Source organism: Lutra lutra, chromosome 1, assembly GCF_902655055.1.
Source record: "Lutra lutra chromosome 1, mLutLut1.2, whole genome shotgun sequence".
Lineage (NCBI taxonomy): Eukaryota > Metazoa > Chordata > Mammalia > Carnivora > Mustelidae > Lutra > Lutra lutra.
This window is the reverse complement of record NC_062278.1, coordinates 132,751,498-133,904,930: the sequence shown is the minus strand read 5'-3', so window position 1 is coordinate 133,904,930 and position 1,153,433 is coordinate 132,751,498. Positions and strand designations below refer to the sequence as shown.

Sequence of the window (1,153,433 nt, the reverse complement as noted above, 5' to 3'; positions counted from 1 at the left end):
CAGAATGACATATAAACCTCATTTTGCCTGATTGTCTTTGGAATTGTCCTGTCTATGTGGATTCCCTGTAAGTAAGCCTATTAAATTTCATTTTCCCCTATTAATCGGTCTCATGACAATTTGATTCTTAGTCCAGCTAGAAGGACTTTTGACCAAACAGGAATTCTTGCTCTCCAACACTACTAAAAAAGGCTTCAAGATTACCACAGTAAGTTTTAAGTCCACTATCTTGAAATAAAATGATAGCATGTTTTTACATACTCTTTAGCAGTTTTGATAGATTTCAATGAAGCTTGGAATGTGTCTATAAAAACATACTGCAAGCCACATAGGTAATTAAAATATTTTTAGTAGTCACCTTAACAAAAACTAAAAATAAGTAGGTAAAATTAATTTTAATGATATATTTTATTTAACTCCATATATCCAAAAGATTACCATTTCAACATGTAATGAATATGAAATATTATTAATGAGATATCATATATTCTTTTCTTCATAGCAAACCTTCAAAATCTGTTGTGTGTTTTACACTTACAAAACATCTCGATTCAGATGCTAAATTTTCATTAAAAATTTCCTTCTTTTTTTTTAAAGTAAAAGAAGGCTACATGCCCAACATGGAGCCCAATGCAGGGCTTGAACTCATAACCCTGAGATCAAGATCTGGGCTGAAATCAAGAGTTAGATGCAGGGTGCCTGGGTGGCTCAGTCACTTAAGCATCTGCCTTCAGCTCAGGTCATGATCCCAGGCTCCTGGGATCAAACTCTACATGGGGCTCTCTGCTCAGCAGGGAGCCTGCTTCTCCCTCTCCCTCCGCCTGCTACTTCCCCTGCTTAAGTGCTCTCTCTCTCTCTCTGTCAAATAAATAAATAAAATCTTTAAGGGATGACTGGGTGGCTCAGTCGGTTAAGCAGCTGCCTTTAACTCAGGTCATGATCCCAGGGACATGGGATCTGGCTCCCTGCTCAGAAGGAAGTCTGCTTCTCTCCTCCCCTGCCATTCCCCCATGCTTGTGTGTTCTCTCTCTGTCTCTCTCTCTGTCTCTCTCTCTGTCTCAAATAAATAAATAAAATCTTTAAAAATAAAAGAATAAAATCTTTTTTTAAAAAGTTAGATCTTTAACTGACTGAGCTACCCAGGTGTCCCCATTAAAAATTCTTTTTTTTTTTTTCCAATTTATTTAATCTAACAGAGAGAGAGATACAGTGAGAGAGGGAACTCAAGCAGGGGGAGAGGGAGAGGGAGAAGCAGGCTTCTTGCTGAGCAAGGAGCCCGATGTAGGGCTCCATCCCAGGATCCTGGGACCATGACCTGAGCCGAAGGCAGACGCTTAACGACTGAGCCACCCAGGTGCCCCCCTATTAAAAATTCTTAATCTGTATTTACACTATACAAAATTTACAAGGAAGAAAAAGTAAATTTACACACTCTAATTGTTCAGAACTTACTTAAAAGTTTTCAATAACTTAATTGAGTATCAGTTTTTAAATTTAAATTAACAAATATTAAATAAAATAAAAAATTCAGTTTCTTGGTTATGCTAGACACATTGCAAGTGCTCAGTAGCCAATGCATCTATTGTGTTGGATAGCATAATGTAGATATAGGTCTTATAACTGATTTTTCTGAGTGAGGTCTGTAGTACACAGAACCATTAATTACTTTAATGTTTATTTCTTTTTAGGAGGAAAAAAATCTGAAAAATCTGTATTGACGTTCTTGAAAGTATTTCCCCTCCCTCCCAACAAGAAAGTCATTCAATAAATCATTTGTATTCGTTTGGGCAAAATGGCACATGGGCATCCAATAGATGGGGTACTAACCTCTTCTTAAAGACTTGACTGGACGATACTAAAGCAAGATTTTTGGGAAAAAATGTTGCCATATGAAAAGAAAATGAGCTCTTTTAGAGGTTTCTTTGAGGGAGGAGGAAAAATCCAATTAACTGTTTTCATAGCACCAGCTGGTTCTTTGGAACTGAAAGAAACAACACCTCCCAAGGGTGAACATTTATTTCACTTCCAGTCAGAAATTCAGCCACCCTGATTCCTAAGGGATCAGGCTACCTGTTAAACAATATTGATGGTAAGTAGGATGACAAATAACAGCAAGTAATAAGGACATGAATTCTCACCCTGTGGCTCTTCTCTAATCTTTATTGTCTATGTGTTTTTGGTACTAATGAGATTTAAAATATATTCAAGTTCAGCCTTACTTCCTATCTTAGGAGAGTGTGATGCTTCATGATACTTACATAGTGCTGAAAATAATAATGATAGCTTTTATTTTATTTTGAGAATTTCCATTTTTGTGTGCTTAGACACTATTATGGGCCACTATCACGGGCATTTCTTAGTATATTAAAGTATTTAATACTCACAAGTACAAGATGAAGTAGAGGTTAAATAACTTGTTCCAAGTCATACAGTTATGATCTTAAGAGTCTTTTTTTTTTTTTTTTGGAGATTTAATTATTTTGGGCGGGAGGGGCAGAGGGAGAGAGAATCCTCAGTGGACTCCACACTGAGCACGGAGACCAATATGGCGCTCAACTCCACGACCCTGAGATCACTACCTGAGCTGAAACCAAGAGCTGGACACCTAACCAACTGTGCCCCCTGGGCACCCCAGCACTTGACCATATTTAAACATTTGCCTCTCTGGATGTCTTGGGCACTCCTCTCCCAGTACCCTCCTCATTTTCTCCACACTCCCATTTCATCACCTTTGTTGTGTTCCTTCTCTTCCATCTTCCCCTTAAATATAAGGATCTCACAGAGTTTAATTTATTCACATATATTTATCCACATATACGTGTATATATGTAGGACTGCTCTGTCAGTCTTTAGACCCATCAGAAGGGAAGCCTTCTTGACCAACACTAATTTCCTAAATGAGCTCATCTAGTCTCATGCCTTTAAATAACGTGTATACACTGCCAATTCAGTCTCTAGTTCTGACTGAATTAAAAACTCATATCCAACTATCTCCGTGACATCTTCACTTGGATGTCGATTAGGAATCCCCAATTTAACGTATTTAAACCCAATTCCTGACAGCATCCCCACCACTAATATACAAAGAAAACCAAATGAGCTTCTCCTCCGTCTCCCACCTCTTCTCCAAGTTGCTGAACTAGATTAACTTTATCTCATGAGTTAAATTTATCTCATTAATATCCCTATTTCTGTTACTACTATCCTAGTCCAAGACATTGTTGCTTCCTGCTGGAACAAGAGTAACAGCCTCTTAACTGGTCCTTGGCTCCAGTCATGCTACCTCCTCTTACCAGTTAAATCTTAACTCACCAGTCTTATCCCTGGTCTTTTTTCCACTCACACTATATACTTCTATTATAATATATATTATAAACAATATATGAAAATTATGATGTATAATATATAACATATTTTATTGTAATATCTTAAAATATATATATTTAATTTTTAAAATATTTCAAGTCCTTTCTTGCCCCTAGACCTTCAGATATGCCATGTCATACACATGGGAAATTCTTCCTATTCTCTACTCTTCTTTACCTGGGCACAGAGAAAGCACCTATACAGAAAGACCTTAGAACAGTGCCCAGTACATAGTAAGTGCTATATTCTTATTAGGATTTATCATCATTTTTTCACAGACCTCTCCATGTGCATTGGTAATTCTCTTCAAAGACTGCAGTTTATTTAATCAGTCCTCTACTGTGGGAATTTGGTTCGATTTTCTGCTATTATAAATCCTTGTGCATATGTTATTTCAGATACGTCTTGGATTAGTTCCCTGGAAATAGGCTCTGAGACGGGTGTGTAAAAGCTATATTAGAGGTGTTCTTAAGAGCTAAATCAGTAACAGAGTGAAGTGGGTAGGGCTGGACAAAGAAAGAAGCTGACTTGCAACGTGATCACAACTGAGGCTGCCACTGATCTACAACAAGCTCTGGAGCTGAGAAAGCTCTTTAGAATTGTCCCAGTTTGGGGCACCTGGGTGTCTCAGTGGGTTAAACATCTGCCTTTGGCTTATGTTATGATCCCGTCGTCCCGCGATTGAGTCCCACATTGGGCTCCCTGTTCCCTCCGCTCCTCACACCACTCTTGCTCTCTCTCTCTCTTTAAAAACTTTAAAGAGAGAGAGAGAGCTTCAATCAAACAGGGAAGGGAACATGGTAGACTGCAATAGCCATGAGTTCATCCCATCTCTGTACCTATGCCCCTCTGCAGTGTCACCTTGCCATTCCTTCCACCAAAGGTGAAGTCTCTTACTCCACCCTTTAGCTTTTTTTGGCAAATAGAATAGGGAAAGTGACAATAATGGAGTCCTAGGCCTAGGTCTCAAGGATGCCAAGCAAAATCTACTTTTTCTTTCCTGAAACACTGTGACCGCCATGTAAAGATGCCTGAGTTGGCCTCCTTGACAACCCGAGAGACCACATGGAGAGAGATTCCCAGTTAACAGCCAACATGTGAGAAGGCCCTTTTAAACTATCCAGCCTCAGGCAAGCTACCAGATAACTCTATGTGAGTAATCCCTGGGGAGACCAGTAGAAAAACCATACACCTGAGTACAAATTAAATTGCTGATCTTAAGACCCATAAGCAAAAAATAAAAAGAAAAGAAAAAGAAAAATGTTGTGTTAAGTCATTACATTTTGGGGTAGTTTGTTATGCCACAATAGCTTAGGGAAAACACTGGAGGAGGCGGAAGAAGAATAAGATGGGAGAAACATGGCGCCTGAGCCTACCCCACAGGACAGAAAGACCTGATTGTCTGAGACTATTATATAAGAGAGAAATCGACTTCTATCTCGTTTGAATCACACATCACATATGTTATTTCATTTCACTTGCATGTCTCTTTAGAATTGTCCCAGTTTGGGGCACCTGGGTGTCTCAGTGGGTTAAACATCTGCCTTTGGCTTATGTTATGATCCCGTCGTGAAGTGAATACTGAGATCTTACTTTCTTTATCTTATAGATGATGAAAAATGAAACCTCTTAAACGCGTGAGAAAAAAGCTCCCGTGCAGCTTAGGGGCTTGTTTGGCAAGGGCCTTGGGATCTGACTGATAAGATGATTTTAGCACTACATTCTGAACTGCTTTCTCCACGCAGGAAAACACCACCACCACCACCTCGTACAGCAGATGAATATATTCATCCGAAAAGTATTGAACAATGGCTAAGTGCCAGGCACCATTCTAGGCCCTGGGGATACATCATGGAGCAAAACAGAAAAAGAACGTCTGGCCTTCTGGAGGTAATGATTTAGCAAAGGGACACAGTAAACAATAAACATGATGCATAGGTTGTTAGAAGAAAATATTTGCAAATCATATATCTCTGATAACCATATATCTGATAAGAGACTTGAATCGGGTATCCAAGGAACATTACAATTCAGCAGCAAGAAAACAAATCACACAATTAAAAATTAGAGAAAGGATTTGAACAGACATTTCTCCAAAGAAGCAATACAAATGGCCAACAACTGCATGAAAAGAGGTTTAATACCACTGGTCATTAGGGAAATGAAATTCAAAACCACGGTGAGATACTCCTTCATATCCACTAAGATGGCTAGAATCAAATAACAATTAGTGTTAGAGGTGAGGAATTAAAGCCCTCATACATTGCTGGTGGGAATATAAAATGGTGTGCTCACTCTGGGAAACAACTGGGCAATTTCTCAAATGGTTCAATATAGAATTACCATATGACCCCATAATTCCTTTCTTAGACATATACCAAAGACACGTTAAAAATAATGTCCACACATAACCCTATGCACAGGGTTCATAATAGCATTAGCTACAATAGCCAAAATGTCCATGAAGTAATTAATGAATAAAATGGGTTCTATCCACGCAACAGAATAACATTCAGCAATGAAGAGGAATGGGGTCCTGTTGCACGCTACAACACAAATGAACCTTGAAAGCACGCAAAGTGAAGGAAACCAATTACAAAAGGCCACATATTGCATGATTCTATTTACATGATATGTCCAGAGTAGGAAAATACATTGGCGCAGAAAGTAGATGAAAGGTTGTGTTAAGCCAAGATAGATGGGGAAATAGAAGGATGACAGCTGAAGTGTACCGGTTTCCTTTTTGCAGTGATGAAAATGTTCTAAAATGGATTGGGGTGAGAGTTGCACGACTCTAAATATACTTTAAACCATTGAAGTGTATATTTAAAACAGGTGTTTTTTATGGTACGCAAATTATACCTCAATAAAACTGTCAAGAAAAAGGAAAGGAGGTAATGGGCCGAGCCACATAGATTTCTGAAGGAAGAATATCCTGGCAAAGGGAACAGCCCGAGCAAACCTGTAATGCAGGAGATCCCCTGGTATGTTCAAGGAACTACAAGGAGACCAGTGAGCCTGGAACAGAGTGAGGGTAGGGAGGACTCCTAGGAAATGAGAGGCCAGCTCACATAGGGTCTTTTGGGCCACTGTGGACACTTGTCTTTCTAGTAAGGGGAATGGGGAGTTCTTGTAGGGTAGAGAGCAGAAGAGTGACATTACATTTAACTTACATTATAAAAGGGTAAGTCTCTCTGCTGTGTAGGGAAATAGACTGTGGCATTGCGGGGCAAAAGCAGAGATAGGGAGACTAGGTGGGAGCTGGAATCCATAAAGAGAGGATGGTGGCTCAAGCACCATTGATAGGTAGTAATGGAGATGATAAGTAGTTGGATTCTCAAGACCTGAACTCATTCAATCCTCCCAGTAACACGATGAGGTACACATTAACATCATTCCCATTTTACAGATGAGGAAACCGAGGCATTGTAATTTCATAGCTTCTAGCGTCACACAAGGAAGAGGTTGTAAGGCTGGGGGTTAAACCAGGACATTCTGGGTCCTGAGTGTGCTCTTAATCATCTCACTAGATCACCTCTCTGAGAGCTCGTCTGTTGTCACCTGGGCTCATCCATTCTGATATGCGAACGTGTGGAAATTTTTTAACAGCCTGCAGGCCACAGCTGTCTGCTAGGATGCTCTTCCTGATAACAAACAATGTTCCTGGGGATGGGTCTAAATTTGTACTCACACCAAAACAATTTGTTTCCAAGAAAAATGAGCCAGCATCAAGACTGAACTAGAGAGGAAAAAAAAAGTTGAGGCCTAAAATGAGAATGAAAAAAAAAAAAAGAAAGAAAGAAAAGAAAAACAAGGCTGAAAAGTATGGCATTGCTCTAACAAGGAAGAAGAAAATAAATGTCAGGGAAAGGGAAATTCTGACAAGCACTGCAGAGTGGAATTAAACTGTGAGCCTTTGTGAACTGAAATTTTTGGTTCTACTGAAAGCCTAGATAATGGGCGTGAAATCCCTTTTACTTTTAAAGCGTTTCAATTGAGCCATTGTGTAGCTTTTACTCATCTCACTGATGACACGCCTTAACTGCAATCCTGTCAGCTCATTCTGGCCCCAGGCTGGCCTGTTTCCAGGTTGTTGTGTTGTGTTTTGTTTTTTTTATAAATCCAGATTTTTGAATTGAAAGGAAATTGTATGTGATTGGTTTTTCTTTTCCTTCCTCTAAACAATAGTCTATCAAGGGATGGGAGCTTTTCACTAGAATTCGTGCACTGCTCTCCTTTCTCTCCTCCCTTCCTCTTTAAATGTCTCCGTTTGAAAAAGGATATTCCATTTCCAGTTCTGCTGTGTGTTTCAGCTCCTCATGATCACATGAGACTCACCTCTTTCACTATTTGTGTGCATCCCTTCCCCTCACCTCCACCCTGCACCCCATGAGGAGGCAGGTGATGGCTGGAGCAGCAGCTGCCATCTTGTAGCTGGAGAAGAACACCAAGAGAATTCAGAGCTAACTCATGTTAAGATGCTGAACAAACTCTGGAATCTCCTTTCTCTAGACTTACCTGAGACATTTAACTGATTTCATTTGCTTCGACTTAATTATTTTCTATTGTATCAGAAGGTATCCTAAGGGATCAAATAATTGCGGATTTCAACTTTTTTCTGTCTTCCAGCTTTTTCTCCAGTGTTGAGGACAAGGAGGATGGGGTGAGGAATAGAGGGTGGTTTCCACCTCCACCCAGCCCTCACCTGGTGCCCAGACATAGTGTAGTAGGTCTAAATTTCTTCCACATCTGGATCCTTCCTCCCACCACCACTGCCGCCATTCTCTCTCTCTCCGAGCAATCAAACCCTGTCCTGACTCTAGTGAGCTCAGAAAACGAAGGACTTTGTAGGAATCAGGAACCACTTTCCAAAAGAATGCCTACAATCTCTGACTGTGGTCTGTGTCACAAAGGAATAGCAGGAGGTCAGTGTAACAGCAACTTCCCACTAACTAGTCTCCAATCTCCCTCCTTAATGGAAGTTTCCAGTTCTATAAGATACTGTGTATTAATTTTGTCATTTGTTTCCTTGGCTTAACTTGTTTAAAGATTCTCCCCCAATTCGACAGCAATTCAAAAAGCAATACATTTTTGTCAGGGACACATATTCTTTTAAAGTTTGGGTGGCAAAACGTAAATATCTGTCTTCTCTTATATACACAATGTGGTTTTAAGACTTGAGCTTTTATGCTGTTTCTACAGCACTTTCATAAATTCAGCTCGGCCGAAATCCTTGCTTTCCCCATGCTCTTTCTTCATGGGGACATTATCCCGCTGTGATTGACGGAAGCACCCGAAGAATGTGCTGGCATATTTAAAAAATTGTATTTGGGAAACCTAACTTATTTGTGATTTAAAAAAACTTTAGTATGCCACTAAAGCAATCTGATTCTCAATCAAGACCAGCTTGTGTTGCCATTGCTTTTTTGAGCCCTTTTTTCTGAGTTTGAATGAACTTACAATCTCAGACACAGGAGCAGAACACGCTTTATGTTTCTGCAGAGTTGTTTTTCATCACAACTAATAAGCGGTAGACAAAACTCTCTGTGGAGTCTGCTTACCACCTCATATCTCCACTGTATCACCGCTTGAAAATTAGAATACAGGAGGGCCAAGATACCAGGCACATCCACAGAAAAATGGCACTCTGTGACAAGGCTGTCATGTGCGATTGGTGACAGGGTCTGTCTCCCCAGAAATAAAAGGGTGATGTGACACTGTGAGAAAAAAGTGTCTAATGCATTGACAATTTTCTTCAGGGAGGCTACGGCACTCAGCTATCTCCTCTGCATTTCTTTGAGAAAGGATTTTAAATTCGAGCCAGATATGAAGATTTCTGAATTGATTTAAATTGAAAAATAGCATTAGGTCTTTTTCTTCTTCCTTTGGGTATTTCAGTCTTTGTTTGCATGTTGACAGAAGCTGTCCTTGGGAGACACCGAATGCAGCCCCATGGAACCACAGTAGTGAGTCTCTACAGTGTATCTGCCTGGGTTCATCCAACAGATTTGCTGGTGTTACCTGTCACACACCACCTGCAATCTTCCAACAGACTGAGCACTGTGTAATGACATTCAAAACTCGCAGGCCTATTCAAACCTTCTTCAAGATGGTTTGCATTGAAAAATAGAGAAGAATCTGATCAAAAATACTGTGCCCATGACCTTGATGGCAATGTCAAATGTGTCTCCAATCTTTACAACTCAAGACTCACAAGACAGGACAATTTCACAAGGCCAAAGGGGCAGATGAGAAAGAAAGGAAGCCACCGCGGCAGGGAGGTCCTGTGACATGGCTCTGGCCCCCCCGATTGGCGCTTCAGCAGCTATGGACTGTGGTAGACACCCCCTAAAGTTACCCACCAATGAATCACATGCTTGTCTAATCCCTCTGCTTGAAGGCAGGTGGAATCTAGGACATGCTTTTTAACCTATGAAAAATGGCAAATGTGATGGCCATGTCACAATTACAATTACATTACATGCATAGCAAAGGGGAGGTGATCCTGTTACCTTATAATAAGACCCTACCTTAGTAGACTGGAGTGTGACCTTCTTCTAGCCTTGAAAAAACAAACAGCCACATGAACTGTTATAAAGCAGGCCATGTGGCCAGGGCACTGTGGATAGCCTTGAGTGAGGGAAGCTCTAAGCTGATAGCCAGTAAGAGGCTGGGGGCCCTCAGTGGTATAGCTACGAGGAAATGAATTTTGCCAACAATGTGAATGAGCTTGTAAGTAGATTCTTCCCCTGTCAAGCATCTAGACAAGAAGGCAGCACATCTGGCAGCTTGTTTCCACCTTGTGAGACCCTGAGCAGAAAATCAAGCCCACGTTTGCCCAGACACCTCCCACAGCAACTTTGATTTAATTAATGTGCATTATTTTAAGGCACTAAGTTTGTGGTAATTTGTGCTACACAACAATAAAAAGTTAATACAATAATCCATAACAAGTTTGTTTTCTTTCTCTAAGTCTTAGTTTCTTCATCTTTAAAATGGGTATGGGGGGTATTGTCTCAGTCGTTAAGCATCTGCCTTTGGCTCAGGTCATGCATGGTCCCAGGGTCCTGGGATCCAATCGAGCCTGCATCGAGCCCTCCATCGGGCTCCCTGCTCAGCAGGGAGCCTGCCTCTTCCTTTTTCTCTGTCTGTCCCCCCGCCCTGCCCCGCTTGTGTTCCCTCTCTCCCTGTCGCTCTGTCAAATAAATAAATAAAAGCTTTTAAAAAATAGAAAAATTAAAGATAAATAAAATGGGGGATGACAATACCTACTTCTAGATAGGTTTAATCATCAAATGAAATAATAGCTCTTGCTACAATAGTGGGTATTTTATTATATTATTAGTAATCTTGTTATTTTGGGGGGTACATGGTCCCACTAGACACACTATATAGTGGGGCAGGCATTTAGAGGAAATGGCTTTGGGACACCTGGCTGGCTTAGTTGGTGGAACACGCAACTATTGATCTTGGGGTCCTGAGTTTGAGCCCCATGTTGGGTGTAGAATTACTTAAAAAATAAAAGCAAAAAAATAAATAGTGAGTGACCTTACTCCTGGGCCCAACCATGGAAGTGCAGCAAAGGGCAAAGCATGGTGCCCGAAACATCCAACAAGCCAATGGTCAGCACTGAAAATCCGAAGAGGAAGGACTGAGTTCTAATGGCAGGCAAGATACTGAATCAGAATTCCAAATGAGTGATGCTGAAAAATCTGGAAGGCAGGCGGCTATGTGAGCTGTGGCCAGACCAGAGCAGGATAAGGAGACGCACAGCACTAGCTGGATTTCTGGAGGTGAAGTCCGTTCTGGGCCCAGGGAGACTGATGCATGAATAAAGGGAAACACTGCCCCTTGTCCTTCTGATTCAGCTCCCCCGAGGCTGATACAGTGGTCTACTACTCTTTTTCTGATCATACACTCTGTTTCCCACCAATAGGCAAAGCATAGATGATGCCAAGGAGAAGTGGGAGGTTCTCCCTGCCCTTGAGAGTACCCAGGCTAGTGACCACAAGTTAGACTTTAAGACTAGCGTTGGAGTTCTGTGTTCAGAACTCGGATTCCAAATCTAAGGCACCGATGCCAAGCTCCAGCGTCTGTGGGTTGCAGTGGAGGCTTTCGCCTGCCCTACATTCCTTGGCTGCCTGACACCTGGATCAATAAGGTTGAGTTTTCTGGTGGAGCGTGAGTAACCTACCTACAGAAGGCATGTGAGAGCTTAAAGCCAAGGCAAATAAGTAGGGCCTTGGTATAACTTCATAAACACCTGCAAAGTCCCAACGAAGCTGGGGACTGTACTAGTGAGATTGAAAGGCAAGGCAGACTTACTTTAAACCCTCTTTAAAAGGGCTCATGACCCACTCCTTTGCCTGTGCCAGTGTGGGAATAGCAGGGACACTGCATCCTACTACTGAAGTTGTAAATCTTGAGTGATTGGTTGTTCAAAATATCAGAAAATATCAAATTTCAGGAGCTCAAAATCAAACATTCGTGGGACTAGGAGCTTTGGCTGCTTTTTCCTCTTTGTTAGGTGTCTGCAGTAATGCTATCTTGAGCAGTTTGTCCACATGTTTCTTTGAGAAACAGAAAGGGACACCGATAATTGCCTTGACAACTTGGGAGGTAGTGTGTCCATCCCAAACTTACCTGCTCTGGGCAACGTGACCTCCACTGCCTCATCAGCACCAGCTTTGCGAAGGGTTCCTTCTTTTTCTTGGCTTTCCCCTCTTTAGGATGGATGAAGGGCAACACAGGAAAGCGAGGTGGTGAAGAACCCCCAGCTCCAGCAAATGGATAAGCAGTTGTGCCTCTTACCCCCAGACCCCTGCTCCGGCATAAGTACTTAACCTCTTTGACTTGGAATCAGGGTAGTGGGTAGTAAAATAGACGTACGTTAGTTAAAGCTTTCATCACAGGCCTGAACATAGGGAGTCCTCACTAACGATGGCTGTTGTTAATATATTATTTTTATGGCTGTTGCTTTGTGCCTTGATTGGTTTATTGCATAGTCATTAATGTCTCTAGGACAGTAAAGAACAAACGACACCAGGTAGGGGACTCCTAGAAGCTTAATTCAGTGAAGCAAATTGTTATTGTTTATAACTATGCCCTAGCCCAGGGGTTGGCAAGTTTTCTCTCTAAAGAGCAAGATAGTAAATATTTTAGGCTTGCAGGCCACGTGGTATGCATTGCAACTACTCAGTGTTGCTGACAGTAGCTCCAAAGCTTCCTTAGATAATACATGAGCAAGTGGGCGTGGCTATGTCCAATGAAATGGTATTTACAAAAGAGTTGGCTGGCAGGATGTGAACCACGGTTTGCCAAGCCCTGCTCTAGACCTTCCCTGCATACAACTAGGTATTCCTACCCAGAACTCTAAAGGGAAGGGCACATGGCTGAGAGAACACGATGCATCTTCATCTCGATTTTGCCTGTGTCCTGACAGTAGCGTTATAGGAATATTACTTAGCTCCACCATGCCTCAGCCTCTTCCTCTGAAAAACCCAGGGAATCACACCTCCCATGCAGGGTTGTTGAGGATAAATGATCCCAAGAATATAAAAGATAATTGAGTATAAGATAACACATGTAGGGGCACCTGGGTGGCTCAGTGGGTTGAGCCTCTGCCTTCGGTTCAGGTCGTGATATCAGGATCCTGGGATCGAGCCCCGCATCGGGCTCTGTGCTCAGCAGGGGAGCCTGCTTCCTCCTCTCTCTCTCTCTGCCTCTCTGCCTACTTGTGATCTCTCTGTCAAATAAATAAAATCTTAAAAAAAAAAAGATAACACAGGTAAACAAGATCCGTGTGTATGTTTCAGGTTTCTCACATGACCTACTTCTTACCGGTCCAATAGATTGTGAACTTGTTGAAGCCTGACCCTTATCACCTATTGTCTTTATTCCCTCCACCTCCTCTCTAGATCCTAGAAAACCACTCTGTACAAAGCAGAACATTGCCTACGTTCAAACTTCTGTCATTCTCTAAAGACCAGTTTTTCTTAGTTGCAGGCAGAAGAAACCAACACTTGCAAAGTGAAACAGAAAATACGTTTCTCAGGGTGCCTGGATGGCTAAATCTTTAAGCGTCTGTCTTCGGCTCAGGTCAGGATCCCAAAGCACTGGGATCAACCCCACATCCGGCTTCCTGCTCAGCGGGAGCCTGCTTCTCCCACTCCCGCTGCTTGTATTCCCTCTCTAGCTGTCTCTTTGGCAAATAAATAAATAAAATCTAAAAAAAAAAAAAAAGAAAATACATTTCTTGGAAACACATGCTCAGATCAGGGGAGCTAGGCTGGGGGAGCGGCGGGAACCCAGGTTATGTTTGCACCACTGCTGTCAGGCTGCTACCACCGACGACTGTGTTCAGGCATCCCCACGGCACCCTCAAAAACAACTCTCCACAGTTTCTGCATCTTTTTTTTTTTTTTTTTTTTTTTATACTCATGGAGGATTAGAAGTCTATAATGAATGGAATGTTCAGTCATATGTCAAAATTGTAACTCCCAATGTGATGGTACTAGGAGATGAGAACTCTGCTGGCAATCAGGTCATGACGGGGGAGCCCTCATGAATGGGACGGGTGTCCTGATGAACGGCACCCCAAGAGCTCTTCCATTCGCCTCCTGCCTTGTGAGGACACAAGAAGATGGTAGTCTGCAACCCAGAAGAGGGCTCTCACTGGAACGCAAGCATGCTGGCACCTTGATTTTGGACTTTTAGCCTCCAGAAACTGTGAGAATACAAATCTGTTGTTATAAGTCACCTAGTCTACGGTTCTTGTTATAGTAGCCCAAAATGAAAAGAGAAAATCCCAGGCAGGAATCACTGAATGGGTGAGACCAGATCACCTACCTATACCTTGGCTACAAGAAGGCAAGGAAAGACAACTTCAGTTCTTTTGGCCTCTGGAGTGAGGGCATTTTAGCAAGTCATTTAATGGTGTAGAACTTTCCAAATGAAATGAAAGATTTGGGGGGGGTGGAGCGGTTGAGTGGCTGGTAAGCCAGAGAAAGGCAAATGTCTACTATACTGATCACTGCTAACCTGAGCCACTCGTTTGCGGAGAACTTTTGAATCACCAACATGGTCTACTTCCATAGTGACTTTCAGATTGCTTGCCTACCGAGTAGATGATGGGATGAACTAATTCCTCCAAGCTCTGGCCTTTGGTTCCCTACAGCAGATACACCAGTGCTCCCTTCCCATTTCCTCATTTCTGTGTGTACCGGTCTGCTTGCCAACAGCCAGAACCTACAACTTTGTCAGAAGGCTGCCCTTGGGCTCCTGGAACCTATTTTGCCTGCCTGAAAGGCCAACTCAAAGTGGCTGGGTAATTTGTATCCCATTAGAGGCATCCCTTAATCAATAACAGTGGGAATGAATGTAATAAATAGCCCAGTTCCCTTGTCCTTGAGTAGGATCAGAATGAAGTATGCATTTTACACCATTTTCTAAAACTTTTCCACAGGATCGAACTTCAATGGGCACATTACGGTAGCTGCATTAATAGTGTACCTTTTATATCCTGCCTTTTCTTCCTTACTGCACGCACACACACACACACACACACACACACAGTTCTACCCACATCACCCACCATCACAAAATAAACTGTGTACTCAATCTTTCTCTCAGCTTTCTTCTGGGAGAAGCTCTAATGGATCTCTACATCTAAGTGTTGGATACTATTTTTCAAACATATCAAGAATGTTAACATGCCTCTCCCCCAAAAGTTCTGTAATTCACAAAAACAATTGCAACTGTCTAGCCAGACAAACATGAGATGAAGAAAGCATTATTTTTTTCCTCTGTGAAAGAATCAGTACTGGAGTTCTATGTTTGTATGAAATCTGCCCCATGATAAACACTGATGCTACAAAGAAAGATAGGAAGTAGGAAAGAGAAAAAAATCATTATTCAGGAGAATCAGAAATACATAAAGGATGGGCCCTGGACTTCTGGAAGATGATAAGGAAAATTGCTTTGAGGCAACAGGGTAAGAGGAGAGCTCCCTATACTCTGGAAAAACGAGATATGAAAAGCAAATGAGAAGGGCTTTAAATCACTGGGTAATCATAGCAAAAGCTATTCTGCAGGGCCCTGCAGAAATTTAACAGAAAAAGAAAAGTCAGGTCAACTCCCTGTGACTGAAAAAACACAAAGCTGTCAAGTCTTGAAACTGAAGGGACTCATTTTGATATTTCTGATGGTATTCAGTGGTTGTAGTGGCTGCTGTTCTCTTCTGGGAATTGGGAGGAGGAGGCTCTTGTTGGATGTTCTTGTACAAAGAGGAAGATAACTTGAACATATTTTTTCTCTCCACTGTATCCTGAAAATTGAATTGCGATGATAAAGATCAGGCAATTGTGCTGAAGCACTGAACTCTTTATGAAATAATAGCCCAAGTGCTGAACTCTAATCTCATTTCCCTCTTTGTTGGGTAAGGGAAGGATTTGGCTATCACCTGACTGAACAGGTAGGAAGATGAAGCGTCAATCACTATATGCCCTGTGGTCAAAGTTCTCTCTGGTGAAGCAAGCCAGCTCCACAATCATTCTAATATGGAAGGGCCAAGGGACATGGGTCCAGAAGATGAGAAAATTCTTGAGGCTGCAGGAGGGTTAAAATAGAAGTGGAGGGGCACCTGGGTGGCTCAATCATTTAAGCATCCAAATCTTGATCTCAGCTCAGGTCTTGATTTCAGGGTTGGTGAAATTCAAGACCTGTACTGGACTCCATGCTGGGTGGGAGTCTACCTGGAAGGAAGGAAGGAAGAAAGGAAGGAAGGAAGGAAGGAAGGAAGGAGGAAGGGAAGGGAGAGAAGTAGAAAAGAGGTAAGGAATTGACTGGTTGTGGAAACAGAGTGGAATAAAACAATAGATGGATTCTACTTCTCACCCAAAAAGGACTTAGGAAGGAAATAACCTTGAAATCAAGTTTGGAGGAGCAATGCTAAAAGTTGTTGATGTCCCATCATCTTGCAGAAGGAAAAGTATGTGAATTTTGGACAGCAGAGATAATTGGTTAACACAGGAAATTTTGGCTAATACATATTCATTTGTGCACTTAGAGCCAAATAGTGTCATTGTCATCAACTACAAGAAGATTCCAGATTAGATGAATGGGCTATAAGAGAGTTCCCACAGTAGGTTTCAGGAGTTTCATGCTGGGTTGACAGCAGGTTGGTTTTCCCACTGATAAAACTATGATTTTCTTCCTGAATGTCACAGCTGAGGCCTTGTTATTCCCTCCTTATGGAGCAGAAAACCAATAGCCCATCTTGAATCTTCTTGAATGCCAAGAAGTTTTTGTGATAAGGCATATGATCCAGGTGGGCCAAGTCATCTCAGCTCATCTATGGTGGCAGGCAGTGAATATATTTTTTAAAAGACTCTTATCTGTGGTAATCTTGATTCTCAGAGTTGATTCTCCTCCCTACGCTAGTCACTTCTGTATCTGAAATGCAAGGCATGATTTCTCCCAAAGTTTAGCTGGAGTGGTTTCACATAGTGATTTTTGGACAATGTATACATGGGCAAGCAAATACAATGAAAACCATACTAGGCCATTCATAACTGTAGGCACGAGCAAGTGACAAACATGAATGAATGGGTTCCTGAGCATTTTTTTACTTAATCTTTAAAATTGAGTTCTGAGCTTTCTATGCATAATGTTAAAGTCAAAATATGTCTCCATTTTGAACTTGATGCTGTGTTTATCAGAATGTTATACTATCTTGAATGTGCAGTTACTCAGTAATTTCTCAAAGAATTGCATATACTTAATTAAGAATTAATATAATTAAGAATTATTAGCTAATCCATACTTAAAGTTTGAAGAGATATCAATATGTTCAAAATATCAAATGTCAGGGCACCTGGGTGGCTCAGGTCTGCCTTCGGCTCATGTCATGATCCCAGGGTCCTGGGATCGAGCCCCACATTGGCCCCCCTGCTCAGCAGGAGACCTGCTTCTCTCTCTGCCACTCTCCCTGCTTGTGTTCCCTCCCTCACTGTCTCTCTGTCAAATAAATAAATAAAATCTTTAAACAAACAAAAACAAAAACAAAATATCAAACGTCAGTTTTAAAGCTCTAATAAAACCTTAAGGAAGAGATCACATAGCTCATAGACCAAAAAGTACCAGTGATAGGGAAGATGGACAGCCCTAGAGAAAAAGATGGTTGGAGAGTGAAATGAAGAGTGAGCACAAATCCCTCTGAGAATGTTCATATTAACCTGATTGTCTTTGCTCCCCAAAGTCATGTACTCTGCTTTTTGTAGGATGCATTGCTTACCCAAATTTGGTTCTGGGCCTTTTCACCTTTTCTAAATTCCTTTTTGGGTAAGAAGGCAGAGTCCATCCATAGATAACCAAATTTGAATTTGAATAATCAACAAGCAGCAATCAACACAGTGCAGTTAATGTTAGGACATGGCCACAGCTGGGAAGGCTCTGACAAGTTGGCTCCTTTTTCCAACCACACTCCCTTTTAGTTCAATTTGATACAAATACCCCCGTCATATTCAAGAGAGGACATTATCCCATTATGTTAGACTTTTATAACCATTAGCAAATTATGGGGAAGAAAACCACTTTGACAGAGTCTGCTGATACATTCTGAAACTCTACAGCGCTCACTCAAGGCAGTCAACCACTGGTCTCTTTAAGTGTTGTTGTCTAAGAATACAACTGTTTATTAAATGTACAATTAAGTTTATGGATCAGATGATATAATATGTGAATGTGTTAGTTTTCTGTTGTTCTATATCAAATTGCCACAAACTCAGTGGATTAAAACAACACACCTGTATTACCTCAGTTTCTGTGGATCAGGGGTCTATGCATAGCTTAACTAGGTCCCTTACTCAGGATTTCACAAGGCTGCTCTGAAGGTGTTCGGTGAGGCTGCGGTCTCATCTAGAGGCTCAGCTGGGGAAGAATTCACTGCCAGTGAATGTTGGCAGAATTTATTTACTTGTGATTGTTAAGACAGAGGGCTCTGGCTTTGTGCTGCCTATTAACTGAAGGATGCCCGCAACTCCTAGAGGCTGCCTGAGGATCCTTGCCACATGTGCTTTCCAGTATGGCCATTTACTTTATCAAGCTAACAATAAGAGTCCCTAGAGCAAGTCTGCTGCCAAAACAAAGGCTCATATAGCATGCTGTAATCATGGCAGTGATGTTGCATTTTCTTGACCATATCCTACTGGTTAGAAGCAAATCTTAGGGGTGTCAGGGTGGTTCAGTGGTTAAGCGTCTGCCTTCGTCTCAGGTCGTGATACCAGGGTCCTGGGATTGAGCCCCACATTGGGTTCCCTGCTCAGTGGGGAGCCTGCTTCTCCCTCTCCCACTCCCCCTGCTCATGTTCCCTCTCTCACTGTCTCTCTCTCTGTCAAATAAATAAATAAAATCTTAAAAAAAAAAATAGGAGCAAATCTTAAGTCTCATTTCCACTCAAGGGGAGAAGATTATAAAAGATTATACAAGGATGAACAACCTCAGGCAAGGAGACTTAAATTGTGGAGGGCCACCTTAGAGTCTGTCTGCATAGTAAATACTCACTAAATATTGAGATCTTCTGGAAGGATGTACATTCTTCTCAGGGGTTAAGTAAGGACACCTGATTGCCAAGGACCCAAGCAGCAATGACCATTCCTTGCAAGGCTCTCCTACACCTTGTGGCCTGTATTTCCACAGTCTAACTTGGAAAGGAGCCACCTTCTCAGTCCCAGGCACTTGCAAATGCTGGAGCAGCAGCAGCCAAGCCATCCTTTGGAGGGCATCTCAGCAAACATGAAAAGAACCAAAGAGGCAAAAAAAAAAAAAAAGAACCAAAGAGGCTTCCCTACTTTCTGCCCTTGAAAGTGTACATGTAGCAAAAGCCCTTCTATAAAAACCAAACTCTATTTTTATCAGAGCAGAACGAAAACAATCAAATAGCTAAAAGGAACAAAGTCTTCTGTTAGTTTGTAATATAGACCTATTATGGCATCAACTTATTTTGGTTTTACCTATATTTCTGCAAAAAAACATTTTTTTCCCCTCATCTTTTCATGGAAATTTTCCATCCAGGGCTTCATGACTGCTTTATATGGAGCCAGCTTCAACCTTGTTTTATCCTTGAAAACATTCTCCAGTGCCAAGCAAACCAACAATCTGAAGTAGGGAAAGACTCTAGCCCCAACACTAGCAAGACTGCTAATGAAAAAGATTTGACTGGCTGCAAGTGCCCGAGATTTCTGGATGTCACCATTCTGTGGTTGTGCTTCAGTGCCCTGAAATAATGGCACTTTAATCTCAGGCCCACCCGTCACTGTCTGAAGAGGGAAAAAAAGCTTAAGCTATAAAATACTGAGGAAAGGTGAGATACTGCTTCATTACCCACAAAATAATGCTTTTTCAACACTGTGATATAATTCTTTCTCCTTCTAGTACTAAAAGTTATTTTAGTCTTATGCACTCCAACTTTTACTTCATGGTTTAACATAAGAGCATCTCATTTTGCTTGGAAATTCTTGTTTTTGTGAAACTGGTTTCTCTGTATATAATGGGTTTTCTTACTCCTTCTGAAATGCACTTACTGTATATAAGAGAGACTCAGCAGTTCCTGGTGTTCTGCAGATAGAATGAAGCATATACCCCAGGATATATTAAAGTCTGAGTAGCAAACATCCAGAGGCATAACATGGGTCAGATACGAGATAATTGATACTATTATATGCATATGTTTGTGTTTTACTTGACACCTCTCTAACAGTTGGCACAATTGACAACCTTCTTTGAAAACAAAGAGCAAACAGGGATACCTGAGTGGCTCCATCAGTTAAGTGTCTGTCTTTGGATCAGGTCATGATCCCAGGGTTCTGAGATCAAGTCCTGCATTGGGCTCCTTGCTCAGTGTGGAGTCTGTTTCTCCCTCTCCTTTTGCCCCTCCTCTCTGCTTGCAAATAAATAAATAAAATCTTTTTAAAATAAATAAAATAAAACAAAGAACAAACAAAAATCTCTCTTTTACCCTGGAACAGTATACATCACTTACCCCAAACTATTGTACTTAATGGTACTCTTATTTAAAATCTACCTCTAATCCCTTACATTTTTTTTAGGTTGTATCTATGGTCTTTACCAGTACTTAAATCCTGGCTCTGCTATATACATGCAAGCCATGCAAACCAGTCCATATGCTTAAGCTCAGTGAGCCTCAGTTGCCCCACCTATAAGATGGGGTTATGACATTATCCACTTAATTGTGTTGTGATGATTAAATTGACAGTATAGGTAAGAACAATTGCAGACAGTGCTTAGCCAAGGAAAATCCTCTTGTATTCTCTTGTTTTCACCTGGTATCACTCTCAGAGACCTCAGAGACGTATGGGGGGAGCCCACAGCCTTAACAACCACTGCCTGTGGACAATGCCCGCACTGAAATAGTCACCTTATCTCACCTGGGCATGACCCTTTTATCTCCAACTTCATGGTAGGCATTTTTCTCTGACAGCTCAGCTTTCCCCTCCCCAACAGTGTGTCTGAAATCAATCTTAACCATCCTATTCTCCTTGAAAAAAAGACCCTGGAAAATGTTTGGTATTCCTCAAAAAGGTAAACTTGGAGTTAGTGTATGATCCAACAGTTCCACCAATGGGTATATATCCAAGAGAACTGACAATGTATATCCAGACACAAATTGTACATGCATGGTCATAGCAGTATTATTCATAATTGGGAAACACCCCAAATACCCATCAACTGACAAATGGATAAATGGAATGAGGTGTATTGTACATGAAATAATATTCAGCCACATAAAGGAATGGAATACTGGTACCTGCTACGACACAGATGAACCTTGAAAACATGCTACGTGAAAGAACCCTGACCTAGTGTCCATGTATGAGATGGTTCCATTTATATGAAAATCTGGAATAGGCAGATCCACAGAGCAGAGAGTAGATCCGTGGTTGTCAGGGCCATAGGGGATAGAAGGATCAGGAGGTGCTGGATAATGGGTGCAAGGTTTTCTATTGGGGCTATGGAAACGTTCTGGAATTAGTGCTGATGGTTGCACAACATCGAGAACACGCTAAAAACCATGGAAGTGTATGCTCTGAGAAGGTTAAAATGATGAATTTTGCGTTGTGCAAATTTCGTCTCAATTTTCAAAGCAACCTCTGTGGATAGAGCAGTGACACTAGTCTGTGAAGACAGAGACGCAGAGGGGGATCTTTGATCTCTAGCAACCCAAGGTGCTCATTAACAACACCAGAACAAAGTCCTGAGGGGATGTCACTGTAATCACTTCGGAGCAGTATTCAGAACCTGACCCCCAAGGCTCAAACAAGTGGGTCATTTATGCAGCTTTGCTGAAATATATTCAAATCCAGACCTAAAGACCAAAAATGGGGGTGGAAACTGAAGGGTGAAAATAGCCAAAGGAAGTACTTGAAATGGAAAAGGAGTTCCCCCAGGGGACCCATTTATTATATTCTTTATTGCCTGGCTCGTCTGGAATGGCAATAAGTCATCTGCTCTGAATACATTTACTATTTCCAATGTATTTTCTGTTTATGTCATCCTCTTTCTCCTGCTTTTCCTCCTTCATCAAAGTTTGACGGTCAAGGCAAATAGGAGTTCTGGTACTTCACAACGTTTACAAATAAGCAAATCCAGTCCTCATAAGGACTCAGCTTGAAGTCTGTTTCTTTAAAGGTAACCCGTCAGATGACCTGATTAAAGGCGATGAGAAGATTTCGGGAGTTCTCAAGACATGCTGTACTGCTTCTCACCAAAATTGATTAATCTTCTGATTTGAAAAGTTCCATGAAAGGACCTAGGAGAAAAACATTCCCATATTGCCCCCTCAGACTGTGGAACAGATCCTAATAGGTACTAAGTCAAGGAGGCCATGTGTTCCCACAGATAGCTATTGAAAAATGAATCATGTTCATCATTTGAGAAACAGAAGGAAAAGAACGAGGAGTATAGAACCTCAGGATTTAGCCAGGCCTCATTCAGAGCCTCATGAATGGCCGAAGTCAAATAATCTGGAGTTAGCTGGCTCCTCCCACGTTCTTCTCTCCCCATCCTCAACTTTTATAACAAGCGGTGTTTCCAAAATGGCAGCCACTATCCTCGGATCCCTTGCTGCATACCTCTTAGTCTGAAAATGATTAGGAAAAGTTGATGCAGCTTACCCAGTTGTGTGAACGTACAAGGGCTGCTGTAATGAAGTACCACTGAGTCTTTGAAGCAACAGAAATTTATGGTCTCGTGTTCTGGAAGCAGAATTCACAATCAAGCTGTCAGCAGAGTTGGTTCCTCTTTAGGGCAATGAGGGCTGGGTTTCTTCCAGGCCTCTCTCCCTGGCTTGTATATGGCCATCCTCTCCCTGTGTCTCTCTGTAGCATCTCCCCTCTATCTTTGTCTTAGTGCCCAAACTTCTTTTTATTAGCACGCTTGTGATATTGGATTACGGTCAACCCTTAATGATGACATTTTAGCTTGATTACCACTGCAAAGACCCCATGTTCAGAAAAGGTCACTCTCCAAGGCACCAGAGGTTAAGAACCCAATATCTCTTTTCGTGGGAGACACATTTCAACCCATAACACTGGTCTAGGCAACTTAAGTGCTGAGGGAGAGGCCTTTTCTCTTACGATCTAGGTAATCCTCTCTTGGAGTTCTTCCTAGGGAAGTTTGGTTCTGGGCCAACCAGGAATGACTAGGACCAGGAGCTTTGTAGGGTTGTTCAAGAAGAAGAGGCTGCAGGGAGCAGGGGATAAAAAGATGTGTGGAGGGCACCCAGGTGGCTCAGTCGTTAAGCCTCTGCCTCTGGCTCAGGTCATGGTCCTGGGGTCCTGAGATCAAGCTCTACGGCAAGCTCCCTGCTCAGCAGGGAGCCTGCCTCTCCCCTCTCCCACTCCCTTTGCTTTTGTTCTTTCTCTCTCTGTCAAATGAATAAATAAAAATCTAAAAAAAAAAAAAAAGGTGTATGGAATTACCAGGAATCTTGAGGACAAAGCTATAATCAGAGGACCTAGAGTGCTGCCAAACTGACTAAGATAGGCAAAGAACAGAGTCTAGCACACATCGTAGATGCTGAGCAGGAATCAGTTGAAGAGAAAAGAAATGCAGAAGACCAAGCTGGGCACAAATATAAGACAATTCACGGTGGGATTATATCAGTTAGAAAGTCTCAGATGCGAACAGCAGAAATGCACTCTAGCTGACTTTGAGGGAAAACAAATTCATTATGAGAATATTGGACATATAAGGAAATTTTAGGGGAGAATAATAGGTTCACTATCTTGCTTATGGTTCTGGTTTTATGGGTATCCACATATGCTAACATTGATCAATTATACCTTTTAATATGCATTTTATTGTATGTCAGTTATACCTCAATAAATTTTTTTTTAAAAAAGGATATTGAAAATTTCTGTACACTGATACGGGAGTATAAATTTGTATAGTCACTTTGGAAAACATTTTGGCAGTGTCTACAAAACTGAACAAATGCATATCCTATGACCTGTCATTTCCACCTCCTAAGTAACCACCCAATAGAAATGCACGCCAAATCTTCACCAAAAACAGGTAAAACAATGTTCATAGCAGCACTTCTCATATTAACAATGCAAACTGTGCAAATGCCCGTCAACAGTGTGATGGGTGCAGAAAAGGCTAACTTTACAAGCCTGGGCTACACAACTGCTGTACATTCCCAAGTCTTCAGGACTAGCCTTTGGCTGAGCTCCTGGGAGAAGATGTCTGAGCTTTTGCAATATCCTGTCTAAAAAGAGTGACTTTATATGCTAAAGCTGTGGGCTGTGCCAATTAGTTTAAACTAGCCATGTGATTTATGTGAATGCCTATTTTTGTATGCTTGAACCTTTAAGCCATAATGTATGAGTTTGACCTGTGTCAGGGTTGACCCTGAGTAGCTAAGGTCAGCAATGGGGACACTGCATGTCTTCATGACTGGCCTCAAACAACAATAATGAACTCTGGACACCAAGGGTTGGATGAGCTTCCTTGATTGGCAGCAACTTGTCATATATAGTTGCAGAAAAATTAAGTGCTGTCCATGTGACTCCACCGGGAGAGAACAACTAGAAGCTTGAGGCTGGGTTCCTCTGGACTCAGCCCTCTATACCTTTCCCCTTTGCTGATTTCAATAAGATGTCACTGTTATAAACCTTGACTGTGGGTTCGACACCTTTTGAGTTCTGTGAGTCTTTCTAGCAAAGCCTGAACCTGAGGGTGGTCTTGGAGATCCCCGATACAAGTGGATAAATATATTATAGAGTATTTATAAAGTGCAGTGCTTTTCTATTCCAATAAGAGCAAGCTACAACTATACCAAACAATAAGGATGAATCTCACAAACATAATGTTGGACGTACACAAGAGAATACGTGGGCAGATTTGATTTGTATAAAGTGAAAAAGAAAAAATAAGCATAATAATTCATTATGTTAGGAGTCATGGTTGTCTTGGATGGCAGAGGGTAGGAGCTTGGAGGATGAATAAGGGAGCTTCTGGGACACTGGTAATATTCTGTTTCTTGATCTGAGTACCAGTTACATCAGTTGATGAAAACTCAGTCTATGAAAAATCATCACTTCTGTGATATATAAACACACATATACTTATATATGAATATAAATTATATACATACACATGTACACTATACTTTAATAGTAGAAATGTTACAGGATGTTGGATGGCATGCAGCATCTCTAGAAAAACTAGACAATCAGGCTGGCAGACTACACAACTGGAAAAAAGCCCAAAATCTCAACATGGAACAGGTCTAGCAAAAACCCTACTGCTATATTGTTAGATACCAGATGGCCATCTGCTAGGCCATCGTTACCAAGGCCACTAGGAATGTTGTCCCTGAAGAATGGATGCGACAGCTCTTACTGCTGCTGCTGCTGCTGCTGCTTCCTATCCCTCGAAGGAACTCAGTGTGGTCTCTTCTTCTTCCCTGGACCTGCCTCTTTAAAGTACAGAAAAAAGTGTGGTATAGGTCATGGTCATGAACTAGGGCTAGGTTATGGGCTTTCATCCTAACAGAGAGGATGTGAGAAAAAAATGAGTCTGGCATTTTGCAGTGTCTATGTTGGGGGAAAAAGTTCAGCCTCATTAGAATAAATTACAGATACTGGAGACTCAAAAGAATGAGAAAAGTCCACTAAAGAGAAAGAGATTTAAGCCAAGATCAAAAATGTTTATTGAGCTCCAAACATGTGTCAGGCACTAAGTTTGAAGCCTTTATATATATGAGAACACTTGATCTGTGTTTTCACAAATGTTCCGTGAGATGTATGGACCCCAGATAGACCTGAAATATCTTTGAGCTCTTCCTTGAGCATTCAGCCAAGTGTTGATCTGCCCATGCAGGATCTGCAAAATACCTGCGGCTGGGGAAAGAACATCTAAAAGGATTAGAGAACACTACCTGGTGCTCACACAGGGCTCATAGTATGTGTTCACAGACTAGACAGGAAAACTCCTAAATCACAGGGCAATGGGTAGAAAAGTCAGTAAGATCTTGCCTAAGTAGCAGAAAATAATTAGTTCTGGTTAAAAATGGCTAAATCATAAAATCAAGACCCTCAAAGTTCAAACTATCCAACTAAACATTCTAGAATACAGCTCAAGAATATTTATGGATATCCAGCATCTAACAAGGTAAATTTTATATCTGACATTCAAACAAAGATTACCAGGCAGACAAAGAAGTAGAGAAACATAACCCATAAGGTGAATAACTAATTAACTGAAATTAACTCAGAACTGACACAGATGTTAGAATTAGAAGATGAGAGGTGCCTGGGTGGCTCAGTTGTTAAGTGTCTGCCTTCAACTCTGGTCAAGATCCCAGGGTCCTGGGATCAGCCCCACATCAGGCTTCCTGCTCTCTGGGAAGCCTGTTTCTCCTCTCCCCACTTCCCCTGCTTGAGTTCCCGCTCTTGCTGTCTCCCTCTCTGTCAAATAAATAAAATCTTGAAAAAAAAGAATTGGAAGGGACACCTGGGTGGCTCAGTTGGTTGGACGACTGCCTTCGGCTCAGGTCATGATCCTGGAGTCCCGGGATCGAGTCCCGCATCGGGCTCCCGGCTCCGCGGGGAGTCTGCTTCTCTCTCTGACCTTCTCCTCGCTCATGCTCTCTCTCACTGTCTCTCTCTCAAATAAATAAAAAGAATTGGAAGATGAACACATTAATACAGTCATTATAACTGTATTCCATATGTTCGAAGTGTTAAATAGAGACATGGAAAACATAAAAAATATAATAAAAGATCCAAGTAGAACTTCTAGAGACAAAAACTAATGACTGAGGTGAAAAATACACCAGATAAAATTAGTAACAAACTAGACATGGCAAAAGAAAAGATTAATGAATTGAAGACATAGCAATAGGAGGTATACAAAGTGAAACACAGAGAAAAAACAGAAAAAGGGAATCAATGCACTGTGGGACAACTCAAATGGCCTAAGATATATGTTATTGGAGTCTCTGAAAGGGAGAGAGGGAGAAGAAGTGTTTGAGGAAATGATGGACAAAAAATTTCCAAACTATGAAAATTATATACCCACATATCAAAGTGAACAAAAAGCACAAGAAACATGAGAAAACAACATCATGACATATCATCAAGTTGTTCTTAACAGTGATAAAATTTTTTTTTCTAATGATTTGGAGTGGTAGAAGAGTCTGAGTCATGGGACAGATCTGGGACCTTGTTCTGGAAATTACCAGTCTTTATGCTCTTCTCAGAACTTTTCAAAGCCATACACACTCTAAGAAGATTAGATTAGAGGGGAAATAGCTGGGAGGCAGAGACAATTTAGGATGGTTTTGCAGGAATCCAGTGGACCTGAACTAGGGCTGTGAAGTAGGGAAAGTAGGAGACATTCAGGAAGTAAAATTGGCAATACTTGAAGACTGTTTGTGAACCTAAAAAATGCTCTTGCTGGCAACTGGCAGATGGTGTCAGAATTCACTGAGTCCAGGGGGAAGACAAAGATTTAATTTTAGATGTTCCCAAGTGTGAGGTATATATGGGCTCTCCATTTAAACCTGGGGAAGATGTCTGGGCCACAGATATAGCTTTAGGAGTCAATAACCCATTATGTGAATGTCCCCAAGTCTTCCAGCCTTCTTGGGACATCCTTACCTTTCACATTCAATAAAATGACCTGAATTTGGGGGACACCTGGGTGGCTCAGTGGGTTGAGTCTGTCTTTGGCTCAGGTCATGACCCCAGGATCTTGGGATCGAGCCCCACATTGGGCTCTGTACTTAGTGGGTAGTCTGCTTCTGCCTCTGCCCCTCCCCTCTGCTCATGCTTTCTCTGTGGCTCTCTCTCTCAAATTAGTAAATAAAGTATTAAAAAGAATAAAAATAAAATGACCTGAATTTCAATCCAAAGCATGCCAGTGCCTAAAGTCTGGGTCCACCAAACATTCTTAGCTCAAAGTTGAGAAGGAGGCTAGAACCCAGACCCCTGAAGAGAGGGGCACTGGCCAGCTGGGGCATTGGCCAGCTGTACTCCTGTGTCCAGACCTGAGAAGATGGCGCTGGGTGTGCTGGTACGTCTGAGGTGGGCAACGGGGCAGGTTCTGAGAGTGTTGGAGAGACTGTAAGCTTTTCCACCTCTATTACCATCTCTAGCTATCAGAGATGACTGCTGCCGTCAAGGGGCTGCTGCCAGAGTGAAGAAGCGTTGCCTGTGTGAGTCTCAAGAGCAGGAAGCAAAAGTGAAATGGAAAGGAGCAAGTCCCTTCGTAGTCCTTCAAACTCGCAGTCGCCCTCCATCAGCAAAGCTCAGTAGGGAAGAGCTGGCAAAGGGGACTGTGGTCTGTGGAATCCCAGCATCACTGAGTAGAGAACATCGTGTTTGGAGCTGAGGGACAGGTGCTTAATAACTGGAACACTCTGCTCTTCTTGCGGCTCTGATCAAAATTGTGGTCCCGAGGAATGGCTGTGTGAAACCTTGCTTCGTGATCCCACGGAGCTGCCTGCACTTCCAGCAGGGAAAGCAGAACATGATTTCAGTCACAGGTGACATCTCCTCTTTGGGGGACAAAGTGAACTCTGCATTTCAGAGGAGAGAGGGGAGAGCCTAAGCTAGTAGGACAAGATTAAAAGCTGTTGTCCTATAACCTATAAAATTCTTTTCCAATGTGCACTTGAGCTCTTACATGTTTAAAATGAGCAGAATGAAACTCCTCACTCAGATGTTTTAGCCGGTCTGATGTCTACTGAATTCCAAATAGTGATCTCAGCAATTACACTCTCCTCCACCAATGGCAAGAAACCCAGCCCCGGAGGGGAGGGAGCTCCACAGCTCTGCAAGGTTAAGCCGCCAAGTGAAAGCACCTGTTACAGGGCTGCCTCTGAGAAACAAAGGCATAAGCTCCTAAAAAAGACCAAAGTGTAAAATACAATGCAGATGGGAGCTGAGAGTTGGGCACCTGCTGTGAGGGGGGGCGGGCGAGAGGGTCTTTTTTTTACATAAGATATACCTAGTAGAGAGCCACCAAATTACTTGAGAGAAAAATCTTGGGAAGGAAAAACTTGACAAGCTCTTGGAAAAATGACTTGTTTACAGATTTACAGCTCCACAAAGAAACATGCTGTCACTTGGAGCTACTCTTAACAATTCCGTGCGACAACAGCAACAACATCATTTCTGTTGCTCTACCTGCCTCTTCAACCGTATATGCTTTTTGAGCTTGACAAGCCTGAGTTTTTTTTTTTTTTTAAAGATTTTATTTATTTATTTGTCAGAGAGCGATCACAAGTAGGCAGAGAGGCAGGCAGAGAGAGAGGAGGAAGCAGGCTCCCCGCCGAGCAGAGAGCCTGATGCGGAGCTCGATCCCAGGACCCTGAGATCCTGACCCGAGCTGAAGGCAGAGGCTTAACCCACTGAGCCACCCAGACGCCCCAAGCCTGAGATTTTAAAATATGCTTTCCTCATGTAGCCTCTTGCAATCAGAGGATGTCAGGTCTAGAGGACCTTGGAGCAAGAGCAATCATATGGAGCTGAAAGGAATTCTGAAGCAATAAAGAGTTTATAGCTGTAAACAAAGGCCTCTGGGGCGGTAGAATTATATGTAAGTGTCCAAAGACTCATATCACAGAAGGAAAGAAATGGTTGGAGACAGCTCAAGGAAATAACTCATAAAAACAATTTTAAAGAAAGCAATGGTAAATTAGGGTGAGAATTATACTCTAATGCTAAAGTTAGAAAATAATAGAGACTTTCTTCATTTTGATGAAATGTTTTACACAGTTAAATAATACAGAGATCTTTCATCCAGGAAGCTCAAGCATTTCTCAATAAATTCCGAGTTGGCAATATTGTTCAAAATGTTATAGAGACATGGATCCTCACATAGGAGAAAGAGAAAACAATTTAGGTAAAAACAAGTATTATTCTAGTCACTTTTTTAAAAGATTTTATTTATTTGAGAGAGAGAGAGATGGAACACAAGTAGGGAGGAAAGGGCAGAGGGAGAGGGAGAGGGAGAAGCAGGTTCCCAGTTAAGCAGGAAACCCCATGTAGAGCTCTATCTCAGAACCCTAGGATCATGACCAGAGCCCAAGGCAGATGCTTAAGCCATTGAGCCACCCAGGTGCCCCTCAAGTCATTCTTACGGAGCACAGCAATGTGCGAAAATCCTCAAGGGCCTTAACCCACTGTTTCATCCTAAGTTAACTTGACCCATTGTTTTAGGATAAATGTTTAACCCCCCCCCCCCCCCAAAAAAAAACCCCTCATATGTTGAATCCCTAACCTCAAGACGGGTCTCCAAGTAATTAAGGTTCAGTGAAGTAATAAAGGTGCGACCCTAATCCAGTGGAATTATTGTCCTTTTAAAGAGAGACACTAGAGCACTCTCTCATCTCTCTTTCTCTTTTTGTCTTTGTGCATACCCAGCAAAGGAAGACTGTGTGAGGACATACTGAGAGGTGGCTTTCTACAAGTCAGGAAGAGAATCCTTACCAGAAACCAACTTCGTTGGCACCTCCATCTTGAACATCCCAGCCTCCAGAACCATGAGAAAATAAATGTTTGTTGTTTCTGCCCCCCAGTCCATGGTAGTTTACTATAGCAGCCAGAGCAGACTAAGATACCAAACAAATCACATACGTTGTTACACATTATACTGCTCACAGGTAAATCAGTGCGAACATTCTCCAGTGATGATGGGGGATGATGGGGAATTAGCATTTGTTAATTGTCTCTGTGTGAATTCTCTTTCACAGAAGTTGTCTTATTTTTTATCTTTAAATGAAAACTTTTGTACCATTGGCTTGACACACTGGGAAATGGTAGCATCACGTAAACAGCTGTCATGGAGCTGGGTCCAAGCCCAGGAATTATGTTCAAGACCAGGAGCACCCAGGAAGGAATGAGTAACTGTCATTATTTGGAAGCCCAGGCTCTATCTGTCACTGGGATAGAGAAGACCCTAACCACATATCTGTTACTTCACCCATAATTGATCCAGATCTAAAATAGCTCAATGGTCACAGGGCTTTAAATAGAAATGATGACAATGTAAAAGCTGATGGGTGTGTCTTTCATCTTGTTTATTTCATAAGCACATGTAGTAGGTACCTATTGTGTACCAGGCATCCTGCTTAGGGATATCACAAAGCTGGGGAGGTAGTCTGTATAAAGGTTAAGAGTTTGGGACTTGGGGGCCCCTGGGTGGCTCAGTGGGTTAAGCTTCTGCCTTCAGCTCAGGTCATGATCCCAGGGTCCTGGAATCGAGCCCCGCATTGGACTCTCTGTTCAGTGGGGAGCCTGCTTCCCCCTCTAGCTGCCTGCCTCTCTGCGTACTTGTGATCTCTCTCTCTGTGTCAAATAAATAAATGAAATCTTAAAAAAAAAAAAAAAAGAGTTTGGGACTTGAAGTCAAGTAGAAATGGATTAGATTTCACTATAAATGGGCCATTACAGGCTAGGGGATTCTTGTTGAAGGCAAGGGTGATAAGATTCCAAGGGAGAGAGTGTTATGCTAAACTAACCCAACAGGATTCTTCTAAAACTGGACTAAGCAGGCAAAGTTGGGACATAGTCTAAGAGAAGACTCAGAGAACCTGACTCCAGTTTGGTCAAGGAGAGAGTCTTAATCAGCTTTAAAAAACAAAAAAACAGGGGCACCTGGGTGGCTCAGTGGATTAAAGCCTCTGCCTTCAGCTCAGGTCATGATCTCAGGGTCCTAGGATCGAGCCCCGCCTTGGGCTCTCTGCTCAGCAGGGAGCCTAGTTCCCTCTTCTCTTTCTGCCTGCCTCTCTGCCTATTTGTGATCTCTGTCTGTCAAAGAAATAAATAAAAATCTTTAAAACAAACCACCTCCCCAAAAACAAACCAAACCAAAACAAAAAACCCCAACCAAGCAGAAAACAGGGCAATGATGTTATGAGAAGTGTTTCTTTGGAGAGACCCTGTTCACACTGATCTTCCCACATAGGAGAAGGGTGCAGTGTGTGTCCCTTACTTTATGGAAACACTGGGAGTGGTTGGTAGGACTATACCTGAGAAAAGGAGGAGGGATCCATGGCAACAAGGTTGAGCACTAGATCTAGTAAAAAAAAATAAAAATGAAGTCTTGTTTTCCTTTGGTGGCAGGTCTACGGTATTTCATCCTAACGACCCAGGATCATTATAAAAGGGGTCCTGCCCAGAAGTGCAGTTGGTGAGGTGAGGAACGCACAGGAAGGGCTCTGAGTTGTGCTGAAGAGAGACCGGCAGGGCAGGACTAAAAGGGGATCCTGGCAGTTGCTACTGAAGCATCTCCCAAGAATGTCTGAATGGGAGTGCACCTGGCAGGACAGCTCAGGACCGAGTTGTGGAGAAACAAAGAGTAGTGGGTTAAATGAGGAGAGGTCTGGAACATGCTTTGGCCCTCAAGAGCCTCAAGGCTTCATTGTGGGAATACACGGATATACCAGTGGCTACACCAGTGACAGGTAAGGAGCCAGAACAGGAACAAGGAAGGGAATGCTATGGCAGCTGGCCAGGATTTGCTTGAGACTATGTGAGAAGCACATCTGAAAGCTCCCAGAAATACTTGGGTAGCAGTTTACAGCAGCAGGATATCCTACATGGACAGATAAAGATACGAACCAGTGAAATTTGGGCTGTTACTGTTGGTATAACCAGCCTGGATCCAGAGGCCAACAAGATCTGGAAAAACTCAAGGGAGTTGATACCCAGCTGCTACACTACAACGCATAACCCGTTATTCATTCATTCATTACACCAAGATCTACTGAACCACTGGTGTAACAAGGAACAAGACAGAGTCACTGCCCTTAAGAAGGTCAGTAAGGAAGGAGCTACAGACAAGAAACAGGCACTCTTGTAGAATTAGGGGGTAGTGTCGAGTTATGTGTGGGGTACGATAGGAGTACATAGGAGCTCTGTGTTCATCCCCAGGCAGTGGGTCTCAAACTTCCATGTGCATATGAATCATTTAGGGATCTGGTCAAACTACAGATTATAATTTAAGAGATCCAGGGTGGGGCCTGAGATTCTGCATTCCTAACAAGATTCCCAGGACTCAGTAATGCGCATGCTGCTGGTCTGGGGGCCACAGGAACAGAAAGGCTCAAAAAAACATCTAACCAGTCTTGCAAAAATAAATAAGTGAGTAATCCCATATGCCTCTGATTTTGATACCTAAGATTTAATGATAAAGGCAAATTTACATTCTGGTAATGATTACTCAGGTTATTGTACCTATGTATAGTCTGGGTTGCACCAGTTATTAACGCTCTCTAGAGATCCAACTGATGGGAGACATATATTGTTTCCATGTTGGATAATTACCTTTCGTAGATTAAAAATTCAGTGCTGAGACTCAAAGCATCACTGTGATAAACAATTTCTCTGCTCCAAATTGCATGCACATTATCTTTCTTTTAGATAACACGAGCCGCCACCCCCCATCAGACTCCTGCCCCCTCATTCTCAGTGGAAGTTTTCACAGGAGGTGGCAGTGAAAACTGACTGAGTTACATTTAATCACTGGTCTGCGGTCTCTCCACTAGAACTCAAGATAAGTATTTAAGGATTATTGGAGGCATCAGGCCCTCTGGCCACCGAACTTCCACCCATACAATGGAGTCAGAGAATTGGGAAAGGGAAAGCAGATCACTTCCTGATCCCAAGAGCCATCCCTCACCAAGGTAGGCCTAACCTAGCCACACGTGTGCTTTCAATTACACCTACCTTTCCAACCAAGCATTAGAAGGGGACATACCAACATGCCCACCCCACCCCCATTCTCTTAGCCAAGGCTCCTTTACCTTGGAGGGGGAAAAAAAAGTATGTTCCTTATTGCTAAAACCTTATTTTTAGTTTTCATAGAGAATCATAGGTAGCACAACCATGAATTTGAATATTCCCCCCCGGGTTAAACCACTGCTCTCCCGACCTTAGGAGGAAATACCTCTGTCTTCTCTTTCTGGGTTAGTGCTACTCCTCTCAGAAAGAGCGAAGCATGACTGTTAAGCAGAAGGTGGAAGGAAGTGATGGTCCTGAGGAGAAGGTGACACAGCCCCAAAGCCCTGCCTCTGGGCCCACCAAGAACAGCAAGCTTGCTGGGGGATGTTCTGTTTCTATAAAGGACCAGCCTGCAGGAAATTCAAGACTGGATGAAAGGAGACAGAGTTAGTGGAGGCTCCTGGCCAAACTGCAGTAGATGAATAGATTATGCTCCGGGAGGGATTTGTGGAAAACCATGATACTGGAGATTCTTGACACGAGGGGGCTGACTGTTCCGAGCCCGAGATTCCTCCTTCCCCATGTGGAATTGGACGAGGTGTTAGTGGTGGAAAAGGGAGCGAGGGAGTGTTGGGTACAGCTGGCTATGGTTTTTGGCGCTGAGCTTAAATAAAGGGTCGTCTCCCTGAGCTAAGCTGACTGATAGTGCTGCTTCAGCTTGGTAGGAGGAACTGGGGGAGAGTTTGAGAACAAGCTGATGTCAAGTCAAGAGATCCCTGAGGGGGTGCCTGGGTGGCTCAGTGAGTTAAAGCATCTGCCGTTGGCTCAGGTCATGATCTCAGGGTCCTGGGATCAAGCCCCGCATCTGCTCGGCAGGGAGCATGCTTCCCCCACCCTCTCTGCCTGCCTCTCTGCCTACTTGTGCTCTCTGTCAGTCAAATAAATAAATAAAATCTTAAAAAAAAAAAAAAAAAGATATCCCTGAGAAGACAGAACTTGGCGGGAGGTGCATCTGAAGCCTGATAACTGCAGGAGCTCCCTCATGGAAGTGTGGCCACAGAAGAAAGGAGCTGGGGAAGAGCCCACCACTGCCAGGGAAATACATTTTAAAATGTGGTTCTGATGGGCACTCTCAAAATGCTGCAGCAAACAGGGTCTCTATCCTCCAACCACCACCTGACAAATGGCTCCACAGCCCCGTGGTGTCTTACCTGGTGGCACCCAAACCCATGGTCCCCACCACCAGCATCAGCATCACCCAGGAAGTTGACACAAATGCAAAAACTCCCTCTTCGCCCCCAACCTACTGAATCAGAAACCATGAGGGTGGGGCCAGTGAGCCGTGCTTTAACAAGCCCTCCAGGTGATCCTGATGCATGTTCAAGTTTGTTTTAAACTACTCAGAAAAACATTTTCTCCCTAAGTGGAGGACAAGCGTCCCAGGAGTGCAGAGGTATTATAAAGTTCGAAAAATCAATACTTGAAGCTGGAAAGCAAAAGGCATAAGCATTGCATAGCTCACAGAGCAATTAGAAACACTGAAATTGTTGAATTGTGGTTGTAACAGGAACATGGGTCAGGGGGTGTGGGGTGGATTTGAATGTGGATTTGGGGAAAGTAAAAATCTGCCATCTGCAGGTGTAAGATAATTACTCCCTATATGGTGGGAGCACCAAGAAAATGTCACCACATCAAGAAGCACAGAAGATTTTGTCATGTGGAAGATAGAATGTTGGTGGCTGCCTATTCTTGCTCTGAGGAGCCATGGTAAATGCCTTCCTTTCTCGTCTCCTGATTTCATTTAGAGCTGTCCTTGGGGGGGGGGGCAAAAAACTGAGCCAATATCCACAGACCTAGTGAGATGAGAATGATTTCTCAGTGGAATTCCTCATAAAAAATGGTTTCTGTTTTCTGGGCTAGCTGCTTCTCCATCATTCTCACTGCTTGCCCTTCATTTTATCTCTGGATTGGATTAATTCCTAGAAAATGGAGTCATTTTCCTGATAGAAACTCTCAGTACTGATTGAAAGGAGAAAGAGAAGGGGATTAGTGGGGTTTTAGTGTTTGCCCTGGTGCACTTTGGAAACCCCATCAAACTCAGAGGCATCCTGGAGACAAGCTTTCTGGTTTTCCTGTTTCTCATCCTGATTTTAACACTTGCAATGTTAAATGGATCCCATTCTTTTCTCCTTGTCTTTCCCCTTTAAGAGCTAAGGTACTGGCATGTGTTAACGCAATATCTGCTGTGTACAGTGCACAGTGTTAGACAGCCTCACAGACCCTCATTGTCATCCCATCTTCTCCCATGTTTGAAAGGGAGTAAACTGTAAAATACCTTTTTCTTCATTCCCTTGTCACTATTTCTTCTGGCTTTAATTTTGCCTCTGTGTACTGCTCTTCAAGTGAAGAAACTGGGATTTATTTTAAGCTATTTGTGAAAGTGCAGGTAATTCTTAGAAACCAAAGAGAACACACGAACATCCTTTCATAGTGGGACTGTAGCCTGGATTCAGGGCTTTCCTGGAATTGTGGTTTCTGCTGGTTATTTTTCTATCAAATAGAGGACAAAGGGTGGCAGGCAGTGAGTTGTACAAATAACAGGTAATTGCTTCCACTCCATATTGTGCTACTTTGCAGGGGGTCAGAATAAACTTCTCACCGCCAGGCATATCCTCTGAGTTCTTTCAGTCCTTGCGGATGTACACTGTAGCCATCCCATCATGGGTCAACCTCCATTCCCAAGGTAACTGAGTCACAGTGGCAATCAAACCATCACTCCTCCAGGCTGAGATGGCAGACATGTCCATACTGTGTGAATACAACAGGGCTATGACTCTCCCACATCATATCTGTATTAAATAGTAAGCAAAATTTGGTATCTGGGTGGCTCAGTTGGTTGAGTGTCTGCCTTAGGCTCAGGTTGTCATCCCAGGGTCCTGGAATCGAGTCCTGCATCGGGCTCAGCGAGGGAGCTTCTTTCCCTGCCCCCCCCATCCACTTGTGCGCATACGTGTGCACTCTCGCCAAAAACAAAAACAAAAACAAAAACAAAAACAACTTAAAAAAATAAATAAGAGAGAAATTAACCATTGTAGCCTAACAGAAACTGAGATTATGGTAGTCTTTAAAGTTTAGGAGGCAGAAAATCTGTATCTATGAGTACAACCTCTTTTCAAGAGCATGTGAATCATCCAGAAAGGAAGCTTTATGAGGTAAATAATGAGTACTAGCCTTATTTATGCAGAATCCAGGACAGGGAGTTGTATGATTTTTCACAAGGATGCACCTGATCTCTAATCTAATATTCTTAGTCTGTAAATTCCTAGCAGTCTACATTTGTATTTCTCGTTAACAAGGCAACTCCATGCCTTCCTTTGTCAGATTCATCTGTAGAGGCTCTCAGGAATCAGTTTCGGAGGCGGACTAAGAGCCTGCGCCCTGTCCTGACTGGGAACAGAGACTCTGGCGATTCTCTGTGTCAGTCTACCGGAATGGAGTCCCTTCTCCCCTGCTTTGTAGCTTTGTGACCTTGGCAAGTTGTTCATCCTCTTTGAGCCTCAGTTTCCCCATTGGATGCTCCTGTAGGCTTACATGAATAACATCAAGAATTTAGCACCGTGCCTGGCCAAAAGACCCAATACATATTAGATACGATTTATATTTGGCGTCAATTTTAGTTACGTCTGTTTCACCAGTTTGTCTTTTTATATCAAATATAGCCAGGACAGTTTTGGAGGGGGTTTTCTTTTCTCTCCCCCCACCCACTGCTTCCCCATCTCTTTTCATTAAACCAGGAGAAGGTGATCATGAAACAATCATTTGAAATGAAGTCTGCTTTGTGTTCATCCCATTGGGAAAAGGCTTTGATCACAGCCGAGCTGTGGGTGTTTGGATGTCTGCCAGCTTCTGCCCATGAGAAGAGAGGCATCTCTGAAGGTTTAGATATTTTTAAAAAAGGGAAAAAGGCAGCTCGTGGGTTCCTCGAGGGTGTGTATAAATGGCACCTTTTCTCCTCCTGAAGTTTCAAGGGCTCCCCTTTCCAGGGACAGGGTGTCTGGGTGTCGGCGCTCCTTGTTTCTCAGGCTGTGAGTTGGCAGGGAGTGCACAGCACTGCCCTTAGCATTCTGGTGATTCACAACACAAGCACACTGCTTGCCTCTGGCCTTCATTAGAGTAGGCTGTCTCCAGCATACAGAGGAGACTGGAAAAGCCAGCCCCCCTTGCACCTAAAGCAGGGGCAGGAGGGCAGAGCCTCCTCCTCCTGGGAACCAGCCCCAGCAGAATTATGTAAATGACTTCTTGGAATTGCCAGCCTGCCCCTGGTGAGCCTGGAAGATCACCTTGTAAGTGGGCCTGAGGCCAGCCTGACAGATGGCCTGGGCTGCTGCAGCATGACCCACATTGGGCCCATCAAGTGTGTTCCCTGAAGGCTAGTGGCCAGGCCAGGAGTGGCAGGGCGGCTGTCCAGGGGGACAGCTCAGGCTGTGACGTGGGTTCCCAGCTCTCCTCACCCCCCTCCCCAACAGTGCTGTCTCTGAACAGGAACAGACCAGCTCTCTTTCCACTTGAAAGCACATCTCAGGGCCTCATGACTTGGGGTTGATGTCTGGCCTGGACTCTATAAGACAGCCCCTCACCAAAGTGGCCAAATGTTCCCATCAAATGAACCAGCTACTACAACGTTAAAAAGGGTAACAAAATCGCAAAGCGTACTTGGAAACTTCATTCAGACATCCTGTGACTTCTACAGAGCATTAAGAAAATATTGAACTTTCAAATTTTACGATTTCACATGCTCTGAGACCACAGGCCTCTTACCCGTTTCTCTCTTTAAAAGCATGAATCCTTTGTACAATACTTAGAAAGTAAATGTGTAACATTTTTTTTTTCTCCCTTACATTTGGAATAAAGCCTGGGGAAATTTAATGTTTCTGGATTCAGCCTGTGGATTTGAGATAAGGAGTCAAGGAGAGAAGCCTTTTAACCCAGAACAGAATCTGTTTGCAGCTATTGTTCAATTAACATAAAGTATCTGGTTACTGGGCATGTTGCATAATGCATGACAGCTTAAACCTAACCTCTTAAGTGCTGACACTGAACTCCTTGATAACAGTGAAGAGTGAAGCAAATTGTTCATTTTTTTAGAAATCCCCCAAAACAAAGCTTCTCGAGACTGAATGAATCAACACTTTTGAGCTGAGTCACAGCTCAAGGGATGTCCCTTTGTGTGTGCTCATGCTGATAAAAAAAAATCTAGAAGGAAACAGAAAAAAAAAAAAAAAAAAAAGAACCAACCCACATATCATGTCCTCTTTAAGAGCCAGAAAAACTGTCAGAAGAATTAAGATTAAACCTCACGAGAGTCTGTGGGTGTGGAAAGTCACCAGCTAGCTAATATTAACATAGCTTGCAACAGAACGCTGTTGCTAGAAATAGGACAATCGCATCACTACCACTAAGCAATTTGCATTCTGTGGACCAGCCCCTAAATTCCTCCCGGCTCCTTCTGCCCTTTGGGCATTGCATTTCTGGACGCTCTTAGATGGTGGGTGCTGGAACTTGGCTGTCTGGTTTCATCAGGGACCCTACCCAAAAGAGGAAGCAGCAAGAACATTTGCTTTGTTTGCAGGAAACTGATCGAGCTACAAGCAAATTTTAGACATCTGAGGAATTGTGAAGCTTCTCGACTTCATATGGTTGCTGACAGGGTGGGGCAGACAAGAACCTTCTTACTTTCCTCACCATGGATAATCTGTTGCCTCAGTCTCGATTCTCTTATTTCAAAAAATATCCTCTCCATGCAATTAGGAAATATCTATCGATGCTGAGAAACCAAAAAGCTGAAGAACAGGTATATTTTATTTATATTATCTTTAAGGCTAACTGGTGTTTGCTTTTGGGTGTTGCTCTCATGTGACTTAGTGATTTAGCTTCTGCTGTCTTACATGTTTATAGGCACAGGTCGGCTCCTGATTGCAGCTATTCAGATTTAGCAATCACAGAAGCAGGCAGGCTTGTGAAGATTTATTTAAACTTGGAACATTTGGATCCTGACATTAAGCTCCAGTTTTATAATGAAACTGTGCGTTTTCTCTTTTTCTGAACGGCTAGACAAAACTACTCTATCAGAGTTAAATTGTAGACTCCTTGAAAGCTTTCTAGGGCTGCAAATACAAATTTTAAAACTGTTAATATCTTGACAAATGAAAATATTAGACCCTAGAAATAAATTTGTCTTCTTGTGTGTTTTTATGGCTATGTTCATATCACCAGGATTTGCAAAACAAAAAACATTGTGTAGACTATAAATATGATAGTCTCAAATACCACTAACGAGCTATGACAATCGTTCAGAAGTAATTAGTCATTTCTTTAAGTGGAGGGCAGGGTATAGGGCACTGCAGTTTTTAGCCTTTTTAGCCAATCAAAAGTTAGGGGTTCTAGTAGTAAACTCTAGCATGTGGGAGTATAAACATTACCAAAAAATGGTTAAAATGCCTGATGACTTCTTGTTTAAAATCATGCTTTCATCTTATTGTTTTGAAATGTACTTCATTCTAGCCCTTACAATCTATGAGAAGACATTTCTAAAAACTGCATTTCTGAATTGTACCAAACTGTAAGAAGAAATAGCTGTATGTGATCTACTTAAATATGGTGGCTCATTTCGGGAAAAGTATGACCATGGTAAAGGACAACTGTATATCCACATGGAAGAGTCATAAATTGCTTGCACATCATGCTTCTAACTAGAACTGCAAAACTGCATGGGAGATATTAGTAGCGTTCTGTATTTGAATGAGATGACCTACTTTAATAAAAAACACTTCCAGGAAGTGAAAGCAAAGGTCAGCAGACAGAAAATCCTCTAATGACAGGTTTTCCAAAAAGTCAATGCTTAATTTGGAAGATGAAAATCATCATTACTGTTCCAGAGGAAACTGCTTTTATGCCGTGCTCTAATGATTTTACAAGAGCTGGAAATTCAGAGTGTGCTTACAATGGGAGTTGGGCTGGTCCAGTTTCTCTCTTCCTTAGGCCCCGTGTCCCAATTACCAGAGAAATCTTTTGGTTTCCCCAGTTAGCGTGTGCTTGCTTTTGAAGTGGAAAGCCAGAGACCTGGGTGGTGGTCCTCTGAGTTGAGGTCTACCATGCTCATTAAGACCCCATCACAGGCTTCTTCAGGCCTCATTATAGGGGGTGGAGGGGTGTGAGCGCTGGGGAGTAGGGAGTGGCTGAAAGGATGGGCTGGAATTGTGGAATGTGGATTAAGTTATCCCCCCACCCAGTGTTGTGAGTTTTCAGAGCTGTGTCTATAGTGTTTATGCAGTTTATTTACTTTGTTTGTTTAAAAAAAAGTTACAAAATGCATTCAGAAGAACATTAGAATATAACATGGATCCTCCAACTTGGACTGGGTGGGTGGTCCCCTCCCCAGTTTGGGATGACCTGGCAATCAGGAACGTTATGCTGGTTTTTTAACTTTCTATACAAATTAATGGAGAAATTAAAAAAAAGAAAACACAACACATTCGGTTCTTTTCTGAAACCAATTAACAGCTCTGCAGACAGACTGTCTCACAGAATTAGAAAAATCAGGTCAGAGTCAATCATGGCTAACCTTGGAAAGCTTGTTGGAATGTTATAAAGAAGGTTAATAATGTCTATAATTTGAGGACCTGCATATCTGTTGTCTCTAATGCCTACAGTCCTGTAATATGGACTCTCAATATAAATAAAGGTGAGGGAAGTAAAACAAAGACCTCAAGAGCCCTTGCCCAAGACCACCTACCTAGAAAGTATTGAAGGAAGATAATTCCTGTCTGCCTGTCTTAAAATTTGACCCATTTGGGGGAGCCTGACTGGCTCAATTGGTAGAGCATGCAACTTGTGATCTCGGGATCATGAGTTCTACCCCCACACTGGTTGGTAGTTTACTTAAAAGAGGAAAAAAGTTTGACCCATTTTACCATTATGCTTGATCTCTGACTGATCTGTACTAACACAGCGACAGCAACCCAGCAAACTGCTAATCTTTCTTCTAGAAAGTATTTCTAACACTTCAGATGTTCACATGCCACTGTCATAATTCTTACCATAAGTCTGTGGTGTGACTAACTTAATATTTTTCTATATTTGCATTTAAATCATTTTGCCTTTTTTTTGCTGTTTTTATTATGCACTACATTAATACATTGCATGACCTTCTAGAAGGGGTAGCTGAGCATAACTGAGATATTTTTCACCAATCAGGAAAATGCTTCCTTAGTCGATATTCTCTAAATCCTTTGACCCATGGTGACGATGAACTCCAGAGACATGCCTATCTCTTTCCATCAGATTCCACTGATATGAATAATGGGTAAGGCTGTTAGTGTTCACCTGTTAGGGAACCCATGCGTGTGCGCAGTGGCTATGCCGGGGAGAGGCAAGCACACAGCCATGATGCCAATTCCCGGGCAGAATCTTGAACCACATTGCCAACCAGTTGCCAAACAAATCACTTACTTTTTAAACTTAAGTTTGTTTGGAAAGAAAATTTTATGTAACTACTATAAATGGAAAACCACTGTCATTTGTTGTAAACAGAAGAAAAACATAAATATAGTAAAAACAAAATAATATTAAATTTTAGCTAGACACAGTTACCTGGGAAACCTCTGAGCCTGAAACCTACTCTTTTAAGATCAGCATCCTACTAGACAACTGAGACATTTCTCCTGGGCAGAGATGGAAGGGACTGAAAAGATAGCCAACTTTCTCAAGTCCAAGGAATTTGTTGTTATTTAATGCAGTGTCTGCAGGCTACCATTGGGTCCCACCCATGTTGTGTTCACCCACTTGGAAATTACTATCCCAGGCACACTATCTGCTTCTTCACCTCTGTGCCTTCAAAGACATGCCTCCCTATAACCTAGAATTCTGTCCTTTAGTGACAACTTGCCCACCTGGGGATCACCTACATACCTCAAGACCCAGGTTAAATGTGCTCTGTAAAAAACCTTTCTCCAGCTTTGCTAGGGAGAGTGAAGCATAGCTCTTCCTTTTCCAAGATATTCTATTTGTGTCTAATATGGCTTCTTATTATATTGTGTGTAGTAAGCCGTTTGCTTACATGTGTATAAGTGAACCCAGACACATGTGACACAGGGTGGTATCTTGTTCTTTGTTCCCTCGGACCCACCTTGGAGCCTGGTACAGGCCAGTGTAGCAGTGACTTCTAACACAGGCAGATTGCCTATGGAGCACACCTCCTTGCACACCACACCTTCCTACCCATGTCTCACCTGGACCTGGAAGGCCCCCGTATATCCCAGTCAGGGCCATTGTTACACTTGCCTTGTCCACGAATGCTTTCTTATTTAAAGCTTCTCCTCAGGATTCTTTCCCCTTGCACTTGGTGTCATGCTAATTGGTGTGACCTAAGGGCTGGTTTTTGGGAGTTTCCATCATTATTCTTACCATGATATACCAATCAGTGGGTGGACAGGTTACTTATCAAAGTGATACTAAAGATCTCATCCTTTGCATTCCTAGACTCTATTGTAGCAGCTATTTCATAAAGCCAACTCCTTAAGTAGAAAATTAAGGTAATTAATTAGATGCAGGTGTGGAAATTTGGGGAAATTAGACAAAAAACACTTCTGAACACCATTATTCAAATGATGGTGGTGGTGGTGGTGGTCGGTGGTGGGCATAGCCTGAGCCTCAGTGAGCTCTCAGATGAGTTTGGGTAGGTGCATGGACACATTCATGAGGGCATAGATGTCCGAGCTTGTGGGAAAAGTGAGACTTGCAGGCAATATTCTCTTGAGTATTGGAGCCCCAGCAGCCTGTTCTGTGACTCAGGTGACCAAGTGGGACACTGAGTGAGGAAGGGAGAATTTGCTCTACTTCAGGGCAGACTATAGCCTTGGCTTCAGCCCAGTGAGGCCTACAGAGAACTGAGGGCCCTATGAACCCCCACGGAATGTTGCTCTTAGGAAATGCTGCTTTTTTTTCTTTTTCTTTTTAAAGATTTTATTCATTTATTTGAGAGAGAGAGAGCCCACACGAGTAGGGTGGGAGGGGCAGAGGGAGAGGGAGCAGCAGACTCTCCACTGAGCAGGGAGCCCGACATGGGCTCGATTCTAGGACCCTGAGATCATGCCCTGAGCAGATGCTTAAATGGACTGAGCCACCCAGGTCCCCTAGGGAATGCTGCTCTCAGGGGGCAGCACCACTGGTATAGATATTATTCATGGGTGCTAGCATCAAATGACAAGAGAAGACAGTTTGTGAGCTTATATGGGACAGTCTATTCTCTCTCCATTGGTGAGCTCCTCCATTTCCATGGCTCGAACACTACTATTTGCTGCCAACTCCCAAATATTTATCTCCAGTGCACTTCAGCCTTGCATATACAGTTGCCTATTTGACATCTCCTTCTGACTGTCTCATCCATTTGGCAGACTGAAGGAACTCAGAAGCTCTGTCCTCAAACCTGCTACTCCTACTCCTCAGGTCCATCAATCAGCATGAAAGCTCAAACCACAAACATGGGAGTTGCCTTGGTACTTACCCCTCTCTTCCTTACCTCCCCTTTGCAATCTCTCTCTCTCTCTTTTTTTAAGATTGTATTCATTTATTTGACAGAGAGAGATCACAAGTAGGCAGAAAGGCAGGCAGAGAGAGAAGGGGAAGCAGCCTCCCTGCCGAGCAGAGAGCCAGATGTGGGGTTTGATCCCAGGACTCTGAGATCATGACCTGAGCTAAAGGCAGAGGCTTAACACACTGAGCCACCCGGGTGCCCCAAGAGCAAAGTTTCTAATGTTCAAATGCAATCCAAATATTTAACAACCGATTTTGAGGTTATTCATTAAGTAACCCAGCAAGAAATAAAAATCCAGTGACCCTGTTTGAGCTAGAAACCTCTTCTTAAGCCATTGAAAAGAGACTTTAGAACAACCTCCAACAATACTTCTAAGTTCTAAACCTTCTACATTCTAATACTAAGGTTCTAAACCTTAATTAATATATACCTACTGTTCATGCCCCCTGGTCCTCAAAGACCACTCTCCTCATTTTAACCAGATTCATCAGAGCAGGTCTTGAGCCAGATACACCTGCTGTGACTGCAGTAGTGTAGTTTTGGCTCATTTTATAAACATTTGAGTACAGCTCTTTCTACTCATTGAGACTGTGAATATCACAGAGGGGCCGTCTATTTCATTTCTATATTTTTATTCCTTACAAATATGCTGCACACACAATATAATATGAGAAAAATTGCATAATAAAGGAATGAAGGGATTGCATTAGACAAGATGACCAAGCAGAGCTCTACTATGCTCCGAATTCCATCCCATCCGGGTCAACATTTTTTGTCCATATTTATATAAGGACATCCACAATAACATGATTATATTTTCTGATAATAAGAATATAGAAAGACAGTAAAAAAAAATTAAGTGGATTGATTTTGTTGGAAGATATTATACCAGTTCAATGGTCAAATTCCAATATATATGTGTCAGACACACACACACACATAAATAATACAGGTATGTATTGTATATATGTTCCTGGTCCCAAAGGCCAGTCTTCTTATTTCAAGCAGAGTCCCTGTTCAATAAGCAAGACATGTCAAGTTATCTAGCTCATAGATGATATTTCTTGTTCAGAAAGAAGTCTTTCTATCCAACAGAGCAAAGCACCATCAGCTTGGATCACCCCCAATCCTTGTATATGAATTAACCATCCTGTGTTTTCTGATGCTTCATCTGTGGGACACATAGAAGAAGAGATTCAAGTCCATGAGCCTATTGCAGGGCAGGATAAATTGAAGGACAAGAGCTCAAACCAGTAGACTCTTCTCTGTCTTAGTCTTTCATCAGGGAGATTTATTTGTTATTGACAAGTTGTCCTTCAAGCGTTACCCGCCCTCTGGACTCAGCCTATAGAATCCTCTTCTCTTTGTTTAGTAGTCATATTCCCCCTTTCTACATCTCTGCAAAGACTCACAATAGACCCTGGAAAGAGCACTGAACTTGGGGTCAAACAGGCAAAATCCAGCACTGATCCAATGAGCTGTATGACCTTAGACAAACCTCTTAACCTCTAGTTTCACAACCATAAAACAGATTGTACAGTTTTCCCTAGATCTTGCCAGCCTCCATTTACTAAAAATAACCCCATTTTCACCATATCTTGCCCTCCCCTGCATCACAGTATCTCGGGCCCCCACCTCCCCAACCTCCATATTCACTCATTCAGTTCTGCATATGTCTCACCTACTATGTGCCTTATTTATGTTTGGCACTGGATTAAAATAGCAAGCGAGAACAGTCACATTCCCTGCACCAGGAGGAAGAAGATTTTCACTTAAAGTAGAAAATTCTGACTGCTAAGAGGAACTTGGATTGTAGGGTAGTGAGAGAATGCAGGCACACCACTTCAAGTGCTGTTGCCGTGGTCCAAGCAAGAGAGGGTGACACAGCAGGGTTGGCAGGTGAGGATGGAGGGTTTGGACAGTATTTTAGAAGTAGAATCGACTAGTCTTGTTAAGAGATTGCAAAGGGGGGTGCCTGGGTGACTCAGTGGGTTAAGCCTCTGCCTTCGGCTCAGGTCATGGTCTCAGGGTCCTGGGATGGAGCCCCGCATCGAGCTCTCTGCTCAGCGGGGAGCTTGCTTCCCCCTCTTTCTCTGCCTGCTGCTCTGCCTACTTGTGATCTCTCTCTCAGTCAAATAAATAATTTTTATAAAAATACAAAACTATAAATTAAAAAAAAAATTAAGGACTCCCTTCACACTCCCCCCAAAAATGCATGTTGAGGTTTGAAACATTACATAAGTATTTTGAGTGGCTGATGCAGGCTCCAAGGGAAATGATGTGATTTTCACTGCAGCTTGGTTTAAGAAATGTTAAGAGGCTTTAGTTCCTTAAAGTGAGTTGGTTATATCTTGAGCATAAACCAAAGTTACCCATTTCTTAAAGCCTCTTTAAAAAAGTCATGAAATACTATTGATAGTTCAAATCACATCTCAGGGGGAGATTAAAGGCGTTTGGCCCATGTCCTTGTGCTTGCGTAGGAAAAAAGCTTTTATCCTCCAGAAACAAGAGGGAAAGATTATCTGGGAGAATGTAAGATAGAGGGCAGAGATTCCACCACACTCCCCTGCAGAAATTAACGTGATTATATATAGGTAACACCAGCAGTTACATTGCTATAATAATATGAAGCTGAACCTTAATACTGCTGACTATTAAATGTGATGTTAAAAGTTGAATAGTTTTATCGTGGTAATTATAACAGTCACCTTTATCTGAAGGGAGAAAATTACAAAGAAAAAAGGAGCTAATTACAAATAAAAAAGGAAAAAAACCTCCAGTGTTTTTCTCTATGTCTTCATCCATTCAGGCTGCTATAACAAAATCTCATACACTGGGTGGCTTATAAACTACGAAAATATTTTTCTCACCATTCTGGAGGCTGAAAGTCTAAGACCAAGGGGCTGGCAGTTTCCATGTTTGGTGAAAGCCGGCTTCCTGGTTGCAGACTGCCAGCTTCTCAGTTGTATCCTCTTGTGGTGGAAGGAGAAGAAACTAACTCTTCAGGGTCTCATTTTTAAGGGCATGAATCCCATTCAGGAGGACTCCATCCTCATGACCTAATCACCTCCCAAAAGCCCCCTCCTAATACCATCACACTTTGCGGGGGGGTAGTGAGGTGGGAATTCAACATACGAATTTGGGATGGGGGGGACACAAACATTCAGTCTGCAGCTCTCCAAAACCTTCAAGATGCCTGAGAATTATAATTGATAACTTGACTTTCTAGTCATCGGCACCCACTCCCAAACTTGTCTTGATCTTCCCCTCTCCCAAACTTGTCTTCTCTGTCTGAGAAAATGCCACCATACACCTATTATTCCGGCAGAGACCTAGGAGCCATCTTCGGCATTTTCTCTTCCCTCAGTCAATATCTAATTTATTGCCAAGTCCTTTCAGTTCTATCCCAATCTATCTGTCATCTTCTCTCTCACCCACTTAGTCCCGAAGCCATCATTACCTCTTGTCTGAAATATTGTAACAGCGTTCTTACCAGTCCCCCTCTGTTCACTGCTGTCCCATCTAAGCAGTTCTTCACCCTACAGCCAGAGAGGTCTTCTGGAGACCAAACCTGATAGGAAATTCCCCAGCCCCATGCTTACATTCTTTCATTGGCTTCTTTCTACTCACTTGTAGGACAAAGACAAAGTTGCCCAACACAATGGGCCCTGTGTGGTCTGGCCCTGATCCTCTCTCTTGCTGTATGCTTATCTTGCCTCCTTTTGCTCTCTGTGCCCCAGCAGAATACCTTCTTCCACATCTCCCTGTTCCTCTACGACTCCCCAGCCAGGCCTTTGTTCCAGTTGTCCCCTCACTATCCTCCCTTAGTATCTACTCTTCCTTCAGACCTTAATTCAATCTTAAGTCCTTTGCACAGCCTTTCCTAAGACTGTTTGTGGGGGTGTTTGATTCCCAGTATGTCCTGGATGACTAGCAAAGTGCCTTTTAGATGGAAAGCACTGTGAATATAAGTTTGTGGAATTGGTTCACGGGATGGCGGCATGGTCAATAGTGGGGAAGGGATTAGGGGGATGATAAATGCTATCCTGAACAGAAGTGCTTGAAAGAATCCTGGATGTTAGCTTTTGAGAGGAAGAAATTTAAGACATGGTTGTTTTTTGTATGTATTTGTTTCTTGTGTGTTTCACAAGAACTGTAGGGCTAATTTATAGGGAAGAATGGTGGTGTGTTTGAGATGTTCCAGAGAAAATAACCATGAAATAATCCTGAAAGAAATTCAGGGAAAGGTTGTGATATAATCATAAGGATAAACTTTCTAAAAATAAGAGGTAGAGGAATGGGTCTCCTTTTGCAGAGGGCAAGTATCTCCTTGGGGGATGTTGTAGTGATGGTTTCTCCATGATGAAAGAGAAGACTAAATGACTTGTCAGACCCCTTCCAGCCCCAAGATGCTAGTGCAGTGAGCAATAGAAAGGTGGACAATTTGGATACCTAAGGATCAAAGAAAAGGTACAGGTTTACCAGTTAGAATTTGTTTGTTTTATATGGTCAATGGTAAATCCTCCACAATCTGAGCACGTTTCTCTGGAATCTGAGGTCAAAAAAGACAGAATCAAATGTCTTTGGCGATTCAGGTAGCATGTATCAGTCTATCAAGAGGAGGAACTATAACTACATCCAGAAAAACACCTCTGGTGAAAAGCTAATGCACCAGTGATTAGATTTTCTGAGCCCAAGTGAGCACTGAACTACTTGTACTCATAGTTTTATAGAGTTTGTGTGTGTGTGTGTGTGTGTGTGTTTTAAAGATTTATTTATTTATTTGACAGAGATACTGAGAGAGAGAGAGAGAGATCACAAGTAGGCAGAGAGGCAGGCAGAGAGAGGGAAGCAGGCTCCCTGCTGAGCAAAGAACTGGATGTGGGGCTTGATCCTAGGACCCTGGGATCATGACCTAAGCCAAAGGCAGAGGCTTAACCCACTGAGCCACCCAGGCACCCCAGTTTTATAAGTTTTAAAACCCCCTCCAGGATAAGGATAAATAACTTAGTATACCTTGTAGTCATTGATGAACAGGGGCCAAGAAATTTCATGTTATTTTGTTGCATTTTAACCATTGTTTTGTTTTGTTTTGTTTTCCTTCGCCTTAATATCAAGCCCCTTCTAAAGCTTCCATTCCCTTTTCCTGCATTTAACGCTGACAAGTTCATGCTTATTATGATCCCATCTGAAGGTGTTCCATTCTTCTTGTCCATTTTATCATAGATCATCTATCACTTTTATAAAGAGTTATACATAAACGGAGATACCTGGACCCTGAGTTGACTTCTGAGCTATTTCTAATCCTGTTCCCTGCTTCTAAACTTTCCTAATCTACTGCACAGATGCCTTTGAAACACAGGAGTCAGTAAATGGATAAACACCAAAACCTTTGTCTTGGAAAAAAGCACATTAACTCAAATGTTAGTTGACCCTTTTTTGTGGGCTACAATGCAGCTTTTTATGCACATTCCTAAATTTGCTGTCCTATTCTACTTCTCAGTTTGTCTGCAACATTTTATTTGCTAACTGTTGTTCAGAATGGAAGATGACGTATTTTTTCACCTCGTACGACAGTTCCATGCTTTAACAGAAAAAGAAATGAACTGCCCACGTATGTTGTGCTGTTCACAATTTGCTGTGAAGAGATCAGAAAAAAATGCTGGAATTAGTTCTCTCCTGCAAATTCATTTCCAGACAGCAAATTCATAAGGCTATTTGAAGATGTGCAGTTTGGATTATATGTTCTAGAATAAGGAATTTTACAGTTTTATTAGATGCCTGATAAGTGCCAGGAACTTGGCAAGTTTCTTTATATACATCGTCATTTAATCCTCACAATAACTTGACAAAATTGGTGGTATTATCCCCTAATTTTAGGGGTAAGAGAACTGAAGTTTAAAGAAGTGAGATGACTTGGAACATATTCATAAGTGATGACAGTAAGATTTTATCTCCAGGTTTGCTGGTCTGTCTGACTCCAAATTCACTGACTCTGATTCACTACCTCATGGTGAGATACTTAAGACTGACAGGGTCCTTTTCTCCCCTTCTTCCCCTCGCTCTTCCCTTTCTTCCTTCTTTCCTTGGTATTAGGTTTTATTTCATTTATTGAGGATACAGGGGTTAAAAATAAAAAGTGTAACTATTCTGCAAGGAAGACACCTTAAATCCTCTTAGGTAGAGATCAATGTTTCTGAGCGGTATTAAAAAACAAAATTCAACTGAGTAAATTTTAAGGACTTTATTGACTTTATTCATTGCTTCATGAATTGGGCAGCATCCCATTTAGCTGATAAAAGCTCTGTGGAGCTGTACAAAATGAAAGACTTTTACAGGCAGAAGGAAGAGGACAGGAACTTATGCTAGTGAAGAGTGGATCAGTTGTGGCAAGGTCATCTTCCTTCAGGGGACGGCAGGGGTCTATCAGGCCGATTACCTCACTAGTGCTGACCAGGTAATTCCAGATTGACCGATTTAAGATTCCATTCCTGGGAGATTTGCTGAAACTGTAACTAAGTTGGGTATTAAATCTCAGTTTGGTGACATGGGCTTAGCATAAGTGATTCCATTTGGGTACTGTTGTCTCTTTCATGACGATTCCGCCGCACACACACCCCCTCCCCCGCTTTTGACAAGACTTTCAACCTGAGAGATGTGGTTCAAATTCAAGGCATTGGTGCCACTCCTAGCTACTTTTCTGACGTTCTTGCAATTTTTGTTGATCTTCTGTGTAGTATTCACAGCTCATGGTGTCTTTCTTTCTTTCCTTTTTTTTTTTTTAAAGATTTTATTTATTCATTTGACAGACAGAAATCACAAGTAGGCAGAGAGGCAGGCAGAGAGAGAGGAGGAAGCAGGCTCCCCGCTGAGCAGAGAGCCCTTCGAGGGACTGGATCCCAGGACCCTGGAATCACAACCCAAGCAGAAGGCAGAGGCTTTAACCCACTGAGCCACATGGGCGCTGCTCGTGTTGTCTTTCTGCTGAATCTTTGTGGTATTCACAGGGTATGACTTCAGGTTCACATTTTTTAAGTTGGTAATTCTCTTTCCTCCTATTCTGATGTTCAAGTCTTAGGGAGATAGTTTGCTTGTTGGTAAGTGGCTGGGAACAGGCATTAAAGGCTTTTGAGAGAATACAGCATACCAGGAAGGCTACTATGATTACCATAAGCAGGAGAATTCTCAATGTCTGGGATGTACTTTGGAGCCATGTTCCCCCCAAGACTCAGAACAATCAAAATCACATAAGTTGAAGAAACACCCCATTGAAGGAGTCACTTTCTTAAGCCAAGTGGCTTATTCAGTGATCTTATGTAGCTGAGTTTCAACTTCCCCAGAAGTGTTAATCTGAGTGCACCTAGTGGTGTTTGCCACAGACATCTCCTTGCTCAGCGAAAAGATAATCAAAGGCTATTCTATTATCAGGAACAACCTTGGTCAGAGAGTCTAAGGATTTTTGTTGGACAGCTGTTGCTTTAGCAACACATTCTGCAATATTTCTAAGAGTTAAGGAGAGGTTCCTCTTTTTTTTTTTTTTTTTAAATAAAGATTTTATTTATTTGACAGCAGAGAGGGAACACAAGCAGGGTGAGTGGGAGAGGGAAAAGCAGACTCCCCACTGAGAAGGGAGCAGGGCTTGATCCCAGGACCCCAGATTGTGACCCAAGCCGGAGGCAGACACCTAATGACTGAGCCACCCAGGTGCCCCTAAGAAGAGGTTCCTGGTCATAGCCTCATTTGCACTTACTCCTAGCTGGAGGAAGAGTAATCTACCAAAAGAAGCTGATTTTGAATCATGAATGTTTCCTGGTAATTTCCACTTCAGTCTGTGGCTCATGACTGGGAAAAGTGACAGCCATGGAGGCTTGTACAAATTTAAGGGTATATAAGCCACACAGGAAATTTTATTCTGGTCACCCTTTTCTTTGTACAGAGCCTAGATGCAACGTTCCCAGGTTTGGGATTGTTAACCAGAGACAGGGAAATGGACTCTGAGGGTTAGGGAGTCTGACATGATAGAAAGGGGGCTAAGTTCCAAAGAACTGTTCCAGAGAAACTGAGGCATTAGAAATTAGGGAGAAGTCTATGATGGGCAGAACTACAGGGTCACAAACATCATGACAAATCAATAGTCATTTGTAGCTTGGATTACCCCCCTTTGCAATGGCCCAAGATATGTGAACAGTGGCATTATTTTTCCAGGCCAGAGCAAAAGGTGGACAAAGAATCACAAAGACCTTCATGGTGTAAGAATTAGGAAAAGGATGGTCAGAGAGGGAAGAAGGAATGGAAAGAAATGTTCTTGATCCTCTTGATCCCATGTCTTGTAAGGAAGCAGGCTACCTTGATGTCAGCTGCTTCTCTTCCTGGTCATTTTTTATTTGGAAGTCTCCAGCTAGAGTGCCATTCCTAGAGTCTGAAGGGAACCTTTTTTAATTGGGAGATGTGGTCCCAAAGTTCAAGTCCCTGAAGTTTGACTGACATATGGGTAGAAAGTAGGATCTGGTATAGCCCCTTCCAAGGAGATTTGAGATAGTCTTTGTTCTTAGTAATTCCAATTCAGCAAAATGGGAGAAAATTGAAAAAGTCTCTGCTGAGCAGGGAGCCCAATGTGGAGCTTGATCCTGGAATCATGACCTGAGCCGAAGGCAGATGCCCCACCGACTGAGCCACCCAGGCACCCCCCCCCATTTAAAAAAAAATATTTATTTATTCATTTGAAACAGAGAGCATGGGACAGAGGGGCAGAGGAAGAGGGAGAGGGAGACTCTCAAGCCGACTCCTCACTGAGCACAGAGACTGATGCAGGGCTCAAGTCCACCTAAGATCATGACCTCAGCTGAAATCAAGAGTTGGACACTCAACTGAGCCACCCAGGTGCCAAAAAAATTGATTATAGTAAGGCTAATTTGTTTGCATTAAACTTGGCCTGGTTATTTACATAAATGCAGCAATAATAGCAATTGATAATATACGCTCTTTTGAAGCCAGTTCTGTTGGAATTTTACATAAGGAATCTCCAACTAAACTCTTAAAACCTTTTGAGGCCAAGAAGACAAACCACAGACTCCCCATCAGATTTTACTGGCAATATCTATAGCTTGGGTGAATTCCTCTCTTCTCAAGGTCCACAAAATATCCTCAGGTTCCCGGGCCTGCCAGGAAGTGACCTTCCCTACTTGTCTGGTAAATCTGCCGGGAACCCTGTAAGCAAGGCACCGGTCATTTTTTCCAATGGGCTTTATTGGTTCCATAAAATCAACCTTAGGTCTTTAAAGCTATCTGGTCATATCTGAGTGTCTCTCAAATATGACATTCCAGTGAAAGCCTTGGCAATATAACCAGTGTTTCCAGTGGTGTCCTGTTACAAGGAGAAGAGATTCTTACTGAACTAATGTAAATAACTAACTGTATTGCCATGAAAAGAATACTCAAGAGTTTCTGAATTCTGGAGGGATTAGGTAGGAAAGAAAAGTAAATGTTTTATATTTGTTTGCTAAGTTATATCTTACCAAATTGCTGTGAGTCATAGATCACTTAAGAGAAAAGATTTTTTTAAATCTGGAAAAAAAAAATTAAGGAACCAGCATTGTTACAGAGAAAAAGTCACACAAATTTATGTTTACTCAGTCCTGCATAGTTAATAGTTGTTCTGCTTAAATCCAGTTTTTCCATTAGTTCTGCAAATTCTTACCCAGTTCACTTTTATGATCTTAAAGTTATTAAAAACCTGTGATTGTCAAGTCCTTACCACAAATTTCCTTGACGATGAAGCGCTACTGCAGAAGCTTCAGAGTAAAATAGTAACTGTAAGTGACAAAAGACTTTAAAATGGCCATGGTTAAATACCTAATGACACGGCATTATAATGCAACTGACAAAGAAATTTGGTTATTTCTGTGACATACAACATTTTAATATAACAACTAGAATTACGACTGATATACCAGGACATATCAGATTCCTAGGAATTTCATATCATTTCTCAATACATCTATAAAAATATAGCTAAGAAAATCTGGCATCATTTCTCATTTGTTAATCCTTCTCATGTAATTTAACAAATCAAATAAACCTAATTAGTTTAACATCTCTCTTTTTACAAGAAGAGAGAAAAGTCATTTGCAAATTTTTAGGGATCCTTTGCAAAATCCCAAACTTACTTCCAGCTCAAAAGACTTCCTTTAGAAATTTGATTTTGGGGCGCCTGGGTGGCTCAGTAGGTTATTGCCTCTGCCTTCGGCTCAGGTCATGATCCCAGGGTCTTGGGATCGAGTCCCACGTTGGGTTCTCTGCTCAGCAGGGAGCCTGCTTCTCTGTCTCTCTCTTTGTCTACCTCTCTGCCTACTTGTGATCTCTGTCAAATAAATAAATGAAATCTTAAAAAAAAAAAAAGAAATTTGATTTTGGGGAAGTTTGTCAAAAATACCAAAGATTTAAAAACACTTGGTCAAATAGGACCATAGGTCTCTGTGAAACAATACTTAGTTACCCATTTAATCATACTGCTAATTACAGATTTTCCAGGTAAATACAGAAAGTTAAATTGTTATAAACAAAACAAAACCTTCGCTCTTTTAATAGAGAAGAGACACTTTTCTTAAGTAATGAAAGACCTGGTAAAGACAACAATACAGGGAACTCTTTGGACAAAACACAGAATCTTTGTTTTCCAGGTATATTACTTAAAAAGTAAAGAAAAACCTTTTACAATCTCATATCAAGAGCAGACCAATGGTCCAGGAAAACCTTATCCTGAAAGCTGATGAAAGAAAATTAAGTTTTTTTTGTTTTTTTTTTAATATTATTTTTTATAAACATATATTTTTATCCCCAGGGGTACAGGACTGCGAATCGCCAGGTTTACACACTTCACAGCACTCACCATAGCACATACCCTCCCCAATATCCATAACCCCACCCCCCCCCCCCCCAACCCCCCCCCCCCCTCAACCCTCAGTTTGTTTTGTGAGATTAAGAGTCACTTATGGTTTGTCTCCCTCCCAATCCCATCTTGTTACATTTATTCTTCTCCTACCCCCTTAACCCCCCATGTTGCATCTCCTCTCCCTCATATCAGGGAGATCATATGATAGTTGTCTTTCTCCGATTGACTTATTTCGCTAAGCATGATACCCTCTAGTTCCATCCACGTCGTCGTCGCAAATGGCAAGATTTCATTTCTTTTGATGGCTGCATAGTATTTCATTGTGTATATATACCATATCTTCTTTATCCATTCGTCTGTAGATGGACATCTAGGTTCTTTCCATAGTTTGGCTATTGTAGACATTGCTGCTATAAACATTCGGGTGCACGTGCCCCTTCGGATCACTACGTTTGTATCTTTAGGGTAAATACCCAGCAGTTCAATTGCTGGGTCATAGGGTAGTTCTATTTTCAACATTTTGAGGAACCTCCATGCTGTTTTCCAGAGTGGTTGCACCAGCTTGCATTTCCACCAACAGTGTAAGAGGGTTCCCCTTTCTCCGCATCATCGCCAGCACCTGTCATTTCCTGACTTGTTAATTTTAGCCATTCTGACTGGTGTGAGGTGATATCTCATTGTGGTTTTGATTTGTATTTCCCTGATGCCGAGTGATATGGAGCACTTTTTCATGTGTCTGTTGGCCATCTGGATGTCTTCTTTGCAGAAATGTCTGTTCATGTCCTCTGCCCATTTCTTGATTGGATTATTTGTTCTTTGGGTGTTGAGTTTGCTAAGTTCTTTATAGATTTTGGACACTAGCCCTTTATCTGATATGTCATTTGCAAATATCTTCTCCCATTCTGTCAGTTGTCTTTTGGTTTTGTTAACTGTTTCCTTTGCTGTGCAAAAGCTTTTGATCTTGATAAAATCCCAATAGTTCATTTTTGCCCTTGCTTCCCTTGCCTTTGGCGATGTTCCTAGGAAGATGTTGCTGCGGCTGAGGTCGAAGAGGTTGCTGCCTGTGTTCTCCTCAAGGATTTTGATGGAATTCTTTCTCACATTGAGGTCCTTCATCCATTTTGAGTCTATTTTCGTGTGTGTTGTAAGGAAATGGTCCAATTTCATTTTTCTGCATGTGGCTGTCCAATTTTCCCAACACCATTTATTGAAGAGGCTGTCTTTTTTCCATTGGACATTCTTTCCTGCTTTGTCGAAGATGAGTTGACCATAGAGTTGAGGGTCTATTTCTGGGCTCTCTATTCTGTTCCATTGATCGATGTGTCTGTTTTTGTGCCAGTACCATGCTGTCTTGATGATGACAGCTTTGTAATAGAGCTTGAAGTCCGGAATTGTGATGCCACCAACTTTGGCTTTCTTTTTCAATATTCCTTTGGCTATTCGAGGTCTTTTCTGGTTCTACATAAATTTTAGGATTATTTGTTCCATTTCTTTGAAAAAAATGGATGGTACTTTGATAGGAATTGCATTAAATGTGTAGATTGCTTTAGGTAGCATAGACATTTTCACAATATTTATTCTTCCAATCCAGGAGCATGGAACATTTTTCCATTTCTTTGTGTCTTCCTCAATTTCTTTCATGAGTACTTTATAGTTTTCTGTGTATAGATTCTTAGTCTCTTTGGTTAGGTTTATTCCTAGGCATCTTATAGTTTTGGGTGCAATTGTAAATGGGATGGACTCCTTAATTTCTCTTTCTTCTGTCTTGTTGTTGGTGTAGAGAAATGCAACTGATTTCTGTGCATTGATTTTATATCCTGACACTTTACTGAATTCCTGTACAAGTTCTAGCAGTTTTGGAGTGGAGTCTTTTGGGTTTTCCACATATAGTATCATATCATCTGTGAAGAGTGATAGTTTGACTTCTTCTTTGCCGATTTGGATGCCTTTAATTTCCTTTTGTTGTCTGATTGCTGAGGCTAGGACTTCTAGTACTATGTTGAATAGCAGTGGTGATAACAGACATCCCTGCCGTGTTCCTGACCTTAGCGGAAAAGCTTTCAGTTTTTCTCCATTGAGAATGATATTTGCGGTGGGTTTTTCATAGATGGCTTTGATAATATTGAGGTATGTGCCCTCTATCCCTACACTTTGAAGAGTTTTGATCAGGAAGGGATGCTGTACTTTGTCAAATGCTTTTTCAGCATCTATGGAGAGTATCATATGATTCTTGTTCTTTCTTTTATTAATGTGTTGTATCACATTGATTGATTTGCGGATGTTGAACCAACCTTGCAGCCCTGGGATAAATCCCACTTGGTCGTGGTGAATAATCCTTTTAATGTACTGTTGAATCCTATTGGCTAGTATTTTGGCAAGAATTTTTGCATCTGTGTTCATCAAGGATATTGGTCTGTAGTTCTCTTTTTTGATGGGATTCTTGTCTGGTTTTGGGGTCAGGGTGATGCTGGCCTCATCAAATGAGTTTGGAAGTTTTCCTTCTATTTCTATTTTTTGGAACAGTTTCAGGAGAATAGAAATTAGTTCTTCTTTAAATGTTTGGTAGAATTCCCCCGGGAAGCCATCTGGCCCTGGGCTTTTGTTTGTTTGGAGATTTTTGATGACTGTTTCAATCTCCTTACTGGTTATGGGTCTGTTCAGGCTTTCCATTTCTTCCTGGTTCAGTTGTGGTAGTTTATATGTCTCTAGGAATGCATCCATTTCTTCCAGATTGTCAAACTTGTTGGCATAGAGTTGCTCATAGTATGTTCTTATAATTGTCTGTATTTCTTTGGTGTTTGTTGTGATCTCTCCTCTTTCATTCAGGATTTTATTTATTTGGGTCCTTTCTCTTTTCTTTTTGATAAGTCTGGCCAGGGGTTTATCAATCTTATTAATTCTTTCAAAGAACCAGCTCCTAGTTTCATTGATTTGTTCTATTGTTTTTGTTGGTTTCTATTTCATTGATTTCTGCTCTGATCTTTATGATTTCTCTTCTCCTGCTGGGTTTAGGGTTTCTTTCTTGTTCTTTCTCCAGCTCCTGTAGGTGTAGGGTTAGGTTCTGTACCTGAAACCTTTCTTGTTTCTTGAGAAAGGCTTGTACCGCTATATATTTTCCTCTCAGAACTGCCTTTGTTGTGTCCCACAAATTCTGAACCGTTGTGTTTTCATTATCATTTGTTTCCCTGAATTTTTTCAAATCTTCTTTAATTTCCTGGTTGACCCATTCATTCTTTAGAAGGATGCTGTTTAGTCTCCATGTATTTGGGTTCTTTCCAAATTTCCTCTTGTTATTGAATTCTAGCTTTAGAGCATTGTGGTCTGAATATATGCAGGGAATGATCCCAATCTTTTGATACCAGTTGAGACTTGATTTAGGACCAAGAATGTGATCTATTCTGGAGAATGTTCCATATGCACTAGAGAAGAATGTGTATTCTGTTGCTTTGGGATGAAATGTTCTGAATATATCTGTGATGTCCATCTGGTCCAGTGTGTCATTTAAGGCCTTTATTTCCTTGTTGATCTTTTGCTTGGATGATCTGTCCATTTCAGTGAGGGGAGTGTTAAAATCCCCTACTATTATTGTATTATTGTCAATGTGTTTCCTTGATTTTGTTATTAATTGGTTTATATAGTTGGCCGCTCCCACATTAGGGGCATAGATATTTAAAATTGTTAGATCTTCTTGTTGGACAGTTCCTTTGAGTATGATATAGTGTCCTTCCTCATCTCTTATTATAGTCTTTGGCTTAAAATCTAATTGATCTGATATAAGGATTGCCACTCCTGCTTTCTTCTGATGTCCATTAGCATGGTAAATTCTTTTCCACCCCCTCAGTTTAAACCTGGAGGTGTCTTCGGGTTTAAGATGAGTTTCTTGTAGGCAACATATAGATGGGTTTTGTTTTTTTATCCATTCTGATACCCTGTGTCTTTTGATTGGGGCATTTAGCCCATTAACATTCAGGGTAACTATTGAGAGAGATGAATTTAGTGCCATTGTATTGCCTGTAAGGTGAATGTTATTGTACATTGTCTCTGTTTCTTTCTGATCTACTACTTTTAGGGTCTCTCTTTGCTTAGAGGACCCCTTTCAATATTTCCTGTAGAGCTGGTTTGGTTTTTGCAAATTCTTTCAGTTTTTGTTTGTCCTGGAAGCTTTTAATCTCTCCTTCTATTTTCAATGATAGCCTAGCTGGATATAGTATTCTTGGCTGCATGTTTTTCTCATTTAGTACTCTGAATATATCATGCCAGCTCTTTCTGGCCTGCCAGGTCTCTGTGGATAAGTCTGCTGCCAATCTAATATGTTTACCATTGTAGGTTACAGACTTCTTTTCCCGGGCTGCTTTCAGGATCTTTTCTTTGTCACTAAGACTTGTAAATTTTACTATCAGGTGACGGGGTGTGGACCTATTCTTATTGATTTTGAGGGGGGTTCTCTGCACCTCCTGGTTTTTGATGCTTGTTCCCTTTACCATATTGGGGAAATTCTCTCCAATAATTCTCTCCAATATACCTTCTGCTCCCCTCTCTCTTTCTTCTTCTTCTGGAATCCCAATTATTCTAATGTTGTTTCGTCTTATGGTGTCACTTATCTCTCGAATTCTCCCCTCGTGGTCCAGTAGCTGTTTGTCCCTCTTTTGCTCAGCTTCTTTATTCTCTGTCATTTGGTCTTCTATATCGCTAATTCTTTCTTCTGCCTCATTTATCCTAGCAGTGAGAGCCTCCATTTTTGATTGCACCTCATTAATAGCTTTTTTGATTTCAACTTGGTTAGATTTTAGTTCTTTTATTTCTCCAGAAAGGGCTTTTATATCTCCCGAGAGGGTTGCTTTAATATCTTCCATGCCTTTTTCAAGCCCGGCTAGAACCTTGAAAATCATCATTCTGAACTCTATATCTGACATATTACCAATGTCTGTATTGATTAGGTCCCTAGCCTTTGGTACTGCTTCTTGTTCTTTTTTTTGTTGTGAATTTTTCCACCTGTCATTTTGTCCAGATAAGAGTATATGAAGGAGGAAGTAAAATACTAAAAGGGTGGCAACAACCCCAGGAAAATATGCTTTAGCCAAGTCAGAAGAGATCCCAAATCGTGAGGGGGGAGAAAGGGGATAAAAAGGGGTTCAGAAAGAAAAAAAAAAAAAAGAAACTTTTAAAAAAAGAAAGCCGATAAAAAATATAAAAAGGAAAATATATATATATATAATATATATACATATATTAAATATATATATATATTAGATAAACTATTTAAAAAACGTTAAAAAAGAAAATGGTAAAAGTTAAAAAAATTTAGCAGAAGAAGAAAAAAAATTGAAAAAGAAAAAAAATTAAATTAACTGCAAGGCTAAAGAATCATGGGGAGAAAGCCATGATTTCCATGCTTTGCTTTCTTCTCCTCTGGAATTCCACCACTCTCCTTGGTATTGAAACTGCACTCCTTGGTAGGTGAACCTTGGTCCTGGCTGGGTTTCTCGTTGATCTTCTGGGGGAGGGACCTGTTATAGTGATTCTCAAGCGTCTTTGCCCCAGGCGGAGTTGCACCGCCCTTACCCGGGGCCGGGCTGATGAATCCGCTCGGGTTTTCTGGGTTTGCTTTCGGCAGCTTTTGTTCCCTGAGTGCTTTCCGTAGAGTTCTGGAAGACGGGAATGAAGATGGCGGCCTCCCGGTCTCTGGCCCGGAGGAGCCGAGAGCCCGGGGCCCCACTCCTCAGTGCGCCCTCAGAGAACAGCGCCCAATTACTCCTGTCACCCTGGCCTCCGGCCGCGCTCCGAGCTGACCGAGCCTGCGACCGGTTCAAGGTAACCCCGAGTTTAGAGCTTACTCCTCGGCTCTGTCTCTGTAGCCGGCTTCCCCGTTCTAATACCGGTAAGCTCTGCGACACTCAGACACCCCCGATCCTTCTGTGACCCTGTGGGACCTGAGGCCGCGCTGACCCTGCCTGGGCTTCACCCCAGTTAAGCCTCTGGAGCGATGTCCCTCAGCGGAACAGACTTTTAAAAGTCCTGATTTTGTGCTCCGTTGCTCCGCCGCTCGCTGGGAGCCAGCCCCTTCCCCCATGGTCTATCTTCCAGTTTCTTTGGATTCACTTCTCCGCCAGTCCTACCTTTCAGATAGTGGTTGATTTTCTGTTTCTAGAATTGCTGTTCTTCTTCTCTTCAATCTCCCGTTGGATTTGTAGGTGTTTGCAATCTTTAGATAAGCTATTTAGCTGATCTCCCACTACCTGAAGTAGTCTCCGCCTGCTACTTCTCCGCCATCTTGATTCCTCTCGATCAAGAAAATTAAGTTTTAATTTTATTTAAGCATAAGTATATTATTGATATCAAATCTTATTTAAAAAATAAGATTTTAATTCATTCAATTTTGATTTTTAAGTTTTTTAATTTAAGTTTTTAAATTTAATTTTATGTTTTTTTAATTTTTAAGTTTTTAATTCATTCAATTTTAATTTTTAAGTTTTTAAAAATATTTTTATTTATTTATTTGACAGACAGAGATCACAAGTAGGCAGAGAGGCAGGCAGAGAGAGAGAGGGAAGCAGGCTCCCTGCTGAGCAGAGAGCCAGATGCAGGGCTTGATCCCAGCACCCTGAGATCTTGACCTGAGCTGAAGGCAGAGGCTTTAACCCACTGAGCCACCCAAGCGCCCCAAGTCCATTCAATTTTAGTCAACCTAACTACACAAGGTAAAACTCTCTCTTTTCTAAATGACCAGGACAAATTTATTTATTAATTTTTCCCTTAAAAAGAACACATCTCTATACCTCAATTTCTCTCAGTGAAAAACACACATCCTAGTTTCCTTTCACAGAATTGTTTACCTCAAGTAGCATATCACTCAGTTACATATATTAGAATTTTTACTCCTTAGTATTTGAATTTCTGGTGGAAATGAAGCAAACAATTGTGAACAATCTATTAGACCAGCATTCAATAAACTGGCAAATTTATGAACAGATTTCATAATGTCTAGAAATATATGCTTCCTTGTAGTAAATTTTCTAGTGTGGCACAAGATATGTCTACCAACAAACCCAAATATCTTTAGTTCCTTTGTAATAAGAAACCAAAAGTAGATAAATTATGTTCACTAAATAATATTTCACTATTTTTTCTTATTTGGAAATAGTCTTGATAGTCAATGAATTTAACCTAACTCATCATTTCAGTTAGCATAGCAAAACTTTAAAAGTTTCAAGTAACCAGAAAGATTTTGGAGACTGTTTTCTAGATAGGATATCATAAAACATAATTATTGCTGAAAAGTTCACCAAGAAACTCTTAGCCCATTTACAAATATTTCTTTCTTTTTTTTTTTTTATAAATTTTATTTTTTATAAACATATATTTTTAATCCCAAGGGGTACAGGTCTGCGAATTGCCAGGTTTACACACTTCACAGCACTCACCATAGCACATACCCTCCCCAATATCCATAACCCCACCCCCCTCTCCCAACCCCCCTCCCCCCATCAACCCTCAGTTTGTTTTGTGAGATTAAGAGTCACTTATGGTTTGTCTCCCTACAAATATTTATTTCTATAGTTTATCTGCTATTCAATTCAGTTGTTCTTAGCAATTATGTTTAGACTACCCAAGAAAACTTCATGAGTCATTAGACAAAATCAGCCATCATCTCATGCTTTTTTTTTCCTTTTTGCTGACAAATTATATAAGAAATAACATGAACTCATTTGATATTTAATAAACCTAGTTAGAATAAAATTATTATATTTAATGATGATTCCAAAGATATGCCTGTTTCAATTAAATTTACACTGGTTTTTATTACTAAAGATTAATCCTAGCTCGTGTGAACTTGGAAAACATTTGGATTAAGTTCCCATCACATTTCTGAGAGTTTTAGGAATACTTAATTCATATAAATGCTTAATTTTCCTTAAGCCAATTAAATAGGGATGTTTTACAAATTAATTTTGGAAATACTACCCAGACTTAGGAAAATACCACACATTACAACACATTTTGTATACAGACACACATAAGCATACAGATAGATGTAAGCAGAGAACTTTTATTTTCGGCTATAAAATTTTAGCCAAATAATACAAACCTCTTTATTTTTTTTAATTGTTAACTTTGTTTACTTTTTTAAAGTTTGTTTTTTCATTGTTTACTTTTTAAGTAAGCTCTACACCCACCGTAGGGCTTTAACTCACAACCCCGAGATCAAAAGTCACGTGTTCCACAATCTGAGGCAGCCAGGTGCCCCCAAAACTCATTAGTTATACATGAAGTTGGATTCAAATTGTATTATTGCTGGCAGAAGAGTTTATCTGATCAGATAGCTAAGTTTTATTTGTTTGTTTGTTTGTTTATACTAATATTGTGAAGAAGACAAGATAACTATCTTAGGTGAATAAAAAATTCACTTAAGTTCCAAACAGACTTTCCCCCTTTTTTCCTTCCATGAGAATTTCCTCCCTGAAATATGCTTTTCAAAGAGATGGCCTAGATAAAAGTTCCTGAAGAAGACCAGGTAGGACATTTACATCTTAAAAGCACAGGGAAAGAATGTAAGTTCCTCTAAAAAGAATTTTTGCTTCTGAAAGCCAGATTTTTTAGAAAAATTAGGAGCCTTTTGAGATGAATAGGGGAGGTTTGGGGATTGGTAAAAAGGATAGGTAGACTTTGAATTGTTTTTACTGCCGTATTTCTGGTTTTGCAACATTTTCTAAGATACAGACAGTTGTGGGGCACCTGGGTGGCTCAGTCGTTAAGTGTCTGCCTTTTGCTTAGGTCAAGATGCTGGGGTCCTGGAACTGAGCCCCGTATCCAGCTCCTTGTTCAGCGGAAGCCTGCTTCTCCCTCTCCTACTCTCCCTGTTTGTATTCCCTCTCTTGCTGACTCTCTCTCTCTCTTCAAATAAATACAAAATAAAATCTTTTTAAAAATTGCTTTTAATTCCTCAAAAACTGGGTTGTAGCCTAAATAATATCAAGGGCCTGAACCATTCATCCAAATACATTATCTTTAGTTTGCTCCTTTATGTCAGGGAGATCTTCAACTAATATGGAAATCAAAAAGATTCTTACGTTCTGGATTTAGAGCTTTGTTTTGGAATGTTTTAGTAAATCCTTTCACAAAGACTTCAGAAAGTTTATTTCCCTCTGGGTACATTTAGCTTAGAAAAGGCATTTAAGGAGTTCTACCAGGCTCTGAATATCCGCTTCCAATTTGGCCAATTTCTGACCACAGAGAAACTTTGAAAAAAAATCCTTTCAGGGGCACCTGGGTGGCTCAGTGGGTTAAAGCCTCTGCCTTCGGCTCAGGTCATGATCCCAGGGTCCTGGGATCGAGCCCCACATCGGGCTCTCTGCTCAGCGGGGAGCCTGCTTCCTCCTCTCTCTCTGCCTGCCTCTCTGCCTCCTTGTGATCTCTCTCTCTCTCTCTGTCAAATAAATAAAATCTTTAAAAAAAAAATCCTTTCAGATACCTTCTCAGTTTTCAGCTGGAATAAAGAGTAAATATACCTGGCAGTATGGAACAACCCCTTGGATGTAAGAGGCCTCCCCAAAGATGGTACCAAAGATATTGTCCTCCCAAGATCCAGAGCCACTCCCGTAGACAGCCAAAAAAAGACTTGGATAATTTCTCCGAGGGCTGGCACCTGTTTGGTAGAACCCTAGCCACAAACGGCGTTTAACCCATGTTTCTGTCCAGCCATATCTAACCACAAATGGGGTAAAACCCACATTCCTATCTGGCTATATTTTGGGGTCCTCAACCTGACGGTTACCAAGTGAAGTTCTCAGGACACAAAATGAGACAAATAAGAAGGTCATGGCTGTCTCTGGATTTTGAGAGGAAGGGACAACATGAAATTTTTTATTTTCCTCCTTCCACCAGGCATGGTAGACAGAGATTTGGGAGAGCTGACTCTGGTAAGAATTCTCACCCTTTGCTGGCTTCTGCCAACTTTTTCCAGGATCCCATCTATAGGTTCCAGGATTTACTAGAATTTGGTAAGTTTTTCCATTCATTTTTAATTTCCCTTGGCTGTTGAAGGGAAACTGTAATCTCTAAACTGTAGCAGTTTACCAGAAAATCCTTCAGAGTCCTGTTGACCCTGGAAGAAGCCATATAGGAGGTCAGATATGGGGCATCTGGAAGACCACTGCCTTGGTGGAGTTTTATTAATAGTCTTGTAGTCTCTTCAGAGTGCAAAGACGATTCAGACTGTGGATTACTAGAATGCGTACTCAAATAAAGGAAGATAGACGGGAGCAGTAGGAGTTAAGTCAGTCTTATAGTCTTTTGTTTTGGGTGTCTCTTATAGTTTTAATTTTACATTAGCCTTTTGCAACAAATCTTCAATGAAGCTACTTTGGAATTTTGAAGTATTTTGGAGGCTTCTTTTTTTTTTTTTTGGAGGCTTCTGTATGCCAATTAAAGTAGGTATCCAATTCTGTTGGTTTGATTTAGGAACCCTTACTTTCAAGTACACTTCTTAAATGAACAATCTCATGTAATTGGTATAGTCCCCATAATGGCCATTGTAATTCTAGGTTGTTTTTAGTGAGACTGACATTTTTGTAGAAATCTACAGTTTCTGGGACCATAGTTCTTAGACATAAAATAAGCAGGTGAGCTAGAAGGTGGCACACTGAATTCTTTGGAACTTAAGGATCCTATTTCTTTAGCTACACCTTGGGTCTCTGGGAAACAAATTAATACCTAAGAGGGATGTGATACTAGGATAGGGAATGTGTGGTGTTTTATGGTGTACCTTATTGCAGAGAAATTTTCTTGAAGTTGGCAGATGACCTATTGTCAGTCTAACTTCTTCCATGACCAACTTATCCTAATATGGGAGTCTCAAAATTAAGTGATGAGGATTTGAAAAGCCTTTAAGTGCCTAATTCATGACTACCAACTTTGTGGCTTTTGGCTTCTGAGACTGAATTTAGCAATAGCCTTTACTTACACAAAATACAAACAAGAACATTAACATACCAAAGTAACCAAAGAGATGATATTGTGGACTGGCCAATGAAAGGCCTTGCAATGAAAGGCCAGCAATTCCCAACATGGAACTGGCGACTGGGGAAAAGATTGAACCAGCATATACCAACAAATGGGAACTGTGGGCTGGGATTTCAATATAATAAGGAGCTGTGGACAAACTAAGGGTTAAAAGACTTAGGTTCTAGGTAGAACATGCTGCCAGTTCAAACTGAGGTGCTAAGCCCTGGACTAGGAATTGTGTACCGAACCAATAGCCAAGAACTGACATTCTTTTAGAGACTTTGTCTGTCGTGAAACTGACCTGCTGCCCTGGAATAGAAAGCCAGTTAGATATGGAGTTCAATACAAAGACAGCAGAGCTCACTGGGGTGCCTGGGTGGCTCAGGCACTTGAATGTCCTGAGTCATGCTCCATACTAAGCAGGGAGGCTGCTTGTCCCTCTCCTTCCCCCTCTGCCCCACCCCCAACAACTGCTGATGCTCTCTCTCAAATAAATAAATAAAATCTTAAAAAAAAAAAAGAAAAAGAAACAAAGACAGCAGAGATCAGAATGGAGAGGAATTTATCCACAGCCTTCAGAAATGGGGAGAAAGAGAACTTGAAGGGTCCATGGGTACCAGTGCCTATGTTTCTTGTTTTGCCAGAATCCATCAGGAATTTCCTTGGGATCCCACTGCTACCAACAAATCTGTTAAAAAACAAATTCAACTGAGTAAATTTTAAAGACCTTGCTGGCTTTCTTTAACAACTCATGACTTGGACAGCATCCCATCTAGATCTGAGAAGGTAGTTAAAATGAAAGACTTTTACAGGCAGAAGGGAAAGGGATAAGGAAGTTGTACTAGTAAGAAAGCAGATTGGTTGTGGTGAGGTCATCTTCCTTCTGGGGATAGCAGGGGTCTATCAGGCAGGTTACCTCACTAGTGCTGACCAGGTGATTCCAGATGACTAATTTAAGATTCCATTCCTGGAAGATGCTAAAACTGTAATTAGACTGGGTGTTAAGTCTCAGTTTGGTGACATCAAACTTAGCATAAATGACTCCATTTGGGGCCTGCTGTCCCTTTTTTAACAGAGGTTTGAAAGTTATTCAATTTGGGGAACTTCTAAGAAAAAGAATATAAAATTATAAATACTAAATTAGAGACAAATTGACTATTAGAATAAAATAAGAAATCACCATACGGGGCGCCTGGGTGGCTCAGTGGGTTAAGCCTCTGCCTTTGGCTCAGGTCATGATCTCGGGGTCCTGGGATCATGGAGAGCCTGCATCAGTCTCTCTGCTCAGCAGGAAGCCTGGTTTCCCCCCTACCCCCCACCCCTGCCTGCCTCTCTGACTACTTGTGATCGCTCTCTCTGCCAAGAGAAAAAAAAAAAAAGAAATCACAACAAATTATAAATTGGAGTGACAAGTTTGAGATAACAAAATCTGGAAAAATAAGTGTTTTAACTAATTAACTAATAAATCCTAAGGTGCTTTGTTTCTACATTTTTAGGCTTCAGATTCTTTAATCACCACTTCACATTCTCTAAGGAGATAAGAGAAAAATAATCCAGATACTCCTTTAACATAGTTAATTTATATTTGTTTTTTATTTGAGTATTGAACAGTTCCATAGACTAGCTTCAGGCTCTATTTCTCCACTCACAGACTTCAGGTGCTGGGCTCAAGGGGATGCATTTATATAAAGATTTCAGGTCTTGTGATTTAGAATAGTAGGGAGTAGAAATATCCTTGGATATCCTTTCTCTGCTAGGACAGCCAGCAATAACTTAACCATACACAGATAGGACTACAAGCCACTTCCGTGTACCTCACTAAATCCAAATGAAATCTAAACGTATTCTCAACTTCTTTTGAGCCAGATCTAAAATTTTGCCCTGGGGTGTCCTATGCTGCCTGACAGGAGAAGTGTGAAGGAAAGGTCGGCGAAAAGAGTAACTGTAAAATCAATTGCAGTAAAAATATCCTTTGCAAATTTTACCAAACCATAAGACCATGAGAACATTGCTAGAGTCTCTTTAAGGGCCTTGAAAGGGGCCTCTATACGTGGGGGGCCCTGAAACTCGTTTCCTTGGTTTCCAAGAAAATCCAGCTCTGAAGGAATGATATAACACACAAAAATGGTATGTATACCAAACATAATACACAAGAGTCCATGCCATAGGATGGCTTTGAAAGTAATACTGATGTGGTCCTATTCTGAGCATGTTGAGCTCCCAAATCCATCGAATGAAATAGAGGATTTCTTCAATGGAGGATGTTCTTTCTGTGTATTTTGCTCTATAGTAAGTAGCACTATGAAGATGGAAATGTTCTGATACTATTAAATCTCCAAGGTCTCCCACCCACACCCCCATTTATATTTGCAAAGGACCTGTTATTTGTAATGCAATTTGCAAATACAACAGACTTCAAAACTCCTATACTGGTGTAATAAAATTAAACACACCATCTAGTATCCTTCCAAGCAGGACAGTTAACACACATAGAGAAAAAGCATGTTATTGCTGTTATAGACGACATCGTAGAAAGGTTATAGCACTAAAGAAAGTCTTTAAGAATTCATTAAGATCTAATCAAGCTATTGCAAACTCATCTGTTATCTGCAATTATAACATAGTTACCATAACTTGTCTCTGGATAAAATCACCTTTATGTTGGATATCTTTGCTGTATTTTGCTTCTGGTAATGTATTCAAATGCCCAGTTTTCTCATGTAGATACTCCCCTTTTTAAAAAGATATATTTAGGGGCGCCTGGGTGGCTCAGTGGGTTAAGCCGCTGCCTTCGGCTCAGGTCATGATCTCAGGGTCCTGGGATCGAGTCCCACATCGGGCTCTCTGCTCAGCAAGAAGCCTGCTTCTCTCTCTCTCTCTCTCTCTCTGCCTTCCTCTCTGTCTACTTGTGATCTCTCTCTGTCAAATAAATAAATAAAATCTTTTAAAAAAATAAAAAATAAAATAAAAAGATATATTTATTTAGGAGCCACCAGGGTGGCTCACTTGTTAAGCATCTGCCTTTGGCTCAGGTTATGATACCTGGGTCCTGGGATCAAGCCCCACATCAGGCTCCCTGATCAGTGGGAAGCCTGCTTCTCCCTCTCCCTCACCCCCTGCTTGTGTTCCCTCTCTCACATCTCTCTGTCAAATAAACAAATAAAATCTTAAAAAAAAAAAGGATGTATTTATTTGAGAGAGAGAGAGAGAGAGAGAACAGGGAGGGGGCAGAGGGAGAGAGACTCTCAAGCAGACTCCACACTCAGTGTGGAGCCCAACATGGGCTTGATCTCACAACCCTGAGATCATGACAGGAGCTGAAATCAAGAGTTGGTCACTTAATGGAATACTGCCCCACCCAGGCGCCCCTATCCTCTTGGTAGAAACCCTTGACTCATTTGTTGTTTTTCCTTTGTTCTGCAAATAACTGCCCTTAATGTAAGCAGTTCTTGTAATTGTGTCCTATACCACTAACCCTATTATAATATTTACTACTAAACTAGGCTATGGCCCATAAGTACATCTCAAAATAAATAAGGCACATCACACCAGTATTTTGGTCTTATGAGTGCATGGTTTGTAATCAAATTGTTTACACCAATTGAATAGTGTAAAACCCTATTTCATTAGTCTTAAAAAGGATCCTTTTGCTCTATCCCCAACACATAATTTCTGTATAATGTACTTCAAAAAAATTTTTATAGCCTCTGAAATGTTAAACAGCTTTTTTTTTAATGTTTTGTTTTTAAAGGCTGAAACTATTTCTCTAACAAATGCACTGTTTCAATAGAATGGCATTTTCTACTTATGAAGGTTTCCTCTACTTCTTTCATTTAACTAGGTTGCCAAAGGTTCATACACCCGGTCAAAGACACATTGTTCCAAAGGTCCTGACCTGAGATAAGAAAACAAAGACTGACTTAGAGCTGGCAACACAACTATAGCTCCATTGCCTGTGCATGGCCCCTCTAATTTTTGTTTTCCTCTATACCAAACTGGGTTATGCTGAGATGATGCTCACAGTTATTTAAGAGGGGAGAAATGTGATCTCTTTCAGTCTTAATGTCCTTTCCCCTGGTCATTTAAAATAACTCATTTTAGGCCAACAGGTATCTGGTCAAAGAAGGTCAAAGTACGATAACTTTATAATTATTTTAAGAATTTAATTCATTCTTTGGGAAATGCTGGAGAAAGTTTAAAATATGGATATATACTCTCACACTATTTTTCAGAATTGAGGACTATTGGCATGATCAAAATATTTTTAGATGAAAGTTTTAAGTTTCCTGTAAATCAGTGCTCAAATTTTAACACTGGAATCACCTGAAGGACTAGTTAAATATAGGATACAGGCCCCTACTCCCAGTTCAGTAGGTCTGAGGGGGTTGCCACATAATTTGCACTTCTAAAAAGTTCCCTGGATAGTAGGGTCCCCAGTTTGAGAACCACTGATGCAACAAATGCAGATCATTTGGTCATGCATATTTTCAAAAATCAAAACTGACAAGGTTTGCACCTTTTCGAGTACATACGCTGTTTGGAAGATGGAGAGTCATTGCCAAAGCCAGGGGGATAGTGAGGATGATTTAAAGCTTCATAGGTTCTTAAGTGACCATTTTCAACCATAGCTGCTCTACGCCTAGTAGCATTATATAATCCTCAGTAAGGCAAGAAGTCATTGAGTAGTGTCTTGCCATAAGTGTTGCAGGATCATTGAATGAGATGATCAAGAAAGAATTCTTGAGACTTTTTATGGTACAACTTAGTAAGTTTATTTAAGTAGCACAGGGACCAGACCTATGGGCTGAAAGAGCTGTACTTTTGTTGTATGAAGCTGGTGGTTATATGCCTAGTGCTCAAGGGGGAGGTGCAGGGAGTATTAGAGCATGAACGTTTTCTTTGAATTTCTACTCGTAGAACTACTTTCTCAAGATTTCTCTGATGCTTATCATTCAGCTCCGTATTAGCCATCAGTGAGATGTACAGGCAGTTATGAGATCTAAATATGTAGCAACCAGTATGAATTTGATCCTTATCAAAATTATGCAGGCTCTAGGTCAGCCTTCTGGGCTAAATGTAAACATTTTCCTGCTTCTATCTCTCATCACAAGAGTAATCTACAATACGTTTTTATCTTTTTAATTCTTTCTTTTGTAGCTGTGTACTGATTGAAGTGATGTGGCAACTGAAAATTGTAATTTTTGATTTAAATAATGGGATTAAAAAAGGTGTAATCGTTGTATGTCCTCTATACTATCTAAAACCATTATGTAGTCTTTTTTTTTTTTTTTTTAGATTTTATGTGTTTGCCAGAGAGAGAGAGCACAAGCAGGGGAGCAGCAGGCATCGGGAGAAGCAGATTTCCGGCTGAGCAGGGAGCCCGATGTGGGACTAGATCCCAGGATCCTGGAATCATGACCTGAGCCAAAGGCAGATGCTTAACCAACAAAGGCACCCAGGCACCCCTAAAATCACTAAAAACAAAATCTCTCAATTTTACCTTACCCCTACTCTGGTTAATATGCAAATATAATTATAAGATCAGAAGAAAGAAAAATTTACCACTTGGAATAAAATCAATATTCCTAAACTTGTTCAGTGGTTTTTAGATCCTTAGGACATGTGTTTAATATGTATTTTGCTGATTTTTCAATAAAACATGTTAATGAACACATCTCAATTACCTATTGAATAATCTCTCTAAAATGCCTGTCTGTAATTATTTACTATTAGGATTACACTTCCATTTTAGCACTAATTTCTACTCTGAGAAGATAAACCTAAGGGATTCTAGAATAGCTTCTGCTTGGAGCATGATTTCCCCAGTGTCCAAAGGTTAAGCAAGAACAAGTGAAGAGATGTAGACAATGACCAAGGATGTCATAAAATCAAGTCCTTACTAATTAATACCATTCTTAAATATCATCAAATGAGCTATGGGGCAGATATGCTAGGCTCAGGAATTAATAGCCATCAAGGTTTCAGGGTGCCCTATTGAGTTGAAAGATGTAACAAAACAGAATGATAAATTGTAAAAGGTAATCCAGTAAACAGGGCAGCTTCTCACATATTCTCTAATAGGCCACAGAGGTAGCTTTAAGGAAACAGGAGCCAAGATGGATATTGGACTCCTGGCTTTGATGTTGAATAGTGAGAAATTCTTGTTCAAAGAGCTTCACCTGTGTGAGTCCTAGCCTTGTTAGCTATAAAAAGCAATTAACAAGATCTAGTCTGCTTACCTCACAGGGTTGTGAGGATTAAATTTAATTATGTACATGGAAGTGTTATGTCAACTGAAAAACCCTAAACAAATGTGTTTTGTTAGCTGTTCAGTGAAATTGATTTTCATTTCCCTAAAAGTAAAACAAATCCTTTAGTCAAGCATGCAATATTTACCTTTCCAAGTGCTTTTTAGGGTTAAAATGAGCAATTTGATCATTTAAAATAGGGGAAGAATATGCTTAGTTTTTTTTTTTCTTAATGTCATAGCTTTTTAACTGCTCTAAGTCAGAAAATAGATGCAAGTTGATGTGCAAACCTCAAGACAATAAATGTTTTATCAAGTTTGTTGGAAAAAAATGACTGTGGAAAACTTAATTTTATTTTAGCAATTTCACAGTAGAATTATCACTAAGTAGTCATTAGCTGAGTAAACAAGAAAAAAGAATTAAACAAGAAAAAGTCTGGTCTAGGGCATACAACTAGAAGTTTTTTATTTAGATTTTTATTTAGAAAATAAAAATTCTAAAATCTAACTAGTTTTCAAGAATAATGTGCAGAATAACATAATTTAAAAATACTCCTGATTAGGGATGCCTGGGTGGCTCAGTCGTTGAGTGTCAGTCTTCAGATTAGGTCATGATACTAGGGTCCTGGGATTAAGCCCCTCACTGGGCTCCCTGCTCCACGGGAAGCCTGTTTCTCCCTCTCCCACTTCCCCCTGCTTGTGTTCCTTCTTTTGCTATCTCTCTCTCTCTCTCTGTCAAATCAATCAATCAATCAATCAATCTTAAAAAAAAAAGATTAAAAAAATACTACTGGGGCGCCTGGGTGGCTCAGAGGGTTAAGCCTCTGCCTTGGGTTCAGGTCATGATCTCAGGGTCCTGGGATGGAGTCCCGCATCGGGCTCTCTGCTGGGCAGGGAGGCTGCTTCCCCCTCTCTCTCTGCCTACCTTTCTGCCTACTTGTGATCTCTGTCAAATAAATAAAATCTTTAAAAAAAATACTACTGAGTAGTAATGGGTAAAATTGGTCAAAGGAGTTTCTGAAATTAAAAGCCAGTTTTTTACTTTATATGCTAATATGGAAATCACCTAACCTAAAAAACAGACAATACTCCCCTGTTCAGTTCTTTTTTTTACTTAGATCTTATTCTGTAACTTCCCATTGATTAACATTGCCTTTAATACCTAAAGTACGCTAACATTTTATCACTTGCCTATGTCATAGTATTTTGAATTCTTTTAAGTTTTATCAGAGCAGCCAAAGTACCAACCAGTACATTAACCTATTTATCTAAAGCAAAATACTTTTTCTCATTTATGACTCTATCAGTTAGGATGTTTCCAGCTGCAAGTAACAGAAAATATAATTTGTTTATTATCTTATATTAAAGGAAGTCTTGTGGTAAGACAGGCTCTAGGACTGGTTCATTTGTTAGCTTAATTATGTGTTAAAGGACTTGGCTTCCTCTGATCACCACTTTGCCATCCTTGGTGTTGGATTTTTGGAGAAAGAGGGGTAGGTGGGGTAATAAGGTGGCTGCAGCACTTCCAAACATTCAAAATTATGGGGAAAGTTTGTTAAATCACAGATTGCTGAGTCCAACCACCCAGAATTTCTGACTCAGTGGGTCTGAGTGAGATCTGAGAATTTGCATTGCTAATGAGTTCCCAAGTGATGCTGCTGCTGCCGTAGTGGGGCCACACTTTGCGAAACACTAATTTAGACTAATGATCCTGGAGGGGAATGGATGTTTGAGGATCACTGATAAGATTCATTACAAGATGTACTTTATCATTTGGAATATAACAGAGAGTTCCTTTTGCTCTCTTCGTAGGGCCTGATGGCATTTTCAGTCTGTCAGCTTCCTGTTCAGTATTCTAGAGAGGGACACTGCTCACTTTGAACACCGGGATTCCTGTGGTTGAGGTAGCGGTTTCTTAGAAAATAGTTCTGCATTCAACTGTTTGAACTAGGGACTGCTTGGGCCAGTTCAAACCCCAAATTTGCACTTGAGCTTATTTGTTCCTGGCCTGTAGAAAGCTTTTTTCCCTTACTATCCAGAATCCCCATTTTCTTGATCCCCCAAATATAGAATATTCAGCAATATTGTTATTTTTAATATCTTCTGAAATAGGCTACATACACCTTGCCTTTTTTAACCCAGAAAGCAAAAATAAAGTTGTCTGAAGGTATAGAAAATGCTGCTAATCCAATTTCCCATCAGATTATTTGTAGTGATGAATTTTCTAACTTGAAGATTTAACAATTTGCTTGTGTTGCAAGAACTCCTTTCTGCCAATTTGTAATTCTCCTTCTCTATCATCTACTTGCAAACCATCTTGCCAAATTGCATTTCTCCTTTCTCTGTAGGCTGTTTTATGAACCATCTCTTTGGTGTGGGTTCCTATTTTGTGTAGTGTGCTCAATAGGAATATGGTCTGTTTGCATGACCATCCAGGGCTAACCTTCAGAATCCTCATAAAACCTGGGGCAATTTCTGTGCTGTTGATCTCCCTCTCTAATTTATTATCATAATGGCATTTTTGTGCCTTTTTTCCCATTTGTTCTCACAATAGGAAGCGCAGTGGAGAGAGATGATTTCTGCAGGGGGCCTGGAAGGACTTGGGACAAGTTCAGGCAAAGATGCAAGCTTTGCAAAAAATAAAGACTTCTAGAAAATGGTGGGGTAGAAAACTTTTAAGTGCAAAATGTACAATTTTGGCAGTCTGAGGAAATGCAACCTTTCTCAAAGCTCTCTCAGCCCCCATTGTGCAACACAGTAAACAGAGATTGAAAATGTTTCTGATGTGAAATTGAGGAAGGATTTAAATGGAGGAAGGGTGCCTAGGCTATTACTTCCAACACAGCAAGGGACCAACAGATATAATATGGAATCTGTCTGATAGTTTCAACTAATTTATGACCAACCCATCTGTAAAACTTACAAAATGAGGAGAAAATGCTGGCCAGTGGCAACTTAATGTAGTTGGCTATTCTAAGGCCTGTTGCTTATACCTAGTTTCCAAGCTGTCTTGTCCAAGAGTGGATTCCTGGATACTTAAGGTAATAACCAAAGACTGTGCAGGAAATTATAGTGCTTTTGACTTTGTCAGGCGTTGATATGCATGCCATCAAAACCCAAAGCACAATCTCAGCTGAAATTTCCTTGGTGCATGGAAGCAGCCACCTCAACATCGTTATCTTTTAATTTCATATGGTAACCCGGTTCAAAATCTGGGTGTGATATTTCATCTGCTTTGAGCAGTGCTCAATTTTTAATACTTCCTACAATGGTTAGGACTTATTCTTGTTCAGACCAAGTTGTACTAGTTAACCCCTTTGTGGTTTGGAGATTTAAGTTCAATTTTAAACCTTAGAAAATCCCTTAATTCTTTGTTTTACAGGAAAGTAGAAGTAGAAAAAAATAAAAAGGTGGTATTATGTTTATTCATTCAACAACATATATGTATTTATGATGACCATTTTCCAGATTGCCCATTTATTCAATAGGTCTTTATTAGATATTTACTACAGACAAATGTTTTTGGGCCAGAGATAATTATGCCGTCTTGGAAACTAGACAGAATATCTTTTAAATGTGTACATTTTTACCTCAAGATAAATCTTGGCGTGTATGTAATATGGAATATTGTATGCCTATTTTCCATGAAGACAATGAAATCCAGAGATGACTTCTGGATATGGGATGTATACTCACTTTGCTTTTCCTCCTCCTCCCCACCCCCCCCCCGTTTTTTTTTTTTTAAAGATTTTATTGAGAAAGAGAGTAAGTGAGAGAGAGGGATCACAAGCAGAGGGAGGCAGGCAGAGGCAGAGGGAGAAGCAGGCTCCCCACTGAGCAGGGAGACCTATGTGGGGCTTCATCTCAGGACCCTGGGATCATGACCTGAGTCAAAGGCAGACAACCAAATGAGCCACTGAATTGTTCTCCTCTTTCCCTTTCTTATTCTTATCTGTGCTCCCACCTACCCTCCACCTCCAATCCATTAGATTGGTAGTACATATCAAAGATCCCATGGGCGCCTGGGTGGCTCAGTGGGTTAAGCCGCTGCTTTCGGCTCAGGTCATGATCTCGGGGTCCTGGGATCGAGTCCCGCGTTGGGCTCTCTGCTCAGCAAGGAGCCTGCTTCCCTTTCTCTCTCTCTCTGCCTGCCTCTCCATCTACTTGTGATCTCTCTCTGTCAAATAAATAAATAAAATCTTTAACAAAAGAAAGCAAAAAAAAAAAAAAAAAAAAAAAAGATCCCAAATATCACCACAGGCTCAGAACTTGTTGAATGGGGGAACTGAGTCATATATAAACCTTAAAAATGAAAAAAGCACTCTTTAAAATCAAAAGCACTCTTTAAAATCTCCAATTTCTTCTGCTCAGTTTCAGCAAGGAAATGCTAGCACGTGTAGAAGTTATGCAATTTTGTGGGCTGATAAAATATTTGTAAAGTTTTGGTATCTCTGTGGTAGTAAAGCCAACCAAAACACAGCTACATCATTTTTTAGTTCGTTTGATTTTTATTCTTCCTTCTTATTTTTACTCTTCCAGCACTGCTAAGACAGAGAACCAAGCACATTTACGGCAATTCTGGCAGGTGGTTGTGAGATATTGATTGAATATGACGCTTCTTATAGGAAGACTGTATTTCCCCCAGACTTGACTCTTAGCATGTCCTTTCTCTCACAGGATGAAAAATACTTCTGTTGTTCTGTTTGAGCAGGTTAGCTTATAACAATAAAGCATTGTGTCTTTATATGCTTTTAAAATATTTACCTTAAAAAAATGACAATTTTTTCCCTAAAACTCCTTAACTATTAACCTTTGGTACATAAAACAAGGTTAAAATAGCCTTTACAATAAAATGTTAAGGAAAGATTTAAAAATAACCTTTTCTGGGTTAATTTTTAAATCCTAAAGGACCACATATTTCTTAATCATTCAGGTTTATAAAAATGCCAGCTATCAAGTTGGTTATTAAAAAAAAAGATGCCTCACATCCTTTGTGTAATAAGGTGCAGTATAAATAAAATTAGAACACCATGACTGTCTTCCTCAATCTTCCCTATTTGTAGATTTCCCCTAAGCAGAGGTACCTGACAAATTCCCCTTTATTGCTCATATGTGGAACACCTTTGGCATCAGATATATTTAATTAATTTTGTAGGTTCAATATTCAGAACCAAATGAGTAGATTTTTAGAGCATCGATTTGTAAAAAAGAAGACAGAGGGAACTTGAACCTAATATATTTCATTGCCATTAATCTAATTAATCTCATTCTAGCTAGCTAATGCTCTGTTTTGCTTATTTCTCTGTATAAGCTTATACTTTCAGAGTCCCTATAATTTACAACCTGTCTTCACTTTATCAGATCCTCAAAACAATCTTTTGAGGGAAAGGCTGGTTATTATGCATACATCTGTTATCTAAAATATTGTTATATATGTATATGTATAGATGAATGTATATACACATGGATGTATATGACGTAATTGAGTGTACATATATTTTAGTCCCCTTCCCCCAAGATGAGGAGGTGGAGATTGCTATATCAAAGTCTCATGGAAGGTTAGCTGGTCAGAGGAGAATGCTGAAAGAGGAAAGAGGATTCCTTTTTTCTCTCTTTTTTTTTTTTAAGGAAGAGGATTTCTGAAACTTATGGCTCAAGCAGTCCCCACTGCTCTGGCTTGAACAGTGAATGCTATGCTACCTTTCATTTACATAGGAAGTCAAAACTGGTGCTACTGATGTTGGCTAGATTGGTAGAAGAGGTGTTCAGACACAGAAGAGAATCACTCTGTGGAGAAGTGTCTATAAGGCTGGAGGATCAGCTGAGTGGCTGAACCAACTATCCTTAAAGGGTTTTTGCAGCTTCCCAGCCTAGGATTTGTGAGACGACTGATGGTGGATTAAGAATGCAGGCAGTACGTAACAATTCATCTGGACAAAGATGGTTTTATCCAGTTTCTTATTTGCCTTAGTAATAGGAACAATGGCTTTCACAGTTTAGGCAACCAAAAAGTAAAATTCCGGGGTAAGCTACTTTAGGTTTAAGCCATGCGGTGCTATATCCTCGGGGGAGCTAAGGATGAATTCTGTGTTAAGGCTGGGGTATTGTATTGCACTGCACAACAGATAATTCTTAAGTTATTTTAGAAAAATGTCTGAGCTTGGGGGGGGTGGGGTGGCTGGGTGATGGACTTGGGGAGGGTATGTGTTGGGGTGAGCACTTGTGTGTTGTGTAAGACTGATGAATCACAGACCTGTACCCCTGAAACAAGTAATAAATTATATGTTAATAATAAAAAAGAAAAAGAAAAAATGTCTGAGCTAATTAAAGCAATCCAGTATCAAATTCTGTATAGGGAAATTGCCCTCTATTTTGTAAGATCATATATTAATATCAAATAATGTCTACATTTACATTTTCTACTTTAGGTGCTTATGTTTTTAATACGATGCTGTGGTGTCAAGGTCCAATAAGTATAGTAATTAATAATCATTACAAATTGATTAAAACATTGAGCAAGAGATAGCACATTCATTGTTTTACAAATGAGGTTTGTACCACCACTGGCTGGGCAAAAGTCCCTAAGCCTGTAAGCCAAAGGGGTGTTACAGATAGTAACTCTGAGACTACAAACTAGTTCACCCTGATTTTTATGTTTTGTTTTGGAACTTAAAAGTGACGTCGTTGAATAAAATCTCAATATATCTTAACTGAAAAGTAAAGCTAGAAAGCTGTCCAAAACTTTTGGTCCTAGACTAGTTCCACGAGATTAAATAGGGAAGACAGGTAAGCCGGTCCATTTGTTTATTTTGACGTTGAACATGTGGTCAGAGAACATATCCGGAAGTGTTACAGAACCTGAGATAAAGGGCAAGCTTTTTAATGAGAGTACGTTTTGATGGAGAAAAATACCTCTTGCACACAAGGGAGGACTGCTGCGGTCTTTACAGTTCTTTTTTTTTTTTTTTTTTAAAGATTTTATTTATTTATTTGACAGAGAGAAATCACAAGTAAACAGAGAGGCAGGCAGAGAGAGAGGAGGAAGCAGGCTCCCTGCTGAGCAGAAAGCCCGATGTGGGGCTCGAACCCAGGCCCTGGGATCATGACCTGAGCCGAAGGCAGCGGCTTAACCCACTGAGCCACCCAGGCGCCCCGGTCTTTACAGTTCTTTGTGGAGGGCGCGGTCGAACTCAGCAGGTGTAGCCCTGCCCTCTAGTGGACTTAGGTGCGAGAGGACTTCGGTTTAGTGTCCTGTTCCCGGCTTACCAAAGCTTAACATCAACTGTCCATAAAAAAGTCACTTATTGGGGGGTCTGGGTGAGATGCCGAGCAAGTGAAAGGTTCAAATGGCAAGAGACATAGCCAGCGTCCCGAGGCAATTCCCGTTCTTCGGCTTCCGCCTCTGGACGCTGTTTCTAGTTGTTCCAACCTTTTAGGTTCCACACAGTTGAAAAGGCTGAGTCCTCCCTCGAGCTCTAAGGCTGATCCTTGCCTTCTCATTACACACAGGCACTTTAGCGAATCCCTTAGAGGGACAGAACTCTGGGAAGTCGCCCGCGATTGACCCGCTCTCGCAGTCAGCGCAAAGCAGCCGGGATAGGGGTCTGCAAGTGAGGGTGAAGTCCCAGTGAGAACACCTGAGTCCCTCTGCGTTCGCCCCTTCCCTCGGAAGTCCTCGCGTCGCCAGCCGAGATTGTGACGGCCACCCCGACGGGAGGGGCTTCCCATGTCGCCTTTGTTGAGGGCGCTCAAATACCTCGGGGACGGGGAGCATGATCGTACCTGCCCGCTTGGCCCGTCCCCGCGGCTGCCTCTTGAGAATGCGTGGCCAGGGCTGGGAAGCGGGTGGGTCTCTGACCCTCGCGCCCAGTGGGTGCGTAGAAACGGGCGGGCACTGTCCCCGGGGATCTGCGAGGAACCTCCGCAGGGAAGGTAGGGCCGGAGCGGGGCTCTGGCCCGGCGTGCCCTCCTAAGGGACTGCTCCGCACCCAACCCAGAGCCTTTTCTGGGCGGGTGGCCCGGCCTTCGCTTCATTTCCGCCGTCTGCGCCTGTGCGTGCGAGTGCGCGTGCGCGCGCTCCCCTCACAGCGGAAGTAGTAGCGACAAAGCTCGGTCCGTCGCGGGCCCGGGAGTGCGGGGCGTACTGGGGCCGGGGGCGGCGGGGAGGGGCCGAGCGTAGGAGGCGGAGGCGGGGCAGACCTGCGCTGCCGCGCGGAGTCGGCTGGGCGGACGGTGACGGGTCCCCACACCTCCTCTCCCTTCCCCTCCCCGACCGCCCTCCGGTTCGCTCCTTCCTCACGCCGGGAGCAGGCTCCTGCCTGGCGCCGCCGCTCGGCGAGCCACTCCTCTTCGCCCCAGGCGCGCGGGGCGCTCCCGCGAGCCTCGCGGGTGAGTCCCCCGCAGCCCGGAGGAAGGGAGTCTGGGGTTTTGGGAGGGCACCGGTGTTACCTATTGCCCCTAATTTCCAGAAACTTCCAGGTCCTGAGGGAGGGAGTGTCCCGAGGATACCCCGGCTTGGGGGTGTCTCTAGGGCGCCGCCCCGCCGGCTTGAGCTGGGGGCGTTGCGGGTGGCTGAGGGGGTGGGCAGGCGATCTGGGGGCTCCCGACGTGGTGGCGGGGCGGGGGGTCCCCCTCCTCGCCCTCTCTGTCGTCAGCGCCGCTTTTCCCGGTTTCTCTTGCAGATGCTGCTGCTAGGGGTGGTGGGAGCAGCCGTGGGACGTGTGGCCGGGAGAGGGGGTGACAGCCTGGGATTCCGGGGGCTTCTCTTCCTTGTCCTCCTCTCCTCTCTATTCCCAGTGTGGCGCGGCTGACACTAAAGACTTGTAGCCATCAACCCAAGTGCAGTTTCGATGGAAAATGAAGGTAAAGGCCCCTGGTAGACGGGTTGCAACGCGGAGTTGAGGGTGTGGTGGTTTGCTTTTAAGTTGCCTTTCTTTTTCCACCTTTTTAATTTCCTGATTTAATTTTTTCCTTTGCGAAGTATACAAAGAATTGCTTTCTTCGGGTATTAGCTTTTATTTTGGTGACACAGGGAATTTCGGAAATTAAGGTACTGTGGGCTACTGAGCTTTATTCTGCTTTCCAGAGAAAGCCGCCGCTGTCTTTAGCTTAGGGAATGGAAGGGAAGTTTTCATTTCAGATAGCATCTGTGCTTGTTTAAATAGCTATTTGAAAGGAATCACTCGAGGGGAAGTGGAGATGGAGAGGGAAGGGGATGGACTGCATCTCTGTATATTTGCATGTCAAGCCTTGATGATGGTATGTGACCGGATTAGTTTATAAGAAAGGAAACAATTTTTTATTAATGCAGATTTGTTTTTCAGTTCAGAAAAAATAACTGAATTTAACAGAATGTTATGAGGTGATTTCCTTGCTTAAAGTTCTTCCGTATTTCAAAACATCATTTAGGAGGTTGACAGTGGAACTCGTTTGTCCACTGTATACTTTGGACCACTAAATTATCGTTCACATGTTACTTGATTCCTTTGGTCTCATTAAAATATTTAATGTTTTTCATTACACAGCACTGGTTATTTTCCAAAAGCGTTGAACAACTCTATTTTCTCTCCTGAAACAGCCACATTTATTCTGTGGACTTCTGACTTGTGTGTGATAATCTTTCTTTTCTCCCCCCCTCCTGGTCTGCAAGATGCTATGAAAGATACTTAAAAATTACAATTTGTCTTCTTGTATCTTTTGGTTTTTAAAATCTGTAATTGGTACAGAGGAGCTGGAATGGGGTTTATGGGTTGCTTTCTCACTTGTTTTTCCGTTTTTTGAGAATGTAAGCTCAGTTGATAGATGTTTCTTATATGCATAACTTGTTTTGCTGCCTGAGACCCTAGGGTATGTAGGAAATACAAGAGGCATGATTATATTGTTCAGTTTTACTCTAGATGGATAATTGGTGGAAGACATTTTCTGAAATACTTAAGTATGTAACTGCAGAGGAGTTATACCACCTAATTTGGTCTTTAGAAACAGCATTTAAAAGCAGTAATGTTTTTGCCTGGTATTAAGGAAAAATCACTTTTCTGAGGCTTTCTCTTTGTCTTGGTTTACAGATTACAGAAAGACAAATCCCTTCTTCACAAGAGACAAAGAATATTAAATGCATTCATATACTTGTTTTTTGGTAGTTGTATCTTAAATAACATCAATAACTTCTGCTTTCAAAGTGTTGCCAGATTTAAGAGAGTAGTCTAGGTGTATTCTTAGAGGTTGCTTTTGTTTCTTGATCTCTAAGAAAAAGGAGCATGACTAGTAAAGCTGACTCTCATATTGTCTCTTGACGTGAGAGGGAGTGATGTTGAGATGGGAGCATGGTGCATGCTTGTGTCTGACTGAATTTGAATTATTTGGCCTCATAGTAATATACAGTTCTCAACAGCTTGCAGGGGTTTTCTGCCTGTAATAATCTAGAGGCCTTTTTTGTCAGTTTCTCATTACCATAACATTTTTTCTTTTCTCATATTTAAACAGCTTTAAGAAGAATTTGCATATAACCTAGAATTTTCAGGGGATTATTTTGAAATACATAGAATATTATTGCTTTTCTTTTTATAGTTGGATTCCCCTTTGACATGATATATTAATATCTTGGGAGTGTGGAAAAACAATGGATTCAAACCATGTCTTAACCACTAAAAGTTTTGTGAGTAGAAGCAAATTACAGTTGACTCTTGAACAATGTGGAGTTTAGGGGCACCACCTCCCCCATTTGAAAATGTACTATAAATTTTGACTCCCCCAGAACTACTAATAGCTTACTGTTGACTGGAAGCTATACAATAATTGATAATAAAGTCGACACATCCTTTGTATATGTATTATATACTGTATTCTTACAAGAAAGTAAGCTAGAGAAAAAATGTTAAGAAAATTGTAAGGAGAAGAAAATACATTTACTGTACTGTAAAAAATCTTGATGTAAGTGAATCAGCACAGTTCAAACCTGTGTTCAATGGTTAACTTCACCTTTCTTCGTCTTTGTTGTTTCATCATCTATAAATTGGGATTGCTGATACTTAGTCTACATAGTTAAGAGGGTGACATCAGGAACTAGGGAGAGAGGAAGGAGTTTAAGATCACGTGCTGTGATACCTGGCAACCTGATTTGAATGCCAGATCCCCACTTAGCGTAATTTGGCTTTTTTTGCTTCAGCTTTTTCATCTATAAAATAAGGGTATTGGTAGAGCCTACCATATGAGGTTTTTTTTTTGTTTTTTTAACATTTTATTTGAGAGAGAGAAAGAGAAAAGGAGCATGGGGTGGGGGCAGAGAGAGAGGGAGTATCAGACTCCTTGCCAGGCAGGGAACTAGATCCCAGGACTCTGGGATCATGACTTGAGCCAAAGGCAGATGCTTAACCAACTGAGCCATGCAGGCCACCCCCTCCCGCCCATGTGAGATTGTTATAAGCATTTAGATGTTTCTGGCCCATAGTAAGTGCTCAATAAATGCGTATTATAAATAGCCTAACTCAGTGTTTGCATACTATTATGCCTTCTGGCATTAATGTTATGATAGCTGAATATTGAAAGGAGGAACAGTTGTGGCCAAAATGCTCTGTATGAATTTGCTATTATTAGGGAATGGGTAAGTCAAGTACAGAATTTTCTCTACTGTTACGGTTTTAATTCTATAGAGAAAGTCGGGGCTCCAGCAAAAAACCAGAGGCCAGTGTGGAAGGAGACAGGTTTGGACTTGAATCCTGACAGGTAACTTTTTCCTCTCCTAAAAGAATCTAATGAGTTACTGTGTTTCTAAGTTTTCCTATCTGTAAATGAGATAATGCCCTCTTGGAGGTTTGACGTAAGGGATAAATGAAGCCTGGTATGTGAAGTGCCCAGAATGATGGTTAACACATGGTTAGCATACATTAGTGATTGAGTGATTACTACTGTTCCTCAGGAAGATACTCCTCTAGTAGGTAAATAGATAAATTACATCTCTAGGTACGTAACAGGGTAGAATTGATAGTAGCTCCCAGGGGCATTAGCATGAAGGTTCTTAGGTAGTATGCTGAGTCTACAAGGGTTGTTAGAGGGAATGACTTCATCCTTGTGATTCCTTTCAACAGTGGTGGTAATTTTCTTTGGCACTTCAGTTTCAATTCTTCTGGACCTTTCTCCCCTGTCTCACTTAAACTTATCAGCAGAGCTTACCCAGTTTTTAGCCTTAGCCTCCAGGATGCCTTTTGAATATTTCCTGCCAGTCATAGGAAGTATTTGAAGTGTTAATTTCCTGCAGTTGCAGGGATTGGTCCTAGACATCCCTTTGTGGAACTCCTTTTGCATGTTTGGAGCTCCTTTTTGCTGGTTTATTTTGAATTTGGGTACCACCTGGGAATCTGAGATGTACAAGTAGATGGCTCTTTTCCTGATTTTTAAAGATTAGTTAATTATACTTAAAGGGTTGGTTTATTAGAAAGGTATTTCTAGCTGGAGAATTTTGCAGATAGTTTCTTCTTCCCAGTAATTTTTTTTTTCTGCTTTGGAATAGATTTGGCCTTTCTCATAGAAAAATATGAATTTAATGTACCTGAAACTGATAGAGCTTTAAATATTTCTTTTCTTTATTTCTTTCTTTTTAAAATTTATTTGACGGAGACAGAGAGACAGTGAGAGAGGGAACACAAGCAGGGGAAGTTCCGAGAGGGAGAAGCAGGCTTCCTGCAGAGCAGGGAGCACAATGTGAGGAGGGAGCCCTATGCGGGGCTGGATCCCAGGACCCTGGGATCATGACCTGAGGGGAAGGCAGACATGTAACCACTGAGCCACCCAGGTGCCCCGAGCTTTAAATATTTCTTTGACTAGTGGATAAAAATAATAATCTTCAAGATTTCTGGACATGTTTAATTTATAGTTATAGGCAGGGCTAATAGGTCTAGAATAAATTCCCCTGATCTCTTTGGATAGCATTTGGAAATGATAGTATGTTTATTTACACTTTCCTTTAAAAATAGTTTCTTGGTCAAATTGTTAATCATCTAAGAATGTCTCAAGAAAAGATTACATGTTAGGATAAGGATAGTTGGAGGAACTGTAAGTAAAACAGATGAGAAACCACCTTAATTGCCTTCCTTTGACTAGAAATTGGAAGCCAATTATAAAAATATTTTGTATTTTTAGATGTGGAAGATGTATTTTGTTTGCACTTTAGTCAATAAAGTAATATTCTTAGTATTTCCGGAAGAGTTGAAACTGAAAGAGATTATGTATGTAATAGCATCTTATAAAATGTAATTTAACTTAGAGGAAGGATGCTGCAGAGATTATTTGTAAGCAATAGCTTTCTACAGTTGAATCCTAAATACTTGATTTGCCTTAATGTTATCTTATTTAATGGCAGCAGAATTAAACTGTTAACTGAAGCAGTGTCGATCAGAATAGTCTCCTAGGAACACACCCCTTGGGGCTCAAGGCTGATTTTCTTTTGATCTTGGTTAACCGTAATATGTTTTACTAGGTTCTATTTTATTTTAAAGCTGGAAAGAATACCATAGCTTGATGGTGAAGTTAGCTGATGTGAATTTTAAATTACATAGTTGTTACATGTAACATCTTAATCCTTAAGGGTCATTTCAAAAAGTCCTCCAATATTTACTTTGTTAAAAGACACATTCTTTTTATAGGGACTTCAGGCTTCATTTGTGACAAGATTATCTTTGTGATTTTCATACGGACAAGTGTTGGTAAAAGGCAGTAAAGTAAAAACTGATTGGGTGAACTCTGTATTAATGCCATGATGTTGTATAAGAAAATATTTCTCTGGAACAGAAATGTCAGGCTAAATTGATGCATTTCCTTTTGAATTTTTATGGCTTGTATTTATATGCATTTGTTAATTATGTCTTCCATCTTCAAGGTTTTAAGTTACTGTTGACAAGAGTATAAATCTTGGAATTACAAGGAAATTCCTCAAATTGTGTTGAATGAACTTAGGCTAAACTTATTCGATACATTTAGAAAAAATTAGAGTGAAATGTTACAAGGTTATGATATCATAGGTTATAGCCAGAAAGAAAGTAATAGTGTCATCAAAAGTAGCACCTAAGATGGCTGTAACTGGACATCTAATTGAACTTCAATTCCTGCTTTTCCTTTCTGCTTCAGATAATAGAGAATGTGTGAATTGGAATTATTAAATATACCTCTTAACTATAGTTGCTTAATTAAGGCTTTTTGGCTTGATTTTTTATTTTTTCATAAGGTGTTGTCCTAAACAGGATATGCATATGTCTTTATTCCTTCTGAAAACTCTGACACATGGAAACATCCTTGTAGAAATTATTTTCATTTATATACTTGAAGAACCCAACAAAGTTGGAATAGCAGTAGGATCCTGACACTAAGTATATCTGCCACTTTATAGGAAAACTCAGGAATGATAACAGAAGCAGAAGTATTTAGGATGTCACTCATCGTAATTTTCTTGAATATTTTTTGAAACTGGGAAGTACAAATTAAAACTTTGACTAGGTTGTGAATTTCAGATACTGGATTTAAAGTTTTCTTGATTGGGGAGTCTTAAGAGGATAAAGCATATCCTAAGGATCATTAATAAAATTCTGTTCCCTGCCAAAGGGACAGATAAACTTTAAAACAGGTCCTAGATTTCCTTTTATCTTAAATCAGAGCCTTAAATTAGAGCAGTATAAATAAATTAGCCTCTTGGTGCTGCATATTCATATATGTTGGGAATATATCTTTATTGCCTTTGCAATTATTTCATTAGATTTTGTTTGACCATCTCTTTGAGACTTTCCTTAGTGGAATGTTTGCATTACCTACCTTCATCTGGATTTATATATTGGGGAGGCAGAAAGGTTAGTTGGATGAAATTTTCTTTGGGAATATCTCCTTTTCTGTTGAATGTAAATTGTACATTACCTAAGAGCAGGCAAAAGCTGTTCATGGCACAAGTGTCAGAAATAGCACACAAGCCACTTTTTAATGACGTGCAAACTAATCTCTGCTGTGTCCTTAATGTTTGTGAGGGTTGCTATTTACTGAGAGTTAACATCTGACTGTGAAAGTGTCAATGATTATGGGTGCCTGGGTGGCTCAGTGGTTAAGTGTCCGCCTCTTGATTTAGGCTCAGATCATGATCTCTCAGGGTCCTGAGATTGATAACCTGTGTGAGGCTCTGTGCTGGGCATGGGGTCTGCTTAGGATTCTCTCCTCTGCCCCTCCCGTGCATACGTGCGTGCACATGTTTGCTCGCTTGCTCTCTCTCCAAAAAAAAAAAAAAAAAAAGAAAGAAAAAAATAAGAGTATTAGTGATCTGGTGGAAAATTCCAGTTTCTTTTCCTACTCCAGAAGAAGAGGATGTGATCTTTGCCCACCACTGTTTGAGGTCTGCCAGCCCCTACCCTAGTAGTTGGTATTCAGTTATGGTATCTTCACAAATACTCTTCATTTCTTTGAGGAACCAAAGGAGATTAGTTCTTTCTGATTTTTTTCTGTTCCAGAAAGGAGAGGAGATGAGCTTGTAGCTATCTTAGAAGGATGGGAACGGAGAGTGGGGATGGATGAGAGAGGCAACTTACTCTTAGGAAAACCCAGCAGAACTTGGGTGGTAATTAGATTCAGGAAATGAAGGGGGAAGGTTGAGTCAGAATGACTACAAGCTGTTACACCAGCGTAAGTGGGTGAGTAGAGATACCATGGCTAGTTGGAGGAGTTAGCTGAGTTGGGGACAGGCCAAGCAGAGTATGTTGAAGGTCAAACTGTCATGGCTTGCATGTTATAGGTCTGTGTATGGAGGGAGGTTTTAAAATTGAACACCAATTGGTGTCTAGGGTTCAAAGTGAGCTCTTGAGGGCAAAAACCCTCAGTTGTCCCTAATTAATTTTGAGTAGCATTTGGCATGTTGCTCTTGTCCATTGAATGAAAATGCTGGCTTCTTCACTCTAGCTTACTGGTTCTCACCTAGGGGTGACTTTGCCTTCCAGGGACAGTTGGCAATGTCTGGAGATATTTTAGTTAAAAAGCTAGCAGGCTGCTACTGGCATCCAGTGAGTAGAGGTGAGGGATGCTCCTAAACATCCTACTGTATACAAGACAGCCCCTTCCCCTTCATCCTCCAACAAGGAATTAACTGGCCCCAAATGTTGAGGGTGCTGAATTGGAGAAACATTGTCCTAACCAAGGGCCAAGAAGTTAACTCCTTTAAGCCTTGGTTTCCTCACTTGTAAACGGATGATGATGTATTCTACTTCAAGCTTCTTAGGTTTAAATAGGGCAAGGTGTGTATGTTCTTGACATGAAAGGGCTGCTCAGCAAATGACAATTTCCCTTTCCTTGGTTGATGACTATGAGGAAATTATTTTTGTCATTTGTTTGCTAAACAAACTCTGATTTCAAGCCTTCACATATTTTTCTGAGAGTTGAGTAGAACGCCCAGGAAAGCTATAGTGGTTTTTATAATATTAATGATTCTGTCATAGGTGCATCACATTATGATTTTGGGTTTTGAGTATTTCATGATTTGTAATTAGCAGTAGGTAAAAATGTTAAAATATGGATTAAATGTTTTACCTACTAATCAGTGAGGTTAAACTCCTAATTTTACTTGCTGTGAGATCTTTTACTGTTTGAAAGCATTGAAATCAAGACAAGTATTGTGAGTTACTTCTTTTGGAAAATGCCAGACCTGTGTCTGTAACGTCCTTTCCTTTTGTATCCATTGACAAAATTTCAAGTAGACTCTTCTTTGAAGTCAGAACTCTTCCTTAGATTTACTTAATAAGGTCTTTATTAGGTAGTTTTCTTTTCCTTAAGTAAGGATTTTTTTACTCTTTTGTGAAGTGTAGAAATTACCACCGTCTCTTTCACTCATGCTAGGGTCAGGACACATAATATTTTCAATTTTAATATAAGGACCATAACCTTGAACATGTATTCTAGCCATAGCCATAGTGTTTAATGATCTGTTTACATGTACATAGTTGTGTACCATTGTCATTTTTAAGGAGTTCTTTGCTGCTTCCTCTTTTTGGAAAAGATTGGTTTAATCTCCCTGTACTTTAATACCCCCAATTATAACGAGATTAATAGATAAAGGTGTTTGAGTTTAGTGAACTATTTATTGGATTCTTACTAGTATTTCTTTTATTAATAGTAGAATTTATAAATAACATTCTTCCTCTTCTCGTAGTTAACTGAGATGATTTAAACATATCATTCATTAAATAGTTGGTCAGAAAAATTAAATAACTTGAGGAAAACCATTTAAAATGGAAGATATGTATAAGTGATAATAGAGTACATTTTGTGGTAGCAAAGAAATTTTCATTCACCTTAAACCTGTAGGGTTCAAAGTTGGTAGTTTTTGATGATATAAATTGTATCTGACCACAAGTTGCTTTTAAGGACTTACATGGTTCTCTCTTGTACTTGTAGACATTTGCGTCAGTTAAGTACAGGGTGTGAAGGATGCTGCATTCGTGTCTTTGATTTCATAAGGGTTTGGTTGCCATAGCCTGTAAAAGTAACCCTATCAGTTAACTCCCATGTGAAAGGAATGCCATTGGACAAATGGAGGAACTAGGAGAAGGAATGAAGGAATGTACCATATGTTTGTGTAGTCAAATTACTGGCTAGTTCAACACTTTTTTTTAAACTCTGATATTACCACTAAAATAATTGTTGCTAGCTGAAAGCTTTATAAAACAGCTCCATGTTTAATGTACGGTAATAACAATGGACAGATTTTTAAAAATATGTAGATGATATGATACCCCGTCCCTTGTTTTTTTTTTTTTTTAAAGATTTTTTTTTTTTTTTTTATTTGACAGAGAGAGAGCACAAGCAGGCAGAGAGGCAGGCAGAGAGAGAGGAGGAAGCAGGCTCCCTGCTGAGCAGAGAGCCCGATGCGGGGCTCGATCCCTGGACCCTGAGATCATGACCTGAGCCGAAGGCAGCGGCTTAACCCACTGAGCCACCCAGCCGCCCCCCGTCCCTTGTTTTTGTACTGAATTTGTCTCAGGACTTGGAATAATTTCTACAGACTGATTTATCAGTAAATAGAGTACTGTGCCCACCTTTTAACTTAATAAAACAAACAAACAACCAAAAAAAAAAAAGCCAAATTCTTTCCAGGTGTAATTGCTTAACCGTTGTTAAAGTGTTGTTTAATTTCTAATTATAGAAGAAAGATATGCTGTACTTTCAGAGGTGTTTCTAAAAATCTTTAAACTTTTAAACTGAAGTAATTTCAGACTTACATTAAAGGTGCAAAATTTGTATAAAGAGTTCTCCTAAACCCTTTTCTCAATCTCCCTAATGATAAAATCTTATACAATCATAGTAGAATGATCAAAACCAAGAAATTGACATTTATAAATTCTCCTTTTTCTGACCTGGGATCCTGTTCTGGATTCCACCTTGCATTTAGTTTATATTTTCTTAGTTTCCTTCCATCTATTCTCTGGTCTTTTTAAAATTTTTCATGATCTTGATACTTTTGAAGAATACTGGTCAGTTATTTTTTAAGAATGTCCCTCAAAAAAATGAAATAAGATGAAACCAGAGAAGGAAACAAACCATTAAGAGACTCCTAATCTCAGGAAACAAACTGAGGGTTGCTGGAGGGAAGGGGGGTAGGCGGGATGGGGTGACTGGGTGATGGACATGCTATGGTGAGTGCTGTGAATTGTATAGGACTGATGAAGCACAGAGCTGTACCCCTGAAACAAATATTATTATATGTTAATTTAAAAAGTCCCTCAATTGGGGCGTCTTGGGTAGCTCAGTGGGTTAAGCCGCTGCCTTCGGCTCAGGTCATGATCTCAGAGTCCTGGGATCGAGCCCCGTGTCGGGCTCTCTGCTCTCTCGGGGAGCCTGCTTCCTCCTCTCTCTCTGCCTGCCTCTCTGCTTGCTTGTGATCTCTCTGTCAAAAAAAAAAAAAAGGTCCCTCAATTGGATTTGTCTGATTTATGCTCATGATTAGTATGACTTATGCCCCGTCATGTTGAGTATGATTAAGGTTAAGGTGGTGTCTGTCAGGTTTTTCTACTTTAAAGTTACCGGTTTTTCTTTTGTAATGAATAATTGATGTAATTTCTTTGGTAATGTAATCATTCCTTTGTAATTAATACTTTCCTTTTGTGGGGAGGTACTTTGAAGCTGCAGATGTCTTTCATGTCATCATACATTTCACAGGCCAGTTTTTGCCTCTATCGATGATTCTTGCTGGCTGCCGTTAACTTTTGTGGTGTTTGCTTAATGATGATTTTGTTTCTTTTGTTCCTTCTGCATTAACTGGATTTCTGTTAAGGAAGAATTGTCCCTTTTCCTCCATTTGTTAATTATCCAATTGTTTATTTATATGGATTTATAGACATTTATTTTACTGTTTGGGTTAAAATTTAATACTTTTGTTGCTCAAATCATTTCATCTTTGGTTATTGAGAACATTTTCAAATTTGCTCCTTTGTCCTTTCTATAATGCCCCCATCATTTTGTGACTTCTAATATACTTTCTGGCACCACAAGATGTTTTAGATGCATCTCTGTTTTTCATCTTTATACCAGCCACATACACAATCAATCATTCCAAGGAAGGCATGTTCATTTTATTGGAGAATGGTATCTAGAAACCAGGATCTGAGTGTCCTCTCTGCTCAGTACAATCGGGTACTATTGTTTCTTGGTTTATAGTTAGCAAATAGATGTATCGTAATATATATATACATGTATTTTTATTTCCTTAACTATCCATCTATATAAAATGAAAACCATGAACCAGGATTCATTCTAGAGTTTTTCCCCTTTGCCTTCTTCAAATGTGAGAAATTTTGTTCTTATCCACAGTATATTTACTTAACCTGTGCAGTCATAGTGGACACACACACACAACAGTAGTTTCATAATTGCTAACCTATTTCCCTGGGAGATACACATTTAAAAACTAGAGTATATTTGTCTTTAGCTTTACAGTACACAGTCAAAGTCTATTTTCCAAAGTTATTTAGGGTAGATCTGGTTTTCCCTGTTTCTGTATGCTTATGTTATTCATTTATAATGAAATAATGTGTATTTATGAACTGTTTGCCATTAGGATCTTCCCACATCATGTTTGATTTTAGTTTTCTAAATCTTTTTGAAATAAATGGTGGCCTTATCCCTCCTCCATTTTTCTGTAGAGAAGATCTGTTCTAAAAGCACTGGACTTGCTTAGAGTTAGGTACAGCTCTAATTGTTTTGGCTGATAGCAGTTCACTTGAAAGGAGTTGTGCTCTGGTAATCATTCTCTTGGGCTTGCTCCCTTGGTTCCTTAGTTACAGCTTTCATTTCTGCATTTTCTCCGTTTGGGGATTGATTCTATCTGTGGTCCCACAAGTGTTTGAAATCAGTCTTCAAGTAAATCTTTGTTCTGGATGCATAGTTTTACACCCAAAGTCAGTGGCAGGCTGACAGATACTGTCATTTATTGGTTTTTATTTTTGAGATATAATCTACATACCATAAAATTTGCCATTTTAAAGTGCATAGTTCTGTGGATTTTAGTATGGTCACAGAGTTATAGGTCAAACTAATTCCAGAACATTTCCATCACCCCAAAAAGAAACCCCTTATGCATTAGCAAACACTTTCTGTTCTCTCCTTTCTCTAGCCCTTGACAACTACTAATCCACTTTTTATGTCTATGGATTTGCCTATTCTAGATATTTCATGTAAATGGAATCATGAATATGTGACCTTTTTTGTCTGACTTCTTTCACTTCAGCATGTTTTCAATATTTGTCCATTTATAGACTGTATCATTTCATTTTTTTGGTTGAATAATATTCCATTGTATGGATATACCACATTCATCAGTTCATAGACATTGGGCTATTTCTACTTTTTGGCTATTCTGAATAATACTGCTGTATTTGTGTATGAGGTTTTATTTTGTTTTGTTTTAAAGATTTTATTTATTCATTTGACATAGAGAGGAAGAGTGCACATACAGGGGGATGGCAGGCAGAGGGAAAGGGAGAAGCATGCTTTCCACTAAGCAGGGAGCCTGATATGGGACTTGATCCCAGGACTCTGGGATCATGACCCGAGCTGAAGGCAGTCACCCAACCGACTGAGCCACCCAGGCACCCATGTATGAGTTTTTGTGTGAGTATATGTTTTCAGTCCTTTGGGTATATACTTTGTGTGTGTGTGTGTATACATGTACATATACATAGTGGAAGTGCTAGGTTATAAGGCAATGCTATGTTTAATTTAGGGAGAAACCCCCACAGAAGTTGCACCATTTTTCATTCTCATCAGCAGTGTATGAGGGTTCCAATTAATTTCTCCACATCCTCTCCCAACATTTGTTATTTCTTTCTTTCTTTCTTTCTTTTTTTTTTTTTTAATAATTGCTATTCTGAGGTGTATGAAATGGTATCATGTTCTGGTTTTGATTTATATTTTCTTTTTCTTTTTTTTAAAGATTTTATTTATTTATTTGACAGACAGAGATGACAAATAGGCAGAGAGGCAGGCAGAGAGAGAAGGGGAGGCAGGCTCCCCGCCGAGCAGAGAGCCTGATGTGGGGCTCGATCCCAGGACCCTGGGATCATGACCTGAGTTGAAGGCAGAATCTTAACTGTTATTTGCATTTTGTATTGTTGGTGTATAGGATTCTATACATATTCTGGGTACTGGTTAGGACTATCTTCTTTTTTTCTCTTTTTAAGTTTCATTTATTAAAGTAATTTCTACATCCCATGTGGAGCTCAAACTCATGACCCTGAGATCAAGAGTCAAATGCTCCTTTAAGTGAGCCAGCTAAGCACCCCCTGAATAGAAATATATCTTATACCTACATCCACAGAAGCATACAAAAAGTTTATGCGTGGGTGTTTACTATAGTGTTTATGATACCCTCATCAGACATATGATTTGCAAATATTTCTCCCATTCTACAGGTTGTCTTCATTTTCTTTTTTCTTTTTTAAAATTTTTTATTGTCTTTTCATTTTCTTGATGGTGTCTTTTGGACTACAGACTTCTAAAATTTTGATGAAGTCCAGTTTGTCTAATTTTTTCTTTTGTTGTTTATGCTTTAGGTTTATATCTAAGAACTGCTGCCTGATTTATGGTGACAGAGATCTATTTTTTTTCCTAAGAATTTTATAATTTAGCTTTCACACTTGATCCACTTTGAGTTAGTATTTGTATATGGAGTGAGGTGACTGTCCAGTATTATTCTTTTGCATGAAATAACCAGATATTCCAACACCATTTCTCCAATGAATTGTGTTGGCACTTTTGTTAAAAATCAATTGACTGTAGAAATACGGGTTTGTTTCTAGACTCTTGAGTTCTGTTCCATTGGTCTATATGTCCTGACGCCATAACCACACTGGATAACCATGGCTTTTATAGTAAGTTTTGGAATTGGGGAGTACAAGTCCACCAACTTTGTCCTTTTATAAGATTTTTTGTTGTTGTTTATTCTGAGTCCCCTGAATTTTTATATGAATTTTAGCATCGGTTTGCCCAAGTCTATTTAAAAAAAAAGGCAGTTGTAATTTTCACAGAGAATGCATTGAAATAATTGTACTTTGAGGATCTAATATTTCTATATAGGTACAAACATAAGATGTTTTTGAACATTTGAGTGTCAGTTTATTTTAGATAGTGTACAAAGTGGCTTTAAAAATTGGAATGGTCTTTTTTATTACTGCCTTCTTTGCCCTCCTCAGGGAATAACGTAGTGGGGGAAAAGATATATTATTCAATAAACGGTACAGGGACATTTAGCTGACTTTTAGGAAAAAATGTAAAGGTGGAAGGAGAAAGGCTTTTTTTTTTTTTTGAAAGTATAATTCTTTTTTTTTTTTTTAATTTTATTTTTTTATAAACATATATTTTTATCCCCAGGGGTACAGGTCTGCGAATCGCCAGGTTTACACACTTCACAGCACTCACCATAGCACATACCCTCCCCAATATCCATAACCCCACCCCCCCTCTCCCAACCCCCCTCCCCCCATCAACCCTCAGTTTGTTTTGTGAGATTAAGAGTCACTTATGGTTTGTCTCCCTCCCAATCCCATCTTGTTTCATTATTCTTCTCCTACCCCCTTAACCCCCCATGTTGCAGGAGAAAGGCTTTTTAAAAAACTAGCATGAAATAGAATTTCAAAACCATAAAAAAATTGAGATACGTGATCATGTAAAATTTAAAAAGATAGTAAAAAAGAGATGCAAATCAATGATAAAAACAGTTGAAACAAGTGACAGGGGTGCCTGGGTGGCTCAGTGGTTTGAGCCTCTGCCTTCAGCTCAGGTCATGATCTCAGGGTCCTGGGATTGAGTCCCGCATGGGGCTCTCTGCTCAGCGGGGAGCCTGCCTCCCCCCCGTCTCTCTACCTGCCTCTCTGCCTACTTGTGATCTCTCTCTCTCTCTGTCAAATAAATAATACAATCTTAAAAAAAATAAAATGAAAGAAGTGACAAAGGCTACTTTCCTACAGAAGGCTCATTAAAAATCTCTAAGAAATAGGCAATAACTTGTAGGAAAAAGGACATGAACAAGTGTTTCACAGAAGAAGTTGCAGATTGCCAAAAGATACATGACAAGGTGCTTGACCTCAGTAATGAAGAAATGTTAATTTAAATAACTATTTTCTGCTCATCAAATTGCCAAAGATTTAACAATATGATGATGCTTACTCCTGGTTAGATTGCAGGGAAAATAGAAGCTCCTGACTGTTGTTGGGAGATCACTTGACACCGTCCTTTTGGAGAACAATTTAGCAAAGCGGCCAGAATAAAAAATACACCCAACAAGTCTGTGTCCAGTACCTGTACCTGCATGAGCATACAAAGAGATTTGTACAGAGATCTTTATTACAGCAACATTTATAAAAACAGAAGTTGGGAATAACCCAAATGTCTATCGAGAGGACTAGTTAAATAGAGGTACTACCATATAGTGAAATGTCTGTGAGCCATTAAAAAACAGTGAGGCCCCTGATTTCAAACTAATCCAAAACTATAGTAACCAGAATAGTATGATACTGGTATGAAAACAGACACAGATCACTGGCATAGAATAGAATAGAGTCCAGAAATAAACACACACTCATATGTTCAATTAATCTATAACAAAGGAGGCAAGAATATACAATGGGTACAGTCTTTTAAATAGTCTTCCCAGTCTTCTCAGTGGTTGGGAAAACTGGGCAGCTACATGCAAAAGAAACTATCTCATACCATATACAAAAATAAATTCCAAGTGGATTGAAGACTTGAATGTAAAACTTGAAACCATAAAACTCTTAGAAAAAAAATATAGGAAAAAAAATATAGGGAGCAAGCTTTTTGACATTGGTTGTAGTATTTTTTTAGGCTGGTCTCAGATAAAGGTAACAAAAGCTAAAGTAAACGTGGGATTACATCAAACTATAATAAGGCTTTTACACAGTGAAGGAGATGAACAAAAAGAAGGCAGCCTATTTTGTGGCAGAAGATACTTGTAAATCGTACTAGCAATAAGGGGTTAATATCCACAATATATAAAAAGTTAACACAACTCTATATTAAAAAAAAAAAAAACAGACCAACCTGATTAGAAAATAGGTGGAGGACATGAATAAACATTTTTCCAAAGAAGACATACAATGGCCAACAGGCACATGAAAAGATACTCAATATCACTAATCATCAGGGAAATGCAAATCAAAACTACAATAAGAGATCACTTCACACTTATTAGATTGGCTGTTATCAAAAAGACAAAATGACAAGTGTTAGCAAGGATATGGAGAAAAGGGAACCTTCATGCACTGTTTTTGGGAATGTAAATTGGTGCAGCCACTGTGAAAAACAATATGTAGGTTCCTCAGAAAATTAAAAATGGAACTACCATATGACCCAGCAATTCCAGTTATGGGTGTATGAAGAAAAGGAAAACACTAATTTGAAGAGATATATGCACCCTGTGTTCATTTACAGTAGTGAAGATGTGGAAGCAGCCACAGTGTCCGTTAGTTGATCAGTGGATGGAGAGGTAGGGGGGTGTGTGTGTGTGTGTGTGTGTACACACACCATAGAGAATACAGTCAGTAATATTTTAATAACTGTGTATCATGACATGGTAATAACTTATCTTTGGGATCATTTCTTACTGTATAAAAATATCAAATTACTATGTACACCTGAAACTATTAAGATATTGTGTATCAATTGTACTTCAATTTAAAAAAAATGAGGTAGATCAGTATGTGTGGTGAAACAGAATGAGGTCTAAGATGTATTGAGTGAAAAAAAAAACCAAATTGCACTTATATAGTCCTATTTGTGATTAAAAACAAAACAAAAACCAAAAACTTGTAACATCTCTGTAGAAAATAGCTAGCAGTATATACACAGAAATAGCTGGCAGAGATTACTTTTGGGTAGTTGGACTGGGGAAATGGACTTGTTACATTAAACCTTCCTATTGCTTGACTCTAAAAGTGAGCAGGATTTCATTTTTAAAAAATTTTAAAAATGACTTAGTGTAATTAAAAATATTCTATTTAGGAATAAGATTTTTTTTTTCTGCCAAGTTGAGTATTTTTTGTGTGGTTTCTGCTGGTTTCCAGAGGTAAATGTATTTTTAAAATTTGTATTACTCTAATGAAAATGGGTTAGAATTAGCTTTTGAATACAAATGTTCAGTAGCATTTAGAACCTTCTCTCTCATTTCCAAGCATAGGTATGGAAGAGAAATATGATTTATAATTGTGATTTGGGATTGGGTTAGTTTTTAATTTGTCAAATGAGGATTATTTAAGTGCTTGTCTACATGGGAGCCTGATTGTATTACTGTTGTTTTGAGTCCATGTTCTGCAACTTACAGTTCAGTGTGGAAGGTAACCATTTTGTGTCATCTTGCTTGACAGAGGTTGGTTATTCATGTCAGAAACTTTGGTACTGCAGACAGTGAGGAAGCAGTGCACTCTGCTAGACCATTTCTATATTACAGTTCAAGGGGTTCAACTTCCCGCCCTGGATAAAAATCACCAATTGTGTCTCCTAGTAAGTTTTCTGTGATTGGAAACTATACTTTTGTATTTTGATACCGGTTGTGTCCTTAATATAGGCAGGATATTGTTTCATATAACAGTCCTTAAACTATTTGAAGGTACCTCATATTCATTACTTATTTAGAAACTTAGTGCAATCCAATTAATGGTCATGCACTGCCCTTTGTAATTCTCTTCCCTAGACCAAGTTGTCATCACTTATTCCAACAATCTTCATTAAAATCTCATTTCCAGAAATGTCACTGTATAAGTTACACTTTAGCAGATCCTAGTGATGCTCTAATGTGAATATGGAATCCTCAAAGTATAGTTGGATTATACAGTACTCTGGAGCCATTACTCACGTGGTCTAATTCAGTTTAAGATGATGTCTACATTTTTAGCGATAGGTTTACACTAAGAATAATTTTATAGCCCTTTAAGTGGTGTATTAGGTCAACCCAACATATGTAATTTTCTGAATTGTTATTTTAGAGTTTTTTTATTTGGTACTTTAATAGTTGTATTTTGAGATTTGGTTTTTACATCTATAATAAAGTATATATATGCTTTTGCAAATGTGAAGGTAGTGGTATATTGCCTATACTTATTGGTTCAACCTGATAACCTCATTTGAATTATGAAGCAAGGTTGCTGCCTTTCTCCAGCTTTAAGTTGATGTCATCTTGGATAAGCGTGCTTCCTAGATATTTGTCTGAGGTAATGATAAGATACTAAACAGGATAGAGTCTAGTGGCACATGTGTACTAAGTTATTAATATTGTTGGTTCTCCTAGCCAGAGGTCTAGCTATGTTTTTAGTTTAGCCCATGTGTTTTTATTTGGGTCCTGTGGCAGAATTTATAAAATACCTGTTGGTATTAGAAGACTGTACAATCTTAGTATTCTAACCTTGTGAGAAATTCTTAGACACAGACTGTTGTCTTTTTAAATGGTTGCTATTTTCTCCTTTTTACAATTTCGAAAAACTTCTTCAGTATCCAAGATTTCAGGGTGTGTGAGTGAGGGGGGAGGGGAGGAGAGTGAGAAGCTTCTTCGCACCAAGGTTGTTGTTTGCAAAAAAAAAAAAAAAAAAGAAAAAAAACTTTTAGATTAAAAAAAAAAAACCCTCAGCTTTACTGAGGTACACATTCAGAGACCATATAGTTCTTGCACTTAAGGTATACAGTTCAGTGGTTTTTAGTATTTTACATTATTAATTTTTTTAAGAATTATTAAATATATATAATATAAAATTTGCCATTTTAACCAGTTCTAAGTATATAATTCTGTGTCATTAAATACATTCACAGTACTTTCCCATCACTGCAACTGAAACTTTGTACCTGTTAAACACTAACTCCTTATTCTCCAGTTTTCCCAGTCCCTGGTAAGCTCTAGTCTATTTTCTGTCTCTGTGAATTTGCCTATTCTAAGCTCATCATACAAGTGGAATTTGTGACTAGCTTATTTCACTTAGTATAATGTCTTCAAAGTGCATCTATATTGCACCATACTAATTTCCTTCCTTTTTTAAGCCTGACTGATAAGTAGGGACTTCTGTCATTTTGCTATGCCCTATAGCTTTTTTGTCCCTTAATTCCAGCATTAATTACCTTTTGTTTTAAGTTGTTTTTTTGTAGTGAAATACTTAAGGTCCCATCTCATTGCCTTTCGTGTATAGCCTGTAGTTACTTTCTTTCTGGTTATCCTGAGGATCGCGTTTAAGAACCTAAAGTCATAATGCTCTAATTTGGATTTATACCAATTTCACTTCATTAGCATACACAAATTCTGCTCCTTTGTATCTCCACCCTCTTTTCAGTTGCTGCTGTCTCCAAATTACATTTTATACAATGTATGTCCAAAAACATAATTTAAAAAATATACTAGTGTCTAAAATCATGAAGGAAACAAAATTTGGAGTTACAAAGGTTAACAATAATACTAGCTTTTAGACTAATAATTTTTTTTGAAGAATACTAGAAAAAAAATTTATTGAAAGGAAAAGGTGGAAATATGTCCTACTTGTATTCAGCCAGTGAGTACAAATTAGAAAGTTGGTATGTTATCTAATAATTGTTTTAAAAAAAAATATTACTCTCTTAAATCATGTAGAAAACAAAAAAATGTTATTATAAACCAGAGTTAAAATAGCACTAGTCTTGTAATTACCTATGTATTTGCCTTTACTGAGATTTTTATTCTTAAAATTACTATTTAGGGTCATTTTATTTCAATTTGCAGATCTTTAACATTTCTTGCAGGACAGGTCTAGTGGTAATGAACTCCCTCAACTTTTGTTTATCTGGGAGTGTCTTAATTTCTCCTTCAATTTTGTTAAATACAGGGTTTTGGGTCTCTCCTTCCTTCCTCCCTCCCTCTCTTCCTTCCTCTCTTCCTTATTTTGGTCCACTGTTTCCTGGCCTCTGAAGTTTCTGATGAGAAATCCGATTATCTTATTGATGATTCCTTGTTTATGACAAGTAGCTTCTCTTGCTGCTTTCAAGGTTCTTTGTCTTTGGTTTTTGAATATAACGTGTCTGTGTATGGATCTCTATGAGTTCATGTACTTGGAGTTCATCGAACTTCTTAGATGTTTATATTTGTGATTGATCAAATATGGGAAGTTTTTGGCTATTACGTTTTCACATATTCTCTCTGCCGTTTCTCTCTCTGTTCTCTTTCTGGGACTCCTGTAATGGTTTGTATTGGTCTTGTTGATGGTGTCCTTCAGGTCCCTTATGCTCTGTTCACTTTTCTTCAGTCTTTATTCTTTCTGTTTCTCACATTTTAAATTTCCATTGTCATATCTTTAAGGTCACTGTTTCTTTATTCTGCCAGCTCAAATGAGTCAAATCCTTCTAGTGAATTTTTTATTTCAGTTATTGTACTTCTCAGCTCAGAATTTATTTCTGGTTTCTTTTTAGGTTTTATATCTCCTTATTGTTCGTATGTTGTTTTCTTGACTTCTCCATATCTTCAGTTTTTGAGTATCTTCAAGATCGTTGTTTTAAGGTTTTTTTTTTTTAAGATTTTATTTATTTATTTGAGAGAGAGAGAGAGAGAGAATGAAAGCATAAGAGGAGAGAGGTCAGTGGGAAAAGCAGACTCCCTGCTGAGCAGGGAGCACTATGTGGGACTCGATCCTGGGACTCCAGGATCATGAACCAAAAGCAGTCACCCAACCAACTAAGCCACCCAGGCGCCCCGTTGTTTTTTAAGTAATAGTTCCACCATCAAGCCCTTTTTAGGGACAGTTTCTGTTTATTTTTTCCTTTGATATACCATACTTTTCTGTTTCTTTGTATGCCTTGTGATTTTTTTGTTGTTGAAAACTGGATATGTGACTCTAATAATTTATTAACTCTGGAAATCAGAGTCTGCACTCTTCCACAGTTTTTGTTTTGTTTTGTTTTGGCTACTTTTATGTCAGTGATCACCCTTGGTGTAAATTTTTTTTTTTTTTTAAAGATTTTATTTATTTATTTGACAGAGAGAGATCACAAGTAGATGGAGAGGCAGGCACCCTTGGTGTAAATTTAAGGTCTTCTCAGTTCTCTTCTGAGCCTGTGCATTTCCCTGGGCATTCACAATGACTTTTAATTACTTACAAATATTCAGTTGTTTTTAAATGTCCTCCTCCTCTAGTTCTCAAAAGGGGGAAGGAGAAAAATGAATGAGGGAAAAGAATGGTTGCTGGCACTTTAAATCCTCTGGAAGTCAGTTCAGCTGGAGGAGGAGAGGTTTGCAACAACGTGGCTGAGGTAGAAAGGCAATTGCTGGCCATTTGCTGGCGGAGCTGCCTCTTTGTGCCTCTGTGGTCATAATTTTTTTTTTTTAAAGATTTTATTTATTTATTGGACAGAGAGATCACAAGCAGGCAGAGAGGCAGTCAGAGAGAGAGGAGGAAACAGGCTCCCCGCTGAGCAGAGAGCCCTATTTGGGGCTCGATCCCAGCACCCTGGGATCATGACCTGAGCGGAAGGCAGAGGCTTAACCCACTGAGCCACCCAGGTGCCCCTGTGGTCATAATTAAGCAATCAAGGATCATAGCACAGAGATCCCAGTATTTGGAGAACAGGTGCTTTTTGCTTACCCTGTTTTCCGTCAGTTATGTGCAAGTTCTCCAGGAATACGTGCACAGCTGCCTGCCAGGGGTTAGGAGATGAGGGGGGCGGGGTGGGGGGGTGTGTGTGTGTGTGTGTGTGTGTGTGTGTGTGTGTGTGTGTGTGTGTGTGTGTGTGTGTGTTGGTGCAGGATGAGTAGCTGCTATTGTGTAAGAGCTGAAATGGACTGAAATAAATTGCAGTTTACTGTTGAATTTTTGAGGAAGTTGTGAGCCTTTCACGGATTCTTGTATTCTAAAATAGTTACATCAGAGATATTTTGCCTGCATGTTGGTTATCTAGGTGGGGAGATAGATTCCTCCTTGTTTCCTACTCCACCATTCATCTTTCCAGAACCCCTGTTGTTCGATTTTAAATCTAGTTTCACCATAGTAAAATTAGTCTTCTAAAGTTGATTTACTTTGTGGGTTATCTGATTAATTTAAAAATAGTGTAGTCATTGAGAAAGAGGTCTTTCGGGGGTCTATGGTTGGCTCAGTCAGTGGAGCATGTGACTTGATCTTGGGGTCATGAGTTCACACCCCACGTGTGTGTCCTGCTTACTTAAAAAAAAGTGAGGGCTTTCAAGTTAGACATTGATTTAGTTCCTGGCTGTACCACTTACCAATTTTGTCTTGGGCAAGTAACTTCTACAGCTTTTAGTTTCCTTATTTACAAAATGGGAAAAATACTGACCCTTTTCAAAGAGTTTTCTGAGGGTTGAATGAAATAATAGAAGTACTCAGGATCACAACTGGTGCTTAGCAAGTGAGAAATGTAAATCTCCCATCTTTTCCTCTTAGGACTAATTGTCCTTTTCCTGTTATACCTCCTCAAACTATAGTGATAACATATACTACCAGTATGTGGATTCCAGAGCTTTAGACATTTACACCATGTTTCTTGTGGATCTCTTAAAAACAAATAGCTCATCTTTTTAAATGAAAGTGCTCCATGTAAGTTTCATAGCTAATTTTACAACTAAAAATCTATTCAAATTACTGATTCATGCATTGATTCATATTCAAATTATTTTTGGCCACTTTTGGCTTAATAGTGTCATTTTTGGGTATCTTTGATTATAACTTAAAAAGACTAGCGATTGAGACAAGGAATTAAAAATATGCATGTGAGTTACTAATGAAGTGATACAAGTTACATTTTATGGAGATAGATACTGAGGAATAAATAGCTTGCTGGACTAAGTGATTTTTGATTGCCCTTTTCCCTTCCACCTCTCTTCCTTTTTTAAAAGTTTTTACTTATTATTTTAGAGAGAGAGAGAGAGTGCACCAGTGAGTAAGTGGAGGGATAGAGGGGGAGGTAGAAGGACAAGTAGACTCTGGGCTAAGCAGAGAGCCCAAGATCGGGCTTAATCTCAGGATCCTGAGATCATGACCTGATCTGATCAAGTAGGACATTTAACTGTCACCCAGCTGCCCCACTGCCTCTCTTCTTCATGAAAACATATATTCTCAATAGAAAGAAGCTGAGTTGTTTATAAGCAAGTATTAGAACCATACAAGTATTCTGCCGTTATGTATAATGCAGAGCAAATAGAGAATATACATTTAAGTGAAAGCAGTTGGATCATTGCATCTTCCTTTGACTCATTAATTACTTTGGATGACAGGAGGGTTTTTCCCCCAAGTAGAAATTAGGAAAGGGATTTAAGTATGAACTTATTGGAGTTAATTCCCAGTTGTATGAATGTATAGTTTTTGTTTATGGACATAGTCTTATTTGAAACAGTTAAGAAGTCTGTTAGCTTAGTTATTCATTTATCCTTTTAGTAGTTTTCAGGAACCAAATATATGCTAGACATGACCAATGCTGGTTTGTGCAGTCCTTATTTCCTGTAGCCATTGAATTTATAGTAGTGCAGCAGAGGGAACAAGGCATGTTTGGAGGAGCTGTGAGAGCTAAATAGAGTACTAGGTGGTGGTAGCTAATGCGGAGTTGTGGGAAGATGTCACAAAAAGATTCATAGGAAGAATGAAGCCTGAAAGACTGATAAAGCATGGAGTGTGTGGATTGGATCTGGTCCCTCTTTTCTGTAGAGATGTTCTGAAGGCATTTCAGGCAGTGGGACCAAGTAATATTTTCCCACATAGGCTGCCTGTATTGTTGCGGTTTTGGGTGTGACTGTTTGAAATGAGGTAGGAACTATGATTTTTTTGGGGTCAGGTTTAGAATGTGATTTTTTTTTTTAAGATTTTATGTATTTGTTTGACACAGAGAGATGCAGTGAGAGAAGGAATACAAGCAGGGACAGAGGGAGAGGGAGAAGCAGGCTTCCCACCAAGCAGGAAGCCTGATGCGGGGCTCGATCCCAGGAGTCTGGGATCATAACCTGATCCTAAGGCAGATGCCTAACGACTGAGCCACCCAGGTGACCCTAGAATGTGATTGTTTAGTAGAGTTAATCGAGGCTTGGATTTGTATTTTTCTTACTTTGCTTTTTCAAAACCATTGTGTATTGCTTTGTAATACCAGTTTCTTTTGGCTTAGAACTGAAATAGCTGGTACCAATGCAGACAGTTGCAACTTGATTAAGTTGCCTCACTAGTAAAATGCAAATCTGTCTGAATATATGATGTCTAAGTTTTCTGTGTAATTTGACTCCTCAGTTTTATCTGTTTATTGTCCCTATACCAAAGTGGTGCTTTCTTTCCTTTCCTCCTTATTCTTGTTGAGGATTGGTTTTTGTAAACATGGGTTTTTTTGTTTGTTTGTTTTCTTTTTTGGTATGTACTGATCAGGAATTCATTTCCTTAATTGTGTCCTTGGAAGGAGCTAGGTCATTGGTTTGCAGAAACAAGTCTTAGTAGTGGATTCTACAGAAAATAAAACTACCGAGTGAAGGGCATTTTTTAAAAACAACAGATTAAACATGTGAGTCCCTTTGGATTGGTTTGTTCATTTTATGTGAGGCCTTGGTCTCATTTGGATTACATTTGGTTACAATTGTACTCAACAGAAAACAGTTGGAAATGAATGCTGGAGTCTTTCTAAATCTTGCTTAAAGAGTATTGTGTGCTAAAAATTAAAATGAAAATATTTGGCTTTTATATTACTTGAACATTTTTTAAAAATCTAAAACTTTGGATCAGATGGGTGAAATTTAATAAGAGAATGTGTAGGTTTTTGTTTTTTTTTTTTCATCGTTGGAGAAAAAACTACAGACAACATTTTAAGGTACCTCAAAGACCTTATTCATGAAGCAGCATGTTGATTGAAGTTTTTTTCAAATTGGAGGTAATGTGGCAAATAGAGAATAACTTGGAAAGGGTCAGTGATCCCATTCTTTACTCCTCTGTTGTCATAATGGACAAGAAATGAACTGTATTTGCCAAAGAAAGTAGGGAAAAACTAAGAATTCTGTCCAGTAGGATGGAGGACTTGCTGGTAGGGTAGCCGAGGGCTACCCACATTGATACCAGAGTTAAACATTGACTAAATGGCTCAGGAAAAAGTTCATTTGCCCCCATGTAAAACATTATTGAATGTATGATGAGCTAGATACGTAGAAAAGAAGGTTGTTGGAATTGTAGCTGTCATAATTGTATTATTTTTACTTTTATTTTAAGAAAGTCTGGGTGGCTGAGTGGGTTAAGCCTCTGCCTTCGGCTCAGGTCATGGTCTCAGGGTCTTCGGACTGAGCCCCACATCAGGCTCTCTGCTCAGCAGGGAGCCTGCTTCCCCCTCTCCTTCTACCTGCCTCTCTGCCTCCTTGTGATCTCTCTGTCAAATAAAAAAATAAAATCTTTAAAAAATAATAAAAAAAAGAAAGTCATTAGCGTTGTGATAAGCATGAATTAGCAGTAAGCATGGAAAATGAAAATATCTACTTTGGGAAAGGGAGGAAGTTATAATACGTGGGGCAAAAAAGGCTGAGATTGAGAGGATAGATTTAAAATACGAAGTTGAAAGGAATAGAGTTAGAGGAGGAAATACTGGGACTTTGATAGAAACCACTGTTTCAGATTTTTGATTTGGAGAACAACTTTACCTTTGCATTTCTGCTCAGATCTAGGAAGGTGAAGAACGAACCTTCCTCTTTTGGCTTTTAGATATTAGAGGATGTCAGAGTAACCATAATATATGAATTCTGCATTTTAAGTTTCATCTACTGGGAGTCATAATAAGCCCTACCAATTGTCTCTGTGGTATGCATAGTGGTGACCCTGATTTTAAAATATTTGTTAATAATGTGTAGTAGAGTAATAAACTAGATTCAGTTGGTTAATTTAATTTTATTTTTTTAAAGTAGATTCAGTTGGTTAATTTTATTTTATTTTTTTAAAGATTTTTATTTATTTATTTGACAGAGAAAGAGAGAGAGAGGCCACAAGGAGGCAGAGAGGCAGGCAGAGAGATCAGGGAAACAGGCTCCCCACTGAACAGTGAGCCTGGAGGCAGGGCTCAGTCCCAGGACCCTGAGACCATGACCTGAGCCGAAGGCAGAGGTTTAACCCACTGAGCCACCCAGGCGCCCCCGGTTGGTTAATTTTTAAATGTTACAACCCAGTTCTTTAAATTGGAAGGGGTGGCACCAAAATGCAAGTTTTTTTTTAAGTGTTACAGTTCAGTGGCATTAATTACATTCACAGTGTTTTTGGAACTGTCACCACTATTTCAGAAAACTTTCATTACTCCAAATAGAAACTCTGTACCCATTGAGCAATAACTTCCCATTTCTCCCTTGTTCCTAGCCTCTCAGTACTACTAATCTATTTCCCGCCTTTAATGAATTTTCCTTTTCTAAACATTTCATTTATGTGGAATCATACAATATTTGTCCTTTTGTTTCTGGCTTATTTCACTTAGCATAATGTTTTCAAGAATTACCCATATTCTGTATGTATTAGAACTTAATTTCTTTTTATGGCTGAAAAAATTGTATTTTGTGTATTTGTATACACATTGTATGTGTATACCACATTTTGTTTATTCATTTATCTGTGGGTAGACACTTGTGTTTCTACCTTCTGGCTCTTGTGAATAAATAATACTGCAATAAACATCAGCATAGAAATATCTGTGATATGTTGCAGATACTCTCCTAATCTGTTAGCTGTCTTGACTATGTTTTTTGCCATGCAAGAAAATTTCATTTTTAGGAAATAAAATGTATCAATCCTTTCTCTTACTGTGTCCTGTATTTTGAGTTACTCTTGGAGACTCAGTATTAACAACATGTTCTAAGAGCCATAATGCCAAGTTCTATGAGTTGTCTGGTACTCAGTAATTTAGGATGGACTGACTAAATATTACAGAAGGTAAACTTCAAAAATTAACTGCCAGACTTAACAATACAGAATCTTTAAGGAGAGAAGCAGTATGTCCTAGCTATAACTATAAAATTCAGTGATATTGCCCAATTTCTACTAATATTAACTAATGACTAATAGTAACTCAAAATGGATCAGCCACCCAAATATTTAAGAGCTAAAACCATAAAACTCTTAAAAACAAATAAACTCAGGGGCACCTGGGTGGCACAGTTGGTTAAATGTACAACTCTTGAGTTCAGTTTGGGTCATGATCTCAGGGTCATAAGATAGAGCCCTGTGTTGGGCTCTGTGCTCAGCTGGGAATCTACTTGGGGTTCTCTCTCTCTTTCTTCCCTTCCCCCTCTCTTCCTGCTTGTGTGTGCCCGTGCACACTCTTTCTCTCAAACAAATCTTAAAAAAAAACAAAAACCCTCAGGAAGAAATCTTCATGACCTTGTATTCCTAAATATGACAACAAAACACAGAAAAAAGATAAACTGGACTTCATCAAACTTAAAAGATATTATGCATCAAAAAAACAAAAAACAAAATTATGCATCATAGAACATTATCAAGAGGATAAAGTATAATAACCTGATAAAAAAAATGATCAAAATGCGTAAAGGGATAATCCCCCAAAACATAAAATGACCCCTAAACATGAAATGATTTCAAATTTATATTTAGAAAAACGCAAATTTAAGTACACCAAGACCTCATTTTTTAATTTGCAGATTGACAAAATTTAAAGTGTAACAATCTATCCTGTTGGTAAGGATATGAGGAAATAGACATGTCTACATTCCTGATGAGAAGGCACAGCCCCTCTTGAGATTTGTCAGTATTCAGCAAAATCCTGTGTATGCATTTGCCTTTTAGCCTATCAGTTTCAATGCTAAGAATTTTCCCTGAAGGTACAATTCCAACAATATGAACATCCATGTGTAGTTTTTCATGGATTGTCGTTTGCAGTTTCATACATAGGAGAGTGGTTGAATAAAATATGTTACATCCATATAACAGTACTATGCAGCTTTGAAAAGAAAAAAGGAAGATCTCTGAGCTGATCCCTGAACTGATGGATCAATCTCCAGGATTAAGAGAAAAAGATGATAGATTTTTACTCTAAAGAAAAGAGGAAATAAAATATACCACACAGCTGCTTATTTGTGCAAAAGGAAACATAGGAAAGATACACTCAAAACTAGTGAGATTGGTAACACAGGGTGAGGTAGAGATTGAAGAAATGAAAGGGATAGGTTTGACACTAATCTGATTTTCCCTATCTTGAATAGTTCTGAGTATTAGAACTAAGTTCATGTTTCACATACTCAAAATTAACAAAGATGGGAGATGATGGGGAAAAAATTCCAAATGGAATAATATAAATGAACCTAGTTACTTCAGTTGAATAACAGCTGTACTGAAAGGTGTGCATGGGAAGAACTAATATTAGTAATTTTGGAATACAGGATTTTGGCTATAAGGCTATTGACAAAAAACTATAAGCAGACCTACAACAAAGTATTGTGCACAAATATTGTACTGTAGTAAAAATTTGCTTATAGTGGTATGGCTAGAACTATTCTGTGTATTCTAGATTAGAGCAAATAAGTGTATATTATGGTGATAATGTGAGTCACCATATGGTGATAATGCTGAGTCAGGTTTTTCCATTGTTAAAGAATTAGAAATAAGAGAAAAAGGTGAAATGAACGTCTGTGGAGTTAGAATTTGTAGCTTCAATATGGACTAAATGTTTTTAACGTATATATGGATAAGAAAATAGATATGTTTTTGTGTATGTGTATATATTCCTTAATTCAGTCTGTTGTGAAGGCCTTGAAGCCGTGACACTTCTGAATGTTTTTGTCAATAAGGGAACCAAAGCTCTGTGGAGAAATGGCTAATTCTGTGCTGGGACAGGGAAAATGCAAAGATATGCTTGGAACATCTTGTGGTGCCAGAAAGTAAGGAAGTGCTGAAAATTGGTGAGAACTTGTCACAAGGACATAGGGGAGGCAGTCTATTCAAGGCTCCACACTGGCCAAAACTGGGACAGTTTGAGCAACAATGTGAATAGTAATGGATTTTATACCTTATAGAATAAGGTATAGAGTCCATGATATAAAAACTGATTGTATTTATACAAACACACAAAAAACTGGGAAGAAGGGGCTGGTTCTTTATTACAGTAGGATTCTGTTTACTAAATGTAGACAGAATGATGGAATACAAAAATCACCATTTGGTAATCACCACAGTAATAACTGTTTCAGGCAAGAGTTATCTAGTAAGCAAGAGTGTAAGGTACAGGATATTTTCCTAGTCTCAAAATATCTCCCCACAAGAAACTTAGTACATACTAAGGGAAATATAGTATCTTGATAGTGGGAAAGTCTTGCAAGTACCACTAGGCGTATGTTCAAAATTCACATCATCATTGGTGGGACAGACAGCATTGTATTAGTTGTCTCAGGCTGCTCTGACGGAATACAAGGAAAGACAGAAATTGACTTTCTCTCAATTTTAGAGGGTGGAAGTCTAATACCAGGTGCTGACAGGGTTGGTTTCTGGTGGGACCTCTCTCAGCCTACAGATTGCTGCCCTCTTGCTATTTCCTCATGGCCTTTGTATGTGCTTGCTTCGGGTATTTCTTCCTCCTCTAGGGACATTAGTCCTATTGGATTAGGGCTCCACCCTTATGTTCTTATTTAACTTTAATTACCTTCGTAAGGGCCCCGCCTGCAAATACACTCACATTGTGGGGGTTATGGCTTCAACATACGACGTCTATAGCAAATACCATATGCTTCTTGATAAAATGTTTTGAGAAAGATGTAATGTCTTGTGATGTTTCCCCTCTCCCCAAAATGTGTTAACCTGAATCTAATTAGAAATATCCGACTGTCTCAGATTATAATTTTTAGAATAGGGATATGTACAAAATAACCTGCTTCTACCCTTCCAAAGTGTCAGCAATGAAAGAAAAAAGTCTAAGTAAGGAACTGTTCCAGATTTAAGGATACTAAAGAGAGACAGTGGTTAAAAGGAACTGTGAGCCTGAATTGATTTAAAACAAAACAAAACGGTTTATTTAATTGAATCAGTATTGAAATAAGGCTCGAACACTGTAATTGGTTAACATGTCTCTTAAATAGCTCTTAGTCTAAAAATGTCCCCTTTCCCTTGTAGCTTATTGACAAAATCAGGTTGTTTGTCCTGTAGAATTTCCCACAGGCTGGAATTTGCTGAGTACATTTCTTTGAAGTAATTTAATATGCTCCTTTATCTCCTGTATTTCCTGTTTAATTTATGGGTAGGTTAAGAGCACTACCTGTACATTATCACTTCGGGAGATTAAAAAAAAAAAAAAGACCTGTTCCTGGGATCTCCACATCTTTGGGACTGACCATTTCTGTGGTCACTGATTTAATTGGTCTGGAGTTCCAGCTGTAGGAATTTTCGAAAGCTCCCCAGGTGATTTTAATGTGCAGTGCACATTAATGTGCACACTGGGTTGAGAACCATGGCTCTAGACCTAGTTAACCACTGGTGATATTCAGCTTTAACTTTTTTGCTGGGACCCATGTGGTACCGGTATTCTTTCTTTTTTTCCTTTATTGAAGCATAATAAACATGTAGCCTTATATTAGTGTCAGGTGTGTAATATAATAATCCAGCAATTTTATACATTACTGGGTGCTCATTAGGGTAAGTGTACTCTAAATCTCCTTTGTGTATTTCACCCGGTTGTGTCCCCCAGCCTGTGTCCCCCGGTCCATCTCCCCTTCTGGCAACCACCAATTTGTTACTTGTATTTAAGAGTCTGGTTTTTGTTGTTGTTGTTATTGTTTTTGCATGTTTTTTTTTTTCCTTACTTTTTGTTTGTTCATTTTGTTTCTTAAATTCCATATATGAGTGAAATCATATGGTATTTGTCTTTTTCCATCTGACTTATTTTACTTACCCTTACTCCCTTTAGGCCCATGCATGTTGTTGCAAATGGAGAAATGTCAGTCTTTTTTTAATATTCCTTTGTATATATATCACATCTTTTTTATCCCTTTTTTAAAAGATTTTATTTATTTGAGAGAGAGCTTGAGAGAGAGAGTGTGAGCAGGAGGTAGGGGGAGAGTGAGAAGCTGACTCCCTGCTGAGCAGGGAGCCCGATGTGGCATTTGATCCCAGGACCCTGAGATCATAACCTGAGCTGAAGGCAGGTGCTTAACCAACTCCCATGCACCCCAATGGGATTATTTTCTTAATTTCTCTTTCTGCTACATCATTAGTAGTATATAGAAGTAACAGATTTCTTTATATTAATTTTGTATTGCAACCTAATTGAATTCATTTATCAGTTTTATTTATTTATCAGGAAAAAAAATGTACTTTTAGTGTTTCAGTGGAGTTGGTAGGGTTTTCTGTATGTAGTATCATGACATCTGCAAATAATGGAAGTTTTTCTTACCAACTTGGATGCCTTTTATTTCTTTTTTTCTTGTTTAATTGCTGTAGCTCAGGCTTCCAGTACTATGTTGAATAAAAATGGGAGTACTTGTATTCTTAATAAGCATCTCCCAGCTATTTCTGAGGACAGCTGAAGTTTGAGAATGGTCCTATTCCATTTTGCCTTTTAGATGAGAAGACTGAATTGGTGACTTTGTCAGATGTAGTTGGTGGAAAAAAGAGGAACTTGCATATTATAGGAGGAGTTTGTGGATGTTTCTGAGTAGTTATGTATATGATCCTAGATATGTTAGTTCAGTTTGGACTTTTCATTTGAAGTGTTTTTAAATCTGCTTTTCATTTGAAGTGTTTTTAAGCCTGCTTCTCTAGTAATACAGTATTTTATAAAAATGTGTTTCTAGTGCCTTTTCCTTCCCATGCCAACATTTCTTCATTGGTAGGACTGAACAGTGATTCTAAACTGATGAGCCCTGCCCACTTTGAGACACTGCCAGCTTCTACTCTCCTCCATGCCAGCAGTCTGATCCTTGAAATGCTTCATCAGAGGCAGGTTGACTTTTCCTGCTTGCACGGCTGCTACATTTGCCAGTGAAGTTCAATGTCTTAGAGATTGGAAACTTTAATCTCAGCACTTTCAAAGGTAGAAACACAGGGACTTGCCTAGTCCTCATAGAAGATAGACTAATTCATGGATAACTAAATAAATTCTTTTCTGATCAGTTCTGCCTTCTTTTTTGTACTTTGAGTGAAAGATCATTTAAAAGGCATGGTATGTTGCTGTATAATTGTCTTTTAAGACTGAAATCCCAGTATTTTTTTCTAATAGTACTTCTGGTATTGGATATTAAGAACTTTGTTGAGGATACCAAGATGATGAAAACCAGGTCATACCCTTGTGAATATCTAGAGTGAGGAGTGAGACAAGTGCATAATTATATGATTAGTATAATTGCCTTAGGAGAAGGAAGCCAGCATTTGAGTACCCACCATATACTAGGTACTGTGCACACACTTCTAAAAATTTTTTTAGTTCTTGTTGAAATTAAATTGGTATTATCCCAATTTTCCACTGAGGAAAAAGATGCAGAGAAGTTAATTAACTTGTCCCAGGTCATACAGCTGTCAAGACAGACTTGGGATTATAAATTGGGATCTAGAGCAGTGGTTCTTCAAGTGGGACCTGCACTACATCAACATTCCTTGAGAACTTGTAAGAAACATACTTTCTGGAACTTCCCCGAGACCTGCTGATTCAGAAACTCTGAGGTTGAGACCTCCAGGTGATTCTGATGCCAACTAATAAGATTAAAAACCATGATACTATATGTTTAAGGCTCCCCTTCCCCCTTTAAAAAAGTTTTATTTTTCATTTGAGAGAGAGAGCGCACAAGCAGGGGGAGGGAAAAAGGGAGCAGGAGAAGCAGACTTCCCGCTGAGCAGGGAGCCCGATTTGGGGATTTGATCCCAGGACCCTGAGATTATGACTTGAGCAGAAGGCAACTGCTTAACCGACTGAGCCACCCAGGCGCCCCTCCCATTCCCCCTTTTAAAACCATAAAGCTGTTTGTTTTAAAACTAGCCTCATTTTTGCTGAAGCCAAAACATGTAATACATAAAAGAAAGGCTGTTGTGTTTGAAGTTGGAGTGGGGTCTAGAACCTTTCCTGTTTTTCCAGCTCTGAAGCGGTGTTCGGTTTGATGCTTGCTGCACTATACTATTATTCCATGCAGCTAAGCGTGTTACAGTGTGGGTATAAGTGAACTTACACAGTGTTATAGAAAAATACTGGCTGCCTTGTTTTTAACGAACAGATCAATTAAAGACACCTGGAGTCATTTGGTCACCTTTTGAAAATTCACTTCTTCTTTGAATGATAGTGTCATTTCTACAAATACAGTTTGTAGATAGATGCCAGAAGTATAAATTCTGCCTTTTACCTGGCATGTGTTTTATGTGTGTAAGCTTCTCTGTGGCAATAATTAAAACCACATCTAGGGGCACCTGGGTGGCTCAGTGGTTAAGCCTCTGCCTTCGGCTCAGGTCATGATCTCAGGGTCCTGGGATCGAGTCCCGCATCGGGCTTTCCCCTCTGCAGGGAGCCTGCTTCTTCCTCTCTCTCTCTCTGCTTGCCTCTCTGCCCGCTTGTGATCTCTCTCTGTCAAATAAATAAAATCTTTAAAAAAAAAAACAAACACATCTAGGTGGGATTATGTAGTGCAGTTTACTTTTGGCTTTACTCAACAAGGAACTGCTTCTTAAATTGGGCAGTTCTACTTGGTTTGTGTAAATCACTGTGAACCTACTGTTCTTGAATTGGCACTACTGTCATTATTGTCTCATTGGAACTGCTGTGTCACTGTTGTTTTCTTCAGCCTGTTTATGCTTTTATACAGTGGCATTGTATAGTTTGACCCATAGAGTTTCCGGATAAACCTGCTTTTCCACAACTGTGGAGAGGTGCCTGGTTCTTTCAAGTTTAATTCTGAGTACACTTGATTTTCTTGGGTTGATCCGTGAGATCATGACCTGAGCAGAAGGCAACCTCTTAACCGACTGAGCCACCCAGGCATTACTCCCTTTCCCCCTTTTAAAACCGTAAAGCTCTTTGTTTTAAAACTACCCTGTCTTTGCTGAAGCCAAAACATGTAATACATAAAAGAAAGGCTGTTGTTTTTGAAGATGGAGTGGGGCTTCTGATTATTTGCAAGTGAAATTTAGAAGGATTTTATTGTCAAGAGTTGACCTGAAAACTTTTAAGAACCTGTATTTAGGGGCACCTGGGTGGCTCAGAGGGTTAAAGCCTCTGCCTTTGGCTCAGGTCATGATCCCAGGGTCCTGGGATCGAGCCCCGCATCGGGCTCTCTGCTCAGCAGGGAGCCTGCTTTCTCTCTCTCTCTCTCTCTGCCTGCCTCTCTGCCTACTTGTGATCTCTGTCAAATAAATAAATAAAATCTTAAAAAAAAAAAAAAAAAGAACCTGTATTTAGTACTCCGAACTTTGTAGGGATGAAATATTTTCTGTTTTTTCCTGTGGCTTAACTTCTTTTGGGTGATTTGAGCTACCTTTGCTGGCTTGCTCTTTCAAATCAGATTTCTGTCCTTGTGCTGAGTTCTGAGTGACAGAATTTTTTTTGTTCTTTTTCCAGGGACAGTTTATAAACCTAGAGTGATGACTCATTTTAGAAAATATTTACCTTTTAAAAGTAAAATACTTATGTTTGAGTTTAATGCAACCATGCCTTTCAACCTCATCTTCTAGGCCAGTGATAATCAACTTTGTGCATTAGACCTACCCTGGGAAGCTTTTAAAAATAAATGTTTTGGGGGCACTTGGGTGGCTCATTTGGTTAAGTATCAGTATCCATTCTTGATTTAGCTTAGGTTATGAGCTCAATCAGGGTCATGAGACCAAGCCCTGTGTTGGGCCCTGTGCTGAGCATGGAGCCTGCTTAAGATTCTCTCTCTCCTTCTGCCTCTGTCACTCAGCTTGTGTGCTCGTGCGCTCTCTCTCTCAAAAAAAAAAAACAAAAACAAAAACAAAAAACAACCACCACCAACAAAAAAAAAAAACCCAAAACAAAGCAAAAAACCAACCTAAACAAAATTTGATGTTTTGGTCTCTCCATCCCAGACCTAATGATTCACACTCTTTAAAGATAGTGCCTGGACACTTGGACTAAAATGAAAAAAGGCCCTGTCTTAGTCTGCTCTGGCTACTGTAGCTGGGAGGCTTAGATAACAGACATTAATTTCTCACAGCCCGAGGCTGGGGAGAAGGGATGGGGAGAGGAAGAGAGGGAGAGGAGTCACATACATGAACTCTCTGGTGTCTTATAACATCATGAGGGCTTATACCCTCATGATCTAATTATTTCACAGAAGCCCCATATCTCAGTCCTGTTAAACTGGGGGTTAGGACTTCAACATATATATTCTGTGGGGGCAGTTCAATCCATAGCAATCCCTGTATAATTCTAATTTTTATCAGAATTGGGAACTGATGTATAACAGTGCTTGGACTCAACATATAAGTGAATCACCAGCTTATCTTGTTAAAATGCAAATTTGGGTTCAGTTGGTCTGTGATGGGGCCTGATGCATATAGGATCTATATTTAACTGAATTATTTGATATGTCCCAAAGTTAAATTTTCTGGAGTTTTAAAATATATCCACTTAAAAACTCTCTAGCTTGTCTTAGTACCCGGATAGATCTGGGTCATTTAATGGAAGTAGAAGTGTATAGTAAAACACTTCATCCTAGTCTGATCGGCCTAGTCACATACAGATTAGATTTCTATTGCTCTGACTTTTACCAGTGTTCATCTCTTGTTTAAAATGCTTCCTTGGCCTCTGCCTTCTGCTCTGGTCATGATTCCTGGGATCCAGCCCTGCATCAGGCTCTCTGCTCAGCGGGGAGCCTGCTTCCTCCTCTCTCTCTCTGCCTGCCTCTCTGCCTACTTGTGATCTCAATCTGTCAAATAAGTAAATAAAATCTTTAAAAAAAAAAAATGCTTCCTTGGCAGATGTTAGCCATTCCCTGCTATCCATTTTTAATGGCTTACTTCAGGGAAGTTCCCCAGAATTCTGAGGGCTGTAACAGTCTCCCTCTCCTGAATTTTTAGACTCATTTACTTGCATTGTCATGATTTGACTGCTGTATGGTAACTCTTAATGTGTATGTTCTGGTATGACGTGACTCTTCAACTGAATTATTCAGCTCTGCAAGGTATAGACTATGGACTGTAGTTGTGTGTGTGGTGTATTTAGTAAGTGCTTATTGGTTTCATGAGTTAAATCATCAAGGTGTAGATCTAATAAATGCCGTTATTTGAAACAAATGTAAAACAACTATGCAGAGATTAAGATATAGTTAAGCCCAGGATATTTTTAGGATGAGGCAGAGATAAGCAAATAATACCTAGTGTCTAAAACTTGGAATCATGGACATTGAACTTTTGTGGTAACACACAAAGGACATAGCATTGCCTGTCAAGATGATTTACCTTCAACTAAATTTATGTGATTTGCCTATTTATTGTTGTCAAAATCAAAGCGTTATTAAATAACTTAGAAATTTTCAAGCTGAAAACACAGTCCTCATTTAGCCAGACAATATGATGTTTGTATAATAGCATAATTATATATATATATGTATATATATATAGTAGCTGCCAAACTTTTCCATAACAGCTGTACCTTTTAACAACTCTGCCAGCAATATATGAAAGTTCCAGTTTCTTTGTATGTTCTCCAACACTTGTTATTATCTGTCTTTTTTACCTTAGTCATCCTAGTGGATGTGAAGTGCTATCTCATTGTGGTTTTGATGTGTATTTTCCTCATGACTAAGGATGGAAGACCTTCTCATGTGCTTACTGGTCATTTGTATATCTTCTTTGTAGAAATATATTCAGATCTTTTTTTTCATTTTAAAATTAGATTGTGTCTTCTTATTATTGAATTGTGAGAATTTATATATTTTAGGTATTAGATAAGGTATTAGATATTAGATAAGGTATTAGATATGAGTAGGTATTAGATAAATGACTTGCAAATATTTTATCTCATTCTGTGGTTTGTCTTTTTCACTTTCTTAATGGTGTCCTTTGCAGCATGGAACTTTTCAATTTTGATAATGTTCAGTCTTTTATTGTTTCTTGTACTTTTGGTGCCATATTTAGGAGACCATGGTCAAGATTTAAGCCCAAAGTGTCTTTTTTAAGAGTTTAATAGTTTGAGCTCTTATATTTAGGTCTTTGATCCATTTTGAGTTAATCTGTATATATGGTGTGAGGGAAGGGTCCATCGTGATGCTTTTTTGTGTGAATATCTAGTTGTCACAGCACCATTTGTTAAAAAAAAAAAAAAAAACCCATATTCTTTACCATGGTGAGTAGCATTAGTGTTTAGCATGTAAGACAAGTTAGAAATCTAGTATAATTCTTTGATATATGTATGTAGTTCATCATCATGTACTGTTATTTTTACCTCTACATCTGTTCCTGCACCCCACCACCCTTGTCCAAGCTACATTTATCTCTTATTTAGATGTATGTAATAGTGTCCAAACTGGTTTGTTTTCACCACTCCTATTCTGTGTTTTTTAAATTTTCCAACTTATGTCTTTTATTTATTTACTTTGAAGACCACATGGCAAGGCTTTCCATTTGCCCTTAGGATTAAGAAAGAAATTCCATAATATGACCCATAGGGCCGTGTAAAATCCCCCACCTACTTCTTTAGCCTTTTTTTTGCTTTGTATGTCCTGATTTTTTCAATCCATATAACTCCCAGAAGAGTATTTCCCTATGTTTCTTCTACCACGGCTACCAGCATGCCTGCATTCTTCTTGTGTTACTCTGCCTTCCCATCAGTAACTGTGGATGAACTGTCTATTCCTTGATCTAAGGCCAATCCTTCTACAAATATGTCAGATTTCATCCCCTCTCATTTAGTCAAGAGCATCACTTTATCAGTTGTCCCATCTCTCTCCTGAATTACTAGTTTTTCCTCTATCAAATCATTCTCATTAGCATATAAACATGCTGTTATTTTTTTCACTAAAATAAAAACAAAAACAACCCAGTTCTTGAAACCTATACTCCATTCTGGTTATAATAATCCCCTTTCTCTGCTCTTTTTTACAGCAGAACTGGAAAGGATTATCTGTCCATGCAGTCTCTACCTTGTCCCCTGCTGTTTTCTGTGAATTCACTCCTGTCTGATTTTTGTTCACCACCACTTTATTGAAACCACTCTCTTTACCTCTGTGTTGCCAAGTTCAGTGGTCAGTTCTCATTCCTCATCTTAATTTTTCACTAACATTTGACCTAGCCATTTACACCGTCTTTGAAATACTTGTTGCACTTGACTTCTCTTTTGGTGCTCCTTTTACCTTACTAGTTGCTGCTTCTTGGTCTCTTCTCTTGGTTACTGCTCATCTCTGATTGCTATTTTGGGAGAAGGCCCTAGGGTCATGCCATAGACCTCTTCCCTTTCTTCTGTGCTGGTGTGGTTTATTCTCAGTTTTAATACCATTTATGTGCTAATGACTTACCCCCACTCATCTCTAACCTAGGCCTCTCTTGTATGTACACATACCTTTCTACCTCCTGGACATTTCTACCTAGAAATCTAATGGCTGATTCCTTTGCTTTTTTTCAGGTATCCATGCCCAGATGCCACCTTATTGGAGAGGTCCTCCCTGCCCCCTCTCTCCCCATATAAGTCAAAACAATTCCTCCCTTACTTACCCTTCCTTTTTAAATTGTTTTCTGGAGCATTTATTGTATAGTGCATTATTTGTAGTCTTTTGTTTCCTGTGTATGTACATGAGGCTAGTTTTCATTTTCTTCTTACCTTTGGGTCAGTTCCAACAACAATGCCTAGCGTATAATAAGCATTGATTATGTGTCTAAAGATGAGATGAAAGTGAATAAATGCTGGCTTTCTTTTAGTACTTCAATCTTTAGTACTTCATTTTGCCATGCTTCCTCCTTTCCTGGGAACTTTGCATACTCAGTTCCCTCCCTTCTTCATCCCTTCCCATAGGCGGCAGCTTGTCTTTCAGTTCTATAAGCATCACTTCTCATGAAAACTTCCTGTCCTGATTGCAATCTCTGTGTAAGGTCTCATTGCCCATGGACTTCTCCTTCATTGTAGTGATCATTTGCAGTTTTCCATTAGTGCTATTCTTTGATAACATTTGTCCCCTTCCTTCTCCCTCCTCCCCTTCAGGATGTTTTTTGCTCATTGTTGATACTAAGGACCCACTGCAGAGTCAGATTCTCAATAAATGTGTTTGTTGAAAGAGTAAAGGAGTGAACAAATTACTCTTTTTTTTTTCTCATAAAACTTTTGTTTTAATGGGTCTCAAAATTCTGTGACAGATTTTTGGTCAATTGTGCCCATTAAAAAGTACTGATTTTAAAAACTAATAACTTAAAACTGCCACACACACAAAAAAACCAAATGGTCCACAAAACATTCTCCTTTCCTTCTGAAGGTTTTATGATGCATTGTTATCATTAACCAGCCTTTTACTATTAAACTTAAATGGTCAATTGACATAAACAGTTCTGAGACCGCTCTTCCACCGCTGGTTAAGACTGGGGTGGCAGGTATTGGGGATAATATTTGTTTAACCTTCTGAGCTTTCTGGGCAGACTTGGTGACCTTGCCAGCTCCAGCTGACTTCTTGTCCACTGCTTTGATGACACCCACAGCAACTGTCTGTCTCATGTCAGGAACAGCAAAATGGCCCAGAAGAGGATAGTCAGAGAAGCTCTCAACACACATAGGCTTGCCAGGAACCATATCAACAATGGCAGCGTCACCAGATTTTAAGAAATTGGGACCATCTTCCAGCTTTTTTCCTGAACGATAATCTATCTTTTCCTTCAGCTCAGCAAACTTGCAAGCAATGTGAGCTGTGTGACAATCCAGCACAGGTGCATATCCAGCACTAATTTGGCCTGGATGGTTCAGGATAATCACCTGAGCTGTGAAGTCAGCTGCTTCCATTGGTGGGTCATTTTTGCTGTCACCAGCCACATTGCCATGACGAAATCTTTGACAGATAAATCTTGACATTGAAGCCCACATTGTCCCCAGGAAGAGCCTAACTCAAAGCTTCATGGTGCATTTCAACAGACTTGACTTCAGTTGTAGCATTGACTGGAGCAAAGGTGATCACCATGCCAGGTTTAAGAACACCAGTCTCCTCTTGGCCCACAGTACCAATACCACCAATTTTGTAGACATCCTGGAGAGGTAGACGCAAGGACTTGCCAGTTGGACGAGTTGGTGGCAGAATGCAATCCAGAGCTTCAAGCAGTGTGGTTCCATTGGCATTCCCATCTTTACAGGTGACTTTTCATCCCTTGAACCAAGGCATGTTAGCACTTGGCTCCAGCATGCTGTCACCACTCCAACCAGAAATTGGCACAAATGCTACTACTGTGTTGGGGTTGTAGCCAATTTTCTTAATGTAGGTGTGCTCACTTCCTTAACAATTTCCTTGTATCTCTTCTGGCTATAGGGCAGCTCAGTGGAATCCCATTTTGTTAACACCAACAATTAGTTGTTTTACAACCAGCATGTAAGCCAGAGGCGCATGCTCACGGGTCTGCCTGTTCTTGGAGATACCTGCTTCCAATTCAACACCAGCAGCAACAATCAGGACAGCATAGTCAGCCTGAGATGTGCCTGTAATCATGTTTTTTTTTTTTTTTTAAAGATTTTTTATTTATTTATTTGACAGAGAGATCACAAGCAGGCAGAGAGGCAGGCAGAGAGAGAGGAGGAAGCAGGCTCCCTGCTGAGCAGAGAGCCCGATGTGGGGCTCGATCCCAGGACTCTGAGATCATGACCTGAGCCGAAGGCAGCGGCTTAACCCACTGAGCCACCCAGGCGCCCTGTAATCATGTTTTTGATAAAGTCTGTGTCCTGGAGCATCCATGATGGTCACATAATACTTGCTGATCTCGAATTTCCACAGGGAGATATCAGTGGTGATACCATGTTCACATTCAGCTTTCAGTTTATCCAAGACCCAGGCAATCTTGAAGGAGTCTTTTTTCCCATCTCAGCATTCTCCTTCTCTAATTTTTCGATAGTTCTCTTGTTGATCCCACTGCATTTGTAGATCAGATGACCAGTAGTGGTAGACTTACCTGAATCTATGTGTCTGATGACGATGATGTTGATATGAGTCTTTTCCTATCCCATTCTGGTTTAGGTTGAGTGGTGGTTTTCACGACACCTGTGTTCAGGTGGCAAATGTGTTGCGAAAAAGCTGAACAAATTACTCTTATAAGCCATAGAGATAATGATCCTTTTGAACTACTAAATACAACATTTGCTTGAAAAGAAAACAGGATTAAAATTCAATAATTTCCTTAATTTTAGGTTGAAATAGAATCTAGTAAGCATAAATATAGTTGAGATTGCTGCCCTTGGCCAAGAAATTTGTGCTGTAGCCTTCCCCTATTGACAGCAGTCCTTTCAGTGAAATCTGTCCTTATCACATGGCTGTCTAGCCTTTGCCAGAATACATCTAGTGCTCTTCATTCGAACTCCAAAAGTTGGTTGGCTAGAAACTTACCCTTTGGTTTTGTTGTTTCCTTTTTTCACATAGTAGCTTTTCATATATTTAGAGAGAAATCATCATGTCCCTCCAGTGTCTTACCCATTATTAAGTGAAACGGTCTTACTTTCTTCTGTTGAGATTTTTTAGCTCTTTTGGGCCATGGAATGCTCATTAAGGATTTTATGGAGAGTGTATTCCAACATAGTCCCTGTCTTTTATAACAACTACCAAATGATTACTTTACAAAGATTTTATGAGAAAGGCTCTTGTACTGCATATTGGGTACTTGAGATAGTAATTTTCATTATATCAATGATAGAAAAGTACATTTTATTTTAATTTTTAAAATATTTATTTGAAAAGGAGATATAATGTGCACACGTGGGGAGTGGCAGGGGGAAGAGAGGCAGAGGAAGAACCAGACTCCCCACTGAGCAGAGAGCCCAACTGGGGGCTGGACCCCAGGACCTTGGGATCATGACCCAAGCTGGAGGCAGCCACTTAACCGATTGAGCCACCCAGGCGCCTTGAAAAATACATTTTATTAGAGGGGCGCCTGGGTGGCTCAGTGGGTTAAGCCTTTGCCTTCTGCTCGGTTCATGCTCCGGTCCTGGGATCGATTCCCGCATTGGGCTCTCCGCTTGGTGGGGAGCCTGCTTCCCCCCTCTCTCTGTCAAATAAATAAATAAAAAAAAATACATTTTAATAGGAAGATTATTGCAAATCTAACTTTACGCACCTCGATTGGTAATTTAGTTCTGTATTGAGTTAATTGTACTGGTGAATATACATGTAAATGTTAAATACTTTTTTGAGAAAAATAGCTATTTCAGCCCTTAGTACTAGTGGGTCAGGTGCTTTATTAATGGATGTGATCTTCACACAGCTTTTGGCACTATTATCCCAGTTTGTATGTGAAGAAACTGAGGTACAGGAATCTTAGAAATAAAAGATTTTATTAATCTCATTGTCACTTGAAGTAATGTAAATATATTTGTTCCTTCTTAATTTTGCTTTAAGATCTCACAAGATAAAATAACCATGTCTCACTGGTTTAGTTCTCATTGTTTTTTGCAGGGTTTACTCCAGTGTTTAATTTAGGGATGGTAAAATGAAATCTTTCCCATCCTACTTTGTTCTGTAGGTTTGAAATAAGGACATTCAATGGCTCTAAAACAAGTGTGCAACTTTTATGAGATTTCCAGTATTTTCTTTAAGGTTTTGAATTTCTCAAATTATGTAAAAATATGCTTTAAATAATTTCAAGACTCTGTTTTGTATGAGAGAAAGGTAATCTATTTCCAATTTCCTCAAAATTTTTAGTTATTAGTATCTTCTCATTAAAAGTAGAAGAATATTTCCTTTTGCTTTAAAGTACTTAAACATTCAGGAATGCCTTTTAAATAAATGAGATTAGAAAACATGTATGTATTTGATTGTCCCAGAACTCAGTTACATGAGGGAGTACTTTTTTCCCCACAGGTATTTACTATTTTTTGGAGTAAATGTGAAGATTTTTTTATGTACACAGACCTCTAAGGACAGCATGCAGGTCTCTTATTGTCTTATAATAATAGAAACTTAAGTTATTCTTCTTTGATCAATCTCATTTGTTGTCTTAAAGAAGTGTTGTGTCAAAAAAATTTTAGGGAAGTATTTTATCCTAAAAAATGCTGATGAGCCAAGGTTGGGAAAACATTCCCTCTGCATGCTTAAAGACCTTGTCTTGGCAGTAAGAGGATCACTTCAGTTTCAGTATTTTAATCAGTGGATGTGTAGCAACTGAAATGTTTTCTTTGCTAAAGTTTCTGTGGGGAGATTTTGTCTCACTTTCTCAAAACTTTTTGTCTATAAAGAAGCTGTTAGCTTAGGACCCAAGACAAGTCTGGATCGGGGATTTATTTCTGGAAGTGTGTTAATAAATAAACACTTTTCTGTAGATACTTCTTATGAAGCTGCATTGAGTAGATACCATGGTTACCACCAATTCTGTGATTTACTCTGTTCAGAGCCCCTGCCCTAACTCTGCATCCTCTGCTTGTGTGTCTCTTCTGCTCTTTGTTTTCCTGCTGGTTGGGGAATGGGTTTTTAAATCTGACTTGCTGTCCTGGTGCTTACGTAGAGTAGCCAGTTGTTTTTTGGACAATTAAGAAACAGGCTGACCAACAGGAGGTTAAAATGGAGAAAGCTTAGCTGTTCTCTGTCTTTCCTGTTAAACATAATGAGTTTGGAGGATTAGGACTACATGTAATTCTCAGGATCTGCTAGACAGGACATCTGTTTCACTTTTTACTCATTGCATTGCTGTAGAAATAGCTTTTTAAAAAATTTAATGTGGAAATTAAAAATGTTGTGTCCTAGCTGGTACTGGTGGCTTAATTTTTGAGATGTGCTTTCTGGAGAAATAGCTCATAGTAGAAAATTATCTTATTAGGACTAGATAATTATTTCTCTAAAAATGTTCGCTTTCTAACTGGACACTAAGTTTCTGTGAACATTTGGATTTTCATTTATTCTAGACTGCATTCCAGTTTTTTGGTATATTCAAATATTTTTCCTTTGGTTTTATTTGCTAGGTTGCACGTTTTCAAAAAATTCCTAATGGTGAAAATGAGACAATGATTCCTGTATTGACATCAAAAAAAGCAAGTGAATTACCAGTCAGTGAAGTTGCAAGCATTCTCCAAGTAAGTGGTTGGTGGGGAGGAAGGGAATAGATAGTAAATCAGTCATTTAGACTATAGGTAAATGCAATCCAATAGAATTTCCTTTGATGACATAGTGTGGTGTTCTGCACTGTTCAGTACAGTAGCCAGTAGTAAAATATGGCTACTGAGGACTTGAAGTGTGGATATTTAGATAAGGAACTAAATTTAATTTAATTTTTATTCATTGAAATTTAAATGGTTGCATGTGGCTAGTGTTTACCTGCAGCTCTTGGTCATTAGCATTGCCAGGAACTATTAATGCTGTGTAAGGATTAGTTGGATTAATAAAATAATCAATTTATTAGCACAAGTGGAGTTAGGTGTTTATTTTTTTTTAAGTGTTTTCTAAAGTAGAGTAAAAGGTGAGTACAAGATAGGGACTGCAAGTAAACTTTAATTGCTTATGTAATTTAATTTCTTACTGGTTTTAAAAAGCACAATCTAATGTAACATGAATACTGTTTTTTATTTTTCTTTCAGAATTCATATATTTTATTTGATGGCATTAAAAACGTTGGATATCTGTTTTTTGAGGGTTTTTTGGTTGTAGTATTTATGTTGTTTTAAAGCCATTTATATTTTTAAGTGTTTTAAGTGTTGCGAGACTGTTACCAAACTTTATCATAAAGCTTTTGGCCAAAGAAACTGATTATTTTAGGGATGCAGGTAATTTCATTCTTAAATGATAGTTATGATAATAAATCATGAGCGACAATGACTCTTCTAAGTTTCCCAGACTCAATTCCAACATGGTTGGTGGCAAGGCGCAGGGTCGGGGGCGGTTCTACCACACATAACACCAAGCAATTCTTGGACACTCAGTAATTTAACTCAATTTTAACAGTATCTACCCAGAGATAGCATCAGATTCCATAGGTTAAGAGTTCAGCCCTAGAAGACTGCCCCTTACTCCTGACTTCAGAAGTCAGTCATAGGCCCCATGCTGTTGTCTGTGCTTCTGGCGTACCCACTACAGATTAGAGGTTCCTCCTTAGGTTCATTTAATTTTCTAGAGTGGCTCACAGAGCTCAAGGAAACACTTATGTTTACCAATTTATTAAAAGGATATGGTAAAGGATACAAATCAACAGCCAGATGAAAAGTTACATAGGTCTGCCATGGGGAAAGGGCCTGGAGCTTCCATGCCTTCTGGAGGTATACCATTCTCCCCAGTCTCCATGTGCTCACCAACCTGGAAGCTCTCCAAACCCAGTTCTTTTGGGGAGGCTTCATTGCTTAGTCATGATTGACTGAGTCATTGGCCTTTGGCTGATTCAGCCTCCATCCTATCTCTTTCCTCCTCAGAGGTGAGGGAGAATAGTGGTGGGGTGCTAGGACTAAACCCTGTGATCATATGGTTGGTCCTCCTGTCTGCCAGCTGCTGTTCTTGGGTGGGGTCTAAAAGTCACCTTCATTAACACAATGAAAGATGCCTTTATTGTCATCATCCCAGGAAATTACAAGGGTTTAAGAACTGTGAGCCCACAACCCTGGAGGGAAGACCAGATACAAATGAGAAATATGTTTTAGTTATCTGAATGACCATATATCATATATATTTCTTATAAAACACAGTATTGCAGTGATTGAAGAATGTAGGTGGTGTTCATAGAACATAATTATTTTCAGTAATTTAGGAACCACATATTATCTGCTTAAAGTAATTATACAGTCCAAGAGTAAAAAGTAATACCAATCTGAGGGTTTTGATAGGCTCAGAGAACAAGAAAGGCAGAATGTTCTTTTGGAGAAACTAGTTTTAGAAAATAAAACAATGAAAGCAAACAAAACTAATTAAAATGTACCATATTTTGCTTTCTATAAGTCATGTGGCTGGTTTTTATTATTTCTCTTTTCCCAGAGAAAATCCTAAGCTTTTGATTTATTAAACTGTACCTTATTGCTCACACTTAAAAATTGCTAATATAATAATGTATGTTACCTATACATCAATAAATTTTTTTTGTCAGGGTATAATTTACGTGAAATATAATGTACCCATATTAACAGAATAGTTTGCATTTTGGCAAATGTTAACCACTGCCAGAATTAAGATATGGAGCACTTTAATCACTCTTAGAAGTTCCCTCAGGTCCCTCTGCAGTAAATCTTTCTAAGTAGATTTTGCTCCTGGTCCCAAGCAACAACTGATAATGCTTTTTTTTGTTTCAACTAGTTAGTTTTGACTATTGTGTAATTTCTTATAAATATGAACATAAATATGTACCCTTGTGTTTTTCTTCTTTTGTCCTCTGCTAACATTTTCAGTAACTTTTATATGTAAAATCTAATAGGCTGATCTTCAGAATGGTCTAAACAAATGTGAAGTAAGTCATAGGCGAGCCTTCCATGGCTGGAATGAGTTTGATATCAGTGAAGATGAGCCACTATGGAAGAAGTATATTTCTCAGGTGAGATATTTTTATTTCCTCCTCTGCTGTGTAATTTACATGTATTTTTGTTAGTGTAGTTGTTTATTTATTGTGAAGTTTTCTTTCTTTTTTTTTTTTTTTGTAGAGAAAGGAAATAATATGTAAAAATGTTTTTTACCTACATTTTTTCTGTTAGGGTCTGCTGTTAAGTTGGAACTTCTATAATTTTTAGTGTGCAAATCTTTATGATTGTATAACATGGAGTGATACTTGAACAGTAGTTTCCTTTACACTTGTTTTATTATAAGGAATGCTAATATTTTTTTAAGTAATATGGCCAGCTTAGAAAATGTAGTAAAAATAAGGTAGTTTGAATCCAGACTGCCTGGTACAAATTCTGTCTTTATTTCTTACTAGCTGTATGATCTTTATTATCCATTTAGTCTTATCTATAACATGAGGATAATAATTTTAGGAGGTTGTAAGCTATCAATAAACAATAGCTATTTTTAATTATATTTTGTCAATATCCTAATCTTTTCAGAAAGACTTATTGTAGGATTTTCTTTTATCTTGATAACAAATATGTTAGTGTGAAAAGTTCTAAGAATCCTGTGGCCAGTTTCACCTCGTAGGGTTAGTTTGCCAAACAAGTTCTTTTTATTTTTACTTATTTATTTATTTTTTAACAAGTTCTTTTTAGTAAAGAAAACCTTTAATGCCTACTAAGTACAAACTTTTTTTTTTTTTTTTAAGAAATCTATGTGTGGCTTTTCTTTCTTTCTTTCTTTTTTTTTTTTTTTTTTAAAGATTTTTATTTTTTTGACAGAGAGAGATCACAAGTAGGCTGAGAGGCAGGCAGAGAGAGAGAGGTGGAAGCAGGCTCCCTGCTGAGCAGAGAGCCCGATGCGGGGCTCGATCCCACGACCCTGGGATCACGACCTGAGCTGAAGGCAGAGGCTTTAACCTATGTGTGGCTTTTCTAAAGGTCATGTTAATGGGCCCAAATTTATCAGTCTTAATTTTGCAGATGAGTTTGTCTAAAGTGGAAAAACTATATTTTTAGAGATTAAAAGAATCTCACGTGTGTGTGTATATGTCTGTCATATGTTTGTAGAGTATTTTTTGTATGCATGTTTGTATTCTCACATTTACCACATTTCCATACCTAAAACTTCAGAAGTTCATTCTGAATTTATAAACCACAATGATTGGACTTATTACTAGGTAGTATAATTTAATGTTTTACTTTCTTATTCCTGTTTCAAAGCTTAACTACCTGCATCTTGGAATTGCTATGGGAATGAAACAGAAGTAGTGTAATACAGTTAAGCACAAACAGCAATTAACAGCAAATATCAGTTGTTAATCATAAAGCACTGGGTGACTCTCTGTTTCTCTATGAACACTGAATTTGTTGCTTTGCAAACATTTGCCTGGAGCCTGCCATTAATCAAGTAGTGTGCTTGCTACCATGGCGTAGCTATTTCAGAGGTTATAATAAAAAAGCCGATGGGTATTGTCCTCAAATTATGATGATAAAAGCTAACATTTGAAGAGAGTTTCATGGTTTACACAGTGTTTTAAATATACATTCTTAGTTCCTCTTTACCATAGTCTTGGTATAAGGTAGTATTTTACCAAATGAGCCACTTGGGTCATATCTAAGTGACAGGAGCTGGATTTAAACCCAAATACTCTGATTCACACAGGTGTGTGGGGTTCCTCAACCCTGAACCATATTGCAGTTGTAGTTTTAGTTTGCCAGAGTAGTGATTTTCAATCGTCTAGGTGTTAGAATCACTTGGGAACACTTAAAAAATGCTGAAGCCTGGGCCCTCTGCCCAGAGATTCTGATTTAATTGGTCTGGTGTGATCCTAGGCACTTGTTAGAAGTTCTTCACATGATTCTGATGTGAAACTGGGTCAGAACCACTGTGCCAGGGAATGGAGTCATAAAGGGAATGGGAGGTGATGGCATCTAACCTCGCTGCTGTGATATCTAGGGGCTGGGGCTCTCTGGTGGGATGAATTCTTTGTAGCCTAGTTACTTTGCACCTTTAATAGTGATTGGCACCACTTCATCAGAGGAAGAGGTTCTGGCAACAGAGGTCTGATGCTTAAGGAGTAACGGAAAGGATTTAGGGTGGCTCTGGTGCTTGGTCATTTAAGTGCTGCCTGGTTGGGTTGGTGGTGTGGTTCTATTTCTTTAGCTACTAGTGGTTCTGCCAGATAGATATTAGGGAAACCAGCATTTGGAAAATCTTTGGCCTCTGTTGAGTGGATCTTATTGTTGGCTTTTAGCTGATGAAGGGGATTATTCCTGGGGCATGTGGATCAACCACAGAATTGTAATCTGTGCTAATTTATTAAGTATAGGAATGTTTGGATTTCATAATTTAGGTGTATCCAGTGTTAACCAAAATCTTTATCTTAAAAATCATTTTCCACTTATTCTAGACTCAGTAGAAATTCAGAACAGCTATATTTATTAATATACCCAAAATACACGCATATCATAAGGAATTGGTAAATTCTTAGTTTTAAGTATTGATATTTTAATTTTCTTCTGAAAAGGAACTTATGAAATGATGACTTAAATGTAGTTAAGTATAAATACTTTTTTGGTTAATTGAAGAGAGATAAACTCTCAAACTTAGACTCCTAATTTTCTAATCATGTCAGTAGTTTTTTTTTTTTTTTAAGTTTTTGTTGTGATGGAGCACAACTACCATTCATACAAAACTGTTGAATTGCTGTTTGTTTTCACTTTCAGTTTAAAAATCCCCTTATTATGCTGCTTCTGGCTTCTGCAGTCATCAGTGTTTTAATGCATCAGTTTGATGATGCTGTCAGTATCACTGTGGTAAGAAAAAATACGTCTATTTTTAAACTATTGGATAATCATTTAGAATTAGGATTGGCTTTTATTTTGGAAAATGAATTGAGAAGTGCATAATGTTTCTTCAGGTTTTTTGTTAATATCTGAATTCTGTATTTTGTTGTAGTAATCTCAAGTAATGTTCAAGGGTCTGTGATTAGCACTCATGAGAATTATTTAACAACCATATAATTTTACAGATACGAAATATTTTGTAACATATTTCTGGTTAAAATTTCAATTTAGTTTACTTTCTGTTGAGAATGTTTTACTAATTGTGAACTGAAGCCTGATGATTATGAAATTAAAAATGTTACTTAACAGTGAACACTCTATTTACTATGTAAGATTTTATTCTTTCTGGCTAAGCTGTTCTAGCTTTCATTGAAAGTTTCCTCTTCTTTTTTTCCCTCTGTTTTATCGTAGTATAAAAAATTTATAAAAAGTACAAGCATTGATTAAAGCAAATATCTTTATGCTTAAGAACACAGTAGAAATATAGAGGTGTAGTTCTTGAGCTCTTGTTTGTGGACTCCCAGGTTGTCTCTAAGACCTTTTCAGGGAGCATGTAAGGTCAAAACTATTTTTGTAATACTAAAACTTTTTTTTACTTTGGATATTTGCATCAGTGGTGCAAAAACAATGGCAGGTAAAACTGTTGACTCAAGTCAAAATAATGGCACCAAACTATACTAGTGGTCATTGTTTTCTTTTATTGATTCTCTCAGGGGTGTTTTTCATAAAGCAGTAAAAATTAATTTCATTAAATCTTGACAGTTGAGTACATACCTTTTGAATATTCTGTGTAGTAAAATGGGAAATATGCATAAAGGACTTAGCGTATATTGAGGTACAGTGGTTGTTTCAAGGCAGGGCAATTAAGGTTAGCTGAACTAAGCTTTAACTAGAAAGAATGAATGATAGACAAACTTGGTTTTTAAGACTTGGATAACTGAGGTACTATTTTTTAAGGAAGTGAGTGAGATGAAATTATCGCCTCAAGAAAAACAAACAGCATTTATGCCATTGATAAAATTCAAGCTTTCAAGTGATACTTAGAATTTTGCAAAATATTTATGAATTACTACGTGTTAAATAGCTTCCCAGTATTTTACTATATTTTTTATTAAAGAGATCAGTAGTATTTCAATGAATTTTTTTTTTTTTACTAATAAGAAATGTGTCAACACTTGAAAGATTTGAAAAACCAAGTAAATCAGTATTTTCTAGATGACCAGTGTAAGATGTTAACAATGTTTTCAGTGACCAAGGTCCATTCAAATTGAAAATAGATCAGTGGATTTTACTATAATAGATTTTAAAAAGTTCATTGATACAGTTTCGATTCTTCATTGCAAATTACTCTGAGTAACTAACACTTTTCTAATTTTGGTGTAGTAGCTAAGAAGAATATCCACAATCTGAAAAATTTTTAAACTACTTCTTCCTTCCTTTTCCAATATTATCTCTATGAGATTAGGTTTTCTACCTATACTTTAACCTAATCAACATAGAACAATAGATTAAATGCCGAAGCAAGTGTGAAAATCTAACTTTGTATTAAGGCAAACATAAAAGAAAAATCGAAAATGCTTGCACTTTTCTCACAAGTTTTTTTATTTGGCAAGTGTATTTTTCATAAAAAATGTATGTGTTAACATTTGCAATGGTTTTATTACTTTTTAGATGAATTAATAAAGAGCAATTAAAACTGAGCATTTGAAAAAGTATTAAATTATGGTTAAATATCAATAGGTTATATCCCACATAAAAGCTGGTCCTCAGTTTGTTAGAGCGGAAGGGGATCTTGAGATCAAATTTGAGAAGTTGTCCTAGGGGAGTTAAACTGCTGTTGGATGTCTGTGTTCTCTCTAAAACAGAGTTGTGATTTCTTCCCGAGTTGATATCAGTGCTTAGTGTCTGGTACCTGGGGACTGTAGATAAAGTTAGAAAAATAAAACATGATTATTTCTGAAGTTTCGGTGTCTGCTTTAAAAGGTTGTTTCTTTGTTTTGTTTAGGCAATACTTATCGTTGTCACGGTTGCCTTTGTTCAGGTGAGTAGGTGGCCTCTTTTGTCAGCATGAAAGTGGTATTTTAGTTAATTACTAAAAAAAATTAAGGTGGCTTATGGGAAAATTTGTGGTTATTGGGAGTTGGTGATACTGGTCAGAGCAATTCATTCTTTGTTTTTGAAATGATTTCAGAAACTCAGTTCTCCAGGGACCTTAGTGGAACTAACTTGATTGCTTCAATTTAGATAGTAGCATGAAGAAAATGTAGTTTTTTATTTGATGAAATTAAAGGTAACTGAAGCAGATTGGAAACAAAAAGCACAGTAATAGAAATAAAGTCCAGCAACAGGTTTAAAAAATTTTTCCACTTAAAAAATTGGGCCAGGTTTAAATTCCTCATTTCCTACACAGAAAGAATGTTCTGATGTGGATCAAACTTCTAATTCAGCATAGACATTGAAATAGTAAATAAAAATGACGAAGAACCCCTTTTAAAAATGAAATGTGAATAATGTGGAGGTAATGGCAGGGTTTTTATCATAAGTGTAGGCATGTATAAAAACGTAGGCTTAGTTTTGTTTATTTAATATCTGATAACTTTGTATTTTAGAACAATGTTGGCAGGTTTCATTTTATTAGCTTAAAAGTTTTAAAGCATAGTTAATAAGAATAGAAGGATTGGGGCACCTCGCTGGCTCAATTGCTGCTGGAGTGTGTGACTCTGGATCTTGGGGTTATGATTTGAGCCCTACATTGGGTATAGAGATTACTCAAAAATAAAATCTAAAAAAAAAAAAAAAAGACTATTCTAGTTTAGGGAAAAATGTTATATATGATACTCAGGTTCATGTTGTTTTGCCTCTTAAGACTGTATTTTAAGTGATTATGGTTATTCTCATGTCTGTGGTTAATTCCTTGGGTATTTCTTGTCATTATTCAGGTTTTCTAGGCAATCTCTAATTGATTAAGTTACTAGTTTACAGTAACCCACTGTAGAAAAGTTCCTTGTAATCAGGTTATCAGCAGCAAGTTTGTGAGCTCCATCAGTAGACTGGCAGAGATTCTGTTTCCAGGGAATCTTCTTGCTTAGAAAAGACAAAAGTTGCCATGGGGCAGGTGGAGCTAGTTAGTCTAGTAGAGGTCCTTCCAGATGGACCTTCCAGGTCATAATTGAAGGCAGCTCTTCATTCAGACATGCAAGTGATTGCTACCCACTCAACCAGTAACTGGAACCCTGTTGCATCTTTAATGATGCTTAAGAAATACTGAGTGACTTTCTTCAGAGGGATTCCTACGATATTATCACAATGGATAATAGGAATTTTGCTTGTTCTGTTGGTATATATAGAGTACCTACCTCAAAAAATCCTACAGAATTTTGATTTTAACATAGTGTGGGATTTTTCCACAAAGATCCCATGTTAATACACTGAAGGTAATGGCAGGAAACCATCTGCTAAATATCTCTGTCATAGGTTTAGTTGATGGAAAACTCCAGAAAGAATTGAAACATTTATGAAAAATGCAGTTTCAGATTGGTAGGTCTGGTTTCTTATACATACATGAGCCCTTTACCCAAATTTGCCTTGAAACCAACAAAATATTCTTAAAACTGCAATTAAAAACCCTCTCTAAAAAGATCCGATTTTGCTGCCACTTAAATTTAATATAGTACTTTGTCATAAAATACCAAAACTCTGAAATTATCAGTGATTTATCTTTAATATTTAGGTTTTTATCTGGGTTCTAGGAGGAGAGTGCTTGTATACTTTTATATTTATGTCTGCCCTTTTTTCCTTTTCTTTCAAATCTCCATTTCTCACCCCATTTTATCCCCCCACAGCCATGAAAATAGCTAATTGTTTTACATCATCATACATTTATGCCACCTTACAATAAACTTAAAATATAACTTTTAAGCATTCACTAGAGATGACTGTCAGGTTTTTAGTGACTTGTTAAAACATGATTTTGATACAGAAGTATCTCTGTAGTTGAGGGGAGTGAAGCCTAAGAAGGCTGAAAAGGGAGGTAAAGATTGGGCAACTTCTATGTCATTTATTACTAGGATCTAGATCTTGGTGAGTGTTTTCTGGACTTCTGTGGAGTTTTTGAGTAAAACTTGCAAATTCTTTAATATCCAAGTTATGGTTGGGGAGGGATGTCTTAGAATTTTCATATTATAGATTTGCCTTACTCTCACATTTGTTCCTCTTGCCTAAGTAAGAGCTGATTTAATTCTAAGTTACTCTTACACAGCTTTGCATTTGGTATTTCAAAAAGTTTGTGACGGAGGTGAAATTTTGAATAGTACTGGCACTGCAGTCATTTCAAAACACTCCCCAACTTTAAATCCCACTACTCACCCTTCTCCCTTTCTAAACTTAGATCAAAAGATTGGTGTAATTAGTGCAAACGTGAGACAAAAATAGCGGTGATGTTATGTGAGGCAAGACTGCCCATGGAAACGTGGACTGAGTAGTATGGTGAGATGAAAGATGTCTTTGACCCTCAGCTTTGACTGTCTGCATAGAGAAGGGCTGGAGCATCACAGACTTAGGGCTCCTGAGAATGTCCGCTTTTGGATAGTTCAGGGTGGTGGGAAAGGTGTCTGTGAAAGGAGTGCCAGCCACAACTTACTCTTATTTAACAGAGGTTCTTTCTAAGCAAACCTACTCCATAAACCTTTGTAGTAAGCATGTGCTTAAATCCTCAAAGCAGATTTGCTAGCAGTTAATTGTCTTTGACTTCTTTGGTCATTAAATACTAAAAGTAAAATTATCTTAATCATGAGGCTCAATTATTTTAACTTTTAATGATTGAAAATTATATACTCTTTGGACACACTAATGAGTGTCCTTCATTTTCTTATAAATAAACTGACCTTAGATTTCACATTGAATATTAACATATAAAATTGGGAATATTTAATTGTCAGAATTGTTTAGCCACTATAATTTGACATTATTTAATAAGGGATACACTTTTATTTATTAGGAATATAAACACAAGTAAAGGAAAAGATAAGAACTGGGGCAAATTTTTTTTAAAAGAGATTATTATTAAGTCTAACATGGAATATGTACATAGGAAGATATGTATTTGCGTTTCTTTATAAACGTTTTCTCTTATTATGTTCTGCTATTTTTTTTTTTTTAATAAATAGGAATATCGTTCAGAAAAATCTCTTGAAGAACTGAGTAAGCTTATGCCGCCAGAATGCCATTGGTATGATCCTTGTTTCTGATTATGGGTTTCTACTTTTTTTTCTTAATTGAAGTATAACTAGTATACAGTGTTATATTAGTTTCAGGTGTATAATACAATTATTCAGCAGTTTATACATGACTTAGTACTCATCACTGTAAGTATACTCTTAATCTGCTTTATCTATTTTACCTGTACCCTCACCTATCTTCCCTCAGGTAGCCACCAGATTGTTCTCAGTATTTAAAATCTTTTTTTGTTTGTTTGTCACTTTCTTTTTTTTTTTTTTTAAGATTTTATTTTATTATTTATTTGACAGAGAGAGATCACAAGTAGATGGAGAGGCAGGCAGAGAGAGAGAGAGGGAAGCAGGCTCCCTGCCGAGCAGAGAGCCCGATGCGGGCCTCGATCCCAGGACCCTGAGAGTCATGACCTGAGCCGAAGGCAGCGGCTTAACCCACTGAGCCACCCAGGCGCCCTGTTTGTCACTTTCTTCTTTGCTCATTTGTTTTGCTTCTTAAATTCCATATATGAGTAAAGTCATATGGTATTTGTCTTCCTCTGTCTGAATTATTTCACTTAATATTATGCCCTTTAGGTCCATCTGTGTTGTTGCAAATGGTGAAATCTCATTCTTTATTATGGCTGAGTAATATTCCTGTGTGTGTGTGTGTGTACATACACACCACATCTTCTTTATCCATCTATGGATGGAGACTTGGGTTGCTTCCATATCTTGGCTATTGAAAGTAATGCTGCAATAAACTCAGGGATGCATATATCTGTTTGAATTATGTTTTCATTTACTGGATCATATGGTAATTCTATTTTTGGTTTTTTGAGGAATGTCCATACTGTTTTCCACAGTGGCTGTACCAGTTTACATTCCACCAAACAGTGCATGAAGGTTCCTTCTTCACATCCTCACCAACACTTGCTGTTTCTTGTCTTTTAGATTGTAGCCATTCTGATGGATGTAAAGTGATATCTTATTGTGGTTTTGATATACATTCCCTGATGATTTGTGATATTGAACATCTTTTCATGTGTCTGTTGGCCATCTGTGTGCCTTTCTTAGAAAACTGTCTATTCATGTCCTCTGCCCATTTTTAGACAGATTATTTGTTGTGGGGTGTGTGTGTGTGTGTGTGTGTGTGTGTGATCAAGTTGTAGGACTTTTTATATCTTTTGGATATTAACCCCTTATTGGATATATTTTTTGCATATGTCTTCTCCATTCATTAGGTTGCTTGATCTTCTTCTTGTTGTTGTGATTTCTTTTGCTGTGCACAAGCTTTTTATTTTCATGTAGTCCCAACAGTTAATTTTTGCTTTTGTTTGCCTTGCCTGAGAGTTCATGTCTGGAAGAATGTTTCTGTGGCTGATGTCAAGGAAATTACTGCCTGTGTTTTCTTCTAGGTGTTTTATAGTTTCAGGCCTTACATTTAGGTCTTAATTTTGAGTTTATTTTTGCGTGTGGTGAAAGAAAGTGGTTTAGTTTCATTCTTTTGCATGTAGCTGTCTAGTTTTCCCAATACCACTTATTGAAGAGAATTTTTTTTCTTTTTAAATATTTTATTTATTTGACAGAGACACAGTGAGAGAGGGAGCACAAGTAGGGGGACTGAGAGAGGAAGAAGCAGACTTCCTGCTGAGCAGGGAGCCTGATGTAGGGCTCGATCCCAAGACCCTGGGATAATGACCTGAGCCAAAGGCAGATTCCTAATGACTGAGCCACCCAGGCGCCCCAAAGAGACTGTCTTTTCCCCCATCGTATGTTCTTGCCTCTTTTGTGGTAGGTTAATTGACCACATAAGCATAGATTTATTTCTGGGCTCTCTGTTCTGTCCCATTGATCTATGTGTCTGTCTTCCCATTTGTTTGTGTCATCTTCAGTTTCTTTTATCAGTGTTTTATAGTTTTTGGGTATATGTCTTTCACCTCTGTGGTTAAGTTTTTTCCAGGGTATTTCATTCTTTTTGGTGCAATTTTAAATGGGGATTGTTTTCTTAATTTCTCTTTCTGCTTCATCATTATTAGTGCATAGAAATGCAACAGATTTCCCTCTAAACCTACTTTGTTGAGTTTTTGTCGTGAATGGATGTTGTACTTTGTTAAATGCTTTTTCTACATCTGTTGAGATGATCATATAGTTTTTATCCTTTCTCTTGTTAATGTGATGCATTATATTGGTTGATTTTGGGAATATTGAACTACCCTTGCATTCCTGGAATAAATCCTACTTGATTGTGGTGAATGGTATTTTTATTTTTTTTTTTATTATTTTTTTTTAATTAATTTTTTATTTTTTCAGCATAACAGTATTCATTATTTTTGCACCACACCCAGTGCTCCATGCAATCCATGCCCTCTACAATACCCACCACCTGGTGCCCCCAACCTCCCACCCCCTACCCCTTCAAAATTCTCAGATCGTTTTTCAGAGTCCATAGTCTCTCATGGTTCACCTCCCCTTCCAATTTCCCTCAACCCCCTTCTCCATCTCCCCTTGTCCTCCATGCTGTGAATGGTATTTTTAATGTGTTGTTGGATTTGATTTGCTTATATATATATATTTTTTTTAAATTTTATTTATTTATTTATTTGACAGAGAGAGAGATCACAAGTAGGCAGAGAGGCAGGCAGAGAGAGAGAGTGGGAAACAGGCTCCCCACTGAGCAGAGAGCCTGATGTGGGCTTGGTCCCAGGACCCTGGGATCATGACCTGAGCTGAAGGCAGAGGCTTTAACCCACTGAGCCACCCAGGTGCCCCTTGCTTATATTTTTTTGAGGATCTTTACATCTGTCTTCATCAGAGATAAATGCCTGTAGCTTTTATATTTTATACTGTATTAATCTGGTTTTTGGTGTCAGGGTAATGCTGGCCTCATATAAGGAATTTGGAAGCTTTTTTTTTTTTTTTTTTAAAGATTTTATTTATTTATTTGACAGAGAGAAATCACAAGTAAGCAGAGAGGCAGGCAGAGAGAGAGGAGGAAGCAGGCTCCCTGCTGAGCAGAAAGCCCGATGTGGGGCTCGAACCCAGGACCTGGGATCATGACCTGAGCCGAAGGCAGCGGCCTAACCCACTGAGCCACCCAGGCGCCCCAGGAATTTGGAAGCTTTTGTCTTCTATTTTTGGGAATTGTTTGAGAAGAATAGTTATTAACTCTTCTTTAAATGCTGGGTAAAATTCACCTGCGAGGGGCGCCTGGGTGGCTCAGTTGGTTAAACAACTGCCTTTGGCTCAGGTCACAATCCCAGGGTCCTGGGTTTGAGCCCTCATCGGGTTCCCTGCTCAGTTGGGAAGCCTGCTTCTCCCTCTGCCACTCCCCCTGCTGTGTTCTCCTGCTCTCTCTCTGTCAAATAAAGAAGTAAAATCTTTAAAAAAAAATTCACCTGTGAATCCACCTAGTCCTGGACTTCTACTGGGAATTTCATTACTGGTAATTAGTCTGTTCAATTTTCTTTCTTCCTGATTCAGTCTTGGAAGGCTATATGTTTTTAGGAATTTATCCATTTCTTCAAAGTTGTCCAGTTTGTTGGCATGTAATTTGTCATAATATTCTCTTATAATTCTTTGTATTTCTGTGATATTGTTATTTTTCCTGCTTTATTTCTGATTTTACTTATTTGAGTCCTCCCTCTTATTTTCTTGAGGAGTCTGGCTAAAGGTTTATCAGTTTTGTTGATCTTTTCAAAGAATTGGCTCCTAGCTTTATTGATTTGTTCTATTGATTTTTTGGTCTCCATTTTATTTATTTCTGCTCTGATCTTTAATATTTTCTTCCTTCTACTGGATTTGGCTTTATTCTGCTTTTTCCAGCTTCTTTATTTGAGATTTTTCTTGTTTCTTGAGGTAGGCCTGTATTGCTATGAACTTCCCTCTTAGAACAATTTTTGCTGTGTCCCAAAGATTTTATACAGTTGATTTTTTTTTTTTTTTTTTAGAAAATCAGCAAGGAAACAATGACTTTGAGTGACACATTAGACCAAATTGTCCTAATATATATATTCAGAACATTCCACCCCAAAACAGTGGAGTACATATTCAAGGGCACATGGAACATTCTTCAGAATAGATCACATATTAGGCCACAGAATAAGTCTCAATAAATTCAAAAAGATTAAAATTATATCATACATCTTTTCTGACCACAATGATATGAAACTGGAAATCGTCACAAGAAAAAATCTGGAAAGAACACAAATGCATGAAAGCTACATGGCATGCTGCTAAATGAATGGGCCAATCAAGAAATCAAAGAGGAAATAAAAAAGTGCATGGAGACAAATGAAAATGGGTTTTCTCTCTTAAAAAAAAAAATTGGGTAGGAGTAATACAGTATACTTTATGGCATCATTTTCTCTAAACATAAGGTAGAAATCATTAGTCCAATGTGAAAAATTCATGTTCTGTTCAGAAAGTTGTAATATTAAAACTTTTAAGCTCTAATATTGAGATTTTGAGACATCGATTTATTCAACAGAAGCTTTTTTCCCTTGTGTGACTATGTGCTAAGCACTGCTGGGGTTGCAGTGATGCCCAATCAAACAGACCCAGAATAAGGTTGCTTCAGTTTTTCACATTTTACATTTGAACAACAACTGGTCACTTTTTCTAATGATTTTTTTTGCCATCCAAATGTCTTAATTACCAAAAATAGAAGAATAATTGTTTGCTTAGTTTCTTTTTCACTTAGCTTCTTTGAAGTGTTAATAATACTACAATGTATTTTTCCTTGGGTGAGTCCACTAGAAAAATTTTTTTTTAAATAAGTGGAGTGGCTTTCTTTTTTTAGCCATGGTTGTTTCTGTTACAGTGTACGTGAAGGAAAATTGGAACATACACTTGCTCGAGACTTGGTTCCAGGTGATACAGTTTGCCTTTCTGTTGGGGACAGAGTTCCTGCTGATTTACGCTTGTTTGAGGTAAGTTTGTTGTTTTAATTTCTTTAGGCTGCTCTAATGAAATATCATAGCCTGTATCGCTTATAAATGACTGAAGATTATTTCTGATAGTTCTGGAGGTTGGGAAATTCAAGATTGAGGGTTCAGCCCAGTTGCATTCTGATGAGGGCCCTCCTCTGGTTCATAGCTGGTGCCTTCTCTCTGTCCTTACATGGTGGAAGGGGCTCCGACTCTGAGGTGGTCTTTTTTATAAGAAGACTAATCCCATTTGTGAGAGCTCCACCCTCAGTACTTAAGCACATCTTAAAAGTCACACCTCCTAATACCTTATGTTTGAGAGTTAGGATTTCAGCATATAAAGTTGCAATGGGGACACATATTCAGACCACAGCATTTGGTAATCTGAGAAGTGAAAATACTTGGATGTAGATTGAAGGATAGACATTAGTAATTTTAAGAATTAATGCATAGTTGATTTGGACTCTTGGTTTTTGAGTTTAAAATGTAACATATATAAACATGTCTTCTTTTCTTAAAACATATTTATCTTTACCACAGAGTCTTTTGAGATATCCATTAGTGAATCAGCTGATCTTTATGAAAATGTGTGGTAGGTCTTGTGGGAGACACAAAGATGATGTAATGGGTCCTTCTGATCAGGGAGCATACTATTTGTGTACATAAATCACTCACCATATAATAAGATAGAACCTGGTAAGTGACTAAGAGAAGTACAAAGAATGGAGTATGAAAATTTAGAGAAAGGAGTGGTTATTTCTGATTTGAATGAAAATCAGATAATGCCTCAGACAACATGGCTTTGGTGGTGAGAATTGAAGGGCGGTACTAGGCAGAGACGAGGAAGTCCATGAAGCAGCATTATTCAGATCACTATGAATGTCCTACTGTATAGTACAGGGCTAGAATATGTTAAGGGTAGAAAATATATGGTGGAATCAGATTCAGGGAGCCTTGGATGCAAAGCTCTACTTCGGATTTTATTGGTTAGGAATTAGATTTGAAGGTCATGTGCAGCTGGCAAATAATCTTACCCTTAATCTGGCCACAGTGTATAGAATAGATTGACTGTCTAGAAAATGGAGTTAGGCACCTGGTTTAGCATGCCAGTCTCATCTACTTTTTGGAATTAACAGGCTGTTGTTCATCAACACCTGCAGAGGTGTCAGTCTTTGAAGACTTACTATGTCCCAAAATCCGAGTGTTCTTAAAGGTTATGGAAAGCCTAAAGAACCTTTCTGAACTATAAGAACAGACTTTGTTTAGTCCTGAAGTAATGGCCTTTTTCTTCAAATACTTAACAGTTTCTCCTTAGGAAGATACCAGATTGCTTTAATTGGTTAGAGGAAATAATTGATAATATGACAAGTATTGGGAATATTGATAATTTTGCTTGATTATTTTCTGCTCTTAGTTTATCTTTTTATATCTTTTTTTTAACTCATTTCCTCTCCTTTCTATTTCTATTCCTAATACTTAGTTTAGGAGAAGACCTTGGATTATTATTCCTTAGAGATTTGGTAGTCTTGTCACTTGATGTAAGTCATCTTCTCTTTCCCCAGAGGGCCCTAATTTGGAGTTTATATCATCATTTATTCTGGAGTCCTTTTCTTCCAGTTTAGAAGCAGACCTCCTCAGTAGGGTAGTAAGAAGATGGTGTTTCCCATTATTTGAACATTTTGAGCAGTATAATGACATAGAAACTTTAGAACACCATTTAACTTGGTAAAATATTTAGGGATTTCATTTAAATAAGGGTTAATTGACCTAAGAATTAATTATTTCAGAATTCATGTGCAAATAGGGAAAAAGACTTAACGTTGTCATGTTGCAACTGTAGGGTACCTATCATAAATTTCGAAGGCTCAGATTTTGACTATAAAACTTGCCTGGGCATTATAGTTACAAGTTCAGTGATATGAGTGCTTCACAACTTTTATTAGGTATTATTTGTTCGTAGGCTGTGTCTTAAGTCAGGTCAGGCTATTGTAATCAAATACCACAGACTGGGTGGGTTGGGAGAGTGATTGGCTCTCTTCCACTTCTTATAAAGCCACTAATCTCATTTTGAGGGCCTCACCCACACAAGCTCATTTAACTCTAGTTATTTCTCAAGGTAATTACCATCATATTGGAGATTAAAACTTCAACATGAATTTTACTGGGACACAATTCAGTCCATAGCAGGCTGAGGCTGTCATTTGTAAATCCTTCTTAAAGAAGATTAATATTGATAACTTAAGGAATTCTGTATTTTGTTTTCTTACCTGAGTCATTTTCCATAGCCAAGGAATGAACCAGTATGTGTTGATGACAGTAATCTTACTGTCACAGAATTTTTTTCTCTGTCAGTGCCTGGTTCAAATAATTATTATTTGATATTCAATAATATTCAGTTATTTGAACATTGGTTCAAATAATGAAGAGGTAGACCAAAGAGTGGTGGGCAGCAAAGCAAGGCTTGAGGAAGGACGAGATCTGAGAGGGTCGCCACTGGAATTTGTAAGGCTAGGGGTTTTTATGGGTTTGTTGACTGACTGTTTTAACCTAATTAACCCTCCTGTGCCTGTGTCTAATCAGATTTTTGTCACTGGGAAAGGATGGAGGGCTCCTTCCAGGGTGGTGTAAAATCCTTTTAAGTGTGATTTCCTCTTAGAGTTATTCCTTCCTATTCCTTAGTTCCCAAGTAAAAACCAATGATGAAGAGCAAAGATCTACTTTGGCTACCTACCAGTAGAAGGAGTCAAAGATAGTCTTCTTGACTGAAACTTTACTTTATGTCCCTTTCTGTAAAGCTCACAGTTTTATCAGTTTTATGTACACTTTTGCTAAGACCCTTCCTCTGAGTTGGGTAATTTCATTAGAGCAGCTATTTTTCTGTGTAAGAGCATTCTGATTTCCTGAGTTACAAAATATATTTTCCATTTACTCAGTGAAAACCTTGATATTCTGGTGAAACTCAGAATCCAGCTTTGTTTGCTACGCTTTTTGAAAAAAAAAATTATTTTCAAGCATTTGCTAGAATATAAGCGCATTTAATGGTATGTTAAATTTACTTATTTTGTTAATGGAGCTAGTTCAGGCAAGATGTAATGCCTCTTTTTGGAAATTGGTCTGTGTTATAAGGTCATTTTAGCCATTCAGTAAATATTTGAGTATCGTTTATAGAACACTGTACCAGGCTTTAGGGTTGGGAAGTGAAAAGATACAATTTGTGCCCTTTCTACTGGGAGAAAGGGCAATTTGCAAACAACTGTAATTCAAAGAATAAAGTGTGTATTATGAATTGACCATATGAGTTTAGGTAAGCCACTTAACTAGGTCTCTTGTTTTCTCACTTTGACAGAGTTGCCCCAGGGCATTGTATCCTAACTTTGAAGGTACATAGGAATCATCTGGGTTTTGTTTTGGCAGCTCTGGGGTGGGGCCAAGAGTCTGCATTCTTTTTTTTTTTTTTTTTAAAGATTTTACTATTTATTTGATGGAGAGAGAGAGAGCACGAGCACAAGCAGGGGGAGTGGCAGGCAGAGGGAGAAGTAGGCTCCCTGCAGAGCAAGGTGATAGGGGGCTCAATTCCAGGAACCTTGGGATCACAACTCGAGCTGCAGGAGATGCTCAAGATGCTCAACCAACTGAGCCACCCAGATGCCCAAAGAGTCTGCATTCTTCACTAGCTATTAGTCCATGCCAAAAGTGCTGGTCTATGTACCACATATAGAAAGATAAAAAAAAAAACACAACACACATACAAAACTTCACTGAGATGTAATGCACACTCAAAACAATTTACATATTTAAAATCTATCATGCGGTCACTTTCCATATAGTCTGAATTGTGCAACCATCACCACAGTGTTAATTGTAGAACATTTTTATCACTCCCCAAAGAACACCTTAACCTTTTAGTAGTCTGTATGTCCTTTCCCCTGCCCCAGTGTCTGGTAGGCACTAATTTGCTTGCTCTGTCTGTATACATGTACCTATTCTGGACATTTCATTATAAATGGAATTAAATACTATGTAGTCTTTTGTGTCTGCCTTCCTTTAGTTAACACTGTTTTCAGGATTCATCCATGTTGTAGCACATATCAATATTTCATTGCTTTTTATTGCCAAATAGTATTCCATTGTACGTATATACCATTCAGTTATAAATCCATTTACGTTTAAAGTGATTATTGATAGAGGACTTTCTTAGGCCATTTTGCTATTTGTTTTCTTTCTTTCCTTTTTTTTTTTTTTTTTTTTAGATTTTATTTATTTATTTGACAGAAAGCAAGAGAGCACAGGCAGGGGGAGCAGCAGAGGGAGAAGGAGAAGCAGGCCTCCCACTGAGCAGGGAACCTGATGTGGGGCTTGGTCCCAGGACCCTGGGATCATGACCGGAGCTGAAGGCAGTCATTTAACCAACTGAACTACCCAGGCACCCCTCCTATTTGTTTTCTGTATGTGTTATATTTTTTTCTCACTTTCTCTAATCTCTTCTTTTTTTGTGTGTTTGAGGTTTTTAAAAAATACACTTTGATCACCTCCTGAATTTTTTTTCTGTACACTTTTTACATATTTTCTTGGTGGTTATGATGTGGATTTCAGTTGCATCCTAAATTTAGGGACGCCTGGGTGGCTTAGGCATTTAAATGTCTGCTTTCAGCTCAGGTCATGATCCTGGCATCCTGGGATCAAGCCCAATGTTTGGCTCTCTACTTAGTGGGGAGTCCACTTCTCTCTGCCTGCCACTCTGCCTTTTTGTGCGCTTGCATTCGCACTTGCTATCTCTCTGACAAATAAATAGATTAAAAAAAAATCATAAATTTAGAACTGTGGTTTGAATTCATGCCAGCTTTTCTCACTAGCATGCAAAAACTTAGCTCCTATACAGCTTACTTTGCCTCTACCTTCATGTTGTTGTCACAAACTATATTTTTATGCATTCTGTGCCTATTAGCCATATATTTCTAAGCACATTATATAAATCAGGAAATATAGAGGAGTCACAAAGTCAAAATAAAATAATGATTGCATTTATATTTTCATGTGTAGTTATGTTTACTGGAGTTTATTTCTTCATATGGCTTTGAGTTACTTTCTGATCTCTGTTTTAGCTTGAAAGACTCTATTTCAGCATTTCTTGTGGGGCATGTCTGCTAGCAATGAATTATCTTAACTTTTGTTTAAGTGGGAATGTTCTAATTTTTCTTCATTTTTGAAAGATAGTTTTGCTGGATGTAGGCTTCTTTTTGGTCTTTTTTTTTTTTCTTATAGCACTTTAGATATGTCTTGGTTCTAGCCTCCATGGTTTCCAATAAGAAATGGGCTGCTAATCTTATTGAGTATGTGATGAGTTCCTTCATCTTTGCTGTTTTCATGATTGTGTCTTTGTCTTTCAACAGTTTGATTATATCTGTCAATCTAGATGGCTTTGAGTTTTTTACTATTTGGAGTTTATTGAGCTTCTTTGATATATAGATTGATATCTTTTATTAAATTTGGGAACTTTTCATTCCATTATCTTTACAAATATTCTTCCTGCCCATTTCACTCCCCCCCCTCGACTACATTATACTTATATTGCTGTGTTTGATGATGTCCCACAGGTACCTCAAGTTCTGTTCATTTTTCTTATTTTTTTCCTCTCTGTCCTTTAGACTGGTTAATTTCAGTTGTCCTGTCTTTTTGTTTGCTTATTTTTTCCCCTGTCCTTGTTCAGATCTGCTATTGAACCCCTCCAGGGAACTTATCATTTCAATTGTACTTTCAGCATCAGGATTTCTGTTTGTTTTCTTTTTATGTTTTCTTTCTCTCAGGTGGTAGTCTTTTTTATTTTTTTTTAAATTGTTTTCCTGATTTCCTTTAGTTCTTTGTCCATGGTTTTCTTTAGTTTACTGAGCATATATAAGACAGTGATTTAAAGTCTTTCTGGTAAGTCCAGTGTCTGGCCTTGCTGAGGGATGATTTTATTTTTGTCAGTTCATTTTTTCCTGTGAATAGGTCATTCTTTTTTTTTTTTTTTTGTACTTATAATTTTTTGTTGAAAACATATTTTGAATGTTGTACTGTCATAGTTCTGTACATTAAATTCTACCCTTCCTCAAGGTTTTTTTTTTTTTTTATTGTTGAGAGTTGCAGTGGTTGAATTTGTTTAGTGACTTTTCTTAAAAAAAAAAAAAAAAAAAAAGTTACAACCCCCCCCCCCCCCCCCCCCGCCAGCCAAAGACTGTATTCCTTTTTGCGTGTGGTCACTGATGTTTCTGTTCCGTTATTTCAACAGTCAGCTTTATCTTTGCTGATTCAAAGAGGAAAAACAGTTACTACTCTCTTGGTCTTTGTAACTTGTCTTTGAGTTGGGGCATTTCTTGATCATTGAACCTAGGCTGTCTCCAAACCTGCCTTTACCTTTACCTGCTTGTGCCAAATCCACAGATCTGTCATAGTGCAAGTCTAGGGTTTTCTCAGGTCTTTCTGAGCACACATATGGTTATAGGCATCCATTTTGCACTCTGTCTTACCTGGTATATGTGGCAGCCCTTCCAAGCTCATTTTCTCTCACAAAATTTCCTTTTTGGCTTCTTTCTTCCTAGTTTTTTGGTTGTGTCTGCTACTTGCTTTATTCCTAGTCCCTTGCTTATTAGTATATGTCCTTAATCCTTTGGCAGACAGCCAAAAAGTCACTGTGGTTGCATTGAAGTGGAGTGGTGAAATAAATATTAGCCTCTGCACCAGTTCCCCAGGGAACTGCCAGACAGGTTAAAACACAGAAATATAGTCTTTTTAAGAACAAGGTCTTTTTTAGCCCCAATTGCCAGTAAGCTGCAACAGGAAGACATGCATCTGTCCCCACAGCCAGTACAGCTTCTCTGGGTGGTTGGCATATTAGACAGGTAAACAAAAATGCCACAGGACCTTCTTACCAAAATTCAGCTGCCTTTTTCTTCATTAAACACTTCCTTGGTTGTTTTAAGCTTTTGATTCAAGAGTTGATTCTGTCAGTTTTTGCCAGCCTATGATTGTTTTAGTAGAGGGACCAATTTTTTGAGTGCCCTATTCACAAGTTTTTATATCAACTTCAGTGTATTTTTTTGATAGGTCACCTTGATAAATTGATTTACAGTGTGTTGCTCCCCCTCTTATTGTAATTTATCACTGAAACTTTGGTTTTAAAAATTTCTGAATTATTAAACATGTACAGACTTGTTAAAAGGAATCATTTTTTAAATTAGCTGTCAAATGAAATTGAGTAGAATATTGGTGAAGGTATATAGTATATTCGTGGAATTTAGAAACATTCCTGTTTACTAAAAACTGTTTGGTGTAATCACTCATTTGGCTTTGGAAAGGATGTATATTTCTGAAGTAGTATTGTCATTATTCAGTTTGGAAAACCCACCCATATATAGAGCACTGGGAATGTTGATTCTCTTAGACTGTATAAGTTTGAGCTGTGCTTATTAGGGTTTTGTTGTCCGATTCTTTATAGATCATTGGTTAAAAAGCAGGGTGAGCTTAGGAATGCTATTTATATTTAAAATGTTGAAGAGAAAACTTTTTTTCTCATTAAGTCACTAGAATATAAAAAGACATTATGGGAGGGTTTGAAATGAGACTTAGTCTCTTTGCTTTAAGATTTTCAATTCAAATGAGTAGGAAAGGACTGTTGCAAAGGTAGGTCCCTTTTTGAAATTTGGTTTCTTTAAGTAGTCTTAGCGAAATCATTGTTGACCAAATATTGGTCTTTAAGTTATTAGCAACTTGATCAAGTTGAATCTCTCTACCACTTAAGTCAGAAAGTTAACAGTTCATGTAAATATTTACCATGGGGTAAAATCCATTTCATGTAGGCCTTTTTAATAATTTATAACACTTGGTTGTGATGCAGGTAGGTTGGGTCCAAGAACCCAGGGAATGCTCCTATGGTGCAGCCAAGAGGGTTCTTGGCTTCATGTAGGATAGAAATCAAATATGAGTAGGAGAAAGTGAAAACAGAGTTTATTGAATAGTGTGAGTGACAGAAAATAGCTGGAGGGGTGTCCGGGAGACTTGAAAAGGAGAAGAGAATGCATCTTGGTGTTGCTTGGGATTAGGGGTTTATATTGAAAGAGGTCTAAGGTACATGTTCTTCAGGAATCCTGAGTAGGGTCTAATCAAAGGTGAATGTCAGGTGAGCAATAGGTGTTATTCCATAAATGACCAAAGTAGTGGGTGTTGATGCCAGTGTCAGCTGAGGTTTGTTCAAAGAACATGTTCAAGATCTGGCTCTTGGATGTTGTTAGGTGTTAGGTCCCTAGGACAAAACTCAGAGAGTGATTAACTTTCTCGCTTCCCCCTTGAAGTGGGAACATAGCTTCTTTGGCTGATTCAGAAACAGAATACAGAACACAAGTAAATGAGGCCTAACAGAAAAATAGTGGAGATGCAGCCTTTCTAAAATGGAGTCCCTTCAGCTTCCCTACTTTAGTTGTTTAGGCTTTGATTGCTAATAACTAGAGCTCATGAAGAAGTTTAAATTACATTTTCCTTCATTTGGATAAACAGTAAGAGGAATCTTAATTTTTGTGACCAAAAGTAAGAAATTTTGTCCTGATCAGACAACTGCAGATGATTAGTTTGGAATTCTTTTCTGGGGAAAGAAAGCCATTTCTGATTTTCTTTGAATTCTGGACTAGAGAGGTAACTGACTTAGTAGCATGCAGTATACCAAGCCTTTCTTTAGTTTAATAACTTATTTGTAGCTGTTGATTGATCCATATTAACTGTAATTTTTTAAGCATTCATTTTTTGCTTTTTAGGAAAACTTATGTGACTTTGGCTTTTAGTTTCTTTCTGCCTATTATTTTATAGGAATAATCCTTTGAAGTTGTTCAACCAGTTTTATTCTGGAGATGTTAAATATTCAGATATAGATTATGTATACGTCTTGATTCTTTTATTTATATTCTGACTCTTGAACTGTATTGTCTCTTATTCACACCGCCAGTAGAGTACCTGAAGAATAATGCAGAGAAAGTGAAACATAATCAGTTTCCCTGTTCATTAACAGCTCTTCTGAAGGTTTACTATTTAAACTTCTGGCTAGAAGGCATGGAATTGGCTGGTTCTTTGATTTCATTTTATCCTACTCATTTATCATTCTCATAAGTGCAATGGAAAAATAAATGCCTCTAATATCTTTCTTCTCAAGATGAATTAAATTGTGACTTTGTTAAACTGTAATAGGCTTGCCTAATTCATTAAATACCACTTTCTTAGAAATGACTTTCTTTCCCTCCCTCAAAACTATTTCCTGCGGAAACTCTTGTAATCACTTTAAGAGAAAATACATTGTAACTTAGAAAATAGTCTGGCTCAGGGCATCTGGCTGGCTCAGTTGGAAGAGCATGCAACTCTTGATCTAGGGGTCTTGAGTTCAAGCCCCACATTGGATGTAGAAATTACTTAAGAAAAGTTTAAAAAGAAATTCTTGTTCAACAGATAGCTGAGATCTGTGCAGTTTGCTACATTGTATGATTTGGACAAATTTTATTGATAATGTATTATTTTATTTTTTTTTTTAATTAAAGTAAGCTTTAGGCCTAATGTGGGGCTCAAATTCAGGACCCTGGTGTTGGTAGTCATTTGCTCTATTGATTGAGCCTGCCAGGTGCCCCATTGATAATATATTCTTAATTTTTTTTTTAAAGATTTTATGTATTTATTTGACAGAGAGAGAGGTCACAAATAGGCAGAGAGGCAAGCAGAGAGAGAGGGGGGAAGCAGGCTCCCTGCTGAGCAGAGAGCCCCATGCGGGACTCGATCCCAGGACCCTGAGATCATGACCTGAGCCGAAGGCAGAGGCTTAACCCACTGAGCCACCCAGGCGCCCTATTCTTAATTTTTTAATACATTTATAATTTAACAAATTATAGATTTATATATAATACAAATATATACACATATATATAAAATAAAGATCTAAAGCTCCTTTTTCCCCCCCACATCAGTTTCTACACTAGACAGAGCTGACTGCTATTGTGCTAAAAATAATCTCTTTTTTGTAGAAAAACCTGATTTGAACAAAAATTCCTATTAAATGGTTATTGAACTGCTAAGGTTGACACTGAAGAGCGAGGTCACTGACAGAGCCAATAAAGCTATGCTTTTCTTCCCTTTTTAAAAAGTCAGATTATTTTCATATTCTTTGTTCTGATAGACAGCCACCAAGTGTATTTGTCAGTGTTTAAGATTTATGTCTAAAATAGAAAATCTTCAGTGGAAAAACATTAATTTTGCCTTTCTCAGAGAGGAGGAGTTCTGTAGATCATCACTGTGTATGATATAGTACAAGGCCTGGCACTAATAAATATTTTTTAAGTGAATGAATCAATGAAATTGATCAAGTTAAAATTTAGTTTTATTATATGGATGGGGATAATCCATGAGCCAATTTTTAATATTTCTTTTCTATGACATATTTATGCTCATGAAAAAATGAGCCATTTAAAAGATGAAATTTATTATTTCCACCTCTGTACCATGATCCTCCCCAAAACACCCAGCGGGATTTCAAGTTTAGAGTATTTTGCATATAGTATGAGCTGTCAGTCAAGAGGCCTAATTGAGAACACCAGCTCAGTTTATAATAACAGCATGACTATAGTCATTTAACTGCTCTGGGTTCATTTCCTTATTTATTTTCTAGGTTCTATCTCAGTGCCTAGTACATAGGTAGTCAATAAATATTTTTTGGGTGAACAAATTAACCTGTAAAATGAGTAAAATCATGCACTGGGTCCTAGTTTCTCAAAGTACCCTAAAGACCCTAGAATGAGAGCTTCTAGAATAAAATGGATCAAAGAAATTTGTGACACTCTATTCCATTGATTCCCAAAGTTAAATATGCCTCAGAATCACCTGGAGGGCTTATAAATAATCTTGTAGGTTTACCCTCCCACCTCCATATTTGAAGTAGGGTAGTGAATTTCTAACAAGTTCTGAGGAGGTAGGGAGAGATGATGCTGGTTATGCTGGTCCTGCTGGGGCCAAACTTTGACAGCTCCTTTTGTATCTGTATTCCAGTTGAGGTGATTCACACTAACCTGTTGAAGGTTTAAAGAAGCACTACCTAAGTAGGGGAAGCTGTTAACTCTTAACTCAGTTATTTCTAAAACTTATTTGACTTTATTTATTTATTTATTTTAAAATTTATTTTATACTGCTTGAACTTTATAGTTCCCATTCTGTGTGTGTGTGTGAGAGAGAGAGTGAGAGGGAGAGAGGGAGAGAGAGAGAGTCATCTATCACATTATACTCAGTGTCTGTGAACATCCTTGGAACTATTTTTCTCTGGGTCATACTTTCAGAAACAAAGCCAGGTTACATGTGTAGTGTTTTCCATATCTAAAATGATGATTTTATTTGTTTGTTTTTGGCATGCTATGATAGGTGAAAACTTACTTATGCTAGGAGTGAAACTCTCAGAATTGAATCCTCTTGCACAGATGGAAGAGAGTATGATATTTGTGATCTACATGGAAACATTTATGTACATTTTTTATTTTTTTGCTGACATACATTTTGGATAAATGTAAGGATGTATATAGCAAGCAAAGTTTCATGAAAATTGCCCCCAAAATGATGAAATGATTTCTCTCTCAGTACTTTTTATATCTTTTATTCATATTTCTCTTCTGGATGTCTGCTTTTAATCTGCCAAACACATTTTCATAACTTCAGTTTATGGCAAAATTTGGAAGTAATATTTTATCATGAGAATTGTTTTCTCCAGATAGTCTCAGCTAGTGTTCCTTTAGTTGTATTTTGAAATTTAAGCTAATCTTGTCTTCCAATATAGCATTCTGTTTTGCATGCTGGATTTTGTTGACTTCACTGCATATTTTAAGTATGGTTGTCCTTATTCTGGTCTTCTTAGAGTAATGGATATAATAAAAGATTTGGGTAATTATCAGAAAGGGAATACTTGAGAAAGAAGTGATGGTTACAAACTCTTCAGATATTAAGTGTATCACAGAGAGTCTTCAGACTTGAACTTAATGGAGTACTTTATGTTCTCCAAGGCTGTGGATCTTTCCATTGATGAGTCCAGCTTAACAGGAGAGACAACACCTTGTTCTAAAGTGACTGCTCCTCAGCCGGCTGCAACTAATGGAGATCTTGCATCAAGAAGTAACATTGCCTTCATGGGAACACTGGTCAGATGTGGCAAAGCAAAGGTAACTCTTTTCTCTTGTTTTGAAAGTGGCAATTCCTTTGTTGTCAACCTTTCTTTTTTAGTTCTATTTTGCTAATCTTATGTGGCTCTTTTAAAGATAGATGACAAAGGGCGCCTGGGTGGCTCAGTTGGTTAAGCGACTGCCTTCAGCTCAGGTCATGATCCTGGAGTCCCGGGATCGAGTCCCGCATCAGGCTCCCAGCTCCACGGGGAGTCTGCTTCTCCCTCTGACCTTCTCCTCGCTCATGCTCTCTCTCACTGTCTCTCTCTTCTCTCAAATAAATAAATAAAATGTTTAAAAAAAAATAAAATAAAAATAGATGACAAAGAAATGACAGAATTGAACCTAACTCATAGCCACTGTTTGTGAGACGAAGGAGGACCTGTGTCCCTGAGGGGTAGTATGTCCATAGTTCTGCCATTTGCAAGATAAGGGAGTCTTTAGAAAACATAGTCCTCAGTATCTGTTTTTTTTTTTTTTTTTTTAAGTTAGAAACAGTGGCACATGGATATGTTCATTACTAGCTAAATAAAATTTTAATTTATGGTAATGGTACTGGCTATCACCTTCTGACTACATATCATTCACCTACTGATGGATTTTAAGTATTTGGTTTCCTAGATCCTAATATTTCACAAATATAAAAGACATGATTCAGTAGTATTTGAGGGGGAAAAGAAACTACATTATATGTCTCTCTTGAGTATAAGACAGTTTTGAATTTCAGAAATTTTAATATAGTTAAAGAATAGGCCTCAGAATTGGGTCAGAACTTTTTGTAGTAAGGCATAAGTACTAGTGATCTATAGTAATATCACAGAGTTAATTTACTAAGGGAACCTTGGATATGTGTGTTAGTCATCCTGACTGTGGGCAAGGCTTTGGAGAAAGTGAATGAGAGGGTTTTTTTTTAAATTTAATTAATTAATTAATTAATTTTTAAATTTATTTATTTTGGCTTGAGAGAGGTGATTCTATCTGAATGTAAACATATTTTCCTGTTTTCCCCTTTAGGGTATTGTCATTGGAACAGGAGAAAATTCTGAATTTGGAGAGGTTTTTAAAATGATGCAAGCAGAAGAAGTAAGTACTTACTTTGTTAATGATGTTTTAATTCCACATCTGAAGTTCTCTGTTTTATGGGGCGCCTGGGTGGCTCAGTGGGTTAAAGCCTCTGCCTTCGGCTCAGGTCATGATCCCAGGGTCCTGGGATCGAGCCCCGCATCGGGCTCTCTGCTCCGTGGGGAGCCTGCTTCCTCCTCTCTCTCTCTCTGCCTGCCTCTCTGCCTGCTTGTGATTCTCTGTCTGTCAAATAAATAAATAAAATCTTTAAAAAAAAAAAAAATGAAGTTCTCTGTTTTAAGTACAGGAACAGAAAATATTGGTGAATTATTTTATTTACTATTGAAAGTAGTATTTTATTCAGAATGTCACTCAGATGTCTTTGTTTAAAACCTAATTGGAAAGATTGTATTTAAAAGGGCTTGAATTGACATTGTTGATATGCTGAAACATTTTGATCTTCATGGTTTGTAGGGGAAAAAGGTTTATGGACAATTATTTATAGGGCCTATTCTTTTTAGAAATTAGCTTTAAATTAATTTAAAAAAGTTTTCTAAATAGTATATTTGTCTTCTACCAAAACTACCAACTTCATTTAATTCCAAGTAATGGGGAGAAAAGATTGTAAAGTAAAATAACCTGGAAAATATTCTTGTTTAAGCATGCTGAAGATTAGTTCTCTCATTGAAAATACTTTCTTATATATAAAAAAGTTGCATTCTACAAATGTCATATTCTCCCCAAATCATCTGGATTTCTCAGGTAACCTGCCAAGATTCCAGTATGTGATGAAAACCATTCTGAGAAGCTTGGCAGTGAGGGGAGTGCTAGAGAAGGAAGTTAGCTGATCAGGGAGCCAGCTGGAGAAAAAGAGTTGGATTGCAAGCTTGTTTGTGGCTACAGAAAAGAGAAGATTGGAAAAGTGAGGGGCAGTGGATGATAATAAAGTCTTGGAGAAGCTGGTAGGGAGAATAGATTTCTTCTCAAAAACGGGTATGGGGAGCATTCTCCTTTTCAAATAAACAAGCTTTGAAAAGTCTCAGCCTCAGTTTCCTTTACTCCAGTAAAAGGAATAATACTAACCTTAAGGGAGAGGTGTATATGTCATGTCATGAGTATGTTGAGCTAGCATGAATATGTCAAGCACTTAGCAGGCACTTAGTATATTTTACTGAATTTAGCTCATTATCATGACACTCTTCTCTAATTTGTCAAGGCACCAAAAACCCCTCTGCAGAAGAGCATGGACCTTTTAGGAAAACAACTTTCCTTTTATTCCTTTGGTATAATAGGTAAGAGAAGAGTGAGTATGTGTATCTCATCTATTTACTTAGGTTTTGTTGTTTGTTTGTTTTTGAGTGGGAAGGGGGAGTTTAGATAGATGAGTAAATTTCTTTATTCATTTAATTAATTTTACCTTACTACTACTTTTAAAAAATCATAAAACTAGCCCCCAACCATTGTCCTTTTCTACAAAGATAAATTAGAACTCCATACAGTTCCTATCATCAAGGAACATTTCTGTAATCATTTTAGTATTTGTGTTTCTAGTTTTCAACAAAATGGATAGTAATGTTTTATGGACTAACTGTTCCTTTTTTGTTTCATATTTTCTTCATAAGTATCTTGTTATTAAATAGATGCTCATTAAATTGATGTCATAAAATAGGTTGTATAGTATTCCATTATGTGGGAAAAAAATCTTAGGCCTCTTGTAGACATTTCTATGTTTTTTGAGTTCTTAAAATTATGTAAATGATTCTTCAGTGCAGTTATCTTATTCTTAAAAGTAAAAATTATTGGGTCAAAGAGTACCCATGTAGTTTTCAAAATTTTGGCATGTTTTTAAATGTTTTTGTTTCATATTGCCAAATATATATTTTTCATCAGCAAAGCAGAAGTATATCTCATCCAACACTCTTGCCAACTTTGTTGTCATTAACAGACAAATATAAGACTTCTCATTATTTTATTTGACAATTTATTATAGAGAAATTGAACACTTTCCTCATATGTGTGTTGGTCCTTTTTATTTTATGACCTGACAATATATTTTTAATCTTGTGGTTTGAGTGTTCAGTTGGTAACAGCTCTTTGTATAATTAGGATATCCATCCTTTTGTTACATTTTTTTCCCTCCAATTTTTAAATTCCCTTTTAGGGATAAATAAAATAAACTTGGTACAGGAGAGAGATATAATTGAAACATCTTCTGATATAATTGTCATGTTAATAGTCTTTGCAGTTATAATTTCTGTCTTTGTTCTATTCATAAAGGTTGTCCCAGCCCTATGTTGTGGAAAATGTTTATGTTTATATCTATTTGAACATCAATCTACTACTTTAGTTTTTACTTTTGACACTTATAATTTTACTGAGTAGAATTTATTTTAGTTTAAGACTTAAGGTATCCAGGGCAAACAGAAACTAAAAGAATTTGTGATTACCAAACCAGCCCTACAAGAAATATTGGGTCCTCTAAGCAAAGAGAGAGCCTAGAAGGAACAGAAACAATATACAGTAACAGTAACCTTATAGACAATACAGTGGCATTAAATTCATATCTTTCAGTAGTTACCCTGAGTATAAATGGGCTAAATGCCCCTATCAAAAGACCCAGAGTATCAGATTGGATAAAAAAACAAGATCCAATTATATGCTGTCTGCAAGAGACTCATTTTAGACCCAAAGACACCTCCAGATTTAAAGTGAGGGGGTGGAAAATCATTTACCATGCTAATGGACATCAAAAGAAAGCTGGGGCGGCCATCCTTATATCAGACAGATTAGATTTTATTTATTTATTTTTTTTGTAAAGATTTTTATTTATTTATTTGATAGAGAGAGATCACAAGTAGGTGGAGAGGCAGGCAGAGAGAGAGGGGGAAGCAGGCTCCCCGCTGAGCAGAGAGCCCGATGCAGGGCTCGATCCCAGGACCCTGAGATCATCACCCGAGCTGAAGGCAGAGGCTTAACCCACTGAGCCACCCAGGCGCCCCGACAGATTAGATTTTAAACCAAATACTGTAATAAGAGATGAGGAAGGACACTATATCATACTAAAAGAGTCTATCCAACAAGAAGATCTAATAATTGTAAATATTTATGCCCCTAACATGGGAGCAGCCAGTTATATAAGCCAATTAATGATAAACTCAAAGAAACACATCAACATGGGGCGCCTGGGTGGCTCAGAGGGTTAAGCCTCTGCCTTCAGCTCAGGTCATGGTCCCAGGGTCTTGGGATCGAGTCCCACATCGGCTCTCCGCTCAACAGGAGCCTGCTTCTTTCTCTCCCTCTGCCTGTCATTTCCTCTGTTTGTGCTCTCTCTTTCTCTCTGGCAAATAAATAAATAAAATCTTAAAAAAATAAAAAAAAGAAACACATCAACAGTAGTACAATAATAGTAGAGGATTTTAACAACCCCCTCACTGAAATGGACAGATCATCTAAGCAAAAGACCAGCAAGGAAATACGGGCTTTAAATGACTCACTGGACCAGATGATTCACAGATATATTCAGAACAGTCCATCCCAAAGCTACAGAATACACATTCTTCTCAAGTGCACATAGAACATTCTCTAGAATAAATCACATCCTTGGTTACAAATCAGGTCTTAACTGGTATCAAAAGATTGGACTCATTCCCTGCATATTATCAGACCACAGTGCTTTGAAACTTGAACTCAACCGCAAGAGGAAAGTTGGAAACAACTCAAATATATGGAGGCTAAAGAGCATCCTACTAAAGAATGAATGGGTCAACCAGGAAATTAAAGAAGAATTGAAAAAATTCATGGAAACAAATGAAAATGAAAACACAACTGTTTAAAATTTTTGGGATGCAACAAAGATGGTCCTGAGAGGAAAGTACATAGCAATACAAGCCCAAGAAACAAGAAAGGTCCCAAATACATAACCTAACCCTACACCTAAAGGAGCTGGAGAGGGAACAGCAGAGAAAGCCTAAACCCAGCAGGAGAGGAGAAATAATAAAGATAAGAGCAGAAATCAATGAAATAGAAGCCAAAAGCACAGTAGAACAGATCAACAAAACTAGGAGCTGGTTCTTTGAAAGAATAAGATTGATAAACCCCTGGCCAAACTTATCCAAATGTAAAGAGAAAGGACCCAAATTAATAAAATCATGAATGAAAGAGGAGAGCTCACAACACTGAAGAAATACAAACAATTATAAGAACTTATTATCAGCAACTATATGCCAACAAATTAGACAATCTGGAAGAAATAGATGCATTTCTAAAGAAGTATAAACTACCAAAACTGAACCAAGAAGAAATAGAAAACATGAATAGACCTCTAACCAGCAAGGAAATTGAAGCAGTAATCAAAAATCTCCCAACAAACAGGAGCACAGGGCCAGATGGCTTCCCAGGAGAATTCTACCAAACATTTAAAGAAGAATTAATACCTATTTTCTTGAAACTGTTAAAAAAAAAAAACAGAAATAGAAGGAAAACTTCCAGACTCATTTTATGAGGCCAGCATTACCTTGATCCCAAAACCAAGGACCCCATCAAAAAAAATTATAGACCAATATCCCTGATGAACATGATGCAAAAATTCTTACCAAAATACTAGCCAGTAGGATCCAACAGTACATAAAAGGATTATTCACCAGGACCAAGTTGGGTTTATTCCTAGGATGCAAAGTCGGTTCAACATCTGCAAATCAATCAATGTCAAACACTATGTTAATCAACGAAAGGACAAGAACCATATAATACTCTCAGTAGATGGAGAAAAAGCATTTGACAAAGTACGGCATCCATTCTTGATTAAAACTCTTCACAGTGTAGGGATAGAGGGTATATACCTCAATATCATCAAAACTATCTGTGAAAAACCCACAGTGAATATATTCTCAATGGAGAAAAACTGAGAGCTTTTCCCCTAAGGTCAGGAACACAGCAGGGCTGTCCACTATTACCACTGTTACTTAACATAGTACTAGAAGTCCTAGCCTAAGCAATCAGACAACAAAAAGAAAGAAAAAGCGTCTGAATCAGCAAAGAAGAAATCAGACTCTGACTCTTTGCAGATGATGTGATACTTTATGTGGAAAACCCAAAAGACTCCACCCCAAAATGGCTAGAAATTCATACAAGAATTCAGTAAACTGGCAAGATATAAAATCAGTGCAGAGAAATCAGTTGCCTTTCTATACACCAACAGCAAGACAGAAGAAAGAGAAATTAAGGAGTTGATCCCATTTACAATTACACCCAAAACCATAAGATACCTAGGAGTAAATGTAACCAAAGAGGCAAAGAATCTGTACTCTGACAACTATAGGATACTCTTGAAAGAAATTGAGGAAGACACAAAGAAATGGAAAAACATTCCATGCTCATGGATTGGAAGAATAAATATTGTGAAAATGTCTATACTACCTGGAGCAATCTATACATTTAATGCCATCCCTATCAAATTACCATTGACTTTTTTCAAAGAAATGGAACAAATAATCCTAAATTTTTTTATGGAACCAGAAAAGATCCTGAAAGCCGGAGGATGTTGAAAGAGAAAAGCAACACTAGTGGTGTTATGATTCTGGACTTCAAGCTCTATTACAAAGCTGTAATTATCAGGACTGTATGATACTGGCACAAAAACAGACACATAGATCAATGGAACAGACTAGAGAGCCCAGAAGTGGACCCTCAACTCTATGGTCAACTAATCTTTGACAAAGCAGGAAAGAATGTCCAGTGGTAAAAAGACAGTCTTTTTAACAAATGGTGTTGGGAAAATTGGACAGCCACATGCAGAAGAATGAAACTAGATCATTTCCTTAAACCAGACACGAAAATAGACTCAAAATGGATGGAAGACCTCAGTGTGAGATAGGAACCCATCAAAATCCTTGAGGAGAACACAGGCAGCAACCTCTTCGAACTCAGTCACAACAGCTACTTCCTAGAGCCATCTCCAAAGGCAAGGGAAGCAAGGGCAAAAATGAACTATTGGGACTTCAAGATCAGAAGCTTTTGCACAGCAAAGGAAACAATCAACAAAACCAAAAGACAGCCGACAGAATGGGAGAAGATATTTGTAAATGGTATATCAGATAAAGGGCTAGTATCCAAAATCTGTAAAGAACTTACCAAACTCAACATGCAAAGAACAAATAATCTAACCAGGAAATGGGCAGAAGACACAAACAGACATTTCTGCAAAGAAGACATCCAAATGGGCAAGAGACGCATGAAAAAGTGTTCAACATCACTTGGCATTAGGGAAATACAGATCAAAACCACAATGAGATACTACCTCAGGCCAGTCACAGTGGCTAAAATTAACAAGTCAGGGAATGACAGGTGTTGGTGAGGCTGTGGAGAAAGAGGAAACTTCTTGCATTGTTGGTGGGAATGCAGGCTGGTGCAGTCACTCTGGAAAACAATATGGAGGTTCCTCAGAAATTTGAAAATAGAGCTACCCTACAACCCAGCGTCTGCACTGCTGGGTATTTACCCTAATGAAACAAATGTAGTGATCCGAAGGGGCACGTGTACCCAAATGTTTATAGCAGAAATGTCCACAATATCCAAACTAGGAAAAGAGCCCGGTTGTCCTTTGGCAGATGAATGGATAAAGATGCGGTGTGTATATATGTACATGTACACACACACACACACACACACACACACACACAAAATGCAATATTATGCAGCCATCGAAAAATGAAATCTTGCCATTTGCAATGATGGGGATGGAAATAGAGGGTATTATGCTAAGTGAAATAAGTCACTCAGAGAAAGACAATTATGATCTCGCTGATATGTGGAATTTGAGAAACGAGACAGAGGATCATGAGGGAGAGAGAAAAAAATGAAATGGGATGAAACCAGAGAGAGAGACAAACCATAGAGACTCTTAATCTCAGGAAACAAACTGAGGGTGGGTGGAGTGGAAGGGGGTGGGAGGGATGGGGTGCCTGGGTGATGGACATTGGGGAACATATATGCTATGGTGAGCACTATGAATTGTGTAAGAGTAATGAATCACAGACCTGTACCACTGAAACAAATAATACATTATATGTTAATTTAAAAAAAAAAGGAGTTAAGGTGGAGTTAACATTTTTACTCAAAAGTTAATTATCCCAATACTGTTAATTATGTAGTCCATTCTTTATTCCCTGAGTTGAAATGACATCTTTATCATACATTAAACACTTGAATCGATTTTGGAGTCCTTTCTCCTTTAATTTTTCCATAATTTTATTTTATTTTTTTATTTTTAAAAGATTTTATTTGTCAGTGAATGAGAGTGAGAGAGTGCACAAGCACGGGGAGCAGCAGGCAGAGGGAGAAGCTGGCTTCGGGCTGAGCCAAGAGCCTGATGTGGGACTCAATCCCAGGACACTGGGATCATGACCTGAGCTGAAGGCGAATGCTTAACTGACTGAGCTACAGAGGCATCTCTCCTTGATATTATTTTAATTATTTTTGCTAGCTTAATATCTCAAAATTAATAATACAGTTTTAAGTTAAAGCAGATTTCTCTTACGCAGTTTCAATTAAATAATATTAATTGTATTGATCCCTCTGTCTTCATAATAAAGAATGTAGAAAGGTATTTCATTCCTCATTTTTAACCAGTATGTAGTTAATTTGATTATTTGATTATTGCTGTTTATTTTCTAGAATTTATAGGGAATTTGATAAATCTAAGAGATTTAGTCACTTAAATCTCCCCAGTTATATTAATGCTGTACTGTGAAACCACATCACTTTTAGGGATAAAAATCTTCCAACTTTATGATTATCTGGTTTTAATATAACACATTGATCATAATTTTTCTTATTAGGATAGTATATGGAATAGGATAAGGGTTAAGATCAAAATCAGAGGTCAGCAGACTTTTTTTCTTTTTTTTTTTGGCGAAGAGCCTAATAGTAAATATTTTAGCTTTTGGTCCTTACCAAAGTATTTCCAGTATTCTCTGATGGAAATACTGATCTCTGCCGTCAACAGGAAAGCATTCATAGCCAGTATATAAACAAATGGATGTGGCTATGTTCAAACAAATTTTATTTACAAACATGCAGGAGGCTTTCAGATTATAGCTTCCCTGACCCCTGGTATAGTTCATTGAATGTAATTTCTTTTGTCAGGGTCGTATTTTGGATAGGATCTTAAGAGAGTCACCATCTGGATTATTATTTTGTAGTTGTAGAAAGATGAAGAAAAACTTTGTATAAGTGTTTATATTGATCTAGACTACAATCTTGAAGTGGCTTTATTTTATTAATCTATAATGATACTGTGTTTTTTCTCAAAAAACTAGTGGTACACTCCATGCCCCCCTTCATTTCAGAAACAAAGGTTAAAGCAGAGAGTATGTTGTTTGGTTTATGTTAATTGATTTTTTAATAAAGATTATTTATTTATTTGACAGAAAGAGAGAGAGCACAAGCCTGGGTGGAGTGGCAGGTAGGGAGAGATGGAGAAGCAGACTCCTGGCAGGGCAGGGAGCCTGACTTCGAGCTCTGTCCCAGGACACTGAGATCATGACCAGCGCTGAAGGCAGACGCTTAATTGACTGATCCACCCAGGCGCCTCATATGTTAATTGATTTTTCATTTGTAAATGCCGTAAAAGTAGTAATTTTTAAATGTTAGTGCAATTTTCAATATCTTAAGTAAGATAAGGCACTCTTTGAGCCAAGTCCTAATTATTCTTTTGTTTGTAGTACAAACTTTATACGTATTGCCTGGATATTTAGTTAGGAGAAGTAATGTTCCAGGGTTAATTTTTGCAAAGCTGTTAATAAATAGAAGATTTGTATGTTTTACTCTACCTCTGCCCCCCCCATTGTATGAAAATACTGGTAATATTTTCTTATAGTGGGAATCCTCAGATACTGTTGCTTTAAGGAGTGGGTGGCAGCAGTGGCAACAAAAGGTTAAACTCTGTGTCTGTGTGTGTGTGTGTGCGCCCGTGCGCGCGCACACACGTGTGCACCCATACAGCATTGATTTTAAGCAGCATTAATTTTAATCTCCCCTGCTTAATGGATTTTTGTAAAATCATGTAATTGTGATCTGATGCACTTTATGTGAAGGGACTTTTTGGCTGCCCTCAGCTCGTTATTCTATCCCATCTATATTATATATTATATATATTATATATAAAGGGAAAAATAGCTATTTGATTTTGTTCTAGGTATCATCATGTTGGTTGGCTGGTTACTAGGAAAAGATATCCTGGAAATGTTTACTATTAGTGTAAGGTAAGTTTTAATTGTCTGTGTATAAATTAAAGTCTCTTTTCCCTTTCTTATTTCTCTAATAGGCATAGGTTATGTTCCACTATGGAGGTATTATATGAGCAGAAAAGAGTATAGTTTCTCTACTTAAATAGTTCAGAATTCATATATTGAAATGAATTCTAGGAGAATGAAAACCTACATGTATAGCAGTGAAGAAAATCTGCACTAGAGGCTTGGTATTATCAGTCTAATATAATACTGCATTTTTATATATAAATAGACAATTAAGGATTCCCCAGCTGAAAATTAGCAGCATAAAAGAGAAAAGACCATAATAATCAAAATTAAATAATCTCAGAGGAAAATGAAAAATTCAAGACATAGAGCGCAAAAATTAAAGCTAGAAAGCATTTTTATTTTCAGAGATTTCAGAGATTTGTGAAGAAATGGCATCATGATAAACAGATTGCTGCAGAAGGCCAGAAGACAAAAAAGTTTTTAGAAAATTATGAGTTTTAACTGCTGAAATTGAAAATTCAATTTAAAGGCTGTAATGTAAAGTCAAAGAGAGCTCCCAAAAAACAGAGTAAAGTGACCAAAACAGAGAATGAAATAAAAGTGACAAAAAGAATAATTTAATATATACTGTATCTAACCAATAGGAGTTTCAAAGAGAGGGAAGAAGAAATTATATAAGAAATGTTACATGGATATTTTCTCAATCTGAAGTAAGACATGAAATTTTTATAGTTTGTATGGATTTTCTAAATGCAAACAGGATGAAAAAACTCCCAACCTAGATACATCATTATTATGGAAAAGAGTTTAGGTCGTCTATAAAGGGAGTATAATCAGACTGGTGTCAGACTTCTCGTTAGCGGTTGCATTTTCCACCATTTTTCCACCATGGGGGTCTTTTTATTTATTATTAATTTTTATTTATTTTTATTGTTGAAAATTTTTATTGAGAGAGAGAGAGGATGAGTGAGGGTGGGGTGGCGGGGCAGAGAAGCAGGCTCCCTGCTGAACAAGGAGCCCAGTGTGGGGCTTGAGCCCAGGACTCTGGTATTATAACCTGAGCTGAAGGCAGACACTTAACAGACTGAGCCCCTGAGGTGCCCCCATGGGGTCTTTTTTGACTCTTCTAGACATTTCAACTGATAAAACTTTCATAGGTCACAATTGGTACCTGTGCCCTGAACACTGGGGCGACTTAAGGCAGCCATCTTCTTCTTCTCCCCCCCCCCCCCCCCCCCCCGCTTTTTAAGATTTTATTTATTTATTTGACATAGAGAGAGATCACAAGTAGGCAGAGAGACAGGCACAGCGTGGGTGGGAAGCAGGCTCCCTGCTGTACAGGGAGCCCAATGCGGGGCTTGATCCTGAGATCATGACCTGAGCCGAAGGCAGAGTATTAATCCTCTGAGCCACCCAGGTGCCCCAAGGCAGTCATCTTCTGAGAGAGTCTATACAGCAGTTCAGCTTCAGGTGTGAGGAGGTTGGGATGACCTTGTGAGTTGGGGAGCTGCCCTAGATTAAAATGTTTCATATTCCATGGATGCCAACATCTCTGGAAAAATACTTCACAGGGTGCTTGCAAGAAACATGTCCAGTTATAAAAGTCAACTACACTCAGGAAACCCAGTGTGATGGCTTTCTGTAAGACAATTGAAATTCTTCCAGTCCATAGACAATTTATCAGTCAGGAGATCCCTTTATCATAAGCAGTGTTGCCTGGCAACATAGTTGACTTAACTACCCTTACCAGGTCACTGGGGGAACAGAGCTAGAGAATTAACCAAATGCAGAACAGGAAAAGGATTTTGTTAACCCTTCCTTGATAGTAACATTAAGTTACATTAGAGAACAGTGGGGCAGTGCTGTCAACGTATGAGGGGAAAGGATTTTAAATCTGTAAATCTAGGCAGACATAAAGTATTGATCCAGTTAATTATAAGTAGATGGGCAGGTAACCAGAAAATGTTTTCCTTCCCTGTCCTATATGAATTCTGGTAAAACAAGGATGAAAAAAGGAAGATGATGTATGGTATATAAGTAAGAGTAGAACTCACTTAGGCATCTAAGGAAAAGAAATCCTGGATGACAGCTCTATCGTAGGCCTAGGAAGTAATAGTTCCAAAATGTTAGAACAAAAAAAATGAACTAAAAAATAATCCGATGGTTTACAAAGAATAGGTAGGTTGAGTAAGAGGTTCAAAAATACTTGTGATAGGGTGAAGGAGTATATTTTTTTTTCCTCAAAGGAGTAAAAATGCAATTTGAAACTCTTGGCTTCAATCTCTATAAAAAAACACTTGGGTGAAATATGAAATAAATTTAAAATGGGGCATGAGTTTGAGATATTAAACATTAGCATATAATCTATTGGATTCATTTTTAGATTTTGAGGGTTTTTTTTTTTTTTTTGAGCAGTTCTGTTCGTGAAGATTGACATGATTTTTATTCCTACTTCAAGGTCTTACAAAGGACAAAGTATTAAAAACTTTTTTAATAGAATAAAACTCATTCTATTTCACAGTTATTATATGGGTCCATTGTCCTTTTATAATTTTAAGTAAGATATATTTTGGGATCTTTTGTGACCTTATTTTTCCTGTGTCTTGAAACATTTTATTATTTCATTACCCTAGCAATTATTTTAATAATTATTTCCAGCTGTTCTAAAAATGAGTAAAAACAATAAGAATGCAGAAGAATGATGGGATCACTTACAGGGTTGATGTAATAGTAAAGTAAATCATCATTCTGTTATTCTCTAATTTTTTTTATTACATTGCTCAGAATATTACATTGTCCTTTACAAAGGTATAAAAGAGGTCTAGAGACAGTCATTGTTGTCTTCTTTTTTACTCATTAAAATTAAGAATCATAATTTTTTGCTTTCTGCCATAATGGCATAGAATAATTGATAGAAAGGTAATTGGACAAACCAGAAGATGAATGGAAAGAGACAAAGAGCCACTGTACGCTTTAGTAATGGAGGTGAAACTTAATCAAACAAGTGAAATCTTAACACTATGAGTCTTTGGATGATGGTAGTTTAAATTTTCTGAAACTCCTGAATTAATGAGTGAATAGTTTACTTCTAAAGACAAATAGGGAAGGACAGGTATTCCCTTTCAGTTAGTCATTCTACAGCAAGGAATTCATCATGCAGTGTTTTCCAGCAAGAATCCAGAACCACCCCTTTTTGTTAAAAGGGTGTATGTAACAGTTTTTTAAAAATCTTTTATGATATTTGTTTACCGATTTTTACTTTATACCATTTATAAATGGAGAAATACCAAAGGCTGGTGTGACTATAAAAATGATTAAAAGGAAATTGATGACATAGAAATGAAAAAGTTAATTGGACTCATGTTATTGGTGTTTATAAATCTAAAAATTATTTTACGAAGATGACTGTTCTCTTTTCAACAAAATTATGAACCATCCACACTTTCAAAAGTGTTGCATTTTGAAGGTACAAATACAAAAAATGAAAGCCTTTATAACCTATTGGAAATGTATTTTGAATTTGAAATCATATTTTGTAAAGTGTATATATTCCAGGTTCTTTCCTGACAGTTGATGAGCCATTAGTTTCATCCAAAGGACATTACCCTGATATATGTATACCTTCAAATCCAGGAATATATTTTGAGTTTAAAATTCAAAATTTCTAATGAAGTTTTTCACAGCCCATTTTATTCTTCTGCAAAATATTTATAAAGTGACTTAAAAACAACAGTGGAAAGATCCATTAGATCTAGATTGTGAACAATGATGCCTTTTTCCCCCTAATACAGGGAGGGTTAATGGAAGCCTAAGAAAAGAGGATTCTGTTTCAGCATAGAGTAGTTCAAAAGAGAGTAGGAAGTATTACTGATAGAACGTATTTCTTTGGAGCCCAGTGTGGGGCTTGAATTTACCACCTTGCGACTAAGACCTGAGCTGAGATGAGTCAAGTGCTTAACTGACTGAGCCACCCAGGTGCCCTGATAGGCACATATTTCTTGACTCTTAGTGTATGTACATTATTTAGCCAGTGATATTTTGTCATTCATTGGCTTTCAAATTTTAGAATTAACCTGTAAACAGAGCATGAAAGCTTAATAATGCTTACAGAACAGGATGCTAAGGATTATCAAGTTAGATTATGCTAAAGAAAAAGTAGGTAATAGAAATTGGTGAGTAGAAGCAGTGGATGCAGCAATGTTAACAGGAACGCATTCCTGTAGACAAGTCAAGAGGTGGTATTTGGAATGGGATAAAAAATAGAAAGTTAATTTGATTTTTTTTTTTTTAAAGATTTTATTTGAGAGAGATCACAAGTAGGCAGAGAGAGAGAGGAGGAAGCAGGGTTCCTGCTGAGCAGAGAACCTGATGTGGGGCTTGATCCCAGGACCCCGGGATCATGACCTGAGCCAAAGACAGAGGCTTTAACCCACTGAGCCACCCAGGCACCCCTGAGTTTTTTTTAATTGCAAAGGGAACAGTAATTAATTTTTTTGTTATGATGAAATACACATACATAAAACTTACCATTTTAAAATGTACAATTCAATAGAATTAAGTCCATGCATAGTCTTGTACAGCCACAGTCATTACTGAGTGTCATCACCCCAAAAGAAAACCCTGTGCCCATTGGACAATCATTCACCAGTCTTTGTTCTCCCTAGCCCTTGACAGCCACTAAACTGCTTTCTGTCTCTATGGATTTGCTTATTGTTAATACTTCATATAAATGGAATAAAAACAATATGTGTCTTTTGTGTCTGGCTTCTTTAACTTATTATAATATCTTCAAAGTTCATCTGTGTTGTAGCATGTATCCACCATACAAAGAAAGGTACTTCCTTTCTTTCTATGGTGGAATAATACCTTATTGTATGGATATATCACAATTTCCCATTTATCAGTTGATAGACATTACAGTGATCTTTTGGCTGTTGTAAATAGTGCTGCTATGAACAGTCACATATAAGGTTTTTTTTTGAATACTTGTTACTGTTAACTGCATTTATAGATGAGAAAACTAAACCGTGGGGGTGTAGTAATAATAGCTCAGGGTCAAACAGGTAAAGATTGGTGAAGCCATGGGCATAAATCTAGGCAATCTGATGTCACAACCTACATTCTTCAACCACTGCACTTAACCCGGCAGCTAGTAGGTATCCAGTAAATGTTAATCAACTTTCCTTTCCTCTTAAGGCCATTTTTGAGTGTTTTTGTATTTTTAGTAGCCTCTTTTTTAAGTAACAACCAATTGAAAATATTGCTGTAGGTACTGTTTAATTAATACTTGAAAACTAAGTATATATTGGTTACAGTTTGGCTGTGGCAGCAATTCCCGAGGGTCTTCCCATTGTGGTCACAGTGACTCTAGCCCTTGGTGTTATGAGAATGGTGAAGAAGAGGGCCATTGTGAAAAAACTGCCTATTGTTGAAACTCTGGGTAAGTAGATGGTATTACGAGCATACTTAAGCAATAGTTATTAGTTTACATCAACAGTGAATCATCATCAGGTCACTGCAGTTTTTGTCTTAAGAGGCTAGCATAGTGGTGTTTGACTTGTAGCAAAGTTAAATACGGTTTTCAGGACCAGAAAAGGCCATTAAAAGTGTCTATCAGTTAGGACAGGGGACTTTCAGAGAAATCTGTGTGTCATGGATGTTCTAATTCTTAAATCATGTAAAAAAATCTATATAACAAATAAAACCTTAGAGCAAAATTAATAGAATTTTTTTGACATCTCAAGGAAGATAATTGATAATCATAGGTCCTAGGGTGTCATAGTCCCGTTGAATTTGTTGATAAGAACAATAATATACAACAGTTGCTAAATGTTGCTATAAATTAACTTTATGTATGCTCTGAAACTTCTTTTTTTTTAAAATTTAGGAATCCAAAAATACTGAATTTAATTTTTTAGTCTATAATATTGAGAAGGCAAAATACTTTAAAATACTGACTGAAAAAATTATATGGGTTTATAGGTAGGTACCCTTAAAACTATATAAAGTTACAATATAAAGCTAATACTGAGAAGCTCTGTAGAAATTCAGTTGCAAGTTAATAAGAAAACATCAACATTTATCACTTTAAATTTTAATTTCAGAACGTACTTTATGGTGGTGAAAAGCATAATGAGAGAAAACAAGAAAATTATCAGTGAACTTGATTTGTACAAAATTAAGAGAAGCAGGAAAGGCTTCCAGAGTCTTTGATTTGTTTTCAGTGTATACTTGTTTATTTCTCACTGACTCTTGGTGACGTATAATGATTTATTCTGTAGGCTGTTGTAATGTGATTTGTTCGGATAAAACTGGAACACTGACAAAGAATGAAATGACTGTTACTCACATATTTACTTCGGATGGTCTGCATGCTGAGGTACTGTATAGTTTTGTTTTTTAACAACAGTATTTCTTTGTTAAGAAACTTGGTGTTTAGACATTTCTAACAATTCTGTTGTCATGTCTTCATAAGGGCTATAAATTCATCATCAGCAGAGCCTTTTCCTTATGCTACCAGTCTTGATCCCACTGCACTTGTAAACTCCATTTTTATAGTCCAGAAACTTTGAATCATCCTTGGCACCTGTCTCTCAGTCTCCCCTAGTAGCTGTTTGTTACCAAACTCTTCTTGCTCTATGTGCAGCTTGGGAGATCTTTTATTTTATTATTATTTTTTACCTATTTATTTTAAGGATTTTACTTATTTATTTGAGAGAGAGAGTGAAAGAGAGCATGAGAGGGGAGAAGGTCAGAGGTAGAAGCAGACTCCCCATGGAGCTGGGAGCCCGATGCGGGACCCGATCCCGGGTCTCTGGAATCATGACCTGAGCCAAAGGCAGTTGCCCAACCAACTGAGCCACCCAGGCGCCTCTTGGGAGATCTTTTAGAACCAAATGTTAGCAAGTCACTCCTTAATTCAGATGTTTTAGTGGCTTTCCATTGTGACCAGTGTCCTGAAGTATGGCCTTTCAAAGCCCCTATGTATTTTGTTCCTTATTTCCTTCTTTATCCTTTCATGTTTCACTTTCCTTTCCGGGCACCAGATGCATGGCTTTATGGTTCTTTTGGTGTGACAAAGTCCTCCTACTTCAGGCCCTTTGGCGCTTTTCTCATTGCATAGGACAGTCCGTTATGTCTTCATCCTTTGCAGCTCAGTCGCAGACTCCCTCCCTCTGTTCCTCTTTCCCCTCCTTCGTTCCAATTCACTTAATTGGCATATAGTATATTATTAGTTTCAGAGGTAGAGTTCAGTGATTTTCATCAGTTTTACATAACTAACCCAGTACTCATTACATCCCATGCTCTCCTTAATGTCTTATCACCCACTTTCCCCATCTCCCCACCCCACTCCCCTCCAGCAACTCTCAATTTGTTTCCTATGATTAAGAGTCTCTTATGGTTTGTCTTCCTCTCTGATTTTGTCTTGTTTTATTTTACTCTCCCTTTCCCTATGCTCCTTTGTTTTGTTTCTTAAATTCCACATATGAGTGAAATCATATGATAATTATCTTACTCTGATTGACTTATTTTAATTAGTGTAATATCCTGTAGTTTCATGTGTCATTGCAAATGGTAAGATTGCATTTTTTGATGACTACATAATATTCCGTTGTGTGAGTGTGTGTGTATCCCACATCTTCTTTACCTCTTCATCTGTCAATGGATATTCAGGTTCTTTTCATAGTTTGGCTATTGTGAACATTGCTGCTATATAAACATTCAACCCCACTTCTTTAAAAAGTTTTGCTGACCACCTAGAACTGGCCCTGTGTTATTTGTTTTCCTAGCACTCAATGCCTCTTAGTTTTCAGCCCAGGTAAAATTTTCTGTTCTTCCTTATACTATAAGTTGTAATAGAGTATAACTCAGTTGCCCAACACAGGGCCTGCCTCATAGTAATAAATACTTGTTGAAAGAATAAATGAATAGATGAATTACTTTATTTTAAAAATAATATATTTGGCAGTTTATTAAGTGCATGTCATCTATGTGTATTGGCTAATTTTCAAGCTAAGTTAATTTTCAAGGACAAGTTCCAGTTTCACCCCAGTCTTGAAAGGATTTCTGGCAGGTGTGTTTATTCATACTACTTAAGATGGGTACAGTATTTTAAATTGTATTTGCATCCAACTTACTGCATCATTAGACAAGTCATGGAAGTTGTACTTAGGTTTATTCAGTTCCATTTTACATAGGCTTTAAAATTAGACTATTGATATTTGGGGTGTTAGATTTAGGTAAGGATACCTAATACTATGTTGTTGAATGTGCCTTTTCTGGATGATTCAGGGTCATTGGGGTTATATGTGCTTGTATGGTTCAGGTATGGAAGGTAGGATATAAATTTCTGTTGTTTTAAGCCCATACTTTCATATGTTAAGCATTAACTGTGAATTTCTCTCTAAACTGTCTTATTTTTACTGTGAAATTTAACTTTTATTGATTTAGTTCTAGCCATACAGAAAAAGTATCTGGCTTTTCTCTACCTCTGATTTTTAAAACTGGCATGTAATATACTATGTTAATGTAGTTTGCAAGAGCTAAAATAAATGCAATGTCTCTGGGCCTGTATATTTGCCAAAAGAATTCTGCCTTTTTTGAGTCTCAGATTAATCACGAATGTTAGATGTGGAAATGGATTTGAATTCTTGGAAAATTTACTATGTTTATAAATGTAATGTTACATAAATTTAAGCTTGTTTATGTATAGAGATTTTAATGGTTTATCCTTTGTTATGGTATATTTTAAGTAGAAACAATATAAAATTATATTAGCAATATATTTCTATTTAAAATTACACCTACATTTTACTAATAATTTATTCATATAATTAACTCAAGGTTTGTTATTATGGTGAAAATTAGAATCTTTATTCTTTTTTTTCAAAGATTTTATTTATTTTGTTAGAGGGAGAGTGAGTGTGCATGAAGTGGGGAGAAGAGCAGAAGGAGAGGGAGAGAATCTTTTTTTTTTTAAATTATTTATTTATTTATTTGACACAGAGAGAGAGAGAGAGAGAGAGAGAGATCACAAGTAGGCAGAGAGGCAGGCAGAGAGAGGAGGAAGCAGGCTCACTGCTGAGCAGAGAGCCCGATGCGGCTCGATCCCAGGACCCTGAGATCATGACCTGAGCCAAAGGCAGAAGCTTAACCCACTGAGCCACCCAGGTGCCCCGAGGGAGAGAATCTTAAGCAGGCTCTGTGCTGAACTTGGAACCCAGCATGGGGCTCAATCTCATGACCCCTGAGATCGTGACATGAGCTCACACCAAGAGTTGGACACTTAACCAACTCAACCCCCCAGGTTCCCCAGAATTTATGTTCTTTTAACTATTAAATGTTCTTTTAGACATGTACTTTTCTAAGTATATATGCTAATAGTATCATAATGTACAAAATGAAATGAACACAATCATTATAGTTTTTGGGTTTTATAAGTCACTGTCTATGAGTTGGATTACTGACCCACTTTATGTTCCTTAGGTTACTGGTGTTGGCTACAATCCATTTGGGGAAGTGATTGTTGATGGTGATGTTGTTCATGGATTCTATAACCCAGCTGTTAGCAGAATTGTTGAGGTAAATACTTTATTCTCTAAGAAGGTGACTTTTCATAATGACTTAGGATGCAGGGATGGATTCATAGTTTCTGTGTATTTCTCCTAGGCGGGCTGTGTATGCAATGATGCTGTAATTAGAAACAACACTCTAATGGGGAAGCCAACGGAAGGAGCCTTAATTGCTCTGGCAATGAAGGTATGTGCCTGATTTCTCTTCTTTGACATAAGAGACATCACCTTCAAATGAGAATGTGAGGCTAATTGATTTCAGTATTCCTGGTTTTTAGGTGTGGATTGAAGCCTCAATAGTATTTCACTGTTTTATTGCCTTTTGCGAACCAGTTTTATTCTTCCCGGATATACAGAGCTAATACAGCCTTTTCAGTAGACCTTTATCCCATACATTCAGGAACCAAATTAATGGCCAGTAACTGGATTTCTTCTTATGAAGAAATGTTCTCATAATATTTTCCATAATATTTAGAGTTTTGTGTGGCAAGCTTTCTAAATGTGTGTAATTGCTGAAGTACTGATTTCCAAACGAGTAAAAGGCAACATTCTTTAAGTATTTTCAGGTAAAGATGTTAAGGCCCTCATGAGAAATCGGCTTTTCTTTCTCTAGTCTTCCTATTTCCTTTACTATCAATTTCTTAAAATGAGTGTAGAATTAGAATTTGTGTTGGGGCATCTATCCCACTTTATGTCTTCTTCTAAGTCTTACATTTGATTAAATGAGAAACCTTAAGTCCCCTTTGTCACTCCCATAACAAAAATTAAAACTCCTACTTTTAAGAGCAGTCCTAGAAAATTTTGAGACTTGTGTGAAACAGAATACCTCTAAATGAGGTTGTTTGAATTGAGATTCAATATAGAAATGTAGGTTATTATATATATTTTAATAATATAAAACTGATAGTTTTAGAATATATGTTTTGTTAACAAAAAGCTATGTTTCTATATTATAGTTAAAATAGCATTGTATAGCTTTTTGAAAGATATTTAAAAGTTCAATCCATTAACCATATTTACTGTGTTATACTTAACTTTATACTCTTACCTTTTTTTAAGAGATAAAGAGTATGAAACCACCTTCTTATGACTGGGGACCTCACATTTTAGGTAGGGAGTTGACACTGACATCCTTGGAACAAATACAAGTTAGACTAGTATAGCAGATAGTTAAGTCTTAAAGGTTGAGCCTAACGGGGCAAATTCACTTGAGACCTAGACTTTGAGGGATAAGCAGGATTTAGATAGGAGATAAGCTAGGAAAAGAGCAAGGATAAAAGCATGGAGGAAAAAATAAGCATAGAATGCATGTCGGCTTTATGTATTGGTTAACTTGAATGAAAAAAAAGAAAGGAGTTTGAGTAGCCCAGATGATTGTTAAATAGACTGCATAGTGGGACCTTTGAAAGCCAGGAAGAAGAGTCTGAACATGTTTCAGTAGATAGCAAAGAGGTAACAAAAAGCAATAATTTAGGTTTTTCAGTAGTTTAAAAAATATTTTTGAATATTTGGAGGATAATGTAGAGGGTATTTGTAAGAACAGCTATAGGACACTGGTAGTGGTCAGAATAACAAGTGGTAGGATGTAAGGGAGTAGGGTGGTAAGCAACAGGATAGATACATTTGAATCTCTAAAAAGTAAGAAATTGAAATTGAAGCATCTATTGATCATAAACATACATGCTCAGTCTTGGTTGGGTACCTTTATTTATTTGTATCCTGCTTCCTTCCAGAATTTGAGCCAGTAGAGATTTTAATTTAGTTGGTGTGAAGAGTTGGTCTACATATGGTCCAGGTAGCATGCCTTAGACTATATCTACATAACTAGGCTTTCATCTTGATCATGTATGTTGCCCTTCAGAGATACGTGGTATATATAGATAGAGTACTGCTATTCTGTCACCATTATTTGAAAAATACCCAGGTATCTCTAGCCAGCTTAGCTGTAAGTTGTGACCCTTGTTCTTTGTTAAAGGAAAAAATAGTCACATGTTGGTGAGAATTAACTTTCTTTTTGTGCCATGTAGATGGGTCTGGACGGACTTCAACAGGACTATATCAGAAAAGCTGAATATCCTTTTAGCTCTGAGCAAAAGTGGATGGCTGTTAAGTGTGTACACCGAACTCAGCAGGTACCCTTCCATGTAAAGAGGACTTACTAAATCTTATTTAATATAGATGACTGTGTTGTATTCATTATTCACCTTGAGATTTAAACAATCATTGAGCGTAACAGAGGTCTATTGCTTTAAAGTGTATATAATTCATAGTAATTCATTCTTGTTGTTCTCATATTCTCTTTGAATTCATGTGTAGGAACATCAGATTTTGCTATGTGAGCAAACAGCTTAAAATGAGCTGGAGCCTGGTCTCAGTGTCCTAGAACTTGTGACACCAGAGTCTATCAACATTTTAGCTGCTGATGACTATGTATTATAGGTTTCTGCCCTCTGGTGTCAATCTGTGTTCTTTTACTGAAGGAATGTCTTGTCTTCAGAACAAATAGAACCACATTATTTTGTGAAAAAGTGGTTACCAAATGTGCATAATTCATGTTAGTTGATCCAGGTTACAAACTGGCAAAATGGCAAAATGACTGACATTTCAAGCCGCTACTTTGTTCCTGGGTGTTTTGGAAATGTTTACAAAGTTAGTGTAATATGAGTTCTTAATACACTGAGTAGTGTAGTAAGTGTATCTGCAGTGTATAATTATGTCACTCATAGTTGCTATTACCAGCTTGATGCTTAAACTTATTTTGCCTTTAAAATATACATATTTGTATTTTTATATTTTCTTTATTAGGAATTAATAATTGGTTATGTGTTTTTACCTGTGAGCAAATAGTTTGAAACCATTACATCTCTGTAGAAAGAATGGGTGAGAGGATTTTCCCCTCACCCCCATAATAAGTAGGAAACATAATTGATTTTTTTAAAAGTTTTTATTTCTTGGCAGAGAGAGAGAGAGCACGCACAGGGAGGGGAAACAGGAGGCAGAAGGAGAGGGAGAAGCAGGCTCCTCACCAAGCAGAGAGCCCGATGTGGGGCTTGATCCCAGGACCCTGAGATCACGACCCATGCAAAGTCAGACACGCAACCAACTGAGCCACTCCAGAAACATAATTATTTTTAAAGAAAGGCCAGTTTGGCCAACATTGAACTTGTGAATGGTTGTCTGCCAGGAAGTCTGTTCATGAGGGGGAAAAAGATTTCTGTCTAATCTTTAAAAGAACTTTTAAGAACTCCTGGGAAGGAGACAAGTGAAAATAAAACTGTAAAAATAACATAACTTAAACCTTATAACGTAAGGGGTGCCTGGGTGGCACAGTTGGTGCAGCTTGCGACTCTTGATCTCACAGTTGTTAAGTTCAAGCCCATATTGGTAATGGAGCCTACTTAAACCTTGTAACATAAAGTTTTCAAAAATTGCTTTGGAGTTATATAATTTTCAGCTGATGTCTCTCGACATAAGAGTTATACAGCAAGAATATCTGTATGAGTTTATTTGGAAGGTCTCTTTCTTTACATTTTATAGGTTGATCACATAGTACTTCAAGATAATGTGGCTATGTGAAGTTGAATAATTTGACTTTAGCAGTTTTTTTTTTTTTTTAAAGATTTTATTCATTTATTTGACAGAGAGAGATCACAAGCAGGCAGAGAGGCAGGCAGAGAGAGAGGAGGAAGCAGGTTCCCTGCTGAGCAGAGAGCCCTGATGCGGGGCTCGATCCCAGGACCCTGAGATCATGACCTGAGCCGAAGGCAGCGGCTTAATGACTTTAGCAGTTTTGAATGTAACTTCATCAGAGTTGTACTTTGGAAGTTGTATTTTGATGTGTTACAGTTTGGTCTTCTTAGTTGTGGGAGTGGGAGATAGGCAGCAAACAGGATATAAGTTTGGAAAGATTTGTGTGATGATTGTTCTCATTTGCTGATCTGAAGCATTTCTCTTACAAAACAAAACCAGCCAATGTAACCAACAAAAATCCAAACCCATTGAAGTGACTCAGGATGTAGAAGAGGTCAGCCTGGCACAGATGTGGCATATTTACCAATTTAAAAATAATCCCAGTGGCTCAAATAGTTAGTCCTAAAAAGTCTTGTATTTGAGCATGTCAGTATACATTTATTTACACTTTCTCTCTGGAACCTGCCAAAATGACAACCAGTGTATAAAGGATATATAAAAAAGGGAATGTACAGAAAACTCAGAGTGGAGATGGGGACTAAGGTAGAGAGCCAAAAATAGGAGATCAGTTTCAAATTATGGGTGAGGATCCAGTAGAACTTACCCTAGTGCCTTTTCTGTTTCTTTAGGCCAGATCATTATTAGCCCCCCCCCCCTTTTTTGATCCCCTGTAGAATATCAGAAATCGCATCTTGGAGACAAGAGTGGAGAGCAGAATTAAGGCTTACAACTGAAAACAGTGTTAAGGGCAAGTCATTGTCCTGAAGGATAAGCCTCTAGCCCTAATTCCACTTTCTTAGAATGCCTGCAGGGAGGTCTCCATGCCCTCACTCTATAAGTAAGAAGATTGAAGAATTGTAGAGAAGCTGACTGGTCCCAGGGAGATCCCAATGGTACAGAGTTGTTTTGTTTTGTTTTGTTTTGTTTTGTTTTGTTTTAAGTAGGCTCCATACCCAGTGTGGAGCCCAATGTGGGGCCCCAACTCATGACGCTGAGATTAAGACCTGAACTGAGATTAAGAGTGGGATGCTAAACTAACCAAGCCACCCAGGTGCCCCTAGTACAGAATACTCTTTTTTTTTTTTTTTCTTTTTCATTCATTTATTTGAGAGAGTGAGAGAGAGAACACGCGACCAGGACCTGGGGGTGAAGGGCAGAAGGAGAAGCAGACTCCCTGCCGAGTAGGGACCCCAATGTGGGACTCAATCCCAGAACCCTGGGATCATGACCTGAGCAGAAGGAGATGCTCAACCAACTGATCCACCCAGGTGCCCAGTACCAAGTGTCCTTAACTAAGTTCTTCGTTCAGTGGTAGAGTTTACTAACTCCTGGTCATTATTTCATCACCCTACAGTTAGGGCCATCATTTGATAAACCCTGTCAACGCCCACAGAGCTTCTAGATCTTGAATTTCTTCTGTCTTAATGTAAATGGACCATCAGGGATTGGTAGATACTTGGGAAAAATCTTCAGCATGAAAGGCACAGACCAAACTAACAGAGAAAGGGGTCTCAGCAAAACAATGATAATGTTAGGTGCTGAAGAAAATTTCCAAAGACCATAGAAAATGACAACAAAATACTTTAAATAGAATGTTTTAAAAATAAAGTCAAGGAATCTTTCAGAAAGTGGAACGAAAGGTCAAAGAGGTGCTTAATAAAAAAGATAAGATACAAAAATCAGAAAACAAATAAGAGAGCGAACACCCACCTAATAGTGGTAACAGGAAGAGAGTACAGAAAATGGGAAGTCTTTTTTTTTTTAAGATTTATTTATTTGAGAGAGAGATTGAGTGTGCACGCATACACATGAGCACACTGAGGGATAGGGAGAGGAGAAGCAGACTACTAACTGAGTGGGGAGCCTGATGTGGGGCTTGATCCTCAGGATCTTGTGATCACAACCTGAGCTAAAACTAAAAACTAAGAGTTGGCTGCTTAACTGACTGAGCCACCCAGGTGCCCCCCCAATGGGAGGATTTTGTCAAATAACACCAGAAAATTTTCCAGAAGAAGGACCTCAGCTTCTAGAATAAAATTGCCTACCAGCTGCTCAGCACAATGAATTATGTTAAAGAAGGGTGGGGATAAACACATCAGTACCCATAATCAAGAAATTTGAGGATGCTTAAGGAGAATTCTAAAAGCTTCCACAGGTTTAGGGGCCAGAAAGGAGGCAAGATCTTATACAAAGGTTTAAGTTTTAAATTAGCTTCTTTAGACTTTTCAATTTTATTTTAAAGATTTTATTTATTTGACAGACAGAGATCACAAGTAGGCAGAGAGGCAGGCAGAGAGAGAGGGAGAAGCAGGCTCCCTGCTGAGCAGAGAGCCCAATTCAGGGCTCGATCCCAGGACCCTGGGATCATGACCTGAGCTGAAGGCAGAGGCTTCAACCCACTGAGCCACCCAGACACCCCTAGACTTTTCAGTTGTAACACTGGACTCTGGAGGCTGTAAGATAATAGAGGAATGTCTTCAAATTGAGAGGAAACTTATTCTCAATTGAACTTAAAAATGTGATGATAGAATAAAAGTGTTTTAAGATATTCCAAGTCTCAAAATGTATTTCCCACACACTTTTTCTTAGATACTTGCAGATATTTTATTCCAAGATAAGACAATAGATAAGGAAAAGGAAAACTTAAAACCCAAAGAATTCTAACCTGGAGAAGGTGCAAAGAATCCCCAGGATAGAGGTGAAGAGAAGTTCCTGGATACTGGTTGTGGAGCAGGCCTACAAATTGACCATCTTGAACTAGAAAGGAAAGGAGAATAAGACTCAAGAAGGATGTCTTCAGTAATGATGTGGAAGGAATAGCTTACCTGCTCATTTAATCATGTGAAAAATACCATTGAAAAGGGCTGTATTTCGCATGGAAGAGTTTGGGGATAATTAGTAATAGGTACAAATAAAACTAAGCAAATAAAAAAAGGAAGTTATAAACTTTTAAAAAGATAAACAGGAAAAGAAATATATTTGATTTATATAGGCTGTGGAAACAACATCATACCTTCCTCTTGCCTCCCTACTTTCTAGTATCTGCTCGCTAGTTACCTGGGGACCCAGGCAGATGGAAGCTGCATCTCTGTGTGCCCACACTACCCTAGTAGGGCCAGAGGAATAGCACATTATTTCCATTTGGAAGTGGCAGATGGAAGCTGCATCTCTGTGTGCCCACACTACCCTAGTAGGGCCAGAGGAATAGCACATTATTTCCATTTGGAAGTGACACAATACTGCTCATATTTATCGACAAAAAACATGTCACGCCTGACTTTAAAATGGGAGAGAGGGGCAGGGAAATACATTCCTGTCATGTACCTGCAAGAAGTGGGATGTTTGTGAACTGTTCTAGTGACTATTATTTCATTCAGCAATGAGGAGTCATAAAGTAAAAAAAGTACTGACAACTTTGCTTTAACTATATTTTGATGATGGGGAGTGGAAGAATAGGTAGTAGGAGTGGCCAAACTATCAGCCTGTCACAATGGACAATGTGTAATAAAAGTAGCTGTTTAAATGTATTTAAGAACATGGAGATAAATGCCAAGAAACATCTAAAAGAGCTCTGTGGAGTAGGATTAGAGGTAAGAAAGTTTGGACAGGCGACTGTAGTTTTTCATTGTAAACTCTTGTATAATGCTTTGCCAGGGTAAAAAGTAAAAGGTTCTGATAATACTCATAATTATAAGGTGGTTGTGAGAATTAAATGGGATCACATATATTTGTACATATACTAGCAACTAATAGAAAGCCTGAACCACTGCTTGTGGGCTGGTGATAGATCTCTTTCCTTTTCCAGTTAGGTTGTAAGGCTCTCCCCAAACCCCAAAGTGACTAATCCAGGGCATCGTATAACATTGCCTTCAGTGTATGGAGGTGAGGGTGGAAAGTAGATGCTGTTTTCTCTAGTGGGTAAAGAAGGCTTCCGCAAATGAGCTTTTAATCTTCAAAGTTCAAGTGCCACTCAGAGCCTTAGTTAGGCTTGAGTAACTCGCTGGGGATTATGAGAAATGCATGCCATGTATTGTTGGCCTCTAGTGGCAGATATGTATAAGTTGAAATTAACTTGAATTTATTTGCTGTTTTTTCCTTTTAGGATGGACCAGAGATTTGTTTTATGAAGGGTGCTTATGAACAAGTGATTAAGTATTGTACTACATACTACAGCAAAGGGCAAACTGTGACACTTACCCAGCAGCAGAGAGATCTCTACCAACAAGAGAAGGCACGAATGGGCTCTGCAGGACTCCGAGGTAAGGCCATTTCAGCATAGTCCTTAGGATGGAAAGGTAATGCTTTCTTTTTTCTTTCTCTCTTTCTTCTTCTTTTTTTTTTTTTAAATTGAAGTAGAGTTGACATACAATGTTATATTAGTTTCAGGTATACAACATATTGATTTGACAAGTCTATACAGTGCGCTATACTCACCATTAATAGCGTGGTCACCATCTGTCACCATATAGCATTCTTAACCATATTATTGAGTATATTCCCTATGCTGTACTTTTCATCCTCATGACTTTTTTATTTTATAAATGAAAATTTGTACCTCTTTATCCCATTCACCTTTTTCACCTATCCCTGCACCCTCCTCAGTGATGCCTTCCTTTAGTTTTAGATGATTTTGTGCTTTACTTCGGAGCTGTTCCACTCGATCCTAGGTTTTGTGCTTTACTTCGGAGCTGTTCCACTCGATCCTAACATTTCTGAAGTGTTACATTTTAGTTTTAGTTGGCTATTTGGCCCCCAAAACACAAGAAGTCGGGAATGTAGCAAAATGTGAAATTTCTGGTTCTTACACACCTGTGTTAGTCTCTGAGTAGGTGATAGAAATTTTATTTTAGACAAGTTTTTCTTGTGAGAAGGGAGATGGAGGAAGGTAAAGTGGTATTACTTCTTTCTTATTTCATCATTTTGACTGTCTTGTTTATTAATAGATCTAAAATATTTTCCTAAATATTAATATTTTAAGGCTCTACTTTGCCCTTTAAACTGAGGTGATTCCTTACTTGTTTCTCTTCTGCTCACCTCCTTCCCTTGCCATTCTCCAGAGTAGAAAGAAGTGTCCAGATTCTGCTTTCTGTCTGTATTGCTGACTGAACAGTGATGGGGAGAGAGGGTCTGCTATGCATATACACATTAGGTGGTTTCTTCTGGGGACAGCATGTATAAGATTGAAGAAACGGGTTGGGGCCTGCTTGTGGGGAGTATATATGTACTTGTGTAGTCTCTTTAAAGGAAATTGGAAGAGTTGGCCTCCTTAAACTTATCATTTTTACAAAATAGAAGTCAAACACAATCCTGGCAGGTGGAAGCAACTTAATATAAAAAATATTCCTCTTATTCCCTTAAGCAGGGGTCTCTGGTTATAAAACATTTGGATAGATGTACAGAATTTCTGCTGTAGGTTTAGAAAGGTATTCTTGTAGCTTTGAAGGCAGAGTTTTGTTCTTAGCAGCTCACAGCAAAAGGGTCCAAAGTTGGCTTGGGTTTAGAGACACTAAAGAAGTTTCAGAGGTTTCACACTTTTTAAACTCTTTTCATATAGAATACAGGATAATAAAATACGATATATAATAATACAGAATACTCTAGGCTAATACCACCCCTCCACTGAGAGCTCTAGGAGCTGATTCCCTTTCTTAGGGTTTGCTGACACATGAATTGATACTCACTGTTCCCTTGTAGTTGTTTTCTACCTCTGTTCCAACACCAGGGACTATCAAGTGTCTCATTTTCTCCAGGGTGAAAGCTTTTGGGGCTTACATCTACATAAATAGATGTATGACTCTGATGTTGGGGAAATAAAAGTCATTTGCCTCTAACCTTAGTTTTCCAAATATATTTAATCTATCAAATCTTCTGCTTGAATAAGAATTGATACTGCTTGTGATCTGGTTATGAGTTTTCAGTTTCTCCATGAGATAGATACATTTAGTTAGTGTGCTTTTTTGTGTTTTCTCCCATAAATTGTTCAGTCTAATAATATTCCAAATGGAGACACATCCCTTTGACTCATAAGATAGTTACCAAAAGGTGCAGAATTCTGAGAAGAAGCTAAATGATATTGGAAATGAACAGTATTTTGTGTTACAGTTCAAGTGCCCGAGGATGATGGGAAACTCCCAATAATGATATGGCGGTGTTAGATATTCTTAGGGAACCAAAGTTACAAGTAAGGAATACTTACTAATGTTATGAAAAGAGTGAAAGAATCTGAACTACTGTTAGTAGTGTTGTGCAGTCACTTTACAGATTAATTTACCTCCCGGGGTTTGTCATTTACAAAATTATTATATGTTGTGTATAATTAATTAATATAGACTTTTCTTCAAGCTACTGAATTGTTCTGAAGACCTGTAAAATGGAAAGATGAAGATACATTAGTAGCAATCCCCTTCAGAGGTGTCTTTTTAGAACTGACTTTCAAAGCTCAACAAACCCATAGTTTCTCCAAATACCTAATTATATTTTCTAAAGAACTAATACTTGATGTTCAGAGGAGCTGTGTGTAGTCACTTTGTAAAAACATTCTTTATTCACTCCTTACTTGCCTTCTCTGCTTAACAATTCTTTAGTCTTACTCTTTTTAATTTTTAATAGCTTTAAGCCACCCCATATCTAGAACCATTGAACTAATGTCTTAACATGTAATAATTTTTATATTTAATGATTATATAATAGCTACAGTGACATTATAGTCTTAAGTGATTTCTTTGTCTCTAGCTTTTGTCAAGTAGATTGTAATGCTTTTGTGACTCACATTTTCTTTTTTGGATTTTATCGTTTCCTCAGTTCTTGCTTTAGCTTCTGGTCCTGAACTGGGACAGCTGACATTTCTTGGCCTGGTGGGAATCATTGATCCTCCTAGAACTGGTGTGAAAGAAGCTGTTACAACACTCATTGCCTCAGGAGTATCCATAAAAATGATTACTGGAGACTCACAGGAGACTGCCATTGCAATCGGTATAAGTAGACTACTTCCCTCTCTTTTTTTAATCATTTTTCTTTAACCGCAGTGCATAGTTTTGTGAGCCATTAGATATAAAGTGTGTATGCATAATATTGACATGCAATTTAAATGCATAGTTTTATTCATACTCTAAAAATGTGGGCAAAAAATTTAGGTTAAGAAGTAGTAGTATTGGGGCGCCTGGGTGGCTCAGTGGGTTAAGCCGCTGCCTTCGGCTCAGGTCATGATCTCAGGGTCCTGGGATCGAGGCCCGCATCGGGCTCTCTGCTCAGCGGGGAGCCTGCTTCCCTCTCTCTCTCTCTCTGCCTGCCTCTCTGTCTACTTGTGATCTCTCTCTGTCAAATAAATAAATAAAATCTTAAAAAAAAAAAAGTAGTAGTATTAATTGAAAATACATAACTAAACTGTTAGGAAATCACATTAGGTTTTACTCACAAAAGAATAGTTGATTATTGTTAACCTCATAATCCACTGTGCTGTTGGATAAAAGCACTAGATTATGCCCATGGAAGAAAACATGAAATTTAGTTTTCCCTTTAAACTCGAGGATAATTTTCAAAGTGGACTTTGACTTCTACCTGATTTGGAAGAAAATAGCTTGTGTCTATATTCTGTTGTTAAATCATGTATGTGCTTATGTTGTTTGAATGCCATTTAAGATTACCTTAAGAAATAGGAGAGGGGAGTGTGGATAGCTCAGTTGGTTAAGCATCTGCCTTCGGCTCAGGTCATGATCCCAGAGTCCCAGGATCAAGCCCCGCAACATACTCCCTGCTAGCGGGGTGTCTGCTTCTCCTTCTTCCACTCCCTGTGCTCACGTTCTCTCTCTCAAATAAGTAAAATCTTAAAAAAAAAAAAAAAAAGAAATATGAGGAGAGACTCTTGGATGGCTTAGTTGGTTAGGCATCTGACTCTTGATTTCGGGGCAGGTCATGATCTTGGGGTCGTGAGATGGAGCCCCACATCAGGCTCTGTGCTGGGCATGGAACCTACTTGGGATTCTCATTCTCCCTTTCCCTCTGCACCTCTCCCCGGCCCCCTGAGATAGATAGATAAGGGGAAAAGGGGTACCGAAAGTTAATCTGGAGTTTGTAAACTGTGATTCATACTGATAAATTTAAACAGGTTGCTAATGTTCATTAATTCTGATTTTATTAATATGTGGAGAGACTGGGATAGGAGTTTCACAGTTTATGTTATTTAAGAATATATCACCAGAAACATAGTGGTATAGGTAGAGGGAAGAATAAAGCTAGAAAAACTTTCCAACATCTGTTTTCTTTTACATATAACTACATGATTACCACAGATCCAGTACTGTTTTGTCTGGCTTTAGAGTCTTTACCTAAAATGCATTTTGATCTTTATTAAAATTGAGCTACTAAGCAAAACCTGATTGGCCCTGTTTCAATGCTTAGGTATGATGGATTAAATTGTGAAAACTCTTTATTCTTAAATTTAAACAAGAATAAAACAAACAGAAAACCCCAGACTTTTTACTAATTCAGATAGGTTTGTCTTGCTAGTAATTTGTCTTGTGATCCCTTGGTATAAAGGCATTTTGTACTTAAAAAAAGAATGGATAATAAATCATACTAAGTGAGCATTATGTTGACTAGCTTAGCAAGCAAAACTAATTTGTTCAATATGTTTTCTCTCCCATTTCCCTTTAGCTAGTCGTCTGGGATTGTATTCCAAAACTTCCCAGTCAGTCTCAGGAGAAGAAATAGATGCAATGGATGTCCAGCAGCTTTCACAAATAGTTCCAAAGGTAAGCCTAAACTTAAAGCCTTTTAGATGGAAAGGCCTTATTCTGAGTGTTACCATTTGTACTGTTACCTTCATGAAACTGAGAACAATGGAGACAGGACCACCTAATTTTTGATACAGATCATGAAATGAAATCTTACCATTGAAGTCAGTCTTATCACTGAGAATATTTATGATGCATGAGAGTATTTATGATCATTATGAATACCAGAGCAGATTGTTAACTTCAGCAGGAATCAGCTTTCCTCTGAGGAAGGTTCTATGGAGGTTAAGTGGTTGAATTGTATTTATAAAGTAAAGAGTGGAGAGAGACCATTACTTTGTAATTTTTACCCAGTGGTTTTAAACATGACATGAGTATTTAATGCTTTAAAAAAAAAAATGGAGATATCATTTACATACAGAAAAATTTACCCTTTTTAATGTACAGTTTTAAGTTTTGACAAATGCATGTAGTCTTGTAACCAACCACAATCAAGATATAGAACAGTTCCGTCCTATCCCCACATTCTCTTTTGTGCCTTTTTAAAATAGTCAGATCCTCTCTTTACTTTTAGCACTTGGCAACCACTGATTTGTTTTCTGTCCCGTAGTTTTGCCTTTTCCAGAATGCTCTAAAAATAGAATCATATAGTATGAGGCTTTGGATCTGTTTCTTCCATTTAGCATAATTCTTTGAGATTTATCCATGTTGGATGTGTGTATTAATGATATGTTCTTTTAATTGCTAAGTAGTAATCCAGTGTTTGAGTGAATGTTACGTGTTCACTGGTTTAAAGACGTTTGTATTATTTCCAGTTTTTGTTGATTAGGAATAAAGCTATAGTAAACCATGTTTAGATTTTTGTAAGAAAATAAATTTTCATTCTCTTGGGTAAATACCTAAGACTGATTGCTGGGTCACGTGGTTAATATATGCTTAACCTTGTAAGAAACTGCCAAGTTGTTTCTCAAGGTGGCTTTATTGTTTTGCATTCCCATCAGCAATATTTGAAAGTTTTAATTGCTCTGCAGCCTCACCAGCACATGGGATTGTCAGTTCTCTCACACTGTATTCTAATAGATAGATAGTGTTATTTAATGATCTTCAGTATCTTCATTTGCCATTCATATATCTTCTTCTTCTTCTTCTTTTTTTTAAAGATTTATTTGTTTGACAGACAGAGATCACAAGTAGGCAGAGAGGCAGGCAGAGAGAGAGAGGAGGAAGCAGGCTCCCTGCCAAGCAGAGAGCCTGATGTGGGGCTCCTCCATCCCAGGACCCTGGGATCATGACCTGAGCCAAAGGCAGAGGCTTTAACCCACTGAGCCACCCAGGTGCCCCCATATATCTTCTTTAATGAAGTGTCTGCCCTGCCTATTTTTAAAAAATTGTGTCTGTTTTTTTATTGAATTTTGAGAGTTCTTTATATATTGTAGCTATAAGTCCTTTATCAGATATTCAATTTGAAGATAGTTTTTCCTAGTCTGTGGGTTATTTTTTTATTCTGTTAACATTTGTTCAGAGAGCTGGACTTTCAGATTTTGATGAATTCTATTTTATCATTTTTTTTCTTTTATGGATCCTGATTTTGATGTCTTCTCTAAGAATGCTCTGCCTAACCCAGTGTCACAAAGATTTTTTTTTTACCTATATTTTCTTCCAAGAGTCTTTATATTTTTAGATTTTACACTAAGGTTTGTGATCCATTTTGAATTTTTGTGTATGTATGTGAGAAATGGGTTGAAGTTCAGTTCTTTTGCATATGGATATTCAATTGTTTCAGCACCATTTGTTGAGAAGACTTTCTTTGTTTTAGTTTAAATAAGCTAAAAAAAAAAAAGACTGCTTTTTTTTTTTTGAAATGCCTTTTTACCTTTGATTGTAGTGCTTTTCTAACAGAGTATTTATAGGTAAAAAACCTTTTCTTCCATAACCTAGTAACTTCTTTAGGGCCTTCAGTTGTAAGATTATTTTCTTAGGATGTTTTGGTGGGCAGCACTCCACAGAACCTGATTTGTGGGTACATAGATCCTGTAGGAAGGCCCCTATACTACTACTATAGTATATTAAAGGATAGGCAGTATCATTGTATCTAAGTTCTTGACAGTTCAAATTTCTTGTCCTTGTTACTTCACCTATTTATGCACATATATTTGTATGTTGTTTAAAGTAAGTGTTTATCATCTCACCTTTACTTTATTAGGCATATTCTACTCTTTGTTGACAGTAGTAAAATGTGCTACCTTCTTCACTTATTTTACATTCAGAACTGCAAGTTATATGTTTAGGACACTGAATTTTCTTAGATTATTTCCACATCTTAACTTAAAGCTTTTTATAATACAATTTTCTGATTAGAAAATTTATTCATTAGTAGTATATGTTCATTACAGAAAAACTGAAAACCTAGAAAAGTAAAAGCTAGATTGGAAATTGCCTGTAATACAGAGAGGTTGTATGCCCACAGAGCATCCAAAATAATAAATTAACCCATTTTTTTTTTTAAATGTGTTTAACAAAACCTGGTTGGAACTTTATGAAATTATAAAGAGGAATATTCATTTAACATAACTTCAGCATTCCTAAAATCACTAGTTATTATTATAAAACTTGTTTTTAATTGGTGCACAATATTTTGCTTGGGTATATTGTGTATGGATAAACACATGGCAAATACATGGTTATATAATTTTCTTGTTGAAATTTTAGCTTCCATTTATTTTTTGTTATTGTAAACAATCCTTCAAGGATAATAACAGTAAGCAAACATTTACTATGTGCCAGGCAATGCATATATTACATACATTATCTATTTACTTAGAATAGCCATCTTATAAAAGATGGGCAGCCCCATTTTTAGAGATGAGAGCATTGAGGGCCATGGAATTTGGGATACTTATTTGAAGTCTCAGAGCTGATGAGTGGTGACAGGGGCATTGGAACTGGAGCCCAGGTCTGTGTGACTCTTGAGTTCATCCGTTGCTTACTGATTCATTGAACATTGTTGTACACGATTCTGTGCCCATCTCTGATTATTTCTGTAGAATAAATTCCTACAGGTAAAGTGATTGGATCAATTACCAACACACTTACAAAACTCTTAAGATATATTGGTAAATTGTCCTCTGAGAAGGTTTTAGTTTATGTTGCCACAAACTGTGCTTCATACAGTAGCATTAAGTCCCTCCAGCCTCACTTGTGGTTAGACTTACTAGTAGACATGTACTGTTACATTTGTTTATGTTTTCTGTTTCTCAAGCTGTAGTTACTCATGAATGCTGTTTTCAGAGCATCTGGGAACAGTGTGGGCATTTGCTTTATTTTACATTTAGTGAGGAAGCTATTTCCATATTTGAATGGGACTGTGTGTGTATGTTCCTTTCCTGATAGTTTCTTCCTGACATTTATTTCTGAAATAAATTCTGTATTAGGTTCCCCAGGGGTATTGGGGCAGAGTATACATTAGTAAGTATATGTGAAATCTGTAGTTAATTAAACATTTTCCCTTTAGACCTTTGTTCAACCTTTTCTTCCAAACCTATTCCCAGAGATGGTAACAAGTAGTGAAACTGACAGATTTGAAGTTTCATTTTATTTTCTTTCTTGGTTCATTCTCTGGGCTCGCTGATAAAAATGCTAATGAACTCTGGAAACCATCTTAAAGGTACTTAGAGAGGGAAGTAGCAAATTGCAAATTACAAATTATACTGTCAGCCTGGACAAATTATATCTTTTCCAGATAAGAGTTTTTGTGCATTAATTATGGCAGATGCCCTGGTGCTATTCCAGAGAGACTAAAATAATATAAAACCTAAGCCTTGTGAAGAAGCTTGTTGAATTACTTAAAGTCGTCCTACTCTAAAGAGGAATTCCATAAATACCAAGGCTTCCTTCCAGGTGTTTCTGTTGAATACCTAAATCTTTTCTCCAAACGTTATTAATGAATTGCTCTAGTTCTTTGGACTTAGCTGGACCCCTCCTTTTCCCCCCAACTTTATTTTCTTTCCCACTTCATCTTTTGTTTATGGAAAACTCTCTTATAGCTAACACGTATACTTGGTCTGATGTTTTTATTTCATATCAGTTTGAATAGCTTTTATTAGTGTTAAAAACAAAAATTTCTTCTAAATTGCCAGCTTACTGAGATTTTCCCACATCTACTAATCACCTTAACTCTTTTCTTTATTAAAATGTCTTTTAGCTTTCTCTTTCTGTAATTCAGTCATATTTCATATCTAACATTGCTCTGTCCTTTTGAGTTAGAGCTATTAAAGAATAATATGGAAACTGAATTTTGCTTAATTATTTATTAAGTCCATCTGGGTATTCTCATTGTTTTTGATGAATTCTTCCAGTGTGTCCTGTATTTCCCAGTGATAAAAGTGGACATTCTGTTTTTTTCTTTGTGTTTTTTTAATAGTAGTACCTCCAATTGTATTTCTTTTTTTTTTTTTTTAAGATTTTATTTATTTATTTGACACAGAGAGAGAGATCACAAGTAGGCAGAGAGGCAGGCAGAGAGAGGAGGAAGCAGGCTTCCCTGCTGAGCAGAGAGCCTGATGTGGGGCTCGATCCCAGGACCCCGAGATCATGACCTGAGCTGAAGGCAGAGGCTTTAACCTACTGAGCCACCCAGGTGCCCTTTTTTTTTTTTTTTAAACATATAATGTATTATTAGCCCCAGGGGTACAGGTCTATGAATCGCCAGGTTTACACACTTCACAGCACTCACCATAGCACATTCCAGTTGTATTTCTACCAAACCTATTAACCAAATCTCTGTAATTTAATCCCAATCTGTGTGCTGTTTAATTTTTGGTAGGTTGTAAATATTTTTTTTTCAGTCACCTGTTTTTTTTTTTTTTTCCTCCTTCAGTGCATTAGGTATCTTTTTATCTTTCCTGGAAGATTGAGGAAACTCTAGCAAGTTATTTTAATGCCAGGAATGTTTTTCATTAATTTCTCCTTTAATATTTTCCTGTGTTCTTCTTTTTATAACTTCCTTCCCTAACACCATTGTCTATCAGAACTCTGAGTGCTAACCACAAATATGACACTGAAAAGAAGGCATGAGAAGAGAAAAATACATAGATTTTCCTCTCTCTTTTTGATGATTTTCATCTTTCTTTCCCATATTATTCCCTAAACACTCTCCTTTTCTGACAGAGTTCTACTTCTTTTCTCACTATCCTTTTACCATCCTTTCTTCATTCTATCCTTTCCCCTCTTGCTCCCAAATTACAGAGATTTTATTGTGTGCTTTTACCTTTAATCAATATATTCTTTTTTTCCAGGTAGAGAAACAGATGATAAAGGTGAAAAGATTATGAACAGAGGAAATTCATTTACCCCCAAGTTTAATCCGATCTCTGTGATAGAGTGATGTAGCTCAATCTTCAGTCCTTTCTGTTTTGTTTCGTTTTGTTTAGATCTCATTTCTTTAGGCCATAATTTTGTGTCACTACATTTAGTGTTTTTAGTCACTAAAAAGATGGACCTGCTCTTCTAGTGCTTTAAGAACAAATTTTGCTTTGTACCACATGCAAAACATCACGTGAGTCTTCAGTTTTGCATTGAGATCGCCTTAGTCTCAAAACAACTGCTCTAGTTTTTGAGCTGCCACTGAAGCTTTGAAACACTAAAATCTTGTATCAAATGGTAGGTGTACTGGATGCATGCCGACTAATGTTACTGCCCAAGAGAAATACTCTTTCAGTCAAACAATTGGCATCTTCACTGCCATTGTCAGTGATAACCTGCTGTGGCTATAGTGGAATGATTTGCAGTGTTTCAAATGATTTGCAGTAGAACAAAGGCAGAATTTTACTGTTCAACCTGAGTATTGGTAATTAGCCTTTTATTTAAATACTCTGTAAAATCCACAGTCTTTGCCAAACACTCCTATACTTCAGCACTATGTGCTACATGATCAATTTCTTCAGTAATGTAAAATTTTTTACTTAGAAGACAAATAGTATATTTTCATTCCATTTGTAGCTTAGTCCTTATTAAAGACAGATGAAAGAGTCTCAGTGAATTTTTGAAATTTTTTGAAAGGAAGTATATTCTCCAAATATGAATTATGCAATTCATAGTACCTGGAGGACCTAGGCATATGTAATAATATGATATTACAGTTAAATTGAGTCTTTTGCCTAAGAAAACAGTCCTCATTTGTTTTCTACCTTTATTAAACTTGGGAAGGAACCTGAGAACAGTCTACATGATGGTACTAAGAGTCATTCAATGATTTGTTAATTTATTTTATATGTATTTAGGGAGGACTGAGGTATAGGATAAAAATCTCTGCCTTCAGTGGAGCTTACCAGTCTAAGATAAGTAAATACGTACATTAGGTCAGATAAGTGCTAATGAGCATTGGCAAAAGCAGGGAAGAGACAGATGAATGACTGAAGAGGTAGATTCAAATTTTTAGATAACATGACTAGGAAGGGCCTCCCTGGCAGCCCATATAATATCTGAGGAAAGAGCACTCCAGACTGAAGGAACATGAGGTTAAAAACCTTGAGGCAAGTGTGCATGGCACGTTTCAGGAACAATGAGGAGGCTGGTGTAGGTGTAGTTCAGGCGACTAGTGAGGAAGGGGCATGTACTTCATTGCAGGCCTTGGTGGGTAGTGATGGACTTTGGCATTCATTCTGAGGGAGGTAGGAAGTCATTGTAGCATTTTGAGCAGAGGACGGATGTGATTTGACTTCAGTTTTAAAAGTTGCATTACGGTCACTATGTTGAGAAGAGACTGCAGGAGACAAGGGCAGAAATAAGAAATCAGTTCAAGTGTTGGCCTAGAGTGTTGGCAATGGGCTTAGAGGAAGGAGGTTGAATTCTGGATTTATTTGAGGATGGAACCAATAAGATTTGCCATTAAACTGCTTGTGGCATCTGAGAGAAATGGAGGAATCAAGGATTGACTCCCAAAATTTAGAGCCTGAGTGACTATGAGGGTATACTTAACCATTAGCAGAGGATATGAAGGAGTATGTAATTTGGAAAATAACAGGGGTTCAGTTTGTGATATTTTTAAGTCTTAGATGAGACATCCAAGATGAAATGTGGAATAGATGGGTGGATTCATTTCATTGGTCTGGATTTTAGAAGAGTGTTGGGGCGGGAGACAAAAATGTATAATAATAAATAAAATCTAAATCTCTAGGGCTGGATGAGATCACCTAGGGAGAAGTAGGGGATTCTTAGACCTCTTATAGAGGGGACTTTGAGAACTAAGTTGTGGAATATTCCAACATTCAGACTTCAGGGAGGTTTGGAGGAACCTGCACAAGAAGAGTAGCCAGAAAAGTAGGAGGAAGACCAGAAGAGTATAGGGTGTCATGGAAGTCAAGTGAAAAAAGTGTTTCAGGAGGAAGGAATTGCCAGCTATGTTAGGGTGCTGCTGAGAGGTTAAGTCAGAAGAGAAATGACAATTGGTGTTAGCAATGTGGGAGGTCTTTGGTAATCTTGAATAGGGGTTTTAGGGCAGTGGTGGGGACAAGGGTCCAATTGGGATTGATTCGGGAAAGAATGAGAAGAGAGAAATGGGAGACTGCAAGTACAGAGTTTTGCTGTAAAGAGAATGGGGTAAATATGGTGGCAGCCGAAATGAGAAGGGAAGTTTTTAGTTTTGTTTTTATGTAAATGGAAGAAATCACAGCATGTTATATACTGATGGTAAAGATGCATTGGTGAGGAAAAGATTTTGATATAAGAGGCGGGAGAATTTTTGGAGCAATGATCTTAAATGGGTCTGAAGGTAGAATATTTGACCTGCACTAGGAGCATATTCAGCTCATCTGTAGTAAAAGGAGAGAAGGCAAGGATTGTGTCTGGATATGGATTTTGGATGGTAGGAATTATGAAAGTTCTCTTCTGCTTCTGTTTTCTTTGAAGTGGGAAGCAAGATTGTCAGCTGAGACTGAGGTTGGAAATGGGGATAAATTGAAAGTATGAGTAGAGAAAACTTCGTATGAACTAATTTTCTAGGATAGTAGGGAAGAAAATGACACATTACGTAGATATTAAAATCACCAGGAGTTGGAAGTGTTGTTGGAAAGAGTGACAGTGAGGAGGAAATTAAATAAGTCACAGGGATGAAAAGTATAGCATAAAGAAAATAGTTACTAGTATAATGTCTGGTGACAGATGGTAACTACACATATCATGGTGAACATTGCATAATGTATAGAAATTTTGAGTCACTCTTTTGTACCCATGAAACTAATACAACGTTGCATTTGTTTAAAAAAAACTGAAAAAAATTTTGTGAAATGTCGGGGAATGACCTGTAGCAGTGAATGAATGCCTGTAGTTAGTGGGAAGTCTAGTCTTATGTGACATTCAAAACTGGGGTTTTTCGATCTGAGAATTTTGAAGGGGTGGGGGGTGGGAGGTTGGGGGCACCAGGTGGTGGGTATTGTAGAGGGCACGGATTGCATGGAGCACTGCGTGTGGTGCAAAAATAATGAATACTGTTATGCTGAAAAAAATAAAAAAATTAAAAAAAAAAAAACTGGGGTTTTTGTGAATAAAGAAAGGAGAATGAAAGACGCCTACCCCTGTCTAGGGTCTCCTAATGGTACTGTGAGAGGACTGTTGGAATGGCCTTGGTTTATGAAAAATGAGGTTAGAGCAGTATGGAAAAGTAGAGGACACAGGGGATGTTGTTGATGTCTTCCTTTGGGGCACAGTGAAGGGGTATTAGACCAGGAGATGAGATCAGAAATAGAGATATTTCTGAGATAATGCAGAGATAAGATCATATAAACTGTTGGAGATACAGTGGAAGAGAATCTAAAGAATTAGCATGAATACAAGAAAAGGACCACTTAACGCTCTTTAAAAACAGTAACAATAAAAACGTTCTACAGACTTTAAGAAGCAGCTGTTTTATATCTTTTCTGAAGACAGAACAAAGGGAAAAGGCCATTTTTGTTGTTTGCCAGGGTAATGAAGAAATAGATGCAAGAGTTTTTCCTTTCTCTGTCTCTGAAACATTTTAAGAATGAGCCTGTTTTCTCTTCAGAGCTTAAACATAATGGGATAAAGTGGGTAACTTGTTTAGGTTGTGTATTTCCTGTGGTACCGTTGGTAAAGTTTGAAATGACCATGTCAAATGAGTATTTTAACAGACATGGTATATTGCTTAAGCTTGATCTCTACAAAGTAAATACAGCTTAAATTGATAATTTAAAAAAATTATTGTTACAAGTACATAGGTTATTCTGATATTTCTTATTTTTGAAGATTTTTAGTGTCTCCTGTATTTTAACAGGTTGCGGTATTTTACAGAGCTAGTCCAAGGCACAAGATGAAAATTATTAAGGTGGGTCTTTAAGATTCACATTGTTTTATCTCTATCTCCAGAATGCTACTTCTTGTCTTTCGTTATGCTTACATTACTAGGAATATTGATGTAACATTACAGTCAGAAGTATTGTGAAGCAGAAGAGATTTTTTTAGAGCTTTAAATGGAAGCATTAATAATTTAGTTAACAAAGGAAGATGTAGAAGAAAACGTTAATGAAATATCTGCAACACAACCTTTAAACAATTGAACAGTGTAGATGTATGTTCTGACAGGAGTTCATAGCCAAATCATCCTAGTGTAAATAGCAGTAATTGCCTAGAAACTGAATAAATACAGCAAGAAAAGGAAATGTTATGAGAGTGGGAACAGTATTTCAAAGGTTATGGTTATTTATATTAATCAGCTAAATATATACAAAGCAACTGACGTAGTATCCATTAGTTAAAGGGCGTAAGTTCTTAATCAGAATAGCCCTCCATTGTATTAGTTCGAATTTCTCCACCTTCACAACTATTGACATTTTGGACTGGATTCTTTGTTGTGAGGGGCTGTCCTGTGCGTTGTAGAATGTTTAGCAGCATCCCTGACTCCTACCCTCTATATGCCGGTGGCATTCCCAAAGTCATAATAAAGCATATCTCCAGACATTGCCTGATGTGTCCCCTACAAAGCAAAATTGCCCCTGAGAGCCATGGTTTAATTAACTCTAGATCAGACTTTAGACATCGCTCTCACACATAATAGTCTATATTAATAGGAACTTTTTCTAAGCTTTATCTTAAGACCTCCATATGTTGAAGTTTGTTGAAAACTCAGTGGTCCATATTCTTTCCTTTATGATATGAAAAAAAAAAAAGGAGTTGTTTATCCTTTTATCTTTGTGGAAGTAACATTTTTATCAGAATCCCTTTTCTCCCCATTCCAGTCTCTACAAAAGAATGGGTCGGTTGTAGCCATGACGGGAGATGGAGTCAATGATGCAGTAGCTCTGAAGGCTGCAGACATTGGAGTTGCAATGGGTCAGACTGGCACAGATGTTTGCAAAGAGGCAGCAGACATGATCCTTGTGGATGATGATTTCCAAACCATAATGTAAGTTTTGTTCAGTGAATGCATATCACAGACTTTTTTCCCATCTTTTTCTGTACCCCATCTCCAGACAGTTCAACTGGAAAAGAATTGGGATAGTCAGTGTATTACGATATTCAGCAGTGGATGAACTAAACTATTATACTAGAATTAAATAATCTCATTTATGGTCTTTTGTGTAGTTTTGGACAATATTATTTGTATGGGATGGAAAAGACATAATAAATGGCAGAGTCATTCATTTAAGAAATATTTACTGAGTGTAGCCAGATGTCACATTTTTTTTGACCACCACTGGAGTCATACAGCAGTAAACCCTCATGATGCCTTTTTTTAAGTTAAATTCAGGCTATCAGAAATATGCATGTCCATGGCCTTACAGTAAGTGTAAAAATAACCAAGTTTCCATCCATACATATTTCCTTTTATCTGTAATTGTCCATGCTGTCAGTGATATAAACTACAAATTTAAATAGTTTTGTCTCCTTCAGCCACTGTTTCTAATTGATTTAAGATTCTTCTCTGATACCTGGTCATGTCAGTTGTACAATGTTCTGGTGGGGGGGGGGGTCACTTGAATCCTGTTATTAGAGATAACCTGAATCTTCCTTAGTTCAGTGACTCATGCTCATTACATGCCTGGCATACTTCATTAACCTATGGTGGCGTAAAGTGGAGCATGTGGGATCTTTGGACTCAGAACTGCCTTGGTCTTGTAGGCATATAAGTTTTTTTCTTTCCATTCTTAGAAATGTATAGAAATCTTAAAAGAAAGGGAAAGTTGTTTAAAAAACACATATTTTCCTAGATTCAACCAAGTAAGAATTTATTTATATTTTTAATTTTTTTAAAGATTTTATTTATTTATTTGAGAGAGGGAGAGAGAGCACGAGCAGCATGGAGGGGCAGAGGGAGAGGGAGAAGCAGACTCCTCGCAGAGTAAGGAGCCTGCCCCAGGACTTGATCCCAGGACCCTGGGATCTTGACCTGAGCTGAAGGCAGACACTTTACTTACTGAACCACCCAGACGTCCCTCAGATGAGAATTTAAGTGAATTTTTGTAAACCATATTCTCTATATAATTCTGTTACAGCACATATCTGATTATGTATGGGAGCAATAGACAGCTTAAATTCTAGAATTCTTATGTATCTTATTACCATTTAATTCCTGACATACATTAATTTAACACTAACCATGCATGCATCTTGTACCTTTAAGAAAAAGAAAATTGGAGAGGTAAAGAGGATCATTATTTTAGTATTATAAATGTGTAGTATTATCTCTTATGTAAAAAGACAATGGATGATTTTAATGTTGAAATATCTTCAAGAATAAGAATTTTAATATAATGTAATGAAATTAGTTCAGATAGAGCTTCATAGGCTTGACTTTCATTCCATACCAGAGTAATGTTTCTGTGTTTTTTTTCTAATCTTAATTATATGAAGAAAATAATAGATTCTTTTAGTGATGTATGTGTTATGTCAGTTGGAAATTTGTTTTCAGCATTAGCTCTACAGTGTTATAGGTAGATATTTGTTTTTGTGTGATAGTATTTCTTACTTAATTTCTTTTTAAATTTCAGGTCTGCAATTGAAGAGGGTAAAGGGATTTATAATAACATTAAAAATTTTGTTAGATTCCAACTGAGCACGTAAGTTTGTAAGAAGTTTGTCACCATAGGTCTTATAGATAAATAATATGAGAAGTAGAATTCAAGCAGAATGCTTAAAAGCTTCTGGGCTCTGTATTGTTCATATGTAAGTTTTCCAAATGAAAATGAATTCTATCCTAAAATTTAAAATGGCATGATAAAGAGATGATGTCTGTATCATTATCAAAATATAGAAATGTTTGTGGATTATTTACTAGCTCCAGAAATAACTAAGGAAGGAGTGTCAGATCTTAGTGTGTTTCTTTGGTGTCTTTTTCAAAAGTAGAGGGGCTTTTCTGTAACAAAAAACATTTGCCAAAATATTGTGGAAACTGTTAACTGTTATGTAGTAACAGCTATACCGAACTCAGTTTTTAAAATCTTCTTCTGTTTGTTGTTATCTAAACATCTTGGAATCTTTTATTTAAATGCTGTGGACTATAAAGTTTAACTCTGAGCTTCAAAATGTTCACACAAATGAAGCATAGGATACTCAGAAATACAGACTTTTTTTTTAAAGCACAGTAGTAAAATGATATTTTCAAATGCTGAAGAAGTGATATCGTAAAGGTAGTAATTATACTGTGCTGACAGATTTTTTTGAATGACTCTTTTTTTTCCTGACAGGAGTATAGCAGCATTAACTTTAATCTCATTGGCTACATTAATGAACTTTCCTAATCCTCTCAATGCCATGCAGATTTTATGGATCAATATAATTATGGATGGACCTCCAGCTCAGAGGTAAGAGGTTTTTTATACATGAACTAGTAGAAAGACAAAGAAGGTGTGATATCTTGATGATTAAGTTTTAAGATTTCATTCATGGGTAGGCATTGGAAACCCATTCATGCAGCAACATGTTTGTTCTAAATTGTGTGATTTGTGCATATATCAGTTACGCTCTTTGGGTGTTTGTTCATGTGTCACGGATCTGAGCTTTTACATTATATTAGATGCCCATTCTTAAGTTGAGAATAGTCTTTGTCCTCAGGAAATAAGTTTTTGTTTCTAAGAATGAGATGTGATGGAGAAATCCTGAGTTTAGTTTTATTACCTGGGTTCTATTGTCAATTTTAGAGACTTTGGGAAAGTATTGAAGGATCTAAGTATTTTCTTCTGTAATGGGCCATAGATGCTGCTTTCCAGCCGAAAAAGTAATTTGAGTGATACATGTCAGTGGCCGTTATAACAAATCATCCTAGTCAAAACCTCCTTGCATGAAAGGTATTTCAGAGTTTACTCAGTAGCTTAGTATTTCAGGCCATATTTGAAATAAGTAAACTTGTGTGTAAATGAAATTGGACAATTTTTTGAAATTTGACCGTGAGTCTCCCATCAAACTATGCCAAATAAACAGGAGTAAAAGAGGGAAGAGTGATAAAATCCGTGGTTATTTTTTAATAACCCTGAGTAGTTATAGCCAACCTTTTCTTTAGGATTCAGCATTTTGTTTCCATAAGAAAGCATTTAATTTCCTGGATAATTGTGGTTAATGAGAGTGTAAAAATAACAAATCCAAACCTTAAAACTTTAAAGTAATATACTTTTCTATTTGTTTTGAAGCCTTGGAGTAGAGCCGGTGGATAAAGATGTCATTCGTAAGCCTCCACGCAACTGGAAGGACAGCATTTTGACCAAAAACCTGATACTTAAAATACTTGTTTCATCAATAATCATTGTTTGTGGGACTTTGTTTGTCTTCTGGCGGGAGGTATAGTCACTGGATACGCTGCCTTAATAGCATACATTCTGTATGACTTAGTTATCTTGGTGTGTTACATGGAAGCTTAGAAAATTAGGAGAGCTCTTTGGAAAATATGATAATAACATTTAAAAATAGTTTAATTTCAGTTTTTATGGGTTAAAAGATTTGCTGATTCATTTATTAGAATAGTTTAAATCTGCAAAGGTATTAGAACAATAAAAATAATATTTGGGGAGAAATTAGAAAATCTGAGTCTGTTGCTACTTTATTTCATCGGAAAAGAAAGTTGTTTTAACATCCAATATATGGTGTGTGAGAAGATTGTTTATTTATATATTTATTTAAAAAAATTTTTTTAAATATTTTCTTTATTTGTCAGAGAGAGAGGAGCGAGAGTGAGCGCAGGCAGAGGCAGAGGGAGAAGCAGGCTCCCTGCCAAGCAAGGAGCCCGATGTGGGACTCGATCCCAGGATGCTGGGATCATGACCTGAGCTGAAGGCAGCTGCTTAACCAACTGAGCCACCCAGGCGTCCCGAAGATTGTTTATTCAGATTACAGCTATTCATTAGTGATTTATTTAAATGGCATATAGGAAATTTAGGTCGCTTATATTTGTTATGTCTTAGACTAAAGCTGTTTTACTCTGAAGCAAAGAAAATATTAACCTTTTATAAGCTTTCAGTATTTGTTCATTAAGATCATCTACTGATAATCATTTATCAAAATCTCTTGACAGCTACGAGACAACGTGATAACACCTCGAGACACGACAATGACCTTCACCTGCTTTGTGTTTTTCGATATGTTCAATGCACTAAGTTCTAGATCCCAGGTATGCTTAGGTGATTTTAGCTGACTGATTCAATTAATACAATCTCTCTGATTATAAGGCAAGGATTATGGGGTTTTAGCTTTGCTTGATTTTGTCTTCACAGATTATAGCCCCAGATACAATCTTCCCTATAAACATGTACCTACAAATGTGTCATAATGGAGATAGGGCATTTGGGCAGATAGCCTTACCCATGACCAGAAGATCCAAGTAAATCACAAGTTTAATCGCCTGGTCTTTCTTCTTTCCATTTTCTTATTATCTATAGCCTTAAGATAGGTTCAAGTTAATATTATCCGAGAGTATTGGACAGACCTCATGGCTTCTGTTAAGATGGTATTAGTCTCATTTTAGAAGGAAGTATTGTTAGAAATACAAGAAAAATTTTGTGCATATTAATGTTTTCTGATTATTTGTCAGTGTGTCAGAGCTTAGGACATTTTAAATTTGCTTTTCTTCCCATGTTGTATCTTAAGGTATGATCGCCTTTTCTTGATTGAAGTGTTTTGATAGAAAATCAATGGGCTGTGGGCTAGAACCTAGTAGTACTTTTTCAGAGAATAATTGTTCTTGAAAACTAGTTCCATTTTGAGACCTGACTCTTCATTTCAATTCTAGAGCTCCTTATAAATCCTCAGTTGTATCTGTTACCATTTAGCATGCTGGAACTTTCCAAGTACAATGAATTGTCATTAATTTAGACTAAGTTTTGAAGAAGCTACAATATTTACACACATAACTAGATCTATTCATTAAGAAAGGCTTTTAGATTATGCACCTTAATGGATAGAAATGATTTAGCAAAATAATCATACAAATGAAGTTTCCGATGTTTTGAAATGCTAACGTAAGTTTCTTTTCTTTCTGTGGTCTCTTGTTGATGTTACTGTAGCATCCTCTTGCAGAGAAAGCTTTCTTGATAGGGAAGGTACTTTAAATTGTACCTCTATTCCATCTGAGTTATTCCAAAATAGTAGTCAAACCATTAAGAGATTTTAGGGCATCGCCTAGTTCAGTCCACTTTATTAAAAATTAGAGATGACTGTGATAATAAAGAAGCTGTTTCAATGACAAAGGAATAATAATTGAACTCTTTGCTCTGTCAACAGACCAAATCTGTATTTGAGATTGGACTCTGCAGTAATAAAATGTTTTGCTACGCAGTTCTTGGATCCATCATGGGACAATTATTAGTTATTTATTTTCCTCCACTTCAGAAAGTTTTTCAGACCGAGAGCCTAAGTATACTGGGTAAAGAAATGTTATCTTATTATAATTTATATTTTTTATATGAACTATTGTATTTTCTAGTGCATTTGTTCAAAAACTTTTTTAAAAGTGAGATAAAAAAGTGAATTGATTTGAAAAAGGAGTGTGTTCCGGGCTCCTGGGTGGCTCAGTCATTAAGCATCTGCCTTCAGCTCAGGTCATGATCCCAGGGTCCTGGGATCGAGCCCGACATCAGGTTCCCTGCTTGGCCAGAAGCTGCTTCTTCCTCTCCCACTCCCCCGCTTGTGTTTCCTCTCTCTCTATGTCTCTCTCTGTCAAATAAACAAAATCTTTAAAAAAAAAAAAAATGTTCAGTTTTTTCATTTGGAGAAGTTTGGGGGGAGGGCACTTGCCTAACTCTAGGCTTTAAAAATTTTGTGATTTTTTTTTTTTCTTAGTTATTTTTTCTTGCTTATCAGTTGTCAAATTGTAGTTGCTGAGTCTGAACTACAGCAAATGAAAACCTGTTATAGAGCAATTGTAGTTTATAACTTTTTAATCTTATATGAAAAAAAAAACTAGATTTGGGCTTACTGAAAACCAGGTTGCTCTTCTTAAAAGTTACAATTTCAGTAAACTAATATTTTGCTATTCTTACTTGCTAATTTGTGCCTTCTTGTTTTACAAAATAACAGCCTGACCCTAAAAGCAGAAAATTTTACTAAGATTATATGGAAGGTAGACATTATTCTTTCACATACTATATATTAAATGTATTATGATATAGTACATTTAAAAATAATCTTCCTGTGTAAGGGTGAGGATTCATGTATTTTGTGGTAATGCTACTTTTAATTCTTGTGTTTTTAAGTTAATTGGGGATATTTATGAAAATAAGGTATGCAGCCTCACTGTATTTTATGCTATAAGTTACAATTTACCTTAAGGTTGAAATAGTTTAATTTCAATTTTTAAATTTCATATTTACACTTGTTCCTCTTTTTAAAAAGTGGGGTCTTAAGGAAACAGCTGCAGTTTTTCAAGCAATGAATAAGAATGGAATAGTGTAGATACTATTGTAAAGACATGGTCTTTATTTATTTCTTTAAAAAAATTTTTTTTTAATTTTATTTTTTCAGTGTTCCAAGATTCATTGTTTATGCACTACAGCCAGTGCTCCGTGCAATACGTGCCCTCCTTAATACCCACCACCAGGCTCACCTAACCTCCCCCCCGACCAAAACCCTCAGTTTGTTTCTTAAATACCACAATCTCTCATGGTTTGTCTCCCTGTCCTATTTCCCCCAATTCACTTTTCCTTATTTTTAAATCTTCAAAAAAGATTTTATTTATTTATTTGAGAGAGAGAACATGTACACAAGTGAAGGAAGGGGCAAAGGGAGAGAATATCCGAGCTGACTCCAACTGAGTGTGGAGCCCAACATGGGGCTCAATTTCATGACCATGAGATCAGGACCTGAGCTGAAACCGAGAGTTGGATGCTTAACTGACTGAGCCCATCCAGGTGCCCCAAAGAGATGGTCTTTGAATGGTGAGTTCTTCTAGGCTCTTGAATGGAATGGATAGAAGTTCCTAAATAATCTTTAGATAGGCAGTTTTCAATCAAAAAAAATTAAAAAGGCTGTGTGATCTATTAAATAGAGAACTCCTCTTGCTTGTGTTGCCGTTAATAATTATGGTTACAAGGTTATGGTTACAAGGTTATGTTCTAGTTCTCTGGCTGCTGCCTTTCCTAGCTATATGGCTTCAGATAAGTCATTTTTGAGCCTTACTTTCCTCTTCTTCTTCTTCTTTTTTTTTTTTTTTTGGGGTGGGTAGCAAAGCAAAGTTTATTGAGCCATAGTATAAAGCTCCTGAAGAGGGAGGGGACCTGAGAGGGTTGCCCCTGATTTTCCTCGTTTTAAACTGAGGCTGATTGTATGTACTTATAGAATGCTTGTAAAACAGAGTATTTTAAAAGCTCTGTTACAATGCTAGAAAAATGTAAGCTATTAAGCCTTACAGCTGTTTCAAAGAATTGTAAAATGCAACTTATTTTCTCTTGCAGATTTGCTGTTTCTTGTGGGTCTCACCTCCTCAGTGTGCATAGTAGCGGAAATTATAAAGAAGGTTGAGAGGAGCAGGGAAAAGATCCAGAAGCATGTTAGTTCGACATCGTCGTCTTTTCTTGAAGTATGATGCATATTGCATTCTTTTATTTGCAAACTAGGAATTGCAGTCTGAGGATCATTTAGAAGGGCAAGTTCAAGAGGATAATGAAGATTTGAGAACTTTTTAACTTTTCATTGACTAAAAATGAGTGTTACGTTAAAGACTTGATTTGAGACTTTAACCTGCTGGCAGTCCCAAATGAAATTATGCAACTTTGATAACATATTTCTTGATTTAAATTGGCTTTTGCAATTGAGTGGAACTTTATAAAGCATATGGGCAGTTATTTAATTAAAAAAAAAAAGGCAAAACCTGAACCACCTTCTGCACTTAAAGAGGTCTAACAGTACAAATACACTATCTATCTTAGATAGATATAAATTTTTTTTAATTTTTAAATATTGTACTATTTATGGTGGTGGGGCTTTCTTACTAATACACAGATAAATTTAATCATTTCAAAGGCATTCTATTGGTTTAGAAGTTGATTCCCAGGAATGCCATATTTCAGCTACTGTATTTCCTTTTTCCTGCAATGTAAGCAGCTCAGACACCTTGTGTTACTGTTTTTGTATCAAGTTTTTTGCACAGGATGTGACCACTGTCAGATCACTGTTCTTTTCTTTCTTTTTGTGATTGAAAAGCCTATACTGCAATTTGAAGTAAATGTTTGCTTTTCTTAGTAAGTGTAAATGGTTGCTTTTTTTTTTTTTTTTTAAAGTTATGAGTCTGGTCTAGCAATATTAATACAGGGGCATCAAGTGGCATTCTAGGTAGAGTAGCTTTGTCTGTAATTAACAGTTAGTTATAGAATCAAAAGCATTTAAGGGTGATTGGGCTAAAATTTATAATAGATTATATGAATATGTTAATGCCTCTTTTTTTGAGTTAAATATAAATATATACTTTGTCAAGTATCATTTTGTCATCCCCTAAATACAATTCCAAGTACCTCACCTGAATAATTGAATTTTATTTTTCTTAATGTCTTTCTATGTATTTTTAAGCATCTTTCTTAGGAAGTATAGAATGCTATACTTAATAAAAAAAGCCCCAAACTCAGAGAGATGGTTTATGAATCAGGGTATACGGGAAGACTTGGTGCGGGCCTTGAGATACTTCTTTGAGTATCTGCATCTTCTTTGGCTTAGATTGCAGCACTACCCTGAGCCTGTTCCTTCAGACTTCCACCATTTGTTCTCTGCCTTCCTTCGGTTGCATTGGGCATTGCTAGAGAAAAAGCCGGATTTACTCTTATAATGCCATCTGTTTTTATAATAGCTTGGTGAGGTGTAGGTAATTTTTTTCTTTTTTTCCGTGGTGGCAAATTTGGGCCAGAAATTCAAAATTAGAAATCCATTTTCTTTTTGAACATTTCTCTCTGACACAGAAATGGGTTTTAAATTCTTACATGTTTAATTCTTCTTGAAATTCATTAGTTTTGTATTTTATAATTATTCTTCATTTTTTAAACTGTCAGGGTAAACCACTTGCTAGTTTTTATCAATATTAACCTGCCAGTGTTAGCACTGAAATATTGTTATTAATGATAGGAAAAATATCTATTCTCTGAGTCCTTGTGATTGAAACAGTTAAGTATTAGGAGCCAAGATGTCTGAAATTTATTCTCCTTTACCCTTTAAGGCTCAATAGTCAATGTACATTTTTCTCATTAGATAGAACATAGAAAGCATTGTCTAGTCACTTCATCTTTAATGACGTGATGTCTCATATCTAAATTTTGTATGATTTTTTTTCTCTGTTACAAAGATTTGAAATATGTTATTAAGTGCATATCAATCTTTTGCTTTCCATTTTAGGTTCAGACTATGACTTATATGAAATAAATGTGCCTATCCTTTCATTCGGTTTTTGAACCAAAAGAAAAAAAATGATTTCTTTTCATAAGTTAATGACCTTCCAGTCGGAACTGTTAACATTAAAATCTTATGGATGTAGAAGATAACCAAAATAAGGCAGTACTCATAGTGCGTAGAATCTGTGATTTAAAAAGAAGTGAAATGTACAGTACAGATGTACTACATCCAGGTTTCAATTTTCTGTAGTGTAACAACAAATTAAAATATATTTGTATATATACAAATATATTTGTATATATTTGTATATATATATAAATATATATATTTATATATATCTTCTGTAGTATATCACCCAAATTAGTATAGATAATAAATGAGCTAGTATCTAAATTTAAAATTTTTGCCCCATTTCCTAGCCCTAGGACTTGCAGAGTCCTTAATAATACTAACTTACTTGATTTTTCCCTGTTAGACTACCTCCTGAAGTTATTTGGTCCCAAAGTGATTAACTATCTGGGAAGAAAAGAAAGGAACTTGAAATAATTCACCTAGGTAGATAATTCCCAGCTGCAGAGAAACAGGACTTAACATGTTCTCTCACATTTGTACTGAGCATAGCATGACCCAGAGATGAAACAAAGTGAAACCAGATAACCTAAAAACCTCCCCCTTCAGGATACAGGCTTTATTTAATAGCAGTAACCACACTCAGAACGCTAGAACACATTTTTTTTTTATACCCATGCAAGGTACATATTTCACATTGGTAGTCTTTCTGAAATCACTAAATTTTAATCTCTTTTATATAGGACATGCATGAGTATTGGCCATACTCAAAATAGTTTCTCAGTGAAAAGAATTAGTGTCAAACAATATCATATTCAAGAACCTTAATTAACTTTGGCAGTTCATGTGCATTGCATGTGACTCAAGCAAAAACTTAGATGGATGAATTATTATTTCAGTAAACTTTTACTTAGTGCGTAGAGTTTGCTAAGAATAAAAATGTGATAGGATCCTTGTCCTTCAAGAGCTCATGGACAGGGTTGGCAGGGCATGTAACCATTAACAAGCTATTTCATGAAAGTTAGTAGTGTTCTTGCACATTTATTTTAAAAATACACATACAGGGGCGCCTGGGTGGCTCAGTGGGTTAAAGCCTCTGCCTTCGGCTCAGGTCATGATCCCAGGGTCCTGGAATCGAGCCCCACATCAGACTCTCTCCTCAGCAGGGAACCTGCTTCCTTCCCCCCATCTCTCTCTGCCTGTCTCTCTGCCTACTTCTGATCTCTGTCAAATAAATAAATAAAATCTTAAAAAAAAACTATTAAAAAAGAGTTAATGGTCATACTAAATTCTGAGCTCAAGGAAGCTAATTATGGGGATAATCAGCTTGTCCAGTCACATACCAGTTAGAATATTTACCCACACCACGTTTCCGTATGCAAATCAGCTGTTTGGACTGTAACTTAGTCTAACAAGGCATTTCAAAGATTTCCAAATGCCAATGTAAAGGGAAACTTCCAGTAAAATGTGTGCTGAATTCATCTTAATGTATGTGTATTTTTTTTTTAAGATTTTATTTATTTATTTGACAGAGATCACAAGTAAGCAAAAAGGCAGGTGGGGGTGGGAGGAGGAGGAGGCTCTCTTTTTTTTTTTTTTTTTTTTTTTTTTTTTAAAGATTTTGTTACTTGACAGAGACACAGTAAGAGAGGGAACACAAGCAGGGGGAGTGGGAGAGGGAGAAGCAGGCTTCCCGCAGAGCAGGAAGCCCGATGCGGGGCTTGATCCCAGGACCCTGTGATCATAACCTGAGCCAAAGGCAGATACTTAATGACTGAGCCACCCAGGCACCCCTCTTTCTCTCTTTTTAAAATACTAATCCACTGAACTATATTAAAAATTTTTCTAGTAAGGCCTTCCTTATGATAAGTATGCTAAAGTTCCTGTTAGTTGAGTAACAGTTTGGTGCCATCTTATGGTCATAAAGAAAATCCTGAAATACCTTGAGCATGTGCTCTCTTTTTATCACATCTGCATCAGCAAAAGCACAATATGAAACAACTTATGTGAGTCTTCTAAAATATTATCTTTGGAGCCATTTATAGCAGGTCCCAACCAAATAGATGATTGTAAAAAATGTTTGCTCGATAGGAGAGACATGACAAACTTTTACATATAAGCATTAATAAATAAATAATAAATAAATAAAACATGTTTTCATGTTTCTCACATGAATATGTGAGCATATTCTCACATGAATATGGTTATCTGATAGGATTGCATTAGAATTTATGACTCTATATAGGGAGCAGGTCTGGATGGCCCATGAATTAGCTAGATGTGTTGCAAATGAGTGAAACAGGTTATTTTAATACTTCCCTAAGTCGCCCACATGGGCTTTTGATTTAGTTTTGGTGTTGATAACCTAAATCAGTCTGCTGCTGGATTTGTAAATAAAGTTATATTGGAAAACAGTTAAGTACATTAATTTATGTATTATTTTTCACTGCTTCATGCTACAACAGAAATGAGTAGTTTTTAACAGACGATATGGCTCACTAATCTAAAGTATTTACTTTCTGGCCATTTACAGAATAAAGGTTGCCTACTCATATATAAATTCAAAAAGAGGAAAGTTGGCCAATGGATGGCATTCAGTGGACTAGAAAGGAAGTGACATCATTTTTCTCTGCCTTCCAATCTCCCAGCAGGATGTTTCCTGGGATGGATGCACTTGATACCACACTTAATGTCAGTGACTCCTCTAATTCTCTACTAGGGAGGAAGTCAGATAGTCTTAGTCTGTTCTCAGAACATCATCATCAACAGCTGTTATCAGCCCCACCTCATCACCAAGGCTCCTTGTTCTTACAGTGGGTGGGTAGAGTGTTCGGATCTGTTGTCCCATCTGAGTTGTGCTCCTTATTAAACACACAAGAGAAGTGTGGCCTTCCCTCTTATTGGCTGTTTCTTCCTAACACAAACACAGAAGCAAGTTTAATTTGAGTAGGCTTATTTATATTATCAATATATAGGGAAAACAAAGTTTAGTAATAGTCGAAACCAAAATACCCTGTCAACACAGTCTTAGGGAAGAATGTACTCTTGTATTTTCTCAGAACAGAATGTTCCAAACCAAAATACATTTGCATAGTATTTATCATATTTCTAAGGTAAAATTATGATACTATTTCTTAGTAGATTCCTCTGATAGTCCGCCTTTGACTGTCAGATTTATCACTTTATGAAATAGATTATGGTTATTATTATAAGAAGGTCAGTTTCTTTAGTTTGCCTTTTAAGAAACAGTTCACGGGGTGCCCATGTATCTCGGGTGGTTAAGCATCCACTCTTGGTTTTGGCTCAGGTCATGATCTCAGGGTTATGAGGTTGAGCCCCATGTCAGGTTCCATGCTCAGTGGAGAGTCTGCTTGAGATTCTCTCTCTCTTCCTCTGCCCCTCCCTCGGTGCTCATTTGTTCTTGCTTGCTCTCTCTCTCAAATAAATAAAATCTTTTTTAAAAAAACCAGTTTGTATACATCATAAAGCTTGAGGGGCTACAGTACATTGTGATTGGAAACTTGGGCTTATGGATGTTCCCATTCTCAGATTTCAACAACAAAGGCCCCCTACCTACTGTTTTTACCTCTTATTTTCCATAGTTTCTTGTGACAAGACAAGGGAACATCAGAAGCTTGCTCTCTTGATGCCATCCTTCCTAGAGGCATCAACTACTACCTCTCTGATTATGAAATAGTACATCGTACCCATTGGAGAAGTTTTTAAATAGAGGAAGAGGAAAACACTTTATAATCTCAACACCCAAAGTAACCTAGGCTTTGGACACATGTTTCCACTTAAATGCCTAAAACGTATTTCTAACTTAACATATCCACAACAGAACCACTAGATCCCCCAACTTCCCAACTACACCTCATAGTATGCAAATGAGTGACAACTGAATAGGAAATCTGAAGACAGGGTTCCTGCCAGTATTTTATAAAGGCATAAAAATGCTGTATAATCATAGCAATTTTAGTAATAATTTATAGCAGTTCTCAATGGCACATTTACAAACACCATTTTTTCAGATATAATAACTATTTACCCAAAAAAAAGCTGACAGCTCAGAGAAAGTTCTTTTAAACCTGGATTAATCTACATAGCCCCCCCTCTGTCATGAAATACAGTTTGTTGTTCTGTACCCATGTTAGGAAGCATTGAGATAATGGAAAGTAGACTTTCTGTTTTTTGTGTCAACATCCTTTGATTTATTCTCCCATAATGTGTAATACAGATGAATCAGGAAGATATGAGGAGAGTAATGTTCAGATAGACACATGGCAGTTTTTCAAGAAGAAACAGCACCTCAGTTAATCCTCCAAAAAGCACCAATTATATTAAAAACATAGAAAAGTTTTCCTAATCTTGTATGCTAGCTCACATGATGGCATAATTTTTTCACAAATGGTTCAGTCTTATAAATGATCAAAAACCCAATGTTGATACATTCTTATCAGCTTTTTTTTTTTTTTAAGATTTATTTATTTATTTGTCAGGGACAGAGGGAGAGAGCGCGAGCGAGCACAGGCAGACAGAGAGGCAGGCAGAGGCAGCGGGAGAAGCAGGTTCCCTGCCGAGCAAGGAGCCCGATGCGGGACTCGATCCCAGGACACTGGGATCATGACCTGAGCTGAAGGCAGCCGCTTAACCAACTGAGCCACCCAGGCGTCCCCTTATCAGCTTTTTTTTTAAATGAAAACATTCCTAGGTGTTCCCCGATCCTGATGACAATGAGTTATATTATACACAGAAATCTCCCAAGTGTCTCCAAAGTCATACTGAGAAAATTAATTAAAAATACATATGTATACATGTGTATGTATATGGGTGTACATGTACACATACTTATACACACAAATATATAAATATTGAAAGATTTTGTTATTTTAACCAGATACCTAAGATGTTATTAAGACTAGTTTGAGTAAAAGTGATTGCATGTGCATTGCCACATTTGTGTGAAATTTGATTTTTCTTCCTGAAAACTGTATCCAGTGAAACAAGCTGGAAATGCTTTTTCCATGGATTACCTTATCCATCTGTTTCTCCCATTTTAACAGACTGGTACATGGCCTGGTGCAATCATGCTTTTGAATGTTTAAAAACATTCTTCCTCAGCACGAGGTCCTCATCTTAGGATTTTTATAGTTGGATGAACTTGAGTGTTAGTGAATTTCAGACCTGGAAAGAAATGCCAAAGCAGCTTACCATATATGGTTCAAAAAGCTGTTGCTGAAAGTGGGGAGGCATCTTTTTAATACATCTTCCCAAAATAAGTAGTTTTTAATTTCAAATTGATACCAGGTGCAGAATCATTTTCAGCTCTCTTGACTGAAGTGCATCAATGTATGTAAGACCTTAATGCGATATATACCAAGTACCCTATATCCACCTCACTAAAAAATAAAAGGTCAGGATGTTTGGAGTCAGGTACTAGGGAGAGTTGTCCTTTTACAGAAGTGAAATTGTTTCTGCTTACTGTGGGGGTGACTACTTTCTCGGTGCTGCTCTGGGTTCATGGAGTGCCTGCTGGCCAAATAACATGTGCTATAGAGTGCTACCCGGGGAACTCTGGAAATCTCACCAAGGGGAAAAACTCACTTTGGCCTCCTTAGGATTATAGGGTAAGGCTAGGATATAACCCTGGTAGTTGCAGGAAAAGAAATTCTTAGAAAGTGGTCATATCTGCTATTAATTTTTTCTTTTGTTAAACATATCCAGGGCTCGTTCAAATTGGGTTTTTAAAGACAACATAGAAAATTCTTTGATAACAAGAAAAAAGGGGCACAAGTATCCACAGGGATAGTTCCTTCTGGTCTTTTTTCATTATTTTCCGAGGTTGAGCTTGGCTGCCTATTCACATTATCTTGGCACTTCTCCTTTTAGTGTGGCTTCAGCCAGACAACTCTGCTGGAGTTGCTTTAAGGTTTTCACGTTCTTGTCCTCCCATTAGCCATATTTGATAGTGTTGATCTCCTTGCCTTTGCAAAATTTCTGCCATTAGCTCTCGAAGCCACTGGTGTCATGGTGCTTTGATCTTTCTGCTCAACCCCCTCTCACTCTCAGATCCCTCGCTTTGCTCTTGGTCTTCTTGTGTGGATGTCACAATAATGGCTGGCATTCCTCACATATTTCTAGTGCCAGGCACTGGGTGAAGTAACTTAAAAGTATATATCATTTTGTCTTTAACAGTTTGAACTATTTTAATCCCTGTTTTACAGATAGGGTAACTGAGGCATCATCATTAATTCATTTATACACAAAAGAAGATAATTCTAAGACCTTTCTATTTATCAAGGTCTTTATCTTTTTTTTTGTTTGTTTTGTTTTCTTTAAGATTTTATTTATTTGTCAGAGAGAATGAGAGCAAGCATAAGCAGGGAGAGCAGCAGACAGAGGGAGAAGCAGGCTCCCTGCTGAGCGAAGAGCCTGATGCAGGACTTCATCCCAGGACCCTGGGATCATGACCTGAGCTGAAGGCAGACGCTTAATGCACTGAGCCACACAGGTGCTCCAATTTATTCAGTTAAAAAAAAAACTGTCCAGAGTCCCTTTGGTACTTAAAACTAATTGAAGACTTACATTTGCAAAACCTCGGGTAGCCTTTCATTAGCTAGAATTGAATCAGAAAGAGCAAGACCTAAAGGCTTGATTAAAAACGGGAAACAAATTTTCCAAATAGAATATGGAGTGTGTAACATTCTTCTTCTACAGAGGTGTTTCCATTTCCCCTGTATCTCATCTGAATTACATCGCTATCTCTTAAAGCCAAATCTTGTGATTTAACCTGTCCTCAGCCTCGTGACTACTGTCACTTTATTGTAGTGTTCAGTCTGCTCTTTGCCATTTTGTGGCTGAGAGATTGCTTCATAAAATATTATTATTTCATTGTGTTTTGTCTCCCCCAAGTAGCTTATATGATTTTGGGGTTCAGGTACTATGTCGTATTTCTTTGGTAAACCCCTCAGATACCTTGTGGAGTGCTTATGATCTCTGATTTATACATCTAGGAGAAGATCTATAATGTAGTGGGGTAACTCCTTAATTATCAGAGAGTAAGAGTTAATGGACATTATTAGATTTTAACTGCTTCACTGCAAGGCATTGAATTCATTTCAAGTGAATGGCCCTGATTGCAGTGGTTAGAGAAGGGAACCTCAGTGTCTACTGAAGGAGGGCCCCTTTGCTTAAAAAACTTTTAATGAAAAAGATGAGTGATAGAATTCAGTTGACTTTTATTTAAACTCTAGCCCATATACTCTTCAGATTGGTGTCTACCACACCAGTTGCCAAGGTGGAAATAGAAATGGTTTTTCATGCAAGGTTGGTGGTTTGCAAAAGCAGTGTTGATGATAAAGCCCAGAAATAGGACATTCATACTGGTATAATTTCCAGATTGGCTCCCAAATGTAGGAATCGAGAAAAAGAGAATTTTGATATAACAGCGGACTTAATGTGCTTGTAGTCCCCGTTAGGTCTACTGTTTTCTGGAAAAACACATATCAAAAATAGAGCCTGTGACTGTTTTTGATTCTTCTATGAATAATGATCTCTTCAGAGACATAAAAAGAACTTTAGTACAGAGCCACATGCATTCATCCTAAAATTAAACAATAATTTCCTAATTTTAAGAACTTTTTATTTGAAACAGAAACCAGTCTTTAGGGCTGAAAACTTTAGGAACAAGTAGGATTGTACTTTTTGCCAGTCAACACTTGGAAGGTGTATATGAAACACTGGCTGATGCTGGGCTTACTCCCCTAAGAGTATACTTCTCACTAGGAAGGTAGAAAGACTTGTTGGCTAGATGTTAGAAACTGAACATAGGCCTGTTCAAAATGGTAGCTTAAAACCATGTTTAGGGTTCTCACTGATGGAATATAACAGTAAGAGAGTACAGAAGAAAGGAAGAACACCATTTGTATGAATGCAAATAAAGGTTGGGAATCTACCTCCAGATCTCTAGATCTTGCCCAATTGGATTCATTCCACTTGCTTACTTTCAAGTTCTTTATTTGGAACTGGCCAGCACCTTCACAATTCTATTGTTATTTATAATTTTAGCAGCCTCTAGTTAATGTTCCAGAGCAGTGCCTTTCAAAGTCTTTTGACTGCAATCCACAGTAAGAAGTACATTTTGCATAACTATTGAATATATGATATGCATGTCTGATGATTTCCACTTAAAAAAATGCTGGTTGTGACTCATTAATTTCAGATCCCATTAATGAGTTAATACCTGCAGTAGAACAAATGGCCTAAGATTCTGGTATTGCTGCATATATCACTAATCTTTTAATTTCTTCATAGCGTTTCCTCTTTCTCTTCTAGATCTAGGAGCTCAGGATGCTATTTCTTAATTTGTTGGAGACATTACAGTTTCAACTTCTGCTTTAAAACCTGGAGCATGTAAAGTGTTCCTAAGCCTGCCGTGGTCTCATTTTCCTAGTACTTAAAGGTGTTTACTTTGTGTCTGGCACCCTCACTTTTCTAAGGCCTCAGACCTTTCAGAATAAAGGATGAAGAGGAAGCAGTTGAAGGAAAAAAAAAAATGTTTGAAATAATAACCCCACTTCTGCTTATAGGAAATAATTGAAGTAGGAATTCCATTCTTTTTGGAAACATAGCTGGCTGAATTGCTGCAGTGGAAAGGTTATAGACTTATTATTAACTTCCTGAAATGGAACATAAGAAGTACAAACATGCTTTCAAATGTGTTTAAGAAAATACAGAAGTTTCTTAAATCAGGTTGTGTTTATTAAAAGCAGAATACAAAATACCTTGGGATTCAAAGGTTGCCTCTTACAAAATTTATTCCCTAACAGATTCTGAATAAAACAGTTAATCATTTCAAGGGAGGTAACAAAAGTTTTAACAATGATACATCTGGTTGCAGGCTGAGTTTATTCAAGCTCTGAGACCTCAATTTGTTCCTCCAAATTTTCCGCCATTAATAGCCCAAAACGATTGCTTCCCTCATAACAGCATCTAGTGTCTGAGGTGGTTCCCACTCTGTTCTTTGACCAACTGGTACCACGTTTCTTTTGCCTTCTTTTTTTTGAATTTGATTTACCCTTTGGAAGGACTAATTCAGCAGGGGCATATGACCTTATGGCATTGAACAGATGTTCGTATAGTTGCTTTGCCTCAGGGCACATGCTCAGGAGACTTTCCACAGAAGTTGATGTTAGCAGTTGTCGGCATAGTCCATGCACCAGGCTTCCACTATACAGTCTGCTCAACGGGAGAGAAAAACAGAGTGTTGGTAAAGCATAGGTTCATTGCAGAGATAACGGTCATTAACATGACTTCAACAAATGCAGCTAAACAATGAGAACTCTTCTTGCTTCTTTATTATTAAAATAACTTTAAAAAAAAATACAAAAAACTCTGTTTCTTGAAGGAAGATCTGAGTTGTTATTACAAACTTGGCTGGTGATAATTAAAAACTTTTTACCAACAAATGATAGATGCTTGCTGGGTCTGCAACTAGCCAAAAGTTGAGCAGGCCTCTTAACACTTCAAAGAAAAGGAATTAAAAATGTCTGATAAACCAAACAGGCAGTCTGTTGAAATATGAGAAAATTTAGTGGCAGCACTTGCAAGTTCACTGATTCACTTGCACTGAAAACCTACTTCAGAAATACAAGATGGGATTAACTGGAAGCCACAAATTTAATATATAACTTAATGTCAGAGTTGATTCACTGGTGCCTTAGCAACTGATCAGTGTAAGATCATCATTTAATAAACTCTAATAATGCTGAGATGCAACAACAGTCCTGCTGAAATCATCATGAGGAGAACTGTTTGGTCCTGTTTTTCTCTGTTCTGTTGTAAAGGGATATATGGTAGCTAGAGAGGATCCAGAATGACCTAAATTATTTAAGGAAAGGGCATAAAGAATCCACAAGTCAAAGTCCAATTAATCTTACTGGTAGAAGGTTCTAGGAGTAGCTCAGCTATTAGGATCTATTAACACTATTAACACTAGGGATCTATTAACACTATTTACTGTTTAGGAAGCTTTAGACCTTAAAACATTTGAAGTCATACCAGTATATTTTATACGCCTCCATTCATGTATCACTCAATTTATTTGACAAATATTTGAGTACTTACTATATGTTAGGCCCTGGGGCTACAAAAGTAAATAAAATCGCTAAGTCTCTGTCCTCACAGACCTTACATTCAAGTGGGGAGAGACAAAGCACATCTATAATCTCAGCTCCATTTGCTAACAATCTCCCCTTTATCTTCCTCTCTCCCTCTGGGATCTCCTGGATGGACAATCACCAGGATGTCCCAATCCAGTGAATGTAGCACTTTTTCACTGGCCCACACCCTACTGCTATCCTTTCTTTCTTACCCAGCTTCAACTCCATAGTCCAACACATCATCACTTCCTGGCATACAGGTTGCCTCTCCCTTCTTCATACTTACCTGGCAAAACAAAAACCCTAGATAAAGTTCACTGAAGCATCTTAGTCATCTCACTAGAATTAAAAAGCTCCATGACAACAGAGATATTAAAAAATTTGTTTTGTTCACTACACTCTAGCACACGGGCTTAATAAATATTTGAACGAATATGTGAACAGTTTGCCAAGTAGTAAGAAATGCAATTTACAAAAGTCCAAAAGAGTAATAGGACTAGAGTGACTGGAAGTAGAGAATAATATCCCAGAACGGTAATCAGAAGAAGCTTCTATAAAGTGATATTTGAACAAAGACCTGAGAGAAATGAAGGAACAACTTATATCCTACCAACTGCCTCTTTTCTTACTTTACGGGGCAGTTTTTAAATCTTTGATCTAATCATGGGTACTTTTTGGGAGTATGGAACAAAATTAATATTTCTCCTTTTTCCAGCTCTTTAGCTATAATGGTGATCCAAGACCAATTATACTAAGATTAATTTTTTAAACATAACTTACGTGCTTTAAGTATAAATAAAAGTATTTACTTCTGTGTGCAGCCATCTGAACTAGTTTCCCGTGGTGCTTACCGAGTTAGGTCTGGTTCCGGGAGAGGAGTGGACAGCAGCTGATTGAGATACATCCCCATCTGCAGACAGCACTGCCACTGACAGAAGATGTGAGCTGTGTCTAAGTCCAGTCTCGTGCCCGGCCGTGTCTGCTCCTTCACTCTCTGGAACTCTTCATACAACATCCTAGCACCAACCTCCCGCAGCTCTTCCTTATCTAGACAAAGAAACAACCCAAGGGCAGTATTTCCAAAAACACTGTATAGCTTGTAATTTTCTCTATATATAGAACTTTGAATTCCATAAAGAAAAAAAATTAGTTTAAATAACCAAAATGCTTTTCTCTTCTGGCTCTTTACTATTTTAACATCAGTGTAAAAGCCTTGCTGTATAAATTGAAATATTTATACTGAAATGCCTTTTTAATGACGACCTAACTATTCAACCCCAAATTATTTATTTTTTTTCCTTTAAAATAACATCTCTTCCACTGGTTTACTACCTAACCTTAAACACCTCTGCATCTGAACTCTCCAAACCCTAAATCTGTCTCTCTGAAAAATACAAATTACTATTAAACGTAATTCTCTTCAGTGTTCTTGTTCACTAAATTTCCTTCCATGGAGGCCTGCCTCTATGCTACAGTGCTCTTAACACAGCCTCTGTGTTCAAAGCACACTAACTTCTGCTTTGTGGGAGGAAAACAAAAGCATGACTCAAGGAGAATATGGTCAGTCATCTACATCACACAGTAGAGGATAAGAGGCAAGAAGCAACAACCCTAGGCAAGGAAGAGTGCTCTGTGTGTTCAACTGTAAGCTTCTGCAAATTTGCTTGTGTGGGGGGCGTGCAAAATGACACTGGACCAACTTGAAAGTAATAAAAAGGAGGCCCACCTTTTACCAATTAGCGAGCAGCAAGGCACTGAGCCTGCCTGGGTGCAGGGTCCACAATTCCTAAAAGAAAAGAAACAGACCCTTGACGTGCCCCTTCTGCTGGACTCAGGTAAAAACTTCACAGGCTTGTGCCCTGAGAATGTTCTTAAATGACAGAAAACCAACAGTGGGCCTTAACTTGTTTTGCATTAAGTTGGCTGTCCTAAAACAACAACAGTCTCTTCTGACAACAACTCTCACACTTGGGAGTCCTGGAATCTAGACTGATTCATTCTCATTTAACTTATTTTTAAAAGTAAACTCCAGTGTAGCACTGTCCACCAGAACTTTCAGCAACGATGAACTGTTCTGGATCTGTGCTGTCGAATTCAGCCTGTAGCCATATGTGGCTACTGAGCACTTAAATGTGCCTGGTTGTCAAGGAGAAGCTGGTTTTAATTTAAATAGCCACATGTGACTAGTGGCCATTAGATTAGATATTAGCACTGTTCTGGAGTGTGATAATGATTATACATGTTTAAATAAAGTGTTAACAGCATTCATAATCTTTTAAAGGTAGTAATTCCACTGGAGAATTGAAGTGCTTCAATGCATTCTCACTTAGTTCACCTGATACTTAAATGCAGTTGAAACTGCCTTAAAGTGTATTTCTGTAATAGAAAAGTTACTGTTTCTAGCATCACTAACACACTAATTGAAACTTACAGTGGAGAAGAAATAATAAAACAGCATAAGCATGAATGTTTATTATGACTGTAGGTATTCAGAAGTTTCACCGACCAGACTATTTTAAATCTGTTTCTAGTGATGATGTTGCCGCTGTATTGATAGGGCCAGGTTACACGGAAGACAGAATGTAACTGGCACATTATACATTCTGACTTCAGAGATTAAAGCATTAGGTGCCACAGAGCAGGTGGGATTCTGCAGTATCAGCACATCCTAACTGCTGGGCTGTTGTCAAGCTGTGTAGCACAGAGCCTGGCACATACAAGTGCTCAGAAACATCTGCCAATGAATGGATGATACTTTAGTCCCTCTATTCCTAAGTTTTGGATATAACTGATGTGAGGGAATAATCCAAGAATATTTTTTCGCTTGTTTAAACTTGTATTACATGCAAGTAACATGCAAATATTTACTCCTGGAATTTCCAGATACCTACCAGGGCTGGTTATTATGGCATGCAAGGGCCCCATCAGCATCCCTAGCAGTAAGGCCTGGAGGTGATGCAGCTTTGCCTTGGACTCTGTGTGCTGCAGCCAGTAGCAACTGACACAAATGGGCAGCTTCAGTGAAGAAGGAATTGGTTCCAGGATGGTCTGTTTCACCTTCAGGGTGTCTAACAGAAGTATCTGCCGTTTGGCCAAGGAGAGCTGAAAATACATACCAAACATCCTGCAAGTTACTTTGGGGAATGTCTTTATTGTTTTTCTAGTATGAAAACACTTTAATGCAAATGTATTGCTCTGTCAGTTTCTTATCTTCCTGGGGAAAGAAATCAGCCACCGGGTGCTTAATAAATATGGTTGTATGGATATATTGTCTACCCTCACTACACAGCCCTTACTCATGTCATTCCATCTTCTATGTCGGCTGGTGAACATCTTCAGTGGATATATCACTTGGGAAGCTTGTTAAAAAATTCAGTTTTCAGGTCCCACCCCCTAAATTTTGATTCAGTAAATTTCAGAGGAACCCAGGAATCTGCATTTTAACTATTCTGCTTTGAGAAACAAAGATCTATATTTAGCCCTACTCTTACTTGCCAGTGAATATTCAGTCCCCACCTTCTTCATGGTGCCATTACCGATCACCTCTAGAAGGCAAACTTAGATTTTATGTACCCTTTGTGGCATATCAGACAAGCTTCTGTTTGTTTGGGTCCTGTCTCCTGTCCCTGCCCAGGTGAATGTTTTATTATCTTTTTGTTTTCCCACACAGGGACTGTTGCAGGGTAGCTGCTTGTAGGTGAGAAATATAGTCAAGGGAGATGGGAATATTTAAGGAGTACCTCACCACTTGCAGTAACATACCACACTCACTTCTACGCCATGTGTTAGAGTGCCCTTCAAATAAAAAGGAGTTAACAGCTATGAGGATTTCAGACTTCTTGAAATAACTTTACCTTAATGAATCTTAAGAACCATAAGGGACCTTCTAGGTCACATACTTCTAAAATAAGGACATTAGGACTATTAAAAGGGCACCTTCAGAAGAACTTTATGATCAAACTTTAAGAGAGAAAAAAACCGTTGTATTCCTAGTGTCAACGTGCAGCCAGAAAAGTATTTTTCTTAACTTTCTGAAAGGATGAAACATTGCTCAGCATCTTAAAAACCAGTTTGTCATCAGTGTGTTGACAGCTGGGAATGGACATGTTAACCTTGAAATACAACACATCATAATTGACAAAATAGTTTCATCACTGATGCAGAGTATTAAATATAATTTATAAACATGGGTTTAAGATTTTGATATTGGTAAACTTCTTAAAATTAGAACTATACAAAATGCTCTACAGTGTAATCAATCACTCTTATGGGAAGTAGCGATTAATAAACAAAAACTCTATGATCTCAACGGGTAGGAAAATGCACCAAGTAAAGCTAAGGAAATACATGAATTCTTTTCTGACTTATAACTGCTCTGCTCATAGCCCTTAAATATGGTTAACTTTTATCCCATGTGACAAGTCTGAAAGCACAAGCCTGTAGAAAATCCTACAGAGAAACAGAGACACCCAGAGAGAGGCTGGTCCTGGCACTGTCTTACTCCCAGAGAATAGTCCACTTCCATCTCACCTTATGATTAACCTCCCTTTGCTTAGCTTGAGTGGAGCTCTATCCATGGCAACTAACATAACCAAAATGGAAACTATGTGGTTACTGTGGGAATTAAGTAACTATAAAGTTTCTATTACAACAGCTGGCACAAAGCAGATAACTGTCACAAAATTTCTATTCATATTGTGCATTTGTCTTTGGAATCACATTTGCACCTGATACCATTTAGAATTACCATGGGCTAATGAGAGTTAGCAATAATGAGCTAAGTGCAGAACTGATGAGTTTATGCCTAGGGAAAGCTAAAAGATCTCACCATACAGAAAGTGAACTTAAAATTTTACCCTGTTTTGAATATAGGTAAGTGATGAGAACACTTATCATCTCCACTTAGCAAGAAGGATAATCAGCATGCTACACTCACTGGCTCAACTGGGTTTTTATATGGGGGAAAATGTGCCCTGATCCTTATGTCACACCATACACAGAAAAATCAGTTGCAGACAGATCATAGACCTAAATATGAAAGGCAAAAAAAAAAAAAAAAAAAAGTCATGACCTTGAAGTAGACTAATTTTCTAAGTAGGTCACAGAAGTGATAATCATAAATAATAAATTTAAGCTGGACTATATTAAGAACTTCTGTTCATCAAAACATATTAGAATGAAAAGAACCTACAGAATTTGAGAATCTGTTTACATGTTATTTGACACAGGACACATATACAGAAATAAAAAGCCAAAAGAAAAGTGGGCAAAAGACTTTGAACAAAAAATTATATAACAATACCCAAATGGCCAATTGACACATAAAAGGTGCTCAAAAATAAGTGATCAGAAAAATGCAAATTTAACATCCACCAAATTGGCTAAAATGATGCCACCATACAAACATCAGAATAGCTAAAACTTAAAGGATAAAAAACACAAAGTGTCAGGAGAGGTGTAAATTAAGAGGAACCCTCATAAGCTGCTGGTGGGAATTAATTGGTTAAACCACCTTGCAAGTCCATTTGACAATCTGTCTTATAAACTGAACACACGCATATCTTCTAACAATTCCACTCCTAGTGGTATATGCAATAGAAATGTGTCCCTATTTTCAGCAAATGATGTGCACCAGAATGCTCATAGCCCTATTCATAATTGCCCAAACTGCAAACTACCCAAATGCCCATCAACTGCAAAATGGAAAAATCAATTGTGGTATATTCCCACACAGCTATGAGATATAAATGATCAAGAGCTTCCCACACTGATGTCTCATAAACATCAAGTGAAAAAAAGAAGCCCGATGAGAGAATTCCTATTCTATGATCCCATTTTTATAAGATAAAAAAAGTTAAAACTTTTCAATGTTATTACATGTCTGGATAGTGATTACCAGAGAGGGGAGAGAGGGGCTGCTCAAACCAGACATTAGGCAAAACTACTGGGGTGCTGATGAACGTTCTTTACAGGGTAGCATTGATTGGTAACAATTCATCAGGCTGTACAATCGTCTGTGTACTTTGCTCTGTGTACACACTCAGGGAGGGATGAACTGCAAAGTGGCAAGGGGAAACTTTTAGGATTGTGTCATACATTCATTATTTTAGTTTGCAAGATGGATTCACAGATGGAAACATACATCAAAGTGCACTTTAAATATGGGCACTTCCCTGTACAGCACTTCTCAATAAAGCCATAAAAAAGTTCTAAAAACTCTCCAACACAGCACCATTTATGTTGTGAGGAGAAATGTAATTTTAGCAAAATATCATCATTTAGAATGTTGCTAATTTGCTCATATGGGAAAAGTTTTAATAAATCCCTTCTGTTTGGAATTTGACCTATGCTCAACTTTCTACTTCTGTCACCCTGGAAATGTGATAAAGTTAGTTTTTACTTAGCATGGTAAAAATGACTCTTGTAAAATTGCATCTAGGTTTGTATAAGTGAACTGTAAACCCAGATGAGGACATCATATCGTGGGGCTTCCTTGAGCATAGTGACCTATAATTAGGCATGGCCCTTGCAGGGGGCCCGGAAGCTATGTTTATGGAATTGTTACAAAAAGGGAGGGGGAAGGAGGCCAGTGAGACCTTTTCTTTTTTTGAGATATAATTCACATGTTATAAATTCACTCTTCTATTTACTTTTATTTATTTATAATTTTACTATGTTCAGTTAGCCACTGTATAGTACAGCATTAGTTTTTCATGTAGTGTTCAATGATTCATTAGTTGCATATAACAACCAGTCTCATCACATGTACTCTCCTTAATGCCCTCACCCTGTTACTTTACTCCCCAACCCCCCCCCGAAATCCTAAAGCAATTTTAATATATTTATAAGCTTGTGCAAGCATCACTAATTCCAGAACATTTCAGCACCTCTTAAAGAAACACATCACACGAACAGTCATTCTTCATTGCTAAGGAGGCACTGATACCCACCTGATGTGGATCTCATTTCCTTGTGCCTGAGCAGGCACTAATGGGGAGATTAAAGAATTTAGTGCCTAGCCAACAGTGTAGGCCAGCTACTGACATTGCTACATTTCAGTCTGGATAATGCCTTGTTCCTGGGAGGGGCTGTCTGGTGCATTTTAAGATGTTTAGCAGCATGCTTGGCCCCTTCCCACTGATGCCAGTAGCAACACTCCTCCTTCCCCCAACTACCTAGGTAGTGATAATCAAAAGTGTCTCCAGACACTGCCAAATGTCCCCTGTGGGAGGTAGGAGGACAAATCATCCCACTGGAGAACCAGTGGTGTAGACTGTTGGAAAAACTCCCACAGGAAAGGAAAGCCTGATTCAAACCTGCTGGGAAGCTATGGTTGCTGTCCTATAGGCTTGAGTAGACTGGTACCAGGAATGGTCTATGAGAGTCTCATGAATCTACTCTCATTGCCACTACAATTGGCATTTTAAGTTTATCTGCACTTAACTGTAACTTTGTGTTAGCAGAAGCAGTTTCATACTTATTTATAATTTTTTTGAGAGGGAGAGTGAGCCAAGGAAAGGTGTGAGGGGAGGGGCAGGCTCCATGTGCAGCGCAGAGCCCTTCTTGGGGCTCCATCTCAGGACCCTGAGATCATCACCTGGGCTGAAATCAAGAGCCAGATGCTTAACTGAGACACCTAGTTGGCCCTCTATTTATAATTTTTAATATATTTATGTAATATTACAAACAATAAACACTGGGATCCAATAAATTATTTTTTATCTTGAAAAGTGGATTGCTCAGAGTGTTACTCAGGTTTAAACAACACTGAGTTAGGCTAAGAGTCATATTTTCAATATCAAACTAATCATTATGATGTCATAAACCTAAAGCCTAAAAAAAAAAGGTCCTCATTGATAAAAATGAAAAATTAGACCCAAGCAAGCATCAGTATTAATCTTAATTGAAATCTGATGCAATCTAAGATATTCATCATGCCTTTGATCAATATCTTCAAGGCACACTTCTTTTTGCAGCTCAGAATTTTTTCCTTTTCCTTGTTTTCTAAAGTCACATGACCCCAATTTATTAATAGCTAGTATCAACAGAATAGCAGTAATAACTGCAAAATAACAGAGAATACCGAAGTAGAATGGAAATGGCAGATCTGGGGCTAAAAGGTCTGGGTTGAGTCCTAACACTTGCAACCATCTGGCTGACATATCACACAGTAACCTACTTGAGTCCTAGTATTTTGTCTGCTATGAAATGGGGGGACTAGAGCAAACAACGTCATTTGGTTATATTAAGAGAGGGGATATGCATGAAAGCACTTTTAACCTGTAAAGTACTTAACAAAAATTAGATTAGCGTAACAAACACTTACCTCAGTCAATTTGCTTAAGTCCGCATGATCCTTGGGCAGTGCTACTGCATTAACAATCGATGTTTTGATATTTTTATTAATCCTTTCCACTTCGCTGAAAGCTAGAGGCTGAGAAGGCAATGCCTTCCAGGACATATTTTCCAGATGTGGAGAGGCATTCAAAAGAAGCCCATAGATCATTTGCCGAATGGGCAGAGATACTCTGTGGGCATTCGGTTGCTGCATATTTTCCACCTGTGTGTGAAGAATGGTCCTTCTTAGCACCAAAGCATCGCTGATGAAAGGAGACAGCTGGCCTTTGGCCAAAGCCACTAATACCCACTCTGGTAAGTCCAGATTCAGGGCGGCTGGGCAGGCGTAAGTACCATGCTGGAAAAAGTCCTGCAGCTTCACCTGAGATTGCTGGTATTCTTCCATGGAACAGCAGAGAATTTCCTTAACATTTTCACGATCCTTTTTGGGGAGATATTTCAGAACATTATCGAGTGCTTCAGTAGGTTCAGCAAAATGAGATAACCAATTCAGAAGTCCCAAAACTCGGTGGTGTCTCCTCCCCTTAGAACTGGTAGCTCCAAGAGGAAGACGTACTTTACTTAAGAATGTCTCTATGATGGGCAGATTAATATGATCATTTCCACATAGCACCGCAAAGAGAGGTAGCAGAGCTTTATTCATATTGCTGAAGTGATGGCAGAGTGCATCAAGGGAAAAGCACTTGGCAGGGATATAGCAGTCTTGTGTGCCTTTGATAGTGTTCACATTTCTCCACTGAAAGCTATTCAATGGGCAAAACCCAGTTTTTAAGTCAAAGATGCAAAAGTCACTATCTGATGATAACACAGGGCAATTCCAATGATTAGCCAGTGTCATAATGTCCCGATCTGCTTCTGAAAAGCACTGGACAAAACACACCTGTAGCTTGATCAAAACCTGAATGAACACTTCCCGGATGAGTAAAGGACACACATACCCACCCCCACCAACAGAAAGGGAATGAGCCATCTGGATCTTTTCTCTTGCTCGATCCTTTAAAGTTTTAAGCTTTTTATCGGAAATGTCACATCCTCCATCTAATACAACATATGGACAGATATTACAAACAAACAGTGATTCAAAGAATTTTTGTGCAATATCTGCAAAAGAATCATAGTCCCCTCCATACCGAAGTTCCAAGTTTGAGCTGAAGCAGAGCCGATGGAAGAGAGCATAGCCATCAATGACAATTTTTGTGTCTCGCAACTTCAAATCAGTGAAGAACTCATTACTATGATCTTCCACAAAACTCATTAGTCCTCGAATACCCATGATGACTGAAGAATTTAAAACAGAACACACTTTCAATTGATACTGTTTACTGGGGACCAAGTCATCATTTCCAGCACCAAAAACCAACAGCAAATGTTATGAACAGTTCTTTAAACAGCACATATTAGGGGTTAGCATCTCAATTCTTACCTAGAGGCTCAGGTAGCACCAGCTAGCTGAGTGCATTCTCATTTTCTTTTGCTTTCCCCATGTGTGATAAGGCACAAATGCAATGGTTTCATGGAGTTTGATCTCTAGATAGGAATGGAGGCTGTTGATTTTAAAAGAAAATCAGTTAAAGCCCTTTACTGACATACTAACAAAGACTACTGTGGATTCTGATAGTGAGATAGGTAACAGTCACCATTTTACAACACAGATTATTTGTGTAGGGTCAAAATAAAAAGTCCTAAGCTATAAAAATGATACCCTCCTCAATCTCATAATAAATCAGAGAGCACTTGGCTTCAGTTAACTAAAGTATGTAGGGTCAATGATAGGCAACCAGTTTTTCTTTATTGACAGTCTGGGAATTTCTTTTAGGCCTTGGCTTGTTGTTGGGCCCAGCTTAACTGGCATAGTTTGAGTAAGGAAAATTACTGCTTCATGAGCATGGGGGACTTAACTCTCCAGTTACACCCTGACCACAGGCTCTTTCCATCTTCTTGTCTTTGTTTATCCTGTTCAGTACCAGGAAAATTGTTCCCTATCTGGCTCACTTAAGTCACAGCATGTGTGTTACTAGCTTTTCCTTTCACCTCATGCTCCAGTATGGCTTAGTATGGCACTGTCTTTATTTAAAACCACGAAATTTTGTCAACCATGGATTTCTAATGCATTAATCTTGGTTTTTAAATATATTGCATTAAAATATATTTACCTTGATTTCAGACTTTTGGGGCACCCTCTTGCATTTTGCGCGCCACTCAATTCACCCTAATTTTAGCTCTACCCTCAGCACTTCATCCCACATAGCAGTTATTTATTTATGTCTTGCAAAGCTTTGCGTGCTGGATAGGAGAAAGGCTCACAGAAGGTCTGATGTTAGTCGTCAAACACGGGCCTTTATACATCACGCTACCACAACCCTCACAGCTCGCTACCCCGACCAGAAGAGGAGCCCACCTGCATCTTCCTCCCAGGGCACCAGCCCTTCCATTAAAAGACTGCCCCTGCTTGAAACGGCCGCACGTGAGAGTCCCACCTTAAGAGCGGGAACCGGAAGTCTCCGCGTATGACGTCACTCGGTTCCTCGAATCCAGTGATGCCAGGCTGCGCCGGGGGCCCAGGCTCTCCTGGGCCTGCAGGCACGATGTCCCTAAAGGCGGGCCGGGAACTAAGCTCCGAAATGGCGGCTGTCAGGGTAGGAAAGCCAGGCGGATCAGGCCTGATCGTCTTTCTCCGCCCACTTGGGTCGGTGCACACTTCCGCCTCGGAGACCGGCTCCGTGCAGCCTGGCTCCGGCTTCCCAGGATGCCCCGCGCCGTCTCCCTGGCAACGGCGCCCAACAACTATGCCGGGAGGTCTTGGAGCTCTGCCGCTCCGCTGCACCTACGTGAGACTTGCCCAAATTACGTCCCAGTTAGGGGTGGGATTGTTGGCGTGCCGCTTCTCCGCCCTCGACTCCGAAAGGTATGCGCTCCTCGGGACGTGCCGGGCTCCCCGAAGCTGGGGAAAGTGATGGCTTCAGGCTGCCCCAGCTGGGATCCACGTCCGTGGGCCTCCGTACCCGCGATCTCTTCACTTCTCTCAGCTCCTTACCTCCCGGATCTGCTCCAGTCTCCGGAGAATCGTGTTGCTGGCGCCTCCTCCACATACGTTAACCCGCTTGGCGAAAGTGTAATTTTTTAAAACAAAGTTGAGGCAAGGAATGTTCGTTTGACCTTTAAGGTTAGCGTTCTACTTTAGCAGAATCTGGTGTCCAATCTGCTTCCTCTCGTTTATTATTACCAGGGAAGAGAACTACTGACTTCAACCTGTGCTAAACACTCTCCCTCCCTCCCTGGCCTTTTGCCCCAACCAGGCTAGTTTTACCTCAAAGGGTCAGTTTGCAGGAGGTAATCTCTCACCTTTCTCACGGTTCCCATCCAACTTTCTAAATCTTCACTTCCCTCTTCTCACCACTCCCCTCGCCCCTCGCACCTCCCCCGCCCCCCCCCCCGGCCTCCCCCGCCTTGGGCAACAGTCGGCCTGCTGGACTCTTGTTTGCCTTAAGAAAATTTATTGAACACCTGCTCTATGACAGGAGCCAAGGATACAAAAGATAAGGTGTGTTCCTGGCGCTCAACTTCATTCACAACCTTCTTGAGGTGGGGGCGAGGCAACATTGACAACCGAACAGGTGTTCTGGAATCTAGCCGGCAGGGGACCTACTAGGGTTGCTCTGTGGTTGCACGGAAGAGATGGATGGGATCGATGGCCTAAAGGTGGACTGGGGAACGGGATTGCAGGGCTGAGTCTGGGAACCTAGTCCCGAAGTACTCTGTGGCCCGGGCCAGACTGCTTAGGCGACATGGCTGGGTTTAAAAGCTCATTTACAAATAGGAGCCATTGGGAAATTGGATTCTCAGAACTGTTCTGTCCTTCACTAAACACTAAACACTTCCCTAAAATACGGAAAATTACTGGGTGATCTGAAGGGTTCTTTTCAGTTGAGAAGCCTGTGAGTCCATATATTTTTCTTAACACCTTAATTTGTCCAGAAAGTAGCACTTTTATGGGAGCACAGAAAGCAAACAAAATATACATCTGGAGGCCTGCTCTTTAGTTGTTTTGCAGTAGTAGACTTCACAAATGTTTTCTGTGATCTTGATAATCTGACGTAATTTTTTATTTATTCAGGGATTTTGGGGTATGGGCTCCAGCTTTGAAGTTTCAACGCAAGAGTAATGTTGTATGAGCACTGAGCCACCAGATGATTTGGTTTCTTTCTTCCTTTTTTTTTTTTTTTTGGATTTTATTTTTAAGTAATCTCCACACCCAACATGGGGCTCAAACCCACAACCCCAAGACCAAGAGTGGTGTGCTGTACCCATTGAACCAGCACAACTCCCCTCTTTTTAGTTGTTTTTTTGTTTTGTTTTTTGTTTTTTTAAAGCTCATTACTAGAATACTTCTCACTGGCATCCAGTAAAACTTAACTGATCAATGCATTATTTAAAGAAGAAAAATGCTGTAAATGGACATTTACTGTTTATGTTCTAATCCAGGGATTTTTGTATTTGTCACCACCCTGTGAAGTTTGTCATAAACCCCAAACTACACAGATAGCATCTTGTTTTATCATTAAACATATTAAGTTTTTGTCTTATAGCTTTGGAATGAAAACTTGACTCCAAGGCATAGACAGTCTTCAATTTAAAATCATGTTTTTTTAGATTTTTAAACAAAATCCACTTTTCATGATAACTAACAAAACATTTTACATTTTGATGAAGTAAAAGTGATTTTACTAGGCATACAATCATATAAAACAGTTCTACTTTTCATAATCCTGCTGTACATTTATAGTTCCTTGAGGAACTATAACACATTTATATTTAGCTATCATTAAAATACAATTTATGGTTTGAACTGCATTTGTGATACTTCTTGTTTCCAATCCAGAGAGATTACTTTATACACAGTGTATATAATAACTTCAGAAACTGGACCAGAATTTGTTTAGGATGGGAAAAAAACTTATTCTGAAGTCTTTATTCTTCTTCACATCTATTCTAATAAATGCAAATACCGTGGTTTAATGTCTACAGGAAAAAAAATTCTATGCTGACTTCTAGTTTAATCCTAACTCACTATTTGTTAATCAAAATAGACATAAGGTGGGAAGAATTACAAAAAGAGTGATGCAAATGTATAAATTTAAGGAAATTATAATGTTCTTATATTTGGATTTTTTTTTAAGCAGTAGGTAGGGAGTATAAATCTTAAACAGATTGTTTAATTCTAACTCACTTTTGCCATATTTGGCTGTCTTCTACTAGAATCTGCTAGTATCACTACCTTTCAACATTTTTCTCTCAAGTCATTAACTGTGATGTCATTGAATCCACTATTCAAGGTGCAGGTATTAATGTCAAAAACTGACACTTATTGTTAGGAATACTTGAGTATTCTTTGTACCTGATCTCTGGTCTTTTCATTTTTAAGGGGTTGACCAACACTACTTGGATGAATTTGGCCCATCTTCTAGGAGATTTGAATGTTAAATTTCTATAAACAAATAATCCAGTTCTCTCTTGTTTGGAGCAATGCTGAAATTCCAAGAGGCTGCTAAGTGTGTGAATGGATCAATAGCCATTTCTACTTATCCGAAGACCTTGATTGCAAGAAGATATGTCCTTGAACAAAAACTTGGTAGTGGAAGTTTTGGAACTGTCTATCTGGTTTCAGACAAGAAAGCAAAACAAGGAGAGGAATTGTAAGTGAAAATACTTCATACAAATTTTGAGTTGGATGCCCTGTATGCATAGCTCTTAGCTGATTAAGAACATGGAGTACCATTTGCTCTTTGCATTTAGGATTCTAAGAATTTAGTAAGTGATAGAAAAGCTTCTTGAATGGTGTCTTAAGATAAGATTTTTACAGGCATTTCAGCAGGTGAGTGAAGTACCTAAATGACCTAGAATAGGGAAATGGGGTAGATGAAGTGAAAATATCATTTTTATGCATACCAGAATCTCAATTACAACATTGCTTCCACTTAACTTGATTGGAACTTCTTGAATGAGAAAGTAAGAATTGTTTATAATGATGGCAATTTTAGAAATGTTATGAAATGCAAATAAATGGTAATTCACGCTTGAGGTGAATAGGGTGTACTAAGGGAAATATGGCATTAGGGTTTTTTTTTTTTTCTTCTTCTATGAAGGAATTTTTCTAAATCTGTAGTCATACAGCTCTCAAATTAGACATTTAAACCAAACACGGGCTTCATCTAAAATTAGCTTAATAATATTGAGGACCCTCTTGTTACTTCCTTTTCTTTGATTTTGTTCAGACCCTTAAACCTTCATGGTAGAGAAAAACTCATAGTGCTGTTGGGTGGTATGTCTGTTAAAGGTCATGATGAATCTTCCTTTCTAGCTTGAAGTTGTTTGAATTTGCTACAGTGAAAAGTTAGTTAGAACTGAAGTTCAGATGAGAAACTTGTATATCAGAAACACAGGAAAAAGAGAAAGCAGAAGGAAGAATGATCCAGGACATCAGCCCTTAACTCCAGAAGAACAGACTTCCATCCCATAATCTATTCTTTTTTTTTTTAGAAGTTTTGAGGCTACTCTAAATTCTTTGAGCTTTTGCCCATTAGACTTAAAATGAGTGTGATAGACATTTTCTACTTCTTAATATTACATAGGAATTATAAAGGCAAATGTTGATGCTACTATTTTATTTTCAAAATCAACTTTTTAAATGGTCTCTATGTCTAGAATTTTAAGAAGTAATTATCTAGAATTTGTAGTTTTCAATAAATTCCTACACGAAGAATGGTGACAGCACTAGCACTTCTCTGGTGTCCTTAGAGCATCCTTCATGGCTCCTATCAAGAAGAATTCTTTTCCATAAATCCTAGAGGTATGATACCAGCCATGTAGAACAGGATGATAAATTTCTGAAAATTACTAGAGTACCTTTATGGAAACATTGAGAGTGAGACCTAAATCTGACCTAGAACTAGTAAAAACCACATTGTAAATGATGTGGGACTACGAGCAAACAGTCAAGAAAGAATTCTTGAGACATTTTCAGTGCAAAAAGGTGCTTTTATTATAGCACAGGGATAGGACCCATGGGCAGAAAGAGCTTCACTTTTACTGTATGAGACTGGTGGTTATATGGTTAGTGTTCAAGGGGGAGGGGATGTGCAGGGAGTATTAGATCATAAATGTTTTCTTCAAATTTTTACTTGTTAAACTACTTTTGCAAGATTTCTCTGGTGCTTATCATTCAGCTTGATATTAATCATCAGTGAGATAAACAGGCAGTCATGAGACCCTTTATAAGAATGTAGCAACCACTATGTATTTGATCCTTATCGGAACTATGCAGGCTATAGATCAGCCTTCTGGGCTAAAGGTGAGCGTTTTTCTGCTTCTATCCCTGATCATAAAGACTATATCAATTTTGGTTTCTTCAGTGAGTAAGGAATGTGAAGAATTTTAAGAGAATTCACAGGAGGGCTAAAAAGTTGAACAAAGGGACGTAAAATAATATATATGAAGACCAATCTTGAAAGCTTCAGACTTGAGATGATGGGTGAGTAAAGTGTGTAGGTGTTGGGGAGCAGAGGGAGAGAAATGAGAGAGGAAGGGGTGGTTGGTTGGGAAGTGATTCGTCAATAACTTCTTGCACTTGCACTACTAGTCTGAAAACACCTAAATTAAGCTGAATATGTCAGATGAAGCCTAGATGTGTGGAATGAATCCAACAGTGAGGATAACTGACAAGTTATTTGATACCAGAAAGTCTAGTGTAGAATCATTCTCATCAGAATTTCTGTAACATATTACATATAGGCTACATTCAGCCTTCAGATGTGTTTTGTTTGGCCTGTTGAATATTGTTTCTTTTTTAGTCTAAGTTAATTGCCACTATTTAAAAATGGGCAATCTCATAAAAATCGAACTTTTCATTTCTCTTGGGGGAGAAAAACAAACCACAAGATTTGGTCACATTTGCTAACATATGGGCTGGAGGTGGGTAGCAACCGCCCCCGCCTTAGTTAGACCCTGTGCCCTTTACTTAGCCATGTGCTGCCACTCTTCACTGTGTCTTCACACCGCTGTATCACACCTTTCTACTACCTGCCTGTCTTTGCAGACATTTGATTTTAGATCAATTGATTTTAGAACTCTCTGCTAAAATCATGAAGAATCATGGCTATGGCTGCTCACAAAATTCTAGAATGGTTGAAGGAAGGCTGTAACTTGTTATAGTGAAGACCACATGCTTTGGAGGTGAACAGGTCAAGATATAAAGCCAATCTTATTCTTTTTTTTTAAAGATTTTATTTATTTATTTGACAGGCAGAGATCACCAGTAGGCAGAGAAGCAGGCAGAGAGAGAGAGAGAGAGAGAGGAGGAAGCAGGCTCCCTGTGGAGCAGAGAGCCTGACTTGGGGCTCGATCCCAGGACCCTGAGATCATGACCTGAGCTGAAGGCAGAGGCTTTAACCCACTGAGCACTCAGGTGCCCCAGCCAATCTTATTCTTAACCAGAAGATTAAGTTTATGCAGTTTTCTAATCTGAGCTTCAGTTTTCTTATCTGTAAGATGGATATAATACTTCATAGGATTATAATAGGGTTAAATAAGATATCTATCTATCTACATGTATAAAATATCAAGATAGATATTATAAAGAATATACAATATATAAATATAAGATATATTTATAAATAGATATACATTTATTTGTAAGAGTGCCAAATCCTAACCACTAGACCACCAGGGAAGACCTTATAAATTTATCTGTAAATAGATGTATAAAATATAGAATATTATCATATTACCTTATGGATATCATTCATAGCAGTTGAGATTCATCTTATTTGTAAATAATTGAACTTAAAGGAATAATTAAAGGAAGCCTAATAAAACTTTGGTCATCACCCAATAACTGAAATTGGCACTCTTTATTAAGTGGCAGTTTTTCTTTTGCATTTTACTTTTTTTTCTTTAAAGATTTTATTTATTTGACAGATAGAGATCACAAGTAGGCAGAGAGGCAGGCAGAGAGAGAGAGAAGAGGAAGCAGGCTCCCCGCTGAGCAGAGAGCCCGATGCGGGGCTTGATGCGGGGCTTGATCCCAGGACACTGAGATCATGACCTGAGCTGAAGGCAGAGGTTTTAACCCACTGAGCCACCCAGGCACCCTGCATTTTACTTTTAAGAGAGAAATCTCTCAAAACAACCTGATCTCAAGCACGTGATTTTAAAACCTTATTCAAGGACCTTTCTTGAGATTGTAGCAATTCTGTTGGCATCTCTTCTTTTTTATCTCTATGGTTTTCCAAAAGCAACTGATGCTCAGAATGTTGACCTTTTAGCTATATAAGATAGCACCTCATCAATGATTATGTTTAAAACATGTACAGAGGCAGGAAACTAAACTCTTACTTTTTTAGATTCTTTCCCCAGAATGTTGACAGTTGAATCTTCAGTTTGTGAGCAAAGCACATTAATTAGTACCACCCATTCACCGAGCAATTTGATTAGTTAAGATTTTAAATTGTGCTTTACACACTAGGCCATAAACATAGGGAATTGGTTACTGTCAGAGATGGGTAGAAAATAATACTTTCTTTTTCTTTTTTAAGATTTTATTTATTTATTTGTCAGAGAAAGAGAGCACAAAGCAGGGGGAGCGGCAAGTGGAGAGGGAGAAGCAGACTCCCTACTAAGCAGGCAGCCCGATGTAGGACTTGATCCCAGAATCCTGGGATCATGACTTGAGCTGAAGGCAGACACTTAATTGACTGAGCTACCCAGGAATCCAGAAAATAATACTTTCTAAAAAGATATCTATAATGTTTTGAATGCTGTTCCCTTAATAGACCAGAGAAGATCTGACTCTATTGTTTTGCAGACATTCCCCTAATATTTTAAGATTATAAGGAAAGTATATCATAATTTCATATACCAGACTATCTCTTGGTATCCCTGGTTAAAGAGTGATACCGTGAGTCTGAGATGGCCCGTAGACACTTATTAATAGCCCATGTGAAATCTAGGTTTATGTAATAGGCACTTTTAGATTTAATGAAAGATCTTGACAAGAAGGAATGGCTGTTCTTTTCCATCAGAGCATTGCAATTTATCATTATGCCACTTGGGGGCATCACTCCACCATTGACATTTTTCATATACTGTGAATTTGTGTATTTTAATTACAATGCAAATACAACATTCTTTTATATTTTTATTGACTTTCTGCATTAGCTATGGAATTAGAAAAAAGCTACAGACGTGACCTTTGATTAATATGTGTTTTGAGAGAACATTCTTTTTGGCATAAAGATTTGTCATTCCTTTTTTAATTATCACAGTAGAATAAAATTGAACTTAAAATGAGTCTTGAATGGTATAAAGGTTTTTCTTTTATTCTGCATCATGAAATTTATAAAACAATATTTGAGAATATTTTCTTTTATAATTACAGAAATTCTGGTCTAATGAATGTGAGGATATGATAATATGAACTCATATTTGTAAATATTGTTCTAATTCTACTTCATAAATTTATATTTTTGTTAATCTGTCAGACTTTTTTTTTTTAAACAGACCCACAGATTTGGATGAGCTAAAAAGTTCTTTGGCCCTTAGCATAGTGCTTGTAACTTAATAGAAAAGAGATGTTAAGGAAGTAGGCTTACCCTAAGATACATGATTAAACTTTTACACGATTACTTATACATGATCAATCATGGCCATGTTGCAATGAATTTCAACATTGATCTTATCAGCATAGAATTCTGTTTATAATGGTGTTTTAAATTTCATCAACTTAAAATACAGTGACATTATTATTTAGAGTTGGTTTTGTGCTAGTCTTTTTGTCAACTCCTAAGTATATATGTATTAAAGCTTTGCTTTGTACTAAGCACCAGTGAGGAGACTGAAGCAATAGCAGCAAAGGTTTGGCCTCAGGAGCTTCCAATGTAGAAGAAAGATGCAATTAACATACATAAAACAACTAGTAAACAGTATAATGTTTAAACATCTGTGTGGCGGGTTGCTCTCAGAGATGTTGGCCACTGTCTATATCCCTTCCTAGCTACCTATGGTCTTTATTTTACTAGTTTCTGTGCATTATCAAGAGTTTTCATTTTTTTCCTCCTTGGTCCTGTCCATGTAAATATCCAAATATTTCCTTCTTTAATTGTGTACCTACACATTGGCCTTTGTCTAAGTATGTCAACATGGTTATTGTGGAAATACTTTCTCTCTCCACAGAGCATTTCTTCTCAGTATCAAATGTCTACAGCAGACAAGGACTGGAGTTAAATTGGAAGATTTACCAAGTCCTTAGAGAAATGTCCTCAAACCCGGGCCCTTGCCTCCTGGGAGAGCTTTTGGGCCTGTAGCAGAGCAGATTTATAGAAGTCCTAACAGAAATATTTCCCACCCAGCTACAGAAACAGAATGGAGGAGACAAGGCTAAGAATTGCTGGTAGAATTAGTCACACTGATAGCAGAGGGGAGAGGTCCTTAGATCCCAAGAGTGTGGGAGGTGAAAAGTCATAAGGGGTAACAGCAATAATAAAAATAAATAAAAACCCACAATAGTCTGGGTCCATTATTGTCAGATAGCTTTCTTAAGTCCAGTCTCTCCTGAGAGCATCTTAGACTTGTGGCCCAGTTCCAGAATGTTCTATTGAGATACAGTTGTCAATGGGGCTGGGGCCAAGGGGGTCAGGATCTTTGAAGGACAGAACCATCATTAAAGCACCACACTAGGATTCAGTCTTCAGTTTTTCATCTTAATATACCTAGAGATGGTCAGTGTTGGTAGGGGCTCATGTTAACTAAATTCAGACAAGACAGATCTGTAAATCATGATGCTATTTTTTTTTTAAGGATTTTATATATTTGACAGACAGAGCACAAGCTGGGGGAACAGCAGGCAGGGGGAGAGGGAGAAGCAGTCTTCCCCGCTGAGCAGGAAGCCTGATTCGGGGCTTGATCCCAAAATACTGGGATTATGACTTGAGCTAAAGGCAGGCAGTTAACCTACTGAGCCACCCAGCTGCCCCTGATGCCACTTTTTAATTCAGGGCCAAGAATGAATAGTATCTCTTTTCACGTGCCCTTCCATCATTTTCTGACGCGAGTTCTGGAGAAGCTGAGTATCTAATCAGAGGTGAAAATATAACCAAAACGAAGTAAGGGGAATAATTAGACTATTTGCTTAAGCCAAATAGAGGATCTCTTCCTCATGACAGGGAACATTGTTCCAAAATGACCATTTTTCTCAGAACTGTCAGACCCAAGGTGTATCTCTGGAATAGCTCTGGGATGCGCATACATTCAGTTATCTTACAGTACCTCCTTTCCTATAATGAAAGTCATGTGCATACATTTTATAAAAGTGCAAGTATGCATAAAGTGGGAAAATAATCTATAATCCTGCCACCCAACTTCTGGTCTCTGTCTGTGTTGACAAATATTTATTCACTCCTTCTAAGGAAACATATGGCATGGTCACTATGGCTCCCTCAGAGATGAGACTGAAGGAGACTTACTTTTCCCTTTGTGTACATTTGAAATTTTGTGCCATGTGCCAGATTAAAAAAAAAAACACGCACAGTGTAAATAAAATAAAAACAAAAAAACCTCCACATATTCATTCAACAACCATTGGTCAGTATTTGCTGATCACTTGCTCTTCAAGGAGTCAGGTGGTTTTCAACCTTGGCCAAAGAATGGAATCATAGTATTTTTAAAAATACACGTTCAAGTCAGACCCCAGTATGTTGTTGTAGTTGGGCCACACCGTAGGCATCTGGATTTTTGAGAGCCTTCAGGTGATTTGAATGTGCAGCTAGACTTTGGAATGTCTGGTCTAATGGAAGAGAAGAACACTAATTGTATAATCATAAGAGTAAAAGTGATTATAAGCTGCCATATCCATTATAAAAGGAAAGTCTTGGTTGCTCGAAGTGTGATAAACACATGGAAGCTGGCAGCACGGTGCTTGACGAGGCACAGCTTCCCGAGAATGTGTCGTTTCGCTGAGACCTGAAGACTGATTAAGAATGAGCCCATAGTTTTCTCACTTTATTAGGCATCAGAATTGCCTAGAGGGCTGTTAAAATGCAGATTGCGGGGGCTCCACTCCCAGAGTTTCTGATTAACAAGTCTAGGTGGGCCTGAGAATTTGCATCTCTACCAGCTGTTGCTGCTGGGCTGCAGACTATACTTTGAGGATCACTGAACTAGACAAAAGGGTGGGAGGATAGTTCCATTCAGTGTATGTATAATTTTCCATCTTTTTTCTTTTTAAGCACTAAAATATAGATATTTTCCCAGGTTACTAAGTACTCTTAAAAGTGTCATTTTTGAATCCTCACATAATAGTCCATTGTATGGCATTGATATCAGTTAGTTCCCTCTTGTTGGATATGATTCTGGTAACCTTTTTGAAGTAGAAGTAAAACAAGTATTGTACCTTTCAGCATGCTCAGAGATTTAATATAACGATTTTTCCAGCATATCCTTTCTGACAGTGGTATAACCCTGGAAAACTAATGAAGAACCAAGCTTCAATCGCTGAGAAATGGTGGGCATTCTGTGCCATTCCACTGAGGCATATTTAGGCCGGTTATGAATTATGGCCACGTTTGCTGATATGCTCAGTTGTAATTAGAAAAAAAGGACTTCATCCATTTTCAAATTTATTTTTGACATAGTGAGGAGTAGAGAAATCAGTTTTCATATTGTGTGGAATGAACTTGAAAAGACTGCCTTCCTTCCTTCCTTTTTTTTTTTTTTTAATTAACATAGAATGTAGTATTTGCCCCAGAGGTACAGGTCTGTGATTCATCAGTCTTACACAATTTATAGCACTCACCATAGCACATACCCTCCCCAATGTCCATCACCCAGCCCCTATCCCTACCCTCCAATTCCCAGCAACCCTCAGTTTGTTTTGTGAGATTAAGAGTCTCTTATGGTTTGTCTCCCTCTCTGGTTTCATCTTCCTCCATTTTTCCCTCCCTTCCCTTATGATCCTCTGTCTTGTTTCTCAAATTCCTCATATCAGTGAGATCATATGATAATTGTCTTTCCCTGATTGTTATTTCGCTTCACATAATACCCTCTAGTTCCAGCCACCTTGTTGCAAATGGCAAGATTTCAGTTTTTTTTAAATGGGTGCGCAGTATTCCATTGTATATGTACATATGTGTGTGTATATACTACACACACACACACACATGTTTGTCCATTCATCTGTTTATAGACATGTAGGCTCTTTCTATAGTTTGGCTATTGTGGATGTTGCTGCTATAAACATTGGGGTGCACATGCCCCTTCAGATCACTAAATTTGTATCTTTGTGGTAAATACCCAGTAGTGCAATTGCTGGTTCATAAGGTAGCTATTTTCAACTTTTTGAGGCACCTCAATTCTGTTTTCCAAAGTAAAAGCCTTCCTTCCTGTGTATAAGTTTTCACTGTTTATAAAAAGGGACATTTTTCCTCTTAGCAAATTAATAAATTGATTATGAAGCCTGACAGTGTCAAAAAATAATTAAAAACGAGTAGTAGTTCTTACCAGAATGTGTAGATTTTTATAATATTTGGAACAAGCTTCCAGTGCCTCAGAATGTGAGAGTAATTTTCTGCTATTTAATAGCTGGTAGCATTCAGCAAAGCTAGTGCTTATATATTGCACCTACTGACACCTATTTATGGATTTTCTGTCTGATCTAATCATTTTAACATATCCCTCCTTTCAGTTTTGACTCATTCTAAACAAAACATTAATGGATTTAATGAGTCCAACTTTGAGCTTATTTTATGTACTCTTATTAAAGCTATTATTTCTATATTATGACCAGGTATTCTCCCGAGTGGGTATCTGTGATGGGAGGACCAGTTATTGAGTAGGCTGAGTTAGTTTAATAGGATTCAGTGGTTATGTGGTGGAATTATGAAAACAATTGGGAGGAAGCTAATGATTTCTTTCTGTTTTGCCCTGCCAGAAAACAGTTTTCATTGTAGTGATCAGTTCTTTCTCCTTTAAAATCTTTGGTCTTTTGAGAGAGATTATAATATGAAAGCATATTAAAATTTCTTTTAAAACAGCTCATGTTCTGGAGGATCATGTGCATTAGTTCCTGTTAGGTAAATGTGGGAAGGGTTAATTTGAACTTGGACTTCACCACCAGTTCTCTGTAATAAAGTCAAGCCCCTGAGCTTCTGGCCACCTTACAACATTTAAGGTTCGGGAGATAGAAAGGAAAAAGAATAAAATGCAAGGGTGCACAGTTACTTTGACTTACCTCAGTCATGGTAATGAAGTCGACATTTTGGGGTAAATGATTTACATTTTCCTGAGGCTGCTTTGTGGCATGTATTAGCATAAAAGAAGCCATGTGCTTCTTTTCTGGTTTTTAATATTTACCAATGAGACATGACTAATAAATAAAATATTTTAGGATGAGTAGGATGTAGGGAACCCCTCAGTTTCATTTTGGCTTGGGCAAAAGCCTGCTTTGAAGACTGAATCACCAAGAAGCATTTAGAAAGAAGAAAAACAGCTCACAAAAAGCCTTTTTTAAAAATGCTTTTTTCTTGCATTGCTATTATTTGAAAGAAAATAAAAGCGAATTATTGAAAATACCACAGATAGATTTTTTTTTTAAGATTTTATTTATTTATTTGACACAGAGAGAGAGAGATCACAAGTAGGAAGAGAGGCAGGTGCGGAGGTTGGGGGGAAGCAGGCTCCCCGCGGAGCAGAGAGCCTGATGCGGGGCTCAATCCCAGGACCCTGGGACCATGACCTGAGCTGAAGGCAGAGGCTTAACCCACTGAGCCACCCAGGCGTCCCACAGATAGATTATTGACAGGAAAAGTGTATAAGCAAATATGGTATATTTCTTAGATTTTTAGACTGTTTATAAATTCTTTGCTTATTCCACTCTGTTCTTCTGATGTATTGTTTTGTTGGATTTGTGAGCAGGGAAGTTAATGGTTTTGCCAATACTGAATAATGCCCTTGGAAATAAGGAATATTATTCATTTAAATGGATGAGATGGGGGCATATCTAAGTTATTTTGATAAATAATTTAAAATGTAACTGGATATGCTGGTACCTTTACACTGTCATTGTTGACTACCACAAATTTTTAAAATATAAAATTTGTGTAAGCCTATTATTTTAAATTTTATTTTGTCTCATTTATTCAATAAGTGAAATTTTTAAAAGATTTTATTTATTTATCAGAGAGAAAGATAGAGAGGGAGGGAGCATACAAGCAGGGGGAACAGTAGGCAAAGGGAGAAGCAGGTTTCCTGCTGGCAAAGAGCCTGATGAGGGACTTGATCCCAGGATCTTGGGATCATGACCTGAACTGAAGGCAGATGCTTAACTGACCAAGCCACCCAGCCATCCCCAATAAGTAAAATATTTTAAGGATGAGTGAATAATATGCAAGAACAAAACTTTATGTGTACAGTATAGTTCAAACCCCCTGCCCCCTGCCCAATCAAACGGGACTTTTTTTCAAGGAGATGAGCTGATTTTTAATGGATTCCAGAAGAACCTCGGTAACCAAATCCAGGGTTTTTAATGGTTGCTATCAGAATATTTTTCAATATTTAATCTCTAACTTTAATTTCTTGACCCAAAGCAAGCATGATAACCTTAAATATAATCTGTAACTAGCCCTTCTTGGTTTTGGTTCTTTTCAAGCAGCCTTCTTATGAGACTTTTTCTCCAATAGCTTTTGGTGAGTCAAGCTGCCCAGCTCTCTGCCTGACGCACAGCAGGTGATTCCTCTGTATCTCTCACTTACTGAAAGAAGATCAGCTGAGGGAGGCTTCTTCTTTCTAGTTTTTCCCTTTCTGAACTGATATGGTTCCTTTTTTGACACATGCATTGACTTGTGGGCAATTTTGGTTAGCACCCACCCTTATAACTATTTTGAACTGAAAATCCGCATTGTGATTATCATCCACCTTTAAAGAACTTGGAATGAGATACATCTATAATGTAAACGTCAAAGAAATGAGAACGTGGAAAGCTCTCAGGTTAAAATTAGTTTCTGGGTCTCTTTATTACTCTTGAGCCAATTTTCCTGGGGAAAAAAGTTGAGTTGCCATGACATCCATTTCTAAGTAGTGAATTTAGAGTGATGTACATGACTTAAAAGTCAACAGGGGAGAAACACAACCCTTATGTTACTAGTAGTTTCTTGGCCAGTTATTTCTAAGCTTAGTTTTTGGAACTAATGATTTGTAATGATTTGGAACTAGTGATTTATAAGTTTATATTTATATAGGAAATAGACACATTGGATACCACAAAATTCTAAAAGTTAGTTTGTATGCTACACTTATTATGTATTGTATAAATAATTTCATGTAATATTAAAAATAAGCAGTTAATGTTATATGACATTCATTGCTTTAAAATACCATGAAATTGAATTTCTATTCCATACGTTAATAAGAACATAATCCCTTTTTATTTCTCAGCTGCTTTCATGGCCCCTATGACCTGATACTTATAAGTATGAATGAACAGTTATGAAACCTTTGACATGTTGTAGGACATACTTGGTACAGCAGTGCTTTTATTTAGTAATTATGTGAAAACCCACCTGAAGTTTTAGTTAATGAAAAAGCAAACTCTGGGCATGAGGAGACTTTGGGGGATGATGGCATGCTCATTATCATGATTGTGGAGATGGTTTCATGGTCATATCCATATGTCAGAATTTATCAAATTATATATATTAATATGTGTAGTATACTATGTATCAATTTTACCTTAATAAATGTGTTTAAAATATAAAACCTGGACTATGATATATGAAAGCCTCTCAGATTATTAAACTGGTTGATTTTGCAGTTGCTAGTCATAATCATCATGAAATTTGATAGTTTAAGCTGAATGTTGCTTTCTAATCTTTGGGTTCAGACCAGTCAATCTTCTAGTTTTTTCTTCAGAGGAAAATTATAGGCCTTGATTTTCATGACCTTTATTGAGCAAGCGAGGAACGAAATTAAAATTGTATGTTGATCCTCTTGTCATGTGTTCTAGGTTTCCAAATTTCTAACAGTAGAAAATTTATAATATTGAAACTTTGATTAGAATGTGTCTGGGTGTTATATGCACCTGATGAATCACTAAATTCTACCCCTGAAACTTGAGCAATATGTATTACCTAATAATTACCTAATAATACTTAAGTAGAATTTAAATTAAAAATTTTAGAAAAAAGAATGTGTTTGGGTGTCAGCTTCCTCAACTTCTCCCATAAATGGTGGACACTCAGCATTTTCATTAAAGTTTGATTGACATTTCCACTTTTCTATTAGTTTTAATTTGGAGAAACCCTTAAAAACCTAGTTAGGTTCTTTGCCTTCCATTAGGGAAAATTGGAGGAAGATTTTTGGTCTAGTAGCTCTCTGTTGCCTCACTCCCTTCTTCTCCCATCTCAGTTGCCTTGCACAAATGTAGATACTGTGGATTTGGGGACAAGATCAGCCAGTCTACTTTTTATAAAGTTAGATTTGCCATTTGTTGATCAGCTGCCTTTTTTTTTTAAAAGATTTTATTTATTTGACAGACAGAGATCACAATTAGGCAGAGGCAGGCAGAGAGAGATGGGGGTGGGAGCGTGGGGGGGGGGAAGCAGGCTCCCCGCTGAGCACAGAGGTCGACACAGGGCTTGATCCCAGAACCCCAGGATCACGACCTGAGCTGAAGGCAGAGGCTTAACCCTCTGAGCCACCCAGGCGCCCCTGATCAGCTGCTTTTAATTCATGTTCTCTTTCAAAGATATTTTAGTACAATGATTATTGAGCTCTAATGAGAAGTTTTATTATTTTTAGCTGTAAGAAGAATCAATGACAGATGTGATTTGCAAGGCTGTTTAACAATACTTAGGGAAGTAAAGCATTTGGATATATGATATGGATGAGACTTGACATGTATCTGTAGGTGACTTTTAGCAAGCCTTACTATCTTTAAAGAAGTTGAGTTTTGAGCTCATAAGGGTGAATTACATTCAGAAGTTTTTGAAAACAGAAAAGCAGATAATTTCCTCAAGGTAAAACTTATATTGGCATTATTTTGCTGGCATAATCATAAAAACTCTGTGTTTGTATGGATATACAGACATACACACGAAAAATATATGTTTACACACACAAGTGTGTGCGTGTGTGTGTGTGTTTAGACATACATTCTTGATTTTACAGCTTTTTGGTTCAACAGTAGTTTCAGCAGCAAAGGTTGTACTCAGCTGATAACAAATATCCTTCTTTGTTGGATGAAGAAGTCAGGGCTCACTCAGTATTTCATAACCACACTTAGACACTAGAGTATCCTCTGGGGATTTCTACTTTATAAAAATTCAGAAGGCATTAATATGGCCCCTTGTTGAAAAGCCCACACTGAGAAGCACTAACTATACCCATGCCTCTGCAGCGTGGGGTAATTGTGGGGTGTCCCCTCGGCAGCTGCCGCTGGCTTGTGTTATGCCATTAGCTAGACTCACTCCAGGATTCCTTGGAAACTGTGTGCCTGCCTGAATAATTGATTACCCAGTGATCAATTATTCATTACTCATTATTACAACCGCAATAAAACCTAAGACCTAAAGGTAGAATCATTCTGCCACTTATGAATATCCAGCAGATCATCTGGAGATTGCAGTAGAGTTTGAAGTCCACGTGCTTGCCACTGCCTGTTTGTTTCTCTGGAGGAATTCCAGAGAGAACAGCCTTCTGAAATGGAATCAGAACCAATGAAAGCAATAACAGATGACTCCCTGCTGCTTGTGCTGTATTGGTTCATCTAGTCACACTGTTTATCTTTTTAATTCTGGCCTTATTTACACCTAGAAATAAAATTTCGGTTTAAAAGAATTTTGGAGACATTTATGGCACATTAAACCACTTTGAGGAAGTAAACAAGGATACAAAACTTGTCCTCAGAATATTTTCGGGTATAAAATGCAGGTACCTATAGTATGTTTTATTGACATTAGTCATACGGCTTTTGCTTGTTCCATTAGAGTTATATTTGTGTTGTATTTTATTTGTTGGACCATATCTTTAATATAAATAAATGGCACATTTTTCACATATATAGAAAGCATTTTAATCAAAGTACTATGAAAGTATAACCAAAAGAAGCCTAATTGTAATTTTTTTTATTCAAGAGGTATAATAGGAAATTTTTGGCTTAAGCTAGATGGGCTATTCCTATTTTTTAAATCATCACCAAGCTTTTAAAAATGCATTGAGAATACTTGGGAGAGTTTGAAATTCCACTTACTTTGGGCTGTAAAGCAGAGGTTTGCCCTTGGGGTTTACTTTGCCCTTGAACACTCTGGCATGGAAGAATGGAAAAAAATCTGAATAGAAACAAATAGAAAATAATAGAAAAAAATAGAAATCTGTGACACTTCACACTTGGGGTTGCCATTTTAGTTTTGTGCCATTTTCTGTATGGTCACTTCTAAAAGTAAGTTAGTACTGATTTTGTGCATCAGAGTTCTAACTCCAGCTTATAGATGAAAGTCCCAAACTGTTAAGCAAGCATTTTTTAGTAGAGGTTCCAGATTTTTTAATGTGTTGTTGTTGGGTCTTCAAATGGAATGAAGGCTATATGTTCAAGCAAGTCTTAAATGGCCTAAACCTATGTCTTTCACACTAAACCACGTATATATGATTTCCCAGATGATCCACCAAGCAGGAATTTAAATATGGATATACTTTAGTCTAAAAATGTATGGATATTTAAAAAAAATTTTAGGTCATATGTGAATATGTCACAGAGTGAAAATTTATATGATTTTTAAATGTTTAATATAATTTAACTAGGTTACACATTCATATGGCTCAAAAAATATCAAAAAGTATACTGTTCAAAGTCTCTTCTCATCCCTGTCCTCCTTTTTCTGAGTTCCATCTTCTTCCCCAAAAGGTAACCACTGTTAAGAATTTCCTATGGATTTTTCCAGAGTTGCCATATGCATATATAAGCAACTCTGGAATTCTTATTTTTGTCCCTTTCTGATAAAAACTCACATTTTACACAGTTCTATTTCATGCTTTTCTTCATATGCCAGAGTATCTTGGAGCTTTTCCCATGTTAATATTAGAGAATGTTCCCATTCTTTGTTTTAACAGCTATATAGTCTATTCCACTATATGGCTCTACTTTAGTGTATTCACTTTCCTGTTGATATACACTTGGGTTGTTGTTATTAAAAACCCTGCTGCGGTGAATAATCCAGAACATTTGTCATTTCACAAACATGGCACTATTTGTTGAATGACTTTTAAAAACAAAGCATGAGATTTCAGAGACATGTCCTGCATTTGGCAGACCCATCTCAGGGGTCTGAGTTCATCCTTCTTTGCTATTAGAGGTATCTTGCTGGAGAAGTTTGAGAGGCACCACTGGAATTTTGTTATTGAGGTCTAGTGGTAGGATGATTTTTCACTTTCTGAAATAACTTTGCTGTGAAGTGATAGTGACAACAATGTTACTTTGTCATCCTGTGATTCCTGGAAGTGATGTAAGAAAATATGTGTAAATCTGGTGGCACATTATTTATAAGCAAACATCATGTAAAATTAGCTAGTTTATTTGTAGGCAGTTTGATATAATGAAATGGTGATAGCTATGAAGCACCAAATGTTGGTACCTATGAAAATGTTAATAGGTGTTCTGTATAAAAAGGAGAGATCCATGATTAAGCAAGTTTAGAAAACACTTGGTTCCACAAAGTGAAGCCAGGTTTTTTCTTTTTGTACTGAGGGACTCTTCACAGACTTAAATCTGCTGGCATAAATTACGACTCTTCAAGAGCTTTTCCAAAACTTGTTCAACCACTGAACTCCCTTTTTTTCCAGGCCACTCTTACTAGCCCTAGTGTAGCAAGGAGCCCAACTTAGGAAATACTACCCATGTTGGACACCGTGGTGCATGTTGAAGTTAATGGTCCTAAGCATATATGGTATTTAAATTTACAGAAGATTGAGTAAGGGCAGTATAAAGGAAAGTCACTATTTTGAAACTGACCGTCATGAACAGCAGATGGTGGTAAGGTAACATGCAGACGAACTGTTCATACATGGCAGTGTTTCCGATGGCAGTATTAATTCAGGGTTCATAATGTCATCCTCACTTAATTACAGTCTACCAATATTTTAATTTCACTGGTTAAAGGAATAAAAGGCTAAAAACATGTCATTAACATACTTCTAATTTCTTCCTAGGAAAAGCAGAAGTTGGCTAAGAAATAAATTTGGGTTTCATTTCCTCAGACCATTTTAACTGGCATGGTTTGGTTTTTCTTGTTATCTTTGTATTTGATGGACATTTCCTAATTTGTGGGTACACAAAGATATGTGTGTGTATGTGTGCTCTTTCTTGAAAGAAAAAGCCATAAATTTAACCTAACTTAACTCTCTACTGCCCATAACAATGGCAAAGAGCAGTTTCATTCAACAAGCATCTAGTTGATAGCTGTCCAAGAGATGACGCAGCTATAGTCATTGTCCTCCGGAGAACGACATTTGGGCTGAAAGTAGGGTGTGAACTCAAATAGCTCTATCAGAAAAGTCATGGGGTGAGAGGAGTCAGGGTCTCTGAGAGGCTGAGAGAAATATGGGTCTCTTTCATTCTTCTGAGGTCTATTAATTATAAAACTGTGTAAAACCAGGCAAAAAAAATGGGGTGTTTTAAATATAAATTTAACACCAAAAAATTTAATATGCAAAACTGCAATGCACTGTGACTATATTGCTCCCAGGATAATTACAGAATTAATACAGATTTTAATTCCTATTGTATTATAGTTAGGGTGGCCCGGAATTGGGAAAGACATTTAAAGCTGTATGGGGAACATCTTTCTGATCCATCAGTGTGTCTGTGCAACAGAGGGTGTAATCTGGCTTGGAGCTTTTGTCAACAGTCAACATTTGAAGCCCTTTATGAATCTGCAGCACTGAACAAAAGGCCATTTTGGCCACTGTAGGATAAGCCCTGATGTAAAAGATAAACCTAGAGGAACTGCAGGGAGAGGAGACTCTTGCAGTGAAGGACATCTGGACCTATGTGATGGACATGGAATTGCTGAAAATGGCCCAGGGATGAGTGTCCTCTAATATGTGAAACCATAGTTTGAAATGACCCATCAGAGGTACCCTTGGGCAGCATCGCACCCTGTCCCTGCCACCTCCTCACTCCAAGTTGGTTAAACCCTTGCTTTACTTCTACCGTAGCAGAAAGACCATCCTCAGGCAAGGGTGATATCTTAATAAACAAGCCAGGCCATGTCACCCCTGGGGACAGGAGAGCCATGACATCTTCCTTTTCCCTGGGTAGGGAAGGGATCACTTTTTTTTTTTTTTAAGATTTTATTTATTTATTTGACAGACTGACATCACAAGCAGGCAGAGAGGCAGGCAGAGAGAGAGGGGGAAGCAGGTTCCCCGCCGAGCAGAGAGCCCGGTACAGGTCTTGATCCCAGGACTCTGGGATCATGACCTGAGCCAAAGGCAGAGGCTTAACCCACTTAGCCACCCAGGTGCCCCAGGGATCACTTTTTTGATTTGAAGATCTGTCACTTCAGGTTCTTCAGGAAAAAAAAATATAAAGGGATCCACTTTTTATCAGCCAAGTACTTAGTGCAACAGAATCATTCGGTCAGCAACAGGAAGCAGTGTTTACCTTAAGTAACCTACAGTGTGAACACCATCATTCAGTCTCTGGTGAATGGGTAGCTTGCTAACAATATCAGGTGCTGAGCTAGGCATGGGATAAAGCAGCAAGCACACTGAGTCATGTTCTCGGGGAGAGATCATTCTGGTGAGGCTGTGGAGAGAGAGACAATGAGTAGTGCTATGAGAGATAGTGATTTAAGTGCTGTGGAACAAAATAAAAGGGAAAGAGGATTGGTTGGGGTGGGGGTGTGTCTATCTGCTAAATACTAGTATATTGTATTATGTTTAGTGTTAAAATGATAGTGAATAGTGACTGACAGGGCGCCTGGGTGGCTCAGTTGGTTAAGTGTCTGCCTTCAACTCAGGTCATGATCCCAGGGTCCTGGGATCAAGTCCTATATCGGGCTCCCTCTCAGTGGGGAGCCTGCTTCTCCCTCTCCTCCCCACTCATGCTCTCTGTCACTATCTCTCTCTCTCAAATAAATAAATAAATAAAATCTTTTAAAAAAATAGTGACTGACAGAAACACCCAAGACAAGAGCATTAGAAGGAATTTTGTAGCAAAACCTATCACTAAAGCTCGTTTTTCTAGTAGCAGAAGGACACAACCTTTTTCCCGTATGCTTATGTTTCTGTGTCTGGGCAGTAGTGCACAGAGACCAAGTATGCTTTTTGTTATTCAGTTCCTTTTCCCTGGAGAGTTGGATCCAGGGGAAAAGGAGGACTGTGTGTTCAGAGAAGTGGCACTCAAGTTTTTTTCTGAAGGGCTTTAACTTCATTTAACTGCCCTGAGTTCACTGGAGACTTTTATAAAATCTCTGGCTGGCACCTCTCTCTGTGTCTGTTCATTGTGTATCTTTCTCTGCTCTGCAGAAGAGCTTTGACACTGGATGAATGGATGCCACAGAAACAGGGGGTATAGCTGCCCCGGTTCCTACCCTTGCAGACAGGGTCTTCCTAGCTATGTTAGGAGTTCGGTATTTTCAGAGGGACATTCAGTTTTCCAGGCTTTGGCTTCATTCATTGACTGAAAAAAATTTTGTTTCTACCTCACTGGCCAACACACTTAGTGTTTTTTCCCTAGCCAATGTCAGTGATGTGAAGGCGCTCAGGAAATTCCTTCCGTTGGGTCCTGAAAGTCTCCAGATACCTTCATTAATGGTTTCTTTTGGGAAGCATTTTGAAAACAAATTCCAATTGATTAAAGATGAAGTTTTAAATTTTCTTTTGTCTTAATTTTCTGTGAATATAAAATCGATCAAGGTTGATCCAGAAAATACCAGACATTGTCTTTTTATAGTTTCCCATTAATAATAGTAGAACTTTACCTTTTAAAAAGAAAACGTACTTAAACAGCACCGCTGTGTTTGATTTTGCAGTAGTTCTATAAGGATAGCTCGTATAAAAAAATTTAAAAACAAAATTCCAAGTAAACTATAAGGTATTACTGATCTCTAGTTTAGGAGAACCTTTAATTGACACTGAACAGGCATTTTCAGTTTATTTTAAGCATTATTTTTCTTGGTTCCTATGAAAATATGTTTTATTATTATTATTTTTTAAGATTTTAAATACTTATTTAACAGCAAAAACACAAAAGCAGGAGGAGAGGCAGAGGAGAAGCAGGCTCCCCATTGAGCAGGAAGCCCTATGTGGGGCTCAATCCGAGGACACTGAAATTATGACTTGAGCCAAAGGCAGAGGCTTAATCCCCTGAGCCACCCAGGCGCCCCTGAAAATATGTTTTAGGTAATCTAAACTACTATGAATTGCTTCAGATTTATTTCAGGGTAGTTTTTCTGGAGCTGGATATTCAAATACAAGAGGAAACTTTATTATATACATTAATTTTATTTTTTACATACATTTTTTTTTTAAGATTTTATTTATTTGACAGAGATCACAAGTAGGCAGGTGGCGGGGCCGGGGGAAGGGGGTGGGAAGCAGGCTCCCCACTAAGCAGAGATTCCTATGCGGGGCTCCATCACAGGAGCCTGGGAACATGACCAGAGCCGAAGGCAGAGACTTTAACCCACTGAGCCACCCCAGCGCTCCTTTTACATACATTCTTAAAGAGGGTAAAACCATTATTACCAAATAGTCTTATTTTGCTAACATAAGGGGCACCTGGGTGGTTCAGTTGGTTATTTTGCTGACATAAGTTAGAATTTTAGAAGTGTAACCCACAAGAAATAAACCTGATTTTAAAATGTAATAAAAAACCCCATCAGAGAGTCTTGTCATTCACTGAAGGTGTGAGATATATGTGTTAAATAGCATTTATATCCAAGTATGCACACAGTAGATTCCCATCTGATTGGCTTTTTCTCCTCACTAGAGTTAATTTTTTTTTTTTTTTTTGACAGATAGAGATCACAAGTAGGCAGAGAGGCAGGCAGAGAGAGAGGGAGAAGCAGGCTCCCTGCCAAGCAGAGAGTCCGATGCAGGGCTCGATCCCAGGACCCTGGGACCATGATCTGAGCTGAAGGCAGAGGCTTTAACCCACTGAGACTCCCACTGAGGTCCCCCCAATTTTTAAGTGGCCCCACTGGTGGTAGCATTGCTCTGAGCACCTGACTTGCTTCAATAGATAAAGATGTTTCAGTTCCTTTAAATGTTCCCATGACCTCTTGAGTTCCTCATTTGTCATCATTGTCTTGTACCCTTTCTATGACAAAAGCATTTACAGCAGTGATAGACAAATAGAAGATTGGCAGGTTTGAGCCCTTTCACCCTTTATCAAATGTGTAAAAGTAAAATAGACCCAGTGACCAAGAATTTGGTTGGTTAGCAAGAGTCAACTATAAATAGCTTTCATGCTTGAATAACATAGGCGGGACTGGCTACATAATTTGTGGGGCCTAGTACAGAAGGAAATGCAGGGCACTTTGTTAAAAATTACTAAGAAGAAAATGCAGGGCACTTTGTTAAAAATTACTAAGAATTTCAAGCCAGTGATAGCAGAACATTAAACCAAGCACTGGCCCTTCTAATCATTGGTAACAATTTCACTTCTAGATGTACACCCAAGAGAGAACATGTGTTCACACAAAAACTTGTACAAAAGTGTTTGACAGCATTATTCATTATAGCCCAAAAGTAGAAACAACACAAATGTCCATCAGCTGACAAATAGATAATAAAATTTAGTGTGTGTGTGTGTGTACACATTTCTGTATCTCTATACAATGGAATATTATTTGGCCATGAAAAGGAATGAAGTACAGATATAACATGGATGAACCTTGAAAACATTCTGCTAAGTGAAAGAAGCCAGTCACCAAAGACCACATGATCCATTTATATGATCACATATGATCATATAAGTATCCAGAATAGGCAAATCCACAGAGACAGAAATCACAGGTTAGTGGTTGCCAAGAACAGTGGTTTGTAAGGGTGGGGAATGATTGCTAATGGGTAAGAAGTTTCTTTGGGAATTGTATTAGTTCTCTAGGACTGCCATAACATAAAACCAAAGACTGCGTGGCTTAAACAAGAGAAATGTATTCTCTTATAGGTCTGGAGGCTCGAAGTCCAAGATCAAGGTGCCATCAGGTTTGGTTTCCTCTGAGACCTCTCTCTTTGGCTTATAGATGGATACCTTCTCACTCTGCTTCATATGACCTTTCTGTTGTGTGTGGATGCTCCTGCATGTTTCCTTGGTGTGTTTCTCTAATAGGGACACTGGTCATAGTGGATTAGGGCCCAACCCTAATGGCCTCAGCTTAACTTTATCACCTCTTTAAAGACTTTCTCTCCAAATAACCAATTATATTCTGAGGTATTGGAGTTGGGACTTCAACATATGAATTTGGGGGAGGGGGCAGGGAACAAAAAATTCAGTCCATAACAAAGGTGATGAAAATGTTCTAAAATGAGATAGTGGTGATGGTTGCAAACCTGTGGGAATATACTACTAAAACCACTGAATTGTACACTTTAAAAGTGAATTTTATTTTAGGTGAATTATATCTCAATAAAGCTGCTATGAAGAACAAATAAAAATAAATCATACATGGCTCTTGCTTTCAGAGTTTATAGACCAGTCATGTCAACAAGGATATAAAGAGGCACTTTCAACCCCTTGCAGGGTAGGTGTGCTAGATGGAGGTGCACTTATCCCATCTTTATGGAATGGAGAACACATTGTAGAAGACAGAGCATAGGAGCCAGATCTCACAGGAGGAATATGAATTAGGTAGGGAGAGGTGTCCAAGCAAGGGAAGTAAAATGAGTGAAGGAATGAAACCCTGGCATGTACAAGAACTAGGACATTGTTATCCTGTTTTCAATATTATCAATGTCTTCACTACTGGATAGAGGTTCGGTTACTAATGAAGTAGCTTTAAGTCAGACTCTTCTGCATTCATATCATAATCTCTCCTCTTACTTTGGATAATTATCTAAGTTATCAGCCTCAGTTTCCTCATCTGGATGATGGAGAAAAGAATAAATATTCTATATGGTTATGAATATATTAGCTCTGCCCCTCTCATTTCTCTGTTCCTTGGATAACCTGATTCTAGCACCCCTAAACATCTTAATCATCATTCCTTGGGCTGACTTCAGTGACAATACTTCTTTTGAAATGAGTTTCCCAGGCCTGAGGGAACCAAGTATATTTATACAACAACCTTTCATACATTTCAAGATCAGCTGGGAACCTCAGGAGCTCTTAGCAGTCACATCGTACTGACATCTCATATTGGATCTGGAGGTCAGCTATTCTCCTTCCGACAGACTGGTCAGCCATTTAACTCTTCAGTGTTTCACTCATCTTAGATTTGAGAATTTGGTTTTCCCACCTGTAACTATGGAACTTAAGGTTTAGTCTTGCAGAATTTAACTTGGGTGGTTTCAGATCACATTTAAGCTTCTTCCATTACTTTGAAAAATTGACTCTGCTTGTGTCTATTGATTATGTTCCCTAGCTTTGTGTCTTCCACAAACTTGGTCAGTATATCTTTTTGGATCTTCAGCCACGTCATTAATAAAATGTTGATGAAGGTATTGTTCGGGGGGCTCCTGGGTGGCTCAGTGGGTTAAAGCCTCTGCCTTCAGCTCAGGTCATGATCTCAGGGTCCTGGGATCCAGCCCCGCATCGGGCTCTCTGCTCAGCGGGGAGCCTGCTTCCCTTCCTCTCTCTCTTTGCCTGCCTCTCTGCCTACTTGTGATCTCTGTCAAATAAATAAAATCTTTAAAAAAAAAAAAGATATTGTTCGGGATGGATTCTGATAGCATTATAAGAGAGAACATCTGCAAAGTGGCCTGAGACCCACGACTCCAGCATGACTGGTGTGCTTGTTCAACCAGCCATGAATCCACATGAAGATTCCATATCTCCCATATTAAAGGATATCACAACACTCTTCTCATTGACATCTGTTAACATGACTTCATCAGATGGGCTGAAATCATGATATACCATGACTAATTGCTTCTTTCTCATCAACCAATCAAATAACCATCTCACAAAAAGAAATTAGGTTAATTTAGTATGGCTTATTTTCCATAAGCCCATGTGAGTCCCTCCTGGCCGCTGCTTCATGTTCTAAATGCTCACAAGCCATCTGTTTAATCATCAATTCCTCAGCTTTGCCAGAAATTCTTGTCAGTCTTCTTGCTCTACAATTTCTGAAAGATTCTTGTCATGAAAATTGGAACATGTACTTTGCAGGGGGTGAGGGTCAAGAGGGCACCTCTCCCTTTTTTCCTGGTTATTCAGATTATCAACCTCGGTGCAGAGAATATATATCTTTGAGGTGTGTTCCCAGTTGTAGTTCATTTGGGTTTGACTTTGTAAGTTCAGAAGGCAGGAGCCATAGTGGGGAGGTGCCCAGGATTCAGAAGTAGGGTCTCAGTTTCATTATTATTAGGTGTGGTTTGCCTCTTAATTGTGCATTTTTTTAAAGATAGATTTATTTATTTATTTGACAGGGAGAGAGTGAGAGTGAGCACAAGCAGGGAGAGCAGCAGGCAGAGGGAAAGGGAGAGGCAGGCACCCCACCCCCCCTCAGCAAAGAGCAGGGAGCTCGATGTGGGCTTGATTCCAGGACCCTGGGATCATGACCTGAGCTGAAGGCAGATGCTTAACCGACTGAGCCAGCCAGGTGCTCCTGACCATGCCTTTAAATGAAGGTCTTAACCTGTCTGTATCTTAGTTTCTTTATTCCAGAAGTGAGGATTATAATCGTCTCTTAGCAGAATGCATGGTGCCAAAGCACTGGCCCTTATATGGCACTTGGGATTGTCATAATTAACACCAGTATAACTATTTTAATGGTTGGATGTTTTCTTATGATTATCTCATACCTTGGCCTGTGGTTCTCTTTTTAGGATATTTGTTTCATCCTTTGAAGGTGCATGCTGCTTTCTTATAGCTTGTAATTATTTGTCTTCCCTCCTGCTGGATTGCAAACCCCTCAAAGGTGAAGGCTGTGCCTCAGACAAGTAGAGTGTCTAGCACAGCGCGGTTGCTTTATACACATTTACCAAATACAGAAACTGGGATTAAGGTAAGAGTTGAGAGCTTTTCTTAAATTAGATGTCAAAATGCACTATTCCATATGTAAGTTGGAATTCTGTTTCAAATGAATTCTATTTAAAAGAATCTCTGATGTCCTCCTTGGGGACATCTCCACTGCTGTGTGTCTAAAATGAACCTGGTCTATATCACAAAGGATCCAGAGATTGAAATACCCTCTTGTCAGAGGTGAGACTTACACCTATGACATTACCATCAATATCAGCAACAATAGTAGTAGTAATGATAATAATCATACATTCCAAGAAGTTTGGAATTAAATTCGAAGTTCAACTGTAACCACAATTTTTGGCCAGTGTATCTGTGTTCTCCTTTTCCCTATTTTTTAGTTCCACCTACTCTTGCTTGTCTCAGTTTTCTATTTTATTATGTAAGTTATGTCAAGTCCTTTGTGGAATGAGGCTGAGTAGAAATACATAAAAGTCATAGATTATGTAACAAGATATGTTCTAAGGGCCAGGGGGCAGCTATACCTTATCACACTAGTAGAAACTGAACAAAAGAAAACCAATACAAACTGCAGCTTTATGATGTGGGCCAAAACTGTAAGGGAGGTTTTACTAATGGTGTTTTAAAACTGGCTTTTGGCACTTTGGGGTTTGGGGATCTTCGTATTAGCTGTGGAATATTCTCAGGAGGGTGTGTGGTCAAGTCTCACAGCCTCTCTGGGTTCCAGTGTCCTTATCTGTGACGTAAGAGGGCTGGCCCAGCAGCAATTTCCAAATCTTTGTTGTCCAATGAGATCTCATGCTTTGTGGGGTGGGTGGGGACCACATGTCCTCTCATTTGGGCTTCTCTTCAAACCTGCCCTACCCCAAGCCTCTAGAGGACTCTGGGGCTCTTCCACACTCAGCTCTGGCAGTCTTCTGGACCCCTACCGGCTCTGAACCTTACTACTCAAAGTGTGCTCCCTGGACAAAGCAGCATAGGGCATCACCTGGGACCTTGTTGGGAATGTGCAGTCTCCAGCTTCCCCTAGACCTCTATTGGAACAGAGTTCCCCTGGTGATTTGCCTGAGTGGCAAAATGTGAGGAGCACTATTCTGAGATCCTGTGTCCCTTCTTTGAGGCTTCCTCAGATATCACACTTTATGAGTCTAACAGTTTTTTCTTTCATTGTGTGAACTTAACAATTTATCCTCAAATTCTTAAGGTTCAGAATCTCTAGATACAGTACTGGTGGAAAACCATGCCTAAGACTCTTTTTTAGTGTCCTTTGCTCTGTGCTGTGACCTGAGGAGGTGGTGGTCTGTGCTGAGTTCCTGTGGACTTCTTGGGCAGGTGGGACAAAATCTGTACAGCCATCTCGGTGAGGTGCAGCAAATACGAAGGTTCTGAAGCTCTTTATTTAGCCAGGCTCCCCTCCACCCCGCTGACTCGGAAATAGGAAGACCCGTGTAATCAGAGACAGGCCAGCTGGGTGTCCCCATCTCCTCCTCTTACACAGTCGACTGACTTTTTTGCGTGTTACAAGTCAATGACTGCATCCATAAGCTGTCATGCAGGGAAACTAGATCCTTCCTAGTAGTAGCTTCTATTTTAGGTTCTGTTGGTAGATTAAACTGTGGCTTTCTGGTGCATAAAAACAGATTTTTTTTTTTTTTAACCTAAGCACTACTCAGCAAAAATGTAAGACCCAGAAACAGTTGCTTAAACCTGTTAATGGACGTTATTACAGAGTAATACAGTAATACAGAGCTTCATTTTCTCCCTTTGCACCTCAAAATTAAATATAGTAATCTGTTTTATGCTATAGTCAGAGTTTTAGCTTAAGTCCATTTATTACGATTACCATGATGATGCAATGGAAACTGAAATTTAGAAATACAGACCTTTTGCTAGTTTGGCTGTCTCAGTGTTAACTTGCGGCCAGCCAGCACCTGCTATAAATAAAAGTAGGGGACTTTATTTCACTGAAAGCCTCGATTATGTTTTCATTTTATTTTTGGAGGACCTACCTTCATCTTGCTTCGATCAGAATTTAATTTCACTTTAAACAGTGTTTACCCCATGTTGGTTTTACCTAGTCAAGTAAATGGAGCTAATCAGTTTTGTTGCTTCTTAAAACTCATATTTGTCGCTGTATCTTGATTTCATGGTAGGCTTTATTTTGCATCCACAAATCCTCATTGAAATCCACAATTCTAGTATTTTTCTGTCATGTTCAAAATAAAAACTTGACAGGAATTATGCATTAGAATATTGCATTTTGAATATTAACCTAACATTAATTATAAATTTGGAGCATATAACAATCATAACAAAAGCTAACCCGATTATCTATGGTAAATTATTCTTTCACATCCTTACTACATTGTCATGCTCCTTAATTTCCTTGCTGACAATAAACAGAATCTTTTCTGTAAGCTCAGTACTTAGTATACTAAAGTGTGACAGAGTGAACGAGTGATTGTTGTATAATCTTATGTTATCAATATTTGTTTTTGTTTTTAGAGCATATTACTACTACATCTTTTAACAATTTTTAATCAAGTGATTTTGTACAACTGAACATTTTGAAAACTGGCCCCCTCATACACACAAAATTATACCTATAGGGTTCTGGTACTTAGGAGAACCTCAAAAATGTAGATTTTACCACCTTGCTAGGAAAGATAAGTCTTGGAAAACACTGTTTTCCTCTTCTGCATGATCTCATCCCATCTCAGTCCAAATCTGGGGTCCTGTAAGTGGCAAAGACTCCCGACAATTGGTAAGATTGTCTATAACATTCAAATGATAATTAATGAAAAATAGACATAACCTTATTAGTATTTTAACAAGAGCAAGACCATTACTCCAATCACTTTGAAGAGGCTTTTGGGTTTTGTTTTTCCCTTTTTCTTTAATGCTAAGGAGGAGAAGAAAAGAGTAGGTGGCAGGAGTTCTTGTTCTTTGAAAAATGGTTTGAGAATGAAAAAATTGTAGCCTGTCTTAGTAGTGGATACTGAAGATCTTCATACTAAAGCAAGAGAGGAGAAACTTAAATTGAAGACAAAAGTGGTTCTTTGGTATTGGTAGTCTTTCCTCTTTCAAGAAGTAAATGGTGGCTCTGCTGTAGTATGCTATATGATCTTGGATAAATACTTAACTTCTCAAGACCTTAATAGGTTGAGGTACTTTGATTGTTCTCTTCTGGGAAGGTCTTGTCTAACTTTGAAATTCTATAAATACATAAAATCCATCCCAAAATTGGGGGAGAAATTGAACAAGGGACAGGATATGGAAAACTGGGTAGCTTTGTGCTTCTCTTGGGCCAGTTCATTGCAGTGGGTGTTACGATCTCTGAGATAATGTGAAGCGTCTATGCAAAACCATTCTCCAGGTTGCCATTTTTCTTTGTCAGTGCTAACGTTATTATCAGCTCCTATAGGTAAGTCAGCTTCCAGATAAGGGCTATTTGACAAGTAGGCAAAGAAGCAAATTTTTATAAACTTCCACTTTCTGATTGATGCCCAGTGTACAAATTGATATGTCTCTGCAAGGGACAAAATCACACATAGGCGTTATGATCCCCACTATCTTTGCAACAATGCTTGATGTGTTGTTGATTTTGATCACTAGTCAAATATTTTTGGAATATCCACTATATGGCAAGACTTGTGCTAGACACTGAGAATACAGAAATGAATGAAATCTAATTATTCTCAGTCTGGGAGTGGAGATGAGAAGAAAGGTATGAAAGTACGTGATTGTCGAAGTAACACTTTCGATGGTAGAGGTAATGAATAAGCTGAATTTTGAGGGATGAGAAATATGTAAGCTTGGTCCTGTTCAAACACATTAGACACTGCCAGATGCTGGGAGTTCTATAGTGAATAAAGTGTGACCCTGACCTTTATGGTGCCTGCAGTCCAGTAAGGGAGCTCATATGAGAATAGACCTTGTCACAGGATACAGTGAGAGAATAGAGGAGAGGCCCCTAACTTAGCCCTGGAGAGGTCTAAAAAGACTTTCAGATGAAAGCCTCTCATAATGCCGTTTATATGAATAAATGTCACCTACAGTTCTTGGAACTTTGTTTTCCTTCTTCTAAAAATTGTAATGATCAAGGGAAGGAAAACTGAATGGGAAGAAATCAGAGAGTGAGACAAACCATGAGATACTCTGGACTCTGGGAAACAAACTGAGGGTTATAGAAGGGAGGGGAGTGGGGGCATGGAGTAACCAGGTGATGGGTATTTTTTTTTTAAGATTTTATTTATTTATTTGACAGAGAGAGACACAGTGAGAGAGAGAATACAAGGAGAGGGAGTGAGAGAGGGAGAAGCAGGGTTCCCACTGAGTAAGGAGCCTGATGTGGGGCTCGCCCCCAGGACCCTGGGATCATGACCTGAGCTGAAGGCACATGCTTAATGACTGAGCCACCCAGGCACTCCAGGGTGTTGGGTATTAAGAAGGGTACATGTTGTGATGAGAACTGGGTGTTATAAGCAACTAATGAATTGTTGAACATTACATCAAAAACTAATGACGTACTATATGTTGGCTAACTGAACATAATAAAAAAAATTGTAATGATGATCAACCTTGTGTTTCTAATACCTAATGACTTCATCTTAATTTCTTAAGTGAGAGGGTTCAGACTGTGAAAAACAAAGTAATTCCTTATATTAGTAATTTTTTCTCTCTTCTCTATATAGAGAATTATAGAAAAAAGCATACTTATTATTATCTATGAAGGTATGTTTTCTTAATTTGTGGGGAGAAGAGAAGAGGAGGAGGGAAACCAGAAGTTTTAGGGACTTTTTTTTGTCTTTTTCATTTCATTGATTTATATATTTTGTATTTTTAAAAAAGATTTTATTTATTTGACAGAGAGAGACATAGCAAGAGAGGGAACACAAGCAGGTGGAGTAGGAGAGGGAGAAGCAGGCTTCCGGCTGAGCATGATGCTGGGCTCAATCCCAGGACTCTGGGACCCTGGGGTCATGACCCGAGTCAAAGGCAGAAGCCCAATGACTGAGCCACCCAGGCGCCCCATATATTTTGTATTCTTTGTTCTGCTAAATTATCCATGCTCTTTACTTCACTCTGCCTTCTTGCTCCTCATTTTAGATTACTCCTATTTGCTTTCATAGCTCATATATCTCTACCCAAGGGAAGGAAGGGAACACTGGTGAAATTTTAATCATTTTGAATCCTGATACTTTTTGGTAACTCCTAAGAAAATTGGCATTTGAGAATTTTGAATTAATGACAAAAATTAGATTTTGAAATTAAACAAATACCATGTTGTCTTAGTTTCCAGATTTACTAATGACAAATAATTTCTAGTCATTTATTCAAGGATTTTTCTTACTATAGATCTGTTTTTATATAGTTCATTATAGTTCACTTTGTCATGATTTTTTTAAGATTCATACTAATGTTCAAGTAGAAAAGAGCCATTATGCCTTTTGCAGTTTAAATTAGGAGACTTAGTGCTTTCTAAGTACAAATGAGTGTTCACCATATTCTTCATCTCTGCTTCTAATCTCTTCTTTAAAAGTCTTCTCTTCCTTCTTGTAGCAAAGTGTTAGTATCAGGTGTCTTTAGCCACCAAAATGGCTTACATAATAAGAAAGATTTATCTCCCTAACAAGAAGTCGAGAGAGAGAAAGAGAGAGAGAGAGAGGAGAGAGAGAGCGAGCACTTTCAGGGTTGACAGAGTCAGCAGCTCACAACATCATGAAGGACCTTGGTGCCTTCTCTTTACTATCATTCAGCCTGTCATCCTAATGTGGCTTCCTTCATGATCCCACCTGGCTGCCAAAGTTCAAGGAGTCACATGAAAAAGATGATGACTTGCAGAGGCAGATTAAAGAAGGGTTTCCTCCCACACTTCTCTTTTTATCAGTGAGGAACATGTTTCCCAGAAAACTCCCAAAAGATTTCTCACATCTCACAGGATGTTTAAACTAATCCCTGGCAAGGGGAATAGAATGACATGATAGACTTAGGTTAATTATGATTCATTCCAGGAGCTGAGGAGAGTGTCCTCCTCTTTAGAGCATATGATGGCAGAGATGTGGGGAGATGAGTAGAGAGTCATCAGTGTCTCTTAAAATAATCAAGCCATAATATTCAGTGACTTGGCTCATCTGTATAAATAAGAAAAATAGAATGGCCTGACCACTTCTATTGTGGTATAGAGGAAAAGGAAAGGGGAGAAGAGGAGCCATAACTGGCTTTGAGGGGGAAATTAGAGTTGAATCTAATACATTCCTGGTTATAAGGAGAGCTTTTGCAGTCTATAGAAAGAAGTTTCAGAAGGCTGTCCACTGTGAAGGGAATCTACTCATTTTTTGGCTAAACTGAGAGCAAAGGGCAATTTCTTCTTAATGAAGCTTTTCATAAGCCAGTCCCAGCTGCTTTTAAGGAGGCTGTGGTTTAAAATGGGGGAGGAAATAGACACACTGTAGTGAACGTACGAATATATAGGCTTTCAACACGGTCAAAACCAATGCTGGCTTTTGTAGTTACCTGGTGATTAATACTCACTCATGGATTTCTTGGCTTGGCTGTAGATTCTTTGCTCAAGAGAAAAGAGAAGCCCCTGGGCAAAGAGTAAAGCAGTTAGACATTTTATTATCTTCTCCATGTAACCTCTAAGAAGTCCTCTGGAAAAGGACTGGATAGGACACATCCTGAAGCCAATTCTATTAGTGCACTGACACCAGAGGATCCCTGCAGAGAACTCAGAGTGGGCATCAGTGTGGTTTCCAGCCTTGAAACAGGTACTCAAGCCACTTGTATTTTTTTTTAATTTATACAGATGGAAAAAGTCAGTAAATTCACATAATTATTAGAAATTTTTTATCTGGGCCATATTTGTCATCAAACCTCCTACTCCACAAATTTCTGTTTACTCTCTTCTGTTCCTTAAAAATAAATGGCAACTTGAATAATTTGTTATGGTACCAGCATTGAAACACAGCATGGAAGTTGTCACCACAAATGACAATATAATCTAGACAGGAGCCAGGGTAGCATATTTGCCAAACTAAAATGTCTGAAATAATTCTACTCTTATTTATTTGTTCTTTGTTTACTATCTGTATTATTAGTTCTTATCAATTATTTATTTTTTGCTTATTATCTGTATGTGATACTTCTATACACTGCTAATGTGTTTGGAAACTAAGTCAATCTTGAAAAGCCTAGGAAATGGAATTTATCCGTAGGTTATAATTGATTTTCAGTTTCATTATTCACTACTAAAGACACTTTACTTTGTCTAGGTATCACTATATCTTAGCCATCTTTAGGATATAGATAAATTCAGCTAGAATTTAAAATGAAGGAACTTTATTTTTAATCCTGTGGGAGACAGGCTTGGTGCCCTCCCCATACTCCTTGGACAATTAGTGTTTCCTGTGCATGGATCCAGCCTTTACCTGCCAGCAACTGCAGTGGTGCCTGAGGCCTCTCTCTGGCTGTTAGGGCCCAGGCTCTGGCAGGCTGAGAAAATGGGCGGGGGGGGGGCCGGGGGGGGTTAATACTCCCAGAGAATGAAGGCAGATGATCCTCGCCTTCGGGCAGAAGGACTCAGAGGTGCCTATTCTACACTGGCTTCCAAGGTTCTTTCACAGAATTAAGCTCCAGTTGCCCATAGTGGTGACCAACTTGGTAATATGCCCTTGATCAGCTTTCCTTCCCTCTTTCTCACTTCCCTACTCCCTCACTGCTTAATTGACCACTGGTGCACAAATCTTTGTCTCAGGGTTTACTTCCCCGGGGACCCCAAACAAAGAGAATCCTCTAGAGCAGAACATGGCTTAATGGGATGGTTCCTCACACTTATTTTTGAAATCTTGTTATATAAAACATATTTGGATAAAAACAGTATAGATGAGTGAGGAAGAAGGAAGAAAAGAGTGGTTTGTGGGCCTGCTAGTTTTATAGATCTTTTTTAAAAAAACCCCTACCTATACCATTTTCATTCCACATTCCATAATATATACTCTGGTTTGTGTGTGTGTGTGTGTGTGTGCACCTGAGTGGTATCTAGAGAATGGTATATAGGTATAGAAATTAAGTAGTTTTTGTAAGTAGTTCTCTTAAAAAAAAAACAAAAACAAAAACCTCACATGCTTATTAACTTCCACAAACTATTCAAATGATGCAAATGTGGACATTCCTCTCCTGGGTATTGATTTACATAGGGCAAATAGTAAAGAATGATAAACTCATTTCTTTTGCCTCTTGGGAGTCCACCTAGAGAAAAGGTAATTCTGCACAGTAAAAAGTAGTTTGCATTTGCAATAGTGAATGACCTGGGATGCTAGTCTATAGATTTTGGTTTTTCTTCTCTTCTCAAAAGAACGATTAGGGATTCCTATTCACCACCAAGCTCTAATAGAGCATTTATCATGAAGTTGTTCGATTATTTTTGTACTTGCTGGTCTCTCCCATGGGACTGAGCTCTCTTGGAGGGCAAGAGGTTTATCTTTCTTATCCTTGGATCCCCAGTGCATGGCATGGTATTTGGCCATCAACACCTGGTCAAGTAACAGAAGTATGGGATTTCCTATCTTAAGGTGTTTGGTAGTGGCGGCCCAGAGCTTCATACAGAGTCCGAAATTGGGCTCTGCCCCTCAGCAAATGCTATGAGCATTTGCACTGCACTGTCATGCCATTTGAGCCCCCAAAACCCTTCTAATGCTTTGATCAGGGGTAGAGAGGAAAAGACCAGGTGAATCAGTTCTAGCCCCCAAATGAGCTGAGATAAGGAATTTAATGGTTAAAAACAAAAGCAGTTTTTAGATATGACCTATTGTGGTGACCCATAAAACATTTTGTTCTTTTCTCTGGACACAGACATTAAAATATGCTTTTTCAATTGCTAAGAGAATAAACAACTGAAATAAAATAAAATTCCATCCTAGTATACCCTCCACCAACTTCTACAAATTTTTTTTCAGCTACTCCTTTAGGTAAATTTAGTTCCTGCTTTTTTCATTTTTTAATTGATGTACCACTTTTTTGAATCAGTATTGCTTTCTGCCATTATATTTTCTTATGTCCCTTTACATTTTAAATTTATATATTAAAGAGTATGAAACAACTTTAATAAAGTATGTTTTGTACTCTCATGATATTTCTACCCATAAAAGAATATGAAATACTGTGACCTTAAATCCCTTAGAGGATCCTACATTTGAAGACTTGATTTAATAAATAAAAATTAGCCTAAGTGAGTCAAAGTTTTGGAGGTTCAGTTTTTTGTTTTTGTTTTTTTAAAGATTTTATTTATTTATTTGACAGAGAGAGAGCACAAGTAGGCAGAGAGGCAGGCAGAGAGAGGGGGGAAGCAGGCTCCCTGTTGAGCAGAGAGCCCAACACTACAGGGGGCTCAATCCCAGGACCCTGAGATAATGACCTGAGCTGAAGGCAGAGGCTCCCACTGAGCCACCCAGGCACCCCACAGAGGTTCAGTTTTCCCGAACCCAAGGTGCTTACAGTGATTTTGGTAACACCTGAATGTGCCTATTGCATTGGTCAGGGCTTCCAGGTACAGGTAAAAGCAGCCACTGTCTGAGGTTTAAGAAGAAGGGGATTTGTTCCAGAAAACAGAGAGCTCACGGCAGCAGCAGGAGGGCTGGGGAGCAGGCTAATGGCTAAATTTCCAAGAGCATCAGCCAGAACCAGGCCCCTGGAGTAGCTTGCTGCCTCTTCAGCCAGGACATGCTGTTTCCTCCAATCCCTGTGCTAACAAAAGGGATACCCTGTGCCTGACCTGTTCCTTTACTCGGCTCACATCCACGGCAAAGTTTCTGGTGGGTGCAGCTGACTGGTGGAATCTAGGTCATACCCTGATACCCCAGCTCAAGGGAGGTGGGAGATGCGGGGTTTGTTTGCTTATCGGTTTTTGTGCATTTTTCTCTATCTGGGAAAGGCAGGACCCACAGTCCAGGAGTCTGTTGCAATGTAGGGAGGCTGTCTAAAGATGCAGGGCAGCCACAAATGACAGGTTTCTGCTATGATAATGTCTCATGAAAATAACAGCAGGCAAATTGTGCAAACTGTTTGCCTTCTACTATTAAAACTGTGTAGCAAAAAGATGGGATGGAAATAACAAAATCATTAATGCTGATTGTCTCTGTGGTGAATTGTGGGTAATATTTTCCTTTTGTTTAAAAAATTTTATATAAAGATACTATATTTCCTTGAAAATTAGAAAAAATGAGAGCTCTTCATTTAAGAAAGGAAGATTACCATAACTGCCACCTTGCTAAATGAATGAAAACTCTATTTAAAAGTCCTGAGCAGATTTATGCTAACTACACTGGAACTAAAATATAAAGCAATCCATAAATCAATTAATTAATCAATCCATCCCCCCCTCAAAAAATAAAGTCTGGAGCAGATTTAATAATCTCTCCTTGTTAAACAGGTGAATTCTGAATCAAAAAAAGCAAACAACAAATAAAAAACTACTGTCACCGAAGCCGAGGTTGAAATCTGTTTCCTTTGGCTCCATCCGCAGTGGGTGCAGTAGCTGCTGCTCACATTAGAGAGTCACAACATCTTAAATGAGGGGAGCCTCAGATATCATTTACCCCTACTTCATAGCATTCATCTCAATTTGAAGTTTTCAAGAATATATGTATTTTCACACACTCATATACATTTATCTATTTGTTTAATAATTTGTCTTGCCCAGTAGACACAGGGCAGGGCCTACAAGTCCCCAGCGCCTGCTGCACCATAGACACACAGTAGGTGCTTACAGTATACAGAGTCGTTGATGGTTAAATCACAAGGGAAAGGATCACAGCTCGTCATCTCTAGACTAACTGCAGAGATTTAACAGCATTACCAGCCAACTATCCCTCAATGGGGAGCATTTGAAAGAACAAGGGGACATTTGAGAAAAAATAACTCCTTAGTTAACATCTTAAAAAGGTAGTCTGCCTCATACATGTCTTGAGTGACTGAATTTTCAGGGAATGAAATTACCAATAGTTATCCCGGATTTCCAAAGTCATTCTCCAAAGTTAATCAGTTTGCTACTGATTCTAGGAAGAAAGAAGAATGCCACTTGGGAAAAAGAACAGAAAGTTTGTAAAATGAGTGAGTTTGCAGGGATGCCTATTTCTTGTTTGTTGTTTTTTGGTTTTTGCCACTGTCATAAAGTTTCTTGCAAGCAGTTGAGGTTCTGATAAAATAAATACCTGTCATGTTATTTGAGAGTCACTGAGCAGGTGACAAGCTGTCCTTGATTTGGTAAGTTTCCATGCTATCTTCAGCTGATATTGATCTCATATTAAGTGATATGCAATGAGAGTTTCCTCTGTCAGTTCAGTGACACAGTTTTAGGTAAGGAAGGTAGACTCTGTCTGAGTCAGCTAGAGATGAGGATATTAGATATCACCTGTCTTAATAACCCTACCTTTGCCTGCTGCGCTGTGGGCAAATGAGATTTTATGCTTTATCATTGAGCTGCCAGACAGGACTCAGGTAACTATATGTAAAATCTCACACTCTGTTGCACAATAGTTGATGTTTATGAGGAAAAATAAGTATCTTCAAGCTTTTGATAGCATTTGTTCCTTCACAGCAAGAGAATATTGCAAGTTTGCACAAGGCTTTATATTGTCATGCTTAACCACTGTGACTTTTACAACTGCATGTTAGCTGGGTACAGTAAATTACTGGAAAAGCACTATGAAGATGTCACTGAGCTTTACCTGCTGTGTGGTAATCTTCAGAAGTTACAGAAAAACATAGCCACCGATGTCATTTCAAGCTCCTTTTACTACACTAACAGCCGGAGATGCCACTCTTAATAACATGAGGTCATTTTTAACCAAATTCTTGATGGCACAGTCTTCTCATAGAAAATGTTACCAAGCAAGCATTTCTCTAGAATCCACTTCATGATCAATTAGGGGCCGATAATGTGTTCGCTAGCTAACAAAACCAACCTGAAAGCGCCATCAGGGGAAGGAAACCGAATGTTTCAACTTTCTAAATTGCAGTCCTAATTAAAGAGTCCTGTAAATGGCAGGGCAGAACCTGTGGGGCTCCTGGGGCAGGGCCATCCTCCCTAATGCAGCCAGGGCCTGCCATGCTTGTCTTTTGGGGGTGGATGAGTTCATACTGGGAAGACCATGAAGAACATTTAAAATGAGTAAAATGTTATAAAGGACTCAAGTTTTAGGAAAACTGATTTCCCAATAAGGGCCGTCTTGAAATAGAAGGCTCTCCTGATGAGATTTTAGAGAATGGACACTTAATGCCAAGCTTTTATTGGTCAAGAAAAAATGTCAGATGTCATCCAACACCCGACAGGAATCAGTTAAAATAAGGACACTTTCGGGGCACCTGGGTGGCTCAGTGGGTTGAAGTCTCTGCATTCAGCTCAGGTCATGATCCCAGGGTCCTGGGATGGAGCCCTGCATCTGGCTTTCTGCTCAGCGGGGAGCCTGCTTCCCTTCCTCTCTCTCTGCCTGCCTCTCTGCCTACCTTGTGATCTCTGTCTATTAAATAAATAAATTAAAAAAAAATAAAGACACTTTCTAAGTTTTCCTATATAGTGTCTCAGCTTCTAGGACAGATGGTCTAACCTAGAATTTTTATGAAACGTTTGCCACTGAGGAATGGATTGGATTAAAAACTACAGGATACAGTGTTAACTGTAATATCTTAGTTTCTAGGCCAGGAGTCTGAACAAAGAAACAGGCTCTATCTCTGGTATTGCCTGAGGAAATTTCTTCTACAGTAAAACAACTAGGCAAAAGTCTTATTTGAATCAATGAAAAGTTCATAGGATAATTATGTTTTTAAGGATGATAGGAGATCTCCTATCCAAATGGATAGGAGACATCCCATCATGACATCCACATGACATCCAGTGTGATTGGGGCTAGTATTTGGGTAAACAGAGCAAACAATTTTAAGTGAAATGACATAAAGAAAGCATTTATATCAACTTAAAACATATCATTGTACATTTTTCCCCATTTTTTGATGCACAACCAACATCTAGTATTTTCTAATTAGAGGTCCCTTCATCTTCTTTGCATAAACTACCTCCAATATACGTTGTTTTCCAGGTTTACCTTCTTTAAAATGAAATGAAAATTTAGCAATCTGAATTCAAAGTACTAAATTTTTACATTTTTAACCCAACTTTTTAGCACTATCTTGTCAATTATTATCAGCAATTTTTTTTTTTTTGCAACTTGTCACACTCAAGTTTTTTTTGGCAAACACTTAACTCAGTTTTCCTTGCAAAGATGACACTCATACTCATTCTTCATCAGTTTGTCACATCTAAGTCACAAATTTACTGTAAGAAGCACAACTGGCATGATTAAGTTCAGGAATAAGCACAATAACTCAGGTAAGCACGCATCTCACCTAGAGGGACAGAAGTTAATGGATGTGCTGGAGAGCACCTACTAGGCACAAGCACTCCCTATGGCAAAGGCAACAATCAGCACCTGTTAGAAAGAACTGGAGAGCTCTGGTTCATCCATGATTTGGGTGAAGGGCCTTTAATTAAGACTGTTTCTACTATAAATACATTTTCATTAATATGCATAGGTTGTAACTCTTAAAGAACATCTTTGCAAAATGTTTTCTAGTATGGGTTCTGCAGAACTTGCCTTAATGAATAGCTAACATTCACTTATAATCAGCAGACTCTGTCTGCACACATAATTGGTGCTCTAAAGTGCTTTCTCCCAGCAATCTAGTTTGCACTTGGTACTATAATTGGTTTGTTCATCAGACTATTTTTTTCTCAGATGGGAAGGGAGAGTGTTTTGGTCCACTCCTCATTGAGTTATCACAGTTTTAAAATTAATAATTTGGAGATTTAATGAGCTCTTTTTCCATTTATACATGCTTGAGATCCTAAATTACTCTCTATCAGTGTTTTTAGATTTTTTTTCTTGTCCTAAATACCAATAGCAATAAAGTATGCTATGCCAAGGATAGTTTAAAAAAGAAACTAAATAGATAATGGCCCTATTGATATCAAGTTGTTAGATTTGGAAAATTTTAGAGCTGAGAGAGAGAAGCACACACCCACACAGAGGCAAAGAGAGACACAGAGGCAGAGAGAGAGAAGGACATGGGTAAAGACAGAAAGACACAGAGACAGCACTGATAGATTAATAAATACATATATATAGAAAGAGAGACAAAAAAAAAGAAAGAAACAGAAATAGATACCAAGATAGGAATAGAAATAGAAAAGGAGAGGAAAACAGATAAGGTGAGAGATAGAAAGAGACAGAATCTCACAGAGAGACAGAAAGAGACAGATGAAAGCAGAGACGCTATGTGAAAGACAAAGGGAAGCTGAGACATCTACAGAGACAGAGGAGGAGGAGCCCCCTCAGCAATGTTGCTCAAAATTAGCTCAGACTCTGCCCTGTTTGACCAAATCTGTAGAGGTACAGGTATGTCAGTGACCAGGATAGGCAAGCAGGTTCAGGGACCACTAGGCGACAGTGTCATAACAGACAATACCAAACCTACATGTAGGTCATGGCCTGGACATTAGTTAGGTGGCCCTGGACCACTTGTTCATAGCTGTTATTTTTTAACTTTAAATGTATTTAAATTTTTATTTTTGTTTGTTTGTTTGGCTGCAGAAAGGTACTGAAGGAAATCTCTATTGGAGATCTTAATCCAAATGAGACTGTGCAGGCCAATTTGGAGGCTCAGCTCCTTTCCAAACTGGACCACCCCGCTATTGTCAAGTTCCATGAGAGCTTTGTGGAGCACGATAATTTCTGCATTATTACAGAGTACTGTGAGGTGAGACTCTCCTCTTTTGGAATTCTCAGTAAGAATCTATTTCATAGTATATAGCTGTCTGTAAAGAGATATCTCATAAGTTCAGTGATCAAATCATAGGTTGAGGGGGTTGGGTGAAATAGGTGATAGGGATTAAGGATATTGTGATGAGCACTGAGTATTGTATGGAAGTGTTGAATCACTATATTGTACACCTGAAACTAGTACTATACTCTATGTTAACTAATTGGTATTTAAATAAAAACGTTTTAAGATTTTTTTTAAAAGATTTTATTTATGTATTTATTTATTTGACAGAGATCACAAGCAGGTGGGGGGGGGGCAGGGGGAAAGCAGGCTCCCTGCCGAGCAGAGAGCCTGATGTGGGGCTTGATCCCAGGACTCTGAGACCATGACCCGAGCCGAAGGCAGAGGCTCTAACTCACTGAGCCACCCAGGCGCCCCTATAAAAACTTTTTTAAAAAAGATAAAAACCCACAAGCTGAACTATAAAGACCTGGGGTATGGTGTCTTGCAGCTAAGAATGATGATCTCTAGGTAATTGACAGACTCACTTCCAATGAAGTAATAGTTGTTACGGGACAGTGCTTCTTGGAGAGGGAGTAATTTAGGGAAGGATTACCCAAACCTTTTACAATGGTCCAATACTTAGATGGACATTTAAATGCTGTAACAGGCCTGGACAGAGCTGAGGTCCCTCTCTTGACTTTCAGATTCTAAACCTATTCCTCATTTTCCCCAGTGGAAATTTGAAAATGGAAATATGGCTCATTTTCCTCATGAAAATCTTTCTTCACATTTATCATTTTGTGATTTATGGCTTCATGTATTTGCAGTTTTCCCTGCCACTCCATGTTCTCTGCAAGTAATAGCTGTGCATTTTACTGAGCCCCAACTGAGTCTGAACCTGCTTGGAAAGGTAGGGGACGGGGAAACTGATAAGGTGCAGCTGTACTGTGAATCTGTATGTTGGCTCCTGAGAGGCTAGGTAGAAGGGAGCTAGAAGGGCTGGGTCAGGCAGAGAGAACATGAAGATGACTTTGCTCAAAAAGTATCTCCCAGAGCATTCTGGGAGCTAGTCTTAGCCAAATGTACCTTGGGGGAGTTTGGTGCTTGTCATACTTTCGAGTGAATTTAGTTAGCTCATCACCTGGGTGTTACTGGGGCCTGAAAGAAAAAATGCTGGAAAGAAGGAAGATGATTGTTAGAATGGAAAGCAGGCCTGTTTGGTCAGAAACTTTGGACACCCAGAGGGTGCTGTGTGTTTGAGACACAGAAAAGAAGAGGCAGAAGAAACTTGGAAAGAGCAGGGATAGCAACAAAAGTCAGCCTTGCCTGCTTGACACATTAGCTAGTGTATTAACCAATATGAAGCTGAAAGCCCAGTTAAAACATCTGCAAGTTTGAGATATTCCAAGTCTCAGCTATTTCCGGGCAGGTCAGCCTCCTCGGCTCAGCATTGCCAGGTGTTACCTTGTCCATTCCTCTGCTTGGAGGAAAGTGAGAGGGAAAGAGGAGGGTGGGAGAACCACTGCATTTTGGTGTCTACTTCTCCTTCAGCCAGTGGACTGCTAAGAAAAACAAAATGATGAGTTGTGCAGAGCTGTGATAATGAACAGCTATTCTGGCATGTATGTCCTGAATCCGTGCAAAACTATAGGTGTTTCCATGTGTAGCTACAGTATGATCCATCTGCTATAATTTAATCATTTCTCTTCCTTTTGCCCTTCAGTTAATCAACTGTTTTATTTGGTAGACAACTGACTCCTACTGCTTGTGACTATTACTATTACCTCGTGCTGCTTTTGGCATATTAGACTTTCCAAAGATTCTCTCCAGGTCTTACTATTTTTCACTGTGGTCAGTACTATGCAATAGAGCTTTCTGTGATAATGGAAATGTTCTCTATTTGTGTTGTCCAATACAGTAGTCAGGAGTCCCACATGACTCTTTTGCACTTGACAAAGTGTGGTTTGTGTGATCAAGGCGCTGGATGTTAAATTTTATTTAATTTTAATATATTTAAATTCAAATAACCATGTATGGCTATCAGCTACCTAGAAGCTCACCTAGAGCGTCTAGATGATAAGCTAGAACTTTCTTTCCCTGTCTTATTTTTAAAAATTTTTAACTTTAATCTAATTTTAATCTACCAGAAAACTTATAAGAATAACACAATGAACTGTTCATCCAGATTTGCCAATTGTTATAATTTTCCCACATCTGCTTTATCATTCTATTTATTCATCTATCTGTATTTTTTTCCTGAACCGTTTGAAAGGGGGTTGCATACAGGATGCCTCTTTGTTCTAAATACTACTGCTGTATTTCCTGAGGCTGAGGACACTGTTTTATATAGCCATGGTACAATGGTCAAAATCAGAAAATTAACATTGAAACAATATTGGTGCGATGCCTGGGTGACTCAGTAGGCTAAGCATCTGCCTTCAGCTCAGGTCATGATCTCAGGGTCCTGGGATGGAGTTTCAGATCAGGCTTCTTGCTCAGCAGGGAACCTGCTTCCCCATTTCCCTCTGCCTGCTGCTCTCCCTGCTTGTGCTCTCTCTCTCTGACAAATAAATAAACAAAATCTTTATTTCATTTTTTTTAAAGCAGCAGCAATGCTGGTATTTAATCCAGGGGCTTGTTAAAATGTGATCCCAGGCCAGCAGCATCACTATTACCTGGGCACTCCACCCCGGCCATACTGAATCTGAAATTCTGGAGGTGGGGTCCAGCAATCTGTGTTTTGACAAGTCCACCAGGTAAATCCAAAACACATCTAAGTTTGAGACCCGCCCCCCATCTAATCCATAATCCATCTTCAAATGTAGCCCACTTGTCCCATTTATGTTCTTAGAAAGGACGTTTCTGTATGTTTTTTCTCACACAAGATCCACTCTAGGATCATCTGCGTTAATTTTCAAATTCTAGTGGTTTCCAAGGGCTGAGCTACTCTCTCAAGAGGGGCGTTGCCATGGTGATGACTGCAGGCAGGGCCTGGGAACTGCCCTGGGGCTTCCAGGGCTCCAAGCTGCTGAGCTGTAAGGCTGTCACTTCCCAGACTCCCAAGAAATGACGTGTGCGGATCACTAGTTCTTGTTAACAGAGATATTTCTCACCCTCAGACCCAAATTTGCCCTTAACTTGCACAAGCTTGGCTTCATCCTCTTTTTATTGAGGTAAAATAATATTGGAAATAGCATATGGCCAAACTTGCACTTCATAGGAAAATGCCATTACCATTTAAATAGCTGGTCTTTTTATCTCCAAGTTTGCTCTGTAATTTAATTTGAGACCTTGCAAGACTGAAATATATATATTCATTTGTGAGACTGCTACATCCACCTCTCAACCCTTTGGCACATTTTATTAGATTATGAGTGTGAAAAGCAAATAACTGAACTCTCACAACTTCTTGTCAAGATCTAACCAAATCTTTGATGGGGAGTAGTTCCAAAACTATCAGAGTAGGAGAGTATTTCAAATACTGGTGTCTTCTCTTTGACCCCCTCCTCACAGCCCAAGGTTAAATGGAACTACTTCCTGTTTTCTGTCCGTACCGCACAGTTTCACACCTCTTCATCTGTACTTGGACCATTCCCTTTTAGAATATCCTTCTTCAAATCCTAATCATCCTCCCTGGCCCAGCAGAAATGCCACCTTTTTTTTACAAAGACTCCCATAATCACCTGACTGGAAGTCTCTCCCCACCTGGCCCCCCTACCCTAACCACATAGTATTTTATGCCTCTTGGCACTCAGCACTTTATACATAGTAGAAACCATCTCAAACTTTCAATGTGGGATTGATTTTTTTCTGATTCATTTTTTGTCACATGGACCCACAGAGTGAGCCAGAAGGAAATTAGTATTCAGAATTTTTTTTTCTCACAAATTATTTATCACTTGCTTCCCGCTGCTTCCCACCACATTTCTGTCAAACACTAATGGTAAAAGATAAAACAATGGATCCTTCTACCTGTTTTATATGTCAAAAGCATTTTGTCCTGTCTTATTTTGCTGACTGTCTAACAATGTTCTGCACTAGAGACCTGTGAGATACTACCTGAAGGTTTCCCTTTGGGTGAGGGCAGAACATCCCCAGAAACCTGGTTATTCACTTAGTAGGTGCAGTAGAGGATAGGTGAGATCACATATCTTCAGTAGAGAAAGAGAGCATATGACTGTTCACCAAAAGCAGGAACGGTTGGACTTGTCTAATTTCTACTTAGTGATATTGACATAACTAAACAACTAAACAAAAATTTATCAGTATAACAGTAGTGCTCAACCTTGGCTGTACATTACAATTGCCAGAAGGTTTTAAAAAATCACAAGACCTGAGGCCCATCTCCAGAAAGCCTGATTTAACTAACCTGGATTTTTATCTAGACATCAGGAGTTCTGAATGCTCTCCAGTGACTTGAATATGTAGCCAGGGCTGTGAACTACATAAGAAGGGGAATGGTTAGTGTACAAATAGGAAAATAGAGTCGTAAAGGAAAGCTTTGTCAGTGTTTATGGAGCACTGAGCAAATATGAGGCCCAGACCTGAGAACTGGGAGGTACGGCTCTGATGATGGGTTAGGTTTTATCCTTAGGGACCTCGCTTGGTGTTATTATTCATGAAAATTGCCTGGTCTATTCTCCTTGCTCCATGTGCAACTTCTGATTACAATGCAGCTCTCTACTTAGGCCTCTTCTAAAAGGAAAAAATCTTCTGGCTTAACTGACAAGAGCTCCCTCTTGTCTTGGCAGTTGTAGTTCTCAATGCATATGAATAAATTGACATTCTAGATTATTTATTGGTTCCCTAAGAATTTCAAGTTCACAAAGGCAGCAGTAATCAAAGGTCTTTCCAGAAGCCATTATGATCCCCAACTCTGTGTCAGATACAATTTAGGAAGTATGGTACAACAAGAGATAATATGATAATATTTCTTTAATGAACCTGTCTGGTAGAATAAATAAATCATTTAATAACAATGGCAAAAATATAAGGGGGGGTGTGGTGGGGGTCAAGGGAATGGGGTGGTTAAAGTGCTGTGGGAGCTAAGAGTCAAGAGAAATGACTTTGGACTGCAGGAACCATGGAGGAGCTGGCATTATATTTGAACTTGAAGTATGGGAAGGATTTGGTCAAGGGAGATGGGGCAAGGACATTTGAGTTAAAGGGAATAATGTGATAAAACACTAAGAAGTAGAAAAACATGGACCATGATGTAAGAATTTAATACTTCACCTTTAATTGTAATGCATTTGAAGTTAAACATGTTTCCTAATGTTAATAACTTCTATAGCCTCTGTATGGTTATCAAAACCAGAATATTAATATTTTACCAGTTTCCTTCCTAGTGCCTGTCTGTTCCAGGGCCAAATCTGGGATCCTACAATGCCTATAATTGTTGTATCTCCTTAATCTTTCTGATTTGTTACAGTTTCCCTTTCCAGCCTTTTGTTTTGTTTTGTTTTAAATGACCTTGATACTTTTGATGAGTACTGGTAAGTTATTTTGTAGAAGACCTCTCAGTTTGAATTTGTCTAATGTTTTCTCATGATTAGATTGAGGTTATATATTCTGGGCAAGACTACCATAGAAGTGATGTGGTGTCCTTCTCAGTATATGGTATTACGAGGGGACATGATGTTAGTACATCTTATTACTGGTGATGTTAACTTTAATTATTTGATTGAAGTTTTGTCTGTTGAATTTCTCCACTGTGAAGTTCTCCACTGTAAAGTTACTATTTCCTTTTTTTGTAGTGGGTAATACTACAAAAAAAGTGGGTAGTATCTTGGGAAAGATACTTTGAGACTATGCTGATAATCCTGTTTTTCCTCAAACTTCCACCCACTGATTTTAGCATCTTCCAGTGAAGGTTGCCTGGAGCTCTTTTTACTCTGATGTTTTCCTAATGATGATTATGTATTTCCTTCATTCTTTCTACATTTACTAATTGGAATTCTCTTATAAGAAATAGCTGTCCTACTGTTCCTTTTCCACTTATGTATTTATTCAATTGTTTATATTATCATGAACTCATGAATATTTATTTTATTCTATGGGTTATAACCCAATACTCATTATTTTTGTTGTTCAGACTCTTCCAGCTTTAGCTATTGGGGCTCCTTCATGTTGGCTCCTGTGTCTTCTTAATATGGCTTCATCCCTTTTCAAGGAGAAGTAGATTCTTATATATTATTCTATTTTATAGATGAGGAAACAGGACCCCAGGTGGAGTAATTTTCTGGCAATCACATGGCTGGAATATTGAATTTTGTTCAGGGTAGAAGCAGGACGAGGGGTATTAGGAAAACTGCTCGTTTTTTCTTTCTACTTGGGTTGCTCTGATTCCTTCCTTAATATTTAATAGAGTCAACTAAATAGTTCATGTAATTATCTACCTGTACATGGACATGAGTTAGAAGAGACTGACCGTTTTATTGCTCATACCAACAATGTTAACTAAACGTGTTTCAAATTGTGGCCCAGAACACAAATTTCTGCATAGCCACACTAGTCAAGCCTATGTGAATTATAGAAAAATAGAAAATATATTAAATGGAAACTCTCAGTTATAGGATAAACAAATTCTGGGAATCAAGAACATAGTTCCGGGGACAGTGATGTAGTTAACAGTAGTGTACTGTATACCTGAAATTTGCCAAGAGAGTAGATCTCAAGTGCTCTCATCACCAAAAGAAGAAGAAGAAGAAGAAGAAGAAGGAGAAGAAGGAGAAGAAGGAGAAGAAGGAGAAGAAGGAGAAGAAGGAGAAGAAGGAGAAGAAGGAGAAGAAGGAGAAGAAGGAGAAGAAGGAGAAGAAGGAGAAGAAGGAGAAGAAGGAGAAGAAGAAGAAGAAGAAGAAGAAGAAGAAGAAGAAGAAGAAGAAGAAGAAGAAGAAGAAGAAGAAGAAGAAGAAGAAGAAAAGAAAGAAAGAATGAAGAAGAAGAAGAAGAAGAAGAAGAAGAAGAAGAAGAAGAAGAAAGAAAGAATATAACTATGTAAAGTATTAGATTTGTCAATTAACTTGAATGCAGTGATCATCTCACAATTCATACATACCTGTGTATTTTGTTTTCTTGGCTTATTCTCATTTATATTCTGTATCTTTATCTCCAGTTATACATAAAGACAGAAACACATGTCTACTAGTTTGCACACACATGGATATTTTAATATGTTGATGATGTTATTATTTTATTTCTCTCACTCAGAGACTGGGTAGGGTTTGAAATAGTGGAGAGTGTGTGGACTTTGTCATCACACTGACTTCTGTTCAAATCTTGGTCCATTTCCTTGAGCAAGTTATTTCATCTCTCTGATACTTTTCCTGATATTAAGATAGTGTAACAACACCTCTTTTGTTAGGTTTCTTAGGGATTTGAAATAATGAATATTGAAAAAATGGCTGTCAGAGCTTTGCACCTAGTAGACTGTCAATAATGGAAGTTATGATTATAATTGTTTCTACTCCTATCTCCCCTTTCCAGTTGTTTTCTAGAAGGCAAGATGATTTTTAACTCTGAGTCTGACTTGTAGTTGGTAGGATGATTCATGTGGGAAGGAGGAAACATGCAAATTCTTAAACACTAATGGGTCTGATAGCAATTTTCAAGAGATTACTTGCCAAGGATCTATTTGTACTGTAAAAAAGAAAATTTGAAATTTTCGCTTATGTTTCTTATTTATGTAAAACTGCTTAAATGAATCAAGTAAGTAGGCTGAGTTTTATAATCTTGAACCTCTAGTAGGTATCAGTACACTCTTGCAAGTGAATTTGGCAATGATATGTCTCATAAAGCTACTGTTTATGATCCTGTGTCTGGGGCCACTTCCATCCAAATTGGTTTTTTCATGGTTGAGAGAGACTCCTGGGATATTGATTATTGTGACATTGATCAGTGACCATCTGTCTTAGTCCATTCAGGCTGCTCTAACAATATACCATAGACTGAGTGGTTTCTAAACAACAGAAATTTATTTCTCATGGTTCTGAAGGCTTGAAATATGAGATCAAGATTCTGGCAGATTTGGTGTCTGTGAAGGCCAGATTCCTGGTTTGTAGACAGTTGGTCATCTTCTTGCTGTGTCCTTACATGGTAGTAGGGGTGAGGGAGTTCTCTGGGGTTTCCTTTATAAAGCCACTAATTTTATTCATGAGCCTCCACTCTCCTGATCTAATCATTTCCCAATACTCCCCCCACCCCAAGACTATCATACTGGTGTTAAGATTTCTACATAGGTATTCTGGGGGGACATTCAGTCTATAGCAGCATCCTTCCCAGTGTGAGCTCCAGGTGTCCACATATCAGGGCTGTCTTTAGGGCCTGCTTTGCTGGGATTGCTGCTGACTGAGGGAACTAAGCATTATCTTTAGAGAGGTTGGTCCCATCAGGGTTCTCAGTTATCTGGGCAACTCCATCCTGGAGTAGGTAGGCCTTCCTGAATTTGCTCTGTGCCAATTCTATAGGTCTAGACTTTATTCAGTTAGGGAAAGCTGTAAATCATGTGAGTATCTCATGATTTTATAGACCTGACTGATCTACTTATGATTTTTAAGTACCAAAATTAAAGTAATATGATTTGTCCTACCTACTTTCTTTGTTTAAACTATGAAATATTTTTACCTTTTAACAACAAAGTTAAAAAGTAAGGCCATTGATTTTTACTTAAAATTGTTAATGTAAAAATTGAAAAATGAAACTAGTTTTATTAAAAGATTTGTACTAATGCACTAAATATAAAGCAGTTCATAAACTCAGTAGAACTTAACAGCATCTGGGGTATAGCTTTAGCTGACATATGACTTTATATAAATATAACTCTTCAAAAACAGGATCAGAATAATCCACTTCAAATACTTTATTTTAAAAACAACCCATTGATTTATAGATGAAACCATTTCATGTCGCTTCTTAAGATAAAAATAAGTTCCACCATTTTATTCTTATCCATGCATATTTGCCTCAACAGGAAGAACACTTACTCCAAAAAAGTTTGGAAAAAGAAATTAGCACCTAAACTCAGGAATTCTCATTTATATCATGAGACATAAACATCGTGATACTACACGCCATTATTTAGTACCTATTTTGAAACTGGATTTTCTTATTTTGCTTTTAAGAGCATGGTGTGGCCTCCATTTCTTCCACTTTTATGTACTCCATTACAGTGAACTTCCAAAATTCTAAGGAAATATCTTTGGGTTCTATAATGACAGATGATCTCCTTCCCTGCCCTTCTCACTTCCATTTTTTGGTGTTCTCTTTAGTAATGCCACAGGCTTTTAAAAATGTATCATTATAGGGGCACCTGGGTGGCTCAGTGGGTTAAAGCCTCTGCCTTCGGCTCAGGTCATGGTCCCGGTGTCCTGGGATCGAGCCCCACATCGGGCTCTGTGCTCTGCAGGGGGCCTGCTTCCCCCTCTCTCTCTATCTGTCTGCCTCTCTGCCTACTTGTGATCTCTGTCTGTCAAATAAATAAATAAAATCTTTAAAAAAAAAAGGTATCATTATAAAATGATTCTTATTGAACCCTGACTGTCCCAAATACAGCTTTTGCCTTTGGAATTTTTCAAACTATTGGGCCAAATGTTTTCATTGATGGGTGAAATATTAGGTATAAATGGCCCATTTGTGTCATTATCTAGCAGCATTTCCTTAAAGTGTGGCCTATGGGCTACCTGTCCCAGAGTCACTTAGAATGCTTGTTTAAAATTACGGATTCTGGGGGCGCCTGGGTGGCTCAGTGGGTTAAGCCGCTGCCTTCGGCTCGGGTCGTGATCTCAGGGTCCTGGGATCGAGTCCCACATCGGGCTCTCTGCTCCGCAGGGAGCCTGCTTCCCTCTCTCTCTCTCTCTCTCTGCCTGCTTCTCTGCCTACTTGTGATCTCTCTCTGTCAAATAAATAAATAAAATCTTTAAAAAAAAAAAAATTACGGATTCTGACAGCCATTGCAGTACACTGAACTCCATAGAGGCAGTGCTCAGGTGAGTGAGAGCCAGGTGGGCATGGGGCGCCTCTGTGCCTCACTGAAGAAAATAACTAAACATGGGTAGAAGAGATCCTAAGAAGTTGAGAGACTAAATGTCATCATATGCATTCTTTGTGCAAACTTTCTGAAAGGAGCTCGAGATGAAGCACCCAGATGCTTGAGTCAGTTTCTCAGATGTGTATAAGAAGTACTCAGAGAGGTGGAGGGCCATGTCTGCTAAAGAGAAAGGAAAATTTGAAGACATGACAAAGGTGGACAAGGCCCATTATGAAAGACAAATGAAAACTTACATCCCCCTTAAAGGGGAAACAGAAAAAGAAGTTCAAGGATCCCAGTGCACCCAACAGGTCTCCTTTGGCCTTTTTCTTGTTTTGTTCTGAGTATTGGCCCAGAATCAAAGGAGTTTTGCTCTGAGTGTCACCCCCAAATCAAAGGAGAACGTCTCGGCCTATCCATAGGTGACGTTGCAAAGAAACTGGGAAGGATGTGGAAAAACACTGCTGCAGATGACAAGCAGCCTCTCAGCTGAAGGAAAGCTATGAAAAGGAGATTTCTGCATACCATGCTCAAGGAAAGCCCAGTGCGGCAAAAATGGTGTCCTCAGGGGCGCCTGGGTGGCTCAGTGGGTTAAGCCGCTGCCTTCGGCTCAGGTCATGATCTCAGGGTCCTGGGATAGAGCCCCGCATCGGGCTCTCTGCTCAGCGGGGATCCTGCTTCCCCCCTCTCTGCCTGCCTCTCTGTCTACTTGTGATCTCTGTCTGTCAAATAAATAAATAAAATCTTTAAAAAAAAATGGTGTCATCAAGGCCGCAAAAAGCAAGAAAAAGAAGAAAGACAAGGAAGATGAGGAAGAGGAGGAAGAAGAGGAGGAGGAGGAAGAATATGATGATGAATAAGTTGGTGTTGGCACAGTTTTTTTTCCTTGTCTATAAATCATGTAACGCTCCCTGTATACAACTCACTCCTTTTAAAGAAAAAAATTGAAATGTAAGACTGGGTAAGATTTGTTTTTAAATTGTACATCTGCACAGTGGGGTTTTTGTTTTTGTTTTAGTTTTTTTGTTGTTGTTTGCTTGTTTTTGTACAGTTAACACATTCCAGAATGTCTTTTGATAGCCTTGGTGGTCTTTCTGTGGCCACTAACCTTGCCTGGTATAGTGTGGACGTGGGAAATTGGCATAGAGATTTAAAGCAGGTTCTGGTTGGTGCACAGCACAAATTAGTTATATATGAAAATGGTAGTTTTTCTTTTCTTTCCTTTTTAAGATTTTATTCTATTTTTTTTTTAAAGATTTTATTTATTTATTTGACAGAGAGAGAGATCACAAGCAGGCAGGGAGGCAGGCAGAGAGGAGGAAGCAAGCTCTCCGCAGAGCAGAGAGCCGGATCCGGGACTCTATCCCAGGATGCTGGGATCATGACCTGAGCCGAAGGCAGAGGCTTTAACCCACTGAGCCACCCAGGCGCCCCAAGATTTTATTTTTTTAAGTAATCTCTACCCCCAACATACGGCTTGAACTCACAACCTTAAGATCCAGAATTGCTTCTACCTGCTGAGCCAGTTGGGCATTCCCAGGGATGACAGTTTACTCATCTTCAGTTGTCTCTGATGCAGCTTCTACGAAATCACCACTGTCCTGTTAACCACAGAGTTACCACTCTGTAACTGCAAGGAAAAAAAAGTTCCAACTGTTTTGTTAACATACTGAATGCTTCTAAGTAAGTACCACTTGTTTTAATAAAAAATTTTTAAAAAATACAGATCCCATTGTCCTCTCCAGACTTCCTGAACCAGAGTCTCTGTTGATGTGGTGCAGGAGTATGCCTTTTAGACAAGAAACATGGATGATTCTGATGCCTTTTGACATTTGAGATCCCCTGGAAGGATGTATTAGAAGCTTGTTTAAAGGTGACAAAGAGTGTAACAGAACAGCATTTTAAGATGTCAACCAAGCAAATAAATAAGGGGCAGCTTTTTTATTTTAAAATGAAGTGGAGCAGAACAATTTTTCAAGCTTCTTCCAGCCCTAAAATCCTGAGATTATTTTGTCCTTTGTGTACACTCTGAATGTTGCCTACACAAAGGCCTCTGAGAATGCTCTACTTTAGCCTTTTAAACCGGTTATAAGGGCTTCTGTAGATGACTTAAAAAAAAAACAGCACAGATTAACTTTTTTAATTAAATGCTTTTAAGATTTAAAAGTTTTTAATGGAATCAAAGATAGTGTTTAGAAACTGTATTTGAGTTTTTCTTCATTTCTTCAAGGTCCTGGCATTTCAAAATCAATCTCATGTTGGCTAATTGGGATGGGGGAGGGAGGAGATGCCATTAACCCATCAAATGGTATATTTTGGGTAACAGATTTTCAAAACTTCAGAAGTTAACATCAAAGCCTTATTTACAACTTTCAAGGGGTGATATTAGTGAAAGAAAGCTATGAAAAATATAGACTTAGGGCCACATTAATAATGGTTTAAGTCAAAGTCAGTATTCTTCACTAAAGGTTTTTTTTTTTAATAACCCTTTTTCAAAGATTTTATCTATTTATTTGATAGAGAAAGAGAGATCACAAGTAGGCAGAGAGGCAGGCAGAGAGAGAGGGGGAAGCAGGCTCCCTGCCGAGCAGAGAGCCCGATGTGGGGCTCGATCCCAGGACCCTGAGATCATGACCTGAGCTGAAGGCAGAGGCTTAACCCACTGAGCCACTCAGGGGCCTCTAAAGTTTTTGTTTTTTAAGATTTTATTTATTTTTGAGAGAGAGCACAGAAGAAGGGGCAGAGGGAGAAACAGACACCCTGCTGAGCAGGGAACCTGATGTGGGGCTCATCCCAGGACCCTGGGATCATGACCTGAGCCAAAGGCAGACACTTAACTGAGCCACCCAGGCACCCATCACTAAAGTTTTTTTTTAGCAATAAGTGTCATCATTAAATATTTCTCAAAGACAAAATTAAGAAAAAAAATGAGCGTATAGATATTACAATAAGAACTTAAACTAAGGTATGACATTTTATCAAAAACATTTGATTTTTACATGGAAGATGGCTTAGAGAGTCATAAATGCTTCTCATACTGCTCAGTTAAAATCAGACTGCTTCACACAAAAAATTGTATTTCTCTTGTTGTTATATAAAAGCATAATTTGTTATCTTAATCTGTGAGTGTCTTGATTACCTAATTTAAATCCTAAGAAAATAATCTACAGAGAATTTATTAAGAACAAAATACAGATAATAAGAACAAAATAGAGATAAATGTTCAACATGAAAATTGCAGGGGCAGTAACTTGAGGAAGATGAGACCCAGCTCTCTGATTAATCTTTCGGCTATCTTGTCAAGTAAACACATTCCTTGCTTAATATTAGGAACTGGTTCATTTCTCCTTATAGTTCTGTTCAGAGCTCAAGAGGCAATTTGTGTAATCTCCTTTTGACATGTCACTTTGAGGCCCACTATTGAAGAACCTGTTCTTTTTTTTTTCAATAATCTAGATATATATTTATCTAGTCCTGGGAAATTGTGTGCATACTTACTATCGATGCAGGAAACAGGTAAGCAAGTTCTGGTCACCACTTGGGAGAGCATTAGGAGGGAATTGTCAGACTAACACTAAATGTCACCCAGGGAGTATGCTCCCATTATGGCAAGATAACTCACAGAGAACATAATTCTGTTCACTCTCAAAGAAGGCTATACCAAAGCTAATACAAATGTGTAAAATTCATATTTCTGTAATTTGTTGGGGATAAATTCTTGAGAAGAATGCTATTTTAATCAACAAATTTGTCCAAATTCAGTGTTATTACCCTAAATGGGGGAATGCAAAAAGCTGTTTTCATAGGGACAACTGTACTTAGCTATGACCGTCCTAAAGTAAGAAACATTGGTTTGAAGCAGACTGCTTCATTGATATTTCTATAAGTTTTTTCTTTTTTCCTTCTTTTTCTTCTTTCCCTCTTCTTTCCCTCCTGCCTCCCTCCCTCGCTCCCTTCCTTCCTTCTTCCCTCCCTCCATTCATTTATCTGTCCATACATCTCATCTGAAGCTATTCAGGAAGGACACAGCAACATGTATATAATTACTTTTCTGACAGTGGGGATATTTGATCACATTCAGAAAATCTAAATGTAATATTGAAAGGATATCTGGTTTGTTTTTTTGTTTTGTTTTGTTTTAAGGTTTGTGTGCGTGTATGTGTGTGTGAGAGGGAGGAAGGTCCTCTTGGATAGAAGAGGAAACCTGGATTGGAAAAATATATACACTTATAGCTCACCTTTTATCAGAAGGGCTTTTGTGTCTACTTCACAGTATATTGTCAAAAATTGTTTTGTGCAATTTATAGAAACATTGTGATGTATAGCTTGTATGAGCCGATAGAACCTTGATAAACTCTAGGATCAAAAAGAGGGGAGGGCTCTAAATGTAGGTTTGGAGAATGAGAAGAAAATGATAGTCTTTTTGACAATGAGTCAAATATTTGATTCACTGTATTTTTGAGTTCCATCAAGCTTTGATCTCCTTTGCCCAGAAAATCCAGCAGCAAACTGAATGTGAGCGAGGGTGCAATTTGAAGGTTTGCTATGCCATTTTTGACTTGTCATGCCCTTGTGGAAGGTTAGAATGCGCAAGGCAAATATTTGCATATTGCACTGAGAGGAAATAAAAAATGCATTACAAGTGAGTAAGTTGGTTGACCTAATGTTTAATTAGAAGTAGTTTCCCTTTGATTGTTTCATTGCCTATAAATGTTTCTCCTTTTCATTTAACAAGGAAAATTCTGTCAGGAAGTCTGTAAGTAGCTTAATGTTTGGCTGTTATGTTCCTTAGGGATGTGGCTTAGTATTTCTCTTCTCTCATGGGGCTGTGATGTTGGCATCCCATAAAGACTAAAAACACTTGCATTTCACTCATTTTTTTCTTCAGAGGCACATTTCTGGAATTGCATTTACTTGTCCAGTGTTTAAGGTAAAGGGGATCAGATATAGTGCTTCTCAAGAGAATTTAACATTTTGCATACTCATTTCTATGGTAGGTGAAATACATTAATATAAACATAATCAGAAGGGGTCTTATCAGACACTGTCAGGCAATTTTAGATGTTTGTCATTGTGCTCATGATTCATTTTTGGCACCAAGTATTACTCTATCATCAGTGAGTGGGAGGACAGACTGACTAAATGTCTAAATGATGTGTTTGGAACCCACATAAATCAACCATTGCTGTATTCCTGGGAATTTTTCTGTAGTTAAATAGACAAAAAGAAAGTTAAGTCATCCCAAGACACACGTTAGTCTGGACATGCCAAACTGAAAAGAATCAAATTCGAGCAGCCAATGCCATATTTATAATGTAAAGACTGATATAGTTTCACCAGAACATCGTCACATTATATTAATATCATTTATTTGAGTCTAACTGGATTTATATTTTTACTTTGTATATATGTTAGGCTTCTATAGTTATATAAAATTTTAAGTATAAGGAAAGTCATTCTTAGTTTCATGTAGGTACATGTAAATATGTGATATAATATAATGTAACGAAAATAAATTTTAGGTAATATTTAAGTAATGTAATAAAAATAACACCCTTTAGAAGAGTTTTTGTCCTTGAATGATGTCAAAGATTAACACAGTGGGCATTACTTAAAATGGTGAAGACAGAGTTTATTTGGTAACTGCCCGTCGGGGATAGAGCTGAGCTCTTTTTGGTTGTGCGTGTATTCCGATAAGTGCATAGGGGACTGGACCATGAAAAGGGAGACTGGAAGAAGGGGGAAAATGGTGGGGGCCTGAGCAGAGTCAGGGAAGAGAAAAATTACAGAAAGCAGGAAAGGGGTTGGTTCATGTGTGCCTGGGCTAACTAACTGGCATTAATTCAAGTTAGGCCCCTACACTTCCACAGTCACCAGGACAGAGGTGTGGGCTGCAACAAATAATAAATGCTTGTGGCAGCCATAAGTCTTCTCAGGCAGACACTTTAAGGGATGCTAGTGTCACCCTAGGGATGTGGCCTTGAGTTATTAGAAGTGTGCTCAAGTCTTTATCACCCAAGGTCGAGGCCTATTTGAGAAGAGGGCTCAGAGGAGCCTGGCTAGAGTTTGGTCAAGGAGAGACTATAAGTCCCAGAGTGGCAGTACATACTCACTTTCTTGTGATAAACAGTCACTGCTGTATGTTAACTGTTGTAGAAAGAACTTGATTTTAAAATTGTAACTGAAAGAAAAATATGAAAAATTATGCTGTTGTGTTTCAGGGCCACGATCTGGACTGTAAAATTCAGGAGTATAAGGAAGCCGGCAAAACCTTTCCGGAAAGTCAAATAATAGAATGGTTTATCCAGCTGTTACTAGGAGTTGACTACATGCATGAAAGGTATGTGCATTTGTTACTGATAGACATGATTTTGACAGTCATGTCTGAACTTGAAAAATGAATTTCTGGGAGTGGAACTGAAAGGAAGCAAGTCCAAAGGTAAATGACTATAGTTAAACAGCTATACAGTATGCTTTTCCATGAGGAAACTGTTGAATGATTCAGTATAGAAGATTTACTTGAATAGCCATTTTTTGTTGTTCTAGAAATCAAGTTGGCCTTGAATACAAGACAGAAACTTGTATTAAACACATTTTTTCATATATCTGATCATATCCTGTGATTATAAGCAATTCTCAGATACCTTTTGCATGCTATGAATTTATTATATCTTTCAACAGACTTGAGCTATTAATACCTAGCATGCTCTAAATGAATTTCATGGAATGAATTTAGAATGTGTCAGTGTCACATCCCAGCAGAAGCTAAGTGATTGAGGCAGAAGATACTCTTGGGCCTCAGAGAAACAGTCAGACCAAAAGTCAGTCTTGACATGAAATATCTGATACAGAAGGCCAAAGTATGTTTTATGAGTTCAGTTGTCTGTAATTTGCAATTATAATCTCTGCCTTAAACATGTATTTAAAAACTTTTAATTGTATTTTCCATAGGTCAAAAGTAATAATTTTTGGATGTTTTAGAGACCTGTAACATGGTATGACCACATTTGAAAAGATATACAGAGACAAAAGTAGATACTATGAGATGCCCATAATATATCTTTCAGTTTAGGATTGTGTACAACATTGTTCTTGAACAAGGGTTGAAATTTAGAGAGTACATCAAGGTGTGGCTATCCATGGATGTCAGATAGCTCAAATATGTTGCCTGTTTTTCCTGAGTGCATAAAAAGTAACTAGATGATACTGAGCTTTGCCATGTATCTTCTAAGCACATGCTGGATGATACAGATAGGCTCTAATTTTTTGACAATTCATAGCAATCTAAGAAACAGTGATAAAAGAATAACAAATAATCTTTTAATATACTACGCAAAGCTGCTAAATGTAGGATATATGTGTATACAGCTATATTGGAATTTATTTTCTTTCCTTTACTATTTTATGGCATGTTTGTTAGCTAATACACAAAGAAATATAAATATGTATATGTCACATATGTATATATCACCTTCACATATAAAGGTGACAAGGTCTGTGTTCTATGTCAAATATATAAAACTGAAATCTAGTTGATTTAGGAACCCAAACATTTGCAATAAACGTGGTGTGTTCAATAGTTCAAGTAAATGAGTTTAATAAAATCCTTCAAAGAGAGGATTAGAATATTTTTTTAATCCTTCAGCATTTTAAGAAAGTCATTAAATAGGGCTAAATGTTTGGATATTTGTGTATCTGTGTTCTTGAAATACTCTCCTTTGTGATTCAGGTGATAAGTGATGGTGCTTATTTATTATGTTATTAGAACCAATTATTGTAAAGGTTTTCTGTTTAGACAGAGAAATTTTAATTTTATACCTAAGTTCATTTATTCATTTATTAATTAGAGATAATTAAAAATAAGGCCTAATCTTCAAGAGCTGTTAGTAAACTAGCAGAGATAAAACATGTATCCAAGGGGCACTTGGAAGGTTCAGTGGGTTAAGCCTCTGCCTTCAGCTTAGGTCACAGTCTCAGGGTTCTGGGATCGAGCCCCACGTCAGGCTCTCTGCTCAGCGGAGAGCCTGCTTCCCCCTATCTCTCTGCCTGCCTCTCTGCCTACTTGTGGTGATCTTTCTCTCTGTCAAATAAATAAGTAAAATCTAAAAAAAAAAAAAAAAAAAAAGTACCCAAATAACTATAAACCCTATAGCCTGGTGGCTATACCAGCTGCAGAGTTTCTGCTACATATTTTATAGCTCTGGGCAAACTGCTTAGCCTCTCTGAACCTTTGTTTTCTCATCTATAAAATAGGGATAATAATAGGACTCTCCCTTCCTTCTTATAGGACTATAGGGAATATGCATTGAGATGTTATACATTTAAAAAGTTTGCAATCTGTTAAGTGCCCTCTAAGCGTTGTTGTTTGTGGTTGTAACTTAATGTAGAAATGAAAGCATAGCCATCAGAAGGGCAAATGAAACAAAACAAAAACAAAAAACCCCTCTGATAATAATAGTGCTGATAAGGATGTGGAGCTACTGAAACTTAACATTGCTGGTATAATCACTTTAGAAAAACATTTCCAAATCTAACATTCAAATACCCTGTGACCTAGTAATTCTTTTCCTGAGATGAAAAATGAGTACCTGTCTCTAGCAAGAGACATGCACAAAATTCTGTAGCAGCATTATTTGTAATAGCAAAAACACTGAGAATTGTCCATTTAGAAAGAATGGTTAAATAAATTGTGGCATAGTCTTACAGTGGAATACTACTCTGCAGTAAAAGAAGAACATATAACTGATATGCCTGACTGGATGAATCTCAGAGACATGATGGGTGAAAGAAGCCAGATGCAAAAGAGTACATACTGTGTGATTCCATTTACATCAAATTCAAAAACAGGCAAAACTAATCTGAGATTAACCCAATCTCAGAAGAGAGATTAACCTTTGAAGGGGGTTTTGACTGGAAGGGGGCACAAAGAATCTTCTGGGATGCTGGAAGTGTTCTATATCTTGACCCAAGTGGATGATTACAAAGGTGATAAATTCATCAAACTTAAGATTTATGTATTTTAATGTAAATTATACCTCAATTTTTAAAAAAGTGACCAAAACACCAAGAAAAGTATACTTTAAGTGCTAGAGATCAGAAGAGGGAGATCAGAAAAGGGATAATAATGCTACATGGGAAAATCAATGAAGGTCTTGGAAGAAATGACATTAGACCCAATGTAGGTTTTGAATAAGGTGAAAGATGAGTCTGAGCTTTCCAGGATTAAGGAACAGAGTTAGCAAAGGCACAGGGCTAAGAAATCATGGTACTTTTAGAGTGAATGATGAGTAGTTCAGTTGGAATGGCTCTTGGGGTACATGAATGAAGTTGTGAGGTAAGGTAGGTTGACATCAAGTTATAGATGGCTTTATTTTGTTATAAAGTTAATAATGTCACAGAAACATTTTGAGTGGAACTATGATCAGAGCTTCAGGAAGACTGGTGATAAATTATAGAGGGGAGAGAGGGGAACTCGGAATATCAGTCTGAAACCTTTTATATCTATGCATAAGGTTGTAGGACCTGAAACGATATGATAATAGTGAGCAGGACATGGAAGGATCACAGTTAACTTGATAAGTTCAAATGAGAGTTGAAATTACATGGATATATGGGATGTGATAAGAGAAGGTCAAGGATGAACCCAAGTTTCATCACCCAAGGGTGAATGAGAAATTGGAAAGATAGATGTGAAGCAATGGTGCTGAGTTTAATGGTGAGTTTAGTGGTTTAATGGTATCCTGGGTGAAATATGGAAAAAGAATGAGACAGGGAAAGAGGGAGAGAGAGGGGAAGAGAGGCAAGGAGAGGGAGGGAGAGAGGGAAGGAAACCAAAAAGAAGGGAGGGAGGAAGAAGGAAGTTACTTAATTACAAGTGAGGCCCTAGATACTGGGAAAACACCAAAACTTGTTTGTTTGAATTCCTCCAATATCAGAACCTGGAAACAAAAACTGGGGGTTATAAGAAGTTTATCTAGGAGGTGATTTCATGAAACAGAAACCAGTGAGTGGGGAGAGTGAGTGAGATGGGGAAGTGAGAAAAACCATACAGGCCATATTATTGAGCTGGTTGCTGCTGTGGGAAGAGGGATATAGAGGCAACATTCTTCTATATGTTTTGGGTTTGGGGATCCTCTTTTTGCATTCTTTCAGAGCTTTTATGAAAATTCTTGTCCATATATAACTACTCTCTAGCACTATTATGAATTTCCTCTTCAAAAATTCCTCATATTTCTTGGAGTTTTGGGTGGAAAGAGGAGGTAGTTATCACTATCTTGATCAATTCTCTAGACTATGTTTTTGTGAGGTTGTTTTTTTTTTTAAAGATTTTATTTATTTATTTGACAGAGAGAGATCACAAGTAGACAGAGAGACAGGCAGAGAGAGAGAGAGAGAGAGAGAGAGGGAAGCAGGCTCCCCGCTGAGCAGAGAGCCCGATGCGGGGCTCGATCCCAGGACCCTGAGATCATGACCTGAGCCGAAGGTAGCGGCTTAACCCACTGAGCCACCCAGGCGCCCCTGTGAGGTTTTTTTGAATGTAATTGACACACAATGTTACATTAGTTTCAGGCATACAGCATAATGATTCTACAAGCTTATGCATTATACTCTGTTCACCACAAGCAATCTCCAGAATAGTTTTTAAAAGGAAAAATGCTGGGGCGCCTGGGTGGCTCAGTGGGTTAAGCCGCTGCCTTCGGCTCAGGTCATGATCTCAGGGTCCTGGGATCGAGCCCCGCATCGGGCTCTCTGCTCAGCAGGGAGCCTGCTTCCTCCTCTCTCTCTGCCTGCCTCTCTGCCTGCTTGTGATCTCTCTCTGTCAAATAAATAAATAAAATCTTTAAAAAAAAAAAAAAAACAGGAAAAATGCTATATGTTATTCTTGATCATAAATATGTCATCTACTTTTCACTTCTGTTGGTTTTCAGTATTTAATTTGTATAGGTCTAAATATGTCTCCTATAGAAAATAAACTATCTCCTAGACAACATAGGAGAAATGGATCAATTCCTAGAAACCTATAACCTGCCAAAGCAGAAGCAGGAAGAAATAGAAAATTTGAACAGACCAATTAACTACAAAGAAATTGAATCAGTAATTAAAAACTCCTAACAAACAAAAGTCCAGGACCAGATAGCTTCACAGGTGAGTTTTACCAAACATTTAAAGAAGAGTTAATACCTATTCTTCTCAAACTTTTCCAAAAAAATGAAGGAAAATTTCCAAATTCATTCTGTTAGGCCAACATTATCCTGATACCAAAACCAGATAAAGACATAACAAAAAAAAAGACAACTACAGGCCAATATCTCTGATGAACATAGATGCAAAAATCTTTAGCAAAATATTAGCAGACTGAATCCAACATTACATTAAAAAAATCACTCAACACAATCAAGTGGGATTTATTCCTGGGTTGCAGCGGTAGTTCAGTATTCTCAGATCAGTCAACGTGATACATCACATCAATAAGAGAAAAAAGAGGGGCGCCTGGGTGGCTCAGTGGGTTGGGCCTCTGCCTTTGGCTTGAGTCGTGGTCTCGGGGTTCCTGGGATTGAGTCCCACGTCGGGCTCTCTGCTTGGCGAGGGGCCTGCTTCCTCCTCTCTCTCTCTGCCTGCCTCTCTGCCTACCTGTGATCTCTGTCTGTCAAATAAATAAATGAAATCTTTAAAAAAAATAAGAGAAAGAATAAAAACCATATGATCATTTCAATAGAGGCAGAAAAGGCATTGGACAAAGAACAACATCGATTCATGATAAAAACCCTTAATAAAGTAGGTTTAGAGGGAATATACCTCAGTGTAATAAAGACCTTATATGAAACACCAACATCATACTCAATGGTGAAAAACTGAGAGCTTTTCCCCTAAGGTCATGAACAAGACAAGGATGTCCACTCTCACCACTTTTTAAAAAAGATTTTATTTATTTATTTGAGAGAGAGAGAGCATGAGTATGAGTAGGGGCGGGGGCAGAGAAAGAGAATCTCAAGCAGACTCCATGCTGAGCACGGAGCCTGATGCTCCACCCTTGATCTCACGACACTGAGATCATGACCTGAGCTGAAACCAAGAGTCGGGCACTTAACTGAGCCACCCAGGCAGCCTCCCCCCCACTTCACCACTTTTACGTAACATAGTACTGGAAGTCCTAGCCACAGCAATCAGACAACAAAAAGAAATAAAGGACAACCAAATTGGTAAGGAAGAAGTAAAACTTTCACTATTTGCAAATGGCATGATACTATAATTAGAAAACCCCAAAGACTCCACTAAAACTGATAAATGAATTCAGTGAAGTCAAGGATATAAAATCAATGTACAGGAATCTGTTGCATTTCTATATACCAGTAATGAAACAATAGAAAGAGAAATTAAGAAAGCAATCCCATTTACAGTTGTACCTAAAATAAGATACCTAGGAATAAACCTAACCAAAGAGGTGGAAGACCAGTGCTCTGAAAACTATAAAACACTGATAAAAGAAATTGAAGAAAACACAAAGAAATGGAAAGACATTCCACGCTCATGCGTTGGAAGAACAAATATTGTTAAAAGGTCTGTGCTGTTCAATGCAATCTACACATCTAACATAATACCTATCAAAATACCAACAACATTTTTTCACAGAACCACAACAAACAATGCTAAATTTGTATGGAACCATAGAAGACCCCAAATAGCCAGAACAATCTTGAAAAACAAAGCTGGAGGTATCACAGACTCCAATTTATATTACAAAGCTGTAGTAATCAAAACAATATGTTACTGACACAAACACAGATCAATAGTACAAAATAGAAAGCCCAGAAATAAACCCACAATTATATGGTCAGTTAATCTCTGACAAAGGAGGAAAGAATATCCAATGGGAAAAAGACAGTCTCTTCAACAAATGGTGTTGGGAAAACTAGACAGTGACATGCAAAGGAATGAAGCTGGACCACTTTCCTCATCATACACAAAAATAAACTCAACATGGATTAAGGACCTAAATGTGAGACCTGAAACCATAAAAATCCTAGAAGAAAGCACAGGCAGTAATTTTTCTGACATCAGCCGTAACATCTTTCTAGCTATGTCTCCTGAGGCAAGGGATATAAAAGCAAAAATAAACTATTGGGGTACTGCAAAATAAAAAGCTTCTGCCAACAACACTAAAAGGCAACCTATGGAATGGGAAAACATATTTGCCTATGACATATCTGATAAAGGGTCAGTATCCAAAATATATAAAGAGTTTATACAACTCAACACTCCAAAAACAAATAATCTAATTAAAAAATGAACATAAGACATGGACAGATACTTCTCCAAAGAAAGACATACAGATGGCCAACAGACACATGAAAAGATGCTCAATATCATTCATCATCAGAGAAATGCAGATCAAACCCACTGTGAGATATCACCTTACACCTGTCAGAATGGTTAAAATCAAAAACATAAGAAAAAACAAGTGTTGATGAGGATGTGGGGGAAAAGAAACCCTTATGCACTGTTGGTGGGAATGCAAACTGGTACAACTACTATGGAAGACAGTGTGGAGGTTCCTCAAAAAATTAAAAATAGAACTACCCTATGATCCAGTAATCCCACTATTGAGTATTTACCCAGAGAATACAAAAATGCTAATTTGAAGGGATACATGTATCTCTATGTTTATTGCAGCATTATTTACAGTAACCAAGTTATGGAAGCAACCTAAGTATCCATTGATAGATGAATGGATAAAGAAGAAGTGGTGTGTGTGTGTGTGTGTGTGTGTGTACAGTGGAATATTATTCAGCCATAAAAAGAATTAAAATCTTGCCACTTGCAACCACATGGATGGGTCTAGAGAGTATAATGCTAACGAAATAACCCAGTAAGAAAAAGACAAATACCGTATGATTTCACTCATATGTGGAATTTAAGAAACTAAACAAAGGAGCAAAGGAACACTTACTGCAAGTCACAAGAGGTGTGACTATTTGGGAATAGGAGTTAGCTACCACAATGCTTCATTTAGCTTTCAAATCAAATCTTTCAAGCCACAGCCAATATGGACTATAGTATATATTAAAATGTATTTTGAAGAGATTACCTTGGAAACAACACATCTGAAGAAGTTAGGTTTTGGTCCTCTGTTGCAAATTATTTTAGTGAAGGTGATGGTTAATTGTGCCAACTTGAGTGGGCCATGGGGTGTCCAGATTAAACATTGCTTCTGGGTGTGTCTGTAAGGGTGTTTTGAATCTGAACTGCGTAATGTAGATTGCCGTCTCCAGTGTGGTTGGCCACCATCTAATCTCTTGGAGGCCTGAATCGAACAAAAGGTAGAGGAAGGAGGAATTTGCCCCTGTTTTCTTGCCTTGAGCTGGGACTTATCTTGTCCTCAGACTGAGACTTAGACCATGGGTTCCCCCAGTTCTCAGGTCTGTAGACTCAGACTGAGTTGTGCTCCCAGCTTCCCTGGGTCTCCCACTTGCAGACTGTGGAATTTCTCAGCCTCCATAATTGTATGAGCCAATTCCTCATCATAAATTTCCATATCTATCTATATCTAAGTCTATATCTGTATTATAGCCTATTGGTTCTGTTTCTCTGGAGAACCCTGACTCATACAGTGCACCAGCAGAGGAGATCAAGAAGACCCTTAAAAAGCTTAAAACATGAGGTTACAGAGGAAATAGGATTTTGTTTACTCCTTTGGAACTATCCTGTACTTATTTTAATTTGGTTTATTTATACATTTATAATATGCTAAATCTATAGCATATGGCATAAGCACTTATAAATAATGATGCCAAAAACTGAATATATTCACAGTTCACTATAAGCTATCTTGAGAATGTAGCACTAAAACTCATTCCTCCCTGTGGGTCTGAACCTCTGGTACAGAGGGATTAAGTTTTTTAAAGGTGTTTGTGCTCAAAGCTCTTTACTAACTGTCAAGCTTCCATAGGCTGGTCCAGTATTTGAGGGACTTTGGAACCTTGGACAAAGCTAGAAACACCCGGTCTCTGAAAGTGCAATCCTGTAGACTTTCTTCCCTCTGGTCCAATTAATTGGCTCATATTTGAAACATCATCTTCTCTGGATGCCACAGAATTGGGCATAAGGGAATTCCTTGGGGGCAGAGACAATGTCTTGCTCATCTCCCTCCACCCCCAGTACTAATTTGGAAAGCACTAAACAAAACAAACAACAAACAAAAACCACACTCATTCCTGTTGAAGAGGGAGGAGTCCAATTAACCTTGATTTTTTTAGCATGAAGGTCAGACCAGCCTCTCTGCAGAAAGCCTATTTGCTGGTGGTCTTGAGGCCTTGCTGATTTTGGTGCGTTCACAGTGGAGGGGAGACCGGAGGTGGGGCACTTTCCCTAAGATGACTGCCATCATCACCTGGCAGCCCACACAGTCTCCCTGCCAGCTTGTGAGGTATTGTGCTAGAATGGCTCAATATTCCCTGAGAAGTGACATCAGTAATTCATTTTAAATGTAGTGAGGTTCTCAGGAGAAGGACTTACTGGAAATCAAGGTCAGTAAATATGATGAGGGATGGTGGTATACTACCTCAGGCTCAAAGATGGAAAAGCAGAAAAAAGCTGTGGTCTCTGTGGTATTACTGGTGATTTCCTACTTTCTCCCAGTTCCTACTTTTTAAGGATATCCTGAGGTCCCTTTATTTCAAGGAGCCTCCCCCACCCTCAGTGCCAGGTGTAGGGAGCTCCTGCTGTGTTGGCAATAGCTACTTTTGAAGGGGGCCTGACTCCACCTCTCACTTACAACACAGGGGGTGGTCATGGTCTTGAGGGTCTATGGCACCAGTGAGGAAACCAGGTGCCTCATAGTCTAGGATGGATGCCACATGGTGGAGACCACCAACAGGGGCCATCTGGGCCATGCATCACCAAGGAGTTAACTGTTTGTGCCAGTAGCTTTGGCAAGAAGAGTTTGTAGTCCACCCTGAGACCCTGCCAGATGATGGACAGATGTGTGGGGAGGTAGCCGAGGTTTCAGAAACTATGAAGATAAGTGCTTAAGGGGATATGAATGTGAAATTGTGCATATCTTTTCCACAGTCCTACTTTGGGTTGAGAGCTTGAGAAACACTTGCTCCATCTGCTTTCACAGACTTCTCTTCACTCTCCTGTGGTCCTGGAGACTGAAGGATATAGAAAATGGCCTGACAGAGGAGACAGAAGCAGGAACTCTGCCATGTATTTGAACACAACTATCATTTAATCTTAGCTGGTCATTTATCTCTCTTGGACATCAGGAAACTTAGAAATGAGTGGGACCTACCACTCCTGGAGCCATGGTGTGGGACATATGAAGTTATAGATGAAGGGCTACTCTGAACTTTTTAGAAGAAGGGGTTTATGTAAGTTGCCTATATTACTAGTCACCTTGTTATTTCTTGGATTTGGTTTTTATATGCTTCAAAGGAAAGGATGGTTAACTAGATATATGACAAGACTTTCTTGCTAGAACTATTTTTGCTTACTGTGACCAGAAAGCCAGTAAAGTAACATCTTAACCAAGTTAGCCAAATAGTGTGGTATCTGATCTATTATATAGAATTTATTGTTTCATTGAAATGGTGCCAGCCAATTCTCATAACTGTTTTCTAACATATTGTTTGCCTTTTTATTAAAATAATTAATGCTGATTTATATACTTACGTATTTATATATGTGAGGGCTATCAGTGTATTGTTATCTGAAACTCCTCCTTGTCTAGGTGTCACTGGGTAAGTTTCTCTTGAACATATTACTTATCCTAAGTTTATAGTACCTTGTGTCCTGGTCACCTCCCAAGCTCACCATTCCAAATTCTAAACCCTTAGACTCTCAGACCCCCTGGTACTTGTAGCTGGAGGAGAGCCAGTACCCTTTCCTTAGATCTCCTGTCAAGAGCTGCAGGGACCAAGTAATCAACTTAAGATGCTTTCAAGTGCAAGTAACAGAAGCAACTTAAATCATGAAGAAAATTCATTAATTCACCTAACAAGAAGTGTCCAAGGAGGGTGGTTGACACTGGTAGTTCAGCAATACTTCAAATTCTTTCCATCTCATTACTTCCATTCTCAGCATGGTTAGCTTTTGTAGTCGGGATTGCCCTCTTATAGTTGTCTGGATGGCTGAAGTGCCGCTTTGTATCACCCACCCCCATACAACAGTACACAAAGGCTGAACGAGGTAAAAAGGCCACATGTCACCCTCTTTTGTCATCTTTTATAAGAGTGGGGAAATATTTCCTACAAGCTCCCAGCAGACTTATGTTTCATTGTTAGAAAAAATTTCCAAAACATAGGAAAGGCAGAAGAGATTACTGAGTACTTTGAGCACAATGCTGGACTTAATTTCCTATCATCTGGGCTATTTTATAACTCCATAGAGGCAGGGGTTAACTTGAATGTTTTTGTCTAGAAGAGGTACAGATATTTTTTATTCACTGGAACAGACAACTCTGGGGATCTGGTTTATTGCCCTGTTGGCCACTACCCAGGTTTGTACCTAACCCAGCTATCCTCTTATAAATACTTTAGCTTGTCAAAGATTCTTTGACTCCATTTTAACATCTTACTAGTTTCTTCATTGATTAATGTATGGAACAAAATGTGTCCATTTTATATTTTCATGATATTCATAATTTTACCTTTTTGAAAGTTATACTTTAATGTTGGCCAGAATTTGGGCACAGCATATACCTAATCAGTTACCCCAAGGGAAAAAAGATTACCTCAATTTATTTCCCATAATATCCTTCACTCCCTTCCCTCCTCATTGCTCTTACCTACCAGGACTGAGGAGGGCCCAGCCTACCCAGGGCTCACGGGGTTCTGATATCAAGGGAGAAGAGCAGGAGAATGCTCTTTGTATAGGTCCTTAACAGTTCCTGCCATGCCAAGGGAACCCCAAGATTGGGCATAGAAGAGGCCAAATTTTATTTTAACCCTCTATTTGTTAAATATAATTGTTTTGCCTTTAATCTTCAAGTAGTCAACATCATACTTAACACAGAGCCCAGTTCTAGATGTTGTGGAACTGTAAGAAGGCAGGAGAGAATATTGGTTAAATGCAAAGTTTCTATCTTTTTAAATTAATGAATGAGCCCCACTAGATGGTATTCATCTTTGTGCTAAGGGTAGTGCTTCTAAGATCAACATACATTTATTGAGCATTTACCATGAGTAAGACAGAACTATGATACTTTGTGGAGACAAACAGACCTGTTCGTACTCATAGGCAGATTATTGGGCAAATCCATACCTGGGTAAACTAATTAGCCTCTGTAAGCCTTGATATTCTCATCTCCAGAGTAGGCATAAGGATAGCAGCATAGCATTTTATGTGATAGAATTGGGAGTTATTTGCCCTAAGAAGAAGTGACCCAGACCTGTGTTATCCACTTGTATTCTTCCCTTTCCCTTCCATTCTTGAAAGCTTTGCTTATTCCTCTGTAATTCTCTGAAGCCTTTAGGAGAATAAAGATTATTTGAATTACAGGGAACTCCTGCCATCATTCTCAATTCTTCACTTTATGTACAATTCTAATTGCATTCCTGTTTGAGTGTGTAGCTATTTGTCTCCATGAAGAAAGTAGATGGACTTTCTGGGTGGCTTTTCTTTGGCCCTCCTCTTCCGTCATGATTTCCAGCTTTGCTCTGGATGACTGAGGTCTGACCACTGTACCAAGGTAACATTGCTACACCTACATTGTCACTAATTGTAATCATAAAAAATCAATTATTTTTATAACTGATATTTCTAGTGTTAACTGATAACAGTACAATTTTGTGGGCATGTATATAAAAGCAATCATTTGTTGGGAGAGAAGTTTCCTTCTGAATGTGAATGTCTATCTTGGTAACTATTTATAATTAAAAATAATTTTTAATAAAGTGGTAAGAACTGGGTTCCCCCCTACCATCTTTTATAGTTATTTGTATACTTTTCCTTTATCTCTCCAACCTGATTTTTAGCATTATGGGATACTGGCCTTATCTTATGAATCTTTATATTTTTCACATTAGTATAGCACATAGCATGTAGGGGTTTTTTTTTTTTTTTTGGATTATAAATGAGTCCCAGAAGTTGGTACTCATTTTTGTTCCTAGGATAGTGTTTCCAAAATTAACTTACATTAACCGAGTCTCTACCCTGAATAAAGAACAGTGTGGAAGAGGAAAAGATGATACAGACCTGGCCTGAGTTTTTGCCAAGGCTTCTGGAGGCATTGGTGTATGGCCAGATCTTCTAGTCTCTTGCAGGCCACATACAGCATTTTATGTTCTATTCTGGAAGCAGTACAGACCTCTGGAGGGTTTTTAAGTTAGGGGTTCAAGAGCAGATTTTGATTTTGTAAAGCCACACACCTATTCTCAGCCTAATTCTCAGCAATACTGCTTGCAAATTGGGGTTTCCTGTATAGGCCTGAGGATTAGATACACCCTAGTATTTGGTGCGTCTTATAGTCATGAATTGTTAAAAAATATTCTTTGTGAAGTCGGGGAATTATATAGTTCATTTTGGAAAAATGTCAAACAAAAATAATTTGAAAATTTCAGGCTCCTGCTCCTGTAAACCCAAGGATTCAATCAGGTTTAACCTACCAGTTTAATTAAATGTTTATAGTGTTACAGGGGATCATATAGTCAGGTAGGATACAGACTTTGTAGAGCTTAGAATTTAGCAAGAGTAATTGGTCAATTGTATAATATAGTGTGAGAAGAAGAACAGAAGTGGGAGAGTATGTCTAACTTGCTGGTCGTAGTAAGAAAGGTGGTTAAGAAAGTGATTCAGGGGTATCCTTTTCTAAGCTTGGAAACAACCTGGGGCAAGGATTGAAATGGTGGTAACTGCCTTGGGTATTATAGACCCAGGATGGTGAGAGTGAGGACTATCCAAAATGAGGTTAGGATGTGAAGCAGAGAAGTGTATGTTATTGTACTGGCCATCAATTCACAAAGAGCTGGAAAAGGACGATGGCAGGTTGCCTGGCAGGGATATTTGTATACCTTATAAACACAGGGGTAGCATGCCTTAGGGAGAAAAAGAGAAAATGATTGCCTAGATTCTCTCTCCTCTTGTCGCCTGCTGGTTTACTCCAAAGTAGTGAACTCCCTTGCACCTTTAGGCTGTGTCATCTAGTTCCTTACACTGCCAATTGGAATACTTGATTCTGTGTCCTGCAGTGTGATGTTTCATCCTAGTCCAGATGTGGCAGGAGCCCGAGGGCCTGGCATCCAGGCAAGTGAGTAGTTGGCCTCCAATACCAGCACCTTTGGAAGGAATGCGGGTAGTCAGGGGACTCCAGGGAGGCATGTGAGGTTTGTTTCCAATACAATCCTAAAGGACAGACAGGATTCTGAGAGGCAGAGATGAAAGAGGAAGGCATTTTAATATGAGCAATGACATAAAGGAAGAAACATGTGTGCTGCATTTAAGATAAAGCAAGTGCCTCATTGGCTTCAACAGAGATGTGACCATTTCTTAGCCCATATTTTCTTGACTTGCAGTTATTGCGTTTTTTTCCCTTTTAAAATGTACTCCAAATATATAACTAAATGTTTATTCCTTCATTAGTTTTTTTTTTTTTTATGAATAAATACATACAGAGGAGGCTGGAAATGGAAGACTCCAAATGTGAAGCTGTCCTTGATTCAGCCAACAGTAGGGGTCACAGACGGTCTTGAGCAGGGAAATGGGGTATTGAAGAGTGAGGGGGAAGGGTAATGGGGTTTAAACCACTGCCTATAGTTCATCATTTATTTCTGCTTGATAGCCTCACACAGCCTCCCTTTTAATCTATTGGTGGTAATACATTGGAGCAGTAATAGTAACAACCACCACAACCAAGACTCAGCTTGTTTATCTCCCTACCCTGGTTAGTCTCTAGCTCCTTGCTCTGCTTTATTGTTTTAATAGCATTAAGTTAGCAGTCATCATATATATATATATATATTTTTTTTTTCATTTAGTTGTTTTCTGCCTGTTTGCCTTACCAGAAAACTTCACAAACTGGAGACTTTGTCTTGAGCAGTTACTGCCAGTTCCTGGCACTGTTCTAAGTGCCTGATGGGGTTCTAAAGTAACTCCATTGAACCATATGTGTGCTATGTGTGAACTATTTGGTGCTGATTCTTTGTAATCTGTTGATACTTGCTTTAGTGATTAGTTCATTGTCAGTTTTCAAAAATATTCCATGTGTACCTGTAAGAACATGCATTTTTAAGTTTTTTGATAAAATATTCAATTTATGTGTATTAGCTCAAGCAAATTATATTTTTCAAATCTATAATTATTTTACTAAAATCTATATCTTATTAATTTTTTGCCTACTGAATCTATTAATTACTGAGGGAAATATGTTGAACTTTCCACTATGATTGTGGATTTGTCAATTTCTTAAATTTTTATTAATATTAATTTTTCATAATATATCTAGGCTTATATCATAAGTTGCACATAAGTACAGAATTTAAAAATTTTCCCAATAGCGGCACCTGGGTGACTCGGTCGGTTAAGCATCCAACTCTTGATTTTGCTCAGGTCATGATCTCAGGGTCATGAGATTGAGCCCCATATCACATTCTGTGCTGGCTTGGAGTCTGCTTAAGATTCTTTCTCTCCCTCTCCGCCTTCCCCTTGCGGTCTCTTTAAAATAATAAATAAATACAAATTTTCTCAATCAATTATTGGATTTTTTTCAATATGTTGTGATACTCTTTTTGGTTTTTTGAGAGGGAGAAAGAAAGAGAGAGCACTCCTTGTGCACAGGGTGAGGGTGAGGTATATGCAGAGGGAGGGAGAGAGACAGACAGAGAGAGAGAGAAAGAATCTTAAGCAGGCTCCATGCCCAGTGTGAAGCCCCGGTTGGGCTTGATCTCAACAACCTTGAGATCATGACCTGAGCCGAAATCAAGAGTCTGTCACTTACCTACTGTGCCACCAGGTGCCTCTGTAGTGATACTCTTTATCCTTAATTTACCTAATACTGCTTTTTGCCAGCTTTCTTTTGCCTGGAGTATCTTTTCAATCCTCTTGCTTTCAACCTATGTCCTTACTTTTTTTTTTTTTTTAAGTGTGTTCTTTATAACAATTCTTTAAAAATAGCTTAGTCTTGTTTCTCTGTGTTTAAATTCATGATTTTAGTCTGTTGTGATTAACAATACATGGAATGTTTCTTCCATTGTATTTTGTGACACACCTTTTTCTCCTTTCCCTGCTTTCTTTTCTGGTTTTTGAATGAGTAGTGGACAATACATATGAAATAATGGAGAGGTGTTGGGTGATACTGTCTTCTGGAGAGGGTCTAACTTTTTTTGGGTAGTAGTTATAGTAAGGACAGATCACCTTGAACTAATGGGGGACTGAGTTGGTTTAAGGATGGTTTCAGATTTTGTGAAGGCTTTATATCTAAGATTTATATCTTTATATTTAAGAAGGAGGCCTTGAGGGTTTCCAAGACCCTTCTTCATCTTTGTGAATCTCCTGAAAACTCTGCTTAGTTTTTAAACCTCTTAGCAGCCCCCTTCTCCTTACTGTCTTCCCTTGAACAATGTAGGATTCAGTAAGTGCCTCAAGGGTAAAAGCCAGGCAGAATGTCAGACTTAACTTCTCATTTGTTCCCTTTCTTACTGGAAGAAATTCCCCTCAAGTCCTGGCTGCCTCTGTGGCCCTGAACTGTAATTTTTGTCTTGTGAGCCCAGGAAAAGTGCTGCAAGCTCTAGGCCAGGGCATTCTGCCTTTGTCAACTGCCCTGAGAGGCACACCCCATGCAGAATTTTGGCTTACCCAGAGCATTCCCTTCCTTTCCAGGTTCTGGCTCCTCAAGTGCTGACTGCCTTCGTTTGTCTTAGCTGATCTCTGATATCTTCAAAGACCTGCTGCATTTTTGTTTTTGTTTTTTTAATTTTACTCAGATTTTACATTGTTCAAATGTTTCAGTGTTCTCTGTACAGCTGTGGAAAGTGTGAAATAAGCTTACTCCATCGTAGTCAGAAGTTGAGGTTTCATTCTTGTGTTTTTAATTTCAATCACATTTTCCCCCTAGAAATTCTATTTGATTGGTTTTCAAATCAGCATCATCTTTTTTTTGGGTAGTACCCTTTTTCTATCTTATATTTCCTAATTCTTTCTTTGTAATTTTAATCTCTTAAAATATACTTATTTTATAGTTTGAATCCTTTTAGATTTTCTGAAACTCACAGGGGTATAATTTTACTCTATGTTATCTGCTGACTCTTGCTTTGCGTTTGCTTCTGCCAGATGCCCCAAGAGGTAGAAGCAGCTGAGAACCAATCTTTATGTTAATTTCTTGGCTTGGGATTTCTGAAGCTATTGCATATTTGAATCCCAAATGTGAGTGAGCAGAGAGATATGGTTATGGAATAAGAAGAGAGAGATTTTTTTTTCCACTCAGAAGTTCAGACCTGTACAGATCAACTTTCTTGTCATTTTGTTTACTTGTGAGTGGATGTTTCTTAGGTCATTCTTTCAGCGAAGATATGAACCACATATGGGATTCTGACATATTTGTGTCTATATATTCCAATTTTTCACATTACATGGGCTCAAGGTCTTGGCTTTTGTTTCTGTGAGGCCATGAAAGCCAGCCCATTGGCTACTGAGCTCAGCACAGTCCCCATAGGTTTTATACAAACCCTCAGGGATATGCTTCATTTTCTTGTAAGCTCAGCATATGTGAAGATATTTACAGACTTTATTCCACGTTTTTTGGTGTTTTTAGGTAAATGTTTTCAAGTTGTCTAGTGCTTCGTAATTCCAGAAACAAAAGTCTTAACTGACATAATTTATATTGCTGGCTTATACATGTTATCTATTATTAGGTATCATCAACAACATTATTATTTCTACAAATACATAAAACCTGAACATTTGGATTTAATGTATTTAATAATAGGTTATGTGTGTGTATAAATATATATAACATTTTATAGAACATATAGTTACATATATGTTCTATAAAAATATCTTACATAAATATATTTAACATATATATTTATATATGACATATAATATGTAAGAGTATGTATAATAGATTACAAAGTCTTATGATAACTGGACTATCAACTGAGTGTACGGTTAGTAGATACAGTACTACGTAGATCATGCTACAGAAACACAGTGAAATTGAGCCTATTGAAATAGTGTAAACCATATCACTCTTTTCCCAACTACATGTCCTGCTGATGTTGAAACTTTGTTTTTAGAACTCATATTTCCTCAGGGGAACTAGAAAATGCTGTGGATTTGTAGCTTTCAAACCCTGAAAGGTATATCTACGGGAGTGTGTATTTATCACTTCACATGCACCCATATATATTATTTATATTAGAAATAAATTTTTTTTATTTTGCATGAAATTTTATGTCCTTTTTTCCTTTGTGTAGGAGGATACTTCATCGAGACTTGAAATCAAAGAATATATTTCTGAAAAACAATCTTCTTAAAATTGGTAAGATTTTTAAAAATATGTATTCCAGAAACATGGGAGAATATATTCTAGATGTTATCAGTACATCACATTGAAATATATAGTGCCTAGAAGTGTTAGAATGATCACTGGTTTATTTTAACTTCTCAAACTTTTGTTTTTACTTGGTTGGGGCCAACAAAACCCCATTATTTTGTTTCTGAGTACCTGATATAAATTGAAGTGTAAGACATTTGCTATATACATTTTAGATTGAACTAATAATTTTTGAGTTTCTATTCCATGCCAAGCACTGTGCAAGTATTTAGGGTTGTTTTACTAACTTTGTTAATTAGTATAGGTTTTCCCCTTATTTTACCCCAAGCAATTAGCAGTTATCACTGGTAATGAAATTATTGGTATCATGGATTTGTTAATTTTTAGTTCTTCTTCAGAACTGTACCTCCACTCATAACAGTTACTGGATTGTTCATTCTTCCTGTAAGATATTCTTAAAGAGAGAAAGCCTAAAAGCATACAACTAGTTATATGTGTAAAGAGAACTTAATGGATTCAAATTTTTATAGGCATGTTCTTGAAAGGCCTCAGGTCTTTTATTTGAAATATTTCCTTTATTGTAATCGAAGAATGAACTCTTCTTGCTTTGAGGAAATTGCAAATCATTATATTCTTAGATTCAGCCCCCCAAAATCATTTTGTTTGTTGTTAGGCAGAACTGAAATAGGTTTTCTTTCAAGTTGCTGGTTCTCCATAATTCCAGAAATAAAAAGCTTTCACTTATATAATTCACCTTCCTGGCTCAGTCTTCCTTCTCCTATAAGCCTATGTTTTTAAAGCTATGCACCAGCATTGTGTAATTTTAAAGATACCATTTTTTTTTTCTTTCCCTTTAAATGATATGAGTCATTGCATATTAAAATTGTCAAATTAGACAATTGTTACTTTCCAGGCTGCTTTTCATTGTTTTAAAGTATTCATAAAATTTATTATTATTTCAAGGGGATTTTGGAGTTTCTCGACTCCTAATGGGATCCTGTGATCTAGCCACCACTTTAGCTGGAACTCCCCATTACATGAGTCCAGAGGCTTTGAAACACCAAGGCTACAACACAAAGTCGGACATCTGGTGAGTGGGCAATGGGCTGGTCCAGGTGATGTATATATCTGCTGCACTGAGAGGACAATGTGTTTCGTTTTGGGGCTCATTTACTTGCTACATCCACTCACTTTATCCTTTTGAAGTATGCGTCATTCTTTGACCAGAGTAAAGGAGGGTTTTTTGGATTTGGAACTTGATGATTTCCATTATGCCAATTTCAAAAATTCTCTTTATTTATAGATTACTCTTTTTATTTTTATTTTTTCCTTCTTTAACCACAAGGAAAAGTTCTTAATGTATCACAAACATTAAATGTTGATAGGTTTCTGCTGGCCTGTTAAAGAAAGTATTTGTAATCCTAAACACTGTGCTTTACTTTATTTAAGATCAACTTCCATATCTGTGGGGGAATTTATGGCTTTATTTTTTTTTCTTCTTGATGCTTATAAGAATCTTTACTGCAGATACTAGCTTTTAAGAATAAACTTTAAAAAATTTCTGGGTTTTCAATGATAGATGCATCTGAGATTTCTCCATTTATCTGAGCTCTTGTACCAAAGGAATTTCTCATTCCTTGTTATGGAACCAGTTTAAATCTCAGTGCAGAAGCCATGTGGAAAATTGTATTCTTTTGTTAGCAGTAGATCCTATTTAGGGAAAATCTCTTTTCCTTTGAAGAGGAGTCATATAATTTTTGGCTTGTTAAGGTTTGAAAGGACAATCTAGCTGAGAGCCTGTTAATTAAGTAAATAATTATTGTATGCAAATCAACCTAAGTAGTTCTGAGCTTTCAGAGATGAGCAATGTGAAAGATTATGTCAACTTCATTCTTCTAAAGAGGATAAGGGAAAAGTAAGCAGAACAGGGGATAGGCCTTTGGATTTTCATAAGGGTCATTACTCATGTTCTTGTTCTGATGCCTTCCAAGTGGGAGAGAACACTTTCAACACTGTCAACATTAGATCTGGCTATGGCAGATAACCATCCATTCTGTCCCTTCAGTTCACTCTTGTGATTATTCATCTCTAGGTTCTTCAGTGTTTTTTTCTTTCTTTCATTGTTAGCCTGTTTCTACCCTGATGGTGTTTAACAATTTGCCTATCATATTTTCTCTAATCATAACCTTCCCCTAACACCTTCCCCAAAAACCAAAACTAAAACTAAAATAAATACACAAGACCACAAAAAGTATGTTCAGGGGAATGAGTTTCTATAAATTTTGCTTTATTAAGCATCTACTATTTGCCAATGACTAAGTAATAGCCCTTAGGATATAAAATAAAATTAAAAAAAAAATAGGATTCCTGTCCCTGAGGAGGAGTCGTCTTGCTCTTTTTAGAGTGTTCTTCAGTTTGAGATCAGTCTTGGGCTTTGGATTGGATTTGAGTTCCATATTTACATCTCTTTTTATACTTAATTTTTTTTTTTAATATTATGGCATTTAAAAAAGATTCAGGAGCACCTGTAGCTCAGTTGGTTAAGCATCTGCCTTCAGCTCAGGTCATGATCCTGAGGTCCTGGAATCTAGCCCTGAGTGGGGCTCCCTGCTCTGTGAGGAGTCTGCTCTCCCTCTCCCTCTGCCCCTCCCCCTATGCTCTCTGTCTCTCAGATAAATAAATAAGATCTTCAAAAAAAAAAAAAAATAGATTCAAATATGTAATTTCTTCATGATTAAAATTACATGATATGCCAGAAAGTTGTTTATATCATGTCATTTGGATTACGACTAAATTAATTTATGAAGCCCATCGTTAAGCCTTTTGTATCACATGTAGGAAGAAAGCTGGCTCTTTGGGGCAGGTATCTACATCTGCTTGCCAAATCAGATGTGTCTCCCCAGAAACTCCCCAGGTACTCCCCAACAGTACCCACAGACAGAGGAGTAAAGCGTATAGTCTTTTTGTCTCAGTTGTGTTTATCGTAGTCCTTTTTAAAAAAAAAAAAAAAGAAAAAAGGACTTTTTTTTAAAAAATACTTTTTAAAAAAACTACTCCCTAGTATTGCATAAAGAATTATAGGAATATTCCCATTATGGGAATTGTAGGACTATCCTAAAGAATATAGGAATTATCAGAAATATCAGAATTATAGGGATATAGAGTAATAGAAATAGTATTGCTATGATGTTTTAGGTTTATAAAAATAATATCTGATTCAGGCAAAACCTAAAAAAATCCAAAACCTCCCAGATATAAAAATACAGGAGAATTTTAATATATTTTGTTTGAGCATTCAGTCAGCTCTCCTTGCAGAGATTATTAACTATTCAGCAAGTACAAGCCAAGGATTTATCATCATCCTGACCCCAAATAACCACCTTATTATGAATTTAGTAATTACCTTTGTTGTATCTGAATCAAAATGGGCTTATCTGGTAATGAAATTTCTATTGCTGAACCTAAAGTGGAAAGAATAACAGAGAACTATTAATTATAGTGGCAGATACATAAGTGTGATGAGTAATCTTTGGGAGACACTCTTAGAAAAATTAGATTGAATGAGGTTGAGAATTTTTTGTTTTTGAATCTCAGCCTGTAGCATCTGTTTACTGTGGAATATTTTCTTACAATTAGAAACACTTGTGAATAATTGCAGGTGTTTTGTTTTAGCACTAATAGCTGTACATATTATATTTATAATGCTTAATGAAGAATTGGTATAATATTAATTATATTTCATCTGTTAGTGTTTGCCCATTGCAACTGTATCCTCTTTCTGCTATCTGTTAAACCTTTTGGGATTCATTTATTTATAGCAATCAAGTACAGATAAGTCTCTCTTAAAAGTGTTTTAGGTTCCAAAAGTTTATAAACACTTATTCAGCAAGTTAGAATAATTAAGTGCATTGAGGACAATACTTTGAATACTGCCAATTTATATAAGCAATTGCTGAACAGTTTTTCCCCCCACAGAAAAAATATATGAATTGTGTTCCTAGGCCACCTCTTTAAATTGATTGAAATTATGAATGGTTAGAATTTATTATTTTGGTAGGAGAAACAAATAAAGGATAATACTATTGGAATAATGGTGCTATAATTAAACAGAAAAGAAACAGAATATTTCATTGTTGGTCTTATCTGTCTTGTTGTGACAGGTCAACCAGATGGTTCTCTGATCTTGTGGCCCTATATTCTTCAGGTGATTTAAGTGGAGAGAATGGTGTTGGGAGTAATAGAGGTGTTAGAGTATACTCTGAAGGTCTCAGGATTTTGTAAAAACCTGAGATCTGGTCTGGGGGTTGGCTACATAAGGGATACTGTAGGAGTCTGTTCACACTCAGCACTGGAGTCAGACTTTAGTGATGTTGGGCAGAAATGTCAGACTAGGTTTAGCTATAAGTAGAAAAAAATAGAGAGGAACCAGCACCTGCCTGACCTACCATAACTAAGGAAGTATTCACACAGGAGAGCATTCCCAAATTGGACAGGGAAAGGAAGCAGGGTAGAGAACAAGCCTATTTTCCAGTGAAGAATTTAAGAAAGGGAGAAATACAGGCCAACTTGGTAATAGTTTTTATAGCTAATGTGGAGCCTGCAAGTAGCTGGGAGTCAATAGCCCCATCTTGGTGAAGGAAGCTGTGGAGCAAGAGAGCCCATTTCTCTCACCTTCCCATGGTCTGAGAAACTCTTGTGTGGATTTAGAACTAAGGTGTCGGTCAGGGTATCTAGGTAGTGAGAACTGCTGTCATTGTCATTATTTTCACTCAACAGAAGCTGAAGTAGGAAAACACTTCAGTCAGGTGCAGGAGATCTGGGTATTAATATCTTTTCTCAATGACTAGCATGAAATAACTGACACAAAATCTGAAAATAATATCTAGCCTGGTGAGTTTTACAAGGTCACAATACCACTGCATCCACAGAACCAAAATTGCTACTGTCTATGGAGCGCTTACTCTGTGATTGAGAGTTAATGCACTAACTGCTTCTATACCTATATAAATGTATTTGTTATTACAAAAAAATCATACTATATATATTTTACAACCTGCTTTTTTTAATTGCAAAAGAAAATATTACACTGCCTTAATAAAATATATCTACCTATCATTTAAATGTTTGCATTTATTCTCTTTGCAAGTATTCTATACTTGGACACAGTAATTTTTCAACCAGTAATGTTTATTAGACATTGTTTAATGTTTTCTTTGAAGATTTTCTCTTTGTTTTTGTCTCTAAGCATTTTTAGAGCTCAGTGTATCTGGGAGTGGATTTGCATTTATCCTACTTGGAGTTAGTTGAGCTTCTTGGGCATGTAGATTGATATAGTTCATCAAACTTGAAAAGTTTTCAACCATTATTTCTTTGAGTATTTTTATCTCTTTTCTTTCTCTCCTTGCCTTCTGGTACTCCCATTATGTGCATGTTGTTGTGCTTTGTGGTCTCCCACATTTCTCTAAGACATTGTTCATTATTCTTCATTTTTCTCTCTGTTTCTTTAGGTTGCACAATATCTGTCAAGGTATCTTCAAATTCATTGATTCTTCTGCTAGTTAAAGTCTACTGTTAAGCCCCTTTGGTGGATTTCTTATTTCAGTTATTATACTTTTCAACTCCAGAATTTCCATTTGGTGCTTTTTTATAATTTCTGTCTCTTTATTGATATTTTCCATTTGGTGTGACATTTATATCATATTTTATTTATTTAAACATGGTTTCCTTTAGTTCTTTGAATGTATTTATAATGCTACTTGGAAGTCTTCATCTGTTAAATCTGACATCTGAGACCTCTCAGGTAGTTTCTGTTTTCTGCTTTTCCCCCCATGTATACATTTTTCCTGTCTCTTTGCATATCTCATAACTGGTAAAAACTGGACATTTTAGATAATATATTATACCCAACTCCAAACATTTATTTTCCTCACTCCCTCCACCTCTCTGAGACTGGGTATCTTTTGCTTTTTTACTCATTTAGTGGCATTCCTGGCTATTTTAGTGAAACCTATTTCCCTTTCAGTGTGAAACCTCTAGTGTTGATCCTCAGGTGCGTGCACAGTTAGCCTTGGGATGACAGTAGTTTTAGCAAGGCTCCCTGTCCCTTTCCCTGTTCTGTTTAGCTGTTTCTGTTGGTATTACACTCAGTTGTTAGCCTCCACTAATTGCCAGCTCATTGCTTTTATTTTCGATAATGCCCCGAGGCATGAATTGCTCTCCAGTCTCTTCCAATTAAATCTGAGTCTGTTTGCAGATGTAGTTTTTGACGTCAGTCTTTGAGGTTTGAAATTTGCCTATTCTTAGCTATCTCTTTCCCTGATTTTCTCTGATAAGCTAACTAGCCTATGGTTTAGCTTATTGTCCTCACGGAGCTACCAATCTCCTTTCAATTGCTTGCCACCAAATTCTTCTGTTTCTGAGAGCTGGAGTTTAGGCTTGAATTTCCTACACTCTGTTCCAAATAAAGTTAGTCTCTTTGGAGAGAGCTTCTGGACCCTCTCTTTTTGTAATCTACCTTTGCCCTGGGCAAAATCTCTGAGCACTGCTCAGGAGCTGGAGGTAGGGACATGGCCCATTTTTCTTAGAGTGACAGTCCTGCTCCTGAGCAGAGTACCAGCCAGGGATAGTAGCCTCTCTCTTTGGCGTGCCTCTCCTGGCATAGAACATCCACCCTGTGAAAAAGCTGGGACAAAGGTGATCAGTGATCAGGACCCCAGTATTCTCTGCCCACTGTTCCTGGGGTAGAGCTTCCATTCTACCAGTAGGGACTAGGTAGAGAAAAGGAGCTCTTAATATCTTGGTTACAATCACCTGAAATTTAATCTCTGTAACACATACCTGGGGAGATGAGAAATGCTGGAAGCCTGCCCCTCCTGGAGAGATAACCAAGTCCAGAACAGGTTTCTGGAAGAAGGGAGATCCCCATCTTATTGGCCACACCAGCTCAGAATGAAATTTTTGTCACACAGAGCTGGGGGAGTGCCTCAGTGCCACAAACTCTTGTTTTTACTGAAATTTAGTAGATTTTCTTGAATAAATATTTCTTCACTTACTTTATACCCTTAAGATGATTTTTAGTGACTTAAGTTGTTGGGGGTCTTTGGTAATTTTCACCAGTCATAGTTGTTTTACTAGGAAGCAGGTCTGCTGAGCTCCTCATGATGCCATTTTGGAACTGTTCTCTCCAAGGCCTTACTGCTGGAATTAGAGATTTTTATTTATTTTTTTCCTCTGTTAAACAGTGGGAACACAACAGCCTGGAACATGGAGAGTTTGGAGGAGACTAAAGAAGGGAGATAGTCAGGCCTTCTATTAATTTCCTGCATTCCACTATTTCTGATGCTCTGCCCATCTTAAAAGAATGTATGGAAACTATCAGAGATGATTAAAGCAGTTGGAGCACAACCATTCAACCACACTGTGATCTCCCTGTTCTCCTCTCTCCCATTGGTGTTGCTCCCATCTTCAGTTCTCCATTGGCCAAATTCTTATAGTGTAGGGGGCATGGGACCACCATAGCAGAGGGAGAGCCGATGATCTTCTTTCAAAGTTTGTGCTCAATAGTGGAAGAAAGTAATTAGACTGGTGTAAACAGTACAAAATTCACCCAAATGTTGTTTCTAAAATTTTGGGGTCTTTCCCCAGATATGATAGTATATTGGCATGATATGGTGGAAAGAATGCATTCACCTTTGCTTTCAAATATTCTTTTGAAAATTCAGTTCCCCAGACACGTTAGCCACATTTCAAGGCTCAGTAGCCTCATGTGACTATTGGTCATTGTATACAGAAATATAGAATATTTCTGACATTGCAGAAAATTCTGTTGGATGGTCCTGAGGTATTCTGCTGCAGACCCTTTAGGCATTATCCTGTGATTTTTCTTGAATTCTAGCAGCTTTTGGATTGAGCAGATCCTCTAACCATTTCCGCTGCTGTTCTTTATACCCACCGTGTTTTCAGTAAGTATTTTTTGACTATTTTGAAGTTACTCTGTTTTGTGATCCTTCAGTCACTCCATTGATTCCCTCTGCTGCTTCTCAGTATCCCTGCTGATACTGTGCAGGCCGTACGGCAACTGTGGCTTGTCTTCACTTCCTTGTACTGTGAGGTGTGCAGGGACACCTCACTACCTAACTTTGTTGAAAACGTTGCCCATGGTTTTTGGTTTTGGTTTCGAGCTGCTCTGTTTTACATGGGAATTTAAGGAAGATCCAGAAACTGTGCTTCTGATGTAGCTACCCCTTTTCCCCAAATATTCAGAATAAAAATTTTAACAAAATTTCTGCATGATTTATATGCATATTAAAGCTCAGTGAGAACCGATAGAGGTTCTGGGACATGATAGGCCCTTATAAAATGGTTGCCATATAATATTGCTTCTGAAGTATAAGTTCAAGCCATCTAGTGTCTTTCATTCTATTTAGATAAAGTTTATATTGATATTCAACTCCACCTCAGTACAGACTTATATTTAGGTTACCATACACTGAAGCAAAACCCACTATTCTTTTTCTACATTTCTGTTACTATTTATTCAATTGCTTAAGTTATGTGTACTCTTTTCTAGATGGATATCAGGATGATCCTCAATTATGTAAAATAAAAATATTATCTAGAAGATCAGTAAAGCTGCCCCAACCCACTGGAGTCATGCATTGCTGTGGGTTAGGCTTCTCTTGGGCAGAGTTTGGGCAGATTACAAAGGGTAAATTTAGCTACCTTGAGACAAGACAAAGTTTGAGTTACATCTTCAGTTCCTTATTGACCTGTGCTTCAGAAATCCTTTGGGTAGTTCCGGTCAGCTTGGACAGATGGCAAGTTTATGGAGTTCAGGTGTAATTTGCTTCACACGCACCTGATCCCAGCCTTCCCTTTCACTACTGAATTCCCTCCCTTAGGGATTTATTTGGTTACTTCTTCACAGTTGGCTGTATTCTGGGAAAATGAAAGGAATGCAAATCATAGACTTCTAAGCAAAATGTACCTCTCCCTTTTTTTTTTTTTTTCAACTTATCCCCCTTAAATTCCCCCCAACCACCTCTCCACTTTCACATCATCAGGTTTAAGATCTGGGAGTCAAGTAAGAGAAAAATACTCAAAAAAGAATGGAATTGATGAGTTCAAGGTTATGTAATTATTCCCATATAGAAATGTTTGGTTGGAAATTGGAAAAAAATTAAAACCATGGGTACACAGATGTGTAGTTACTAGAATAAAATTATATATAATAGATAGATTTTAACTTGTAATAGGATAATAAAAAATATTTTACCTGAAGTGCCAGGTGGTATCTCTAATCAGATTATACCCATTCCAGATGGGTGCACAAGGATAAGAACTGGTCCCTTTCTATAAATCACTGGCTGATAAATGAAGCCTTTTCCATGTGCTCAAGTGCAAGTAAATCTTACTAGATTAAAATGAGACAGGTAAATGGAAAGCAGTATGCCTTCAGTGAAGCCAAGAGGATTTCCAAAAAAGAGAATAGTCTTATATCAAAAGTGATTACTGAGTTAGCCCCTGCATCTAATTGTTCTATACTCCTTTAGCCAGATAACTTCACATCTTTTTATAACTTTAATACATCCATCACATGTGGCTTTGGTGGGGTTATGTCTCCATAAAAGCAGGATTTGACTTTGTGATCAACTCTTTGTACTTAATAGACCACTAACCCCCTTTCTATGCCAAGCAACAGAAAAAAATGGCCAAACTTGCCAACCTTCCTTTTGCCACAGAGGTTCTCATTGTTTTTATGCTCTATATTTGCCATGGTCTGATGTCCTGCATGGCTTGTCTTAGGCCCCAGGGATCCTTGGAGGTGGCTTATGGTTCTGGGTAGGACCCAAAGTAAGCTTGGAAAGTCAGCCCCTGCCTGAAGGTCTTCTATCAGGGTTAGACATTTCCAATTCAAGAGTCCTTAATCAGAAGTGCTCTGATTGATTCAGCACTGAGAGGCAGGATGGCATGCAGTTTAAGTCTCTAGAACCAGACAACCTGTGTTGCAATCCCTGCTCCCCCAACTACTCAATATGGAATCTTAACAATTGACCTAATCTTAATGGTTTCCTCATCTGAAGAATGGTCTGCTTCATTAAGATTGTTATGAGAATAGAATGATTAAATAAATTAATATATGTAAGAAATATAAAATAGGGCCTAGCTTATAGTAAACACCATTAAAATTTCAGCTAGTATTTTCCTTATTACCATTATTATTATCATTTGTATTATTGGTGGAGATAATAGTCTGCTTCCGGGACAGCTCAAAAGGTCCTATGTCAAGAATTGTTGCTCTCATCCAACCCTTCCAACCTGTCAGAGCCAGGAGAGATTGTCTGGCTTTGTTCTGCTTTTAACCCAAGCCCTGAAGAAGACTCAGCCCACAGGAGCGGAGTTAAATCCTCAGAAGACAGTGTGTGGATGCTGAGGGATTGATAAGCCTTTCTACTCCTTGGACCTGAGTTTCGTTCCTTTTTTCAGTGTTCAAATTATTGCATGTATGTTAGATTATATAGCAGGGTGTTGTCAATGTAAATTTTTTAGAAAACATTTTTAAAAAATACTGAATGAAAACAGTACCAACACCAAACAAGCTGATCTAACTAACATGTCACATTTCTGGGCAAATTACTTTCTTTCTCTGAGCTTTGGTTTTCTCACTGATGCAATGAGAGTTAAGAATTAGCAAATCTTGTAGACCTTGTGGCTCTACTATTTTAAACATTCTCAAGGTTCAAATTAGACCCTTCTTTGGGGAAAATAAGTTAAGTATATTGGGGCAGTTTACAGCACACAAATACTTTACATGTATCCACACAAATAAAAGTATTTGGTTTAGTTTGATGATTAAATTTTACTATTAATGAATAGCCCTTCCTTCTCTTTTTGTTAAGAAAACCTTTTTCATAGTATAACAAGTACTGACTTGATAGCATCTTTTTCATTTTCACCATTCTTATGAGTGTATAGTGGTACTTACTGTTGTTTTAATTTGCATTTCTCTGATGACCAATACTGTCAAACGTCTCATGATTTGGGGCCATTTAGTGTCTCTTCAAGTCTTTTGCCCACTTTTCTATTGGATTCTCTTCTTTTTCTTATTAATTAGTAGGAGTTCTAATTAATTAATTTTTTTACATGCTCTGGATACCAGTCTTTGATGGATATTTGAATTGCAAATGTCTTCTCCCTCTCTGTATCTTCTTTTTCACCCTCTTAGTGATGTGTTTTCTTTCATGAATAGAAATTCATAACTTTGATGGTGTTCGTTTTATCAGTCCATAACCTTACTGGTAGTGTTCTTAACATTTTGTTTAGGAAGTCTTTGCCTACCCCAAGATCAGGAAGATATTCTCCTGTTTTTGTTTAAAAGCTCGATGTTATTTTTCACTGAAATGGGTGATTTTTGTGCATGTGTATGGTGTGAAATAGGAGTCCACATACTTTATTTTCCATATGGGTATTCAATTGGCCCAGCACAATTTGTTGAAAATATCGTTTTTTTTTTTTTTTCCATCATAGTACAGTTTGTCTCTGCATTAATCAAATGATTGAATATGTGTGGATCTGTTTTTGAGTTCTGTGTTTTGTTCCATTGGTCTGTTTTTTCTTCTTTGCTGATACCACATTTTCATAATTAATGCAAGTTTATAATGAATCATGCTATTTGTTAATACAAAATCTCCAAATTTGTTCTTAACTATCATGGCTATCTTTGTCCCTTTGCATTTGAGTCTATAGATCATTCTGGGAAAAATTGTCATCTTCATTATGTTGACTCTTTCAATCAGTTACGTGGATCTCTTCACCCCCACCCCCTATTTTAGGTGGTCTTTAATTTGTTTTAGTGATGTACTGTGGTTTGCAGTGTAGTGTCTTGCACATCTTTCACTGGATTTATTTCTACGTATTTGACATTGTATGATGTTAATGTAAGTGATATTTTGCATTTCATTTTCTAAATGTTTGTCACAGGCTTATTGAAATGACCTTTTACATACATAACCATGTTGAAATGCTTAATGACAGTTTAATATATTTTTATAATCTTTATATACATATTCCTTATGTATATACATATATTTATTTTTTTTTATTTTTTTCTCCCCTTATTCTGAATAGCACCTTCAATACAATATTGAATAGAAGTGGTGATAGTAGACATACTTACTCTCAATCTCAAAATAAAAACATAAACTTTCAATATGTCTCCAATAAGAATAATATTTACTATATATTTTATAGCTCTAAAAAATGACTGAAGAAGTTCCCTTCTATTCCCAGTGTGCTAAGAGTATTCTTCTTTCAAAAACACAAAGGGAAGATGCCTGGGTGGCTCAGTCTGTTAAGCATCTGCCTTCGACTCTGGTCATGATCCCAGAGTCCTGTGATTGTGTCCTGCGTCAGGCTCCTTGCTCAGTGGGGAGCCTGCTTCCCCCTTTCCCTCTGCCCCTCCCCTGCTTGTGCTCTGTCTCTCTGACAAATAAATAAATAAAACAAATAAATAAATAAAAACACAAGTGGGTTTTGAATTTTTTAAAAAGATTGTATATATTTGACAGAGAGCAAGAGAGAGAGCATGAGAAGGGAGAAGGTCAGAGGGAGAAGCAGACTCCCCTCAGAGCTGGAAGCCCGATGTGGGACTTGATCCTAGGACTCCAAGATCATGACCTGAGCCGAAAACAGTTGCATAACCAACTCAGCCTCCCAGGTGCCCCTGGGTTTTGAATTTTATCCACTGCCTTTTTTTTGCATCTATGTATAATTTTTCTCTTTTCATCTATGAGATATATGCCATTGATTGAATTTAATAAAATCTACTTGGTTGTGATATATTATCTTTTTATTTTTATTTATTTTTTTATTTTTTTAAAGATTTATTTATTTATTTATTTGATAGACAGAGATCACAAGTAGGCAGAGAGAGGAGGAAGCAGGCTCCCTGCTGAGCAGAGAGCCCCATGTAGGGATCAATCCCTAGGACCCTGGGATCATGACCTGGGCTGAAGGCAGAGGCTTTAACCCACTGAGCCACCCAGGCACCCCTATTATCTTTTTAACATATCATCATATTGTATTTATAAAATACATATATTTGTGTGTATTTGGAATTTTTGAATCTATGTTCATAAAAAATTGCCTATAATTTTCTTTCTCTCTATTATTCTTGTTATACTTTATATCACAGTGTGGACTTGTTAAAATGAAGAGATTAAATAAGATTAGTGTTCTTTATTCCTAAAATATGTGAAAGAATTTGCCAGTAAAACCTTCTGACCCTGGAGACTTCTTTTTGTGGGGAATTTTTAAAAATTTTTTTAAGTTATTATTTTAAATATTGTTTAATTATTTAATATTTCAATTTTTATTATTTTAAATTATTATTTCAAATGTTTTTTAAATTAATTATTGTTATTATTTATAATAGATAAAGGACTATTCAGATTTTATATTTTTTTGGTATCAGTTTCGTAAGTATATTTTTTAACAACTGTTCATTCCATCCCATTTTTCAAATTTACTGGGGAAAAACATTTATGTCATCTTAATACTTTCTAATAACAATGGAGTCTGTAGTGTTGTATACTTTTCTGCTTCTGTTATTGTTTATCTGTGTGGTTTTTTCTTCTTGTTTTCTTGATTAGTGTCACTGGAGTTCTATTAAATCTGTTAATCTTTTATTTTTATTTTGTATCTGTGCCTATTTCATTAATTTCTACTTTTCAAAAATTTCTTTCCCTAAACTTTATTTGGCTTGATTTGCTATTCTTTCTCTATCTTCCCAAGCTGACTTAGATCATAGATGTTAAGCTTTTTTCTTTGTTAATGTATGCATTTAATACTTCAATTTTACTATAATCATTTATTTTAGCTACAAAGTATTGATATTTTGTACCTTTATTAATATTCAGTTTTAAATTTTTCTAATTTTGTTGGAATTTTTTTGACCTATGAGTTATTTAGATGTATATTTTTGAATTTTCAAGTAGTTGGTAATTTTGTAGCTTTTTTTCTCTGTTATTAATAAGTCTAGCTTAATTTCACTGTGGTAAGAAAATATGCTCTGAAGTTTTCAATCTTTGAGTCTGTTGAGGCTTCCTTGATCCTAAGTATAGTCAATTTGGAAAATGGTCCACGTGCCCTTGAAAAGAATCTGAATTCTGTCATTGTTGGACGCATTCATGTTAGTATGTCAATTATGTCAATTCTGGTAGTTGTGTTTAAATTATTCTTGTTGAAGTTTTGTTCTGCTTGTTCTCTCAGCTATTGAAAGAGGTATGTTAAAGTCTTTCATTATGACTGTGAATTTGTCTATTTTTCTTTTAATTCTGTCTATTTTTACTTTATACACACACACATACACATACACACACAGTTATTGGATTTTAAAATTGTTATGTGTTCTTCATTGTTTGATTTCTTTATTAGTCTACCACCTTAACCTTGCAGTGGTTCTTTCCTTTAAATCTGTTTTCTCTGATGCTAGTATAGCCACACCAGCAATATTTTGATAAATATTTGCACGATATACCTCTTTCTATAAACTGTTCTGTGTTTTTATATTTAAGGTTTCTTTTGTGAGCAGTATATAATTTTTGACCCAATCTGATAGTCTTTTAATTGACATATTGTCCATTTACATTTAATATAATTATGCTATATTTGTATTTTTGTCGTCTTACGATTTGTCTTCTATATATACCATTTATTATTTCTTTTTCTCTCCTTTCTTGTTTATATTTTAAATTTTTATTTGATTCTTTTCTTTCTAGTAGCTTACCACTTATAAAGTTGTCAGTATACATTACTTTACTATTCTTTTGGTGAAGACCATAGCAATTATAACATACATCCTTGCCTTAGTATAATGAAACTTATTTTAATGAAAGTCACTACTTTTACCACTTCCCCAGTAATGCTAGGACCTTAAATACTTTAACTCCATTTACCCCCTTATGTCTTTCATCTTATTTTTGTCATAAAATTATATTCTACATAATTTTAAACTCCACAATATATTTAGTATCATTTTATAGAGTTAATGTTGGCTTATATATAGTTACAGAATTACTTTTCATAGTGTTCTTTGTTCCTCCCTGCATTCCTTCTTTCTGCCTGGGATCAATTTTCTTCAAGTGGAAGAATTCCCTCTTAGGATTGTTTTTAGTGCTATCCTGCTGGCAATGACTTCTCTCAATTTTTGCTTGTCTAAAAATGTCTTTATTTGGGGCACCTGGGTGGCTCAGTCATTAAGTGGCTGCCTTTGGCTCAGGTCATGATCCCAGGGTCCTGGGATCAAGCCCCACATCAGGGTCCCTGTTGGGTCTGTAATCAAAGGAGCAAAACTGATACAAAGCAAAGGTCAAGCAAAGCTTTATTTCACACCAAGCATTGAGAATCAAACTGACCTGCCAGGGTGACCTCTCTCTGCCTCACAGACTAGCTTTTAAGGGCAAAGGCCATGTGGTTGGGCCTGGCCACGCATAGGTGGCCAATGAGATTGTAACACACAGAGAAAGCTAGCCTATCACCTTGGTCAGAATTGGCGCCCAAAAGGTGCCCAGAGGGTGGGGCCCATAGTCCTTGGTAGCTAGGGAGACCGTATGCGCCCCCCCCCCCCCCCACTGATTGGATACCTCCACCTGGCCTGACCCACCCTTGTATTTGGGCTTTGTTACCTGGGACTGGTTTCTGGGGCTTGTTTTTAAGTAAGTCCCCTGGGGGGTAGGGGGGCAGGGACAGTTTAAGTTTTACTGTATAAACAACAAAATCACTGTTTAACCTGTGTTCCCTCTCTTGCCGTCTCTCACTCTGTCAAATAAATAAATAAAATCTTAAAAAAGAAAGTCTTTATTTCACATTTATTGAAGGAACTTTTCTGGCATAGAAATCTAAAGATGTGCTGCATCATGTTAATAGTCATATTAATAGTTATAAAGATGGTTACAAAATTTATTGAGCTTCAAATAATTTTCATAATTTATAATATTTATATTGATCTTGGTGTTTTTAAGTCATGATCAGGGGATTTCTCCTAACATTCCCCTTCTTTCTAGTATTCTGTAATGAAAATAGTCCAGAATTTGGAAGAAAAAATACCTTTGACCTTGATCAAGCCATTTAACATTTTAAAGCCAGTTTCCTCTGTATAAAATGGGAAAAATAGAGTGCCTGTATGTCACTGTGAACTTTTGAGGTTCTGTTGGGTTATGTATGGAAGTGCTTTACAATATGTAAAGTACCAATTAGTTGGAATTTTTTAGTGTCGTTGTTATTTACTGAAACAAAAACATCTCTTTGTATTCAGTATATATCCAGAATTCTCTTAGCAGTGCACATTTTTATAAAACCCACAAAATGGTTAAAATTATAGTATTCATGTATATATTTATTTATATATGCACAGCCTTTTATAAGAAAGTAGGACAGTGTTAAAAGTTACATAAAACAGAACTTACACAAGTTTGGGTGTAAATTTATTTCTGATTTTTCAAGCAACGAACATGAAAAAGGAGACCTGGCTGGTTACACAATTCATACTACTCTTAATATTAAAATAATTCATTAATTTAGTAGAAGTACTATTCTTTCTTAGTATACGGAGTTCAGGCAGCAATTTCCCCCTTATTTTTCTTAGTGATGCTGAGTTATTTAAAAGATTATTCTGCTGGCTTAGAGGTTACTGATTTGCATGGTTAATCCAAATCTGTGTCAGACTGATCTAGAATTTTAATATTCTGCTTGATACGTTCAAAGGGAGAATTATACATTTTAATGTGAGCTACAAGTAGCTGCTTTTCCACCCTACTTGCAAATGGATTCTATTCAGAAAACTAATAAAGAATGCCAGTTTCCTTTTCAAAATGCTTGGATACACATTTGAGGGAGGGTTAGGCTGATAAATTAAAATTTTATTTTGCATATCTAGTATTAATAAAACTGCCTTAGATATTTAGCTGTGTTTTATTTTTCCTTCATAGAGGTTCCTTACTACATTGATCAAATGTTTATTTGCCTTCCTGTATGTAGACATATTCCTGTTGTTTTGTTTCTCTTCTGACAAAGAAGTGGTCATTCAGACTTATATTTTGTAGGGTTTTTTTTTTCATTTTTCCCTCTTTATTTATTAAATGTGTATTTAAATGAAAAAAAAAAGTATAGAACTGAAGCTTTTAAACAATCAAAGGGTATGTTAGTGTCTCATAAGCAATGCCATGACACATCTGAAGTTTTGTTTGGTGATCAGATTTAAAATAGGATATTTGTTCCTTATTTAAATTCTTTGACTTTGTCTTTAGGTCTCTGGCATGCATTTTATATGAGATGTGCTGCATGAATCATGCATTCACTGGCTCCAATTTCTTGTCCATTGTTTTAAAAATCGTTGAAGGTGACACGCCTTCTCTCCCCAAGAGATATCCAAGAGAACTGAATGCCATCATGGAACGGTATGGAAATAAATATATTGCCACAGAAGCAATTTTAAATTGTACTTCTATTTTAGTTCATTTGAAAAATAATTTTCTTCTTAAACATTACAGCATGTTGAACAAGAGTCCTTCACTGAGACCATCTGCGATGGAAATTTTAAAAATGCCTTACATTGATGAACAACTACAGGTATTTAAAACGAAAGGGATACTGGGAAACATGTATTAGCATTTATATACATTCGAGAACTTGAAGATAGGCTGAGGGAATAAGATGCATTAAGAATCAGTCAGAAAGGAGAGAAAAAGATTTTTTTTTTAAAGCTGAAGGAAATTATTAGTCAGACAATCTCTTTGCAAAAGCTGGTACGTGAACTCCCATTCCCCAAAGCCCCAGATATGAGAAATTAGGGTTGTAATTTTCTGCCTAAACTCAACATCTGCCCTTAGAGCTTTTTGGTTTACAAATCTTACCTCAATACTTTGTAAATGTATCCCTGCTAGGACAAGAATGTATCACTAATAAGGTAAAATCTGGGGTTTTCACGGAGTCTTTATTATTCCCCTCTAAAGTTTCGCAGGGGAGGTAAACATAACGCCAGGCAAGGTGGGCGCAAGGCAAGATTTATTAAAGGCACTCTCCGGTGAAGTTTCGGGGCTCAGGAGAAGGGGAGCCAGGAAAGTCCCTCAGGGAGGAGGTGGGCACCCTCTGGGGCCGAGGTTCCTCAACTCCGGAAAGGGGGGTGGGGGAAGTCGCACTGGGAGGGAGTTGGCGGGGATCTTTTATAAGGCCAAGGCATCGCATGGGCTCACATCCGTATTTGGTGATCGGAAGGTATGGGGTGAGGGCTCCTGATAATACTCCTGTTTCCTGCATAGGTATCGGGTTACCTATGGAGATGTGACCAGGGCATACACCCTTTTGGTGGGAGAGTCTAGGGTTAAGGAAGGGGATGGGGAGGGGACTGGAAGATGGCAGACCCGGTGGTCATTTCTGTTGTTCCTCTTGCATTTCTGGAACCGCCGACCCAACACCCTCCTTTCTTATATATCTTAATCATACTTTCATCGATTAGGTAAATTTGTTTTCCTGTAGATTAGAAATTTTGGTGTGAAGAATCTACCTCTTGTGGCAAGAAAAAAGCAAAGGGTACTTCTTGGAGAGTTTGTTTGTTTGTTTTTAGGCTTTTACAATTACCTCAGGCAAATTTCCTTGAATTTTATGGCAGTTTTAAGTAGACCCATAAAGCAGTCCTTCACCTTCAAAGATGGTCACACATTTTCTCTGCATCCAGTTCGAAGTTGGCAGGAAACAAGGATGCTGACTTGGTGTGTCTTCATCAGTGGAGTGCTGAGCACAGTACTGAAGGTGCTGAAAGGAAAGGAACAGCTATAGCTCCTGTCCTTTTGGAGCTTGGCTGCTAGTAAGAAGACCCAGTACCCAAGAAAGACTAATTACACATTATCAGGAGCACTAGGCAGGACGCTATAAAATAAGGGAAGGGAATAATGTCTTTGGTGGTCAAAGAAAGAGTAGGTGACGGTTCTCTACCAGTGAGATAGTGGGAAGTAGTCAGACCCTTAAGGAGCCTGTGAGAGGGTTGGAACCACAGAGAATTAGCTGGGACAAAGACCTGAATCAGGTTATGTTTCTAGATGGAGACAAAGAGGGGAGGGGTCTTAGGCAAGAATGTGCCCTCTGGAGAAGCGCCTGAGGAAGTGGGGTAATAAACCGGACAGGAAGGAAAGTGCCAAAAGTCCCTTGGTGCTGAGTTCTCTCGGTGTGTAACTTTCACTATGCAAAGCCAGCTAGCTCCACTAGCCCAAGGGCAGGCCTTTGAAAAGACACAGAGGTGCTAACTGTTGGGATCAAAACCACAGTAAGTGGGCTGTGAGCAAACCAAAAAAAAAAAAGTTAAAAGGAATCCAAGGAGATCTGCTGGGACTAGGATGATTCAAGTGAGGCATTTGCCCTGGGGCACAATTAGAGTGGACACCAAAAACTCAGTAATCAGGATAAATAACATTTTAGTGCAATGTTTAAAAAATCCAAATTAATGCTAAAAATCCCTGGTAACAAAATATCAAAGGTTCACAGGCAACATCCAACAGGACTAGGATTAGGGTGATGGAAGTGAGGTAGTAGAATGGTACAGGTTCAGGGTTGGATCCTATCTTTTTGTTTTCTGTCTTTATTTAAACTTTTATTTTCTTTTTTTTAATCAGTTAGCAGTTATGTTAGTTTCAGGTGTACATGAAGGCAATTCACCAATTGTATGTGTTATGCCCCCGCCCCCCCAAATGGGTCCGTGTTTAAAGGAGCGAGACTGATATGAAGCGAAGGTCAAGCAAAGCTTTATTTCCAGCCAAGCATTAAGAATCAAACTGACTGGCCAGGGCCGCGCCTCTTACAGAGAGGGTGACCCTTCTCTGTTTCACAGACTAGCTTTTAAGGACAAAGGCAATGCGGTTGGGCCTGGCCACGCACAGGTGGCCAATGAAACTGTAACACATGGAGAAAGCTGCAGTGATGCTAGGTGACCAATTGAATTACAATTTACCCTAGTAGACATTTGAACCAGCCTATCACCTTGGTCAGAATTGGCGCCCAAAAGGTGCCCCAAGGGCGGGGCCCATACTCCTTGGTAACTAGGGAGACAGTATGTGCCTCCCCACTGATTGGATGTCTCCACCTCGCCTGACCCGCCCTTGTATTTGAGCTTTGTTACCGTGGGGCTGGTTTCCGGGACTTGTTTTTAAGTAAGTCCCCTGGGGGAAGGGGAGCAGGGATAGTTTAAGGGTTAAACACCGTTATTGTTTTAACCTTGATGGAAGCCTCTGGCTAAATAGGTCCTTACAGTATGCATGACCCAGTGCTCCTTAAGTTCAGTCTTAATTCCCTTCCCCTATTTCGCCCATCCCCTCACCCACCTGGCAATCTTCAGTTTGTTCTCCGTATTTGAGTCTGTTTTTGTTTTTTTATTTTTTGTTTTTCTGTCTTTCATTTGTCCATTTGTTTTGTTTCTTAAATTCCACATATGACTTAGATTGCATGGTATTTATCTTCCTCTGACTGACTGACTTCACCTAGCATTATACCCTCTAGAGTCATCCATGTTATTGCAAGTGGCAAGATTTAAACATTTCTTGTTGTATTCTCCATGGCTTTTTGGTATTCATTTTTATTTTTCATAATATTGCATTAAAAAATGAGTCTTTTGGTGCCCTTTCAGTTTTGCACCTGAGGCGAGTGTCTCACTTGTCTCAGCCTAGTCCTGGCCCTGGGAGTGGGGACACTGTCCAGTACCCAAAGAAGCAAACTAAGGAGATCTTGTTTGTTCTTGGAGCTGAGGAGAGGCCTGCCTGTGGTGGGTAGCAGGGAGTGAGAGAATAGGTAGTGAGTGCCAGATGAAGCTGGAGCCTGACAACCACCGCCCCCCCCCCAGACTTTGCAGCATAAGCTATCTTATTTATTAAAGAAAAGTAGTTACCAGTGGGTTTTGTTTTCAAACTCCCAGGTGTGGTCAATAACACTGCACATCAGAAAAGGCCCCTGGTAGTCGGCTGCCCTTTCATCCCTGAATTGGAGTATTTATAGTGAGTCAGGGTTGTTCTTTTTTTCCAGCACCTGATGTGTAGATACTCGGAAATGACTCTGGAAGACAAGAATTTGAATTGTCAGAAGGAGGCTGCTCAGATAATTAATGCCATGTAAGTAAATTGCTTTGTTTTTAAAAAGCCCATTGAGCATAATATTAAATGCATTTGTCTTTAAAAATCTATTAGTGCTAAGCTGACTGCACAGAGTATTCTAGAATTCACTGAAGTCTTGCCAAGAAATTAAGGAGCTTCAGTAACTTGGCATTCCAAAGCCCCTTTGCCCCAGGTGGTAGCAAATTGAGATTATAAAAGTTCTAAACAACTGTACAGCTTACAGATCTGCAGGGTAGCTCTGCAGTTGCCTTGTAAGTATGTAGAGAAATTAATATCTCAAACATTTAGTGATAGTTATGCTAGTGAGCCTTCCATATTAAGCATAAATGGTTTTCACATGTTGTTGTTTAACAGGAACTGGCAGAGTATCTATTGAGAAGACAACACTGTGAAGTCCTAGGACAATAGAAAATAAGCCAAAATTTACTTCCCTGAGATATGCATATGAACTAGAAAATGTCTTTTTCATAAACATAATTATTTCTTGTTGTAACGTCTCTCTCCTACCTTAATCAAAATTTCTGTGCTATACCATAGAAGAGCATAGAGTACTCAGTGACTTCAGAACAGCCATGTATAGCTGTGCAGGCTATGGACTGCACAACTCAAGGGGTTATATAAAGACCAAATCTATAATTTGCTGAGGAACTCTCTATGTCATTTTATAAAGACCCCATGAGAATGGCAGCCCCTCCCCAGGGCTGCCCAAGGCAGTAGGTGAGAACAATAGCCCTCTTTAGCCTAATCAAGACCAAATAACACAAATGTGCTTCTCTGACACTCAGTCCAGTGCTTTCTCAGGTGCACTGTGTTTGTTTTCCAATTTCACATTCAAACAGAAGAAACTGGTTCATCAAAGATACTCAGTCTTCATTTAATGCATGCTCTCCATTTAAAATACCCTGCACGTCAGGGGCTAATGTTTGAGGCATGCTCCTATCACCTAATTTCCTTAGGTTGCTAATTATTCTTTTAAGAATGCTTGGAATTCTGATTTTGTTTTATTTTAAACTAAGGTGTGAAAGTAGGAAAATACCAGGCTAATTTTAACTACCGTTTTGTACTGCAGATGTGATACTGATTACCTGACAGTGCTTACAATTAAAGTGTGCTAGAGGCTGATCCTTTGTATGGTCTTCCACATTATGAAATATTGATTTCAAATTGTCACTTTTTTTTCTCAATCTATGACTATGTTTCAAGGAGCTGTGTTTGCTTTTACAAAACAAGGGATGTATATTCCAGAAAATCGTATCTCCCCTGGAGTCTGTGGACGGTTTTCCAGAGGGATGAGAGCTGCCTACAAATGTTCATTACTGTTACACAATTAATACAAAATTAAAAAGATTAGAGTGGGAATGAAACGAAAGGGAGACCTCTCCTAGGATTCTGTAATGATGGAGCTGGGTGCAAAAGAGATTCCGCAGTATCGGGCCCTAACCGAGTCAGGCACAGAAACAAATGTCACTGAGAATATGGTTGCAGACATTTCAACACACGAGTAATGTAAGCACGTTTCTTTAACTGAAGAAAGAAGCTCCTAAATAACAATTTTAACTAACATTTTTTTTAAAGATTTTATTTATTTATTTGAGAGAGAGGAGAGAGAGCGAGCATGAGGGGAGAGAGTTAGTGGAATAAGCAGACTCCCAGCCGAGCAGGGAGCCGGACGTGGGACTCCATCCCGGGACTCCAGGACCATGACCCGAGCTGAAGGCATTCACTCAACCAACTGAGCCACCCAGGCGCCCCAATTTTAACTAACATTTTGTGGGGTGCTTGGCTCTGTTATAAGCATTTTACATGAAATAACTCATTTAAATTCACAAAACCCCTATGAATTAGGTACTATTATTATCTATTATTATTATTATTATTTTAATAATCATAGGGAGGTTAAATAACTTGCGCAAGGGCATATACATGTAACATGGGAGCTAGGAGTCAAACCCAGAGAATGTTATTAACCTGTGTGATAACCACTGTGCCATGCTTACCTGCTGTAGGAAGCATAGAATATACAACATATTCAAGAAAATTTAACTATTACAATACTACCATTCAACATATTCAACAAAATTTAACTATTACAATACTACCATTTGGGTTACTTTGATGTATCAGACACTGTACATACATCGTTTCATATAATACTAAGTCTTATTCTTTACAGATGAGAAATTGGAGCTTCAGAGAGATTCAGTAACTTGCCCAAGGCTACAGAGCTAACAAGGGGGTAGAGATGGGGTTCAAACCCTGCCTGATTCCAAAGATTAAATCCTATCCACAGGGTTGAATTAGCACCGGTACATTTACTCTTTGATGGCCAAGATTCTAATTTGTCTTACATTATAAAAACCAGTCATAGGCCATGAAATAGCAGAAATTTAGAAAGTACATAATTTGTTTTTAAACAAAAGTCTAATTTGAAAAATATTACCAATTAACCATAGTCCTGGTTGGCTCATTGCCCACCCTGAGTTTATTAGTTTTTGCCTGGCCTGTCTCGAGATGCTTTCCCCATCAGTAGTGTAATGATACTTCTGTAAAATATTTGTTTAATTTTTCTGAGCGTGTTTGGAATGAGTTGCATGTGGGGGATCTTTATTGTTTATAGGCAAAAAAAGATCCACCTGCAGACTCTGCAGGCGCTGTCTGAAGTGCAGAAAATGACACCAAGAGAAAGGATGCGGCTGAGGAAGCTCCAGGCAGCTGATGAGAAGGCCGGGAAGCTGAAGTAAGCTGCCCTTCCTTGGGGTACCCTGTGCTCTGGCCACTTCCCAGGGCTCCAAAGGAATTGACTGAAGAAAAGCCAAAGCCAAAACAGGAAAGCAAAATGCACATAGGCATTATATATTTCTTTGTTTCCTCACTTACTTGTCCCCTCAAAAGATGGTTCTTCAGCCATAGATAGTTACCGGTTGCCAGCCATTATTATTGTCAGGCTTTCAGTCTTGTGTGCAAAGAAAGACTGAATGTCAGGGAGGTTATTAATGATGAAAATATAGAGTCAGCCGCCAAATGAAGCCTTGTTGCTGCTGACACGTCCTAAATATACCCCGGTGAGAGGGTGAAAAGAGTGGCTTCACTCTGTGTCCTCGCTCCCCAGATGTTTGCTGTACCCCCTCTGCCAGGAGACCTAGCGGGTGTATGGGGAGAAGAATGTACCGCAGGCAATTGTTGGCTTTAGAAAGCAGTCCAGACACAGCTCTGCTCCAAGTGAAGCCATTTGAAAACCTATGCTCTGGGCAACCCTGCTGGTGGACAATATCGCTGCTAATTCAAGTATTTACAGGAAAAGGGGGAGATTCCAAAGAGCCCTAGACTCCCAGTTTCTCAAAGATTTTTCCGTTGGTAGGATATCCAGTCTCCTAATTTTTCTCCTTTCTCTGCCAACTTTTTGGTAGCTTAGAAGCCCCAGCTAAGAACTAAGGAGACAGAAAAGACCTGAAACTCAAATCTGTTATTTTGTGACCTTGGTAACATATCCGAAAAAGGCTTTGGAGGTATTCTTGCACTTACAGTGCATATCATTTGGAACCAAGTGAGAATCTGTGAGACTACTTCTTTCCCCTTAACACATGCTTTCTTTAATCAGTGTGGAAAAAGATTTCTGTCGAAGTGCACCATGGGCGGTTGTCTGCTGGTAAATGTTTAACAACCACCACCTCTGGGGTTGTGGGGCTGGGAGGTGTAAATATTCCTGCAGTGGCCAATTTCAAGCTACCAATGTGGTATCATCAAATGTTCAGTTGGAAGATACATACACAATCTGCTCTTAGGAACCAGTACAAGCTGGTTTCTGCAAACCACTGCACCACTGAGTGTGGGTTTGACTGAGAAAATATATTTACATAAATTGCTTGAGTCATTGTATCAATTAACAGTCCCGGATCTATTTCTAAGGCTTTGGGAATGGCAGTATTTCTAGGGTACCATGTCTCTTGTCATTGTTTGAAGCTAAAAGGAAAATTAAATCTCTGATAGGAACAGATCAAAAAGGCAATTTAATAATGTACATGCACATCACAAATTATATTTCATATTAAAACTTTTTTATACACAAAGTCATAGATCTTCCACATGACATAAGGTATGTTTCTTATTTAAAGTCAATGGTTATAAATAAAGTTTGGTCTTAATTTTATGAATGAGTTGCATGGAATTGTTTTAAATCATTTTTTTTTCTAAAATTTGAGCACAGTCATGTGTTTTAGCTAGAAAATGACTATTGTCAGAAGGGATGTAATGTACCCACTTTATAAACAAAAATTGACTTACAGGGCTCTTCAGTGACTTTTCAAACTAGGATTAAATTAGCACACCAGTAATCACAAGAACTGAAATCTTCCTTCCAGTTTAGTAACAGGTCTATAACATTTACTTCTTCTATACTAGATGAAACAAAATGTGCTGGAGAAAAATTCCCCTTCTCAGTGGCTCTCAAGTTCTTTGCATAAATTCTAGGAAATCGAACTTTCTTCTCCTTGTTTGCGGGCTTATTCATCCTGAGATGAATTATCCAGTGATTGAGTTATTAATTAATTGAGTTATTATTAATCATCTAGTGATTGAGTTATTAATACATGTGGGGCACGGTCTGGGTGTTGGGAACAAACAGCCCTGCCATCACAGAGAAAGCACAGGGGTCCAGACTGCCTTCTTTTGCCACGGAGTCCCACAGATCCTCATGAGGAATCTGACATGATAAGAATTCTGTGTTTTTAATATGTGTGAATCCCTAGTTTAATCACCTGATTGAAACTGGAACTTTTTTTCTGGAATGTTCAGGGACCCCTGCCTCAAAGAAATGTTATCCCCAGAAATTAGAAACTGAGAAGTGCAGACAAGCTAATATTTTGTTTTATAAAACCTAAATAACTTTATTCTTGAAGTTGCCATATGGCAAATGTGTGTATATCTAATTTTGAATTTCAGCGATGCATTTTAGGGATTCTAAGGATGGAGAAGGAGCCAGAGCATCATTGTGTGTGCTTTAAAAGAGAATCCAGTGGGTGCTACGCTGCATTTACCCTGATGAGGGAGAGACTCATTGGCCTGGCTTCTCAACACCCCAGTTTGCCTGTTGAGGCAGGGAATCACACTTACCTGCATAATATAGTTGTGGCTTTAGCAAATGCAGCTGTTTTTCTACACTCACTCTAAATTTGCAGAAAGCTTGCAGAAGAAAAATATGAAGAAAATAACAAACGAATGCAGGAGTTGAGATCTCGGAACTCGGAGCAGCTAACTGTTGGTGTACTCCATGTAAGTGCTCCCTTGTTTTAAATGTTACATCAAACCGGGGCGCCTGGGTGGCTCAGCGGGTTAAAACCTCTGCCTTCAGCTCAGGTCATGATCTCAGGGTCCTGGGATCGAGCCCCGCATCAGGCTCTCTGCTCCGTGGGGAGTCTGCTTCCTCCTCTCTCTGCCTGCCTCTCTGCCTACTTGTGATTTCTATCTGTCAAATAAATAAATAAAAAAAAATGTTACATCAAACCTTTAAATGCTTCAGATTCATCACATTCATGTGGCCAGTCGGGTAGGAGAAGGGACAGAGCGGGGAAAAAGAGCATCCAGATCAACTTTGCCCTATTCTGGGTGGAGGTACTCGGGTTCATTTTAGCATATAGGCCAAGGGTGAGTGATGACACTAATTTAGAGCAGCTGTATTTAGAGATGGATCAATAGATTCATCCAAAACATCAAGTACCTACTGTGTACAAGAAAACTCAATCAGCATTGAATGAACAATTGATGAGTAAAATTATGACTTTGCAGAGCAAATGTGTGTATATCTAATTTTGAATTTCAGCCATGATATTTTTGCATCACCTCTTAATCCCTTGTTCTCTTTCCATCTTATTTTTTATTCTTTCCCTTTTTTTTCCTGTCTCCCATCTATATCATTATGCATTGTGTTTAATAACCCCTTTTAAGCTCTGAATAATTACTTCAGATGTTCAATAATAAGTAAGGTTGCAGAGTCACATGAAATGGACCCTGAATCATATCCTCAGCATCATAAGCCCCTGAATAGCAAATACCATTTTCTCTAATGGTTAAAGACATCTTATGGGCCTTAATGTAGGCTCTGATACTTAAGGAAGTATTTCTTCAGGATCGTATCTGGACAATAGACATCAACCCCAACTTCCTAGCTCTTCTGGTAAAAGCAACATGGGAAGGAGTCGTTTTTATGGATAACTTTATGTCTCAAATTCTGGTTGTTCATTCACTGGAGATCTCTGCATCTGAGGGAGATTCTTTTTCTTTGGCAGGAAGAACCAAACCCCCTGAGGCTGTGGGGCTGATCTCTGCAGTCTGGGGACACTTATTCTGCTGTGGCTCAGTGATCAGAGAGGCTCAAACCCTGGGGCATTTCAGGGGCCCCCAGCAAAGCTCATTGTCAACCAGGCAGAGCTTAGGGTCACTTGTTCCTCTGCCCCTATCTGAGAGGTAATCCACATTTCTCAATTATTTAGTGGTTGAGTGTTGTCGATTTCTGAAAACCCAAAGTTGGACCAGATGCAGGGGTTCCACCTTCTCTGACCTTAGGAGTATCTCTTTCTTGGACCCTTTAGCAGATAATGTGAAGACAGTGGTGACATGTGCTTAGTCCCACTTGCCCCCCTCTCTGCTTATCTCCCACGCCATTAAGTAAAGCCAGCTGTGGGATCTGTTGTGGGTCCCAGAGACGTGAAAGATGAAATCATTCCCACTCACAGAACCTGGTGAAGGGAGATGCTTGGCTCTTGCAGATGGTATCTTCTCGCTGGTTCAGTATTGCAGTCAGGGTTGCTCAGCAACGTACCCCCCCCAATGCCAGCCTCCCAGGTATCTTGCCCTATTTTATGCAATTATATCAGCCACTTCCATCTGGCCCCTCGTTAGCATCCCACCTTCTCACTTTCAGATGTCACTTTCTCTTTAGGAAAATCCTTTTTGACCTCACAGGTCCACAATCGACTGGCTGTTCTCCGAATTCTTATGGCTTACAGCAATGCTTCTCAAACTTCAAAATTCACCAGATCACCTATTGATTTTGTTAAAAGGCAGATTCTGATTTGGTTGGTCTGGGGTGGGGCTTGGGATGCTGAATTTTTAACAAGCTCCCTGGTAATTCTGAGGCTGCTCATCCAGGACCATGCTCTGATTAATAATGGACAGAAATTGAGGCTCTTGAAAGCCATTCACCTTCAGAAGAAGGAAGACTGGGAAAAGCCACCGATTAACAGACTTTCTTATAGACTCTTTAGGAAAAAAGCTTTTCATGGGAACGGAAGTAAAGGAAAAGTGACCTGGGGCTTTCTTGTTCGCCCCAGGAGGAGAATGAAAAGAGAGGCTAGGAAGGGAAGAAAGACAGTTAATCATATTCACAGGCACAGAGTGGGGCAGGTTTAATGATATTCAAAGAACAAAGGAGAAAGCGGGAAGCTGAACACTTTGCAGAGGGACGGAAGGGTTTTAAACATCTTAAGAAAAGGCATCACTGAGCTGGTAAAGAGGAAATAAAATGTAAGAAAGAAATTGGATTAATCAGATGCAAGAAACTAAAGAAAAACGTGAAGAGGAGAAAAGGAAGAAAGAGGATAAGGCTCCTGTCTCTGCTTGTATATGAATTTATGATTTCATTTCTTTCCAATTTCACTAGGGCTCTGTTCTCTGTTCCTTCTTCCTTCTCTCTTGCCAGCTGATGCAAAAGTGCTTTATATTTCAGAAGCAGTCATATGAGATAAAATCAGAGTTAGGGGAGAAAATGGGCTGGCTCTGTCATTTCTTAAACATGTTATAAAAATTATTTGAGGCATTTAGGAGAATGACTTGTTTTCTTTCCCAGACCCTAACAGGGCCTTTTATTTTGGCAGGCATTTTCTGCTTGGCTGAATTTGGGCTTTGAAATCTGGATGCATAATTGAAGGTGGAATCATGTTAGGCATCATTTCTTTAAAGGATGGTAGCTTAAAAACAACTGGATGCCATAATACACGCAATAGGCCTGGTCTTTTCTTTTATCCTGCGGCACTTACAGTTGTGATGGTGCCAAAACTGGATTTCTGTGAGAAGTGTGTAACTGATCAGGTCTCCATATATGAAATAGTAAAGAGGATCAAAGATCAGAGCAAATCCTTTCTAAGAGAAGCAATTATAACAATTCTATCTGTTCTCTTCAAAGAGAACCTCAACAAATCAAAGTCAATTGACGGTCCAAATTCTTATTTCCTAGTAATTTCTGAAGTAGAAGTGAAAACACACTTCATGCAATCTCTCTTCTTTGTTCTTAAAGTTGCCTGTGTGCCATTGGTGATCCTTTGAAATTCGAAACCAATTTCACCTTCTACAGCAATTATACAGTACAAAAACTGGATGTCCTAAAAATATTTGATGAATGTATTTTCACAAATGCTGTGCCACAGAGTGGCATGGCTTTGTTTCACTTATTCATTAAGATGAGTTTGAGCTTTTCCTTCTGTTTTTAATAAGAAGACACTCTTGGACTTGTTCTCCATGAAAGCCACTTATCAAGGAAAATAGGTCAGTTTGGCATTAACTCTAGGTTGCAAACACACACACATACAACAGAAAAAAAAAGAAGAAGAAAAAGCAAAATGATCTATTGAAATACCTCCTGATATATTTGAGAAATTTAACTTTTACTTTTTTTTGAAGTGTGAGTTCTTTCATGTGGCCTCTTAGATCTCTTTCATTAGGAAACTGGAATTCACAGAAACATAGCACTGTTAAAACTAGATGAAAACTTGGGGCACCTGGGTGGCTCAGTGGGTTAAGCCGCTGCCTTCGGCTCAGGTCATGATCTCAGGGTCCTGGGATCGAGTCCTGAATCAGGCTCTCTGCTCAACAGGGAGCCTGCTTCCCTCTCTCTCTCTCTCTCTCTCTCTGCCTGCCTCTCTGTCTACTTGTGATCTCTCTCTGTCAAATAAATAAATAAAATCTTTAAAAAAAAAACAAAAAAACTTGGAAGTCATCCAAGCCAACAGCTCCACTTCTGAGATGAGGAGCCTGAGCAGGGCTGGACTAGGGGGAGGTGGGGGTGAGACCCTGGCTGCAGAACTGCAGGGGTAATTGTTCTTAGCAGCTGATCACTCCTGCTCTTACATGAGCCGGAAAATGCGTGCCTCCTTCATTGTGCACCTGGGCATTCCTCCTGCCTCACCCTGGTTAGTCATGGCCCTGAAACTGGTGCCATGGAAGGTTAAGGTCACCTGCTGAGTTAGTTCAAGGCTGCTTCTCTTCTCTGAAGCTGCCTTTCTGAAATTTGAAAGTGATATCATGTTTAAGGGAGAGGATTTGACAGACTTTTATTTCCAAATAGTCTTCTAAACAATATTGTTTCATTTGTGGTAATGCTGTCTCCTTCTATCAGTTTCTCACAAACTGTTAATTACCTTCTCAAGGAATTTGATGACTTGACTTCAGAGAACCTGTCTGAGTCTCAGCCCATTCCTTCCGTGGACCTTGGCCCACTTGAGTCAAGTACAGAAGACACCATAGCTGACCTTGGAGATCATGGTACGAGTTTGTGTCAGTATTTGGAAGAGTTGGCACATGGGTTAGCATGGCTGACCCTCTAGTAGGCCTGGCTGGCCTCTGAGAAAAGCATTGGATGGATGTAACCACCTTCCATCAGTCTGCCAGAGTTGAGCTGGGACCAGGATAAAAAGGAAAGAAGCCAAGGGATTTGTCTGTCCTCTTTTATCTTCTTTGTAATAGATGAAGATGAGTTAGAAACTCACACCACGTGAGAAACCTCTTCTACATGAGTTAAACAATATCATCATTAACTGACTCTGGAATAGTGTAGGACTGTGAATGCCCTGAAGTACTGTTTCCCTCTTCTAGAAGTGATTTCCCTGGCCTTCATAAATTTAAAGTGAATAAATGAAGTTAGGCTTTGGAAAATCAACTATGTGGGTGTGCAATCATTGCCAGAAGAAAAGTGCTCAGAGCTGTGACCCAAATGGGAGAGAGCAACATAGCTTAATTGTTAAGAACATGAATTTTGGAGTCCAAAGCTGCCCCCATCAGGGAAGCTACTGGCAACTTCATCTTTATAGATCTCAGTTTCCTTACCCATGAAACAAGAATAATACCTCCTTTGGGGTTGTTGTGAAAAGCAAATGAGAGTAGTCATGTGATGTGCTCTTGCCTCGGTGCCCAACACACAGTAAGAGCCGAAGAAAGGGAAACAGTTTATGACTCTGGGAGGGAGGGTTATGACCATGGGGGCCATCTCAGTCCTGTACCACCCTCCCCAGTGTCTAGGACAAAGTGCCAGGAATAGTGTAGTCACTCAATAAATATTTCTTGAATGAATAAATGATATGTTAGTCTGGCCCTCTGAGAAGCAGATGTCAAGATGGGAATAAAATGCAAGGATATTTTTAGGGAGAATGTCTCCATAAAAGCATTAGGAAGGGAGCTGAAAAAGGCTGAACCATCAGACCATGATTCAAGTTATGTTCCAAATGAAAAGAGAGAGGGTTGGTGGATGTGTACTAGTCTGCTAGACAGACAGGCAACCGAGACATCAACAAAGTCAGCCATCAGAGGCTTGCTTTAGTATCCCTGCTGTACTTTGGCAGTGGTAGTAGCCTCTGAGAGAATACAGGGATGGATTCCAGACCACAGCCCTGGGGTCACTGGCCAGTTATGCTCCTTGTAGTGGGAGGTCTTTGAGGTACGTCCTCATGGCTGCACAATGGTGTAACAACTCTCCTGTGCAGTAGTTGAGTTCTCTTTCCAAACGAGAGGGAAGGTGGTGAAATTTGGATTGACTGGTCATCTCAGTCCAAATTTGCATTTGATGTCTTCCTGACAGAGCTTTTAGAACTTGCGCTCCCTCCTTCACCTGTAAGGGAACCACCACCTGAAGCTCTCTAGGTTGGCATTTGCCAACCTGTTGTGGAAGCCATCTGGTAACAGGTGTTATTGACAAACATGTATATCAGGTGGATTTGCATCTTAGAGCCTTTTTAGATATTTCTTTAATATACTGGCAATTTCCAAAGGTAAAATTGGAAAAACAAAAATATCCCATGGGCCTTTCTTTCCAAAAATATAAAACTGAGAGTTACGCTGTTGGGTAGCTCTTGATATGGATGGCTTGTGCTTTGCTGTAAGTCAGAGCCATCACTATGTATAAAGAGGAAGCCCAGAATAGGGTACTGTGTTGGTGGTCTAGGATCAAGAAGTCTGGGCCCAGCCTCTGGGTCTCAAGGAAAAAACGTACTTACTCCTCATTTCATAGATGAGAAACCAAAGACATTATGTAATTTGCTCAAGAACTCAAAAGTATCTGCTTTCTAGAGCAGCACCCTTTCCATTTTCCCCAGAGTGTATGTATTGGAGGTGGTGGATAGAAGCAATAGATTCTTGAGAGGCAGACAAGTGAGGTTGGACCTTTAAAAGGCACAGTCTTTGTGTGACTCTATACTAATTTTTGTGAACTGTAGTAGTTAGATTACTCCTAAGCTAGCCCTGACCACAGGTTGCACCAGCTACCAGGAGGCTCACGCCAATGTCCTCCTTTGTCTTTTGTTAAGGAGGTTTCAATATGGTAGACCAGGTATTGATTTACCAGCCAAACTGGAAGTGGTCAGATCTACTCCTCTGACTACCTTATTTTGCTATAAGGAAACAGTACTTAGGTCTCCCATAATAAGGTGTCTGATCCAAAAAACACATTGTAGTTTTAGTCAGGCCAAATGCCTTGTAAAATACACTAAACATTCTCCTTATTTTTTCCTTCCTATAAATTCATATTTTTCTACATTGAAAAGGGAGATTTAAAACTATGAAAACATAACCTTTGGGTTGATGATTGATTGGAATTGTAGGCCACTACAAGATTATTAGTGAACATATAGCTTAATCATGAAATTTTGAGATTTGAGACTGATTTGTTGATGAATTCTGAAGTGGCTATTTTCCTCATTCTCTTTGCCTTTTAGAGGATTTGACTCCAAACTTTCAGCACCCAGATGAAGTTTTTATTTACTTTTCATCTAGCATGTATATGTAAAATAAAATTACACAGTCTTTTTTTGAAGCTTCTATACCAAATGTTTAATCAGTCTTTGATGTTGAATTGGAAAATTCCCTCTGGGGTGTGAGGAGTTAGTTGCAGAGAAAGAAAACAGAGTAAGATGTTATTTACATTTGATATGCATTTCGTTGACTATCACTGATTTAATCTAGCCAAAGTCATGGATAACCATTATAATTAAATGAGAAAACAGAACTGGAACATTAAAGAAATTATCCCTACCTAACCCCTTACATGTTAATACTGATGATTTCTTGCACATTCATTCCTGCCAGGAATTTCATTGCATTTAGCCTTATTTTCAGCAGCTCCCATCTGAGTTGCAGAATAGGGTTTCTTGCAAAACTGGAGTAGCTTGAGGCTCAGCAGCATGGTGTAGACAGAGCATGGCTCTCAACCCACCTGCTCAGATGCTAAGGCTTCATTGGAGTAGGCCTTGGCTGCCCGCCCATGGTCCGACCAGTTGTCAATTAAGTACCCTTTCAGCTACTCCTTGAACAAGTCCTGAACCCCTTCCCTCTGCTCAGAGAAAGCTCTGACCTCGCCCTGCGTGGGGGGGGCTTGTCCTTTGTTTGCCCATAAGAAGTCCACATGCCTTTTGCGGTTGTAGGCTACTCTCTAACTTATAGATGTCATCTCTTCCCTTTAAATATCTAAGTGGAAATACAGTATTTGAACTCTGTTAGACAATATGTATTTTTATTGTTTTCATTTTAAAAATGAAAACACTACTGACTCTGCAATTCTACTCTAGATAATTACCTAAGAGAAATAAAAGCATGTCTCCAAGAAGATCTGTTCACAAATGTTCTTAGCAGTTTTATTTATAGTACCAAAAATTAGAAATAGTGTCAACCAATAGATGAATGGGTAAACAAACTTATAGTTTATCCATGCAACGTAATACTTCTTGGCAATGAGAAGAAACAACTATCAATACATACAGCTATGTGGATGAATATCAAAAATATTGTGCTGAATGAGAGAAGCCACAAACAAAGGAGTTCATATTGAATGATTGCATTTCTGTGAAGTTCTAGAACCAGCAGCACTTATCTGTAGTGATCGCAATGAGGCCAGTAGTTGTCTGGGAACTGGGAATTGACTCAAAGGGCACAAGGGAATCTTTTGCGGTGATGGAAAAATTCAATATCTTGATTGTGGTGGAGGTTTACCCTGATGAATATATTTATCAAAACTCACTGAACTCTATGCTTTATGTGAGTGCATTTTATTGTCTACCAATTATATCTCAATAGAGTTGATAAATAAAAAGAACATTGCTAAGATAGCCAGAAAAAAAGGAAAGGAAAAAAATGCATTAAGAGTAATGCCTCAGTCTGTGCATTAGCTAATAAATGAACAAGAGAGACTCTGGTGAGGTCAAGAAGATAGAAGGCAACTAGGAAGATCTCTAGTATTACTTGGGACACAAAGTCCTTAGTCCAGATGGTGATCATGGAGTTTTCCTCTAATGTTAACTGAGCAATATGCCTTCCACAAGGAATGTTAACAGAGTTTTGGGTTCTTCAGAGGAAAACTGGCTTGAAGATGAGGGGCTGGGATCCCTTATCTCCTCTCTTCTGTCACACTGGTGTGGCAGGAACCCATACCAGCAAGTCTCACAGGACTTTGTATCCTCTGAAAGCAGTCCGAACATCCTACAACAAAAAGTAACAGCCCAGACTCTGAAACCAAGCCCAGAGAAGCTGGTAGAAGCTGCGTGGCTTGTTAGTTCACAAAAAAGACCAAGTGCTGGGGGGGGGGGGGGGCGCAGGTGCGAGGGGTCTGGGGAGGCAGTCACTTCTATGTTCCTAGATGTCCCACCACTCCCAGAGCTTTAAATGCCTTAAAGACTTCATTTACAATTATAAATTGATGGTGATCTATTTCAGATTTGTCACACATTCCACTGAGTTACATTTGCGTTGCATGGTAGTGTTTCCACCTGACTCTCGTATTTCCACCCAGGAATAAGGGCTCCTGCAAACACTCTAATTTCCTCAGCTTTAGAGGATAATTAAAATGAATCTAATATTGAGTAAAGATGTGCTGATTCTCTACCCTGAGGCATTATTTAATCATTTAGACTGTTCCTTCCTTATGACAAGCTGGGTAGGTGCCTCTAACTGAAATGTAAAGGATTGTATCCGATTTGAAAACTTGAAGTGATTGCATACTAACACCTGCCCTGCCGGCCACTTTACTGTTGTGTCCTAAACAGACAGGAGAGAAATAAGAGGAAAATCAGTCCCCAAGAACATCAGTTACTCATAGAGCAAATCAGCACCTGTGGACACCTCAAACTAATTTTTCTGTCTTGTAAAAGCTGAATGTGATTCCCTGGTCCATCCCTTAGCCCAGTATAAATTACACAGTAGTTATTGCACTGAAGGTGCTGTTGGTAGGCCAGAGAGCATACTCCAGTGGCCTTGCTGGGCCTGTCGTGGGTCATGTTGGGAATGAATCAATTAAGCAGAAAATTAAATAAACACCAATCATGGCTTTAAGGTCAGATAGACTACGAAATATAATAGACTAAACCTTCCTGTATTATGTGCTTCAGACAGCAATTTAGACATAACATAGGATGGTTTTTCTTTGGCTGATGAAATTTTTTTCCATGCCTGCAAGTTTCACAGCTGTGCTCGGGGCTCCCGCACCCACTACCAAGAGAACATCATTCTGACGCCCAAATGAAGTTAAGCTGTCACAGAAAACTAATAGAGCTGTAGCGGATAGCATTTGCTTCCAGTCATATCACCATCTTTGAGTCATATGCTAATTTTTTGGAAAGAATTGAAATATTTTCCTGGGGTATTTGTATAGGCCAGGCTTTAATTTAGATATTGTGATATTTGTGATAGGAATTTAAAATAGTGTCTTCTCTGATCTTCATCAAGGGGCTGGTTTTGTGCCATTGCAGGCCACGGCAGTATCATCCACCTCCTGTGTCCCCTTGTCCGAGTCTTTCGTTTTGGGAAGTGAAATAGCACATCTCCCAAACAAACAAAAAACCTTTGTGGCAAGGAGCTGTGGCAGCAGTACCTAATACCTTCTGTCATTCATGACTAACATCATTTTCGACTGCCTTCTCTTCTTCCCTTGCTTCAAAAAAATTCAAAATAGAAAAATAGGAAGCCTACAGAATGACTGTCATGTTTCATAGTAGCCTGTCTGTGTGCAAGCAGTAAAATGAATCTGACTTCTTCTAAATAAGTCCATTTTCCCACACCTGTCTGCAGAAAGTGATGTTTGTGACATTGCCAACATTTGCAACTCACCAGTTAGACTTATCTCTGAGATTGTAGGGAGAGTTCTTTATAAACTCATTATTCTGCGTGTTGGTATCCCCATGTGAGAATACATTTTTAGGAATGTGTAGTATAACTCTACATACCTAGCTTCCCAGCTATCCATGTATTTCCTGCTTACCCATTGGCCTGTCCCAGTTTGTTTTCCTGGCCATGGCTCTTTTAAATTATTAATAGGACTTCTTACTCTTAGATATTAGCCAGCTCAGTACAAGTTTGTAGATGAGTTTAAGATGCCTGCAGGCTTTCACTGCATTTTGTACCTGGGCATTTGGGGTTGTAGAGAGAACAAAGTGACTTTACCCTTTTTATATATCAGATTCATTTTTCTCTTGTGAGTCTAGGAAAAGTGAACAAACCCAACCTCTCTCTCCAGCTTAACCCTACATGGTCTGCTTTCCTGGCTTCGCACAGCTTAGAACTAAAGGAACTCCCTTCCCTCTGCCTTCCATCTCCTCACAGTCCCATTCTAAGAGATAATAATTTAACAGTTGGCATTAGTGGGTGTTTATGAATATATTATCTCTAGCTATATATTTGGCCTTCTTTTATTTGTGAGATTACACATTTTGAAGAAGATTAGTCTTTGTGTGTTCATAGTGTTCACGATGAGAAATTTTAGTGGTATACTAGAGAGGGCTAGAAAGTGACTACTAGAGGGACACCTGGGTGGCTCAGTCAGTTAAGCATCTGCCTTTGGCTCAGGTCATGATTCCAGGGTCCTGGGATCGAGTCCCACATTGGGCTTCTTGCTCAGTGGGGAGCTTGCTTCTCCCTCTGCCTGCCATTCCCCCTGCTTATGCTCTTTCTCTCTAATAAATAAAATTTTTTTAAAAGGTGACTTTTGTTTAAGAAAAAGCAAGGTTTGGAAAGTTAAAAGTTTTTTCCTATAGCCCCATTAGCTCTCTGTCATTGATGATGAGAGTGGGTCAGTGCCCTGATTGTACAAGTGTGTTCCGAGGCCACATTTTCACTTATTCCCAGAAGGCCGTTGAGCCATCTTGATGTCATTTCATACCTCACCTCTTAATTTTTACTGTCAGTAAGTCATACTCCTACAAACGTTGATCTCACAACTTAAAATTCCACTAAATAGGCACCATGGTAAAAATGAATGTTTCCTATTATATTGACAGTATTCATTGATTCCAATTTGATGACACCGCCAAGAAGCACTCACAGTACAGAAGCGTGTCACAGCACAGCAGCTGAGAGCCAGCGGGCCAGTCCTTCATTCCTCAAAGCATGGTCTGAGGACTACATCACTAACATCCTGAGAACTTGTTAGAAATGTAGAATCTCAGACCCCAACCTAGGCTTACTGGGTCAGAAGATGCAAAATCCCAGTGATATGTATATGCTTTTAAGTTCGAAGAGACCGAGCTGGACCCTAAGCTCAACAAAAGTGGGGACTACGTCTGTCTGGTTCATTTTATTCCTACCTGCTGACACAGTGACTGGCTCTGAGTTGGTGCTTGGTAAATATTTGTTGAATAAATGATTAAGTCTGAGGGGAAAATTCTATAAGAACACTAATGCTTTTTGTCATAAGCAGCATACATTTCTTGCAGAGATAGATTCAGTTGGGGAAACAGTGGAATAGCAAGTTGCCAGGAGAGGCTAATTTGTGTGCACTGGTGTTCCCCTGTAATTTTTGCTTTCTTCTAAAGGGAGATGGTAATCTCTGTCATTTTACCAGATGGATTCTGGAAAGAGGAAAAATAAAGGAAGAGTGTCAGAGACATGGAAATGGAAATCCTCCATGCATGCTTTTTGAGTCCCCTAGCTGTTGCCTCTTCCTTTGTAGATACCCCACCACTTAAAGAAGTTCTAATGTCAGCCACCACTGTGCAAAAATAGGGTTTCTTCTGTGTTACCCATAGAACAGTATTTCGTTTAATAGAAGCGGTCACATCACCACAAGGTAATCCTCTCAGATTCCTTCATGCATTTGCTATGTGTACACATTTAATGGGAATAAAGGGGTTTTATGAGATATATTCTGTGTTACAGGTGCACACTCGTCTCTTTTGTTTGCATCAGCTTCGTCTCCCCATAGAATCCACGACAGCACTTTACCTAAGACAGAGCATGAGTAAATGCTGTTTGGTGGATTACTCTTATAACACGGTTGGTAGAGCCTGTGTGTGAAAATAACTCTTTAGTGGTATTATTGGCTGGGTCCTCTGGAAGCAGACACTAAGACAGAGAAGTGTAGGAGATGTATTGAGGGTAATTTCTGTTGAAAGAAAAATGAGAGTGGGATCAGGAGTAGGCAAACTGAGTCTCCAGACTGTGATGCAGGTCTGACACCTGTGAGAGGTGAGCTGGAAGGAAGGAAGAGTGGGTAGGAAGAGCCTCAGTCCTCACTGTAGCTCCAAGATAGCCTCGATCAACCCAGTGGAGAGTTCTGGATCAAAAATTGCCCATAAGGGAATCTTGCGTTGGCCAGAAATGCTGTGCCCTACTATCCGCTCCTGCTCAACAGGTCCTCAGTGCTGCAGTTGGAGGCTGTCAGCTCACTGCATGCTTTGCAGCTCATCAGCAGACTCTTGGAAGGACAGCTGACAGACACCCCTCCATAAATGCCACACGCCTCCATTGAGGCAAGTCATTCCATATGCTTGAGATGAATAAAATAGTATTTGAATAAATAATCTGTAATTCAGTACTTTTCTCTAACTTAGGGTCAACTCACCTGCAATACGTGCAAAGGAAGAACAACTAAAACTTCTAGAAATCCACTAGACTGAAAGCTGCTGGTCTACCTGAAATTTGGAGCCAGACTTTGTCTCTTTCCCACTTCTAGAAATTTACCAGCCGTGTGAATTGGGGCCATAAAGAATTATTGCCAAGCCTCAGTTTTCTCATCTGCCTAATGGGAATAATGCCCAATTTTCAGGGGTTAAGGGAGGAATAAATTAGGTAATAAGCAAAGAACTTATCACAATGCATGAACCAGAAAGTGCACAACCATTTCTTACTAGAAAAAAAGATACAGTGTCAAAGCAAGTCGCAATATTTCCTTAAGTTCCACATAATACCTCTAAATTGGTGATAAATAATATTTCAGGTTTTTTTTTAAGATTTTATTTATTTATTTGACAGAGAGAGATCACAAGTAGACAGAGAGGCAGGCGGAGAGAGAGGGGGGGAAGCAGGCTCCCTGCGGAGCAGAGAGCCCAATGCGGGGCTCGATCCCAGGACCCTGAGATCATGACCTGAGCCGAAGGAAGCAGCTTAACCCACTGAGCCACCCAGGCGCCCCAATTTTTCAGTTTTTAACTACTCAGGAGACCTTCTGATTGTAGCTTAAAAACACCTTCACCATATTAAGTATTATTTGGGATACAATTACTTTTATTTGCTCTAGTTTTTGCATTTATGAGAAATATAAAATTGCTCAGGCTAGGTAGTTCTTCCTGTCAAATTATGGTCTTAATTATGCCCATCTGGACCAATTAGCTTAGTATCAAAAAACTTATATCTTCTTTGTCAAGATAGTAGACAGCTCATAGAACCCAAACCGAATTCCCAGAGATGTGGGTGCCCTCCGATTTGTGTGTCAGGAGTGCCACAGTTACACCCAGAAGTAGAACCTAGGACAGAATTTTTTAGAAGATGCTCCTTTGCCAGCCGTCCTGAGCCCAAAAACTGACAGTTAAAATTTCCAGCTATTTTCCCTAAATACATTAGAAATGTAAATATATTTTGTACTAAGGAGCATAATAAGGGCAAGAATATACATTAGTTTTTCACTGTAGTCTCATTTGGGATTTAGGCCAAATTCATATGAAAATACAGAGCTTGGTAGGCATAACTATGACTTTTGCAATGGAAATACTCAGGTAATACATGCAGTTATTTTAATAGAACTCTCTGCTCTGGGTTTGTAATGAAATCAGCAAGTTTTTCTGAGACACAAGGATTTGTTCTGTGCTCTACCTTGGAGGCTGTATGTATAAGTGACCCCCTGGTTTTAGACAAATTGCTCTGAAAATTCTATTAGTTTCCCCTTTAGTTAGAATATAAAGAATATAAGGAAATTTCAGCAGGCTGAACAGATTTCTAAGATAGGGAAAAGTCTGTACTCGTTTCAAACATATTATTTTGCTTCCCTTAGGGCTGTACATGGAATTAGAATATCCCAAATAGAATTTTATGTGCATAATTAAATCACGTGATTCTTACAAATCTGGCAGACATTCTATATTTATCTTAAAGAAGGGTATAGTGGCTTGTTCAAGATGGTATTTTTTTTTTTTAAGATTTTATTTATTTGTCAGAGAGAGAGAGGAGAGAGAGCGAGCACAGGCAGACAGAATGGCAGGCAGAGGCAGAGGGAGAAGCAGGTTCCCTGACGAGCAAGGAGCCCGATGTGGGACTCGATCCCAGGACGCTGGGATCATGACCTGAGCGGAAGGCAGCTGCTTAACCAACTGAGCCACCCAGGCGTCCCCAAGATGGTATTTTTTGACTATCGTATGCTACCAACAACAATAAGGTGCCTTCAGATATCTGTAAGAGATTTTCTTAAAATAAGAATTAATTGGAGCAAATTCTACGTTATTTTTAAGTGGGAGAGAAAAGTGGAAGTTGTGGTTAGAGGCTTGTGTTGCTTATGTCTTGGGTCTGCCCCTTGAGTTGGTTCTGTCTGTGATACCTTTAATCCTTTCAAGAGGAGGGAAGGTTTGGAATGGCAACTCTTCAGGGAAGTCAGGCTGGGTGAGCCTCCAGTATGAGGGGCCGAGGCTCAGGCTTGCCATGCTCAGGAGAGAGCAGGTCTTCACAGTCAGGAGTCAGGAAACTGCCAACCCAAGAGGCTGAGCTGGTCACTGCCTCCTTAAGGTGACTTGGTTTGTATGAATTCAGTCCAGGTTTTTCCATTGGGCTGCTTATCAGAATCCCTTATGGGAATTTTAAAATATAAACACCATAGTCTCTGTCACTTAGACTTTGATTTAGAAGGTCTAAAGACCACATCAGTGGTTCTCAAACTATGCTATACATCATAATCACGTGGAGGGTTTGCTGAAACATGGATTGCTGGGTTCAGCAGCACACAGGAGCTGGCTTGCATTAACTCATGGACCCTATTGTACACATCTTTCCATCTCGTGTTCAGTCATAAAACACTTGGGTAGCTTGAGATCAGCTATGGTGAGCTAGTGTTTACACCAGGGAAACTGGCAAAAGCTGCTAATCAGAGCTTTCCTCAAGAGCCAGTTGTTAAACCTTTACCAGCACACCACTGGCAAGGAGCCCCACCTTCAAAGCTTGCGACTCAGTAGGTCTGGGATGATGCCCAGGAATTTGCATTGCTAACGACTTTCTTGTTGATGCTGTGGCTGGTTTGAGGAGCACATACTAAGAACAATTTGTCTAAAATTATGCTGTTCAATCTGATAGCCACTAAGCCACATATGGTTATTTGAATTCAAATTTTAATTAATAAAAATTAAAATTTAAAAATCTTTTTCTCAGTCATGTTAGTCACATTTCAAGTGCTTAAACTAATATAATGTTATATGTCAATTAGATTGCAATAGAACTGGGGAGGGGGCGGAATGCTTCAGATTCACATGTGGTTAGTGGTTACAGTATTGGATAGCATACTTGCAGAACATTTCTTCATTGCAGAAAAGTCCCTCTGGGCAGCACTGCTCCCGGAAAAAACAAGCAAACTATGCACCTAATTTTTCTTAAAGTTCTACAGGTTATTCTGGTGGGAAGTCTGTTTCAGTAATCGCAGCAATTATGAAATGTTGCTCTTACATTTCAACTCTCTAAAACTCAAACTCACAAAACAGTCTGTGTTCCTCATTTTCTGTTTCTTACTTGGGAAGGAAATATTGATTTGCTAAAATTCTCAAATACTTGACAACATGTATTAATGCCTCTTTTTTAGAGCTGAGGACAAGGAGGTAAGGATGAAAGAGGTATTGTTGAACCGGGACCCAGCCCCAAATCCATGTTCTCAGCCCAGAGGTTTTTCCTCTATGCTGTGACAGCTCTCTGCTAAATAGAAAAAATTAATACAGGTGTTGGTCATAGTCCTACCTCCACATTGTGTCAGGGGCCAGCACAGAGATGCCATTATAGTGCCTCCGGTGAAATGTATGGCAAAGGAAAGCCCCAGAGGTCTTCCGGACTTTTTCTAGTGACAACTCCCTCCCAAACAGCGAAGGCATGAACTGCATTTATCAGAAACCAGTTGATCATATTAATGAATCAGAAGGGTAGAAACCAGCAGAGTACACAGGACTGAAGAGGAGACAGAACTTAGAGGTGAAGGGTCAGGTGAAATAGTTAAGTCATTAGTCGCACCTGTGGAGCCAGTTACCAAAACCTGAGTTAGAGGGTTATGCAAGGAGACAGAGACCTGATCGCTGGACCAGGAAAGAGCTGGCCTGGGATGCTGGCTCTTGTGGGTTGCCTCTTATATGTTGTTGGGTAATGGTCTTTTTATCACAGCCTGGCATATGGAGGCATGCTGTGTGAGATGCTTGTGTAGTCTCAACAATGTCCATTTACTTCGGTTCCTATGTGACTGAAATTTTATGTTCTTTACAATGATCAAAAAAATTGCCAGTGGTGTTTCTTTTTCCTCTGAAAGATTTATTACAATAGACTTTCTTTTCTCAAATGGTAGTTTGCCTCTGTGAGCTTCAAAAGCTGTTGCATTGCCTGGTTCTGTAGCAATCTCTTCAGAACTACAACAACAAAAAAATCTCTTCTTCTTTCTGGGTTTCTTTTTAGGAATTCTGGAATTCTTCCTTCTAGGAATTTCTGACTGCCATTATCCTTGTACCTTTCTTTGTAGGCACCATTATATCCTTGTTCTTTTGTATCCTAATTGATCTGCCCCCCTCGTAGACAATTGCCTTTCACATCCTTCAGCAAAGTATTCCCTGAACACCATTTTCATGAACAGTCGGCCTTCCACAGATATTTATTGGGTGCCTACTCCACTGGTAAAAGAGAATACAGAATACAGTAGTAAGCAGAACAGACTGGGTTCTACCCTTATAAGCCTATAGTGACGTTTTCTTCTACCCAGAAGCTTTAATTCCTAAAGTGGGTTGAATTGTACCCCGCCCCCCAATATGTCCATTTGGAACCTTGGAATGTGATCTTATTTGGAGTAAAGGTCTTTGTAGATGTAATTAAGTTAAGGATCATCACATGAGATTACCTTGAATTATGATGGACCCTAAATCCAATGACAAATCTTTTGAAGAGAAAACAAAACAGATACACTGAGAAGACTACGGGCAGACAGAGGCAGAGATTGTAGTGATGGATCTATGAGCCAAGGAGCGTCAAGGATTGCCAACATCTACCAGAAGGAAGGAAAGAGGCATGCAACAAGCGCTCCTTTTGAGCCTCCAGAAAGAACCAACCCTGCTGGTACCTTGATTTCAGACTTCTGACCTTCCACATTAGAAGAAAATAAATTTCCGTTGTTTCAGCCACGAACTTTGTGGTACTTTGTTACATCAGCCCTAGGAAAGTAATATACCTTCTTTACTCCTAGAAACATGGACTCTTTCATCCAACTTGCAAGTAGTAATCAAGGGATTAAGTAACATAGGTTGTCTAGGTTGGAGTTCTGGATTTGTCAATCACTATATAACTGAGTCAAATTACTTAAAACTTGTGCCTCAGTTTCTTCACTTGTAAGATGGGAATGAATAGTATCTATGCCACAGCATGGTTATGAGGAATAAATAAAATTACATATTTAAAACAGAACAGTAGCTGGAATGCTTGATAATTATGGAAATGATTTTACTGCTATATTACTAATGTTTCTTGATGTTAAAAGCTTACATAGCCAGTGTAGACTGCTGTGCTTTTTCTCACTCATCAACTCTCCTCACACTTTATGTCTCTCCTGCTCTTGATGACATAGTGCCTTGTGTTTGTATTCAACTTTCTATATTAATATTTAAGTCAACAAATATTTACTGAGGATCTACTAAATTCAAGGTATTCTTCCACCCACTTTGGAAAGGATGTTTTTAATGCCACCAGGAAGTATAGAATTGGGAAATAAGAGGTATGTCTACATTAAGGTGATCACCAATAATTTTGAAAAAAAAATGAGTTAATTCTGAAGAATAGAGAGGAATGAAGAGGTTATTTCAGATAGGACTCTTCAGGAATTTTTCCAGTACCATTAATTAAAAAAACTATCCCTAACACTTTTTTTTTTAAGTTATATTTTTACCAATATTGAGAATGTTTGTGGTAGGTAGGATAACAACTTCCCAAAGATACCCATCTCCTAATCCATGGAATGTTTGAATATGTTACTTTACATGGCAAAAGGGCATTGAAGTTGCTAATCTGATGACTTTAAAATAGGGAGGTGATCCTCCATTATCTGGGTGGGCTCAGTATAATTACAAAGGTCCTTAAAAGTGGAACAGGGAGGGCAGAATAGAGAAAACCAGAGAGATAACAGTATTAGCACTTGACTTGACATTGCTGGATTTGAAAACGGAGGAAGCTTGGGGGAGGGGTATGTGCAACAAGCCAAGGAATGCAGACAGCCTCTGGAGACTGAAAAGTCTTGCAGAGCCTCCAGAATTAATGCAGACCAGCTGAAAACCTTGAATTTAGCCCAGCTCAAACCATTTTGGATTAACCTCTAGATCTGTAAGATAAACTTGTATTGTGTAAGCCACTGCATTGGCCATAATTTCTTAAAGCAGCAATAGAAAAGCAATAAGGTATTTTCCCCCTAGGTATTAAGTGTAATTTTATTGAAATTAACAAATCAAAAACTGAAATTGAGTAACTGCTGAACTTCTGGGGCACCTGGGTGGCTCAGTTAGTTAAGGGTCCAACTCTTGGTTTCAGCTCAGTTCATGATCTCAGGGTCGTCAGATTAAGCCCCCCATCAGGCTCCATGCTCATAGGGGAGCTGCTTGAGATTCTTTCTCTCCCTCTGCCCCTCCCCCCACATGCACAAGTGCTCTCGCTTTCTCTCTCTCTCTCTAAAATAAATAAATAAGTCTTTTTAAAAAGATAGTAGTTACTAAAATAATTCTTTAAGGATAAAAATAATGATCATAAATGTGTGAAGGCTAGAGTCATTAATGGCATTTATTATCTCTGTGTGTCACCTTAGGTGATATTGAATTCCTGTTCTTCCTGATGAGGAAGTCAAAGCAAGTAATACTTTCCCTTGCCTTGCCTCCCAATTTTAGTTATATCTTGTTTTTACATTGTTAAAGTTTGTAATTTTATATTAATTACATTTTGTTCTAAAACTGTAATTCCTGGATCCTTATTCTTTAAAATAAGGTGATTTTCTTGGAATTTTAACCCAAATAAGGGCTTCAGTGAACCTGTCAAACTTTTTTACTATAGCTTCTTCATTCCTGAGTTTATAAACTTACTTGTTTGCTTATTAGTGTTTTTACTGTTTTGTTTTAATTTTTTCGTGGTAGTCTCTTTTAATCCTTTGTATTTCTGATGAAATCCTTAGGATTTATCAATTTTATTTTTTCAAAGAACCAGCTTTGTGGTTTCATTGATTTTTTTCTACTGTATTTTTTTTAGTCTTTGTGTCTTTTATTTCTGCTCTGAACTTTATTATTTCCTTCCTTCTATTCACCTTGGATTTTGTTTGTTCTTCTTTTTTTGCTAGTCTCTTTAGGTGTAAGGTTAGATTGCTTATTTGAGCTTTCTCTTATTTTTGAGGTAGGCCTGTGTCACTATATATTTCCCTCTTAAAACTGCTTTTGCTGTGTCCTAGAGATTTTGGACCATGTATTTTTGTTTTCATTTGCTTCCATATATTTTTTTATTTCTTTGTTGACTCGTTGGTTTTTTATCACGTTGTTTAGCTTCCATGTGCTTGTGTGTGTTGCAGTTTTTTTCTTCTGACTGGTTTCTAGTTTCATACCCTTGTGGTCAAAAAGATGCATGGTATGATTTCATTTTTTAAAAATTTATTGAGACTTGTTTTGTGGCCTAATATGTGATCTGCTCTGGATAATGTTCTATTTGATCCTGAAAAGAATATGCATTGTTGTTTTTGAATGGAATGTCATAGATATATAGATATAGATATAGGTATAGATATAGATATAGATATATAGATATAGATGCACCCATAAAAATGTCCATCTGATCTAACGGGTCATTCAAAGACAATTATTAGATTTTCTGCCCAGATGTGGGGTGCTAGAGCCCCCTACATCAATTTCTCTCTTTAGGTCCATTAATATTTGCTTTATGTATTTAGGTTCTCCAGTGTTGGGTGCATAGCTATTTACAATTGTTACATCCTCTTTTTGGATTGATCCCTTTATCATTATGTGATACCCTTTTTTGTCCCTTGTTACAGTCTTTGTTTTTTTATTTTGTCCAATGTAAGTATCACTACCTTGGCTTTTTATTTGTTTCCATTTGCATGGTAAGTGTTTTTTCATCCCTTCACTTTTAGTCTTGATGTATCTCTAGGTTTGAGGTGCATCTCTTGTAGGCAGCATATAGACAATTCTTACTTTTTTTATCCATTTCACCACCTTGTGCTTTTTGATTGGAGCATTTAGACCATTTGCATTTAAAGTAATTATTGGTAAGTATGGCTTACCAAATAAACAAAATGGCTTAGTGCCATTTTGTTCCTTGTTTTCTGGTTGTTTCTGTGGTTCTTCTCTGTTCCTTTCTTCTTCTCTTGCTCTCTTTGTGATTGGTGAGTTTCTGTAGTGTACTGTTTGGCTTTCTTTCTCTTTATTTTTTGTGTATCTATTATAAGTTTTGGGTTTGTGGTTACCATGAGGTTCATGTATAGCATCCTAAGTATATAGCAGTCTATATTAAGCTGAAAGTTATTTAAGTTTAAACACATTCTAAAAAAAAAAAAAAACAAACCTTTTTTTACTCCCTCCTACACATTTTATGTGTATGCTATCATATTTTACATTTTTATTTTTAATTTTCTTATGTCTAATTATGGCCATTTCTTTTCCACTTAAAGAAGTCCCTTTAACAATTCTTATAAGGCTGGTTTTGTGGCAATAAACTTCTTTAACTTTTTTTTTTTTTTTTTTTTGGGTCTGGGGAACTCTTTATCTCTCCTTCAAATCTGAATGATAACCTAGCCAAGTAGAGTATTCTTGGTCATGGATGTTTTCCTCTCAGCCCTTTGAATATATCATGCCACTTTCTGGCCTGTAAAGTTTCTGCTAAAAAAATCAGCTGATAGCCTAATAGGGTTTTCTTTGATGAAACTTTTGTTTCTCTCTGATTTTAAAATCTATCTTTAACCTGTCACATTTCAATTATTATGTGTCATGGTGTGGACTGCCTTGCCTTCATCTTATTTGGAACTCTCTGTGTTTCTTGAACCTGGATGTCTATTTCCTTTCCTAAGTTAGGGAAGTTTTTGGCTATTGTTTCTTCAAATAAGTTTTCTGTTTCTTTCACTCTGTTTTCCTCTGGGACCCCTATAATGGAATGTTTGTTTGCCTGATGTTTTCCAAGATATCCCTTAACGTATCCTCATTTTTAAATTCTTTTCTCTTTTTTCTTTCAGTTTGGGTGCTTTCCATCACCCTATTTTCCAGATCACTCATGTGTTCTTCCGCATTTGCTAATCTACTGGTTGATTCCCTCTATTGTGTTTTTTTATTTCAGTTGTGGTATTTTTCAGCTCTGTTTCTTTTTTATGTTTTCCATCTCCTTCTTGACGATCTCACTGAGTTCTTCCATTATTTTCTCCAGCCTGGTGAGTATCTTTACGATTATTTCTTTAATTTTTTATAAGGCATATTACTTATCTCTGTTTAATTTAGTTCTTTTTCTGAGGTTTTATCTTGGCCTTTGTTTTGGAGCATATTCCTTTGTCTCCCCATTTGCTTGACTTTTTATCTGTTTCTCTGGATTAGGTGGACCAATTACTCCTCAACTTGAAGAAATGTCCCTGTATATGGTTGTCCCCTTGCATATTTGGTGATTTTCACTGGCTGGCTGAACCTGGCTGGTGTGGGCTGGGGGGTGGGGTGGTGTCTCAGGATTCTCCATGCAGTGGGTTCCCTGGCAGGATAGCTGAAGCCGAAGTGGGTGTAGGGTTGGGGGGGGGGTCCCACTGTTCTATGCACAGAGGGTACATTGGCAGGATAGCTAAAGTTGAAGTACGTGCAGGTCAGGGGGACACAGAGCTCTAAGCACTAAGGCACCCTTGCAAGACAGGTAAAGCTGAGGTGGGTGCAAGCCAGGGGGTCCCAGGACTCTATGCATAGAGGGCAACTTGGCAGGATAGCTGAAGCTGAAATAGATATAAGCCAGTGGATCCTGGTGCACTCCTTTTAGGGAGCACCCTGACAGGACAGCTAGTCTTTAATTTTAATTTTAAAAAGTTTAACTTCATTGTTGTAAGAATAATGAACATGAAACCTACCCTTTTACATGTGTACTATAGTACTGTTGGTTGTAGGTACACTGTTATGCAACATATCTCTAGAATTTATCTTGCTTAGCTAAATCTTGAAGCTCATTGATTAATATCTCCCCATTTCTCCCTTCCTCTGGCCCTTGGCGACCACCATTCCACTCTTTGATTCTATGAATTTGAGTATTTTAGATACTTCATATGAGTGAATTCATGCAGTGTTTGTCTATCTGTAACTGGTTTATTTCACTTAGCATAATGTCCTCAAGGTTCATTCATATTGTTGCATATTATGAAAATTGATTATGTTTTTCAAAATAAATTATTGAGAAGAGTGACATTGTTTTACATTTTTACAGTTTTTAAAAAGTAACTGGCTTAATAGAAGTCAGTTGAGGGGGCGCCTGGGTGGCTTAGTGGGTTAAGCCTCTGCCTTCGGCTCAGGTTATGATCTCAGAGACTTGGGATCTAGCCCTGCATCAGGCTCTCTGCTCAGCCAGGGAGCCTGCTTCCCCCTGTCTCTCTGCCTGCCTCTCTGCCTACTTGTGACCGATCTCTCTCTCTCTGTGTCAAATAAATAAATATTTTTTAAAAAAATAGAAGGGAGCTGGATTCTCATATTTGCTTTGCATTTAGATTTATCATGACATTACATGTCATATAGTGTCTGGAAAACTCCACTATGCATTCTTGAGAGGATGAAAGTGAAAAAGTTAGATAAGATCTTAGTATTATTATGAAGGTAATTTAGATTTTGGATGCCCCTGAAAGGGTCTTGGGGACTTCTGGGCCCCTGGACAACTCCTTGAGAATAGTTCTTCCACGCCTAAAGTGAGACCCTGGAAGCCAGCATTAAATATTCCTGGATATCATGAATAATTTCTCCATTTGTACTGCCCTGTTAAACAATTTTTAATAAACTGGCTTAAAGGATAATGAAGCAGCAGGATCTCCTTTCATGAATGTGGTGGTCTAAGGTAGAAAACCTACTCTATTTGAATTTCGTGGGTGTGAAATCATTAATAAGCAGAAATGATGTCGCTAGTGTTATTGTAACAGCCATAAAAGCTGCAGTCTCACTGAGATGATACACATTTATGCTTTAATGGACATCATTTTATGTGCTAAGTAGGTGGATGCAAGATCTTAAAATTGTTTGAGGGGCCTCCTGTGGGGATAATTGTGTGGTGAAGTGTATTCATTTACTTATGGATTTACCCCAAAGAGCTTGGAAGTTTCTGAATCAATCACCCAAATGCTTGGCTCCAGCATTTGCTAGGCGTAGCAGTTTTCACCACTGAGGACTCCCAAATAAGATGCAAATTGTCTGATAAATTATTTTGTATTACCCTTTCACTTTTCAGAAAAATAGTCCTTGGGGAGCTGTAGCATCAACAAATGCAATCAATGCTTTAGAGCGGGTTGATTTTCAGTTGTTATTGTCATGGAAATAAAACCTTCAGACACCGAGAGGTATGGTGACAGTAAAATGTGCTCTTTCCTGGAGGCATGGGTTTCAGAGCACTCCTTCAGGTAGACTGTTCTATGCCAACTCTGGTAAATTACACATACTACAGCTGTCTCTGTTTTCATCTCTCTAGTTATAGTCTTAGGTTAATATATTCCTATTTTGTTTACTTTTCTCTTGGGATGATATGAAATTATTTTTAGTCGAACAGCCTAAGAAAAATTAGGTGCATTTGACAAAGGCTTGTAATGTACTAATGGAATAAACACAATTCTACTTTTCTCATTTTGAGTAGAATACACAGCAAAAGCACAGATGGGCCCAGATTTATATATTTTTATGTGTACCTCTTCCATTGTCAAGATTTAGTTGATCCTATTACGTTTTCTGGGGGCTGTTCAATCAGATCCTAGTAATTCAGATCCTAAAGTCAGAAAGGCGTAACATTTTCTCACTTTAACATTAGTAATTTTCTTCCTTCCTGTTGTTTAAAATAATCATTTTCATTTGATGGAGGGAAGCAACACAATACTTATGCTACTTGCTTTGAAGCATTTTTATAATTTGTCCTTTCTTGTTAAATATTTTGTTAATAATTATCATACCATTTTAACTATGAATTTTGTGTTTTATTTTCTTAAAGATTTTATTTATTTATTTGACAGAGAGAGACAGTGAGAGAGGGAACACAAGCAGGGGGAGTAGGAGAGGGAAAAGCAGGCTTCCTGCCAAGCAGGAAGCCCGATGTGGGGCTTGATCCCAGGACCCCAGGATCATGACCTGAGCTGAAGGCAGATGCTTAACGACTGAGCCACACAGGCGTCCCTTGTTTGTGTTTTAAATTGAGTTTTACAATTGATTAAATAGGAGAAACTACAACCATTTATAAAATACAAAATCTATTTTCCCTTTTTGTTTCTCTTAGAAATTGTCATTCTACCAAGGATCATGAAATTTGATATACCTTCTTAACTTTGCTTTTTATTTTTTTTTCAAGATTTTATTTATTTATTTGACAGACAGAGATCACAAGTAGGCAGAGAGGCAGGCAGAGAGAGAGAGAGAGAGAGAAGCAGGCTCCCTGCTGAGCAGAGAGCCCGATGCGGGGCTCTATCCCAGGACCCTGAGATCATGACCTGAGCCGAAGGCAGCGGCTTTAACCTACTGAGCCACCCAGGCGCCCCTTAACTTTGCTTTTTACATGATAAATACAAAGCCAGAAATCTGCATAGTATATTGAGAAATCAAGAGATGCAGAATAAGATCTGAGACTGAGTCCAGGCTTCCCACACTGGCTGCATGACATTGGACAAGTCCTCTAACTTTTGGAACTCTGGCTCTTGGCAAGTCCCCAGTTGTCATCTACAAAATGGGTTCGGAGAATCCATTTCCAGGCCACTAGTGGAACATCCAAGGTTAAGCAACTGCCATCACCTCACCTGAAGTGTTAAACCTGCCTCTGGCTAGTCTCTGGCCTCCGAGAAGTACATTGTCTATATGGCTGCCAAAATTATCTTTTAAGAATGTCAATCAGAGTTTGTCATTGCTCGTTTTAAGTCCTTCCGTGGCTTTCTGTTGTGTTTCGCATACAAAATAGAAAATCTTTCACATGGCCCACAAGGCCCCTATGTACCTGCTCCCCTCTTCACCAACCTAATCCAACGTTATGCTCCATCTTACACTCGTGTTAGGGTGCCGGGCCATCCTAGGTTCCTGAGACTTCTTCACTTTTAGCACTGATTGCCCACTCCACTCCTGACGGTCCAGCTACCCTGACTTCCTCTCATTTCCTTGTGTGCCCACAACTTGACCACCTCAGATGCTTTGCAAATGCTCTTTTTTCCGGAGACCATGTCATTTTATCTCACTGTGTACTTGACCTATGCCTATTCATTCTTCAGGTCTCAACTTAAATATCTTATTCTCAGAAAATCCTTCCCTCGGCCACAAATGTAAATTAGATCCTGTGAAACTAAGAGAAAAATATATATTGTTCTCTGCCTCCAGTTTGTGGCACGGAGCTCCTAAAATCCTTGTAGTTTCCTAAGTGATAAGAGTACTCCGAACATCTTTTGTTGTACCTTTTGGTCTTTGACTCAGATTCATCAGGCAGAGTTCCTAAATCTTTTGGAATTTCCAGAGTGATAGGAATGTTTTCAGTTCTAGTGAGATGATTCTTTGGTGGGCTTCTAGATTTGAAGAGAGTCTGCTCCTAGTTCCACCGTTTTGTGAATGGTATTTATCCGGGGTGACCAGAAACTGCTTATTGTCTATAGCAGAGGTGGATAAACTTTCTTTCTTTTTTTTTTTTTAAAGATTTATTTATTTATTTGACAGACAGAGATCACAAGTAGGCAGAGAGGCAGGCACAGAGAGAGGGGGAAGCAGGCTCCCTGCTGAGCAGAGAGCCCGATATGGGGCTTGATCCCAGGACCCTGGTATCATGACCCGAGCCGAAGGCAGAGGCTTTAACCCACTGAGCCACCCAGGCGCCCCTGGATAAACTTTCTTAAATGGTCCAAAGTAAATATTTGAGGCTTTGCAGACCATACCATCTCTGTAACAGCTACTCAAATTTGCCTTTATAGAGACAAAACAGCCAAGGATGGTATGGGCTATGACTGTGTTCCAGTAACACTTAGTTGGCAAAAGCAGGCAGCCCAGACTTGGACCACAGACCCTAGTTTAGACCCATGGTCTAAGTCATTTTCTGCCTGTTGTCCTTGGGTTCTAAGAACATTGGTAGATACACTAATGGCACCAGGAAATGTAAATTTAAAATGAAATTGGCTTGCTAGATGCTCTCCTTTCCTTTATTGAAACTTGGCTTTGGCTTCACTGAAACAAAAACTTTTAATACCGTTACCATGCAAATACAGAGCACATCCATTTCTTCTTAGTTATTAAATAGGGCAAAACTAATTTTCTAGCGAGATGACTTAGCATTATTGCTGTTTGTGAAAATAATTTGATGTAAATCAGTAGGCATGCCCTGGGCTTTTTCATTGTGTGTTGGAGGACAATCACAGAGCATAAAAATGTACATGCTCTGAGGGAAGGAGCTGGATATTAACAGCGAGAGGGCACTCAAACTTGTGATTTCAAGATTTTTTCTTCTCCTTTGTGGGTGATGATTTCTTGGGAATGTTATCAGCTCTAAGGGAGTTTAGAATTCCGTAAACACGATGGCTGAGTAATTCAACAATACCTAAAGGCCTCAGTCCAGATCAAGAGGCCAAGTGGAGCTAGGATTGGGGCAGATTCACTCTCCCTGAGGACCTAAGCTCAGTGCAGCAGGTTGATGGGCTTGGTGGGCTGGGTGCAAAGCAAATATAAAATTTCATTTGGGTTTGGAATGTGATTGGATAAGACAAATTTCAATTTCAAATTGAAATGTAAATGGTAACTAAGAAGTGAAGTTGTTGGTGCAAAATGTTGAGAACCATGAAGTGTTTGGAGATGTGGGTCAGATTAAGTGTTTCAGGCACTTCCAGATAGAACAGGTAAACACCTGGGATTCCATTACCTGTTTTCAGAGGAGGCATGTGACAGGAGAGTATCTGATTGGAAAAACCTCAATAAGTATAACCCTGAATAGGAAGCAAGTGTAAGAGAAAAGTTCCCCCCATGTAGCAGCTGCTATCAATGTTCTGTCTATACCCCCTTTCATCCCTTTACCATTTTCTTGGGCTCACCGCCCACCTGTGTCTCTTTTGGTGGGGGGCTGTGGGAGGCTGCTCTTAGACTCCCAGAGGCTGCTTTTCCAATACTCAAAGAGAGCCAGAGTGCCTGGGAATTTACCCCTCACTCCTGCCCCCACACACCAAAGTTTCCCAAGACAGTCTTTTAAAAGTGACTAATGTGTGCAAGAGTATAAATATAAATATTCCAATTACCTCCATCAATTGGCCCTAGAGCTCTGTGGAATTGAGCCAAGGTTACCCCTGTGGGACTCTGCTTGATACTGGCCCCTTGCTTAGCCTCCTGCTCCCTCTTTCCCACTACTTCACCGCCTACCAGTGTGTCTCGGGAACCCTTCCTAACAAATAACTTTGATGAAGGTCCTCATCTCAGAATCTACTTCTTGGGAATCCAATCTAAGACAACTAGTTTTTTAAAAAGTTGGAAGTAGTTCCTGGCAAAATATTACAAGAGATACAGTGGGAAGCACTTGGGTGGCTCGGTCAATTTATAATCTGATTCTTAATCTGGGCTCAGCTCTCAATCTCATGGTTGTGAGGTCAAGCCCCATGTTGGAGCCTACTTAAAAATAAATAAAGAAAAAAAAATAAAAACAGCTCTAGTGGAGTTTTTTTCCATCAGTTTTTCCTGAATTTAGCTTTTTTAAAAATACATTTTGATGGTTTTATTGGTCTGCTATCTCTGTCACAGGACCCCCATTTGAATGACTACATCAGTAATTGATAAGGAAAATTATTTTAATAAGCCCTTGAGCCTTTTGTGCAGATACTTACTCTGTGGTCATGGTATACCAACATGATGTGATATGGTGATCAGATGTGGGTCAGGGTACCCACACCTTCCAGAAAGCAACTTTATACAGATCCACTCTGCAGGGTAGACTGTTTCCCTGGTGTCATTCATGGTGGGCATCAGTGTTTTGACCCAAAAAGCCAGTCAGGCTCACCAGAGAGGTTTGAAAACTCCAAACAAAATGAAGATAACAGGATTTTCTGAAAATGACTATAAAGAAAACTCTACCAGAGATCTGTAGAGAGTTTCCCATGAATACTTAGAGACCAAGAACTTTTTAAGGTAGGCAATTGATTCTGACAGTAGGTTCTTGTTTCTATTTAAGAAACTGGTCCCTAAGTCAACATTTAGGTGTTGAGATGGTGCTCAGTCCTGGGAGTGTCCTGGAATTCTACTCTTTGGGACTTTTGCAACCTGAGTGGAAGATTTGAGTTCTCTTTGCCAGCTCCATTCATCTTCTCTGTCAAAATCCAACCTGGGAAAGAATACTCCTGTTAGATCTTACGATGGTTAATTTTATGTATCAACTTGGCTAGACTGTGGTACCCAGATGTTTACTCCAACACCGGCCTGAATGTTGTGTGAAGGTATTTTTTAGATATGATTAACATTTAAATCAGTAGACTTTGAGTAAAGCCGCTACTTGTCATAATTTGGGTGGGCCTCATCCAATCAGTTAAAGATCTTAGGAGAAAAAATTGAGGTCCCCCTGAGGAAGAAGAAATTCTGCCTCCAAATTGCCTTTGGACTCAAGATTGCAACATTAACTCTTGCCTAGGCTGTCCTGCCCTGCACATTTTGGACTTGCCAACCTCCCACTATAATTGTGAAAGCCAATTACTTAAAATAATTTGTCTCTGTCTTCTCCCTCTCATATCCTATTGGTTCTGTTTCTTCAGATAACTCTGACATAGATCCCATTAAATGCTCCTGATCAGAGTCCCACATTCTCGACATTTCTCTGTTTAATCAGTTCATGCTCACCTTAATGTAGGTTATGGTATATCTTAGTTTTGTGGTATTTTTCTCCCCATGAGTTTTGTGAATACTTAGAATTCTAGCGATAGGATGTGATGCTAAAAATAATTACATACTTACTTCCCCTAAATATGATTTTGACCACTTGGGGAACAATGAAATTTCATTAGGATCTGACTGTTCAAATCCATATGTATCCTAATTATGAACTGAATCTTGTTACATGTGTTTTTCTCTTTATAATCCTTTAAAGGTTGAGGTATCACCAACTTGGATATTAGGAGAGAGTTCTAGTGTGAAGTCTGTCATGATACATTATGTAACCTCATTATAACAACCCGACTATTTATACATCATGATAAAATAAATATCTACCTCAAAAAAAAAAAAGAAACAAAAGTGAAACTTCTAGGTAATTTTTTTGTGGCCATCCTCCAATATGCCCCACAATGATTCTTGCCTCCTGGTATTCATGCCAGTATTCATCCCACACTGACTAGGAATGATCTGTGTAGTCAGTTGGATAGAATGGGAATTGAAAATTATGTCTCCCAAGGCTAGGAAACAAAAGACATTGCAGTTTCTGCCTTGCTCTTTTGGATCATTCCTTCTGAGGGAAGCCAGCTGCTATGTTGTAAGGATGCTCAAGCTCCCCTATGTTCAAGGCTGTGTTCAAGGAACTGGGGTCTCCTGCCAAGAGCCACATGAGTGAGCTTAGAATTGCATCTTCCAGTCCCCTATCAAGCCTTCAGATGACTATAGTCCCAGATGACTTTTTAGCCAAAACCTCATGGTGGGCCCTGAACCAGAACCTTCCCCCTGAGCCGTTCCTGGATTCCTGACTCACAGAAAATGTTTGAGATAATAAATGTTTATTATTATTTTAAGCCGTGGTCTGGTGGTACCTTACTATGCAGCAATAGATAACTAGTGCAGTAATTTTTTTTTAAAAGATTTTATTTATTTATTTATTTGACAGACAGAAATCACAAGTGTAGGCAGAGAGGCAGGCAGAGAGAGAGGTGGGGAAGCAGGCTCCCCACTGAGCAGAGAGCCTGACACGGGGCTCGATCCCAGGACCTTGGGATCATGACCTGAGCCGAAGGCAGAGGCTTTAACCCACTGAGCCACCCAGGTGCCTCTAGTGCAGTAATTTTTGTTGGAACGCCTCTTTCTAGTGACTTCCCATGTAAACAATTAACATTTTCATTTCTGGTCAGTGTTCTAGACATTATTTGAAAGTGCTCTGTGGTGTTTAGTGGTATGCGTGTGTAGAGAGAGTGGTTGAGAAGAGGAAGAGAAAGAGCTGACATATGGATAAGACATAGAGGCTGCCATGAATTGAAAAAGTCACCTTTTGCAAATGTTGTTGCATTTGCGAGTATGTGACCAAATCGAGTGCCTACCTTTAAAGAATGGCCAAATAGAATTATGTAGTCACCATGATTTAATACAAATGAGCCCTAGATTTGGAATCAGAAGACATGGTTTGGGGTGTGCCACTTTCAAATTAACTTAAAAATGTCAGATAGCTCCAAATTTTATGTTCCTTGTCTACAAAATGGGGGGGCTAACATCACCTGCTCATCTCGTACCATTCTGTGAGGGAGAAAAGAGAAAAATATTTCAAAGCACTTTAATCATGAAGGGTCATACAAAGGTAAATAATTGCTATTACTTACTATTTTAAGGATATATAAAAGGAAACTTGTCTAGGGTTTATAGACCATGAAACAGTTCCTTTAAAAAAATATATTTTATTTATTTATTTGATAGGACAAGCATGGGGAGTGGCAGGCAGAGGGAGAAGCAGACTCCCTGCTAAGTAAGGAGCCTGATGAGGGACTTGATCCCAGGACCCTGGGATCATGACCTGAGCCCATGCCAGATGCTTAACCTACTGAGCCACCCAGGCGCCCCAAAACAGTTCCTTTTAAACATGGGTTTACCTTGCTCTCTAAGGCTATATCTCATTCCACAGGAAGTAACCAGGTCAAGCAAGGGCAGGCCACCCAGGAAATCCAAGATTGCAGTAGAAACTTTTCCTGAGTTGGACCACAAAAACGGGCCTAAGCTGGTGTATATAAGATGCACTTCCCTTAATTAAAACATTTAAATGAATGCCATGCCCACAATAGCAGTGCAGTAGAGTTCCCGCATGTTTTTGTGATCATCAACCCATCTTGCCATGTTCAGTTGACCTGTTCACACTGGTGAGCTAAGCACATCCGCACCAGCAAGCATCTTCTGGCAGTTTCCTGACTGCCTCCAGCTGGCCAGTTAACTGTGGGGTTGCTATCGAGAAGCAAACATTTTCCAGGAGAATAGAGGTGGAAAAAAGAAATAACTTCAGGATTTCATCGGAGAGGAGATTCTATTTGGCACAAGGTGTTGTTTCTGCCAACAAACAAATTGCTAAATGCATTGCACACAACCGAGCCTCTGTTAATGAGGAAATACAACCAAAGAAAAATAAGAAGGTAGCAGAGGCTTCATTTTAATAGCACTTCAGATTCTTCAACTTCACAAAAATCTTCATTGTGATCTCACTTCTTGACAAATACTTGATGGCCAGGAGCACAAAGCAGTGGTCGAATCTCTTGCTCCTCAGAGTGTGGTTCGGGGACCAGCAGCGTCTCCAGGAGCCAGAGCATGTCAGAAATGCAGACTCTCGGGCCCCACTTCAGACCTACTGGGCAGAGTTCATATTTCATGAGGTTCTCCAGATACTTCGCATGCATGCTGATTCTAGTCTGTTACTCCATGTTGTACACTTGCAAGCCCTAGAGCAGGAGAACAACCTGAAACCACCTACCTAGCTCAGGCTTCAGGTTCTAGGGCGCTGAGTTATTACCGTCCCCTGTTTACAGATGAGACACATAAGGCCCAGGGAGCTCAAGCCAGGTGCCTAAAATCACAATACTTGATGTCTCCTGACACCAAACGTGGCATTCAGCCTCACAGCCCCAGCTCTTTCAGGGTCTCTCTGTTCTGGTCTCCCTTTATTTCCCCATGAGAGTGTGGATTCCCCAGCCCATATTTATTTCTCTGAATCTGGTGGAGAAAAGACAAACTTTATCTCCTTATTTTGACTTTTGCTCTCCATATCAGAAAAACAAGTTCAGAGAAATGTTAAGAGTTTTGCCTACGGGAGAATCACCTTGACGTGTAGAATAAAAGCAGACTTCAGAGCTTGAGGGAGACCTATTTCCAAATGGATCATGGAGCTTCTTTCTTTCGTATGTTGTGGGGGGGCACCTTTGGTGTGCTTGATCAAATAGATGTCACTCAAAGAAAAACTTACAGCAGAAGCTGCTGTCCTATATATAAAAAAGACACTGTACTGTACTTAATTTAGCCCTCCTTACAGAAAGGGTCATGAATATGCATTTTGGCTAAGAAAATTCTTTCACAGCCTCATGTGTGATGCTGCAGGCTAAGCTAATTAGCATGGCTAATTTTAGCCTTAGTTTTGAGGCTTTATTTTAGAATAGGTCACAGTTCTAGTACTAACCTATGGCTTATTGTGTGAGAGAGGAAAGCATCAAAAAGATAGAAAACCAAGCCACTGCCACCACCCCCCGACTATAAATGTATTGTGTGTAATTGAGATTTCGTTCCGCTTACAGTTAGTGATATGATTAATAAAGTGAACTTGATCTCTGCTCTGTAATGAAAGACATTATCTACTGTGGGGACTTAGGAGGTCCATGAGCTGCCTCTCTCTGGGATGAAGGGGGAGAGATGAATATCTTTGAAAGCCCTACTCATCACCAGGTGAAGTATGGAAGTGTTGAATCACTATGTTGTGCACCTGAAACTAATACTGCACTGTTTTGTTAACGAACTGGCATTTAAAGAAAACTTAAAAAAGAAAAAAAACAGCTCGACTTGTAGGCACTGTGTAAAATAAGGTGGAAAAGGCATCTTATAAATGAGAAAGTTTGATTTGATAGGTCCTTCGAAGTGGCTCTGGGGACATGCAGAGGAGGTCCAGGGCTACGGTGAGATCAAGTCACTCCCTCCCCTTGCTAAGTCCAGGGCAATGAGGATTGGAAAACCTTCTGGCCTGTGGTTCTACGTTCTCGTTTGCAGGGAGGGGGACTGCTGGTGGTGGAGGGTGTGCTGGCCAAGGGAGGAGCAGAGGGTCAGAGTGGGAGAGGGACTCACATCCCAGGGCTTCAAAGAAATCTAGCCAGATCTGAGCGAGAGGGTGCAGTCCAGTAGAGCTAGACATAGAAAGGAGGACAGTCTAGAACAGCACCGTCTGGTAGGACTTTCAGTGATGATTGAAATGTTCTATAATCTTGTCACAGATGGCTTTCAAGTGCTTGAGATGTGGCCAGCGCAACTGAGGAACTGAATTTGTCATTTTCTGTCACTGTAATTAATTTTGATTTAAATAACCACATGTGCCTGGTGGCTACCATATTGGACAAGGCAATTCTAGACAAAGAGCTCTTTAAAGAAATGGAAGTTAGAAACCAAAAGTGAGCTAAGGAGAAAATGTTGAGTCCGGGTTATGAAAGCCTAGGACCTGTTCTAAAGGGGTATAGGAGAACCGTCTGGAAAGCATCAGAAAAATAAAACTGCTTGGACCCAGCCCAGGGCCACCCAGTCAGAATCCCTTTAGGCATGTACCTTTAACTGAGAGCTACCGGACTCACTGATATGAGGAGAAAGGTCTGAGAAAGAGAGTTGCACCCAGGTATCGCCATTGACAGTGGGGGAGCCACTGCTGGGGGGAAGAATGATATGGTAATAAATGCTTTAGGAAAGATATGTGGCAGCCTGTGTAAGATTGGAGGCGATTGCAAGAGCTGAGCTATCTGGAGTGTTCATTTCTGCCTTGGAGTATAAGTGTGTTCGTTTCACTGAGGGCTGTCCATATTCATCCCTGGACTGAACATTGGTTCAAAATGTTCCCTAGCAAATAAGCTGCTCTAAGCCTCCAGCCTCACTAAATGTTATGGTGATTGAAAATTACACTTGATTCCCACAGGCCCAGAAGGAAGCTCTTTGTAATGAAATAGAGATGCAGCAGCATTTGGAATGTGGAGTAACGGCCTCTCCAGGACCTCCAGCAGAAGCCCATGGGAGCCATAAAAGGGGATGACTCACTGTGGAAAATAATGATCGCTGCCCTCAGAGTGGACCCTTCCCCCTCCGTGACTTCTGAGCTCCCACGAGCAATCTTAATAGCGGCTGGTGGGAACTAGGACACCCCGAGAACCAGGCCCAGCTGATGACTCACTGCATAACCATGAAAAACCATCTCATGATCACAGTGGGGGAGAGACGGCTTTTAAAAATCGAAAAGGAAAAATAAGACCCAATGTATGTTGAAGTTTAGAAGTTGATACAGTGCCTTTTCCAAAACAGCAAAATTTCTGAGTCAGTCCTTATCTTCAGTGCAGGGGAAGGTACGTCCAGGTGTGATAAGCTGAGTATCTTTATTAGCTTGCAGGAGAATGGAAGCCTGGGGTCTCTGCAATGATAGTTCTCCTTGGCGGAGTCCAGCTGTCTCCCTGAAAGACAAGGGAGTTTGCTCCGCTCTGCTGTTGGCCCTTTATGTATAAATTCTTTTACAAACCAATAATGATACAATCCAGACATTGCTTTGGACGCCCTGTCCCAAGATGACAGGAAGCTTAGCTCAACCGAAGCTTGTCCAGAGCTCTCTTCATGATTGCCGTGCAGGCTCTCTCTGCCTGTGTCTCAGGTACTGAGGCTGGGGCCTCCTCTGGCACTTACTGGTTCAGACAGCAAGCCCAGTCTCTCCACCTACTATGCTAAGTGTCTGATGAGTGTAGCATCTCAAGAAGCATGTGATTTTCTAGCAGCTTGTCAGCTCTGACCCCTCCCGCTCCTTCCCTACCTCTTCTATGGAGTACAGCCAAAGCTCTCCTCTTGTCTCTGGGAGAAGGGATCATCTTTTCTTCCTCTGCACTCATGTCAGGTATTTTTCTAGATACTTAAAATTGGGTGCTTGCTTCAGCAGTATATTGCTAAAATTGGAATGATAGGTACTTATGTTTGGTATGTAAGCTATGAAGAAAACATTTTCTACCTCCGAAGGGAATACTTACAGTCATTTATTAAGCACTTACTATGCTCTGGACACCATACTAGATAGAGCATTTTAAGAAAACTTTTAGCAGGGCGAGGAGATTAGACCTCAAGAGATAAAAAATTGAGGTGTCTGAGATATAACGGATATCTGACAAATGACTCACTTTAGCAGTGTCCATAGGTATGGGCTCTATTGTTTTCTAGAAAGTCTTGAGGATTAAATGTATAATATAAAAGAATTTGACCTTACTGTCCTCTGTTTTCCTTTAAGAGGTGTTTACATAATTGAATAGCAGCACTTATCTTTTGTAAAATTGTATGCTATACTCATGAGTTCACATATTATTATTGTAACATCCCCAAGTCTTCGGTTGGGCTCCTTAGATGCAGAGCCTGAGATGGTTATTCTGGTGCATGTGTTTTACTGAGTGAGCACTCGGGCTGGGGGAGGGGGATATGTCTAGACAGGGCAGCAGTGGAAGGAGCCCGATCCCACTTGGAGCAGGAGTGATACCAGGGGGCTGGCTCCACTGTAAGTCATCCAGTCACTGGCCAGGGCTGCTCTCCACAATGGGGGGAATGCATAACCTCTTTGCTAAGGAAATTTTTTGATCTGAGAGCACTTGTCTGGAGAAGGGAACATTTGTGCCCTGTTAGCCATTGTTACGGGCTGAATTTTGTTCCCCCAAAATTCACGTATTGAACCCTAACCCCCAGTACCTTATAATGTGACTACATTTGGAGATAGGGCCTTTAAGGAGGTGATTAACATAAAATGAGGCTGTTAGGTTGAGCCCCAATCCTATCCGACTGGTCCTTCTGTAAGAAGAGGAGATTAGGACACTGACAAATGCCAGGAGCACCAGTGTGCAGAGGGTCAGCCGCCCAGGAGAAATCAGAACTGCTGACACCTTGACCTTGGACTTCTAGCTTCCACAACTATGAGAAAATGCATTTTTGTTGTTTAAGCCTCGCAGTGTGTGGCATTTTGTTGTGGCAGCCTGAGTTGACAAACACAGCAACCAACATTCATGGCATCTAGAGTGTGAGTGTGCCAAAATGTGTCTGGTTAGGAGGTTTCAGTGGCACACCAGTAGTAGTCACTATGCCCACTTAGAGTTAGAAAACCGACCCGAGAAGTGACAGAGGCTGCCCAGGGTCACACAGCCCATACACAACAAGGGCCAGATTTGAACCTCAGGCTGACCCTATAGCTTATCTTCCAATCTCTACTCCTTAGTCCCCTCACTGGTGGGAGGCAGCCTTCCTCAGAAGCAGCAGACATCACCAGTTAACTTGGGCTTCAGTTTCTGTGTTTTTTATCCCAACTTGTCCCCACCTTACACAAGACAGAGCTCCCTGGGGAAACTGAGGCAGCTCAGTATTGACAGTGTCTGCCTCTGAGTGCCTTCTCCAGACATGGTCTCACCCAGTAGTTTGGGGAATGATGTAGCATGTTAATCACAGATTTCTCCTACATATGAGGTGATGTCTTTATTTAAAATGTTTTCATTAAAAAATGGATTAAGGCAATCTTTTTCACACCCACAAGTGCCATTTTTAGGAAAATAAGAAATTCTGAGAACTGCCTTGTCAGTGTAATAATAACTATTGTCATTCTGAGCACTGCTGCTCCCAATTTATAATGGGAGAACATGGTCTTTGGAGGCCACATCAAGATCTAACAATAGATCAGTTTCTTCATATTATAGCTTTTGTTCAGTTTTTTTCTGGCTCATAATAAAGCCATTGCCCACTTTGGAAAACTAAAAAAGAAAGGAAAAGTAAAGAAGGGCATCCCTGGGCAGCTGCCTGGCCCGAGGTACCCTACTCAGTCCCAGCTGGCTCAGCCACAGCAGAAGGAGAGAGCATGCTCTCTAGGAGGACATGCTTTCCCCCAGATGGTGGCACAGTGAGAACCATTTTAAAAAGTATCCTGTGGATATTGCTGGCTTCCTAGGAGAAGGGGCAGAAAAGTGTGAGTGCATCTGTTGGATTTCCCAAATCACAAGTCACTTGGTCACTGATCCGTTCTAACACTATTTTAGATGTGTGGAGAGTGGTTTGCAGCTGAAGCGGAGTCTGGGCACCTGGAGGAGAGCACAGTCTACCAGTGACTGCCGTCACACATTGCATAGTCTAGACTCAGAGACTGCTGCAGATGTTGGTATGAAGAAGACATTTTTTACTGTTGCAAATTATGATTCCTTCTGAGATAAAAGTTCCAAGTCTGCAAGAGAGAGGAGAGAAAGAGGGGTCTCAGGGGAAAAAAAATCTTCATATTCCCCTCCTGCCTTCTCCTGGCCCTCCCCCAAAGATTAGGAAATTCTTTACATGAAATACTATGTGATAGTTTGAAAGTCCTTATCTTTTAGAAACATAGGCATTCATTTATTGTACAAAAAGTTTGGAGTGTCTGCTTTGAGCCACGGGTTGGAGAAGCCACAGGGAACAGGATAGGCTTGGCTCCTGCCTCCTAAGAGCTTATCAATGGGGGGTATCAGTAGAAGCTCTTTTTCTCTGAGCAGACAGTAAGTACTAGGCATTGTGCTAAGTCTGTGGTTCTTAAACTTCTAGGATCCCCCTGGAGGGCTTGCTAAAATGCAGATTGCTGGACCCTCACCCCAGTTTCTGATTCAGGTAGTCTGGGATGCATGAGAATTTGCTTTTCTAGTAAGACCCCAAGTGATGTTCTTACTGCTCTTCTGGGACCACCCTGTAGAAACCACTGTGCTAAGCTCATGGCATGCACCTGCTCATGGTGTACTGAATGGTTAGAATCATTCAGGGTGGTGGCGGGTGCACAGGCTGAAGTATTCCTGCCACATAACCAAGTTCCTTTAGAGGAAACTTGGTTTTGACTTTACGCAAAGTTCTTGTTTTATTGCCTCTCTCTCTCTCTTTTTTTTTTTTTTTTTTAATTCTTTGGTGCATTTTCCTGATCATTTTAGAAGTTTGAAGAGCTGGTGCAATAATTGATGAAGTATGGGGGAATGTCTCACTAAACAGTTGCACTTGTATGTCACTTTCTCCTTGAAGGTCCTAAGAGGTAGGATGGTAGTTCTCGAAGTGTGTTGCCAGACTTGGCAGCAGCGTCTTGCCGCATAGCCTGCGCCCCACTCCTCCCAAGACTACTGCATCTGAAACATTGGGCATGGGGCCAGGAATCTTCTTGAACAGGCCTCCAGGGGATCCCGATGTATGCTGCAGTTCGAGCACATCTGAGGTCAAGGGTAGTGACAATTGGGCTGAGTCTAAGGGAGGGGCCCTGGCATTCACTATTCCCAGCTCCTTCCAGGCGGTTCATCATGATGACTAAGCTTTGGTTTTCCCATCTCAGAAGTCAAAAGTCTATCCCTTGCTGTCCAACATCTTTCAGAGTGGTGGGGGAAGACAATCATGACTTTAATTTATGACATGGTTTTACTAGCAAACATGAAAATTCCTAGCTACCCATGAAATAGCGCCATTTGATGGGAAAAAGATCGGATTCGGGTTATTTGTGTTCTAATCTAGTGTCCACCCTGAATACAGCTGTGTGACTTTCAGTTGATTATTAGCCTGTCTGAACCTCAATTTCACAGTCTGAAAAATAAGATAAAATTGTTTTCCTGGTCTAGCTTGAATAACCATTGCACTGATTAAATGTAATAATGGATAGGAATGTGCTTTTGCAAACTGTGGAAGTGTTGTAACTTTGGACTGCTTTGTTCTTCCCCCTCAGTAAAATGGGGATAGTGCTCTAAAACTTCACAGAAATCGTGAGTAGTTAAGAAACTCATGACACAAAGGTTTGAACTCTTCTAAAGTAAAGTTTATTTCTTCATTTTTTAGGGTCTGTAGTATGTAAGGTTGGAAGATGTACAGGTATTATAGCCTTATGTATTTTATTATAGTGCGTCTATGTAATTATATATGATAGTACTTTTATTTGAACTGGTCACATCCTAGAGCAGTGGTTTGGATGTTGTGGCCCCGGACCAGCAGCGCCAGCATCCCCTGACAACTTGTTTGAAATGCAGTTCTCGGGCCTCCCTCCAGACCTAATGAATCAGCATCTGGGTAGGGCCTAGTGATCTGTGTTATAATAATACCCGAGGGGGCTACTGATGTTCACTGAAGTCTTAGAGGAAGGTATACATCAGGGTCTTTTTTATTTTGTATTTTGTATTTATTTGCTTTTTTAAAAGATTTTATTTATTTGTCTGACAGAGAGATAGTGAGAGAGGGAACACAAGCAGGGGCAGTGGGAGAGGGAGAAGCAGGCCCTCTGTCCACAGGGAGCCTGCTGTAGGCCTCGACCCTAGGACCATGGGATCATGACTTGAGCCAGATAGATGCTTAACAACTGACCACCCAGGTGTCCCTAAGGTCTTTTTTAGTTTTAATGATTTTATTTATTCATTATTTATTTATGTGTTTATTTATTTTTTTATTTATTTAAGGGAGAGCACTGGCGGGCGGACCGAGGGGGAGGAAGGGAATAAGCAGACTCCATGCTGAATTTGGAGCCAGACTTGGGGCCTGATCTCACGACCCTGACCCTGAGATCATGACATGAGCCGAAACCAGGAGTTGGTGGCTCAACTGACACCCAGGCGCCCGTATTAAGGTCTTAATTGAAGGGTCTGGCAAACAGCATCCTTTTCGTGGCACAGGGTGATTGCTTGTCTTTTTCTCCATCATGGACCTGCAACAACTATGCCCAAGCTCAGGCAGCCATGATAGGATTCCTTCATAAACATGCGGCCGCTGCCCACCCAGCCTAGTAGAGATCTGGAATGCCGCTCCAGCACGTCTGTTATGAGGCTGACTTCAGGGTGTGAGGAAATTAAAGCTATTTATCACAGACCATTTTCCCTCAATGACAGGAGAAATGAGCCTTAGCCTAACAAGGCTTCAAACTGGGCCCGCGTTTGAAAAACACATAGCTTGACAAACACAGTTTGAGCAGACTTATATTTCTTTTGACTTTTCCTTTTGAAAATGAACTTTTTTGAGATGCACCAAGATAGTGGTGCTTGTTTAAGAAATATTGGAGGTGGCTTCATCTCAGTCAGTTTTCTGACTCAGGCATAAGTCCCAGGATGGCATATTCTACTGAGTATTTCTTTCCTTCCTCTTCTTCCTGGGAGGGGATCTCTGGTAAGAGAGGGAATCTTTCGTCTGAGGCTAAGACTGCACAGAAGCCATGTTATGGAAGGTAGGGTTTGGTATTTATCAAGAGAAGGGTTTGTCTGTATGGTTTGGCCTGCTGCCTAACTGCCCATTTGAAATGGGCGCGGTATGGATTTTGAGAAGTAATTCTATTTTGTGCGTGTATGTGTATATATAAAATTAAACTTGATAAAAACCTGTGATTGTCTAATATTTATATTTCTTCCTGGTGTTGTGCATTACAAGCAAAACGTATACTGAGTTTTATGTTACATGTTAGTAAATGACATCTATTTGGTGCCTACCATATACACAGTGCTTTGCATCCATCATACTATTTAATGTTCACAACAATCCTCAGAGATGGTTACAGTCATGTCCATTTTTTACAGGTGAGAAAACTGAAGTACAGGAAGTTTAAATAATGCCTGTCACAGAGCTGATATTAGAGCCTTGATTTAAATGTAGGTCTTTTGGATTCCAAAGCCAGCATTCTCAACCAGTGTTTTTCAAATTGTGTGTTGAGAAATCACTTTAACAAGTTGCAACTAGCATTGTAAAAAAATGTAAAAAATTGAATAGAATGTGAAAGACTAGAATGTGTCATCTTTAGTATGAGTAAATCTTGATGCATGAAACTTTCATTTTAACTATAAATATATTTATATTTGTACACAAATATAAGCACATTTCTGTGTGCTGGGCAACAATGTAAATGATATTTCCTCTTGTGTCACAGTCAGATTTGAAAGCAAATATTCTGGCCTAAAGGAGGAGGGGCAGAGGAATAGAGGGGAAAAGGGAGAATATAAGGAATAAGTAAATGAATGAGTAACTGGCAGACAGACAGAGAGCCTTTGGGAGAGGAAGAGGAAATAGGAGGGAGTGGGAAGAGGGGGAAAGAATGGACCAATCTGTGAAAAAGAGAGATGCTGGGGAGTGGGGCGAAGAGACACAGGAAGTCACATTGTTCTGTCCACCATTCCATTCCATTAATCAATCTTGAATAAAGATTTTTACAAAACATGGCCCCTATATACAAATAATCTACTTCATCTGCTGTTCAACTGAAAACATGTGATCTGAGGGGAAACAGGCTGTGTTGGGGTTACCAAAATGCCCAATATGCGCCTTCCTAAGAAGCTGGTGAAGGCAGTTTTGAGTATATGTTATTTTTGTCTTTTGAGCTGACTAATTTTGATGCCATGACACTGCCTCTTGTGTCTTATGGGAAACCATAGATAACAAAGATTTTAAAGTAGTCCACTAAGTATCTTACTTCCAGAGGATTCTGGAATCAGTTAACAAAAAGTCCCTTTTTTCAGATGTGGAAATTGAGTGAACATTTTATAAAGTTTCCCTGTAGACAATGCTTTCATAAGAATGCTATTACTGAATCTTCATAGCTACCCTGCTACGTTTCCCTTATGCCAGTTTTACTGGAGAAATTGGCTCAGGAAGCTCAAGTCCCTTGCCTCACTTCTTACATAAGAGGTGGTAGAGCTTAGATTCAAACCTGATTCTCTGACCCCTAATTCCATATTTTCCCCCAGTAAACACAGAGTAGCAACAGTGGGATGAAATACAGTGCTATTATAAATGTTATTTTTGTTTATAAATCAGAGTCTGGTGCAAAGCCGAAAATGCCCATGGTTTTAATGTGTGGGCTGTCACTGTAATTCACTCCTCTCCCCAACAGTATTTCCCTATTTCTAGGGCTTCCTTAGTAAATTGGAGTTGATATCGCTATGTTTTTTGTTGTTGTTGTTGTTGTTTTGTGACCCATTCTTGGCCTTTCTTGGTTGAAAACCATTATAAGTAAAAATTACATTTTTAATTAGTAATAACATTGCATAAAATAACTTAGGTAGCCACTTCTTGGCTGGTCTTTCCTTTTAAAAAAAAAATAGGGGGCCCCTGAGTGGCTCAGTTGGTTGAGCAACTGCCTTCCGCTCAGGTCATAATCCTGGAGTCCCAGGATCGAGTCCCACATCAGGCTCCCTGCTCAGCAGGGGGTCTGCTTCTCCCTCTGACCATCCCCCTCTCATGCTCGCTCTCATTCTCTCTCTCACACAAATAAATAAAATAAAAATCTTAAAAAAAATAAATGTTATGTATAGAGGTGAGTAAGCAGGGTCCCAGCTGACTCCACCTCAAAAGCCCTCATAGCCTGTTGGGAAAAAACCCATAATGTTTCCCTCGGCTTGCCTAAATGCCATTGCTGTATATCCTATCCATCTTGCTTGGTCTCATAACTAATATTTTCTTTAAAAAAGAAACAGGGAAGAGTGCTGACCAAGTTCCGCTCCAACAGCCTCTGCAGAAGTTTAATGTGGGTGTGTAATAGTGTCCTGCAGCCGAAGCCTCTCATCTAGTGTTTGCTCCTAAATCCCCTCATTTGTCATAAGGATTCATGCCTCTGAATGTAAAGACTTTAAAGGAGATCATTTCTTCTCATGTCATGGTTTTATTCTTCCACCTCAAAATATAAATGAATCGTCCCTCCTTTCCTCTACTGGTTTAATTTTGCTGAGTATTTATTAAAGTCAGCCAGATACTTTCAGGAAGCTAATATTCAGCTCTACACTCCATGAAAGCTTTGTCAGTGCAAACATAACATATATCTCTGGGAAAATATGGGAGATCCTAGACTCATTATAATTTAATGACTTGTAGGGTCTGATTGTTGTTTATTCTTTATTTCAGAGATCCCTGAAGACCCGCTTGTGGCTGAAGAGTATTATGCTGATGCCTTTGATTCCTGTTCTGAAGAAAGTGAGGAGGAAGAAGAAGAAACAGTGTTCTCAGCACCAGAGGAAGAGGTCAAGGATGAGGGACCCCAGCCTGCTTACAGAACATTCCAACAGGTATAGGCCGCTCCCCAACAGAGATGTGGAGCTGTCTGAGGTCCTGACCAGGTTGTGACTTCTCAAAGAGAGTCAAGGAAATCTTAGAACTTGAAGTGGGGGTGGGGGGCTAGGGTGTTTGGGTTTTTTGTTTTTTTTTTTGTTTTTCTTTGTTTGTTTGTTTGCATTTTGGGGGGGATTACTAGGGTTTGTTATAAAGGCCCAATGTGATGGGTCCAGGGACAGCTAGGACCACATGGAGTTCTGAGATTCTGGTGTGGACCATGTTGATGAGGGATGGGCTGGAGCACCCAGTACTTATTCAAATGGGAAGATGATACACACTGCACTGATGAGCACCCTGTATACAGCTGTTAAATAAAGAATGCAAGTGTCTCTTTAGCAGAGAGATGGAGATTTTTAAAAATACACTTTTCTGCCTGGTAATCAGATTTTTGAGTCATGTCCTAGTTCACAAATTAGTTCTGAGAATGAGGCCCAGAGATCCTGGGCTTAGGGCATGATCTTTCTGGCCAAACCTAGCCTTTGTGGGCCCATCCTTACACACAGTGCTGGAGTCTCTGTATGTCCTTGGCATAGATCTCTTTAACAATAGCAAGATTAAGCCCTATCTGGGTTATAGGCTAAGAAACAGTCCCAGCATGTGATTTCTCTGCCAGGTGTCTATAGGAAAGAAAAAAAGCAAGAGGTATGTAAGACGTAAGCAGATTACTTTGGGCAAATTATGCTCATAAACTTCATTTTCCTCTTAGGCCATAACATGGTAACCTTTCTAGTCCCCATTTTTTTTTTTTAAGATTTTTTAATTTATTTGACAGAGAGAGAGTAGGCAGAGAGGCGGGCAGAGAGAGAGGAGGAAGCAGGCTCCCTGCTGAGCAGAGAGCTTGATTCGGGGCTCGATTCTAGGACCCTGGGATCATGACCCAAGCCAAAGGCAGAGGCTTTAACCTACTGAGCCACCCAGGTGCCCCCAGTCCTAAAATTTCTTAAGGCATAGAAGTTTTGTTACTGGGAATCATTAAGCTAGGAAAATAGAAGTCAATCAAGGGGTACCTGTATCAATGGAAACTTAATTCAGGAGGATTAATTGAAGTTTGTATATAATAATTTTTAAGATATGTGGTAGTCAATAAATATTATAATATTCAATAAATAAAACCAATAAGAAATGTTCTCAGGTTCTATATAAGAAAAGAGAAAGAGACAAGGAAAGGGAACTAGAAGGATATGGATATGAGGCTAAGAAGAGAAAAGGATGAGAGAAAGAGGAGAAAGAGAATTTAGGAGACAAATACGTGAAGAGAGAAGTAGATGAATGTTGAGAGAAATACAGTCAAGGCAGAGAGTGATTCAGCATGCCAAAATAAAAATGCTTTCCTTCTATCATTTTCCATTTTCCAATGGACTCTGGTGAACAACAGCACCTCCTACCACACGTTTAAAATACAATTCCCATTTCGTTCTGTGCCATGGTCCTAAACATATGAGACAAATCTTTTTTATTTATTTAAATAATTTCTACGCCCAACCTGGGGCTCGAGCTAACGACCCCAGGATCAAGAGTCACACCATGCTCTTCTGACTGAGCCAGCCAGGTGCCCTAGGAGACAAATATTACAATATTGCAGAACCATCTTTCTGTGCCTATGGTTACAAAACACATCCATTTTTACTCAAAGCACCAAGTGACAAAATTTTAGCTACTAGTGTTATTACTTTTTATTTTTAATAGATTTAAACTGATTCAGAAAATACACATGAATAAAATATAGAGCAAACACCACTCAGGTCAGGAAATAGAACTTTGCTAGCCACTCTGGAAGTCCCGTCTTTGGCATACTTATAGGAACACAGGGCTGGAAATCAAAATGCCTGTATACAAGACTAGCCTTTGTTACTTGCAGGTTGTGTGACCTTGTGCAAGTTACTAAATTTCACTGTGCCTCAGTTTTCTAATCTGTAAAATAGGACAATAATGACTCCTACCTCACAGAGTAGTCTGGGGATTAAAATGCAGTAATCAATATAAGGTACTTAAAATAGTATCTAGAATTTAATAATTAATGAGATATTAATTATGATGATGATGATGATGATGTTACCCAGCCATCTTGTAGGGGTTTTTTTTTGTTAACATATAATGTATTATTTGCTTCAGGGATACAGGTCTGTGAATCATCAGTCTTACACAACTCAGAGTGCTCACCATAGCACATACCCTCCCCAGTGTCCATAACCCAGTCACTCTATCCCTACCCCCGCAACCCCCAGCAACCCTCAGTTTGTTTCCTGAGATTAAGAGTCTGTTATGGTTTGTCTCCCTCCTGATGCCATCTTGTTTCATTTTTTTCCCTCTCTTCCCCCCACAACCCCCGTCATACCTCTCAAATACCTCATATCAGAGAGAGCATATGATAATTGTCTTTCTCTGATTGATCTATTTCATTCAACATAATCCTGTGGGTTTTTTTAAAAGACTTATTTATTTATTTATAGAGAGCAAGTGCATGAGCTGGGGGTGGGGCAGAGAGAGAGGGAGAGACTCTCAAGAAGACTCCTTGCTGAGCATGGAGCCCAACACAGGGCTTGATCCCATGACCCTGAGATCATGACCTGAGCCAAAACCAAGAGTCGGGTACCCCACTGACTGAACCACCCAGGCACCCCATTTTGTGGATTTTTTATGATACTTCACAAACTCTTTAATGTTAGTGTGAGATTTCACAACTGTGGTATTAAAAAAAATTCCTTCCTTTTTATTTCTTAGGGCCAATTATAAATATAGGACAGCAGTTTTGCTCTCTGGGCCATGCATCTGTCACATGTGATATGATAACTGAAATTTTCTCTGCTCAGTGAAGTGTTAGGAAAAGAGTGATCTTTTTGGAATGGTGCCACAGGGGCAGAGAAATGGATACAAGCTAGGCTTTGTGAATTGATTTTAAATCTATTGGGACAGGATGCTGAGGCTTCTCATACTCACATGGGTATTTTGTCTCACAAAACCCTGTTGGGTAGTTATTCTTATTTCTATTTTCCAGATAAGGAAACTGAGTCACTGAGAGAAGTAGGTTGCCTGTGATGACCACACAACTAGGGAAGGTGCTCAGAACCACGAAGAGGCCTGGGTCTATCATGCTCACCAGCCAGTGTTCTTTCTGGTACAAAATGTGTATCAGGCTAGAGTAATCTTAGTATAATAGAAACAGGAGTGGAAATCTCATTGAATAATCTGTGGAAAGATAGGTAACTGCAGTCCCATTTGTTTTTCCTGTAATCTGATATTATTTTCTCCACCCCAAAGGGGGTGAGTGTGCGGTTGTGATGGGTGTCTGCTCTTCCCTTTCTAGGTTATTTAACTAGCGATATTCAAATTGTAGTTACAGAACACTATGCCGAGACCCGATCACTGTTGGCTTTGTGAATTGGGTGAAAACTGCAGCCATCACTCGGATTTGCTCTTCCCTCCCCCTAGTCTCACCCTTGACCCAAGTGTGTCCAAGGTCTTCGGTGATTCTTGTACCCATGGCTTTTATGTGAGTAGTCAGATCAAGTTGATTCTTATTCCTTTAGGTAGAGCAAAAGTCACATAGTTTGTATTTGATGGAAGAGGTGCTTCCAAAAAAAAAAAAAAAAAAACAGCCATGGGCTTCATTGGGATTGATTGCTGAGTCCCTTGCGCCACCTGTGACAATCTTTTCCGCAGCAGCATCTCCAAAGTGGTTTTTATTAAGCACCTAATTGCTGCTGATCGTTCCTTCCCTCTCTGCTGTGTTAAGCCGAACATCAACAGCACCTTTATCACAAGCCATTATCATATTGTTGATAGCTACTCTGTGAAGGCTGTGGTCACTGAATTGGAACCAGCCTCTTAGATCTCAGGAGAATGGAGTTTATAGCTGTCATCGTAAGACGGGTTTCAACAGTATTTGTGGGACCTGTCACTGAAAAGTGTTTTTGCTCTAATGGATGTGCTTTAGGGCCACAGATTGATGGGGTGTATTCAGAGACCCTTCTGTTTTTCCTCATTGCCTTGACCACCATTTCCCTCTTCAAGACTAATCAATGTCCTGTGTGCATCAGGAATACACACGCTAGGTAGACCATAACGACTTCACACAGAACTCCCTCAGGAAAGGCTCTGTTTAATGAATGTGGCTTTCAGCAATACTTATTTTTAAGAAGACTCTTAGGACCATGATGTTTGTTCTTGCCAAGACAAAGGGCTGTGGAGGCCCATTTTTCCAGCTAATTCTGAAGCTTTCACCAAATCCTCTAGTGGCTTTCAAATTCCCTCTGCACAGCAAAGCATTAGGAAAAGTGCAATGATCTCCTTGGAATGGTGCCACGGGGCAGAGAAATGGATGTAGGCTAGGCGAGGCCCAAGAGTCTACTGAGGACTCTCGGATCAGGTCATCATGAGAATATGTGCCTCTGAGCGTCTTCTGGTAGTGGAGTCGTTAGTTTAATCAAATCCTCATTGTTATAACAGTAACATCTAACATCTCCTGAACCTTTACTCTATGCCCTGTACTTTATATATCATGTCAGCCCAGGTCCTCTGGGAAGCAGGTGACAAGACAGAATTGGGGAAAGCCTCAAACCACGATGCTAGTCTGCACCTTTGTAGGTAAGAATGGAAGGGAAGGCAGGACTGCATGACACCTTCAACATGCAGGGTCTGGAAAGGTCTTCACGGTGGCCATAAGAGAGCCCCAGACAAAGACTGCCTGCCCATCAGAGGAGGCCAGACTGGGTAGGAATGGCCTGGCTCTGGTTTCCTAATGCTTGAACCGGCTGCGAGCTGCCGGGAGGAGCCGATCCTGGAGCAGCAGCTGTGGGCGGCTAGCTGGCTTCACAGCAAGGCTGGCAGCAGGCTGGCTCTGGAAGAGAAATGGAAGGGGTGCACCTCGGCTATGGGCACAGATGCATATTTTATTTCATTCTTGCAAGTTGGCCCTTTAATGCGTGTATTCTAGTTGAACTGCATCAATCTGGAATTGAACTGGCTGGAATTCCAACAAGGGAGAAGGTGAGAGTGAGGAACGAGGCGGGTGGGCAAGAGAAAGGAAGAAAGCGTGGGTTAGTGATTTCCAGCCAGTTCTGCCTGACATTTGAACCAAAAAGTGGGAGCCCCAGATGGAGAAAGGGCTGAGGACTATAATTCCAGAGGCCCCCACTGCCTCTCAGGGTCCATGCATCTCTCAGGTTGAGAACCTCTTGGTGCTTTGAATTCTTGCCCTAGACTTAGAGTAGTTACAACCATGTGTTCTTCATACAATGCAGTTCCTCAGTGCTAGTCAGCTCTTCCGTTTGATGCTTAAAAAGAAACAGCATAATTAGTCTATAATTGGTTACTGTATTAAGCACTGACTTTAAAACTCAGGTCCCTTGAAAGATGAGTCTGTTGTGATAGCCTCAGCTTGCACAAGAAGAAACTGAGGCTCCGTGAGGGGAATGCAACCACCAAGTAGCACAGAGCTAACAAGTAGGAGAGCTGCAGATCTGCCATGTGTCTTAGACACTCCTTTATACAGTCTTCCGGGACAACTATTTAATTATGGCAATTATAATCCCTCCTCTGTGAGGACTGGGTAAACACAGTAGGTGTGAGGGGATAGCTGAGGGCCACCGCATTGTCTGGCCCTGTTCTCCTGAACAGAATTACTGAGCTGTGCACGAAGCAAAATTTACACTCGTTCTAGAAACAGTGCCGAGTTATGGAAATTAAAACAAAAAAGAGCCTGTCTCTCACATCTGTTACAGGATATAGAATTCTCTCCTCCTCCCATCTTTTTGTTTGTTTGATTTAATAGAAGATGCCAAAACTCTTGAGTCCAAACTGTAGGGCTGATTTAACTGGGATTTTGCATGATCTGACCTAACTGATCTGACGTCATGCATGGGAGGAAACAGTTTTTGTCTGGAATTGGCCTCAGAGGTCATTGGTTCTAAGAAGCAGTCAGCCCCGCTGTTTAATATCTCTCCATCAGCACCACCCCCACCCCCCGCCGCCCATGTCCCAGGCTATAAAGCAGCCCATCTTGCTGAGGCGTTAGAGGAACCCAGGGGTTTCATGTGTCACACCTTCCAGGTAACAGGCCTTCTTCTTTTTTTTTTTTTTTAAGACTTTATTTACTTATTTGACCGACAGAGATCACAAGTAGGCAGAAAAGCAGGCAGAGAGAGAGGAGGAAGCAGGCTCCCTGCTGAGCAAAGAGCCCAACGTGGGGCTCGATCCCAGGACCCTGGGATCATGACCTGAGCTGAAGGCAGAGGCTTTAACCCACTGAGCCACCCAGGCACCCCGGTAACAGGCCTTCTATAGACCCAGTGTGTGTTGCTGAAAGGAGTCTCTTTGATGGGACAGTTTCCACTGCCGGCCCTATTCCAGCCCTCATTTCCAGCATGGTTATTCTGCCTTCCTTCTCTACTATTTCTTGTCCAGGCTAAAGCATAGCTCACTGCGGGCCAGGCAGGGACCAGCAAACCTTGCTGTGGGACATAACACTATGGGCTTTGTAGGAGGTTTTAGCTCCTAAATCTTTTCAATTGGACCCACTGTTGTATTGAAGATTGCAACTACACTTTTTGCCCCAATCCCAAAGAATGGAGGAAAAGAAGGAAGATGATAGGGTAGAAAAAGACAAAGCAAAACTGAGTGGGAATGCACAGAATCTGTGTGCTCCTTTCAGTGTGGAGGGTGGGATCCTCCCCTAGCCTCCACCACCCCCATGTTGGTGGCTGAGCAGAGGTTCACAGCAACTGGGGAAGGAAAGGGACAGCAAGCAGCCCACACTGGGCCCTCCTGTGCTACTCCTGGGATTGGGGGTGAGCGTGGTGGAGTGGTGTATGCTGGTTTTGCAAAGCGGGTAAGCCTAGTTGGAATGGCACCTTTGGACTTCTCCAACAAGCCCCCTTCCCCTTTCGCCAGCACCCAATTCATGTGTTCACAGCTATCAGCTGAGCCGAGCTACCCGGACCATACAGGGCATGAATGAGTCTACAAAGAATAGGAGGATCCTCCCACATGACCCTTGCAAACAAAGGGCCCATCCCACTCTTCTGTGATTCATTTATACAGAGAAATTTAATTTTATTTTCTGAATATTTTATTCATCTGGAAAGACAGAGTGAATACCATTTCAAGGTGTCTGGTCTAGGAAGAAAGGAATGTGACGCATATGGGACATTGTTGGAGGTACTGTCCTTTCTACATGACCCATATAGGACGACATCATACCAGAGGAAGCAACAATCATTCTTACTAAGACAGGGCCAGCTTTGCAGCCCAACAGGTGCCATGCTAAGTCCTTTACATGCCTTGTCCCATTTTATACTCACAGGCACTTTCCGGAGCTAACATCTTCTGTCCCACTTTACGAAGAGGAAAGTGCGACACAGAAAGAATAACTGACTTGACCTAGGTCACCCAGTCCATTGACAGAGCTGGAATTCAAACCAGCAAATTCTCCTTGTCCACGAGGAGACGTGTGGGTTGAGTGCAGAAGTGAATGTAGAAGTTTCATAAAGGAGAGGAAAAGAAGATGCCTGGGACCTAAGGGGCAGCTCCAAAATGTGTGAGAACGTGACCGGAGGATTTAAAATCGTGTTGAAAACACAGGACCAAGTTTCCCACGTACTCTGTGGGATTCATGTAGGAGTAAAACTAGAACTGGAGTCAAAAATAATAACGTGCCATAAAGAAGTGTGTATCACAAGGGCTGCCTTTTGGGAACATGAACCGATCAACATTCCTTAAATGGCAGGACTTTCCTCCCTAGACTACCGGCCATGTGGCGTGAGAAGAGATAAATAGTTCATCAGGAGCAAGTGAGCTTTTGGGAGGGAGGGATGGCTTGGGGGCAGGCTCCTGGCACACTGCTGCAACTTGAGAAATGGATCACAGCAAAGGTACCAGCCTCCCCAGCTCCTGAAAACTTCATTGCACAAGTTGCTGGGTGGGCATCGTGATGCCACTCCCAGCAGCCCTGCTTTCTTTTCCCTCCTCTCCATCCTTTACATTTCCAAACTGTGATCCAAAATGTCCAAAGAGTTCTGGATCAGATACCTATGAATGTCTTTGAACCCCAGAAGCAACCCTGCAGATACCGATGTGCTGCGAACCTGGGCAGTAATAGGAGACAGCCGCAGTGAGAAGGTTTTAATAATGCAGAGTAAACAAGGCATTAGCAGTGAAATGTGGACACATTGACAATCACATTTCAGTGACTCCGAATTCAGTGACCGAGGCATTTGGAGTTACGGGAGCCTGGGGGCTTGCCTCCAGCTTGAATTTGGCAGATGTGGCTCCGTGTTCCCGGCATGACACAAGCTCTGAGACCTTTTTTGCTTTGACAGAGGCGACCATTGGTGGTGAGCTAGGAGTGAAGATGTCAGCTTCCTGATTTCAGGGCAGTTTCTGGGAAGGTGCCATCCACTCTGTCCTGTGGCTTTGCACCGAATGGCACCCTCTGCCGTCCTACGAATTATGAATGCAAATAAACAAGGGTTTGCCTTCTAATGAGATCGAAGTGAGATGAGAAAGGTCCATCTGAGTGTGTGGAAAATGGATAAGGTCACCTTGGTGTTTGGTTTCTGTAACTTAGTGACATTTTGCAGGATGCAGTGGATAGAGTTTAAAGAGTGGGCAGTAGCTTAGTAAAAGAACATGGGTGGGTTGTGGGAAAGAACATGGGTGGGTTGTTGCTTGGGTCATACATTCATACATCACACAGATGAGGGTTCTAGGCACTGGGTGGAAGGTAGTGAAAAGCAGACACAATGCCACCTTCATGGACATCTCACTTAGTCTCCTGTATTTATAGAGTATCCATAGATTGTCAGCTCCCAAATGTGTGTCTTCCATTCTGCACTTCTGTCTCCAGATTCACATCCCCTGTCTGTCCAGGAGTGGGGATAGATGTCATGTGGACTTCTAATAGACATCCTGAACTAAGCATGTCCAAAACTGAAGGAATACACCCCAGCCCCAGGCCCAGTCAGCTCCTCCTGAGTCAACCTTGACTCTTGCATGTCCTTTCACTCACATTCCACTTCTAATGCATGAGCAAAACCTATTGACTCGATGTTTAGAAGATGATCATTATTTAGCACCTCTACTCCTACTGCTGGAGCCACCATCGCCTCCCCACTGTATGACTGCAGTACCTTCCAACTGGCCTCCTGGTAACCCTCCCTCCCATACTTCCCTCAAACGAAAAGGCACAAGTCTGTTCAAAATGGCCTTGCAGCATCCCCTCATCACCCATGGAAGATCTCCTCCCTTCCATCACTGCGAGAATCACCCTTGCCACCCCACTCTAGTCACATTAGCCTTCTTGCTGTTTCTGGAACACGTCAGGCACGTTTCTGCCATTGGAAGCCTGGAACGCACTTCCCTCCACATACACAAATTATTTTGCTCCCTCTCTACCTTCAAGTTTGTGCTTATATGCTGTCATCTTGGGGAGGACTCAAACTACTTAGAGAATTTAGCACTTGCTGGTGTGAGAAGTCCTTGTGTCCTTTCCCTGCTGTATCGTCCTCTGTAGATCTTAACACCATCTGACCTACCACTGTTTATTTGCTTACTCATTTATAGTTTCTCTCCCCCTTCTAGAATGTAAGCCAGTTGGGCAAAGATTCTGTTTGTATCACTGCTGTATCCCCAGCACCTTGAACAGTGTTCAGCACAGAGCAAACGTTGAGCAAATATTGGGGAGTAAATAGATGAATGAATGCCTACATGGATAAGCTAGTGGTACAGGTAGCCAATAAGCCAGGACACACACAGCTAGAGCAAAGAGGAAAGGAAGAAGTTGAGGTGATGGAAGAAATGGGCATTTGGGGGAGGGGTCGAAACACCTCCTGAGAGGGGTTCAGGAAGTCCTAGCAGAGGGGTTCTCAGCTGTGACCTGAGGGATGGAAAAAGCACTCCCTGCTGTAAGAAAACAGAGTTGGGAGAGGAGTGTTTCAGAGGGGCGTAGTGTGTGTAGGAAGGCCCAGGTCGTGAGAGGGCTTGGCAAGTTTGAGAAATTGCAAGAAGACTGATGCTGTTGGAGAGGTCAGACCAGCAGTAGCTACATCAACAAGGTCTTGTAAGGAGAGTGGGTTTTATTTTAAGCACAAGGCCAATCCAGTGAAGGGCAACTGAAATCAAGTCTTAAAATGAATCTATGGCAGTAGAAATCGGAACAACAGTGGCAGTGAAAGGTGGCGATTGGCTGAGAGGGGGCCTGAGGGAAATTTCAGGGACTTGGTGGCGTTATGGGTATTGTATATGGAAGATCTGGGCATTTCACTGCATGCAAATTTTACCTCAATAAGAATAATACATCATCAATGATGTCATCAAGACAAGAAAAACTACCAAAAAAACTACACCAGAATTGTGATATCCATACATATATTGCAACACATGTAAGTCAGCCTGTATCAAGGCTGTGTCTTTGGCTCCTTGTAGCCCGTGCATGACTTCAGGAGTCATGCTTCAGGGAGGTCCTGGGTACACTCAGGTAAGGTGTCTTAGGGAAAAAAAGGTGAGTCCAGAATGACTAAGCTTGAGTGGGGAGAAGGGTTCTGTATGGTTTGGTGTCATCCTGTGGGACGACTTTGTCAAGACCGGTGACCAAGAGGTAAAAGAAATCAGCCCCTTCACACCCTCACACCCACTGACATAGGGACCCTTGAGGGGCCCAAGGGTCTGAATGAGATGAAGCTTAGCTGAGCTCCCCTCTGGCTGGAGCTCTACTGGGTGGTTATGTCCATTCCATGTATACATTTATAGATCTTTGTTTGGGTTTGTTCCACAGACAGAAATGGTGTTGGGCCTGGCAGCACACCACGTAAGTACCCATTCCCACTCATCCTGAGTGGCCTTCAGCCCCAGGAAACTTAAACACTTCATAGCTGTGCAACTGTTTATATCTGGGTTGCTAACTGTCCAGCCTTCTGTGGTGTGGCTTTGGGAGTCAGCATTACCCACCTGCCAGGAGAGTGCTGAGGGTGCTAGATGAAGACAGATGGCTGGGTTTTTACCACCTCAAGGTGTAGGGGCATGAAGCAGAAGAACAACCCTTTGGGAGGTTCTTGAGAATGTCTAAAGGTAGATGTACAATTGCTAAGGGCTATTGGTTCCCAAACTGAGCCCTCATCCCAAAATAAGGTCTTCTGGCAGCTAGTTGCCATTCTTCCATTTGTTTGTTCATTCATTCACTCATTTGTTCGTTCATTCATTCATTTATTCACAATTGATTCCAAGAAGGGCACAATATTATGAACTGGTTACATTTTACTGGGGTGGGTGGGGTAGGGAGAGCTGTGGAGTGAAGGACAGTGTCTTTACATCTCCCCCTTGCCTCTCTTTGGCTCCTTCCTCTACAATCTCTTCTTCATCCAGATAAAGGTCAAGCATCCTTAGACTTTGGACAACAAGCCTCATGTGACTAGGCTTCTCTATGAGTAGGTTCTCATTGCTTTGTTCCCTCAGGGGAATAAGTAACTGTCAGCAGCAACTTCAGAAATAGCTGCTTCAGAAAGAGATTTCTTCAACTGCGTTATCCATTCCAATAATTTGAGCAGAAAGTTAAGCTGGGTTCAGTCCAAGATACTGAGCATATTGGTTGTGTACCAAACAAACATTTTTGAGCCTTCTGTTTAACAAACACATGTTACAGTTAAAATGTGCCAGGCATGGAGCTATGTACTTATGGATGCTAACATTTATTCCTCCTAACAACCCATTTTACAGATGGGGAAATGAAGATGTGAATAGTTTAAGTAATTGCTCAAAACACATGACAGGCAAATGGCAGGGCCAGATTTAAACTCAGGTGGGCTTATTCCAGAGCCCTTGCTCTTAACCACTAGGCTGTGCCCTTCTCCTTTGGTCCATTCTGCCAGAGCCTCAGTTTTAGGCCAGTGGCCAGCCTCCCTTTATGATTTAAATACATCCTAAATCCTATTCATTCCAGCCAGTCTGGCCATCACACTCCACTTACCAGGGACTGGTTTAAAATGAATATGCAATCAATTCTGGCCAAAAAGTGTGAGGATATACTTTCTTGGGGAGGAGGGGGTCTGAGAGTGCATGGAAAGGAGCATATTGGGGCTCTTTTTTAAGGTGGTTTATGGAGATTTTTGGTTACTTGTAGCTGAAACTTTCCTAGGTCATATAGATGCTAAATTAAGATACATTTTCTAACAGGAATATTGGCATAGAAATATAGTTGTGTAGTTATTGGATTATATTTTCAAGACAGCTTCTTGTGCACTTTCATATAAAAGTTTGAATTCTAAGGAACAAGCCAGTACTTGTGATATGCACAAATAACAGTATTTGGGGCTTGCCTCTAAGAACTAACAATGAAAATGTACGATGCTGTGTAGTTCTGGTTTGGTATAAACCTGGTCTGTTATTGAATATCCATGTTCAGATGTTATTGAGAATTTGGTCCTTTGAGTCTATCAGAATATTAGATCCCAACAAAATAACGCTCTTAGAAATTCTTCTTCCTGGATTGGAAACTGCTTATTCTACACCACTGTATTCTGTCTGTCTTTCTCTTTCTCTCTAAGTTAAATTTTAGTTAGTTAGCATACAGTGCAGTATTGGTTTCAGGAGTAGAATTCAGTGATTCATCACTTACACACAACACTCAGTGCTCATCACAAGAGCCCAATCTAGCCCATCCTCTACCTCCCTCCCTCAACTCTCAGTTTGTTCTTTATTGTTAAAAGTCCCTTATGGTTTCCCTCTTTCTCTTTTTTCCCCTTTCCATGAGTTCATTTGTTTTCTTTCTTAAATTTCACATAAGAGTGAGATCATATGGTATTTGTCTTTCTCAGACTGACTCATTTCTCTTAGCATAATACACTCTAGCTCCATCCACATCATAGCAAATGTCAAGATTTCATACTTTTTGATGTATGATGACTGGGTAATATCCCATTGTGTATATATACCACATCTCCTTTATCCATTCATCAGTCAGTAGACATTTTGGCTCTCTCCATAGTGTGGCTATTGTTGATAATGCTGCTATAAACATTGGGGTGCATGTACCTCTTCCAATCTGTGTTTTTGTGTCTTTTGGATATGTACCTAGCAGTGCAATTGCTGGGTCATAAGTTAGTTCTTTTTTTTTTTTTTAAAGATTTTATTTGTTTATTTAACAGAGAGAGATCACAAGTAAACAGAACAGCAGGCAGAGAGAGAGGGGGAAGCAGGCTCCCTGCTGAGCAGAGAGCCCAATGCGGGACTCGATCCCAGGACCCTGAGATCATGACCTGAGCCAAAGGCAGAGGCTTAACCCACTGAGCCACCCAGGCACCCCTCATAAGTTAGTTCTATTTTTAACTTTCTGAGGAGCCTCCATGCTGTGTTCCAGAGTGCATTCCCACCAACAGTACAAGAGGGTTCCCCTTTCTCCACATCCTTACCAACACCTTTGTTTCTTGTGTTGTTGATTTTAGCCATTGTGACAGATGTGAGGTGGTATCTTATTGTGGTTTTAATTTGTATTTCCCTGATGATGAGTGATGTTGAGTATCTTTTCATGTGTCTGTCAGCCATCTGGATGTCTTCATTGGGAAAGTGTCTATTCATGTCTTCTGCCCATTTCTTAACTGGATTATTTGGGGTTTTTAGGGTGTTGAGTTTGATAAGTTCTTTATAGATTTTGGAGATCAACCCTTTATCAGGTATGTCATTTGCAAATATCTTCTCCCGTTCCGTAGGTTGCCTTTTAATTTTGTTGATTGTTTCCTTCACTGTGCAGAATCTTTTTATCTTAATGAAGTCCCAATAGTTCATTTTTGCTTTTATTTCCTTGCCTCTGGTGATCTGTCTAGCAAGAAGTTGCTATGGCTGAGGTTAAGGAAGTTTCTACCTGCGTTCTCTAGGATTTTATCTCACATTTTAGTCTTTTATCCATTTTGAGTTTGTTTTTGTGTGTGGTGTAAGAAAATGGTCCATGTTGCTGTCCAGTTTTCCCAACACCATTTGTTGAAGAGAATTTTTCCATTGGATATTCTTTCCTGGTTTGTTGAAGATTAATTGACGATATAGTTGAGGGTCCATTTCTGGGTTCTCTATTCTGTTCCATTGACCTATGTGTTTGTTTTTGTGCCAGTATCATACCGTATATAGAAATATAGAAATCCAGAATAATGATGCCTCCCATTTTGTTTTTCTTTTTCAGGATTGCTTTGGCTATTTGGGGTCTTCTGTGTTTCCATAAAGTTTTAAGATTGTTCATTCTAACTCGGTGAAAACTGCCTGTGGTATTGCTGGATAGGGATTGCATTAAATGTATATATTGCTTTGGGTAGTATGGACATTTTAACAATGTTTGTTCTTCCAATCCACGAGCATGGAATGCTTTTCCATTTTTTTGGTGGTTCTCTTCAGCTTCTTTTATAAGTGTTCTATAGTTTTCAGGGTACAGCTCTTTTACCTCTTTAGTTAAGTTTATTTCTAAGTATCTCATTGGTTTTGGTGCAATTGCAAATGGGATCAATCCCTTGATTTCTTTTTCTGCCACTTTGTAATTGGTGTATAGAAATGCAACATATTTCTGGACATTGATTTCATATCCTCCAACTTTACTGGATCCATGTATGAGTTCTAGCAATTTTTTGGTGGAGTCTGTTGGATTTTCTACATAAAGTATCATGTCATCTGCAAATAGCGATAGTTTGACTTCTTCCTTGCTGACTTGGAATGCTTTTTATTTTTTCTTGTTGTCTGATTGCTGAGCCTAAGACAGAATTCTAGTACTATGTTAAATAGTATCGGTGAGAGTGGACATCCTTGTCTTAATTCTGACTATACGAGAAAGGCTCCCAGTTTTCTTCACTGAAGATGATATTAGCTGTGATTCTTTTGTATATGGCCTTTATGATGTTTGGGTATATTCCATGTATCCCTACCTTGTTGAGGGTTTTTATCAAGAATGCGTTGCTATATTTTGTCAAATGCTTTTTCTGCATCTATTAACAGGATTATATGGTTCTTATCCTTTCTTTTATTAATGTGTACACCACTGAATTCTTCATGGTTGGGAGATTTTTATGTTTTTCAGGAGTCAGAATTCTCTAATTATACCAATACTAAGTTGACTAGGAAAACATCAGAAAAAAAAAAAAAAAAAGAAAACATCAGAAGTGGTAGGCAATTTTAGGTGGTTGGTTTTTTGTTTTGTTTTGTTTTCTAATGGCCCATAAAAAGACTTCAGAACATTAAAAAAAAAATGTTAACTCAAAGCTGCCATTTAATTGAACTTTTGATTTCTAGTGTATGCAAGGTTCAAAATATTAAAGTATCTGACACAGAAGACTTCAATGATAAATGTGATTCTTTTGAGTTTTGCCACTCTCTAATTCATCATGAACATATCTAGTACTATACACACCAAAGTTTTTCACATATTTCTTGAATGAAAACAAGAGTAAAGGGGAGATTTTGCTATTGCTTCATATATCCTTGGTTTTAATGTATCCTTGGTTTATATATGTTTGGACATACACATCTCACTATTCTAAATGTAAAGCTGAGCAAAGAAAAGGCATCTTATTCTGGAAGCCATGCAGGGAAGGAAAGATGTCTTAGTCTTAATGCTTAAATAGTCCTTCTTGAAAGTCATCTTGATTTTTACATAAAGATGATGTCAGAGTTGTGAAATGTATCTACATTGTAATTAAAAGTTATAAACTCATATCTATAATACAGTGTAACAAATATGATGCCAAGTGATTCCATGTCAGCACAGTGGGGGTATTACCTTCCAAAGGGTATTTGGAAATGTCTGATGACATGTTTAATTGTCACAGCTTGGATGAGGGAGGGTACTGAAGTGGGTAGAAGCCAGGGATACTGCTAAACATCCTACAGTGCACATGACAGCCCCCCACCCAAAGAATTACCAAGCCTAACACATCACTAGTACTGAAGTTGAAAAGTCTTGAGTTAGCAAAATAGGTGCTTGTGGAAATTCTTCCCAGCTTAAAGTCACATTTTTACTAATTGAATAAGTGAGAATTCTCTAAAGCAAACAGAATGTTTCTAGAACAATCCTCATGGCAAGCTCATTAAAGTAGACTATCACCAATCATTCATGTTGGCTAAAGTTTGCCCTTGAATCTGTGGTCCATGGGCCAGCAACATCAGTCGCTGTTGAGAGCTTGTTAAAATGCACAATCTCAGCCCTACTGCAGACCTGCTGAATCAGATTCTGCAGAATCTCAGCCCTACTCCAGACCTGCTGAATCAGATTCTGCATTCTTAGCCAGATCCCTGGATGAGTCCTACACACAGTGAAATTTGAGAATCACTGCGTAAGAGGACTGTGTATCTACACCTTACCTCCAAAGCTGATCTGTGCCTGGAAACAGGCCAAGAGCTCCACTTCCTAGGAATAAGAGATAAGGTTGGAAAGCCTCCCTCTCACAGGTGTGAGGTAGAAATTACCCCATGCAAAATTTTCCTGTTAACTGTTTCCATTGCTCCTTTTAGGCTTTTCTCCACAGGTCAGCAATTAAAAGGAGAGTGAGGCGGTAACTAGTTTACTGTGGTGATCACTTTGTAATGTATATAAATGTTGAATCACTATGTTGTACACCTGAAACTAATATAATACTGTATGTCAACTACACTTTCATTAAAAAAAGGAGACTGAGAAATTCATCGAAGCACACTGAATTTTAATATTCAAATTAACACAGGATTTGATACCGATCTGCTATCACCAAATGTGAGTTACTGATTCCAAAAATACTTTTCCAGTTTCATCCTAAAATCCCTTTGGGTAACTGTGACCTATGTTTGTGGGGCTAACATATAAAAATCCTTTCAGTTAACCTCCGTAGAGAAAAAGCAAAGCATGCTCCATCCTTTCTTTAAAAGTTGCTCCACAATCTAAGAAATCCTGATTCTAATATGAAGTAGCAAGATGTAAATAACTACATATAAATTTCTACTAGTTGAAATGCTAGTGCTTGCTAAATGTTTTAAAGAAATATTTTAAAGAAACATAAAGGTGAGTTGAGGGTAGGGGTGGGAAAGAAACATTATTTTTTAATCTCAAAGAAAGAATAAAGGACATGTCTTAGTTGAAAAATTAAAGGCATTTTAGAGCTAAAGATACTAAAGCAATCTTTCTTCTAATGAGAGGAACTTAGGTATAATAGAATAGAGGTTCTCATAGTAGAAAATTTTTACTTGAACAAAAGAGTAAGGACAGATAGCTTGCAAAGTCCCAGGACTAAATTCAGTAAAGACACTGAGGATCCCAGAGTGTACAGAACAGGAAGGTCTGTTAAGGTATTTGCCCACATGAGGAGTTCCCAAAGAATCTTCCTGGGACTTCCACAGAATAAACTGGGTTTCATAGACAATTAGGCTTGGGAAGCATAATGTTAAACAAGGTTTTAGATCTTTACTAGAAGGCTTTTCAAAGCTTTCAATATGTTCATGAAGGTTATGAATCTCTAAGATACCATAGACCACGTTGCCAAGACATATTTTCATAGATTCACTTTGAAAAGTTGTTTGGTACATACTTTGATAAATGACAGTACATGTTGTTTAGTAACAGCAGCAGGGATGCTTTCATACATTGCCTCGATGAGTTACAGTTTTGTCGAGGCCAAGGTAAATAAATCTGTGACCCAGAGAGTAAAGGGTCCAATTCCTTATGGGTCATAGGATCTGTAGGACAAATAACGTGGGGCCTGCTAGAATGTGGAATTAGGAAGATTCATGAACCAGCCCCAGGAAGGACCAACCATGAAGCAAGGAAAGCCTGAGAAACTAATGAGCAGAAACCTAAATTTGGGTTGAGAAATTCTACACCTGACACTCACATCCTCCATGTGAGGCTTTTATCCCTCAGTAGCTGTGTGTCCCACAGTGCCTAGCAGTGTGTACCCTGTGGTGGTCACAGGGAAGGAGAACTTGGTGCAAGGCTTCAGCTCACAGTGGGCTCATCTTTGAAAGCACATTCATCATTTTGGGACATTTGGAAGGAAGTTTCCCAGAAGGCTCAGGAGAGGGATCTCACCAAAGGAAGTTCCAGTTGGGGTTAGTAGCCTGTGAGGTCTATCTGTCCCTGGGGTCAGCTTAGAAGGAGTCAGGGAATAGCCTTATTCTCTCAGAACATCTGAGAGCCAAGAAAGAAAGTGACAGATGGAAGCAGAAGATGCACCATCAGGTGGCTCAGAAGGAAGCTCAGCAAATAAAAGCCGCTGAAAGAATTGAATGGGCGAAATGCATTCAAAGTCTAAATGCATTCAAGTTTGCACAGGACTGGGAACTCTGAATTTGCGTAAAACCTGCATGGTCAGGTAGAAACAGGAATATTCTGTTCATTGTCTTGGTGTGAATTTTCTGTTTATTGATTGCTTCCCATGTGCCCAGCTCTGAGCTAATAATTACTCAGCAAGCACGGTGCTGCACTCACAGAGCTCACAATAACGAAAAAAACATTTAATTTTGGGGTGCCTGGGTGGCTCAGTGGGTTAAAGCCTCTGCCTTCAGCTCAGGTCATGATCCCAGGGTCCTGGGATCGAGCCCTGCATTGGGCTGTCTGCTCAGCAGGGAGCCTGCTTCTTCCTCTCTCTCTGCCTGCTTTTCTGCCTACTTGTGATCTCCATCTGTCAAATAAATAAAATCTTTAAAAAGAAAACATTTAATTTTGTCTTTGGATAAGTGAATCAAAAGAAACAGAGCACTGCGAGAGGGTTGACTAAAGCAGTGGTGGAAACATAATTTAGACAGAACGTTGAGATTTGAAGGAGGAGGAAGACAGTCACTTAAATATGTGAAGCCAGAGCATTTTCAGCCAATGAGAAGGGCCCCAAGGTGCAAAAGATCCTGGTGCCTTTGAAAAAAGAGAGCAGTGTGGCTGGAGCAGAGTCAACAGGAGAGAAGCAGGAGGAAGCGAGATTGGAAAGATGGAGAGGAGCGGGATCAAACGGGGCATGACAAGCCATGACAGGATTTCCTTCCGTATACAGGGCTCTGGATTGTATTCCACGCACAGCAACAAAGTAATGACTCTTGCGGGGGAAATGGATTAAAGCGATGCCACAGCAGAGAGAAGTAAGGAGGTTGTTGCATGGTCCAGGCAAGAGCTGATGGTGGCTCGAGCTACGGTAGCTGTTGGATTTTTATTTGTTTACTTTTAATGTGTGGCTCTTTCTCTTTTAATAGAAAAGAAGGGCCTTTGTACTGGTTTCCAGTTTAGCTTCTGTGATCCCACCAGCCACCTGATAGTAGAGAGTGTGTATTGCAGGGGAAATAATGAGGGAATTGACTGCTGGAAGAGGATGGTCTGGGATACCCTGGGACACAAGATCATCCCTCCCAGCCTCTGTTCATGCCCTCTCTTCTCTCCCATCTATGGAAATGGATCATCTGTCCCCAAATAGTGAGCTAAAGCTACATCTGTCTCCCTCATCTTTGTATGCATTTGGCACATAACCAGTATTCCGTAAATGTTTCCTGAATGGAATAAACTGGGTAATGGAGTGACACCTGTGTGTGTGAACTAAATCTTTCACCATGGCTAGCTCTAAGATGAGGAGATATTCTGGATTATTTAATCAGACAGAACTTGCTGATGAATAAGTGAGAATCTATGCAGTATGATTTTTATAGCCCTGTAATGATACCACGTGATTTTCTCCTTCGACATGCCTGTTTTCTGCTGCCTAAAATTTGCTATTAGAAATTCATTCCTCTGATATGAGGTTGTATTCCTTATCGAAACACAAATATCCTGAGATAAGACATGAGCCTTATCAATTGTCCTGGGCTTTCCCAGTATCTTTTGTTGAGAGAAAGCAAATTTCCATGAGAGGAGGATGAAACAAAGTAGGAAGGAGCTCCTTGTGGAGAAAATGCACTCCTTGGGATGGGTGGGAGCATGAAGTAAAGAGTGAGAACAGAGAAAAGAGGACAGTTTCTAAAAGTTCACATTCTTTGGCTCAACGATTCCACTAACCTAAAAAATAATGCTATCCATGGGGCCAAGATTTATGTCCTATGATAATCACTGCAGGAGTACTTGCAACGAAAAAAGTGGAGGCAACAAGATGTCCAGTGATGGAGGCACAGGATAAAGAAATGTGATATGGCTATACAGCGCAAGTTTGTGCTGCTATTCAAATTATGTTTCTGGAGAATTCTTAATAGCATGGGATGAACGTCCAAACGAAAATGCCTGGTTGTCTGTGTGTTCCATGTATACCAGACATCTACAGGACAATTTCAAATATCTGAAAGATAGGTCTCAGGAGAAAAGACTGACTAGATATGGGCATATATATTGGTGAAAGTTGTATCAACAGTGATGGGTTACTTTGGTGATATTATTTTCTTTTGATAATTTTCTATTATTTTCCAGAATAAAAAATAAATATGAATTATTAGAGGATGTATTATTTTTAATATCTCTGTATAAACATTGTTTCAAAGGAAAGATTGCCCCAGATATCATGGCTTTCTTTGTGGCCTCTGGGCAGGTGTTGGTAGGTCTCACGTACATTACAGATCCCACTGACCTTTTCAGAACAGCTGCCTTTGCCCCCTTAGGAGCAATTTTTTAATATACTGGCCAAATTACTGCATCTACTTCTGGAAAAAATCTGGGTGTTTGAACTTGAATCTGTGGGACAGTTTTTCAGAGCTGAGTCTTATCTGATGTTCCTCATGCCTCAGGGACCCATTCCTATTAGGGAGGAGGTGGTAGTTATGGGGGAAGGAGGCCTGAAGAGTGTCTACATTCATCAGCAAAAGAACCGTTATATCATTTGCACAGCATTTGAAATTCAGCTCCCTGGCGCTTGGCTGAAATGAGTGCAGGCTGGTGGCACTGTAATTTGGCTTCTGTCTGGAGGTGGTTGCTCTTTTAGGCCACTTAGCTCTGGCAGAGATCAATTTAAATGTGAAACAGTGAGGAAATGCACAGGTTCCAGGCAACAGCATAATCCCCGCATCGTACCAGCTATAATATGCTCCTACAAGGTGTTTCCATGACTGAACTTCTTGCTGAAGTACAAACATGGCACAGAATAGTGGAAATCATCTTTTAAAAAGACGTTGGTATTCATTTCCATTTTCTTCCTTTCTCCTGGGGGTGGATATATTTCTACTGGGGTCTTTTATGTTCAATTAAATGATAATTTCTGCAACACAAGGAATGATTTTATTGCTAAATTAATTGCAGTGCAGTAAAACAAGTTCCCTAACTCCTTTCCTAAATTATTTAATGTAAAAAAAAAAAAAAAGAAGCTGATCTTTGTAATGAGTTGTCTCTTTTTCAAAATACAGAAAGTTTCATTTAAATGTTAAAAAGTATAGTTGGCATCTTATTTAATTCTGTAGCTTATTAATCTATTAATGTAATTTATTTTGATCACCAAGTTGTTCAGATTTAACCAGGAGAAAAAAATATGTATGGGAAGAGAGATCTATAGATGTAGATCACCTGGTCTCAATCAGGGGAGATTTTGCCCCTCAGGAGACGTTTGGCAGTGCCTTGTGACTTTTTTGGTTTCCACATCCCAGGGTTGAAGGATGGGTGATGGGAATATTTTATTGGCATCTAGTGAGTTGAAGCCAAATATGCTACTAAGCATCCTGTAACATACTCACAGAATTATCTGGCCCAAAATGTCAGTGACACCAAGGTAGAGAAACCTTGGTGTGTATAGATAGATGGGGGAATGAGCATGTGAACATGGTGCACCAACGTCAAGGTGAAGGGTATATGGGAATTTTGTACTGCTTTTGCAACTTTTTAAAAAAGTTTTCTTTAATATCTTCTTTAATAAGACATTACAGTACACAACCGAGCCCCTAGTATGTCAGTTAAACATGGGGATGTAGATCCATAGGAAGTAGAGAGGAAACAAATGTAATCTTAACCCCATTCCTTTTGGCAAATAATGGAAATACAGAATACAAATGGACCAATTCTCTCTCAGTGTCTCAGATTTTATAGTCTTTGAAGACACCATAACAGTTTTATAATGAACTTTGCTGTGATCTGTTAAAGAATCTTCAAATTTAATAATGGGGATGCTTAAGAATTGCAGTTTTCCTTAGAGCAAATTTAACTCAAACATTAATAAAAAGGGACTGTACTAATACTCCTTATATGAAGTATGAGAATTAATGTCTTATGCAAGACCGATGCAACTATTTTCCTATCACTGAGATATAAAGTTAAATATGGTGTCTTCAGCTGCTTATAAAAAAGGGTTAAATACCAGAACAAAAAGCTTTTATTTTGAATTACAGTCAGCAAAAATGAAAAAAACAAACAAAAAAAACCCCCCAAAACTTGTGAATGGTTTTTAAGTGATTTGTTACTAAATGTAAACATACATATGGTCAAAGCACTTTTAAAAACCTTCAAATTGTAATTTAACCAGAACTTACTATTACCCACCACAAACAATCAGGCAAATTCTAATGTTCTGGTAGCAGTATATTAGGAAATAATTGATATTAAATCTGAAACTTGGGAAATTATATAACATGAAAAAAAACTATTTTAAAGGAAGAATAGAAGTTGCTAAGAAACTATCACCACTGAAGCTTTTCCTTGTAAATATCTTCCTTGAAACTTACAGTGAAATCAAACAAGGTGAGCAGAATATGCATAGCTACAAAACAAATGCAGTGATGAATTACAGCAGAAAGAGGGAATGCATTTTGTAATCCACAGGATCAGATTTGTGGATACAGATTTTCCTGTAAGTCTGATATTATTTCAAAATTAAAAACAAAATTGTTCAGTGGGTACAATTGCAGTTTTGGTCTTAATGCCCTAATTAATCTGCATCTTAGAGGCAGAAAGTGACCTGTCCTTTGTTGGGAATGTAAGTTGAACTCAGTCATTGTCCATGACTTCTCCTGCCCTAATCTTCAGGGCAAGAAGGGAAATTGGCAGACTGTGTTTGTTTACTCTTCTTGAGGCCGAATTTAGACAGAGAACTGATGCTTTGCTTACAGTTCTCTTAGAACCTGGAGTTGGAAGCCATTGATGAAGAGCCCACCCCTCCGCACCCAGCCCATCTGTAGCTGCATTTGTCCCCAGGCTGCATTATATTGCATATATATCTCAGCAAAGAATTATTTTTGAGTTTTTTTCATGAGCTTGCACCCTGGTTCCTCCAGTAATATTGTGAAGCTCTGCTTGGGTTTGGAGCCCTGCCTTCTACTCTACGTATGTGTACTGTATATGTACATGTATATGTATGTGTACTGTAGTGACTAAGAAGAATTCAGGCTCTGGAGAACACCACCTGTTCCACCTCTTACTAGTTACATGAACCTAGTCACAATATGGAGCTTGTCTGTGCCTTGGTTTTCTCAACTGTTAAATGGGGAGAAAAATAGCACCACTTAGTTGAGTTTAAATGAATTAACACATGTTGGCTGGTGGAACAATGGCACATATTAAGACTCCGGTACAAGTTAGTATTCATTCACTCATTCATTCATTCATTCATTTATTCAATTTTATTAGAATTATTTCCACCCTTCCCACACCCTTTACAGGATTCCCTGTCCTCTATGTTAGGAGGATAGAACTGATATGTCCCAGCCACCCAGATGCTTCTTACAGCCTGACTCTGGTGCTTGTTGTTTCTGTTGCTTTGACTCAACTCAGATACTTATTGCAAATCTCCATGTCCTGTGGCAGGCACAGTGATTGGGACTTTTTAACCTTTTATATCTCTGTTCTTTTCCCATCCCACCCTGTTCTATCCAACTCTCTTCTTCCACGCATTTGGTATTTCCAACAAGCCATACCCTCTACTAAAGGCATTTTATTATTTCATTTGTTTTTCATAAGAGCCCTGTGTGAGATAGAAGACATTATTCTCCTTTTGCAATGAAGGAAAATGACATTTGGAGAGGTTAACCAACTTGACTGAGGCCACAGAGTTAAGAAGTAGTAGTATGCTTTTTCCTCTACTTTCCCAGTAAGGATGTACTTTGAGTGGGGAGAACCCTGCTGTCCATCTAGGGTTAGGCTATGATCTAAACGGTCAATGCCATTCTTCTGTTTTACTTCCTTGGAAATCATTGAGGCTGGAAGAGACCTGCACAGGTGAGCGTTTATCATTACTCATGCTCCTGGGGCCATGCTGGATGCTGGAGACATAAAAATGTGAAATACTTGGTAAGCAATCTGTTTATTTAGCATCTCAGTTATTAGCTATCTTACTGTGTAACAAAATGCTTCAAAACTGAATGGTTTAAAACAGTGATTTATTGTCTCTCATGATTCTCTAGGTAGATTGCCTGGATTCACTAGACAGTTCTTCTGTTCCGTGTGATATTGTTTAAAGTCACTCGTGGCTGCATTTAGCTGGGAGCTCAGCTTAGGGGTCCAAGATGGCCTCATGAATATGTCTGACAATTGATGCTGGCTGTGATTGGGGGCCTCTGTCTCCTTCCACATGGCCTCTCATGCTGCAGGGCATCTCACCATGGTATCTCTCCAGTAGGAGAGCCTGAACTTCTTTACATGGTTTTTTTGGCTTCCAAGATAATAAAAATGGAAGCTACATGACCTCTTAAGGCCTAGTAGTAAAAGTCACAGAACATTACTTCTGCCACATTCTGAGGCCCAGAGCAAGTCACAAGGCCAGGTTAAGGCATAGGGAAAGAGAATCTAACTTTTGATGTGAGGAATGGCTTAGGAACAAAGGAATAGGAAGGATTGTTGTAGCCATATTGGAAAACAATCCACATACTTACTGCCCATCTAACTCTTTGTGGAAGAACCAGGTTTTAGAGCTGAAAAGCCCCTTAAGTATCATCTGATTCAACCCCCTAGTTTCATAGATGCAGAACCTTAGACCTGGGAAGTCAAGCCACTTGAACCAGACCAGCACATTTAATGGAGGAACAAGAGGTTGGTGTCACCACCTGTGTAAGCCAATGTGTGCTTTGCTTTACCTCCAACAGAGGATGTCTTTGCTGGGTTTCTCTTTGAGTCAAGGCTGTCCCTGTTAAGTTTGGAGACCACAAGAGTGCAGAAGAAGGAAGGGATCTGTTTTTTCCTCTTCTGAATCTTCCTGCCTCCCTATTACTGGGCTGGACACCAGGGTCTTCAGCTATTGCTTTGGCCTCATTGACCAGCATTGGCCAAACATACCTTCTTCATCATTGCCTCTTCTATACATCAGAACATGAAATGATGCTGGGTTTCATCACATGCATGAAAAGCTGCTCAACCCCCACCAGATGTTATATTTTGAAACAACACATTTATGCAATGTTTTAGAGTACTCTGTTATACCACAGTGCATTTTTCTAAAGTTCACAAATGCTTCAATATAAAATGTGTTGCTTGTTTTGAAATGGAGCAGGTGAGCCACAAATTATTGATTTCCCTCAATGTAACCACAAACCTGAAAATAATTAAATGGTTCAATTTTCCCAGATCATTATGATGCTATTGTGTATATTCCCAGCCTCCTGGATAGAGGACAGACATTTATTTTGTAGTAAAGACAATATTTGTTGCCAAATACAGTTCTGGGATCCTCCCCCAGCTCTTATGAGGGTATCTGACTCTTATTGAGGGCTAAGGTAAATAAGAAGTGCAATTCTTAGGTTTATGACCCTTTGAAGACCATACATTTCCAAAGAAGAATTGGTAGAGACACTCCCTAGAAAAAAAAATTCACTTGATTTTTGATGTATTGAAGAGATTATAGATGAACTAAAACCCTTTTCCCCATTCCAAGTAGCATTTAGTATTTTGTAAATTAAGTAAGCAATATTTATTTATTATAAAAAATTTTAGAAAAGACGCAAGTACACAAAGGAGAAAATAAAGATCATCCATAATCTTACCTTATAGTGAAAACCACTGTTAACATTTTCAGTGTGTGTTCTTCCCGTCAGAGAGATAGAGGAATAGATCTACAGATTGACAGAGATGGAGAGATTGATATATCTATATGTATACATATAGATATAGGTATAGATATTTTTCTTTTAAAAAATTGGATCATACTACACCAAGATAAAAAACTTTAGCACAGTGAAAGAAACCATCAACAAAAACAAAAAGGCAATCTACTCAATGGGATATGATCTTTGCAAATGATATACCCAAGAAGGGGTTAATATCCAAAATATATAAAGAAATTATACAACTCAACACCAAAAAACCCCAAACAATCCAATTTAAAAATGGGCAGAGGTCCTAAATAGACTGTTTTCCAAAAGAGACATACAACGGCCCACATGAAAAGATGCTCAACATCATTAATCATGAGAGAAATGCAAATCAAAACCACAATGAGATATTACTTTATACCTGTCAGAACAGCTAAAATAAGAACACAAGAAATAGTGAATATTGATGAGGATATGGAGGAAAAAGGAATCCTCAGGCACTGGTGGTGGGAATGTAAATTGGTACAACCATGGTGGAAAACAGTATGGAGGTGCATCAAAAAATTAAAAATAGAATTACCATAAGATTCAGTAATTCCACTACAACAAAAAAAATTGGAAAGATAGATGCACCCTTATGTTTATGTTTATTGCAGCATTGTTTACAATAGCCAAGATATGGAAGCAGCCCAAATGTCCATCCATAGAAGAATGGATAAAGAAGATGTGGTATATATATAATTTATATATAATAGAATATTACTCACGCATCAAAAAAAAAATGAAATCTTGCCATTTGCACCAACATGGATGGCCTTAGAGGATATAATGGTAAGTGAGAAAAAGGTAAAGTCAGAAAAAGACAAATACCACATGATTTCACTCATATGTGGATTTTAAGAAACAAACAAATGAGCAAACAAAAATAAAGAGACAAATAGCTGCTATTAAATACAGAGAACACACTGGTGGTTGCCAGAGAGGGGGTGGGTGGGAGGATGGGTGAAATAGGTGAGGGAATTAAGATTACACTTACCTTAATGAGCACTGAGTAATGTATGGAAATGTTGAATCATTATATAGTATACCTGAGACTAATATAACACTGTATGTTAATTATACCTCAATTGCAAAAAATTTTTTAATGGGCTCATACTGTCAAATAATTTTGTCACCATATTTTGTTTTGTTTTGCCTAAATGTGGCAAGAACATTTTTCTATGTCAATAAGTATTCTTCTATCATACACGGAAGTAAATCCCTCTTGTTTTGACAGGACAGTGAAATTGAAGCACTGGTCAAGTGTCTGGAAAATGTCCTGGGTTGCACCTCTCTAGGTAAGTTGCTTCAGATTCCAAAATGTAATGCTACCTGCTGATTCCAATGGAATATCTGAGGAGTAGAATGCTTGGAAGGAATCTTTTTTTTTCCCCAGATTTTATTCATTTATTTGACAGAGCACAAGCAGGGGGAGCAGCAGAGGGAAAGGGAGAAGTAGGCTCTACACTGAGCAGGGAGCACTATGTGGTACTCAATCCCAGGACCCTGGGATCATGACCTGAGCCAAAGGCAGGTGCTTAACTAACTGAGCCACCCAGGCACCCCACTTGGAAGGAATTTTACAGATATTTTAGGCCAACCTATTCATTTTATATTTTATATAGGAGGAAACTGAGGCCAAGAGAAGGTGGAAGTCTGGCCCAGGGCCAGACAACTCAAAGTTTATTACTGTAAGGATGAAATAGTTGGAATTCAGTGGTCCATTGTGATCAAGCTGTGGCCTGGCAGTGCATAATAAGACTCAGTCTTCCTGTAGAAAGAGATTGCATTCAGTCAAGCTGCAAGGACCATCACTCGGAAGGTCAGTCAGTTACTAGAAGCGACTTGGTCTGAAAAACAAAACTGAAATTTCTTTAGCATTGTCAGTTTCAATAAATTAGATGGCTGTGCTTCAAGGATAAAACCCTATTTCTTAGTTTCTCCTTCTTTTTCTTTAATCTGAAAAGCCCAGCTGTGGAAACTTCTAGCAATAGATGATGAATTGTCACACCTGCCATGGGTAGAAGGACAGAGGATATACCTACAGGTCCTGGGTGAAACAGGCTGGGATTTTTTTTTTTTTTCTTTAAATTTCGGTTTGGGTTTTTTAAGTTTTTTATTGCATGCCAAAACAATCTCCTCACAGGGAATGGCAGAAATAAAGATGAAGTGTTCAGGTGTGCAAACATGGACCAATATTTAATTAGGAGCTTTATGCACAGTTTATACCCTTTGTGTAGCTTATTCCACATCTCTGCGAAGCCTCAGTCATAAACAGCTCCTGGGTTTTTTCTCCTGATCATTGCTCTACAATCTGTTCCACTGCACATCAGTAACACTTACTGGGTACATTTAACTTCAAATCCAAGTATGGATTTGAAGACCAGGAAGGCTTTCCTTTGGCCAAGTCACTTTTCTTCTCCGGACTTTGGATTAGATCAGTGAGTTTCAGACTGGGCTCCTTGGGGACCTCCAAGAGCAGATAAGTCTCTGAGCAGCTAGAGAACAGAACCTATGTCTACACTGCTCATCTGCGTTTCTCCAGAGTCTGACACAATGTCTGGTGCAGAGGAGGCCCTTAACAGATATTTTTAAATATTTTTAAGAGAAATGAGATGCACACCCTGCTCCTTTACCAGCTTCAACCAAAATAGTTTCACTTGTATCTGTTTTATAAATTAGACTTATACATAAGGTTGTGTCTTGGAAAAGATAGATTCCACTGCAAAAAAAGAAATTAACATTGGATTGGAGAGATGATATCTAAATTCCCTTTTAAACTGTATGCTTTTATAAAAATGAGCAATAGAAACATGGAATAAAAAATGCATTTTTTTCTCTGCCTGGAGCTCCCCTTAAGTGACAGAAAGTGAACAAAGCTGGCATAAACTTACAGGACAAAGGGAACAAGAGAGGTGGGAGCAGGTGAGAGCTGGTAGCTCATTTGAGAAGCTAGGAAGCAGATGGATGTGTGGTGAGCAATTTCGAAGACAGACAAGGTGAAAGTTACATGCCTAAGATGTGTGCAGAAAAGGAGAGCTGCTAAGGGGTGGGCTAGCAGACTTTGAGATGATGGGGAGCATGCTTTTGAAATACCTGTCTGGGGAGGCACTCATAGTGGGACCCTCATCACAGATGAGAATATTATTACTTTCAGAACTCTGAGCTTCTAGCATTACTTAGAAGTCATGAAGAAATCTCCGTATGCAGTGTTACAGGGATGAGACTGCTCAGGGAGCTAGGACCTGTTTTACTCTTAACTACATTTTGGGGGGAGATTAACGATACAGTAATCACTGTAATATATATCAGAACGTTAACAGGATCTGGGGGACAATGTAAATGAAAATGTGCCAGATATAAGAAATGAAACCTCTGTGAATTGAGTGAGGCTTATTCACAGCATCAGCCTATGCATTTTGGAAATGTCCAGTTGCCTGTGGAGCGGGTTAAGATGTTAAGTGTCTTCCACAAATATTTTCAAGAGCTTCTCCCAAACCTCAACAAGAGAGAAAAAATATCAGGTGCAAATGTCCTTTCTGATTATTTGGACCAGGCAAATTTGAGCTTTGCAGCCCTGAAAACATTGTGTGCAGTGGTTTGACCCCAACCCAACCCCAGATTTAGTTTTATTTCTATTTAAAAGTGGGGCAGTGATATTTTCCCTGCCTATATCAATAAGGAGTAGAGAGAATGAATGAGTTAACATTTGTATAACTTCAAGAGATCCTTAATTTGAAGGGACCCTTTTGAATTCCAAGTTCAGTATATTAGTTTCCTCTCTATATCAAGACCATTTTAAAGTCTTTAGATCAGTGGTTCTCCCACTTGAACATGCATCAGAATCACTTACAGGGTTTGTAAAAATGCAGGTCTGGTGTGTGGCCAACAATTTGTATTTCTAACAAGTTCCCAAGCAGTGCTGATGTTCCAGGCCCAGATCACATTTTGAGAACAATAGCTTTAAAGTCCTTAAGCCCTGAAATTCTTACTGTGCACCCACCCCAATTTATAGTCCAGACAAAATATTGCTGAAGTATAAAATAAAAATTTTATTTCTTAAAATTATAATTTGCCTATGAGCTGAACTGAAGATAGCTCCTTTCTACATTTTTCTCCTCCTTATGTGGTGCTGTCTGTGTGCTGGGCTATTTGGCACTGTATACAGGAGTTACTGGGCATCCCTGGAAGCAGTATTGATTTTTGCCTTATCCTCAGCATCTGCATCAATATTTAGGGAGGTCCGGTGGGCTCAAGGCACTAGATGAGGTTGTAGATGTTGAGACCTATTTGGAACATGGTCTCAGACACCAGGTAGGCTCCTGGACAAACCAGGGCACAACTTTGTCATCATACCAGAGAGCACCACTAGATGCTTCTCTCACACACAGAGGACCTGTTGTCCCAAATGGAGACACGTCACTTCCAAAGCTCTAAATCTCCACCCCCCCGTGAAATTCCCCATGGCATATAAGACAAAAGGCCAGTCATGAACAAGATATTGATTGATCCCAGGTGGAATTAAGAGAGGGAGGGAGAGAAGAAATTAAAGAGAGAGCAGGAAAGGCCAGAAATCAGGGCCTGGAGGAGATGGCCAAGAATGCAGGCCATTTCACCAGGGGCAAATACACTAAAACATTAAATTTCCATGGTTTAAATATGTATCCCGCCTTTCTCCCTTTCCCCTGTATAATAAGCCAGATATTAAAGAGGGATGAAGAAAATGACATCCTGTCTTAATGAGCTCCCAGTGTAGTCAGGGAGGCTCATAACTATAGGACACCATGATGAGGACAAGACATACTGTAAACAAGGAAGGTGGAAGACAAAGGTCCACTATGGGAATACAGCCTGGGGAGGACTTTACCGAGGGTGAGGTTTGTAATTTCTTGTGTCAGTGAGGGCAGTACAAAATCTTTTTTCTTTTTTAAGATTTACTTATTTGTTTTAGAGTGAGCGAGTGAGAGAGAGAGAGAGCACAAATGGGAGGAGGGGCAGAGGGAGAGGGAGAGAGAGAATCTCAAGTAGACTCCTCACTGAGCATGGAGCCTAGCTTGAGGCTTGATCCCAGAACCCTGAGATCATGACCTGAGCCAAAATCAAGAGCCAGCCGCTTAATCTCCTGAGCCACCCAGGCACCCCAGGGCAGTACAAGATCTTATTCACTGTAGTATTCTCAGAGTCTAATATAAGCATAGCACACAATATTTTTTTCAATAATCATTTGATGAATGAATAGGAAGATGAATAGAGTTGCCAAGGGGTTGTGGGGAGGGGAAGTATTCTTCAGAAAGAATCAAGCAGCATGAAAGTTCAGGGGTAGGAAACAGCTGGGTATATTCATGGAACTATCAGTAAGTTTGGTATTACCAGAATAAGGTGTGAGGAAGGGGTCAGCCAACCTGGCTATGGAGGGCCAAACCCATGGATAATCTTGTATGCTAGGTTAAAGAGCCTGGATTTTATTCTGTGGATTAGAATACCGCTGGTTTTTAAGCATGGTCAGAAAATATTACCTTTAACAAATGATGAGGAGGTAGCTTTGAAAGGAGTCACTTGAGATGGGAAACTGGTTATGGGCTCTCATTACACAGACAATAGATGGTGTTACTATAGTAACTGTTCAGGCCCATCACTATTCAGTAAGGACAGAAATGACCTCTCACTTCTTTTTCTTCGAACTTAGAAAGGAAAATTCTGTTTCCATATTTCCTTAGTAACCAGATTATGAATCAAGGCAACATATGAAATTTAACATTTTTAAATGTTTATGAAATTGGCTGTACCTCTAGAGAGAGGAGTCATCAGCAGAATGATATAAGTCCTTGATAAACTATACTTACAAGAAGGCTCATTTTGTAGATCCAAACTGGATGTTGTCATCAAAGCAATTAGAATATAACAGATGCTTCAGAACCTCTCTGCCCATTAAGATCCCCTTAGTGTGTTGAGTTGTCTGATCAGTTTGGTTTTTTGAAAATTGTTACCCCTCGGGTGTCTGGGTGGCTCAGCTGGTTAAGCAACTGCCTCTCCTGGAGTCCTGGGATCAAGTCCCGCATCAAGCTCCCTGCTTGGCAGAGAGTCTGCTTCTCCCTCTGACCCTCCCTTTTCTCACGTTCTCTCTCTCTCTAAACAATGTGACTGCTCTAGACCAGAGAAGGCATCAGGGCTTCTGAATCCTTTAGAATCTTCCTTTGCTTAAGCTCTTCAAACTCTAAGCTGTTAACTGTAAGGTTTACTGACAGTCATTTAACCTTGCAATATTATGCTTTTTACCTTGAAAGTAATGAATTTCTCATACTAATTAGAAGGATATCAACATAGCATTTTATCTTTCCTTACTGACATACTGAAACCACTACATTTGAGGAGAGGAGGGATGTTTTGGACTACAAACCACTTGGATCATTTTGATGCAGATACCCAATGGACGATATCTGTTTGCCATTATACCTTCTGTTGATGTATTAGGGAAATTTAATAGTTTCTGTAAGTTCTTTAAAACTTGAAAGGATGTAACAGATTCAGAATTAGTGGCAATTTATAGAGAACTCACTATGTGTCTGCTGCCATGCCAGACATAGTCATTTAGCAGATGTGTGGTGATGGAACAGGGGCAGAGAAAGGGCTTTGTAATATACAGAAATCCCTAAAACTGTAGTATTATTAATTCTTAGTAGTATACTCCTAGCAAAAAACATTCCGTATATCACTACTATCTAGAAGTGCCAGTGATTGAGTTTGCCTAACTAAGAAAGAAACTCAGCAATCATGCCTTCTTTTATCACTCATACATTAGGATATCACCAAGTTACTATAGGTTGGTTTGTAAGTTCCTTGGGAGCTTCCTTGATATGATCTGAAACTGGCCCCTATACCTAGGCAGGCAAAGAGAGGCCAAAGAAAGAGGCAGGCTACTCCAGACTGGTAGGTGACAGCTTTAATAAGCAAGGGAACTTACATATGAGGCTTGTCTGGGTTGGCTGCAAGATGATTAGATCTCTGTAACCACCTGCCAATGTAGAGGTTCTAACTGGTTTTAGTCACATACATCAACCAACCAAAATATCTCAAAACTATATCATTACCTCAAAGCCGTGTCCTTAGAGCAGGCTCTGGGGGGGGGGGCAGGAAAGGCAAGTGGAGTGTACATTCTAATGACTGGGGAAGGATGAGGGGTTTCTGATTGCTGGGGTCCAGCTCCCTGATCAACTGGCAGTCAGATCTTCTCAGTGACCTCTACCAACAGTGTACTTTGTAGAGGAATGCTATTAGGCCATAATGATATCTTAGGCCTGCATCTTGCCATTAAAGACTTGTGATTTCAGAGGAGTATTAAGACATGGGACTAAATAACTATACAACAAAAGAGTAAGGATCCAGAAAATGGGGAGATTGCTTTTAGTTGGGAATAGAAGTCATCAAGGAAGCTTCATGGAGAAGGTACTGAGATCATTCCTGCCATAGGATAGATTTGCCCATGAGGAGCTGAAGGTCCTGTGGGTAGAAGGGGCAGGGTAAGAAGGAACCCAGAGAAAAGAATAGGCAGCAGCAGACAGGCCTTGCTCCTGTCTGAGTGTTTGAGTGGTGAGTGACTCCCTTCAGTGTTATTTGCCTGAGTCATCTCTCTTGTTAATAAGACATGAACTATCTGTGTAGCTAATTTTTATTATTTTTCTTAAATAAGGTCTCCTTTTCTTTGTAAAAGGTATTTACTAGGGTCTTTAGTACCCTAGTACCCTTTTGTGTAGAGGGAAATATTCACTACTACTTGCACTTGATTTAAGATTCAATAATTATAAAGATATCACTGCTCCCTTTTCTATCTCATTTTTATAGACTCTAGCTTTCCTGTTTATTTCTTTTAAAGAGACTCTTATATACGAACTCCTGAATTTTCTTCTATGATCCTTATTGTCTTATTTTCGTAGTTTTTATGCCAGGTGAGTTATTCTCTTCCAGCTAATTTTAAATTCTCCTTTTGCCATATCATAACTCCTGGATATTGTCCGTTTCTGATTCTATTTTGGTCTACTGATCTCCCTTCTTAATTTTCTTTCAGTACCAGAGTGTTCTAATTACACTGCCTTTGTGGGATGTGTTAATGTCTAATGGGACAATTATCTTCCAATTTTCTTATTTTCTCAAAAGATTCTTATCCTCTGACATTTATTTTCCCATATGGATTTTAAGATCATTTATCCATTTCCAAAGGACACCTTTTTTTTTTTTCCTACTGATAAGTTCTAGGAAGTTAATAGCACAGCATTTCTAAACAACTGTGCAGCAATCCAGTGATTTTAGAACTGGTTTTAAGGTAAATGCATTAACAGTCTTCATATATTTGTTTCTTCTTCTGATCTCCATAGAAGTCAGTGCCTATATTGCTTATCTATAGCTGCATAAAAGAAGTACTCCAATGCTTATTGGCTGAAAGCAATGATAATCATTTACCGTTTTCCATGGTTTCTGTGGGTCATGAATTTTAAAAGTGGATCAACTGGTGATTGTGGCTTAGGGTCCCATGAGGTTCTAGTCAGACATCAGGACCACAGTCATCTGAAGGCTGAATGACTCCCTTGTACAGCAGCAAGTTGGGGGAGAGCCTCAGTTCCCTCCACGTGGGCCACTTCCCAAGGCAGCTTGGGAGCCCTCAAGGCCACTAATGCTGGACATTGGGCGTCGTTGCTAGACTGACTATCATTGCCACCTTGGGAACCTGGCCATGGCCGTTACTCCCGCCTGGGCCTCGCCTGGATGGACTCCATGTGACCTCTACCCTTTTCATTACCAGCTTCGGATACAGTCTGGGGAGGATATGTCTCACTGGCAGAGGCTGGTCATTTGTCAACTCAATGGGCGTACAGTAAGGGAGGCTGGGAAAGGGGGTAGCGAGGTGTTATCTTCTTCAGTGGGACCAGACTCCATCTCACAAAGTAGAAATTTTTCTAACAAAGGAAGAGGAACGTGAGGCCAAACATAATAATAAATATCTACTATAGTTATGAACTTTCTGGTTCTAAGAGATGTGGAGGGAGAGATGGCCCTTGGGTGTTCTGTGGAAACATCTCTTTCAGCTTTCACAGAAGGAGTAGATGATTCAATGGAATCCTTCTTCAATTTATCTTCTGTGTTGCTGACTGTAGAGGGAGCCATTTGCTTGGGACAGCAATTGTCAGGGTTGACACTAGTAAAAGGTGCAACCTTGTCCCGAATGAGGGGTGCCATGGCCCTGCCACCTGGGGGGCCAACTCCACAGAGTGTGCACCTGCCTACAGAAAAAACCAAGACACTTGCTCCTGAGTGCTCAGCTGAGACCCCAGTTCCACAGCATTCAGCTGACAAGAGGTGGGAGGACACAGACCCTCTGTTGTCCATCTCAGCCCCAGAAGCAGCTCCTGAATGCTCTTGGCTATGTCTGGCTGCATGCAGCGCAGATGGCCATTGCTGTGCCTTCCAACGTGAGGTGGCTGCTCCTGGGCCCCCAAGTTGGAAATGTGAGTAAGGCTGCATTTAACTACAAGTCAATTAGAGTGAGCATTTCCTGGCACAGAACCGGGGTAAGGCACAAAGGAATCTGAGTCGCGGTTCATATTTTCAGGGAATTTCCAGGTAATTTGGGATATGAACATCTCTAGACCAAATGACCAGAACTGCAGGCAGGAGGTAATGAGCATCAATGAGGATAAGCGGGCAACATCAGACTCTTCAGCTTCCTGGGTCCCACCCCTGGAGATGCCACTTTGGTGGGTTTGAGGGAGGTCTTGAGAATCTGCATTTTTTAACAAGTTCCCATGTGATGCTGTTGCTGCTGTTCCAGGGACTCTACTTTGAGATCCACTGGGCTAGGAAGTCAGGGAAGAGAGTGCTCTCACTTCCAGTGATGGCTGTAGAAAGAAAATTCTGACTTTTGACAAATTCTGATACATTGAATCAAGTTTTTAATAAAGGTGCCTCACATTCAATTTTAATATATGATGACCCCACTGAAGTGAATGGTATTTACAACCCAGAAAAAGATGTTCTTTCAACATTTAGATCACATTAACCTGAAAGAACAAAATTTTTTGGCCCAGTAAGTTCTTGTCTAGAAATTTATCTTGAAGAGATAGAGGTGGGTGTAAAGATAAATATATGAAGGTCTTTATGGCAGTATTGGTCACAAGAGTGAAAAATTGGAATCAAAATAAATGCCTAGAAATGGAGACTAGTATAGCTTCTAGAACAAAGAAGTTTTTTACAGTTGATTAAAAATGATGGTGTCATTACATATTCATTGGCACACAAGGTGTTATAAAATAACGACGTGTACGAAGTTGTAGTTGACACACATGTGTGTGTGCGTGCACACACGCATTTGGAAACACCACAGTGTTAACAATGGTTCTCTTAAGCAGCTTTTCCTTTCCGTGTTTTCTAATTTGTCTGCAGTGAGCATGGATGACTTAGTGATTCTTTTCTCCCAAAAGAAGAGGGAAGCACTGACACGTTTACCTTAAGTATTTTAGCCAGTCTTGAACCAGCCCAATGTCCCATCACAAAAAAGTAGGTTTTGTTTCTCAAGCTGGGATTCTCTACATTGGCAGCTTAGAATAAGTAAACTCCCCAAATACTGGCTTTTGGCTCCATGGGGTAAGCACAACCAAAGAAATTGGGAGTCTGGCTTCCACAAATCTCTTCTCAACCTGTATCCACATTTAATTGCTTATTAAAATAAAACAGACACTCTTCTTCTTCTTCTTCTTCTTCTTCTTCTTCTTCTTCTTCTTCTTCTTCTTCTTCTTCTTCTTCTTTTTTCTGTACTGGTAGTAGGTGCTATTCTTAGAGGCCTCTTCTGGTACATTCAAAAGGGAATGAACGTTTGCAAACCCCCGAACTCCTGTTGTTTTTAATCTTCCATACAGTTCAGCTAAATATTTGTTGTGTGAAATAACCATGTAGTAAAAAATAGAAAGTTTATCTCCCATCTTCTGGTATTTATTATCTCCCCTATGAGTAGCAAGTTTATTTCCCAGGCTGACCCACTTTTTTCCAACTAATGTAGTGTTGGTGGAGACGGTGGGGTGCTATTGGGAAGTTGTCCTGTGCAAAGCACTGGGCTGGGTGCCGTGGGGTCAAGAGAGGCAGCATAAATTTGTCCTGGGCCTCTACCAACAACAGCACCTTTCTGTGTATCATTGCATTTGAGCTTTACTGGAGCTTTGTGCACAGGGTTCTTTTACCCAGGTGAGAAAATGAAGTCACAGAAGTTTTATAACTTAGCAAACATCACAGAGTCAGTACTCTAAGGCAGCTCACAGTGCTCCTCTGAATTTGCCCCTGCTCCCTTTCCACTGGAAGCTTCTGGAAGCTGTTCTTCCTGGACCTTCTTCTTTCTTCCTGAATGCCTCTTTCACCAGCTTCCTCAGGGGGTCTGGCTTGGACACAGCTGCTGCTGACAGTTGGCAACAACTCCTCTAGGTGGTGTCGGCTGTCCTGTGCCTATGGAGTTGCCCTGTGCCAATACCGAAAGAATCGCTCAAGGGGAGGGGTAAAGGGTTCCATCAGTATTTTTCTTATTGCTCATGTTTAATGCTCAACTTGTTCATGTCGCCAAGACAACCACCTCCATGCCTCTACTTCTTCCCAAACCCAGCACCCCTGTGTTGTGCCTGGGGTTCTTCAAGAAGCAGCCTCTGATATGAAATCAAGTGGGCAGGATGCTTACTTGGGAGTGCCCTCAGGAGAGCCCTGCAGAAAGGAAAGGTGAGGCAGAGGGGGGACAGTGCAGTGATGCAGTCCCAACAATCCTGGCCCAGATCCACGGGGGGTTTTGGACTTATTGTAATTGTCTGCTTGGGCCAGAATGGCCAGGCTTTCTACCTCTTCCATGTTCAGTCATTAAATGTGGGCCACATGGGAAGAGCATGATCTTGGGCAAGGCAGCTTTCTATGGCGTAGGCAGGTCCTGTAGGGGCCACAGCTGGAGGCTGGCTGTGTGCGGTGCTCTAGGCAGCTGGGGAGCAGCTCCTTCTTTGAAAGGAAATTGGGGTGGTGTGTCGATATCCTTGGGTTGTTGAGGTAACATGGTGAAGACAGAGAGCAGCCTGCTTTGCAGATTCTGAGGCAATTTTATTGACATCCTGAGGTCCACTGTCATCACAAGAGAAACTCAAGGAAAAATCTTCACAAAGATGAGGGTCAGGTAAGCCTCTCAGCAGAGTGGCACTGCTCCCACATGCCCTACTGGTTTGTGGCCCCTCATAACAAGCCCTGAGCCATCGTCTGAAGAGGTAGAGAGATGAGATGACAGATGGCATGTTCTCCCCAAATTTCAACATTTGGAGGAGGGGTTTTTGTCTGATAATTTCCTGATTATTCAAAATCAGCTCATGAAAATCCTTATCTGGATGTGTCACTTCTATGAGGGGTTAGAAAGGTCACACATTTGGCAGTCAGGAAGCCACAGTTCTAGTCCTGACTCTGACTCTTTCTTTATAGCTCTGTGACCTTGAGCAAGCCACACAGCCTGTCTTGGACTTAGTTTCCCCATCCATAAGATGAGACAAGTTGGCGTGAAGAGGTCTATAGTCATTTCCAGCTCAGAATCATGAAGTTTCTCCATCGTCTAGGCCAGAAGTTGATAAACTACAGCCCACAGGCCAAATCTGTGTTAGTATCTGAATAAGAGTTTACTGGGACACAGCCATGCTCCTTTATTTACCTCTTGTCTATGGCTGTTTTCATGCTACAACCGCAGAGTTGAGTAGTCGCAACAGAGATTGTTTGCTTGCAAGTCTAAAACTACTTGGCTCTCTACAGAAAAAGTTTGCCAGCCCATTGGCAAATCTTCCATCATGTTCCATTCCAAAGAGTAGGGGGGACAATATGGGCCACGAGGACATGCCTTTGCAAAAATTTGGGCCAAGGGGACAACTGTATTTCTGGAGTATTCCTGAGGCACTTGCAGGACAGGAGAAGGTAAAAGATTAGGAGAGAAACATCCTACATGTACGGTGCATGAAGGGCAGTGTCTGCAAGGATTCCTGAGTAAGCAGTGTCCCAGGTGCTTACGTGGGATCTCGTTTGCCAAAATGTCCAGCCCTGCAGTCCCTGCATCAGCTCTTTATCACCCACGTGGGAAGAGGTTTTGCAGGGAGGGCAAATGCAGCTTTCACTTTTACTATCAAGGTCATCCCTCCAGGCACAGAGCTGGGGGGAGTAAATGAGTAGAGTAAATGTGTAAAGGGAAATTTTGAAGGAAATGAGAGAAGAATCTCTCTCTGCTGGTGAAATGTCACAGTCATCAAGCTGTCGCTCCTTCAGGGAGAATAGAGAGCTCTGCTGGTAAGAGACCACAGAAGTAGGAGGAAGCCTGACAATATTACTATGACGAACTATGTTCTGCCCCCTTACAGAACACAGCTCCTAGTTGCTGACTGTGTCTTCATATCGCCTTGTGTTCATCTCACTGTCAAAACATCCCCCAGCGGTAGTGTCAAGTGTTCTAATCCTCCTCATCCTGTGTTTGGCAGGTGGAGAAAGACTTCAAGATGATTTTGCCGATGTTTCAGAGTGCCTGCAGCGCACTGTTGCTGCCAGCCATTTGCCTCTTAATATTTGGTCCTTCTGGTTGCTCTTCATGTTGTTATTAGTATTAGTGTTGCCTTCCCAAAGAAATTCCACTCCACTGGAGGTCCAGGGAGATGTCTTATACCAGATCATAGAAAGTTCCATCTGAGAGAAGGTCCTCTGTCTAATGAAGCTGCTTAAATATATTATGATCAAACTGAGGCTCAAGGAGGTGACCTGAGAGGCTTTGTAGCCAGTGAGAGTAGAACTAGAACAATAACTGTGGTCCTCTAACTTGAAGGTTAGTGCTTTCTCCACAGACCTTTAGTACCCTTCTTTGTAGCATGGTGTCTTATGTCAACGTACAAAGCCCTCCTGGTGACCATCTAGACAGATACTCTGTCTTCCCCAGTATATTGCAAGTTCTTTCTGGGTTAAAAACAATGGCTACTATTTACATTACCTTTGAATTTATTTTTTTAAAGATTTTTATATACTTATTTGACACAGAGAGAGAGATCATAAGTAGGCAGAGAGGCAGCCAGAGAGAGAGGAAGGGAAACAGGCTCCCCGCTGAGCAGAGAGCCCTATGTGGGGCTCGATCCCAGGGCCCTGGGATCATGACCTGCGCCAAAGGCAGAGGCTTTAACCCACTGAGCCACCCACATGCTCCTACATTACCTTTGAATTTAACTCCTACCTTCGAGCATCTAAAATAGAACCCCTCCCTTAAGAAACTAGAAGAAGATGAGAAAATTAAACCCAAAACAAGCAGAAGGGAGGAAATAATAAAGACTAGAGTGGAAATACATGAAATAACAACTAGACAATCAATAGAAGACACCGACAAGACCAAAAATCCTTTAAAGGATTGACAGAATTAATAAATCTTTAGCCATAATGTCCAAAGAAGTAAGAAATAAGACTCAAATTCATGAATCAGGAATTAAAGGAAGGACATTACTACTACCCTTAAGGAAATGAAACATTATAAGGGCATACTATGGACAATAGTATGCCAGCAAATTAGATAACTTGGAGGAAATAGAAAAATTTCTAGAAAAACACAAATTACCAAAACTGAGTCAATTACAAAAAATCTGAATAGATCTCTAACAAGTAGATCAAATTAGTAAACTAAAAACTAGAAGGCTTCACTGGTGAATTCTGCCAAATATTCAAAGAAGAATTAATACCAAGTCTTTACAAGCTCTTCCAAAAAGTGGAATATGAGCCAACACTTCCCAGCTTCTTCTATGAAGCCATTCTTTGATACCAAAACCAGAATAAGACATCACAAGAACAAACAAAGCTAAGAGCCAATATCCAACAGGAATATATGTGCGAAAATCATCAACAAAATACTACTAAAATGAATCCAGCAACATTAAAAGAAGAAAAAGGATTGTACTTGATGACCAAGTAGGATCTGAAGAATGCAAGGGTCATCTAACATCAGAAAATCAATTAATGAAATAAAACATACAGGTAGAGTAAAGGGCAAAAACAATATGATACTCTCAATAGATGCAAACAAAGCATCTGACAAAGTCCAACATCCTTTCTTAATAAAAAACACTCAAGAAACTAAGAATGGAAAGGAAGTTCCTAAACCTAATAAAGGGCATCTATGAACACACCTATAGCTAATTCATACTTAATGATGTAAGGATGAATGTTTTCCCCCTAAGAACAGGAACGTGACGAAGACTTCATTCACCACTTCCATTTAGCAGTGTGCTAGAGGGAAATTAGGCAAGGGGAAGAAATAAAAGGCATCCAGTTTGGAAAAGAAGTAAACTACCTCTATTTGCAGATAACATGCTCTTGTGCATAGAAAACCCTAAGAAATCCACTAGAAACTATTAGCACTAATAAAGAAATTAAGCAAGATTGCAGGATACAAAATCAATACACTAAAACCATTGTATTTTTATACATAGCAGTGAACATTTCAAAAATGAAATTAAGAAAACAATTCCATCTATGATAGCATCAGGAATAAAATACTTAGGTATAGGTCACTGCTGTGATGACGATGGCCAGGAGACTGGCTCCCTTCCTCAAAGATGCCTGGGCCAAGATGCTGGTGCTGGTGGGGTCCTCACTATAATTCTGCCAACTCTCAGCCCATTCACCAAATATACACCATGATCAACCAGGCCACACCCTACAACTATCCAGTGGCCCCCATCCCCAGAGATGATGGAAACATGTCCAATGTGCCCAGCCACCCCCAGAATCCCCAAGGCCCAAGCTTGGAGTAGCTAAAGAAATTGTGAGCACCTCCAGTGATATGGCCCTGTCTCCTGTGGCCCCCTCCCTGTGGCCTCCCCTGTGGCCAATAAAATGTGAAAAGTGACCCTCCACCCAAAAAAGAATAAAATACTTGGGTATAAATTTAATATGATACATGCCTTATGCTGAGATGAACTTTGGAGGTACAAAGATGAACAAAATTTAAAAATATTACAGATAATATATTAAATGGAAGTTTAATATCTATAATAAATAACTACAACTCAACAACAAAAATACAAACATCTCAATTTTTAAATGGGCAAAGGATTTGAATAGATATTTTTTCAAAGAAGATATATAAATGGCCAATAACCACATGAAAAGTCATTAGGGAAATGCAAATCAAAACCACAATGAGATGCCACTTCACTTCCACTAGGATGGCTATAGTTTAAAAACCAGAAAATGACAGTGTTGGTGAAGATGTGAAGAACCCTCGCACACTAATCGTGGGGAGGTAAAATGGTGTAGCTGCTGTGGAAAATAGTTTGGTGGCTCTTCAATCAGCTAAATATAGAATTTCCATACCACCCAACAATTCCTCTCCTAGATATACACTCAAAACCATAGAAAATGGGTACTCATATACTTGTTTGCCAATGTTTATTATAGCACTACTCATAATACCTGAAGAGTGGAAACAACTCGCGTCCATCAACAGATGAATGGATAAACAAAATGTGATGTATACAAACAATAAATATTATTTGTCCATAGGAAGTCTTGCTAATGCCACACACTGATGAACCTTGAAAATAGTATGCTTAGTGAAATAAGCCAGATCCAGAAGGATACATATTGTATGATTTTATTTACATGAAATCATTTATCTAGAACAGTAAAATTCACAGACACAGGAAGTGATTAGAGGTGAGTAGGGACTTGGGGGAGAGGTGCGTGGGGAATTATTGTTTCATGATTATAGAGTTTCTGTTTGGGATGATGCAAAAGTTTTGGAAATAGGTGGTGTTGATAGTTGCACATGGCAAATGTCCTTGATGCCATTTTATTGTACACTTAAAAATGTATTAAGAAGTAAAAAAATAATAAAGATGGACAGGACATAATCTGTATACTCAGGGAGCTTACTAACTGGCTGGAAAAGTATAAGGGAGTGGAGATACATCTCTGTGACTATGAGTGTTAGAAAGCAAACCATGGCAGGGAGTGCCTCAGCTAACAGTGGCTGCTGTAGAATGGATGTTTGCTCTGGGAAGGTTCTAGTAGGGTCACCAACACCTAGGACTGTGGAATTAAGAAAAAAACCTGGTTTCAAGTTCCAGCTATGTCATGTGTCAGTTGTAATGAACTTGGGTAAGTTACTTACTGTCTCAAAACTCACTCATTGAAAAATATGCCTACTTCCCAGGACCTTCACAGGACATGATACAGGGAAGCCGCTCAGCACAGGGCCTGGCACTTGTCTACTAAAACGGGGTAGCCATCACTATTGTTTTTTTTTTAATGATGAATTGGGATGAATTTGGATAGAAATTAAATTTTTAAAAGACCATGAACTAAGTACTGAAATACAAGTCCCCCACCAGAGACAGGAAGGTACAGGGACTAAGGATGGAAAACTGAGGTGAGCTGTGGAAGTATGGGACCCAGGAAAGGAGAACAGGAGAGAGCTGCCCGTGACAGGGCTCAGAGGAGAGAGAGGAGAATTTGAGGGAGACAGACCCCTGGCTCAATGACACGAGGGAAGAGATAGTTGATTTAAAGGGAAACTCACCAGAACCGCCAAATGGCATCTGTTTGCAGCTATGTTTCCCTAATGCGACAGGTCCTACCTGTCCCTACCAGGGAAGGATGGGGATGGAGGAAGGAAGGGAGATCTCAAACTCTTCCATGTTACATTTCCTGTCATCACGTTCTTTTCAAAATGTCTGGACCCTCCATTTTAAGATAACCCCGTGGTCTGAACCAGGAACACAGTGGAATTCTCCATGGCATGACCATAGTCACCCTCCCTTTATTCTAATGGGGTCACAGTCCCCTTGTAAGGAACACACAGCCCACTCAGTGAGTGGGTAGAAGGAAGAAGGACATGGTTGCCATTTGATCCCCTGCTCTTCTCTGGCTTGAGGCTGAAGTCAAAGCCACTTAACACCTACCACAGGGCTTTTCCCAGAGGCGCACCCGAGTCAAACATCTTCAAAACTCACCCCTGGTGGAATAGACTGGCCAGTTCTATTGTTCTCGTAGAAAATTTGTGAATCCATACATGCACCTAGCATTACGTGTCTTGCATATATGTACTATTTCCAAGGCCGTGAACCTTCTGTTGAAATTAATTAAAAAACTATTAATTTTAGAAAATCACAAGGATTAAGGATTACTTTTTAAGTCTGAGAAAGCAGAGCTCTGGAACGGGAGCTTCACAGGCCTGCAACCAGTGCGGTGCGTGGTGTCCCAGACTCAGGAGGAGGGCCTTGCACTTGGCGTTTAGTAAAATCCCTAATAATTTTATCTTCGGATTTGTGGTTTTATGAGTGAAGTCTAATGGGACAATGGAACCTATGCTGGGGGCTTGAAGCCTCACTTGTATGTTGCCTCCAGCCCCCACCTTGGGAAAGTTCTCCACCACCCACTCCCTAACTACTGGCCCCCACCACCCTCCATTCCCTATGGGGGCCTGTGCACAGATAGGAGGGATCAGGGGCTGGTGGGGCCCTTGAGCCCCTGCAAGGGTCTTCACCCTCCTTGCGAGTATCTGTTCCTGTTCCTGAGGAAGAACATCAAATGCCCCATAAAAAACAGGTCCACAGGGGTGCCTGGGTGGCTCAGTTGGTTAAGCGACTGCCTTTGGTTCAGGTCATGATCCTGGAATCCCGGGATCGAGTGCCGTACCGGGCTGCTCGGCAGGGAGTCTGCTTCTCCCTCTGATCCTTCCCCTTCTCATGCTCTCTCTCTCATTCTCTCTCTCTCAAATAAGTAAATAAAATCTTAAAAAAAAAAAAAATCATGTCCTAGTTTCTTAAAAAAAAAAAAAAGTCCACAGAGAGAAACAGAAAAAAGAAATCAGCTTTTCTCTTGCCTTTGGAAAGGGGGGGCCTTGCACTGTCATTCAGCTATGGGCCCCACACATTAGGTAACTAGCCCATCTAGAGCCTTGTCAAAAAGTGGCCCGAGGACTAACAACATTGGTATCAGTTGGAAGCTTGTTTGCAATGCAGAGTTCCAGGTCCTACCCACACCTACTAAGGCAGAATCTACGTTTTTAACGAGATCTCTAGGTGATTCATACATATCGCATTGAAGTTTGAAAGCAGGGGTCTAGAACACACTCGGATTCAGTGACTCTGGGATTCATCTAATAAGCTGAAGTCTATGATTATAGTGTAGTCATTTTTATTGTGATTGCTAAATGCGTTGTCCTTCTCTTTGACATAAGCAACTGCTATTCAGGGTGAAAGGTGGGATAGAGAGGAAAAAGCCTGGCCAATAAGAAAAACTATAAAAGGAATTGCTCTGAGCACCAGGCTTTGCCAGTGTTGGTGCTTGAATTGTTATTTGCCCTGTTTTCTACTCTTGGGCTCAAGGCTTAACATCTTTCCCAGCAATGCTGACAGCCCTACTGAGGGGCATCATGGCCACATTAGAATAAACTGCAGCTCTCCTGAAAATTTCTTTGACCTTTATTTGCATTAAGTCTTCAGGACTCACCAGCTCTCTGGAAGAGAAGGGAAAGCAGCGCCTTCTTTTCAGTCTTGGCAGAACTGGTTTTTGAGCTTGCCTTTTACTTGGCATGGCATGTTTATTGTTTTAGTAACTTCTCAGGATCTAGGAAAGATGATTATAAAAAGCAACCAACAAGAACATGAAACGAACCCCCTATGCCACCTCTCCTCCTCATTAAAGTTTTCCTTGGGGAAAAGCAGCTGTCCTGGCCAGAGCTGGTGGGAGGGGAAAGCTGAAGTAAAGCTTCTATCTGAGGCCAGGGAAGATTGAGCAGGTCTCCGTGTAGAAGGGGTAATCTCCAGGAGTGAGCAGAAGGGGAGCAATCACTCACTGGCACTTGTGTCTTAAAGTGGGACCATAACCGGTAATGTACCAGGAAGAGCAGGGTGTTTATTTAACTATGTGTGAAGGCACCCTTTATAGAATTCATACCTGTTGATCCAGTCCCTCCACATCTAGGGGTAGAGGCTGAGAAAAGATCAGAGATTCTGACAAAGAGTTAAATAGGAGAGTACTCATCTCAACGACAGCCGGAAGAGTGAGCGGTTCAAAGTGAGATGCATGCCCTCCAGGGGGTGTACAAAAGAAAGATATGTTTGAAGAATATTAGAATTTGCATTTAATTTTTCAAAAAAAATATAAGAAGAAAGCTTTGCTTATATGTAATATGGGAACTGGCTGTCACTCCCTCATTTGGTCCCTAAATCAGTCACGTGTTACAAGAAATTGGGTGGGAAGAGTGGGAATGTCCCAACATGGGTCCCTTCTGGGACATAGCAACTATATGGATAGAACTTATAAATGAATATTAGGCCGTTCCATGTTTTTTTTTTCTCCTGATGGAGTATGAGGCACCTGGTGGGGGGGGGGGGTATAAGGAATGTACAGGCAGATTGTGCCCCAGCTCCAGGAAAGACGTTATACAAACCCTACTCTGGAGGACCCCAGCTCTTGCTCAGGGGCCCACATTGGCTTCTTTTTTTTTTTTTAATTTTTTTAAGACTTTATTTATTTATTTGACAGACAGAGATCACAAGTAGGCAGAGAGGCCGAGAGGCAGGCAGAGAGAGAGAGAGGAGGAAGCAGGCTCCCTGCCTAGCAGAGAGCCCGATGCGGGGCTCGATCCCAGAACCCTGAGATCATGACCTGAGCCAAAGGCAGAAGCTTAACCCACTGAGCCACCCAGGTGCCCCCCACATTGGCTTCTTAATGGAAAATCGTGTGGTTTCACTTGATGGACTATTTCCTTCCCTAAGGTTCCAACATGCCTTGTAAGAGCCTCTGGGGTTTATCAGTAGAAGCTGGAGCTCTCTCAGCAGATTTCACTAACACTGCAGCTCTCGTTAGTAATGCTTTACCTCATGAACCCAGTTTTGACCTTCTGCTGCATTCTGCTGAAGTTCATGGCTATAGGTGAACGCCCCCAGTCAGCATCTTGTTTTCCATTGCAAAAAAGCAATGCTGAGATGTGGGATTAAGATAAAGGGAAAACTAAGTCTATTAGAAAAACTGTCTCAGCCATCTGAGCCAATACCACAACTGCTGAAAGTGACTGCCAAGGGCTCCTGAGGAACGCTGGCTTTGCCATCAGTGCGTTTCCCTGCAAGTTTGCTAATATAAATCCCATCTTTTAAATAATGGTGTTCTGTTTAAATAATCCTTTTGGAGAGAGGCTTGGTCCTAGAATTCCTTGTGTGTATTAAAACTATAAATAATCTTGTCATTAGGCATAAATCTCCTTAATGTTCATGTCATAATTGAATTAATCTCCAATTAATGTAGCATTACCTAGTAGCAAAGGTGGATTAACTTCTGTTTTCTGATTGCCCTTGAATGCTGCCTCCAAGTTGCCGGAGTGCTGATGATGTCAGTAAGTGCTGTGCATTGATTTTTCAGATACAAGGACCGTCACCAGCACAGCTGCAGACATGTCCCCGAGACCAATGGTGTTCAACAGCCCAGCAGCCAGGAGCAAGATGAAACACATGAGGGAGTAAGTTGCATGTCACCTAAGCCCTAGGAGAGTGGAGTGTGAGCCCTGTTGACATAGAGTGTGATCCTATCATGTAACGCTATTCCACTTGGTTCTGAAAATAATAGCTGTGCTTTTCTAGAAGTGAAGGTGAATGGAATGTGTAAAAAAAAAAAATCAGTTGGAAAGGGCTGCATCTGTGTGGAAAACTCAAAGTTAAAAATATAAGAAGAAAGCTTTGTCTGAGTGTGTACCCACCCCTCCCCCAAATTCATATGTTGAAATCCTAATCTCCAGAGGAGATGGTATTAGTAGTTTGCATTTGGAAAGTGCATAAATCATTAGGCCTCGTGAATGGGATTAGTGCCTTATAGCGCAGGTTCCAGAGAGTTCCCCAGCCGCTTCTGCCATGTGGAGACACAGGGAGGAGGTGCTGGCTTTGAACCAGGAAGAGCGGAAGGGGCGGCCTTCACCAGAAGGCAAGCATGTGGGTGCTTTGATCTTGGACTTCCCAGCCTCCAGAGCTGTGAGCAACACATTTCTGTTGTTGAAAAGCTACCCAGTCTATGGTATTTTACAGCAGCCCTAAAGAATAAAGACAGCAACTGTTACAGACTTCTTGGCAAAGGAGAAATACCCAGCCTCCTAGTCTAAATTTTCCTGTACAATTCATGTCTCTAGATCAGTGGTTGGCAAATTCTCTCTGCAGGGGGATAGATAGTAAATAGTTTAGGCTCTATGGGCTGTAGGGTTTCTGTCACAATTACTTAACTCTGCTATTGTTACACAAAAGCAACCCTAGGGGCACTTGAGTGGCTCAGTGGATTGACGGTCTGCTCTGCCTTAGGCTCAGGTCATGATCTCAGAGTCCCAGGACTCTGAGGTAGCCTCAGATCTGGCTCTCTCCTCAGCAGGGAGTCTGCTTCTGCTTCTCCCTTTCCCTCTGCCCCTACCCCTGCTTGTATGTGTGCTCTCTCTCTCTCAAGTAAATAAATAAGTAAATAAAATATTAAAAAAAAAAAGAAGAAGCCTTAGACAACATATAATTGCATAAGCATGGCTGTGCTTCAAAAAAATATTATTTTAGACTGAAATTTGAATTTTGTGTAATTTTCAGGTATCACAAAATATTATTTTGATTTTTTTCAACCACTTAAAAATGTAAAAACAATTCTTAGCTCACAAGATGTAAAAAAATAGGTGGCAGATCAGAGATTTGGCCTGTGGGCTCTATAATTTGAAGACCCCTCCTACAGATGTCCCAACTCAGAGACTTTTTTTCTAAAATTGACTTCCTGTGTTGGTGGTGCTCATGCACAGTTACGGAAGTTTGGCAAGTATTATGTTTCAGTCAATTTGTGTTTATATTGCTCTTGCAACACCATACATCACCATACAGGTTCATGTTTGAAAGCAAAGGAGAAAAAAGTGCTGAAAATTATTTCTAAACCTAAAGCTGGTAATGTGTTCACATGCTTATTGTTTCAAGTCCTGCTTCTGTCTGAGTGGCCCCCTAGTAACCGAGTTACCATGGCAACAAGCAACGCCCAGGAGCTGGAAATGAAAGGGGGTTTGGACTAAACTTTCTTGCCTCTGCTTCCTTCCACTTTTCCTTGCTCAGAGGAGATTATGGAGAAGGCTTTGTTAATCTCCCAGTGGATAATCTTCAAAGAAAAGCTACTTAACTATTTTGCCCTTAAAATTTAATAATGTAGTATTGTGGGACTTTTGATCTAAGACTTCATTAATTTTGCAGAGTACATAACATCCCATTTGCTAGCATATTATGAAATGCTTTAAATAATTAAAATGAAAGTAGTTCTGGCAAAATAAATGACAAAGATATGTTCTAGCAATTTCAGCCCTGGTATTTTTTTTTTCCCTGCCTTGTTGCTTGACTGAATTTGAATTTGACCGGGTATTTTCTGGCTCATGTTTTAATGTAGAGTTTGGGTTCTTTCCCCATGGTTGGTATTGCTTCTTTGGCAGAATAACCTGCCATCCCCTCATACCCCACGTCACAAAGCCCTGTACCATTCCAGAAAAGACAAAAAGGAAATTGAAGCCACAGGGCTGAGTATCTTTTGAGGATGTTATGCTTCCTGTTCTAAGACTTAGAACACAGCCAGAAGAGAGGGGATCTTGCCATTGTTTCACATTCTTTGCCCAGTAATGTACTGTGTGCTCTGCGTGTGGACAACTGTTGGGACATAAAGAGTAATAAATGACCTGTATCCCAAGGAACTTATAAGGCAGAAAAAGCACTAAATTTCAAGGTGGAAAGCTAAATGACAACACAATGGTTTTGTAATATGAGATAACAGTTCAGAAGAGCCTCCAAGAAGGACCATGCCCATGTGCCAAATGGAGCAGATGGTGAGAGCATTGAGGTCAGAAAGGGGAAATCAGGGAGGCCTCTGGGAGAAGTGGTAACTTGGCTTTGTCCTTAAGAGAGAGGTGGAATTTGGAAAGGTAAATAGAAGGGAAGGAAGGCTGGAAGCCAACAGATTTGGAGTCTAAGTCATGGCTTCACCAGTAAATGGCTTTTGACCTTAGGCAAGTAATTTTCAGAGGTTCTGTTTCCTCATCTGCAAAATGGTCACAGTTGGGTCCCTGGGAAGGTAGACTTGGAGGTGGGGATTACTGTGCGGGAGATTTGTGAGGGAGTGTTCATGAGGCCGCCACATGTAGCAAGGAGGGGAAGGAAGGGGACTGGGCATAGGGACACATCAGGCTGTGACACGGTCTCACTGGAGGCCTCAGTGGACCCTACAGAGAGCTCTGAAGCAGATTCAGTACCTATCATTAAGGAGTAAAGAAGATCGCTTTTTATTCAAAAGAATATAAGGAAGGAAATGAAAGGGATATATTTTAGGGATACTGACTGTATCAGATTAATCATGTTAATTTTTTTAAAATTGGTTTTGAGGGGCATCTGAGTCGCTAAGTTGGTTAAGTGACTGCCTTCGGCTCTGGTCATGATCCCAGAGTCCTGTGATCAAGTCCCATGTCAGGCTCCCAACTCCATGGAGAGTCTGCTTCTCCCTCTGACCTTCTTCCCTCTCATGCTCACTCTCACTTTCTCTCTCTCAAATAAATAAATAAAACCTTTAAAAGAAAAACAAAAAAAATTGATTTTGAAAAAGATTAAGCCTATAGAAATGTTGAATGAATAGCATGATAAATACTGACATGTGCTTCACCTAGATTCACTGGTTGGTAACATTTTGCCACATTTGCATAATCTCTTCATATCTAGCTATATAATGTAGACATACATTTATACATTAATATAATTGTTATTGTTACTGTGACATTTGGGAATAAATTTTTTTCATCATGATTTTTCACACCTAAATATTTACATGTGAAACTCCTAAGAATGGGGACATTCTCATATATAACCTCGGTAAATGATTAAACTTAAGATATTTCAAATCTCTATATATTATATAATATACTAATCAACATTCAGATTTCACAGATTGACCAAATAATGTCCTTTATAGCAAATTTTTTTCTGATCCGGGATACAAGCCAGTTTCACACATTTCTTTCTTTTTTTTTTTTAAGATTTTTTTTAAAATTTATTTGACAAACGGAGATCACAAGTAGACAGAGAAGCAGGCAGAGAGAGAGGAGGAAGCAGGCTCCCTGCTGAGCAGAGAGCCTGATGCGGGGCTCGATCCCAGGACCCTGGGATCATGACTTGAGCCGAAGGCAGAGGCTTTAACCCACTGAGCCACCCAGGCGCCCCCAGCTTCACACATTTCATATAGTTGTTTTGTGTCTTTGGTATCATTTATTCTGAAACAGTTCCTTAGTTTTTTTTTTATCTTTCATGACATTTTTGAAGAGTACAGGTGGCTTATTTTGTCGGCTATCCCTCAATTTGGGTTTGTCTCATATTCCTTTATGATTAGATCTAGGTTTTACATTTTGTATGATATTCTATATAAGTGATTCTGTGTCCTTCTGAATTTTTTTTAAAGATTTATTTATTTGAGAGGGAATGAGAGTGGGGTGTGGGGAGAGGAGCAGAGGGAGAAGGAGAGAGAATCCCAAACAGACTCCATGCTGAGTGCAATCCCAATGTGGAGCTCAGTCTCACCACCCGAGGTGAGGACCTGAGCCAAAACCAAGAGTCAAATGCTCAACTGACAGCACCACCCAGGCGCCCCTCCTTCTGAATTTTTAAAAAATTTACTTTGGGAACTTGCAGACATACAAAAGTAGTCACAATAGTATAGTTAATCCCAATGAACTCATCAGTCAGCCCAACAATTATCCACCAATGGTAAACCTTGCTTTATCTACTCCCAACTATTCTTCAATGTTGAGTTCCATTCACCAAATCTTGTCATCTGTTTATTTTTCAGTAATGTGAATTTTTTTTATTTTTTATTTTTATTAACATATAATGTAGTATTTGCCCCAGGGGTACAGGTCTGTGAATCATCAGTCTTACACAATTCACAGTGCTCACCATAGCACATACCCTCCCCAGTGTCCATCACCCAGCCACGCTATCCCTACCACCCCCCAACCCCAGCAACCCTCAGTTTGTTTCGTGAGATTAAGAGTCTCTTACAATTTGTCTCCCTCCCGATCCCATCTGGTTTCATTTTTTTCCCTCTCTTCCCCCAACAACCCCCTGTCATGCCTCTCAAATTCCTCATATCAGGGAGATCATATGATAATTGTCTTTCTCTGATTGACTTATTTCACTCAGCAGTAATATGTGAATTTGAACTTGCTATTTAACATCTCCCTTTTGGACGTACATGAGGCATTTCAGACTCAGGATGTCCAAAACCAAACCCCTGACTTCCCTCCCCAAACTGCTCCTCCACAGCCTTCCCCATCTTTACATAAGGAAGGTAAGATCTAGGGCAGAACAAACCTTCCGGCTCAGTTATCAGTGCCCCTCCAGGCTTACTGTATGATGATTTAAGGGTATCAGGCCAGTGGCTTCATCATCTCCTACTGTGAGAAAGTGAAGCTCTGTAAGGAAATTGGGGAGCAACACATGTGGTGATCCTAACACCATGTTTCTTCAAGTTCTCCCAAATGGAAGACCCTGAGGCTTAGTGAGCATGCACATATGCAGTGCCAGGCATAGAGCAGACCTTAGCATGGCGGTCAGGTGGGGGAAGGTATGGGGCAGAGAGACAGCAGCTGCTTGAGTTTATATCCCTTCTTATTATTACTAGTGTGCATCCTTGGACAAATTAACCAGCCTCCTTGTGCCTGAGAGTTCTCCTCCATAAAGAAGAGCCAATAGTGGTTCCTGCTACATGGGGTTGTTGAGAGGTGATGTCCTGTTGAGATTATGAATGCATGACTTGCACTTAGGATACTTCACAGCACGTAGTAAGTGCTCAATAAATGATAGCTCATAAGATTCTCAATATACATGTGGTTACTTCCTCTTGAAAGGCCCCAAGTGAAGTATCTGAAGGTATTGGCATGTGTTACTCTGCTAAGTGATGTTTTATACTTTAGGGCATTTGTGGGCGAAGAAGCTGTGAAGATATTTATATAGTGGTTTTGGTGGGTTTTTTTTTGTTTTTTTTTTTTTTAAGCATGCAAAAAGAAGCGTCAGTTCTTTGGGAAAGTGTCATGAAGTTGTTGAATATAAAACCAGCCCTTTACCATTATCCTCCAGCACTCAGTTTCCTGTCACGGCTACTTCTTACTCCTGCTGGGAGACCACTCCACAGATGAAATTCCCTGCTGGAGCCACAGGCAGTGCTGGGCTCCCAGCAGCTGTGAGGTGGTGCCACTCACAGTCCGCAGAACCTCAAGAATTCAGCATTGACTTCCTTTCTGATTAAGTAATTTCCATGCACATTTGAAGAGAGGTTCTATTCATATATGGAAGGATGGATGATGGATGGTTGGATGGATGGGCCTTTGTGGCTTCATAGGCCATTGTGGCTTCATGGGCCTCCTGAAGCTTGTACCCTCAGGGCAGGGGTTTTTGGATTTTTGTTGACAAGTTTTCTTTACAACGATTAGCTGGATTTGATTCCAGGCCTGGCTAGAGAATGGTCCAGTTGTTCAGCTTCCAGGTATGAGGATAGTAAGTCACACTGTTGTGGAAAGGACCAGTCCTTTAACACACATAGGCCAAGATGATGTATCATGTCACAAAGGTGTTTTTCAACATGAATGAATAGTTCTCCTGGCCTTTATATATCAAGTAATGTGACTAGTGTCCTCGGCTTTGCTGCTTAAAGTGTGCTCCATAGACCAAAACACTGACATCACTTAGAAGCTTCTGAGAAATGTGGAATCTCTGCCCTCAACCCCTCCTAAATTAGAATGTGCATTTTAGTAAGTTCTTTGGAGATTCATATACATATTAAAATTTGAGAAGCACTAAATCCAAAGGATTTCACCCTGGGGGGAGTTTGTTACCAGAGTATGAATTAGGATCAATCTTAATAAAAGCCAAATATAACATAAAAATATATATATGCTTTTAAAGCCTCAGTTTTTTAGACTTTTTCTTTTACTGGTGTCCTATTTACTTTATTAAGGAAGGTATTACTTATATTTAATAAAGCTCACCTTTTTTATTATACAGTTCTATGAAATTTGACAAATGTGAACAAGAAAATTCACTTTTTTAGTATATTGTATATATAGTATATATACTATATAGTTCTATCAATTTTGATAAGTGCATATAGTCATATAACCATCACCACAGTCGAGATTATGGAACATTTTCTCTAGAAGATTTTAGAACCTCCAAAAATTCCTTGTGCTTCCTCTTTGTAACCTATCTCTACCGTCATTGTCCCGTCATGTAACCCATCTCCCCATTGATCCATTTCAGTTGCTATAGTTTTATCTTTTCCAGAATATCATAGAAATGAGCTCATCACTTAGCATCATAGATCCCCATTGTAACTGGATCGTAGTTGTGGATATGGATCTAGATCTATGAATAGTTATATGCTAGACCCTTTTAGTAGTTCTGAATTCCTTTGTTCTCCCTTAGAATTGCCACAGGGAGAGCCAGGTTTAGGGGATAGTTTCACACACCTCATGAGCAGTTGTCCTGAAGGTTTGTGGACCCACTAAACCTGCTATTAGAGGGACTCACTACCCAGGATATTCTGTAGATGAACATCTGGTTTCCTTGTCAGGGACTTGTCAGGTTCTTACAGTGACCAAGGGGCCTTAATGCCTGGGAACCATGGGGGAAGGGTGGACTCTATTGTCCTGTCCAGTGGGACAAAGTTCTATGGATGGGAGACACCTCACTAAAACTCAGCCTGAGAATGGGCACCCATGGAGAAAGCCTAATGTTCTTGGGGAGCTTCTGAGCGCATTTTCCCGTTGGAAGGTCAATGCCCTGAAAAATATCTGGGCCGTAAGAAATGTTCTTGATGAGAAGGATGACAGCTCTTTGTGACCACAACTCTGAATCATCTCTACATTGGCAATTCATGCACAGGACACAGGAAGACAAAATATTTGCCTATGTGGACATAGGTCTCCTTTTCAGGAAATACAGTGATACATATATCAGCCTTTTTGAAGTTGTCCACAGCTCACTGAAGCTCTGGGGGTTTTTTGAGGCCTCTTCCCTCCCTCCTCTCTGTTTCATTTTAGTTCTTATGGCTCTGTCTTCAACTTACCTAGTCTTTTCCTCTGCAGTGTCTGATCTGTTAATCCCAATCAGTGTATTTTTCATCTGAGATGTTGAAGTTTTCTTCTCTAGAAGTTTGGTTTGAATCTTTAAATATATATATCTATCTTTCATGTCATTGATTAACATTGTCAGTTTTTCCTCTAGCCACTTGAACAAGTAGAATACAGTTAAATCATTTTAATGTCCTCATCTGCTAATTCTAATGTCTGTGTCATTTCTCAGTTGGTTTCGATTGACTGATTTTTTTTCTCCTAAATGTAGGTAATATCTCTCTACTTCCTGGTATTCCAGGTCATGTTTGACTATGTCTGGTATTGTGAATTTTCCTTTATTGGTGCTGGTTATTTTTGTATTCCAACAAGCAGTCTTGAACTTTGTTTTAGGATTCAGTCAAGTTCTGGGAAACAGTTTGATACACTTGGGTCTTACTTCTGAGCTTTGTCTTGTAGGACGGCAGCAGCTTTTAGCCATGGCTGATTACTGCCCATTATTGAGGTGAGACCCTTCTGTATACTCTACCTAATGGCCAGTGAATGGTCAGGTTTAATAACAAGGGACAATTTGGCAGGTGTGAAGAGGCACTATTCCTGGCCCTGTGTGAGCTCCAGGTACTTTTCTCTTTTTAACTCTTCTGCATGGTTCTTTCCTTCGCCTCAGTAATTTCCTTGCACGTGTGCAACCCATCTATAATTAGCTGAATCATTAGTCTCTGTAGGGGTGTATAAAGGTATATACTTTATGGGTGTATAAAGGTATGTTTGTTTCAAATATTTAGAAACAGCTTTTGTTTTGTTACTTTTGTTTATTATGTAAAGTGGTTCCATGGGTCCACTCAAATCCATAAAAAGGCATATTTAAGGAAGATAGCTTCTATCCTTGATCCCTTACCCTATTCTCTCCCTTCCCCAAGAGGGAATCTAAAAAAAAAAAAACAGTTTATTCATCATCCTTTCATTTGAAAAATATATTTAAATAAAGGCGTCGTATCTCTCACTTCTTAAGAAATTGGTAGCACATTATACACACTTCTGTATGCTTCACTTAGCAATATATCCTGGAGATTACTTCATAGCAGGATATAGCTATAGACTTCATTTCTTTTCACAGCTTCCATGGTATCCTTTGTGTGGACGGACATTGTTCATTCACCCTGTCCCTTAGATGGACGTCCGAGTTTTTCTAGCATTAGCTATTAGAAATGGCACCAAGTGCATTCAGCTTTTTTGTTTTACTTCGTTTATCTTTGAGATAGATTTCTAGAGGTGGGATTATTCAAGTAGCTAAGAGGAAATATTGACAATGTTAATCAATGACATGAAAGATGGATATATATTTATGTATATTATGTATATACATAATGCATATATAATTCTCATAGACATTTCCAAATGCTTTTTTGCAATCCAGTCAGCAATGTAGGAAAGTGCCTATTCTCTGGTTTTCCCACAGAGTATGTTATCAAACTTTAAGATTTTAGGTCTTCTATTATCTTCCTTTCTTTCCCCTACCCCCTCTTTCCCTCTCTCCCTCCCTCCCTCTGTCTTTCTCTCTGTCTCTCTTAAAATGTAGTCTTTCACTGTGGGGTCTATTTAACTTTGCTTTTGATATATTTTGTAGAATCTAGGAAGTTGTATTTTCATCTCTGTCAACACTTGAGAGCCTAGTACAGAAAATGTGTTAAATTCTAGTTTTGGAGTGGAAGGGAAGAAGCCACTTTCGACCTCAGGGTTCAGCTGAGCTTTCCAACCAGTTTCCCCAGAAACATTATTTATTGAGAGTCAAACGGGTATCCCTCACATGGATTAACACAGAGCGATATATGAGTGGGTGTGTGTTGGGGGGTTGGTTAGCCATTTAGCCAGTGATCTTTGTGGGAATTATGGGGAACACTTTCCAGGACTGTTGACCTTGGTGTCGGTGGGCATAGTTGCCGAACAGCTAGAGTCAGTGTGGTCACGTGCGGCATCAGGCCCAGATCGGCATTGCTCTCCAATACCTGGGCAGTGAGCACATAGTCTCTGTTGAAGAAGAGTGGAAGCAAGGTGGTTTTTACGGAGCTGCCCAGTGTCCTGGTGTGTTTAGTGGATGCACTCGCGACTTACCATGTGGCAGGCCCGACACACCGACACAGCGCGTGCCGTTTCGAAGCTCAACACTGGTTTGTGTATTTGCGTGTGTGCATCAGAGGCCTGTCCTTGGCCAGAGGGCACTAGCTCTTGTGTGAGCTGCTGTGGTTGCAGAGCCTTCTTTGAGTGCTGCAGGGCTGTGGAGAGTTTCCTGCAGATTCCATCGCTGAGCTCTCATGTCAGCTGTTTGGAAAGGTCTGGGCAAGGTCAGAGCACAGCCCTGGCTGAGTGCTGTGATGAGGGCTGAAGGCAAATATTTAGAGGCTGCAGAAGGCACGAGGAGGTTCTATAGTAACACTGAGGTCAAGCATAGTAATTGGTTCAGTCTCAGTTAGCTGGCTCAGAAGTTCTTGAAATTTTTCCTTCACTTTCAATCACAGGAAGACCTTGACCTAGTAAGGTCAAACTGAAGATGAGAAGCCCATGACCTTTATTGTCCTTCTTGTTAACCTGATACACGGCTCATCATACAGTAGCAATTACTTGGAAAAATGATGATGGAGCATTAAGCACTTGCTAAAAATGCTTCCAAGATGGAGTTGCAGGAGTTTTGTAATAGTGTCAGCTCAGGTTCTGAATTGGACCAAAGCCATAGCCATGTTTTTGTGAAGGGAAGCTTGCTTTCAATGCCCAGAGGAGGTGTGATAAAGGAAGTGTGCTAGGACAGACACCCTTTCCCACATACAGCTCTCACCACATACCTGTGAGATGGCAAGACTCTCCATTCTGTAGAGAGGTTGTATTTCAGGAGGTTGTATTTCAGGAAGTTAAGAAACTTCCCCACTGTCACATAGCTAGTAAGTGGCAAGACTACATTTGGAATAGGAGTATGGTTAATCCCAAAACTAATGCCACTAACCACAAACAACCAGAGTCAGATGGTGACAGTGGGAGCCAAGTGACACAAAAGCCTGGGTCCTATCAGGAACTCTAAAGGTGCCTTTTAATTACCACGAAACTTTCACATGCCTCGTGTCATTTCTGGGACCTACTTGTTCTCATTTTGTAGTCATAAGTACTTGCGACCTAACCCACTTTGAGAATCTGTGGCTACAGAAAGGCCAAGCAAGACCAAGGCCAAAGCTGGCTTCCAGGCTTGGTCTGCCACTATCAAATCCTAGGCCCCATTACATGCCTTTCTTAGTTGGTAGGTATTTGAGATCTGTATTTTGACGGCATCTCATCCTGTCAACCCAGGCTTCTCCTTTGTCAAATCTATTTAATACAAAATCTTTCAGGATTTCCAAGGGCTTTATGAATAAAGCTCATTCTTTCTCACTGATTGAAATAACCTTTCAGTGGAGAAATAGATGAAGTGATGTTCTCTTCTCTGCTTTCCAAATCTCATTGAAGAGGTGTTAGTTATGCTTCGAGCCATCCCTCTCTTTAATAAAAGGTCAGTGTCAGGCAGCAACACTTCTGGAGGAACTGCTGATTGAAGCCAGCATTTCAATTTCAAAACAACAAACAAAAATTTGTCTGTAAGGAAGGCTTGGTGACCAGCAAATGAGGGCTTCTTGTCCAGAGAGCAGTGGTTTCAAATTTACATACAAGGTTTGAGAAAGCCTTTACAGAGCTGGTCAGACTTCTTACTCAGCTGTCTCAAGGTCCACAATCAATTAATTGTGTTTTTTTTTTTAAGAGTCTGTTATGTGAGTTGCTAAGTGCCATGAGGCACAAAGCAAGAGAGACACCTTATACTCTCATTAGGAAGACTGGAAGCTTGAAGTATGATTCACAAGACTGGGGCGAATGTCACGTGCCCCTGAGTAAAGGAGGGGCCCATCTCTTCTGAAGGCTTGGACAGGTCCGCACTGCTCAGAGGATGCCTTCTCCCTCATGTGGAACTGGTACACCTACTTCCCCAGCCCAGGAATTAGCCCCTGTCTATGAAGGTAAAGCTCAGCCTCATCACCACTAACCCACATGTCAGCCAGTTTGTTCCTGCCTCTCAGGTCTGGGCAACTTTATCTCAAACCCTAAGTCCACGTCCCATGATGGTTCATAGCCCTTCCTGGGAGTTCTGTAATTCCTACAAGTTAGGAATATCTCATCTTCTGTCTCCATTGTCCCCATTCTGCACCATATTGATCTAGACTGAAAGATCTAGCCTCTTTATCCGTGTTCCCCAATACTCCTAATTAACCAAATTGTCTGTGAGGGCACTAGACCTTTCTGATGATCTGGATGCCAGTGATGAAGGCATCATATCACAAAGACTTAAGCAACTTCAAACTAGTCACTTAGGCATCCCTGTTCTTAAAGAAGTATTCTTTAGTATACCTGTTGCAGATACACTCACTGGGAAGCAGGCTCTGAGATCATTTTCCTGCAGCAAGTTTCCAGCACTGGGGCTGGCTCTCTGGGTCCATACGTTATGGGGGAGAGAAGGAAGGCAGAATGGGCAGAGGGAGAAGTTGAGCTATGGTACTGTCTCAGCAAGGCCTTCTTGACCAGATGGGACTGGCGGAGGCTGGGATGACTCTGCAAAGTTGTCCCAAGTTGACTGGCAGGGGCTGAACTTGAGAGCCCTGCATCCACCAATCACTGGCCCCAGAACCAACGCAGTTCCCCAACTGGGCAGCAGGCTGAGGGCTCCCCGCCAGGACCACTCCCCAAAGCTGGAGAATGAGATTTCAGTCATAAAAGGGGGTCTTGTGGTACAGCCCAAATTCCACTATCCTCCCAGAGGTCTCATTCCCCAGCTTTACTCCAGTTCTCCAACATTTTTTGTTTTCATCCCTTTCCCAGGAGCAAAGTAAAGTGTTCTCTTGCCAGGCACCTTAGCCATTCCTCTACTTCTTGGGCTTTTGCTCACATCTATGCCTTCCAGATCTCACTTTCCCTGAAAAAGTCTTCTCCAGGTATTTTTTCTAAATACTGTATGTGTTTGTGTGTGTGTGTGTGTGTGTGTGTGTGTGTGTGTGCGTGCGCATGCGCACGTGCACCAGCTGATGCTTAACACATGTGCACCCAAAATCCATTTGTTCCATTTCAGTAACAACAGGAGACATCATAGGTAAATCGCTGTAATGCGTGGAGGTGGATTTTAGGATTTGAACAATCTGAATTTGCAACTCGGCTCCTCTTCTTACTCTGTAGTCTTAGACAAGTCCCTCTGCCTCTCCAAGCCTTGGTTTCTTCACCTGCAAAATGGAGAAATAATTAGCTTAGGTACTAAATATCATTCTATTTAGTACTAAGTGGGCACCCAGTAAATGCTCTCCTCTCTTTTCACATCTCTTTCTGGATCCTTTCAATGGCCACTCAGAGGCCCCTGACTTTATGAGTTGGTGTCTAATTGGTTATGAGGTGATTATTCTGTTATTTTTTCCCTACATAAAATTGAAATCCTGCTTTCCAAGCAAACCATCCTAAAGAGGGCCCTTTAGCTATTGTCAACTGCAAAATAGAGGTCTAAGTCTGGGGAGTGGAGACCAGATGGGGGCACAAGTTCAAGGACTACTTAGGTAAGAAACATCAAACTTCAGTATGCCTAGTATCCCTTGTTGACTCTTCCTTGCTCATGTATTTTTTTCCTTTTAGAGCCATAAATCAAATATGTTACATGTCTTTGAGTTCCAGTGTAGTAAATTTGTACTTTGCCCAGCTTGGGCAATGAACATTATTTTGAAACAATTAAGCACACTTAGGATAAATCTATAATAAATTAACACAGCTGTTCCTATATTATTTTGAAATATCTACCATCTGTTTGATCCTGGAAACACTAACCACCACCAGGTACTGCAGGTTAAGCAGGAAGTCGCATGTTTATTGCTGTATTTGTTGAGTTTTGACGCTAATAGTTTCCGACTTGCCAAATTAGAAAAAGAAAGCAAGCAACCCTACTTTTCAATTCCCAGCCATGGAACAAGCTGTCACAGCTGGGCTCCCAAATCACAGGACCTTAGGAAGAAGTCAGGCTCCTCCTGACAGTACAGTATGAAGATACTGGCAAAGAAGTAATCTAAACAAATGTTAATCTTGACTCTTGAGAAGATGGTGGAGTCAGGGAGTCACAGCTGTCCTTCCTTAAACCCCTCTAGCTGTGAGGAGCACAGGCAACTGCGTCACTTTTGTGTAACCTGAGTGTGTCAAGGAAATAGCCAGAAGCACTTTGGGTAGACGTGGATGCAAAATAATGGGCAAATCTTAGAAAAAGTGGAAGAATACCAGAGTCATAGTGTTTTCAACCCCATATGAAAGAGGTGTTTTCTGTGCACCTGTGCCATGGAAATGAGCTGGGTGGGCGTGGGAGCAGTTGTGCTCCTTGGTGGGGCCCAGGGTTGTCTCTTGCTGCTTCAATGGGGCCAGGTTCTTGGCAGCGACCCCTGGCACTGGATACGGGAGCCTCAGGACACCTTGTCGTCATGTGCCTAGACCCCCAACAAGTCCCTCTGCCCCGTCCCTGCCTCCGTAAGAGCAGGTAAGTGCTCTCTGGAGAAACCAGAGCCTTCTCCATCTACTTCTTATGCTGCACCTCCATGTCAGGATCAAAAAATAGCCTCCCAGGTTACATCAAGTTCCAAGAAATATGAACCAAATGCTCAATAAGCAAGTGTCAGCCCTTGTTGCCTTCAGTGGCATTGACTGAGCCCCTGGTATTTGCAGAGAATAATGAAGAGAGAAATGAAAGACAGTCTTTGCCTTTGAGAGACTGAAAATCTACTTTACTGAAAAATTTATTCTTTAACACTTTGTCAAAAGGATTTGAAAATAGAATTACCAGTTGACACATATGAACAGCATGCTTTGCTGATCACAGCTTACCTCTAATACCTGCGAGACATTTATTTAATCTGTTTTCCAATCGTGTATAATATGCAATACGACTTACAGAATAATGTATATATAAAATGAAGATCAGAGACAGAGTGAGGAAGTCAAGTGTGTCCTGGTTGCTGTGGCTGAGTATATAGTGTGGCCCTGAGCTGCCAGAAAGTCAAGTCAAAAGAGGGAAATAGGATATAATATCTAGTTCTCATTATCAGGAATTTGAACATGGGTCCTTATGGAAGACAGGGCTCCTCATGTGGGGTTTTATATATGGCATATTGAGTAAACTCATATCTTCAACAATCTTTCTGCAGGAAATGCACATGTGAATTTTATAACGGTGGCTTCTTTGATAAAATAAAAAGCTGTTTGATGATTACTTAAGCCATGTAGTTTCCTAGTGGTCTAACTCTATTTAAAGGTAAAACTGGGATTACCTAGAGAATTTACAATCTGTTGATTTTAATTAGAATTAAATGTTTGCTTCTCATTTAAATTAAAAATATGTGACCCTTGAAGAAAGGATGAGAGCAAAACTGAAGGCAGATTTTAATTTAAATTCTCTTTGGAATAAATGACAGGGATGCCCTTGGCTGATTTGATGAGTATGTTTTCCTACGACCGTGCATTAATTAACTAATAGTGTTTTGATTTTCTATTTTGATGGTCAACTCCTAATCAAGGAGTGTTAAAGTACAATTACTATTAAAGATGTTCTAAGAAAAGCAGGACACGAATAACATCCACTAGAACTTAATGTGGAGCCTCATCAGCCTCTGATCAGGAGTTCTGCTCAGTAGGTTTGCCCATATGTTGGTGGTAGAATCTTATCCATAATAGCCAGGAAAATCTTAATGTAATAGAACACACAAGTGTTTCTTAACTCAGAGCTCTTTAAGAACATCTCAAGGATTTGTTCAGTGTGAGCAACTTTATCCTCTGGCGTGTGAACACTTTATGAACACAAACAATTAGAACAAATTCTGGTGACTCAGTGAGAGACGTTGAAAGAGAATAAGCACAGTAATCTTCCATCTCCTTCTCTAAGAACTGAGGCTTACCCTTTTACAGTGACTCTTCTAGTCTGTCCTAGATTTTTCTTCTCCTTATATATGGTACACGTTTTGCTGGTAGTCTTCTGCCAGTCCCACTCTATTCTGCACTAGGATGATCTACTCTTTGTAGATTAGGGCCCTTTTATAACTTTAAAAAGTTACTTGTACTTACACCTGAGGATTCTCAAGATTCAATTTAAGCTCTGTCTTTGTTGGCTGTTTTTAATAACTCCTGCACCCCCAATGCATTCTGTAAAATGCTGGGTGCTACTTAATTCCCTTGTTTGCTCAGCCTGTAGCTCTTTCTGATATCAGGATGCCTGTTCTCTGCATGAATAATCTACGTGCCATGGTATTGGGAAAACCATATTAAAACTCACTGGAAGACATTCCTTCTCACCTGAGTCTTTGGAAAAAACCAAAGTAACACAAGGTGGGCCCTGAAGTTGAAGTTGTCACTTAGTTTATTTAAAAAGAAGAAGTCATTGGCATTGGCATAAATAGATATATTTCCTTATTGAGATCAAGGCTTAAGTGGATCTGCCACCATCAGAGGTGTGGGCGCCATGACACTCACTGAGAGTCACCACAAAATGACCTCCTCTCCCCCTGCCTGCAATAGTGCAAGACGGTGTTGTGATTAAACACAACTCCCACACAATGATGTTTCATTCCCCCCAACATCACACCAACATTCCTCATAGACTGCAACATTTGGGTACAAGACAAATGGCTTCTAATTTTGTTTTTCATGACACTGTTATCTGCATAAGTGGAAAACCAGACAGTAAGTTAACGTAGGGGATGAGCCTTTTGCCAGACAGCCTGAAAAATGCTACAGAGAAAACCCTTCATGGTCAGAAGTGTGAGGATGAAATATTGAAATCTGAAAAACGGATAGGATTGTATGATCTCCTTATTGGATTCTGTGCACAGGAAAATATACTGAGATGACTTGACAAGATTCTTCATCTGGTTCATTGCTGATTTCTCAGCACCAATATTAGGTGCTCACTAAACACCAATGGGTGAACGAGTGAATGATGTGAATGAAATACGGGGGCATGACAAAAATGGGTTTCTCCCTCCTGCATCCTCAAATCTCTAAAAGGTGGCTCACAAATCTCTGAGAATCCCCTGGCTGGATTGTCGGTGGGCTTGAGGAGAATGGGCCTCCAGGACACTTTTCAGATATGCATATTCAGTGAGTGTCGGAGTTTTTGTGAGGTTTGATGTGAGGTGTTGAGACGAGACAGTGGGGCCTTCAAGGTGAATTCTCAGGACTAGATGGGAAGAGATTTTGTAGTCGTCATCACCGATGAATGATTACGCTATTACCTTCCAGAGATTTCGTTTTATTTTTTTTTTAATTTCCTGCATCTCAGGTTTTTTTTTTTTAAGATTTTATTTATTTACCTGACAGACAGAGATCACAAGTAGGCAGAGAGGCAGGCAGTGAGGCAGAGGGGGAAGCAGGCTCCCTGCTGAGCAGAGAGCCCGATTTGGGGCTCGATCCCAGGACCCTAAGATCATGACCTGAGCTGAAGGCAGAGGCTTTAACCCACTGAGCCACCCAGGCGCCCCTCAGGTTCTTTTTTTTTTTTTTTTTTCTTTGCTTTTAACTTTTTTTGAATTTTCTTTTTTATATGACAAATATGCTCTCAAACTTAGAGGTGAACAGCAATGGCAGAGGCTCTGGCCTTTGTACATTTTGAGCATCAGTTCAGTGGGATATGCTTGTTGGCCGCTTCTGAAAATTGGTAGAAAAAAAATACAGCGTGTATCTGTGCAGGAAAATGACAAATGCAGGGACAGACAGGAGTCGTGTAACAGCATACTGGGGCATCTCAAGCTGTTTGCCTCATTCCAAACTCTACTTGAGAATGAGGTTTCAAGCTGCTGTTGTCCATACTCCTGATAGGGTGCTTGTAAACCCACAGCCCTGCCTTTGCCTTTAGGTCCCCATCATAAGTGCTTTAGACCTCCTCGGCCATGGTTAGGGAGAAAGAGACATCCACTGGCCCTGTGAGTTCTTCCCTCCCGTGGACTCCACTATGGATCAGTGGGGTTTCATGCATCCCTCATCCTTGGTTCACATATATCCAGAACCATATCAGCTCTGTGGATTTAGAAGCCTGGAACTTTCAAATCACCTCTGTGACTTACCAGTTCTGTAGTTTTGAGAAAATTGTCAAAACTTTCTGCACCTCCTTCTGCTCCAGAGAACAGGAAAGATAATGTTGCCTACTCTTATTGGTTTATTATGAACCTTGAATTAAATGCAGTAAAGCATACAGAAGCACACCGTTGTACTCCATGGTGTTGGCTGAATATTGATGAGTGAATAATGTTGGGGAAAATGGGTGATTATGCAAGAGCAGAAGTATTAATCCAAGAGCTAAGGCAGCAGATTTGCCACTTGGAAGGGACCCTCTAGGCCAACACTGAAAAGGATATCATTGAAGAGTATAGCCCTTGCAAACATTTGGTGTATACAAATCAGTAAGGTCTATTGATAAACATCCTGGAGAAAGTAAAGATTTAGCAAAAGTTGTGAACAAGTGGCTATCCTTTCAAGAGCTACTGGCTAATTCAATATAAGACAAAGGCTAGAGATATTTTAAACTTTTTTTTTTTTTTTAATTTTAAAGAACTGGTTGGCTTAATTTATCTTAGGAAAATATTGGAAACTGTTGTAAAAACCAGGTAGGTAAGGTAAGCTCAGAAAGTAACCAGGCTACAGTCACCCAAGAACTTACGAGCTTTGTCCGTAGAATGATAATCACCCAAAAGAAGGTACCTAAAACCAAAGTGGGGAGGAAGAGTTGGTTGAGGATATGTGATTGCCCTGAGACATAAGGAGCTCGGTTCTTGGAGTCAGGGAGACTCAGGTACAAACTTGGACTTCTTGCCACTAAACAATTATATGACCTTGAGCTAGTTGCATTATGTCTTTGAGATTAGTTTTGTCATCTGTAGACAAGACAGGGAATATTTACTGTCCTCACTGTATTATAGACAAAGCAACAAATCTGAAATATTTCCTGTCATTGTTGACATATGCAATCTTGCTGCTTTAAACCAACACACACAGAAAGGTCACATTCCTAATGTGTATGACCAGGACTTACACAAGACTTGGTTGCTTTTCTCCTACAATGACAGTAGTGCCAAGTTCTGGTTATAGTTCTGCCCCCTGCATTGACATCCAAGTCAAATAGCATTTCAATGATGTACTTTTGCTAAAAACAAATGAAATGGCAGTTTTCCCTACTCATTTAAAAGGTCTTCAAATCGGGGCTCCTGGGTGGCTCAGTGGGTTAAAGCCTCTGCCTTCAGCTCGGGTTCTGATCCCAGGGTCCTGGGATAGAGCCCCGAGTTGGGCTCTCTGCTTGGCGGGGAGCCTGCTTCCCCCTCTCTCTCTGCCTGCCTCTCTGCCTACTTGTGATCTCTGTCTGTCAGATAAATAAAAAAAATCTTTAAAAAAAAAAAAAGCCTTCAAATCAAGCTACATTTACTTTTGAGTCTCCTATACAGAGAAATAAGTGTCATCTGCCAACCCAACCATGCTGGCATTTATTCTTGTAATGACATATAATTCTCTTCATCTAACCATACCTGGAGATTTGGTTGTGAATCTTCAGATTCATCTCCAGAAATCTCATGTTGCTTTCTTTGCTTTCTTCCAATTTCCCCATAGAAAAAACTTCTGTGTGTTTGTATGTGTGTGTGCGTGTGTTGCATTAGGGACGTTAAGTTGCAGAATACTATAACCCCCATCTCACACTGCCTCACATCCGATTCATCCTTTTAGAGCACAGATGGCAATAGATGGAGGGGAAGCTCATAGAACAACCATTCAGTGATACTAGGTTTCTCTTTTGCTTATCTCTGATGTCCCAAATAAGGATCAAGTAGTTTGGCCCATACATGATTTAATATCACTGCACAACAAATCTTACGGGGAACTCTGCTATGCTTCCAAGAATGTTGTGTCTTGGAAAGGAATCCTGGCCAGCCTTTCTCGGCTCGTCTATCAGCCAAGGCCCTAATAAGAGAAAGAAACCACAGCAATTATTTTAGTGGAGAGAATTTTATATAGATTTGTTGTCCAAGTATTTGGGGAACTTAAAGAGAAAAAGAAGACCCTGGCCTCTCATGGAGCGGCAACTACAGGGAGCAGCTCCCACCGTGGACCAGGAGAATAGAAGAAAAGGAAGAGGCCAGGACCATGAAAACTCCGAGGCTCAGAGGAAGGGCCTAGGGCCTGGGAGGTCAACCCCGGAGGAGGCGCCAATCCTGGGCTCTGCTGGTGTTTCTGAGCTTGAGGAGGGGTCCCATGGAATGGTACCCAGATTTTGGAAGAGAGGGTGAGAGCTGCCAGTGCTGGTGTCTCTGAAGGGGAGCGAGCAGCCCGGGTGTGTGAGGTGGGGAGAGACCGTGCACTAGAGTCCGCCGCTGCTGGCCGGAAGATGTGCCGTTACCAGGCCATCCCCAGGAACCGGAGCCCCAGTCTCTCTCCTCTACTCAAGCTTTCCCTAGTCTCTCCAGCAACCCCTATTACTGGAGCCTGATGAGGTGTGTGGGCAAGGCAAAACTGTCCGCAGTTTTGGGCCCAGTGTCAGAAGCCTGAGTCCGGAAGAGTGGGTTTGGAGCTGAGGCAATGACCTGACACCACTCACCAGCCCGCCACGCATCACATTCTTGAAACAGAAGTGTTCCTGTGCTTCTTGCTTCTCCAGGAAACCTAAGCAGTTCCTTCAACATCTTGGGTGGGAAAGAGCCTTGACGTTAAGTGGTCCTGGGACAGACAGTCTCAACTCCCATGCTCATAATTCTCTTAAGTCATTAACACAAAACAGAAAGATTTTTATGGCTGTCTATGGGTGTGTATGTGAAGATAACTCTCAGAAAGCTGTTGGTTTTCCTTCATACACCAGGTAGACAGTAGTTTTGTGGTTATTATAAATATACAGTTTTAACAGCTTGATTTCTTGAAAAAGAGAAGAAACACTATGCCTCTCTGATCTTTCTACTCAAACAGAACTTTTTAATGCAAATGAAAGCATGATTCAAGCATAAAATCCAATTGCTAATCATATTTTTAATGATCCCTTATTAGAGCAAAATTTAAAGTGAATACAAGCGTATCAGAAACTTTTCTCATGTTTCCTTAATTTGTATCTATCACTCATAAAGCTAACCCAGCATGTCCCCCGAGGATTTAGAGAAACACACCCTTTTACTCATATTGAACCTATTAAGTGTGAACAACAGCCTCATTGGGTGACGAAGTTCTTAAGACCTGCCCTGAGTCTTGTCCTTCTGATTATGTTTTGAAAAGGAGACCATTCATTTACTAGTTTCATGAAGTCTCCAAGCCTGAGCTCGAGTGTGTTGGGTGTTGGGGGGTGTGTGAATGTGCATGTTTACTGGTAACTTCCTCTCTCGCTATCCTTAGAACTAAGAGAGGGAAAAATCTCGGTGTGCCAGCATCAAACACTGCCTGACTTGGATCAGAGAGTTGAAAAATGTTTCTGTCAACCTCAGCCTGTGAATTTTTTTTTAATATTTTATTTATTTGTTCGACAGAGAGAGAGATCACAAGTAGGCAGACTAGCAGGCAGAGAGAGAGAGAGAGAGAGAGAGAGAGGAGGGGAAGCAGGCTTCCTGCTGAGCAGAGAGCCCGATGCGGGGCTCGATCCCAGGACCCCGGGATCATGACCTGAGCCGAAGGCAGAGGCTTAACCCACTGAGCCACCCAGGTGCCCCTGTGAATTTTTTCTAAAGCTAGCATTTGTACTTCCCCTGATTTACAAGGACTGATGGCAAAGAAATCATCCCACAGGAAGAATTAGATATAAAAATGTCCCAGTTCCCAAACATACATCAATAATCCTAGCTTTGCCGGAATGTAACCCTTCAGAAAACAGTTCTGTGGAACATGCACGAGTTGTAGAGGAGCTTTTAATGGTTTTATTCCAAAGGATGTGGGGATGCTGTCAAGCCCCGACTGAAACTACTTTAATGCTGGGCCTTTGGGCAATAGTTCTCTTTTTGTTCTCAGCCAGCAGGGAAAGCAATGAGGTGGGGCCTCAGTCCTGCAGCTTGTGGGACCCTCGGGACCGAACTGAAAGCGGGCACCTGCCACTGAAACCTGGAACAGTGTCCGTAGCACAGGGCACTACGTGAACGAAGGAAATATTGGAGGACTCTATGGGGCAGACGTCATTACTTTGAGGATGAAGCAAGTGAAACACAATCTGATCTTGAGGTCAGGGTTCCTGCAAGAGTGGAAGCCAATCACTATAGGTATGAACACAGTATTTGTTTGGTCCTGGTGCTGGTGTGGGCCAGCCTGACTTGGGCGGGAAAAGCAGTAGTGGCAGAGCGAGCCAGCCCGTGACTGTTAGCACCTTGTATGTAACATTTGTAGGAGGTCTTCTTGGCTCTAAATAGTAATGCTTACAGCCCTTCCTGCTGATTACCAGTGCTCCTGCCTGTTCTGGAAGCAGGCTTTGTCAGCTGAGTTCTGGTCCTTGCAGTGTAGTCCCAAACCAGCAGCAGCAGCAGCAGCAGCAGCAGCAGCAAAGCTGCCTGGAAGCCCATTAGAAATGCAGATTCCCAGGCCCCTACCAGCCTCGTTGAATCAGAACCTGCATCATTACACAAGCCCTTCAGGTGAATTTAGAAACACACATCCCAACTGTCCCCGCCAGCATGTCTGACTTGTCCCACACCACAGATTTCCACGCATTCCCCACAACATTCTGTTTCCAAGTTTTTCCCATCTTTATTGAGAGAGATATTTGACATAACATTATGTAAGTTTAATGTTTTGATGTGTGGAGGTATGGTGAGGTGATTGCCACAGTAGGCTTAGTTTACTTACCATAGTTTACTACCGCCTCTCACAGTTACTGTAAAAATATAAAACGCTTCACAAATCTGTATGTCATTCCTACACGGAAGCCAGGCTCATGTCTGTTGGTCCAATCTTAGTCCATAGGCTGCCAAAATAAGCCCTCTGCTTCCATCTGAGGCCCATTTCCTGCTCTCTTCCGATTCTCTAACTGCCACGTAAATTCTTCACTGGCCTTCACTCTAATGTTTCCCTCTCTTTTCCCACTAGATAAAATAATAAAGATGGAATGGAAGGAGGAAGGGAAAAAGGGGGGGAGGGAGGGAGGAAGGGAGGAAAGAGAAGAAAATGAAAAAAGGAAGGTGGGAAGGAAGAACAAGTGGGAAGGGTTATAGGAAAGGAGGGAAGGGGACCTCATTAACAATTGTGCCATAGTAGTGTTGGAGTTCACGAGCTCTATTTCAAATGTACACAAACCCAGGAATACAGATGACTTTTGAACAATTATGGGGGTCCAGGCGCCAACCCACCACACAGTGAAAAATCCTTATATAACTGTTGACTCCCCAGAAGTTAACTGCGAATGCCTACCTTTCATGGAAAACCTTACCAATACCATCAACAGCTGATTAACACACCTTGTGTATGCTGTACTCTACAGTATTCTTACAAGAATGTAAGCAGAGAAAAGAAAATGTTATTAAGAAAATCACAAGGATGAGCACTGGGTGTTATATGCAACTAATGAATCACTGAACACTGCATCAAAAGCTAATGATGTACTATGTGTTGGCTAATTGAATCTAAATAATTTTTTAAAAAAAATCACAAGGAAGAGAAAATACATTTGCAGTACTGTACTGTAAAATATCTGCATGTAAGTGGACCCACACTAACCCATTCAAACCTCTGTTGTTCGAGGGTCAACTGTGTCCTATTTGCTGTTTCCATTTTAAAATGAAGCAGTTACTTCCATGCACTGTTGAAGGGAATGTTAATTGGTGCAATAATTTGGAAGGCAATTTGACAATGTCTATTCAAATTTTTTAAATGGACATTCTTTGATCTAGCAATTTCAGAATTTGTCCTACAAAAATACTTGTATAAATGCACAAAAATGAATATCGGTGTCTGTTGCAGCGGTGTTTTGGGTTTTTTGGTTGCTTGTTTGTTTTCTGTTTTATTAAAAGATTTTATTTATTTATTTATTTGACAGGCAGAGATCACAAGTAGGCAGAGAGGCAGGCAGAGAGAGAGGGGGAAGCAGGCTCCCTGCTGATCAGAGAGCCCGATGTGAGGCTGGATCCCAGAACCCTGGGATCATGACCTGAGCCGAAGGCAGAGGCTTTAACGCACTGAGCCACCCAGGCGCCCCGCAGTGGTGTTTTAACAGCAAAAAGCTGTAAATAGCTTAAAGGTATCAGTAAGAGCTATTTTGAAAAATCAGCATATATGTCTGCAGTGGAATACTATCCTGGCATTGAAGATAAAAAGAATTAAGGAAGATCTGTGTGTGCTTATGTGATGTGCTCTCCAGATTGTATTATTAACTGAGAAGAGATGCAGAGCAGCAGTGATGATATAACCCATCTGTGTGTTATTTTTTTAGTGTGTGTGTGTGTGTGTGTGTGTGTGTTCATAAAGCAGTTAATAACTTACTCTATTGACATCCAATGGCATATTCTACAGCCATTGTAAATATTATTTTGACAGAATTTTGAATAACTTGGACATTTTTGTGATGTAATGCTAGGTTAGAAAAGGGGGGGGCAGCATATTGGTGTCATTGTTTTTCTCCCTCACCTTTTTTGAGCATTTTCCAAGGTCATAAAATATTAAATGTTCTAAAAAACATCATTAATTTCTCTATAAAATAATGTCTTATTCCAGGGTTTTTAGGTTGTTTTCAGTTATTTTCAACTCATATATATTATTGAAGAAAATACCTAGTGGTGTTTTCTTTTCTTTTCTTTTCTTTTAAGATTTTATTTATTTATTTGACAGATAGAGATCACAAGTAGGCAGAGAGGCAGGCAGGGGTGGGGGGAAGCAGGCTCCCTGCTGAGCAGAGAGCCCGATGTGGGGCTCAATCCCAGGACCCTGGGATGACCTGAGCCGAAGGCAGAGGCTTTAACCCACTGAGCCACCCAGGCACCCCATACTAGTGGTGTTTTCAAACATTTCAAACAAGTTATCTTTCCTAAGATAAACGTCTCACAATTACTGGTTCATAGGCTATGACCTCTTATTATAATTACTGGTTCATAAAATGTGACCTTGATATTTATTGCCAAATTGTTTTTTATGATCCACAATGATTGATTGATTGATTTTTAAGATTATTTATTTAATTTAGAGAGGGCCAGGAGGGAGAGAGAGAGAGAATCTCCAGCAGACTCCGCACTGAACAAGGAGCTGGATGCAGGACTCGATCCTTTGACCCTGACATCATGACCTGAACCAAAATCAAGAGTCATTACTCTTAACCAAGTGAACCACCTAGGTGCCCCAGTCCACAAAGATTTTTAATGTAATGTCTTCAATTTTTGCATGTGATTGGTTGTTAAAAGTCATCATTTATTCAACAAATTTCAAAATTTGAGATAAAACAGTTGTTAATGCCTACTGTATGCCAAGTTCTCTTAAAAGCACTACACACACCATTATAAATGATACATGATTGCTACCTTGCTACTTAAGGTGTGATCCTGGGCCAGCACACTTAAACACTTAATTACACGCTGATGTGATTCGGGCTCTCATAGAATATGCTTAGGGTACCATGGAACACAGCACGACTGTGGTATAATTGTTACAATTAACCGAGAGAGAGACTAGATTCTTATACATCCCTTTGACTCTTCCTCTCCCACATTCCAACTAAAGAGTGACATTAACTGGTGCTAAGGAAAAATCTCTTCTTGCTCTGGTCAGAGTTCAAGTATTAACTGTACCTGACTGTAACAAGGATGTAGATAAGAAACTCACCCTAGTTTGTGGTGTCAGTGTCTGGCACCATTTATATATTTCACAGATCTGGAAGTTGATAAGCCCCCTTCGAGGATATATACTTTCATCTTGAATCCATAACCAAACCTGACCTTCTACCACCCCCTTTCTCTCTGGCTCCTTAGAATAGAGAAATGATTATCTAGTCTTCAGAGCATTTGTCCCAACCTCCAAAAAAAATCTCCAAGGAAATAAAACAATCCAGCCTCCGCAAATAGCATTTACCACTCACTTTATATTCCTTAGGGCAAGAAATTCTAAATTGAAACATTCTAATTAGGTTGATTAAATGAAATTGCCAGTATTTCACTATTATTTAACCTGTGAGAGTGGTAATGTCAAATGGTTCAACAAAAACTTGCAGTTTAATTCTTCCTGTTTCTTCCCAAGTGTATCCCAAGACTACCCATATATTAGACCTAATTGAAACTTTTTTTCACACGATGTGATTTCTGCAATTTCAGGCCCAGAAACAAAGAAGAAAAAAATTATTAACATGGGTTTGTGCTTGATTGTCCTTCCCAGTCAGATCATCAGTAAGATAAAATTAAAATACAATATTTCCTGAGATGGAGGGGAAAAGATTTTCTGCTTATTAAAAAGAGACTTCTAGCTGATGCAGAATCAGGAGTTAGGAACAAACATGGGCAAGCAAACCCGGCAAACCACCAAACAAATTGTGATTCATAATCTCCAACCTGAGCAAGGCTGGTGTCCTCCTTTTAAAACCAACAGGATGCTGAGAGTGTGTGATGAGCCCAAGATCATCACGGATGCAAATCTGTGCACCAGATATCCAGGGAGAATGAAAGAGAAGAGGGATGAGAGAGAAACAGTTCTTCAGCCTGAAATTGATGGAAGTCCCTTTTCTATTCCTCTTATCAGTTTTAAAACTCATATTGTAGGGGCGCCTGGGTGGCTCAGTGGGTTAAGCCGCTGCCTTCGGCTCAGGTCATGATCTCAGGGTCCTGGGATCGAGTCCCACATCGGGTTCTCTGCTCGGCGGAGATCCTGCTCCCCCCCCCCCCCGCCTGCCTCTCCATCTACTTGTGATCTCTCTCTGTCAAATAAATAAATAAAATCTTTAAAAAAAAAAAGAAAAAAGAAAACTCATATTGTAAAAAGTAAATTTAGTAATGCTGTAGAGGATGCCGGTATGTGAAATGATGTCCCAGAGCTTGGTAAGCTGGCCTGACTACATAAAAGCATCAGAATTCCCTGTCAAAATCACATTCATAGCTTTAAATGCTTTTCAGAATCTTGCTATTCAAAGTGTGATCCAGAGCTCCAGCCAGGGTTTCTCAGACTCTGAAGTGCATACGAATCACTTGGGGTCTTATTTTTGGCTTTTTTGTTTTTGTTTTTGTTTTGTTGATTCAGGAACTGCTGTTCGTTATTAAATGTCTAAACTGGTCCTTAGAAATTCTTGACTTTGACTAGCGTGAATGAATATGTGAAAGAACTGTGATCTGTCTTTCTTTTTTGTCAACATGATAACCATACTCTTTAATCCCCATCGCCTATTTCACCCATTGCCCAACCCCTCCTCCCCTCTGGTAACCACCAGTTTGTTCTCTGTCATTAAGTCTGTTTCTTCCGGAGCCTGGCTCAGAAGAGCACAAGACTCTTGATCTCAGGGTCATGAGTCTGAGCGCCATGTTGGGTGTAGAGGTTACTTAAATAAAAACTTTTTTAAAAAGTCTGTTTCTTGGTTTGTCTCTCCCTCTCTCTCTTTTTTTTTTCCTCTGCTCATTTTTTTTTGTTTTGTTTTGTTTCTTGAATTCCACGTACGAGTGAAATCTTGTGGTATTTGTCTTTTCTGACTGACTTATTTTGTTTAGCATTATACTATCTAGATCCATCCATGGTATTACAAATGGCAAAATTTCATTCTTTTTATGGCTGAGTAATATTCCATATTTACATACATCTTTCTCCAGTCATCTATCGATGGATACTTGAGCTGCTTCCATAATTTGGCTATTGTACAAAATGCTGCAATAAACATAGGGGTGCATGTATCCCTTTAAATTAGTGTTTTTGTGTTTTGGGGTAAATACCCAGTTGTGCAGTTACTGGATCACAGGGTAGTTCTATTGTTCAGTGTTTTGAGGAGCCTCTATACTGTTCTCCAGAGTGGCTGCAGCAGTTTGCATTCCCACCAACAGTGCAAGAGGCTTCCCCTTTTTCTACCTCCTCACCAATACCTGTTGTTGTGTGTGTATGTGTGTGTTTTAGAAAGAGAGAGAGTACATGTGTGCGAGCAGGGGTTGGGGGCAGAGGGAGAGGGAGCGAGAATCTTAAGTAAGCTCCACACTCAGCATGGAGCCTGGTGTGGTGCTTGATCCCACAATCCTCAGATCATGACCTGAGATGAAATTGAAAGTGGGATGCTTAACCGACTGAGCCACCCACATGCTTCTCTTGGGGTTTTGATTGTAGCCATTCTGACAGGTGTGAGATGATATCTCATTGTAATTTTGGTTTGCAATTTCCTGATGATGAGTGATGTTGAGCATCTTTTCATGTGTCTATTGGCCATCTGGATGTCTTCTTTAGAGAATTGTCAGTTCATGTCTTCTGTCCATTTTTTTAATTGGATTATTTGTATTTGGGGTGTTGAGTTGTATAAGTTCTTTATATATTTTGGACACTAACACTTTATTGGATATGTCATTTGCAAATGTCTTCTCCTATTTCATAGGTTGCCTTTTAGTGTTGTTGATTGTTCCCTGGGCAGAAGTTTCTTATTTTGATGTATTCCCAATAGTTTATTTTACTTTTATTTCCCTTGCCTCAGGAGAATAAATGTTGCTTGGGCCAGTGTCAGAAAAATTACTGCTTGTGCTATCTTCCAGGATTTTTATGATTTTAGATCTCACATTTAGGTCCTTGATCCATTTTGAGTTTATTGTTATGTATGGTGTAAGAAAGTGGTCCAGCTTCATTCTTCTGCATGTAGCTGTCCAGTTTTCCCAACAACATTTGTTGAAAAGACTTTTTTCCGATTTATATTCTTTCCTTCTTTATTGAAGATTAATTGGCCATTTAACTGTGGCTTTATTTCTAGGCTTTCTATTCTGTTCTATTGATCTATGTGTCTGTGTCAGTACCATACTTTTTTTTTTATTTCTAAAGCTTTGTAATGTAACTTGAAGTCTGGAATTGTGATACCTCCAGCTTTGATTATCTTTTTCAAGATTTTTTCGCTATTCAGGGTCTTTTGTGATTCCATACAAACTTTGGGATTGTTTTGTCTAGTTCTGTGAAAAATGCTGTTGGCATTTTGATAGGATTGCTTTAAATCTGTAGATAGCTTTGGACAGATGGACATTTTAACAATATTTGTTCTTCCAACCCACAGGCATGGAATATCTTTCCATTTCTTTGTGTCATCTTCAATTTTTTCCATCAGTGTTTTAAAGTTTTTTCGGAATATAGGTCTTTGACCTCTTTGGTTAGGTTTATTCTTAGGTATCTTACTAGTTTTGGTGCAATTGCAAATGGAATTGTTTTCTTAAGTTCTCTTTGTTGCTTCGTTATTCCTGTATAGAAATGCAACAGATTTCTGTATGTTGATTTCATATATATATTATATTGATTTTATCCATATATAATTTTATATATGTATATAGTTTATATATACAAACTTTAGGGTTTTCTATGTATAATATAGCTTCTGCAAATGGTGAAAGTTTTACTTCTTCCTCACCAGTTTGGAAGCTTTTTATTTCTTCTTGTTGTCTGATTGCTAGGACTTCTAGTACTATAGTAGGTGAATAAAAGTGGTGAGAGTAGACATCCTTGTCTTGTTCCTGACCTTAGGGGAAAAGTTCTGTTTTTCATCATTGAATATGATGTTAACTGTGGGTTTTTCATTGATGCCTTTTATTATGTTGAAGTAAGTTCCCTCTTAACCCTACTTTGTTGAGGGTTTTTATCATGAATGGTTGTTGTACCTTGTCAGATGTTTCTTCTGCATCTATTGAAATGATCATATGGTTTTTACCCTTTCTCTTATTGATGAGATGTATCCTGTTGATTGATTTGCAAATATTATACCACCCTTGCATCCCAGGAATAAATCCTACTTGTTAGTGGTAAATGATTTTTTAATGTATTGTTGCATTCAGTTTGCTACTATTTTGTTGAGGATTTTTGCATCTATGTTCATTAGAGATAATGGCCTGTAGTCAGTTTTGTTGATCTTTTCAAAGAACCAGCTCCAGGTTTCATTAATCTGTTCTACTGTCTTTGTTGTTTTTTAGTTTCATATCATTTATTTCTTCTCTAGTCTTTATTATTTCCTTCCTTCTGCTGATTTGGGGTTTTATGTGTTCTTATTCTAGCTCCTCTAGGTGTAAGGTTAGGTTGTTTATTTGAGTTTTTTTTTTTTTTTTTTGCTGCTTGTGGTAGGCATTGGAATTTCTAAAAAGCCCTCCTTGGTACCTTACAGGGCTATAAACTTCCCTCTTAGGACCACTTTTGCATGCCAAAGGTTTTGGACCCATTCAGGGTCTTGTTAAATGAAGATCCTGATAGAGCAAGTCTTGGGTGGATCTGAGATCCTGCATTTCTTTTTTTTTTTTTTCTTTAAAGATTTTATTTATTTATTTAACAGAGAGATGGAGAGTACTAGTAGGCAGAGGGAAAGGGAGAAACATGGGATCATGACCTGAGCCGAAGGCAGCTGCTCAACTGACTAAGCCACCCAGGTGCCCCAAGATCCTACATTTCTAACCAGCTGTCCTTCGATGTGATGCTGGAGGCTGGACCATGTTTTGGGCGCCCAGGTTTCAGTAGAAACAGCTACATCCTTCAACAGCTCATCCTTCAGGTCACATACTGAGCCCTGAAGACAGGAAACTCACCTCCCCTTCAGTGACCTTGCTTTTCCCTCATTCAATTCTTTCTACCTGTAAAATGGGATTAACAAAGCCAGGCTGTGAGTCCCTGGAGGCGGACTCTCCCAGCAGTATGAAGGTCTTCTAATTTGGAGATTATCTGATCCAATCCTTCCCCCTCCACTCCACGCCTTGCCTGTGCCTGAAGGCCGGTGCCAGAGAGCCTGCTGAGTTTGCATTTCTCTCCCATCCCACTGGACTCTGGGAAGCTCTGCAGGATAAGGGCTTCTCGCAGATACTCTGAGACAAGTGGAAGTAGCTACAAAAGCCATTTTCAAAACTATTCGGCAAACCTCACCTTAATGAGGGATCTTCTCCTTTGGCTTCAGGACAGGAGACAATTAAAAAACCCAGTGTTTCCAAGTGAAAGGCTTTAAGGGGGTTCCTGCCTGTCCTGCTCGCTCCCCACAGCATGTGAAAGCCCCGCTCAATTTTCCTTTGTCCCAGCCTGTCAAGAGCAGCTGCCAGCTTCGATTATTATTTTGAAACTCATTTCAGTCTTTCAGTGCAATTCACCAGAGAATGAGGTATTGATTCCCCAATCTCAGTTGTTTTTCCTAAGGCCTGCACCACATTGGCCTTCCTAGTCTCTCTCTGTCTCTAGGCCTCCTCCCTCCCTCCTCCTTGCTCTGGAATTCATGTCACTCTCCCAGTAAGTGTGCTGTGATAAGACCCCTCTGTAGTCCTTGAGGGAGAGGTATAATAAAGGCAACATATGGACATGTTGGAGAGACAAAATAATGAAAATCATCATTTTTTATTTATGGAGAAACATTTTGATTTGGACATAAAATGATACAAATCTAATGTAACAATGCTTTAGGAGTCAGGACTAGAAAGGAGTGTTCTCATTTCATGAGTCTATTCTCCTATGCATTGGAATTGCTGCAATGCCATGTGTGAAGGCTTGCAGGTCGTCTTGTCACTGGGGACCTCGATGACAGTTTAGCCAAGTAAATTTCACACTATGTGTGGGTAACCACATAATTGCCCAAACCAGGACACTTCTGACAATGGAATGGGTGCTGCTGGTGATCTTTTGTGTCAGAATAGTGCTGAGACTATCTCAGGTTAACCGAGATGTAACCCTTCCAAATACCGATAGTTTGTAATGTGATACCCAGTGATAGTATGGCATTGAGAGCTAACTGTGTCCAAGGAAAATTGCACCCAATGGAATTAAACAGGCAAGGAAGATTTTTCAAGACTGAAGCAACAGGGAGCTCAGTCGGTTAAGCATCTGCCTTTGGCTCAGGTCATGATCTCAGGGTCCTGGGATCAGCTCTGGTTGTCCAGCTCCCTGCTCAGCTGGGCATCTGCTTGTCCCTCACCCTCTTCCTCCTCCCTCATCCCCATTGGTGCTCTTGCTCTCTCTCAAATAAATGAAATCTTTTTTTAAAAAAAGACTGTTGCAATAGGAGAGAGCTTGAACTCAGCTCCGAATACCACAGGAGCAGAGGATTTATGGACAGCGAGCTGCGGGGATTGGGGGAGGTCAGTGGATGGAAAGTTACTAATAGGAACTGGGTTAGATATCAGGAGTGAGGACTGACTAAAGTTTGGTCAAGGAGGGAACCTTTGGGGAACCTCACCAAATGACAGGCAGCTTTTGGAATTTACTCTTCTCCCAGGAAACTCATAGTTTCTCACATCCTTGCCCTGACAAACCCTTCCAAACATATTAAGGCTGTAATTGCTTTTCCTTTGTGATTTATCTTCATTTTCCTTTGCAAATCCAATTATTTTTATTGTGTTTGAATAGGAAATTTATTTTCAGATCTCTGCTTCTACTTCAGCAAAGCTGGGGTGAAAATGACTTTTGAAAAATAAAAAATGTGGTTTGAATTGATTAAGGGGAGCACAGTGATTCAGCCAGGAAGGGCTTAATCAAGTGGCCAATATTTCACAGTGCATTTTTTAGGTGGGGTGCTTAGTGAATAGAACGAAAAGCAAGGAGACTTACTTATTCTGTATTTACTTCATATGTATGGCCATCCCACTGGGGGCCCAGTAGAGGATCCTCTGTCCTTATCACAGTAAATCTTTCTCATTTGTCTACAATGAAAGTGTTCGTTAGATGAACTCCTTGGTACCTTACAGGGCTTTTCAGAAATTCCAAGTTCTGATTTTTAAATCATTCTATCCCTCCCTGGGTTGTATTTTCTTGTTATAAAATATCCATGTTGATGCCATTGTAAAGGATCAGTGTCCTCTCTTTGCATCCAGGATTGAGGACTCCTTACCTCAGCTTCCCGGGTCTCTGCTCCTGCTTAACCATCTGCTTTGTCTCCTGTCCTCTCTTCCTCCAAATTAGGCCCCAACCACCTCAGTTTTCTTCCTTACAGGGCTTATAGTGCCTGGTCATGCCCTATTCTGTCAGTCGGGAGTGCTCCTGTCCCACATCCTGGCAGGGATGACTCATCTTTACTGTTCAAGTCTCCATTCAAATGTCATTCCTACTCCTACCCTCAGAGAGCTCTTTCTTTATTACATCAGCAAAGCAGCCTCCCTCCTCCAGTACCTCCCAGCCCCAGGCCAATGGGGGATGCTGGGCCTCTGCTACGGACCATGCCACTTCGGCCAACCTCCAGCCTCCACCCCTCCTCATGAAGCAACAAATCCAAGGGGCCAAGGGGATTTGCACACTCAGAGCCTGTGTCTCCTCTTCTAGACCATGGCCTAGTTATCTAGGGCCTTGCAGTTCTTTCCTCAGAGGGCCCCAAACCCATTTCCAGAGTCTGTGGGCCTCTGCTTCAGGTCTCTCCTCCCACCATGGGTGGTCTGGGCTGCTGGTTCTCACACCCTTAATCCGGAGGGGCACCACCGGGAAACTATTTGCAGAAAGCATGAGTGAATCTTGGACATAGGGGCTGGGGTATCAAATGTGTGTGTAAAAACCCCTCATGGTGGGAAACAGCCAGGCTAGAGGAGAAGGGAATGGGCCAATAACTAGGCATAAATGTCCAGAGGCTGGCTCACCCTGCTCTTCCCTATTCCAACACAGAACTCTGAGGAGTGTGAGAGTACTAAAGGCACACCTGGCCTTCCAGGTCTTTATAAAGTCAAAACGTCAATGTAAAATGTGTATCATATCAATGTAAAAGGTAGACCATGTTTTGTTTTTTTTTAAGATTTTTTTTTTTAATTTATTTGAGAGACAGAATAAAGAGAGAAAGAGTGTCTGCAGTAGCTGGGGGGAGAGGCAGAGTGAGAGGGAGAAGCAGGCACCCCCTTAGCAGGGAGCCTGTTGCAGGACTCCATCCCAGGTCCCTCGGATCATGACCTGAGCCAGAGGCAGACGCTTAACCGACTGAGCCACCCAGACGCCCCGAGGGAGATCATATCTTATTAAAAGTTTGTTAGCTTGGTTCATAACTTTTAATCATTTAGACATGCATGGGCTCCATCCATACTCTTGCTACATCCCCACACATGTCTCCTCTTCTTGGTCAGCCATCACACAGAGCCATCCACAGGACAGGGCCTGGTGGGCAGAAGAGGGCTGGTACCAAACATCTTCTGCCCTGACCCTTGCCAGGTGTCCCAACCCTCTTCTGGATAGCCCGCTCTCTCTCTTCCATCGCCATTTCATTTTATTTGCAGCACTGGCAAAAATCTGAAACTACCCTGTTTACTTGTTTACTGTCTGCCTTCTTCCCACTAAAAGCTGAGTTCCGTGAGGTCCCAAGCTTCTGGCAGCATTCCCAGCACTTGGCTGTACTAGGTGCTCATTAAAAATGTGCTGATGAAGTAACTTAGTGCGATCTGGGGTCAGGCCCACACTGGCTGCCAGACTGACTAAGAAAACTGCTCTGTCCCCAAGGCTTCTGGCCTCATTAGGGAGCAGACCTGAAAGCAAACAAAGTCCTGTGCTTTTAGTTTTTGCTCGTCAAGTGGTTAATTAATCTGAAAATAAAAATATAAATGTAGCCATTATTGGGGAGCTTCTACAGGGCAGAGAAAACAGTCTTCAAGGCAGATAAGCTCCAAGGAAAGGGAAAGATGAGACACACTCCTGTTCATGTAAGGGGGTAAGGGATGAGGGTGCCCTCGATGACCTATCAGAGCTGGTGGAAACTCTTTCCTTTTCTCTATCCCCAAAGAGACATTGCTTGTTGTTTTTCCAGGAGGGGGAAGGGGGAACGTGTTAAACATTTTCCACTGTTCAGCTAGAATGCTGTTTGGAGCAGGAGGCTAACATCCCCTCAGCTGCTGCTCTCTGCCTTATTTAACTTGCACAGCAGACGGTGACATCTGTTGAACAGCACTGCCTTGGCTGCCCCCTCCCTTGGAGGGGCTAGGGGCCTCTGGAGCTCTCCTCTGAGGCCTCCCACGTGCCGTGGGGCAGCGGGGCTTCCGGCAGCTGTGCACAGATTTCTGTTGCTTTCCACATGGCCCCACTGTCAAGCGTGAAGCATGGTCCTCTCCACGCAGGACTTTTTAAAAGTAAGGCTTATGTTTTCCCACTCAGAAATATGAGATCATTTTTATTCAAGGTTGATCAGATAGGCCCCTTAAAGACAATCCGTTTGAAATCGGGAGGAAAGTATAATAATGCTGAAAGCCGCACCTAATTGGAGCTCTGTCTTGAAAACCAACAACTAAAAATCACAAAAGTGATCTTATATTTTGCAAAATTAGGTTACAGTATCACTATGTGCTAATTCTTAGAATAAATCCTAGAGATGCATATATTTTTAATTAAAGTTGTATGATATCACTGTATTCCTTTTCTATTTGGCTTTCAGGGTATCTATTCATTTGTCCAATATGTATTTATTGTGTACTTACTATATATCAGGCACTGTTCTAGGTCATGGGATCAGTGAACAAGAAAGGTGAAAACAATCCATGCCCTATGGCATATTCTGTAGTGGAGTGACTGACAGGTTATAAAATATTATGGAAGAACAGAGTGTGCTGGAGAGTATCAAGTGCTAAGACAATACAAAGCAGGGAAAGAGAATAGGCAGTGGAGAATGGGAGTAAAAGTTACAGTTTTAAAGAGGGTAGTCTGGATAGTCTCTCTGAAAAGATCACATGAGGACACAGACCTGGAGGAGATGAAGGAGAGAGATAGGGATGTCTGGAGAAAGAACATTCCCATCAGAGGGAACAGCAGGTGCGAAGGCCATGAGGTAGAATGTGCCTGGGGTATTCAAGGAAGAGCAAGGGGCCGGTGTAACAGGAATGGAGGGAGGGAAGAGGAGGACGGAGGAGATGAATTTGGAAAGCATGGTGATAAGATGGTTCAGGATATTTTAGACCACCGGAAGGACATTGACTTCACTCTGACTGAGATGGGGAGCCCAAGACAGGGTTTTGAGCAGGGTTTTGACTTACTCTGGCTGATGAACTGATAACAGACTATGGGGGGGGGGCGGTAGGAGTGGAAGACCAACTGAGAGGCCACTGTAGCAATCAGGTGAGAGCATGTGGTGGCTTAGACCAGGGAGGTAGTGATGGAGATGACGGAAATGACCAAAGTCTGCCTCCTGCCTACAGTTTGAAAATGGAGCTGATAGGATTTATTAACTGGTCTGGTTATGAGAGACACTGGATTATTGGAATAAGAGAGAAAGAGAGGAATCAAGATGACTCAAAGATTTTTAGCCAGAGCAACTGGAAAGGAGGAGCTCATATGGACAGAAATGGGGAAGGCTGCAGCATTAGGATATTTGGGGAGGAAGCTCAGAAATCCAGCTGGGCATAAGATTTCTACCTATTGGTCAAGTGGAGATACCAAGTGAGCAGCACGCTCAGGGCATTCTTTCTTGAGCCTCCGGAAACTTACCTCACAAGCTGCTTCCTTTCCTTATGAGGACACCCCGTTTCTTACAGTATAGAGGGGACAAAGCTGTAGAGAAGAATCAAGAACTAGGCACCTGAAAACAACAAGATACTGTTACTACCAGGGCATCTTTTAGATCCAAGAAAAGGAAGGAAATTCTTGAACTGGTATAGCTAGAGCTCTCTGATAATGTCCCAAGATAATGGAAGGCTCTACTCTTATCTTTCAGCTAATACACAAAGGAGAGAGAGCTAGAGGGTGGGAGCTGGTAACTCCCATAGGCAAGGGCAACACAAATTGAGGGACAGTCTACAAAGCAACTTCCTTCAATCCTTTAAATGTGTCAAGGTCATTGAAGAAAACTAAAGAGGCACAACAACTAAATACAACACATGATTATTTTGACCTGGGTCCTTGTATTATAAGGGGCGTTATTAGACAATTTGGGAAACTTGAATGGATTAGATTATTAGATGACAGTAATGTATCAACATTAATTTCCTGATCTTGATAGCCATTCTGTAGTTTTGTGGAAAAGTGTCTTCATTTGTAGAAAATACACACCAAGTATGGAAGGGAAGGGGCATCGGGTTAGCAGCTTATTTTCAAAAGGCTCAGGGAGAAAAAGAATTCTTAGTATTATACTTATAACTTTCCTCCGTGAGATTGTTGCAAAATTAAATTAATATTTAAAACATGAAGACAGGGGGTCCTGGCTGGCTTGGTCCATAGAGTGTGTGACCCTTGATCTTGGGGTTGTGAATTCAAGCCCAACATACGGTGTAGAGATTACTAAAAAATAAATAACCTTTAAAAAAAAACAAAACAAACAACAAAAAAGTGAGGATATTTTTGTTTTACATCTTCTTCAGAGCCCCTAAGAGAGATAGATAATTAGAGGGCACAGAGATCAGTCAATATTGATGGGTAAATGGAAGTGATAAAATATATTGTTTGCAAGTTAAAAGTAAACATAAGAGAAAGTCAGTGAGGGAATTTGGAGGATAAGAGATTGAGTTTGGAGGAAACATTGAGGAGAGACAATACTCTCTTGTGGTTTAATGGAATTTTTTCAGCTGGAAAATCAGCCAATCACAAGTTGGGGATTGGCTTCAGGCAGCTGGAACTTCTTTAGGACCCTAGGGAGGCTTCCTCCAACTCTCCTGCATCCACTATCCATCTGGGCAGGACGGTGGTCCAGCCCGAAGAGCACAGACCTATAGATGAGGTGTCTGGACTAAGATGATCTTCAGGATCCCTTAAATACTTAAAGGACTTTGAATACGAGAATAAAGTTGATAAAAGGAGCATAGGAAGAAATAGATGAAAAATAATGAAAATATAGTGCTTTTCATTTGAAAATTTAAGTTCTTTTTGACATGCCCAGCTACCTAAAGGGGTGGTTCCTGCCCCCATCTCTCCTTCCATCCCTCCTTTAGAAAAAGCAAACTTATAACCTCTTCCTTAATGGGAACTGCATAAGGAGCACCCCCTCTCTTCTCAAACCTTGGATAACAGCAAGAGTCCCCTTAAATAGAATTTTCTATTTTATGATTTCTAAAATACTCAGATGCGTCATTGCAGAAATATTATAGCATGTTTTCCAAGTGTCAGAATAAATTTACACTGAAATATTACAATGCTAGAGTACCTATCACTTTTCTTTTGGCTTCAAATGAGTTTGTTTATAACATGCCTGATTTTTTTCATTGACCCATAATTTATTTAGAATAAATGAATTTACAAACACGGTACTATTTTATCCATATCTTTGTTACAGATTTCTATCAATTGTATTGTAATCAGATAACTAGATTTTGTATAAAATCAATTATTTGAAATGTGTTGAGGCTTGAGTTGCTGTCTAGTATATGGTTAGTTTTTGTAAATGTTATGAAAGTCTGGAAAGAATGAAGGTTTCTAACTCTCAGGGAGGGAGAGGGTTCTATATGTGTTTCTCAAGTTGAGCTTATTTAAGTATATTCATATTTTCTGTGTCGCTACTGATTTTTAAACTGCTTCACCTATCAGTAACTGAGCAAGGTGTATGAAATCCTATGCTATGGGGACATTTCTGTCAATTTCTCCCCATAGGGCTTTATGTATTTGGATTCTACTTTATAAGATGCCTACTAGTTTAGAATTTTTATTTCTTCCTGGTGAGTCAAACTGTTTTCATCATCGAGTGGCAATCTTTATTGTAATAATGCTTTTTTTTTTTAATCTATTTTGTTTCATGTTAATACAGTTATCTCCAGCTTTCTTTTGGGTATTTGCCTGGTATATCTTTTTAAAATTTGTTTATTCTCAACCTTTCAATGCCCTGTGTTTTAAGTGTACCTCTTGTAAACAAACTGGATTTCGTTTTTTAGTCAGTACTTGCCCATCTACATTTACTGCGGTTATGAACAATGGAGGGTGTTGAGGTCACAAACAAAATAATCCTTACAGGGAAGGTTAGCTCGAGCAGAGTCTCCAGCCAACAGTTGCACTCAAGATTCTGCTGCCAGGGAGGATAGAGCAGAAGGCAAGCACCATTTACAAAAAGGGGCCTGAAAGTCACATATTCCATGGGGGGGGGGGGGGGTGCCATATGTCACCCGAGCATCAACTTCCTTTGTAGAGAGATTTGTTCCATCTTCACCCACCAGGTTCAGAGACAGCCATTTGAAATATTAGATGTGGAGAGAAGGGGTGCAAATCATTCTTAATAAAGATTCCCAATGCTTATTAACACTAAATGATCACTAAGACCATAGTATTAAGGAGAAAATACATTGTACTTGTTCTATTCCCACAGTGGCTCATACATATTTAATGTTCAGGGATTTCTTATATTCTATAAAATTGTTTTCAAGCTTTCCTTAAACTATGCCTGAAAAGTAATCTATGTGTTCTCTTAATGCTTTCTGCTAAAATAGGTTTACATGATTATTTCTACAAAATTACTTTTATTTTTTCCTTCCATTCTGCCACTGGCTATCTTGGGTCTTTTTTTTTTTTTTTTTTTTTTAAGTTCACTCAGAAGATAAAACCATTTAAAATAGTGTCTTAACCAGAGGTAGAACTACAAAACTACTTGAAGCTTGCAGTTACACTGAGATAGGACTCTGGTATCATCCAGAATTGGGAAAGCAACAATAAAGCAATGGCAGACAAGCACCTGGTAGGTGACAGGTACTGTGCTAGGATATGTGTGTGTGTGTGTGTGTGTGTGTGTGTGTGTGTGTGTGTGTAATCTCCATGTAAATACGAAAATTCAGGGCTCACAGAAGTTAAGCAACTGGCCTAAGATCACATGGCCAGCAACAGGTAGAGCCAAGATTCCACTCCAGTGTCTGAGTCTGTAGTGATGAAAAGTGAGTCCTGGAGTGAAACTACTGGAATTCATGTCCCACCTCCACCACTTAAAAAAAATTGTGTGACAATGGGCAACTTATTTAATCCCCTCTCATAGCTCAGTTTCCTCACCCTAGATTGGAAATAACAATATCATATCCATAGGATTTAATGGGATGATATGAGGAGATGCTCAGAATAGAGCCTGGCACACGAAGAAGGCCCAAAAACTGTTAGTTATTATGGTTTCAGAGGACATTTTAGGGCTTCTTTCTCATCAATGGGTGCTGTTACTAGTCAGATTCCAAGTTTGTTTGTTTGTTTGTTTGTTTCTCTGAGAGAGAGAGCCAGTGCACATGTGGGGGGAGGGGCAAAGGGTGAGGGAGAAAGACTTTCCAGCAGACTCCCCGCTGACCTCGGCACCCAATGCGGGGCTAGATCCCACAACCCTGTGATTATGACCTGAGCCAAAATCAAGAGTCTGACACTTAACCCTCTGAGCCAACCAGGTGCCGGGATACCAAAGTTTCTTTAACATTATGTTCATCTGGTTCTCACCCTCTTCTTCACATGCCCTCCTCACCTGCCAAGCTGACTCACTGATTTCCCAGTGTTCCCACTATCGGCTGCCGCCTGGCTTTCCTCCAGCTGTTACGGCCCAAGTGAGATTGTGCCTTCTCTTCCTCGATGGGGTGTTTGATTTTCTCAAATTTCATGGGACTTTGTGTTTATTAAGAGTTCTTTTTTCCCACCATATCGAGGTTGCATGAGACACCCTTTAGATACCCAGTTGGTGATATCAAGTTGGCAGTTGATTCACAAGCCTGGAGTTCCAGGTGAAGGACAGGGTGGACCTACAGGAAGTCCTCAGCCTATAAATCTTATGAAAGACTCTCAAATGTAGAGGTCAAGATGAGGAGGAAGAAGAGTCAGCTGAAGAGGCTAAGAAGAAGCAGAGAGTGTAATAGGAAAAGCTCCTGGTGAAGATGGTATCACCAAAAGCAACAGAAGTAAGGATTTGAAGGAGAGAGTAGCCAGCTGTTGAATGTCAAGTAAGATAGTGCCGAGAAGAGACCAGAGGAGACAGCCACATGAAGGTCATTGCAAGAGTAGTTTATGGAAGGAATGAAGACCAAGGCCCAAGAGGAGCAGATTGAAGGAGAGTGTGCAGTCAGAAAGTGGCAACAGCAGCCACGTGACTCTTTCAAGAACCTTTGCTAGTGATGGCGGTTCAAGTGTTAGATGGGGAGGCAGGTGAACCGAGGGAACGTGGAGATCACGAGAAGCTTCTCGTTGAAAAGAGGGCACTAGGGCGTATTCTCTTCTGATGTGTATGTTCCAGGTGATGTAGAAACAGCTGCAGGCGGGAGGGCCCCTGAGCTGGTGACGGACGCTGAGATCCAGAGCACCCAGGGAGAGAACGGATGGTCTTTCATGGGAGCACGGATGGGCCCTTTGCTAGAGACGGAGGGAAGGCCAAGTAGATGGGGTAGTGGGGCACTTAGAACAGGGAATTTCTACGTGTTTGTTTTTGTTTCTCGATGAGATATCAGGTAAAGTCATCAGCTGAGAAGGACAGTGGGGCTTAGCAAGTTTGAGAATAATGAATAACGAAGAAGGTGTGAAATAGTTACTTTGAGCAGTGGAAAATAAGCAGACCAGAGAACTCCAGGAGGACAATGGGCAGTGCGCCATGACCATGAGCGCCGTTTTGAATTGCTGTCATTAATTATTTAAATGAGACCTGTTGGCCGAATTGGATGTTTTTCTCCTGGAATGTTCTCTTGTTCGGGTCTGGCCTAAGTAAATGGATGTCCAGGTTTAACCATTACAACTTTGTCAGAGGAGTTTGACCCAGGAAGAGGGGAGTGGAAGAGTCAAGGGAATCTGCAAGATTCTGATTGTAATAATGGACCATGGAATGCAACTGAGGAAAAGCAGGACATGGGGACATGAGGACACAAAGGGGCGACTGTCATCGTGGCGATAGGCTGAAGGATTGCAGGTGACCACGAAGTAGAAGAATAGGAAGAGAATAAAGGGATGGTTGTAGAGCATGAGGCTTGATGTCGATTCCAGAGAAGGTGTGGTTATTGGTGCTGAGGAGGTCAAGGGTGTGATCATGGAGTGTGTAACTGAGGAGGGTAAAGAAAATGATCACTGGATATGAAACAGCCAAAAGTCAGAGAGACCAAGAATACTGACACCAGGAGAATGGTGGCAGGAGCGGGTTGTGCGAGAAAGAGAGCATGAAGGTGACTTAAGTTATCCATGATTGGGGGAAGTGACAGGGTTTGCTAAATATCAGCAGAAGGAAACCTTGGGTTTCTGGGGGTGAGAGGGGTGACTAGGGATGTGAGGTGTCCTGGGATCAGTCCTGATCATCTCCAGGCAGAAGGTGGGAAATCTGCTCGAGCTGGACGGCCTAGAGCCCTAGGGCTGCCGAGTTCCCCAGCACAGGGCCTGTGTTTGAGTTTAGGGCTGCTAGCTGTGTGAGTCTGAGAAAGTCAGCCTGCTTATTCTCATCCGTCAAATAGAGATAAATGTGCAATGACTTTCTCATTCACAGGGATCATTTGAGATAATGAATGTGAAAGGATTTTGTATGCTCTAAAGTACCATTAAAAAGTGAGCTAAAATGTGAAAATGTATATATCTTAACATTATGATTTCTAGCTTCTGAACTAGAGCAAGATAAATCACTTTTCTTTTTGTCGGCCAGAGTACCTAACCTGGATGCTTGTGTTCTAGAGATGGCAGTGTTGAATAGTACTGAACAATAAGTGCTTAGAATATGAATTAGAACCTGTGAGGAATGCCTTCAGTGGTAGTGTCAACATCGCCGTCAACATCGTCTAAAGCAATGCTTTAAAAAAATCTGAAAAAGAAAAAAAAAACAAAAACAAACAAAAAAACCCCTCCAAACTCTGATTTTTCTTTTCACCAAATTCACTGATGAAGAATAAAGAAGCATTTCTTAAAGTTAAAGTCCTAAGAATATTTATGCATTTGACCCAATAATTCTATTCTCACAACTTTTAAAAACCTTTTAATCCCACTCAACATATATGTAGAAAAATGCAGAAATCGCAAAGGCACATATGAGTTTTCACAGAGGGAACACACTCATGTAATTCGCCTCGCTCACAGAAATTTGATGCCAGAAAATATTCCTCTGGATGAAAAACCTGCGCTCCTGAGGACGCTGGCTCAGTGCTATAGGGAAGAACGCTAAATGCTAGGTGGAGGAATGACTCGGTAAATGTTGGCCCATAAATTCAGTGGAACAGTGTGGAGCATTAAAAATGACAGTTTTGAACTGGAGAACAAAATTCGCAAAACTCGAATGCCCTTGAGGCAGGTAGGCAGGTGAAATCCAAGAAGCAGCCTGTTCTAAAACCATGCAAGGAAGGTGGGCTCGGGGCGGTAAGAAAATGCAGAGGGGAGAGTGCGAGCTGTGCCTAGACTTCCACACCAAAACGCTCAAGAAAGTAACACACTGGGGCGCCTGGGTGGCGCAGTCAGTTAAGGGTCTGGCTCTTAGTTTTGGCACAGATGGTGAACTCAAGGTCGTGGGGTCGAGTCCCACGTCAGGCTCTGTGCTCAGCGGGGAGCCTGCTTAAGGTTCTCTCTCCCTCTCCCTCTGCCCCTTCCTCTCTAAAATCAATCAATCAATTAAAAAATAAAAAGAAAAAGAAAAAAATAAAGCATAGTGCTGATCAAACAAAATATGCCCTGGGCCTAGCTGTACTTGTAGGCCTTTCATTTGTGACCCTCGCTGGAGGTAAAGGAAAATATAGGCAACGTAAACACACCAGGTATGGCCACTGTTGATTCTGACAACGCACAGGCCGTGGCTGCAGGAGGACAAGGGCCAGAGGTGAGCACAGAAAAACCAACGTTAGCCTGGGTGGGAGCCGGGCCAAATGACCTCACCCCTTCAAGCCTCAGTTTCTCCATCTGTAAAACAAGGGAATTAAAAAATGCCTCCTTCACAGAGCTGTTGTAAAGGTTAAGTGTGTAGAAAAGTGTGTTCCCTTCCTTTGCCTCTTCCTCCCCGTTGTTTTTATTGTTCTCATTAATATTATTTCTGACTTTATATCCAGCTCTCCTCTTCCCCCTCGTTCTCCCAACTCCAGCCACACTAGCCTTCTCGATATTTCTCCAAGGTGATTTAGCCTCAGGGTCCCCATTTTCTCCCCCTACTGTTGGCCTCACTTCATGTGGGTCTCTTGCCCAGAGGACACCTCCTCTCAGAGGACTCTCTCTCTCTCTCTTCTGGCTTTATTGTTCTTCATTGCACATAGCGCTGCCTGACATTTTATTATCTATGTATTTTCCAAAGTTATCTCTTTATTCTCTACCCTAGAAGGTAAGCTCTATGAAGGTAGGAATTTACCTCACTTGTTTAATGCTGTGTTCACAGTTTCTAGAAGGCACCTGGCACATAATAGACATTCGGGAAGAATTTGTTAAGTACTGTTGAGTGTTCAAGGTAGAACCATCATGTCTTATTTTTTCCTTTTCCCCCCAGATCTCAAAGGTGCAATGTTTGTGTAATTAATGATTTAAAAAGACATTTCCTGTGGATGACTCAAATGTGTAAAACTCCTTTTATCTCCTAACTTGCGTGGCAGGTCAGCCATGCAGAAGCTGGGAGCTGAAGTGTTTGAGAAGGTCTACAGCTACCTCAAGAGAGCAAGGCACCAGAAGGCCAGTGAAGCCGAGATCCAGGCAGCTCTAGAAAAAGTGGTGCCTCATGCCAGTGACTGTTTTGAAGTTGACCAGCTCCTGTACTTTGAAGAACAGCTGCTGATCACAGCGGGTAAAGGGCCCACACTCCAGAACCCTCACCAACAACTGTCAAAAACAAGCAAGTTCAAGGGGACAAATCCATTCAACACATAAGGGGGACTTCATTATGGGAAATGGGCACAACACTGGGGCTACCATCTTTAGTTTCAGTTCCTTGTCAGGAGGAGTGAGTCCTTTAGAGAGTAGTAAACCCATCTGCCTCGACTCTGAGTCCTGGGCCAGTCAGTGTTGGTCTATACTCGGAGGAAAGCTTATGGGACCGAGTATGGCTTCCTGAAAAGCATTCTCTCGAATGTGCCCTCGGCCCTTCCACTGGGACGGACCACCCCTGAGATGGTCTGGAAGAACCCATCTACCCTGGACCATTTCCACTTGGAGGACCGACTCGGTGCCTCCTGCCTCGAGTCTCGTGCTCTATGGTCAGCCTGCTCCCTCCTTAGGTCGCTCAACACAGGCCTCTGACACACTGAGCTGCTGACCAGGAGTCACGAATCTTCGTCTCAAGTCACCTGTTTTGGGCACTTTTGCCCTTCTCTGGCTAACAAGCAAGATGTGTATAAGGACCTGGACTAAAAATCCAAAAAGCAATTCTCTTCTGTGATTTATTCTCCAAGCTCATTCATGGAGTATTGAAGACTTTTATTCGTAATAAATATATTTTACATGGTTACAAAATAAGTCACCTATTTTATCTTTTCCTTATCTAGAAGTTTGCTGATGAACATAACACATCTGTGGTCATTACTACTGAGAGCAGCTCACACTGGATTCATTTGGTGCCTATTATGTGTCAGTACCGAGCTCTGTGCTTACAGTTTATTTTTTTTTAAAGATTTTATTTATTTGACAGAGAGAGATCACACGTGGACAGAGAGGCAAGCAGAGAGAGGGAGAGGAGGAAGCAGGCTCCCTGCTGAGCAGAGAGCCCGATGTGGGACTCGATCCCAGGACCCTGAGATCATGAACTGAGCTGAAGGCAGAGGCTTAACCCACTGAGCCACCCAGGTGCCCCTGTGCTTACAGTTTAAAGGGCCTTCTGTCATTCGATCTTTTCACTGACTAGAGAGACAGAGAGAGGAGAGATTGCCCCCATGTTTGAGCGAACTGCGTATTTATTCAGCTATCAGAGCTGAGCTGAGCTGTCACCCCTGGGGTCTGTCTGATTCCTGTGCTGGAATCTTAACCACTAGGCATGTGGGTTTTCAACCAAGAAGCTACATCAGACTTGGTGGAGGAGCTTAAACATACACATGTTTAGGGGCACCTGGGTGGCTCAGTGGGTTAAAGCCTCTGCCTTCGGCTCAGGTCATGATCCCAGGGTCCTGGGATCGAGCCCCGCATCGGGCTCTCTGCTCAGCGGGAAGCCTGCTTCCCCCTCATTCTCTCTGCCTGCCTCTCTGCCTACTTGAGATCTCTGTCTGTCAAATAAATAAAATCTTTAAAAAAAAATACACACCTTTAAACATACTGTTAAAGAACTATCCTGATGCATGTGAGAACACTAGAGAAGGCTTTATTCGGGATGATTAAAATAGGGGAGAGAGACAGGGCTTAACACCAAACACAGCATGCAAAGCTGGAGATTTATACCCCAGGGTGGGACAGGGCAGAGCAGGGCTCGAGGGATGTCAAGTTACAAAGAGAAGACACGTAGAGTAGGGGAAATTGTTGCCAAACCGACTTCACAGGACTCTTGCTGAAGACAAGAGTGTGACCCAAGAGCTGGGGTAGTGGATTCTCACTAAACCGCCTTAACGGGATTCTGGCTACACTGGACTCAGCAGGCTCGAGACAGGGCCCACCAGGCGGAGGCCCAGCTGAACAAGCGCTCAGAGGAGGCAGTCTAAAGTTCTGTCAAGGAGAGAAACTTGATCAACACCCAGCCTCACCCCCCTCCTGTCTCTGGGGAGGCATGGGGCCAAAGCCTTTCTTCTCTTACAGAACAATCTGGTGAACCTGACACATGAGTTATCTAGCGGTCAGCATTCTGCCCTCCGCTAATGATGGAGGACACTGAGGCAGAGTGTCCTTACCAACCCGTTATGGTGGTGCCCTGCCCCCGGCACGAGGCAGTGCCTTTAAGACTAGTGTTTCTCGGGGTGCCTGGGTGGCTCAGTGGGTTAAGCCGCTGCCTTCGGCTCAGGTCATGATCTCAGGGTCCTGGGATCGAGTCCCACATCGGGCTCTCTGCTCAGCAGGGAGCCTGCTTCCCTCTCTCTCTCTCTCTCTGCCTGCCTCTCTGTCTACTTGTGATCTCTCTCTGTCAAATAAATAAATAAAAAATCTTAAAAAAAAAAAAAAAAAAAGACTAGTGTTTCTCACATTTGAGTGTCAGGATCACCAGGAGTGCTCGTTAAGACAAATTCAGGGCCCATCCCCAGCATTTCTGATTCAATAGTTCTTGGTGGAAATGGGGACTTTGCGTTTCTTACAAGTTCCCAGGGGAAGTTGATGCTCCGGGTGTGAGAACCCCCCTCAGACCACCGTTTGAGACCCTTCCTCCTGCGGCCTCTCCTCCCTGTGTTGGGAGCAGTACTTGGTCTGCTGGGGGCCTGACTCATCTCACTAACATCTCTGAAGGTGGTATGAGGACTGGGAAGAAGGCCCAAAGACTTCAGATGCCTTGCCGTGAATACTCTGAAGACGCAGTGATTGGGAGGGAAAAGGTCAAAGTGTGACTAACATGGCTTTTGGGAGTTCGATGGGATCAGTTCAAGGACAAGGCAGCACAGTCAACGTGCTCTATGTCTCATTCCCACCTCTGCCCAGCAGCCAAGGGAACCACAGAAACCCACAAACTCTGCTGTGCTCCAGGGCTCATGAACATCACTGTCCTGTGTTCCCTCAACTCCTGTACGCCGTGGAGAGGTAGAGGTGTGTCAGGCCCTTATCCCTGGCCGGCAGGTGATAGTCGTGTTGCTGATCTCACAGCCCCTATGTCTGGGGCAGGAAAAACAGGCCTCAAAAATGGGCTTCTTCCTGGGGGTGGACACTGAGACTTCACAGAATTCTGACCTTGAGCCTGTTGTTCAAGCCCAAATCCAGAACTTGTAACCCCTACCAGGGTAGAACACTGACGATCAGGTTTGCCCCGGGGGGCCTAGGACATTCCCATCGTGCTGACAGGGAAGAGCCCTCAGCCCCTGGAAGGGCTCCTCATAGCTCCCATATCCTTTTCTGACCAAACAGATTCGAAATGTATCCGGAAGAGGGGGACAATAGTAGCAAGTTATAAAAGTTTCTGAATCTTCTTGCTAATGGTTTTCATAACATTAGAACAGAATACTTGTGTGAGTTACTGGGTCAGAATAGGAAATACCTGCATTTCCAGTACTCTCTTCCATCTTTCACAAACAGATGAATGTGCCCAGGGAACAAAACCCCAGATTTAAGAACGTGTTGTTAGGGTCATTCCTCTAGCCTTTAGGATCTGTGGCTGGAACTACAAAAAAACTGACCCCACCCCCCAAAAAAACAGATTAAAAGGAGAAAACCACTGTGTGCTTCACTGGGAGTGAGGGCAGTGGTGCAAGATGGAAGGTAACAAGGAAAAAAAAATCACTTTTTAATTATTACTATTGGGAAAGTACTTTCTCCTTTAGTCTGACTCAGTCTGGATTTCGAATGACTCCAGGGTTGGTATTAATCACGAACCAAACTGCGAAAGTGTCGTTCACTGGGTAGAAACTGGCTGGGGGATTAAGGAAGGCAGAAGGTGTCATTATGAAACTGTCACAGGTAGGAGACAATAAAAGAACCCCACTGGCTTGCTGCTTTGTAATATATATACATATATAAATATATATATGTGTGCATATATTTCACAAACACCAGTTGACCTTTCCGCTTTCTATTTATGCAGAGGAAATGCCATCAGCTATTTTGGATGATGAGGAGATAAGACACACACAGGAGAGTGAAGGAAGTTAATTATTTAATGTATTTGGGGCTGAGGCTGGAGCAAAAGCTCTAGGTCTATTATAAAGTCCAGCCATCACAGTGGGCTCAGGATAAAGGAGGCTGACAAACAGTAGCTCCACTCCTCTTTCAAGATGATGGGATCAGTAAGTAATGTGTCAGAAGATCGGGCCAGGCCATGGAGAAGATAAAGAAGCAAAAGAATGGAAAAATGAGGCAAAGAGAAGGGATGTGTGTATGGGGGTGGGAAACGGGATGGGGCAGGCTTGGACACACAGTAAAGAGTGTTGGAAACTTCTGCAGGGGCTTCTGGGTGGCTCAGTTGGTCAAGCTTCTGACTCTTGATTTCAGCTCAGGTCAAGATCCTGGGATCAAGCCCTGCATTGTCCAGCTCCACACTCAGGGCTGTGTCTTCTTGTCCCTCTCCCTCCCCCGCCGGCTCTCTCTCTCTCTCGCTCTCGCTCTCAATTAATTAATGCTTCTGCCACAATCTGCATAAGGAAAAAAACACAATACCAGGTGACTTGGATTCTAGACTCACTCTTGCCATTTACTATGTGATCTAGGGCAAGCCATTTTCTCTGTCTTTTCCTGCCTATGTCTGCACACTGCTATAAAGAGCAGGTAAGACAAGGTGATAGGCTCCATCACATGAAATTGACAGTGAGGTTCAGCCTAATGTGTGGAAATGCTTTCAATCTGGAAGATGCCCTTAACTTTGGAGGAGGACTCATTAGCTTGATTGTCAGGCTGCCTGATACCCCATCATTGGAGACTCATCCCTGAAAGCTTCCTTAGTCTTCCAAGATTCTACTACTATGCAAGCACACCCCAAAAGTTATCATGCTTAGCCATTTTCAGCTGACTCTTGACTAGAAATTAGCTGACAGTCAGCTAAGAGCTGATAGGGCCATGAAGAAGGGAGCTCTGGAAAGGCAAGTGAGCTCTAAGGCCAGCTCTGAGTCCTCACAAAACCTCATCACACTTCACATTTTAGGACACTGCCCGTGTGACCCCCAAAGCAAGCAGTGTCACCAGTGCCCTTAGGAAGCTCGGTTCTTTCCTTAAGGGGACGAAGGAACATCAGAAATCTGGTCCAATGCATATGCATTATAAAATAATACATTTGTTAGGAATATCAAAGTCATTGGCATCTACACAGAATTGAAATCTTCACTCCAAGAAGAGTATTTTCGAAGTAGACTTGTAAGGTTAGATTGGGAGACGATCTTCGTACAGCTAGAAATTTTTTTCTCTTGAAAATATGGTGGCTGTTTCTTTGAAAGATTGAACTTTTGGTTCCAATTCACCCCTCTCTGGACCTCTGACTCTTCTCTTATATTCAGTAGCCTTCCCGCCCCCACGGGGGAAGTCGATTTCCCACCCCTTTGACTTTGGGTTGGGCCACAGAACTAGTTTGGGCGGAGTGATCACGCAGGAGCAGGAACGTCCTCGTTGGTGCACTAGATTTTGTGGTCTTGCATCTCTGCTTTCACCTGCTAGCCTGCCCATCACAGGGGGAGGATGAGAGATGGGGAGCAGAACGGCACAGGCCAACCTGCAGAGTCTTCCCAGCCAACGAGGACTAGAGCAGAACCGCTCCAGGCGATCTGCAGACTCTACAGCCAGAAGCAAATGTTCATTGCCTTAGGCTCCTCAGGTTCTGTGTTTATTACGCTGCGTTATTATGGCAGTAAACTAACCAATATACCCGACATCACTCTCTATTCCTTCTGTTAACACTTTTATTATCAAGTCCTTGGGCTTCCTTCTTTTTGGCATTGATTTTTATAAATTTGGGGGAAAGTTTACTTCTAATGAAATGATTTAGTGGTTTCTCGGGAAAAAAATGAGGATCCTCCCCCCCCCCCCCCCCCCCCGCCCCACCAAAATGGTGGACCTTGAACTCCGTCCTTCCTGGCTCTCAGAACGTTTCCAGACAGTGTGGTGCAGGACCTTAGAGCCTACCAGGACCACTTCATCTGCAGATAGGGTCCAGCTCTTCCTCGGATTTTACTTCTATGTGTATTGCTTTCCTATCATCTACCAGGCCTCTGGGCACACAATTATGAATGATAAGCATTCGACACGCAAAAGAAACAGCCGAAATGTCTGTTAACAGATGAATGGGTCAAGGAGATGTGACATATGTATGTATATACACAACAGAATATTATTCAGCCTTAGAAAGGAAGGAAATCTTACCATTTTCTTTTTTTTTTAATATTTTATTTATTTATTTGACAGACAGAGATCACAAGTAGTCAGAGAGGCAGGCAGAGAGAGAGGGGGAAGCAGGCTCCCTGCTGAGCAGAGAGCGCGATGTGAGGCTGGATCCCAGAACCCTGGGATCATGACCTGAGCCGAAGGCAGAGGCTTTAACCCACTGAGCCACCCAGGCGCCCCTGAATCTTACCATTTTCTACAGTATGGGTGAACCTGGAGGATGTTATCCTAAGTGAAATAAGCCAGACACGGAAAGTCGCATGCTGTAGGATCTCACTCTTCTGAGGAATGTAAAAATGTCAAGATCATAAAGGTGGCGGTTGCCAGGACTGGGGTTGGGTTGTCAGATGTTGGTCAAAGGTTAGGATGTTCTAGTTAATACAGGACAAATAAGTTCTGGAGATCTAATGTACAGCACGGTGACTCTAGTTAGAAGTAATACTGTATTACTGTACACTTGAACTCTGCTAAGGATGTAGATCTTTTTTTTTTTTAAGATTTGATTTTTTATTTATTTATTTATTTATTTATTTATTTATTTATTTGACAGAGATCACAAGAAGGCAGAGAGGCAGGCAGAGGGGGAGAGGAAGCAGGCTCCCCGCTGAGCAGAGAGCCCGATGCAGGGCTCAATCCCAGGACTCTGGGATCATAACCTGAGCGGAAGGCAGAGGCTTTAACCCACTGAGCCATCCAGGCACCCCAAGGATGTTGATCTTAAGTGCTCTTACCACAGACACAAAAGTGAAAATGGTCATGATGTGAGGTGACAGATGTGTTAATTAGGTTGATTGTGGTAGTCATTTCACAATGTATGAGTATATCAAAACATCACCTTGTGTACCTTAAATATATATAGTTTTTGTTGACTATACCTCAGTCAAGCTGGGAGAAGTTTCATCAGGCAAATACAAGGGAGGAAAAGATCTTGCAGGCCTGAAGAACACAAATATGGAGGACACAGCATGTGGGTGTTTGAAAGCTGTTTGGGCTGGTGGTACATGAAATGTGAGGACCATTATGTCAGGTTTGAGAGGAAGGTGTAGTGGGCAGCCTCCTCGATGGCCCCCAGGGATCCTCCCCTCTGGAATTCTGGTCTTGTGCAGTTACTTCTCCCATTGTGTCATGGTGGCATGTGTGACCAATAAAATATTGTAGAAATGGGGCTGACTTCCGTGACTAGGTCATAAGACATGGATTCCATCTTGCTTTCTCTTGGATTGCTCGTTCTGGAAGAAACCAGCCACCATGTCTCCAGGACACTCACACAACTTTTTTTTTTTTTTAAGATTTTATTTATTTACTTGACAGAGAGAGAGGGTGAGAAAGAGATCACAAGTAGGCAGAGAGGTAGGCAGACAGAAAGGGAGAAGCAGGCTTCCCTCTGAGCAGAAAGCCAGATGTGGGGCTCGATCCCAGCACCCTGGGATCATGACCCGAGCCAAAGGCAGAGGCTTAACCCACTGAGCCACCCAGGTGCCCCACACTCACACAACTTTAGGGAGAGATCTATTTGGCATAAAATTGAGGCTTCTGCCAACATCTAGCACCAAGTTGAGTCACCTGGGAAACAAATTCCCCAGCTCTAGTCAAGTCTTCATTTGACTGCAGCCTTTGCTGACATCTTGACTAAAACATCATGAGAAACCCTGTGCCAGGACCATCCAGCTAAGCCATTGCTTAATTCCTGACCCATGGATGCTGAAACAGTAAGTGTCCCGTGTGGTGTTAAGTCACTACATTTCATGGTATGATTCGGCAGTAGATCACTCATACAGAAGGCAAGGCTCAGATCTGAGCTGTTGGGTTTGTCTGCTGTGCGGGGCAGCCCCTGAAGAGGTGTGAACACGCCATGGCTTTTGGCTCTGAGACTACATGGAGGGCCGGTTAGAACAGGGTGAGGCTGGAGGCAGACAGGTGTGGTCTGGGCGCGAAAAGTGACGTCAGGGTCCTGTGGAGACAACACAAGGGCACCAGGAGAATGGAGGGCTGACCTGGGTGGGAGGGGAGGAGGACTCCTAGGTTTGTGGCATGGGTGATTGGGCCCTTCACAGAGCTGGGGATACAGGAGATGCGGGGAGGGCAGGAGAGGGGAGAAACGCTGGGTCCATTCCTGGGTGTGTTGGGTTCGGGGTGCTCATGGGTACTCAGGGGAGGAGGTCTGGGCACAAAGCTGCAGGTGTCTGTGAAATTCTTACACTCAGTGGATGCATGTAATGAGCTCCAGACCGCATGGCAGTGGGTATTTTCGGTGCTGGACCTGCGAACAACGAAGAGTAGGGCTACCTTCTGCAGAATGCCACTTCCTTTGAGGCTGCTGGATTTGATTTCAGATAAGTGAGTGCCCCCGAAATAATAATCACGGCATCTACCCCTTTTGGATGAAACTCAACTGGCCCAGCCTGAAGCTCTCTGCTGGCGGCCTCACCTCCCTGCCCCTCCACCCCCAGCTGTGTATTCTTCAACACTCAGCGGTTCTCAACCTTGGCTCTGCATTCGAAACACCTGGAAAATTTTATGAGGATTAAATGGAATCATTTAAAATTTCCTGGTAGATGGTCGACGTTGGTCACAGTCTTCTTTCTGCCTAAAAAGTGAGATTAGATGCTTATCTTTTTCTCCCTCTCCCGGACCCAAAGGGATCCAGTCTGTAAAAGGGTTTTGTGAAATGCAAAACTTTATTCAAATGTAAATGATAACCTTTAACTTCAGGAGAAGTCAGAGATCTTGGTATTTTTAACTTTTTACTATGGAAAACATCAAACTGTATAAAAGTAAAGAGAATAATATAATAAGCCCTTGTTATGGAACATCACTCAGCTTCAGAAATAATCAATTCACAGCCAATCCTCTTTTATTTCTATTCTCACCCACTGCCACCTCACTGCATTATTTTTATCATAAATTTATAAATACTTCAGAATGTATCTCTAAAAGAGAATCTTTTTTTAAAGCTGTAATACTATTTTCACACTTGTAACTGTACCAGTAATTCCTATCTACCAAATAGCATGTCAGTATTCACATTTCCCATCTTACTTTTTTTTCTTCAAATTAGGATCCCAGGAAAGCCCAACTGCTTCAACTAATAGATCTCCTTGATCTCTTGTTATGTACAGATTCTGCTTCTCTTTTTTCCCCTTGGGATCCATTTATTGAGGAAACCAGGTCATTGGTCTTGTAAAGTTTCTTTGAGTCTAGGTTTTACTGGTGGCATCTCCTCATTTAAAAAAATAAACTTTATACTTTTTAAAGAGATTTATTCATTAGAGAGCGAGAGAGTGCAGGGGAGGGGCAGAAGGAAAGTATCTCAAAGAGACTTCTTCCTCCATGTGGAGCCTGGAAATACAGGACTCTGAGATCATGACCTGAGCCCAAATCAAGAGTTGGATGCTCAACCCTCTGAACCACCCAGGCACCCCTAAATTTTATTTTTTGTAGCAGTTTTAGATTTATGGAAAAAGTTGTGAAGATAGTACAGAGTTCCCATATAGTCTACCCAGTTTTCCTATTATTAATATATTAGCATGGTACATTTGTTATAATAATGGACCAATATCAATACATTATTATTAATCAAAGTCTATACTTCAGTCACATTTCCTTAGCTTTTATCTAATGTCTTTTTTCTGATCCACGATCCTATCCAGGATACCACATTATTACATTCAGTCTTCAGGAATCCTAAAGGTCCCCTTTGTTTTGACAGTTTCTCAGACTCTCCTCATTTTCAGCGACCTTAACAGTTTTGAGGTGTGCTGCTCAGGTGTTTTATAGAATGTCCCTCTTATGGGGTTTAATGCTTTCTTCACAATTAGATCAGGGTTATGTCATTTTGGGAGGAAGAGAGCTGACATTAAGAACCGTATCCATCACATGGTATCAGTACATACCATCAACATGACTTATCACTGTTGATATTGACCTTGAGTCACCTGGCTAAAGCAATGTTTGTCAGGTTTCTCCTCAAAGTTACAAATCGTTCCCACCGCCCCCTCCCCTTTCCATAGTGTCCTCACTGGAAGGAAGTCATTATTCACAGCCCACACTTAAGGAGTGATCAGTTGTGCTCCACCTCCTGGAGGACAGAGTATCTATATAAATTATTTCAAATTCTTCTGCGGGAGATATCCCTTCCCACTCATTTTTTACTTATGCATTACTTTTTTCAGTAAGCTCTACACCCAAATTAGGGCTTAAACCCATGACCCTGAGATCAAGGGTCAAATGCTCTACCGGCTGAGCTAGCCAAGTGCCCCTACTTATGCATTAGCTACATCAGAATGGACCCACAAATCCTTACTTTATACTTTGGATTATAATCCAATACTTCTTTATTTTACTGCTCCAATTGTTTCAGCTTTGGCCACTGTGAGCTCTTTCAGTTAACTCGTGGGTCCCCATCCCTTTGACATATTCCTATCAATATGGATTTTTTTTTCTTTTCATTAAAAAAAAAAAAAAGATCTCTCACATCACAAGATGCTCTAGGTTTATCATGTACTCCTTAGGTAAATTTCTTGTCCCAGTGCTTGAATCAGCCATTTCTCCAAGGGGTCCTGGTTCCTTTATTAGAAAATGGTATTGGAAATCTAGCTCTGGGCACTGGGTATGCCTTTTGTCACTGTGTTACCCCTCCTTCGAGACCCCCCCCCACCAGCTGACAGAGTGAGGAAATTTGTGCATACGAACCTTTGTATATGCACATATCTATAACTATTTCTGTATGTAACCATCTGTATCTAAGTTAAGCTCAACACAATTTCATACTGATGTCTCCAGCTCTAATCCACTACCACGTGGATCATTTTAGCTTCTTCCTGATATTTAAAAAAGTTTTTTTTATATCTTATAAAATTGTAGTTAGATCCAGATTCAAATTCAGTTTTTTGGCAAGATTATTTCATACTAGGTGGTATGTTCTTCCATTATGAAGTGTACAGTATCTGATTTTCTTTTGGTGACATTAATAGTCATTGATGATCATGCCCTACGATCTATTACTTAAAGTTTAAAAAATAGTAAAATTATGATTGGCTCTATCTTTTTTCTTTGATTAACTATAATACCCTATATAAGTTTCCTCTTATTAACTATTTGGGACCCCTGAGGTACAGCTCATTAAAAAAAAAAAAAAGACAGGATAAATACTTCATCCTTTTCCTCCTCCTCCTCCTCATTATTATTTTAGGATTCAAATAGTGTTTATTGAATCAATGGACTAATGATCTCGGAGGCTCCCAAAATTTCTCAGTTCTCTGTAATTTAGGGTGCCAGTACATTTTTCATGGCCTCCTTAAGCCAAAAGAAATGGCTATCGGGGCGCCTGAGTGGCTCAGTAGGTTAAAGCCTCTGCTTTCGGCTCAGGTCATGATCCCAGGGTCCTGGGATCAAGCCCCACATCAGGCTCTCTGTTCTGCGGGGAGCCTGCTTCCTCCTCTCTCTCTCTGCCTGCCTCTCTGCCTACTTGTGATCTCTGTCAAATAAATAAATAAAATCTTAAAAAAAAAAAAAAAGAAAAGAAATGGCTATCAATTACTGAATAGTTAGGTCCAAACATCTTAAGTGTTTATGTCCTGACAACATGGCACCTGTTTGTCACCACCTGACATCTCAAACCCTCATTTCCTGTTCCACACTGATTTTTATCCCATACTTGCTTTTCATCACAACTGCTAAAAACCCAGCTTCACAAAGATACAACGTCATCAGAAAGGATGTAGCCATCTAATGTTGAATCTATTCATTAAATCGAAGCAAGTAGTTTTTGATGTCTAAGAGAGACTATTATGTTTTAAATTTCAGAATTTTTGTTTTTATTTTTATTTATTTTTAATTTTAATTTTTTTAAAGATTTTAATTTATTTGACAGATAAATCACAAGTAGGCAGAGAGGCAGGCAGAGAGAGGAAGGGAAGCAGGCTCCCTGCTGAGCAGAGAGCCCAATGTGGGGCTTGATCCCAGGACTCTGGGATCATGACCTGAGCCGAAGGCAGAGGCTTTAACCCACTGAGCCACCCAGGTGCCCCTTATTTTTAATTTTTAAAAAGATTTCATTTACTTGACAGAGAAAGAGAACACAAGCAGTGGGATCTGCAGAGGGAAAGGGAGAAACAGGCTCCCCGCTGAGCAAGGAGCCTGATGCAGGGCTCAATCCCAGGATCCTGGGACCATGACCCGAGCTGAAGGCAGACACTTAACCAACTGAGCCACCCAGGCGCCCCTTCTGTTTTTTGTTTTTGTTTTTTTCATTTTTAGTATTGAAGTATAGTTGACATAAGATGTTATGTTAGTTTTAGGTGTTCAACAGTGATTTGACAAGTCTGTACATCACTCAGTGCTCACTATGGTAAGTGTGGTCACCATCTGTCATCCTCCAACGTTACTACACTATCATTGCCTCTATTCCCTATGCTGTACTTTTCACCTTCATGACTCATTTTATAATCGGAGGTTTGTGCCTCTTAATCCCTGTCACCCGTTTCACCCATTCTCCCACCCCTTCCTCCTCATTATTTTTCAGATGAATTCCTTCTTCAGCATCTTCTGAGGTTACCACTGAGTTATTTTTGGTTTTGAGTACCATTATGAACTTGGAGTAGCTCTCAAGGGACACAGCATTGCTCAGTGATCTACCTCCAGCCTTTACTTCTGGATACTCTGCCTCAGGAAGGTGGAACTGGGGGAGGCTGGGCTCCCCCTCAAGAGGCAGAAAGCAGTGCAGAGGCAGAGAGCAGTTTGGAAATGGATGGCAAGACTGGGGAGGGGGGAGAATCTTTGGGGAGTTCCATGTTCATTCATACTGAAAGAGCTCTGGTTTCCAAAGTCATTAATCCTTATATAGCTGTTGCCTTGGTTTCACAGAGTTTTCCACATTGCCTTAGAAATAGCTGAATCCATCTTTAAAAGCCTCCTCCTGGAACCAGGAAAGAAAAACAACCTGAAGCTCTGGGAAGAGCAGGTCTCTCCCATGTAGGAGAGAAAGCAGGTCACCTTTGGAATGTTAGGGGTAAGTGTTAGGGCACTGATTGCTTATTAGTTACCTGAAACAAAGTTAAAAACCACCACCAGAGATTCTGATCCAGTTGGTCTGGAGTGGACCGTGCAATTTGGGGTGGACCGTGCAATTGGCAGTCTTCGTGAGTTTTCTGCAAGTGTTCAACGGGGGCCATTTCCAAGCCCCCCAGAACTCTAACAAGCCAATGAATTTGTGCCATATTTACAGTGTCATCATTTTGATCCAGCTGCCTGATGTTGGCTGCATTCCAGGTCTTTAATATAAGACACATCACTCGGCCCCTACCCTCGCTCCAAGGATGGTTACAATAAATTTGTGCTGGGCACTGCTCCAAGCACCTTAAACATTTCACTACCTCTGTATCATCTTAAGAGATGAGCGCTGGGTATCTGAGAGAGTTAAATGACTCGTTAAGGTCACAAGCCTGTGTCTGGACGGGTTCGTGGGCTCTTTCCTATCACATGCTATCTCTTACAGGTTAGGACTTTAAGCGCAGGCCCTCTTAAGGAGCTGCACCCTCCCTTCCTTTGTGTAATAAATAGTGACTCTTGGTGTAGGGGCTGTCTGCAGGGGACCTAGACTTGGGTGAGGGATTCCGAATGCCTGTTCCTCAGCATCCGGCACTAGTAGCCTCCACCTTCCTTCACAGCTCTGGGGTCTGGTGCGTATGAGCAAGGTCCGGAAGGCCTTAGGCACTTCCACCTCTGATCCTCCCCGAGAGCACAGCTCACACCCACAGCTTTCCACACTTACCCTTCCCCTGAAAATCGCATCAGTCCTATCCTATGCTACCTGTCCTATTCGCTGCCTATCGCCACCCCCAATTTCTCTCTAGAAAACACTTATTGACCACCCCTGTCCTATGATCCCCCCCATCTCAAAAAAATGCCGCCATGCACCCTGGCCATAAACTCTGACCTCACCCTAGCACAACTCTCCCCCGACATTCAACCAGCCACTGGGTCCCCCGCCCCCAACTCCGCCCCGCAGGGCAGCTGTTTCACCTATCGCTCCTTTCCATCGCCACTGCCCAAGGACAGGCCAGGTCTCCGAAGCCAGCTCGGCCTCAGTCCTTCCTAGCCCCGGCTCCAGCCCCAGGCTCCGTGTGCCACCGGAACCAAACCAGCTGCGGCTCCCTGACGCTCCCGCGCTGCCTCCACCCGCAGGCCTCGGCCCCAGGGAGAGCCTGCCCCGGAAGCCCGCCCCGCCAACCGCCGGCTGCCGGAGCCCCGAAGGCCGGGCACTGTGACGGAAGCGTGACTTCCCTGCCTCACTCGGCGCCCGGATCCCGGGCCACGCCGCCTTCGCCCCGCCCCGCCCGGGGCCCAACCCGGACGAGGCTTTCAGTTCCCCCGAGTCCCGCGGCCGTCGCTGGCTCCCCGGGCCTGCAAGCCCCGCCTCGATTGGCTGGCGTCGGGTCCGCCTAGCCCCTTGGGCCCTCGGGACTGCGGCGGGGACAGGCGTGGGGCCATGGCCGGGATCCGCAAGCTGGAGCTGGAGGAGGCCCTAATGCTGGGGTCTGGCTGGCGCCACGCGTGCCACGCGCTGTTATACGCGCCGGACCCGGGGATGCTTTTCGGTCGCATCCCTCTCCGTTACGCGGTCCTGGTGAGAAGGGGCGCCCCGCCCCTACCCCCGCCCCTACCCCGCCCCCGCCCCCCTCCTCCTCCCTCTGGGACGCCGGACGGGCGCCCGGGCGACCCCGCTGTCCCTTCCCGCAGATGCAGATGCGCTTTGATGGGCGCCTCGGCTTCCCCGGCGGCTTCGTCAACATGCAGGACGGCGGTCTGGAGGCCGGGCTGAACCGCGAGCTGACCGAGGAGCTGGGCGAGGCCGTGGCGGGCTTCCACGTGGAGCGCTCCGACTACCGCAGCTCGCACGCGGGGCCCGGGGCGCGCATCGTGGCCCACTTCTACGCCAAGCGCCTGACGCTCCAGCAGCTGGTCGCTGTGGAGATGGGCGCCCCTCGCGCCAAGGACCACGGGCTGGAGGTGGGGCCCGGCCCGGGAACCCCACCCCCATGGCCTCCCTGCCCACCGCCCTCCCACAGCCGATCCCCCACTTTCCTAAGGTAGTTAGGATCTTGGGCTTCTTTCATCTGGTTGACAAGCCACAGCCAGTGTAGTCCGTCCCCGCTCCCCCCTCCCGCCCCCCCTTCCGTTAACTGGCCTCTGCAGTTGTTTTTCTAGAATTACCTAACCAAATCTCTCTCCCCCGCAAGCGTTGCATTCCAGGCCCCTGATTTTCTTGGGTAGATGTAGCCTGATAGGTTGTGGGGAACCTTTGTTGTTAAGCTAGGAGAGTCGGGGAGTCGATTGTTAATGGAGATGGTTTTCAAACTTTGACAGGTATCAGAATCAGCTGGGAAACTTATTACTGACCCCACTCCCAGAATTTCTGGTTCAGTGGGGGAAGGAAGGAGGGAAGGACCTGAGAATCTGCATTTTTTCAAAAGTTTCTAAATGGTGCTGATATGGCTGGTCTGGAATATTTTTGAGAACTATTGGTGAAGGGCCAAACATACATCCTGGAGGCAGAGGCACTGTAGGTTTAGTGATGTAGGAGAGATTAGTATTTATGAAGCTGGATGGCATGGTCATTTGTCTGCAGAGAGCTGGGCCCACTAGGTATAAGAAATAAGTCCTCAGGCCTCGTTCTGCTGGACTAATAAGGGATGAGACCTGATCTGGAAAGATCGGTCTAGGATGAGCTACTTATCTCGTCACCTGTCTCCTTCCTTTCACAGGTGCTAGGCCTGGTGCGAGTGCCCCTGTATACCCTACGGGATGGTGTGGGAGGCCTGCCTGCCTTCCTGGAGAACACCTTCATTGGAGCTGCAAAGGAGCAGCTGCTGGAGGCCCTCCAGGATTTAGAACTGGTGGAACCTGGTTCTCTTACAGCACGGAAGATCTCCCTACCTCGCTAGAAGCAGCCCTCTGTGGACCCACGGAACCTGAGATGAGGATCTTGGTACAAAGGAAGGGAGGAGGGAATGGGGGAGGTTTTCTCTTCCAGGCCTGGGCCTGATAGATGATAACAGATTAAAAGAAGTATGTGCAGTATGTTTGAGCAGAGGGCCCCCCCAGCAACTCTCAGCATCCAGAGCAAAAATCTGCAGCTCATCCTGGGGCCCTGGCAAATTCCCAGAGCTGGCCTCCTCTCTGTCCATTTGCACACACACAGCATAGCCGTCCCCGGACCTGTGAATGTACAGTCTGTGCCCACATACAAGCTGACGCCTCCCCACAACCCCCATGTGCAGTTTAACTGGAAAGTGGCATGTGTGGGGTCTAGCTTGTCATTGGAACCATCTCCTTGACGGGGAGGAGCCTCTGATCCAGGGGAGCATCTCTGCCCACACTCGTACATGGCTGTTCTCGGGGGTCTAGCCCAGCATATGTTTGCTGCAGAGGGGAGAGAAGCAGAGGACCTTTTCTCCCTGAAAATCGTCACATCCTTGCTTGGGTGTTGGCAAAAGAAATCTACTCCTGAAAGGTGGCAGAGGATCCTAACCAGCTTCCTGCCGTCTTCTGAAATTGAGCAGAAGGCTGAGAAAAAATGGCCTGGTCTCCTTGGACTTGAACTTCTGAGTCCTGGTGCATCTCCAAAGCTGTCATCTAGGACTCCTTAGACCAGGGACCTCAGAAGGGAAGAGACCCAGCCCTGGTCTAGCCCTGTCCTGACCAAAAGAGCCTGCCATTAAAGAATGGCTTATAGCTGAGCCTCAGAGCCCTTCTGGTTTCTGGACAAATTATCTGTCTGAGGTATAGGAGATCTGGGGATGAGAGAGCCATGGGTCTTGCTCTCCACGGGGTTAAAGGGCTAAATGGCAAATATCTCAGGCTTCGTGGGCCACATGGTCTTTGTAGCATCTGCTCAGCTCTTTAGTTTCAGAAGCAGCAATGAACAACAGATAATGGGCATGGCTGTGTTCCAGTAAAACTTACTTTATGCAAGGAGGTGGCCAGCCACCTGTAACCAATTTAATTATGATGCCTATTTACATGTTTCGTTTATGTCATGTTAAGAAGGAAATAAAAGATTGACAAAGGTCTCACCTTGAGAGGTTTTACTTTTTGCTAAGGTGGTCTAGAAGGGCCGGCCCTCTCTGAAGAGCAGGTACACTGAAAAATAAGGATGAAGTACCAGGTAGGAGGGTGGGAAGAATATTCTGGGTATTCCAGTAGTAGCATGTGTCAAGGTTCTGAGGAGAAATCTTGGCAGATTATCCCACATCAAGGAGAGGGGAATTAAACTCCATTTCTTGATTGGGGTGGCAGAGGGATAAACAAAGTATTTGTAGTCATCTTTAATTTGCCAGAGCATGGTCTAGAAATGGAAGAAGGCCAGTGTGATTAGGCTCTAGGAGGCAAGGGAAGAGGACGCTGGAGAGGTGGGCGGGAGCCAGATGGCATCTCATAAGGCATGGCCAGGGGCTGCTGGTGTGTGCAGTGCGGACTGGAAGGGGATAGGAGAGGGACTGGTTGATGAGGGAGGCTGCCACCTGGGAGATGGTAGAGGGCTGAGCCATGGTGGTAGAGAACGTGGGAAGATGTGGATGCATTTGAGAGAGGTGCTGGTGGCGGCATTGACAGGCCCTCTGATGGGCTGAGTGTGGGGGGAGGTAAGGGAAAAGAGGACTCAAGGATGACTTTTTGGTTTGTGTCTTAAGTTATCCAAATTGTGGATGGAGGGGAAGCCTGGGTCAGGGTGGAGAAGCTTGGGCAGGGGACAGAATCAAGGTCATTCTGGGTGTGTCGAGACAGAAATTTGTGAGTCACCTGCATAAAGAAAGTATGACAGTTTGCCCAAAGAGTTCAGGCAGGGAAAAAAAAAAAAAAAGAGAGAGGGTTCGGGATGGGGTCCTGAGGAAGCCAGGGGCTCCGGGTTCAGGAGGAGGAGAAGACAGCGTTGAAGAGGCTCAGGAGTTGAGAAGAAGCCGCTTTAAGACAGTGAACTCTGCCAAGTGCTTATGAGAATTTTGGTAAAATGAGGGCAAAACTGTCTGTCCATCAGATTTCGTAGCTGGAAGTTTTTGGTAACTGTGAGGGGAGCAGTTTCAGGACGGGGTGGGAGGGGAGTGGAAGGCAGACCCGGGGTGGGTGGGTGGATAGCGGGGGACTGGCCAGAGGAAGAAGTTTGTTCTATGGGAGTGTGGAGAAAGGGCTTGATACCTGGAGAGGGCTGCGGGGTCGGCAGGAGACTGAGCGTAAGTGTTTTGATGGGAACAAAGTAGAGAAAGGCGGTGCTGAAGGGGCCCCAGTCCCTGAAAACAGGAGGGCCAGAGCCTCTGACAGGAAGAGGGACAGTCCCGCAGCATCATGGGGCTCAGAGAAGAGGGAGAGGAAGGAGTAGAGGATGAGGAGTGCTAAATTAGTGGTGGGATGACAGACTTGGACTGTCTTGATGGAAATGAAGGGAGACTGATCAGCTGGATGTGGGCGGAGAATGCTCCCAGAGGTATCAAGTCATTCATCACTGCATGGAAAAGCAAGTTGGTTCAAGAAATAGCAGAATGGGAAGGCAGTGTTGAGCTAGGGGTTGGTTCAGAGCAGAACCCGACTGAGGGTCCAGAGTAGGACACCTTCAAGATGTGTCCCTGGGCCCTCAGGTGGCTCACAGGGTGGGGGACATGCACGCGTACTTACCCCTATCTTCCCATCCTCTGTGTTGAGCAGCTAGGAAGAAGCTGCTGGTGCCCATTTGGGGTTTTACAGAGGAGCGCCAGGAAGGGAGAGAGGCAGGGCCTGCACTAGAGAAGCCCCAAGGATGAGCTGCGGGCTAAGAGGTTTAATCTGCATACAAAGGGAAATGAAGAAAGGGGCTTCAGGGGGCGGTTAGTGAATTAAAGGTTTCCTGGAGTCAGGACTCCAACCTGTGGGGTGGTGGGAGGAGTATTTGAGCCCCAGAGGGATACTTCTGAAATTGAAAGATGAAGCCATCACAGGTTAAGTCACAGGTCAAGTCAAAGTCCGTGTGATGAAACCAGACACAGATGTTGGAGAAGGTAGTGTGAACTAGGAAACACCATCCTTAGTGAACAACAGGAGGGACCCAGGAGGGGGCAGCGGACACGACAGGGCAGCAGGAGCCTCCGAGGAGAGGGGCTGAGCAGTGGTCAGGAGGGACGGCAGGGAGCAGTGTTGTCCCGTGCACTTCTTGGCCCTGGAAGAGTCTGGGGTTGGGGATAGGGCTGGGCAGGTCTGCCCGAGTGCATACTGGGGTATAGTCCGGCTGCATCTTCCATTGTGTCCATGCGGCCCCTAGACAGTCCTACATATCTCCTCTGCTCCAGAGTTCCCGCAGCCCATCTCCGCACCTCCTGGCACTACAGCCAGCGGCCTACTTTTTTATTCCTACTCAGTCTCCTTATTTTGTAAATCTCTGGTGATGTTCAGGGAATCCACAGGCCTTCCTGTGGCCTCCCACGCACATGCCCTCCCAGTCAGTAGCTCTTGTCACAGGGAGCCATCTTGAAGGTGTCCGTCATTCTGTGGCTTGAGTGCATGTCACTGGCCTCGTCCCCCCAGTCCATAGGCAGACCAGGGGTCCTGCAGATTTTTCCCCAGGTTTCTCCCTCTCTCACCCATTGCCATCCTGCTGCTGGATGAGGACACTTGGGTATGGTTGCCCACAGGGATCTCCCTGACCTTGTTTAACCAGCCATCGGGTGGAGAAGACAGCAGCCTTCCTGGCTGTCCTCGCCCCCTCCCTTAGCTGCTGCAGTGACTGTCAGCACCTGACCCATTCCCTATCTGAAACATGGGGTTTATGATTCCTGGGGAGAGGGCTCACTGGGAACAGGGCTTTGAGGAGGCACTCCTGCCACTATTTATTGGTACCTGATGGCGGCCAGGTTTCGCTCCTTGTTAGCGCATTTGTCTCTGGGAGGCTGAGTGGCCCAGGCTGCATCCTCCCCCCACCCCCACTCCACAGCAAACATATTTCTGCTTTTCTCAGCAGAATCAGCTACATGTTCACACTTCTCAGTTCTGTGCTTTTTCCTAGATTATGCGACTGCTGGTGCTGAATTAACACTTCTGGGCCCCAGGCTGTCCTGAGCCAAAGTTGTACTCAGTTATCAAGTTTCTGGCAAGCCTATTATAAGCAGAAACATCCAAGGGAAGGGTAGCTTCCCAGTTACTTGGGTCCTCAGAGCTGCTAAGTGAAACAGACGAAGGTAGAGGATAGAGAAATGGGAAGGGATGTTTTCTGTGAGTTTTAGTTTATTGCAGAGAAAAAAAAATTCCATACTTTCTACCCCACACAGACAAAATGAATAGGAAAAAAAATTAGGAGAATAAACATTTTCTCTATGGTAAAATTAGTGATGGCATCAGAATTTGAGCCAAACTAACAGACATTGACCCTTGACCTACCTCAGAGGGGCAGAAGAGCTGGAGGTGAAGGGATTCTATTTAAAATATGATTCTGAGGAAAAGGATGTGGGGTATGGTCAGAGCAGAGGAAAAAGAGAAAGATCCAGTGGATTTAAGGCCACAGAAATTGGTCAGAGCAGAGGAAAAAGAGAAAGATCCAGTGGATTTAAGGCCACAGCAATCTCCGTAAAGGAGAAACCGTGTGGCCTCAGCTCCCCTGGCCCTCCTCCTTTGTATCTGACTCTGCTTGAGTACGGAGTTCATGTTACCTCCAGGTAAAGGCAACCTGGCAGAAAGTTGAAACCACCTAGTAGGCAAAGCAACACTGGGGTCCCTGGAAGGACAGGTCCGCAAAGGAATCTCCTCACCAACAGACTGGAGGGAGTCTGTGTGCAGGCTTTTCCCCAAAGTGCTCAGCTCTCCCTGATGCAGAGATGTGAACCCATGTCCGGAACTGAAGGGGTTCCCCGCCCCTTATGGGTTCTGCTCCTCTTGGTAGGCATTCCCAGCTGATGCACTGGCATGGATACTCCTTTTGCATGAAGGGAGATGACCTCTGGGTTGGGTTTTCAATAATTATAAAGAGCCCTTAGAAAAACCCCAGAGAGGACGGCTATTACCCCCAGCCCCCACCCCCACCCTCCACGGGTCACTGAGGACAGACTGATCAATGTACAGCCTCTTGTTGTCTAGGACCAATTCCAAGGTGGCGAATAGACAAAATCCAGGTAAACAGAGCAGGGTGAGCTGGTGTGCGGCCCAATGCTTGTCTGAGAGCCAAAGAACAGAAGAATTGCCTCTAATTAAGTAAACAGGAAATGATAACATGAGGTCTGTCCAAAAAAAAAAAAAAAAAAAAAAGAAAAGAAAAGAAAGGAACCCTGGATGTAAATGATAAAGAGTGAGCTCTGGAAGATTTATTCCAACACACGGAAGCAGGGTTTGCTCAGGGAATAAGAAAACCATGGACTCTGGAGTGAGGGGAAAGACGAGAAGCAGGTAGGAGCACCGAAGAAGGGCTTTAAGGAGACAAATCTCGCCATTAGCTCAGAGCCCCACTAGGACAGCGAAGAGCACCTCCCACACTGGAAGTAAGTACCGTGGGTGTCAAGAGCAGGCTTAAGAGAACTCCTAGATTACAACAAGCACCAAGCAAGGAAAGTGACCGGAGAGAATGAAGGAGGTAGAGAGATCACGCAGTAGAAATCCAGAGTACTGTCAGTCGATGGAATGAAGATATTAACAGGCAGCCCATACAATGTAACACACCAAGAGCAAAGCTGTAAACTTTGGACTTCGGCTGGAAGGAGGGTCATGTAATGTCATTGTAAGGACTTATTTTACTGTCCCTGCTCCCCTTCCCGCAGGGGACTTAAAAACAAGTCCCAGAAACCAGCTCCAGGTGTGGAGGCCAAGAAAAACAAGGCTGTACCCACCTCGAGTCTAGCCCTGACATAAGTACAGGCATCTTGGCAGAGCAAATCTGGCACCTTGCACTGTAGGAGTGGGTTAGCATAAGAATGGCCATCCTGAAGGCCGGGACGCCATTTTACTGAGCGTCCCTAACCAGCCCACACGCACACGTGACTTGAGATAAGAGAAAGTAGCTAACACCTAAGGAACAACTAAATCATATACTACCAGGGCGGTTAGGTGGTGGTGCCACAGGGACCAGATGTTAAAGAAAAACAAATAGTTAACTTGCAGAGATCACAAATCTGCAAACAGGAGTCTCCCTTGGTTTGCAAATGTCCTGGTGATTTACAACAAAAAGGGCTATCTCTTCAATGGCCCAATTTCCAGAGACAAATGGCTCAGTACCTTGAGGCCAAAGGTCGCCCTCCCCACCAAAAACTGTAGGAGGCTGAGGCAGAAGGAAATGTAATTAAGGAGAAAATTCTTCTAAACCTAAACTCACCTAACCGCCAGGATGGCGCCAGGGTGACTCTGAGTGGCAGAAAGTTAAACAAAGTTAAACTGTCAAGGTGGGGTGCAAGATATGTATGTAGCTATGAAGAAGTGCCTTGAAAATGCTATATAAACCCTTAGCTTTGAGAGCTCGGGGTCCTTGTTGAAACCCACTGCGCGGGGCGGATACTTGGACCCCAGCTACCTGGAGATAAACCTCTCTGTGTGACTTGCATTATCGAGAGTGTTCTCTAATTGAGGGGTGGTCGACTCCATACCCTAACATCATCAGTCAACAAGTGTGCCACCGGTGGGGGGCGTTGGTCATGGGGGAGGCGTGTGTTGGGGGGGACATAGGGGAATTTGTGTGCCTCCCCCTTAGTTTTGCTGTGAGCCTGATACTGCTCTAAATAACAAAGGCTTAAGTGTTGTCAGTCAGGACACATGTTAAGTGAGCAATATTTTAGGAAACAAGAAGAAACATCCCCTAAACTAAAGGAGATCTCAACTTGCAGGTTGGTGGGACTCCCTGTGTTCAGAGGAGAGGATAAAAGATAAAATCTGAAAAACAACAGTAGGATGCTGTTCTTTATTTCAAGGACATTGGTGAGGCAGGAAAATTAGGTCACCTAAAGTAGCAGAAACTTCCTGTCTACCCAAACGGATACTCAAAGGCGAAAGCATGTATATTACCCACGTAGTCTATCTGGAAAACAACAAAAATGTTCATAGCAGTCTACAAGACCAATCAAAGCAAAGAACTGATCAACGGGGAAGACACTTGCGAGCAGTAGCTCCACTTCTATACAAACTTAGTACTAAGTAATTGTGCTAACGATGGGTATAAAATGATACAAATGCTAGCCATTGAAAGAAAGATGTATAATGCAAAAATAAAGTAATAAATAATGTGATGACTATGCTTTGTCCCAAATTGTAGACCATTCTAGTAAAAGTTAGGAGGGAGGAGATGGGAAGAAACATACAACTAATTTTACTGGGGAAATGAATGGGTCCTGTTTGGCTTCTGAAGTTGATAATGACCTTGGGTTGGATTAAAAACATGACATTTTACTATTTCAAGGGACATGCCAGAGCAATGGGATTCTGGTTGAATGGGAAAAGATGGGCAAAGAATACCAGGCAGTTGCAGTCAAAAAGTAAATAATTGTCATAATTTTAATGTTGATGTCAAAAGCATTGGGGGGACTCAGCACTCTTTAGCTGATGAAGAGATTGTCTACAATGATCACATAATCATCGTGAATTTCCAATGACATACAGCAAGATCTATGGGAAACGCAAGAAAGAATCACCAGAATGTCTTTGGGAGACCGCAAACACACCTCCTCAGTCCCAGACAGTCCTTGCGCCTGGGCAGTCCAAGCTCTTTTCTTCCTCCTCAGAGCAACCATATGAAATGGAGACACTACTATCACCACACTCCAAATAAAGAAACTTAGGTGCAAAGATCAAGAAAATAATGACTATACTTTGCCTAACAGATAAAGATTGAACTCTAACCCGAAGCTGAGCATATACATTTCAGGACCCAGGAAACATTGGGCAAGTTAGGTACTGGGCCTTGTAAAACCTCACCCAATCCTCTCCAGTCTTGTACCACTTCTCCCAGTGGAGAGAATATGTACCACATTGTGTGACCACAAAATGAGGAAACTAGAAAGAAATGTCAGGAGTTCTAAATTTTTTTTCTTTAGGCTTTTTCATACTGTCTGAATCTTTTGCAATATGCATGTATTCTCTGTTTATAAGAAATGAGGAGGGGTGCTTGTGTGGCTCAGCCGGTTGGGCACCTGACTCTTGGTTTTGGCTCAGGTCATGATCTCAGGATGGTGAGATTGAGCCCAGGGTGGGGGCTCCCTGCTCTGTGGGAGTCTGCTTCTCCTCCTCCCTCTGATCCTCCCTCCATCACGCACTCTCTCAAATAAACAAATGAGTAAAATCTTTCTTTAAAAAATCATAAAGAAATAAGGACAGGACTCGGGGTGGAAGCAGGACCTATCCCAGAATAGGGGGGGAATTTATCAAGTTGTGGGAGGGCCTAAGCCCTCCAGCCCCCAAAGAGAAAATGCAGAGTGGAGCCCGACTGAGCAGGTGTGGACTGAGCAGGTGTGGTCCCATGTCCCCTGGGATCCTCCTGCAGCCAGGCCACCTGACCCTGCAGTGTGTTCCGTGACCTGGGCTGGGCCCTCTGGGTGGCTGGGGAAGGGGGGAGCGGATCTGAAGAAGGAGAAGGTCCCCAAGGGGGGGTGGCAGTGATGTTGTGTCACAAAGGTGACCGATTTTTTTTAATGTTCATAATTGCTTTTTTCAATTATGTTCAGTTAGCCACTGTATAGTACATCATTAGTTTTTGATGCACTGTTCAATGATTCATTAGTTGCATATAACACCCAGTGCTCATCACTACACGTGCCGTCCTTAATGCCCATCACCCAACTACCCCTTTCCCCACACCCCTCCCCTCTGCAACCCTCAGATTGTTTCCTGGAGTCCAGAGTCTCTCATGGTTTGTCTCTCTCTGATTTTTCCCGTTCACTTTTCCCTCCCTTCCCCTATGGTCCTCTGTGCTATTCCTTATGTTCCACATGTGAGTGAAACCATATAATTGACTTCCTCTGCTTGACTTATTTCACTTAGCATAATCCCCTCCAGTTCCATTCATACTGATGCAAATATTGGGTATTCATCCTTTCTGATGGCTGAGGAATATTCCATTGTGTATATGGACCACATCTTCTTTATCCATTTGTCTGTTGAAGGGAATCTCAGCTCCTTCCACAGTTTGGCAAGTGGACATTGCTGCTCTGAGCATTGGGGTGCAGATGGCCCTTCTTTTCACTACATCTGTATCAGACAACTGATTTTTTAAAAGGCCAGGCACTCGCAGGTCCTTTTTGTTCCGATAGGGGCAGCACTAGGGGTTCCCTGCATTTTAATCATCTCCTCTTTAGTTTCTTATCCTCTGACCCACCAGAGCTAAGAAAACCATGTGGATCTTAGGGTTACTGAGGTTCAGTTCCCTTTCATGCGGGAGCCACAGCCCTTCTGCCCTCCCTCAGCTCCCTCCTGTTGCAGGTACAGTTGTCTCCACAACTCTCACTCTTCCTTTTAATGTCACTTCCTGAAGGAAACATTCTCTGGCCCTGACCTTCCAGACTAGATTAATTTCCTTCATACTATATCGAAAATGATAGTATAAAATTAAAGGACACAGGACCCCCAACCAAAAGTAGGAAAGAATATTAAAAAGCTGTGCCAGGCAATTTGTTGTCATTTTCTGAATTTTTCCTGGATTTTGTCACGTTTGTGGTCTTTTTTGCTTTTTAAAGTTGTGATTTGATATCCTAAATTGGTTTGTTTTCTTTTTCTTTTTTTTTTTCTAATTTTGGTTGTTGTTGTTTTAAGAGCATTCCCCAAATTGTGTAAGATTCATATCCTACAAAACCTAGTCCTGCCAGGTTTTGAGGCCTGCACCCCCTTGCTCAGATGGGACAGGAGGACACTTTCACTCTCTCCCACCCCCAGAAGCCGCTCATGCCAGGACTGAGACCGGAAGAAGGAATTCATGGTTTAACTTTTTTTTTTTTTTTTAAGCTTCTGGGATGTCTGGGTGGCTCAGTTGGTTAAGCATCTGACTTGACTTTGACTCAGGTCATGATCTCAGGGTTGTGAAATTGAGCTCCCTGTCTGCCTCTGTGCCCATCATGGAACCTGCTTAAGATTCTCTCTCTCCCTTTGCACCCCCCCATTAAAAAGAATTAGCTTTTTTTCAGCTTCTCAGGCTAAGTTGAATTATTTCTTATTTATGCAATAGATGGTAAGCTATCTAAATTTTCTATTCTAGAACTTAAGGGTGATGGGAAGAATAGATGAGGGAGAGAGAGTAATTGAATCTCTGTGAGCATAAGGTGGTTGGGACACCAAAACAACAAAAGGTGTTTGCCAGTTACCATTGTCATATAATGAATCATCCCAAAATTCAGTGGCTTAGATTTACAACAGTCACTTTATTTTTCACAACTGGAGTCAGAGAGAGGCTGGAGCTTGAGGAGGCGGGGACAGGCCAGGTGTCTCTCCCTGTCCACACAGTCTCGTAGTCTTGGGGGCTCCCAGCATGGCTGCCTTCAAGCCGTCAGCCTGCTTACGTGGCAGGTCAGGGTCCAGCATGGGTGTTCCAGCAAGCACGATGGAGGTTGTGTGGCCTTGTCTGACTTAGCCTCAGAAGACACAACTGCACTTCTGTCCCCTTCTGTTGATTACAAAGAAGATGTAAACTCACACAGCTTCAAGGGGTAGGTCAGGAGGTTCATCTCTTGATAAGGGGGTGACAAAGGTGGGACAAAGATTTTTTATTAATTTATTTGACACACAGAGAGAGGGAATACAAGCAAGGGGAGGGGAAGAAAGAGAAACAGGCTTCCAGCTAAGCAGGGAGCCTGATATGGGGCTCAATCCCAGGACCCTGGGGTCATGACCTCACCTAAAGGCAGATGCTTAACGACTGAGCCACCCAGGCTCCCTATGGGACAGATATTTTTGTGGCCATCCTTGGAAAATACAATTTGCTCCTGGATGGCTAGAAATGTTTATTACAAAAAGAGAATATTGGATCTGAAAACACTTGTTGCAGACCTGTCCTACCTCAGTACTCAGCCCTGGATACTCTTTGGATGGATCCAAGTGCAAACTTGGCTGGATTAAAACCAGGGAGTCCTTGACAGGAGCTCCTCTTCTAGGGGCAGCTTTGAAGTTCTCATCCTTCTCCTTTGGAAAATGGGCCCGATGGGTAAGAGGCTGCCAAGAGTCAAATCACAAAACAGAAATCTCTGGAAATAGACACAGGGTGGTGCCATGTAAAAAGGCCAAGGGAAATTCTGGATCCTGGATTTTCTCTCTGATAAGTTTTAAAGCCATGATAATATGTTCAAAAACATCAGGTCAGACTTACCATTGTTTCCATTATTCTAAGACGCACATTTTAAAATCTCTGAAATCAGGATGCTCTGACAGCTGATTCCAGGTAGTGGTCTTGACCTAGCTGTCATTTGCTGCACATGGCTTGAACATTTTTGGAGGGAATGTCCACAGTTGGGAGGAAATCCCAGAGATGACTGTGGACAACTCTTTTTTTTTAATTGTTTTCTCCATGTTTTTATTTTTTAATTTTTATTTTTTAATTTAATTTAATTTAATTTAATTTAATTTAATTTTTTAAATAAATATATAGTGTATTTTTATCCCCAGGGGGTACAGGTCTGTGAATCGCCAGGTTTACACACTTCACAGCACTCACCATAGCACATACCCTCCCCAATGTCCATAATCCCACCTGCCTCTCCCAACCCCCCTCCCCCCAGCAACCTTCAGTTTGTTTTGTGAGATTAAGAGTCACTTATGGTTTGTCTCCCTCCCAATCCCATCTTGTTTCACCCCCCCACCATGTTGCATCTCCATTTCCTCATATCAGGGAGATCATATGATAGTTGTCTTTCTCCGATTGACTTATTTCGCTAAGCATGATACCCTCTAGTTCCATCCACGTCGTCGCAAATGGCAAGATTTCATTTCTTTTGATGGCTGCATAGTATTCCATTGTGTATATATACCACATCTTCTTTATCCATTCATCTGTTGATGGACATCTAGGTTCTTTCCATAGTTTGGCTATTGTAGATGTTGCTGCTATAAACATTCGGGTGCACGTGCCCCTTCGGATCACTACGTTTGTATCTTTAGGGTAAATACCCAGTAGTGCAATTGCTGGGTCATAGGGTAGCTCTATTTTCAAGATTTTGAGGAACCTCCATGCTGTTTTCCAGAGTGGTTGCACAAGCTTGCATTCCCACCAACAGTGTAGGAGGGTTCCCCTTTCTCCGCATCCTCGCTAGCATCTGTCATTTCCTGACTTGTTGATTTTAGCCATTCTGACTGGTGTGAGGTGATATCTCATGGTGGTTTTGATTGTATTTCCCTGATGCCAAGTGATATGGAGCACTTTTTCATGTGTCTGTTGGCCATCTGGATGTCTTCTTTGCAGAAATGTCTGTTCATGTCTTCTGCTCATTTCTTGATTGGATTATTTGTTCTTTGGGTGTTGAGTTTGCTAAGTTCTTTATAGATTTTGGACACTAGCCCTTTATCTGATATGTCGTTTGCAAATATCTTCTCCCATTCTGTCAGTTGTCTTTTGGTTTTGTTCACTGTTTCCTTTGCTGTGCAAAAGCTTTTGATCTTGATAAAATCCCAATAGTTCATTTTTGCCCTTGCTTCCCTTGCCTTTGGCGATGTTCCTAGGAAGATGTTGCTGCGGCTGAGGTCGAAGAGGTTGCTGCCTGTGTTCTCCTCAAGGATTTTGATGGATTCCTTTCTCACATTGAGGTCCTTCATCCATTTTGAGTCTATTTTTGTGTGTGGTGTAAGGAAATGGTCCAATTTCATTTTTCTGCATGTGGCTGTCCAATTTTCCCAACACCATTTATTGAAGAGGCTGTCTTTTTTCCATTGGACATTCTTTCCTGCTTTGTCGAAGATTAGTTGACCATAAAGTTGAGGGTCTATTTCTGGGCTCTCTATTCTGTTCCATTGATCTATGTGTCTGTTTTTGTGCCAGTACCATGCTGTCTTGATGATGACAGCTTTGTAATAGAGCTTGAAGTGACTGTGGACAACTCTTAAGAAATGTTGCAACACCATGGCTCTTGATGACACAGAAGACAATGTTCCATAGAAAAACACAGCCACCTAAGACCCCAAGTTGAAAAATGATTTAAAAGAGCTGGACACTGTGCAGAACTGTGAGAACTATTTGAATCAATTTATTTCATCTCTGTTTCCTTTCTGTGTATGCACAAGAGTAATCTATGATGAAAACTCATCTCTAAAAATGTCCAAAAATTTTTAAAAAATTAAAAATTAAATTGTCCAAAAAATATTTTTCAATATTTAGAACATTAAAAAAAAAAACCTTCCAAGTGATAGGAAAACATTGTGTTATGGCTTAATGACAGCCACTTTTGTCCTGAGAGGTACAGAAAATAGCATGCTGTCCTGCCATCACTGAGGTCTTAGAGTGAGGGAAAGGCAGGGTGGGAGAAGCCTCACTCTCCACTTTGGAGTCATCTGAAGTCATACGTGACTTCTAAAAAACAGCCTGTGGTGTGCAGGGGGTCTGAGAAACAAGGAGTCAGAAATGCCAGCAATGTGGGTTCTCTGGCTCATCCACTACCGGAGGCAGCAGACAGAGGCCCGGACAGGGCAGCAGTGAGCATGGGAATGAAGGGGAGGGGTGATGGAGACCAAACACTGTGGCTTGAAGCGGCTTTGGAGCCAGCGAGGGAGAATGCTGGATGATGAGTTCTGAGATAGCAGGCCGGGAGGGGGAGGGCCTTCTGCCTGCCTGTGCCATCAGGGACCAGGCCAGCCCCAAGTATCCTGTAAACGGGACTCACGGGACCCAGCCAAGCAGGGCGGAAGATCGCAGGTAGACACTCAATGGTCTCAAGAACTGCCTGGCTGGGGTAGGGACGGATGGAAGCCAAAACTTTGGGTCAGTTGCTGATGGAAGGAGTTACAGTTACATCCAGGGTTGCGGTTGGAAAGGATGTTTTAGGTAGAATAAATTACCCTTGTACTCTAAGATCCGTTCAAACAGTGGCTTCAGGACCCCATTTCCCAAAGTAGGATCTGTCATCAGTTGAGGAAGCTCCAATTTTGGGGGACAGAAGAGCTGAATGCTTGAAACAGGACACGTGGTCTCCACCAGCATTAGGCACCTGCTCTCAGGCGCTGCTGGGAAAATGCCAATCCTCTTTTTATTAACATGGTAATTACATTAAACACTGTCCAATCCTGGCAGGTCCCCCTTGTGCCAAGCCTCTCCAAAGCCTGCTTCTCCTTCAAAGCTCATCACCCCTGCAGGGCAGCTTTCTCCCTTTAAGTCTGGATGGCTATGGCAACCAGAGCGTGCCGCCACAACAGCAACCATCCCACTGGCCAGGCTTCTTCCTTTAAATTGTTTTTGGCCTTACTGGAACACGCCTTTATTTCCCCAGCATCTGGTATGTTGCTAATAAAGTAGACTCAGCAAGCAGTCAGTAAAATGCTTATTGAATGCATGCTTCTTAAAAAGTCTTTTCTCTTAGGGAAGTTAAATAAGACTGTGGAAGCCCATTTTGAATATTAATTCATATTAATTCTTTTTCAACAAGTTTTTTCACATTGTGGCAAATAGCATTGGACTAGAATTCAAGCTTTTTTAGAAATCCCGTGACCTTGTGACTCTGGGCGATCTCCCTAACTTCTCTGGGTTTTGGTTTTCCCATCTCCTGTGAAAATCTCAAGGGTGCCCTGTATCTTCCATTATTAACACAGTGCCTAGCATGTCGTATGTGCTCAACAAATATTTGAATAAATTAATCTGTAAAATGAGTGAAAGGATTGGATAAATGATCTCAAAGAGCCCTCTTTGACTTCCTAACAATGCAAAGAAATACCTCCCCTCGCTCTTTCCAATCAAATCCAAATCAAAGTTAAAAATTCATCAATATGAATTTTTAACCCATACGATATAGTTTAACAAAGAGCTTACAAAGCTGCTTGGAAGTATCCCAGCAACTTATTACCATGGCAACATCATACTTCCTGGTCATCAAATGATGGACACAGTATAGATGAGCCTACCTAATATACGTATTAAGATTTATCAGCCTTACTATTATGTGATAAGGTTTTAGTGGTCCCTAGAGACACGCCTCAGATCCTCTTCTACTTGTTGGGTGGTAACTAAAATTCTATCATTCATCTCCTTAGTGTGAAGGGCTCTATGTCCCTTACAGAACAACCATATTGTGCCCCATATTACAGTAAATATCTTTATGTATTACCTGCATGAAACTTTTAAAAATAACCCTGGTGAGAGGATCATATTGTTTCAGTTTCATAATATGTTAAGGACATTAAGTTCATAGATCATTGCTTCAAGTCTGCTAGCACCTGGTAGGGGAAGACTGGCTGGCTCAGTCTGGAGAGCCTGCAACTCGTGATCTCGGGGTCACAAGTCTGAGCCCCACACTGAGTGTAGAGATTACTTAAACAAATAATAAAAATTTTAAAAATACTGGTAGCCGTGGGTAGATTAGGCTTGCAAGTTTGTGTACATTATAGCTAATTACAATTACCTTAAGATATAGACTATTGGGGTACCTGGGTGGCTCAGTGGGTTCAGGCCTCTGCCTTTGGCTCAGGGTCCTGGGATGGAGCCCCGCATCAGGCTTTCTGCTCGGCAGGGAGCTTGCTTCCTCCTCTCTCTCTCTATCTGCCTGCCTCTCTGCCTACTTGTGACCTCTGTCTGTCAGATAAATAAATAAAATCTTTAAAAAAAAAAGATGTAGACTATTTATAGCAAGTGTTATTTCCATACTTTTTAATGGAAAAACAAAGTCCATTGGGTGAATTGTGGATTTTTCAGGTATCATTAAATATGGCTGAAAATCTCCCAACTCAGCCTGTAGTTTGCCACCTTGTCATTCTCAGGGCATTCTGGGTTTTCTAAGAACAGACCTTTAAAAGCTACTAGAATGATCCGTGTGGCACCTGGGTGGCTCAGTGGATTAAGTGTCTGCCTTTGGCTCAGGTCATGATCCCAGGGTCCTGGGATCAAGCCCCACTTCGGGCTCCCTGGTCAGTGGGTATCCTGCTTCTTCCTCTCCCTCTGCTCCTGCTTGTGCTCACTTTCTCACTCAATCTTTCTCCCAAATAAATAAATAAAGTCGTTAAAAAAAATAAAAGCTACCAGAATGATCCAACGGTCCCTGCCTTTATATTTATTTTAATTGAGATTTGGGCACCTACGTGGTTCTGAATGAATTTCTCACCAGGAGAGCAAAATATACTTCATAGTTTTATTTCAGGGACATTTGTAATTAAATGCTGCTTACTAATTGTGTGAAACCAAACAAGATGTACAGGTAGAGAAGGTTAGGTAATTCACTGGTAAACTTCATCTTTTAACAAAACCCCTCTACTGTTTGTTGATGACAATCAAGAAAGAGAAGCCTTCTGTGTAGAGGCTGCTGGCGGGCCCTGAACTGTCGGGGACCCATTCATGGGCTAACCAATGTTAAAGATGTTCTCCTGGTCTGCCTCATTGGTGTTGGACTCACCAGCAGGTACCCTGTCCAACTCTGGTTCTGCATGACTTTCTGAACCTTCACTACACCATCATCATTCACAGAGGGAGTCAGAAGGTGCAGTGCCACGCACAAACAGGTCGCAAATTCCAGATTCAGATTCTACTTCAGGTGTGAAGGAAAATCATTTTGCTTAAGCGAGATCGCTTGCCTTGGTGAGGCACGCTACTGTGGGGAGGTGAGCAGAGCCTCCGTCACGAAATGCCCGAAGCCAGTGTGATTTTGGAAATGTAAACACATTTCCACATTCTGATGGGCCTCTATTATTATGACATTTTTGGCTGTGACTAAGATTGTCCAACTTAAGACCTTTTAGCTTCTATACCAGGGAATCAGAGAAGTATGTCGATTTCAGGAATATTTGATCCAAAGGCACAATGATTTAGTTTTATTCTCTCACTATGCTCTATTGTAGAGTGAAGCTCAGTCTGGTGTTGTTTTCCTTATTTGCATCCAAGGGAGGAGTCTAGTTTTGCCATGATTGGGCCAGCGCTGGCCAGTCCCTGTGGCTAAAGGAAGTCCATGAGCTCATTGGCTTAGGTTTGAGAGAGATCTGAGTTGGTGACTGCCCCCCGGTGATAGGATTGAGTGAGAGCATATGAATGCTATGCTAGAATTCATAGCAGCTATGAATTCTATCCAGATTTCATAGCTGCTAGTTAGTAAGAGAGGGAGCTAGTAAGAGTTAGTAAGAGAGGGAAGAAAACCACAACGTCCAAACTGGCAATAATGGTGCCGCAGAAGGCAGGACATTACTACTGAATTAAGTACATGATTATTTTTTATCAAACACGGTGTGAAGGGGGCACAAACGAAAGTAATGTTCTGCCTGATTTCAAACAATTCCTTGTCATTGAGGGATTTGTGTAAAAGCACTGTCTCCCTGGCAGCTCGCCCACTCCCACCCCATATCCAAGAATTGAATGAAATCAGAAATGGATTTTGTAGCTTATATACCATGGTAACTAGATACTGTGGCTAATCCTGCGTCCCTAGCTTTTGTCGTTGGGAACGCTTGGGCAGAGACAGTCAAAAGGCCTCTCCTGGAGCTGGCACAACCCTTCTGCTTTCCGTCAGAGCTGGACATTCAAGCCTCAGCAGCAGCATCTCAAATGGCCAATTTAAAAAAAATCACAAATTAGGCTGTTCTCCAAAGGGTGTTTCGAAACATTTATTTGCTTAAGTGACTATAGAATTAGTAATATGGTTAGGACTCAAATTAATGGGCTGGTGTAGCCTTGTGAGTTTATTTCATAGGCTCTACTTGGCCAGAACATTCTGCATCAATTTTTGTCAACCTAAAAGCCAACAGGCTATCAAGCCTCTTACAAAAAAGCACCACATGACTTCCTCCTAAGGACCTGCAGGTTTGCTTTAAACACTGCCACCCTGGACTCCCTTGAGATTGTGTGAGTATGCGTGTGTGTGTGTACATATCTATCATATCCTCCTTTATAAACATAATTGACTGTCTACTATGTACTAGCTACTTAACCTAAATCATTTTATTTAATCTGTGGTCATCTAATTAAATAAGAACTCCATTGCACAGATAAGGAAAGAGGCTTGGAGACATGAAATGATTTCCCAACAGTCACAAAGTAGATAGAGCAAAGCCTCAGCTGAACTCAGGTCTGCATGTTGTCATAGCTTACGATCTGACCCCCCGAGCTTCACTCCCTCGCTGCCTCTATGGGACTTGAATTAAGTTCTATTTTTCATTTTGCTTTCAGCTTTGCCTCCCTTCCTGTCTACCACTTCCCTGCCAAACTCTATACTCGTTGACTCAGGAAACGTTTTTTGAGCATCTCTTATATGCCAGTCATGTTTTAAGTGCTAGAAACACAGCAGTGAGCAAAATAGGCAAAAATACACCCTTAGTAGTTTACATTTTAGTTAAGACTAGTTCAGTTGTCTGTATCTTGATGTCCCAGGTTTCCACCCTAAATATTCTTTTCAATCATTTAATAAATTCAGTACCTTTTTCATAAATGCTACTTGCCCTGAAATGTAACTCAACACCTCAAATTCATAAGAGCAGTAGGAATTTGATTGTATTCTTCTGTTCCAAGACACCTTTTGCTACTCTGTTGTGTCAACTTCAGAGAACGTACTGGGGCCCTGAATTGGTTGCTTGCCCAGTGTCACATGAGTATACGGGCATCAGGATGTCCCGTGGGTCAACAGAGAGTTGCTTGGACTTAAGGGTATCACAGGTCCAGCTTCCAGGGGAAGAGATTTCTGAGCCAGAGATTTGCAGGCAAGAGGTTCATTGAGAAGAGCTCTCAGGCACCAACGGGGCAGAGGGAAATGCTGAACTACTCTGCAACCACAACAGAGGCCAGTTCTGCGGGGAGTTCTGGAGCTAGAATGGCCTTCAGAGCCATCTCTAGTTGGGGCAATGTAACTAGGCCTTTGAACCCCCACACCAACCGGTCATGGGAGGCGGCTACCCCTAGGAAGACAGTGTGAATTTGGGTGAGGCGTCTCTCTGCAGCCATGGCAATTCCCAGATGGGGTTTCAGTTGAGTGGCACCTGCCAGCACCCCCAGAAGCCTGCAAGCACAGTCCAGCCTCCCTGCAAGGAGCTGACTCACAGGTAAGCGGAGAGCAACTCTTTCTCCCTGATGGAACATTCCCTTGGACTCCTCACCTCCAGGTGTTGCTTCAGCGAGGTTTTAGAGATACTCAAAGGCCTCACTAGCTTTAGACTCACCAAAAAGACACTGCAGGAAAATGCACAGGAAGCCTCAAAGGCAAAACTATAAGTTTGAGCCTCTGAACTTAAGTAAGGAAGCTACTTAACCCCAAACAAGGTTCCCCATTTTGGTGATACAAGAAACATTGATGTGACTGACTTCCTTTTGTTCTTAAGGACTATAATACTGTTTTGTTTGGCTGTGGTTGACATTTATTGGGCCAAATGAGGTACTGGACCTCAAGTTACATAGATTATCTCATTTAATCCTTAAAACAACCCAATGAGACAAGCATCACTCTGTCTCCATTTAACAAAGGGGCATACTGAGGCACAACGAGGTTGGGGAACTTCCACGTCCTTGCACTACTAAGCGACAGAGCTGATATCTGAAGCCAAGTCTACTTGACATTGGAGCCAGAGCCCTTACCATGCCTCTGCCCCATTTACAGGATGGGCCTGATCTTCTTTAGGTTTAGTGGTTAAGATTATACTCTTCGATCTTCTATGTATCATTGATTTAGTTATCAGATCATTCAACAAACATACCATATGCTGTAGTGTCCAAGGCCCTGGAGCTATGAGATATAAGACAGACACCTTTATGGCCCTCACAACTTTGCAGTGGTTAAGGGGCTTCAGAGAAACAAATAGGCATTTACAGGACAGAGGAATAAGTGCTAAGATATGGCAATCTCTGTGTACTACAGATGCACATGGGGGAGGCTCCCTCCAGTCATGGTGGTGGGAGAGGATGGTCAGGGGAAGCTTCATGGAAGGGACATCTAAGCAGAAGCCTAAAGCAATTATCCAGGTAAATGTGTGTGTGTGTGTGTGTGTGTAGGAGTGGAGCATGGGAGAACATTCCAAGAAGCAAAGGATGCAAGTGCTTGGAGTGGACCCAAGAACTGGAAGAACTTCAGGATGACTGGGATCCCTGTTTGAGAGGCTGGACATGATAAGATTTGCACCAAGACTGAGCCGGGCATCACATCGTCAAGCCTTCCAAGCCAGCATTAGAGAGACTGGATTTCACCCAAAGAGAATGGGAAAACCACTGAAGCATTAAATAGGACACATCATATTTGCTTTTTATTTCACCATTAAGTTTTTATTCAGTTTTCGTTTTAATAGCTTTATTGAGATGTAATTGGCAGGCAGTAAACTGCACGTATTTAAAGTATACATTCTTTCTCTCTCTCTCTTTTTTTTTTTTAAGATTTGATTTATTTGAGGGAGAGAGAGAGAGAGCATGAGCCGGGGGGAGGGGCAGAGTCCCGGCTGAGCAGGAAACCTGACGTGGGACTGGATCCCAGGACCTGGAGATCATGACCTCAGCCCAGGCAGACACTAACCGACTGAGCCACCCAGGTGCCCTTAAAGTATACGTTTTGATAAGTTTCCATCTACGGGCTATGCTACCGACAACATAAACACTAACAAGAGAGATATCCCTCACCCCTAAATGTTTTCTCCTGTCCATTTTCTGTCCTCCCTTTCTCCTCAGCTGCTATCCCTGGGCAGCCACTAATCTGCTTCCCTTCAATAGAGATGAATTTTCTCTATCTAGAGCTTCATATAAATGGAATCATAATTTATATGTATGAATTATTTTAGCGAGATCATGGCAACTGCCTAGAGAAGAGTGGCTAAGACAAGGGAAAGACTGGAAGCATTTGTCAGTGAATTATTAGTGAGGAAGAGGGCTCGACGCGTTCCTTGCAGACATACTTCAGCCCTACAGAAGCGGCAGTGTGCCTCTGACAAGCCCTTCTATCTTAGGAGCCACGGGCAGCACAGGACAAGCAAATGGGGTCAAGCACCAGAACTTTTTTTTTTTTTTTTTAAAGATTTTATTTATTTAGTTGACAGAGAGAGATCACAAGCAGGCAGAGAGGCAGGCAGAGAGAGAGGAGGAAGCAGGCTCCCCGCTGAGCAGAGAGCCAGATGTGGGGCTTGATCCCAGGACCCTGGGATCATGACCCGAGCTGAAGGCAGAGGCTTAACCCACTGAGCCACCCAGGCGCCCCAAGCACCAGAACTTTTAAAGGGAGAAGAAAAATATTACATTTTAGCCCTCTATTTTCTCCTCAAATTAAACCCCAGTTAAATCTTCTTTTAGGTAATGACTCAGAAAGTCTACAAAGGGTTTACTAATAGCTCTTGATGATTCATAGGAACGTTTGACTCTGGAGTTGCTTGTCTTTGAGGAAGGTCGATGTGAAACTTTTGCTCCTGGGAAATACAGCGAAGGTCTCCGTACTTACTGCTTTGTGAAGTGGTTATGATAACAGTAATTAATAATTGGATTTCTCCGTGCTCTGCCAAGGCAGTTGCGCACTACAAAAACACTTTAGAATAAAGCAATAAATAGATAAGTAGCTAAAGACTTTAATTAAGCCGCTTAAAGTACCATTTCGTTTTTTTGTTGTTGTTTTTACCCCCAGTGTCTACAAACTTTAAAAATGCAGTGTTTGAATTAATTGCTTGGGTAATACCAAAGATTATCATTTGCAGAAGTATATTATCAGATAGAAACAAAACTCCAAGGTTCTGAAAAGCATTTTCTCGCAAATGCTTCAGGCAAACACCCTTCCCAAATGATAGACCCTAGAAGGTCCTCAGTGCTAGGCCTGGCTTGCTCCCACCTAGTTGTGTGACCTGGCGGCAAGTCACTTCCTCTCCGGGCCTGTTTTCCCACCTGTTACACGAGGTCACTGGACTCAATCTCTTAAGACTCTTTGCTGCTCTGGGATTCATTAGCAGCTATGAATGCACAAGAAGCGTCCTTACCCTAAACACATAACTAATTTTATGAATGGTCCCACACTACTATGATTTTACTGATGTCTTCTCTAACATGCTGTTATAAAAACTTCGGGATATACAGAGAAGTTGGAAGAATGGCACAGGGACCAGCCGCCTACATTCTGTACACCCACCACCTGGCTTCTACCATTAACATACTTTTTCACCCGCTCTGCCACATTTTTATTCGTCTATCTGTTCCTTTGTCTGTCCCTCATTCCATCACATTTTTTGACGTTACTTAAAGTAAGTGGCAGATGCCCGTGTACTTCTCCCCTGAGCATGTCAGCTTGCCTAGTATTAACTAGCATTTCAACATTTACTTATCTTTACACGAAAGCTTATGTACTGTGAGAAGAACTCATCTTCAGTGGCAGATGCACACACTTGTGCAACCCAACCTCTATCAAGAGAAAAAACAGAACTGCGATGCCTGGGTGACTCAAGTCAGTTAAGTATCTGCCTTTGGCTCAAGTCATGACCCCAGGGTCTTGGGACTGAGTCCCACATTGTGCTCCCTGCTCAGCGCAGCAGCAGGCTGCTTCTCCCTCTGCCTGCTGCTCCCCCTGCTAGTCCTCTCTCTCTCCCTCCTTCTGACAAATAAAATCTTTTAAAAACAAAATAAAGAACAGGACCACCACCCCAGAAAGTTGCTTCATGTCCCTTCTAGCAAATCCCCACCCCCATGCCCCCACAGATACATTTTGGATGTTCTAAAATGTCATATATATGTGGAATATATATATATATATATATATATATATATATATATGAATATATAAAACATCATATAAATGCAATACCACAAGCATGTTCTCTTTCGTGTCTGGCTCTCACTCAGCATGTTTTGAACCTTCATCCATGTGGCTGTGTGGAATCCATAGTCTTTCCTTCTTGGAAGTAAAATATACGGTCTGAATACACTGCAGTTTGTTCAGCCACTCTTCCGTGGATGCCATTCTACTGCTCCGTCCGCTCATGAGATCACTTTCCGATCTGTTCCACGCTTCAATAGACCCATCCCAGGAAAACTGTGTGTGAAGAGCTTTGGTCTGTCAGACCCAGTTTGCCTACTGGCTTTGGCCCGAGCTTATCGCGGAGAGTCACACACGGGTGAGCCATAAATGGGATGCAGACGGTGGCCTTGTTGGTGCCTCATTCCTCAGGGCAGCGGGGCTAGGACTGGGGGAGCTGCAGCTGGAGCCGTTGGACGGCCACCTCAGTGTCCAAAATAACCTCATGTGTTGCACAGGCACCATTTTCCTGAGGGCCATGGTGTGAAAACCTCTGGGAATTCCCGAATTAAGCTTGTAAAATAAGACCTACATCCTCTACCAAGAAAGAAATTGATATGCCATGGAATCCCACTCAGGGTCTCGGCAAAACTTAGACACATGAGCCTACACCATACAACCGAAGAAAAACTTTCAAATGAAATGGAAATCAGCCTAAAACTGTATCAGAGTAATAGAGAAAGAAAGCTTGAAAGAAGCCTAGTAGCTTTCACGGGGGGAAACAGCAGAAGCAACAAGAGCTTTCTTCCCCTTACTTCTAAGTGGGGCTAAAACAGAATCAGCCAGCAAGTTCCAAAGGACTTACAGAAGCGGAGTCTGTCTTTTCCCACCTCATGGCAACTTTGCCTCTCCTGTTTACAAACAGCCTGGTCCATTTCAGGCTTTGGGATCTAGAGATTGAAGGTCTCCCCTCAATTCTTCCAATAACCAACAGTGTCACTTTCACAAATTATTTTAAAGAGAGGAACAAAAATGCCTATAAAAATGTTTACCCTGCCCATTTCCAAAAATTGACGTTGAAGCAATTTTGGATAAAACCCTTTATTCTCCCGCAACATAATGAGATCTTCTTGATGTTCTTTGTTTTTAAATCAAACCAGAGATGACCAGAGAACATGACATTTCACAGCTGCCAACACCCAGACACCAATCTGATACTTTTATTTCACGGATATGAAAACCACCACGATCCAGACCAATACAGATACCTCTGAGATTTGCAAAGCTACTTGGAGATAATGAGTCCAGAACCCAGGTGTCCTTGGCAATTCTCCGTTTGTTGCCCTCTCTCCCCGAGCTTGCCCTAGTTTAAGTAGCATCTGTCATGGATTTTCTGTCTTCGTGTTTGGCTGCCTAGCTCATGAAGTCCTTCTTACTTTAGGGGAGCCTCCTGTCTTATGGCCACCTGCCCGAGAGAAGCCAAGAGTGCCGAGCAGAAGACTTGCTTTCCCAGACTTCCTTGCAGCGATGGCCCATGTATGGGCTCTGGGCTCTTCCAGTCTCATATACCTGGGTGGGACTTCTACTCGGGAACAGAATGAAACAATTGCTCCCAGACAACATATGTCGGCATCAGCGGCTTCTCTGTCAGGGCCAGTAGTGAAACATTATTTGGGGCCTTCGGTCTTAGCCTTCAACTTGGTCACCTACATATCTCAACATTTTTGTGAACCCACAAGTATCTAGTAGATTCCATAGCCAGTGTTTTCTACCACCTACAGTGAAGATCCCTGACACGCTCAGCTAACAATACCAAACACCGCGTGCCAGGAACTGTCCTAAGTACTTTACATGGATAAACTTCCTTAAGTTTCACAATAACCCCATGAGGCAGGTATCATGACCAATCCCATCCTATGGGCCAGGTGACTGAGATACAATGAAAAAAATAATTTGGGGTTAAGTAATGTGCCCCAAATTATTTGCAATGAGTAGCAAGGCTAGGATTTGAACCAGGTTGTCTGGATCTAAATCTGAGCTCTTAATCACTGCACATACTGCTTCTCTATGGGTCTTTGTTGGTTGGTTTCTTTGTTTACCGATTACATAAATAACTGTTCCTCATAGAAACATTCAAACATTACAGAAGAGTAGAAGAGAGCAAATACAAATAAACTGCTACTCTACCACTTATAGAAAATCGTTGTCTATAGCTTCACTATTTAAAATTAATTAAAATTTATGTGGAACATAAGGACCAGCATGGAGGACCGCAGGGGAAGGGAGGGAAAACTGAATGGGAAGAAATCAGAGAGGGAGACAAACGATGAGAGACTCTGGACTCCAGGAACCAAACCGAGGGTTACAGAAGGGAAGGGGGTTGGGGTAACTGGGTATTAAGGAGGGCATGTGTGGTGATGAGCACTACATCAAAAACTAATGATGTACTGTATTCTGGCTAACTGAAGATAATAAAGAAAATTTTAAAGAATAAATTAAAAAAATAAATAAGATGAAAGATTTTGTTTCTCAGTCACACTAACCACATTCCAGGGGCTCAATGGCCACATGTGTCTACTGGCTGCTGTTTTGGATAGCCCAGATATAAAACCTTTCCATCATTGTAGGAAGTTCTAATGGACAGTGCTAAGGAGTCTGGGCGCCTACTTCCACAGTCTTCTGGGACAATGATCAAGAATGTGCGATGTCATATAAGAAAATATTTTGCATGTTGTTTTTTATGGGGACAGTCTTCTGTTATTCCCTTACCTACAGCATACTTTTTCTTGCTCTGGCTCTTCACCTCTTTTCTCCTGATAAGTGAGATGTGTGCGCATCCTTCTATGCCTTTTTCTTGGCTCTTAGAATCATAACATTAAATAATCACATGAGGACGGCCTTGTTGGTGGCGAACAATTTTGGCCTCCTTGCATTTTTCAGTTAATAAAACATTGTGGAGACCTTTCTGAGTCAACCAGTACAGACGAGCTTGTTAGTGGCCATGTGGAATTCCATGGAATTCCATGCGCATTCAGCCTCTTTCCATTTTTTTTTTCTATCATCAACAATGCCCAACAAATGTTGCTGCCCGTAGCTCCTTTGAATTAGGACTTTGTTTTCCACAGAACTGATTCCTGGAGGTAGGATTATTGAATTGAAAGGTATATTTATGCTTAATTTTCATAACCATTAGCAGAGATCCCCAATTCCTCCAGCAATGTGTGAGTATATTCTGTTTCTCCTTCACCTTCTGTCTCCCTCCTACCTCCAGACACCCCAAAACCTGTCCGGCATTAGATACTGTCACACCTCTGGATTCTTTCAGAATTATGGTTGGAACCAACATCCCTCTACAGCAGGATAACAAGAGTAGATGGTGAGAGAAGTTGCCCAAGATAAAATGATTAAAAGGTTCCATTTTATGAAGATATAAAAATAATAAACTGACTAAAAGTCAATTTGCTTTTTACTGTCACCACATACAGGTCATTCTAACAACACTGTTCCCCTCAAAAATCTTTTTTTTTTTAAAGATTTTATTTATTCATTTGACAGAGATCACAAGTAGGCAGAGAGACAAGCAGAGAGAGAGGAAGAAGCAGGCTCCCTGCTGAGCAGAGAGCCCGATGCGGGGCTCGATCCCAGGACCCTGGGATCATGACCTGAGCCGAAGGCAGAGGCTTTAACCCACTGAGCCACCCAGGCGCCCCCAAAAATCTTTTATTGGCCAAAATTCTAAGCTGTTGCCGTCCGTGACTGAGTCTTAATAATGTGTAAACTTCAAATCCCAGTGACGCGACTGGCCTCAAACGGCCTCAACCACACATTTGCTTCTAAAGTAAATTATAATGGTTCTCAGTAATTCTAGCTCACTTCAGATGTGGCTTGTGTCTCCAACCTCTGAGGTACACTCCTGTGCTTCCACGGGAAAGTCAGAATGAGCCAGGTTAGCTGGATGCCATTTTTCTTTTTTGAAATTAAAAAGACACCAACATCTTTTCAAACAGAATCAGCCTTGAACAATGTATTCTGAAGCACCAACCTTTAAAATGGCTCCTTGTGGAGAAGCACATGAACATGGTAACAGCTACCAAAAATGTAAAGAAAAGGAATTCCACAGAAAATATAGTCAAATTTTGAAGAAGAATCCCAGGAAAAATGACAAGAGGAACTGCCAGAAGAAACCAAAGGACAATCTTTGATTCTGGAACAAATCCCATGTACTCTGAGCCTCAATTTTCTCATCCATAGAATAGGGACAATCGTACTTAACCTCCTGGGATTCAAGTAGGGATTAAGTGAGTTAATATTTAACATACAAGGCTTGAAGTTGCAAAATTATGGCAGGGTTTGACCTATGGATCTTATTTTTCTCCTCCCTCCTCCCCACCATTTTTTTTAAAGTTTGAATTATTCCATCCAATAATAAAAAAGTTGGAATTAGTTCCAATGTTTGAATGTTGAGAGTTCTCACACTTAAAAAAAAAATCCACATTTCTGCCATCTCTTAGAAAACCAGAAGCTTTAGCAATATTGTACCCACTCTGTCCTGGGGTAGCCAGGGACTGGTCTGGAGAAGGACTGAACCCCAGAGGCTCCGGATGGCAGGTGCTCATTGTTCTCTGCTTCCGCAGTTGCCTGGCAACAGCGTTGCCGCTGGGAGTCCTCTGACCACAGGGCTCTGCTCCCTCACTTTACCTGCCGGCCCAGGTAGGCCTGCTGTGACATTTAGCTTCAACCTGGCTTCTCAGCTTCTCATTGGGGTCAGGTCCTGTCGCGTTATTCGCACAGTGGTGGGAAGGCTCGATCAGGACTGAGGTGATGGCTATCTTCCTCCCAAGATTCACCTTTACTGATGGGATTTAGGGAATGGCTTGTCCTAATCCTGTCACTCTGACTGTGAACAACCCCAGTAATGAAGTGAGGACTTTTTTGCCATCTGGGCAAGGGATCAATCGTGAGTGGCAGAAGCTTTTCCCTCCAGACTATTTCACAGTTCTGTTTCTCTCCTTCCCCACAGCAGCAACCCTCCTTCCGGTCACCATCATTGCCCAGATTCTCATGCGACCAGAAAAGGGCATTAAAACATACTTTGTCTTTCTTAATTCTCTCTTTTTAAAATTTTACATCTAGTAATTTATTCTAATCACCTTTTTTTTTAAATTGAGGTATAACTGCCTAACATTTTATCAGTTTCATTACAGCATAATAACAGTTTCTGTGGATAGTGTTTGTTTTTTAATTAATTCTCCAAATTTTAACGGTAAGGAATTAACATTTTTTGGCTTTTTAACGTTTTCATTATTATTATCTATGAGAACATCTTTTCAAAAAAACAGCTTTTATTATTTTCCAAGTTTGAATGATAAACCATCCTCTAAACCTACTGCTAAAGAAGTTTATTATTTTTCTTCAAGGCCATAGTCCCCCTAAAAGTACTTGATTAATTTAATAAATACAAAACATTTTGCAAGGGGATTTCATCATTTATATTTATTGATTGACTTCAAGTCTGCCCTTCCTCTCAAATACTTTTCTTCATAAATTTTCAAACTTGGGGCTTTTTCTTTTTTTTTTCCCTTCATGGTTTTTTACTTATGACGATCGTTTGGCTTACTTTTAATCCATCTTTCTTTCATCTCTGAAAACTAGGAAGTGACCAGAGAGAATAAGGGCCATTAGTAATCTTATGATTATTTCTTTCTCTTTCTGTTTCTCACTCTACATCAATAGTTTCTTCTTGCCTCTCCTCTGGTTTGGATTTTTAGGTGTTGCAAACTTCTGTTTCTTAGTTTATATACTCTAAACTTCTAAAAGAAAAGAAAATGGTACTATCCAACTGTATCTTCATCCATTTTCTATAGCTAAAGCTGTCATGTTTAGCTGCTGAGTCATGTTCTGGATTGCAGGAGAATGGCTTCTTCTCATGGCCTTTTCTCTGGCCTAGGTGGGGGATGAATGCATTGCTAGTTATAGTAGCTCTGTTGAGGGTTCCATAGGATATTCAACAAAGACGATCACGTTTCATGCAAGTAAAATGACTTTCTTTTCTGTTTGGATTCCTTTTATTTCCTTTGCTTCCCATATTATACTGGCTTAGATCTCTTTAAGGAGTAGTGTTCAGACTTGCTGACAAAGCAAAATCCAACAGCACACCTCATGAGGAGTCATGCAGTTCTGGAAGTATCTGGAAACCGAGATAAGGGTGCTAACATGGCTGGGTGCTGGTGAGGGCCATCCACTAGGTTGCAGACTGCAGACTTCTCCTAGTATCCTCACATGGCAAAGAGCAGAGAGGGCCCCAGTTGTTCCTCGTTGTCTCTGTGGGCTATTTTTCAGTAAAATTCAAGGGTCATGCAGACAAATCATCGTGTGGAAGATTAGGGGCTGGAGAGGCTGTTTTTCGGCAACAGGCCTGAAAATGGAAATCCAAATAAGGTAAAAGGGCCTACAGACCACCACACTGAATGCAAAAAGGCTGATTAGGTGACCCACCTCAAAATACCCATACGCCCTAGCTAACCAGTGGGTTACTTAAATCTGGCACAGTTACCCCTCCCCCCACCCCGCCAAAAAATCCACAAGTTCTCTTACTATCTCACCTCACCACCACCTCCTGGCAGACAGTCTCTCCTTTGCGGTCTTGCCTGCTAGATAACTTGTAGCTCCTTTGTTCTGCCTTGAGTGAATTCTTTCACTACCAGCTGACCACTGGCCTCTGCCTGGTTGGTTTACTCCACAGGGTTTAGGTTGAGCTACAGTGATAATGGTACACCAGTTAGCGAGCTGAAGACAAAATATCACAGGCAATGACTTCTCAGCACCAAGGAAGTTTGGGAAGCAACTCAGACAGAGATTGACCAGAGTTTGGAGCCGATGCTCTCCGAAGACTTGCCTTCCCCTCTGCTGGGCTCTCAGGATGAGCAGGGAATCATGAACGTGCCATTTTTTGTTTTGTTTTGTTTGAAAGATTTTATTTATTTATTGGACAGAGAGGGATCACAAGTAGGCAGAGAAGCAGGCAGAGGGAGAGGGGGAAGCAGGCTCCCCACTGAGCAGAGAGCCCAGTGTGGGTCTCGATCCCAGGACCCCGAGATCATGACCTGAGCCGAAGGCAGACGCTTAAAGACTGAGCCACCCAGGCGCCCCGAACATGACATTTTGAAATCTGACTACTGAAAAGCCAGTCCGGGGTTGGCCCCCAAGAATAAAAAACAACAGTGCAAGGCCTGGCTGTCTCAGGGGCACATTACAGGGTTTCCCAGACTGACAGAGTTCCCTGTCTTCTGTCCATGCAAAATAGCACATTCCTCTGTGCATTTTTGTTCTATTTTAATCAAACCATCTGGCCTTGATAAAACCCTACTGCTACCTTTCCTGAGACAAATTTCTGCAATGCCCAAGTCTTGTTAGTGTCATTGGAGGCTTAGCAACCCTTTGAAGAATCAGAAAGTCCCAGTGCTTCTTTAAATAAGGGTTCGCGGACTATCTGCATATGTCACCATCCTCTGGGGCTCTTGCTAATAACGCAGATTACCTTGGTCTCAACTCAAACAACCTATATCAGAAACTTTAGGGTGGGTTCTAGGTACATGTATTTATAGCACTCAGATCTTATACTCCCCACACTTAAATTCCTCCAATAATCATTGGAATCATTCCTTCTAGGAAGAAAACAAACTCTGTTTCCATGGCCTCTAAGGTCCTGCCTAGACTGGACCTTGCCTGCTTAGCTCCCATGAGGCGGTCCTTCCATCTCTCAGTTCATCCCACAATAGCCTGATCCCCTCCTCTTACAGAACCACATGCTCTTCTCCTGCCAGGAATGATTTTCCCTCCCCCCTTCACCCAGCCAACCACAACTCCTAATTTAGGTCTCCTACTGGATCACATTCCCTTATTGCTTGTTCTCATACTACTTGCCCCCTATTCACTTGCATGAATAATTGATTATTATCTGAATCCCCAACAGACCATATAGTTCTGAACACTGGGCCAGTATCTTGTGTTTTCTCCTACTAAATCCGCAAAGCTGCCTTAATGCCTGACACATAGTAGATGCTCAATACATACTTATTAATTGGAACGAACCATCCTTTTCCCACTGTGATCTCATCTAGTCTCACGATTTTAAGCCCCATCTACTCTCTAGTGACCTCCAAATTCATACCTTGACTCTAATAGGCATCCCCAAGCTCAATTCTTTCCTCTCTCTCTCTCTCTCTCAGAGAGCATGGGTGCATGCACAAGCAGGGGTGGGGTGGGGGGCCAGAGGGAAAGGGAGAGAGAATTTTTTTAAAGATTTTATTTAATACAGAGATAGGACAAGTAGGCAGAGCAGCAGGCAGAGGGAGAGAGAAAAGCAGACTCCCCACCGAGCAGGGAGCCCGATACGGTGCTCAATCCCAGGACCCTGGGATCATGACATGAGCCAAAGGCAGCCACTTAACTGACTGAGCCACCCAGGCGCCCTGAGAGAGAGAATCTTAAGCAAGCTCCAGGCCCAGCACAGAGCCCTACATTGGGCTTGATCACACAACCCTGAGATCATGACCTGAGCCAAAATCAAGACTCAGACACTTAACAACTGAGCCACCCAGGCTTTCCCAAACTCAACACTTGATTCCCATCTTTGCCATCTCAGAGGCTGGTGTCATCATTCACCCTATTGCTTAGGGCCCAAACTTGGTGTCATCCTTAACCATCTTTGTCCTTCACCCATATTTGATCCATCAGCACCACCCCAATGGCTCCCTTTCAAAATATTTTCAGAAACCTCCATTCACCTGCTCCAATGCTACCACATTAGCCCATGCCACCATCATTTCTTGATGAGACCAACTTCTGTAGTCCCCTTCTGGGGGAGACCCCTGGGTTTGTGGAAATAACCAAAGACCACCCAAAGGAGAATGCTATTTACTCAGCATTTGCTGTAGTAGGGGAAACAGCCACCATCATGCATGTGTTAGAGGCCCAAAGACAGGCAGGGGAATGGGAAAGATTTTATAGTAAATTAAAGAAAGGCATTGAGTGTGTGTGATTGGAGGCTTTAGCTCGGGGAAGCAGGATGTAGTATAACTAGAAGCAGAGTATCTTATGTGATTGATCTGAGGACCATATCTGGCTTTCTTTGGTTGGTCCTGAGTTGGAAGTAGTTGCACTATTAGGGAAGCTAGTAGTCATTGACCAAGTTCTGACCACGTGGGGCCACTTGCTGCAGAGGGTGTGGTTTGAATCCCGCACTGGTTATTGCATGGCTTGTGGATCAGAGTTCTATTTCCACATAGTGTGGCCATTGTCTGCTGGTATATTCAGTCTCTTGGGTAGATGTGGACTTCTGTGACCACTTGGGTCTTCTCCCTTCAGTGGGCATCAGATGAGCTTTGCCATAAGTTTCAGGGCATAGAATAGTGGACAGGTAGGTCTGTACAGAAGCATCTGGGTATCCAGTAAGGCTGATAATGTAGTACCCTTTCGAATAGACAGTCTCAAGATACGCATTCACCTGAATCTGGGGGATTGAGAGAGATCAATAAAGCTTACTCTGCCTGAGGCTGTCCAGCCTCCTGTGAGGAGTGTGGCTCCTGACTTGGCCCTGGGCACTTCAGTTTGGCTTCCTCTTAGGAAGGGAGCTTCCTTGGGAAGGGAGGGCCCTGTCTACTTCTCAGGTTCTATCTCCATCCAATCTCTGTGTGAGAGAGAGGAATCTGTGGTCATCTAAAGCATGTCTACAAATTCTTTGACACTCCTTCCTGTAAGAGGTGGGGTCTCATTTCTCGCCCTTTTCAAATAGGCCTTCCTTAGCGACTCACTTCTAATAAAAAGAATGTGATAATAGTGATGTTTGTGATTTCCAAGTCTAGGTCATGAAATTAATGAAATTAATAGAAATTAATGAAATTAATGAAATTAATAGAGCCTCCATCTGGATCTCTTTCAGGGACATACACCTTCGGCACCCCGAGCCTCTGTGTAAGAAGTATGGCTGCCCTGAAGCCATTGTACCAGAGAGATGGACAGACCACGTACTGGAAACTGCAGCACTGGAGAAACAGAAAGGGATGTCTGAGGAGCCCAGCTGTTGAGTCTTCTCAGCCTAGGCACCAAGTCATATGGAAGAAGAAACTTTTGCGATGACTCCCATCCCGGCTATTCTCTGAGTACAAATGAATGAGAGACCCCAAAAAAGAACCACCCGGCTGAGCCTTATCATCCCCCACAACTGTGAAATATCATAATATTAAATTGCAATCATCCTTTACACCACTAAATCTGGGTTGGTTTGTTACACAGCAGTCGATAACAGTTACAGACCTCTTGAGTGTAGCTGAGATGGAGAGCAAGCCAGAGGAGCCGTGGGGAATGGCCGCCACCCATGTGGACCTCACTGTCACACTCTCTGCCACCTTGCTGAAGGGCAGGTCACTCCCCAGGCCCTGACTGGGGAAGGCCAGCCTTGGATTCTTCAAATGTAAATGTCATCAAAATGCTGAACTCCCATAATGAATACAAAGCGGCCTTGCTAACCACATACTCCGCCGTGGGAGAAATTCCCACGCCACTGGATCACGTGCTTAAAATTCTAATTCAGGCAGAAATGCTAGGTCTAGAGATGAAGTTTTTTTCCCCTCCCCTATGGAATCCATTTTATCTTTCCCTCCCTTGAATATAAGATCCCTTTGCTAGTTAGAAAAGTAAGCCACGGCTAGCTACGGAAGATGTCCAGTCCAAATTCCATACTAAAGACAAGGAAACAAAGAGTCTCGGAGAGCTGAGGGAATAACTCAGTTAATAGACGGCTGAGCAGAGTTTAAAGGCCAGGATTTTCGACTCCCAGTGTCCAGTGTGCTCCTCAAGGAACAAATGTTTAATTTAGATTAAATTAACCACTTATGGGCCAAGACTAAGTGCTACATAGCTATTAACATTAATTCTTATGATGGCTCTAGGGCTATTTTAATTGTCATTTTGTGGTGAAAAGAGACAACTGACGCCCACAGAGCTTAGAGGCCCTTGCCCAGGCACTGCTTTAGAGATCCCCACACTGGCCTCTTCTTGCCTTCTCCTCCTCTGTGGGCTGAGGAATCCATGGGGCCAAGGTGCTGTCTCCCTGGAGATTCTGCCATATCCTCTAGACCACAGCCAGGTACCTGGAACTCCAGCATTCCCTGCCCAAACAGCCCTCAGGATGCTTCCAGGTCCCATGCAGGCTTTTCCCCCAGGATTGTCCTGCTGAGAGTGGACCTCCCCCAGCAATGTGCATACTTAGGCCGGAAGGGAGGCTGAAGAGCAGCCTTTGTGGTTTGGGGGCTTGCAGGGTGCTTGAATGTTCAGTCTGGGGGTCCTCACATGGAGTGGGATGGATCTGGGGACAGAGTGGAAAGGGAAGGCTGGTCAGGGCTGGCTCACCCCCTACTGCCACCCAACAGGGAACTTGGAAGAGCATTGGAATTCTAAATTTGAACCTAGCTTTCCAGTCATCATAAAGGTCTACCTGCCAGGGTTGGAGGTTAGAACTATTCTATGTAACAGTGCATTAATGTGATTTATAATTTTTCAATGTTTGAACGTATCTGTATCTGTATCTGCATATATACTTTTACTTGGGTCCCATAACATTACCAGTGAGCAGTGGTTTGCTGGTGTTCAGGGCTGGATAGTGTGGAGGAAGCCCTGATTTGTAGCTGAACTCTTTCCATGCATGACTATGTCCACCACAGTGGGTTCCTTGGGACGGGTGACAGGCTGCCACCCAGCGGGGAGTGGGAAAGGCTGTGCACAGTGGGCTCTCCGGAGCCAGACAGCCTCCAGCCCACTGCTCGAGGCAGGACTGATGAGGTTACCCAGCTAGCAAGCCACAGAGACAGAGTTTGCATGAGGCAGTCTGGCTCCAGAAATCTTCCTATTTCCTCTGTTACTCCCAGCCCTCTCTTTCCCAGGCTCATCCTCAGACCCTGCAAAGTGTGGAGGGTCGTTGCGCCCAGCTCTGTTGTGGGTCCTGGGCCCCAGAGGGCTAAGTCTTATTTCAGAAGACATTGTCTTGGCCACAGGCGTAGAGAAGACTTTCTGGCTGAAGCGAGGTAGCCATGTCTCCCTCAGAGGCAAAACTTCGTGTCTATGTTGTAGCTTTCTTAACTTTCCAGTTTATTCCAGCTCTCAGAATTCCTAGAGTTTCCTGGCTCCTGCTTGCTTGCTTTGCCTTTCCTGTCTCAGCTTCGTGGCTTTTACTTACTTTTACTTACTCATCCCTGTGGGTCATCTGACCACGGTCCACCGGGGAGACGTTCCTTGCTGTGGACACTGGGTGCTTGTGCGGTCTAACGGGCCAGCTGTTTTCCTATTAAATGGATATTCACATGGGGATGAGTGTGTATAAAATACTTTGACCTTATAAAGGGATTCTGTTCTTGAAAAATTTGGGAACTTTTTTTCTAGACATTTCAGCTTTTACCAACCATTTTAGGAGAAAATTAAATTCTAATGCCTAAAGCATCCAGTGTATATAATAAATTAACTTCTCTTCTGTGCATCTACAATGGTACCGTCCTTGGGAAAACTGAAGAAATAGTGCTTCTTATACTTCAGTGGGTGCACGGATCACCGAAAGATCTTGCCAAAACGGACCCTTTAAACCAGTAGGTCAGGGATGCAGTGGTTCTCCGAGTGTGATGGTTGGTCCAGTCATTTCAGCAGTGCCTGGAAACTTCCTAATGCTGTAAATTCACCCCAGACCTACTGAATCAGAAAGTCTGGAGGTGGGACCCAGCCACTGTATTTTTAGTAAACCTCCAGGTGATTCTGATGCAGCTAAAGTTTAAGAAACACTGTTCACAAGTATTACTGCAAATCTGAACATGCTCTAAGAACCTGGGAATCCGGGGAGGTAAGGCACTTCCTGAAGATGGGAAGGAAAGGCAGAGGGATGTGGTAGTAGCCCGGCAGTGTGGTGAGTAAGTTCACAGGTTACAGCATCTCTCCAAGGATAATTACCCAAGCTGAACTGAGAGTCAGCCTTGTTCTGACTGTATCGCATCCCGATGGTGGTTGTGTTTTGCCACCAATTAAAATTTCTCATGGCCCAATGGGTTCCCAAAGCTATGTTCCATTCCAGCCCCCATTCCAGAGGTGATCAGATAGCTTCCCATGATTGCTTTTCAAGCGCCTCCCCTGGAGAGATAGGAACCTCCTGTTGGCCTTCCCCCTTTGTATGTAGAATATCTTTTAAAAAGGATGATTCTGCTTTCCAGTGCTTGGTCTCCTGTCTTCCCCTCTGCTTCCCCACACTGTGACCTGCATGAGAAACAGAGCCCAGAGGGAGCGCATTAAATGCATGGAGAAGTAATGCCACAAAGGTCAGCAGGATTCCCAACCAATCTCATTACACAATCTTTTTTTTAAAATTGAAGTATGATTGACATGCAATATCCTATTAGTTTCGGGTGTGATTTGATATTTTTATACCTTATGAAATGATCCCCATGAGAAGTCTAGTTACCAGCTGTCACCGTACCAAGTTATTACAATATTATTGACTATACTCCCTATGCTGCACTTTATATCCCCACAACTTATTTATTTTATACCTGGAAATTTGTAACTCTTAATCTCATTCACCTATTTTGCCTGCCCTTCCAACCTCTCCTACCTTCGGTTGTCAACAGTTTGTTTCTTGTATCTGTGAATCTGTTTCTGTTTTCTTTGTTCATTTGTTTTGCTTTTTAGATTCTACATATAAGTGAAATCATATAGTATTTGTTTTTCTCTGTCTGACTTATTTCACTTACCATTATACCCTCTCTGTCCATCCATGTGGTCATAAAAAGCAAGATTCTATTTTTTTAATGAATTAGTAATATTCCACTGTATTGAATGTGTAATATTCCACATCTTCTCTATCCATTCATGTAACAATGGACACTTAGGTTGCTTCCATAACTTAGCTGTTGTAAATAATGCTGCAATGTACATAGGGGTGCATATATCTCTTCGAATTAATGTTTTCATTTTGAGGGGATAAATACTCAAAAGAGAAATTGCTGGATTATATTATATGGTAGCTCTCTTTCTGATTTTTTAAGGACCCTCCATACCGTTTTCCAAAGTGGCTGCACCAATTTACATTCCCACCAGAAGTGCACAAGGGTTCGTTTTTCCTACATATCCTCACCAATAGTTATGATTTCTTGTCTTTTTGATACTGGCCATTATGAGTGGGGTGAGGAGATAACTCACTGTGGTTTCGATTTGCATTTCTCTGATGATGAGTGGTGCAGAGCATCTTCTCATGGAGTTTGTCTTATAATCTGGAGGAAATGCCTGGGGTTACTTGGCTGGAAGCTTCTCCAGTGCGGTAGCCCAGGCCTGAAGGCTGTGTATTGTGAAGATCTCCGACTTTCTGGGTGAGGGGTTTTGTCTGGCTGGGGGAGTATGCTTACACTGTCAAAAGATAAAGTCCCTAGAAGCAACACAGGTGGGCAATTAGAAGATAAATACCCTCTGTGTCCTCACTTCTTGGTTGGAACATCTCTGAGGAGGGTCCTACTCTATCTCTAAGGCACCCCAGTAGAACTGTCCTCAGTCACTTCCTGTGAGTCCTGGCTTCATAACACCCTTTATCACTTTCTTTCTCTAACCGGGCTACTTTCTTACTCCTTTGCTGGTGCTTTCTCAGGTCACCTCTCAAATAAATAACTTGTGCTTGAATCTTTGTCTTGGGGTCTGCCTCTGGGAACAGCCAAACTAAGACAAGGATAAACAAAATAGTTTAAGTGGGATACCCAATAAGGAAAAGGGATAGCTTTCATTCTTTCTTAGCAACAAAAACAAAGTACTACCTTCAGGAAAGTAGTATCAGTGAGTTCATTCATCCATTTGTTACCAAGCGTTATTGGGCACCTACTCTCTACCTGGAGCTCTGGGTAGGTCTGGAGAGGTTGGAGCATGATTGTAAAAGGCCTGGAATACAAATCTATTGTACTTGAACCTTTCTGTGTCAAGAGGAGCAAAGGGGTGATACCGTCAGAGCTGGACAATGGGAAGCTAAATCTGGCTCTACAGGATGAACCACAGGGTAAAACTGGGCTAAAGAGGCTCATTACAAAGTTTCTGGAATATGCTTAGTGCTTGTGCTGAAGAACACTTTCCCAAAGGTTAAATATGGGACCTACAAATATCAAACATGTCGAAGATTTTATCCCACTCATTGGGAATCATAATATGATAAAACTTGAATTCAAATGAGAATTTGAAGAATGGAATTTTACAATAGTCAGACCAAAAAAAACCTAAAAAGTCAAGATGAATTTGTTCATTCATGTGAAATTGGCTAATATCCTACAAACAAAGATTTTGGGGATTATCACTTTTGCCAATGGAAATCAATTGTCACTATCAGATGAAATATGCGTTTGTCAGGTGTCATCTGCTCTGCGTGCTAGTTTCCTACAAGTTGGCCTCTAGCCTCTGCAGGGTTGTAAAATAGTCTGGTCAATAGAAAACAAGGGGTGCCTGGGTGGCTTAGTCATTAAGCATCTGCCTTTGGCTCAAATCATGATTTCTGGGTCCTGGGATCAAGCCCCACATTGGGCTCCCTGCTCAGCTGGGAGTCTGTGTCTTTCTTTCTCTCCCTCTGCCTCTTCCCACCACTTATTCTCTCTCTCTCTTAAATAAATAAATAAAATCTTAAAAAAAAAAAAAAGAAAACAAATCAAAGTTGCCCTCCCAACATACTCTGAAAGAATACCTAATAATCTCTCTTTTTTTTTAATTTTTTTTTCAGCATAATAGTATTCCTTGTTTTTGCACCACACCCAGTGCTCCATGCAATCCGTGCCCTCTCTAATACCCATCACCTGGTTCCCCCAACCTCCCACCCCCCGATGCTTCAAACCCCTCAGATTGTTTTTCAGAGTCCATAGTCTCTCATGGTTCACCTCCCCTTCCAATTTCCTCCAACTCCCTTCTCCTCTCTAATTCCCCTTGTCCTCCATGCTATTTGTTATGTTCCACAAATAAGTGAAACCATATGATAATTGACTCTCTCTGCTTGACTTATTTCACTCAGCATAATCTCTTCCAGTCCCGTCCATGTTGCTACAAAAGTTGGGTATTCATCCTTTCTGATGGAGGCATAATACTCCATAGTGTATATGGACCACATCTTCCTTATCCATTCGTCCGTTGAAGGGCATCTTGGTTCCTTCCACAGTTTGGCGACCATGGCCATTGCTGCTATAAACATTGGGGTACAGATGGCCCTTCTTTTCACTCCATCTGTATCTTTGGGGTAAATACCCAGTAGTGCAATTGCAGGGTCATAGGGAAGCTCTATTTTTAATTTCTTGAGGAATCTCCACACTGTTTTCCAAAGTGGCTGCACCAACTTGCATTCTCTCTCTTTTAAAAGATTTTATTTGTTTGTTTGTTTATTTGCTGGAGAGAGAGAGTTGGGATATGGAGCTTGATCCCAGGAACCTGGGACGCTTAACTGACTGAGCCATCCAGGTGCCTCCTCCTTCCCCAAGCCCATACACTCTTGCTTATTTTCAAATTTAGGATGATTTTTCTAGACAGTCTCTCCCTTTGTGATCATAAATAATCATTGCAGATTATTCTCGATCACAGCAAAGGCTTCTCTCATTAGGTTTGGCCTGATAATTTAGAGACTGCAATCAGACTGTTCAGTAGCCACACAGGTTGCCTTGGGCTTGCTTTGCAAACCTGGAGCTGGGTGGTATCGGTGACTCTACTGAGTAGGAGTCGCAACTGAACTTTGAAAAGTATGATTTTCTTTCCTATCTTGAGGCTTGGGACCCACGCACCACATTTAACCTGGAGAACCCGTAACTTTGGTAGATTCTTCTCTTCTCCCTCAATGGTTTCGACGCCTTGGCCTGCCCTGATGTGAGAGCTTCATTACCCCCGGGAGCCTGGGGTCCCATCAACCAGGCAGCAGGCCAATCTTCCTAGGAGAACTTGGTGGGCGCTGGCTCACGTATAAAGCGAGATCCTTGGTGGAGGGTCTGGGTATAGAAATGGCTTCTAGGTATACTGATGTGATAATTCTTTCAGATTGTGCAGGAAAATGTGATATGCCTCGAAATCTTCCAGTTTTCAAAACTCAAGAGGCACTTTCAGCTTCAAGCAGCTCCTGTTTTCTCCTTTGTCTGCAATAATCCGCGAGGCCAGAAAACATTGAGGGTCCAGACACCCATTTACTGTAAGTAGGTGGCATTTACATAAATTACATGGTACTGTAAGTCACGTCTTGGGTGGAGGGGAAGGGGGGACAAATCCAGTTAGTGTTGTACTGACCCAGCTGTTGCTCACACGAGACATTCTGTGTCATTGCTCTTCAGAGAGCCAGAGGAAGCACCAGGAACCCCAGCGAAGTCTGGGATCAAGCTCCCATGTTTCTGAGTGCTTCCAGATGGCAACAGAAAGAGCAATGAAAATAGAGTGTTCAAATGAGAGATCTGAGAACTGAGAATTGGAAGAGACAGGGCAAAGGTCTTCCACCATTTTCTAGCAATTTTGCACCCACCATGGAGAGAAGTCAGCATGGCATTTGCAACCTGGTGTGCAGTAGGGAAAAAAAATAGTAATATGCCATCAGAGGATCTGTGGTTTGAATTCCCTCTATACATTTATTTTCTTTATCCCAGCTGCACATGTACCCACCTTGTTGTGGAACTGGGTTTCAGAGAGAGGTGATAATTTTCAGTGTATTCTCAGCTCATTACCAGTCAAATTATTATCATTTTAGCCTGAAAAGGGTTTCCCTTCTCCCTGTGCCAGCAACTCTCAGAAATGGATTTTGCTGGAAGCCATCTATTTTCATCACTCTGATTGCTTTATTTATGTTGCAAATCACTGATTTGGTGTTTGGGAAATGGCCATGTTTGGGCAGCAATGCTTTTACTTAATGGATTGATGGGTTTCAAACTTATTTATAAACTGTATTTTTTTTTTAAAGATCCTTAGAGTTCCAAGTCGTTCAGGATAGCGATATATACAGGATAGTAATAAACAGTGACCTCTTTTATCATTTACTTCAACTCTTGGTGTCAAATTGAAACTGAAGACCATATTTAGCTGATGGCCCCTCAGGAACATCTAGGTCCTTGCCTTAATAACCAAGCTGGATAAACCAGTCTTCTCTCTAGATCAAAATCTGAACACCTTCTTCCCTGAATACCTGATCTTCTTGAATGGGATGCAATGAGATAGAAATCAAAGTTGAGTGCTGATTTTGGTTCTGCCCTGACTTGGCTATAAACACCACATCTAGACCTTCTGTGGTTCCGTTACTTACCAATGGATAAAGAAGTCTGATTTGATGATGACTTTATAAACGTTCTTGTTTGCTATTGTTTTATCTTAAGCCATAGAATTTTTCAAATGAAATTTTACTTGGAATTGTACTGTGTGAAACAGTGTATTGGTTTTCTAGGGCTGTGTAACAGATCACCCTGAAACTTAGTGGCTTAAAGCAAAAGTAATAACTTTATTGTCCATTTCTATGGGTTGAGAGAATTTGGAGGCAAATTGGCTAAGTGGTTCTGCTTTGGTTTACTGAAATCTTGACTGGGGCAGCAAGATACAAGGATTCCACTCCTAAGGGGCCTTACTCCTGCCCCTGGTGGGGTGAGCTGGCTGCTGGCCAAGGGCCTCAGTTTTTGTTTTTGTTTATCCCCCCCAACAGGAACATCTCCACAGGGCTGTTGGAGTGTTTCCACAGCATGGCAGCTACCTGCCTCCCAAGACTGTGTCAGCCCTACTACCTTCTTCCAACCTTCCCCCAGATACAACTGGTCTCCCTGACTCACAGGCAGCAAGCTTGCGGGCCCCACCCCCAGCAGGCTGAGGCGGGGGCCCAGGTTTGGGGATGGGCAGCTGGGCTCCTTGTTAGGATCTCCCACATGTTTGCTGTTTTGTTTCAGGAAAGCCCTCAGCCCCTGTTAGATTCCTTGGAGACACTTGCAAATATTTCTCTTCCTTGACATCATATCATGGGCCTCCTGTTTCCCTTTCTAGTTGACTTCCCACAAGAGCCTATTGTGGGGAAGGGCTCTGGGTCCTCTCAGATCAAACGGAAACTGCCATCTGCTGAGCTCAGGGTCTGTCCCAAGCAAGCCCTTCTCACAGTCTCCTCCCCTCCCTTCTTCAGGACTTTCCTGTACGTGTGGGCTGCCGTTGCTGTCTTGCTGAGGAGGAGATGGGTCGCTGCTTCTTGCAGATGCCAGGGGCAGGCTTTGAATCCAAGGCTGTCTCGTCCGTCCACTCTAGCTTCTGCCTCAGAGCCAGGGCACGGGGAGGAGGGGGTTGGGAGAGGGCGTACAAGAATGCCTAGCTCCGAGGGCCCCCAACAGACCAGGTTCAACCACTCGCCGCTGACAAAATCCGAAGGCAGAGAAATGAGTGGCAGTGAAGCAGGAAAGGAATTTATTTCAATAAAGCCAACACCAGGAAGACAGGGCCTGACAACCCAGACTGTCTCCAAAGTGCCTGGTGCCTTCCAGTTTCTAGAAGGAAAGGGTGGGGCAAGGCGGGTGGCTGCCTGCAGGTGGGCAGTGAAGGTCCAATCGATCATTGTCTTGGAGTCAGTCATGGGTGAGTTGGGCTGCAGCAGGCTCAGGGCTGTCTGTGCTGCTTGAGAAGGTAGTTTTGGTTCCCATGGCGGGGCGGGGGGGGCGGGCTTGCTTTATCCTCAGAGTCTTCTATCTGAGCCAAGATAACAAACTAGAAAGTTGGAGGTCAAAATGGAGGCAGTTGAAGTCCTCTTCAGGTCCTGCACTTTGGAAGACGACATTCAGATGGGGGACTAGGTTGGAGTTCGCTGGGAGAAGTGGGACGTGAACACACAGGAGGGGCTCTATGACAGCTGTGTTTCCTCCCTCTGGCTTCTGTCACTGTGCATTGGAAAGAGGCAGGGAGGGAGGAGCGTCTGTTTGGATGGAGGGTGTCCCAAGATGGTCAGACCCTCACCACTGCCCCCTTGCCCTCGAAGGCACAGGAAAACTAAGCAGGTTCACTTCCAGGCATAGGATGTGAGGTTCTCCCTCCCTGGCCGGCAAGGCCTTTGGGGGGAACATGGTCTTGCTGCTTGAGGGTTAATAAGTCCGCATGTTTTTCTCCCTCCAGGGGGCTGCTCTGCAGAGATTTTCATTAGTATGCAAGGCCTGGTCCCATTAAGTATTGATGTCAGGAGCATTTATTTTTACTGTTGTTGTCTGAGGATGGAAAAGGTTAGGTCCTTGCAGAGTCCATTCATATGCATGATTCCCCCCCTGCCCCCCACCGCAACCCACCCTGTGGTTCTCCCACCTCAGCTCTCCAAGGCTGGTCTTCAACGGGAAGGAAAGTAGAAGCAGGCCCATTCCTGGAGGATTTTCCCTGCCCATGCTCACAGGCACACAGGACAACACAGGCACACGAGCTCCCAGGTGACCTGGAGTGAGGTGGGGTCTCTCCCTCCTGGAGGATTCTTTAAGAGACTTGGTTGGAGGAGGCCCAGGCTCTGCTTGTCCTGGGTCCTGGCTCTCCTAGTGCAGGGACAGAGCACCAAGTGGGAGGCCACCAGCCACTTTCCAGTCAGGCTGAGCCGGCGCCACCTGGAAGGCTCAAGTCTTCCCATATCCTGACTTCCTCCATACTTCGTGAGAATTTTCGATGCACGTGTTTCTCCTGGTTATCGCTTGCTCTGATTTTCTACTTCTGCTGATTTCTGGATCCCATTTGGGGTCTTGTGGCCATTGCCTTCTCTCTGCCTTGCCTATCCACCCAAACATCAGACCCGGCGTCCTCTCTCTACTTTCCTCAGCACCACTCACTCATACTGGGTGAAATCTTGGCTACTAAAGATTTGCGGGTGACCACAAGTCGGTTGGGGGACACTTGGACCAGCATAGCAGGTCAGTTAATGCCAGATACTGGGCAGCCCTGTTCTTCAAACTCCCTTCAGCCACATCTGTCCCCTCTACTTTGCCTCTTACTGTCTTGCTTAGTTTCCAATCAGCTCGTCCAGTTTCTCTGGTTCTGTTCCCTTCCCTTCCTTCCTCTGGGCCTCTCTCAGAAGCTCAAAGTCCTTCCAGCTTTACATGCAGAACAATTTCATTCTTCAGTCGTGCCCTAGTTTGGTCTCGAGTATGTACTGAGGGTAATCTTTCCACAATGAAAATAAATTTTAAAATATATAAGTAAATATTTAAATCCATGTTCTCCCTGAGACCTCCCCATGCTAATATTAAACTAACAATCATTACTTTAGCTCTTGCTGCTTTAAGGAGATTTTGAAGGCAGTAGGAGCCACAGGACAGAAGGCTGTGCCCCAAGGTAGTTAAACGTCTGGCTTCCTGCCCAGGAGAAGCACAGGCCTGGGTCCGCCCTTTACGACTCACAGATATCACTTCACTTCTGACACTTCTGGCCACCACACCTGGGAGGTTCCCCCACACCAACCAATTCTCTGTGACACCTGCTGGGTGTCCTACAATTCAATTTCATCCTGACACTAAGCGGAGTTAATACTGACCCCACAGGCTAAAGGGCTTAGTCCCACGAGGCAGCGCTCATTTCAGGCGGGAGTCACACGCAAGGAGTGGCTTCCAGATTACCCACAATTCCTGTCTAACTTTCCTATGTATTGGAAGTTCCCAGGATTCCCCTTCTGGGATTCCATCATTTGCCAGAGCAGCTCACAAAACTCAGGGAAACATGTGTGCTAGTTTGTTATAGAATAAAAGATATGATGAAAGGTACAGATGAACAACCAGTTACTTAGGTGGAGGTCTGAAAGTGTCCTGAGAATGGGGAGTGGCATCAAAGTTCCAAGCTTCTAATCATGGCTTGTGATAACACATCTTTCTGGTGACCAGCATCCCCATCCAGGAGCCCACCAGGAGTCCCTTCATTAGAACAAAAGATGCATCTATTGCCCAGGAAATTCTGAGCATGGTGTTGGGGACTGGGGTCAAAGACTAAATATTAGAACAAAAGATTTCCCTAGTACCCCTACTTATAAGGGCTTTAGGAGTCTGTGTCAGGAACCAAGGGCAGAGACCAAAACATATATTTCTTATGTCACACTTCTGGATACAGAGAGACCCAAATTTGCATCTTGGCTCCACTACTTGCTGTGTGACCTTGGGCAAGTTACTTAATCTGTCTGAGCCTCAACTTCCTCAACTATAACATGGAGATATTAATAATAACCACCTTGTAGTGTTCCCATGAAGATTAAAAGGGGAAAGGCACATAAATCCCACTGTCTGCTGTTTAATGAACACTCAATATGTAGCTCTATTATACGAATCACTGTGTGAAGCTGAATGGACAATGAGATTTTGCCAAAAGAAGTTACAATAATACCATTAGCATATGCCATTACAAGTCTCAGACTCTTTCCATGCATTAGCTCACTGAATCCACACAGTGACTGTCTAAAGGAGAGACGGTTATCTGCCTCTCTGAAGATGTAAAAATTCAAGTAGTTTCCTAAATGCCACACAGTGGGGAAGCAGGAGGATTCATACTGAGAAGTGGTGTTTATCAGCTTAAGGCTGGCTGAAGCTGGACGGGGTTGGGGAAGAAGGAGATCTGTCCTGTCTGACTGATAAAGCCATAGCCAGCCTGGTCCCCAGGAGCTCTGGAGCAGGTATGACGCAGCAGGGTTGTTTCTGGGCAACAGATACTTTTTAGCAGAGCAATATTGAACCAATGTTACCCAGGATGGAGGTCAGTGTTAAGAGAGTTGTATCGGTTAGGAACTGTATTCTCTAAGTATTGGAGACCACTCTTACCCACCCACCCCCAAATCAAATTAGAGTATGGATTTTTCTCTCCCATGAAAGAGACCTGAAGATCACGAGTATCTGTTTCTATGCTCTACTCCACAACTGAATTAGGATACTTTCCTCCTTCCTAGCTCCTGATCTCCAGCCTCAGAATCCCTTCAGGTTCTAAGATGATTGCTGAAGCTCCAGCCATTGCACCTATGTTTCAGAAAGGAAGTGAAGGTAGAAGAGAAGGGTTAAAAGAAAAGGTGTGTCCCCTACAGCACCAGACCCTCTTAAAGGGATTTCTCAGGACTACCACCAGACAGTTCCTAAAAACATGAAACATACAATTAACATATGATCAAGCAATTCTACCTCTAGGTATATACCCAGAAGTACAGAAAGCAGGGACTTGAAGAGATTTTTGTGCACCACTATTCATAACACCATATTCACAATGACTAAAAGGTGGAGTTAGTGCAGACCCCATGAGGTAAGGGCTCAGTTCCACAAGACTGACCCCACCTCAGGTGACAGCTGAAGTCCTGGAAGGCCAGCTGTAGTTCTCAAGGGCTGCATATCATGAGTTCCCACCTCCTTTTCAGACTCAATCATTTGCTAGAACTTACGTTTACTTATGTTTATCGTTTACTGGTTTCTGATAGAGAATACAACCCAGGAACAACCAAATGAGAGATATGCATAAAGCAAGGTATGGGGTTTCCATGGGCTCTCTGGGCCTCCCAGCACCTTGAGATGATCTCCAGGATGGAAGCTCTTGGAATCTCCTTGTTCAAGAGTTTTTATGGAGCTCAGTCTCCATCCCCTTCCCCTTCTTGGAGGTGGGGCTGGAGCTGAGAGTCCCTGATCACTTGGTCCTGCAGCTCACTCTATCCTCAGACCGTCTAGGGACCCCCCTAAGTCCCTGCGTTCACAGGAACTCAGGTGTGACCCAAAGAGGCTCATTATGAACAACAAAGGACACTGCTATCACTCAGAAAACTTCAGAGATTTCAGGAGCTCTGTTCCAGGAAGGACCACATACATGTTTTATTGTACCACAGATAGTGTGTCCTGGTAGGGAATTGTCTGACTTCTCTGTCGCTGAATAACTTTCTTTTGCTTGCCTGAGATTTTAAAAAGGTAGCACGGTTCTGACGCTAAAGAGAATGGATTCTGGAACCTGACAGCCGGGGTTTGAATCAGTCTCTACCAGCATCTGTGGGGGTGGGGGGGAAGCGATAGGATCTTCCTGGTCGGGGAAGATTAGGCAGTCCATGGGGACACAGTCCCACCCATAAGGTGTGCAAAAGGTGGGGGCAAATTAGGGAAAGAGCCTGTAAGGGCCTATTTAGTCAGAGCGATTCCATTCAGTTAAACAGTGATTTTGTTGTTTATGCAGTAAAACTTAAACTGATCCTCCACCCCCCTCCCCTACCAGGGGAACTTACTTAAAAGCAAGTCCGGGAAACCAGTCCCAGGTAACAGAGCCCAAATACAAGGGCAGGTCAGGCCAGGTGAAGACATTCAATCAGTGGGGCTCACATACTGTCTCCCTAGCTACCAAGGAGTGTGGGCCCCGCCTTTTGGGCGCCTTTTGGGCGCCAATTCTGACCAAGGTGATAGGCTAGTTTAAGTATCTACTGTAGGGTAAATTGTAATTCAATTGGCCACCCGAGTGTGACCTAGAATGACTGCAGCTTTCTCTGTGTGTTACAATCTCATTGGCCACCTGTGTGTGGCCAGGCCCAACCACATGGCCTTTGCCCTTTAAAAGTTAGTCTGTGAGGCAGGGAGGGGTCACCCTCTCTGTAAGAGGCGGCCCCAACCAGTCGGTTTGGTTCTCGATGCTTGGCGTGAAACAAAGCTTTGCTTGACCTTCGCTTTGTATCAGTCTCGTTCCTTTGACCACGGACCTAACAAGCCCTTTGCATTTCATTTGCTCTTTAAGGCAGCCAGAATTTAGTGTTCAAACGTGTGTATCTCTCTTTCTCAAAATATTTGCAATAGTACCTCAAATGTGTATATTTGGTGTGACACCAACCAAATAACATTTTCCTTCCTTGATTCTGCATGTTCGTAAACAGCACTCTTTGAAGCAGAATGACATCATACGAATTCTTCTGTATATGAAAATTGTAAAAAAAAAAAAAAAAAAAAAGGAAAGAAAGAAAACAAAGCATAAAGCTGTTATTTATATTCTGTTGTCTCATGCCCATGACTGGTGGGTATACATAGAGACCGGGGACATATTGCTTCTATACAAAAAATTTTATATTATCAACCATGAGCTTTATAATTGCCTACCTTGTAGGTCCTCCCTCTGTGGAAGGACAGCCATGTCAGTGTGATGTGGAAGGGTATATAATAATTTATTAAGTGATAATTTAATAATCTATTTAACAACTATCCTTGTAGCTATTTCATGGTACTATCAATAAAGATACCTTTATTTTTCTTTTCTCTTTAAGTGATCTCTACACCCAACGTGGGGCTTGAACCACGAGCCTGAGATCGAGATGCCCACTTGACCAACTGAGCCAGCCAGGCACCTCAGTAAAGATCCCTGTAACTACCTCAAAAGAAAAACAAACAAAGAAACAAATAAACAAAAACCCCCCAGGTACTTTACATACATGGTCTTATTTAACCTTTACAACAAGTGGAAGGAGAAGGTCTCCCCAGGATAAGGATGGCACAGAGGCACAGAGAAGTTAAGTTACTTACTCAGGATCTCACAGCAGGCAAGTAGAAGAACTGGGATTGAAACGCAGGCCAATCTGATGGTCAAGCCCCATGTCCAGGCTACTCTACCACACGATTCCTGATTCCTTCTAGGCCTTGTCTTGCCTTCCTTGCCTTCACTCCGCCTTTGTGGCTTTTCTCAACCTCCTTGATGATGCCTTGGGTTTTATTTTTGACGTGGGGTGAGTATGAGGGACAGATGGAGAAGCATTGTGGGTAGACAATGCTTGGAAACCAGGCTTTGATTTGTATTTTTCGGAGGAAACTGTATATTAATTATATTTCCTATAGGTTCAACAACTTATAGGCAGAAGAAAAACAATTAAGATCCAACAGTTCAAAGAAAAGAGAATATGCAGAATTTATCCATCGTCCAATTAATGCATCGCACACATACATGTGACAGGCGCTCTTCCAGGTCCTGGGCACGGTCTGGGGGGTGGGTCTGGGACAGAGTCCCCAGGGAGCCAAAGCGAAGACCCTTTCAGTAGATAAGGAGGTGAGAATCACACGTGGACTTTTAGATAGTGAAGAGGGCGATGAGAAACATAAAAGCAGGCAGGGCAAAATGACCAAGGTCAGGACAAGCCCTTGGGGGAGCTGGTGGTGCAGAGCTGTTTTGCTCTGACTGCAGCTTTCTGAAACCAGGGAAAACCACATGAAGAGAGAAATACCCCAAAATCCTAACAGTGGGTTAGAGAGTGTATGATTTATTTTACAAAGTTTTTATGAAATGCTTATGTATTTTAACTATGAAAAATGACTATTAAAAAGAGAAAGAACAGGGCATCTGGGTGGCCCAGTCAGTTAAATGTCTGCCTTCAGCTCAGGTCAGGATCCAAGAGGTCCTGAAATCAAGCCCTGCATCAGGCTCCCTGCTTGTCCAGGAGTCTGCTTCTCCCTCTGCCCCTCCCCTCTGCTTGTGCACACACTCTCTCTCTCTATCTCAAATAAATAATAAAATCTTAAAAATAGTAGAGGGAGAGAGAAAGAATCATTTGGTTGAAGGGATCCCAGACTCCTCCTGGGCACAGCTCACACTCTGGGAGGGACGTTTTTGCTGTTCACACTCCGCTGGGGGGAAGGGGTAGGTCTCAGAGGCATGAAGTGTTTTTGTTCTGTTGGAAGTTTTGGATCCTCAATAGCTGACAACATTGAAGTTAGGTGAACTCAGGGATTGAGAACAGGAAAGGAATTTTTGCAAAATACTTCAGGCCCCGGTGCTTCCAGCCCCTTCTAATGTCTGCTTACCCTGGGCTAACCCCGGACAGGTCTTCCCCTGTGGCCTTCCTCTCCTGGCAGCCCCAGGCACCGTGTTTGCCTAACTGAACACTGGAAGTTTGCATAGACCATGACATTTCAAGAAAGGTCACTTCCCTGAAGGCATTCCCTGAAGGCATTCCCTGAAAATGGCTTCTACTCCAAAAAGGTCCCCCCACCCCTGCCAAGAAATGCTAGTTTGGAGCTGAGGGCTTCTGGGTTCCTGTGAAGCCATGAACTTACTGCCTCCCATTGGATAGGGACCCACGTCACCCCAGGACAGGTTAGAATCCTCCTGACTGTTCCACACTCATTTATTTGTCTTTCTGTGTCTCGCCCCCACTCATGTGCTCCCTGATGGGCTGCTCACCAGCTCCCTCAGCTCTGTGACCCAACAGGAAAGAAGGTGGGAAGTCAGTTTCTTTTTTTTTTTTTTTAAAGATTTTATTTATTTATTTGACAGAGAGAGATCACAAGTAGGCAGAGATGCAGGCAGAGAGAGAGAGAGGAGGAAGCAGGCTCCCTGCAGAGCAGAGAGCCCGATGCGGGGCTCGATCCCAGGACCCTGGGATCATGACCTGAGCCAAAGGCAGAGGCTTTAACCCACTGAGCCACCCAGGCGCCCCAGGAAGTCAGTTTCTTAAGTCCACACTGTACTTCTGGTGGAAGCCACAGCTGATGAGGGAGTAGGAGGCTGGCTGAGGACAAAGCAAAAGCTGGCACCTTGCACCCCCTCTCCACCCACTCCTCTCGGTAATATGTGTGACATTCCTCAGGCACCCCTGACTGCCATAAATGAGAAACATAGTTAACTTGCAGAGATCACAATCCTGCAAGACAGGAGTCTCCCTTGGTTTACAAATGTCCTAGAGATCTACAAACAAAGAAGTTACCTTATCAATAGCACAATTTCCAGAAGCAAATAACTCAGTTCCTCAAGCCCTAAATAAAGTTAAATTTCTTCTAAACCCAAATCTCACTAACAAGGACACTTGATAGGAGAAATGTGAAACTTTATCTCTGGATCTCCAAGATAGTGTCGAGAATCATTCCCAAGCATATGGCCCATTGATACACACCTAAAGGGTCTCACAAGAAGATTTTTACTACTAGTAATAAATAACCTTTCTCCCAACAATACCTAGCCCCTCAAGGTCCTGGAGACCTTGCTACCAAAATTCCTTAGAGACTAACATCCCCCCCTTTGTTCTCACCTACCCAACTCCTGTGTATATAATCAGCCACTCCTCAGGATAACCGTGCAGCAGCTCTTCCTGAGCACGGGTCCTGTCCCCGTGCTTTAATAAACCACCATTCTGCACCAAAGATGTCTCAAGAATTCTTTCTTGGTCATTGGCTCTGGACCTCAGCCCACCGAACCTCACCTAGGTTCTAGAACTTCATCAGAGCCAGCGGGGAGAGGGTGCCCCCACTCTATGCACCAGTGTCCCAGGGCATACCACAAAACTGGCGTGCCTTCTTTCACAGTTCTATGGCAACCCTCTGACTTAAGGTGATGGCAGGGTTGCACTCACTCCCTCAGGAGGCTATAGGGGAGAATTCGTTCCTTGCCTCTTCTAGCTCCTGGTGGCTGTTGGTGTTCCTTGCCTTGTGGCTTCATCACTCGGTGGTCACGCTCCCTTCTCCTCCTTGGCCTCCCTCTTCGAGGTACACATGTGATGCATTTAGGATTCACCCAAACAATTCAGGAGAATCCCCTTATCTTAAGATCCTCACTGTAATCACATCTGCAAAGCCCTTTTTGGCCACGTAAGGTAGATTAGGACCCTTGTATCTTTTTTGTTTTGTTTTGTTTTAAGGTTTCATTTTGGGGGGGGGGAGGGGGATAGGGGTAAGTGGAGAGGGAGAAGCAGACTCCCGACTGAGCAGGGAGCCAAACATGGGGCTGGATCCCGGGACCCTGGGATCATGACCTGAGCTGAAGGCAGATGTCCAACTGACTGAGCTCCCCCCAGGCTCTCCAGCAGCCCTGTATCTTTTGAGGTGCTGTTTTTTAGCCTACCACACTCCCCAAGAAAGAACACTTCCTTGTTGCTGTGTGGGAGTATTATCACTAGCTGCTCTGAGGCTCTGCCTTGGGCAGAAAGTCTTCCTTTATTAACACTGAAGGTGTATTTAGGAAAAAGGCAGGTGACAGGGAGGGCAGCGGGGGACTGTGCTCAGAAAGCAGGCATCTCTCCAAAGAAGATTCTAGAATGGCCCAAAATAGGAGAAAAAATAGGAGAGGTGGGGGCAGAGGACAGAACAAAGGACGAAGCAGACGGCTTGTGGGCAGGGAGGAGGAAGATTCCATGCCTGCCCATGGTCTGGGGAACAGCGAGGCAGGCAGGACTCTGCAGAGACTAGGCCACTCTGAGACTCCCTCCCGTTTTGTGCAAACAACAGCACTAAGTTAGTTGGTGGCACTTTTTTGTTAAATGAACCTCCTTCTAAAATAATATAAAAGGATAATATAATATAAATAGGGTGACTCGGCTCTTGGGGGATGGGTAATAAAGGTCATGCTCTCAACGGGAATTTGTTCCTTTCTGTTCCAGAGATATTCAAAATGCCACTTTCTTCCTCTAGAAGCCAGTGCTTCTGAAGATGACACCGCCATTCCTGATTCTCCTTTGCTCTTTGTTTTCTCCCTCAGGGCCTCTCAGTTCTACCTCTAACTCTTCTTCCCCTTCCCTAGATTTTAGCACCACTCAGTGTCACCACCAGAAAGACCACGATCTGTCCCATCACCTGAAACCATGTGTGGGCAGTCCGCCATCGTCCACGTTCATGAACTTCAGAGGAAGCAGTCAACCCAGTGCTGTGATTTTGTCCAGCAGTCCTCAGCTGCTGAGGCTGGGCCTGGGAAGACAGCTGCTTCAGCAAGATGGATGCCTCTGAAATAAGACATCTGTGCTAGAACAGGAAGTTGTGGTCAGAGAGGAAGGGATCTGAAGTCAGGAATGTGGAAGTCTATTCAACTGTTGTATCTTCTTCTTTTTTTTTTTTCCAAGATTTTATTTATTTACTTGACAGACAGAGATCACAAGTAGGCAGAGAGGCAGGCAGAGAGAGAGGTGGGGAAGCAGGCTCCCTGCTGAGCAGAGAGCCCGATGTGGGGCTCGATCCCAGGACCCTGGGATCATGACCTGAGCCGAAGGCAGAGGCTTTTGCCCACTGAGCCACCCAGGTGCCCCTCAACTGTTGTATCTTAAGAGGCTATTCCATGCTAGGAGGATTCTGTGATCCGGTGCCTTAATAAATCTTACCTAGAAGGAGGGAGGAAGAGACCAAGGCTAATGGTGGACTTGACAAAGAAGTTATGGTCACTGCTCTTAGTCAGGATTGCGGGAAGTGTGGTCATCTTTGTGGTGTGGACGGTGTTCACGTGTTGTGTGTTCAGACTCATTTGTAGGGTGCCCTCGTTTTTGTCTCTATCCATCAAGGTTGCAGAGAAGTCCTGCCCTGCTGCAGAAGCTCTGGGCACATATTATGTTCAACAGAAGGGCGCACCACACCAGCCTTTGGGGGTCAAGGACTGCGTTTCTCTCTTTCGTCCCACACAACTGACCAAATATTAAGAGAAAGAAAATTTCAGCTTTCAGTAAACTGGTTCTGTAATTCTGACATTCTGGAGAAGGGTTAACAAATTTCCCAAGCTCCCAGCAGCAGACATACGATGACTTTTAAAGACAAATTAAAATTTCATGTCAAAACCATTTAAATGCAAGAGCAGTGCAACATTTGAGTTTCATTTATTATAGGTACTGTCTAGAGACACGTAGTCCCAGAAGCTGACCTACTTTAAAACTGTGATAATCTTTGGGGGGATTATCTCCTGGATACTAAATAATTTACTTTTAAATTCTATTGCAGTTGCTGTTGTGTTTTTTTTTTTTTTTAATTAACAACACCTTTCCTATTCTCATAACCTTGACTATAGAGTGACCTCACAACATTACAGCTATTTTAGCAAATGAACACACCTGGAATAAATATGTGATTCTCAAATTCATAGTATTTAGGGTAAAAGCAAATAATATAGTGTTGATGCTGAAGGAAGAGATCAGGGCCCTAATCACCAAGATCACCAGGCTAGAGTAGAGACAGAAAACACAGGTCCTCGGTCTCCAAACTAAACTCCCAGCCCAACCACCTGGGATACTTCCCTCCCAGTCTCTAGAAAGTCAGCTCTGGGCGGGCAGAGACATGTTCTGTCTGCCTCACCGCTGGATCCCCAGTGCCTAGCATGGTGCTTAATGAATTATATGTGCTCAATAAATGAATAAATAAATTACTTAAAAAGATAGAGAAACAAAGCACGTTTCTGGAACGTCAGCTCTAAGGACTTTAGACCTTGTTATTCAGAATATGGTCCTTGGAACAGCAACATAAAGCATCTTCTGGGATCTGGTTAGAAATGCAGAATTTCAAGTTCCACCGCAGATTACTGACTCAAAATCTGCATTTTAACAAGATTTCTCAGGGGATCAATTAACATGTTAGAGTTTGAGATGCGCTGGCATTTCTCAAGTTCAGCTGGCTCTCACGGTGGGGAGATTTTAATGCATTTGAATACTTGGGTCCCGTGTCCAGAGGTTGTGATATTATGGGTAGGGCTGAAGATCAGTGATTGTCTTTCTGTCATCTGTGTGACTTTGAATGAGTTATTTAGCCTCTCTGTGCCTCCGTTGTCTTATCTGTTAAACGGGCTTGCTGAGGACTAGCTAGGACCATTAGGCTAGCTAGGACCATGAGGAATACAGTGTTGGGGAGTAAGTTTGATTTAGTGGATTGCAGCAAGGAGGGAAATAGCCCTCTGCAAAGGGCCAGGAGGCCTCTCAGAAAGAAGGTATTAGGAGGGTGTCGTTGCTGGATTTGAATTCTGGTTAGGTGATTTGGGGGAGAATTCAAAGAAGTGTGGTTTTTGCTGCTGGCTGTGGCTTGGTGGGAGAGAGAGCAGGAGACCATGGCTGGAGGCAAAGCTGGAAAGGACAAGGGCGATCCTAAGGCTAAGGTAGCGTGGCTGAGAGAGCTGAGAGAGCTGGGCTGCAGGGTCCTGCGGGTCACACCCTGGGCCACGGAGGGGGTGGCCACTGCCACTGTGCACCACATAGCCCAGATGGAGGGCTCCCTGCCCACCTGTCAGTGGACGGCTGATGCTTGCATCACATCAGAGAAAAGTGGCTCACCCCTGGTGATGAGGGCTCTGTCTCTTACTAAGGCCACCGTAGCTGGAGTGGTGTGAACCTTCCCAAATCTCTGATTGCAGAGAAGGGACAGCAGAAAAATGCTTCAAGAGTTGTTTTAACCAATCCTCTTCCTGTCAGTCATTGTGCCGTAACTGGGACAGAGGAAGTGATGGGGATATGTGGATTTTTTAAACAGTTAAATAGAAAAGCATCAACAGTTAGTTCAGACGTGATAAAAGGAACATTTGCAGGTTCTTTGACCAGAAGTTAGACGAAAGTAACTTCCTCTGTGGCAGCGGAGTTGTGCGTTGATTGGCTGGGTTTCTCTGCTATGTTTCATGCAAAAGGTGGAAGGGATAAACCATTTCTTTAAAAAAAAAAAAAAGGTGTGGTTTTGTTCTATTGGGTGCTAGCTGAGAGCAGGAGTGATTCTATCATGGCTTTATAATTTTTATCACTCAGAGGGGAGAGGAACAAAAATTGGTAAAGCAGAAGTCACTTATTTGAGTTGGATGAGGTGAACACTTGGTTATGTTTAGGTTTCTTTGTGCTCAGACGCAGTTTCCAGTTTCTAGGTGACGTTCCATGATAGTTCCAGAGTAGCCTTGTCTGTTGCAGGGCAGATGAAGTTGTCTGTGTCCAAAATGTAATACACATAAAAATTATTAATGATTGGCTTTCTTTTTGACACTAAGTTTTAGAATTCCAGTGTGCATTTTATGTTTACACCACATCTCAATTCAGACCAGTCAATTTCAACCATTCAAGAGTCACATGGGGCTAGTAGCTCACATTTTGCAAAGTACAACATTTGAGGGTTGTTTTGAAGATTAAATTAGTTAACAAGGTAGTTAGTCCTTGGCATGGCTCAGTAAGTCTTAGCTATTATTATTGTCATTGATGTAAGAAAGGCGGAAATGACAGGAGCCTCCTCTAGACTAGAGTTGGAATGAATTTCCCGGAAGAGAGCAAAATATTAATTAACACCAAGAGGAGTCCAGAAGGAGATTTGGGCTGTGGGAAAGTAATGAATCTATAAATGTCCATTAGATTAAACTTGTTCATTGTGTTGTTCAAATCTCCTATGTGCTTAGTGATTTTCGTATGCTTCTATCAGTTTAACATATCCGATAGAAATATGTTCAAATTTAGTTCTTATGTGTTACAATCACAGATTTGTGATTTTTCCCTTGTAATTCTATTTGTATGGGTTTTACGTATTTTGAGTTAAATTGTGAGGAGCATAACATGTCATGATAGAGCAATCCATTCTTATTTCCGTTCTGTCCATTTTTATTTTGTTATTTTTTACTATGTTGAATAGAATATAAATTTTAGTCATCTCTTTGAGCATCCTAAGTGCATTAATTTTCAGATTTTTGTTGTACTGTTTATAACTTTAATTTCACGTGGGAGGGATTCATTCTGATCGTTGATTATATTGGCTTTTTCTTAACATTTGATTTCTTCTTGTGTTTTTAGAATTTTGGTTTCGAAAGGGAGACATTTCATTCATTTCCTCTTAAAAGGTGTTTTCTCTTTCTATTTTGACTTCATTGTGCATCTGTCCTCATCTGATGACTTTGTAGTTGCTTCTACTTTACTTCTGGGCCCTTAGTCCAAAATGATTTCAGAAGATCCTAATCTCTGGCGCTAATGGAGATGTTGCAATCCAGGTGTATTTGGTGTATCTCTTGGTTATAAAACTCAGACTGGAATCTCTGACACAGCAAATGTCACAGACAATAATAGTTTGGTCTGTGTTTCTTTTCTCTTGTCTTCATTGGACGAGGATATTGGAATGGGAAAGCCCTTCCCCTGCCTCCACGTAAAAAGTTCACTTTGGTCTACCTTCTTGGGGCAGGTATCTTGGTCCCTTTAACCTCATTCTCTCATTTTCTTTCTTATTCATTTATTAAGAGGTGTATGCTTCTGTTCGTTTTCTGTTCTATGTTGTTGGTTCCCCTCACCCTGCCTTCTCTGGTTTATTTGTGGTGGAACCCGGCTATACCGATTTACATATTTTGACTATCACTGCTGTGTTTTGGAGCAGAGGGAGTGAGAAAAATGTGATCTCATTTAACTCTCCCGATGTGAGGTCCCAACTTGCCCTTTGTAATATGCCTCTTTGTTATAAAAGTTCTTCGAGGGCCAAGGCTGGGAGCCGCACACTTGGTGTCCCCGGACTTAGCCCTGTTCTGAGGACATGGGGAGGCTCCTTCATGAGTGTGGATTTAATGACGTACACTGACCTGGGTAGTAGTGCTGGCCTACTCTTGTAGCCCTTGATTCTTGAGACTCTGTCACCGTAGTCCTTTTAAAAAACTTCTTCTCAGAGACGTAATAGATGCTCATTGATTTCTTCATCCCATAGGTATGGCTTTCTTCAGTTCTGTATTTGTGCATTAAAAAAGAAGGCCAAACCAGTTTCATATCAAAGTCTCACAAAGGTAAAATCTTACATAAGTGGTCAAAGAAGGGAAATTAGGAAGACAGATACTGTACACTTTTCTCCCTCTCCAATTCCTACATTTCCGGCCAAACCTCGGTGCAAGTTCCCTGGAGATTTTCCTAAGCAACATCCCTGCCCATCCTTCTCCAACGTGAATTCCTTCAGCAGTGGTGGGTAAGTAATTTCATCCTGTTGCACATGGTTCTATGGTTCTCTAGGAGAGTTGTGTTGTTTCCTGTGTGAAAGTTCTGAGGCAGATTTTGAAGTAAGTATTTTCTGTTATCATGCCACCTTCTTCACCACACCCTTCACTTTCTATTCCTACCTTCTCATAAAGGTGACTTGCTCTCAACTTCCCATTAAATTTTTTAAAAATTTATGATTGAAGCATAATGTGTATAAGTACACACATTTTCAGTCAACAACTCATGACATTCTTACATATAAACATAGGCTCTCAGGTAGCCATTACTGAGCTCAAGCTGTGAGGTGTTTCCAACACCACAGGTGGCTCCTGGGAGCTCCTTCCCAGTCGGTACTTGCAATACTTCTCTGCAGAGGTAACCTCCAGTTACTATGCTGATCGTTTACTAGTTTTGCTTATTCTTGAACCTCACATAAATGGAACCATACTGTGTGTACTCTTAAAAAAAACCTTTTTATTTGGAAATAATTTCAAATGTATGGGGATAGTTAGAATAACATACAAAGAACATCCACATGCTTTTTACCCAGATTCAGCTATTGCTAACTGTTTCCCCACATTTGCTGTATCTATCGATCTATCTATCATCTCTTATAGGTGTCATCTAGCTGTCATCTCCTACATAAACATTTTCTCCTGAGCCTTTTCCTGAACGTTTGAGAGTTAAGTTGTATCCCCCATGGCTCTTTACTTTAAGATACTTCAGTGTGCATTTCCTAGAAATAAAGAAAAAAGAAAAGGGGGAAGAAAAGATGAAAAAGGATAAAAAAAAAAGAATTTCTCTTACATAACCATAGTAAGGTGATCGATTAGAGTAAGTCTGACATTGACATGATACCTTAAAGTTCATATTCCAGTTTTCCAGGCTCAGTATTTCTTCTCTCTGTTATGGGATCAGACTAGCAGCAGGTATTACATTTGGTTGTCGTGTCCCTTAATCTCTTTTACTGTGATATCTATACTAGTTTTTTTTTCCTTTTTCCCTTTTTCCTTTTATAAAATTAGATGCTTTTTTGAAGAATTCATTCTTTTTTTTCTTTTGGAGGCAACTGCCTGACATTCTTTAATGATTAGATTCAGGTTATGCCTTCTCAGCCGGGCTATTACACAAGTGACGTTGTGTCCTTCTCAGTGTCTTGGAGCTGGAGACACATGATGTTCACCTGTCCCTCACTGGGGATGTTAATTTTGAGCAGCTGGCCATCACTCTGTAGTTGGTATTTCCCCTTTCAACTAATAAGCAATCTCTGGGGAGCCACTTTAAGGCCATGCAAATATCTTGCTCCCCATCAAAATCTATCCCCTTTTCTCTTGATTTAGTGTCTATTGATGATTCTTGTCTGAATCAGTCGCTATCCTGTTGGTTGTAAAATGATGATTTTCCACCTCTGGCACTCCCACCCCACTTACTGAATGTTGCCATTCAACTCTTTATTGCAAGTAACTGTCGCCCTTCTCTTACTTCCTTATATTTATTATTGGCATGGACTCATAGATTCCTCTGTTTTTCAGACGGTTTAAAATTAAGAAGCTGACTTTCAAAAATATCTTTCTATACTTGTTATAATTTTTAAAAATCTGTTTATATCTTATGCCAAAATCATAAGAGCCTTGTTCAAGCTTTTTTCTCTAAAATCAATCAATCTTTTAAAAAAAGATTTATTTATTTATTTATTTGACAGAGAGAGAGAGAGAGATTGAGATCACAAGCAGGCAGAGAGGCAGGCATAGAGAGAGGGGGAAGCAGGCTCCCCACTGAGCAGAGAGTCTGATGTGGGGCTTCATCCCAGGACCCTGAGATCATGACCTGAGCCAAAGGCAGAGGCTTAACCCACTGAGCCACCCAGGTGCCCTCAATTTTATTTTAGAGAGAAAGAGTGTGCGTGAGTGCATACAAGTTGGGGAAGAGGCAGAGGGAGAGAATCTTTCAAGCAGACTCCCCACTGAGCACAGAGCCTGATGCAGGGCTTGATCTCATGACCCCTGAGATCACAGCCTGAGCTGAAACCAAGAGTCAGACACTTAACTGACTGAGTCACCCAGGCACCTCACCTCAGGGCTTTGTCCATTCCTAAAGTAGTGTCTATGGTTTAGAGTCTCAAAAGATAAATCTTTTTCCCATTATTCATTATCTAGAATTCTTTTTATTTCCTCCAGTTTCTTACTCTAGATGAATTTTAGAGCCTTTCTTAAAAAATTTTACTCCCTATGCCTTTTCTCCTCACTGCCTTCCCTCAACTCTGGTGGCCTTATGATAGAACTGTGTTGGACCTACAAACCAATTTAGAAATAACAGGCAATTTTGTGATATGTAGTTCTTTCATCATGAATGAGTCTGCTCTCCATTAATTCAAGTTTTAATCTGACCAACAATGTTTATAATGAACACATGTTCTATAAGCATGGGGTACATAGATGTGCTATTGCTCTGTGTTTTCTCCAATGATTTCAGACTTTTACAGGTATGTCATTTTGTCACTATGGTGCTATAGTCAAACGAGAAAAAAGAAATAAAAAACCAAGGACATGTAAAGACAGACAGAGGGAGAGAGAGAGGGGATACTCGAGACTCTTCAATATGCTAATTTTATTTGCTTACCAAATCAGCCTTCTGGAGGTTCTACTTGTCACTTGCCAGGCCCTGTGCTAGACATGGGGACCTCGAGGGGAAGCCAGACCAGAGAGAAGTAGATAAAGTCAAATGGATAGAAGGAAAAACAAAGTCTTCGACATGCTCATTCCCTTCTTGTACGGCCCCTTTTGGAGGCCCCCATGTCACCCGTGAGATGCTGCCAGCCATGGGGACCCAGAAATGAGCAAACCACAGGCCTTGCCTCCGGGAGTCCACAGGAGACTAAGGGGCAACAGGGCTGACTCCTACTGAAGTGGAGACGGAACGATCATGAACTTCTCTCGCAGACATCAAAAACCTTGACTCTACAGTGAGGCTTCCTAGTGCTCAAAGACAGCGGTCTAGGAAATGCTGCATAACACAGCGGGTGGTAAAGTGACGGCTGGGAATTATTAATGTAGTCTGATGATGAGCTTCAGTGAAACGTTACATGACTAATTCATAGTGTGTTGGTCTGCAGCCTGGGCAGCTGCACATGTGCCGAGTAAGAGCACCTGCGGCAGGAAAAAGCAAGGAGACTATGTATAGCTGACAGTTTGCGGGGGGTGGGGGTTGGACATTTTCTTGAAAAAACTTTAACTTAAAATCTGGAAACTTTCCCTGAAATCTTCTGTCTCTACATCCTGCCCCAAGGGACAAAACTATCTGGGGAAGGGCAGGGATGTCCAGAGGCATTATCTGAAAGCACTCAGACCTCTGCTGTGCCAGCGACGCACAGCTAAGATCCTCGGACACCACTGGCCGTTACAGTGAAGGGTCTGCAAGGTGCTTAGCAAAATTCTTTAGGCTTAATTACCTCCTCAGCACCTTTTAGGAGGCTCTCAACTCCTGGGCTATGGCCTAGATCTTTTGTGACTCTGCCAGACTAGGCCTGAGCCTCCAGACGGAAGCATTATGCTCTCGCTGGGGAGAAAGCGCCCTGGGTTACCTTGCAGTGGTCATTCTAGTTCTAGAAGCCATCTGTGGTTTAAAGGGATGTCCCCAGGCCATAACTTACTTCTCCCTCCTTCCTTTCTTCTTCCCTCCTCCTTCCTTCCATTTCCCTCCCTCCTACAGGTATTTGGGAAACACACTAGTGTTTTCCTAACTCCTGCACTTAAGTCTTCAGTAAACAAGAACTTGATGAACATTTATTTTGTCCATCTAGTTCTGGATAAATGGAAGGGAGTACATTCTTCCCTGTATATAAGTAAATCAGAGTGGAACTTGAGACTCAGAGTTCAGTTTCAAATTAACCTCTCAGGAAATCCTCCAGCTTAATTTTTCTTCTTTCCTTCCTTTGAAAACGTGGTATATGACTCACCCTAAGAGATATATACAGAGTAGGACTGTATAGATCTGGAAGTATCGACCCGAAATATTTGTTGCATACAACATGGCTAGGAAGGAGGGAATACAGAGAAATAATTGTCCCAGAAATCAGGCCAAGAATAGTCAGTTCACTTTTAATATTTAAAATAAATTTACTAAAATAGTAAAAGTAAATTAGGTCAACACAACTTACCAAATAAAAATGACTTCCACAGACATTCTTCCTATGCCTGCCCACCCATGAAGAGGGGTGCAAAGCCCCCTACCACCCATGAGATGGAGAAAAAATTGGGATATGGTCCGTAAAAAGCTGTGACAGTTCTCTATGCAATTAAATTCTTTTTTTTTTTTGATCAATGCTTATGTTTTAAAAAGTTGGTTCAAAAAATATATGTTTATAAAAAAAAAAAAAGAAGTTGGTTCAGCAGTTTTAGTTGGTATGACCAATCTGACATTCTGGAAACTCAGGATTTTTTTTTTTTTTTTTTTTTTTTTTAGGTTTCGTACAGTTTCATTGCCTGAAGCTATTTGCAGATCTAATCAATATCAGTTAGTCAGGCTTAAGACCCTTGCTCAGTTCAAAATAATCATTTTGGAGCTGGCTGAGAGGGTAATAAGGTTGTCTTGACCTGTGCCGGGAGTGAAAGGGCAGAAGCTCTCATGCCCGGGGCCCCTCGACCCTCTCGCCCTCTGAGGATGGCGGAGATAGCCTGCCAGGAGAGCAGCTTCACCCCGTTGTAAGCAGGAGGGGCCTCCAGCGAAGGTCCCTGGTCTGGAGGCAAGAGACCCCACAGTCACGCCCTGGTGTCTTCCTCTCACACTGAATTCGATCCTACGTGGGAGAACCTACCCCTCAGGGAAGTTGTTCAACATGCCTACAGGTGCAGTGAGGAGGCATGGGGCTCCTTTCTCCTCACAGTGGAAGAGTGGGCGAACTCAGTGGTATCCACCAGCGTGGTTAGGAAACTCAGGTGCCTGGAAGCTGGGCCTCTGCCCAGAACGCAGGACTTGGAGTCCAGAGGTGACCTTCAGTTCCTGTCCCAGCTCAGACATTCCCTGGGTGCTGGACGAGACAATGTACGTCATCTCTGGGTCTCAGTTTCCTCATATGTAAAGTAGAGGAGAGAACAAACACCCGCCAGGGTGGCTGAGGACTGAACGAGAGGCTACGTGTGAAACGTCGGACACTCAGTGGGTGTTCGATAAATGTCTCACAGACTGCTAACCTTCAGGTCGTAAGGAGGAGGGGCCCCATGCGGCCTGAGGGGCAGGATTCCCTGAGCAATACCTCAACCCTTAGGAATGGGCTGGCGTAGCCTCACCCTACGCCCAACGCCCCATCTCCACGTCATCTTCTCCAGAGTTGTTCTAAAGCATTCAGCCACGAAAAGAACAGTCTTGATGTATCCCAATTTGCAGAAAAAGAAACTAAGTTTGTGCATGTAATTCTCTCCATTTTCAAGATTTCCTCTCAGTAATTTTTCCAGAACCTTGGAGGTACAGGACAAGGGAAATAAATGAAGTAGTGAATATTGACGACAACAATAACTAACTGAAACATTCACACATGCTTGGTTGACAGCTTGTTTCACTTGTGATTTTTTTTTATCATTGAGGTGAGATACTAAAGTAACACATTTCCAAAGCACGCTGAAACAATTTTTAGTTTTCTAAGATTTTATTTATTTATTTGAGAGAGAGAGAGAGAGAGAGATCAGGAAGAGGGAGAGGTAAAGGGAGAAGCAGACTCCCCGCTGAGCAGGGAGCTGGATGTGGGGCTGGATCCCAGGACTGGGATCATGACCTGAACCGAAGGCAGATGCTTAACTGACTGAACCACCCAGGCGCCTGAAAAAATTTAATACATACTTGTGTATGAGGATAAATCACAGTTCATAATGGAGGAAACCAAACATATCAATATTTTAGGTTCTCCTTAAAGATGGTCATGAATCTCAGCTGTGTAGAGGGATATGGGGAAATCAGGAGCCCTGATTCTAGTACCAGCTCTGCCAGTCACTTGCTTAATGAGGACCTATACAAGTCCTAGATTTCTCATTCTGCTTGTTTTCTCATTATACGAGATTGATGGTATTTAACGTTTGTATAATTTTACAAGATGCTAAGCATTTTCCCAGGTCAGTACTCTCAGAAGAACATAGAAACACCTTAAAATATAAAGTACTATACACATACAAAACATTACTATTATTACATTTTTACAAACATTTCCCCAACGTGAATGGCTTTAAGAAGGCTCCCAAATAAGGGGTCTGGGTACCCCAAATGATTTACCTGTCTACACACCATGTTGTTTTCGGCCAGTGGTTCTGAACCTTGATTGTGCATTGGTATCACCTGGGAGCTTTAAAAAATACTGATGTCTGGGGTCGAGCCCCAGAGATTCCAAGAGTACCAGACTGGGGTTCTCAAAGCACCCTATGTGGTTCCATGTGCAGCCAGGGTTGGGGAGCACTGAGTTCGGCAAAGTTATGCCATGGTTTTGTAAACCACCGTGAGAATGACCTGTGCCTGAGGAGCTCCCTTTCAGGGCCCTGTGCTGTGGCTGGACCTCGTCACCACCCTGCAGCTCAAGGGCTCCCAGGCCACAGCACTTTGAATTTCTTTATGGGAAACTGTGTCTAACAAAGGGCTTTGGATCATTAAAACATAACCTTCTCCCCAGGGCACAGGTGTACTTACCAGCTGCTAGCTGGGGAATGGGGCCCTGTAGGCAGGAAGAGATCCTCCCTGTTCTAATTTTACAGGTAGAAAAAGGTTTGAGTTTTTACAGATCTTTTCCTGTTTACTTTTTTTTTTTTTTTTAGATTTTTTATTTATTCATTTGCTGGAGAGTGAGAGAGAGCACAAGCAAGGGGAAGGGCAGAGGGAGAGGGAGAAGCAGGCTCCTCGCTGAGCAGGGAGCCCTATACGGGGCTCTATCCCAGGACCTGGAGATGATGACCTGAGCTGAAGGCAAATGCTTAAGACTGAGCCACCCAGATGCCCCTGTTTACTTTCTTTTTATCAGTTTTTTTCCTTTGCTTATTTCCTCTGCTTTATGTTTTCTCATATATCCATTTTTCTCTGTGGATACTGTCGCCTTGGTTCTCATTCATAGATATTTTGGCAGCAAGCTGGCTGTTCCCAGCAGCTTGTGAAACTCTGAGGAGGGGAAGGGCGCCCTCTTTACAGGCACCAGTACTCCTGCGTGAGGGAAAGCATCGCTTCAGTGTTTCTGCAGTTGGCAGAGGAATATGGACTGTCAGCCAACAACCCTGCGGCCATCTTTGCTCCATCACTGAAACACATCATTGTAGATGAGAAAATTCACGCGGGATGCCTGAGAAAGCCATTTTCTAAAAATAATTTATTTTTATTTTTTTATAAACATATAATGTATTATTAGCCCCAAGGGTACAGGTCTGTGAATCGCCAGGTTTACATACTTCACAGCACTCACCATAGCACATACCCTCCCCAATGTCCATAACCCCACCACCCTCTCCCGACCCCCTCCCCCCATCAACCCTCAGTTTGTTTTGTGAGATTAAGAGTCTCTTATGGTTTGTCTCCCTCCTGATCCCATCTTATTTCATTTATTCTTTTCCTACCCCCCAAGCCCCCCACATTGCATCTCTACTTCCTCATATCAGGGAGATCATATGATAGTTGTCTTCCTCCGATTAACTTATTTCGCTAAGCATAATACCCTCTAGTTCCATCCATGTCGTCACAAATGGCAAGATTTCATTTCTTTTGATGGCTGCATAGTATTCCACTGTATATATATACCACCTCTTCTTTATCCATTCATCTGTTGATGGACATCTATGTTCTTTTCATAGTTGGCTATTGTGGACATTGCTGCTATAAACATTCGGGTGCACATGCCCCTTCGGATCACTACATTTGTATCTTTAGGGTATATACCCAGTAGTGCAATTGCTGGGTCATAGGGTAGCTCTATTTTCAACTTTTTGAGGAAACTCCATGCTGTTTTCCAGAGTGGTTGCACCAGCAAGAAAGCCTTTTTTTATGGTTCATTCTGACATAGTCCCTTTATACAGTCCTCCATACCTCTTTGTCACGATGTTTGTGATCGAGTATTTAACTCACTTCTTCTCAAATAAACCAAATTTTATGCACTGTCAGAACTTGATATCTTATCCTGTTTCTTTTAAAACAATGGACTTTTCTCCAACACATACTTGGTGAACTTACAAAGTCCTTTAGGAGGATCAAGGTCACAAATGTCCCTTTCACTCCTCCCATCAAAGCCAGGAAAGCACAACAATGCGCCTCCCGCCTCAAGAAGATGCTTTGGCCCTTGAGTTAGTCATTGATTTGCTTTTATGAGGTTACGGGTTGCATTCGTTGAGATTAACTTGGCTTGTCTAACTTGCACGGGCCACCTCGTTAGTCTAAAAAGAATGAAAAGCAAGGCATGAGGTGGACTCCTATAAATTCTACGGAACATTTATTTTTTTTATTTTTTTTTTAAAGATTTTTATTTATTTATTTGACAGAGAGAAATCACAAGTAAGCAGAGAGGCAGGCAGAGAGAGAGGAGGAAGCAGGCTCCCTGCTGAGCAGAAAGCCCGATGTGGGGCTTGAACCCAGGACCTGGGATCATGACCTGAGCCGAAGGCAGCGGCTTAACCCACTGAGCCACCCAGGTGCCCCTCTACGGAACATTTAAAAGCAGAAAACCAAATGACAAAATGAAGGCTGGCAACCTGCACACTCAGGACTCTGGCTGTTTTTTGGAGGGGGTGAGGACACCCTAATCGGGTCCTTTTCTTTCAGGGACTCCTAGGCAATTGCCGGAGGCAGGACCTGGATGGCAGGCACATTTGTCTTGTAAGGCATGCTCTGAGAGACTGTGACCGTTTCCAGCTCCCACTTGGAACCAGGAATTATTACCAGAAGCTGGCAGATAAGGTCTTAAAGCAAACACAGCAGTAAAACTGGAAACTGGAGAAATATGTTGTTAGAGTCGACTTGATAGAAAATTCCTGAAATCCATCATTAGTCAAGTATATAATGTGGACAACTGCTTCCTATATACAAAACAGGTAGCCATGGAGGGACACATAGGATTCTAAAGCTCCTGAAGATGTTTGCCCAGGGTGGCCTCGGGGCATCGTGACCTACCTTTGACTGTATTTAAAAACATTTTTTTTTAAAAAAAGATTTTATTTATTTATTTGACAGACTGAGATCACAAGTAGGCAGAGAGGCAGGCAGAGAGAGACAGAGGGGGGAGCAGGCTCCCCACTGAGCAGAGAGCCCAATGCGGGGCTCCATCCCAGGACCCTGGGATCATGACCTGAGCTGAAGGCAGAGGCTTTAACCCACTGAGCCACGCAGGTGCCCCCTCTGACTGTATTTGAATGCTCTTTTGATTCAGCAAAACTGCAATCAGCAAAATGCCCTTCCTCATCTCTAACGTGCTCCACTGCAGAACTAGTTATAAAGACAAGGATCGAAGTCCACTCTCCCTGCCATGCTTCCTTCAAGAGTTGGGGAGAACTTCCAAAGTACTGACCTCAGGCGACACGGGCTGGAACAGGCATTGTTAAAAGTACTAACAAGAGAAAGAAATCCGCCATGGAAAAGCAAACAGCAAAGTAGCTGATGCAGGCTAGACCGCGTTGCACAGTGGGACGGCTGGAGAAGCCATGGCAGGGTATTTCCACTGGGTTGGGAATGAGGATTGATGCAGATGCATAAAGGCGTTTGCGTGAGCATCTGTCCTGGAGAGCCGAACAGCAGATCCCGTGTCACTGGTCTGAATGCTGCTCTCCCCGCAGGCCGATGGGACTTCCCCTGCAATAGCAGGAACCCTGAATGGCTGCTTTAGCTAGTGTGTGTCCTAACACTTCACATTAAAAAAACAACCTCCCCCCAAACCCAAACCCCATAGTGCTGTACGTATCTCATTATATCTCCTCAGATGCACTCGGGTTCCATTCACAGATTTCCCTTCGGAAATAAGCTGTAAGATTCATCCTCATAGTCCATCCCTTGTGAAAAGTTGAAAAGCAGGTATCTAAGCATTAAAGGTTACAGAAAGCACTATTTATTGACTTTGAGAAACTTAATCTCCTTGCAAATTATATCCTCACATCTGCTGTGGGTAAGAAATGCCTTCATTGACATTTTAGTGTTTGTTAGTGTTTAGTGTTTGTGGCCTGTTACCATCCAATTGTCCCCCCATGCCAGGGCCCACTGTGGAGAAAGGAGTAAGCAGCATTATCATCTCAGCGATAGCTGCTCTAATAAGGTTAGGGTCCTGGAAAGGAAGCAGGACAACCAAAACTTAGTGTAACTCTTAAAGCAAATGGGCCTTGACCAGTGGGCCTTCCCGAGGCCCATACAATTTATACAAGGTTTAGCGTTTACCGATTTTAGAACTAATAGCTAGGACCAGCTAAGGCTAGAACAAATGTCTAATTTGAATGAAGTTTAGTTGTAACAAGGTTCCCAATTCAAAACAAATGTGAGGTAGTAAATCAGGTTCCAGCCCAAATCAGGACTGGAATGGGCTCCAGGGCTGAGAATGAAACTGCCTCCACACCCGTGCAGTGGCCAGGAGTGCTCAGGAGCAGGCCCTCATGACCTGGACTCCACCAAGGAAGGTGAGCAGCCTAACCTATCCGTAGGAGGCCGAGTTCTATTTTCCTCAAGCTGAACGTTGGACGACAGGCACTGTATTCACAAGGAGTGACCCAAGGTTCTTAGCAAATCACTTGTCTCGCTTAGGGATGGACCAGGCAGACTCTGGCTTAACTGTCCATAACTGTTGAGGCTTCTTCCTTTTCCACTTGGGTCGGCAGAATACTTCTTCTGGGCTACTGAAGAAGTTTGCAGGAACGGGACCCCAATTCTCTTCAATAGGTATCGGTACAGGGCCCCATCAGTGGGAAGTAGGTGGATGAAAGAGGGGAGTGGAAGCAGATGCTTTGCTCCCCGACTTAGAAGACAGGGTTCCTGCTCATTATTCTAAATGATCAAAAATCTTCTCCTTAAAACTCAAATGCAGATTGAAAGACCACTTGAAGACTCTACAGACAAATGGTGATGGCTCTGCAGCGGAGAAGGTTCCCTGCCTTCTTCAAAACACTGCATGTCCTGGGCAAACGATTGCTGAACGGCTCCTTGCTCTCCCCGTCCTGTCATCTGGTTACCTTCAGGAGCTAGGACTCCTTTCTCTCCATCTCCACAAATACTTTATACCGAAACAAGATTTTATGTTCTCCCGGCAATGATTGTTCCTTTTGCCTTGCAAGGGAACAGCTGCTTCGCTTTGGTTTATCAGCAAATGTCCCACATTTCTAAGTTCATTAAAGTCTTTTGATCAGATGCAACTGAAGTAGTAGAATCAAGACATACAGTATTCTGAATATCAAAGTTAAATAAAAGTGTGAGTCCCTGAGTGTAGTGTGGGGCATACCAAACTAATGGTTACGTTTTGCCTGCTCTTGAATTTTCACGTCCACATGCATTTTCAAACCAGTTTGAACAGTCCAATTGGATGTCCTGTTGAGATTTTAAAAATAGGATTGACTTCTTTACAATATTAAGTCTCCCATTCATAATCATGATATTCTTTTCTACTATATTTTCTTTTATACCCTTCAATAAAATTTTATCTTCTACAATAAGACCCCAGCATGTTAAGCTTTTTTTTCTAGGTAACGTTTTAAAAAACTGATACTGTGAATGATATCCATTCCCTCCCACCCCATAAAATTTTTCAATTGAATATTGCTGTTTATACATAAATCTTATTTTCAGTCACCTTTCTGAACTGCCTTCATTGGTTCTGATGGCTTGTCAGTTGACTGTCTTTATCTTCTCGGTAAGTCTTTTTTTTTTTTTTTTTTTTTTTAAAGATTTTATTTATTTGTCAGAGAGAGAGGTAGAGAGAGCGAGCACAGGCAGACAGAATGGCAGGCAGAGGCAGAGGGAGAAGCAGGCTCCTGCTGAGCAAGGAGCCCGATGCGGGACTCGATCCCAGGACGCTGGGATCATGACCTGAGCCGAAGGCAGCTGCTTAACCAACTGAGCCACCCAGGCGTCCCTCGGTAAGTATTTCTTACAAATAATATTGTTCTCACTTAGCACTATTTATATCATTACTTTTTCTTGTCTTAGTAATTACACTGACTAGGACCACAAACATTGCTCAATACCGGTAGTAAAGGGTATAGTTGTTTGATCTCTGACAAGAATGTGCCAAATACGTTAAGCCTGGGGCACCTGGGCGGCTCAGTAAGCGTTTGCCTTTGGCTCAGGTCATGATCCCAGGGTCCTGGGATTGAGGCCTACAGTGGGCTCTCTGCTCAGCGGGAAGCCTGCTTCTCCCTCTTCCACTCCCATTGCTTGTGTTCCCTCTCTCACTGTCTCTCTGTCAAATAAAGTCTTTTTTTTTTTTTTTAAATATCTTATCCCTGAGTATGTTTGAGATAATCTTTTAACAAGTCCAGGAATTTCTAGTTTTGTAAGTTATTCTCATTTTTAGTAAAAAATGGTACAGTGACCAAGACTTAGTCCAGTTTAAAACAGTTCCTCTTGAGGAACTCATGACTGAAGAGAAATATGTAAAAGATGAATGTTGTTCCACTTTGGTACCCAGGCAGCTCAGAGTCAAACTGAGTATAACTTTGTATATCATAGTATGATCATCTATATCATCACTATTCTTTCCCAACTTCCCACCTATTTTTTTTTTTTAAGATTTATTTATTTTAGAGAGCACACCCAGAGCAAGTTGGTGAGGGGGGCGCTGGGCAGAGGGAGGACAAGCAGACACTGCGCTGAGCGGAGAGCCCAGCGTGGGCTCAATCAATCCGACAAACCTGAGATCACCTCAGCCAAAACCAAGAGTCCGACACTCACCTGACTGAACCAATCAGGTGCCCCTTCCCACCTATTCTGATTTATATTATCCTTGGTGTTTCCTCTTTATTTACTTTTTTATTGTATGGATTTCCTGTCATTTGCAATAAATCTTAATGGAATTAGGTGAACAACAAATGAAAACTTAAAAAAAGAAATGGCTGCATTTGGATTTAAAAATCAAGAATGAGAGAAATGTAATCTAAGCAAAAAAAAAATAGTGTTGGATCTTTCAAGAACAAATCCGTTAGTTATCATGAAATCATATGGAGATCTAACAGTATGATTAGTAAGTCTCTTGGGTGACCATATGAATCAAATCTCAGAAAACATCTGGAGTTAAGTTGGATTCTGTGAGTCCTCAGGAATCTGGTACAGAGGAAATCCAGTTCAATGAGGCCTGCTTATACTTGCATTGTTAAGCTTGATTATTTGGCTTAAAGTAACTATTAGCGAACACATTTTAATTTCATATAATGAAGGAAAACCCAGGGGCCATTAGCATTTTCAGAAATAGGTGATTTACAAGTTTGTTGAATGTATAATCCCAGGCCATTTCAAATCCTCTGGGAAGGCATCAGGAAAAATGATTAAACCTATCTACAGCTGAGCAATCAAACTAAAAAACATTCCTCCCAACAGAAGTATAAACAGGATCCAAAATTTATCATTTTATTGTTTTTCCTTCATTAAGCCTTTATGACATACATATTTCTGTAATTTAAATAACAATCTTTCTTTCTATTTTAAGGGCTCTGAAAGTGTTAAGAATGATAACAATGAATTTTAAGAAATGGTTTCTTTTTGTGAACAGGTTATACCATAACTTCCAAATGGTTTGCCACTGTTCCATCACCACTCCTTCAAAGACAGACAAATCTTTAGTAAAAGAAGTTTAATTTAGAGGTATCTTAAGATAACCTGAAATATGCAGTAAAAAAAAGAAACGAACCTCACAAATCACAAAGATTCTGTTCATATGCAAACTGCCAGTCCACTGAAATTTGGCATATTCAATCTACTTAACTGATCTGTTTAACGTGGTAACTTTTTTAAACATAATTTAGTTTGGGTGATGAATGATGATGTATTTATGCCCCTGACAAATACGACGAATATGGTATTGTGAGAAAGGAAAACATATTTCCTGGTTATATTACTGTTCTGGCTCATCAAAACTCATAAAATATGTTAAGGTTCTGCCACATCCAACGAGGTTAGGTAAATGTAATAGAAGGTGCACTGGGCTGACACACATTTTCATCATACAAATCTTCTGGTAGTTCTTCTTCATCTCCATCAGGAAAATATGTAGGAAATGGTAGATTTTTACAGAAGTCCTTATATGCAGGCAGATTGGAATCTCTGATCTGTGGGGAAGGAGACAAAGATCTTATTATTATTATCAATTAAGTTAAAGATATTAAGGTAAAAGAAAAGGTCTGTTTAATTATTAAGAATTAGAGAATATCTGTCCCTACATTTTCTAATGAGAATAATACAACTGTTATATGAAGTAAAAGGAACTATTACATGAAGTAAAAGGAACTCAAATGTATTCTTTTTATTCCAATAAATTTAATTAATCCAATGACAGAAATACAGCCTTCTTCAAGTTAATCATCTACTCATAATAAAATTACTGATTATTAATTTACATCTTATTCATAACTTATAAATCTCTAGAACTGCCCAGGATAAATTATATTTTATAATTACTACTTAGATATCAATTATACCCAAACTACGTACCTAAAAGTTATTACTACCTATTTCCTGATTTTTATTATCTACTCCTATTACATATTTTTATTTTTTTATTTTCTATCATAGATTCTTTTTGAGTGGAGGTTAAAAAAATAACTTTTATCTAGTAATTTTGTTAGTCTTAAGTCAAAGGGCACATAACCAAAAATACCAAGTTTTATTAAGGAAATAAGTTTACATTTAACAAGCACCATTATCATTGACACGATAAGGACAAAACAGAATTTAGCAAAAACAATAATAATTAATCCACAAGTCTTTATATTACCTCTATTAACTCTTTATATTCTAAAAATATGCTAATTATATCTGTGAATTCACAAACCAAGGAACAGTTCAGATATTGATATGACCTGAAATGTTGGGCTTTATTTTTGGAAAACATTATTGGATTCTTTAAAGCTTCTGACTCATTCTACAGCTTTCATTCAGAGAGAAATAAAAAAAATTACATGCAATTAGACACACAGAGTAAAATAAGGTATAATCATTTTGGCAGTAAGAAATGAATAATCTGGTTGAAATAAGTACACAGCTGCTAGGAACAGCTAAGTACAGAAAAACATCTATTTTAATCTCTCTCATTAAAATTGTTCCAAGAAATTTTCAGTAAGTTGCCCAGAAGAAAATAAACTCATTTAATTTTTTTTCCAATTCACTAATCTCGGGTTGAACTTTAACTTGAGGGGAAAAAAAATCCTATTCTTTTATCAATCTAAACTGTTTCAAAATCTAGGGATGCCTGGGTGGCTCAGTCGGTTAAACGGCTACCATTGGCTCAAATCATGATCCCAAGGTCTTGGGACTGAGTCCCACATCTGGCTCCTTGCTCAGAGGGGAGCCTGCTTCTCCCTCTGTCTGCTGCTCCCCCTGCTTGTGTTCTCTGTGTCTCTCTGACAAATAAACAAATAAAATCTTAAAAAAATAAACTGTCTCAGAATTTAGAACTGAAGATAAAACCCAAGCAAATGAACAACAAAACCAGCAAAACTGCGTGCTAATTTGATAAATGTGAAAATTCAGTCATAAATGATCTACGTAGCAAATTCTCAGTTGCTTTTACATTTTGATAGACCTACCTTCCTGAGAACACTTCAGATACAAGCACTGCTTATATATATTCTAATTGTAAATGCTACAGTACTAAACATTCATTGATTTGAAATATATATGATGACATTTTATTTAAATCTCTTTTGTTTTGGTGGCTCTAAGGCTAAGAGCCAAAAGCTTGCAACCCATCTTTAACAAATGTGTAAGACTCGATAGTATGTATTTTTGTGCACTTAATCTAACCTCTGGCTTCATTATTTCCCTGCCTTCACTAAAACTCCCTCAACTCTCCAGCTCATTGTTTAAATATTTCTGTATATTGGCAAACCAGTTCAAATCCTCTGAGGAAAGGTGAGGGGTACTACACACACACACACACACACACACACACACACACACACACACAAAACCCAGGAAATCTGGAATAAACTCAAATTTTAAATTAGGGGATAGGAATAAGCATACACAAATAATAGTAACATATACTATGTAATGTTGAAAACAAGTTCTTTAGGCTCTCTTAATACATTTGGTGAATCCAAACAACAACAAAAATGCTTACATTGATTAAACAGGTTGGTCATCCTTAAGACTGTCTTTGCTAACTTTAGAATAAAAAAAGGCATTGGTAGCCCCATACTCCGTGGGGGGGTGGGGGAGGGGTGCTAAAGCTCTTATAGAATGATAGAATGTTAAAGATGCTGCCTGTCCACTAGGATATGCCTCAATCCCCATGGCCAAGGGGGTTTTTTTACTTGCTATGGAATCACCTAGAATAGAAAAAGTGGGGTGAATATTTTAAAAAAGTGCATCACACTTCTGACATTTAAAACACAAGCCTACAAAACACCCACCAAACCCATACCTTAATGTTTGGGACAGACATTTGTGTAAGGTTACAGAAGATACTTACTTAGACATTATATGTCAAAGATTTTTTTTCAAAATGAGTTTTTTTTTTAATCAAAATAATGTTTCTTGCAAATACATTCATTAGTGGTTAACAGTTCAAAATGGACTAGACATTCTTTGATGTTTTTTTTTTTTAAGATTTTTTTTTTTATTTGAGAGAGTGAGCAAGCGAGCAAGCACACGTTCACGTGCACAAGAGTGCACAAGGAATGGGAGGGGAGAGAGAGAAGCAGGCATGCCGATGCGGGGCTCCATCCCTGGGTCCTGGGATCATGACCTGAGCTGAAGGCAGACGCTTAACCAACTGAGCCACCCAGGCACCACTATGCTAGCTTCTTGAAATATATTTGGATTCCTCTTACGGGATTGCCTTTTGATGTATCTTCTGAATGTCTTCAGTAATGATAAGTCATCATCCTTTCAGAGAGCTGAGTTTTAAATGGAGGCAATTTTTGGTTGATGTAGGTAGAAGAGTACTAAATGTTGTTGACTATAAACTCTTTCTAACAAACCAGTCAGAATATCACTGCACATATTATGGTTTTTCAAGACAAATGACTGGCATCCAAGAAAATGCTGAGGTGTACCTGAGAAGTCACAGTAGCAGTAAGGTGCAGCTGGAATGCCAGCCTAGAACGTGGTATGTGGTAAAATGGGGAGAGAAGGGAGACCAACAACCTTTTGTCAGAATTTAAAAATGGATCTGCTAAACAGTATAATTTTATTATGGAAAAAATAATTTCCCTCTTTTTTATTAATTAGGTCATTAAATCTATATAACAATTTATTTACATTATATATTGCGTATATATATATTGTATACACAATATATATATAAACATACAATAAACCTGGAATGTGGAGGGATACATTTAATTATAAAGCCAAAATGTTCTAAGAAGTACAATGACAACCTGCCAATCTTGACAACCTAACATTGTGTTTCTGACTATGTCACTTTGGAGACTGGAAACCTAATTAAATCTAAAAACATGCAAAGTAACAACAAAAAAAAAGCTGTAAGAATTCAAAAGAATTATTTTTTCCCTAAGAAAAATGAGAGTAATCCAGTCAAAAAGTTAATTGCAGAAAGGGAATTTTAATTACTGTAAGATTAAAGCAAGTATCATACTTTATGCTACTAATGGAATCTAATTTAAGAAATGAAAAGAATACATAAAGACCCAATCTGAAAATCTGAGGTTAAAGTTTTAGCGTATTTTTGTTCTTAGTGTTGGAAAATTAATAAAGAATATATTTCTGGGACCAGCTGGTATCACTTCTACTATAAACTTATTTTCAGAATGGAAGATTCAAAATTCAAAAGTAATTTCTAATGTTGTATTATGTTGGCCAAAATCCCAGGCAGAATATTTATTTTCTATTCTATGTGATAGACATATGTCTGTGAGAGTGCAAGAGCTTTTTCCTTCAAATTTTTCCTATACATCTGTTTTCTTCCTTTACTTATTTTTGAACATAAAACATATATATTTTTAAAACACTAAAAAGTATAATCAGAGCAATGTTAGTTACAATAATAATAATAATAATAATACTGATAAATTTCTCCTTAAAATGTCTTTTACCTCCTTCCTTTTTTAAAAAAAAAAGTTTCAGTTTATGTTTTCTTTTAGTAATCTCTATACCCAATGTGGGGCTCAATCTCAAAAATCAAGAGTCACCTACTCTTTCAACTGAGCCAGCCAGGTGCCTTTTATCACCTATTTTGTTGACTCTCTCACTGAATTTCCATTTCATGTACATCCAGTGCTTGTGTCAAAGTATTCTGTAAAAAAGTAAAAGTTCTTTTTTGGAAGGATACTGATATTTTGACAACAGTTATCCTAATATCCTTTTTGTATTTCTAAAGAGCCTCTATTTATTGGTCCTACCCTTTGTGTAGGTTCGTGATTTTATAAACCTAGGTTTTGGCTATTTTGTACATTTTTTCACTTAGGTGCTACTGAAAAGTGGAAAAAATTTCAACTTAGATAATGTGTTGAAACAGCCACTTATTTTCAAGCCATATTTATGGGTCAAAGGAGAATTTATGGCACACATTCATGTACCCAAACAATGGAAAATAAAGATGGTTTACATACATACCTTTACTAAGCAATTTTTATGTCCAGGTACAGAGCCATTTACATAGATTATATTGTGCTTTGTGTTTATTCTCCATACCTAAAGTAAGAAATGAAATAAAATTTTAAGAGTTAAAAATTTGAGAATATACTTGTATTAAAACAAGTGATATGCTACTAAAAGCCGAGGCTATAAGTAGCCTATGAAGTAATAATTATATTAGCACTTCAAAATGTTGAATGTACAAAATATTGTAATATAGGATTGTAACAGATATGTCTTACGGAAGTGGTAGCAAATACTCATTTTAAAGATTTGTTTATTCTAGAGAGAGAGAGAGAGAGAGAGAACGAGAGAGAGAGCCTGCACAAGCAAGGAGAGGGAGAGAGAAATCTCAAGGAGACTCCATGCTGAGCACAGAGCTGGATGTGGGGCTTGACCTAGGATCCTGAGATCATGACCTGAGCTGAAATTAAGAGTCAGATGCTTACTGCACCACCCAGGCACCCCACAAACTCTCATTTTAAATATAAATGTGACTGAACAATCAAGATTGCTTGGCTATTTTAATGGACTCTGTTGGCACCATTAACAAGTGGAAATTCAATTTTATTTTATTTTTATTTAATACTAGCTTGCTCCAACTTGAAACCGGGGAAGCCACAACCTTTCTAGGTCTAATTTTCAAAATAAGTGTGCTGAGCAGATGGCCCTCATGTGGGTGGCCTTTCATGTGGAGAAAAAGCTTATATAAATGGGGGAGAATGGTCAAGATATGGTAGTGAAAGAACTCGTGTGGAAGGAAAATCAAGTCTGACCACGTTCACAGCTACTAATGGCTAAATGTTAAATACTATGGAAATTGAAATATTGCACATGTACACACATGAAACACACACACATGCACAGAAAATACACACAAACAGATACAAATGGTGATCTCATAGATATATTTAGAAGGGAAAAAAAATCTCAGATTTAATTACATAAAATTTAAAAAACCCTGCTGGTCAAAATTTATAAATAAAATGTATGTAAGAATACATAGAATCTGGAAGAACATGCACCAAAATGTTAACTGTGTTTATCTTTGGGTATTGTTTTTATGAGGAGATATTTTCTTTGTACTTTTTATACTTTGAAACATATACGTGTATATATAAATATTAGTTGTCAAATTCCTCAAATTAGTAGGGACTGAATTTAACCACCCCTTAAATATATATAGTTATTGTAGAAGATGGGTATATACGACAACCCTTTCTTCAGTACTACCTTTTCTCTCCTATTTTGATGGTCTCCCTCTCTCCTCCTCCTCCACATCTACTTCTATCCACCCACATTCAACATATAATGCAAAATACTCTGGCATGGAATTCCACTTTTCTCTGTGCTTATATAACGGCACAGTAACATATATATGGAGGGAGCTTTTGTTCATTCTTTTATAAAAGGACAGTATTACACACAATGCTCTAGAATCCAACTTTTCTCACGCATCATCTTCTTATGCAAATCTTCCAGATCAAACAGTAGATGACTAACTTTTTCAATGACCATACATTCTACAGCTTGGGTGTTAAATAACACACCACCATGATTATGGGTACAAGACATACACACACACACACACACACACACACACCCTCTCTCAGGTATTAGAATGATCCTATGCAGAAAAAGACGTGGTACATCCTCTGGTGCCTTGACATTCAGGTATTGGACCTTTCCTACAACAGAGCCACTTCAGAAACTTACTTTCAGTCCAAATGCTGTCCTATCTTTGTTTCCCATTTGTCCAGGCATTTTAGTTCCAGGCCAGACTCTGGCAACATCCTACATAAGAAAACCAAAATTAGTACTTTTAAGTACTCTCAATTTCCAATAGCACTGATCAAACTGAAATGCAAAGTGAGAGAGGAATTATTAAAATGTTTTACTTTGTCCTCATTCTGCTAGGCCCCAGTAAGGAACTAAATGAGGATTTAGACACAATTACCCCAGAGGATTTCCTTTCTAAATTAGATTAGAGCAACAAAATAAATACAGGCTAAGAAATGGATGTAGGAGAAAAACTCAGTTAACAAAAGAGTAGCAACTTCACTAATACTGGTTGAGAAGTAGAAAAGAAAAATTATAGAACGTAAACACATATCATGCCACCACTCAAAGAACAAACCTGACAGCCTGGTCTGTTTTCACTAATCTGCATTAACTGACTTAACAGACTCCATCTATACCCCTGCTAGTGGGACAGGCCTACTCTTCCACTCCGCTTTTCTGACTTTCCTTCCCCAGAATGATTAAAGGATAGTTAGTTATAAGAATATTAGGTTTGTTTGTCCAGCTCTGGTTGTCTCTGATTCACATAAATCAAACAGCTCCACATTGTCTCTCTGATTTTGGCTTTGATAATAGATAATACTGTATCTAAAGTATTTGAATTACATCTAAAATGGGAAAGCTTCTCATGATACATGAATTCCTGGAATATAAGCCCTTCTTTATCACTGCTCTGATATCAACAGGCAAAACGCCCAGTGGAAATAGCCTGCCATAGTATGAGAGTTGTTAACCAACTCAGATTAAAGGACAGTTCTGTGTGTTATAGACTAAGTATCACTCTTACTCATTCTACAAATGCACTCTGGATTGGTACACCTTGCTTAACATTACATTACTAAAAAAGGACTCTGTCCTCCCCCATTAAATTTACATTCTCATTAATAGTACACCCTTGGGGCGCCTGAGTGGCTTAGTCATATTCTGCCTTTGGCTCAGGTCGTGATGTCAGGGTCCTGGGATTGAGTCCTGCATTGTGCTCTCTGATCAGCAGGGAGCCTGCTTCTCATTTTAAATATAAATGTGACTGAAACAACTAAGACTGCTTGGCAATTTCAATGGGCTCTGCCAGCACTATTAACAACTGGAAATTGAATTTTATTTTATTTTCATTTAATATTAGCTTGCTGTAACTGGAACCTGGGGAAGATTTGGATATGGAACAGAAATTCCAAATCCATTAGTAGTCACTCCCTCCAATTCCCCCCAGCTCTGTGCAACCACTCATCTACTTTCATCTTCACAGATTTGGCTAGGATGGCTAGTTCATGTAAACGGAATCATACAATATATATTCTGTGACTGTTTTCAAGGTTCATCCATGTTGCAGCACATATCAATACTCCACTCTACTTTATTGCTAAATATTATTGTCTGGATTTGCCATATTTGAATTATCTATTCATCAATTTATGAACATCTGGCTTGCTTCTATTTTTTGGGCTATTTTGAATAATACTGCTATGCATGCACAAGTGTTTTGTGCATGTTTTCACTTCTTCTGGGCATACACCTAGGAGTGGAATTGCTAACTGGTATGGTAACTTTACACTTAACATCTTTAGCAACTGTCAAACTTTCCCAAAGCAGCTGTTATTTCCACATTCCTATCAACAATGTATGAGGGTTCCAATTTTTCCACATCCTTGCAAACATTTGTTACTATCCATCTATCTTTTTATTTCTAACCATCCCAGTATGAGTTGAAGTGCTATCTTACTGTGGTTTTGATTTGCTTTTCCCTAATGGCTAAAGATGGTAAGCATTTCTTCATATGCTAATTGGCCATTTATATATCTTCTATGGAAAAACACCTATTCAAATCCTTTGGATTAAATTGGGTTATCTTTTTCTTTTTTTAAAGACTTATTTGAGAGAGAGAAAGAGAAGGAGGGGGAGAGCGCATATGCCCATGTGTAGGAGCAGGGAGAGGGGAAGGGAGAGAGAGAGAGAATCTCAAGCAGACTCTTCACGGAATATGGAGGCCAATGCGGAGCTCAATCTCAGGACCTTGAGATCATGACCTGAGCCAAAATCAAGAGTTGGTTGCTTAACCAACTCAGCCACCCAGGTGCCCTGAATTGGGTTATATTTTCATATTCTGGATTATAAATTTTAGCAGATATATGATTTGCAAATATTTTCTTCCATCCTGTGAGCTGTCTTTTCATTTTCTTGATTGTACTGTTTGCAACAGAAAAGTTTAAATTTTGATGAAACCTAAGTTATCTGTATTTTCTTCTGTTACTTGTATTTTTGGCGTCCTATCTCAGGCTTTGCCTAACCCGAGGTCATAGAGTTACTCCTGCGTCTTCTTAAAAGACTTTTATAGTTTAGCTCTTAAATTTACATCTATGACCTAATTTTTATAACTTATTTTCATATAATTTATAACTGCATAATTTCACATTCATAAAGAAGTTGTAAAATACAAAAAACTCTCAAACTTTTTACCCAAACTCACCAAGTGTTTAAATCTTGCCCCATTTGCTCTATCATTCCCTCTACTTCTATGTATGCACACCCTCCCCTTACGATCTAAAATCTGATGGCAGACATGATGCTCCTTTACCTGCAAGTATTTCAGTGTGTTATTTCTTAAGGACAAGAAAATTCTCTCATATAACCACAGTACAGTTACAAAACTAAAAAATAATTATTATTTAATCTGTAGTCCACGTTCTAAATTTTGCCCCAATAATGCTCCCAAGTCCAGGATCCACTTCAGAACTCTACACTGTAATTTGTTATCATGTCTCTTTAGTCTCCTCAAATCTGGAGCAGGTCCTCAGCCTTTGTCCTTCATAATCTTGACATTTCTGAAGGTGATTATTTTGTAGCCAATTATTTTATAGATTATCATTCACTTTGAGTCTAATGTTTTCCCATAATCTATTTCAGGTGATGCATTTCTGGCTGGAATCACCATAGAAATTATGATATGTTCTTTTTTGTTCCTTTTGTATTCACTAGGTTAATCCACTCTAAGGCTTTTATCTTTCCCCTTTGTAACTAACTGATGAGTTGTTTTAGGGACTCTGTATATAACTTATCTCCATCAAGTTTTCACCACTTGTTTCAGCATCCACTGATAATTCCTGGCTGAATCAATTATTCCTACAATGGCTGTCAAAAGTGAGATTCTAATTCTATCATTCCTTCTACATTTATTTGCTAATATTATACTGCAAAGAAGAGCAGTCCCTTTTCTCCCATTTATTAACCTAACCATTCACTTTATTCATCTATACCAGTGTGAGATCATCAATTCTAATTTTATTCCATTTTCTGTTATTTTTTACATTTTCAGATAGAACTGTTCCAAGCTTTTTAAGTGGGAGCTCATTTTAGATGGCTGCTATGTCCTTTTCATGTGCCATCATTTTTAAAGCAGTTCCTTTCTTTCTTATTATTTTAATTTCTAAAGGAAGTATTTTTTTTACTGAGGTCTGATTGATCTACAGCATTATATTAGGTTATGATGTACAAAGTAATGATTCAATATTTGCATATGTTGTGAAATGGTCACAGTAAGTCTAGTTAACGCCCAATATCATACATACTTACAAAAAACCTTTCTTGTGATGAGAACTTTTAAGATCCATTCTCTTAGCAACCTTTAAATACATACTACAGCATTATTAACTATAGTTACCAAGCTGTAAATCAGATTCCTTACTTTCTTGAACAAGCTATTTTGGGTTCATCTTCTACTCCTGCCCCATACAAGAAACTGGCCATTTCACCAATGAGCCCAAGTTCTTTCAGTGGGCAAATGATATTTAGAAACCAAGATCTAGGCTCTAGATCTTGCTGCTTGCTGCTACAGAATACTTTCGCTTTTAGGTTCTTTCAGTAGGGTGAGCTAAGGAATAAATATATACACACATACCTATCTATATCTATTTCTCTTTCTTTATATACACATAGAGTAAATGTACATGGATACATTCAATCTGAATTCAACACTATAGGGTTTGTTCTAATTTCCCTCCTTTTCATACCTGAATATCCTTTCCTAGTAGTGAGAAACTTGCCCCCATTATCAATATATTTACTTTTCCATTCAATCCTACAACTTACAGAAAACTAATTCAGAATATAAAAGTCCTTCTCCATTTTCTGTGCTCTTACTGTTTCTACATTTCTTCTCTATTACTCTTCCCTTGTACCATGATACTGTCCTTGACAATCCTTCCCAACTGTGTTGACACATAAATGAATTTGTGAAGGAACTGGTGGGGCAGATAGAAGGACATTCTAATCCAACTTCGAAGGGTAGGATGGGAGGCTGAGATGGAAGTGAGAAAGTATGCAGGAAAGTACCGAGAATACTGATTGTAAGTATGGGGGTTATTACTAAATGATTCAAGTCTGGTTCTGGAAAGTAAGTGAGGCCAGGACCCATAAACATGTGACAACTACTGTGACCCACCTGGAGTCAGATTAAAATAATGTGACCTGACCCCAAGGACAGACTAAAGCACTCTATGCATAGAAGCTGAATATTCAGCATTAAAAAGGGGAACACTAAGTTATACTTACACCAGTTGAAATAGCTCCAGGTCTCCTGTGAGTTTTTGTTTGACCATGAGTAGCAGGCTGGCCTTTAAATCCCCATCTTTTCATGACACCTTGAAAACCTTTACCAATGCTGAACAAGATAAACATTAGAATTTATATAATAAACAGAGTATAGAGTATTCCTAATTGTGCATTTTCTTAATAGTACCTTAGAGTTTTAACAATGCTGCTTATCTAAATACCTATGAAAAGCTATGCAAGAAAAACTGCAAATGAACATTTATCTGTGCCCTAGTTTGTACCCCTTCCTGGAGCCTCACTCCATATAAGATGATTAATTCAAGATGAAGAGACAAGAACAAGTTAAGCAAAGGGAGTTCTTTCTGAACAGGGAGTTTTATCATCATAATCCTGTGAAACAACACAGTAAAAGTGGTAAATTTTTAGAAATTCCCAAGTACTCATAAGCTCTGGGGCAGGAAATCACTAAGAGCTCCATCTCCTGGTATTCATGCCCTTGTGTAATCACCTCTCGTGGAGTCTGCGTGGAACTAGAAACTCATGTCTAAGGAATAAACTATGGCAAAATGATAAGACGTCACTTCTGACACTGGGTTAGAAAGAGACCATGGCTTCCAACTTGGCACAGTCTTCCCTCGAGGCTCTGAAGGAAGTCAACTGTCATTTCCCATGGAGAGTCATTGGTAAAGATGTCTCCAGCCAATGACTGTGGTCCTGAGGCTTGCCAAAGGCCACATTAGTGAGCTTGGAGGCAGTGCTCCCCAAGCTGAACCGGGATGACTGCAGCCTTGACTGATGGCCTGACTGTAACCCTTGTGGGAGACTATGTGCCACAGGTACTCAGCTAAGTTGTACTGGGACTCCTGACCATGGAAACTGTGAGATAATAACCGTTCATTATTTTAAGCTGTTATGTTTTGGGGTCATGTGTTAAGTGGCAGTAGATAATATAACAATAAATAAAACAATAATAATGCCCTAATGCTGGACAAATTTTACTTTTATACGATAACAGAAACATCTTGGTCTCAAGGTTGGAATAGGAAGCTCACAGAGGAACAGAATCAGAGACAAGCAATTTCTTAAAAATCTACAATTTCAATTTTTAAATGAAACAACTCTATTTTCAAATTTCAGATTTGAAATCTGGAAAATTTGAAATGGCAGAGAATTGCAGATTTGAAACTGCAGAGAAGCATTCTGCGATGCAGGTAGAAAGCTGAAAATATAAGTCGGGAATTATTAAAATTTGTCTCTGTCAAATATATCAATATGAAGATACAACAAAATGGCTAGAATAAATTGCAATACTATACCGGACATATTTTTATACTCTTTAACACCTTCTTCACATTTCACTAGATAATATGTCAACCTATTTTTATTTCTTTAAGATTTTATTTATTTTGGGGCGCCTGGGTGGCTCAGTGGGTTAAGCCGCTGCCTTCAGCTCAGGTCATGATCTCGGAGTCCTGGGATCGAGTCCCGCATCGGGCTCTCTGCTCAGCAGGGAGCCTGCTTCCTCCTGTCTCTCTGCCTGCCTCTCTGCCTGCCTCTCTGCCTGCTTGTGATCTCTCTCTGTCAAATAAATAAATAAAATCTTTAAAAAAAAAAAGATTTTATTTATTTGTTTGACAGAGAGAGACACTGAGAGAAGGAACACAAGCAGAGGGAGTGGAAGAGAGAGAAGCAGCTCCCCCCTGAATAAGGAGCTCAATGCAGGACTCATTCCCAGGATTCTGGGATCATGATCTGAGCCAAAGGCAAATGCTTCACAACTGAGCCACCCAGGTGCCCTGATGTCAACCTATATTTAATGTCATGTTCCCTAACTCTAACAAAGCTGACTATTTTAAGACACTGCATGTGCAGGCCACTAGCAAAAAGGACCCAAAGCATAAGATAATAAAAACCATGTTATTTCCATAAGGACTTTGTTAAGCATTTAATAAATTATCAGAGAGTAATGGATTAAAGTAAGCCCACACAAATAACTGTTTTAAATAAATTAAGAATTCAGCATAAAAACAATGGAAACTATGTGCAGAACCTAACAGCAGATTATCAAATTGCATGTCAAAAGTAACTTATATATGGATAATTTAAACGTAGTTTACATCATTTTCTTCACAGTACTTAACTGAACTCATCACTTATGATGTGCACATAATTCTGCTTTGCCTCAAAAAATCAAAATAATGTTTATTCCTAGTCAAAGAGCTAAAACAGCACTTAACATATATTAAATGAAAAACCCACTATAAAGTGTGCAAGGACATTAACATCTAAAAACAGAAACTTTGATAACAAATATTTTACTGAAAGTTTGCTTTAGAAACTTAAATATTTCTAGTTAATGCTGAATTTTAGAACATATTTGAAAAATAAAAAGCTTGGCAATTTAAAAATAAAGAAGAAATACCTATAAAGTCATTTTAGCCGATAGATACTGTCTGGCAAATTAACTCTTTAAAGATAAAAAGAGGGGACTGGTAACACTAACGTAAACTGAACACGTTTTTTAAAATACCGCATTCTAACACTGGCCATTCTTGGTAGAAAGTTTGCTGGTACCTTCTGAGTTCTCAAACTGATTCATCGATTCACTTAAAAAGAAAGAGTGCTAGTATGTGCACCAATAAAACAAATGCCAGGTAAATTACAGAAGATATTTTAGCTCATTTTAAGAGTAAATGCTTGTAAGATGAAAGTGGCATCCTGAAAGTGCTAATTATCTGTGAGCTAATTACAGACTGTTTTTCAATCTAGCTCTAGAATGCATCATGTTGTTACTGTGTACAATGGGAACCTCTTCAATAAATAACCTTTAAACGAAAGGATAAATGCAAATGACATGACAAATTACTGGCTTAATTCAGACTATGGAGAATAGAGTACACCTGTTGCTCCATGGGTGGTTCAGGTATCTATTCTACTAGTTCTCTCAGTTGTCACCCAACTTAAGAACAAAACAAAACAAAACAAAAGCCAAGAAAAGAACTGATCTATACTTAGCCTACCCAGGCACATTTCAAATACAAGGTTTTCATAGGTCACATAAAAGAAAACCTTTATAGAACAATGATACACAGCACATAGCACACATGCTTTATTTCCTCTACCCCTTTTATGCTGCAGGTTTTAGTTAGCAGAAAAAAATCAAATAAAGGAAAATTCAAGTCAGAAGGAACACAGTGTGAGAAGTTCCATATTTAGTGAGACAGATCAGAAAATTAAGAAAACACAGAAATATATTTAGAGGATTTATACTTGATAAACCAAAAATTCATTAAAAAACTCAGAGATCCTATTTAAATTTAGGAGACTACTGTCCTTGTTTCTCAGTCCATTTTCCCTTAGTACACTTTAAGCTTAGAAAGGGTTTTTTGTTTAACCCTTGTGCCCAATCTAGAAAAGTCAGAGTTATTTTGTTATTGGCTACAGCTGTGTCTTAGGAAGAAAGATAATTAGTTTCCTTTATTTTGTCCTATAGTTTCCAAATGTTGTGAATGGGCACGCTTTTGGCATGCCATGGCATACCATTTAAGATGGTATTAAGAAAAGGGGAGGAGGGGCTCAGAGGTATGACAGTCCTAAGTATCTCACAGAAGAAAATGCGTAACTTAATGTTTCCCACTACATTCTAGAAATCTCTAGAAATTATTGCTATGTGAGTTTCATTCCCTTGGTATACTACGTCAAAAGCACAAATGTCTACCAGCAGAAACACAGGTTTTAATACAAACCCATCATGTATTTCCCCACTTTGTGGGAAAGTGCCCTTGACACCATGATTCTAGATATATTTCTATAGGGCGTAAAACAAAATGTCCAAAGGTGAAGAGTGCTCTCAACTTGATTCATTCTGAGTCACTGGAGAACTTCCCCCCAAATTCTCATCACTGAGGCTTTCCCTCAACATGGGCTTCTTTTATCTCTCTCTCTTTGGTATCCCTCTTTCTCCACTTTGGGAAGCAAACTGTGCCCCCTTAATTCCCAAATCCAAAGAGTTTTATTAAAATATTGTTTTATTATGGAAAATTTTAAAACATACTGAAAAGCAGAGAGACTAGTACAGTGAATCCCTATGTACCCCATTACCCAGGGTCAAACATTATCAACTCAAGGCCTATTCTGTTTCATCTATTTCCCTCCTCTGCAACTCCAATGGATTATTTTTTTTTAAGATTTTATTTATTTATTTGACAGACAGAGATCACAAGTAGGCAGAGAGGCAGGCAGAGAGAGAGAGAAGGGAAACAGGCTCCCTGCTGAGCAGAGAGCCCGATGCGGGGCTCGATCCCAGGACCCTGAGACCATGACCTGAGCCGAAGGCAGAGGCTTAACCCACTGAGCCACCCAGGTGCCCCTCCAATGGATTATTTTTAAACAAATCCCAGATACATCATTTCATTCAAAAATATTTTAACATAGATCTCTTTTAAGGATCCTTTTTATTTATTTATTTTTTAAAGATTATTTATTTATTTATTTGACAGACAGAGATCACAAGTAGGCAGAGAGGCAGGCAGAGAGAGAGAGGAGGAAGCAGGCTCCCTACTGAGCAGAGAGCCCAATGCGGGACTTGATCCCAGGACCCTGGGATCATTACGTGAGCCGAAGGCAGAGGCTTTAACCCACTGAGCCACCCAGGCACCCCAAGGATTCTTTTTAAAAACAAAACCACAACACCATTATCATAATCTAAAAATATTAGTAATTCTTTAATATCAAATACCTAGTCAGTATTCAAATTTCTATGGCCTTTTTTAGAAGAGAAAGAGTAGTCCTCTATTCTCCCTATTTACCACCCTCCCCCAATACTCTCTCAATCATTTCCTCCCATCATTTCCTCATCATGTTTTCCTGCTTCCCTAATGCTCCTTGAGACATTCCTTTCCCTTTGCTGCTACATGAAAAGATGGTTATAGAAACCTGTTGCTGACTCTCTTTTCAATAGAGTTTACATCAGGGGTTGACCTGCAGTGGCCACTTGTTTTGTAAATAAAAAGTTTTATTGGAACACAGCCTTGTACTTTTATTACTTATTGCCTATGGCTGCTATGGAGCTATAATGGCAAAGCTGAGTAGTTTCAAAAGAGAACATAATGCTTGTAACTCAAATATTTAATATCTGGCTCTTTGAAAAAAGTCGGCTGATTCTTGAGTCTATTACTAACAAGCTGGAGTTCCACAAATCTTGCCCTCTGGCAAGAATTCTGCTACTATCCCATTCCACAGATGTACCGATCAGATCCAACCAGAAGTACCCCAGCCATTCAATTATAATGTTAAAGACACAGAAAGTTAACATCTCTCTCTCTTCAAGCTTTCCTCCTTCATAGTCACTAGAGTGACATTCCCAAGACAACAGTCTTTTCACACAAGCTGTCCCCTGCTTTAAAAAGCAAAATAGCAACAACAAAAAATAAAAGCAAACTAAACCATAACCTTAAGTGGTTCACAGTGACTTCTTTAGCTTGGGGCATATAAGGCGTTTTATAACTGGGTCCAGTCAACCTTTCAGACACTGCCCATCACGAATCCTCACGGTAGCAGATTACTCCGTGAATCCCTAAGTACGCCACTCTCTTTCCTGTCTTGCTCATTCTGTTCCCTCAGCTTCATACACCCATCTCACTGCACTGTCCTTCTACTTTTAACCATAAAAACAGAACCGAAAGTGTTTGTTATCAAGTGTCGCATGGGCTACAAAATACTTGATTTTCTTTATTAAAAGGAATCAAAACCCATACTGTAAGTAGAGGTTTTTATATCAGAACCATTTCTAAATTAAGCTTTCACGTTCTCTCTTTAGCTGATTTAAAGCTAGAAAAAGTTTAACTCACTTGTACATAATCCCTCAGAGAACCAGTAACTGAGTAGTACTAAATGGAAGAGAGGACTCTTGACTTCTCTAAGGATGCCCCAAGATCAGGCCATATTTTTATGGAGGTGAGGGTGGAAGATGAAGAAATCATTGGTTTAAAGCCAGCTTCTCTATGCTTAAACATTATGTACGAATACAGGGACATGGAGATTCACAACAGGTTCTGGTCAAAATCATGACTGAGATGCTTCTTTATGAAGCTGAATGACTGAGAACTGATTAGAATAAGATGGTATCTCTCTTTGTGAAAAAGTAATGTGGAATATAAAGGCATAAAGTACAAATCAATAATCAAAAGAATTTCTTGTTGGATATAATTTAACATTACTTTGCTATGTTTTAGATTCAAACACCCAAAAGCTTTCAATTAAAAAAAATTTTTTAGTAAACAAAAAAGGACAATTTTTACTAAAATAAATCACATGCATATAAAAGGCCCTATGAGCTAATTCACTATCTCCATCAAGATTAGCTTTTAATTTATGATAAACTACTAAGGCACAAACATTTTAATCTTTAATTACAGCTTCTCATTTCAACAAACTCATGGAGATAGAGATTATCTACCTACTTTCCTCTCTGCACATTCCAAGGATAAAGTATTTCTGAAGACCCCTGGGAGTCAATTTCTACCAATTCAGTGTGTCTAAACCTATTTAATCAGTGATGTATGGCTCCTGAGCCCACAAGTTAAGGCATGGGGAATTTTTCAGTTGCTTTGTGCTCTATCACATTTCGTTAAAAGCTGGCATGAAATAACTATATAGCTGTTACTTTCTAGGATGAGTTTGTGACAGCATGACCTGAAATGTACATTGCATTGTTTCTGTCTGAAAACCATAAACCTCCCATCAATTTATCTGGGAACATTTTTATCAACAAGTGAATGCTAAGAGTGCATTGCTTATAGCCTCCCAACTTCAAATCTAGCTTATTCAACAGTACAAAGAGCCAAATGTGCAGTGATTCCTCTGAGTCCTCTTAAAAAAGGAAGCATTTCCTGGCTGTCCTAAATAAACCCAGAAAACCATACTTGATGTCCTAAGTTCAATGCGAACTTCTCAAAAAAGAAATCTCAAATAACTAATTTTATAACAGAAGGACGTAACAATCTTCTGCAGGTCGTTAGCCATACCACTTTCTTCAATTGACCAGAAGACCATATTGCTGTGTATTGTTGAATCTACTGTTATGTCTTACTTCTTCTTCATGAATATAGATAAGTTATACCACTTGGAAAACTGAGGGATTATTTTTCATAAATAATTTTTTGGAACAAAAGGAATCTTAGAAACCACATGCTCCCATGCATGTCCCACGGTAAAGACAATGAAATCTACACTCAGACATGTTAAGCCACTTACCCAAGGACAGATCCCTGGTAAATGGAAGCATCTGGTCATGCTTTCAACCCAGGTCATACTGCCTCTTTGGAAACAGAATAGAGCAACAATAGGAAAAACGTCCAGCACATCGGAATGGCATGAAGCTATTTCAAAGGCATTCTCGTTACTCAGTAAATTCTAGATGTAACAGGTAGTATGCAATCTTAAAATTACCTAGAGTGCTTGTAAAGCTACAACTTTGCTATACAAGTCAGTCTTAAGAACATAATAACTAGACATATTGGAAAATTCCACAATATAATTCCTAATGACTTGTGTTTTCTTCATTTTAAAAGATAGTTCCTATTGCAAAAAGATTTTTCCTTTTAAAATCTGAAACAAATTAATAAGCAATAATATCAACAACAGTGATACTAGCTAATACTCCTGAGCATTTAATACATGCCAGGCCCTGACCTAATAGCTTTCTGTGCATCATCTCACTCAGTCCTTACAACAAGGTTATGAGGTAGATGCTATAATTATTCTTATGTTAAAAATGAGACAACAGAGAGTTAATAAAGCTATCTAGGTCACACAGCTACTGAGAAGCAAAACCCATGCTTTCAGCCATTCCCTGCCTTAAATTAGGCCTTAATTTTGCTGATTGTTAGGGAAAAAAAAAGTTATTTCATAGAGTTAAAAGGCTATTATAAATGATTACTATACAAATCTTTAAAGCAAAAAACAACAAAATATAACCCTAAAACACCACCCTTCAAACTCTCCTTTATCTTGAAACAGACATTCACTTTTGACTGATTTGAAAAGGATTTTTTTTTATAGAGATGATTTCCTTCTACAGTTTAGTCACTCATTTTGAAAACTGTTTCATTACTATGCTTAAAAAATGTACTGCTTTCAATAACAGTAAAGTAACTTATTAAAAATGACATAAAATTGGAAATGTATAGGGCCAAACAGCAACTGTATCCTGAAGGCAGCACATGCCTTGTTTTCCCCTCCTAGAGTCTGAGCAAACATCTGCTAAACAGAAGGACAGTGGGCTAGTGGGGAAAGTTTCTGACAGCGTGAAGGACTGGGCACAGAGCTCAATGAGTTTTTGCTCTTTTAAAAATCCACCTGGTGGGGCGCCTGGGTGTCTCAGTGGGTTAAGCCGCTGCCTTCGGCTCAGGTCATGATCTCAGGGTCCTGGGATCGAGTCCCACATCGGGCTCTCTGCTCAGCAAGAAGCCTGCTTCCTTCTCTCTCTCTGCCTTCCTCTCCGTCTACTTGTGATCTCTCTCTGTCAAATAAATAAAATCTTTAAAAAAAAAAAAAAAAAAAAAAAAAAAAGAAAAAAAAAATAGAATCTCCTTCTCATTCACTAAGAAAGTCGGTTAGGTTAATTTCCTTAATTCCTTCCTCAAAATCTTTCTAAAAAAAAAAAAAAAAAAAAAAGAAAAAATCCACCTGGTGTTTTAATCACTTTAAGACTTTGATGGGCAACCATATTTCTGTACATAATGTGGTATTTTAACGAAAGAACCCAAATTAACCAAATCTCAGTAAATGTGCAAAGGTGCTCTACCAGTCATCTGATCTCCCTTGCTCCTTTCATTTCTACTACCAGGGATAACATTATCAAGGTAAGCACCTATTTTTCTATTTTGAGGCCAAAGGGCAATAAGAATTGAAAGAGCACTGACAACTTTAACGTAATAAGATTACATCTGAAAATATATGGGTTGTTCTTTCTTTCTTTTTTTTTTTTTTAAAGATTTTATTTATTTGACAGAGAGAGAGATGACAAGTAGGCAGAGCAGCAGGCAAAGAGAAAGGGGGAAACAGGCTCCCCGCTGAACAGAGAGCCCGACTTGGGGCTCAATCCCAGGACCCTGGGATCATGACCTGAGCCAAAGGCAGAGGCTTAGCCCACTGAGCCACCCAGGTGCCCCTATATGGGTTGTTCTAATTAGCCCAGACTTAGAGACAAGACTGTTAGATTATCCTTTATCCAGAAAGGAAAGAATCTTTTAAAAGTAGCTGAATGAACTTTTTCTGACTTCAATGTGGGCTTCAGAATTTAAATAAATAAGGGAATAAATAAATAAATTCCAGACATCCAGAAAAAAACCCTTCAGGCATGCCACTGCCCTGACTCGAAGCTTAATAAAACACCTGGCAGGAAAGTGCACCACACATGCCCACTGTTACGGAGATATCACCACCATAGGTGTCCTTCAAGTCCTTTCAGACAAGGACCTAACTGTTTCCCCCTAATAAAGCAGAGCGCATTTTTACTGTTTTTTGTTTATTCTTTCTTTCATTCTTTCCTGACTTCTTTCCTAAGAAAACCTACAAAAAGCACCATTAAGATTCACCATTAAGATTCAAAACAATGGGCTATGTTGAGGACAGAATCAACAGTCACACCCCATCTCACACACTATTTACATATTATCCATAGCTATTTCTTCCTCAAAACTAAGAGTGAAAGAAAGGTGGTTCAAGTTAGACCCTGAACCATCATCTATTAGAAGTTACGCTGGAATGTAATTGCCACTACAGAACTAGAACAGAAACTTTAAAAACGTGCTAGGGCAGGGTGTGAGGGACACATCATGATACACACTAGTCTTAAAATCGTATTTAGAAAGAATTACACAAAACTGTGATATTTCGAAGATAGGGCTTTATTAGCTGTTAATAGCATAATGCAACTAAAAAGTTATTCTGCTAGAATGGTTTTATATATTAGATGTAAACATTTTCCCCATTAATCTAAATTGAGTTTAGATTCTCAAACCCTCTGCACAAAAAACTATTTCTAAAATAAGAGTAAAAATTAGGGGCGCCTGGGTGGCTCAGTGGGTTAAGTCTCTGCCTTTGGCTCAGGTCATGATCTCAGGGTCCTGGGATCGAGCCCCGAATCGGGCTCTCTGCTCTGCAGGGAGCCTGCTTCCCCCGAGCCCTCTGCCTGCCTCTCTGCCTATTTGTCATCTCTCTCTGTCAAACAAATAAATAAATTCTTTAAAATAAAATAAAATAAAATAAAAGTAAAAATTAAAATGAACTCTGGTAAATATGTATTTACCTCACATTTCAAAGTAACACTGGTAAATACTTATTTGTATAATGAATTATAACCAATGTGGAACAGGTAAATACAATGCATCTTTCAATGCAAGCAGATTTCCCAATGCAATTAATAACAGAGAAACATTTAAAAATTTTAGGGAAGACCTCAAGAAGCTGCTACTGTTGGTCACTGGTGACTCTAAAAAAATGCAGATAATTTCACCCTCAAAGCAAATATTCTATTAAGATTTTATTTTCTTAAATTATACAGTATTTTGTTTTAAATTTTCTTAGTTATTTCAAAAATATGTTTAGTCAAGCAATTAAAATTGAAGGCATAAGGTAAAAAAAAAAAAAAAAACAAACAAACTTGAACTACCCAAAATATAAGTGTAGATTTAACAAATATAATTATTACAGTATGAGGAAAAATGAAGATTTTCAATTAGAGATTTGACATTTTTCTTTTCTAATGGAAAGATGGTGATGAAGCCAACTGATTACTAAAGAGACCAATTTTCAGTTTTATGCTAACTAAAATGTGAGTACTAAATAGGCCTACTTCTATTGACACTGTTATTTGAAACTGGGCTGATTAAATTTACTTGCTTTAAAACAGATGTTTCAATGTAATAATCTGAGTACAGGTTTAGGGAAAGGAAGGGGTTAGGATTCTAAGCTGGGTAAAGGAGTAGGCAGGAAAGGCAGTTCCACTGGTGAGCCTTGACCAGGCCAGTGTTTCTCAAAGTGTGGTCCATGGACTAGCAGCATCTGTATCACCTAGGCACTTGTTAGAAATGCAAATTATCAGGTATTGCCCCTGATCTACTGGGGGAAAAAAAAAAGATCTCTGTGTGTGTGCACATGTGTGTGCATGTGTGGCTGTGTGTGTGTGGGGAGGGTGGTTCAGAAAGCTATTCAAGTGTGACAACCACTGCTCCTGCCTGTAAATCCATGTCCCTCATCATCTGACCTACCCATGTCACTGCACAACTTTTTCTAACAGGACTAATAATCAAGAAGATGGGACTCAGACATTTCAAAACATTTGAAACAGGGGCTGGAAATGGAGGACAAAGTAGTAAATCGTTGGCTGTAAGTGAGCCACAGTAAGGGACGGAGAGTGAGTACTTGGAATCTATTCCCAAAAGATGATAGTTCCATTTACAGTCAATAAGGAAAAGAACATTCTCAATGGCTGTGAAGAAGTTTAACTCTCTAAAATGGGAAGCATCGGGAAGAGGAGACAATTTAAAAAGAAAAAAAGAAAAGCAAACAGGTGCATGTGTATGCTCCCCACAACCTGTCAGTGGCAAACAGAAGAGGCAGCAGCAACTAAGACTGGATGGAACTGAAGATCCAATGCTGCCCTGGGAAGAATTCAAAATAGATCCTCATGAGAAGGACAAAGAGTCCTACATATTTACAAACATGGGCATCTTGAAGCCATAACACCATGTCAGCTATAAGAGTCACTGGAAACATTCATCTTTTAAAAAATCAAAGTCATCTGACCTCAGGTACTAACACGTAAAGGCACACCCACCAGAGTAAAGCGCAGCCATGTGTGGGTCAACTCTCCCCTGACTTCACACGGTGGAAGTCAAACAGAATACTGTATTACAGCCCACACAACAGTGAGATCTTCTCAAATGAAGGTCCTCCCTTCTCCAGAATTGAATGGCAACTTCTTTAAATTCCAGAAGTTATTCTTCCAGCTCTTATCAGCTACATAGTCCCGAGGCTGGCACCAGGCTTTACAGACTTGGTTTCTAGGTACATGATCTTAAAACAAAACTAAAAAACTTTCCTTTTCACTTTCAACTCTCAAGAAGAATGCTAAAGCTTTAAAAATAACTTTTAAGAAGCCAGAAACCCAATAGTAGTATCTGAAATGAAACATCTGCTGAACACAGGCATCTGAAAAGCTTGGCTCTAATTCAAGCTGGTCACAAATCCCACCACAAAGCATCTGCTAACGAAGGTCTCTGACTTTGCAGGAATTCTCGGAATAGCTCATATAATCTGTAAAGTATGTAATGGAAATCACACATGAATAACTCTGTAAATTAATGGAATTACTGAGGTACTTTACTATATGTAATAATCAATCCAGAAATTAAAAAGTAAAATCATCTGATTCACAACACATACACATCTCCCCAACCAACCAAACCAAAGCTTTCCAGCTCTAATATCCTGAGTTCTTGCCAAGGGAAGGCAGAACAAGGAAAGTGACCAAGTGATTTTAGAGGCCCCAGTTAGGAGGGATGAGTCTGCAACAATCAGGAAGCAGGAAAAAAAGGGAGGGGAGAAGTCCATAATCTCTCTCAAAGGAAGACACACTGTACTGTCAATCTATCTGACTCCATTTCTAAGCAGCTAATCAAAGGTAAGGGCTGCTTGCAATGGCAATAATGGTGTGGAAATAAAGTACAGCTAACTGACTCCATTAAGGAAACGAATGCTGGCTCTGGTTCTCTTGGATAAAAGTTCTGTGGCTCAGTTACTGTGATTGTAAGACTATCCCAGAGCACATGTGGGCCACTGTCAGAATTACACAGGCCACAGACCCTGTCAAATGACAAAAAAGGAGGAAATCAAGGCACACAAGAGAAGTAAAATTATCATCTGTGTTGACAGAACAAGAAACAGGAATAGCCGATAGCTGGTATTTGGAGTTTAGTTTAGCCTAGTCATGCAGATTCTACTAACATATACTGAGCAACTGCTACATAAACAAATGTAAGGGCTCGGTTTACTTCATTCTATAGTGAAGTAACCTTAACCGAATTTTGAAAAACTGCTTCTTCTCCCGGTCTGAATAGGACTCAAAGTCAGCACTTCTATTTGTGTGACAACTGTGTTGATTTCTCCCAAATTAAACCCTTGTTTCAGGAGAAAAAATATTTTGTTTTTATGAAGTCTCACTGTCTCACTTGTCTAGTACTGAGACATAACACCGTGCCACCAGAGGCTTAAGGTGTAACACTACTTCTTCCTGCTTCTCGTAGGCTCTTAACACAGTTAACAAAATGTTTTATAGTTACCCTAGGGGGACCTTAAAAACAACCATCACAAACAGTATAAAATGTTTCTAATTTAACTGTTTCCTAGAGTTGGAAAGAACCAGCACTTCTAGATCACACAATCTCAAAAGAACCCCACAGCACTGTTCATTTTTATTTCACCATCAAACTGTACATAGCCTTTGGTCTTAAAAATAGAAGTGGGCCCAACGCACAAAGAACCTGAGTAATGTGACCTTTCTCGTAGTCCCATTTCAAGAAGCATGCATCTCAGTTTCAAACCTGTAACTTGATGTTCACATACAACTAATTCAGTGCAATTTAAAATCTAGTAGAGTCAGTAATATTGCAGAATTACAAACGAGAATAATGATTACTTAATCTTTAGTCACAGACTTGAAGGACTATAATTTCACTTACTCTGTTATGTTTTAATATATAAGGAAAACAAAAGGAAAAGAACCTGTTATGTGGACCTACGTTTTGGCTGTGACATCCACATACTGTCCTGGGCGAAAATGAGCAGCATAAAGAGGGGTGCCTTTATGAAAAGAAAACAATCAAAATGAAATTTGTCAGCCTGGGAACAACTTCACTAAACATAAACTACATCTAGGAAAACTAAAAGATTTCAAAAAAAGTAGAAGATTCTCTTCACAATTACAATTATTAGAAACATCAACAATAAAATAATAAAACTGTTCATCAATCATGCCTTAATTGACCATACATGGGGTAGAGAACAATATGTCCCCGGATGAGGCACATGATGCGAGAGTCAGGCTAACAGACCATAGATGGCTGACGGGTTTGTGCCTGCACAGAGGCCAACGTGGTACTGGCTGAAATAGGCAATTCACATGACAAACACAATGTTCTTATGGTAAATACATGAGTCTGATGATTTTGGTGAATAATAATATACTGACATTTAAGATACCTTTCCTTTTTTGTATAATGAAATAAAAACAAGAGTGACTCAAAAAATGCTGTGGCTGGATCAGATCTTTTTTAACCATTAGAGATAATTTACCCAAAAATAGAACTGTTTGAACCCAGGTCCACCGTACATTAGGCGGTAATTACTGTATGGGTGATATCCATATAAAGCCCCTATATATCAGATTTTTGGCAGATTGGTCACTGTACCAATAAAATACAGTTATTTCAGCACATGCCCAGATAATTTCGAATTCTGAAAAATTGTCATCATTGATACCCCAAGTTTTATATATTAACATTTCCAAAACTAGTTGTATGTAAACAGAATTTTAGTTAAAATGCACCAGAAAAAATGTTATTTAGAGGAATTTTTAAAGTGAAAGCCCTTCACAACATTGTTTGTATCAATTTGGAATTAACACTATGAGAATTATTTGACAATTAATCTGCAAATATTTCTAGGGCACTTGCTATATGTACTGTTAGAATTATAAAAGGTAAGACATGGCTCCTAACCTCAAGAATTTATTATCTAGGTGAAGAATCAACATTAACATCATCAAGTAAGACTTTTTCTTAAAAAAAAAAAAAAAAAAAAAAAAAAAAAGCCATAGTCAATGTAGTAGAGAATGAAACTGAATGGTAATTATGGCTTGTTTTACAACAGGGAATAAGGTACTATGGGATTTCAGAAGGTAGTATCCTTTAATGTAGGACCTAACCTAGATTTGTATAGGCAAAGAAAAACCCTGAATTAAGAAAAAATAGGGGAGATTAAAACTGACTGAATTTCTAGGAGGCTGAATGACTTTTAACTGCTGATACCTGACCACTTTTCATCCACAGAAACAATTCCACGTGGTTTGAGCTACAACAAAAGTTAATAGGGACTTAATTTTTACATTTGTTACCTTAATTCCATTCACTTTAGCTTCAAACGACAAAACCTGCACTTCAAAAAATACTTTTAATTCTAGCTTATATCAAGGCTGATCCTCCGTCACTCCTTAATAAGGCTTATTGTAATTATAATTTACTTTGTGAAATTCAGTTCAGTTATTAAAATACCGAATCTTATAAAACCCTTCTACTATCTATTAGAACTCAAGTTGAAGAGATCAGGAAGCTTTTCTTAAGTTCAAAGATGTCAAAATGCTGTTAACTACATAAACTGATAAAACCATGCTGCCAATCGTACTTTTTGACATTTCAGAGAATAGGTAAAATACTTCAGAATTTTTAAGATAGAATCTTTACATCAAAGTGCTATGGTTAGTCACTTTGCTGTTCCATGAAAATTCTATCTCAGTGAGAATCTAGCTAATCTTCACCTATTAAAATGACAGCCTACACAGAGTGAACTTCACATTTTAAAGGCTAGTATATTTTGAAAAATAAAAAAGTTAAAAAAAATGAAAGTTAGTGTATTTATCTGGAGTGGCTTTTCCAAATGTGAAACTCTCTGTACACTGAAAACAAAAGCGCTCCTCCCTCTTGAATGAAAACAAAGAGTTCTTTACAGTTCTTTCCAGTCAAAAAAGGAAAAAGACTTGTTTGTCCCTAGTGATTAAATCAGATACCACTTTGTATTTAAAAATAAATGTTTAGGACTTTGTATTGTGGATTCAACTTTACTGAAAGGCCTAACATTAAACAAATCACATACTTGGGCATTTTTGCCTCCCTCCCTTCCCCAGCCTCAGATTACCTGGCTTAATCACAGCATTATCTGTTACATGAAAGATTTTAACTTTCTGTTTTGGCGGCAATCCAAGTTCTTGGTAAAATTCCAATACAGATGTAGATTTCTAGAGGAAAAGCAGCACACATAAGTAACCCATGATACTGAAGGTGGAGTTCTGTGCAAAGAGATATAAACCAAGGCCTTAGCCCAGAGAACAAATCATTAAGAGCATTCTGTTCCCCTGATGAACAAAAACCACCACATTCTATTTAAGGGAGGTGAGATTTTTATCTATAATCCAATACATCCAGGATCCAACCAGATGCATGGTGTAGCTCATATATATTACATGGTGAAAGACCTTTATCTGTAGGAAAAGAAACAGCATTGTGCTCACATTTGAATTCTGACTGGAGGCTGTAAGTATCAAGAACCCCAATCTGGGGAAATTCCACTCTGTCTACTCTGCACCTGCTTCCAAGCAGCTGGAAGAAAATATACTAGTCACATTCAAATGTATGACCACAAACTTCAAAGTGAGTCCCAAATGTGGTCTGGCCAACCTACCTTTCCCTACTTAAATCCCTCTCACACTCTCTGAAGCCCCTTCCTTTTCACAACCCCTTTTAAAACCTCCAGTATGTTTCCCTCCTTCTCCCTTCTTTGAGCTAACCACGTTGCTCGAGATTTCACTAAAAAACCAGAAAAACCGGAGCATTTCCCCAAGGTCTTATCACCCAATCAAACAGCCCACACAAGCACTTACCCTCCCATCCCCACACCCCATGCTAGATTGCACGAGATGAGCATGGGGCAGTTTTAGCAAATGCCAATGTCAAGGCCCTTCTGTTTGGAGACTGTCGTTTCACTGATCTAAGGTGTTATCCAGGTGTCAGTGCTTTTTAAGCACTCCCTATGATTCTGATGTGAAACTTGGGCTGGAAATCACTATGACAAGTGAACTGTCCATGCTCTTATTAGAAGTCATACTCCTCACTGTGTACTCATCCGACCCCTCTCTTACCTGTTCAACTGCTTTATCTTGAAATTGTTCCCACTGCCTTCTGAATCACCAATTTCCCCCTTTCTACTGGAACTATCTTATCCAAGATGTCACAATAACTCTCATTAAAACAAAACTTATCCTTGACTACAGTTTCCTTTCCATTCCCCCTTCAGACAATGCTCCTTGAAAAACTTCTGCTCAATCTTATTTCTATCTTCCCATTCTCTCAAACCCACTTTAATCAGGTGCCTGCAGCCCCTGAATACTCAATGCAAAGTGCTTATCAAGGTCACCAAACATCTCTATGTGGTCAAATACACTGGTCAATACTTATCTCACTGGCTCTGTCAGCAAAGCTTGGCACAGGTGACCACTCACTCCTTGCATGCTCTCGGTTCTTTCATATACTAATAATACCACATTTCTAACTTCAATCGCAAATTCTACTCTGAACTACAAATTCATTCGTACAACCGCTAACTCAGTATTTCACCTTGGTATCATACAGCAACTCAAGTTTGATATGTCTAAAATTGAACTAAACTCCCCCCCGCCCCCCGAAACCTGCTTTCCTCTGGTTTTCCAAACTTCAATAAATAGCAACTCCATAACTCAGCTGCTTGGACCCAAAATCTTGTGGATACCTTTGAATCTTTTTTTTTGTCATATCCCATGTCTCACACACCAGCAGTTCCTACAGATGCTATTAAAAATAAAGCCCACATCAATTACTTCTCACCTGCACCTCAAACCACTGTCTTTTGCCTGGATTATATTAATAGCCTCCTAATTGGTTCCCAAATTTCCACACTCCTGACACCATGGTCTATTCTCCAGGCACAGGCTGGCATGATCCTTTTGAAACTCAAGCTAAATCACGTCTCCACAATGGCGACCATCTCATGCAGAATCAATCCTAAATCCTTAACATGGTTTATAAGGTTCTATATAATCTGACCTCATCTACTACTCTCCTCCTGGCTCACCCTGCTTCAGGTACAATGCATTCCTCACATTCCAAGAACACATTAGACAATAACCTTGGATCCTCTGCACATATTACTCCCCCTGCCTGGAATGCTTTTCAGATTTTTGCGGGACTTGCTCCCATGCTTTATTCGGGCCTCTATCTAAACATTAACTTACGTTTCCTGATTATTCTACCTAAAACAGCACCACTTTGTCACTTGCAAACCCCTCAGTCTTAGTCTACAAAGCACTTCTATTTGTCATGATACACATTTTTAATTGTGTATCTTCTAAGACATGGCCTCCCTTTATCGTCCACAATCTCACCAAAATGGAAGCTTCTTGAGAAAAGAAACTTTAGTTGCTGCTACATCCCCAGCTCCTGGTAGGTCCTGCCGCCTGTTTTTCCCTCCACCATGCCCTTTTTTCTGTACTGTAAACATCCTTGAATAAAAAATATCTTTGAATAGGAAACTTTATGAATATCTCATTTCCTTAAAATAATGTCCCGGGGCTTTTTCCTTTTCTTAGTTCTTAAGACTCTTGATACAGATTGCTAGAAGACTTGACAAAAAAGTTGTACCACTTGGGGCGCCTGGGTGGCTCAGTGGGTTAAGCCGCTGCCTTCGGCTCAGGTCATGATCCCAGGTCCTGGGTTCGAGCCCCACGTCGGGCTTTCTGCTCAGCAGGGAGCCTGCTTCCTCCTCTCTCTCTGCCTGCCTCTCTGCCTACTTGTGATTTCTCTCTGTCAAATAAATAAATAAAATCTTTAAAAAAAAAAAAAAAAAAGTTGTACCACTTTCTATTTTCTGATGTGAAGAGTGCCTCTTTCCTGGGACTATAACTAAAACAGATGTATCTATCTTCTTGATGCTCTTTCCCCCTCAACTTCCCTTCTCATCACAAGAGAAACACCTGCAGGTCCCCAAGGAACCACAGTACTCTATGTATGCTTACCTATGCCTGCCTATGCCAGTCTCTTGAAGGTAATTCTTCCCCAACCCTGTACCTCCAAAGCTCATTAAAAATTTGTTAAATATATGTCTAGTCTCAGCTCCAGTAATATTTCCTGTCCCGATTCCTGCGTGGGCAGCCTTGCCAGAGCAGACTACTCCTTGGTCTATGCGATCTTTAGACCTTGCCTATATCTCAAATATTGTCCACATTACCTTACACTTATCAACTGACGTGAATATTTGCCTGCCTGCTGGAGCACCTGGATGGCGAGCTGCTTTATTCACCTATGTTTGTAATTTTAGAACTAAGCACAGTTACAAGTCATATACGGCAGAAGTGAGCTAAATGAATGGTGAAGACACAAAAGGACAGACATCCACCTGTGTGTGAAGTTCTGATTTGCCTCACCAAGTCACACCTTTCCACTCTTGCTGCTGCATCAGTTCTTGGCACACAACATCACTGTGTTTACAATGTTATCTTCAAGTCTAGTTATTAAAAATTGTAGGCCTTGGGGCGCCTGGGTGGCTCAGTGGGTTAAAGCCTCTGCCTTCGGCTCAGGTCATGATCCCAGGGTCCTGGGATCAAGCCCCGCATCGGGCTCTCTGCTCCGCAGGGAGCCTGCTTCCTTCTCTCTCTCTCTCTGCCTGCCTCTCTGCCTACTTGTGATCTCTGTCTGTGAAATAAATAAAAAATCTTAAAAAAAAAAAAATTGTAGGCCTTAAATAAAGATCATGACTTATTCTGAACATGAACAAATCTTCAAGAAACTAAACTATTAAACCAAACCAAGAGTAACTTGTAGTCAAAAAGCAAGAACAGCAGCAACTAAAAGACCCAAAACAGCTCAAGACGATGCCAATGATGTACTGAAAACCGAGCATCACTGTCCCTAATCCAATGGAGTATCTGCACAGCCAGTCTTAATTACAGAATATATGAATATGCAGAAATCTTCAGTTACTTGATGATTTCAGTTTAAAATGTAAGCTGTTGGTGCCACTTTGTAACCTACTGAGAAGGCTGCGTTTGGTAGACATGAAATTGGGTGGCACTGGCCTGTAATGTTAATTTGTGGATCAACCCATAAGCCCTGGGAAGTCCTTGGGGACCTCTAGTGGAACCATACAACAGACCCCGAGAAGCCCTGCTCTGGATGCCCACGAAAGGTTGTTTTGTACCTCACAGTGTTCCCTCAAGAAGCTATCCTTTCCACCTCCAAGAGTGATGACTTAAGTTCATCCCAGTCATTCCCTATACTTTTGCCTCCCACATGCTGAAATCTAACACTGATATTCAACACCACCCTTATTAAGGCTGCTACTTTTCTTTTCTTTTCTTGTTTAAAGATTTTATTTGTCAGAGGAGGGAGAGAGAGAGCACATGCAGAGTGAGGGGCAGAGGGAGAGAGAGAAGCAGACCCCACTGAGCAAGGAGCCCAACACAGGACTTGATCCCAGGACCCTGGGATCGCGACCTGAGGTGAAGGCAGATGCTTAACTGACTAAGCTATCCAGGCATCTCTAGGTCCCTACTTTTTAACTCCAATCATGCACACTTCCTCCATATCAAAGCAAACACATAAATTCTCATTTAAAAATGAGATTACATTTGCAACTGCAGATTGCAATTATTTTCCTGATGTATCAGATTTAAATTCATTATATTGTAGAACAGAGTTTAAATTTATTCTTGACATTCACATATTCTACTTGATGATTTTAAAAACATATTCTTTTATTAATATCAGTTTCTAAGTATGTGAGGAAGCTTCTAAGAAAAAAACTTCTACTTTTTCAGAAACACAAAATAGGTAAGATAAACATCTTGACCTAAGTATCTACAGACTGAGACATAAAAAGTAATACATACTTCGTGATTATATCCCAATTTCATTAAAATTAAGTAATATTTTCTTTTAAAAATCAAAATATCACAAAACTAATTAGGTATCCAGAAACTCAAGTTGAGTTGAAAGCAGCAGCAGTGTAACAGAAGTATTTTTTTAACTTCCAAATAAATGATTTCAGAAGGCAATTTAAAAGTCTGACAGCAGTGTCACACTTGGATAAGCCCATCTATGAGGTTGCATTTTTTTCTCCCTCTTTAGAGTTCTCTGCAATTATCCTTCTCACAATGAAAATGCTTCTCTGCTCCTAAGATGAATTGATTTAATCAACTTTTAAGGCTGCTTAACTTCCTATGTTTTTATTTATAATAAGTTACAAAAATAGCAAAAGCAAAACAGTCTGCCTAAGTTCTTTACAGAGTAAAAGACACAAAACAAAACAGTTCTACCCCATTATAAATAAAATTGATGCAGTCAATTCATTTTAGAATAGTTAACTATTTGATATTTTATATTCATAGGTCTATGTTTTTAAAACCTTTTATAACCAATTTACTTGCAGTTTCTCTGAGGGTTACACTAAACAAGAGAAAGTCTGCATATTTTTAGTTTTGAAAATCTTTTTCCTTTCTGAACCAAAATTCTTATGAAGAATTCTAAAACTTCATTTTCACATCTTATTTGAAGAAAGGTCATTCAAAGACCAATCTTTTTCTTAATATTGTTAATACATGTCCTCTGGACCTAGAAAATTTATTATCTTCTTTTTTCCTTTTTTTTTTCTTTAAGATTTATTTATTTTAGAAAGAGAAAGAAAAAACACATGAGCATAGGAGAGGGGCAGGGAGAATCTTAAGCAGACTCCGCATGGAGAGCAGAGCCTGACGGGGGGCTTGGTCCCACAACCCTGAGATCATGACCTAAGCTGGAACCAAGAGTCAGTTGCTTAACCAACTGTGCCATCCAGGTCCCCCTAGAAAATGTTTACCTTGGAGAACAAGAAAGACCCTTGTAGCACTTCCCATACAAGGGAACTAAATTAAAAATCTGTGTAAGTGGCTAGAAATCCACCACAACATAATCAAGCGTCCAAATCACCTAGCTGTGCAATTTTTTTTAAAGATTTATTTGATAGACAGAGAGAGAGAGACGACGAGCACACAAGAGGGAGAAGTAGGCTCACCACTATGCAAGGAGCCAGACTCAGGGCTACATCTCAGAACTCTGGGATCAGGGGCACCTGGGTGGCTCAGACATTAAGTGTCTGCCTTCGGCTCAGGTCATGATTCCAGGGTCCCGGGACTGAGCCATGCATCAGGCTTCCTGCTTGGCAGGAAGCCTGCTTCTCCCTCTCCCACTCTGCAAGCTTGTGTTCCCTCTCTCACTGGTCTCTCTCTCTGTCAAATAAATAAAATCTTAAAAAAAAAAAAGAAAAAAAAAAAACAAACAACAACAACCCTGGGATCATAACCTGAGCCAAAGGCAGACGCTTAAACAACTGAGCCATCCAGTTTCTAAAATATTTTAATTATTAGTATTAATAAAATCTGTAGGACATCTTCCTCACTAAGTAAAATAGAATAAATTGAGCTGCCAAATATGTTTGGTGGGGGGGCTTTTGTTTTCTCTTGAGAACTAAGACATTAGAGAACCAATGGAGACTTTTAGAACTAAAAGGATTTAGCAACTTTCAAGGCCAATTCCCTGTTTTCTTGTGTAAGAAAATAGATATTCAAAATAAGTGGAGTGAAGGGAGCTAATGGGAGGAGTCAGAATTAGAACTCAGCTCTTCTGACCCCACATCCACTTGTTTTTCCACTATCTCACAGTTCTGGAAATAATAATTACAGATCTGTTGGAGCAGAATGGATTATCCCAACATCATGTTTGACTCACAAATATCAAGGCAATAAAGTCATGAATTTACAAAATTGGTAATGAAAATAGAGGGTGGTGCTAAAACATTAACAAAACCACAGAAGTACAATTAATGAGAAAACAGGCATCTATCAAAGCAAAGAATTATTTACATGAAGATTAGCATGTATTTACATATTTAAAAAATTCAAACATCTGAAAAAAATCTGACATTTTAAAAAGTTTTCATAAATACCTCACTGTGCTTTTCATTACTGTGAAACTACTTAAACCCCAAATTAGCCAATAAACTGTCAAGAATTAATCTCAGACTGGGGCGCCTGGGTGGCTCAGTGGGTTGGGCCGCTGCCTTCGGCTTGGGTCATGATCCCAGGTCCTGGGTTCGAGCCCCACATCTGGCTTTCTGCTCAGCAGGGAGCCTGCTTCCTCCTCTCTCTCTGCCTGCCTCTCTGCTTACTTGTGATTTCTCTCTGTCAAATAAATAAATAAAATCTTAAAAAAAAAATTCTTAGAAAAAAAAGAATTAATCTCAGACTAAAATATATATAAACTATACAATACCATAATACACAAAAGTAGTTAACTTCTCTAACATTAGGAGACAGGCCTCAATGGCCTCTAGTCCTATCAAACTATAGGACTCCAACAATTTTAATCACCTTGAACTCACCGATCAGTATATCCCACTATTTATAGGACAACTCCTCCTGAATTTTCTATAAACACTTCACACACTTCTCTCCTCTTCCAAAACTTCCCTTTCCCGGTCACTATTCCAGGTTACAGAATCCGCACTGAACTAGGTATGCAGGAATTGCTCTAAGCCTGTGTCCCCTTACCACATACTCAGCCAGTCTTGTACAATTCCTTGCCCTCTCCAAGCCCAATTCAACTACCTTGGGTCAAAAGCCTTTGATCAATTCTCCCCAGTGCTTAAAACAACTTCCTACATGTTCTCCCTATATCCAGATTCTTCTAATTTAATTAAGTAAGACTATGATTTGACAATATCACTGCCCCAGTTGAAGAATTCAGAAGCTCCTGGGAGTCTACACGATGAAGTCTAAACTCTTCAGCACTCTACCCTGACAGGTACATCTTTGCACCTTTACCATCTTCCCCCACTGGCCCGCACGCTCACACACTTAAGAGTTCATATACCACACTTCTCTTTCCAAGCACACATACGCTCTTCCATGTGTCTCTGCAGAAGCTACCTGAAACTGGTAACTCCAAGCTGCAGTATTTGCCCATCTGCAAAATGGGGATAAAAATACTACTTACCTAAGAGGTTTGTTGCCAGGATGAAATGAGATTTTTGAAATGTGCCTGATATGTTAAAACAGGTATTCCTGCTGACATGCTTTTTTCTTTTCTGGTCTCCACTCTGTGAAACCTTCTGGTATTTTCCCAAGCAGAACTGGCCGTCCCCTATTCCATGCTTTCTGCATGTGTAATCCTATACAGGGATGGTGGATTTATTTGTCCATCTTTCCCATTAGCCTATGAGCACCCAGAGGGTGAATGTTAAGATACAATTAAGAAAGTAAGATCTGAAGTCTGACTGGCACCCTACCTTTTACCAGTGGGTGGCCCTGAAGGAGTTCCTTAACCTCTTTAGCCTCAGATGCTAAGAAAATTAAATAACAGGCTTAATGGTTATGTATCCACGTGTAATAAGTGCTCAACAAAGTTAACTATGACAACCAAATAGAGGAGTTTGGTTGTCCAATACTTGCTAGTTTTGACAGTTGTATAGTATGGGTTGTATCCTATTTACCATACACGTTCATTTCATAAACAATTTACAGTGGAAAAAATGTTTATCTTAGGTATAAGCACAAGGTTTTAGTAAACTTGAGGATGTTTCATTACGATTAGTGAAAACCATCACCATTTCTAGAAATTCTCTGCTTTTAGTCCTTCAACAGAGGATACTAACTGCACAGATTTCTCAAATATAAGTTATATATTTAGCATTCTAATAGTATTCTACTTGGGGGAAAAATGCTTTATTTCTAAAAACCTGATGCAGGTTTTAATACAGCTCTATCCCAAGTACTGAAAGTTCCTTCTAGGGAGGGTCTAAACTGGGTGCTTCCTGTGTGCTCTAGGGACTTAAACATTTTTTCAGATCTTAGGATTGTCACGTCATCATTTCTACCCACATAGGAAATGTTATTGGTTCTCTCCACATTGCAGAGAATCATGCTTGGGGAGTAAACATCATGGGATGGTTCTGGAGGCTTACAGAATCAAAACAATGCTGTTTGTATGTGATGCCAGTGCTGTTAAAGTTCTTGTTAAGATGATGAATATAGTTTATTCGTTCTCATGGATGCGACAAGAAAGGACTATGTTTTGCATCTTCTTAGGAAATACAGTGTTTGCGAAAGTATTTGAATTGGTATAAAGTTGGGGGGTTTTTAGTTTATGTGAAATCTGAACCTTTTAGTTTTCCATGTGTGATTTAAGAAAATTACAAATTTTGATGATGAAAGATACTTAGAGAAATATACACAACAATGAAAATAAAAACAACTTCTTGATTATATGATATATTGTACTGTATTCTCATATTGATGGTGACAATTTCAGATTAAAAAATGCACGAAAAAATGTTCCTTCTAGTATAGACAAATTAGTCCCCACAAACTGCTAGTGTCAGGTATTCAGACAACTTAGAAAAAAATAAGAAATTAAACATAAATGACAAAATAGCTACTATCTATTGAGTATCTGTGACATGCTAAGAACATATGAGAAATCTCATTAATCCTGTTAACAAACCTCTTAAATAAGTAGTATTTTTATCTCCATTGAACAGATGGGCATATACGTCAGCTCAGAGGGTAAAGTTACTTGTTTCAAATACTGAGGAGAGGTACTGGAACAAACTCAAATTCTCTCAGAATCCTGGGCTCAATGGCTTCACTAGTCTGCCTTCCCTCAAACCCACAATTTACTGCATGGATAAACACAAATTTGACGATGGAATCGCCTCAAAACTTAAAGAATTCAGATCTGAAACTAATGAAATGTACTCTTCTAAAGAATGAAAACATATCCTTACATGGAAACGTGATACGGTTTTTCCTCCTACAGTTAGGGCCGCCCGTTTTCCATTATGGTTTTCCTTTGGTGTGTATTTTAGAACGTGACAGTCTTGTACCTAAGGAAACAAATATAAAAAAGAAAACATAACTAAGTATGTGCGAAGATACGTTTTAGCACATCATACCAGCCACACCAAAAGCCATAGAACAATTAGGGATTCCCTAACGTTAATTTATCCATCATTCCTCTAACACCAACCACAATCTTAAAATACAGAAATAACTTTAGACAAAAAAAATCAAGTACAGAGCACACAGACAACACATACAGAAGAGTGCCTAAAACATAAATACACAACAGAATGAGTATTTACGAAGAAAATATGATTTACCGCCACCCATGTTGAGAAGTAGAATCTACAAAGCCTCTGTGTGTCTCTTCCTAGTAATCTCCCACCCCACCTTTTTTTTTTTTAAAAAACCTCTAGAGCAGTGGTTCTCAAAGTGTGGTCCTCAAACAAGCATCATCAACATCACCTAGGACTCTGGTGAAAATGCTGGTCCTCATGCCCCAGCACACACCAACTGAATCAGAATCTCCTCCTTTTATAACCCTTCTAGGTGATTAAGGCCCACTAAAGTTTGAGAAGCACTGCCCTAGAAATACTATTCTTGATACATGGAAATCATTTACTTACTTTTCCTTACAGCTGCTACCTCTGAAAGCCTGTAGTTTATTGTTTCCTGCCTTAGACTTTGTAAAAACAGAATCAGGCTGTACTTGTCCATGTCTTGCTTCTTTCACTTGTTTATACTAAGTTTCATCCGCAATGCTGTGTCTAACTCTCTTCTGTTCATTTTCATTGGATCCTGCATTCTGTTACATGAATACCATGATTTATTTTTCCATTCTGCTACTGGACATTTGGGTTATTTCCAGTTTTGGAGTACTAAGAACAATACTGCTGTGAACACTGTTGTAAAGTAATAAAGTTCAAGTTTTCTATTAACACTCAGGGTTGGAATTGCTATACTACAAGATTCGCCTATCTCAACTTTAACCACATAATTATGCTAACTGTTTTCTGAAGTGGTTGTACCAATGTACAATTCCACCAGTCTTTCCTGAAAGCTCCCTAAGTTCCCTAGAGTTTTAGGAACTATAATCTTCTCTTTGATCAGTCAGAGTCAATAAAACCGTCCTAAGACTTGTAGGCCCTCTGGGTCTATGTGCATGAGCTCTCATTTTAATCACCAACATCTGTCTAATCACTTGTCTAAGACGAGACCCCAAAGATGAACTCAGGTGTCCAAACTGATTTGGGGAATGATGGCCTCCTAACGCTATCAGTAATATCTCTAATAATAATCATAAAGACAATAGCAGCCAATGTATACTGGACATTTAACACTGTTTTAAGTGCTTGATATTTATTACCTTGTGCAACCCTCACAAAAACCTTTGAGGTTGGTAATAACTATTTCTTTAACCAAATACAATTATATCTTTTGCAGAGGAGGCAGAATGTTCCAAGGAACATAGCCAGGAAGTGGCAGAAACAAGATCTAAAGTCAGATATTTGGGCACCTGAGTGGTTCAGTGGGTTAAGCCTCTGCCTTTGGCTCAGGTCATGATCTCAGGGTCCTGAGATCAAGCCCTACATCGGGCTCTCTGCTCAGCCGGGAGCCTGCCTCTCTGCCTACTTGTGATCTCTCTCTGTCAAATAAATAAATAAAATTAAAAAAAATAAAAAAATAAAAAAAAATAAAGTCAGATATTCTCGTCTCAGGGACCACATTCTTAATGATTAGAGTTTATCTCAGAGAACAAAACACTGCCTCTCCAGACAAGAATGTTACATTCTAAGTAGCAAAGAGATCAAAATTTTAATTTCCAGTTGAAAGAATGAAAATAAGATGGGACCGGGCGCCTGGGTGGCTCAGTGGGTTAAGCCGCTGCCTTCGGCTCAGGTCATGATCTCAGGGTCCTGGGATCGAGGCCCGCATCGGGCTCTCTGCTCAGCAGGGAGCCTGCTTCCCTCTCTCTCTCTCTGCCTGCCTCTCCGTCTACTTGTGATCTCTCTCTGTCAAATAAATAAATAAAATCTTTAAAAAAAAAAAAAAAAAAGAAAATAAGATGGGACCGAGACATTTTTCCAATTATGAATTCAACCAGCACACCTGTGAGAAGCTAGGTTACAAACATTTTTTTTTTTTATTCATGCTCGTAGTTAACCTTATGACAGTATCAAGAAAACCACCACTCGGGCAAGAGTGAAACATTCACTGAAACAGAAGTAGAGTTCTTTAATTGTATTTATGCCTGGCATTAGCCCATTCTTCATCACACAGTCACATGTTTCAGGATACAAATACTGTCCATTCAGGTTTGCACAAATAGATCTTGGCACACATACAGATCTGTTACATCCTCTCTTTCTTTCTCACCTGAAGTAATGTAACCACATGCTTTTGACCATCTTTGGTCCATAAAGGCATCATACCCAGCTTCAGTGCAATAAGGCCTACTCTAGAGGAACCTGGTAATTAAAAGCAAATCAGTGTTATTACAAACTTTTTCAACATTCACTAACATGAAGTAAATAGTACTTCCTACACTGTGATGTCAATACGAGCAACAATTAAGAAACATACTAACATATTCAAAGAGTAAAACACTACTTAGAAATGTAAGAGATTTCAACCATGGCTGGGTAACAAACTGTTACTTAATAAATCTCTGTATTATGAATAAATATATGAGAACTGTGCTAAATAAGGAAAATAGGTAAACTGAGAGTCTGATTTTAAAACAAGGATATTCATAGAGGACATGAAAAATCCATCATTACACTTTGCTTTTCTAGTATCAATTCTTATCTAACCCCATTAACTAGAAAACATCTATTCAAATTCTAAGAACTTAGCTGGTGTTAAAGGATGACACAAGTGGTCAAGTTGCTAAAATATGTCAGCCTCCACCATGCCACTTAGGTTTCTTGCCTAAGTTAGTAAAGTTGCTCCGCTAAGAATTTTTTAAAGATTTTATTTATTTGTGTGTGTGTGAGAGAGAGAGCATGCATGCACAAGCAGGGGGATGGCAGGCAGGGGGAGAAGCAGGCTCCCTGCGAGCAAGAAGCCTGATACAGCACTAGTTTCCAGGACCCAGGGATCATGACCTGAGCTGAAGGCAGATGCTCAACCAACTGAGCCACCCAGGCGTCCCTAGAACTTCTGATCACTATATAATCCAACTGTCACAATAAACCCCAATCAAAGACCACACTCTCAACAGGACAGGTCTTATTCTTGGTATGGCTACAGATGGGGTTAGGACTCTACTATGCAAAAGGAGCTGATTCTAGGGTTATGCTTGGCAAACCTAGAGTGCTAGAACACTCCAACTGAAAACATCTGCGTGACCCAGTGTAGTTTAGATCCTACTCCTCAAGATTTTCTTCCCTATTTATTTTATACACACACACACATATATATTTTTTATCTGAAGGAAATAAGAAAACATATGCAGAACAATTTTCCTTTCACCTACAAAACAGCTTGTTCAGGAAGTCTTGATTACCATCAGACATTTTACTAATAGTAGACCAGCATGCTAGAAATAACCTTGCAAACCAAACCACAATGAAACAGACACTTAAGACATGAAAAGTAAATTCAAGAGATGATAAATTCATCAAGCAGTCACCATGATTTTGAATGCTCCAGCACACAGTAACTAGGATATGAGAAACCATCAAAAATAAAATAACTACCTGGTTCCCAGGGATGTAGAGGCCATGGTTCATCTTTCAAAGGGCACAGTTTACTTGCTAACTGGGCTTTATTTTCATCAGAGACCAACTGCTTAACAAATGGGACATTTTCTTCAGAGAGATGCTCATCCCACCAAGTACCACTCTTGCCATGGAGACTTCTAGCCAAAAGCCAGATGTCCGTTCTGTAAAAATAACAATTAGAAAAGAAATAAAAATATAAAAAGTTCCCCAATTTAATGTGGGGAAATGAAGCCATATGAGTTGTAAAGTGTAGTCTGGGCCTTAGGAAAGGATTTGGAATCTGTGCAAGTTTTTTTTTTTCCCCTTACATTCCTTATGATAATAATGGGGCTTACACTTTAACTATTAATGATTACCCTAGTGTAAAAGGTCTTCATCTCCTCTGGTATAAACCAATTTCTAACAGAGCTGTCCTACCTAGACGCTGGAGAAGCCACTGACCCATCTGTATGCGTACTTTTTTTTTTTTTAATTTTTTTATTTTTTCAGCATAACAGTATTCATTATTTTTGCACCACACCCAGTGCTCCATGCAATCCGTGCCCTCTACAATACCCACCACTGTATGCGTACTTTAATAGTTTACATACAATGGAGGTGGCAGACTATGGGACGCTGATCTCTGATAAGCTCACCTCTTTTCAGCAAGGGCAGGCCTAGGCTCAGAAGATCCATAAAAGACATGATCTCTGAGCACGTGAACACAACAAGGAAGACCTTGTATCGGGAAGGAGGTGTGTAATTCTTGCACGGAGGCTCAGAAAAGAAGTAAGGCTTTCTGTCACCTATCCACCTTTCCTAGTCAGGTGCTAGACTCTAACTCCAGGTTAGAGTCCCAGTTTAACACTAATTAGTTGAGTAACCTTGGGTAAGTTACTTCCCCAAGCTTCCGTTTTACTGCAAACTGCAATCATGAGAGTACGGAATAATGAGTGTCTGTGAAGCGAGTAACAATAGCAATTCTATCTCGTGAGGCTACACAAGCTAAGGCGCCTAATATACCGAACAAAGCATTCAGTACACAGAAAACGCCCAGTAATTGGTAGATAATATTATTGCTGTTGGTAATAGTCTCCACCAGTCGCTGGCTCATAAACATTAAAAAAACAAAAAAATCACCGCTTCACTCCTTTAATGCACACTTCCTTGGAGTAATGCTCCTTACTCCTCTGTGCCTGCGGTCTGGTAGAGAGCCCCTCCCTCCCCCACCACGGCAGACCCCTCCGCACCCGGCCAGGGCACTGCTCCAGGTCTGTACTTCGCAGGGACTAAACCCCACACCGTGTCTCTAGCCCACCCACCTGTTTGCCGAGGCCCGGGCAGCACCCAGGCCGCCCGCGCTGCAGCCCAGCACCTGGCCGCTGGCCTGAGCCAGCAGCCTCCAACCAGGCATGGAGTGGCCGGGGAGGGTTTGCCCCGTTCCTCTTCCCGGCTCCCTGCGGCTCTGCTTTCAAGGCGTCTCCCGCTGCAGCCGCGAGCCCGCCACGAGCCTCCCAGGAACGTCCTGCCGGGTGCCTGCCGCTGCCCTCCGTGATCGGAAAAGAGTTGCGGACCCACTTCCGGTCCGTTCCCAATGCATTCCGGGCACTAGAGCCGTCCCTGGAACTAGAGTTCCGCCTTCGGATAGTCCTACCTGGGATGCCGGTTAGGGTAGGACGGGCAGGGCTCTCCAGGGGTTGGAAAAAAGGGATGTTTGGAGTTAAAACTTTGCAAGAATGAGGCGAACTGGAGACAGGCTCCTTAAGAAAGCGAAATCACTTCTAAGTAATGTGCATTGTGGGGCAGCTCATTGTACTAAGCAAACTTTGATATTGTTATACTGGTTTATGTTGAAAACAACCCCAAAAGGAAATTGTTATTTTTATATTATAAACGAGGGAACAGAGACTCGGAATTTTGGTGCTGGCCCAAAGTAGTACATCTGGCAGGTGGTCAGAGCTGGCACTGAAACCGGACCGGCATCTATTAACTATAGAATATGGCCAAGGTGATGATGTGTGCCTTGCAGGGCTGAATCATACAGAGCATTGCTACTTCTCTGTCTTTGTCTCTTGCATTGCTCCTTATGAGGAAAGACAGTGGTCATGTCCTGCAGGCATTTGAACAGCCCTGTCGAGAGGCTCCTTACCAGCCAGAAGTGAGCCACCTAGAAGTGGATTCTCCGGTCCCAGGCAACCCTTTAGATGACCACATCTCATGAAAGACCTTGATCCAGAACTGCCCAGCCAAGGAGTTCACAGGTTCCTGACCAGAAGAAGTTGCCAAAGAGACTAAATGATGACTCTTATTTTGACTAAGTTTTAGAGTGAGTTGCAATGCAGCAGTAAGGAGCTAATATACATTCTTTACAAGTAAACCCTTTTCCTGTGTTCCAGACCCAGACTAATCAGCATGTGTGGGCCTTGGGCCATCATTCTACTTCTCCAAAGATCCATTTCCTTATTTGTTAAATGGGTGTTTACAGAAATCTGGAAATAAGAATTTAAGAATTTAGCTATTTCAACAGTCTTTCTTTATTAGTGATCTGGCTAGCCTGACTTAAAATCTCCAGGCAATGGTAAATTCTTGGTTACTACTTGGAATTCGGTAGGCTGGAAATCTTTGCTTTGTTTGCTCTTCCATTCAACCTGTTGCTATTGTGGTTACCTCGGACACTTCCAAATAATATTTTGGGCATTGGAGGAAAAATTACATCTTTTAATTCTAGACAGGCTACCTGGCGTCCCAGTTACATAAACAATTATCATATGATCTCTCTGATATGAGGAATCTGAGAGGCAGAGCAGAGGGTCATGGGGTGAAGGGAGGGAAAAATGAAACAAGGTGGGACCAGGGAGGGAGACAAACCATAAGAGACTCTTAATCTCAGGAAACAAACTGAGGGTTGCTGCAGGGGAGGGGGGTGGGAGGGATGGGGTGGCTGGGTGATGGAATTGGGGAGGGTATGTGCTATGGTGAATGCTGTGAATTGTGTAAGACTGATGATTCACAGACTTGTACCCCTGAAACAGATAATACATTATGTGTTAATTAAAAAAAAGAAAGACTCTTCATTGAACAAGCATACCCTGAGGTGTGCTACATGTAAAAAGCTGGAAGAAAAAAGACTTTCCTATCACTGCCAGTAGCTAGCATTTCTTGTGTACATAATACATGCTCATGTAATACATGTTGTGGAAATCCATCAAAGACCACTGGGAGCACACCTAATCTCATACAAGGTTAAGTTTAATTAGCTTGTGACAACAAGAGAAAGCATACACAAGACGCTGTCTTGATGAGTTGGGAGGAACTTAAGCCAGGTGATTTTAAGTTGGCACCAGGGAAGCTGGGACTTATTTTGGAATGCTATCAAGAAGCAAGGACAGTTCAGCAATTGGGCATCTCGAAAATCTTGTCCTGGAGGCAAGAAAAACAAAGTGAGACCCAGTATGATGTTGGTATGAAGGCAGAATTCAGAAGATGGAATTGTTAGTCAGTTTGTAACAGTGGTGTGGCCTTGGGTATGGTCTGTTAGAAATCTCGTGTTGATGTTCCATTATAAACACTGTAGTTTGATTACTAACAGAATTCATTTTCACTCTTTCAGTTTATTTTCCCACTTAATCTTTCTAACAGCCCTATATGCTAATACTATAATTATCTCCATTTTACAGTCAAGAAAAAAAAAAAACTCAGAGATTACATAACTTAAATAAGGTCACTCAGTAAGTGGTAGAGCCAAGATTTAAATCTCAGGAGTATGAGCACAATGCTTGTGCTCTGAACAATTTTATTTGGCTCTCTGTGGCAAATATTGCATTAGAAACTCTCTAGGGCTAAAAGGGAAAGTTAGTGAGTAAACATAGCATACACGTGGTCTGAGGATTGAGGAGTCAGCCATTCAGTCTAGCCTTTGCCCCTGGTGCCAAGTCTCCCGAGGTCCATAGTAGAGACCTTGAGTCAATGAAACCCTTAACTGGCACCACTGCTTAACTGAATCTAAGGAAAGCGTGCTTTGTCCCCTGTTACGTAGCACTCATGGTCTGATCGCTGGCTGGGCCTGGGATGGCATCACGTTTGATGCTGTCACAGCGGTATGCTGCTAATCGACAAAGACCAGGCCCAGTTCTCAAAGAAATCAGCCTGGACTCCTTTAGGGCACTCAAGCACTATGCTCAAGAGTCTTACACTTTCTGATGCGGTCCTTCAGATACTGCCCCCTCTAGGACTTCACTTTGCCTCTCTGGGAGTTCAGTTCCTCGTTGGAACAAAGATAACCTTCACACTCTCTTTTTAGTACTACAATTAAAATTCAAAAAGCTGATTTAACAAATGTTCCCCTTTTTAAGCAAAACATTAAGAGTAGATTCGCTTCTGAATTTCTAAAACCACATCTAACAAAAGAGAATCATCACAGATTATCTTCTCTAAGATAATATCTTAGAAAAAGATATCTTTTCTATCGTTTCTGCCTTTAGGCTCTTTAGTTAGTTCTTATAATGTTAGGGATATGTCCTGTATGGTTGGCTTATTGCAGACTAATTAATTATTCATTGTTGGTTAATTTACATTTTATATTCATTTACTATCTTAGTTCACAAACATGCCTTGTATTTGAAATTAAAAATCTTTTTGAGGTGAGTTTAGACTTTCCATTAAATTACCCTTGGCTTTCTTCCATTTTTCTATAAGTTGTGAGAATTTAGCATGTTCTAAAATCAAGAGAGATGTCATGAAGGTAATCTGAGCATTGGATGGAGGAATAGGTAAAATGAAGCTTTGAACTTTGAGATTCCATTGCTAACTGAACAGAAAACTTAAAAAGGCCATATTGCAAAATCCACAGATGCTCATTCAGTAAGATGATGATGAATTCTGTTTCAGTGTCCTTCAGTAATGCCAAGTTACAATTTTCAACTTTGATATAATGCTTTTAAAAACATAATTTTTATTTATAAATTCTTAAGTCAGCCCAGAGATTTTAGGGATCCAAGAGATGACCATACTGGAAAGTCCGAAAAGAAAAAAGAAGAAGAAGCCAGAGGAGGAGTAAGAGGAGGAGTACGAGAAGGGAAGAGGAGGAGAAGGAGGAAAAAGAGGAATAGTGTGGCTATGTAGTGATGCGGATTTGAAGTTTCTCAGCATCCTTCCTGCCTCTGTTGTATTCAGAAGGGTTCTGAAACTTAATGTAATTAAACCCATCTATGTTGCTTTAAAATTCTTTGGTGACCGAACAGAAGTGTTAGCTATAGACAGTGCAGCGTCACATGCCAGGGGACCAAATGCTTTAAACCAAAGGAAGTTCCTTTTTCCTGGTATTTCTCCTGATGCCAGTGTAGTTCTGATGGCTGGAGTGCGGTTTTAGACCAGTGAGAGTTCTTGTCACCTGGAACCATGGCCAGGGTGTCTCCTCTGAGCCCAGAAGATACAGAGTCTTGAGAAATTCCTAGAGACTGAGTTCATTTGGGATTTTGATTATTCTTGGAAGGGGTCCCAGAAGAATGAGAAAGAGCTAGCACATCACTCTTGCCAAGTGGCAAGCACTGTTCTAAGTGGTTTACATATGTTAAGTCCCTACTCACCTATCATGTAGGTACTATATTCTCACCCTCATTTGCAGATGTGGAAATTGAGGCAGAGAGAAAACCAGCAGCTCACCCAAGATCACAGACCTTAACTTTGTTAAATAAGTAGGAGTTTTAGGAGTTGAGTCCAGGCAACATGACCCCAGAATCCAAGGGTCTAACTGCTCTGTTGTACTGCCTGTTTCCCAAGAAGAGAAGGCTGTACAGCATGGTATTGGAATACTGAACTTGGAATTCAGAGGTTGCCCCAGACAGACAAGGACTGGGGATGCTCGTGTTCAGTCTGCATGTTTAGAGATTTGATCAGCCTGGATCAAAATCAGTTGGGCTCAGGAGGACGCGCTGAGGCCCCACTGCTTAAGGTACTGACCCACTGATTGTGTACAACTTTCTTGTCAGGAAAGAAACAGGAGGCTATGTGATGCTCTAGATCAGTGCCTTTCAAACTTAAAGGTACTTAAAATTTACCTGAGGATCTTGATAAAATGCAGACACTGATTTCATGGGTTTGAGATGGGACCTGAGAGTCTGCATTCCTAACAAGCTCAAGGTCACATAGCTGCTGGTGAGCAGATGAACTCTGAGTAGCAGAAAGAATGCTGAGACTTGGGATCCAACCTCAGCTCTAAATTGAACTACCAGTGTGACCCTAAGTCACTTCCTTCTCTGTTTCTTCCTCTGTGAGGTGGTAGAGGAGCAGGGTTTGTTCAGCTGAGGCTCCTTCCAGGCTTTTTAAGTGAAATTTTTTGTAGGAGACAGAATGATGGTCCCCAAAGTTATCCACATCTGAATCCCTGGAACCTGCGAATGTGTTCCGTTACATGGCAAATAGGACTTTGTAGATGTGATTAAGGTTAAGGGCCTCAAGATGTAGAAATAATCCTGGGTTATCTAGGTGGGTCCTAAATTTAATCATATGAGTCTCTCAATTTCAATTTTGGGAGCCTTCCTGGCTGCGAGAATAAAATAATGTAAGACAGATGTAATTTGGAAAAGCTACAGCCTGCCTCTGCTGGTTTGGAAGGTGGAGAAAGGAGTCCACAAGGCAAGGAATGTGAGTGGCCTCTAGAAGATAGAAAAGACAAGGAGTGGGTGTTCCCATCCACAAATGAATGCAGTTTGCCAACACCTTCAAGTTAGCTCAGTAACACTTGTGTTGGACTTCTGACTTCTAAAACTGTAAGATGATTAATTTGTGTTATTTTATGCCACTATGTTTGTGGTAATTTTTTATGGCAGCAATAGAAAACAAATATAAACTTTTAAGCCCAAAGTCCTAAATGCTTGTAATTCATGGAATAAACAGACCTTGATTTTGGACCACTTTGAGATGTGACAAAAAGATAAAAATCCCTGTTGTATTTTCAAGCTTACTTTTGAGTCTGAGAAAGAGAATTCTTGGTAAGAAGCCCTGTATCCATTGCCAATTACATTATTTTGTACATACATATGTTAGAAATACTTATGGAATCTCAACTATGAAATGTATAGTGCTTGGCACATAGTAGGTGCTCAACAAATATTGGTTGAATGGTCAAATTCAATTTGAATCACACTGCACTAAATGCAGGGGGTAATAAAATAATAATAATGATAATACATGCTGTTTAGGAGCATTTTACATGCCAAACACTGGGCTCAGAACAGATACCATCAAGATTGCTCCTGACAAAAATGATAGATGTGGTCACCATTTTACACAGGTGATTGCATAGAGACTGCTCTGAGAGTAGGTAACTTGCCCCAATTAGTTAGTACATAGTCCAGCTGGAATTCACAACTTAGTTCTTTTTGACTCCAAAATCTCTGGTCACTCTACTCTTTAGCTTCTAATTCAAACAAGCAAGACAGAATAAGCTCAGTCCTTGAGGAAATGAAAGTGCAGCAGACAAGGCAGAGGAGGGCAGGAGCCAAAATGGTAAGTGCCCAAGTAAAGGTATATGGACAAAGTTCCCCAGGTGGGATACTCATAAGGGAGCTAATGTCTGAATTACTCCTTGAGGGGAGAATAAGAGTGCTCAGGGACAGAGTAGGGAAAGGACCTTCTGAGTAAAGGGGACATGGTTCCAGCTACTATGGCTAGGTAAAAGAGCAGCTCAAAGTTTTTGGCATAGAACAACCACCATTGTATTATTAGTGGGGCTTCTATTGGTTAGGAATTCAGAAAAGGCACAGAGGGAATGGTTTGTTTCTGCTTCCCAGTGTTTGGGAACTCAGCTGGGATGACTCAAAGACTGGAGGTGATGTCAGGTGAGGGACTGAAATTATTTGAAGGCTCATTCATTCCACGTCTGGTGATTGATGCTGCCATCAGTCAGGACCTCAACTAGACTGTTCTCTGGAACATCTCTATATGGTCCTTCCATGGGGCTGCTTGGGCTTCCTCACAGCATGGTGGCTGGGTTCCAAGAGCAAGCATCTCGAGAGAGGCAGATGTACGTTGTGCCACTTTGAATGACCTGTCTTCATAAAGGATGTGGTATGACTTCACTTCAGATACAAGTTGGCTCAGACTCAGGGGGAAAGTACATACACCCATCCCTCAGTGTGAACATGGCACAATTGCCTTGTAAGAAGAGCAGGTGGGATGGGAGACATTGTGACAGTCTTAGACAATATAATCTGCCACAAACACTGTGTGTATTTCCACATAAAAGAAAGGAAGGCATCTAGGTAGCTGCAGGAATTGACCACGGCTGACACATTTACTATGATAGATTTACCCTGTAAAAAAGTTCCATAGTGGGGGGGAGGAGTCAAGATGGCGGAGAAGTAGCAGGCTGAAACTACTTCAGGTAGCAGGAGATCAGCTAGATAGCTTATCTAAAGATTGCAAACACCTACAAATCCAACGGGAGATCGAAGAGAAGAAGAACAGCAACTCTAGAAACAGAAAATCAACCACTTTTGGAAAGGTAGGACTGGCGGAGAAGTGAATCCAAAGCGAAGGGAAGAGAGACTGCGGGGGGCGGGGAGGGGCCAGCTCCTGGCAAGCGGCGGAGCAACGGAGCACAAAATCAGGATTTTTAAAAGTCTGTTCCGCTGAGGGACATCGCTCCAGAGGCTAAACCGAGGTGAAGCCCATGCAGGGTCAGCGTGGCCTCAGGTCCCACAGGGTCACAGAAGGATCAGGGGTGTCTGAGTGTCGCAGAGCTTACAAGTATTAGAACGGGGAAGCCAGCACAGAGACAGAGCCGAGGAGTGAGGTCTCAGCTCGGGGTTACCTCGAACCGGTTGCAGGCTCGGTCAGCTCGGAGCATGGCCAGAGGCCAGGGTGACGGGAGTAATTGGGCGTTGTTCTCTGAGGACCCACTGAGGAGTGGGGCCCTGGGCTCTCGGCTCCTCCGGGCCAGAGACTGGGAGGCCCGCATGTTCATTCCCGTCCTCCGGAACTCTACGGAAAGCGCTCAGGGAACAAAAGCTCCCGAAAGCAAACCCAAGCAGATTACTCAGCCCGGCCCTGTAAGGGCGGTGCAATTCCGCCTGGGCAAAGACATTTGAGAATCACTACAACAGGCCCCTCTCCCAGAAGATCAACAAGAAATCCAGCCAGGACCAAGTTGACCTACCAAGGAGTGCAGTTTCAATACCAAGGAGAGCAGCGGAATTCCAGAGGAGGAGAAAGCAAAGCACAGAAATCATGGCTTTCTCCCCATGATTCTTTAGCCTTGCAGTTAATTTAATTTTTTTTTTTCAATTTTTCTTTCTCTTCTTCTGCCAATTTTTTTAACTTTTACCCTGTTCTTTTTTTAACGTTTTTTTAACTAGTCTAATATATATATATATATATATATATATATATATATATATATATATATATATTTCTCTTTTTTATATTTTTTCTTTATTCGTTTTCTTTTTTTTAATTGTTTCTTTTTTTTTTTCTTTCTTTCTGAACCTCTTTTTATCCCCTTTCTCCCCCCTCACGATTTGGGATCTCTTCTGATTTGGTTAAAGCATATTTTCCTGGGGTTGTTGCCACCCTTTTAGTATTTTACTTGCTCCTTCATATACTCTTATCTGGACAAAATGACAAGGCGGAAAAATTCACTGCAAAAAAAAAGAACAAGAGGCAGTTACCAAAGGCTAGGGACCTAATCAACACAGACATTGGTAATATGTCCGACCTAGAGTTCAGAATGACGATTCTCAAGGTCCTAGCCGGGCTCGAAAAAGGCATGGAAGATATTAGAGAAACCCTCTCGGGAGATATAAAAGCCCTTTCTGGAGAAATAAAAGAACTAAAATCTAACCAAGTTGAAATCAGAAAAGCTATTAATGAGGTGCAATAAAAAATGGAGGCTCTCGGGGTGCCTGGGTGGCTCAGTGGGTTAAGCCTCTGCCTTTGGTTCAGGTCATGATCCCAGGGTCCTGGGATCGAGCCCCACATCAGGCTCTCTGCTCAGCAGGGAGCCTGCTTCCTCCTCTCTCTCTGCCTGCCTCTGCCTACTTGTGATTTCTCTCTGTCAAATAATAAAATCTTAAAAAAAAAAAAGGAGGTTCTCACTGCTAGGATAAATAAGGAAGAAGAAAGAAGTAGTGATCGAGAAGACCAAATGACAGAGAATAAAGAAGCTGAGCAAAAGAGGGACAAACAGCTACTGGACAACGAGGGGAGAATTTGATAGATAAGTGACACCATAAGATGAAACAACATTAGAATAATTGGGATTCCAGAAGAAGAAGAAAGAGAGAGGAGAGCAGAAGGTATATTGGAGAGAATTATTGGAGAGAATTTCCCCAATATGGCAAAGGGAACAAGCATCAAAATCCAGGAGGTTCAGAGAACCCCCCTCAAAATCAATAAGAATAGGTCCACATCCCGCCACCCAATAGTAAAATTTACAAAGTCTTAGTGACAAAGAGAAAATCCTGAAAGCAGCCCGGGAAAAGAAGTCTGTAACGTACAATGGTAAAAATATTAGATTGGCAGCAAACTTATCCACAGAGAACTGGCAGGCCAGAAAGAGCTGGCATGATATATTCAGAGCACTAAACGAGAAAAACATGCAGCCAAGAATACTATATCCAGCTAGGCTATCGTTGAAAATAGAAGGAGAGATTAAAAGTTTCCAGGACAAACAAAAACTGAAAGAATTTGCAAACACCAAACCAGCTCTACAGGAAATATTGAAAGGGGTCCTCTAAGCAAAGAGAGACCCTAAAAGTAGTAGATCAGAAAGGAACAGAGACAATATACAGTAACAGTCACCTTACAGGCAATACAATGGCACTAAATTCATATCTCTCAATAGTTACCCTGAATGTTAATGGGCTAAATGCCCCAATCAAAAGACACAGAGTATCAGAATGGATAAAAAAACAAAACCCATCTATATGTTGCCTACAAGAAACTCATTTTAAATCTGAAGACACCTCCAGATTTAAAGTGAGGGGGTGGAAAAGAATTTACCATGCTAATGGACATCAGAAGAAAGCAGGAGTGGCAATTCTTATATCAGATCAATTAGATTTTAAGCCAAAGACTATAATAAGAGATGAGGAAGGACATTATATCATAACTCAAAGGATCTGTCCAACAAGAAGATCTAACAATTTTAAATATCTATGCCCCTAACGTGGGAGCAGCCAACTATATAAACCAATTAATAACAAAATCAAAGAAACACATCGACAATAATACAATAATAGTAGGGGACTTTAACACTCCCCTCACTGAAATGGACAGATCATCCAAGCAAAAGATCAACAAGGAAATCAAGGCCTTAAATGACACACTGGACCAGATGGACATCACAGATATATTCAGAACATTTCATCCCAAAGCAACAGAATACACATTCTTCTCTAGTGCACATGGAACATTCTCCAGAATAGATCACATCCTTGGTCCTAAATCAAGTCTCAACCGGTATCAAAAGATTGGGATCATTCCCTGCATATTTTCAGACCACAATGCTCTGAAGCTAGAACTCAGTCACAAGAGGAAATTTGGAAAGAACCCAAATACATGGAGACTAAACAGCATCCTTCTAAAGAATGAATGGATCAACCAGGAAATCAAAGAAGAATTGAAAAAATTCATGGAAACAAATGATAATGAAAACACAAAATCTGTGGGACACAACAAAGGCAGTCCTGAGAGGAAAATATATAGCGGTACAAGCCTTTCTCAAGAAACAAGAAAGGTCTCAGGTACACAACCTAACCCTACACCTAAAGGAGCTGGAGAAAGAACAAGAAAGAAACCCTAAACCAGCAGGAGAAGAGAAATCATAAAGATCAGAGCAGAAATCAATGAAATAGAAACCAAAAAAACAATAGAACAAATCAACGAAACTAGGAGCTGATTCTTTGAAAGAATTAACAAGATTGATAAACCCCTGGCCAGACTCATCAAAAAGAAAAGAGAAAGGACTCAAATAAATAAAATCATGAATGAAAGAGGAGAGATCACAACTAACACCAAAGAAATACAGACAATTATAAGAACATACTATGAGCAACTCTACGCCAACAAATTTGACAATCTGGAAGAAATGGATGCATTCCTAGAGACACATAAACTACCACAACTGAACCAGGAAGAAATAGAAAGCCTGAACAGACCCATAACCAGTAAGGAGATTGAAACAGTCATCAAAAATCTCCAAACAAACAAAAGCCAAGGGCCAGATCGCTTCCTGGGGGAATTCTACCAAACATTTAAAGAAGAACTAATTCCTATTCTTCTGAAACTGTTCCAAAAAATAGAAATAGAAGGAAAACTTCCAAACTCATTTTATGAGGCCAGCATCACCTTGATCCCAAAACCAGACAAGGATCCCATCAAAAATGAGAACTACAGACCAATATCCTTGATGAACACAGATGCAAAAATTCTCACCAAAATACTAGCCAATAGGATTCAACAGTACATTAAAAGGATTATTCACCACGACCAAGTGGGATTTATTCCAGGGCTGCAAGGCTGGTTCAACATCCGCAAATCAATCAATATGATACAACACATTAATAAAAGAAAGAACAAGAACCATATGATACTCTCCATAGATGCTGAAAAAGCATTTGACAAAGTACAGCATCCCTTCCTGATCAAAACTCTTCAAAGTGTAGGGATAGACGGCACATACCTCAATATTATCAAAGCCATCTATGAAAAACCCACCGCAAATATCATTCTCAATGGAGAAAAACTGAAAGCTTTTCCGCTAAGGTCAGGAACATGGCAGGGATGTCCGTTATCACCACTGCTATTCAACATAGTACTAGAAGTCCTAGCCTCAGCAATCAGACAACAAAAGGAAATTAAAGGCATCCAAATCGGCAAAGAAGAAGTCAAACTATCACTCTTTGCAGATGATATGATACTATATGTGGAAAACCCAAAAGACTCCACTCCAAAACTGCTAGAACTTGTACAGGAATTCAGTAAAGTGTCAGGATATAAAATCAACGCACAGAAATCAGTTGCATTTCTCTACACCAACAACAAGACAGAAGAAAGAGAAATTAAGGAGTCCATCCCATTTACAATTGCACCCAAAACTATAAGATGCCTAGGAATAAACCTAACCAAAGAGGCTAAGAATCTATACACAGAGAACTATTAAGTACTCATGAAAGAAATTGAGGAAGACACGAAGAAATGGAAAAATGTTCCATGCTCCTGGATTGGAAGAATAAATATTGTGAAAATGTCTATGCTACCTAAAGCAATCTACACATTTAATGCAATTCCTATCAAAGTACCATCCATTTTTTCAAAGAAATGGAAAAAATAATCCTAAAATTTATATGGAGCCAGAAAAGACCTCAAATAGCCAAAGGAATATTGAAAAAGAAAGCCAAAGTCGGTGGCATCATAATTCCGGACTTCAAGCTCTATTACAAAGCTGTCATCATCAAGACAGCATGGTACTGGCACAAAAACAGACACATCGATCAATGGAACAGAATAGAGAGCCCAGAAATAGACCCTCAACTCTGTGGTCAACTAATCTTCGACAAAGCAGGAAAGAATGTCCAATGGAAAAAAGACAGCCTCTTCAATAAATGGTGTTGGGAAAATTGGACAGCCACATGCAGAAAAATGAAATTGGATCATTTCCTTACACCACACACGAAAATAGACTCAAAATGAATGAAGGACCTCAATGTGAGAAAGGAATCCATCAAAATCTTCGAGGAGAACACAGGCAGCAATCTCTTCGACCTCAGCCGCAACAACATCTTCCTAGGAACATCGCCAAAGGCAAGGGAAGCAAGGGCAAAAATGAACTATTGGGATTTTATCAAGATCAAAAGCTTTTGCACAGCAAAGGAAACAGTGAACAAAACCAAAAGACAACTGACAGAATGGGAGAAGATATTTGCAAACGACATATCAGATAAAGGGCTAGTGTCCAAAATCTATAAAGAACTTAGCAAACTCAACACCCAAAGAACAAATAATCCAATCAAGAAATGAGCAGAAGACATGAACAGACATTTCTGCAAAGAAGACATCCAGATGGCCAACAGACACATGAAAAAGTGCTCCATATCACTTGGCATCAGGGAAATACAAATCAAAACCACAATGAGATATCACCTCACACCAGTCAGAATGGCTAAAATCAACAAGTCAGGAAATGACAGATGCTGGCGAGGATGCGGAGAAAGGGGAACCCTCCTACACTGTTGGTGGGAATGCAAGCTGGTGCAACCACTCTGGAAAACAGCATGGAGGTTCCTCAAAATGTTGAAAATCGAGCTATCCTATGACCCAGCAATTGCACTACTGGGTATTTACCCTAAAGATACAAATGTAGTGATCCAAAGGGGCACGTGCACCCGAATGTTTATAGCAGCAATGTCTACAATAGCCAAACTATGGAAAGAACCTAGATGTCCATCAACAGATGAATGGATAAAGAAGATGTGGTATATATACACAATGGAATACTATGCAGCCATCAAAAGAAATGAAATCTTGCCATTTGCGATGACGTGGATGGAACTAGAGGGTATCATGCTTAGCAAAATAAGTCAATCGGAGAAAGACAACTATCATATGATCTCCCTGATATGAGGGAGAGGAGATGCAACATGGGGGGTTAAGGGGGTAGGAGAAGAGTAAATGAAACAAGATGGGATTGGGAGCGAGACAAACCATAAGTGACTCTTAATCTCACAAAACAAACTGAGGGTTGATGGGGGGAGGGGGGTTGGGAGAGGGGGGTGGGGTTATGGATATTGGGGAGGGTACGTGCTATGGTGAGTGCTGTGAAGTGTGTAAACCTGGCGATTCACAGACCTGTACCCCTGGGGATAAAAAATATATGTTTATAAAAAATAAAATTAAATTAAAAAAAAGTTCCATTGTTTGTCTGGCTCGTGTACAGGAGAGAAAATAAGATTTATTCCAGATTTTCCTCTGCTCCCTAGTACGGCTTCCAGGTAAGTGCCTAGTACATTCTCTGAGAGACAAAGGCCTGACTTGTAGGACAGTGTGTTCCCAAGAGGACTTGAGTACTACGCATGTGAAGAACACACTTTGGAGCAGGAGGGGAGACTGACCATGGAACAGGGTGGGCCACGGACCCTGAGGGCCCTTGTAGCTGTGCCTGTGCCCCCTGTTGGCAAGGACTGGGCAGCGAGGTGCATCCAAGAGGAGGAGGGGCAAACTGCGAGGGGCAGGGAGGGCAAGGCCAGACTTGCTCCAGAGTCAGGAAGGGACAGTGGTTCCTCTATCCGCGGTATTTAGACTCCAACCAGGCCTGGCAGGGTCGTCATGGCAACTCGGCTGTCTGCGCTGCTGAGCTGAGACAGGATTCCCTTAGTAACCGAGGAGCCCAGGAGATGATGCTTAAAATAATCTTTTATGCCCATGCAGAAATGCCTTTGCAGTTTTATTAGCCACGAAGCATCACGGGGCATGGCTTTCACTCCCACTTTATTTCAAAATGGAACAAAATGGCTTTTTAAAGCAGGAATTTCCAACCCAGGGCCAAATGCTGTCTTCACTCCAGGGAGCACACATCCCGCTGCAAGCAATGAGCCTCACCGCTGAGTTTCTGAGAGGAGCTGCTGGTCACTATTATATAAATTACCTTCAAATAGACCAGGCGATCTCTGGCTGAAATCGCCGGGCTCCATCTAATCTCTTTTCTATTTCCTATTGAAGTCTCACCCAGTTTCTCAGGAGGGCAAATAGTTACGCTTGGCGAGACTTGAACGCGGGGGCCATTTAGCCTGACAGCCCTTACCTCCGACACCCTCCCCGCTCATATCACCTCTTCGATTTTCCCTCATCTGCAAGGTCTGCTTTCCGCCTGCCTCCTCCATGACAATCCCCTTTTAATGGCAGCCCTGGCTGTGAATTCCTCTCCTCTCTTAGCACTGACCCTAGGCACACATGTTCTTACATGGTACTAGTCTCCTTATGATAAGTAGTGAGAAGCCTCAAGTTTAGAACCACAGTCTTTGCGACAAGACTGCAAACTCTTTAAAGGCAGGGTAGTACCTAGTTCTTCAGCTCTCCCAGAAACCCTGCATTTATAATAAGAGCTCCAGAAACAGTTGGAAATTTTAGTGGTGAACGTTGCAAAACAATGTGACTATGCCAAAGGCCACTGAAGTGTACACTTTGAAAGGGAGAATTCTCTGGGATATGCATTATACCTCATTAACCAGAAAACGGAAACTCTGGAAATCTGATGTGAAATCATGGAAGTGGCCAGAATTCCCACACCAACCAGGGTACAGGCAACACCAGAGCCATTATTTTGTACATCGTGAGGTGTGCAGCTGGGGGTGAAAGGGATTGAACTTGAGTCACCAAATGTCTAACAGAAGGAAAAAGGCCCTGTCCTGCCTACGGACATGTTCCTTCCTCCTCCTCCTCCTCCTCCTCCTCTTCCTCCTCCTCGACCAGCAAGAGGAGAAGCAGAGGACTTGATATATCCACATAATGGCTAGCAGGAAGCAGTCTTTTTTTTTTAGAAGGGGAAGGTCTGGGTTCATATCTTATCACTGCTGTTATTTTCATGCACCCATGTGAATCACTTAGTTTCTCTGAGGTTCTTCATTGGTTAAATACAATAAAAAAAAAAATGCCCCTTCCCCAGGCAACAGTGCAGATTAAACAAAATGATGCACGCAACGTACTTAACACAGTACTTGGCACGTAATACCAACAAAACAAGTGCTGACTACTTTTATTGTTAAAAATATTTATATTCACTTTCTGTTAGATATTACAATGATCACAAAAAATCTCAACTCATCTTTTTTTGACTTTCCTATTACTGTTTTCTCCATGAACCATTTCATCTTGACACAATCATACCAGATTCCTAACAAGATGTTAGGGGATCTCTGCATCATTCTTTAGCCTCAGTTTCCTTTATCTCCATGTCTGCTGATTGCCTCTTAAGACTACGGAGATGTAACATATACAAGAATATTGTTACATTATGTAAAGACACCGTAGTCATCATCAGGAACCAGGGCTCCTTTCTGGACAAGGTGTTCATGCCAAGCCCATTCCTCTCTCTTCCTTCCATCCTTTTCTATCTCCTTGGAATTCACAATCCCCAGTCCAGGAGCACTATAGAGAATGCCAGATGTGGGTCTGCAAACTTTGCCTTAAAGGAAAACACGCTTCTTGAAGGGAGTTGATCATGATGGGGATAGTCATTTGTTTGAGAGAATATGTGTTCTCCAGAAATGAAACTACTGTTGTACCATAATAGTAGTAATACTAGAAATGAAAATGCTCATGACAAACTTAATTGTAAGGCCGTTTATTTGTGTCTGGTGTGACCTAAACGTTTTGCAAATATTATTTCATTTAATTCCCAGAGTACTCTATGAGGAAAGCACTGTGGCCAGAGAGGTTAGGTAAATTGTCCAAGACCACATATCCAGTAAACATCCCTAATAAAGCCACGGACCTGTTTCAGTCTGGTTTAGAATCCAGTTCTCCCAATTCCCATTCTGTTTTTCCAGTCTACATGATGCCGGGCCTTTGGTTTGCTGTTTTGGATGAGTGAAAGGAGAAGTTTTTTGTCAAATGTCTCCTTGCTTAAGTTGTGGCCAGCAGAAGAGGGGAAAAATGATCTTTAAAGGGAAATATCAACAGATTGGAAGTGTCTAATGCAAAATGTCATTTTGAGTGTGCAAGTCCTTCTGCAAAAGGGAGTTTGGGACTTGGTCAGGCAACCAAATAGAATATATTAGAAATGGATTCCTGGGGAAGTTGATTTTGTCACCTAAACTTGGTGTAAAAGGGGCACTCCTGGGCAGTGGGGAGGCTTCAAGCAGAATAGTTTCTGGTCATGACAGATGTTCTCTTGGAATCAAAAGCAGAATGGCTTTTCCCAAGGAGAAAAAAGTCAAGGACAAGGAGCCATTCTCCCTCAATATTCCCTCAGTTTTCCCTGCCTCAAACTTCCAGCAAATTTAGAGAACACCTTCATCACCATTTCCCTTCCACTTCTAAGAATGTAAGAGAGGTTTGATCTTAATCTCTCCATTGTTCCATGCGTATAAATCTGAGTACTCTTATTCCTCGTCCTGAAATGGAAGTACAGTGGCTCATCATCTAATGAGTGTCAAAGGGCAATCGTAAGAAGTGGTTAGATATAGAATAGCAGGAAGGGACACAGCGGGCCTCCCAGAAGTGGAGGAGAGGTGGACACTAAAATTGCCTGTCCTTTTGTCCTTTCCCTGCAGTGGCAACTTAAATGATTTTATCAATCTAGGAACAAGTGATCTGAATCTCCTGTTTCTTCTCCATCTCATGTAAGAAGAGAAGTAAAGGCTGGTTGAATGTTCGTTTCATTCAACAAATATCCAAGGACTTTCCTTGTTCCAAATCCTATATTCCGTCTGCTATCTGTGTGCTAAATCCTACAGGGAAATCAAAGATGAACCTTTTCTCCAAGGCCTTAAGTCAGGATACTTACAATAAAATATTAATTGATAAGTAATATCATATTAATCTAGATACCTCTCACCCCTACAAGAGTTCAGCAACCAGAAAGGCATCAAAGAACTGAGCTGTCTTTGTGGCTGGTAGGAATAGAAAACAACACCTGGTCAGCACTGCCTCCCCTGTCTGCTGCCCTGCCATCTTTCCTGTCTGCCCAAGGTCAAGCTACATTAGAAACCTTTGGTTGCAAGCAACAGAAATCCCACCTCAAATGGACTAAATGAAAAGGAAATTTATGGGCTTTGGTGGCTGAAAATTCCAGCGACAAGGCGAGATTCAGGGGCTGACAGACGTCATCAAGTGGGTATCATACTTTTTGTTACTTTACCTCTTAAAATTTTCTCTGTTTTGGCCTCATTCCCACTCGGTGGGAGGATACCTTCCTGCTCACGAAGCTTCCTATCTTCAAAGTGCAGCCACATCAAAGGAAAGTTACCCTATGCCGAGAACTCCAGCAAGTCCTGGGTTTGGATTTTTGCACTGGGCTTGGGTCTCATGTTTATCCCTGAGCCCGTCACTATGATGAGGACTATTCAATGCTGCAGGGTTTTGCATTTTTTTTAGCCTACCTTTATTATTATCATGATTATTAGTATTATTATGCCTTTGTCTTCTAGGCTACCCAGCTTTCCTGGTATGCTATAAATAATGACTTGGAGACCACTTTCTTGCACCATTGAACCCAACATTGTAAAGATATTGTCTCCTTAAGTCCTCACAAGAACTCTAAAAGGTAGAGGGTATTGCTTCCATTTACAAGGGAGGAATCTGAGCCTCAGAGAAGGTAACTCAATTTAATATTCTCTGGGAACCTATTTCTGCCTGACACCAAAGCTCTCGCTCATAACCAGCATGATTCTCCTTCTTTAGAAGGGTCGGGCCAGCTTGTTAAATACCCTTGCTAGAATGGATCAGCGTGCATCCTAGGATGAACTGAGACCCGCAGAATGGCAGCTCAGCTAAGCGTGCTCTGATCCTGTGGATATTAAATAAGGAGACATAGAATGTGGTGGTAATTTCGGGGCTGTGGCTATATTTAATGATATTTTTAGCCACTTTCAATCCATTTGATTCCTATTAAACTCTAAATGAATTAGTTTCAATTATGAAATTATTTTCTCAGCCTAATCCAGTCTCTCTGGGTGTACGTATTTTTAATATTCCACACTCCGGTCCACCTGGGTTTGACATTTGGTGCTGATTGCTTGCTTTCCTTGATGCAAGGATTTCAATCCCAGTGGATCCTGGCTTGTTGCCAAGGATTTACCTTTGGATTGTTAATGAATGCAGGAGGTACTTCCTAGCGTTTTTTAGGTTACTTGGAAAAATCATTCAGTACGTGAGAGAGAAGAAAAGATCTCCCTTTTGAAAAACCCCATACTTTTTAATCATCTACGAAAGAACTTCCTTTCTTAGAAATCTCACCCCGGCCTTCAGGATGGGAGCAACACAGGGGAAATTGTGTCTGTGCATTTTGGAGCGAGCCTGCCAACCTTGGGTTCTGCTTTCAATTTTACAAAAGTGAAAATTAATGAATATATGTACACTTATGCATAAAGGGAAAGGGCACTCCATAGAGATGAGAAATCAGTATACGGCTGAAGCTATTTTTTTTTCTTTCCGAAATTCTTGGGTAAGACTAGAGATATTATTCATCATGCCAGAACTTGAAGCTGTATTTACTTTCTGGGGAAAAGTGTTTTTGTGTTCTGTCAACAAGGCTGCAGTTTTTGGATCTTCTTATGCTCCCAGGAATCAGAAACACAGACAGGAGTAGAATGGCAGCCTGGTGCTCCTTTGTGAATCCACACTGGGCTTTTAAAATAGAAACCGCTGTAAGTTTAATCAAATAGGAAAGGCACACAAAACCTCAGCGTTCTTGGGTAAACTTCAGAGCTAGATTACTCACCATAAAGACCCAAAAAGGTCAGGGTCCCAAGCAGAGTTACAAATCCCAACATTTCTTTGTGGGGTTCTGAGTAACTGCAAATGGCAGAAGAACCTTTAAAGCCACAGTATGAAGAAGGCTTAGATGTATTCTGACACCGAAGAAGAAAGGAGAATAGGATTGTGGGGATAAGTGCGTGGTATTGTTGGTGAATATGAAATTTCTGTAAATATTTAATGAAGTATTTCTTGTCCTCCAATGACTTGTTAAATTAATGATGCATTTATAATCCATGAGTTCTCAGCACAAACAAGGTATCCGGTTTTGGGTTTTCTTTCTTTCTTTCTTTCTTTCTTTTTAAAATTTCACTCTTTTATTTTCCCCAGTTCAGTAAGATAAGGTATCCAGTTTTAAGTGTATCTTCTTCACATTAAAATTTCCTTTGTTCTGTTCAAGTGTTCAGGAACGCTTTCCTGAAGTAACTGGAGTGTGTTCTTGGCTTGACTTCAGGGGTTTCAGTGCGGGAACTGTGTCTGTGGTGGGGGTGTGGTGGGGGTGGGGTGGGGTGGGGAGTTAAATCATACTGGTGCAGTATGATTTAAAGAAAAATTCAGCAGCCCAGAAATGTGTTAATGAGATTCAAGTCACAGGAGGTAATTAGCAGAAGAACCTGGAGCTGGGTCCAAGGGGAGAAGTGAGGCTAGGTTTCGGAGGGCAGCCTGGTGAGTGGCTGGACTGTCTGCTCATCTAATCAGCTGGGGTATTAGAACGTTTGTTTTGTTTTGCTTTGCTTTAAATTGAGGTGAAATGCACATAACGTAACATGTACAACAGAAAATCATCCATTCTAGACTAGAAAATTGAGGGACCTTCATGTATTCACTCTGTGGGGCACCACCGTCTCTAAGACATTTCTATCACCCTATTCTATTGGGGGTTTTAATGAAAGGCTGGAGAGGTCTGGAAGACATCTGGATTATGTAACTGCATTATGTAAACCTTAAGGCACTGGCTACATTCTCTCGTGTGTTAAGTGTGTTGTCCTTAATGGTGTTTGCTTGAAAATCTGTGTTAAACTGAGGCTTTCGGTGTAATGCAAGTTGACTCACTGGAATCGAATTTGTGCTCAGCAGCTGCATCTCTCAGAGAACCGCAGCGAGGTTCCACCATACACCTCGTTGCTTCCCATCAGAACGTACCCCCTTTCCTGGTTTACCCCTGCACGTTCTCGTCATGAATTGAGCGTCCATAACAGGACGCAGGAGTGCAAAGGTGGGTGAGACAAAGCTGTGCTCAATGGGAGAGACTCAGTTCTAGTTGGAGAGAGAGTTTCTGAAGGAGGCATGTAGGGCGAAAGGAGGGAAGGGGCAGGAGGAATACTTGGCCAAATCCCAGCGCTTCTGACGGGGAGCTGGTGCCTGAGCTGAGAGTTCAAAGTTGAGTAGAAATCAACTGAGTGAAGGATGGCAGGGGACGCTTCAGCAAATGCAATGAGAAGAGGTCGCCAGATCACAGTATGAGGTGGGGTGGCCGACGTGGACAAGGATCAGAAAGCGGAAGGCAGATGCGTGCTGTGTTCACAGATGGGAAAACTGAGACCCGAGAGATTACCCAACTCTTTGGTAGCAAGGGCTGAACGTGGCTCCACTTATCATGACTTGAAAACACTGGGTACTTCCACTGAACCTCACTCAAGAGGAGGGCGCAGAGTGTAGAGATACTTAGAAAGTAGAATTGTTTAGGACTAATTTGAAGGTCTAGTTCATGTGTGGGGCAGAGCGGAGGATGACACTGCAAATGGCTGACCGGTTTGCTGTTTCTTTTCACATGCGTCCCTACCTCTCCCCCTCTATTCTTCTACTTCTAGTGTTGAAGAACATCTTCATGAGGAAGTCTTTAGATATTATAGGTCTTAAATGCTAAGGCGCATAGAATATGTGCAATGAGATTCCAAAGTCCTAGAATCAGAGGGCAGCTCTAGGTTGTGAGCAGAGCGGACGGACATCATCTATTTTCCCTTCTGCTTCTTTCAAGTCTGACCCCTGCCAAGCCCCATCCACTCCTCATCACCATCCTCAAGCCAAGGGCAGGGCTCATATTTACCAAAGCTGGAAAGACCGAAAAAAGGAGGTATTCAAAGAGATTTAGAATGAGCTCTCTGGGGCAAAGATTTGGAATCAGCTAGTATTTTTACCACCACTCCTTTTACCACCACCTCGTCTATATTCTCCTTCTGACCCCGTGGTCAGCTCTCATTTACAGTTCTTGAACACACCCCATTTCCTTTTGGAATCATCTGGCAATATCCTGCATTCTCTCTGTGGCAGGCACAATGGCCTCTCAAACTCCTAATCCCTGGAACCTGTAAACACTTTCTATTTCATGACACCAGGGGCTTAGCAGATGTAACTAAAGGTACAGGTCTCAGGATGGTGAACCTGGGTTACCCGGGTGGTCCTGTCTAATCGCATGAACGCTTAAAAGGGGAGAACTTTCTCTGACTGGAGTCAGAGGGATGCCATAGAAGTCAGAGAGAGTCAATGTTTGAAAGTTGCTTGGCCCACTGGTGCTGGAGGGGTCATATGGAAAGCATGGGAGGGATGTGGAAAGCCTCTAGGGGTCAAAGCCACTCCCCCTCCCCCAACTGACGGCCAGTAAGGAAATGGGATCTCAGTTCTACAATGGCAGCCAACCTCCTGAATGCATCTGGAAACAGATTCTCTCCCAGAGCATCCAGTAAGGAATACAACTCTGCGGACATCTTGATTTCAGCTTTATGAGGCCTTAGCAAAGGACCTAGCTATCTTCCTGGACTTGTGACCTACAGAAACTGTGAGATAATATATGTTATATATGTTGTTTTAAGTCACTAAATTCATGGTGATCCGTAATGCAGGAATAACAAACAAATATACACTTTGTCAAGTGGTCTAGAGCAAGCAGTTCTCAAAGTGTGTTTCCCGGAGGTGTTTCCCTGAGACCCTTCCAGGGAGTCTGTAAGGTCAAAACGATTTTCATAATAATGCTAACATGTAATATGTCTTTTTCACTGGGCTGACATTTGCACCAATGGTGCAAAACCATTGGCAGGCAAATTGCTGGAATCTTAGCTCCCATCAAGAAGATGGTACTACTCTTGACCAGCGGCCATTTTATTTGTCATTGTCACACACTTGCAGGAAAGAATGCATGGTTTCATTTAAGGATGTTCTTGATGGAGCAGAAAAATTAGTAGTTTTATTATGTCTTGACCCTTGAGTCCATGTCTTCTTCATATGTGGGGTGACAAAAGGCAAAGCATGCATATGGAAGAGCTATGGCAGTCCAGCCAAGATGGTTGCCTCAAACAAAGGCACGTGTGCCTTCGTGTTGTGACCTGAACCTGCTGCTTTTTTTTTTTTTCCCCACGGAACGCCATTTTTCCCTGGGGGGAAAGAAAAGACTGATATAAACTAGAGTTACTCAGATGTGGGCATTTGGGAGATCCTTTCTTGAAATAGAATGAAATGCATCTGTCACTTCAACAAAAACAACTGACAGTATTTGTTGCCAGTGAAAACATTTGAGCTTTCCAGCAAAAGATTAGAATTTTGGAAAACCCGAATCTGCCACTATAATTTGACAGATTCTCAATACTTAGTCTGTCTGATGAGACAGGCAGAGATATAATACAGCAAAACCATGTGAGTTTTTTGGTATTGTAAACTATGTAAGCATTGAGAACATCTAAATAAGTGAGTTGATCAATATTTCCCAAGTGACTAATGCACAATGTTAGGAAGTCATGCATGGGTAAAAACATTAAAAATGCCAGGAAGGGTTTATTGATATGATTTCGTATTCCACATTGCAACTAACCTTTAAGAAGCGTGTTGAGATTTGGTGCAGTGAAAAGAATTAGCACGGTTATCTGAGAAGCCTGAAAATACTCTTCCCCTTACTAACTACATAGCCATGCAAGACTAAATTTTCTTTGTTGTGCCTCAACCAAAACATCATTTCACAACAGGGGGAATGCAGAAGGGGAGCTGGCTTTTATTAAGCAAGATGTACAATGTTGCTTGCCTCACTATTTTTGGTTGTTAAAATTTGTTTATTCATTTATTCATTCATTCATTTTTTTGGTAATCTCTACACCCAATGTGACGTTGAACTCACAACCCTGAGATCAAGAGTTGCATGCTCTTCTGACTGAGCTGCCTGGGTGCCCTGGAAATACAGTTGTTGATTTTTTTTAACTTTATTTTGAAATATAGCTTTTTAAATAAAATATTGTATTTATATTAGGGTATAATGGGTTTGTTATTGTTATGGAAATGAATTAATAAATATTTTGAAAATAGCAAATATCGATAGATATAAACCACAGAAATAAAATCTCTTTGGGGTCCCCAAGAATTTTGGAGTGTATGTTATCTACTGAGGCCCTGTGGAGGGCAGACCACACATGGGCATAACTCAGTGATTCCGTATTTGCCCTCCAAGCCAATTTAAGCCCAGAGGTATTTTTCCTTTGACTCTTACAGTTTGGCCCTTGTAATATTTAAAACAATTGTTGAATCCTGAATGAAATTACCATATTTACAAATTGTGAGGTTTTATGTGAAATACCACATTTTCCAATTCTCTTGGGAAACTGATGGGCTGGTTGCATTGGGTCCATGGTTGGGCAGGAACCCTCGCCCCCGGCCCCACCCTACCCAGAGCCGGACCCTCTTTGGGACACAGGTTTTCCAGTTTCTCTCCATCCTCCCCACACTCTACTCTTGATGCCCCTTGTTTAAACCTGTTCCTCCTCAGTTGCTGACATGGGTCGCTCAGCTCCTGGGAGCATTTGTGTTTGTAACATCAGATCCACATGGTCTCCTTTGTAGCAGGAAGTTGGGAAGACGTGGTTGAGTCCTGGGTCTCCTCCACTGATCCCAGGGGGATGTTAGTTACATCACAACAGGCCAAGAGCCCACATCAAGAAGCTAAGATCACCAGATGAGACAGAAATTTTTGAAATGGAGGGAAAGGTCATGTTTTAAGCCTCATTCTCGTGAATGTCCCAATTACGTACTGCTTAATAGGGCAAGTAGATACGTATAGTGCCTGGAGGGCAGCTGAAATTGGGATCAGGAAATGGGCTCAGGAGCCAGGGTGTCTGTGTTCAAATTCTGGTTCGGTCTTTTGATAGCTGTGTGACCTTGGGTTAGTTACCTAACCTCTGTAGGTCTGTTTTCTCATCAGCAAAATGAGACTGGTAACACCATTTACCTCATAGGGCTGGTGGGAGAATTAAATGAGATGGTATACAGGAACCACTTGGAACATTACCTAGCACTAGTAAGCCTTCAATAATTGTTAGCAGCTGTTCCTATTCTTCTGAGAAGGGCTTCAGTCTGGCTATGAAAAGGAAAGGAAGCTGCCAGACGTTCTGGCCAAGCAAACTGGACTCTGTCCTTGTCATCCTATCTCACAGGTCCAAGGAATCCTGACATGAATGTAATAGATGCCAACAGATAACTGAGAATGACATAGTGCATCATTTTGATTGACAGCCTTAGCCACTTAATTCACCTGTTAAATCGACAATAGATTTGAGATCAATCATGAGGCACATTAACAAGTTCATTCATTCACTCACTCAATTAGTCATCTCTTTATTCACAAAATATCTACTGAGTGCTTACTATGTTCTAGGCCCATCAACATGGAAGCTCGTGTCCTGGTTTGGGGTTGGAAACCACCATCAGATAATTCTGTACAATAGGTTCTACATATTTTAATCCCTTGTTTGTTAAAAACAATATCCTTTTGTTTCTATGGGACTGTGAAAGAACTAGTTCTAATCTGAGGGCACGAAATAATCCATTGGCGAATTGCTTTGAAAAGAGAAACAAGACTATCACTCTCAGAAAAAATTCTGTAAGTACCCAATTTATTCATAAAACAATACAGTTTAAATATTTATAATTTTTTTCAGTCGTACATTTTTTTTTAACCATCATTCCCAAAATGTTGTGCATTTGGCTGACATGTATTTGCAAGGTTAAGATCTATAATTATAACACTGGAAATCATACAAGGCATTTGATTTGCTTATTAATATTTCCTCCCGCAACAAACAACAAACAGATCTATTTTGCCTTGTGATTTACTTCCCTATCTCTCTGACCAAAAGTAAGTTCCTTCTTGTGCCTTTCGTACCTGCAAAACACTTGTCCATTTCTCCACGAGAACAACACACAAGTGAAACATTCTTTCTTCTGGTTCAAGACTGGCCAGTTCATATCCACGCAAAACAATGATCCTAGGCATTTCCGCTGATAGATTTTGCTCTCAGGAGTGATAAAAAGAGGCAACAAGATGCCTCACACTAAGCTTAAAGGTCAACTTGGTGGCCGGGTTTCGGGGGAGCCATACCGCACAGCCATTTGCCATGGACGAGTTGCCATGGTTGTGGTCCCACCAAAGACTCTTTGAAGTCATTCCTCAGGATTGACATAAAAACGGAACCATTCCCTTTGGGATTGTGTGATATCCCCTTTGAGAGGGGAGAGGCTGGCGAGGATGATCATTCCCTAGTTTGTTTAAGGAAGAGTTGTGACTAGAAAGCAGTGAGACTGATGTGGGGTATGCAGCTTCTGGAGTCAGTCTCACTACTTTCTAGTCCTACCTCAGAGACAGGTGGGACTTTGTGCTACTGGCAGGGGAAAAGTGCCCTTCTCAAGCAGACTAGGTGCTTCCCTGTGTCAGATGGTCTCTGGGACAACACCGTAGAGTCTAGAACCTCAGAACTCTTAAGTGTGGACTGCAATTGTTATCACCTGGGACCTTGTTAGAGTTGCAGAATCTCGGACCCATGCACACTTGTTGCACCACAGTCTGATTTGTAACAAGATCCTCAGGTAATCTGGGTGCACAGTAAAGTCTGAGAGGTGCTGGGCTCGGTGCCCCAAACCCACTTCTAGAAGACTATGTCTAGGTGAGTAAACCTCTTCTTCAATAAAGAGACCATTCATAGCAGGGAGGGATTATAGATAACAATTGCAAAAACAGTGTGTGTGTGTGTGTGTGTGTGTGTGTGTGTGTTTTATTTTAAACATGCAAAATACAGTCCATGCATCTGCCATTTTGAAAAGTCTCTCATCCTATAGCAGATAAAACCAAATTATGTTTTGGCTATCGACTTTCCATAAATGTGTCAAAATGCTTTACAGTGTAAAGATAATAAGAAATTTAGCAAAATTTCAACAAACCTGTATAAAAAACAGATACAGATAACATTTTATTTCAAGGCGACATGCTGTAATGTAAAGAGTAAGTTGTAATTATTCGTGTTTCTTTGTAAAAAGTCTTTAACAATACAAGAGCTTAACAGATCCAGGCCTCAGGGCTACACATGCAAAAAAAATTGTCAGTTAGTTAAAAATCACCGAAACGTGCTATTTTTTAAATGTGTACGTGTGTGTGTGTGTCTTTTTAAATATAGGAGTAGTAGAAGTATTAAATATTAGCAGGAATAGTATTTCAGAACTCTGTAAAAGTATGTGTAGTTCACGGTGCTAGCGTCCTGGAAGACTCATACATTTCCGATGAACATTTTGGCTTAATCCCTTTGCCATTGTAATAGTCCACAACTTGATTTGGGACTTCAGCCAACACGCTCTTTGCCAGGGCAGCTGGAGATGCCTGGAAGGAAGAAGAAAGCACCATGACTTTGGCACCTGGCCCAAGGAATCTGATCCAGAATCAGCTTAAAGGCTGCAGTTTTACTCTGAGCAGCTAGTCTCTCTCTCTCTCTCTCTCATTCATTCATTCATTCAGTTGGTATTTGTTGAGCATCTACTCCAAGCAAGAGTTGTTAGATTGTTGGAAAATGAACCTTTTATTTCCTAGTTATATTTTCCCATGCTTGTCTCAAAATACAAAACTATTCACATCTGAAGATGGGTGAAAGTTGGACGGTGGAATGGATTCTCTTTGAGTTTTGTTTCCAATCTGCATTCAGTTCCAGGCACTGTTTAAGAGTTTACGGGTCTGTGGTTCTTGCCATTAAGTGAGTTATAAACATGAGAGGGGAGCCTGGTGTGGTCAAAATGAACACCGCCCTGAGACCGAACACAATACATGCTACAGACCAGCAGCATCACATCACACAGGAGCTCAACAGAAATATACAATGCTAGACCCATCCCAGAGTTATTGAATCATAATCTGCATTTTAACTTGATGCCCTAGGGTGATTCCTAGGCATACTGAAATTTGAGAAGCACTGCTCTAGAGTTACAAACACCCTGGGACCAGAGCGCAGACAATAAAGATTAAGTCATCTTAGAGGAAATCACACCAAGCTTCCAAGGGGTGGTGGTGTTTCAGTTGGGCATGTTTTAAAATGTAGAGAAGGGGAATGACATTTGACCATTCTAAGTACAGTGAGTCATCTGATGGGGTTAAAGAAAGTGTGTGTGTGTGTGTGTGTGTGTGTGTGTGTGTGTGTGTGTGTGTGCTGGGGATGCAGGATTTTGGGGGTATTCAGTTGGACAATAAGCTTGAGCCCAGGTGACAGAGTGTCTTGAATACCACTAATTAATGGACCCTTTATTCCATTAGCATTATGATCCCACTGCATGATTTGGGGCATAGGAAGGTGGAGGTTGGTATTCTGCATGGACTCTGGAGTCAGGCAGAGCTGGATCTGACTTCTGGCTCTGGCCTCATTATTAGCTATTACTGAAGTTGAAAACTTGAAGCAGAAGCACCAGCTAATGAGTATTGGAGATTCCTCAGCAAAGGAAAGAAAGGGCTAGACAAAATGCCCAATGACCTGGTTTCTTGCTTTTCTTGCTCTTTCCTTCCTTATGTGGCTTGCCACTCAGCCATTCGACTTGGCTAAGCCCCCGTGTTCTTAAAGACACGACAGCAAGGAATAGGGATTGGTTTTATCCTGCCCAGCTTTTAGGAGTCTCAAAAGAGAGACACTTATCTTAAAAACAATCTGAAAACATGGCGAGGAGTTTTTCTAAAGTGACCCCTCACATTTTGAAGATGTCCTAGCATGTTGGGCAATCGGCATTCATGAATGCTCTTTTAGTTTATAAATGTCTGCTCAGAGTTTGGGTTAGAGCATGGTCCACACATACACTGGGGTCGCTATGAAAGTACCATCTTCTCTGACCACATCTCATATAAAGGCTAGAAAGCCAAATACTTCATTTCCCAGCCTTCTTTGCACCTAGGGATGGCCATATGACCCATTTTCTTTCTTTCTTTTTTAAATTTTTATTTTAAGAAGGCCCCACACTCAACATGGGGCTTGAACTCACAACTCTGAGACCAAGAGTCACTCACTCTACTGACAGGCCAGCCAGGCATCCCAATATGACCCAATTTCATCCTTTGAGACATAAGGATGCTTCTTGGAAAGCTTTTCTTTCTTGGTTAGAGGGGACAGCCATGGTTGGTTCTGTTTGCCTTTCCTCTTCCTTTTTTACTTTGAACTAGAATGTAATTCCTGGAGCTATGGCAACTGTTGTATCATCATGGGCAAACAGCAAAGGGATCACCAAGTGCTTGCCCTGATACTATCAAATCACTGAAAAAAAGATGTGGGCAGCTACCAGTCCTTAGCTTCTAGTTACATAAGAACAACATATTTGTCTTTATACAATCTAGGGTTTCTCAATTTTGGCACTATGGCCATTTTGGGCCAGATAATTTTTTGGGTGGGGAACTGTCCTGAACATCGTAGGATGTTTACCAGCACTCCTGGCCTCTACCCACTACATGCAAACAGCACTCCAAAGCTGTCACCATCATAAATGTCTCCAGATGTTGCCAAAGTTGTCCCTGGTTAAGAACCACCTGTGCAGGGGCCACCTGGTTGGCTCAGTTGGTTAAGTGTCTGCCTTTGGCTCAGGTCATGACCCCTGAGTCCTGGGATTGAGTCCTGCATCGGGCTCCCTGCTCAGCAGGTAGCCTGCTTCTCCCTCTGCCTGCTGCTCCCCTGGCTTGTGCTCTCTCTCTCCCTCTCTGTGTCAAAAAAATAAATAAAAGCTTAAAAAAAAAGAAGAACTTGTGCAATCCACTGTAAGATAGATTTACTGTTATATGAAGCCAGTGATATCCCTAAACAGTGCTGTCAAGCAAAACTTGGTCCAGTGATGGAAATATTTGACATCTGCCCTGTCCAATGTGGTAGTCACTAGACACTAGATTGAGCCCTGAAAAACTGAATTTTATTTTTTAAGATTTTAAAAATTATTTATTTATTTATTTGACACAGAGAGAAAGAGACAGAGAGGGAGAGAGAAAGCACAAGCAGGGGGAGCAGCAGGCAGAGGGAGAAGCAGGCTCCCCGCTTAGCAGGGAGCCCGATGTGGGACTCGATTCCAGGACCTGGGGTCATGACCTGAGCCAAAGGCAGACACTTAACCCACTGAGCCACCCAGGTGGCCCTGAAAAACTGAATTTTAAATTTTGTTTCATTTTAGTGAATTTAAATTTAAATAGCCCTATCTAGCTATTTGTCACTGTATTTAGACAGTACAGTTTTTGAATGACTCTCCCACTCCTTTGCATATCTGGGCTGGTGGGTCTGGTAAGCAATGAGGACTTGGGGGCATTATCTGGTTGGGAAAAGGCCAAAAACATGAAAGCAGCTGGTACTAGCAGCTCATTTATTAGCCACGTGCAAGGACCAGGTGCTGTGCTAAGCTTTACATAGGCACCACTTTTACTCTTCTAACATGTGTGTCATTTGCCTCATTTTAAAGATGAAAGTCTGTGGCACAGACTTAAATAACCTGCCCAGAGCACACAGCTCCGAGTCTGTGCCCTGTCCACTTCAAAGTTGAGTTATCATGCAAAGGGAGGCAATTCACGCGTTACTGGCTTAATGGAAAGGATGTTAGCTCACCTTTCATTTTATTTACTGTGTATTGAATTCAGAGTAGATAAGTTCGGATAATATGGTTTTCAAACCCTAAGCTGAAGTCCATGAAGGTAAGGGCTGTGACATGCTCCTGGTGTTGCTTTTATCACCCACAGAGCAGCTGGAGACTGTGTGGCAGACACAGGAGAGCAGAACCCCATTCCCTTGCCCTGGTCAGGGTGCTTCCCTTGTCGCTGAGTGCCCCACTCCAACTCCCTGCCCACCAACGGTCTGTCCTTCCTCTGGCCAGCGTAAGCCTCGAGGCTTTCTTCACTGCTGCTCCTCTCTGCTCTCAAGTCCTGTGGCAACACTGGGTCCCCTTTCAACCCCCCACAGGTTGCTTTAGCATAGGAGTTTTCTGGGGACATCTACATCCCAACCATGTCATTCTCTGGTGTGTTCCTTGAGGCCCTGACCCATGCCTTTATAATCTCACTGTTTATGGGTGGTGGTCGGTGATGTGGCTACTCCTGCCTGGCTGGAAGGAAATGGGGAAGGACCTGAAAGTCTGGAAGAACTATCCCCTTTCCCCACTTTGGGCATTATGCAAGTAAGTCACTTCACTGATGAGCACAAACTGTGGCAAATTTCACCCATTTTAGCCCATCCCTCCCCATACCCTTCCTTGCTATCTACTTGCAAACAGCCTGAGGGCTTGGTGAGCCTCTTTTATTTAGCAAGTGGTTTCATTTGGAAACAGTCCCCTTGTGCAGATTGAAGGGGGGCTATGGTAGCACGGCTAAGCCCCTCACCCACGCTATTGCCCCTGTGCTTGCTGGGGGCTTGGGTGTTCTTGAACTCCCTTTGCATTCAACACTGTAGCCAGGGATTGATTTCAGGCTCCTCTAATGATGCTCATGACACATAGTCCTCCTTAGAAGGAGAATCGCAATTGTGTGGCAGTACCGTTAGGAGTAATGCCTTATTGTTCTGGGAGCCCTGGCGTGTCCAGGGATCTCGCTAAGCGGTCCTGGCAGGCCAACAGATGTAGGGTTCACTGGAGGCTGCTGGATTCATTATTTATCTGAAAGTTTGCTTTAAGGCATGTCCCAAGAATGTGGCAAACAACAGTTTATGAAAAGCATATGCTAAATGCTCTGACGCCAGCACTGGGACTTGTCGATAATCAACAATGATCCAGCCATCTTTCCACTAGCCTTACCCAGCGTGGCTGATGTGCTGGTGTGAGCCCAAACTGGGATTCAGATATTTCTGGACATATCTGATAAAGTGGCTAGGAGAACAAAAAGGATTGCTTTGAATGAGGGCTCTTGGCTTGAGGAGAAAGGCTTTTCCAGAAAGTATCAGGAGGGGAAGCTCATAGTGGATGTCACAGAGCCTGTCCCTTCCTCACCCTGACTCTAAATAAGTGACTCCAGGCCTGAGCTCAGAGGGGCTGGAGAGGAAGCGAAGGACATTTGCGGCAGGGGTCCTGGAGGCATTGGGATGCAGACTTCACTGCATTAAGGGTCCAGATAACAGAAGGGTTTCCAAAGGAAGGACACTTGTCCCTTCCCAGGGGACTGCAGGGCAGACTCTCAGGGCACCGAGAGTTCTGGAGATTCCCTCCCACTGGGGCAGCCTCAGTTCAGTTACCAGCCCTGGGAGCAGCCTCCCTGGCACCCCACGCAGAGCAGAGGTCCAGGCCTCGGTGGACAGAGTGGCTTCCATGAGGGGCACAGGACAGAAGAACACAGAGGACTGCCTGTGAGGACCTACTTGACTCCCAGACACAGCTGGCAGAGGCTCTGAAGGTTCTTCAGGGCCTCTACCGGCACAGAGGGATCCCTTGTGAGAACCAGAGAAGGGGTTACCCTGGGCCATTGTAGCCCTACGGGTGCAGGGTTCTGTGTAAATTTTAAAGGTGCCTCTTCTTCTCCGGAGTTGACAATTATCCCAGATTCCGAAATGCTGAAAAATTGTGCCATGCTAGAGCATTGTCTCATGGGCCTGCTTCAGGGTCATCTGGGGACTGTGACACTGCTTGAGTTATTCTTCATTACTGATGGGAACCCAAGAGTGTAAAGCTCAATGTTACCTTGCAGAAAACTGATAAGATTTCTGCCCAGTAGAGAAGGTAATCTAAAGATGACGAGGATGATTTTATAACCCTTTTGGTCATTAACCAGTTTTGAAGCTGCCTTAAGAAACTTGTTCCAGGGGCGCCTGGGTGGCTCAGTGGGTTAAAGCCTCTGCCTTCAGCTCAGGTCGTGGTCCCGGTGTCCTGGGATCGAGCCCCACATCGGGCTCTCTGCTCAGCAGGGAACCTGCCTCCTCCTCTCTCTCTGCCTGCCTCTCTGCCTACTTGTGATCTCTATCTGTCAAATAAATAAATAAAATCTTAAAAAAAAAAAAAAGAAACTTGTTCCAGTATTCCCCCCACCCCCACCATAATCTGCTATTTTATACCCTCCCTTGAACTAGCTTTGCCATCTTTCTGGTTCCCTCATTAGTGAGTTAAATAAATCTTTGATGCTGCCTATGGTATATTTGCAGAGGATTTAGGTTACTATCATTTCAAGAATATATTTTTCCAAGGCAAACACAGGCTTCTCTCAGCGTACATGGCTTGACAAAAAGAAGCCACGCTGAAGTTCAGCTTTTCTTTGCTACTTCAACCAGGCACCCTTGGGCAGCAAGCAACCTGGCCAACAGTACATGGCAGCTCTGTGTGCACTAGAGAGCCTAAATGACATGGAGGAGGGGAAGTGCCAGTGAAATGCTGGCTGCCACGTTTAGCGTGACTCCTCAGCTATTACTTGAGTTACACGTCTTTCTCCAAATAGCGAAGCTCTACATATCCTGGGTGTGAGACAGTGTGGCTGGGCAGGGATAGCTGACATTGCTTCACCCCAAACACTGGCAGGAAACCGTGGGAGGAAGTTTGCTTTGATCTCCTCTCCCATGGGAAGCCCCAGACATATGCGTACGTGTTTGAAGTTCCTGAAGGGCACGAACTGGACGATGTCTCGAAGGACAGGCTCTCCCTTGGGTGACCTCAGAATGCCGTCGTCCCCATCTAGCATCTGCATGTCACTGAAGTCCGCGTTGCCTACGCCGACGATGATGACCGACATGGGAAGGTGGGAGGCGTGGACAATGGCCTCCCGGGTGTCGGCCATGTCGGTGATGACACCGTCGGTGAGGATCAGCAAGATGAAGTATTGCTGGAATTGACCGGTGGCCAGGAGAGCATGGGGACAGGGAGGTGGGGGAGACAAGGACAACACCAGTTATGCACCCGGGTGGCTTCCATGCGTCCTGACCACAGTGACAGTGCTGATAGTCTTTAATGAGTCCTGTGTTGGCAGCCCTAAATACTTAAAGTTATGATGAATGGAGCTTCAACACAGGCAGAGTAATCATGGGGTAATTCTAAGAATCACTTCAGTGACAGTTACACGGCACAGTATGGTGGACAGAACAGCAAGGGGAGTCAGGACAGGCTGGCCTCAAAGCCTCTACAGTCTGAGCTCCTGGGAAAACTTACCTCCCCTAGGTATACGCCTCTTCATCTCCTGAGGAGTGGGACTAGATCATTTATCCCACCCTCTTCAGCTGGGGGAATTTTCAGAGTCCACAGCTGTACTGCCCAGTACAATAGCCTCTAGCTCCTTGTGCCTACTGAGCCCTTGAGATGTGGCCAGAGTAACAGAGGCACTGAAATTTGAATTTTATTTCATTTTAATGAATTTAAATTTAACCTTCAAAACAGAGACTTGATTCATTTATTGGAAACCTTTCAAATACATTTGGAACAACTCAGGTATGTGACTAGTTTCTCAACTATTAATACATAAAACCTAAATAAAGATCAAGTATTTGCAGTGACAATTTAGTATCTAAACTAAGGTGACTTAAGTACAAAATACACATGGGCTTTGAAGACTGAGTACAAAAGAAAGAATGCAAAATATTTTATTAATAATTTTTTTAGATGGAAGATAAATTAAGATGAGAATACTTTGGTTATATTGGGTTAGATAAAATATATGATTAAAATTAATTCCCTTAATTCTTTTAACTTTTAAACATGTGGCTACTGGAGAATTTACAATTACACATACAACTCCATTATATTTCTAGTGGATAGCACTAGCCTAAAACCTTGCTAGCAGGGGGTGTAGGTTGTTGCCTCTTCCCCTGAGGGCCACACACCAGGGTCTGGTCTAGTTTGAGTGTGCTTGTGGGTGCTGAGCTCCTGTGGTTTCTTGCTCCAAATCCCAACTCTCTGCCTGCAGCCTGCCTGGTCTCTTTCCACCTGGACAGGCTCTCAGGTGGCTCATCTGAGAGTGAGACTGGAGAAGACATTCTCTATCCATCAGCACAGGGAGGGCTCAGGACTTGCTCTGGGGTCTAGAGAAGGAAGGCATCAGAGGTTATCACTGTTGTCAATGTTAAGTGTTAAGTGACATCATGATGGCATCTACTGAGAGATCAGAGGGATGCAGGGCACCAGGATGCCAATTCATGCCAATCTAATGTAATTTTCGCAACTTGTCCAACATCTGTAGTAAATGTGGGATTTTTAAGGCATTTCAAGTTGCCATATTTCAAAGAGGAAAGGCTGGATAGAATAGCTACACTCTGAAAACACCTGGTTTTGAGAATCATACTTAAAAGGTTACACACAGGCTGTTAGTATTAAAGGCTCCCGCTTCTCTCTGTAAGTTGGAAAGATATTTGAAACAAAATAACATGTCAAAAGTACACCTGGAGGGAATAGAAATTCACACTATTATGAGACAGCCATATGTTCTAAATACTTTCTATATAGTTTAATGTAAAGACTAATTTTGTTCCATGTCCACTAGCTGCCCAACCCTAGTTCTAGCTAACCAACCAATTTTCAAATTCATCTGAGTTGTACATTTTCATCCATATCCATGCTTTGAGTTATATAGAGTCACAAAAAAGGTGGCTTGGGAGTTTGGAGGCAGGTTTCAGTAGCATGACCTGATGGTACAGCTAGAAAGGGGAAGAGAAGGGACAGAAGGAGGCAACTTGGTGGTTGGGGATAGAGGGAAAGAGTGTAGAATACACCAGAATCATACATCACTCTTCCAGGGTACACCTTGGATGCCTCACCTGGAGGGAGACCGCTTCTGACCCATGAGCAGATGGAGTCCTTGCGTGAGTCACACTTTTATGTCTTCTCCCTCCTTTTTCCACATCCCCCAACTCCCATTTGATATGATCTTTGTGGTCTAAGGGGATAGACCACCCCTACCTGCTCAATGCCTCCAGGAATAAAACACCTGATAGCCACACTACCACATCAAGAAGCTTTAGAGTTCAAATGGCCTAGAGACAGTGTTGGGAAAATATTTTCTGTAAAGGGACAATCATCAACATTTTTGGCTTTGCAGGCCATGGTGATCTCTGTCCAACAAACCTAACCTTGCTGGTGTAGTGTGAGAATAGCCGTATTTATCACTTAATATGAATAGCATGGCTGTGTTCTGATAAAAATTTGTTGATGGACACTGAAGTTTGAATATCATGTGATTTCCACGTGGCACGAAATTATTACTCTTCTTTGGATTTTTTCCCCAACCATTTAAAAAGGTAAAAGCCGTTCTCAGCCTACAAGCCATTGAAAAACACACTACAGAATGCAGTTTGTTGGTTTTTCATCTAGAGCAGGGATTTCATTTTAGTTTTTAAAGATTTTATTTTTAAATAATCTCTACACCCAACAGGGGGCTCAAACTTACAACTCTGAGATCAAGAGGTGCTTGCTCTACCAACTGAGCCAGCCAGGAGTCCCTAGAGCTGGGATTCTTGACCTGGGCTGGTGGACTGCTGAGAGATTTCAGACAGTATGTGAACTTGGGGTAAATGACATTTTAGTTTCGCTAACCTCTAACTAAAATTTATAATTTTTTTCAATTATAATCAACAAATAAAATTGGTTTTAACTGCGCTTGTGACTTAGTCACCAATAGAAATCACAGGGTGTTTTCCTGTTATAGTGACTGCAAATATCTTCCTATATCATTTATATCAACACTAATTAGAAATTACAGAATTGTTAGACTAGTTACCGGTTGTCATAATTTAATGTTAACAAAAGAAACATTTTATTGTTATATGTATCATGCTTCTTAGCCACGTTTAAAAATATTTTGCTGAATGCATTTCAACATATATGGTTTACTTATAACATATATTTTATTTTGTGCATTTAAAAGCATTTCTGAGAAGGGGTCCATGGGCTTCACCAGTTATTAATGGTGTTCATGGAGCAAGAAGTGTCCAAAAACTCTGATCTGAAGAGACTGTCAGGATTCTAGAATCTGATTTTTCAAGGTTCAATCTAGCTAAAGGTAATATGCTGCAGACTGCTGGACTGACATCTTGATGGAAATTTCCAATAAAGCGAGGAGCAGTAGTTGCTTCTAAAGTCAGGCTAGAAAATGCTCACAGATGAAATACTATAGTCTTTGAATGAACTTGAGGTCCTGTTTAGATAAGGGGGGGATTTTTGTTTTGTTTTTAATTTGTACACGAGTTCCACAAAAATTGAGAAGAAAATCTGACAGCCATAGATTTCTTGCACAACCTACCAAGGAGGTTCAAGGTTAGGACCCTTAGCAATCAGTAATAACAAGGGTCCCTGGACCACACACAACTCAAAGAACAGGGAATATCTTTGGGGAAAAAACATCAGTGTTTCTGGCCTCTAGGGTAAATTATCTGGGGCTGTGTGGATTAGATGCTTCCTCTACCAATTCCTGACCTGTCCTTTCAGAGCAGACCCACCTGACCTTGGCGGAGGGAGTCATGATCAAAAACTCAAGCTGGCTTATATCAGGCCAGGATCCAGACCCATGTCAGCCATGTTCTCTTTTTATTCTTGTGGGTCCCAGTACTCCAGAAGGGCTGGGATCAATCCGTTTTCAAACTGGGTTCTGGGGATCCCTGGGGATACCTTGGATGCTCTTGGGGATAAAGGAGGTAAAAGAGAACAGCCAAGTTGGAGCTCCACCCCCCATCCAGATTTAGCAAGAAAAGTCTATTTTCTTAAAATCTACTTTATATGTTGGGTTTCTGAGTCAAGTTATCATTTGAAGAGTTTGAATTTGAAGTTCTGGTGATGAAAAAAAGTAAAATAAAATAAAATAAACTGAAATACTGATCCTGTCCAACCCTTATTTCTAAATCATGCATCTGTGAGGATTCAAATTTGTTCCATGGCCTCTGTGTGTTTGGCTAGATGGAGGTGCCACTGACTCTGAGAAGTATAATTTTCAGACAAATGTTGGGGAGGAAACTCTGACTGGTATGGGAGGATGGAGACAGTGAGGAAGACTTTCCTTGTGTTTTGAAGGAGAGCAAAAGGTCAGTAGCTAAAGGGTAAAGTAATATCAAGGGAGAGAGTTTAATTCAAATAGATATTATAGCCTGTTCCATTTGCTAATGGGAATGAGTCTTCAGTAGAAAGGGGAAACAGATGATAAGGAGAGAAGGGGAACATAACTGCTGGGTGAACGTCCTTGGATAATTGAGAGGGGATGTGCCCCAGTACATAAGAGATTGACATCAGATATGAACATGGTCCTCCATCCATTCTAATATGAGGATGGCTGAGAACCTGGTTACAGTGCAAATAGCTTGGATGAATTCATGTCAGCAAATGAGGGAGAAGTATATAATCTTCTTCATGCAAATGCAGTATCTTGGAACCCAGGATAAAAATTAGAGAAAGTTCCAGACATTGCTAATATTCTACTAAATCTGAAAAAAAAAAAATTAAGAAAGCTAGAAAAGAAACATATTGGTATCATTAAAGATATGTAGAAAAGTTATTATGGTAATATTTAATTCTAAAATTTTAAGGTTAAAAAAAAAACCTCTGTTTGGTCTTGTTGCCTTGGTTTGAATTTTTCTTAAGAAAACCATGAACAGAATGTGAAACAAGTCTTTGCCATGATGGATTGTGTTGTTGCATTTGACCACAAGGGGACAGATGCACCCATTCTTTTACTTCAGTTTTGCTTTGCTTCATCAGTAGTATGGATACATTGGAAAGGAAGCTAATTTTGGACAGTTCCCACCACCCCTCACCCCCGTAATGTTGCAGACATTTGAGATGTGTCATCTCTAAGCCTCACAATAACCCAGCAGACTTGGGTAGGATTATCTCCATTTTTCAGATGAGGAGACTGAGGATAAGGGAAGGGTAAGACATTTATCCAAACTCACACAGGTAGGAATGTTTAGATTTATTGTCAGAGTGGGGTGGGTGCTATGGCCAAAATCCAGGTAAATGCCTGTTAGCAGGAGGAACAGCCCTCTCCTTACCGATGCCTCCTTGGTGTTAGTTTCCTCTGATGCTGACTTGGCGACCTTCTGAATGATGGGGGCGATGTTGGTAGGACCATAAAGCTGGAGCTTAGGAAGGCAGCTCTGATAGGCCTCCACAACTCCTTGAATTCCTAAGGTGAAATTAGCAAAGATCAGTAGTTCAGTAGTCCTCTCAAATATAAGTATAATCAAACACACACAGAAATAAAGCATTCAGTTGCTCCCCAACAGTCCTTCTCAACATCACACTTATATCCTTAAGGTAAAAAAGAAAATACCACATCCCTGCTGTTGCCTACACTCCCGCTGATGTTCTCTTTAAAAGCGCAAGTCAAAAGCAACCATTTCCACAAACTTTTCCCTAATGTCTCACTTTACACACGATTTTGTTAGATCCTCATAGCCAAATAAACAGATGTTATACCCCTTTTATAGGTGAAGAAGCTGAGGCTCAGAGAGGTTAAATGATCTGCCTCAGGTCACACAGCCAGGGAGTTGAAATCTCAAGATTCAAGCCCAGGTCTTGTCTGGCTCTATCTATCTAAAGGCTGTGTTCTAAGCCATCAAGCAATTCAGCTCTAATGTTTCTCTCATTTTCACACCACCTCTTGAGTCTGCTCTAATAGGTACCACCCCTGGTTGCCCGTAGAAGTCACGTGTACATCGCTTCATCATCATTATTTAATGGAAACAATGTTGAGGAATTTCTACCTGGAAATAATACAATACCGCCCAAAGCCTTTGAGAAGGCTCTTTCGGGCACAAAACCATGAAGCTACTTGTTTGACGTCATATCCTTTGCCAGCACACTGAAAGTGTCAAATGCTTTCCACGTTTCCTCCCTCCTTATTCCTTCACAGAGAGGAAGTTGTGATAAATGAATACCTAATGAAAACTTAGAAAGCAGAAAGAGGCATAGCTTATCACTGCCCATTGGGTAATTTTTCTCCCCCAAGTTTTTCTGGTCAGAGAAACCCAGAATTGTTATCAATATTCTTGCTGTAAGCTCAAGACCTCTTCTGCATTCTGCCTCTTAGAGCTATTTTTCTGCTGGTTATTATGGCTCTCCATTGTCTTTGAAGTGGCATGGTTTCTCTGGATCCAGGAAGCCTGCATCAGAGCAGAGAGATTAAAATGGGAAAGGTACCCACAGAAGGGCTGTGAGCCCTCAGCTTGCTTTCATGTGTGATTTACCTGCACATTCCGGGTTGTCTTCATTAAAGTTGATTGCGAAGTCGTGAGAGACCTAGACACCAATTAAAATTTAAAAAAGGAAGAAAGGAGAATTATAACCTTAATCCAGTAAGGAGGCACTGGGGTTTAGAGTTTGCAAGCAAATGCCCATTACATTCATTATGTGTTAAGCAGCAGGAACCATTTTAAGCCTTTACACAATCAATCTGAGATGGAGGGTGAATTCCAAGCTCCCTGTGGAGTTGAGGTGACAGGAAGACTTTCTAGAATCAGATAAATGCTGGCAGGAGAGAAGAATAAGGCAAATAAAAAAGAAATCGAAGAAAAATGTAACTCCAAATAGCTTCCAGATAGAACTGGCCACAGCCTGGAGGCTTAGATCTGGCCGAGCTCTATTTAGACGCAGTGATAAAAACAATGAGAGCTCAGTAACGCAAGCTGTCTGCCCAACATGCTGATGGTTATGAAGGTGCCAGCTAAGCCGTTGACATTTAAGAATCGTTCTAACATGATATGCAGAAATATAGGGCAGAAGGATTTTCACATATACACAGGTTAAAATAAACTCTACTCTTGGAAAAGTAATAAATACAGTTTTTCCTCTTCCAACACAATTTCCTCTATCTGGCAGGAGCTATGCATAAGGTCAAAAAAGATATTGTTTACTTTTTGGTTTCTAAAACCTGATAAGAGGACATGTTTATTGGATCATTTGGAATTATACAGAGACTTCTTCCATTTCAAAGGCTATTTCCAAGCACTAACTCTTTTGGGGGCTAGAAGATAGGTCATTGCGTTACAAGATCTCTCTTTTCTTAGTATTGGTGCCCTACCCCACATTTCTGTGCCCTGAGCACTTCCAGGCAAGTCAGTTGACTTCCAATCATCTTACCTGCTTTATTTACCTTGAGTTTTTCTCAGGCCTGCCTAGCTGAAAGTATTGGGAAACCAACAGCCCTGGGGAGCTGTCCTTAATCACTCACTGGATGACAGGATATGGTGTATCAGTACCCCAGCTGTCTTATCTCTTGGGGTTTGTGCATGCTCTGCATGATCTCCCTGGGGCGCCCAGCAGAATTAAGTTCCAACTGCCCACAGAGGTAACTGACTTGTCAGCATACCCTGTGTTGACTTGCCCCCATTTCCCCACTCTCTGTTGAGGTTTCCTCCACCTCTCAAATAAACAACTTGCCTCCAAATCCTTGCCTCAAAGTCTGTTCCCAAGAGAGTGCAAACTAAGACAGAGGTGCTTGTGGCTCAGTTTCAAGGCAAACTCTGAGATTTCATCCTACAGAAGGCAATTGTGACAAACTCTCTGGGGGCACCTGACAGGATGAGACCATCAGTGCCTGTCATGGTGTAGGGGGAATTAGGAGTGGGAAAAGGGGCATTTGCATGACTTTTTGAGAACAGCAATGAGGATACAGGAGGGATGTCTGTTAAGACAGAAGGAAGAATAAGTTAGCTGGCAGGTAGCATGGAGTCAAGGGATCAGGTGAGCATGAGGATTTCAGAAAATATCAAAAAGGATGAGTTACACCAGGAGGGGAGCCAGGTAGATGTCATAGATGAGAAAAGGAGGGGCTGAAACAAGTGCACTGCACACCTCTGACCTTAGCCCTGCTGGGCCAGGCTGAGACCAGAAAACTACCTTGTGGGAATGTGGTGAAGAATGTTCTAGCATCTCTGGGTAGTTGGACTGGTGGTTCCTTTTATGCCTTTTTTTTTTTTTTAAGATTTATTTATTTATTTGAGAGAGAGAGAGAGAGACAGGGGAGGGGTGGGCAGAGGGAGAGGGAGAGACTCTCAAGCAGCCCAATACAGGGCTGAGTGCAGAGCCCAATACAGGGCTCGATCTCATGACCCTGAGATCATGACCTGAGCTGAAATCAAGAGGTGGATGCTTAACCAACTGAAACACACAGGTTCCCCATAGACCGGTGGTTTTTGACTGGTCATTCTCAAAGCTCAGCAGCTCTGGGAAGAAGGCTGGCACCCATTTGTCCAGATTCTGGATTTGATACCCCTGGATCAGATTCTGGATTTGATCTAAAGGTGACTGCATCTCCTCAGTTCTGGCTAATTCTTATATGTATATTCTTTGAATCTTAGTGTTGCCAGGTCTTCCAGTTTTTCTGGAGAAGCAAGAAATCTAACATTGTAAATGAAATTGCATAATTCTTTAAAAAAAGTTGTGTCAGATATAATACATTTGTGGCCTGAATAATGTCTACAGGCCACCAGTCAGCAGCTCCTGTTCTATGTTCTTCCTCTGCATGCTCAATTTCCAACAAATGCTTCTAGAATTCTGTAGCCATGCCTGGGAGGGAAGACAGTGTCGGTTTTGAGGCCAACAAGAAAGAGGACAGGTCAGAGAGACACGCCAGTCCATCCACTGTTCACCCCAGCAATAACAGGGATTTGGATTCCCTTTTTTCAAAAAGGACACAGGAGGGGAAGGCCATTGGTCTGAGAGGTTTGGTGTGAGAGCAAACATCAGCATTTTTCTCCTGCTCAGCAACTTAATCAGTAAAAGAGAAACTGATGACTGAGCAGTATTGCTTCCACTTAGCATGTACCTCACAGGAATTGGTGAGGCTGGGGTAGGGACATTGCTTTCTCTCCAAGGCCCTTCTACCTGTGGGAGCAGAATTCTCTGTGGAGAGTGTCCCACAGGAGCATCTGGTATACCACAGCACAATGTTTCAGCTCCCCTGCAGTGCAAATCTCTCTTCACAATCTTTGCCTTCCTTGTTCATGAGAAATCAGTACCAACTAGGACACCAGTGTTTTCACAGAACCTTCCAGCTTCCCAGTACTTGAAGCCAAAACAGTTCTCCTTCAGGACTTCACTGTTTCTCTCCCCCACATAGGCCAGCTCAGGGACTTGGAATGAGGGAGTCTGTAGACATCCTTGTCATGACCTTTCACTGTTGGCATTGTCAGTAGGACCTTTCTCTGGGGCAGACCTGAATAGATAGGTTCTGAGCCAGTGGAGATCAGCTTCCTGAGTGTTTTCTCAGTCTCTGACCATATCTATTAAAGAAGCTCAACAATGGAACCTTTCATTCGGACCTCTGAGAAGACCCATCTGGAATACAGGAGATTGAGTTTCATCAAAAGATAGGTACCAGTGAGCTAATCCCACTGGTTCTGAAGACCATTTCTGAGTTTTTGGGCTCTACTTACATAATTTTATGAAGGGCCAAAAGAGTGAATGCCTATGAAGGAATCCCAAGTCATCCTTAGGCTACAGCAAAGGATCTCTACTCACTTACCGTGTACTCTGGCGGTATCCTGGCACCAAATCCAAAGGCTGGGAACATTTTGTCACTGGAAAAAAAAAGAAGTTGCTTCATTTGTTCATCTAATCAGGAAGAAAAACATGAACATGCATTACCTCACAAGGACATGTTACTATGCCAAATGCTGACTCATGCTTCTTGATTATCTGTGGTAATGGGATAGCAGTAGCACGGGTAATTAAAATCAAGAAGGAAACCCCAAAGTTCTATAGTCATTAGTCTGCAATTTCTTCCCATAACTTTTTGCTAGATTTGATACTAAGGAATAAAATGGCCCAGGATTGCCTCACCTCCCCTACCCATTTTCTGTCTTTGAAAAGTGGTCATAAATTAGGTAACTTTAGTGGTTAATTATTAGGGTTTTTCATATATGTTATTTTTAAAATCTTTGTAGGGAGAGACCATTATTCCCATTTCCCAGGTGGCAAAATGCCTTGGGAGGTAAAGTGACTTATCCGAGATCAGGCTGCTAGTTAGAGCCAGGGTTCAAATCCAGACAAGTCTAAATCCAAAGAGATATTAAAAGTCAATGGGAAGCTTGGAAGGCTGGCTAACTGTCAGGGCTTGGTACCATCTACAGGACTCATTGGGTCCATTACTTTAACTCATATAAACAATATAAACTGTTTACATATCTTTTCTTATCTCCTGAATGCAAAGGGATGTTGCTTTTTTTTTTTTTTGCATTAATAACTTTACATCCCCACTGCCTCTCTGTCCCAAACTGCCCCTTGCCCCTCTCTTCAGCATACTTGCCATAGAGTATGTGCACAATAAATATTTAACAACTAGATAACCCATGAACTGAATCGTGGCTTGGTTTCTCTTATTCATACTGAAATTTCTCTCTTAATTTATTCATTCACATATGTTATATTAACTCCAACTTTACTGTACTATAGGCGAGATGATGGGGCAAAGAAATAAAATTAATTGGTACATACAATGTGCCAGGCATGATGCTAGACAATGTACATTTTTATTTAATTCTCATGCAACCCTTGAAGTTCCACCTCTTTACTAGTCCTGCTTACAGATAAACTGAGTCTCAGAAAGGCTAAGAAGATGGCCAAAGGTGTTTACCAGGGAGGACCGTGTGATTCTAAAACCCATGCCTTTCCTGTTGTCCCATTATAATTTAATGATTGTATATAGCATTACATGTGATTTCCTTCCAAAACGTCCAGTAACAGGGCCCCCTGACCAGACAAGTAAGACTCTCTTTAGGCAAACCTTTGTTGCAATGGGGCTCTGGAATATTGTTCTTGGCAGAGGCATATCCTTTTCATGCCATCTACCTTTTACATTCTCTCCCATTAAAAATACAACTGAGATTTGTTCTTGGAACAATTTCTACATTTCTCAGCTCTTTGCAGAGTTAGTAAAGGAGGAAAGGAAATTCAGATTAGGGCTCGCTGTCTCCGAATGGCTCTGTCAACCAAAGGGGACCCTACCCCCAAGGCTGACAGAGTAGTCAAAGTACCAAAGCCAGATTTTTACCCATCACCATCTGACAGATGTAGAGGTCATTAGTAGCCAATGATGACTCTGATAACACTTCACTAAAATACGGCAAAGTCAAGCAAATTTGGAGTAGGGGTTGGGAGATACAAGGAAGCCAGCATTCTTTGGAATTAGTCAAATTCCCCAGAAAACCACCAGCTCTCCATTTTCCTCACTATTGTGCAGGAATAGGCTTTGTGCTGCATTGCATCTAGCATTTAGTAGAAAAGGTATTAATAGTGGTAAATAGAAAAACACAGCATCTTATAAAGGATTAGTCACAGCTCTGAGAAAAAAAGATACTTCAGGTCCTTGGAAATACTGAAATACATCGCCTCAGTAATTCCTCCTTAACCAAAACAAGGGCGAGCAGGTATGAAGAGGAATCTGTGAGCGAGAGTTCAGAGGTACTTTGGGGGCAAGTCTGGAAAAACATTTTCCAGGGTGGAGAATGGGTCCTGGTTCTTCCAACCTGGAGATGGCTCAGAAGTCCAAACAGGAACCTAGGGGGCTCCACACCTTTTATTTTTTTCTTTGATGAGTCTAGGAAGGGTGAGATCTAATATTCTATCCATTGTAATCACTAAACCAATGTTCCAGCCTTAATGATACTCTTTTTATACCTTCTGAGCCACGCTTGGGGATTTGAAGTTTGCTGAGCATGATGCACTGTTATGTAATTGAATTTCAAAAGCAGGGAGGTAGGGAAAATGCCTCACCCTACAAGAGGAATAATTAATGACCCAGGAGGGCATCAATTCTCTGAAGTTAGCCACCACAAGGTCTCTAACTAACAAACATACTGAAGAAAAAGTTTCGAGCCTAAGCACAATAGATTTAAACATCCACACTTCCTGATTAAAAATAAAACTAGGCAGAGAGAAGTCTTACGCAAGAGGCAAGAGAAGGCAGGTTGAGCACACAAGGAAGCATCGGGAATACCAGCACATCAAAAAACTTGAGATTGAATCCACTCAGCCCCGAGAAAGGGGCCATTCAGCAGCTACTGGGAAAAGGATGGGTGGAACTTGCCCACTTGGAAAATTCAATGTTACCACACTGCTAAAGGCAATCTTTTATTCTCACTATTGGAATAACATAGTAAAAAATACAAGAAAAGAGCCCATCGTCTTCAACAGTAAATGAACATGCCGTCCTGAACTTGTTAGGGAATGACCTTGTTCCGATGATCTCCAGATGGAAGATTCATTTTCAAACACCATTTTTATCCTCCTGTTCAGGAAGACTTTGAGATGAAGAAAGAGGGCAATAAAAATAAAGACAACTTACTTCATCCATAAGGAAACAGAGGCTGACTCAGAGCAAAATGGCATTTCAGAACACCTAGACATTTAATTAAGACTGTTCTTTAAGACAACCATTTTAGCACTGGGGTACATAGAAATAAATGCAAAGCCCTTCTGGGGACAGGAGAGCATGGCTTTTTTTTTTTTTTTTTTTTTTAAAGGAAATCAGTATTCAGTTTCTCTACTTTCATAGCTATTCTCTGTTGAACTTGATCTTCTGGGAACACCTATAATAGAAAGACCAGCTCTCCATTCACACCTTCCCTTTCACAATTACCCTTCTCCTTACCCATTCTGAATCTTAACCACAATGGTGCATTGTTCCAGAGTATAGAAACTCTGCAGTAGAAAATAAGCGAACTAGGAAACAAATCCTTTTGCAAGTCAGGTAGTTGTCAATTTTTGCTTTAAAAAATTGTAGAAAGTGCTGATATCAGCTGGTAGATCATTAAAAATACATTTTGGTGATAAACCATTATGTGATTTTTTTGATATATAACTTAGAATGGAAATAAATGAGTAGTACTGCTCATTAAACGCTTTTCATTACCATGTGCTTATTTATAAGAACAAGTTTTCTTAGTATTTATATTGATAAAAACAAAAAGTTGGATTAGAATTGATCTTAGACTGTTCTAATCTAGTACTAGGTAGCATTCATCTATAGATATGTAAACTACTTGGGAAAGAATCCCACTATTGGTTTCATTAAAAGTTTTTATTTTTTTTTATAGGCAATAATTAGACATTGACATTTCCAATATATTTATGTTCTTTTGATCAATTATGCACTAATAATAATTGTAATAAAGACTCCAACAGAAGATTTTAAAAAATATTTTGAATCTTTACAACAGAGAAAATTTTAGGCATTAGAAATTTTAAAATTTATATTCATATTTTTATTGTAGAAATTCAATAAAAGGATTTTGAACCCAAATCTTAAAGATACATTAGGATGAAATTCTTTGGGGGAGGGGACCGGAAATATAGTTTCATGAAAAAAAATAATTAAAATTCTCAACTCCAGTTAAAGAGCTTGTTCATACATTTTTAAAAAGGATGATGGTGAGTATCACAGAGCCATGGCATTTAGATCCTACTAAATGCATTCACAAGAGTTATGTAAGAGTTTTATTTTTAAATGTTCCTATTTACAATACACCAGGATTTTTGGTCTTTGTCATTGTTTAAACTCATGATGGAAAACATTAGATTTCAATGTAAAAATACGTGAGATTACACATTTTTATAAAATTCTTTTTGGGGCGGCGCCTGGGTGGCTCAGTGGGTTAAGCCTCTGCCTTTGGCTCAGGTCATGATTCAGGGTCCTGGGATCGAGCCCCGCATTGGGCTCTCTGCCTGCCTCTCTGCCTACTTGTGATCTCTGTCTGTCAAATAAATTCTTAAAAAAAAAAAATTCTTTTTAGGGGTTTATGCTCAAAACCAAAAATTAAAGGTCATTGGTCCAAAATGTCCTTTAGATCTGACACTGTAATCCCTTTTTCCTATTGTGTTCAGTTTATTTTTAAGATAATTAAGAGTATCGATGATAATAGCCTCTATCATTTACTGAGTATCACAGGCAGAACACGTGCTAGCTAGCCACTTTCTAGCTAATCCTTACAACTGCTCTGCAAGGAAAGTTTGATGAATCTTCCATTTGAAATCAAGGACGCCAAGGCTCATGGAATGGAAGGAAACCTCAGAACAGAGGCAGCAGAGCCGGGGTCTGAACCCAGGTCTACCTTTCCGTAGGACCCTGTGCTCTTTCCATCACTCCTGTTGACTCTGCCCTTTGTAGAAGGCTGGTCTGGTCTAAAGATTCAGAATAATAAAGAAAATTCCATCCATGTTCTAATAACAACAAAGGATAGAATCAGCATTCCAAAGGATCAGAATTACCATTCTGGACATCCCAGAATTTGCCATTCACAGAAGGTCCTCCTTGACTGCCTTGAAAGCTAACCTGGGAAACTTACTCCTCTCTTGATTCAGTCCCCATCCTTACACAGGGCAAAGCTGGCCTGACTGTGCTGGGCTGTGATTTATTTACATGCCTTTTTCTCTCTGAAACTGTGAAGTGGCTGGGGGAAATCATGCTCTATTAATTTATCTCTGTCTTTATGGTACCACGTGAGGTGCCCAGCGGCCAACACGTGCTGCATAGCTCCTTAGCCATCGCATCTGACCCATCCAACCAATTTAACTCTGGAGCTCAACTTGGGATGCCCATTAGAAAAATACCCATGAAAAATCCTGACTCCTCAGGATGTACACCAGACTAATTAAAGCAGGCTCTGGGTGGGGCCCAGGCATCGCCATATTTTAAGATGAGCCAAATGATTCCAGTGTGCAGCCAAGGCTGAGAACCCCTGACTGGTGTTGGTGGAGTGGAAGCGGGGGCACTGTGTTACAAACCTATCTTCTGATTCTAAACCCAATACCCGTCAGATGGGGCATCAGCCCTAACTTCGCCTCCTAACACACCATGCAGGAAGACTCCTGCCTCAGCTGCTGAAACCTCTGTCTCCTTCTGGGGTGCCACATCCATGACATGGCAGTCTATGCTTGCAAGCAACGTATTCAGTATCTATACTCTCTTGACAGCAGATAGACCAGCCTTTTGTTGGAGGATACGGCAGGGGGTCAGAGACCTATATCTCTGATGGGCCCAAGGCATGGATCTCACCTTGATCTTGAGCAGCCTGACCGGTATGTTCATAGGAGCTGGGCAAATGCTACAACGCAAATGGAATATATGTGCTTGTGTGTGTGTGTGTGTGTGTGTGTGTGTGTGTGTGTGTGTGTGTGTGAGCAGATATGTGTGCATGCTTGGGGAGTCCAAAGGGAAAGTATGGGCAGTGTTCTGTCTTTCCCAGGCACAGACACAGAGAGACAGAGCAGGTGGGCAGGACTGTCTTCTGGGCTTAGGACCAGATATTTGTGGAAAAGCTTCCCCTTCCAGGCCACCCTGAGAAGGGCTTTATGCATCCCACAAGCTGTTCTACTTATGGATCACCTCGTACTGACCCCTCAGCAATGACTGTACAAGGCAGGAAGAAAAACCCCTGGTTGTCAGAGGCTGGTAGCAATTTCTAAGGCTCATGGGGATTAAAAACCTCTCTGTTGCTGCAGGAGGGGGAACGATGCCTTCTGTCAGTTTTTATTCAAGTGTTTCTTTTGAACATCAACCTCAGTGACTTTGATGTGAGAATAAATTAATTCCAAAGCCTCAACTTGAAATTTCCTGACTCTGCCTGTCTATTGTCTACCCACCCACGCAAAGGAGAAACTGTGGAACCTTGTCAGTTCTCAAGGCAGCAGCTTGCATTACACATTTTTCCAGGGAGTCTTTCAAAAGAGCGCCTGGGCTTTTCAGTGCTTTTCCTCCTTTGGTATTTGCCCCTTTTAATGCTGAGCTGCCTTCTTTATACATATACGTATACGTATACATCAAGCTCCACTGAGCTGCAGAAGCCTGATTTTCCTGGACAGTTGGGCCAGTGATTTCCATATTATCCTATTAAAATGTTAAAAAGAATAATTTACAATAATTCTTCATGTAACCCCTAAGGTGTCCCATCTTAGTTTTATACTGAATCTGTATTTTCACATGAATACAAAATGCTCTCTAGGCTTTGCCTTTGCCTGGCGTTTATATTTTAAGGGGATAATAGCTCTAAAAGATATACGGGTCCCTGGGATCGTAGTATCTGCATCTTGCATGTGAGGTGACTAGGAAACAGGAAGTTCAGCACCTTGTTCCAGATCATTCCATAAATCTGCTGCAGAACCACAGCCAAGACTCTGGGCATTGGCAGCTTAGTTCCTGGTCAACCCACCAACCTTCCCTTTGGAATGCATGAGTACACTGCCTTCTTTCCCGAAGAGAGTCAACATTACTGTTAAGCATCCATTTATTGTATTGTATGGAGCACTTTACCTACTCCATTTCTTTTTTTTTTTTTTAAGATTTTATTTATTTGTCAGAGAGAGAGCAAGCACAGGCAGACTGAATGGCAGGCAGAGGCAGAGGGAGAAGCAGGCTCCTGCTGAGCAAGGAGCCCGATGCGGGACTCGATCCCAGGACGCTGGAATCATGACCTGAGCCGAAGGCAGCTGCTTAACCAACTGAGCCACCCAGGTGTCCCCTACTCCATTTCTTTTATGAGCATTTCAAGATTTAAAAGTTATTAAGAATCCTGTAGCTATCCACTCCCTCCTTTCTGGCCTCTTATGTATACACTAGTACACTAAATCATTTCTGTGCAAGAGATGACTGCTTTGGTGTCTTGGGGATGGCTGGAGAAGTTTCTGGCAATGGAGATGCAATTTGACAGTTTTTTCTTTCCTTGGTGGAACTCTCCGTATGATATATACCCTCTCTAGGAATACTCCCTGTATTTGGGCCAAAACAAATCAGAGCTGAAATTCAAGTCGTCTTCGTAGTTAGTATCTCAAGGTTAAGTATAAGAAGTATCACTTCAACAAGGTAATTTAAAATGCTATTGCCTTCTGTTCTAAATGTACAAGAGGGCAAATGTCAGCAAGCGCTTGAGTGTTTCAAGCTGTTTGATTTTACTGGACCTGTTCGTTCAGTCCCCAACTGCCCTCAAATCCAGTTGAGTTACTGGCAATGACCAAGTCAAATCCAGAAAATCACCGGCAGGAAGAATAATGACGAGACCCTCCTCTTCCCCTGTCCTGTTTGTTTCTCTGCACATTGTGGTTCACTAGATTGTCTCATTCCCTATGTTCCTGGGGCAACAGGTTTATAATATTACTACCACTAATTATGAGACTAGAAAGAACAGAAGTCATACTAGCTGAAACTGGAGGACAGAGTCACTTATTCTCCTGATTTAAAGGGTTAGTTTGTTGCTTCTTATTACTAACTGGCCTTGTTTTATAATCATACTAAGGGCACAACTGAGATTTACCTGTATTTATATTTACATTGGTTCTACCTTAAAGAACCTTTTGGACATGTGAACAACTTCACCTCAACCTGGAAATACTGAAAAGGCAAAATGCATTCAGTTTAATGTAATTTATGTCAGTTACAATTCTTTTGGTGAGAAAGGTCAATATTTACCAGCGAGGGAAAATAAACATAATACCAATCTGATCCCAAAAATCAAGTTTTCTAGATACACACATATCAACACACACAAACACTCCCATGGGCACACACACATGCACATGGGCAGACGCTAATGTTACCAGTAGCTCTGAAATCAGTGAAACACTGTGTTTATGAGCTTCAGTGGTGGAATGAATTAGATCTGTGTTCAAATCCTGCCTCAGGCTGAGTGAGTGCACAGATTGCTTAACCTCCCCGCACAGTTCTCTCCTGCTAAATAGTGCTTCCTACACAAGCCGGAATGTGAGGGTTAGACGTAATAAGGCCCAATAAACTGGTGCTTCTCAAAGTCCACCATGCACACAAATCATCTGGGAATCTTGTTAACATGCCGATTCTAATTCAATAGGTCTGGAGTGGGGCTTGAGAGAATATTCTAAGTTTCTGGGTGGTGCTATACTGGTAGTCCGCAGACCAAGCTTTGAGTAGCAAGACACCTTCTGAAACTTCACAAAAAAGAAAGTGGTTTTGTAAGCCAAATAAGAAAGCTGAGAAAGGATTGTGGGGTGTGTGTGTGTGTGTGTGTGTGTGTGTGTGTGTGTGTGTGACCAAGTTGAGCATGGCATGAGCTCAGTTTCTCTAGGTGTGGAGAGGATAAAAGGTTTGGGCAAGCTTTTATCCCATTTCTTCGTGAGCCTCGGTATGGGTAGCTGTTGGACCTGATTTCCACTTTGCTGCCCAGGATCAGCGAGGGACCATCAGAACCCACAGAGAGATAAGGCCTGAGCCAACTGGGAGTCTTGTACCTGTCATAGTCTTGGCAGATCTCCCCCACAGCCACCAAGGCCTTCAGGTACTCGTTGGGTTGGTAAGGGTGGATGTAGTGCAGGGAACAGCTGTTCCTGGGGTCCCCGTTTGAGGCTGTGAAATCTATAGCTACCTGGAAGAGAAAAGAGGAGAACAGGTAGATTAAAGTGAACGCATCTCACAGGCATTGTGATCAGCCACACAAAGGACGTGGCTCAAGATGGAAAAAGCAGCATCCTCCCAAGAAGGAAAGGGAGAGGAGCTATTAATTTAGTTGAGACCATTTCTGTAGTCTTCGATTATCCCCTCCCCCAGTGCCAAAACAGAACTTGAGATGGACATGTCGGTCAGAAAGCCCAGCCATTGCTGATCCCCATTACCCGGCAGCATGAGTGTGGGTAGAATATCTGGTCCCCAGTTCTGGGTTCCCTAAGAAAAGACTTCTCTGCTGTCCAGGCAGGACAATTCCATCTCAGAGGCAGAGGTAAATTACCTTAAAACTAAATTCTGTGTTACTGGTGTGGTCTATCTCAAAAGCCATACTCCTATTTCCTTGTGTGGCGAATTGCAGAGACGTGTTGACATGGTTATAATAAATTTTCTGCAAGAAGCAGCTTCGAGTGAGGCATTAGCTTTTGGTTTTCCCTCATGTGAGAGAAGTCCTGTCTATAACAGAAAAGAAGCCTGGATGCTCTGGCACCGTGACTGGGAGGTAAAGAAGAAAAACCTCTGTCTTGCCACCAAGTAGATACTATCCTTGAACTTCTTAAATTTTTTCTGACCCCTACCATCATTATCTAATTAAGAGTTGACTCACTTAACACTCTTAACAACAGCAAACAACCACTAAAGGCTCAAGCCTGGAGAGTGCTAAAATGGGAAGGATCATTTGTTCTGATTTCCAACATCATTACCAATTAAATAAAAGTTAACCCAGCAAACACCTCTCAAAAAAAAAAAAAAAAAGCTTTAGCTTGAGAGTGGGGAGTATGGGGAGTGGTAGGGAAAAGATGGGGGTGATTAAAACAATTAAAACAAAAGGAGTTGTATGAAAAGCAAGAAATGTTCGTGTTACATCTCTTTTTCTTCAGGGCCTGTCAGGATCCACTCATAAGCTTACTAATGACAGAAAGCCTTTATCTTCTCTTATGATCCTGTGAGTGGGAAATGTTACTTGTATATTATTTGACAAAATTCCATTATGACACATAATTGGAATGTCCCATTGGATTTACTTAGGGGGGAATGTCACTTCTGGAAGGACAGAGAAAAGGCGCTATGTGTTTCATTTCTGCTCCTGAAAGATGACCCCGTAAGAGCAAGGATGATAGGTGAAAATAGCCCCCATACCTTATATTGTAATGCTACAATAGAATCCAAGTGACTAGAAGAGAAAAAGCGATAGGCTAACAATTCACTTACAACCTTTCTTTTTTCTTTCGTGTGAGGTTATTTCTTCATTACCGGTTTTGCGTCCCTTTTCTTCCTCACCCCTCCCCAGGACTGTGTTGAAAAGAAATTTAAGCTGGATTCAAAATCTATTTTCAGAACACCCTGATGTTTTCAACAAAGGGAGTACCAGCTGATAAAATGCTAGTACTAACAGTGTTTCAAAAGGAAAGGTCGTGTGGAGAAAAATCACACAGTACTTCCCCAACCCTGAGATGCCCTTGCTCAGATAACAAAGGGACAGAGAGAAGAGCAACCTTTGTTAAAACCCTACTCTGTGTCAGACACAGTACTATCTGCTTTCCAGGTTTTGTGTTATTTCATTTTCATGAAAACACTCTGGGAAGCAGAGACTGCTATTCCTTTTTCTTGATGAAGATCCTCCTGATTCCCAGCCCAAAGGTGATGAAGTTTTCTGGGGGTAGAGCTGGGTTAAAACCTAAGTCTCTATAGCTCTGAAGACTGTTCCTCCATTATGCCATTATATACCCAAAGGAACATATATGGCTGTGGCTAGCATGCCAAGATGGTATTTAGCTATGTTTATTCCTATAAAGAATGGAGGGGATTTAGCCTGGAAGTAAGGAGACAAGCTTAGCAGCAACTAGAGTAATTTAGGAGAGACGAATGGCCTTGAATGAACAGCTATAAAATCAGACCAGTTGTAAAAGGTAGGAAAAGAGCCAGTAAAGTGTATGTGTGTGTGTGTGTGTGTGTGTCTGTCTGTCTGTCTGTGCAATAAGGAGAATGTGTTATTGAGGATGGCTGGGGGTGATTTAAGAGGACCAGCAAAATCCAGCGAAGGTAAAAGTCAACACACTGGAAAAAAAAGAGGAAGACAATAGGTGAAGGTCCTTTGAATCAAGGACTATGATGAAAAGTTCATGTGTTGGGGGCTTCCATGTATTTTGTGAATAAGAACAAGATGTAAAGCACTCCAGGACCCACCCATGGGGCCTCAAGCACACAGAGGTCCAAATATATGCAGATTATTTCTGGAAAACTTCTCTAAGAGGGAAACTTGGGAGGTGCTTGAGAGGCGGTGTCTGAAGAAACCACACATCTAGAGTCCTCCTGGTTTATGGATCTCAAGCACACAGAGCCACCATGCTGAGCCTTTGGGTTCTGATGAGACACATTTAAGAGGTGCTGGTGCCTCCCACACATGTACATGGCCTTTAGAAGGTAAAAACAGTGCCGGGAAGGCTATGTGGAAAGCCAACTCTTTCCTACTGAAGAAAACATTGTAGGACTCTAGAGAATTATAGAGAATGTGAGAAAGTTGTTATGGAGATAACCTTGATTCTGTTCCAATTTATCTAAAATGCAAATCACAGGCAGGTGTCAAGATGTTATTAATAACCAGCACCTATGGCTCACAACCGCTCTGTTTACGGTGCTCTTTATCACGGATTGTCCCAATCCTCTGCCTGTGCTTCTTGATGCTGCAGTTTAAAATTGTCCCATGTGCTGATTACCTGAGTATCAAGGGTATTCCATGGTAACAAAAGCATGCTGGCGTCTTGGTGTAAAACCGGAGAATGAAACCAGGTAGGAGAAAGGCCAGAAGGGGAAAACCTCCATAAAGAAAAACGACAACTCAAGAGACCTAAATGTTCCTCTTCTCCTCCCTAGTCACAGGCAAGAGCCTCCAAGTACGCAGGCACCAAGTGGCAGCATCCAAGCCCAGGTGTCTCACCTGAATGAATATGTTGTGTTACAGGGAAAAGAGTATATAACGTCTGGATGAATACACGCAGATTCTGGCAACAGTAGATTTTAAAGTAGAGCACATATCACAGGAGGTTGGTTGGGACTAGGGGAAGGCAAGGGGGTGACGAGGGCATACATTCAAGAAGGCTTTCATTCCTAGCTGCCCCTACACTTGCATGATCTTGAGAGTGAAGGCCTCCTTTTAAACCTTGGACCCCAGGTGCCTCTCTTGCTTCCTCCTCATTCTGGCCTTGTTGGTCATTTCATTTTCTAACAACTCTTCATCCTTAGGCTTGGAATAATTTCCTTATGCTTAACAAATTAGCTTGTGGTGGAGGTGACAGTGAGAAGGGGATTGTGACCAGAGAGGTTTAGGATAGGAAATGAAGAGGATTTGGTGACTGATGGATGGCAATTAGGGAAAAGGAGTGGCCACATTTCTTTGGAAATGGAAGAGATGGCATCTTGAAGATAGTAGTGGCATCTTGAAGATAGTAGCAGCATCTGAAGATCAGCATTAGAAGGTTGTCGTTGGGCCACCTGCTCTTGGTAGTGATGTGTATACATACGAAAGGCCTGAGGGAAGTTTTATTTTCTTTCTGCAGGCAGGCCTCTGGGGACTAAGGAGGGAGGTTTCCACTCCGTTTTATCATTGACTAGACAACCATGGACAGTCTTAAGGGTATGGCAGCTGAGAGAGCTTTTTTCTGGCAAGTGATGGTTTCTTAAATCTCCCTGATGAAGCTGGAGATAAAGAATCTATCTTCAGGAGGTGGCCTTCTACCAAGAATTCTCTGTGCTCTTTAAGTTAGCATTAGTGGAAGGAGAACAGAGCGAAAGGTTAGGTTTATTTTAAAAAGCAACAGGGAGGCAGTGAAAGACGGGATTAAGTTGAGAAATAAAAGCAAGAAAATGACTGAAAAGTGCCAGCTTGTGGAGGTGGCCACCGACGCTTCCTGAATGCTGGTGGGCTCCCAGGGCGGCCACGTTTTCATTGTCGGATAGGAAGCATTTACGAAAGCCTGTGGTTCTGGTGTGTGCTCCAATCTTCTCAGCAGGCAGCCAGGGAACAGGTGCCGCCCATGGCTCTCCCCTTCTGCCCAGGAGGCCTCGCTCATCATTAAGCAGAGCCGTGGAACAGCTTTGCAAAACCTTATAGAGTCAGAATGGGAAATGCTCCCTCCACTGCCACCAAGCCCTGGGTGAGAGCCGTTTCTGGAAAGAGGCAGGAAGCCAAGGATAAGCATCTATCTTTGGATATGCTAAGCTTCTTCTGTGAAAGGAGACCACTCCTCAGATCCCCTTGTCTGTCTGCGACACACAAGTCATTTGAAACCTCCCCCGTATTTTCTAAGGCAAGCTGCTGGGAATCAACCTCTGGTTAGTGGCCTAATCTCTGTAATCAACCTGCAGTCAACCTTTCTCGTATCATCTGCTGGGGCAGCCGTTTTCTTTGTTTGTTTGTTTATATTTAAATACAGCTTGGACCCATACAATAAACCTTGTAGGTGGAGATACTGTTCAGTCTGGACTATTTCTTAAAGGACAGGTTAAACTCTTGTGCTTTTCTATTTCCTCAAAACTCCACTGGGGGGCAAAGAAATAGGAACTAGACTAGATGGGAGATACCCCCAAGATTGCCTGGTTAATTTCCCACAAACTGCAAAGCATTCCCCTCTTCAACTCAGGGCTTCTTCTCATTTCTTGGAGGTCTACACCTCCACCACAGTCCACCAGTGTTCAGTCTGGGATATACTGTAAAGATTTAAAACTTCAACTGAGACACAATGTGGTTATAGGATGCCCAGAACATGTTAGGTTCGGGAAGATTTCCTGAGAGAATTTGTCTTAGGTGATCCTTTTATTTAGGCTGGAAGGTTAATCTGGGAGGAGCCACATTCATATTAGAGGACCAAAATGTAGACTGTAAAATCAGAGATAAAGGAAATACCATCCTTAATGGTAGAAAATTACCAATACTAAAAATGGCCATCTGAAAATATGAAAAACAAAACAAAACAAAAAAAACAACCCACTTGTTGGGGATCACTGGGACCACTTGAGAATCTGACCCAAGATTTATATCCTCTTACCAGAAAATGTACACACTTAATTCTGCACACAATTTTGGGAGGTCAAGGCTGCTCCTGAGGTCAATTCTCATTCCTTAAGGATTTCACTAGCCTAACAGGTCATGTTTTCTTTTTCCTTTCTAGATTTTCTCTCTCCTCTCTCTCCTCCTCTCTCTCATGTCTTAAGACATAAACGTTTTACCTGGTTGTATTCACAGGGTAGCTCTGCTTTACATTCTTTTTATTTCCCTTAACATTATGTCATAAACGTGTCCCGTTATCATCAATCATTGTAATTATCATTTAAAATGACTTTACCATAATCCACCTAAATGAGGTACTGTAATTTACATAGCCATTATCTTATTGTTGGACATTTAGGTTGCTTACAGCTTGTCTCTGAAAATCTGCTTTACAAAGTACATTTTTAAATATCTGGAAAAGCAGTAACTTTCCAAGGAAACAGTGAACTCTTCTACCATTTTTTTCCCAAATACCTTATGGTGTCTGTCTCTTTTATGCTGTCTATAATTTTGTTTTGTGTGTGAAATTCTAGTATCTATTTTATTTTTGGCTGCTGTGCCATGTGCCAAACACAGTGAACTCCATCTCCCCCTCTCTAGTCTCTCATCTGCCCACCTCCTCCCACCTCTTCCTAGACTGCCACGTGACAATTGCCCTCAAGTTCTTATGATTTGAGGATTCAAATGAGGAGATGGAATGTCCTCAGGGGTGCCCTTGACCTCCCGAAATTGCATGCAGAATCAGGTGTGTGCATTTTCCAGTGAGAGGATATAGATTGTGTATCAGGTTCTCAAGTGGGGCCATGGACCAAAAAAGAATCATTGACTAGGGCTCTTTTTAGCATCTTAATCTCTTTCCCTCCACTGGGGCTTCTCCTCTGTTTATGGTCAGATTCTAGCCTGAAACCTCCCCTCTTTTAATCTTCAAGTTGCTCTCCTCCTGAGTCTCCTCTTCCCTGCCAGCCTTTCTTGAATGAATAGTTACACCTGCTGTGTTCACTTCCTTACTTCTGTCTACACCCTAACTCCTGGCTCTCCCTGTCTCACGTTGCTGAAATTGCTCTTACATAAGATAATATGTGCCTCTTTATCACATGACCCAGTGTTTTATTCTTCATCTTCTGACTTCTTTCTCGCATATGGGATTATTGCCCTTGATCTCATAACATTTTCTTCCTGGTCATTTGAGGTACTGCCTTGTCCTAGACCTTTTCCTTGGCATTTCTTCTCCAACTGGTTGCCCCTCTTCCCCCTGCTGCCCAATGGAGATCTTCTACAATATCCGGAGACATCTTTCCTCTCTGTATTCTTCTCTCTGGACATCCCACCCAGACCTATTTGTGTGCAGCTTCTACCTCTCTCCTGAAACCTAGGACCGTATATATGAGTGCCGTTTCTACTGGGAAGCCTGGATATACATCAATCAGGTCCAAAAGCAAATCATCATCTCATTGGCAGCTCCTTTGGATTTCCATGTTGCCATGAATAGGATTGCCATGCTTTGTCAATCTGAGTCCTCTGGACTCCTCTTTCTCCCTGGTCTTCCATCTCCTCATTGGATCATGGGCCAAGGCTTATTGGACTCTCTTGCCACAGTGTTCCTACTGCTGCCCTGCTAGCTTAGCCTCTTCTTACTTGTCACCAAGACTATTAATCTCTTCTTGCTTCCCCTTCTGGACTCCCCTCACCACCTTTGATGCCTTCCACCAAACACTCCCAGTTTAGTTCCCTAAAGCATGTGCCCAATTGCTTTAATGTCCTGCTCAAGATTCTTCTGACCATTCCCTTAACCACCACATTACTTCAAAATTAAAAGCCTTCAAATTCTTAATCCAAACCACTTCTCCAACACTCCTCTGAATATACCCTATTTATGCATACTGACCCAAATATGGTTTTGATATTTATCATTAGAATATATGAATGCATAAACATTTAAGTTCATAGGGATGCCTTTTTTTTCTTTAGAGAAGTGGAGGTGGGAGGGTCAGAGTGAGAGGGAGAGAGAGAATTTTAAGCAGGCTCCATCTCTAGCACAGAGCCTGATGTGGGGCTCAATCTCACAACTCTGAGATCATGACCTGAGTCAGAATCAGGTGTTGGACACTTAACTGACTGAGGCACCCCTGTAGGAATGATTTTAAAGGAAAAACCTAGTACCCTATTTATTCGTCTCATTTCTTGTTTTTTCCTAAAGCTTATCTCTCCTTTAAGATTGAGGGTTCAGGGAGGAGTCAAGATGGCGGAGAAGTAGCAGGCTGAGACTACTTCGGGTAGCGGGAGATCAGCTAAATAGCTTATCTAAAGATTGCAAACACCTACAAATCCAACGGGAGATTGAAGAGAAGAAGAACAGCAATTCCAGAAACAGAAAATCAACCACTTTCTGCAAGGTAGGACTGGCGGAGAAGTGAATCCAAAGCGACGGGAAGATAGACCGCAGGGGGAGGGGCCGGCTCCCGGCGAGCGGCGGAGCAACGGAGCAAAATCAGGACTTTTAAAAGTCTGTTCTGCTGAGGGACATCGCTCCAGAGGCTTAACTGGGGTGAAGCCCAGGCAGGGTAAGCGCGGCCTCAGGTCCCGCAGGGTCGCAGAAGGATCGGGGGTGTCTCAGTGTCGCAGAGCTTACCGGTATTAGAACGGGGAAGCCGGCTGCAGAGACAGAGCCGAGGAGGGACTCTCAGCTCAGGGTTGCCTTGAACCGGTCGCAGGCTCGGTCAGCTCGGAGCGCGGCCGGAGGCCAGGGTGACGGGAGTCATTTGGCGCTGTTCTCTGAGGGCGCACTGAGGAGTGGGGCCCCGGGCTCTCGGCTCCTCCGGGCCGGAGACCGGGAGGTCGCCATCTTCATTCCCGTCCTCCGGACTCTACGGAAAGCGCTCAGGGAACAAAAGCTCCCGAAAGCGAACCCGAGCGGATGACTCAGCGTGGCCCCGGGTAAGGGCGGTGCAACTCCGCCTGGGGCAAAGACGCTTGAGAATCACTACAACAGGCCCCTCCCCCAGAAGATCTACGGGAAACCCAGCCAGGACCAAGTTCACCTACCAAGGAGAACGGCGGAATTCCAGAGGAGAAGAAAGCAAAGCACGGAACTCATGGCTTTCTCCCCATGATTTTTTAGCCTTGCAGTTAATTTAATTTTTTTCTCTTTTTCAATTTTTTTCTTTTTCTCTTCTTCTGCTAAATTTTTTTTAACTTTTACCGTTTTCTTTTTTTTAACGTTTTTTAAATAGTTTATCTAATATATATATATTTTTTCCTCTTTTTATATATTTTTTTTTATCGGCTTTCTTTTTTTAATAGTTTTTTTTTTTCTTTCTTTCTGAACCCCTTTTTATCCCCTTTCTCCCCCCTCACAATTCAGGATCTCTTCTGATTTGGCTAAAGCATATTTTCCTGGGGTTGTTGCCACCCTTTTAGTATTTTACTTGCTCCTTCATAAACTCTTATCTGGACAAAATGACAAGGCGGAAAAATTAACAACAAAAAAAAGAACAAGAGGCAATACCAAAGGCTAGGGACCTAATCAATACAGACATTGGTAATATGTCAGATATAGAGTTCAGAATGATGATTCTCAAGGTTCTAGCCGGGCTTGAAAAAGGCATGGAAGATATTAAAGCAACCCTCTCGGGAGATATAAAAGCCCTTTCTGGAGAAATAAAAGAACTAAAATCTAACCAAGTTGAAATCAAAAAAGCTATTAATGAGGTGCAATCAAAAATGGAGGCTCTCACTGCTAGGATAAATGAGGCAGAAGAAAGAATTAGCGATATAGAAGACCAAATGACAGAGAATAAAGAAGCTGAGCAAAAGAGGGACAAACAGCTACTGGACCACGAGGGGAGAATTCGAGAGATAAGTGACACCATAAGACGAAACAACATTAGAATAATTGGGATTCCAGAAGAAGAGGAAACAGAGAGGGGAGCAGAAGGTATATTGGAGAGAATTATTGGAGAGAATTTCCCCAATATGGCAAAGGGAACAAGCATCAAAATCCAGGAGGTTCAGAGAACCCCCCTCAAAATCAATAAGAATAGGTCTACACCCCATCACCTAATAGTAAAATTGACAAGTCTTAGTGACAAAGAAAAGATCCTGAAAGCAGCCCGGGAAAAGAAGTCTGTAACGTACAATGGTAAAAATATTAGATTGGCAGCAGACTTATCCACAGAGACCTGGCAGGCCAGAAAGAGCTGGCATGATATATTCAGAGTACTAAATGAGAAAAACATGCAGCCAAGAATACTATATCCAGCTAGGCTATCATTGAAAATAGACGGAGACATTAAAAGCTTCCAGGACAAACAAAAACTGAAAGAATTTGCAAATACCAAACCAGCTCTACAGGAAATATTGAAAGGGGTCCTCTAAGCAAAGAGAGACCCTAAAAGTAGTAGATCAGAAAGAAACAGAGACAATATACAATAACAGTCACCTTACAGGCAATACAATGGCACTAAATTCATATCTCTCAATACTTACCCTGAATGTTAATGGGCTAAATGCCCCAATCAAAAGACACAGGGTATCAGAATGGATAAAAAAACAAAACCCATCTATATGTTGCCTACAAGAAACTCATCTTACACCCGAAGACACCTCCAGGTTTAAAGTGAGGGGGTGGAAAAGAATTTACCATGCTAATGGACATCAGAAGAAAGCAGGAGTGGCAATCCTTATATCAGATCAATTAGATTTTAAGCCAAAGATTATAATAAGAGATGAGGAAGGACACTATATCATACTCAAAGGAACTGTCCAACAAGAAGATCTAACAATTTTAAATATCTATGCCCCTAACGTGGGAGCAGCCAACTATATAAACCAATTAATAACAAAATCAAAGAAACACATCGACAAGAATACAATAATAGTAGGGGATTTTAACACTCCCCTCACTGAAATGGACAGATCATCCAAGCAAAAGATCAACAAGGAAATCAAGGCCTTAAATGACACACTGGACCAGATGGACATCACAGATATATTCAGAACATTTCATCCCAAAGCAACAGAATACACATTCTTCTCTAGTGCACATGGAACGTTCTACAGAATAGATCACATTCTTGGTCCTAAATCAAGTCTCAACCGGTATCAAAAGATTGGGATCATTCCCTGCATATTTTCAGACCACAATGCTCTGAAGCTAGAACTCAATAACAAGAGGAAATTTGGAAAGAACCCAAATACATGGAGACTAAACAGCATCCTTCTAAAGAATGAATGGGTCAACCAGGAAATCAAAGAAGAATTGAAAAAAATTATGGAAACAAATGATAATGAAAACACAACAGTTCAGAATCTGTGGGACACAACAAAGGCAGTCCTGAGAGGAAAATATATAGCGGTACAAGCCTTTCTCAAGAAACAAGAAAGGTCTCAGGTACACAACCTAACCCTACACCTAAAGGAGCTGGAGAAAGAACAAGAAAGAAACCCTAAACCCAGCAGGAGAAGAGAAATCATAAAGATCAGAGCAGAAATCAATGAAATAGAAACCAAAAAAACAATAGAACAAATCAACGAAACTAGGAGCTGGTTCTTTGAAAGAATTAATAAGATTGATAAACCCCTGGCCAGACTTATAAAAAGAAAAGAGAGAGGACCCAAATAAATAAAATCATGAATGAAAGAGGAGAGATCACAACGAACACCAAAGAAATACAGACAATTATAAGAACATACTATGAGCAACTCTACGCCAACAAATTTGACAATCTGGAAGAAATGGATGCATTCCTAGAGACATATAAACTACCACAACTGAACCAGGAAGAAATAGAAAGCCTGAACAGACCCATAACCAGTAAGGAGATTGAAACAGTCATCAAAAATCTCCAAACAAACAAAAGCCCAGGGCCAGACGGCTTCCCGGGGGAATTCTACCAAACATTTAAAGAAGAACTAATTCCTATTCTCCTGAAACTGTTCCAAAAAATAGCAATAGAAGGAAAACTTCCAAACTCATTTTATGAGGCCAGCATCACCTTGATCCCAAAACCAGACAAGGATCCCAACAAAAAAGAGAACTACAGACCAATATCCTTGATGAACACAGATGCAAAAATTCTCGCCAAAATACTAGCCAATAGGATTCAACAGTACGTTAAAAGGATTATTCACCACGACCAAGTGGGATTTATTCCAGGGCTGCAAGGCTGGTTCAACATCCGCAAATCAATCAATGTGATACAACACATTAATAAAAGAAAGAACAAGAACCATATGATACTCTCCATAGATGCTGAAAAAGCATTTGACAAAGTACAGCATCCCTTCCTGATCAAAACTCTTCAAAGTGTAGGGATAGACGGCACATACCTCAATATTATCAAAGCCATCTATGAAAAACCCACCGCAAATATCATTCTCAATGGAGAAAAACTGAAAGCTTTTCCGCTAAGGTCAGGAACACGGCAGGGATGTCCGTTATCACCACTGCTATTCAACATAGTACTAGAAGTCCTAGCCTCAGCAATCAGACAACAAAAGGAAATTAAAGGCATCCAAATCGGCAAAGAAGAAGTCAAACTATCACTCTTCGCAGATGATATGATACTCTATGTGGAAAACCCAAAAGACTCCACTCCAAAACTGCTAGAACTTGTACAGGAATTCAGTAAAGTATCAGGATATAAAATCAATGCACAGAAATCAGTTGCACTTCTCTACACCAAAAACAAGACAGAAGAAAGAGAAATTAAGGAGTCCATCCCATTTACAATTGCACCCAAAACTATAAGATACCTAGGAATAAACCTAACCAAAGAGACTAAGAATCTATACACAGAAAACTATAAAGTACTCATGAAAGAAATTGAGGAAGACACAAAGAAATGGAAAAATGTTCCATGCTCCTGGATTGGAAGAATAAATATTGTGAAAATGTCTATGCTACCTAAAGCAATCTACACATTTAATGCAATTCCTATCAAAGTACCATCCATTTTTTTCAAAGAAATGGAACAAATAATCCTAAAATGTATATGGAACCAGAAAAGACCTCGAATAGCCAAAGGAATATTGAAAAAGAAAGCCAAAGTTGGTGGCATCACAATTCCGGACTTCAAGCTCTATTACAAAGCTGTCATCATCAAGACAGCATGGTACTGGCACAAAAACAGACACATAGATCAATGGAACAGAATAGAGAGCCCAGAAATGGACCCTCAACTCTATGGTCAACTCATCTTCGACAAAGCAGGAAAGAATGTCCAATGGAACAAAGACAGCCTCTTCAATAAATGGTGTTGGGAAAATTGGACAGCCACATGCAGAAAAATGAAATTGGATCATTTCCTTACACCACACACGAAAATAGACTCAAAATGGATAAAGGATCTCAATGTGAGAAAGGAATCCATCAAAATCCTCGAGGAAAACACAGGCAGCAACCTCTTCGACGTCAGCCGCAGCAACATCTTCCTAGGAACATCACCAAAGGCAAGGGAAGCAAGGGCAAAAATGAACTATTGGGATTTTATCAAGATCAAAAGCTTTTGCACAACAAAGGAAACGGTCAACAAAACCAAAAGACAACTGACAGAATGGGAGAAGATATTTGCAAACGACATATCAGATAAAGGGCTAGTGTCCAAAATCTATAAAGAACTTAGCAAACTCAACACCCAAAGAACAAATAATCCAATCAAGAAATGGGCAGAGGACATGAACAGACATTTCTGCAAAGAAGACATCCAGATGGCCAACAGACACATGAAAAAGTGCTCCATATCACTCGGCATCAGGGAAATACAAATCAAAACCACCATGAGATATCACCTCACACCAGTCAGAATGGCTAAAATGAACAAGTCAGGAAATGACAGATGCTGGCGAGGATGCGGAGAAAGGGGAACCCTCCTACACTGTTGGTGGGAATGCAAGCTGGTGCAACCACTCTGGAAAACAGCATGGAGGTTCCTCAAAATGTTGAAAATAGAACTACCCTATGACCCTGCAATTGCACTGCTGGGTATTTACCCTAAAGATACAAACGTAGTGATCCGAAGGGGCACATGCACCCGAATGTTTATAGCAGCAATGTCTACAATAGCCAAACTATGGAAAGAACCTAGATGTCCATCAACAGACGAATGGATAAAGAAGATGTGGTATATATACACAATGGAATACTATGCAGCCATCAAAAGAAATGAAATCTTGCCATTTGCGACGACGTGGATGGAACTAGAGGGTATCATGCTTAGCGAAATAAGTCAATCGGAGAAAGACAACTATCATATGATCTCCTTGATATGAGGGAGAGGAGATGCAACATGGGGGGTCGAGGGGGTAGGAGAAGAGTAAATGAAACAAGATGGGATTGGGAGGGAGACAAACCATAAGTGACTCTTAATCTCACAAAACAAACTGAGGGTTGATGGGGGGAGGGTGTTGGGAGAGGGGGTGGGGTTATGGATATCGGGGAGGGTATGTGCTATGGTGAGTGTTGTGAAGTGTGTAAACCTGGCGATTCGCAGACCTGTACCCCTGGGGATAAAAATATATGTTTATAAAGCTGTAAAAAAAAAAAAAAAAAAAAAGAAAGAAAAGATTGAGGGTTCAATCCATTATAATTCAATAAAAGTCCCTAATATACCTCAGCCTGGCACCTGAAGGGAAAGATGTTCCACTTCTGACATTCTTAAGGCTCAGTCAGAAGCACCAGGTATCTGTGAAAGTATAGAAGCTTTCTTTGAGCTCCTGCTTGTAAAGTGTACTGGTCAGAGTCTTGACAGGAAACAAATGGTCCCCTCACAGGGGATGATCCAGGAGAGCTTAATAAAAAGACTATTCAAAAAGTCTGAGGGGCACTAAGTCAATAAGGTAAGGGAGGAGGGGCTGGTGCTGGGAAGGTGCTGGTGAAATCCATTAAGGTGGTGCCTCCCAGCTGGGGAGGATCAGCAGGAGTGACCAAGGAGGGAAGGGCCATCCTTCTCTGTCAGGTCCATGGACATGGACCTGGGGATGCTGTGGGGTGAAATTTCTGGTGTTCATGGGGGCTGGTTCCTTGTGGCATAACTCCAAGGGCAGAGTAAGTCTCTGAAGGTTGAATAAGGCATTGTTTAAGAGCATGGAATCTATAAACTCTAAAGCAGATCCAAATCAATAGAGCTTTCCCTTGAAAACCTATAAATAGTTTCCTGAATGGCTCCTTTGCCTAAGATTGTGAGACACTATTTCCGGTAGCTCTCCTATATGACATTGCTGGCTTCTCTATTCCCATTTTTGTATATCCAACATGACAGGGAGCCCATAGGACAGCTAGTGTTAGGTGTGGTGCTCACAATGAACATGTCTGCTACTCTCTGTGTGCACCCGCATGCAGTGCACATGGGAGGACTGGGTAGGGGCATCTTCAGAGAGCCTTAGACTTCAAAGAAATGACCAAATTCTATAACTAACTCATAACCATTGAGGGGTAGATGAACAATGCTCAAAGTCTAGGGGGGACAAATGCAGACCCATCTGAGATTAGAGTAGAGGACACGCTTCTAGTTAAGGAGAGGTTAGCATATCAAACAACCCCTTAACTCATCCTCTTGGAACTCCCCCTTTTAGTCCTTTGAATACCACCATCCAATTCCCAGAAATATAGTGGTCCTGTCTACCCTCTTGGGCTTAAACCTGGACAAAAAAATTAAACCATCTGCCTTGCTTTCTTCATATGACTGAGCCAGTTGAGGGAGATAAACAGGGCTGAAATTCATGATTATATGTCTATAAGATGAGGAACAAAAGCTGTTCAGATTGTGTTTCTCTTGTTTGCCATGTGGCTTTCCCATAGGTTTTAGCAGAACTATTTTTGGCCATCTGGGGATGTTCTTTCTGGAGGTCACATCAGCCCAAACTTAGGAAGGTTTCAAATATTAAGTAAGTTATTCTAGGGCAGATGTACTCATAAGCTTGGTCTACCAGGCATCTTAAAAAAAACCCAGCCTACCCACCCAAATACATACTTGGAGTATATAAATCCCAGGTTCTCACAAGTTGTATGTAGGAAATGATCCCCAATCCACCCAGTGAGTCTAGATACTCCATTTCTCAACTCTGAAAGACTAGTTCTCCAATATTTTAGAATGCACCTCTTTCTTGTCTGACAAACCATTTGGATGGCTTTCTCTTGGCACTGACCATCTAGCGTTGGTGCTTGTGTTTGGGCTGCATCTACCTTGGCTCAGTGGGACTTAACAGCATAGTGTACTTCCTTGCCATCCAGCTCATCAGATTATGGGATCTGGCAATATGCCTACTGTCCCATGCCTCAAGTAGTTACTGGAAGAATGGGAAGCATAAGGAGTTCCCAAACCACTTGAGGATAAGTGGCATGAATTTCCTGATATGACTTCCTGACAACCATACTCACTGGAGAAAACAGAAGTATGATGTTAAAAACATGATACCAGGGGTGCCTGGGTGGCTCAGTCAGTTAAGCATCTGCTTTTGGCTCAGGTCATGACCCTAGGGTCCTGTGATGGAGCCCCATGTTGGGCTCCCTGCTCAGTGGGGAGCCTACTTCTCCCTCTCCTCCCCACTCGCTCTTGACCTCTGTTGCTATCTCTCTCTCTCTCAAATAAGTAAATAAAAAATCTTTAAAAACAACAACATCAACAACAACAGCAAAAACAAAAACATGATACCATATAGTATTCCAGCAATGAGATCTGAACAAAGCTGACCCAGGGTTTAATAAACTTGTGTCTCCTCATGCCCCCATCCCAGTGCCATTCCCCACACCTTGGTCTCTGAATATGAACAAATATGGAAGCAACTTACTGTAAACTGGATTTGACAGCCACCCATGATGTAGTCCAAGAAAGAATGCATCTTGTGGATCTGCGTGGGAGGATGAAAGGAAACTTTTTTAGTAACAGCATGATCTATTTCCTTACCAAGCAGAAGCTTAATCTTTGGGGTTAGGCTGCTAACCTAGAAGAAAGAGCAGAAAGGGATCTGTGAGGAAAAGAGGGGTCCATTGATTTTGGTATTTTAAAGGAGAGAAAAAGCAATGGTTAATTCAGATGACCCTGTGAGGGCTGCAGCTACCTATGCCCCCTGCTCCCCTCTCTTGGGTTATGGGAGCCTCCGGTGAGATACTACACTTGGCATCAGTGTTGGTCCCCATGTCTAAGTCCCAGTCTTGGTAACATTCTTAATACCAAAAGCAATCTAGATTGGTGGCTGCAGGATTGGCAATGACCTGAGAAGGCCTTTACCGACAGTTTCCCATTCGTTAGACTCCTGTCATGCCATGAACAATGAACTTATGAGCACTAACTCTAAGCCAGGGACTTCACATCCATAATTTCATTTAATTCTTAGAACCACCCTATGAAAATGGTATTATCATTATGACTGTGCCATTTTGTGGAGGAGGGAGCTGAGGCTGAGATCACCTATCCAGTCGATGGTAGAGGTGGGGCTCTAATGATGGCCGTCTGGACTGCATAGTCCATCTTTTGGACCTCTGTGCTGGAAGTCAATATGCTCCCTGCTTTCTGCCCAGCCACAGTCATCTGTGTTCTCGTGTGCCTTACCAATTTCTGGTCTTCATTTCTGCTTCCTTATGATTCCGCTGCTTGACTCTGGGGATGTTCATCCACTTATTTATTGAACAAAGGATTTACTGAGCCCCCACCATGCACTAGATGCTAGGGATACGGTGATGAGAAAACCAACACGGTCCCTGCAGTCCTGGAGCTGGCAGACTGGCCCCTTGTACCTGGGCAGGCAGTACCTGTGATTTTTGACCCCCAATCCTCGGATTCCATCTGATGTTCTGGGCAGCTTCTGAGACTGACCCATGAAATCCCACGTTGGTATCTCTAGGTACCACCTCCAGGTGGCACATATCTCTTGGCAGACTTTTCTCAGGCCTGATGTTTACTTGGCCCCTGGAAAAGTGCCTGTTCCTGTCTTTTTTTTTTTTTTAAATGCAAGTGAAAGTGAGAGCACGAGTGGGGGCGGGGGAGGGTCAGAGGGAGATGGAGAAGCAGGCTTCCCACTGATCAGGGACCCCAATGTGGGGCTCAATACCAGGACCCCAGGATCATGACCTGAGCTGAAGGCAGATCCTTAACTGACTGAGCCACCCAGACACATGCTCCTGGCTTCCTTATGGCAATGCTTTGCTTGATGATTGGGACACCCTACTATTATTTGTATATCAAGGAAATAAGAACTTGGGAATGAGCTGAAATGCCATAGCCCCTGAGCACTAAACTATAAGATGAATCCATGGAGGATCAAAACAGACTTGCACACAGCCACCTAAAGGGGATAGACAATCACTGAAGTGGTTCATCTAGATCTTTTTTCCTGCTTCCCTGGGCACAAGGATGTTTTGAATGTACCTGGGATTTGATCTATGAGGTAAGATGACCAGAGACATCTGTCTTTGGAAGAAGAGTTTATTTATTTATTTTTTAATATGGAATTTTTTTTCCTTTAAGATTTTATCTATTTATTTGTCAGAAAGAGAATGAGCACAAGCAGGGAGAGCAGCAGGCAGAGGGAAAAGCAGGTTCCCGGCAGAGCAAGAAGTCTGATGCCAGGGCTCCATCCCAGCTTGAGCTGAAGGCAGACGCTTAACTGACTGAGCCACCCAGGTGTCCCCGGAAGAAGAGTTTATTACTCACAGCTCCCTGGAGGATAGGAGGTATGTCATGCCACCCAAGGGTCACACGGGGAAGCACCAGTGTCAGTCAGAAGGCAGAAAGATAGAAAAGCAAGTGTTGGCTGAAGTCTTTATTGTGTTTGTGTGTGTGTGTGGGGGGCGGGTAAGGAATGAGTGGGGCAGGGAAAGCAGTTAAATTGGTTTAGGATTGGAGAGTCTGAATAATTTTGGTGGCTCTGGGCTATACAGGCGGTCTCCAATTATCTGAAGCCTGGACCCAGGGTGCTATAGGGCCATAGGAATATTGGCTTCATATGTGAGAGCTCCATAAAGGAGGTGGTTGGGGGTACAGGCTCTGGATTGGTTGGTCTGCATATCAAAGGTAGGCTCACAAGCAAGCTCACAAGTTGTTTGCTATCTCCAGGAATTAGCTAACCCTGGGAGGCACAGACCCTACACCTGTCCACAAGGCTCCAAGATGTTAAAGTATCAAAAACTGTAGAAAATAAAAGTCACAATTAATACAATGATCCCAATGGCTAATTCCAATACACTGTTCCCTAGTCCCACTGACTGATTCAAGAGGTGGTCACATCCGTCTTTCCTTTCCTCTCGCTCTTGCTATGAGAGGATATGCAGTGCCTGGCAGGAGAGAAGGAACCTGATATACACAGAGAGAAGCTAGATGGCATTTAAGTCTTGTATGGTGGAGTCAGATAGGCATAGGTTAAAATCTCAGCTCTTAAAACTTACCATGTGTGTGACTAGTTACATGGTCTCAGTTGACAGCAGAAATCTCAGGGTTCGGATACAAGTTAGACAGAATTCATCATTGTTACTCTCACATAGTAAATACTCAGCTGGGGCCAGGGTTATTCTCAAATGTGATTTCAGAGGTTTGATTATTAGCATGTAGAATTTTCTGTGAAGCTAGAGCCCTTCTGGGAGGAGTTTCCAGGCCCCTGTAATCCTTCACCACAGCTTTGTGTTCATGGACCCTTGCATCATGGTTGAAGTGTCACTTAGAAAACACTGAACACTGTGACAAGCATAAGGTAGAGGCTCTGGAAATGCTGGCTTACCCTTGGGGGGATCTCCCTCTGATGCTGTTCTGGACAGAGAAGAGCCTGACATGTGACCAGGACTCACCATCTTTGGGGGTATGACTGTCTTTGTGGAACGGATGGTGGTATTGGGCCACCACTTCTCCAAGACCACCTATGGCTACATTTCTCATTGCACATCCATTAATACATTGACTTTCTGATTTCTATTTTAAAAAACACAGCTCCTTGACATTCTCTCCCACTGACCATACAACCTAAGCTCTTCCTCCCAGACAGCCCTAGCTTCACACTTCTTGAGAGGAAGTATATACTATATACATACCTTGCACTGATTCAAAATCACAATGCCTGAGTTCTTATAATTCTTCTTCTTGGCTTTGTACTTGGGATTGATGCACTCCCACTGCACCTGCAACAGAAAGAAGGGGAGTCATTTGATGAGGCCAAGCCCCCAGATGCTTCAGCAGATGGGTCTGAAGGCTAACAAATGGTCTCTGTGTGATAACGTTTGCATCATGAGGGTTGGTTCAGAGGCATGGATGAGTGAGACTGATATTGGATGGCACGGTTTGAATCCTGGTCCCGTCAATTTCTAGCCAGGCAACCCTTAGCAAATTACTTGATTCCTTTATGCCTTGGATATCTCCTCTGTAAAATGGAGCTGATAATTGTATCTCTCAGGATTATTGTGAAGCCTTAATAACTAATCCATGTAATACATTTAAAACAGTGCCTGGCACTTGGGAATGCTTTCTATTAATAGGGTTGAATCGAGCAACAGAAGGAAGGAGACATATGTAGACACATTCCTAACACGAGTATTGAGTCTTAGTGTCTAGGAATTGGCTTATAATGTCAGAACACTGAGAGACATTGAATGCTGGCTACAGAAAGTTAGTGGGAATAATGATGAGTTTGCATAGAACCTCACTGAGAACTAAAATAATGGAGTGATACATAACACAATGGTGACACAGTAGATCTCCAAAGGGGATAGTATTAGAGCTGTAGGAGTGGCTGGGAACTGAGAAGGTAGCTGGGAATTAGGGGAGTGTCTAGGGGAAGAGATATCAATCTTTCCGTCCTACAGGACTTCATGCGACAAAATCAACTACAAGTCAAACATCCGAGAGTCACTGAATGCTCCTGCCCACCATTCCATGGGAGCCAGATCCCTGGATTTCCACTCAGGAGACAAATTTTCACTCTCTCTGACAATTAGGAATATCTGAAAATAAAGCAATTTCTGAGGCAGATGTGAGTGGTGTAGACTGATACAGCTTTGACCTCCACTGATCCATTTCTCTCAGTGTTCATGCATTTGTGTAGGGCCCTCCCACAATGACAGTGAGCTTAGTCATGTGACTTCTTTTGGCCAATGGGACATTAGCAAAAGTGAAGTGTGCACAGGACTAAAAATGCCTGTGCATTGGGGTTTGCCTTCTTCCTGCTGCTGGTGTGTTATTACCACCATGTAGAAAAGCTTAGGCTGATCTCCTGGAAAACAAAAGCATACACGGAAAAATGTCCCAGCTGTCTCAGTTGCCAAGGCACAAATGCATGAGTGAGTTCAGTTGGCATCACATAGAGAATTAGAGAGGAGCTTCCCCAGGTGAACTCAGCCTAAATTGCCAACCCAGGGAACTGTGAGTGAATAACGATTGTTGTTTTCGGCCAGGAACTTTTGGGGTAATTTGTTCCTCAGCAACAGATAACTGAGAACAGCAGTTTCTCAATACTGGGGAAGTTCCACTAGGGGCTGGGCAACCACATAAGGTTTAGGAAGAAAGGAATCCTGTACTGGCCAAAGGTCCTCTAGAACTCTTTCTATAAGAGGAAGGAATGAAAAAGAGGAAGGAAGGAAGTTAGGAAGGGAGAGAGGGAGGAAAGGAAGGAGGGAAGGAGTGTGGGAGGAGAGGACAGGAAGAAAGAAGAGTCAAATTGAATCTGAAATCAAGACATCTCAAACCCTGTTTGTTTGTTTGTTTGTTTGTTTGTTTGTTTTTTAAGGTCTCATCTTTCTATCATGGTCATGGTTGTCTTTCTTCCCTCTCTTAGGTTCTCTTCTCATTTGCTCTCCAAGCTCTCATAGTGCTTGATAAACAAGAGTTCCAGCTTGTCTCAAAGTAGGTCTAGTATTTTCAGACAAAACACTCCAAGTTCCTCTCAAATCCATTAAAACTGAAATTGCCTTTCCCCCAAAACTTCCTCTAATGTCACAGTATGAACAAGTAGTATAGGGATTTCCCTTAAAGTTGGAAAGAAAAGATCCAAAATTAGCCGTGATGATTCCTTTGTCATTTTCAATAATTTCTATTAACCTCAATTTCTTCAGTCAAGAAGGACATAACTGATGAAACTTTGAGTTAGATTTCAAGTTATCTTAAGAATTATAATGATAATTCATGGAAAGTCTACTCATTTCCAACTTAGGCTAAGGCAGACCTGTAGTGGAGGATGGGTTAGTGCAGCCAGGCAAGGGCTCCAAGGAAGCTGAATCAGAACCTGCAGGTACTTGGGGGCTTTTATGGCTGTTGGGCAGGCAGGGGGTGCTGATGAACCGGGTCTAAGTATTTTGTATCTATCTTGGGATGAAGTTTTCATGTTATTATAGGCTATTTGCTTTACATCTACAATCTCATTTAACTCTCCCACAACTCCCTCTTAGAGATGAAAGATAAGGCTCAGGTCTTATTGGGATTGGGCTGGGATTCACATCAGTCTCACTCCAAAGCCTGGCCTATTAACATAGTGCTTCCTCTAGAAAGGTCTTGGAGGGGTTCTCCTATTTGTTTTTGCAAGTTTCCTTTTCGGCCACCTCAGAGTAAGGCTGTTCATGAAGGCCTTCTGAGAATTAACCCAAGTTAATAAAGAATTTACCCTACAGAACTATGACTCTCATAGGAAGGTGCTTAAAAGAGGACGGCCCTCTTTTCATCTCTGTTTCTTCTTACTGAGGTTTCTCCATTCCAGCCTCTATCCTCTCTCTCTATCCTCCATTCTCTTGACATTAACTACCTGTTTGTTGATGGCTACAAAATACATTTACAGGTAGGCCTCCCCTCCAGTTTTCCAAACCCCATTCTTGAACTTTACTCACATACTGGACCTCCCTGAAATAAGAGTTCCTTACTCAGAAATGGCACCAATGTTTACTCATCTATCCCCCTCATATACAAACCCTTAACACATCTTGTAGCTCCTGCCTCTAAAACCCATCTTAAAACACTCTATTTCTCTCCAGCTCCATCATCACTTTTTGAGCCTAAATCATTATCACCTCTTGTCCTGCCTTCAGTAGTAGCCTCCTGACAGATCTGATTTCACTGTCTTCTCTCTCTACAACGAGTTATCTACACAGTGGCCAGAGTCATTCTTAAAAGTTAAAACCAGGGGGGCGCCTGGGTGGCTCAGTGGGTTAAAGCCTCTGCTTTCAGCTCAGGTCGTGATCCCAGGGTCCTGGGATCGAGTCCCGCATCGGGCTCTCTGCTTCGGCGGGGAGCCTGCTTCCTCCTCTCTCTGCCTGCCTCTCTGCCTGCTTGTGATCTCTGTCTGTCAAATAAATAAATAAAAAATCTTTAAAAAAAAAAAGTTAAAACCAGTCATGTCATTCTCTAGCTTAGACCTCTCTGTACCACTGTCCAGTAGAACTTTCTGCAATGATAGAAATATTCTACATCTGTACCAACCAAATTGAAGCCACAAGCCACATGAGGTTATGGAGTACTTAGAGTGTGGCTATTGTGGCTGAGGAATTGAAATTGAAACTTAATTTTAATTAATTAAAAGTAAGAATAAAACACATGTAGCTAGTGGTTCCTGTCCTGGTGAGCACAAAGCTGTATAGTTCTTACTACATTTAGAAGAAAATCCAAACTCCTTTCTCCAAGTTATTAGAATGTGCTTTTTCTGGCCCCTGCTTCTGTCTTTGACCACATCTCATCCACCCTCTCTGCTCCAGATTGACTAGTCTCTTCCACATCCTTAATCACACCAAGTTCTTTCCTCACTCAGGACTTGGTAATGCTATTCCCGCAGCCTGCATGCTTTTCCCTTGCTTGTTACATGCCTGGCTTATTTTTGTCTTTAAGGGACTTCAACTTAAATGCTGCCTTTTCAGATTATCCTTCCAGTACCACACCTTTATACTATATACACTTGTTCAGTTTTTTATAGCATTTGTCACAAACTACAATTACATTTTTGTTTTTTGTTTATTTGATTCATGTTTGTATTTTATTCTGATGTGCAGTCATGACACACATAGAGCTTGGCACTTAGTAGGTGTTCTGTAATAAGTACTAGTAGAATCAATACATAAGAGAATATTTCCTACAGTGCAAATGTGCCCAAATGGGGCTGAGTGATTGAACTAAATAAAATCTTTCTGGTATCTCGATGATACAGAAAATTATACAGCATATGTTTAATTTCCTCAGTGGGACTTGAAGATTCATTTTTGCTTGTTTGGAAGCATTAGACTTTGGTTTCTTCAACTTTTATCTATGCTATAATTTTACTTATTCTACCCTCTTAGGAACCTAAAGATGAAATGTTTCCTACATTTATTGATTTGGTTATTTTTACTTGTAGAAGAGAACAGACACAACTTCGTGAAACTTTTTAGAACTTTAATACATACTGATTAGATTGTGATTAGATTAGATTATTAGATTTTCTAATACATATAGATTATTAGTATTGATAATTCATTGACTTATTAGTTCAGTTGGACCTGGCTCAACAGAGCAACAATTTCTCTGGCTATCTTGTTATCCTGGGTGTGACTTCATTTATAATTTAGTGTTGGTTTTTTGTTTTGTTTTGTTTTTTTAAAGATTTTATTTATTTATTTGAGAGAGAGAGCAGAAGAGAGTGGCAGGGAGTCTGACTCAGGGCTCAATCCTAGGACCACATGAGATGTGGTCAAATTCCTGAGATCATGACCTGAATGGAAGGGAGACACTTAACTGACAGAGATACCCAGCCCCTCAATTTAGTGCTGGTTTTGACTGTGGCCCTGAACCTTTGCATGCCTGCTGGTGGCAAAGGTCTGTGTGTTTCACAAGTTGCTTGGAATCCTGGATGTTAAACAAAGCACATACAACAGGTTTTGTGGGAGCTATGTGGAAAGTTGCCCTTGATTTTCTAGACCAAATGTAAGTACTTGACATATGGTCTGATTCAGATTAAGTTTCAAAGTTCTAAAGAATGTTAATTTATTCCCAACCATTCTAGGTATATCTTGACCTTATATCTGAAAGAAGAGACATGGAAAATGAGTTGTGACATCCTCTGTAATCAGCACTTCTGACCAGGCCAGGTATAGGATCTTATCTCTAGGGGAAAGACCTTTCCAAAGCCATTGAACACTCAACTGTCACTCTTTTCTGTTCCATGGGGACAGTGGGCCCCAGAGTAAGAAGGTCAGGTATTTTGGTTTTGAGATCCCCTGAGACAAGGAGTTAAGTGTAAGTAGTTCATTTGGGAAGTAATATCAGGAAGTACCAACTGAGGAGTGGGGAATTGAGAATCAAAGACTGCCAAAGAAGTCTGCAGTCAGTTACCACTGTGGGCAATCAGGGCCGATTCCTGCTGGGGAACTCTAGGAACTGCATAGAACACAAACTCAGAGGTCTGTCTCCTGTGGGGCAAGACATCTGGGGTATTTACACTCCACCCCACCCCCCATTAGTTATGTGTTTAGTTGTGTGCTCCCTGGAAGGAGCTATACCTTCCCTCATACTTCACCTGGCTGTGGGCAGAGGCAGAATAGGGGCTCCAGTTACCAGAGAAATCCCACAGGCAAAGCGATACAAGTTTCATGGCTAGAAATTGGGCAGATGAATAGCAGTTACCTGGTTAGGGTCCAGAGGACAACAAATGACTCATCAGTTTACAGTTACATGAATGTATGTGTGCCTGAGAGAAATGAAGAAGACATTTAGGTTGCTGTGTGGCATGATGAAATCCCTATATGCCTCTGTTATGTCCTGGGGTTTGGGTCCATGTCTCAGTATCCAGTGTGTGAGTGAAATGGTGGAGCCAAAAGAAAATCCTGTGGCCGTAATGAATATCTGGAGGAATCCAATAATTTTTCCAAAGCAGTAAATATGTAATTAATGCCACCAAGTCATGGAAAGAATAATATTACCATAAACAGATATTTGGGAAGCACTAGCTACATGCTAGGCATGCCTCTCAGTGCATACCATGAATTATCACATTTAATCTTCACAAAGTTCTATTAGGTAGGTAGACTGATCACCTTCATTTTTAAGTGAGAAAACTGAGGCACAGAGAGGTTAAGTCACTTGTCCAAGGCTACACAGCTAAAGGAAATCAGAGATATTCTCATCTGACCTCTCTGTTTTACTGATGGAGAAATTGTACCACACTGGGGCAGTGTCATCTCCAAGCTCACACTAGTTGCTTTGGTTGGGTTAGTAGTAGAATCTAGGTACTCAAATCCCATCATGCTTCCAACTTGTCACATTTAATCAAATATTGATAACTCTTCTCTAGGTATTCCATGTGTAGTGGTACTAAGGATACATCAAGAGAGAAGTGTCTGGGGGAAATACCATGTGTGATTTACCACCTACCTGTTTCCCTTCCATTGCTCCTCTCATCTCCTTGAATGTCGAGGTGAATTCTCCAATGAAGTCATGCTTGCCATTGGAGTCCCAGTCCCATACTATGCACTGCAAGAGGAGAGGAAGTATCTCTTAAAAAAAAAAATCAAGAATGAATCCACAGTAGCTGAAGGCAGTGTTGAGGAAGACCTGATGAGAGATGCGTAGTCTGGAACAAAAACCCAACACTCCAGAATTGTGGCATATGAGATATATGATGTCTTTGGTTTCTATAGTTGCTTTTTTTTTAATTAAGTTTTTAATTTAATTTAATTTTTTAAAAAATTATTTATTTATTTGAGAGAGAGAGAGAGAGAACACAAGCATGAGCAGTGAGGAGGGGCAGAGGGAAAGGGAGAAGCAGACTCCATTAAGGAGGGAGCCCAACAGGGGTGGGGCTTGATCCCAGGACCCTGAGATCATGACCTGAGCCTAAGGCAGACACTTAATGAACTGAGCCACCCAGGTGCCTCTTTTTGATGGCATCCTTTTTTAAAAAAGTTTTTAAAATTTTTTCAGTGTTCCAAGATTCATTGTCTATGCACCACACCCAGTGCTCCATGCAATACGTGCCCTCCTTAATACCCACCACCAGGCTCACCCATCTCCCCACAACCCCTCCCTTCCAAAACCCTTAGTTTGTTTCTCAGAGTCTATAGTCTCTCATGGTTCATCTCCCCCTTGGATTTACCCCAATTCACTTGAAGAAAAGCAAATTTCTCAACTTTTGCTTTCTCTTTCAGTGCGAAGGCTATGGTAGATAATTCTTCTTCTTGGAAAACATATTAATAAGTCCTTTGGTGATGAAGAAGACTGTATTAGAATAAATCAAAATGGAAGAGGTTAAGACAAAAGGAGCTCAACTGCTCTGCTGAATAAAATAATATCAAGTTGAGTTTTCCCTTTGCAACAACAGACATGAACATAGGACCCAAGAGTATGAGTTGAGAAATTTGGCAAGGATTCATCAGAGGGCTGAAGATGGGCCTGACGTTGGAGTAGGAGGAGGTAAGAGACAGGTAGGGAACTTCAGAAACTGTGAGGTCTAAATTTCAAGGTCAAGTCATTTAGATAGCTCTTCTCTCAGACGCTCTCTCTACTTCCTCCTTTCCTGTTATCCCTGTGACTCTAGTAAATCTGCCACCCATAACAACATTATGCTAGTGCTGACTTGGAGAATAAAGGTGAGGGGCTATGTCCATGTTTTGGGACAAACAGACCAGAGAGCAGTGTGATACGGCCCATAGGGATTGAAAACTGAGGGAGCAGGGTTGCGGAGGGAGAGCTAGACAGATGACTCCTAGGAGTGGGGAACCCCACAGAAACACTGGGGAGGGTGTCAACTTCTGCAGTACATGGAAGTAGAACTTAAGATATCTTATCCAGATTTTGAAATGAATCTTTGACCCCAGGGAGTTGGAGAATTACAATTAACATTCAGTTGAAACCATTCAATGTACACTAACTTTTTGGTCACTACATATTGACTTAATTGGTAGATGCTACAAGTAAACTACTAACAGGATCTTTTATGTCAGTCTGAGTCTCTAAGTAAGGGAAATGCACAGCAGAGTCTCCATGTGACCTGGGATGGACATTTGTATCTACAAGAAATAAATCACTGCTGTTTTCAGCCACTGAGATTACTACCACATAACCTAGTCTGAAAACTATTTAAGTACTTAAATGTCTTAGGAAAAGGTATTTCAATTTACCTTGTCTGATTCCAAAAGGGGGAAAACAAATTTTGTGAGGAAGTTACAAAGAAATAACAACAACAACAAAAAAGTGTTTCTCAGGAATTATACCTGTCTGGACATAAAGTTATCTGTTTGTGTAAGAGTGTGTGTTTCATTGCTAGAAATGTTTAAGAAGAAACGGCAGGACTATGCTCCAAAAATGTGGTAGAGAAAGTCAGGTAGAGAATGTTATGGAGGATTTAGTGGGATGGTCTTTGAGTTTTCTCTAACTCAGAGATGCTAAGATTAGTTGGAGTAGTATAGGTTGCAAAATAACATCAATGAAAGGCAAAGCTCTTTCTGGCTGAAATGTTAAGCATACCAATGTTTGGTAGGAGGGCTGAGAACCCCCTTCTTAATTCAAAGCTGGAAGAAGTTCTTCCTCATTTATTCCATTGGATGGTGGAACCAATCAATGATTTAGCCATTTGGAAGAATGTCTTAGAATGTGCATTGTAAATATCATGTTGTTGAACACTGTCCATTGATCTACAGTCACTTACAACCAGGGGCTTTTCTCTTTGTTTGCCAATCCCTCCGTACTGCCTCTCCCTCCTTGTACATGTATGACCTGGGCCTGGACACAGAAAGAAAGAAGGCTGGTTCTTGGGACCCTGTTTTTAAGGATCCTAACTTTGCCTGGTAATAAATACAGCCACGGCACACCTGAGACTGATGCTCAGGTACTCTTCTACCTTGAGGAGCAGATTAAAGAGACAAAGGGAGCAGAAGCACAGGAGAGAAAAGAAGTGGAAGCAGCCTTTTAAACACTCTTCTGCATTGAGGGAGAGGTTGAATCTCCTTCCTCCTGACTCCCTAGTCATAGCTAAATATAGAAAAAGCAAGAAGGGATGTACAGAATACTTCAGCTTGTAACAGAATCTTTGGCAAAAACCACCTGTCACTCCTTTTTTGCCCTCTGTTAGATGTCCCGTCATGCTTTAGTTACTTTCCCCCCTTCCACCTGGCATGCACAACATGCAGGACGTTTGTAATGCGCTATCTCTCAGGGACAGAGGAGAGACCACTGACCCTCCACGGGCTGGAGGAGGAGTCAGGCTTGACAGGACTCTAGTCCTGGCCTCCTGGGGGCAGGCCCTGTCACTTACATGGGCCCTGCTTCTTTGATTGGCTAGCATTTCCCACTGTAGCAGATGCAGAATTCTGTTTTGACCTTTCTCAGAAGGGACCCTAAAGGATGGAAGACACAGTGAAGCAGAAAAACAAAAACATTCTTTCCGTCTCTCCCTGCCACGAAGCTGGCTTCTGACAGCTCTGATGCGGTTGAGAGAGGAACACATCTTGGCGAAAAGTAAACAGATCAGCTGCCCTGTAGAAAAACTGAGACTGAGGCAGGGTTCCTGGGGTGAAACAATAAGGAAGACTTGACAGATCTGTGAGAGATTAGCAGCTGGAACTCTCTATGAGCCAGAAGTCTTCTCAAGTCCCTGCATTTCACAGTGGAGTTTAGTTTAGTTTACTGTGTCTGAGCTCCACAGAGGGTCTGATCAACTCCCTCATTTTACAGAGACGGACGTGATGGCAGAGAAGTGAAATGGCTTCTGTGAGTTCACCCAGTGTAGGGTTGGGACTAAAATCCAGGTTTTCCACCTCCCTGATTTCATAGCTCCCACACAGATAGCAAATTATCATAATTAAATAATATATATATTGCTTACTATGTAACAGACTTTTTCTGAGAACTTATTTTATATTTAGTTTATATATGAGATATATGCAGGAATTGTTATTCCTGAGGTAGTGCCATAAGACAGAAAGACCAGAAATAAACTCACATATATATGGTCAACTGATTTTTGACAAAGGTGTCGAGAATGCAAAATGAAGAATAGTCTTGTCAACAAGTGATGTTGGGAAAATTGGATATCCAAATACAAAGAAAGGAAGGAAGGAAGGAAGGAAGGAAGGAAGAGAGAGAGAAAGGAATTCAGTCCCCACCTTTTCCATATACAAAAATCAACTCAAAATGGATTAAGGATTTCAACATAAGACCTAAAACTGTTAAAACTATTGTAAGAAAACACGGGAGAAAGCTCCTATATATATATATATATATATATATATATGGACTCATTTAATCCCCAGAACAATTTATTGTTACACTTATTTTATGGATGAGGAAATGGAGGCAAAGAGAAGTAAAGTAAGTTTCCCAAGACCACTCAGCTAACACTAGATAATCTTTGAACTAAAAGCAGTTCGTAGTTTGTCTTAACTGATAATCTTTTATGAACCCATGCCACTTGGTTTATGGTCTTTAATCCTTTATGGGAACCTTGAAATGACAATACTATTATTACCATTCATAGGTAATTGTCATTCACAGGCTTAGAGAGATTAAGTGACTTGACTGGATGCCTAGAAAGTGACAAAGGTGGATTTGAATGCGTGTTTGTTGCCATAGCTGAAATATTTTCTAATATACCACAATGCCTCTTAATGGAAGCAGAAATTCAGAATTGAGTTCTTCTAAATTTGCTCTGTGTAAAAAAATCCTATTCTGTATCCATTCGTCTGTTGATGGACATCTAGGTTCTTTCCATAGTTTGGCTATTGTAGACATTGCTGCTATAAACATTCGGGTGCACGTGCCCCTTCGGATCACTACGTTTGGTGGTATATATACACAATGGAATACTATGCAGCCATCAAAAGAAATGAAATCTTGCCATTTGCGACGATGTGGATGGAACTAGAGGGTATCATGCTTAGCGAAATAAGTCAATCGGAGAAAGACAACTATCATATGATCTCCCTGATATGAGGGAGAGGAGATGCAACATGGGGGGTTGAGGGGGTAGGAGAAGAATAAATGAAACAAGATGGGATTGGGAGGGAGACAAACCATAAGTGACTCTTCATCTCACAAAACAAACTGAGGGTTGATGGGGGGAGGGGGGTTGGGAGAGGGGTGGTGGGGTTATGGATATTGGGGAGGGTATGTGCTATGGTGAGTGCTGTGAAGTGTGTAAACCTGGCGATTCGCAGACCTGTACCCCTGGGGATAAAAATATATGTTTATGAAGCTGTAAAAAAAAAAAAAAGAAAAAAGAAAGGATGAATACCCAAGTTTTGTAGCAACATGGACGGGACTGGAAGAGATGATGCTGAGTGAAATAAGTCAAGCAGAGAGAGTCAATTATCATATGGTTTCACTTATTTGTGGAGCATAACAAATAGCATGGAGGACAAGGGGAGATGGAGAGGAGAAGGGAGTTGAGGGAAATTGGAAGGGGAGGTGAACCATGAGAGACTATGGACTCTGAAAAACGATCTGAGAATTTTGAAGGGGTGGGGGGTGGGAGGTTGGGGGTACCAGGTGGTAGGTATTGTAGAGGGCACGGATTGCATGGAGCACTGGGTGTGGTGCAAAAATAATGAATACTGTTATGCTGAAAAAATAAAAAAAAATTAAAAAACAAAACTATTGTAAGAAAGCATGGGAGAAAGCTACTTGACATTGGTCTTGGTAATGATTTCTTGGATATGACACCAAAAGCATAGGCAATGAAACCAAAAGTGGGCAAGCGGGATTATGGCAAACTAAAAAGCTCCTATCCAGAAAAGGAATCAACAAAATGAAAGGTATCTTATGAAAGTTCGGAAAAAATATTTGCAAACTGTTTATCTGATAAGGGGTTAATTTCCAAAATATAGAAGGAACTCCCACAACTCAACAGCAAAAAACCCAATAGCCCAATTTTTAAAAAATGGGCAAGTCTTAAATAGACCTTCCTCCAAAGAAGATATAAAAATGGTCAGCAGGTATATGAAATCATGTTCAACATCATTAATTATTAGGGAAATGCAAATCAGAACTATAACAAGATAGCACCTCACATCTGTTAGGATGGCTATTGTTAAAAAAAAAGAGAGAAAAAAATAATAGTTGTTGCCAAAGATGTGGATAACTGGTAGCATTGTACACTGTTGGCTGGCATACCTTTCTTATAATAGGTTCCATGCAAATGTAAAGTAAGAACAGGATGAAGTAGTGCAAACTTTCAAGACACACCTATCTATGCATTTCACAGACAGAGCTAAAGACCCCAGAGACCATGCACACACTGTTGTCTATGCAGCCTCTTGCTTGGGAACAGTGAAGAGGTTCTCTCTGTTGCTTATACTGTTTCCCATGTTACTCATTTAACCTTTACAGCAACCCTGCTAGTGGAGAGAGTTTGTAATTGTCTCCATTTTATAGATGAGGAAACTGAGAAACAGAGAGGTTAGTGACCTAGTATTCATACTGAATATTCAGTGTTTAAAGTATGGCTGACTTTGACATCAGAGTTCTCAGGGTCAGAATCTGATGCAGTTCCGGGTGGGGAGTAATGAACTCCCTAAATTGTGATCAGGAACTGTATAACTGCCACAAATCACTAAAGAATTCTCATAGATAAAGGAAATGTCTTCTTCTCCTGACTTCTCAAATTTTCATTTAATTATTTTTAATCACTGTATACTTGTCATTTGTTCAGGTGAAGCAGAATTTGCTGTCAAGTTTCCCTCGCTCCTTAGTCACATCATCACCTTAAGCTTCCACTGCAATCTGTTTATATCCGCTCTAACATCTCCACCTATGTGGTCATCACTGGCCCATATCCATGACTTGAAGGGAACCTCTGAGCACTCAGATTTTTATCAGGGTTTAGCACAATTCTTGGGCACAAGTAAGAACTCAGATGAATATCTGTTAAGTGAATGAAAAAGGTCTCTCTTCCTGAGTCAAGTTGATGACAGTTCTCTGAGTGTTTGGTCTTATCTACACTGCAAAGGGAAAGGAAGATATTGCAATCATCTTGTGATTTTTATTAAAGGAGACAGTTGAACCAGATAATAAGCTTTGGTGGTTGTAGACATGGGTGTAGGAAGGCAGAAATGGGATTATGGACATAATTTAACGATTGTAGTCACAGGTGCTAGGGGCTGGGAAGCAGGAGAGTTAAGTTTTAGTCTGAGCTCTGCAGGTAGTGCCATGAGACCTCAGGAAGGCTTCTCAAACTCTGTGCTTTGGTTTCCTTCTGTATAAATGGGTGTCTGGGGAAGGAGAATTGGAAGGAATGTTCTGTGAGATCCCTTTCCAATCCAGAATTCCCTAGTTACATGACACTACATCTTTATTCCTTTTTCAACCTTCTGTTCCAAAGTCTGAGACTTTCATATTAAAGTAATTAAAGTAATACAGTTCTTAATTAACTATTAATACCTGGTAATGTAACAATACTCTCCTTGTTCTCTTTTGTTAGGTATGTATCTATACATACATATCTATACACCTTGGAGAGCTTAAAGCGCATTGTTCATAGTCTCATGGTGATCCTCCCAAAAGCCACCCTACTCCCAGGAGAAAAACGGGTCCATTTTTACAGATGATGATTCCTAAAATATAATAAGGTCACTGAAGGTGACTTATTCCCAAGTGCAGAACTACCAAGTGCTGAATGAGGACCTGATCCTGGCTTCGTCGCTCTACCTCCAGGGCCCTTGTCCTTATACCACATAGCTTCGCAATACACTTCTGCCAGGTGCCTTTCCAGTGGAAAGCTTTTTCCTCTTCTTTTCTTTTCTTTTCTTTTCTTTTCTTTTCTTTTCTTTTCTTTCTTTTCTTTTCTTTTCTTTCTTTCTTCCTTTCTTTTTTTAAAAATAATCAACTAATTCACAATATCTGACCTCTCTCGGGAAGAATACAATTTTAATATTCTCTTTGATAATAAGAACTCTTCAAAATTGCCCAGAATGATTAATCCAGGATGGGGTCTTACTGAGTTCATTTAAAGGTGGAATTTTAAATTGAGACCATCAAAATTAAATGCTAACAATGTAGGGACCAAACTGTGTTTCATATCACTCAGTCTAGACCAGTTTTCTAACTGTAGCTTTTAGAAAATCAGGCAATATTCTATCATTTTAGGGAGGTTTTAGGCAAATATATAGTCATATTTCAGAGCAGCCAAGATTAGGGATTTGTGAGAATTTCACCCATAACTTAGTATTTGGGATGACTTCTTTTTTGTAAAAATGCAATGAGAACCCTTAACACAAAATTGGCTTAGTGGCTTATATAGCACTCTAAATATCTACAAAAAGAATATCAAATATATATATTTGGTTATTTGATGGTTGTGACTTGGGCCCTGGCAGACCTTGGCTGGGTATGTCCATGGGGAGAGGATCCAAGTTCCTTTGATTATCTTCTAATCACTTTATTGCGATTGCTCATTGCAGAGTTGGCAATGACTATTTGACATTGACCCAGCCGTTAGGGTAAGAGTTAAAAGCAGTTCCTCCATTGTGACATGAATACTCTGATTAGGCTTCTGAGTCTGGCAGGGCAGAGGGCTACGTGGAGTAAAACAGAGAACTTCAGAGTAGAGCAGAGACTGAAGCTGGATCCAGTTAGATGGTTACAGATAGGATGGGTAGGATAGATGCAGGGGAAAGTTTCTCAAATAAACATTATTGTAGGTACAGCTCCAGAATTGGCAGGCAGGGCTGAGGCTTCGACTATGTCCATCTCCAGTAGCCACCTTTGTTGGAATGGTGAGCAGGACTACTGGAAACTTGTCTGTATGACAGCCCGAGTATCTTCTGAGGGACTCATTCTGAGGTGAGGAGAGAGTAGGCTCACAAGATGGGTCCAGCAGCAGAGAACTTGACTTTACAGGAGTGGGGCAAGGCTGAGCAGAGTCTGGTGACAATCACCCAAGTTTTTCCATGGGCTTTGCCCCTGTGGATTCACGTTTGAGTTCTAAGGTGGAGGCTTTCAGCAGCCTAAAAGAGCACAAAATACCAGGGTCTTATGTACACCAAGAGAACAGAGAGAGTAACTTTGATGCACTGAGAGCACCAGAATGTAGTCCCAGGGACTCAGGTGCATGGAGCATGCAGTGGAGGTGTCGCTTGGGAGCTGGGGGAGGAGGGAGGATGGGGACGGCAGCAGCAGCAGGAATGTCTGGACGCCTTAGAAGGCACAGCGTTGGCATTCACATGCTAAGGCATCCATGCACCAAGCGGCAACAGCAGCAGCAGCAGGGAGAAAATGGTGTTGGAATCTTTGGGACCCATGGAATATGAGCTCTCTTGGCTTGGGGTTAGTCCTTCTGATACAATGGAAGTGGAGAAGGGCCCTTAGCTGGCCTCAGAGGTAGCAGAAGCGGGAGACAATGCACAAATTGAGGGTGGGGGGTGTGGCCCATGCCAGGAGGTAGCTGAAATGACTTGTGGGTGAGTGTATGCAAGAACCTGCTTGCAATTTTCAAAGAAATAATTGAAGGGTGAACTTTAAAGGAGCGGAGAGAGGCCAGAGGTCTTGCCTTAGTTGCCGAAGCAAGATCTTATGAAATGTAGGTTCTATCACCAGTCTTTAAAATAAAACCTATATTAAATATTGGGAATGCCAGCATGTTTTAATTCCAGCGTGGACCCTATAAATGAGGCTGTGCATAGTCATCCACCATCTGTTTTCCCTGCCGGGCCTGCCCTCACTCACTGATCCCCGCCTCAAGAGGAAACACAGAGCATCTGGGACAAGAAGGCTAGATGCAGTGGGGGAGTTCTCTGTGTTCCTTTTCAGTACTGTATGTCCAGAATGATGCAGCTTCCTCTAATCCTGAAACTCATATCAGGTGCTTTGTGGGAGGAAGATCCCAAAGCATGAGTTCCCCTTGTAGACTCGGGTCAGTGCCATTTAACTCAATCTGCTTTTTTGGTCTCTCGCCGTCAACTGCTGTTTTTTCTTCCAAATCTGCTCTCGATTTACAATTTGCATTTGTCTCACCACATTTCTAGTAATCAGGCCAAACTGTCTTTTCCACAGTTAGAGAGTTGGCAGAAGATGTAGCTACCTCCAGGAGAGGGATTATCTTGACCTTGGGGGTAACATGTTAGTGGTTTGATAAGGGGGAGAAATGGCAGCACTTTTGGAGTTATTCATAATTTGAATTAAATCTCTTCCCTTTCACTGGTCAACTGTGTAATCATCCCCAAATCACTTTGCCTTTTTCTACCCAGTTTATTAATCTGCAAGGTAGGGATGGTAAGTCTTCTCTACTCACTAGGTTGTTGCAAGAATTTATTTGACACACATATATTATTTATTTATCATTTACCATGGACTAGAGATCGTGATGGCAATGGGCATAAAGAGATGAAAGACGTATCTCCTGCCCTCAAGATGCTAACAGTTTAGTGCAGGAGATGCAGTTGCAAATAAATAGAATGGACATGGCAAAACTGGAGGGTTGTGCCAAAGGTAGTCACCATGGACAGTCAGGAAGGCTTCCAAGAGCAAAGAAAGAAAAGAGCACCTCCTAAGCAGCATGTGCAAATATAAGAGCTCTTCAGTTTATTTGTACAGAAGGATAAATGGCTAAAACTGGATTCTTTTCTGAGCATATAGTAAGGACAGATAGAGCAGGAGAGCACTCTGGGTGCCTGAAGGGACAACTGGAGGACACAGAGCTACTTTCTCCTTCCTCTTGCTTACCCTGGAGCCTGCATAGGACTGGAATGTAATCTGCCCAGTTAAGTCTCTTGTCTCCTGCGTGTTACATGCTACAGAGACACTGAAAGCATCTCAGAGCACTTCCCTGTAGGAATTTGTGCTATGCAATGAGGAATGCCCCAAGGTATGATGATGGAGATATGGTGCTGAAAAAGGACAGATCTGGGAAGGCACAGGTGTGGGTCCTTACCTGGCCTCTGATGTTTACCAGCAATGAGGCATTAAACAGGTCATTCTGCCTCTCTGGGACTCAGTCTGCTTCTGCAAAATGACTGGCTTGCATTAAAGGAACAGTGATAAGAAAATGTTATCCCTAGGGATTTAGTATGCCTAAGAGAGTTTGTTAAATTCCAGATTCCCAGGCCCTATCAGAGATTCTGATTCAGTGGTCTGGGGAGGGTCCCAAGAATCTGCCTTCGAAACAAGGGTCTTGCCAGTTTGCATGCATGTGGCCTCTGGACACTTTGAGAAGCAATAGACAGAAAATCTAGGCATCTGGGACAACAGCGGCAATAATTTATATTTACATCCTGGCTTACTCTGTCTTCTTCAATCCAGTAAGAAACCTGACCACAAACAGAAAACAACACTCAAGGGCCATCCTGACTCCTTAGTGATCATGTAATGCAGCACTTCTCTAAGCAGGCAAGCAACATTCTCAAAGGTTACACACATGAGAGTTGGACTAAGAAATTCCCGGAAGGGAAGGGTGATGCGATGTTGGTTTTATCTTGCAATTCACACATCTCTTCTTTCTGGACTGCAGCCAATCCCTGAGACATTCCACAACGAAGTATATCACTCTTTGAAGCTTTCGTTGGAGATTTACGGCTTTGGGAGGCTTGGTTAGTTCAGATAAGCTTCAGAGGCTCCCAAATGCTTGTCCAAACCTCTTTAACTTCACACCTCACTACTCTCTAGGAAGATTGAAGATCCTGTGGTTGTGTGGGCAGAGTGAAGAAGCAGGCTTTGACAGTGACTTTTGCCTCAAGCTTTCAACAAGAGCTCTCTATCTTCATGATCAAAGTCAGTCCGAATTGCTTCAACCTGTACCACTCTTTTCTACCAAATTCACAGGTATAAGATCTATCTGAGAAGCTGATATTCAATCAGGGGCTGATGGGTGTTGGACTCAGGAAACTTCCTTATGTGAATTGCAAATAAGAACACAATCTCCACCCAATGCACAGATAGATATTCAATAACTTAAGTCAGCCTAGCAGGCTGTTGGGGTATGATGCATACTATCTTTAACATATAATGAAGTATGATTCCCCTTGAGGAGTTCTCAAATTAAAAGGACCTCTTTCACACCCTCCTGGCTCCTGGTCTCTCTCTTTTCTATATATTTACCTCCTCTATATTTCCTGAAACATATTGCAGATGAACCTGATACATTCGATAATAGGAGATTGAAAAAGTGACTACAGATTTTGCTTTTCCTATTTTATTTTATTTTTGATTCATTATCTCACCTTTATTGAGTATCTACGCTGTCAGGAAATGAACTAGGTGCAATACAAAGTAATACACATTATATCTTTAGTGGTAAAGATAGATGAATTAATTTTTACTCAGATAAAGCTTATAGTCTAAAACAGACATTAACCCCATATGGAAAAAGTGTAAAACTAAGGACTTAGTTAGTTGGGTAACTGAATGAGTGAATGAAACAAACATGTGAATGGCATCTTTCATATAAGAATCTTGGAGCACTTTTCACAAATGGTAAGTGACAATTCCCTCTTAATGTTTTGGAGGATCTGTAGGAACTGATACTGAATTTAGATTTTAGATTAGGAATATAATCTATTTCATTTAGAATTTGTATTAGTTATATAACCTATAACCTCATAACTTTATAACCTCAGAGTTGTAAGACAGAAAGGCCATTCCAGGGTTCAAGAGTCTAAGAGAGTGTATCCACAATACGTGCCATGAAAAGAAATAGAAGTCTACCTACATCTCATGTTGGAGAGAAACTAAGGAGAGAGGCACTTTGGACGAGGGGGTAGATCTCAACATTTTGAATAAAGATTTGTCTTTCACCGAGTCACAAAAACAAATGCTCTGCACAGCGTTCAGTGGGAGGAGTACTGGACAGAGTCAGGAGCTTTGGGCTCTTGAGTCTCAGAATAGCCGTTCCCTTTTTAGGCAGGATACTCTATTTCTCAGGGGCTCAAGGCTATCATCTGGAGAAAGAAAGGATTAGACTCAATGGTCCTTAAGTCCCTGTCCTTCTCTTAAAATGATTGAAAAATTAAGTGATTTCTTTCTCCTTCACTAGTGTCATTCCCATCCATCAGCAGGATCATACTTGATCAGCTCTGGGAAGAATGATTAGTATCACACTTCCTGTGTCATTGCATCCATTCTAGATAGTAATGACTCACCGAAGTTGGAAAGCAAATTCTAAAATCTTCCATTTGGTTTTTACCTAATACAGATCTAACTCCAGCAGGTATTGATACTATCAAACTAAACTTTTAAAACTACAAAATCCTTATTTGACATTGGGGTATCCCCATGTTAAATTCCCTGTTAGATTCCCATGTTAGATTTTTGGAAAGTTTTTAAATTCTAGTTGAGTGATGAGCCCGGGGTAAATGTTCTTTGACTGACTGAACTGGGGTGAGATATGCAATGTAGGCTTTAAGTTCTGGAGGTCAGAGGTCACAAATCCTCAATTTTCCTTATAAAGTACCCTGTATAGGTGGTGCCTAATAGTTACATGGTTTTTTGTTCTGTCAATTTATTTGTTTTTAATACAATTAGCATTTGAGTTATTTTTGTTTGCCAAGTACTCATTGACCAAGTTCTCTAAGCACATCTCACTTAATCCTCACAACAAACTGGCTAGGTAGGTACTGATAACAACATTTTGAAAGAAATTGAAGCCCTGAGGTAACTCAGTTAGAAAGTGGTAAAGTTGGGATTTGAACCTTGGTCTCTTGGGGGAGTCTGTGCTTTCCTGTATACCATACTGCTTATTTACTCATCACTGAATAAGTATTTACTAAGTATCTACTATGTTTCATGTGCAGATACTCTGGGCACTGATGACATGACAGTTGGACAGGATGTTATTTCACTGTTTTTATGAAGTCATTCTATCCCAGCATTTATCAAGTGGCAGAACATTCTATAGAATTCCTTGGTTGGATTAGTCCTCTGCAGGCAATGTAGAGAGATCACTCTGGCTGCCAAGGGGAGAATGAACAAAAGGGAGAAACAGAAGTCCAATGTATTTAGTGTGAAATTGGGAAGATTATGAAGATAGTAAGGAAATGGCAACTATGGGTCTCAATCTTTAAGTAGATATCGGGGTTGAGGGAGAAGAAAAGGGGGAAAGAAAAAATTAGAACTGTCCCCAAGCTTTTGGCTTGGGTATTTTGGTGTAGGATTCATCAGGTGAGAATCATAAAAAGAACAAATTTGAGGGCCAAGGGACAGTTTAGTATTTGGCCATGTTGAATCCCACATTTTTGATTTCTGATAAACACCATGGTTCTCTGGACCTGTGGTAAGTAATCACCATTTCTCCCAGCAAAATGCCTGTGTCTGTTTCTAAATGAGCCATGCTGCTTGTGGTTTATTGATTGCTATAATTTGATGCCTACAGACAACCTCCTGCTGGGTCCCTGAGGAGGAAAAGTTGCTTGAAGACCAGAAAAGAACAGATGACTCCATTTGTGTGGCTTAATGGGTCTGGAAACCACAAGCTGGCAATGGAGGACTGACGGACAGCCAGGAGGAAGTCTTGGCATGGCCAGGTAACCTGATTACTGTGTATTCCCAACATAAGTTCATTTACTTGCTACTCTTATTTAATTACTGCCAATGCAACCATCATAGATGTTCAAGACTTGGAAGTTTTAAAACAAGGGAACAAAACAGTTGCTAAAAGCATGCAGATATGAGCCACTCCTCATCAATCTCATGAAATGACCATCCGAAAACAGTTTTGCTGCTGACATGTCCAAACCAATTCTGGGTATTTAGATTGGATTTACCATCTATCCATAAGACAATATAAAATAAATGCAGGCATTCCAGTCAGATTCACAAAAATTGTTCTGGATTCTCTTGCCTCAACATTACCATTGATTTTGTCCTTGCTCTGTTCTATTGTTTGTAATGTTCCTTGGACTTGATTGGTTGTCTAGCTTATCCTTTGAATACAACCTTTGATGCTCAGGACTCTCGACTCTGTTGGGCAACCATCATATCTGACCCAGGTCTGGATCTTGGGTCTTCACCTAGGAATTAGCTTCTGATTGGAGCCTTGTATAGAAATACACCAGCCAAGTTTAGGTTAACTCAATACTTATTTTTTGAAATCTTATCTTTTGTGTGTATGTATGTGTGAAAAGGTCTCTACATCACTTAGCCTTCCTGCATAGACTTGGCCATTCATGGTCAATCTGTCCCTCACTAAGTTATGATGCTTACTTATATAGTGTGAAAAAAAAAGAGCTTGGAATTTCCTAGATAAATGAGAAAACCAAGAGTTTGGACTATGTTGTTTGCCTAAAATTGCTGCTGGTGAAACTCTATTTGTCAAAGAGACTCATTTCTCCTCTTGTAAACAATAATTATTATAGAGAGACTTTTGAATAGAACATTTTCCTGAGAGATAGAACTTGATTGTATGAGTTTGCCAGGAAGACACCCTATTCTTTTCATCCAGATGGAGCCAGGCACATATTTGCAAGATGGACGAGCAGAGAACTGAGATTTTGACAGTGGTAAGCAAGGCCACTGACCTATAGTATCAGCCTTATTGCCCAAGTAATTGAACCTTTCTTCTCATTTCATTTCTATCACTGAACAGAGCAATAGCTATATTTGTCTCTGGGAAGATGAAACAGAACTTCTTTACCTGGAGGTACAAACCCATCCATTCACTGATGGGAATGGCCCTTCCAGTAACAGCTTCATCAATAACTACTTTGGGAGACCAGAAAAAGTAGTGGGAACTAATTAGAAATTCTTCTGGCTAATCTAGCATTCATTATATTTTCAAAGGTAGTTTTTGATAAACAGACCCAAGTATTCAACTAAATTCTACATGAAGGCTATCATTTGAAAAAGCAGAAATAAAAATTTATGAATGTATTAATCTACATGGTAGCAAAGTGTTTTAAAAGCTTGTTTTCACAGAGAGCCAGTTGTGTGGGAGGTTAATAGGTATAGTGAAAATTTAAAAAGGACTGATCATCAAATAAGTTTGGGTTACCCTGGGATAATAGAAGTTAAACATCCTTCTTCTATCAGGACATTGGCACATGCTGCTCCCTCTAACCCAAACATTTTTCTCTCCAACTTCTTCTAGACAAATCTGTTTAAAATTCAGGTGTCAGCTTAAATATTTGCTTCCTCAGGCATTCAAACTAGATCTAGCTTATTTTAAACTTTCTTCTGTTCCTGTACTTTTTCTTCACTGCACATTTGGGAGTACGTGTCTTTATGATTACCTGGTTAATTTCTATCTTTCCGATGAACTGTAAATTAGCTCCAGGGGTGGCAACCATTCCTGTTTTGTTTACGATTTTATTCCCAACAGTGAACACAGAACTTTGCATACTTTAGGTGCTAAATAACTATTTGTTGAATGACTGTGTGGCAGAGCAGGTTAGCTACCCAGCCCAGTGTAGAGCTGTTGCTGGATGGGTTACATTTCCCAGCCAGTGACTGGTCACCAGCAAGGAGATATGATGTGTTTCACCTCTGGGCTGAAGGTTAAGTAGGGGTGTGCTTTCTCACTTTCTATTCTTTTCCACTGGCTGATAGAGAAGGTCTTTAAGGTTTCAGAGGATGGTGAAACCACAAGGCGGATGGAACCTGGATCTCTGAATCACTGTATGAAGCTGCCCATGGAACACCGATTGGTTTTCCTTGACTGAGAAATAAACCTCTGTCTTACTAAGTCAGTAAACTTTAGAAGTCAGGTTTTAAAGAATACATGTAAATAATACATGGAAAAGAATGAATGAAAGCTTAAAAAGCAATACAGATGTGATCAGAAAAAAGTTGGATCTCTGGCCCATATTACCTAAGGATTGCCAACATTTAGTGAAAAGGAGCTAGGAATTAATAGAAACCCTCCTGTTGTCATATTTATGTTTGTTCAGACTGACTGTGTGGTAAAATGACCACAGCCTGCATTTCAGAGCATTGATCTGATTATTTCCCCTCATCCACTGAAGAGCCCCTCCAGGACTATTATAAATGAACTCCTGGCTGGATGGACAATACCTGACCTTTAGAACCAAGATTCTCATGCTCAGAATGCGTGAAACTGCATCAGCACAACCCCTGTAAGAATACTGTTTTATAAGATTTGTCTTTGCTTGAATGTGTGATACCTTATCCAGTGTAATCCTTCCATTGAACCAACTTTACTCCTGCCTTCCCTTTCTTCTCTCCTTTCACAAATATCATTTGTGGACTAACTGTGGGCCAGCTGCTATGCTAGTCACTGGGGATAAAATGAGGAACAAGACAGTCATGGCTTCTGCCATCACAGAGCTTACAAGCTAGCAGGTAAGACAGATAATTAACTGAACAGTTACAATGCAGCATGATACATGCTATCTGACAGAATGCACAGTGGGCTATGGAAACACTGCTCAAGGCCACTATAGCAGACACTATCAGTGTGTTCTGCCCATGTCACATTGGATCCCTTTACCATTTGGGGGCACACCAACTCCTGAGATCCTTTCTCTCCTAACACTGGCACTTACGTCTTTGTTAGAGGATTGTCCTCAAGCTGCAAGACTGGTTTTCCTATTTGTGTAGTACTCAAAGTTCTCAGGGTAGCCCTTGACCAGTGACTGACACATGCAGAGATTTAAGCGCTATCCATGATTGAGACAACTCTATATTTCTTTCATTCATTCATTCATTCATTCATTCCTGGCAGGATTGAGCCAAAACCCTCCTCTCTGAGACTTTGCTTGATATTCTATCCTTACTTTGCCTCCTTTCCTTCTCTGGTCCATTTGCCCACTCACCTATCAGCTAATCCTGGGAACACATTTACATGAATCCTTGTCTCAGAGTCAACTTCTAGATGCCCCAAACTATGATGGGCATCTAATCCAGTTCAGAAAGTCAAAGAAGACTTCTTGGATAATGTGCCACTTAAGATGCTCTCTGATGGATGCCTAGAGTCAACCAGGTATATGGGGAGTGGGTGGAAAAGAAGGATGTTTTAGTCAGGGTGGACAGCACATTCAAAGACTCCCTGTAGAGAGGCTGTGTTTACATGCAAATGGTTCCTCCTGAATCCATCTGACTTTCCCATTTTGGCAAGTTTTATGGTGAGCTCATATTTCCCTAAGCTCTATGTCAGTGATACAAAGTCCCCGTTTCCTCACGATCAGTATTTATCAGGGGATTTTTAAAAAAAAAAACCACAAAACAAAATAATATTTGTTCCTCCTTTATTGATGGATTCATTGCTTGTATCAGCGTGAATAATGTCTCTGCAAAACTGGGAGCAGGATAGCCCATTATGTTCAGTGATATAAATTATCCTTGATGGAGAAGGTCCTTGTTCATCAATACTGATGTGGCTGTGTCATCAATTTAATAGCTGAACGCTAAGGACCATTAAATCTAGCACAGTTTGCCATACCATTATTTATAATAATGCCCAAGAGTAACATGTAATTAACTCCGTGACTGATTGACAAAGTAAATTGCAGGATAATCAATCATATTGCATAAACACTTGTCACTGGGCCACATAAGGGATGTGAAGGTTGACTTGTGATGTTTTGGTGCTTCCTTGTCTAAATTGTTGTTCTGGGCTAGTGTGAGGCTTAATGCTGATAGGGACTACCCCCCCCGCCCCGATCCAGATTTAAAGCTGGTTGCTGCACCTTCATATTTAGTCCAACCTTCTGCTTAGCTTGATTTTAACAGCTGCCCTCTGGAAGGGTAACCAGTATCGAGAATCCTTCAGTTCTTCTTTATCTGGAGTGGCTTTCTCTTTTTAGGTCTCTCCCACTCATGAGTTATTCCTTTCCCTTAGCTTTCCTTCTGCCATTTGCCTTTAAAAGAAACAATTTATACTCTTCTGCAGTAGCCTCCCCTTATAAGGCCATTTAATAACTTGTTCTCCTTTTTGAGCTGACAAAGAATGAAAAATGTCTATTAAATTCACCATGAGCACGGGTAGATGGGACCAAGTCAGAGTTTTCCTCTCACTTATGGACCATTTTGTAAATTTTAGTCATACGGAAGGGTCAGACTCTGCCTGTAACTTCAGAAACTCCAGGTTCTGTGTGGCCAAAAGGAAGCTGGAGACAACTGTTAAGATTCTTTCCAGAAAGAAAAATGGTTAATGGAGAAATATCTCCCGCATTAGTGTGAGTTTCTTCTATGTGAATATTGAGGCTAATTAGACCTTGTGGTTAGGGGTGCCCAGGTGGTTTGGTGGGTTGGGCGTCTGCCTTCTGCTCAGTTCGTGATCCTGGGGTCCTGGGATGGAGCCCTATGTTGGACTCCCTGCTCGGCAGGGGGCCTGTTTCTCTCTCTCCTCCCCACTCGTGCTTTCTCTTGCTGTCTCTGTCTCTGGGTCTCTCTCTCTCAAAAACAAACAAACAAACAAACAAACAAACAAAAAAACCCTTGTGGTCAGGGGGTCTTCCCTGAAATGGGAAGGCATTATTTCAAATATCAGCCATGGAAGAAGAGTCAGGTCCTTAGAGCAGTCAAAGAGAGAAAATTCTGTACATGTCTCTTGGAATCATCCTCTTAGGTCTGCACCAGGGTGGCAAATACCCAGCACAGGCATTATCATCCATCCCTCCCATAGTCCCTGCCCACCCTCTTATCCCCATCCATTGCAGATATCACCAGTCATTATACTTTCCTCATGAAATTGGGATAAAATCTTGGAACCCCCTCAATCCGGCATCCTAGATGGTCATTGTCCATAGAGCAGAGGTGCAATATATTCAAGATTCAAACCTATTTCCTATTGTTTTCAAGTCTGATGTGCAGGATGCACATATATCTAGTACATACTGATGGGTGGGTGCTAGGAGGGAAACAACTACTGGCAGATCATCACCTTATCCATTGGAGTAGGACTCTGAGCCCTGGAGAATGAGTCATATCTTGTAAACCAGATAATTTTCATGTAATAGTACATCTTGGGTTTATTTCCTTTGTTTTCAACTTTCTTTCAGTGACAGTTGATTTGAATGGTGTGGCCTTGTCATAGCTGGGCCACCACCTCACCAAAAGAGAACCATGTGTCCATGATAGGGTCAGAGTTAAATCAGAAGCTGGGTTATCTGGAGGCCAGAGCACATCTGAGACTACTAATCAGTGAATGCTCATAGGAAGTGTAGGTTTTTAATTCAGCTGCTTTTCCTTACCCTGAGATTCTTCCTCCTACTGATAGCCTTAGTGATTCTGAGTATTATTTTATTTAAAAAAAAGGTATCTTTCATTTTTTTTTGCCACCTTGAAAAGACTATCAAGATCTCACAATGAGATCACAAGAAATTAGTTCATTCACAGAAATTATCATTCTATCTCTCTTCCTCCCACCTATCGTTTTTAGAAAGCCATGTGTTTCCCATGATAAGTCTTTCTAGTTTTGTATGTCTCTAAGGCCACATGATCAGGTAGCAAATATCAAACTCTCCTGATGACTGAAGAGTCCAATACCCTATGGTTAAAATGATGATGATGATGATGATGATTTCCCCAGCATGAGTTTCTAAGAGAGCTACAGGAAACTTGCCTTCTTCTCATTCTGTCCTTACTTAGAAGCTTAGCTTTTAAGAGACTCTCTGGAGCTTTGATCTATGAAAAGGTGAACAAATTAGCAAACATGGACCTTCTAATATATTATTATTCAAATTTGCAAACAATCACCTTGGCAAGCAGGTATGTGCTTTATAGACCTAAATATTGTTTTGACATGTGAGTCAAAGAGAATTTGAAAGCAATAGACAGCTGCTCTTAGAGAACTCAGCTTGGCATGTAATCTAGTTCAATTGAAAGATTTGGATACATAATCACTGCTAAACAGACCACTGCTCTCCTCTGTGTCTCTCTGGTCATGTACGAATCATTCATTTGGCAAGTTCTTTTGCAATTTTACTAACTAATGGCATCCAATTGGTCTTCTGGCCCTGAGTCAGGATTCTACAATTTTTTTTTTCAAAGCCCATCCAGAAGTAAGGGGAAAATAAGGCACAATATTTAAGATTTATTTTTAAACTTAATGAAGAGTTCTGTGGCAATCCATTTGACTTGGTAGTTGGCCTAACACTTGTTTAGATTTCTTTCCAGCCCAGTATAGAGAAACATGAACATACTTTTTTTCAAATGAGTTGCCATTAGGATTTGTATTGGTTTTATACCCTAGATTGGTGGGTAAGGATGGATCAAAGAGCAGAGGAAGAAAATGCAGATAGAAACTTGCTATGAAATTATAGATTCCATTCTGTACATATCTATTGTTTCAGTCATAATCTTATTCATTCAACCCAATATCCTGCCTCCAACATGTACTCTGTAGGCTGCCAGGAAACATGCCATACACAATGTGAGTTTAAAACAGGGGTCACTGTCCTCCAGGAACTTGCCATCTAGTAGGGAAGATCAACATACACTGAAAGTAACCTAAAACCAAAGTGAAGTTGGGTGATGATTTATTAGTAACTATAAGAAAGGTCTGAGTAAAAGCAAAGGAGAAGAGTGATCTGTTGTGTGCTCTCCTGGCACATGAGAACAAGGATGGGGTGTTATTTGCCTTTGTAACTTGTTCCAGGAAAAAAGTAAGTGCTAGATAAATACCTGATGAAAGCAACTAAGAGGGAATATGGAATTTGGAAGGAAATAATGGAGTTTGGGTTGACAGAGAGGAAGTAGGAGGAAATTCCATGCAGGAAATTGAAGGAGCTTAGAAACAGCAGGCAGCAGCAGCCTGCTGAAACAGAAGGGAACAAAGAATAGTTAAACAGGTCCAGTGTACATTGACAGCATTCATCCTTACTTTGGGCTTCCTCTCAGATTTAACTCCCACTTAGAAGTAACTAGGAATATAATATAGCCTCTTGTTCCTAACCAAGTCATGGGGATACAGCATTATTCTCATGGGAAATGGGAGTTCCTGGGGTTTCTGAAGCTCAAAGAAGTACTTTAGTCGGCATAAAAAGCTCCCAGAAGTCTTGTTAAAACACAGATTTCTGGGCGTCATCTGCAAAGTTCCTGATTCAGTGGATTTGGGGTAAGGCTTCAGGGTTTGTACTTGTAACAAATTCTCTGGCCATGGCAGTATGCTAGTTCTATGACCATAGTTTGAAAACCACTGTCTTAGATAAATATACAATTCCTTTTCCCTCATATTTACACCACTTCCCAAGACGTGGAAAGAATAAAACTGTCATAAGATGGTTGTGATAAACAGAGCCCTTTAAAAAATATTTGCTGGGGTGCCTGGGTGGCTCAGTTGCTAAGCGTCTGCCTTCAGCCCAGGTCCTGGTCCCAGGGTCCTGGGATAGAGCCCTGCATCAGACTCCCTGCTCTGCAGGAAGCCTGCTTCTCCTGCTCCCATGGCCTCTGCTTGTGTTCCCTCTCTCGCTATGTCTCTCTCTGTCAAATAAACAAATAATATCTTTAGAAAAAGATATTTGCTGCAAGTAGCTGCTTCTAAGATGCTTGATATAAGATTTATGGAATAAAACTGCATTAATTTCCAATTTAGAAATGATTATACTCTGGGAGTTCCTACTGTCAGTTGAATGTTTAGAACTCAGAACATTATTTTCTTGCAACAAAGATGTAAATAGTTGAGATCTCCAGCTCATCACAAAAGCCCAGGTCACCTGGAATAAATCTAATGCACTCAGCTCTGCAATAGTTAATCATAGAAAATAACACCATGGCAATACTTCTAGTTAAACATAACACAATCTTGAACATGTGTGCTCCGCTTTGTTCAATTAATGATCCTTAGAATTTACATGACCACTAAATTTTGATAAATTAAAGTTGTATTTTAGCACATTAAGAACCTCACTAATTGAATGATCTTTAATCAAAGAAGAGAGTGGTATAGAATGAATTTTAAAATAATGAAATGGTACATAAAGGAATTCTCAAAATCTTTGCTTTTTATGTTGGAGGTTTTTTTAAAATATATAAATCATAGTTATTTCTAGGAAAGAAAATTTGGTTTATATAGGCATCTCAGCCTCTGTTACGGCACTTTGAACGCTTTACTGAACAGGCTAGCTTCAGAACATCTATTCCCACGTTCCTCTTCTGAGGTTTTGTCTTCATATAACTTGCCATAATGGTGCCTCATGCCCATCCTCCCCTGAAGTGGGCCCTTGTCTAAAGATGGCCAGTCTGTAGGTTGGTTAGGACTCTATGGATGATCTGGTTTGGAATCTTTGCTTATCGTGGACAAAGGGACAAACTGGACCAATCAGAACTTGAGACAGAGGAAAAGAAAGGAGTTGGTTTTGAGAATAGTAGCTGATGGGCACAGGAAGAATAGCTGAGTTACCATAATTGTAGTGCATAAGAATCAATATTTGTGAATCCTTGCTGCTTTGGAGATGGACCAGATGACCCAGTCACTAGTACTGCTCTCAATTCTGAATGATTTATTGAGTATTGAGCTACCTAATAAGCTCTGTGAGAACTGGCAGTTCAGCTATTCCTGGAATCCTGGGTCTGCAGCCAAAAAAAAAAAAAAAAATTAATCTTCCTTTTTTAAGGTGAATTCTTACACAACTCACCCAAGCTAAAGGTCAAAAAAAAAATCTTTTAATAAAAATAGCCTAACCCACATAACCTCCTATGGAAATCCTCTAGTGACGGATTTGGCACAGAGCTGATGCTTACTCTCCAATCTTGATTTTTGATCTCTGGGCTCAGGATTCCTATTTGCAGAATTGGGATAGTCTTTCTCTCCTCTCCCTCCTGATTGCTCCCAACTGATGGATTAGTAAGTTAAAATCTTCACAGCTTTGAATTAATCAGAACTGAAGGCACATAAAAATGCAAGGAATTAAAGAACGGACAATACATAAAAGAGAAAGGAAGAGTGAGAGTCAGGGAAATCAGCCTTTAGCACAAAGGAAGGTGCACAGCCTTTGATGAGCTACATCTATAAATAATTAGCTCTGCCAATCTCTGTAAGGTTTTGGTCAATTGGTCCAGGTCCCCTGGAGATAATAAGGACTAGGACATATTGCCAACAAGCTCAGCTGTAAGAGGACAGTGTGCTTCAGATACTCACCTTGCTCTTCTGTGATGTAGATTTATAGGGTCAGAGCACTGTTTTGAGGAGTGCTGGTATCATTAAATGGGAACTTACTCATCATGCCTTGCCTCAAGTTGGTCATAGAAATCTTAGTATCTTAGATTCACTGGCAATTTGGGGATCATTTCATTCTGACTCTCTAATTTTAAGGATGAGAAAGCAGGTTGTAGGAAGATGAATGGCACAAAATTTACTCACAATAGTGTTGCTTTTAAAGCCTTGCTCTACTTGCTCTTAGCTCAGAGGCAGTAAAACTTTATCTTACCACTATTCAATCACTTATTTTGTGGAACTATTTATAATAGCCTCCCTGCTATCACATACAGAGTCTCATTTGAGCCTCTCAACAACCCTCCAAAATGGGCAGAGGTATCATTTTCATTTTATAGATGAAGAAGCTAAAACTCAGTGAGGCTAGGCCACTTTTTGGAGACCCAGATCCTCTGACTTTTAACACCTATGCCTTCTTTATAAATAATATACTACAAACACAACTTGTAAATGAAAATTTGAAATAGAAATGCTGGTCTTTATTATAATCCTCACCTTCATCCCAACGCCACATTCCCTGGACAGTGTTTTCTTTGTATCTTTGGTTCTTTGTGCAACACTTTGCAATTACAGGAATTATCCACAAATTAAGCCAGAATCTCTACTGGACTGTAAACAGGATCCCTTTGAATAGTGGTAAATTTATTTGATTCCCAACAAACCATTCTGAACCTTTGTTTAATCACTGTGACCATCTTCTTCAAAGGCTTCTGTGAGACACCAACATTAACCTAAAACCACTGAAGGAATTCATTCATTCATTCACTATTTCCTGGGCAACTACTATGTATCAGACACTCTGTTAAAGATTAAAGATACAAAGATAAAAAGGCATGGTACCTGTTTTTCCAGAGGCTTATAATTTAGTGTGTGTAGGGAGTTGAGGCGTTGGGCAGAGGAGTAGTAAAGAGGAAAGACAGGCAAACGCACCAACAGTTATGATAGAATTGAGCACTTGCTATGATAAAGATGAGGACAGAATGCTGTGGGAACAGAGAAGGTTCTAAGTTAGAATGAGAAGTTAGAGAAGGCATTTTGGAAGGAAGGAAGGATGGGAAGAAGAAAGAAAGGGAGGGAAGAGGAGAGAAAGAAGGAAAGAAAAGGTAAGAAAGCATATTCATTTTTATAAAGTAAGAAAGATTGACAAGGGAAATCCACTGAACATTTTATGGAGTCATTGATTTCTGCCTACCACGTCTATAAGACTAGTCTTTCCTTGTAAGTGGTGACAAAACTCTGGCCAGCAGGGACCATTGATAGGGTCCACTCATAACCTCAGCCTGCTGAGAAGTAAATTTGTCATGCTTCTTTTTCTTGTAGAATAAAAGTCAAGCTTTTCCTGGAGGCACTTCCTATGACTATGGCTGACACAGCTGTGAGAAAGATTAACAATCTTCGTGCAGCTGGGTAAAGAAAGGGGAACCTTTGTGGACATTTTCTCATAAATGAAGGAGGCCCTATGGTAGGGAGAGCTCTGAAAACCCATTTAATTACATGATGAAGTTAATGACTGGGTGGGCAGGGGAGGGGAAGTCCTGGTAGAGAGATTAACCAAGTGTTGTTGGTTGTCATTTTATGACATTTGCAGAGTTAGTCAACGTCCCCCAGCTGTGAAAACCAAAACACAGCAGGTACTGAAGGGAGAGGCATGAAACTCAAGGAAATAGGATAATTCACAATTATTGAATCCTGGGGCTCTGTATACAATGAAATGCACACAAAATCCTATTCAATTCTCCAAACAACCTATGCACTCTTCATTGCACAGGTTCAGAGAAGCAAAGTAACTTGCACAAGTTCACCAGCTTGAAAATATTCAAACAAAGGTGTGCTTGATTTCCAAGCCCAGCTTGTTTCATCATTTCATCATGTCAGTCTTGCCCATCTTTGTCTGAGAATAAAAATCACATCGTGGCGGGGTGGGGGGGAGGGGAGAAGGTGTTTGTTATACACTTAGATTCCAAGGCCTCTGCCAAGGCTTAAAATCAGAATTTCCAAGTGAGGTGCCAGGGAATCTCCATGTTTAATATGCATCTTAGGTGGTTGTTAGGATCAGATCATTTCAGGGGAATCTCTGGAGTGTATTATGTTGCCTTGACAAGTGGCATGAGGTTGAAGAGGAAGGGGGAAGTGGAGAAGGATTAAGGAAGTAGAATTTACAAGACCTGACTGATTACAGGAAAGCAAAGTCTTCAATCCCAGAAGACTGTCCAAAGTTCTGTGGGTTGTAAACTTCAGCCTCACAGTGAAATCCTCCTCCAAGTGGGGCAAAAGCAGCAAATGGCCATTCTACCATGTTCCCTTGGGTGTGAGCATCCCAGGAGAGATCTAGCCAGAGCTCCAGTGTGAGCTCCAGCCTGGGCATAGCAGCATGCAGGTGCACTGCTCTGGCTGCATAATGTGTTGGAGATGATTTCATAATACTCATAGGTGAAAAGAAATATAAAAGGCTTTCTGGGAGAGCAGCCAACTATCGTGTCCCTGTTTTCAGAACACAAAAATTACAGTAATTGGTTGATTTAAAAAATAATGATGATGCTATATTGCAATGAAATGATTTAAAGAGTTTCTTGGAGCAAGAAATTATGTTTGTAAGGAAGTTTGTAAAGGTTTTAAGTTGACAACATTGTGCTACTGTAAATCTTTGGTTTTCTTTCTTTCTTTCTTTCTTTTTTTTTTTTTTTTAAGCACAGTGGGCCATTTTTTTCCTGAGCCCCTTGTGTCCAGAGTTGCCTGCCACTTCTAGGCCACATAAATGCTATTTTTTTTTTTGCCTTCACTAAAGATACCACCTATGGTAGTCAGAACAATCTTCTTCAAAGATGTCCACACCCTAATTCCTATAACCTGTGAGTATGTTACTTTACATGGCAATAGGGACTTTGCAGATATGATTAGATCTTGAGATAGGAAGATTAACCTAGATTATCAGGTGGGGCTGATGTAATCACAAAGGTCTTTATAAGAGGGAGGCAGATGTCAAAGAAGGAGATATGATGAGAGAGGCAGAGGTCAGAGTGATAGAAAGGGGTCAGAAGCTAAGGAATGCAGGCAGCCTCTAAAAGCTGGAAAAGGCAAGGAAATTGATTCCCCCCCTCGGACCTCCAGAAGGAATGCAGCTCTGCTTATATTTTATTTTAGACTAAAGAGATTCATTTTGGATTTCTGACCTCCATAACTCTAAGACAATAAACTGTGACATGTTAAGCCATCAAGTTTGTGTTATTTCCATGTTGAGTAGGAAGGCTCTTGTGGCCAAGTGGGATCCTTAGGAAAAGCCAGCATAGGGATCAAGTTAAGACCCAAGTTCAAAGTCTATGGTATTGGCCCTGGCTTAGAACTGTCAGGTGACAGAATAAGTCTTAATTCCCTCCTATGACTATGAGATCTGTGGAGTTTCTATTCCTTATAATTGCCAATTACAGTGCTCCATCTCAATGCCTTTGCTAGGGGCATCTGCTCTCACTTCTGGTGTTATCACCTCAGGTGTCCTGTTGGCCATTATCCCATAGAAACTGCAGCTCTCATGGCCAGCTTCAGAGAACCTTCCCCATTGACCCTTATAGTCTATAAATCTCATTCTGAGGAAACTAGGATAATGTTTGCTAGAAATTTGGCCATTAAATGGCATGTGTCTGGGTGTCACATTTCAATGTGTTCTTTCCCCAGAGATAATCAACTGGCTTCCTAAGCCGAGCCCCATGTGTTATGACTCTTTGTACCTCAGAGAAAGTTTCTTATTTGTAGGCATCAGCCCTAGGTCTGGTTGCTGTCTACTATCTGGTTTCACCCCTGTCAGAAACCTCTTGTAATTTCACTTTCTTACTCCCAAGTTTGGTCTCAGGGATTGCAGTTGATCTGCTCCTATAAAGGGAGTTTGACTTGCTATACTATAATAAGGAAGAGTGGCAGCTTGATTTTGCTCAGCTTGTCAATAAATTAGAGTAGCTGATCACCACCCATGGCCGTAAGTTTACATCAATCCTTGTCCTAAAGTATGCCTCATTTAAAAGACTTGAAGGCCACCTCCTACTCCTTCAGACATGGTATGAGAGATGATTCTTGAATATGCATCTTGATGCATCTTCAATAACTTGTTTGATATACAGGTGCCAAATTCCAGGAATATATATGGCGGCACCTGTCTATGGGAAAAGGAATGTGGTGTCCTGTACACACACATTAGGAAACAGTTCTATAACATAAGAAAGGGGGCATAATTAGCAGGAAAAGTGGGCACTTGATAGGGCAGGTGAGAAATGACTGTCTTGTCATGACAGTCATTTTGACACATTGCACAGTGGTGAGGGGAGATTATCTGCAAAGACCACAATGAAGTCAGCAATCTGCCTCCACAGGGGCTTGCCACTGTCCGTGGTGCTGACGGTGCTGGTGATGGTCCTAGAACACAATCTCCTCACACTCAAGTTGGGGTTGATTCTGCATCACTATCTTGGCCTGTTACTTGGTGGCTACACCTAGGGGCACCTAGAGGAGATGAAAGTATGCTCAAATCCACAAGTATGCTTTAAGTCCAGACCACATGCTACAGTTCACGAAGATAATAGATACAAGGATAGAGGAAGGACTGAGAAGTTAATGGAGACTATGGAGTTAATACAATAATTCTGTCTATGGAGTTCCTGTTTCTATATTTTTGCCACACCATCAACTCTATTTTTATTCAGCTTTCTGTCTCACTAAACTCTACTGTAGTAATATAGTCAAACTAAAAAAAAAAAAACTTGAACTTTTATTTTTATGCATCAAGACAGATGGAGTGTGCTGAAATAAAGTCCATTATTGGGTAATGATTTTTATTCAGGTTATTAAAAGTTATGACGGCTCTTATGGAAAACCATTTTACAAACTGCCAAATTGCTATCATCCCCCAAGCTGCATGTACAATTCTAGGCCACCACAGTTTCCTCCTGCTGGCCATGGGACTGTCAGCAGCTTCTGTCCTAGGAAAGTTGCCTAAATCACTCCTCTCAAGAACTGGCATTCTTGCCCAAACTTCACCTCCTTAATCCTAAAATATGTGTTCCTTATTTCTTCTTGCAGTCCTCCCTCTTGGAATTGATTTCTGCCTTAACCGAAAGCTGTTACAAGCTGCTGAGTCTGGGCCCTTGTTACTCAAATTGTGGTGTGGATCAGTGTATCTATGGATCAACAGCATTGTGATCACTAGTGTGTCAGAAATGTAAACCCACAGCCCCTACCCGACACCTACTGAACCAAAACCTATGTTTAAGAAAGATCCTCTGGTGATTTATGTGCATATTAAAGCTTGAGAAGTGCTAGTTCAGGCTATCAGTTAGTTGAATTAGAAAGGCCAGTTTCCAGTATCCTAAATCTGTCTAATGGGCTTTTGCGTTCATTCAACAGTTCATTCAACAGTTCATTCAACATCTACTAGACACTGCCCTAGGTTCTGTGGATAAAAGACAAAGAGGGTATAACTCCTTTTCTTTCTATTTGTCATAACATTTGTTCACCACCTTGTCTTGCCCTTTAGTTCTAGCAGGCCTGCCCCTTTCCCACCATCCTTCCTAATTTGGGGTGTCTGCCTTTGCTATATTCTGTGTCTTTCTGAATTTTTCATGTCAGTTTGTTGTCTTTTGTGTTATCATGAATCCATCTGGAATTTCTCATTTTTTCTTGAGACATCTTTCTGGGCACTACTTTCCGTCTTGTTTATCAAGTTTTCAGAGACTCTCTGCCCCATGACCATGTCCCATTGTTACATCTGACCTTGGAAGATAGTTTTCTCATTTTAACCATGGGGTACAATCTTAGCTGCTGCTGAGAACTGGGCCCAAGTTTCTAGGAATTGTTGCTGCCCCTAGATGTTTCCAAGGTCACACCTTGGAGAGAAGTATTTTGCTCTTGCATAGGAAAATAAAAGGTCTTATTTTCTCACCATACACAGGAGATCCCTTCCTCTAGAACTTCTTGTCTCTTCCTCAGTTTAAGTGTAATAGTAGAGTAAGGAGACAAAACTGGAATAACAAATGGGTATATTTTTTAGAAAGCCTATTAATTTTACATATTCTTTCCATTCTCTTTTATCACCGACAGAGCTTACTCTATTTTCAGTTCAACACCAAATCCAAGTAGATTCAATTAAGTTGAAAGATATAGACTGGAATGTAGAGCTCTTAATTTGGGGGTAATTTTTAGAAGCTGAACATCATTTGTGCTTTCTTCTTTCTTCAATGGGATAATGTCTTGCCTTAGATTGGCCCTATTTAAAGAATGTTCATCCCCCTACAGTCCTATAACACTTTACTAGGTTCCTATTCTCCAACTTGATAACGCAAAAACTCTTTGAGGTCAGAGAGTACATCATACCCTATTTTCAGGCAAGGACACTTTGCTTGACAGGTGAAGTGAATTCACCAAGGTGGTGAAGCCTTGCCAGAACTGACTGAAACCCAAGGTTTCTCACCCAAAGCCAGGGTACTCTGTTTACAATGCCAAATAGCCCTCTCACATTTTGGTGTCCAATAATCCAGAGGCCAAAAATGGACTATGCACAATCCCAGCTTTATGTCTTGGGTCCAATAGGCTTATGGCTTTCCAGAAATTAACAGCTTTTATTGACATCTTCTGGATAAAATCTGTACAGATAAGCTGAAAAGGGATATTTATAGTTATTTTCCTCTGTAATTTAAGTTTCAGTTTTGGGAAGAACTAACTCAATTTCTTCATTTCTGCCCCCCCTCCCCACGATGGTCTGAATATCCCAGTTCTTACAGTTCTTACTCTTCAACTGAAGTGATGTCCCACAAATACTATTACTAAAATGTTGCTAGAGCTGAACTCCATGAATTCAAGCAGAAATGAGTGGTCGTTTACAGATTTCCAGAGTCACCTTTATAACCCAAGTATCTTAGAGAGTCTCTGATTGTACTCAGAAACCAACCTTTCCAGTTTCATCACCATGGGGCACAGTCACTCTTCTTAGCCCCTCCTTAGTCACTTAAAGATGCTCATGACTGGAGCTGTCATTGGAGTCCAGAATGATAGCTACACTGAGGAAAGTGGCCTTCAAAGTTCTCAAAGCCACAAGATGTAGGGTCCAGAGCAGGAATGACTTTTGAAGAAGTAAAGAGAAGGACTTTCTGCTCATGTCCTGCATTGTTACCTGAACCTCAAAGCTGCACTTGCACACAGAAGCTCATAAAGATGTTCATGAAACAGTGTCTTTAGCTTCTCATCTCATGCAAAAAGGGCTCTAGCCCAGTTCAAAAAGCCAGACCAAAGGAGATGTCATTCCATCCCTCTATGGCTTGCCACCTCTTTTCTGCCAGGACTCTGACCAATACACTCATTTCTTTCTCCCTGTACCCTACCAGGGTCTCATATGTATATTTCCTCTCCAATTCCTTTCTTCTTCCATTCAAACAAAGGTTGCATGTATTTAACCACCACTTCGAAACATCTAAGGGGTCATAGGACCATTATTTAAAAAAAAACCACTCAAACTCTATGGTCCTATTTGGCTTTCCCTCCCTTCTCTCTCTTTCAACATTTATTAAACTTCTACTACCCATGAGAAATTACATCACCATATTTCATTGGCTCTAAGTTATTACTGATTGAAGGAAGCATAATTATTTTAGGTTTTTATATGAAAATAAAAAAATTCAAGATGAAGAGTTTAATAGGAGACCTCTGCATAATGCTGGGACTCTCTAGGGTTACAGTTGAGGGTAAGAGCAAATAAGGGGGGAAAAAAAAACCATAATGCAGAAATGGACAGGAGGAACATTCACATATCTCAGTCTTGCCACTGGTTGAGAGGAAAACCTCTTCTGAGAATCTGAGCCAAAGTTGGTATTCACTCTGGTCTATAGTCTGAAATCATACTACCAGAGCATCCAAAAAAGCCTTAAGCAAATAATTCAATTTAAGGGAGTCTCAAGTTGGTCGTTCTTCAGGTGAGTGGAAAAAACAAACATAAATCCTTTCTGGAAGAATTCAACTTGTGCCTGTGTTGTCCAATGTGGTAGAACTAGCCACATATGGCTATTTAAATTTAGAATAGTGAAAATTAAATAAAAAGAAGTTCACTTATTTGGTTGTACCAGCCACATTTCAAGTGCACAAGGTCCATTTGGCTGGACGGTGCCTGTATTGGGCAGAACAGATACAGAACATTTCCATCATCATAAAGTATTCTTCTAAAATTTTTTTAAACTTTAATTCCATTTAATTAATATATACTCTATTATTAGTTTCGGAGGTAGCACTTAGTGATTCATCAGTTGCATACAACACCCAGTGCACAATACAACAAGTGCTCTCCTTAATGCCCATCACCCAGTTACCCCTTCTCCCCACACACCTCCCCTCCAGCAACCTTCAGTTTGTTTTCTATAGTTAAGAGTCTTTTATGGTTTGTCTCCCTCTCTGTTTTCCTCTTATTTTATTTTTCCTTCCCTTCTCCTATGTTCATCTATTTTGTTTCTTAAATCCTACATATGAGTGAAAGAAACCATAGGGTATTTATCTTTCTCTAACTTATTTCACTTAACAAATACCCTCTAGTTCCATCCACATTGTTGGAATGGCAAGATTTCATTTTTTTGATGGCTGTGTAATATTCTGTTGTATATACATAACACATCTTTATCCATTCATCTGTTGATGGACATCTGGGCTCTTATATTTTGACTATTGTGGACAGTGCTGCTATAAACATTGGGGTGCATGTGCCCCTTCGAATCACTATTTTGTATCATTAGGATAAATACCTATTAATGCAATTGCTGGGTCATAGGGTAGCTTTATTTTTAACTTTTAAAAAAATTTATTTATTTATTTGAGAGAGAGAGTGAGAGCATGAGCTGGAGGATGGATGGAGGAAGAATTGGGCTTCCTGCTGAGCAGGGAGCCCAATGTGGGGCTTGATCCCAGGACCCTGAGCCAAAGGCAGACACTTAACTGAGCCACCCAGGCACCCCTATTTTTAACTTTTTGAGGAACCTCCAAACTGTTTTCCGGAGTGGCTGCACCAGTTTGCATTTCCACCAACAGTATAAGAGGGTTCCCCTTTCTCTGCATCCTTACCAACATCTGTTGTTTCCTGAGTTGTTAATTTTAGCTGTTCCAAACTGGACTACTGTCTTATGCCGTACAAAAAAATAAACTCAGAATGGATGAAAGACTTAAATGTGAGACAGGAATTCATCAAAATCCTAGAGGAGAACACAGGAATCAATCTCTGTGACCTTGGCCACAGCAACTTCTTACTAGACATGTCTCCAAAGGGAAGGGAAACAAAAGCAAAAATGAACTATTGGGACTTCATCAAGATAAAAAGCTTTTGCACAGCAAAAGAAATAGTCAACAAAACTAAAAGGCAACCTTCCGAATGGGAGGAGATATTTGCAAATGTCTTATTAGATAAAGGGCTAGTATCCAAAAATCTATAAGAACTTACCAAACTCAATGCCCACAGAACAAATAACCCAATCAAGAAATGGGCAGAAGACATGAGCAGACATTTCTCCAAAGAAGACATCCAATGGCCAAGAGACACACGAAAAAATGCTCAACATCAGTCAGCATCAGGGAAAGATGAAACAAAGTATTCTTTTAGGTAGCGCTGACCAACAGCTATAGTAACATGCCATTGACTGGATGATATGTGACCTGATCTCTGAGACATTAGAATTTAAGCAAAATGCATTTCTTGGACTCACTGAAATACAGGAGATGCAGAGGTAGGGTAACAAATTAAACCCCTCTTTGAGGACTTGGCAGATGTGAGAATCAGGTTGCCTGAGAATCACTTGGGACTGAGTCAGGATGTCTAGAAGTTCTATATCATGGAGAATTCCGCTTTGGCTTTCTGAGCATTCAGAGCAATCAGGAGCCACTTGGACCAAGAGCTCACTTTGTGTGACTAACTGAGCAATTAGCACAAAATCTCATTACTTGGATGAACTTCTACGACCCCTAGTTCTACGGAAATTAGAATTGAATGCAGAATGACATGTTTTCAGATAGCTTTTTTCCCACAATTTGGTTACCTTTGATCTTTTGAAATTAAATTCGTTTTTATAAAGTTACTATGCAATCATTAGAGTAATATATAATCATTTTCCTGAGTCCCCAAAGAATATAGTATGAGTGGGAGATTCTAGAATAAAAGGTTTTAAAGAGTGAATTTCCACCTGTCTAGATTTCCAACCATCTCCATCCTTTGACATGGCTCTCTGAGGACTTTGGCTTTAACTGAGAGTTTGGAATATAACAATTAATATGGGGAAAATATTCAGAACAATAATAAACCTAGCAAATGGAGCTACTGCTTTAGATTTGTACCATTCTAAAACTGTAGAAAGACAATACATAATGCAACCTAATATAATATTTAACTTCATGAGAAGTTACTTTATGATTCTGTATATTTTCAAATTGTTACTATTTCTCTCCCAGTCCAGTCTATCACCTAATCAGAAAAACTCAAATTATTAACACATTTTTTTCAGTTCATAATAAGGGATAACTGAGATATGGTACCCAACATGAAGTGTGTTTTAACGAGAGAGTTGCCTCATATACTACTAAATAGTACCTAGAGTGTGATAAAGCATTGAAGCAGTAGTTTTGTGTTTGCGGGGAGGGGTATAGGAGAAGAGAAGTTGGAAATGAATGGAACAGTTGTGGAAGGAGACCTTACATTATATGAGTGCCTACTATGTATCAGTTCTCTGCTAGGTGTTTTACACACATTATTTACATTTCAACTCCATCAAGTAGATTATTATCTTCATCTTATGAGTGAAGAAACTAAACCCAGAGACACTGAGTGCCTTGCCCAAGACCACTCAGTCACCTTTTGCCAACACCACTCTGCTAAAACTGCTCTTGTCAGTGTGAGGGTCTTGACAATGACCCCACAAGGCAAATTCCAATGATCAGTTTTCAGTCTTATCTTTCTTGATCTATCAGCAGCATTTGGCATTAACTTTCTCCTCCTCCACAGATTTTCCATACTTGGCTTCTTAGTATATGATACTCTCTTGGTTTCCTTTCAGTATCACTAGACATACACCCTCAGATTCATTTGATTATTTTTCCTCATCTCCTGGAACACCTAGTAAAGAGTGCCCCAAGGCTAAGTCCTTGAGCACATTCTCTTCTCTAGCTATCTTGGTGTCCTAGGTCAAGTTTTATCAATCTTAACACTAATGACATTTTAAACCAGATAATTCTTTGTTGTGATGGGCCAATCTTGTGCATTAGAGGATGTTTAGCATCGTATCTGGTCTCTACCTACTAGGAGCCAGTAGCATCTACTCCAGTCAGCCTGAGTTAAGAACTATTGTTTTAGTGAGCTCATCAATTTTTTATGGCTTTAAAAACCACCAAGAAACCCTTAATTCCCAAGTTTAATCCCAAACTTATATCTTCAGTTCAGACCTTTCCCCTGTTTCCTCTAACTCTACAATTGGGTGTCTAACACATATCTCCATTCCATCTCCTGTCCCAAATTTGCTCCATCTGTGGTCCTCCCCCACTTAGTTAATGACATCCCTCTCTTCCAATTACTCAGGCAATTCTTCTCTTACACTCCACATTCAATCCTTTAGGAAATCATGTGGTTTTACTTTAAAAATATATCCATAATCCAACTCAATCTCATTGCTTTCACTACTATCTCCCTGGCCCATGCCACCATCTCTTGCCTAAAATAATAGCCTCCTAAATGGTGTCTTTGTTTCCACCCTTGCTCCTCTATAGTAATTCCATTCACCTCCCCACTGCCAACCCACTTAGGAAACATATTTTTCTTGTGCATATGAAATCATAATGAAAACTGACCTCTAGCTAAGACTAGGTCCTAAACTGAGCCTCAGAAAAGTCAAAGAATCAGTATAAGAGAGATCATGTTCTATGACTACTCCTAAGTTAAAAATTGATTTTTAAAAAACAACTTACAGGAGCACTTTGGTGGTACAGTTTGTTAAGTGTCTGACTCTTGGTTTCAGCTCAGCTTGTGATCTCATGGGCCTGAGACTGAGCCCCGCATCAGGCTCTGCACTCAGCAGGGAGTCTGCTTGAGATTCTCTCTCCTTCTCCCTCTGCCCCTCTCACTCATGCTTTCTCTCTCTCAAATAAAGAAATAAGTCTTTTAAAAAAACCCTACATATCCATATATCTAATTTTAAAAATTTCACTAGGGGCATCTGGGTGGCTCAGTCATTAAGCATCTTCCTTTGGCTCAGGGTGTGATCCCAGGGTCCTGGGATGGAGCTCCACACTGGGCTCCCTGCTCAGTGGGAAGCCTGATTATCCCTCTCCCACTGCCCCTACTTGTGTTCCCTCTCTCACTGTCTCTTACTCTGTCAAATAAATAAATAAAAAATATTTAAAAAATAAAAAATTCACTAATCTAAATCACTCATAAAAAGAGATAACAATAGAAATTGAACATAAGTTGGAACTAGATAACAATGAAGATACTAAATAACAGAATTTGTATGATGTGGTTACAATGGTCCTTCAATTAAGAGCTAAAGCCTTAAATGTTTATATTAGTAATGAAGAAATGCTAAAAACTCTATGGACTTATTGTATCATTATATTGTATAGCTGAAACTAATATAACACTGGATGTTCATTATACTTGAATTAAAAAAAAATTAAAAACTTAAAATCTGACAAGCCTAATGTTCAAATTTAATAATAATAATAATAAAAGATAGAATAAACCAAGAGAAAGTAGAAAGAAGGAAAAAAATTAATAGATGATTTTGGTTCAGCCTTTACCCCTTCCCTTTCCACCCCTCCACACTGCATACTCTTTCTAGGAACTCTATTTTGCAACATTATTTTTAAAGGGTGAAGAGGATTCCATTGCATATATTGTTATATTGTTCATACTGCCTTCATCTATGTTAAACATTTCACTTATAAATATAAAAATCCATGATGATTTATATAGAATAACTTTTTTAAAAATAGAACTGTAAGGCTAAAAAATGTTCACATGTTTAAGGTCTTAGATATATTTGGGGATTTTTATGGTTAGCCACACTGACCTCAATTAATGTTGCAGGTTATACCACAACTCTTGACAAATTTAATAACAATATACTCTTCCTATTCTCTTTTTTTTTTTAAAGATTTTATTTATTTATTTGACAGACAGAGATCACAAGTAGGCAGAGAAGCAGGCAGAGAGAGGGGAAGGGAAGCAGGCTCCCTGCTGAGCAGAAAACCCGATGCAGGCCTCAATCCCAGGACCATGGGATCATGACCTGAGCCCAAGGCAGAGGATTTAACCCACTGAGCCACGCAGGCAACCCTACTCCTCCTATTCTTTTTTTTTTTTAATTTTATTTTTTATAAACATATAATATATTTTTATCCCCAGGGGTACAGGTCTGTGAATCGCCAGGTTTACACAATTCACAGCACTCACCATAGCACATACCCTCCCCAATGTCCATAACCCCACCCCCCCAACCTCCCTCCCCCCATCAACCCTCAGTTTGTTTTGTGAGATGAAGAGTCACTTATGGTTTGTCTCCCTCCCAATCCCATCTTGTTTCATTTACTCTTCTCCTACCTCCTTAACCCCCCATGTTGCATCTCCACTCCCTCATATCAGGGAGATCATATGATAGTTGTCTTTCTCCGATTGACTTATTTCGCTAAGCATGATACCCTCTAGTTCCATCCACGTCGTCGCAAATGGCAAGATTTCATTTCTTTTGATGGCTGCATAGTATTCCATTGTGTATATATACCACATCTTCTTTATCCATTCATCTGTTGATGGACATCTAGGTTCCTTCCATAGTTTGGCTATCGTAGACATTGCTGCTATAAACATTTGGGTGCACGTGCCCCTTCGGATCACTACATTTGTATCTTTAGGGTAAATACCCAGCAGTGCAATTGCTGGGTCATAAGGTAGTTCTATTTTCAACGTTTTGAGGAACCTCCATGCTGTTTTCCAGAGTGGTTGCACCAGCTTGCATTCCCACCAACAGTGTAGGAGGGTTCCCCTTTCTCCGCATCCTCGCCAGCATCTGTCATTTCCTGACTTGTTAATTTTAGCCATTCTGACTGGTGTGAGGTGATATCTCATTGTGGTTTTGATTTGTATTTCCCTGATGCCGAGTGATATGGAGCACTTTTTCATGTGTCTGTTGGCCATCTGGATGTCTTCTTTGCAGAAATGTCTGTTCATGTCCTCTGCCCATTTCTTGATTGGATTATTTGTTCTTTGGGTGTTGAGTTTGCTAAGTTCTTTATAGATTTTGGACACTAGCGCTTTATCTGATATGTCGTTTGCAAATATCTTCTCCCATTCTGTCAGTTGTCTTTTGGTTTTGTTCACTGTTTCCTTTGCTGTGCAAAAGCTTTTGATCTTGATAAAATCCCAATAGTTCATTTTTGCCCTTGCTTCCCTTGCCTTTGGTGATGTTCCTAGGAAGATGTTGCTGTGGCTGAGGTCAAAGAGGTTGCTGCCTGTGTTCTCCTCAAGGATTTTGATGGATTCCTTTCTCACATTGAGGTCCTTCATCCATTTTGAGTCTATTTTCGTGTGTGGTGTAAGGAAATGATCCAATTTCATTTTTCTGCATGTGGCTGTCCAATTTTCCCAACACCATTTATTGAAGAGGCTGTCTTTTTTCCATTGGACATTCTTTCCTGCTTTGTCGAAGATGAGTTGACCATAGAGTTGAGGGTCTATTTCTGGGCTCTCTATTCTGTTCCATTGATCTATGTGTCTGTTTTTGTGCCAGTACCATGCTGTCTTGATGATGACAGCTTTGTAATAGAGCTTGAAGTCCGGAATTGTGATGCCACCAACTTTGGCTTTCTTTTTCAATATTCCTTTGGCTATTCGAGGTCTTTTCTGGTTCCATATAAATTTTAGGATTATTTGTTCCATTTCTTTGAAAAAAATGGATGGTACTTTGATAGGAATTGCATTAAATGTGTAGATTGCTTTAGGTAGCATAGACATTTTCACAATATTTATTCTTCCAATCCAGGAGCATGGAACATTTTTCCATTTCTTTGTGTCTTCCTCAATTTCTTTCATGAGTACTTTATAGTTTTCTGTGTATAGATTCTTAGTCTCTTTGGTTAGGTTTATTCCTAGGTATCTTATAGTTTTGGGTGCAATTGTAAATGGGATGGACTCCTTAATTTCTCTTTCTTCTGTCTTGTTGTTGGTGTAGAGAAATGCAACTGATTTCTGTGCATTGATTTTATATCCTGACACTTGACTGAATTCCTGTACAAGGTCTAGCAGTTTTGGAGTGGAGTCTTTTGGGTTTTCCACATATAGTATCATATCATCTGCAAAGAGTGATAGTTTGACTTCTTCTTTGCCGATTTGGGTGCCTTTAATTTCCTTTTGTTGTCTGATTGCTGAGGCTAGGACTTCTAGTACTATGTTGAATAGCAGTGGTGATAACGGACATCCCTGCCGTGTTCCTGACCTTAGCGGAAAAGCCTTCAGTTTTTCTCCATTGAGAATGATATTTGCGGTGGGTTTTTCATAGATGGCTTTGATAATATTGAGGTATGTGCCCTCTATCCCTACACTTTGAAGAGTTTTGATCAGGAAGGGATGCTGTACTTTGTCAAATGCTTTTTCAGCATCTATGGAGAGTATCATATGGTTCTTGTTCTTTCTTTTATTAATGTGTTGTATCACATTGATTGATTTGCAGATGTTGAACCAACCTTGCAGCCCTGGAATAAATCCCACTTGGTCGTGGTGAATAATCCTTTTAATGTACTGTTGAATCCTATTGGCTAGTATTTTGGCGAGAATTTTTGCATCTGTGTTCATCAAGGATATTGGTCTGTAGTTCTCGTTTTTGATGGGATCCTTGTCTGGTTTTGGGATCAAGGTGATGCTGGCCTCATAAAATGAGTTTGGAAGTTTTCCTTCCATTTCTATTTTTTGGAACCATTTCAGGAGAAGAGGAATTAGTTCTTCTTTAAATGTTTGGTAGAATTCCCCCGGGAAGCCACCTGGTCCTGGGCTTTTGTTTTTTTGGAGATTTTTGATGACTGTTTCAATCTCCTTACTGGTTATGGGTCTGTTCAGGCTTTCTATTTCTTCCTGGTTCAGTTGTGGTAGTTTATGTGTCTCTAGGAATGCATCCATTTCTTCCAGATTGTCAAATTTGTTGGCGTAGAGTTGCTCATAGTGTGTTCTTATAATTGTCTGCATTTCGTTGGTGTTCGTTGTGATCTCTCCTCTTTCATTCATGATTTTATTTATTTGAGTCCTTTCTCTTTTCTTTTTGATGAGTCTGGCCAGGGGGTTATCAATCTTGTTAATTCTTTCAAAGAATCAGCTCCTAGTTTCGTTGATTTCTTCTATTGTTTTTTTGGTTTCTATTTCATTGATTTCTGCTCTGATCTTTATGATTTCTCTTCTCCTGCTGGGTTTAGGGTTTCTTTCTTGTTCTTTCTCCAGCTCCTTTAGGTGTAGGGTTAGGTTGTGTACCTGAGACCTTTCTTGTTTCTTCTGAAAGCTTTGTACCGCTATATATTTTCTTCTCAGGACTGCCTTTGTTGTGTCGCACAGATTTTGAACCGTTGTGTTTTCATTATCATTTGTTTCCATGAATTTTTTTCAATTCTTCTTTAATTTCCTGGTTGACCCATTCATTCTTTAGAAGGATGCTGTTTAGTCTCCATGTATTTGGGTTCTTTCCAAATTTCCTCTTGTGATTGAGTTCTAGCTTCAGAGCATTGTGGTCTGAAAATATGCAGGGAATGATCCCAATCTTTTCATACCGGTTGAGACCTGATTTAGGACCAAGGATGTGATCTATTCTGGAGAATGTTCCATGTGCACTAGAGAAGAATGTGTATTCTGTTGCTTTGGGATGAAATGTTCTGAATATATCTGTGATGTTCATCTGGTTCAGTGTGTCATTTAAGGCCTTGATTTCCTTGTTGATCTTTTGCTTGGTGATCTGTCCATTTCAGTGAGGGAAGTGGAAAAATCCCCTACTATTATTGTATTATTGTCGATGTGTTTCTTTGATTTTGTTATTAATTGGTTTATATAGTTGGCTGCTCCCACGTTAGGGGCATAGATATTTAAAATTGTTACATGTTCTTGTTGGACAGATCCTTTGAGTATGATATAGTGTCCTTCCTCATCTCTTATTATAGTCTTTGGCTTAAAATCTAATTGATCTGATATAAGGATTGCCACTCCTGCTTTCTCCTGATGTCCATTAGCATGGTAAATTCTTTTCCACCCCCTCACTTTAAATCTGGAGGTGTCTTCGGGTTTAAGATGAGTTTCTTGTAGGCAACATATAGATGGGTTTTGTTTTTTTATCCATTCTGATACTCTGTGTCTTTTGATTGGGGTATTTAGCCCATTAACATTCAGGGTAACTATTGAGAGATATGAATTTAGTGTCATTGTGTTGCCTGTAAGGTGACTGTTATTGTATATTGTCTCTGTTTCTTTCTGATCTACTACTTTTAGGGTCTCTCTTTGCTTAGAGGACCCCTTTCAATATTTCCTGTAGAGCTGGTTTGGTATTTGCAAATTCTTTCAGTTTTTGTTTGTCCTGGAAGCTTTTAATCTCTCCTTCTATTTTCAAGGATAGCCTAGCTGGATATAGTATTCTTGGCTGCATGTTTTTCTCATTTAGTACTCTGAATATATCATGCCAGCTCTTTCTGGCCTGCCAGTTCTCTGTGGATAAGTTTGCTGCCAATCTAATATTTTTACCATTGTATGTTACAGACTTCTTTTCCCAGGCTGCTTTCAGGATTTTCTCTTTGTCACTTAGACTTGTAAATTTTAGTATTAGGTGACGGGGTGTGGACCTATTCTTATTGATTTTGAGGGGGGTTCTCTGAACCTCCTGGATTTTGATGCTTGTTCCCTTTGCCAAATTGGGGAAATTCTCTCCAATAATTCTCTCCAATATACCTTCTGCTCCCCTCTCTCTTTCTTCTTCTTCTGGAATCCCAATTATTCTAATGTTGTTTCGTCTTATGGTGTCACTTATCTCTCGAATTCTCCCCTCGTGGTCCGGTAGCTGTTTGTCCCTCTTTTGCTCAGCTTCTTTATTCTCTGTCATTTGGTCTTCTATTTCGCGAATTCTTTCTTCTGCCTCATTTATCCTAACTGTGAGTGCCTCCATTTTTTTTGCACCTCATTAATAGCTTTTTTGATTTCAACTTGGTTAGATTTTAGTTCTTTTATTTCTCCAGAAAGGGCTTTTATATCTCCCGAGAAGGTTTCTCTAATATCTTCCATGCCTTTTTCGAGCCCGGCTAGAACCTCGAGAATCGTCATTCTGAACGCTAGATCTGACATATTACCAATGTCTGTATTGATTAGGTCCCTAGCCTTTGGTACTGCCTCTTGTTCTTCTTTTTGTGGTGAATTTTTCCGCCTTGTCATTTTGTCCAGATAAGAGTATATGAAGGAGCAAGTAAAATACTAAAAGGGTGTCAACAACCCCAGTAAAATATGCTTTAGCCAAATCAGAAGAGATTCCAAAACGTGAGGGGGGAGAAAGGGGATAAAAAGGTTCAGAAAGAAAAAAAAAAGAGAAAAGAAAAGAAAACCAATAAAGAAAAAATATAAAAGGGGAAAAATATATATATATTAGATAAACTAGTTAAAAATGTTAAAAAAAGAAAAGGGTAAAAGTTAAAACAATTAGCAGAAGAAGAGAAAAAAATTGAAAAAGAAAAAAAATTAAATTAACTGCAATGCTAAAGAATCATGGGGAGAAAGTCTTGAGTTCCTTGCTTTGCTTTCTCCTCCTCTGGAATTCCACTGTTCTCCTTGGTATTGAAACTGCACTCCTTGGTAGGCCAACTTGGTCCTGGCTGGGTTTCCTGTTGATCTTCTGGGGGAGGGGCCTGTTGTAGTGAATCTCAAGTGTCTTTGCCCCAGGCGGAGTTGCACCGCCCTTACCCGGGCTGGTCTGAGTAATCCGCTCGGGTTTGCTTTCGGGAGCTTTTGTTCCCTGTGCGCTTTCTGTAGAGTTCCGGAACGGGAATGAAGATGGCAGCCATCGGTCTCCGGCCCGGAGGAGCCAAGAACCGGGGGCCCCACTCCTCAGTGCGCCCTCAGTGAACAGCCCCCAATTACTCCCGTCACCCTGGCCTCTGGTCGCGTTCCGAGCTGATCGAGCCTGCGACCAGTTCAAGGTAACCCCGAGCTTAGAGCTCACTCCTCGGCTCTGTCTCTGTAGCTGGCTTCCCCGTTCTAATACCTGTAAGCTCTGTGACACTCAGACACCCCCGATCCTTCTGTGACCCTGTGGGACCTGAGGCCGCGCTGACCCTGCGTGGGCTTCACCCCGGTTAAGCCTCTGGAGTGATGTCCCTCAGCGGAACAGACTTTTAAAAGTCCTGATTTTGTGCTCCGTTGCTCTGCCGCTTCCCAGGAGCCGGCCCCTCCCCCGCGGTCTATCTTTCCGTCGCTTTGGATTCACTTCTCCACCAGTCCTACCTTTCAGAAAGTGGTTGATTTTCTGTTTCTAGAATTGCTGTTCTTCTTCTCCTCAATCTCCCGTTGGATTTGTAGGTGTTTGCAATCTTTAGATAAGCTATTTAGCTGATCTCCCGCTACCTGAAGTAGTCTCAGCCTGCTACTTCTCTGCCATCTTGACTCCTCCTCCCTAAATTTATTTTAAATTTCTTAAATTTCTTTTCAGTGTTCCAGAATTCATTGTTTCGAAAGCTTAATGAAGCTTTCTAAATAGTCTTGAAAATTATATAATTGCTTTTCTATTTAATAAATTATTTTGTGTGATATTAGATTGATATATATAGACTTACACTGTCTAGTAGGGTAGCTACTAGTTATATGTGGTGATTTAATTGTAAATTTTTAAAAAGATTTATTTATTTATTTGAGAGAGAGAGCATGAGTGGGAGGGGCAGAGGGAGAGGAAGAGAGAATCTCAAGCAGACTCTGTACTGAGCATGGAGCCCAACACAGGGCTTGATCCCAGGACCCTGACGTCAGTGACCTGAGCCCAAACCAGAAGTTGGAGGCTTAACTGACTTTGCCACTCAGGTGCTCCTAAGTATAAATTCATTACAATTCAATAAAATTTAAAAATTCATTTCCTCTATTGCCCCAAATCACATTTTAAGTGCTTAATAGCTATACATGGCTAGTGGGTACCATATTGGACAGCAGTATATTGAACATTCTATTGAACTCAGAATAGAACACAGAAAGTTCTACTTATCAGTGCTAGCTGACACATTAGTCTAATATCTTGCATACAAAGTAAATAAGGTTTGGTGGCAAATTCAAACATACACGAGGTACCAGCCCCTCCTATAAAGAGTGTCAGAGACAGGAAGGTAACATAGATCATTAAAGTAACATAATGTAAGACTAGAGAGAGATTTAATATCTCTGTTGAATTGAACAGGACAGTGCATACGTTCCATCCAGAGTATCTCTCTGCCACCCTGAATCCTGCTTTTTTTCAGGTAGGTTTGTGATCCCATAGGGCCCCGAGAACACTTCTGCTAGTTTCAACAGAATGTATTAAATGTATTAGGTTACCTTGTCTTCTAGGTAAAATAACAGATTTGACATTCAAATTACTTGTGAAATCCAAACACGATTTCATGCATCAGTGGCTATTTCATGGCCATGGGATCAAGGTATATGATTTTGGTATAGACTATACCATAGGTTCTCAAACTTGAGCACACATTAGAATCACCTGTGGGGCTTGAATTTCTGCTTCAGAAGGTCTTGGGTAAGGTCTGAGAAACACTAGTTGAAGTACTTGCTAATAGTTCTTTGCAGTTTGGGCCATTTTTCATGTCTACATGGAAATGTGAATTCCATTTCTGTTCATGGGGGAAGAGGCCATCTGCAGAGGAAGTGAAAATATCCCAAAATAAAGAGTCAGGAGACCTAGTTTCTTGTCCTAGCTCACCGCTTGAATATCTGCAGCCTTAAGCAAGTGATACCTCCCTCTGGGCCTTAGGAAAATGAGAAAGGTCCAAGGTTGCTAAGAACTCCAGATAAAATTAGCAGGAATACAGGAGGGGCATAATCAAGGAAGGTGGAGAAAAACTGGGCACAATTTAAAGTTTCAGTGGTTTTCCAGTAATGGACAGAAGCAAAGAAATAGCAAGCAATCACTCTAGCTTTAGGTAATTCAGCGGCAGCTCAATAACAAACAGTTTTCAGATAAGGAGGCAGAGACTGAGAGTGATGTTGTCCTAAGGAGAAGCCTCTGATGAACTGGGACTGGAAATCAAATGTCAAGAGAGATCCTGGGAGTACCAAACCATCACTGCTTAGAGGAGGAAATAGGAAAAAGCCAGAAGACTGAAACTGTGCTGGGAAGAAGTTCTCCAAACTTAATGGACACGGGATAGCTTAAATTACATTACCGTTATGGCCATCCATCCACTGTCCATCTGGAATGTCCAAACTAACTTTGCGCCTCCCCTGAAATGAAACCAGGCCTTCAGCACGAAGAGCCAGACTTATTACATATGCTAAAGGCCTCTTGGTTACTAATTAAAGTTTGTATTGCCACATCTGTCAGCTTTAGCCATTTTTTTCTTAGAAACTCTGACACTCTTTATAGGAGGGGCTGGTACCTTGTGTGCATTTAATTTCCCTGGGTTCCTGGCCAATAAAACACCCGAATGAAAGATCTATCATAGCATCTAATACAGGTAACTTCGCGCATGCTTCTTGACCATTTATTCCATTCACTCCCTTCTTTAATTCTTACTGCAGAGCTGTGAGGCAGGTACTATTTTGTGCCAGACGTCCAGAGAAGTATTTTACCCAGTCGTATAAATTAAACGTGACCCAAACTTTCAAATATAGAGTCTTGATCAAGTAAGCAGTAAGTGGATTTTTCCTACTTTGAAGTCTCAACCTTCAGAGACTTTGAGGCATAATTCCAGCTGCCCTGTGTGGTCCTGACAGCTAGGAAGACATCTCTAACAGAGCAGGTCCCTGAGAGCAACCTAAAGTGCTTTTCCGACTTCCTCACTGACGCAAAATAATGTCACTGAGAAGTGAGTGGGGGCAGGCATTACCGTCTTTATTTTGTAGATAATGCAGTTTAAGTGCAGGAAGGTTATTTATCCAAAGTCACAAAGAAGAATTTCAGAATTATGAGGTAGAACTCAGACCTTGACCTTGGAGAAAGACTCGGGAAGCCAAAGAACCTGCCCATTGAAAGCCTTTCTTTATTAACAGCTGCAGAGTATCCAATTTCGAATGCAGGGGTTACTTTGTACGCCTCTGAAATCTCACTCTTTGTGAGTCACTAAGGACACAGACTTTGCTGAAAAAAGGTAACAAACTATACACAAACAGAAGGAAAATAATAGAAAACTTTTCATTGCCCAATCAGGCAGGATACTGAAGGGTCCCGGTTACATTTCTCTCAAAACATAAAATGCCTCAAGGATTAAGAGTCAGACCAAAGGGCTCCCTGGCCCGTATGTGTCTTATTACAAAATGTAATTAAGAGGAAAATAAAATTTGCTTTAGGTAATTTTATTGGCTTAACTAGAAACCACCTATTCTATGAAAATTCTTTCCCCTACATATTATGACAGCAGCAAAAGTCATGAAGTTAAATGATGTCCTCAGGAAACTTCCTCATAAAACCTCTCTTAACGTCTGCAGGGTTCAACAGATGTCACAGGGCTAAATTCACAGAGTGAGTCCTGTTGAGGACAGTCACAGTGTATCCCGTGCTAGGAAACCATCTCAACTCTGGGCCATTAGATTCTTGAAAATTTTCTTTGGGAATCTGGAGGAGCAGTAAAGGGGGAAGTTGAAGAAAAAGAGATATGCAAGCACATCAGGATGAAGAAAGGCCTGGGAAGCCAGCAAGGGCAGGTGGGTAGCATCTCTGGGCTCTGTGGCTGCTGGAGAATATACCTCGAAATCACTGATGATACAGAGCTTTCATCCACAGGTGGCATCGTTCTGTCATCTGAACCACCAGCTGAAGTTGGAGCAGAGTCTCAGAAAAGATGGGGGAAAAAGGATTTTCTTCTTTACCCCCAGCTGTCTCATAACTGTTGTGCAAATCCAGAGGAAACTCTGAGGGGGTAAAATAGCTCCCTCCCACTGTCTAGATACTGTCTCGGCCAGATAGAGACGTTCTCCCCTGCCAATGACAGTGAAGTGAAGGAGCCTGAGAACACTGGCAAGCTAACAGCAAACTGGAGTTCCCAGACTCTCAGCTCTTAGGCGATTCCCTTTGGAGCACATCTGATACCTCCCCGAACCTGGAAATGCCATGAGTGATCCCAGCAAATCTGCCTGCCAGCAATCTCTGCAGACACTGCCTGTGCTGATTCCTACAGACAGGACCATGTTACCCGGTGAAACCTCAGAACCATGCACCTGCTGGTGGAGAAGAGCCATAGGAAAGGGAAGCTGATGCCAGAAGGAAGGGAGGTCTGGTCATCCCTTTACCTGCCCTTCACCATCTCCAGTCCTGCCATGTCCCTTCTATTCCTTTCTCCCATCTAGGGTTCAGGGAGTGGGTTTTAGGATCTAAGATGAGGGGCCTGTGGTCAGAACACATATGAAGATCCTGGAGGAGGCTTGGTTTGTAATAGAAAATCATGGGCTTTTAGTCAGGCTGGCCTGGTTTTGAATCTTGGCTCAGACCTTACTAGATACTTGACCTGGAGGCTCTCTGAATGAAATGGCAGTAACAATACATACCCTGCAAGGCTGATGAGAGGAATTAACAAGATAACTCAAGCTAGACATTGGAGATGACTCTTAATTCCTCCATTTCCCTTCTCCCCTTCCCCAACAGGTATCTAGGCAGCCAGCATTTCCTACCCAATTTGTTACCTAAATGGGTCTTCAGATGACTCCTTTGCTCTCTTACCCTCAATATCACTGCACTTCAAGGCCTTATCATCTCTTGTCTGGACACCACAGTAGCACTCTAATTGCTTCTCTACTTCATTCAAGACCATGGAGCCAGATTAACTATTAAAGACACAAGTCTGATCGTATCTTTCTTCTCTCATACCCCAGAATGGGTACCCTATGAATTTTTCTTTCCTTGGTGTTTCTACATTTGAAAAAACATCTCTCTGCTTATGCATTGACATCAGGCTCCCCTCTTACACTCTGAATGTCCTGATGGTGGATGATGTTCATTTTTGTGCCTCCAGAACCTAGCATGATGCTTCATAGAGAACAGATCTTAAATAGACATTTCTACATAACTGAATGAATGATTACACATTTAATGTAGTTAAGGGAGCTGCTTCTTTTTTTTTTTTTTTTGAAATCCAAAAACATTTTATTGAACTATGGTTGACATACAATGTTATATTACTTTCAGGTGACAGTGTAACAATTTGACAATTCTATACATTATGCAGTGCTCCCCATGGTAAGTATAGTCACCCTCTGCCACCATACATTCTTGCCATATTATTGACTGTATTCCCTGTGCTGTACTTTTTTTTTTTTCAGCATAACAGTATTCATTATTTTTGCACCACACCCAGTGCTCCATGCAATCCGTGCCCTCTACAATACCCACCACCTGGTGCCCCCAACCTCCCACCCCCCACCCCTTCAAAATTCTCAGATCGTTTTTCAGAGTCCATAGTCTCTCATGGTTCACCTCCCCTTCCAATTTCCCTCAACTCCCTTCTCCTCTCCATCTCCCCTTGTCCTCCATGCTATTTGTTATGCTCCACAAATAAGTGAAACCATATGATAATTGACTCTCTCTGCTTGACTTATTTCACTCAGCATCATCTCTTCCAGTCCCATCCATGTTGCTACATAACTTGGGGATTCATCCTTTCTTTCTTTTTCTTTTTTTTTTTTTTACAGCTTTATAAACATATATTTTTATCCCCAGGGGTACAGGTCTGCGAATCGCCAGGTTTACACACTTCACAACACTCACCATAGCACATACCCTCCCGATATCCATAACCCCACCCCCTCTCCCAACCCCCTCCCCCCATCAACCCTCAGTTTGTTTTGTGAGATTAAGAGTCACTTATGGTTTGTCTCCCTCCCAATCCCATCTTGTTTCATTTACTCTTCTCCTACCCCCTCGACCCCCCATGTTGCATCTCCTCTCCCTCATATCAGGGAGATCATATGATAGTTGTCTTTCTCCGATTGACTTATTTCGCTAAGCATGATACCCTCTAGTTCCATCCACGTCGTCGCAAATGGCAAGATTTCATTTCTTTTGATGGCTGCATAGTATTCCATTATGTATATATACCACATCTTCTTTATCCATTCGTCTGTAGATGGACATCTAGGTTCTTTCCATAGTTTGGCTATTGTAGACATTGCTGCTATAAACATTCGGGTGCATGTGCCCCTTCGGATCACTATGTTTGTATCTTTAGGGTAAATACCCAGCAGTGCAATTGCAGGGTCATAGGGTAGTTCTATTTTCAACATTTTGAGGAACCTCCATGCTGTTTTCCAGAGTGGTTGCACCAGCTTGCATTCCCACCAACAGTGTAGGAGGGTTCCCCTTTCTCCGCATCCTCGCCAGCATCTGTCATTTCCTGACTTGTTCATTTTGGCCATTCTGACTGGTGTGAGGTGATATCTCATGGTGGTTTTGATTTGTATTTCCCTGATGCCGAGTGATATGGAGCACTTTTTCATGTGTCTGTTGGCCATCTGGATGTCTTCTTTGCAGAAATGTCTGTTCATGTCCTCTGCCCATTTCTTGATTGGATTATTTGTTCTTTGGGTGTTGAGTTTGCTAAGTTCTTTATAGATTTTGGACACTAGCCCTTTATCTGATATGTCATTTGCAAATATCTTCTCCCATTCTGTCAGTTGTCTTTTGGTTTTTTTAACTGTTTCCTTTGCTGTGCAAAAGCTTTTGATCTTGATAAAATCCCAATAGTTCATTTTTGCCCTTGCTTCCCTTGCCTTTGGTGATGTTCCTAGGAAGATGTTGCTGCGGCTGACGTCGAAGAGGTTGCTACCTGTGTTCTCCTCGAGGATTTTGATGGATTCCTTTCTCACATTGAGATCCTTCATTCATTTTGAGTCTATTTTCGTGTGTGGTGTAAGGAAATGGTCCAATTTCATTTTTCTGCATGTGGCTGTCCAATTTTCCCAACACCATTTATTGAAGAGGCTGTCTTTTTTCCATTGGACATTCTTTCCTGCTTTGTCGAAGATGAGTTGACCATAGAGTTGAGGGTCCATTTCTGGGCTCTCTATTCTGTTCCATTGATCTATGTGTCTGTTTTTGTGCCAGTACCATGCTGTCTTGATGATGACAGCTTTGTAATAGAGCTTGAAGTCCGGAATTGTGATGCCACCAACTTTGGCTTTCTTTTTCAATATTCCTTTGGCTATTCGAGGTCTTTTCTGGTTCCATATACATTTTAGGATTATTTGTTCCATTTCTTTGAAAAAAATGGATGGTACTTTGATAGGAATTGCATTAAATGTGTAGATTGCTTTAGGTAGCATAGACATTTTCACAATATTTATTCTTCCAATCCAGGAGCATGGAACATTTTTCCATTTCTTTGTGTCTTCCTCAATTTCTTTCATGAGTACTTTATAGTTTTCTGTGTATAGATTCTTAGTCTCTTTGGTTAGGTTTATTCCTAGGTATCTTATAGTTTTGGGTGCAATTGTAAATGGGATGGACTCCTTAATTTCTCTTTCTTCTGTCTTGTTGTTGGTGTAGAGAAATGCAACTGATTTCTGTGCATTGATTTTATATCCTGACACTTGACTGAATTCCTGTACAAGTTCTAGCAGTTTTGGAGTGGAGTCTTTTGGGTTTTCCACATAGAGTATCATATCATCTGCGAAGAGTGATAGTTTGACTTCTTCTTTGCCGATTTGGATGCCTTTAATTTCCTTTTGTTGTCTGATTGCTGAGGCTAGGACTTCTAGTACTATGTTGAATAGCAGTGGTGATAACGGACATCCCTGCCGTGTTCCTGACCTTAGCGGAAAAGCCTTCAGTTTTTCTCCATTGAGAATGATATTTGCGGTGGGTTTTTCATAGATGGCTTTGATAATATTGAGGTATGTGCCCTCTATCCCTACACTTTGAAGAGTTTTGATCAGGAAGGGATGCTGTACTTTGTCAAATGCTTTTTCAGCATCTATGGAGAGTATCATATGGTTCTTGTTCTTTCTTTTATTAATGTGTTGTATCACATTGATTGATTTGCGGATGTTGAACCAGCCTTGCAGCCCTGGAATAAATCCCACTTGGTCGTGGTGAATAATCCTTTTAATGTACTGTTGAATCCTATTGGCTAGTATTTTGGCGAGAATTTTTGCATCTGTGTTCATCAAGGATATTGGTCTGTAGTTCTCTTTTTTGTTGGGATCCTTGTCTGGTTTTGGGATCAAGGTGATGCTGGCCTCATAAATGAGTTTGGAAGTTTTCCTTCTATTGCTATTTTTTGGAACAGTTTCAGGAGAATAGGAATTAGTTCTTCTTTAAATGTTTGGTAGAATTCCCCCGGGAAGCCGTCTGGCCCTGGGCTTTTGTTTGTTTGGAGATTTTTGATGACTGTTTCAATCTCCTTACTGGTTATGGGTCTGTTCAGGCTTTCTATTTCTTCCTGGTTCAGTTGTGGTAGTTTATATGTCTCTAGGAATGCATCCATTTCTTCCAGATTGTCAAATTTGTTGGCGTAGAGTTGCTCATAGTATGTTCTTATAATTGTCTGTATTTCGTTGGGTGTTCGTTGTGATCTCTCCTCTTTCATTCATGATTTTATTTATTTGGGTCCTCTCTCTTTTCTTTTTGATAAGTCTGGCCAGGGGTTTATCAATCTTATTAATTCTTTCAAAGAACCAGCTCCTAGTTTCGTTGATTTGTTCTATTGTTTTTTTGGTTTCTATTTCATTGATTTCTGCTCTGATCTTTATGATTTCTCTTCTCCTGCTGGGTTAGGGTTTCTTTCTTGTTCTTTCTCCAGCTCCTTTAGGTGTAGGGTTAGGTTGTGTACCTGAGACCTTTCTTGTTTCTTGAGAAAGGCTTGTACCGCTATATATTTTCCTCTCAGGACTGCCTTTGTTGTGTCCCACAGATTCTGAACTGTTGTGTTTTCATTATCATTTGTTTCCATAATTTTTTTCAATTCTTCTTGATTTCCTGGTTGACCCATTCATTCTTTAGAAGGATGCTGTTTAGTCTCCATGTATTTGGGTTCTTTCCAAATTTCCTCTTGTTATTGAGTTCTAGCTTTAGAGCATTGTGGTCTGAAAATATGCAGGGAATGATCCCAATCTTTTGATACCAGTTGAGACTTGATTTAGGACCAAGAATGTGATCTATTCTGGAGAATGTTCCATGTGCACTAGAGAAGAATGTGTATTCTGTTGCTTTGGGATGAAATGTTCTGAATATATCTGTGATGTTCATCTGGTCCAGTGTGTCATTTAAGGCCTTGATTTCCTTGTTGATCTTTTGCTTGGATGATCTGTCCATTTCAGTGAGGGAAGTGGAAAAATCCCCTACTATTATTGTATTCTTGTCGATGTGTTTCTTTGATTTTGTTATTAATTGGTTTATATAGTTGGCTGCTCCCACGTTAGGGGCATAGATATTTAAAATTGTTAGATCTTCTTGTTGGACAGTTCCTTTGAGTATGATATAGTGTCCTTCCTCATCTCTTATTATAATCTTTGGCTTAAAATCTAATTGATCTGATATAAGGATTGCCAAGGGAGCTGCTTCTTAAAAGATATTCAACAAATAGTTATCACTTTTAAGGGATAAGTTGTTTAAATAATTGAAATTGAGATGGTTCTGAAGGTTCTGGTTTTTCTCCTTGATGACATTTTCAGTGTGGATTCTTACGGTGGTTTTGGCACATAGTAGGCGATTTAAGATTTGTTGAATGAAGGAGGGAATGAATAAATAAATAAATCAATTCTATGGAATCAGGGTAGGTACTATTCCTTTCCCTTGACTACTGAAAAAAGTGAAGCTCAGAGAGGTTGGAACTAAGCTCTGGGACATATCCAGAGAGGTCCAATCACCTGTAAGCAGGTGGAAGAGCCAGAAGCAAGGGCTGGTTGTCTACCTGCCTTTCCAGTTTACAGAAATCCTTTCTCACTAGAACGAAATGACAAATAGCCAGGCAAGCATGGAAACCAAAAACTGTTGTACTTTACTCTATGCTCCTGGGTTTGATTGGTGATGGATTTGCAAGCCCTGTAACTTGGAAACAAGGGACAACAGCTGATAAGATGGCTGTGCCCAGGTGAAAAGTTGATTTGTAAAAAGCAGCAGTTTTCAGCATGCTGTTCCAGTTTAGCACATCACAATAGAATGAAAAGGGAGGTCATATCAGACGCCTCCCAGAACTCCAAGCTCCATCAATACTGAATCACTCAATGGTTTGAACTCTCCCATCCAGTATCCTTATGGTCCTGGTAGATAGTTCTCATACAGACTCTTTCTCATGATTAAGAAACAACCACACCCAGAACCCACTGTTGTCATAAGAGACACACAGGCCATATGAAGCATCAGTGCTGAAGTAAGAGCATTCAAGAGACTGAATGGCATGAATGGAAATCTAGCAGAAGGACTAGTGGAGAGCTGACTTCCTACTAGGAGGTATTTATGTCTGCTGCTTCCTTGCCACACTGAGGCTTTGGCAGTTACTTGTGTTCCTTCCACAGCCACAGCTCCTTTTGAGGGAGAGGGAAGGGAGGTTAGTTCTCTGGTAACCAATTCCCTCTCCTTGTCTTTTAGACCTGGAATGATAAAAGCTTCCTGCTATTGTTAGTTGCTGGGCACTTTACCATCTCTTGTTTGACATCTGTGATAGTCCTTTCCTAAATGCCCTGCCAGAATCCTGATTGATGCAAAGGAGAAAATAATTTCTCAGCTTTTCTTCTGTGACATCCTGTGCAAATGACTTAATCTATGTCTTAGTTTCTTCATCTGCAAAATGGAAATAATAATTCCTGCCCTGTCTACCTTCTAGACAAAGTTCTGAAGAGAAAATGTTGGAAAGCATTTGGAAATAGATGAAGTACATACAAAGGAGACAGAAAAGCAATAGAGAGTTTTTATCATCTCTGATTTTGAACAAAAACAACTATTCACGCTACTGTCTCCTTTCTGCCGACATGGGGCCTCCCAAGAGATTTAAAGTATTATGGAACTCTCTGGATTTTATAACAAGCTTACAAAAATCCCTGAGGTTCTTGTTTCCTGACCGATGGGTGATATTAAGTTGTAGGAATGTCCTCGGCATTCTTCCTCTTCCCTCATCTTTCAGTCATGGGGAATGATGGATAAATAAATCTTCCATTTTGTTTTTCTTCTACCTTGAGAATAAGGATGGAACCTGATCCATCATCACTTTGCCCAGACATCATGATCGTGAATCTCCAGAAGATAGTGTGACCTGATAGAAGGACCACAGGGCTTTAGGAAACCCTCAAACCTGGGTTTCAGGTTCTGTCCTTAGAAAGTCTGTGAATTTTTAGAAGCTTATTCAACTCATTGAGCTTCAGTTTCCTTCTTTGTTAATCTTACAATTTTGTTGTGTGGATTACAGTAGATGGAATGTGGGAAGTACCCAGCATAGTTCCCAGCACACAGAAGGTACCCAATATTGGCTTACTGTCTTATATACTTAATGTGTAATAAATGTTGTAACTGAAGAATGAACAATGCAGAAATGTGATACATGATACCCATTTTAGAAAGCCAATAAAAGTATACAGAAGGACCGCAGCCTTCTCTGATTGTTTGACTTTGTCTCACAAAGATATTGCTCTATTGACAGGTTATTTTACCCTTAGGAAGACACTGGACTTTAAGGGGAGATAAGCCAAATTGATCCATAGTCTATGTCCTAATTTTGTATCATGTTACTATACAAAATTAAGATGTGCTTGCCCATCATCAGGAAAACCCTCTGGGACTTTGAAAAATAATTTTAATTCTGACTTTTAAAATGGAAACTATAAAGGCCTAAGTAAATATAGAAAATTGGTATTGATGTTAGAAATTGTGTATATTTATTTATTTATTCATTTATTTTTTAATTGTCTATTTTAAACTAGTGTTTTCTTTTTCCTTGTGGCAAAAGTAACACATGGCTTGAGGTAGAAAAATTTCAAAATCAGAATTAAAATAAAAAAAAAAACAGCTTCATTATTTAGCCACTAAGAAATGTACACTGTTAATAATTATCATTTTGGTGTTTCCTTCTAGTCACATATACATGTGCACTTGCATGTTCAAACACACACACACATGCATACACACACACACACACCATCCATTTATTGACAACTCTTACATTTATGCCCAGCCCAGCTCTCTCTTCTGAGAATCAGACTCAAAGAGGCAATTGCCATATTGTTCAACTGTCCTGATCTGCTCAAGACTGATGGTTTCCTAGGATGCAGAACTTTCAATGCTAAAACTGACACAATCCTGGGCCAATAGCCCACTTGATGGCCTATATACACCTTAAACTTAGTAAGTACAAAACTGAACTTATCATTCCCACCCCAAAACTTCTCCTCCTTCAATGGTCTGATCTTAAGGAATGGTAACATTTTCAATCCATGTGGCCAAGAGAGGAATTAGGGATGAATTCTCGAGGCATTCCTCTTCTCTTTCTATCCGATAGCCAATCTGGTACCAAGTTCTGATCATCTTATTTGGAGTACTCCTATGACTTCTCACCAGATCTTCTGCTTCTAGCCACACCCTCATTCAATCCAAATTCCACAAAAATAGCAGAATACTAATCCGAAGAATTCAAACATGACCAAATCACACTACTGCATAGAACCCTCAATACCTCCTATTGCTCTCAGGATAAAAATCTAAACTCTTTAGCATGACCCACAAGGTGCTGTTTATTTTAGTAGCTTTGCCTCTCTCTTTTTAAAATTTTACTACGTTATATTTGTCACCATACAGTACTTCATTAGTTTTTGGTGTCATGTTCCATGATTCATTGTTTGCATATAATACCAATGCTTCATGCAATACGTGCCTCCTTAACATCCATCACTCGGTTACCCAACCTCCCCATCCTCTCCCCTCTGAAACCCTCAGTTTGTTTCCCATAGTTTTTCATGGTTCATCTTCCCCTCTGATTCCCCCACCCTTCACTTTCCCCTTCCTTCTTCCAATGTCCTCCATGCTATTCCTTGTGTTCCACAAATAAGTGAAACCATATGAAAATTGTCTTTCTCTGCTTGACTTATTTCACTTAGCATAATCCCCTCCAGTTCCATCCATATTGATGCAAATGGTGGGTATTCATCCTTTCTGAAGGCTGAGGAATATTCCACTGAATATATGAATCATCTTCTTTATCCATTCATCTTTTGAAGGGTATCTTGGCTCCTTCCACAGTTTGACTATTGTGGACATAGCTTTGCCATCTCTTATCCTGCCCTGGGGCCTCTGTCCCAACATGTTAAAATGTGGCAGCACTGAGTCTATTAATCACACACTCCTGGGCCTTCTTACATACCTTCTGGGATTAGATGCTATGTTCTCCCAGGAAGCCTACTCTGATGCCTGTAAATATTTTGTATTCTTTCTAGTAAGTTTATATAATTTACATGTCAGCAGAATTTTGAAGACTAATTGGGTCTTAAGAAATTTGCTGGAAGTTTTTGCATCAGGCTGTTGTCTCCTTAGTAGCTATCAGAGAAATCCAAAAAGGGGCTCCATCTTCACAGTCTATTGAGTTGACCAGTGGCTCTCCACTGTGTGTGCACATTAGAATCATTCTGGCTGCCTATCAAAATTGCTGATGGCTTGGCCTCATGCCTAGAAATTATTTAATTGATCTGAGCTAGGTCTAGGAATCAATAATTTTTAAAGCTCCCCAGGTGATTCCCGTATGTGTCCAGCGTTGAGAACCCCTGCCATAGCTATGCTACTGCACCTGGCACTGACACAGTTGTTTTCTGCCCATCCTAAGATTAACTGTGGGCTTCCTCAGCTATTGTTAGTCACAATCCAAACCTCACCCAGAGGAAGCATTCCTTGCTTTCGCAGCAATGAAGTGACAGTTTAATCCTCAGGTTGTTGAATTCCATCTTTATTTCTCAACTGGACCAAACTCAGGAAGGGATGCCATGAATTTTCACTCTTAAACCCCAACAGAGAGGGAGTGATTAGAAATATATTTGACTGGAGTGGTTCTCCACTGCGGGCAATTTTGCCCCCAGTGGGAAATTTGGCAATATCGAGATAGTTTTGGTTGTCACAACTTGGATTTTTTTTTAAAGACTTTATTATTTATTTGACAGAGAGAGAGATCACAAGTAGGCAGAGAAAGAGGGGGAAACAGGCTCCCTGCTGAGCAGAGAGCACGATGCAGGGCTCAGTCCCAGGACCCTGAGATCATGACCTGAGCCAAAGGCAGAGGCTTTAACCCACTGAGCCACCCAGGAGCCCTGGTTGTCACAACTTGGGATATGGGTGTGTGTTACTGCCATCTAGTTAGTGCCAGCCAGGGATGCTGCTAAATGTTCTCCAAAGCATGGGACAGCACCCTGAGGCAAAGAATGATCTGGCTCAAATGTCAGTAGTGTTGATGCTAAGGAATCCTGACTTGAGAGACTACAGGATCTCAACGCTTCCTCCTGGCTTTGTATCAATGACCACCTGCGGAAGAGCCTTTGAGTATTGCAAGAACTAAAGTAAAGTGTGCAGAGGAATAAGCTAGTTTCGGAACGAAGGAAACAATGAATGCAGATATAGAGCATTTTTTAAGGTGGAGATGGGTGACTTGAGGATGGTGAGTTTGTCTCTTGACTATTTCTTCCATATCAGTGATTCTCCACATTTGAACTCTGGACCGGCAGCATCAACACCCCCGAGGAAGTTGTGAGAAATACAAATTCTCAGGCCTTACCCCAGACCTACTGAATCAAAAACTCTGGGGTTGGGGCCCAGAATTCTGTTTTAACAAGCCCTCCATGAGATTCTGATGCATGCTTAAGTTTGACAACATTGTTCTAAATCATAGGTTGTCCTGTCATAATGTCTGCTGCAGTTTGATACATTGTATGCTTTCAAGAGTAGGTCTCATTACTGGGAGTGGCAGGGGTGAGTGATTTGCAAGAGCACTTCTGAAGAGGGCCAGCTAGTCTGCAGGGGAGATGAGCTGGAGGTAATGCTTCCTGACGAGTCCATTTAGTGATTTTACTCTTTCATGGGATAGCTGTCATAAAATGTTTTAAATGACAGTGCAACCAGGCATGCAGGTGGTCAACAACAATAATATTTGGATAGATGTTTAATTGCCAGGGGAAAGGAAAGGAGAAGAAAAAAAGATAAGTAAATTACAGAAAAGGTTCTGAGAATTAGAACAGAGAATGGCCCTTTCTTTTCTCAGCCACTCCAGCACTTAATTGAATCCTGCTTGCCTCACCAACCCCACCATCCTCCCTCCTCCCCTCCAAATCTCATGGCTTAAAGGTAAGCCAACATTCATCATTCCTAATACGAGACTCAGTCCCTGCTATTTCAGAGATGCTTTGAAGTAATGAACTATGAACTATGAACTATGCCACTGAACTATGAACCATGAACTATGTCACTGAAATGAAAGAGACCCGGTTTTTGGAAAATCTACCAGGCTGCTTTCCTTCCCATCCCTCTTCTAAGAATTTAGGCTCCCTTATCCTCCAAGAGCTCTGCTGTGAAAGCCAGGTGAGACCAAGACACTGTTTCTTCTTTCTGTGACTTCCATTCCAGCCCCCCCTCCCTCGAGTCTTTCCCTGTTGGTTTCCTCCTCATCCAGACTCTTCCCTTCCTTTTTTTTTTTTTTTTTTTTTTTTTTTTTTTTTTTTTTTTTACCTTGCAACTCTTGAGACTGGTAGAGGGAAAAATGTGTTTAATTTGATAGAAAAACTTACAGGGAGGGATATAATGATAAATGGACTGCATTTGGGGATTTTCTAAGACACTGACAATAAGGAAAGAAAGCTTCCACAATGACTTTAGACTTCCCTTGAAAGGAAGTGTCATAGGTCAAAAGTGATGTGATGACACTAATAAATTAATCAGTACTGTCACTGTACGTAAGAGTAAGAATAAGTAGATGAGAGGACTGTTTTTCTTAGAGCCTTTAAAAGGGCCGACCAAATAGCACAAATTTGGCAGAATGTCTTCCATAGTATCTAGTTAATGTATATATGGGCATGTATATGTACATATCCATCCATCCATGCTTCTGTCCATTAAGCAGATATTTATTAAGCACCAACTGTATGCAAGCCCTCTTTTAGGGGCTGAGGAGATAGAGGTGAATTAGATAGGCCACTTCCTTTCCTTCAGACATTGGTATTTGTACAACAGTAACCACATAAACAAATAAACGTGATTAGGATGATGGTAGGTGCCACTAGGAAGACTGATAAGGCGGATTTGAAGTGAAGGAATGCTTGCATGAACAGTGGAGCCTGGAAGGCTTCTCTGAGTGGTTGAGTTTGAAGCCAACACCTGAAGGTTAGGAATGCACCAGCCATTCAGAGGTGGAGAGGGGGCAAAGGGGAACACTTACAGTTTTCATGCATATATCGACTCTAGAAATGTGAACTCAGGGGCTATCTGAGCCTAAGAAAAAAATATCCATAACGTATCCAAAAGTGTGACTGAGTCCTTTCAATGGCATGCTGAAGCTTTAACAGGCCCGCCTAAGGATGATTTATTTTCCTACATGAATATACCATTGCTTGATTTTCCTACTTATTACCTATGAACTAAGAGCTCAGACTCTGTGAAGTTATATATGGTAAACTTATATATGATACAGTGATTTCTGTCTGGTAGCAAAAATGACCCTGAAGTTTATGATTTATTGCTGTGAAGGACATAAACCAATTTTATCCCTAGAATTCTTAGTCTTGCTTAAAGAAAAAGACTATGTAAACCCGATTGTTCAAAATGCTCATGGAGAACAGTTTGATCATCTTATTGGTTTCCTCATTAATGAATGAGGTGAATAAAAGCTTTGACATATATTCATTTGATCATTGGATGAGAGTCATGCTTTTCAGTTTTCGAAAATTATACTTTGACAAGACTCACCATGGCTCAGCTCAGAGGTCTGGAGTCCAGAGATCAGCTTTAATGAATTCACAAAGCCCTAGAATTGTATGCATTTTAGACAAAGCAGGAAAGAATGTCCAATGGAAAAAAGACAGCCTCTTCAATAAATGGTGTTGGGAAAATTGGATAGCCACATGCAGAAAAATGAAATTGGATCATTTCCTTACACCACACACGAAAATAGACTCAAAATGGATGAAGGATCTCAATGTGAGAAAGGAATCCATCAAAATCCTCGAGGAGAACACAGGCAGCAACCTCTTCGACGTCAGCCGCGGCAACATCTTCCTAGGAACATCGCCAAAGGCAAGGGAAGCAAGGGCAAAAATGAACTATTGGGATTTTATCAAGATCAAAAGCTTTTGCACAGCAAAGGAAACAGTGAACAAAACCAAAAGACAACTGACAGAATGGGAGAAGATATTTGCAAATGACATATCAGATAAAGGGCTAGTGTCCAAAATCTATAAAGAACTTAGCAAACTCAACACCCAAAGAACAAATAATCCAATCAAGAAATGGGCAGAGGACATGAACAGACATTTCTGCAAAGAAGACATCCAGATGGCCAGCAGACACATGAAAAAAGTGCTCCATATCACTCGGCATCAGGGAAATACAAATCAAAACCACAATGAGATATCACCTCACACCAGTCAGAATGGCTAAAATGAACAAGTCAGGAAATGACAGATGCTGGCGAGGATGCGGAGAAAGGGGAACCCTCCTACACTGTTGGTGGGAATGCAAGTTGGTGCAACCACTCTGGAAAACAGCATGGAGGTTCCTCAAAACGTTGAAAATAGAACTACCCTATGACCCAGCAATTGCACTGCTGGGTATTTACCCTAAAGATACAAACGTGGTGATCCGAAGGGCCACGTGCACCCGAATGTTTATAGCAGCAATGTCTACAATAGCCAAACTATGGAAGGAACCTAGATGTCCAACAGATGAATGGATAAAGAAGATGTGGTATATATACACAATGGAATACTATGCAGCCATCAAAAGAAATGAAATCTTGCCATTTGCGACGACGTGGATGGAACTAGAGGGTATCATGCTTAGTGAAATAAGTCAATCGGAGAAAGACAACTATCATATGATCTCCCTGATATGAGGGAGAGGAGATGCAACATGGGGGGTTGAGGGGGTAGGAGAAGAATAAATGAAACAAGATGGGATTGGGAGGGAGAGAAACCATAAGTGACTCTTAATCTCACAAAACAAACTGAGAGTTGATGGGGGGAGGGGGGCTGGGAAAGGGGGGGTGGGTTATGGATATTGGGGAGGGTATGTGCTATGGTGAGTGCTGTGAAGTGTGTAAACCTGGCAATTCGCAGACCTGTACCCCTGGGGATAAAAATATATGTTTATAAAATAAAAATAAATAAATAAATATAAAAAAATAAAATTTTATTGAAAGTTTTGTAATTTAATATATTGGCTTCTTGACTTCTGCAGCTACCTCTATTATGGGTCAATTTTTCCAGGTCTCATCAAGTCAGAGTGATTGGACAAAGATGAGTTCCTATACAAGCAAAGAAGCTGCAGACCACAACAGGTGAAATGGAACTCTGGCTGGAGCAGGCCAGCCTGAGCAGCCTCTGTAGGCATCATGAAGAGGTGTCTCCAGCATGTTTCTTTCTAAGTCTATAGGATGGAGGAAGAATGAGATGATCATTCTAGCTTTCTTCTCCTTATTGGTGTGGCACAAGAACCTTCTCGTCCTTTCTGCAATGGGTCAAAGGACACAAGAAGAAAGGTAATTTATATGCTCTCAGTGAATAAATAATTCATTTCTTATGAAGTCAGTCTACTTGTTGTCCCCTGATGTTAATTTTATGTACTCCCCACAGAAAAAACCCTTGTTTTCCCCAAGACTTTTCTGGAAATTCAAGCATTTTGCAGACAGCTGGGATCTCACAGGCAACATCTCCATAAAGAGATGCTTGATACCTCCTCCAGATCCTGAGAAAGAGGGACTGTGGCATCCTGCCAAGTACCTAAAAATGGGTCATTTCTCTTGGCCTCAAGGGCTCTCTTTTTATAAAAGCTATCCTTCCTAAGAGCTAGCTCTCTTACTATTTTGTTTGGTAATTCTATTGAAAAGACTTACCGGAAAGAAATGCCCAGGATGGCTGCAGATTCCAATACTTTAAAAAAATTTCTTGTTTAATGTTTAAAATGTGGCAGAGTAGCCGAATGTCGCGCAGAAACTGACTCAGTGCGATGGCCTCTTGGGATGTCAACTCAGTTTGTGGAAGCCTTCCTATCGACAAGGGTAGTTTTAAAAAATAACACTTCCAAAAGTGCAAAAATAAAAATTGAGCTCTTAAGGCAAGTTTTTCAGCTTCAGTTTTAACCAAGTGGTGCAATGAATGGTGACGTGGTTCACATTAATAAACAAATAAGTAAACAAGAGACTACATGCTGCAACCAAGAATACACTAGCAGAAATGAACGTCTGGGTCGCTAGCACAGAGCATCATCTGGACAGAACAGGGACCCCACCAGTTTGAATTATGCCACCAAGTTGCATCAAGGGATTCTCAAACTTTCTGCTTAGAATATTCCTTCTGCTTCATCATTTGGGAAGTTTGTCTAGCTTCCTAGTTTTATTCAAGCATCCTTCCGGTCGCTGGCTAGCTATCTTAAGTTTTAGTACAGACGTGGACATAGATGGGTTAAATAATGTGGAGAAAACCTCTTCCCATCACAGCAATTGTGACTTACTGAGATGGAAGTTCTCTGTAGCGGAGAACCGTCCACTTTGGATGACAACAGGGCTCCCTCTCACTTTAAACCATCTCTCCAGGGCACTGATTTATTTGGTGCTCTTAGTTCAGAATGTCAAAGTTTCTTCCAAAGGTGATTTCTTCAAAAGCATATTTGGAGTTAGTCAATGACAGAGCAATTGTTGGGACAAATGTCCCAACAAAATAGTCTGACCAGGTTATGTCACCTCTTTTATGTTCTTTGTTCATAATGGTGGTGAAAGGAAGGACCATCCCTCCCGCCTTAGAAGGGTTTCTGAGACGAAGGGATCTGGGGGTGAGAGAGCTCTTAGAAGCTGTCATACCCTCATCCCAGATTGCTGAGACAAGAGCCATCATCAGGTTAAGTATGCCCAGTATAGGCAGATGTCAAGCACTCCTAGTGCAATAATATCTAGTAGTTGTTTCAAAAGGGGAAGTTCGAAGTGATGGTAACAGGAAGAAAGTTCCTTTGGTAATAAATTGGTTTTATTGTGATAAAAGATATGTAACATAAAATCTACCATGTTAATCATTTTAAGTATAGAGCTCTGTGGTACTAAGTGCACTCAGACTGCATTCAACCATCACTGTCTCCAGCACTTTTCCATCTTCCCACTGAAACTCTATATCCATTAAACACTAACTCCCAAGATTCTTTAAAAAAAAAAAAAAATTTAAGACCAGATTGTATGGTTTCCTGGTTTAAAACAAACAAACAAACAAACCCAAAACCCATAATACTTGTTTTAGCAAGGTGTCGTCTCTTCCCAGATATTAAGGAAATCAGACCTGATTCTCACTGATGAAAAATTATCTCAGCATGGAAGAACCTACTGTTGACCCCGTTTGTAGGAGACCCATTCCTTCTGCTTTGGAATCATTAAAGCCTGGGCAGAGGAGGGCTCCCATTCACAGCAGAAGCCTGACACATGAAGAGGTAGAATTTTCTCCATGGATGGTGTTGATTGGAAAAAAAAAGGTGGGGGGATGGGATCCTAACATGAAGGGACCAAATAGAAAGAAGGCCCAAAGGAAAAGAGAGAAGAGAGGTTAGAGAGAATTGCTCTGGCTGTATGTGGATAGTGGCTACCTTTTTAGATAGCACAGATAAAGAATATTCCTATTATCAGGAATATTTATTGGGCAGTGCTGCTACAGAGTATAGTTTCTAGAGTTAGATGGACTTGATCCTGCCTATGTTGCATGTAAGTTCTGTGAATTTAAGCAAGTCATTTCATCTTTCCAAGCCTCAGTTTTCTCATCTGCAAAATGGGGACAGTAACAATATCTTCCAGTGGAAGAGCCAGCTAGTTGGGCACCAAATAATTGTTTTCTTTTCTATGCCCCAATGAGATCACATTTCATAGCCTCCCTTGCAGTTAAGGGTGGTCATATGACTAAGTTCTAGTCATTAGAATATAGGCAAGCAATGCCAAGTGCTCTTTTCAGCTAAAACTCCTGGAGATAGCCCTCTCCACATCTTTTCTCTTCTGTGTGCTAAACTCAAATAGCAATGAGGCCCTAAGGTATGGATGAACTACAAGATAGAAGCAACTGGGTTTTCAAATCACTGTATAAAGGAGAGACAACACTGATTAGGAAGATTTCTCTTTGTTATGAGAGCTAGAAATAAATTTCTACTTCATGGGTGTTCTTAGTTACTGCAGTATCATTCCACCTAGGGTAAGTATAGGGTTGAATAAGATAATCTAAGCAAAGTGTCCAGTGTCGTACAAGGTGGCTGGTGAATGCTCAGTAAATGTTAGCTCTCTTTCTGTAGCAAAGAGCAAGGACCACAGAGCAAGAGAGACCTGGGTTTAAATGAGGCTGCACTACTTAAGCAATTTGCTCAAACATAGTCTTGAATTCCCAGTCTGTAAAAAAGGGGGAATATTAATGAAAAATGTTAGAATTATTAAAGTTGAGAGAGTATGTAGCCTTTCTCTCATTTAGAAGCCCCCTTTATTCCTGCATGATTTCACACTATTTAAGCTGGTTATTGCTTTCCCATGCTGCAGTATTGATTACAGATCTCAGTAGAGGCAGCCTGCTGGGTCCGGGATGCCATTTACTTAAGTGGAGTTAAGAATTCCTGTGCCATGGCTGATCCAATATAGAGACACCTAGATGAGTCTGCAATCCTCTGGTAATTGTGGGACATTTTGGCTGAGTGAACCATCCACAGGCACAAACCCAGAAGCTCTTGAGCCCAGAAAAAGCCCTTGAGCCCAGAAGGCCATAAAAAAAGCACTTAAATTTTAACAGATCTCAAGAGAACATAACAGGTCCATGGATCATTCAAGCTCTTTTCCCCCCTTTAAGTTGTAAGGTAGGTAGAGAGGGAAGTGAACTTGCTTTCAACTGCCTGAAACTGTCTTTATTACAGGGGTTTCCAACAATGCCAAAGAGAGTTACTGACGGACCCCTTAAGTCCACCTTCTCGTGTTTTACACCAAGAATCAGAAAATGTTGGTGTAATCTATGGGGTACCTTATAATCAAATCTATGGGTTTCGGGGAATTATGGGGCTGAATTGGGGTCACTGTCAAGGACTGAGATCTGGGGGTTAGAACTCAGATTTTTGTTTTGTTTTGTTTTGTTATTTTCTTTTCAAGCAGTAAGAGTCAGGAGGTTTGTTATAGAAAAACAGGATGAAGCAGAAAGACAAGTTGGGCAACTAAGCCCAACTAAGGATCTGAAGAAAAATAAGAGGCACTTAAGAATCCAGGAGTTAGGAGTCACATGGTGTTGGGAATAAAGGGGGAAGGTCCAAGGCAAACTCCAAAAACAGACTCCTGGACTCAGTCAAGTCCATTCGGCACTTGAGTATGTGGCTCAGAGAGTCCAAAGCAAAGACAATGAATTTGTGGTGAAAATACAATTTCAATTCAAGGTGGCCTGGTCACACTTGAGAAAGGAAGAGATACCATTAGTTCTCTGTAACCAAAGGACAAATGGTAAGAATTTCATTTAGAAAGATGAGCAGAACGTATACATACATATACTCTTAGCTTTGTGATAGAAATACTGACCAACCTAAGAGAAGTACTTGCAAGTCACCTAGGTTTGGAGAATCAGTAGGAAGACAGTGTTTCTCAATGTGTGCTTGGCAAATGGCTTGCACCAACATCGTTTAGGAAAGTTGCTAAAATGAAGATTCCAGGACCACTGGGGTCTAGGATCCTGGTTCAGTAGAGCACCTTTCTGATTGGCCAGAAATCCAACTCCAGGGGTGTCACATGAGGGCTCATGAACATGGCTATTCTAAATCAATCATGCATGGCTACAGAAAAGAGAGGGCATAAAGGGTGAGTAAGATGAGTCATGGGTGAAAATGTCATTTGTTGGTGCTTTGGACTTTGGCTCTCCTCTCACGCTGTCATGGGGCCTTGAGTCCTATAACCTCTGCTTTGACTTTGGGGAACTTTTTCTCCTTTTTTCCTGTGACTTCCTTCTGCCTGATTCTCTTGCTTGTGCCCATTGCACCATGACTTCAGTGAAAAACTGGGCCTCTCTCTTGCATAGACATGGGGACGGGTTGATACAGAGATCACCCTAGATACCTCTCCAAGGCAACCATACTCAGAAAATACCTGATGAACTCTGCATGGAGAAAGTGTCCAAGTTACCCGTGTGGTTTGAGAATTAGAGAAGGACACTGGGTGTGGTGCATAAACAATGAATCTTGGAACACTGAAAAAATGAAATAAAATAAAATAAATAAAATTTAAAAAAGCATTAGAGAAGGAGATAGGAAATGGCCTTGAGGTGCTTATATAGTGTCGTTCTTTCTTTTTCTTTCTTTCCTTTTCTTCCTTTCTTTCTTTTTCTCTCTCTCTCACTCTTTCTTTCCCTCATTCGTTCTTTCTTTTTAAAGATTTTATTTGTTTATTTGAAAGAGAGACAGACAGAGAAAGAGCATGATGGGGGTGCAGAGAGAGAGAGGGGAACTGCAGACTCTCCACTGAGCAGGGAGCCTGAGGCAGAGCTCAGGATCTCAGGACCCTGGGCTCATGACCTGAGCTGAAGGCAGGCAGTTAACCTACTCAGCCACTCAGGTGCCCCTATATGGTGGTTTTCCAGACTTTTATGTCATGGCATCTTCCTATAGTATGAACTACAGTTAGGGTGTTAAGAATGTGTTAAGAATGCCTGCTGATAGTGCCTTCTCACCCTCTTATCTAAGAGCCCTGTTTGGGAGAATCTATTCTAAATACTGGCATTGCCTTCTAAAGAATATATACTGGATATTAATAATGTATTTATGAAATCAAAAGAATTGATTAGTATCACATTTCATGGAATAGAACTTAATAAAAGCACAGTTTAAGAAAAGAAACAAAATTCAGAGGACCTGGGTGGCTCAGTCAGTTAAGCACCTACCTTTGGCTCAGGTTTTGATCCTAGGGTCCTAGACTGGAGCCTTGCATTGGGCTCCCTGCTCAGCGGGGAGCCTGCTTCTCCCTCTCCCTCTGCCCCTCCCCTTGCTTGTGCTCTCTCTCTCTCTTACTTACTTACTCTCTCTCAAATAAATAAATAAAATCTTTTCAAAAAAAGAGAACAAACAAAATTCAATAAACTTTATATTGACAAATGATAGTTAGAAGGCATAGTGGAAGATTCCATTTACAAGAGTTAAAGAAACAAAAACTAGGCATAAATTGAAATATAAATGTTAGAAACCTATAAGAGAAAAACATTAATTACCCCTACAGACATAAAAGGAGACTTGAACAAATGGGAAGACATGCCATATTCTAGGATAGGAAGATTCAATATTGAAGAGGTTTTCTTTACAATATAAATAAAAATACCATCACATTTTTTTCCCCTGGTACTAGTTCTTTGTAAAGCTAAATGGACAGAAAAAAAAAAAAAAAAGTAAAATGTCCAGGAAAACCTTTAACAAGACAAGGAATACAGAAGTGGGAAGAGCTAGTTAGCTCTGCCAAGTATTAAAGTGTACTACAAAATGATTATCAGTAAGAGAAGTCGGTAAAAAGTGGTATAGAGACAGGAAAGGAAGTTACATTTTTCTGAATATATTTATTCTGTAGTTTTAACTTTAGGATCATGGAAACATTTTACAGAGTTATAGAGCAAAATTAAATTTGTAAAAAAAAATTCTAGAAACTGAAAGAAAAATTGAACAAACAAAATGAAAGTTCTATGGGGTAGAGGTTTGGCTATGGAGAATAACTATTTCAAGAGACTTTAATATACAACTCAGTGTCCACAGAAATTAAGATCCGATGGAGGAAAAGAGTTTTAAAAGTTCAAAATTCATGAATTTTAAAGTGTGTACCAGGAAGCAAGGAAACTATTACATACTATTAAGTTCATGTCAAAAGAACTCAAGAGTTAACTTAAAGCAGTTTTCATTGGTTAAATGTGCAGCAATTCAAGATTTCAAAGGAATGCTAATAACTGAAATAGAAACTCTCAGATATATTAAAAAATCTATAAATTCTTTTTTAAAAAAGATTTTATTTATTTGAGAGAGAGAGAGTGTGAGAAAGAGAGAGAACATGAGCAGTGGTGGAGAGGGAGAAGCACGCTCCCTGCTAAGCAGGGAGCCCATCGTGGGGCTTGATCCCACGACTCTGGGACCATGACCTGAGCTGAAAATAGGCACTTAACCAACTGAGCCACCCAGGTGCCCCCAAATTCATAATAATACTGGGGACTTCACTAGTCACCTATGGACGATACAAGAAAAATAGTTTGTTATTCTGAAAAGTGGTTTGAAAAGAAGGAAAGATAAAGCATTTTTCCTGTCTTTCCCATATGAATCATTCTTCAGGAAATGAAATAGTTATTAAAGGAAAAGTTTTTCTTTACAGAAGACATTAAACAATAGTTAAAGACGTAATGTTAGAATTGGAAAGTTTACCATTTTGGAAACCTTAACAAACTAAAGAATGTAGGCAATGTTCCTCAATGACTGTTCACACCCTAAGAAAAATGCATCACTTATAAAGCATTCTTGCTAGAAAACAGATCCCAAATCTGATTAAGCCCAACTACTCAGTTATAGGGAACACAGAATATGAGAAATGCCACAGGATAAACCAGTATAGTTTCTTCAATAAGTAAATTGCAAGGAAAAAAAAAAAAGAAGGAACTAACAGGTTAAAGGAGACTTCAGAGTTATTTTGGTCTATGCAATGCTTGGACCTTATTTAGACCCCAATTCAGAAAAAAAAAGGCAATTTTTTTTTTTAAATAAATGAGGCAGGCCATCAGTCAGTCAAACATGAACAGTGGCAGAATATTTGATGATATTAAGGAGGCTTAGTTAATATTCTTAGACATATAGCATAATTAGATATCATATAATAGTTTTATGATTATACTTATAGAATGATTCCTTACTCTTTAGAGATACATACTGAAGCATTTTGGGGTGAAATGATATCTGGAACAGGGCCACACCATGACCTTCATTGGCCCTCAGCATTTTTGCCTTCATGGGCCCCCTCCCACCAGAGTAAATTTTAAGAATCCTAAAAATGTTAGTGCTTTCAGAGGTGAGAAAAAATTAAAACATTTTACTCAATCTTACAAGTTTATTTTTTCTTTTCTAATCTTAAAAGAAATGAAAACAACTTCATGGACTCCTGCTGGGCCTTGGCACTGTTCTTAAAGGATGTGTTTTGCCCTAGTCTGGGATTTGCTTCAAAGCAATCCAGTGGGGAGAGGAAGGAGAAAAATCGGTATTAGGGGTGTGTGTGAAGGAAAACTGGCCACGAGACAGTAATTGTCAAAGTTGTGTGCTGGGCGTGGGGAGTTACCATATCATCTTTCTACTTTTAGGTATGTTTGAACATTTCCATAATAAGTTAAAGCATTGGTTTCTGAAAAGGCTTCTTTGAATGCTTTTATTTTTTATACAAAGGAGCAGTACAGAATAAATAAAAAGCAAAAAATAAATAAAAAATAAATAAAAAGCAAAATAAAAAGCTGGTTATTTGAACCTGGTGTTCATGTGGGTCCTGAATAAAAGAGAATCAAAGATAACAACCCTCATTTGAGACAAAGACCCAATTGTTAAAATTTTGCTGAGATTTAAAATCGAACCCAACAGAGTGCTTTAAAAACTAAAAAAAATTTTAATTCACTTTCTAATTTTTTTGGTGGTAAGAAAAATGACACCCATAAGGACGGAAATGCTGCCTGCCAATATGGTACCATTTTATTTTTGGGCAAGGTAGCTAGGGACAGCATCATGAGAATTTCACAATGGCCTTTGTGACAAAATAATGAATACAAATAAAGGGCAATACAGGAAGTCTATCCCGCCTTTCAGAAAAGCTGCATTTGGATACTGTGAGCAAGTGAGTACAATATAGGTTTTGTGACCGAGTAAACCAGTATATCAAATACTGGTGCGGGCAAGTCTCCACCTCAACCCAACCCCTACCCCAGTAAGGTTAGACACCCCTGCTGACCTCTCAGTACATCCCTCTCTCCTCTATCCCTTCACTCTGCAAAAAGGCACTGGGTATCTCCTCTGTGCCAAGCACTGTGCTCAACACCTGTACACACAGTGAATAAAACATGGTTCTCATCCTAAAGGAGCAAACTGGAGAGAACAAGTCAGCCACTGAGGAGACAGATGTAAACAGAAATTTTCAAAGCAAGTTGAGAGGTATTTTAAGATTTTTTTTTATTTGTCAGAGAGAGAGAGAGAGAGAGAGAGCACACATGAGGATAAGTGGGGGGCACAGGGAGGGGACAGGGAGAAGCAGGCTCCCTGCCAAGCAGGGAGCCTGCGTTTGGGACTTAATCCCAGGACCCTGGGATCATGACCTAAGCTGAAGGCAGATACTTAACTGACTGAACCACCCAGGCATCTCACAGCTTGAGAGGTATTTTAATGGGGTAAGTGGAGAAGGCTGGAAGGCATCTCACAGAAGAGAAAGAGGAATGTTTTCTGGAAGTGGAGGGATATTTAAGAGACCCAAAGGGAAGTAGCATGTTTTAAGAAAAGCAGACTGAAGAAGGCATCCTGGGCAGAAAGGTATAGCAAAGCCAAGAAGCCTGGGACAGTGCAGATAGGTATGAATGCTGGGCAGAAAAGTGGTGTTAAAGGGGAGACTGGGTGCTGGAAAATGCTGTTGGAGACAGTAGGCTATGGGAAAGTGGTCATGAAGAAGCAAATGTCAAGGCACCTGGGTGGCACAGTTGGTTGAGTGTCCAACTCTTGGTTTCAGCTCAGGTCATGATCTCGGGATCACAAGATCAAGCCCTATGTCAGGCTCCATGCTCAGTACAGAGTCTGCTGGAGATTCTCTCTCTCCCCTTCCCTCTGCCCCTCTCACTCATGCTCTCCCTCTGTCTTTCTGTCTCTCAAAAACAGTAAAGTCTCAAAGACTTTAAATAAGTCTTTAAAAAAAAAAGAAAGAAAGAGAGAGAGAAGCAAATGTCTACAACAGGGTCCTTACTTAACGTGTGGGCTGAAACCAGCAGCATTATCGTCCAGGAACTTTTTAGGATGTAAAAGTCTCAGGCCTACCGCAGATCTCCTGTATCAGAAATTCTGAGGACGGGGTTCAGCAGTCTGCATTTCATCAAGTTTTCTACGTGATTTTGATGCATGCTAAGTTTGAAGCCACTGGTTCTCAATTGGGAGTAATTTTGTCCTCCAGGAAACACTTAGCAATGTCTGAGCAGACTTTTGGCTGTAAGACTGAAGGGAGTGGAGTCTTGCGGGCGTCTAGTAGCCAGGGATGCTGCTAAACATCATAGAATGCATAGGACAAGCCTCCACAACAAAAGCCAAAGGTCAACAGTGCAGCTGTTGAGAAGCCCTGATCCTTCCCTCTTCCCTTACTCCCTCTCCCACCCCCTACATCTTTCCTTCTCATCTATCACCCATCATCTATCTCCTTTATTTCCATTTGTTCTTCTACAGACCCCAGAATACAAAACACTCACAAGGCCATAAAGGGCTCCTTTTCTGCATTTTAATTTACACCATTGCAGACAACCCTCTCCTTTTTTCAATTAATAATTCTCTATGACAAAGTTGATCTATGGCTAACGGACATATTATTTGATTTCTGCCCCACATAGGGCCAGTTATCCTGCTGGGAATGGAATGGGGGCTGCTCAGAATACAGGCGACAATCACCACCCTAGGCCCGAAGCTGAAGCTCTTGGCATTCTGCATGTGAGCTGACACATGAAGTCTCAAGCAGCCAGGAGCCCTGATTTTGATGTGAAAGATAGTCCCAATGGAAAGTGAGGCTTGAAATATCTTAGCTCTTATAAGAGACAAGGTATTTGGGACAACTCTGAGCTGTTCCTTGAGAGCATGGAGGTTTAAGTGTGTCTGCTGAGAGTTCAAGTACAGAGTCCACACAGAACAGTATGAAGCAAAGATATACAAGGTTACATTAAAGAAGCCGGGACTAACCGACTGGCCAGGATTCTAACCCGGCAACACTGTCAAATCAAAAGAATTCTATCCGAAGAAGGTTTGTGGGACCAAAAGGGTGAAAACAATGTAAAGTTACAAAGACGAACATTGGCAATGCCCATCTAACAGGTTCCAGGGGATTGGGTGCCCTAAAAGAGCAACGTGAATGGTTAGTCTGCCTCATGGGCCTATCTTCCGTAGTGGAGGTAGAGGCCCCAGGTTTTAGAGTCTGAAGCCATTCACCATCCCTGTTATCCAGCAAGGGTGGCTCTGCTCTTGGACTATTACAGTTGCCTGCTGATCGCTGTCTTTCCTACGGCTGGCCCACATAGAGAAAGTGCCCTGATTAAGCTGATATGAATGCTGAGGTTGCCCAATGGGCATGTTTCTCACTGAGTGTGAATTGATTGGCCTTTCAGTTTATAGGCACCAGTATCTAGGTCTCTACTGAATTTACTTAGTCAACCTGAATTGGTAGAATCAGCTCTGGGGCATGGATAACATGGAGCTTCCGGACTCCCAAAGCAGGAGGAGGGTCAGAACTCGAACTGTAAAAAAGGCTTCCTGGAGTCTGCTCCTGGCATTCTACCTCTTGTTTTCCTTTGGCCACCCTCACAATGTGTCTTTTCTTTCAACGGATATACTCCCATGATACCCAAAAAGCATTTGTGGTAGATTGAAAAAATTGGCCATCATATTTCGCAGTGCTTCTCACCAAGAGGCCGTCTATTTCCTCACTCCTTGAATCTGGGATAGCCATGTGACACTCATGTGAACTCATAGGAGTTCCCTGACTAGATCTTAAGAGACTTTGTTTGCAGCTTCTGTTCTTGCTCTTTCATAACTCTAAGTTCATTTGTATAAGTCTCCAAGCTAGCCTTTTGGATGAGGAAAGATACATGGCTCAAATACCCAGTCCTTCTAGATGATAGCCAGTCAACCCCAGAAGCAGAGTCACCTTGTAAGTACACAGGAGTCCAAGCAAGACCAAGAGAAGAACCTCCTACATTAACTCAACTTGCTCTTGCATAGGCTCATAGGCCAAATACATGGTTATTGTTTTAAGCTACTAAATTTTGGATTGTCTGTTATGGAACAGCAGATAATTGATACAGCAGTGTTTGTATTTTTAATACCTCCCAACTGCACCATGAACTTATTACCACAGTTTGTCTCTGGGAAGCCATGGAATTTGCCTCTTTACAGAACACAATCAGGATTTGTCTTGGACTATCTCCTGAGCTTCAGTGTCTCCTGCAGAAGAAATAGCCCTTGCATCTTTCATCAAGATACTAAGAGATTTGGGTAAGTGATACAGAAAATGTTGGGTTTGTCAATATTCACATGAAGAGAAAGAGGACAGTTAAATACATAAACAATTGCATTTCTCAGACATAGATTTCTGACCTTCAGCCGGCGGTCTGGATCTCCACTGCATAGAGAATTGACTGATACTTTGAATGATTTCCAGGCTGGGCTTAAGTTATTCATAACAACCTGAGGAAAGAAAGAGAGGGAGTGGAGGGATGAGTTGGGGAGGAAATGCTTGACATTTTCACATTTCAACATAAAAACTGATTGAGAAACATTGTGGTGCTTATGAAAAGGACAATTGCCTGGAATAGATGTCTTAATGAAAACTGGGAGTAGAAAACCTTTTAAGGGTTCCCATTAAGTGCGTCATTATGGGCAGAACTCCCGTAGTCACTGGCCTGGACTTTGTATCATAAATAATGACAGTAATACAGTCCAGCATGTGGATGCTGGGGATGACCCCTTCTACATCAATTGGAGCTAGGATTGAGGAGGCAGGTCTGCCTCTAGATCTCCAGTTCTATAGGACTGTCATTCCTATGATAGTGTAAGTAAAGACTATTGGTTGGTGTAGAGAGTGTTAGCAGATCATTTCTACTGTTAAAAAATTGAGTGGTTTTGATAACTTGTGACCTTGAGTCAGAGCAGATTGCAAGTCAGAGGAGAAGTTTCTAAAAGAAAAATCCCAGGAGCATACTTATACCAGCTATCTTAGGAACGTAGAATAGTATAGATCTTTAGATCTTCAGTGTCACAAACTAAGTCTGTAATAGTGGAATCCTTTTGGAAGCAGCTTACTAATTAATCCTTCCCAAGAATCCATACAAGTCATCTTAGTCTGTCATCAATATGATTCAAATAAGTCAGCTGGGCTTAGAATATATTGAAGTACTAATGTACTTGCTCTGTGCCTAGGATTGTACTGTGTACTTCAGGAAAGGGGTTCCAAAGTGTGGTCCTTAGAACAGCAGGAGAATCAGCATCACCTAGGAACTTGTCAAAAGTGCAGATTTTTAGATTGCACCCAGACCTACTAACACAAAGTTTGGAGGTGGGCCCCCTATATGATTCTGATGCATGAAATTCGAGAACTACTGCTCTAGGGTACATACAAATGAAGTTAAATAGAATTCTGTCATATCGATTTTTCTTCCTATGAAATTTTTAGTTAGCAGAAGTCTTAGCATTATAAAAAAAATTAATTCTCTATCCAAATAACATAATTATTTTATAAGTGATTTTCTCTTCTACTGGATTCCTTAATATAACTATGAATTATTGATTGTATCATGGACTCATTATTAAATTTCTTTTAATGCATTAAAGTACAAAAATAATGTTCCTGTGGGGCCTTGTCTTGTGCTCCAATACCCTGGGGATGATCAAAGTGATAGTGAGAAGAAAAGTTAGATAAAAGTGTTTGGGTTAATTTAAAGTTCTCTCCTTTATATAAAAACATTAAGAAGTGATGATATTTCATTGCAACAGTTTTGAAAAATTCAATAGCAGATCAAAGTTTCAACTAGAAATTTCCTATGAAATTAGAATCCAAGTGTGTGTGTGTGTGTGTGTGTGTGTGTGTGTGTGTACTTCCCCCCAAGAGAACGGTAGTGTCTAGTATTTATTTCATATCTGTTAAATAAGAAAGAGGAAAAAAATCGATGTCATGTTGCTGAGTCATTGGTAAACTTTACAATCACATTTCTTGTAAGACTTCAGAAGCCCCTCAGCAATGAGGTATGGGAGGAGTTCTAGAGATTCTTGGGAATAGGAGAATTTACCAATACCAATAATGAGAAAAGGACTGCTGTCAGGAACAGAGGAGAGAGGGATCTTGTGAGAAAAATCTAATAATATAACCCCCATCTCCTTTCTGTCTGCACATTAAAGTCTTCACTCACTGACTGGAGCAAAAGCACGAATGGACACACCACTTCTAATTCTCACCAAAGTTTATTTACTTTTCCTGGAAGAAGTCTGTCTCACCAAAGGAATCTGTATGTGTGAAAAAGACTCTGTTTGGTGGTAGCAATTAGGTGCCACTCAGGGAAACTACTGCACCTCTATCTATTCCCCAGGGATTGAATTCCAGATAATCACATTGTACTATAACATACAGTAGACATACTACCTATACTCAACTCCATTCATTATCCATTCTTTTAATAATACATTTTATTAAATGCCAACTACCTACCAGATGATATCCACAGATGTTGCCCATTCAAGACTATTTAATTCTTGTTTACCTTAAATATGACACAAAAAGCTCCCCTAATGCTACTTGCAACTCTATTACTTCAGGAAAATGGAAATGGATTTTAATGTGAGGTAGTGGGAACATGGCACCCCCCACTATCACCCTATGAAAATCATGACGGTTTCTTCTTCCTTTACTCCACCATTTTGTGTGTGTGTGTGTGTGTGTGTGTGTGTGTGTGTGCGCGCGCGCATGTGTATATACAACAGTCTTCTCTCAGCTCTGTCATTCATCACAATCACCCCACATCTCCTTACCAATGTACTTCTCATCCCCACAGACTCTCTTTGACTAACTTGTAAATAAAATAAAAAGTGGAGATTGGGGTTGTTTGTTGAATGGGTGTGTGGTACTGGGTGATGGTGGTGGTAATAAGGGATAAGGTTTGGAGCACCAGGGAGAAAGAAGAGGGGGCTCGAGAAAGAGATGCAGCTAGATCAAGTGGCAGCTGAGACAGGTCAGCTGTTCATTTGATAGGCCTGACATCAGCCTAGTGTACAAACTTACTGGGGAGGCAGATCGGCTTCCCAAATTATAGTGAAGCTCAGGACAAACAAACTCAGTTCAAACCTCTGCTCTACCCCTGCTAACTATAAGAACTTGGAAAGTCATTTGAGTTCCCAAGGGTTCAGTTAATCAACTATAAAATGGGGGTAATAATAAACATGTCAAGGAATTGTTGTGAGAAGTAAATAAAATAATGCATATAAAATTCTTAGCACAATGCTTGGCGCCTAATCACTCTCATTAAATGTTAGCTAACATTCATATTCTTATTATTAATAAATTGCTGACTGTCTGTATTGAAGGTCAACAATGGAAAATTGGGGTGAGAAAGGGTCTTCTAATAGCTAAATTGAGAATTAAAAAAGCTACATGAGGCAGAGAGTCCTCTTAAAGACAGTGAAGACTTCAGGTCTGAGTGCATAGCTACAGACATCAAGAAATGTAAGGGGCTTCTAGAAACAGGTCAATTTATTATCTTAGGAGATGAGATGGCATAGCTTCTCACCTCAGTTCGATGTACAAGCTGCTGGGTTGCATCATCATTCATACGAAAAATTTCCAGAAATGGGTCAGATTTACTGAAGAAATCCTAAAATAGATAAACAAAAAATCAGTTATTCCCCACCTACACATATTTGATCTTGCCTTGAATCAAATGCCACTGGATTTGACCTTTCCTGCTTTGTTCTTGGCTAGAATGAGCTGCATCTGAAATCCAAGTTCTTTGAGAAGTACATTCTTGGTTAAATAAAATCTAAAGTATTCTTCAAAGATCAATTCCAATAATCTTGTTTGAAAAGCAACATATCTGTTGTCTTAAAATATTAATTATAGTTATTGTTAAAGGTTCTGTCTGATGATGGCAATATCTGGGTCACCTGTGGATCTGTTTTTATTTTCTGTTTCTTGGTTCTGCCCCTTGGTATACCAGACACTGTGTAAGAAATATTATAAATGCTTCAGATGAGTCTTTAGCTTCTGACAAGCCATTAGAATGGGGGAAGTTACCTAAATCCAATTAGGATTGAGCTATTTCAAGATTGGTTTCTCCAAAAATCTTTAAAGTCACAATATGTTTTTGATTCATCTATTCTTTGAATATTGTCTTTATAGGGCTCCAACTGAAAGGCCTTGTGTTCCTAAGGGCTGTTTTCCTTGACATGCCCTCAATGCTAATTTTTGTGAGACTCTCAAAGGCTTTGTTTATCTCCATAATCTCTTGGCTCAGGTTTTTTGTTCAGTTTCTCTTTGTGCGGCTATTTGCTAATTAGTGACTGCCTCAGGAGGAAAAGACACTGAGACTGTTTTTCTGGTTCATGAATCTTGAACCATAGCTCTCTCTGTATCCCTGAACTTCAATTTTGCTTCTCTGGGCCCATGAGATGACAAAGGCCTCTTCTCAGTTTATTTCTTAGTTACTATTTTCTGCTAGGCTTCTTAGCCTCTCTGCCCATGGTGTTCTATGAATCAGCCTTGAGGAATTTCCCTGAGTTGAAAATCTGGATAGAATGTCTGAATCACTTCAGTGGATTTCTCTCCTATTTTGGTCCCTCAAAACTTGACTGCCTTAGGACCCCTAAACAGATGTCTCTCGTACCTTACCCAGTGTTTCTAGCCACTTTAAGTGGAAGAATAATGTAAAACAAGCGGGTACTTCATTACTGGAAATAATCATAACCATATCTTTCTTTAAACTTATTTTTTATTCCAGGGCGCCTGGGTGGCTCAGTGGGTTAAGCCGCTGCCTTCGGCTCAGGTCATGATCCCAGGTCCTGGGTTCGAGCCCCGCATCGGGCTTTCTGCTCAGCAGGGAGCCTGCTTCCTCCTCTCTCTCTGCCTGCCTCTCTGCTTACTTGTGATTTCTCTCTGTCAAATAAATAAATAAAATCTTAAAAAAAAAAAAACTTATTTTTTATTCCATTGGATTATAAACTTTCAGAAAGGAGGAATTATGTCTGATTTTCTTTTATATCTCTACCATTTCCTCATCTTCCATAAGGTCTAGGCTTTAGAAGTACATAGTGTTATTGAGTGTATGAAGGGATACATTTCTAAATGAAAGAATGACACGAATACCTGGTATAGAATAGGAGGCTATCTGAGCGGCAACCTTAGTTACCACACTCTTATTATGTATTTCATCAGTGATTCCCCCCCCCCCCCCAGAATTCTAGCCTGCAGCTGAGCAAAATGTGGCCCATAGTCATCTTAGTCTTCAGCTCAACAAAATACTCTTAGGAAATATGCTGATCATAACAGAGTCTTGTGCTTGATGTTACTATATAAGGAAGGATAAAATTTGGTCTCAACCCTCCAAAGGTACCATCTGGTTTGGTGGTAAGACAAATACACAAATAAATATAACTCAAGGCTAAGAATGAATGAATGAATGAATGAACAACAGAAAAGAGAGAGAGAGTTGATGGATTTGCACTGGAAAATATGGTTGTGAGGAGGGTATTTCTAGGCAGGAAACAGACTGTTTGAAGGTGTGAAAGAGTAAACAGAGGGGCACCCAAGGCAGGTTAATTCCACTGCAACCTAAGGATGTGTAGGGGACGGGTTTGAGAAGGTTCTGGCAAAGTCAGCTCCATGATATGAAGGCCCTTATATGCTTAACCAAAGGCTTTGCACATGCCTTGGGAAGCAGCTGGCAACCAATGATGGATTTTGAGCAGCAAAAAAAACAAAACAAAACAAAAAAAACTGGCTCTCTAAATAGAGTAAAGAATATCAGCCAGGGGTGCCTGACTGGCTTAGTCAGCAGAGCATGTGACTCTTGGGTGTAAAGATTACTTAAAAATAATATATTATATATATAAAAAAAGAATATCAGCCTAGAAACTTCATAGGGCTCCTTAGAAAGAAAAAAGATGGGAAGTAGATCTATCTATCCCCCTCTGTGTTCCTCCCACCTACCCAGAGCTAAACACCACGAGCCACAATACCCAGAGTCTGGAATATATCTTTCCACTCTTATTTTTGAAGGTATCAAATTACCACAGCCTTCATCTTGTCAAAAACCCACAGTGACTGCTTTTATCAATAAGTCTGTCTTGCAACCCTTGTCCATCCACCAAAAAGGCACTTTTCCTTCCCAGACATACTGCTAGTGGATTCCTACCTCTAACACATTTACTCAAGACATATACACCCCCCCCCTTATTTCTGCTTCAACACTTGTCTTAAAAAATTGGAACCCCCCCCCCCCCCTTAGCTCCCTTTGTTAAAAGATGTGAGCCACATTAGCTTGCTCCTAGATGCCCTTGGACTCCTCCCCAGGAGCTTCAGGCTTTGTTTCCTTAAATAGATGATTGCTCCCTCAGGGAACATGTTGGTGAATTGCACTTAAAATTGCAGACCACACTGGAGGAACTCTATCATTATTTTTCTTTTTCCTTTCATTGATAATTTTGAACTTTTGTTATTATTTTTACTTAAAAATAGAATATATAGAAAAAGAGAAGGAAAAAAAAAACAGCCCATATTCTTATCCATAATTCCACAACTATCAATATCATTCTGGTAGATACTTTTCTAAATCGAGACATAATTTTCTTTTCTTTCTTTTAAAAATATATTTGTAATCATACTTTACATACACTTTAATACTTTTTTTCCTCCTGGTAGTATATTGCAGGGCTTCTTCTATTTTATTTTATATTCATTTTAAATACTATTTAGGGTTAGCACAGAGATGTTGTCAGGAGGACATAAGAAGGAAAGATCAGATACGAGCTCTGCCCTCAAGTAACTGAAAATCTAATATGGGCACACTGCCTTTAGAACTGCTTTCAGGGGCGCCTGGGTGGCTCAGTGGGTTAAAGCCTCTGCCTTCGGCTCAGGTCATGATCCCAGGGTCCTGGGATCGAGCCCCGCATCGGGCTCTCTCCTCGGCGGGAAGCCTGCTTCTCCCTCTCTCTCTCTGCCTGCCTCTCTGCCTACTTGTGATTTCTGTCTGTCAAATAAATAAATAAAATCTTTAAAAAAAAAAAAAAAAAAAAAAGAACTGCTTTCAAATCCTGACTCCACTGTACGCAATCTGAATGATCTGGGGCAAGATATTTAATTTCTTCAAGTCTCCGTTTCCTGGTTGGTATTTGGAGAGAATGTCACCTTTTGCCTCCTAGCAGTGTGGAAGAATTAAAGGAGGTGAGTCTAGTACCTGGCAATGATAAGCACTCAAAAAGTGTTGCTGCCACGATTATTATCAATAGAAGAGACAATGTCTGAGGACGCTTTGTAAAGCTATCAGGGATGATTATGACTAAGAAGGCATCTGATTGTTGGAAATAAAACAATTCCTAAGCAGCTCAAAAATATCTTACATGTACACTCAGAAATCTGTAGTTTAAAAACACAACTCTGGTCTGATTGTATGGTTACGTGACACAAACTGGAATTTTTGGCTGTTTTGGTTGACTCTCAGCATTAAGATGGCCCTTGGGACAGCTCAGTACCACCAAGGTTAATGACACAGGCATTTTACTGAAGGTTTGCTATGGTGAAATTTTTTTAATAAATTGGAGGCCGTATCATGATACGAAAGAAATTTAGTCATGCAAGAGGGCAATAAGGAATCAGCTGAGGTTTGGAATAGAAAAAGAAGCCGTGCATTTCTATGGCAGTGATCTTAAAAATGAAATACTGGAATAAGAAAAGATTATCTGAAAGATTCGGGGTCCAAACCAAACCCTGTAGCTTCCTACTCTTGTGACTTTGGGCGAACTGTTTATTTAAACTTACTAATACTTCATCTGTAAAATGCAAATAATTTCCACCTTTGGGAATATGGTTTTGAATTTTGGGGATCATGCAGGTTAGACACCTGCCACCTCGTACACTGCAGATGCTCATTAATTGTAACTTGCTATCATCAACTCAGGTTAGATTAGTTTTTAGGCAGGCATACTTGAACATAGTAAAATCATAGCCTAGTAGGTAGGGATTTAATGTTGCTTTGGAACAGGGGTTGGAAACTATGGTGTGTGGTCTAAATCCTGCTCACTGATTATTTTTGTGAATAAAGTTCTATTGGAACACTGCCACACTCATTCATTTATGTATTGCCTATGGTTGTTTTCATGCTCCAAAGACAGAGCTGAGTAGCTGGGACAGAGACTATATGGCCTGCTAAGTCTAAAATATTTACCATCTGGCCATTTATAGAAAAAGTTTGCTGACCTCGGCTTTGGAGTCTTACTCGTTTGTTTATACAGCACCCCATCAATCTAGCATTGTGGGAACACTAAAAATGTACTTTAAAATGATACTACTATACAGATGTGGTGACCACCAGTGTGAGAATCCCTTCCAGCATACCAACATGAATACTGTCTCAGGAAAGAGAGGACAAAGAATACTCTGTTAGCTTGAATGTTCTAAAGTGATTACAGTCATATCTCTACTTACTTATTAGATTAATTGCCAACTAGCTGCTAATGTAACAAATGTGCTTTTAGGAATTAGAAAGTCCACCTCTCCATTAAGTGAATTGCATTAACATTAGATAAATAAGTTATTTCTTGCAAACCTAATCTATTTTATTTGTGCCTGCCACTGAAGTCCTTGAAGATTTCAAGGACTCTGGATTTCCATCTTAGGTAGAAGGCTGTTGGTCTGCTGACAACATTTTTACCTTTAAAAATGACTTTTTCTATCAAGAGAAAGGGGGTATTTCTCACTGTAGTTTTCAAGGTACTAAGTGCCCCCCCGGTATAGCCTACCACAGTAGTTCTCAAACTCTTTGGTCTTAAAACTCCTTTGTGCTCTTAAACGTTATTGAGGAGCCCAGGGAATTTTTGTTTATGTAGATTTTATCTATCAGTATTTACTCTATTATAAACTAAAAATGAAATTAAAAAAAACATTTGTTATATCATTTTAAAAATATAAAAACAAACCCAGTACACATCATAATAAAAATAGCATTTTAATGGAAGACAACTGTCTTTTTCAAATTTAAAAAAGTATTCAGAAAAATGACATTCCTTTTCATTTTTGCAAATCAGTTTAATAACTAATGGCTTAATAGAAGGCAGCAGGATTCTCATATCTGTTTTTGCATTTAATCTGCTGTGATATTAGGCATCATGCCAGTTTCAGAAAACCATTTTACACATGAGAAAATGAGAGTTGAAAAAGAAAATAATATCTTGGTATTATTATGAAAAGACTTTTTGACCTCATGTAGTCCCTTGAAAGGGTCTTGGGACCTTGGACAACTCTTGGAGGACTGCTACCTAGGGCAAACCTTCACCTCCTTCCTCCCTGGCTTCCTATTTCCTGAAATCCATGGGAACATTACCAAGTCCTCTATGTCTAGAGACCCTTTCAACATGTATTCATTAACCCCTTGCCCTGAAGAAAAGTTTAGATTTTGGTTAGGCAACCTGGTGAAGTCCCCTTCTGTCACTGATTGTGTGTGTGTGTGTGTGTATATCCTTGGATGAGTCATTTCACATCTCTGAACCTCAGTGTTATCATCTATTAAAGAAGGCAATTGCATTAGACCAGAGGCTTTCTACCTGACATATTTGGATATCTAAAGATTACCAGAATGATAACAAGGTGACTGGGGATCCTGATGTCCTATAACCATTGTCTGAATGGATATGATGTGTTTTCCCCCACATATTTACACTAAAAGTTTTCCAATGTATACAGAAATTAATCTCATGACACTAATGAAAAAAATTTTAAAAATTAAGACCTTTGTCTCAGTCACTTTTAGTCATGATATATTTTCTCAGTTAATAGATATAAGTTCAACTGCTAACATGTAGGTAGCTACAATATCATTGAATGCTCAAAGCTAAAAAGGGTCCGCCTTAATAAACTCGGGACTATTTTTCCAGCTGTGACATGAAATAATTGTACTATCTTATTCTGATTCTGCACCTATCACAAAAAAATCTGGCAAATTGTGTTTTCCAAAGATGGCCACCACCATGTCTACTGTCCACATGCTTTTCTAGAATATGACTTTGCCACTCCCCCATCAAGGTGTGGAATCTAACTCCTCTCTCCTTGACTCTGGGCTGGCCCTATGACTTAACATGTAACTAACACAATGCAGCAGAATTGATGCTCCATGACTTCCAAGGCTAGGTCAGACAGGCCACACAGCTTCTCTTTTCTTTCGGGTTGCTTTCTCTGGGAAAAGCTAGCCACTGTGTGGGGGAAAAAAAAAAAAAAAAAAACCCAAGACAACTATGTAGGCACTCTGGTTGACCACCTCAGCTGACCCCAGCCTTTCAGCCATCCCATGTGTCAGGAATGTGAACAAAGCTAGACTGAACTCTCCAGACAAGGTCCTCCCCAGCTGAGTATCATTGGGTTGACTTCTGTCAACATCATAAGAAGCAGAAGAATTGCCCCATTGAAACTCGTTTCCATTTCTGACCCTCAAAACCATGACATGTAATAGAGTAAGTTAAATCACTAGGTGTTGAGATGGTTTCCTATGTAGCAATGGATAACCAGTACTATCTATTAACAAGTATTATCAGCAGTAGTAGTATCTGAGTAAATCATCAGACCTAGCTGAGTCTTGGTTTCCTCAAGAGGTTGTTTGAGGTGATCTCCATGGTGATCTCCATGGTATCATCTTGCTCCTTAATGCTACTCTTCCCTTTTTCCACCTGAGACCATTCACCTTTTGGTCCAAAGAGGAACAATGGCCTCTGCTTTGTGCTGAACAGGACCTGCTCTTCTCTGGATTACTAAGGAGAATGGGCAAGATACCCACATTATGAATGACCTGTAGTCTACAGCTTTGGAGTGGGGATGCTCAGCACTGACAAGGTCCTTGGATAATCATCCCAGACAAAGGTGGGAATGGCCACCTAGAACCATATTAAGTGCTGCATGACGCTTTTTCAGCTTTTTGAGCAAGTACTCATTGGAATGAAGGGAAATTGTTCAAACACATCAGAGCTAATGGGCCCTCTAACAAACCCCCAAGTCCTCTTGCACTGTAACAGAAGTCAGTTAGAGGGCAGATTAGAAGTGCTTAAGAGACTGTTAAGTAGAAAGAAGCCATTATAAGCCATTAGCTGAGCAGCTTAAAACTGCCACACACTGACCCAATGGCTTATAATGGCACCAGGAAAGATACTACAAAGGAGTTTGGTGAGTTATTCTAAAACTTGGAGAGATGATGGAGGAGAAAAAACATAACAGCCATCCGGAAGTGAGGAGTAAAAGCTAACATCCGACTGACATCAGTGCACACCACAGTTCCCAGCACCTAGCCCACACTAATGTTCATGAAAGTTTCATGTAATCTACTCAGGACACAAAAAAAATCCAAATTCATTCACAAGGATAAAGTCTTTCCTGATGTCCCCAGGCAGGATGAATAAACCTTCTCCAGACAGCAGTTATACATCAATTATCACATCCCATCATGGCTATAACATTCTATCTTTTTTAGTTTAAATTTATATTTCATTTAGTTAGGCAATGAATTACAGGTTGTAGCTGTGAGAATGGTTTAAAGTATGTCTTTACCCCACCACCTGATGCATAACAAGCATGCGACAAAGGTTTGGTAAATGAACGATGAATGAAGAAAGAATGAACAAATAAAAGAATGAATTAATGAACATAGAAATGGTCTAAGTACTGTTCATAGGTGAAAATGAAGGTGATATGCCAGGCTATCAACAGCTGCCTAAAACTTTAGGGAACTGCCTGATACATCGCTTTACCTTTTTCAGCCTAATGCCTGTCCGCAATTTAAAAAGTGGTACCACCTCCCCAAATCCCAGGTTCTCTAGTTGTCCTCTAGGAAAAGAGTTCTTTGTGAATACATTTATTAATGTGATATGTTTTTGACTTAAGGATATGGTTGGAGGGAAATCGTAAATATATGGTGAAGTTGGAAAGGACACTCCTCCCCTTTTTTAATGGGTGGAGACTGAGGAACTTCTGTCTAGGTGAGACTGACATGGCCGTGATGGATGGAAGTTGTCAGATATAAGAGAGAACACAGACGGGAGTCAGATTCCCCTGGAATGGACTTGGAAATGAATCCTCGGTTTTAACCACTTATAAGCAGGGTATGGTAGCCAAGAAAACTGCCTTAGAAACCTCCTACTACAGGGAGTATAACTGACCAAGGGCCCCAGCTGCTGTGCCCTGAAATACATCTCCTATTTTCCATACTTGCACTGAGGTCAGGCTTCTGGTGGGCCGCTCCCAGCTAGTGCCTGCGTGTGTAGGGGACATTAAGGCAGGCACGGGTGACACGAAACTTCCCTGCTGGTCAATATTGGCCCTAGGACTCTCTGATGGCCTTGTTTAAGCTTCCTTAGACTGGACATTCCAGGATACTGCCGCCCATCCCTTTCTCTCTCTCTCCTTTACTCATGGTCAGACTTGCATTGCAATCTGCAGATTTCATTGCAATCTGCAGATTTCCTCCCTATGTTTCTAATAAAATCCTTGCATATTTAATAATTTAATTTAATTCTGGGATTATCCGGACTAACACATGGAGCAACCTTACACAAGTTACTTCATCTTTGAATTTGTTTCCTCATCTGCAAAACAAAGTTAATAATGCCTGCTACGTGGGAGTTATAAGAATGATTAAATGTGATAATGCACGAAAAGCTCTTAATCTTGTGCTTGGAAAATATAGGTGCTTCATAAATGTCATTTCTCCTCTCTTTCATGTCATCTGTTTTCTTATGAAATGTCCCTAGCAACAGGGTTAAACCATATTTACCTGTGCACATTGACCTGGGCATTTGGGAACAAATGAAGCCTTGGTGTAACAAAATTGTCTTCTTTTAATTATAGTCCCTCCCCCTTCTCATCAACTGGTTCTTAAGTTGGGGAAAGTCTTACTTTGGAGACCTCTCTGAAATCTTTGATCTGTTTAATAATGTGAATTGAAAGGGAAAAAACAGCTGCAGGGTGAAATCTGATTAAACTTTGTGTGCAAGCTTTATTACTTCCTTCAGTAAGGTTAATGCCAAACACTTTACCTTGTCATCCAATTTCCGTGCATTGAATGCAAGTTCAACGTAGTCATCATTGCCAGACAATTCTTCTGCAATCACCTAAAGGAAAAGATTTTCACATATTTTGAAGTGTTTTCCAAAAGATTTTGAAGTCATTTTCTGATCCAACGACCCAAGATTAAGAGAAGTATTTAAATATTTAAAATGAAGGAGATTAAATTTTTCTGGGATATGTAGAGGAACAAAATCTCCAAGATGTCTTAGAAGAAAGGTGACAAGATGACGTATTGTTCTTCTGGGAAAGAACAAGGGCCAAAGGCAAATCTCAAACTGGGGTTCACCATCCCAAAGCTTCTCTGGGTTTGTGTGCTTTGGGAGTAAGCCTTTGGATCCATGGCTTTTTAGAGCACCAACGGAGTCTTCAAAGACTCTTTGAACCATTTGTATGGACTGAACATGGAAGTAAAAAAAAAAGCTTGATAAGAATGCATCATTTAAAATACCCAAGCGATAAACTCAGGTAAGTGCTTGTGAGAGTGGTCATAACTTACACCACAGGGAATCTTTTTGCATTTTTCCCTTAAAAATGACCTTAACTTTAAAAAAAAAAAAAATGAATCAGTCACTTTCAAGTTAAAAAGGAATGTTCAGGGCACCTGGATGGCTCAGTTGGTTAAGCAACTGCCTTCGGCTCAGGTCATGATCCTGGAGTCCCAGGATCAAGTCCCACATCAGGTCCTCTGCTCATCAGGGAGCTGGCTTCTCCCTCTGCCCCTTGCCCCTTTCATGCTCTCTCTCTCTCTCTCAAATAAATAAAATCTTAAAAAAAAAAAAAAAAGGAATGTTCAAAGGACCTCAGGTTTGCTGCCTGGCAATTTACCCACCCCCCCATCCCACCCAGGCAATTCAGATTTTCCTGGTATATTTTTCTACTTTTTAAAAAATTTTGTCTAGGCAATGATCAGACCACTTTCTCTACCTTTCTCAAGGGCTCTAAAATGAGATGGCAAAGTTTTAAATACTGGAGTTTTATTCGAAATTTTAAGGTTTTATTTAGAAATACTTTCAGTATTGCCCAACTGAACATTATGTGATGACAGAAATGTTCTGTAATCTGCACTGTCCAATACAGTGGCTGCTAGCTACATGTAATTACTTTTTCATTAATTTTTTAATTAATTTAATTAATTTAATTTTAGGATTGTCTATTCTAGTTCTGTGAAAAATGTTATTGGTATTTTGATAGGAAGTGTGTTGAATGTGCAGATTACTTTAGGTAGTATGGACATTTTCACAGTATTTGTTCTTCCAAACCATGAACATGGAGTATCTTTCCACTTGTTTGTGTCATCTTTAATATCTTTCATGATTTTCAGAGTACAGGTCTTTCACTTCCTTGGTTAAATTTTTCCTAGGTATTTAATTTTCTTTGGTGTAATAGTAAATGAGATTGCTTTCTTAATTTCTCTTTCTGTTTCATTATTAGTATATAAAAATGCCATGGATTTTTGTATGTTGATTTTGTATCCCGCAACCTTACTAAATTCATTTATCAGTTCTAGTAAGTTTTTTTTTTAAGATTTTTATTTATGTATTTGACAGAGAGAGAGCACACATGCACAAGCAGGGGAAATGGCAGGTAGAGGCAGAGGGAGAAGCAGGCTCCCCAATGAGCAGAGAGCATGATGTGGGGCTCGATCCCAGCACCCTGGGATCATGACCTGAGCCAAACGCAGATGCTTAATTGACTCAGCCATTCGGGAGCCCCAGTTCTAGTAGTTTTTTGGTGGAGTGTTTAGGGTTTTCTTTATGTAGTATCAGGTCATCTGCAAATAGGGAAAGTTACTTCTTCCCTACCAATTTGGATGACTTTCTTTCATTCCTCTTGTTTGATGACATGGCTAGGAAGTCCAGCACTATGTCAAATAATAGTGGTGAGAATGGACGTCTCCATCTTGTTCCTGACCTTAGAGAAAATGCTCTCAATTTTTCACCATTGAGTGTAATGTTAGCTGAGGGTTTTTCATTTATTATGTGAAGTGCGTTTCCTCTGATACTATTTTTTGACAGATTTTTATCAAGAACGGATGTTATACTTTGTCAAGTGCTTTTTCTGCATCTATTAATATGATCATATGATTTTTATCCCTTCTTTTATTGATGTGATGTATCACAATGATTTGCAAATACTGAGTCACACTTGCATCTCAGGAATAAATCCCACCTGATTGTGGTGAATGATTCTTTAAATGTATTGTTAGATTCTGTTTGCTAGTATTTTGTTGAGGATTTTTGGCACCTACAGTCATCAGAGAAACTGGCCTGTAGTTCTGTTTTTGCAATGTCTTTATCCGGTTTTGGTATCAGTGTAATAATGGCTTTATAGAATGAATTAGGAAGTTTTCCTTCTTCTATTTTTTGGAATAGTTTAAGAAGAATAGGTATTAACTCTTCTTTAAAGATAGAATTCTTTAAAGAATTCTTGATAGAATTCACCTGTGAAGTCGTCTGGCCCTGGACTTTTGTTTGCTGGGAGTTCTTTCATTGCTGATTCAATTTCATTGCTGGTAATTGCTCTGTTCAAATTTTCTCTTTCTTCCTGATTCAATTTTGGGAGGTTATATGTTTCTAGGAATTTATCTATTTCTACTAGGTTGTCCAATTTGCTGGATAGAATTTTTCATAATATTCTGTTACAACTGTGTATTTCTGTAATCTCAGTTGTTATTTCTCCCCTTTCTTGTTTTACTTATAAGTCTAAAGTCTGGCTAAAATATTATCAATTTTACTGATTTTACAAAGAACCAGCTCCTGGTTTCATTGATCTGTTCTATTCTTTTTAGTTTCTATCTTGTTTGTTTCTGCTCTAATCTTTATGATTTCCTTCCTTTTACTGGTTTTGGGTTTTGTTTGTTATCATTTTTCTAGTTCCTTTAGCTATTAGGTAGGTTGTTTATTTGGGACTTTTCTTATTTCTTAAGGTGGGCTTATATTGCTATAAACTTCCCTCTTAGAACAGCCTTTGCTGTATCCCACAGATTTTAGACCATTTTATTTTCAACTTCATTTATCTCCATGTATTTTTTTATTTTGTCTTTGATTTCTTGGTTGGCCCATTCATTGTTTAGTAGCATATTATTTAACCTCTGTGTATTTGTGTGCTTTCCATGTTTTTCTTACGGTTGATTTCTAGTTTCAGAAAAGATGGTATGATGCCCATCTTTTTGAACATGTTGAGACTTGTCTTGTGGCCTAATATGTTATCTATTCTGAAGTATGGTCCGTATGTACCTGAAAAGAATGCATATTCTGCTGTTTTAGGATGGAACATTCTGAATATGTCTGTTAAATCCATTTTGTCCAGTGTGTCATTCAAGCCACTGTTTCTTTAATTTTCTGTTTGGATGATCTATCCATTGAAGTAAGTAGGATGCTAAAATCCCCTACTATTATTGTATTACTATTGACTAGTTCCTTTATGTTTGTTATTAACTGCTTTATGTATTTGGGTGCTCCCATGCTGGGTGCATACATATTTACAATTTTTATATCTTCTTGTTTATGACTATATAGTGTCCTTCTTTGTCCCTTATTACAGCCTTTGTTTTAATGTCTGTTCTGTCCAATATAAGTACTGTAACTTTGGCTTTCATTTTACTTCCATTTGAATGATAGTTTCTCTATCCCTTCACTTTCAGTGTGTATGTGTCCTTAGATCTGAATTAAATTTCTTATAGTCAGCCTATTATGAATCTTTTTTTTTTTTTTTAATCTACTCCATCATCTTATGTGTTTTGACTGGAGCATTTAGTCCATTTACATTCAAAGTAAGTACTGATATGTGTGTATTTATTGTCATTTTGTTACTTATTTTATGGTTGCTTTTGTAGTTCTTCTCTGTTCCTTTCTTCCCTTGTTGTTTTCTCTCATAATTAGTTAACTTTCTTTAGTAAACTATACTATAGGGATTTACTATATCCTTTATTCTTCATTTTATGCACATCTATTACTGTTTTTTGATTTGTGGTTACCATTCAGTTTATATATAATGTCTTCTGCTTATAGTGGTCTATGTTAAGTTGATGGTTACCTTAATTCTGAACTCATTCTTTACTCTTCTCCCCTTTATGTTTCAGATACTTTGTATCATATCTTACAGCCTTTTACTTTGTGCAACTCTTGACCAATATTTATAGATAAGCTTAATTTTGTTTGTTTTTGTGCTTCCCATTTTTCTTACTCTTACTTGCGGTATTTGTTTTCTACTCACAAGGTCCCCCTTAAGATTCTTTATAAGGCTGGTTTAGTGGTCATGAATTCTTTTAATTTTTGTTTGTCTGGGAAACTCTCTGTTTTTCTATTCTGAAAGATAGCCTTACTGGAATAGAGTATTCTTGGCTGTAAATTTTTCACTTTTAGCACTTTGAATCTTTTGTGCTACTCTCTACTGGCCTGCAAAGTTTCTGCTGGAAAATCAGCTGATAGCCTCCTGGAGTTTCCTTTGTAGGTAACTGCCCAGTTTTCTCTTGCAAACTTTAAAATTCTTTATCACTGCATTTGCCATCTTAATCACTGAGTGTCTTGGTGTGGATTTCAGTGGGTTGAGTTGTTAGGGGATTTCTGTGCCTCCTGAATCTGATTCTCTGTTTCCCTCCCCACATTCATAGCCACATACAACTCCTGAACACTTGATATATGGCTAGTGTAAGGTGTGGGTATTTTCTTTTATTTAATTTTGAATAATTTTATTTAAGTTTAAATAATCACATGTGGGTAGTGGCTGCTAAATACAATGACATAACTTCAAACTAATATATTAAAGAGGAGACTTAAAATGCTGAGTTCTCTGGTCCTTAGGAAACAAACCTAACCTTGGACTAATTGCTATTAGAGCAGATTTTTAATTCTCAAAAAAATGAGAGGCAGGAATAGGTAGTTTGATGATTTGAAAACCCCAGACAATTCCATATTCTTAATGTTCTCAACAACTCCGTCTTTGCCCTCCACCGAAACCTACATACTAACTGCAGAAGTGCTTAGTAGAAGTGAATGGCCTCACTTTCAAATACTTTTTCTATCTCTTTCTATTGGCAAAAAGGAAAAAGGTACAAGAAGGAAAGGAGTAATCTGGATAGCTAAGCAGTTGTGGTGTCAACTCCCAATACTCAGAGAGTCTGCTTCCTACTGCCAGGTTTGGACCAGATGCTCCATCTGGGCACCTGAACAGAGGGCTGCTAAGGAAGGGCTTACCGTGATGGAGGATTTCCCTGCTGTGTTCCCATGCTTCAACAAGGATTTAGACAGTTTTCTCTGGGAAACAATCTGTACAAAAAGAAACAAAATGTAGAGATACTAGTTATATGATTGTTAGGTCTACTTTTTAATTTCTTTCTTTACAAAATTCTGTATTTAGAATTCTACTTGAAATTATAACACTATGTCTGTTTATTTCTAGGCTTTTTTTCCATGAAACTCCTAAATACAGGTTATTCCCTTCTTTCTTCTTATAACATATTATGTAAGAGAGTAAGGGCATGAGAAATTATAGACAAGTCAGTCAATTAGGAGGTGACTTAATCTGAAGCATTACAACAAAATTAGATGGAAAATGTTGGATATGTATATTATGATAAAACAGAAAGTTTCAGAATGATCTCAAATTAGCACTAAAACCTCTGTGCAAAGTAGGGGTGGGCTACAGGGAGGAAAGGAAACCCAAGGTCTAAATATACACCTTCTGTATCTATAATCTCTAGAGTTCTGTTTTTAATATATTCATTAGGAAGCCATAAAGTCAGTCATTAGGATACTGATGCCCAGACAAGCGAAAAAGAGTAATTGGGGTCCTCTTCATGATTCAGTGCCAATGCACAACGTGCAATGACAACTAAAGTTGTTATTATATTGGGAGCTATTCTTAGCAGAACTTGCCCCACCTGCCTCTGCCTTCCCATTTTTGAAAGAAATGTATGAAGGATATATTAGGGGGCCCTGAAGGATATGCAATTCATGATTCTCAAAGGAGAAAAGACTTAAAACAATCAATGACAGCTGTGCTCTTGCTGAGAGAAAACAAAGTCATACCTTGCAGTAGACAGCTTCTATCTAAGATGGCTCCCAATGGTCCTATTCATGCCATTGTGCAGTTCTCTCTCCTTGAGTGTGGGATGGATCTAATAACTGGCTTTTAATGAACAGAATACTACAAAAGTGGTGGAGTATCTCTTCTGAGATTAGGTCACAAAATGAATGTGACTTCCTTCTTGATCATCATCTTATTCTTCTCTCTCAGAGCCCTTGTGCTGAAGGAAGCAAGTTGCAATGCTGTGAGTAGCCCTATAGAACAGCTCAGGTGGCAAGGAATTGATGTCTCCAGCCAACAGCCAGTGAGAACCAGAAGACTGTCAACAGATCCATGATGAGCTTGGAATCAGGTCCTCCTCCAAGCTAAGTCTTGAAATAACTGTACCTTTAGAGCAGCCTTGTAAGAGACCCTGATCCAGAGGACACAGCCACACTTTCCCCCAATTCGGTGAGATCATAAATGCTGTCTTTTGGGTTTTTTTTTTAAAGATTTTATTTATTTATTTGACAGAGGGACAGTGACAGCAGAAACACAAGCAGGGGGAGTTGGAGAGGGAAAAGCAGCCTCCCTGATGAGCAGGGTGCCAGATGCAGGGCTTGATCGCAGTACCCTGGGATCACAACCTGAGCTGAAGGAAGATGCTTAATGATTGAGCCACCCAGGCACGCCATAAATGCTTTTTTTTTTTTTACGCTGTCAAGTTTGAGTAATTTTTTATGTAGCAATAGGTAACAATGTACATTTGATTTACAGAACAGGAAAGGACATCACTGTGAAAAGCAGGGAGACAAACCCTTTCTCTGACATCCTTATATCTTTTTGTCTCTGTGTTAGAGCAATGAAAATACTATGACTATGCTGTGTCAAATACAAAAAGTTCACAGAACCTTCTTAGGCCAAGCAGTTTTAAAGAACTTGATGCTCAACTGGCTATGATCTGAAGTAAGAGTATTTTTGTAAGAAATCACCTGGTGATGGATGATGAAAATGATGACAGTGAAGATGATGATGATAATGACAGCAATGGGAACTCCCATTTAGGAGTACACATTCCCAAAATATTACTTAGCCTTCATTATTCTAGCCTCAGTGCTAACCACTAAGAATAGAGTGGTAAGCAAAGTCAGTTACAATATCTGACCTCATGGAACTTACATTCTGCAGCAGAGATAGGCATTAACCAAATGGTCAAATAAATCAAAATAACGCATCACAAAAGAGAGATACATTGGCTGTGGTGAGAACAATAAATGGATAGGTGGTGGGGTGGAAGAGAGTAGACCACTTCAGAATCTTCTGCAATAGTCTCGATAAGAGATGGTGGTGGTGCAGGAAAAGGAGAGAAGAGGGAGGGATTTGGAAATGGACTAAAAATGAAGAGAGAGGGAGGTATGATAAGTGATAAATGCATTATTGAATTAGATGGTTGTGCGATTCATTGAGATAAGGGACACTGGAAGAGGACATTAATTTGGGAGAGCAAAGAACATGTATTCAGATTTGGGGCAGAAAGCAGATTGGAGCAGATTGAAGAAGAGAGAAAGAGGGAAGGAAACTGAGCAAACACATGAAGACAATTATTTCAATAAGTTTGGCTATAAAATGAGGTAGAGAGAATAGAATCTGAAAGGAAATGAGAAATGAAGTAAAGTTGTTATTTTAGTGGTCACTTTATTTCTAATTTTATTTCCCCACAAATTTGGTATTGTTAATTTCCTTTTATATACGATAAAAATTGGACACAGAGGTTAAGCAACTCTTCCAAAGCCACAAGGCTAAGAGGAAGTGGCATAGATTTGAACACGGGTCTGACCCCAGAAACTGATCTCTAGCTACATTTCACTGGTATGTGAACTCAAAATACAGATTGAGAAAATTTTCACTGCTGGATTTTCACTCTATTTGTTTTCTTTTAAACTCCGGATCTTATTTTGTGTGTTTAACCCTCAATATGTAAACATGAAGAAGACTGAAAAGAAATGATCATGTTAAACCTCAAGAATGGAGTAATCTGAAGACACTGGCTTTGGTTAAGGGCAGTGTAGCATAATGATTAAGAACATGGTTGTTTCTGTTTTTGTTTTATTCACAGCTGGTTACCAATAAAATGACATGAAAAAATTTTAGATGGTAAAGGAATTGGCATTCTTTCCTACAGTTATGTCTGAATCTAAATTACTCGTATTTCCTACAAATCAAAACTGCAGTGAGATATACCTCACACCAGTCAGAATGGCTAAAATTAACAAGTCTGGAAATGACAGATGTTGGCGAGGATGTGGAGAAAGAACCCTCCTACACTGTTGGTGGGATGCAAGCTGGTGCAGCCACTCTGTAAAACAGTATGGAGGTTCCTTAAAAAGTTGAAAATAGAGCTACCTTATGACCCAGGAATTGCAATACTGGGTATTTACCCCAAAGATATAAATGTAGTGATTTTAAGGGGCATGTACACCCCAATGTCTATAGCAGCAATGTCCATAATAGCCTAACTATGGAAAGAGCCTAGATGTCCGTTAACAGAAGAATGGATAAAGAAGATGTGATGTGCGCACACACACACACACACACACACACACACACACACACACACAATGGAATACTATGCAGCCATCAACCCCACCCCCCGAAATCTTGCCATTTGTGATGACATAGATGGAACTAGAGGGTATTATGCTAAGTGAAAGAAGTTAATCAGAGAAAGACAATTATCATATGATCTCACTGATATGAGGAATTTGAGATGAGGATCATAGAGGAAGGGAGGAAAAAATGAAACAAGATGAAACCAGAGAGGGAGACAAACCATAAGAGACTCTTAAACTCAGGGAACAAACTGAGGGCTGCTGGAGTGGAGGGGGGTAAGACAGATGGGATGTCTGGGTGATGGACATTAGGGAGGGTATGTGCTATGGTGAGCACTGTGAATTGTATAAAAATTATGAATCACAGACCTGTACCCCTGAAACAATCATTATTATATGATAATAAAAAAATAAATTTCCAGATAAATAAATAAAAAAATAAGTTGCTTATATTCCCCACCCTACTCATTAAGAAGGTTCAAGTGGTTCTTCTGTAGTCAGAAACATTATCCCCTCTCCCTCCGCAGTCACAGATTATCAAAGGTTTTAGAAAAGCTACTATTTCCTAGAAAAATATAGACATCATTCTTGAACTTGAGATGAACCAAAACATAGAGGAAACACAGGAAACAGACAGCAAAGACATAAGGAAGATTTTATAGTTTCTCTCCAATGCGTTTTCAGCAAGGAGGAATAGGGAAAACACATGAATCAAAGACAAAACAAGGGTCACTGGTAAGCGGCATCCAGGCCAAAATCTAACTAAATAAAGGCAACATATCTTGTTTCCCAAGTAAATCTGGCCTCAGAGATACTATTGTTCATTGTCATTGTTTCATCCACATTGGTGTCCTAACTCTATGGCTCCAAATGACCCCAACCATCCTCTCAGTGTTGTAAAAACCCACTCATTGGATTACCAGGTGTGGGTATGGGTACACTGTCTTTACAGACTGTGTCTTCCAAGAGCCACATATTCATTCTTCAAGCAAGACCAAGGGAGACTTAACTTATAAGATATTAACTTACAAGAATGGATGACATTCTCTTTCCTCACTTTAATATAGAAATGCCAACATTCACATTTGTGGGGTGTGAAGAGAATGCTATTATGTTCCAAGCTCCTGCCTTTTACTAACGCTAGGAAGATAAGCAATCTCCCCAGAAATAGTCCTGCTTAACTAGTGGGCATTTAGGTATACAAATGGCTAATCAAGCAGGGAATCAAACAAACTTATTTTACAGCCCTGCAGGCCTCCATCTCAGCTCCAAAAAATGAGTAATAATTAGAGTTTCAAGTAACAATTAGAGTTTCATTGTAATAAAGATCAATAAACAATGATGTTGCCATTCTTAGGACTGTTGGGCAAAAGTGGTGGGGTTGGCCAGCAGGGTCAGTGATCTATACAGAAAAGGCTATTTGTTGCAAATCTCACTTCTCATGTAGGCTTTCTTGGAGCTGAAGCAACTCTATCAGGCTCAAGAAGGCCTTATGTCTTGTCAGAGGACATTTGAGGCAAAAACAAAACAAAACAAAACAAAACCACCACCACCACCACCACCACCAACAACAACAACAAAAACTCAGTCAGCTCTGTCTTGCAAGAGGATACACTTGTTAGAAGTCCTCTAACTTAAGTAATATGCCCAATGGAGAATTTAAAGCAATGATCATAAGGATTACTTGCTGGACTTGATAAAAGAGTGGAAGACATGAGTGAGACGCTTAACACAGAGGTAAGGAATAACATAGCAAAGATAAAGGGCTCAATAAATGAAATGAGAAGCATGTGCTTGACGGAATGAAGAGCAGGATGGAAGAATCAGAAGAATGAATTAGTGACCTAGAAGACAGAGTAATGGAAAGTAATCAGACTAAAGAGAGAGAATAGAATTATACAAAAGGAGAACAGATTTAGAGAACTCAGTGATTCCATCAAATGTAATCACATTAATATTCTAGGAGTCCCAGAAGGGGAAGATAGAGAAAAGGGGCCAGAAAATTTATGTGGAGAAACAGTAGTTGAAAACGTCCCTAATCTGGGGAAGGAAACAGATACCAGATTCAAGAAGCACAGAGAACTCCTGCCAAGAAATACAAAAACAAAAACAAAATAAAACAACAACAAAAACAAAAAAAACCAAAGCATAACCCCACCAAAATATATTGTAATTAAATTTACAAAATGTAGTGATAAAGAAAAAAATTTAAAAGCAGCAACACCAAAGAAATCCATAACTTACAAGGAAAACCTATAGGGTTAGTGGGATATTTTTCAACAGAAACTTTGCAAGCCAGAAGAGAGTGGCATATTCAAAGTGCTGAATGGGAAAATCTGCAGCCAAGAATACTCTATCCATTAAAGACTGTCATTAAGAATATAAGGAAAGATAAAGAGTTTCCCAGAAAAACAAAAACTAAAGAATTCATGAACACTAAATCAGCCCTGTAAGAAACATTGAAGGGGACACTTTGAGTGGAAAGGAGAAAAAAAAAGTGTCAGTATAAAGGTAGGAAACACAAAAGCAGTAAAATGAATATTTCTGTAAAACAAATCAGTCAAGGAACTCACAAAAAAAAGGACATAAAACAGGAGGAGGAGTCAAGATGGCGGAGAAGTAGCAGGCTGAGACTACTTCAGGTAGCAGGAGATGAGCTAAATAGCTTATCTAAAGATTGCAAACACCTACAAATCCAACGGGAGATTGAAGAGAAGAAGAACAGCAATTCTAGAAACAGAAAATCAACCACTATCTGAAAGGTAGGACTGGCGGAGAAGTGAATCCAAAGCGACTGGAAGATAGACCGCGGGGGGAGGGGCCGGCTCCCGGCGAGCGGCGGAGAACGGAGCACAAAATCGGGACTTTTAAAAGTCTGTTCCGCTGAGGGACATCGCTCCAGAGGCTTAACCGGGGTGAAGCCCAGGCGGGGTCAGCGCGGCCTCAGGTCACGCAGGGTCACAGAAGGATCGAGGGAGTCTGAGTGTCGCAGAGCTTACCGGTATTAGAACAGGGAAGCCAGCTACAGAGACAGAGCCGAGGAGTGACTCTCAGCTCGGGGTTACCTTGAACCAGTCGCAGGCTCGGTCAGCTCGGAACGCGGCCGGAGGCCAGGGTGACGTGAGTCATTGGGCGCTGTTCTCTGAGGGCGCACTGAGGAGTGGGGCCCCGGGCTCTCGGCTCCTCCGGGCCGGAGACCGGGAGGCCGCCATCTTCATTCCCGTTTTCCAGAACTCTACGGAAAGCGCTCAGGGAACAAAAGCTCCCGAAAGCAAACCCAGCAAACCCGAATGGTATACTCAGCCCGCCCCTGGGTAAGGCCGGTGCAACTCCGCCTGGGGCAAAGATGCTTGAGAATCACTACAACAGGCCCCTCCCCCAGAAGATCAATGAGAAACCCAGCCAGGACCAAGTTCACCTACCAAGGAGTGCAGTTTCTATACCAAGGAGAGCGGCGGAATTCCAGAGGAGGAGAAAGCAAAGCACGGAACTCATGGCTTTCTCCCCATGATTCTTTAGCTTTGCAGTTAATTTAATTTTTTTTTCTTTTTCAATTTTTTTTTCTCTTCTTCTGCTAATTTTTTTTAACTTTTACCGTTTTCTTTTTTAACGTTTTTTAAATAGTTTATCTAATATATATATATATATATATTTCCTTTTTATATTTTTTCTTTATCGGCTTTCTTTTTTTAATAGTTTTTATTTTTTTCTTTCTGAACCCGTTTTTATCCCCTTTCTCCCCCCTCACGATTTGGGATCTCTTCTGATTTGGCTAAAGCATATTTTCCTGGGGTTGTTGCCACCCTTTTAGTATTTTACTTGCTCCTTCATATACTCTTATCTGGACAAAATGACAAGGTGGAAAAATTCACAACAAAAAAAAGAACAAGAAGCAGTACCAAAGGCTAGGGACCTAATCAATACAGACATTGGTAACATGTCTGATATAGAGTTCAGAATGACGATTCTCAAGGTTCTAGCCGGGCTTGAAAAAGGCATGGAAGATATTAAAGCAACCCTCTCGGGAGATATAAAAGCCCTTTCTGTAGAAATAAAAGAACTAAAATCTAACCAAGTTGAAATCAAAAAAGCTATTAATGAGGTGCAAACAAAAATGGAGGCTCTGACGGCTAGGATAAATGAGGCAGAAGAAAGAATTAGCGATATAGAAGACCAAATGACAGAGAATAAAGAAGCTGAGCAAAAGAGGGACAAACAGCTACTGGACCACGAGGGGAGAATTCGAGAGATAAGTGACACCATAAGACGAAACAACATTAGAATAATTGGGATTCCAGAAGAAGAGGAAAAGGAGAGGGGAGCAGAAGGTATATTGGAGAGAATTATTGGAGAGAATTTCCCCAATATGGCAAAGGGAACAAGCATCAAAATCCAGGAGGTTCAGAGAACTCCCCTCAAGATCAATAAGAATAGGTCCACACCCCGACACCTAATAGTAAAATTGACAAGTCTTAGTGACAAAGAAAAGATCCTGAAAGCAGCCCGGGAAAAGAAGTCTGTAACGTACAATGGTAAAAATATTAGATTGGCAGCAGACTTATCCACAGAGACCTGGCAGGCCAGAAAGAGCTGGCATGATATATTCAGAGTACTAAATGAGAAAAACATGCAGCCAAGAATACTATATCCAGCTAGGCTATCATTGAAAATAGACGGAGACATTAAAAGCTTCCAGGACAAACAAAAACTGAAAGAATTTGCAAATACCAAAGCAGCTCTACAGGAAATATTGAAAGGGGTCCTCTAAGCAAAGAGAGACCCTCAAAGTAGTAGATCAGAAAGAAACAGAGACAATATACAATAACAGTCACCTTACAGGCAATACAATGGCACTAAATTCATATCTCTCAATAGTTACCCTGAATGTTAATGGGCTAAATGCCCCAATCAAAAGACACAGGGTATCAGAATGGATAAAAAAACAAAACCCATCTATATGTTGCCTACAAGAAACTCATCTTACACCCGAAGACACCTCCAGGTTTAAAGTGAGGGGGTGGAAAAGAATTTACCATGCTAATGACATCAGAAGAAAGCAGGAGTGGCAATTCTTATATCAGATCAATTAGATTTTAAGCCAAAGACTACAATAAGAGATGAGGAAGGACACTATATCATACTCAAAGGAACTGTCCAACAAGAAGATCTAACAATTTTAAATATCTATGCCCCTAACGTGGGAGCAGCCAACTATATAAACCAATTAATAACAAAATCAAAGAAACACATCGACAAGAATACAATAATAGTAGGGGATTTTAACACTCCCCTCACTGAAATGAACAGATCATCCAAGCAAAAGATCAACAAGGAAATCAAGGCCTTAAATGACACACTGGACCAGATGAACATCACAGATATATTCAGAACATTTCATCCCAAAGCAACAGAATACACATTCTTCTCTAGTGCACATGGAACATTCTCCAGAATAGATCACATCCTTGGTCCTAAATCAGGTCTCAACCGGTATGAAAAGATTGGGATCATTCCCTGCATATTTTCAGACCACAATGCTCTAAAGCTAGAACTCAATCACAAGAGGAAATTTGGAAAGAACCCAAATACATGGAGACTAAACAGCATCCTTCTAAATAATGAATGGGTCAACCAGGAAATTAAAGAAGAATTGAAAAAATTTATGGAAACAAATGATAATGAAAACACAACGGTTCAGAATCTGTGGGACACAACAAAGGCAGTCCTGAGAGGAAAATATATAGCGGTACAAGCCTTTCTCAAGAAACAAGAAAGGTCTCAGGTACACAACCTAACCCTACACCTAAAGGAGCTGGAGAAAGAACAAGAAAGAAACCCTAAACCCAGCAGGAGAAGAGAAATCATAAAGATCAGAGCAGAAATCAATGAAATAGAAACCAAAAAAACAATAGAAGAAATCAATGAAACTAGGAGCTGGTTCTTTGAAAGAATTAATAAGATTGATAAACCCCTGGCCAGACCTATCAAAAAGAAAAGAGAAAGGACCCAAATAAATAAAATCATGAATGAAAGAGGAGAGATCACAACGAACACCAAAGAAATACAGACAATTATAAGAACATACTATGAGCAACTCTACGCCAACAAATTGGACAATCTGGAAGAAATGGATGCATTCCTAGAGACACATAAACTACCACAACTGAACCAGGAAGAAATAGAAAGCCTGAACAGACCCATAACCAGTAAGGAGATTGAAACAGTCATCAAAAATCTCCAAACAAACAAAAGCCCAGGGCTGGACAGCTTCCCGGGGGAATTCTACCAAACATTTAAAGAAGAACTTATTCCTATTCTCCTGAAACTGTTCCAAAAAATAGAAATAGAAGGAAAACTTCCAAACTCATTTGATGAGGCCAGCATCACCTTGATCCCAAAACCAGACAAGGATCCCAACAAAAAAGAGAACTACAGACCAATATCCTTGATGAACACAGATGCAAAAATTCTCACCAAAATACTAGCCAATAGGATTCAACAGTACATTAAAAGGATTATTCACCACGACCAAGTGGGATTTATTCCAGGGCTACAAGGTTCGTTCAACATCCGCAAATCAATCAATGTGATACAACACATTAATAAAAGAAAGAACAAGAACCATATGATACTCTCCATAGATGCTGAAAAAGCATTTGACAAAGTACAGCATCCCTTCCTGATCAAAACTCTTCAAAGTGTAGGGATAGATGGCACATACCTCAATATTATCAAAGCCATCTATGAAAAACCCACCGCAAATATCATTCTCAATGGAGAAAAACTGAAAGCTTTTCCGCTAAGGTCAGGAACACGGCAGGGATGTCCGTTATCACCACTGCTATTCAACATAGTACCTGAAGTCCTAGCCTCAGCAATCAGACAACAAAAGGAAATTAAAGGCATCCAAATCGGCAAAGAAGAAGTCAAACTATCACTCTTTGCAGATGATAAGATACTCTATGTGGAAAACCCAAAAGACTCCACTCCAAAACTGCTAGACCTTGTACAGGAATTCAGTAAAGTGTCAGGATATAAAATCAATGCACAGAAATCAGTTGCATTTTTCTACACCAACAACAAGACAGAAGAAAGAGAAATTAAGGAGTCCATCCCATTTACAATTGCACCCAAAACTATAAGATACCTAGGAATAAACCTAACCAAAGAGACTAAGAATCTATACACAGAAAACTATAAAGTACTCATGAAAGAAATTGAGGAAGACACAAAGAAATGGAAAAATGTTCCATGCTCCTGGATTGGAAGAATAAATATTGTGAAAATGTCTATGCTACCTAAAGCAATCTACACATTTAATGCAATTCCTATCAAAGTACCATCCATTTTTTTCAAAGAAATGGAACAAATAATCCTAAAATGTATATGGAACCAGAAAAGACCTCGAATAGCCAAAGGAATATTGAAAAAGAAAGCCAAAGTTGGTGGCATCACAATTCCGGACTTCAAGCTCTATTACAAAGCTGTCATCATCAAGACAGCATGGTACTGGCACAAAAACAGACACATAGATCAATGGAACAGAATAGAGAGCCCAGAAATAGGCCCTCAACTCTATGGTCAACTAATCTTTGACAAAGCAGGAAAGAATGTCCAATGGAAAAAAGACAGCCTCTTCAATAAATGGTGTTGGGAAAATTGGACAGCCACATGCAGAAAAATGAAATTGGATCATTTCCTTACACCACACATGAAAATAGACTCAAAATGGATGAAGGATCTCAATGTGAGAAAGGAATCCATCAAAATCCTTGAGGAGAACACAGGCAGCAACCTCTTCGACCTCAGCCACAGCAACATCTTCCTAGGAACATCACCAAAGGCAAGGGAAGCAAGTGCAAAAATGAACTTTTGGGATTTTATCAAGATCAAAAGCTTTTGCACAGCAAAGGAAACAGTGAACAAAACCAAAAGACAACTGACAGAATGGGAGAAGATATTTGCAAATGACATATCAGATAAAGGGCTAGTGTCCAAAATCTATAAAGAACTTAGCAAACTCAACACCCAAAGAACAAATAATCCAATCAAGAAATGGGCAGAGGACATGAACAGACATTTCTGCAAAGAAGACATCCAGATGGCCAACAGACACATGAAAAAGTGCTCAACATCACTCGGCATCAGGGAAATACAAATCAAAACCACAATGAGATATCACCTCACACCAGTCAGAATGGCTAAAATTAACAAGTCAGGAAATGACAGATGCTGGCGAGGATGCGGAGAGAGGGGAACCCTCCTACACTGTTGGTGGGAATGCAAGCTGGTGCAACCACTCTGGAAAACAGCATGGAGGTTCCTCAAAATGTTGAAAATAGAACTACCCTATGACCCAGCAATTGCACTGCTGGGTATTTACCCTAAAGATACAAACGTAGTGATCTGAAGGGGCACGTGCACCCGAATGTTTATAACAGCAATGTCTACAATAGCCAAACTATGGAAAGAACCTTGATGTCCATCAACAGACGAATGGATAAAGAAGATGTGGTATATATACACAATGGAATACTATGCAGCCATCAAAAGAAATGAAATCTTGCCATTTGCGATGACGTGGATGGAACTAGAGGGTGTCATGCTTAGCGAAATAAGTCAATTGGAGAAAGACAACTATCATATGATCTCCCTGATATGAGGGAGAGGAGATGCAACATGGGGGGTTAAGGAGGTAGGAGAAGAGTAAATGAAACAAGATGGGATTGGGAGGGAGACAAACCATAAGTGACTCTTCATCTCACAAAACAAACTGAGGGTTGATGGGGGGAGGGGGGCTGGGAAAGGTGGGGTGGGGTTATGGATATTGGGGAGGGTATGTGCTATGGTGAGTGCTGTGAAGTGTGTAAACCTGGTGATTCGCAGACCTGTACCCCTGTGGATAAAAATATATGTTTATTAAAAATAAAATTAAAAAAAGGACATAAAACATAATAACATGTATAAATAAACATAACATAAAATGTGGGAGGACAGGAGAAAGAATGGGTTCAAACTTAAATAACTATCAACCTAATATAGACTGCTCTTTGCAGAAGAGATTATACACAAACATAATGGAAGCCATATATCAAAAACCACTAATAAATATTCAAAGAACAAAGAAAGAAACTCAAGTATATCACTAAAGAAAATCAGCAAAACATGAAAGAGAGAAAGACAAGAAAGGATCAGAGTAAATCTTCAGAAACAACCACAAAACAAGTAATAAAATGGCAATAAGTACATATCTATCAATAATTACTTTGAATGTAAATGGACTAAACACACCAGTCAAAAGACACATGGTGACAGAATGGATAAAAAACAAAACCTATCTATATGTCGCCTACCAGAGACTCGTTTTAGACCATAAGATAGAAGTCCTCTAATTGGATTCTTTTCTATCCTATAGTGGGGTCATAACTGCAATCCTTACCATTCAAAAAATGGTAACGCATAGGGGGAGGAAAAAAGAAGTTGAACCACTCTTTTTTAGCAAAGTTGGACCATAAGGACATCAATGACATGCATGATCTGTATTTACAGATGGATCAGGGAAAGAAGCACTTCTTCCCTTTGAAGTGGATATTCTAACAATATGGGTCCTCATCTTTCAGGAAAACCCACTGTTTCATTTGGATGAAGGCAAAGAAGTCAGGAGAATAAAAAATTTTTTTTTTTTTTTGAGAATAAAAAATGTTTTGGCAAATATTTCAACAAGTATACATTTAGCTCAACTTTCTTTCAAAGTCTTGCAAAACAGTTATTCTGGAGACCAGACAGTCATTTTTTGTGAGACTGCTTCACAGAAAATGTCTTCAGAATATTTTTTGAAATTTTGTAAGACTTTATTGTAACAAAAACTATTGATTGAACAACTTCTCTGTGCCAGGCACTGTTCTGAGGCTATCGTGATAAGCAGACAAGAAACTTCTTTACAATATTTGACAGTCACATCTCTGGTCTGAATCAGAATTGATTACCCCCAAAGCATGTATCAGAGAATTTTTATTTCTTAAAAGGTAAGTCCATAGTGCATGAAAAAAAAAACTGTGGAAATAAGTCTGAAAATCAAAGGATCAGAAAAAGTCTCATAGCTCAACGGCAGGACATCAACAGAGCTTTATTTGTGAGTCTCCCTGAGTACAACCATGTAAGAAGCATTCCTTACACTTGTTTGGCCCCAGAACCTTTTGTCAAGGAGCATCTCTAGTTTTGCAAACTAGCAATTACTATGACCACCACTACAGAGAACAAACAAGGTTTCCTGATGGCTCACTGTAGCAGAGATAGGAACACATGCTCAGATCTCCTCAGGCTTTACCACTGCAGAGCTGGCAGGGCTTCCAACCACTGGCCTTGGCATCTCATTACCTAAAGATTTTTTTCTGGTATTCCTGCCTATTGTCTACAGGTGCAGGGGGCTGAAAGTGAGGATTAATACCCTCGGCAGTGAACATTAACCAATGACTGATGGACTTTGGTACAGAAATTCCCCACTTTTTTGCCCCAGGGATGGGGGTGACTCTGTGGTATTTGGTCTACATAGGCACCCAAGTTTCCTCAGTGGGATGAAACTCTAGTTGTTCTAGTGGTGATTTATTAGACAATGCACCCTTTACTTTATTGGCTACTTTCCCTTTCCCATCTCACTTCTCCACTCCCCTTTTGGTTTTTCCTTCACATCTCAAATTCTCTACTTGCTCTCCAGGCTTTGCTTCTGGGAAAAACACCTAAACCTTTTCCTCTGTGCCAGATAATGTGTTGCGTTCTTCACATAGCTCATTTCTTTGCTGTCATTTAATGATCAACACTCTTTCTTCCCCCCAAGCAACTGGAATGAGAGAGGCAAGGCTTGGAGAAAATATGGAGTTTATCTAAGGTCACATAACATTATGGACTAAACTATGTCCTCCCCAAATTCATATGTTCAAGCCCTAAACCACAAAGTGCTTGTATTTGGAGGTAGGGACTTTACAGAGATAATTAAGGTTAAATGAGGGTGGAGGCCCCCTCAATTAGGGGGTGTGCCCCAATCCTATATCACTCGTGTCCTTATAAGAGGAGGAGGAAAAATCAGAGAGTTTTCTCTCTCTGCATATGTACTCAGAAGAAAGGCTATGTGAGGACATAGTGAGCACAGCTGTCTGCAAGTCAGCAGAAGAGGCTTCACCACACATCAACCCGGCTGTCACCTTGATATTGGAATTCTAGTCACCAGAATTATGATAAAATAAATCTCTATTGTTTAAGCCACCAGTCTGTGGTATTCTTTTATGGCAGCCCTAACAAGCTAATACACGTACCTTATAAGAATTGGAGCCAGGATTCATTACTTCATTGAATACATATGTATTGAATATTATGTGCTGGGCATTGACAATATAGGGAAGACACAAGGCAGGCAGGGGCACTGCCCTCCCAGAAATTGCCACAATATACACATGCCAAATTCCAGCTCTGCAAGGAGAAGCAAAATCATGTCATGAAGGAAGACTGGCCTGGGCCAGGAGGTCAGGGAAGGCATTTCTGAAGAAACTGCTTCTGACCTGAAAGCTTTTGGAAGAGAACTGAATAGTCAAAGGGGGAGGGATAATCCTCGAAGGGGAGAGCACTATAGGTCAGAAGGACATAAATGAGTATGAGGAGCAGGGTGAGTATGAAGTCAGAAAGAAGACCTTTAATTCGGAGAGACTACGCCCTTGGAGGCTTTGCACTCTGACACTAGGTGCTTTGGCAATGGTGGCTTATGGTAGGCTAAAAAATGAACCCCCCCAAAGATATTCATATCTTTTTAAAAAAATATATTATTTATTTATTTGAAAGAGAGAGAGAGAGAATGAGAGCGAGCACAAGCAGGTAGAAGAGCAGAGGGAGAGGGAGAAGCAGACTCCCTGCTGAGCAGAGAGCCCAACGTGGGGTTCGATCCCAGGACCCTGGGATCATGACCCAAGCCGAAGGCAGACGCCTAACCGACTGAGCCACCCAGGTGTCCCAAGATATTCATATCTTAATGCCTAAAACCTCTGTATATTACCTTATATGGGAAAAAAGTCTTTGCAGTTGTAACTAAGTTAAAGATCTTAAAATGAGGAGATTATCCTGGATTATTTGGATGAACCCTAAATGCAATCCCCGTGTCCTTATAAGAGAGAATCCGGGGGGTAGGGAATATGGTAACACACACTCATAAAAGAAGAAAACATGAAGATGGAGCAGAGCAATTTGAAGGCACTGGACATTTGGAGTGATGTGGCCACAAGCTAAGAGATGGCTGGTAGCCCCCAGAGGTTAAGAGAGGCAAGGGATGGATTTTCCCCTCCCTTCAGAAAGAGCATGGTCCTGCTGACACGTTGATTTCAAACTTTTGCCCCCTAAAACTGTGAGAGAATAAATATGTGTTATTTTAAGCCACAATGTTTGTGATAATTTGTAACTGTAAACACAGGGAACTAATAGACTGAATTAGACCATGATCAGGTTCAAAGTCCAGGAAAGGATGCAATGATGCCTCAGTGATGACTGATTTTAGGGAAATCCTTACCTTTCCGCTTCCCTCCCAGGACTTCTGGGCAATACTGCTACCCCTGGTAGAAATCAGACCTGCTCAAGATATAGGTTATGCTAGAAGAGCTTCCTCTTGTTGCTCTCCCTCCATTTCCTTGTTGCCTTGCTCCCACTGCCGACCTAAAGGACCCTGAACACAGCATAACTCCTGAGATCTTTGGCTTCTCCTGTGCACTGAATAATAAAGGGAAGCTTTAAAAATATTTTAAAGAGTATTTTAAAAAGCATACTTTAAGAAGTATGCTTTTCCTTACACTATTCCCTCTGCCCAGGATGACTCACACCTTCTCTCTTCAGTTGGCAAATTTTATTCATTTTTCAAGATCCACATTAGAAGTTTTCAATAATTGCTGTGTAGGAGGAAAGTGTTCACCTGTGGGACATAGAAGAGCTTTTCTTTGCTCCTCAAGGGGGTCCTCCCTAACTTATCCTATCTGGCTCCCTCTAGCAGCACCAACAGCAGCATGGCCTGAGAATTTGTCAGAAATGCAGAATCTCAGGGCCCACCCCAGGCCTACTGAATCAGAATCAGAATTTCAACAAGATCGTCATGTGATATGCATACACATTAAAGTTGAGAAGCACTGAGCTAGAAAGTGAGAGTTGAATGTAGGCAATTTTAGTACAATATGATCAGATTTTAATGATTTATGGATAAGGGCTTTTAAATTAACCTATCCTGCTGATTAGAGGTTCATTAATGGGTAAAGTTGTAGGAACTAAGAAAAGTATATGCTGAAGCTTTCTCAGCCATTCAGGGGAGAGAACATGGGACATGTGTGTGTGCACACATTTTATGTAAATTCAGTACAGTCCTTGCTTCCCCGGTGGAGATCTACAAAAGTAGCCCTCTGGGGAGAATGATTCAGAATGACAGGAGCAATGGGCGATCTACCAGTTTGGGCTTCCCGTCTTTAAGCTTCCTATTAAGCAGGGTTCTAGTTACTTCAAGTGTAATTATAGGCTTTATCCTTTCTCTGACTTCATTAGCAAGGGATGGATTGGAGAGTGTTTCAGAGAGGGATTTGACGACTGCTTGAGCATTAATTATCCACCTTTGCCTCTGATGACAGTGGTTAGATCTCCTCCTCATCACAAATGACCTGGCTCAGAGGGCACCCTCCCCAGCCCCCAACCCTATCACATGGCAATCAGGAGAAAGAGGAAGAGCTGCCTTCTCCAAGCAGCCCAGTGCCCCGGGTAAAGCATTTTGTCAGGCCAAGGGTATAAGGCACCTTTTCAACCACCACCTTTTGGCAGTCTGTGACTTCTCTTCAGTGAGGCTCATAATCAAATTAGTAGTTCATAGGACAGAAAAGGGTCAGAGAAATTCTTTGACCATTTCTAAGATAAAGAAGCAAACTCCAACTTTGAGGCTGATAGAGTATGTTTATTACCATTCAATAGGTGAAGGAACCAGAGGATCAAAGATAGCTAAGGTCACACAACCATTAAAGAGTCATAATAAATACTACTTCAAGAGTACTTAGTATGTGTCAGCTACTGCTCTAAATTGCCTTATATGTATTGACTTAATTCTCATGACAGCCTTATGAAGTATTATCATATGCCTACGTATGGATGAGAACACTGAGTATAGAGAGTATTAGTTTGCTAGTGCTGCTATAACAAATTATCACAACCTTGGTGGTGAAAAACAACAGAAATGTATTATCTCCTGATTCTGGAGGGCAGAAGTTTGAAATCAAACTGTCTACAGGGTCATACTCCCTCTGAAGGCTCTAAGGGAGATTTCCAAAGCTTGTCTCCTCCAGCTTCTGGTACCTGCCATTGTTCCTTAACTTGTGGCTATATCACTCCAATCCTTCCCGTGGTGCTCTCCTTCACCATCTATGTCTCTCCTCTGGAGATCCTTTATAAGGACACTTGTTATTGGATTTAGGGCACACCTGGATAATCCACGATGATCTCCTTACCTTGAGATCCTTCACTTAATTAGATCTGCAAAGACTCTTTGTCTCAATAAGGTCACACTCACAGGTTATGGCATTAGGATGTAGACATATCATTTGGGGGGACCCATTTAGCCCAGTACAGAGAGGCTAGGTAACTTGCTCAAGGTCCCAGAGCCAGGAAGCTGCAGAGCTGGGATTTGAATCTAGTCAGTCCAGTTCCATTACCTTAACTGCTACACTTTTCTGCCTCCCATAAATGACAGAAGTAGGCCCTGTGCTAAACCTCACCAGATATGCAAAGTGATTCATACTCACTTCTTGCCCTCAAGGAGCTTACCATGGAGGGAATTTCCTTTCAACCACTGTGAGAGCCACTCAACTGTCCCCTACCTTCGTTTTTGCCATATAATCACACATGAGTCTCTGAATGCTGAGTTTGGTGTGGGGCCAGATATATTAACCTCTCTGAGCCTCAGTTTCCCTTTCTGTAAAATGGTGATATTGTCTACTCCACTGGTTTACCATGTACATCATGAGTATTAACAACCTGTCAGCATCATGCTAGTACTGATGCTCAGGAAATGTTTCTTCCTCCTCTTTTCTCTCCTATCCTATCAGTCCTCACATTGAGATAATTATTGTCATTGATTGGCTTAGACTTGGCTAAGTCTAAGTCCCGGCAGTAGAGAGAGAAGGGGGTGGATAATAAAGATAGTTAACACATTGAATTGATGGGGCTTTGTGATTGACTGATGGGAAGGCTGCGGGGCACAGATAGTGAGTGGCACAAGGGAAGGCTCCCAGGTTTGGGGCCTCCCTGTCTGGAAGATTGGAGGTGCCATTCCCTGAGTGGAGCACAGTGGAGGAGGGGCAAGTGGAGGGGATAGGCAGGGAGAGCAAGAGGAGATGGTGAGCTTGGTTGGAGCTGTGGAGTCTGAGACATTTGTGAGTCATCTGAGTGGAATTAGTATCTAGATATGGTTGAGTACGTGAGTCTGGGGCTCAGAGGAGATGCCTGAGCTGGGAGTCTTCTATGTGTGGATGAGAAATGGGAGGGCAGGAGCTGCTGGGGGATCTATGAAGGAGAGAAAGGATGCAGTCTGAGAGTGAGGCAACCTTCCCAGGCTGAGACTCAGGGCAGTGTCTCCTTTCCTCATTCTACCTGTAGCCTCTGGACAAACCCTGCAGGGGCCCCACCTCTAGGACCATGAGGGAGCTGAGGGGTCACACTCCTCTGTGTCCTCCCTGCAAGGGATGGGGCTAGGGAGCCTCTATAGGGGGTGACATCCAGTTTAGGGCAGTGGCCTTCTTTTCCCTGTGCTGTTAGAAGCTTCAAAAGGAACAAGATTAAAAGTGGGAGGTGTTACATAGGGTGCAAGGAAAAATAATACTTTTGTGGGCTGTATGGGATAGTGGCAGTAGCTATCATATTTCTACACACATATGTGGTGATTTGTATTAAAGACCTTAAAATGTGTGCCTGAATATTTCACTGTTATTAATTTATTCTAAAAAAATCAGTATCAGAGGGCATGAAGATATATATAATACAATGCTCATTCAGGTGTTGTTTTTAATTGTAGAAAACCAGAAACAGTCTTAATGCTCACCATATGGGACACCTTACATGATTTTTGCTATCATAGAATACTGTGCAGCCCTTAAAATAGATAATGTAGAAGTATATACATTAACATGGAAAGATGTCCATGATATATTTTTATGAGGAAAAAACAAGTAACAAAAGCAGGTATAAGTGAACAAATGGTTATTTAAAAAAAGAACTGTATGTTTGTGCATACATCGAAAAAAAATCTGGAAGAATATGCACCGGAATGTTTACTAGTTATCTCTGAATGTTGTTGCAATGAAGGATGATTTTATTATTTTTGTGTATTTCTGAATAGTTTTAAAAATGGCTTGTATTGCCTTATGTACAATGAAGCCATTCCCTACAAATAATGGGTGGAAGGATGAAAAATCTTGCTTTTTAAAAAAGTTTATTTATTTGGTAGAGAGAGAGAGATCATGAGCAAGATGAAAGGATAGAGAGGGAGAGTCCAACTCCCTGCTGAGCAGGGAACCTGATGCAGAACTTGAACCCAGAACCCTGGGATCATGACTTGAGCCAAAGGCAGACACTTAACTGACTGAAACACTCAGGCACCCTCTTGCTTGGTTTACAAGGATATCACATGGAAAAAGTTGTTGCATGTCTGGAGGAGAAGCCAGAGATGTGGACCCTGCAACAGAGCTGAGGGAGGGTTTTAGAAGCAAAAGCCTCTAGAAGTTGTCATAGTTCAATATCTGGTGCACCTGGGGACATAAATATTTAAACTCGTGTGGACCCATGGGTATCCTTAACTTGCTGGTTAGTAGTGCGACAAATGCTCTCGGGTCTCCTCTGTAATCAAAACCATTACAAAGGACCAGAACCAGCCTGCTTCTCCCTCTCCCGCTCTCCCTGCTTGTGTTCCCTCTCTCACTGTGTCTCTCTGTGTCAAATAAATAAATAAAGTCTTAAAAAAAAATCAGAGGGATGCCGCAGGCTTTGCGAGTGTTTATTTTGGATCTGTCATTCTCTCAATCTTGCATTAAAAATGCAGGCAAGGGCACCCGGGTGGCTCAATCGGTTGAGTTCAACTCTTGGTCTCAGCTTAGTCTCAATCTCAGGGTCATGAGTTCAAGCCTTGTGCTGGGCTCCTCACTAGGCATGGTGTCTACTTAAAAAAAAAAAAAAAAGTGCAGGCAAGTATTGCAGGCTGGCCAAGGCACACAGCTGCTCAGCAGTTGTAGTGGGGATGTTGTCTAGGAGTTAGGAAGCCTGGGTTCAACTCGTGGCTCCTGCGCTTAAAGACGGTGTGCACTTGAGCAAGTTATTTCAAGCTTCAGGACGTTCACAGAAAATAAAGAAATAATGGCACTTCCCCCTCAGGGCTTTTTGAGGATTAAATGAGATAATGCATGCAAAGTTGTCAGCATAAGATCTGGGAGTACTATGTAAGAACAGTTGGTCAGCTCTCTGCCTGAAACACTTCTCTGGATTTCTTGACATGGCCTGTACCCACCCATCATTCTGGTCTCTGTTAAGAAAGCGCCCTCTCTGACTCTCCTATCTAAATTAGCACTCACCCCCTTACTACCACTCTCTAGTCCTTATCCTATTGGGTTTTCCTTCATAGCATTATCATTCTCTGTTATTATATTATGTAAGAATAGATAAGCTCTGTGAGAATCAGGCTTTGTCCCCTTTGTTCACAAGTGATGCCCTAGTGTCTAGAAGAATATCTGGCATGCCGTGGGTGCCCAGTAAATGAAAGAATAAGTTCATACATAATTATTTGGATGAGGAAATAAGGGTACATAAGCTTTTAAATGATCACTGCTAGTATTAAGTGCATTATTCATTGAGTGAATAAATGAATGAATGAATGAATGAATGAACACATACCAGATATTTAAATCTGGTATATGAACAATAGGTCCATGCCAAGGGAACAATGAGGCCTAAACACTACAAGTTGCTCAGACCTTTTGGTCCAGGAGTATTTCAGATAAATACTCATGAGTGGAGTATCTATTTGCAAATGGATATCACAGGTCTTCCTGAGCTGGGAGAAAAAGACGGGTTGGATACAGGAGTCAATTCATCAACTTGTGAAGAAGGCTTCTTCCTTCTTGAAGAACTTGAAGAACTTCTTCTTGAACTTGGTTAGCTGTCTTATGGTGATAGCATTTAGGGAGAATTGCTACTCCACATTTTCCAATCTGCAAGGGGTTGTAGAAATTGAATGCAGTGTGATAGGAAATGTAGTATAATGGGAAAGCAAGTACTAAATCAGATCAACTCAGGTGTGAATCTTAGCTCTACAACTTGCTGTCAGCATGATTTTGGATGAATTAGTTGAGCTCTTCCAGCCTTGTTCTTGATCTATCAAGTGGGGAAGATCCTGGCCTCACATAACATGATACCAGGGATATAACAAGGCCCCCAGAATATCAGTCTCCTCCTTGCAACTGACCACTTATGAGAAAGCCAGCAAGAAGATACGGGAGATATGTAAAGGGATATGGATCTTCTTCCTGAGTTTGCCAAATGGAAGCCCAGAGGAAGTGTAGCTTAGGGGTCTGGGGGAAACTGCTGAGCAGTCTGAATGTGAAACCAAATGCCTGTTGTTTGCATTTTGACTTTGCCCCTCAGGATGTGATGATAGCAGTACTGACAATGGCACTAATGTCAACAGCACCAAGCTTGGAAATGCCTGCCACCGTGACTGGCAGTTAGTAAATGTTAGCTATGAAAGTGATTTATTATCACAAAGGTATGAAAAACTCTATTGCCTAAACAGGCACACTTTTGAAAATGAAAGGGGACAATGTTAATATTTAAATCACAACACTAGATAAAAACTGGAATGGCCTGGGGCAAATGCAGTCATAGGTTACCCTATGGTTATCAGGATACCAAGACGGAAGGAGGCATTCCCCTCCTCCGAAGTAGTTAGGCAGAGGCTAGGAGCATGAGACTCAACACTAGGTTTGTTTTCCTCCCCATTTCAAGCTTTTCTGATTCTACCGGAGTTCCGTCTGCAAATTTATTGTAATACTAGTTCGTTTTTTTTGTTTTGTTTTGGTTTGGTTTTTTTTTTGTTTGATTCTCACTTGGGAGAGAGAGGTTTGGAGGAATTCTGCTCCCTTGTTTCTAATAACTGGTTTGGAATTATGTGCTGACCTCAGCCTCCTGTGGGCAGACGCCAAGAAAGGGTAAAGCAGCATAGGAACGCCTCACCTGCCCTGCCCTTGCATATGGAGAAGCCCAAAGGCTCACATTCCGTCCAAAGCAAAGTTAATGAATTCCTACTAGCCTCATTTTGTCCTTGAATCTGAAACCAAGACTCCTGGGAATGATTCTGTAAGCCAAGCAGTTACTGTTTCTTCTCCCCCTAAATTTTATCAGGTTAATTCAAAATAAAAATATTCTCTTTCCCAAATTAGACTTCGCTTCCCGAAGTAGAATTCCTTATACATCCTAAATTTCTTCAGAAGCCGATCTGTATTTTACTTATGGGTCATATTCCCCTACACGAATGTGAGTCCTCTGGAGTCAGTAAATAGGCCTTATTCTGATGTTTTTACTAACATTTATTGCAATTTTTTTCTGTATAGAAGTGATATATATTCCTTCTAGAAAATATAGAAAAATGTGAAGGTGACACTAATAATCACTCCCATCTCCCTGTCATCATCACTCTCATTTAAAAATATATTTTCCTAGTGTTTTGGCCTGGGAAGAAATGGGTACTTTAAGAGCTAGTACCATATTTTTTCTCACCTTTGGCAGAGAAGAGAGAATTTGGTCTTTTTATGGTCACATTTGATATTCAGAAAAGGCTGTGATAATCAGTAACTAAATTTCATAAGCAGCTTAAATGGAAAAAAAAAGGCAGAAATCCTCACAAGTTTTAAAATAATTGTAGCACACTTTATAACTACTTTAGGGTGCCTGGGTGGCTCAGTGGGTTGGGACTCTGTCTTCAGCTCAGGTCATGATCTCAGGGTCCTGGGATCGAGTCCCGCATCGGGTTCTCTGCTTGGCGGGGAGCCTGCTTCCTCCTCTCTCTCTGCCTGCCTCTCTGCCTACTTGTGATCTCTGTCTGTCAAATAAATAAATAAAATCTTTAAAAAAAATAACTACTTTGAAGACCGCAGTTTCGGTAAATAAAAATATTTACTGAAAAATTTGGGGGCTGTGTATTGTTCGGTGAAGAGATTTTTGGTAAGTTGACTTCAGCAAATTGGCTGCTTGGCGTATTGATGATGCAGTTCATGTGCTACAGTGTCTCACGCTTCAGGGATGAGACAAGTACAGGACATTTTTTTTTTTTAAGATTTTATTTATTTGTCAGAGAGAGAGGGAGAGAGAGCGAGTGCAGGCATACAGAATGGCAGGCAGAGGCAGAGGGAGAAGCAGGCTCCCTGCTGAGCAAGGAGCCCGATGCGGGACTCGATCCCAAGACGCTGGGATCATGACCTGAGCCGAAGGCAGCTGCTTAACCAACTGAGCCACCCAGGCGTCCCCAGGACATTTTTATTTAAGGCACTTAAGGTGCTGGTAAGGAAGACAGTACAGCAAGATAACTTTTACAGGGGAAAGGCAGGGGCCAGGTGGTAGGGAAGAGCACTATAAACACCATGGAGACAGGGTTCAGCTTGGATTTTTGTAGGTCAGTGGTTCTGAGCTGGGAGCAAAAAAGACTGGAAAGAAAGTTGGCTGAAAACAAGTGAGAGAGGGTGCTATGATAGAGGTCCCAGGGGGCTGTCTTCAACTCACTTGGTTTATGTGGCTCCCTGTAGGGGGGGAAACGGGCCCAGGGGAAACTGGTGGGGTAGGCTGGGGGCTGAGCACCTCACACTGACCTAGCTTAAACAGTTGGAACCAGGATAAACACCTAGAGTTGCTTCCAGCAGCGACACACCAGTTCTTAAAAACTCTCAATCGGTTCCAGATCTCTTGTTCTTCTCCCCTTACTCATTTGGAGCCAGTAGAGGTATCAGATTACTGTCGATATGTGGAACAGGATTCATAAACACAGGACAACTTTAATTACCACTAGCTATATCTTGTAAAAAGTATTTCTGAAATTAAGTAGACATGAGGAGCTTTCCTGCGGGGCACCTCGGTAGGAACACAATCTGTGGCTGAATGATATCTCTGATTTAGCATGAGGGGAACACTTCATGCTAACAGATGATGTGAGAAGGGACTGGGGGCAGGGTGGAAGGGGACAGAGACTCCTGAAGAGAGAGGAGAATGCAGGAAGGAATGCTTACTTTCAGAGACAAGGGGAGGAAAGAGATGGATAAGAATCACTGACTGTTAGAACTGGAAGGAATTTAGAGATCAATCAATACAAAACCTTCCTTTTATACATGAGGTCACCATATCACTGAGAGGCTAAGCAAACTGCCCAATATGACACAAGGAGTTGGTAGCAGATCCAGGATGGAAAATTAAAGGTACAAAAGGAAGACTCCAGAGAAACCAGAAGGATTTTCCTAGGATCTGAATTTAAGGAGATTACTTGCCTGACAAAGACAGCAATGAAAAACACAATAATTAATTTTATTTTCCTTGGAGAACTGAGGGCTTGCTCACCCACGATCACCCTATATGAATCCCACCTGCCTACATAGAATAGACCACCAGCATTGAGAGACCACCTCCAGGGACTTCTCAGCCAGTCCATAGTAGCTGAAGTGATGGTATTTATTTATGACCTCATTTATCACTCATGGGGCTTCTGCTTGCAGTAATTCTGCAAAGTTACGGAAAGCTTTTCATGTGAGAAGCAGAAGGGAAATGAGTTGCCTGCTGTAATGTGTACATTTGACTTCCCTGGGCCATCAACTTTATGCCATGAGGATATTAGATGTTATGCAACAAAATAACAAACTGTGGAATCTCAATGTGAGCATTAAATTGAGTTTGGATAGCGCCCTGGGCATTGTCATACCCCTAGTGTCAACCAATTGGGTTCATCCCACCTGAGACCAAATTCCCATTGACCACTGACAGTTTGTGGTCTGCCAATCCTTTCAGGGGCCACGGTGGTTGATGTAATCCTAACATTCACCTGTGTCAGGAATGGACCCAACAACCTGGCTAATAGGTCCATTAAATTATACTCAGTGGAGGGGAGTAAAGATCTTCTTCATCAAGAATGTAAATTCCAAATTCCTATACATGGTCCTTTGTGGGACTGTAAATTTTATGAAGCAACTTTTTTTCCTGTTCTCTAGTTGTTTTCTTTGTCTTTAATTTCTCCAGACAACTGCCCTGAATGTTAGTTCTTTCATAATTAAAACTAGTGATTCAGTGCCCAAGACTTATTAACATTCCTCCCCTGAGATTCTGGGGGAGTGGTTCTCAAACTGTGGCCCCAGACCAGCAGGATCCTCATCACCTAGGACCTTAGAAATGCAAATGATTAGGTCTTTTGCTAAATCCACTAAATCAGAAACTCTGCAGGGTCCAGCATGCTGGGTTTTAATAAGCCTCCAGAGATTCTGATTAGAGCTCAAGTTTGAGAATTGTTGCTCTGTGGGAAGGCAGTGCATGGTTCCTCTCTCATGAATGAGGTTGAGAGCCCCCCAGATAGCCTAGGACTCCTTGAAGGGACCTCAGATTTCCCTGCCCCTCTCTTGATGACAGAAAGCAGGACGTTCTTGGTTTTATCAGATGACCTCTGAACTTTGGGGAAAGAACTAGACTGAAGTACAGCTACGTGGCAATGAAGAGAGGACAGTTATAACTGTATTCTTAGCCCTGGAGAAGAGGAAATGCCCACAAGGAAAGCAATGATGAGACCTAGGGGCAACAGCTGAATTTGGTTAATGGGGTGCTCAACACAGTTGAGGGTGAAAAGACCAGCAGGAGGCACCCTCTGGGTGCTGACTTTATAAGGTTCTGGTTTTGGGAGGTTGAGACAGTGATACTATTTAAGAAACCATGCTGTATTTAGGTAAATTCAGTACACAAACCTGGAGGAAAAATGACCAAGAGGATTCTTAGTCAATTTCATATAAGACAAACAAACTTAAAAATAACTCAAATAAAACAAAACCTTAGCAAGGTCAACTCTGACTTGGTTTTGCATTAATAGATACTGCATTCCAATTTATACTAGTTAGTGACAAGCTATGAGGCACTTTGGAGCCAAACAGATCTGCATTGAGGTCCAACTCCACCATTTACTAGCTGTGTGGCCTTAAATAAGTTCCCCAGCTTTTTACAGCACGTTTCCTCAAATGTAAATGAAGATAATGGTAGTGCTTACTTCCCAGGGATGTCCAGCTGATTAACTTAAGTGCAATATGGCAAATACAAGTACCTAGAGAAAGTTAACTGGTTTTGGTTACATTTACTGTTCCCATTATTTCTGACGCAGCGTCCCCACTGCATCTGGTGCACAAAGAAGTGGAAGGCTTCAAGGATGACTTGACTAGTTAGTAAGCAGTGAAAGAAAGCGAAGGCACCACATTAAAGAAGGTCTGCTTGCTATTCTAGATAGGGAAGGATCCTCACAGCTGTCCTTGGCATGCTCTCTGTTGGGTGCAGCAGGAGAGGGGCTTAGCTCCTGGTCTCCTCTCTGCCAACAGAAATCCAAGGACGGTCTCCAGGCTCACCCAGAAGGAGTACACAGCCTTCTGGACACCCTGCATCTCCGTGATTCGCCCCCCTCATCCATCTGCTGAGAACACACAGTTCTGCCTGGAGTGCTCTTGGAGGACATCATCCTTCATTTGGCATTATTGCTCAGTGCTAAGTCACTGGCTGTGCTTGCTTATCCTCAACGTCATGGCCAATGCCAGCTTCTAGCATGCTGAGGGCTGCTAGTTCCCTAACCTAAAAGCCACGAGTCCTGCTGTTTCACGGGACTGAAACAGAGTGAGAACGTGGCCCACTCACATGGACAGGGCAAATACCTGCAGACGACCGTGAGGAGACAGCTTTGATGTGTGACTTCCAGCATGGGTTTTGGGATGTCACTTTGTCTCTCCTTTTGGGCCTTAGTTGTGCTAAGACAGGAAGTGGAACACCTACCCCCAATTATTTCAGAGATCTGAGTTGAAACCAATTTTATTTAAAATAATCTGAATAAAGTAAATATTACACACAAACACACACGCACTGACCCCTTTGACTAAATTTTTTAATGAACTTGAGGCAAAGTCCTAAGTTCAGTTTTACTAATCGCCCAGAACATGGGTGTTCTGTTTCAATGTTTTCACCCTTTTAGCTTCCACCTTCACTCCTGAAACAAAGCTGGCCCCCAGAGACGTTGATTCTTCCCCACCATTTCCTAGATTCTCACGTCCTGAATCACAGCTTCCATATCCTGAATGTTCTTTCTGCACTGGGGACACTGTTAAGCACCTTATATGTGTTTTCTCACTTGATCCTCGCAATATTTCTTGAGGCCAGCTCTATTATTATCTCTACTTTGCATATGAAGAGGCTGAGGCTTAAGTGGCATCAAGAATTTGCCTTCGGACATGCAACTTGAGAGCAGCTGAGCTGGGATTTGACTGTAGACCAGGAGGCCCTATAGCAGGTGCACTTAAGCATTATGAAACAGTGCTTCAGACCCTGAATGTGCCGTTCCTCCAGCTGCTCAACAGCTCCTGGAGCCAGCCATGCCCTGCCAAGCTAAGCAGGACAAGGGAAAAGAAATCTTGAACCACTGAAGGGATGAAGAAGGAAAGCACTGATTTTTTTTTTTTTTTTGGTCTTTTTGCGTTTTGTGTTTTGTGGTGGGTTTGTTTGTTTGTTTGCTGGATCATACAAGAGAGAACAATTTAGAAAAAAGGGAAAGCTCCCATTCATACCAAAATTTAACGTCGAGTTCATACTTTTATCGGAAAGAATGTGGAGAGATGTCATCGCATACTCAACAGTTTTTTAAAAAATCCTTTATGATTCATTAGTTGCATATAACACCTAGGGCTCATCACAACACATCCCCTCCTTAATACCCATCACCCGCTTACCCCATCCTCCCACCCCCTCCCTTCTGGAGCCCTCAGTTTGGTTCCCAGAGTCCAGAGTGTCTCATTGTTTGTCTCCGTCTCTGATTTCTGCCCATTCAGTTTTCCCTTCCTTCCCCCATGGTCGTCTGCGCTAATGATGTACTATATGTTGGCTAACTAAACATAATAATAAAAAAATCCTTCATGATTTGTTCATATATGAAATGTTCAATGAATTTCCTTCTAGAAATAAAAACAAAAGAGTCTCTTTGAAGGAATCTCACCCACTTACAGGCTCCGGGTACTATATAGGGAGTCCACTCTCAAATCTGTATCTGTTCCAGATCCATGTGGTCAGGTGCCAAACGGCAACCTCCTCTGGATTCTCCATAAACATCATGGGCTAAACATGCCAGCCCATTCTATTCCCCACTCCACTCCTCAATCTGATTCTCCTGAAAGATAGGCAAATCACTCCTCCAGGGACTGGAGCCAGCTATCTGTAAGCTCTTCCTCCCTTTACCCATTCTCCAAGGCTTGCTGATACAGCTCTTGGCCAAACTCTTCCCTTAGCCTCCTCAACTTCCACCACCATTGCCTTCTCATCTCTTTCCTGTTATGGCATGAGCTTCCTAATTGGTTTCCCTGTCTCCACATCCACTCTCTCCCACCCAGACTTCACAGGAACACTGAAGTGACATTTCTATTATACACATCCAATCGTGTTCTCTCCCTAGTCAAAACCCTTCAGGACCTCCAGAGAAGCACATCCAAGCTCTTCAAACTTTAGAGAAAGCACTTAAAGTCTTCCTAGTTAGGATCCTCTTCTCCTGTCAAGCCTCCCCTATCCATTTTCTACCCCTACTTGACCATCTAGCCATGTTGAGTCACTTAGAGTTCTTTGTTATTTTTATGCTACCATGCCTTTGTGTGTCCCGGTCATTTTGCCCAGAGAGTTCTTATTTTGTTCCTCTGCTGGTGAATTCCTCCTCATCCTTTGAGATTCAGGTCCAGAGTCATCTTCTTTCTCTCCCTCCTTCCTTCCCTCCTTCTTTCCTGCCTGCCTGACTGCCTTCCTTCCTTCCTTTCCTCCTCCTCTCCCTCCCTCCTTCCTTTCCTTTCCTTTCCTTTACACCCCTTCCATCCTTCCTTCATTTTTCTTCCTTCCTATTTATTTATTCGAGAGAGTCATAGCTGGTGGGGGGGACATAGAGGGAGAGGGAGAAAGAGAAGCAGACTTCCCACTGAGCAGGCCAATGTGGGGCTCGATCCCAGGACCCTGGGATCATGACCTGAGCTGAAGGCAGACACTTAACTGACTGAGCCACCCAGGTGCCCCCAGAGTCATCTTTCTTATGAGACCTCCCTGATTCCCTCTAGGTAGAGGTAAGCCTTTCCCCTGTAGCCCCTGGAACACATTTCTGTTGTAGCAGAAAGTTAACAGGCATTTTAATTATTTATTTACCAGTCTGTCTCCCAGCTAATGATAAGCTCTTCTGGGGCCAGACCTTTGTCTTTTTCATTTGTGTGTCTCTAGCACCTACCAGGGTATTTGGTATAACTGGGGCACTTTCTAAATGCTTGTTGAAACACAAATATGTGATTGAATAGAACTTACCATGTTAAAATGATCTAAAATACTGATCTAAATTTTTACTGATCTAAAATTTTCAAAATGAACTCGTCAACAAATGTGGCTTGAGCATGTGTGATATAAAAGCATGGTGTTGCATTAGACATGAAAAAGTACCGATTATGGCCTCTGCCTTAAGAAACTTGCCATCTAGCCAGGGTCAGATGATATATATAAAAGTAAATGTTAATTAAGAGAGAAATTATATTAATGAACTGAGAAAAAGGAACTTCTTAAGGCATTTACTAAATGAGTGAAGTAGAGATGAGTTATAGGATCTTGGGAGTCTGAGGAGGTCACTATGGCCTAGAGAAGGGGTTCTACGGAATATGACTTGATTAGTTGGAACTCTATGTTGCAAGTGGCAAAAAGAATTAGCCCATAATGATTTAAATAATAAAGGGAAACTATTGGCCAAAATTCCTAGGAATGACTGGCTTCATATTACTGGCATCTAGCTTGCAAGTAATATGGCCTGATTTCTCTCTAGTTCTCTGTTCTTCCCTTTGAGGTGCCAGCCCCTTTCGTTTTCACCCACATTTTGTGATATTATCACCTTTCCCTTTCCTCTCCCAGCAGTACCATGCTCTCCCCTTGAAGGGTATCATTTCCAGACCTCAGAGCCTCACCTTATCTTTCTCAAAATGTTCTAGCAAATATGTATTTACATTTCACTATCTCTGATTGTTGTATACCATCACTGAACTAATCACTATGGCTACAAAAACTGGCTGATTGATTTCAGCCAATTAGTGCCCACCCCAAAAGTATGGAAAGGTCATTCATACCCATCACATGGCTTATAATATAAAAGGGTGGTTGCCCATGAATATACAAGATACCCAGACAGGCCAGTGTGTCACCTGGAGTGGGAGGGAAAGCAGTGTGGCTTGGGAAACATGGCTTAGGACTCCACTCCACAATTCTGACTTGCTGCTCACTTGCTTCATCTAAGCCAGATGTTAAAAGAGATCTCAGAACATGTGGCCTCTCCCCATAATCCTTCTTTAAATCATGGCAGAAGAAAGAACTTTGGATTAGGGACCAAAAGCTCTTGCCTTCTGGTCTTGGCTCTGTCAGGACACTAAATATTTCCAATCCTCAGTTCTCTCAGCTATAAAATGCACATGATGACCCCTGTCTTCTCTGCATTGTCAAGAGAATCAAATGAAATGGTCAGTTTGGAAGCTCCTTCAAAAGTATCAGGATATATTTGGAAAGTACAATTTGTAATCTTACCCTTAGTGCTCACTTCCATATATTCCTCCTCTTGAGGACTTAAAAAAAATCAAGCCAATGCACTCCCCCAGCTTCCCTTTATTTACCCGCCTCTAGACAGTCTGTCAATTTTTCATTGATATGCTTTCATTGGTATACTCTGTATCAGTCATGGTACTTTTGGGCACCTGGGTGGCTTAGTTGATTAAGCGTCTGCCTTTGGTTCAGGTCATGATCCCAGGGTCCTGGGATGAAGCCCCACATTGGCCTGCTCAGTGGGAAGTCTGCTTCTCCCTCTCCGTCTGCCCTGCCCCCTATTCATGTTCTCTCTTTCTCCCATAAATAAATAAAATCTTCAAAAAAAAAAAATATATATATATATCATGGTGCTTTTAGCTCAAGGAACGGAAAACCGGAACCCAAGCAACTTTAACAATAGGACACTATTATCTCATGATAAGGAGTCCACAGATAGGGCTGGACCCAGGGACAGTAAGTCAGCCAGTGTCTCCACCTCCTGCAACTCTTCTGGCTCTGACTTCACCTTAGGGTTGCTCTCATCCTCACCCTTGCTACAAAGTGGCTACAGTGGTTCCAGGAATCACAAGCAGACAACTTTTCCTTTGTATGCCCATCTCTCTCTCTCTCTCTCTCTCTCTCTCTCTGTCTTTTAAGCTATAACAGCTTTCCGAGAAAAACCATTCATGTCTTATTGATTAGAACTGGTCAAAGCCCACTCCTAAACCAATCTCTGGCAAAAGGGAACAGGATCCATGTGATTGGCTGAGATTACTCAGGATTCACCCTTGAGCTGGAGACAGGGCTATTTTCTATACAGCCAGATGATGGAAAATGATCTGAAAATGATCAGGGCCTAATGGCTGAAAAAGTGGAGTGATTGGCTATCAGGTAGGCAGCCGATAGCATCTGTGTCCCACATGCCGTAAATGCCCTGCTCATCTCCAGGGGCCTATGACTTCATTGGAAACCACTGACTTCTGACCATTAGCACCTGTATTTCTTTGCTTGTAAGCAATTTGGTCTACTGGGAGCCTGCACTGCTGCCCATGCAATAAGCCAGAAATACTGGGGGATTGATATTCCCACCCTGGGAACAGCCCTCAATGACTGATGAACCATATTCCCCAAGTATATAAATACCCAAGTTCCCTCGTCTCTGGGGTAAGATAACTCTGTGCTCTTTGCTCTGTACTGGCTTCCAGAATTTCCCCAGCAAAATTAAACTCCAGTTGGCCACAGGGGTTGCTGGCTTGACAACACTCTTACAGGCTGCCTTCCTTTTCCTGTTTTACCTTCTCATTCTGCTATGGCTTCTCCTTCACCTGCTTTGACTTCCTGTCCAGAGTTAGTTTTTTGGGAAACCCAAATGAACATACTATGTACCATATGCCAAACTTCTTCCTGAATTCAGAGTCTTTGTATATAATTTTCTCATCTGTGTGGAAAATATTTCCTCTTTCTTCTCACCTGATGCACTCATTCTCCCTTCCAGTCTTGGTGTAAATGTCACTTCTTTTCAGAATTCTTCTTTGTTCGCCTCTCCTCCTGACACCACTCCCTCAATCTTTGCGCTCCTATTCCTTAACAATAATTACAATGGTTGTAATTTAACTTTTTGTGTAATTTAATTAATTATTTACTTCCCATCTTTATCCACAACTAGACTGTGCATAGCTTGAAGGTAGGGGTGATGTTTTTGGCTCAACACTGCACCGCTGGCCTCCAACACAATGTCTGGCACAAAGTAGAGGGTCAAGGACTTACTGGCTGCTGGAAAGATGAGGGTTGTGAGAGACTAAAGATGCAAATTTGAGGTCATTCACATGGACAAAATGATCAAATCTTTCCATCAAATCTTTTCCATGAAAAAGATCTTTGATTTACATGACTTCTACCTGAATCTACATTTGTTTCTTAGGGCAGAATATAACTTTTATACATGAGGGGATATCCACAATCTAAAAGAGAATCTTGGAGTGGCTCATTTATAAGAGATGCCACTCTAATCCCCTTGTTTTATTTATATATTACAGATTTCTACCTAAAATCCACCATTGATTCATTCATTTGTTGAATGCCTACTACTTATTAGGCATTGTACCTGGCAAGACCCTGGCACTATCTGGCTTCAACTGTTTTCAAAAGTCATGAGAGAGATTATATTGATGGAGATTCCTTCTCTGACTCCCCTCACAGTCCTTCTACATTGAGCTTTTGGTTTTCATTAAAAGAACAAGGAACAATCTAATGAAAGTAATCACTATATCTGCTAAAAAAAAAAAGTATCTGAGGGCATTGTCTGTTTTGTCACTCAGTGCTCACATGGGATAAGTTAGTGATAAGTGGCATGAGGCACAGTAAAAATAGACATGCATGCTTGTCATCTCTTTGCCAGACAGCCTCTTTCTTAACTAATCCCTAAACCAGATCGTTGCCTCTGCATGTGACTGATGCAGGTTTTACGGGGCTTGAGGTTTATATAATTTGGAATCCTTTGAGAGAAAAGTGCAAGACTACAAATAAAAATGTCACACAGAGCCTTGGAAATGGTATACCCAAGTGAGGGGTTCTGAAGTTCAAGCTTCACTGGTTTTGCAGCAAATCAGCATCTGACCTCGATTCAGTGAACCTGCTCTCCTCTGCCCCTTACCCTGCCATGGTCATTCTGACCTCTATGCCTTGTTTATATTGATTTCTTACTTGAAAGTTCTTCCTCTTCCTTCTTCAATCTGTGGGCCATATTTTTTTTTTTCATAGTTGAAATCCCCAATGCCTTCTTTGATTCTACTTAGCAGAAAGCTCTCCCTTCCCAAAGGCCCACACGCTGTGAATATAGTCCAGGATATTTTGTCTCTTTTTGGCTTAAATTGCATCATAAATTGCTCTATTTAAGTACATATAGTGTGCCTTCTCCAATTAGTGTCCACTTTTTGGGGTATAGGGACTATTTCTTCACTCAGATCTCTCCTCAGTACCTACTAAAGTTCTGGGTACAGCAGTAAGGAAAAGAAAAAGGAAAGGTGTCATGAAGCAGAATTATGGGGTCTATAGTGAAGCCAAATTGGTTTGAGTTCTAGTTCTGCCACTTATTGTTGTGGGGCTTTAGGCTTAACCACCTGCGTTCAGTTTTCTCACTGATAAATCAATATAATCATGATGTTTATTTCACATCATTGTGAGGATTAAATAAAAGCATTTATTCATTCACCAAATATCTATTTAGCCCCTCTCTTGGGCTATTTCTGGTACCAGAAACTTGGAACACATGTAACTGAGCAATAGTCTCTGCATGGGGTTTCTCATAGTTGAGTTGGGAGATGGAAATTTATAATATAACAGAATAATACTATAGCACACACAATCAGAGCATAGTAAGTGCTTAATCAACAATTGTGCAGTAACTGACAGAATAAAGGAATTCAGAAGAGAAAATGGTTAATTTTGCAAAGTAAGTAGGTCTTCCCATATTTGCCACATCATCCCTATCTAAACACACTGTTTATTATAATGGATATGATAGTGTATGGGAACTTATAAAATGCTACATGTAAAGGAAAAATAAAACCAGAGGACAAAGAATGCGAGGAGAGAGGGAAAAGGGGAGGAAGAGAGGCCTCAAGGAGGCAAGAGGTGGGGAAGGACCTCTGTGGACCCACCTGGCCGAGTGTGCACTCCATGCCTCCCAGGAAGTCGGCCTCCTTCAGCCCATTGTGGTTGCTGCTGATGTCATGGACTTCAAACCGCAGACGCTGCACCTCTTCAAAGTAAAAGTCCACAGTGAACAGTTTTGAATACACCGGGTTTATGCAGGTGCGAATCACCTCTGTTCTGTCAACCTGCAAGGAGAGAAGAAGAGAAAACACCACCATGGGTTAGGGCTTTTTATTACTACCCTTTAGGTGAAATAATGTTATGGTGCTTCCCCTTCTTCCAAACCATAAACGCCCTCCATTGAGCCACCAGAGTAAGCAGTTTGAAAATCCACAAGGAAGCACCCTCAGAGAATGAGCCACATTTCAAGGAAGGAAATCTTATCAGACAGAATAATCTGAAGCTTTGTATTTAAAGACTTAGAGCATGTTGGATTGTTAGGGAATAGGGCAACAAGATGGATTAATGATTAGTGACTGCCTGGAGCCCTAGCATGAAAAAGAGTCTGACAGCACATCTGGGCTCAGGAGGAAAAAAGTCTGCCATAGACTAGTGATGTCTGATGGGCACAGTAATGGCAAAAGACCATATAGGCACCCCATTTTAGCCAATCCTATTCTAACATGAATTTTGTGACTCCTAAGTCCTAGCATAGTGAAATGGAAAGGCCAAGAGAGTAGGAATGAAGATGACTGCCTTTGGTTTCAACTATGCCTTTAATTGAGTTTATAATGGTTGCTCAGTCATTTCAATTCCCTGAGCCCCAGTTTCCTCATCAACAAAATGAGGATTTGAGGATTCGAAGATGAAAAGCCCCTTCCTGCTCTAATAGTCCACGAGTTATGACTCCCTTTGCTTTCTGTGATAATAACTCTCCATTAGCCTCTCTCTCTCAGATCCGTATCTGCCACTCTCCACCCTACTCTTGCCTTTGGAGACTGACTTCTATGGATGGAATTTCCTGGCCTTCCTTGCGTCTAGGTTCTGGTTTGGTTTGACTCAGCCAAAGGGAGGACTTAGCAGGAGATCAGACAGTGGGAGGGCAGAGAGGTGATGACAGCAGCACCATGCCTCTGCACACATCTAGTCTGCTAGTAGACTCCATTCCACAGAGGGAGCTTTTGTGGGTTCTCGTAACACAATGCCCCCTCCCTCTCTTGATTCTTCAGACCACTGCCATTACTATCCCTAATGAGCCTCACCATCCTTTGTTGGCTTCCTTCTCCCTTCACATGCCCCCAGAAATTGTCCCTCTATAAAGAGTTTAAACCTTTAGATGAAACTCTTTGGGTATACCATCTCTTCTTGCTGGTACCACTACCGTTCTTTTCTTCTATGTCTTTCACATGTCAAAACACCATTTACAACACCACTGATATCCTGGGAAACTAACCCAAGATCTTAATGACAGCTATTCCAGATTATAGCTAAACCATGATTTATGGTATTTCTGAACTGGAGATATCCATTACTCGAATTTTACGAATCAACTGGAGCCTACATGTACTTTTGGCTTTCAGATGGTCTCTTGGATACTTCCTGAGTGTTGTTCATTAGCACAAACTGGGAAAACCATTTCCTGTATTTTCATTAGAGTACAGAGAAACAGCTCTTGAAAAACTGAAGGGAATACTGTCTTTAACCATATCATGTGCGTACAGGTTATCCAGCAAAGAAAGAATTCTTGCTGCAGCATCCCCTACATTCTTGTGCTCAGTGTTTTGTCCCTGGCCCAACCATCCCTCTGAGCCCTGTGTGAGAGTGAGTTGTCCTGTAGGGAACGTCACCTGCTATTCCTGAGGGGATGGCCTATACAGGTTGTGAGGAGAAGGAGAATATGATTCTGGTCATGTCCCTGTACAACAGACAGAAAACCAAGTCCCAAACTACTATTGACCAGCATTTTACAATAAGCTATTGTTCAGACCAATGGTTATTTGACTCTGCTGGCTTCTTCTGAAGGATCAGCTTCTATCTGAACTGAGTTTTCCATTTTGTAAATTGAAATTCAAGTTAGTTAACATATAGTGTAGTATTTGTTTCAGGAGTAGAATTTAATGATTTATCACTTACATAAAACACCCAGTGCTCATCTCAATATGTGCTCTCCTTAATGACCATCATTCATGTACCATTTACCAAAGACATTCATTCATTTACCATCATTCATGCCCTCCACCTGGCTCCACTCCAGCAACCCTCAGTTTGTTCTCAGTGGTTAAGAGACTCTTCTCCCGGTCAGCTAAGTGTCTGACTCTTAGTTTCAGCTCAGGGCATGATCTCAGGGTTCACGAGATCAAACCCCACAAAAGGTTCTGTGTTCAGCAGGGAGTCTGCTTGAGAGTCTCTCTCTCCCTCTCCCTCTTCCCCCTCTTCCCCATGCTCACTCTCTCACTCTCTCAAAAAAAAAAAATAAATAAATCTTTTTTTTCCCCTAAAGTCTTTTATGGTTTGCCTAAATTTACATTTTTATATAATAATTCATTCAGTGGGATAGGACTGAATGTGTCATTGGCTGTTTGTATAGGTGTAAGGATTTACTATATTGACATAATTTTTTTAGTCATTAAAAGATCACAGTTTTGAATAATAGCATAAGTCAGAAATCACAAACCAGCAGTCTGCAAGTTCAAGCTCACCTGGAGATGTTTTATTGGCCCTGTTTAAAAGTACTTTCCCCCTTAACTTCCCAACATAAAAGGCAACAACAACAACAAAAAAAAACCCGGTGTGTCTGGGTGGCTTAGTGGGTTAAAGCCTCTGCCTTCGGCTCAGGTCATGATCTCAGGGTCCTGGGATCGAGCCCCACATCAGGCTTTCTGATCAGTGGGGAGCCTGCTTCCCCCTCTCTGTCTGCCTGCCTCTGTCCCTACTTGTGATCTCTCTCTCTGTGTCAAATAAATAAATGAAATCTTAAAAAAAAAAAACCCTTTTATAGGACTATTTAAAAAATATTTTAAATATTTAAAAATATTTTTAAAAATTTTAAAAGGGAGATAAGAGATAGGAGGTGGAAATTCCATCAAATCCCAGTCTTTGTTTCTCTGCTTTAACCACACCAGATGGCACAAGGGGCTGATGTGCATTGATCCTGGGGCTTTTCTTCTCAATTCTTGATTTTCTGATGACAATCCCACATAGATAGAAGTTCATGTTGGCATCAAGACACACACCTCAGACAGTCTATCCAAGGCAAGCTGCCAACATGCAACATGAAATGATTCGGTTTTTGAGGGAAAAGACTGGTTGGAAAGAAATTAAGAAATACACATCTGCATTACCAAGATAGATAATTTCCAAAAATAATCTCAGAGTTAGTAAGAATCCTAAGAGCATAAAGGAGCTCAAAAAAGAAGAATGTTCGTAGAGGAAGTGCTTGCAATACTAAATGCCTATTTAGAAGATGTTTCAAAACTTTCTGCATTCCTAGCCATTATAGGAGATGCATTATCTTTTCTGGAGACTGAAGCCAGGTTTAATCAGAGCAATAGAGCCTGGGATAGCTCATGTTTCTCACTGGGAGGCATGAAAATCAAGGTGATTGTTTCCAAAAGACCATCCACTGACAGTGCTCCCAGCTGCATCAGAATTCATCAGCGAGCTTTTTTTTTTTTAAACAACAACAACAACAAGTCATTCCTCTTTTTTATCACCAGTGATTCTGACTAAGCAAGTATAATGTAGGACCCAGAAGCCTGCTTTTTTTTAAGAGTGTCCCAGTCAATTCTGATGTGGGAATATCAACATAAGGGAATTTTGGAGATGGAGGGTCTATCTCTTGCTCTTTTGTGAGGTGTGTTGGTCAAAGTTTATTTTAATCTTGGTGGTCTTCTGTTACTCGGTCTTCAAAAAGTCTGCTTATCTCCTTTCCTCCCTAGTTGTAACAGCTGATATATTCATGTTGCTTTATAATTTGCAGAACATACTTAAGTCCAGTTTTTTATTTGATTCTTATAGCAATTATGTGATGTGACTTTGTAGTATTCTGTATATTGGAGAAATCAAGGACAAATATCAGCACAAGGCCCAGGATGGTAGAACAAGCACTTGAACTCAATGCCTTGTGACCTCACAGCCTGGACTATTTTCCTTAATTCAAGTTTATTTGTAAGAATTCCTTGAAAGAAATGGAAAATGCAGCTAGGCATAGTATGATAGTGATATAATCCATTATTGAGTACTACTTTTGATGAGATGCCCCTTTAAAAATTTCATCTAAAACATTTTTTAGTATAATACTAAAGTATATAATAGTCAATACATATAAGAAGCCTGCTCTGTCTTAGGCACTTACTTAAAAAAATGCATTATCCAGGTATAATCAACATATAATAAATCACATCTACTTAAATTATGCAATTCAATAAGTTCTGACATACGTACATACGTGTGAAACCACAACCAGATCAAGATAGTGAACATAGCCATTGCCCCTCCAAGTTTCTTCATGACCCTCTGTAACTCTTTCCTCTCACCCCTCCCTCCCCACCCCATTTCCAAGAAACCACTGATCCACTTTGTCATAATAGATCAGTTTGTATCCTCTATAAGCTTATAGCATACAGTATATAGTCTTTTTGTTTTTATTCTTTCATTCAGTAGAATTATTCTGATATTTATTCATTGTTATGTGCATCAGTGGTTCATCTTTTTCATTGCTCAGTAATATTCCATGGATGGCTTCCACTGCATTGTTTCCAGTTTGGCTATTATACACAAAACAGCCATAACTACTCATGTACAAGCATTTATATGGACATGTATTTCTTCTTTTGGGTAAATACTTAAGATTGAAATACGTGTTATGTTTAACTTTCAATATTTGAATAGATGGGTAGTGGTATCTCATTGTGAAGTTAATTTGCATTTTCTTAATAACTAATGATGTTCAACATCTTTTTATATGCTTACTTGCCATCTGTATATCTCCTTTGATGATGTATTCATTCAAATAATTTGACAGGCATTCTCTTTTCATCCTTTTGACAACATTACAAAGTGAGTACTATTATTAGCCCCTCTTACTGGGAGGTAGAAAGACTCTATAACTTTCCTAATTTCACCCAGCTTGCAAGAAAAAGGTAGGATTTGAACTTAGGTAGTCAAGCACCTACGTTTGTGCATCACATTCATGCTATATATTCATACAAATTTGAAGTTTTTTCTACCTAAACTCTGTTGCTCAGAGTAATGCATAAGCCAGATGACAAATGTAAATTGTAGAAGTGGGGGGAGTCAGTGCATGAGGTTGTGGTTGTGCCTTTGCAGATCTGGTTTGTCCACTGGGCATATTAGAGATAGGAAAGGCCCTCCCTGAACAACGACCACAGAGACTGGATTGTGCAGAGGACAAAGTCAGTATGTCATCAAGAAACAGTTCAAGGGGTCCTGGACATGGAGCCTGCTTAAGATTCTCTCTCTCCCTTTGCCCCTCCTCCCTCTCTCTCTCTCTCAAATAAATAAATAAATCTTTAAAAAAAAAAACAGTTCAAGACTATGCACAGAATAGCTGTCTGCCCCCTTGGGCTTCCAAGGGCTGGAAAAGAGGTGAGGGATGTGAACGTTAAACAATATGATGTTATTAGTGGGGAAAGGTCAAGGCAAGAGCCCAAACAGATGCCAGTCACTGAGGGGTCTATAGTTTCTGGAGAAGTACAGGCCCTTATCCCAAAGATAACAGCTACTGGAGAAGAAAGACATCATGGACCCAAGAGAGGTGCAAGGATTCCCCCCACCTTAACTAAACAAATAGAGAAAATTTTCTATCTGGTTCTCAGAACCATCCACATGAATGTACTTATTAGCCAACATAGGGATACAGAGTGGGGTCCTACAGAGAAACTCTGGAAGGTACCACCTACTTGAACCAATCATAAAAATTTCGTGGAAGTAGCACATTTCATAAAAGCCATCTCCTTAGGGAATTCTTTTGATCCTGCCCAGTAAATTATCTCATTCCTTCTTGAAAGGGATGGCAAGTTGGGTGGTGACCAATGGTGGTGACAACTTTTCTGCTCAGGCAAAGGGAGGGGTGCAAATAAGAGATGATGCACCTAATTGTACACTTTCTTACCTTTCCATAGGAGGCACTTTTTTGTCATCTTCAGTCTTTACCTCCATTGACTTTATTTTATTTTATTTATTTTATTTTATTTTATTTTATTTTATTTTACTGAAAGAGAAAGAAAGAGAGGGGATGGAGAGGGGCAGAGGGAGAGAGAGAATCTTAAGGATGCTCCACACCCAGTTCTACTCAGCACTGAGTCTGATACAGGGCTCTGTCTCATGACCCTGAGATCATGACCTCAGTCGATATCACAAGTCAGACGTTTAACTAACTGAGCCGCTCAGGAGACCCTACCTTCACTGATTTTTTAAATTAACATGTAATGTATTATTTGTTTCGGGGTACAGGTCCATGAATCATCAGTCTTATACAATTCACAGCACTCATCATAGCATATACTCTCCCCCATGCCCATCACTCAGTCACCCCATCCCTCCCACCCTCCTCCCCTCCAGCAACCCTCAGTTTGTTTCCTGAGATTGAGAGCCTCTTAAGGTTTGTCCACCTCTCTGGTTTCACCTTGTTTCATTTTTCCCTCCCTTGAACTATGATCCTCTGTCTTGTTTCTCAAACCCCTCATATCAGTGAGATCATATGATAACTGTTTTTCTCTGATTGATGTATTTCACTTAGCATAATACCCTCTAGTTCTTTTTTTTTAAATTTTATTTATTTTTTGTTTTTTATAAACATATAATATATTTTTATCCCCAGGGGTACAGGTCTGTGAATCGCCAGGTTTACACACTTCACAGCACTCACATTAGCACATACCCTCCCCAATGCCCATAACCCACCCCCCCAACCCCCTCCCCCCGCCCAGCAACCCTCAGTTTGTTTTGTGAGATTACGAGTCACTTATGGTTTGTCTCCCTCCCAATCCCATCTTGTTTCATATATTCTCCTACCTCCTTAACCCCCCATGTTGTACCCTCTAGTTCTATTCACATTGTTGCAAATGGCAAGATTTTTGTGTTTTTGATGGCTGCATAATATTCATATATATTTATGTATATATATCACATCTTCTTTATCCATTCATCTGTTGATGGACATCTAGGCTCATTCCATAGTAGTTTGGCTATTGTGGGCATTGCTGCTATAAACATTGGGGTGCACATGCCCCTTCAGATCACTACATTTGTATCTTTGAGGTAAATACCAGTAGTGCAATTGCTGGGTCATAGGGTAGCTCTATTTTCAACTTTTTGAGGAACCTCCATACTGTTTTCCAGAGTGGCCACACCAGCTTGCAGTCCCACCACAATGTAGGAGGGTTTCGCTTTCTCCTCATCCTCGCCAACACCTGTCATTTCCTGACTTGTTATAAAATGTACTTTTATTTCACAATGTAATGTATTTAAACTTGGAATGCATGTTATAATTGATGACATGGAATTGTTTAATTGGAAGTATTTTTTCTCAATGGATGATACATGAAAGTACTTCATTTTACCACTGATTTATTACTTTACAAATGATTCTATTAAATATATCATCCTCATTTTGCAGATAATAAAATCAAACTACATCAGAAAAGCAGTGGCAGAAGCAAGGCTCAAACCCAGTCTGTCTGACTCCAAAATATATGTTCTTTCTACTACATAATTTGTTATTGATTGAATAATATCCTTCAAATTCATATGTTGAAGTCCCAATCCCCAGTACCTCAGAATGTGACTTTATTTGGAATAGAGTCGTTACAGAAGTAATTTGTTAAGTAAGGATGAGGTCATACCAGAGTAGGGTCAACCCTGATCTAATATGACTGGTTGCTTATAAAAGAAGAAATCTGGACACAGGTACACATGCATGGAGATGCCATTTGAACATGAAGAAATAAATTAGAGTGATGTGCTTACAATCTGTGGAACACCAACAGTTACCAGGAAATCACCAGCAGCCAGGAGACAGACATGGAACAGAGTCTCCCTAGTGCCTTCAGGGGAACTAACTGTGGCAACACTTTGATCTTGGACGTCTAGCCTCCCAGAGTGTTAGAGAATAAATTTCTGTTGTTTAATCCTGTTTGTGGGACTTTGTTACACCACTTCTTATAAACTAAGACACCATTCTACTCTCTCAAGAAACATCCAGCCTAGCTTCTCTCACAGATTAATCTCCAAAAAGGCACTCTTCATCCACCACAGTAAAACCTCCAAATGCTCTGGATGAAACCGAGTAAGTAGTTCAAGATTACAAATGTCTCTCTCACTACTGATTGAAGCCTCCTTCATCTTCCTGCTATACACTTAACCTGGCTCTCGAGTAATGAGCTCTTGTGTCAGCTAGGTTCTATTTGTGGTGCCCTGGAGGCGAAACTACCTCCTTATACCACCTGACATGGCTCCAGGATTGTGTCATTCAGAGTGGACAGTAAAAATCACATCACCTTGCCCAGGAGTATGGCTCAGAAATAAATAAGATGAGCATGACCTTATAAGCACCTTCGGAGAGGTCTCAAGCGTCACAGTGATGGGTTCTGGGTCTTCCTCTTCCTGTGTTGCCCTTCCTGGTCCCTCTGGGCTGCTGGCTCCATCCAGACAGAGTCTGAGCCAATTGTGACTCAATGAGCATACTGGTGGGGGTCTTGAATATGTCTCCTTGTGCTGAACACCACTTTGTCTTCCATACCTGTTCCTTTTCCCCAACATGAGGACCCAGTTTGTGTGACGTAGTTTTCTGATTTCTACTCCACATCTCATTGCATTGAGCCCCAGCCACATAGCTTGGGGGTTTTGTCACTGTACCAGTGCTCTATAATAGAAATTTCCCTTGTGATGGGAGTGGTTTATATCTGCACTGCCCAATATGGTAGCTACTAGCCAGATGTTGCTATTGGACACTTGAAATGTGTAGTGGACCCAAGGAAGTGAATTTTTAATTCAATGAGAGTGAAGCCCTCATGAAGAGGATTAGTGCCCTTATGAAAGAGATCCCGGAAAGCTCCCTTGCTCCTTCCACCACATGAGGACACAGTGAGAAGCTGGCAGTCTATGAATCAGAAAGAGGGATCTCAACAGGCAGTGAATTTGCCAGTGCCTTGATCTTAGACTTCCTAGCCTCCAGAACTATGAGAATAAATTTATATTGTTCACAAGCTACCCATTCCATGGTACTTCCCAGTAGTTGAAAAGTCTTTACCAATGTACACAGTTAAGTTTGAAAACCAGTAATATTATATTACCAACTGTTATGGCTCAGTTCCAAGGTACACAGAGACCAGGAAAAACAAAAACAAAAACAAAAAACATTGTGGGATTTACTCTGTATGTCACACCCCAGCCCCTGGATCGGACTTTGTGTACTGGTCCATTTCCACTTTTTTGGAAACTGCCATTTTGACTCTTGCTCATTTTTCTATAGGATATCAAGACTTAGTGAAATAACCACATTATGGGTTGGTTTATTTGGATGTCTTATCCAAATGAGCACTCCATTAATGGTGTGCTCCCCAATTTGTGAAACAAGAGTTGGTGAATGTGGTACTTATTCTTTGCAACTCCAGATCTTTCTGCTCTGCTCTGTGTCCCAAGAAACTGGCCTGCCTGCATTGCTTTGTTTGGATTTTTCTGCTGGCTTGCCTCCTTTAGCCAATGGGAAGCACCAGTAGGAGATCATAAGGTGGGAGGAATGAGAAGCTGGTGTATTTTTCTTACCCCATGTTGCAATTTTGGCAGTGACTATGTCGCTCCCCCTATAGATCTCCTAGAATCCCTTCCTGCACTCTCTAGCTCTCCCTGGATTCTGATAACACTGTTACCTCTGCTTGCCCAGTAACTCAGGTAGTTTTTACTATTGCTAGTCCCCGAGTATCTCATCATTCCTTGCTGATCCCTCCAACTTTGTCCATGCAACTATAAGCTGGTCCGTTTAATAACATCTCTTTTTTTGTCTGGAACTCTGATTCAGATATGCTCTTAAAAATGGGCCAAGATACTGCAAAAACATGGAAGAGCCTTCTGTATCCTAAGGGGAGATGAAACAGTGTCCAGGCTGGTGGCTCATGATGAGTGAATTCTATGATAATTTAGGACTTTGAAAAGTGGTAATCCATATAGGATTCACGTGGTAACTTTCTCTTAGCCACAATATCCTATTCCCCAACTGTGTTCAAATAATTGGTCATAAGGAACATTTACTGAGTACTTAGTATGTACCGGGCATTGTCCTAACCACTTCACATATACTATTCCACTCAGTCACCCCAACAACCACAGATTACCACCACCACTATTTTACATATGAAGAAACTTAGGGTCAAAGAGGTTAACTTGCCCAAAGTCACCAGCTATTAAGTGATGGAGCCACTTGGGATTTCCCCAAACCTTTCTTGGGATTTCTCTTGAAGGGAACAAGTCTATTTAGGTACCCTCTGACCACAGTGGTTTTAAGAAGTGCCCTTCCCAAACTCAATACTCCAAAAGCTCTTGAGAGGAAAACAAGCTTTAACACCCTCAGCCGGGTGACAGACCCTAAAGTCTTTTCAGTGTGACTGTTGAGTGTCCAGTGCACCTCTCCTAGTCTTCCAACTTTCTCTCTCTCCCCTTTTGTATCTTGCTCTTCAAATTTCCTCCATTTAGCCAGAACCCCTTTAGAATGGCTCAGGAGAAATTTGGATGCTCTAAGCCAAGAGGATATAAGAAGATTCTATAACATAAATGGTGTTTTTCAGTCGTAAATCAATTGCCTCCTACCTCCCACTCCAGCTGTAAGCTGGCACATAAATATCAAGCAATCAGAAACTGCCTCACAAAACTCACGCCTGTCTGCTACAAGCAGGCAGAGGCTGCCAGGATTGGGAGTGGGAAGGTGTTGGATTGCAGGTCACCCCAAGTTGCAGCTACTGTCAGATCCTCCTCATACAGGAGCTTGGAGGCTAATCCCACACAAGTGTAAAGCAATTTGCACTTCACTCAGATGTTGGTTATTAACAGGATGTTCCCACCATCTCATCTCTCTGTCGCAGCTGTGGAGTCCTCTGGAAAGGTCGTCCAAGACTGGAGAGCCTTAGTTTTCTTATTAATTGATGTTTGAAATAGTGAACTGAAACTCATCTTCAGGGTGCTGCTTACATATCCCAAGTCCAAAACGCTCACCAGCCCGCATGCTGTGCAGGTGGACTCACTGAGGCCTGCCTCCACCCTCCTCATAATAGGTGTCCACGTGCAGGGAAGAAGCGAGAGGAGGTGATTCCTAGCTTGGGGCAAGCCCCCTGGGTTCCAATTTCCTCCCCCGCCCAACTCCTTTAGAATTACCAATATCCATTCTGCTTGTAAGTCAATTTCCAAATGTCCAAGTTGTGAATCAGTCACATGATCCCAGTGACTCTTCTCCAGTTGCCACTGGGTTGGGAAGAGCACATCAGCCTTCTGCCCCCGGCACTCCCTCATTAATCCAGGGGTGCTTACCTCTCCTCGACACTTTGCTTTTCTCATGAAGTATATGTTGCTGATAGCAAAAATCTCAGATCTCCGATCCTTAGTTAATCAAGTATGAAATGGCAGCTGCTTTCATCTCGCTCTCAGTTCATAGTGATGGTGGGAATACGGTATTGCAAAGGTACCGGAGGCTACCTCTGTATTTAGTGAGAAGATTGATCACTTAGCAGTATCTGTCCTGGGTACAGGAGGAGGTAGGAGTGGCTAATGTGTCACATGTATGTCATTCCTCCTCTACTCCAGGGATTCAACATTTAGCAGAGGAAGTGGAGGCACATAGATATTAAAATGACATTCTTAAATTCATGAAGCTAAAGCTAGCAGTTGAGATGTAGCTCTAGCTAGATTTTCTGACTCCTAGTGCAGTGCTCCATCTCACCACATCAAACTTACTCCATGACTTCCTACGCAGCTATACAACTTCTGGGGTCCAGGGCCCAGTGTTTTAGCAACAAAGTTTTTAACACACACAAAAAGAACTCATATACATTCAGTCTTTGTTTATTTGTTTGTTTGTTTTTGGAGGCATTTTTGTGTGTTTGGGTGGAGGAGGTTGTGTTTTTTTGTCAGAGAGAGAGAAAGAGAGCGTGTGCACGTACAGGGATGTGGGTGGGGTAGGGGAGGGGCAGAGGCAGAGGGAGAGAGAAAATCTTAAGCAGGTTCCGTGCTCTGGCAGAGCCCAACATGGGGCTCGATCTCACAACCCTGAGATCATGACATGAGCCGAAATCACAAGTCATACGCTTAAACGACTGAGCCCCCCAGGTGCCCCCAGCCCTTTTGGGGGGGTGGGGGTGGTTTCATCAATGAGAACTAACCTCCCACAACATCTAAGACAAAATTCTAAAAAACAAATCTTCTGAGGAGGGGCAACCCTATAGAACTAGGCCACACCAAAAAATGGGCTAGCCCCTCCCTACACCAGCATCAGTCAAAGAGGTCCTTGAAACAAGCCAGACATGAGTGGTCAGCTAAGAGAATGGCACATGATCAGATATCACTGAATATCCCTTGAATGGGAATACTTCAAAGCGGCTTTCCTGAAGCATGTGCTATAGTATGTCAGAAGCAGCTCCTGGAAATAAAGCATTCTGAAATCAAGTGAGTTTTGAAAGCCCTGTTTGCTATACCCTTTTCTTAGAAAGTCATCATGCAGAATTATATTACAGGCTCTTGAGTTCTGCAGTAAAGAAATGTGCTAACTTTTCTAGTATTTCCGAACTTTAAAACCCTCCTTTTCTTCTCAGAAATACACCTATTAGTATCCAACAAAACATATTTAAGGAATTTGCATTAAAGTTTTATGAAAATAGGTACGGTAGTAGAGAGAGATGAGTTTCTTCTCAACCTGGGGTAGATTCCAATATGTGCCATAGGCCCCTGCCCCTCTTTCCACCATCAATTTAGACCAAACAGCTTTCTTTAGCCCTATGTCACAGGCCTGCTGGGTGACAAATCTGGGGTGTTGCCCAACTGAAGGTCAGTAGTTACATACCTGGGTCATCTTTCACTGCAACCCAACAGTCAGTACCCACTCCTTTTGCCCCATTTCTCTCTCTGTCTCTCGACAGATAGATAGATATAGATCAGTCTACAGATATCTCTACCTATATATCTATATTAATCTATCTCTATATATCATGTTTTGCTTTACTACTTTCTAAAAGATTTCTTCTTAAAGCCAAGGAATTTCCAACATTTTATGATATCTGTTATCTAAAAGTTGAAGTTGCTCACACAGGGTTGAGAGAAAGCATAGCAGGATGGACAGCCCAAATTTTGGAAGCACATTCTCTTTGTTTAATCCTGATCATCTGGGCCCTGAGTCTACCCTTCGGTAGGCTGAATACTAGAATGTTCTAGACAATTATAGACAATGACCACTCCCCATTCACCCCAGAAGATTCAAGCTACATCACATTCCACAAAGCTCTCCAAATGTATACCTCCCCCATTCCTGTTTCTTTCCTCGCAAACATCAGAGAGAGAGGTTTTGATAAATGAAAAGGATGGGTAATCAGAAAATCAATCTTAACGGATTTTCAATTCACTGCCAACCACTCAGATAGACTGATTCTTGATGGCAAGTATTCTAAGGCTGTCACAAGATAATGTCTTTATTAGAAGAGGAAAAAATCCTTCTCTTTATTTTTTCTCCTTCCATTCCTTAACTTCCAATTCCCCTGTCTTTATACACACATGTACATACAGCACACAATGCTTTTTTTTTTTTCAGATCATATGTCTCTTTTAGAAGCATCTTCCCCTGGTGCTACAGCATCACTCACACATTTGTCAGTAATTCTGTCATACAGAAGAGCTTACATTTTGGGGTGTTTCACTAGGTACAAGCGCTATTAGTGAATGGAGCCAAGTCTGTAAGTGATGAACTTTCCCATCACACTATCATCACCATCAGCATCATTAAAATGAGCACCAAAAATCAATATTTATTGCAAGCATACATTTTACAAGCACGGGGTTGGGTACTCTCATGATCATAAAGAAGGAGCAAATCAATAATATCTGGAATGTGCTGACAGCTTACCATGGGCTCTGTGCTAAGTTCCTGATGCTCAGTCTCTCCCTGAAGCTACACAGAAGCCCTCTGTAGGCTCCTTGCTCAACAGGTGAGAGGGCTCAGGAAATGTAATCCAAAATATTGCTTTCTTGTAGCAACATCAGTGATTTCAGTGCCTAACCTTCGCCCCTGGAGGACTGTATTTTCACTTCAAACCTTTTCTTATGTCTTATTTATTCAATTAAAGTGAATTCTGCACAAATGCTTTTGATTAGCAATTTGTACTCATTTCCATGCATTCTTTTATTCACCGAGTGAAGATTTAATGAGTGCATGTCATTTTTTCCAGCACTGAGCTAGGTCCTAGGGATTCAGCCTTAAACTAGATACATTACCATTCAGCCCAAAGCACGGAGTTGAATTTATAATATAATGTCCTACTCAAGGTTCCATTTATTCTGTGGGAAGCCTTGAGTGCACAGGAAGGACATTCTGCATAGTGGGGGCTATCGGCAACACTGTAGTGCCCTGCAATGGAGCCATTCCTGCTCAGAGAAAGCAAGACGGGAAACAAATTCTCCTAAGCAACATCTTTAGATGTACAATATGTGTGGCAAATACGAGTGGCTCTTCATCAGTTCTGAAAGCCCATTATGCACATTTTATCTGATCCGGCAGCTGTTTTGGGAGCTGGGCTAAATGTTTTTTGTATTTGTACAGCAAGACATCAGGCTTTCAGGAATTAATAGGCTGAGGAATAAATGAAGCAGATTTTGGTTTCATACAGAGAAGACCTTCTTACAATCAGAAAAACCTGAAGAAGGAATAAGGTATAGTTTAGCAGGAATGAAGAAGAAGAGATTTAAATAGATGCAGGGAGGGGTGAGGAATGGACTAATTCTTAAGGTTTCTTCTAACTCTGGGATTCCAATTCTGTGCCTGAATCCAAATATGGATTTAAAAAAAAAAAAAACTGGCTTTGATGGGGGCGCCTGGTGGCTCAGTGGGTTAAGCCTCTGCCTTTGGCTCAGGTCATGATCTCAGGGTTCTGGGATCGAGCCCCGCATCGGGCTCTCTGCTCAGCAGGGAACCTGCTTCCACCCCCACCCCGCCTGCCTCTCTACCTAATTGTGATCTCTCTCTGTCAAATAAATAAAGTCTTAAAAACAAAAACAAAAACAAAAACTGTCTTTGATGGCCAGAGAATGGATGGTTTTTAATTACCTAGAGAATAAGTTTAGTCGTTATAGATTTTCCATGGTTCATTTCCAGCTCCCTGGTTTTACTTGACCCAAAGTGAGGTCTATTTTCTTGGTCTAGTATATATATACAAACATAAACAAAACAGAACGAATGTATTAATCGTGACTTTTTATTTTCTATGCTTTGACATCTTGGGACCTTGTTGACTGTGGAGGAATTGTCCCTGTCAGGGCTGGCTAATTCTTAGAGATAGTAAAGAAACCTGGATTGTGCCCTTCAAAAACAAATCAGAGAATCCAGTGCTCATACCCCCAGCAACCTCTTTTGTCCAGCTCTTGCGTTCTGAGCCATGATTCCCCTATCCCAATCAGCCCAGGGACAGGTCTCAGACAATTAGGATTAGCCCCTATTCTCTGGAGCTCACTGAAATTATTTAAACTAGAGAATCCTAACCCTCTTACCCTGCCTTGCCCATTCTTCTCCATGAAAAGCACAGTAAAGCCTCTAGCCCATGCTTCCCCTCATCCCTTCTGCCTCCTGATTGACCCCAGTACTTCCGCATGTGGCCTGGTATGGCACAAAGCATGTCTTCTGTTTCTAGGGAAATAGGAGTACATATCTCTTCCTTTGTGACAGTTACTTCTGTGTCTATGTGTCTCACCACGCCTGATTAAAATACCTCCAGGTACCCTTGAAACAATGGAACTATAAGCAGGCAGACAGTTTGATAGAAAAGAAAGAACTAAAATGGAAATTTAGGGATTATTCTGTGGATTTATTTATTTAAAAATATTTTATGTATTTATTTGAGAGAGAGCAAGCAAGAGAGCACGAGCAGGGGGAGGGGCAGAGGGAGAAGAAGAAGCAGATTCCCCACTGAGCAGGGAGCCAGATGTGGGTGGGGGTCCATCCCAGGACTCTGGGATCATAACCTGGGCAGAAAACAGATGCTTAACTGACTGAGCCACCCATGAGCCTCTGTGGATTTAATAGCTTTTCCCTGGTCACTATGATTAGCAGAGGAAAGAAGCTGACATTTTTTGAGCATCTACTTCATACAACTGTAATCACATTATATTACTTAAGTCTCAGAAAACACTAGCATTGCAAGGTAGATATAATCAAATGCCTTCACTCTAGAGGCCAGGACACTAAGCCTGAGGAAGTTAAATAACGTCCAAGGTCACATGTTTAGCTCCTGGCAGTGCTGAAGCTGAAGTCAGGCTTTCTGTTCCAGGTTTTATTGATTTTTTTTAAATAATTTTTAAATTTTTTTAATAAACATATAATGTATTATTAGCCCCAGGGGTACAGGTCTGTGAATCGCTAGGTTTACACACTTCATAGCACTCACCATAGCACATACCCTCCCCAATGTCCATATTGATTTGTTTTTTACACCACACCTCAGTTACCACTTTCAACACCAAATATGAATGTCAGAGCAGCCTGCTTTGATTCAGCTTCAAGGTGGCAAACAGAATGGGAATGGATTCTGTTCATTTCTTACCCGTAGAGCCAGTTAGATCCTTGAGACAACAGCATATGCTAAACTTGATGGATGAAAAAAGCATATTTATAAGCAAGTAGTATGGGTACTGGATGAGGCATATGAGGTACTGAAACTCAATCTGTCTAGTCTGGCTTCTGATGGGACTGGCCTGTGGCTGATGGAGCCAAGTGTTTCCTGGCCCTAGCCACAGGCAGAGCTCTTCTACAGCTAAATGCCTTAGCTCAGCTCTCCAGGTTGGGATGATCCAAGGCTTAATTCTTGGACTGCTTTTATTTTATCTCTACATTGGCTGCAATCCTATGGTTTTAAATAAAACTGATAGACCAATGACTTCCAAAGTAACATCCTAAGCCCAGATATCCACCTTGAACATCAGACACACAAATTAATCTGCACTGTCCCCACCCCAATCTTGGTGCAGTGACACAGAGCTTCTGCCCAAGGAGAGAAGAAAATCTCCAAAAGGAGTGGCTCTGTCAAAGAGGGCTGGTTTTACTTTGAACAAAGCCTGGAGAAGTTCTCCTAAACACCTTGATGTTGAAAACCTCAGAGATTTTGGTGATGAGCAATGAAGAGAGGGCTAGAAGGCCCATGATCCCAGTAGCAACAAGCCACCCGGCTGACCAGCCAGAAACTTAACAGAGAGAACCAGGGAAAGGGAAAGCCAAGAAGAGTCCTTGGTGGGGAGGGGGTGCATGGATTAGGAAGGCTGAGGCATGTTCTAAGTTGCCCCCATTCAGGAACAATCAGAGCAGAACATGAGGGAGGGCAGACACCAAAACATCTCCTAAACCTAACGCAGAGATCCATCAGCCAAAGATGGAAGCCTTATAAGCTCAAGGGGATTAAGTACAGATTCAGACCAACAGCAGATGAATAAACTACTCTACTCAGAGATGACTCCTAGGAAGCCAGGTTTTAAAAGTAAAATCATACACATTCCTGATGGTCTGGGAGACTGCGCACATATTCAAAGTTCACCCTTTCAGGGCAGACTGGAGAAAGAATCTCAGAACTACAGTTAAATAGGACGCAAAATTGAAACTCCTTGAACTCTAAAAACAGTCTCCAAGCTCCCCACCCATTCCCCCTGGTCCAATGCCCCACATGCAATAGTAAAGCATGAAAATATAACTGGACAAGGGGGTATAAGCACAGACTCAGCTGCCTGCTCTGTCCCTCCAGTTAACATTTCACAGGTATCTCAAACTTGACATGCCAAAACAGAGCTCCTGATAACCAGCCCTGATATTTCCAAGGAAAATTAGAAGGAAAAAATTCCAAACTAATGAGGAGACAGGAATGGCAATTTTATCATTTGAGCAAAAGTAAGGAAAATGAACAAAAGAAAATAACAATGTAAAATAAATAATAAACATAAAATATGATGGAAGAAACAAAATGAATAGAACAGGCAGTGCATAAATGTAGAAGGACTGAATTCTCCCATTAAAATACAAAGACTGTCTTTATTGGCTTAAAAAACTGGTTAATGCAGTTTATAAGAAGCATAGTTAGAGAAAATAATAAAGATTAAACATAAAGGGATGAATTCAGTAAAGTACAAATTTAACAAAGGCAGGATTGGTGATAGTGCTAATAAACAAGATGGAATTTAAAGTACTTACCAGAGTAAACAGAGGTGCCATGAATTTATAAGTTGAACAGTTTGTGAAAAAGATATGTAAACCTGAATTCATGCATACATAAAGATCATCTGTACATATGTGAAACAAAACTTAGGCAAGAGAATACTATAAACATACAATTACTATGGGAGATTTCAATATCCCTGTCTTGAAGTGGACAGGTTTAATAAATAAGCAATACAATATATAAATAAACAATAAGCAATAAATAATAAACAATAAATAAAAATTCCAGAGGAATGGGCTAGTACAATAAAATAATTATATATATAAACACATAATATACATGCATATAACACATATGTGAATTAAAACATATGCATACATGTATATACACACATGTATACTCACATATGTACACATACATACCTATCTTATTCTCATTAAATAGGAGACTTTTTCTTTATGTCTATGGAACAATTATGTAAATTGGCTTTATAATTAGCCATCAAGTTAAACTTAATTAAGTTTAAACAGTAGAGGTTTTATATGACAAAGAACTCAGTAAAAATAGAAATAAGAATTAAAAAGTGCCAAAACTCTTCTTTACATATTTACTTTGAAATTTAAAAACAAAATTGATAGATAATCTTTGTGTTAAAGGGGAGTGAAAAGAAATTTCAAACAACCTAGAAAGCAACTAACCAAATGCTTATCAAAACCTATGGGACTCTTTGGAAAAAGTATAGCCTTAAATGTTTTTATTAGTAAAGAATAAAAATAAAAATATAGAAACTTGGTATTCATCTTAAGAAACTAGAAGAGCAATATAATAAATCATAAGAAACTAGGAGGAGGAACAAATCTTGGGGTGCCTGGATGGCTCTGTTGGTTAAGCATGTGGGACTCTTCCTTGGTTTTGGCTCAGGTCATGTTCTCAGGGTCGTGAGATCGAGCCCTGCAACAGACTCCACGCTCAGTGTGGAGTCTGCTTGAGAGTCTTTCCCTCTCCCTTTGCCCCTCCCCCCACTCAACCACTCATGCTCCTGCTCTCTCTTTCTCTCTTTCTAAAATAAGTAGATAAAAAATCTTTAAAAAAACAACCTTATTTCAACAAAACAGAAGACAGGGAATACAAATATTAGAAAGGATAAGTAAATTTGAGAGGTGGTTCTTTGAAAATTAGTGTAAAATAAAATAGACTAACACCTAGCAGTTGGAATATAGATAAAAGAAAAAGATCAATCACAGATGTAGAAAAGATTAAAAGAATGTTACATGCAAATTATTTCCCAAAGGGAAATGATTGCTTTGGCAAAATATAAATTACTCAAACCTCTTTAAGAAGTGGAGAAGTTGAACAGACCAACAACTGTAGACAAGCTGGAAGCTGGTGAAGGTGATTCTAGAACCATCATTGAAAAGGGCACTAGGACCATAGGGTTCACAGCTGAGATTTATCTAACCTTTATAGAATAGATAATTATCATGTTACTTCAACTATTACAGGCCATAGAAAAAGCTAGACAGCTCCCTAATTAATTTTATGGAACAAGCATAAATTCATACCAAAATCTGATAAAGAGTAGGAAAATAGAGAAGCATACCCAACCTCATTTAGGAATATAGATATGAAAATTCTAAATAAAATTGGCAAAAGAATCCAGCAGTGTATACAAAAATACAGTAAGACCAAATAGAGTTTACTCCAGTGATACAAATGGAATTAAGTATCAGGACTCTTACCAAAATAATTATATCAATACATTAAAGGAAAGAAACCATGTGATCATATCTATAGATACAGAAAATCAATACTAAGTAAAATAGAAATGGCTGGAAACTGCTTAAAAAACTAGAAGCAAACCAAATCTAAATAGAATAAATAAAATAATAAAATAATCATTTCAATTAAAATCAGTAATTAGGCCAGAATTCCCATTATTATTATTACTATTATTTAATATTGTTTGAAATTGTTTGGGGAAAAAAAGAAAATTAACTGGTAGATACATTGAAAATTATAGTTGAAATGACCTCTTTTTTGCTAATTCCATGATTGTATATCTACAAAGAATCAAGACACTCTAATAAAATCTACCAGTATTAATATGAGAATTTGGTAATGTGCCTAAAGATAAAATATAAGAATACAGAAATTTGAAAAGCTATTGACCTTTCTCTACTTAACAGCAGTAAGCAGAAATGGAACTAGAGGAAATAGTCCACTTACAAGTGATAAAAGATTTTTTTAAAAAGAAAGGTGGGGGGGGTAAGTACAGAGGGAGAGGGAGAGAGAGAATCTCAAGTAGACTCCTAGCTGAGTGTAAAGCCCAACCCAGAGCTCGATCCACAAACCTGAGATCATGACCTGAGCTGAAATCAAGAGTCTGATGCCCAACTGACAAAGCCACCCAGGTGCCCCAACAGAGAGAAAAGATTTTTTTTAAATCTTGCAACTAAATTTATTTTTATTTATTTTATTTTTTAAAAGACTTATTTATTTTAGAAAAAGAGAGAGACAAAGTGTGGGGGTAGGGGCAGAGGGGGAGAGAGAGAGAGAGGAGAGAGAAGCAGATTCCTCAATGATCATGGAGCCCATGACCCTGAGATCATGACCTGTGCTGAAATCAAGAGTTAGATGCTCATTGACTGAGCTACCCAGGTGCCCTGGAACTAAATTTATTTTTAAATTAAACTTTTTTCTAAATTTGGAACTAACTGTAGTTTCATATGAAATTTTAAGATATAGTACAAGGAGTTCCTTTGTACCCTTTACTCAGTGCCCCCCAATGGTAGCATCTTACAAAACTACAGTACAATATAACCAGGATATTGGCATTGATACAATCAATATACAGAACATTTTTTAAAGATTTATTTATTTATTTGAGAGGGCGAGAGAGAGAGGGAGAGAAAGAGAGAAAGAGAGAGGAGGGGCAGAGGGACAGAGAGAGAGTAGGGATTATCAAACAAACTTCACACTGAGCATGGATCCCCACGTGGGGCTCAATCTCACAACCCTGAGATCATGACCTTAACCATTATCAAGAGTCAGATGCTTAATTGACCGAGCCACTCAGGAGTTCTAAGACCTAAAAAAAAAAAAAAATCTTTTTTAGAGATTTTATTTATTTATTTGATAGAGATAGAGAGAGTACACATGCCGGGGGAAGGTAGAAGGGCAGACGGAGGGAGAGAAGCAGAAGACTCTCTGCTGAGCAGGTAGCCCGGGATCCCTGTGATCACAACCTGAGCTGAAGGCAGATACTTAACTGACTGAGCCACCCAGGCACCCCTAAAAAATTTTTTTAAGTAGGTTCTATGCCTAGCATGAAGCCCAATGCAGGGCTTAAACTTATGACCTAAGCTGAGAGCAAGAGTTGGACACTTAATTGACTGAGCCACCCAAGTGCCCTGACAGAACATTTTCCATCACTGCGGGGATCCCTCACATTGCCCTTTAAAGCCACATCTGCTTCCCTCACTGCTCCCCCCACCTAATCTGTTTTCCATTTCTAATACTGCATCAATTCAGGAATGTTATTTAAATGAACTCGAATGGTATGTAAGCTTTGGGGATTGACTTCTTTCCCTCAACACAATCCTCTGGAGGAGATCCATCCAAGTTGTTGTGTGTATCAGCAGTTTGCTCCCCTATATCGTTAAGTAGAATTCCATGGTATGGATGCACACAGTTCAACTATTCCACTTATGAAGGAACATCTAGATTGTTTCTTGTTTTCAGCAATTACAGATAAAGCTGCTATAAACATCTGTGAACAGACATTTTTGTGAACATAAATCTTAATTTCTCTGAGCAAATGCCCAGGAGGGTGACTGCCGAGTTGGGTTGCTAGTTGCATGTTGATTTCTAAAGAAATTAGAAATTGTTTTCCAGAATGTGGCATCTTACATTCCCCTTAGCAGTGTATGAGTGATCCAGCTTTTCCAAATCCCCCATAGCATTTGCTGTCTTTATTTTTCATCTTAACCATTATGATAGGTATGTAGTGATATCTCACTGTGGTCTTAATTTGCAATTCCTAATAGCCAACGATGCCAAACATTTTTTTCATAGGCTTGTCATCTATATATCATCTTCAGTGAAATGTCTCTTTGAGTCTTTTAATTATTTTCTAATTGGATTTTGTGTTTTTTACTGTAGGGTTTTGAGATTTTTAAATATATTCAAGAATTAGTGCTTTGATAGATATGTGGTTTGCAAATATTTTCTGACAGTCTGCAACTTCTCCTCTCATTCTCTTAAAAGTCTTTTGTACATCAAAGTTTTTAATTTTGGTATTCAAGTGGGCATATTTCTATAAATACATTTCTAGGTTCTCTGTTCTGTTCCATGGGACTATGTGTCTACCCTACTGTCAATGCCATGCAGTCTTAATTTCTGTAGCTATAGAATAATTTTGAAATTGAGTAGATTTATTCCTCCCATTTTGATCTTCTCTTTTTTTTTTTCAAAAGAAATTTTTTTTTATTCTAGTTCTTTTGCCATTAGAATAATCTTATTTTATATCTACAAAAAAATCTTGCTGGTGCTTTGACAGAAATTGTGTTAAGGTTATTTATTAGTTTGGGGGGAATTAATACCTTTATTATGTTGAATCTTCTAATCCATGAACATGGCATGTACCTTCATTTATTTAGATCTTTGATTTCTTTTATTCACATTGTGTAGTTTTTAGCATACAAGTCCTATAGTATTTTGCTAGATTTACACCTAAATATTTCAGGGTCTTTTTTTTTTTTTCTGAACAATTTTAAGTGGTATTGTATTTTAAATTTTAGTTTCCCACCAAAATTGTCTGTAACAGAGAATTTACAGAATGATAATCTAAATGGCCAACATATTTTAGAATGTTCAAATTCAGTACCATTCAAGAAGATGTAAATTGGAATAACAATAAGAAATCATTGAATTCCCATCAGCTGGCTAAAATTCAGGAGTGATAATACCTATTCTACTTGAGAATATCACCTGCAAAATATAGATATATTTCAGTAAGTCTAAAACAACTAACTTTTCTTCCTATGTTGGAAAAGATTCTGATTCTTTGTATGAGAGTGAGTTGAATTAGTTGATTTACATGTAAGGACCATGTTGGTGAGAAATATGTAACTTTGAATGCAAGAATAGTTTCTAGTGGCAAAATGGTAGAGTCGAATTTGTATAAAACTTTGGTGCCTCTGTGACCTGAAACTACAGATCCTTGCTCTAAACTGAACACCAAGGGACTCCAGGTCAGCACAGTGAACTCATAGGTGACATGGATATGTTCAAGAGAAATACAGGGATATTTAATCTCTATCGCCTATCCTGCAACCTACTAACTCGAAGTAGTTTGCATTTCAACATTAGATCACACTACTACATTTCTTTCAATGTCATGATATCCTTATGAAACTAGATTTTTGGCAGTTGCTCAAATGTGGAAAAGGAAATGAGAGTGGTGTGATCCACATACGATTTCAAGGTTTGAGAAGTTGTGCAGTGCCCAACAGGCATACACATTCCATCATCAATGGAATATATGATTATATTGGAATACAATGATTAAAGAGTAAAATTTAAAAGATTCATTTTTTTTTATTTGTTTTATTAGTTTTTCAAAGGACTCATTCAGTTGTTTGGACCTAACCACTTAATAAATGGAATGGAAAGTTATTTCTTTTAGCCTAGATCCACTGTAAATTACTGAGCAACTAAAGTTGCTGTGAGTGCATCATTTGCTACAGGACGACACACACTAAGTTAAGGTCAAACTTCTGGGAGAGGAGGCAATGGTTGCAACTACTATGAAAATAGCTACATGGGCCTGTGACAGATGACCATCACAATAAACTCTTTCCTCCTTTTGTAAATTTGTAAAATAATTAATAATAATAATAATTATTATTATTATAATCCCAAAAGTGCTACCACTGGCTTTACTTTTATTTACCCCAAGGAGTTAACTAATATTCCATCCACTGCCTCCACTACAACCTGCAGGATGAAAGAATACAAAGCAATTATAAATCAATTGCTGTTATACTGGGTTTTCAGGAGCCATAAATCTGAGAGCTGCCTTGCTAGGAGACACAATAAGTTTGACAAGTTTCTTAATATTCAGAAGCTGGGCATCAGATCTATTCAGAATTTGCAAGTTTTTAGTGTTGATTACTTCCTTTGTGTGTTTTATAATGAGATTTGTTAAACACAAAGGCCACATGTCTACTTTATTATATCATTATTAAATAAATCATATTAGGATCATTTGTCCCATCACATTAGGCATTCTTATTCTGGAGACTGTCAGGGTTGCTAGCATAGTAAAATATTTTCCAGAGAGACTCTCCAGTTGAATTTCAAAATGCAAAACTTCCCCGGCACGTCCAAGAAAAATTCTTGATGGTGTACTTGCATAAAATTTCCATTCCCTCTCGAGAAAATGCCAATAAACTCATCTAAGTCTGCTTGATGCAATAATTATCGTACCACCAAGAGCAACATGAGTGTTACACAGGGATTTTACAGGTGCCTATTACGGACAGTGGATTAAAAAAATGTCAAAAACCTTTGATTTTTAAAACACTTTGGCATCTCTTTTGTCAAACACAAGAGACGTTAATATTGTCTTGGTAATTATTTCTCCAAGTATTCATTAGCACTGAAGCAAAAATGACCTCATAAAACTAACAGTTATATATTTTACTTGCTTAGTCCTCCCTTATCAGATTCTGAGGAAAAGGTATGTTTTTCTTAATGTTTGTTCTTAGCTCAGGCTTCCGTTTTCACCTCAATAATTCCTAAGCTTCAATGTCCACCATACTCACACAGGAGCCTACCTGGATGTAGTTCTCACTATTCACAGCCAGGATCTAGGCATACCATTATAGGGCAGAGTTTCACCTACTTTGTTGCTACCACTTTGTTCCAAAGTACCTTCACCTAGAAAGGTAAATTCCATTATTATCCATCCATGCTCTCAGTTGGAATGGGAAGGATAAATGCAGGAAGGTGGCTGGTCAGCTTCAGTTTGGCCCAGAGGATGGCAGGAGAGGGTCACTGTAGTGGAGCTAGCAGACCCTTAAGAAGTCCCATTTGGGACAAGGCCATCAGTGACAATTCTTGGGGATTTAGCAATTCAATAGTGAGAGGCTAAATTGGAGGCCCAGACTGGGAGCTGGAGCACGCCTAACTCAAAGCGAGAATGAAGCAGATTGGGATATCAGTGGAGGCTAGCCAGTCCTAATTAGACAATGGGGAATGGCAGAAAATGGAAGGAGCCAAGCAAGAAGGAAGGAACAAGTCAGGAGTCATAGTCAGCACAGGCCACTGGGCAGCAAGGATCAAGTCAGATGGATGCTAAAAAGCCACTGAGCTTGGCAGGCAACAAATTAGTTTTGGAGCCACAGGTTAAAGATTCCATTTATAGATAGGGTAGATTAATATCTCATGTTCCTCTGCCAAGGTAGGCTCTCATCAGAATCTTCACCAACAGGTTAGCTGACTTAAAAGAGTTATCACTAGAAGTCAAGAAATTTGAGTTCTTGAAACCTTCTTCCATTCTCTTATTTATTGTGGCCTAGCAATAGTTACTGATTTCTTTTTCTCTGAAGCTCAACTTCGAGTTTATAAAATGGGGGTCCTAATATTTAATGGTAGTACCAAATGGCCTTCTCCCTGCCATTTAAATGAGCAAATGAACATGGAACTATTGGACCAAGTAAAAAAAGATGTTGGGTCAGATTCCAAATAAAAGTGAGGAATGGAACTACAATCAAAAATATGGAACTACAATCAAGTACCAACACTTTTATTTATCACACTAGGTCAACTGCTTCATCATTGCTAGGATAACAAATAGAAAATTGCATAAGGGCTTAAGGAAAATTTATAGATTCTTTAAAGCATATCTGCTGGGACAGTCTTTAGGGAAGTGATTAACATTAATGAGAAATGAGGAAGCTTCGTCACCATTCCTCCTACAGATGTAAATCAATCTAGAAGGCACCTCACTAGCTATTCCAAAGACTGTACTCTAATGTACCTTAAGTGCTGTGGAGGGCAGAAGGCTGTTAATATTATGGCTTTATTGGGTGTCCATTTCACAGAATCAACCTTAGAAAATTTTGCCACTTCTGAAATAGTACTTCCTCTATTACAAAGAGAATGGCCTGGTCGTTGTGACCTGCTATGAAACCCAAATAAGCATCTTACTAGCAACCCTGAGTCATCTTGGTCAGAGTGAAAGCAGTGTGGATTGAAGTAATTCCATCAATACTGGAACTGCCACCACAGCTATTAATTCCAGAACAATCTTACAGAAATGAAATGCATGACAGTGAAGGCTAAGTTATGACTCTAGGATTTTACCTGATTTATGGGAGGAAATTATGAGACTGACATTTTTTGAGATCTTATATGTTTATATATAACTTAATTCTCTCAACATCCCTGTGAAGTGGGCATCCTTCTTCCTATTTTGCTGATGAGGGAAAAGAGGTTCAGGGAAGGTTTATAATTGGCCTAAGGATGCTTAAGTATTAAGTTGTGGATTTGGTATCTGAATCTGATGCTTTTCTTAAAGTAAACTGTTTGTAAAAACAAAACTTTTGACAGTTTCCCATTCACTAATCAAACCCAGGTTCCCATGGCATGTGTCTAAAGCTTCACTTTAGGTGATCTAAATCTTAGTCCCACATGTAGCAGAAAGCCTGGGCCGTTCTCCACTTTTCCCCTCCAGATCACCTCAGTCACCTTCAAGGTGAAGGGTGCATGGCCATTTGTACATTTCATGGGATGGGATAAATAATTTTGCTCTTGAGGATGACTTGCCAGCCAAGATTTGGAAATTCTCATTTACACTCTGTGAGCAACCAGACATTTCATTCTGAGGAAAGCTTAAATATATGACAATTTTTATTTTCAAAAGGGCAGTTTGGAAGTTGAGGATAATAGCCTTTTTTCCTACAATGAGATTACCAGTTCTGTTCGTTCTCATGAGGTGGTGATTTCAGGTGATGATCGGCCCGAAGGGATGGTAAATCAGACGGGGGATATGAGCTTGGTCAAAGTAAGAAAAGGAGATTCAGGGAGTGACTTACTTTTCTTCCTGTTCAAGAACTCCCTAAAGGAAGAGGCACATCTTCCTCAATGAGAAGATGCCTAGGTAAGTCCATTTGAGGGTAGAATCTGAGTTTTCAGGGCCTGAATGAGGACAGAACTCTCAAGCCTGAGACTTGCTTATTTCTCCAAAGAGGGAGGAAACAGGGAGAGGAAGACAGGGAAAAGAGTGTCTAGCAGAGGCAATGAGCAAAGGTCTCTTGACATATGGAGTGATTCCACTTCAAGACCATCCTTACGGGGCGCCTGGGTGGCTCAGTGGGTTAAGCCGCTGCCTTCGGCTCAGGTCATGATCTCAGGGTCCTGGGATCGAGTCCCGCATCGGGCTCTCTGCTCAGCGAGAAGCCTGCTTCCCTCTCTCTCTCTCTCTGCCTGCCTCTCCGTCTGCTTGTGATCTCTCTCTGTCAAATAAATAAATAAAATTAAAAAAAAAAAAAAAAGACCATCCTTACTTCTAATCAGGTTACCTAAGTCATAAAACACTTGAGAAAAACGGAATTTCTAAATAAAAATTTATGAACAGCCTGGGCATATTGTTTGGAATAATGGAATGGTATAGGGAAGAGATTGGGGGTCCCAGAGGCAGCACTCCACAAGAAAGGAAGCTTCTGAGCACTTTTCTCAATTGGCAGTGGGCAGGGGGTTGCCCTAGAACCACAGGCCCTGGAATGGTTTGGGTCAAGCTCAACCAGATACCTGAGGCAGCTGACACCTGCACTTGGGAACTTTGCAGTTCTGTGCTCTTGCTGTTTCTCCTTCCATTTGCCTCTCTTAGGACCCCAGGACTTTTACTACCCACAATGATGTCTTGGGTTAACTCTCAACAGCTCTGTAAAGAGGAAGAAACAAAGAGATATGTAGAAATGGAAGCAGGTAGTTTCTTACAAAAAAAAAACAAATCCACTATTCTCCAGCTGAGAGGAGATGAAAATCTGCATTAGCATTGCTTTAATGCTCAAATGAACAAATTAGGAGGCCTTTTGAGAGGAAATAAATGACTGGATTACTATTTATAGTCAATCAATTAAGGAGCAAATGATAGTACTCAAATGAGGTTTCCCTGCTTGGTGAAATATAAATAGTGACCCCTCATGATGCTCATTTTTATTAAGGATCTTTCTGGCAACTTTGATGTTCACTTCAAAAGGAAACTCATTTTTAAAATAAATGACTCCTGCCCCTTGCATCAAATCTTCACTCTCCCTTTGTGGTTCAACTCAATTATCCTGGAGAGTGAAGCCTTCATTTGTTTGAAGTTGTCCAGCTCATCCATATGTCAGAATGTTAAGGGGTACCCAGGAAGACAGTGTCTGAATCTATTTTATGATCTTTCTGAAACCCATTTAAGTGAACCCAATGGTCACTCAAATTAATAGTTCCTAAGTATTTGCCAGATTCTCTATTAAATATTTTATATAACTGATCTCATTCAATTCCCACAAGAAGCTTAGAATGAATGTGGTATTATTCTCATTTTGCAGATGAGAAAACTGAGGGTTTCACTTACCCTCACTTAACCCAATTCTTCCTTTCTTCCTTCCCTCCATCCTTCCTTTCAGTAACTATTTATTGAGTGCCTACAATGTGTCACCCACTATTCTAGTTGCTGAAGATACAGCAGTGAAAAAACAGAAAAATAAGGCAAGATTAAGGATAGGAACCTTGGGGGGGGCTGGAATTTTAAATAGAATTGATTGGGAAGACCTTATTGAATCATGCAACAGGTTAATGAGGGCTCAAGTTCTTTGCCACTTTTCCTATTAAAAAGAGGGGTCAATTTATACCTTTCCCCTAGAACTGGGCTATTTGGTGTACTCTAACCCTAACCCTAACCCACAGTGTTTGGCAGAGGCTATGCTATGCCTAGTTGCTGGCCTGGCTTCAAAAGGGCTGTCAGCTTCAACTTCAGCCTCCTGGAGCTAAGAAATGTCATGAAAGGATTTTTACTACTTTGAGGGTGCCAAGCTGAGAGGGAGCCAGAGCCATGTACTGGGAGAAGCATGTGAAGGGAGGGAAAAACTCCCAGCCATCCCCTCCCTGTTTCCATTTCCATCTACTCAAGTCATCCAGTGGGAGCCCCAGACACTGGGGTGCAGAAACAAGCTTTCCTCTCTGTACCATGGCTGAGGTCCTGTGACCCACAGAATTATAAGATACAACAATAACCAACTGTTATTATTTAAGCTATTAATTTTGGAAACAGGTTATTACATAGGAATGAGAGCAAAAAGATGGTGACTTTTTTTTTTAAGACTTTATTTATTCATTTGTCAGAGAGAGAGAGCAAGCACAGGCAGACAGAGTGGCAGGCAGAGGGAGAAGCAGGCTCCCCACAGAATAAGGAGCCCGATGTGGGACTCGATCCCAGGACGCTGGGATCATGACCTGAGCCGAAGGCAGCTGCTTAACCAACTGAGCCACCCAGGCGTCCCAAGATGGTGACTTTTGAGTATAGATAGAAAGAGTGTCAGGGAGTGAGCTGTTTTAAGGAAGAGGATTCTAGGCAGAGAGAATGCCACTTTCAAAGGCCCTAAATGGACCTGAAAGGCTCAACAAATGGGTGGGATGTCAGTGTAGATGGAGCAGGCTGAGTGAGGGGAGGATAGAATTTAGAGGAGGCTGGAGAGATAAAGGGGGAAACAGATTATGAGCGACTTTGTGGGTCACTGGAATGATAATGCTTAACTATTATTCTTTAAGGATCTGTAAGCCAACAGTGCCTATATACTGTTGAACAAAATCAATTAGACACTGCCCTCATTAAATTTAAAGAACCCAGCAGTTAAGGGACATAGCCAGATATGTGTTAGGACTGCCTGTCCCAACCAAAGGTGATGCTTTTAATCACTGCACCATGCCTGCTGAAATCACAGATTGATAAACCTCTCCAGGAAATCTCATTTCTCAGCAAAGGTTCAGTATCTTGTGTTTTGATTTGGGGGGATTTTTTGTTTGTTCGTTTGCTTGCTTAGGACAAATAAGGAACTACTTGCTTTTGTTACTCAAGTTGAGAATTAATATTGAATAATATACAGGAAAAAATAAAAAAAACTAGAGGAGAAAATACTTATCAGCCAGAGTTCAACTTTTTCTTTCTTTCTTTCTTTCTTTTTTTTTTTTAACCACCTAGGAGGCTTCGTGTTAAACAAATGTTATGACTGCTGAAGGTGAAGATCTGTTCTGAGTGGGATGAACTGAAAAAAGACAGCCTAGGGCTGAATACCAATTCTCTGTATGAGCTTGAAATAATCATTAGCCTCTCTGTGTCTCCAATATCTCACCAGTACAATGAAGGGTATTTTCTAAATGTATCTTATGAAACATTAATTGATAAGATACTCTGTTAAAAAAAAAAAAGTGTGCCTGTTTGTATGTGTATTATATGCATGTGGAAGAGGGAGTGGGGACTTGTGCCAAATAAGCTGGGCAATTCTGTATATGATGTCCTCTTCTTGAAGAACCACAATGCTAATTAACAAATTAAAGACCCTGATGAGTTCTGTAACGTACTTGGTGACTGCTGAAGACTTAAACACCAATGGTCTTCGTTGACCTCAATGATGCAATTTCTGTCTGCCACACCAGGATATATATTATTTCATGGTTGTGAGGTGAGGTTAAGTCATTTATCATATATTAGCATATTTAGTCTATAGTTGATGCTTAATGTATGGTCAGTTTCAGTACCTTGTCTTCCCTTCTCTTTTTCTAGGTCTTTGTTTCTTGAATAATACATTAGAGTGAATAATACGCTGTAAATGACAGATGAATTTATTGTTGTGCTGCCACATTATAAACACTCACCTTCCCATCTGTGTGGTTTTGGGGAGGAAGAGTATCAGGGATAGATGTTAGCCCATCACCTCATTTGGGCCAAGAGAATCAACCTCTGTCCTCAAACTTTCTTTCCAGAGCAACTTAAGAGAGTTTGTATGATGACATGCATATTCTAACTCTTTTTTCTTGGGAATTAACATTAGTAGTTGGGCACATGATCTGAAGCAGGTAACTGGAAAGGCTGGAAGCTGACATCTGAACAATATTAAACAAGAACTAGATAACCATTCCTTAAAATAAAAGCTTCGATAAGTGTGGTTTCATTCCTTTCAGCGGGAAAGCTCAGGTAATAACAAAAATATCAACTTTTCCCCCTTTACATTATTTCTTTTAAGATTTTATTTATTTATTTGACAGACAGAGATCACAAGTAGGCAGAGAGGCAGGCAGAGAGAGATGAGGAAGCAGGATCCCTGCTGAGCAGAATCCCAATTCGGGGCTTGATCCCAGGACCCTGAGATCATGACCTAAGCCTAAGGTAGAGGCCTAACTCACTGAGCCACCTAGGCACCCCCCACCTTTACTTTAGATATGCCTTATTTTTTTCTTTGACCAAGTGACAAGTCTTTTCAATATTACAATTAAACTTGTACCTGCCAAGGCAGGGGAAAAGGCACATACACATACACACACAGAAGTGACTAGATCAACTGCACTGAGACTCCTGTGGGGAAGGGAGGTGAGGCAGGAAAGAATATATACCACAAAATGGTTTCTTTTAGGAAATAAAACTTTTTTCTAGCCAGGACATGATCATAGCATCTCCTCCAGATACAGTAATATATGTTTCTCCAAGAAATCCATGTTGTTGCATGTGTCCTTAATTATGATAAAGCAGCCAGTATTGGACTCTCTTGCACAATGAAATTTTCCTCTTTCAATTGGACACGTAATAAAGCGTCATGATAAATGTGGCTTAGGAACTGACTTAATAACTGAGATAACATGGACCACAGCTGCCATTTCACACGGCCTTCTTCGGATGCAGCTGATCTCAAGCATACTCTTTTGAAGTACCAGTCATGATAAGCCTGTCCAGTGCTCATTGCATTCATGTGGAGTTATAATAAATTAGGTTGTTATTCCTCCAAACCTTCCATTTCTTTCTGGGGATGTCTCATTGTAATTCAGCTCAAGTTAACGATAACCCAAAATGCAATATTACCAGCTATTATTTTTCACTTTAAAATAGTGCCTAAGTGGCTAATGTTCTCTGGTGTAGACAAAGTCCTGGGCCCACTAATGAGGAGATTTTGATGGGCAGAACAAAGAGGCCACAGGAAATTGTGCCTCTGGCTCTCTGGTCAGATCATGTCTACTTCCCAGGCTTCACCTGTCTCAGGAAGGCAAAGAATCTATAGGAAATCAGTTGCTAACATCAAGGAAGATGCCTCCTATAATGCTTATAGCATATGCTTTTTGGAGGAAAATTTAGCAGCATGTAACAAAATCCTTAAATATGTATGTGTTCTTCAACCAAACCATTTAATACTTAGGAATGTATCTCAAGAAATGTTCATCACAACAGTTTTTGTAACAGAAGTAAAAACGAAGCAACTGACATGTCTAATAATATGGGTTTAATTAATTATGGCACGCCTAGTATTATTTCCAGCAAATATTTAACATGGTATGCCAGACTCTTGGAGTATTACAAGTTTCCATTTATTTTGTCTCCAATGATTGCTATTTTACAAATCAGTAAAGTAAATCATAGGGATATAAATAACTTGCCCCAAGTCACATGGCTACTAACTGGTTTACCTGACATTTGAACCAAGCAGTTGGGCACCATAGTCCACAATTTTTTTTTTTTGTTCTGATTAAAGTATAGTTGACACACAATGCTGCATTAGTTTTTCGTGTATAATATAGTGATTCAACATCTCTCTATGTTATGCTGGGCTCACCACAGGTGTCGCTACCATCTGTCGCCATGAAATGTTATTACAGATTCACTGTATCCTCTATGCTGCACCTTTCATCCCCATGACTTATACTATTTATGCTACCTTATAACAATGGACTAATGTTCTGTCAGCACGATGGTATTAGAGATAGATATCATTTCAGGGAAAATTTTTCAAAATATGCGGGTGTGTGACAAAAAGGAGGTTAAAAACTAGGTCAAACAATGTGACCTCATTTTTAGAGAAAAAAGGGAAGAATGTATTCATAGGCAGAAAGAAACCTAAAGATCTTTCAAGATATAGCCAACTATACGAAAAATGGTTATTTGGGGGCGGGCACCTCTAGTACTTCCAAAATCTCATTTTGGTTTATTTTTTAGTTCCAATCATTATTACAAAGATGTGACGAATGTTACAATGTTAAGCCTCCTCAGAAATCACAGAAAGGTAAGTGTAAATATGAGAGATAACATTATAATTAGAGTATATAGGTTTTGAATCATGAAACCTAATGTTAGCCTGTGAGACGGCACACTCGTGCATTGCCACAGGCAGTAAAAATGGTTATGACCCTCTACAGAAGGGAGCCGGCACTATAAATCAGGTCAAGAGCCATGAAAACATTCATTTCTGTTACTCTGTGTTTCTACTTTTAGAAATCATCCTCTGCTCATGACTCAAAAGGAGAAAACTGCCTCACGCATTTAGGAGGAAATATGTAAGTGAAATCCTTAATTTGGGCATCCACGGGTAGAAGAAGCCGGGCCAGCTACCAGCGTTCCTATTTGTACAGCTTCTTCTTAGGCTGGTAAGGGAAGACAATGACCAGAAACACTGAAGAACTCTGAGGGTGTTTAGCAAAAGGCCTCCTGTCAGCATCCTGGGTGTCACAGAAGCCAGGATGCACATGAAGAAAAAGTATAAAAGAGACCTAAATCCAGAAACACTGGTGGCTACGGGAGGGCAGTCCTGTGCACACGGCTCTGTGCAGGCACCAGTATTGTCTTCAAGGACTGGTTTCTGGCTTCCGCCCCAGGCCCTGTGAGAAATGGCCCCAGGCCTCATCATTGGCAACTTATAAGCATTGGTGCAGAAAGGGCTTCTTCCCTCTGAGAACTGAAAATATCACACTTTTCTCTCCTGTATAAACAATACCGGGAGCAAGCCCTTTTCCCCTCTCTGTGCTACACATTACTGGGAAGAAACAAAAGTGATTTAGTTAATCACTTTAGAGAATAGTTACACCTGGAAGATGAGACCATGACCCAACATAATCGCTTACTTATGAAGACTAATGGCTTGCTTATTAAGAGTTGCTTGAGGTGCCTCAGCTGACTGTGTCCACCAATCATAAGCTCACACAGTCGTCCCAACCCTAACCACTTTCCTGCCTTGAAAGACCTGCCTTAACTTACCCAGTCCGGACCCTAAAGTCTTTTAAATATCCTCGGAGACACCACTGCGGAGACTCTGGGTGCCCTTCTGTCCCACTGCAGTAAGGCGAATACAAGTTGCTTTCTTGAACAAGAGGCTTTCTCCCGGTCTTTTGCAGAGGCCACAGGTGACTGACTGCTCTCAGGCTCAGGAACAGGAGACATTGAAAGAGAGAGGGACTGAGGAGGTGACGGAAGTGACATTGCTGAGGCCGAGGCGAACCCTGTGAAGGCTAGCCCCATCCCTAGGAAGGCCGGAAGACAAGGGGAACTGTGAGGAAGAAGTGCTGAAGACTCTGGGCACAGAGAAGCTGCAGCAACTCACTGATAGCAGGAATCAAATGGTGCCCGGAGGGAAAGAGGCACCCTGAGCCGACCTGGTGACAGCAGCTTTGGGGTGGCCAGGCTTCAGGTGGCCAGGGAGGATATGTGACTCCTCCTGGGCTTGTGACAGGGAATGTAGGGGCTTGGTAGGCTAAAGTTTCAGAGAGTCCACGTGTCGGGGCTCCACGCTGGAGCTAGGGGATGCTGCTGACTGTACGGTGGTTCAGGGGATGACCTCTGGCACCTGACAGCCTCTATTCAGAGCCTGGCCCTGCCACTCACTAGCTGTGTGATTTCAGGGAATCCTCTCAAGAAGTGTTAGCCTTCACTTATTATCAATTCATCACTGTTGTTCCATTTGTGGGATTCTTCCACCTACCAGAAGGGGAAAAATTGGGGGAGGGGTTCTGGGTCAAAGAGACTTGTTATGGTATTATGTAGATAGGTAAAAATGGTAGAAATAAGTAATAGGGTGCTGGTAAATTTGTGAGGTTTGCCAATTTCATGGGAGTAAAGACCCCCGGGGACAATTTTAAGCTACGAATTTGAACCCAGAGTATGGAAGAGATGTGCACAAAGGGTTCCCACAAACTGGTACCAGCCCCTCAAGCACACCCCTGGAAGAGGCTTATATATGTGCCAAAGAACAGCAGTCAGTAGAATGTCCCTTGATAATCTAATAGGATGCTATAAAAATTAGAATTATGAAGACTAGATATGCCCTAAAAAATGCTTATGATAATACAAAAAGCCAATATTCAAAATCATGTCTATAATGAGATGATAACTCAAGGGTTTCCTTGATTCTAAGATGCAGTTTTCAGTTTTGCTGATTTTTTGTGCTCAGGATGCATTTAATGTTCTTTAACGTTTTTGTTCTGAAAAGTGGTTAATAAATCAATGACGCCCCTCATAAGCAATGCTACTCTAGAATCAACACTAAATGCAGATAAATTGATGACAAAATCAGGATAGGGACAGGAAGAGAGTACAGCAAAGTGAGAACAGTTTGATCTGTGGTTGAAGCAATGCTGTAAGTGATTTTTTCCTTTCATTTGGATACCTTTTAATGTTATACACACAATACATCATAACAAAACTTTAGAGTCTACATATGTGTGCAAGGAAGAGAAAAAGGATTTCTTTCCCTCCTCTTCCCTCCTGCCTGTCTGCCTGACTTCCTTCCTCTCTCCCTATCTTCCTTATTTTCTCTTTTTCTTTCTTTCTTTCTTTTTTTCTTTCTTTCTTCTCTTCTCTTCTCTTCTCTTCTCTTCTCTTCTCTTCTCTTCTCTTCTCTTTCCTTCCTTCCTTCCTCTTTCTTCCTGTCTCTCTCTCTCTCTCCTCCTTCCTTCCTTCCTTCCTTCTCTGCTTTGTCTTCAACAAAAGTAGCTTATGTATAATAACTGATTATGTGGTAGTAAAAGCACTTTGTGGAAAGTGCTGTGTGTGTGTGTGTGTGTGTGTGTGTGTGTGTGAATGTGGTGTTCACATATATTTAGATATTTAATAAAAGACCTCCATCACTTCTCAGCTTGGTTTACTCTCTACCCAGCAATGATAAACCATACTGAGACATATATTTAGAGCTGGCCTTTTAAGGAAAGCTGGAGAAAACCAGTTCAGACGGGTTAAAAAATAAGCAGGACTCTATAATGAAGGGCTACACCTGTCTGAATCCAGTGGGTGATTTTTTTGTCATATTAACAGCTCAGTCGGCTCCTTTCAGCATGGCTGTGGCACTGAAAGGGGGCTTGGGGAGACAACCATGAGCCCTTTCACCTTTAGGCAAAGAGAGAACATTGTTCATAATAGTGTCAGAATTGAAAGGGAAAAAATCAGTCACAATTTTTCCTTGCTTCCTGAGTGTATAACTGTAAACTAGAAGAATTTCTTTTCAATTCACCAAATCCCCTCTCCCCAAACACCCACACTCAGATTTCACAAGTTTTTAGGAGAAACACATTTTGAGTGTCTGTTTCCAGAAAGTCAAGTACCATTTTTAAATAGAGCTTATACCTTATTTTATTTGGAAATCTAAGTCTCCAGTTTGTGGGTTGTTTGGGTTTTAGGATTTTTCTGCTCCCTTGTTTTGTTTCTTTTCTCACGTCTGTGAAGGGGAAAATAGGGAAAGAAAAGTAACTTACTGTAGGTATGCTCAGCATATCTGGAATCTCCAAGCTTGGTAGAAAAGGAGGCTAAGGCTTATGGTTGTAATCAGGCTGAGGTCATTTTGCAAGTACTGGAAGTTTCCTGCTTTCCTGCAGGGAATCAATTCTGCAAAAAAACAGGAGCTGTTTTTTGTTTGTTTTTTTTTTTTTTTAATTTGTAAACCCAATGGTGACTCACAGTGTTGTTGTTTTTTGTTTTTTTTTTTTAAGATTTTATTTATTTATTTGACAGACAGAGATCACAAGTAGGTAGAGAGGCAGGCAGAGAGAGAGAGGAAGGAAAGCAAGCTCCCTGCTGAGCAGAGAGCCCGATGCGGGGCTCGATCCCAGGACCCCGGGATCATGACCTGAGCTGAAGGCAGCGGCTTTAACCCACTGAGCCACCCAGGCGCCCCCAGGAGCTGGTTTTGAGGACCATTTGTACCCACTTATTCTAGGACCTAATTCTGATTTCTGCTGGCTTGTCCAGGTCACTAAGGATGCCAGGAAAGAGGGATTCTGTCAGAGCCCAGGAATGCCAATTTCTCACTTTGCAAGGAGAGGTGGAAATAAAAATGGACCACTAGACAGGCTAGACTGGATATGGGAGAGACTTGAAAAAAATCCTATCATAAATGTAATATCCTGAGCCCAGAATGAGTCTATCCATGGGGACAGAAATTGAATCAGAAATCCTCCTTTGTGTAAATGCCCTTCATGATGATCTTTTCTTTCCAGCCAGTGCTGTTTTGGTATCAAATAGAATCTCTCAATTTTAAGAAATTGTAGCACTTAAAAGACCTTGAACTGGCTGAGACTTGGCCAACACTGTTGGCAAAAAACGGCTTTAATCAGAATGGTCCGGAGGGATGTATGCCGAATAGCTTCATCATAAGCAGGATGGGGAATGGCTCCCTCTGATCAGCTGAAGAAAGTCCTGGGAAAAACAGAATTGATTTCCTTCGGCTGTCAAGGATGATTTTGCCTTGTTTTTTATCTGCTGCACCATGAATTAATGCCATACTTTCCCACAGTGCAACCAGATTGTGCATGAATACTGAATGAGTCCCCTGGAAAGAAACTCAAGCCCCAAACTAGTCCAGTTAGAAAGAAAGGCTACCTCCATCCTTCTCAAGGCAATTTGCTTACACAAGGGAAATTCTAAGTTCCTTGTATCTTACATAGGCAAGAAAAAGACATTCTGGGGGCGCCTGGGTGGCTCAGTGGGTTAAGCCTCTGCCTTCGGTTCGGGTCGTGATCTCAGGTTCCTGGGATCGAGCCCCGCATGGGGCTCTCTGCTCAGCAGGGAGCCTGCTTCCCCCCTCTCTCTCTGCCTGCCTCTCTGCCTACTTGTGATCTCTCTCTCTCTCTGTGTCAAATAAATAAATAAATAAAAATATTTAAAAAAAAAAGAAAAAGACATTCTGAATATTTCATAGCCCTAATGACTGGGCAGAGTAAATTGTTATGATAAGTTATATTTTTAAGGTCTACATTAGCATGTGTGTGTTGCTTTTGATCAAGTATCTATACTTGAGCTTGTATATATATTGAGCTTATATATATTGAGTTTGTCCAGGCTTGAGTTCATCCATTAGTGCTGTAAGAAATACCCACATCTTGTTGCCCATGGAATTTTCCAGTGCTTATGGATTCCCTAGTGAGTCCCTTCTTGAATATTTATCATCAGAAGGCAAGCTCAGGGATTGGGTTTGGGGACCTCTAAAATCAATTTGTTACACAAGTGAAAACAGAGAAATGCTATTTGAGGGTCTCTCTCTCAGAGTTATGGAAAGATATGAAGAAAACTCAACTGCCAGTTTCCCTTCATCTGACAAACCATGAGACACGGCCATCTCTAAATGAGGGTATATGCTTGTGATGAACTTATGTACATTCAATCTAATACTTAAACTTCCGTAGATAAGATAGCTGATTGGTCTGCTCTGAAAATGAAAGAGTCAAGCTTTTTCTTATGATGAGTTTTTGAGGAGCCTTGATGTGACTTATGCTCAGAAAGAAATGGTTACCAAACCACCATCATGATAACTTGTCTTGTCAGGGAGCAGAGGATAAAATCCTGCTGTTGGCAAGGAGTCACGTGACAGTGGGAAAGAAACACAGGGCACACAAGACTGTCCAGGAAGGCTCTTTCCATATTCTTACCTGTTCAATTCCTCCTGTCCGCCTTCCTGGATGACCTATCTTGCTGATCTGAGAATTTACCTGGCAGCAGGGGCAATCCATTTGGCTACTCCTAATGGGTGGTGAGGGGAGCAGATTCTTTCCATCCTCTCTTTTGAGTTGGACTGTGAATAATTATTTGTGTGTCATATCTTTTAAACAGCACTCTGAAGTCAAATAATTAGAATTACATTATGAGATGAGCTTTGAATATTTCCTCTTAGTTTTTTTTTTTCTTTTTTTTTTTTTTCCAAATAGGGCCAGAGATAAACCTTCAATTTATTCTCAGAGCTAAACTACTCCTGGTCAGAGCCACAAAACACTTAAGATGAGTTTGCATAGTTCATGATGCATTCACTCCAACAACAAAGCATTGAGCTATCTTGCATGTATGCCATTCTTGAGAGGTGACACCTGGAGGAGTCCCAGGAAAGTATGGAGTAGTTATCTAGTGGCAGGAATGAAGGTATAGCTTAAAGAGGGCGGGGGTTCTCTGCCCAGTGCTTTTGACCACCTGCTGGTATATAAGCCAAGAAGAGTAATTTCTAAAGCTGATATCCTGAGATTTCTGCCACCTTAGGACCAGCATAAGTTGTGTCGTCATCAACAGTTCTCATCTTGGAAAACCTTCCTGACCTAGCTACCTAAGTTAAATATTATGAGCTGGAACCCTGAGTCTGAACTTCTGAACTGCTGAAGATTTCACATCATTCACAAGACAAATACTTCAGTTGTCTGCCTGGGAGATCATGTACCTTTTCAGAAGTTAGATGTTCCATTTTATTGACCTAACCAGAACACATGAAAATTTATTTTTTCATTTGCTTTCTATTTTTTAAATATTTATTTATGTATTTGACAGAGAAAGTCACAGTGAGAGAAGGAACACAAGAAGGGGAAGTGGAAATGGGAGAAGCAGGCTCTCTATGGAGCAGGGAGCCCAATGTGGGGCTCGAACCCAGGACCCGGGGATCATGACCTGAGCTGAAGGCAGACACTTAACCAACTGAGCCACCCAGACACCCCAAAAATTTATTTATGAAAGTAATGGCTAAAAGCAATGGCTGGAACCATTATAGCCTTTATCTTGATTATGATTCCTTATTTCTATATGCTGATTTGTTAAAGTTTTGCCTCCACCAAGTTTTAAGCTCCTTGAAAATAAGAAGCATATGCAACTTCTTCAATGCTACAGCCTCATGGTCTAGCCCAGAGTGTGCCACATAATAGATGCTCAGTAAGTATTTAGGAAACAACAAATCTTTAAAATGCCACATATGAACTTACGTGAATTCATTCCACATGTGGATAAATGGATAGGATAAATTTTATAAATTTTAATTGGTACTAACAAGAGTGAGATCTCAAGAGTTTTGCCATAGTAAATGTGGTTATAGCAGCTCCATTGGACAGTATCTGCAGAGTATGTGAGCTAAGAGGTAGCATCACCATGATACTTGTGGGCACAGAAATTCCACTTAGAGTTTCTCAACAGCATCAGAATCACTGGATGTATCTCCCTCCCTTGTAGATGCATCAGAGAGTCATAAATGTAAGAAGCCATAATTTTTCCCTGAAATTGAAATTATTGATGTAAAGTTACTTGGTCCTTTCACACAGATTTATGAAACACAGATGGCTTGGTAATACCCTGTCAATTAAAAGGAATGAGTGCAGTAGGAAGGGATGTTTATCTACCCCAGATCTTACTGGTATGATTTACTATTAGCACATTCCTTCCATTTTGTTCTTTTGAGAACTAATGATCTGTAGGCCTATATCATGGATGTGCATGGGAAAAGCCTGAACTTTGAGCTGCCCAGTGAGCATTGCCTACTGACAGCTGAGCTGCCCATGGCCTGATGTGCTGCCTATAAACACCATTAATAAAAGTTAGTGGTGTGTCTGGCAATGAGGTGCATTGGTTGATCTCTGAGAAATACATTTCAACAGCTTTAGGATATGCCCCCAAATTCTATCATAGGGTTCCTTTAGAACTAAAAAGTGATCAATGATGCAAATATTTATTGGAACCTTTTTAGAATATACTGAATTTTTTGGACTGAACTAACTCATGGGTAAATTACAAAAGGATAAAGTTAGTTAAATACCCTATTGGGTATCTAATACTTATTAGGCACTGCAGAATGTCATAAAATCCAGTGTAGGCAAAATCACTTGCCCCTCCATTTGGGACCTCACAGTCTGCTAAATGAGGCAGTATGATGGAGGACGACTGGCTGAATGGTTTGTTAAGCCAGGATTTTAATCTGTAGAGAGAAATGTATAAAATCTTAGGGAAGATTCTCTAGCTAGCTTCAGCAAGGACACACTTATTCTTTTAATAAGTATATAAATTAATGTTCTTAAAATGATAAAATAATACATGATGATTGATGAAGGTTTGGAAAAGACTGAAATGTAAAGGAAAAAACAATCCAATCCTGCACACACAGTCACTGTAGCATTTTGATATATTTCATGTCGTCTATCTTGTAAAATTCCCTATCAAAGAATCGTGTTTGGTTCTTGACTTTTAATAATTATAAAATCTGGCATTTTGTTTTTCTAATTCATGTTCTAGTGTTAACATTTCAACTTGTTATGAGAACTCCTGACAAATATTTTAAATAGCTATGTAATATTCTATTAAGTGGCTAAATCAAAATGTACCTAACCATTTTCTATTGTTGGACATCTCAAGGGCCTCCAAATGTTTGCCCTTAAAATAACAGGGCAATGAATAGATATGTGCCCAACATTTCTCATATTTGGGGGTTATTTCATTGAAAATGATGTCCTGTAGCATAATTACAGGCTTATAAATATATGGCCAAACTACTTCCCAAATAGTTGTATGGGTGAACACTTTTATATTTCAATGTGCAAAATGTGTGTCAAGTGTTTCAGCTTTCTATAGTTGCATAGAAAGTGAAAGCTTTCTCTAAGTATTAACTAGGTAAGCTACTGTCGATATTTTACACCAAAATATGTCTTCAGAAATTTCAATACTTTTAACTGAGATATCATGGGAGCGGGGTGGAATGGAGAAGGTAAAAAAATCCTTGCTTTAAAAAAGATGGCATCCAGTAGGGCAACTACCCTACACATAATAGTTTATCCTGAATATTTCTTGAACTTTTTTTTCAGTGACACGAGAAATATTGGTAGAATATGTAACACAATGTTACTGTGGCTTTGCATTTTTAATTTTTCAGGAAAATTCTGGGTTTTTTTTTTGCTGGGGGAGGGGCACAGGGAGAGGCAGAGAGAGAATCTTAAATAGGCTCCATGCATGGAGGCTGACACAGGGCTCGATCTCACAACCCTGAGATCATAACCTGAACCAAAATCAAGAGTCAGATGCTTAACTGACTGAACCACCCAAGTGGCCCTTTTAAGGACAATCCTTATTGAATGGGACTTTCAGTTCTTTCAATGAAATTTATCAAATTTTTAACTAAAGAGGACTAAAAAGCATTTCTAGGAGTGGTCCTATAAATTTAGGAAACTGAAAAACATAATGCCTCTCAAGATAAGTCTCTTAATGCATAACATCTGGAAGACGAACAGACAGATGAACAGACTGATCTTAAAATCAGAATATGTGGTTTGATAGCAGCATTATGCACACATCAGATGAAAATTACTTCTTCGCAGGTTGAATTGTGTCCCTCAGAATAAGTGGCCCAACTTTCAGGTTTTTTGTTGAACAAGCAATTCACTATGGTTATAACTGAACTGGACTTAATACATGGGTTTCTTGGGAAGTCACACTTGAATCCGTTATTTTGAAGAGATGGGTAAGTGGCTTCATTAGAGTTTTAATGGCAGCATATCCTGTATCTTACCAGAAGGAGACAACTAAATTCTATGTTGCAAAGACATAAGTCTTTAATCTTCCGGCCAACTCAGAACTTTACAAGGAAGATAACACCTAAATATCTTTTCTGAGCTTCTTGCTGGTTTCACCTTTTGTTGATCTTCACAACAATCTTGTCAAATATGTTTTGTTTTCCCTACTTGTCAGTTAAGGGAACAGGTTCAGGATCATCAGATACTCAATCGCCTGCCCAGTAGTCACTCATCCTTTCATGCTGGCTAAAAGAACTCCAGTTTTACCCAGTAGGCAGAGTCCTCATGGGAAGAGAAAGAGCTCCTTTTCTTTCTGTGGACACAGAAATGGGGGCGGGGATCTGTCCTGAGTTGCGTCCCCATGTTACCAGAATGCAGAACCAGCCTGAATGTGAAAGCCAACATGCTTTAGATGGAAACGCAGAGGGATGAAAGAGCCTGGCTTTGGAGGAACATTAATAATAATAATTAATAAATAGTTGAGTGTTCTATTACTTTTGGTCAAAATGTTCTAGCTGGTAGGATGATTGAGATGAGATTTAATCCCAGGCCTGACTGACCACAAAGCCCACAATATTACCAAGGTGATGTGATCTGGAAGCCTCTGGGAATCCTCCTCTTTGGCTGCTACCACAAATGAGAGGAAGCTAAGCTAGAGAGACCCCATGGTGCCCCCCACCACCTACCCCACACTCCCTACCTCACTTCCTAACACACAGAGGCTCAGAGTTAGATATTGGTTTTAAAAAGTTTTTCCTGGGGCGCCTGGGTGGCTCAGTGGATTGAGCTGCTGCCTTCGGCTCAGGTCATGATCTCGGGGTCCTGGGATTGAGTCCCGCATCGGGCTCTCTGCTCGGCAGGGTGCCTGCTTCTCTCTCTCTCTCTCTCTGCCTGCCTCTCCGTCTACTTGTGATCTCTCTCTGTCAAATAAATAAAATCTTTAAAAAAAAATAAAATAAAATAAAAAGTTTTTCCTGACTATAATAAAAAACCATAGCACCACACTATGCAGCCTCTTTGAAGATGGGTTTTTTTCCTTCAAGCCAACACTTAAACTAGCAGTTGTCTCTTGCTTCTTAAGAGGACCCTTCTTAAAACGTTGGCCTAAAGCTTGCTTCAGTTATTTTGGCTGATAAGGGATGAAGCAGAAAGGAAGGAAAGATGAAATCCAAAGGCAATTCAGAAACCATCCTTTAACTGAACTGGTCTAATTTCTTCTTTCTTATCTAGATCTCTTTTCCACTGGGCGATTAAAAAGCTAAGTCAATTTCTTTTCTACTTAGCTTTCTTCTTCTTCTTCTTCTTTTCTTTTTTTCTTTTGTCTTTTGTCTTTTTCATTTTTCACTTCTAGGGAAGATTCTGATGAGGAGTGGTCACGCGCCCTACTGAGGAGAAAGGGGTAGTGAGACTCTGAGGGGTGGGGGCAGTAAAATTTGTACTGTGGTGAACAGTTCAGAGCAGAAGTTCTTCAAAATCTTTGATTCTTCTCAAGACAGATTTCCATGATCATTTTCTTTTATTGCAGAAAAGTTAACCATCTTTGGTGGAGTAAAATTTTGTTCACATATCATAGTGTCTAAAAGATGCTAGAGAAAAAGAACGGAGAGGAGGAAGTGGGGATCAGAGAGGAAGTGTTCCAACTACTTCTTCTGCAAGTTTAAATGTCACTGAATGCACACCTCTTTGGGAAGATCTAACCTGAGTTCTCTAGGTTTGTGGTACAGGATACAAGTAAAAAATGAGAAATGGGAACAGCCTGAGAGCCCTGAATCTTTGGGTTCTATTTTCTGTGGATCAGAGTTCCTCCTGGCAACTTGCACAGAGCCAGAGAGTAAGTTAAGGAGAAAAATCTGGAAATTTTCTAGCTGGATAAGAAAGAGATTTCAGGGTTCCTTATTTCCCTTTTCTTCTTTATTTGTCTCAATCCATAGTCTCAGACTTCAGAACAAAAAGGTGAAGGAAAACAGTGCAAATTTCATGGCTTCTCTGTGTCTGGGAGAAGATCAGAATAGGGTGATAGGAGAGCCCTTTATGAGCAAAGCACCTCATGGAAACAAATACCCAGTACACGCACCAGCTTAACGAGGCTGCAGTGCTCCCTAGGCCTTTGTGCACAAATGTGATCCAGAGGCAGGTAACTGGGAGGGGGCAGACAAATAGTTACCCACACTTGCAGGTTCAGGCCCAGATTTTTTCCTCCACAGTTGGGCATCCTTTTTTGATGCTTGCCTCTTCTCTCCCCTCTCTCTTAATCTGGGGTATCTTTTTGACCTGCCACAGCTTCACTCCATCACAACTTCTCACTAGCTTTCCAATAGACTTCCCCCAAACAACCACGCATCTTAGTTGGGTGATCACACATCAGCCTCTTCATGTATTTGTCATGGACCTGGTATCAGTGGAGGTGATCCTACCTCCTTCAATAAAATTGTCTCCCTTCTCGTAGATCAGGAAGCCAAGACCCAAACATTTTAAGGAGCATTTCTGAGTTTCACTGTTGGCAAGTGGCAGACCAGGTTTCCAACTGCAGGAGTCTGTGTTCTTTCTACTGCCTTAGGACCTTCCAAAGCCCTGATAGGAGGCTTCAAGACGCCAGAGACTGCAACCAGAGAGGAAGGAGGCTGAGGGCTTCTTGGCTGAACATTTGTCACCTTGGCATCCTATTGCCACCCACAAGGGATAAGGAGAGACTGTGATGATGGGAACTTTCTTTCAGACAAAACCATTCCAGTCAGCTTCAAATTGATGCACTGAAGTCAAGTGAGAGAGATACCCCTGGAGATAAAGCAGATGTCAATTTTGGAAAAGCACTGCACAAAAGCACTTAGTCTGGAAGCAATCAACATCTCTGAAAGCCAATGTATTTTACACAAACACTGAAAATGGGGCCACTTCACCTAATACACTATCTCTATCACATCTTGATGGACAATGGCCTATTGCGCATCAGGAGCTGACAATTGATTAAAGACCTTTCTTCAGGGAAAAAGCAACTCCCCTCCTCATCCTCCACCTGCCACACACATATTTAGGGAGACCTGTCAAGCAGTAAGAAGTACACTAAAGCAAGCATATAGATCGAATTAAAGAGTAACAGTATACTTCATCGAGTTTTATATTGTTTACTGCCACATCTGTCCCCTAGTAGGGCAGGGAGGTACTAGAGGCAGCTGTACTTTCATATTTTCTAACTGGACGTGCCATGTTCCTCCCATCCTCAGAGCACAACCATTGGACTATACCCTACCTACAGACTGTCTCATCCAACATATATTCTAAAACACACACATCAATCTTCTCGAAGCAGGGGTTCACTTTACAGTAAAGGTGCATCTTTAATGTGGAAGTCCTTTTTTCTCTTGCAAGGTTGTGTGGGGAGGTAATACTAGAATAATACATGTGTCTTTACCCTACAAGGACTTCTTAACTTCTTCCAGAACTCACAAAGCAGGAAGAGCTTTCAACATACCCTGCCCTCGGGTAGATCTATAACTGTAGAAACAAAGGAGAAATATGAAATGTCTTCAGCTTTAAGTTTTTAAGTAAACTCTGGACCAGCAACAATAGCATGTGGGGGAAATTTTTTTTCAATTTCAAGAGCCTAGCAATTTCAAATAACAAAAGCAAACCTTAATATAAACAGAAGAATTGGGGAGAATGAGCTAAAGAGCAAGAAGACCTCCCCAGAGGGTAGATAAGCATTGTCCCACTGGGCGATAGATCACATTGGAGATACAGGTTGAAATGGACCTAGGAGCAGACTCAATGCCATTCTAGGGATCACTGTTCCTCAAGAGGTATGGTGGCTACCCTCCCTGAGAATGATGTCTTATCAATAGCAGCTACTGAGACTCAATATGGACCCCAGGATTTTGTGGAATTCCATTGGTCTCACTCTTTACGGGCAACATCCTTTCCACATTTCCAGGAGAATCCTGCACCCCGCAAGACCAAGAGTGGTCCCTAGGCACATAGAGGGATGATGAGGATGTGGAATGAAAAGTACCTGGCATAAGTCCTTGGGCAAGAAACTACTTGGAGAATTCCTGAGCAGGTCTGGATGTGAAATACACCCCTTTACTGAAGCTGTTATTTAACAATGGTGTGTTTAGGGAATTTCATAGGTTTGTCTTCAGAAAGGAGATTCACACCAATTCTGTATGATTCTGATGCAGTTGTCAAAACGGAGTCCCACAACAGGACTGGGTGTTGCTCTCCAGTGACTTTCTCCACCTTGCGTAAGGAGCCTGCCTTCATCTTGCCCTTTTCCCCTGGAGTAGAATCTGGCTGACCTCCAACATCAGGACTGTTCCCTGCAAACCGATGATAGGTCCCTGACAAGGCACCCTTGTCCACCAGAACTCATCATATCACCCACTCCTACCTTCTGCCTTTAGGTAGGTAGCGCTGCTTTCACCAGCCCTCCTTAAGGCCAGCTTCTTGCATGATATACTTCATGCACATCTACTACCCCACTCCCCAATGTGGGACCCTCAGAGAAGTGCATTTCGAGTTCAGGTTTTGTGACACACAGCCTATTCTAGGCAGAGTATGTATTTGGAGGAAGGTTCAAATCCTGGCACTTAAAATGATGTGGCATTGGGCAAGTCCTATAACTTCCCTAAACCTAAGTTTCCCCATTTAGAAAATGGAGACTATAATCCCTATTAGACAGGAAGTACATGTAAAGTACAGTTCCTGACATAGAGTAGAATACATATCAATGGTAGATGTTATCTGCTCCCTCTATAGACAACCTTCTTGTTCCAATTCTATTGTGTGATAGATCAGAAAATCTGTTTCTTTTGTAGAGCACTGTAACACAGGAAGCTGGGGAAATTCCTAGGATATGTAGACACTATGGATAGCAAGCTATATTTTCCCCTACTTGTCTTAACTTTCCACTCAGAATGGGGTGGAATGGGACAGCAGCCTATTTAGTTGAAGGTCATATAAAACCTGGGTTTTATATGGGTTTTATGGGTGGAATGGGACAGCAGCCTATTGAGTTGAAGGTCATATAAAACCTTCAACAAGGGAGGAACACCGATGGGCAAATGAAAGGAGCTAAACCTGTTTTAAGGTCCCAGGGGAGAAGTGTGGAACCAGGGCTTCAAGGCACAGCCTGAGGTCAAATGGATTGATGAGAGGTCAGAGGAGGGTTGGAAAGGGAAGGAAGGACATGAACCTTGGCCATGGTGGAAACCAGTTTTCTCAGGGTCCTCGGAAAGTTGTATGAGTGAGCCTGGCGGGACGTTTGTCTAAGTTAAAGAGAAAGAAGTAACAGAATTCCTTCTGAGTTGGTTTATCCCTGCCTGCTGATAAACCCAGGTATGGCATAAAATGAAATGAAAAGAACATTTCCCCCAGTTTTTACATAAATTGCCTGGAAATGGCTGGAAAAGGATAATTTTCAGGAACAAATACGCTAATAGAGCAGAAAACCTTTTGGAAGAGACATTTCTGTCCTGCCTTCCATCAGGAAGACGATGTCATAAATCTGTATCCCATCTTGGGTTTAGCAGAGTTAAAGTTTCAAAATTTACCCCAGTCATTTGAATATCTAAAATGAAGAAACCAATGAATAATAGACATGCAAAGGCCATTCAGAATCTTAATGGCAGAGCAAAGTACACAGTGTTCTAAATAAAAGACCAAAAAATTAAATTTTAAGTGTTTGCAACTAAGTAAGATATGCAGAAGAGTCCAAACTTGGGTTGAAGTAAAAGGAAATCACTCACTGAGATGAGAACACATAAGTGAAAATTCTTGCATGTTCCTTCTAAAACTTCTCATCTGGGTCATGTCTGGCTCAAAAACATTCTAGGTCCACACGCCAAGTGAAACCCTCATTAAAAGCACTATTTTTAAAACAGCTGGGCTTTTCACTTAAGCCATGGAGACATGGTCAAAATTTTAGCTCTTTCAAACACTGAAGACTGTTCCCTTATAGAAATGGCTTAATTTTAAGTCTCGCTTTTCTTTGTTCAGAGCACACAGAAGGACCTTACCACCAATGTCATAACCCTGTTGCCAGAGTTTCTTGAGGCAGAGACAAGTTTTGGAAACCTCCACCTCCATGAGCCTGCCAGGGATCCTGGCACAGAGACGATGCCAGTAGTTGTCTAGTAAATGAGTGAGGGAGGATATGAGATTACTGACATGGAAATACTTTGAAATGGTTAAATGACTTTAAAACACCACTTTCTGCCACTTCGTTTCTTCCTTTCAGTATGCTCTTAAGCATCTTCAAAATCTTAAGTAGATGAGTACTTCAAATAAACGAAGTCATACTTTGTAGTATGTATGGGGGACTCTCGATTTGATCAATTCTGAAGATGACAGTTTCTAAAGTTCATAATAAAATTACATAATATCTTAATGAAAAGATTATAATACATTATGACCATCTCTTCTTTACTCAAACAGATTAAGTGTACACTGACATATCCTATCTTCCAAATACTTTCTAATTATATAGAAACATTTAATGTTAGTCTATACCCTCCTAATATCCAGTGCACTTTGAACACATTTGAATAAATTCAATCTGGTTTACCTCATTTAGTTAAAATCACACACACACACACACACACACACACACACACACACACAACTTCATTGTTCCTTTTTTTTTTTTTTTCCTTTTCAGAGGGGAGGGGAAGGGCAGAGAGAGAGGGAGAGATGGAATCCCAAGCGGATTCTCTGCTTAGTGTGGAGCCCAAAGCAGGGCTCCAGCTCACAATCCCAAGATCATGACCTGAGCCGAATTTAAGAGTTGGACGCTTAACTCATTGAGCCACAAGGTGCCCCCGTTCCTAGTTATTTTGAAGGATTAATTTTATTCCAAAAAGGACATTCATGGTTTTGAGAATTAAGCAACTAGATGCAAACTATTCCAAAAGAAAATATAATACACTATATAATACACTATGAAAGGGGTGGCAGCTGGAGAGCCAGAGATTCTAAGCCCCCTTGCTCGGGAGTGATAAATGGAAATATAGGTCTCTCAGTACTTCATGCACTGCTGAAATTTCCTCTAGAATGAAAAGGTAATGGCTCTGGACTTTTTCTGGAGCCTTGGTAGCCCTTAGGGAAGGCAGCCTGGAGGTGTGGTGAGTTATCGCCCCAGAGGAAACCCCTACCAATGAGAGTCAGGAAGTGATGGGTGAATGTCCTACCAGCCCCGTCTGTGTAGGGCCCAGGCTGAGGTGCTTTGCACACAATTCCCCAGACATCTTCAGTAGGCCCTGGTCGCCGACAGTACTAAGAGTCTCTGCTGTCCTTCTCTTTCTCTCTCTTACTCTCCCATTCCTGCTTTTCTACTTTCTGGCATTACCTCTCAAATAAAATACCTAAATTCAAATCTTTGCCCAAGGCTCTGGTTTGGGGGGAAACTCAAACTAAGAATCAACTGCTGATGTATGTGGTTCAGGGTAAGAAAAAAAATGAAACTACTGCTGCTAATCACCTACTGTATGCCACTCACTGTCCTTGGCCATTCCACATGAAGATGATGGAAAGAGCTTGGGCTTTAGAGACAAAAGGGCCTATGTTTAAACCCCAGCTGTACCTCTCACTGTCTTTGTGATCAAGGTATTTGACTTCTTGAGGCTTCAATGTTCTCATGTGTAAAATTGACAACAACAAGACCTACCTCAGAAGCTTCCGGTGAGGATTCCACAGCAAACATAATGGATAATTCCATAAATATGTCTTTTTGATGAATTATTTAATCTTCCCAGCTCTGCGAAGTAGGTATTCCCCATTTTACAGCTGAGTAAACAGAGGCTCGGGGAGATTAGATAACTTAACTCTCCCCCTTATTTCCTTCCAACTAAACTGGCCTCTTCACTGTCCTCAAACATGCCAGCCACAGTCCTGTCTCAAAGAACTTTCTTTGTTCTCAACTCCCAGAACTCTCTTCTCTCTGATACCTGCTCAACTAACTCCCTCACTTCCTTTTTTTCTAAGCTTGTTTTCACCTTCCCCAGGAGGCCTCCCTGATCACCTTATTCATTACAGTTCTTCTTCCCTTGACTTCCCCCCAATCTCCAAAGCTTTTGTTTATATTCTTATGTTTACTTTATTACTTCCCTCCTTTTAGCTCCCTGCATATTTTTAAAATGCTTCTTTTAAAGTTTCTTCAGACTGTGCTATGATCTCCGATTCTTTAGATTAAAAAAACAGCAGTTTGTTATATCTGCGAACTCTCTCCCATGATGGCTTATTTCTCTATGCATTTTGTAATTTTTATTGTGAACTAACTTCAGCAGCAGTCATGTTCCTTGAGAGTCTGGGTGCTCTGGGTTTAGTCATCCCTAAGGGATAGGTTTTATGTTTGACTCTGCCAAGACCCTAAGAGAACCACAAGTTCTAGACTATCCAATCTGTGCATTAATTCTCAAATTGGGTTTTTATATATTCAGATAGTATAAATCAGGACTATGTTAACTACTCCCAGGTGACTATTTCTATTTGTGCCTTTAGGTAAATGACTAGCTCCCTTGATGCTTCTTCATGTTTCTTTTTTAATTCTCTAGTCAGATTAACCCCCATGGCTATGTGGGAGCCCAGCTGTGAGGCCCAAAGGCCTCTTCTCTTGTTCTGTATGGGAGTTTTAACACCAGCTCTCTAGGATTTGGATCTGACAGTCAGACCCTACAGCCTTATGAGCGGCCATCAACAGCTTCTGCCAAATACTCCAGGTTTGTCCCCCTTCTTCATTTCTGGCAGCTGCGATTGCCTTGTCTTACTTTCAAGTCCAGCTCTGTATTTATTGAACACTATTGTAGGTTTCACCTAGCCTTTCTTTGTGTTTGGAGAAGCACCAAGTTCTTTCTATGTCAGATTCGTTTGCCAGGGTGACTAAAAGATTCTCATATATAATGAAGCATACTTCAGACACTGTGGAAATTCATGTTAGAAACCTAGAAAATAACAGCACTGATAATAACAACTGACATGTGAAGAGTTTCCTCTGTGGCAGATAAAATGTAGAGGCTTTATATTGTACTGCCTAATTTAGTCTTCCAAACAACTCTATGAGATGGGCACCAACCAGTGTGCCAGTTTTAGAGAAGTAGCTGAGGTTAAAGGAAATTTCCAAGGTCACGCAGTTGGTTAATTGCCAACACACCCAGAATGAAGTAGTGTTTACACTGCTGAGGCACATATCCTGAGTTTACCACTTACCATATGTACAATTTTGGGCAAGTTACCTAAACTTTCTAAGGAAAACGGGGATGGAATTAATAGTATAGATTAAGTAGGAATATCCTTAGAAAGTACTTAACACAGTGCCTGGCACATAGTATACTCTGCAAATGTTATTATACAGCACCCATTTAGAAATCATACTTGTGCTGTGCAGGGAAAATGAAATCCCTCTCTGGACAAGAAGGGATGATGCTATGCTTCTTACTTCATATCCTCAGGAGTTAACACCAGCACATACCCTGACTGCCAGGCGGTTCCCTTGTACACCTTCTGTGAACACATCAGTTATTACCAACTTGAACTTCTGCCTCTCTATTTGTATCTTCACACATTTAAAAATTCATATTACTTGCTAACTGATACACTCATCATGTTCAAACTCACTTCCTACCGTGCCAAAGTCATTTGTATGATTTCTCCTAAGTCACCAGAATTAAGTTTCTGTAGACACCTTCAAAGGATGGATGTGACCCCTCAGTTTAGTCTAATACATGGCAGAAAGAGAAGGAGGATGTCTCAGGTTAGCTTCTCCAGAGGCAGATGTTGAAGTGGTTTTGCAGGTACAAGCTCTTTATGGGGATTAGCACCTGTGAGAGGAAGGGGAAGAAGCAGAGGAAGATGATAAACTGCAAAGCAGGGCTGATAAAGTCTTGGCAAACTCGTGGGCACATACTGCTACCAGAATTACCCTGCATTGAAAATTGGACAACCACATGCAGAAAAATGAAACTGGACCATTTCCTTACACCACACACAAAAATAGACTCAAAATGGATGAACGACCTCAATGTGAGATAGGAACCTATCAAAATCCTTGAGGAGAACACAGGCAGCAACTTCTTTGACCTCAGCTGCAGCAACTTCTTCCTAGAAACATCGCCAGAGGCAAGGGAAGCAAGAGCAAAAATGAACTACTGGGATTTCATTAAGATCAAAAGCTTTTGTACAGCAAAGGAAACATCAACAAAACCAAAAGACAACTGACAGAATGGGAGAAGATATTTGTAAATGACATATCAGATAAAGAGCTAGTATCCAAAATCTATAAAGAACTTATCAAACTCAACACCCAAAGAACAAATAATACAGTCAAGAAATAGGGCTAAGACATGAACAGATATTTCTGCAAAGAAGACATCCAAATGGCTAACAGACACATGAAAAAGGTGCTCAACATCACTTAGCATCAGGGAAACAAATCAAAACCACAGTGAGATACCACCTCACACCAGTCAGAATGGCTAAAATTAACAAGTCAGGAAAGGACAGGTTGGCGAGGATGTGGAGAGAGGGAAACCCTCCTACACTGTTGGTGGGAATGCAAGCTGGTGCAGCCACTCTGGAAAACAGTATGGAGGTTCCTCAAAAAGTTAAAAATAGAGCTACCCTATGACCCAACAATTACACTACTGGGTATTTACCCCAAAGATACAAATGTAGTGATCTGAAGATGCACCTGTACCCCAATGTTCATAGTAGCAGTGTCCACAATAGCCAAACTATGGAAAGAGCCTAGATGTCCATGGACAGATGAATGGATAAAGAAGATGTGGTATATATGCACAATGGGATACTATGCAGCCATCAAAAAACCCCAAATCTTGCCATCTGCAACCATGTAGATGGAACTAGAGGGAATTATGCTAAGTGAAATAAGTTAATCAGAGAAAGACAATTATATGATCTCTCTGATATGAGGAATTTGAGAGGCAGGGTGGGGTTTTGTGGGGGGAAGGGAGGTTAAAATGAAAAAATATGGGACTGGGGAGGGAGACAAACCATAAGAGACTCTTAATCTCAATAAACAAACTGAGGGTTGCTGGAAGGGAGGGGGGTGGGAGGAATGGGGTGGCTGGGTGATGGACATTGGGGAGGGTATGTGCTATGGGGAGTGCTGTGAATTGTGTAAGACTGATGAATCACAGACCTGTACACTTGAAACAAATAGTACTTTATATGTTAATAAAAAAATAAAAATTAAAAAAATTAAAAAATCAAAACGAAACAAAACATAACAAAAAACAAAGAATTACACTGGATTTGGTCCAAATAATTAGGTTTTTAAACCCTGGCCTTGCTTAGTTACCAGATGCCCCTGAAAGGGTATGTCCTTGGATGAAGTGTTTTTCTGCAATCCAGCAAGACCTCAAAGGGTCTACTAGCTGGGGGTTCTCTGTCAACTGTCCTCCCCACTGCTAGGCATCAACCTTCCTTGAAGTGGGATCTGGATGATGTATCTCTGCATATTCCACAGGGGAGATTAAAACTAGACATGAGATTTCATTAACATTCTAATGGACCTTGAGGTGATCACCAAAATGACTCCTTCTTTCTTCCTTCCACCTTGTGTGAGAGTTCTTTGAGTAAGCTGACTTTCCTATACTTGGTTATAAGTTCCTGGAGGGAAATGTTCATAGCAGCATTATCTCCAATAGTCAAATTATGGAAACAGCCCAACTGTCCATCCACTGATGAATGGATAAAGAAGATGTGGTACATAATAAAATGGAATATTACTCGGCCACAAAAAGGATGAAATCTTGCCATTTGTAACAACATGGATAAAACTAGAGAGTATAATGCTAAGTAAAACAAGTCAGTCAGAGAAAAATACCATATGATTTCACTTATATGAAGAATTTAAGAAATAAAACAAACAAACAGAAGGAAAAGAGAGAGGAGGGAGAGAGAGGCAAACCAAGAAACACTCTTAACTATAGAGAACAAACTGATGGTTACCAGGAGACTGATGGGTGGGGAGGATGGGTGAAATAGACGATGGGGATTAAGAAGTGCATTTGCGGTGATGAGTACCAGGTGTTGTATGGAAGTGTTAAATCACTGTATTGTACACCTGAAAATCATATTACACTGTATGTTAACTAATTGGAATTTAAATAAAAACTGAGGGAAAAAAAAGTTCCCGAAAGACAGAACCTGGGAATTATGGATCTGAAGACATTACACAGTCCTTACCACATACCCTTTATAGAGGGTAGAGCAGATGTTTATTAAATAAAAAACTAGAAGAAAATTGTACCAAGGACTACAGGGGAAAGGATCGTTCAATATATCACTCTTGAACAATTGTTTATGAAAAATAGACTAATTAGCACCTACATTTTCTCATGGACCTGGATGAAGGGCAAGTGTATTAAACCTTTAAAAAATATATTTATTTATTTGAGACAGAGTGAGCAAGAAAGATAGAGAAAGCCTGAGAGCACAAGATGTGGGGAGAGGCAGAGGGAGAAGTAGACTCCCCACTGAGCAGGGAGCCCCATGTGGGGCTTGATCCCAGGATCTTGGCATCATGACCCAAGCCAAAGGCAGACACTTAACTGACTGAGCCACCCACACCTCCCTTAAAGTCTCTACCATAAAAATTGAAATCATCCATTCAGGTGCACATGCCCCTAATATGAGGAATTTGAGAGGCACGACAGAGGGTCATGGGGGGAAGAATGGGAAAAAATGAAACAAGCTGGGACCAGGGAGGGAGACAAACCATAAGAGACTCTTAATCTCAGGAAACAAACTAAGGGTGGCTGGGCAGTGAGATGAGAGGGATAGAGTGGCTGGGTGATGGACACTGGGGAAGGGTATGTGCTATGGGGAGTGCTGTGAATTATGTAAGACTGATGATTCACAGACCTGTACCCCTGAGGCAAATAATACAGTATATGTTAATAAAAAAAATTGAAATCATAAGTCTAAGAAAACATAGATTAATATGACTCTGATTTTAGATATTTGAACTTTGGAAGCAAGGAAAGAAACCACAAAATAAATTTATAGTTTACTTATATAATTTTTAAACTTCCTTATGTAGGAAAAAAAAGAAAAACATTTAAAGATAAATGAACAATTTGGAAAATATTTGTAAGTGATTAAGTCATCTTTTCATAAATAAAGAGATCAGAGATGTTAACTAAGGTAATAAAAAATGCCCTAATGGGAAAAAAGCAAATGATATGAAACTACAGCTCCAAAAAAGAAGAAATCGAAATGACCAAGAAATATATTGAAAAGGTCTTGCCACTTTAAGAATCAGAAGACTACACTTTTAAAACAGATAAGACTGTTTTTTGTCTACCTACCTGACAACTTTGGAAAAGATAATACCATAAAAAAAGATTGGGAAGATGAGATTTACATATAGATTTGGTGGCAGAATAAATCTATATCATTTTTCTTGAGGACATTTTCACCATTTGCATAAAACGTCTATGATCTTGATATTCTACTTTAAAGAGTTTTCTGCAAAGAAATTGTCTGAGATAATAAGTACTGATAAAGATCCAACAACAGAAAAGTTAGGATTAAATTAATTATAGTTTATCCACTTACTGTGAAGCTATTAAAAAATCACATCATGGAAGAATATTTAATGAACCTGGAAAATGCTTAGGTTATAATGCTAAGTTGAAAAAAGTCACACACAGCAACGTTAAGTCTCAATTCACTTATAAATATATTTATACATACATATATAAACACATATTAGATGAATAGACATTTGTAATGATGATATCAGGAGGGTATAACGATGATAATTGTGGCATTTCCTTATTTCTTTTTTGTTTTTAACCTTTTTACACTGTGCATATATGAATTTTAAATTCAGAGAAATCAACCAAACACACACACACACACACACACACACACACACACACATTTATTTATTTATTTTTACTTACTTACTTACTGATTATTTCCTTAAATAATCTCTACACCTAATGTGGGACTAGAATCAGGACCCCGAGATCAAGAGTCGTATGCTCTATGGATGGAGCCAGCTGGGTGCTCTGACAGAATTTTAAATAAGGGGCAAATAACAGAGAAAAGTTCATCTGCCCCTGCCCTTCCACCAGCCACCCACCTTCTGCTACTCTCCCTGCATTCATGAAGGATACTTTAATCCTTTCAGCTTCCTCAGTCAAATACTTGAGATGATTGCTGCAGTTCTGAGAATGTGTAAATTGCTGTGAAGTGTGAATTTTGAGTTGCACATGTCTGAGTCTGAATCTTAGGCCATCCAATGACTCACTGTGTGTCTTGGGCAGCTCCCTTGTATGCTTGGAGACTTACTTCCGCCTTTATTTCTTTGCAAAACAAGGTTCTAAGGTTAATAGTGTTGTGGCAAGAACAGTATGGTACAACAGTTCAAAGCAGACTCCAGTGTCCTGCTGCCCCAGTTAAGATCCCAGCCCCACTATCAACTGGCTGTGAGACCAAGGCCAAGTTATTTAACTCCGATGGGATGCAGCGGCACCCTATGTAATGGGAGATAATGATAGTGCCCATGCTGCAGAATTCTAGGAGAAGCATAGGGTTCAGAAGCACTTAGGACAGTCCTGAGTAGGCACTATGCCAGTGTTTGTTATGATTATGCAAGGAGGTATCTAACATAAAACACCACTGCAGATATGCAATTCAGTTAATGAAGAATTTAGGGCCTACTGTGTACCAAGTCCTTGTTAGGGATCCAGAATATTAAAATACAATTCCTCTGATTTTGAGAAAGTCATGACTTTGAGAAAGAGGTATGCACTGGAAGGAAAACAAAACAAAACAAAACAAAAAAAACAACCCTAACAGAATAGAATAAACCAACTTGGAGTTCTGTGCAGGGCACTGGAGGGGCACAGAGAAGGAGCCCCTCATGATGGAGTCCATGAGCTCAACAGAGGAGAGGATACTGAGCTAAAGCTTAAAGCACACAGTACAATCCATGTACGTTTCCTTCCTCTATTCCACGATCCTCCTACTAACCTCCCTTTGTCAAGTCCTTAAGGGGAGACTAGGTGACAAGAAATAGGAGAGGGAAAGGGAATAAGGGAGAATCATGCTCATTCTCCCAGTTCCACTTACCCACTCCCATTTCAGGCAGGCTGGCAGTGAAATACCAACTTGCACTCCATATATGACAAACTTTTGACATTTCAACGTCCTTTCTTCTGTTCCTGCCAGCCAGATATGGGAGTTATAAACTTCTCCTCCATGGGTTGGTTTGACCTTTCATGAAAGGCTATGCTAACTCCTGCCTCACAAAGGAGTAAATACCCAGTCTTGCTGTCACAGAGTTTTAAGACCACAGGGACATTTGAAAATTAACTAAGCTGCTTAGCCAAAACCCACCCTCCCCAGGGGTGCTTCTTTGTTCTGCAGGCTAAATGGGACCTATCTGGATACCCCCCACCCCAACATAGCTGATTTGGTTTGCCAGTCACTCCGTGCCTGGCTCTAATTGGCACCTTTCTTAGGAGTCTAATTTAGAAGTTTAAATCTCTCCAGTACAGATCAAGAATGGGCCAAGCCTACTGAGGGCTACTTGGGAAGGCCAGTTGTGCCCTCTGGCTAGAAATCCTGCCCTTCTTTTCTTCACCTGGCTGACTCCTGCTTGTCTTCTGAGATTCAGCTGAGGCATCATGCCATCTGAAACTCTTTCTGTGACTCTGCCTCTTGGCTCAGTTAGGTACTTCTTAGCACCAGCACCAGCACCAGCACTTATCCCACTGGTAACATTTAGAGTAATTCTCTTTCCCACACTCAACCCTGAGGTTTTCTTTTTCTCTGAAAGTGGTTATTTAGGGCGTCTGGGTGGCTCAGTTGGTTAAGCATCTGCCTTCAGCTCAGGTCATGATCCCAGGGTCCTGGGATCAAGCCGCATGTTGAGTCCCTAGGTCAGTGGGGAGTCTGCTTCTCCTTCTCCCTCACCCTCTCCCCCCACTTGTGCTCTCTGTCTCTCTCTCAAATGAATAGACATCTTTTAAAAAGTGGTTATTTACCTTTTACTTGTAACCTAGTGCTAGCATGATGCAGTAGGTGTCCTCAATGTTTGATGAATGAATGATGGATGGGTAAATGAGCAAATGAACTTCTCAGACAGGTTAGGTATATAACTTCATGTAAACATAACAGTGGAAATTCTAGATAGGAAAATGTCCTCATAGACTTCCTTCTAGACTGTGTCTCCCCAGGCTTCAAAGAGGGCCACCCTTAATCATTTAGAGCTGAACAGAGAGCTCACCTCCCTTATTAAAAGGCATCCAAACTTCTCTTGTTTAAATTTTTGCTACATAAGGAATACAGGATTTTCACAGGTTTTTTAATGCAGATAAATAAAACAAAGAGCCCAACCACTGATAACATTTTCTAAATCAAATTCTTTCCAATGCCTGCATGCTAGGAGGTATTTCTCACATGGGAATTAAAATGGCAGCATAGAATAAACAAAACTCTCCATCAAAGTTATGCAGAAAATAAGGTAAAATTTCCATGTATCTGGTTTTCTCTTGGCAAAGATCCACCAGTTGCAACTCACTAATGATAAATATTTTAGGAACTAAGTAGTTTTTTTTTTAATAGATATTGCCATGGTAGTGATGGATGCACAACTTAAATGTACTTAATGCCAAAGAATAGCATACTTGAAAGTGGTTAAAATGATAAATTTCATGTTATGTATATTTTACATATATAATCCCCCCCCACAGCGGTCACTTTTGAAATTATCCTGAACTAAGACTGCAACAGAAAGGTTCAGTGGTCCAAGAGCAGTCCTTTAGAATTAAGATTTTTGTCCTTAGCCTAAGAAAAACCTCTGTGGCCCATAACAAGACCCACCACGTGCTCTGAGTGAGTCATCTTCCAGCTTCGTGGCTTATATGCTCCCTAAAAAGAATTTTGAAAAGCTATGAATCCACTTAAACACTTGTAAGCTGGCACCCAAAATATTTCATCAGAGGCATCAATAGCTGTGAAGAATATAATATGCAGCATATTTTAATTCTGCCATCTTGCAACTGTTTGAAATCTAAAGAGGGGCAATGTGATGCCATCGTGATTAAAAGCTATCATCTATTGAAAAACTTACACGAACAAGCTCTTTTTAAACAAATTTTTTAAACTTTCTTTCTCCCTTTAAATTGTATTTCCATTGTATTTTCCTCATAAAATTTTACCCTAATGAAATAGAATTTTATGCTTAAAATACTTTATTAATCAGTCTCTCCTACCTCTTTGTGACAAAAGTAAGTCTGTAAGTGTAAATCTTGACAAAAAGTTTTCTGTAACCCTAAGTGTAATGGTCTTCAATCTGGATTGAGTTATCATTATAATTATGAGTAAAAAAAATTGATCAAAATAATAAGATGCTGTCTAATTCTGATAAAAAATTACTAAAGTTAAAATTATAATTCAAAATAGCTCTCTTAATGAGATGAATGGCCACTCCTTCTATAATCACTTCATGTATTCAGGGATGAATATAAGCAATCACTAGAATAAATGGGATTCAGCCTCAACTGCTTTCCTATTTTTCATTGTTATAAATGCTTAGAACTGACAAACTTCTACTCATAAATAAATAGACATGAATGGAAGTTTTTTAATAGTAGTGCCACTCAATTTTTGGTACCTCTTCCAAGTTTTATGACAATATCACATGGTCATTTATCATCAAAAATTATTGTTAATGATCCAGCACTGACAAGCCAATTAGGTCCACCTTCAGCTATATAGAAAGCAAAGAGCTGGAAGACCTGACTTACAGAAAGATTTGTTGATTGCCGAGTTAGGAAGGCCACCCATTTTCTTCTTCTTTTTCTTCTTCTTCTTCTTCTTTTTTTTTTTTTTTTAAGATTTTACTTATTTAAAAGAGAGACAGAGAAAGCACAAGTGGAGAGAGGGGCAGAGGGACAAGCAGACTCCCCATGGAGTGCAGGGCCCTACCCTGGCAGGACTCAGGGCTCGATCCTAGGACCCTAAGATGCTTAGGGTCTGAGCAGAACTCAGATGCTTAACTGATGGAGCCACCCAGGTGCCCCAGGGCTGTCGTCCATTCTCTCAACACCTACATTAGTATTTCAAATGGCCTTTTGTCTAGCACATAGAAGGTTTTGCAAAACACAGAGCAATGTGTCATAAACATCACAGTGGCACCAAGTTTCTTTCCTTAGATAAAGTAGAAGAGGGAGTTCCTAGGCAGCTCAATTTTAGAAAATAGTGCAGGTGATACTTGAACTGTAAATTAAGGCCTGTATACTCTTCAGAAAACCTTCCTGCCTTCCTAGGGCTGTGTCTTTCCAGGTCTGAAGAGTGCTGCCCTAAGTCAATGAATCAACTGACCATATAAAATTGGGGAAAGAAGCAAATGACTGGCATGTTTCTGGGATGGAGAAATCTATCAAACTTCCCTGGGAAAGTACCCATTTGGTGCCCTAGGGCCATCTTGGTGGCTGACTTCACCTCTCCTCAGCCATCTGCAGCCATGCCTGTGTCCACTATGCCTTTAGCCATTCTCTATCAACACGACATTTTCACCATTAAGTCTGGTATTAAGACATCATAAAGTTATTTACCATATTGGATTGTAATTATTCAGTCACAAAGCTGGCATTTTCTGTTGTAACAGAATTAAAGGAAACCAGGACCTAAAAGTACCTACTTCTTTCCTGGCAGAGAGAACCAAGCTGGGATGAGGAGCAGGATCAGAATAGATTTGCCTTTGGCTGCCATAGTATGAAAGAATCTACACTACTATCACTGAAAAATTTATTCCTGCCCCCACCCTCATACCATCTCACACCTGTTTTCTATCCAATTTCTTTCTCAAGAGAAAAATCAATAAACCATTTGTTATATATTAATTGTATAGAAATGTATATGACATATACATAAATTTACATAATATACACTATTGTATATATAACAAACTCTTTACTTCCCTTTTCTTCCACTTCCAATACTTTTTCTTCTTCAGGGAAAAGGTATTTTGATTCCAGTGTAAGGGTGTTGCATAGAGACATTATTCCCTTTAATTCATCCAAAAAACTCCCACTTACCTTAGATATCCCAGTAATTTGTCCACATTCAGTCTCAAGAAAGTCCCAAAATATGGCTCAAAATACCATCAATATACTATATAAACTGACAATTTTCTGTGCAAAGCCTTTATCTCTCTTCTAAATTCCTATTGTGTATATCCAACTACCAACTAGATGTCTAAACTTGGAAATCCAATATGTAGCCCCAAGATAACATGCCAAGACACACTTTTTTTTTTTTTTTTAATTCTACTTCCTTACCCTCCAAAAAACTTGCTTTTCCTCAGGGTCCTCTGTTTCTATAAGTAGCACCACAATATACCAAGTTGTTCTAGAGAAAAATCCGTTGGTCATTCATCATTTCCCATTCCCCCAAATCCTAATCCATCAGCAAATAAACATTTTAGAAAATGTGAAGGACTCCACCTTCACGTTTTTCTTATCTCTCCACTTCTCTCTCTTTCCACTAGAGTAAGTTTCCATGAAGATGTGACATGGTCTCCTAATAGTTTCCCTCATTCTTGCCCCTTTTTGCCCTTGCAATCAATTCTCTACACAGGACTAAGAATGACATTTTAAGCATAGAAATCATACCATGTCACTTTGCTGCTTAAAGTCCTTTCTGGTTTTCTATTATTCTTTTTTTTTTTAAAGATGTTATTTATTATTTATTTAATTTATTATCAGAGTGAGAGAAAGCACAAACAGGGGAAGCAGCAGGTAGAGGGAGAGGGAGATGTAGACTCCTCATTGAGCAAAGAGCACAATGCGGAACTCGATCCCAAGACCCTGGCATCATGACCTGAGCCAAAGGTAGCCACTTACCTGACTGAGCCACCGAGATGTCCCTGATTTTCTATTGTTCTTAAAATAAAATTCAAACTTCTTTAAGAGTTTTTCTTAACTTAAACTTCTTTTAAGAGCCTTCTATAAGGCTTTATATCAGTACATTTTCACTGCGATTAAAACTCCCTGGAGAACCTAAAATAACAACAAGAGTGGCAACAGCTACAACAAAAATCAAATACCAGTGCCCCGTCCCAGATTACCTGAATCTAGGACACCTGCAGTTTTGATACATGGTGAGAGTTGATCACCGCTGCCCAACATGATATGACTTCTCTCCACTGCAATGTCCATTTCTCAAATCACTACTGCTCTCACTAAAATCCCAAACACATCAATCCATTTCTTTTTTTGAACACACCAAATTTGTGCCTGCCCCAGGACCTTTGCACTAACCATTTCCTCTTTCTGGAATGCTTTACACCCAAATGGTCAAAGAGGCTGGCTCCCTTCATCATTGACTTCCCTGTGCAAATATCACTTCTTCAATGAGGAGAGAGTCTCACAGAATTGGGCAGCAGACTTGCAAACCTTCTTGTCTGTGTGCTTGAGATTAGACTCCTCCCATTAGAAGTTCCCACCATGAATTCTCCAGTTACAGATAATGTGTCCTCTTTCTATGAGCTTTTTGTCAGTGGCTGCCCTTCTGTTACTCTGCCTATGGTGTGCAGCCATCCTAAGAAGCGTGCTTGGCTAAGGGGGTGTGTGAGGGACAAAACCCAGCCCCTCACCCAGTAGGTCCCTGGCAGGGGCCAGTCAGTCCAGAGGAAAGGGTGTATTTTGCAAATTCAACCACCAGAGGGGGCATTTTTTCTCTTTTCTGCAAAGGTGCCACATGTGGTGGACCATAGCCCTGGCAATGCTATTATTTTTGTTTGTTGTATATTTATTGTCTTATTTTGCAGATGACAGCTCCATTATTCAGAGGTTAAGCACCGTATCCGAGTAGAAGCTATTTCCATGAGTCAAAAACCTGCTAGTGAATTAACAAAATACCTAGAGCTCTTTCCATGATCAGTAATTTTTTTTTAAATTAACATATAATGTATTATTAGACCCAGGGGTACAGGTTTGTGAATCGCTAGGTTTACACACTTCACAGCACTCACCATAGCACATACCCTCCCCAATGTCCATAACCCAACCACCCTATCCCTACCCGCTTCGCCCCGGCAACCCTCAGTTTGTTTTGTGAGATTAAGAGTCTCCTATGGTTTGTCTCTAACCTCCCGATCCCATCTTGTTTCATTTATTCTTTTCCTACCCCTCAAAACCCCCATGTTGCATCTAACTTCCTCATATCAGGGAGATCATATGATAGTTGTCTTTCTCTAATTGACTTATTTCGCTAAGCATAATACCCTCTAGTTCCATCCACATCGTCGCAAATGGCAAGATTTCATTTCTTTTGATGGCTGCATAGTATCCCATTGTGTATATATATACCACATATTCTTTATCCATTCATCTGTTGATGGACATCTAGGTTCTTTCCATAGTTTGTCTATTGTGGACATTTCTGCTACAAACATTTGGGTGCACGTGCCCCTTCGAATCACTACATTTGTCATGATCAGTATTCTTACTGTTACTTTGGGTGATCCCTGGTTTGTAACCAAGGCTTACAGGGCAACAGTTGGCTGCAAGATTCCAGAGCAAGAGGCATAATCATTACAGCACAGAGAACTACATTAACGATAGCCTCCAATTCCATGGGAGTCATTTAATTTCTCAGGGTTCATTTTTCCTTCCTTGGAAATTGACAGGGTGGACTCAGCACCAATCCAGCAACTTCGATAGAGGGATCTAATATCTTTGGCTTGAGATAGCAGCAGAGCTTTTCATAAACAGAGAACTTTCTTCACTTTTTCATGACAGCTGACCCAAGGTTACTTGAATCAAAACCATCCTTTGAGACAACTTCTGCCACATTAAGCCATTATGGAATTATCTTCAGCCTCATTAGCTACTTCAGGGGGTTAGTTTGGTCACTACCAACCTTCCTTTTTATCAAACTTGCTGTCGAATTGAATCCCTACCTTGGATGAGTCAGATGTCCTGTCTCCAGGAGCTTAATTACAGGCATGTTCATTTATTCTGGACCTACCTCCTCAAGTCAAGATCACACAAACACCCCATAGCTTTCTGCTAAGGTTTTCCAAGACTTGTCCTGCAGTCTTTGGAGGAAACGGTGAAGGTTGGAGGAAGGATGCGAACAAATACATTTTCTCTAAGTCAGTTCATTGCCACGCACCCATGTGCCCCTTCCTCTCACTGGCTCCTGCTTTCCCCTAGACTCTCCATCAGTAAATGGATTTAACCTCATTTGCTACTCTCAAGGGAGAATGCATTCAACCACAAGCTTCCCAAAGCGATTCCCTTCCTGGTACAAAAAGCTGAAAATGTCATCGCATTTGCAAATGAACAGAAACCTCCCACTCAAAGAGCATCAATGCCACTGTAGCTCACAGAAGCGAACGGCAGAAGCCTTCCTCTCACTGCCACTGCTTTGTTGTTAGAATAATACACGTATATTCTTTTCATCTAATGATGTTGGGCAAGTCTAAATTTCTTTGCAAAGGTAACAACTCTGCCTCCAAACGGAAGACCAAAGTCCTTCTTTGGAAAAGGGCAGAACGGCTCCAATTCACTCCAGATGGTATTAGTCACCTCCAGCCTCTAGACATGTATTTACTTAAACTTTCCTCCATACTGTAGGTCACAGTGGCTTTGGTATTCTTAAACTAAGGAAGTCGGAACTCTGGATTGAAATGCTGACCACATCAGGACCATCTTTCTTGACATTCTCAATTTGTCAAAGACAGATGAGCTGAAAGCAGAACATACCATACCCTCATAATCTGTAACGATCTTGGGCTTCCGTCTGTTTTCTTGGATTTAACATTTCCTGAGCCAGAATCCCCAAACTGGCAAGGGGGCTGATTCTGGATAAGATAGTACAGAATATATACAATTTACTAGGCAGCTCTGTATGAATAAACTATGATGGCGACTGGCTTCAAGCCACTCACTAATCAAGACGGACTGGTTTATCCTTTCACAGAGACTGCTACCAGAATGCAGACAAAGGGGACAAGATATTCCATTAGAAACTTTCAACGGGACTGTGTTACAAGCTTATGAAATAAACTTTCTAGCATGTTCCAACACTCAGGATACCTATTATATGTTTTTGTCCTCTTCTGCCTGAACCAGGGACATAGATATGAGGGAGCTCTAGTTATAAACCTTGCTAATACTTTAGAGTCAATAGCTATAGAAAATGGCTTAAGCATTATACTCCAGTTAGGAATGGCAAGGTGATTGGTCACTGTTCACTAAAACGGAAGTAGATGTTTTAAGATAGATTGACTGTCCTGCTCAGACATAACACATCAATGCCTTTTACATCAAAATTCACTGAAGGAGCTGTGTTAAGGCCTACTAAGTGCACTGGGTGAATGAAATTGTCCAGTAAATGAACATGGGACCTTAGATGCTCTACCACTGAAACTCTGTCATAATCAGAAGAAGAGCATTCCTCAAAAGGCCTCAGTCATACACTTGTCCAACCAAGATGATCTGTGGAAATACAGACAATAATTCATTCAATGACCACCAAGGACCTATTCTGTTCCATACCCCATGCAAGACAATGGGAAGATAAATAGGGCATGGTTTCCACCCTCAGGGATATTATAATACAGCAGCCCCCACATTATCCATGGGGAATGTGTTCCAAGACCTCCAGTGGATGCCTGAAACTGCAGATAGTACTGAACCCTATATGTACTATGTTTTTTCCTATGCATACGTATCTAGGATAAATCTTAACTTATAAGCGAGGCACAGTAAGAGTTTAACAACAACTAATAACAAAAGAGAACAATTACAATAATATACTATAATAAAAGTTACGTGAATATAGTCTCTCTCTCTCTCTCTCTCTCTAAATATCTTCTTGTACAGTATTCACCCTTCTTCTTTTGTTGATGTGACATGATAAAATGGCCAATGATGAGATGACATGAGGTGAATGAGGTGGGCCCTGGAATGGAGGGGGAGGCTACTACTGACCCTCTGAAAACATCAGAAGGAGGAGCGTCTGTTTCCAGACTGCCATGGACTGCAGGTAACTAAAACCACAAGATGTGAAACTGTGGGTGGGATGGGGTTGGGGGAGGGAACTACTGTATAAAAGAGACCCATAAATTGATACTTAGAAACACAAAAAATTAAAGTAGTCTGATGTTGAAGCTATGCATAGAGTGATATGAGAACTGACACCTAGGAACATCATCTAACCTAGCCTAGTAAGGGGTAATAAAAAAACACTTTCTGGGGCACCTGGGTGGCTTAGTTGGGTTCGGTCATGATCTCAGGGTCCTGAGATGGAGTGCTACATGAGGGCTTCCTTCTGGGCAGGGAGTCTGCTTTTCCCTCTGCCTCTGTCTCTCCCTCTGCTTGTGCTCTCTCTCTCTTTCAACTGAATAAATAAAATCTTAAAATATATATATATATACTCTTCCTGGAACAGGTGATTCTTCTTCTTTTTTTTTTTTAAAGATTTATTCATTTATTTTAGAGAGAGGGACAGTGAGTGAGCCCACTAGGAGGAGGGGCAGAGGGAGAGGGAGAGAGAATCTTAAGCAGACTCCAAGCTGAGTGCAGAGCTCAATCCTAAGACTGTAAGATCACGATCTGAGCTGAAACCAAGAGTTGGACACTTAACCAACTATGCCACCCAGGTCCCCCTAGACCAGATGACTCTTAAATTGCGTGTGATGTGATAGTTTTAGGAGTAGTTGGGAGTTCAAGGAAACACTTTTGCAACCTTCCACGTTTCTTTCAACTAAGCAAGAGTTTGTAAGAAAGAAAGTCGTTCTCTTATTCTCTTTTCAGCCTGATGACATAATTAGCTGAATCGGGACACTTAAATTGGCATTAGGTGGTGTTTACACAGCATTAATTAGTTGGTGTTAATATGGCATGAATGTTACTGGCATCATAGCTTGATTTTCACAAAGAAAACTGATTGCTTGGAAGTTTTTCTTATTCCTTCTTCATTCTTTTAACTCAAACCCAAGAAGAAAATCAATAAGATAAAATTGTGGAAGGTTTAACTCCATTACACTTTGGAATTTAAATTGAACTTGTGTGCCCCGTAGTCAATTAAAAACACTTTTCTCCAAACTCTACTGACAAGATATTTCCAAATAACTTAAGATGTATTCATTCACTTTGTGGAATTTTGGAAAACTGGCTCAGAGTGAAAAAAAAAAAAAGTCATGAATACTGCTGTGGATATGTTTTTAACTGTGTAAGTTATACCATGAGAGACTAGATATAATTGAGTTAGAAAAGACACAGGCAGCTGGGCCAGGACTTGCTCCTGAGGTAAAAATAAACTCATTAAAGGTTAAACTCTGTGCAGTGTCTTTAAGACCAAGGTAAGGAACAGAGCTACAATACTAAATGGAACCATCATAATAATGTCATCCAAGAGACAGGACCCAAGGAGTCGGGTTAAGCTCAGAATTCTCCCATGTGAGCCTGCAAGGGTGTATTTAGTCCTAACTCACTGAATCTACCCTATAGAAAAGAGGGATTCATAGAATTATTATATATGCCGAAAAGAGATCGTTATTTTTTACCTGCTTATTTTGTTTGCATTTTTGCTTTCTAATATTTTGCTGTTATCCCAGTCCCCAAATTCAGTTATGAAATGAATTGTGGAAAAAGATTATTCTTCCACAGTCGTCTTCCTTTCTCCTTTCCCTCAGCTCCCATGAATCACTATCTATCACTATCCCCTCTATCACTACCATTAGGTCTACCTGAAATCTTGGTTTTCAACAGCACCCTGGACTCCCTTTACCTAGTGCAATCACTGGTCAAACATACCCGGAAGGATAACTCAATGTCCTGCAGGTTATCTCAGAGTTAGTAAAGAAGTGGTTGGCACAAGCATCCGGAGTTACTGCCTACTTCCTATTGAGGAAGAACAAAAGCAAGTTCTGGAAATGGAGCAGGCTTTAGTCTCTCAGAGCCCTAACTATCAGATCTCAGTCTTCACGAGGACCATTTATTACTGGTCTGTGAGAATTTCATGTTTCCTCCCTGGAACCTTTCCTGACCACCCCAGGAAAGTCTGTACTCCCCACATAACCATTATGATTGATACACTGCAGCTCTCCTAACACAAAATGACACAGCTCTGGGTACCGGTCTCTACCACCAACACGTGGCAAGCTGCTTGAAGACAGGGCCCATTTATCTTAAAAACCTATATATTCTCAGCTTTCTGACAGTGCCTAGCATATCATGGTTGCTCAAAACATACTTATGATGACTGGAAGGGTGGATAAATGGTAGAACGGGTGTCACGTTGGGGTTGTAGCCTTGGGAAAGATGGCAGAAGAAATGGTTTTGCACATTTGGTAACATTTTATCAATCTGCTACTGGCAAAAAAGGAAATAATATTCAGGATTTTGCCCCTAAATGTACTAATATTTCAATTTTATAGACACTTAAAATGTCAGAGAGAAAGCAGATCTGAGACATCACTTGCCAAAATAGTTGATGGGTGAGAAAAGTAGGGCCTCTTCCAATTCTGTTTAATGCAGTGAATTTTGTGGGCCTATTAACACTGTGTGAGGCCCTCCTGCTGTGTCCAGCCCACTAATGCTACACATGTGCAGGCTGGGGAGGCCTGGCTGAAGATAATCCGAGAAAGAAACACTGGGGTCACAACTGGGGAGGCTCTGAATGTCAGCCTAAGGCTGTGGCCTTAATTTCTTGATGAAGGTTTTCAAACACATGGAGAAGTGATTGGATCTATGCTTGGGATAAGCAACACAGTTTGATCTATGTGGGGGAAACCACACTGGTAACAATGAGAGAGGGCCAAGGACAAAGGCAGATGTGCGGAGAGAAATAAAGATCTCAAAAAGGGTGAGAAGAAAAAAGAACTTGGGATTCAGGGCCATTTTAGGAGTGAACGCATCATATTGTCACAGAAAGGCATCATCTAGAAAGATTTCCAAGAGATTCTGTGTTGGTTGTAAAGAAGAAAATAGAGATAAGAAAAAGGACCGAGTTCAAAATACCAGCAGGGGCTTACCCCAACTAGAGTAAGTATCCAGAGCCCTGTAATGAGGTCATGAACATACATTTCTTCAAATTGTGTTTGCAGGCAGCCTCCATCATTGATTCAAGGGGCCTGGGAGAAATGACCTGCTTCTGTTAGCAATGCCTATAGCAGGCCAATCAGTCACTATTCAGGCAGTGCCTGAAATTTTCTAAAAATCTCGTGCTGCTTTCGTGATTGAAATGGGGTCAGGTTTATTTTTGCACTTGACTGCATTTCACAAGAGCTTCCTGTCTAATCACTCCAGACCATGTATACTGATGCAGAAGAGTTGAATCTATGAGATGAAGGCACGAAGTTGCCTTGTGACCCTAAACAGAAACAGAAGTAGAATTAAACCCAGGTGTTCCATCTGCTCGGGTCTCTGCCAAAGTTACATGTCAGCAGAAGAGAAACTGGGGAGTCTTGAAAGCTATGGGCCATTACTTCTTACCAAAGATAGGACTCAACCCTGGGTTAACTCTTTCCAAAATGGTATCACAGTTTAAAAAAATTCTGGAATACAAAATGTAGTATAGTTTATCGGTATTTTCTCAGACTTGTGAGTGTTGATAGGTATTTAGTAAATGCTCTGTGTCAGAATTTAGTCTGGGTAAATTGACTAGTGCCTTAAGCCTAAACCATGCTAGGATTCAAAGGAAACTAAGCCAGAAGCCAAAAGAAATGTAGAGAGAGAGAGCATAGCATCGCTAGGATCCCTAGATGAGATGGCAATAAACTGATGAGCCTATCTTCCACGGTGAGGAAACAGGGTGGGGGAAGTTCAAGGAAAAGATAAAAGGAGGGTCATTTCCATACAAAATCAGGCTATGCGTCCAGAGTGAGAGAGGAAAAGAATAACCTAGAAAATGTCCCAGAAGGACTTTGGGAAGAATCAGGATTGAGCCACCTGGCCAAAGTAGAGCACAAAGCTTCCCTTTCAGTGGGTAACACAGACATCAGGTCCCCAAAGCAGAAAACACCAAGAATATTAAGGAATATCATTCAAATGCCTCAGACTCTGGTCTCAGGTGTGGAACAGTAGACTATTACAAACTCTTCTGGTTTGCACAGCAAAAAATACTGACAAATTACCCAGCTGCTCCCTCTGGGTTCCAAAACTGAGGAGGAGTAAGGTAGTCAGCAAATGGGGGCTATGCCTTGAATATAGTTGGGATGGGGCCAGGACAGTACAGACAGGCACTATTAAATGGAAAGACCTAAGTCACACTGCACTGATCTCACAGCAAGTCTGTGGCTATAAATGATGTCAATGAACAGATGTTGAAACAGAGCCCCTTAGCAGCATCTCCAACCACAAAGTGTTCATGGAGGGAAACCCTGGAATCCCCCCAAATCTGTTAATATATTTGGAAACTAAGAACTGAATCAAACAGTGAAAACAGAAAACTCAGCTTTATAGATATAGAAAAAGAAGCTGCTTTTCCCCTTTCTGCAAAGGGAGACCAGGTTATGATAACACAAAGCAAAATTCATAATAGAACAAGTCAGCAACCCACAAGGATAATTGTCTCTAAATGGGTACTTGGAGCCTGGGATTTTAACATCTTGGTCTCAGATTGAAAACTTTGATGAACAGAAGACTGGAACTAAAGTTTGGGGATTGGCATATTAGAGTATTTTCTAAGTTTTATATCCAATTTGGTTTCCAGGCAGACAGTGAGAGGTAACAAAACAAAACAAGACAAAACAAAAGCAAAACAAACTCCCCTAAAAAACCAGAAGCGTTTTAAAATTAGACAAACCTGAATTCAAATCCTGGCTCTACCATTAGCCAGCCGGTGCCCTTGGGATCTGGCAAGTCTCCCAGCACTTGGCTACAGGCATGATTTCTGCCACATCTTGGGTGTTTTAAAGGTGACATGAGATCATGCAAGCATCATGCCTAGCACAGTTCCTGGCACATAGCAGGTGATGAGATGAGCCCATTCTCTCCCCCTTCTCTGTACAGTCAGTCCCATTCCAGTTCAGTTCCTTATATCTTGCCAGAGAACAAAAGTAGAGTCTAGCTGATAATTGTCTCTGTCAAGTTTTTCACAGGGAAGAAAACTGTGCAACTGACTAGTTTTTTGCCTTAAAGGAACTATTTGGGTAAGAACACTTTCAAAGGCATAGGCATCTGGAAATCTTCCCTAGCAAAGAATTTAAAACGTGGGGAGAGATACTGAAAAACATTGTTAGTCACCTGCTCTGTGCTAGGCACTGTGCTTGGCACCAGAGACATATAAGATGGACAGCTCTCTGCCCTCCTGAGGCTTATTTACAAGTTGGGGAGAACATATTCTGCTCAGAAATGTCTACTGCAGCACTGTTTGTAATGATGAGAAACAAGACACAATATAAATATTTAACAATGGGGAAACAGTTAAATAAATTATGTGCTTCTAATTGCTGGAACATCATGCAGTAGTCAAAATGATAGCTATAAAAAGAATGGACAACCATAAATAAAAACTAGCCTCTTACCAAATAAGAAATTATGGTTCTTATTAAGGTTGACTGCATTTCTGAACATCTGAGTTTGTTAGATATGGTTCCTGGCACAATGAATATTCTGTTTTCTCCCCTTGTTTTATTTCATATGCCTCACGGTACCTAGAAATAAATCTGTGTCTGTCTGTCTCTCTCACACACATACACCATTGTTAATTAATCTATCCCATCAGAGCTGATGTGGTTGGTTGAAATTCCCTGCTAGCACTGGAAGTCTGAGATTCTTTGATTCCACTACCAGGTAGAAATTATAAGAGTTGATATCCCTTTTGCCTCTCCAGTCCATTCACATTGGGTTTTATCAGTAGCAGCATTTATATCTCTGTGGAACTCGGTTGTCAGCCCCAAAAAGAATCCACATGATTTAGGCAAAGCAAATCAGGGTACTGGAGAGGAAATGCTAGTATCAGGGAGTGGGCAAGTATTACAAAAATACAAATGGTAAATATCTACAGAATATATGCTTACAAATGGAGGCATGTCTTCCAAGTATGACTTCTGCCTTGTGAATAAATGCCTGCATCCAGCTAGATTACCCTCCAGATCCAGATCCACAGGATTAGCAGAAAGGTTTGTACTACTGGTCAACCAAGACAAGTTTTTGCTAGACCAGATTTTTTTTTAACCCTTCCCTGTGCCAGCATCCTTTATAATGTGACTTTTCAACTCACCACATCAAAAGATATGGTGTATTTCCCCATTCCTTACATTTGGGCTCACCCTGCTTTAGCTAATGGAATGAGGTAGAAGCGGCAGGTGTGCCAGGTCTAAGCCAAGGTTATCAGATGCTCACATGCTTGTCCTTTCTCTTGGAAGGGTGCCACTGCCATGTGACTAATCCCAGGCTAACCTGCCAGAGAACAAGGGACACATTGCCCAGTCATCCCCATTGCATTGTCATTACCCAGGCCTCACTGAAGTGGAACACAGATACCTGAGAAAGTTCATCTGAGACCAGAAGAACTGCTCAACTAAGCACAGCATAAATTGCCACCTACATGACAGTGAATTAAATACATGGTTGTTTTTTAAGCCACTACAAATTGGCGGCTTTGTTATTAAAGGGAAATAGTCAGTAACTGATTAGATTCTAAAATGAACGCTAATCTAAATCTTACCACTGCCTGGATTCATCTGCCTGGAGTCCGGCCAGGAAAATTCTAGTTGCCCATTCCGTGAGTTTTCTATCCTCATTCCCATCTAGTCAGCCCATGACTCAATCACAGCGTACCTGTAAAACAGAGAGGTGCATTCTCCTGGGAAGGCCATTTCTTACTTTACTCAGTGTCCTGAGGAGATACATTATTCTGGATAGCTAGTCTGAAGAATAATTTTGCAGAGCTGTATGTGACAGGAAGTTCTCATGCTTTCCAAGTATTTATGGCAAGATAAAGAGGTGGATGAAAAAAAATATTAGCATCTGGAGCTACAGTGAAACCACAAGCAGGTGATTCCAACAACTTTGACACCTCCAGTTCAGGGCTGTTTTCGTCCCTGTTCCGTTCCAGTTTTCTGTCTGTCTTTAAAAACCACCCTAAATTTAAACATATAAAAAAACACCCCAACCACAACTTATTATCTCCCACAGTTGTGGGCATGGAGTAGGCTCAACTACATGATTCTCATTCCAGGTCTCTCATGAAGTTGCAGCCAGACAGTTAGTGGAGTTAGAGTTATCTTGAAGACTTCCTTCCCCACTTCTCTGAGATTAATGCTGCCTGTCAGCTCAAACACCTACCACTGTTCTCTTCACATGGCCCAGAATTCTTCAAAGCATTATAACTGTGTACCAAAAAGAAGCATTTCAAGAGAAAACTAGGCAGAGGTTGTACCTCCTTCAGTGTCTCCGAAGTCACACAGTGTCACTTATATTGTAAAATAGATTGCACTGTCTATTCTACTCTGTTCAGTCAAAAGGTATGCCTAAGCACAAGAAAAGGGGAAACTAGCTCTCATACTCATGGGTATAGAAATGTCCATTGAAAGAAGAAAATGTGGGGTGGAAGATACTAGCATAGTCTCCACTGGAGAATAAAACTCTCCAAATGTGTATATAACAAGTGAGAAATGAAGAATTCTAGAGTCGCTTTACTTTTAGTAACATACAGCTAGAATCACACTAGCTAATGACTTAGACATTAAATACTGTATGGCCATATTCAACCAGGTCTTGGATATAATCAGAACTTGAAATTTTCCCTGAGTCTTCCTAAAAAGCATCTTTGATGTTAATGAGAATGTTTCTGTTGGCTGGATGCCATCTTTCCATATTCAGCTAAATGATATTTAATTTAAAATATACACTTCACCTTAAAATATTAATCAGAACATAGTAATTCTGCAGTTTTCAGCCTCTGCCAGGAGCAAAAACCCACAGCCAGATGATGGTCAGCTGATGTTAGTCCTAGATGCAGGGAAAAGGTGAAAATTCACAAAAATCGCTGAGACACTTTTAGAAGCCATAAGCTACAACAAACCCATTCCCTTATTTTCTTGCTTTCGTTTCCTATAGGTGGTCAACTCCATGTCCCTTGCCTCTAAAGGAGGGTGTAGTACAGTTGAGGAAGAATAAATGGCTTGCAAGAAATAAGACATGCGGGGCGCCTGGGTGGCTCAGTGGGTTAAAGCCTCTGCCTTCGGCTCAGGTCATGATCCCAGGGTCCTGGGATCGAGCCCCACATCGGGCTCTCTGTTCAGCGGGAAGCCTGCTTCTCCCTCTCTCTCTCTGCCTGCCTCTCTGCCTACTTGTGATTTCTGTCTGTCAAATAAATAAATAAAATTTAAAAAAAAAAAAAAAAAAAGAAAGAAGACATGCTTCCAAAAACCTAACATCCATTCAGGAAGATGGAGAAGGAAGGAGAAAGTTTGAAGTTTTCACAAAAATTCTTAAATTGAACCAGGAGGTTAAGAGGCTCTTCTCATTCACAACTACAGAGTTTTCCCAAGTTAGGAAGAAGAAAGAAATATGTGTAGGAAGAAATATGCATAACTCTAGAGAAAGGGGATGCATTCCTGCCATTCCATGGATTGCCAACAAATTCAGAGAGGTGTGGGGGAATTTAGAGACCTAGAACTAATGTTCTGAGTGGCCAGTGTGTTGAAGCCCTGGAGAAAAGGGGTCACAGCAATCTGTATGGAGAAATAGACATGGCAGTCATAGGCAGGGGGCAGATGACACCTTGAACAAAAATTTTCTTGTCCCAAACCAGACACTGAAGCCTCATGTAATCAGAAGCCTTCAAAGCCATAAGGCAAAGTATCATCTTTGATCCTTTGGGATCAAAGGTATGTCAGGGATCATCTTTGTGGTCCTTGTCTAACTCTGATACCATCTAGACAGGAAATGAGGAGGGTCTGGAGAGCCATAAAAAAGACAGATGTTAAAGTTTCCTATTTTTTTTTTTTGTGGGAACAGAGTTGTTAATTTTAAATTGTATTATAGAAAATAGAGCAAGTTATATTTCTTATTCATGAAATTCATCACCTGTGCATTGTTTTCAGAGAAATGATATTTTGGTAGTCTTTATTTTCTTAAGTTCAATAAAATCAATTCCACATTAGTGGATAGAAAATTAAGGAAAAAGGGAGAAAATACCTTTCATCATAGCTTTGTGGAAAGAACATACTGAGACAGATTGTCTGGAATTCAAATCTTGATAACACCATGGATTGGGTGTGAAATTATAAGAAATTCATTTGTTCTCAGTATTGAACAAATTATACTTATGTACAGGATTCTTGAATAGCATAAATATGATAACATATGTAAAACCTGCTGTAAAACAGTGGCCTTATAACTTTAGATATGTTAGCCTTCCTCTCTTATCCTCTGCATATTGTAGGCAATTATGACTAGTCAATTTAAATACAATTAATTTGAAAGGAAAATAATGGAAAAAGCCAATTTTTATTCACTGAACATATCATAAAAAGCTATAGAAGTCATTCTTATCATCTAATGTAGTCTGTCCATTTTTTTATTTAGTAATGTGACTAAACTATGATGGGTTGGAAAATAACCCTGTGATGGTCAGTCTCCAAAATAATTTCCAAACAGTTTCTGGTAACCTCTTTCCTGTGTAGTTCCCTCACACACTGAATAGTCAGCCTGTTCAATGGACAAAGTGTTGTGGAAATGATGAGGCGTGCCTTCAGAGCCTAGGTCATAAAAGATGGTGCAGGCTGTGCCTTGCTCTCTCTCAGACCACTTACTCTAGAGGAAACCAGATGCCATGTGCTGACGGCACTCACATATTCCTACAGGAAGGTCCACAGGATGAGGAACTGAGAACTCCCAACAACAGCCAATAGCAACTCACTATCCACGTAAGTGGGCCATCTAAGAAGCAAACCCTCCAACTTCAGTCAAGCTTTCAGATGACTACAACCCTGGCCAATATGACTATAATCTCATGAGAGACCTTGAGCCAGAACCACCCAGCATCACCTCTCAAATTCCTGACCCACAGAAATAGCATGAAACAAAAACCATTTTATTGTTTTAAGCCACTAAGTTTCAGGGTAAATTGTTACATGGTACTAGATGATATAAGGCTCCATGAAACCATTCGAAGACCTCAGAGCCAGGGTGCCTGGGTGGCTCCGTGGGTTAAAGCCCCTGCCTTTGGCTCAGGTCATGATCTCAGGGTCCTGGGATCCAGCCCCGCATGGGGCTCCCTGCTCAGCAGGGAGCCTGCCACCCCGCTCAGCAGGGATCCTACCTCCTTGCCCCCTCCGCCTGCCTCTCTGCCTACTTGTGATCTCTGTCATATAAATAAATAAAATCTTAAAAAAAAAAAAAGACCTCAGAGCCCATTTTACATTTTGCTCAGTCAGTCAGTTCTCTTTAGCTATAACATTCCCTGCTAGAACTTAAGTTGTCCTCATGTATTAGGGCTAAGTGGCACCTTTGCTCACTTGAATATTAAAAAGATTAGAAATACAAGCTCGAGTTTACTTTTGCTTTTGACTTTTTTTTTTTAAGATTTTATTTATTTATTTGACAGAGAGAGATCACAAGTAGGTAGAGAGGCAGGCAGAGAGAGAGGGAAGCAGGCTCCCGCTAAGCAGAGAGCCCGATGCGGGGTTCAATCCCAGGACCCTGTGATCATGACCTGAGCGGAAGGCAGAGGTTTAACCCATTAAGCCAGCCAGGCACCCCTGCTTTTGATTTTAATAGTCTCATACAACGTCAGAGCTGTAAGAGACCTTCAAGTTAGCTCGTGTAATTATCTACTTGCTCAACTCAAGAACATGCATGGTTATACAGTTTATTAGTGAATATCTGAGTAGTAGGTTTATGAGGAAATATTTCTCCTCCCCCAGCATTATTCAAATCTGTCTGTTATGTCTCAAAGTAGTTATTTCAACTATTTATCATTTAACATTGTTTTCAGATCACAAGCTATCTAATTTTTCTGTTGAGTATGTTCTTCTATTTATCACTTATTTTTTGATATCTATCTTACTAACAAAATTTTGTAGACATTTGACATTGAGTGATTAAGAGAGAACACTTTCTCTCTCTCTCTCCCTGCACACATATATTTGTGCATAATTTCTTTTCCATTCATATGATGTTCTTGGCTTTCACTGATCTCACAGCTGACAAACCTCTAGGTTAAATTTCAGTTGAGTCAGGTCTCCTAATTCCCATATCCTTGCATATTTGACTCTTGGAACATAAGGGTGAGCCTTTATCTTCACTGCTAATCAATTTCATCTTATTGATTCCATCTCACTGTTGTGTTCTGAAGTGACCTGTTCTTGTGTTCTGAAGTGTTCTGATTTTGGATTATATTAGTAATCCCTACCATTCTTCAAAGCCTTGGATCTTTTGAAATTCCAATGAAACTACCTTTACAATTACAATCAAATCATATTTCTCAGCTTTGTATTTTTTCCAGATCTTTTCTAATGAAGAGACATGTACACATATGTACCTATAGAAATAAAAAAATTACAGTTTGGTGTTTTTACAAGTTATTTCTTAAAAGATATCAGGTTACATACACCATTTCACACCTTAAAAAAAAAAAAAACATTTTGTCTTAGAATACTAAGGTCACTGCATATAGATCTACTCTGCTATATCCGTTGCATATCATTTCATAATATGGACAAAGTAGAATATATTTTCCCATTTATAGATATTTATTTTCTTCCCTAATTTTCTTCTGAAACAATGTGGCAATGAATGTCCTTGTAACAGTCTCTTTGTGAACATTTTCATGTATCACTTTGGGATAAAAAAAGAGAAATCTCTGGGTCACGGAAGATGCATTTTTAAAAACATATATTTTCAGTCTTGCCTTATTTCCTCTGAAGTGGGTATGGCGATGAATATCTTAATCTGCAAAATATGAAATAATTTGTTTCTATACATTCTCATTTATACATATATTGTTTTACAAATATGTCTTAAAGTTTATGATGCATTTTAGCAGCAAAAGAATGAGTAGAAAACACTGCCTGTCCCATTTATTTTTACATATGTAAAAATCAAAACAGTTCCTGGTACCTGTTAGAAGACATTTAATCAGTATTAATTGAACGTATGAATGAAAGAATGAATGAATGAATGAAACATAGAGGAGGATGGGAGGAGAAATGTACCTTCCTTAAATCTACTTGAAATATAGATTTCTGCCTAGTATGATGAAAACTGAAAAGAACATTACTTCCATTATAACAGTCGGAAAAAAACATATAATCTAAACATTCATAACTTTTCTTAAACCTAACACAGAACTGAGGTCATGAGGTAATAAACCAGCCCTAAATCTAAGGAAAGATGAGTGCCTGTGAAGTGAGATGGACGCTGACACTAGCATACCTGTGGCAGAGTATGAGAGTCTACCATAAAAGTGCATAAGTGCATTGAGCTAGTATGGTATTGACAGAAAAACACACATGGAGCAATGGAACAGAATTGGGAGTCCAGAAATAAGCCTGCACATATGTAACCAATTAATTTACAACAAAGGAGCCAAGAACATACAATGCAGAAAGGATAGTCTCTTTGATAAGTGGTGCTGGGAAAATTGGGTAGCCACAGGCAAAAAGTGAAAATTAGACTATTATCTTATACTATACATAAAAATTAACTCAACGTGAATTAAAGACTTAAATGTAAGACCTGAAACCATAAAATTCCTGGAGAAAACATAGGAAGTAAGCTGCCTGACACTGGTCTTGACAATAATTTTTGGGATCTGATTCCAAAACCAAAGGCAACAAAAGCAAGAATAAACAAGTGAGACTCCATCAAACTAAAAAGCTTCTGAACAGCAAAGGAAATAATCAAGAAAATGAAAAAGTAACCAACTAAATGGCAGAAGATATCTGCAAATCATATATCTGATAAGAGGTTTATATCCAAAATATATAAAGAACTCATAAAACTCTGTAGCAACTAACTAACTAAATAAATAAATAAATCTGATTTTAAAAAGTGCTCAGAGGATCTGAATAGACATTTTTTCCAAAGAAGACATACAGATGGCTAACAGGTACATGAAAAGGTGTTCAACATCACTAATCATCAGGAAAATTCAAATCAAAACCACAATGAGATTTCACTTCATACCTCTTAGAATGGCTATTATCAAAAACCAAAAAATAGCAAGTATTTGTAAGGATGTGGATAAAAGGGAACCCTTGTGCACTGCTGGTGGGAATGTAAATTGGTACAATCACTATGGAAAACAGTATGAAGTTTCCTCAAAAAATTAGATAACAGAACTAAAATATGACCTAGCAATTCAACTTCTGGATATTTTTCCAAAGAAAATAAAAGCATCAATTCAAATATATATATGCACCCTCATGTTCAATGTGGCATTATTTATAATAGTTAAGATATGGAAGTAATCTGAGTCCATCAATGGATGAATGAATAAAGAAGATGGGACGTGTGTGTGTGTGTGTGTGTGTGTGTGTGTGTGTGTGTGTGATGGAATACTCTTCAGCCGTAAAAAAGAATAAAACCTTGCCATTTATCACACCATGAATAAACCTCGAGGGCATTACATTGCTATGGATGTAAGTCACACAGAGAGACAAATACTGTATGGTCTTACTTACATGTGGAATCTAGAAACAAAACAGAACAAAACAAATTAAAAAAAAAAAAGCTTTAAAATAGAGAAAACAGGTGGTTGCCAGAGATAGGGGTAGGTGATGGGCAAAATGGGTGAAAAGGGTCAAAAGGTGGAAAATTCCAGTTATAAAATAAATCCTGTAATGTACAGCGTGGTGACTATAATTAATAATATTGTATTGTGGGGTGCCTGGATATCACAGTCAGTTAAGCACCTGACTTAATTTTGGTTCAGTTCATGATCTCAAGGTTATGAGATTGAGCCCCACATCAGGCTCTGTGCTGGGCATGAAACCTGCTTAATATAACATTATATGTCATATATACTCCAATAAAGTAAATTTAGCTAAAATTTTTAATGAATTGCCAAAGCTAAGTGTGGACTTGGTCTAAAGTGAGTTTATAGAACTCCACAAGCCACAGACACAGGGAGAGTTCATATCCATTTACAGCTTTTTCTCCATGATCTCACTGGTTGCTCACGAGAACAACTAGAGGCAGGCAGGATACTGGAGGAAGCTTCCTTCAGTGGTGCAAGCCTGGAGGGAAAGACTCACCACTGTGAGAAAAGCAAGGGTCTCCACCAGACACTTCTCACTTTAAGGAATAAAAGAATTAAATGTTTGAGGAAGGGTAGCAAACCCTGTCACCTCCAGGGCACAGGTAAAAACCTTTAGAAAAAGGAAAAAAAATCCTCTATCTTTGGAAAAGCAACTGGAAAGTACCCTGAAACAGGACCATTAGCAGTCTCTTACCACTGAGGAAGAGGTATGATTACTGAGAAAATCCCAAACCTAAGAATCAGGAGTCTAGGGTCTCCCTAAGACTGAGATTGGAGTAGGACAATGAGAACACCCTCTCCCACAAACAGACTAGCAAACACTGAGTCATATACAAAAGCAATCTTCTACTGGGAGAGGCAAGAGCATGGAGAGACCTTCTATAAATTATAGACAGAAAGCAAAAGCCTAAAGGTGGGAGTAGAACAGACATTGAGAAAAACTCTCTGGCAAACCAACCCCCAAACTAAGCATGAGGTAATGCTACAGGAATTTTAAGCCAGTGGTGAACTAAAAGTAACCATAGCGATAACAACACTGAAAATGAGTTTAACTCCTAGTTAGTTTGATTCAACTTTCTAGACTAACAGCATAGCAATATATGAGGAGTGTTCATTCTCTGGCATAAATACTCCTTACCTCAGAGTTTATTGTTCCTAACATGAAATCCGCCATTCAGTCAGAAATCATGAAACACACAAAAAAAGTAAAAACAAAAAAAGAAAGAAAAAAGAGAAAAAGAGACTAATCTACTATCAAGAGAAAAAACTAATCAACATAACCAGACTGAGAGATGATCCAATGTTAGAACTATCGGAACAGAAAACCTAAGATAACAATGATTAACTGATATATAAAAACTAAAGTGGAAAAGTAGGACAATATGCATGATAAAGTGGGGAATTGCAGTAGAGAGAAGGAAACTATAAAAAGGAGTCAAGCAGAAATGTTATAAATAAAAACCAGTCACAGAGATGAGGAATGACTTTGATAAGGCCATTAGTAGACTTGACGCAGTGAACATGAATACAGATAGGTCAACACAAACTACTAAAACTGAAACACAAAGAGAGAAAAAAATCTTAATGAAGAATGGTCACTAAAATGTGGTAATAAGCTTAATTTACTATAAATAATTTGAACTTTTAAAAAAAATGAGCCCATTTGTATAATCTTTAAAATATTTTAAATAGAATTATTCCATATAGTATTTGTGAAATTGGACAACTTAAAATAGTAAAGATAACTTCTGTGAGAAAATCTATTTAATAAATTTAGTTTTGAGATTCCTAACATCCAGAACAAAAAGGGAACATGACAGTTTTCCAGTTTCTATTCTGATATTGAAGAGAATAAACTTCTTTCCAGTGTTTCAGAAGAATATGCTGTAAGGGATTTTGTAAAAGGGGAACTAGGCACTGTAATAAAAGTAATTTTTTCCAGAATGAAGGCAATTCTCCCAAAAGTATAGATTTCTATAGCTACTGAATGAACAGAATGGTAATAGTAGCCTGTGCTTTTCCCAATAATACAAGGTGCAAACATGCATGTGTTTGTGTGTGTGTGTGTGTGTGTGTATGTGTACATGCATTCTGTCTATATGTGTGTTTGTGAATGTGTGAACCTATTATGATAAAAGGGAACTAAGGTTGCAGATGGAATTTGGATTGCTAACCTGCTAATCTTAAAATAGGCAGGTTATTCTACATTTTTCTGGTGGACCCAATGTAATCACAAGGGTCCTTAAAAGTAGGAGTGGGAGGCCAAGAGTAGGTCAGAATAATTTGATATGAAAAGGACTCAACTTATCATTATGGTTTGAAGATGGAGGAAGGGGGCACCAAACCAAGGAATATAAGTGGCTTCAAAAAGAAAAGAAAAAAATGGATTCTCTCTTAGATATTATAGCTTTGTCAAAACCTTGATTTTAGTTATTGAGACTCATGTTGTACTTATACAGAATGTAAGATAATAAATGTGTTGTTTCAAGCTATTATCTTTGTGGTAATTTGTTACAACAGCAATAGAAAATGAATATACACTCTCCCCTCATCCACAAAGTTTCAGTAGATACTTGATAGTGAAAAAGCAGAATATGAGGGGTCAAACCCAACTGCATAGAATAAAAAAACAGATAAGATTGGCAAAAAAATACATCAGGACTAAAGAGAAAGCAATAGAACATGTGCTAAAAGGAAATATAATTTGGACAAACAGATCACAAGCTATCGTATTCACTTATAAGAGTGTAAACAGGTCATGATTGTCTGATAGATTATTGTAGAACTTTGCAAATATAACACAAAAGGAAATAAATAATTGCAAGTAGACTATTAAAAGGCAGACAGTGTTTCTTAAGGGTCAAAAATTATTATCTTAGGTTAGTCTAATAGGTTACATTCCTGCATTGGCCAAAAATCTTATGAGACACACACACATACACAATTTTTTTTAAGTCAAATGAGGAGGAGGAAGAGTGGGAGAGGAAGAAGGAGGAAGAGGAAAAGAAAAGAACAGGAGAAGAAATTAGAAGAGGAAAGAAAGAGGAGATGAAGAAAGAAGATCGGGTATGTAAGAGACATCAATGTATAAAGAGGTTACTACTAGAAATAACCTAATATGTTGGTTTGGAACACTAGGACATGAATAGAGAAATAAAAGAAAGTTCAGTGAATGGCTTCACAGCCAAGTGACACAGTCATCTGGTACAAACTGGTTCCTACTATGTATTTAAAGCTTATCTTTCAAACCCTTCCATGTTTTCCTTCTGTCCCAACCTTGCCTGTAATTCTTTCTCTGAGAACATTATTCAGTTAGCCCTTACATAAAAGTTCTCAGTCTGCTGAGTGGCTCAGAGGAAGGGTGTTCCATAGATCTTCTCAAGTTAACAATCAGTATAGTGAACCAAGATGAGCTCAATCCAAATTAAAGAGGATGTCAATACTTATAAATAGCGCATGTCATGCCAGGCACCATGTTAAGGGGTTTAAATATTAAATGCATCATCTCATTTAACTCCCTCTTCTTTATTTGGTAGCTATAATTATCTTGATCAGGAAACGAAATCTGAAAGGGGTAAATAAAGTGTGCTTCCCAAGGTCATACAGCTAACAATCAGCAAAATTAGGAACGTGGCTTTTCAGAAAGGCAGTGTTGAAGGGTATTGCTTGGGATTCAAGTATAGGAAAATCAGCTCTCCATAAGGCGGTGCTCAGAGGTCAGCAGTCCTTGCTAGGAATTCCAGTGTGCTCCCTGTCTGTGTCTTTAGATCTATGAAAAACAAGTTAGACAATTTTGTTCCTAGGTCCTGATGGTCTAAATCACACAGAACCATAATTTGGTTCCAGTGTTTGTGGCTACCCAAGAGGAAAAAAAGAAGATGGAAATTATACTGGCCAAATTGGGAAAAAGAAAAACAACCCACAAAGTCTGGAAAGCACAATTTTACTCAAAGAATCAATAAAGCTGGAGACATTAAAATGAGAATCAAACAAAGAGATTTAGCTTGGTAAAGGGAGAAAAGGTGCGAAAAGAATGCTTAGGAAAGGGAAAAAGGCAAAGACAAATATTTAGCAGAGTATGAGGCAAAGCAAGGTGAAGGTCCAGTCAAGGTAGCAACTAGGCTCAGGGATAAAAACGAGGATATAGGAGCCTGCTGTTCTGTCAATTAGCCTAAAAACAATTCTCATTTATTTAAACAAAAACAAAAGAATCTGAGCTTCTCTGAACCTTGTCTTGTGACCAACAGCCCTGGCAATAAATATCAAACACAGAGAAATGTTATGTTCCTGAGAGTGTGCTCAACCTTTTATTTATTCCATTCCACAAACATTATGTTGAGCACTTAGTGGGTCCCAAGCACTGTTGACAATACTGGTGATGTAGAGAAAAATAAAATACAGCCTCTGCCGTACAGCAGCTCAGAGGCCAGTGAAAGCAGAATGGTAGACCAAAAATTTCAAGATGTATAGAACAGTTAGTGCTTCAAAATATGAACAGTGTTGCAGGGGGACCCTAGGAGTGTACTGGATGTCTTCCCAAATAGGGGACCGTCTCAGCTGGATCTTAAAGTATACACAGGAGTTCACCAGAGAGGAATAAAGGGAAGAATAAACATTTTAGGCAGTAATCCCACAGCCGGGAATATATGCTAAGAAAAAAGATTTCTAAATAAATGCATAAAGATACATAAAGAAAGTTTATTTTGAGGTTCAAACCTGGAAACAATCAGCATATTGAACTACTGAAGAATGGGTTAAAAAATTGTTATGTTGATTCATAGTCTATTTGGCTATTTTTTACCTATAAATGGCAGTTTCCCATCTTTTAACCCAGGGGAATTTCAATCTAATGAAAGTCACTCAGATGAAAATGAGAGAAAATCTGTGAAGACTATGTAGAAATAGAGAAAGGAATTCATGAAATAATGGCAGGTAAAATACAAAGAACAAAAATTCCACGTGTATTATAAGTTCCAGTCTGCGAAATACTGATGAACATTAAAAATAAGACAGAAACGAGAGTTGTTATAATAGAATAGCAGAAGCATGGGAATATTGGAAGTCCATTCACGTTGTTGTAATACGTGTGTGTATAACGAATGTCAGTAAACACACACACACATATATATAAATTAAAAATGTGGTGAACCAAAGTGATATCAAACTCATCAGAATCTTATAAAAGCAGGTTAGTAGGTTACCTAAAATATTCCATTTTATCTACGTATGAAAGAAACAAGATCGCCTATTTCTCAGGTTGGTGCAGGGGTTGGGGAGAGTTCACTGATTTTCATTCTTAAATAGAAATACCAAACAGCAACCAACTGAAGAGGGAGTGATTTGCATGCTATGAAACAGTGGGTTCTAGGAGGGAAAGTCCCAGAACACATATTTATTCCTGTCACTGTCACAGTATCTGAATCCAAGACGTGATGTGCTTAATTACACCTGACACAGCTTTGAAATTTTTCTGTCAGAGATGTGGAGGATACTTAATTTTTCTGTATCCTGGGTCTTTGGCAAAAGGTTCCAAATGTGTCATCTCTTCTGGACCTGATTTCTGTATAGCTGATAAATGACAAAAGTCTGGATGTAGGCATCATTGATATGGTAATGTATCCAAGAGAGGTTTGCTGTGTTCACATACTCAACAACTAAAATAAGCTGCTGGGTATAACATAGACACTTTAGACATGGGAGCCTCGAATGGTATCTGTTAGAGTTGTATTGGTCAGGATAGGCTGGATTATTCCACAGTAACAAACAGCTCTCTAATCTCAGAGGCTTAAAGCAACAAAACTATATTTTTTGTTCTTTTTACGTGGACATCATAGCTTGGCAGAAGGGTTTCAGCTCATTGTAGTAACTCAAGGAATCAGGCTAACAGAGAAGCCAATATCTTGAACACTGGCAGTCACTGTTCTAGACAGAAAACAACACTCTGGAAGGTCTTTCACTGGTCTGAAAGTGACTCATTCCTCCTATTTCACTTGCCAGAATTAGTCAGAAGTCTCTACCAACGATAAGAGCTCAGGAAGTGCAATCCCACTGTGTGTTCAGATAGCAGAGGACTGGAAATGCTTGACAAACATTGCCAATGACAACCACAAGAATCCTCCTTTCTGCATTATTTTTAACAGACGAGGCACTGAGATGTGATGCTAGCAGCCTTCAAATACCATCTCAAAGTGACAGTCTGCAGGGATACAGGGCACCAACAATCAGGAGAAGGTCTAAAGAAGAGCAACACAATTTTAAGAGACTGGTGAGTCTGGTGGATAAGGAAGATTAGAAGAATTAAATATGTATAGTTTGGCTGAGCAAACCCAGTAGGGAGCAAAAGTGGGTGGTAGAGGTGGACACAGTAGCAATCTAAAAATATTCATAAGATGTAGAGGATCAGAAGGGAGAATTATTTAGCATGAAAAACAGAAAAGTAGCACTAGATATTGTAGAGATAGATATGAGGAAATAGGCTCTGATATCACAAAATTAGACAAACTGCTGACAGTATAAAGTGAAAGAGATAGAAGCATTATGGAATATTTTTTATTTGAGAAGATAAGAAAAAGAAAATTCAACGGATAAGAAATGGAGATGTCCAGGGATAGAAATGAAGAGCATGTGGGGCAAACCTGACGTCCTATATTCATGCTAGAGATTTCTGATTGCTAGACAGATTCCAACCTCAGGGAACAGGGTAGAAGCAGATATATCCTCCTGATAACACTTCTGAGAATTGAAGTTTATTTTTCTTTTTTTTTCTGTCTTTTTTTTAAAATTATTATTGTGTTATGTTAGTTACCATACAGTACATCTTAGTTTTTGATGCAGTGAGAACTGAAGTTTAACTAAACCATGGAGCACTTCACAACAAGCCCTCCCTCTATTCCAGTATGGGAATATTCCAGAACCTAGCTATAAACAATACATGGATTACATTTGGGAAAAATTCCTAACATCCACTATAATATAGCTATTTAAGGTACATCTACAAAGATTTTAATATTTTTTCCAAGTCTGGAACCATAGATTTTAATATGTCCAGGACTAACACTGATACTGAGGTACTAATAGGTCTTCTCAAACTTTCCACGCTGTCATGGTTCAGAGGTGGTGGTAGTGAAATTTAGATTTATGTCTTCCCTTCACTCCTTTGCATCCTCACATTAGACGTTTGCCTCTTTTATTTCAAAAATTTTAAAAATGGAATTGGGGAAAGTGGGAGTGGACACCTTTAGGTGCCTGAGTATGCACATGGAGGAGCTTCTTAACTGGTTTCTCTTACTAGTCATTTCTGGTATTAATATGAGAAGAGATCAATTATTTACTTTTTTCTAGCTTGTTTCAAACAGAAAGGATAGGGAGGGTTATTTGTTTCTGGTTTTGTTTTCTAGATGAAAACTGCATGTCTTCAGAGTTAAGAGATTCTAATCCACACTTCCTCAAAGGAGTGAAACAGGGGTCAACTCACTTCAGAACAACACAAAACTCAACTGACCTGAAAATTTCTAATCTTTGGGTTTCTTTTTTTCTTTTTCTTTTTTTTTTTTTAGGATTTTTATTTATTTATCTGACAGAGAGAGATCACAAGCAGGGGGAGCAGCTGGCAGAGGGAGAGGGAGAAGCAGACCCCCTGCAGAGCAGGGAGCCCAGTGCAGGGCTAGATCCTGGGATCCTGGGATGGTGACCTGGGTGTAAGGTAGATACTTAACCCACTGAGACACCCAAGCACCTCTAATCTTTGGGTTTTTTAAGAGTAACTCTGCAAATAAGAAAAGAACCAGCAAGGACAACGCAGATGTGTTAACATAAGGAATTTCTTCTAGTTATTCAAAGCCACAGTGATTTGCACAGTATCAATTTGTAATGATTTCTTCATCCATACTACTTAGGAAGAAGAAATTTACCTTCCTAAATGTCAACTTCTACTTCTACCCTATAATACCTGCTCACCTCATACCTACTCATGTCCTGAGATGGACAATTATATCCTCTTTTCTAAAATCAACTTTATTGGGCTCCTGGGTGGCTCAGTTGGTTAAGCAACTGCCTTCGACTCAGGTCATTGTCTCAGAGTCCTGGGATCAAGTCCCACATCGGGTTCCCAGCTCTATGGGGAGTCTGCTTCTCCCCTCTGACCTCCTCTCTCATGCTCTCTCTCACTCTGTCTCTCTCTCTCTCTCTCTCAAAATAAATAAATAAAAATCTTTTAAAAAATAAATAAAATCAACTTTACTGAGGTATAATCCATATTTAGTAAACTGTATCCATTTAAAGCGTATATTTTAATGAATTTGACAAGTGTGTATACCTGTGTAGCCACCAGTAAAATCAAGATAAATAACAGTCTTGACTTTCCTTTAGGAAATAAACTATTTCTGCTGTTTCTGAAGACTTACTTTGCCTAATGTGGGGAAAGGGAATTTTCAGTCCAAGTGGTAATGTTGAGAGGGAGTGAGGAGGTAAGGAGTGATTTCTATTGCAACTGTAGTTCACTGCATAGGAAGAGAAGGTTATTAGCCCCATGGAAATAAGAAAAAGTTAAGTTGGGGGAGGGGTTCGGAATGTGGGAGTGGGAGTGGCCTTGATTCACAATTTGCAGTATTAAAGAAGTAGTCTGGCAAGCCTCCCTTGAGAGGTTAAGACTTGGAAGGGAGGGAGTTAGCCAAGCTGCTCGCAGAGGGCAAAGAGTTCCAGACAAAGGGGATGGACGTTAAGTCCTAATGTAATTAAGTATCTGATATATTCAAGAAGAACCAAGAGACCAATGTGGTTGGAATGTGGTAAATGGGAAGCAAATAGTAGGACAGAAGGTCAGAGAGCTTGAGGAACCAACTTATATAGCCACTGGAGGACTTTGACTATTATTATTTAACCATTCATAAGGGAGCATGGAAGGAGAGCCTGGGGCTGGCAAGGTCATTAGCCAGGAAAAAGTGGCAGGTATGTATTAGCTGTGGTCCAAGATCTAAAAGGATGGAGCAGCAAAGGCTTGCTGAAGGGATGAATGATTAAAGAAGGCAGGCCAGGGTGCCTGGGTGTTTCAATGGGTTAAGAGTTTGCTTTCAGCTCAGGTCATGATCCCAAGGTCCTGGGATGGAACTCTGTGTTCATCTGGGCTCCTTGCTCAGAGGAGAGTCTGTTTCTCCCTCTCCTTCTGCCCCTCCCCCCACTTGTGAGTGTGTGCTTTCTCTCTCTCTCTCTCAAATAAATAAATAAAATCTTTTTTAAAAAAAAAGAGAGAAGAAGAAAGCCAGCCAGAAGAACACAGAAGTTCCAGGAAAGAAGCCAGGAGGCCCAGGAGACATGAAATTGTGTTGCTGATGCTTGTGGCGGAAGTTAAAGAAATAAGTACTCTCTTGAGCACTGATAAAGGAATGCAGAAAAGTCCTTTCCCAACCTTCTCAGAGAAGCAGCATTTTGCCACCTCCCCTAAATGAAGAGTATAAATAAAAGAAACACCTCCTACCCACATCTGAAAAGTTGCCAAATCCTGTTTTGTAAGAATCCCAGGATCTTTTCAGCAAGGGGCTGCATTCTAATCTCAAAAGGCACCGTGTTGTTTTGCACAATTTCACCCATTTGGGTCCCCTAAGCTTTGGAGCCACAATTCCATTTTCAAATGAACACCTCAAATTCAATTAAAAAAAACAGTCATCTAATAAGTCCATCAAAAAGAGTAAATTCCTCAATGTCTTACTGCCAGTGTAAAAAAAAAAAATTGTTTTCTTGTCAGTAAAACACAGAACTGTTTTATTAGTTGAATACATAAAAATGCTACAACATTTATGTTCTTTCTTCAGCACATGCCTGGGTAACTCCCATTAATGGCAAGACTTGCAACAGCTTCCATCAGAATAAAATAGGTGCTTCTCAGGGGTAAAGCAACAACAAGCAGCACAGATAGCTAGTGGTCATCTTGTTGATTCTGAATGATCTGCTTACCCATCTGGCTAATGGGTATGAATTTTGTGCTCTTCTGTCCAAAAAGGATAGGATAACTAATGAAGGGCTCATACATGCTACAAATGCATTGACCTCATACTATGAATACAGCCTTATCTAAGTTCTTACTGCTCGAAATGTGGTTCATAAGCCAACAGTATCTTCATCAATTAGGAGCCTATTAGATATGCAGAACCTTGGGCCAAATACCTAATCTGCATTTTAACAAGATCTCCATTTTGCACATCAAAGTTTGAGAAGCACAGTGCCAAGTTTGTTTCAAATCTAATTGAATCCAGGCGGTAGACAAAATCATCCCCATTTTCTTGCTGAAGGAGTTGAGGTTCATTCCTGAAGTGACTTGCTCCAAGTCATATGAAAGGATTCAGACTCAGGTATGTATCTGGTTCCAAAAGATACATGCTATTTCAAATAATATTTCACTGCCTTATGATACAAGTGGCCATTAGAACAAGACTGAGAGAGGAAATAAGGGGAAATCATGTTTTCCTCATCACTATATTTAAAATAAAAGGAAAAGGCCACCATGACCACGTAGAAAAAGTCATTTGGGTGTGTAAGAGAAAAACATGATTATTAATATGGGCCAGACCTAGTAGGAGAAACTGTAATTAAGGAAGAAAGAGAAGTCTTGCAGAAGATTACAAACCAAGATTCTTCCTCCATCCTATGTATCTTGTAGACTAAAAGGACACACACACACACACACACACACACACACACATAGACACACAAGCACACACACTTTCCTTAAGAAAACCAAATCCTGCTCAGCATGAATATGTATAATTAGATGTTCCCTGGGAGTGAGAAGTAGTAATTAATTCAGTGTTAAACATCACAATCTATTACTTGAACTCCATAGCAACCGTGGTTGCCAATAGAGGGAAAACAAAATTTTGGAGCCTATTTTTAAAGGATTACATTGAAATTTTTGAAAATGTGTAAAAGCTGTCACTTGCTATTTTTAGGCTAAAACAATAGCCATGAACTCAGGGAGTAAAGTAGGATGCTAATGAATAAAGGCAAAAGGAAGGGAATCTCTTCCGAACCAACCAAAACCGTTATGGGGACAGAATGATTCTGACCCTGTCCAAAGCATGAGCCCAGCTGTTTACTCTGGGAGAGAAAATCATTCTTTCAGGCCAAGAAGAGATACATTAATAATTTCTTGAAACACAGTCTTTGTAATCAAACTGAGCTAGATTTGAATCTTAGCTCGTTATGCAATGTGTTTCCTTAGACAAGCTATTTACTTCCCTGAGCTTTAATTCCTTCAACTGTTATGATGGGAAAAATAATAGGTATTTCATAAGGTCCCTCAAAGAATTCAGTGTAAAATGCCCAACACAGGGTATTGTAGATTGGGTTTCCCTGGAAGCAGATTCTGAATTTAGTGCTCAGCATATTTTATTAGAGAATGTCCCTGGCATCAACATCTATGGAAGGGAAGGGAAGAAAGCAAGAGAGGGACAGATGACGGCCTGACAACAGAAACTCAGCTGACCTCCACAGGAAGCTCTGGAGCTAACATGACCTTAGAGTTGATTGATGTGGGCTGATATGGCCAGGACATTCATCCTACCTCCATCAGTCAGTCAACTGACAGGCTGTGCAGGGAAGGCTGTGACCTTGGGTAAGGGGGTTTCTCTGCAGCTAAGTCAGTCCCTGAAGGGACTGCCAGCATTAACAGCAGCTAGGCAACAAATCCTCCCAAGTGGGATCTGGGTGTCACATCTCTATATCCAAATACACATTACACAACTAATGTAGGTATGACTTCCTTTGCATGTGTAATCCTTACAAACACCTCTTACTGGGGCGCCTGGGTGGCTCAGTGGGTTAAGCCGCTGCCTTCGGCTCAGGTCATGATCTCAGGGTCCTGGGATCGAGTCCCGCATCGGGCTCTCTGCTCGGCGGGGAGCCTGCTTCCCTTCCTCTCTCTCTGCCTGCCTCTCTGCCTGCTTGTGATCTCTGTCTGTCAAATAAATAAATAAAATCTTTAAAAAAAAAAAAAAACACCTCTTACTGATAGAGATGCTAGTGTCCAGAAGAACCCCACTCTGATGAACATTCTAAAAATTTCATTCTTAAAAACAACTTTTTAGTACTTTCTTATATCCTGAGCTCTGGGGCTCTGAAACCCATACTTATTTAAACCTCTCAATAATTCTGTGAGGTAATGTTCATCTCCATTTTTACAGCTGAAGAAACAAGAGAAGAGAGTTAAGTAGAAACAGCTCCAACAAGCAGTTGGGAATGAGAGGACACTATATTTAACGGGTCTGTAAAGGCGCTCCTTGCCACACCATTGTTGTGCCTGCTCAGTGTTAACTCGGTCCATCGATGATTGAACAAAGTGTCAAGGGAGCTTTGCTCCCTTTCTTCCCATTTGTTGAGATAGGTGACTCATGTATCTTGCCAACTCACTTAACCTTTATGCTACAATGTTCCCACATTTCAAGCATAATCAACCTGTGTCTCACCCCACGTTCCCCCTAAGAACTGCAAAAGAAGAGGTGGTTAGATTAGAGGACCTCTAAAGCCCCTTTCAGTTTGAGAGTTCTCCACCCATAATCTCACCTATTAGTTGAGGGTTTATAACGCACTTTGAGACGAGCTTAGGATAAAGGACTAGGTCAGTCACAGCTTCTAGGTTGTAAGCAATAGAAGCTAGCTTTGATCAATGCATAAAAAAAAGAACATTTGATGGAGAACTCTAAGATTTTAGGGAATCAGTGGAAGGCTGGAGGACCAAGCTTGGAAACTGTCAGGACTACATAGCCTTGTGGGACTAGCAACCCAGAAGCAAGCCGTCTCATTGTAAGAAGACTGGACAGATGCCGTCCATTCTGCTAGGGTAACCATGTGATGAATGACTCTCAAATATTCCTTCCACCCTCTGTTACTTACTCAAGATGGAAGTCTGGAGAGAAATCATTTGTTGGATGCCCCATGGCTACACCGGGTAGAGGACAGAGAGGGCATGATCACTTTGGTTTCCACTATCAATGAAGGCACATGGAATATTTCTCCCACCAAGGCTACACAGACTGGGAGAGATTTCATTTCACAAAAGAAAACAGGTATGTTTGGAAGGGGGGATGTAGCTGTGTACTACAATGCAAATTCCCACTTACTACTGCAGCTTGCTCAATCAGTCTTACGTCCGCGAACTAAATCAACTTTTTCTTAGTATTCTTATGCTGTTCAATTCCTTTCAGGATCCTGCTTCTCAGATCCCTAGGTTGCTCCAGGGGTTCTTATATCTCCCATTTATGGCTGATAGATTCCTTTGGAAAATAGCAAAACTTGATAATCAACCCTGAGTATTTCTTCAAGGGAATACCTATTCCCTCATTACTAAAAGAAATGTAATGTTAAATTACATTTTCAGAAAGTAAGGAGGACTTGGTAAATAGTCTCATAATCTGGGGAAATTGCTATTTTACACATACTCCTAATAACCAGGGCAGGAAAAGCCGATTAATTCTCAAACCCTAAAAATTCAGAGAAACTAGATTTACAAAACAAAGTAAAAGTTAATAGAGCTGATACATCAGTCAGTTATGCAAAATAGTCTTTTTTTTTTTTCAGGTTCTAAAGTAAACTACTTAGATTTTTAACCTCCAGTCAGGTTAAAACACAAGTATTTTCTCATACCTCTATAGGAATCCTATCAGAGTTCTTTTACAGGATTTGGAATTTCAGGTTATGTGTCAAGAAACCCCAAAAATGGATTTTTTTAAAAAGTTTTTATTTATTTATTTGACACACAGAGAGAGAGCACATGCAGGGGAAGTGGCAGAGGGAGAAGTAGGATCCCTGTTGAGCAAAGAGCCAAATGCTGGCTCCATCCTGGGACCCTGGGATCATGACCTGAGCCAAAGGCAGATGATTAACCAACCAAGCGACCCAGTCATCCCCCAAAGTGGGATTTTTATGTGTTCCTTATGCTGGTTGCCCTGATCTTTAGATCAGCACAGACCAATGACTAAGTCTAGCCATAGCTCAAATTCCAAAGTGATAAATTAACAAGGGTTAGAAAATAATCAATTTATTCTTCTTCTCCTTGAATATCTATCCTATTCCCAATTTCCCACATAATTCAGAATTCACTAATTTAACAGGGTGGAGAGAATCTGACCTTGAGTTTGCTGTTCAGTTATCAAGGACAGTGTCTTTGTCTGCCTTGGGGACAGACTCTTGACTGGCTCTTCTCACTGAACAGAGAACCAAATGCATGCCCAGACACAATTTTAGAATAAGCAGGTACCTTGTTCACATAGATGTAACACACATCAAGGTCACTACCTCACTTTTGCAGTTCCAGAAAAATCCAGCTACCTAAAAGATCATTTGGGAAGTACTGCTGTTTCATACGCTTAAACTTGTTATTTTCATCCAGTATTGGATCTCCAACATAATTTCCCCATTTCTCAGCAAGGAGGCAGTAATACGTGGCTACTTACACATCACAAGTTTCTTTATGCAGGAAAATAGAAGGAAACTAACATTTATTAAAAAACTATTATGTGGGGCGCCTGGGTGGCCCAGGCCTCTGCCTTCAGCTCAGGTCATGATCTCAGGATCCTGGGATCGAGCCCCGCGTCGAGCTCTCTGCTCCGCGGGGAGCCTGCTTCCTCCTCTCTCTCTGCCTGCCTCTCTGCCTACTTGTGATTGCTCTTTCTCTGTTCAAATAAATGAATAAAATCTTAAAAAAAACCTACTATGTGTCAAACATCATGCTGGATACTCCGCATATCATTCCATCCCCATTGCAACCTTGCAGTATGTTGTGTTATTTTCACTGAATGGGTATTTTGAGATGTTAGTATTTCATCCCAGATCCCACAGCCTATAATTGGCAGAATTGTATTTGACCCGAACTCTGTCACTCTTGAGCCTTCCACTATAGCATAGCAAATAAATGACAAGTTTGACAGCACCACAGTTCAGAAATCAGCCTCTTGGAGACTGTCACATCAATACAGACACCACCACTGTGAGTTCTTGCGATTAAAATGGGACATATGTTCTGAATACAGACAGGGTCAAGACTTTCATTTTCACTGAGCACATGGCAATTAAATACCTTCCTGAAAGCACATGATGGAGAATGAGCTTTGGCGCATCATTGAGGCACTTTCTAATGAATGCAGAAATGACTGGAGTTGTAAAATCGTGTTGCAATCACACCCTCTCTAAAAGTTAGGCATGAAGGCCAAGTTGCTTTCATCAGCCACATTGCAAAATATTTAAGGATAAGCACATGTTGCGGGGTTTCAATAAGACCAACATCAAAACTATATTCTGTTTCCAGTCTGGTATCACATGTAGCAAGCCAGATATTTCTTTTTCTTTATTTATTTAAAAAAAAAAAAAAGAAAGAAAAGAAATAGAGGCATTGAAGTGCACGTTGGAACTTGTAACTAGATTGTAAGGTCAGGATACACGAGTTACTTCATGATTCTTTGGAGCTCTTTTATCAGCACAGAAAAGATATACAACCAATTCTTACTGAACGAATGAATGAATGAGATCCTGTTTCCTTATTCAGAGGCCAGAGGACAGAATCCAACAGTGACTAAGAATCTTTAATTTGCTAAGCTCTCAGACTAAAAATGAGTCTAGAAGACAGAAAAACCTGACTTCTACAGCTAACTAGCTGGGTAAATAATTTAAATTCTCTGGTCTTTTCTACTTTATCATATGAGAGATTTGAAAGGTCCCATTTAATACCATGACTCTGTGATTCTATGGAATAGAATAAGTTATTCAGACCATACTTACTCTCTGATATCTTTCTTATTATCCAATAACATAGGAGGTTGACAAAAATGTGCTTTAGAAAGAAATGCAGAACTCAAAGTTTAAAAAAAAAAAGAAAGAAAAAGAATCGGGGCTTCTCAGTGCCTCAGTCAGTTAAGCGTCCGTCTCTTGGTTTTTGCTCAGGTCATGATTTCAGGGTCATGAGATGGAGCCCCATGTGGGACTCCACACTCAGTGTGGAGTCTGCTTAAGATTCTTTCCCTCCCTCTGCCACTTCCCCGACTCACACATGCATACACGTGCTCTTTCTCTTTCTCTCTCTCTTTAAAAAAAAGGTAGGGGGTGGGGGGACTACCTAACTCAAAAGGCAGCATGAGGACGCTTGAGTAAGTGGACAAGGGATGGAAGTCAAATCTTTAGTGGCTACCAGTAACCTTTGCACTTATGATGTGACCTGGGACCCAGTCTTATCCTTTAGTTGGGTATGGTGGGAAGGAGGGTAAAATTGCTGAGGTTAATTCCAGTCAGGGGTCTAATCAGGTCTTTTAATGTGTCTGGGTCTCAGTTTTAACCATATTTAAGTAGGTAAGCCCATGTAATTTTCTCTCACAGGAAAGAAAACAGTATGTTGTACAAGTGAAAGCAGATTAAGCATAGGAACATCTTCAGAAGAAAAACTTTTCCCAGTTATTTGGTGTTTCCACTTCCTTCTTGTATGGGGGATTAGAGAAGAGAGAGAAACTAGAGAAAGACGGAGTATCCTTCCTCTCTTTTCTAGGGTACCTTGGATTTGAAGAGCATCTTTGGTTAAGGTTCTGGAGTAGACTGCAAATTAGGGAACAGGCAGTAAGATAGGTCTGATATTCCTGCAAATTTTTCATAACAGCACAGAATTTCAAAGTCTTGATGGGACCACTCAAGTGGAGCCTCTAGTCCTATTCTCATGGAATGTGACACTTGAACTTCTACAGTCAGTGGAGTATAAATGAACCAACTGGCTTCGCTGAAGCAGGACCTGGTGAGGGACCCAGGAGCTTCCGGGAACTGTGAGTAAGCTATGCTGAGACTCCTTCATAGATTTTGGTGTCTTGGTAACAAATTATTCCAAATGTTATGCAGAATGAGAAATAGAGGCTGTGTGAGTGATCCTTACAGCATGTTCTTTTTTTTTTTAAGATTTTATTTATTTATTTGACAGAGATCACAAGCAGGCGGAGAGGCAGGCAGAGAGAGAGAGGAGGAAGCAGGCTTCCTGCTGAGCAGAGAGCCTGACGTGGGGCTGGATCCTAGGATCCCGTGATCATGACCCCAGCCGAAGGCAGAAGCTTTAACCCACTGAGCCACCCAGGTGCCCCCTTACAGCTTATTCTTAAAAATGATCCTCAGAAATGGCAGCTAAAATTTGGCAAAACCATTTTCACTGTTTTGAAGTCTGATCAACAAATAAAGTGGTAATTTCTGTGAATAGTAATTTCTAAGGTAGAGCTTAGTTGCAAGAAGAATGTGAGAACGAATAAATATGTAAGAATTCATTCTTTTCCTACCAGTGTCAGCTGCTTCTTGGTCATGTCCTGATTTGCCTTGAATACAGTAATTTGAGTAGCAGCACAAAGTTCAAGGCAGGCTAGGATGCATCTATTCTGTGGAGGCTTATGTTGAAAGTGCTCATAAAATTCTTCCCCAGGCTGATGACTGTGATTCAGGTCATCAGAGACAGGCCCAGCCAAGGTCCTTGGGCTTCATAAAAGCTATAAAACACAATGAACGCTCAGTCATTTCAATAGATATTTCCCAGTCTACAATAGTAGACCCAAAGGCACAGGCCATCTGTTCTTAGCATCGCAGTTGATAACCAAAGCATGACCTAGAGCCCAGACCCTCTGCCCTGGGTCTTTGATGGGTATTGTGTGAAGCTAAAAATAATTAAAAAAAAAAAATTCAAGGGGCCCAGAGAAGTTTATAAGAACAGAGAATGCCACAAAAGCTCTGGAGGAATCTATGTTTAAGTATTTTCACTGTGGAAGAAAACAAAATGCCTGAGCTAATATTCCTGTAGACGCTAAGAACAACCCAAATCCCCAGGATAGAGACAAGCACATAATAGGTGCTTAGTACAAGTTCTGGATTTGCATGAATAAATAAGTGAAATGAGTATTTTAGGGAGTTGAAGTAAGATAGAGAGGTGATCATGGGCCCTGGGGCCTAATTCTGATTCATACAAGCCATATCCTGGGTTAAGCTGCTCCATTTCCTCCCCCTGAAGCCCCCTGAAAACTGGGGAAATAATACCTATTTCACAGGGTTGTAGATTATGATGAAATAAAACTATGTGCATGTGTGTGTATGCATGTGCACATATATGTGTCTAACAGAATGTTTACCTTACAGCAGATAGTCAAAAACTGTGTTTGTTTGGTTCTTCAGGGCCTAAGGGAGCTCTAGAGAATCTGGGATCTTTCAGTTAAGAGTAATACAAATGATTAAAGGATACAAACAGGTGATGGATATTAAGGAGGGCACGTGTGGTAATGAGCACTGTGGGTGTTATATACAACTAATGAATCATTGAATACTACATCAAAAACTAATGATGTACTGTATGCTGACTAATTGAACATAATAAAAAATAATTAAAATAAAATAAATAAAAATAAACAAAGGATACAAACATGAAGACAGCTGGGTAGATTAGAAAAAAAGAAGGTTTATGGATCATTTCAAAACTGAGAAAGGTTCAAGCCAGAGTCGCAGAAAGTCAGAGTGGGTTGAAAGGAAATTTAGAGAAGCCTCACTTGTGCTTTTATAGATTAGGGCTCAGGGGACAAAGATGTATTTGCCCAGATGAGGCAGGACTAACTCCAGATCTTCTGCGTTCAGTTACTTCTACCACCAGGTTGCATCCCCATTTTAGAACTTTAAGTAGGCTACTTTTCATCCACTCTCTTACATCATGAAGTTCAGAGTCAAGGGAAAACTACAAGATGAACCTGGGAGAAAACAATACTTTCTCAGGAAAAATTTTCAAGTAGCTTTAAGGTTCAATGTGTTCTTTGGTCTCCCTAGCTCCCCTGTGGAACGAGTCCCTTGTACCACTAACCCACTCAGAATTGAGAAAGATGAAGCAAATGGAAGAAATTCATGTCACCTGTTCTTTAAGCTAATACCCTTCCCTAAACCTTATCCTAAACGTTGTTTTTATTGAACAGGGCTATCCATTGAGATCTTAACATCCAGCCCCACCCTGGAAATGTAAACACACACAGAGGTACTGAGTATTCCATCACATTAGGACTTCTGGGGGTCTCTTTCTTAGACATCAAAATCCGATAAGCTCTGTGTCTCCACAAACAGCCCGTTTTTTTTTCTTTCTTACTGTTCTTGGGTTTTGCTATTCTTTAAAGATTGTTCCATGCAATTTGAAGTTATAATATATGCTATATTTCACTTTGAAAGGAAAGAATTTGATTATTTATAATTGCCAAGATATAAAATATGGAAGCAGCCTAAGTATTCATTGATACATGAATGGATAAAGAAGATGGAGTATATCCATACATCGTGGCCTATCACTCAGCCATATAAAAGGAGGAGGACTTACCGTTTGTGACAAGGTGGATGGACCTAGAGGGTATTATGCTAAGTGAAATAGGTCAGAAAAAGACAAATACCATAAGATTTCACTTATATGTGGAATCTAAAAAACAAAACAAACAAACAAGAAGCATAAACAGACCCATAAATACAGAGAACAAACTGAAGATTGTCAGAAGGGAAGTAGTGGCAGGGTGGGAAAAATGAGTGAAGGACAGTGGGAGGTATCTCAAGTCATGTAATGAATAAGTCATGGGGGGAAAGGCACAGCGCAGGGAATATAGTCAGTGATACTGTCATAGCGATATGTGGTGACAGATGGTGACTACACTTGCGTGAGCATAGCACAATGTATAGACTTGTTCAATCCCTATGTTGTACACCTAAATCTAATTTAACATGGTGTGCTAACTGTACTTCATTTTTTTAAAAGAAAATAAAGAATTTGAGTTATGTTGAGGATTCTCCTATGGGATTCAAAAAAGATACAGTTAAAACTTTAGTGTCAGAGATACATATTTGAGAGAAGAAGAACATGTCTCAGGATGACCACTTTAGAAAAAATGCCATCAACCCTGATCAGCCCAATTCCTAACAGCTTCTGTGCCCAACCACAGACATCGAATTACCTAAAATGTATTCCAAGAAGAAACCATACTTTGCATTGTAAAAATGATCTATTTATTCCAAAGCTTTCTGGTTTTGCCAGAAGTGGAAACCTGCTTTACTACACATATGACTTTAATGTGCATATTATATGTGTGGGTTAATGTGCTTTATATATATAAAACAAGACACATTAAACCAAGTGGAAAAAACACTCAGTGGCTGTTATGACAGCCTCATGGGCTCATCTACAATAGCAGATTCTAGCCTTATTTCATTTGTATTTTTAGAAAACAGCAGCAATGGACAAATAAGATACAGCCAGTAGCAAAGCAAGACATAAACATTTTATGATTTAAACACAGTAGCCATAATCCCCCCCCAAAAAAAGGCAAAATAGAGGAGTGAATCAAATCTAGTGAATTCCCATATTTTTGCCACAGTGACTATTATGTTTTAGAGTATTTATTTTAGTCTTTAGACTTATTTCATGATCTCATAAGGAAGAACGTTGAGTTGGAACTGAAATGTTGAAAAGAGGTGGCTCTTTAAGTTAGATTTATTACAGTAACAACTGGGAAATTAATAGGATAAAATAAGATTAAACATAATGCTGACCCTAATGGAGCATGGCTTAGCATACAGCCATCCCACAACAAATCTCCCAGGAGCCGGATGGTACTTTGATGGTTTTCTGAGGCCAGGGACACAGTAGACTGCAAGAAAATACTTCTTGATGTGCACTATGCTTTCAACCAAGATGAATTAGAAACTAATGACTCAATGAGGGAGAATGAAGTAGAACGAAGTGGAAGCAATGATTAAAAATGGCCCAATATAGTAAATCATATATATGGTGATAGCATCCTGATAAGGCTAGGGCAATCTGTATTGCTCAGATTCTAAATCTGCTTGCAATAATTTTCTGATTGCTTTGATCCTCAAATATTATCCCCTCCAACTCTTTTTTATTATTGAGGTATGATTTTTTTTATTGAGGTATAATTTTATTGAGGTATTAAATGCACAGATTTTTTTTTAAGAGTACAGCTCAATGAGTTTTGGCAAGTGCATAAACTAATATAACCAATATCATAACCAAGATACAGAACATTTCTATAATCCAAGCAAGCTTCTCCCTGTACTGATTTCTATCACCCCAACTTAGATTTGCTTATTTTTAGTTTATACAAATAGAATTGTACAGTATGTGCTATGTTTGGCTTCCTTCAGTAAAATGAAGTTTATGATTATTGTATACATTCATAGTTTGTTCTTATTGCTAAGTGGTGTTCCATTGTATGAATATACCAAAATTTACTTATTCTTACACTGAAGGATATTTGGATTGTTTGCAGTTTGGGCTATTATAAATCTGATAGGAACATTCTTGTGTAAGTCCTAGTGTGGATATATATTTTTTTCATGGATGAATATAAAGGAGGAAAACTGTTGAGTTCACACATTTTTCTTTTTTTTTTTTTTTAAGATTTTATTTATTTGACAGAGAGAGATCACAAGTGGGCAGAGAGGCAAGCAGAGAGAGAGAGAGAGGAGGAAGCAGGCTCCCTGCAGCAGAGAGCCCGATGTGGGACTCGATCCCAGGACCCTGAGATCATGACCTGAGCTGAAGGCAGAGGCTTAACCACTGAGCCACCCAGGTGCCCCCCCACACATTTTTTTCTTGAACTTTTGTTCTGATTAACCTCTTGGTCATCTGGATCATATTTGAATGCTTTTGCTAAAAAGTTTGATAGGTGATCTGTTTCTCAGAAATGGTTTATTTCTTGAGGACTTAAACAAATATGCTTTTGCTTTTATGTATATATATAATACACTTTTGAATTTCATCTCCTCTCTTATCTACTATAATGTCATTGCTCTATACCAGGTCTTATCACAATTCACTTGGAATACTGTACCTTGAAGTATCTTGACAGTATCTCTTCATTATGACCTCACTGCCTGGCACATGGCCAGAGGTTAGCTATTTTGGGGGAAGTGAAATGTGTGCTTCTGCTGAGTCACCCAAACTTATATTTCATTGGTACAGTTTAATTACTCCCTCTTATCCACAACCTAACCTCACCAATATAAGGTAAAAAGTTATGAACCAGAAATTAACATTCAAATCCCACATGGAGCTGATATGGCAACAACTTAAAAAAAAAAAAAAAAAAAAAAAGGATGCCCAGAACATTAACTACACAATCCTGTAAAATGATGCTGTAACTATACTATAAAAACAACAAATTAAGGAGTAAAGAGCCCAATAGGACACTGTTTGACAAATGTTGAAGATACTAAGCTAGAATAAATCATAAGTTACACTCCTTCACAAGAGGATGGGGAGAAATTGGTTGGATTTATGTGTCATCTGTTGTTGAAATAACTTCATACACACCACTGCCATTGGGACTGTTAAGCAGCAGAATGTGATGATGCATTTCAATGAAGCCCCAGATGATTGCTTTTAGAGGTTGAAATTAGCAGATCCTACGTACATGCAAACACACACACTCCAAAATTCAACAGTATAGAAGATTCTCACAACAAGTATTGGTCATCATTTAGATTTACTTCACTATACAGGCAAAAAAACAAGTATCTTTTAAGTCTTTTCTGTTGGATCAAGTATGTGTTTAGAGCTTAGAGTATTCCATTAAAATATGACTACCTCAGGGCCATATCCTTCTCTGGATTTACGTCTTTGCTACAGTGATTCCTTTCCAGGTATTTCATCCTATTCTGCCCTCTTGTTGACAAGTTCTTTTACACTCTACATCCAATTCATTAAGAAATCCATCTACCTTCAAAATATATCCAGAATATTATGAATTTTCTCTACCTCTGCACTAGTGCAAGTTACCATCATCTCTCACCTGTATTACTCTAACACCCTTCCTTTGGGTGTCCCTGCTTTCATTCTTGTTCCTTTACAGCTTGTTCTCAACCTAGCTGACAGCATGATTCTTCTGAAAGATAAGATAGATCACTGGTACTCTATTTCTCACCAAACACTTTGCCTCCTACCATTTCACTTCTCTACACCCTCTGCTCCTGCAACTCTGGACTCCCTGATATTCCGTGAACATCCCAGGGATACTCCTGTATCATAAAACCGTGATGGTATTTCCCTCTCCTTTTACTGACCACTTAACAACTCAGGACTCCCTGATATTCCTTGAACATCCCAGCGATACTCCTGTATGCCACTTTCAAGTCTTTTCTCAAACATCATCTTTCTGATAAAGCCTGCTCAGACCACCTTAATCAAATCCCAGCACCAGCCTGCCCTCCCAATTCTCCTTCTATCACAGAGCGTATCACATTCTCTCTGTACTTATTTATTATAGATGTTATCTGTTGTCTCTCTTCCCTAGCCAGCTCCCTTGCCTCTTCCCAAAGGCCAGCTCCACAAATTCTCATCTATTTTATCCAAAGATAATACCCCAAGTGTGCATGTATGAGGTACTCAATAAGCATCTGAGGAACAAATGAATAAGCTTGCATTAGATGCTTCTGAAAATGAAGGTCTCCCTTGAGGTTAACTTTGGCATGGAAAATTTAGAAAATATATTGAAAGATACTGTTGGAAGCACTGTTGCATGTTAAAGTTTAAATTGTATGTAGAACTCTAGGTAAAAGTTATCTTACCTGGAAGTAGAGGGTGGCTTTTAAAGGAAGAAAAATCGAGTTTTTCTAGCAGTTCCTCTAGTATATAACATTGTTAGAAATCCCTCAAAAGTGAGAACGATAAGTTTTTTTTTACCCTACAAGAAAAATCTTATCATGTTCTCGCACTGATATTTCTCAAATTCAGTGGTCCATGCCACATGGGCTTACTGTTGTGAGCCCTAGAGGAAGGGATTATACATCATGTTGTTCAAGCATTGACAATGTTCTAGGAATTTATAGCATCATATTTAAAACAAAATGAGGGCTTCCCACATATTCATCTTTTATATACTACTATTACTTGTGTCTAGAATATTATTTTTTCTTTAAATTGACATATTACAAAATTTAGTATATCTAAAAACCTGAAGCTTTATATCACTATCACAAATGGGAAATTACTACCACTTGCCATAAGTAGGAGAGACAAACATACATATAATGAAAATTTAAAAGTTGTTAAATTTCAGTGAGATGCTATTGCTGGGCCAATGCTTTGAGTTTGTTGTTATTGTTTTTTTTTTTTTTTTTAATCATTGTTGAAAATGGAGAACATAGAATGTTAAAAAAGACATGAAAATATATAATACCAAAACAAAAGTTTCTTTTTGACATTATCAGTAGAAAGAGAATTTTAAGATGCATTTTAATGTGTGATTCAGTATTACTCAAGCATGTGCCCAGATTTCCCCTTTAATATTCTTGTGTCCCTTGTGCCATATGGTGGTTAGCATGGACTCTGAAGTGAAACTTCCAGATTCAAATGCTGGCCCCATCATCTACCAACTCCACGGGCTTTGAGCTGGACACATAAACTCTCTAAATTTCATTTTCTCTCATCTGTGAAATGGAGCATATAGTGCCCGTTTTGCATGCGACTGATGCGTCAGTTACATGATAGAATATGTGAAACCTCCAACCAGATGCTTTAAAACATTAGTTCCCTTCTGGGTCAAACAAGATTCCTGGCCTTTAATTTCAAATCCTCCCTGTTCAGGGCACCATGAGTCCACATGGCCAAGGGTTCAAAGTTCTCTTTAATGGATTTATGGCTTATATTTTATAGTTGACATTTATATCAATTTGTCATTAAAGTTTGGGGGAGGGAGCACTTGTTACAGATATTCTTATACAGCAAGCCCAGCCAGTTTTGAATGGAGACTGGCAGTAAATGATAGGTCAATTGAGGTCACTTTGGGAACAAGGATGATCTTTCAGCTAAAAATGCCATCTGTACCAGAGGAGGGCTGACCCAGTGTATCAAGATAAGAAATTCAGTTGGGCTGACTAGCTAAAGAATACTTCATCAAAATTGGGGAAATTTGCAAAGGTCACCACTGACTCATCAAGAACATACAACATTTCCAATTCTCTCCTTTACGCCACATTTCATCCCGATTCCTTCTTCCACTGTGAGAGTCCCATACATTCCAGCAAGAGAAAATTAGCATTTGGTGTATATTTGCCCCATCTTTCCAAAAGTAGAGGTAATTGGGGGCTGATGTATATCTTTAAATGTATATAGCTATTAAAATAGCCAATTAGAATTATTTGAATAATTCAAAGGATTTAAGCAGGAAAACAAGAAATACCTGCAAATCAAGAAAGATAAAATTATTTTCTCATGAAACACTAATTTTAATTCTACATTTTGGAGAGATAAGATGACAATATATACTCATATGTTTTGTATTTTTTAAAAGACAAAAGCTAGTAAGAAAAATGTAAACTATAGTTGAAAGCCTGTGGTTTAAATTCCCTCTTTAGATTTTATAATAACCTTTATCTTCTTGCATTTTCTCCATTTATTAGTATCATGGGACAGCTAGATTTCATTATCTCCTTTTAAATTATGTTTCTTATTTCTTTGTTGGGCTCATTTACTTATTTATTCCTTTAGATGTGGATTGATGAGGGAGGGGTAGAAAATGAAGACAAAGAGAGTCTTTCTATGTCAGCTTTTATAAGAGAAGTTAGATTTTATTTTCTTATTTAGATTCCAAGAGAGGATTCATTAGGCTTGAAGGTGTGGGTAGCAAAGAAAATTTTCTTTGAGGGGAAAGGGACTTATTCATCCAATAATTATATCTGTGAGTAGAAGAGGAAAGGATCACTAAATAAACAAAAATGCTGAGACAATTAACTATTTGGAAGAAAAAAAAAAACAAAACAAGTCAAATCTCTTCTTACCATAGAATAAAAATAAATTCAAGATGGACTATGATTTAAATGTGAAAAACAAATAAATGAGACCCTAGAAAATATAACTGATTGTTTATCTGACCATAGGATATAAAAAGAAGAAATCACAATAGAAAAAAATAATTATAGATTTGTAAAAATAAAGATAAAAAAACAAAAGGAGAAATTATGTGATAGCAAATAAAATTATTACAAACAAGTAATAAATATAAAGTGTTCCTATTAAATAATAAGAGAAATATTTAAATCTCCTTTGAAATTGGCCAGAGGACATAAACAAGAAAATTCAATGAGGAAATGAGAATAATGAATATAGAAAATAAATTGTATCTCACTAGTAATGAAAACAAAATGCTGGCTATGGTTCTGGTGAAGGTGGCATAAGCAGGGTCCACCCTTCTTCTGCTGGGACTAGTTACAAATAAACCCTGGACCCACACAGAGCAACTATCAGAAGATGCTGAAAGGTGGCAACAGGAAGATGGTTGGGCTACTAAAGGAAGACTTGACGATGAGTTCTTGGGGTTTATTTGTTTCTCATGTATGTCTTGGTCCGGGTGCTGACCTGCCTGCAACACAGAACCCCAAAGGGTATAGTAAAAAAATAATGTCCCAAGAAAAGTCCACTTCCTTTGTCCAGAGGACGGAAAAGAGAGAAGCCCTATGGGATGGATCCCGGTTACCCTACCTGCCCTATAAACCAAACCAAAGAAGCAGTTGCCTTCTCAGCTGCACAGCTGTAACGTATAGGCAGTGTCCCTTTCTTTGCCTCACCCGGGTGAGTTCATCCACTGGAGTCTTGGTATGGGGGCCCAATCACCTCACTCCTTACGCTGAGCAAACACCAGTAAGAGGTGAGGACTCACCATACACCCTGGTGTGACAGCTGCAGCTATGGTGGAGTGGAGCTCTACAAGGCTATCCACAGCCTTCACTAAGCAAATGTAAGCAGAGGCACCATCTCTCTTCTTCCTTCCTCGTCCCAATCAGAGACTGGGGAGAGGATGCTGAGAAGAGGAAGATAGAAAGGAATCATTTATATCTGTGTGTCAAGTCCCAGGTTATCCTGAAGTGGCCCGTGCATGAAACCAACCGGAATGAACATGGCAAATGCTCTGAGAACTGAATTATAGTATCAAATATCACCCAGGTTTCAGGTTGTCCTCCAGGTAGTGCACCCAAGTGGGGCCAACCAGAATTGCACTTCCAGAATGGAGGTGGGTGGGGCACGGGAGAAATTGGTGAAGGGGATTAAGGAGTGCTCTTGTGTTGAGCTCTGGGTGCTGTAGTGTCAAATCACTATATTATACACCTGAAACCAATATTACACTGTATGTTAACCAACTGGAATTTAAAACCTTAAAAAAAATAAAGGCTTTAAAATGAAATTGGCATTTGAACCACAGCCTTCAGGATCACAGATACAAAAACTTAACAAAACATTAGTAAATACATAAAAGAATAATGCACCATGACTAAGTGGGGTTTATTTCAGGATACAATGTTGGTTTAATGCTCAAAAATGAATTAATGCAATCTGCCATATTTATAGTCTAAAGGAGAAAATCTATATGGTCATATTGAGTGAGGCAGAAAAAAAAATCTTATAAAATTTAACTCCCATTCCTACTTAAAACATTCAGCCAAATAAAAATAGAAAGAAACTTCCACAACATGATAAAAAGCATCTACAGAACGATGTAGAGCTCACATCATTTCAATGTGACAGACTGCTTGTCCCCCTAAGATCAAGAATAAGGCAAGTACGTGTACTTTCGCCATCCTTTTCAACATAAAGGTATTCTAGTTGTGTGATAGGGAAAACAAAATAAATACAGTTTGGAAAAAAGGAAATAAAAGTTTTCCCTTAATGACTGGTGGCTAAGCAAAGAGTTCTTAAATATAAGATCAAAAGGGTGATTCATAATAGAATTGATAAATTAGACTTTATCAAATGAAACACTTTTGTACTGCTGAAGGTACTGTTAAAAGAAAAGACAAGCTACAAATTGGAAGAAAATATGTAAATCAAAATGGAGTTGTTGTTTTTTTTCCCCACAATGGAATTTCTAAGGTAGTCTTTAAGGATCATATATATAGAGATAATATAATACCACAGGAAGATGCTTATTATAGAAAATGAGTTTAAAAATCAGGGCAAATTATACACATACATGTATAATATATGAGTATATTCATATTTTATTTAGTTTATCCAATTTAATATATATTTCATTACTAAAATTTGACAAACATATTTATTTACATTTACATATAAGTTATATATTCTCCTACCTATTTTAACTTATAGATCAATATATTAAATGTCTCTTTTAGACATTTATATATTTAAACATACCTATATTAGTATAATGTTGATAGTGATTATTCTGAGTAGTGGGTTTATAGGTTGCTTTTATTTTATGCTTTATATTGTTGTCATATTTGGGAGTATCTTCATGTGTAACATATGTAAACATGTAATAATAACATAATCAGAAAAATGCTATGCCTTGAAACTAAAGAGACCTGGTGGCTAGTTGCTGTACTGACACTAACCAGGTAATTCTAGGTAAACCGTCAAAACCTCCTTCTCAGTTCCCTTACCTGTTAAAAGAGGAGTTACATAACATCGCTTCAGGATTCCCAGCTCTGTTATTTTACAGTTCAATTAGCAAGCATGAATGAGGCACTACTTGAGGCAATATAAAATAGAAAAGATGGACCTAATCTACAAGACCTGCATGTCTAGTCAGGAGGAAACAATGGTCTACACATACCAATAGGTCTAGCACGAGGGAGAATCTGGTTAGTGCCATGAGAGGTTAGTGGAGGAGAAGCCACATCTGGCAGGGTGAGCAGAAACATTTTCATGAAGGAGTTAACATAATCAGCCTTATCTCTTCCACTCCCAGTTCAGCTGATTTTCTCCTCTATAATTTTCTCAATTGGCTTCCAATTTTATTCCATTAGTCGTTTGGATCATTATTAGTTTTTATTTCAATTTCCTCTGCAGTGAGTCCTGTCAGCAGCCAAAGAGTGACATAAAACCACTGAACTGGAATCCAAAATCGTGGCTCAGTTAACAAATATGTTGGCTAAATGCCGGCCTCAGTAGGAAACAGTCAGCCAAAATATTTATCAACAGGATTTTAATTCTACAGTTTGATTTAAATTTCTGCTTAGCTGAGTGTGGGGTATATCTAGCCGGTTAACTCCAGAATTCTAATCAAAGGACCTTCAAAGCAGCAAGACAAATATTTGTGTTAATATTTCGATTGCCAACCTTAGATGGTGTGGCTCTGCTCTTGAACAGCTTCAGACACCACCCTGAGTCCTCCGCAGCCCTTTAAGAAGTCCCACATGTGTTTTTTATCTAGCTTTTTGCATTATGCTATTTCAATGCCCTCACATCCTTCGAGTGGGCTTCCAGAACACAAATTCTGGCTTGTTGATGACCTGGGCTTGGTAGGAAATGCACTTGGAGCTGCTTTCCTAGTAGTAATGATACAAATAGGCATTCATACTCTCTCAGGAGGGCCTTTGTTGTAACCATTTATCTGGATATGGGGCCACTGATTGTGTCATCCCCTTGGGGAAACTTCTACTTCTCAAGATATAGGGTAGCTTCTTTTCAACCTTTTCTGCTGTCTCCCTCCTGCCTGCACCTGCATCATGCTTCTGAACATAGTTCCTCCCCAACCCATCACTTAGCTGGTAAGGAGGGGAAATGTTGTCCTAGTTCCTGAGAATAGTGTAGCACCTGTAGCACACTGAGCTTGGAATGGCAAGAAAGTATCCATCAAACTACCACAACGAGAAGGGGAGTTAAGTGGAAATAGCAGAGCTGACAAGAGTATAGGAAATCAATTTTTGGTTCAGATTCCCATGAGGAAGTGACTGCACCTTCCCAAAGAAGTATAAACTACCCCTGCTTTCATTACCACCAGGCAAAGAAATTACTACATAGGAAAGGAACATAGGATATTTAGATATGTCTAGGAAGAAAGGCAACATTCTATCACTAAGAAAGTTTAGAAGTCATGCATCATTGTAACAGACATGGAGGTGCACCACCCAGATGTTCCTTTAAGGAAGTTGTTACCCCGGCAGTTGGGAGTCCTAGCAACAGTCTTCAGTAGCAGCTTCTTTGAAAGTCACCTCAGCCCCAGAGACAGCTATACACCATGGTGTAAGAGACATTATGACATAAAAGTGAAGGTGGTTTCCTGCCATGCTGGAAAGAAACAAAAATTCTGCCTGGGTTAAAGAAGACTGGAGATATATAGAGAGAAAAATACAGAGATCTATATATAGATCTACACCTATCTATAGATCTATATATAGATCTACATATATATATATCTGAATATATTCAGATATATATATATATATATAAAATATATATTAGAATTTATTACCCCTTCTTAAAGGGCTGCCAAGGACTCAGGGTTGTGTCTGAAGGTGTTCAAGAGCTGAGCCACACCATCTAAGGTTGGCAACTGAAATACTAACACAAATATTTGTCTTGCTGCTTTGAAGGTCCTTTGATTAGAATTCTATTTGGAATTTAGAATATATATATTCTATATATAGCAGAATTTATATCTATATATCTATATAGGTATACATATATATAGAGAGAGAGAGAGATAGATACTGAGAAAGAGGGAGAGAGGGATGTTGAAACACAATTTGAAGTCTGCTACATGCCTTTTTTTCTTTAAGGGTAAGTAGAATGAAAACCTAGATGGGCTTGGGGTCTTCTTAGCGTGTCCCTGACTAGCTTAAGCTACCACAATAGAATAAAAATAGACTAGCCTTTTTAATGAGAGGGAAGGGGTAAAAATATGTTTCAGTTTCCCAGTACCTATATATGGTTTGCAGAACTTTCTGCAGGGAATGGAAATAGCTCAAAGGGGCCAATCACCTGGAAACAACAACAACAACATAAAACACAAAAAACCTGCAATTCAGGTGATGAGGACATAGACAGAAAGTCAACAGGGACCATGAACATCAGCAAGTGCTGGAGCTCCACTAATGCCAAAACGGATCCATTTCCCAGGGCACTCAGTACAATGGATTAAAATGGATATAGACATTTACTTCAGAGGTGGCCAGAAAGGATCCAGATGACTTCACAAAAGCCAGACACCTTTCCTCTCATGCTAGGTAACTATCTATGCAACGTCCACCTGAACCCAGGCACCATATTGGAAAGAGAAGGCTCCTTGAGAGAAACAATTCCCCGGATAGGAAGTATGAATTTTGAATTGACTCAGTTTTAACCTTCAATTGAATATTTACTCCAAAATGATTGTGTTAACCTAGATGAGACTATTATAAACCAAAAATGACAAATTTACCTCCAGGAGGCAAGTTTAGGGTCATCCCTGTCATCACCAAGCAGACATGAGGGCTTAGGAATTAGTCATGTTCTGCTGTAGAAAACCACTCTTATCTTTTCACATTTGAGTTGTCGTTGAGAAATTTAAGCCATCTACATAACTTTAAAAGTGACATGAGAGGGCGCCTGGGTGGCTCATGGGTTAAGCCGCTGCCTTCGGCTCAGGTCATGATCCCAGGTCCTGGGTTCGAGCCCCACATCGGGCTTTCTGCTCAGCAGGGAGCCTGCTTCCTCCTCTCTCTCTGCCTGCCTCTCTGCTTACTTGTGATTTCTCTCTGTCAAATAAATAAATGAAATCTTTAAAAAAAAAAAAAGTGACATGAGACACATGATTCCACTAGATACACATCAGAAAAATGCTTCATGATGGGAAGAACAAGAGATGGTGCACAATATTTATGCATTGGGGAAATAAGCCATGTAAGAAAAAAAGCACAGCTCAATGAGCTGAGTCCCACATGGTTACTTTTTTTTTTTTTTTTTAATGCAGGGCTTGAACTCACAACCTTGTAATCAAGACCTGAACTGAACCGAGTCAGACACTTTTTTTTTTTTAAAGAGTCAGATACTTACCGAACTGAAACACCCAGGTGCCCCCCTCACACATGGTTGCTTATAGTCCCAATCTCACCCCTTCTTCCAATATGCAACACTACCTTGGTCTGTCTTTAACCGTCGCTGCATCTCAATTTGCCAGCCAGTAAAAATAAGTAAAACCCAATAATATTAATCATAAAACATTTTAAAAACCAAAATGACAATAATTAGATTCAGAGAAAAACAAATCTTATCTCTACCACCCCTATCTCCATATATGATGCCCAATATGATTCTGAGATTAGGGGGGTTGGTAGTTGCTGACAGAAATCCAGGAAATCTGCAAATTATTTATGCAGAGACTGAGTGGGACAGGGCTTGCTTTTTGAATTATGCATGCTTCTGTTTTATCACATCTATTCCTCCCCACACATATTATAGGAGTTGTCATCTCTTATTTACACAGCACAGGCTACACTGCTCAAATAAAGAGGGCAAAGCGATATGGTGCACAGAAAAGAGTGTTTACATTGAAAATATAAGTATTTGTTAATCAATCCTACACATTTTAAATAAAATTTTTTAAAGATGATGTAATATGTGTTGACAATGTCCACGTTTAAAAAAAAAAAAAAGTCATTGCCTCCCCGCTATTCAGTAGGCTACTTAGACAAACAGCACATTATTTCTGAACTGTAGTTTCAAGTTTTACACTACTTTCAGTTTTTTATCATTCTGAGCCTCGTTTTTCTCCTGTGCAAAATGGGGATAACAAGACCTTCCTCGAAGATCACTGTGAAGATGAAATAATAGGCTGTACATACAGCAAATAGGGTGAGTCTAACGTGGTGAGGAACTTTGTCCCTTTATCCCTGAGTCACCAATGTGATCCCCTGCCCTGACTGCCCTAACCTTGTATTGTTAAAGGAGATGAGGGGGACTTATTGCCATGAAGCTGTTTAAATAGCATGGATTCTTTTTCCCTGACTTAGTCTGAGTATGGCCCCAAAACCACACCAATGAATATATTTTTTTAAGATTTTATTTATTTATTTGACAGAGATCACAAGTAGGCAGAGCAGCAGGTGGGCAGGTGGGGGGGAAGCAGGCTCCCTGCTGAGCAGAAAGCCCAATGCGGGGCTCGATCCCAGGACCCTGAGATCATGACCTGAGCCGAAGGCAGAGGCTTAACCCACTGAGCCACCCAGGCACCCCCCAATGAATACTTCTTAAACACAGCAGTATGAAGACATGGAAAATGACAGCAATATGGAAGCAACACAAAGATGAAGGGGAAAAATTAATTAACAGAACATTTTTTCCCTCCATTTCCTTATCTTTGGTTACCACCTCTGCATGCACACCCCCCATCCCTATCCCCTGTGTTGGCCCCAGTCTGTGTTCTAATTACAGCATATACAAATGTCTGCTCATTCTCCAAGGTCTCTGTGACATTTTCTTTAAGTCCTCCAGAAAGACAAAAGCAACTTTTTCCTATAAATGATTCTAAGGATCTCTATGTTCTATATATAAGCCATGTTCTCCTAACTTATTTCAAACCCATTCTATCCACCAAACTGTGGCTCCTTGAAATTGATACTGTAGCAAAAAACAACAAAACAAAACAAAACAAAAAACTGTTAACATGTTATTACTGTTACTGTTAACTATATGCCAAGCAACGGCTTTTAATAGATATCTTATAAAATATTCACAAATCATTGTTTTAGATACTATTATCACCCCCTTTCTACAGATAAGTGGATGGTTGCTCAGAGAGGATAATGGACAAAAGGTCATAGATCCATGAAAGAAAAGAATAGATATTTGAGTCCAGGTTGTCAGCTCAGTAGCCTAAGCATCAAGGAACCAGGCTGTGATATCCATACCTCATGGCTCTTTCCATACAAGAGTCCCTCATGAGGCTGGGATAGTGTAGATACCCAATTCATGCCCATTGTCTGATTTCAACCTTGGAAGTATGGAGAGTATGAATCAAGGAAAATATAATCACTTTCTAATTTTTGATATTTCAAGTGCAGTCCCAATATGTGTATGTATATATACATACATAATAACCTATATGTAATTTTTATATATCCTATAAAACACATATAAATATTACATATTTATTGTATATTACATATACAATGTAACATTATATATGTTACATCTTTCTCAGCCTCAACTTTCCTCTTTTACAAAGTGCTTCAGAATGGCTCCCACATGACACTGAAGCACATTCTGTACACTATACAAGTCAATACTCTTAGAAAAGTGCAAATACTATGAGCTATGAGTTCTATCCCATCTGCTACTTCTAGTTTATACATTCACTATTTAGTAATAATCACATTTCTTGCTAGTTCTTTAAGATATTTCAACTTCAGGAGAGATGAAAAGATGATCTGGGGAAATGTCTAACAGAAGAAAAGAAAAATAGACTCAATATTTTGATTTCCCTTGTGTATTTTCACTGGATTTAAGACTTGCTGAGAAGTTTTAGCAAATTGATTTAAATTACTGACACCTACTGTATATGACTACAGCATCATCACAACCACTACCATCATCATTACCTTACACTGAATATTTATTCTATGCCTGGTACCATGCGAAACCATTTAAACATATTACCCCATTTAATCTTCACCGCAACCCTATGACATAGGGTTAACTCCATTTCACAATGAAGAAACTGAACTAAAAAGGAAAAATTATCTTACCAAAGTCACATCCAAGTAGCTGATGCAAGACTTAAACGCAGTTCTCTGATATCATTTTTGCTCTTTACCACGTAGTTCTGCTTTCCAAAGTTTACACTGCCCACCCATTCAATCGTAGTCAAATCTGAAGGCTAAAGTTAACTGTAACATAATTCTATTAGTCTACCTAACTTCATCAGAAGAAAAATGCCATACTTTTAAGAACCCATTACAATGTCTAGAAATACAGAGATGGAACATGGCTCCAAGGCACTTAAAATATATCTGAGGATATTTCTCTGCTACTTTCATATACTTCCTTTAACATAATGGGCACTTAATAAGCATATTGATTGAATGAATGAACAAACAGTTGATGGAATTGCAACTTGACTAGGCATGAAACTATCTATCGGTCCATACTCTTCTTACTCAAAGACTATGTATATAATTCAGTTTCCTCTGGCATTTAATGTGGCAGAAAAATTGGACACGAGTTTGGTTTTGGTTTCCTCTAGGGTATTTTAAAAACACCTAGATGTTTACAGGCTTTGTATTTTTGCTTTGCATCAAAACTTTAGCTGCACCTAATTGAGGACTGAGTCTTTCTCAATGATTTTTTTTAATACTTTATTTATTTATTTGGCAGAGAGAGAGAGAGAGAGAGAGTACAAGCTGGGGGAGCAGAAGAGAGAGAGGGAGAAGCCCCTCGAATATATAGTACAATTTTTCAGGATCCAAGAGACATTAATTTAGCACAGATGCTCTGGAATGAGCCAACGATGTCTTCTTGATAGAATAAATTGCAGAAATCACTATCTCCCCATCACGTCCTGCTACATGCATTCTTCTTTTACCCTTCACTTACTGTGTTTTATTGTCAGAACTCTTTCTTTAAAAATCCTCTGCATTATCCCAGTTACCTGCACATAGCCTGCTTCCTCTTACTCTCATTGTTGACAGGGAAAAAATGTGTCAGGATAGATGTATTAAGAGAGGTACTAAGGGCTTGGCCTTATGCAGGAGGTAGATAAAAGTAGTGAATCAGCTGAGAATTTACTAGGAACATTTATAGATGGCATGGCGAGGATGGAATAAGCTGACTGCTTCATGAACTCATATCCACACAGTAAAAAGATCTTCAGTTTTCTGCCTGGTTCAGACCCCAGTAGGGAAGTGAGAAAGTATTTCCTTACTTCTTTCACACTGATGAATGGCTTCAGATGGCAGGCTGCCTTCTGAGATTCTCAATTCAGCTTCATGAGATTTAAAGTGTGTGAAAACTCTTCTAGACAGAGTCTTTCTCAATGTTTGGAAGAGTTGTGAATTTTCTTCTCCTGTGCTTTTGGTGACACTGCAACATGAAATTACTACTAGCTAAATGCCACTTTTACATCAGTTGATTTGCTTTGTTTTTACCCTTCTTTTGCAAACAACTTGATTCTAGCCTTTGGGATCCACCTTTCTCTGTACCAAATTCCCAGATTTTGATGATTTATGTCCACATCTTATCTACTCCAATTTCCATGCTGTGTACCAAACATCCCAAACTTAGTGGTGTAACCTGCTCATGGATTCCGTGAGTTCCTCACAGCATGATAGCTGAGTTTCAAAAGCAAATGTCCCTCCAGCCCAAACCAGGCAGAAGCTCTATTTCCGTCTATGATCTAGCCTCAGAAGTCATAGAACATCACATTCACTATGGTCACAAGTCACAGCATGGGAAGGAGGGATCAAAGTCCTACGGTCAAAGTCCTATTATAGAAAGAGCATGAGGGATGGTCAGTTTCTGTGGCCATCTTTGGAACATAGGGTCTACTACACTCCCACTCAAACTCTAACTAACTGGGTCTCATGTTCTCTCTCAGCTATAATATCTCATCACTGGCTCCTCACAGATGTGTCCCTGCCATTCCTCTTCTTCCAGATGCTGGTATCTTACAGCTTTCCTCTCATTTTCCTCCATTCCTATGTCCTTGATCCAGCCGCCACCTGTGCCTCCTTTTGCTCATCACCACTGTTTCTCCTCACTGTCAGTTTTTTCTGATAAAAGTTTTTTATACATGACCTTCACCTCTCTGCCTCTTTGCCAGTAAAGAAGCACATCCCATTCATTCCATCATTAGTCATAGCTAGTATTCCTATTCCCATAAACTAATGTTCTTAATGATTTATTTCCCTGCACTCCTGGGCATATATGATTAAGTATAACTGAATGCATTGCTGACCCTGTCTATTCAGAGAATAAATCTGGTTCTTTTCTGACTTGAGGCAAAACTGGAAAGAGTATCATGAATCAGCAGAGGTTGAATTCAAGGCTACTGCTAATCAGGTGTTAAAATGTCAAAATAATAGGGTTTCCCTCAAATCCCACACACTGGGGTTTGTCCAGATGGGCACAACGAACGTTAAGAACCAACTCAGGGGGCACCTGGGTGGCTCAGTGGGTTAAAGCCTCTGCCTTCGGCTCGGGTCATGATCCCAGGGTCCTGGGATCGAGCCCTGCATTGGGCTCTCTGCTCGGCGGAAAGCCTGCTTCCTCCTCTCTCTCTGCCTGCCTCTCTGCCTACTTGTGATCTCTGTCTGTCAAATAAATAGATAAAATCTTAAAAAAAAAAAAAAAAAGAACCAACTCAGGAGCATGGAGATTACCATCTACTTTAGAAACCCAATTGTTTAAAAAAGAAATCCTACTATTTCAATACAGTACTAAAAAATTCAAATGAAGAGAGAAAACAGATATTAACTGCAGCAGATAGACTACTGTCAGATAAAGGAGAGAAAATGATGACCATGGATTTTAAAAAAAAATTTAATTATTAAAGACTACCTGGTAACAACCACAATAAAGAAGAAAATTAAAGCATCCCATTTGCTCATAATACGCAGATAAACAGTATATACATTTTAGTGAGACTTTTTTTCTGATAATTTTGTGTATATAATACCATATTTTTCATAATTTTAATAGAATGGGAAGTTACCCCTCCATTTAAATATCCTTTTTATATAGCTTTCATGACCTGTATCATTAAATATTGTTTGAAAATCTCATTTTTAATGGCTGAACACTAGTGAATTGTAAAAACACAATTTATGTAATCATTTTCCTATTGTTGTACATGTAGGCTGTTTTCATATTTTCACTATTATAATAACATTGTACATAAAGTTTACATATTCATTAGACTCTATTTCCACCAGCAATCATGATGGGTTTAGAGCATCCCTCCCCCACACCCTCAATAATCCTGGATATTATCATTTTTAAAAGGCTAAGTAATTATGATGATTGAAAAATCATACCTTACTTTAATCCACACTTATTTGATTATTAATATAATATTTTAATGTGATTGTTAGCCATTTAAGAGTCTGATTTAGGAACTATCTGTCCATAGTCTGGCCCACGTATCCACTGGGGTATGATAATATTTGTCAGAGTTCTTAATTGCAAGGGAAGAAAGAGAGTGAAGGAGGAGGGAAGGAGGAGAGAAGAAAGAGGGAGGAGGGAGAAGGAGGAAAAGAAAGAAAAAGAGAGTGAGGGAGAGAGAGAACTACATTTATAGGATTTGAGGTCCTTCACAGGAGTCTGTAGGAAGGCTTGAAAACCAGCCTTGAGGCTAAGCAGCAGGAAACATGACTAATGCTTCCCTTTTCAATTGTTTCTGGTGAAGAAACTACTGCCCCTATGGCAACAACCACCAAAAAGAAAGAACTCCTGTCCATTGTGTCTCCTTTCACTAGCTTTGAGTCAAGATCCAGCAACAGCATTGTCAAGTTACAGAGCCTGAGATTTAATGGGCAGAGGAGGTTTCTGGATCCAAACTCGTAAGATGGAGATTTCCCAAATATAGAAATAGGTGTGGTGGCTGAACCCACTGGGAAGCACCTACTCTGCTTTGTAGTGTAGACCTCTTTATCTCTTTGCCCTTGGCCTGACCCAAGGCCCTGTAGCCCGTGGGCCAGCCTCAGTGAGTCAGCAATAACCCAGATTTGCACAGCCAGGAGCATACTTTCATGCACTTGACACAGACATTTGTTCTTGCCATTTATTTTACCTAATGGGGCAGGAGAGCCACTGGAAATAAAAACCTACTGCATAGTCAATCCACCATACAGTTTTCTTGCTCCATCTTCCTTTAGTTACCTCTAGCATGCAGAAGCCTCTCTGCTATTGTGCCAATGGCTTTTCAGGCTTGTATCACCTTAAATTAAGCTTTTCACAACTCTGATATTAATTTAATTGACATTTCCTGGGCACCTACCATGCATATGTCCACTCAAGCTACTCTAAGGGTTTCAAAATCTAGGTTATTGCTGAACATGTTGCATTCTACCTAACATTTATGCTAGATAGGTGGTCCAAATGCTTCCAACTAGAAAACTCAAAATTGAGTCTTCCATTCTCCCCCACTGATCCACTCTACTTTTTACCATCCTGCCCTCTGCTCCAAAGGCTGACCTTGCCCCGTGACTTCTGGCATGGTCTGGCTGAGTGGAGTAGAGCAGGAGAGTGTTAGAAGAGGGATGGAAGGCTGGTGTTTATTCCCTCAGCTCCCTCCTGCATTTCTCCCATCAAACAGCCCTCTCCACACATCTCTGTCTCTAGTGCTAGTGAGTACTCTCTTCTCTTGCCCCACATTTGCCCAAGTGATGTTGGTGCCTCACTGTCCCTGGGCACAGGACCATTTCCATCTTCGTGAATGGTCCTCAAGTTGCCCAACTTGATATGCCCTTTCCTGACATGACCCTCAGACACATCAATCAATAATACAAGAGAATTACGCTGCTAAAGAAATAATAATTTTGATCATTAAAAAATCTTATCATTATTTCATGGAGCACTGGGTGTGGTGCATAAACAATGAATTCTGGAACACTGAAAAGAAATAAAATAAAATGAAAAAAATCTTATCATTATGTCTGCAATGTACTTTGGAGTCTTTTTTTTTAAGATGAATTGATGGATAGAAATGTGATAAAGCAAATATAGTAAAATGTTAATGGTAGAATTTTGGTGGTGGGTATATAAAACCTTTTCAACATTTCTGTGTGTTTGAAAAATTTCATGATAAAATGCTGGGGAAAATCTATCACCACAAATGCGGAGGAGATTTAAGAAAGCACAAACCAATATGAAGTCTGATGAAATGGACTATTGATGAAAAAACTGGAAGTAACAAAAGTGACACAAGAAAAAGCAGACAATTGGAATTGTCTAATAACCACTAAAGAAATTGGAAAAGTTCTCAAAGTATTGCCCCCTAAAGCATGTTAAATTGTTATAGTCTTACAGGTAAGTTATTTAAAGAATTGAAGGAATTAATAAACTTCATACTATATCATCAGTACAATTTCTGCTTGCATTTTTCAATATTTCTTTAGGAAGTATCCCCAAAGTGAAATGACAGGTTCAAAGAGTAGAAAAATGATTGTGCATCTTGGATCTATGACTGACTTAGAGTAGGAATAGTAGCACTGTCTTATCCCTTGTACATCTTACCACTGTCCTGTGGACAATCTGATATTTATATCTTAGGTACCCTCTGGATTTGTAGGCAGCGCCAATGACATGTCTTCTCAATGTGCTCTTGCAAAGCAAATCACCCATACGTTTGACATTAGTTGTGATATCCATTGCTAATTTGAGAGTAAAGTAAACAGTAAATGAGGGTAACTCATGAAGAATGAGAGTGTGGATAGCAGTATGACCCTGCAAAGCAGTAGTACAGAACTGCTTTGAAGATCTGCTTCCTGAAATAAACAGGTTATGAGAGACAGACGCACACACACATACACAGTCTCTAGATTTTTCTACTCCTCTTTAACATTTTTGATTTTATAGACTGAGTAAGCAGCATTTTCCAGTTCTTCCAGGTCTCCTCCCTCTAGGAGGCTTCGTAATAACTATACATAATATTTTACTCAATCATTGAATTCTCAGATTTTAATCCCGTGAGAGTTTCCCACAATAGAAGTGGGACCAGGAAAAGTATGTTCTGGGAATAAGCAACACAGTAAGAGGGAATGTTCCACAGCTTTCATGTAATAGTGGGACCATCAGGCCATGCCATAATAAAGAGCAGCAACAGTCCAGAGGGGACTGGGAACTTTCAGCACTTAGAGAGAACACACCCATACTAAATGTCACATGTTATTAAAGTTGTTAGCTGCTAACAGGAAGGGGCACTGTCCCCACTGCCATTTCCCAGGATGTAAACAGGAAGCCAAAGTTCCTGTAATAATCAAAGGAGCTAGGCCACACTTTGGGTCTCTGGGGATGCTGTGCATGAACACTGGAACCCCTGTGCCACTCCCCTGAAATGGCTGAGGACCAGCAAGAAAGCCCAGTGATCCCACAGGAGTCAACCTATAGAGCACAGATGGCCGCAAAGAACAGACATGCCGATTTCTCCACCAGCCTGGAGAGAAATAGTCACTAAGCCATTATTAGAGGAGCAAGCAAAGCAAAGCAAAATAGAAATGGAGGGCCTACAAGGAGGAGGAATGGAGAAGGGAAATGCATGCCATTACGCAGACTCTTAAAATGAAAATATAAATTTTGGGGACACTATCAAAAAAGAAAGTGAAAGCACATCAACTTTGGAGTTAAGTCTATATTAGAATTCCAGCGCTACTGCTTACTAGCCATGTCACACTGGTTAAGTTACTTGCGAGTAAGCCCTGAAATCCACCACCAAAATCACAGGCTTTTCTGTAAAAGCTATTTTGAATAATATATTAAATATCAATATAATGCACATGAAAGATGCTCAAGTTCTTGAAATCTGCTTGATATCCCAGATATCAGCTGGGGTCTCCATCCCATCGAGTTTAAGGGCTCCAACTCATACACTATGGAACTCTAAAGACCCTCTATATTTTTTAAATTCTCAGGAATATGTATGTGCATGTGTGTTGGGATGAATGGTCAAGGAGATTAAACTCAATAAATCAAATTACAAAAATGTAGTTTCTTTTATTTTCTATTAAATCATCTCATCTTTTTCTCAATTTTTGAAGAAAACACGCATGTGCCAATTAAAAGTGACATTCCTCACATTAAAATATTCTTTCCAGTTATTTTCACCCCTTTGGGTAAATATTCTGTCAATTTGTCAAATACCCCCATCAAGATTATTTTTCTCTTTTCTTAAAAGATCTCTCTGTAACTGTCCCTCAGAATAATATACTGCTCAAAATATAACTTTAACTAATGAAGAGTTGTACTGGTAAAAGTTGACCTTGAAAAAAACATGTACTAGAAGCAGGTCTCTGGTGGAGAGGACACCCGTCCTTGAAGCCGAGCAGCTGGGGATGCCGGGCTCGCTCAGGGCGGGACACTGCCTGCTTCCCTTTTTTCATTGTCTCCCTTCACAGAGAAAGCCTCCTGTTAAGGTAATCCCTTTAAGCGCACTTGCTCAACTACAAGTCCCGGCTGCTAGACCAGACACCCCTTACTCCTCTTCTTGTTTACCTCTAAGACTTGTGACCAACATATGACTCACACTCCTTCTTGTTTACCTAATGGACCTATGGCTATTGTATAACCCTTTCTTCTCTGTTGCTATCTTGTATCTAATAAATACAAGACTGAGGAGTTTTTCGGGGTGACAGTCCTTCCAGCTGTCATCCCCTGCTCCTTCTCTCTTAACAGCTGACTTGTTCGTGCCTCATTCTTCTCCTATGCGCCGTTAGAAAAGCGACATCACTCCACCTCTCCATCTTTCTATAGGAAGTCTGGGAGCAAGGGGAAGAGATGTCTGTCTGGTCTTCTGTCATCCTTCCTTGTGGTCCCTGATGAACTCAAGGCTGAGTTCACCTCACCCAGGATTTAGGCAGTGGGTCTCTGTCCTCAGTGCAACACTGCCCCACAGCTGGAGTCACCTGTGGTTGAGGCCTGGATTCTCCTTGCTGACTTGCTGTCAGCTTTTGCAGGCGCAGTTGATCTTCTGAGCTCTGACTATGACTCCAACTGAAAAGCAGATCGGCCAGTCCTCCTTGAAGCCCTTGGTCACAGGGTCATTTTGGCCAGATTGCCAAAGAATGCCCTTTCAGATATCTACATATTTTCACTGAATACTGAGGTAAAATGTGGTTCTTTCCTAATTATCCACAGGTTGTGGGAACAGTGGGTGGGTGTTAGTGGGAAAATAATATCAAGTTCTTCATTCTACATTCTACAACGCCATTCAATCCTACTGTGGTCGCCACATGTTGCCATGAGGCAGCTCTGCCATGTCCCTTCCCAGAGTTTCAAACAGGAAGTCCTCTCTGCTTTTGGCTTCTTCCTCAACCTATCTAGGGTTTCTTCTCAGTTCCTTCCAGCTAAAGCCCATGGAATGGAGAAACTAACAGGGAAAATATATTAACATATTCTAAAACATTCTTATCATTAACAGCATCTCTTTGGTTGTCTCTTATCCTAATTTCCAATTCCAACAGGTCAGTTCAGGTCCTGAATCATGTTGCCTTGCTGTACCTGCTATCTCCATTATTTCTCTCCTAGACTCAGATGTGAAACTCAGATCATCTTGGGATTTACACACACATGCAGAAGGAGAAAGCAGACACCACCAGAAGCCTTTATGATATACAGAACAAATTTATTAAAGGGTAGGGGGGACACAGATGAGGGTTTGTACTTCTAGAAGGCAAACTGCCAAAGTTGAGCATTAGGCAATTTTGTTCTTAAAAGTCCACTGACCTGCCCACTACTGGTGATTTTTCACAGGCAGCTTGCCACTCCTTAGCCCAAACCATCTCCTTCCTAATCTCCCTTTCTCCCCATCTTTACTCCTCCTTTCCATCCTGACTATTCTGAGGAAGTTCTTCTCCAGCTCCAGTATACATGTGAATCATCTGGGGATCTTGCTACAATGTGGATTCTAATCTAACAGGTCTAGGTTGGGCCCAAGCTCTCACGTGTTGCCCATGCTACTGGTCCAAGGACAATACTAAGAGAGGGCTCTTGGGAATTCCATATTTATCCTTTATGCAGATCAGTTCTGCTCTTCCAGGCCAAGCTACATTTCCAAACTCACCCTCTGGCCTTTCCAAACCCATTGTTCTTCTTCTTTTTTTTTTTTTTTTAAAGATTTTATTCATTTATTTGACAAAGAGAGATCACAAGCAGGCAGAGAGGCAGGCAGAGAGAGAGGAGGAAGCAGGCTCCCCGCTGAGCAGAGAGCCCAATGCGGGGCTCTATCCCAGGACCCTGAGATCATGACCTGAGCCGAAGGCAGAGGCTTAACCCACTGAGCCACCCAGGCGCCCCCCCCATTGTTCTTCTTAATAAATGGAACGTGTATTTCATATAATCTACCTCTTGGAAGGCAGCTTCACTTAAAAAGTCAAGTGTTTTTGTTTTCTTTGCCTCAAGATCAGCAACTCTCAGTTATCTGTGTATCCCTAACAGAAGGCAGGTATTACCAGTGGCCTGTCTTGTTTTCTGACATCCATTCCCCTACTCTTCTTTTCTCCCTACTTCATCTCATCCTCATCTCGTGATATGGCTCATCCGTTTTAAGCTGACTTCCTTCAAACCTGCACCATATAAGCAAAAATGACAAATACAGAGGCAAAGACTTCTTGTTGTTAAAAATAAGAAAGGAAAGGGGAAAAAATACCAACCCAATGAGTTGGAGTTTGCCAGGGAGGCTTCTAAATTTGTTCTGTTGTGAATTCAAACTGGGACACTGGGAACTTCATATCTTAACTATTTTATTGGGTGATTAGTAATTAAAAATGTCTCAAAGAAAAAAAAAAGTACTGAAGAAGATTTGCACCCAACCCCTATTTTGGCTCATCTGAACACAGAAGCACTTGAGAGATGTAGAATTCTTTAATCACTCCAAATTGCCCAAGCACAAACCAGGCCAAGAGCGTCAATTGCTTCTAAAATAAGACACAGGTGTTCTGAAAATTCTAAAGCAGCCTGCTCATTTTAAATTACTCTTCACTCCATGTGCCCACAGGGGAGGGAGGATTGAAGAAGGCATTTTCCATCACAGCCTCACTAGTGAAATGACAGAGGTAATTCCAAGAAAGAGAAAAAACAGAAACAAAACAAAACAAAAGACAAAAAAACAGAGACACCATCCATCTCCTCTTTCTGTTTTAGCCACCCAGTTGACGTTGGAAGAGCAGACAGACGTATATCCTCTGAGGAATTCTCACTAAAATCCTAATGGTAGATTGCATCATTGGTCCCAGTTTTTTACCCTACCTGATTCCATGCCCTTTGCCAGTAGTTTTTCTTCACCCTAAGTGTACAGAGTATATTTCTTCACACTTTGACTCTGGATTTGTCCATGTTACTTTCTTTAACAATAGAACGAAGCAGAAGGGACAATGTGTTAGCTCTGAGCTCAGGCCTTAAGATGCCTTGTGTGATGCTTCTTGCTTTCTGGGACTTTCACCAGTACCATGATAGAACGTGTCCTGGATAGCCCTCTGGTCTGAGGAACAGGCTTTGAAATTCAAGGAAAAGAGCTGTCCCAACCAAAAAGCACATGAAGGAGCCCAGCCTAAACCATCTGGACCTCAGCCAATCCACAGACAACTGAACCAGAGAAAGTCTTACTTCTGGTGCCACTGAGTTTCTATGGTTATTTGTTCCACACCATCATTGCAGTAATAGCAAACTGATATAGTACTAACCCAGGCATTGAAGAGCCAAGAGTAAGTACTCTGTCCTTGGTCTGTTGCTATGAACATATTTTTCAGGGTACAAATGCTATATTCCATTGTGTATAAAATTTGGAGTATTCTGATTAATTCTGATTAATTCTCCTTAATATTTGGAGTATCAATTTTGTTGATTGATACACTCTGCACAATTCCTCACTTCTGTTTTTTGGGTTTTTTTTTTTTTCTGAATTTTAAGGTATTTTTTCATTTTTTGTCCTGCTTGGCCTCAGAAGAAGACCTGGTTTCTATTCCTGGCCTCCCCTCACTGGGCTGCACCCTAGACACATAGAATTTTAAACCTAGAAGAGTTCTTAAAGACCACAGACCCTTCTTACTTTATAGATGAGGAAATGGAGACACAGGCAAAAGTGGGTTGCTCAAGATCTCCTGGTAGCATCAGAGCCCAGACTAGCTTCCCATCCAGAATATTTTCCTGATTACTAGAGTCTCATGGAGGAGCCTCCATTCCTGAGAGAGAATGGAGCCACTGGGATACCTATCCACACCATGGGCAGCTGTAATGGCAGACAGCTATATAAAACACTCTAACCAATGCAGAGAAGATCTTAAGCCCAAGCTTCTTATTAAGCAAAGCCTACTCTTGGAAGAGACACAGGAAAACCAAGGCACATACATTTGTTTATTCATGAATTCTTCTGTTCTTAAAATACTTTCTATGTATTTTTTGAACACCGTGAGTATAATACAGTCATGAGTATTTTCAGAGATTAGAAATAAATTGCTTTCTCAAGAATTAAATCCAGTGACAGAGTATGTGACTGTGTGTCCCCTGAAATATTAGCCATATATAAGCCATGCATAAATAGCAACAATATGTAAGAAGGATAATACATCATGACCAAATGGGGTTCATCTCAAAAATAATACAAAGTTGGTTTAACATTTGAAAGTGAATCAAGGGGCACCTGGGTGGCTCAGTGGGTTAAGCCGCTGCCTTCGGCTCAGGTCATGATCTCAGGGTCCTGGGATCAAGTCCCGCATCGGGCTCTTTGCTCAGCAGGGAGCCTGCTTCCCTCTCTCTCTCTCTCTCTGCCTGCCTCTCCATCTACTTGTGATCTCTCTCTGTCAAATAAATAAATAAAATCTTAAAAAAAAAAGAAAGTGAATCAATATAATTTATAACATAATTTAACATAATAAAGGAAGAAAAACAGATCATCATCACATGAGGTGCAGAAAAAGTATTTGACAAAATTAAAAAACCTATTCATGTTAAAACCTCTCAGGATACTGGAAACAGAAGGGAGCTTCCTGAGTGCAATAAAGGACATCTATGACAGGCCCAGAGCTAACATATTTGATGGTGAAGCACTGAACACTTTTACCCAGTATCAGGAATGACCAAAGATTTCCATTCTTACTACCTCTATTTAATAGTGTACTGGAAATCCTAGACAGTGCAAGAGGGAGGAAAAAGAGTGGAAAGGAGAATTATCATTACTCATGAACAATGTTATTATATAAGGTGAGAAAGTCCTGTGGAATATAAAAAATTGATAAAATTAATAAATGAATTGCAAAGTCATAGGATACAATTTCTATATATAAAAATCAATTGTATTTCCATATACTAATAATAAATTAGAAATATATATTTAAAACAACATAAAAATAAAATACTTAGAAATAAATGTAGCAAAACATGTATAAACAGCAAAAACCATACAAAATCATTGAAATTAAAAAAAAAATTAAGAGACATTGTAAGTTGTTAATTTTCCCCTAATTGATAGAGATTCAAAACAATCCTAAAGTACTAGCAGAATTTTTAAAAATTGCCAAATTGATCATAAATTTTTGTCAAATGTACATGAGCTAGGATAATCAAAATGATCTTGAAAAATAAGAATGAGGACTCACATCTGAATTCAAGATATTCTATGAAGATATAGAAACGAGAAAATATAATACTGCTGTAAGGCTAAACAAGTAGATAAACAGAAGAGAATAGAGTCTACAAATAAACCTATACAAACATTTTTAATTGCTTTTCAACAAGGACACCAAAGCAATCTAATATGGAACAAAAAAAAGTTAAAACAAAATTTTTAACAAGTGGCACTGAAAAAACTAGATATCTGTGTAAAAAATAATTTCAAATCCTACCTCACTATATTAACAAAAATTCATTTGACATCGATCATAGGCTGAAATATAAGATGTGACCTTTATAAAGCTTCTAGAAGAAAACAGGGAAATATTTCTGTGGCTTTGGAAAAAGTATTTCTTAGAAAAGACACAAAACTATTAATGTATTCATATCAATATGACTCTTTATCTTGATTAACAGTTTTCTTATGTAATTGGCTGCTCCCATATTTGGGGCATAGATATTTACAATTGTTAGATCATCTTGGTGGATAGTCCCTTTAAGAATTATGTAGTGTCCTTCTGTATCTCTGACTACAGTCTTTAGTTTAAAATCTAATTTGTCTGATATGAGAATCGTTACCCCGGCCTTCTTTTGAGGCCCATTGGCATGAAAGATGCTTCTCCATCCCTTCACTTTCAGTCTGGGTGTATCTTTAGGTTCAAAATGGGTCTCTTGTACACAACATATGGATGGGTCCTGTCGTTTTATCCAATCGGCAACCCTGTATCGTTTTATGGGCGCATTTAGGCCATTCACATTGAGAGTGATTATTGATAGATACGTTTTTATTGACATCGTATTACCTTTGAAGTCTTTCTTTCTGTAGATTGTCTCTATATTTCTGTTCAATGCTATTCTTAAGATTTTTCCTCTTTTATAGTACCCCCCTTAATATTTCCTGCAGTGTCGGCTTGGTGGTTGCATACAAATGGCTATCAGACACATGAAAAAATGTTCATCATCACTAGCCATCAGGGAGATTCAAATTAAAACCACATTGAGATACCACCTTACACCATTTAGAATGGCCAAAATCAGCAAGACAGGAAACAACATGTGTTGGAGAGGATGTGGAGAAAGGGGAACCCTCTTACACTGTTGGTGGGAATGCAAGTTGGTGCAGCCACTTTGGAGAACAGTGTGGAGATTCCTTAAGAAATTAAAAATAGAGCTTCCCTATGACCCTGCCATTGCACTACTGGGTATTTACCCCAAAGATACAGATGTAGTGAAAAGAAGGGCCATCTGTACCCCAATGTTTATAGCAGCAATGGCCACGGTCGCCAAACTGTGGAAAGAACCAAGATGCCCTTCAACAGACGAATGGATAAGGAAGATGTGGTCCATATACACTATGGAGTATTATGCCTCCATCAGAAAGGATGAATACCCAACTTTTGTAGCAACATGGACAGGACTGGAAGAGATTATGCGGAGTGAAATAAGTCAAGCAGAGAGAGTCAATTATCATATGGTTTCACTTATTTGTGGAGCATAACAAATAGCATGGAGGACAAGGGGAGATGGAGAGGAGAAGGGAGTTGAGGGAAATTGGAAGGGGAGGTGAACCATGAGAGACTATGGACTCTGAAAAACAATCTGAGGGTTTTGAAGGGGCGGGGGGTGGGAGGTTGGGGGAACCAGGTGGTAGGTATTGGAGAGGGCACAGATTGCATGGAGCACTGGGTGTGGTGCAAAAATAATGAATACTGTTCATTCACTGAATGAATTCAACTGAATGAATTCAGTGAATTCACTGAAAAAATAAAAAATTAAAAAAAAAAGAAAAAGACACAAAACGCAATAGACATAAAAGAAAAAATATATATATTGAATTTAATCAAAGTTTAAAACAACCTTTTTTTTTTCTTCTAAATATACTACTAGGAAATAAAAATTCAGGCCATAGAGGATAATATTTGTAATGTGAACATTCAGAGTACACAAAAAACTCCTACAAATCAATTATAAGAATAGAAACAATCCAACTTAAAAAGATATGAGCAGGAGGAGTCAAGATGGCGGAGAAGTAGCAGGCTGAGACTACTTCGGGTAGCGGGAGATCAGCTAAATAGCTTATCTAAAGATTGCAAACACCTACAAATCCAACGGGAGATTGAAGAGAAGAAGAACAGCAATTCCAGAAACAGAAAATCAACCACTTTCTGCAAGGTAGGACTGGCGGAGAAGTGAATCCAAAGTGACGGGAAGATAGACCGCGGGGGGAGGGGCCGGCTCCCGGCGAGCGGCGGAGCAACGGAGCAAAATCAGGACTTTTAAAAGTCTGTTCTGCTGAGGGACATCGCTCCAGAGGCTTAACTGGGGTGAAGCCCAGGCGGGGTAAGCGCGGCCTCAGGTCCCGCAGGGTCGCAGAAGGATCGGGGGTGTCTCAGTGTCACAGAGCTTACCGGTATTAGAACAGGGAAGCCGGCTGCAGAGACAGAGCCGAGGAGTGACTCTCAGCTCAGGGTTGCCTTGAACCGGTCGCAGGCTCGGTCAGCTCGGAGCGCGGCCAGAGGCCAGGGTGACGAGAGTCATTTGGCGCTGTTCTCTGAGGGCGCACTGAGGAGTGGGGCCCCGGGCTCTCGGCTCCTCCGGGCCGGAGACCGGGAGGCCGCCATCTTTATTCCCATCCTCCGGACTCTACGGAAAGCGCTCAGGGAACAAAAGCTCCCGAAAGCGAACCCGAGCGGATGACTCAGCGCGGCCCCGGGTAAGGGCGGTGCAACTCCACCTGGGGCAAAGACGCTTGAGAATCACTACAACGGGCCCCTCCCCCAGAAGATCTACGGGAAACCCAGCCAGGACCAAGTTCACCTACCAAGGAGAACGGCGGAATTCCAGAGGAGAAGAAAGCAAAGCACGGAACTCATGGCTTTCTCCCCATGATTTTTTAGCCTTGCAGTTAATTTAATTTTTTTTTTCTTTTTCAATTTTTTTTCTTTTTCTCTTCTTCTGCTAAATTTTTTTTAACTTTTACCATTTTCTTTTTTTTAACGTTTTTTAAATAGTTTATCTAATATATATATTTTTTTTCCTCTTTTTATATTTTTTTCTTTATCGGCTTTCTTTTTTTTTTAATAGTTTTTTTTTTTTTCTTTCTTTCTGAACCCCTTTTTATCCCCTTTCTCCCCCCTCACAATTCAGGATCTCTTCTGATTTGGCTAAAGCATATTTTCCTGGGGTTGTTGCCACCCTTTTAGTATTTTACTTGCTCCTTCATAAACTCTTATCTGGACAAAATGACAAGGCGGAAAAATTCACAACAAAAAAAAGAACAAGAGGCAATACCAAAGGCTAGGGACCTAATCAATACAGACATTGGTAATATGTCAGATATAGAGTTCAGAATGATGATTCTCAAGGTTCTAGCCGGGCTTGAAAAAGGCATGGAAGATATTAAAGCAACCCTCTCGGGAGATATAAAAGCACTTTCTGGAGAAATAAAAGAACTAAAATCTAACCAAGTTGAAATCAAAAAAGCTATTAATGAGGTGCAATAAAAATGGAGGCTCTCACTGCTAGGATAAATGAGGCAGAAGAAAGAATTAGCGATATAGAAGACCAAATGACAGAGAATAAAGAAGCTGAGCAAAAGAGGGACAAACAGCTACTGGACCACGAGGGGAGAATTCGAGAGATAAGTGACACCATAAGACGAAACAACATTAGAATAATTGGGATTCCAGAAGAAGAGGAAACAGAGAGGGGAGCAGAAGGTATATTGGAGAGATTTATTGGAGAGAATTTCCCCAATATGGCAAAGGGAACAAGCATCAAAATCCAGGAGGTTCAGAGAACCCCCCTCAAAATCAACAAGAATAGTTCTACACCCCGTCACCTAATAGTAAAATTGACAAGTCTTAGTGACAAAGAAAAGATCCTGAAAGCAGCCCGGGAAAAGAAGTCTGTAACGTACAATGGTAAAAATATTAGATTGGCAGCAGACTTATCCACAGAGACCTGGCAGGCCAGAAAGAGCTGGCATGATATATTCAGAGTACTAAATGAGAAAAACATGCAGCCAAGAATACTATATCCAGCTAGGCTATCATTGAAAATAGACGGAGAGATTAAAAGCTTCCAGGACAAACAAAAACTGAAAGAATTTGCAAACACCAAACCACCTCTACAGGAAATATTGAAAGGGGTCCTCTAAGCAAAGAGAGACCCTCAAAGTAGTAGATCAGAAAGAAACAGAGACAATATACAATAACAGTCACCTTACAGGCAATACAATGGCACTAAATTCATCTCTCTCAATACTTACCCTGAATGTTAATGGGCTAAATGCCCCAATCAAAAGACACAGGGTATCAGAATGGATAAAAAAACAAAAACCATCTATATGTTGCCTACAAGAAACTCATCTTACACCCGAAGACACCTCCAGGTTTAAAGTGAGGGGGTGGAAAAGAATTTACCATGCTAATGGACATCAGAAGAAAGCAGGAGTGGCAATCCTTATATCAGATCAATTAGATTTTAAGCCAAAGATTATAATAAGAGATGAGGAAGGACACTATATCATACTCAAAGGAACTGTCCAACAAGAAGATCTAACAATTTTAAATATCTATGCCCCTAACGTGGGAGCAGCCAACTATATAAACCAATTAATAACAAAATCAAAGAAACACATCGACAAGAATACAATAATAGTAGGGGATTTTAACACTCCCCTCACTGAAATGGACAGATCATCCAAGCAAAAGATCAACAAGGAAATCAAGGCCTTAAATGACACACTGGACCAGATGGACATCACAGATATATTCAGAACATTTCATCCCAAAGCAACAGAATACACATTCTTCTCTAGTGCACATGGAACGTTCTCCAGAATAGATCACATTCTTGGTCCTAAATCAAGTCTCAACTGGTATCAAAAGATTGGGATCATTCCCTGCATATTTTCAGACCACAATGCTCTAAAACTAGAACTCAATAACAAGAGGAAATTTGGAAAGAACCCAAATACATGGAGACTAAACAGCATCCTTCTAAAGAATGAATGGGTCAACCAGGAAATCAAAGAAGAATTGAAAAAAATTATGGAAACAAATGATAATGAAAACACAACAGTTCAGAATCTGTGGGACACAACAAAGGCAGTCCTGAGAGGAAAATATATAGCGGTACAAGCCTTTCTCAAGAAATAAGAAAGGTCTCAGGTACACAACCTAACGCTACACCTAAAGGAGCTGGAGAAAGAACAAGAAAGAAACCCTAAACCCAGCAGGAGAAGAGAAATCATAAAGATCAGAGCAGAAATCAATGAAATAGAAACCAAAAAAACAATAGAACAAATCAACGAAACTAGGAGCTGGTTCTTTGAAAGAATTAATAAGATTGATAAACCCCTGGCCAGACTTATCAAAAAGAAAAGAGAGAGGACCCAAATAAATAAAATCATGAATGAAAGAGGAGAGATCACAACGAACACCAAAGAAATACAGACAATTATAAGAACATACTATGAGCAACTCTACGCCAACAAATTTGACAATCTGGAAGAAATGGATGCATTCCTAGAGACATATAAACTACCACAACTGAACCAGGAAGAAATAGAAAGCCTGAACAGACCCATAACCAGTAAGGAGATTGAAACAGTCATCAAAAATCTCCAAACAAACAAAAGCCCAGGGCCAGACGGCTTCCCGGGGGAATTCTACCAAACATTTAAAGAAGAACTAATTCCTATTCTCCTGAAACTGTTCCAAAAAATAGCAATAGAAGGAAAACTTCCAAACTCATTTTATGAGGCCAGCATCACCTTGATCCCAAAACCAGACAAGGATCCCAACAAAAAAGAGAACTACAGACCAATATCCTTGATGAACACAGATGCAAAAATTCTCGCCAAAATACTAGCCAATAGGATTCAACAGTACGTTAAAAGGATTATTCACCACGACCAAGTGGGATTTATTCCAGGGCTGCAAGGCTGGTTCAACATCCGCAAATCAATCAATGTGATACAACACATTAATAAAAGAAAGAACAAGAACCATATGATACTCTCCATAGATGCTGAAAAAGCATTTGACAAAGTATAGCATCCCTTCCTGATCAAAACTCTTCAAAGTGTAGGGATAGACGGCACATACCTCAATATTATCAAAGCCATCTATGAAAAACCCACTGCAAATATCATTCCCAATGGAGAAAAACTGAAAGCTTTTCCGCTAAGGTCAGGAACACGGCAGGGATGTCCGTTATCACCACTGCTATTCAACATAGTACTAGAAGTCCTAGCCTCAGCAATCAGACAACAAAAGGAAATTAAAGGCATCCAAATCGGCAAAGAAGAAGTCAAACTATCACTCTTCGCAGATGATATGATACTCTATGTGGAAAACCCAAAAGACTCCACTCCAAAACTGCTAGAACTTGTACAGGAATTCAGTAAAGTGTCAGGATATAAAATCAATGCACAGAAATCAGTTGCATTTCTCTACACCAACAACAGGACAGAAGAAAGAGAAATTAAGGAGTCCATCCCATTTACAATTGTACCCAAAACTATAAGATACCTAGGAATAAACCTAACCAAAGAGACTAAGAATCTATACTCAGAAAACTATAAAGTACTCATGAAAGAAATTGAGGAAGACACAAAGAAATGGAAAAATGTTCCATGCTCCTGGATTGGAAGAATAAATATTGTGAAAATGTCTATGCTACCTAAAGCAATCTACACATTTAATGCAATTCCTATCAAAGTACCATCCATTTTTTTCAAAGAAATGGAACAAATAATCCTAAAATGTATATGGAACCAGAAAAGACCTCGAATAGCCAAAGGAATATTGAAAAAGAAAGCCAAAGTTGGTGGCATCACAATTCCGGACTTCAAGCTCTATTACAAAGCTGTCATCATCAAGACAGCATGGTACTGGCACAAAAACAGACACATAGATCAATGGAACAGAATAGAGAGCCCAGAAATGGACCCTCAACTCTATGGTCAACTCATCTTCGACAAAGCAGGAAAGAATGTCCAATGGAAAAAAGACAGCCTCTTCAATAAATGGTGTTGGGAAAATTGGACAGCCACATGCAGAAAAATGAAATTGGATCATTTCCTTACACCACACACGAAAATAGACTCAAAATGGATGAAGGATCTCAATGTGAGAAAGGAATCCATCAAAATCCTCGAGGAGAACACAGGCAGCAACCTCTTCGACCTCAGCCGCAGCAACATCTTCCTAGGAACATCACCAAAGGCAAGGGAAGCAAGGGCAAAAATGAACTTTTGGGATTTTATCAAGATCAAAAGCTTTTGCACAGCAAAGGAAACAGTGAACAAAACCAAAAGACAACTGACAGAATGGGAGAAGATATTTGCAAATGACATATCAGATAAAGGGCTAGTGTCCAAAATCTATAAAGAACTTAGCAAACTCAACACCCAAAGAACAAATAATCCAATCAAGAAATGGGCAGAGGACATGAACAGACATTTCTGCAAAGAAGACATCCAGATGGCCAACAGACACATGAAAAAGTGCTCCATATCACTCGGCATCAGGGAAATACAAATCAAAACCACCATGAGATATCACCTCACACCAGTCAGAATGGCTAAAATTAACAAGTCAGGAAATGACAGATGCTGGCGAGGATGTGGAGAAAGGGGAACCCTCCTCCACTGTTGGTGGGAATGCAAGCTGGTGCAACCACTCTGGAAAACAGCATGGAGGTTCCTCAAAATGTTGAAAATAGAACTACCCTATGACCCAGCAATTGCACTGCTGGGTATTTACCCTAAAGATACAAACATAGTGATCCGAAGGGGCACGTGCACCCGAATGTTTATAGCAGCAATGTCTACAATAGCCAAACTATGGAAAGAACCTAGATGTCCATCTACAGACGAATGGATAAAGAAGATGTGGTATATATACATAATGGAATACTATGCAGCCATCAAAAGAAATGAAATCTTGCCATTTGCGACGACGTGGATGGAACTAGAGGGTATCATGCTTAGCGAAATAAGTCAATCGGAGAAAGACAACTATCATATGATCTCCCTGATATGAGGGAGAGGAGATGCAACATGGGGGGTCGAGGGGGTAGGAGAAGAGTAAATGAAACAAGATGGGATTGGGAGGGAGACAAACCATAAGTGACTCTTAATCTCACAAAACAAACTGAGGGTTGATGGGGGGAGGGGGTTGGGAGAGGGGGTGGGGTTATGGATATCGGGGAGGGTACGTGCTATGGTGAGTGTTGTGAAGTGTGTAAACCTGGCGATTCGCAGACCTGTCCCCCTGGGGATAAAAATATATGTTTATAAAGTTGTAAAAAAAAAAAAAAAAAAAAAAAGAAAGAAAGAAAGGATGAATCCCCAAGTTTTGTAGCAACATGGACGGGACTGGAAGAGATTATGCTGAGTGAAATAAGTCAAGCAGAGAGAGTCAATTATCATATGGTTTCACTTATTTGTGGAGCATAACAAATAGCATGGAGGACAAGGGGAGATGTTGAGGAGAAGGGAGTTGAGGGAAATTGGAAGGGGAGGTGAACCGTGAGAGACTGTGGACTCTGAAAAACGATCTGAGAATTTTGAAGGGGTGGGGGGTGGGAGGTTGGGGGCACCAGGTGGTGGGCATTGTAGAGGGCACGGATTGCATGGAGCACTGGGTGTGGTGCAAAAATAATGAATACTGTTATGCTGAAAAAAATAAAAAAATTAAAAAAAAAAAAAGATATGAGCAAAGATGTGAAAGACACTTCACAAGGAAGATAACAGTGGCCAATATGCCTATGAAAAGAATCATAGTCCACTAAATGGACTGTTCTATCAGTCCACTAAAGCATCATGTAAGACCCTTCTCAGCAGCTTTATTCATAACCGCTGAAAACTGAAAGTAGTCCTAATGTCCACAAAGAGGGAAAGGAATAAAAGTATTTTGGCATATCCAAATAAGTGATAAACTACTGATACATAAACAATAGAGGGGAATCTCCAAAACATGATGTTGAAAGGGAGAAGCCAGACACAAAAGAATACATTTATATGAAGTTCAAGAATGTATAAGATGAACATATGGAAAAACACATCTGAATGGTGGTTTTCTTCTTGGAAGGCCAGAGATTGGAAGGAGGAGAAGAATATGAGAGGATTTTTCTGGGGTCATGAAACTCTGCTACATAATGTTTTGGGTAGTTGTTAAATATGTATTTGATTATCAAAATAATATGCATTGATATCAAACCGAATAGATCTGTGTATTTAATATGCAAATTTACTTCTATTTTTTTAAAAAGGGTAAAAAATAGCTCCCAAAGTCTCATGAAGATTTTTACATTCCATTTCAAGATGAAGAACTAATCTTTGCATTCCCATCCACAGTAAAAGATAAACATTTTCCATTCCAATACCAAAATAAGAAGTATTCAACATTATTAAGCAGGGACTGTGTTTCTTTTCTCTCACTTTCTTTCCTCTCCTCCCTATCTTGCTCTCCCTCCTTCTTCTTCTGCTTCATGGAAGACTCCTAGAAAGCTGGAAGAGCTTTATTTGAAGAATGCAATCCCACTCAAAGCAAAAATTTAAATTCTATATGACCAAAGTGTAACAAACACAACCAAATGCTTATCTATCAAATTTTTCTCCTTGGGCCTAGACTATCCCACAGGCATTCCTATAGCTCCTTTTGATCAGCAATCCAATGAAAAGGTAGGATTAGGAGAAACTAGCTAGCTTTGGTTTCATGTCAGTGCATTTCTTATTAGCCTCTTTCTGGGTTTTAGTTTTCAATATTTAAGAGGGTCTCAGTAGTTCCAATCTCAATTGATCTACTTCACAGTTGTTGGATTTTTCTTCTCTGGTCCCCAAGATACACACTGCTCTATCGATTAACAAGGTCTCATGATTTCCTAGTTGGACAAAGATTGGCTTATGTGACAGCTACGACGCTTGGTCCTGGAACTAGTTCTTTATCACCACAGCAGTACTAGGCTTGTGCCCACTGAGGTTGGATCCAATGAGCTGATATAGAAAGGACAAATACCTAAGACTGCTTATCTAGGCACCAGCACATATTTTTGGCTCTTGACTTGCCAATAACTATACCATCTTTCACAGCACTCTGATCATAAAGTTGACTCTGCCTTTGTTTCAAGAAGGTGCTTGAGGTGTTTGAAAAGGATGATTTCCCTCCTGTAGCTCTTCCTTCTTTTTCAAGACTTGGGTTGCTTTCAAAATCATCGTTTTTATTGTCCAGCTAATACTAGTTAGTTGCACAATTAGGTAAAGCACGAGTTTCTGAATTTCGGTTTTGAATAGGCATTTATATTCCCAGATGTGCCTTGTGAGGGTGTGTGTGTGTGAGAGAGAGAGAGAAGGAGGGAGGGAGGGAGAATATTGCAACCACTTAATCTTGAAGAATTTGTTTGGGCCTCTTTCTACTTCCAAACTCTGCTTAGTTATATCTATCATCATATATCTAGCAATATTTGTCATCATTATCCTTACAGTCAAGCCTGATCTTTTCTAATAAACAGATATTGAGTTCATATAAAATAAAATTTATTATAAGTTTCTTCCTACACTTGGTCTCATATATCTGCTTTTCTCTGAGTCCTCCTCTGACTGAAATTAGAAATATATTTGAGATTCGAGCCAATAGGTGATTTGTTTAGACTAGTCCCAATTTGCCAAGATATTGTGCTTTCCTCCAACACAGGCCAGGAACTTTTGATAACATAATCTGGTGCAGATAAAAGGAAAACAACCAACCATGTGGTTCTATCTATAAAGTCTACTCAATTCAGCAAACATCTCTGGGGGTACCCAGTACATGCAGCATCTAAGAAAGACATAAACATTTACATCATCTCTATATAATTGTTTTTCACAATGATCATGTACTCATTCTATCCAAGTTAAGATGTTTTATAAAAGACAAAGTATTCCAAAATACCAGTGTGAATGAGCCAGAAAGTCACAGACATTATACATTCTAAATATTCTCTAGATTTCTTCTAGCTCAAACATTCTATGGTGGTACAGCATATGATGACTCCAGGTAACAGCAAGATGGGACTGTAAGGGCCTATTCAGCCAGAGGATTCCATCGATTCCATCCGGTTAAACAGTGATTTTGTTGTTTATACAGTAAAACTTAAACTGTCCCTGCCTCCCTTACCCCCAGGGGACTTACTTAAAAACAAGTCCTGGAAACCAGTCCCAGGTAACAAAGCCCAAATACAAGGGTGGGTCAGGCCAGGTGGAGGTATCCAATCAGTGGGGGCACATACTGTCTCCCTAGCTACCAAGGAGTATGGGCTCCACCTTTGGGCGCCTTTTGGGTGCCAATTCTGACCAAGGTGATAGGCTAATTCAAATGGTATGATGGTAAGCTGTGATTCAATTGGCCACCCGTGTGTAACCTGGTATGACTGTGCAGCTTTCTCTGTGTGTTACAATCTCATTGGCCACCTGTGTGTGGCCAGGCCCAGCCCAGCCCTGGCCAGTCAGTTTGATTCTCAATGCTTGGCATGAAATAAAGCTTTGCTTGACCTTCGCTTTGTATCAGTCTCGTTCCTTTGACCATGGACCCAACAGGGACCTTCACATGCAGTTTCTACACTAAGATATTGGAAGGAGTGGGGGAACCCACACACATGAATGAGAAACATAGGAGGTGAAAGAAAAATCTACTGAGAAATGATGGAACTCTGGAGAAGATGATCATAAAAGGACTTTCTAGGCATTATCTTTCGTGGCTGATAACAAACGTTAATATTTATCGAATGCTTGTATCTGCCAGGTGCTGTTCTAAAGTTTTGTATTTCTTAAAACATTTCATCTTCCCATAAGTTGGTTGTTATTGTGCCCATTTTACAGATGAGCAAAATAAAGCACAGAAAACTTAATTTCACACAGTGAATATACAGCAAAGTTAGGATCTGAACTCAGTTTCCAGAGCCCATGCTCTTCCCCATGATGGTACATGATTTTCTTCACTCAGAAGAATAAGAGGGAAGGTTTTTTGTCAGTATTTCTGTTTATAAGACATGGTAGCTTCCCCTGATTTAGATCATGTGGATATTCTATCTGGAAGTCTATTGTCAAATCTATGCCTGAAAGGATTACACAAGGAGAGAAACAAAGGTCCTAATTTCATTCATGTGTTCTTTCCCCTACTCTTTAAACAAGATCTGAGAGATACTTTGTTCTAGTGCCAGGCCAGATTCTAGGGTTTCAAAGCTGTGTTCAGCAACTTACCCTTTGGGCCAAGGGGTACTTTATATTTTTGGTAGCAAACTGATTGCGATTTCTTTCTCTACTCTGAAAATCTTAGGTAGAACTCTGAAACACAAATTAGGTAAAAGTGAAGAGTGGGTCTTCTTTTTTTTTTTTTTTAAGATTTTATTTATTTATTTGACAGAGATCACAAGTAGGCAGAGAGGCAGGCAGAGAGAGAGGAGGAAGCAGGCTTCCCGCTGAGCAGAGAGCCCAATGTGGGGCTCCATCCCAGGACCCTGGGATCATGACCCGAGCTGAAGGCAGAGGCATTAACACACTGAGCCACCCAGTGCCCCAAGAGTGGGTCTTCTAATAGTAGCTGACTCACTCACTGACAAGAACACTTCCTTGTTTGGAGAATTCCCAAACAAGTCAGTGGAGCCCTGAAGTTGGTAAATATACAGCTGGACAGTAGGATATAGTAAAAAGAGCATTGAAGGAGGGACTAAAAAAAATTGAATTAGCTTGCTGTGGGAACATTTCCGGGATCCTGGGCCTTACTTTCTTCATTTTACAGAAAAGAGGTGTGGATGACTAGACATTCTCTAATGCCTTAAATAGGACATCCCTCAATAGTATGTAATCAGTGTTGGTTGCTTTCAGTGCGGTATGTTCTTTTGGGTCCCTACTTCCTGGGGGAAGAGTCAATGCAAGAAATCTTGTGTGGCATGGCAGAGGGAAAACCTGTTATAGCCCTCGCTCACTGCCTTTCCTTCTCTCAACCTCTCTGCTTCTCATTTACACTCCTGGACTAATTATGTTGTAGAATCCACTGAGGAATCCAATACAACCCTAATTTCTCCTAACAACACAGCAATTTCAAGCAGGTGCTAGGTGGTTAAAAAAAAGAAAGAGCACAGAAACTCACACCAGATGTAGCCCATATAAATACTACCACACAGGTGTTGGGAGGGGAATAAGTTCTCCAAATTATACAAATAAGTCTCTTTTCTTGACAACTCAACTTTTTAGAACAGCTATACACATTTCTTCAGGGATTTTTATTAATTTTAAAATATCAATTTGTCATGTGTGTGAGTTAATTTATGCAATTATATGGTCAAACTTTTCTTAAATTCTGAAAGCAAAGAGAATTAACAATTTGATCATGATTTGTTCTCTCAAAACATAAAGAGTGAAAAAAGATGTCTGTATCACACAGATGATGTAAAACCATCACTTCAACCCCAGCTTCATATTCTCCTCTCATTCAATCCTATCACCACACCCATTAATGAAAATAGCATTTGAGTCCAGTTTCTCCTTCTTCATGCGGTTCCCTTCTTTGATGGACTCTAATGAGCTTCCTCCCAAAAAACAAGCAGCCCCAAGGTAAGAGATAAGAGAACAGAGAAGCACTGATTATCCACACAGAGCCTTGGACTTTTAAGTTTGTCTATTTGACAAAAAGGCAGTGGTTAATATTTACTGACAACACTAAGGGAGATGCTTTTCTTGTCCTCCATGGAGAACCTTTCACACCTGGGCATCTGAGGGTAGTATTAGGGACTTCTAAGTTTTATCAAAGGGGTTTTAGATATTTTCTCCTTTTCATACCATCATGTCATTGAAGCATTTAAAAATAATACTGCCAAAGTGTTCACAAACCTATAGCAACTTAAAGACAGTAAGTCCCCAACCATCACATAATGTTTACATAATTCTAACAGCAAATGAACAAAGCACATCTAGAAATTGTGGCCATAAAACAAGATCAATTACACAAACTACTGCAACCCACCTTTATAATACTGCCACTTGTCATGAGCCCTCCAAAGAGGATGCAAACATTTTAAGCTTGAGCAAACCCAGTGGCAACCAGGGCAGCAAATTAGAATCACTTAGAAAACTTTAAAAGAATTTTTTGAGGGTGGGGATCAGGTATTATCATTTGTTTTCAGAAGTTCTAGGTGATACTAATGTGCAGCTAAGGTTGAGAACCATTGTTTAAAGGGGCTGGTAAAGCTGTTTCTATGATACTATCAGAGATCAGAAGCATTGACCACTTTCTACTTATAAAGGATATGTTTACACTAGCCAAATGATCCTAGCATCAGAAATGATGAATGAGACTCATACTAATGTAACCATATATCCCAGTCTGTCCAAGATAATCTTGGTTAATGCCTATTGTTTCAGTGTAATTATTAACAGCACTACTTTTCATTTTCAAAAATGTGTGCCTTAGATGATAATTTATGTATCAAGCTATCTGTGAAATACTCCAAGAAAACTGGTCACAAAACTGAGGTGGCTCCTGATTTTGGTTCCCCCTCACCTGCTGGCATCTCAGTGGTCCACAAGATGTTCTTCTCTACCCAATACCCAAAAGTGGAAACCACCGACAACTGACCTCCTTTTGGCTACTTTTGTAACTCAAGTCAGTCTTTGCTTTTGACCCTCTTCTATACTATCTTCCCCCAAAGCATCTATCTCAGTGATTTTCAACCTTTATCAAAGTGGTTCTTAAGCTACACATTAGAAACTCCTGGGAGAAGGGTTAAATATTCAAACATCCAGGCCAATAATAGTGGAATCTCTGGGAGTAAAAGTCAGGCATCAGTACTTGTTAAAGGTGATTTGAGTGTATAGTTAAATTTGAGAACCAATACTGTTTATGTGATTCCAAAAAGCAGCTAGTGTTGCCAACCACTGAACCCTATACAGTTTAGACTGCAGTCTATGAATCTGCTGATGTCCAAACCTCTTATGTTCTCAAGAACCTTACAATCAAAAGGCAAAATTTGTGTGAGATGCTGATGGGAAAAGATGCACAGAGGAACACTGACACTGCCTAAAGAACTGTAATGATTTCAATCCAGTAGAACCTAGTCCAGAAACTAATTAAAACAGAAAACATCAATGTAAATCCACCCACAGAATGACCCATTATCCCCTAGTCTACCCTTCCTCACTCAGCCCTTATCTCCTTATTTCTTCCCTTTGTCTCAAGCAGATCACCTTCTCCTGGATTCCATCATTCATGTACACAGAATTATGACATACACAAAGTCATCATTTAGACAAGTGAAGGCACTTGGGTCTTTAAAGTCAGCCCTTCTGTGTCTATACAGCTATGTTTACATATCACATAACAAAGCATGATATCAAATGCCTCAGAAGTTATGTCTGGGAAATAAAGATGGTCACAATAAAGAACCAATCCACCAGACTTTGCAGTTTCTAAGGCTACAGACTTACAAAAGTAAAAGTGTTACTAAGTAACAGTGATAATTTTTTAGAAACAGTTTAGATATTAACTGAGGATTCCAGAACCCAACAAGAAAAGGACCAAGATATAAAGAGTCAAAAACTAATTGAGCTCATTTTAATTATAGCTATAAAACAAAGAGATGGCAGGATCTGAAAAGGGAAACAGTTGAAACGAAGTCAGCATATTCCCCAGCATTTCCTGTCCTAGGGATGGATGACACATTAAGACAATTAAGGCAGCTGAAAATTATATTTACTTCCCTTTATTGAAGGTTTGAGGGCCTGCACACATTTTTAATGAAAGGTTTAATGGAAACAGTGTGGACATGTTTTAAAGAGTAAAGAACTTTGACTTAAGTTTGAATCTGAGATCTAGGTTATGTAACTAAGTAATCAAACTCAGAGTCTTGATTTCTTCATTTGTAAATGGGAGTTATATTGCTTATGACACAGGAGATGCTGGAAAGATAACTCATTTTATCTTCTGTGTGCCAAACAATGCAAAGCAGTAACAATAACAAATAAATGACAGTGATTAGCCCACCCAAGAGGCTCACAAATGATGGTTGAGTGTTTTTGAATGAATAACACCTGTTTTGTGAGTTTGCCTTAATACCTAAGGGGATAAAACCCTGTAGAATTTCTGGATATCAGTGCATGAAACTCTATTAAGCTATTAGTTTCAATATACAAATCCCACATTTGGTATGTTTTGCTGCCTCTGTCACCACTGACTTGAAGCATTTCTATTCACTGCTATGGAATGAATATTTGTGTCCCCCTCAAATTCTTATGCTGAAATATAATCCCCAGTGTGATGGTGCTAGGAGATGTGGCCTTTTGGAGGTTTTTAGGTCATGAGTGTGGAGACCTCATGAATGGGATTAGTGCCTTTATAAAGGAGACATCAAAACACTTTGCCCCTTCTGTCATTTGAGAACATAGCAATAAGACAGCTCTCTATGAACCACAAAGCAGGTCTTCACCAAACACCAAATCCATGGGCACCTTAATCTTAGACTTCCCAGCCTCATGATTGTGAGAAGTAAGTTTCTGTTATCTATAAGCCACCTAGCCTACAGTGTTCTATAAAAGCAGTCTGAATGCACTAGATTATACCATCTCATATAAAAGTGAGTTTGGGTTTCACTCTTGACTACAATCAGAACTATACGAACATTTACCTCAATTTCAGTTTTCTGAATCTAGATATTTTTGCCATCTTTGCAGAAGACCCCACATTTGGAGTCAAGTAATGATTGTAAAGTATCACTAATTAGAGAGATTCTTATCGGCCTGGTTCAGATCCATTTGACTCAGTTTAACACAAAGTTATTAAGTGTTTACTCCTCACCAAATCTCTCAAAGACAAATAAAAGAGCTCTTGCTTTCAAATAATTTATAGAATACGTGCTTCTATTGCAGAAAACTCTCCTGATTCAAGGGTGCAGGATTTATGGTGGCTTTCTGTGAAAGCCAGTCACCTTCTTAGGGCTCTGAGTTTGGGCCACCTTACCTTGTTAAAAGGGAATCAAATGTTAGAACTGAGGAGAACCTAACTTCCCTTTTTAGTAGGATAGAGTTGAAGGGCACAGAAGATCTGCAAGCTTTGGCCAGTGAATACACAAAGGGGTAAAGCCTAAGCACTAGCCTAGAGTTTTCTAGAATCCTCAAAGGGAGAGTTACAGTGCATGTTAATGAAGGGAGTAGGGACACAAATATTTCATCATTGTCACTCTGCTCAGGATTCAACAGTATTTAAGTCCCACTAGACATGTCAGCTGTTTCCCTGGGGGCCAGTCCTTTGCCACTTTTTTCTTACATTCTATATCCGCTCTTTGAACAATATCCCTCAAATGGATAGTTTCAAGGAACACAAACACCTCAGTGTATTAGAAACCTACACTTGCAGCCCAGAGGTGGTTCTGTGTGCTAGAAATTTATTTCAAGTCGTGCTCTAAATGTCTTTGATGCCCCAAATCTCTCATCATTCTTATTCGGCTCTTGAGAGCACCATGACCATATCTCATTAGCCAAAATCAGTCATCTTCGATTCCTTCCTCTTCCTTACCACTCACATCCATCTAGACTCTGAGCCCTGTTAGCTCTCCCAACAAAATTTCCTACATCCATAACATCCTCTCTGCACCCACAATGCCTGCTCTAGTTCAGTCTGCCATCAGAGGTTGTCTAGATACCTGACCAGGCCCCTTCCTGGTTTGCTTCTCTCTGATTTCTCCCTACTTAACCTCCTGTTACATGGCCACTAATCAGTTTTTCATCAACTCTCAAATTTTCGTATAACCTTCACTCTGATTAAAAAAAAAAAAAATACCAGTGGTTTCCCAAAGGTTTATATGTTTTCCACAATCTGGCTTCAATTCACCTATCTCCCTTCCTTCTAGAAAATCATTTGTCTTTTTCCAACAAGCCCTGCCCTCTCAAGCTCTTACATTTTTCAACATAAACTCTTCCTTTTTTTAATGCCCTTCACTTCCTACTCTATATGGTAAACACCTCCACATTCGAGACTCCTCTAAAAGCTTACATTCTCTGTGAGGCCTTCTGGCTCTCTCAGGCAATTTTTCAATCTGTCCCATATATTCCACATAATCACCACTAAAATCAGACTCACCACATTAAATGAAAAGTATTAGTTTAACCTCTCTTAAGACTAGGACTACTTCTAAATAAGGACCATGTTTTATTCATCTTTGGGCTATCAACCTGTCCCCCACCCCCCCACACACCAACCACCAATCAAGGCATGGCATAGAGCCTGGTACTGGCTAGCATATCAATACACATCTGTGGATTGGAAAACAACATAGCAGGTATCACACGTTGGGTTCTCTGAGCATTAGAACCAGACAGAGTCTAGTGCAGAGGTATGCTTTTAGAGAGTGCTCTTGGGACTCAAACCTGTGGGAGGGAAGGGAGGAAATCAGGGGTAGACAGAGGGACAAGTCAAGCTGCTATGTAGTTCAATGACAGCCACAGCCACTCCCACAGCAGCTCTAAATGGCCCTCCGGAATTGTCCCATGTTGGATCAACATGGCCAGGTCTTTATACATCCAACTGATGATTAATTGAATGTAGGCTACTCCAGAAAGGGGAGTAACCTTGAGGGAAGAGGTTCTTTGAGACTAAGATAAATCCCAAAGGGGCCACCTGCTGAGGATCACCTGCTGACAGCATGGTCAATGACCAAGGCAAGGAGTTCTTCCTTGTCTGGACCTAGTGGCACTTTGCGGTGTGCATCAGGCAGACTCAACCTGTTTAGTTACAAATGAATCACTTAGTAACTGCATTTAGATAAAAGTAGCAGAGTTGCCCAGAGCAGTCATACACACCCATTAGAGACTTTACTTTTCTCCATACAAGAATTCTGCAGGTTGGAGATTACCGATGTTAGTTCAGGGGCTCAGAGTTCTAGGACTGAGGTTTCCTCATGCCTCTGGCCCTTGATTTCACAGTCAAGGGAACGGCTGTGGCAGCTTTATGTATTGGGTCAACTTTCCAGGGAACAGAAATGAGAATGAACAAAGAAGAAAGAGCTGGTATGTATGAGGAAAGAAACTTTTGAGAAATCCTCAGCTCAGACTTCTATCTTATATCTCAGTGGTGGGAGCACTATCACATAGCCACCCCTGGATAAAAGGGAGACTGGAAATCATAATTTTTCATCATAGTTACATTTACTAATCTTTATGAGTTTCTACTACTATATGGGTCATAGCACAGTGGTCATTATGTACAAGACATTATACTAAGATAAGAAATCTATACTACTAATTTATACTACTATTAGAAATGTATACATACTTCCATCCAGAGTGTAGAGTCTCGATAAGTAAACAAAACACAGACACATAAAAATGACAATTTCAGAGCAACAGAAGTATGAACTAATCTAAATTTTGTCTCTTGTTGTGGTAAAAAATGTGTAACATGGAAATTATAATTTTTATAGATGAAGCAACTGTCCCTCTCACTACCCCCAAAGCAGAGTTCTGTTGGTGAAAGGGAAGAATGGATATTAGGCGAGTAGGGATTTCTGCTATATGAATCCAGGTTTAAAAACCTATGTCCAAAGAGAAACAATAGGGCGCCTGGGTGGCTCAGTGGGTTAAAGCCTCTGCCCTCAGCTCAGGTCATGATCCAGGGTTCTGGGATCAAGCCCAGCATCAGGCTCTCTGCTCAGTGGGGAGCCCGCTTCCCCCCACCCCCACCTCTCTCTCTCCGCCTGCCTCTCTGCCTACTTGTGATCTCTTCAAATAAATAAAATCTTGAAAAAAAAAAGGAGAAACAAGGTACATGTAATAAAGACTGGATAGCGTAGAGACACGGTCATAAGATAACTGCTGTTTTGTAAAGTGATGGTTTCCACTTAGCAGAGCAAAATTATATGAATTAATTAAGCTTGCCAGAGGAGATTAAAGAGAGAGAGAGAGGCATATAGTGCCTGACATGGCAGAAAACAGATTGCTGGGACAGAGAATCAAAGTCACCTTAAATTAAAGAGGGCAAAAAAGAGAATAACAAAGAAATGGGCATAACAGGAATAAGACACCACCGAGCATTAAAACAAAACTGCAAGCAGAGGACACAAAGCAAAAGGATCTCAGCAGCTAGTCAGCAACCCTCCTTAGCAATTCAAGTGAGAAGTCAGAAAGGCAGCTGGTGCTGCTGGGAGTGTGTTAAGAGCTTGTTGCCAATGTTCATAAAAGAAGCTAAAGGTCACATTTTGAAGACAGAAATAGGTTTCTCTGATGCGAGGGAAGAGATGGAAAGGGGGTTGTGACACTCAGTAGGAACAGACTCCCCACCTCCCTTGGGGCACAGCTGTTAATAGGAGTTACAAGAGTGGGTAAGAAAAGCTACCAGGGCAAAAAGCACCAGGAGCTGATAAACTAAGAATCCTTGAATTCAGAAGGCAGCACTGGGAGAAAAACAAAATGCTAACCAGATTTCAAGAATAAGATAAGAATGGAACCACAGTATAGCCACAGGCTGGCCAATATCAACTAGTGACTGAGAAACAAAAGGACACAAACAACTTGAATGAGCCACTGTGAATTCTAACTCTAGTCTTAGGGAAAGCCTGGGGCTAAGGTCACCATAAAAGGTCAACTCATCCCTGCCATCTGTGTTAATACCCACTTTCTTCCACTTTCAGAAAATTCCAGCAACTTCTGTACAACTTCCTTTCATAGTTTAATCACTCTTCTTTTTTGTTTTTTTATTTTATTTTAAAAAAGATTTTATTTATTTATTTATTTATTTATTTATTTATTTATTATTTATTTACTTATTTATTTATTGGAGAGAGAACATAAGCAGGGGCTAGGAGCAGAAGGACAAGCAGAGTCCTTGCTGAGTGGGAAGCGCAACACGGGACTCAATCCCAGGCCCCTGAGATCATGACCTTGAGCCAAAGGCGGACATTTAACCAACTGAGCTACGCAGGCGCCCCCTCACCCTTCATTTTACAGTGGATTTTCATTTTGCAGAGGTAAGGTTGTGCAAAGGACAGGATACTGAATATTCTACCAGGGACCTTGAGTTTTAATTCTGGCTCTGCTGCTAACTAGCTTTAGGACTTTGGAAAAATACCCTCTCTTTGGGCCTCATCTGCAAAATGAACAAGATGGATCATCTTTCAGTTTCCTTCATCCTCTGTGTAGATGGATAATGAATGATAAGTGTTTTCCTTATAATAATCCTTCATAAAACAGAGCTCAACAGTAACTCTCCCCAAAATGAAACTTCACTTAACAATTGCCCTTTCAGAAAAGGACAACTCTAATTCCTTTGTCTTTATCTTCTGAATTCCCACCCATAAGAATAGTACTACTGTTATTTTAAAAATAAAATCTGTCAAGGATACAGATTGATGAGTTTATGAAACACCTTTGTATCATTACAGGTGAGGGAAGGTGGCAGCAAATACTTAAAATGGTTCCCCAATACCATTCTTCTTGTCTGCAGAGGAATAGGCCCCTCATTTTTATTGTGGTCCATGACTATCTAAAATAAAGGCTGCCTTTCCAGCCTCCACCCATGCCCCCCACGCCTCCCACCCTGTAGAAAGGCATAACACCTCTCCTAAGTTCTGGCCGAAACTACTGACATTTCCATCATGTGTCCTAAAAAAAAGGTGGTCATGCGCTTCTTTCAACCATGCCCCTTCCCGTGGGCTCAAGGGCAAACTGATGACAGGCAGAGCTCAAGCAACATCTTGGACCATGGGGTAGCAACTCCATATGGAGGACGGCAACACAACAGGAAAGAGCACCTTGATTCCTAATGAATCCATGAATTTCTGCCTTAGCAGGCTCTGGACATCTTTAATGTATGAGAAAAATAAGCTTCTGTTTTGTTTAAATAACTAATGTTTTTATTTGCCTCACTTGCTGCCCACATAAGTTCTGGCTGTTACGCATATAGGAGTTATTAGTTTTATTTTACAGATTTAACAACTTGCTGAAGACTTTCATAGGGCTAACATTTGAATACAGGATAATTTTGACACATAGTCCGATGCACTCCCTACTGCTCTCTAAAGAGACAAAAGCAACCCATTGCTGGTGTAAGACAAACCCCCTAAGAGAATTCACTGGAGTCCAGAACATTTCTGAGGCAGCTCATGTTGCCCTCCACGTGGAAAAACATCCCTGTGACAAGTTAAAAGTGACAATCACCTCTGTAGAATCAAGCAGGGATATTAGACACCACCTTTACGAAGGACTCTTACTCTGCTCAAAGGACCTAAGCAAAGACTAGGAGAAAATGAAAACATGGTGTCAGAAATATCAGGTAAATTAAAAACAAAAACAAAACAAACCCAAAACTTGCTAAGTTGCTGTGAGGTGCATTTCAAAAGCTTTGGAGAACTAAGCCAAGGCTTCAAAAGGAATTTTTCAGGAAAGACACAAAGAGGTCCTTACCTTTCCTCCCCACCTAGCCTCTCTACACCCTAGCCCCAGTCCTAAATCACTTGGATTAGTCTTATCAATTCCAGAAAGCCAAGGGGTGGGAAGGTCCTTCTTGCTTCTCCTTGTGCTCAGTGAGATCCAAATTCCACATTGTCTCCCTCACAGAACTGTTCTGTTCTCACTGCCCAGAGCTGCTAAAGTATAAAGAATTAGGACATATTATTCCAGAACAGATTACATTAGAACTATTAATTTCTTTTGTTGTTTTTATGTAGAACTGCTCAGCATTTCTCACAGTAAACACGTACTCCTCTAAGAAGCAGATGCATGGCACCTATGATGCTCCAAACAGCTGGGACAGCCCCTTCCCAAAGTACAGCAGAGACAGCCAAAGCCCATTAGTCAGCCCAGTTTTTCAACGAAAGGAAAATTTGTGGGCCATGTATCTTCCACTTCTGCGTATTTTATAGTAACAGAATGTTTTTGGACAAAACCATAAATAAAAGATGTTGCCAGATTTTTATACAATGCATTTTATCTGTTATATTTTATTTTTTCACAGCACAATCATCACTATATATAGATGGTTATGGTTCTACCTTGGGGAAAGACAGGGAAATAGAAAACCTAAGACCCAAAGGAAAAATTCTGTTTTTATTACTCATTCTTACATACTTGTATTCATATTTATTGGGAATCTACAGTATACCAGGCATTCTGTTTGGCATTTGGGAATATAATGAAAGGAAGATATATATGGACCTTTCTCTTGTGAGGCCTACAATTTGAAGGTGAATATAGATAATAAGAAAACAGTAAAATATGGTATTTCCTGTGACATGAGAAGTATAAAGAAGCATATATAGGAGTCCTTAATTTGGTAAAGAAGGGAGAGCAAAGTTTGGTGGGAGATAGGGAAGGTTTCTCAAGGAAATGACAGCTAAGCTAAGACTTATCTATGATGAGTAGAAGATGACCTAGAAGAATGTCTATAGCAGAATGAACAGCATGGGCAATTGTCCAGGAACATCTCAGCAGGATCATGACAGGATATATCTTGGGTCCCACTTGGCTACCTTAGCCAAAATAGCCAAAATAACACTACTTATTAATAATTTGTTCACTCAGTCAGTTATTAAATATTCACTGAGCACCAACTAGGCGCTACATACTTTGCTATTATTAAAAAGAAAACCACAGGCCCAAGGTGGAGTCACTTGCAGCAAAACATGACTTAATTGCAGTTTCAACCTCTCCAGAAATGAAATCTTAAGACGAGCAATCTGGAATTTTCTGAGTGATACCAAATCATCTGAGTGATAACACGCCTGACCCTTCCCCTCAGGGAGAGTGACCTTGCCTGAAACAATTCATTTTCTTTTGCAAATCATTTCTTGTCCAACCAACCTTCCCACAAAAATCTTCCATTTTAGAGGACTCCTTGGAGCTCCCCTCTACTTGCTAGATGGGATGCTGACCAATTCATGAATTGTTAATAAAGCCAATTATATCTTCAAATTTACTAGGTTGAATTATTCTTTAACATTATAATATGGAGCTTAAAGAGATAAAATCAGACACAGTCCTTACCCTCAAGGAGCAGCCAGATTTGCCAACAGAGGCAGTCCTCGAATAAACTGGTGGCATGAGCGCTTCAGCAGCTAATAGTCAGGCATGAACAAGACACGGTGTGGTCATTAAAAGACAACTAGTTATCATTCTGAGGGGAGAGGATTAGGAGGCAATGGGTGAGAGATCAAGGACAGCAATGGAAAGGCAACAAGAAGAGAGAGAAGTTCAATAAACTGCCTGAACAGTTAATCAGCAAGGGCTGCATTTACTTATTATTGTTGAAGAAACCAACTTCCAAACTTCATTAGCTTTGTTGGGAGCACATTGTTCTCCCAACTAGCTTCTTTTAGATGTTCTGAGAAAGGATGCTAATTAACGATGGTGCTAGCAGAAGTTTTCTATTTAGAAATCATTTGACTCAGGACATCACACACAATGGTGTTGGAGGAAGCACAGGGAGCCACCCTCCAGGGAAGTGAGATCATTCAGCCTGAAGAAGAGAAGGTGGAAAGGTAATTCTGTAACCTCCTTCTAGGAAAACCCAGGCATTTGTTGAACATCCTCAGTGAAGAGGGCCTAGTGATATCTTAGGTAAAGTGAGGATGGGAAAAGATAGTAGTTTAGGAGATCAATCATTAAGTGACCTCAGGAAGAATGTTCTAAGAGTCTAAAGAGGGGGCAAGGGAAACATAAAGGAATGAAAGAATTGCAAAGATAGAAACCATTTCCTGGATAAAGTAGAGGGTATAGGTGAAAGAATCAGCAACATTAAGTATGTATAAGTGGCACTTCTAAGGTGACAACGATCAACTTCTACACAACTTCAAGGAGTAAGAACAGAACAGGAAGATGTGTTCCCTTTGCTCTAGGAGGTAATCATAGTTAGAAAATAAGAAACAGTTGGGATTTTTCCTGATAAGAGTTAAGGGGACTGAAAACAATATATACCAATGAAGGTTGAAGAGTCTTCCTAGAGATCTTAAAAATAAGATTGTATTCATTGGTGTCAGCACTGAGGAAATTTTTTCAGAATTCAGCAGGAACACAATCACCTTTCCAAAAAAAAAATTTTTTATCACCTCCTACCCTAACTACAGGCTAAGTTAGATCCTGTGGCAGATTACATTTTCCAAAGATGGCTGCACCAACACATATTCTGTGCCACATCCTCTTCTTGTATCATGACATTGACATTTCTCCATGAAGAGGTGAGATCTTTGTCCCCATACCTTGACCTGGGTAGATCTTTTAACTGGCTCAAACAATACATTGTGATAGAAGTGCATGATTTCTGACACTAGGTCATGAAAGGTGTTATGGCTTCTGTCTGGCTCTTTCTTGAGATAACTGCCTTGAGAAGCCAGCCACCATGTTGTAAGGAAGCTCAGACCATATGAAGAGGCCATATGCAGATGTTCTGACCTCCAGCCAAAACATCACACATGTGAGTGAATGAGCCCTTGGATGATTTTAGCCCTTAGCCTTCAAATTTTCTAGCAAAGACCGCAGACATTATGCAGAGACAAACTAACCCAGATGTGCCCTGTCTTAATCATCGACTCACAGAATATGTGAGAGATAATGATTTTTGTTGCTTTAAGGTTTAAGGTAAAGTTTTGCACAGCAGTAGGAAATTAATAGAGATACCATCTTACATGGCCCTACAGTACCCATTTTAATGAAATCATAGCTTTTATCACACAAAGTCATTCATAGTGTAATTCATTTACTTTATCTAACACGAGATCGGGAACTCTCAGATGGCTGAAACCACATTTTTTCACTTGTATGTCTCCAAGACCTAGCACAGGGCAATAAATAAATATTTGTTGGCCAGATGAATTTTCAGAGGACCCATCTCATTTTGCTCTATCCATCTCTGACACTTCTGCCCTGTATGACCCAAGGTCAACATAAATAATAAGAAGTGATATTCATTGAGCCCCTACTAATACAAGCAGCTGCTCTAAGGGTTTTATGGATATAAATTTATTTAATATCCACACCAGCCCTAGCCCAATGAAGGGGGTTCTCTTACTGAAGAAACTGAACGAACTGAGGCATAAAGAGGCAATGACTCTTGCCCAAATAGTACTAGAAGAGTTAAGATTCAAACTTTAGGCAAAATTCAAACTTCCACAGCCTGGAATAGCTTGAAGCTTAAACACTTCTCAATATTAAAGATCACAGGTTGAGAACTCAGACAAGAATGGAAAATCTACTCTCACCTACCCAGGTCGGCTGGTACTGAGGATGAAATCTAACTATTTAAGTATGAGCAATAGTAAATGTAGGAGCTTGGGTGTCTTGTGGAATAACTGAAGACAGCTCATGCTCTGTGAATGACAGCTTTGGGAAGGTAGGGGGGTATACCAATTATTAAATTCTTGTCTCTCAGTTTCCAACCTATATTTCTATGTGACTTTGTGAAGCTAGGGCTGGGAACTCTGAAAATGCTTTCTGCTTTGGCAGCTGGATCCCTGCTAGGCTGTACCAAGAGGGGTCCCCAGAGCTAACTACAAGCCTGGAGAAGAAAGAAAAGATCTGCCCCTCCATGTTCCAGTTTTGCTTCTTGTCTCCATGACCATCAGCAACATTTCCCAAGCAAGGTTCTTCTCAGCCTGGCAATGTCACTCCATTCCTTTGGAAGCTGCTGAATCCACTTTGCAGTTTTTCCAACACTCAAAGAACCAGCCTTGTTGTCCCCTTCAGACACATGGCACAGACTCCTCCTCCTTTAGTCAACTTTTTGCCCTTGTTCTTCCAGCCCCAAGGGCAAAACTTACTTTCTGCAGTTGCTGTCATTTTAATACTTTCATGTCTCCTACTTGCCTTTCCACAGCTTTAATTCCTAGTAAACAATTCCTTATATTAAATTATATCTCTTAAAATAACTTGTAGTTTCCTTCTTTTGACTAGAGCCTGACTGACACAGTGGGGGATGAAAATTATTACTCTGGCAAAGCCATCTTCTGAGATTCAGCCAGAGAAACCTGCCTTTAGGAATCCTGTTAATGCTTCCTCCTCCTTTTGTAATATCCTGATCTTTTAGATCAAGCTCTACCTCCCTGGCTCTGTGAGTCGACCCTGAGACCACTCTGAGGCATCTGGTATGCATGGAACTTCACTTACAGAAGATACAATTCTTTTGCATGGGAAACATTTTGTTTAGTACATCAGTGTGCCCCATTCATGTTCACAAATACCTACTTAACACTGAATTTCAACATATCATGTTGTAAAACCTACGTATAAAAAGTATATCAACTTCAATTTGTTAATCATACCTTAGTTAAACTTGGGGAGGGTGGGCTGGGAAACACCCACTTCCATGCATGCTAAATGCTAGGAATTCAGCAATGGCAAATGCCCAGTTTCTATCCTTGAGGAGCCCATACTCTAAAAGTGTGGATAACCAGAAATGAATCATGTCAGTCCAGTCCAATGAGAGCTATGGGCAAGGTGTACACTGCTCACTGGAGAGAGCTGAAAAGCAGAAGTGACCTCTGTACTTTCTCTGACTCATTGGCTTCCTTCTGTACTACCTACCCCTTTTTCTCAGTCACAGGCCACTCCTGAGGACACAGCTGGCCCATAGGCTTGGGAAGACTGAGAGATTACTAGATGTTTCCCCCAATCACTTCTGTCTACCTAGGCTTTGACATCCATAGTAAAGTGACTGCCCAGTGTAGAATGAACCATCTGACCACTTAATCTCAGTATAAAACTACTTCAGTTTTAAAGCTATTTATTCATCTGGTTGCTCATTTGTTAAGTGTTGGTTGAGCACCTACAGCACTCCAGACACTGGGCCAAACACTGAGGACAAAACAGTCCCAGCCCTCAAGATGCTATGGTGCATTATAATGGATTATCTTGAGAAATTACCACTTGTTTTTTACTTTCTTAGACTCCTGAAGTGCTCCCAGGTTGCTGCAGAGTTGAAGGTAAGAAGAACCCTTTTGTTGGTTTTGTGACTTTGCTTTCCTCAGTTACAAATAAAGCTAATACCATTGATTTGGCAGAGTCATTGTAAATATTAAGTGAATTTATGTATATGAAGGCATTACATACATATTGGATTCAATCTAAACAGAATTATGTTACTTCATTTTTCTTGTTATATTTAATATGTTAATTTCATTTATAAAGTTGTTTTATTGAAAACTATTAATTTCAACTATATAGTAAAGAAATGAATTTAAAATTTAACATCTGGAGTTCCTTGTAACAATGGGAGAGGTTGGAAAGATTTTGGCTTAAAGTTAAACAAGGCAGAAGAAATTACATGTGAGTTATTGGTGGATATTTCTCAGACATCAATATTAATGGGTATTTCTTACCTCCACTGTCAGACTCAAACGTTCTCTCTTTTTTTTTTTTTTTTAGGTTTTATTTACTTATTTATCAGAGAGAGAGAGCAAGCACACAATCAGGGGGAGCAGCAGGCAGAGGGAGAAACGGGCTCCCTGCTGAGCAAAGAGCCTGATGCAAGACTTGAGCCCAGGACCTCAGGACAACGACCAGAGCCAAAAGCAGATGCTCAACCCATTGAGCCATCCAGGTGTCCCAGAACCAGACTTTCTACAGAATATAAGATCTTCAGACTGAGATTTAAGGCCTTTCCTGGCCTTGACTAAGGAGATGTGCCAACATCATATTATTTGTCACAGCAAACCTATGAGATAGGCATTATTCCTATCATACAAACAAGGGAACTAAATAAAGGCTAAGATGCTGGCTAACTTGTTCAGGCTTATTCAACAAGTATGAAGATGATTTCGGATTCCATCTTTACACTGTTAACCTCTAAAAGTCATTGACCGACTTCGTAACACATGGCTTTATGGAAGGCACTAAATAAATCCTGGATATCTCGCTCTCTCTCTCTCTCTCTCTCTCTCTCACACACACATACACACACACACACACACACACACACACACACACACACAGGCTAAATACAACAAAGTGTCTCCATGGGTCCTGAAAAACATAAGCTATTTAAGAAACCATTTTGTTTGAGTTCTCTTTCCCCGCCCCCCCTTGGGTAGTCTAGATAAAAGTTTGTAAATTTTGTTTATTTTTTCAAAAAACCAATCCTTGGTTTTGTTGATCTTTTCTATTGTCATTCTAGTCTCTATTTCACTTACTTCTGCTCTGTTCTTTATTTCCTCCACTCTGATAACTTTGGGCTTGGTTTGTTCTTTTCATAGTTCCTCAAGCATTAAGGTTAGGTTGTTTAAGATTTTTCCTTCTTTTAAAATGCAAGCATTAAAAGTTTTGGTATGTTGTGTTTCCTTTTTCATTTGTCTCATTTGTTTCATTTGTGTTTCCTTTTTCATTTGTCTCAGGTTACTTTTGGACCTCCTTTTTTAAAAGATTAATTAATTTGAGAGAGAAAGAGAGAGAGAGAGAGAGAGCATGAGTTGGGGAAATGGCAGAGGGAGGGACAATCAGACTTTCCACTGAGCAGGGAGCATGACGCAGGGTTCTATCTATCCTAGGACCTGAGCTGAGGACAGATACTCAACCAACTGAGCCACCAGGACACCCCGCTGATCTCTTTTTTTAAGTTTCTTCTTTGACCCACTGGTTGTTCAGAGCATGTTGTTCACTTCTCACGTATTTGTGAATTTTCCAGTTTTCCTCCTGTTACTGATTTCTAGTTTCATACCACTGTGATTAGAAAATACACTTGATATGACTTCAATTTTGTGTTTCTATAACTAACAACAGACTGCCCAAGAAGGAAATTAAGAAAAAAATCCCATTTACAATAACATCAACAAAACAACAACAACAACAACAACTTGGGAATAAATTTAATCAAGGACTTAAGAGATCTAAAGATTGAAGACATTCATGAAAAACATTGAAGAAGACACAAATAAATGGAAAAATATTCTGTGTTCATGGATTGGAGGAATTAATGTTGTTTAAATACTACCCAAAGCAATCTATAGATGCAATGTAATCCCTATCAAAACTCAAATGACATTTTTCACAAAAACAGAAAAGATAATCCTAAAATTTGTGTGGAATCACAAAAGTCCCTGAATAAACCAAAGCTATTGTGAGAAAGCTATATTGTGAGACAGAAGAACAAAGGTGGAGGCATTACATTTCCTGATATCAAATTATATCACAAACCTGTTATAATCAAAATGGTATGGTACTGGCATTAAAAACAGACACATAGATAAATGAAACAGAATAGAGAACCTAGAAATAGACACAACCACAAGCAGCCAACTAATCTTCGAGGTGTTCCAAGAATATACAAAGGGAAAGGATAGTCTTTTCAATGAATGATGTTGGGAAAACTACATATTCACAAGCTAAAAGAGAGAGAGAGAGAGGAAAAGAAAAAAAAATAAAAGAGAAGTAGGAAACTAGACTTAAATATAAGACCTGAAACCATAAAACTCCTAAAGAAAACATAAGGGAAAATTTTCTTGACATTGGTCTTGGCAACCATTTTTTGGATATGACACCAAAAGCATAAGCAATAAAAGCAAAAATGAAGTATTGGAATTTTATCAAGATCAAAAGCTTTTGCACAGCAAAAATGAATAAGTGGGACTACATTAAACTAAAAGCTTCTGCACAGCAAAGGAAACAATCAATGACACGAAAAGGCAACCTACGGAATGAGGGAAAGTACTTGCAAACCATTTATTAGATAATAAATATCTAAATATCTAAATTAATATCTAAATATCTAGAAAAAAATTAACACAACTCAATAGTAAAAAAAAATCCAATTTAAAAATGGGTAAAGAATCTGAATAGACATTTTTCCAAAGAAAACATGCAAATGGCCAACAAGTATATGAAAAAATGTTCAATGTCACTAATCATCAGTGTAATGCAAATCAAAACTACAATGAGATATCACTTCACACCTGTTAGGATGGTTTTCATCAAAAAGACAAGATAATGAGCATTGGCAAAGTGTAGGGAAAAGGGAATCATACCCACACTATTGGTGGGAGTGTAAGCACAACCACTATAGAAAACAGTACGGAGGTTCTTCAAAATATTAAAAATAGAGCTACTAACATAGTCATGCAGTCCCACATTTAGGTATACATCCAAAGGAAATGAAATCATTATCTTGAAGAAATTTCTGTATTCCTGTGTTCACTGCAGCATTATTCACAACAACCAAGATATGAAAACAACCCAACTGTATGTCAGTGGATGAATGGATACATAAAATGTGATTATATGTATATTCATATAAAGATATGTAAGAATACACAAATACACACATACATACATACATAATTTGTTTTGCAAATGCCTGACTTCGGGTGTGCTTGAAGAGATACCCACTTTAAGGACGGCTATCTTGAATGAATATATTGCCAGCCACGTGACTAGATAAAGAATCAGGCCACCCTCCTAACATTGAGGAGCTTGGCTTTTAGAGAACTCGGTTGATTTCAGTAACTATTTGGGCTACTTGTTTTCTTTCTCTTCCTGCACTTTAAGTTCCAACTCTTATGTTTTAAATTCACCAATATAGAGTGAGCCCATGAAGCCCTTGGCTCCTACCCTTGACCTCCAATAAAAGAAGAACCTAGTCCCTTGTGCCTCCTCTCCCTCTCCCCAAGACTTCCCTGTGTGGCCCCAGGTATGTCATTTGCTTCTCAGAATCTATGAGTAATAAACTTTTTTTTTTTTCCCTTCAGATTTTCCTGATGGTTATTGCTAAAGGGCACCTTGCAGTCACAGTAAGAACTGCAAGCGCTGGCCCAGCCACAACACTGGTTATCAATAGGCTGAGACTGGCACACCAAACATCCATAAGAGGGGCACCTGGGTGGCTCAGTGAGTTAAACATCTGCCTTCGGCCCAGGTCCTAGTCCCGGAGTCCCAGGATTGAGCCCCACATCAGGCTCCCTGCTCAGTGGGAAGCCTGCTTCTCCCTCTGCCCCTCACCCTGCTAATACTCTCTTTTGCTCTCTCTTTCTCAAATAAATAAATAAAATCTAAGAAAGAAAGAAAGAAAGAATACCAGTCATAAGAAGAGGAGGAAATCATGCCATCTGTGACAACATATATGAACCCAGAGGATACTAGCTAAATGAAATAAGCCAGACACACAAAAATGAATACTGTATGACCTCACTTATGTATGGAAACTGAAAGAGTTGAAATCATAGAACTGGAGAGCAGAACAGTGGAGAGTGGGGGGAATGGCGAGATGTTGGTCAAAGGGTAGACACTTTCAATAATAAGATGTGTAATTTCTGGGAATCTAATGCACAACATAGTGACTATACTTAATAATACTGTATTGTATAGTTGAAACTTCCTAAGAGAATAGATCTTAGATGCTCTCATTAGGAAAAAAAGGTAACTATGTGAGGTGACACTGTTAACTGGTTGCAATAATCATATCACAATGTGTATATGTATTAAATCATCACACTGTATATCCTTTTTTTTTTAAGATTTTATTTATTTATTTGACAGACAGAGATCACAAGTAGGCAGAGAGACAGGCAGAGAGAGGGAGAAGCAGGCTCCCTGCTCCCCACCCAGCAGAGAGCCCGATGTGGGGCTTGATCCCAGGATCGAAGGCAGAGTCGAAGGCAGAGGGTTCAACCCACCGAGCCACCCAGGCACCCCCACACTGTATATCTTAAAAAACCATGCTGTGGTGCCTGGCTGGCTACGTGGGTTAAAGCCTCTGCCTTCGGCTCCGGTAGTGATCCCGGGGTCCTGGGATCGAGCCCCTCATCAGGCTCTCTGCTCGGCGGGGAGCCTGCTTCCTCCTCTCTCTCTGCCTGCTTCTCTGCCTACTTGTGATCTCTGTCAAATAAATAAATAAAATCTTAAAACAAGAACAACAACAACAACAGTCTGAACATTATAAATGTATACAATTTGTAAGTTGATAATCATTCTTTGGTAAATCTGGAAAAAATGTTTTTTAACGTTTTATTTATTTATTTATTTGAGACAGAGAGCATGAGAGAGAGAGAGAGTCAGGGGGGTTGAGGGGGAAGCAGGCTCCCCGCTGAGCAGGGAGCCTGCCGTGGGTCTCAATCCCAGGACCCTGGGATCACGACCTGAGCCCAAGGCAGATGCTTAATGGACTGAGCCACCCAGGAGCCCTGGATAAAATGCTTAAAAAGAAACCATTTTGCCTTTTGCCATTAAGTTTTACTGGAATTTTTGAAAACTTGAACAGGTTGTTTGGGTTTTTTGTTACTTGGTATTTTCATTCTATTGCACTCTAGTGCAGTTAAAAAAAGAAATGAGCTACTTTACTGGAGGCAAACAAGGTCCCATATTTATCAAAAAAAGTAAAAGCAAATAATATTTATCTATTTATACATAATTCCAACCATAACCAAACAGAAATCCTGCCCTTCATTGATTCTGAGAGCTATTTATTGCTATGAGACATTCTTTTCTCCCTTTCATTGAGTGTGTGTGTGTGTGTGTGTGTGTGTGTGTGTGTGTATGTGTGTTATCATCAATTTCAGTAAAGGTTAATCTGTGTGGTAACTGACAAAATGTGGCAGAGCCTAATGAAGCATGTTTGCAGTATCACTAATCAGAAGCAACAGCTAGGGACAAGATGGCAAGTGCTCCCTAAATCATACTCTAAGCACCAGGTCTAAGGTGCACTAGCATCAACAAAGGACATTTTCTATATTTCAAAAAGCCGTCCTAGTGCTACTTTCTTCAATGCTAAAGAGGAGATGGTATTGTGCCACCTATGGCTTCTTTTCTTTAACAGTCTATAGCAGACCTTGTATGTTTGTTTCCTTGACACCAAACCTTTCATGTCTGGTAGTTTATGGTATTTATGCTTTGCCATAAGCATCTTTGTTGCAAGCACTTTTGTTGCATAACTAATTGGCCATAAGTCAATTTTGCCATAAGATAAAAACACAAAAAAATAAGAGAGATATATTTATTTTAAAAGACATAATAAAAAAAGAAAAATGAGTAACAAAGTTAGACTTTATTGCAAAATACAAAATATTTGAATAGATTTAAAATGTGAATAGATTCATAGAAATACTGCACAAATAAATGATTCTATTTTGTGGGTTGTACCTAAGCACTTGTCTTCAAAGTCTATTGGTCATAGAATTATACTTTCTTTTTCTTTCTTTTTTTTGCTGTTGATTCATCTCCTCATTTGGCATTACACTTCTTTATTGCTAAAATATTTTTCTCCATAAAAAAAGTGTCAGTTTTCAAATACCAGAATTCATATTTGTAACTGAGCTTTGTATTGCATTGTGAAAGCCTTCTATACCATTGCTTGTTTTTGGCATATCATCATATGTCTGTAGATAGATGTTCCAAAGATCTATGGGAAATGTGGGTTCAAAACTCTGTACCACTCTCTAGACCATTATGAGGGCTAAGATTTATTTAACATAAAGACCGGAGTACTGAGATGCCTGGGTGGTTCAGTTGGTTAACCATCTCTCATCAGCTCAAGTCATGATCCCAGGATCCTAGGATTGAGCCCTGCAACTGGGCTCCCTTCTCAGTAGGGAGTCTGCTTATTCCTCTCCCTCTGCCCCTTCCCTCTGCTTATTTTCAATCAACCAACCAATAAAATCAATCTCTTTTTAAAAATGGGAGTACTGTCTCAATGGAGTAATGAAACCAAACTCTCAACCAGGTGGTAAACCCAACAAGCTGTCAAATCAAATTGTCAACCTGCCATTTTTTTAACTTTTATGGCAAAATTGCCTTATAAACAATTAGTTATGTGGCTAAAATGCTTGCCACAAAATTGCTTGCAACAAAGATGCTTACTGTGAAACTACCTAGAACTAATGAACTAATACAACACTCTCCTTCCTTGCCTTCTTCTGCTTTAGGAACTACAAAACCAACCACTTATTTCCTAGGGTCCCTTACAGCTAGTAGTAACCACTGACACAATCATCATTAAATAACCATTGAAATAAAGCACATCACGCTTCTAGGAACACAGGGCACATGGATGGCTCAGTCAGTAAAGCATCTACCTTGGGCTCAGGTCACGATCCCAGGGTCCAGGGATTGAGCCCCACACAGGGCTCCCTGCTCAGTGGGGAGTCTGCTTCTCTCTCTGCACTTCCCCCTGCTCATGTTCTTGTGATCTCCCTCTCAAATAAATAAGTAAAATCTTAAAAAAAAAAAAAAAAAAAAAGATTCTGGGGGGGGGGGGCGCCTGCTGGCTCAGTGGGTTAAAGCCCCTTTGGCTCAGGTCATGATCTCAGGGTCCTGGGATCAAGTCTTGCATTGGGCTCTCTGCTCAGTGGGGAGCCTGCTTCCCCCTCTCTGCCTGACTCTCTGCCTACTTGTGATCTGTCAAATAAATAAATAAAATCTTTAAAAAAAAAAAAAGATTCTAGGAACAAAAATTGTCCATTAAAGAAGGGTTTCAGGCATGGATAGCACAAGCTTCCTGCTCAACCTCATTTTTTTCTGTCTAGAACACATATATTATATTTGGCAATTCAACAACCATCTTGTGTCCAGGAGGCAACAACTACAGGGGGGAAAGCCAATAAACTTGCTAAGAATGGCACAAAGAAAATGCTAAAAGAATCTGAGCTCCAAATGGTCATCAGATGACTCCACACCAGCAACTTCTTATTATATGAGGAAATTAACCCCTATTTGTTTAAGACTCTCTAGCCTCATTCTGTCACAGGTGAAAGCATTCTTAGCTGGTACAGAGATTTACTATGGTTTATATATAAAGCCTCTGATATAATATGGATAATGATTATAACAATTGTGAGTCAAGAATAATATTTTGAGGGGTTCCTGGGTGGCTCAGTGGGTTCAAACCTCTGCCTTCGGCTCAGGTCATGATCTCAGGGTCCTGGGATCAAGCCCCATGACTGGCTCTCTGCTCAGCAGGGAGCCTGCTTCCTCCTCTCTCTCTCTGCCTGCCTCTCTGCCTATTTGTGATCTCTGCCTGTCAAATAAATAAATTTAAAATAATAAAATAAAATTAAATTTTAAAAAATAACATTTTGAATTGAAAGATATTAATAATATAAATATCAATCAGTAATAAAGGTAATTAAGAGTGTAAACTTCAACAATAACAAAAAAGAGTAATGGCAAAAATGACTGTAATAGCTAAGAATTACCCTGGTGATTACTGTAATAACTATAGTAGGAGTGAATTAGGAAAAGACTGAAAAGAAAGCAACTGTTGGGTTTGGGAACATATATGCAGAATAGAGATAAGTAATTAAAATGTTTATCAGCAGATGTATTTCACAAAATAGGATATCCAAATGCCAAACAAATATATGCAAGTCTTCCTATTTTATTCATCAGGGATATGCAGATTAAAATGCCAGTGAGGATACTACTACATATCTACCACATGGCTAAGGTGAAAAATATAGACAATATCAAATATTGAAGAAGATGTGGCATAATCAGAAGTCTCATACACTAATGATGGGAGTGTACTTTAGTACAACTGTCTTGGAAAACTTTTGGAAGTACCTACTAAAGCTAAACATATGCTCACCCTATGACCCAGCATTGGACTCTCGGGTATTTATATAAAGCAACATAAACATATACTTACCAAAAATAATGTTCTTGGCAGCATTATTCATTGTGGGCCTAAACTGGAAATAACGCAAATGTTTTTCTGCAGGTGAGAAGAAAAATCGATGGTGGTATATCCATACGATGGAGTAGTATACAGCAATGAAAATGAATGAGCTAGACTCTATGCGATCCCAGGAATCTCACAAATACAATGGTCAATGAAAGAAGCCCACCTCTAAAGAATACATAATGCATATTTTATTTCCATGAAATTTAAAAAGGCAAAACCAACCTATGCTGTTAGAAGTCAGTATGGTGGTTACTTCTGGCACATGTTGAGAAGTAGTGAACAGAAGGAGGCACAAAATGTGCATCAAGGTAAAACTGATGTTCTGTTTCTCAGTCTGTGTGCTGGGGTTATAGATAGGCTCATTTTTTGAAAATTTGTTGAGCTGTAACCTTATGATTTAAAAAATAAAAAGTTTACCTAAAATGATTATCAGAGGACATTCTTCCAAAGGCAGACTTGAACAGAATTTCACTCCAATTAAATTTTTCAGATAACAAGAAGACATATCCTTGATCCCCACTTGCCATCAAGAAATAAGATATTCCATTAAGAACAAGTGTGCTACAATGAAATAGCATGCACTCATCTCTACAGAAGAACTTCCAAATCATCAAATTCAGCACTGATAAAACACCAACAACCTCTATAAGCAGGAGAAAACCTCATTCATCTAAACTTTCAAGTATTTGTTTAGCACCTACCAAGTACCAGACACTGTCCTAGGTACAAGAGAGTCAATGATGAGTAAGATAGATAAAAGTATTGCCCCTATGCCTTAGCAAAATATTTATAGATATGTCTCCTCAGGCAAGGAAAACTAAAGCAAAACTAAACTATTGGGACTACACGAAAATAAAAAGCTTTTTCACAATAATGGAAACCATCAACAAAGCAAAAAGGCAACTCACTGAATGGGAGAAGATATTTGCAAATGATTTATCTAATAAATCATTTTTTAATGATTTTCATCTAATAAAGGTTTAATATCCAAATATCATATATATTTTTTTCCAAAATATATATCCAAAATACATAAAGAACTTAAACAACTCAACACCAGAAAAATAAGTATCTGATTAAAAATGAGTAGAGGACCTGAATAGACATTTTCCAAAATAGACACTGATTTCCAACAGATACATGAAAAGATGTTTAACATCACTAATAATCAGGGAAATACAAATCAAAACCACAGTGATATATCACTTTACACCTGTCAAAACGGCTGGATCAAAAAGACAAGTAATAGCAAGTGTTGGTGAGGAAGTGGAGAAAAGGGAGCCTTCATGCACCGTTGGCAGGAATGTAAATTGGTGCAACCACTGTGAAAAATAATGTCGAGGTTCCTCAAAAAAATTAGAAATACCATATAATCTAATAATTCCAGTACTGGGTATTTGCCCAAAGAAAACAAAAAACAGTAATTCAAAAAGATACACGCACCACTATGTTTAGTGCAACATTATTTACAATAGCCAAAATACAGAAGCAACTTAAGTGTTCAATGATAGAGTGTCCAATGATACACAGACCCACATGTATACTGTACAGCCATAAAAAAGAATGAGCTCATACCATTTACAACAACATGGATGGCCCTAGAAGGTATTAGGCTAAGAGAAACAGCTCAAACAGAAAAAGACAAATATCATATAACTTTAGTTACATGTGGAATCGAAAACACAAAACAAACAAAACAGAAACTGACTCACAAATACAGAGAACAAACTCATGGTTACCAAAGTGGAAGGGGTTGGGAAGATAAATGAAATAGATAAAGGGGATTAAGAGCTACAAAATTTCAGTTATAAAACAAATAAGTCACAGGGATGAAAAGTACAGTCTAGGGAATATAGTCAATAACATGGCAATGACCCTTGTATGGTAACAGATGGTAACTACACTTACGGTGGTGAGCACCAAGTACTGTATAGAATTGTCAAATCACTATGTTGTGCACCTGAAACCAATAAAACATTGTGTATCAGCCATACTTAAATAATAATTTTTTTTAAAGTCTTGCCCTTATAGATCTCATCTTGCCCCACCTCAAGTTCCTGAATAAAGAACACCTAGGAAATTCATTTGTTTATTCTGGAAGATTATATCAAAACTATGATTGAGACTATCTCCTACTATTTAACTAATTCCTGTAATCAGTTTCATTTGGTAAGTCCACTAAGCAGAATTAATTATGAAGTGAATCTAAAAGTGTATAAAGGTGTGTGTTGTTTGTAAAAACAGACGGCCTCAGACTATTTCCTAGAGTTTGTCAGTGAGGGCAGACCACGCAGTGTGTGAGGTTATCTAAGAGACAAAAATATGATTACACGAAGTGAATGACTTGAGTGTAGAACACTCTAGGAGTGTGTATGAGTAAGGGTGTGTGCAACTAAGGCAGATGCCTTATGACTAACATAGACCTTTTCCCATTAATGAATTTTTCTTAAGCTTCCTCATCGCTCCCCAAGATCCTGTGATATGAAAGAAGTCTGTTGTTTCATGTGACATTACCATAACCAGTCTCCTGTGGTATGTCCTCAGGAAAAGGCTGGCACAGAAGCAATCTAATAAAAGCTCGAGGCTGCATCAGAATTACTCTCTGTTCAAGGATTAAACCCTCAAAACTGGTCCCGATCCTTCTCGGAGCATCCCTTCCTCTCCCCACTGAGAACCACTGAACACCATCTGTGCCGATAGGCTCTGTGACTCAAAACCCATCCACCTCCTAGGATGACTGTGGACTCCTGTTCTCAAAGGGTCTTTAAAAATAGAAGAGACACTATTTTCTTCTGGGGGTATGGTTTTAGGCAGAGCTCTAGTCAAAAAGATGATGGTCCTTTTATAAGGTCCTACCAAGAACCATTTATCATCAGAATTATTGAGTTTGGAGATTAGGAGGTGTTGTTGCCTCCTGTGAAAGTCCATCCTTTGCATATAGCATAATTTTCCCTTTTCAACAATGTTATTCCCTATCTTGTCTACCTGGCAGAACCAGCCTCTGAGATCTAGCTTCAGGAGCATCTTCCCAGTCTAGGGTTGAATACACTTTCCTCCGACCCCTCCAAGCTTATAAAGAATATTTTGGCTCACACAGTTTTCTGTCCCTTAAGGAATATGAGGTTTTGAACACAGAGACCATAACCGCCCCATTCTCATGTCCAGTGGCAAGGAGGGTGCATGGTATACAGTAGGGATTCAATAGCCATTTATTGAATAAATTCCAGGACAAGGTAATACTTACAAAATGGAAATTTGGGGAAATAATTTCCCCCCAAACACACCTTAGGAGCTGCCTTAATAAATGGGACCGAAATTAAGTCATCTACCTCATCTTAAAAAAAAAAAAAAAAAAAACCCAAAACCCCAAACCGAAAAAACAACAAAAAAAAACCTCACCCGTCCAGCTCTCTTGTGAAAACTAAATCATACCCTATGTGATAGACTGAGAGTATTTCTTTTTTTTCTTTTGACAGACAGAGATCACGAGTAAGCAGAGAGGCAGACGGGGGGTGGGGGAGGCGGGGAGAGACAGGCTCCCTGCCGAACAGAGAGCCCAATGCAGGGCCCGATCCCAGGACCCTGGGATCATGACCTGAGCCGAAAGCAGAGGCTTAACCCACTGAGCCACCCAGGCGCCCCTAGATTGAGAGTATTTCTTAAAGAGCTTGCAATAGGAGAGATGAACAGGAACTTGAATTTCTTTACACACTCTTGGGAATCTTCCCTCCAACGGATCAGGGAGATAAAGAGTAGAAGGGAGACTCAGGGTTAAATTGAAGGAGAAAAAAATAACTTCAAGAATCCAGGTGCACTGAATATAATTACCACTCTTTGGATAATAAGGAGAGCTGAGAAATAAAAAGGTGATTTGTTTGGATTCAAGACTTGTTATGATTGATATTTTGCTTAGCGAACGAGTTGGTCCCTTATTAAGATGTTTTTGAAACTTCGAGGTTTTGCTCTGAGCAAGAGGAAAGCAGCCCCTGACATCTGGGAAATGGCTTGCTGGACTGACTTAGTGCCATTAGCTAGGCTCTGGTTTCACCAGGAGCTGGCCTGGCATGCATAGCCAGGTTTTAGTGTTCCGTTGAAAAAAAGATATCTCACAGAACACCATTATAACACACGGCCACTAAACATACCCATAACGGAGCAAGACAACAACTGAACTGCTTCATAATCACACTTTAAACCAGACAAAAATGTAAAGATTGTCCAAGCCACAAAAATGAGTCAACATCCCCCATCCCAGTTAAAATGAGTGGCTTGCTGCGTCTTTACTGATTACAGCTTTAGCTTTGGTCTATACTTCCCTCCAGAGAAGATCTGTTCATATACTCAGTTATAAGATTGCTCTGGCTCCCAGAAACCACCCAAACCAGGAAGCTGTCCTTCCTTAAATTCTCCTGAAAACACCTAGCAAACACCCGAATTCTAGAAGTCCTTTCTTAAACTGTCTTACTAAGATGCCTCACAGCTCCCCAAGGAGAGTGTTCTCCCTTGTGGCAATAAGCAATAACAAACCAACTCGTTCAGCTACAGATGTCTTACTAGGGGCTGGAGGTTATTTTCCCTAACAGTATTTATTCACTAAAGTACAAACCAACTTCTCCAGGACACCTGAGTTTAACACTAAGATATTAAACACTCATGATTAAATTTTACAATTCTATCATATTATCATAACTTATTGTTATTAATCCCACCTCAGTTAAATAGAGTATTTTAGAAACTGCCAGAAGAAATTATGATGGAATAAATTACTTTATTCCACAGAGAATGAACAACTGGAGTTTCTCTTTTCTTGCTCTCCTTGTATAAGAAAGAGAAACGGTCTTTTTAGAACACAGAGTTCTGTGATACAGTGGTCAAATTTATCCCATGGAAGCCATGCATTTTTCCTAAGATCCTCAGCTTATCACCGTAATTTCTACTAGTTCTCTCTGCACAGAGATTTCTCCACAGAACTGTCACAATATTTTTCTTCCCACTTAGAATACCAGAGCGTTTTCTCTTCCCAAGTTCTTCTTGTGTTGTATAATGTGACAGGCTATTAAATCAATTTCTCTTCCTCTCTTTAAAAAAAGCACAGAATCAAATGTGGTGATCATTCAGAATTAAAGGTGACAACCTGGAGATGTTTGGATTCATTCTGCAGTTCCAATACACACACATATGCAATCCACATCTCTCTCATGCACCTCCTCACTCTCTTGCAAACTCACACATACACACTGTACAGTAATAAAAACAGGTTGGTAATTAGTTGTTTTAATTATGTTAGTGTTTTATTATCATATCAGTCATGTTATATTATAGTAATAACTGCAATGCATATTAATATAAAGATAATTTTGGAAGGAGCACAGAAATGTGATTAGAATCACTTAAGTGAGCTCGAATGATGCCAAACCAAGGGAATACTCATTCTCTGACTGGGGCAAGAGAGGATGACAAAGGTCTGGGGAGTCATTATATTAAATTTTAAATATTAAAAAAAATTTTTTTTTAAATAATTGCCTCCTTTGCCTCTCTCAGTTTGCTGGTCGGGACACACTGGTATGATTATTCCAGATAAGCAGTTGGGCAAGCTTCAAATACGCGTAGATTCTTCAACCCATCACTTCCCCTAAGAAAACAATCATCAGTGTTCACGGAATTAAATTAATAATAACACTGACGGCTGACAGGTAATTCTAAGTCTAGGCACTACTGTGTGTTAAATCTCCAAACAACCCCACAAAGTGGGTGTTTTTACTGTTCCCATTATACAGATGGAAAAATGGAGGAAATTGATTTGTAGAAGATGTTATAACTGGTAAATGGAGCTGGGATTAAAATACAGTCTGTAACCAGGATCACATCATATCAGTACCAGTATACTACACTGTCTCTCACTGTTAGAAACATGTTCATTGCAGAATTATTGACACAACCTGCTTATTCCCCAATGTTGTCCATCATAAGTGACCCAGTTGCTCAGACCTTTCAAGTTATTCTTGATTTCTCTTTTCTCATACCATATATCCAATTCATCAGCAAATTTAGAGAATCTACATTTTAAACACATCTCATTTCCAATCACTTCTCATCTTCTCCATGGTTACCACCTGATCCAAATTATTACATCTCTCACTTGGACAAATACAGTAGCTCCTGAGTCGTCTCCAGCATCTGTTCTCGTCTCTGTACACTGTCTGGCACAGCAAACAGTGTTATCTCTTAAAATGCAAATCATTTCCCCACTCTAAGCCTTCCAATTCTTCCCCCTTCACCACATTTGGAATAAAAATCCAGAATCCCTACCACGGCTTATCAGGCCCTACATATTCTGGTCCCTAGCTGCCTCTCCCACATTATTTCCTCTCTCCTGTCTTCATAATCCCTCTTCTCTCTCCTTCTTGCCTCCCTGGCATTCCTTAAATAGGCCAAGAAATGTCTGTGTCATGGCCTCTGCTCATGTTTCTGTTAGAACAATCTTTCCCTACATCCAGATGGCTCACTCCCTTCCCTGTTCAAGTTTCTGTGCAATACTGCTTCCTCAGATAAGCCCTCTCTAACCATGATTTTTAAACTAGTACCCCCGTCATTCCCTATTCTCATCCCTACTTCATTTTCCTTCACAGTAATTTCTACTACCCATCATAGATTATATGCCCATAGGATGAGCTTCTTTCTTGCCAGTAAATTATTATGGAAATGTGGAGCACCTGGGTGGCTCGGTCAGTTGGGTGTCTGCCTTTAGCTCGGGTAGTGATCTCAGGGTCCTGGGATCAAGCTCTTTGTCGAGTTCCCTACTCGGCAGGGAGCCTGCTTCTCCCTCTCCTTATGACCTTTCCTCTGCTTGTGCTCTCTCCCTCTCAAATAAATGAATGAAATCCTTAAAAAATTATTGTGGAAATATGTATTCATATTTGGAAAATGTGGTTGGGCAAATTTCAAGGTAGTAGGTAGTGAGCAGGCAAGAGAGGGATGAAGTAGTAAGAAAATGAAGGTGATTGTGTTTGGGCTTTGGTGGCTCCCACAGCCATGGGTGGGTGCCCTGGCTTCTACAAAGGGGGCAGGACTTGGAATAAGGGGCACCAGCAGGAGAGGGCTCATTGTATAACCAAAGGACTTGAAAATTTGAAGTCAGAGGATTTTAAAGGGCAGGTTACATACATACCGACCATATAATCTTGGAAACATTGATACGACATCCCTGACTTCCAGTTCACTCATCTGAAATTGGAAATAAAAATACTAGCCCTGAATTTAATAAACTGTTGTGAGGAATCAATGAAAGAAAACATGGAAGGGCTATGTAGATATCAGTGACTCTTGTTTGTGTGTTCTTCCTCTGTGTTATGTCTAGTGGTGGTAGCATATATACATTATTCTTTAAATTGGTGTTCAAAATCAAGAGAGAGATTTCAACTTATACTTTCTCTCTGTTGTACTTGTTGAGGTTATGCATTTCCTAAGTTTAACACTCAGAATAAAAAGTTGTTCCTTTTACGAGTTCTGTATTTGCATCTTTCAGACTTCTAAGACAGTACCCTAAATGGGAATTAAGATTATAAATATGCCTATATTCCTCCCATAGGACCATGTAATAATGAGATGGGCCTTCTTAGTTAATCAACATATCCAGATATAGATTTTTTTTAACTGTGTGGCAAACATTCTACATACTTCCTATGAAAAGGGTGGGTTTCTGTCCTTGGCCTGAGACTGCCTATTCACGGAAGGCCACGTGTAGATGCTCTAATCAGAAGTTCTAGCCTTTCATGAGAGTGAAGTCAGCTTCAGATGATTTGAAACCCCAGATTTAAATCACTGCCAGCCTTCTGGGCTTCCCTGCTGAGATACTGAACTTTGTGGAACAGGGATAAGCCATCCTCACTGTGCCCGGTCTGGGGTCTCAACGCACAGAATACAGGATCTAAGGAAATCATTGTTTTAAGATATTAAATTTGGGGCTAATTGTTGTGCAAGAAAAGTCATTGGAACAAAATAGCTGAAGTAAATCTCCAATAGGGACGGGCTTAAAATAGGTTCCTCTGCCAGAAATCCATTTCTCAGAAGCTGTTTTGAAAATGGTAGAATTGACCAAAGGAAGGTTAAAAAGTCATCAGAATTTCTTGCTTCAACACACAGTTCCAAAGCTATAATCTTTCAACAAGAAGAACTAGTCTTCACATTCAAGAAGAAAATATCTAAGACTAAATTCTCAGATGAGCAGAAGCTCTTGAAATATCAAGTGTTTGAAAACAGACTAGCCAAGATAGAGAGTTGAACATTTCAGAGCTTGAATCAAGATAAAATATTTAATTAGCCTATAAACTGACCCTGAGAACATCTGGAGTTTCCAGAAGGGAACATTTTTCTTGTCATTTCTTCCCTGAGACGGCCAAAAAGCGGGGACTAGTGTTGGCACAGAAGTAAAGATGGAAAGGTGAGGTTATCAGCATGGCCTCTCTGATTCCCGTCCACAGATTAGAGAGCGTGGACAAGTGGAATGAGTCTATCCATCTTCTTTGAAATGCAGGAAATGCAGGGGATAAGGAGGCTCAGATAATTCCTGACCAGGGGAGCCGAAAACCAATCGATCAAAGTGGCTAGTCAGAGATTTGGCAGAAACTTAAAGACCTCCTCAACTTTTTCACTTAAAGTTCCTTTATTTTATACAGACATAGGGGACTAAGAATTCTTGTTGGGCTGGACGGCAGGCGAAAACCTTATCCCTGGCATTAAACACACCTTGAAGTAGGCATTACCTGATAATATCTTCCATAGACTGAGCACTAAGTGATGTGCTAACCACATTAGGTTTGCATACATTATCTCCTTTAAACATTATGGCATTTAATATTTATTAAGTATTCACTATGACCCAGGTACTATGTTAAACAATTCTTATGCATCATCTCATTCATCCTTATAATAAACCCACAGAACGGGGTTTTGTTGTTGTTGTCTCTGTGTGACAGATGTTCAAAACACAGGCCCAGGGGAGCAGAGGCATTTGCATAAGGTTATGTGGATAACCCAAGTGGTCTGATTTCAGAGTGGATAGAGTCAGCCACTTCACTGTCCTGCCAGCCAATTGTGTAATCTCAACAACAACATTTTAGACAGACACAGGGCAGTAGGAGAGGCTCAGAGATGTTAGGTGACTTTCTAAGTTTACACAGTTAACCTGTGCTGGACCTTACAGTCCTGTTTCCAAACTGACTTCGAATCAAGCCTGGCTGCTATGGCAGCTTCCTAAGTTGTCAGCCATAGGGATTTCAGGTTGATGGGAAGCCTGGTGAGTCACAGCATTAATAATTTAGTTTGATTCTGAGCTAAACCAGCTCTGGGCCTATTTTTCTTCTTATAGTACTTTCTCTGACTTTTTAAATGCTTTTTAGTTACAGAACAATATTTTCTTCTTTCAAAAATCTTACACAGGGGCGCCTGGGTGGCTCAGTGGGTTAAGCCGCTGCCTTCGGCTCAGGTCATGATCTCGGAGTCCTGGGATCGAGCCCCGCATCATCGGGCTCTCTGCTCAGCAGGGAGCCTGCTTTCTCCTCTCTGCCTGCCTCTCTGCCTGCTTGTGATCTCTCTGTCAAATAAATAAATAAAATCTTTAAAAAAAAAAAAATCTTACACAGAACCCCAATATACTTAAAAGTTGAAGGTGATATTTTTATTCATATAAATATATTTTCTAAGTGGCAATCTCTGTCACTTACTATCGTGTCAGTCAGTTGGAACACAATCTGAGAGTTAGTGGTTGCTGATGTGTTGAAATTTAACTATGTTATTTCCCGCATATATTTTATTTTAAGATTTTATTTATTTATTTGAGAGAGAGAGTGAGTGAGAGAGAACATGAAAGGGAGGAGGGTGAGAGGGAGAAGCAGACTTCCCGCTGAGCAGGGAGCCTGAAGTGGGGCTCAGTTTCAGGACCCTGGGATCATGACCTGAGCCGAAGGCAGATGCTTAACTGACTGAGCCACCCAGGTGCCCCCTGTTATATATTTTATATATTTTAAATATTATTTTATTTTATATATATATATATATTTTTTAAATATATATCTATTTTAAATATTAACACATATTCTAGGAAATGTTCTATATCTTGATTGGGAAGGTGGTTTCCCAAGGGTGTATCTATTTGTCAAAACTCATCCAACTACATATCCAAAATGGATGCCTCTGGTTGCATTTTATACACAAATTGCCTCATCAGAGTTGAGAAGCAAAAAGTTATATTTATATTTATATTTCAAACAAATGTGTGCGGTACCTCCAAAATAGTGAGCCCCACCCCTCCTGAACATTATTTATAAGTCTTCAAAACAAATGGTGCAGTGACTCAGAAGGGGGAAGTTCAGAATTATTTGTGTCCTAAGGCTCAAATAAAGGCACTGAAGAACTTCAATCTCATTCCAGGAATTTCTATGACTTTAAAAAAAAAAAAAAAACATTTAGGGTGCCTGGGTGGCTTAGTCGTGAAGCATCTGCCTTTGGCTCAGGTCACGATCCCAAGTGTCCTGGGATTGAGACCCACATCGGACTCTCTGCTCAGCGGGAAGCCTGCTTCTCCCTCTCTGGCTTCCCCTGCTTGTGTTTCCTCTCTCACTGTCTCTCGCTCTCTCTGTCAGATACATAAATAAAAACCTTTAAAAAAAAATTAATCCCTGGAAGCCAACAAGAAAAACTTGCTACCTCATCTATACTCAGTAGTTTTTGAAGCACAGAGAGGAGAAAACTAGGTGGAAAGAAGTGTGTTCTCACATAATTTACTCTGTTTCCCATATTGTTCAGGAGGAGGATAAATCCAGATGGAGCCTGGAGTGGAGAAGAGAAGACAAAGGGAGACCCCCTTCTCCAACACTAATCACAAATACAGTTCTCCTTGGTCCTCTCCACTTCACTCTCCTCAGAGGAAGAAAAGGGAGAGGAGAAAAGAAGAGGAACAGAAAGAAGTTTACAAACAAAAAGATGTGAGGAAGGAAACAGATTAGTAGAGCCTGGAAATAAACTACTCCATTGTCCTCATCCCTGAATGGCAGGAAATGTCCTTCAGGCATCATCTCAAGACTCCATTCAACACTGTCACAACCTGCCTGTACAGTTGACAGACAAACACAAAAAGAAAATCCTTTTAAATCAAACTTCTTTCCTCAGGCACCAATAATCCCACTTCCATGTAAAAAGAATAAGCCTAATGGTATAGATGAGTTCTAACAAGCTGAGTTCTTACTCTCCTGAATAAGAACTCGATGCTCCTCAAAAATCCAAGGGTCTTTGGAGGTGAACATGGGGAAAAGGATCGTGGAAATGAAATCCCTCTATTTACTGAATGACAAGCATCTATTGTGTCAGGAATTGTGGTAGATACTAGGGATAAAAAAATCAATAAAATGGTCACAGCTTTTGTGTCCCAGAATTTACTTCTCCAGTGACCTCCAGATATGTCTCTACCGCTCTGCCTCTAGTCCCATTCTCTTTTAATTGCATCAGTCCTCAGAAAACTTGAGGACCAAATAGCACATCTTTATTTAGAAACTAATTCTCAAAAAATAACTAATGGTCCATAATCATAGCACTTATTGAGCACTAACTCTATTGCATCAGGTGTTATTATAAGCATTCTATAAGCACTGAATCATGTAATCCCTATAATGGCAGGTAGGTACCATTAGGATACCCATTTTATAGGTGAGGAAACTGAGGCACAAAAAGGTTTGAGTAATTTGCCCTTGGCATAGCTAACGATGGCTGGGCTAGGACTTCAATCTAGATAGTCTGGCTCAAGAGCCTGAGCTCAGGACCCCTATGCCATGCACCACTGGGAACCTTTAGGAAGTTGGGCTAAAACCATATAACTTGGGGGATGAGGAGGATGTTTCAAGTATTTACCAAAACAAACTTAATTTTTTTTAAATGCAAACAGTTTTAAATGAATTATTGGATTCTCTGAGAAGAGGAAAACATGTTCATCTTATTTTTAAAGACTTTATTTATTTATTCATTCATTCATTCATTTAGAGTGCACATGAGTGGGGGGGGGGAGGGGCCTAGGAAGAAGGAGAGGGAGAATCTCAAGCAGACTCCACATTGAGCAAGGAGCCTGAGGCGGGGTTCAATTTCTGGACCCTGAGACCATGACCTGAGCTGAAATCAAGAGTCACTCAACCAACTAAGCCATGAGGTGCCCCAAACATGTTCATTTTGAATGATCAGTAGCATTATATGGGGTTACTCCACCTCCACAGAGGCCAGGATGAGAGAGGCACAGAGTCATGGCATGGGCACTGGAGATACAAACACCTGGGTTCAAATCCTATCACCACTTCATCCTCTTCTTGTGAACTTGGACATGTACTTTCCTACATGTCAGTTTCCTTACCTGTAAATGGGTAAGCACAGCCTCCATCTTCTAACACTGTCATGAGGATTATATGAATATGCATGTAAAGACATGGCACATGGTAGACACTTGGAGAATAGTACTCATTCTCGGAGAAGGGCAGTGAAGGACAGTGGTGGCATAATTTCTGAAGTCAGACAGTCTGGGTTCAATTTGTTATGGCTCTTCCACTTACCACTTGGGTGACCTGTGAGCAAATTACTTAATTCTTCTGTGCCTCTCTATAAAATATACATGGAGCGCAAACTGTAAGGTTGTTTTGGTAATTATATACGATGACACACATAAAGTACTTAGGAGATTACCTGATACAGCTTATAAATACTCTCAACATATTTTAAGGTATCATCATTAATAAACCACCATTACAGTTAAGAAAAAAGAGTAAATGGATTGAAATTACAAAAGAAATATAATTTTCTTAAGGAGATGATTATCAGCAGTGAGTCTAGTTAATCATTAAAATAGAAGCCCAGGAACCATGTTGAAAACATCTCCCTGGAGATGCTGAAGGTGCTTTAAGCTAGAGGCAGAGGGCTCTAAATCAGAAATGCCTCCTGAAGCTCTTTCCTTGAACTGCAATTTCATCTTCCAAATACTTATCATGAGAGTCAAGATACCTTATAAAAACCACAGTGACCAATGCTCCATCTGAATGTCCAGAATGTGGCTCACCAGTTCCTCAAGGTAAGGAGGCAATGAAGCCCATGTCATGGGACTTTCCTCTCTTTGGGAGGCCAGTCATTATCCTTCCAGCTGATAAATCATCTCCAAGCACTTAAAGGAATTAATAGTCAACATAAGATTTCAGTTCAAATTGTTCTTTCCTCATTGGCAGCCCCAATTTCCCATCTTATGTGATTCCACTCTCAGACATCATGGCATTGACAATTTTGAGATGTCACTGATAAGAAAACCACTTAGCATCTTACGAAATGCAGTTTCCTTCTTTCGCTTTACTCAAGGGCATCACTCACAGAGCGCACATCAGGCAACTGCAGTCTCTGGTCAAAGGGATGGGACCTCGGGCAGCAGGGGGGAAATATTTTTTGATTCTACTGTTTCATTTTGTTTTCTATACAGTGTTTCGAGTAAGGTCCTAATATCACCTTTCTAAAGGAAAGAAATTATTCTTATTAAGGATGTGTTAAGGGGGAAGTAGAAAGCAGCATCAAAGTTTTCCCAAATGGGAGTTTGATGCAAAACCACAAGGAAAACGTTGTGAACAACTGAAGAAAACTGTTGTTTTTTATCATCTGTCATGCTAGGTGTTAGCCACTGAAATGCTGCAAGTCAGCGAAGTGTGAACAGAAATCTTTCGAGAAAGGAGTTTGTTTGTGATATCCAGAAGGAATGCTTTAATTGACTTAATTTTTCAATTCTCAGCTCTTGTCTGTGTCCATAGTTGAGAGGTTAAATATGTTTCAGAGACCAAGCCCAGGGAAGTGCAGGAGTGTAGCCTAAACTCAAATACCCCTAGGGGCCATGCTAGTAGGGTAAGTGTGTGGGTCAGGCCAGCCAGCAGGAAGCACCAGGACAAACTCAGAGTCTGGATATGGGTAGGGGCTACCCACATCCAGCTCACTGCTATACAAAGTGTAAAGATTCCATGTTGCCAGATTTTCTGATTACTCACAGAAACCAGAAATCTGGAGTTTTATGAAAAAATATCCTGAGCTTTAGGTTTTGTCAAATGGTACCGACTTGCTTGAACACCATAAAGGCCAAACAAAATATGTATGGGACTAGACAGAAGACTTCAGGTTCAAGTTTGTAACCTCTGGTAAGATGAAGAAAATACAGATTGATTCATCCAGATTCCAGCTTTACAATTTACTAGCTCTATGACCTGGGGTGATTCATTAATTCTGCTCAGCCTCAGTTTCCTCACCTGGTTATTAAAGTCTCCCTTCCAGGGTGATTGTGAGGATTAGAAAGAATATATATAAAATGGCACATTTCCTAGCTGGTATCAACATATATAGATGGCTACTTTATTTTGTCATCACCCAAATGTTCTTATTTGACCCATTTTCATAAAATTCTAGCATTCTGGAGCAATGGAAAATTGATCATCTCTGTTACAGGCTACATGAAAAACTACTATTTTGGGCTTCATCTTCCTGGTTCCTACACAAAAGAGTGATGGCTCACTACTGTTCCAAGCATGAAAGAGACTTACTCCACAGAATTCTTCTGGGAGCCCTCCAGCCAAAAGTGAACTTCTGAAAAAGTTCACATCCCATTCATTTGGGAGTGGGCAAGCTCACCACCATGGACGCATAGTTCCCCTTGTATGCTGTTAGCAGGGACGTCAGATCATATGACAACCATACCCAACATCTGGGTGGGCTGGGAGTGGGCAGAAAGGATGGAAAATAAGGAGAGATGAAAGAGCAATTTATTTTATCCCCACTCCGCATAAAAGTAGCCTATGCACCCTTGAGATGGTCTGCTGTAAAATAAATCCTGATGATTGTTTTGCTTTGCTTTGTTTTTGTTTTTTGGCAAAACAGGTGTCTGATTTAAGCTTCCATTGTTGAGGCTTTCAGAAAGCTTTGTTTTTTAATATTTCACTTATGTGACACAGAGAGAGAGAGAGAGTGAGAGAAAGCAAAAGCAGGGGAAGCTGCAGGCAGAGGGAGAGAGAGAAGCAGGCTTCCCACCAAGCAGGGAACCAGACATGGGCTCGATCTGGGGACCCTGGGATCATGACCTGAGTGGAAGGCAGACACTTAACTAGCTGAGCCACCTCAACAAGGTGCCCCTTGTTGAGGCTTTCAAAGAGGAATCCATCTCAAAGAGGACTATCTCAAATACACACATAGCTAGCCAAGGACTTCATAAAGAGGCAGGCTACCTTCCTATACAGATGTTCTTTTGTTTCAGAAATCTGCATTGATTTTGAAAACTGACCATTTGCACCCCTTGTTTTATTCTTCCTGCACTTTAAATTCCCATTCTTACATTTTAAATTCATCAGTAAAGAGTGAGCCTGCCAAACTCTAGGTCCCTACCCTCCACCCCAATAAAATCAGAACCCCAGGCCTGTGTGCACACTCCCTCCCTTTCATTCTACCCAAGAGCTCACTGTGTGGCCCCAGGTGTGCTAGCTAATTTTCAGGTCCTGTAAATAATAAATTTTTTTCAAAACTTTATTTTTTCAAAGTTCCCTGATGTTATTGCTGAAAGACATCTTATAGTCATCATAAGAACCACTAGTGCAGGTCCACCCACAAGATTGGTTATAGATAGGCTGAGATGCCATAAACCATCTGCCCCCCCACATGTCCAGGGAAAGGAAGAGTTTGTTTTGAGCCCTCTTTCTCAAGGTCATATGACCATCTGAACCTGTAAGACAGACTGAGTTCCTCCACGAGACTCTGAGGTCTTTGAGGGTACAAACCATGTTCTTTCATGACACCCAATAAGTGTTGGAATTAATTTCAATGTCTGTAACACCTTTTCATGAAACTATTATAAGAAGCAAATGAAATAATATAGGTAGATGGCATTTGTGAATACAAATATATGGATATATTATTGTAAGTAATAATAACATTGCATCAGAGTCCACTGATAACTCAGATATAACCACACTAATTACTACTACCAATTGCTATTATTACCAACAATCTACCAAAGCACATGATTCGTATAACATGTTATCATATGGAATTGATCCAATAGTAATTAGCTCTCAGAATTACTTAGAGCTTCCTATGGAGGAACTCAAGAACTGTGCATTAAAATTAAATGTAGTGAGTTTCCTTAACAAGTCTTTTAAGATAATAAAATTTCCATTATGGAGAATTGAAACAAACAAACAAAAAAAAACCCTAAAGGTAAAAATGGAATTAAAGGTGATTGGAGCAACATCTTAACAGCGTGGGAATAATTCAGCTTTTTCCAATGAAGACAAGTACATGCCGTTTATAGGATTTCTGCCAAGGGCCAAGGCATCGTGGGCTTAGCTCTGCCTCATGGAGGACACTCAATGTGCACAGGGGCTACAGCATATGCTCCAGGAAACTAAATAAAAGTCTTTAGTTCACAAGGGACCCTGTCTTTTGAATCCCTGAGAAGTGTTAATTTTTCCCACTTGGCTATGATGTTTAGTTCCAAAAGTTAATGAACACATCAGTATTCACCAGAAGGTAGGAGGAAATTATTTCCACTCTTCATTGGAAAATGAAATGTGGTCTATATGTCATTACACTCTGCTGTACCATATACTATTGCTGTCATGTGGCCAGGAGATGGTGCAGGGAGGATTTTTTAAAGGGCTATGATTCCAAATTAGGGAAATTAAATGTTAAGTCTGAAACTCTCAGTTTTGAATGCATTTCCAACCTACAAGTATCCTTTTCCTTCCTTTCTGATAGTGAAAATCATTACCACTAAAGAAATACTGGAAGTTTCACCCAACAAGAACACCATCCCATCTCCATATTTTGGGAGGAGACAAAAGGATCCTCTCTGTCTTCTCACTCATCAGATTTTCATCTCAAACTCTGCTGGTCCGAGAAGAGCAACAGTCTCTTATGCATTACAGACCAATTGATTTCCAATATATCGAAAACATAGATTTATCCTCACTGGCACTTAATACTATTAGGAACACAGAAGGTCAGACTTATAGGTCTTTTTGAGTCTAGAAATCAGGTTTACAGTTTCATGCTTACTTTAGAGGCCAATGTTCCCTTCCAGGGTTAACAGCTACAGCCAATTAAAAAGCCAACAGTTCCCCTCCATATGAGAAGGCCATCTAAAGGCAGTTCTAACTAACTAGTAATAACCTGAACTATAAACCAGGGCAAAATGGGCCCCTTTCCTTGCTGCAAGTCCATTACAAAAGCACAGGCCAGCAATCACAAGTAATAAAAAAGAAATGTCAATCTGTAGTTACACCTCCCCCAAAACAATTTAAGTTGTAAAATTAAGACCCTACTGTGACATTTTTAGATTACCTTTCTTCTCTCAAACCCAGCCAAATTCTCTAGCACACCAGAGATTCTGGAACCAGGCTGGCTATTTACATTTCAATTTTCAATTAACTGAAATTAAATATTTTAAAAATTTTTGTTCCTCAGTTACACTAGCTACCTTTCAGGGGCTCTTCGCCAAACTTTTAAAATTCCCTCTGAAAGATAAGCTCACCCTGCTTTTCCCTCTCACCTCGACACAGCACCCACCCCGCAACAATCTCTTCATTATCCAAATAGTTTAGTCTCGCTCTTTTTTCTTCACTTAGGCAATTACCAGATTTCCCCACCAAGAAGACATGGGCAGAGCCAACATGAATTTTCTTCTGCAAGGCTTTCTCTCAATTCTGTAACAGTGTACATAGGAATCTCTCTGTAAATCCAGACATGTTGTAAGGGGTAGACACAGGAAAATGCACGCATCAATAAATGTCATGCCAGTGCACTGTCCATGTTTGCCAGCCTTCACTGAACATAGATAGTAGTAGCCACATGCTTTAAATAGACTGTTGGATGTTTTTAACTTGTGACACAGGTGTGTTTCTAACTCCTGGCATAAGACCACTTGATGAATTTGTATTGAAAAGAAGGTGTTAGCAGTAAATAAATATGCTTTACTTGCTGAGAGGGAGAATGATTATTCAAGCTACTGTGAGTTGTCAAAAGTTTCCATGCTGGTCATTCACTTCTTTGCTCTCAAGAGCGTTCTATACCCTTTCCCTGCAAACCTTGTCAATGGACTTCCATCAAGGTTCGATCAGTGGAAGACACAAACGGGATACATGAGAGCAAGAGGCAGGCTGATGCTGGGGTATCCTCATCTCCCTTTCAGGCAGCATTTCTAGCACCATCTACATCTCCTCCATCTTTCACTCCTACAAGATAGGCGTCCCCTTCCATGGATTCAGTTTGTGCTAGATGGCTGTTTGGTTCTGGTACTACCATCTCCTTCTTTGGCCCCTCTCACCCAGTGGTCTGTTGATACATATGTAACAGTTGGCTTTGGGTGGAAGGTGAGCCCTGATTTGAAATGTTTGCCAATGTATGTGGTGGGGATACCCATATCAAAACTGCCTGCAAAGTTCCTGAATACTTAAGAGTCAGCTTTCACAAGCCTATACAAGCTGGCCTCAGCTCTCTACTACCACACCCTAAGCAAAGTAACAGACTCCTGTCATTGATGCCTGGGTTCCCACACTGTCACTATTTAGTCTCTCAGCATTTCCAACTCCTTCATTACTAATTCCCTGAACTAAATCCTTTATTAGCTACCTGGCATGGGCTGTGTTTTTCTAACTGTATCCTGAATATATATTGTTAAAAGAGTGTAAAGTGTATTACAGAAGTGTTTCTCAAAGTGCCAGATTAAAAATCAGCCTATCACTTCATATGTTGGAATTTTAACTTTTTTAAAGAGTAAGACTTTTTGAATGAAGGAAGCAGTGTATCAATTTACATCGGGAGCACCCGTTTCTTATCTGTGCACCGGTAACAAAGAGTTTATGAGCTGATAGTTATACGCAAACCATACTTTGAGTAACACTTAATAGAGCACTCTAGAAAAACAACATGACAATATGTACCAAAAGCCCCCAAAGTTTCCTATCCTTTGTACCTGTTCTTCTACTTTGACAATGTTTCCTAGGAACTCATTCAAATAGTAGGGAAAAGTCTTATGCACAAAGATGTCCACTGCAGTTTAAAATAGGGTATTTTTGGAAGCAACTTCAAAGTGAAAAAGTAGGAAAATTATAAATAAATTCATGTGGTGGGATACTATGCAACTTTAAAAATTATAATCATGAATAGCACAGCAATATAGAAAAATATACTATGAGGTCATAAAATGAGGAATAAATTTTATATGCATGATAAGAATCAGGTAAAAATATGAACACCAGAAGGAAAAGACCTATATACAAATAATAGTTGACTTAGGTAAAGGGGGCATTAGGAGATGAATTCTTTCTAATTTCTTCCCTCTCATTTTCAAGGAGTGATTTTCTTCTAATGTAAGCTGCCATTTCACTCTGATAAATAAAAAATAAAAAACAACAAAACACACCAACAAAGTCAGTGAGACTATTTGGAAGGAAAAAAATATATTACACATTAAGATACCTGTGAATGCTGTTTAATGTTTACAATATAAGCCCTAAATAAGTCTGAAGTTAAAGACTTATGAAGACGCATTGCCCCATGCAAGTTGCCTCGACCTGAATTTCATCTACTCACCCACCAAACACACTGCCTCTCAGGCCTCTGGAGCCTCCTTTCTTCTGTGGTATGGAAGAGTTGACCCCCTAGAACAGCATCTTCCAGCTATTTGCAAACAGGTGGGAGAAGTATTGAAGACTTGAGGAGTTTGCTGTCAGGGACCCAAAGCAAGTGGCTCTCTACTACTGCTCTGCTTAGCATCTCACCATCCACCTCAGAACAGAGCTTTGCTCACTCAGACGAGATACTCAAAAGCAAACAAAAAACGAAAATAAAAACAAAAACAAAACATAAAAAACCTAGTCCTCATCTGATCCGTTTTGAATTTTAAATCAATGTGCAAAAGCCAAGGGCAGAATTCAACCTGCAATATCTCCACACAAACCACCAAGAGCGCACACACTGGCACTCACGATAAGGATAAAATAGCAATTCAGAGCCCAAGCTCTGGAGCCCAGCAGCCTGTGTGTAAATGTTAGGTTTTCCGTTCACAAGCTGAATGATCTTGGGCAAATCCTTCACCTTTCAGTGTTTCCTCATCTGTCTCTGTTCCTCAGAGGATTATCGTGAGGACCAACTTAGTTATTTTATATACAGTACTTAAAACGGTGCCAGACCCTTGGTGAGCCCCCAGGAGAATGTAATTAATATTAAGTTTTCATTCCCAAAAATAAATGTTGTAAGATGTGGCCTCTACAAGGCAATCCTCTCCACCCTTCCCAGGGTTACTACGCCCACAGTGAGCACACAGAGTAAGGGTAAATGTCAAAATACCCAAGGCATTAAAATCACCGCATCCAAACATCACGATACAAGCAGAAATGTGATCATGTTCATTTCAAGAATGTTCTGTCTCATCAAAACCATCTGAAGATAGGAAATGCAAAAAACATTTCTGAATCGATCCCCCCAGCCATGCTTCTGTCCATTTCCTTGGACATGCCTACCTCAAACCACTGTCCGTGGGACTGCATCTTGAGGATGACACAGGGGTCTGGTTTGGAAAGAGCATCTCTGTCAGAAATGCCTTTGCAGGCAACACGCAGCTCAACTTTGGTCAGGCAGGGGCTGTTAAAGATTCCCAGCGTATTGGCAGCAGACTCATAAATGTTGCTCATCTTCTTCATTCTGTGTCAGGCAAGAAAAAGGAAAAAAGACACACCAGTCACCATGGTATTTGTCAAAGGAGAAAGCCTTCTGATCACCTTTCAGGATATTGTTCAGCAAACAACTTCAAATCCTGAATTACTTATTATTTCACTTTCTACCCCAGTGGCACAGTTCCAGTGAAACAAACAAATAAAACCAAAGAAACAACGAGAAACCCCAACAGGTGCTGGTGCACTTGGCTAGGAAGGCAATTTTTCTATACGATTTCCATACATTTGTATAGTAAAATTTTTAGTTTGTGAAATAAAATTAATCAATTAGTGCAAACTGTAATCCAGCTCTATATTAAGTGCATGACTTGTGTGAAATCTTACAGATTTGTTGGCTAGTCAATATAATCACATCCCAAGTTTCTAAGACTCCCTAAAAATCCAGTTCTCCTCTTCCTTTTATGTGATGGCACAGAGAAGAATGTTGTCCTACCTGAAGACATCATCTCAGCTTCCCTTTATTTTTTATTTTTAACATTTTATTTATTTATTTGACAGGCAGAGATCACAAGTAGGCAGGGAGGCAGGCAGAGAGAGAGAGGAGAAAGCAGGCTCCCTGCGAAGCAGAGAGCCCGATGTGGGGCTCCATCCCAGCACCCTGGGATCATGACCTGAGCCGAAGGCAGAGGCTTTAAGCCACTGAGCCACCCAGGTGCCCCCCAGCTTCCCTTTCTTAACCCTGGCCCACCATCTCAAGATGCCAACAGCAAGCAAGCTCCAGGAAAGAGGCCCAGAATCAGATTTTCTGCCCCAAGTGTGGAAGTCCATCCTCAGCTTTCCTCCCTCTTACCTGCCACATCAGAATTCAGAATCAAAAAGGGGAAAGAATGGGGGAGACTCTGTAAGAGGAAAGACACAGCCTCTGATTCTGAACTCTCGGAACCAGCAGTCACAATAAGCATTGCAGTCCCCCTTCCCGTCTCCACGTGATAACACTTTGCATCATGCAGGCCTGGGCTATGGGCATCCCCCCCAAGGCCACCAACACTCTTCTCCTTCTCTTAGGAGGACTGGACCTGTGAGGATACTGGAAGATTCTCCCAGGCGTGAAATTCAATATCCTCCTCATGGAATTCTGTTTCCTTGTAGATTTCTTAGAAAAATGGCAATGGCTTCCTCAACCTCACACAGCGTCAGGGCTGTGGAATTTCTTCATCTATAAAGTGGAGGTAATCCCTCTCTTCCTCCCCTTCTCCACAAATATTCAGTAGGTTTCCCCTTGGTACTCAGCACCATACTAGGTTCAAGTACACTTCTTTCACAAGGTGACGGATGTTCCTCAGCATTACACACCCACTCCCCAACTGGTCTCTCCAAACTTAGCTGCCAGCTCCATGCCAAAGCCAAGCCTTTTCCAATCTGACAATGCCCCTCACTCATGGCAGATGGCACCCAATCTTCTCTCCCAATGGTCTTTCACAAAGCTCTCCACTCTTGCTCTGCATTTTTCTTCCACTTTCCTTCCTTCCTTCTCTTATTTTCTCTCTCTTCTCCTCCCTTCCTCCTACTACTTTCTTTCCTTCCTCCCTCTCTCCTTCTTTCCCATCCCAACTCTCCAACATCCTATTTAATTATTGTGAACATAAGTTTTTCCCTATATATACTGAAGGGAAATTGCACTGACTGCCACAAAGTTATGTCCTTGAAGAGGACGGATAAGCTATGTCCTCTGTGCCATATCTGGCTCACCACCTATTTGGGTAAATAAAGTTTTATTGGAACACAGGCAAATTCATTCATTTATGCATTGTGTATGGTTGCTCTCACTGCAACTGTAGAATTGAATAGTTGCAACAGAGATTGCATGGCCTGTAAAGTCTAAAATATTTACCATCTGTCCCTCTTTAGAAAATGTTTTCCAAGCTCTTCTCTTAAATATCAGGTAATGGGGATTTGCAGTCAGGGAAGAGTTGCGATTCTATTTTAGTATCTGTTATGGAGTCAGTTTGAAGATGAGCTTGTTCTATGTTCAACCGTACAGAACATTAACAGGGATTCGAGGACATTCTTTTCAACATATGGGAAAATTCAAGCTCAGAAAGAACAGATAACTTACCCAAACTACATAATTATTCTCATTGCAGAGCTGGGGCCAGAATGACAGTTTTCAAGCCCCTAGCCCAAAGCTATTCTTATCATATGTAATACCCTTAGCCACAGAAGTGTTTGACTCTACCAAGGAACAAGAGATACAATATCCCTGATTTATTTCAACCTCCATACAGAATCATATTTTCCTTATATTTTAGAGTAAATTTTATTCACATATAGAAAATATGCAAATTGTGAATGCGCAGCTTAACAAATGACTGTCCCTCTATTTTTACAGGTTGTGAGCAGACCAATTATTAGAGCAACACAGAAGGCAGAGCATGTATGAAATGCAATTTATAAGAACAGTGAACAGAGAGAAGGAATAGACTAGTGGAACAAAGCTTTCTGTTCAGGTAATGTTGGAAATGTTGTGAGCACTTCATCAACTTTTTGATAAAGATAGCTTATTCTTCAATCAATGTCTTCCTGAATTCTGCTTTTCCTAACACATTAACTGGCTCATTGGAATCCACATTTCTCTTGTGCAGTTCTGAGTGGTCTCTCCTATCTCTAGAGGCATTATCTTTTCTAACTGCCCCATCCTTATAGACTCATGCCTGAATTCATTTCCTTTCTTTTTCCTTTTTGTCTTAAATAATCTATTTTTAGAACAATTTTGTATTCACAGAAAATTGAGAGGAAGATACAGAGATTTCCCACATGCCCCCTTTCCCCACACCTGCATATCCTCTCCATCATCAAAGTACCCCACCAGAGTACCTCTGTTATAACTGATGAACCTACACTGTTCATCCAAATTCCAGAGTTTACATTGGGGTTCACTCTTGGTATACATTCTGTGGGTTTAGACAAATATATAATGGCAAGTATCTACCATTACAGTATCATACAGAGTAGTTTCATTGCCCTAAAAATCCTCTTTGCTCTACCTACTCATCCCTCCTTCCCCATACCCTCTGGCAACCAGTGATTTTTTGCTATCTCCATAGTTTTGGCTTTTCCCAGAATGTCATATAGGAATCATGCAGTATATAGCCTTTTCAGATTCGCTCCTTTCACCTATCCACTTTCTTGACCCACTGACTCTTTCTATAGAACACAAGGTTTTCTACAGAATGATACATTTCTCTAATGTCTAGTCTTAATTATGAGGCATAATGGGAGAAAGATTTCATTAAGGAGAACCTTCCAGGTTTAAATTCTGGCTTCTCCATTCACTAAGCATGTGAGCATGAGCAGGGTACTTCACTTCTCTCATAGTTATACCTATTCCGAAGAGTTGCTATGATAAGTAGATGAAATAATATATGTAAAGTGATTAGCACAATGCCAGGTATATAGCAGGAGCTCCAAAAGTGGAGCTATTATTATTGTAATCTGATGGCTCTCAATATTAAAAAATTCATTTTTCCCACTGCCTACTGGAACTCTTTTAAAATTCCCACTATTACTTTAAGATCAAAGTTCTACTAGACCCTTAAATGCATTCCGTCTTTGTAGCCCATACCTGCAATAAACAAATGAACTGGGACACATGTTCAGAGCTTTTTTTAACCAATGGGACAGATGGCCAGGAATTGTATGGATTATTCCTTTAGGCAATGGGAAGCCCTTGGAGGATTTAAATTGGGAAGATGGATATGGTGAAATACACACTTGATAAAGATCAATCTGGTATCAATATGATGGTTGGACTGAAGGAGAGAAAAAAGTCTGTGATTGTCTAAATGATGCTATGCTGGTCATTATCCCTTCCCCATCGATTCTTCTCTATTCTTCTCCTGTTTAGGGAGCTAAGAGGCTGACCTCTACTGACTGCCAGCTCATTGTTGGCTTCTTTCCTGTTGTTTTGGTCTGAACATTTGTGTCCCGCCCCAAATTCATTCATTGAAATCCTAACCCCCAAAGGTGACAGTGTTAGTCATGAGGGTGGAACCCTTATGAATGAGATTAGTTCTCTTATAAAAAAGATTCCATAGAGCTTCCTAGGTGTTTCCATCATGTGAGGATACAATGAGAAGTCTGTGACCCAGATGCGGGCCCTCATCTGACAATGCTGATCTTGAAGGCCATCCTGGTATTGAACTTCCAGATTCCAGAACTGTGAAAAATAAAGTTCTGTTGTTTTTCAGCCACTAAGTCTATGGTGCTTTGTTATAGCAGCTCAGACAGACTAAGACACCTGTTGTGTTGAAGTGATGCAGACCCAGGGAAGGGCGGAGAGAGAAAAGAGTATATTTCTTCCTAACTCCTACCCTGCTCCTTAGCAGTGGCAAGTGCCTACATGACCCTGGTCCTGTTAGACAACTCTGTCTCCAAGGTTCTAACTATCACTGTGCTTTGATGATACTGTTTCCTCCTGCAGGGCTCTCCAGCATGTATTTTACCATGGGTTTGTCCACCTTAAGGAATGAGTTCGGGCCTCTTACAAACCCATGTCAGTCAGTCATGCTAGGGTAGAGAAAGCATAAGGTCTTAGTTTTGTTCCCTACCCCCCACTGGCTGAGGGCAGTCAATTCTCCAGAAATGGGATAGCTACGAGCCATTAAAAACCAACACTCAACACCAGTGGGGGATGGATCCACTAAGTCGATAGAGGGATCTAGGGCAGGGTGTCAACAGGGTCTATTTCACTGCAGTAGTTAATCGCTGGTTATTTGTATATTAACTCCTCTAGGTCAGAGCCTACCCTTATATTTTGTTGCATCCACAATAGTGTTCATCTTGGTAGTATTTGTAGACTGGTGATGAAACCAACATAAACCTTCAGTTTGGATGGGGGTGGGGGATAGAGTATAGGAAAGAAATGTGGAAATAGTAAAGATAAATCTCCTAACTTTTCACAATTATTCCTAGGTCCTGGCTTACCTTCATGTGCATGCACAAATGAAAGCCCTGACCAGATATACTGGAGTTCATGAGTTCTTCTGGCTGCCCACAAAGAACAGTAGTCCTGACCTTGACTTTGGAGGTAGTACATAGGCCAGTGAAGTCAAATTGTTTGGCTTTGGCCCAGCTGAAGCTCACCACTAAAAGGTGATCACAAAATATGGCTCTGTCAGTGAGTGATCAGCTACCTCCAGCCGCAGATAAGTGAAGTAAACAACTAATTTCACACTCTGTTAGAGAACAGGATTAATATGAACAGATTATCAATACATTTTCCGAGGCCTATTTAAATCCTCTTTGTTGCCTTTCATACAATACCTGTTTTTACAGAGACTAATGTCTGCTGAGAATTATTTTGATGAAAGCTGACTTTTGGCCAATTTTAGAAGCAAATTATAATTGTCCATTCACTCAGGTAATTTAAGTTACATATTTAAAAAAAAAAAAAAAACACTTCAACATATCCACACTCTCTAACAGGACAAACTGATCCTGAAACTTAATTATGTTCTGAATGAGCTGCAAACAACGCCAAGACAATAGAGAGCTCAAGAGAGAAGAGAATCAGCTTGAGTTCACAGGGGAACCAATTGAGCAGAGCTTGTCTTAAAACTGTGTTAAGAATAAGTGCATAATCACTGTTCTGCTTGCTTTGGCATTATTTGGCCTTTTTAAATGTCACAGCACATCCAGGGAAGGCTGGTGTGCTAGAGGTCTCTATCACACTATCACACAACATTTCCATCTCAATTCTAGAACTACGTATGGAGTATCTGCCATGTGCCTTGCACTGTGCTGGAAGCTGGAGGTACCGAGCATTCATTCACTCCACTGAAGATAAACCAGTTATTCCATGAGGACTCATCAATTTATTTCCTATTCAACATTCTGATTTACTGGATTTAGTGGAGAATAATACTCAGGGAGCTTGGCTGGCTCAGCCAGTAGAGTGTGAGACTCTTGATCTCAGGGTTTTAAGTTCAAGGTCCACTTTGGGTGTAGAGATTACTTAAAAATAAAATCTTAAAAAAAAAAGAAGTCTACTCTTGAGTGGTAAGCATTGTACTGAACACTGTAAAGGATGGAGACATAAATAAGACAGTCCATCTTCTGAAAGGTTCATATTCTAGAGCAGTGCTTTTCACTGTAGCTTCTATTTCAAGGGTCTGGGGTGGGGCCTCAGATGCTGTTCCTTGGGTGGCCTTTGACCACACTTTGGGTGGGTAGGTTGTTGCATATAAACTAAGCATTTATAAAATAAGAAAAACTGTTCCACAGGTTAACTTAAGATCAGGTACTCATGTAAGAGATGCAGAAAGGCAAGAGTGTGGATGAAGCATTAGAGTATTTGAGACTAACCCAAGTACTACCCACTTGCGGGACTATGGGCAAGTTACTTGAATCCTCTATGCCTCAGTGTCCTCATGTCTAAAATGGGATAATAAAAGTCCCTATCCTGTAGAGTTGTCTTCAGAATTAAATGAACTAATCCACATAAACTCCTCAGAAGAATCCTGATCTACAGTGAGCATTCAACAAATGCAAAATGTTATTGTTCTTTTTAGAAATCATACCAGTAAGCTCAGGTAACATTTATCTAGCTCTTCTGTATCTGCCAAGCACTCAACAGTTTATCATCCAATCTTTAGAAGAATCCTTCACCTGATCCCCCAGGAGAATCCCACGGTAGGTGCTGTCAGGATGCCCTGTTCCCCGGAGAGGGACTACAGGCCTTGAGACATGAAACAGTTGCACATGGCTATCCAGGCACAGAGTGGGGAGGACAAGGATTTGAAGCCAGAGCCCCAGCTCCAGAATTTGGACCCTTACCCACTCTGCTACACTTCCCTCCCTGTGGGACAGCTACTTAAGACTCTCAAGAAAGCATAGGGCACTTCCCCAAATTTCTTGACCCCCCTGGTTCCCCTGAATATCAGACAGCAGCTGCCCCCTCTCCTATTTGTCTATCCCACAAAGCCCACAGCACCCTTCTCTCTGTCTCCAAGGCTTTTAGATCCTTTATTATTTTTTTTCTTTTACAGCTAGTCTTTTATTTTGTAAATTAATCTGCCCTCTAGGTTTCTCTCCTCTCACAACTTTAATCATTACTTACCCTGTCAGCTCCTCCTTTGGCAGTACACACACTGAATCTTCCCCAGAGGGTGGGAAAGGGAGAAAAGCTGTGGATATTTATACTTTGTACCCTCATCAAGCATATCATGTATAAATCTCTTTTAAAATAACTTGCTTTCCTAGCCACTAATGCTAACTACGCTAATAACCAACTACACATATAATATTTCATTTCATCCTTGAAACAATCTCTTGAGATAGGAATTATCAGCCTCATGCCATAGACATAAAAAAAATGAGGTTTATCGTGGGTAAGTAACCTGCCCCAAAGTCATAGCTGGTAAGTGACAGAGCCAGGGATTAAGCCTGGGTCTAATGGACTCCCAAACCTGCATATTTGAACATTTCTTATAAAACGATTTACATTCTTAATTTGCTTAACAATTACTTTCTTCTAGATGATGCAAAGGCAAACTTCAACCCTGTTCCAATCTTAACAAATCTCTAAGGTGCAGCGCGTGCATTAATGAGCTTGCGCTTTAGCAGTCTTTAAAAAATCACTTTTCCTCTTATCTTACTCTCAGGAGGTCCAAGTCATTTTTGCAATTCTGTGACAGTAGCCTAATCCTGCAAGCCGAGGAACTGTGTCTGGGAACCCAGTGTCTGTTCTCTGACATTTTCAGACACGGAGCACTTGCTGGTTACAGATGTACCCAGCAAACCCAGAACTAAAACCATGAGAACCACAAAGGGACATGGTTCTAATGAATAAGATTCAAAATTGATAGTATGTGTACATGAATGTTTTTCTAGAATATACTATGCCAAATCACTAAAGTGCAGTAAATTATTACCAGTCATTTCCTGAGCTTTCTAATTTGAGATAACAGACTAAAAGAAAAAATCAGCAGAGATGCTATTTCCTGAAAAACAGCTTTCCTGGGAAAATGTGCATAAGGAATCAGATATATTGATGCTCTAGGAACTTACAGGCTCACATTTTTTTCTCTAACAGTGAATCATAAAGATGAGATTTTTTCTAGAAAGCAATTATGTCCATTGCATCACATTTGTATTAATTTTATAGCAGTCAAATGTCACCCACTTTTAGGAGAAGAACTGGATGTATAAAATTTACCTGGATAATTATAAAGGCTGATAGAAATTTTTAGACATAAAACTTGAACAAAATATCAAAAGAAATCGTATAAATGACTATCTCTTCCATGTTACAGGCCTCCTTTTCCTATCATACCAACTCTAGCTCCTAAAGGAGAGAGAAAGAACAAATTCAGTGATGTTCTTTATATTTTGGCACTGAAATAATTTCCTCCTGTTTCTCAGGCAACTAAATTTACCCAGTAGAAACATCAAATCCCAGTCTTATTTTGTTTGGTTATTTTCACTTTCTAATATAATCATAGGTTTGAGTCTTCCATTAATGTTATGTTAACAGGAAGTTGGGGACTCACAAAATGGATTTTGGGCTTCTGGTCTCATACACGGAGCTAAATTTAAAAGGAAGAAGAGGCAAGATCATTTTTATATTCAAGAGGAAAAACTAAGACAGCATATGAAGCCAGAAGCCAATTTCCTCGAGAAAGCATGTTAACTGGTCACTTATGATCCCTTATCTGCTCCTACACATCTTCTCGTTTAAGACTTGCTTCTGCTTTCAATAATATCCTAGCATTTACCTGTTTTTCTTGGTTGGTAAAGGACGACATGATGTGTTTTGGGAAAGAAGGGGTTGAGTAGATGACCAAGTGTAATAAGAAATACCTGTTAGGATACAGAATACAACCTGTAGTTCAGCCGTGCTCAACAGAAATATATGTGATTATAGAAATGTTATATATCTATGCTGTCCAATATGACATACCTACTGAGCACTTCAACTGTGGTTAGTGCAACTGAGGAAGTGAGTTTTTAATTTTATTTCATCTTAATTTAAATTTTAAAAGCCTCCTGTGGCTAGTGGCTATCATAATTGACATGAACTGGACACACGGTTTTAGATTACGGTTCATAGCTCTCTTTTCTTTTTGTTTGTTTGTTTCTCCTAAAGACTAAAACTAAATGGGGTTGCTCAAAAACACTTCCCAGTATAAATGCAGTGTCTGGGACCTCACCTCAAAGTGATTCATTAAAACAGGACTCTTTTACAAGAGAAATCTAGCTGCCCACTATTTGGTGGAGACTGGATGCAGAAGTGTTGAGAGGACTTAACAGGTCGAGCTTAGCTCAAAGGCTTTCTCCACTGTGCCAGCCGAGCTGACTGGCAGGGACTGCCTGTGATACTACATGGAAAGAGTGCATGATTAATGATGGCTGTCGCCCACATGCATGGCAGGGGAAAGTGGCAGCCTGGTGGCTGTTCTGCTGGTACTAGGACAGACCTTAAGGAAAATACTAGGGGTGAGAATCTCTTTAGAACTTTTTGCTATCTTTTGTGTCTTCATCAATTTCTTTCATGAGTGTTCTGTAGTTTCTAGAGTATAGATCCTTTACCTCTTTGCTTAAATTTACTCCTAGGTATCTTATGGTTTTTGTTACTATTGTAAATGGAATCAATTCCCTAATTTCTCTTTCCACAGTTACATTGTTAATGTATAGAAAAGCACCTGATTCCTGTGCATTGATTTTGTATCTTGCCACGTTGCTGAATTGCTCTATGAGTTCTGGTAATTTGGGGTAGAGTCTTTCGGCTTTTCCATGTAAAGTATCATGTCATCTGCAAAGACAGAGAGTTTGACTTCTTTGCCAATTTGAATGCCTTTTATTTCTTTTTGTTGTCTGACTGCTGATGCTAGGACTTCTAGTCCTATGTTGAACAATAGTGGTGAGAGTGGGCATCCCTGTCATGTTCCTCACTTTAATAGAAAAGCTCTCAGCTTTTCCCCATTGATAATGATATTCACTGTGGGCTTTTCACAGATGGTCCCTTATGAAAGAAATTGAGGAAGACACAAAAAGATGGAAAAACATCCCATGCTCATAAATTAGGAGAATAAACATTGTTGAAATATCTACACTGCCCAGAGCAATCTACATTTTCAATGCCATCCTTATTAAAATACCATTGGCATTTTTTAAGGAGTTGGAAGAAACAATCCTAAAATTTGTATGGAACCAGTAAAGACCCCGAATCACCAAGGGAATATTGAAAAAGAAAAACAAAGCTGGGGGCATCATGTTGCCTGATTTCAAGGTATACTACAAAGCTGTAATTACCAGGACAGCATGGTACTGGCACAAAAACAGACATATAGATCAATGAAACAGAATAGAGACTCCGGAAATGGTCTCTCAATTTTATGGCCAACTAATCTTTGACAAATCAGTAAAAAATATCCAAAGGAAAAAAGTCTCTTCAATAAGTCTCTTCAATGGATGAAAGACCTCAATGTGAGACAGGAATCCATCAAAATCCTAGAGAAGAACATAGGCAGTAACCTCTTTGACATCAGCCACAACAACTTCTTTCAAGACATGTCTCCAAAGGCAAGGAAACAAAAGCAAAAATGAACTTTTGGGACTTCATCAAGATAAAAAGCTTCTGCACAGCAAAGGAAACAGTCAACAAAACTAAGAGACAACCCACAGAATGAGAGAAGATATTTGCAAATAACATTACAGATAAAGGGCTGGTACCCACAATCTATAAAGAACTTATCAAACTCAACACTCAAGAAACAAATAATCCAGTCAAAAAATGGGCAGAAGACATGAACAGACACTTCTCCAAAAAAGAAATACAAATGTCTAACAGACACATGAAAAAATGCTCAACATCACTAGCCATCAGGGAAATACAAATCAAAACCACAATGAAATACCAACTTATACCACTGAGAATGGCAAAAATTAACAAAACAGGAAGCAATAAATGTTGGCTAGGATGTGGAAAAAGGGAAACCCTCTTACACTGTTGGTGGGAATGCAAGCTAGTACAGCCACTCTGGAAAACAGTATGGAGTTTCCTCAAGATGTTAAAAATAGAGCTATCTTACAACCCAGCAATTGCACTACTAAGTATTTTCCCCATGATACAGATGTAGTGAAAAGAAGGGGAACATACACCCCAATGTTCATAGCAGCAATGTCCATAAGAGCCAAGCTGTGGAAGGAGCTGAGATGCCTTTTAACAGACAAATGGATAAAGAAGATGTAGTACATATATGAAATGGAATATTACTCAGCCATCAGAAATTATGAATACCTACCATTTGCAATGACATGGATAGAACTGGAGGAGATTATGCTAAGTGAAATAAGTCAAGTAGAGAAAGATAATTATCATATGGTTTCATTCATAGGTGGAACATAAGGAATAGCACAGAGGACCATATTGGAAGGGAGGGAAAACTGAAGGGGGAAAAATCAGAGAGGGAGATGAACTATGAGAGACTATGGACTCTAAGAAACAAACTGAGGGTTTCAAAGGGGAGCAGGGTGGGGGAATAGGGTAGCTGGGTGATGGGTATTAAGGAGGTCACATGTTGTGATAAGCACTAATGAGTGTTATATGCAACTAATGAATCACTGAACACTGTATCAGAAACCAATGATGGCTAACGATCATTAATCGTGTTAACTGAACAATATAATAAAAAAAAAGAAATTCCTTCTAATGTGGCATTACCTTTAAGTCTGATGTGTAATAATGTTCCTAGTAAACATTTCAAAATGTCAGAACATAAGCTTTGTGGCAAATGACCTTGCTAGAATAGCTATGGATAAAAAAGGAGAGACAAGAGTTCAGATAGAAGTAGCATGTAAACTGGGTATGTTTTTTGGGAATGGAGAAGAGCTGCTTGAAAGGGAGGATATTTTGAAAAATAGTATCATGTCTGTCTCAGAGATAGGTCATATGACCAGCCCTCAAGGACACATGGGTGTTACTTAGGGGAAGAGGAAAACCACAGCACATATGGAAGGAGTTGTATCTGCATGTCAACATTCACACATGGAAACACACACACATATTCTCTCTTTCTCTCTGTTTCTCAAACTTCTAGAGGACCAGATGGCAAGGTGGGATAGCTTTTGTATAACAATGTGAAAAATGTATATTCGTTGGAATTATTTGAGAAGGAGAAAAAGCTCCCTGCTAGCAGAGAAATTTTAGGGGACCTCTGGCAGCAGGAGGGGACAGTCAAATTGATCAAGTCTATGTACCTGGGCAAGGCTTTTGGGAGACATTATTAGATGAGGAAGAAACTTGACAGATGCCATGTGTGTGGCAGCTGAGAGTTCTGTGGATTTCCAATTCTCACCAAATGTGAGAAGAATTTAGCACAGGAAAATCTGCAGGCTCCAGTGTGGGCAGAGACAGACCAGAGAAACAAGTGCCACACATAAAATAATAACAGCCACAGTGATACCAATTATAGCAACTGCTCTTGAATACTTATGTGTCCAGCACTGTGCTCAATGCTTCTAATTACACTATCACATTTCAGGTTATTCAATTATGGTTTCAATGGTTATAAAAGGGAACTTGATATTATTTTTACAGTTGAAAAAACCAAGATTCAGAAAATCTAAGTAAATTGCCAGATCACATTACCAAAAAATGGAATCAGGATTCAATCAGGTTTTTCAAATCCCAACTCCAAAGTTCAACATTTTTCTTCTGTAATTGTTGTTCTGCCCCCCGTACACCTTAAGATCTTGGTTTAGATTCTAGTTCTACTTGTGTGCCTCAATGCTGGCAGTCCCAGAGTGTTATATCTCATTCATTCATTCATAAAATATTTATTGAACACTTCGAGTATGTGCTGGAAACTGTGCTGGGTACTGGGAGATACAAAGATGAAAAGACGGGCTCACTACATTCAAGAATCTCACAGGTAAATGGGGAAATAGATAAGCAGAGATTTATAATGGATTATTTTGCCTGTTATGCCTTCTGCCACATTTCCATTGAGATAGCCATGGAGAAACTCAGAAGGTCACAATAGTGCTAGAAAGGAAAAAACATCCAGGTGAAATTTCCTCTGGTTCTTTTCTACAGAGCACTATGTTATGGAATTATTGTTCTAACTTTATGAGGTAGTAAAAAAAAATATTCACAAAAGAAGCACATGGAAGATTTTATAACATAAAGCAAGTTTCATTACAGCAGGAAGTTTCAGTCATTAGTATGTGAATGTGCCCTGTGAATCTCCAAAAAGGATGCAGGTATGGTGTATAATATTCTAAACTTATTGAGTCCCAGAAAATTTTTCATGAAATACATTCAAAGATAAATGATTAGCAAAAAAGAAAAACAAAAACAAACTTTGGAAAAATGAGGTTAAAGGGCAATAAATAGAGGCATATTGCATTTAGTGATATTTTGTTTCCTATAGAAAGTACTATAATTGGGGGCTGAGAAAAGAAAGGAACCAGTGCAGTGTGGGAGGCACTGTCTTTCATGTACCTCACTACACAGGAAAATGGCCACAGTCTGGCCAACCTATTCCAGATAAATACCAACTGAATTCACCAACTTAGGCCAGTACTAGATATCAAGGTGACCTTCAAATGACAGGTAGAAGTTGGCACTGAATGGATAGTAAGGAGGATTAACGACACTCCACTTAGCCTGCCTACTAATAAGTGCCAGGATGGGAAGATTTTTTTTTTTCCCCAACCAACCCTGAATGAGTAAATAGAAAATAAAATGTGACCTAAGAAAAGGGTGGGAATAACTAAACTGTGGTCCATTCATATGACAGAATGTCACTGTAGGGGCCAAGGGCCGAATGCCCCAAAAGGGCAAAAGAGGCTGTCCTGTTCTGAGTTGAAGGCAACTGACACTCTGCAGATGCAAGAGAAACTTTTGCTCCTTAACCACATGGAAGAATCTAAATTAGGGGTCTCTTCCAGAACAAAGGTTGTTAGCAGAGACAACTTTAATCTGAATGACCCATCTGTATGGCAAGGCAAACATATGCTCCTCTTAGTGCCCCGAGAATTGCTTTCTATCCCTCTGAAGTCCCACACCCCTAACCCTTCCCTCCTTAGTTCAGGATGACATATATACCTCATTTGCCTGTCTTTGGAATTTCCCTGTCTGTATGGATTCCCTCTATGTACAAAGTTATTTTTTACTTTCTCCTGTTAATCTGTCTCATGTCAATTTGATTCTCAATCCAGCTAGAAGGACCCTTGACGGGGACAGGAAATTCTTGCTCCCCAACACCACATAGTAGCAAAAATAAAGGACCACTTTTGATACATACCAGCATGGATGAATCTCCTAGAAACAATGTTGAAAAAATGTGCCAGATACAAAAGAGTACATGCTGTCTGGTCCCAATTATATCAAGTTCAAAAACAGGCCCAAATTCATTGTAATGATTGAAATCAGAACAATGGTTACCTTTTGTGGGAGTGAATGATGAGAGGGATACAAAAGAAGCTTTTAGGGTGCAGAAATATTCTATATCTTGACTTGGGAGGGTATGCTTTGTAGAAATTCATGGAGCTGTATACTTAAGATGTGAACTCTCTCTATGCTTATTGCACTTGGATAAAATTTTACTTAAAAGATAATAGATGGGGGGCGCCTGGGTGGCTCAGTGGGTTAAAGCCTCTGCCTTCGGCTCAGGTCATGATCTCAGGGTCCTGGGATCGAGCCCCACGTCGGGCTCTCTGCTCTGCGGGGAGCCTGCTTCTTCCTCTCTCTCTGCCTGCTTCTCTGCCTACTTGTGATCTCTGTCTGTCAAATAAATAAATAAATTCTTTAAAAAAAAAAGATAATAGATGGTATACATAAGATTAACATATTTAATATGTTAGTAGTCATAAAGAAGTTAAATGTCCCTTACTAAAGACTGAGAGTCTTAGATTATCTCTAAAATTTAACTTACAAAGCAAACTATACCAAGTAAATGTATAGATAAATAAGGGAATGAGTGAATGTATAGATAATGAAGAAAAATAGATAAACTCCAATTTTTAAAAAGTGGGGATATAACATGAGACAAAATAGGATCTCATGAGTATTATGAAATAAAATAGAATCTAAGGAAACAAACCTTAAGTGAGACAAAAAGAATCATTTCTCTCCTCTCTCCTAATCTAGATTCATTATAATTTATTCCTCATTGCAATCAACAACTACTAGGTTTTCAGGGGTGTTTGCCAAATTGTTCAACCCAAATTTGGTCACTCCCCTGCCCAACATCCTTCTGTGGTATATAAATTCTGTAGGCCAAAGTCCACATTTCTCATCTTAGAATTACTGACTGACTTTTCCTACCTTTGCCAGTCAGGCATACTATTTACTCTCCAGGCACTTTATTTTTTTTTTTTTAATTTAAATTCAATTAGACAACATATAATGCATCATTAGTTTTCGATGTAATGTTCAGTGATTCGTTAATTGCAAATAACACCGACTGTTCATCACATCACATGCCCTCTTTAATGCCCATCACCCAGTTACCCCCATCCCCCCACCCACCTCCCTTTCCACAACCCTCAGTTTGTTTCCAGGAATTGAGAGTCTGTCATGGTTTGTTTCCCTCTCTGATTTCTTCCCATTCAGTTTTCCCTCCCTTCCCCTATTGTCCTCTGCAGTATTCCTTATATTCCAGACACTTCTCCAAAGAAGACATACAAATGGCTAACAGACACATGAAAAAATGTTCCACATCACTTACCATTGGGGAAATACAAATCAAAACCACAATGAGATATCACCTCACACCAGTTAGAAAGGCTAAAATTAACAAGACAGGGAACAATAAATGTTGGCAAGGATGTGGAGAAAGGGGAACCTTCTTACACTGTTGGTGGGAATGCAAGCTAGTACAGCCACTCTGGGAAACAGTATGGAGGTTTCTACAGTCGCTTTAAACTACTCTAGTCTCACTACTCTTTATCACTCATTCAAATATTTTTGTCCCTTTACTGAAATGCCCATGGAATTATATTATTTTTATCACACCAAAAAGTCCTGCTCACTTAGGCCTCCTTCTTGGCCCCATTTTAATCCCCTGATAAAGTTTTCATGACTACCAGCATACCCATTAGTCACTTCTTAATTTGTGTTCCTATGGTCCCCTCACATCAATTATCACACACACATTACAACTCTAAGCTGTCGTGGTCCTGGTGGGTAGGGACCAAGGACTATTCAACAAAAGTTGAAAGCAGGATCAACTGGGAGTGAAGTCTCCTATCCTGGCTGAAGACAGGCCGAAGCTCTTGGATATTTAAAATGTGTGGCTCCACCAGCTGATAAAGAGATCACTAGAATCAGAAATAGAGATTAAGGTAGCCAGTCAGACCCTCAAAATGCCAGGTGACTTAGAAGTGTAACAAGTACGATCTATTCTGTCATCTTAGAACCAAATATTACATCAACATCAGACTCCAAAGCATCCTATCCAAGAGGACACTTCACTTCCATTCTCCTTCTCTCTTTCTCTCTGCATTAAGCTTCTCACTAACCCTGCCTGAAACACAAATTTACACAGTACAGGGCTAAAACAAAAGAAGAGCATGGAGGGTCTGAAATGCATAGGTTCAGTCAGATTGGATAACTGTGAGTAACCCAACAGTCACAACAAAGGTTTCTTGCTCATGCCTGAGGTAGTGACATCACTGTGCCCACACAGTTGACACTCACAGGGCAGCACCAAAGGGCAATAATTTCAATACTGACACTTTTGTTCTGCATCTCAGAAATCCAATTCTCTGAGAAGAAATGACGTTACTTCTGGGTAGAATTCAATTTATTCCTACCCAATTCATTTCTACTTCCATGACCAACTGGACTAGAACAATTGAACACATCCCCTAACCTTCAGATCTCTCAGGCTCTAGTCTTTGTGTCAGTCTTATTTCACTGGAGCAAAAAGCCTAGGAAGCAAGCAAGGCAAATTCTTATGATCTTAGACCACTGGGAAGAGATGCTCATAATCAAAGGTACTCTCCTCTCACCCCCCAAATCCCTAAAATTCAATCTGACAAATAATTATTGTGCTTAATACTCTATTACATTCTATGAGGGGCACTGAAATACTAAGATGTGGTCACTGCGTTTGAAGAACTGCCAGTGTGACTAAGTAGATGAAATATTTTCTCATGGAAGGCACTATAGCATATTTAAATACGTACACTTTTTAGTCAGACAGCCTGGCTTGAATCCTGGATCTACAATTTACTAACTCTATAACTGTAGACAAGATGTATTTGGTTTCCTCATCTGCAAAATGGAACTAATAGGAGAATCTACCTTAGCATTGTCGTGAGGATTCAGGGAGTAATGATGTAGATATGGAGCACAGATTAATGATTGTTATGGTACCAATGTTAATGTGAAAAATATTTCTGCAAGTACCATATGATGAATTGCTAAAATAATTAGCAAGGACAAAGACGAGTGATGATAAAACCCAGAAAAGATAGAGAGACATTTTGTTCCAAAGTGCAGCAAAGAAAGATGAAAAGCAATATTTATCAAATAACTTTATGCCAAGGTGTACTGAACCATCAATACCTCACCTATAAAATGGAAGAGACGAGTCTAAAGCCAAACCAAAAGCCTGGTCTGAATTCAGAGAGGCTTAGAAAAGAAGAAGGGAAATGCCAATTTATATGTCCAGTCATCAAAAAATGGCAAAAACACAAAAGTAGCATGCTGTGTCTGGAGGTCATGAGATGCTCAAATAGATCAGAATATCACCTGTGTGGTGCATGACAGAAGGGGAAGTGTTAGGAACCCAAGGACTTGAATCTGTGTCTTGGCTCTGACATTTCCTAGTTGTGACAAAACTTTTCTGACCCTAGCATTCTTGTTCTAAAAAAGAAGATAAATATAGCTACCTCTCAGGGCTATCATGAAGATTAGAGCAGATCATAGACATAAAAGAACCAAACATAATAATCAACACAGTAAACTCCATAAAAGTGTTGTTTCCGGTTCCATTTCTCTTGTCCTATGGTTCAGAATATAGCAAATACCCAAATGCTCTCCAAACTCAGTGTCAGATCTTTGGAGAGAGCTATGATTTGAAAACCAATCATTATTATAAATCAAGACTCCAAACTAAAAGCTTCATGTTAGGTCATTCATACATTTTGGTTTGGGTCAAAAACTTGGAACAAACCGGTTCAAATGTAATTTACACTTGTTCATCAGACATGTGAAATTTTTTGGCAAGTTCTGTAAAATAATTAGCTTTAGGGGAGGGTTAAAATTAGCTAACTTCATTATTTGAAAGTCTAAGTTTAGTTTAATTAAAAGCTTGCGGAAGTAACCTTGCTATTTCTTAGCCCTCTTTCATGCTAAGAGTAGGACTAAAAAAAAAAAAAGGTAAAAATGGTGTGTGTGTGTGTGTGTGTGTGTGTGTGTGTGTGTGTGTGTGTTGGGAGGGTGGTATAAAAATCTTCTCATCGAACATTCCATGTGTTCCTTTAGAACTCTGGCAATTAGGCAGAACCATGTGACTAGTTTTGAGTAGTACTGTGCTTTAGGAAGAAGTGTAGAAGAGTCAGTGCATGTTCTTTAGCTGTCCTCCCTGCCATATTGATCACAAAGCCTTTTAGCGAGATACTAGTGTGACAATATCAAAACATCTGGAGTCACTGAGTCAACACTGTAAGACAGTAGCCATAGAGAAGTACCTGGACCTAAAAAGGATTTTATGTAAGTAAAAAATAAACCTTTGGTGTGTTAGGCATTGACATTTGGGCTTCTTACTGTAACATAAACCTAACCTATCCTCATCAATGAAATACCCACATCAATTTCTTTTCTTGACTCAAACAAAATTTATGTGTATAGTGGGGTAGAAATAAAAGAGACTGAAAGAAAAAGAATATGAGAATGCATGCACTATCAGAGAAAAGCGTCACTCTGTAAGAATGTAGACATGATTTACTGACTCTGATTGCCAGACCCATCTCCTAAACTCAGTTAAGGGTCTTCTGGAGTAAGTCATCTATGATGACAATCTATAATGACAACCGAACATTCTACCAGTGGCTATTCCTAGAATGGCTTTAAGGTAGAAGAGTCTCTTGAAAATCAATTCTTACTTTTCATTAATCCATCCCTCAAATTCCTCTTTCATCACTCGTGATTTTCTTTATAACTAGCCACTAAGTACCTGCCATTCTAGCATTTCAGGGACAATGTCCATTATTTATGACTTCTCCAGGAAGAATTAATTTTTTGTTCATGGGTTTTATCTCATGTGTCTTACATAAATTGTCAAACATTTCTTAAAATACAATTTATAGTTTTCTTTTATAAAACATTTTTCAGTAAGTAAAGAAATACAAGTTCATGGTTTAAAAATGGGAACTATTAAGAAAGCATAAGGAAACAAAAAACATTTGTAATTTCACCACCCAGACTTTAAAAACTACTATTATTTTGGCATATTTTATTACTGCCTTTTTATGTTTATAAATTTTAAACAGAATCAGAATCTGTACTAGTTTTTGTACTGCTTTTTTAAAAATATAGTGATTCAGGGGCGCCTGGGTGGCTCAGTGGGTTAAGCCGCTTCCTTCAGCTCAGGTCATGATCTCAGGGTCGTGGGATCGAGCCCCGCATCAGGCTCTCTGCTCAGCAGGGAGCCTGCTTCCTCCTCTCTCTCTGCCTGCCTCTCTGCCTGCTTGTGATCTCTCTCTGTCAAATAAATGAATAAAATAAAAAAAAAAATAGTGATTCAGTAATTCCGTATATCACCCTGTGCTCATCACAAGAAGGGACCTCTTTAATCCCCATCATCTATTTAGCCTATCCCCACTATGCCCTCCCTTCTGGTACATTTTTATACTGCTTTTTAACCTAAAGATATATTAAAGAATATATCCCGCTGTCATAAGTTTTTATAAACTTCAGTTTTAATAACTAATATTCCATTATATTGACATGTTAAATTTATTTAAAAACTTCAGAACAAATAGGTTCAATTATAATTTAGACTGGTTCATTGGACATGTGGGATTTTGCTCCCAAAGTTAAAGATACTCTAATAGACTTACACACACACACACACACACACACATATATATATATATATATTTATATATATATATATATATCTGTGTCCCAAAGCCCAGGTTTACTCCAGACATTAGCTTCATAAAATTATACAGTACCATTCCTTAAAGCAATCTGATACTTTTGCTTTTTGATCACCAAAGTGAAATCAGGGTCATCTGGCTTGTGAGAAACTGAGGGAAATGCAGACAGCCTAATAAGACCAGAGAGGGGTCTACTAAACAGATGTCTTAAGTAGATAAGTGGCTTGTGCCAGCTAAGCCTCAGGCCCTAAGGAAAATGACTCTCATTTTTCTCCAATATTTTCTTTCTAATTCTGTACACCAAGAGTAAGACCCAGAGGCAGAAGACAAAAGCACCAAGGGGCCAGATGGCTGCTTCTATTCTTCTCTCAATCTAAATAATAACCAAAAGGACCCTCCTGACTCTCACATGATCCAGCTCAATTCGACAGAGTAGGAGACTAGATAGGGATTTGGGTCAATGGTCCACCTGGTGATAGGATTGATTTGTAATGTCCTCCCCATATTACATGTTCCCTGGGGACTGGCCAAGGACACTGAAAAAACAAAGGTCCTGAACCCATCTCATCAGAGCACAATTAATAAAAATAGCCACATGACATGTCCTATTTCCCTTTCATCTGTTAAATCCTCATTTGTACTCCCCCTTGAATAGCCACTCATCTCCACCTTCCACCCCAACTTCCAATCCCCCCCCCATAACTTGGCAAATTCCTTTTTCTTGGAATGTCCTCCCACTCTCCCAACACACACATCACAATTTCAGCTGAAAAATCACCAACTCCAGGAAGTCAACCAGAGAGAGCACTAGGCTAAGTTGGTTGCCCCTCCTCACCACTCCCATAATACCTTGGGTTCATCACTGCACTGGCTTGTTTGATCAAAGTCAGTGATTAATTTGCCTGCTTTCTGCACAAAACTATAAACTCCATGAGGACATAGACCTTCCATCTTTCCATCTGTAAATCCCCATCAATTGGCACATGACATTAAAAAAAAAATTACTATTATACACAAAGAAGGTTCTGCTTGAGAATAAAAAAAAAGTTTTTTTTTACCCTTCTACTTGAATGGGAAAATACATCTTTAGGAATTGGGGATGGGGGAGAAAAAAAAATAGGAAGAGAAAGAAAAGAAAATACATTCTTATAATGTGCCCAATGCTATTCTAAAGTACATATAAATGTAAGCAGGGCTCTTATATCAACCATCCAAAAGATGTACCAAGACATTCTTAATGTATAGAATGTAAAGTGTTGGACTAGTTGGGCAATTTCCCCAGGGTCATACAACTAACGAGCACTTGAGCGAAAAGACAAGCTTAGGTATTCTGACTCTGGGTGATTAATCACACCATGTTATACTGCATTTTATTCATAATTTCAGGGAATCTAGGGACTTTTGACATGTTTTTTACCTGCCTGCTCAGGAAAGTAAGGAAGTCAGAAATAGGATTGATCCTTTTATATCTGCAGATGGAATAAAGATGGGACTAGTAGAAGTAATAGTCTTCAGATTGTGAGAAATTTTATCTCTAAGTGGCATCCCAGTGCTAAGGAGATTTGCTCAGTTCTGATGGGTTTCAACAGCAAGTAAGCTACTTAATGAAAGAGAGAAAATAATTAGATATCATAGCAGTTAATGATTAGTAGAAAAAATTCTATGATCTATCTAATTGAATTTTTAAAAATACACACACACACACATTTACAACTTACTGTATTTAAATTAAATTTTTTATATGCAATTTTTTAAAAAGGAAATAAGAAGATGGCTAACTAGCCTGAACTGTAGGTTGTCTCCACTAGAATCTAGAATCAGCCATGGAGAATCTATAGAAATAAGAGGCAGGTATGGATTAGAGGCATTAATTTTAAAAACTGCGAGAAACCCCAAGAAAAAGGGCAGGATGGAGAAAAACTACTAAGTGTTTTGTCTGCTTCTCCCCCAAGTTAGCATGTGACAAGCACTGCAAAGAAAATTAGCTAATAAACATTTGTTGATTTGAAGCAGAACTACTAGAATAGGTGTACCAAGATTTTAAATGAGCAATAATGGTACTTATAACAAACATATTTTAAAAGATATGAAAAATTCTTTTAAAAAAGAATTATGAGAAGAAACAAGTGTGGTTTGTTGGAAGATAATAGAAAACAAAACCATGAATAAAACAGGAGAGGGTTTTTGAGGAGGGGTCTGAAGAGGAGAAACCAGAGAAGGAAGCTGTTATTGCTGGGTCACGTACCCAGGGACCTTCCCTTGGAAAAGCACACTCTGACTGTAGGTGTAACTATTTTAAGCAAGAAAAACCTATTTTAAAGTTTGTATCTATAAATCTCACTAGACAAAATACCAGAGACTGTTAATCCCATTCCTTTAAACTCAGCCTCCCTATTTTCAATGAGAAATTGTCTATTTCTTTCCTGTTGTCTAAAATTCCTTTACTACTCTAGAGAAGGATGATTACTTAAGTTAGGACTTGAAGGCTGAGTCTGAAATCACATGAGAAAGAAGAAAAGCACACCAGGAAAACGGAGCAGGTTGGGCAAAGGAGTGGAGGTCTGAGGTTGAGATGGTGGGAAGCAAGGGTACAGCATTGAGTGGTCCATGTGATTAGACTGGTGGAAAGGAGAGCACAGCATCGAGAGGAGGCTGAACTGTAGGACAGGGCGAGCCTTGCAACTAACAAGAGATAGGGTTATTTACTGAACATTTATTAGGTTTCAGTGATTTTGTCTTGCAATTTACTTTCTGCCTCATTTAAACCTTTTTTTTTTCCTAATTTAAACCTCACAACAACCTTACAGGCAGTTATTATTATTATTTTAGAGATGGGGAAACCAAAGCTCAGAGAATCTTGTTTATTTGCTTGTTTGTTTTTAGTTGTTTTATTTGCTTTGCTTCCAATTGTGTTGGAATACAAAATACAAAAGCAATCATTTAACTTCCCTTTCTATATTCCTTTAGTGGACTCCAGCACTTTCAGGATTAAGAGTAAGCTCCACAGAGCCCTTCTCCCACCATATCACCACACGTGCCTTTCCCTCCAACCACAGCAAATGAGTTGTTATTTACAATGCATTCATGGGGCTCAGTTAGAACTCAAGACATCTCATTGTCATTGTGAATTATTCATCTCATTCCCACCCCAGACTGGGTGCACTCTGAGGTCAAGGGTGTGTTGTATTTGTATTTTTATCCCATTGTCAAGTACAATGCCTAATTCAAAATGAGGGCTCAATCAATGTTTGTTGAATGGATGAATGAATCAATGAATCAATCAATCAATCAATCAAATCATCTTTGTGTTCCTCTATGCAAAGCAATCCTCCAAAAATATTCAGCAGGACAGTTTACCCTCTGATCTGGACATAAACCAGAGTTTCATTTTTTTCTACCTGTCCTCACTCCCTACCCCCCAACATGTTTTCCTGACTTTGTCTTTGTAGCAGGAGGTAGAGGGAGGTAGGTAGGTTATATCTGAGAGAACACTAATTCAAGAACAACCTTGCAAACAGGCAAGAAAAGTAATTTCCTTTTCTTTTCTATTTACATTCTTGACACCATTTAGCTTTATGTAAAAATATGTAACAACCACTCAAAAACATATTAGACATATGCATAGGATAAAAGCCTGGAAGAAAATACACCACTATGTTAATATTAATTTCTTTCAGAGTCATGGGATTACAGGTAATCTACGGTGTTGTGCATTTTGGAATTTTCTAAATTGTATATAACAAACATGCACATATTACTTTTGTAACAAAAGCACAATAAGGTTTATGTTTCAAAGCATTAAGCAAACTCTGTAGACATGAGTTCCCATGGTATAATACTGATGTTCAAAAATCTACAATAAGCATGTATTAATTATACATACCATATGAATGATTTAAAATATAGATAATTTAAAACCTACTCTGCTTTTGTAAAAAGGAAAAAAATTGCTTGCAGATAAAATATGGATTGTATTTAACACAAAAGTTCAGTGATTCATACTTTAAATATGAAACCTAAGGGCATTTCATCATGAAAGCAGTCCAAACCTATTCAAAGGAACAAGCCTTTCAAGCCAGTGACCTCCACAGCCCTGTTTCCTTTGCCATTCAACAATCCAAGTTGCCCATCTGTTACAGACAGGGTCTTAAAGGGCAATGGCATCTTAGCTGTGACTGTCCACAGCAAGCATTCCAAAGCCTACCTCAAGACCTGAAGCTGTGTCCGAGCAGGTGTGCCTGAGGCATGATCACCATAAGGATGCAAAAGCTGTGTCCTGTCCATGCCTGCATTTGGCCATGCTTGTTAAGGCAAACATCCTGGAGTGATTACTTGGCTGTCCACACTCACTCCAGGCCAGACTGAAACAGATGGAAGAGCCAGAGGAAGCTGTCATTTGAGAAGCTTTTGTTTCCCTGACACCCATGTCAGGATGTGGAAAATGAAGAGAATGAGCAGCAGCTGGCTGCTCCAGCATCGAAGCCTGGCTTCGGGTATTGACAGTGAGTAATGAGGCTCTGGATGCAGTCCAGTGGAGACAGCCAATCCTAACATTAGCTGAGGGAAAGCAGAGCTAGAGAGCCTTCCGAGTGATGGCTGCAAAGAAAGTCATTCTGATTTCTAGTGTCCATTAAACAAGCCTTGAGGAGACAGAAGACTTCCCCTGCCTCCGGGACGGTTAAAATTTTTAAGTTCAGCCAGACTTATATGTCATACATCTTGCCACCCTCTCATTTCTTTACCAATCACCAAAACCCAACTTGTCCTCACACACTATAAAAAGATTTGCTATGTTCTGGAAGACACCAATGAGTTGATGGGTGCATTTATTCATTCTTCATTCATTTGTGCCTGATAAGAAACATAGATATCACCTTAGTACAAGCACCAGGGACCGGCAATCCTAGTACAGACTAAGATTTGAAGGACTTGAACAGACACTTCTCCAATGAAGACATACAAATGGCTATCAGACACATGAAAAAATGTTCATCATCACTAGCCATCAGGGAGATTCAAATTAAAACCACATTGAGATACCACCTTACACCACTTAGAATGGCCAAAATTAGCAAGACAGGAAACAACATGTGTTGGAGGGGATGAGGAGAAAGGGGAACCCTCTTACACTGTTGGGGGGAATGCAAGTTGGTGCAGCCACATTGGAGAACAGTGTGGAGATTCCTCAAGAAATTAAAAATAGAGCTTCCCTATGACCCTGCCATTGCACTACTGGGTATTTACCCCAAAGATACAGATGTAGTGAAAAGAAGGGCCATCTGTACCCCAATGTTTATAGCAGCAATGGCCACGGTCACCAAACTGTGGAAAGAACCAAGATGCCCTTCAACGGACGAACGGATAAGGAAGATGTGGTCCATATACACTATGGAGTATTATGCCTCCATCAGAAAGGATGAATACCCAACTTTCGTAGCAACATGGACAGGACTGGAAGAGATTATGCTGAGTGAAATAAGTCAAGCAGAAAGAGTCAATTATCATATGGTTTCACTTATTTGTGGAGCATAACAAATAGCATGGAGGACAAGGGGAGTTAGAGAGGAGAAGGGAGTTGAGGGAAATTGGAAGGGGAGGTGAACCATGAGAGACTATGGACTCTGAAAAACAATCTGAGGGTTTTGAAGGGGCGGGGGGTGGGAGGTTGGGGGAACCAGGTGGTGGGTATTGGAGAGGGCACGGATTGCATGGAGCACTGGGTGTGGTGCAAAAATAATGAATACTGTTACGCTGAAAATAAAGTAAAAAAATTTTTAAAAAAAAGAAAGAAATGACAAACTTAAAAAAAAAAAAGATTTGAAGGACTTTTCGTACCATCTAGATCTCTGTGTTCATTTACATCATCGTTGCATCAGTCCACAGTTGTTGACTGAGAATTAAGTAAAAGAGATAAAGTCTCTGACCTCATGAAGTCTTAGAGCACCGACCTCAATTAGTAAAATAACTGATCTTGAGTCTGTTGTTCAATGCATTATCATTGGTCATCACCTGCAGGAAGCCAACCCTGACAGAATTCCAAACCAACTTAAATTTCCCATCTCCCTTCTCCTCTCTTCCTTATCCATAGACAAAGAACATGTTGGCTCTGTCCTTGATATAGCACATGCCCTCTTGTACTGTAACTATCTGTTCACCAACCTGTCTCCTCCACTCTTAGGTAAACTCAGCCAGAGATTATGACTGTGCTCTATCAAAGATCTAACACCTCTTTCAGCAGTTTGCATGTTGTAGATACTCAAAATATACTTGTTGCATGGGTGAATGAATGACAAAGGGGACCCAAAAATATGTTTCTGAGTTACACAATCTGGAACAGTTCCAGCGAAACTTGCGTGGGTAAGGTTTTTCTGGTAACCTCTCACCAACTGTTAATAATCTTCTTCTTTCTCTTTCTGCATACTAGCAACAATAACCATGAAGACTAACAAAGAGTGAGTCCTTAATGTGTGCCCAGACTTTACTTGAATTAATTTAATTCTCACAGCACACCTTGAGGAATGTGTCATCACCATCATCATCATTTTAATTATAGATGAAGCAAATGAAGCTCAATCAGATAATGTAATTTAGCCAAAGTCACATGATTACTAAATATAAGAGTTGATATCAGAGCTTGTTCCTAACCACTGGCCTTCCTTTCATGGCCCTTTCTCCTCCACTGCACAACACCTCTCTCCTTCTATTCCATCTAAGGTATTCCTAGTGAAACCAAGGCTGTGGAAGGGAGGGTCTTACAAAGCCTCCTGTAGTTTCTTGGTAGCTCCTACCACAACCCTGGGCCTAATTTAAGGGGTAAACAACTAAAGAATGGGTGTATCTCCTCCAAAAGCTTGCCAATCTCCTGTTCCTATTATCTCTTTCATGGAAATCCCCTCCAGTTTGTGGAGTCATGATAATCTGTTTTGAATTTGTCTTCAGATGGAAAATAAATAGGAAATCAGAGTGACTCTTTATGATGAGGTGGAAGGATTAAACTCTAAGCCAGAAAGATGCTTTGCCAGAGATCTACAATGACATCATCCAAGACCTGCAAGAGAAAAACCTATAAGGTAGGTAAGTATTTTAGCCTCGTCCCATGTCTCATTTCTATCCCTTCTTGGTGTCCTCACATCTCCTGTTAGGTAGTGCCCTTGGCCTCCCAGAATTTCCTCATGGTACCAAACCACCCATACACACCTGCCACCTTGGCAAAGCTCCAAATGCTGTTCTACACATTCTCCCCCCTTTATCAAAACTGACCCTTTTTCTGTCCGATTCTCTTCTGCCTAGGTAACTTGTTGGAAAGTTCTTAAACTAATTAGCCAGTCTGTCAAAAATGTGTACTACTGATAGGATTTTTGTTTTGTTTTAATCTTAAACAGAACTTCTAGAGATATTAAACCTTAGTGCTACTGAATGAATCTGCATTAATGGCACTGGCTACCTGACAAGCTCCTGGGAACAAAAAGACCCTTTTCATAGGAGGTACTATTCTAGTGTCTCTTAATCAACAATCACTTGAGTACCAGCAATAAGATGTTCATGCAGGGCAGGTTCTCTTGGCTATAAGTGCTATTGTAAATGTGCTATGGAGATTTTGCACCACCTTGGATATTCTTGCAAGTGACTCCACTTAATAGATAGTCATGTTAAAGTATTGGTACTTTTCAGTGGGTGTTAACAAGAGGCACTGGAAAGGACTTTAACTTTCTAGTTAGACTTATCTTGAAATCTAGCCTGTATTAGCCAGGATCCCTACAGGAAACAAATGCACACTCAAATAAGGGACCCAGCCAGCCCAGAGAGACCTTGCGGGAAGGAATCAAGGAATGCATACCCTAGCCTCATTCTTTCTTCTGATACCCTGCTGGGGCTCCCTTTAAAAAAAAAAAATAGAAGCCAAAGGATTTATTTATTGATGTGATTACTTACCAGGCAGCTGTAGTAATTGTGATAATAGACCTGAGGATATCTCATCACACAACATTCGGTGGTACAATTTAGAGTGCAATGTGAATGGCAGCCCCTAGTATCAAGTAATATGGCAGCCCTATTGAACACAGTTCAATGCCTGGCAGGTACTAAGTACTCAACGAATATTAACTCCTTTATTGCTTTCCATTGAGGCAGACTAAATTAAAAGTTACCCATTATACGTAGATCTTTTTCAGTCCTGACTTATCAGAACTTAAGGAACAGAGCTGCCACCCTTCAGTTCACCTCTTTCCTTTAGTTATCAAAAAACTTACTTTCAAACCTGTCTCCTGTAATCATAAAATTTTCAGAAACAGGTTTTCAAACTTCCTGCTTTCTCTCTTGTGCCTCTGCCTTTTTCACAAGGTGAGGTAAGGCAGATGAACAGATGCGAGGTGAGAAAGAATGAGCTCACACACAGGAAACTAAGGGTGTTGATTAGAAATATTTCCAATCAACGCATAGGCCAATACTTCATACAGGAAATATCACTACCTGATATTTCAGCAAAGGCGACTTACACTTACTCATTCCTCATAAATTTCACAGCAGTTTCAATTATGGCAGCAAGTACAGCCAATGAAACTTGCTCTACCAAACAGACTGATAGGATCTTTTGCGATACACCACTGAACAAAATCCTCAGCATATGAGTAGTGAAAAACTGTCTCAGGAAAGGAAATGAAAATCATTTCAGTAAAGAAGAAATTTAAATGTCGGGGAGGAACTGAAGTTGCCTCCTGTAGAAGACTAAACTTATCTTGACCAACAGCACTTTTTTGCAAAGGAAAAAGAGTTAGGGAGTCAGAGTTGCAGGGTCAGAGAGTAAACTCTGTCCCTAATTACCTCAAGGTTGCATATCATACCCATGGGTATGATAGTTCCTTTGCAAAAGTAGTGATGGATGAGTAAGAATCAGCTAAGGAAAAAGTTGATAATGGAACAGTCCAGTATATTCAAAGACTCCAAGCTTTGTATCTGAAGTTAGTCAATGTGACTGAGGCACTGACAACAGAAGGAAAATGACACTGAGAGGCAATCAAGGGTCAAAACACACCTTGTAGACCACAGTGAAGATTTGGAATTTGAAATGTAGTCATAAGTGACATGACCTATGTAATTTCATAAAGGATCACTCTGACATAGTGTGAAGAGTGGATTGGGGAAGAGCAAAAGTAGAAGTAAGGGGAACAGCTAGATGATCATTACAGCTGTGAAGTCAGAAAATGCCAGAAGCTTGACCTGAAGCAGTGGCAGAGGAGGGGAGAGATGGGCAGGTTTTAGAATTATCTTGGGAGAAAAACTGACACATCCTATGCAAACTGGAATATGTGAATAGAAGATTAAGAAGATGATGAAAAGACACCTGTCTATATTCATGGTATGACCAACAACATGTTTGGAGGTACACATTATTTTCTGAAAAGGGAGACACCAGGAAAGGAAGAAATATGGAAACCAGAGATGGAAATCAAGAGTTATGTTTTGATAGAACTATATATTTTTTTTTTCTTATTGAGGCAACATCTTTATTTATTTATAATTTTTTTTTGTTTTTTAAGCTTTTATTTTAATTCCAGATAGTTAACATATAGTATTACATTAGTTTCAGGTGTACAATATGGTGATTCAATAATCCCATACATCACCTAGTGCTCATCACAAGAAGTACACTCCTTAATATACACTGATAAATTAGGTTAAATGCTTCTGTGAAGCCACTGAAGATAAGGACTAAAAGTGGCCATTTAGATTTAGGAAAACCATTGTTGACTTTAACGAGATCCGTTTAGGCAGAGTAACAGCAGCAAATCTAGATTGGGATAAATCAAAAAGTGGATGGGAAGTAAGGAAATGGAAGAAGCAGGATGTATACCAAGGTATTTTGGGAAGTCTGTTGTAAAATGTCATGGAGAGATATAATATTAAGGGAAAGTATTTTAAAGATAAAGTACACCAATGTCATAGATGCAGGCTGCTAAGGAAAACCCAGTTTGAGAATAGAGGTTAATGAAGGGTTGATGCCTGGAGAATCTACAGAAGCACTGGCTGCTGATTAGAAGAGGGATGCTTCGGAGGAGTCAAGATGGCGGAGAAGTAGCAGGCTGAGACTACTTCGGGTAGCGGGAGATGAGCTAAATAGCTTATCTAAAGATTGCAAACACCTACAAATCCAATGGGAGATTGTAGAGAAGAAGAACAGCAATTCTAGAAACAGAAAATCAACCACTATCTGAAAGGTAGGACTGGAGGAAAAGTGAATCCAAAGCAAAAGGAAGATAGACCGCGGGGGGAGGGGCCGGCTCCCGGCGAGCGGCAGAGCAACGGAGCAAAATCAGGACTTTTAAAAGTCTGTTCCGCTGAGGGACATCGCTCCAGAGGCTTAACTGGGGTGAAGCCCGGGCAGGGTCAGCGCGGCCTCAGGTCCCGCAGGGTCGCAGAAGGATCGGGGGTGTCTGAGTGTCGCAGAGCTTACCGGTATTAGAACGGGGAAGCCGGCTGCAGAGACAGAGCCGAGGAGTGACTCTCAGCTCGGGGTTGCCTTGAACCGGTCGCAGGCTCGGTCAGCTCGGAGCGCGGCCGGAGGCCAGGGTGACGGGAGTCATTGGGCGCTGTTCTCTGAGGGCGCACTGAGGAGTGGGGCCCCGGGCTCTCGGCTCCTCCAGGCTGGAGACTGGGAGGCCACCATCTTCACTCCTGCCCTCCCGAACTCTACGGAAAGCGCTCAGGGAACAAAAGCTCCCGAAAGCAAACCCGAGCGGATTACTCAGCGCGGCCCCGGGTAAGGGCGGTGCAACTCCGCCTGGGGCAAAGACGCTTGAGAATCACTACAACAGGCCCCTCCCCCAGAAGATCAACGGGAAACCCAGCCAGGACCAAGTTCACCTACCAAGGAGTACAGTTTCAATACCAAGGAGAGCGGCGGAATTCCAGAGGAGAAGAAAGCAAAGCACGGAACTCATGGCTTTCTCCCCATGATTTTTTAGCCTTGCAGTTAATTTAATTTTTTTTTTCTTTTTCAATTTTTTTTCCTTTTTCTCTTCTTCTGCTAAATTTTTTTTAACTTTTACCGTTTTCTTTTTTAACGTTTTTTAAATAGTTTATCTAATATATATATATATTTTTTCCTCTTTTTATATTTTTTCTTTATCGGCTTTCTTCTTTTTAATAGTTTCTTTTTTTTTTTTTCTTTCTGAATCCCTTTTTATCTCCTTTCTCCCCCCTCACAATTCGGGATCTCTAATGATTTGGCTAAAGCATATTTTCCTGGGGTTGTTGCCACCCTTTTAGTATTTTACTTGCTCCTTCATAAACTCTTATCTGGACAAAATGACAAGGCAGAAAAATTCACAACAAAAAAAAGAACAAGAGGCAGTACCAAAGGCTAGGGACCTAATCAATACAGACATTGGTAATATGTCAGATATAGAGTTCAGAATGACGATTCTCAAGGTTCTAGTCGGGCTTGAAAAAGGCATGGAAGATATTAAAGCAACCCTCTCGGGATATATAAAAGCCCTTTCTGGAGAAATAAGAGACTAAAATCTAACCAAGTTGAAATCAAAAAAGCTATTAATGAGGTGCAATCAAAAATGGAGGCTCTCACTGCTAGGATAAATGAGGCAGAAGAAAGAATTAGCGATATAGAAGACCAAATGACAGAGAATAAAGAAGCTGAGCAAAAGAGGGACAAACAGCTACGGGACCACGAGGGGAGAATTCGAGAGATAAGTGACACCATAAGACGAAACAACATTAGAATAATTGGGATTCCAGAAGAAGAGGAAACAGAGAGGGGAGCAGAAGGTATATTGGAGAGAATTATTGGAGAGAATTTCCCCAATATGGCAAAGGGAACAAGCATCAAAATTCAGGAGGTTCAGAGAACCCCCCTCAAAATCAATAAGAATAGGTCCACACCCCGTCACCTAATAGTAAAATTTACAAGTCTTAGTGACAAAGAAAAGATCCTGAAAGCAGCCCGGGAAAAGAAGTCTGTAACGTACAATGGTAAAAATATTAGATTGGCAGCAGACTTATCCACAGAGACCTGGCAGGCCAGAAAGAGCTGGCATGATATATTCAGAGTACTAAATGAGAAAAACATGCAGCCAAGAATACTATATCCAGCTAGGCTATCATTGAAAATAGAAGGAGAGATTAAAAGCTTCCCGGACAAACAAAAACTGAAAGAATTTGCAAATACCAAACCAGCTCTACAGGAAATATTGAAAGGGGTCCTCTAAGCAAAGAGAGACCCTCAAAGTAGTAGATCAGAAAGAAACAGAGACAATATACAACAACAGTCACCTTACAGGCAATACAATGGCACTAAATTCATATCTCCCAATACTTACCCTGAAGGTTAATGGGCTAAATGCCCCAATCAAAAGACACAGGGTATCAGAATGGATCAAAAAACAAAACCCATCTATATGTTGCCTACAAGAAACTCATCTTAAACCCGAAGACACCTCCAGGTTTAAAGTGAGGGGGTGGAAAAGAATTTACCATGCTAATGGACATCAGAAGAAAGCAGGAGGGGCAATCCTTATATCAGATCAATTAGATTTTAAGCCAAAGACTATAATAAGAGATGAGGAAGGACACTATATCATACTCAAAGGAACTGTCCAACAAGAAGATCTAACAATTTTAAGTATCTATGCCCCTAACGTGGGAGCAGCCAACTATATAAACCAATTAATAACAAAATCAAAGAAACACATCAACAAGAATACAATAATAGTAGGGGATTTTAACACTCCCCTCACTGAATTGGACAGATCATCCAACCAAAAGATCAACAAGGAAATAAAGGCCTTAAATGACACACTGGACCAGATGGACATCACAGATATATTCAGAACATTTCATCCCAAAGCAACAGAATACACATTCTTCTCTAGTGCACATGGAACATTCTCCAGAATAGATCACATTCTTGGTCCTAAATCAAGTCTCAACTGGTATCAAAAGATTGGGATCATTCCCTGCATATTTTCAGACCACAATGCTCTAAAGCTAGAACTCAATCACAAGAGGCAATTTGGAAAGAACCCAAATACATGGAGACTAAACAGCATCCTTCTAAAGAATGAATGGGTCAACCAGGAAATCAAAGAAGAATTGAAAAAATTCATGGAAACAAATGATAATGAAAACACAAAGGTTCAAAATCTGTGGGACACAACAAAGGCAGTCCTGAGAGGAAAATATATAGCGGTACAAGCCTTTCTCAGGAAACAAGAAAGGTCTCAGGTACACAACCTAACCCTACACCTAAAGGAGCTGGAGAAAGAACAAGAAAGAAACCCTAAACCCAGCAGGAGAAGAGAAATCATAAAGATTAGAGCAGAAATCAATGAAATAGAAACCAAAAAAACAATAGAACAAATCAACGAAACTAGGAGCTGGTTCTTTGAAAGAATTAATAAGATTGATAAACCCCTGGCCAGACTTATCAAAAAGAAAAGAGAAAGGACCCAAATAAATAAAATCATGATTGAAAGAGGAGAGATCACAACAAACACCAAAGAAATACAGACAATTATAAGAACATACTATGAGCAACTCTACGCCAACAAATTTGACAATCTGGAAGAAATGGATGCATTCCTAGAGACCTATAAACTACCACAACTGAACCAGGAAGAAATAGAAAGCCCGAACAGACCCATAACCAGTAAGGAGATTGAAACAGTCATCAAAAATCTCCAAACAAACAAAAGCCCAGGGCCAGACGGCTTCCCAGGGGAATTCTACCAAACATTTAAAGAAGAACTAATTCCTATTCTCCTGAAACTGTTCCAAAAAATAGAAATAGAAGGAAAACTTCCAAACTCATTTTATGAGGCCAGCATCACCTTGATCCCAAAACCAGACAAGGATCCCAACAAAAAAGAGAACTACAGACCAATATCCTTGATGAACACAGATGCAAAAATTCTCGCCAAAATACTAGCCAATAGGATTCAACAGTACGTTAAAAGGATTATTCACCACGATCAAGTGGGATTTATTCCAGGGCTGCAAGGTTGGTTCAACATCCGCAAATCAATCAATATGATACAACACATTAATTAAAGAAAGAACAAGAACCATATGATACTCTCCATAGATGCTGAAAAAGCATTTGACAAAGTACAGCATCCCTTCCTGATCAAAACTCTTCAAAGTGTAGGGATAGACGGCACATACCTCAATATTATCAAAGCCATCTATGAAAAACCCACCGCAAATATCATTCTCAATGGAGAAAAACTGAAAGCTTTTCCACTAAGGTCAGGAACACGGCAGGGATGTCCGTTATCACCACTGCTATTCAACATAGTACTAGAAGTCCTAGCCTCAGCAATCAGACAACAAAAGGAAATTAAAGGCATCCAAATCGGCAAAGAAGAAGTCAAACTATCACTCTTTGCAGATGATATGATACTCTATGTGGAAAACCCAAAAGACTCCACTCCAAAACTGCTAGAACTTGTACAAGAATTCAGTAAAGTGTCAGGATATAAAATCAATGCACAGAAATCAGTTGCATTTCTCTACACCAACAACAAGACAGAAGAAAGAGAAATTAAGGAGTCCATCCCATTTAAAATTGCACCCAAAACTATAAGATACCTAGGAATAAACCTAACCAAAGAGACTAAGAATCTATACTCAGAAAACTATAAAGTACTCATGAAAGAAATTGAGGAAGACACAAAGAAATGGAAAAATGTTCCATGCTCCTGGATTGGAAGAATAAATATTGTGAAAATGTCTATGCTACCTAAAGCAATCTACACATTTAATGCAATTCCTATCAAAGTACCATCCATTTTTTTCAAAGAAATGGAACAAATAATCCTAAAATTTATATGGAACCAGAAAAGACCTCGAATAGCCAAAGGAATATTGAAAAAGAAAGCCAAAGTTGGTGGCATCACAATACCGGACTTCAAGCTCTATTACAAAGCTGTCATCATCAAGATAGCATGGTCTGGCACAAACACATACACATAGATCAATGGAACAGAATAGAGAGCCCAGAAATAGATCCTCAACTCTATGGTCAACTCATCTTCGACAAAGCAGGAAAGAATGTCCAATGGAAAAAAGACAGCCTCTTCAATAAATGGTGTTGGGAAAATTGGACAGCCACATGCAGAAAAATGAAATTGGATCATTTCCTTATACCACACACGAAAATAGACTCAAAATGGATGAAGGATCTCAATGTGAGAAAGGAATCCATCAAAATCCTCGAGGAGAACACAGGCAGCAACCTCTTCGACGTCAGCCGCAGCAACATCTTCCTAGGAACATCACCAAAGGCAAGGGAAGCAAGGGCAAAAATGAACTTTTGGGATTTTATCAAGATCAAAAGCTTTTGCACAGCAAAGGAAACAGTTAACAAAACCAAAAGACAACTGACAGAATGGGAGAAGATATTTGCAAACGACATATCAGATAAAGGGCTAGTGTCCAAAATCTATAAAGAACTTAGCAAACTCAACACCCAAAGAACAAATAATCCAATCAAGAAATGGGCAGAGGACGTGAACAGACATTTCTGCAAAGAAGACATCCAGATGGCCAACAGACTCATGAAAAAGTGCTCCATATCACTCGGCATCAGGGAAATACAAATCAAAACCACAATGAGATATCACCTTACACCAGTCAGAATGGCTAAAATTAACAAGTCAGGAAATGACAGATGCTGGCGAGGATGCGGAGAAAGGGGAACCCTCCTCCACTGTTGGTGGGAATGCAGGCTGGTGCAACCACTCTGGAAAACAGCATGGAGGTTCCTCAAAATGTTGAAAATAGAACTACCCTATGACCCTGCAATTGCACTGCTGGGTATTTACCCTAAGGATACAAACGTAGTGATCCGAAGGGGCACGTGCACCCGAATGTTTATAGCAGCAATGTCTACAATAGCCAAACTATGGAAAGAACTTAGATGTCCATCAACAGACGAATGGATAAAGAAGATGTGGTATATATACACAATGGAATACTATGTAGCCATCAAAAGAAATGAAATCTTGCCATTTGCGACGACGTGGATGGAATTAGAGGGTATCATGCTTAGTGAAATAAGTCAATCGGAGAAATACAACTATCATATGATCTCCCTGATATGAGGGAGAGGAGATGCAACATGGGGGGTTGAGGGGGTAGGAGAAGAGTAAATGAAACAAGATGGGATTGGGAGGGAGGCAAACCATAAGTGACTCTTAATCTCACAAAACAAACTGAGGGTTGATGGGGGGAGGGGGTTGGGAGGGGGGGTGGGGTTATGGATATTGGGGAGGGTATGTGCTATGGTGAGTGCTGTGAAGTGTAAACCTGGCGATTTGCAGACCTGTACCCCTGGGGATAAAAATATATGTTTATAAAGCTGTAAAAAAAAAAAAAGAAAAAAGAAAAAAGAAAAAAGAAAGGATGAATACCCAAGTTTTGTAGCAACATGGACAGGACTGGAAGAGATGATGCTGAGTGAAATAAGTCAAGCGGAGAGAGTCAATTATCATATGGTTTCACTTATTTGTGGAGCATAACAAATAGCATGGAGGACAAGGGGAGATGGAGAGGAGAAGGGAGTTGAGGGAAATTGGAAGGGGAGGTGAACCATGAGAGACTATGGACTCTGAAAAACGATCTGAGAATTTTGAAGGGGTGGGGGGTGGGAGGTTGGGGGCACCAGGTGGTGGGTATTGTAGAGGGCACGGATTGCATGGAGCACTGGGTGTGGTGCAAAAATAATGAATACTGTTATGCTGAAAAAAATAAAAAAGAAACCTAAAAAAAAAAAAAAAAAGAAGAAGAGGGATGCTTACTCCCTTGAGCAGAAAGGAAGGAAATGCAGGTAGTCTGTGGACCTGATGGTAGGAAGAAGGAAAGTTCTCACTTGATGGCTTCTATTTCTTCTTTGAACAGAAAGAACATCCTTTAACAAAGGCTGAGGAGGAAGAAATTTAGAGATTTTAGAAGAATGAAGGAGATATGAAATAAGTTTAGTGATGAAGAAAAAGGTCAGTAAGTTAATCTAAGTAAGATATTTGGCAATGTTAAGGACCCAGATGAGGGTGGATTCTCATGAACTGACATTAATACCATCTCTCCTCAATGTATAATTTTTTCCAGAGGCCACCAGATAGCTCTTTGGATGTGAGCATATGGTTTGGTGCAGTTGGGCTGAGTTCAGTTGCAATGATGGAGAGTAGGGCAAGGAAGTTGAAGGATGTCAAGTTTTCTAAGACAATAGCAGAGGCTATGGAGCTGAGGAAGACTGAGCCAGGTCTCCAATGGTTGAAAAGTATGACCAGAATTAAGGAAAGAAGACAGCATGGCTTGATAGTGTGGCTTTGAAAAATATACTCTGCTTGAGAAGGCTATAGGAAAAGTGGCAGCTTAGGGGTTCAACCAAATATCAACCTAGGTAAAATGAAGGATGAAATATTTTCAGTGGAAGTAAAAAGATTTAGAGAAGTGCATTGTTTGGAGAATTCGCAGAAACACCAACTGGAATGGGTTTTTGGAGGGAGGAAACAGTGTTTGAGGTCTGTGAGGAATATGCATGGATCAATGGAGGACTATGAATTTCCCTTTATGCATTAAGAAAACTCAGGAGTAATTTTAAGGCTGGGACAGTGAGTGTTCAGTCCCTGAATGTGAACCTCCTATTTTGTTTTGCTTTATTTTGTTTTTGTTTTCTGTGTGTGCGGTTCTTTTGTTTTTGCACAAATTGCATTCAGAACTTCTGATATGATAAGGGCTGCATAAGTCAGAACTTTTACTCTTTTCCAAATAAAAATCATATACAAGTAATAAAGAGAATATAAAGAAAACTTTCAAATGCCATTTTTAGTGAGAACAAGAAACAGATTTAATCCACAGTGCCTCAAAACACATAAAAGGGCTGCCAAAAGCATCTGAGCAGAAGGAGAAGCTGCCTTGGAGGGGAATATATGAATAAACAGATGAGAGAACTCAACACTGACAGATTCCAGAAAGGATCAGCAACACTCACTTAAAGGTAAGAGCATTACCTGCAGTCCAAAAAGTGTATCTCTGTTTTGCCATGATAGGCATGGATTGGGTAAGCGTGACTGGTAGCAGAAGCCCTGCTATACTAAGTCTGGTTCAGAGAAGATGAGAGCGGATACACAAGAAACAGTAGGGTGAATCTCGAAAGAAGAGAATCTTTGGGCTAAGATGCTTTTAAGTTTACCCTAGACCCTTACCAACTCAGAGGAAAACTTACTACTACTATTAGACCCTAGTCCCTAGTTGAGGGAAATTCAACTTGCTCACTTAAGAGCAATAAAAAGTGAATTGGCAAAGACCTGATACAAAGAAAATATAAGAAAAATGTGCAAAAGAGGAGGGAAAAACTTACATATAGACAAAAAACAGATATTAGAAAATTTCATGTGCACATGAAAACTGTGATAAAAAAGTTTTACCACAAATTTTTAAAATTTAATGAAACAATTCCATCTATTAAGGAACATGATAGAGCAGTAATATAAGAACTCAGAAAAGAGAGAGAAAAATAACAAGAAGAAATGAATTAGCAGAACCTAGGAAACAAGTGAAAAGAAAAAAAAATCAGATAAAAACATGCAACTTCAAATAATATTAGAAGAGTAAACATCAAAGATAGTACAATAAGGGACATGTAGACTAGGAGTAAGAAAACAACAAACCAAAAACAGGCACATAAATGATTAGGGATTAGACAATGAAACATATGAGAAGAGCAGGGACCTGGGTGCCTCAGTCACTTAAGCATCCAACCCTTGATTTTGGCTCAGGTCATGATCTCAGAGTCCTGAGATCAAGCCCTGTGTCATCAGACTCCATACTAGACCTGGAGCCCACTGGGGATTCTCTTTCTCCCTCTCCTTCTGCCTCTCCCTCTACCCCCACTCACTTGCACACTCTCTCTTAAAAAACAAAAAGAAAAATATGAGAAAAGCAAAGATCCAAACTATGAATAATCAGAGTTCACCAAAACAAAAACTAAACAAAAACTATACAACAAAACAGAATAACTAAACTATAATCATGAAAATTTACCTGTAATAAAAGCTTTGAATTTATTTATTGAAAGGGTACTATATGCACCAGGAAACTTATATAAAAATAGTCAATATAGAGATAGAGCCCAAATTATCACATTTTATTTTTGTTTTTTAAAATTCAATTTATTTAAACTAAAAAAAAAAATAGTTCATCCATTTCTCCCATCCCCCTCTCCCCTGCCTCTAGCAACCACCAAACTGTTCTCTGTACTATGAGCTTGATTTTTATTTATTTTTAGATTACATATATAAGAGATATCACACACTGTTCAACTTTCTCTGACTTATTTCCCTTAGCATAATGCCCTGAGGTCCACCCATTTTGTTGCAAACAATAAGACTTCATTTTTCTGTATGCCTTAATAAATTTCTATTGTATGTATATATTGCAATTTCTTTATTCATCTATCAATGGACACAATATTATTTCCATATCTCAGTTATTATACATAATGCTTCAATGAACAAGGGTTGCATATATCTTTTCAAGTTAGTGTTTTTATTTTCTTTGGATAATTACCCAGAAGTATAATTGCTGGATGATATGGCAGTTTTATTTTTAATTTTTTGAGGAACATCCATACTGTTTCCATAGTGGCTGCACCAATTTACATTCCCACCAACAGTACATGAAGGTTCCCCTTTTCACATCCTTACCAACACTTGTTATTTCTTATCTTTTTTATAATGGCCATTCTAACAGGCATATCTAAGGTCCTGACTTCCCCAGCTGCTATCTAAGGTCAGGCTTCCTATTAGTGTGTACCACAAAGCTGAAGGGTCAGGCAATTAGCAGTCTTCTCAGAACCTGAACAGGCATATGATCATTCCCCATACCTCTGTGACACTGATTATCTTGGCACACCATCATCTACTGGGAACCACTAAGACAAAGACAACAACTTAGACCATTATAAATGTTTGTAAGGCAGCCAGGAGCTCAGGCTGGGCTGATTGATTTGGTTCACGTCCTATAGAGGCCAGTTTGTTAAGATTGCGAGAGATGGCTGTTTTATCCAATGAATAGAAACCAACTCAGAGAGTCAAAGAAAATGAAGAAACAAGGGAATAAGTTCCAAATAAAAGAAGATAAATCTCCAAAAATCAACATTAATGAAATGGAGGTAAGGGATTTATTCAATAAAAAGTTCAAAATAAAGTCACAAAGAGTCTCACCAAGTTCAGGAGAGCAGCACACAAACAAAGGTGAAAATTTCAACAAACAGAAAAAATATTTAAAAGTATCAAACAGAAATCATAATGCTGAGGAGTACAATAACTGAACTGAAAATTCAATACAGGGGGATTCAACATCAGACATGATCCAGCAGAAGAAAGAATCAGTGAACTCAAAGACAGAGCAGTAGAAGTCAGCTAATCAGAGGGGCAAAAAGGGAAAGAAAAATAATGAAGATATTTTAAGGACTTGTGGGACATCATCAAAGGGAAGAGTATATAAATATATGCATTATATTCTTTTCCCAGAAGGAGATGAGAGACAGAAAGGGGCAGAAAGTTTATTCAAATAAATAATGGCTGAAAACTTCCCTAACCTAGAAAGACATACATATCCAAAAAGTGTAAAGAAAATAATACCAAATAAAATGGAATCCAAAAAGACTACACTGAGACATATCATAATCAGGTTATCAAAATTTAAAGACAAAGAGTCTTAAAAGCAGTAAGAGAAAAACAACTTGTTATGTATAAGGAAGCCCTTATGATACAATTGGGAGATTTTTCAGCAGAAATCTTACAAGACAAAAAGGAGTGGGATGATATAGTCAAAGTACTGGGAGGAAAAAAACACAACAAAACCAACTACCAACCTAGAATACACTAGCCAGCAAAACTTTCTTTTAGAATTGAAAGAGAGTTAAAAAGTTTCCAAGACAAAAGCTGAGGAATTTCACCAGTAGGCTGGCCTTAGAAGAAACCTGAAGGGAGTTCTTCAAGCTGAAATGAAAGAACACTAATTAGTAACAGGAAAATATATGAAAGTATAAAACTCACTAGTAAAGGTAAATGTATAGTTTATTTCATAATACTCTAATATGGCAACAGTGGTGGGTAAATCACTTATAACTAATATTAAGGTTAAAAGACAAAAGTATTAAAAAATTATTACAACTACAATACTTTGTCAGTGGCTACAGAATAGAAAAAGATGTAAACTATGATATCAAAAACATAAAAGGGAGGGATTGTAAAAATATAGAGCTCTTGTATGTATTTGAAGTTAAGTTGTCATCAGCTTAAAATAGACTGTAAGCTTTTGTAAGCTTCAAGGTAACTAAAAACAGAAACCTATAGTAGATAAAATATAAAAAGAAAGAAATCAAATCATACCAACATAGAAAATCATCAATCATCAAAGGGAGAAAAAAAAAAAGGAACTACAAAACAGCCAGAAAACAATTAACAAAATGGCAATAGTAGATCCAGACCTATCAATAATTACTTGAAATGTAAGTGGACTAAATTGCCCAATCAAAAGACACAGAATGGTTGGATGGATTAAAAAACAAACAAGAAAACAAACAAAAAACAAAACAAAAAACAAACCCCATATGCTACCTACAAGTGACTTGCTTCAGCTTTAACAACACATATAGTCTATAAGTAAAGGGATGGAAAAACATATCCAATATGAGTAGAAATCAAAAGAAAGTTGGGGCAGCTATACTTCTATTAGACAAAGTAGATTTTAAGCCAAAAAACTATAATAAGAGACAAAGAAGGTCAGTATATGACAAAGGGGTCAATTCACTAAGAGGATTTAATAATTCTACATATGTACACATCCAATACCAGAGCAACTAAATATATAAAGCTAATATTAACAGATCTGAAGACAGAAAGATATAGCAACACTATAATAGTGGTGGACTTCAATATCCTACTTTCACAATGGATAAATCATCCAGACAGAAAACTGATTAAAAAAATGGACTTAAAACTACAGGTTAGACCAGATGGATTTAAGAGACATTTATAGAACATTCCATCCAACAGCAGAAAAATATATTCTTATGCATACATGAAACAGTCTCAAGGATAGATCATATGTTAGGTCACAAGGCAAGCTTTAACAAAAGTAAGAAGATTGAAATAATATTAAGCATTTTTTTTAATCACAGTGGTATGAAACTAGAAATCAACTACAAGAGGAAAACTTGAAAATTCACAAACATATGGAAATTAAGCAACATGATCTTGAACAAGCAATGGATCAAAAAGAGAAGCCAAAAGGGAAATCAGATAACATCTTCAGACAATGAAAATGGAAACACAATATACCAAAACTTATGGGATGCAACAAAAGCAGTTCTAAGATAGAAGTTTACAGTGATTAATGCCTACACAGAGGAGGGGAAAACTAAACAAGCCTAAAGTTACTAGGAGAAAGGAAGTAAAGATCACAGTGAAAATGAATAAAGTGAGAGAAGACTCAAGTTAAATATAATCAGAAATGAAAGAGAAGACATTACAACTGATAACACAGACATACAAAGGATCATAAGAAACTATTATGACAATTATAAGCCAACAAATTAGATAACCTAGAAGAAATGGGTAAATTCCTGAAAATCTATAACTTATCAAGACTGAATCATGGAAAAAAAGAAAATAGAAAAATAGAAAATAGAAAATCTTCACTGTTAAATTTTACCAAACATTTAAGGAAGACTTAAAAACAAACTCTTCTCCAACTCTTCCAAAAAACTAAAGAGGAAGCACTTCCAAATTCATTTTATAAGGACAGCATTACACTAACACCAAAATCAGACAAGAACACTACAAGAAAAAAAAATTACAGGCTAATATCCCTGATAATTATTGATGTAAAAATCCTCAACAAAATATCAGCAAACTGTGATAAACAATACATTAAAAGGATCATATACCATGATCAAGTAAGATTTATTCCTGGGATGCAAGGATGGTTTGATATCTACAAATCAAAAAATGTGACATACTACATTAACAAAATTAAGGACAGAAATCATATGATCATGTCAATAGATGCAGAAAGAGTACTTGACAAGAATAAACATCCCTTCATGATAAAAATTCTCAACACCTTTGATGTAGAAGGAATGTACTTCAACATAATATAGGCTGTGTATGAGAAGTCCACAGTTAGCATTATAAACAATTAAAAGCCAAAAGCTTTTCCTCTAAGATCAGAAACAAGACAAGGATGCCCACTCTCACCACCTCTATTCCAGATAGTACTGGAATGTCTAGCCAGAGCAATTAGTCAAAAAGTAAAAATAAAAATTAAAAAATCAGACAGGAACACATAAAATTATTTTTGTTTGCAGGTGACATGCTCTTATATATAGAAAATCCTAAAGACTCTAGCAAAAAACTTTTAGAACTAATGAACAAATTCAGTAAAGTTGCATGATATAAAATCAATACACAAAAATCAGTTGTTTCTATATACTAAGAATGAGCTGTCCAAAAAGAAATTGAGAAAACCATCTACAATAGCATCAAAAAAGAAAATACCTGGGAAAAAAATTTAACCAAGAAAGTTAAAATCCTATATACTGAAAACTGTAAGACACTGATGAAAGAAACTGAAGACACAAATAAAAGGAAAAGTATTCAGTGTTCATGGGATGGAAAAAATAATTTTGTTAAAATGCTCAATGTACTCAACAGATCTAATGAGAGCCATATAAAAATTCTAATGACATTTTTCACAAAAATAGAAAAAAAATTACTAAAATTAGCATGGTACCAGAAAAGACTGCAGATAACCAAATCAATCTTGAGAAAGAAGAGCGAAACTAGAAGCATCATCCTTCCTGCTTTCAAATGAGATAACAAAACTACTGTAATCAAAAAGTATGGTATTGGCCTAAAGATAGACACAGAAACCAACGGAATGGAATAAAGAGGCCACATATAAACACATGAATAAAGGGTCGATTAATTTTCAACTAAGGTGCCAAGAATACCCAATTAGGAAAGGATAGTCTCTTCAATAAATGATGATGGGAAAACTGGATATTCACATGTAAAAGAGTAAAACTGGATGATTACCTTATACCATACACAAAAGTCAACTCAATATGGATTAAACACTTGAACCTAAGACCTAAAACCATACACTTCTAGAAAATATGTACTGGTCTTAGCAATGATTCTTTCGGAATTGACATTAATAGCAGAGGCAACAAATGAAAAAAATTAAAAAGTGAGACTACATCAAAGTAAGGAAAACATCAACAAAGTGAAAAAGCAACATATGGAATGGGAGAAAATATTTGCAAACCACATATCCAATAAAGTATCTCATTCTTATCCTGGTTTCATCCTGGCAGGACTGGGACAGTCAGTAATGAAAGTTACAGCAGCAATCTTTCATAGAGCACTTAACCATACCCTAAACACTTTATATCCAATACATAATAATATATAATATTCACCCAATAAAGGATGAGCTTATCTGTATTTATTTATATACACATAATATTAATATAAATTTATAATATATATATTTGTAAGGGTGAATTTACATGCATTCTATCATCATCTAATCTGGTTAACAGCCCTTCCAGGCAGGTATTAACACCATTCTCATTATACATGTGATGAAACCTGAGGCCACAAAGAGTCGAAGTAACTTACCCAAAGTTACACAGACAGGCAATAATATACGTGGAGTTTGTACCCAGATTTGCCTGTGTGCAAAACTTGTGTGTGTGTGTACACTTGTATGTATGTGTTCAAACCTCATTCCTGAAGCTTTATATAAGTAATAACATTGTTTGGAAATAGAAAACTTAATTCCTTATAATTCAATCATGAAATTAAGGCATTATGATTGTTTGCAGAGGAAAGCAAAACAGGTAAGTTTACGCTCTTGATGAAACTTTGCTTCCAACAATGCTCATCCATAATGTATGAATATTCTAGATTCATCAGGGCGCTTGGTATCCATGCTGAATACTAAGTTTCATATGTAGTATGATCCCAATTAGGTAATTCACACAAACAGGAAAAAATAAGAAATTCACCAAGAAATAACAATGGCTCTGAGTTGCAGAATTGTGAGTAATTTTTTCATCTTTATATTTTCATGTTTTCTTATATTGAGTATGTTTTATCTATCATATATATTTTAAAAAGCATAACCTATATATGAAGAAAAATATATAGGCTCTAATACACACAGACTTCTAATCATGTGGCTTATGGTCAAAGATAAATAAAATAAAAATAAAATTAAAAATGACTACATCAAAATTAACGAAGAGCATATTTTTCCAATATATGGAGGGAAACATCTCCCAGAACTCTCATTCAAAGCTGAATAAAGCCACAGGTTTAATTTTCTAATAAGATCACTCTTTTTGATTGGTTCTGGGGTAAAGGAAAATGAGTAACTATTGATCCAGGGAACAGGGGGCAGCAAATTCCAGACATGCAGGTTTTGTGAATAGGAACAAACGTTTACAGGGAGACATAAGGACATCAATGCCTTTCTCCCTCATATCTAACCTCTCAGAGGACTGAGGAAAAAGTGAATCATGGTAAATTTTCCTAAGTATTCTGAATAATGCATCAATCTAATTTGTCTTTAGAAATGGTATTAAAACTAGAGATATTGTCAGAGACTCCAAAGAGGAGGATGGGGCTTAATAAAACACAAAGTAAGAGGGCGCCTGGGTGGCTCAGTGGGTTAAAGCCTCTGCCTTCGGCTCAGGTCATGATCCCAGGGTCCTGGGATCAAGCACCACATCGGGCTCTCTGCTCAGCGGGGAGCCTGCTTCCCTTTCTCTCTATCTGCCTGCCTCTCTGCCTACTTGTGATCTCTCTGTCACACAAATAAATAAAATCTAAAAAAACAAAACAAAACAAACAAAAAAAAAAAACACAAAGTAAGAGAGGGGAAAATTAAGATTTATGGAGGACCTAAGATGTTTCAAGGCACAATTAGGCAGTTTTAAAATTAATGATTTCCTTTTAATCTTCCTAACACCCAGTGAGTGAGTGATATGCTGGAGCTGGCTTGTACTGGCTCCAAGAGCCAACTGTTAAATTTTCAGCAGTTTTGCAAGCTGGTTGTTAAACACAGCCATCATTAAAAATTAAATTGTATCAACTTTAAATTATATTTACAACAAAGGTAATAGTCAAAACTCATTCCTTCCTAATTTTTTTAGTATATTTCTATATTTTATTATTATCTATACTCTTAAGGCTATTTACATCTACTACATATGTAGTAAGGGAGGAAATACTGTATAATGATACTTTGATGATACCACAGTAGCTTGAAATCAGCAACAGTGGGAATATTCACAGCATAGAAATTAGGAAACACTACAAATCAGATCTCTTCTTCCCCTTTTCTTCCTCCTTTTTTGAAGAATCTTTGTTAAATATTTACCAGCATGTCACTAGTCATACCTCTATAAAATAGCTATAATTACATATGAGAAAACCAAAGAGTGGGTATATTTGAAAAAATCATACAATATACCTGATGCTATTTACTGTTCCCTTAAGGGAAAATATGATAAAGATTATTTGATGAAAGGTTAAATAAGGTTCAAACTTCTGGTTAGAAGATACATAGTTTAAAACCCAAGATTAGGCCTGCCATTTCATTAGCGTTCCCTGATAATCTTGGCACAAATCAGGTGCTCAATAAAAAAAAATTGCCTCCTGTGGTTTATAGATGTATTACTGTTTACTCTTAATATGTATAAATGTCATAATAATATCTTGTTTGACACAAGAAAGCTTTTGCTCTCTTACTTAAACCTAAATATTTATATTAGGTTATAATATAAATATTTAGGTTTTAGTAAGCTTTAAAAGACTGCCTAAATTCTCTAATGTTATTAGAAGTTCATTACATTAAGTATGGTTTTTTAACATTTATTTATTTGAAAGAAAGAGCATGTGCACATATATACACAGGTGGTGGGGAGAGACAGAGGAAAAGGCACTTTAAGCTCCCTGCCGAGCTTGGAGCCTGACTTGGGCAAGATCTCAAGACCCCTGAGATCATGACCTGAGTGGAAACCAAGAGTCAGCTGCTTAACCAACTGAGCCATCCAGGCACTCTAAGTATTGCTTTATTTTTACCAAACAATTCATTATAACCAAGAAATCTTTTGATTCCTTTTAAATTTGTTATTGTAATAAAATGGACCAGTATAGCTTTAAAACATTGAAAAACACTTAGGAAACATGAAATAATCCCAAGTAGCTACTAAAAATTCTACTTTTAAGTTTTCCAGTATTCATGGGCCATTAGCAAGTGGGATAAGAAAGTAATCTGTCAATTGAACACATGAAGTATTTACTGAAAGTAGTACTTATTTACAAAGCACTTCCTGCTTTCTTGCTCCCAATATACATCATTTGTAACAAAAAAAACTAAAAGCATATTTTCTAATTATATAAGTAAAATGTGACAATTGTGAATAATCTGGAGAGCTTTAATAATCAAAACCAAACTCAAATATAATCTTCCCACCCAAAGTTTACCACTGTTAACATTTTGGCAGGGTTCTTCCAATTCGTTTGTGTTTATCCTGTGTGTGTATGTGCATGTGTGCATATGTGTGTGTGAGTGCACGTATATGCATGTGTACATGTGCCTACCATCATTTTAATTTGGTGAATTAAAAAGTGAGGATCAGAACCTTATCCCAAGACCTTTCATCTGGAGCTCCACAACCTTAGGCAACTTTTATCTTTACCTGAGAAATCTTCCCAAACTAACAACTAACAACTCTATCCATAGAAACTTCCTCCATCATCCTGAGGGTTTTGTTTTTTTTTTTTCTGGCCAAAAGATTTAATTTGACTAGCTTTGGTAAAGAAACACTTCCACTCTTCTGATGCCTATAAAGAGGGTATTATCATGCATAGAAGCTAGTTTATTTTTTTTAATTAATTTTTTATTTTTTCAGCATAACAGTATTCATTATTTTTGCACCACACCCAGTGATCCATGCAATCCGTGCCCTCTACAATACCCACCACCTGGTGCCCCCAACCTCCCACCCCCCACCCCTTCAAAATTCTCAGATCGTTTTTCAGAGTCCATAGTCTCTCATGGTTCACCTCCCCTTCCAATTTCCCTCAACTCCCTTCTCCTCTCCATCTCCCCTTGTCCTCCATGCTATTTGTTATGCTCCACAAATAAGTGAAACCATATGATAATTGACTCTCTCCGCTTGACTTATTTCACTCAGCATCATCTCTTCCAGTCCCGTCCATGTTGCTACAAAACTTGGGTATTCATCCTTTCTTTTTTCTTTTTCTTTTTTTTTTTTTTTTTTACAGCTTTATAAACATATATTTTGATCCCCAGGGGTACAGGTCTGCAAATCGCCAGGTTTACACACTTCACAGCACTCGCCATAGCACATACCCTCCCCAATATCCATAACCCCACCCCCCTCTCCCAACCCCCTCCCCCCATCAACCCTCAGTTTGTTTTGTGAGATTAAGAGTCACTTATGGTTTGTCTCCCTCCCAATCCCATCTTGTTTCATTTACTCTTCTCCTACCCCCTCAACCCCCCATGTTGCATCTCCTCTCCCTCATATCAGGGAGATCATATGATAGTTGTCTTTCTCCGATTGACTTATTTCGCTAAGCATGACACCCTCTAGTTCCATCCACGTCGTCGCAAATGGCAAGATTTCATTTCTTTTGATGGCTGCATAGTATTCCATTGTGTATATATACCACATCTTCTTTATCCATTCGTCTGTTGATGGACATCTAGGTTCTTTCCATAGTTTGGCTATTGTAGACATTGCTGCTATAAACATTCGGGTGCACGTGCCCCTTCGGATCACTACGTTTGTATCTTTAGGGTAAATACCCAGCAGTGCAATTGCAGGGTCATAGGGTAGTTCTATTTTCAACATTTTGAGGAACCTCCATGCTGTTTTCCAGAGTGGTTGCACCAGCCTGCATTCCCACCAACAGTGGAGGAGGGTTCCCCTTTCTCCGCATCCTCGCCAGCATCTGTCATTTCCTGACTTGTTCATTTTAGCCATTCTGACTGGTGTAAGGTGATATCTCATGGTGGTTTTGATTTGTATTTCCCTGATGCCGAGTGATATGGAGCACTTTTTCATGTGTCTGTTGGCCATCTGGATGTCTTCTTTGCAGAAATGTCTGTTCACGTCCTCTGCCCATTTCTTGATTGGATTATTTGTTCTTTGGGTGTTGAGTTTGCTAAGTTCTTTACAGATTTTGGACACTAGCCCTTTATCTGATATGTCGTTTGCAAATATCTTCTCCCATTCTGTCAGTTGTCTTTTGGTTTTGTTAACTGTTTCCTTTGCTGTGCAAAAGCTTTTGATCTTGATAAAATCCCAAAAGTTCATTTTTGCCCTTGCTTCCCTTGCCTTTGGTGATGTTCCTAGGAAGATGTTGCTGCGGCTGACGTCGAAGAGGTTGCTGCCTGTGTTCTCCTCGAGGATTTTGATGGATTCCTTTCTCACATTGAGATCCTTCATCCATTTTGAGTCTATTTTCGTGTGTGGTGTAAGGAAATGATCCAATTTCATTTTTCTGCATGTGGCTGTCCAATTTTCCCAACACCATTTATTGAAGAGGCTGTCTTTGTTCCATTGGACATTCTTTCCTGCTTTGTCGAAGATGAGTTGACCATAGAGTTGAGGGTCTATTTCTGGGCTCTCTATTCTGTTCCATTGATCTATGTGTCTGTTTTTGTGCCAGTACCATGCTGTCTTGATGATGACAGCTTTGTAATAGAGCTTGAAGTCCGGAATTGTGATGCCACCAACTTTGGCTTTCTTTTTCAATATTCCTTTGGCTATTCGAGGTCTTTTCTGGTTCCATATACATTTTAGGATTATTTGTTCCATTTCTTTGAAAAAAATGGATGGTACTTTGATAGGAATTGCATTAAATGTGTAGATTGCTTTAGGTAGCATAGACATTTTCACAATATTTATTCTTCCAATCCAGGAGCATGGAACATTTTTCCATTTTGTGTCTTTGTGTCTTCCTCAATTTCTTTCATGAGTACTTTATAGTTTTCTGAGTATAGATTCTTAGTCTCTTTGGTTAGGTTTATTCCTAGGTATCTTATAGTTTTGGGTGCAATTGTAAATGGGATGGACTCCTTAATTTCTCTTTCTTCTCTCTTGTTGTTGGTGTAGAGAAATGCAACTGATTTCTGTGCATTGATTTTATATCCTGACACTTTACTGAATTCCTGTACAAGTTCTAGCAGTTTTGGAGTGGAGTCTTTTGGGTTTTCCACATAGAGTATCATATCATCTGCGAAGAGTGATAGTTTGACTTCTTCTTTGCCGATTTGGATGCCTTTAATTTCCTTTTGTTGTCTGATTGCTGAGGCTAGGACTTCTAGTACTATGTTGAATAGCAGTGGTGATAACGGACATCCCTGCCGTGTTCCTGACCTTAGCGGAAAAGCTTTCAGTTTTTCTCCATTGAGAATGATATTTGCGGTGGGTTTTTCAGCTAGTTTATTTTTAATTTTTTTAAAGATTTATCCATTTATTTTAGAGGAAGAGAGAGTATCAGCAGGGGGGAGGGCAGAGAGAGGGAGACAAGGCAGACTCTCCACGGAGTGGGGAGCCCAACAAGGGGCTCGATCGTAGGACCCTGAAATCATGACCTGAGCAGAAACCAAGAGTCGGATGCTTAACTGACTGGACCACTCAGGCCTCCTTCACAGAAGGTAGTTTAAAAGAAACACATCAGTTTCCTCATCCATAAAATGTTCTCTAAGATCAAAAGCGAAAATGAACTTTTGGGACTTCATCAAGATCAAAAGCTTCTGTACAGCAAAGGAAACAGTCAACAAAACAAAGAGGCAACCCACGGAATGGGAGAAGATATTTGCAAATGACAATACAGACAAAAGGCTGATATCCAGCATCTATAAAGAACTTCTCAAACTCAACACACACAAAACAGATAATCATGTCAAAAAATGGGCAGAACACATAAAGAGACTCTTCTCCAATGAAGACATACAAATGGCTATCAGACACATGAAAAAATATTCATCATCATTAGCCATCAGGAAGATTCAAATTAAAAACCACATTGAGATACCACCTTACACCAGTTACAATGGCCAAAATTAACAAGACAGGAAACAACATGTGTTAGAGAGGATGTGGCAAAAGGGGAACCCTCTTAAACTGTTGTGGGGAATGCAAGTTGGTACAGCCACTTTGGAAAACAGTGTGGAGATTCCTTAGGAAATTAAAAATAGAGCTTCCCTATGACCCTGCAATTGCACTACTGGGTATTTACCCCAAAGATACAGATGTAGTGAAAAGAAGAGCCATTTGTACCCCAATGTGGGTATTGTGGAGGGCACGTATTGCATGGAGCACTGGGTGTGGTGCATAAACAACGAATTCTAGTACACTGAAAACTAATTAAAAAAATAAAAAAATAAAAGATCTCTTTCTGCCCACCTAAGAAGACAGAAACAGAGTTCAGAGTGCAGACTCTGGAGTCCAAAAAGGCTAGGTCTCCATCCCAACTCTGTCATTACCTCATTGTGTACTTTTGAACAAATTACTTCACCTCTCTGTGCCTCCATGTCCACAGCTGTAAGTGGTGACTATTGGTCCACAATCCCTTATCTGAAATCCTTGGAGTCAGATGTGTTATGGAAATCAGGAAGCTTTGGAATTTATAAAGGTAATAAAGTGGATATCAAGTGTAATTTGTAGTACCCACAGAGGGCATTACATCATCAACTGTATTTTTGGTAACATCCCCAGAAGGGTGTAGGGCAGCACTCTGTAATCAAACACATTTATATTCCTGTGGCAGAGCATGAGGCACATGTTCTAGGTAACATGTAAAACCTATATAGGTAACAAGTAAAACCTATATGTCGCCACTTACTATTTCATGTTAGACTTTTCCAAGTGAGTTCAAAAGTCTAGCCAAATTTTACTGCCAATGAGTTTGGAAAAAATTTTTGTTTGGGACACTTTAGAAATTTTAGAATCATGGGTAAGAATTTGCAGCCCTTGAACAGCTCATAGCATTAGTGTAAATATAAAGAGACCTTACCTATCATGGGGCCCAGTCGAGATATAAGGACTCAAAAAATGTTAACTACAGCAACAACTTACTCTCACCATTACTGTTACTATTTCTTACTCAAAAACTCTCTCATATTTGCCCCCTTCTCTCCACTGCCACTCTCACTGGCATTAATTCTGATCTTCATCTTTTCTCACATGGACTCCTGTACCAGCTACTGACTCTATCTCCCACCCTCCAGTCTCTGCCCACACACCCATCCTCCCCTCTAAGCACAGGCTCATTCTAATGTGACCACACATCTCCCCTACATATTAGACTCACTAGTGTCCTGTCACTGACTCCAATAAGTCTAAGTCATTTAGTGTGACCTACCACATCAATTCTTTCACTGGTTCCTGCTTCTTCTTTTACTACACCTGGTTGAGACTACACTGGAGTCTGAGGTTCTTCTTACCCAATCCTCCTGCCTTCTTGCTCTCCTTTCGCAGGTATCAGACTTACATGGTAACCTGGAAGCTCCTCCCACCTACTCTGTTCTCTTCCTCCTTTATTCTTTTCAGTTAGTTACCTAAAATGAAGCTTTTGCATGTCTAATTCCATTTGGACATTTGCTTTTTGAAGGACAAAAACTGACATACACATAGTTAATTTGACCCACTGAGTCAGGTCCTGAGAAGGTTAAATAAGGATAGGAATGGGATACTGAAATAATGGTTGTGAGAGTTCCCAAGACACTGCTGGCATGGAGGCCAACAATTCACAGCCCTTGGTACAGATCTGAACTTCCTGGGCTATCGTTTCAAAATGGAAATAGTCAGTACCCATCTCAGAACTACTAGAAATTCTGGTGGTTGGTCATAAAATTATTTAAGTAATTTATTGAAGTGAAATTCCCATTACATAAAATTAACCATTCTAAAGAAAATAAGTCAGTGTCATTTAGTATCTTCACACTATTCACCTCTATCTAGTTTTCAAACATTTCTATCACTTATAAGTAAAATCCATTATCCATGAAACATTTCTCCCTATTCCTCACTCCTCCTGTCCCTGACAATCACTAATCTGAACTTTACCTCTATGGACTTCTAAATTTTAAATATTTCATATTAATGGAATCATACAAAATTTGTCATTTTCTCTCTGGCTTCTTGCACTTAGCATCATGTCTTGGAGATTTATCCATATTGTAGCATGTATCAAGACTTCATTCCTTCTTATGACTGAATGATATTCCATTCCAAAACTGGTTATCCATTCATCTGTTGATAGACTTTAAGGCTATTTCTGCCATATGACTACTGTAAATAGTACAGTTGTGAACAAGTGTGGACATGTACTTCTTTGAGCGACTATTTCAATTTTGGGGGTATTACTTAAGAACAGAAATGCACGGTCTTTACAATAATACAATGTTTAACTTTTTTAGGAATTGCCAAATTGTTTTCCTATACTGGATGAACCATTTTACATTCCTACCAACAAAGCATAAGGGCTCTAATTTCTCCATATCTTCATTGTAGCCACTTTGGAAAACAGTATGGAGGTTCCTAAAAAGTTAAAAATAGAACTACCTATAATCCAGAAATTGTAATACCAGGTATTTATCCAAAAGATACAAAAACACTGATTCAAAGAGATACATGCACCCCAATGTTTACAGCAGTATTAACAGCCAAATTATGGAAAGAGCCCAGATGTCCATTGACTGATGAATGCATGAAGAAGATGTGATACATACACACACACACACACACACACACACACACACACGAATATTACTCAGCCACAAAAAATTAAATCTTTTTGCATTTGCAATGATGCAAACAATGTGGTGCAACGATGTGGACAGAACTAGAGTATATTTTTGTAAGCAAAATAAGTCAGTCAGAGAAATACCATTTGATTTCACTCATGTGTAGAATTTAAGAAACAAAACAGATGAACATGGGGTGGGGGAGAGAAAGGCAACCATCAACAGACTCTTAACTATAGAGAACAAACTGAGGGCTGCTGGAGGGGAGGTGGGCAAGGCAATGGGTTAAACAGGTGATGGGTATTAAGGAGGACGTTTGTTGTGATGAGCACTGGGTGTTGTATGGAAGTGATGGATCACTAAATTCTACTCCTGAAACCAATAGTACAATGTATGTTAACTAATTAGAATTTAAATAAATACTTGAAACTACAAAAAAAGTAATTTTTCTATATCCTCACTGAAATTTGTTATTATCCATTTTTTTTAAATTATAGCCATCTTAGTAGGTATGAAGTGGTACTTCATTGTAGCTTTGATTTACATTTCCTTAATGACTAATAAGGTTGAGCATACTTACATGCACTTCTTGGCCATTTGCATATAATCTTTGGAGAAATATCTATTCAAGTCCATTGTAAATGTTAAAATTTGGTGGTTTATCTTCGTCGTTGAGTTGTAAGAGTTCTTTATATATTCTGACCTTTATCAGATATATATTTGGCAAATATGTTCTCCTATTCTGCAGGGTTTTTTTCCACTTTTTTGTTAATGTCTACGATAAACAAAAGTTTTTAATTTTGATAAAGTCTAATTTTTTAAGTTGATCAGATTTTTGGTGTCATATCTACAAATTCATTGCCAAAGTCATGAAGACTTATCTTTACATTTTCTCGTAAGAGTTTTATGGTTTTAGCTCTTATAATTAGGTCTTTGATCCATTTTGAGTAAATTTTTGTGTATGGTATAAGGTAAGGGTCCAACTTCATTTTTTGCATATAAATATCCACTTGTCTTAGTACCATTTGTTTCCCCTATTGAAAAATCTTGGCACCTTTGTCAAAAATCAATTGGCCATAAATATATGGGTTTATATCTGGACTCTCAGTTCTGTTCCACTGATCTATATTCATCCTTGTGACTGTTTTGATTACTGCAGCTTTATGGTAAATTTTGAGATCAAGAAGTTGTTTATCTTTTTAAAGATTGTTTTGCCTATTCAGAGGACTTTGCAGTTCCATGTGAAATTGAGAATCAGCTTTTCTGTTTCTACCAAAAAAAAAGAAAAATGACCATTGATAGGGTTGCAGTTGAATATGTAGGTTACTGTGGAGAGGACTGACATCTTAACAATATTAAGTCTTCCAGTCCATAAACACAGGATGTTTTTCCATTTATTTCCATTTCTTTAATTTCTTTCAGCAATTTTAGTAGTTTTTCATGAAAAGTCTCATGCTTTTGGTTAAATTTATTCCTAGGCATTTTACTTTTTTGGATGCTACTGTAAATGGAATTGTTTTCTTAATTTCCTCAGATTGCTTATTATTAGCATATAAAAACACAACTAATTTTCATGTGTTGATCTTGTATGTACAACTTTGCTGAGTTTTTCTATTAGCTCTGTAATTTTTTTGTGGGTTCCTTGGTATTATCTATACATAGATCATGTCATCTGCGAATAGAAATAATTTTATTTCTTCCTTTACAATTTCAATGCCTTTTACTTTTCTTTTTCTCATTTAATTGCTCCAGCTAGAACTTCCAGTACAATGTTGAATATCACTGGCAAAAGTAGGTTGAATATCAGTGATAAAAGTAAGCATCCTTACCTTGTTTCTGATTGTAAGGGGAAAACTTTTCGATCTTTCATCACTGAATGTAATGTTATTTGTGTTTTTTTCATAGATGTCTTTTATCATACTGAGTATCTCATATCTTCTTGTAAAGCACGGAAAACAACTGATGTAGGTTGGGAAGATAGTGATGGAGTAGGAGGACCCTAGGTTTTCCTCATCCCATGAATACCAGGTAACTATCAAATCATCCTAAATACCCCAGAAATTGACCTGAAGTCTGGCAGAACAAACTCCACAACTAAAGGCAGAGAAGAGACCATACAGAAGAGGGACTATATACCATCACAAGGGTCGGAGATAAGCTATACCCCAAGCAAGCTTAAAAAAAAAAAAAAAAAAAAAAAAAAAAAAAAGGCCAAACCTTTAAAAACAAACCCTGGAAACACAGTACATCAGAAACTTGGCAGTGAATTAATGCAATTTCTGAAACTGTAAATGAACTATACCTATTCTATTAGAAATAATCCAGGTTGCAGCTTCTGAAGGAAACTTATCCTCTCTAGCCATCATGAAATCTCTGTGAAGCTGATCAGAATCAGAAATTGGCAAGGATGATCTTTTTTCACTAGTTTCTTTGAAATCAGAGTTGACTGAATTTCCAGCCTACAATGATTGTACTTGGTTGAGACCATGCAACTGGATTCTAATCATTGGAATATGAGAGGAATGAGTACTATTTTCATACCTAGCTCGTGAAAACCTCCCTCTTGAGATCCAACATGTTCCTTTGCCCTTCTGGATAACTGGAATGGAAATAGATCCTAGGAACCTTGGACAACACATATTGCAGACAGCAGAACAACAAGATAGAAGGAAGGGGACTAAATCTTTGAATCAGTGCTTGGAGAAAAAACATCTGACAATCAGGATCATCCATTTTGCAATTTCTAAGAATAAGAGACAAACTATAAATGTTGGGTCATTAAAAAAAGAAAAAAGGACAGAGTGATGTAGGAGCTCACTAACTATTTTTATTAAATTGGAAATAGTAAGTGGTTTCCCTTCCCCTACCTGCTGAGATGTTTTGGCATATAGATGCTGAGTATAAAATGCAACATAAACAAAAGTAAACAAAAATAAACAAAAATAAATAGGTGGTTCCCAACACACTAATTGTGACTATGGGAACCAGTATCATTATGTGAAGAAAAGAACATAGGTTTTGGTGTCAGGCCAACTGGGTTGGAATGCCAGCTCTGCTCTGATTCAGGTTGTGTGACATTGAGAGCTTTGCATAACCTCTTTGAAATGGTTTTCTTTTCTGTAAAGTAAAGATGATAACACCCTTGTAGGGTTCTATTATGATTTCATGTAAATGACTACATTCTGTCCCTAAAACATAACAGTTGCTGAACAAACAATAGCTAAGCCCATTCCTATCATATGCAGAGCCTAGGGCAACAGAACAACAACAACAAAAATTCCTAGTTGCCAAATATCTGCTTATTTGAAAATTACAAATCAAAGTAAAAATAGTATTTCCTTCAACCTCTCAAGTTAAAAAATTATTGAGCATTAATTTATGCCAGGTACAATGCTTTAAATTAAAATGTTAAAACTCTGTATAAGAATATATCTAAAATATTCCTTCTAATCTCCCAATTAAAAGACTCAATAAGACACACACAAAATGTAGAATTACTGGACAATAGCCAAAATCATCTTTAAAGATGAAACATCAGAGGCATTCATTTTGTAAACATTTATTCATCATCTACTATTTGAATAAAATAAGAACATCTGCTATTATGATTACTATTTAATACATACTAGAAGCTCTACCTTATGAGTAGAAAGAGAAGATCAAATTATTATTATTTGCACATTTGCAGAAAGGCATTCCCTAGCCACCCTATTTAAAATTTCACACACTCCACACACCAAGACTTACTATCTCCTGTTTCTTCCTAATTTTCCTCCATAGCATTTGCTACCTTTTAACAAAGTATATACTTTACATAGTTTTTTTTTATTCCATGTCTATCCACTAAATGCTAGCACGACAAGTATTCCATTGTATGAATAAAACAAAATATTCATCCATTCCTTGCATGAAACATTAGGATTGTACCTCCATTTTACCATCATAAGCAAATAATATTCATATATGTCTTCTTGTGCATGTGTGAGAGTTTCTCTATGATATACACAGTTGATTCTTATAACTTACAGTAGCTGTGTTCCATAAAGTCATTGCAAACACTGAATTAGCAGATACTGAACCATTGCTCCTAGAGAAAATACAGAGTTAGGTCTATGGAAGCTTCTGGTCACAACATTTTTGTTAACTTATCAATAAAAAACCTTGTTTAATGTTAGGTTCAGTTTTAAAACACCTTATTTAATATACATTGTTGATTAATTAACCATTAACTCACAGCCAATAGCACTTATTATAACTCATACCTGAATGAAGTTTATCTAATTCATGCTTTTTTTTGTAAAGCACATCACATCTTTCTTGAATTTAGGAACACCAGACAGCACTTCAGCACTATACTTGGGGGACATTTTAAGCAGTGAAATCACCAACAAAAAGAACAAAAATGCAAAAGACTTGGCACTAAATAGACCAAGAAATGGACACCTCTTATGAGAACTAAAACAAGAAGGCATCATCTTGTTCAACCTTAGCTGGGTCTATGCCCATTGTGACTCAAATTTTTTTGCTCTTCTGCAAAAAGTAGGTCTGCAAATGACTATGAAAATACAGTATTGAATACTGATTTGAGGGTTACAAATAAATTTTAGCAAATAGACAAATTTGCAAGCATGGAATCTATGAGTAATGAGGACTGGCTAGAAGTGATATTCCAGATATTAAAGTACAGCCATCTTTATATTTATTAGATGTTGGCACATTTTTGCACAAAACATGTCTACTTATTTCATTTTTATCCTATTTAACTCCATCCAAGTGTCCCCACATCATTTCTAACCCTTGGCATTTTTACTATTTTTAACTTCTGTCAATGCAAGGCACGTAAAATGACATCTTGTGTTTGATTTTTTAAATTTGGATTTATCACAAAACTACAATGAGATATCAATTCACACATGTCAGAATGGCTAAAATAAAAAAACATAAGAAACAACCAGTACTGGAGAGGATGTGGCGAAGAAAGAACCCTAATGTGCTGTTGGTGGGAATGCAAACTAGTGCAGTTACTATGGAAAACAATATGGAGATTCCTCAGAAAAATAAAAATAGAATTACCATATGATCTAGTAATTGTACTACTAGGTATTTACCCAAAGAGTATAAAACACTAATTCAAAAAGATATATGTACCCCTATGTTTATTACAGCATTAATTACAATAGCCAAATTATGGAAGCAGCCCAAGTGTCCAGTGATAGATGAATGGATAAAGAAATGGCATATATATACGATGGAATATTACTCAGCCATAAAAAGAATGAAGTCTTGCCATTTGCAACAACATGGATGGACCTAGGGAGTATAACACTAAGTGAAATAAGTCAGTCAGAGAAAGATAAATACCATATGATTTCACCAATATGTGGATTTTAAGAAACAAACAAATAAACAAACAAAAACAAAGGAAAAATAGACAAATCAAAAAACGACTCTTAAATATAGAGGACAAACAGATGGTTACCAGAGGGAAGGGAGGGTAGGGAGATGGGTTAAATAGGTGATGGGGATTAAGAATACACTTATTTTGATGAAAACTGAATAATGTATAGAATTATTGATCACTATATTGTACACCTGAAACTAATATAACACTGTATGTTAATTATACCAATATTAAAATAAAAAATAATTTGGATTTATCAGATTACTAGTAAGATTGAGAATATCTTTTATATGTTTGGTCCTTTATGAATTTCCTGTAAATGCTCTTTGCCCACTATTTTTTTGTTAAGATTTTATTTATTTATTTGACAGAGATTGCAAGTAGGCAGAGAGGCAGACAGAGAGAGAGGAAGGGAAGCAGGCTCCCAGCTCAGCAGAGAGCCCGATGCGGGGCTCCATCCCAGGACCCTGGCATCATGACCTGAGCCGAAGGCAGAGGCTTAACCCTCTGAGCCACCCAGCCGCCCCGCTCTTTGCCTACTTTCTATCTGTTGACTGGTTTGTCTTGGCTATCCTTAGACCTCTATCTCAGCTATAAGTTTTATGATAAATTTCCCCAGTTTTATGGAATATATGTTGGGAAACTAGAACTGCATCAACTTTATAGGTTAATTTGAAGATAATTAACATTATTAAAAGATCTATTACTATCTCCTTTTATGTATTTCAGAGATGGTTTGTGATTTTCTCTATATGAACATTGAACCTTTGGAGATTATATTTATTTTTAGGCATTATGAAGTTTTAATGTTATTATAATTTGTATCTTTACCCATAACATTTTCTAATTGATTACTGTAGGTATAGTGCTTACTATGGAAATTTATCCCCAGTGCTATTGAGATATAATTGACATAAACATTGTTTTAATTTAAGGTATGCAACATAATACTTTGATACATAGATATAAATACTGTAAAATGATAACCACAATAAGTTTAGTTAAGATTACTACACACGGTTACAAATTCTTTTTCTTGTGCTGAGAACTTTTAAGATCCATTCTCTTAGCACTGTCCAAATATACCATGCAATATTGTTAACTAGAGTCATCATGCTATATGTTATATGCCCAGAACTTACTTATCTTACAACAGGAAGTCTGTACCTTTTGACCACCTTCACTCATTTTCCCCACCCCCACAACCTGCCTCTGGCAACCACTAATCTGTTCTCTGTTTCTAGGAGTTTGGTTTGTTAAGATTCAATATACATGTAATAATAGAATATGATTCAGCCATAATAAAAAAGAAGGAAATCTGTATTTGTGACAGAATGGATGGACCTTGAGGATATTATACCTAATGAAAATATAAATATATAGTAAAAAATATATATATACATATATATCATTTTCTTCATCCTTTCATTTGTTGATAGACACTTTGGTTGTCTCCAAATAGTCTTGGCTATTATAAATAATGCTGCAATGAACATAGGGATCCAGATACCTCTTCAACATAATGATTTCATTTTCTTTGGATATATACCCAGAAGTGAAATTGCTGAGTCATATGGTAGTTCTATTATTTCATTTTATGAGGAACCCTCATGCTGTTTCCCATAATGGCTGCACCAATTCACATTACCACCCTACCAAAATTTTTATGTGGTGTTTTCTCTGGAAACACTACCTCTCATTAGTTTTAATTATTTTCTACAGATTCTGTTGAGATTTTTGCATACACATGTGGCAGAAATTACTAACTATAGTCCAGCATCCATTCACCATATTTTCATTTTGGTAAAGAACCTACTTCCCGACACACATACCAGTTTTAGAAAAGCACATGGCCACCCACTAGAAATTGTGTATCTCACTCTCCCTTGTAATCATGTGGTTAATTTCTGGGGTTTTGTGGAGGTTTTTGGAGGAACGGAGGATTTTTTTTTTTTTCAAGTGGTACGGGCTAGGATTTCCAGTACAAGGTGAAATAGGTAGTAGTGAAAATGGGCATCCTGTCTCATATGATTTAATGGAATCATCCTAAACGTTTATCAATATGAAAATTGCCATAGCTTTTAGATAGGTATAGTTGACTATGTTACATAATTTCCTTTTACTTTATAGGTAAAGGGCTTTTTTGTTGTATTTTTTTATCATAAATGTTACATCACATCTAATGCTTTTCCTTAATTGTATTGGACATAAGTTCTTTTGTATGCCTTTTATGTTTTCCTCAGCTGCCTCCTTCTTTTCTCTCTTGGTTGGCGCTCCAAACCGTTGACTCTCCTTTCTGCCTCTGGATTTGGATGAAATGCCACAAAACGGGGTTTAGGATCTGGCTTCTTTAGCAGCTGCTCTGTTGCCCAGTATATGGGAGTGTTAGGTCTCTGCAGGAAGAAACTTGACCAATGGGAAACAAGAGTCAGGAGGAAACCAGACTGATAAATGTCCCCTTCTTTTGCTCCTCTCTGACTGCTCCATGGTGCACTTCCTTCTTGCAAACCTGTTGGAAAAGCTCCCATGAGCTGAGGAAATATGCCTTGATGTCTTTGAAAGGTGTTTGGAAACTGGCCAGTATAGAAAAACAATGGCTTCACATTTTTTCTTGCCTAACATTACCTATCTTCCTCACTGTCACTGGTGAAACTTGTACCTCCTAAAGTGTCAGCCTTGTAATCTGTACCCTAGACTCTGCTTTCCAGCAGATCTAGCCTAGGGTACTCAGGTAAAAATGTACTGCATATATTGGGCAATGTTAACATTTCTTTCTCTTAATTTCCTTCAGATATGAATATGGTGAAATATTGATATAAAAATTGATACAGATCCATCCTTTACTCCCAAAATAAATTATTCTTGGTTATGATATACTTGAAAATTACTGGATTTTATATGCTAGTATTTTATTAGGAATTACTCATTTATGATCCTAATTGAGATTAGTCTATTCTTTTACTGTCGGTATCTAATTTTAGTCTCAAAGTAATATTTACCTATAAAACGGGTTTGGTAGGTTTTTTTTGTTTTTTGTTTTTTTTTCTTTTTGTGTTCTCTGAATTATGCATAAAGTGGAGATTAACAGTTTGTTAAGGTTTGATGAAACTTGTGTTCAATTTTTCCTGGCTTGATGTAGTTCTTAGAGTTGAGAGATATAGGATTGATGGGGCATATTTTTCATCACCAAGACTACTTTTTTAATGGATATTGCCTCACTGAGGATTTCTATGTCTCTATCAGTCAATAGAATCTTAAGTATTAAAATGGTTTGCATAAAAAATGTAATTTGAAATTTCTGGAACAGCAAAGCACACTTATGCCCTATGATCCAGTAAAATTCCACTTTTATGTAGTTCTTTTGCTGAAATTATCAAAAAATGTACATAAAATCTATAAGTAGGGATGGGAGTTCAATATAGCATTTATTATTACCAATAATTTTGGAAACAATACAAATATCAAAAAAATTGAGAATGCTTTAAATAATATTAAATCCACCCAATTGAATACCATATAGCTATTAAGTTAGAGTCTTGAAGAGCATTTAGAGATTATGAAAAAACACTTTGAACTGACAAGTGAGGAAAAAGCTGTATGTTCTATTATTTAATTTTTTGTTTGCAAACTGTGAGAGAGAAAGCGAGAAAGAGAGAAAGAGAATAAAAGATCAGTAGGCTATATCCCAAAGTTTAACGCTGTTGTGTATAGTCTTCATTAAAATTTTAAATATTTTATTTATTATTTTATTTTATTTTTATATATTTTATATATTATGTATATTTATATATTTTCATAAAATTTTATATATTTTATCATGACCATGATTACACTTTTGCCATCAGGAAGAAAACATGTTATCAAATATTTTTAAAAGTCACTCTTCCTTCCTAGTAGCACTGATGCAGGATGGGGTGTTCGATCATCCTGCATGTGAGGCATTCTCTTCCTAGCTCCATGCCATGTCCTACTTAGACTGAGTTGGGATGCAACATCACCCACAACAGAACTCAGTGAGAAATTGCTGACATCTATAACGGCTATTAGAGCAGGTACCCACTAGAGCCTTACCCTTGTCAGAGTATATCTAGGGCGTCCTCAAAACTAAAAAAATTGCAATCCATACCAAGGAAAAATAATGTCTCCGTGCCTGTCAGCCTGATCCTGCACAAATATAACAGCTTCTTGAAGTGAGTCATGGAGATTTTGAAAAAGACAAGTTTCCATAGGTTACACTAGCCCTCCCTGTGTTCCATTCAGCACCTAGAAACATAGAAGGAGACTCTTATTCTCAAACAAGCTGAAGAATGACACCCACAGAGCTTTTGGTTATCAGCATTGTTATCAAAATGCTGAAAAAGAAATCAGCTGACCTGAAGGGTCTGCAGATGTAGCAGAAAAGATGTGTATTCCAAAAAACTTTTAATTCAAATTCAAGGTTTTCATTGAGGAAACAAAACCTGTATCAGGAAAGGAATCTGCCCCAGGTGACAAAATTCTTTCTAATTTCAGGCCTTCCAGCTCCCTCACTTAGTCACTTAGGAGATATTTGTTAGGGTCCTGCTAACTGTGGGAGTCACTGCAGAGGATCAAAGATTTGTTGCACACAGTCCCTGTCTTCAAGGAGATTATTCTAGAAGGAGAGATCCGAAATTAAATGATTCTACTGCATCTTTGTGCCTGGAGGTAGAGCAAGCAGAGAAGAGCTGGAAATGAAGTTAGGTGGAAAAATTGCAAAGCCAGAGGGCTGCAAACTTTATCCTATCCACGTGGATGTGGAAGCTTCTAAATACCACAGTTTTGGTTGGAGGGGGAAGGATGTGAGCTAAAGGCAATACTTGTTGAAGATGGAGACAAAGAATGCCTTGGAATTTGATAGAAAACAACATGGATGTGATAAACAAATAATGAGATTCAAAGACAAAACATATGATGTCTTAGAGCACGAGACTCACTAGCAGAGTCCTGGCAGTGTGATTTAGTAAGAATGAGAACAACAGGTAACCTTATGACTTCTGGATTCCAGATATTCTATGAAGATTTTGAAATGCTTTACTTCAGGTAATCCTCACTGCAAGTCTATGAGGCAGGTACAGATGAACAATAAGTAACTGAGACCAAGTGATTTTCCTCAATTCTTGCCCTTAGTAATGGAGCCAGTATTTGAATACTAGCAGACTGATTCTAGAAATCCATTTCCAACCACTACACCAGTGGTTCTCAGCGCAGTCCTTGGACCAGCTGCAGCAGCATCACATGGGAACTTGCCAGAAATGCAAATTTCTAGGTCCCCTTCTCTAATCCTCTAACCCTCATCTGTTCTAGACTCTTTGCAATCTGAGATTAGGAGTGAAATTCCCACTCTCCTACAGACTAGCTGTGTGACCTTCTGCAATCTATGTACTTTTCTAAGCTTCAGTTCTCCCATTTTTAAATTGGTGTTAGTAATAAGTGCTTCTGCATTCTCCAATCCTGGAGAGTGAATAAAGTGAGATAAACGCAAGCAAAGTGTTTAGAGCAGTGAAGACTCCATAAACGACACCTGCAGGCCAAATTCCTGGCTGCAAACTAGCCACAGGCTGTGAATCAGGCAAGAGTCCTCTAAACAAAACCAAAAGACCAATAAATTAGAAAAGAAGATTGGAGACTGGGAGTAATGAGCACAGAGGTCTAGAGGAACTGGCCATTACTGGGCAGTGAAAACATAAAAAAACATTAAATAATAGGGAAAAAAAACAATGAAATATTGCAAGATCTAAGCAGCCAGGGGACTGGAAGGGCAGGAGAGAAAAGACAGGCTGTTTCTAATCAAAACCCATGAGACAAAAATCACAAACTCAAACACTGTTCTTTCAGAAGAAATTATCAATCTCTGAGACTGATACGCCTGAGCCAAGCAGACTCTTGGAGGTGGCACCAGGGCACAGACACTAGCTTCCTGGACATTCATCCCAAGACCACTGTGTAACTGTTGAACACACCATCGGACTATAGAAAGGTGAATTGAAACACCCAATTAAAAAAAAAAAATCTCCCCCACTCAGTCTAGCTTACTTTGTAACTGCCTTTAACAGTTAACAAGCATGATGGTGTCCCTCTGAAAAATAACGGAAGCTCATGAAGAATGTTTTCTATTCCCAGGTGCAATTTAGGGTGATCTCATTTGCTCCCCTTTACCACACACATCCACCCACCCACCTGCACAGCCACCTAAATTACACCCTCATATAGTGTCCTGAATTACAATGACAGTGACCTATGAATTTGAATGCCTAACAGAACCTTCTTTCTTTTGAATGACTAACCCCATTATTTTAAGAAATATATCTTCTGAATACTAAAGTCCAATAGCAAATTCAAGCAATATGTCATAGTATGTGCTTCTAAAGATTCGGGTCATTAAGATGACTCAAAAACAGCCTTGAAAAGAAAACAGTTGTGAGCCTGACAATTCACTGTGTGAGGCATATGAGAGAGACACAAAGAGAGAGAGCCGTTCATGCTGAATAGCATAAGATATAATCATATTACTTCAGAAACCCTTATGGCTTTGAAAATGCTGATAATATCTTCTGACAGTGTTTATTTTCATGTGATATTTGATTTGCCTTCCAACCTAGAGCTGATTTCAAACTGTTTAGTCTTATTACCATAGTTTATATCAGAACAAACAACATAGCTTATATCTAGTCAAAACTTTAGGGATGATAAGACTGTAAGGACCTATTTTATATTTTTATTTTAGCCAGAGGCTTCCATTGAAGTTAAACAGTCCCTGCTCCCCTTCCCTCAGGGGACTTAAAAACAAGTCCTGGAAACCAGCTCCAGGTGTGGAGGCCAAGAAAAACAAGGCTGTACCCACCTCAAGTCTAGCCCTGACATAAGTACAGCCATCTTGGCAAAGCAAAAGCCGGCACCTTGCACTGTAGGAGTGGGTTAGCATAAGAATGGCCATCCTGAAGGCTGGGAAGCCATTTTACTGAGCGTCCCTAACCAGCCCACACTGCGCACGTAACTTGAGATAAGAGAAAGTAGCTAACACCTGAAAAAACAACTTAATCATATACCACCAGAGCGGTTAGGTGGTGGTGCCACAGGGACCAAATGTTAAAGAAAAACAAATAGTTAACTTGCAGAGATCTCAATCCTGCAAAACAGGAATCTCCCTTGGTTTGCAAATGTCCTGGTGATTTACAACAAAAATGCTATCTCTTCAATGGCCCAATTTCCAGAGACATATGGCTCAGTTCCTCAAGGCCTAAGGTCTCACCATAAAACTGAAGGAGGCTGAGGCAGAAGGAAATGTAAATAAAGTTAAATTTCTTCTAAACCTAAATCTCACTTACCCGCCAGGATGGCTCCAGGGTGATGCCGGGGTGGCAAAAGGTTAAACAAAGTTAAACTGTCAAAGTGGGGCGCAAGATATGTATGCAGCTATGAAAAAGTGCCTTGAAAATGCTATATAAACCCTTGGCTTTGAGCACTCGGGGTCCTTGTTGAAACCCGCTGCGCGGGGCGGATACTTGGACCCCAGCTAGCTGGAGATAAACCTCGCTGTGTGACTTGCATTATGGAGAGTGTTCTCTGTCTAATTGAGGGGTGGTCGACTCCGTACCCTAACAAAGACAACCTCAGGAAGATACCACAGGAAACGGGTCCAGAACTGTTCAAGGTACCGCTCTAAGGCCACAGAGGTAGCTAGTTAGCAGCAGAACTAGGACTAAAATCTTGATCACCTAAATCTCTGTCCAGGGTACCTTCTTCCATTCTTTTGTAGAGAGAGAACAACAACACAAAAACCTCTTAAGAATAACTATGACTCAGGGTGCCTGGGTGGCTCAGTCATTAAACCTCTGCCTTCGGCTCAGGTTATGATCCTGGGACCAAGCCCCACATGGAGTTCCCTGCTCGTTGGGAAGCCTGCTTCTCCCTCTCCCACTCTCCCTGCTTGTGTTCCCTCTCTTGCTGTGTCTCTCTCTGTCAAATAAATAAATAACATCTTAAAAAAAAAAAAAATAACTATGCCTCATAGACTGATTTATTTTTTTCCTTAAGCAATCATGTCAGAGGGTTGTATTAGAATTTAACTTCCTTGCATCCTAAAGGATTGAGTTTCAGTATACTGTTCTGCGACCCAAGGCCAGTAACTTAATCACTCTGAACCTCAGCTTTATCACTGGTTAACAATGGGAATTCTAGTTAACTCTCAGTATTGCTCTGAGGAACAAACCTGTGTGGTACAGCCTGACACAAGAATCCACCCTAAGTAGTACTCAGCAAATATGCATTATCCCAAGGCCAAAGGTAATGGAATCAGGCTACTTACACAGTGAGTATGCTAAAGTATAGCCTTTTCAAAGACAAAGCAAAAAGAAAACTGCCATTAAAATATGCATTTGGAACATCCGCAAATCAATCAATGTGATACAACACATTAATAAAAGAAAGAACAAGAACCATATGATACTCTCCATAGATGCTGAAAAAGCATTTGACAAAGTACAGCATCCCTTCCTGATCAAAACTCTTCAAAGTGTAGGGATAGACGGCACATACCTCAATATTATCAAAGCCATCTATGAAAAACCCACCGCAAATATCATTCTCAATGGAGAAAAACTGAAGGCTTTTCCGCTAAGGTCAGGAACACGGCAGGGATGTCCGTTATCACCACTGCTATTCAACATAGTACTAGAAGTCCTAGCCTCAGCAATCAGACAACAAAAGGAAATTAAAGGCATCCAAATCGGCAAAGAAGAAGTCAAACTATCACTCTTCGCAGATGATATGATACTCTATGTGGAAAACCCAAAAGACTCCACTCCAAAACTGCTAGAACTTGTCCAGGAATTCAGTAAAGTGTCAGGATATAAAATCAATGCACAGAAATCAGTTGCACTTCTCTACACCAAAAACAAGACAGAAGAAAGAGAAATTAAGGAGTCCATCCCATTTACAATTGTACCCAAAACTATAAGATACCTAGGAATAAACCTAACCAAAGAGACGAAGAATCTATACTCAGAAAACTATAAAGTACTCATGAAAGAAATTGAGGAAGACACAGAGAAATGGAAAAATGTTCCATGCTCCTGGATTGGAAGAATAAATATTGTGAAAATGTCTATGCTACCTAAAGCAATCTACACATTTAATGCAATTCCTATCAAAGTACCATCCATTTTTTTCAAAGAAATGGAACAAATAATCCTAAAATGTATATGGAACCAGAAAAGACCTCGAATAGCCAAAGGAATATTGAAAAAGAAAGCCAAAGTTGGTGGCATCACAATTCCGGACTTCAAGCTCTATTACAAAGCTGTCATCATCAAGACAGCATGGTACTGGCACAAAAACAGACACATAGATCAATGGAACAGAATAGAGAGCCCAGAAATAGACCCTCAACTCTATGGTCAACTCATCTTCGACAAAGCAGGAAAGAATGTCCAATGGAAAAAAGACAGCCTCTTCAATAAATGGTGTTGGGAAAATTGGACAGCCACATGCAGAAAAATGAAATTGGATCATTTCCTTACACCACACATGAAAATAGACTCAAAATGGATGAAGGATCTCAATGTGAGAAAGGAATCCATCAAAATCCTTGAGGAGAACACAGGCAGCAACCTCTTCGACGTCAGCCGCAGCAACATCTTCCTAGGAACATCACCAAAGGCAAGGGAAGCAAGGGCAAAAATGAACTTTTGGGATTTTATCAAGATCAAAAGCTTTTGCACAGCAAAGGAAACAGTGAACAAAACCAAAAGACAACTGACAGAATGGGAGAAGATATTTGCAAATGACATATCAGATAAAGGGCTAGTGTCCAAAATCTGTAAAGAACTTAGCAAACTCAACACCCAAAGAACAAGTAATCCAATCAAGAAATGGGCAGAGGACATGAACAGACATTTCTGCAAAGAAGACATCCAGATGGCCAACAGACACATGAAAAAGTGCTCCATATCACTTGGCATCAGGGAAATACAAATCAAAACCACCATGAGATATCACCTCACACCAGTCAGAATGGCTAAAATTAACAAGTCAGGAAATGACAGATGCTGGCGAGGATGCGGAGAAAGGGGAACCCTCCTCCACTGTTGGTGGGAATGCAAGCTGGTGCAACCACTCTGGAAAACAGCATGGAGGTTCCTCAAAATGTTGAAAATAGAACTACCCTATGACCCAGCAATTGCACTGCTGGGTATTTACCCTAAAGATACAAACATAGTGATCCGAAGGGGCACGTGCACCCGAATGTTTATAGCAGCAATGTCTACAATAGCCAAACTATGGAAAGAACCTAGATGTCCATCAACAGACGAATGGATAAAGAAGATGTGGTATATATACACAATGGAATACTATGCAGACATCAAAAGAAATGAAATCTTGCCATTTGCGACGACATGGATGGAACTAGAGGGTATGATGCTTAGCGAAATAAGTCAATCGGAGAAAGACAACTATCATATGATCTCCCTGATATGAGGGAGAGGAGATGCAACATGGGGGTTAAGGGGGTAGGAGAAGAATAAATGAAACAAGATGGGATTGGGAGGGAGACAAACCATAAGTGACTCTTAATCTCACAAAACAAACTGAGGGTTGATGGGGGGAGGGGGGGGGTTGGGAGGGGGGGTGGGGTTATGGATATTGGGGAGGGTATGTGCTATGGTGAGTGCTGTGAAGTGTGTAAACCTGGCGATTCACAGACCTGTACCCCTGGGGATAAAAATATATGTTTATAAAAAATAAAATTTAAAAAAAATATATGCATTTGGTATACTAACCCATTAAAAGCAAACGGCTATCTTTCTCCAAAAGTATTTTCCTCTTTCCCTGTTGCCTATTTCTGATCTCAAGACCGAGACCTAGAAAACTGAAGGCAGAATATGTGAATTGAAGGGGGCTTATGGTCCCTTATTACTGTCCTTAAACCATGCCCTTAAAGAAAGACCATAACGTCAAAGAGTAGAGGCCATGGGAACAACACCGCCAAGAATCATACAAACTAGATAATGCAAAACAACTTCCATTTCACTCTCGCTCTCTCCCTTCTGCCTGTGAAGACCCAGGTCTGCCACTGTATACACTTCATCAAGTCCTGCCCATTCCACTTCCAAAATGTTTTTCATTCATTAACTTATCGCCATTCCAACTGGCCAAATCTAGATGTCTCATTCATTCATCATTCATTCTTTCACCCAGCAAATTCACCTCCTACATTCTAGGCTTTGTAAGGAGTATTCATTGAAGAATATCCTTGGCCCCTGGGGATATCCTCACTTTGATTACTACCTAACAGGTCTCCTGGCTTCCTGTCTTTCTTTTTCTTTTTTTTTTTTTAAGTTTGTTTGTTCATTTAATCTCTACACCCAATGTGGGGCTTGAACTCACGACCCCAAGATCAATAGTCAGATGCCAGCCAGGCACCTCATTTCTTATCACTATAATCCATCCTGTATGAAAGGCCATTATCGTCTTCCTAACCACCTCCCCAAAAGCACTGGATTTCTTGAACTTCTCAGAATTCCATGCATATACAAATGTCCATGCCTTTGCTGTCCCCTTTGATTAGACTCCCCTTTTAATCTGGCAAATTCCTTGTGACTTATGAATATGAATATATATATATTCTTATATATTCCTCCACTTCCTGGCTCACAATTCTCAAAACCTTTGGAATTTTCCTAGCCTTGAGAGTGATAAGCGTGTCTTTTTTCATGTTAATGAAGTGACTTTCTGAAACCACCTAAGGATGGGGACTGGTTGCCAGTGGAGACAACCATGTGATTAGAGGGTTGAAACTTTCATTCCTACCCCTTGACTTGGGGGAGGGGACAGGGGCTGGAGATGGAGTTGATCACCAACGGTCAGCAATTTAATTGATTATGCCTATGTAATGAAGCCTCCATAAAGTCCAAAGCAACAGGGTTAGGAGAGCTTCCAGGCTGGTGAACACACGGAGATCTGGGGAAGAGTGACATGCCTGGGTAGGGCATGGAATCTCTGTCCCATTCACCATACCTTGCCTTATACATCTCCTTCATTTAGCTGTTCCTGAGTTATATCATTTTATAATAAACTGGTGATCTCTTAAGTAAAATGTTTCTCTGAGTTCTGTGAGCCACTTTAGCAAATTAATCAAACTCAAGGAAGGAGAAGGTCACAGAGGACCCCTGATTTATTTCATCAGAAATACAGATAATAACCTGGGCTTTCAACTGGTGTCTGAGGTGGGAGAGTAGGCAGTCTTCTGGGACTGAGCCCCAACCTGTGCAATCTGATGCTATCTCCTGGTAGATAGTGTCAGAGTTGAGTTGAATTCTCAGACATCCTGCCTGAGAATGGCTTGTTGCTGTGGAGAAGAAGCCTGCCCTTTCCCCTAACCCCACACAAACACATGTTAGAATTGAGTCCATAAACACCCTTTACTTCTGGTCAGTGTTCAAGGCCCTGCCTTTTTTCTTAGCTCCCACAGCAAGTTGCTCATGCTTCCATAATGACTATTCTCAAAGTGCATTATGGGTGGTTGTTTCCTTCTGTTCGATCCATTAGACCAAGGTCTTCCCAAGATCAGAATTTTCCCTTTAATTTCTTTTTCCCTAATATCCACCCAATAAGGGCTTGGTGCCTAACAGGGGCTCAGTCAAGGGTGAATGATGAGACATCTTTCTCTTTCCCTTCAAATTTGTTACATGTTTCAACAACCACTCTGAGGGCCAACTCTGACAGTTATAATCAGTGCACTGCTTTATTTTCATTCAGTGTTTGATCTTCTCCTAGTTCCTTTGGGCCCAATTCTCATGCTATGAACAACAACAAAAAATGTGCTCAGATGCCCCAAAGCAAAATACAGACCATCCTTTTGAGTGATAGCCACAAAAAAAAAAAAAAAAAAAAAAAAAAAGACTACATATTATAGTCATATGTCAAAGCAAATGGATGGAGTCTTAAGCAAATGGATGAGTTTCTGGTAAGGAATGCATCTGTGGAGCCCCTAAAACTAAAAGAATTTTCAAATGTGTAAATACATTTTCCTAGGAGAGAGAATAACTTTCAGCAGATACTCAAAAAAGTCCCTGATTCAAAAAATTTAAGAACCATTTTCTAAACTCTGCTTAGAACAACATATATTCATACCTGAACAAGTTCTAAGACTTTGCTATTTGTATATAAAAGGAACAATTATTCTTTTATAAAATGCCCTGTTCAAGCTTCAAGAGATGCAGCATGTATTAATTTACAACTGGGCCCTTCTTAAGTGTCCATAGCCTTTTTTTAAAGGATGTCTCTTTTCCCTGTAGTATAACGAACTCTGCAAGGATCCTGGAGGTTCTGCCTTGATTTTTTTCTTTTTCCTTGCAGACCAAGAACAGTGCTCTGAACACAGGACTCTGTAACTTGAAAACATAACTCTAAAAGGGAGCACAGTGCCTTATTATGATGAAAGTGGCCCCAAAATACAAATATAACTATTAAAATTTTCCCCACTTCCCTTTGTCCTTTCTAGTTCTTAAATAATATGAATATGAATGAAAAGCATCATGTCAAAACAACAACAACAACAAATACATGACCTTTGGAAACAGATCTAAGGACCTGGGTTCCAGGCTCTCCTCTCCCACTACTAGCCAGGACCATGGGCAAGTTGTTTGATTTCCATAGACCTGTTTTCTACTTATAAAATAAAATTTTGTTAGAATTCAGTGAGAATGCCTAGTAAAGTATCTGCTTCATAACAGACACCGATGGACATAAATGTTGCTGATCACCAAGGGTTTCTGATTCTTCCTTTTTTCCCAGGCACACCTCCCTGCCCTCTTCAAGTTGAGTGGAGTCACATGACTTCCTTTGGTCAGTGAAATGGGAATGAAAGTTACCTGTTGCACTCTGAACAAAGTTTTAAGAATCAGCGTGTGAGGGGCGCCAGGTGGCTCAGCGGGTTAAGCCTCTGCCTTCGGCTCAGGTCATGATCTCAGGGTCCTGAGATTGAGCCCCTCATTGGGCTTTCTGCTCAGTGGGGAGCCTGCTTCCCCCCGCCCCTCTACCCACCTCTCTGTCTACTTGTGATCTCTCTCTGTCAAATAAATAAATAAAATCTTAAAAAAAAAAAAAAAAAAAAAAGATCAGTGTGTGAACTGCCAGTTCCCTTTCCAATGCTCTGGAGATGGTAAAAGCACAAATTGAGATGATACCTTAGTTATCGTGTGTCCCTGGGTAACAACATATTTTTATACCTTATATTTTTATAAGTTCTAAGAGTTTGCTATTTGTATATAAAAGGAAACCTTATTCTTTTATAAAATACCTTGTTCAAGGTTCAAGACATGCAGCATGCATTAATTTACAAGTGGGCCCTTTAAGTGTCCATAAACAATTTTTTAAAGGATATCTCTTTTTCTAAGACTCCATGGCTTAGATAAAATATTCAGTTATAAATGTTTAAGTTCCTAGGTAGCACTTTCCAATATTAGGTGATCATTAAATGCTGTTGAGTGAGTGAATAGAGAGAAGGAAGGAATATTTGACATATAGCTCTAAAACATAGTCTTTTTTTCTGTGGCTGTCATTCAGAAGGATGGTCTATATTTTACTCTGGGGCATCTGAGCACATTTTTGTTGTTGTTGTTCATAGCATGAATATAAGCACACACCAACCTCACTTGGACCTATAGTATGAGTAGAAAATAAACTTCTCTTGTATAAAGTCACTGAGAGTTGGGCCATGTTATAGTGGCATGATCCAGTATATTCTGACCAATATTATGCTTCATAAATACTAGTTCTTTTCCCTGATTTTCATTAGCTGCACATTTCCCTGTTGCATTTTGTTCTTAAAAATTAGTCTACAAGGAGTCCAAAATAGCAGAGGAGTAGGACACCTTAGTTTTGTCTGGCCCCAGGAATTCAGCTAGATAGCTATTAAATTAATCTGAACACCTGTGAAGTCAACTGGAGTTGTAAGAAAAGAGTAACTGCCACTCTACAAATAGTAAAGTGACCACTTTCTGTAAGAAAAACAGGACAGAAAAACTCACCTTAAAAAAGAGAAGAAGGGATGCCTGGGTGGCTCAGTGGGTTAAGCCCCTGCCTTCAGCTCCAGTCATGATCTCAGGATCCTGGGATCAAGCCCCGCATTGGGCTCTCTGCTCCGCAGGAAGCCTGCTTCTCCCTCTCTCTCTGCCTGCCTCTTTGTCTACTTGTGATCTCTCTCTCTCTGTCAAATAAATAAAATCTTTAAAAATAAGTAAATAAATAAATAAATATATAAATAAATAAGAGAAGAAGAGGCAGTACTGACTGCCAGGGACCTAATCAATACGGATATAAGTAAGATGTCAGAACTAGAGTTAGGAATAACAATTACAAAGATAGTAGTTGGGCTTGAAAAAAGCACAGAAGACACTAAAGAATCCCTTTCTGGAGAAATAAATGAACTAAAATTTAATCAAGTAGAAATCAATAAGGCTATTAATAAGATGCAGTAAAAAATGGAGGCTCTAACTTTAGGACAAATGGGACAGAAGAGAGAATTACTGATACAGAAGACAAAATGTGTAATTTTGAGGAAAATTAATTCTGAGAAAGAGATGAGCAACTATTGGATCATGAAGGGAGAATTCAAGAGATAAGCAATACCAAAAAGCAAAACAATATTAGAATAATTGGGATCCCATAAGAAGAAAGGGGGGTTGGGCAGAAGGTATATTGGAGGAAACTGTGGTGGAGAACATCCCTAATCTGGGGAAGGAAACAAGCATCAAAATTCAGGAGGCAGAAACCACCCCCTCAAAACAAGAGGGACATAATGGACAAGAGGGTCCATAATCTACAAGGGTGGAAGCATAAGATTGCCAGCAGATCTATCCACAGAGACCTTGCAGGCCAGAAAGGACTGGCATGATATATTCAGAGTGCTAAGTGAGAAAAATATGCAGTCAAGAATACTTTAGCCAGCAAGGATGTCATTCAAAATAGAAGGAGAGATAAAAAGCTTCCAGGACAAACAGAAAATAAAAGAATTTGGACCAACCCTACAAAAAATATTAAAGGGGGATCCTTTAAGTGAAGAGAGAGCCCAAAAGTAACATAGAAAAGAAAAGAGACAATATATAGTAACAGTCACTTTCCAAGTAATACAATGGCATTAAATGCGTATCTTTCAATAGTTACTCTGAATGTAAATGGGCTAAATGCCCCCAACAAAAGACACACTGTATCAGATTGGATAAAAAAGCAAGACCCATTGATATACTGGCTGTGAGAGACTCATTTTATACCCAAAGACACATTTGGATTCAAAGTGAGGGGGTGGAAAACCACTTATCATGCTAATAGACATCAAAAGAAAGCTGGGGTGTTAAGCCTTATATCAGACAAATTATATTTTAAGCAAAAGACTGTAATAAAAGATAAGAAAGGACACTCTAGCATAATTAAAGGGTCTATCCAACAAGAAGATCTAATAACATGGGAGCAGCCAATTATATAAACCAATTACTACCAAATTAAAGAAAAACATTCATAATAATACAATAATGGTAGGAGATTTTATCACCCCACACATTGTAATGGACAGATCATCTAAGCAGAAGATCAACAAGGAAACAAGGACTTTGAATGACACACTGGACTAGATGGGATGTCACAGATATATTCAGAGCATTCCATCCTAAAGCAACAGAATACACATTCTTCTTGAGTGCACATGGAACATTCTTCAGAATAGATCATATACAGGGTCACAAATCAGGTCTCAACCACTACCAACAGATTGGGATCATTCCCTGCATAGTTTCAGACAACAATGCTTTGAAACTTGAACTCGAACACAAGACGAAAGTTGGAAAGAACTCAAATACATGGAGGCAAAAGAGCATTCTACTACAGAATGAACGGGTCAACCTGGAAATTAAAGAAGAATTGAAAAAAATCATGGAAACAAATGAAAATGAAAACACAATTGTCCAAAACCTTTGGGATGTAGCAAAGGTGGTCCTAAAAGGGAAGTATATAGTAATACAAGCCTTTCTCAAGAAATAAGAAAGGTCTCAAATATACAACCTAAACTTACACCTAAAGGAGTTGGAGAAAGAACAGGAAATAAAACCTAAACCCAGCAGGAGAAGAGAAATAATAAATATTAGAGCAGAAATCAATGAAATAGAAACCGAAAGAACAGTAACACAGATCAACAAAACTAGGAGCTGGTTCTTTGAAAGAATTAATAAAATTGATAAACCCCTTGTCAGACTTATCAAAAAGAAAAGAGAAAGGACACCCCCCCCGCAAAAAAAAATGTAAGTGAAAGAGGAGAGATCACAACCAACACTGAAGAAATACAAAAAGTTATAAGAACATATTATGAGTAACTATATGCCAACAAATTATGCAATCTGAAGGAAATGGATGCATTCTTAGAAATGTTTAAAATACCAAAACTAAAACAGGAAAAAATAGAAAACCTGAACCTATAATCAGTAAGGAAATTGAAGCAATAATCAAAAATCTCCCAACAAGCAAGAGTCCAGTGCTGGATGACTTCCCAGGGAATTCTACCAATCAGTTAAAGAAGAACTAATACCTGTTCTTCTGAAGCCATTTCAAAAAATAGAAATGGAAGGAAAACTTCCAAATTCTTTTTATGAGGTCAGCATTACCTTGATCCCAAAACCAGAAAAAGATCCTATCAAAAAGGAGAATTACAGACTAATATCCCCGATGAACACGGATGTAAAAATTCTCACCAATAGGAGCCAACAATATATTAAAAGGATTATTCACCATGACCGAGTGGAATTGATTCCTGGGCTGCCAGGGTGGTTCAACATCACAAATCAATCAATGTTATACACTATATAAATAAAACAAAGGACAAGAACCACATAATCCTCTCAACAGATACAAAAAAAAGCATTTGACAATGTATAGCATTCTTTCTTATTTAAAATCCTTCACAGTATAGGGATAGAGGGAACATACCTCAGTATCATAAAAGCCATATATAAAAACCCCACAGTGAATATCATTCCCGGTGGGGTAAAAGTAAAAGCTTTTCCTCTTAGGTCAGGAACATGGATGGCATGGATGTCCACTATCACCACTGTTATTCAACATAGTACTAGAAGTCCTAGTCTCAGCAATCAGACACAAAAAGAAATAAAAGGCATCCGAATCAGCAAAGAAGTCAAACTCTCACTCTTCACAGATGACATGATACTCTATGTGGAAAACCCAAAGGATTCCATCCCCAAATTGCTAGAACTCATACAGGAATTCAGCAAAGTGGCAGGTTATAAAATCAATGCACGGGGCACCTGGGTGGCTCAGTTGGTTAAGCGTCTGCCTTCAACTCACGTCATGATCCCAGTGTCCTGGGATTGAGTCCCACATCTGGCTCCCTGCTCAGTGACAAGTTGGCTTCTCTCTCTGCCTCTACCTCTCACTCACGTGTGTGCTCCCTCTCCCTCTGTCTCTCTTTCTCTCTCTCTTTCAAAAATAAATAAATCAATAAAATCTTTTAAAAAATAAAATCAACACACAGAAATCAGTTTCATTTCCATACACTAACAATGAGACAGAAGAAAAAGAAATTAAGGAACCAATCCCATCTACAATTGCACTAAAAACCATAAGATACCTAGGAATAAACCTAATCAAAGAGGCAAAGGATCTGTACTCAGAAAACTATAGAACACTCATGAGAGAAATTGAGGAAGACACAAAGAAATTAAAAAACATTCCATACTCATAGACTGAAAGAACAAATATTGTTAAAATGTCTATGCTACCTAGAACAATCTATACATTCAATGCATTCCCTATCAAAACACCATCAACTTTTTTCATAGAACTGAAATAATCCTAAAATTTGTATGGAACCAGAAAAGACCCTGAATAGCCAGAGGAATGTTAAAAACAGAAAACCAAACCTGGTGGCATCAAAATTCTAGACTTCAAGCTCATTACAAAGCTGTAATCATCAAGACAGTGTGGCACAAAAACAGACACATAAATCAATGGAACAGAATAGAGAACCCAGAAATGGACCCTCAACCCCATGATCAAATAATCTCCAACAAAGCAGGAAAGAATATCCAACAGAAAAAATATACAGTCTCTTCAACAAATGGTGTTGGGAAAATTGGACATCCACATGCAGGAGGATGAAACTGGACCATATTCTTACACCATACACAAAAATAGACACCACATGGAGACAAGAAAGTGAGACAGGAATCCATCAAAATCTCCAGTTAGAACACAGGCAGCAATCTCTTCGACCTCAGCATCTCAGGATCAGCAACTTCTTGCTAGATACATCGCCAAAGGCAAGGGAAACAAAGACAAAAAAGAACTATTGGGACTTAGGCAAGATCAAAAGATTTTGCACAGCAAAGGAAACAGTCAACAAAACCAAAAGGCAACTGACAGAATGGGAGAAGATATTTGCAAAAGTCGTGTCAGATAAAGGGCTAGCATCCAAAATCTATAAAGAACTTATCAAACTCAATACCCAAAGAACAAATAATCCAATCAAGAAATGGGCAGAAACATGAACAGACATTTCTCCAAAGAACACATATAAATGGCCAACAGACACATGAAAAAAATCCTCAACATCACTCAGCATCATGGAAATACAAATCAAAACTATAATGCGATACCACCTCATATTGGTCAGAAGGCTAAAATTAACATGTCAGGAAACAACAGATGTTGGTGAGAATGTGAAGAAAGAGGAAACCTCTTACACTGTTGGTGGGAATGCAAGCTGGCCCAGCCACTGTGAAAAACAGTATGAAGTTTCCCCATAAAGTTGAAAATAGAGCAACCCTACAACCCAGCAATTGCATTATTGGATATCTGCCCCCAAAGATACAAATGTAGTGATCTGAAAAGGCACCTGCACTGCAACGTTTATAGCAGCAATGTCCACAATAGCCAAAGTATGGAAAGAGCCTAGATGTCCATCAGCAGATGAATGGATAAAGAAGATATGGTATATATATACAATGGACTAAGTCAACAACAATAAAATGAAATCTTGCCATTTGCATTGACATGGATGGAACTAGAAGATATTATGCTAACCAAAATAAGTCAGTCAGAGAAAGACAATTATCATATGGTTTTACTCATATGTGGAATCTAAGAAACAAAACAGAGGATCATAGGGGAAGAGAGGGAAAAATAAAACAAGATGAAATAAGAGAGGGAGACAAACCATAAGAGACTCTTAATCATAGGAAACAAACTGAGGGTTGCTAAAGGGAAGTGTGAGTTGGGGGGATGGGATAACTGAGTGATAGGTATTAAGGAAGGCATGTGATGTAATGAGCAATGGATATTATATAAGACTGAGGAATCACTGAACACTACATCTGAAACAAATAATACATTATATGTTAATTACTTGAATTTACACAAAAAATTGATTTTTTTTTTTTTTAAGATTGTGGGTAATGATCTCAGGGTTGTGAGATCAGGCCCTTTGTCAGGCTCTGGACTCAGCACCAAATCTGCTTGAGATTCTCTCCATTGTCTTCTGCCCCTCCCTACCACTCATGCACATTCTCTCTCTTTCAAATAAATAATTTTTTTAAATTAGTCTAATGAAAAAGTTCCCTCTGACATGAATAAATGTGTAAGTTTGTTTCCTCGATGGGGCCTATAGGCAAGAAGCATATAATTTACTATGGTTTCTTAAAATTAAACTTTTATTTAAAGACAACTCAAGGTGATGAGAGTGATCACCTTTCCCATACTGCACTTTCTAGGATATCTAGTAGTGCTGTTCTTTACTGCTTTCTCCATTTCAGAAACGAAAATCTATCCAGAATTCAACAGCTTCACATTAGAATCAATGATCTTGTTAGATCTCTTATCACAGAACTATAAAGCTGTATGAGCTAGCATATGTGTGTATAGAAGTTAATAGAGGTTGACTGTTATCTCTCAATACTAATGTGAAATAGAATTAATTAAAATCATGAATTTGATGGGGTGCCTGGGCGGCTCAGTGGGTTAGGCCGCTGCCTTCGGCTCAGGTCATGATCCCAGGTCCTGGGTTCGAGCCCCGCATCGGGCTTTCTGCTCAGCGGGGAGCCTGCTTCCTCCTCTCTGCCTGCCTCTCTGCCTACTTGTGATTTCTCTCTGTCAAATAAATAAATAAAATCTTTTTAAAAAAATCATCAATTTGAGAGTTTTCCTGATTATCTTTGCCCCAAAACTTAGGGGGTTAGAACTACAACTATTTTATTGTATCTCACGGGTTTTGTACATCAGGAATTTGGGAAGGGTTCTGCTGGGTGATTCTTCTGTTCCATGTGGTATAGATGAGGCCACTCTGTGGTGTTTATCTGGTGGTGAGGCGGGTCTAGAGAATCCAAGATGGCTTCCCTCAAATACCTGGAACCTTGGTGGGATAACTACAAGGTAGGGGCTCATCTGGGTAGGTTAACAGGGGTGCCTGCTCCAAGATGGTAGACTCAACTTAAATGGATTTCTTACATGGCAAATCCGGGTGTACAGAAAGTGTTTCAAGGCAGAATCTGCAAGGCTTCTTAGTATCTAGCCACTGAAATCCCAAAAAAAACTTCTGCTGAAATATATTGGCCAAAAAAGACCAATTAGGCTATATGCAGCTCATAGGGAGGGGACTAGATTCCATCTCAGTGGGATGGTTAACAAAACATCTGTAAACATCTTTCTTATACCGTGAAAAAGAACCTCTTAACTGCTTCTCTGATTCCCTAAGAAATCTCTGGATCCCAAAACCCCAGTGACTATAATAAACTTTAATGAGCAAAAAGTAATTACCTTTCAAATTTAAATGTCTTCCTTTTGGCCCTAGAGGGTTTACTTGGATTCATTTGCAAAAACTCTACTCTTCTAGATATTTTCTTGCTCCTCCACCAGATGCACTCTCCACCATTATTCCCTTGCTATATTCCCTAGAAGTGTGACCTGCACTGGCCAAATCAGTGACTCCCTAACCCTCTAGTTTCTCATTGGATGCAGTTAATGGGAGGTGCTGGCAGGAGAGCGAACAAGGGGATTATTACGCAGCTTCCTCCCTTCTGGAGTATTTTGGTTGGTCATGTTCCACTAGCTTGGCTGAGGTCATAGTTCCTGTCAGGCATCACCTCCTAGAGATAGTTCTTTTCTCTATTCTCAATAACCCTTCCCACTCCTGTCCCTTCAGGTCTAGGATAGCAGCTTTAGGAGAAAAAAAAAATAAAATGCATTCAGTTTCATTAAAACATTTAAAAATTAAATCTATTTGAGGCCCCTCTGAGAGCAGTGTTGAGTAAAATGTATATTCATAGAATTTTGTGTGTGTTCTTATCAAAATATTTCTTAATCTGAAACCAATGAGGAGATTACTATTGAATTCATTTCATAAGCTGACCTTATGTCAAAAAGCAACAACAACAAAAATATCTACAAAAAGTTGAACATCAACAGACCAGAAAATTTGAAATATTTCCTCACTTGGACTAAAAGATGTAAAATAGTCTCTCAGACTACAGACCTGAAATACCTTACCAAATAATCTCCAAATTTCAATTTGACTACTTGATTCACTTGAATTTTCCAAACATTTGTGAAGCATTATCTGCTACTGAGCACACAATGGAACCACTTACTTACCTCTCTCCCGCTAACCTGTTGACTTTTCATGGTCCAGGGTGGGCTCTTGGTTGCCTTAGTGCCCATTCATTCAGCTCTGTGCATGGCACTTGGTAGATGTTTGATGAATGTTTGTAGAATGAATGGATAGATGAAGGAATGAATGAGAGACTACCAAAGCACATATACTTAAGAGAAGAAAATGCACAGGACAACCAAAAGTCAGAATTGGGATTAATGAGACTTTCTATCATCCTATCCTAGAAAGAATAAAAGGAAAACACAAACCAAAAAGAAATGCCTATCGTCTCAGAAGAAAACAAACACTATTCTCTCAGTGTCCTTGAAGTCAATGAAAAGACTGAGGGTTACATGTCAATACTCCCTTTACACACAAAGGTCTCACTGACACCATTAAGTACACATTCCAGTATGACTCCCTGCCTCCAAAAAAAGTTTATAGCTCTCTGACTCTCTGATGGGTGAATTCCCCAAGTTAAGTTGGCCAACTCCAAACCATATCATAGCATTTAAAATCAGAGTTTCCTTGTCTGAGGTAAAGTAAGTACACAGAACCAGAACAAATGCCAATCCCCAGTGACTTCTGGTCCCTTTTTAGATATATAGATGACATTACTGGGGATACAAAGTGCTGGTCTTTCCTGTCAGAACGCCACAGGAGGAACACTATATCCCACAGCCAGCTTCTCATGAGACAAAGGCTGTCCCTCACCCCTGCAAAGAATCCTCTAGTGTCAAAATATCATTCCTATACCCCAGACTAGAACCTGGAAGAATATGATAATAGGGAGGAGGCCAAATGCTCCAGAGAACTCAAACTGTGAATATCTTTACTTCTGAAAGTTAGCTCTGACTGCACCTTGGTTTTCATCCTATTCCTGTCCTCCCACCATCCAGGTTACCATGGACAAGCCACTCACATTTCTAGTCTTCTGCTTCTTCCTCCCATAAATGGAAGGGTTGGACTGGATGTTCCTAATGGACTTACCCCAGATCTACCATTCTAAGATTCCAGGTTTGAAGGAAAGCCTAACAACAAAGGTCTAACATATAAAAAGAGAATTAAAGCATAACAAAGTCTGCAATTTAGTCTGTCTCAACTTTTTCCCTATCATGTGTGCACACTCCCTAACTCATCTCCTGGCTCCAAAACTCCAGCTGGCTGTAATAGCAGAGTGTGGTTTAGCACAAACTCCAAGTGCATCTGGTTACTTGGAGAAAAATCATTTCATACAACTCATTAGTGGTATCAGAGCTACCTTAAAAGCTACCAAAACCTGAGTTTATAAGAAAGGTTGGAAATTTTCAAATGTGTTCAAAGAGATTTTCAGGTGATCTTGAAAGAATGTCTGTCATTTTAAGTTCTACCCAGCCTCTGTTCTATGGACTTTATTGTTTTCTTCATCTCCCTAGAGCGTAGTGTAGAATGGGGGAAAAAAATGTCAGTTTTCCCCACCAAGAATTCAATGAAATAATAACAGATAAAAGTAATGAGGAGGAAGGGGTGGAGGAGGAAGAGATCTCACATTTATATAGCCCCTAGTATGGAACAGGCATGCATTCTAAGTGCTTCATATATATTAATTTTTTCTTGAGTACAAGCCTGAATGATAAAGAATATATCATCCCACTGGCAGACAAGAAAACTGAAGTTCAGAAAATTTAAGTAATTTTCTCAAGTTCTCCCACCTAGTAAGCGGCAGACCTGGGACTCAAACCCAGGCAATTTGATTCCAGATTCAATGCTTTCAACCCATTATATTGAACAACTTCTCCCCACATGGGAATCTATTCCAAAGAAATCTGGAAGGAATGTTTTGAATAGTTACAATGGTGGAGAAATGAGTGTGAATATTTATCTCTAAGTCAGTTTAATCTGTATATTTATTTAACAATTACTTGGGAAGAACAGAGATGTCAAAGCACTTATCTTGTCAAAAGAAATTGGTTTACCAAGCATAGCATTGTTTTTTTTTTTACCCTAAAAATTCAGCACAGATTAGCAAGGTACCAACCCACAAAATGTGCATTCTCTGCGTTCTTTATCCAGACTATTCGAAATATGTTATCCCAAACTACACAGCCAAACCAGTTGCTTTAAATCACCATAGCAACAAGAGTCAGTGGAGATGCCCCCATGTAAACAGATAGGAGAAGGGCTGTCATTAAAATCCTGTTTGTGGTAGAAAGGGGGTATTTGGAGAGAATCTGTCCTGCAGGAGATCTTTCACTTTAGGAAGAAAAACACCCTTGCTTTTGTCAGAACTTCCTGTTCTCAGATTTTCTTAATATAGTTGTTTGTTCTTTTTCTCCCTGGAAGAGGTTTAAAAGAGACTTCTTTTCTACTTCCCTTTGCAGCTATACATTGTAAAATCTATTGTGTGTGTATATATATGTGCCTATGCCCACATTTATACATAAATATATATATGTCCATGTATGTATGTATATACACATACAGTAAGTGTGCATTATATACACACATAATACGCACACTCATACGTATCTAACACCTACATACACACATATACTGACTTCCCAACTTATCCTCACCATAGCACTCTCAGCTCATGATTCTGACAGATGACCTATTCACCTGGAAGCAGACTCAGCTGAGAAAGAACACCAAGCAGCATCTTCTCTCCCCTGTCTCTAATGAGAAAAGGGCCAAGGTGGATGTCATCTGACTCAGTAAGGTTGCCACTGGCAGAAAAAAGTCTCCGTTTGCTTGCTCTTCCCCTCCTCCATGCTGTGTGAACAGCACCGGGCCTGTCTGGCCATGGTTTTCCCTGTCACCTCAGCCTGTTCAAAAGTGAAGAAAACCATCCATTTTTTTTCCAAGTTATATCATTAATTTCTAGCAGTAGTTTTTTTTTTAAGATTTTATTTATTTATTTGACAGAGAGAGATCACAAGTAGACAGAGAGGCAGGCAGAGAGAGAGGAGGAAGCAGGCTCCCTGCTGAGCAGAGAGTCCGATGCGGGGCTCGATCCCAGGACCCTGAGATCATGACCTGAGCTGAAGGCAGCGGTTTAACCCACTGAGCCACCCAGGCGCCCCTCTAGCAGTAGTTTTGAAATCACCGTCAACTTGAGATTGGGGCTCAGAGAAGTTGGCAAATGTCAAATTTTAACTAGGTCCTGGAGGTTGAATAAAATGGTGTCTAAATGCCCCTTTCAACTCTAAATTAAGTCAGGAGACCCCAGTCAAGGTCAGGAGGAGAAATAAGGGACAGCAGAAGACTCAGCCTGCAGGAAGTACAGGGACAAAAGTCCAGGTTTCCTTATACTAGAAAAGCCCTGAGTGACAAGATAGGAGGCTCTGCTCCTCACCAGAGTAGGTGACTCAGGCACGACACTGACTTTCCCTAGATGTCCAGTCCCTTCACTTTGAGAATGAGGGGCTGGATTTGATTTCCTTGTCATCTCTCCCATTGTTCTCAGCCTCGGCTTCTGAGTTATGACAAGCTTGGGTACTGCTGGCTCCAACCTCTTCAGCCTTGTTCATCTCCCGTCCAGGGAAATCTGCTCATGCTTCTTCTGCATGCCCTGATTGCCTACACTGCAGAAATAAACACCCTGACATCTACATCTATGGAGGGGGAATGCAGGGTGAGCCCGAAAAGAATGAGGTGGCTCTGTACCTGTTGACATGCCAAGGTACTGCATAAAGTAAGGAAATCAGGATGCAAACTCCAGGTTCTAAGTGTTTCTGTTTGTGTATAAAGTAGCTATAAACATATACTTGAATGCATAGACATTTTTGTCTAGTATGCATGGAATTTACTCAACAAATACATACATCAAGTTATGAAGAAATGATGTACAAATAAATATAATCATTACAGCATAGCTTGTAACAGCTAAAATGAATGAATAAATGAATGAGTGAGTGAGTGAGTGAGTGAGTGAGTGAATGAATGGGATAATGGAAATGGCCACTGAAAAAACACAGGTAAAACAGATTATAACTTTTCTGCACTATGCAGCTGTGACAAAGAATGAAATAGACTTGGGAATATTAATATAAAAAGACTTCTAAAGATATACTCTTTGTAGAAAGAAACCCTAATAAGCTGTCACTGGTGAGAATGCTCTCTCATCCTTACTCTCTCCCCTGTCTTCTCTCCTATATAACATTAAATCCTTGGAATATAGAAATACTCTAATTTATAGCGGAAGAGCTCCTTAAAATTCAAAATATGGAGTAAATTCTTGGAATTCCAAAGTCTTCCACCAGACATTTACCCAGTTATAATTTGATCAGTAATTCAAAACCAATACCATATATACAAGTGGAACTGGATTTAGAAACTGGGAGGCATTGGTGAGGGCAGAGACACTTTCCGGACCACCACATCTGACATGGTCGTTGCCTGGATGTAAGAAACAGGAGGAATGAAGTTATTCAGGCACTTGGCATGAATTATTTCCTTTCATGTCTGAGGAGACCAGCAAAATTTCCAGAATCTCAGAGACACTGATATCAACACCATCTTCCAGGAGACACTCAGCAAGGCAGGTGCAGCCACACAGTCTACTGAAGACAAGAGCTGCTCGGAATCCTTAGAGCCACAGCTGAAATACATCCATGTGTCTCACATGCCTTGTGAGAATAACTGTGCCTTCAGGCCAAAAATTATCTTATTTAGAAAATTGCTGAATTTGGAAAATTACTGATTTGCAAAACAAAAATAATGAGGCAGTAAAAGGTACTAGGAAGTAACTGTCTCACCATTTTCACCTTTAAGAAGGTTTTGTTTGTTCAAATCAACATTATCTATCATTTCAGCAAGAGCATCTGGGAAAGATGACTGGGGTCAGAAGGGAAGCAGGATGGGAGGCAGATTATCTTTTATAAGGTTTAAAATCTTTTTATACTATGACCATTGTTTACATTCCTAATCAAAAAAGCTTGGTTCATTAAAAAACAAACAAACAAACAAATAAAACAAGCAAATAAGTGAAAACTCAATAATGAGAACAGAAAACTTCAATAAAGTTTGCCTAAGCTATTTTTCCTTTACAAGATCAGCCAGTGTGGCAATCTGGGTCTGAGATGCTTTAAGAGAAAGGTTTATTGGTTGGGTTTTTTAAAATTTGTTTTTCTTTTTTGTTTTCTAAAGAAAGGGCCGGAGGGAAAGTAGAGTAGGAGACGAAGAGAAAGAGCAAAGAGAAAAAAGTCTTCCCCTGATGTAGTCTCTTAAAATGAATGTCAGAAAATTATATCTAGGGGCACCTGGGTGGCTCACTTGGTTAAGCTTCTGCCATAGGCTCAAGTCATGATCTCAAGGTCCTGGGAGGGAGCCCCATGTCCGGCTCTCCACTCAGTGGAGAATCTGCTTCTCCCTCTCCTCCTGCTCCTCCCCCTGCTCATGTGTGCACTCTCCATCTCTCAAATAAATAAATAAAATCTTTGAAAGGAAAGAAAGAAAGAAAGAAAGAAAGAGGAAGGAGAGGAGAGGGAAGGTAATAAAATTACCTCTATCATCAAGTTGCACAATACCCAAGAGGAAAAATAATTAAGGGAAGCTGGAGGGTGGTGGGGGTGGGGGATAGGAATCATACAAATGATCAAGGAAATTACTTCTGAGTTAGAGCCAAAGCAAATGATCTGGTTGTGGAATGGCTGGTGAAGGATTTGGCAACTAGATTCTGAATATCTGAAAGGAATAAACATCCAACACTAAAAAATGAGTGAGTGATAAAAGGAAAAACAGTACCATTCTTGATAAACTCACTTTAAGTGAACCTACTTTACTCTTTCCCCAACAATCTTTGTAAAGGTGCAAATGAAGTATAACTAATTTCTGTGCAGCACCAATGTTCAGATATCCTGGAATTAAAGTGGTAAAGTGAAGGAGACACAGCAAGAGAGGGACAAAGACCAGTCTCCTGTTACACACAAGAAACTGACAGCAGCAGAGACAGGTAAAAAATGTGAGCTTCCCCCTACGTTACATTTCAATTGTTTAATATGTAAACCAAATCACTGGGAAAAAAATTTTTACTACATGGGTGATGATCAGTTCAAGCAAGACAGCATTTTGTTGTTACAGTAATAAACAAGATACAGTAATAATTAGCCATCATAACACCTTCTTTCATGGCTGTGAAAAGTAGCACAGGATAAGAAAAACTCACACTTCAACCAGGACCTGCAACTGAAGGGGCATCCTATGGAAGAAATCCAATAAATTCATATTAGGCAATAAATCACCTGAGGAAGAAACTGCCTCCCCCAAATCTGCCACATCTCTCTCTCTCTCTCTCTCTCTCTCTCTCTCTCTCTCTCTCTCACACACACTAATGCTATGCTATTAGTTTTAGGCATCTCCTCCAAAATGGTTCTTTAAAATGTCCATTGTATGATCACTGAAACCTCTAGAAACTTGTTACATCTATATCCCTTAGCTTCAATTACCAATGTAGTCTATGAGATAAATTCTCTTACCCTAAGACTTTATCCATTCAGATCTCTTAACAGATGAACCATTTGAAGTGAGTGATGTCTTAAGTATATAACATAATTTAGCAAAAACACTGCAAAAACATCAGTAAATTTTCATGGAGGTAAGTTAAAGAAAATACCAGAATTCCTAAGAGACCAATCAATCTGCAGTTATTCGTGGCACACGTATACGAGCGATGCAAACATATGCAGGTCCTTCAACTTGCAAAAACGAAGTGTTAGATTGAGAAACTGAAGTCACATAAAAGGATTAACTGATTTTTCAGATAAAATTATTATACGTTGATTTATTGTAAACAACCTATCCTTTTTACCATGATTAGAGTTTATGGTTCAAGGAAGATCATAACTTCCAGTTTATTTGTGTGTTCTACTGCCAGGATCGCTGATAGCATATTATTGGTATATGCTTATAAGAGATTTCTGTTTGTTTACATACTAAAAAATTCACACTGATAGAAAAAGGAGGCCAAGATTTATTTTCATATATATGTATGCATATATATGAAATATTCAGTAACTTTGATGTGGCTTATAATGAAACTATCTAAAAATATTTTGTGCACATTATCTTTATGGATGCCCTGAAATTTATACTTATGTTGAAATGATAGATAGTACTGACTTCAGCAAACAAAAGCTTCTTAAAGGAGAAAAAGATGAGATAATTATTTGCTAGTAACTTTGTCTCATCATCTTTATTTTCCAAATCACCTCACCAAAATTTTTTCCAAAACTTGAAATTAGAAAATACTAACCACACTAATATTGAATAATACTTTTGGTCAGTTTTAGATTTTCTGATTAAAAAACACTAATCCATAAATACCTAAATTTTCAGATACTTGAGATCAGGGTCTTAGGAATTAACTCTAGTCAACTCTTGTTAATTCCATATTTGGCTAAATTTATTTTTTTAAAGAAAAGAGATATCTAGAGTTATTTTTCTCTAACACTAGGTTCATCTTCAAAATGTATATAATTTTGCACTGCAATTTAAAACACTGAAGCTGACAGGACTAATTTACATTTACATCATACTGAGATTGTTTAATTGCTAGAATGCCACATTGCATCTTTAAAATATGTACATATTATAAATTCCTGCTTCTATGTGGAGCAGCAAGAAAAGACTTATATTGGATAACCTAATTTATAGAAAAAGAGCTCTTTAAAATTAAAATAATGCAGTAAATTCTTACTTAGACTTCCAAAGTCTTTCACCTAAATATTTACCCAGTTATAATCTGTTCAGTAATTCAAAACCAATACCATATATAAAAGTGGAACCGGATTTAGAAAGTGGGAGGAATTGGTGAGGGCAGAGACACCTTCCCAACCACCACATCTGACATGGTCATTCCCTGGATATAAGAAACAGGAGGAATGAAGTTATTCAGGCACTTGGCATGGATTATTTTCCTTCATGTCTGAGGAGACCAGGAAAAGTTCCAGAATCTCAGAGACACTGATATCAACACTGTTTTCCAGGCGACACTCAGCAAAGCAGGTGTAACCACACAGTCTGCTGAAGATAAGAGCTGCTTGGAATCCTTGGAGCCACAGCTGATACACATCCATGTATGTCTTATGTGCCTTGCGAGAGTCACTATGTCTTTAAGACAAACATTACTGCAGTGCTATGGATACAGGAGAAGTTGAGGTAATCACCAAGCCCTACAGGGAATTCAGGAGTCTTACCAAAAGAAATCAGAAGCACCTTGCTTTGGTGGCTGTTGGAAAACTTGGCTACTTCTACATAGACCTTTGCATCTGAGACAACCCCTTTTTAAAGAACTATTCCATGGGCTCCTCCCCAAAACAAATTGACAAGACAGGTAATTTTTTTCCCTTTCATGGAGACTTGGGGAGACTTTGCTCCTTTCAAAGCCCACACAGATGATAAGTGACTGAGCCAAGCTTCCACAAAGTTCTCCTAACTCCCCATTCTGTGGTCCTTCCACTGAGCCACATTGTCTCTAGGCAAATATATGTTTTATCATAGTAGCATTAAAGGCTGCAACTATACCATTCCTCATCACCATAGGATGAAAAGTAAAACTGCATAAGGGTGTGTGTGTATGTGTGTGTGTGTGTGTGTGTGTGATTTTAATCCAATAGCAGTAACGTTTGCGCATACACAAAGAAATATGCCATGAGACATTTGTGAAAATTGGAAATGCAACAAGCCTTCGGGGATGAACTAATGCTCCTTTGACCATACCATCCTGCCTCTCTCACAGTAATTGATCAGTAAGCAAACTTCTGGCATGAGAAAATCTCCCATATATAGCAACTACTAATGAGTGTTTATGGAGCTACCATAGAGGTCAGCACATGTGAGTCCCGCCCTTTTGACCCTGAACTATTTCTGCATATGTCAGTCCAACTTCCAACTGCCACTATCTACATCTCTGCTTAAGAGCTTTCTCTGGTCCCTGGATCCTGCTCTGCTCATACACATGGCAGGAATTCAGAACCAATGACTGATGGGGAGTTGATGGAGTCATGTAACAACTTCCTCTATCATCAGAGTTCCCCAGTAGGATTAAATTCCAATTGCTCACCGTGCAAATATGCTCAATAATGTACCCTTTATTCTCTTTCATCTCCTCCTGTTTCACTTCCCCAAGCCCCACCAGTATTTCCTGAGATCATCTTCCAAATCTGTCATGATCATTCCTTGGATTTGAGAACAAGGAAGAATGAGTTGGGTTTGAATATTAGTGCACTGTCTACTTTATCTTAATTAATCCTCACAACAATCCAACAGAGTATTTTTTTATACTCTTCTTATAGATGAGAAACATGAAACTTATACCAATTTGCCTAGGGTCACCCAGCTAGGAGAAGAGCCACGATTCAAATGCAGATCTGTGTGATTCCAAAGTTTTGTTCTTAACCAAGAATCAACAGTCCTTTTTCATTGTAGCCCCACAGGTTGACATGCCTGAAGTCTGCAAAATATCTTGAATCACTTTATAATCAGTAGCACTCAATGATCAATAGAGATCAAATAAGTCATACAGCCATTAATTCCAAAAGAACAACAGATTCAATAGAACAAATCTTAAGGGGAGATGCAGTAATGAATGCTACCAATGATTTCTGCTATGTTGTCCATATACTGAGCAGAATAATGTGTATAATAACCTAAGTAAGACCAGACCGTAGTGACTAATAGAAGCATGATTCCAAGGACTTCCAACCAAGCTGGATAGAAAAAACATAATACTCATGCCCATCTTTTTATACGTTCAAAGAAGTGGACACATTGCCAACATTACTTAATATAAACATATTAATTGTCAAACAATAAGTCAAGTTTGGCCAAAAGTGAAAGCTTGAGCAGACAACTGGAACAACCCCTTTACAACTACTTTGGCTAGATTAAGCCCACCTCCTTAGTAGTATTTAGCAATAGGGAAGTGTGTGGTAGCAAGCCAGGTCTCCAGGAGATGGGCGAAGAAACAGAGCCTGATTGGTAGTGTTTACCTATTTCTGTGGTGTAAATACTCCCACCATGGCCAATTTCAAGCTACCAATGTGTTGTCGTTGAATGCATAATTGGAAAGAGAAGCACAAAATCTGCCTTCACAAGCAGTGTGAGCCAACTCCAGCATGCCCACCGCTCCCGTGGGATGATGATAACAGAAACCAAAGGCTTAAATATGTCTTCTTTAGGTTCTAGGGAAGGTGGGAGAAGAGAAAAGCAGTAAACTGAGAAAGCAGGCAAAATCTGCTCTAGGCAAGTAGGCAAGCTATGCTTCATTCTGAGAAGTAGACACTGCTCTTTCCCAGCATAGATCAGAGAGACAGGAGGAGATGTGCAATATAGGACTTGGAAGATACAGAATAGTGGTGTTCAACGTTGAATGCCTATCAGAATTCCCTGAGGTCCGTGTAAAAATTCTACTGCCTAGGCCTCCCCCAAGGCCAATTATGCTAGACCCCCTGGGAGCGGCACCAGCCATCAGCAGTTATGGATGACAGGCAGGGGTGAGCATGACTGCCCCAGGACAACACTTCTCAAACTTGAATGTGCATAACACTCACCTGGGTATTTTGTGAAAATGCAGGTTCTGAAAACATTAAGTAAAAAATCGTAGCGCTTTATAAGTTCAGGAGCAGGAAAAGCCAACAAGCTAATTAATAGTGACAGAAGTAAGACTCTGAGAAAGTACTGACTGGAAAGAGAAAGAAGGAAACATTTTGGGAGCTGGTAATGTTTTACATATGATCTGAAAAGTGGAACTCGGGGAATGCATTAAATTGTACCCTTAAGTTGACTACATTTTGTACATTTTATTGTATATATGTTATATCTCAACAATAAAATAGTGGTACTAAGGGGAGGGGAGGAATGCAGAATCTGATTTTGTAGGTCTGGGTGGGTCCTGAGATTCTTGATTTCTAACAAGTTCCCAAGCAATGCTGATGCCATTGGTCTGACCACACTTTGAGTCTCAAGGCTCTAGACTAGAGTCAGGGGTACTTAGAAGTCAACTTGCTGTAAATGTTTCCTGGTGCTACAATGTGCCAGGCACAGGGGTAGGCCTAGTTGGTGCAGAACATGAAGCCCATGAGGGGCGCCTGGGTGGCTCAGTGGGTTAAGCCGCTGCCTTCGGCTCAGGTCATGATCTCAAGGTCCTGGGATCGAGCCCCGCATCGACCCCCGAATCGGGCTCTCTGCTCAGCAGGGAGCCTGCTTCCTCCTCTCTCTCTGCCTGCCTCTCTGCCTGCTTGTGATCTCTCTCTGTCAAATAAATAAATAAACTCTTAAAAAAAAAAAAAAGAACATGAAGCCCATGAATAAGCCTCAGGCACGTACCCTGAGGAAGTCCATCTGCTGAGGTCAAACAATTAGTGTAACAAATTCATTCACTGATTCAAAATATCTCAGTGAATCTCTGCTGTGTGCCAGAAGCAAGTGACATAGATGTGAACCCATCAGGCAAAGTACCTGTATCCCATCCTCCAGAGTTTATAGATGACAGACCAGAAAGTACACAAATATTTACTCATCCCAATTGAGAAAAGTGCTATAAAAGCAGGGTGAAATTGAATTGCTGAAAGGAGGCCAGTGTGCTGAAAGGTGAGAAGAGATGGTAAGTGGTAAGCAGGGTTTGCTGATCTAGGCAGAGGCCAGAGAAAACAGGGCTTGAGGGTCACATTAAGGATTCTGGTCTTTATTTAAGAGCAATGGGAAGCCTTTGAAAGGTTTTAAGGTGGGGGGGCGGGTGGCATAATCAGATTTGCATTTTTAAAAAGATCACTCTAACTGCAGTGTGTAGGACCAACGAGAAGGGAGCCAGAAAGAAAGCTAGTCCAGCAGACAGAAGGAGAGATGCTATTAGCTTGGACAAGGGTGATAGCTACACAGACAGAGTAGGACATGTTTTCCAGAGACTTTTGGGGGAACATGGACAGGTCTTGATGATAACTTGACTATGGGGAGGATATCAAAGGTGACTCTGAGTCTTCTCATTCACACAACTATAAAAATGGGGGGTGTCATTCACAAAATTGGGGAACACCATCCTTACTGTTTCCATATTTTCCAGGCTTACCAAAAATATCCCAGTTTCATCCAAGTTTATTCTTTCCCAGTTAACATAATTTACCAAATATAAGATTTTTCCTAGAAATAAATTCACAAATTAAAAAAAGTTTGCCAAGAATGCGATCTCCTTTCCAAAATGGTCAGCACAGCCCTTTTCCTAGGTGAGGCAGATTCACACAGCCATGGATCATTCCAATGCCAGGACCACGCAGGTTTCATGGTGAATATAAAATCCCAAAACTCAAAAATTGCATTCAAATCATCTTTCTCTTCATGCTTCCCTTCCTTCTCCCCTTTACCGCTCAAAGACTACTACATATGGAGACACACACTTAGGAAATTGCTTATAATTGTGTGTTCTGCTGGCTTGCAGTGTGCTGAATTTACTTCCAGGGTAACGTATTTTTTGGCACATGAAACAGTGGGGCTTTTCTCCAGCCTCACTGAGGTGTACTTAACAAATACAAATTATATTTATTTAAGCATATGACATACATTTTATTTTTTTATTTTATTTCTTTTCAGTGTTCCAGAATTCATTGTTTAAGTACCACACCCAGTGTTCCATGCAATCTGTGCCCTCCATAATACCCACCACCAGGCTTACCCATCCCCCCACGCCCTTCCCCTCCAAAGCCCTCAGTTTGTTTCTCAGAGTCCACAGTCTAAAAGTACATCCAGAGCCTGCCTGCCTAAATGACTGCAGATGTCTCACAAAGGGCGGTAGATGATAAACACGACTTCGAGGAGACAAGCTGCACACTTAGATGCATTACTGTACATCTAGAGGAAATGAAACCTTTTGGTGGCTATCGAGATCAGATTCAACACCAACACATGGGGGTTTGGAGTTGACTGTGGTCTCTGTAGGTTAACTAAATGCCCCTAAAAGCACTCAGGCTTGTTTCAGGCATAAATGCTGCTCTGGAACATAAAATATTAAGTTTTTGACCATCACTGTGGGTGGGTCACCAGAGGCTTTTTGCTACAAATGCACTTATTTTTAAAAAACACATCTTGAGGGGATCCCACGTGACTTAGTCGCTTAAGTGTCCAATTCTTGGTTTCAGCTCAGGTTATGATCTTGCAGTCATGGGATTGAGCCCATGTCAGGCTCCATGCTCAAGCACAGAGTCTACTTCCGATTCTCTCTCTCCCATCCTCTCTCTCAAATAAATGAAAAAATAAAATCTTTAAAAAAAATACATCTTGAGCACTAACAATGGTCAAAAAAGAATACGAGTTTAGGGACCCATAAACCAAGAGTTCTACCCTCCTGGAACTATAATCTACCAGGGAGACAGAGCAAAAGAAAATCCAAATAGAATGAAATTGGTGCCAAGAAGAGAGAGATGCAATTTTTGTGAAAGATAGAGGAACAATATATTTTCTCTTACTGGGAAGACAGGAAAGGCATTATAAAGACAATGAAATTTAAGGTGGTGCTGCCTGGGAACTAAATAAAATTTCAACAGACCGAAAAAGCCTGCCCAGCCCAAGACAACTCAGCCTTCAAACCAAGATATTTTGGGGGGAGGAAAAAAGCCCTATATTGTGTCCAAAACATCAAGAAGAAAAATTGCATTTGGATTTTAGAAAACAGCAGTCTGGTGTGAAGTTCTGGCTTTGGAGTAGGTAGGATTGGAAATGAGCATGGGAGGCACAGAATCCAATGCTAAAGAGGCTGAAATGGGAAACCATTGAAGGTTATGGAGTAGAAGGGTTGTGGGATGATGAGAATAAAGCAAATATCCAAGTATTATTAACTTTTAGTCAAAGGTCATATTTTCTCCTGTTGAAATGTGATGCTCAAGGTCTCACTGACAACTTTGTACATCAAAGAGACATTTAAAATTGCTTATCTTCATTTATTACTTTCTGTTTATCATTTAAGTCTCTGTAGACCTATATGATCACACCTCCAAGAGAGAAAAATTTATCTATATTCAAGTTTCTTTAAGAAAACAAACAAACAAACAAAACATAGCCAGTAAGGGGTAGGGATGGTTTGTGAAAGAATAATTTCACTATCTAAATTCTGATTGTGCATATAGTAGAAGTTTTCTCCCCCCTGAAAATGTCTTAGTTTGAAGACTAACTGAGCTTTGAGTTTTAACTAATTTTTTAGTGACTAAGTCCAAATGGCCATTGTTGAACAATGGTGGAATGAGTGTCTTGCATGTGGGATAAATGTTGTTTTAAGTTCTTTTTCTCTTTAACATTCCCCAGCAAACACAAAGCAAATGTACAAAGCTTTCCAAGGACGTAGTCAATAAAATATATAACAGAAATATTACTTGACTCTAGAACAGCATGATATAAGTATAGAATGATATATGGGAAGATGTGGGCTTCCTTAATTTCTTTGATCTTTTACAGTAAAATAGATACCTGATTTGTAAATATATACTTCAAAATGAATTAAAATACTCATAGGTATACCTTTCTCTTTCTGTTATGGTTTATTTGTGGTTTATTTGTCCAGGATCTCCACAGAAAATGACAGAAAAGGAGGATAATGGAATTTGAAAAGGTTATGGAGGAAAGTTCTTCACGTGGCAGAGCTGGGAGAGGTTCCTTGGCAAAGGACCTAGAGAGGTATAAGGAACTGTAATAAGCAGACAGATCCAGAATAAAAATGTTCTGTTCTCTTTCACCTCACTGACATGAAAGAATCATGGATGGTGCTTAAGTTCTAAAGGAAGAACACTTAAGCTGTTTCCTTTGCTGTGTGAAGCTACATTTATTGGTAACTGCTACCCAGGTCTGGGACCTTTCTTGAAGGGCACAGATAACTTAGGACTTTTATGTCATGCTCAATATCCTTTTGAAAAAGCAAACATGGTCATAAAGAAATACTGTTAGTGATGGCTATTCACGTGTGAGCTGCCTGAGCAGAAAACACTCCTGCTTTGTACATGGGAATGGCAAGAGATAGCATTACTTAGACTGTGGTAAACTCAAGTTCTGGGAATCACAAGCTTTCTGGGGTTGACTTGAGTGGTAAGTTCAAGTTCAGGGAGTCATCAGTCATGACTTTGCAAAGTGGGACTGTCTAGGTCAACTCCAACATCCTAAAGTGAAGCAGAAGTAGAAACAAAACCCTTGGGTAGAGGATTAGCTTAAGAGAGGTTTCTAACCCACAGAGAAGATTCTTTCTTTGCAACAAAGTAACTATGACAAAAAATGACCGAAAGTATGTTAATAGGCAATGGGTTCTCAGCTTAAGACACCATACTTGTTACTTGAAATAATATTCCTAGCTTTGAAAGAAAAACTAAAATACTCCTATTCAAAATCACTCTAAAGATCTTCGTTAGTGCAAAAATATAAGAAAAAAAAAGGAGCATGCACATTAGAAAGGAAAGATCATACTGTCTCTATTCTCAGACACAACGATTATGTACCTAGAAAATTCCAGGAGTCTACAAAAAAGTTATTAGAACTAAAGCGGGTTTAGCAAAATTGCAGGTTACAAAGACAATATTGAAAAATAAACAGCATACCAATATACTGGCCATAGAAAGAAAAATTAACATTTTTAAAAGTACTCTTCAACAGTGGCACCAAAAACAAGAAATCTAAATCTAGATGAGATCTAAATTTAGATGAAGGTCTAAATCTAGCAAGATAGGACTGAGATCTATACGCTGAGAATTATCAAATATTAAAGAGCAAACACAAAGAAGTAAATAAATGGCAATGTCTCTGTCCCTTTGGTGGATTGGAAGATCGTATATCATTGTGTAGATTCAACTGGGTACCAATCAAAATACCAGTAAGGTGAGTTTTGTGGTTATGTTTCATAAAATATATTATCTTATATAAGAAAAAGTTGACGAGAACTCCAAGCTTCGAGTGTGATGGAATTACAGTTTGAAATGCCAGCTCGTTGCTTCTCAAAGCGTGGCTCCTGCCCCAGCAGGAGCAGCTGCACCATCTGGCAGCCACTCCAGAACTACTGAACCAGAATCTGCATTTTGAACAAGATTCCCAGGCAACTCTATTTGTATGCACGTTCCAGTCTGAGAAGTTGGTGAGATTTTCACCTCCAGCCCTTCCCCCAAACAAATCACTCTTCTCCAGAGACTCTTCCCTTATTTAGGCAGCAAAGTGCAGGTAAAGGAAATTAATTAAATTCTTTCAAAGGTTTGTTTCTTTAGGAGAGCCTTCTATGCTGGGCCCCTAAAACTATCTCTGAGGCCTGAAGGAGTTAAAGCAGCTAGTTAGCTTTTTAACACCTACTGCTCCCTAAGAACCTAAACTTCTAGAGAGTAGCATATATACTTCAGGGCAGACACACCATTGAAAAAAAATTTTTTTTCTATAACAAAACTGATATTCATAGAGAAAAGCAGTTAATCAATGTTAAAAGAGAAGAAGGATTTTAACCAAAATCACAATGCCAAATAATTTTTAAACCAAAAACCATAGGTACAGTGCCCTCCTTACTGTTCAACTTTTAAGATGCCATTCTTCATTCCTACCTCACAGAATAATTTCTTCTGATGTGGCTTTTATTTTATCTGTTCTCGAAGCAAAATTCTCTCTCTCTCTCTCTTTCTCTCTCTCTCTCTCACACACACACACATTCTTTTAAGGGAGCTGTAACACTCGGGCTATCTCAGGCCCAGACCTTTCCTCATGGGTCTCTGAATGCTACACTCCCCTCGGGATTCTGTAGAGGACTTTTGCCTCCCATATAAAGGTCCTGGAGTTGAACATGCTTCTTTGCTTTCCTTCAGAATGGACATTCATTTTTTTTTTTTTTTACAGCTTTATAAACATATATTACCCAAGTTTTGTAGCAACATGGACGGGACTGGAAGAGATTATGCTGAGTGAAATAAGTCAAGCAGAGAGAGTCAATTATCATATGGTTTCACTTATTTGTGGAGCATAACAAATAGCATGGAGGACAAGGGGAGATGGAAAGGAGAAGGGAGTTGAGGGAAATTGGAAGGGGAGGTGAACCATGAGAGACTATGGACTGTGAAAAACGATCTGAGAATTTTGAAGGGGTGGGGGGTGGGAGGTTGGGGGCACCAGGTGGTGGGTATTGTAGAGGGCACGGATTGCATGGAGCACTGGGTGTGGTGCAAAAATAATGAATACTGTTATGCTGAAAAAATAAAAAAATTAAAAAAAAAAAAAAGAATGGACATTCACAGAGCAGAACAGGCTCTGGCTTCTTGGATCTTGATACCTACACTTTCCTGGCCTTGACATAAGCAAGATGTCTCGGGGTAAGAGAAGATACCATAAAAATGGGACTGTTCTGGAAAGAAACTGGCCAGTCTTTGGAGAGCCTGAGAAGAACTCAGAAATGGCCCAAGAGCCCAGCATCATGGGAATCTTCCCAACCTCGCTCATGGCCTAACCATTCCTGAAACATTATCTACACAACGCATGATGACTGCTTTCTGATGCCTTATAATTAAATAGTTCCATATACCCATCACCTCAACATGGTCTCTAAGAGAAGCCCAATTCCCTGCTTCACCAAACAGATTATTTCTACCTGGGTGGCTCAGTCAGTTAAGCATCTGCCTTCGGCCCAGGTCATGATCCCAGGGTCCTCAGATTGAGCCCTGCATCGGGCTCCCTGCTCAGTGGAAAGCCTGCTTCTCCCTCTCCCACTCCCCCTGCTTGTGTTCCCTCCCTCCCTGACTCTCTCACTGTCTGTCAAATAAAGAAATAAAATCTTAAAAAAAAAAAAAAACAGATTATTTCTAACCAGTGAATTGATATTGTGGCACATTCAGCAAGCAGCAACTCAGAATTTGTGGTATTTGATGATGTAAAAGAAACATTACAGAGAAACATTATGTAGAAACCACTGGTCAGTAAACTGTCAGAAACATATTTGTTACAGCAAGGACCCCATAGACCTAAAGCTGCTGAATGTGGGAGAAGTGGGGTTCCTGTCCAATACCTGATGTTCATCAGCATGCTCCATTTTTTGTAATATGCTGTTGATCAAGCTAAACCTCAGCCTTTTCCCTTCTTGAAGTAATTGGCAGTGACTCATCCATTTGCAGAGGATACCATGAAATGCTCTCTGTGTTTGGAAGAAATTAAGTGCCTGACTTAATCCACGTGTCTTCCTTTGGAGTTTTAATTATTCATTTCTCCATGAGAGCAAAAGGTTGGATGCTTTGGGTTATTTATAGCTGGGGGATTGTGGAAGAACACAGAGAGTAGGAGGAGAGAGAAGAGAACCAAAGGAGAAATTCCATTAAAAATAATGTGAACTCAGGCAGGAAGGCAGAAAGTCTGGAGATGAAAAAGTCAATAAGTAGGAGGGGAAGGAATCCGTGCACATGGTGAAGATGGAGAAAGTTGAGCCATAGAAGGAGAAACTCAATAATGTCAGAGTGAGATGGAAAAAGTCATAAAGGAAGGAAGGAGAGAGAGACCAGAGATGGGCACATAAGAAAATTCTCATACCAGCAGTGAGGGTTTTTACTACAGTCTGGTACTTTGATCATTGCCTCTCAACTCTGCTATTATCAACCTGCAGTGCCCAGATGTGATCTGATCAGATTGGACTGATGGTCCTGTATGACAGCAGAATTCCGTGGTTTGGAGTTACCATGGAATCCCAAGCTTCCTGGGAATTCACTGTCACGGCTCTACAAGCCATGATCCGTTGGTTTTTTTTTGTTTTGTTTTTTTTTGTTTTTGGTTTTTTTTATTATTATTATTTAAGTTAGGAGGGGATAATTAAGGCATGGCTGCATCACTTTGGAAAAGTATCTTCTTGTCCAGAAATAAAGCAACCCAAATTTCAGGAGGTCTGGAAAGTTTGTACCAGCATTTTTGAAACATTCCAAAATGTCCAAAGCATCTGCTCAAAAAATCACAGGACCCTACTGCTGATGATGAGAACGGCTGGGTCACACCAAATACTCTTACATGGAAATAATAACATAGGGTTATTATTTATTATAACTAGGGTGAAGGTGTTGTCATAAGTGCTGACATTAATATTATTACTGCAAATGCCTGAAGATTTCCTCCCTCCACCGTGGTTGGATGTAACTAACCTATTTTCATATAAGGTCTTTGGATTTCTAACATCCCCTCAACAGTCTGATTCACTTGCCTGAAAAAATATTTCCCAGTATATGAAAAGTCTGTTTTTAACCAACAGTGGAAAGGGCAGACCACTCGGGAATGAAATTTTCAGACACTGCAACAGCTACTGTTATCCTAAACATGGAAACAAATTTGACAGATCAGATTCTGCCCAAACAGTCCTCCTCCTCCCTGCTGCACAGACGGGTCCTCAGAGCTGAATATGCTACAAGCAGCAACAGGCAAAGGGGCTCCTGAGAAATGGTCTACTTGAAGATGCAGCATCTAAAATCCATTTAATTTTCCTCAGTCTGGAAGCAACATGACCTCGATAAAATCTCTAAAATTCTCTGTCTTATTTTTCTTTATTTTTATGAATATAATGAAAGGGCTTACCTAGAAGAGAGAAAAGATACATATTTTATAGATGAGAAGACCGGCGCTTCAAGGACCCATAGCTAATGTTAGTGGAACCAACACACAGCCCAATATCTTTGATTTCAAGCACAGAGCTGGAGCTTCTTTTATTATGTACAATATGGATTTTTATAGGTAGAGGGAAGCCATTTTAGATGGAATGTCTGGTACACTGACAGGTATGAATATTTTAAAAATTAGGTTAATGACAATAAAATGGTCAGATTTGATAGGTACTTAAATGTGAGGTCACAGTGTTAGCAAACAAGATCTTGCAAGCAGCAGGAAAAGAAGGTTTTTGAGGAGGAAAGTGGCATAATGAGAGTGCTGTTTCATGAAAAGCAATTTGCATTTCTGGAGCAATGATGACATCAGTGACAGAAATAGGGACATCAGGAAAATAGCCAGTTTGGAAATAATAAGGTGAGTTTGATTTGCTGCCTGTTGAGTTTGAAAAGTGAGTACACCATACAAAGAGAAATATTTCTTAGGAAACTTGAGATATTGAAAGCAGAGGAAAAGATCACACCTACAAATATCAATTTAGTAATCACACGAGAATATGTCATTATTGAAACTAAGAGACTAGTTAGTCTTTTAATTATCCAGGATCCTTCAGTTATAAGCAACAGAAACCCACTCAAGACCACTTAACAAAGACACGTATTGGAAGGTTATGAAGAAAGTCACAGAAATAAAGGATTTCCTCCCTTTGACATGACCGAAAGAATTGTTAGGCTAGAAATAAGATCTAGATTCTTATCTTGGTTTTTCCACTCATTACCGGTGAAATTTTGATTGACTTACTTAATATTCCTTAGTTTCCTGGTCTTTACAAAGAAAGAGGTAGAATCAAGTAATACAGAAGATTCATCTTAAGTCTGGTACTCTCAAATATTTCTGTTTTCAAGAACTATTTTCTGAGATACTAGGAAAGGGTTTTCCTAAGAAGAAAGAGTGAGATTTGGGAAAAAATGGAATTAAAAGACTTTTCCTGTAATGCAGGGGATTATCTGTGGTAGTGCTAGTACTAGTCTTCTGAGTTCTGTCTCACTAAAGCAATTAGCATTTCTAAGTCACACAGTCAAACTAAAAATGATCTCTTTTCAGAAAGTTCAACATTAGACATAAAAATCCAAACTCTCCACAGATGTTATTTCTACCATGCCCTCGCTTCTAGAGTTGTAAATGATAAGTCTGATGCCAATCTGATTCCCTTTTTCTCTTGCCATTAACTTCTGCATAATTGGAAGCTTTTGATAGTTTTGTCTATATTTAGGGGAAAGCCAGGAGCTCTAAAAGCATAAGCTAAATGAATGTCCTTTTTATTTATTTTTTTAATTAAGACTGCTCAGAACTCAGTTGAGGACCTTCAATTTATAGACTCAAGTTCTTCTTCAAACGTAAAAGTAAAGGAAATTTTCCTTTACTATTTTTTTTAGATAACTGCCTTTCTTCCATCTGCTCTTTTGTAGACCTCCTGGAATGCTTATGTTAAAGTCCTCAGACCATCCTCTGGGTCTTTTAGTATTCCTCATTATTTTAATATTTTTGTACCCTTGCTTTGTGCTTTGAAATATTTCTTCCCATTCAACTTCCAAGCCACTCTTTTAGCTCTTAATAGCAATTATTTTCTCTTACAGTTGAACTATCACATTTTCAACATAAAAAATAACTTCAAAATTCCAATAACTCTTTTTTATGCTATAAAAAAATCTTCCTAAATACTCTTTATCACTGGTCATCTTGCATCCCTAATAGCTCAATTTCCCTAGGCAACAGCAGTCTAGATACTCCACTGGGCCCTCTTCCCAAGGGCTACACAATAATTTCCTTTGATCAGTTACAACTGAAAATCTTCCCTATTCCTCCTACCCTCCAGCAAACAGTGGAATATGTGGCAGTCACTGTGGGCCAGTGAAGCACTGGTCAGTAACTGTTCATCTTTTATTCATTCTCCTACGGGAAGCTTCTCTACACCCAGACGTTCTGAATCATAAGAGTTAGTGGTCTCCTGGACTCAAGGATTTACAGGATTTCATCATGTCCCCTTAACTTCCTGGAAGTCACTCGGGGGTCTGGGAAGATCCATTAAGCTAATTAAAAACCACACTTGAACTCTTTAAGAAGGTCCTTTCATCTCTCCTACATCAACATAGTCATTTTTTGCCTATTTTGGCTGGGTTTTTTTTTTTTTAATTTTTTTGTGTTTTTTGCCCTTGGCCTCCCTGCATTCAGATTTCCTAGACCTTATGTGGCCGAAAGGGCACTAATGTCCTGACTTTGCTCTCTTATCCAGAAGTTCCACGGAAAGTAGCCTCAATTATACCTCTGATTTCTGCCAGCTTGCTGATCCCAGATGCCACTTGGCTCAGTAGAAGTAAATGGGAGTTGAGAGGAAATGATATGAAGGATACACATTCAGGCTGCCATCTTCCATAATCCCCTATCTTAACATGGCCCTTAAACTCAAAAATTTGTAAAATACAATCGAATAGGAGCACCTGAGTGGCATAGTCGGTTAAGCATCCAACTCTTGGTTTAGGACCAGATCATGAGAGGAAGGCCCCCCTTGGTCTCTGTGCTAAGCATGGAGTCTGCTTGAAATTCTCTCTCCCTCTTTCCCTACCTCTCCCGCTTGTGTGCACACACACTCTCTCTCTCTCTCTCTCTCAAATAAATAAATCTTAAAAAATAAAATAAAATACAATTGAACAGATAAAAGTCTAAGCTTCTAAAAGATATAAAGTGGGGTGATTATTCACATTACAGAATAAACTCTGCTTCACAAAGTATTACAGTACAGATTAGCAGGCACCTCATTTGAATTACAATAGCCTGATTAAAAACAAACAAACAAAAATCCTCCACAGGTGCCTGGTTTTTCATGGTATGTCTACTGCAAAAAGAGAAATCCAGATAAGTTTCCCCTCATCCCTCATCAAGCTACTCTAGATTGTCTTAATACTATCAATTTATCTTTTCCTCAAACCAAGGAATTTACCACACATGGTTGGATTCAAATTATGGACTAAGCAGTTCCTATTGAGAAAGGAGCACCAAGTGTTGAGTTATTTAATAGTGAAAGGCACAATGGAAGATGGCTGCTTGAGTTAGGTCTCCAAATAAGTGGATTCTCCACTGGGCACTGTAGCATCAGACTAGGACTGATGGGGGCAGCATTGGTTTGGGGGATATGTACAAATTCAATTATAACTTGCTTCTTTTCATATCTCTGTTTATAATATCCACGACACTTACATACCCGGGGCCAATGCAAAGAGAAGCTTTCTAGCTTCTATTCTATTCTATTCTATTGGAAGATTCTATTCCCATGCCCTCATTGGTTGTCCATTTCTTCCGTGGAGTATACAGTTCAGGGATTCTCTTCTCAATTAATATAATGAGCAGATCCAGTTCAGTTCTCTGCTCCTACATAGTATAAGGTCAGCTAGATTGAGAAAGGGAAGACTTGGAGGTAGATATCACTAGGCATTCTTTCTCTCTTGTCCTTCTCTGCCACTCCAGGAACTCCAAGAGCATAGAACTGCTGATTTTTCCTGTCTTTGAACTTCAAAGATCCCCTGTTGCTGTGGCTACAGGCATCCTAGATAATAATCCACGAGCAAGACAAGAAAACCATGTCCAATTGCTAACCCACTGTGTGAAGTAATTACCCTGTAAGATAAGAGCTTCTTTCTTCACCCTTACCCCCTTAATTAGGATGACTACCAAGAACTATATTGGGAGAAATATATTTTAGCACTACTAAAATTAGATTAATGACCCAGTGTGGTCATATGACAGCTTACCAATGTGTTTTCCCATTTGCTACCAACAATTTCTCCCTAGATATCAAGGCACATAGGGCAGATGCCTCATATTTCCAGCTGTGACCATTTTTATTCAGGTTTTGAATATGTTAAGAAATTGAATTAACTGCCTTCATCTGACAATGGCAGGAAAGAAGAAATCTTCTGGAGTGGCATTTTCTTAAGAGTTTCTAATCCACTAAGAAACGGTTCCCATCTCTTCATTCATCATATACACAGTGTGCACTTGCTATGTGTTGGGTACTGAGGTTAACACAGTGAGTAAGATGGATGGAGTTGTAGCCATTAGGAATTTAATTGTTCTTTCCTGTATTCACTTCTTCATCAAATGTTTACTGAGTGCCTATGATATATCATGCCAGTGTTGACCACAATTGTCAACTAATTTAGACTATGGAATGAGAATAGTAGAACAGATAGGCCCTATCCCTAGTTTATGTTATAATGGAGGAAAAGAAAATTACCAGATTATAAGAAATGCTATGCAGATTATTAAAATAGCGTGATGCTCTAAAGATAGACCTTGGTTATATAGGAGGGGTGGTCAGGGAAGGCTATGATCTGAGTGATACCAAAGAGGCAGTTACATGATGATAAGGGACAAAGGCATTTTATACACAGAGAAGAGCATTCCAGACAAAGGAAAGAACTAGTGTAGAGGCTTTACAGCAGGGAAAACATCAGTGTGTTTGAGGACAAATAAGAAAAACAATGTACTCTGTAACCCAGAAATCTCAATTCTAGATACTTATCTAGGGTGAAAAAGATAGCTTTGTACACAAATGTACATGAACAGCAGCCTTATTGTTAACATGCAGCAACTGGTACAAGGACAAAATGTGTACAGCCATGAAGCAGAATATTACTCAGCACCTAAAAAGAATGAGCTTGTAAGGACATGGATAAATCTCAGGAACATTGTGTTTAGTGAATGAGTCTCATACAAAAGACAGTACATATGGCATATCTCTATTTATATGAAGCTCAGAGAGGAAAAAGAAATTTATGCTAAAAAATCTCAGAATGGCGGTTGCAACATTGGATTCTAGTTGATAAAATTAGAAGAAAATGTACTGATGTCTACAATTTCCTCTGAAATGTACCAAAATATAAGATGGATTAATAGAAGAGTAAACAAAGGGATAGATATGTTATCCATTCAACTAAAATTATTAACAGTAGAACCTAACTCATAGGTACATGGGTGTTTACTGTAAAATACTTTCAAATTTTCTGATATTTCCATTTTTTCCATAATAAAAGTTGGGGAAAGAAAAGAAGGTCAGTACAACTAGAGCACCCTAATGTGATGGCAACAAGTATTAACTGACTCAACCACACAAGGAAAAGTATTTCACTATTATGTTTTTGGTCAAAAATAATACTTTGTTTCTTCCATTCAATGGGTTTCATGGTTTCTAGTTCATAAACGATAAATTCTGTAGTCATACAGCATTTCCTCAATGCAGACTGATAGAGCAACAATGTTCAGTGAATACTGAACCCTATGCCCTGGCACTGTGCTGAAAGAACTAGGGAAAAAATAGGTGTTATTTACTTCTGCTAAGAAGAAGCTTGCAAAAGTAGTTGGGAAGATTGGGCCAACTTGTATGAAATCTTCAGAGAACAACCTGGGAGAGATAAAGCAATAATGCTACCATGAAAATGGGATTTAAAGAAAAAAGCAATTGGCAAAGAGGAAACTGGAATGGGCCCACAAAGACAGATAACCTGGATTCATCTGCAGAATTTAAATAATAAGTGGATAAAAGGCAGTATGAAGTCTTCCAGTCACAATGTGATGTTTGTAACAACTTATTATGTGTTGACCTGTGCTAAGAACATTATATTAATTTAATTTAATAAATACTTATCCCCAAGTGCTAGGGGAAAAACGGGGCACCATTTTTGTTTTCTTGTTGTTTTTGTTGTTTTACTTAAAGGACCTTACATTCTAATTGGTCTAGGGGCAGAGTGGCAGTCAATAAACAAGATAAATAAAATATCCACATTAATAGACAGTGATAAGAGCCAAGACAAAGAATGGAGCAGAGAAGGAGGATATAAAATGTTAAGGTGATACGACCTTGCAATTGCACTGCTAGGTGTTTATCCAAAGGATACAAACATAGTAATTAAAAGGAGTACATGTACCCCAACATTTAGAACAGCAATGTCCACAAGAGCCAAATTGTGGAAAGAGCCCAGATGTTCTTGGACAGATGACTGGATAAAGAAGATGTGATATATATACATACATATATAAGTGTACATATATGTGTGTGTGTGTATATATGGTATATATTATGAAATATATATATACATGATGGAACATATATGATGGAATATATAATGAATATTACTCAGCTGTCAAAAAGAATGGAAAATGGAATCTTGCCATTTGCAACAATCTGGATGGAACTAGAGCATATTACGCTAAGCAAAATAAGTCAGTTAGACAAAGACAAATACCATATGATTTCACTCATATGTGGAATTTAAGAAACAAAACAGATAAACATAGGGGAAGGGAAGGAAAAATCAAATAAGATGAAAACAGAGAAGAAGGCAAATCATAAGAGACTCTTAACCATATGAAACAAAATGAGGGTTTCTGGAGGGGAGGTGAGAGGGGGGATAGGGTAACTGGGTGATAGACATTAGGAAGGCACGTGATGTAATGAGCACTGGGTGTTACATGCAACTGATGAATCACTAAATTCTACAGCTGAAACTTAAAAAAAAATGTTAAGGTGAAGGTAAACATTTTAGATAAGGGAAATCTCATTGAGAAGAAAATTCTTGAGTAAAAACATAAAGGAATAGAGAGCCAACGATAAGGGTTTCAGAGGAAGACATTTCAGGCAGCCAGAATAAATCACAAGATCAAATGTCCAGGCAGGAGCATTGCAAATATGTTAAACATCAAAAAAATGGAAGGGTTCCTCGGTGGCTCAGTTGGTAAGGTGCCACTCTTGGCTTGGCTCGGGTCATGATCTCAGGGTCATGAGATCCAGCCCCATGTGGGGGTCTGCACTCAGCATGGAATCTGCTTTTTCCTCTCCCTCCCCTTCTTCCCATTATCTGTCTCTTTAAAAAACAACAACAACAACAACAACAACAAAAAACTTTTTTTCTTTTTTTAAGATTGTATTTGTGTATTTGAGAGAGAGAGAATGAGCGAGAGAGAACACGAGCAGGGGTGGGGAGAGGGAGAGGCAGGCTCCCCACTGAGCAGAGAGCCCGACATGTGGCTGGATCCCAGGACCCTGGGATCATGACCTGAGCAGAAGACAGACACTTAACCAACTAAGCCAGCCAGGTGCCCCGAAAATAAATAAAATCTTTTTTAAAAAAATGGAGAAAACATTATCTCATGTAATCCCACAGCTGTCAGTCCTATGAGCTGTGTACTATTATCATCCATATTTTACAGATGAGAAAACTAAGGCATGGAAATGTTAACATAGCCTCAAAACTCAAAACAAAACCTCAGTGACATTAGTAATGACCATGTCAGAAAAAAGTTGCTTTAACATACAAGTATAGTCTCTCTAATCTTCACTTTGCACCATAAGCGTTACCAAGAGAGAAAAGTCTAAGTGCCTATTAAAACCTGAGCAAGAAAGCAAAGCAAATTCAACTAAATCCTGATTACTAAATGATTTACTTGGCTGGCTAGAGAATAAGAAGGTCAACTAGATTGACCAAAGGATGACTTGATTTGCATAGATGAGGGTTATGATTAATCTTACTGTCCAAGAACCAAAATAAAATGCTTTCCTAAAGGGACAGAGGGAAAATCTTATCCAAGTGTGATGAGTAGATAATGTCAGGAATGTGGTTGCTTTAATCAATACACCACAGATGAAATGATAAAGGCAATCTGTCTGCAAAATGAAAACTATAAGTACATCACAAACATGATGTAGCAACTGTTACAAACAGAAACTCAAAGCCTCCTGACCTGGTCCAGAGGAAATAGCTGGAATCATGCAGTTCTCAGCATTTAAAAAGAAAAAAGAAAAAAAAAATCCGTGCATACTGAGTATGTGACTCCAAGCAACAGTTCTTAAAAACAGCTCTATGCCTGTATGAAGAGATGGAACACGGGCCTTAAGCCTTTCTCCTTCCACGCATTCCACATGAAAGGAATATCCGGAGACTCAAGGGATGAATCCAGGCTAAAATCCACACCTATAGGCCACACCGCTGAGTCTCTCCAAATTATAGAAGGTTATTTATGGCTTGCCCAGTGCAAGAAATCGTTGGATGTTAATTCTGGTAACCCATATGCAACTAAGCTCATTTTTCTAACTTCCCTTAGATCAGCAGCTGCTGAATAAGATTTTTTTCCCATTTGTGATCCTTTCCAAACACTTCTATTTTCCTTAACCAGGTTATGCTGTTCCCAGGGAGTCCTGGGCTCCTTTCCGAGAGATGGTATCACCGCAGTCACAGCAGCGCCAGCTAATAAAAATCTGTTAGGCTACCCATCTTGTCGTCACCTCTGGCACCCGCATCCACTGTGGCAACATCTTCCCATGGCCGCTTTGTTGACTTCTCTTATTTGCCCCATCAGTCATCTCAATAGCACACCATGGCGTTCAGAATAGAATCTCAGAAGGCCCAAGACCAACTGCTGCGAGATGGATATTAAATTAAACCCATGCCTTGGCAGAAAGCCTCAGAGGGACCCAGGAAGGAAAGGCAAGTGACACAGATCAAAGTTCTCATTAATGGGTAGCTGACTTGTCACTTTTATGGGAGTCTGTGTAAGGAGCTGAACAGGAATTGATTTAAACAGGAATATAAGGCAATGGCGTTCCAGAGAAATTTAATTTTTCTTGCCACTGTTAATCCAAATACCTAAGTCTTCAAAATTATTTTTATTTTTGGCCAAGTTAGATTACATTCGAAACATGTGAAATAGGACATGAAAGTCTTTATGAAGCACCTGTCTGCATGAGGCACTGGCCCTTGTTTTCCAGAAGCTTACAATTTAAGAAATGAGGGATGCAGGTTTGAGGTGAGGAAGCGTGCCTCTGTCAGGCCTGCAAAAACAAAATTAGCCAATGATGCCATTTAGCAACTTAAAAAAAGAAAAAAACCCAACCATGAATCAATCCCTTTAAGAGTTATTTGTATCTCAGAGGCTACATTAAAACAATCATCTTGGGGGTACCTTCGTGCCTCACTCCATTAAGTGACTCTTGCTCTCAGCTCTGGTCATGATCTCAGGGTCCTGAGATGAAGCCCGCAGCAGTCTCTGCACTCAGCATGGAGTCTGCTGGAAATTCTCTCTTCCTCTCCCTCTGCCCCTCCCACTCATGCTCTCTGTCTCAAATAAATAAATATTTTTTTAATCACTGTTTATAATAAATAAAAATTTAATTAGAGGAATACACCAAGCAATGTCCATCTGATAGGCTAATGATCCCCATGAAGACAACAGTGGTCCATTCATTAAACCCTCATTACTCAGTCTGGTTCTGCAATCAGCAGTCTCAGCACCTCCTAGAAACTAGTTAGAATGCAGATGCTCAGGCCCACTCCAGATCTACTGATGCAGAATGTGCATCAGTTGCTGGGACTCAGGACGCACTGAGTTCAATGACTAAGCTGTGGGTCCTGAATGGAACTCATGGTCATGGACACACTCTGCTCATTTACTCATCGTTGGCAGCTGCATACCATGAATGTACATGCTACACTTAGGGCTGTGGGCCACACAGATGACATCATGGCTGCTCATGAGGGACTCTGCAGAGGTATGTCAGGGAACAGTGGGGCCATCTATCAAGATGGCAACTTCTCCATCTATTTTGGGTAATTCTCTCTAGTCAGGAGGTTTTGAGCTATTAGTCTGATGAGCTTCTTCACAAACCCCCTGCCTGTCAGCTCCCACTTTGCAGACCCTAACACCTTGCCCTCCTAATTTGTTCCTGGGGAACAGCCAAGTGGAGCTCAGATTCTCCTCCTCTCTTGACTAGGACAACAGGCGTACGATGACCTCAAAATCTGCAGGACCATCTCTCTCCTACTTCCAAAGGAAGCCATCCTCACATCCTGCTTCTGGATGGCTGGCCTTAGGGTCACCTTGAGGGCTCCATATTGGGTGATGTGTCAGTGGGGACGGTATCCTGGCATGGTATGAAACATCCTAATGGTATCTTTTTAGCACATATCCTGAGAGCCAAGTGATTAAATTAAAATTCAACTAATATCTCTCTTCTCCATCCAAGTTTATTGGGATCTAGGAAAATAAGAAGTTACTTGATGGAAGAGAGTCATACAGGTCCTGATTAAAAAGGCAAGGCTGCTGACAGTGAAGGGCCACAGAAACTGAGCTGCTGAAACTTGCCAGCCCAGCATTTTAATTGCAAGATGACATTCATCAGAAGATACCAAATTAACTAACCTGGAAGAGCAAAAGGGGACAGTGATGTGAGGACAGGCTGACCCTAGTTAAATTGGATTTTGTGATGGGAAGGATGGTCCCATCATCTCTGAATGGCATCTCTCTTCCTTCCTGCTCTCTGCGTACTTCTCTCAACACCATCTATAAGTTCTAAATGCCTTCAGAAAGGAAACAGAGCAAGGAAATGATCTATAATGAGCACATCTTAATTCCACTCTGTGAGACAGGATTACAAAAATACATACATAATTCTAAATAATCATTCTACATCTGTATCTAAAATGTATGTTTTTTGCATATTATGTATCTAAACAAAACAACTAATGTTAATTGTGAGAAATTGAATTTCAGTATAAAACTTTTGGTAAAATTCAGAAAAGTATAGGAAACAAAATAACCATTAAGTTCAGAGATTATAGCTGTTACGATTTTGATGTACTGATTTTCGGTATGGGGGGCGGTGTGTGTGTAGAGAGAGACAGACACAGACAGCAATTGTCAGAGAGACAAAAACAGAGAAATTTGGGATCATAATGCATATAGTTTTATATGCATATAGTTTTATAGTTTCTATTAATGCATACATATTATATTCTATTAAGTTCCCTTAGCAACATTTTATGAAGGATTTTAACAATCTGGTAGAAAATATTTTTACACTGACATTAAAGAAAAAAATCTCCCTTGAGTTGTAATTAAGAAAATAAAATAATTTCTCAAAACAGCACATTCTTGATGGCTTAGAAGAAATATCCTTTTTTAAAAATTGCACCTACTGGTATAGCCAACATATAGAAACTTCAAATAGCCGAATCAGGACTTGAGTCACTGTGGTTAAGCACATGGAGTTAAAATTAACATGACATGCCTGATGGAAGTGCAAGTCCATGAAACTACTCTGAAGAAATATCTTGGTATCATAGCTGTTACCTTTAATCGTTTCCACAAGTCAGTAGTAGAAAAAAAATAAAGAACCAATACCACTACGGTAGAGTCTTCTGGGGCTCACACATATCTACGTTTCCTCTCCTTCTGAGCTCAAGGGAGAATTCCTCTGCTCTACCTTCTTAGCAAATTGAGAGCATATGACCAATTTCAGCAAACAGAATGTGACTAGAAGCAATGTGTGTTTCTTCAGTGACCACTGAAAGTCAGTGCCAACACCAGCTGTTCTGCTGTGGTGAGTATGAAGTAGGCCTTGTATTGAAATGGCAGAGCCAGAGGTCAAGGGCAGTCCCTTGGATCACTGCTAATGGGGAACAATTGCCCTAGAGAGCTTCTCAGTAGCACTAAGCCATTGGGGTTATTTGTTAAGTTAGCTTAATCTATCTTATACTAATATAGTCACCAAAAGAAAGAAAAAAAAAAGAATGTTCTATTCTGATCATATGTCCTATCACATATGCATGATAGCTGTAGGCTTTACAGAAGATAAGGCAGGCAACAATCTGTTAAGGCACTCTTCCTACCCATCTGTCCACCTGATAAAACAGGTTGGTCAGAGTGTGTGAAGGGACCAAAAGCATGGATCTGGGAGAGCAGATCCCAGGGTCAGTTTACACTGACCTCCTATGTTTAGTAGGCATCTACTATGTCTTGTCTAGTCTAGTGGGGACCTACTAGGAGAAAAACTGTTTTGCAGGGGCTTCTAGGAATAAAGAAGTTAATCAGGGATAGTCCCTGCCTTCTAGAAATGTAAATTCTAACAGAGAAGAAAACCATAAGAGTACAAAGATAGGGTGCTTCTAACAGCTGCGTTACTTTGGGTTGGTCACTTATCTTGCTGAGCATCAGGTTCACCATCTGTCAAACAGGGATTAAAAACAGTACCTTCCTCGACAAAGCAGGAAAGAATGTCCAATGGAAAAAAGACAGCCTCTTCAATAAATGGTGTTGGGAAAATTGGACAGCCACATGCAGAAAAATGAAATTGGATCATTTCCTTACACCACACACGAAAATAGACTCAAAATGGATGAAGGATCTCAATGTGAGAAAGGAATCCATCAAAATCCTCGAGGAGAACACAGGCAGCAACCTCTTCGACCTCAGCCGCAGCAACATCTTCCTAGGAACATCACCAAAGGCAAGGGAAGCAAGGGCAAAAATGAACTTTTGGGATTTTATCAAGATCAAAAGCTTTTGCACAGCAAAGGAAACAGTGAACAAAACCAAAGACAACTGACAGAATGGGAGAAGATATTTGCAAATGACATATCAGATAAAGGGCTAGTGTCCAAAATCTATAAAGAACTTAGCAAACTCAACACCCAAAGAACAAATAATCCAATCAAGAAATGGGCAGAGGACATGAACAGACATTTCTGCAAAGAAGACATCCAGATGGCCAACAGACACATGAAAAAGTGCTCCATATCACTCGGCATCAGGGAAATACAAATCAAAACCACCATGAGATATCACCTCACACCAGTCAGAATGGCTAAAATTAACAAGTCAGGAAATGACAGATGCTGGCGAGGATGCGGAGAAAGGGGAACCCTCCTACACTGATGGTGGGAATGCAAGCTGGTGCAACCACTCTGGAAAACAGCATGGAGGTTCCTCAAAATGTTGAAAATAGAACTACCCTATGACCCAGCAATTGCACTGCTGGGTATTTACCCTAAGGATACAAACGTAGTGATCCGAAGGGGCACGTGCACCTGAATGTTTATAGCAGCAATGTCTACAATAGCCAAACTATGAAAAGAACCTAGATGTCCATCAACAGACGAATGGATAAAGAAGATGTGGTATATATACACAATGGAATACTATGCAGCCATCAAAAGAAATGAAATCTTGCCATTTGCGACGACGTGGATGGAACTAGAGGGTATGATGCTTAGCGAAATAAGTCAATTGGAGAAAGACAACTATCATATGATCTCCCTGATATGAGGGAGAGGAGATGCAACATGGGGGGTTGAGGGGGTAGGAGAAGAGTAAATGAAACAAGATGGGATTGGGAGGGAGACAAAGCATAAGTGACTCTTAATCTCACAAAACAAACTGAGGGTTGATGGGGGGAGGGGGTTGGGAGAGGGAGGTGGGGTTATGGATATTGGGGAGGGTATGTACTATGGTGAGTGCTGTGAAGTGTGTAAACCTGGCGATTCGCAGACCTGTACCCCTGGGGATAAAAATATATGTTTATAAAGCTGTAAAAAAAAAAAAAAAAAAAAAAAAAACAGTACCTTCCTCACTGAAGTGCTATGAAAATAAAACATCTAGCACAATGCCTAGCACAGAGTGATAACTCATTAAATACCTACTACTGTTGTTTTTTATTTACTTTTTAGTTATCTGGAATATTATTATTAACACAGAATTGTTTCTCCTTCTATTCAAGGAAAGTAGTCCCTTCCTCCCTCCTGAGTGTTAAAATATACAATACATACAATACTACAGAAAAAGCACGGAATATGCAGCAAACAATCCAGATATGAAAAACTGGAACCCATACCCTGGGTCATGTGACTTTTGAAGACTTCAGTTCTATCATCAATAAAACTGAGATAATAATATCACCATTTCAGGACTCTTGAAAGGTATTTTGGAATCAAGTGCGAAAGTCAGAAATACAAATTTCTTCCTCACTCCTCACCTTCTTCAAGAAAGATAACCAGAACAAAAGAAGTAAAGTATCTTTACAACAGTAAGGAGATTATCCCTAAGTATCCTATTGCAAAGCTGTATATACTGCAATTCCCTTTCCAAATTCCTATAAATCACAATCTTCCATTTCCTGAAACTTTAAAATTGTATTCATTGTTACTCATATTTTTTTTAACCAGACACAAATTTTTCTTTTACCTTTGTAGTTCTATGGGTTGAGCTATTGTATTAAAAAGTTGATTGAATTGGGAGGGAGACAAACCATAAGTGACTCTTAATTCACAAAACAAACTGAGGGTTGATGGGGGGAGGGGGTTGGGAGAGGGGGGTCGGGTTATGGATATTGGGGAGGGTATGTGCTATGGTGAGTGCTGTGAAGTGTGTAAACCTGGCGATTCGCAGACCTGTACCCCTGGGGATAAAAATATATGTTTATAAAGCTGTAAAAAAAAAAAAAAGAAAAAGAAAAAAGAAAGGATGAATACCCAAGTTTTGTAGCAACATGGACGGGACTGGAAGAGATGATGCTGAGTGAAATAAGTCAAGCAGAGAGAGTCAATTATCATATGGTTTCACTTATTTGTGGAGCATAACAAATAGCATGGAGGACAAGGGGAGATGGAGAGGAGAAGGGAGTTGAGGGAAATTGGAAGGGGAGGTGAACCATGAGAGACTATGGACTCTGAAAAACGATCTGAGAATTTTGAAGGGGTGGGGGGTGGGAGGTTGGGGGCACCAGGTGGTGGGTATGGTAGAGGGCACGGATTGCATGGAGCACTGGTTGTGGTGCAAAAATAATGAATACTGTTATGCTGAAAAAATAAAAAATTAATAAAAAAAATTCATTAAACAATAGGATAAAAAAAAAAAGTTGATTGAGAAATAAACTGTCTTTACCAGCAACAAGCAATCAGGAGCCGTCAACCCCACCTCCTACGGATTTCTGTTATCACAGAGGAGCATAGAGTGCTAGGACTTCAGGGGGACAGCACGGGGAAGGACTTGTTATATCACAATCAGCACCATCATGACCGGTTTACTGCTAACTCAGGGATGGAGATATTAAAAGTTAGTTATAGAAGAAACGGGACATTGGAACTGGGTAAATCTTCCTGCCAGAGAAGCTGAACCTATGTTTCAACAGCTCCTACTTTAACAGCTTCTCACATCAGCTGATCTAGATCTGTTCTTTTTTACTTTTTGTCAATAATACAAATGGTATGCCCACCATCTCTACCAGGTGGGTTTTTCTCGGATGTTTGATCCAAGCTTCTCTCACAAAGAGGAGGAAAAAGAGCCAAGAGCGTGATGTGATCAGGTAGGAGAAAACAGTGAGGGTCTTACAGAGTTTGCAATTTGAAGCCCAGGACCTGCAAAATAATCATTTCAGTATCTTCACTTCTCCATTTTGACCCTAAAGACCTAAATATTTGGTTCAAAGACAAGATCAGACCCAAGTCATCAAGCTTAATTAATCAAGAAAGTCTTTTCTCCTATTTCCCAAGCAGGAACTCTAGAGTCAGAGGAGTCTGCATTCCAACTGTGAATCCCTCCCTCCACCCTACCATGTCACTGATTCAATTTGTGAACCTGAGCAAATAACAACCTCCCTGAGTCCCAAATTCTATGCCTGCAAAATGGGGCAACACAACTTACAGAATGGAGTGTTAGGAAGATTAAATGAGATGTATATGTGAAGTGCTTGGCAGAACCACTGTACATGACCACGCAAGTTGAACACTATCTCCACACTTTGAATGGCATGTCTTAAAGTTGTGCAGTGTAAAACCTATACAACCACATATGGCAGCCCTTTTCCTTCATTCAACAGTCCCATTCATTCAAACATTCACAAACTATGTTCCAGGCACTATTTATTCTCTCAACCTCCCTTAATAAGCCTTAATGAATTATTCTTCTATAAATTTATTCTAAATAAATTCTTGGATTGCCATGACACCTGTCATGATTTTATATTTTCTGTCTCACAATCAATTGAGTAATTGTTAATTACTCAACATACCCACCATATTGCCATATCCTAGTATTTCTGTTCATCGCTACACCCTGCTTCCCTAAGACCCAGCACAGAGCATGGCACAAAGTCTGTTCACAATGGATACTTCTGATTATGAATGACATAGGTCTTTCCTAATAGCACAGCTGAAGCCGACTTGGCTTGAAAACTACCAGCAAAAAAGAGTCATTGTCTCTGCTTTCATTTTGAACCCCCAACCTCTAGATCACTCTCTGATACTTAATAAGTATTTAATAAATATTTATGGAATTAATGAAAAGCTTGAGACCTTGGAAATGTTAAGTAGAAATAGTTAAGAGCCCTGAAAGATGACTTAACAAATAAGGATTAAAAGAAATTTATCTTGGAATGGAAACCACCTACATTGAGTTCTGAGTGTGACATGGAGTATCAGGTATAACAGCCTAATAATTGAAGAGTAGTCCAAGAAAATCAGCTTTGTCCCAGACTTGGTATCTGTTCTTCTTAATGGTTCATAAATTGATATTGTGATAATAATACTACTAATACTATTTATCAAGTGCCTTCTATGCTTTGCAATTTCAAATACATTATAACCACCCTTCACAACCATGCCATAATATATATCAATGTATATAGACAGACATACATATGTACATACATACATACATACGTATTTCTGTATATATACATACATACTGGCTACCCCTAACTGGACAAAGTTTAAATTACATGAGATGATAAGAATGTATTTAGCGCCATGTCAACACACAGCTACAAATTCCTGAGTGATGATTACTAAGGCTCAAAAAAATGAGGGCAAAACAGAATAAAACGAGGTTTTAAGAGAAATTTACCTTTTTTAAGGGCAAGGAAATAGGCTCAGAGATGTTAAGTAACTCATCCGTGCCTTATGTGCAGGAAATGATTGAACTGGAATTTAAAACAAGCTCATCTGATCTCTCCATATGGAGAAATCAGTACATGTGCACATGTGTGCACAGGGACATGAAAGTACAAGCATGTGTACACCTCACACTGTTGCTACAGTTCAGGATATGCCCATAAACCCTTTCATGAGGAAGAGTTTACTGAAGTGAATTTCTAGAGATTTTTGTAGTAACTTTATTTAGCTCCAAAACATATATGTTCTTAAAATTTTGCCCATTTAAGAAGCCTATTATCAATCCCCATGATGACATTACTGAGGAGAGAGACATCTCACTCTACACATGATTATGAAAATTCACAAGCAGTCCACTTTTCTGGCAAACTATGTCAATGACCTCCCTAACCTTCTGCATCCTGGGATTATTAAACTGGGATGCTGAACGGTTCAGATGCCTACTCTGTGAGCAATACCCCCAGCCTGTTTATTGACCTGAAACTCTCTGGAGGCTCTGCACTCAGAAAACAGTGGGTCACTGCTGAGCTGCCCATGTCCTCTTACCTAGTAGAAGGCAGAGCTCAACAGGATGCCTGCTTGCAGCCAAAGGTAAGGGCTGGCACTGGGCCACACGGCTGCTCTAGGTCTTTCTCTGTGGCAGATGTCAAGGTCTGCAGGGTGTTTTATTAAAGGAACAAAATGCAACACCTTCAAGACACCAGCCCTCTTCTCCATAAAGCCTTACTTAGCCTGTGTGGAGTCAAGATCCCCAAGGAACCCCAGCTCAGCTGCTCCTGGGGGTAGGGGTGGAGTCTGTTCCATAAGCTTCCAGAGCTCAACACAGCCTGTCCCCTTCCTTCCATGCTTGTTAGACACCCAGCATGGTTTTCAGAGGCCATATTGATGCCATATGTTCATGCCACTGAAGCATTTTACTGCCTGAGCAGAGGCACTTAGCACAAGGAGGAGCACATTGTTTTCATAGTTGGTTGGCTCTTAACACTTTCCCAGGAGAATCTGGGCTCAAAGAGAGGGTGTCTGGGGAGTTTGGGAAGATGCCAACAAGGTAAAGGTTAGTAGGGTCACAGTTCAGAATGTCCATCAGGCAGAGAGAAGGGCAGAATTTTGGAGCAAAAGAAAAAAAAATTAAGGAAGACGATAAAGAAATTATATATGCAGAGGTTTTTTTTTTTTCTTTAATGGCAAATTAACATTATGTCAGTGATTCTCACTTGACCAGGGTCAGTTTTCTCTCCCAGGGGATACTGAACAAAGTGTGGAGATTTTTGAGGTTGTCACAGTTGGGCAGAAATGAGAGTGCTACTGGCACCTAGTGGGTAGGGACCAGGGATAAGGCTCAGCATCCCACAGTGAACAGGACAGTCCCCAACAACGGGATTCTCTGGCCACAAATGTCAATAGCGCTGAGGTTGAGAAACACTGGGGTAATTAACACTGAGCAGATAAGAAAGCTCCCTTGTCCCCTGCAACATCACTGCACTAATAATTAAATTAGTCGCATCCAGGGTCATGTAGGGAAGCATCAGGGCATAGTATTTAAAAGCAATATCATCTGAGTGTAAGATCTAGATTTAAATTTTAGGTGCAGAACTTTCTAGCTCTGCAAGCTTGGACAAGATATCTAACTTCGGTGAGCTTCAGTTTCCTCTTCTGCCAACACAGGCAGAACTGGCTACCCCTAACTGGACAAAGTTTAAATTATATGAGATGATGATAAGACTGTATTTAGCGCCATGTCAACACACAGCTACAAATTCCTGAGTGATAATTATTAAGGCTCAACAAAGTGAAGGCAAAACAGAACAAAACGGGGTTTTAAGAGAAATTTACCAAGCATCTTGGTAATTTGAGGAAATTGGGATTTGAGTTAGAAAGATCTCAAGGATGCTCAGACCTGCTGCTTCTTTCCTTAGAGGGTTCTTTGGCTCCAGTGAGTGCCACTACTGTGTACTAACCCCCAACAGGCCATCTTGTTGGCCATCCTGGACTACTACTATCCCACTGCTCAGCCCAGGTCGTTCTTATGTCCAGATCTCTATTGCCACAGGCCAAGCCTAACCCAGTGATGATCTGGTCACAAAGTGAAGACTATCAATACCTGATACTCAGGCACGAGTTTTCCTCCTGCATGGAGCCAGAGGAGCTCTGGTCTTTCTGTGATGTTCCAGTACTGAGCAGAATCAGGCCAAACTTAGCCATACCTGCCTTTGGTCCGACACCCCTCTGACCTCTCATAGCCAACATTTGCCTCAATGCTGTTACCTCCAGTCTTCAGAGCCCTGTCCTCAGAGCAACCCTGGAGCTTTCCTCTCTTCAAGCCCCACTTCCTGGCGCGTGGTTTTCCCTGCTGGCTTCAAAGGCACCCCAGGCAGGGGAGCACCACAGAGCATGAAGAGAAGTGCTTAGCCAGCCACACAGTCTGCCTCAAAAGACCTTCAAATCAAAGAGATCAGAGATACCTTGGAAACCATCTAGCATAGTTTCCCCTTGCTGTTAAAACTGAAGCTCAGAAAGAAGGGACCAGGAACTGCCACTAGCCTATCAGGTCCCTTTGTGAAAATTAGAAATGGCACCCCCCTGGATGAGGGCAGTCCTGAGCCAAGGTGAATACACAGCCTGAGAAGTTCAAGTGGCCCAGATCTTAGGTCAAGACAGGTCTCACTGTGCACAGAACAATCCTCTGCAAAAGCTCTAGGAAGGAGTTTGCCCAAAATCACAAAAATGAATTGTCACAGAGCTGAGATCAGACGAACAACTTCTTAGTAGAGTCAGTTATATATGGAAAATGAACGGCTCCTGAACTCTCTGCTGTCCTTGCAAAACAAGATTTATTGGTCAGAAAGTGGATTTCACAATCCAGCTACCTTGTGGCCCCTTTAATGACAGAAAGGGGGAAAGGCTGACAACTTGCCATGATGTGGGCTCCTTGCGGATAATTTATACATAGCTGTGACCCAGAGAAACTCAACACATTCTAAAGGAGTAAAAGGGCTCAGTAGCTGGGGAAGGGGAACTTAACTACCCAGTTCAGAGTCAAGACTTAAATATGCAAGGTCAATTCTCAAAGGATGGTTTTGTTTTGAAATTGTAACGACCAGCGTGGCATAGCTATGAAAACGGGAAATCACTTCAGAGAAGCCCATTAACTTTCCCACCATCTGAGTATTTCATATTATTTTTGTGATGAGAAAAACATGGCATATCCAATATTCCATTGGATTTAGATGGGTTATTATATACTACAGCTTAAACAACATCAGTTTTCCTGAATGGGAACCAGTTGATGTTGTCAACTCCCTTATATTGCCTTGGGACAAAAACATCCCCCTCTTCCTCTATCTAATCTATAGGTCAAGGGTCAGCAGACTTTTGGTAGACAGGGCCAGATAGCACATTTCTTAGGTTCTGTGGGCCATATGGTCTCTGTCACTACTCAACTCTGCCATTGTAGCACAAAGGCAGCCACAGACAATATGCAAATTCATGATTGTGGATGTGTTCCAATAAAGCTTTATTTCTAAAAAATTGGAGGTTAGCTAGATTGGACTCACTGGTCACTGTCGGCTGTCCCCTACTGAGCATAAAGTGGGCAGAACCTTAGCCCCTGCTCATTGACAGGTTTGGAAAGCCACCAAGATGGGATGCTCCTGGACAAACAGAAAAGAGAACTCAACATGGCAAAGGTGGGAAATCCTTTTTCTGATTCTACCCTTGATTATTACAGAGTTGGGAAGAAGATTAAAAAGAGAAGGCTGGGGACGCCTGGGTGGCTCAGTTGGTTGAGCAGCTGCCTTCGGCTCAGGTCATGATCTCAGCGTCCTGGGATCGAGTCCCACTTCGGGCTCCTTGCTTGGCGGGAAGCCTGTCTCTCTCTCTGCCTCTGCCTGCCACTCTGCCTGTGTGCTCTCGCTCACTCTCTCTGACAAAATAAAATAAAAAATCTTTAAAAAAAAAAAAAAAAGAAGGCTGGTATCATGCAGTAAGAGAAGGAACTTATGTGGAGCATGGATGCTTCATTCTAAGATAGGCTCCAAATGCTACTTCCCATGGCATCTGTCTGGGCATCATGAGGTTAACAAATCAGTGTAAGATTCTGAAAACCATACTGGTCTCTCCACTGCATTTTCCCAAGATACCAAAGGGATACAAACACCAAAAAGAAGGCTTTTTTTTTTTTTTTTAAAGATTTTATTTATTTATTTGAGAGAGAGAGAGATCACAAGTAGGCAGAGAGGCAGGCAGAGAGAGAGGAAGGGAAGCAGGCTCCCTGCTGAGCAGAGAGCCCGATGTGGGACTCGATCTCAGGACCCTGAGATCATGACCTGAGCCGAAGGCAGCGGCTTAACCCACTGAGCCACCCAGGCACCCAAAAGAAGGCTTTGATAGCAGGAGCATATTTAAGAATTCATGTATATTGTATTTCTTTAGCCCATTATATGGCTGTATCAACAACCTAAACAGGATTTCTGAGAGGCCTAAGATCTGGAAGCCGTTAACATGACTAGAGGCTTTACCTTTCCTTAGGAAACAGGGAGCCTCTGCTCCATGCTTGCCAGACCGTGAGGGGAAGTGTAGTGTACATCCCCAGGCATAACAACTCATTCTTTACTATAGAGCAGAACACAACCCCAATTCCTTCTTCATGAGTAAAAAGTATTGTTTTCCAGATTATACCACAATCGCTCCAGGACAGGGACTGTATTTCGTACCTCTCCATATTATTACACCCTTGCCCAGTGTCCCCACAGGTTAAAATAGTAATTGTTAACATCTGAGGAGCAATTATTCAATGCCAGGCCTTATTTAGAGTACTTTAAGGCCCTTCTCATTTAATAACCTCGCAACAACCTATGACTCAGGGCACACTATTTTTATTATTCCAAACTGACAAATAACGGAACTAGGACACAAAGAGATTGAGTAATTTGCCCGAGATCATGCAGCTGCAAGTGAGGGAGCTCAGATTTGAACCCTGCTATCCCAGCTCCACAGCCAGTGCTCTTAACTTCTATGTAAAACTGCTTCTAATAATGCAACCAATATAGGTGATTGATAAATGTTCGGGGCCAATGACAGTAGTGACTCAGAGATGAGAAACAAAAAACAAGGTCCAAACTGAAGCTAAGCCAAACTGTGCATGATTGCCAGTAGACTCATTCCCAGCCACTCTCTCCTGAGGTGGGCAATACAGTACTGTCTCGTCCCCTCTCAAAGGGGAGTCGGGTCCTAAGAGTGGTGGATGTCATTGAAAGAGCTCTAAGGAGACAGGTCTGCAGCTCTGTAAAGAAAGCCCTTTCTCAATAGCATCAGACTGGAATGCCCTGGAAATAAGCCAACAGCTGGAAATGATGCTCTCTCTAGGCACTCTCAGAACCTTCTCTAAGGGGACAGGGTAAAGAAAGTGGCCCCAGGGCAAACTCCCTCTGCCATTTCCCCATCTCTCCAAGATCCTGCTTCTGGGGAATACAGGGGTCAAGCCCTCTGAATTTCCCAGTGACTGGGATGAAGACTAGGGGCAGCTGAGGAGAAAGAGGAGCCAGAGGCACTACCCAGCAGGGGCTAGAAAGGATGGTCTTGTTTATTAGACCATTTGGGTTTTCCTTCCTTGATATCCAGATTATTTTGGCTTTCCTTTTCTTTTCTTTCATTCCTTAAAATGTTTTTGATTCAGAAGCTATTTTAATCTGTTTTTCTTGTCTAACATTGGCATTTAGGAGTAGGAAATGTAGTCTAATTACAGTTTTGATTACACCCCATGGTATATAGGGAGGGTCACACTTCTGCTGGTTTTTAATATATTGTGTTCTTGGCTTCTGTCTTTCACAAAACAGTTATTTAATAGTTTTGAGCAATTGGGTAGCTTTTAATTAGCTCAGTATTCTATACCTCCAAAGTCATTATATCACGTTATGAGACAGAGTGCAATAATCTGATTGCTTTTTTTAACTGAGAATATTTTTCAAACAGACCTTATCTATTTTTGTGAAAAACCTCTATATTCTTGAAAGACAGTTCATCCTCCATTTTCAAACTCTTTCTTCAAAATTCTGTTAATCACTCCTAATGAAATGTGAAATAAAACTATTTGTTCTGCTGAGCAAATATTTAATTTCTTTATCATTGCTTTCTTTGTCTAATATATTTTGGTAATAGGGTACAAAAGTTCTGTGTATCAAATGATTTCTTAGGTCACATAATCTTTATTCAGATCCTGTTTTTTCTTTAATCTGCTGAAGATCTGGTCCAAATCACTTTGGTCCGAATCACTACATTCCTCTGTACATACATTTCCCCCCACATATAACATGGAATTGAATAAGACACTTCAAAATTGGGCACTGGGGTAGCTCAGTTGATTAAGTGTCTGCCTTTGGCTCAGGTCATGTCCTGAAGTCCTGGGATGGAGCCCAGTGTCGGGCCCCCTGCTCAGTGGGAGTCTGCTTCGTCCTCTCCTCCTGTTTGTGCTCTCTCTCTGTCCCTCTCTCTCAAGTAAATAAATAAAATCTCCTTGAAAAAATATCAAAATTGCTTTTCGACAATACAAGTCTAGGATAGCTTAGAGTAAGGCTTCCATTTACCACTAGGACCATCTTACCTCTTTCTTTCTGCTACAAGATAACCCTTCTAACCAGATTTCATCTGATGAAGGAAGGAGGAAAAAAATCAAATAGATGCTAAGCATCACCACACTGTCCTTGGAAGGAAAAGGAATTCTTTGTTCTAACTCCCAGACATACACACACACACACACACACACACACACACACACACCTGACACTTGAATGTGAAATTTTTAATAATCAGTTGTAATGTACTAATGAGAAAATACCTTTTTTGAGCAGCCAGAAAATATTTGACAAGGGGATTATTTCCTTTGCTCAAGGGCAAAAATCAGAAGGCCACAAGGCGAGGGGATTCGAACCACCCCGTATCTCCTAAGGAATGCTGCTGCTGAAGGTTAGCTGTTAAATGCATCGCATGGAACAATCACAGAGAAATGCCAAACTCAGCATGAACAAATTTAGAATCTTTAACTTCCATGGCTAGACTGTCATCATAGTGTATCAGTCAGATTTCATTCAAGTCACTGCCAGGAAAGACCCAGACATCATGCTAGAATCAGGGCTCATCAGGCACCCGAAAATAAAATACTCCTTCACGGATTGCAGATATAGGAAAAAAATAGTATGAATTGGTTTCAACTCCTAAGACATACATTTACTATGGAAACACCCAAAAACATAGGTTAAATGTACATATCAAGGAGCAAGAAAAACAGGAGAGTTTCCTGACTTATAAGATTGAACTGTGTAAAAGTCAAGATGATCTCTAAACTCCTTTCGACCCTGAGCTGCTGTAATAAAAAGCAAACAAAAATCTAACAACACGCCAAGCACTGAATCCTGGGTTGGATTCTACCATACTGGATCAGCCACACCAGGAATTCCATGAGATCTTTGACTTCCTGGCTCTCTGAGATTCCCAACACGTCAGACATTCATCCTAAGATCGGCATTTTGGCTCACCCAACAGCTGCCAAAAACTAAAGGCTGGGATTTCAACCATGACTGGGAAATACGTTTCAAATACCCTCTCCTCAATTCCAACTTGCATTCCAAGTGGCTCTTCACATGCAACATAAACTGACCAAGCTACTAATCAAGGTTGGGTCTGAGATAAACTGAAAGATTCCCGTGAGCCCACTGCCAGCTGAAGGGAAGTGGCACCCGGGACGAAGAAAAAGAAAAAAAAAGGAAACTGGAGAGGAGAAGGTAGTGAGCTCAGGAGAAGAGAAGCTAAAGGAGTCAAAAGAGAGGAAAGCAGATTCCCCTGGAACTTTCCTTTGGAAAATGAAGGCAGTTCCCCTTCCTGAACTGAAATTCTCTCGTCTCCAAATATTAAAATCCTATATGGAATCCCAGTTTACATTACTTCTCTGTAAGACTTCCCCCAACCCAGCCTCCCCCCAAAAAGTGCTCCATTCCCTGAACTCAAAATGTCTCTCATTCTATCCATCTAGCAATGATGCTCACACTGTCTTGCATCATCTCACATTCTCGTTTTGTGACATCGTATAACTGTTACACTATAATCTGGCTTCTCACATACCCAAGCCTTGATTCCTAAGTTTGATCTTAACTCCTTTGAAAGGGAAGTCCATAATTATTTTAGCTTTCTTCTCTAAGACAGTAAAGTGCACATGGTAGGTGTTCAATATATGCTAGTGATTAAGGAAGATGAAAAAGGAAGGAAAGAGTAGGGGAAAGGTAACATGGACCAAAAATGCCCCACGGTAGCATGAGGGTGGACCTGTTGTACCAGGGAGGGAATCAGAATTCCATGCAAGCTAAGAACCAACAGCACCCAAGAGACATGTGGATCCATGTATTGATTTAAAGGAAGGATGTAAGGAAAGAAAGATAGAAGAAAAGGATGAAAAATGGGAAGAAAGAGGGGAAAGAGAGAGGGAAGGATGGAGAAGAGCAGAATGGGAGAAAGGAACGATGGGAAAAAAATGGAAAAACAGAAGAAAGGGTGGGAGGAAGGAAGGTAGAATAAAAGAAAAGGAAGGGGCAGAGGCCAAATCTTACCCTTGTACTTCTGGATCTTCCATTTTTACACTATTCTCTTTCTTGTTCCAAAATATCTCTTAGTGCCTTACAGGGTGCCCAGCACCTAGTACCAGGCTTGCCAGTGCTCCTGCATAAAACTCCAAATTCTGATTTGCTTCACTGGCCTCCAACACTGATTTGCTTCACTGGCCAGCACCCACCATCTCCTGCAGGTACAGTGACATTGATCTGGGGAAGTCAGCCCCAGGAAGGCTGCATTTCATGACCCAGAGCTTAGAGCTCTGGAGGACGTCCGGGCAGAAGGCTGAGGCACCACTGGCCAGCCACCAGGAGTTGCAGTAGGAGGTCTTCTCCTCTTATTTGTGCCAAGGTGTCACATGACTCACTCAGTCCACTGGCTCCCTGGGCAGCCCATCAGGGAATCAGGGCTCGGAGGCTCCACGGGGTAGGGGCAGAGGAATGCCTCTCATTGGCATCCAGCCATGCCTCCCTCACTGCCAACCCCCTGAGGCGCTGCCTTTGTGCCTCCTCCATCCACCCCTGAAGACCCAGACACTCAATCTGGACTGTGCCCTCGACAACACAGGAAGGCTGGAGTCTAACTCTTGACAAAGTCAGAGCTCTTTGTGGTAACCCCCAAAAAAGATCCCAGGCAGCTCCGGGCTTCCCAAGAAGTCTCCAGCTCTAGTGTTCCCCTTTCCCTCTAACAGAAATGCCACATCATTATAAGTGTTCACGTACATACTTTTTTAAAAAGAAATTTGCCATGGGAAACACATCCACTGAGGAGACAATGAAGGGGTGGTTGATGGGAAAAGAAGAAGGTCTACATCCATAAAGCCCTGAAATTAGAAGCAGACTTGGGTACAAAAAGATGTGTTTGCTCTTCAGGTGAGAATGTCCATGGCTTTTAGTAGGTTCTCCAAGGGAACAGTGACCCACAAAGACTAAAACTACCACCCTATATAAGGCAAGTTGCTGGGGGCTCATCAATCAGGAAAAGCATGCCCTTTAGCCTCTCAAACACAACTGAATTTCATGAAAATGCATTTCCTAGAATCAACCAATTTCACTAAAACGACAAGTGAATTTTAACATAAGAGCCTTCTTCCCCTTCTACCCCACATCTCAGAAGTGAACAGTCTCTGTGCCTGTCCATACCCACCAGCCCTGCAGCCCGCATCTGCCGGCTATGGCAGGGGAAGGCCATTTAAACTCATGACACTTCATTAAGCCCATGCCCACTGCCATCACAACTCTAAATTAAAGTAAACCAATTCTAAATGAGCAAGCCTTGAAACGCTTTCCCTTCTGTCCACCCAAACGCATTCTACAGAAATAAAACAAGTGGTTTTAAAAGAGGGTACAGTTGTAATATACTGCATCATCTTGAAACTTAAAATATCACTGGAAGAATAACCAGGGATGTATGTGAAATATTTCACTAAGCCGTAACATAGCACTGCGGGGACATGAAGGGTGATTCGATTGCTACACAATAAAATGAAGCCAAGAAAAATCAAGGCGACGCACTTGAGCAAGCACCGAAACACGAAATAATGGGAAAATCTGCTTTACCACTTTATTTTTAAAAAGCCGTTAGCAGACCCTGCAGCTGTTAATCACTGCTCACATATGGCATGGCTGTCACCTTTATGAATCATGTTTTATCTTCAAAAGATTGTCCTTTATTACCTTTCCTTTTGCACGTTCCTAACGAGATGTGAAACAAGAAAATAGGAAAAGCTCTGAGGTTCTCCGTGCCAGGATCAACATTTACAAATAAGGCAAGTGGAGAAGTATGTTAAAGTTTTAAATTATGTCCAATTTTGTGAAGCTGAATATTAGCATCTTCGTTTCCAAGCTGCTGGAACAGTGCCATCTCTAACCCAAAGGAACTTCTAACTCTAAGACTTTGGCTTGATAGCACATGAAATCGAAGCCCTAGGTAGCGAGTAGCAGAAATACTCGGGATAGCTCTTGTTTTAGATGAAAGATTTAAATGAATTTGTTTCAAAGTAAAAGACATGGTATTGCATTAGTCTGTAACCATACATCTGAAAAATAAATCTGATGAATGAAGGTAAATATACAGTTACTGGGACCTATGAAGACACACATACAAAGGAATAAGGAATGTTTACAATCATATGCATATGACTGTCCACTTAATTTTTTTAGAGATTGTATTTATATTTTTGAGAGAGAGAGCATGAGATGGGGGAGGGTCAGACGGAGAAGCAGGCTCCCCAAAGAGCAGGGAGCCCGATTCTGGGCTCCATCCCAGGACTCCAGGACCTGAAGGCAGACGTTTAACCGAGACACCCAGGCGCTCCCGTGTCCTTACTTTAAAAACAGAATGAGTCAACCAGTATGAAACTCGGGGCTCAGGAAAATGTGCCTCAATGCTCTCGCCTGACCCAACCTTGCCATTACTGAACTGCGACATTAGCCATACTTCAGCAGACCAAAAACCAGTCACTCTGCTTCCAGTCCTGAGACTCATGGCTCTCTGAAGTTCTAAGAATTAGGAGCTCTCGGAAACTAACATCCTAAGAAGGAACAAATTCTGTTCCTCAGCCAGAAGGACCGGGCAGTCTTTCCATGCAACACACTCTCACCAGTGGAGCTTCGGTGTACTGAGTCAGAACGGGGCACAAATCGTGGGGTGCTAGTGTCAGCCCTGTCCGGCCCTCCTCCCCTCCTCTTTCTGAACAGGAAGTGGTCCGGGTCCTGCAGGTCAAAGCCAAGAGCTTGTGAGCAGGCTTTCCTCTCCTCAAGGGCTGCTCAGGATGCTGCTTGCTCTCAGCTGTCCGACCTGCCTGTGAGTAAGGCACTTACCAAGAGGGAAGGCAGGCAGGGCTGCTCCGTCTGTGCCCAGGGCTCTGGATGCTGGGGTGCCTGAAAGGAAACTCGGGTGCAGCCTGGGATGTGGATATGGGGGCTGAGGCTCTGCCTGCCTCTCAGCAAAGGCAGCATGTCACCCTTCCAAATGAATGAATTGATAAATAACTCCTCGGTCAAATCTGTGGATTTTCCATAGCACACAGAAACCCTAGCTATTTCCTCAGGAAAGAGGACAGTGGGAACTCCGGTGCCTGAGAGGGACAATTATGCTTTGAAGAAGGAGTTGGCTACCCAGATCACACCACAGAGCATGACACCCTTCTCCCAGGTGATGAAACTCTTATTCCCCTCCCCCCAGGGGCGGAGGACCGGTAAGAGCCAGGAGATTACCATCACCTGTCCCTCCTCTATTCCCCCCCCCCCCACCAAGTAGGCAATCAATAGCTTTCCACCCACCTGTATGAGATTTCCCCCTGAGTTTGGTGCATGAGCAGAGGGACATCAGGCACATCTGGTATGTGCCCAAGATTATACCAAGAGCTGCTGAGCGTGAACAATAAACAGGTTCTTTAAACCCATCTCCATAATCCGACTCAGAAAAAGCATTTGGCATGATTTTGATGCTCTCAACTGTTAAATCCCCATGCCTCTCTCCACATAGGACACCCGATAACACTGTGACAGGGGACCGTCATGCCTTTTGACCTTGCGTAATAATTCCAGCTGATGCTAAGTGAGTATGACCGATGGTGATTCAAGAGGCTGTGGCTGTCACTTTGGCAGACTGGGGTGCAAGGTGCCAAGGGTGTCTTGCCTCCTCTCTCTCTCATACGTAAAATACTCCTGCAAGAGGGACCCTTAGAGATTAAATCAGATACTTTGGTTTTATAAATGGGGAAATGGAATCCAGACCATAAACCATTCATCTAGAAACTCACAATCATTCATCCAGCAACCACCTACTGTGTACAAGATCTTTGCAATGCATAGCAACAAAATTCTATCATTTAGATATTTGGTCTATGGCCCAAATTTCAGAATACTCCTCCCTTGGATGTTTTTAAGTTTATGCATGTTTCCCATCTAGAGATGGCCAAATAGCAATATATCCCAAGCACAGGAACTGGCAAACTTTTCTACAAAGAGGAAGACAGCAGACTCTGTGGGCCACGGGGTGTGTCACAACTACCCAGTTCTAACACTGTAGTATGCAAGTAATTATCAGCAATAACAGGTGTGATTGTGTTCCAATAAAGCTTTACACATCAGGGAAATACAAATCAAAACCACAATGAGATATCACCTCACACTAGTCAGAATGGCTAAAATTAACAAGGCAGGAAATGACAGATGCTGGCTAGGATGCGGAAAAAGGGGAACCCTCCTATACTGTTGGTGGGAATGCAAGCTGGTGCAACCACTCTGGAAAACAGCATGGAGGTTCCTCAGAATGTTGAAAATAGAACTACCCTATGACCCAGCAATTGCACTACTGGGTATTTACCCTAAAGATACAAACGTAGTGATCCGAAGGGGCACGTGCACCCGAATGTTTATAGCAGCAATGTCTACAATAGCCAAACTATGGAAAGAACCTAGATGTCCATCAACAGACAAAAGGATAAAGAAGATGTGGTATATATACACAATGGAATACTATGCAGCCATCAAAAGAAATGAAATCTTGCCATTTGCGACGACGTGGATGGAACTAGAGGGTATCATGCTTAGCGAAATAAGTCAATTGGAGAAAGACAACTATCATATGATCTCCCTGATATGAGGAAGTGGAGAGGCAACATGGAGGTGCTAAGGGGGTAGGAGAAGAATAAATGAAACAAGATGGGATTGGGAGGGAGACAAACCATAAGTGACTCTTAATCTCACAAAACAAACTGAGGGTTGCTGCAGGGAGGAGGGTTGGGAGAGGGTGGTGTGATTATGGACATTGGGGAGGGTATGTACTATGGCGAGTGCTGTGAAGTGTGTAAACCTGGCAATTCACAGACCTGTACCCCTGGGGATAAAAATACATTATATGTTTATAAAAATAAAAAATTAAAAAAAAAAAAAACCTTTATTTACAAAAAAAAAAAAAAAGTCTGCCTGCTAGATATGGCCCACAGGCTATACTTTGTTGACACCTGCCCTTAGTGAATCTCATTTGACAATGACCTTTTTGGGCTCTAGATCTTAAGTTTGCCCTAATCCAATCATATTTAATCGCAAACCTCCCTTAGATTCAGAGAAGCTGAGAAGTATATATAAAGGAAAAATCACAGAACAAGGAGTTTAGAGAATGAACCTATAACCAGCTATTACAACTACCCATAAAGCAGAGGGAAGGAATAGGAGTGATAAATAGAACTGCTCCTGCCCATCCAACCAAAGAGGGATGGAAGTTTTCATCTACATAATCAAATGCTGAGCCTCTCTAATTGGGTATCATCTCTTCTCCCAAGTTCAGGAAAGATAATGTCCCTAGGATATCCGGCAGATCCCCATCATTCTGTCCCTATAGGCAATAACTCCCATCCATTCTTGCTGGAGGCAAGTCTAAGCTGGGCTGCTTAGCTTGGTTGACAGGGCAGACTTGGGGCACTCGAAGGGTCAATAAGAAGGTCTGATCTTCCCCGAGCCCATTCCCTGGGCATGGGGCGTGGGGTTTGAGGAGCAGGGGGGTCAGCATCCTTCCCTGTTTGTGTCTGCTTTAGAGAAAACGGATCTTAAAAGTGACCCCAGCCAGCTGCAAAAGCAACAGGGTTCATCACTTGAGAGAGTGTTGCTCACCAGAGCCCATTGAGCCTGAATTTGAGAATTTGGGGCAAAAAGCTCACAACTTAAAAACAGCATCAAAAATTTGGCTGAAAGGGTTCCCAGATGACCCTCATGGATCATATCACACAGACTCCTATTTGATGTGAGTCAAAAGAAGATGTGACTGGCAGGTACACCCAATTATGCCCCAGGCCCTCCTCCAACTGCCTGCCACTTTACAGAAAGGGAAATCCTTTACAAAGTTATAATCGCCTAGCAGAATGTGCCCTTTACACAAAGACACCCCGTCAAGGAATCCACGCCGCCTCTGGTCAACTCACAGAAATGCTTCGTGTCAAATTTCAGCTTTGAAGGAAGATGACAAGTGAGCTCCTCGCATCATATTTCTCTATTTGTTTGTTTTGGATGTGGGATGGGCCTTCGTGACACCAAACATCTGGATAAACATTTTTAAAGTGTCTCTGAACCAGTGATCCAGGTGTTTATTGTCAAAAAGACCAAAGAATCAAAGGGCTGGAAGATTTTCCCTCTTTCCAGCTTCTCATCCAAGGCTCTTCTACAACCCAGTCACCACCCTAACCCTGTTGCCGCATCTCTCTTGGTTCATTGGTTTCTACGAAAATAAAAAGAGATTGAACTCATTCATTGATCATCGGTTGAGAACTACATTGAGTTATGTCAGCCCTGATTTGGTTGATTTTACTCAGTAAAATTTAACGATGCCATAAAGCATTAAGAGCCAGCCAAAGCATCAGAGTCTGAACAATCACGGACCATTACACAGCAAAGGAAAGTATCTACTAGGACTTCTCATTCCCGTTAGATAATGAATAAAAATGATGGAAAAGGGCAGTATTTCGGTCATTAGCCCACAATTAAACACAACTTGGCTGCCAACAGGACACAAAGCCACAGCTGCTTCCCTGGGCTTTCCTTTTGCAGGCACATGCCCTGGGGAACCCTGAAGTCAACACACGTCACAAACGTGCATGAACTGTGTCTTCATAAATGCCCTCAGCTGGGATAGAGATCCTCCGATGAATAATAAAGTCACCACATCTCAGTTTGGTCTGGGACAGACAGTTTAACCGTTGCGTTTCTTTATCATAAGTGTGCATACACATACATACTTACACACGTAAAAATGTAAGAAAGCAATTCCAAAGCAGGTCAGCCTTTTCTTTAGGAAGCCATCTTCACTAGAAATATAGGCTAAGACTTCAGAGAGGCTGTCGTATTTAAAACACACACACACATACACACACACATACATGCACACACACACAAAACATTTAGGAGGAGATGAGACATGTCTCATCTTTGCTGGCTACAAAGGTCATTAAAACAAATTAGGGTTGAGAATCTAAGAAAAATGGTACTATTTACATCATGGTTTAGTACAACAATTCTCAAAAGGTGACCCATTTTAACTTCTAATACAGTAAATGTGGACAGATTTAACCTAAACAAACAAAAGCTCTTTGGGGGTCTTTAATAATTTTTGAGAGTGGAAAGGGGCCTTAAGACCAAAAAGTCTAAGAATTCCTGATTTAGTGGAAGGAGTACGCATTTTCGAGTAAGATGGTTTTCAGATTTGTTTTGTCTCCTCTGTCTCCCATTAGCTGTGTAACCTTAGCCGAGTTACTCAGCTTCTCTGGGCTTTCATTTTCTATGGATCAGACTAATTACCCTTATAATTTTCTGCTCAAGCAAGTTTCCTTGCTGAAACATGATATCCAGAAGATCAGGACTATGTCTGTGTGTTCACGCCAGATCCTCTGAGCCTAGCACAGCACATGGTATGATACATGATAGTGTCTCAATAAATAATTATGAATTGATAGACTGGATAGTTCTGAGGATTAAATAAGATAATATGCATAAGGTGACCAGTGAGGTGCCTGGCATCTAGCCAATGTCACAGTGGCTCAGTAAATATCAGAGCCCTTTCTTTACCACTAATGCTGTTCTCAATTGTATCACACAGGAGAGCAAATGTACAGCTTGTCTACAGAAAGTGAGTATTTAAGACTTGGTTCTCAAAGGGTGGTCCTCAAACCAGCAGCATCAGCCTCACCAGGGAAACTGTCAGCACGTGACTTGGCTCCAGTGTCTTCCAGGAGAGTCTGACTTCGTCCTGAAGTGTGAGAACCACAGCTTTGAGACATGCATTGGGTCTGAAAAGGGTATTTTATGCAAGTAGCATTTTAGACTTTGATAGAGAGAGTACCTAATATGTCTGCTGCTGGCTGTCTGGAATCTTTTCTTGAGCAAAGGTAGAAGATACATAGAGTCAACTGTAATAAATGTCTGTTGCTAGGCCTTGCAGGGCAGTGTGATTGATTTTGCATTCTGGCTGAATATCTGGGGGCCAGCGCTAAGCATACTTTGCATCTGAAATAAAGCTGGAACCAGCAGGGACAGAGGAAGTTTTATCTTAGCAAAACCCCAGCATAACCCTTGAGTCATCTTTGTGGCTAGGCATAAAATCTGTGGGTAGGAACAGAGACGGGGGAGGGGAGAAAGGTAAATGGTTGTCGGTGGCTGGGAGAAGCACACATTTTATTGCTGATTTCTTTTTTTTTTAAGATTTTATTTATTTATTTGACAAAGAGAGAGAGAGAGAGAGACAGAGAGAGAGGGAACACAAGAAGGCAGAGTGGGAGAGGGAGAAGCAGGCTTCCGGCCAAGGAGGGAGCCTGATGTGGGGCTTGATCCCGGGATCCTGGGATCATGACCTGAGCGGAAGGCAGACGCTTAAGGACTGAGCCACCCAGGCACCCCATTGTTGCTGATTTCTATCAGACCTTTGTAAACACACTCCTAGTCTTCACAACTCCCTTACAGTATAGCAAACCACTACCATTTGGGTAATCACTCGTAAGCTCTAAATTTTGAGGGATGTCACCAGCCAGTACCAGTGACAATTTGAGTAATTTCCATGTGCCTGCAATATGATGGGCACTTGGGGCACTACGGATAAACACCGTATCCTTCGAGGCTCCCCACAAACCTAGGGTACAGGCACTACCATTACTCATTTTACATGTGTGGAAATTGAACTTTGAGAGATGTAGCAGAGCTGGGATTCAAACCCACAAATGCCTGACTAAAAATTTATGCTTTTCACTAAAAGTGCTACCTACCTATATACAGCACAGAGTACAGGCTTGTAAATACAATGGAGCACATTTTGGGTAGAAGCTATGATTCAAGAAATGAAGTAAAACTCACACAGAGTCAAAATAATCCCCCCCCCAATTCCATAAATTGTTCATAAAGTAAAACATATACTATATTACATATAAAATGTCTACAGTAAGAGATCTGTACCACTTCAAACATTAATTTAGATTATACAATGTAGAATAATCAAAGTACAGTGAGAGTATTTTTAATAAATGAGAGAGGGTGTAGAGTTGATTTTGAGTCAGTTCAATGTACACTGTGGCCACTCACAAACCTGGCTTCACGCAGGATACTAAGGGAGTGGACACGCACACAGGGTGACAGAGAGTTATGTATGTTCCAGAAGGTTCTAGGCACTCTGGAGTTATCACAAGAAGTGCACTATGCAGCTGTTTCCCAGAAAAGCTTGTGAAAAGCCAGGGGAATGGGCACGGCCATGCATGGCGACTTACAGGGCAGGGGCTAGAGCCCAGCCAGGCCATGAGATAACTTGGAAAGGGGATCTGAGCCTTCATGAGAGAAGCAGCTGTAGAAGGATGGAGAAGAAACAAAGATCACATGAAACAGGGATTTGAACAAAACACCCCAGCTCTGGAATTGGGGTGGGGGCACCCTAGATTTGAGTCCTCCCCTGTTGCTAGTGCTTTTGCGTTGACCCAATTATTTATAATGTAGGACTAATGATATCTAGCCCACAGAATATGTATTTGTAGTGATTATATATGTGTTTATGTTTATATAGTGGAATAATTTTATTTTTTATGCAAGATACATGTGCATTATCTCAAATAAATTAAAATCACTTTGGAAAAGGTACTGTATCCTCCTTTAAATCTTTTCTGGGAAGAATGGAGAGGAGGAGTGGGAGGCTAAGAAATAAGTAACACTTAGTGCACACCTATGACGCAGGTCCTCTGCTTTATCCCTGTTTTTACAAAAGGAATAAGGCTCAGAGAGACTTGGTAATTTTCCCAAAGCCAAAGAGCTGTCCAGTGACAAAGCCAGAATTCGAACAAGTTCTGTCTACCTTCAAAGCTGAAGCCACTTCCAAACAAAGCTCAGCAAATGTTTGTCTTTACCAAATTGCATTGCAGCCGAGTGATCTCCTGGCACACTCCTGAATAAGAGTGAGGAAGGAGGAAGCCACATTGTTCACACAGTCAACCAAAGCTTGCTGAGCAACAGCTGGATGCCTGGCCGTTTGGGGTCCAGCAGTGAATAAGACAGGGACAGTCCTGCTCCCGTGAAGAGTGGAGGAAGATTCGTGCAGCACAGGGCCAGGACAAAGGGTACAGAATCCTCTGTCTTGCCCTAACTCAGCCACCAAACAGCTTGGACGAGTGAGTTCACCCTGCTGGGACTCAGTTTCCTTATCTGAAAAATGGGAAAGGGGTGTACCTAATTTGATAGGATTGTCCAGCTCTCACATTCTCTGATTTCATAAGAAGCTTTTACTTCCCTGTCTATAAAATTCAGTTGGGCCATGAGCTGTGATGAATGTTGTTCACTGGCCCCTCCTGGACCAAACCAACTATTTCTACCCTTTTCCTCTTATCAGGACTTTCCTCCAACATGATAGACAATGGGTCAAGTCACAGAATTCCAACTATGGACTCTAGGAGTTCTGCAATCGATGTAGTCAGGGAAAATTAACACATGAGGCCCAAGGTGCCCAGCCCCTGGTGTCACAACCACAAGTTCTCACAGACAAAACTCCTAGACTTCTCCATTTGGTCACTGGAATTTCTGTCTCTAAGTTACTTGTTGAAACAACTGTACAAAACCTAACAAAGACATCAGATCAGGTACCCTGTGCCCCCAGGGTCTCCAAGTAAGTTAAAAGATTTTCCATCACTTGAAAGATAATGATAAAACATTTCTTTTAACCATTCTACTACGACCCTTATTAGTTTTCATTTTTATTGATATTTCTATTGAATACACCTTTCAGTATTTTAAAAAACAGAATCCTTATTTAGATTATTCCAGACCCACCCCTCAGTGATGCGTTCCTTATTGTGTTGTTATACTTCTTTCATGTTTCCTTTAAAGGTCACTTTCCTGGGACGTCTGGGTGGCTCAGTTGGTTGAGCAGCTGCCTTCGGCTCAGGTCATGATCCCAGCGTCATGGGATCGAGTCCCACATCGGGCTCCTTGTTTGGCGGGGAGCCTGCTTCTCCCTCTGCCTCTGCCTGCCATTCTGTCTGCCTGTGCTCACTAGCTCTCTTCTCTCTCTGACAAATAAATAAAATCTTTAAAAAAAAAAAAAAAAAAAAAAAATAAAGGTCACTTTCCTGATTAAATGGATTAAGTCAATTATATGGGTACTTATGATATAGATGAAGCTAAAATCCACAGGGTGGTGGTAGGAGCTGACTGGATTAGAGGGCCTCCATCAGCATGGCCAAAGAGACACGCAAACCTAAGTGCACACTGAGTGAGATTTCCCCCGACCCCGCTACTTCCTCTCCCTCAGAATCACCCTCCCCAGACCAGGTTCCTTGATATCCAGGGAGAAGCAAAAACACCTGAGTATAAGGGGCTTGAGGGACCATTCCCCAGGTTCTCTGAGACAAAGCAAATGATTTCCAGATCTCTCAACCTACAAAACTTGCTCATCTCACTCCTCGGACTTAACCTCCATGAGTTTCAGTATCTGTTCTCACGCACCCGTCTCCCCACAAGCCTGCCACTTCCAAAGATACAAATGCCATGTTTATCCCCAGTGCCTAATACAGGTTTTGTGATCAATTATTACTCAACAGATGGATAAATGAGATCCTTCTGCTGAGGAAGTGGGGTCATGGATAGGAGAGAAAGAAGCTCATGTGTTAAGAAAAGGATGAAGTTTTGAGGGAACTGTTAAAAGAGAAGGGACACAGGAGCTAACATTTGCCCGCCCACTAAACTACTGGACCCTGTTAAACATTCCATATTCACAACTACTACCAGCCCCACTTTCCAGATTTTAACACTCATGCAGTTGAAGTAATTTATTCTGTCTGCAGCATGAAAACTGTAAGCCCCAAATTCAAACCAGGTATTTCTTTTTTTTTTTTTTTAAGATTTTATTTATTTATTTGTCAGAGAGAGAGAGGGGGAGAGAGAGCGAGCACAGGCAGACAGAATGGCAGGCAGAGGCAGAGGGAGAAGCAGGCTCCCAGATGAGCAAGGAGCCCGATGTGGGACTCGATCCCAGGACGCTGGGATCATGACCTGAGCCGAAGGCAGCTGCTTAACCAGCTGAGCCACCCAGGCGTCCCAAACCAGGTATTTCTAAATCCAGAGTTCTTCCACTGGTAAGAGGCCCCAGTGTGAGGAAACAGAGGGTGGCCAAACTCAGGACAGTGCATCATGCTGAATCCTAAGAGCAGGCAGGCTGTCCAGTTCCTGGGCAACCTAAGAGCCCCACAGGATTCCGAAGGCAAATCTTTTGTCTTCTTTCTGAGGCAATTTGGACTGGAGAGTAAGAGGCACTGGGAAAACCAATACTTCATACCTGAGGACAGCTTTGGGGTTCAGTTAAACCCCATCGCTGAGCCTGGAAGTCAGGTTCATGGTCCCAGGAGGTGGGCTCTGCCGGTGCTCGGGCGCCCTCTAGCGACCGTCTACTCTAAAGCCAACTTTCTCCAGCCCTTCCCCCTTGCCTCAACAGCTACCAGGGACGGGCCCTTCCCCTTAGACCCCTGCTCGCTTATTTTTGTTCCTCCTCTCCCTCAAAGCGCGAAGAATTGTCCTGCAGAGGTTTGAAATCTCTTCGATAAGAAAGATCTTTTAGTCAAGACACCTTAAACCTGAGACGGTTTCTAGGCTTAACCTGAAATACTGTATTTTTCCCCTGATGTTTCCAAGGAGAAATGTTTCTCGTTTTTTAAGTAATAAGAAATACAAAGTTAGAAATATTATGTTTTGAGCCAAAGATGGAAAAACAACGTTTTAGAGTTTGTTCTTTCTGAATGGACCTTTAATTGAAAACAGAATAAAAGATTCCCCTTTGAGTTCCTGGAAGTGTATCCGTTCATAAACTCGCTTTGTTTATTTTATTGATTCAATTATGACATTTAAAATAGAAAACTAAGACTGTGCATGAACAATTCTTCACAAAACATGCACATTAACTGAGATGGCTGCAGACAATGATTTTCTACAAATTTAATCACATCTACTGGGTAAATATTGCATTGGCTCCAAGAGAGAACAAAGTTGTAAGTCCCAAGCCTGATCCCCAAAACACTCCAATAGAGGCAGGAGCCACCCACCCCACTATCCTCAACTCAGTAAAAATTATCAGGTGTCCGTGGCACCAGAGACTGGCACCACCACAGTAATTATCTCCAGAGAATTTGAGTCTCTATACAGAGAAAGGAGTCATCGGGGGGTTGTGGAGTGAGTCCCCTAATCTTGACCAAGTCACTTCTCTGAAGTTTAGTTTCCACATCTGTCAAATTAAATAGCTAGAGTCAAGAGATGATCCCCAAGCTCTCTTCCAGTTTGGAGAGTCACAGATACAAAGTGATAAAGTTGTTGCCCACAGTTTAGAAATGAGCCCACCACGGGCCAACTCTAAGTTGGCTCCCCCACACCCAGGAGTGTACTAAAACCAGAGAACTGGAATAAACCTTTCCAAATAAGGCATCCTTACCACTCTCTTCCACTTTTCAAAACTGGCTTTCAAGCCTCCAATATTTACTGACCTAAAAGCTAGTGGTTGTCAAGAGGCTTTCCAAAGAATACAAGAGCCAGAGAAAGGACTTTCTGGGCTTTGCCAACTTAGGGAAAACATATACTATATCATATATATTTAGTAATTCATGGACGAAACAGAAAGCTCCCACATAAATGAGATTCCTAGTGCAGAAAAGATGAGAAGTATATGCAGGCACTACAATGTCTTTATTATGCAGTCACACGTGTTAGCAGGCATCCACTCTGTGAATTTGGTGCTAATCAAGGCCTTACTATCTATCATCTACTTCCAATATCATAAAAAAGGCAGCACATCATTCCTGATCCAATTATTGAGCTTGATTTTGGACTTTCACCAACTTCCACATAAACACCTTATTCAAAGAATGGATTTGTAACTCCAACCCACTCATTTACATAACATGCTTCCCTCAAAAGAAAAACCATTAGAGAACTTTTAGGATATCCAAAAAAAGAATTAAAGTCCTATAATCTGTTCTTTATCACCTACATTCAATCCGGAGAAAGGGAGAGTGAAATGGAATTCTATTATTGTAGGCTGGAAGGTCAGTTCTGATGCACTATAGAATGGTCTTGAACCATGTGACATTTTTATTTTAAATGCATTTTAAATGTCCTGTTTGGGTATTTTGTGATTCTGGGTTACTGGCTACTGTTGCCAAGGCAATATGACTTTGGGTGACCATATGGATCCAAAGGGGTTTTTGTTTTCTTTTAAAATATTAACAAAACAAAAATGGAAAGATCAAACATAGAGAACAAATTTAGCCTTTTTCTTCTTCAAAAGAAGAAGAAATGAAATACAGATCTTCTGGCCATATCTCTGGCTAAAAAATACAAAAACTCATGAAGTGACTTTCCCTATTAGTGTAGAGCCTTTTTCCCAGTCTGTCAGGTTGATGCCATCAAAGTGCCCTTATCACTCTTTGTTCTGGATTCAAATCCCCCTGAAAGTGTGGGCATTAATGACACATAACATCAACTGTTCACCTCCAACACATTTGCCTCCAAATGGAAAAATCCTTTATATGGATAAAGGTGGTCATAATGATCCAGAGTATTATGTTTCAAGGTACATAAAAAGGCTTGCTGCAAACCATATGAAAACATTCAGTTGGGTTCCAAAAGATTCAAACACAGATGAGAATAAAGATTCCACTATTGACCCACTTTTTTTCTCTGTGGTTATTTTTTATAGTCACTAAAATCTTAAGGTTTTTAGTCATGGTGGACTCAAATCATCTGGTGATAGGAAGAATCAAATCTTCCATTTTTTGGAATACTACATAAAACTTCTTTGGAAATAGGTTAACACCTTTTTTCCTACTAACTGGAATGAGGTATGTTTTAATCAGAAATCCACATGTAGATTAAGAAACACTTTAATACAAGAGACTTTTTAATTAAAACCTCTAAAAGCAGGATTACCCTAAAAAAAAAAAAAAATCAATGATTCAAGCAAAATGCCATGTTGCTACCAGAGACCTAGAGATAAACAGGAAGTCTTTTAAGTACAATTTAAAAACAATCACAAACCTCAGAGCTACTGTTTTGAAAGAAATACTTAGAAACTCTAGTGAAGTGGTTGTCTCATGCTGGGAAACTCGCTGGACCCCATCTGTGCCTGCTTCCAATAAATTATACTAGGAGTGTATCTGGAAGGATAAGAACGAGGCTGACCACTCACAGGAAAGGTAAAGTTTGAGGGCCAAGAGCGTTTTCACATGGTAACACATGAGTAGACCTTTGGTTCCATTATAGGCAAGCTCTCCTCACCCAACCATTCAAAACTGCCCAGGATTCAACATCCACTCCTGCTATGGACTGATACTTCCTTTTATGTAATGCAGGGAACATCACCTAGTTTTGCTGTGATTTGAGTTTGATCTTGTAAAGCTGTCATAATCTTCCCATCAGAGATAAATGAGGAGATTCTGGTCTTCATTAGTATGCACTTAACACATGTGTCCTTATCTGTATTTGCCAGCCCTTCTATTTTGATCCACTTCCCTACATGTGAATACCTTTGACCTACTCTGAGCTCAGATCCCTGATCTGCAAGAGCAACTCTGTCAGTCTCTCTTTAAAAATAGACAAGCCAATAAAATGAATTTAACCTAGAAATGGCAGCTTAGTAAGGGAAATGAAAACATCAGAAGTTATTTAATCACAGCAATAGCCATCCTGAGCTCTATCTTATCTGCTGAGTAATAAAAAGAAGTGGGACCTTCCTAAACTTGAAGGGCATCAAATAAGTAAAATTCTTGTTTGTCTCTGGCTCTTGGGGGTGGTGGGGGGGTGTGTGCTAATGCAGGTTAACCAGTGTATACTAACTACAATACATTGTCAAGGATTCAAAACATCTATGCTCTAGGAAAGTTGGTTTTTCTGGGGAGAGAGGTTTTTTTGATGTAAAGCCAAAAAAAAACAAACAAACAAACAACAACAAAAAAACCCCACCCCACAAGCATCTTTGAGAATAGGGGATGTTAAGAGGGCAACTGAAGGAAGGAACAAGGAGAAAACAATATTTCATTTGAAGTTAAGATGATTTTTCACTAAAACTACTAGGCTTTAGTCTCGGTTTAAGGACACTTTAAATACCTTGGACAGCTCAAAAATGCTGTTTAGGAAAATGAAAACCATGTGAGCCAAGAACAATCAGAGCAGTGCTTTTAAAATCTCTGGCAAAGCAACAAGAGGAAACAAGGGAATTAGGGTTGGTTTTGCATAGTTTTGAACACAGGTGCAGAGGAATGAGGCATCTCCTCCCAAAAGACACTGAAATCCTATAACATCAGTGGGTCAATATGTATGATGGGGAAGAGGGGTGGGGAAGGGTTGTTCTCTCCAGGTATCTCTCTTACAAACTTTCCCAGGACACTCACCCCTCCCTAACTCATCCACCACCACTTCTCTGCCCATCTTTCCTCCCTCCACCTCAGGAACCCCCACAGCCCGCATTTCCTAACCTTGAGCCCCTGGGATCACCGCTGCAGTCTGTGATACTTCCTAGAGACTCCCAAGTTCTGGGACTGGAAGCCAGTCTTGCAAGGGTGCCTGGGGGGTGCGGTGGGATCTGGAGGGCAGGATGGGAACTGGAGCCTTAAGCCCACCCACTTCTTTCAAGGGAAAAGAGTGCATCTTCCTAAGAGTATTTCAGCCAGCTCCCCACTAGATAGTCATCAACACTGAGACTTGGCATGGATCACATCCAAATTGTCTCCCTGGATTCTGCCCTAACAATCCACGGGCTTCTCTTATCCCACAAGGGGTTCTGATCTCTTTAGTTGGCCATGGCTAGCTGTTTGGTGGTCCCTCCAGTCCCACCCCTGGCCCCCTTTCCCTCATGGCTACTTTAACAGAAGGAGCGGTGACGGACTTGGTTGAATCAAGGGACTTGCAAGCCTACTGATTAGTTTTAAGTCCGAGAGGCCCGGCCACCATTACATACTATTGGGACCTATTGTAAGGGGGGTGGAGGAAGGAAGCTGAGAGGCTAAATCCAACAGCAGCTAGATCAAGGACTGGCCACCGCTACAATTTCCCAAAGCTTTCTCACTGTCAGAGGGGGAGGCTGCAACTTCAGCCGGGACTCTCCTCCCCTCCCTCTCCCGGATTTCTAAAACAGCAACGCCCCACTCCCCCCGCCACCGCTTGCAGGACCGGATCCCCGGCGAGTGTGCTGCTGTCCCCTCCGCGGGCTTGCTCCCCACCCCGCGCGCCCCACCCCACCGAGGCAAGTTGAGCGGACAGCAGAAGACGAGATGCATGGGATGAAAGTTCCCTCGGATTAAAGACTGTGCTCGTAGCTGCTTCTTAAAACAGCAGCAGCAATGATAAACAAGCAAATCTGAGCGAAACCCAGCGCATCTCAAAAGTTGGTCTTGCTACGCAGCAGCCCGAAGGACTTTGCCATCACAACGCCCCAAGAACACAGGAATGCAGAGTTGGCATCTACTTACCTGGAGGTACCAACCTCGAAGAGTAGGAAGAGAATCGAGCCTGGGACGAGGTCTGTCCTACCCCGAGGATGCAGAATCCGGCTCTGGAGTGGAGGTGGTTGGTGGTGTAGTTGGTGGTGGTGTGACGGGGGGGTCGGACGCCCTCCCCCCTCGTCCTCTCAGGCCAGTTTAGCAACAGCGGACGCGAATGATGCTGAGAGGGGAGTTTGGTCTCTCCGGAAACCCGGACTCCATCCTTGGAGGTGGGGGCTGGGGAAAGGGTGAAAATGTTGGAGGTGGAGGCTGAGCTCTCAGGAAACTCAGAGAGTAAGTGGAAGGTACAGGGAGGAAGCCGGAGGGAACAGAGAGGAGACGGGAGGAAGGAAGGGAGGAAGAGACGGGGACGCGAGGGTGGTGGGGAGATGGCAGCTTCTCAGAGAGGTTTCCACCTTCTGACGAAACCCATGCGCCCGGCAACCGGCGAGATACTAGTTGGGAAACCTCGGCGCGAGCGCCCCCTGGGGGGTTCCGGCGGAGGCGAGCCCTGCCCCGGGAACGCGAGTCCGCGGCCCCGCCCAGCGCCGGCACTGGATGCGGGGGCGTGCTGCCCGCCCGGCTCCGTCGCTCACGCGGGGCTCCTGAGGACCGTAACTGAGTTCTCCAAATGCTTAGACCTCATCTCCACTTCAGAATAAAGCGGTCATATCTGGGAGAGCGTGCGAGCGATACTTCTTGTTGCACACATTCAAGGAAACTTCTTAAATGGATGTTCACTGCTACCAAAAATGAAGATATGATATTGCCCACTTCCGTATCTTCGGGGTCGCACAAAAGTGCCTGGCATATGGTAGGAGCCGAATATTTATTTTTTTAGTACATAAATGCATGAATAATTGAATGGAGGAGGCTTTTCTTCATCACATGTGTTCCTGAATACATCCATCTCACAAATAAGTATAAGATAAAGAAATTAATTTAGAGAGTACTGTTTTAAAATATACAGAAACATGCTGTCTTATGTAAGGAGTAACCACTGCCACATGTCATGAAGCACTTTAGGAAGTAAGTATGGTTTTCCTGTTCCAAAACTTATTCAAAGTCAAATTCAGATAAACGAGCAATAGAAAGACTTACTGCGCATCGTGTCTTGTTTCTGCAACAGCAGATAAACTAGACAACTACTCTGTCAGCATATTGCCACACCATATCTCTCAGGTATCGTCAGAATCACATACTGGGCTTCAGAATCCTTAAGGGTTAGAAAAAAGGTTGTCTCTGACATCGGGTTGACATGGAGATGTTACAATATAATATGGACAGGAATGCAGGGAGAGAGGCGGCTCTTCCTCCCCATCCTCTTAACAAGGCTGCTCTTCATGTGAAGAGGTTATCAGCCAAGAATTTTTCACCAACCAGAATTCTCAATTTCAAAGGGCAGAGATGGAGAAATAATGCAATAAGGAGCAGGCGCCCCACTAATGGTTCTATCAAGGCAATTAGGAAGATGTTTGAGATGTGGGAGAAGAGTCTTCAGAAGGAAAAAACAATAATATATTTCTTCCCTTAGCTCACCTCTCAAGACCTTCTGAAGTAGGATAACACTAAACATTGACCCTAGGATCTTAGGGAGTTTGCCTATACACCAAAGCTCCTTTGATTCACTTTGATTTGAAAAACTTGGGTCATGTGGCTAAACATAAGCCAATCAATGCACCCCAGGATATGGGATCGCACTGAAGCACCAGGCCTTCTCCTGTGTCTGGGAGCATTCTGTGTGCTCTGTCCCACACCTGGAGCCAGAGTGGACCACCACCTGATCCACGTTAACTCAGAGTGAAACATAGGGATAGTTCTCCATTATAGTTTCAAGATCTTCCCACTGAGAATAGGGGGATCGATGCTGAGCACATAAAATCAGCCTATGTTTACTAAATATGAAAATAGTAAGTCAGAAAGTACTTCAGGTTTAATTAAGTAGTCATCTTGGTGGGGCACCTGAGCGGCTCCGGCTCCGTGGATTAAGCCTCTGCCTTCCCTCAGATCATGATCTCAGGGTCCTGGGATCCAGCCCCACATCAGGTTCTCTGCTCAGCAGGGAGCCTGCTTTCCCCTCTCTCTCTCTCTGCCTGTCTCTCTGCCTACTTGTGATCTCTGTCAAGTAAATAAATAAAATCTTAAAAAAAAAAAAGAAGAAGAAGAAGAAGTAGCAGCCTCGGTAATGAACTTGAATTGAAGTTTGAGCTGGATTGAACTTGCAAAGCTGAAGGGGAACAAAAGGAAAGTGATTTCTTTGCCTGTTGATTTTATTCCCTTAAATTTAAGTCCTGTGAAGCAAAGATCTGTTTTGTTGTCTTGTTTGTGATTGTGACCCCAATGCTGAGTTCGACATCTGTCCTTAGCAGTCAATAAACAATTAAATTAGATTTTAAAAACTACCTTAGAGATCATTTAACACAAACCTCTTATTTTCGAGGCGTGCTGAGCATGTACTATTTCCAGGCAATCTGTTAGGCACTCTGTTGACTATCCCTTCTAATTTTCTCAACAATCTGCCCAGGTAGGTTTCATGATTTCTACAACAAACCTGGGGTTTGCATGGTCAGAAAGCCCAGACTGGGGAACACAACTAGTTAATGAGAGTATTAATGGAAGTATTAATGGAAGGGAGTATTAATGGAGTATTAACGGAAGTAATCAATGGAAGTATTACAATTAATGCTTAATGCAATTAATATAATTATTAATGGAAGTATTAATGGAAGTAGGCTCTGAAGGGACAAGGCAGATTGGCTGAACACATGAACCATGGAAAAGAATGAAGAATACAGTCAGAACCCATAGGGAAGAATCCGATACAATCATCTCTGGCCCCCATGTTAAAAGCACAGACACACAAACTAAATGCAATGCCACAACTTATGACAAATATGGTTTCCCCTGCCAGCCGGCTTCAGCTCCCTAATTAGAAACAGTTGCCTACAAGTCAGTGTGCAGAACACACATGCAGCTTTTTTCCAGAAACTTGGATTTTTTTTTTTCAAGGCATGACACTGAAGGTAAATTCAAAGAGGCTCTCAGGGCACATAAAGGAGAATTTACTCCCACCTTTCATATGAAATCAACAGCTTATCTCTGTAAATGAAGATCTATAACCCACTAATGAACTATGGTTGCAGTTACTGCCCCCACAGCAAGTTGCTCACCAGCCAGAGTCCCTTCAACAATTGTGACATCGACATCCCGTTATCTGTATCACTCACCTCCTTCCAATTCTAATTTTTGTGGATTCTGAGCTGCTGGGTTCTACAGCCATCATCAAAATTGTCTAAATCCAAGCCACAGAGTCACGGTGCCACTGGTGTTCCCAAGACGCGAAGGAGGCTCCAGCTCTGAGTAGATCCCCTTGCCGGTCTTTGTTGGTTAACATAAGGGGAGATATCCGCTCACTGTCCTATGCCAATATGAAAGGCACCCCACCCATCAGTGTGACAAGGGAAATGCTGGAATGGAGCCAGGGAACAAAAGGGAAGAAATGCGAATTCTTACCAATGCAGTTGATACCATTTTTTAAGGGAAGCAGATGATGAAGGGGAAAAACAGGCAGAGTCAATGCCCTGCATTAAAAACCCTGGATCCTTCCTTGAGTGAGTCAGGGTGAGCATTTTGTTTTGAAATTGAATTTCTGTTTTCTTTTTTCCTTCCAAGCTGTAGGATGGTTACATACTCAACGAGTCAAAGGGATGGCTGTAAATAACAGGATTTATTTTTGAGGCTTTGATTCAAATAAAAATCTTGCATTTCCCCCCAGGGTTATTTATAACTCAAAAAAGTGTGTTCTTTTCTTTCTCATGTGATTTTGAGAACTGACTGATAGGTCTTCCTCTGCGTTTCTGTAAATGCCTGAGAAAGGATGTATTACTGGAAAGCAGAAAGGAAAGCTCTAAGAAAGCCCTTTCAGGATGCTAAGAGTCAGGAGAGAAGTGATATACTTGTTCCAAGCTGACACAGGGATCAGACCTTCCCCTGTGCTTCTGGATGGCACCCTGTTTGACCTCTGGGGCCTCACCCATCAGTAACAAGCTATGCTATGAAGGAGTGCCTTATACTTTTGTCTACCAATAGATGGCATCAAAATCCCTCTAGCTTTTCTTCATTACATTTAAAAAAAAAAAAAAAGAGGCAGAGAACATTTTCTGAGAGTTTGCATGATACCACAGGTGATGTTTGAAAGGATGCTAAATCAGCTCTTATTTCAGAGCAGGTTATCCCATTTGTCTCTTAATTAAGACTCTCAGTCACCCCACTAAGCCTCAGTCTCCTCATGATGAAAAGAAGGCATTTGACCCAAACTCTAGCTCTGGGATTCTGCTTTTTAGCTACATAATGTCTGCCTAGCCACACCACTCGTCACATTTGTGATAAACCCATTAAGACTTCATTCTTCCGGTTTAATGAGTGTTAGTTATGTATCTATCACTCTGTTCCAGAGACTGCTATCTGCCTAGACTGTAATCATTTTTGTTTGTTTTTCCCTATGAAGAAAAGCACGATGTCACAGGTGGGGGAAATGTGCTCAGCCCCAAACTGTCATTACTCAGCCTTTCTTGCAGATAAGATCGCCATATGACAAAGGTCCAGCCCTGCACTAATATGGTAGCCACCAGACACATGTAACTAAACTTAAATTTATTAAAATTCACTTAAATAAAATAAAACTAAAAATTCATTTCCTCAGTCATCCTAGTCACATGTTTAAAATTTTTTACTTTTGGCTTGAAAAACAAATTTATTTTCTCAGTTCTGTAGGATGGCTGTCTCCAACTGAGGTCCAGCAGGGTCAATTTCTTTGTCTTTTTTTTTTTTTTCATTTAAGTAGAGTTGACACACAATGTTACATTAGTTTCAGGTGTACAGCATAGCGATTCAACATCTCTATACACTATGCTATGCCTATCACAAGTGTGCCAACCACCAGTCACTATATGTTATCATAATATCACTGATTATATTCCCTATGCTGTGCCTTTTATTGCCATGATGTATTCACTCAATAATTAGACACCTGTATCTCCATCTCCTCTTCACCCCTTATCCCCATGCCCATACCCCCCTTTCCTCTGGCAACCATCAGTTTCTTCTGTGTATTTATACATCTGATTCTGCTTTATTGTTTACTTTTGTTTTTTAGATTCATATATGAGTGAAATCCTATGATATTTTTCTGTTGGACTTATTTCATTTAGCATAGTACCCTCTAGGTCCATCCGTCACCAGACCTCATCCTTTTTTATGGCCGTGTAATATCTCTCTGTGTGTGATATCCTCCTTATCCGTCCTTTATTGATGGACATGTACACTGCTTCCATATCTTGGCTATTATAAACAATGCTGCAGTGAACATAGGGGTACATATATCTTTTCAAATTAATGCTTGTGTTTTGTTTAGGTAAATATCCAGTAGCAGAATCATTGGACCATATGATATTTCTATTTTTTATCTTTCAAGGATACTTCACACTGTTTTCCACAGTAGCTGCCCCAATTTACATTCCTCCCACTAGTGCATGAGAGTCTCTTTTCCTCCATATTCTTGCCAACACTCATTATTTCTTGTCTTTTTCATTTTAGCCATTCTGGCACATGTAAAGTAATATCTTACCATAGTTTTGATTTACATTTCCCTGATGATTAGTGACGTTGAGCATCTTTTCATGTGTCTATTGGCCATCTGTATGTCTTTGAAAAAATGTCTATTTGTGTCCTTACCCTACATTTTACTTTATTTTTTAATTTTTTTAATTTTTTTTCACACTTTTTTTTTATTAATTTTATTTTTTATAAACATATATTTTTATCCCCAGGGGTACAGGTCTGTGAATCACCAGATTTACACACTTCACAGCACTCACCATAGCACATACCCTCCCCAGTGTCCATAATCCCACCCCCCTCTTAACCCCCCTCCCCACATCAACCCTCAGTTTGTTTTGTGAGATTAAGAGTCACTTATGCTTTGTCTCCCTCCCAATTCCATCTTATTTCATTTACTCTTCTCCTACCCCCTTAACCCCCCATGTTGCATCTCCTCTGCCTCATATCAGGGAGATCATATGATAGTTGTCTTTCTCCGATTGACTTATTTCGCTAAGCATGATACCCTCTAGTTCCATCCACGTCGTCGCAAATGGCAAGATTTCATTTCTTTTGATGGCTACATAGTATTCCATTGTGTATATATACCACATCTTCTTTATCCATTCGTCTGTTGATGGACATCTAGGTTCTTTTCATAGTTTGGCTATTGTAGACATTGCTGCTATAAACATTCGGGTGCACGTGCCCCTTCGGATCACTACGTTTGTATCTTTAGGGTAAATACCCAGCAGTGCAATTGCTGGGTCATAGGGTAGTTCTATTTTCAACATTTTGAGGAACCTCCATGCTGTTTTCCAGAGTGGTTGCACCAGCTTGCATTCCCACCAACAGTGGAGGAGGGTTCCCCTTTCTCCGCATCCTCGCCAGCATCTGTCATTTCCTGACTTGTTACTTTTAGCCATTCTGACTGGTTTGAGGTGATATCTCATTGTGGTTTTGATTTGTATTTCCCTGATGCCGAGTGATATGGAGCACTTTTTCATGTGTCTGTTGGCCATCTGGATGTCTTCTTTGCAGAAATGTCTATTCACGTCCTCTGCCCATTTCTTGATTGGATTATTTGTTCTTTGGGTGTTGAGTTTGCTAAGTTCTTTATAGATTTTGGACACTAGCCCTTTATCTGATATGTCATTTGCAAATATCTTCTCCCATTCTGTCAGTTGTCTTTTGGTTTTGTTCACTGTTTCCTTTGCTGTGCAAAAGCTTTTGATCTTGATAAAATCCCAAAAGTTCATTTTTGCCCTTGCTTCCCTTGCCTTTGGTGATGTTCCTAGGAAGATGTTGCTGCGGCTGAGGTCGAAGAGGTTGCTGCCTGTGTTCTCCTCAAGGATTTTGATGGATTCCTTTCTCACATTGAGATCCTTCATCCATTTTGAGTCTATTTTCATGTGTGGTGTAAGGAAATGATCCAATTTCATTTTTCTGCATGTGGCTGTCCAATTTTCCCAACACCATTTATTGAAGAGGCTGTCTTTTTTCCATTGGACATTCTTTCCTGCTTTGTCGAAGATGAGTTGACCATAGAGTTGAGGGTCTATTTCTGGGCTCTCTTTTCTGTTCCATTGATCTATGTGTCTGTTTTTGTGCCAGTACCATGCTGTCTTGATGATGACAGCTTTGTAATAGAGCTTGAAGTCCGGAATTGTGATGCCACCAACTTTGGCTTTCTTTTTCAATATTCCTTTGGCTATTCGAGGTCTTTTCTGGTTCCATATACATTTTAGGATTATTTGTTCCATTTCTTTGAAAAAAATGGATGGTACTTTGATAGGAATTGCATTAAATGTGTAGATTGCTTTAGGTAGCATAGACATTTTCACAATATTTATTCTTCCAATCCAGGAGCATGGAACATTTTTCCATTTCTTTGTGTCTTCCTCAATTTCTTTCATGAGTACTTTATAGTTTTCTGTGTATAGATTCTTAGTCTCTTTGGTTAGGTTTATTCCTAGGTATCTTATAGTTTCGGGTGCAATTCTAAATGGGATGGACTCCTTAATTTCTCTTTCTTTTGTCTTGTTGTTGGTGTAGAGAAATGCAAGTGATTTCTGTGCATTGATTTTATATCCTGACACTTTACTGAATTCCTGGACAAGTTCTAGCAGTTTTGGAGTGGAGTCTTTTGGGTTTTCCACATATAGTATCATATCATCTGCAAAGAGTGATAGTTTGAATTCTTCTTTGCCGATTTGGATGCCTTTAATTTCCTTTTGTTGTCTGATTGCTGAGGCTAGGACTTCTAGTACTATGTTGAATAGCAATGGTGATAATGGACATCCCTGTCGTGTTCCTGACCTTAGCAGAAAAGCTTTCAGTTTTTCTCCATTGAGAATGATATTTGCGGTGGGTTTTTCATAGATGGCTTTGGTAATATTGAGGTATGTGCCCTCTATCCCTACACTTTGAAGAGTTTTGATCAGGAAGGGATGCTGTACTTTGTCAAATGCTTTTTCAGCATCTATGGAGAGTATCATATGGTTCTTGTTCTTTCTTTTATTAATGTGTTGTATCACATTGATTGATTTGCGGATGTTGAACCAGCCTTGCAGCCCTGGAATAAATCCCACTTGGTCGTGGTGAATAATCCTTTTAATGTACTGTTGAATCCTATTGGCTAGTATTTTGGCAAGAATTTTTGCATCTGTGTTCATCAAGGATATTGGTCTGTAGTTCCTTTTTTGTTGGGATCCTTGTCTGGTTTTGGGATCAAGGTGATGCTGGCCTCATAAAATGAGTTTGGAAGTTTTCCTTCCATTTCTATTTTTTGGAACAGTTTCAGGAGAATAGGAATTAGTTCTTCTTTAAATGTTTGGTAGAATTCCCCCGGGAAGCCATCTGGCCCTGGGCTTTTGTTTGTTTGGAGATTTTTGATGACTGTTTCAATCTCCTTACTGCTATGGGTCTGTGGAGGCTTTCTATTTCTTCCTGGTTCAGTTGTGGTAGTTTATATGTTTCTAGGAGTGCATCCATTTCTTCCAGATTGTCAAATTTGTTGGCGTAGAGTTGCTCATAATATGCTCTTATAATTGTCTATATCTCTTTGGTGTTCGTTGTGATTTCTCCTTTTTCATTCATGCTTTTATTTATTTGGGTCCTCTCTCTTTTCTTTTTGATAAGTCTGGCCAGGGGTTTATCAATCTTATTAATTCTTTCAAAGAACCAGCTCCTAGTTTCATTGATTTGTTCTATTGTTTTTTTGGTTTCTATTTCATTGATTTCTGCTCTGATCTTTATGATTTCTCTTCTCCTGCTAGGTTTAGGGTTTCTTTCTTGTTCTTTCTCCAGCTCCTTTAGGTGTAGGGTTAGGTTGTGTACCTGAGATCTTTCTTGTTTCTTGAGAAAGGCTTGTACCGCTATATATTTTCCTCTCAGGACTGCCTTTGTTGTGTCCCACAGATTTTGAACCGTTGTGTTTTCATTATCATTTGTTTCCATGAATTTTTTCAATTCTTCTTTAATTTCCTGGTTGACCCATTCATTCTTTAGAAGGATGCTGTTTAGTCTCCATGTATTTGGGTTCTTTCCAAATTTCCTCTTGTGATTGAGTTCTAGCTTCAGAGCATTGTGGTCTGAAAATATGCAGGGAATGATTCCAATCTTTTGTTAACGGTTGAGACTTGATTTAGGACCAAGAATGTGATCTATTCTGGAGAATGTTCCATGTGCACTAGAGAAGAATGTGTATTCTGTTGCTTTGGGATGAAATGTTCTGAATATATGTCTGTGATGTCCATCTGGTCCAGTGTGTCATTTAAGGCCTTGATTTCCTTGTTGATCTTTTGCTTGCATGATCTGTCCATTTCAGTGAGGGGAGTGTTAAAGTCCCCTACTATTATTGTATTATTGTCGATATGTTTCTTTGATTTTGTTATTAATTGGTTTATATAGTTGGCTGCTCCCACGTTAGGGGCATAGATATTTAAAATTGTTAGATCTTCTTGTTGGACAGTTCCTTTGAGTATGATATAGTGTCCTTCCTCATCTCTTATTGTAGTCTTTGGCTTAAAATCTAACTGATCTGATATAAGGATTGCCACTCCTGCTTTCTTCTGATGTCCATTAGCATGGTAAATTCTTTTCCACCCCCTCACTTTAAATCTGGAGGTGTCTTCAGGTTTAAGATGAGTTTCTTTTAGGCAACATATAGATGGGTTTTGTTTTTTTATCCATTCTGATACCCTGTGTCTTTTGATTGGGGCATTTAGCCCATTAACATTCAGGGTAAGTATTGAGAGAGATGAATTTAGTGCCATTGTATTGCCTGTAAGGTGACTGTTATTGTATATTGTCTCTGTTTCTTTCTGATCTACTACTTTTAGGGTCTCTCTTTGCTTAGAGGACCCCTTTCAATATTTCCTGTAGAGCTGGTTTGGTATTTGCAAATTCTTTCAGTTTTTGTTTGTCCTGGAAGCTTTTAATCTCTCCTTCTATTTTCAATGATAGCCTAGCTGGATATAGTATTCTTGGCTGCATGTTTTTCTCATTTAGTACTCTGAATATATCATGCCAGCTCTTTCTGGCCTGCCAGGTCTCTGTGGATAAGTCTGCTGCCAATCTAATATTTTTACCATTGTATGTTACAGACTTCTTTTCCCTGGCTGCTTTCAGGATCTTCTCTTTGTCACTAAGACTTGTCAGTTTTACTATTAGGTGACGGGGTGTGGACCTATTCTTATTGATTTTGAGGGGGGTTCTGTGAACCTCCTGGATTTTGATGCTTGTTCCCTTTGCCATATTGGGGAAATTCTCTCCAATAATTCTCTCCAACATACCTTCTTCTCCCCTCTCTGTTTCCTCTTCTTCTGGAATCCCAATTATTCTAATGTTGTTTCGTCTTATGGTGTCACTTATCTCTCGAATTCTCCCCTCATGGTCCAGTAGCTGTTTGTCCCTCTTTTGCTCAGCTTCTTTATTCTCTGTCATTTGGTCTTCTATATCGCTAATTCTTTCTTCTGCCTCATTTATCCTAGCCGTCAGAGCCTCCATTTTTGATTGCACCTCATTAATAGCTTTTTTGATTTCAACTTGGTTAGATTTTAGTTCTTTTATTTCTCCAGAAAGGGCTTTTATATCTCCCGAGAGGGTTTCTCTAATATCTTCCATGCCTTTTTCGAGCCCAGCTAGAACCTTGAGAATCGTCATTCTGAACTCTGGATCTGACATATTACCAATGTCTGTATTGATTAGGTCCCTAGCCTTTGGTACTGCCTCTTGTTCTTTTTTTTGTTGTGAATTTTTCCGCCTTGTCATTTTGTCCAGATAAGAGTATATGAAGGAGCAAGTAAAATACTAAAAGGGTGGCAACAACCCCAGGAAAATATGCTTTAGACAAATCAGAAGAGATCCAAAATCGTGGGGGGGGGGGGGGGGATAAAAAGAGGTTCAGAAAGAAAGAAAAAAAAATTAAAAAAAGAAAACCAATAAAGAAAAAGTATAAAAAGGAAAAAAATATATATATATATTAGATAAACTAGTTAAAAAATGTTAAAAAAGAAAAGGGTAAAAGTTAAAAAAATTTAGCAGAAGAAGAAAAAAAAATTGAAAAAGAAAAGAAAAAAAAATTAATTTAACTGCAATGCTAAAGAATCATGGGGAGAAAGCCATGAGTTCCATGCTTTGCTTTCTCCTCCTCTGGAATTCCGCCGCTCTCCTTGGTATTGAAACTACACTCCTTGGTTGGTGAACTTGGTCCTGGCTGGGTTTCTTGCTGATCTTCTGGGGGAGGGGCCTGTTGTAGTGATTCTCAAGCGTCTTTGCCCCAGGCGGAGTTGCACCGCCCTTACCCGGGGCCCGGCTGAGTAATCTGCTCGGGTTTGCTTTCGGGAACTTTTGTTCCCTGAGTGCTTTCTGTAGAGTTTCGGAGGGCGGGAATGAAGATGGCGGCCTCCCGGTCTCCGGCCCGGAGGAACCAAGAGTCCGGGGCCCCACTCCTCAGTGCGCCCCCAGAGAACAGCGCCCAATGACTCCCATCACCCTGGCCTCCGGCCGCGCTCCGAGCTGACCGAGCCTGCGACTGGTTCAAGGTAACCCCGAGCTGAGAGTCACTCCTCAGCTCTGTCTCTGTAGCCGGCTTCCCTGTTCTAATACCTGTGAGCTCTGGACGCTCAGACACCCCCGATCCTTCTGTGACCCTGCGGGACCTGAGGCCACGCTGACCCCGGGTGGGCTTCACCCCAGTTAAGCCTCTGGAGCGATGTCCCTCAGCGGAACAGACTTTTTAAAGTCCCGATTTTGTGCTCCGTTGCTCCGCCGCTCGCCGGGAGCCGGCCCCTCCCCCCGCGGTCTATCTTCCCGTCGCTTTGGATTCACTTCTCCGCCAGTCCTACCTTGCAGAAAGTGGTTGATTTTCTGTTTCTAGAGTTGCTGTTCTTCTCTTCGATCTCCCATTGGATTTGTAGGTGTTTGCAATCTTTAGATAAGCTATCTAGCTGATCTCCCGCTACCTGAAGTAGTCTCAGCCTGCTACTTCTCCGCCATCTTGACTCCTCTCCCTTACCCTACATTTTAATCAGATTGGTTTTTTGTAGGTTTTTTTTTTTATTCAGTTATATAAGTTACTTATATATTTTGGATATCTCATTTGCAAATATCTTCTCCCATTCAGTACGTTGCCTTTTTTCTTTAAAAAAAAAAATTTTTTTTTTCCTGAGAGAGAGCGTGTGCAAACGAGAGGTAGAGAGAGAATCTTAAGCAGGCACCATGCCCAGATCAGAGCCCAGTGTAGGGCCGGATCTCACAACACTGAGATCATGAACTGAGTAGAAATCAAGAGTCAGATGCTTAACCAATTGATCCACGGAGGCACCCTTTGTAGGTTCTCTTTTTGTTTTGTTGATGGCTCCCTTCACTGTCATACCAGCCCATTTTAAGTGCTAATAGTCACAAATGGCTAACCATCTCAGATCAGATACAGAACATTTCCATCATCACAGAAATTTTTGCTATGCAACACCAGTCTAGCTACTGAGATGGCAGTGGAAGTTATAGGACAGTTTCTAGGACAGTTTCTATGACAGTTTCTTAAAAGGGAAGAACATATTGACTCAGTTGACATGTACCTTTATTTTCTTACCTGCTTACCCCACTCTTCTTTCTGCCTGAAGGTGACAGTAGGTCAGCCGTCATGTGACTATGAAGCACCAATATATGCCAAGGAAGCCTAAGCAGAAAGATAAAAGGACCCTGGGTCTTTGGGGACATGAAGTCGACCACATTATCACCAATTTTATTATGAGAAAAATAAAACTACCAATTGGTATGAGCCACTGTTTTCAGCTTTTTGTAACAGCCAAGTATTATTTCTAACTGATATGTCCTTGGAAACTCACCTAAACAATTTTCTATTAGTGACTGTATAAACAATTTTCTTTCCATTTTCCTTTACTTTGGACAGAGTACAGGACAAGATCTTGGCTGAAAGAAACAAAAAATGTATGTACCCACAATGAGATAATTATTATTCATTCATTTCAATATGCCAAAGGGGTCAAAAGGGAGGAAATGGGACATTAATGATACCCAAAATAATTATCCCATATTTTATAGTTTGGCTGAAGAACAGCTTTGCTCTTCATTTTCCTGAAGAAGAGCTTGATAAATGTCTAGAGAAAAAGAAAATAATATGTGAACCTGTTCTGTGTGTCAGCAACTTGGCTTAATGATTTAACATTATCATATTTAAGTCTCATGGCAACCTAACAAGGTTCATATCACATCTTTTTTGTTTTGTCTTGTTTGTTAATGCTGAGACGGAGTCCCTTGTCAAAATCTGCATAAATTAGTTAGAGTGAGGAGTTTCAAGTCCAGGCTACTTGGCTCTGGCCACAACTGCGTAATGAAATTCTCCTGGTGAGTGTCATCAGATTCTGGTCCATACATGCTTATGTCAAGGCTCTCATTCCATTCTCTGTATCACTTTTCTCATGATTTTGATTTTTTTTCCACCACAGAAAAGACTAATAGTATTTATGTTCATAACCTATAGAAATTGACTAGGCAGGTAGAGAGCAAAAGGCTAAGGAAACAACACAAATGTTCCAAGTCAAGAGCAGGCATGGCCTGGTCAAGGAACCTGAGATAACTGAGTAATCTGCTATATCTGGGACAAAAAGCAGGACAAAGGAGCAAGGACTGAAGCAAACAAGCAAGTTGGACCTATACAAAGGGCCATGCAAGACTTACTTACAGAGATTTGATTTTATTCCATGAGTCATTTATTCCCAAATCTTGAGTTTCCAACATTTTCCTTAATCCACAGTGAAATGAGAAAAATAAGTTTTTTGAACAGCTAAATTTTTGAGATGGTCTCTTCATTTCTTTTTTCATTTATATCTCAGTCACTATAGTCTTATCATCAATTGTTTGTGAGGTTTTAACCATTTTTCCCCTCTCAGGTAGGCTCCACAACCAGCATGGAGCCCAACACAAGGCCTGAGCTGAGATCAAGAGTCAGACACTTAACCAACTGAGCCACCCAGGTGCCCTGGCTTGTCATTTTTTAAAATGTCTTTACCTGGTAAAATATAAGTATTTATGAGCCGAGGACAAACCAAGAAATGTGTTTTATGGAATGTTCTATGAAATCAATACATTTAGAAATCAGCCAGAAGACACTGAAGAATGTTAAACAGGAAGTGGTGACCAGATATTAGTGTTAAATTGAGACAGATTAAAGAGGGAAAATACTAGAGTTGGGGACATCCTAGAGCAAGGTGAATTCATTGAATTCATTCACTGGATATTTATTGAGCACTATTGTAAAGTTAGGGATACAATGATGGACTGGACTAGAAAGGTCTCTGCCCTCATGGAATTGTCAATCAAGTTGGGAAGACAGGAAATGAAAAAGAGAAAATGAAATTGACAGTCAGGGAGAGAGGAGAGTGAGAGAGAAAAGTAGAAAAGGAAGAACAACTATAGATTATAATAAGCCTCGTGAAAGAAAGAAAAAGGGTGATGAGACAGGAGTAACTGGAAAATATTAAATAGGGTTGCCAAAAAAGGACCCCCTACAGAGAAAACATTTGATCTGAACACTAAAAAGTAAGACATGAGCAGCATATAGACCAGGAGGAAAGGGGGAAAGCAAGTGCAAAGGCCTGGAGGTGGAAAATTATTTATATTCTTAATGGTCAGTTTTAAGAGTTTGGTCAAGAGAGGCAGTTACACCATACCAAACTCCTTAAAAGGAGAAAGGGAAAGGAAGGATGAAAGGGATGTGAGGAGGCTTCAACAGGACAGAGGGCTTATCTTGTTATTTTTATTAATTTAACAGATTTTGAACATCTAGTCTGTGCCAAACACCATCCTAGGTCCTGGAGTTGACAAACACATTGATTACCCTCATTCTTCAGGATCATATAATCCAGAGCAAAGCACAGAACAGAAAATGAACACCACAAGGATAATCCACAGAAACCCCCTGAATGGGAGTTTACTTCCATCCCATAGACTAAAGACAAGATCTGCTCCCATTAATGTCAATGATAAAAAAGACCTCTGGGCAGTAAGCTCAGGCAATCACCAGAGGGTTATTTCTGGAAGAATGAATCCAAATGTCCACAAAGGAGATTTAAAGGAAGAACAGGATTAGCCTCAGCAGAATCCCTTTCCTTAAGACCTACTCTTCCTGTTGCTTCTGTTTTCTTAATAATTCTTCAGGGTTGGCCAGCATGGGTCAAATATTTTCAAACATGTTCTCTCTCTGTGTTACCTTGTTTACTCATTGCAATAATTCTAGGAGACATCACTAATGCCATTGTGTATATCATACCTTTGAAAAACATGTACTCCTTCTCCTGGGATATAACTTTCTGATGTGCACAGTTGCCTCAGGAAGGCCACCTGCTTCCGGAGTCACAGTGTGGACCCTGTATGGCAGTGGACACCGGCTCCTATGGGAGGAAGGTACACTGCTATAACAGGATCCGTAAGGCCCTCAGGGCCAGATGCTAGAATGGAAGTGTCTTCCTTATAGGCCTCTTGTGGGGCCATATGCAGAGTTTCCAAACCATGTATACATAAAGATATTTTTAATTATGAAATTTAATCTTACTATATATCCTGCTTTGCTTTTCATGTAGGTAGTATCTAAAAATAATGGAGTGCCTGGGTGGTTCAGCTGGTTAAATGTCTGCCTTTGGCTCAGGTCATGATCCCAGGGTCCTGGGATCCAGCCCCGCATCAGGCTCCCTGCTCAGCAGGGAGTCTGCTTCTCCCTCTTCCTCCGCAGCTCCTCCAGCTTGTGCGCTCTATCAAATAAATAAATAAAATCATGAAATTAAAAAATTAAAATATTAACATACATCATAATTTATAATGGCTATGAGCGATCCCCATATATGGTTGTAACAAAATATGCTAAACTAATCCTCTTGGTGCATTTATTTCCAATTTCCCACTATTGTATATAATGCTTCAATGAGCATTTATATCATGTACCCTGATGTAATATAACAAGAATACCAAGAAGTTCACCTCTGTGGTATTCTTCCCCAAAATCCGTAATCTCAGTCTAATCATAAGAAAAATGCCAAACACAAATTGAGGGACTTTTTAAAAATTTTTTGAGAGAGAGAGAGAGAGAATGAGTTGTGGGGAGGGGCAGAGGGAGAGAGAGAATCTCAAGCAGACTCCCTAGTGAGCTTGGGGCCCAATCTAGGCCTTGATCTCAGGACCCTGAGATCATGACCTAAGCATAAATCAAGAGTCAGACACTTAACTGACTGAACCAGCCAGGTGCTCCAAATTGAGGGACATTCTATAAAATACTCCACTAGTCTTTCTCAAAACTGTCAACATCTTAAAAAAAAAAAGAAAGAAAGAAAGAAAGAAAGAAAGAAAGAAAGAAAGAAAGAAAGACCAAGAAACTATCATAGGCTGGAGGATATTGAAACATGATAATAAATGGAATGTGGTTCCCTATATAGGATCCTAGCACAGAGAGAGTATTAATGGGAAAACTGGTGAAATCTAAATGAAGTCTAGAGTTGACTTAATAGTAATATACCAGTGCTGGTTTGTGACAAATGTTCCATGGTAATATGATATGTTAACACTAGGAGAAAATGGGTGAGAAGATATGGAAATTCTCTGTACTATCTTCACAACTTTTCTGTAAATCTAAAATTATCCCAAATTAAAGACTTATTTTAAACACACACACCACACATACACACACACACACACACACACACACACACACACACAAGTTTCTCACTTCTTCTCTTAGGAAAAATTAGACTAGTTGAGGTGAAAGCTCTATATAATTTTCAGGTTTTTGATACATTTTGTGATGTTACCAGAATGATAATTTAACTTAATCCATCATTTTGGCCTATTTTGTAAGTAAAAACCTTACTTTATCTGCTTGTCATCTTTAGGTCAAATGTCTTCTCCGCAAATTCCGCAGGAAGCCCACCTTTCCCTAGTCTGGCTGCTGGTTCTCAACTGGTAAAGGAATGAAGACGTGACACACACACACAAAAAAAAAAAAAAAAAAAAAAAAAAAAAAGACACAAAACTCCAAAAACCTTCTGGGAGACAAAGACAGAAAGTCAGAACATGCCATTTTTTACATAGTCATTTTTCTGATTGTAACTCCACTCTCTGCATTTTTCCAGTAGCGCTGCCTTTAAAGTGAATCATCGGTGATCAAAGGCAAACCAAAATAACGCATTGTTCCTCTAGAGAAGAGAAGGTGAAGTCCTATCATTCTGAGGGTATTCTTGGGGAAAAAAGAAAGAAGAGCAAGAGAGAGATCACATTGCCTACTTTTTCTAAAAAACAAGGCCTATAATTTTGCTCTTTTGAAAATCTTTTTTAAAAACACTTGCCGGTTGGGAAAGGCAGAGATAATGCTGAGGCTTAGATTAAAAAGTTTATCTGCTCTGTTTCTACCACCTGCCCCTGTAGCAGCATGCTGTGGGGGATCTGCATCGTGTCCAATCTTGCTGTTGTCTTTGTAGGAAGGGAGACATTACCAGGTGCTGAGCATATGGGCATATACTAGCCCTTACAGTATGTTCTCCTTGATTTCTCCCACCTGTGCAGAGTAACCATGTGGGAGAGTCCAAAAATGATCACTGTTCATTCCCTCCCTCGATCCCCACCCCTTGCGACGTGCCTCTGCAGCTTTTCCCATCAAGTAGGGGAGTCTGTTTCTCCACACTCTTGACTCACAAGGCTAGCCTTATAACTTGCTTGGGCCAAGAGAAAGCAGCAGAAGTGACGTGGAGCCAGATCTGAGCCTAGAATGTTAAGAGGTATGGCACATTCCACCCAGCCTCCATGAGAACAAGCACAGGCTGTCTTGTTGGAGGACGATTGAGAGATGGGTCAGTGCTGAGCCATTACAGCTGAAGCCCAGGCATGTGGGACAGCCCAGGCAAGATCAGCAAAGCAGCTCCCACCCCACCCTCAATTGGCATAAACACATAAATGAGCAACACGCAAAACAGCTGACCCTGGGGGACAACTGTGAGCTAATAAATGCTTGTTATTTTAAGCCACTGAGTTTGGAGGCGGTTTGTGATGTATCAATAGCAAATTGATACAAGAATAGTCATTTAAGATATAAGAAAATGGAGACATGAAGAGATTAAGTAATTTTCCCAATGCTGCACAGCCAGTAAGTGGGGATAGTCAAAATTCAATCCAAGCACTGAATAAATCTAAGGTCTCCACTCTTTCTACTACATCCCCTGCCCAGAGAATGGAAGCAAGAGGAAAAACCTACACAAGCCAATGTCATAACTATTTAAATGTGATGAAACTAAAGTGGCTTTCTCAGCTGTCTTCTAGATAATGTGCAATGTGTGTAGATAGGTATACATTTGCAAAGAATTATCTATTCACTGGAGAGAATGACCTAGGTGAAGAAAACTATTTTTTAACTTAAGCAACAGTCTAAATCAAATGCATTCATCATGGTGTGAATCTGTAATTGCATCACAGTGACAACTGGCTTGCATTTGACAAACTGACCTGTTTCTCTCCAAAAGCAAGGTGACTCCAGGGATAACCACTCAGCACTCTGTTTCTCCCACCCTGTGTGGCTCTTCCCGGCACTTCCATCCCTTTGTGTGTCTCTATCCAAACCTCTTCCCCTTTACTCCTGGGCTCACTCTCCCAACTTCCTCTGTCAAATCTGTACAATACTACTTTATCCCTAATAGCCCCATTTCCCTAACTGCTGCATTTTTGAAAATTCCCTCCACTGGTCTTGAATTTGTCACCCCACTAGTTTGTTACTTCCAGGTTGTCTTTCTTGGGTCAACAAGATGGTGAATTAGATCATGTCATTCTTCTGCTTCGTACCCTTCAATACCTTCTTAGGGCTCCCAGGATTGTCTCAACTCTAACATGGGCATTTCTTTATCCACTCCTTTCTACCTTTGTTGTTTGGTCTCACACTACAACCCTCTCCAGCTCTCCATATCTGTGCTTTAACAAGACTGAATTTCTTTCAGGTCCTTTGACTCCTATTTCTGAGTTTTTCTACATGCTATTTGTGTCCTGTGTTGGGAGTTCCCTCAATGAGCATGTGTGTGCGTGCACACATACACATGCTGATTTTTATATTCTTACAAGAAATTTCCCTCCTGCTGAGAAGTGTGCCCTGCATCTCCTAAACAAGATAATATGGTCTCATTATGTGCCCACAAGTAGCCCGTACCTACTGTTAGCACTCCATGTTGTATTTGCTAGTTTAATATCTGTATTCCCATCTATCTTATTGGCCATTGTATACCAGAGGCTAGAACGGAGCTTGGTACACAATAGACTCTCAATAAATATTTATTGAATGAATGAATCATATGTTGGTTTTCTTCCTTACATATGCTTTACTCTCAAAAGAATTTTCACAATTTTTAATACCCAATATATAAGACAGCCATGTTGGAATATTTTGGGTAGTAAGTAAATGAAAAATGAACATGAACTAGCTTAAACAATCAGAAATTGATGCGCTTGTGTATTTGGAAGACTTGAGAGGCAATATAATAATCAGGTGATTTTATCCCTAACTCTGGCTCTGTCTTATTCCTCTTGAACTCAAATCATGAGATAGTTTTAACTTCTCAGATCACACATTCACAGGTACAGTGGATGAGAGAAAATGCTTTTGTCCAGAAATCCCATGCAAATGTTAGAAGGTTTGCTCTGTTTTGATCACTTAGACCACATGACCAGCAAAGAGCCAATGCTGGGGCCAGGAGAATGTAACATACTGATGACTTAAGCTTCCCATTCTCCAAATAAATGGTTTGTGTGGGGAAATAGTGGTCAATTAAATGAAAATTGGGGTACCATTAAGAAAAGAGTCACGGGTGCTGGCTGTAGCTAATAATGACCTTGCATTTGTCACCACACAATTTTCCATGGAGGAATTCATAATAATTTATAGGCTATATGCTCTGTATGAGGTCTGCTTGGATATGCAATCTTCACAGATTATACACGTTCTGATGAGCCTCTTCTCAATATCATTCTGTGAGGAAACAGTCCTCCTAGCAGGGCTGCTTTAACACAACTGGTAGAAACTTTCCAGCCTCTTGATGAATAATCAAAGTTATAATTTTAAATGCAGAGCCTTCATCAACTATTTCTAAGAGTACTTTCAACTCTCACTGCTGGTTGCTCCTTGTCTCGGGCATGGCTTCTCCTTCTTTGGCCTTATTTTCCATCTCTGTATTTCTCTCTTTGAAAGCCTCTGTATTTCACCTCCTCTGCTTCGGTGGAAAAGCATCTGACATTCTCCTCTTTGCGGACAGAAAGAGTAGCTTTCAGATTAAGCCCAAACTAAAAATACATCTCTGCCTTGAGCAGAAAGAGGATTCTTTCTTTATGAACCACAAAACATTCTTTCTGACTCTAGCATGGCAGAGATTTTACTATTTAGCCCCTTGTCTACCAATATTAACCAGTTTTACAAATAAAAGCAGTACAAATAGGATAAAGAATGATGTCAGGTCATTTAAGGGGGTGGTTCAGGCCATCAAGTTTATAGAAAATAATTCTACACATCATAATATCATTTTTTTAAAGATAGCAAATCAACTGGACTTCAAAAGCCCTCTTTATTTGATAATTTCCCATCCATAACAAAGCAAGGACCAGGATGACACAGATACTATATTCCACAGCTTCTTATTAGAGTTGACACAAGTAGCAAGTCAATTTATTTGTAATTCATTTCTTCTTCCTGAATGCTTCCTTCAGGGAATATAAAGCAAGTGTTGACCAATTATTTATTCATTCATTCAAAGAGTATTTACTGAGCGCCTGCTATGTGCCAGGTATTCTGCTAGTCACTGCAGATACAAGGAAAAAATAAATTGATATTTCCATGGGTTAATTGTTATGCAACAGAGAAGCCTAATGAAGCATGGTGAGGTTGTGACAGAAAATGTGCAGGTGCTGTGGCAGCACAAAAGTGGGAAAGTTAATCAGCTCCAGGGAAATGGAAAGGCTTCCCAGGCTCAGAATAAAGAGTCTGTATGAGTTAGTTGTCCAAGAAGATGGGGGTGAGGGAAGGAGAAAAGGCAGAGAAAGGACTGTGTGCCTAGAAGTCCAAAAGCAAAAGTGAGGAGAGAGGTAGAAGAGAAAGGTAGGGGGAGGGTGGAGATGGGGTTGGAGATGGGAAAACAAGACTGGCTGATTCTGTGACATACAGTTCCACAAGAATTATGAGGGGGCAAGGGCCTGAAAGGAGGCAGATCATGGATCGTATTACAATACCATTAAACAGTAGAATTTAAGGAGTAGTTGAAAAAAATTTAAAAGGGGACTGGCATGATTTTATTTCCAGCTAGAAAGCTCCTTCTAGCAGCTGGATGGAACATTGATTGAAGGTGGGCAAGACAGGAAGCAGAGAAACTATTTAAGATGGTAGCATTGATCTGGTGGAAAGATGGTGGTGCTCTAAACCCAAATGGTAACAGTGAGGATGGAAGAGCTATATAATTTCAGAGATAAGATAAAAACTCATGTGACCTGGGTTCATTTAGCATGGATCTAAAATACCTGAATAGTTCAAAAGTGTGGCATCAATATACCATGGGTTTCACTTCATATAGCAGATGTTCTTGGTATTCTGCTTCGCCATCCCTTGCCAAACCTCCTCCACCCAAATCTGAGGTCACCTGCAGACAACTGTCATACAAAATGGAGGGCTGCCAGCATTTGAGTCTGGGGGCATTCTCTGGGCACTGGCAAGGTAAAGTTCAGAAAACAAGCAAGTCAATGCCCCCAACAGTGACCTTCAGCCAAAGAGGGAAGGAAACTGGTAGACAAACATCCTAACTTGCTCATCCTTTCATGGGATGACTCTAAGGCTTATTCTATAAAGTGTCTCAGGAAGGCTTCATTGAAACAGAGCCCTACTTGCCTGCAGTGGTAACCAGTCATGAATGATCTTTATTGGCTTTCCAAACTTCCCTGCCTACTACCCTATCCATTCAATTCTGCTTCCTGGCTTAACTTCCCAAATAAACCTTCTTGCAGCAAAATTCTTGTCTCAGGGTTAACTTTGGGGGAAATTCAAATTATGCATTATATAACTCAAAGAGAATTTTTTAAAAGTTCATCATTTCCTTTTTTTTTAATTTAAATTTTTTATTTTTTCAGTTATTTTTCAGTGTATTAGAATTCATTGTTTATACACCACACCCAGTGCTCCATGCAATACATGCCCTCCACAATACCCACCACCAGGCTGGCCCAACTTCCCATCCCCCGCCCCTTCAAAACCCTCAGATTGTTTTTCAGAGTCCACAGTCTCTCATAGTTCATCTCCCCCTCCAATTTCATTCAACTCCCTTCTCTCCATCTCCCTTTTTGAACATTTCAGTCTATCTCTCTCACTAAGCAGAGCCAATCAGGGCCAGATCCCACCAGCTCCACTTCTCCAGAGGGCAGACAAATGTTATGTTCTAATCAAGTCACACCCTCACTCTACTTGCCAGGGCCTCTGTCTGTTCAGTTCTCTGCTGAGATTCCCTTTTCCTCACTGACAACTAGGGGCAAGCACAGGAGGTTATGCCTACCGTAAATCATCTAAAAATCAAATTCCTCAGTCTTTTGTACCTATATTTTATCAATATGTACTAATTCTTGCTGGGGCCTTGTCAAGAGCCCTCCTCGGGGAAAAATTAGTTTAGTATATAAATCATTTTTAAAGACTACCTGGGTTTTACACAAATTGAATTTTTTTTAAAGATTTTATTTATTTATTTGACAGACAAAGATCACAAGTAGGCAGAGAGGCAGGCAGAGAGAGAAGAGGAAGCAGGTTCCCTGCTGAGCAGAGAGCCTGATGCGGGGCTTGATTCCAGGACCCTGGGATCATGACCTGAGCCAAAGGCAGAGGCTTTAACCCACCGAGCCACCCAGGCGCCCCTACACAAATTGAATTTTAAAGGAAAGCATAACCCATTTTCTAGGGATAGATCAGAAAGCAAATTCTTTACCACCTCTACCACTTGATCTCACCTCACAGGAGAAGATGATATAAGGTGAGAAAAGTAAGTGTATGCCAGTTTCCCACACTCATTTCCTCACTAAGCAAAAAGGTCTCTACCCAGCTAGCTTCGATCAGATGGTCATGTCTACAGATAGGAAAGGAGCATAGGAGAAGAGAAGAGAGAAATGAGGAGAGGCAGGAAATACCACTTCCCAACATCTAAACAGTGTCAGGTGATAGACCCAATCCTTTGAATACGCCCTGTTATTGACTTCTCCCCATAAAGCTACACAACAAGGGATATTGTTCCCATTTAAGGTGAGGAATCTAAAGCTTTAGGTGGTTAAAGAATGTGACCAACATCACACATGTGTGGGTGGTAGAGACTGAATTTAACGGAGGTCTCTTTGACTCCAAAACTCATTCATTGTCCACTTCATCATTTGATATCAAGCTATGTCTATTTTCATGTGGCTATTTTCCAAAAGCAGAGAAAGCTTTTCCTGGTGGAACTTTCAGTAAGAGCATTTCCAAGTCTCTGGGCAACCCCACAGAGGCCTGCATCAAGAACACTAGTATTAACTCCCCTTACTTTTTCCAAACTCAAACTTATCAACATATCAGTAAACTATCACCAGTGCTGCAAATATCCAGCTAGGAACACCTCTAAATTCTCTAAATTTAGTAAAAACAACAATAACAACTTAGTAATTCATAAGAAGATAAATGCTCTGGCAGGTAAAGACAACAAATCATAGACACTCCTTCCCCTGAATAGATAACAATAACAACAACTACATTATTTAAAAAGTGAAAAGAACTACCACAACCAACATTAAGATATGAACTATAAAAATGGCAGCTGAGTTAGGGAAGTAAAAAAAGATTCTGGGGCAGCTTATTTAGCAGGATCAGTGCTGGGCAAAGAAAATTAACCAACAAACTTGAGAATAATCACAAACAGCCCACAAACAGTGAGGAGTTTGGGAAAGGTAATAAAAACTCTTCCAACCTCTGTGCCTATCACTACCAGAACTCCAAGTGATAAGAGTAATTCCTAGCACTCCATCTGAGCATTGTTCTGCTGAAAGAAAGAATGAAGGAAGGCAAAATGTTAGGACTACCTAGATTTTTCTCCAACAATAGGGACTTAAAAAAATAAGACAAAAAACTATGCTTTTAGTGTGTGTGTATGGGGGTGGGGTGTATGGGGAACCCCAGATGAAGACTCTGGTCTCCACTTGGAGCTTTGAATAAGGAGTCAAATCTCTAGATGCTGGTTTTTGTTTTTGTTTTCTATTGGCAGGAATAGAAACAGACATTGGGAAATGACAGGTGAATGGGAACAGAATAAAAAATAACCAGGATGACCTCTCTAATGTAAGTACAGTCCACAATGACTCAGAGGACAGATCCAAAGAAAGATGCTATCCTCGTCCTCTCTCCCTTCCTAAACACTCCTAACAAGGTGCAATGAGTCCTGATAGGGGACATTTGACAAAGCTTCAGAAGAAAAAGAAGTCCCATGTCCTTCAAAGATCATACATAACCCAAGCGAAGCTCTCTCCCAGTGATCCAAGATATTTTGTTAAATAAGTAGAACTCAAAATACTCCAATCAAAAGACATAGGGTGACAGATGAATTAAAAAAAAAAAAAAAAAAAAAGACCCCGCTACATGCTGCCTATAAGAATCATTTTAGGCCTAATGACACTTGCAGATTGAAAGTAAGGGGATGGAGAAATATCTATCATGCAAATGGATGTCAAAAAATCTGGAATAGCAATACTTACATCAGACAAAATAGACTTTAAAGCAAATACTGTAACATGAGACTAAGGACACTATATAATAATAAAGGGGACAACCCAACAAGAAAGTAAAACAATTGTAAATATTGATACACCCAATACAAGAGCACAAAAATACATAAAATAGTTAATAATAAACATAAAGGAACTAACCAATAGAAACACAATAATAGTAGGGGACTTTAACACCTTCAATGTACAGACCATCTAAACAGAAAATCAACAAGAGGACAGTGGTTTTATATGACACACTGGAACAGTTGGTTTTAACAGATATATTCAGAACATTTCATTCTAAAACACAAAATACATGCTCTTTACAGAAAAGTGCCCACAGAACATTTTCCAGAATAGATCACATATTAGTGCACAAAACAAGCCTCAACAAATTCAAGAAGATCGGTCATATCATGCATCTTCTCTGACCATAATGCTATGAAACTAGAATTCAACCACAAGAAAAAGAAAAAAAAAAAACTGGAAAGACCATAAATACACAGAGTTTAAATAGAATGCTATTAAATGATAACTAGATCAACCAGGAAATAAAAGAATAAATTTAAAGTACATGGAAACAAATGAAAATGAAAACACAACAGTCCAAGACCTTTGGGATGAAGCAAAAGCAGTTCTAAGAGGGAAATTAATAGGAATACTTGAGAAATAAGAAAGATCGTAAATAAGCAAATAACATTACACCTAAAGGAGCTACAAAAAGAACAAACCTAAAACCAGCAGAAGGAAAGAAATAATAAAGATTAGAGCAGAAATAAATGGAAACTGAAGAAAACAATAGAACAGATCAATGGAACCAGGAGCTGGTTCTCTGAAAAAAAAAAAAGAAAGAAAAAAAGATCAGTAAAATTGATAAACCTCTAGCCAGACTTGTCAAGAAAAAAAAAAGAGAGAGAAAGGACCCAAGTAAATAAAACAAATAAAATCACAAATGAAAGAGGAAAAATAACAATTGACATCATTGAAATATAATTATAAGAATATTATAAAAAACTATATGCCAACCTAGAAGAAATGGATAAATACCTAGAAACATATTAACTACCAAAACTAAAGCAGGAAGAAAGAGAAAATATGAACAGACCAATTTCTGGCAAAGAAATTGAATCAGTAATCAAAAAACTTTCAGCAAACAAATGTCCAGGACCAGACCGCTTCACCAGAAAATTCTACCAAACATTTAAAGAAGAGTTAATACCTACTCTTCTCAAACTATTCCAAAAAAAATAGAAAAGGAAAAAAAACTTCCAAATGCATTCAATGAGGTCAGCATTACCCTGATACCAAAACCAGATGAAAACACCACAAAAAAAAAAGAAAGAAAAACTATAGGCCCATATCTCTGATGAACATAGATGCAAATATCCTCAACAAAATCCTAGCAAACTGAATTCAATAACACATTTAAAAAATCACTCGGGGTGCCTGGGTGGCTCTGCCTTCGGCTCAGGTCATGATCAGGGTCCTAGGATGGAGCCCCGCATCAGGCTCTCTGCTCAGCAGGGAGCCTGCTTCC

The 1,153,433-nt window shown here is 40.0% G+C and overlaps 7 protein-coding genes, 1 long non-coding RNA gene and 3 pseudogenes across 21 annotated transcripts; 6 read left to right on the top strand and 5 right to left on the bottom strand.

Annotated features, from left to right (window-relative positions):
* Positions 1 to 39,108: 39,108 nt before the first annotated feature.
* Positions 39,109 to 218,233, top strand: ATP2C1 (ATPase secretory pathway Ca2+ transporting 1). Of its 5 annotated transcripts, none has more exons than XM_047737074.1 (29): positions 80,111 to 80,195; positions 81,032 to 81,212; positions 124,884 to 124,994; positions 127,310 to 127,426; positions 130,164 to 130,253; positions 132,289 to 132,324; positions 135,449 to 135,510; positions 140,313 to 140,421; positions 152,466 to 152,621; positions 153,636 to 153,704; positions 154,900 to 154,975; positions 162,877 to 162,943; positions 168,256 to 168,380; positions 169,222 to 169,319; positions 172,427 to 172,522; positions 172,610 to 172,699; positions 174,540 to 174,644; positions 180,305 to 180,461; positions 183,004 to 183,174; positions 184,855 to 184,952; positions 194,221 to 194,271; positions 195,182 to 195,348; positions 196,934 to 197,002; positions 197,630 to 197,746; positions 198,569 to 198,716; positions 199,447 to 199,542; positions 200,652 to 200,793; positions 202,820 to 202,944; positions 215,829 to 218,233. In XM_047737074.1, exons 2-29 carry the CDS (start codon positions 81,207 to 81,209, stop codon positions 215,922 to 215,924), a joined length of 2,850 nt encoding a protein of 949 aa, XP_047593030.1. In that variant the 5' UTR covers positions 80,111 to 80,195; positions 81,032 to 81,206; the 3' UTR covers positions 215,925 to 218,233. The 5 variants fall into 5 exon arrangements, with proteins under 5 accessions (XP_047593025.1, XP_047593028.1, XP_047593030.1 ...); XM_047737073.1 differs by lacking the exon at positions 80,111 to 80,195 and adding an exon at positions 80,598 to 80,738; XM_047737069.1 differs by lacking the exons at positions 80,111 to 80,195; positions 81,032 to 81,212 and adding an exon at positions 39,109 to 39,471.
* On the bottom strand, positions 79,144 to 80,416 carry LOC125104566 (uncharacterized). The gene is made up of 2 exons (XM_047737122.1): positions 79,516 to 80,416; positions 79,144 to 79,300 (listed from the first exon to the last, which is right to left on the bottom strand). Exon 1 carries the CDS (start codon positions 80,382 to 80,384, stop codon positions 79,629 to 79,631), a length of 756 nt encoding a protein of 251 aa, XP_047593078.1. The 5' UTR covers positions 80,385 to 80,416; the 3' UTR covers positions 79,144 to 79,300; positions 79,516 to 79,628.
* LOC125104557 (elongation factor 1-alpha 1-like) lies at positions 120,125 to 121,961 on the bottom strand (annotated as a pseudogene).
* Positions 215,880 to 225,981, bottom strand: ASTE1 (asteroid homolog 1). The gene is made up of 6 exons (XM_047737107.1): positions 225,805 to 225,981; positions 224,751 to 224,871; positions 223,296 to 224,605; positions 217,861 to 218,071; positions 216,696 to 216,755; positions 215,880 to 216,016 (listed from the first exon to the last, which is right to left on the bottom strand). The coding sequence occupies exons 3-5, from the start codon at positions 224,598 to 224,600 to the stop codon at positions 216,706 to 216,708; spliced, it is 1,566 nt and encodes a 521-aa protein (XP_047593063.1). The 5' UTR covers positions 224,601 to 224,605; positions 224,751 to 224,871; positions 225,805 to 225,981; the 3' UTR covers positions 215,880 to 216,016; positions 216,696 to 216,705.
* Positions 225,982 to 226,079: 98 nt separating this feature from the next.
* NEK11 (NIMA related kinase 11) lies at positions 226,080 to 465,327 on the top strand. 9 transcript variants are annotated; one of them, XM_047737082.1, is made up of 17 exons: positions 226,086 to 226,232; positions 226,786 to 226,868; positions 228,750 to 229,020; positions 268,160 to 268,325; positions 284,580 to 284,698; positions 302,766 to 302,830; positions 303,809 to 303,935; positions 320,149 to 320,298; positions 320,392 to 320,470; positions 323,906 to 323,991; positions 326,612 to 326,731; positions 329,169 to 329,262; positions 333,411 to 333,525; positions 372,663 to 372,823; positions 400,033 to 400,093; positions 420,228 to 420,324; positions 464,475 to 465,327. In XM_047737082.1, the coding sequence occupies exons 3-17, from the start codon at positions 228,851 to 228,853 to the stop codon at positions 464,743 to 464,745; spliced, it is 1,881 nt and encodes a 626-aa protein (XP_047593038.1). In that variant the 5' UTR covers positions 226,086 to 226,232; positions 226,786 to 226,868; positions 228,750 to 228,850; the 3' UTR covers positions 464,746 to 465,327. The 9 variants fall into 9 exon arrangements, with proteins under 9 accessions (XP_047593035.1, XP_047593045.1, XP_047593046.1 ...); XM_047737086.1 differs by having other exon boundaries at positions 226,786 to 226,909; XM_047737079.1 differs by lacking the exon at positions 226,786 to 226,868 and having other exon boundaries at positions 226,080 to 226,232.
* LOC125104583 (high mobility group protein B1-like) lies at positions 278,379 to 279,313 on the top strand (annotated as a pseudogene).
* On the top strand, positions 414,385 to 414,628 carry LOC125104588 (NADH dehydrogenase [ubiquinone] 1 alpha subcomplex subunit 3-like; annotated as a pseudogene).
* Positions 465,328 to 479,134: 13,807 nt separating the features above from the next.
* On the top strand, positions 479,135 to 481,868 carry NUDT16 (nudix hydrolase 16). Its single transcript, XM_047737134.1, has 3 exons — positions 479,135 to 479,422; positions 479,536 to 479,805; positions 480,561 to 481,868. Exons 1-3 carry the CDS (start codon positions 479,285 to 479,287, stop codon positions 480,738 to 480,740), a joined length of 588 nt encoding a protein of 195 aa, XP_047593090.1. The 5' UTR covers positions 479,135 to 479,284; the 3' UTR covers positions 480,741 to 481,868.
* A 26,322-nt stretch (positions 481,869 to 508,190) lies between these two features.
* Positions 508,191 to 514,241, top strand: LOC125084658 (uncharacterized). The gene is made up of 2 exons (XR_007122662.1): positions 508,191 to 508,262; positions 513,493 to 514,241. It is a non-coding gene; the product is annotated as an uncharacterized LOC125084658 (long non-coding RNA).
* Positions 514,242 to 551,689: 37,448 nt separating this feature from the next.
* Positions 551,690 to 594,256, bottom strand: MRPL3 (mitochondrial ribosomal protein L3). Its single transcript, XM_047737066.1, has 10 exons — positions 594,003 to 594,256; positions 592,678 to 592,862; positions 591,353 to 591,444; positions 588,922 to 589,020; positions 579,214 to 579,313; positions 577,044 to 577,104; positions 563,239 to 563,347; positions 558,610 to 558,687; positions 556,873 to 556,950; positions 551,690 to 552,401 (listed from the first exon to the last, which is right to left on the bottom strand). The coding sequence occupies exons 1-10, from the start codon at positions 594,092 to 594,094 to the stop codon at positions 552,249 to 552,251; spliced, it is 1,047 nt and encodes a 348-aa protein (XP_047593022.1). The 5' UTR covers positions 594,095 to 594,256; the 3' UTR covers positions 551,690 to 552,248.
* A 24,752-nt stretch (positions 594,257 to 619,008) lies between these two features.
* On the bottom strand, positions 619,009 to 1,130,344 carry CPNE4 (copine 4). Of its 2 annotated transcripts, none has more exons than XM_047737056.1 (16): positions 1,130,233 to 1,130,344; positions 982,401 to 982,581; positions 797,314 to 797,493; positions 762,350 to 762,421; positions 757,124 to 757,198; positions 747,631 to 747,714; positions 744,452 to 744,541; positions 671,081 to 671,179; positions 664,798 to 664,884; positions 661,569 to 661,628; positions 645,526 to 645,659; positions 636,797 to 636,851; positions 633,519 to 633,570; positions 632,322 to 632,455; positions 626,945 to 627,181; positions 619,009 to 620,773 (listed from the first exon to the last, which is right to left on the bottom strand). In XM_047737056.1, the coding sequence occupies exons 1-16, from the start codon at positions 1,130,286 to 1,130,288 to the stop codon at positions 620,639 to 620,641; spliced, it is 1,731 nt and encodes a 576-aa protein (XP_047593012.1). In that variant the 5' UTR covers positions 1,130,289 to 1,130,344; the 3' UTR covers positions 619,009 to 620,638. The 2 variants fall into 2 exon arrangements, with proteins under 2 accessions (XP_047593012.1, XP_047593016.1); XM_047737060.1 differs by lacking the exon at positions 1,130,233 to 1,130,344 and adding an exon at positions 1,126,994 to 1,127,437.
* Positions 1,130,345 to 1,153,433: the final 23,089 nt, after the last annotated feature.

Excerpts from the sequence above, each read along its gene's own strand:
- NUDT16 (XM_047737134.1), top strand. The coding sequence starts at position 479,285 with ATGGCCGGGATCCGCAAGCTGGAGCTGGAGGAGGCCCTAATGCTGGGG. Across the intron at positions 479,423-479,535 it reads CTCTCCGTTACGCGGTCCTG|ATGCAGATGCGCTTTGATGG; the intron begins GTGAGAAGGGGC and ends CCCTTCCCGCAG. Across the intron at positions 479,806-480,560 it reads CCAAGGACCACGGGCTGGAG|GTGCTAGGCCTGGTGCGAGT; the intron begins GTGGGGCCCGGC and ends TTCCTTTCACAG.
- MRPL3 (XM_047737066.1), bottom strand. The coding sequence starts at position 594,094 with ATGCCTGGTTGGAGGCTGCTGGCTCAGGCCAGCGGCCAGGTGCTGGGC. Across the intron at positions 563,348-577,043 it reads GTGGATGTCACAGCCAAAAC|CATTGGTAAAGGTTTTCAAG; the intron begins GTAGGTCCACAT and ends TATCTTGTTCAG. Across the intron at positions 552,402-556,872 it reads ATAAAAATTGCTTAGTAAAG|ATCAGAGATTCCAATCTGCC; the intron begins GTATGTATGTAA and ends CCTTCCCCACAG.
- LOC125104566 (XM_047737122.1), bottom strand. The coding sequence starts at position 80,384 with ATGAAGCGAAGGCCGGGCCACCCGCCCAGAAAAGGCTCTGGGTTGGGT.
- CPNE4 (XM_047737056.1), bottom strand. The coding sequence starts at position 1,130,288 with ATGATGGCTGTAGAACCCAGCAGCTCAGAATCCACAAAAATTAGAATT. Across the intron at positions 661,629-664,797 it reads TGATTTTGAATCAGTGCAAG|ATCCACAAGATGCATTCTTT; the intron begins GTATGTATATAG and ends CCTCCCACGCAG. Across the intron at positions 627,182-632,321 it reads CTAACACCAAGGAGGCATCG|CAATACTTCATCTTGCTGAT; the intron begins GTAAGGAGAGGG and ends GGTCAATTCCAG.
- ASTE1 (XM_047737107.1), bottom strand. The coding sequence starts at position 224,600 with ATGGGTATTCGAGGACTAATGAGTTTTGTGGAAGATCATAGTAATGAG. Across the intron at positions 218,072-223,295 it reads ACTTAAGCAAATTGACTGAG|CTCTCCTTGGCCAAACGGCA; the intron begins GTAAGTGTTTGT and ends ATGTATTTTCAG. Across the intron at positions 216,756-217,860 it reads TGCCATAATAACCAGCCCTG|GAATTGTGGACCCTGCACCC; the intron begins GTAGGTATCTGG and ends CTTTTCTTTTAG.
- NEK11 (XM_047737079.1), top strand. The coding sequence starts at position 228,851 with ATGCTGAAATTCCAAGAGGCTGCTAAGTGTGTGAATGGATCAATAGCC. Across the intron at positions 323,992-326,611 it reads GCTCAGATAATTAATGCCAT|GCAAAAAAAGATCCACCTGC; the intron begins GTAAGTAAATTG and ends TATTGTTTATAG. Across the intron at positions 400,094-420,227 it reads CCTGGGTTGCACCTCTCTAG|ATACAAGGACCGTCACCAGC; the intron begins GTAAGTTGCTTC and ends TTGATTTTTCAG.
- ATP2C1 (XM_047737069.1), top strand. The coding sequence starts at position 39,364 with ATGGATAATCTGTTGCCTCAGTCTCGATTCTCTTATTTCAAAAAATAT. Across the intron at positions 162,944-168,255 it reads ATGTTTACTATTAGTGTAAG|TTTGGCTGTGGCAGCAATTC; the intron begins GTAAGTTTTAAT and ends TATTGGTTACAG. Across the intron at positions 168,381-169,221 it reads GCCTATTGTTGAAACTCTGG|GCTGTTGTAATGTGATTTGT; the intron begins GTAAGTAGATGG and ends TTTATTCTGTAG.